Source organism: Grampus griseus, assembly GCF_964374135.1.
Source record: "Grampus griseus genome assembly, chromosome: 9".
Taxonomy (NCBI): Eukaryota; Metazoa; Chordata; class Mammalia; order Artiodactyla; family Delphinidae; genus Grampus; species Grampus griseus.
This window is the reverse complement of record NC_139003.1, coordinates 39,703,644-40,726,821: the sequence shown is the minus strand read 5'-3', so window position 1 is coordinate 40,726,821 and position 1,023,178 is coordinate 39,703,644. Positions and strand designations below refer to the sequence as shown.

Sequence of the window (1,023,178 nt, the reverse complement as noted above, 5' to 3'; positions counted from 1 at the left end):
AAACCGTCCAGAAAGTAAGCATAGAGGGAATTTACGAAGGATTAATATCCCAAATACATAAACAGCTCATGCAGCTCAATATTTAAAAAACAAACAACCCAATCCAAGAATGGACAGAAGACCTAAATAGACATTTCTCCAAAGAAGATATACAGATTGCCAACAAACACATGACAGGTTGCTCAACATCACTAAGCATTAGAGAAATGCAAATCAAAACTACAATGAGGTATCACCACACACCAGTCAGAATGGCCATCATCAGAAAGTCTACAAACAATAAATGCTGGAGAGGGTGTGGAGAAAAGGGAGCCCTCTTGCACTGTTGGTGGGAATGTAAATTGATATAGCCACTATGTAGAACAGCATGGAGATTCCTCATAAAACTAAAAATAGAACTAGCATACCACCCAGCAATCCCACTACTGGACATATACCCTGAGAAAACCATAATTCAAAAAGAGTCATGTAGCCCAATGTTCACTGTAGCTCTATTTACAATAGCCAGGACATGGATGCAACCTAAGTGTCCATCGACGGATGAATGAATAAAGAAGATGTAGCACATGTATACAATGGAATATTACTCAGCCATAAAAAGAAACAAAATTGAGTTATTTGTAGTGAGGTGGATGGACCTAGAGACTGTCATACAGAGTGAAGTAAGTCAGAAAGAGAAAAATAAATACTGTATTCTAGCATAGATATATGGAATGTAAAACAAAACAAAACAAAAAAGTGTTTCTGAAGAACCTAGGTGCAAGACAGGAATAAAGATCCAGACATAGAGAATGGACTTGAGGACACAGGGAATGGGAAGGGTAAGCTCAGACGAATTGAGAGAGTGGCATAGACATATATACACTACCAAATGTAAAATAGATAGCTAGTGGGAAGCAGCCGCATAGCACAGGGAGATCAGCTCGGTGCTTTGTGACCACCAGAGGGTTGGGATATGGAGAGTGGGAGGAAGACGCAAGAGGGAAGAGATATGGGGATACATGTATATGTATAGCTGATTCACTTCATTATAAAGCAGAAATTAACACATCATTGTAAAGCAATTATACTCCAATGAAGATGTTAAAAAAAAAAAAAATCAGGGCTTCCCTGGTGGCGCAGTGGTTGGGAGTCCGCCTGCCGATGCATGGGACACGGGTTCGTGCCCCGGTCCGGGAAGATCCCACATGCCGCGGAGCAGCGGGACCCGTGAGCCATGGCCGCTGAGCCTGCGCGTCCGGAGCCTGTGCTCCGCAACGGGAGAGGCCACAACAGTGAGAGGCTCACAATATTCATAGAGTTCTAGAAAACTCTTTATTGATTCTTTAGTTCAATGCATATTTCTTGATCACCTATTATTGACCTTCTTATGGCCGGGCAAGGTTGTAGCCATCAAGTTAAGAAAACTCACAAAGATTCCCACCCTCTCTGAGTTTACATTCTGGGGACTCGAAGAGCCACCTGGTATATCAGTTTATTTAATTATAGTTAAATCACTTTTGCTTTTTGTCATTATTCAGTCACATGATAGAACAGGCAGCTGTATGGAAAGCCCCTCCTTGGGAAATTCACAAACCTACCAGTTCCCCGGGGCAGGAAGCTGGCATTCTTTGTATTACTCTGCCCTTGAGCGGGTGCTGAGGCAGAGCTCTAGAGTTTGCATAGGTCGGTTCCTATGTTGACTTTTAAGTACATTTCATAGATAAAATGAAACTACTTCTTGTATGAGTAATTAATGACATGCAGCCTTTTCTCTATTCCTTATTGATCACCTGATATGAAATATCTTCGATTTTATACACTCACAGACCCGTTTGGGAATCTGATGAAAGCTATGGATCCGCTGCCTGGGAAAAAAGCACATATACAAGCACACTAATTTGTACATGTGAATTTTAAAACATCATGGATTCTTGAAACCCATTTATTTATTTTCTGGGGGTTCATGGGTCCTAGGTGAAGAGCTCACGGTTTGTAAGATCTTACTTTTCTCAACTTCTTATTCCGTATTCCACAGATGTGAAATACCCATGAACTGACATTTTCCTCTTTAAACTTATCCCCTTGGATTGAGAAATTGTGTAAAGTTTGGGGCACCCCTATTTCCTTATTAGCATCATGATATAAGCTCTTACTGTTGAGCAAGAGCACCGGAGCCAACGTCAGCCCTGCGTCTGGCTGCTGCCATGAGGCAACGTGTGGGAAACCCCAGCCCAAGGGCTGATCATTCCCCACTCCAGATGCCTTATACTGGCTTTCATTTCTTCTTTCCGGTTTGTAACAGTAAAGCCAAAGTTCTTTTGTATATTTACTTTACATATTTGGGCGAGCTCTTTTATTTCAGTTTGTATTCCTCTTTTTGCCTTTCGTAAAATCTGTTGAACACCTTATCTTGGCCATTTGGAGAACAGGTACTGGGCTGCCTCCCTTTTCCCTGCCATGAGGAAATACATTCAGAGGATGAAATGGTGACATTAATTTAGAATTGGTTATGAAATTCATTTTTCAGTGTGGCCCTCCAAAGATGTTCATGTCCTAATCTGGGAATATGTTACCTTACATGGCAAAAGAGATTTTGCAGATGTGATTAAGTTAGAGATCTTGAACTAGGGAGATTACTCTGGACTACCTGAATAGGGCCAACATATTACGAGAGTCCTTATAAGAGAGAGGCCGAAGGGCAAAGTAAGAGTGGGAGATGTGACAATGGAAGCAAAGGTTGGAGTGATGTGAAGAAGGGGCCACAAGCCAAGAAATACAAGCAGCCTCTAAAAGCTGGAAAGGCAAGGAAACAGATTCTCCCCAAGAACCTTCACAAGAAATGCAGCTCTGCCAACTCTTTCAGTTTAAACTGCAAAACTCAGTTTGGATTTCTGAGCTTCAGAACTGTAAGACAATAAATTTGTGTTATTTTAAGCTACCGTTGGTTGTAATCTGTTACAGCAGCAATAGGGAACTAATACAATCATTGACTATGTCATTCAAAAAGAACAAAGAGGTAAAGTAGAAGCAAGATCAGCCTTCCTGAGGAACCCACTTGGGCTCTGTCCCCTAAAACGTCTGGACTACAAGGTGCCTGGAGTTCGCCCAGGTGAATGTGGTTGTTTCTCCTCACTGGCTGACTCTAGATGGCTATGCCTTCATAGTTCTTGTGTGCGCTTCTCATAGTCTTTTTGTCTCCTCCCTCACTTCTTACAGACAGTGTACATGCTTCCTTGCTCTCATTTGATACCTTCATTCTTTTGTGGGCTAAAAACCAAACAAATTATGGTTCTCTTTAAAAAAAGAGAAAATAGGCTTTGAATGAGAGCTCAAGGAAATCTATCAAAGGACCACATGATCTTTTTTTTTCTAATTTTATTTTATTTTTATTTTTTGCCTGGGTTGAGTCTTTGTTGCTGTGCACGGGCTTTCTCTAGTTGTGGCGAGTGGGGACTACTCTTTGCTGCAATGCATGGGCTTCTCATTGCGGTGGCTTCTCTTGTTGCAGAGCACAGCCTCTAGGCACGTGGGCTTCAGGAGCTGTGTCACGCGGGCTCAGTAGTTATGGCTCGTGGGATCTAGAGTGCAGGCTTAGTAGTTGTGGTGCACAGGCTTAGCTGCTCCGCGACATGTGGGATCTTCCCGGACCAGGGCTCGAACCTGTGTCCCCTGCATTGACAGGCGGATTCTTAACCACTGCGCCACCAGGGAAGTCCCAGGGACCATATGATCTTTAAAGGTTTTACTGTGGCCTCAATTTTGACCCTAAAGGCTCTGTAGTTTGTCATCTATGTTCAGAATAGTTTGATATTCTGGATAAGCATTCCCCAAATAAACAAGAGTTAGCTCTGTATTATTAGATATACATCTCAGAAGTAATTTTACATCAATCAATAATTACTATGGTGCCATGTCATACGCAGGTGAAGAGAAAGTTAACTGGAAGTCTGCTTACCTTGTGTTGCTTGTGCATCTTGATGCAATCTTGAACCTCAGTTTCTCCCTCTGTAAAATGAGCTTCACAGCACTTTCTCTCTCTTCTTCTTTACTTGATTCTTACAACTACCAGATGAGATATTATACGAAAGTGCTATTATTTTTAGCTACAAAGTGTGACAGAATAATGCTTGATATCAAAAGTCACAGTGAAAGTTTTGTTTATCTCTACTAGTGTACTAGTGTTTGGATATATCAAGATTTTCTTTAGGTTGTTTGGTAGAAATTCATTCATCCATTCTTTCATCATTCATTTATTCAGTTAGTACTAGCTGGGCATGTTTTTATTTTTATTTTTGATAATCTCTAACTCTTAATTGTCCTGCAGCTTTCATATTGATTGAAACCTAGAGAATTTAGCATGTAACTCCTTCCAGGGACCCTTTGTCTAGGGCAGCCAGGTCTCGAGATTTACTGGCCTAGGTAAGAAAATGACATAAGAGGGTTTCAGATCAGACAAAAAGGAGAAGGGGAAGCCTGTCCCTTCTGGGCCAGCAAAGTAGAGGAGAAGGACAGCAGAGACAGGTGAACAAGCAGTCAGACATATATAATACAACTTCTCTCCCTCCAGCCAAACTGAGGGTCCTAGGTGTTAGAAAGATTGCGGGGGCAGCCGGGAGCAGAGAGGTTTTCACTCTGCTTGCTGTTTGGGACTGTGAGAAGACCCCATCACAGGAATGTCTCAGCTGCATGAGGTGACTGTGGCAGACTAAAACGTGGGATGCAGCAGGTCTGCAAGGGAGGAGGTCTGAATTAGAATTCCCCAGTTTCTTTCCCACCACCCTGAAATCTCCTCATTTCCTCACACCCAGATGCCATCTTGAAAAGGAGAAGGTAGGGGGATCTGGAAGGTTGAGTGTTTATCCAACAGACCTGATCACCCCAGAAAGATAACTGAAACTCACAGAGACTGAGATTTACTCATTGGCACGTTTAAAGTGTGACCTCAATGCACATTATCCACAGGATGAAAGGAAGATTCCATCATTTGTAGAAAATAAGGAAGCTGTATCTTATTCACAAAAGCTGGCAGTGTGTGCAACTTTTTTTTTTTTTTTTGGGCGGTAACGCGGGCCTCTCACTGTTGTGGCCTCTCCCGTTGCAGAGCACAGGCTCCGGACGCGCAGGCTCAGCGGCCATGGCTCACGGGCCCAGCCGCCCCGCGGCATGTGGGATCTTCCTGGACCGGGGCACGAACCCATGTCCCCTGCATCGGCAGGCGGACTCTTAACCACTGCGCCACCAGGGAAGCCCAGTGTGTGCAATTTTTGACCTCAGTTAACACGGCAATGATAACAAGAATGAAGGGGTTTGTAATGGGGCGACCCAGTTCTTGCCCTGGAATAAGATCAATTAGTTCAGGCTTGTGAGTGACCACAGGCTGAAGGACTAAAGGCCATGGAGGAATTATGCCAGGAGAGCCGGGGGGCACAGAGCCAAAAGGTGGCTAACTCAGCTCAGGCAGCAGGGGGGCTTTTCTGAGGGGGGCGGTGCAGTTACTGGGGGCAGGGAATGTGCTCACCTCTTACAGGGAGTGAGGCTCTCCGAGGCCACGAAACTGAGCTGCAGAAGCCTGGCACCTTCCTTAGGCTCTTCTGGTTATAAGTTACCGGAATTCGTGGGAACCAGCTTGAGCAAAACTTAAATTTCAGTGGAAGAGTATTACAGTAGCTCATGGATGCCAAGGGCAGAGAAGCCACAGGGCCTTAGGAAGACATAGGACCGGGAACTGTAAGAAATCCAGAACGGCATCCTCGCTGTTTTTCTCTGAGCCTCCCCTTCAATTCTTCCCTTTGACTTTGGACTATCTTCCCTTCCCAGGTTCAGCCCTGAGAGCCACCAAGAGCATCTGAGTTTACATGTTGCAGAGCCAAGTTTCTCTCCAACTCAGTTACAATTCTCCACAAAAGGACTCATCTGCCTTCTCTAGACCCATCAACTCTGGCTGGGAGAGAGGGCCATCAAGTGCAAAACCACTCCCAAAGCAATGTTGTGGATGAGAGGGGAGGGGAGGGGAGGGGAGGGGCCGGGTATGAATAAGGGGGCTAGGCTCCTTTTCCCTTCCTGGTACTCTCGCCACTGAATTCAGCAGATTCTAGAGCGCAGACTGAATGTCCGGGAGGAGGGGAGTGGCAGTGGGCAGAAGAGAGCCCGGTACCCACGGACTTGGGAAAGCAAGAGTCAGCACTCTCATGGTAAGTCAGGAAACAGAGCAGTAGGGGGTGGCTAAAGGACCACGGGCACATTTTTTCTCACTTGTTTATTATATCACCTTGAAGAAATTAAGTGAAACTGTCAGTGAGGAAAACGAAATTAATGGTGGGGAAATAATCCAAAGACAGAAAATTGGTTAAACATTATACTGGGATTTCACAACAGGTTGGGGTACTGGTTTTCTCATGGATCCTTAATGAATCTTATGGAAAAACTCGTAGTATAATTTTAATGTGATTTTGATTGCTTTGTTCTCAGGTCAGCCTGAGAAGTTTCTCATGATGCAAAATGATTCATTTTTCTAAGAAGCTTGCATAAATAAAAGTATAAGTGCTGAGGTGTCTGAGAATTGAGGGGAAGGGGGTGGAGAAGATAAGTGTGGGGAGAAAGTGAGAGGTGGCCAGGAAGAGGGGCTTTCTCTCTACTCCATCAGAGCCAGAAGTGGAAGTACTCCTGTGTTTGGTTTTTAATTGATTCAATATCAGAGATCCATTCAAAATTCAAGATGAAAAATGTAAAATATTTTGTGTCACTTTATGGATGTTTTCATTTTTCTGCCTTCACATTTCGAGGTATGATTGCACACAGCAAAATGTGCAGATCTTAAACGTGCAGTTCAGTGAGTTTTGACACACGTATATTTGTGTAACTGTATCATTTCATTTTTAAATGTTTTTTCTTTATATGACCTAACTTAATGAATGCTAAAATAGCTTTGGCACAGTAGTCAAGATTCGTAAATCAAATGAATTTTCCTGATTTGGAATTTCATGAGGTTTACTGAAGCAACTATGTGAATTACCATTTTAATGTCATGTTCCCTACACCAAGCACAAAACCATGCCTGGCTCATAGAACATGAATAAATGTCTTCTAGATTGAAGTAAATTGTTGGCTTTATTTTTAAAATTAAGTTGCCCGAGTCTTTGCCTTCAGTAATAAATAACATTAAGTTTGGCAATTTTGTTTGAGTTATTTTTTAACCACTTTTTATTATAAAAGTAAATCATTTTTATTGTTCAAAGATGAAAAAAATGTAGAAAGGCTTCCCCACCAATTTTCTCACCAGTTCTATTCTAGATATAACCAATATTTATAGTTTGGTACATACTCTCCCTGGTATTTTATGCCTATAAATTTTTTAAATAAAAATACTGTCATACATTTTTATAAACTGTTTTCTCTTTACATTTACCAATAAACATTTGTCTTATATCCACAGTTATGTGTCCACACTTCCATTTTAAATAATGCATACAGCGTATTGCATGGAATTTACTTAAAAAATACCGTATTGTTGAAACTTTGGATTATTTCCATATATTTTTTATTAAAACCCACACTATGTTATACATCCCCAAAGTGAAAACATTTTCCAATCTACTAATTATGTCCTTAGGATAAAATCATACCAGAGTAATTGCTTAGTCAGTGTTATATACATTGTTTTAAAGACTTTTTCAGGTAGCAAGCTTTCCCATGAGAAATTCTTTGACAGTTGGGCTTCATCAGATGCATAGTATAGGTCTTTATTCTCTCCTCATTAAAGGCAGAAAATATGTCATTGTTTTAATTTGTATTTTTTTTGTTTCTGTTGAGGTTGGGACTTTTCCCTTTATGTTTATTCTCTCTACATATAGTTTTCTTTTGAAAAATGCTTGTTTATGTATTCTTTATCTTTTTGGACTGCTCATGTATTTTCTTACTGATCTGTAATAGCAGTTTATATATTTTATATATACATATACATATATATATATACATATATATATTATATATATGGAAACCATTGCACTTTTATGTATGTTACAGACACTGTTCCCTGTTTGTCTTTTGCCTTCGGATTGTGTTTGCTGTTGCAGTTCTCATGAAGCACCACAGGTCAGCACTGCAGAGCCCCAAGCATGGGGTGGAAAGCAGGAAGGAGGGTCTGAGAGAGCTGAGGCTGGAGAGTCAGGCACAGGCCAGCTCGCTTAAGGGCTGGCTGCTCACGCAAAGGACCTCAGAGGTTCTACTGAAGAGGGAAGGATTTAAAAATATCTCGGGAGTGAAGTCTTCAGGTTTTGCTGACTAGATGAGGGATGTGAGAGTGAGGGACGTCTGGCCCAGGCAGTGAGGTGGAGAGCGATGCCTTGAACTAGGTGAAGGCCACCAGGTGGAAGCATGCCTGGGAGGAAGATGATGAGCACTACGTAGTGTATCATCTTTGCATTGTCTGCAACACCCAAGTATAATGGGCCTTCAGAGCCCTCAGCTGAATTCAGTCCCTGGCACGTGGTGAATTTCCCAGGGGGTTGGGTTTACTTGAACTCATCGTCAGCCTGCATCTAGTAGGGTGTTCTCCTCTTTGGTGACTTTTGACCTCTGTGCTTGGTGCCAGCCCCTCACAACTAATTTTAATAATCTCAGTTCTGCTTCTTTGGAACCCACAGATCCCAAAGAGAATAAAGGTCACAAGTGACATTCCCTTTACATCTGGCTGAGGGCCAGGACCTTCCTAGGGCCTTTGTTTCCTTTCTTTTTCTACGCTGGGGTTTGTGTGGCTTTCCTGACTAAGGTCAGTGTTTCTATGGCTCTGCGTGGATTTCCTGGTAGAATCCAAAAAGTGGCTTTCGCCCCTTTTTAATCTTCAACAACTTCTTTGGCTCAGGTGGAGCAACCCATTGTGAACTCTCTTTCAGCCTCAGGGAAATTAGACGGTCCGTAGAGAAGGTATTGCTCTGATCAGCAGTGACATGAAACGCCACTGCCACACAGCAACTGCGGGGAGCTGCAGGTCATCCTGTGGCTGCTGGTGGGTGAGAGAACAGTGTTCTAACTCTGGGGGAAAACAAAGGCGAGGGGGTTGTTGGGTGAGTGGGTGGAGCAGCGGGTGTTAGAGGGATGGCTCTGAACAGAAAAGCTTGCAGGAAATTCAGAACAAAAGCTACTTAATTCTGCAGTTTCCAATATTCACAGCTATTATAAAGCTCACATTTGGGCTAATTCTACAAGTTACTAATCACCCCCTACTAGCTGTATTGGCTCTGTGATCACATAGAACTTCACGAGCAATTAAAACTTCCCCCTTGCATGTAGAATGGCCTGACTATAAAGCTCAGGAGGATTGGTCCATGTAGAAGAGGCAGCTGCGATAGTTCACCTGAGATCCCTGGAAAGACTGCACCCATCGGCTCTCCATTCCTCCATCCACAAACAGCTCTAAAGGTTATGCAACCTGTGGGCAAGCAAGCTTTTTCTCAGGTGCTAGAGAGGGCTTGGTCGTGAGAGGAAGCAATATGGTCTACCCCATAAGTAAACTTTGCATCCCTTTGATATTTCATACTATCTCTTCTTTTTCATTCGCACTGAAAATATTATTGGGTACCTACTTTGTGCTATGCCATGCCAGTCATGGACAACTGAGAGATGAATTAAAATACACCCTGTGTCCTGGAGAAGCCAATGGGCAGGAGGAGGCCATAGGCACATCAGAACTTAGAATCCAGTGCCATTGTTGCTGTACAGATGCATGAACAAGTCCTGTGGGATCACAAAAAAGGATGCAAGTAACTCCATGTGTTGGGGCTTCACAGAGGTCTATGCAGTGCAGACTTGTACAGGTAAGAAGGATTTCAGTAAGAGGAAAGCGTGGAGGGAGAAGCTTTGCATGCAGATGCATGGAGGATTCCTGAAGACAGTGGCTGGAACGTAGGGTGCCCAGGAAGAGAGGGCAGAGCTGAGAGTGGAATGTAGGAAGACGGCAGCATGGGAAGAATCTAGAGCCGTGTGTGTGCATTTTCTGCAGAAGAAAGGAGAAACATTGCCCCTTCGGTCACCTTAGGTTGTGTGTAGTGAGCTCTGGAAGACCATGCAGAAGTGGACAAGGCATAGAGGGTTACTTTCCATCCTTTACACAGACAGTGGCTGTAGAAACCGAAGAGTTTTCCCTATTAGTTTTTACTTCCATTTCATTATCAACAACAAATATTTATGCAGCCTCTGGAGGGAAGTGAGTCCCACAGACAGTGACGGGTAGGAGATACAGAGGTTATTCGAAAGATGCAGTCCTTGGGGCCTTATGTTTACAATTTAAAATGGAAACACATAAGAAGGATTAATAGTAGGACAGATGTACAACATTTCTGTTAATCAAATGTTAGCTATAAGGCTTTGCTGTGTTCTTTTATTTTGTTTGCACCTTAGCATAGTGGCTTTCAAACATTTTTAACGATGACCCAAAGGAAGAAATACATTTTATGCTGTGACCCAGAACAGGTACGAAAATGTCATCAAGTACTGTTGAGATGCACTCTGATATTTTATATCCTCTTTTATTTTATTATTTTTTAAAAATGCTGGTCACTGACCCTCTAAATCGATTTTATGACCCACTGCTCGGTTATAACTTGCAGCTTGAAAATTCCTGTCTTCCCATGTCTTTGAGGGGGTGATGTGTGTGTAGGGGAGGGGAATGAGATTACAGATCGGGGAGAGAAAGAGTGAGCACGTCCGTGGTGAGGAAAGGGGCAGCATGAGCAATCACCACAGTGACTTTCTGTGCCTGAAGAGGGGAGTGAATGACCAAGGGGATTCGCTAAGAAGGGGGATTTATTTGCTCCAACTTAGAAGATAATTTTTTGATATTTGGTAAAGGTATAGAGTAGCATGGATAAAATTATGTTATGTGGAACATAACATAGTTTTAAAGAATAATGGATATTCTTTAAAAAATTGTTGAGTGATGAAATAAACTTGAGTAATGTTAAGCTTGAGCAAACATCCCCAAATTGGATGGCCACAAAACATATTTAAAGAGCTGAAAACATTTCCAGTAACAAAATAATTTTATCCTTTTTAAAAAGCCCAGGATTATAAACAGAAATATAGATCAATGGAATAGGATAGAAAGCCCAGAGATAAACCCACGCACATATTGTCACCTTATCTTTGATAAAGGAGGCAGGAATATCCAATGGGGAAAAGATAGCCTCTTCAATAAATGGTGCTGGGAAAACTGGACAGCTACATGTAAAAGAATGAAATTAGAATGTTCCCTAACAACATACACAAAAATAAACTCAAAATGGATTAAAGACCTAATTGTAAGGCCAGACACTATAAAACTCTTAGAGGAAAACATAAGCAGAACACTCTATGACATAAATCACAGCAAGATCCTTTTTGACCCACCTCCTAGAGTACTGGAAATAAAAATAAACAAATGGGACCTAATGGAACTTAAAAGCTTTTGCACAGCAAAGGAAACCATAAACAAGACGAAAAGACAACCCTCAGAATGGGAGAAAGTATTTGCAAACGAAGCAACTGACAAAGGATTAATCTCCAAAATATACAAGCAGCTCATGCAGCTCAATATCAAAAAAACAAACAACCCAATCCAAAAATGGGCAGAAGACCTAAGTAGACATTTCTCCAAAGAAGATATACAGATTGCCAACAAACACATGATAGGATGCTCAACATCACTAATCATTAGAGAAATGCAAATGAAAACTACAATGAGGTATCACCTCACACCGGTCAGAATGGCCATCATCAGAAAATCTACAAACAATAAATGCTGGAGAGGGTGTGGAGAAAAGGGAACCCTCTTGCACTGTTGGTGGGAATGTAAATTGATACAGCCATTATGGAGAACAGTATGGAGGTTCCTTAAAAAACTAAAAATAGAATTACCATATGACCCAGCAATCCCACTACTGGGCATATACCCTGAGAAAACCATAATTCAAAAAGAGTCATGTACCAAAATGTTCATTGCAGCACTATTTACAATAGCCAGGACATGGAAGCAACCTAAGTGTCCATTGACAGATGAATGGATAAAGAAGATGTGGCACATATATACAATGGAATATTACTCAGCCATAAAAAGAAACGAAATTGAGCTATTTGTAATGAGGTGGATAGACCTAGAGTCTGTCATATAGAGTGAAGTAAGTCAGAAAGAGAAAAAAAATACCATATGCTAACACATATATATGGAATCTAAAAAAAAAAAAAAGGTTCTGAAGACCCTAGGGGTAGGACAGGAATAAAGACACAGATGTAGAGAATGGACATGAAGACACAGGAAGGGGGAAGGGTAAGCTGGGAAGAGGTTAGAGAGTAGCATGGACATATATACGCTACCAAATGTAAAATAGATAGCTAGTGGGAAGCAGCCGCATAGCACAGGGAGATCAGCTTGGTGCTTTGTGACCACCTAGAGGGGTGGGATAGGGAGGGTGGGAGGGAGACGCAAGTGGGAGGAAATATGGGGATATATGTATGGCTGATTCACTTTGTCATACAGCAGAAACTAGCACAACAATGTAAAGCAATTATACTCCAATAAAGATGTTAAAAAATTAAATAAAAAAAGAGCCCAGGATTTTATTCATTAGATTAAAGAACCATTTGTGTTCTGTCCTATTACCATCTTGCAGAAAAGTTTGGGAAACGCAGGTATAGACAGGTATCATTGCAGAAGACAAAGCAGAGGGTGCAGAGTCATATGAGAGAGGGTTTGTGTCCATGGGGACCTTCCTACTTGTGATGGGTCTAAGCCAGGCAAATGTCTTCTGTAAAGAGCCAGGTAGTCAAGATTGCAGGCTTTGGGAATTCTCTGGAGGTCCAGTGGTTAAGACTTGGAAATTTCACTGCCATGGGCCCGAGTTGGATCCCTGGTTGGAGAACTAAGATCCTGCAAATAAATAAATAAATAAAAGCTCGTAGACTTTGTTCTCCATTGCAGCTACTCAACTCTGCCACTATACTGTGAAAGCAGCCGTAGGCAATACACAAGCGGGTGAGTAGGCTGTGTTTCTGTTCAATTTTATTTATAGACATTGAAATTTGAATGTCACATGATTTTCCTGTGTCAAGAAATTTTATTCTTCTTTGTATGTTTTCCCAACCATTAAAACATGTAAACACCATTCTTAGCTTGTGTGTTATACAAAAACAGGCAGCAGGCTGGATCTTGTCTATGGGTCATAGTTTGCCAGCCACTGGTCTAAATCTTTAGGTTTTGCCTGTTTGCAACTCGAGGGAGAGTCCAAGAGTCCAAGTGAGGACCCAGGAAGGCCAGGAGGCTGGGATTTCAGGGAGCCCATGCTAAGAAAAGCTGGCTGGAGGACATCTGAGCAGTTAATATCTGGGTTACAATTGTGTTATAACCCTCAGGAGGTGGGAGACTATTATTAGAAGTCAGTTGTATTAGTTATGGTAACACTGGCTGCTGAAACAACCCCTGAACATAATAAAAGTCTATTTCTCACTTTCCAAAATAGGTGTTTCTGATGATCAGCGGGTGTTTCTCCTCCAAGTGGAGATTAAAGGACCTAGGTTGCTTCCTTCCTGTGTCCCCATCACCTTTATCATTCAGTTCTCCAGGTACTGTGGTCCCTGGCAATAGTCTGCAGAAGGGAAAGAGCTTGGAGGATCTTGTCTGGGAGGTTCTTATAGATCAGGAAGTGGCACACCTCACTTCTGCTCACAGTCTATTGGCCAGAACCCAGTCGCATGGCTACAGCTGACCTCAAGGGAGGCTGGGAATTATAGTCTTACCTGTGTGGCCAGGAAGAAGAGGAAATGGATTTGATGAACACCAGTCAATGAAGAAGTAGAGAAGGCGTTCCAGTAGAGGGGACAGCATAAATGAAGGCATGGAGGGGGAAAACAGGTGAAACAGGGAACTACAAGCCATTTGTGGTTGTCAGAAATGTTCGCGGAAAGCAGAGGTTAGAGATGGGAAACTTGTGGTACAGTGCTCAGCCCTAACCGCCCTCTCCCCCGAACTCCGCCTTGCATAGGATAGAGATGGTTGGGGCATTTAATGGGAAGAGTGAAATGAGTATTTGTACAGGGTGGGTGGGAGGTGTTCTCTGCTCTTCTCTTCCCTGCCTTCAAAGCAGTAAGATCAGTGATGTCAGAGTAAGTGCGGGGAAGAAGAGGCAAGAAGCAGGGTGATCAGGCTCCCGTTCACTTAGGTTCCAAACTGCTAGGCTCTGCATCTTCACGCACTTCCTGACAATCCAGTGTCTCAATGGAATGGCCAGAGACGGGGAGCCCACGCTCCAGGTGTAAAGAATCAGCATTTGGTTGGCATATTCTTTGCCTTCTTTCCCTGCAAAAGCTTCAGATGCACCAGTGGATGACTGGACGCACTAAACGGAGACAGGCACACTCACCTTGTGCTAAAAGCTTTCTCGACTCCTGCTGTGTTGTTTTACCTCCTCTTTCTTTCAAATGCCTAGAGAAAAAGTGCAGACCCTTCCAGGGAGACTGTGACATCCTCCTGGGAACACGTCCAAGCCCAGGATGAGGTGTATTAAAGGGTGAAGGAAACTACCATCTGCATTAACTAAGTCTAGTCAAGGAAACTGTTTCTGTCTGCCCGGGCTTGACAAATCAATCGATCTATCTCACTGTTCCCTGGGTTTCCTGAAAGCAAGCTCTCAGCTTTTCTGTACAAATATATCCCAGTATTGGGCTCGAGTGATAGGAGGTTATCAGCGATCATATGAGAAAAGAACCTTTCTCCAACAACACTTCTTAGCCCTGAATTGCTCTTATCCACACAGCTTAAAAGGAGGAACGTACCTTTTAACATTAAGCACCCCTCCTTTAGTGATACTGTCCCTGTTGTTCCTCGCAGGCTGTGTGATTACACCACTAAAGGACACTGGTTGATGCCGTCATCTCCCTTCCAGACGCTTTTCTCTCTCCCTGCATCCCTTTCAATGACGTTCATGCACCTTCTTCTCAGCCTCCACTCCTGCCTCCATCAGGTCACAACCAAAACATCCCAAAGCCACTTGAGATGGCCCAGGCAATCATGGACAGGATAGCTGCAAATTACAGCTATGTAATTTGCAGGCCCCTGTGCAAAAAGAAAATGTGGACCCCTTGTTCAAAAAGCAGGAAAAAAGAACCATATGTTGATTTTGTCATGCCATGGGTGATGGGAGAGTTTAGTCCTCCCGTTTTAGTTTGCTAGGGCTGCTATAACAAGATGCCACAAACTGGGTGGCTTAAACATCAGAAATGTATTTTCTCACAGTTCTGGAGGCTGGAAGTCTAATATCAAGGTGCTGAAAGGTTTGGTTTCTCCTGAGGCCTCTTTGCTTAACTTATAGATGGCTACCTTCTTGCTGTGCTCTCACATGGCCTCTTCTCTGAGTATGGGCCTCTCTGGTGTCTGTTCCTCTTCTTATAAGCACACCAGTCCTGTTGGATTAGAGCTCCACCCTATGATCCCATTTAACCTTAATTACACTTCTTTAAAGGCCCTATCTCCAAATACAATCACATTCTGATGCACCGGAGGGTTAGGGCTTCACCATATGAATTTTGGGAGGACACCATTCAGTCCATAACACTCCAAAGTAAGATGTGCTTCTGTCACCAAATGAAGGGGAAAAAGCTGCCAGGTAGGCAAGAGCAACAGATGGCTCCAAACTTGCTCCTCTGGACGCTCATCATAACACAAACGTGTTTGCCCAACCCCTGCTGTTTTAAAAACTTTTTTTTTGATACAATTCTGTTTTTTAATGGTATAAATGTATTAGGGTTGAGGGAAGAGATTTGAGAGCCTAAAGGAGTTATAGTTCTTCTCAGTTAATCTCAGACCCATTCACCCCCTCCTCTGCTGTAATACTATAGGCTGAGAGTAGAAAAATAGATTCTGAGCAAGGTGGGGGAGACCCAGGTTTATCACCTGGACCATGTGAGCCCATTTCAAGTGTTGGTCACATTTCCTCATTAATCCTTAGGGTAAATACTACATTGATACTTCTGTGAGATTTACTAGAATAACAACCAAATTCTTCACTGTCTCTCTCTCTTTTCTTGACATAAATTAAATCTTCCTCCCTCTTTCTCTCCTCTTTCTATACCTCAGATTTGTCCCAAATCCTCTCTTTAAGACCTATGGAGGATTAGAGATTTATCACTATATATCAGCTCTTAGGTTTGCCTTCTTCTCTGTCTAGCTCTTCCCCATTATCCACAGCTCATTATTTGTATTCAGCAACATATATTTATTGAACACTACTTTGTACCAGGCATTGTTCTGGGTAATTTGGAGGCATCAGGGAACAAACCAGATGAAGATATCTATGTTAGGAGAACTTACTTTCTACCAGAGAGATAGTGAGAGAATTTACCACAAATATCATAAATAAGTAAATCACATATGGTAGATGCTGATGATGCCATGGGAAAAGAAAAGTAGAAGAGCAAGATACAGAGGAGGGGGAATTCCAGGGCTTGGGGACATATTGATATATTAGAGTTCTCAGGGTGGGTCTCTTGCTGAAGATGATGTGCTGGATAGTCTCCGTTAGCCCTTCCAGATCTATTATTTGCCTTTCATCCTGTTCTGTGCCCTGGGAGGATGACTTATATGGGCTGCACCAATGGGCCCTCTCACTCTCTGACTTCCCATTGAGTTGGGCCAAAGGATGACACTGGCAGGGCATTGGAAGGCGGTAGTGCATTGAAGTCAAGGTATTTATTCCTCTGGCTACCTCCTCGCTAGGTTACAGGTTGGCAGTGGCTACAGTCCTTACTGAAGTTTACAGCTCTTTCCAGGTTCCCTCCCTTGAGTTCCAAGGGGTGCTCCCACTGTTGCTAACCCTGTTGTTCTTCTCTATCCCTTGTTGGTTTCTATTAAATCTGCCCACATCTTTGTAAAATGTCCCTTTATTACACTCTCTAATTACCCCAATTTGAATGTACTACTTGTTTCCTGCCAGAATCTTGAATTACATAGTAATTAGTACTGACAGAAGTGCCGCTGGGACACAGCCTCTTAAAATGAGGTTCTGTGATTGGGTTGCCTGTATTTGAGGAGGGTATAGATAATTTCCACGATGGGAGGAGAGGGAAAGGGATAAGACACAGATAATCCTTGGCATGCAAAAGTGTCTCCTCTTACCCAGTTCTCACCCCCTAGTTATTTTCCCACTCCTAAAAGTATAGTGAGAACTGATGTACTCAACTGGCAGAATACTCACATTAGTTCCCTATGGTGTGGAATGAAGATTATATTGATAGGAAGAGCCAAGTAGAAGCCCCAAAATAATCAGCTTAAAGTAATGTGGCATCCCTGGAGGAACTGCAAAGTTTAATGCCATCATCAGAGACTTAGGAGGTGCAGGGGTGATTATACCTACTGCATTTCCATTTAACTAGTCTGTTTGGCAGGTGCAAAAACCAGATGGTCTTAGATAATAATTGTAGATTGTCCCAGACTTAAGGAGGTGGTTATGGAAATCACAGTTGAGATTTTGGATGTGGTATCGTTACTGAAGCAAATTAATAATTACTCCTGGTGCCTGGTTTTTAGCTACTGACATGCAAATGCTCTCGATAGACAGTGGGAAAGGTGGCTGTTGGTCACTGTCCTTCCTTGGCAACATTGGTGCTTGTTCAATGAGCTAATGTAGAGAGTGGCAATAGAGGCAAAGATGGAGGCTTAACATGGACTTTCATTCCCAAGGTTGATTTGGAGAGAGCTGCTACCGATTGCCCAACTTTCCAACATCAGAGGCCAACTTTGAGTCCTAATAAAACACCATTCCCCAAAGTAGACAATGATTTGTCCTCAGAGGAATAGATATATATCCCAGATACACATTTGCCTTCATTTCTCTAAGTGCTTCTGCTGGCATTCCCACTCATGGGCCTACAAATGCCCTATCCATTGACATGGTATCTCACAAAATGTTGCAGCCATCTAAGGCACTTATTTGGTGGTGAAGGAGGGGTGGCAAAGGGCTCTTGACTTTGGCATTCACTACTCTCTCCTGTCACCCAGAAACAGATGGCTTGATAGACTACTGGAATGGTCTGATGAAGGTAATTCCTTACAAGTAGTTACCTTAAACCAGTGGACAATATCTGGTGCCATGTTCCCTGGAGCCTGAGTGCATGGGCCTAAGAACCAAGAGAAATGAGAGTGGCTGGAGTAGTGTTTGGTATTATCCTTATCTGGAGATCTGTATTCTAGGAAGGAATGTTCTGCCTGAAATCAGAGTCATAGTTCAATTAAATTTGGAGCTAAGCCTACTCCCAGGCCATTTTAGGGCTCCTCTTAACCACTGAACTAACAAACAAAGAAGGTGTGGAGTGGTCACTGTTCTGGCTGGGGGAATTGATACAGGGATCTTGTAAAACTTGTTTCTGAAAAGACTAGAATAAAGTCACAATCAGCTGAAATAAATGTTTAAGCAAACCGAAGCCATCAAAGTATCACAAAAGGAAGTGGTTAATGTAAAATATACCATTAAGGACTTCTCCTTCTTTAGAGAATTAGAAGATAAAGTCCCTAGAGTCAGTAGGTAATTATACTATTCTCTCTCTTCCAAGAGAAGGATCGGCCAGGATGTTTTCCCATCCAGGCACGTATTCCTTTGGAATCTGCAAGGCTTCCACAGCCACCTTTGTAATTTGTTCTTCATATTCAACATAATCTTTATTCGTAGCCACATTAGGGTTTGATGACTGGACCATAAAGTAAACATCACGCCAAAAACATAAAGGCTTTAGTCAAGAGAAGAAATTGCCAAAAATTCTTGTTTGGGGAAGAAGGCTTTTTTTTTTTTTTTCTATTGGCATCAATGTTCCACTGCTCTTTGCTGCAGGAGGCTTTAAGCACCATGATTCTATAAAAACACTGCACTGACTTGACATCAGCAGGAATGATCACTAAATCCCTTGGCCTGCTGGGTATTGGTCTGCCGGACATGGTGTGACTGAGACTCAACGGTGTCAAGGTCATGGCTCAGGAGGGGTAAAGCAGTATCAGTGAGACAATAGCATTGTCTGGAAGCTGGGTTATTGTCTGTCATTGGAGACAGACAGCTTGGCAAGGGAATGATTTGGCTGTCCTTTGGCTCAGTGTATACAATCACATCCAGGGAATCTGCAAAGCTGCATGAGGAACCAAGGGCAAAGGAAAGCTGTGATTATACCAGCTAGAACAGACCCATGCCTCTCTTGGTTTCAATAGTCACTTGAGTGCTACTGCCAGCTTTTGAGATGGAGCTACCTGCCCAGCACAGCTATGCTTGGCCAGATCCTACAAATTTAAATGGTCTTTGATGATTATGCCCTCACTGTCCATATCTTCTGATCAAGGCAATATTGCCAGTTGCTTGGGGCTTGAGTTAAGGGTAAAAATCCTAACTCTGACATCTACCAGTTGTGGGTCCCAAGGTGAGTTACATGATATTTCCCCAATTCTCAGATTCTCACAAGAAAAAAAATGGGAATCATAGTATCTACTTCATAAGGATGTTCGTAAGAATTAAATGGGATCATGTTTGTAAAGCACCTTCAGTAGCATCCGGTACATAACAAGGCTCAATAAATGGTAGTGGTGGAGATCAGCATTGTCATCACCATGAAGGCAGTTTATCCAGAGTCCAGAGGGGCAGAAGATTCAAATAGACTTGGGACTGGACTTCTTTTTAATGCATTTTTCACAAACGAGGCTGGGCAATACAGATTCCAAGATGGTGAAAATGAGAGATAACATATTTGAGTCATTGGCATTGAGTATAGTCAAGACTATGAGGACTGAAGACCACCTGCATGAGAAAAGGAAGAGATATAATAAGTGGCATGAATACTCTTAGGAAAATGACCAAAGTTAGAGGAACCAGAAGAAGAGAGAGAGAGACTGGGAAAAGAGCCTGAATGGTATTTCCAAAACTAAAGGAGAAGTGATTTAAAGAGGTGATGGTTATATACGCTACCAAATGTAAAATAGATAGCTAGTGGGAAGCAGCCACATAGCACAGGGAGATCAGCTCCGTGCTTTGTGTCCAACTAGAGGAGTGGGATATGGAGGGTGGGAGGGAGACGCAAGAGGGAGGGGCTATTGGGATATATGTATACATATAGCTGATTCACTTTGTTATACAGCAGCAACTAACACAACAATGTAAAGCAATTATACTCCAATAAAGATGTTAAAAAAAAATTTTTTTTAAATGAAAAAGAGGTGATGGTTAGTGGAAGGATCATGCAAAACAAGCACTGAGAAAGTTGTTGAATTTGGCGGGAAGGAGGTCTCAGTCTCATCAGATGAGCAGTTGCCAAGAAGTGACACATGTATCAGTCAGGGTTCAGTTAGAGAGGCAAACCCAGTAGGACACATACGTTGGTTATAAGTATTATAAACTATGCATTATAAATTATATAATAATTATTAATTTTAATATGAATGTGTTGTTTATTGATTATATCAATAATATATTATCAAGGATAAATATTAATGTTTATATTATGATTATACTATAGTATTATAGTATTATGTTAATTCTTATTAATATATTGAAGTATTTATTATAAGGAATTGGGTTACACAATTGTGAGGACTGGCTCAGCTAGCCCAAGGTCCATAGGGCAGGCAGTCGGGAAGGAAAGATCTCCAGCAAGCTGGAATCCCATGGGGTCAAGCTGAAACTTGTTCACAAGCAGGCAGAAAATAGATCCAATGGGAAAAGAGAGCAATTGCAGAGCCAGCTGCTGTTTGCAGACTCCAGCTCAGGAAAGGCCTAAACCCTCTTTTAGAGGGCTTCCAATGGATTGTCAGGCCCATCCACGATAATCTCCCTTTTAATGAACTAAAAGTCAACTGATGAGGCAGTTTACATCTGTAGAATCCCTTCACACAGATTATCACACTAGATAATCTGGTAGTATCTAGATTCGTGTTCGTTTGTGGAAGTAACTGGGAGAACATGGGAAAACAGCTGCTTCCTCCCTCAGTCCTCCAGTTTACACGAAGGAATATCCCTTGCAGCCTGCCCTGATTGGAAATACTAGAGGAAGTATTCTCTGGTGGTTCAGCTTAGCCTAGTTGACACATCAACGAGCGTTTCTAAGAACTTTGGGGAGAAAGTGGGAGATGTCTGCAACAAGAAAGAGAAAGAACCTGAAGAAATATGTGCAACAGATGATTCTAATGAAGAGCAAAAGTATGAAATTGCGGTTGGAGAGGATAAGTAAAAACAAGACCTCAGTGTTGTCAAGGGAAGGACTTGGTGCTGGGAAGGGCAGTCCACCATGGACCCTGAGCCTCCCTAAATACTCCTGCTGGGTATGCCTAAAATGGAAGGCCCTGACCACTCTTTACCTAGGCCAGTTCTCAGAGTTGTGTTTGTAGTAGGCAGTCTTGAGGGATGAGGTAACAGTTCCCCCAGACAAAGAATAGTCTTGTTTCCACTTTCTACGAAAGCAGCAAATCCCCCAATTTTAGTGTCCCTCTCCCATAATGCAACTCATGGCATGTGTGGGTACCCACCATGGCCTCTCTTCGTCACACTTGTGGGACTTGGTGAGAGCATTGGGGTTGAGAACCAACTAACACAAACCAGTGTAAACCTCTGGCTACTGCTTCTGTCATGAGTAATAAAGTCCTTGGACTCTGACCGGGAGTCTTGTGTCTTCTGCCAGCATCCATAGAATAGTAACAGTCTAGATTATTCACTTTTAAGTAGGATAAAGTCCCAGACCCTTCACAATTCTCGACATGCAGATGAGGAGACACAAATTCCTATTAACTACTGAAAGCACTAGACTTTAAATCTGGCAGAAAACCACTCGCAACTAACTTTTTAACATGTAAATAAATTCTGAGATTCATTAAAATATTGATTGATTTGTTCTTATAATCTGGAATGAAAACTAAGCATATCTTCATCACACCCCCAAAGTCTACCTTCAAATGTATTATCAGTGTGTAGTCTAGCGATTCAGTTGTAGAATCATAAGACCTGGGCTTGAATGTAAGTTTTGAGCCTTATTTTCCTCAAATGTGGAACTCGGACAATAATACCTGACCATTGCAGTATTGCTTCATGGATCAAATGAGAGCTTGTGTGGGGCACAGGTGAGATATTGTGGACACCTCACAAACATTGGTTCTCTCTTCTGTCTCTTCCTGCTCTTAACTCACACACAGACTTAGAATTGTTTTCTAGTTTTCATAGAGTTTGCATATGTTTCTACTTAAACCAGTGACATTCAGTATTGTCAGCTCTTTAGATACTTCATAGAAGAGTCAACTATTAACTGAGTTCAATATTCCTCTCTCAAGAGTTCAGCTACTTATGGCTTAACGTTACCCTTCTAGTCTCTATTTCAATCCACAGTCTTTTAAATGTGCTGCTTTCTGTGTAATAAATGCCATTTGCAAGCACTTAACATTTACAAGGAGTGCTCACATTTATCATCTCAGGTGAGCGTCCCGCAGCGCGTCTTGTTATATATTGCAGCGGGATCAGCCGTCCACTCCGCAGATCATTAAACAGAAATGTTAACGCTGTCACGCAAGATCACACCTTACCAGGGTCATTGGTAAATGGTAGAGCTGGAACATAAACCCTGGTGCTCTCTGAGTCTGGTTCTCTTCTCACTTTGTCTTGCTGCTTGCTGTATCCACCCTTCTCTCTTCCTTTTCCTGTTTTGCCCACCTCTGGGATGGATTTTCTGAGGTCTCTTTCTGCCAACAGTGTTTTTGCAATGACCCTGTGTATTAGCCAGGGCTCTTCCAATTTCAAGTGACAGAAAACCCACTCGAAAAAGATTTATTGGTTCATGCACAGAGAAGGATGGGGAGTAAGTGGTGTCAGGCAGTGCAGGGTCTGAGGGCTCACAGATAACATTAGAGGTTTTCTCCTCTCCATTTCTCAGCCCTGCCTCTTTCTGGTTTTTGGCCTCATCCACTTTCTGCAGATGTTTCCTTTTTGTGGTAGCAAGTATGGCAGGCCATAGCTTCTACGTATGTCTCCACTGCGTGTTATTCAAGAGGAAAGAGAGAGTTGTGTTCTTCATCTGTCTGTATGAAATTAGCTCCATTTGAGTCATGTGCCTATTCATGGGACCAATCATTGGTCAGGGAGTGGGATACTATGATTGGCCAGGTCAGTGTCACATGTCTATTCGATCAACCAGAAGTTGGGGTTCTATGTTTGGCTGCTCACCAGAGTCACCTGATTAGAACGGGAGAAGCATGGCTCAGAGGAAAAGGGTAGGGGGATGCCTGAGAGCAGAGCAAAGCAAAACAAAACAAAAACCCACAGATGTCAACAAACCTTACATTCTAGATTGTCATAGATAATGCAAATTTCAAATATTATAAAAACTGATATATATTTTCTTTGAATTTTCACTTGAGGTTTTATTCTTTGCAATAAAGATTATCCACTGAATTTCATGTGATTTAATTTAATACCCATGAAAACCTTTTCATAAAAATAAATTAAAACTCAGGAGAAAACACATTTGTCAGACCACACATCCCAATTTGGAGCTCAGTAAACGTGGTCTTGGTAAGTAAGGACAGCAGGGTCTATGGCAGGGGGTGTCTGTCATCCTTCCACCTGCCCACCTACAGGACTCCATTTCTTGGCAGGGAAGCTAGCTGCTTGAGCACTCATTGAATATATATTTAATGGTGTGACATTTACACGATGCCAAGGAGACTCTGAAATGACTAAATTTAAAATAGATCTTAATACCTAAAGTAAGAGAGAGAAAGCAGAAGGAAATGAAGTACATTTTGTGAGTTTAAAAGACACGTGACAACAGAGCTAAAATCAAATATGCCTGCAGATTTCCAAAAGAGACATTCATTGTTTTACTTTGTCTTTTTTCCTTTCCAGTCCAGACATACTAGGCAAATTAGTGAACAATAATAACAATGATGATATTATTAATAGCAATTAACTACTCTTTATGGAGTGCTCACTATATGTCAGGCACTCTACCAAGATCTTTAGATATAATATCTAATTCAATCCTCAGAATCACAGAATGAGTATTATCCCTTTTTTTACAAGAGGAAACTGAAGTTTAGGGAAATTAAATATTTTGCCCAAGTTTATTCACTTGATAATACTACTTCTATTCGTTTCTGATTTCTTCTGCAGCAAATTACCACAAATTTAGTGGCTTAAAAAAACACACATACTGTTCTGGAATGCAGAAGTTTGAAGTGGGTCTCACTGGGTTAAAATCAAGGTGTGGGCAGGGCCACACTCACTTCTCGAGGCTTTGGGAGAGAATCCATTTTCCTGCCTTTTCCAACTACAAAATGTTGCCCACATTCCTTGGCCTCTTCCCATCATCCAAGCCAGCAACCTTGGATTCAGTGTTTCTCACATGGCCATCTCACTGTTTCTCTATTTTCTGCCTCAATCTTCCACTTATAAGGAACCTTATGATTACACTGGCCCAACTGGGATAATCCAGGATAATATCCTTATTTTAAGGTCAGCTAATTAGTAGCAACCTTAATTCCATCTACACTATTAATTTCCCTTTGCCATGTAGCTGAACATAGTCACAGTTTTAGGGGTTTAGGACATGGACATCTGTTGGGGCTATTACCTGCCTTCCACAGTACTGTCCTGGTTACCCTACTCCTGACCATTCTAGTTCCTCCCTTACTCCTGATCCGTGAACTTGGCATTTGAACGCCTACCTCCAGCTCCCTCCCTCAACACACTCTGAAGATGCTGGCTACACTTCCAGCGTTTTGTTAAGATGGTTCAATCTCAGACTCACGTACGAATATTCGCAGATACATACAATCTTTCTCTAGGGCCACTTGGAACATCATGAGATTCCCTGACTCCTCACTTAGTACACATTTGTCGAAGCCCAACTATATGCCAGAGATAAAAGATAGACACTGCCATCAAAATGCTCAGAGTCAGGGGGAAGACACATAGGACAGCCAGTGATCGCAGGACCTTGTGGTAAAATGCACAGGGTACTGTGCGGACAGAGAGGAGTGGGGTGCGGAGAAGCATGTTAAAGAAGGATTTGAATAGAAGCCAACACCTGACTGGAATCCTAAGGCACAGATAGGAATTATTCAGGCAGAGGGAAAAGAGGGACCATTTTAATCGACCTAAAAATATTCCTCATGCCTTTTTTAGTTGATCCCTTCTCTCAACCTCCAGCAGCCAGTAACCACTGTTCTGCCACTATAGTTTTGTCTTTTTAGAATTTCACATAAATGGCATCATACCGCATGTAGTCTTTTGTATCTGACTTTTCATTTAGCACAATGCTTTTGAGACTTATTCACTTTGTTGTTTTAATTGATATTCTGTTCCTTTTTATTTCTGAGTTACATATCGTAGTAAGGATATACCATGATTAGTTATCTGTTCACCAGTTGATGGTCATTTAGATTGTCTCCAGTTCCTGACTCTTATGCATAATGCTGCTGAGAACATTAGCATACAAGTCTTCCTATAGATGTATGTTTTCATTTCTTTTGGGTAAATATCTAGGAGTGAGACTGCTGGGTCATTGTGGCAAGGGTAAGTTTAACTTATGAGATGCTATCATAATGCTTCCCGAAGTTGCCGCACCATTTTGCATTCCCAACAGCAGCAAATGAGAGTTCTAGTTGTTCTACATTCTTTCCAACACTTGAAGTTGACAGTCTCTTAAATTTTAGCCATTCTAGTGGGTGTGTTGTGCTATCTCATTGTGGTTTAGTTTGCATCTTTTCATATGCTTTTGGCCATTTGTGTATTTTCTTTTGTTAAGTATCCATGTAAATCTTTCGCCCATTTATATCAGATTATTTGTTATTTTATTAAATTGTAAGAGCTTTCAAAAATGTATACTGGATATAGTCACTTAATCACAGATACGGTTTACAAATATTTTCTCCCAGTCTAAGGTTTTCTTTTTAATCTTCCTAACTGTATCTTTTAAAGAGCACAAGTTTTTAATTTGGATGAGGTCATTATCAATTTTTAAATGGTTCACGCTTTTTGTGTCTTGTTCAAGAAATCTTTGCTAAACCAATATCACAAAGATTTTCTTCTATATTTTCATATAGAAGTTTTATAGCTTTAGTGCTTACATTTAGGTATTTGATACATTTTCAGTTAATTGTTGTATATCATGTGAGGTAAAGTTTGAGATTCCTTTTTTTCCGGTTGTTCCAGCACCACTTATTAAAAAATCTATCTTTTCCCTCTTGGTAGCTTTGTCAAAAATCAATTAACTATCTATGTATATATATGGATCTCTTTCTGGATTCACTACTTTGATTTATGTGTCTAAGCTTATGCTAATATCACAATATCTTAATTACAGCACATTTATAGTAAGTCATCTTAAATCTGATGACGTAAGTTCTTTAAAGTCACTTTTTTTTTTTCAAAATTATTTTGTTCATTCTAGCTCCTTTGCATTTACCTGTAACTTTTATAATCCACTGGTCGATTTTTTCAAAAATAAATCCTGCTGGGATATTTATTGGGATTCCTTTCATTCTACAGTTTGAGTAGAATTATTTTCTTAACACTATTGATTCTTTCAATTTATTAACATAATATATCTCTCCATTTATTTAGGTTTTTAAAATTTTTCCTTGGTTATCTTTTGTATTTTACAGTGTACAGGTCTTGAAAATCATCTTTCGTCAGACTTACTCCTAAATACTTTTCTATGCTATTGTTAATGGATTTTTTTAAAATCTCATTTTCCAGTTGTTTGTTGCTAGTGTATCAAAATACAATTTATTTGTGTGTCTCAATCACGTATCCTGTGATCTTGCTGAATTCTTGTATCAGTCCTGTTACCTTTTTCTGTCAATTCCTTAGGATTATCCATGCACATGATCTTATGATCTGCAAATAAATACAGTTTTATTCCTCCATCTACAATCTGTCTGCTTTTATTTATCTTTCTTAATTTATTGCACTGAGTAGGATCCCCAGTATGATGTGGAATAGAAATGATAAGAGTAGAATTGCCTTCATCCTGATCTTAGATAGAAAATGAGTCTTTCACTATTGAGTACTGTGATGGTTAATTTTATGTGTCAACTGAGTTATGCTAAGTGACCTAGACATTTGATTAAAATTAAGTCCTGATAGCACTGTGAAGGTATTTTTTTAGATGTGATTAACATTTAACTCAGTAGACCTTGAATAAAGAAGATTACCCTCTGTACTGTGGGTGGGCCTAACCCAATCAGTTGAAGGCTTTGGCTAACAAAGACAGGTCCTCTGAGAAAGAAACAATTTGGCCTCCAGACTACTTGCAGACTCCAGCTGCAACAAAAACTCTTCCCTGGGTCTTCAGCCTGCTGGCCTGCCCTGTAGATTTTGGACTTGTCAGATCCCATAGTCATGTGAACCAATTACTTTAAATAAATAAATGTATGTGTATATGTACACATACACACATACATCCTATTCTGTTTCCCTGGAAAACCTTAGTACAAGTATGTTATTAGCTGTGATCTTTTCACAGATGTCCTTAAGTAGAGGAAGTTTGCTTCTATTCTTAGTTTGCTGAGATTTTTTTTTTAATCATGAATGGATTTGCATTCTGCCAAATGCTTTTTCCGAATCTATTAAAATGAAGTATTTATTCTTTAACTTAATATGATAAATTACCTTAATTGATTTTCAAATGCCAAATCAGGCTTGCATTCTCAGTAAAAACTCATTTGATCATGACTTATTATCTTTTAAATATACTGTTGGAATCATTTATCACAATTTTGTTCAGGGATTTTTATCTTTATGATCATGAGGAATATTTTTCTGTAATATCTTTAGGGTATCTTTGTCTGTCGATATTGAGGTGATATCACATAATTAATTGGAAAGTATTCCTCCTTTATTTTTTTTAACATCTAAAAGAGTTTGTGTATAATTAGCATTATTTCTTACTTATATTTTTGATAGAATTCATCAGAGTAGACATTGGGGATTGAAGTTTTCTTTGTGGAAGGGTTTTTTTAAATTACAAATTGAATTTCTGTAATTGATAGAAAGTATTCAAATTTTGTATTTGTCCTTGGGCCAGTTTTGGTAATTTGAGCCTTTCTAATACTTTTCCATTTCATCTAAATTGTCATATTTATTGACATAAGTTGTTTGTAATATTCCTTCACTATCCTTTTACATCTGTAGGTTTTGTCCCCATTTTCACTCTCAATGCTAGTAGTTTTTGTCTTTTCTTTTTTCTCTTGAAAAGAGAAAAGTCTAGTTAGAGATTTATCAATTGTATTTGTCTTTTCCAAGAACCACCTTCTGGTTTCAATGAATTTTTTTCCTCTATTTTTTGTCTATTTTCTATTTCATTGATTCCTACACTTATCTTCTTTATTTACTTCCTCATATTTAGGTTTAATTTGCCTTTTTTGTTTAATTTCTTAAGGTAGGAACTTAGATCATTGATTCTATACCTTTTTTCTTTTCCAGGGCTCTGTGAATGTTTTCCATAAAGGTTCACATAGTAAATATGGGAGGTTTTGCAGCTCACATATGATCTCTGCTACATTTTTTTCCTATTCTCCTCCTCCTTCATTTTTTACAACCATTGAAAAATGCAGAAACATTCTTAGCTCACAGGCCATAAAAGACAGGCTACACACCAAATTTGTCCCAAGGGAAATGGTTTACCAAATCTTCTTCTAATATAAACATTAAAAGCCATACCTTTTTCTCTAAACACTTCTTTAACTGCATCCAACAAATTTTGATATGTTGTATTTTTATTATCATTCAAAATATTTTTAATTTCCCTTGTGACTTCTTTGATTCGTAGAATATTTAGAAGTAGGTTTTTATTATTTTTGAAACTTAGAGGGGTTACCTAGATACTGTTTGTGGTTTCTAATTTAATTATGTTGTGGTCAGAGAATATACTTATAAATCTTTTCAAACTTACTGAGGCTTGTTTTATGCCCAGCTTTTGTTCTATCTTGACAAATAAATCATGGCAGTTGAAAAAAATGTGTATTCTATAGTTGTTGGGTATATGTTTTTTTTTCTTTAATTAATTAATTAATTTATTTTTTATATTTATTTTTGGCTGTGTTGAGTCTTCATTTCTGTGAGAGGGCTTTCTCTAGTTGTGGCAAGTGGGAGCCACTCTTCATCGTGGTGTGCGGGCCTCTCACTATCGCGCCCTCTCTTGTTGCGGAGCACAGGCTCCAGACGCGCAGACTCAGTAGTTGTGGCTCACGGGCTTAGTTGCTCCACGGCACGTGGGATCTTCCCAGACCAGGGCTCGAACTTGTGTCCCCTGCATTAGCAGGCAGATTCTCAACCACTGCGCCACCAGGGAAGCCCTGGGTATATGTTTTATAAACATTGATTTCTGCACAATGGTAATAGTATTGTTCAGTTCTATGATTTTACAATTTTTTTACTTAGTTTTTCTATCAAAGACAGAAAAGTAGTGTGTTAAAATCTACAATTTTGATTGTGGAATTGTCTGTTTTTCCCTTTGAATCTATAACTTATTGTTTCATGTATCTTGAAGCTCTGTTATTAGACATATCCATAATTATGATTGCTATGTCTTCCTAATGGATTGCACTTTTGACACTTTGAAGTGTTCCTTTTTAGTTCCAGTAATCATTTTTGTTTTGCAATTTCTTTTCCCTGATATTAATATTGTTACTTTGGCTTTCTTATGTTTATTGCTGCTTGTTATATCTACCTTTATGGCTCAACTTCTATCACTTTTTACTTCTCCGTCTACTTTTCTGCTGTTTCCATCTACTTCTCTGCAGATCTGTCTGCCTCATAGTATCTTCAGCTTTATAGCTTTTGCTCACTGCCAACTCTCTGGGTTTCCTGCCTTCCTTCACTCATTTATTCCACAAATAATATTACTATTGCTGTTGCTACTACTACTACTACTACTTGCCAGCACTCTTAATACCACTTATAAAGCACCTACTATGTGCCAAACACTGTCCTAAGTGCTTGCCATGAGTTAACTCATTTAATTTGTTGAGTTTCTACTACAGCAGACAGTGTGCCTTTGGGTGTGAGTCTGTGAGGACAGGGACTTTTGACTCTTGTTTACTACTTTAACCTGAGCATTCACCACAGTATTAGGCATACAAAGGGTGTTAATAAATATTTTTTTTGAAATGCATGAACCTCTAAGTATTTTGCATTGAAATCTCCAAAAGAAAAGTTCTAGCTAATTTGATAATCACTCTGCAAAAGACAGGCTCCCTGCCAGCAGAGGTGTTAATCAAGCAGCTCTCTGAGCCTTCAGCCAGCTGTAGATGGGGACTTTGTACCAACTATAGTGAATCTATGACTCGCTAGGTTGTAACCAGGATAGTGGGGTAAGTAGTACAAAACACATGGTGACCTATGAATTCTTTGGATAGGAACAGTAAAGACAGCATAAGCCACCCAACAGAGACATTCAGCCATATACGTATGCACTCTCGTGCATATTTGTGAAATGTATTACACATAGTACATAGACGAAGGTATGGGATGCATGTCTCCTTTCATTTTACCACTTTGTATTCATTCGAAAAAAGAAATACTGAATAAAATAATAACTAGTGTCTCAAGATTACCCTGTCAATATTGCAATGTGTGGGGACAAGGCGTTGGGTAGCAGGCAGGACCTAGGTGACAGCAAAAACAAAACAAAACAAAACAGCTATCTAGGAAGTGGACTCTCACCACAGAGTCTGCTGATGCTCTGATCTTCAACTTCTTAGCCTCCAGAACTGTGAGAAATAAATTTCTGTGATTTAAGTCACCCAGTTTATGGTGTGTTGTTATAGCAGCCCAAATTGACTAACACAAATGGTTTACTAAGATGTGGGCAGAGTTGAAGAAACCAAAAACGATGTGGAGACAGCCGGGAACCAACAATGTGAGAAACTGTTATTAGCCTTACACCTAAAGGGGCAAGAGGAGGCAATAATGTTTCTGGAAGCCAGTGAGACCTGGTGCCATGGAAGAGGGGCCGCTCTGTAGGAGCTGTGGTTGTGGACAGTACCGCCACCCTAGAAGCAAAGTGCAGAAGGAAAGGGGAGTGGAAAGAGGTACGCAATGTCTCTTTCCATCTTCCGACCTCCCATTGCCAGTAGCCAGCGGGCAGCCATGCAGCACAAATGCCTGGGTGAAGCAGTCTGCAGGGGTCAGGACAGAGAATGGCAGAAGAGGAGGAAAAGCAGAGAATGAACGGCAAGGGGGGAAATGAAAATAGTGTATTCACTCAACAAATATTTTTTTAACTGATTGTTATATTCCAGACATTAGGCTAAGTGTACTTGACACGCTAAGTTTTGTTTGGGATTTGTAAGTAGATCTATTGGGCGCAGATCCAGAGGCAATTTCTTTTTGCTTGAATATTATTTCTATTTATAGCATTTCAATAGGGGGGGCTCTCTGTGGATTAGACTTCCAATTGCTCCCTTTTGCTTCTTCTTGCTGCTCTACGTAATAGCACACTTTGAAAAGCCGTAGGTATAGAATAGGCACAACTTCTTATAATTAAGCCGAGGAATAAAATACACAATTGAATTTTGGAATTTTTACATAAGGGAGTTTTCCAGGCTCTTTGTTGGCTTTAAAGAGAAAGCACAAATAAGGATGCAGAACACAGGAGACAGGAGGCAGGAACAAAAGCAAATAAATTAATGAGCTATTCAAAGGGAAATTCACAAACTCTGCTTCCTGAAGCCTTAATGAGAAAGATGGAGGCATTTGGGTGAGGAGTTTATATTATTACTGGGAATGTGTTGTATGGAGAAAGGCAGTTGATTCTCAAAGGAGAAGCGTTCTGATAAAAATTCTAAATCAGAAATTAAAGAACGTGCTTCTTCATCCAGAGCTACACAATCCAGTCTGTGGAATATTGCATGGACTTGCATTTCTCTCTTCTACCCTCTGGCAATTTTAGAGGCCATTCCTTTGCCTTTTAAGCACTACCCTCTCCCTTTCCTTCATAGACGCCAAGCAAAAGAATTTAGACAGTACTAGTCTATCTTATATGATACAGTCGATTAGGTCCTTTGTTCCTTTATATAAATTGGTATTTCTTAATGAATGTATGAAGCTTGGGAATTAGAATGTCCATCTTCTGATTCAGGTTCTGCCACTGTGTCAACGTGGGCGGGTCACTTAATTTCTCAGAATCTCAGAGTCCTCATCTGTGAAATGGGCATTTTGGGTGGGGACCTAGTGGAAAACAGAGGGTTTCCCTGGGCTTTGGGAAGTCATTGATTGCACGAATTGTATAGAAAATTGTATCTGTACATATCTGTGTGTTCATGTTCCCACTTGTGAAGAGATAATCAGTGTGTTTCACTACATTCTCCAAGAACTTTGTGGTCCCTAAAAACTATTATGCAAATTTAAACCAAAAAACATTAGATAAGTTTGATTTTAAGCTAAAAAATTCTACAGCTTCATAAACATCTTTGGTTTCAATTGTAATTTCAGAGCTGCCTCGAGTTCTTCCCTTGAGCTTCAATTGGTAGTGGCTTTGCCAATTCTAGGTTTAAGCTTCCACCTTCTTCCCCATTTTAATGATCTATAAACACATAAATCAGATTCTTAACAAGGACATAAGCCATCAAATATATTAGAAACATTCACATTTAAAAGATTATTTTATGAAGTGAATATATATGCCCTATTTTATCTAAGAAGCACCATTTTAATATTTGGTTTCCCATAATGTGCAAGGAACTACAGCTTGAGATATTGAATAGGATTTCAGAGTAAAAGAAGATCTTGCAACAGTATTGTCCAAAAGAACTTTCTGAGATGATGGAAATGTTCTATAAATTTGTACTGTCTAATATGGTGACCACTAGTCATAACTTTGAGCACTTGAAAGGTGGCTAGTGCAACTGAGGAATCAAAATTTTAATTTAATTTAATTTAAGTTTAGTTTAGTTTAGTCACACGTGGCAAGTGACTACCATATTAGACAACACAGTAGTAGAGAATGTCCCATGTAACCCGTATCAGGAGTGGAAAATCTCATAACCCCTCCTAAAGCAGGGGTTCCCAACAGCAACACTGTTGAGCGGGGCCAGATAATTCTTTGTGGAGCATGGGGAGGAGTGATGTCCTGTGCACTGCAGGGTGTTTAGCATCATCCCTGGCCTCTACCCACTAGATACCATTAGTCCCCAATCTCTAGTTGTGACAATGACTTCAGACATTGGCAAATGTCCCCTGGAGGGTATAGTCGCACCAGGTTGAGAACCACTGCCTTTGAGTCAGTTGTCCTTGAGGTTTTTCTTGAAAACATCCAGTGACCAGGCATCTCACCAGATAGACTAATTTCATCTTGAGTTCTTGAAATTATTAGGTGGTTATTCCATATGTATGGCTGCCCACAAATTATTTTCTCTCACTTGTTGGCAACTTTGTTGAGGAGGAAAGTGGAAATGAACAGTTGAAATGCTTATTAACAGGAAACACAACACATAGTTGTTAAAGAGTGTGAGCTCTAGAACTAGAAAGACTGGGTTCAATTTCTGGCTCCGTCAGGAATTAACTGGGTGATCATTTGCAAGTTAATTCAGTTGTCTGTTTTTTAGTTTTCCCACTTGTTAAATAAGAATAATACTAGTAACCAGAGTAGTTTTAGGATTAAATAAAATCATGTTTATAATATGCTTGGTTATTATTACTACCAGTAATAAAAATGATACCATTTTACTTTCCTGTTGTGCTAATAGTTGTTAAATATTTTATCACATGCGATCCTCCCAGTGATTTTGTTATTCCCACTTGATAAATAAAAAATATTGATGCTCACATAGTTTAACTAATGTGCCCAAGGTCATGCCTGGTAAGAAAGCTGGGATTTAAATCCAGTTCATCCACTCATATGTGGAATATAAAAAATGTTAAAACAAACAAACGAACAAAAACAAAATAAATGAACAAACCAAACCAAACAAAAACAAACACACAGTTACAGAGAACAGAGTAGTGGTTACCAAAGGGGAAGGGGTCAGCAGGGGAGTGTGAAATGGGTAAAGTGGATCAACTGTATGGTGACGGATGGAAAATAAATTTTGGGTGGTGAGCAGGTTATAGGATATATAAAAGTAGAAATAGAATGTTATACACATGAAAAATATATAATGTTATAAATTAATGTTACCTCAATAAAAAGAAAAAATAAATCCAGTTCATCCAGTACCAATTTTAGTGTTCTTTCTTCCACACAGAAAGAACTCTGCCAGATTTCATATTTTTTGTCTGTGAGAGATGAGTCTATGTGCTCCAGGTATGGAGAGTTTTACATTGTAATCAGGGATTTATGTAACGCTTGGAAGAGCCAGGGTGCAAAGGTGAGAGAAGCCACCAGCCAAAGATCTCAGCCTGAAACACTAAAGCCAGAAGTTTTCAGGAGCTGCTGTGAAGCTCCATCTGCCTAGGTGTCTAGATACAACCACCTCTGCAGGATAAAAGCCTCTGCCTCTCTCCTTCCTTCCAAATGTCTCTCACTGATGCTCTAACCTGGCCCCTGCAGGGAATGGCATCCTGGGAACGGTAGTTCCTGCTTTGCTTTTGCAATGCAGAGGAGACCTAGATGGGGATGGTAGCGATGCTTAATTGACACCCCCAAATCCAGCACGCAGCCAAGGGGTTCATTCAGTCACCAGTAGATTATAGGAGTCAGGATGCTCTGTGGGAAAATTCCTGAGTCCAAATAACCCCTTTGGCATCACACTTATGAGTGGGCAAGTTACTTCACTTCAGGCCCTTTGCCTATCAGGATTATGGAAAATAACACTAACTAAATGATTCTCACAGAGTCTGGAACAGAGTGAATGCTCAGTATTGGTTCTTGGTCCTGCCAGCTATAAACAGACTAGTGTATTCTGGGGGCTATTTGCCCTTAGTACTCTTAAATAGTTCAAGGCAAATAACTCTTTGGGCAGAGGTGACTGGTTGCCCCGATATCCACCTTTCCTTCTTCCATAGTGATAGAGGCCCTGTGACGGTCCAGAGGAAGCTCACATTTCCGGCCTCTTTTGAAGTCAAGGCTGGCCGCACTTTCACGTATGGCGGTGGAGGTGGGGTGGGGGAGTGCTACATGCAAATTCCAGGTCTGGTCTGGAAAGGAACTGGACCTGCACTTCCCGCCTCTCTCTCTTTTTGCTACTTGGGATGAGGCCACATCGATGAGAGACAGGACAGTGTTTTAGACTGTGCGTGGGCTGGCAGCCATGGACTGAAGGTAGCAGAGCACCAAGCAGAAGGAACGGGGCTCCTTGTCGCTCTGGGACTGCTGTGTCCAGCAAAACAGCTTGAGCTCAGCCTACTAGGTGAGTGAGAAATAAACTTCTGTCTTGTTGCCACCACTGAGGTGTTTTTGCTGTAGCCTGTCTTCTAGCTGAACGCCATTGGATTCAGACGCTCCTACATAATTCCTCAATTATGATATTAAGGCAGCTTTCTATAGGGGTGTGAGTGCTCACTTGAGACAGATTCCAAGCCTGCATGGCCAATATCTCACTTAGCCAGCTAATTGTATTTGGAAAGATAGATCCTGAAAATTGTGGGTGAGCAGAAGAAGTGGAAACCCACTTCCTTTGAGCGTCAGGAACCCAGCTCCGAGGGAGCTTAGATGCCCTGCAAGGGAAACTGCGGCCCCTTAAAGCAGCAATGTGCGCCGCCCGGGATGACAGGAGGCCTGATAAGAAATGCTTTAAATGCACAAGTCAGTGATATTTCCTGGCTCTCATGAATACTGCTGCTGTTAAAAAAAACCCAACAAACTGATGTCTGGGTGATCATCTGTGCTTAGCAGAGCAGCACGCAAGCTTCCACCAATAATCATAATTTAAAGATTGCAAATGATAAAAGCATCACACTGAAATATCTGTTGCCTTTACAGATATGAAGAACTGGAAGGTACCACCACAGTCGCTGGGATCTTGGCTGGCACGTTTATCGTGGCATTAACTACATCGTAACCTCATTAGTTGTATAGATGTCCTTTCTCTAGCCTGTGAGCCCTCTGTGAATTATTTGCCTTTGTACCTTCTGCTCCTAGGATGGTCGATAAATATTTTAATGGTTAAATCTGTTCAACCTCTTCACTTTGTAGTGACTTGTTCAAAGTCAAAATTAATCATAGAAAAAAACCTGCTTGCTTTTTTCTTCTAAGTAGAGAGTTCTATTTCTATTTTCCCCATGGCCTGGATGGTTGTATAGCAACCTTATCACTTGTATAGCACTCTTATCACTTGTATAGCACTCTTATTAGGAGTGCTATAACTCAGATCCACATGTACACACAAGCACAAAAACCACATACCCACATACACACCAACACACAGGTACAAACCCCAAACAGCTATAAACGCAGAGGCCCACATAAAACATACACAAACGCACACTTGGGCTTCACACTTGAATTTCAGGTAAACAATGAGTACTTATGTTAGTATAAATAAGTCCTAAATATTGTATGCACAAATACATGTGGAACATACTTACACTAAAAGTATTCTTTGCTGTTTATCTGAAATTCAAATTTAGCTGTGGGACCTGGATTTTTATCTGCTAAATCTGGCAACTCTAGCACAAACACACACATAGATACAACTTAAAAATACATACAGACACACATAAGCAAGTACACACACAAACATGACACCTCAGAAATACATACAGACACACACAGGCAAGTACACACACAAACATGACACCGCCAAAATACATACAGACACACATAAGCAAGCACACACACACGTACACACCCAAGATTTAGTTGCTCCTAACACAGCCTGTCACTACCGAACTGGTCATTAGAACACCAATTCTAGCTTTCCCTCGGAGAGCTGGGGAGGTGTCAAGGAGGCTTGGGAAGGAAGCGGGAGGCTTCCTGCAGGGAGGAGGTAAAGCGGGTCCTGTTCTCCAGTGATAGAAGCAGCTGCCTTAGAAAGGGCACACCTCCCCCAAAGATACACACACACACATCTCAGCGTCTGTAACAACTATCAACAATTCCTTCTACGTGATTTTGTGAAGAGATTCAAGCTCCGGAGAGGAGCTTTTTTTTCGCTAGAAATCTATGATGCCGAGTTTAGAAATATGCTTGACAATGAATGATTGGGTGGGTCTGCATGAAATTCGACCTCTGCTTAGGGTGTTACCATGTGCCCCCAACTTAGCCTATGGGTAATTTCTGGCTCTACTTTATTGCCCCCCACCCATAACCGTTTTCCATTATACACCCACTAATGTATATCGAGTTCACCTCAGAAATGTCTTGGGTAGGCTTTTGGCCCTCCATTCCCATGGCACTGGCCATCCTTAGCCCCTTACCATCTCTCACCTGAGGACAACCTCAGTCCCTACCGCCTAACCCCCCAACCTACCAACAGATTCATCATGGGAGAAATTACCAGAATGAGGCAACAATGTGCAAATGATAATGCCCCTCCCTTCCTGAACTCCTTTGATGGGCACTCCATTTTCTCCATCATAAACCCAGATACCTTAGCATGGCCTCCAAGGCACTTTGTTATAAAGCAGAAACTAACACACCATTGTAAAGCAATTATACTCCAATAAAAGATGTAAAAAAAAAAAAAAGAAAGAAAAAAAATAATAAAAAAAGAGTTTTCCTATAGCACATCCCAATTGTGGTCTTTTGTTTTTCCTGTCTTTTTGTCTTTCTGTTTGTCTATTTCTGGGTTATGTTATTTGACATGGACAGGTGCACACCTCCTGTATTTCCATTGTGAATTGTAGGCTTATCCATTAAAAATAGGTTCTTTGTTTTATTTAATCCTTTTGCCTTAGATTCTGCAATGTCAGATAATATCACCACTCCTACTTTTTGTGTGTTTGTGTTCACTTGGTAGATCTCTGCCTCCCTCTTTCATTTAAAACATTCTGGTTATTTGCTATTAGATGTATCTCTTAAAAAAAAATCTGGTAATAATGTGAGGACTCTTGTCTTGTAATAGGGAAAGTAATCTTTATTGTTTATCTCATTCTTGTCATCTCTAAGAATTTAATTTTTGTCTCTTTCTACAGTAATATATGCTTTTTCACTTTTAATGTTGTATATTTCTGTTCTTTGTTTCCTTAGTCTGCTCAGAACTAAATCTCTTTATTTATCAATTGTTCTGTTTCAAATGTATACATTTCTTAGGTTGATATTGATAAAAGCATAGGTCATGTATTCTTAATCTTCTTGAAATGTCTTTGATCTAGCTTTGGCTACACCCGATTAAAATTGGAGATTCATTCTAGTTATAATCACTTTCTAAGTCATCCTTAACTGCACTTTTCATTTCTTGTTTCACTTCAGTGTTATTTAGCTGTGTTTTTTCAGTTTCCAAGTAGAATTTTAAAAAGCCATTTGCTGTTAATTTGCAGTTTTATTGCACCGTCATGAAAAACTTGCTAGTATGTAGTCTCTTTTGGAATTATTGAGATTTGCTTTGTGGCCCTAGATATGAATTTTCATAAATATACTATGGATAGTAATAAGTGCAGTTAATGATAGATGGAATGATAGATGGTTAGATAGATAGATAGTAGAGATCCAAGCTTATAAATTATATTAATTTTTCATATCCTTAGTAATTGTCTCTACTACTCTAGATTCTAGGACAGGCATGCTAAAATTTCCTATTAGATATATTTTTTGCCAATTTCTCCTCCTAATATAGTTTTATTATTTTAATGCTATGTGAGTCAATGAATAGGTTCAATCATTATTCATGAGTATTATATCTTTATTGTAAATATATCTCAAAAATATGAAACAAACCCCTTTTGTCCCTTTTAGCAATTGTTTCTCTTTATTTCAACTTAATTTGTTATTATTATTGCCATCCTTACATTCTTTTTTGGCCCAGTGTGTCTTTACCTAAGTCATTATTTTTAACCTTTCTTAATTAATTTTAGTTAATTTTAGTTGAGTCTCTGGAAAATCCCATATAATTGAATATTTTATTTAGCTAAATCTGAATTTTTTTGTTTTTAAGATTTCTAGTTAATATGTTTATATTCATTTTAATAATTTGTATCACCTTGATTTTGTCATCTTATTTTGTACTTTTAGGCATTTTTCCTCATCTTTCACTTTTTTCTTTTCCTACTTTTTTTCACATTGGCCAAATTTCCCTAATTTTTTTTTTTTTCTATTTCTTTAGAAACCAAAATTTGTAATTTTGGTCTACCAGTGATAGCCTTTAAACTGAAAAAGATATATTTCCCAACTAATATCAAGGATAAGATAATATGTCTTTTGGAGACCTATATAAACTGTGGGAGATTAGCACCCTCATACTTTCTCCTGCCTTCCCCACTTCTTGACTTCCATCTTTCTTTGGTTTTGCCAATAGACAGTGGACTTTCCACCCAGATTAATGATAATAATAATTTTTTAAATGTTATGAACATTAAATGTAAAGAACTATTCTTTTTAAAAATAGAAGTATAGTTGATTTACAATACTGTGTGAGTTTTAGATATGCAACAAAGTGATTCAGTTATATATATTTTTTCAAATTATTTTCCATTATAGGTTGTTACAAGATATTGAATGTTTTTTCCTGTGTTATACAGTAAATCCTTGTTGCTTATTTATTTTATGTCTAGTAGTTTGTATCTGTTAATCCCCTAATCCTAATTTATCCCTCCCCCCTTTCCCCTTTGGTAAGTATGTTTGTTTTCTATGCCTGTGTGTCTGTTTCTGTTTTGTATATTGTTTCATTTGTATTCTTTTTTAGATTCCATATAAGTGATATCATATAATATTTGTCTTTTTCTGTCTGACTTCCTTCACTAAGTATAATATTCTCCAGGTCCATCCATGTTTTAAAGAATTACTCTTGGTGCTTGCATTAAGTTTCACTCCAAGCTAATATTAATTATTTAGACTAATTCAAAATTTTACTTATTTTAGTGCTCATCACCATTAATTTCTTATCCAACCTCCAGACTCAAATTCTTGGCTTGGAGAATTTGTGAATCACTACTTCTTCACATAATTTTTCTTAAGGAAAATATGTGGATTCTAAGCTTCTTAGTTCTTGCATGTATGAGACTCTCTTCTGATTCTCTCGCACATGTTAAATATCATTTCATTGGATGCAAAACCCTTAGGTCACAATATTTCCCTCTCAAATGCTCTGGCTATTCTTTGTTAACTTCTGGTATTTGAGATTTTTTAAAGAAGTCTGGTGCCCACTGAACTATTTTTATATTTGAACAGCCACCTGTTTTTAATCTCTGCATGCCTGTAAGACATTTTTTGTGGTCATTTAAGTTTAAAAATTCTACCATATAAATGTGCATTTCTTTTGCCTGGTATTAAAAACCCTTTTGCTCTGAGCTTCTAGTCTTTTCTCACCAAGGAATTTTTCTTCATTTATTTGTTGTTGACTTACTTTTAATAACACAAATAGCAGATTAATTCATCTCATTGATAAAAGTTAAAGCGAGTCAAATAAAATGAAAACTGCCCTTAACATTTCCCCAACTTACTTCCCTTCCCCAAATTAAAAAGACGTATATAAGTTTCTCTATCTTTTTCTGTGAATTTACACCCATATAGAAATGTATGCTTTTTTTCCCACTATTATGTGTATGGAAAATTTCTATTCATACTGTTTCGCATTTTGCTTTTTTCATTCAACAACAGGTAGTGGAGGTCTCTCCACGCTGGCTTAGGTTAGGTTTCCTGGGAAACAGAAGCTGAGATGGAGATCTGTGTGTAGGAGGATAATTAGCTACTGCTCTTAAGAATAACACCTGTGGGATAGTAAAGGGAGCAGGAATGATGAGAAGAAGGTCAACTGCAACGCAGCCACAACAAAGCTCACAGCCATCTCGTAAGGGGCCGTGGAGTCCCAAACTGAGGTTGGGGGCCTTTATCCACACATGGACCAGAAATTGGATGTGAACTGCTCCCAAAGGGGCCATCAACTGGTACAAGTCAGCTCCCCTTTGGCCAAGGACAGCTCCTGGGGAGGGATTCAGCTTTGAGACATTAGCAGGGAACTCTCTGGGCAGATGAGGAAATAGTCCCTCCGTCCTGAAGGAGGACACAGACAAAGCATTACAGCACCCAGCACACACGCCAGTACTTACAGATCTAACATCAGTAAACTCGTGTGGGAAACTTTGGGAGTAAGTAGATCATCCAAAAAAGAATACTCTGTTCCGGTGGCTGCTCGTTGTGATAGGAAATCAGATGGTGAACACTCTGTCCATTTTGAGTGAGATGTTACTGATGCAATAAAAATGTTTAACATAAACATTTTCAAACACCAAAAGATAGAAAAGAACAATAACCCTTATTTACCAGCACTTGGATTCAACAATTTTCAAGATGTTGCAGCATTTTCTTTATCTATTCAATTTTTGTTATTGTTGAAGACAAAAATAATCCCATCTAATATCCAGCACGGTGACTGTAATTAACCATACTGTGTTATATACTTGAAAGTTGTTAAGAAGAGTAGATCTTCAAAGCTATCATCACAAAAAATTGGTAACTATGTAAGGGGATGGAGATGTTAACTAACCTTATTGTGGCAATCATCTCATAATTTGTGGTATCAAATCATCACATTGTACACCTCAGGCTTACATATACTATATTCCAATAAAATCTCAATAAAGCTGGAAAAAATAAACAAAAATGATCCCAGACAGCGTCATTTTACCCCTGAATATTAAGCATGCAAGTCTAAAATAAGATGGACCTATCTTTACATATAACCACCATGCCACAATTACATCTAATAAAATTGACAAAAATTCCTTAGTATCACGCAATATCCAATTTCCTAATCAAGATTCTCTGAATGTTTCTAAAAATGTCTTTTTGCCATTTGTTTGAATAAGGATGCCAATAGGGTCCATGTACACCATTTGTTTGTCTTTTCTCCTAAGTCTCACCTAGCCTAGGCAGCCCTTTCTCTCCTGGCTTGTTTTATGCCGGGAAGTTGTCTTCTAAAATGTCCTGCAGCCTTATGGTGTCAACTGACTTGTCCTTTCTCCTCACACCCATGTTTTCTATAAGTGGCTAACTTTTAAAAGATTCTATTAGATTCTCTTTCACTTCTCTTTGGCCAGACTCCATTAGAGGTGGGGCTGTGTACTTCCCATGGCATCACATCTGGAGGTGCAGAATGCCCGGATGAACTGCCTTAAGTGATGCTAAGGTGATCACTAGCACCGTTAGTCCTCACTTCAGCCCCTTCTTTACAAAGTTCCAGGCAACCTTTGCTCTCATGAAGCCATATTGTCTGAGTCAGGTCATGCGTTTAAAACCCACTCACCAAGTTTCTCATATCCAAGTAATATTTTCTCTCATCATCTTGATCCTCTTTCAATGGAACAACATTCTCTTGGATCCTGTCAAGATGCTGAAAATACATTTTTCAAAACTGTATTTGTATGTGGCTATTTTCAGTTTGTCATGTATTTTCCTTAATTTCTTATATAAAGCTCCTTTCATTTGAACCACTGAAACTTGTCAAACATCTGGTGATTTTTCTTTACAGAGAGATACCGTTCTTGCTGAAGTATAGATAGTTGTGATTTCAGTCCCTGCAAAAAGAGACAGGCGTTTCAAAGGTGGTGGAAAGGAGGGCTACAGTCAGGAGGTGAATGAACCGCACTCTTGGTACTTCCACGTGATTATGGGCTGAAATCTTGTGCTGCCTGTGTGCCCCAGGGAGTCCCCTTGCACGGGGTGGGGGGGGGCTCCTCTCTGCTGAGATTACGGGTGCAGGGGGCTCTGGGCTCCTTGCCCCCTTCCAGACTGTTTCTTATTTTTTATATCTTTGTCATTGAAATTAGGGAGGAAAGGGAGTTAAATATGGGGTCTTCCATAGACCTCATCAAATTTACCAGTTTAAACAAGATACCATTATTTATTTATATAAAGGCAAGTGGATCAGTGAACCATAACTTTTGCTTAAAAGCTATACAATGCTCCAGGTAGAATATGTGTCAAAAGAGTATAAATAACTCCTGTGTATTGTAAGTTTCATTGCTAACTTAGCTGTTGAAGCTTTTCTTTTAACAATTTGCTTCATCTTTCTCCCATGTATGGGCTTCCCAGGGCTATCTCACAGCTCTTTGTCTTTTACAGCAAGATGAACTTTTACTGTGCAATAGAGGTATTCATTATCTCTTTTACACATTTTATTTTATTTTTTTCCCTTTTTTAAACATCTTTATTGGAGTATAATTGCTTTACAATGGTGTGTTAGTTTCTGCTTTATAACAAAGTGAATCAGTTATACAATACATATGTTCCCATATCTCTTCCCTCTTGCATCTCCCTCCATCCCACCCCTCTAGGTGGTCACAAAGTACCAAGCTGATCTCCCTGTGCTATGCGGCTGCTTCCCACTAGCTATCTATTTTACATTTGGTAGTGTATATATGTCAATGCCAATCTCTCACCTTGTCCCAGCTTACCTTTCCCCCTCCCCACATCCTCAAGTCCCTTCTCTAGTAGGTCTGTGTCTTTATTCCCATCTTGCCCCTAGGTTCTTCATGACCTTTTTTTTTTTTCCCTTAGATTCCATATATATGTGTTAGCATACAGTATTTGTTTTTCTCTTTCTGACTTACTTCACTCTGTTTGACAGACTCTAGGTCCATCCACCTCACTACAAATAACTCAATTTCGTTTCTTTTTATGGCTGAGTAATATTCCATTGTATATATGTGCCACATCTTCTTTATCCGTTCATCTATTGATGGACACTTAGGTTGCTTCCATGTCCTGGCTATTGTAAACCATTACACATTTTAATTCCTCACTGAGCTCCAAAGTCATGTAACGGTTTTTCCTTTTTTTCTCTGTAAGAGTGGAGCACTACCTGAAGCTCATCTCTCTGGAGACTTTCTTGTCTTTTCCTCTGTTTCCTTTAAATAGCCTTTAATATGGTAATATACAATGTCTATCACCCACTGCTCCTAATTTGCGTTCTCACTTCATCTAAGTAATTGATATAATCTGTCAATAAGAAAGCCAGACCTATCTCTCTATCAATCTATTTATCTATCTATCAATTTATTTATCTAAGGTCCTGGTGCCATCAATCTATTTTATTATTTTGAAAATAGAACATAGATGTCACCAGTTAAGTAGGTTTCCTAACTCACAACCATCCATTACTGTGCCATGAGCTGAGAAATACTTTGCTCTGGGTCTTGCTTTCTAGGAGATTAACCCTAAACCATTTAATTTCAACCCAGTGACATCTTTAACTACTTTTTCAGAAAAGTCCCGCCATAATATCTCTGCATGATATAAATATGGTTGGTGGACTCAAATCAGGGAATCATGTGACCTACCCACTCTGTTCTCATACAAAGGTCAGGATTACACAAACCCCTAAGAGGTAGACATCTCCAAGGGAAACCTTTTAAAAAAATCTTCATAGAAAATGAGCATGAGAAGTAGAAATAAGTTGGATTTTGGAGTCCAATTTCTTCCTCAAATTTCAGCCTTGCTGAGTCTCAGTTTTCTATTCTATAGAGCAGGGAAAATGATATTGCTTGGGACAGGTCAGAGAAGAGCCTCAGATAAATATCTGCCCAAATCCCCATCCTTCTGTAGTTCTTAAATTTTTTTCCTATGCAAATAATTTACTTAAATCTGCCTTACCACTTTTCATTGTGAAATTAATTTAAAAAAACCCCTATCTTTGTGAGCACTTAACGTGTGTTAGGTTCTGCTTTAAGCACTTTACCTGCATTGCTTACATTTATCCTCCTGACAATCCTATGAACTTGGTGCCATTATTATCCCTGTGGAAATAAATGAAGACCAACCAAATGAAAACAAACAGTCTGTTCAGGGCTTGCTACAGGAAGGGAGTCGGCCACCATCCCTCGCATTTGGCAGGGACTCCAGCGCAGTCAGGGGAGTGGGAAAGCTATCAAAAGGGGCAGCCTTCATGTCTCCTCAGATTAGAGGCTGTTGGCACAGAGATGCAGGAGGTGGGCTAACTAGAAGTGGGGCATCTTATGTGATTTGTTTGGGGAGCATATTTAGCTTTCCCTGGTTGGTTGTGAGTTGAAAGGAAGGGCAAAAATCTAGGGAAGCTGGCAGTCTCGGCTACATCCTGACAGTTCTGGATCAGTTACTGCACAGGTGATGGTTTGGCTTCCTGGGCTGGTTGCTATAGAGGTAGAAGGCCAGAGTTCTGCTGTCATACATGGTTTGACCATCATTGGTTTATTGTCCCTTATTCCTACGTTACGGTTGAGGAAACTGAGGCACAGAGAACTTAAATGACTTGGCCAAGGCATTGTAGCCAGTGAGGGTAGAGCTGGGATTTGGACCAGGTGAGTCTGCTGCAGAGCCAGAGCTCAGGTCACCAGGCTCCACCCCAGCTCTGCCTGTCACCTGGGGCCTCTCCGGCTCCTCCCCTTGCCAGCATGTGATCCAGAGCAAGTTGTTTTCCCTCTCTTTGCCTTCCTTTCCTCATCCAACTAGAAAAAAAAAAGCCATCTCCCTTGCAGGGTTTTTATGAGAATTCAAGGAGATAACAGCTGTAAAGTACCTGGCACGTGATAGACACTGTGAATATGTGTCTTACTTCTGAGAGAACAAGAACGAACTTTGTAAAAATAGGTTGGTTTGCAAGGAAGATAGATAATTATTTACATCCCCCAATCTTTTTGTTTGTTTGTTTGTTTTTGAAAAGGACATTTGGAAAGTTTATTTGAAACATATTTCGGGCAGCTTTTCTCAGAAAAGAATAAGGTTTTTGGCTATACACACCCACTACTACTTTTAATAAAATGTCTAAAAACTTACCCATCATTTCTTCAAATCCTTTTCATTGACACTGTCACAGCTTGAAGCCATTTCTGCTATTTTCCTTACTCATGCAGCTCCCATGGAAATCTGCTTTCTATTTACAAAGCCAAACCCGCCGACCATGAGCTGGTGTGATTAGTTAGAAATTACCGTAGCAGGATGCCTTCCCTAAACACAGCAGAGAATCTCTTTTATCCTCTCAATAACTAGCTCGTAGCCCTCAAGTTAAAGCATTTGGCCTTCATAGTTGGCTTATTTCAGGTCCAGTCAGAGACCAGTAATTTGCCTGGCCACATTCCTGGTTACTGGAGGGGCTGCCTGTGCTACTTTGGGCAATGAATGGCCCAAGCTGAACCTCTGAGAACCTTGGAGAATCAAAATGCAGGAACCTTGATATTTACAAGGAAATAAAGCTGAGCTCATAGGGACAGAAAGTGCAGGGGAATAAAGATTGGATGAGACTTAATGAGTTATTTAGAGCAGACAACTACTTGTGGCTCTGCACACTCTCTGTGTAACCTGAGTGGATCACAACTTTCTAGAAAACAGCACTCATCTTCCCAGGTTGCTATGAGGTTTAAATGGAATAACAGATACAAAGTGCTGTAATAAACTCCACCCACACTGAGAGTGGCATGCTATTTCTCCAACAACCATCTTACTGAATGGTACAAAGATTCCACAGGGTAATTCACCAGTGTAGACAACAGCCAGAGGCATAGATTTGGCTAAAGTTATTGTCAGAAGACCCTTTGATCTTCTAGAAAAGTGAGAATCCGGTAAAAAAAGAACTAAATCCCTACTTCCATAGTAGGAAGTCAATTTATGCTGGCTAATACTGAAAAATCACACGTAGTGCTAAGAAAGTGTGTAGTTTATTGAAATACAGGTAAAAAACAAGAGCAACAGTTTATAAAGTTGCAAAAGATGGTCTCCTGGAAATAAAAACTTGAGATTGTGGGTGATGAATAGGGGTTTGTTTGGGTTTGGTTTGATTTTGGTAATAATTCTGGTAGCACTATTTGACTCCATATGTATACATGTCTAACTTTGATAAAAATAAAAACTGAATTATAAAAATTATGGTATTTGGGGCTTCTCTGGTGGCGCAGTGGTTGAGAGTCCGCCTGCCGATGCAGGGGACATGGGTTTGTGCCCCGGTCCGGGAGGATCCCACATGCCGCGGAGCGGCTGGGCCTGTGAGCCATGGCCGCTGAGCCTGCGCATCCGGAGCCTGTGCTCCGCAACGGGAGAGGCCACAACAGTGAGAGGCCCGCATACCGCAAAAAAAAAAAAAAAAAAAAAATTAACAAGACTCTTATAAAGATTTGTGCAGTAGCATGGGATTGAAGACTTCTGCATAATCCCAGAAAGAAACAACCTTTGTCAAGATAGAATTCTGGAAGGGAAAGTGTGCACATGATTTGAACCCTGGAATTTTAACTCTGTCTGCTGGGAACCATGCAGCCCTAGAACTTTCTAGCTCAGGCGGGATGGAGAACACCAAAGATGAACCCAACCCATTAATGAAAACCACATGGCTGACATACATGTACACGCATATACATAAAAAACAACCAAAACATGGACAATGAACTGTGATGTTAATCCCTGGCTACTTCTCCCTGAGAAAGTAACACAGCCATTCTTTGATGAATCCTTCCTGGGTGTTACACATTGCGCTTGAGTCATAAAAGAGATGACCAATTGCTCTCCTTTGTTTTAGGACTTTATTAAGAAGTCTTAGTATTTGGTTATGTTTCCTACAAATACCATGTTTACATTCTGAATCTTCATCACTGATTTCTAGCATGGGCATTCTTGCCTCCAATTCACTTGGCTGACGCTAGCCGTGGGTGTAGATTCTTTTTTTTTAACATCTTTATTGGAGTATAATTGCTTTACAATGGTGTGTTAGTTTCTCCTTTATAACAAAGTGAATCAGCTATTTATACATATATCCTCATATCTCCTCCCTCTTGTGTCTCCCTCCCAACCTCCCTATCCCACCCCTCTAGGTGGTGACAAACCACCGAGCTGATCTCCCTGTGCTATGCAGCTGCTTCCCACTAGCTATCTATTTTACATTTGGTAGTGTATATCTGTATATGCCACTCTCTCACTTCTTCCCAGCTTACCCTTCCCACTCCCTGTGTCCTCAAGTCCATTCTCTATGTCTGCGTCTTTATTCCTGTCCTGCCGCTAGGTTCTTCAGAACCTTTTTTTTTTTTTAGATTCCATATATTTATGTGCTAGCAAACGGTACTTGTTTTTCTCTTTCTGACATGCTTCACTCTGTATGACAGTCTCTAGGTTCATCCACCTCACTACAAATAATTCAATTTCATTTCTTTTTATGGCTGAGTAATATTCCATTGTATATATGTGCCACATCTTCTTTCTCCATTCATCTCTCGATGGACACTTAGGTTGCTTCCATGTCCTGGCTATTGTAAATAGAGCTACAATGAATATTGTGGTACATGACTCTTTTTGAATTGTGGTTTCCTCATGCTATATGCCCAGTAGTAGGATTGCTAGGTTGTATGGTAGTTCTATTTTTAGTTTTTTAAGGAACCTCCATACTGTTCTCCATAGTGGCTATATCAATTTACACTCCCACCAATAGTGCAAGAGGGTTCCCTTTTCTCCACACCCTCTCCAGCATTTATTGTTTGTAGATTTTTTATTATGGCCATTCTGACTGGTGTGAGGTGATACCACATTGTAGTTTTGATTTGCATTTCTCTAATGATTAGTGATGTTGAGCCTTCTTTCATGTGTTTGTTGGCAATCTGTTTATCTTCTTTGGAGAAATGTCTATTTAGGTCTTCTGCCCATTTTTGGATTGGATTGTTTGTTTTTCTTGATATTGAGCTGCATGAGCTGCTTGTAAATTTTGGAGATTAATCCTTTGTCAGTTGCTTCATTGGAAAATATTTTCTCCCATTCTGAGGATAGTCTTTTCATCTTGTTTATGTTTTCCTTTGCTGTGCAAAAGCTTTTAAGTTTCATTAGGTCCCATTTGTTTATTTTTGTTTTTATTTCCATTTCTCTAGGAGGTGGGTCAAAAAGGATCTTGCTGTGATTTATGTCATAGAGTGTTCTGCGTATGTTTTCCTCTAAGAGTTTTATGGTATCTGGCCTTACATTTAGGTCTTTAATCCACTTTAAGTTCATTTTTGTGTATGGTGTTAGGGAGTGTTTAATTTCATTCTTTTACATGTAGCTGTGCAGTTTTCCCAGCACCACTTATCGAAGAGGCTGTCTTTTCTCCATTGTGTATTCTTGCCTCCTTTATCAAAAATAAGGCGACCATATGTGCATGGGTTTATCTCTGGGCTTTCTATCCTGTTCCATTGATCTATATTTCTGTTTTTGTGCCAGTACCATACTGTCTTGATTACTGTAGCTTTATAGTAAAGTCTGAAGTCAGTGAGCCTGATTCTTCCAGTTCCGTTTTTCTTTCTCAAGATTACTTTGGCTGTTCAGGGTCTTTTGTGTTACCATACAAATTGTGAAATTTTTTGTTCTAGTTCTGTGAAAAATGTTATTGGCAGTTTGATAGGGATTGCACTGAATCTGTAGATTGCTTTGGGTATTATAGTCATTTTCACAGTGTTGATTCTTCCAATCCAAGAACATGTTATATCTCTCCATCTGTTTGTATCAACTTTAATTTCTTTCATTACTGTCTTATAGTTTTCTGCATACAGGTCTTTTATCTCCTTAGGAAGGTTTATTCCTAGGTATGTTATTCTTTTTGTTGCAGTGGTAAATGGGAGTGTTTCCTTAATTTCTCTTTCAGAGTTTTCATCATTGGTGTATAGGAATGCAAGAGATTTCTGTGCATTAATTCTGTATCCTGCTACTTTACCAAATTCATTGATTAGCTCTAGTAGTTCTCTGGTAGCATCTTTAGGATTCTCTATGTATAGTATCATGTCATCTGCAAACAGTGACAACTTTACTTCTTCTTTTCTGCTTTGGATTCCTTTTATTTCTTTTTCTTCTCTGATTGCTGTGGCTAGAACTTCCAAAATGATGTTGAATAATAGTGGTGAGAGTGGGCAACCTTGTCCTGTTCCTGATCTTAGAGGAAATGGTTTCAGTTTTTCACCATTGAGAGCGATGTTGGCTGTAGATTTGTCATATATGGCCTTTATTATGCTAAGGTAAGTTCCCTCTATGCTTACTTTCTGGAGGGTTTTTATCATAGATGGATGTTGAACTTTGTCAAAAGCTCGTTTTGCATCTATTGAGATGATCACATGGTTTTTCTCCTTCAATTTGTTAATATGGTATATCATGTTGATTGATTTGCTTATATTGAAGAATCCTTGCATTCCTGGGATAAACCCGACTTGATCATGGTGTATGATCCTTTTAATGTGTTGTTGGATTCTGTTTGCTAATATTTTGTTGAGGATTTTTGCATCTGTGTTCATCAGTGATATTGGCCTGTAGTTTTCTTTCTTTGTGGCATCTTTGTCTCTTTTTGGTATCAGGGTGTTGATGGCCTTGTAGAATGAGTTGGGGAGTATTCCTGCCTCTGCTATATTTTGGAAGAGTCTGAGAAGGATAGGTGTTAGCTCTTTTCTAAATGTTTGAGAGAATTCTCCTGTGAAATCATCGGGCCCTGGACTTTTGTTTGTTAGAAGATTTTTTTTTTTTTTTGCTGTATGCGGGCCTCTCACTGTTGTGGCCTCTCCCGTTGCGGAGCACAGGCTCCGGACGCGCAGGCTCAGCAGCCATGGCTCACAGGCCTAGCCGTTCCATGGCATGTGGGATCTTCTCGGACCGGGCACGAACCCTTGTTCCCTGCATCAGCAGGCGGACTCTCAACCACTGCGCCACCAGAGAAGCCCATGTTGGAAGATTTTTAATCACAGTCTCAATTTCAGGGCTTGTGATTGGTCTGTTTATATTTTCTATTTCTTCCTGGTTCAGTCTCGGAAGGTTATGCTTTTCTAAGAATTTGTCCATTTCTCCCAGGTTGCCCATTTTATTGGCATATAGTGGCTTGTAGTAGTCTCTCATGATACTTTGTATTTCTGCAGTGTCAGTTGTTACTTCTTTTTCATTTCTAATTCTATTGATTTGAGTCTTCTCACTTTCTTTCTTGATGAGTCTGGCTAATGGTTTATCCATTTTGTGTACCTTCTCGAAGCACCAGCTGTTAGTTTTATTGAACTTTGCTATTATTTTCTTCATTTCTTTTTCATTTATTTCTGATTTGATCTTTATGATTTCTTTCCTTCTGCTAACTTTGTGGGGTTTTTTGTTCTTTCTCTACTTGCTTTAGGTGTAAGATTAGTTTGTTTATTTGAGATCTTTCTTGTTTCTTGAGGTAGGATTGTATTGTTATACACTTCCCTCTTAGAACTGCTTTTGCAGCATCCCATAGGTTTTCGGTCGTCGTGTTTTCCTTGTCATTTGTGTCTAGGTATTTTTTAATTTCCTTTTTGATTTCTTCAGTGATCTCTTGGTTATTTAGTAGTGTATTGTTTAACCTCCGTGTATCTGTAATTTTTACAAATTTTTTCCTGTAATTTGTGTCTAGTCTCACAGTGTTGTTGTCAGAAAACATACTTGATATGATTTCAATTTTCTTAAATTTACCAAGGCTTGATTTGTGACCCAAGATACGATCTATCCTGGAGAATGTTCCATGAGCACTTGAGAAGAAAGTGTATTCTGTTGTTTTGGGATGCATTGCCCTATAAATATCAATTAAGTCCATCTTGTTTAATGTATCATTTAAAGCTTGTGTTTCCTTATTTATTTTCATTTTGGATGTTCTGTCCATTGGTGAGAGTGGGGTGTTAAAGTCCCCTACTATGATTGTGTTACTGTTGATTTCCCCTTTTATGGCTGTTAGCACTTGACTCATGTATTGAGGTGTTCCTATGTTGTGTACATATATATTGACAATTGCTATATCTTCTTCTTGGATTGATCCCTTGATCATTATGCAGTGTCCTTCTTTGTCTCTTCTAATAGTCTTTATTTTAAAGTCTATTTTGTCTGATATGAGAATTGCTACTCCAGCTTTCTTTTGATTTCCATTTGCATGGAGTATGTTTTTCCATCCCCTCACTTTCAGTCTGTATGTGTCCCTAAGTCTGAAGTTGGTATCTTGTAGACAGCATATGTACAGGTCTTATTTTTGTATCCATTCAGCCAGTCTATGTCTTTTGGTTGGAGCATTTAATCCCTTTACATTTAAGGTAGTTATCAATATATATGTTCCTATTACCATTTTCTAAATTGTTTTGGGTTTGTTATTGTCAGTCTTTTCCTTCTCTTGTGCTTCCTGCCTAGAGAAGTTCATTTAGCATTTGTTGTAAAGCTGATTTGATGGTGCTGAATCCTCTGAGCTTTTGCTTGTGTGTAAAGGTTTTGATTTCTGTGTCGAATCTGAATAAGATCCTTGCTGGTTAGAGTAATCTTGATTGTAGGTTTTTCCTTTTCATCACTTTAAATATGTCCTGCCACTCTCTTCTGGCTTACAGAGTTTCTGCTGAAAGATCAGCTGATCTTTATGGGGACTCCCTTGTATGTTATTTGTTGCTTTTCCCTTGCTGCTTTTAATATTTTTTCTTTGTATTTAATTTTTGATAGTTTGATTAATATGTGTCTTGGTGTGTTTCTCCTTGGATTTATCCTGTATGGGACTCTCTGTGCTTCCTGGACTTGATTAACTATTTCCTTTCCCATATTAGGGAAGCTTTCAACTATAATCTCTTCAAATATTTTCTCAATCCCTTTGTTTTTCTCTTCTTCTTCTGGGACCCATATAATTCGAACGTTGGTGCATTTCATGTTGTTCCAGAGGTCTCTGAGACTGTCCTCGATTCTTCTCATTCTTTTTTCTTTATTCTGCTCTGTGATAGTTATTTCCACTCTTTTGTCTTCCAGGTCACTTATCCATTCTTCTCTCTCAGCTATTCTGCCATTGATTCCTTCTAGAGAACTTTTAATTTCATTTATTTTTTTGTTCATCATTTTTTGTTTGCTCCTTAGTTCTTCTAGGTTCTTGTTAAACATTTCTTTTATTGTCTCCATTCTGTTTCCAAGATTTTGGATCATCTCTACTATCATTATTCTGAATTCTTTTTCAGGTAGACTGTGTATTTCCATGGGTGTAGATTCTGTGATTATCTGTTCTGGCTGTTACACCCATGCTCTCAGCTCTGATGACCATGTGCTTGGCATACTGTAACAAGTTGAAGGATGCCTTAAATTCCTTTAGGTGGGAAAAACCATTTCTGGCTTGGAACTGGAGAGGAAATCCTCCTTTGTTGTAAAGAAACACAGGCAACAAGATATTTTCTATGCAACACACTTACATTCTCCCAGGAGCAGAGATTTCTCATGACACTGCTCAAACATTCCAAACTTGGTATCATCCAACTTACAGTAGACTATTTAAGCTTTTCTCTTTTCCTCTTTCCATCCTGGACAGATGATTGTATAATGTTAGCAGTTGGCAATTTCTCCGAGGTGCACAATGGTTTATCCATTCTCCTTCCCCCATATTCTGGTAACAAAACTCCCTTTACAGTTGAGAACCCATTCCATGAGATTTAGAAGTCTGTTTTCCCCAACTCCCTGCCCCCACAGGGAAAGCAAAAAGATGCACTTTAGGCATTTAGTGAGTAGAAAGAGGGGGAAAGCCAGTGTGGTAGGAAATTCCATCCTCAGGACTTTAACAAGTAAGAAGTTACAGGAACAGGCAGCATCTCATTTGCTTCCAGGACCTCAGCCTTAGCACACATAAATTCTGATATGACTGTTTCAATGGCTCTTCGTTACTTCCTACTTTTATTTTAGCCTACTGCAACTGTTTCCAAACTTTTTTGATGATCAGGCTTACCTGAAGAACTTCAAAATCAAGAAGATTAACAAAATGAATCCAAATATTCTGGAATGAGATATAGGAAATGGGTATTTTTCAGAAGCTGCCCAGATGGTTCTTAACAGGAGCCAACTTTGGAATTCACTGGCCTACATAAACAATGGCATCCATTAATTAAAGCATGAATTAAGTGATCAAATTTCTGATCACTGCAGAAAGGTGGACCTCAGACAGAGTCACGTGATGTTTTATGGCATCCATGTGCATGCCCACTGTAGGGCCTGCCTTCAGCTCATGTCAAAGAGAGCAGAATAAACTCCACTTCCCACTCTACAGATAAGGCTGAACCTAGGACAAACACTGACATTACAGAATAGAGATGCTCCAAGCACAGAGCAGAGAGGCTATATGTTGCAATAGAACCTAGTTTAGGCTAAAAGGAATTAATGGCTAATGTTTTTCAGGCTGTATTGGAGAGATAGTATTACTCATTTCACTAGACAATGGAACTCCCTGACTCTTCATACATGGTAGCTTTTAATAAGCATTTTTAATATTCTTAGCTCGTTATCTATCTGTTTCTCCCAAACTTTGAGAGAATTGAGAGTTTTGGAGACAAGATCAAGCCATTCTCTTACCCAGTCTCTGGGGAAGCAATCCTATGGCCCTCAGTCTCAGCCCTCCACACCTGCTGTGTGAATTAAGGAGTGCCACTGGGGCAAACACATGTCATTCTGACCTGTGCCTCTCATTCCCTTGCTGTTGCTAATTCTCCCCTTGGTCCCACTTTGTGAGTCTTTCCATGCTTCATAATGAAGTGTGCTCAGAGAGCTTCTCATCCTCAGGAGATGCAGCTGCTGTGCTTTGTGAGGGTGTGAGACTCTCTGATGTGCTGGCTAGCTATTCCAAGCACCCAGTGAATCATTCCTTTCTTGACAATCTGGTTGTGCAACTCTGCCTGATCATATTATTTAGCAGCAGATAATTTGGAGGGAGAGTACGTTTTCCATTTGCAGTGTGACACAGTATCAGAATCAATCATCACTATTAGCTTGATGCAAATACTGTGTATATCAGGATGAGCCAGGAAGGCACCATGACCCTTGGAGAGGAGCTGGCTTTTGTACAATCTTTCTGTTTCATGTGACAGTGCAATGCCATTGAAAATCTAGCTAATTTGTCTTTCTTGCTCCCTAGGCTCCCTCTGACATAAATTATAGTGATGCTTAAAGTGTCACCAGATTGGTAATTGGAAGGACACTTGGCATGTTTGAGAAGGGTTCAGATGGAGAGATAAATCTATTGGAACGTTGTTGAGCTGCTCTTCCCAGAAATTTCCTTACTCCTGCTTGGATGGTTACAAATTGACTAATAGAGTCATAAAATATGGTTTATATTTAGACAAAAAGACAGAGATTAAGAAGTCAAAACAAATTGTTTCTACAACTGAGGATAATGTATAAGCTGGAAAAGAATTAGAGATACAGCCAGAAACAATAAGTTGAGAGACAACCATGGACCAGGTTCTTTTAAAGGCTAACAGAGAGAAGTATGTGATCTCTGCTAGGTGTCGGCAGACTGTATGCTATGATTTGTTCCTTTGTTCTTATTTCCATTCAGATATCTCTAATATATTGTGTGCCTTTCCTGATGGGGCCGTAACAGAGATATATTCACCATTTTGTATAAAGTTGATAATTAATAAACATTTCAATATCAAACACATCAATATTAAGCATATTAAAACACAATCTCATGACCTTGGGGTAGGAAAAGCTTTCTCAAACATGACGTATAAAAAAATTACTAACCATAAAGGAAAACATTTGTAATCTGGACTACATTAAAATTAAACATTGAACAGTCACTTCAGAAAAGAAGGCTTTAAATGGCCAATAACTATATGAAAATTTGCTGAACTTAATTAGTGAAATAATTTAAAAATACAATGTGATACCAGTATGCCTCCACCAGAATGGCTGAAATGAAAAAGATAATACTCTCTGTTGACAAGGATGTGAAGCCACCATAACACTCATACACGGAGGGTGATATTGTAACTTGATATAATCATTTTGGAAAACTATTCCATAGTATGTATTAAAAGTGAGCATATATGCACCTATGAGCCAGCAATTCCACTCCTAGATGTATAACCAACAAAAATGTGCACATATATTCACCTCGAGACTGTGAGCAGCAGCAAAAGATTGAAACCCAAATATCCATCAACAGTAGTATTTACACAATGGAAAACCATACAGCATTGAGAAAGAATCAACTGTAGCTATATGCCACAACATGGATGAATCTCACAAATATAGAGTTGAGTGAAAGAAACCAGACATAAGAGACAGCATAGAGTGTAGGATTTCACTTGTATAAATTTCAAAAACAGGCAAAACTAATCTGTAGAGTTAGGAATTAAGATAATGGTTATATTTGGAGGGTAATTAGGGACTGGAAAAGGGCCCAGGGGGGCTTTTGGGGTTCTGGTAATGTTCTGTTTCACAATCTGAGTGCTGGTTACTCACTTGGTAAGAATTCATCAAAGTGTATAATTATCATTAGTATAATCTTTTCTGGGTGTATTCCATAATAAATTAAAAGTTAACATTAAAAACCCTCCACAGATGAATGGATGACCAAAATGTGGTATATCCACGAGATGCGATATGATTCAGCCATAGAAAGAAACGAAGTACTGACACATGCTACAACATGGATGAACCTTGAAAATGTTCAGCTAAGGGAAAGAAGCCAGTCACAAAAGACCTCATGCTGTATACTTCCATTTACATGAAATGCCCAGAATAGGCAAATCGATACGGACAGGAAGCAGATTAGTGGTTGCTATGGGCTGGAGGGAGGACAAACATAGAGGGACTGCTGATGGGTATGGAGTCTCTTTGTGGAGTGCTAAAAATATTCTGGGCTTAGACAGTGGCATTGCACAACCCTGTGAACATACTAAATATCACTGAATTGCATACCTAAAAAAAGACTCTTACCGTGTGTGAATTATTTCTCAATTTTGATAGATCCTCTGGAGTGTTGGCATATCATATGCATGAGCCTGCATTTCCACAGCCATCAAGACACATGGATCCTTTAGGTTACTGATTAGCTGACACAGCCTGTCTGGATCATTCAAACTATAGATTCCACATTAGTTTGACTAACCTGAGTCAGAAATCTTAAACTTTTCTTTTATATAGAGCATGGCATTATCACTGAAGGCTTTGTGGACCACCAATCAGTAGATTGGGGTTAGTCAAGTGTTATGTGCATTGAAGAGCATTAAAGCTCTGCTATTTCTAATAATTTGTTATTCATATGCCCACAAACACATATCTGTTATAGAATGTTTGTCTATAATTGGTCACCCAGTGGGAAAAACCTAACACTTGCCTAATGAATAGACATAAATTAAGGTTCTCAAAGCAGGATTACTCTTTGACCTAGTAATCTGACTTCTTGGAATCTATCCTAAAGAGATAATTAGAGATGCTTGCTCAAATTAAATGCCCAAGCTATAAGGAAAGAGCAAAGAGGGGTGGAGGCAGGGCCTTTCAACACACAGGAGTGATTCTGGGCACAGGGTCTGAGGGAGTCAACCTGCTCACCCCATCTCCAACCCCACACACATACCCTGGAGTTTAGAGAAATGCTGATAACGGGATTTCATAAATATTGAGCCAGACATGCCACAGGCACTAATCCAGGTAGTCCACCAAGTACGTGATAGCAGATTTCCTGCCTCCTCCCTCTTTTCCTGTCCTCTCCAGTCTTCTTGCCATCCTTATCCCAGTTGCTCAGGGCCTGACCCTGGCTAAAATCCCTAAAGACTACACTGACAAGCTCTTGGCCTTGACCAATTAAAGTTAGCTGGGGAGACTTGATCCGGAAATCTGTCTAGAAGTGGCATGGGGCTGTGTAAATAAATGTTTGGAAATAGGACAATGAAAGTAGCTGGAGTGTTAAAACAAGGACAGCCTCACTCATTCGCACCAGTGAATTCTCTGCCAAATGTTTGCTCTCCATCCTGTAGACACGTGGAAGCTAAGTGAAAGGAGTGGAAGGAGGAGAAACTGGGCGACCTCATCCCTCCTTGTTTAGTTTCCAGCTCTTTGAAGAGGAGCATGGCAGGGCCAGAGCAGGTGAATTTCCTATGCTGGCACTCCACGGAATTCCAACTCCTGTCTTAATGTAGTGAGAGGCAGTGTCAGTATTTTAGAGGCTATGTACTTGTAACTTGTTCTACTTTCTATCTTAAAGTCAAAAGAGATTCCAACAGCATAAGAAAATATCCAAAGGAGTGTGTAATAACTTTAAAAATTATTTAATTAAAACTAGTTCTATAAATGTAGCAAATGTTTATTATTTAAAAAGTTATATTTTGCCCCACCATTCTGTCTCACTCCCCAGAAGTAACAATTATTCATAATAGCTTCAATGGTTTTGTATATACCTATATGTGGATACAGATAGATTTCAGTACAATAAAGCAGTTGTTCTCAAACTTTAATGTAAGCGATCATCTGGGAAGCTTGTTAAAAATGGAAATGGGACCCAGGTTGTTTTACAAACAACCTGGAAGATTTTGATGCAAGTGGTCTGCAGAGCAGACCATTGAAATCCCTCTCTTCTATTGTTCTTTGAATTCTTTGGAGTCAAAGATTATAAATCTCATGGCTTCTTATAATGTGGTGAAGTGATACATCATTCCAAATCTTCAGATGTACATCTGCAGAGGCAGCTTTCTTGACTGGGAAGGGATTTCATTTTATAAGGTAAGAGGTGTGTGTGTGTGTGTGTGTGTGTGTGTGTGTGTGTTTGCATGTCTAATTTATTTTAGAATTGTTTTAGAATTCACTTCTAAAAACCTATGTGGAAAAATTTATCAGGGCCAGACAGAAAGGAAGGAGGTATACTGTTAGAAGGGAAAAGACGTCTAATCTCTGTTTTGCATGGGAAATAGGGGAATTATTTCCAGAACCTTAATGCAACAACAATAAACAGTGGGCGCAATGACAGACTTAATGTTAAGAATAAATAAAAAAGGAAATTAAAAAGAGAAAACCTAGTAAGAAAATGATTGTGAGAGATGGACTAAAAATTTAAGAGTAGAAATTTTGAAAATGAATAAAAGAAAAAAATATTTTAAAAATGAATCAATAAAAGGATTAAAGTAAAAATTCAAACAGATGCAAAGGGAAGGATTTTTAGAGACAAAAATTTAAACACCTTCAGCTCAAATGCTAAAATGAAAATCAAAATGAATCCAAATTTCTGTAATGTAATGTAAGGTAGAATGGTAAAAATAAAAACAAGGAAAAATAATAAAAAGGGAAACTCTGGCTCTGAGCTCAGAAGGTCAAATATCGAATGGGAAAGCAGCTAGATAAGACTAGACACTTCAAAAGGAGGAAAAACACACCAAAATGACATAACAAAAAGCCATTTTAAAGTTGAGATATTAAAAACAACAATAATATCAACAATGAAAAGCATAAGCAAACAAGTAAATTGCTGCTGGGGGAGACTGTGGACTCTTCCTGGCCCCAGGCAGGTGTCTTTTAGCTGCGAGACTGAGGTCTTCACCACTGAGCTTGGAGATCAGAGCTGCAGCCCAGACGCTATTGCAGAATGTAAAGGCTGAGTTCCTTTCGTCAATGTCAATTTTTGGTGGGTCTGCAAATGCAAGGAAGCAACCAGTAGCCTCCTTCTTCTCCTATTTCCCCCACTGCCAAAAATCTTACTTTAACACCCTGGCTTGCCATTTCCTTTTAGGTCACCTTCCGTAATCCGTGTAGATGATTGAGCAGGGATCCAGCTTGTTGGAGCAATTGGGGTTGTGGCAGAGAGAGCTCGTCTTCTCTCCCGGCACAGGTCCTGGGGTGGCCCTGAGTACTCAGACCTCCATGACCTAAACTGAGTCACCCATCTTCCCCCCAGATGTGTTCCTCCCACCCCAAGTTCGTTCTGCTGCTTAATGTGTAACCATTGCCCTAATCAATGAAGCAAGTCACCTCACAGTCACTCTGGACTGCTCCCTCGTGTTCACTTCCACACTCAGTTGGCCACCAGATGCTGCCTCTTCTACCTCCCAAATCTCTCTTCTATCTTCATCAACCCCGCACTTTTCAAGCCCTCACTGTAAGTGAGATGGGTCTGAAGAGATAAGCAAGGATTTTATGTTCCTTGTTTGGGTGCTGGGAATTAATGAAAACAATAGTTTGCAGAGATGGGTACCATCTCAAAGGGCGGGGAAAATTGAGAGTCAGAAAAAAGATTGGTTAGCACTGGACCCAGGCAGATGTGCAGATGCCAGATGCCAGCTCTGCCCGGTGCTGCCCCCTTTGGCACACTTCTCTGAGTGTGGTGTCATCTTAAGCAGCAGAGGTGGACGGTCAGCTTCTCCACTGATTGAAGAGAGTCTGAAGAGACAGTCTTCAGAGTTCCTGTCTTGCTTAACATATGTTTTATTCAAAGGAGGACCAGAAGGACCAGAGACAATGGAAAGCTTGGGGCCAAGAGGCTTTTTAATAATCCGTGTCAATCCCCCTCGCCTTTATCCTTCCACAACGGAGCAGACGTGGCACAAATCACATATTACTACTATTAATACAGAAGCTTCAAGTCAAGGGACGGCACGACATGACCCAGAGCCTTTTCTCATACTAATCTGATTAGATACTCAATCTTCCTCTGTTCTCTGATTCAGGCCAATGCTTAGACACCGCGGCATTTCTGGGCTCCTGAGAGAAGCGCTGCAGCTTACCTCGCATCAAGGCACTTTGAGTTTAAGATGCTGCGAACTGACGGTGTCTGGAGGGGGTTACAGGGGTGGGAGAGGAACATGTGGCTGCAGAGATTTCTGGCCACAAATTCCGACACTGACATCCCCGGGAAAACACTGCTGCTTGTTTGAAAAGCAGCTCCAAGTGGATGTCATGCTGACGGTAATCAGATTTAAAATTAGCCTTAAGAGGCTTTCATCAAGGGAGGCTTAATTGTAGGGCCCAATCAGTAGACAAAATATTGCGACGACAATTTTGCTGACAACGTAATTCTAAACAAACCATTTCAAAGTGGGTAAAATCTTCTCTTTGGAGTCACTCAGGTTTTGAAGTCACTCAAGCCTTCCTCCCTTCAGACCCATCTCCTCATTCTCCAGGTTTTCTGATTTTAAATGTATACATTTAGAATTTGTAAGACTTCCTTTCTCCGAACTCTAGGAACTCTTATTTTTTGGCCGCATACAGCACTGTGGAGTGGGGAGTACCCTGCTTACCTGCTCTGTGGTCCTGGGCCAGTTACTTATCCTCTCTGAGTCTTGGTTTTCTCACCTGTAAAGTGAGCGAATAAAGCTTACCTTGAAAGATTGTTCAGAGGTTTAAAATAAATGAGGTATGTGAATCCATTTTTATTTCCTTTCTCTTTCCCAAACCCAAATGGCTCTGGGTGCTCTCTGCCCTGATGTCCCTAAGGTCATTGCTGCTGGAATTTTTTTCCAATGATTTGCAAATAGGATTATTTTGCTTGAGGTCAGCAAGCAGAAGGATATCCCCCCGTCCCCATCCCCCATATCTAGTTCAGTGATTCTCAGTTGGGGAGGATCTCAGTTTTTCCCCCCAAGGGATATTTGGCAATATCTGGAGACATTTTGGGTTGTCACAACTTGCTGGTCGGGGTGGGGTGAAGTGGAGAGAGATACTACTAGAATCTAGTGGGTAGAATCCAGGGGTGCTGCTAAATATCCTATAAAGCCCGGGAGAGCCCCGCATAACACAGGATTAACTGGCCCTAAATGTCAGTAGTGCCATGGCTGAGAAACCTGGCCCTAGAGGATGGTATATATTCTTATTCATGAGTTCCTTGAAGGTAAGGAATGTGCCAGATATATCTTCCTTTCTCATAAAGAAGGTTTGAAAGAGAGTTGGGAAAAATACCCAAACAGGATTGCTCTTACTACTGAGTGTAGGGGAAGAGTTCTATTCAGCCTGACGTGGCCTGCATTTCTTTCCTCTTTGGTCTTCAAGTTGGGCTCTGTATTTCTCTAACATCCTGCATTATCTCATTTCCTTTTGACTTGAAGTATTTCCTTCAACTTTTCCCCATTTGATATATGGGATTTACTTAAGTGTGTTATCCTTCTCATCTGTTCATACTGGATACTGAGAAACACAGAAGCACGTATACAGGAAACAGACAGAGATATCCTGGTATATGAAGTTGAGGGTGCCCAGACTGACCATGGGACATTTCCAGAAGTCCTGGGAGTGGCCATGTGAAAGAAGATGCCAAACATTAGAAAAAGCTAAGGAGGCTCACTGGATGAGACCCCAAGGAATCCTGGCTACAATGAGGGCAGAGTCGTATGGATAGACTCATTTTCCCTGGTTGATTCCATTCAGTTGATGATACAAATGCATATAAATATGTGATATATTCTCAATTACACAGTGTCTATCTATCGTCTATCTATCTATCTATCTAACAGATGGAGAAATGCCTGGAAGGGGCGTGTATTAAAATATTGATGTGGTTATCTTGATTAGAAGTGATTTTTTTCCCTGTATACTTGCTTCTGAATATTCCAAATTTTCTATGAGTATTTTATAAGTTGAATAAAAGTAGACAAAATTTCAAAAGAATTTGAAGAGCCATTTTCAACACATCTGCCTGATCCTTATACTCTGAGGATTTCTCCTCCTCTATAAATCACAAGTTAGATGTTGGCAAGCTGCTGCTAAGAGATAAATTGCTCTCCCACTGCCCCAGCTGAGAGTCATGTCTGGGTAACAGCTGCTTCGATAATTACTTTATTTGGTGATGGATGAATTCTTGGTTGCTTTACAGATGTTGAAATGACTTTGGCCAAACGAAATTGCATGTATGCCTGTTCATTTCTCCTCACCCCTCTCACAGTGGGTGTGGGAAATAGATAGCCCACTGCAGGACAGAGGGATGGCGTGACCTGACCTTCCTGTCCAGAGGCAGCATCAGCCTTGGGTGCTTGCTCTTTGGAGACCCGCACAAAGCTGTCAAATGCGCCAATGCAGCAATACCGCCCCACAGCAGGCTCTGCTGGGGTACGAAGATCCACTCCCGAAGTGGCTCTTACTCCCTCTTCTGCTCTGCACTCTGCAGTGATAGCAGATCGCTCTTTTCCAAATGTAAACAGGAAAATGCAAAACCCAGTCTTGTGAAGGAATGGTCTCACTTCTCAAAGGGCCACCAGTCTGTAATGGGGAAAGTGCTGGAAAGCTATTTTATAGGAAAAACCACAGATGCTCCTTGTCATAGGGAGTGATCCGATGGCATTCACTGAAAAAGCAAACAGGCAGCTCTCTTTTGTATTTGGAGGGATTCCTCATAAATTCTGGGCATGTACTTTGGAATCTAACCTTAAAGAGCTACCCTGGCAGCTTTCAAGGACCACAATGATCCCAAAGAAAATGAGGAGGTAGCTGATAAAAAAAAACTTAACTGAGAGCAACTATAAGAGAGAGAGATGGGCCAGGAAGAGAAGAGTTGGAGAATCCAAGATAAATCAGTCAAGGCGTGTAGGGAAGTTTAAGAACAGTGTGAAAGTTCTCTTACAGCTTATGACCAGAATAAGGTATTACACACCCCTGGTGAAAAGTCTAGGAGAACTGATGCAGCTGGAGAGAACCTGCTCAGGTGTGAGGTTGAGCAGGTGATGCACGGGCTGAGGGACAATGACAGCAACGGCAGGACCTTCAGCAAGCTGGTGTATGGCGTGCAGCTCCTAAGAGAAGCTTCTAGAGAAGCTTCATGTTTCAGAGGTAAGGGATTCCACCAGCAAAATGCAATGACCTGCTTCTCCTCATCCAGGAGAGAAACGTGAAGTCCCAAATTTAGGTTCAAAAAACTGTATAGCATAAGCATCAGAAGGTGAAGGGGTCCACCACACATTGTCCTTTTGAGTCAGTAGAGGGCACTGTGTCAGAGAAAGCCCCAGATTCAACTCTCTCCTTACTATGTGACCTTGGGGAGTGATCTAAACTCTCTGAGCTTTGAATTTCTCATCTGTGAAATAGGTAACAACACCAGCCCCCTGGAGAGGAAAATGATGTACTGCAAGGAAAACGTGTCGCCCAATGCCTGCCAACCAGATGGTCAGTACATGGCAGCCAGAAGCACACAGGCACCACGCTTCTCATGTCCAATAAAGGTAGATACAGAGAGCTCCCCTTTATTCCTGGTGCCACATGGAACACCCCTTGGCTTCCGACCTTGCCGTTGCTAGTTCTGCCTGGCTCCTTCATGTTGACTTAGTTTCCACTTTAGCTCTATTCCTGCAGATTGGGCCACCGATTCTGGTTGTGCAGGTAACACCCAGGGTCTGGACCACTTGTTCAACATCCACTACTACCATACAGGAGAGTGGGGGTAAGATCTGAATGGTGGAAATAAGACAGTAGCAATTCATGAGGGCGAAGTGTGAAGGGTACAACGAGATCCACATGGTCAGCAACTAGCCTGGGAAAAGTGTTGGAGTGTGGCCCAATTCTCAGACTCAAAGGGATTCAAGTGGACGTGTTTGACTTTTTGGCATCAGAAAAGTCTAGCTGTGAGTATTTACTATTTACTATTTTTTGAGTATTTACTATACTCAAGACACTGTCCCATGAAACTTATAAACATGATTTAATATAATCTTTCAATAGTTGTTATAAAAGAATTGTATAGACAAAATTTTATAAACCAGGAAATAACTAGGTCACACAGCTAGCAAGCACTGGAACTGGAATTTGGCACAGGACTTCACAGCTTATATTTTCTTAACAACTGTGCAACCATGATATTGCTCCAAAGTTAGGCTTTTCCTCAACATACATGTACATTCTCATTTTCTCTCTCTCTCTCTTGTATGTGTTTTTTTGCTATCATATTTTGTGCTTTTGTTTTTAAAAATTATATTTAGTAGCATCAGACCTTGCTAACTCTCTTAGAATTTTTGGTCGATAGTACTACCTGGTTCCAAAAATGAAATGAAGTGAAATGAAATGAAGTAAAATAAAATAAAAATCGATTGTGTTCTTAAGTTTTAATTATGCAAAAATTCTCTACAAATTCAGTAAGGTCTTGTTTGCTGGACTGTCACAGTTTTAGAAAACTGTGATTCGTTTCAAGTGACATTTTAAGTGGAACACCATCAAACCAGAGTTTATTTATTGAAGGTGAGCTAAAAACCATGTGTCTTAGTCTGTTCAGGTTTCTATAACAAAATACCACTGACTGGGTGGCTTATAAGAACAGAAATTTCTCATAGTTCTAGAGCCTGGAAGTCCAGGATCAGGGTGTCAGCTAGGTCAGGTACCTGTGAAAGCCCTTTACCGGTTAGCAGTGACATTAGATATTCTCATCAGTCATATCAACATGGTAAATTATATCAATGTTAAAGAGTATTACAAAGTTACTTTCTTTTTCCATAGATTTTTATCTTCATTTTACTTTCCTGATATTTATTTTCTCCCCTCCCACCATCTCTTCTCCTCATGTGAAACTGTGACTTTGTATTTGCCAGTATATCATGCTCACCTTTGTATTTTCAATTATTCTGTGTCATTTTATTTTAGGCAGATATCTTATAACCAGCATTTGTCCAGATTTTGTTTGTTCAGGCAATCTGGGAAAGATCTGGTCTCGTTTCTATTTTTGTATTTATACATTAGGCTTCAATTATACATCCTTTTGCCTTTAATTTTTCTGTCTTTGCAGTGATGATCATTTCACCTCTTTTACAGCACACACATATATTCTTTTCTGAACTCAGTTTGATCCTAGTAATTTGATTGATTGATAAGCTCAATCATCTTAAAAGCGAGGCACTTTTACTTGCTGCTGTAAAATAAATAAGTCACGGGATGTAATATACAGCATAGGGAACAGAGTCAATAATATTGTAGGGCTTCCCTGGTGGCGCAGTGGTTGACAGTCCGCCTGCCGATGCAGGGGACACGGGTTCGTGCCCTGGTCCGGGAAGACCCCACACGCTGCAGCGGCTGGGCCCGTGAGCCATGGCCGCTGAGCCTGCGCGTCCGGAGCCTGTGCTCCGCAACGGGAGAGGCCACAACAGTGAGAGGCCCAATTACCGCAAAAAAAAAAAAAAATAATAATAATAATATTGTAATAACTCTGTATGTGACAGTTGGCAACTAGACTTATTGTGGTGATCATTTCTTAATGTAGAAAAAATATCAAATCACTATGTTGTACACTGAAAACATATAATATTGTATGCCAATGGCAATTCAATAATAAACAAACAAACAAATAAATAAAATGGCTTGCAAAAGGAATTAAGAAGGAGAAGCTGGAACCAGAGAACCTGGATTCAAATCCTAGTTTTACCACTTATGTTTTGGCCAAGTCACTTCTTCTAGTAAGGTGTTAACTGCTGCATTTGCCGAACGTGATAGTGATATTGCACTTACATAAATAGAAGAAAAGAAATTAAAAAAAAAAAGAGTGAGGCACCTTGGAAACATGTTTAGCCTGGCCTCCCTGCCTCTGGACACACTCTTCCTGAACTTGCCTTTTGTGCTGCTGTCAGTATGAAAGTGGTGATCTTAAAACGCAAATCAGGTTACTCCATTCACCTAAGTATCTATGGCAGTGGCCCCGGCCACATAAAAGATATAGTTCCAACTTCTTGGTCTGCCATTCAAGGTCCTCACTCTCTTTTCCAAGATTATCTCCTACTTTTCTCTCTCCCACACTCATGTCTGTTCCAGCCATAACCCATTTCCTCTTTCTATTGCCTCATGCTGTTACCCCTTCCAGAAAAGCCCTTGATCAATTCTCTTAGAAAGAGTTGATGGAGTGCAGTTAGGTGCCTGGCACTGGGCTCAGGGTAGGGCATGAAAGTGGTGAGAACAGCTGGCCAGGTGCCCTCTCTCATAGGGTTCCCGGCAAGTGAGGAAGACAGTGAAAGCTCAATGACCATAAGTAAAAGTGGCTCTGGGAACACAGAGCCGGAGCCCCCAACCTTGACTTTGATGTCCAGGGAAAAAAATGATCATACTGGGACCTGAAGGGTGAGTAGAGAGTGAGCCTGGCCTTCTTTCCCTTGTCACCTGGTGGCTTCCTGCTCATCCTTCCAACCCTCTCTCAGGCCTCACTTCCCTCCAGGCAGAAGAAGTCACTTCCTGCTCCGTGTGCTAGCTCAGTGTTCTCTACACTAAGATCCTTTTAGCTCTGGATTGCGTTTATTTGTCTGCCTTTCCTGTCCTAGGCTATGAGACTCTAGAAGGCCGAGTCACTTGTTTACTTTTGCATCCCTGTGCCCTGTGCACGGTGCATAGCGAGTGCCTGAGGAAAGTGCAAGGGGATTCAGTTCCTGCACCCTGCTTGTCTGTGCCCAGCACCTCTCCTAGCCCTGGACCCACCCGGTGCATTCCTGAACCTCTTTCTCTGGCCAAGCTTTCCTTGGTTGCTCGACTTCCAGACTCCTCTTCTGATTCTTCTATACTTTGTCCCTAAACTGACTCTAGCATTCAGAATGCCCCTTCTCTGGTACCTGTTTGCTTCCATCCCTCAAGGGGCTTCGGGGGGGGGGGGTAACTCTTTTCATTAGCAAAACAGAGTGGCAGACAAATAGCACCTACTAAGAAGTGTTTATTGAAGGTGTTGTGTGCTTTTAATAGCATGTCCTCTCCGAGATTTGGTGCCTGGGAAAGGATATTTTCTTATGAGGTGATAGAAATTTAATTTAAAAAATGAGAGCTACATATCCCAATTTGCTTCCTTATCTACATTGGCTTCCGGGAAGCCCAGATTTAGATTTAATGTTCAAGCAGATCAACTACACGTCATGTTTCTGGTAGAATTACTTCCTTCCTTCGTTTGGGTGTGTTCTGATTAAAAACATTTAACATTCATTTTACTGTCAGAAAAAAATGTAATTCCATTAAAAGAAAAATATAGGGTATAACTATATTTTCATATAGAATTATACCATATATCCTCCACCCACCCACCCATCCCCCAAGTTTATTTTAAATTGTGGTTTTATTGCAAGTTACCTCAAATATTTATTTCAAGAGTATGTTCAAATTTAAATTTTTCTCCTTTCTTCCTTTCCTTTGCTTATTATTTTCCTTTTTCATAAAACAGGCTGAATTGGTTGAAACATGCCGTATAGTTGAACTATACTACAGATCATTCAACCACTGTGTTACCATCAAGGAAAGGAGAGGACGTGAGGGAAGGAGAGGGCATGGATGGGGGAGCAAAGGGATGGGAGGGGATTTACTTACTGAGCGATGACAATTTCCAGGCCCCTCATCCACAGGTTTCTCAAGTCATGAGATTTCCATTTTAGAATGAGGTTTGGCTTCCATTTCTTTGATTGGAGAAGTCCAACAAGCTGTCTCATGATGTCCCCTCACTTTTATTTCTAAAATCTCCCATTTCTCCTCTCTTCCTGATTTTAGGTAACAGCCTTGTTATCTGCTTACTCACCCATTCCAGAAATTCAGGCGTCATTGGCATTCTTCTCTCTCCTTCACTAAAAAGGCAGCTAACTCTGCTGTTTAATGGCTTTACTCTCCTCCCCTTTCCCATCGTTTATACCAAAGTCTGGCTCAAATGGTTCTTGCTTGGGACTATGTCGATCACCTTCTTGCTAATATCTCTTCTTTCCATTTCTCCCACACTGATCTTTCCCCCACATGGGTATTTTGTCTTTGTGATATTTCTGAATGGCAAATCTGACAACATCACTCCTCTGACTACACTCTTTTGCCCTCAAGTAAAATCCCTGGCCAACCATCTCAGGATTTTCATGATTTGTGCCTCTTACATCCTCTGCAGTCTTCTCTCCCTTCCCATCTCATATCCATCCTACATACTGGCCACACTAAATGTTTTACAGATTCTGGAATAGTCACCAGTTTTCCTGCCTCCAGGCTCTGTTTGTATGTTTTGCTCTACTTGGAATGTTTATCTCTTGCGTGGCGAACAGCTTCTCTCTTTCAAGACCTAATTCAAGTTTCTACTCCTCTCTTGGTTTCCCTTACCCCACTTTCAAGCGTGTTGAGCACGACCTCCTTTCTACTACTCTATGTTGTACACAGTTATATAGTATCATTTCCACACTGTGCTGCAATTATTTGGTTTTATATTCGACTAAATTACTTGATTATAACCTTCCCGATTTTACAAATTTTATTCTTGTTGCATTCCAGTGTCTAGCTCTAAGCATGTTTTTGATTATCATAGGAATATTTTATTTCCTTTAAGCTAAAGGTTTATAGTAAGTTAACGGTTTAAGTTAAAGATTTCATAACTAAGACAAAATTGATAAAAGGCATGTATGGCAACGGTACAACTGCTCAGTTCATTATAAAAGCAGGTAGGTAGGATATGCTTGAGTTGCTAGTTGGAAGGCGGTTTACAATGGATTTGCAAATAGACTCAAGAAGCATTCAGCCTTGCACTTTTTCTTCTGCAATAATCGTCAGATTTTCCTGCCCTTGGTCACTTTTGTGTTTGAGAGTGCCAGTTAATTACCCATTCCCCTATAGGTTCTGAATAAGAATAAGAGAGGGATTAAAATATCAGCGGATTAAAATTCAATGATCAGTTTTATTTCAGGTAAAGCTGAATTGGAGGATGCAGCTTAGGTTTCACGACAAAACTGGGCTCCTCCTTCAGTGCTCCCTTGGCTTTGGCTGATTTGTCCAAGCTTAGAAACCTGTGGCGACGGGAGCTGAGCTGGCTGTGGGAAGCCTACTGGCTGGGAAAGTTGCCTTTGGCAGCCTAGGCTGAGAAGATGAGGTGGGCAAATGTGGACAGCAACCCTGCACCATATTGCCACAAAATGAAGGAATGATGTCACACTCTCTGGACCTCACCAGTCCTCAAGAGGAGGGTCTACAGGGATGAAGCAGAATGCTTTAATAGCCCTGAAAGGGTTAGTTTCTATTTAACACACCAAAGCAGGAGCAACAGAACAGAGAAGGGTTTGCTCTTCCTAGCAAGGGTCATAGGACGATCAGTCACTTAAACTCAGTGTCCCAGGACCTCAGATATCTTGGTCCAAAGAGTTCCCCTGTTTATGGATGGAGTCAGATAATTCCTAAGTAGAAAACGGTATGACTCTGTCTGCTTTCTTTTACCTAACATTTATCATTTTATCAGGATGATGGGTAGATGAATAAGCGCTCCTGACACGAGGGACATACATGTTAATATCACCAAAGCTTAATGTAAAGGAGGTATCAACTTGACACTCAGGTGTGAGTGCGCTGATGTAAAGCGTAATCGCTTGGGAATTACCGGGGTTATAAAGGAGGTCTTGTTTTTTCTTTTTTTCCTGTAATGTCATCTCAACCAGGACAATTTGTAATTGCACATCTGGGTAACAATAAACAGCAGTGACCTGGAGGCATCTAACACTTCTATTGAGAGTCGAGAGTGGCTTGTGCTGTAGATTCTGCAACACTGGGACCTTTCTGATACCCCTTCCAGCCCTTGGAGTTCATGATCCAGAGATGCCTCCAATGGAACTAACCTCAGAAAAATCCTTTGCTGGGCTCTTACCCATATTTCATTAATTCATAGTTAGATTCATCTAGTTCTGGCTTGACTGATTTCTGGTCTCTGGGTCTGCATTCTTTTCCTTTGCTCACTGTACTCCTTCAAAGTGTGATGTGTTTCATTTGGTCAGTTCCATAAATTATATAATGGTAAGGAAGAAAAAATAAAAGAGAAAGTCACCATCAGGAGGCAACAGTGTAAAATGAATAGATCGTATTATTACATAGTGGGTCTGATTTTTGTAGGTGACTTGAGGTGGTCTTCTTAGAAGGATCATTCTTTACTGATATGCAGAGCCTATGGTGACACAGCAATGGTCAGGAGTCCCCTAGGCCAGTGCTTTTCAAACTTTAATATGCACGTGCATCACCTGATTCTGCAGGGCTGGGGTGAGGTTTAAGATTCTGCATTTCTGACAAGCTCACAGGTGATGCTGACGCCTGAGCAGCAAGAACCTAAATTACCAAATCAAAACACCAGCCCCACAACTCATCACAATTAATTTTATTCCACAGCATGTTTAGGGGAATGTTATTCTCAGGAAGAGGTTTAGGATTCAAATAATTAAAAAAAAAAAAAACCTTGGAAAGTACACACCTTTATGTATCTTTTCTTTTCATTAAATATATATCTGTTTGGCAAAAAATGTTAGACTCTTTTGTACAAAAACAAAGCAAAGAAAAAAAATAACCAAAAAAACATAACCCACTCCCCCCCCCCCCAAACCAATAACCCTGAACCCTTGCAAACTGTCAATACCTGTAATAAGTACAATGATGTAAACTTGGATACTTGACCATCCTGTGGAAACCTGTGCTCAGCAGAACCACCAGGAGAAGGACCACCAAACCCTTCGATAAGCAACTGCCTCTCATCGGGGCTTTTAGATTTAGTACATTAGAGATGGAGCACGGGGACTGGTTTCACCATTTGTGCTTTCAGCTAAGGCGCTGGAAGGGTGTGTGGCAACGAAGAGGGCAGGTCTGGGCTGGGGCGGGGAGAGGAAAGCCAAGACTAGCTGGGAGGCAGGAAGGGTGGTCACAGTCACAGGGCAGACGTGAAGTGGCCATGGGACCCACGGACTGTGTCTGGAGACCCAGCCCTGGGAAGAACTAGGAAGAAGCTTCTGCTGTTGCTCTTGGGACCAGAGAGGGACAGGGCAGGCAAAGGCCGGGACACGGGAGGGAGGGGGCTTGGAAGCAGATTTCAGTGCACATGGAGCTGGCGGTGTGAGCGGACTCTAGAGAGCAGGGGGACGAGGAGTTTGGTCTTCTCAAGTAGCTAGACTGCTTCTTCCAGACACAGGCCTCGGGCACAGCCCTGGGTCTGGCTGTAGGTTTGGGGGCGGTCTGGTGCTGCTGGCTTTCAGCCTCCAGGAGGGGAGGGCTTGCCTGCTGGGATGAAGATGGAAGGGCCCTCTGGCTCCCTTACTGGCGGTGGGTTTTGCTTTTCTCCCACCTTAGGCTGCAGCAACGGGAGGTGACCTAAAGATTCGGAGTCTAGAAACGGAATCAGGGCGGTGAGCAGGATGCCAGGGAGGGGCAGGAAGACGCCGGGGCTAGAGGCGTTGGGGCCAAAGGAAATGTGGACCACAGCTTTCCTCTACCACAGCGGATTCCAAGGCATGGGAGCGTTTTCATTCTTCTCTCCTGTTAGCTAGCTCTTCCAGTTTTGGAGGGGGAGCTTCTGGGGCCCGGGCGCTTCAGTTACAGTCATAGACAAAGTCATAGTTGCTGGGCTCCTTGGGGATGGGTGGAGGTGCGTCGGGGATCTGAATGTTTTCCAGGTCCAGGAGGCGGAGCTTGATTTCCATGCTGAGCAGCGTGTCCAAGTCATTCCTCGTCAGGTCACTCATCATATCTTTCCCCAGCAGCGCATTCAGCCCATCTGTCCAGATACAGTACTGGTGGGAAGGGAGGTGACAATGAGAACTACTGATGACCATAACAAGAGGAGAAACAATAGCTAGCACTTACTGATCACTCAGGATGGTCTAGGCTCTGTGCTAAGTGCTTTGCCTACATTATCATTTAACATGCACAGCATCTCTATAAAGCTGACATGTCTGGTAGCATCTCTGTTTTACAGATGAGGGAACTGAGGTGGTGAGAAATTAAGTCATTTGGTAGTACGTGGAGTGGGTGGGATTTGAACTTACACAATCTGCTTCCAGTGCCTGCACTCTTCTGTGCCCATGATGCCTCCCTGTGGCGCAGCAGGAGGGTTTGGGTTTTCGTGCCTGTGCAACATAATATCTCTAACATCCCACCAGTGAGTCAATGAGTTTAAGGTATTGGTAGAATATATCCCAACACTCCTGGACTCAACATCAGGTAAAGCTTGCTTCTTTCCTCACTCCAAGTATGGTTCCCAGTCTAATAGCTAATCTCTGCCTATCCTGTCTGATTCCCAGCACTCACGATGACAGCCCAATGGTAGTCACACCTTTGCATTTCTTAGCAAAAGGTCTAGGAAATATCTGAGTGCTGCCCAATGTCTGGTGGGCAAAGTGGCTAAAATTGTTAGGTGATCTTAACGGAAGGTGGCTTGGCTGCCGGTCTAGGGACCCCTTCTGCCTGGGTCTCCAGGTTCCAAGGTTTTTCTCCTCCAGGTCTCTGGAGCCTGGTCCCTGGGCACATCCCCTGTTTTGGAAAGCACTCCATAGTACCCAACCAAGAGTTTGGTTCTTCCCCTCTCATTAAAATTAATCGTGTCCTTTGCCTCTCCAGTAGACTAGGAACTGTGCTCCGTTTATCTGAGGACCTGCCTTGCTTTTGTCAGTTTCCCTCCAGAGGCTGAAACCCTGCCCTGTCCTGGTATTAGAGCCATGATACCTGGTGGAAGAACTAGCCCCTGCTGCCCGCATCTCAGAAACATGCCTGCATTCTGGATGCTCTGTTTGCTCACCTTTTAGGCTGTCCTAGTCCTATGTAGGACCTCTTTGAGAGCAATTTCTCTGCTTTTCCTGTGGGACTGGTCTTCCTTCTCGAACATGCTCTAGATTCCCCCCTCTCTTGCCCTCACTGGGTCAAGCTGCAATTCCAGACCCTGCTTAGCTTGTCCTTTGCACTGTGGTTACCTGGGCTATGTTCCAAAATACGATAGCAGATCTCAACGTAGAAGTACTACGAGACGGCAAGCACTACACAAACCTTAAGTCATAGTGAGGTGATAGACATCTACCACGACGCACATTCGAGGCACCGCTTTTTAAGCCAAGGAGGTGTACCACGGGTGTATTACGAGGCCCGTGTCTGAGTAGCGTGGCCCTGAACTGTAGGGCTTTGGTTCTGCCTTGGCTACGGGATCTCAGCCAAAGCATTTAACCTATCTAAACATCAGTTGAGTGCTAAAGGATTTCTGGAAGTATTAGTGTCCTCATGAATACCTTAGATAGATTCCAAACACATCGAAACATTCGTTTCCTCATAAATAACGTTAATAAAAATAGATACCCAGGTCTTACCCTGCAGATCCTGATCTTATGGATCTTGGGTCAGGAAATTTTATTTGGAAAAGCTTCTAGCTAATTCTGATGTACCTCCAGATATGGGCACCACTGAACCCCATGCTCTTTAAGGCCCCCTTCAGCTCCGGCACTGTTTCACTGTAAATCCCTACGTGGGGGGATTACCGCTTTCTGTACACAGCTTTCCCAGTCCTGGCTAGCTTCCTAGTACAGATTAATTTAACCCACAGGAACACTTCTGTGGTGCTTTTCTTTCGAGAAGCAGCAAGTACAGAAAATTTTATTAAAAAATATATCAACCAATAAATAAGAACTCTGTAGTACTGAATCTGAGTTGGAAGTATCAATACGAACTTACAGTGTATTTTATCTTTAAAAAAACACAACTCCAAGCTCTGTCTACAAAAAAACCTGAAAATAATGACCAACGCCGTAGTGACAGGCACACCTAATGTCCAGATTCTGGTTGCTAAATACCAAAAGGAGCCAAAGCTCCACAGGGAAAAGGCAGGACATGTACGAGATGAACTGGAATATCTTGTCATGCCAGAACGCCTGAAAGCTGCCAAAGACATCTGTCCATAGAACTGAGAAGCTAACCAGAAGGTGCTCCTTCTTTCTCTAGATAATTTGGACACTGATAATGACAATAACTGCAACCTATTGATATACAAATACGTTAAATCCATAACTTCATAATGATACCCAAACACCAAAAATCCTTCACTGGCCTCCTTTGAAGATGCTCATGATTTTGAAAACTGGTCAAGAGAATCAAGCATTATCCTGCCTATCATATGTACACTGTTTAACCTCAGGGTAACCAAAGAGTTGATGAGGCCAGTTTGTCTTTATGTAACTACAATAGAATTGGAATATCAACCTTTTCCAAAGTCTAATAGATCCAAGGATCTAGGCGATAATCATCAACGGCTGCAAACATTTCCAAAAGAGAGACAACCAGACATCATGGAAGAATACAACACTACTGCTGCTTAAAGTAGAGCCTGAGTTTGATGAATCGTCTAACTATCGCTTAATAGGAAATACAGGATGCAGATAAACACGTGAAATGATAGAGCAGGTTATGGTAGGCAGAATAGTACCCTCCTTTGAAATAAGACCATGTCCTAATCCCTGGAACCCGTGAGTATGTTAGGTTACATGGTGAAGGGAATTAAGACTGCTAACCATCTGATCTTAAAACAGGGATTTTTATCTGGGATTATCTAGGTGGGCCCAATGTAATCACAAAGGTCCTTACAAGTGGAAGAGGGAAACAGAACAGGAGTGAGAGAGAGGGAGATTTGAGTATGGAAGAAGCGGTCAGAATGATGCGGTGTGAGTACTTAACCCGCCGTTACTGAGACGGATGGAGGTGAGGAAGGGGTAAGGAAATGGATTATCCCCTAGTCCAGAAAGGAGTTCAGCTCTGTCGATACCTTGAGTTTAGCCCAGAAAGACCTGCATCCGACTTCTGATCTCCAGAATTGTAAGATAATACATTTATGTTGCTTTAAGCCACTAAATTTGTGGTAATTTGTTACAGCAGCCAAGGAAACTAATACACAGAATTAAAATCAGCAAAATCTAGACTATTGACTATGCTACCAAACAGATGAGCTGGTTTTTTCAATGAATAAATTGCAAGGAAAAAAAACACATGCACATGTTCATGAGAGAAGGAGAGAGGAACCTATAGATTCAAGGAAACTGAAGAAACACGTGAACCAATTGTTATGTATGGATCTTATTTGGATTCTGATCTGAACAAAGTATAAAAGAAAAAAAGAAAACCAGAAATGAGACAGTTGGAGAAATCTGAAAACTGACTGCAAATCGTGGTATTAAAACGTTACAAAATTGGGTGTGATCATGGTATGATAGTTACGTTTCCAAGTGGACTCTTTATTACTTAGAGATGCACATGGGAATATTTACAAATAAAATGATATGATATCTGGATGAGCTTCGAAAATAATCTGGGGTGTTGTGGCAGCTGGGTGTGAGTGAGGGTATAGGTGAAACCTAATTGGCCATGAGCTGATTGCTGAAGCTGGGGATGGGCACTGACAGGAAGTCATGGGTCCAGGTCCTGCTTTCCTCCTTCCAAGCTACACAGTGCAGGGGCCAAAGAGAAAGTGTTTCTGGAACAAGACCCCCATGGTTTAAATCCAAGCTCTATCACTTACTGCTTGTTTCGCCTTGGACAAGTTTCTTAACCTCTCTGTGCCTCATTTCCCTTTTTTATAAAATGGGAATAACGTTAGAGGATTAAGAGAGGTGAAGCACATAAAGCATTGAATGGTCCCTGGTGCAGAGTATTCCGGTTATAATGACTATTATCAGTACTATTGTCGAGTTATTCAATTTTGGGAGGCCTCTCTCTCCCCCTCTGATAAACAAGGATATCTGTGACAGAGCTTTCCATTTTATGGAGCGATTATGCAAATAAAATGAGGTAATAGATACGGAAGTGGTCTGAAAAATACTTTTAATTTACACAAGTGTATGGCATTTTTCTCCTCACTACATCGGTAAAAAATGGCAGATATGAATAAAAATGTGGCAGTCCCAGAACATTTATCCTTATCTGGAATTAATGTATACTGGGAAAAACAGCGTTGTATAGATTTAAATAGCATCTGCAGCTCTACCATTTGAAGTAGTTTCCTATACATCCGTATATATCTTGAATACGGTGGCCTGTGTACAACCACAATTTTATTTAAAAAGAGAAATGGTAGGACACAGTGTGTATTTTCAGGAAGATGAAGACAAAGTCATCCCCTTCTGTGAACGAAATGTCAAGTAACACAGAATTATATTTAAGTGCCGCTCTAAATGCAGGATTTGCATATAATCTTTCTTCTCTCTTTGGGATGTACAATTTTATTCAAAAGCTTCAAACCAGTGAAAACCAAATACAGAATAACTTCTAAATGAGCTAAGTCTCCCAGGGGAAATGGGGAACAAAATTCAAATTCTATTAAAATGTTCCTTCCTTTCTAAAAGCTTTCTATGTAACCACATGCACAACAAAAATTTGAATGGTATCATCTAAAAATAAGAGTTTCAAGCATGATGTTGGGTTCTAGTTTACAAGAGAAAAAGTTAAATCAACCAGAGCTGCTACTTCATCTTACAAATGCATTTTCCTGGATTTATGCTAAATATGTTAAATATAGCTGACAGCATGATTCAAGAAGAGAAACAAATTATACATATAACAAGATGTCAAAAGGAATAAAAGCATCTCAAAAATAAAATTCCAACAGCAGAGACAGCCCTAAACCTCTTAAAATAACTTACAGAAACATGGTAAAAAACCTACTTCATCAAATGTTTTAAAGAATAGAAATAAGTTTATCATGGGAAAATTCTGGCCCAAAGCTAAATATTCAAGGAAAACCAAAGCTATAAGCCAGGGCTGATACTTCCTCTGGGTTAACGATTATGCCCTTACTGAGTATGAAGCATGTGTACATTCTTCTTCTTTACCATAAACTCTTTATTTTTATTTTTTAAGTTTTTGTTTATTTATTTATTTTTTGGCCACGCCACGTGGCATGTGGGATCTTAGTTCCCCCAATCAGGGATCGAACCCATGCCCACTGCAGTGGAAGCGCGGAGTCTTCACCACTGGACTGCCAGGGAAGTCCTTACCATAAACTCCTGATCAAGCTAAGAAGAAGTTGAATCTGTTACAACCTGCAGTTTTTCGAGAGGTTTCCGTTCTATTCCAAATCAACAAGATGTACCTTCGTTCGTGATTTTTCTCAGGTAGACATTTTTTAAAAATGAAATTTCTTTCTTCCCAATATTTTTTACCTGCTTGTTTTTCTTGAGAAAATATGACGTTCTCTCATAAATTAACCCCACTGAGACCCTTACCTCATGCTTGTCAGGAGCTATGAAGTTCAGCTGGCAGTTTGAGTCATACAGGATCGAGAAAGCAAGTTCAAGCACCTCCTAAGAGAGATTAGAGAAAACACCACATTGAGGAAAGTTGACACATTTGTTCTGTAGTCACAAATGGCTGCAGATTGAACATGGAATAGTGACTACAGTGTGTCCAGGCAAGAGGAGCAGCTGTGAGGCTGACGGGAGGAAGGAGCATGTTTTTCAAGGTTCACAGCACATTTCCTTCTCTCTGTTCAGGGGGAGTCTGCGTGAACCATCTCATTTAATTCTCAAGACAGCGCATGGAGCAAATGTTATCATTCCCCTTTTATGCAAAGGAGCTCAGAGAGGTTAAGTGAGTTGTCCAAGGCCACATATCCCCAAAGCTGTGCTACTCTCCTATCTTCAGCATCTCCCTCCCAGGGAGACCATGAAAAACAGTAAACTCCTTCCCAATCAGCAGCATTATGGGCTGCTCTATCTTCTATCATTTCCAAACAGACAGGTGTCCATAGGCGTATAAACTTGCTAAAACATGAAAGCTACGTAGGAGGTAATGAGGCTTCTGGATGAACCCATCATCTGTAGGTAACACGTCTGCACTTTGACCTCTGAACTACTGTAGAGCAAAGGCTACACAAAATCTAGTTTTATCCTATAGTGGCTGCAGGGTATAAAGGAGAACATGGGCCCAAGTGGCAGAATAGCTGGGGTTCATTCATTGGTGAGTGTTCGTTCGAATGTCTGGGTTCATTCATAATACAGACTATGAGACAGACCCCCAGGACCAAGGACTAAGTGACATTGTCATTTCATTGTAGCTGAATGACCTTGGCTGAGACACTCAGTGTCATGCCTAATATGTAGGTTAATATATGCTTCTCAAATTGTATGTACTGTGCAATATTGGATACTATGATTTTTCTATTGGACTGACAGCAGGGTACAACCTATGGAAGATGAGAGTCATTGCACATCTCAACACACTAACAACTCCTAATTTGGAGGGAAGGGCCAAATGAGTCCACATCGGTGCTCTGCATCACTGTAACACACGTGCTAACCTTCCTTCTCTGTGTCTATTAGGCACCACTGATGACTGCCCCTTTCCCTTGTGCTATGACCTGGGAACTGCACTCTCAGTAACTACCCACAGGTGTTCTTTCTTGGGGAGGTAGATCTCTCCACATCATTCTCTACCTCAACATCTGTCAGAGGATTTGCCTTTGGCCAGTAAGTCACAGCAAGAATGCCCCCAGAAAGAAGGCAGCAGGCAGAAAGATGAGGTCAATGCCTTCAGATTTCAGATGAGAAAGAATTCTTCCAAGTGAACTCCAGAGGCCCAGCATTAGCTGGATGCCTCTCCTGACACAGCAAACCATCAGGCTATTTGTGGCTCTCATGGATTTTATCTGTGTCTGGCTCACCTCTAGCTGTCCCATCATTAAGGGAAAACAGCTCTTGTTCTGAGCCCAGACCTACCAGTATCTCATACTCTTAGGGCATCCTCGCCCTATCAGAAATAGAAACAAGTGAAGGAAAGAATGCTGAGTCATAGAATGGGATCTGTTCTGCTAAACTACCCCCTCTGCATTTTTCATTTTTTAAAAAATTTATTTTTGGTTGTGTTGGGTCTTCGTTGCTGTGCGTGGGCTTTCTCTAGTTGCGGCGAGCCGGGGCTACTCTTCGTTGCGGTGTGCAGCTTCTCATTGCAGTGGCTTCTCTTGTTGCGGATCACAGGCTCTAGGCACATGGGCTTCAGTAGTTGTGGCACACAGGCTCAGTAGTTGCGGCTTGTGGGCTCTAGAGCCTAGGCTCAGGAGTGTGGTACAGGGGCTTAGTTGCTCCGCGGCATGTGGGATCTTCCCAGACCAGGGATCGAACCCGTGTCCCCTGCTTTGGCAGGTGGATTCTTAACCCCTGCACTACCAGGGAAGTTCCTGTATTTTTCATTTGTTTCTTCCTTAGGATTCCATTCAAGCCTACCCAGTTAAGATCAATAATATTAAAAAAGAGTTCGCCAAAACAAACAAACAAAAACAATTTTCACATAAGTTTGGCATCTCTTTTGGGTCTTTTAGTTTATAATGAAAATGGTCATGGGCCCTAGTAGTGGTACCATAATTGGTGTCATCCTTTTAAAAAAGTCAGTAAGGCAATCCATATCGAGAACGAGGGGTCCCACTCCCGGGGTTATTCCTAAAGAAAATTCAAAAGGAAGCAAAAGCTGTATATATCATTACCTGTAAGAACATAATATGAGAAACTAAATAAATGTCCTCCCTTCCTTGGGTAAACCATCAAAAAAATCACAAATTAGCAACCCAGAGAAATACATGCAGTCAGGCGTTCAGTATAATTATGAAAATCTGATCTTAAGTGAAAAAAAGCAAGAGAAATGAACACTATATACATACAAATCACAATTATGAACAATGTCTTCCTGTGGTTGGAAACTGGAAGCAAATTGTGAAATGAAAATAATTATGTTAAGGTGCTAGGATCACAGGTGATTATTTTCTTTTAAAAAACTGAAAACATTTTTTCAACAAAATGTTAAGCTCTCATCTCATAAATTCATAAAGATTGTTCTTAGATGAGAAACACTGATATAGATGATGATTTCTTTACTAATCTTAGTGTCATTCATTAGGAAAAGTCTTTGACTCATACTTGAGAGACTGGAGAGAAAGGAGAGGACAGGCTTTGCTTTTGGACACCCAGTCAGTACATTACAGCAGCACCACGTGACCTTCGGAGGTCAACAGGAAAACATGAATCTGACAATGGATTTCCGGCTGATGTTGGACCATGACTGCCACTTTGCCTAGGGCAGGCGCATGGCTAATCCATCCCCTTGCTTACGACAGCAGGTGTGAGCATCACCAGAGCCCAGACGTGGCCTCTTGACTAGGTGCTGAAGTCACGTGAGACCAGAGTGTCAGCGTGGTTGTCCTTTGTGATACTTTCTCTTCTGCAGGGCAGGGAGGGAGCAGGAAGAAAAAGGAGGGGGCCTCAAACTTTGGGTTTTGCCCTTCTAAGGCATTTACCAGTGAAGATGTGAATAAGCGGAGCTGTCATGACCTAGATTTCTGATAAACACAGGGAGGAAATAGGAAATTCGTGAGAATATCATTCCCCACTTTAATTTCACCAAAGCTGCCTGGGAGGGGTTGGAGGAATTACTTCTATGACCCGCATGCCTGCGTTAAAGGCTGCTATCACTTATAATGAGTTTTACTGACGTCCTTGGCCGGCTGTCATTGAGGCATCAGCGGAGGTCAGCTCTCCAGCACTTTGAGCAAGCAGACTGAGGAGCTGGGAGCGGTGGCCTCTCAGGCGAACACTCCAGAAGCTGCCACCTGTCCAAACTGTCTGTGAGGGAGAGAGGTGCCAGGAGATGGTGGAGTAAGCAGTCATGGATCTGGGGCAGTGTCCCCCTCAGGGGCTCCTTGTCACACACCACAACACTTTCTTAGACATCTGATGCTCTGGGGCTTTGCTACTCACTACTTAAGGTCTTTTATTCCCTCTGGATTTAAGTCAGTGGAAAATCATGTCCAGGAGCGGCTTATTTCCATCCTCTGTTCCACTAATGCACATCTCCCACCTCACCATGTGGAGGAAGGCCTGGGATAAGTGAGTTCTGGGGTTAGAGGATACGGGAGGAACTGATCCTATGGTCTCTGACCCCATATTCAACCCTCTAGCCCTGGGACTAGAGACAAGGCATGTGGGGTCAGGGGATGCTCAGAGAAATTCAGGGCATGATGGTGCCTTGGTTTGGGGATTGCCATCTTCCAGGGGTCAGATGATGGGTTGACTGAATACGAGAGTAGAGTTTTAGACAACATATCTTCGGTGTATAGCGTTGGCCGCCATTCCTTACGTTGCTTTGGGTGACTTGCCTCATTTGGCCATCTCGCGTGGCATTCACTTTAATTATGTTGGCTCTCCACCATCTATCTACGTTATCTTGAGGTCAAAGAATTTTGATTAAAGGTGTAGGATATAACTTGGCATGTGTGTGTGCTAAATATAGCCAGAGAACCAGATATCATAGCTATGAAGCATTGTTGCTCACCTGTATATCTATGAGTTTGAGTTTACATTTTAGAAGGCAAACTCAGTCATTCATATCGTGAATAATAAGATAGGATCTTGCCTTCTATAAGCAGCTATAATGTTCTGGTCCCCAGCTATCTTAGCATGATCAGCCAATAGTTCTCTAACCCATTTTCTTCTCTCTGTCCCCACCAATCCTGTACTCTGAATTGAATGTTTCTCAATCAGAGGATGCACTTTTACATGTCAAAAGGCCCCACGTGCCTTTTCACATATTGTTTCCTCCTCCTAGAAAGTCTTCCCCTCACTTCTCCTTTTCAAAAGCCAGCTCAGACATCATTTCCTCCACAAGCTTTCTCAAGTCTCCCAGGCTCTCCTGGTATTTAAATTTACTGGGGCAGAGGCAACATTGGATTGTCATTTCACGTTGATACTTAAGTCTTATATCTGTTAGACACCCAAGGACAGGCGCCAGGTCGCATACCGAATCTTTGGATTCCCAGCACCCAGCACAGGCCTGGTATAAAGAAGATACTCTATACATTATGAGTATGAATGGTGAACGAAGTAAATCTGAATAAAAGGCTTTTTGGTTACGACCAGGCTTTTCAAGCTGAGGCTAGAACCTCAGCTTCTAGTATAATCTGCTTCTTATTTCAGGTACATGAAATCATACTGGAAAAATAAAAGCTGGGCTCTGGACATGGTGAGATTCAAGCTTCTTTCATGTCAAATATATTCCTATCCCTTTCACTGATATCTGGTCACATCTTCCCTCTGGGGATTACATGTTAACTGTTTAACTCTTAAGGCCCAAATCAGTGGGATAAGTACCAGGAATGCCCACTTTCAAAGATACGGCGACAAATCAACTTTATTTTATGAACCACAGAGTTTAAATTTAGAATCCTTAATCCTCGAAAGTCAAATTCTTCCAATTGAATTTGCATTCACCCATGATAATTCTTTTCAAGTGTTAGACATTTCCTAAGTGTTAGACATTTCCTAATCTCTCTGTGAAGAAGCCAACACTTCTTGTGTCCACAGAAATTTGTCTGTTGCACCAACCTCTTTTAAATACATTGGACTCTAAGCTCCAGGAGGACAGGGCCATGTCTGCCTGTTCGTCACTCTGTGCCCAGGGTCTATCCTATCTCAGGTGCTCTAATGCGCACTGAGTGAATGATTCTATGAGCAAGCCTTAGACCATGACTGGCATGCCAGATGTTGAATGAGTGAGAAGTACTATCAGTTACCAACATCTTGCTATTAACAAGTGTCTGCCTTAAAGATGCTAATGTCCCAGTTTGCCCTGTTCAGTAATTAAGCTAATGGAAAGTCCTGTGGCACAAAATGTCAGAACCTACTCTCTAGCTGGAAAAGCTGAAGAGCCAGCAACACGCCTTGGGTGCTGCCCACTGCCGAGCACTGACAGACCTCCTGTGGACAGATTTTGGCCAACTCTCCTTTTAAGCTGCAGTTCTCCCCTCTCCTGTCCAGAAGTCCCAGACGTAGGGAGGAGCAGGCCTCTGGAGCACTGGGGAAGGGGTGTGGGTGTGGATGAATTGAGGAAATAAATTATTAGAACTGTGGGTTTCCTTTCTGCCTTTTGACGTTTTACCTGATGAACCAGATGTATGAATGCTATTAACATTACAAGACAAACAATTTTCATATGCATACAAATGAAAGAGCCAGGCTGGTAGAGATACCACTGTTTCTCTCAGCCCTCAAGGCAGCCTAGAAAAGCTGGGAGTGGCTGGAATATCTCTGTCAGTGAATCCCAGGAAGTAGCCTCCATTTGAAGTCTTATTTATGTGTTTATAGCAGTGTGCCCCATTATCCATCCATCCATCCATCTGTCCATCCACCTGTCCAATTTTCTATGTGTCATTTACAAGTTTTTTTTTAAAGTCTGGAAATGTCATTTACTCAGTTTGTTTTGTTGATCTCCTCTAAGGGGAGAGGAATCTCCTACAAGAAGGCCAAAACTACCCACAGATATCCTAGGCTCAAATGAGAACATCATCTCTACACCTGTTTTGATATTGGTAACTTGTATCTTCTTTCATTTTCTCTTGGTTAGTCAGGCTAGAAATTTATCAATTTTATTTATGTTTTCCAAGGACCAAGTTTTTTTTTTTTTTTTTTTTTTTTGTGGTATGCAGGCCTCTCACTGTTGTGGCCTCTCCCGCTGTGGAGCACAGGCTCCGGACGCGCAGGCTCAGCGGCCATGGCTCACGGGACCAGCCGCTCCGCGGCATGTGGGATCTTCCCGGACCGGGGCACGAACCCGTGTCCCCTGCATCGGCAGGTGGACTCTCACCCACTGCGCCACCAGGGAAGCCCAAGGACCAAGTTTTGATTTTGTTGATTTTCTCTACTGTTTTCTTATTTTCAATTTCATTCATCTCTAATATTTACTATTTCTTTTCTTCTGCTTGCTTCAGGCTTAAATTGCTCTTTTTTCTCTAGTTTCCTAAGGTGGAAACTTTATTGATTTTAGATCCTTCCTCTTTTCTAATACATGCATTTAATGGTATAAATTTCCCTCTATGCACGGCTTTCACTAAAACCCATACATTTTGATAAGTTATATTTTCATTCTACTTAGTTTAAAACATTTTGTAATTTCTCTTTAGACTTCTTTAAACTATGGGTTATTTGATAGTGTGTTTTCAATTTCCAAACATTTGGGGGATTTTCTATCTATCTTTCTGTTCTTTATTACTAGTCTAATTCCATTGTGAAGTAAAACATACTTTGTGTGACTGCTCTTCTTTTAAATTTGTTAAGATGTATTTTATGGCCCAGAATGTGGTCTATCCTGGTGAATGCTTCTTGTAAGGTTGAGAAAAATGTGTATTCTGTTGTTGGGTGGATTTGTTAATTGGACGTAGTTGACTGATGGTGCTGTTCAAGTAATCAATATCCTTATTGATTTTCTTTCCACTTGATGTATCAATTACTGACAGAAGGGTACCAAAATCTCCAGGATAATAATGGGTTTGTGAATGTCTCCTTTCAGTTCTCTCAGTTTGTCTCATGTATTTTGATATCTTTGTCCATCCCCTTACTTTCACCTATCTTAGTCTTTATATTTAAGTGGGTTTCTTGTAGAAAACCATATAGTTGGTCTTGCTTTTTATCCACTTGGACAATGTCTGTCTTTTAATCAGTGTATTTAGACCACCGACATTTAAAATGACTATTGATATAGTTAGATTATATCTGCCATGTTTGTAACTCTTTTCATGTGTTGTATTTGTTCTTTATTTTTAATTTTCTCCCTTTTTTTGTCTTCTGTTTTGAGTATCCCAACTCCTCCCTCCTATCCCTTATGACTTTGCTGTCATTCATTTCACTGATCCATATGCTATAATCATCTAACACATTTTACTATTATTATTTTAAGCAAAGAATTATCTTTTTGATGAATTAATAAGAAAAAAATATATTTTTATTTTACCTTCATTTATTCCTTCTCTGACACTCTTCCATTCTTTATGTAGATTCAAGTTTCTAACCTATATAATTTTCCTTCTGGCTGAAGAATTTCTTGCAGAGTAGGTCTGCTGGCAATGAATCTCCTTGGTTTTGGTTATCTTAGAAAGCGTTTCCCCTGCACTTTGGAAAGATAATTTCACTGGATATGGAATTTTAAGTTGTTTTTTTTTAACACTAAATATTTCACTCTACTTTCTTCTTGCTTGCATGGTTTCTGATGAGAAATCAACTTTAATTTTAATATTTGTTCTTCTACCAGTAAGATGTTTTTCCTCCTCTGGTTTAAGATTTTCTCTTTGTCTTTGGTTTTCTTCAGTCGGAATATGATATGCCTAGGGGTGTGTGTGTGTGTGTGTGTGTGTGTGTGTGTGTGTGTGTGTGTGTGTGTGTTGGTATTTATCCTGCTTGGTATCTTATAAGCTTCCTGGATCTGTGGTTGGATATCTATCTTTAATTTTGGAAAGTTCTTGGCCATTATTGATTCAATATTTCTTCAGTTCTATTCTCTTTCTTTTGGTATTTTAATTATACATATATTATACTTTTTGCAATTGTCTGTCAGTTCTCTGATGTTCTAATTTTTTTCCTTTTGGCATTTCAGTTTAGGAAGTTTCTACTGACTCATTTTCAAGCTCACTAATCCTTTCCTCAGCCATGTCAAGTCTACTGAAGAGCCCATTAAAAGCATATTTTATTTCACTTCTGTTACAGTACTTTTTACTTATACCCTTTCCTTTTGATTCAGTTCTAGAGTTTCCGCATCTCTGCTTGTATTATCCATCTATTCTTTCATGTTGTTTACTTTTTCCATTAGAGCCTCTAATCCTTTTAATCACAGTTATTTTAAATTCTCTGTCTGATAATCCCAGCATTTGTGCCGTACTGCAGTCTGGTTCTGATGATTGCTTTGTTTTTCCAGGCTGTTTTTTAATTGCTTTTTGGCATGCTTGTAACTTTTTGTTGAAATCCAGACATGCTGTATCAGGTAATAGGAAGGGAGATACACAGACCTTTAGAGTGATGATTTATGTTAATCTAGCAAGGAATTGGGATATGTTAAATGTTTGCTATACTGTAAGTGCCAGAGGCTTCAAATTCCTCTAGTGTCCCTGTTTTTGTCTACCCTACTGACTTTGAGCTTCCCTAAATACTCCTCCTCAGAGAGAGGTTGTATCTTGCAGAACTTTCAGGTATAATCCAGTGTTACTATTTTGGAGTCTAGTGGTATAGTGGTAGGATATGGGTGAGGGATAGCACTCCATAACTTTCCAATTAAATCTCCATCTTTTGGGGGTCCTATGTCTTGTGGCTGTCACCTTCTCAAGTGTATCTCCAGTAGTATAGCTTTCCCAGTAGCATAGCTACAGAGTTTCCTACTGATTTCCTTGAGGTTCTGACTGCTGTTCATTATATCTCCCCCAACCCCAACCCTGTGGTTGAGATAAGAAGTTTAAAAAGGAATGCAATGGGAGAAATTCCTTTCCCCTAGCTGGGATAAAGGTTTGGAGAACAGGGCTTCGTTATGGAGAAGGCTCTGTCATATTCCAGGATTACTCACCTCTTTCCCCTCCCAGAGCCATGATGGAGGTGGGCAGTGGGGGATGGGGAACTCTCCATAAGATCTTCACTGAGAGAATCTGCTAGGTTTACTGGAAATAAAGCCCATCAAAGTATGCCCCCACAAGACTGCAACCCCCAGGAGTTTCTCACTCTCATACTAGCAGTCATCAGAATTGCCAGCTAAATGATCTTACAGCTTACGGCTCCAGTAGATTCTGCTTCAGGTGAGCAGATCTGGCTGTGACTCTCTGGATGCACCTGACTCTCCAGATTCCATGGCTGTGGTCTCCCCTGCAACATCAGTTCTCTTGGTAGTTCCAAGAAAATTGTTGATTTTCACTTTATTCAGTTTCTTCTTACTGTAAGGATAGGAGTGACAACTCCTAGGCTCTTTACAGGTTGGGGTGAAACCAGAAGTTCCTTCACACCTGTTTTACATAATTCGCTGTCCCAATCAGAATGCTTGAGTCCTTGCAAGTTGCTTGGCTGCCAACTATACCCCTCCTAGCCTTCTTTAGGTTACAGACTCTTGTTGCTGCCAATTTCCTCACACCTTGTCCTGCTCGGCTCCAAGTGTTATATAACCAGGGGGACCTCAGCTGGAGCTGAGCAGAGCCGGTGCTCCGTCTGTTATCAGGTGGTCTTGAAGGAAGGCGGCCCCACAGGAGGCAAACCATGAAGGCTGGGGACTTGCGTCTCTAGTTAAGGATGCTCTTCTGGTATATGATGAGCTGTTGAATCCCTACTTCCCCATATCTTGGAGAAGAAAGAAATTCTGTGTAACAGATGACCTACAGACCCCAAGGCATGCCCTTATGTCACTCAGTGTTTTATATGATAGCACTGTGACAGGCTCGACACAGAAGGATTCATATGGACTTGAGGTGAGTTATACTTATGTAACTTAAGAAACAAAGATCTTGTTATCTGTCTCCTTGGCTGTATCCTCTCCCTGTTTTCTTCCTAAACAGCACTTTTTTAGTGCTTTTGATTTTCCTTAACCATAGATAGGGTCATCTTATGCAGACCTGGATTCACCTTCATCTTATAATGACTGAAATTACAGGGCAGGCATTATTCCCTTCAACACTGATTGATAACTAGGATGTGTATAACGTTTACATGTCTCTTAGATAATGACACGGGACAATAAAGAAGCAACCTATTGATCTATGTGACATTTTTGGCTCCGAGGTGCCTGAAGCTTCCAGATGAAGCTGATTAATTTTGTTCATGGACAGATACTATGTAACACAAGATGCCAAGAAGTAAAAAATTGGCTCCCTGATGGCCCCTCCAAGGGCAAATACCTCCAAACGGGGGGCAAGGGAAATTCCTCCATCTTTTCAGAAAATGCCACCTCCCATACCCTCTGTTATGGAATGTAGGCTGTCATGGGGAACAACATGATGGGGAGGGTGAAGAATATTGCAATGTGAAGAGTATTGAAGCAATATTCACCTCTGGGAAGATTTTCTCCCTTAAGCTGGGTTTGAACTGTTTCACAATATTTCCGATGATGCTGAAGAATATCAGGCCTTTAAAAGTTTTCTAAGATTTGTTTTGAGCCATCTAGTCTCTCCTCCCTTTCCCAGACTTCACTGAGACACCAGGCGGGTAACAAGAAGGAGGAAACGAAAGGGATTGGGGTGGAAGTGCAGAAGGGAGAACATGAACATAAATAGAAGGTTAGGAGAGGCCCAGAGGATGGATGGAGATGAGTGGAAGAGGCTTGAGAGAAGACTGGTGACAACAGAGAGAGGGCAATTCCTAGGGCTGTACGTAGAAAGGAAGTGAGAGAATGCAAGGCATGGAGATTCGACAAGTGATCAGTGAGAGAAAGAATAAGACTAGGTAAGAGGTGTAAAAGGAATGAGGAAAGGAAAAGGAGCTGAGTTTAAGAGATGTGTAACTGTGTGTGCGTGTGTGCACTCTCACACACACACACACACCAACCACACAAGCATAGCTACCAAAGAAGGGCTCGGCCCACTGCAGTCAGTAACTGTATTGAGCAGATAGAACAATTTGCAACTTGGAAAACATACCTTGTTTTGTTTAAGGGCACCTTTCTCTTTCATATGAGGGCAGTCCTTTCCCGTCACCACAGCTTTGATATCTGCCACCGGCACTGCAATTCATAAGAGAAAATGAAAGTAACTACATCATGTGACAGCTTAAGTGTCCAGAAAGTAGCAAGACTAAGCATCGAGTCTGCTGCTATGGCTGCCATTCCCAGACACTACCGCTAGAAGAGAAAAGAGGTGAAAAGAAAAGAGAAGTCAAGCGGTGTCCAGGGCTAGGAACTAAAATATATCCTTATACCCTGGTAAAAAGCATCCCTGGGGAGAAAAATCTATGTTCATAGTAGAATTTGGTTCAATAAAGCAAATACCTAAAAAAAAAAGACCAGAAACAACAACAAACCCATCATAGTTGCATTAAAAGTGATGGTACTAGAAGCAGCGGTAATAATCATACTAATAGTGGTACTGATACTGATTTTATGGAAGACATCTATGTGCCAGGAGCAATGCCAAATGCTTCCTACAGATGGATATCTCCTGCTACAGTTGCTACATCTCTTTAGTTTCTGAGTTTTGGATAATGAGGGGAAATAACCTTATCACAAAAATATCTGAATCTAAACCATCCTGAACCCTCATTCTCCAAATTCTCCCTCTTACCATCTCATTACTTCTCACAAGCATTCTGTGAGGCAGGTTTTATTATTCCTATTTTATGGACAATGAAATTAAACTCAATTAAATAAAGGGAACATTCCTTTCTGATAGGGAAGTGGTAGCTGGTGTTTATCTTGGAAATCCTGAGCGCAATGCAGTTTGATAAAATGATGTTATCTCTCATCCTACTCAAAACCTGGGGGAAGATAAAACATGTGGAAAGGTTTGGGCCTTTAAAGCTTTTGTTAAGATCATCTGATGGAGAGAAGGCAGTAGGATGGTTTGGAAGCTTAATTTAAAAAACTGCAAAGTCATCTGTCCCTTTCCAATTCCTAATCTTTCACTCCTGTAAGGGACTGTGAATTTAGGAGCTCACTTAGGATCTGCAGAAGCTTTGCATCATCAATTCCTTAGACTCCTCTAATGATGAAGATAATGAGAGATTTCATGATGAAAGTTCACCTATTTTTACTGGGGCATTGGGTTTGGGGGTGACATTTAGATGAAGAGAGAATTATAAAATATATAGAATGTCAAAACGACGTTAACAGGAAGGCTCTTTAAAAGCTAACATTGTCCGGGTACCCTAAAGTTGCTAAGAACTTTGTCCAAATCTGTGACACCTCTAGAGCTCTCTCAAACCCTAGAGAAGAGTGAGGCTGTGAGGAACTCTTCCAGGATTCTCTGCAGGCACCCGCGGCTAGCTCAGTCCTGATTCTAGATCTCTTTGGTGGACCTGACTTGTACTCACTAATGACTGCCTCTCCTCTCCTTCCGGCCATATGGAAGACTACTCTTCCCAACAACTTCTGCAGTTAGGTGGGGCCATACGATTAGCTCTGGTCAGTGACATGTGAGAGGAAATGGCCTGTCTCTCTCTTAGCTGAGGCAGTGAAAAGTCCACGCCTACCCGCCTCTCTTCTCCAGCCACAGGGACTGATCCGGTTCCATGGTCCATCCAGATGGCACAGCTCTGGGATGGCGGAGCAGCCATTGGCCTGAGTCCCTGTGATCGTGTGGACCAGTCCTTTGAAAGTCCATGTCAGTTACGTAATGTGAGGAGTGAGAAATAAACTCTTGCTGTCCTGAGCCACTGAGATTGTGGAGGTTATTTATTCTTGCAGCAAAATGTAGCGATGCAGCCTCTCCTGAATGGCATGACCCTTGACCTTGGACTGTTTTCCTTCTCTGCCTGGCTGCTCGAGATTGGCATCTTCTTTTAGACGGTCCTTGTGATTCCTGAACTACCTTTGACCACAGCCTCTGACTTCAGTTCTCCTCAAAACCATTTTCAGAACCAACAATCAGCCCTGTTCTCAGTGGCTGACCTGGCTCCCTAATCACTACCCCAAGAGGAGATATTTGGGCACTTTGGGAAGCTGGGTTTACTTAAGATTTACTTTTCAATGAAAATCCACCACTGAAGTGAATTTGTGATATAATTAACATACCAACTCCAAAACCCTCCTCAAGCTTCAGATGGAGTTTGAGTCACAGGGTAGTCTTCTGTTGTATAATATGTAACATGGTCAATGAAGATCTATAAATAGTAAGTTACCCCTTGTCTTTGAAGATCTATAAATAGTAATTTACCCCTTGGCTTTGAAAACTGGGCAAGATTAACTCGGAACAGGACAAGAGTAACACTAAAGTCTGTCGTGGGAGCAGTCTTTAGAATCTCTAATGAGAAGGAATCAGCGGAGAAAAAGCACTCTTCCACCGTGCTTGTGGCATTACATATTTTATGTATTTTACATGCATTGTCCCCTGTCAAGGAGACGAGCTGCTATATTACTCACAGGATTACGGCTAAAAGGAAAACACAAAATTCTAAAAATACAGCATGGCTTTTAAAGGTTGCTCTTTACATAGTTGGTCTCTAGATGCACTGGAAAATTAGGCATCAGAAGGGCTAAAATGCTGTCCTCTCTAAACCCATGAGCAGAATCAGACTCATATCCTTTGAATCTACACTCTTAAGAGGCAACAGAGGGCCCTTGGTTACTTCAAAGCAGGGCTGGTGTTTCTATCAGGCCCTTTTTTGTAGGAGCAACATAACTAAGTGGGGTTCAGAGATATGACAACCAGAAGGGTCACCACTGGTTCCCTAACGCCAACTCTAACTCCTTGCAGCCTGGCCTCATTTCTTTCAATGCTTTTTTCAGTTTGAGCTGGATTGAGACAATCTAATTCAACGCTCCCATTTTATAGATGGGAAGACTGAGGACTAAAGAGAAGAAATAAATCATGCAACATCACACAGCTAGTGAGGGACAGAGCTGGGACTGCTGCTCTTTCTTCTATTCTATGGTCCCTTGCTAGGCCATGATTTTTCCCTATGTTTGGAAGATGTCAGCCCCCCAAATCATGCTGAACACAGCCCTGGAAGTGGTTATCACTTCAGATATGTTCAGGAAACTCTTTGATTGCTACTATCTGGGGAAGGAACTTTAATTGTGATTAAAAAAAAATGCCTTTGAAAAAGTAAATGTGGCCACCATGATAAAAATTGTTCTAGCTTTCACCCTTGGGAGCCAAGTTGAGACAGAAATCACCCCAGGAAGTAACCAGTAAGCCACGAGCACTTGCTGTATACACAGCTCCATCGTGGAAGCTCCTATGGGCAGAAATACAGAGGAGGGGCAGGCTGATCCCAGTACAGTTTAGTAAAGAATCTGGACTCTAACTTGGAAGCCTGGAGTGGTTGGAAGGGCTGTGCCTTTACAATCACAGAGCCTGGATTTGAATTCTAGGTGCACCTACCGGCTATACCACTTTGGGCTTAAGTTCTTAGAGCATAAGCTTTCTTGCCTACAATGTAGAACTATAATATCATCCATCGCATAGGGCTGTTCTGAGAATTAACTCAGTGCTGGAGCCAAGATCATTGCTGGCTTTGAATCTAGGTGGTCTGGAGAAGTGGGTAAAAATCTAGGCCGTGGAGTTGGATGGCTGCATTCAGATCTTTGCTCTATTATTTATTGGACGTGTGACCTTCAACAGGTTACTTAACTTTTCTGTGCCTCATTTTCCTAATCCTAATTTTCCAATGATACCTACCTCTTCAGGTTGTGGGGAGGATAATTTATTATGTAACGTAGAGCTCTTAGCACAGTGCCTGGAGTTGAGTAAACACTCGAAAGATGTTATTTGCGGTTGTTCTCATTATCAACAGTCAAAGTTAATTCTCTCTGTAGATTGAGGGACCTGAATTATTCCCCATGCTTCAATGACCCAAATTGCCCACTTTGCTTTGCTCTGGCCATTGCTCCTCTCCTCTGCTGTAACAGGCTTCATGGCCTTGTGTGAGGGAGCAAAACCCTTTGACGTGGGAGTGAAGAGCGCTGGCCTAGACTCTTTCAAAGGGAGTCTCTGAGGGGCCCAGGCACTGCTGGAAAGCAGAGGAGTCTGGTGTTTAGTGGGGGTGATGAGAGTCTATAAACCTGGTGGGAGGAATGTGGGGCGAAGGGAGGTTAGGAGATGTGGATTTTCAAGGGCCATGTTTCTTGCCTAACAAAAGGAATACGAGAAGAGAGATTTGCTAAATCTTTAGACATGAAAGCTAAGGAGAGGCCCTCAATCTCCACTTGCACTCTCTGGATTAAGAGGATTCAATTATGCTATTTGATTCACCAATATCTCAGTATTCAGCACTGATTAACTCAAGGGGTGGAAGACAATTTTCCCCTTGGTCGCAAGAGAGGGCAATTGTACACAGCAAGAGCAAGGGTACTTGAAATGAATTAAAGGAATGTCTCATTTTTCTAGTGGAATGAGGTTTTTGACTAAGGGCTCCAAGAGGATGGACTATTTTGCTCCAGGCAGGATGCGATCTGTAATTAAATGCAAACCAGATGGCAGGCCTGAAGCAGCAAACTTTAGTTTCCTAGGCTGGGACCTTCTCATCTCAGGCACACAATAGTTTCATTTGACTTCATTACATGAAATATACCCCCTCCCTGGCACACATGTGCATACAGATATAATCTCCTCAACACACACATACACACACACACCACATCCTCTCATATGCACACACCTGCACAGGTACTCATTCTTGGTTTGCCTTGCAATGGATAACTGTTTACGGAGCAGCTCTTCTGGAACTCTGAATTACTAGACTTCAAAGGCCGCAGAGGAAAGGAGTGGATGAGTTTCACAGCCACTGTCAGAGGGACTGATGCAACCCTTCCCGAGAAGCAGCCTCACTCTGTGGCCACGACCAAAAACTGTTTGGAGATCTGCAGCTCTGTCCTGGCTCTTCTGCAACCACCCTGGCGAGCTGGCTCTCCCTGGCATCGGCCCTCGGGTTTCTAGCCCAGAGACCGTCCCTACTCAAGGCTCAGGTACTGTCCACGACTTGACCTTCTCTAGGGGCAGGGCTACCGACTTCCTAAGCAGCACAACCAGCGAGAATGAGAGCGCTGCATTTAAACCTACAATCCACGCCCATCTAGTGCCTATCTGTGGGTGGAGAAGAGGACTAGATCCCTATAACTATGGAGATAAATAACACAGCCAGTGAGTAGGAGCGCCGATTCTCTGGGCCATGTGGGTTAGGAATGAATCCAGCTGTGGTTTTTCTGTTTTCCTGCCCAGACCACTTTCCCTATTTCCTGGTCAGGTTAAGAACGAGGCGGTGAAAGACTTCATATAGAGCTTGTGGTTGCTTTGACCTCTAACTCTTCATTTTACTGCATTAGAGCAGAGATTCCAAATAGCTGGCCTCTGGACAGTTCTGAGTTCATGAGGGAGGTTTCATCAGTGAGTTTTTCACCAGTTAATAGCAAACAGAGGAAAATGAAGACACTGCTGTGAGTTTTTCACACAGCTAATTTAAGTTAGTACAAGGGACTGTCCTTTACTCCAAGATTAGGCCTTTCTGGTCTTTCGTTTTGTTTGATCAAGAGCCCTTTTTAAAATGAAAGCAATGTGATATTAAATTTTAGTTAGATTTTCTTTTATAATAGCCTTTATTTCTGCCAAAACTGAAAGTTGGCAACCCACTGTCGATTCACTTTTCTTGTTCTTTTAAAATATTTACGTATTGGTGAAAGCCCAATTTAGGGACTCACTATGAAGTGTGTCAGGCAACATCTGGCTCCACACTTCTCAATTTGAGCGCTCATCAGAAACGCCTGGAGGGTCTGTTAAGACAGAGGTTGTTGGCCCCATCCCCAGAGTTTGTGATTCATCACGTCTGGGAGTGAGGATCTGAGAAGCTGCATGTCTAGTAATTTCCCAGGTGATGCTGCTGCTGGTGGTCCAAAGACCACACTCTTAGAACCACTGGTCCAGCTCTGTCCATGGTGGGATGCGGAAGGCTTTCTGAGACCTGAAGGGAGGGTCCTTATTACAGGCAGAGGCCTGGGGAGACCCCATAGCAAGAATGCATAGACACTGCCCCAGACTCTGCGGTACTGGGTTTCAAATAACGGGGGCTGAAGAGGCAGTGCTCCCATGAAAGGAAATAAGATTGCCTTCTGAACTAAATGACATTATGAAGACCAGACTGTCCCATTTTTAACCTGGAGGAAGCGAGAATGTTCCAGGCTGTCTGTCTGATATGTCAGCCCAGAGTCTGAGTGTGTCAGGAATTTGCCACTTGTGGTTTATTTTCCCCTGTGATGGCCATGAGCTGCAAGGAAGACAGTACAGATTTGACTTCCATAGGCCCTGGGGTGACAAGGGGGAAGGTGCTAGGACCTGGAGGTAAGGATTCTGTTTGCGACTTGTTCATATGACTCATGGCAGGGTCAAGGTGATTTGTAAAAGTTATTTTAAAGTGTCTTTACTTTTTTCTCACTCTTTGATTTCTCTACCTGAGATATCCTCTGAGGCTATGCCTAACTTTATCTCATTTCTCTTCCAAATTAATCCATTACCTTTGTGTATTTTACTATTTCTGTAATACTTTGTTTAATTAGTACACTTAATGCTGACTAAAAAAACCTGGAACCTGCTTTGGTGTTGGGCTAAAATAATCTAGCATATGACTGGCTCTTTAAGAGACATGGTACAGAAATAGCAAATCGGTATAAATAATATGTATTTTGGGGAATATTTAGGAAACAACAGAATGCTATTGAGTGTCTGAGTTACTTCTTGGAAGTAAACTAGCCATACGTGGATCTGGCATTAGCTCTGCATTATAAGTGTGGGATACAGTGAACTATAACGCATAAACGTGGTGGGATCAAGTACGTGATTCATGTGAAATTATTCTGGGTCATCAGAAAAAGACAACTGACAATCAGGTTTATATTGTTTTTGCTCCTTAGAATAACACTTGGACAAGTAACGTAGAAGTGGGTGTTTGAACCCCAGGTTTACGTCTTTCAGGAAAGATAGGTGAGCATTCCTTTTACCTCCTCCCCTCTTCAGTCCCAAACCACAAATCCATCAAGGTCTTATGCTTGATGAGACGGCTCGGCCAGGACTCACAGCTAGATGAGACATGCCTAATGGGTTTACTGAGGTTGACAGTCTTTCTGCATGATATTCTGTGACCAGGAAACGAACAAGCAACCAAAACTCAGGCCTCCAACACAGGAGAGGCACTTACGTTTGTCCTGCAAGGAATCGTGGGGCACTTCTCCCTGAGGACTTTCTTCCAAGTCTCCATAATGCAGGACCTTGTGGTTTGGTGACAGCCGACAATACCAAAACTTGTCTGGGGGAAAAAAACACAAATTTACCAGGTAAGCGATTCTGGTTTCCAAAAAATATTGACATCCTTATTTCGTCATAGTCTTGCCTAGGAGAACACACAGTTCCTTGATTTTAATTCTTCAAGAAGGAATGATTCTAGAGCCCTGGAAGTTAGTCCCTTCTAGATTTTGATATTTAGTTAGCTCCTGTCCTTCTTGGTAGACATTTGGTGCCACTGGGAAAGTTATCAAATCCTTTGAGGACAACGGCAACAGAGTTTCTGAGGTGGTGGCTTCCAGAGGGTTACTAGAATGACTAGGGGATTATTCTTTATTCAGTTGGGCCTGACAAAAGTGGGGAGGGAGATGAAGAGAAAACAGCTCTCTCGGAATTTTTCTGCTTCCACTTTCCTCTGTGAGATTGTAAGACTGATGAGATGGTTGTGCCATATCCCAGTTGGCATATCAAACCCCTCACCCCTGAGGCCTATGCCCACAAACTAATCAATGAATAAACTGTTAGGAAGCTAGTGATACACACAAGGGATGGAATTCATGAGGAAATACACTAATAACTCAGAAATTTATCCAAGAATGAGGATATTGCAATTATCTCCTCTCTCTTTCCTAGAGTTTAGTTCTCTTAAATAAGTGTGACCAGTACCTTAGGATCATTCTCATAAATAACTCCTTTAAGTTGACTTCCCCAAATGTAATAAAAATTTTTGAATAAGCTGGTGAGGCAGCAAGAAGGAGGCAGAGAGTGCTTTTTCTAGATAAGAAACTTAGATTGTGACAGCAAACTTTGTGCAGCTCTCAGGGCTGTGCTAGATGCTGCCTCCTCCAGGAAGCCCTCTCTGATTACTGCAGCCAAACGGACCCTTCCCATCCTCTTAGCTGCTCCAGCATCTCCTTGGATCCTTGGTGCTCCCATGTTAAGCCCCTTAGTATTCCCCATTATCTGCCATAGACCCTAGGTAAGCAACTTGCCCCAGTGGGTTCCGTGTGAAAGGTTACTGACAGAAGAGGACTCCAGGACACACATCAGCCCTGACAGTGTGGAGAAGCCAGGGCGCTCTGATGACAACCACTGTCTTCACAATTGTACTGCACTGGTCCCTGGGCACAGTGCCTGGCACGTGGAAGTTACACAGTTGCTGTTGGCTAAATTGATAAATGAAGACCCACTGGTCAAGATGCTTAAGGCACAGAGCATCCCTGACCTGTAAACCCCTTTGTGACATTATGCAATTGGCAAACACAGTGGCTTTGGTCAAGCCACCCCGTTACTGTGTCTACAAACACAAATTATTTTGAAGCCACTCTGACCAAAACGGTCTCTATAACGTTTAAGCAAAATGTTCTTCTACCTAAAATTGCTTTCACTGCAACACCACATTTTAACTACAATTCTTTTTGTAGAAAAGAAAGTTTTAAAACTGGAAGTAAAAGCCACACAATGAACAAAGAAAACACCCACACTGGATCCACAAAAGCAAAATGCCTCTGTGATTCCTTTCTCATCTATAAACAGGGTTTGAGAATTCCTGAACGTAGCCAGAATATGGCAATCCATATACTTAAAAAAATCTAAACGCTGGTGGGAAAATTTGAGAGTAAAGAAACAGTGATTTGAGAGCTAGGAAAACATCTGGAATTGCTAAATTTTCAGAATTCTGTTATATATATATACCTATACACACACACACACTCAACAGCACAGGTCATTCTTCTGGGAGAGCATTTCAAAGGGAGAAAATAAAGTTATTCCCTGAATAATTCATAACCATTTCAATTAGGCAGTTTTCCATGAGGAGAACACATTTGGGAATTTGACTTGTAATTCACAATAGGAATTGCAATTCCAAAGGAGAGGGCCAAGTTTTGGCCACGAGCACCAACAGTGCTCTTGGGAACCTGGCATGAGTAATTGTAGAGATTTCTTCCCCCCGAAGGACCTTTCACCTTGTCTAAATGAACTGTGATGGCCACAAATCTAGCTTGAAAAATTTCCTAGAGAGCTCTCCTTCCCCTGCTACCTCTGAGATGGGACTTTGGCTAAGTGAGCAACTGAAAAACAGTGACAGAAAGCTGGGAAGGAAGTTGGTGAGCTGTGCTTGGACACGCTGGTCTTATTTTGAGTGAGGTCTTAGCCTGTTCTTCCTAGAAATCCCTCACTTTTCAAACCGGGGTAAACTCTAGGGATTGGCAGTGGTAACCTGAAGCCCAAGGGTCAATATGGCACAAATGGGTCAATCATCTTCCATATAATTGGGGGAGCATTGAGAACTTTAAGTGGTACAAACATATACTGTGGAGTAAAATGCACAACTTACATTCATTTGCAACACTTCAAAAATTTGCTGCACACATACTTTCGTAAGTTGTCTATTTAATACGTTACGTCTATTTCTCCAGTGAATATTTGCAGAGTGCCTACAGTACTCTACTGGGTGCAGCAAAAATTATTAGGATGAAAGGCAGACATGAGGGACAAAGCCAAGCAGCTCAAGGAGAAGGAGCTCCCTAGCTCTTAGTGGCAACTTAAAGAAATATGGTGGAAACACTTGTTTCCCAGGTCTGGGAAGTAGGGACTGTGACTCAGCAACTCTGCCTATACTACAGGGAAAAACAGGAACAGGGAAAATCTCTCCTGCAACACACTCCTACATTCAGAAACTATTGAAAACAGTGGCTATTTATCAGGGTTCCGGGAGGTAAAACAACCGTCTTCCTTGAAAAGCTGTAGTCACTGTTTGTTTAAAGAAACACAAAAGGCTACTTGGAACCTTGCCATAACAATACAGGGTATAGCTGACAGATTTTCCTCCTTCCAGAGGCTTAAATTCTCTTGACTTTTATGACACCACCAGCTTCTGGTTTTCCTCCTACCTCTGGCTACCTCTTCTCTTATCCTATAGAAGTTCCTCTTTCTCTGTCTACTACTAAGATGGTGGAGAACAAAAGATCGGTGCATCATCGATGTGAGTGATGTGTTCTGCTCCTCCCATCAAATAGGAAGACTTGGATGGATGACAAAATATTGGAAAAGGGGCTGAACGGCTTGGGAAGGTTGTTTTGACTCAAACAAATGGGTGGATACTCAGCCAGTATCTCTCTCAGGATAAAGGCTGGAGTCGTTAGCTCTGGGAAGGTTTAGAGGCATCATAACTTGTGTGTGGCTGTCTTGGAGGCAGAGCCCCTATATAGGAGAGCACAGATGCCACCTCCGACCAGCAGAGTGCACCGACTTGTTGGGTGAGACAGTTTCAGTGTCAGCCATCAGTGGCAGCTTGATTCGCAGTTTCTTTTATGGTAAGAAAAATGTGTATTTTCTATTCAAAACCCAGCATGATGTTACTAGTTCCCCAATCCCTCTGGGCAATGAATGAGTGGATTGTGTCACTAAAAGCAATTAGCAGGAAGCAGTGAGAACATTAGCAAAGATTGTTTAGTAGCATTTAAAGAGAAAACAGGAGTTAGTATAGAGGTCTTTCAGTCAATTAGAAATGTTAGTACGTTAATAGCCATCTTTTCATTCCCCCAACTCAAAAACTGAAAATATGGAGATCATTTTGTGCTTCACTCTTTTTTTCTGTGTGTGTGTGTGTGTGTGTGTGTGTGAAGGTCAGAGGGAAAAGCTGGTTTCAAAGCTCACAGCCTGGTAAGAAGGTCTCCAGGGCTGATTAAAGTTATATGTCACATAGATCATTATGCAGCTAATCACCCTTGACAACTGTAATTCTTGCAGCAATGTTCGAAAGAACTTTCTGCAATGATGCAAATACTCTGTACCTGCTTATTCAATAGGAATAGAAGAAATTTTGAATTTTATTTAATTTTAATTAACTTAAATAGCCATAGGTAGCTATATGGAACAGTGCAGCTCATTGTCTCTCTTCATACCCAGGCTGGAGACCAGTGTTGGGTCGGCCAGCAGGTGTTTATGGGAGACGGGCAAGCTGAATAGCTACCATTGTCGAGTGTGAAATGTGGACTGTAAAGTGAGGCACAGGGCACAGCAAGAACCGAGTCCTGATCGACTCTGCCATGGACTCAGGGGGACATCTTTGTCTTGTGCGCAAAGCCCACAGTTGGCAGCTGGCTGCTGGCCCAGGGGGCCCTGAAAGTCCTGTGTTTGGAAGATAGGCGGCCTTTCCTAAAGTGAAATCTTAGGGCACTTCCACTAGGACTTTGGGTCTTTCTTAGGTTAACCTAAAATGTGCAAAATCTTCAGCGTGCTCAGGGGAAGGTCTGCTTCCTGCCTAGGGTCAAACGTTTCCAAGTCACAAAACATGAGGAACCCCAGCAATGCTTTTAAAGGGAAATGTCATCTTCCAGGTGATGAGATAGAAGATATCTCTGTTGGTTCAGTAAAGGAAGACAACAACTACGGATACAGAATGAAGGTCATTCCGCCTTTCAAATCTTCCTCACTTCACTGAACATTCTTCAGAACGAGATACTCTTGTTTTGATTCAGAATTCTGTCTCCCTGGAGACTCTCCTTTCATAGCAAAAGATTAACTCCAGAGCCCCCGAGTCATTTTAAAGATGGTTTGGCCTAACTGATACTTTGGAGTCACACAGACCTGAGTTACACACCTGGTCTTGACACATCAGCTATGGAGTCTTGGCCAAATTATAAAAACCTTAGGGACCCCTATGGTTCCTTTGTTAAGTAACACTAATAATTATATGAGTAAAACATATATAGAGTATTCATCATGCACCTTCCACAGAGCTGGCTCTCAAATATTAGTGCCTTCCTAATCTTCTAGTCAATGGTAACCCCTCTCATTCACATTACTGGTCCCTCCACCATTTTTTTTAATGTTTTTTTTTTTGTGGTACGCAGGCCTCTCACTATTGTGGCCTCTCCCGTGGCAGAGCACAGGCTCCGGACGCGCAGGCTCAGCGGCCATGGCTCACGGGCCTAGCTGCTCCGCGGCATGTGGGATCTTCCCGGACCGGGGCACGAACCCGTGTCCCCTGCATCGGCAGGCGGACTCTCAACCACTGCGCCACCAGGGAAGCTCTGGTCCCTCCGCCTTTTGAGAACAATGATTATCTGTTATTTTCATCTATTGCAAAGTGATTTTTTTCTGAAAATAATCTGGCTTCTCTTCTTTTGAAAAAACGCATTTACTTATACCTGCCTTTTTGTAAAAATGAGTTATGATAAGGTTTAATTAAATATTAAAAGAAAATTTTCAATCAAAGAGGAAGAAACAACCTGCTCCCCAAAAGGGTTCACATGGTTACTGAAATGGCCTGAACGTACCATTCAGCTCTAGGTCTTCTGAGTGAGCTGAAAGAACAAGGCAGGTTCACCGCCCTTGGCCTCGGCGCAGAAACATGCCAACTCCTCTGGGTACACGTTTCACTCACCAGTGGGTTTCAGATTAAGTTTGTCATGTTAATGCTTAGAGAAGGGATACTGGTCAACAAAACGGACACTGTCTTCAACAAGAAGCAAAAGTTTCATACTATCATTTCTTGAAAATGATACTCCAGTGTGTAGCCTTGGGCTCTTATCAAGACTATTCAATGCAAGTGATTCTGAAAGACCTTAATCTCTGAAAAGAAAGGAAAATAGGAGGCAGTTCCTGAGCCTGTAGATTCTCATGAAGCATATAACAGCTCGAACATAGACAACTTCTGGGATTTCATCTTAACTCTCTTGAGAAGTTCAGGAAACACGGAAGCAAGGCAATCTCGTTATGAAGGATTGTGAACAAGAGCCTTTCACCTTCCATAGAGAATGCGGGACAGAGGGAAGCAAGTATGTGACAGCCGTTGCCACTCTATGGCCTGTGTTTAAAAACCTATATTCTAAGTAACTGTAAGCTAACATTAATACTAATACCATTAATGAATGTGTGACCATGTGCTGAGCACCAAGTGCTATAGATGCATGATTTTATTTAACCCTTGCAATGATTCGATGTAGGAACTGACATCATCCCCACTTGACAGATCAGGAAACAGAAGCACAGAGAGATTTATTAGGTTGTCCAAGGCTACCCAGCTAGGGGGTGGGGAGGCAGGGACTTGAATGCAGTTTGGTGTGTCTCCCATGATTTACTGCCTCTCAGTTCTACTGTGGTCAGAATTCCCAGAAATCCAGATTTGTATATATCTATATTGGACTAACCAAGTAGCAGAGTTGCAAATGAGGCAGGTGGAACGATGGGCAAGTAGCAACTCAGGGGCCTTCTGGCCAAACGTGGCACACTAAAGGGCTCTACATCTGCTCCTCTTCTTTCCAGTTCTGTGAGACAGGAAGCTCTTTCCTATTTTCCCCTGTAAAGTTAATACTTAAATCCACTCATCTGTGTTTGACTCACTGTTGGACAAGTTTAGAGGGAGTGTGGTCACGCACGGGCCCTTGGCGTATGTGTTTGCTCTTTAACCAGGGATGGCTCGTGGCTGTTCCTGTCTGAGATCTCACCTTTCTCCAAGGGATTAAAATGATTTTCCATCATGTCCTCACTAATGTGGGTAAATCTAAATGGAATGTTTTGATGGGGTGATAGGAAACCAATTTCAGCACAGTCTGCTTTGAATCCCTATTTTTAAGCACACAGAGCTAGTCACCAGGTTTTAGATCAATTTACCAAACACCAAAAAGCCTTCCTTCACTTGGAAGGATGATTTTATACTAAACACAGATGGTCGTGCTCCCTAGGGAGTTTAACTAATAAATTTATAATCTAGATGCTAATATTTTTTGTTCAGTAGGTAATTCATTTTTAGAAAACTGGGAAAAGTGGTATATTTGGGACTAACACTTCTTTAGCCAAAAAACTGTAATTATGACATCTAGAATCAGGATTATTCAAGTAGAATCTACCCATTTCAGCCTAGAAAGGGAAGTCTCGTGGTGGAGTAGACTGGAAGGTCAAATTGGGTTCCCTGAATTAGGTTCCGAAGGATTCTAGCTAGGCATGAGCGGAGGCATTTGGTGGCATGTGTCTATTTGCCACCTCTCTCCTCCCCCCACTTCTGTGCCTTTTGCCCAATATCAGGTAAATAAAGACTTTATAAATCACCTTACGTGGGCAATATATCCTGAATATTGATTTTGCCAAAGGCAATGAGGAGATCAGAGCATACAGCAGGCAATCTGGCTGACTGAACTAATAGATCATCTAGTCCTAGTCTCTCACTTAACAGATGAGAAACTGTGGCCCTGAGAGGTCACGTGTTCTGCATATAAACACCCAGGTGGTTAACTCTGTAAGTACAGAGTTGAGAAGCTTAGAACCAAGTCTACTCACCCCCAGCTCATTGTTCTTTTCTACAGGATCATCCAGAATAAAACAGTAGCTACCACCCCCTTTGTTTAAAGCTGCTTTCTAAGAGCTGCATTCATGAGCACTTTTCTTCCTCACAATAACTTTAGGAGACAGGCATTGTTAACCCCATTTCTGATGGGGAAACTGCTCAAGGTCACAGAGCTGGACAGGGACAGAGGTAGGAAGGTACCCACTTCATCTGGCTCCAGGGCTCTTGTCTTCCTCACTGTGCCACACTGTCTTCTTAGAACAGCATTCACTCTGATGAAGGTGCCCAAATGCAGGGAATGCAGTGAGGAAAGAGGGGGTGAACCAGTCCTCCAACGGCTGAATGGGGGAGGTGAGTTCCTTCTTCCTAATGTGAGCCTTTGTCAGTCCCAGCTGTAACTCAGCCCTTTCTTACTCTGCCCATTTGTCCTCCCCCGAGGCCCAGCCTGAAGCTCCTCGTCATGGTTTCTTTTCTTTTTTTTTTTTTAACATCTTTATTGGGGTATGATTGCTTTACAATGGTATGTTAGTTTCTGCTTTATAACAAAGTGAATCAGTTATACATATACATATGTTCCCATATGTCTTCCCTCTTGCATCTCCCTCCCACCCACCCTCCCTATCCTACCCCTCCAGGCCGTCACAAAGCACGGAGCTGATCTCCCTGTGCTATGCGGCTGCTTCCCACTAGCTATCTACCTTACGTTTGGTAGTGTATATATGTTCATGCCTCTCTCTCGCTTTGTCACAGCTCACCCTTCCCCCTCCCCATATCCTCAAGTCCGATCTCTAGTAGGTCTGTGTCTTTATTCCTACTTACCCCTAGGTTCTTCATGACATTTTTTTTTCTTAAATTCCATATATATGTGTTAGCATACGGTATTTGTCTTTCTCTTTCTGACTTACGTCACTCTGTATGACAGACTCTAGGTCCATCCACCTCACTACAAATAACTCAATTTCGTTTCTTTTTATGGCTGAGTAATATTCCATTGTATATATGTGCCACATCTTCTTTATCCATTCATCCGATGATGGGCACTTAGGTTGTTTCCATCTCCGGGCTATTGCAAATAGAGCTGCAATGAACATTTTGGTACATGACTCTTTTTGAATTATGGTTTTCTTGCACTGCTGGTGGGAATGTGAATTGGTACAGCCACTATGGAGAACAGTATGGAGGTTCCTTAAAAAACTACAAATAGAACTACCATATGACCCAGCAATCCCACTACTGGGCATATACCCATTGTCATGGTTTCTTATCCTCTGGGAATAACCTGCATTTTCATTTGTCAAGGAAGTTCTGCCTTTGGACATTCCTTAACATGATTTTTAATGCTTACATTCATAATACGTTGAATTTACTCAATATTCAGCGCAAAGCCATTACAAGTAAATGGCCGGGAGGATGGGCTCAGCATAAACACGAAGTGATGTTTGTCATTAGTGGGCGAGGTCTGTGTCTGAGCAGGGCATCCATCGGGTTTCAAAAATATCTGCCAGGGTTTCTCTGGGGCCATAACTGATGCTTGTTCTTGGTACAGTTGCTAATCCTTATGCTTGTTCCTGACTGTTCCCCAATCTCGTCACCTCCCCCCAAATCTTATCTTTCAATTTTATTTTCTATTTGTTTCCAGGACAGTATGATATGAGGACTTCGCAATGAGCAGTATGTCAAGAAAGCAATCAAGGGACTTTACTTCCCTGGCTAAGAAACAGCTGGAAATTCTTTCCACCTACTGGAGCTAGTCTAATGGCATCCATTTGAACTGGATATTTTGGGATTAAAGTTTATAGAGACAGTTCAGAAATTTGTCTTACAAGATTATGAAAATTGATTCTATCCCACCTTGGTTCACTGTTACTTATATCTACAAATAAAATAATTCTGACTTGGAAGAGAATCAGTATGGGGATTTGAAAATAAGGGCCATCCATGCTGAAAATTTCAAGATCAAATCCAACAGCGGGTACCAGCTCTCCTGATAGCATAGTGAATCATTAAAAGTTAGCGCCATAGAGCTGCTGGAGTATAAATCCCTGCTCTTCTGTGACTTTGAGCAAGTTACTTCGCACCTCACTGCCTTACTTTCCCTATCTGTAAAGTGGGCGTAATCACAGTAGCTACTTCATAGGGTTACTGGGAAGATGAGCCTCATTAACCTAGGTAAAGTGAGAGCCTGGCAGATGGTAAGCTCTCAATAACGTCAGCTGTTGTTGAACCACTACTGGCAGACTTGAGGCACGAAATGGCCCAGGTGGCTCTTCCGTTCTACAAGTCTCCTGGTGATTCTAGATTTTGATTCTCCCTGGGTATACATGGGAAATCAGAACTTACCTGGACTGCTAGTCCTGTCCTGAGTACAAGGCTGCATAGCCTACCCTTAAACCAACATCCATGCCCATGTGATTCCGCAGGGGGCGGGCCACTGTTCTTCCTTGCTGGGTCTGGAGTGGCCCCAAACAATACCTTGCCTCCGCCGGCTGTTGAGTTTCCTAAAGCAGGTCCCTTCCACGAGGCGGTTCAGGCGTTGTTGCTTGATCAACTCCAAGATTTCTGGCTGAATCTTCTCCTTTAGTTCCCTGTGAAAGGATAAACACATATTCCACAGCACGCCTTGAGAACAGCACTTGGCCGAAAGGGCACCGTGGGCAGACGGGGCAGGCGAGTGCAAGCTGCAACTTTTCATAAACAACCCGATACTCCCAAGTGGGTGCTTTAGAGAATCATTTATTAAGCATCAGTGGAAAGAGGTTCTCTGACATTTACAGATACCCACAAGAGCACCAATCACTTCAGTGACGTTTTTCTAGACCAAGGTCTCCTGAGAAATTTCTTCTCTTGTTTTACAAAGCCACAGATATAAATTTATGTGAAAATTCACTCAGCTCTGCTGAGACAATGAACCTCTGGTCATGTTCTGCCCCCTTACAGCAGATAAACCCCTAGACTGCATCTGTGATCTGCCACCACAGCAAACACAGTATTGGGTAAAGTACAGGACCACATTTTGCTTTGGATTCTGTCACTTACAACTGGGAACAACACATTGACCCAGATTGTAGCCCACAGAGATTGGGATAATGAGAGGATAAATGAAGGCTTATTTGCATCTTGTCTCAGGGTAATACAATGTAATTTAGGTTTAGATGCACTATGCTGTAAAGATATGATAACAGAGTGCAATGGGTTTTAAATCTTTTATTTCAAGAGCAGAGATTTTTTATCGTGTGAAATTTTATGTAGTGCCCTAGCATTTGAGTCTAGTAAAGCTAGAGTTGTTCTACTTGAGGATGTATAGAGAGACCCAGAGTCCAGCCCTCAGAGCAGTGTTGAAAGCACTGACCCAAACTCAGAAGGATAGGACTTCAGTCTAGGCTCTGCCCATGATTGGCATTTCAGGTAGCTCCTGTAAGTCTCAGTTTCCTCATCTGTAAAATGGGAATAAGAATCTTTCCTGTCCCAAAGGAGACAGTGTGAGTGTAAGTTAGCTGTAAGCATTGGGCAGGAATGCAAGGTGTTACTGCATTTGCTTTGATAATATTCTCTTCTCTCCTCAAGCCAAATATTCCTGGTGCCCATATTACACCGTAGTCAAGGCTCACGTTTTTGTCAGCTTCAGCCTTAACTCTGGGCTTGCTCTGGATTGCAGGCAATCTGTCCTAACACGGTGTTCTGTTTCCAGGTGCGGAAGGCACAGACACTCGGTATGTGTGTGCTATGAGCCAGATAGTATGTACCATGTAATTTTAGCTCATTTAACACCCCTTCCCTCCTCCCCACTACAAAAACGCCAACTTTTGGGAACAGGTATTAATATCATCATTCCCATCTCACAGACGGGAAAGAGTTTACAGAGGTGAAGCCCTGAATAGGGGTACAAACTCAAGTGTTTCTTGTGCAAACTGCATCTATTTACCCATGAGAAAAAAAAAAAGAATAAAAAATGATATAAAAGGATCTGGCCATCTAACAAGGTATTCTAGAAAGCTGTTAATACATATTTTGGACTTAAATGGCCTCAAATTCCCTGTCATTTGATACTGTTCCAACTGACTATTTATAAAGCCTAATGTGAAGATTCAGCCCCAGAGGTACAGCCTGGTGCATTTGCTTTACTTGCATTTGCTCTTCCAGTGTGGGTCTCACAGGGTCTCATCTCAGGCTTTCAGATCACTAAAACTATCTATTATCAGCGTTCAGCTTTTGTAGAATGGACCCAGCAAATTGCAGCTTTGATGAACCCTGCTCCGAACGGAGAAAAAGGTGGGGAATTGCCAGGGCAGTTGCACACAACGATAAATCACTCCTGGCTTCCGAGTTGGGGCGACGGGGAAATCATGGGAGAGAGAATCTGAATTTCATCAAGTCTGAGGTTAGAGATGTATCTTTAAATAATAGTTTTACTAGGCTAGAGTTTAGTTATTAAAATGGAGATGAAGATGCAGAGACAAGGGCCAAAAGGAGGAAATAACTGAAAGAACTTGATGATTTATGATTTTTAGTGTAAGACCCTGATGTGCTCATCAGGACACACTCCATTATGAACCATCTTCGGAGACAGACTATCAGAATAAGTGGATCTGCTGCTACAAGAGTTACCTTTTCTTGTTATGAACCCCAAAGGACTCCAAAACATGATTAGGCAATGTGGGAAATGGAACAGGTTTTTTTTTTTTTCCCCTAAGTTATATCCTCTTCTTTCCCTGCAAATGGATTCAGTAGTTACCAAATTCACTCATATTAGGAAAACATATGTATTCCCTATATGGTGTCTCTGTGAATGAGATATAACCTCTAGGGTAATCCAGGTAGTAACCACGGGCTGGAATTGGGTGTTGAAATCCTCAGCTTGGGGCTAATGAGGTCAAGGTCATGGGTTCACTGGCTTTGCTTTGATAAATATTCCCCTAATTCTATCTAAAAGCCCTGTAAAGAAATAAAAGGAGGAAGATTAAAGGAGGGAGAATAAATGAGTGTGTGAAGAGCAATTCAAATTCTAACACTTTTTCCTGAAGAGAATCCCAAGTCCAGGCCCAATGAGGCCAGTGCCATGTGCAGAGGACGGACAGCACCACTAGACTAGTGAGACTCCTTCCTGGACCTGGGCTCTGCCCTGCCGAGCTGCCATCTGGTGTTCATCTAGAACAGAGGTTGACAAACTTTTTCTGTAAAAGGCCAGATGGTAGATGTTCCAGACTTTGTGGGTCATACACTCCGTTGCAGCTACTGAGCTCTGCCATGGTAGAGTGAAAGCAGATGACAGCATGCAGACAAAGGAGCGTGGCTGCGTTCCAATAAAGCTCTATTTACTAAAACGGATAGTGGGTCAGTTTTGGCCTAAGAGCTATAGTTTGCCAATCCCTGATCTACAAGGGCTCTGGGGAGACTCTGGGCTGAGTCACAGTGTCTATGTCATAGAAATTGATCTGTTTCTGTCTTACTACAGGGTCCCCAAGGTCATTCCTTGCACCTCTTCTGGTCTTTATATTTCAGACTCATGACTTTAAACACCAACTTTCTGCTGACTACATCCAAATTTATTATTCTGACCTAGACCTCTCGGCCAAACTCCAAACTCATCAATCCAGCTGTCTATTTGGATATCTCGCATATGCCTCAAACTTGACAGGTCCAAAACTAAACTCTTGATCCCCTTGTCCAAGCCTGCTCCACTCACTCTGTCCTTCAGTTGTTCAGGCCCCAAATCTGAGTTCATCCTTCTCTTATACCCTTCATCTAATTGATCAGTAAATACCTTTGCTTCTTATCTTCAAAATCTATATAATCTACGGTAGAGACTCTAATCACTTCTCGTCACCTCTTGCTTGAATTATTGAAATAACTTCCTCCCTGACCTCTCTGCTTCCAAACTTGCCTCCTTGGAGTCTATTCCCCATACAACAGCAAGAGAGATCATTAAAAACCCAAGTCAGAGCACACCAGTCCCCTGCGCCAATGGTTCCCCAACAAGGTCCCACAAATTCAGGCACCTGGCTACCTTTCTGGCCTCGCCTCCTATTGCTTGCTCTGCTCCAACCACACTTGCCTCCTTGTTACTAACTGAGTGCCCAGACCTACTCTGACCTCAGGGCCTTTGCACTGGTGATCCTCTCTGCTGGAAATCGTTTCTCCCACATACACACATAGCCTGCTCCCTTAGTCCTTTACACATCTTTACTCAAATGTCACCGTGCCAACTAGAGAGATCTACTCTTGCCACTTTATTTAAAATCACAAACTCTCCATTTCCCTTATTCTGCTTTTTATTTCCTGTATCCTCTTTTGAAAAAAAAATTATTTTATTGATGTACAGTTGATTTACAATGTTGTGTTAATTTCTGCTGTTCATTAAAGTGATTCCATTGTATATATTCTTTTTCATATTCTTTTCCATTATGGTTTATTATGGGATATTGAATATAGTTCCCTGTGCTATACAATAGGACCTTGTTGTTCAGCCATTCTATATGCCATGGTTTGCACCTACTGAAAATATGGAACACTTCACGCATCCTTGCACAGGGGCCATTCTAATCTTCTCTGTATTATTCCAATTTTAGTATATGTGCTGCTGAAGCGAGCACTCCTGTATCCTCTTTTAACATGCTACAATCTTATTTACCATGTTTATCATCTATTTCTCCCCATTTAAATATAATCACTACAAGGGTGATAATTGTATCTGTTCTCTTCACTGCTGAATTATCAACACACAGAACAGTACCTGGCAAGTGGCAGGTACTTGATAAGTGTTTGTCAAGTGCACTGAACACTGGCTTTAGCTACGAGAGCCGTGAGCAAAGCTTGTGGCCAATCTTTAGCAAGGATGCAGGTTTGCAGGATAGGCACTAGCCTTATTTCTGGCTCTATTTGCTTTTACTGTTTCTTTCTCATCTACTTCTACTGTACATTCTGAGATAAGATGAGGTATAAACAAATATATTCACAGTGTCAGTTTTACCATTCACATATTGATACTGTGACACTTGTTAAATTCTGGTTATCAGCTCGTAATAAGGGTGACCATTTCTCTGAGTGGATGTTATGTGCGGGGCATGTGCTAAGGGCTTTTCATGCACTATTTCATTGAGTCCTCCTAAAAATCCAACGATGTGGACACTTTTATCATCTTCACTTTTAGACGTAAGAAAAACATGTTTAGAATGGGTGACAGAACTTGACTAAAGGGCCACATTTGCAAATAATGGCCTTGGAATCTGGTCCTAGGTCTGTTAGCTCCTGGGTCTGGATTTTCCACATTTTGCTTCTCTGCTTCCCTGGTGTTTGTCCCTGCAGCTCCCCTTCCTCCAACATCATCGTAAATGACCTATTTTGGGACTATTCAAACTTTTTATATCCATGAACTCGGATTAATTGTGTGGATGGACTTATCCTTCCCATAAAGTCACACTAAGTAGAAAATAACAAATACCTCCTTCTGAAATAATTAGTCAAGAGCTAAGAAATAAGAGTTTCTTCAACCCACGGAATACACAGTCTCCCAAAATATTTGGTCACTTGCAGTTTGCATTTTCCTTCTCAGGAAATATAAACATTTTATAAAAACAAGACACACGCCCAAGGGATCTTCATGGCGCTGAGATTTGCCTCCGTGCTGCGTGCAGCAGCCAGGTGACGGGGAAAGGGCAGCCAGCGGGGCTCCGCGCCAGCAGGCAAGCCCCAGCCAAGCCACTGCCCCGTCTGCAAAATGAAAAGCTTGAACGGGATGACCTTAAAGATGCTCTTCAGTTCTAAAATTTGAATATCCTCACCCCCAAGCTTGTGTTAGATGTGTTTCCTGTGTGCTCTGGTGACAACCCCCCCACCTGTGCTTCCTCCCACCTGGCCCTGAGCACAGTCCCTGATAATCCCTCCAGACCCCAGCTTTGAAGTCTGGCACAGGGACAGCCAAGTGTCTGGTTCTCTGCCTGTCCCAGCACCTCAGGCTGGGCCTGGCAGGTAGGAGTCACTCAATACACATTTGTTAAATGAATGAGTGAAGACTATCGTACATGGTCTATGCCTTTTCTTTCTTGACTCGGGCTTATCCTATAAGCCACTGTGACAGCATTTGGACTTCATCTAACCCCACGGTGAGCTCCTGCCTAGCAGGTCATTCTAACAGACAGAGCATCGCTGGAGAAGAAGCTGGAGGCTGGTACCCTCCTGCCTGTTTTAAGGTCTCTGGGATAATGACCAGGCTGGTTCATGGCCTCCCCCGTGAAATGCTGTAGCTCTGACAAGTCTTTGTGACTTTGCTGCAACTATATCCAGAGCTCCGGTGGACCGTGGTGCTTTTCAGTTCCGTGGCCGAGTGATGATGCCAAAGTTAGGTAAAACAGGAGATTTCCTTAATATTTCCATTGCTTCTCTCTAAATAATAAGCGTAAAGTAAGAGTTTCTTATAATAAAGGGAAAAGAGACTTCAGAATGTCACAGGCAGAGCCTTGGGAAGTAAAGTTATGAAGCCAAAGCAGGAGCAAAGTTTTCATACTTGACAAGCAGTTAACAGTCTTACTTGGAACAAAGTCACGGTCAAACATTAATTTAGAATCACTTGGCCTTAACTGAAGTGGTCCCTCAAGTCTCCCTTTAGGTTTTAAGAACTGTTGTCAAAAGCACAATAAAATCTCCTTGTGTTCACACATCTGCTGAAACAGACATTATTATATCCAACATGTTAGTACTGTAGGCCCTGGGATGGGGCATGGCGCCACTGTCCCTCCTTGCAAGACAGAAACTGCATCAGGTATCACCTCACATTGGTCAGAATGGCCATCATCAAAAAATCTACAAATAATAAGTGCTGGAAAGGGTGTGGAGAAAAGGGAACCCTCCTACACCGTTAGTGGGAATGTAAATTGGTGCAGCCACTACGGAGAACAGCATGGAGGTTCCCTAAAAAGTTAAAAAATAGAGCTACCATATAATCCTGCAATCCCACTCCTGGGCATATATCCGGAGAAAACCATAATTTGAAAAGATGCATGTACCCCAGTGTTCACTGCAGCACTGTTTACAACAGCCAGGACACGGCTAAATGCCATCAACGGAGGAGTGGATAAAGAAGATGTGGTATATACATACCATGGAATACTACTCAGCCGTAAACAAAATGAAATAATACCATTTGCAGCAACATGGATGGACCTAGAGGTTATCATGCTAAGTGAAGCTAGCCAAACAGAGAAAGACAAATATCTTATGAAATCACTTATACGTGGAATCTAAAAAAAAAGAATGATATAAATGAACTTATGTACAAAATAGAAATAAACCCACAGACATAGAAAACAAACTTGTGGTTACCAAGGGGGAAGGGGAGGGATAAATTAGGAGTTTGGGATTAACATATAAACACTGCTATGTATGAAACAGATAACCAGCAAGGACCTACTGTATAGCACAGGGCACTATTCTCAATATTCTGTAGTAACCTATAAGGGAAAAGAATCTGAAAAATTATCTATCTACCTATCTGAAACTGAATCACTTTGCTGTACACGTGAAACTAACACAACATTGTAAATCAACTATACTTCAGTAAAAAGATTTAAAAAAAGAAAGAAACACTATCTCGGAGGAGTCATTTATTCGAAGTTCTTTCTGCTTGGTATATGGGGCTGTTAACTTCTAGTTGAAGACCAAAGCAAAACCCCAGCTCTGCCTCTCATGAGAGCTGCCTGCTGCCCAGTGTGGGTATAGTTTAATGCAGATGCGAGCCGAAGACCCTGAGGAAGCATTTCCCCTCCCCTGCTGCCTAACTTCATCCCCACTAAAGCCTGCAGTTCTGCTCTGCAGCTTCTAATGGCGCTTCGTAAGGCTTGAAAATAAACACAAAGTAGACTCTATAGCTTGGCTATGGTTTTTTCTGTGTACTTTTTAAAACTTCATCTTAGTCTTGCACTTGGCAAAGGAGCTCTGGTAGGGCAGATGAAGAATTAGCTAAGGGATCAGTGGGCTGGAGTTCCAGTCCTGGTTCGTCCACTTGTCAACAAGGTCCTCCCTTCCCTAGACTATATCCTGGTCCTCGAATGGGAATAAGGGTGGCCTACCTCACACAGGTGTGAGGAAATGAAATAGCATGAGGAGGTGCTTTGCAAATTGCCAACCATTAAACACATCAAATATATGAAAGCAGGAAACAGAAAGGGGGAAGAAAGAAAAAGAGTCACAGAGAAAGGTTTAAGATGAACTTCATGACACCTATGATGTAAGACGGCTTCATCGAAAGCTCAGAAGAAGCTGTGTCCAGCCTTCCGAGGGAACAATAAGAAGAAATGTCAAACACTTTCCTTACCCCCAAGCCTGTTTCCTATTCCCTTCTTTATAAATGATAAAGGTAACTGCGCTGACCTAGCTCTTAGAAAAGAACAAGGGAAGATAAAGAGGCCAATACTAAGAAAGATAAAGCAAACAAAATAGTCTAAAACAGTGTTCATGTTCAAGGTTCAGAACATCTTAAAGATGGAGATTCATGAAATTACACAACCGTTGCAAGTGCATCTGATACAAAGTCCTATAAAAAGGGGTCCCCCCCCCAGGGGGCTTCCCTGGTGGCACAGTGGTTGAGAGTCCGCCTGCCGATGCAGGGGACACGGGTTCGTGCCCCGGTCCGGGAAGATCCCACATGCCACGGAGCAGCCGGGCCCGTGAGCCATGGCCACTAAGCCTGCGTGTCCGGAGCCTGTGCTCTGCAACGGGAGAGGCCACAGCAGTGAGAGGCCCGTGTACCACACACACACAAAAAAAAGGGGTCCCCTGATTCTCTACCTTAGGCCTGTGGGTTGATAGTCACAATAGCCATATGAGACGTTCTGACTCAAAGCAGAGCCAACGGGGCAGGGAGAAAGTGGGTCTCTCTCTTCCTCTCAAGCTGGCTCTCCCTCCCTCCTACTCATGATACTTCAATGTTCATATTACTTTAATTATTGGAAGGTCTCAGTCTGGCTGGGGCAGAACATCTTGCCACTCAAGAGTACCTACATAGAATATAGCTTCATGGGCAAAACAAAGTTGTCCCAAGTATTACAGAAGGTTTCAAACTTTTCAGCTGCAAATTCTTGGTGGACTCGTCAGTAACTGGGTCACTTCTTGGTTTAGATCCTTCTGCCAGCACCTGTCCCCATCTCCTCCTAGCCCACCCCTGCCCAGCTTTTCTCAAGGAGTTGCTGAGACTTCAGGAACTGAGTAGAGCTCTTTTGTTGGCCTTCCATAAAGAGCTCACAATACAGCCCAGCGGCGTGATAAGCTTTCACTCTAGAAATGGTGCATCAGAGCCTTTGAGAGGTAGGGGTCAGGGGTAACTTACAAAATCGGGCGAGACTGGAAGTCTTCCTGGTTCATCCTCTCAGACTGGCGGATTTTCAGGATCTCGGTGTAGCTCAGGTTCTGCAGTTTGCTCTTGAACTGGTCCAGGGAGCTAGGCTTGGTTGTAAGAGCTCTCATAACCTGCTCCTTCACCACCTGCATTACCTGTGAGATTAAAGGAAGACCATAATTTTCCTGGGGATTGAACTTACCCATTCAGAAAAGTCTTCCACAGATAACGGTTCCCTACCCACTGATCCCTTTAGTTTGCACTCTCAGCCCTAACTTCAAGAGTGCTTTTCCAAAGAGTCAGCTACCATGATGTGCAGCTTCTATCTTCTCCTGTACCACTGGAACCGCAAGGAAGGAGGTGGATTGACTAACTATGAAATGGGGGGCGGGGGGGACTGCGGGAGACTTGGGGTGGGAGGATATATGCATATTCATTTGCTTGATATATTATGTGACTGTAAACAATGCAAATTCAAGAGCGAAAGAAGTCCAAGCAACAGCTAGAAGTCTGCATAATCATTATTTTTTTCCAGGAGAAAATCGCTGAGACACAATTAACTGTGGAAGTTTAGTTGGCACCGGTTCAAGTGAATGTGAAATAATACCCACACCCACCCCCTCCTGGATTGCTTTCCCCATGTAGTTAAGGCCTGAGTGTTCATACAAACGATGTATTTGGAAATGTGCATGTGGTATTGCCTCTTTGAGCCAGGCACTAAAAAAAGAGGTTTACTGAATTAGAATAGATATAACCCATTGGAAACCTCAAGAAAGAAGAATATGGTAATTTTCTGCTTTAGAACAGGTCCAGCCCACAAGGAGGCAATTAACCATTGCCTCTATTAATGTGGATTTATCTTCATCAGAATATCTAGAGCAGGAAAAGACCAGAAAACACACAGAGGCATCCAAGAGACTGTAATCTTGCTGCTGCTTTTTTTAATCTTACATTACAGATGAGAACAACAATTGTTACCCTTGATAACGTACCTACTGTGTGCCAGATACTAAGGCAAGTGCTTTATATATATTCCTCCTCTTAATCTACTCAAATCCACGAGGTAGATATTATCACCTTTTACATTTCCATATGAAGAAACTGAAGCTTTGAAACCTTAAGTTAACTAGTTCAAAATCATACAGCTGATTGGTAGGTGAGTGAGCTGAGATTGGAACTTAGGACTGTAAACACTGTATTATACTGCACCCCATACCACCATTTTTGGGTTGTTTGCAACTTACAAATAAGAAAAAATCACAAATGCACCTCAATTATGTGCTAGGTTCTGTGCCAGGCACTTTGCTGTTCATCACCTCATTTAATCCTCTTTCCGATACAGTAGCGTAGGTGTTTTTAAACACTATTTTAAAGATAAGAAAAATGGACTCAGTACTCTGTGGGAAAAGGATCTGAAAAAGAATAGGTATATGACTATGCATAACTATATCACTTTGCTGTATGCCTGAAACCAACACAACACTGTAAATCAACTATACTCCAATATAAGATACAATTTTTTTAAAAAAGGTTAAGAAAATGGAGACTGAGAAGGACTGAGAACTTGTCCAAGGTCACAGATACCTAGTTGAATTCTAAGATACCCGTATGGTGTTCAGAGCATACACTGGGTGTTGAACAGCCCTGGGGTACCTCTCCTGTCACTATAAATGTGATCTCAGTATGCTCCTACGGCTTCTAATCAGTTGTTCATTCAACAATTCACGCATGGTGGATACTTCAGTAATTGTTCACTGACTAGTCCCACCAAAATGCCACTTTCATGAAATGTTATTGTAATAGAAGTAACAGTTTTACAGCACGGAAAAGACTGAGGCAATCCAGAACTTTCAAACCTGCCTGATGGCCAGGTGATGGGAAAAATCTCACTACCTTGGGACATATTAGACAGCTGAAATATCCTCCAAACATGGGACAGCTCCTTGCACTTGCTGAGCTCTGTTTAATGGTGCTGCCCCCTCTCTGACGGTGCAGGTTGCTTTCTCCAAGTGTATGTCTCTCCTATAGCTGTCCTATCGTGTGAGGACCTGTCCAGTGATCTGCTGGGGTCTAGAGACATCGGGAGGCTGAACAAGAAAGTTAGTCCTCCTTGGTAGCAAAACCCAATATGCCTTCAGAAAAACCTGAGCATCAGGGGAACCCACAAGCCCATGAGTCCCCTCAGCTCAGGGATGCCCGATATCCTCACTCTTTAGTCATCTGCGTACACATTGCTTGCAGTGTCCTCGTGTAACCAGGAATCCCATGTCAACCGCATTTTCCTTTAGTCAACTGAACATGGCTGAACCAAGGGTAAGATAAGCCATTGGTGGCTGCGAGACAAACAGGTCTATCTATTTTCAAGTGATATCAACCCTCATTTTTCCTTATATGCTTCTGACCTTTAGGAATCCATGTCCACAGTAAGAAAACCCTCTACTAGGTAACCTATTTGCATTTTCATAGGGGCTATCTGGGAAGCAATACTTTATCACAAGAAATAAATCTAATGGCAGGAATCTCGGGAAACTGAAGACGGAACAGTGAAGGATAACAGATCTGTATCATCCACTTACGGATCTGTTTTATCCAGTAGGCACCACTATTCTCAGAGGACCTGCGTGCCATGCTTGCCCTGTGAAGAAGAGGTTGCTGGTGATAACAGTGATATAAAAGGCATGAAGGCAACTGTCTTCCAGACCACTGACTCATGGGAGTTTCTAGGGCCATGGCTGGGCTGCTCTCTTCAGTATAACTCAACTGGTTATTAGCTTACTATAAATCAGACTGTATTGATAGAAGCTATTAACAAAAATCTGCTCGAGAAGCATTATTTGTGACGTCAGTACAGCAAATGTTGCTGAGTGCTTACCATGTGTCTATGCTGGGTGGACAGTATAAGGGACATTAAGGCCCTTGCCTTAATGTGAACGAAGGGTCTAATAAGAGAGCCAGGATGGACAAAGATATGACAGCAGGAGTGTGGACGAGACAGAGCAGGTGGACTGATGAACACTGCTGGCAGGGGGGGAAGGTATTTCAGAGAAGAAGACATCACATGGATTTTGCAGAAAGAATGGCTGTTCAGTGGTATGCAAATAGGTAAATAATATGGAAATGACCACATCTTAGCCCCTTGGAACCTGGGCTGTATCTGAATTGGAACCAGTTACATAAACATTGTTTCATGCCCCCAGCATAACGGCAGAGAGGAAAATTTCCAGTTGACCTTCCACCTGATCTGCTTCTTTAGTTACTCAGGCAAAATGCTAAATTTGGAATGCTTCACAGATTTTGAGATTGTTACCATCTCATATCATGCAGTATAAATGGGGATAAATTTGGTCCAGGCTGAATTATAACACTTCGCAGTTTCATGTGAGGGGCACCACGGGAGCTGCCCCTTTCCTCATTTAGAGAAACTCTGAGTTGAGCCGAGGAGGTAACTGTCATCTCCTAATGTTATTTGACCTTCTGGTGGGAGGTAAGACACGTAAGAGAGACAAAGATATAGCCATTTGAATGCCAAAAATGAAGCAGCGATTTTAAAATAGAATCAGGTTAATGCTGAGAGAGTTTTAGAGCTATCTCCACTTCCCTTGTTTTATAGATAAGAAGACAGAAGCCCAGAGGGCCCGGTGATTCCCCTTCTTCATGTGTTTCTTAAGGGGTGTCAGAGATGACAGTCACCAGACTACATGTGACTAGACACAATGATCATGCTAGTAAGTGGGCATGTGACATGAACTGACCAATCAGCATCCTTCCCCAGACTTTCCTGACTTGACTTGAGGCATAGCTGAAGCATGTTCTTTTCCCCTCAAACTGAGACCTGTAAGACTGTCCCTTAATATTCGGGAAAGTGGAAGATAATGAGACCAATGCCAGTAGAATCAGATGGAAGAAAGTGTGTGTGTGTGTGTGTGTGTGTGTGTGTGTGTGAAAGAATGTGTTAATGGTGACGCCACATTCAACCACAAAGTCAGTTCGACCCTGACATTTGCTGGTTTGGTTACATAAGCCTTTTTCTTTTCTTAAAATGGTTTGAATGGGATTCTTGTCACTTTCAACCAAAGATCTCAACAAATACATGCAATGAAGTATGCAGGAGTACCAGCTTATGGGGCTGAGGTTGTCCAGATTGGAGAAAAAATAGGAGAAGGAAGCTGGATAGAAACAACAAAGCTGCTTTGATAAGAAATAACTTAAAAAATCATATTCATTTATATGCTCATGGTTGTACCTTTGCATGGAAATGATGATAATCCCCTATGTAAGTATGGGAAACTTTGTAGCTCCTACTTATATCTTATGCTTAAAATCCAGTTGGAGTTCCATTTCTCTAGCTTAAGACTTCGATCCCTGCTAGATGTAGGCATCCACAGGTGGAACAATCCTTTAAATCCCCAGCAATCATTTACACTTCAATTTGAAGAAAATACAGCCCATTTCCTAAGAGTAGGTTGATAGGGGAGACGAGGTCTAGAGGGCCCTGGCCCTAGGGAAAGGGATGCAAGTGGTAGGTATACAGCATAATACAGAAGCCAAAGACTGGTTTTACCTACTTCACAGTTTTGCTTGGCACTGGCCATTGACCATTGTTCTATGGTCACTCCGTGTGCCAAGCACAGTGACCCCCACGGTAGATGTCATAGGGACATGTCAGATGTCGTAGGGACAAAATAGTCAGACAGGTCAATTAGTCTTCTATTCCTTTGCAAAGTAGCTTCTACCAGGATTAGAACTGATGGCGTAAACTCTCTGTTAATGCTCTATGCGTGCGATTTAAATCAAGACTCTCACAACCACCATCCTTAAACTCTGTCCTCTTTGGAAATTATCTGACCTTTAATCACTGTTTGAAAAACCCACAGATGGCGCTGCAGAGGTATCAGCAAATCAATGAACTTAAAACTTCTTCATTACAACCTGTGCTTTGCTTAATTACAACATGTGCTTTGCTACAGTGTGTTTTCAAAGAAAATATACTCTTAGAATCTGAATTTGGTATTGACATTACTTAATCAAGGCCCGAACCTTGCCTGCGGTCTGAGCCATGTGTTTCTGGAGTTTTCCCAGCACGTGTTGGCTGTAATAATGTCACACGTTAAATACAAAAGAAGTGTGTGGGGGGGGAGCGGTCTCACAAGACACTTGTACTTCAAATGGAGAAAACCTTTTGGCTCCTCAGAGCAGATTAAAGGGTGTAAGTGCTGGGGATCCCTGAATAGAAGCGAGCATGCTGTTGGTCTAACTGTACGCCCTGGTTTCATCGTTTTTAACTGAAATGTGCTCCGGATCCTCTGAGCCCCCACATGCTTGTGGTCTCGTCACCTTTGACCCTGCCTTTAGAGCCACACCTTTATCCAGCATCGTTCATCCATTTATTCAACAACTGTTTTTGAGCACCTACAATGTACAAGGCCCTGTGAGCGAGCGCTTGTGCTGAATGAACTCCCGGTCTGGGAGAGTGAAAGACATGCACATACTTGCCTCCCCCAAGAGAGTAAGTGACGTCACAGTGGAGCAGGGGCAAGGTGTTTATCCCCCAAATACTTACGGAGCCCCTCTCGAGGGCCAGAGGGCTGAGGGTATGGCACGGGGACTTTGGCTGGGGCTTAAGGAGAAGCAAGATGTGGACACAAAGAGGTGCAGGGAAGGAGCCAGTCTTGGTGGGGGAAACAGCATGAACCTTGGCTCAGAAGGAGGAGACTACAGCTCTGGGTGGGGAAGAGTGGCTGGTGGTTTCGTTTAGTTGGATGAATGAGGTGGGGCTGCAAGGTAAGGCTGGGCAGATGGTGGATGGCTTTGCTGGTTAAGATGAAAACCGTGGATTGTTTCTTCTGTTACTAATGATAAATCATCAGAGGATTTGGGGAGGTATGATGGGATTCAATAATAGAAAGTAGGTTGGGACACATGCGAAGGAATCTTTATTCCTGGTCCAGCTGGGGAAAGGAGGGATGTCAGCAAAGTCTACATGGTTGAGACAAAATTGTTGCTGGGACTTGAAGGATGAACGGGAGTTATGAGGTGAAGGAAGAGGAAAGGGGAATCCAGGCAGAGGGACCGGCAAGAACAAAGGCAGAAGGTAGGCAGTGCATGACTCAGGTATTAAAGAAAATATGCTTTTGGAGCCCACGTTGGTAGTTTTCAGCAAACAGTTGGGTACTGGGTTCAGGATAGTTTCACAGCCTTTAGAGCTCAGCGCACACAATTTTGAAGCCAGGCTGCAGACTTCCTCAAGACACTCAATCCCTCCCAGACTCATTTGCATCATCTCTAAACTGGGAGAACAAATCATTTGGGATTCATCAGGTTATTGTTACTGAGATGAAGCCTAACACCCTTTAAGGTACATTGTAGATATTTAGCAAACGTGAGTTCCCCTTCTCAAGCCTTAGTTTGCTCATGTAAAGTGGAAGCACTGACACAGTAGCACGCATACTACTGTGCATGCTACTATGTAAGCACAGTACAGAGTTCACAGGGCTGTTGCAAAATCTATTCAAGGTATTACATGCAAAGTACCCGATACATTAAATGGAACATACTAGAATCACAACAAATGTGAGTTCTCTTACCTTCTGAAAATGAAATTATGTCAGAGGTTTCTCCTATAAAAATATTCCCAGACCACATCTGTACCACCTGGGAAATTGCTAGAAATTCAACTTCTCGGCCCACCCCAGACCCACTGAATGAGAAACTCTAGGAGTGGGCCTAGGAGTCAGTGTTTCAACAGCTGCTCCGGGTGATTCGGATACACCCTCAAGTGTGAGAACCTCTGATCTCAGCAGACCTCCAGCACCACTTCTGAGCCTTCAGTACGGCCTCTGTAGCAATTCTTGTCATATCACTGTAAAGCAGTTAAGTTAGTGATTGGTGTACCTTTCACCCCATCTAGATTGTAAACCCCTGGAGAGGAGGCACCGTTTCTTATTTGTATTGTGGCCCACGGGACTTAGCCAGTATCTTCCAGACTGTAATGATGCATATGTTCAATATCAAAGATTCTCAGGCTCCTACCCTTCATCTGCAGATTTAAACAAATGCATCCTTAACAGAACTGTAAGACTGTTAACAGGGTTTTCAAAGAATACTTCTATACAGCCTAAACAATAACATCTGTGGCTCTGAGATGGTGTTGTAGGGTTCCAGAGGGCATTCTGGGCTTCCTTCCAGAGCTGAGCTGGAAGGGGCTGATCTGAAGCTGAGCAGAGGGTTTCTGAAGAAGCCACAGCAGTACACCACTAAAGGAGGGTCAGAGCTTACAAAAAAGTGCAATTTCCCCAATCCATGGTGCCCATTAAATGGATTTATCTTCATAATGGAGAGAAAAGGCTGTCTTGGAGAAGACAGATGCCAACACAGTCCAGCTTTAAAATGACTCATGGGGGACAGTTCTTATCGCTGGGCTTTAGGACTGGATCAGTTTTATTCCCAAGAATGTTCAGCACAGGCTCCGGATGCGCAGGCTCAGCGGCCATGGCTCACGGGCCCAGCCGTTCCGCGGCATGTGGGATCTTCCCGGACCGGGGCACGAACCCGTGTCCCCTGCATCGGCAGGCGGACTCTCAACCACTGCGCCACCAGGGAAGCCCAAGAGTTGGTTTTTTAAACAGTGTTCTCAACTCTCCCCCTGAATGGTTTCAGGGACTGGAAGATGCTTTGGCCCACCTTTGCACCCTCCTGCCATACCTCCCACTGGGGTTTGACCAGTGCAGTCCCCTGCTGACGGGTCTGGCTCTCCGGGGCCCCTTGGGGTCGGCTTAATGTAACTGAACAGAAAGTGTTCTGAAATCACAGAGGGTCAGCTCAGCTGGTGTGCAACCTCCAGCCCATCCTCGATCTCATCATATGTCCTCAATTATACCAGATGAATTTGAAATAGTTTGTTCATTAATAAAGGCAAAAAAGTGCCTCTGCACTTCACAGAGGATGTGATCTAATCCTGGCATGCAGTAATCATAAGAATCAGCAAGCTATTTAACTTCTCCTTGTCTCTGTTGCTCCAGTGGGTCTTAACAGCCCTCTGAGGTCTGAGCTCCTGTGGGCACCCCTCTGAGGGGTTGATGATGACCTAATTCTGGGCCAAAGGCCAGCGCCGTGTGTGACGCGGACAGTGAGGTCACCGTGACTGTTCCTCCCTAAAATGGTATTTCCGAACCCAGCAAATACTAGGCTTGTTATGCATCACGTTAAAAGCCAAGATTTGTACCCAAGAGCTGAGAATAAGAACAGTTCGCTGTAGACTGGGACTGTCCATTGGTTTCACTTCTCCCAAGTTAGAGTCTGGAATGCAAACTGCTTATAGCCAAGGCCTGTTCTCGGGACGCTTCGTATCTGTACTGTGCCCGTAATGCAACTCTGGGTTACATTATGTCTTTGGTGCGTGATGAAAAACTAGGTAGCAATGATCAAACTAATGGAACTACCTGGGCTTAGGAACCTGAATGTTCATGAAAGTTGGGAACTTTGCTCTGAGGATTATAGTTTTCAGGAGTGGTGTGATGTTCACTCACCTCTTGAATATCTGTCCCTTCCTCTACTTCACGTCATTCTCACTAACTCGTCCCTGGACCCCTGCCCCATTACCTGTCCAGGTTTACCCAACAACCTCTGACTTCAACTTTACCCCTTCCAGCCCCTCCTCACAGAGGCCAGATTATTTCCCAAATGCAAATCTGATCACATCGTTTGCTTGGTTCAGCACTGCCTGCAGGTGAAGACCAGCTCCTCTAGTGTGACCACACGGGCCCTCGTGGTTACCTTCCACTCCCACCCCCCCAACCGATGCCTCCTACTTGGAACCACCCTTCAGACCCCATGACCTATAGCCGGACTGAGGTCCTCTCAGTGCCTCGAGCGTCACCCCGTGCCTTCATTTGTGCTCTCCGTTCCACCTGTGACTAATGCCCTCCTTTCTAACACTTGCTCATTCTTCAGTTCTAGAAATCCATTTCTGACCTGCAGCCCTCCCCCTAAAGGCAATGTAGGACCACATATTCTCCCATCATAGGACTGTTCCATAATGTCATGGGCTGTGTCCTTGGTTACTCTTGCATATCCAGAGTCTGCATGATCCGATCACATAGTAATTGACAAAATGTCTGTTTAATTCATGACTGATGGACTCGACAAATGATTAAAAGAAAGAAATAGCCTCAAAACCAGTAATTCCCAACCCTCAGTCTACAACAAAATGTAAAACGTACCTCTGCCTGGCCTCACCCCCAGAGATTCTGATTCATCTGGTCTGGAATGGGTTCCAGACACTGGTCATGCTCTACAAAGCCACCCAGCGGGTACTAATGTGCAGCTGGGGTTGAGGGCTACTGGTCTAAATGAGGAGGCATAAGAAGGTAGGAGGGAGCTATGATGGTTGCCATTCCTAGGAAAAGAGAAAGGGACATGCGACCTTCCCTCAGAAATGTCAATGTAACTTACAGATGAGAAGCCCAGGCCTCAGCTTGTTACTGCCCTCAGTTCCCCCAAGGGGTGGCCTTCGGGTACCAGCTACAGCGGGGACAAGATGAGTGCTCTCACCTGGGAAGTCACAGAGATGGTCAGGAGAGAGTGTCTGCTCTGAGCATGCTTGGGTAGGGCTCTTAGAAGCCACCTCCACTCGGTGGGCTGCTTCTCACCGAGGCAGCCACAGCCACTGTGGTGAGAGCATCTGCCTACCTGGCTCAGGTGCCTCTTAAGGGCTTTTTTTAGCAAGGGCAGCCACCGTCTCCCCAGTAAACCCACAATCTGCTGGGCAGCAATCAGCATCAGTGTTTCCGGATACAGGGCAGTAGCCCGAGTGCCGACCCTGAGCGGGCAAGCCTGTGGTTAGCAGCGTCCAGACGGGCCTGGGGAACCTGACGGAGGATTGTTATTAGAGAGAGTATAGAAGATGACTTTTCAGACTCACCCGGAGAGCAAAACACATGGCACCGGAGCAGTTAGAAAGGGAGCTAGCTGCTTGGTACTGCTGTTTGCTTGCTGAGAACGTCCCCTGGTTTCAGCTACAAATAAAGTAGGAATCAGATGGCGGGGGTAGTGATGCTTAGGCAGCTCCAAGCATCCTGAGAATCTGATCATTATCCAAACTGAGAGCTCCGAGGGCTTTGCCATTAGCCCCCAAATAACTCATCATACAACACCTGACCTGCGATTCCCCACAGATGCTATCTGGGTGATTTCACATTCCAAAGTCTAAGACACTAAGAGCTGCCCTCCTCCTCACAAGAAGGCATTTTAATTTAAGGTTTCAGGCATGTTTATAGCCAGTAAAAGAACCAAACCTTTCAACCAGCAATTAGTCTTAAAATCAATTAGTGCTGGGTTTGTTGAAGAACAAAGGATATGGAAGAAACATCCTTCTCACTTTCTTCAGCAACCACAGGAAGCCAGCTCAAAAGAGGAAACAGAAAAGGTGAGGTTTGGGATCACTGCCTTCCCTCTGTATCCTGCCCTTGAGGGGAGAGAGATCAAGAGGCAAACAGTCCTGTGACCAAGCTTCCTTTCCCCACTGAAATGGGGAGTCAAATTCATACAGCAATCAGGCTAGATTTGCAGGTTAGCTAACTAAGGCTCTGTTGGACAGCAGGAAGCTATTTTCACCAGTGTCTGAGGATGCTGGCCTCAGGCAAGCAAAGTCCACAGCAATCATATTAGTGGGTGGCATTTAATCCACAGCTTTGAATAAACAACATGTCAAGTTAGTCAGTCAAAATATGGGACCATGAATGGTGAGAAGGGCAGAAACCAATGGGGCTGGTTTTCTGGCAGAGAAGGTTGAACTACTCTCTTCCAATAGGTTTGGGGGGAAATGGCTACAAATTTTTAATAATTCTGCTACTGTTGGTTTTCTAACGCTCGTTTACCAAACTTAGTCATACTTTGTCAAGCTCAAGTGTTGAAAGCAAAGACTTAGGCAAATCTTCTGAAAGTTACAAAGAATGACCTTCCCAACGGGCCAGTCTCCCAAACTAGAGTTGCTACCGAGGTGCTGTGCTCTACGGTACCCTGGCTGACCATGGTGGGGGGTAGGGGCTGGACTGCCTCTCCTAGGAGCTCCCCAAAAGCAGGGGAGGAATTTTATTGAAGAAGTAACTGAGCCTGCAAGGAGTTTTCTTTTTTAAGTTCCACAATGATGATGCCCAAATACACGGTACTACATGATAAGCAATTTCCTAGGTCTGTTCATGGGTAAATGGCATCCACAGATACCCCTTTAAACATTATGGGCTGTTTACCAACAAATCTGAGATCCATTCACTGCCCTTCTTCACTCATTCATGGGTAAGGTGTGAAGAAAAGCAGTGAACGGTGACCGTCTGCTCAGGTGTTGAGCTTCCCCCATGTGTCTCAACCTCTGTGGACAGTGGGATTTTACCCAATTCACCTCTGTGTGTCCAGCACCCAGTATGAGTTTCAAAAATATTCGCAGAGTGAATGAATGAGCTAAACGGAAAATGGACAGAAAAAATACCAGATAAATCAGCCCCAAACTATTCTAAAATTAATCACCCTTAGGAAATAAATGCACTGTCTACTGTCTCACATGGAGGTAAATCCTAAAGGAAAGTGTTGGTGGACGCTCCTCAGCACACACACCGGGCAGGGGGGATGGCCACGCAGTGGGACTTAAATGAAGCAGAGCCCACTGGTCTAAACTCTGACATACAGGGAAGGAATGTTCTTGCCACACTTGTCCAAATACTTTTCCCTTTCGGTATGCGTCAAATTAAGAGTGCGATATTTTGTTCCCACCCAGTAGTCTTACTTCATAAAAAAAGTAATTATAAACTTTAAAATTATGAAATATTTCAAACAGAAAATAATATAGCAGATAATCATCCACCATGGCAATTTTATTTACGTCAACATTTTGCCGTATTTGTTTTAGATGTCTTTTTTAAAGATACAAAATGCCACAGGTGTCATCCTTTCCTCATTCTACTCTTGCCTGAGATATATTCTTTCTGTAGATATTTTTATAATTCTACATATGCCTTATCCATAAATAACGTGTAGTATTTTCTTGTGTTTTTACAGTTTTAAAATGGTATATCGAATGTTTGTTTCTGTAGTTTACAGTGTGATATTATAAGTGGACCGTTCTTTGTTGAGAAATTTAGAACACTATGGTATGCTTTTTAATTTCCAACTAGATTCAGCTGAATCATCAACAAACACCTTAAGAGTAAATATGTTTTATTTTCTAAATTTTCTCTAATAAGTTGTCAATTCTGGGTATTGCATTAGAAGCTTTGGAAGTACAGCTGACCGTCGAACAACATGGATTTGAACCCTGCGGATCCACTTATTCGTGGATTCTTTTCAATAGTAAATACTGCAGCACTACATGATTCGGAGTTGGTTGAATCCTTAGATGTGGAACCACGGATACGAAGGAACTGCCCAAACTATATGTCATATGTGGATTTTTGACTGTGCAGAGGCTTGGCGTCCTAACCCCCATGTAGTTCAAGGGTCAGCTGTATACGTTCAGTCCTGTATTAGCTCAGCTAACGTTTGTCAGGCATCTAATACATGCTAATCACTGGCTGAAGTGCTGGCAACACAAAAACCAGATCCAATGCTCACTCTTGCAGAAATCAAAGGCAGTTAGTGGGAAGTAGGTGTGTCAACAAATAATAACAGTGGCCCTCAATAAGTGCTATGATGGGTATGAGTTACCAATATAATTTGGGGGCAGGGAAAGCAAAGTGATGATTTAGCACACTACTGGTTTTTGCGCATACAAACATATTTCTATTCTTGCCCGATCGCTTCGAGGACTGCACTTCTCAGAGTGTACTGAAATTATGTATTCACTACCGGTTTCCCGTAGGACCCTGAGTCCCTTGAAGGAAGAGACTATACCTCATTTTTCTTTTTATCACTAGTGGATTTTAAAATTTCTCATACCTGGGAAATTTCCCCCTCAGTCTAGTAAGCCGAAGGTCAATTTGACTGTATTTCTGAGTTACATGTTTAAAAAAGATGATTTCTGGCCCGTCTTTGTGAAGACTAGGGTCAAATCTGTGCGATGGTTTTAAGCAGAGGGAAAGAGGGCGTTTATAACAGTAGCAATGATAGATTAACTCTGGTTAACACACTACTGTACCAACATCCTGCTGTATTTCTCCCAGATGGTTGTAAACTGTGACATCTCATAAATCCCCAGGCCTTTTCTTTTCCATGGCTGGTTATTACACAGTCCCAGGGCAGAAGAGCACTTCCGAAACTAAAGTAATTGTGAGCCGTCTTTAAAGGAGAACCTGTCAACCACCATGGCCACAAAGCTCAGACAATTAAAACAGCCCCAAATGCCCTGATTCTGCAAAATCCTTAGTCATTTGGTGGTTTGGAGCTAATGCACCCAAGGCAGATCTGAAATGGTTCTTGTGTTTTTTCCACTCAATACCTCTTCCTTTCTGCTCATTCACTATATCTCTCTCAGCTGGATGAAGGCAGCTATTGCCACAGTTTCCAGAAATCCACTGGGTCTGCCATGCTTTCACCTGAATGTGATTCCCCCCCCCCTTACTGATGGGTCCTTTGGAGGAAACAGCATAGATGGCAATTATATAGCATATATACCATCATTCTTCTCTCCCATGACAATGGCAGACATGACTAATCTATCATGGCACTTTTATTTCCTGCTGAACGAGGACTCTGTCTGCAGGCAGTCCCTACCAATCAATTGAATTTGGTATTCACAAGAGCACCCACCCATCATCTCTGAAGCAACTGATGTTGGTCAGCAATAGTTAAACTTAATCTAACACATCTGACTGTTCAGTAACTTTGGATTAGACTTTCTTAAAAGTCCCAATGACCCAGACCAAATTTTTTCAGGGCCTGAAATTATGTTCAGTTTTATGTCCTTGTGAAAGTTGTTCAACTCAATAGCTAAACAGTATCTCTATCTCACTTACCATCTTGGCAATTGAAGCCAATACTAACACCTTTGGAAATGGTGTACTGTCCAGGGAAAGGACTTAGTCATGGGCCTAAGAACAGTGCCAAACACTCAGGAGGGCCTGACACATTTGTTGAATGGATAAAATAGTGGGAAGACATGGGTCTCCTTGTTCAAACTGTAGGCCTTCTGATGTTGAACACAATCGCCTTTTCCCTTCTTTTCAAATTTCAATTAGCATGAACATCTGACAGGTGAAAGCTAGAGTCCAAGAATTTTCTGGGGATTAGGAGGGAGGAAGATGAGATCTGTTTTGCCCAGTGGTGTCTGCTGATGGGATAAGCAGAATCACTGTCTCCTAAAGGAATGCTTGAGGACCTGCAGGAGCTAAAGATTTTAGGACCAAAAGGGGACAAGTGTCACTGAAGATGGTAGAGAAGATGATAGTCCTTTGGAACCAAACTTGAAACCTGGTGACTTCAATTAATTGGTAGCCATCCATTTTTCTGTGCAGGTTGGAAACCATGGGCTGGTATGCACAGGTGCGCAAGGATTGATGAGATGCTGAAAGAGCCATGACACAGAAAATGTTAAAAAGTATTTATCGGTCCAAACTTCTTTTTCTGAGATCTCATAATGTCAAAGTGACTTCTCCTTCTGTTTATCTGCTTTGAGTATAAAAAATGAAAAGTCCTTGCCTTCAAGGCATTAAGTATTGCCCAATAACTTTTCCCAAACCAATAACTATATTGTCTAAAAGTGGAGGTGAGGCTTCTAGGACATCTCAGGAAGGATCATGGAAGTTACAGAAAAATTCAGCCCTAGCAATAAATAAATGAATGGATGACTAAGTGAATAAAAGAGACGAACAAATAAATGGGAGTGAGTTGGAATTGAAGAGTAGATGCGTCTCTCCACAATACTATCTGCTGTGCCCCTCCTTCTGCATAAGGTACTGTACTAGCCAGTGGGAAATGGGGATGAGGTAGGCAGAGAGATACAGGACTCAGCACATACAAGAAATTATATATAACTTCAGAATTCTACAACTTTTGATTGGGTAGAACTATGGAGGTCAGGTTGCAGCATATGCCAAGGTAGAATTAAGTGACTTACTCAAAATCACACACTAGACAGTGGTACAGTAGCGATTTGAGCCCAAAGCTCCCGACTCCTACCTGGCAGGGGAGACCACTTCCAGCTGGGGTGGTTTGGAAGCATTGTATGAACGAGGCAGGTTCTGGGTGGGGTCCTGCAGGATGGGTATGATTTAGATCTAAAAAGAGAAGTGAGGGGGATGGGCTTTCGAAGCCAATAGACAGGCAGTTGCTCAAGATCACTTTGGCTTTAGTGAAAGGAAAACAGCAAGCCCTGGAGTCAGGCAGAACTGGGTTTGATTCTTGGCTCTCTCACTTTTACCATCTATGTGTCCTGGAGCAAATTTCTGAACCTCCCTAAGCCTCAGATCCCCAGTAAACTGGAGATTACAGTGTAGACCTTGCAGTGTGGTGTAAGGATTAAAGGAATGTTTGTTGAGCGGCTTCTATGAGACTAGACATACATGATGATTATTGTTGATTCTTATTCCCTTAGGGAGAGGGGTAGGAAGTAAGCTGTGAGGGACAGGTCAGGATCGAACTATGGATGCCTGTAGCTGCCGAGTAGAAGAATCTGAACTGTATCTTGCAGGAAGTGATGAAAAATTAAGATCTTGGAGCAGAGGAACAAAGTCATAAAGTCAAACACTAATGACTAAACCAGGATACCTAGTGCCTACCTGGCTTTGCATTTTTCTTCTTATCCTGCCTCCTGTGTAACTTTGGGCCCATCCTCTCATCTCTGTATTTTCTCCCACAAAGTGGATTTGGGCATCCTTGTAACTTTTGAGTTGAGCATTTTGGATGGGCCAGTGAAAAAATGCCCTCTAAGAAGGGGTTTATTTATCTTTTGGAAATAAATATGCCTAAAGTCTCGGGCCAGGAGTTGCCGATGGAACTTCAGAGATGCTTTCTGTCAGTAATAGGGAGAGAAGGTCGTTCTGGAAAGGATAAAATAAGGTGTTGTGCCCATTTCAGGGATACCACTAAAAGGCCAGCACTCTAATTAGCACTGAGACATTTTCTCTATAACTTCAAGATCAATGTAACTCTTCCTTATTGTCCCACCTAAAGGACAGAAAGAGGCAAAGAGGAGAAATCTTGAGTAAAGAAATGGATGTCAAACCAACATGGTACAACAGGTGAATAAAATGAGAAGGAAAAATAAGGTACAAAGGCAAGAAAAACACTACCCTTAAAACTTTGTGTGTGTGTGTGTGTGTGTGTGTGTGTAAAGTTCATTTGGTAAAGAAAATGTAAAGCTATAGATGCTTGTTCTTTGGCATAAGATCTTCAAAAGGAACATCTCAAGATACTCACTGATACAAGTGCCTTTTGTCTGAAGGTGTGGCTGGGAAGCAGGTAGGCTCCATAAGCAAGTTTATAAATGGTGAGACCCAAAGCACAGAAAAATAATGCAGTTGTACAAGTATTATACATCAGTAATATGCCTTACACTGAATCCGGGGTGCCTACCAAGAAACCACACCCCAAGCCTTTTTTTTTTTTTTTTTTTACCGCAGAACCTGCCTCTTCCTTAGTTAAGACAACCAAAAGTCATATGGATGTTTCTAAATGACTCCCCCTCTCTCAAGAGCACAACTCCTGTGCTCCCATCGGCCAAGTTCCAGCTATTTGTCTTTGGCTAACTGGGTTTCTAAGATGACTCTGAGAATGGCTCACTCTGGGCACATCATTAATCAGTGCCAAACTAAACAGGCTCTAGCCCCAGCTGACAGTACAGCGGTTGGCTCATCACCCCAACACATAATGAACAAACATGAGTGATGACTACTGGGTAAACACCACGCGAGTCACCTCAATGAGTCTTGCTTTAGACGTTACACCTAGGAAGGCTGTCTGACAGATATTGATATCCCAATTGTTTCAGACATATAGTAATTTTCCAATGAGGTGAAGCTTGTTGGCTTTTATTTAAAGTGTTAAATTGTAAGAAGGTTAAAATTTGGGTCGTTTATCAAATATATCCAGCTACTTGTGTGACACTGGATAAATGGATCTGAGCTGTAATAATTCCCATCCAGTAAAGGAAACTTAAGAGTGGCTTTGTCAGTAGTTTTGTTTAAAAGGACGTTAAAAGGCCTTGAATTATAAGAAAAGGTGCCTGCCACATCTACGTCTTATTAAGAAATGTTCACACTTTAGAAAAGAGATGGCATGCCCATGGAAAGTCATCCCGTAAAGGTAGCAAATTTAATTATCTCTAATGTTAATGCTACCTGGGACTGAGGAAATCACAGGAGAAAGATAGGAGCCAGTCGCTGAGCCACATCCAAAGGGATTTATTTTTGAAATTGCCATAATATTAATGATAGTTAAAGCTGGTAAGGGACAAGCCCTAAGTATGTTCTAGGGTCTGTACTGACCCATAAGGGGCAGGGCAAAATACATAAATGAAGTTGAGAGAAAACTGGAACACTGAGCAGTAACTAAATGAGTATATTCTGTCTCACTTTATTATTTTGATATATTTCCTAAGGTCCTTTTAGCAATATAGAGTGGAAATATCGTGAGTTTTACAAACAAGGAGACCTTCGATAATTTGCTTGTCATCTCTGAGTCTTAATTTGTAAATTAAGGTAGAAAAGCCTAATTAAGCCTAAACACAGGTAGGAGCATTCAGTTAGAAAGTGTAAATGGAAGTATCTAAAATAATCCCTGACACATAGTATGTACTCAATAAATGCTAGTTTCCCCTTTGTTCTTCTTCATACTTAAGGCACGTATCACTTCTACCTTCCATTAAAGCTTATTTTGTACATCTTTGTTAAGCCGTCAAAGTTTCTCAAATTCAAGATTTGTCCAAGTATATATCCCCACAGCACCGTGAAGCCCAGTCAGGAGGGGTGCGACAAATGCTCACAGAAAAATGACTGAAAAGACTCAACCCATCAGGTAAGGGGTAACGTAGCATGCATATTATGAGCTCCTGGGTTCGATACCTCTATTAATGCAATGATCACACTGTATGTAATTTATACATCTACATTTGCCTCTTTCGTTAGACTGGAAAACCTTAAGGGAGACCTAGTCCATAAGAAGCACTCAATAAATATTAGGTGACAGAATCCTTTAATGCACCGTTGTATCTGTTTGGGGGACTCTGTTGATCCGAAGGACTATTTAGTGCATTAGAGGAGAGGAATGCCAACATTCCTCAGAATGAGAACAAAATGTGTGAAAAAGTTTATTGCACATGAACATGCATGGAGCTTGTAGAAAAAGAGCTAAAATATGGAGATGAAAGCTGTGGGATGTTTACGTTCTTGTGAAACCAAAAGTGAGTTGAGCGGAAGATGAAGCGAGGTTGTCCTCACAACGGGATCCTCACCTTATGATGATAATGAATTGGGACAAGAAAGACCACATTTGCGTCAATAAGTAGTAAGAGTCTGAACAACTCGTGTCCTATTAGCTCCGCCTTGGGGGAAAGTCTGGGGAGGAGTTTATGACACAGGCAAAGAATGGGGTCATGAGAAAAGATCTAAGTAGTACACAGAAGAGTTAAAATGAGCCTGTGTGCTCCAGTTTCTAGGTATTGTAATTGCTTTCTGATCTCCCACTGACTTGTGTTGATAATAAACCATGTGGTTGCAACTGGACTCCTCCGGTCATAGAGCAATAGTAGAAGATCCTTCACAGTCAATCAATATGTGACTTGGCTGCTCTGAGATTTAGATGGAGTCTTAAAGCTCCAAGTCCCATTGAAAGCAAGTAGCATTAACTTGGAGCTCTTCAAACTACCTGACATTTTATGTCATGTTTTATGAACGTGTGCATGTGTGTTTTTCCACCCCCAGGGAATCCGTTGCTGTCATCGGATTTATAAAGTTGGTCATGATGAAGCCCAAAAGAATCACTGATTTAAAAAGAGTAGCATGAGAAAAAAAAAATGCAAACCAGAGCAAAAGCTGTATGTCTAGCTTTGAGATACAAACTGATTTCTTTGTCTGTAAAACACTGTCTTAGAAGTGTCCCATAAACACCTCTCACACATTTCTAAAACTCAACTTATTATCTTCCTCTTAAAACTGTCCTGCCTGGAGCCTGCCCTATACGGATTTATGGAGTCCTCCTTCAGACCAAAAATAATGAAGTCATCTTAGACACCTTTCTCTTCCTTAACCTCCGGGTCCAGTCCTCAAGTTGTGACTCCACCTTCTCCATGTTTCTCAGCTCTGCCCTTTTCCTTTCACTCCTACTTTCTATGCCTGTTGAGGCTCCACATCCCTCATCTGGACTACTTCAGAAGCTTCCTAACTTATCTCCCTCACTCCATGCTCAACTCCTCCTATCCCATCTCTACAGTGTTATGAACTGGGTCAGAAAAGATGTCCTCCATCACAGGGCCTCTGCCTATATCTGCCTATAACTTGCCTATTTCTCAAGTTCAGACACTGCCTTTTAGAAACACTGAGTTACTGGGTGATTTCCTTGTTCTTCTATGCTGATGTCTCTTTTTGAAATCCTCCCTCTTTAACAGGCTAACTGCTCATCCTTCACACAAGCAGGCTTGTCACCCGTCACATCCCGGATCTCACTGTACCCCTCTACTCCCCACCGTATTGTTATATTCTCGGGGCAAGGACACTTCCTATTAACTGTGTTAGGCTCAACACCTAGAATATTGCCTAGCCCCCTGAGAATCCACGGTGTGCTCGTTTTCTTCTGGCTGGGGGATCCTGAAAGCATGACGGCTGCTCTGAAGGCTTGGCCAACAGAACCAGCTGTAGGAAACCATCACGAAGGGAAAACAGTTCACAAATAAAGGCTCTACTTCTGACGTGGAGAATATCAAACCCTGCTTAATTCCATGAGTCCTGCCCCTCTGATACGGTCCTGAGTGTCAGCCAGCTGAAGGACAATTCAGTCTTACCTCAATTTTTTATATGCACCAGCTTCTCCCAAAGTATAATATTATATTATTTCTTCATCAACACAGCATTGTTTGTGGCAAAAGAAGCTAATGACTTGCACGTGCTAGGTCTAGGTGACTGCTCAATCTCCTTATGCGTACATTTGTTTTTCAAAACGAAGGCTCTTTCATAAAGTTTAAGGCTCCTTGCATCTGAATTTACTTACATGAAATAGGGATGATAAAACCTACCCCATAGAGTAATTAAGGTAAAACAGACGATACATCTGAAAGCACTTCATAAAGTGTAAGGTGTTATGCAAACATACATTCTTGCTCTCCATCATTTTAGAATGATCAGAAACATATGAGTAAACTGCCTCCTGGTATAAAATGCAAGAACCCAGAAGCACAAGCTGTGAATACCAGACAGCTTCCATTTAACAGAGCACAGTTTCATTGAAAGATTGGCCCTAGTGATAAAAGATTAAATAAACCTAGTTTTGGTAATTGTACTGTCTTGCTCAGAACACTAGTCATAATATATGCATATTTGAAATAAAACTACTCAACATCGTTATTCAATATATTTATTCTTTTATTTAAGAAATAGGTGGGGAAAAGGGTGATTGTGTGCTTTGAGGAATTCTGGTCAGAAGAGTGAAAACAAAGATAACCAAAGCTGATACCACATTTGGCCCCTGTTTGTGTCGCAGATGTACACCCTCTGAGAAGAGAGAAGAACATTTCAATCATGCAAACCTCCTCAGCTTGCAGCCCAGAAAGAATTCATGAATGAAGAGAGAAAGCCAAGTCGAATCAACAACTTGGAGAACCAGAAGGCTGGACTGCTGTTTTCCAATCTTCCTATCTGAGGCAAGACCAAAAATAGCATGGGCTTGTGTTGGAAACCCAGGAAATCAAAGCAGAAAAGATGCTAACAGCTGAGTCATGGCAAGTGACCTCATCAACCAGGAGGCTGAAAGTAGCTATAAATGACAGATGATGCGGCTTGATCCAAAAGCAGGAGGTAAAGACCAGAGGGAGGCAGAGGACCACGGCATTGATGTGATGCCCAGCATGAGACAGAATGACTCATGAAAAACTTCCTTCCAAATATAACTGCTTAAATGAAGTTCAAGGAGGCTGATTTTTAAAAGATGCAATGTTTATGTGGAGGTATCCTTATGCAGTGGGAAGAGCCCTGGTTTTGGAGCTGGAAAGCTCTGGGCTTCAGGCTTTTTTTTCCACTTAACCTGACATGGTTCACTTTCAACACCTTTAAAATGGATATAATAATACCTCCCTCCCAGAGTGGCTGTAAGATTAAATGAAATGAGGCACCTAGCACGGTGACTAGACCAGAGCGGGTGTGCAAGAAATGTGTGGAGTCTTTCTTTCCCCAGCAGACAAGAAGCTTAGTGTAGCCAATTCTTGTGATGTTACTTTCTTCTCTAAGCATTCCCAGTTATAACATCTTTGCACAGAGAGATTAGATATCATCTAGCTCTACCTTCGACCCAAGCCGTTGATAATCTCTACTATCTCTTGGCATATGGCCCTTCAGCCCGCCTGCTAGAACAGGTGCTGCAAGACGGAGCTTTTAATTGTGAGAAAATTGTGCTGCAGCTGTTGAAATATGCCTACCTCACACAGAAATGTCAGTGTTTTTCAGAATGTAAAGCACTATATAAATGTAACATGAGCAGAGAGATGAAAATATATCAGTTTATATTAAGTAGTCTAGTTCTCTAAGGCAGTGCTTCTCCCCCACCCTCCCTTTATCAGTAGAATCCCTTTTCAAATAGATCTGACATATCATCCAATACACACAACAAATAAAGGTAAAGCTTGACTGGGTTAAATTGGAGGAAAGGGCCTGTGTTCAGGGTCCTTCCAGACTGCAACTCCCTCCCCCATTTCTCTTACATTATGAGACACTTGAGCTGTACCCCAGGGGTCCTTGGAAAAAGGCGGCTTGAAATCCCCAGCTTTAAGGAGAGACAGAGCTCTGATATCAGCCTTGTACTTTCCTAGAAAAGGCAGAGACATCACAGAGAAAGGACTGGTTTACAGTGTTATTTGAGCGAAATGGTTCAATTTGAGTCCAAGTAGTAATTAGCTTAATGAAGGCCAAAGCTGTAATTATGACCAGCCTGGCTGTAATGCAATTTGAGACACTTTGGAAGAATTTGGGGGCAGGAAGGAAAATTTAGTGAAATCTGAGGGATGCAAGCTGCAGACTGGTATTTTTGAGAGATCTCTGAGTGAAACTCACAGGATGTTTTTAGTGCAAATAATACTTGATTGGTTTAAAAGTATTGTGAACACCATGATCTCATTTATTAACAGCTAATTATTAATAGTTTCAAATCACACTAACTGATAGTGTGAGCTTGGGTATCAAGACTGTGATCCCATTTCCTTACCTACAAAAATAGGAATCAAATCCTTATTCTGGGTGGGAAAGTACTTCATAAGATCCTAAAATCATTAACCATAAGATGAAAAATTGTTGGATTTACCTACATTAAATAGTAAGGATTTTTGAAAAAACATTGGTAAGTTATCAGACAAATAACTAACTGGGAGTTAATTATTGCAGCAGCCAGAGCTGACAAAGGATTAATACCTAGAATATAAAAAGAAATAGAAAAGTAGATAAAGGACATAAAAATGCAATTCTTAGAAGGAAAAATCCAAACAGGTAAGAAGCACATGAAAAGAAGCTCAAATTCACCAGTGACCCAAGGTATGAAAATTAACACAACAATGACATGTGCTCTCAGCCATCGGAATGACCAAATGTCCACACCAAATGTTGGAAGGGATGTAGGGAGGTGAGAACACTCATGTGCTCTTTCCATTTAGGAAACCAGTCTGAAACTAATATGCATAGATCGTATGACTGCAGGACCCAACTCGTGGGTACGCATCCCAGAAATAATTCTCACACAGGTCCCCAAGGGTTACAAATGAGGATGTTCGTTGCAGAATTTTCTGTGACAGTGGGGATCGGGAGGTAGCATGGGTGTATATCAACTGGAAGGATAGAAATAAAATGGAGTGAAATGCAGACAATGAAATACTATGAAAATGTTGGTAGTCTACACGGTAACAGGGATCTACCTGAAAATGTAATGTTAAGTAAAAGCTAAGAAACATTCTTACTTTTTATAGTCTATTTGTATTACAGATTTATCATTTATCAAAATAACAATATACACATACACAAATAATAAGATCTATTTTAAAAGGACACATGTATATTTGAGTTCCATCATATTTAGGTAGTTCTCTGTTGGGGAGGGGAATGGGTTTGGGAGCAAGGGTGAAGAGGAACAATAACAAAATAAAAGGAAAGTCTTGCATGGACTTATGGTGATAAGGTATGGACTGAGGAGTATGTATAACTCAAATCTGAGGGCCGATTCTTAAAATGTTGGTGAGTTCTTGTGAAGATTAAGTGAAATCTATAAAACAAATTTCCTGGCAATATCGGAGGTGCTCAACACCTCTTTGCTTTCCCCATGACTCTTAGGAAGTATAAAGGGAATGGAGTTTTCTTTCCTTCATTTGTCTAATAATTTAATCAATGAAAATAAATGAGTCTCAAGAAAACAAGGTACCAAGAGTAGGACTCAGACATGGGTATAGAAGATTGGTTCTCAAACCTGGGTGCATATCAGAATCACCCAGAGGATTTACAAAAAATACAGATAACCAGGCTCCGCCGCCACATCCCCCAGAACAAAATGGACCATCATCTCTACACAGGGGAGGCAATGGGGACCAGGGCTGGGGTCTGAAGAGTAGAATTTGAAAAGCATTGCCGTCGTGCCTGTCTGTCCACTATGATCTCAGCCACTCATGTTCTTTGGATCATTGCTTTTAAAACCTTCAACAGCTTCTGCTAAATAAAGCAGCACTGAATTGCTCAAAAAGAAATATATTTCAAAATATATGACTAGTGTGTACAGTATGGTACTCCATCTGCTCTTCCAAAATACTTGAGTTTTAGAAAATAATGTGTAGATAGGTCTATAAATTGCTTCCTCCCACAAAACAAAGTAGACTCGCTTCAGGGGGTATGGGAAAATATTTTTTCTTTTGGTTTATCCATAGATAAAACCTTATCTGTAAGAGCAATCAAACATGCCTTCATTCATTCATTCATTCATTCATTCAGTCAACACCTGAGGATGGTTCAACTAAAAGTAATTAGGCATCTATAATAAAAATAACTTGCACAAATTTAGCGACTTTCCTTCTCTTAGCTCAATATTCAAGCAAGTAAATGTGCATCTTGGGCTGGAAGATCCTAGAAGGCAGAGAATGCAGCTCTCTCTGTTGGGTGTCACTGTGTGTTCATGGACTCCAGCATTTGGTTAATACTGACTAGGATAGTCATTCTTTTGTGTGATTCTTTTCTCTCCCACAGCATTTAGTACCATGCAGTCTCTGCCTTTTCCAGTGCTGTTCAGATGCTGGCTGGAGACCTTACGACTATACCTGATAAATTCCTGAACCAATCTCTCTTGCCAGTGAGGCAGGCTTGGACTGGCTCAACAGAAGCAGCATTGAGTAAAATAGGAAAAATATGGGCTTTGGAGTCAGGTAACTCTGGGTTTGTTAAACTAGGCTCTGTCATCTACTGACTGAGTCTCAGTCTCTTCATCTGTGAAATGGGATAATGACATCAACTTTGCTGGGTTGCTGTGAGCATCACATAGTGAATGAACAGTGCCTGAAACAGAGTGGACCTGGAAAATATGGAAGTGAGACTGCTGCAAGCGTATTGCTACAAGCCCAGGATCCAGTCCTCTTGTGTGAGCTATGGCCCCCAGTGCTCACAGAGCTCTAGTTCACATCTCTGTGCTCTGTGATTCGTGCTGGGCTCGTGTGGAAGAGTTTCTTCAATCCAAAGAAACTCATGAAATGGAGCCCTTCCTGAACCCCAATACCATCTTAGCTGCAACTGGAACAACCCATCTGGCCATTTCCAGCCCTCTTTCCCTAGAGGCCTAGCCCCTGTCATCCCCAAATCGCTAGCCAATGGAACTGAGATCTTAGATTCCGTGGACCATTCAGAGCTATACTGTGTCACTACCGGGAACTCTCCATGGGGTGCCAAAAGCCCCCCACCCTCTTTGGACACCAGCAGTAATCTGATCAGGAGGCTTGGTTCTTCCCTCTGGGCATTCTAGCCTGGGCTAATAAATGTCTAATAGCTTTCTCCTCCACAGGCCAGCCTTAGACTTCATCCTGTTGCCTGGCCTCTAAGACCCACATCTCGCCCCTTCTACTCTGTGTAATATGCCCATTGGCCGAGCCATTCAAGAGCCAACACAGGGCTCCAGACCTACTCAGAAAAATATCTGTTGAACATAAGAGTCAGTGATTTCATGAAAATGAATGATGGAGCAAATGAAGTGCGTCATTCCTCATTGCCAGATGAGATTTGGATTGACTGGGTGGCTGGTCTGTTGCCCAGTGCAGGCAACCGTCACGTGGCACTGAGATGCTGACCTCATGCAGCTCCTAAGGGCTCATGTTTTCCCAGTCTGCTGATTTGTGGATATTTAAAACAACTGCCACAACGTCCAAAACTAACAACAATGTTCCTTAAAACTGAATCATAATATAGTGTTCACTTTAAATCCTAAAACATAATCTCTCACCCAATATATTAATTTATATATCTACATAATGAAATTTATGCATATATACGTGCACATATTTTAATGACTATCAATAGATCATTATGATTTTATGCATAAAAGTTTTTTTAAAATTTGGCGTAAAACATATGCATATTAGGGCTTCCCTGGTGGCCCAGTGGTTAAGAATCCGCCTGCCAATGCAGGGGACACGGGTTTGATCCCTGGTCCAGGAAGATCCCACATGCCATGAGGCAACTAAGCCCCTGTGCCACAACTACTGAGCCTGTGCTCTACAGCCCATGACCCACAACTACTGAGCCCACATGCCACAACTACTGAAGCCCACGCGCCTAGTCCCTGTGCTCCACAACAAGAGAAGCCACCGCAATGAGAAGCCCACGCACTGCAATGAAGAGCAGCCCCCGCTCGCTGCAACTAGAGAAAGCTTGTGCGCAGCAACGAAGACCAAACTCAACCAAAAAACAACTAACTAAACAAATAAATAAAGTTAAAAAAATATGCATATTAAATCACTCTCCACAACGGTAATTTATGAACAGAATTTCAGGCTGTTTTCTGCCACTTAACTTTTTTGTTGTTAGATTGACTATCTTGTCTCTCTTGAACTGTCACCTCTTTTGAGAAGTCCTTTCTGACTCCACTACAAGTCACTCTATTCTCTGTTCACCTAAAGCTCTTTTTATAGGCCTCTATGAGCACATTTAGGTGATCAATTTCCATGTCCCTGAGAAACAGTGCTGCCTTGTGGTTAAGGGCTGGACTACTGGACCAGACCTGCCTTTAGAACTTGGCTCTGCCACTTAGTAGCTAGGTGGCTTTATCAAGTTACTTAACCTCTCTTGGTCTCAGTTACTTCAACGGTAAAGTGGGGATAATAACGGTACTCTACCTTCAAATAATAATAATAGTTGTTGTTGTTGCTGTTATTGCTATTATTACTACTACTCCCTTCCCACCTAGTCTGTGACCTCCCTGACAGCTAATGAGGGTCTGTTTCTCGCACTTGGCTCAAGTCAAGTATAATAATTGGTATACCATAAGCATTCAATAACTATCAAACGAGTTCTCTAAGATCCCTTATTTTCAACACAGAAAAGTTCCCAAAATGTTCTTCAGTGGAGCAAGGGTCCAGATAAGATTCTATTTTAGTCTGTTTGAGCTATTATAACAAAATACCATGAAGGGTAGCATATAGCCAACAATAGAAATTTATTTCTCACAGTTCTGGAGGCTAAGAGTTTAAGATCAGGGTGTCAGCATGCTGGGTGGGGACGCTTTTCCTGATCCATAGCTGGCATCTTTTCATTGTGTCCTCATATGGTAGAAGGGGCTAGAGACCTCTGTGGGGCCTCTTTTATAAGAACGCTAATCCCATTCATGAGGGCTCTGCCCCCATGACCTGAGCACCACCTTCCAAAGGCCCCTTTCCTAATACTATCATCTATGGGAGTTTGGGTTTCAACATACTAATTTTGGGGAGATACAAGTATTTGGACCATAGCGGATTCACTGTAAAAATCCCCATATTTACGGTAGTCATTTATCTTTCAAGGTTGTACGTCTCTTGAAAAAGTCCTCTGAAGAAGGATCACATTGACTCTAGGGCATTTGCTGGGCTTTAGCTATGAGAAAGTGCACAGGTAAGGTCTCTTTAAAGAGTGGTAGGACTTCTCTGCATGGGCCAGATCCCTTTCTTATGGAACTTTCCTCACTCTCCATCAAACATTTGGAATTCTCTATATTTGCTCCTTGCTAATTGCTTTTTTCCTGTTTTCTTATGAGAATGAGGGAAATTCCAGGGAAACAAAGTAGGGTATCTATTTAGAGTAAAGCGCTTAAAAGTTCCAATAATAATAAGTAGGTGGTAGATGTCCAATTGTCCAGGTGAAGCAGTTTAACATAAGAGAGGAGGCTAAGTTGAATGATCTATTCTTGAAAGCAAAGCTACTGACTCATTAGTTATTTTACTATGAATACATTTTCTCTCAACTTCCAAACTCACAGACGCTCATGAACTTCTATTTATTATTTTACTTCATATCCTTAAAATTTTTTTTTTTTTTTTTTTTTTTTTTTTACCATTTTTCCCTTTTAAAGTCAGATATCACAGACTGAAGAAGAAACAACAGATAATTGAGTTTCTTTTATCAGCCTCCTCCACCAGGCACTTTAAGAGACATTTTATTTATTCCTGGCTTTTGGGAAAATTTCAGCCTACAGATTATTTGTCATTTTTCTCATTTTGGTCATTTTGTCATTATACTTAGTTTTATTCTTGGATTCTGGGATCTTTTCCTTCTGAAAATTAAGAAACCTTCCCAAACATGACAGAGAAGGAAAAGAAAAGGAAAACAAGGAAGACAAAGAAAAACATGAAAACCTCCATCTTACAAATGACTCGGCTTAACGATTAACTTGCTTCTGCTGGGAAGGTATCAAGGGGCGATGGGTGTCTGAGTTCCGGGCGACAGCGCACGCTTCTGTTGTGGATGCTGCCCCTGGCTCTCAGCAGGAATCAAGGTCTAAAAGCCTCCACTGCACATTTGTCTTTCATGATAGCTTTTTTAAATGGCCGGGGGTTAGCTTAAAACTTCATCTTAACGACGTGTTGCCTATGGAAAGTGTTCACGGAGCTTCTCAATTTACCTTCCATCTTTCTTAAAGGTGATAATAAGTAAGAAGAACCCCAGTTAAAGCGGTCAGGGAAGATGAATGAGAAGAGGATGTAATCAAGAAGGGCACCCCACAGGCATCCAAGGATTTCACTTTCACAACCCCCTGTGCAGTCTGTCTGGGCTTCCCTCCACGCTCTCCCTCCTTCCGTCAGGCTTTCCCTATTCCCAGCACGTGATTATGAGAGCATGTTTTGTGGGCAGTGGAAACATTAGATAATGATCTCACTAGACTGTGAATCCCTTGGTGGTGGAACTATACCTTTTTCTTTTCTACATCCCCTAGATGTCAATTAATTAATTAATGAAAATAGAGAGAGATTATTCAAACTCCCAGAATAGAATGCAACTTCGAGAACTCATGGGTTCGTTAACCTAACAATGGGTGAAATATCTTTTGAATTTGGACTCCTATCTTGCAGGAAAGTCTTCTATGTCAGTATTACATCTTCAGGTAGAATAGCAAAGGTAAAGAGGAAACTTAGTTTCAGTTTAGAGAAGAGAATCCCAATGATGCCACGGCAACTGAAAATCACAGAAGAAGGGAAACCATGACAAAAACCCGGTGATGGTTGGATTTGCAGCAGCAGGGGACCTGGTCTGTGGGCTTAGATTTGGCTAGGCTTTCCAAAGAGGAAGAGGTTGGGTGGGGACCTTGGAATTTTCAAGGCACCTTCTGGAATTTAGAACTTTAGTGAATGCATTTTTCTTTTTTTAAACTCTTCTCAAGAACAGCAAATTCTAAATAACTTTTTTTGGGACTGGGATCATGCATTAGTTCATTCGATTACGTTCAGGCGGTGTCTACTTTGTTGTCAGTATTGGAAACTGAGAAAGGAACATAAATAATTGTAATATATCAGGAGAAGAACCATAATATACCATAGGTTATTAGGCAGAGAGGTAGCACCAAAGATAAGATCTTTTGAGTTAGGTCAAGCATGATGCGTAGGAATTTCCCAGGTAGAAGAGAAAAGAGGAGGGACATTCCTGGAAGAGGTGTGAAAAAGCCTGGCATGTTTGGAAAACTGAAAATAGTTCTGTAGAGCTGGAACGCAGACAATGAGGGAACTGGCCAGAGGAAAGATTGGCGATGAAGTTTCTGTAGGCAAATCACAGAAGCCTTCTGTTGCAGGCCAAGGAGGATGGATTCCTTCTGCAGGAGCCAAAGCCTCTAAACAAAGAGTGAGATGGCCTTCTGAGCTGTGTATGAGAACAATTGCTAATCTAACTTCTACCTGTTCCAGTTAGGCTTTACTTCCAACACTAAATTTAGATCTTACTAAACATGTAGATCTCAGACAGTGGTCCAACAGTCCTGGTCTTGACTTCATGGTTTAGCTCATCTTTCCTAGAAGAAATGTTCTTCTTTCTTCTTTGGAGGTTTGTTGGATCTGGGAACGAGAAGCTTGCAAGTCCATGGGCTAGAACCTGTGGCCACTCAGTACGAATCACCACCTTATATGTAGGTGCTCTGGGGTGAGAGTAAAAGGAATCTAAGCTGTACACAACAAACAAACAAACAAACAAAACCCCAAAACCAAAACCCAGAACCACAGAGATCTCAGGACAAATATGTCCTCTTGGCGCTGCCTTAAAAAAAACACACGTAAACAAAACCAAATGGAAACACTGAGTGGAAATGTGTTTTCTCCTGCTGAGGCAGCACATTTGGCAAACTTTTCCTTAAAGAACATATATTTGGTAAATACAATGCAAATATTTCATGACAAGAACAGTGTGCATTAAACTTACTGCATATTATGGGGGATAAGAGGAGGGTGGAAAGCATTTCATCTTGGAGGCGATCAGACAATGGAGGGGGAATGGTGCCCCCGCAGGGTGGAGAAGTGGATACGAAGTGGGCACAGGGGAGACCAGTGGTCTGGGGGATAGTTGATCAGTGAAGAAAAACTGAATGCAGGGGCCATGGGAAAGGTTGTGTTTTCCTGGCAGTGGTCTCAACTTGGGGTAATTTCGCCCCCCACGGAACATCTGGTAATGTCTGGCCACCCCAGCTGGAGGTGGGGAGGTGCTACTGGCATCTATGGTGTCGAGCCCAGGGATGCTGCTACACATCTTACAATACCCAGGACAGCCCCCCAACAAAGACTTGTCTGGCCCCAAATGTCAATAGCACTGAGGCTGAGGGACCCTTGACACCCTACAAAGTTTCCTGCCTGCACCCATCCTTGGCTGCACCTTCCATGGCTTCATTTGAAGACAACTGCCAGTAGATTTCTTTAAAAAACACTGTAATGTCTAAAAATAAAATCATTTTTATACTTCAAGGAACAAACAGAGCGATCATTTTTTTCATGACGGCTCTCTCAGTAAGAGCAACCCTGCCTTCTATACATAGCTCCCAGCCCAGCCTCTAGGATCTTCCCTGTGCAGGGGGTTGCCGGGCCTCTCTGGGCTAGCTGCTGCGGCAGCAAAAGATAAGATCTTAAATTATAAAAGGATGCTATTCCTGGCAGGTAATGGCCAGAAATGTCCAGGAAAAGCATCCTCCCTTATGCCCAGCATCCCTCCCACCCCATCATTCAATCCCTAGCATTTGGTCCCTGTATTGCCCCCTACTCATTTCAATTTTCTTGGCCCCAATTCCAGGCCTGAAAGCCCAGCAAGCTTTTTTGCCTTTTTTTTTTTTCACATTTCCCCAACCCCTCTGACTCTGATTGCAAAGACAGGCCAGAAAATGAATTTTCTAACAAGCAGTATTTTAAAAGGCAAAAGGTCCACTTGCCATTAAGAATTTGGAGCCCCGCCTAGCTATTACCTCCGACAAATCACCTCCTTGTAATTTTCTTCCAACAAACGTCTGCGAGGGCTGCCAGGCTGCAGCAGAAATTGATTTAATGACAGTCTCTGGAAAATTAAACACTCTGAGCCATGGTGATGGATGCATCTCCCTCCCAGCGCTCCCCCCTCCCACCGTGGCATCTTTTCCAGCCCAGACCCAGCAGCCACATGGAGGACCAAATACGGATGAACGCCCCGGGCCAGAGGACTCAATCTCGATTTTACGTGCGTTCCGTTCCTTCCCATTTCCCTCTGAGTCGCCTTCATCTTCGTTCCTCCATCGCCAGAACCCAGCTCAGTACTGGGTTGGCTACAACTGTGGGGTAATATTTTTACCTTCCTGCCCTCTTTTTCCCGACCAAGTTACATAAGGAAGATCGCGGCCGCCCAAGGCAAGGAGGCGGAGGGAGGGGAAAACTCTGAATTCGTGACCGACAGAGACTCTGTCCTCATTTCTACCTTGCTGTGTATGCCTCAGCACAATTCACTGCTGTCAGGACAATGGAAGACTGTCCCACGGGAGGGCAGGGCTAAGACTCACGCGGGTCCCCTTGTTTTACAAAAGAACTAGGCTTGGGCCTGGAATGACTGGCTCAAGGTCATGCATTCTGTTAGCGGCGAGATTAGGGCCCAGGTCCCACTGGACTCCTGCCTCTGAAGAGTATGGTGGGCATTTTTCCTTTTATCTCACATGTGGCAGGGTTAGGGTGAGTTTTCTCATGAGTGCCCAGAGTCCCATGGGGGAAACAACCCACTCAAACCAGCATTGTTAACTTCAGGTCTTTGCCCTTTTAGCTTTGGGCTTCACTCAGAACTGTACTTAAATCTCACATGATTAAACCTTCCCCTCTCCTCCTTCTCGCCTTACTGCGAAGAAGGGGAGGATGGAGAGAAACCTAGTAGTCAGTGCCTTGCTCTTACTCTACCGAAGGCTGCATTCATGTGTGCTTTCAATATGGAGGGGCAAGTGGGAACCACATGATCTGCCATTGGTAATTGGTACTTTTATTTCACACACTAAGTTCTGAAGCCAGAGGCTGTCCTTCAATGTTTCTAAACTATTATGTTCAAATTCCTATTTGACTCTCAGGATTTGTAGTTTTTTATATATCTAATGCAATGGAATCCCATAATTCATTGTGTTTCCTGCTTTTTAAATTAATTTTGTCCTAATTCCACACATGCTGGAGAAGAAGAAATCCCTGTAACTTATTTTGAAGCAAACAACAAACAATTAGCCCTGCAGAGATTGGTCCCTATGAAGTTGTCTGTAGGTGCTTAGATGCCCAGTCTTTTAGTTTCAAAAATTATAATAACAATAATACTGCCACTTAGAGAGCACTTACCATGTACTAGGCATAGTTCTAAATGTCTTATATGGTTTAATTCATTTAATTGTGTCAACAACCCTAGGAGGTAGACACTATTATGATCCCCATTTTACAGATGAGGAAACTGAGGCAACCTGCTGAGGGCCACACAGATAATAAGTGGCAGAGTAGGGATTTGAACCCAGACTATCTGGCTCCAGACTCCTTAATCACGAGGCTATCCCGCCTCAAGAGATGCTCCTTGGCAACAAGTTTAATGGCCAAGGAGAAACACAAAGGATATATTGGAAATCTACAAACAACTAGCAAATTCAAGATTCTTTGCTTAACTTAGTGTTTCCTCAAACTTGTTGGATCGCAGAACACTGCTACCTATTATACCTGCTTACAAAATCTCGAACATGTATTCCGTGGGATGTAATTTAGAATCTGCTGCTCAGCAACAATCCCATGTACAGGAAACCTTGTTTAAATTAGTGCTAGTAAAGTTCCAGAGTCTTCCTAGGCTGATTCTTACACTAACACCAAGGGGGGAGCTTAATAACCTTCCCTTGAGAGAAGTCATTATTAACTGTCCACAGTATGGCTTCATGATGCTTCTTGCTGTTGAAGAGCCATGCAGATATCCTAATTAACCTACTGATTTCCCTGGATTCACTCCACCATTTTTGGCAAAGTATCTAGAAAAGTGTAACAGGTACACTCTGTTTTCTATCAAACCAAAAAATGGGGGGACCAGGACTTGGGAAAGACCAAGGAGTGATTGAAACATTTCATGTGTCTATGTTCCCCATTTCTTCCTCAACTCCCCTTGACACAATGGAAAGTGCTGTTCTCATTTTCCCTTGAGTGGATTTTCGCTTCCAGTTTAAAGAAGCTGAGTGATTCCTGCCAGATGAGGCTGGTGAATAGCACGTTCAGGCCCTCACCACCTTTGGCAACCAAAACCCACGTCCCAGACAATGGGAGAGAAGAGAACTATGGGCCATGCTGATGGACATGGCATCCTTGGAATATGGCTCCAAGTTCACGTCTGGGGCAGCTGCTTCTGTTGCTTTTCTGAAAAATCAATTTCCAGTTTTCACCTGTGAGAGGGACCCACAGCTAATAAGATTCACTCAAACAGTTCAAATCACCAGTTGTAAACCTCAGCAGACAGCTGTAACTTGGGAGTTTCCAGGTGGTTTCTGAGCTCTAAGAGGGATGCAGCGTGATGTATGGGCACGTGCATGGTCACATGTCAGGCAGAGCTCGAGGCAAATTCTAAATCCACCACTCTTTAGTTGTGCAACTTTGTGTAAGCTGAGCACAGACTTTCTCATGTGTATCTTCGAAATGTAATTTTGCAAATTCCTTTTTGGTATGGTTTGAGTAAAGGCTAGAGCTGCCCTTCCTTGCTCCCAGGACCAAAACCCCCTAGCACAGTACCAGACACAGAGCAGTAAATATTCAGTGAATGAATGAAGTCTCCATTTATGAGCACCCAGTCATCCCCTCAGTGTAGCTGGGTGTTCTGCTTCTCTCTTTCATCTGCAGTCTACTACATCTCATTGTTGACCGGGATTACATAAAGCTCGAAGCTGGAGTAGCAGATCTGGAAGCTTACAGTACACAGGTAGCCTAGAACTACCCACTGTGGTAACACATTCAGTCCTACTTTTGGGAGACAGTACCAGACTGCTTTATTTTTTTTTGCAAAACACATGCCCCTTCCTCCCATCCAATGAGTATAACTCTAGAAATCAAACTTGAAGGAACTAGTTCATACCAGAGTATGAATGATTGATAGAGGCCCAGAGGCTATGTACATATTTAAAGGAATTGGTTACTTCTTAGGACTGTCATTTCAATTACTGTAATAGGTTCAAGGGGGAGAGATTTTGGGATTCAAATGCAGAAAATAGGTGACTGGCTCTCAACTCTTCTGGGAAGCCAGACTTAAATTCAATATGAGTAAATCATAACAATCAACTTCTGATTATTCAGAAATCCAAACTTAACCTCTTAGTGCTTTATCATTTTCCTTGGGTGCTGGTAAATCTCTAAAATCTCAAAAGGCAAATGAGGGAGAAGACGGTTCAGAAGTTTTATTTCTTGCCACTTGTTAAGCTCCTTTGGTTCGAGTGAGGCTTCAAGATTAACTCCAGGATTCATAAATGTGTCTTTCCTTTGCCCCAGAAAACAAAAGGCTGGCTGTCTCTTGCCACCTGCACTTCTTTCCAAGAACAGGGTTATTTTAAGACATTCTGACTCTCCCCCTACCTTCTATCCTGCAGACTCCAGGGCTTTGACAGTAATGCTTACCCTTCTCCTTCCAATCAATAGGACTTTAAGCAAATCATTCAGTGTAACCAGTCAAAAAGAACCATCTGTATACATCAGGTGCTGAAGGCAATTCCAACAGCATCAGTGACACATAAACAGCATTCTATATTTGAAAAGTTGAGTCTCTGATAAGAACGGTGAATTTTGCCTTTTTTTAAAACCCCGATCCAGGAAGCACTGACAACAAAAGCAGCAGGGCAGTGACACCCTGCAACCAAAAGATAATGTCGACATCTATTTCAGGCCCTGCTTGGTTCCGCTGCCTGGTTAATAACACTTGCCTCTAGAGTCGGCCAACCATCCCCCACCCCTAGTCAGCCAACCATCCCCCACCCCTATTCCCAGTCCTGGCTGTAAATACTAACTGTGGTCTAAAAATGCTGCAGCCAATCATCCCACCCATCGGGCTGCTTGGAGAGGCCCCAGGGAATCAGGCAACCCCTGCTGAGGAGCCTCTTCCTACTAGAGTGAATGTGAAAGAGAGATTTTCTGAAAGGCAAGAATGTACATTCTATACATCTGACACATACAGAGCTGTCCGGTGTGTGTGTGCACTTGTGCACGTGTGCAAATGTAGACCAGGTACTAGGAGAACAGGAGTGACAGACAGCAGTGGCAGCATAGCCACTCCAGCCACTGGCGACCAGCACTCATGGGACGTTTTTTCTGGCCAGCCATTGAGCTAAGTGCTGCACCTCCTCTAGTGGTGGAGATGTTATCATCCTCACATTACCAAGAAAGGGCAATTGAGAGAGTTAAGAGCTTTACTCAAGGTTGCACCGCTAGTAAGTAGCAGACTGGGAACCAAACAGAAGATGCACAAGACACTAAAGCCCATACTCTTTACAGCTATCTTGGAGGACTGACCTCAGTGTGGGTAGCTGCAGACTGGGGTGTGGACTCACTTCCCAGTCCAAGGCTAGCCATATTGCTGAGCTTTGCCCTCCCCTCCTGTGTGGGTGGAAGAGTAGATGCTGCCATCTCCATTTTTTTTTTTTTTAATAGAAGACGAAGACAAGAAAATTTTAATTATTGATTTAAATTCAGGATATTAGACATTACATCATATGTTGAGGAACTAAATGTTCCAATTACAGCACAAAGGTGGTCAGGCTAAGTTTTTTTTAAGTATATGGTGTTAATAAGAGATACGTAAAACACTCAATATAATTAACCAGATAAACATAATAAAGGAGAAGATCATAAGGTTAGTTGATAAATGCAGAAAACTGCCTTCTCCTTTTAATTTGCTAGGATCACTTCTCCTGTGCAGGCTCCTGCCTCCCATATCTGAGTTTTCTGAAAGAAGGTGAACACTTTTTAAGACACTGGTGAAAATTTCTCACTCCAGGTTGTAGTTAAAATTGTCAGGACTTTCCTGGTGGCACAGCAGTTAAGAATCCGCCTGCCAATGCAGGGTATATGGGTTCGAGCTCCGGTCCAGGAAGATCCCACATGCTGCAGAGCAACTAAGCCCGTGCGCCACAACTACTGAGCCCGTGAGCCACAACTATTGATCCTGTGTGCCTCAACTACTGAAGCCCGTGTGCCTAGAGCCCGTGCTCCGCAACAAGAGAAGCCACCACAATGAGAAGCCCACACACCCCAACGAAGAGTAGGCCCTGCTCGCCGCAACTAGAGATAGCCTGCACGTAGCAGTGAAGACCCAACACAGTCCAAAATAAATAAATAAATAAATAAAATTGTTGTATAACTATTTCTTAACGGGCAAATATACCACGACCTCAGTAGCACCTTCTAAACCTTTATTAAGCACCTTAAAGTCCTCAAGCTCCAGGTTCAGTGTGGTCCAGCTCTGAATGGTGGGGACCCAGTCAATACTTGCTGAATGAATGAACAATGAATGGTTCAATCAGCTGATGAATTTATAAGAGGATATGTCTTAAAGTCACTGTAGCAGAACAATATAAAAGTAGCTGGCAAAGGCATACTGTCATATTAAGTATTAAAGTTATGGTAGCCAAATCCATCATATTGGTTTCCAAATGCACTTGAAAAACACCACTGCCCCATCAGTCCTCTAAATACGGGCCAATGCTTATCTGGTCAATGATTGACTCCCAAAGTGTAAGGAGGTTCATCAGCTTTGCACACCCCTTTGGGAAGAATTGAGAAAATGAAGAGTCTTCTGCTCCATGAGATCCAAGCGGCCTAATAAATAATGCATTTCCACAAGGGCCTAAATTATGTTTCGGAATTATGTTGCTCATTAGGTAGCATCCCTGCTGTGAGGAGAACTGGTCAACCCAAAGGAAAAAGAGGTGGGAAACACATTTAGTCACTGAGCAGCCATGAGCTCGTTCCCTTTCTCTCTGTTTCTCTTGCAACTGAGCTGAATACCGTGGTGTGCTGGATTCCCCCACCTACAGGCCAGCTGCCATTGACCAGGGAGTATCCATGGCCCCGGATGTGTCTAGAAATTCTAGGTGGGCTATTTGGGGCCCAAGGCAGTTTTGTTAATAATATCAATAGCAGGTCAACGTTAGGAAATTCAAAAGCTATATTTTGCTTCCGAATTACAGATTCAGTGAATTTTATTCCACATGCGTATGTTGTAATATTTTAGGATGTGCCTTTTTAAGATGAAAAGAGTTGAAAGCCTACCTCCCTGCAATTCCCTCAAGTTAAAGCTATTTTAAATTTCCTAACCTTTGAAGGTTCGTTTCTCTGTGCGGTCATTAAAATTACTTATGCTTTTAATTTGATGAGTTGCATTTAGTGGGAAGCCTCCCAAGCCACATGCCGTGCTTCGTTACTCACTCCGTGTTCCAGGGCACCGTTCCCCGTAAGAGTAAGCCATAATTGAAATACCCACTAAAACAGGATAAAATCATCTTCTACAGAGCTTGCCCAGGTAGATTACTTTTTAATGTTCTGCTTTTAAAAACATCTCACTGATTTTTAAAAATAAACTTAACTGTGTTTTCCCCTCTCACTGAGAAAGTCCAACATTCCAATCATGTCATATTTAGAATTTCAGCTGTTTTCCAACCAGGCAAGTGGAAGAAAAAACAGTCAGAGCATGTTCTCCAGGGTGGGAAGGGCATGCTCCCTCCCTTCTGCACAAGGAGGGCATGCAGACAAATTCAGTGGGCATTTTCAGACAGGCTCACGTGTGAGATGAGAATGTGGGCACTTTTAGTTTCTTTCTCTCTCCCTGCATCTCCATCATATTATTAGTCATTGGAAGGGGTCAGAATGAAAATGAGTTTCTGGCTTTCCTAATGCACTTGATCCATTAATGTCAATTTAATAGTTGATGCATTTATTCTTTATGCAGAATTTGAATAACGTGGAAACTTGGGCCACTATCACACTATTGAGCACCACCTTACAGTGAGAAAGATAGATGCAAACTTGGAAAGAAAAATGCTTCCTTTAGAACATGTAAGGCAGCTTTTGGGGATTCATCCCAAGGGTCCACCTCCTAGGACTAGTACTAGTTGCTTGAGCTGTAGGAAGCACTACTGGAAAGGGGGCCTGTCAGTATGGACTCATGGCCTTAAATAAAACTCATTTATCTTCTTAAGGCCTCAGTTAATCACACCGTTAATACAGACTCTGAAGAGTTGTTGTAGGATTAAATTACAAACACACAGACAACACCTAATGGCACATCCAACACATAGCAGGTCCTCAACACATGTAACCTGAACACAAATCCAAAACGTGAGCTGTGACCTTGGGCACACATACAATAACCTCCATGAAAAGGAGAATGGTATTACCCATTTTACAGAATTCATTTAATGACCATCTGTATGTATCAATTAGTAACTGAACAAATTTTATGTGCCAGGAACTTTTGTGTATATGTGTCTCTCTTTAAGGATGTGAATAAAAATCAGAAAAGTCCTGTATGATATAAGGTATTGTTTCAGGTAACCAGATACTATACACAAGAAGTTATACGGGTCCGGGTGGTACACATGTGCTGAGATGTAAAATGGCCTGCTCTTTAGAGGGAAACCTTATTCATTCATAAATCATTTATTGTGGGTATTAAGAGGCAGGCAAGGCACTAGTAGACCCAGTTTAATAAAACACAGCCCCTGTCAACACAGGGTTCCCACACAGTTCCTGGCTCAGTATCCTTCATAATCAGTGTTAGTTTCCTTCTTTTCCTTCCTCAAGGAGATCTCTGATTAACTGGGAGACAAATGAAAATCAGTTCAAGGATTGGGTGATAAGTGCTAAAAGAAAGGAATGTGCTAATACCCTTCTGTCACTTTCAGATTCATGGATGGAGGGGAAAAAATATATTAAGATTGAGGAGTCTATCTACTTCTAACTGGGTACCTTGAGATGCATGGATAAAAAATGTCATTAGTTCAGAACCTGCTAATTGAAAGTCTTTGTAATTTAGAAAAAGATTAACTGTGCTTACTCTTGTAGAGGTAAGGCGGGGGGAGAAAGAGAATGCTAAGGAAATACTAAGTGAAACAAAACTGGAAGGTTTTGCAGGGTATATGTTTCTGTTGATTGAAGAAAGTGTGCTGAGAGGATGCAGAGAGCAGAGGCGGGGAGCAAAGACAAGAGCTGATTTCATTCTTTCCTTTATGTCTTGCGCTCGCTATGTCTTAACATCCAATAGTCTCTTGGATGTTCCTAAGATGAAATGTTCCCATAATTCTTCAGTCTGCTGAGTCAACTTGACAACACTGTCCCATGAAATCCATTCATCCTTCAGTACCCAGCCCCAAGCTCAGTGGCTGCCACAAAAAAGACTGTAAATGTATGTTGACTGGACAGATGAATGGGAAATGCTTGTTTCCCACCTCAGGGTTCCTCCAGGGGCTGCAGAGACGTGGATGGAGAAAAGCCTTCTCAAGGCTGGTGCTCCAGACAAGGCTCAAGGATTTTGCTTGGATTTGCCCCCAAAAGGCAAGAACAATGAGTTCTGCCTTTTTTTTTCCTTTTAACATCTTTATTGGAGTATAATTGCTTTACAATGTTGAGTTAGTTTCTGCTGTGTAACAAAGTGAATCAGCTATACATATACATATATCCCCATATCCACTCCCTCTTGTGTCTCCCTCCCACCCTCCCCATCCCACCCCTCTAGGTGGTCACAAAGCACCAAGCTGATCTCCCTGTGCTATGCGGCTGCTTCCCACTAGCTATCTATTTTACATTTGGTAGTGTATATATGTCAATGCTACTCTCTCACTTCATCCCAGCTTACCCTTCCTCTCTCTGTGTTCTCAAGTCCATTCTCTATGTCAGCGTCTTTATTCCTGTCCGGGCTCCTAGGTTCATCAGAACCATTTATTTGTTTTAGATTCCATGTACATGTCTTCACATATGGTATTTGTTTTTCTCTTTCTGACTTACTTCACTCTGTATGACAGACTCTAGGTCCATCCATCTCACTACAAATAACTCAATTTTGTTTCTTTCTATGGATGAGTAATATTCCATTGTATACATGTGCCACATCTTCTTTCTCCATTCATCTGTGGATGGACACTTAGGTTGCTTCCATGTCTGGCTATTGTAAATAGAGCTGCAATGAACATTGTGGTACATGACTCTTTTTGAATTACAGTTTTCTCAAGGTATATGCCCAGTAGTGGGATTGCTGGGTCATATGGTAGTTCTACTTTTAGATTTTTAAGGAACCTCCATACTGTTCTTCATAGCGGCTGTATCAATTTACATTCCCACCAACAGTGCAGGAGGGTTCCCTTTTCTCCACACCCTCTCCAGCATTTAGTGTTTGTAGATTTTTTGATAATGGCCATTCTGACTGGTGTGAGGTGATACCTCATTGTAGTTTTGACTTGCATTTCTCTAATGATTAGTGATGTTGAGCCTTCTTTCATGTGTTTGTTGGCAATCTGTTTATCTTCTTTGGATAAATGTCTATTTAGGTCTTCTGCCCATTTTTGGATTGGATTGTTTGTTTATTTGATATTGAGCTGCATGAGCTGCTTGTACATTTTGGCAATTAATCCTTTGTCAGTTGCTTCATTTGGAAATATTTTCTCCCATTGTGAGGGTTGTCTTTTCATCTTGTTTATGGTTTCCATTGCTGTGCAAAAGTTTTAAGTTTCATTAGGTACCACTTGTTTATTTTTATTTCCATTCCTCTGGGAGGTGGGTCAAAAAGGATGTTACTATGATTTATGTCATAGAGTTTCCTGCCTATGTCTTCCTCTAAGAGTTTTATGGTGTCTGGCCTTACATTTAGGTCTTTAATCCATTTTGAGTTTATTTTTGTGTATGGTGTTAGGGAGCGTCTTAATTTCATTTTTTTACTTGTAGCTGCCCAGTTTTCCCAGCAGCACTTATTGAAGAGGCTGTCTTTTCTCCATTGTATATGCTTGCCTCCTTTATCAAAGCTAAGGTGACCATATGTGCATGGGTTTATCTCTGAGCTTTCTATCCTGTTCCATTGATCTATATTTCTGTTTTTGTGCCAGTACCATACTGTCTTGATTACTGTAGCTTCACAGTAGAGTCTGAAGTCAGGGAGCCTGATTCCTCCAGCTCCATTTTTCTTTCTCAAGATTGCTTTGGCTATTCGGGGTCTCTTGTGTTTCCATACAAATTGTGAAATTTTTTGTTCTAGTTCTGTGAAAAATGCCATTGGTAGTTTGATAGGGATTGCATTGAATCTGTAGATTGCTTTGGGTAGTAGAGTCATTTTTATAATGTTGATTCTTCCAATCCAAGTACATGGTATATCTCTCCATCTGTTTGTATCATCTTTAATTTCATCAGTGTCTTATAGTTTTCTGTATACAGGTCTTTTGTCTCCTTAGGTAGGTTTATTCCTATTCTTTTTTGTTGCAATGGCAAATGGGAGTGTTTCCTTAATTTCTCTTTCAGAGTTTTCATCATTAGTGTATAGGAATGCCAGAGATTTCTGTGCATTAATTTTATATCCTGCTACTTTACCGAATTCATTGATTAGCTCTAGTAGTTTTCGGGTAGCATCTTTAGGATTCTCCATGTATAGTATCATGTCATCTGCAAACAGTGACAGCTTTACTCTTTTCTGACTTGGATTCCTTTTCTTTTCTTTTCTTCTCTGATTGCTGTGGCTAGAACTTCCAAAACTATGTTGAATAACAGCGGTGAGAGTGGTCAGCCTGGTCTTGTTCCTGATCTTAGAAGAAATGGTTTAAGTTTTTCACCATTGAGAACAATGTTGGCTGTGGGTTTGTCATATATGGCCTTTATTATGTTGAGGAAAGTTCCCTCTGTGCCTACTTTCTGGACAGTTTTTATCATAAATGGGTGTTGAATTTTGTTGACAGCTTTTTCTGCATCTATTGAAATGACCATATGGTTTTTCTCCTTCAGTTTGTTAATATGGTGTATCACATTGATTAATTTGCATATATTGAAGAATCCTTGCATTCCTGGGATAAACCCCACTTGATCATGGTGTATGATCCTTTTAATGTGCTGTTGGATTCTGTTTGCTAGTATTTTGTTGAGGATTTTTACATTTATGTTCATCAGTGATATTGGTCTGTAGTTTTCTTTCTTTGTGACATCTTTGTCTGGTTTTGGTATCAGGGTGATGGTGGCCTTGTAGAATGAGTTGGGGAGTGTTCTTCCCTCTGCTATATTTTGGAAGAGTTTGAGAAGGATTGGTGTTAGCTCTTGTCTAAATGTTTGATAGAACTTGCCTGTGAAGCCATCTGGTTCAGGGCTTTTGTTTGTTGGAAGATTTTTAATCACAGTTTCAATTTCAGTGATTGTGATTGGTCTGTTTATATTTTCTATTTCTTCCTGGTTCAGTCTTGGAAAGTTGTGCTTTCCTAAGAATTTGTCCATTCCTTCCAGGTTGTCATTTTATTGGCATATAGTTGCTTGTAGTAGTCTCTCATGATGCTTTGTATTTCTGCAGTGTCAGTTGTTACTTCTCCTTTTTATTTTCTAATTCTGTTGACTTGAGTCTTCTCCCTTTTTTCCTTGATGAGTCTGGCTAATGGTTTATGAATTTTATTTATCTTCTCAAAGAACCAGCTTTTAGTTTTACTGATATTTGCTATTGTTTCCTTCATTTCTTTTTATTTCTGATCTGATCTTTATGATTTCTTTCCTTCCGCTACCTTTGGGTTTTTTTTTTTTTGTCATTCTTTCTCTAATTGTGTTAGGTGTAAGGTTAGGTTGTCTATATGAGATTTTTCTTGTTTCTTGAGGTAGGATTGCATTGCTGTAAACTTTGTTCTTAGAAGTGCTTTTGCTGCCTCCCATAGGTTTTGGGTTGTCGTGTTTTCATTGTCATTTGTTTCTAGGTATTTTTAAATTTCCTCTTTGATTTCTTCAGTGATCTCTTGGTTATTTAGCAGAGTATTGTTAGCCTCCATGTACTGTATTTTTTACAGTTTTTTTTTCCTATAATTGATATCTACTGTCATAGCGTTGTGGTTGGAAAACATACTTGATGTGATTTCAATTTTCTTAAATTTACCAAGGCTTGATTTGTGACCCAAAATATGATTTCTCCTGGAGAATGTTCCATAAGGACTTGAGCAGAAAGTGTATTCTGTTGTTTTTGGATGCAATGTCCTATTAATATCTATTAAGTCCATCTTGTTTAATGTGTCATTTAAAGCTTTTGTTTCCTCATTTATTTTCATTTTGGATGATCTGTCCATTGGTGACAGGGGAGTGTTAATGTCCCCTACTATGATTGTGTTACTGTTGATTTCCCCTTTTATGGCTGTTAGCATTTGCCTTATGTATTGAGGTGCTCCTATGTTGGGTGCATAAATATTTACAATTGTTATATCTTCTTCTTGGATTGATCCCTTGATCATTATGTAGTGTCCTTCTTTGTTTCTTATAATAGTCTTTAGTTTAAAGTCTATTTTGTCTGATATGAGAATTGATACTCCAGATTTCTTTTGATTTCCATTTGCATGGAATATCTTTTTCCATCCCCTCACTTTCAGTGTGTATGTGTTGCTAGGTCTGAAGTGGGTCTCTTGTAGATAGCATATATACAGGTCTTGTTCTTGGATCCATTCAGCCAGTCTATGTCTTTTGGTTGCAGCATTTAATCCATTTACATTTAAGGTAATTATAGATATGTATGTTCCTATTACCATTTTCTTAGTTGTTTTGGGTTTGTTATTGTAGGTCTTTTCCTTTTCTGTGTTTCCTGCCTAGAGACATTACTTTAGCATTTTGTTGTAAGGCTGGTTTGGTGGTGCTGAATTCTCTTAGCTTTTGCTTGTCTGTAAAGGTTTTAATTTCTCCGTCAAAACTGAATGAGATCCTTGCTGGATAGAGTAATCTTGGTTGTAGGTTTTTCCCTTTCATCACTTTAAATATGTCCTGTCACTCCTTTCTGGCTTGCAGAGTCTCTGCTGACAGATCAGCTGTTAACCTTATGGGGATTCCCTTGTATGTTATTTGTTGCTTTTCCCTTGCTGCTTTTAATATTTTTTCTTTGTATTTAATTTTTGATAGTTTGATTAATATGTGTCTTGGCGTGTTTCTCCTTGGATTTATCCTGTATGGGACTCTCTGTGCTTCCTGGACTTGATTGACTATTTGTTTTCCCATGTTAGGGAAGTTTCCAACTATAATCTCTTCAAATGTTTTCTCAGTCCCTTTGTTCTTCTCTTCTTCTTCTGGGACCCCTATAATTTGAATGCTGGTGCATCTCATGTTGTCTCAGAGGTCTCTGGGACTGTCCTCAATTCTTTTCATTCTTTTTTCTTTATTCTGTTCTGTGGTAATTATTTCCACTCTTTTATCTTCCAGGTCACTTATCAGTTCTTCTCCCTCAGTTATTCTGCTATTGATTCCTTCTAGAGAATTTTTAATTTCATTTGTTATGTTGTTCATCATTGTTTGCTTACTCTTTAGTTCTTCCAGGTCCTTGTTAAACGTTTCTTGTATTTTCTCCATTCTATTTCCGAGATTTTGGATCATCTTTACTATCTTTACTCTGAATTCTTTTTCAGGTAGACTGCCTATTTCCTCTTCAGTTGTTTGGTCTGTTGGGTTTTTACCTTGCTCCTTCATCAGCTGCGTATTTCTCTGTCTTCTCATTGTGTTTAACTTACTGTGTTTGGGGTCTCCTTTTCGCAGCCTCCAGGTTCATAGTTCCTGTTGTTTTTGGTGTCTGCCCTCAGTGGGTGAGGTTGGTTCAGTTCTTGTGTGGGTTTCCTGGTGGAGGGGACTGGGGCCTGTATTTGATAGGTGGGGCTGGATCTTGTCTTTCTGGTGGGCAGGGCTGTATCTGGTGGTGTCTGTAAAGTTAGTATGATTTTAGGCAGCCTCTCTGGTAATGGGTGGAGTTGTGTTCCTGTCTTGCTATTTGTTTGGTGTGGGGCATCCAGCACAGGATTTTGCTGGCCGTTGGGTGGAGCTGGGTCTTAGCGTTGAGATAGAGGTCTCTGGGAGAGCTCTCGCTGATTGATATTATGGGGGGCCGGGAGATCTCTGGTGGTCCAATGTCCTGAACGTGGCTCTCCCACCTCAGAGGCTCAGGTCTGACAGCAGGCTGGAGCACCAATACCCTGTCAGCCACATGGCTGATTATGGAGACTGAGAAGTCCAACAATCTGTGGTCTGGGAGCTGGAGATTCAGAAAGCCAGTGGTGTAGTTTCAGTGTGAGTCCAAAGGCCTCAGGAGTGCCAATGGTATAAGTCCCAGTCTCTAATGTTTTCTACTGATTCAAGTGGGAATGCCAAGGTATTCTTGCTTCCAGTTTGATTCAACCTGCAGATACGGATCAAGTTTGGGGCAAGCTACTTAACAAGGCTATGATGAATCATTCTTGATACATGCCATGTTGGATGTTGTGCATAAGTAATTTGAAGCCAAGTCATATAGAGAGTGGTTGAGGGCTCTAGGGAGTCTGGTTTGGAGAGGCATAAACGCAGAAAGGGCAAGCACCTCTGTGCCCTTTGGGGAGCTCGTCTTTGGGAAATGGCCATGCTCAATGCCTTCTATGAGCAGGTCTTAAATTCTTAAGATATATTTATTGGATTACTTTTCCTCAACTTGGTATGAGGAATGCTTGCCAGTGAATTAAGGTGTGAAAAAGACACCAGGCATAAATACTATGTTCAAAGCACTTTGCTCTGCTTTGATTTCCTTGTCCTCGAGGAGCACACTGTCCACGCTGAAATACTGTAGAAATGGTAGGCATCAGAGGCAGAGGAATGTTGGCACCTGAAGTAAGCATCCAAGAGACCCAGAAGTGGAGGTTATTCATGGACTCAAGACCTCTAGGATCTCCATTATGATGGCAGACGTCCTGTGCAAAGGTGTTGCGTGCAGTGCCAACTCTCTGGTTCCACATAGCTGCCTTGTTTTTTACAGCAACCCAGAGAAACACTACCGTGATAGAGGCACATCAAGGTGTCCATTTGGCTTAGTTAACCCTGGCCTCAAAGAGCGTATGGGACTGGAAATTACCTTTTATGCCACTCACCGTACTTGGAGAAGACTTTACAAGTCCAGGCTGCAGGCTGGGAATGACTGTATTCCAAGCTCACTTAGATATGACTATTCACAATGTCACAGGCTTTGTATAGCTAGAATTTTGTAGGAACAGAGTGCAACTATGACATTTTCAAGGACACTAATCCATTTGGTTCAAGACACCCCAGATAGGAATGACTAGTCACTTTCTTCCAGGAAGATCAGGTCATTTTCTCCTTGAAGAACAGGAAGGACCCTAAGTCTATGTGCTTCTTTTGGAACTTGGGTGTGGGAAGATGCACTGTAGCTCCCACCAACCCTCCAAGGTGAGAAGTTATTGGTGAAACCACAATTGTATGAACAACAGTGATCCAAACTTGTCTATACACACACCTTAAAAGCTTTCTGGGAAATACTTTCTGTGCTCTGGTGAGCTACAGTGACAGGTGTATGACCAACACAAGCCCTTGGGAGGAGAGAGCTCCAGAATCAGGGCAATAGAATGAGGGTAACACTCTCATGCATGCAAGGGCTCCATCTCTGTGAGAAGAAGGGTAATTCCATGGGAATCTTCCAGACACATGAAAAACTCAGGGAGTCCTGGGGTCTCCAACTACTAGGCAGAGAAGCAAGGGGCAGCAGAGCAGAATGCAGGGTGAAGTGACAGTCCCAGCCACACCAGAGATCTCTTGGTTTCAGGTCTGTGATTTTTACACTGTGTTCAAAAGAGATGGAGGGATTCACCTCAGAGGACCAAGGGGCAGGACATCAAGTTGTCCCCTCCTATTTAAGTGAGAATAGCTCTGCTTTTAAGTTTCCCCTTAGCCTTTTCCCCCTTTCTTCCTTCCTTCCTTCCTTCCTCCCTCCCTTCCTTCCTTTCTTCCTTCGAAAAGTTTTGACTGTGGAAATGTTTGGAATATGTGAATCTAGCTTTCCTGGTAGGATCCCAGGAGATGTGGGTGGGTACAGGGGCTAGAGAGAGCCCTGTTAGAGTGAGGCCAAGGGTTGAGGGCAGGTCTCACTCTTGGAAGAAATGTGTCTCAACAGGGAGAGAGAGTGAGGTCTTGTAGAGATTGGGATACCATGACAAGGAGCAGGAATGTGGAGAACTGGGGACAACTCAGATGGCAAGTCACATTCCTGGCATCCTGCAAATCAGGCTTATTATGTGCACGTTTAATTCAGCCCTTCCCCTAATGGAGACAGCGGGATCGAGGCTGCTGAAATCCTCTCCCAGTTGGCTCAGGAGCCAGAATGGTCTGAGGAGTGGACAACATCTGCCTTTTCCTTAGAGGCTCTGCAGGTAGGGAAGGGCATCAGCTTTACAGCATTCACAGTATTTTCCTCTCCCTGAACACGCATGTGAAACCAAACCTGGTGGGAGTGCCTTCCAAGGGAAAAGAGAACCTTCAGGCATGGGTAGGTAAGGTCAAGAGCTGTTTACTTTAGGGCATTATAAAAGTTAATAACATTGGGATTATTTCTGCTTTGGATGCAAGTAATTGAAATGATTGAAATGGAAATGAAAACATGTGCTTCGATGATTAGGAGATGAAAAAAGAAACAATTAGCATGAAGGTTAATAATGGGCAAAACAATTTTTTTTCCTTGACAATACAGATGCTCACAGAGGAAACGTCCTTGGAAAACTTTTGGATTTTGCAATGCTCCACTGGTGTTGCTAGAAAAAACTTGAAATAGCCAAGGGCCAGAGAAATGCTAAAGGAAACTCGGTAGAAGTAGTTCAACTAAGGGTTAGAGACAAAGACCCAAGGTCTGAGTGTGAGGAAACTCATTCCTCATTTCTCATCACTTGAGTGAGATGCTGGGCAGGCAGGAAAGTTTCAGTTCTTCCATCTTGGACGTTAATTGTTCCTGCTCAACCATAATAGACACCACCACGGTTTCTATCACTGCAAGTTCCTCCTGAGAGGCTATAAAGGTATTATCTTGTCTCTCCCAAAAAAGAACCCAATACCCAACTGGTCTAACTGCAAAGTTGGAGGGAGTACCTTTCTCTTCTCTCTCTCTCTCTCTCTCTCAGATATTCTTACTTGGTGAGCCAGCCTCCCTGTTATCTTGCCCAGAGTGCATTAAATCACAAAAGGGAAGCTAACAATCCAGTACTTCTATTGAAGCTGTCTATTCAGGTGCGGGATCCATCCTCCCAGCACAAGCCCTCCTAGAATTCTCTCTTGCCACTCAACGCCTCAGCAGCCTTATTCATTCACAGAAGCACATCACATGGGGCTCTTGGCACTCTTATAAGAAGGTGCACAATCAAGGATGTGGAGACCAGGTTTCTAAGAAGCTGAGACTAAATAACTACTCCAGAAAGCACACAAAGAGCTCAGCCACTCCAGTAATGGAACTGGTGGTAGCCTGCTACATGAGAAAGTCAGAGACCTTCGGTGTTGAATGTTAGTCTAACACTCATAAGCTATGCGATTTTGGAAAGGAGTGATTAACTTCCCTAAATCTTAGTTATTCATCTGTGCACTGGTCCTGCTGAGGTGGGCATTACTGGTGACTTACACGGAGGTTGCCCTCCTCCTCCTTCGTAAGAGAACCCTAATTTTATTTAGATATCTACCTATCCTCCAGGCAGTCGTTGAACCCGGGTTAATGCTTCCCCTGCCACCTGACTGCAGATGCAGATCTGACTGGTCTGAGCCCACATCCCCCGCTCCCCCCGACCTTTTTTTTTTTTTTTTTTTTTACAGTATTTTGCTCAGAACAGGGTGTGTGTTCAAATTCAAGCCAAGGGGACAAGCAGAGGGTTGCCTGGGTGCTTCTATAAACGTTCTTGCTCTTTCTGGGATCATATCCTAAAGTGACTCCCTCTCTCTTTCATGGGATGTTGTGGTGTGCAACGTTCAGCACTAAAGCTGCCACACAGATGAGGGCAGAGTCCAGAGAATCACAAAGCTGTGGAGGCCAGGGACTCCAGAGGTACAGCCCTGGTTTAAATTAGCCCTGAGGTCTACAATTCTAGCTTCTAGTTATATGAGCCAATACATTTTATTCTTGTTAAAGATAATTAACAATTGCAAATTTTCTGTTACTTGAAAATTAAAGTATATAAATTAAAAATTAAAGTATATAAAATAATAGACATCTATAAGAATTTTGGGGAAGATAAATAAAGTATAAAAAACTGGATGTGCTGTGCTTAACATAAGACTAAATACAGGGTATGCATTCAAAACCTGATAGTTCCTTTCACCGTAGTGTCTTTTCTGGCTATACTGCCTCACCTTGATTAAGGGATTATCCCAGAGACCTATTTTGGTTTTATTCAAGCACAGGGACATCACGGGCATTATAAAGGGTGAGAGGCTTTGTTTTGTTCATTGGCAATGTCTAGGAATTGTGCGGAGGGCAGGGAGAAGAACTATATCCAGAAAATCCTTAGTGTCTCTTATGGGTTGAATTGTGTGACTAGATCAAAGTCCTGATGCCAGTACCTCAGAATGTGACCCTACTTGGAAATAGGGTCATTACAGATGTAATTAGATAAGATGAGGTTACACTGCAGTAGGGTGGGCCCCTGGCCCAAGGTAATTGGTTTTCTTATGAGTAGATGGCAATGTGAAGACACAGGCACACAAGGAGAATGTCATGTGATAACAAAGGCAGAGATTGGAAACATGCAGCTGCAGGCCAAGGAACTCCAAGGATTGCCAGCAAAACACCAGAGGCTAGAAAGAGGAAAGGAAGGCTTCCCTTACAGGTTGCAGAAGGAGCATGGGCCTGTTGACACCTTGATTTTGGACTTCCAGGCTCCAGCACTGTGAGATTACAAATTTCCACTGTTTTAAGCCACCTGGTTTGTGGTGCTTTGTTATGGCACTTCTAGGAAATGAATACACTGCCTATTCAGAACACTTAATGGAAAGAAATCAGGTGGAAACCAGGCATTTAAAATCATCTCTCTTTTTAAAAACTTTAAAATGTTATCAGGTGTCCTCTATCTATGGTGGTTTATGCCAGGCTGCTAAAAGTCTAAAATTTCCTCTCCAAAAGTTTCCCAATAGCCGTTACTTAAAGATACAATCATTCTCTAGCTCTCTTCTTTAAAAATGAAATCAAATGCAGCAGTCAGATGTATAAAACAGATGAAAGTGCAGCTCCTACAGTTGAAGGAAGTTAGGGAGATTCAGACATGCTGCCAACTCTTTCTAATGACCCCTGAGCCCCCAGTAAAATCATCAGGGTTCCAAATGAGAAATACTGTTCTAGGGGATGCTAATAATGGGTGCTTATGGCCACATTCAGGAGTACAGCAGGAGTTCTCTTAACTGATTACTGCATAACTGACTTGCCATCCTTCCTGTTAATATACTGACTGACACCCAAGCTGATACAAGCTAATCGTCTAATTGCTGGTATGCCCCTGTGCTTCTGCTTCTACCAGTTGTGATGTGAGATTTTGGGATGTGCCAGTTATACTTGTTAGTGTAATTATGCAATCTGGTCGCATATTATATACACTGATGAAATGTGGGTGTGAAAAAGAAAATGCTCTAAGTTGCATGCTTTAGAAGACTGAGGGAAAAAGTTGCTAAAATAAAATCAAACCTGCTGTCGAGCCAGGTGTGAGTGGGTCAACCACAAAAGACTGGAATATTCTGTACTTGGATTGCTTCCTGAGGGCCTTCAAGATCTCATTCCACTTTAAGAAAGCTGAAACTGGGAATTGCAGATGATGCCTTTTAGGCAGGGTTTGTCTAAGAATGGTCATTAAAAACTCCAATCAGCAAATCTAAAAAATGCTTTAGTCTCACGTTAAAACAATGGTGAATTAATACGCATTTATATGTTTTAAGTTAAAGTAAAATATTTCAGGTACACTTATATCATGTTATGATTAGCCATAAGCATGTTCATGGTCTTTTTTGTTAACTAATTAGCTACCAGCTCCAGCGGCATGGGGTAAGAGGGTCTTTATTGCAGTTGCTTCATTTTGGATGCTATGTTCTTGGATGGGCAAATGCTGGTTTTTTACCTTAGTTGTCATCAGTGGCCACCTAGATGGAAGCTCCATGAGGGAGGGAATGCTTGCCTGCTTTGTTCAGTGATGCTCATTTAAAAAAAATTCTATTGATTCAGAACATCATAGGCATTGTTAATTTAAAAAAAGGAACATGTGTTTGCTTGCATAATTTTTAAAGCTATTAAAAATGGAAGATGACCCATAAATCACCTCCTTTTGGATATAATTATACTTTAGGCATGAGTCTCAGGAAGGACTTTGTTGATTTCCTGACCACATCATATCTGGGTCAAAGACTTTGTCACTTACCAGAGACAGAAGTCTGAGACCTCTCCCTCCCCTAACCCCGTCAGGTGAGGGCCAGCACCCTTAGAACAGCTCTATATATAGGCTCTGCCTGTTTCACCTCCTGCAAGTAAAAGTCTACAGAGTGTAAATCCCACTCCAACTTGCATTTCTGTTTTTATTCCATTCACTTACCACGAACTGTGTTTTCTGAACGTTCTCAGAGATGATGGGGTAAGTAAAACATACCAGCAGTATTGCAATGGTTCTGGATTGTTCCATATGCTACAAAAGTCCCCATCCCCGTTCAGACTGCAGGTAAACTCTTTCCCTGGGGAGCTGCACCCACTATGAGAAAGTCAGATCAAGCAGGAGAGAGCAGCACGTGCCACAGCCCACCCTCCTGCTTCCAGCTGAGGAGACTGGGGGTCAGAGGGGCCAAGTGGCTGGCCTACGGCACGCATGGAGTGGTATGTGATCGAAAGTGAGAACTCAAGTCTCCTGTTCTAATCTTCACCATACTCTATGCCCCTGGCAAAAGAAAACCAGGAAAAAGAAGAATCAAAATGAGTGTGAATGAGTTCTTAGGGCCACCCTGTCCTTACATGTGGCTTGTGCCCAATAGATACTGGCTGGTTTGACTTCCTGACTCCACAGGTGGCAAAAGGCTGAAAATCATCCGGTGTGTAAATCATCAAGACTTTGTAAATGAGAAAAATCTGGAGTGGCCTATGTTGTTGGCATCCTCCTAACCCCATTAGCAGCTGGGTAAGTGGAGAGCAAAGAGACAACCATTTCCCAGTTCTGAGCTGTTCTTTCTGGAGGGACTTTCTAAAGGAGAACACTGCCTAAACTGGCAATTAACCCAAACTTAACAAGGGCTTACAGTCACAGCAGGGCGTAGCTGGTGAAAGCAACCTCAGACAGAACAGGCCAAAGAGGGTCTTCCACACTCAAACTGTAGGAGAAAAAGCAATTGGCTGGTGGCCTATAAGTCTTTCATTTATGAGGGTGATTTTCTCTACAGTGGGACTCAGAATGGAGAACTACAAAGGTACCACTGAGGCTACTCTTCTGGTTTGCGAGTATTTGTCTATTCATTAGCCCCTGAGAGGATGACACTTAGTGATCTGAAGCACAGGCTTGGGCAAGAGACACCCATAGTTTGGAATACTGGTTCTCATGCTGGGCAAGTTATTTAGCATTTCTTAAAGCCTCGGTTCCTTTATTTGTAAACTGAGGGGAAAAGGTATCTACCTCAGAGTTTTGTTGTGAATATTAAATGAAATAATCAATGCCAAGTGCTTAACACATAGTAGATGTTTAACAAATATTGGCTAATGAATAAAAGCTAAGTAATAATAACAATAATAACAGTAAATGAATAACCTCAAGGAGATATGAGAAACTCTACCAAGGCAATCATCTTAGTGTCTAGCACATGCATGCTCTCTGCCAGGCATTGTGGGGCTCTACGAAGCAGTCCGCAAAAGGAGCTTCTTGGTCAGCAGGGGAGATAAGCCATGTACACAATTAGCTCTTGAGTGAGGCGGAAAATTATAAATGCACAAGAGAGGCACAGTTAAAGTGTGAAAAGAGGTTGGGAGAAGGAAAAGACAACTTCTAGCTGGGGAAGTCAGAGCACCTTTATGAACAAGGTGGCACTGGCCCTCAGCTATGCGGTTTATGAAATATCCCTAAGCAATGTAAACTAAATTCGAAATTAGTTTCCAATTATATAGTATATATTCTTGGAATAAGTTCCATTACTCTTAACTGTATTGGTTCTAGAAAAAATAAACTGATTTCTCAATTTATTTTAAATAAATAAATTGATTTCTCAAATATTAGCTAAACAGATTTCTCAAATATCAGCTAAACAGAGACCATATAGGAAAAAAACCCTACTGCTTCCATCACCTTCATTTACTACTTTATGGTATATTCAGAAGTCATGTATCAACACTTTACACAGTATTTGGTATTTGACATTATCTATGACACCGTGCCTTTCTACTAGCAAAGGTATAAAAAGCTAAGGGTAGTTTCCTTAGAATTCTTTGCATCAGCATTTTTTAGAATATGCTTTGGGTTACACTAGTTCCATGATATGCCGGGTGGGGTAGGGGAAAGGAAGTTGGCTGTATAGTTGGATCACGTTCTGTGATGTATAGTTTTGAGAAATTTCAGTTTTTATATCTCCCTTCTGGAGCCTTGCTATATATATTAGCGTATACGAGTTAAATCTATTCAATTTACTAAACCTAGGATATCACAAACATATTTGGTCATTAAGACTTTTTATCTCCTAGCATAATACCTACTAATTTTCTAGTTCATCTTGGAAATTGTTGCCTTGAGCAATTGGCATGCAATGCCAATGGGTCATTAGAATAGCATGTCAAGCCTAAACCCATTCAGGCAATCTGGAAAGAAAGTCTGTGGCTTCTGGCCTTGTGACCTTGTGGCCACGCCCAGGGAAGATGATCAAACATGCACTTCCAAAGGATTTAACTCATCTTCTGCATCTTCTCTACAAAACACCCTTACACGGCCTTTCACAATGCCTTGTGAGGTGGGCCTTAGTTCTCTCCTTTTCACAGGTGAGCAAACTAAAGCTCAGAGAAGGTAAACCAACATGCCTAAGACTGCACAGCTGGGAGGTAGCAGGACTTGAATTCTGTTTCCTAAGCCTTCCTGGTCACTCTACCCCAGCTGTCTTGGATTCACAATAGTGCTGGAAAGCTAGTATCACCTTAGTTTAGTGCTGGGTGATTCTAGGGAATAAGGGTTTTAGGGACAGAGGTAAATAGCCATCTGTAATTTACATAAATCCAACGGACAATACAGTCACCATCTCATCAATGGATATTCAGAGACAGATTTTTTTAAGGTACAACGGTCCAAAGCACTCCCCTGTTAGGCCAGATCTCCACACACTGGTTCACAACCTGGTGGACACTGACCAAAGAAGTCACCGAGCCACACCCATCCCTGACTCACTAAGTAGTCACCTCCTCTGCCACATCTAGGGAATCTTTCCTGTTCCACCAGGAAGCGCAGCTGCACGTTACTTCTAAGACCCCTTAGCTATAGCTGGAAGAAACAAAATGATTTTTCCAAAGCATCAGCCAACAGCCCTTGAAATAGAAACATGAAGCAATTACAAGTGACAGTCCTCAAATTGTGCTAAGGCTCAAAAGCGGAGCTTTCTTGGTCTCAGGAGACAGACAATGTGGGATGGGAATTTCAGGAGAGTTATGGAGAGGACATTTTCTTTGCTGTAGACAACGAATTGTCTTAGTTACATGAAAACCATAGATTTATACCATGAACGAGAAAATCTGGATAAATGGCATGACCTCTTAAAGGAAGCGCTTCCTTCAATGGCGGGTTCACTGTGCTTTAGCTTGAAGGAGTCATAACATGAGATCATAGATGGCCTTGCATGTTAATTAGTAGATTTACTGCCCCAGCCAGGATATCTTTAGGCTCTGTGAAAAAACCTACAGGTATGATGAACACACAGTACAGGAAGCCCAAGAGTTGTTATACTAACTGGTAAGATGTTCCCAGAAGGATGGAGGAAGATGCCCGAAGAGCTGGAATAAAAAAGGCGGTTGTTACAACATGCCACTGAGAGCTTCTAGAGTTTGCTTGCAGGGATAAATCACCCTGACAAACCACCTTCAGATCACAGCAGCAGCAGGCTGGCCTAGCAGGACAGTGCACTGTGACAGGGATCTCAGCCACCTGGGGAACCTGGATTCCCATCTCACAGGTGCTCCCTATCTATGAGTGGCTAATCCCTTATTCTCTTTGAGCTCCAGGTTCTTCATTTGTACATCAGGGACACCCTTGATCACATGGTTAGAGGACGATGAACATGCAAGTGAGAATGAAACAAATTCACCAAAGTCCTTCCAATGTACACATTCATGATCACTTACTTAGACTGGTTATATAGTTCTGGGATTGTCAACAATATTTTTTCTTTAACTATTAAGAAAAATTCAAAGTAGCACTGGTGTTTATATAAATTCAATCTTCCTTGCCCCACGTCTGCTGTTAAGCTCTGCCTTAGCTAAGGTACTACACCAGTCCTAACACGAGGTTAATCACCTTCCCCTAGTCTAGAGTTCCCTCTTGGTATTCTGGATCATCATTCATGAACAGACCTTCATTCAATTGCTTGTGTCATCAAATTTCATTAACTGGCATTGCCAATTTGATTGGAGTTTTGGGGGCTAAGACAGTCTTGCTCTTACTTCTATCCCCAGCACCTGGCATACGACCCAGTGTACAATCACTGCATAAGAGAGTCTGAATGAATGAATGAATGATTGGAGTATATATCAACATCTTGAATAAGTGAAATACATTATATGCCTCTAAAAAATACACTCACCTCTTACTAGGTAAACAAGCATATTATTTTGGATTTTTGGGAATACTTTGCAATTTTTTTTTCAATTAAAGAATGTATGTTCATAACAGAAGAGAAACAGAACCTTAACTCCAGCTCTGCATAACAACACTCACCCCCTCTCCCTCCTGGGGCCTCAAAGGCTTCCTTTTTGGCTTTGTGTGGAAATGACACAGGTGCCGTCTTGGTGAGGCCATATGTATTAGACAAGAGCTGTGCAATCCTTTATGAAGATGCCAATAGTGTGGCTGGTTCCACAATTAATAAAATGATCAGGAAATTGTTCAGAAAGGCACAGGGAGAGTAAGAGAGTGGGGTGGAGGGAGCAAGCACCCCAGGCAGGGCATCTTTTCTAGTAAACGGCAGAGCAGGGAGGTGAACCTGGTAATGTGGCTCCAGAGTTCCCGCTTGCAACGGTGACATTAGACTGCCTTTTGGATGTCACAATCTTGAGGATTTGGTGATGACTTTCATCTATATTTTGAAAATGAAGAAGCTGAGATTCAACGAGGACCAAAAACTTGCCCAGAGTCAGCCAATTCACATAAGGAATGCACAATTTAAAGTAAAGCCTGTCTGATTGCAAAGCTCCACTTTGTAATTGCACTTTCCACTGTCCTACTGGGGCCTCCTGTAAAATATATGTTCTCTCCTTCTCACAGCTTGAGTGGAAGATAACTCATTATTTTCTATGCTGAACACCTTGCTCAGCTATACTATTGAATATCAAGTTATAATTTTACCCGGGAAGAATTTTTCTGGTCTCTTCCCCAATATGGAAATGAGATTCCCTGATAACCAGAGCTCATTGAGTTGGCTTCACTCCCCAAACATTGTCACCTGTTGCCTGCTGGCCGCCGGGCACTGTATAGACTGCTCGGGAAGCAGAAAGCACTGGACAAGCCCAGCCTAGGAGGCGTTCAAAGCCTTTCTTGGAAACATAGGCCTTTATGCATGGAGACCAGACTTGGGAGAAAAGGCCCAAAGCCCTAAATCCTAATAAACGAGTAGTCCTTCTGAATGTGTAAGTTTAACTAGAAGGTAACCCCAGAAAAAGAAAAAGCCAAGGAAAACTCTGCTAACGGTCATAAGTTGCCTAAGAGAGGAATGAAAAGTCCTGAATTCACTCTGTGAACGCAGAGCACGGCAAATATACGTGCTATACTTTATACCGATGGCTGATTCCCGTCAGCGTTGCTCTCCTCCCTTGGGATAAGGCCAAAGGGAAAAACCACAGACAACTCTGCTTTGGATGGGACGCCAACGTTGCTTCATTATTCACGTGTTATTTCCTATTGCAGTTCTCCACAAAGTTTTCCTCCTCATTTTCTGTTTCGAATTGTTTCATTGCATGATATCTATTACTACCATTTGCTTTCTCCAAACTTTTGTGGAAGGGGAAAAATAATGATTTTTTGATCACTATTGCTATCTTAGGCACCTTCTAGAAACATTTGACTCACTTTATATGATTTATACCTTGTCTACTTCCAAAAGAGACTGAAGAGGCTTACAATAGAATGCACTAGATCAATGAGCCCAGAGAAATAAGAAGCAGCAGGAAAAAAACAGTAGGGAGGGAGGGAAGTACAGGCATACCCCAAACTGGAGCCCAGCCACAGTGACGGAGCGTTTAATTTAGCACAAAGCTTTCTGGGCATCCTTAGAATGGTCTTTTAGAATGCCTTCACTTCAACCAGCATTATTTCAGCTACAGGCTCTTAGCCCACTGTTTAAGAAATAAGAATGCCCCCGTATTTTTCCAACAGTGGCTCATTACATTCCCGTTGGTTCTTGGATGCGGTGAGATGGCCACTGGGCAAATTTTCCCAGGAAGATGACTTGCTGATGTGAGTGATTCTCCACCCCGCCCATTCTCTTTCAGGTCAGCATCCATGGCGTGCCCACACGCAACAGCCCAACGTCTGCCCAGAACCCTTGAAAGTATTATTTTTAGCAATGCAGCCACACAGCACACAATCCAGGGTGACTATGTGTCTCACTTCACTGGAATTTCTTTTCTTTTTTTTTTTTTTTTGCGGTACGCGGGCCTCTCACTGTTGTGGCCTCTCCCGATGCGGAGCACAGGCTCCGGACGCGCAGGCTCAGCGGCCATGGCTCACGGGCCCAGCCGCTCCGTGGCATATGGGATCCTCCCGGACCGGGGCACGAACCCATGTCTCCTGCATCGGCAGGCGGACTCTCAACCACTGCGCCACCAGGGGAGCCCCAGGATTTTCTTTTCAATAGGACCAACTGAAATTAGAACGGGCCAACAAATCCCTATATCAGACAAATTCTCACTCTGACTGCTAAACCTGAAAAGGTGGCATTTTAAAGAAACCCCTTTGGAATCCTGGAAGGAAAGGCACTGAAGGCAGGTTATTAAAATGATTGATTTCCACCTGTCCCCGCCTCTGCCTGCCGAAGGAGGATGGGACGGGGACAGGCTGCCGGCACAGCAGAGGCGTCCTGAGCTCACAAGGAGCACAGCAAAGCTGACAGCTGTGCTTTTCTGCACCGAACACCCTGGGAAAATCAGCGCTTGGGCAGCCGTGCTGCCATCTGTGGAGTTTCTACAGCAGACAGGTTATTTATAGAAACCTGTTTGTGCAAAGCCAATATTTACCTGTCGGGCTGTCAAAATTTACAATTCATCTGTGCCATTAGTCTGCCGTTTTCCCGCCAATGATGGAAATTTCCATCACCAGGAAGAGAGGCTTGGGGTAGCTACAAGGGCTACACTCCCTCCCAGTAGGTACGGGAATGAGTAGTGTCACTCGTTACAGGGAAAGTGCACCTGCTGTCCAAGTGGCCACTGGGCACTCCTGCTATGCTGCGAAGATAAAAGGCTGTCTGGACAGAAAAGTGGAATTGTCCCAGTCACTTCTTTGTGGTTGAAGCTTCAAAGACACCCCTGGCTAAAACCAAAACGGCATTTGCTGCCAGCAACCTCTATGTGTGTGTGTGTTGCCTATGTGTGTATGTCGTGTGTATGCCTGTATGGGTGTGCACAGGAGTGCGCATGTCTGTGCCTTCCAAAGGAAGACTGATACCTATAGTCAGAATGGGGGTGGGGTGGTTTTCCAGAGGAACCTACAATTTCCTTCTGGACCCCCTATTTTTCACTGAAAGCAGCCTTCTCTTCTACTTCTCTAATCATCCTCTTCAGTGTCTTTTGTGAGTTTGCCTTCATCTGCACATCCCTTAGATGCAGTTACAGAGGTAGAAAACAAACTTATGGTTACCAGGGGATGAGGGGGGGAGGGATAAATTGGGAGATTGGGATTGACACATACACACTACTATATCTAAAATAGATAACTAATAAGGACCTACTGTATAGCACAGGGAACTCTACTCAATACTCTGTAAAGGCCTATATGGGAAAAGAATCTAAAAAAGAGTAGATACATATATATATATATAACTGATTCAACTTTGCTGTACACCCGAAACTAACACAACATTGTCAATCAACTATTCGCCAATAAAAATTAAAACAATTAAAAAATAAATGCAGGTGTGTAGTCCTGGGCCCTCTTTCTTTTCTCACTCTCCACCTTCTCCCTCGGTGGTCTCCTTTATTCAAATGACTTACAGCTCTATCTCGTGCTTGTGACACCAATTTTCTATCTCCAGCGCATCCCACTCACCTTTGCTCATTAGACTGTCTAGATTTGCATAGGACATTATTCCCATGTGGATGTACCCAAAGCACTTCCCACCTAGCTCAGAAACTGAACTCATCTCTCCCCCAAATCCTGGTTTGTTCTTACTCCCATATTCTCTGTCTTGGTTGGAGGCTCCAATATCCACCAGGAAATCATGCTCAATGTCTCATTCTCCAACTCACTCTCAATTACATCCAAAGCATCACCCGAATCTGTTGATTCTACAGCCTACACATCTATGGACTCCGTTCCCATGTTCACCACTACCTGGATTCAGGCCCGTTTCATGTCCTTGTTAGATTAGGCAACCACCTCCTACACTGGTCTCTCCTCTGGTCATCTGGGATTTTTCAATCCAGAGAGTTCTCTTTCTAAAGCACAAATCTGACCATGTCTCTCCTTGGCTTAAAATATTTCTGCAGTCTTTAATAACCCTGGGACAAAGCCCAAGCTCCCCACAGCAGGTTGTACAAAGCAGGTTGTAGAGCAGGTTGTACAAAGCCCTTCTCAAGCTGACCTGGCTCACCCCTGCGGCTGTACTTCTTGCCTTTCACCTGCTCACACGCTGACCAGTGACCTGGAAGCATCCACAGGGGAGCATCCACATTCCTCTGCCTGGAATATCCCACAAGCCCCCAGGATTCCTATCCTCCTTCAGGATGTAGCCTGAGTATATCGATTAAATAATATGACAAGATTCATGAAGGTAGGGCTCAAGTGACAGAAGATGAGCGAACACTTGTCTGTGACAGTCAAGTGGAGGATTATGTGTTCTTTGACTTAATTTTCCTAGCTTCTATGATAGTTCCCAGCATGAAGTAGATGCTCAAGAAATGCAGACTGAATAGATAAGTGGTAAAAAGTGGTGAAAAACATAACTAGAATGAATAGGATCTTGATTTTATATGAAACTTATCTTAGAGCAGCTTAAAAGCACTTTAGAGGACACTTTGTCCTTAAAATTGTTTGGTGAGATAGATGGGGGAGAGGGAGAGGTGCTTCCGTGCACTGATGGGGAAGGTAAGGGAAACTAAGGCAACATGTGGGATCCAAATGCACATAACTGTGTGCAGAAGAAGCTGAACTCCTTCAGTTAAACTCTGGAGCAAGGAGAAGATCTGGCATCTGGTTAGTAAGTCAGCCAGGTATAGGCACTTTGCATACATTATCATTTTACCCTTACAAAGGTTCTACAATGTAGATGAGAAATACAGAATTTTCATTATAACCAACTGGATGCTCCATAAATGGGCTGGGCTTACTTACCTCTGACCTCTCTGACTGCCACAGCCCCCAGCTCTCCCACACCACCTCACCTGGTGCCTTACACATAGATGGTGGGCAGGGAATATTTGCTGATTTCCCAAGAGACTCAGACAAAAGCTGGAATTACAGGTGTGATTTCTCGGAATTTTCTCATCTTGTTCCTTTGACAAGAGACCAGCAGATAAGCACCGTTTCCCAGTGTGGATGTCATACCCTCTTCTGGCGGCAGGCATCGGACCACGCTTTCTTATTCTGTCCTCCTCACGTGGTACAGCCCAGGGTTTTTCAACCTCAGCACTACTGACATTTTGGTGCAGATATTTCTATGTCATGGAGGCTGTCCTGTGAATTGCAGGATGTTTAGTAGCATGCTTTGCCTCTACCTGCTGGATGCCAATAGCAAATTCCACCCTCTCCCACCCCTACCCAAATGTGACAAAAGTGTCTCCAGACATTGCCAGATGCTCCCTGGGGTAAATCCCTCCCCCTATTTGAGAACCAATGGTCTCAAATGTTTATCATGTAGAATGTAAACATCTTTCCAAAGCAAGTTCCCAGAGCTCTCCTGGCTAAGCTGATGCTACTGGATCAACTTCTCACCTTCTCAGGTCATGGCTCCTTTGGTCGGAGTTCCCAAGCTCTATTTTCCCCCTATGCTTCTTTACATTCTTTTATATCCCCCCTGTCTAACTCACCAATTTTTTCAGAGTTTAATTCTAGAAGATGAAACCACCTGCATATCCCAAACAGACACAGTAAATGAGGAACAAAATACTATGCACAGCGTACAAACACTAAGGCATGTGGACAATTGGAGGTGACTGACTCCTGATTGGCTGACATGCCCATTACTCACAGATGTGACAGAGGAGGTGACATTTCCTTTAGCCTCATGAGCAAGACACAGGAATTGAGCAGCCCACAAGCAGCTTTTTATGTAACCAGCCCACCATCTCTGCAGGAGATGCGAAGAGTTTAAACATCTGTCTTCCTTGCTATTCCCTCCTGCAGTTCACTCTTCCTGGTGGGTAACTGGGCAAAGGGTCACTCACCACAGAGCCCCAGATTTCCCCAATTTCCTTCTTGGCCTCCGGCCATTCCTGTCTTCTGCTTCTTTTGGTTCAAGCCGCACTGGATTCCAGGGCCAGCTGTGCTTCCTGACCCCAGGCAATTTACCTCTCTTTTCTCTACTTCTTTTCTCCTTCCTAAGGTGAAGATAGCAAGTATGCACCTCTTAGCAAGGCTGGGGACTGACTCCATCCTTTTCCAACTGGAACACTGCTCTACATGCCGACATAGCCATTTAGGTATCCCTCAAATCTTCACGCACACAAGACACTGTGCCTTAGGGACAGAGCCCTTATGGGGACCAGTCCAGGGGCTCCTCTGTCAGGCATCTGGGTCGGACTGAGGATGTAGCCCGCGAGTCAAGCTGAGCATAGGTTCTAGGAAGCTGTTACAGTGGGATGCCTGACCAAACAGGTTAGGGGGCGGGCGTCTGAGATAAAGGCCAGAAAGGCATACTTACCCTATTACCCCTCCAGAGCAGTAGATGACACCTCCATCCACCCAGTTACTCAAGGCAGAAACGGAGGAGTCGATTGTGACCCTTCCCCACTCCATAACAACTCCCCACCCATAGCCGGACCGTCAACTTCTCTCTAAAATACAGCTTGGAATTACTTTCTTACCTCTATCTCCTACTGCCTTAATCCAGGCCACCATCACCTACTGCTTAGACCAGTGAATCAGCCTCCTAACTGGTCTTCCTACCTCCACTCTTAAGCTGCTTCAATCTAGTTTGGGCTCAGTAATGGAGATCACCTCAAAAATAATTCAGATCAGTGCATGGTACTGCTTAAAATGCTTCAATCGTTTCTCACATTAGCTGAAGTCCAACCCCCTTACCTGGTCTACAAGAACCTGCATGATTTGATCCCTGCCCACATTGCACACATCATCTCCTGCCACTTTCCCCCTCACTTTGCTCTGGCCAAAGCAGTCTTGATTTCACTCTTCTGAGCAAGTCAAGCTCTCTCCCTTCTTGGGTCTTCTGCACCCCCTGCCTGGAATGTACTTTCCTCTACACACTTTCACATAGCGCTACCTTGTTAAACACAGACTGCTGGGCCCACCCCAGAGTCTCTGAATCAGAGGTCTGGGCTACAGTCCAAGAATCTGCATTTCTAACAGGTTGTGGGTGATGCTGGTGCTACTGGTCCAGGGACCGCAGCTTTCTCTGACCACACTGTTTGAAAGAAGGTTTCCCCACCCCTGGTAGATTCCGTCTCTGCCCCTTTTTTGTTTACGTCTTAGCACTTCTTACATTTGAGACCATTTTGCTTTGTTTACTCTTGTTTTGCTTTTGCTTGTCTTCCCTGCTAGACTGTAAACTCCATGAGGGCAGAACCATGTCTCTTTGGCTCAGCATTGAGTCCCCAGTGACTGGTGCAGGGCCTGGCACATGGCAGATGCTCCATAAATACTTCTTCAAAGAATGACAACACAAAGGGGGATTCAAAGGCCAGAGCAAGAGACTCTGAACTCAAAGACGTCTACATGAAATTAGCAAGTAGATTGGAGCAGGAGCTGGCTGGGAACCAAGGAGGAGGGTCTGGGCACCAGCAGGATGTCCCCTGTGAGGCACAGTGACTGCTGAATAGGTGTGTTACTCTGGCAAAGCCCACACCATATAAATGCTCAGTGTCGGGCAAAGGCCCATCTCCACCCCGGGGGCTGCCATCTGGCTCAGTGTAGAACATGGATCCCAAGAAGAAGCTCCCAGAGGATCCAGGCAGATTTGAAAGGAAATCAGTCAAAGAAGCCATCAGAGGCTCTTTAATTAAATATTCTGCTTGGTAACCTCTTAGTGATCGTTCCCTGCCCCTGGGGGGTCACACACTGCACCTGGCCACGGGAGGTGAGAGAGAGAGATGGAGCCAGCTACGGAAGCATCGGTGGCATTTTAACGAATGCTGCAGAGAGTGAGCGGGGTAGTCAGACAAGACCAGTGAAAGATGACACTAATGAATCTTATCCAGCTGGGTGGGTTTGTATGATGAATGCCCAGTGCAGAGCAAACATCTGATTAATAAGACAGCCCCTCCATGTCATCGCTCTCACCTTCAAGGCTCCAGGTAAAGGGACGTTTGTAAAGGGACTGGGATGCTTTTAAGCAAGGTTCAAAGAAAAAGCAATCACTCTAGACTCAGTTAGGAAACTGAATGGAGGGAAAGTGAGAATTGTAATGGTGCTTTAAAAAAAAGGAGAGAAAAAGACTTAACACATTCTTTCCCATCACAGAGAGTCTCAAGAGAGGTCCCCTTACATAAAAGAAATTCTACTGGCACGTGAACAGATGGGGAGGAAAACAATACAGACATCGTAGAAGACTGGAGTTCTTTCCACTCTTGGAGGAGACAAATCTCTTTGTTACCTCCAAAGCATTGCTTAGGGGACCCACAGGAAGATGACAGGACTCTCACGCCATTTCAGTATCACGAGGTCAGGTGTCAAATGATGGAAGATAGGTACTGTCCTCTTCACATAAATATGAACATCACATAAAAGCCCCAAATTAGCTGCACAAATATTTTTTAGGTCTGCAGTTAATGTCTGAAAGCCCTGACTGTTCCAATCTGTTAGGTATATTTGTTTATTACACAAGTATGTTAAATTCAATGTAATTAAGTTAGAAAGAATAGATAGCAATATTTAAAGAAATGACCCTTAATCCTACCATCTACAAAAAAAAAAAACACTTAAAATTTTTGGTGCATATCTTTCTAAAAGTTTTCATGAGAATAGTTTTAGTAAAATATTGTACATACTGTTTTTAAAAGCTTTTGTTATATAATAACATAAACACCTTTTCTATATAAATATCTATGCTAATGCATCATTATCATTAAGGAAAACACAGTTTTCTATTTATTTAACTTTTTTCCTACCGCTGAACATGTAGGTGATTTTCAATTTTAGCCTGTATGAAATGGACCCATGGAGAGTCTGGCCTCTCATGGGTGTTGAGTGCTACCATGTTGCTGAGTGAATGACTAGATTTAACCCTTCCTTGCTCCAGACCTTGGACAGTAGGTAGTGTGTGTGTGTGTGTGTGTGTGTGTGTGTGTGACCTGTAGGGAAATTTTGGAAAAAGGGGAATTAATGTTTCAATCAAAATTACCATCTTTCTTCAGAAGCTAACAGACTTGTACTGAAAATTTTCATGCTCTTGACTCCATGCCTAAAACTTGGACCCTTGCTCTGACTCCTAGGCAGTCTTCCCAAAGATACTGCTGTTGCTCCTAAGAGCGTAAACACATGAGTTTCTGGGAGGCAGGAGCTCATTACCATCTGGATGGAGAAGCCCACACAGCAGGCTTACACAGAGCATTTAGCCATCTCGCCTCATCTTCATAGCAGTGTTGCAAGCTAGGTGTGTCATCCTCATTTACAGTTGCAAAATGGAAACTAGGAAAGTAAAGGAATTGCTGGAGGTCACAGAGTCACTAAGTATCAGGATCAGAGTTCAGACTAAATGCTTAGGGTACCTCCTACTGAAGGCAGATGCCATGGGGCAGGGCTGGTGGAGAAGTAGGGGAAGGATGGACATCTCTGGAAGGCAGTTAGGCTGACTCTCACCAGGGGACACTGCTGCCGAATAAAGGCTCCACACGATAGGAGGGGGAGGCCTGTGCTCGGTAGCAGGTAGGGTAATTGGGTCTCCTATCCTCCGCCCCAACACAATCACGGGACTTCAAAAAGGTGGTGTCTTCTTGATTTGGCTCAAGGTAGTGAGGCAGACTTCCGCTGTGGCACCCAGTCAAAGAGAACCTCAGAGCTCAACGACGGGTATGTGCACTTTCTCTTGGAAGGTAAGAATCCAGGGTTTTATTAACAGGCTGGAAACTTTCTGGCCTGATTTTGCTAGGTGCATATATCTTTCCAGATCTTTTGGAACTGTTTCTCTAAAAATGGTCTCCTTGGATCACCTTCTTTGGAATCACATAGGGTATTTGTTTAAAAAGCAGATTCCTAAACCTTCTCTCTATTAAATCCTACTGAATCAGAAGTTCTGAAGGTGATTCCACATATTTGGCATTTTTACAAGTATACCAGGTGAGAAATGTTTCTGGACCCGAAAATCTGAGACTCATTCTCTAAGTTCATTGTACAATTTACGACCTTGGGGTCTTAACAAAGCTAAGTTCACAACTGAGAGATTAGTGTCACTATCAACTCTCGTATCTATACTTGCTGTCTGATATCTCAAAACAACTCATCGCTTCCCCCTTACACAGAGGAAGGAACAGATGCCAGGAGGGCACGTGACTTTAGTCTCCATCACATAGCTCCTAACTGCTCACACTAGGAAGTAAACCCTCCTCTCTTGTCTCAAATCCTCTGCTTCTTTCTCTACACCATCTCATCTCTCTTAATTCTCACCTCACCACTACACCCCTTGGTCTCATTCCCAAAAGATGGAGAATCCAGTTTTAAGAACAAATTCCTGAGTAAATGTACTTGGAAAAACAAGACGCTGAGCAGGTAAAGCCTTCCTGTATGAAAACATCCACCAAATGAATTATTTGGACTCATTATAGAAAAATGGTCTAATTCCATATTATTTCAGTAAAATAATTTGATTTCTGAATGTCTCCGAATAACAAATAAAAATGAGCATTCTTCATAATGTCTTGGAAACATGTATACATCTTTTTATTCTCCCTATATTGTCAAAGGTACAAAGAATCTCAGTCAGAGTTGTGACATCTTTCTGCCCTTGCTGCCTCCCCAGGGTCCCACAGGCTACTCTACTCGTGCCTCCAGTCCTCTACTTGGGCTGTGGCTTCCTCTTTGAATTCTCTCTCAGATGACCTCTACCCCACTCCTATGGATGTGGCAAATTCTCTATCATCTTCCGAAGTCCCAGCTCCCCCCTGCCCCATCCACTACCCACTTTCTTTCTTCCTCCATGAGGATAAACTGATCTCACGGCCTCTACTTAAGTCTAATGGAATTCAACAGGGTAATTGGTTTATGTCTGTCCCCTTTGCTAGACCATCTGATGCTTAAGACAAGATCCTTTTTTCATTTTTATGTCTCTCTCTCTCTTAGTCAGTGCCTGATGCATAAATAGATGCCTGATTCAAATTTATCTCTCAATATCTGTTCGCTTTTTCAAAACCTTCTTTTGTCTAGGGTGTCCTTAAGCCTATAAACATTTTGATTCAGGAACAGGCCAGGACAAAAATCAATAATTCTCTCCAAATTCTGAATCTGCCTTCATCTCTTTTTTCGAAAGAAAACAATTAAGCCAGAAACTTTCCAAACAAGGCCTTGGTTTCTTCTATATCCAAGAAGTAATTTTAGGCCCAAATGCCATCAGATCAATCAATGTATTAAATGCTTGTAAAGGACAATTCTGAAATCAGCTAGATTGCATATAAGAAAAAAGGTCACTTTATCCAAGAAGTTTTATTTTACAGCTTAAAAATGCACCAAGATGTACAAGAAAACTAATTAGACGTTAAGACTAAGAAGTGAGGCCATCTTGCGACAGCCTGTAGAGACAAAGCTTTTTAGCAATTGTTGGAAAGACGATCATAAAAATATGTGGTGCCTACACACAGGTCATCAGTCTGCATAAAAGTCATCAGCTGGGCCATTTTTCAATGACGACTTTGAAATGGGAAAAGCAGGAAAGCTAAACTTACAGTAGGTAAATAACGAGTGGTCTGTAGGTTTGATTATAATGCAGGGAAAAAAAATTACAAGGAATGACTCGCTGAAGCGAGTCTCTACTGCCCTTACGTATTAGCTACTTCTCTGGTAGTCTGAGTTTCCCAAGTCCAAAATGTCTAGTGGTGAGCAAAGAAAAATATCATTTCCAAGTTATGTTCCAAGTAATGTTGTCAATTTCCCACCAACTGCGATCTCCCCAAGAGACAGCCAAAGCTATTTCAATGCTGTCAGCCTTGTTTTTGTGGAGAGGATGGTACCAGCTCTTTTCCAATGTAAATTTGAAGTTCTCTCCATAAAAACAGTACTTATTGAAGGATTCAACCAACCTAGTAATTCTGAAATACATTCAGGCAAAGAGCCTGAAAATCACTGGATGGTGATTTTCTAATCTAGAGAAGATAATGGACAACTAAGGAGTATGGTTTCCGGAAACCTTGAGGTTGCTCTTGACAGGATGGAGGCAAGATCCCTAGAGCTCTGCAGCCCCTGTCAGACCACTCTCCTTGGCATCCGAGGAGTCCTCCAAGCGCTTCTGGCTTCTGGTGCAATTTCTGCTCTGCCTCCTCCAGTCCTTCCCACCTCCTCATAAGAACCACCAAAGAGACCAGTCCCAACAAGTAACTGCTTTCAGTGTCGAGTATCCCACTCCCTCTGAGACCACCAGGATCAGCCTGTCACATCTCTCATTCCTTTGTACCTCAGTCATGACTCCAGCTCATTCCTCATCTCCCAGACTCTCCCAGATCTGCATTCCCAAAGGTTCTGCTTATTCCCTAATCTGCTTGAAGCTCTGGCCACCCCTCCTGTCATCTTCAAACCTTTCCAGTGTGCCCTCTGAAACCCAAGGTCTGTCACTGGTAAATCCTCCTGTATCTTCTCTAAGCATTTGTTTCTCTTTCTTGCCCTGATGGAAATCTGGCTGACTTTCTAGGCGATTGTTTCTCTTGTAGATTTCTCAAGTTCTTCCTCCTACCTCTTGGTACTACTGAACTTGTAGGTTGGACAGGTTGTCCTTCTTGCTCCTCCCTGCTCCTTCCAGACCACTGTCCTTTCTACTCCCTAACCCCTGCCCAGTCCCTTTGACATGCCTGCCATCAGACTATGATACTCACTATCCCTCATGTTATTTACTCTCCTCCTGGTGATGCCCACAATTTATTGAAGATTTTCTTACCTTTTTTCCCTTTGCCATCATTCTGTTACTCTTCTCAGTAATTTCAATACGCTCACAAACGATCCATCCAACATCTAGCTTCTTAGTTCCATGGCCTCCTCAACCAATGACTTGTCCATTATATACTCCAAAGCCACTCTGCTTTGGATACTCTTTGACTGTACCCTAAATGTTGCCATTGCTGATACAGAACATTCGCCAAAGTCTCAAGATTACAGCTATTATCTCATCTTTCCAACTCACTCTTTCTAATGTCTCCATTCCAAACATTCTTTGAACCTACTGTGACTTTTGACATCGCCATCATTTCCTTCGCCATTCACGTCTTCGCTTTTTTACCTAATCTCTAATCCATTATAATTTTAATCACTCCCTGACATTTACTCCCAAATACCCAGCACCTTTTCCCTCCGTCATATTTGCCCAGTAAAACACCGATCTTCCTTAAATCCTATCCTCTGCCTCTGCCTATCTACATAGTTGGGTGGCTGGAGGAGAGCATACAGTGGTGCTGTCTGGTGTCATTTTAAATCTATAACCTCAACTAACAAGTGAGTTCTTAGCTCTGTTGGCAATCCTACTGTACTTACCCGGTTGATTCACTCTTCATAGCTTCTCCTCTATTCGAAAACCTCCAAGGCCCCTTCCTTCCTTCTTAGTTTTCATCATATAACTGATTCTCATTTCACTAAGAAACTAAAACCAATCACAAGAGAACTCCTCTAATTAGGCAGTGAATTAGAACTGAAACTGCTTTAATCATGAGCACCAATGACCTCCATAAGGCCTGTTCTGATAGATAATTTACAATCTTCACTCCACAAAGTGCTTGAAACAGATGATTACTGCCTCTTCCTAAAAAAATTCTTTCTTCTCCTGACACTCATAATGCCACATTTTGTTGTGGTCTGTGTGCTTCCTATCTCCTTCTTAGTATCCTTTGTTGAGTTTTTCTCATCTCTCTGATCTCTAACTGTTGGGAGTGCCTTGAGTTTGGTCCTTAGACTTCTGTTTTCACTCACTCCCTAGATGAGCTAGCAACTCCCAAATTATATTTCTGGTCCCAACCTCTTCCTAGGAGTCAGATGCATCTATTGCACTGCTCTCTCCACATCTGCTCTTGGATGTCTTTCAGCCATCTCACATCCAACAGGTCCAAGCTCAACTCTTTCTTCCTCTTCCCTCACCCCAAATCTGTCCTTTTCCAGTGTTCCTCATGTCCATAAACAACGCCATCAAAACCCAGAGTTATCCTTGGTTTCACTCATTCTCTCCTACCCCACGCCCAACCTGTCATACCCAGCCAGCATATCCTATTGGTTGCGCCTTTAACACAAATTCAGGATGTGAGTTTGTCATCGCCAGTCCTTCCACTTTAGTCTAAGCCACCACCCGTCATTGCCTGATCTGCAGCCACAGCCTCCTCGCCAGCCTCACTTCACCTTTACTCCTTTGCAGTCATAGCGATCCTTTAAAACCTATCAGATCATGGCACTCACGTGCTCACAACTCTCCAAGGGTTCCATGTCTCACTCAAAACAAAAGCCAAGGTACTTTCCATGGCCTACAAGGCCCTGCAAAATCTGGTCCCTGGCTCTCTGCCCCAGTTCCCTACCACCCTCCTCCTTATTCACTGCCTTCCAGGCACACTGACTGCCTTGCTATTTTTTATACACCAAGCTTGCTCTCATCTCAAACCTCTTGAGCCTAATCTTCTCTCTTCCCAGAATGCTCTTTCCCAGCTATAATTACATAGCTTTCTCTCTACAGCTCCAGTGTCACCTCCTCACAGAAACCACCCAAGAGAACTCTGACCAAAAAAGCAGACCCTACCTTTCTCTAACCCTTTAGCCTTATTTTTTTTCTATGACGTTGCTTCTACTTGACATGACATTATATATCCATCTATCTATATAAATATAATTAATTATATTATTTGTATTAATTATTATCACATAAGTAATTAGTGGAGAAATAACCATATAACAAACTGAAAATGATACTTTTAAAAGGAAGTTTGGAGATTCCTTGAAGTAGATAAGACTTTGATGAAGATCAGTGCTGTTCAAGGTGTGGTTGTAGAGCCGTGCTAGTCTATGAACTGCTTGAGATCCAATCACAGCAAGATAGAGAGCTTGCATGAGAATGCAAGTCAATGTGCTGCTTCCCGCATGAAGAAAGTCTTACCAGGGGAAAGGTATAATCTGAACTAAACTGTGTGCTTAACGACATAGTTGCTTTACATTCTGTTGCAGATCAGTTACAAAGAGCTCACTGACCAGCATTTTGAGTAACACTGATGTAGATCATCTAGCCCAGTATCTCCTGCAACTTCTTATCTATGGTTTTGAAAACTACTTTTTAACCTCTGAACATACCTGGAGATAATTGTGTTATGAGGAAGATGCCCCTTCCACATACATATGACATATACATTAGTGACAATTTTAGAATATATGTATTGATTATATGTATCAAAAGGAGGAGAGAGGATAGATATGAAAGAAGACAAAATAGATTTTCTATTAAGAATCATGTTGCAATGTACATAGCATGATCATAATTGGATAAATCAGGTGGGCTAGAAAAAGAGGTAACTGCTACTATTATAAGCTTCCTTCAGGTAAAGGATCAAATTTCCCTCTCCTTTTATATCTCCACAGAGGAGTATATTACACAAAATCTTCACTCTTTGGCAGGCAAACATTAACTTAGCAGATATTTACGGTGCCTACCATGAACCAGGGGCTGGGGATGCAGTGTGAACAAAACAGAGACTCTGTCTTCATGAAAATTACATTTTAGTGGAGACAGAAAGAAATGGTGGTGCAGTGGTTGAGAGTCCACCTGCTGATGCAGGGGACGCGGGTTCATGCCCCAGTCCGGGAAGATCCCACATGCCGCAGAGCAGCTGGGCCCGTGAGCCATGGCCGCTGAGCCTGCGCGTCCGGAGCCTGTGCTCCGCAACAGGAGAGGCCACAACAGTGAGAGGCCTGCATACCGAAAAAAAAAAAAAAAATCCCAACTCTGTATCTTCCACGTGTAATATTAATGATATTAATGACTATGTAGGGTGTTCACGTTACCTGGCATGACAATTAGGGAGTTTTAGTCCACCAAACTCCTTGAGGATTAGCAAGAGATGAGATGAAATAAACCTCTATTATAGCAATATCTTTTTCAGTCTCACAAGTGTACTGTTTCTTTAAAAATTTCACCATTAATCCCAAGAAAACATACAACTGTTCCAAAATCTTTTTCTCTTCTTTTTTTTAAGTTTGAGGATGTTTATGAATATCATTTTCTATAAGGAACGCAAATAATTCAGTGGCTTTTCAGTATTTCTCTAAGAAAGCTAGATTTTAAATGTCTTAATTAAATAAAAACGTTTCACATGGTGCTTTAACAAGAGTTAAACAAAATGCCCTCTCGCCCCTCTACCCCATAAAACAATACTTTATACTCTGGACGTTGATGCAGCCAAGCATGTAGCAGTCTCTGGAGCCAGTCTCTAATTTCTACTACCTATTTTCTATTAGCCAAGAAGCAAAAAATCCTGACTCAGCAGGGAAAAGCTTTTACAGCTTAAAAATTGTGTCACTTAATTAAATTAGGCTTCCTAAATGGAAATGATTTTCTAATCTATGCTCTTTGGCGGAATGCTTTTGAAATTTTTCCTAAAATAATCACATCGTGCTGAATAATTTTAAGCCGTGGCTGAGGGAAGTTTCCAGCTGTAGCTGGCCTCCTGCTCTAGAGTGGGTTCCAAGCAGACCAGTGCTTACTATGTGCCCATCCTGTGACTCATGAAGGGCCAAACTCCTTGCACTGCAATCACAGAGAAGGTGTGACACATACAGATTCTCAGGACTCAGCTTGGGTGACTTGGCCCAGAAACAGAGGCCTGTATACCAAGCTGCAGGCTCAGAATTTTATCTAGAAAGTAATATGGCTTCATAAAAAACCTTGAGGCAGAGTGTGGCATCATCAGATTTACATTAAAATGAAATATGAGAGATGGATTAGAGGGTGAGCCAAACCCAAGAAGCGGAGAGCATTTAGGAAACTCTGCAGGAATCAGGGTCAGTGATCAGGGCCAGATAAATTAAGTGGGAGGAAGGCAGCGTACAGATTCAGGGCATTTTTTAGGAGGCAGAACTTAAATAACTTGGTGACTAATTGGATGTGGTAGGCATTGAGAGAATAGAAGGAGTTGACAGTGCTATCCATCCTCTGGCCTGGATTATTGATTTAAGGTAATTAATGGGATTGGGGTGGGAAGAAAGGAAAAGCAAATGAGAATCTAAAATTCAGGGACTCACCTGGTGCTTTGCAGCCCCCTTCCCTCTGTCTAAAAGATAGCTTAGCATTGCCTGCAGTTACAGTCAATCAGCAAAGGTCTGAAGGAAAGGCTTTGGGTATGTATGTGACTCAGTTAGAACTAGGATACTTACTCCAAATCACCGCTCTCTCTGCTTCTAGAAAAGTATTACAGAAAACTGAAAAAGCGGAAAAAGATATTCTAAAGATTGTTCATCCCAGCATTAATTCTAACATTGGAGCAACCTATGTGTCAACTCTAGAATATTGGTTAAATAAATAATGATACATTTGTACACTAGAGTGCCAGGTAGCAGTTACTAATGACATCATTGAACTGTATGTCTCCATGTTTAAAGAGATGAGGAAAGGGGACCACAGAACAGTATAGATGGTATGATCCTCTCCCCATACACACACGTAGAAAAATGAGAGAACACAGATTAAAATCAACAGTGTTTTTATTTTTTGTGGTATACAGGCCTCTCACTGCTGTGGCCTCTCCCGTTGCAGAGCACAGGCTCCAGACGCGCAGGCTCAGCGGCCATGGCTCACGGGCCCAGTCGCTCCGCGGCATGTGGAATCTTCCTGGACCGGGGCACGAACCCGTGTCCCCTACATCAGCAGGCAGACTCTCAACCACTGCGCCACCAGGGAAGCCCTAACAGTGTTTTTATTTAGATAGATGAAATATAGGTGTTTTTCCTTTAGTGATGCCTACATTTTCTATTTTTACCTATAAACATGAATTAATTCTATATAAAAATATATTATTAAAATATATTCTTTTTCCTATTAAAGAAAGAAAAAGCACTATTCAATTTTCATAAGAATGTCAGTTTTCCACCTGCACATCTGATATCCAAAGTTCATGTGTCTCTTCAGTTAGCAATACAGAATACCTGCATCCCATGCTCTGACAAAGAGTCACCTTTGAACTGAATGAGGACCAGCTCCTCCTTGTGAGATGAATGAGGGCACAGAAAGCCAGCCTACAGAGCCTGCCCTGCTGGCCTGACCCTGGGTACTGTGATAAGTCCTTGGATTATGGAAAATCTATAAACCTGGCTGGTTATTTTAAGTCTTACCTCTAACCATGAAATTTTGCAGAGTCATGCTTTAATGCCATACCTGGGATTGACACAAAGTTCCATGAAAGTGCATTTCAAGAGACTCTGAAAACAAACTTAAATTTATTGTTACATACCTTACTTTGTAGTATAGTTATTTGTGTATGTTTGTTATGCACCTTATTAAACTGCAAGCTCATGGAAGACAGAATTTATGTCTGATTACAGTTTGTATTCCCTAGAGGGTCAATAGTTTGCATGTAGTAGGTATTCAATATTCATAAAGAGAATTATTGATGTTTCTTGTATAAGACACAATGAAATATGTTATGTTTTGAATTTATTTTAGAAGTTTCTTCCAGAACAGATAGTCTTCCCTTTTAATTAATCAGAATTACATAAACCATCATTCTCTTCCTTTTTCTTTTCCCCTGGGCCTGATGAAAAACAGAACTACATTTTATTTACAAAATAGTTATTATTATAATTATTATTTTTTTGTGGTACATGGGCCTCTCCCGTTGTGGAGCACAGGCTCCAGACGCGCATGCTCAGCAGCCATGGCTCACGGGCCTAGCCGCTCTGCGGCATGTGGGATCTTCCCGGACCAGGGCACGAACCCAGATCCCTTGTATCAACAGGCGGACTCTCAACCCCTGCGCCACCAGGGAAGCCCCCCAAAAATTATTTTAAACATCTTTATTGGAGTATAATTGCTTAACAATGTTGTGTTAGTTGGTGCTGTATAACAAAGTGAATCAGTTATATGTATACATATATTCCCATATACCTCCCTCTTGCGTCTTCCTCCCAACCTCCCCATACCCCCCTCCAGGTGGTCACAAAGCACCGAGCTGATCTCCCTGTGCTATGTGGCTGCTTCCCACTAGCTATCTGTTTTACATTTGGTAGTGTATATATGTCCAAGCCACTCTCTCACTTCATCCCAGCTTACCCTTCCCCCTCCCCGTGTCCTCAAGTCCATTCTCTACATCTCTAAGAGTTTTATAGTGTCTGGCCTTACAATTAGGTCTTTAAGCCATTTTGAGTTTATTTTTGTGTATGGTGTTAGGGGGTGTTCAAATTTCATTTTTTTACATGTAGCTTTCCAGTTTTCCCAGCACCACTTATTGAAGAGGCTGCCTTTTCTCCATTGTATATTCTTGCCTCCTTTATCAAAGATAAGGTGACCATAGGTGCGTGGGTTTATCTCTGGGCTTTCTATCCTGTTCCATTGATCTATATTTCTGTTTTTTCTGCCAGTACCACACTGTCTGGATTACTGTAGCTTTGTAGTATAGTCTGAAGTCAGGGAGCCTGATTCTTCCATCTCCATTTGTCTTTCTCAAGATTGCTTTGGCTATTAGGGGTCTTCTGTGTTTCCATACAAATTGTGAAATTTTTTGTTCTAGTTCTGTGAGAAATGCCATTGGTAGTTTGATAGGGATTGCATTGAATCTGTAGATTGCTTTGGGTAGCAGAGTCATTTTCACAGTGTTGTTTCTTCCAATCCAAGTACACGGTATATCTCTCCATCTGTTTGTATCATCTTTAATTTCTTTCATCAGTGTCTTATGGTTTTCTGCATACAGGTCTTTTGTCTCCTTAGGTAGGTTTATTCCTAGGTATTTTATTCTTTTTGCTGCAATGGTAAATGGGTGTGTTTCCTTAATTTCTCTTTCAGATTTTTCATCATTAGTGTATAGGAATGCAAGAGATTTCTGTGCATTAATTTTGTATCCTGCTACTTTACCAAATTCCTTGATTAGCTCTAGTAGTTTTCTGGTAGCATCTTTAGGAAGTATAGTATCAAGTCATCTGCAAACAGTGACAGCTTTACTTCTTCTTTTCCAATTTGGATTCCTTTTATTTCTTTTTCTTCTCTGATTGCTGTGGCTAAAAATTCCAAAACTATGGTGAATAATAGTAGTGAGAGTGGGCAACCTTGTCTTGTTCCTGATCTTAGAGGAAATGCTTTCAGTTTTTCACCATTGATGCTTGTTGTGGGTTTGTCATATATGGCCTTTATTATGTTGAGGTAATTCCCTCTATGCCTACTTTTTGGAGAGCTTTGATCATAAATGGGTGTTGAATTTTGTCAAAAGTTTTCCTGCATCTATTGAGATGATCATATGGTTTTTATCCTTCAATTTGCTAATATGGGTTATCACATTCATTGATTTGCAAATATTGAAGAATCCTTGCATTCCTGGGATAAACCCCACTTGATCATGGTGTATGATCATTTTAATGTGCTGTTGGATTCTGTTTGCTAGTATTTTGTTGAGGATTTTTGCATCTATGTTCATCAGTGATATTGGCCTGTTGCTTTGTGTGTGTGTGTGTGTGTGTGTGTGAGACATCTTGCCTGGTTTTGGTATCAGGGTGATGGTGGCTTTGTAGAATGAATTTGGGAGTGTTTCTCCCTCTGCAATTTTTTGGAAGAGTTTGAGAAGGATCACTGTTAGCTCTTCTCTGAATGTTTGATACAATTCACCTGTGAAGCTATCTGGTCCTGGACTTTTGTTTCTTGGAAGATTTTTAATTACAGTTTCAATTTCAGTGCTTGTGATTGGTCTGTTTATATTTTCTATTTCTTCCTGGTTCAGTCTTGGAAGGTTGTGCTTTTCTAAGAATTTGTCCATTCCTTCCAGGTTGTCATTTTATTGGCATATAGTTGCTTGTAGTAATCTCTCATGATCCTTTGTATTTCCCCTGTGTCAGTTGTTACTTCTCCTTTTTCATTTCTAATTTTACTGATTTGAGTCTTTTCCCTTTTTTTCTTGATGAGTCTGGCTAATGGTTTATCAATTTTGTTTATCTTCTCAAAGAACCAGCTTTTAGTTTTATTGATCTTTGCTATTTTTCCCTTCATTTCTTTTTCATTTATTTCTGATCTGATCTTTATGATTTCTTTCCTTCTGCTAAATTTGGGGATATTTTGTTCTTCTTTCTCTAATTGCTTAAGGTATAAGGTTAGGTTGTTTATTTGAGATGTTTCTTGTTTCTTGAGGTAGATTGTATTGCTGTAAATTTCCTTCTTAGAACTGCTTTTGCTGCATCCCATAGGTTTTGGGTCGTCATGTTTTCCTTGTCATTTGTTTCTAGGTATTTTTTGATATCCTCTTTGATTTTTTCAGTGATCTCTTGGTTATTAAGTAGTGTGTTGTTTAGCTTCCATGTGTTTGTACTTCTTACAGATTTTTTCCTGTAATTGATATCTAGTCTCATAGTGTTGTGGTCGGAAAAGGTACTTGATACGATTTCAATTTTCTTAAATTTACCAAGGCTTGATCTGTGACCCAACATCTGATCTATCCTGGAGAATGTTCCATGAGCACTTGAGAAGAAAGTGCATTCTGTTTTCGGATGGAATGTCCTATAACTATCTATTAAGTCCATTTTGTTTAATGTGTCACTTAAAGCTTGTGTTTCCTTATTTATTTTCATTTTGGATATCCTGTCCATTGGTGAAAGTGGGGTGTTAAAGTCCCCTACTATGATTGTGTTACTGTCCATTTCCCCTTTCATGGCTGTTAGCATTTGCCTTATGTATTGAGGTGCTCCTATGTTGGGTGCATAAATATTTACAATTGTTATATCTTCTTCTTGGATTGATCCCTTGATCATTATGTAGTGTTCCTTTTTGTCTCTAGTAACAGTCTTTATTTTAAAGTCTATTTTGTCTGATATGAGAATTGCTACTCCAGCTTTCTTTTGATTTCCATTTGCATGGAGTATCTTTTTCCATCCCCTCACTTTCAGTGTGTATGTGTTGCTAGGTCTGAAGTGGGTCTCTTGTAGATAGCATATATACAGGTCTTGTTCTTGGATCCATTCAGCCATCTATGTGTTTTGGTTGTAGCATTTAATCCATTAACATTCAAGGTAATTTTCTATATGTATGTTCCTATTATCATTTTCTAAATTGTTTTGGGTTTGTTATTTTAGGTCTTTTCCTTCTCTTGTGTTTCCTGCCTAGAGATGTTCCTTTAGCATTTGTTGTAGAGCTGGTTTGGTGGTGCTGAATTCTCTTAGCTTTTGCTTGCCTGTAAAGGTTTTAATTTCTGCGTCGAATCTGAATGAAACTCTTGCGGGGTAGATCTTGGTAATCTTGGTTGTAGGTTTTTTTCTTTCATCACTTTAAATATGTCCTGCCACACCCTTCTGGCTTTCAGAGTTTCTGCTGAAAGATCAGCTGTTAACCTTATGGGGATTCCCTTTTATGTTATTTGTTGCTTTTCCCTTGCTGCTTTTAATATTTTTTCTTTGTATGTAATTTTTGATAGTTTGATTAATATGTGTCTTGGCGTGTTTCTCCTTGGATTTATCCTGTATGGGACTCTCTGCGCTTCCTGGACTTGATGGACTATATCCTTTCCATGTTAGGGAAGTTTTGAAGTATAATCTCTTCAAATACTTTCTCAGTCCCTTTCTTTTTCTCTTCTTCTTCCAGGACCCCTATAATTTGAATGCTGGTGCGTTTTGTGTTGTCTCAGATTTCTCTGAGACTGTCCTCAATTCTTTTCATTCTTTTTTCTTTATTCTGCTCTGCAGTAGTTATTTCCACTATTTTATCTTCCAGGTCACTTATCTGTTCTTCTGCCTCAGTTATTCTGCTATTAATTCCTTCTAGAGAATTTTTAATTTCATTTATTGTGATGTTCATCATTGTTTGTTTGCTCTTTAGTTCTTCTAGGTCCTTGTTAAATGTTTCTTGTATTTTCTCCCTTCTATTTCTGAGACTTTGGATATCTTTACTATCATTACTCTGAATTCTTTTTCACGTAGACTGACTATTTCCTCTTCATTTGTTTGGCCTGGTGGTTTTTACCTTGCTCCTTCATCTGCTGTGTATTTCTCTGTCTTCTCATTTTGCTTAACTTACTGTGTTTGGGGTCTCCTTTTCACAAGCTGCAGGTTCATAGTTCCCATTGTTTTTGGTGTCTGCCCCAGTGGTTCAGTGGGTTGTGTAGGCTTTCTGGTGGAGGGGACTCGTGCCTGTGTTCTGGGGGATGAGGCTGGATCTTGTCTTTCTGGTGGGCAGGACCATGTCTGGTGGTGTGTTTTGGTTTGTCTGTGAGCTTACTATGATTTTAGGCAGCTTCTCTGCTAATGGGTAGGGTTGTGTTCCTGTCTTGCTAGTTGTTTGGCATGGGGTGTCCAGTTATTTGAGGACATAAGAGAAGAAATCATTTTAAATGGGAGGGTGTTAAGAAGGGAGGAGATAGCTAGTTTAATTAGTCACATTTTTCCTATTGCTTTGAAGGGTTATAAACACCTCACTTTCAAATCTAGCTGGGAAAGACATCATCGAGATTCTAGTGACTCAGAAAAGCAATAACATCGAGAGATCTAAGTAAGCTTGGCATGACTGACCCACCGAATTTACTTTAAAATGTGTTTGGTCAGCTGTGCTTGGCTTTTGTGACTAGCTGTGTTTGTCCAAAGGCTAATTAGCTGGAAGGGTAAAAAGATCAGTGAGCTAATCCATAATCTTGAGTGACTGATGAAATCTACCTGCCAACTGGTACCAGAGCAGATACTTTTTCTTTAAAGGATTAATAAGGCATGCTGGCTATTCTCAAATATTAGCCTTTCCAAGAATAAGACAGGATAAAACAAGAAAAGATGATCAGAGATTTTTTTCAAAAACCCCCTTCAAACACGTATATGGTAATTTTACAAATGAAACTTCTAGAATTCCAGAGGAACATGCGGGTAGTTCTTGCTAGGTGATTCATGGGTCTGGGGTGGTCTTAGGCAAAAGCTGTTCTTCTGGTTCCCAGTAATGAACACTTCACTGTTGAGTACTTACTATGTGCCAAGCACTAAGAGTTTTACCTGTTATTAACTCAGTTGATTCTTACAATAACCTATCAAGGCAGGTACTATTATTCTTCTATTTAACAAGTGAGGCTATTTGGGCCCCAGGTCACATGGCTGGTAGGATTTAAAACCCAAAATCGCTGGCTCCAGAGTTTTTGATCTTAAATGCTCTGCTGAACTGTTCTAAGGGAAAGGAAGGAGACTAGGGGCCAGGGATAAAGTCTTCCTGGTTCCAGTCCTCCATCCTTAGATGTATTCTGATAACAGCCTGTATCTTCTCCCTGTGTCTTTTCACATTGCATGTCTTACCTCAGTGCATGTCTTACCTCTGTGCATGTCTTACCTCAATGCATGTCTTACCTCTGTACCCACATTTCCCCTTTTTTTAGGGACACCAGTCTTCTTGGATTAGGGACCATTCTAATGACCTCATTTTAACTTGATTAGCTCTGTAAAGACCCTGTCTCCACATAAGGTCACATTCTGAGGTGCTGATGGTTAAGACCAGCATATCTTTCTTGGAGGAGGACATAATTCAACCCCTAACATGTATCAAGGTTGCTAGGCAGGTTTAAACATCCACTTGTCTGGTACACCCCACAGTCAGTGCAGCTGGAGCACAGCACAGGCTCCCATCAAGTCTACAGGTACATCCTGAAAAGCCCAGCCATCTACATTCTCAAAGGGCACTGCCGGCTGATAGAAGGGCCAATAGGGACGCTTGAAGGATTTTCTGATCTGTAGGACTGAGCCCAGATGTTTAAGAAATCACTCTTTGGCACTGTCCTATTAGAGTCCCACATTTCCATCAGCTAGCCCTCGAGGATGTGGGAGAACAGCTTGATGGAGGGGTGAGGTACACACTTGGGGCTCAATTTGCCCCATGAGAAGGAAACAAGCTCCCATTCATCACAGGATGGCCTTGAACTATGGAAAGTCACATCCCTGATCTATACTCTAGGGCAGTGGTCTCCTAACTCTCTATTTTTAAAAATCTACATACCCTCTTACACATTTTTAAATTGACTTTGAAATTTTTTTTATCAAACTTAAAATAGTTGCAAAGAATATAATTTTCAGTGTATTACAATATTGATATTTAAAAAATAAAATGATTGCATCACTTTTTTTGTGTGTGTGTGGTACGCAGGCCCTCTCACTGTTGTGGCCTCTCCCGTTGCGGAGCACAGGCTCTGGACGCGCAGGCTCAGCGGCCATGGCTCACGGGCCCAGCCGCTCCGCGGCATGTGGGATCTTCCCAGATCAGGGCACGAACCCGCATCCCCTTCATCGGCAGGCTGACTCTCAACCACTGCGCCACCAGGGAAGCCCTTGCATCACTTTTAAAAATGCATCCTTGGATATACATACAAGAGTGATTTGATACCCATAATTGCTCATTTAAACATACATGAACAAACTCTTCTTAATAGTTGGAAATTTTACATCCTTATTTTTCTCCTCTAATACAGGTCAGCAAACTTTTAATATAAAAGGCCAAATATTATTTTAGGCCTTCCAAGCAGTATCTGTCATCCCTAATCAACATTGCTGTTGTAGCATGAGAGCAGTCACAGACAGTATATAGACAAACAGGCATTGCTGTATTCCAATCAAATTCCATTCCACAGACAGTATATAGACAAACAGGCATTGCTGTATTCCAATCAAATTCCATTTACAAGAATAGGCCATTGGAGTCACTTTTGCCAACCTCTGTCCTAGAACTCAAATTCCCATTCTGCTTCCCATTTCCCCCATTCTATCTTGATTCTACTCATATGGAATTTTATCATAATAGAATTTTATGCTAAAATGTCAGCTCTTAATCATGCTACCATACTTCTATGAAACATAAACATAAACATATATATATATATATATATATATCTTGGAAGTCATATGCACACGCGCACACACACACACACACACACACACACAGACACACGCCTGGGAGTCAGACAGACCTGGATTTGAACTGCACTCTGCCACTTACTCGATGGGTCATAAGCTAACTCTTCTACATCTCTATTTCCTTATGTGTAAAAGGAGATATAAGGTCTTTTAACATTGCTCTTACCACTGTACTGAAACTATGTTAGGAAAAAGGATAGATACTGAGAATCAGCACTAAAAGTTCCCTGATTCCCTACTTCCATTCATCCTTTGAGTATATGGGGATGCACTTTTTGGTAAAAACTTGTATCCTGATAGACCATGGCATGTGGCAATTTAGAAATAATAGTTACACTAGAAATATTTTTTAAAGGTTTGGGAAATTCCATCAAAAGGACCTATGCATATGCAAAGTGCCAGAGAGGGCACAATTCATATACCCACCAGACAGTGTTTCTGACATTGCTCTGGCCTTGATGCAAGTGACTGGGAGTGAGCTTATGAAGGACAATCAACCAGGGATGGGAGAGAGAGACAGATCACCACACACAGTTAGTGTGATTATTGTATAGTTACCTACAGTGCTCAGAGTTTTGGCTAAGAGATTTTCCTGTCCACTGCTATTTATACCTCTACCCAGGTGACATGGAATTGCCACAGTTCTCAATCACCATAGTTGCATTCTTTGTCCTTTGATAATTCTAACAGTTCAGAAACCTTTGGTAAAGTGAAAAACAGTTGGTTCATCCAAATTTCACCTTGTAAGTTGCTTTGCAAAACTAAGATAGTGTACAGTTCTTGAGTTTGCTCTTATAGTTCAGATTTTCTTCTGTGTTCATTTCCAACTCTGTGCCAGCAAGGCCGAAAAGGAGGCTGGGAGGAGGCATGGCAGAAGATAAGGGCAGTAATTGGTCAATTTGTTTTCATCAATTTCTTTCAAATTGTTTTCAAACAGCTCTTACAAAGCCCCAATTTTTGAAAGTGGATATTTATTCTTTATGGAACTGGGCATGGAAATAAATGCATAAGTGAATGCATGAATGAATTAATGAATATATAAATAACTAGTCTGTTGGAAATGTTTCTTATCATAGCCTCTGTATTCTGGGCAGTTCCAACACCAAAGACTGCCTGAAAAATAAAGCTCTGTGCAGGTTAATTCATAGATCTTCAGAGATTATCTATGTTCATTGATAATACCAAGGCCTAGAACTTACACGCAGTAGGCATTCAGCAAGTATTGGTTGTTGAATAAACTGAGAGAGCAAGGAAATGTGGTTGTTGGCCCTTGTTAACAGAAATGTATTAGCAAGTCAATGAATTTCCCTGAACCTCCCTTTCTTTACCTGTAATAAGGTAACTGCATGCTGCTGCCCTCCTCTCCTTGCCCACAGGACCACTGAGCCCAGATGTGGAGCCCTGGGCAGCCACCACCAGTGCACCCAAGCTGTCACTAGATGAAATTTATTTGCTGCCCCAGGACTCAGGTTTCCTCAAGATCTAGGATGTTATGGGATTTCAGTAAAAAGAGCACCACCGTTACAAAGGAAGAATCACTTCTTCTCCTCTCTTGACAGAATATGTAATTCAGGGGGTGTGAAGCGCCTGGCTGGCGACAGTGGCGGTGGGGAGGGGAGGGGAAGAAAGCAATCAAGAAGTGGCTGAGAACGTGCATATAGAAGAACCCCAAATATGAATGCTTTTCAAAGCTTTTATTGTGTTTTCAAGAAGGACAGAGCTGGTGCTATATGGCTAAGGTTTGGCTATCCAGAAAGATTTACAGGCCATCTGCAGAGCCCAAGAACATCTTGACTTACAAATGTAAAAGCCACTAATTATTTATGACAGTTCACAGCCTCCCTGAATGCCACAGGCATCTGCCTAGAAGCATAATATCATTTGATCTTGACTGGCTTCCAAAGTCAGGAAAGTATACATCACCATCCTGGAGCTTCTGGTACTCTGCCTCCAGAAACATCTCCCCAATTATCCCTCCTCAAAAAACAAGTCTGAGTTGTTAGGAGATACTAGATTGAAATAATAATAGTAATACCTTACGTTACAATCCACAAAGCACATGGAATATGTTAATTCATTTGTCCTCTAGACATTTCTATATGTCAATTTAGTGTAGATAATATCTATATTTTATCCATGAAGAAAAGAAATACTAAAGACTGGAGAGGTAACATGGAAAGACCTAAACCTTGCTAGTGGCTAAGCTGGGACTTTTATCTCAGGCTTCTGGTTCTAAGTGAAGTGCTCTCTTCTCTCTGGGTGCAGGAGTTGGGTAGTCTCTGAGGATTTAGGAGCATGATTTGAGAGCAGCCAGCATGCACCCTGGTTGTCCAATTAGAGAATCTTCCATAGCCAAAGAGCTGAGCTAGACATTCTATGAGATATGAAAAATAAATGGCTTCTACCCAAGGAATGTAATCATACTATTTTCTCATTACATAGTGCATTATGGCATACTAATCATTCATATAGACATCCCTCTAATTTTCATTCAACAGCCCTGTGAGATATGTACCTTTACCTCCATTCTTACAGATAAGGAAAACTAGGGTTCAGAGAGGTTCAGCAGTCATCTACACAGTGCTTGGGAAATTTAGGGTGGACAGGGATTGCCCATAAGGTGATCTTTGCAAATCCTGTTGGGTCTAATTTGCAAAGGCATTTGAACCTGGCTCACGGAATCTAGAATGGGGGCTTTGCCCCTTGACCTCCACCCCTCTCCAAAGCTGGAAGGGGATGGCCCAGATATCACTATTGTGGGTACCAGAACGAGTGTCAATGGACAATAGTAACATAACACCTCCAGAACCCGAGTCTCAGATTAAAGCCTTAAATGTTGAGGAGTCTAGGTCTAGGTGCAGTACCAGTGTTGGTGGCTTTTAGACATTTCCTGCCTTGATATCACTCTTTGTAAATAATAAAGCTTCTGAAATGCAGATTTCACATTGCTGGCCCCTTAGACATGAGTGGGTTCTACCTTACCTGCTGGGACCTATGGACTGGCTGGCTCTAGTTAGAACGATTTGCCCCAAGAGGCCCTGACTGCATGAAAGCCATTAGCTGATGGGTGCTTCATTCCAACTAGGCAACTGGATGTTAGAATTGCCCCAGATGCTATCTCGAACGTTCAGCTAGAAGAATTCCAACCAAGTCAGAATGAAATTTTATTTCATTATGTTCCAGGTCTGGGAATGATGCCAGTGAACTGCTCTCCTTGACAGGTCTCTCATCACTTATAGCTCAAAGGAAGAGAAAAGTGAGCTCCCCAAGTGCAGGCTGCAGCTCTCCTTGTCAGATGGCAACACCTCCATGGAACAGCTGAGCAAGGGGATGAGTAAAGAACTGTCATTCCCTTATCGCTGGAACCCTGCATACTGATGATAATTCCCTGTACGTTCCTTTCCAAAGTCTTGCACAAGGCACAGAGCTGAGGAAAGGACCTAAGAGAGGGACGAAAAAAATCATTTCCAGCTGTAAGCCAATTCTGATCACTTATCAGTGGCTGGCTTAGAGCAGTGTTAAGAAGGATCCCAAGGCTCTATCTGGGTATAGTGGGAAAGACTGCTATGATCAATGGAGCATGGGCCATGGAGGATAGATTGTTTCGAAGCTTGACATATACAAGACTTTGGAAGTCACCAAGTCTAAACTACTCTTTACCCATGTGAAGATGCTGAGGAGCATAAAGGGTTAAGTGACTTGTAAATTTCATTCTTAAACTAGAGACAACAATCCAAGACTACTGTTCTGTCATCTATGCCAATAATTTTCTAGTTCTGTATTTCTAGAAATATCACAGCTTGCTTGAAATAAGCCAGAAAATTAGGGAACTTCAAAATCCTGTGATAATGCAAAGACAATTATTGTAATGATAATTTTACTTATGTAACATACAGCTAGTTCCCAGTGTCTCTGCAATCACTGAAATCCCACAGCACTTCTTTCTGCTCCTGATTGATTGAGTGTATTAGCCGTTGGCTTGGCCAAATATCAGCAGATTCACAAAGCAAGTCATCTGGCTCTTAAGACTCAACCCTGCCTATGGTTTAATCTACTTGGTTTGCCACTGTTGCCTCAGAAACAAAGATGAAGTCATGCCATGAAAAGAAAGAAGTTGCAAAGGAGCCACACAATTTAACCCAACAGACGTTTGTTGAGTGCTAAAGTGCACGAGGCATTCTCCTTGGCAATTCTGTCCAACATGCTAGAAATGGATAGAGTTGGACTGGAAGGCGTCCCTGATACTAGGGATGGTATTGAACGCTATGGATATTTTTCCTTTCTCAGTGTTGTGTGCTACTTCTAAAACAGCTCTTTAGGAATGGAAAGTTCAAGAGCACCAAACTTGGAGTGAGCTTTATCCTTCCACTTGCAGATTGGGCTGAAATTGCAGGTCATCTTTAGGAGGCTGGGACTGGATGCCTCTAAGGAGGCTTTGCAGCATGTTACTGCTGAGGTTGATTCTGTGTTCATGGTTGCTTTTATACTAAAAAAAGAAAACTTTAGATAAGGATGTTATCTGATGTTGAAGGTAAAGACTTTAAGACCAAATTAATTGGAAGAACTATTCAGTCAATAATTTCTAGTTAAACAAAATTTGTAGAATTGAATAAGATGACATCAATTAAATCGTCCCTTAGCCTCAATTTATACTTGTCTTCATAGAGAATTAACGGTTTGAAGCAGATTTACCTTCTTATTCTGGTTTGCTTAGCTTATTATTAAAATGAAACCCACGTTCCCTAAACATACTGAGTTGAAGGAGGTAGTTCCAAAGCACAGAGAGTGGCAAGGCCAAGATATCTGAGGACTGAGAAATGCCACAGATGGTGTGTTGACTTTCTGTAATGGGAAATGGCACACCTTTTAATTCCCCCATGTGAAACAGTGCAATGGAGAAACCAAGATTTAGCCACATGCTGGGTTTGACACATGCAATGGTTAAAGGCAAAGGTAAACACATCTGTGAATACTACTGTTCTATTTTTCTCTTTGTTACCAGGGCAAGTCTGCCAGGTATCTACTGGAGATAAAAGAGAGGAAGGTGCCACGGAGTGATGAGGAAGTGAGGAAAGTAACTGGCCTAGTTTAAGAGGAGAGTTAGGGTCCAGACCTGCACTGTCTGGTAGAGTAGCCACTAACCATACATGGCCATGGGAACCTTGAAACATGTGGTTAGCGTGACTGTGCAATTAAGCTTTTTTGTTTGTTCTGCTTTACTGTTTGTTTTTGAAGTTTTAAATTTTATTTAATTTTAGCTAATTTAAGTTTTAAAATGGATACTTCAGTTACTGGAAAACTTTTAAAGAACAATTTCCATTCCTGAATCTACTTTTGTAACTAAATCTTGTGAAATCTAAATATAGATTTCCTGTGAAAATTCAGTATCCAAATCGTGTTGTGCTGTAAGTGTAAAATATATATCAGATTTCAAAGACTTAACATGAAAAACTGAATATAAATATTTTGTTAATAATTTCATAGTTGCATACTGAAAGGATAATATTTTGGACATACTGGGTTAAATAATATGTATTATTAGAATGAATAGACCTGGGGTTTTTGTTTTTGTTTTACTTTTTTAATGTGACTACTAAAAAAATTGAAATTACATACATAATTTGCATTGTATTCCCACTGGACAGTGCTGGTCTAGAAAGAGATCTGCCATATTGTCCCTGTAGGACATTATTTATTGAACAGTTATTTAAATTGTCTTCTACACATATGCATAATTGGTGTAATAATAGAAACTACATAACATTAGGCATGCATAACAAATAACCCATGTTTTTAAAAGCTGTTACTAAGACCCCTACTGATTCCTTTTCCATATAGCAGTGTGGGCTGGCTTATATGCTCTGGTCTTTCATTTCTTTATATGTCAATTCGGGAATTTTGAGATCAATAGTTTTTATTTTTCCTTCTAGTAGCCTAACCTTCCCTTTCATTTTTCATTAGTAAGTCTTCAGTGGGGATTGCCAGTTTATAAAACAGACAGAAATGGAGATGCTCTGGTTAAAGTGGGAGTTGAAGACCTACCACCCCCAACCACATAACCCCTGTCCCCTCAATGATCCCAACTCTGGGGTGCATATTTTGAAATCTATGTCACTCGATTTCCAGGCCTAACCTGAGTCTTCAGTTGCTCCATCTTTTTATGTCCACTATTACTATTTGGAATCTCTTTCTGAGCTGGGATCATCACTCCTGTTTACAAGGTCTTCAGAAAGCACAGTAGCCCTGGTAATCCCCACAGCCATTGCGAGACATGAAACCCCCTAACTGGCTACCCTGTTGTTCTGGTCTGTCATGACCCTCACCATTGCTATGGCAACTGCAAACCATTCCCGGCAAATGCAAGCAAAGGGCAGCCATGAAACTGGCGACCTTCCACCTCTCACAGATGGCCCAGGAGGAGCTGGTCTCATATAGAAACTGACCCAGTTCACACCAGTCAAATAAACACTCTGCAGAATGAGGTGGCACGTCACACAGGAACACAAGGGGGCGAACAAATGCAACACTTTGGTGACAGGTTTTTACTTAGTTCAAAATTTTTTTCTTAAATGACATTATTAATAATTCAACCAACCACCCCAAAGTGCCTTTTTAATTTGACTTTAATTATTGCAATGACTGTTTCGCTCAACGCCCTGTGCCTTGACTCCACTAGTCAGACTGATAGCCTAGGAGACCTCCTTCCCTACCCACTCAGACTCCACCCATCCATGAATGCAGCAAACAAGTAGATCAACTGTGTGAGCACACCAAGCACCTGCCAGCTTCTAGCTGGATAAACGTAAACAAGTTCTTTAAATTTTTGGTGACTCCATTTCCTCATCTAGGAAATAAGGAGTACAAGTAGTGCTGTTGGGCTGTTATAAAGATTCAATGAGTTATTACACCTACATAAAATGTATTGAACAGTGCCTGGCACACAGCTAATGCTCGAGGCAGGTTAGCTATTCCTGTTGAGATTGATTTTATTTTAACTGCTGGGAGAACTGAGGAATCCTATAATTCCAGCTCTCAGTGCTGAATTTCAGGGATTAGATTCAATGTATTTAGATTCACTTTGACTTATACTGGGAAACTCTGATGGTCACTTGAAAATCTAAGGGAATTCGCTTTTCTTTGTCTTTACATTTATCTTTCTAATATGTCCCACATCTTGCAAATGCCAGGAAGAGGCAGTGGGAAGAAGCCTTCTCTCCCAGGAACAAATAGAACAGTTACAAGCATATGCAGTTAATTCTGGTCCCTGAAAGAGCATTTTCATTTCAAGTCCCATAACTCCAGCTTCACCAACCCTCCAAGTTCAGGAGTGAGAAAACCACCGTGATCTAGAATCATTTCCAAAACTTCTTAACTCAGACTTTAAGTGACAATGTCCAGGACCTCATTCAGGTACTGAAGCCACTGCTTAAGGCAGCAGCTAAATGAGATAGGGCTGTGGCCGTATTCGGTGGACCGATTTGCAAAAAGGAGATAATGAACTTGAGAGTACAATAAATTCTTGGCTAGTCACGCAGGGCAGAGATCTTACTTGACCCTGAAATGGGCTGTCACTGAAGTATTATGTGATTAGGCATAAATGTATTTTCTTAAGGCCAGGGGAGAGTTTCATAGCTTTCAAATTCTTAGACTTCCATGATCCCAAAATAGGCTAATTAACTACTCTTAATTTTTTTTTTTTTTTTTACATTTTGACTGCTTCCATAAAAGGCTGTTTCTTCTCTCATTCTTGCCAACAGGTGCCAGCACTTCACTCATGTCAAGTGACACTAGTGGGGGAGAGAAGAGACCAAGAGGATGGAAGGTCATTCTAATGAGATGACTGTCACTTAACGCACAGCCACTAGAAAACAGACTTCCTCCAAATTGTGCCTGTGTTGAGGTGTACTGAGGAGTGAGATGCAGCAGGGAGAGATGCTCACGCTTGCCTCCCATCAAGTGGAATTCTCAATCCAGCACACCATCTTGAGCTTCTTGGGATCACAGGACAGCCTACATTTCTAGAGACGTTTCAGCTAACAAACAGGATACTGACTTAGTCTGGCCAGGTTTCCCCCGTGTTGTGTGCAGTCACCCAGAGTTGGGAAACACTTCTTCTCCTCCGGAGAGTCAACCCCATCTCTTTACTGGTCACAGAAGTAGAAGGTCTCTCCTAAACACCCAATCACCCTCACCCTGCTTTCGAGTCTTCCACAGGCAAAACATTCCTAGCTCTTTTGTTTCTTTACCCGTTCATCACAGAGCTCGTTTAGGACACAGCAATTTCCATTGTAGAGCCATGTGAAGACCCGCAACACTATTCTGTCAATAGGACGTTGTTTCACAGGATGAGCCAGTAAGATTTTCCATATATGACTCTTTCACGTGCATATATTTATGAACCAGACGATAATGTTTTTTTTTCTCTATTCTCTCTGTTATTTGAACCCAAGTGGACTGTAAATAGAAGACATCAAGTGTGCTGTCAGCCTCCCAGGCACATAACATAGGAAATCACAAAATCAGCAGACAGAGACGCTGGGGAGAGAGAGGTTCTTAGGCAGAGCTGGAAGCCCCAAGTTCAGCCGCCACTCTCTGCACCCAAACCAAAAGCAATGCCTCTCCTCTTCTCGTTTGGAAGGGTTATAGTTCCTCTAAAATCCTACATTTGAGTGTAGTCCTTGAGTTCTGTCTTGCCACATATATTTTTAAGTTTTCAGCTAGGAGGGTCCCTGAAGGAAAAGAGTTTCTCCTTTCACACGCTGCCCCCCCCATTGCCTGTTTATAGCACTGCTTTCTTATTCTTCCTTCTTCTACCCAACAAAATTGAAAATTTCATCACCAGTGTCAGAAAGTTAAACCCCAGGGAGCAGAGCAATAGCCCAGAGCATCCCTTCCCTGGCAAAGAGCCAATCCTTGAATACAACTTTGCAAACCCTCTCTGGTTTAAAAGGATGCAAAACAGAGTCATTTAGAAGCATGGTTTTTGACAGCTAGAATCTCTCTGACTGTACTCTAACTCTTTCTGCAAATAATTTTTTAAAAAGAGAGAGGACATATTTCAATTTGGAGACTGGTTTCACAAAAGAAGAAAGGGACACGACCTAGCTCAGTTGCACCGTTCCCGAGCAGAGCACGGCAGCACACCCAGAAGAGATGCTTCTTTCTGTGGCTGAGGGTCTGAAGAAGTGTTTGACAGACCATTGTAATAACATCTCCCTTCACAATGCAAACATCAGCAACACAGTCAAGCAGCTCACAGCTCAGCTCCGTTCCTGCACCTTTCTCCCTCTTCCCAGCAATGCACAGGGTTGACTCTTATAAATTTAGTTTTAAAAGCATCTTCTTTTGAAATGGATCAGTGCCCAGGGAGATAATGCAAAACTCCACTCTTCACACCGATCCTAACTAGACAAACCGATGTCCCAGTATAATACACAGTCAACTACAAATCCGGTCATAACCAAGCAGTGCATGCAGCCTTTGGAAGACAGACGCTCACACATCACGGGAACCCCAGAATGCTTGTTCTTCCATGTGCTTGCTCCAATTCACAGTTTTCTCGGCAGACAATAGGACAAAGCTACATTTTAGCTCAGGCTGCTAATACCAGCAGACAGATGTGTACGACTGAGGTTTACTCACCGAGCTCCCGTAAGTCCATCTTTCCCAACTACAAATACTGCTTCTAAGCTGCTGTTGCCACCAAATGACTTAAAGTCGACCCCCAGAAGAACAATGTGCTGGAATATCAGATGGTTCCTGAGTAAGCTTATTCACGAAACAGGTTTCCAGTTGAGCCATGTGAATGGAGACCCGCCGCACACCTTTGAATGGTATACACTTCAAGTCCAGAAGAATAAGCATGTAGCTTTGCTTATGTTTATGGAGCTGGAGCCCAGGGGTGCTCTGATTGGCAGGAATCGCAGAAAGATCAGCCAATCAAAGGGAGCCTCCATTTCAGGGAAACTCCTGCTCATTTATTTAGCATCTTCGGAGATCATTGGCTTTTCTAGGAAGAGCTTTTCTCTTATAGTATCACAAGAGAAAACAATAACTTCATTTAATTTTAGTGCCCTATGCTCTTTCATCAATAAAGAGACAGCTCCTTTTCTTGGTACTACTCAATACTCTCCCCTTATAAGGAACTAAAAACAAAAGAAAAAGAGGAGGAAGAAGAAGAAGAAAGAGCTGGTGGTGGGCTGGAGATGGTTCATATTCATCAGCCTCCACCTTGTTGGGAGAAAGGAGGGGGGAGCTCCGGGCTCAATAATTACTGATTCTGTTGCCATGGAAACAGACTGGCTGCAGCGAGTTGGATTCATGTAGAACATCTGCTGCCAGACCCATAATCAACTGCAATCTCATCTCTCCTCCCTACTTTTATTTGATTGTGAGTTTGCTTTCTCCCTCCTCTTCTTCACATACAGTTTTTGTCCAGAAATGTCATGTAACAGCCTCACTCTGTACACATAGCACACGCATGCCAGGGGTGCTCACATACCCATAAATGCCTTCATGCAAGAGTGAATCCCAGCAGGGTTCCCACGGGAGGATCCATTCTCTGATTCCTACTCAGGACGTAAACAAACACACACAGCTCCTCCCGTGCCTCCACCTCTAATTAAAATTTACTGTAAGTCACCTAAAGAATTAGTGCAGTAGCTTTTAAAATATTTGTCATCTAACAGCCCTAAAAGCCCTCAAATAGAAGTTTGCAATGGCATTTCTCGGAGGGCACTGCGGCGATCCCTAGCAGACCTTTGGAACAAAGCGACGAAACCGGGTGCTTGCGGAAGAAAGCTTGCACAAAGCCTTTAGGCTCAGCTTCTTCTCTGTATTAGCACCTCACCAAAGCACCCTGAACGCTGGAGAATCCCCCTGGGGATTTCCTCAGTCCGTTTACATCCCCTCTGACTCCTCCCCTGCTTGCTCCAAATTCTTCTGGTTGCATGACCAGAGTTATGTCACACTTTGGATATGCTGCTACATTTCTCTTTAACAACAGGGGCCGCCACTGAGCAACGAATGGCTGCTTGGCCTGGTCAAACCCAGGACGGGGATCAGATGGTGGTAATCTGCCACGTGGGTCTGTGGGAAGTCCTCAATTCTACAGAAACTGACTGAAAATGGCAAGTGTCAAAGAAGGCTATGATTCTGGCTTAAGTTTGAGAGAAAGGAATTATTCTCTGTCCCATCATAATGAATCTCAAGGAGAACCTTTTCTTTCTTAATGGTCTCTGCAAGTCTGGTGCCCTCAAACTATCAATGACACAGACCAGGGCTTCCCTGGTGGTGCAGCGGTTAAGAATCCGCCTGCCAATGCAGGGGACACGGGTTCGAGCCCTGGTCCGGGGGGATCCCACATGCCGCGGAGCAACTAAACCCGTGTGCCACAACTACTGAGCCTGCACTCTAGAGCCAGTGAGCCACAACTACTGAGCTCGTGTGCCACAACTACTGAAGCCCATGCGCCTAGAGCCCGTGCTCCACAACAAGAGAAGCCACCGCAATGAGAAGCCCACGCACCGCACCGAAAAGTGGCCCCCACTCGCCGCAACCAGAGAAAGCCCGCGTGTAGCAACGAAGACCCAACACAGCCAAAAAAACCCCAAAAAACCAGACACAGACCAGGCTTACGAGTGAGCTGAGACCAGCTCTTTGCATGTCTCTGGCCCTTGGAGGCAAGGTGAGCTCTTCATTACCACACGCCCAGTGTCTAATAACCCAGTGTCTAATAAGCCCTGGACCTCCTTTATTCCTAACTGACTCTTGCTCCAAACCATGTCTCCAAGTGCTCAGTTCTGGCCCAGTGGTCTTGATGTTGTATTTGCCCTCTCCAAAATCTGAGTCCTAGCTTTCCATTTTGTCTCTTTGTGCCACTGTGAGCTTGGGAAGGAATTCTCACCCCAGCTCTGCCTTCCAGGGACCCAGCAGTCTTTCTCAGCTCTGTCCAGACTACCTCCATGCTCCAGGGGCGTGATCTCAGGTCTCCTCTACCACCTTTCTGGAAACTTTCTAACCTCGCCTGCCTACCTTCCTCTGCCGTGGGGACACCTACCCTTTGCCCTCTCACCCTCCTGAGACTGTCCAAATTGCCACTGCTTTTATGCAGAAACATCATTCCAACCAGGTCTTCCCTGGTTGGAAATTTAATCATTTGTTTAACAAATATTTAGTGAGTGTTTATGTGCCCAAAAAAAACCAAAAATCAAAAACTGTGCTAGTGACAAAACAAACTGGCATGCTTTTTGCCTTACAGCACAATGACCCTAGCAGAGGACACAAAAAGTATTAAAATGTAACTTTCGTATGGGGGATGAAGGAGAGCTATGTGCTATGAGCACAAATAATAAAAGAGACTGAACTTAGTGAGGTAAAGAAGAATATCTTGGAGGAAGTGATATTTGAGCTAAGATCCAAAGAAGAGTAAAAGTTAATGAATTGAAAGTGAGGGGAACAGTGTCTCAGACATAAGGAATAATACACGCAAAGGGCCTGCCTAGACGTGCACTGCCTACAAGGGAGGGTGACATCTTTGAAAACCTGAAAGAAGCCAAGAGTGGCTCATCAGAGTGAGAATGAGTCAAAGGATGGTGTGAGATAAGCTTTGACAGCAAGCAGAGGCCAGACCTGCAGGGCCCCAGAAATCATGTTCAGGAGTTTGGTTTTTATCCTGTAAGCAATGACAAGCCACTGAAGTACTTCACTAAATGACTCCCTGCCCTCACGCCCCAAACACACTTACATAACTCAATATATTCCCCAGATACTCTCAGCAACAAGTTAACAGCATATCAACCTGATTAAACGGTCAGTTTCAAGGCACCCATAACATGTTGGACTGATGTAGCTAAACATCTATGAAGCAGTTAATAGTCCAGGTAGCACGTGATCTGGCTTAACAAATTTAAGCCGCACAACAGCCCTATGAGGTATTATTATTATCCCTATAATAACCATGAGGAAGTGGAAGCATAAGGAAGTTAAGTAACTTGACCACGGTCACGAAGATAAAAAGCGGCAGAGCTGGGATGTGAACAAAAAGATTCTAGCTCCAGTTTCTTTAAGTGTGATGTACAGGGACCACCCGGATCAGAATCACTTGGACTTCTCAACAAAATGCAGGTTGCCGGGATCCCATTGCATCCCTCCTAACCCACAATGTCAGGAGTGGAGCTGAGGAACATTTTCCCAAACTCTCCAGGGGATTCTTATATACACCACAGCTTGAGAATCACTGCTAAGACAGGTTTAAATAAAGGAAGAAAAGACTAACCCTAAATTAATTTTTAATGTATAAAATGGAGAAGGGCATTTTTTTTTTTTGAGAATGGGGGCATCTCACTACTCCAGGCCACCCCAAAGGACCCATTTACATCAGAACAAGGTAACGTTCCTTTGACTGACTACCAATTTTAGAGTTGAGGGTGGGTACGGTAGCACAGTTTGGGCTCAGTAGCTATGCTGGTGAGCAGGTATGTGAAGAAAGAACACGTGAGCTCCTGAAGACCAGATTCACCAGGTAGTGAGAGATGCTATCAGACCTGCCAGCAAGAAGACAGGTAGATCACATATTAGCGTGAACAATCACATATTATCTTTGGGTAATTTTTTTCTAGAAAGTTCATTTTTAAGACAAAATTGCAAGGAAGACAGAGAATACTTTTTGGCCTTCAGTCTGATCCACTCCCCTCCTCTATTCAAAAGCTAGCTAGCAGGAACTTTGGTTCACCTAGCTAGTCATGGTTTTAGTTCTGGAAAATAAGCAGCTGCATCCACATTTCCAAAGGAGTCACTTTATACAGAATAGCTACAGAGTCTTTGGAAAATCTTCCCAAAATTTTTCCCATGGAAACTTGTCTCGTAGTTTTGTTACTGAGATCACAGACTGAGTGAGTTAACTTGGCCATTATTGGGTATTCTTCCCTTTCTAGGCTATGTAATGAAATGAGCATATACAAGCTTAGAGGCTGTTGATGGATGCAAACTGTTATATAGAGAATGGATAAACAACAAGGTCCTACTGTATAGCACAGGGAACTATATTCAATATCCTGTTCTAAACCATAATGGAAAAGAATATGAAAAAGAATACATATGTATAACTGAATCACTTTGCTGCACAGCAGAAGTTAACACAACATTGTAAATCAACTCTACTTCAATTAAAAAAAAGAGAGCTGCTGCTGGAGCTCAAAAAACAGGGAAACCTGGATTTTATTAGCTTGATATTTGAATTTCTGCTTGTCAAGTCCTCAAGAACTGGTATGAAGCATACATTTAATGGACTTGCACACTGGAGGCTCAAAATGTATTGTTGGTAGTGTGTCATCAAGCTTCCGAACACATTCAGATTTATTATGTGGTGTCTACAGACAGGAGAAGGGAATCACAGCATCAAATACCTGGAAAATTCAGGGAGAAGTAATCATGCTGGGGCATCTGAAAAAAATCAGAAGAAATCTCTTTCCATTTCACCTACACATTACAGCCTGTGCTCTCTGCTCCGTTCCAGGTAGGCACTGCCGGTACCATTTATCCAGGCTTTTCTTAGGGAAAGATTCAAGCTAATTAAATTCTATTCTTTTCCATAAACATGGTTTATTAAATGTAATTATTACCAAATTTGATGTAAGTCATATAACTTTGTAATGCTTTAAAAATAAATATACAACTCAAGAAAGAATTACATTAGGGGACAATACATTTTGGGATCAGAAAATAGTGACTATTGTGGGGTGATTTCTGCATTTTCCTTAGTCTACCTACAGGTTTTAACTAAAATGAGCACCATTTATATTGGGCATTTGAAAGAGAGCTGAAGAAGATTCTACTCACTGAGTTATAAAGAGGTGGCACTAATAGCCAGTCCTCCTATTTGCCAACTCTTGGTCCCAAAGAGATTACTTCCACAAGCTGGGCATCCATTTCATCAGGATTCGTGTTCATTGCTGGCAATGAATGTGATGGTAATGACCTCCTTAATTCATGACATGGCCACACTGAGTCCCATTTTTGCTTGGTTGATTCGTTCTTAGGAGGGAGGGAGGTCATTAGGGTCAAACTGAGCTACAAGTAAACTTCGAACAAGTAGGGTGCCTAATGCACAAGGCCCACCTCCAACGACATCTTAGCCTTCTTCAGGCACCCCCTCTCCCTACTGTGAGAACACCCACACGCTGACTTCAATTCTACCCTGTCTAACAGAAACAGTCCCAGGACAGACTGGACCAGACCATATTCCCCAAGCGTGTGAGGTCAGAAGTAAGGACTCTGTCCTAATAGGTCAGAAGTGTAATTACTGTTGGTCCATTCTGTAGCTTTATTTCATTCAAGAGATATCGAGAGATGTTTCTCTAGTTGGTTGGGCTGGCCAGTATATAGTTAGCTCTGATTTTTTTACAGGGTGTATTTTAAAATGAAAACATATGTAAAACCTCAACTAAACATGGTCTGGATAACTTTTACATATCTTTTTATCCCCAAGGGGAGAGAATCACGACAACATCCCATAGACAAATCCCCACACACAGACAGCTGCTTCTCTTTTCCTCATCTTCATGATGAGGTGATCATAAGCAGAACTGACAAAGTCTGTTATAATGTCTGTATCTTTAGGTCCCAGGACGCTAAGCTCTATGTGACGTAGCCTCAACATCCATGGAAAGATGAGAGAAATAATAGCAAATGCATATGCAGAACCTACAATTGGCCAATATCATAATAATGCCTGTTTTCCAAAAAGGGTATTAAGATCCGTGATATTTAAGTAGAATGTCTACAGTCGCCATCCAGTAAATGGTAGACTCAGGATTCAAAGTCAGGTGTCTGTCTGTGAAGCACCATTAGCAGTATACTGCACCATGCCTCAGGACTCCCATAAGTAAGGAGTCTAGAGCAGGCGAGATAGTCGCACTAGCATCCTAAGACTGCGTTATATTTTGTAACTCACATTATGAGACGTTAGTATGAAGAAGTTTATGTCCCTGAACTTTGCTATTTTTGTATTTCCCTTAAAAATGCCTAAAATATCAGCAAAACCTACAAACACTGAAATAAAACCAGATCCACGAAGTGCAAACCCATCTATAAACAAGCCTCCAACCCATGCATTTCTTCTTTCCTCTTCCAGAGTACAGGCCTCTGATAGGTGGTGGCCATGATTTGCACTCATAAGGTTGGAGAGTCAAGGTCTAGAAGTCCTTGGGGTGTGAAGGACTTGACCAAATGGAATGAGCTGACCTGAGAAGACCGTGGGGGCCAGAAGTGCTAGCAAGGCCTAATATGATGCATCTCTTATAATTCTGGCTGCCTTTAAAGGAATAGTTGGTGAATTCTGAAAGCTTATGGTCTTGCCAGCTCAAATTTTTCAAGTACACTATGGAAGCGCATTCCAGAACTGCAGGGTGATGAAAACTCATGCCAAAAGGAAAAATGAAAATGCCAAAATCCTCAGCTCAGCCTTGCCAAACATGTCCACTGGCAATATGGTGGCAAAAAGCTACTGGGCCAATGGTAGATTATTCTTTAGACGATGCAAAATGGGAAACAGCGTCTTCACCACTAGGAAAAGGGATGATTCTGGGCTGTCATCACATTCTTGATTTTCAGATCTAATGCATAAGTAAACCTTTCTCAATTCTGAAAAACACAGAATTTCACATGCAAATAATTCTACCTTTTGAGAAAAAATTTAGTTTCTGATATTCTCAATAAAAGGACCAATTGCATTGCAGTTGGTAGAGATTAAATCTATTGTTTCATCAAATGGTTGACATTTGATGCCCTCACTTTCTCTGCTCTTTCTGCTTACAGATTCACAGACAAACTATGTGTCCTGGTCTCCTGTTATAACAGGGCTTACACTGCAACGGAACAGGGTAAGCCAGGGATGAAGGGGAAGGACAGAGGGTTTGCTGGGCAAGAGGGAAGCCGAGAAGATCAAGAAGATAAATAGATGTGGTTTATTCAGGCAAGGAGGGAGGAAGAGGAAGGCACTAGAGATTTAGTCTGTCAGATTTCAGGAGGTCATGATCTGATGTGGAAGGGGATGGGCAAAGCAAAAGAGTCTGAGGGCTTGGAATAAGGTCCAAGAGGTCTGTACAGAGCCAGGTATGAAACCACAAGGTGAGGACACCCACAGGACCAAGGGGGTCACCGTATGAAATTCTAGGCTGAGTTCTGTTTGAACTCAGTTATTTTACTTTGTCCCTTGATAAAGGAGCTGGCTTTGTCAGAAGCCAGTCACGTTACAACCATGTGTCCAGTGCTTCAATATCAGCAATAACCCAGCGCTTCTCTAGAAAAACCAACTCAGAGTGTGAACACTCACGGCAAACCGGCATTGCCACCACAAGGACAGGCTTATTTTTAATCTCAGTCCTTCAATATCATCAGCTTGTCAGAGCCAGATTGCTTGCAAACTGTTCTCTATCCTACTTCCAATTAAAGAAAGCTTTTTAATGTGAACCATGACCCCTAGGCAAATGATATTAACAGGTTATTCCCAACTCTCACAAAGAATGAGCTCTGCAACCTCATTTGTGCAGTAATTAAATTCAGACCAAAGTATAATTTTATTTTATTGATCAGTACTGGCTTGCATTTTTAAAGCCAGTAATTGCAGGAAAGAGTTAATTTGATAATATAAATAAAAATTGGACCCAGAGGGCAATAATCAATCCATTTTAAATGCAAAAATGCTCTCCCTCCAAGTCATCCCACAGCAAATATGAAACATGATTTCCAAGATGCATTGCCCATAATTCTCTTAATGCAGTGACAAGCATGAGAATTGTGAAGCAAATATTTCAAAAAATGACATATGTTCAACCATGAATAAGTGCTCTTGTTTATATTTGGGGGCAATCTATTGTGTGTCAGACATCTCAGTTGTTCTGTACATACACTGAAAAAATATCTTTCACCAAAAAGTCCAGTTTTTAAGTAAGGAATTTGGGCCTCCAACTCATTCAACTAATGTTTAGGAAGTACTGACAATATGCTTTCACATGTTTCTTCATGTTTTTTCTTTCAAGTCTTGGGAACCCAAGAATACAACCTTAAAATCTTGAAAGCAAGAGAGCTCCATTTATTAAGTTTTCTCTTGATGTATTCATTCTATTTCATGTCTTTTCCCAGTCAGTTCTCTTCTGCTCATCTGGTAAGCTTCTATTCATACATTAAAACCCTCCTAAGTAGAGTCCTTCTCCTATATAATCCCTCCTTTGAATTACTTTCATACAACGTATGGGCTTTTGCTGTTGCACGCCACATTCTTTTGTAATTATCTCTTTCCAGGGCTATGCCCAATGCTGTGAACTCCTTAGAGTCAGATTTATTCACACAACACTAGGAACACCATCTCTACATGTCTCTGATACCTTAGCCAAAAATACAGACTCTTTTTGCAAACCTTTACACTTAGGGAAGTGATAAAATCCTTCTGAGTACTTCTCTGTCACTCTACCCAACATCATGGATAAAGTTATGAGATGAGTATATCTTTGAAGACATCTCAGTGACTCATCTCATGTTTTCTCCCATTCCTCCCTCCTCCCACTTCTGCATCCCCAACGTCAGAAGGAAGAGGGTGCACTGGAAAGCAGCTGGAAACCTCCCTTTCGCAAACCCATTTTATAAGCAGCCCAGGTGCTGGGACCCGCTCTGTCTGTGATCTGGCTCACTTTTTCAAGGATGTAACATCTGCTCAGCACTTTTTTCCAGTTAATGAGTCTTCCTCAAATGGAGCCTCAGAGGGTTTTGATCTTAGTACCAATCAACTTCAGGTTGAAGATGCAGGGCACTGGCTCAGCTGGCACAGCTGGCTCAACCCCATGCTTTATTTTAAGGAAGACTAAACAAACTTAGCCTGAGTGTATAATGTGGGGTGTAGAGGTCAAAGAATTCCCTCTAGACCTGTACCACTTAACAGACTACAACTGGAGCTTAGTGACAGTTCTGTACTCCCATACTTTAAACTTGTCTTTTAAAATATGACTGTAAGAACATACATGCTCAGTAGAGAACATGCTTAACATTAAAACTTAATAAAAGAGAAAAAAATTACAATTAATCACACCGTGAAGAAGAAACCATTGTTAAAATCATTCAAATTTAATGTTAAGAGCTTTTTTGTTCATAGTTTTACTTGGTTGAGATATAATGTTGCATCCTGCTCCCTCACTACATTTGATATAATATTAAAAAATGTTTTCTTATATTTAAATACTACTCACAAATATCATTTTAAATGACTGAAAAATCTGACATATAAATAAATGTGGCCATAAATTAATTTATCATCTTCTCATTGTTAAATTGTTGGTTTAATTTTCATTTTCTTCCTTCTGTAAATAACAATGACATGAACATCTATACACAGACCTTTCGTTTTCTCACTGGAATGTCGATGATTCTAAATAGCTGGATTGTATTGCATGGCTTTATAAGTGAGGGTCATCAATTGTTGGTGAATTTCCCAACAGGAAATTTGTCCCAATTTGTTTCTTAAAATTCTCTGAAATGTCAAGGTTTCTGCCAACAAATGGTAGCAAGGGACCCTTTAATGTCACTGGGGATGCCAATTCCTCCTTTCTTTTTTGCAGAGGGAGCTCCAGGTCTTCCACCCGATATAAAAAAGCGAGGGAAGGATGGGAGGTAATCAACCTCACAAACAACTGGAGGCTAGGTCTCCCAGGCTCAGCCACAGCCTGGTTTGGGTTGTGAATGTGTTTGTAGCATCTCAGGCCCTGGTCTCTGTGCAGGAGTGCACGCCAGCACAAAAAATCAATTGGCTTTTGGCAGGCACTAAATACCACCAAAACAAAATCTAAAGGTGTTTTTAAGGTACACACACACAGTATTTCTTTTCTTTCTCTCCTGGAAGTGCCTTAATTTTTTTCCCGGTCCAGAAAGAAATTGTCACTCTGAAGCATCTATCACTCCTTCTCCTGTCTCATTGTAGCCACACAATAATACTTTTCACTTAAGAATGAATTTGTTCTACAGTTTGCAAAGTCTGTTCTGGGATGTGCTTTTTTTCATTTTAAAACATGATTATCTTATTAAAAAAATAAACATGATCAGCTTTTTTCTTTTTTTCCATTAGTGGAAGGATAAAGATTCAATCCATGGAATGTCTGTTGAGCAACTGTATAATTTTTGGTAGGCACCTTGGGATAGAACGACGAGGCAGAATCTGTCCTTATTCTCAGGAGTAGAGCCAAGAAGGAGAGAGTGCAGGTAACTAACTATAATCCAAGACTATCTTTAAAAATTTTTTGTCTAAAAATATCTCTAGTAACTGGAACAACGATAATTATTTTATTTCTTCCTTTAATATGTATAGCGTATCATGTATGTATCTTGTGTATGTGTTCATTTCCAAAGCCACAGTAAGATAGTTTTTAAGAAGAGAGTGGCTAACAGGGTAAAGTGCTCCAAAGAAGGCAAATAAGACAGAGATTTTAAAATGTCCATCAGAGGTCATTCTTGACTTTGTCACAACTGGTGGCTTTTGTGGCTAAAGAGGTCTTCAAGTATTGACAGTATAATTTAGCGCTTTTTAGAGTCCTATTTCTCTCCTTCTACTGAGTTATAGTTTTAGTGAGGGCAGAAGACAGGTTGCAGTGGATTAATAAGTTAATGGCAAGGGAAAAAAAGACATGGTACATAGAGGCAACTATTTGAGGAAACCTGGCTCGAGGTGGAGAGAGGATTGAGAAGGAGTTATTTATTTGTTTTTTTAAAATGCAAGAGATTTGAGTACATTTTTATGCTGGTGAGAAGACAGCACCCAAGAGGACGAGATTGATGATGTGAGGATTAGAAAGGAGACTAGTGCGTAGAGTCCTGGAGCAGATATGACAAGCGAGAGAATTCAAAGCACAGAGGGAGGAATCATCTCAGGTGCCACCTCTGTCTACAAAGGAAAGAGGTGTTGAGTGCAGGTGTAGGAGAACCGCCCAGGGTCATGTACTAAACTAAAGCCAGAACTAACTAAAGCCAGAACTAACTAACTAAACTAAAGCCAGAACTAACTAAAGCCAGAACTAACTAACTAAACTAAAGCCAGACCTAACGCCTCCTATGCCTCATCTGGAGCACTGTATAATCCTCATGGGAATGGCCCAAGTGCTTTATTAGGATAAACCATAAAGAATTTCCAATTTTGCAATTCAGAAATGGTCAAATATTGCCCATTTCATATGATCAGGTTCCTAGTGGCTCAGTTAATCCTTAAGGACAACTATATTAAGTTCCAACTATATTATTTCACAGATGAAGAGACTGAGAAACAGAGCAAGGTAATTAATCTGCCAAAGATCACTCAGCACGAGGGTTTGAATCCCACTCTGGGTTCAGGATCAATGCTCTTGACTTATTGAACTTATTGACGGAACTTCTTGCTTCTTTGTGAATTTCCAACCCCTCCTCTTGATTCCTCGGCCATGGGAGGGGATTGGGAGTGAGGTGGTGAGGGCAGTGAGGAGGGTGAAGTGGGAAGCCAAGGCCGAGGCTAGGCCTGTGGCAGCTTCTGGGCTCTTTCCTCAGCCAAGTCTGTCCTAAAGAGCTCTATAACTTGCAAGTGTAATGAATACAAAATTTTGGTAAACTGCATCAAAAAACCATCAATATCTTTTATTCACAGTCGTATGTTTTCTGGTGCGTGCACCACTGAATTTTCTCGGTCTGAAAAAATTCATAACCAACTCTACAGTCCTGACTGATATCTGCCTAGTTGAGGCTTGGAACAGATATCCAGGGTTGCCCAGTGCCCAATAAAACAAGCCAAGCAGCTTTTTCTAACACACTTGAGGGCAACAGCATCTCCATTTTACATGTACTTCTTATTGCAATAGACACATTTTAATAGGAAGAGCATCTCTGAGATGTGGTTCTTATCCTTTTCTGCTTCTGCTTTAAGAACACACAGCGGCCTGGGAGCTTTCAGACAGAATCCCATGCTCTGTGATTCAAAAAATGGAAATCTGGCATTATATGCCAGTGACATTTACTTCTGTGGCAGCTCAAGCGGCAAAAAGCCATATGCCATACACCTCGAATCAAGCCAAGCCACGCAAACGGATATGTGAAAGAGAAATAAGGAAATCGGGACCAGAAGAGTTCCAGGCACTTGACTTCCTCCAGCACTTAAAACACACAATCACTGCGGCACGAATCAAATCTTCCTGCTCTTAAGAGACTCTTGAGGAATGCAACTTTGTTTTTTCTAATTTAAGAGAAATTTGGGAGGTAAAGGTAAAATACAAAAGATAATTTTTGTGAACTGCATGGTGCGCTCACGTTTACTATCTGACATGCTATACAGGCACAAGTTTCTTGGGTGTGCTCAGGGAGACAGGAGTCACCTAAATGGGATGGACTGCTGGCAGGCACGTCTGTCCTCTGCACTGGAAAGTCTCTCGGTGGCCATCTTGTGAAAGGATACATGCCATTATCGGCACTATTTTCCCCAGTGGCCCGGAAACAGGACTAGGGAGAAACAGAGTACTCCCCAAATGGCCAGGGCATGTGAATTAAGCAGATCTAAGAGGGATATAAGAAATGAGTGAAGGTGAAAAAATAAAATAGAGGGATTTCTTTTTAACTAGGGGGTCCAACCACTCTCCTTGGAAAAAAGAAGTTCAGTTTATTTTGCAACTGTTCAATGTGTTTGAGGCTTTCCATCCATCTTATATAAAGCTACAGATGTGGGAAAATAATTTTCATTTTTCTTAAGAAATGAATGGCCAAATCCATTTGTAACTCCCTCAAAGTTTTGACATCTGAAGAAGAGATTCAGAAAAAACGGTCTAGAAGTGTTTCTCAATAAGGTCTGTTGGAATTTGGGGCAAGAAAATCCTTTATTCCGCAGAACTGCAGAATACTTAGTACCTATAGTCTCTAGGAATAGAACAACAGTGACCATATTAAGATTTAAAGCTATAGTTCTTGCTTCCGATGACATGTTTACTTAATTTAGAAAGATAGCTTTGTAAATAAACTACTAGTCTATAGTTCAAAGATATTTTCCAATAGAAATTTTGAATTCCATGCTGTGAAGGCAGAGGGGCAGAATTTCATTCTGAATGAAAGGGAGATGGTAACCATCTTACTGGGGTGGCACTTGTGCAAAATCCTAAAGTAGAATTTCAACAGGCAGATGGAGGAAGACATTTCTGGCAGAGGGAAGGAGGATGAGCAAACACCTCAGCTAGGAAAGCATGATGGCATATGCAAGGAATGATGGGAAGTTCAGGATATGCAGAGCTTAGGACAGGTGCAGGGTGAAGATATGGGGATGAAGCAGGAAAAGTATGTTAGGCCAATTGAAGAGAAATCTGAACATCTTGCTAAGGTTATGAAACTTTATAAGGCAGGCAATGGACAGCCACCGATGTGGATTAAATCAAGTATGATATGGTCAGATCTGTGTTGAGGACATTTAGAAAGTGGGAAGGTTTTGAAGCTGGGAGATAAGTTACTGCAATAGTTGGTTTCTTAGTCAGCTATTACCAGTGCTGTGTAACAAATAATCCCAACAGCTAAGAAGCTCTTCTTACACTCACAGGTCTATAGGTCAGCTAAGGTAGCTGTTTTAAGCTGTAATTCTATGGGCTAGGTAAGGAAACTATAATCCATATGCCTCATTCTGGGACCTACAATGAAGGGGTAGTGGCTGCTCAGGTTATATACTTCATCTCATGATGAAGGTAGAATGCAAGAACCCAACCCAACCACACAGGCCATAGTCAGGCCTCTGCTCACTTCACATCTATGAATATCTCACTGGCCCAAACAAATCACTTGACCAAGTCAAAAGTTGAAGGGCAGGAGAAATACACTTCACTCACCATGATGTCATGGCAAGGATGTGGAGATATACCACTCCCATGGAGCAGTGAAGAACTGCAACCAGCCATTCAGTCTACCAGATTTGGAGAGAAGAGGAATATCTGAATCAAGGCAATGATGAGAAGGCAGAGGACCTAACAGTGATTGTAGTGACTTTGGTCACTGACTAGTTTCACAAAGAGGGTCTAGTCCATAAACTTCCAAATAGAAACTCACCAGACTGCCAGCCCCATAAGTGCAGGAACCATCTGTCTAGTTTACCTCTGTATTCCTGGTGCTTGGGGCAGTGCCCACTGTGTTGTGAAAACACAATAATGTTTGTTGAAAGGATGGACGGCATTTAAAGTTTAGGTTGGATAGTAACACTATTAACCAAAAGTGGACCACTGATGTGGCCATGCTGTGTATATGATGGCTGTGGGACAGTAACACTGAATACCTTCTACATCCCAGATACTAAGTAGATTCCGAGAATACAGAAAAAGCAAGGCTCTGCTCACTAGAAACCTGACAGACAATTGAAGTTCACTGTGGTAAATTCTAGGTACGGGTATTCACAAGGACAGAGCAAAGGGAGCACCTGAAGGGGATCTGAATGAGTTGTCGCCAAAAGAGATAGCTGTGGGCTTCAGAACTTTCCTAGGGAAGGTGTTGGTCAGGTGTGGGAATAATATCTGAACTGACTACCTGCCTAAATGACTTCCTCCCACATAGCTACACTGAGCACTCACTATTTTTTTTTTTTTGTGGTACGGGGGCCTCTCACTGTTGTGGTCTCTCCCGTTGCGGAGCACAGGCTCCGGACACGCAGGCTCGGCGGCCATGGCTCATGGGCCCAGCCGCTCCGTGGCATGTGGGATCCTCCCGGACCCTCCCGGACCGGGGCATGAACCCGTGTCCCCTGCATTGGCAGGCGGACTCTCAACCACTGCGCCACCAGGGAAGCCCCTCACTATTATTTTTAATTTTATAGAACTGCATGGAAAATACACAGCAACAATGCAAGAATGGAGAGAGGAAGGACAGGAAAAGAAGAAACTAGCAGTTTGGCATTCTCATCTCTCAAATTCAAGTTTCCATGTTGATTTTTCTCTCTATAACAATCAGCTGTGGAAACTGCTGTAAAATCGAGTGTTACTTTGGTACCCTCTTTTTGTCTCTCAACCTTCGCTCCTGCTTTTGACCTGTTAGACTCAGTGGCTTATATCTATGCCTGGAGATGGCGTGGGCAGACCAGCATCTGGTGTTGAACCATGCAGGTGAGTGCTTTAGCTCCTGTTTGGGAAAATGAAGGTGGATACTCTTGACCCATCATTTACCACTGTTCAGATTAAAAGCATGATTTTGAAAAACCTGCACAGGCATACAATTAGTGTAAATGAGAAGTTTAATTTCTACGTTTAAATAATTAAGTATATATTTTAACTCCCGACCCCCAAGATCTGGTATTTTTGCAAGGGATATTTGGAAATTTCACTTGGGATCCTCTTACTTATCCCACCTCTTCTATTGGAGTCCTAGCAAATGGCTTCTGACGCTACCATCTCATTCTGAGTCCTCAGTTTATCTAGGGCCCCTCTTTGCCCTCCATCCCCCACCTCACCTCAACATTTGGTACCCTCAGTTGGCAAGAGGGGGACCTGAAAATTTGGAGGAGTTGAGCTGGGTCTTACACTACCTTATGTACTTCTTTTCTACCTTTGGAAACACATCCCCCTGTAGGAGTGTGTTCTCGACTCCCTTTTAACATAATTTACACTTTGCAATTACAAGATAAATATTTTCTTTTAAATCAAAAAGGACTTGGAAGTTTTTGAGAGATTCCCATCTAATGGTACTCTTCTTAGCTTTCCAACTCTGTTTCCCATCTGCCCTTTAATTTAAAATGCCTAAATCTCATTATGCCTTACTTAAAATGTAGGTAATTTCCTTCTAATTGGACATATGCTAATAAAATGATTTCTGTGTCACTATCAAATCCCTCACATAATCCACCATGGAATATGGAATTCAGGTCATAGGAACCAGTTAGCAGTGCATACAGTGCCCCAAAGTATAGTTAATGAAAGGGAAAAAAATTTCAAAAGTCATTGAATAGAGTTATAGAGAGCAGTTAACTTAAAGAGTTGTCATTATTTTCATGTTCAGGGATGGCCTGCAGTTGAACCAAGGGACTGAAGTACATGGGGGTGTCATGTACAGCATAGAAAATATTGTCAATAACATTGTTATAACTGTGTATGGTGACAGATGGTAACTAGACTTGTCGCGGTGGTCATTTCAGAACGTATAAAAATATCGAATCACTATGTTGTATACCTGAAACTAACATGACATTGTATGTCAATTATAATTCAATAAAATATATGTATATTAAAAGAAAGGAACTGATGTGTCTTACCGCTGTCCAGCAGAAGAACCTATCGATTCTTTGCTTCTCATAATTGAGAAGTTTTGCACATGTTACACATTCAGAGAAAGATGCATTGACTCTAGGAAGACTTTGGTAATAAGAAGAGCCCTAAGCCAGACCCTGCACACGAAGGAACCCCCAAGATGTATATTTACTATTGTTAAGCTTGTCCCAAAATTATTCATAAGACTCAATCTCGGTAAATATCATGTTTTATAAATGCTCCAGTTATAGAGAATGTCGAGAAAGCAAAACATGTTAGCAGTGTTCTCAACCAACTAAATATACCAGTCAACTTTTAAACAGATTTTAAACAGTTTAACTATTTCTTACGGAAATTACAAGAACAGAGTCAACAAAATCTAATTCTTTCTGGATGACTCAGGATCCCCGTATAAAACCACTTCATAAGGAGGCACACCCAGGCTCTTAGTGGCAGTCCCTGGAAATGAACCCCTTAACGGCCATCCCTGTTTTCTCATAAAAGTTGCACAGATGTTATGCAGCTGGGACCACTAAGATGGCACTCTGAGATGGACGTTCTGTTAAGTTAATCACTAAATCCGAGGGAAAAGCCTGAAAATGTTTTGCCGTCAGCTTTGTCATGAGTATCCTTTTCTTTTTCAGAGGGATTTAGAGTCCTGTGTCACCTGGTGCTTGCTCCAGGCCAGACGGTCCAGGGCTCACAGCCCGCCTAGCCACGGTAATGTTCCTGCCCCACCTCACAGATGAGGAATCTGAAGCTGACAGGGCTGAGTCCCTTGCACAAGGTTATCCAGCCGGCACTGGGGGACCTGGGCTCTTGAACGATCAGCGTGCCCCGCCTCTGAGATTCAGCTAAGTTCCCGTATCACCTGCAGTACATCTTTGGACAGGCTGGGGAGAGCGTCCCTCACCACTACGAACCTGCACAAGAGGACTTCCTCCTCACGTAGGAATTTGTCCCCACTGTGGTCAAAATCCCCTTTTGCAGCTAAAGTTCAATGGCTCCCCTTACAGAGGTATGGGGAAATCTATATTTATAGATATTTGGACTAACTACCTTGGGAAATCAAAGCAGCTCAATTATACTGCACAACCAAGTGCAAATTACTATTTGTCTGTTGAGATCAGCACCTCCCATTTGTATGTGGCAATTTAAAAGCCCACCTTTGAGGGCCTAATTCTCACTGTGATTCAGGGAAATACCATTGCTATTATTATCATTATTGTTATTATTGCTATTCAGCTTACAGATGGGAAGGGACTTGACAGCTAAAGGACATGCTCAAGGTCACACTGCTGGCGAGGGACCATGCTGGGACTGCCAGCAGACTCTCCTGCTTCTCTCAGCCTGGGTTCTTTCCTCTCCACCTTGCATTCTCAATGGGGCATGGGACAGTGCCCCCAGGGGTGAAAACTGGTTCTTGGAGGAGCAAAATTCTTAGTCTTTTAACGTATAAAGCGCAGATGTACATACATTATATAAACAGATAACGACATATCTGCATAATTAAAATTTCAGGAGGAGGGTGATTAGTGGAAAGATGTCTACAAAACCTCCTTAACGCAAAAGAGTTGGAGAAATACTGCTTCACACCACAGCAGCCTCCCTGTCTTGGCTGGGACTGTTAGTTATAATTAATACATTTCTTCTTAGAAAGTGTAGACACTGGGGTCTGTTTAAAAAGATAACTCTTGAAAACAATAGATTAGTGAAGTCTGTCTCTTTCTTGGTCTTTCCACTGTCTCTAGACTGCATAATCGATATTGATGACGACGTGCCGTGATTTATGCCCAACAGAAACTGGCAAGTTACATGAAGAAGGGTAACGCTACCTTCAGTGGATACCTTAAACACACTCAAACGTACACACACACACACACATACACACACACACACACACACACACACACACACACACACAAACCATTCGCTACCTCTCCCACGGGAAACATCGAAGGAAAAAAATAAATCAATTCATGTTAACACATTTGCTTCTAGAGGAGATTCCATTTCCTGCATTCCAAACCTAAAGGTCTTTGTGAAACATGAGAAGCTTTTTGAATAAATACTTGTAAATGGCCTAGACAGCTGAAAAATGGATAACCTCATACGACATGAGGGCCCTTTAAAAGACTTCTCCTCTACTTAAATATTCGTGTTTCAATTAAAACATACACCTACTTTATTAACCACACCAGGCCCGGGTTCAGATCAATAACAGCAGCACTAGATGGAATTCTAATGAAGATAAACAACGCCGAGTCCTCCCCAGCTTCCCCTGGGCACAGAGGCACAAAGCCTCCTTTCACAACTTGCTCCAAGATATTTTACAGTCACCTGCCTCATGCAAATGAAGAGCTTCATGTTTATTCATGGTGAGAGTTACAGACCACCTTTCATTCCCTAGGCCAGCTCAGCTAACAGAGCGCCCTCTGCACCACTACGCAGTTGAGCTGGCCTAGGAAGGGGACTTCTGAATATCTAATTGTCCCCTGAAAAGCATGCATAGAAAGTCAGTAAGCTGGAAGCAGTTTGGGGAGCAAACATATTTCCCTTTTTCATTCATGCGATCCCTGCCTTTGAGCTTTCAAACAATCCCTTTTCTATACCACACCATAATCCATTAGATGTGACGAGTTAGAGGTTATTTTCCATGGATAACCTTCCAGGGGACTTCTCAGGATGTTTCCTCCGTCCTGTGTCCTGCTCTCCGATTCTTCCTACTGAATTGATATTTTCACACCCATTGACTCGGAAGAAGCTGGTAAGCTTAGCCAGAGGCAGCTGCAGCTTTGTTTGATGGGCCTGGGTTCTCCCCGTGCACAGCCTCTCCTCTTTGAAGGGATGGGTTCTCATCTGCGAGCCTGAGTATAAACTCTATCACGTGTGCTTTGCTTCTTATGCTGCCGGGTAACGTTTCAAAATAGTGCTTTCACTCTAGAGTGACTACATTTTTCAAATCATTAGTTTCTTCCGTTTTGGTAATTTGAAAGCATGGCAAAGTCATTTGATCTTGGTTTTTAATGCCCATTCTGATAGTATCTGAGGTAACACTAATGCTATGAGCAAATATTTTGATGGTATCTCGAAGGCTCAGCCATCCCTGGAGAGGTCTGGGCAACTAGGTAATTGCTGGAGAGGCCTTAACTCTTGCCAGCCATTAAGTACATGAAAACTGTGGGACCTGCTGATTTTTAGGCTGCTACTCATGGCTTGTCACGTGGAAAACCAAGGTACTTAATAAAGCTGTTTGGAGAAAGACACCACCAAATTTTCAGCTGAAACCTTATTTCCGCCAAAGATAAATGAATTGTTTAATTCACTTCAGAACTTAATTGGGGGTACATAGACAGCTTCACTTTTCTTCCCTTTTTTTTTTAACATAATGGCCAAAAAATGTCTTCTTGTGAAAAGGGCAATTTACTCATATTGTATAGACAGGATCTATCTTATTACATACAAAAAGAACACTGTACAACTGCATACAATATTTTACTTCCTCAGAGTCTTTTTACATTTATTACTTCAATTTAAGATCACACCACCATAAGAGACAGCGGTGGAATACTGATATCCACTTTTTTTTTTTAAACTTTCAGGCATACAGCTCCTGAGTAGAAGAATCAGGATTAGAGCCTGGGCCTTGCAGACCAACAGACACACTACTTTACCAATGCACGCCACGAGTTGGTGACGTGTTACATGTGTCAACTGATGGTAATTCTACGGACACAATTCACTTTTACTGATCAAATGTACCTTAGTGAAAATCTTCATCGACAGCATTGGCTCCACCTCAAGGATTTAATTGGCATGTGGTGCAGTTGGGCGCTGGGATAACAGGGCTTTCAAAAGCCCCCAAGGTGATTCTAATGTATAGGCAGGTTGAGAAACGCTGCTACACACAGGTACAGATTTTGACGTGTATACCTTATTTGAATTTTTAAAGTGGAGCAGTCAGCCACAAAATCATTAAATGAGATTCCCATACCTGAAATAGCCAAATCACTTGCGTCCTCTTTCCTAAACCCTGTCCGCGCTCAAAAATAAAGGCTTCAAGAGACCTTCAAGATGGTGGAGGAGTAAGATGTGTAGATCACCTTCCTCCAGACAAATACATCAGAAATACATGTACATGTGGAACAACTCCTACAGAACACCTACTGAACGCTGGCAGAAGACCTCAGACCTCCCAAAAGGCAAGAAACTCCCCCCGTACCCGGCTGTGTGGCTGACAGGGTCTTGGTGCTCCGGCTGGGTGTCAGGCCTGTGCCTCTGAGGTGGGAGAGCTGAGTTCAGGACATAGGTCCACCAGAGACCTCCCGGCTCCATGTAATATCAAACGGCGAGAGTTCTCCCAGAGATTTCCATCTCAACGCTAAGACCCAGCTCCACTCAACGACCAGCAAGCTACAGTGCTGGACACCATGTGCCAAACAACTAGCAAGCCAGGAACACAACCCCACCCATTAGCAGAGAGGCTGCCTAAAAACATAATAAGGTCACAGATATCCCAAAACACACCACTAGATGCGGTCCTGCCCACCAGAAAGACAAGATCCAGCCTCAACCATCAGAACACAGGCACCACTCCCCTCCACCAGGAAGCCTACACAACCCACTGAACCAAGCTTAGCCACTGAGGACAGACACCAAAAACAACAGGAACTACGAACCTGCAGCCTGAGAAAAGGAGACCAGAAACACAGTAAGTTAAGCAAAATGAGAAGATAGAGAAACACACAGCAGATGAAAGAGCAAGGTAAAAACCCACCAGGCCAAACAAATGAAGAGGAAATAGGCAGTCTACCTGAAAAAGAATTCAGAATAATGATAGTACAGATGATCCAAAATCTTGGAAATAGAATGGAGAAAGTACAAGAAATGTATAACAGGGACCTAGAAGAACTAAAGCGCAAAAAAACAATGATGAACAACACAAGAAATGAAATTAAAAATTCTCTACAAGGAATGAACAGCAGAATAACAGAGGCAGAAGAACGGATAAGTGACCTGGAAGATAAAATAGTGTAAATAACTACCACAGAACAGAATAAAGAAAAAAGAATGAAAAGAATTGAGGACCGTCTCAGAGACCTCTGGGACAACATTAAAAACACCAACATTCGAATTTTAGAGGATCCAGAAGAAGAGAAAAAGAAAGGGACTGAGAAAAGTTTTGAAGAGATTATAGTTGAAAACTTCCCTAATATGGGAAAGGAAATAGTCCATCAAGTCCAGGAAGCATAGAGAGTACCATACAGGATAAATCCAAGGAGAAACATGCCAAGACACATATTAATCAAAGTAACAAAAATTAAATACAAACAAAAATATTAAAAGCAGCAAGGGAAAAACAACAAATAACATACAAGGGAATCCCCATAAGGTTAACAGCTGACACTTCAGCAGAAACTCTGCAAGCCAGAGGGTGTGGCAGGACATATTTCAAGTGATGAAAGGGAAAAATCTACAACCAAGATCACTCCACCCAGCAAGGATCTCATTCAGATTTGATGAAGAAATTAAAACCATTACAGAAAAGCAAAAGCTAACAGAATTCAGCACCACAAAACCAGCTCTACAACAAATGCTAAAGGAACTTCTCTAGGCAGGAAACACAAAAGAAGGAAAAGACCTACAATAACAAATCCAAAACAATTAAGAAAAGGGTAATAGGAACACACATATCGATAACTACCTTAAATGTAAATGGATTAAGTGCACCAACCAAAAGACATAGACTGGCTGAATGGATACAGAAACAAGACCCATACATATGCTGTCTACAAGGGACACAATTCAGACCTAGGGACACATACAGACTGAAAGTGAGGGGACTGAAAAAGATACTCCATGCAAGTGGAAATCAAAAGAAAGCTGGAGTAGCAATTCTCACATCAGACCAAATAGACTTTAAAATAAAGACTGTTACAAGAGACAAAGGAAACTACATAATGATCAAGGGATCAATCCAAGAAGAAGATATAACAATTGTAAATATTTATGCACCCAACATAGGAACACCTCAATACATAAGGCAACTGCTAACAGCTATAAAAGAGGAAATCGACAGTAACACAATAATAGTGGGGGACTTTAACACCTCACTTACACCAATGGACAGATTATCCAAAATGAAAATAAATAAGGAAACACAAGCTTTAAATGACACAATAGACCAGATAGATTTAATTGATATTTATAGGACATTCCATCCAAAAACAGCAGATTACACTTTCTTCTCAAGAGCTCATGGAACTTTCTCCAGGATAGATCATATCTTGGGTCACAAATCAAGTCTTGGTAAATTTAAGAAAACTGAAAGCATATCAAGTATGTTTTCTGACCACAACACTATGAGACTAGATATCAATTACAGGAAAAAATCTGTAAAGAATAAAAACACATGGAGGCTAAACAATACACTACTTGATAACCAAGAGATCACTGAAGAAAAGAAAGAGGAAATTAAAAACTACCTAGAAACAAATGACAATGAAAACATGACAACCCAAAACCTATGAGATGTAGCAAAAGCAGTTCTAAGATGGAAGTTTATAGCAATACAATCCTACCTCAAGAAACAAGAAACATCTCAATAAACAACCTAACTTTACACCTAAAGCAAGAAGAACAAAAAAACCCCAAAGTTATCAGAAGGAAAGAAATCATAAAGATCAGATCAGAAACAAATGAAAAAGAAATGAAGGAAACAAGAGCAAAGATCAGTAAAAGTAAAAGCTGGTTCCCTGAGAAGATAAACAAAATTGGTAAACCACTAGCTAGAAAAAAAAGGAGAAGATTCAAATCAATAGAATTAGAAATGAAAAAGGAGAAGTAACAACTGACACTGCAGAAATACAAAGGATCATGAGAAATTACTAGAAAAAACCATATGCCAATAAAACAGACAACCTGGAAGAAATGGACAAATTGTTAGAAAAGCACAACCTTCCGAGTTGTGAACCAGGAAGAAATAGAAAATATAAACATACCAATCACAAGCACTGACATTAAGACTGTGATTAAAAATCTTCCAACAAACAAAAGCCCAGGACCAGATGGCTTCACAGGCAAATTCTCTCAAATATTTAGAGAAGAGCTAACACCTATCCTTCTCAAACTATTCCAAAATATAGCACAGGGAGGAACACTCCCCCACTCATTCTACAAGGCCACCATCACCCTGACACCAAAACCAGACAAAGATGTCACAAAGAAAGAAAACTACAGGCCAATATCACTGATGAACATAGATGCAAAAATCCTCAACAAATACTAGCAAACAGAATCCAACAGCACATTAAAAGGATCATACACCCTCCACAAAGTAGGCATAGAGGGAACTTACCTCAACAATATAAAGGCCATATACGACAAACCCACAGCCAACATTGTTCTCAATGGTGAAAAACTGAAACCATTTCCTTTAAGATCAGGAATGAGACAAGGCTGTCCACTCTCACCACTATTATTCAACATAGTTTTGGAAGTTTTAGCCACAGCAATCAGAGAAGAAAAAGAAATAAAAGGACTACAAATCAGAAAAGAAGTAAAGCTGTCACTGTTTGCAGGTGATGTGATATTATACATAGAGAATCCTAAAGAGGCTACCAGAAAACTACTAGAGCTAATCAATGAATTTGGTAAAGTAGTAGGATACAAAATTAATGCACAGAAATCTCTTGCATTCCTATACACTACTGATGAAAAATCTGAAAGAGAAATTAAGGAAACACTCCCATTTACCACTGCAACAAAAAGAATAAAATACCTAGGAATAAACCCACCTAAGGAGACAAAAGACCTGTATTCAGAAAACTATAGGACACTGATGAAAGATATTAAAGATGATACCAACAGATGGAGAAATATACCATGTTCTTGGATTGGAAGAATCAACATTGTGAAAATGACTCTACTACCCAAAGCAATCTACAGATTCAATGCAACCCCTATCAAACTACCACTGGCATTTTTCACAGAACTAGAACAAAAAGTTTCACAATTTGCATGGAAACACAAAAGACCCCGAATAGCTAAAGCAATCTAGAGAAAGAAAAATGTATCTGGAGGAATCAGGCTCCCTGACTTCAGACTATTCTACAAAGCTACAGTAATCAAGACAGTATGGTACTGGCACAAAAACAGAAATATAGATCAGTGGAACAGGATAGAAAGTCCAGAGATAAACCCACGCACATATGGTCACCTTATCTTTGATAAAGGAGGCAAGAATATATAACGGAGAAAAGACAGCCTCTTTAATAAGTGGTGCTGGGAAAACTGGACAGCTACTTGTAAAAAAAATGAAATTAGAACACTCCCTAACACCATACACAAAAATAGGCTCAAAATGGATTAAAGACCTAAATGTAAGGCCAGAAACTATCAAACTCTTGGAGGAAAACATAGGCAGAACACTCTGTGACATAAATCACAGCAAGATCCCTTTTGACCCACCTCCTAGAGAAAAGGAAATAAAAACAAAAATAAACAAATGGGACCTAATGAAACTTAAAAGCTTTTGCACAGCAAAGGAAACCACAAATAAGGCGAAAAGACAACCCTCAGAATGGGAGAAAATATTTGCAAATGAAGCAACTGACAAAGGATTAATCTCAAAAATTTATAAGCAGCTCATGCAGCTCAATATCAAATAAACAAACCCAATCCAAAAATGGGCAGAAGACCTAAATAGACATTTCTCCAGAGAAGATATACAGATTGCCAACAAACACATGAAAGGATGCTCAACATCATTAATCATTAGAGAAATGCAAATCAAAACTACAATGAGGTATCACCTCACACTAGTCAGAATGGCGATCATCAAAAAACCTACAAACATCAAATGCTGGAGAGGGTGTGGAGAAAAGGGAACCCTCTTGCACTGCAGGTGGGAATGTAAATTGATACAGCCACTGTGGAGAACAGTATGGAGGTTCCTTAAAAATCTAAATATAGAACTACCATACGACCCAGCAAACCCACTACTGAGCATACACCCTGAGAAAACCATAATTCAAAGAGTCATGTACCACAGTGTTCATTGAAGCTCTATTTACAATAGCTAGGACATGGAAGCAACCTAAGTGTCCATCAACAGATGAATGGATAAAGAAGATGGGACACATATATACAATGGAACATTATTCAGCCATAAAAAGAAACGAAACTGAGTTATTTGTAGTGGTTGCATGCACCTAGAGTCTGTTATGCAGAGTGAAGTAAGTCAGAAAGAGTAAAACAAATACCGTATGCTAACACATATATATGGAATCTAAAAAAAAAAAAGCGGTTCTCATGAACCTAGGGGCAGGACAGGAATAAAGACACAGACGTAGAAAATGGAGTTGAGGACATGGGGAGGGGGAAGGGTAAGCTGGGACGAAGTGAGAGAGTGGCATGGACATATATACGCTACCAAATGTAAAACAGATAGCTAGTGGGAAGCAGCCGCATAGCACAGGGAGATCAGCTCTGTGCTTTGTGACCACCTAGAGAGGTGGGATAGGGAGGGTGGGAGGGAGACGCAAGAGGGAGGAGATATGGGGATATATGTATATGTATAGCTGATTCTTTGTTACAAAGCCGAAACTAACACACCACTGTAAAGCAATTGTACTCCAATAAAGATGTTAAAAATAAATAAATAAAGGCTTCAATGAAATAATTATGGGGCCACTTGCGTGCCAAGGTATCCAGCTCTGGTTTAGCTCTTCCCATGTCAATGAATAAGGCGTGCTCTGAAATATTGGTAATAAAAGGCAAAAACACACAATACAAACTCAATGGTCTGAACCAATGGATTACTCTGCGGAGACTACTATATCGAGAAACTGTAAGAAAGTACGTTTCAAAGAATAAATATTTTAACCACTCTCTAATTCTACTTCTCTTATATAAATAAAAAACATCGCATCTGCTGCTTCCCCAGGCCTGGAGGAGCAGGAAGACAGCTGCTTTTCCAAACACTCACTTCCAGCAGCAGCATTAACTACCAAGCACTAGGTATCTACCAACTAATGTCCCCATCAAGGCGGGTTGTAGAAGAGATTCCTGTGTCTGCTGGAATCTGATATTGTTTGTTGGAAAAAAATCACAATTTTAGAGTGAGGGATGCTGCTTCTCCGGTAATGAGCTAAAGAAGGCAGATAGCTAAGCCGTTCTTACAGAACCCTGGGTCTCAGGTCAACAATTAAATCCACCATCTATGCTTCCATTCAAAGTGGTAAAAGCCTGGAAAGATGTCCAAGAAAGTTCAAAGAAACTGTGTCTCATGTTGGGCTCTTTTAAGATACTTCTGAATTCCCATTTGGACAATCTTAGCAAACAAGAAAAACATTAAATCTACCAGTAACACCAAACCCACATTTGTTCCTAAATTCAATCTCTTCTGCTACCAAGTTAATAACAAGAAGAAAAGTGAACTGATTAAAATTTCAGCTTCTCTCTTTTCCAATTTATTATCTGGTAAAGCAAAAGGTGGCTGATAGGCAGCAGGAAAAAATCAGAAAAGACATTCTTCACATTGAACTAGAGGCCCTCACACAGGGTCCTTTTTTTTGTTAAGGCCGAAGAGACAAAAAAGAGAAGTAAAAGAAAAAGGACATAATTATATCTGAATTTGAGCAACCACTAGCAGAACTCTGCAACAGGTATTATGCTAGTCTACCAGCCAAAAGAACAACAAAAAACCTCATCTGTCCATGTTTCATTAATTTAAACTGATACCCACAGCTACAAATCTAATGTACTTACAACTTAAATACACATTATGGTAAGCAGAATAATGGCTCCCCGTTGATGTCCATATTTTAATCCCCATAATCTGTGAATATATTTCCTTTTATGGCAAAAGGGAATTTAGGTTGCAGGTGAAATTGAGGTTGCTAATCAACTGACCTTAAAATAGGAACGATTACCCTGGATTATCCAGGTGGTCCAATGTAATCACAGGGGTCCTTACAAGTGAAAGATGGAAGCAGAAGAGGGATCAGAGTGATAAGTAATGTGGAAACGACTGAACCTGCAGTTGCTGGTTTTGAAGATGGACAAAGGGGGCCATTGAGACAAGGAATGCAGGCAGTTTCCAGAACCTGGAACAGGCAATGAAATGAATTCTCCCCAAGAGCCTCCAGAAAGGAATATAGCTCTGCTGACACCTTGATTTTAGCCCTGGGAGACCCATTTTTGGCTTCTGAATTATGGAACTGTAAGATAATAAATTTGTATTGTTCATGCCACTAAGTTTGTGGCAATATGTTCCAGCAGTACTAGGAAAGTAATAATACACGAGATAAAAAGTACATCACTGATAAACTCTTCTGGTTACAAAAGGAAGGCATGCATAGTATTAGAAAGAGGAAAGCAGACATAGTTAATGTAGAAAATTGAAATGCCTTGTCATACCCATCCCTGATCCTCCTCTGATATCCATTCTTAACCAATGAATGGACATGTGGAGTGGGACCCTCTGCCTCTCAGGCCTCCAGATGCCTGCCCACGGCCATAAGCTACCACCCCTACTCGGCAGCAGATGTGTAACATCACAGCTAGTTTACAATCGTCCATGGCAAAAAGATGGCACTAGGGCCACAGTGAGAAACTGTACTGGAACCTGGCTCTGAGATCTTGCTGCAGGAAGTTTTTGCAGCCATACAAGTTAATTACAAAAAGGTTTCAGCATGACCCTTTGGGGGGCTTGCCATCACCTAGCAGGACCTCACCCTGAGCAATGAGAATATCACCTCCACCAACCCGAGCACACAGCCATCATGAATAACACGGACCTGAGAGCCATGCTCGTCTCCTCCCTGAAGCCCCTCTCAGCAACTCCAGACGGAGGCCTCTGGTTTCCTTTGCTAACAGTGTATGTATTCTTGGGGCTTCATGTCCTAAACTTGTAAGTTCTACAGAAATTAAGTGTCTAAGTACTCATTCCCTTGAGCCATTCCTTTGCAGGAATTTGGTAATGTTTTCTATATACCTTATCTGTGCATAGATCAACAGCAATAATATTTGATTTTATTATTTACAGAAATGCAGATTTCTGTAATTCTGGAGAAGCGGGATGAATGAAATGCCCTCAGCAGATGGATAGCTCAGTGCCAGAACACATGAGAGTCAGTGAAGTCTCCTTCTCTTGGAGGAGTAAGTGTCCCAGGACACAAGAGCTGAGGACTGGATGGCTTTCAGAAACAGTGCAGTACAGGAAGAGTTGAACTGATCCAGAAGCAACGTGGCCATAGCAATTTCAGAGACTACTGACTTAACTTTCCCCTTTTTTTTGTGGCCTGATTGAACAAAGGTCTCTGTGCTCCTTCTTCCCTCTCTCCCAAGGATAATTACACCTGAACTGCAAAGTCCCTCATAATCAAGTGAAGTACACTCAGGAGGCTACAGTTAACAATCATAAGGGAATTAATGGGCTTCTTTCCTCCACCTCCCCTCCTGAATCACGTCTGACCTTGGCTCTAGTTGCTCAGACACTTGCAGCTCTAGCATGCAATTAACAGATCAGTGTTTTCCACAGAGGGGAGTCCCTGGGGCCTATTTCAATGAGTTAAATAGATGGCCCAGACAAATATATAAAAGGACTGAAGATCACTTAGGCCCGTATACAGAATAAAAAAACAATAAAAAAATTTTGTAAAAGTGATTATAACCACAATGAACAGCAACAGGATAAACACGAAGATGTAAAATAGGGCATCAAAATCACAAATTGTAGGGGAGGGGAGTAAAAAATGTAGATCTTTTAGAATGTGTTTGAACTTACACGACTGAACATATCAGCCTAAAGCAAGTCAATACAGTTACAATACTTGAAAACCATGGTAACCACAAATCAAAAACATGCAACAGATTCCCAAAAACGGAAAAGAAAGGAACTGAATAGGTGGCTCAGAATGACTGGGATGGAATGGCGTTCTCTGCTACAACTACAGGTAAGATCATTATATTGATGGAGACTGTCAGGTTCTAACCTTGGGGAAGGCTTGGGGAAGAGTGTCCTCTTCCCAATTTTCTTTCTTTATAACCAATATTGGTTCAAGATGCCATGGACCAGAAATATGGTGGGAAAGAAGGACCAGATATAAGTTCAGAAAAAAGAGGACTGGGGGGCAAAGACCAACAAGGACATCAAGTGACGCTGGAATTCAGGTATTACGTTATGCCCCAAGCACAAACCCATGAAGGCCCCACGGGATGACTGTGAGACCAGACACTTAGACTCCTAGAAACAGTTATGCCCCCCGTTACCAGGTCAGCAGGCATGGGTGATGGGGCCAACCAAACCCAGAGTCACATACAGTAGCAAACCAGAAGGATTAAAGACCTAAGCATACCTGTCCCAACCATCAGTTATTACTAGCCACGTCATGATTGCTAACAAGGCTTTGATCCAAGGATAAAGACTTCGTTTATCTTGAAAAGTGTCCACGATGCTTCTGCTTCCTTTAAGTTGGTCAGCACTCTTCTCTCCACCCAACATTCACTCACAAACAGAACTGTGAAATTCACACTCTTCAAAAAAACCAAATGCTTTCTGTAAACCAAGACATGTTCCATATAAACTTACTCAGCTCCCTGAAAGAGGTCTTGCATTTTAATACTCGTTGTGACAGAGCAAAGGGCAGTTATCTCAACGCAGCCATAACCCACAAAGAAACCAAGTGACCACAGCAGCCTTCCTCATCTCATTCTCTCCCTGGCAGCCACCTGCACAGGTGGAGTGGAGGCATTTTCCCCACTAGATCTGTAATAACAAGGCATCCCAGACCAAGGCTTTTAAAGGAAAAAGTTCATCTTATCAATATTGCTCAAGAAAGGGTCTCTGCTGGTGGCCCCTGCTTAGTAAGCCAAGAAGAACAAAGGGGCTCCAAGCTTATCCCGAGAGAGATAAGAGCATCGCTGGCACCCAGCTTCCCGTCTGTATAGGTACGCCTTTCCTTCTCCAACCTTAACGTCACCTAAAATCACAGTCGTCCTCATTCTCCTTCCACACCCAGCGAAGGGACCATGCAAAGGTGGGTGGGCCTCCACCGGGCACACAGGAAGCTTCTGTCTCTGCTTCAGATTCTCCTTACCTTGTTGAAGTCTTCAGAGGTTGCCCTCATTTCCTTCCATGTCTTGTTCAGGAGCTGGATACAGATGCAGAAAAACTCCTCGAAGGATCTGTCGTGGGTGAAGAACATCGGGTGGAAATCGTTGCAGGTCTCACTAGCTGGAGGAAAGAGGAGGGAAAGAAGGGAGGAAGTGTGAGAAGGGAAATGAAAGGATACAGACACATGCTCCAAAGGGAGATGACGAGAGGCATATTTGGCTCAAGCCACAGTGGAAAAAAAGGCATTTTGAAAAGGCAACCAAAGGGTAGTCACCGTGAAACTTCACAGTTTAAGGTCAGATGGTCAGACCTACCCTTAGGCGCATATTTTGACCGAAGGAAGTGAGCTCCTAACTCACTCCATGATATGATCCTTATGGCTTTGGTCCAGGATCCGTGGTGTTGAATATGGGCTCTGCATCTGCCTTCTTGACCTTATAAAGGTTATTCAAACTGCCGTGTCAGTCACAGCTCTTCCATCACCCTTAATTTCCTATTTCTCAACAGAATAACTGGCAGAAGATGAGTTTTCCCGAATACACAATTAATTGCAACTTTGAAAATAGCATCCTTTATTTCTCCAGGGGGCTCTTTTTCCTCTTATGGCATTGAGTAGGGGATATTTGAGATCATTAACCTCAGACACCATTAACCATTTGTTTTACATTCTCAGACACAGATGGCTGGAGGTCAAAGCAACCCAAGTGGCTTTGAAGGCTGCAACTGGTTCGGTCCTGGACCAAACCCTGAAGTCAGTCAGACTGCCTTCAATCCACCCCATTACAAAGCTTCCTTAGTAATGGTCAGACCCAGTGCTTTGAGTTCTAGGTATGGCCACCTCTCTCCTCCTTCCCAGACCAGTACACCAGCCCCTTCATTCTCAGCTCTCTGTCAAGCTGACCTTTTTATAGCCCTTTTACGTACATTCATTTGATCTTTAGAACGCATCTTACTGTTTATGTCTTAAGGGATGAGGACTGGAGCCCAAGTAAGTGGGCTTTGTGACCCCCCCAAAACAAGATTCTAAATTTTATTTCTTTAAATATAAGCTGTTACTTACAGTGAAAGAATTCTGATTTTAATTGGAATCTATTTAAAGACCAATTCGTCTTCAAGACCCCAAATGATAGAATTTTAAGCTCTGGAAGCCCAGGAGAGGAGGATGGAGTGGGGCGGGAGTAGGGTTTACAGCAGAGAACTTCTGTACTTGGGGAAGACCCTGGTGCCCACCGTGTAGTTGAACATGAATTCTACTTAGAGAGGATCCTCGGGTGAAGGCCCCTGGTGAGTGAACTCTGATCAAACCTAAGAGGACACGCTCTGCTTTGGGGGACACACTTATACACAAACCTCTTCTATCTTCACACTTTATCATAGTAAATTCTGTTTTCTTCCAGAGAAGGTAAGGGCATAGGCTAGCAACAGCTTGCAGTCATGCAGAAAAGGTTTGGGTCTGAGGGCAGAAGTTTTGAGTTCAAGTCCAGCCCATGACAATGAGAAGCTAGTCACTTCACCTTTCTAAGCCTTGATTTTCTAAACTAAAAAATGGAAATGAAACCTCCTTGCCTTCTCCATAGGCTATGGAGAGGCTCAAATAACACAATTCACAGGAAAGTGCTTTGAAAGGATAAAAGTTGGAGCAAGGCGGTGGTGATAACAATGAATGTCGTGCCAGCATATTGTTTCCAGGAACATAGGCTGTTTTTTGATTCCTCCAATTCTTAAGTCAAGCCTGTTACATCTCAGAAATTAGAGGCAAGAACATATAAGTTATCCCACTCCAGCTCATTACCAGTAGAGATGGCAAAAGTGACATTCTGACCTGATACACAAAGCTATTTAAGGAACTTGAAAAGTAAACACAGGATTATGTGTTTGCTGCCCTGGGCAATGAGCTGTCACTTTCATAAGCACTGAAGCCAATAAAATTTAGCAGTCTACAGGAGCACTTTAAACCACTATCACCATACAAAACCTCATTATTAATCACATTATGAGGGTATCTTTTTGGGGGCTAGTGTGATTATATGTGTATTTTATGCCCTAGTTAAAGTTTTATGGGACTACTGGAGCTGAGCTAGCCAAACAAAACTGCGACCAACAAGCCCGTCTCTTGTTTGGGTGAAGAGGGAGGGAAACAACATCGTTAATAATAGGGATGGGGCGGGGGGGCGGGGGGACAGAAGATTGTGTATAACTCCCCAAGGGCTCTACAGGCGTTATCTTCACAGCAACCCAGGAGGTAGGCACGATGCTTATCCTCACTGTATATATAAGACAGGTGAAACTTGGAGAAATTAAGCCTTCCATCACGAGCCTCTTTTAGGTGGCTCCAAACGAGCATTGGAAACCCACAGTTTAGTTGACACAGCAGCTGCTTCCTGACTTAGTTGATATCAAGAGCTCAGGGCATTTCCTTGTGATTGCTACTTTGAAAATTAATTTCTCCACCCACACTCCTAGATCTCCTTGGATTCCTCCTTCAACAGAAACCAGCATCCTGACCTGCAGTCCAGTAGGGCTCACAGTAAGTGCCCAGCCAGCACCTGTTGATGGACAACACCTGGCCATGTGATAGTACCAACAATGGCCATGCCACTGTCACCAGCCACGTGCCAGGCACCATTACTGTTACTTATTACATCAAGCCCCTAGGAAGATAACATCAATTTCTTTTTATAAAATTAGAAATAGGAGAGATAGAAAATTGTCCAAGGTCACATGGCTTTCAAGTGGCAGAGCTGGGTTTCAAACTCAGGTCGACTTGGCTCCAAAGCCCATCACTGTTGCAGTGACAGGACCAGGAATCACACCCAACATTCTACACCAGAGCCAGTGTTTTCAACCTCCACATGAGGATGGCTTTGCCGTCATCCTAAGATTCTTTGAGACTCATCCCTTGGGATGAGGAATGGGCAAACAGCAAATCAAAACAATTTGTTCCTTGACATGTTACAAAAGAAACAATGAAAAGACTGATATAGTTTGGGATTTTACATCCTTAAAAGGATGTTCCTGTATTAGAGGCAAGGAAAAAGTAATAAGTATTAATACTTTTTTCCTCAAAAACATTCAAATTGCAGATATTCAGGATTGAGGATGATCGAGCAGGAAGGACTGGACCAGATTATCTGATTTGTTTCCCTCTTTTATTTTGCAGGTAAGAGTAGTGAGAAAGGCAAAATGGCTTGCCCAAGAGTTCATGATGGTGGAAAAGGGGCAAAGATGCTGGGAGCCAGGCTGCTGGGGTTCAAATACGAGTTCTTTTGCCTACTGCTGAGTCACCTGGGCAAGTCATTTCATCTGTCAGTGTCTCAGTGTTCTCATCTGTAAACTGGGGGCAACAGTAGTATAAACTTCATCAGGTGGCTGTGGGGATTAAAAGGGAACAGTGACTACATGGAGAAGCTCAGTGCAAGTGTGAGCCAACAGGATTATGATGCTCGTCATCATATAGCAAGTGGACCCCGGCCCAGGCCATCCCAGTGATAAAGGTGAGCTTGTATCAGCTCACAGGGATGCCCTGACTCTCATGAACAGGGTCCTTAACTCAGAGGTTTAAACAAACAGATAAAAACAGAGAGGGAGAGGTTTACTACTGCTTTTTAAGGAAAATAAGAACACTTTTTGAGGAAAAAAAGTGAATTTGTAGGCAATGATTTTATACATGAAATTTAAAGAGAAGTTTTCAATGGGACAAAAATAGCAAGACTTTTCAAAAACCAATTTTTTTTTTTTCTTTTTTGCGGTACATGGGCCTCTCACTGTTGTGGTCTCTCCCGTTGCGGAGCACAGGCTCCGGACGCGCAGGCTCAGCGGCCATGGCTCACGGGCCCAGCCGCTCCGCGGCACGTGGGATCTTCCCGGACCGGGGCACGAACCCGTGTCCCCTGCATCGGCAGGCGGACTCTCAACCACTGCGCCACCAGGGAAGCCCCCAAAACCAAATTTTTTTAAGCACACTATTTTTAACACAATGAGATTCTCTTTTATAAAAAAAAGAATCAACTTACTCGTCTTGTAAGTCTGGAATATTAAGGTAGTTTCAGGGCTGAGGGTGAAGTGGGTTCTTATTAATTTACTGACATCTAATTCATTTATAAATAGGCCAACTTTGAAAGCTTCTATAATCCACACACCTTTGTTTTAAAAATAAAAAATAAGAATGCTATACACTTATGTAGCATTTTGCCTTTCAAAGTAGATTTGTTCCCATTTTTCATTGGATAATGTCAAGTGAGGCAGGTATCATCACTGGAGGCTCAAAGAACAAGGGCTACTGCAGTGCAGCAAGTAAACAATGAAAGGTGCATACAAAGAAAGGGTTCTAGTGCTGCCTTGTGACCTTAGAAGGTCACCTCAGCTCCAGGGCTCCAAGTTTCTTACCTGTAAATGGGCTGGTAAGGTTCCTGCCAAGTCTCAGATTCTAAGACATTACACACACGCACATACAAACACACACACCACGTAATGTATTTTTAAGTCCCTAATATGCATCAATAATTATAGAACTTGGAGATTACACCTGCATTTAACCTAAGTCCTAAACTATTATTTCCTTGAATGACAGGATGGTTACACATTTCAGTTAGGGTGTTAGGGCATCAAAGTGGCATTTGATAGGCTTAGAAAATGTTTGATGAGATAGTATTTATTTTTCTTGTCATAAGAAACTTGTTATTTGTTTTCAGCCCCTTTCAATCTATTAATATCACCTAATGCAGACCATTACATAAGAAAATTACATGACTAAAGATAGAATGACAAAATGACACAGGCAAATGCATGTAATTTCTGCACTTTCACGGGAATTTTCTTAGACAAACATAATTTTTGACATGCTGAAAAGCTCTGTCCCATGCTTTCCATGATCCTTGTTATACTGAGACTGTGAACCCATTTGCAAGTGAATACAGGGACACATGTTTTGGAGGCACTAGGCAAACTTTGAGTATTTTTACCATGAAATAATGAGCTATTTCAACTGCAACAGTGTTTGGAAATGGTGCACTTTGAAAGAGAGATAAGCACTGGCCTAACACAAAGGGCATTGTGTCTTAAAATTCTGAGCTGCAGGAAGAAGGGGATAAATCATAAACACAGAAGCATTTCATACATGAAAACTGCCAGAGCGGTTGTAAAATCTTACTAGGTATCCAAAGCGTGGAAACTCAAACTAGAACTCTTTGTGGCTCTAGGGTCGGTCTGGGTAATACACCCATGAATTCTCAGATGCAATGTCTCTTTATACCTTTGCAGAAGATCTTACCCTTGTGACCTTTGAGTTTCTATTTTTAGAACGGCTATTCTTTAATAGCTTGGTTTTGGAGTTTTGGTGCTGTGTAGGAAGATGCTAAAAGTTCAAAACCTTTTGTAGGTGGGAGAGGTGAAAAGGCGAAGAGAGTGAGGACAAAGAATGTGAAGTTCCCCCACTGCTGAGCTCTGCTAGTGTAGAAGCTTCCACCCCTGCTATTTCAGGACAGGGGATCAGAGGCTTGAAAGCTGCTCAGCTCTACGCAGCCCCTGAAACCTGGTTTAATAGAACTCTGGATATTCTGTTCTATCCTCTCTCATGCCTAAAAATAGTATGAAATCGACACTAAAAAGACACACCGTCTAATCCAATGCTTCATTGTTCACTTTCCTTCTGGGCCTTTTTTTATGGACATGGAGAGAGAAAAAAATACCTACTAGTGTTAGGACTGAAAATCAGACACTAGCATCAAAAGATAGCCGACTCACAAAGATTGACCTGAGGCCACATCCCAGGCACACAGTTATGTGTTAATAAAAGAGCAGGTTCTAGAGCAAGGTCGGCCTGGGTGCAAATCTTGGTGTCACTACTCAATAGCAATGTGACCTTTATCAACTTACCCTTCCTCTGGGCCTCAATTTTTTCATTATAAAAAAAGGAAATGCATCTTATCAGATTACTGCTAAGATTAAATCTAAAGTGATACATGATTCACATATTAACAGATAAAACAAGCAACAGTAAGTGCTAGTTGTTACCAGTTTTAATAGCAAAATTATTATTGTACTTAGGTAAAATGACAAATTTGGAGGAATTATATATGCGGATAGAAAGACATTATAAAATTATAGTAATTAAAATAGCTTGATATTGGTCCATGAATGGAAAAACAGAATAGAATAGGATAGGGGGTTCAGATATAGTCTTTTTTTTTTTTTTCAACATCTTTATTGGAGTATAATTGCTTTGCAATGGTGTGTTAGTTTCTACTTTACAACATAGTGAATCAGCTATATATATACCTATATCCCCATATCTCCTCCCTCTTGTGTCTCCCTCCCACCCTCCCTATCCCACCTCTCTAGGTGGACACAAAGCACCGAGCTGATCTCCCTGTGCTATGCGGCTGCTTCCCACTAGCTATCTATTTCACATTTGGTAGTGTATATAAGTCCACGCCACTCTCTCACTTCGTCCCAGCTTACCCTTCCCCCTCCCCGTGCCCTCAAGTCCATTCTCTACATCTGTGTCTTTATTCCTGTCCTGCCCCTAGGTTCATCAGAACCATTTTTTTTTTTTAGATTCCATATATATGTGTTAGCATATGGTATTTGTTTTACTCGTTCTGACTTACTTCACTCTGTATGACAGACTCTAGGTCCATACACCTCACTACAAATAACTCAATTTCGTTTCTTTTTATGGCTGAGTAATATTCCATTGTATATATGTGCCACATCTTCTTTATCCATTCATCTGTTGATGGACACTTAGGTTGCTTCCATGTCCTGGCTACTGTAAATAGAGCTGCAATGAACATTGAGGTACATGATTCTTTTTGAATTATGGTTTTCTCAGGGTATATGCCCAGTAGTGGGATTGCTGGGTCGTATGGTAATTCTATTTTTAGTTTTTTAAGGAACCTCCATACTGTTCTCCATAGTGGCTGTATCAATTTACATTCCTACCAACAGTGCAAGAGGGTTCCCTTTTCTCCACACCCTCTCCAGCACTTATTGTTTGTAGATTTTTTGATGATGGCCATTCTGACTAGTGTGAGGTGATACCTCATTGTAGTTTTGATTTGCTTTTCTCTAATGATTAGTGATGTTGAGCATCCTTTCATGTGTTTGTTGGCAGTCTGTATATCTTCTTTGGAGAAATGTCTATTTAGGTCTTCCGCCCATTTTTGGATTGGGTTGTTTGTTTTTTTGATATTGAGCTGTATGAGCTGCTTGTAAATTTTGGAGATTAATCCTCTGTCAGTTGCTTCATTTGCAAACATTTTTTCCCATTCTGAGGGTTGTCTTTTCGCCTTGTTTATGGTTTCCTTTGCTGTGCAAAAGCTTTTAAGTTTCTCAGATATAGTCTTGTATATACAATCACTAGATTTATGAAAAAGGTGACACCACAGTGAAAAGAATTTTCAATAACTTGTGCTGAGCCAATTATATATGCATCTAAAAAATGAATTATGACTCCCTACCTCACACCATCTACAAAACTCAACTCTAAGTAGATTATAGGTCTCAATGTAAAAGAAAAAACAATGAAGCTTCTATAAAATAAAGCAGAATACATTCATAACCTAGAGGTGAGCAAAGATTTCTTAAACAGGACCAAAAAGATTATTAACCCTAAGGAAAATGTTCATTGGCTTATATTAAGATCAAGAACCTCTGTTCATCAAAAGATACAAAAAAGATGGCAACTTCAGGGTAGGAGAAAAACGTGCAACATTACCTGGCAAAAAAAACTGGTATCCATAATATATAAATAACCCTATAAATCAATAATAAAAAGTGAGACAATCTAGTAGAAAAATAGGCAAAGTGTAAATAGGTACTTCACAAAATAAGATATCTAAGTGTCCAATAAACATGAAAAGATGCTTGGCTTTTTTAATCACCAGGGAAATGCAAATTTAAACTACAATGAGATATTTTCAAACATCACCAGAATGGCTACAATGAAGAGATTAAAAAAAAAAAAAAAAACTAAGTGTGGATAAGAATGTGGAAAAAATGGAATTCTCATAAACTGTTGTTAGGAGTTTAAATTGGTTCAACTACTTTGAAAAGCAGTTTGACAATATTTAGTCAAGCTAAAGTATTCATAGCCAATGACAGAGCAATTCTACCCAAAGATATAAACCCAAAAGAAATGCATACACAGGTGCTACATAAGAAAGGTACCTGAATGTTAATAATCGCCACTACTTGTTACAGCCAAAATCTTGAAGTAACCAAAATGTCCATCCAATACATTGGATAAATTATAGCTTACTCATATAGCAACATAATCACTACAAAGAAATAATTTTTAAAAACTATGCTGCACACAGTAACATGAATGAATAGAAAACACAATGTTGAACAAACAGAGCCCTCTACAAAGGACAACATACTATGTGGTCCTATTTATGTAAAGCTCAAAATGGAAAATTTATTGATGGTGGTGGAAACAGGGTATTGTTCTCTTGGAGACAAGAAGAAATTGGGGAGAGGGCAGCCCACAATTGTCTCTGGTGGTTGCATAATACTCTCTATCTTGAGCTAAGGAGTAGCAAAATGGATAGCTGGTGACTGGAAAATTCACTGAGCTGTGTTGTGCTTTCAGGATTTGAACACTTGTATTTATTTAAGTTACACTGGCATAAAAAAGTTAAGTTACAAAGGTAGAATATGAGCTTTCTAAGCAAATAAAAAGGAACAACAACATTTCAGACAGTGTAAAACTACAAACTACTGCAGATGATTTTGATGGGCTTTCAGAAGTAGTGCTATATTTGCCCTGCCTATCATCTCTGGAGCCAGGGATTGGCATTTCATGCAGCCAGGTTTACTGGCTGGATCGAAAACATACAGCCTGTCTATGCAGGCATCCTAGTCCAATCACCTAAGTGGTATCAGCCTCTAATGTTGTTCAGGGGTACCTCTCCACACCTGGACTTTAGTTCAATTTCATCTGTTAGATGGATAAAAGAGTATATGTGTGCATTTACTTTTGTGAATGGGGATCCTGATCTCACTGAAGAGTATTGCAGATGCTGATGGAAAAGCTATAATACATTTGACTAGTTGTATATAAACTCTGAGTCACAAGTCTGTTTGAAATTAGTTTCCTCCCTGCCTCATTTACTTCCTTCCTTCATTTATAGATCCTTCCTTCCTTCCTTCCATCCACGCATGTACATGTCCACCTAACTGTCCATCCATCAGTCCATCGATGCATTGATCCACTCATCCATCCATCCACCCACCCATTCCTTCATCTACCCATTCATCCATCCATACATCGAACTAGCAAGGTAGTTAAGAGCATGGCCCTGGAGCCATTCTGCCTGAGTTTGGATCCTAGCTCTGCCACTCATTATCTATATGACCTTGAGTTCAAGGACAAAGAGAGATGAGTAAAAGATGAGGTGGAAGAAGTAGGCAGGCGTCAGATCATCTAATTCTTTGTAGAACATATTAGGGAGTGTGGGCTTTATTCTACCTACAATGGGAAGCCATTAACAGGGTTTAAATAGGAGTGGAATAAAGTAACAACTTCCTATCGCCTTTTTTCCCCTACCCTTTCTCTCTTTTTAATAGAATTAAAATTCAGGTAATTTGAGGATTCCTGTTATTCTGGACTCCACTTACTTGATACTTCAGTGTATTAAGGACGAGTGATGAATCACATAAAAACTTGAGTACTAAGTGGTTAGGAGTCAGGACTGCGGCTAGAATTCTTCCTCTATACCTTCTCAACTAAGTCCTTTAATGTCACCAAGTCTCTGTTATTATGATGATAATAACAGTAATTTATATCTGTAGAAGTGAGTAAAGATATAGTGAGAGGATTCCCATAAAACACTTAGCATAGTGCCTGGCATATAATAAGCACTCAATAAATGGTAGCTATAAAATATTGTGCAGAATACAAATATGATGTGTAATTTTCCCCCAAATCTTGAATTTAGTACAAGGTTTAGCTTGTGTGAAATCTTATTCACTTTAACCTCTTTCATGAAGGTATCAGTTCACCTGGAAGATTACAGAGCAGCATCTCATCATCTTACGTTTAACCAAATGACAAAATGTGCAGAAATTCCAGGAAATTAAGATTTATGATAAGAGTGAGCTAGGTAGGGCTTCCCTGGTGGCGCAGTGGTTGAGAGTCCGCCTGCCGATGCAGGGGACACGAGTTCGTGCCCCGGTCCGGGAGGATCCCACATGCCGCGGAGCGGCTGGGCCCGTGAGCCATGGCTGCTGAGCCTGCGCGTCCGGAGCCTGTGCTCCGCAACGGGAGAGGCCACAACAGTGAGAGGCCCGCGTATCGCAAAAAAAAAAAAAAAGAAGAGTGAGCTAAGTGACTCCTAGAAGTTAGCTTATAATTGAAAAATGGTCTTACTGACATGCTCTGTATTTGTGCTTTTTCTTGGTCCTCTGGCCGAAACAACTAAGAGTTGCAGGAAAACAGAACCTGGATCCTTGACACCTTACCTCTTGGCAAAATAATTGTTTCTGCATCCACTTACAGGTCTATGAAAGGTCTCTTTCTTAGCCCAAAGAGAAGAAAAGAATAGGAAAAAAAATGAATTCTTTGGAAAGAAGTATCCAGTTTGTGGTATATATTAGTAATGTAAAACCAAATGTGAAATATTTTTAGCTACCTTTTGGGGGTGGTGTGGCTGCAGCATTGGGAGGTACAGTGGAAGATAAAGAAAGAGGAAAATTCTAGTTGGGTGGTAAATAGTCCAAGGCAGGGCAAAGGACAGCACATCCAAGAAGCAATTTCTGCATGCCCTTATTGAAATTTCCTTTATAAGGAAAATTATTCTAAGAAGCGACACATTAAGAGACTGTCATACAGCAAATTTAGCATGGATATAAATAATTGCCCATGTGAGATGGGCACTGGAGGGTTATGCTGGGATAGAGGCTGATTAATGAGCAGCTGGGATGTGCCTCACTGAAGACCCAGCAAGTACTGCGTGCCATCACATGACCCTGGATGACATCTTGACCTGAAGCTCAGAGCCTTAACCAGAGCTGGGGAGCTGGCAAAAGGGGCTAAAAATAAGTAACCCTAAGTCCGATAAATACGAAATTAAGGAAAGAGGACAGGCCAAGACGTTCTTTCTTGTCTTTCGTACTCAGTATATGACCCCCCTTAAAAACTCAGTGATTACCTGTCGGTGTTAGGATAAAATGCAAATACTTTAGCAAAACATTCAACACGTCCCAGTCTGCCCCTACTCCATTCTCCTAACTTTCCTCTGACCTATGACTGAATGCTAAAGGCAGCCATAGTTTCTACCTCTTCATCAAATAAAACATCCCTGCTTGTATCTGCACATGTTAAGCTCTTGGGTTTCCCTCTTCGCGGAGTCCATTGAGTCACCCTCCAAAGCCCATCCCTTTGTTAAACGCACTTCCCTCTAGCCCTGCCCAACTTCCACTTCCCTTGTGTTTCCATAGACCTTTTATTTCCTCTACCTGCTCGGAATCCCCACATCTGATTATGAACCTACAAAAAATAAGAATCCTGATTTAGTAATTTCTGCATTCTTCATGGTTCTCACATGGCCCGCCTTCCACGGACACATGCCCACATTCCCTTCCTTGGTTTCCTTCCCCCTCGTGCCTCCCTTAACATGCTTTTCTTCTACATGGTTTCTATTATGCCCCACTTCATGCACTTTTAATAAAACGGGATGAGGGATGTCCGCCAGCTTTTGCACAGCACATGTCTCAGCACTCTTGCTGTGACAGGGGCACTTTGGAAGGCTCCACACATGCTTCACCCACTGCTTTAAAATAAATATTGCAACCTGAAAAATAACCCAGTTCTCTGCCTTCTCTCTCCCAGTTTTCTGAAATCCAAATATAGGTGTTCTCTTAATAAAAAAATGAGGAACTTTATAAAGGAAGCAGATTAATTACACAAATGCACAGAAAAGAAAACCCAAATCTGATATGTACCCAAAATACAGTAGGTAATCCTCCTCTGTAGATCAACTGCCAACCAACAACTAGTCCTGCCGGGGAGGGGGGGGGGTCACTTACCCACCCCCCACACGCCTCGTTTACCACACATGGCCTTCAGCAGGAGCACTAGGACTTAGTGCCCATCTCAGGTCCGTGTCACACTCTGTCACACGGCACATACGGCCTCAAGGATTGCAGAACAGTGTTAACAATGTGTACCCCCCCGGATGGTGGAATTAAGGGAGATACAGGGGGATATCGAAGGAATAATCTATTGACAATCATGCTTTTGCCAACATGGGCTTTGAGAGGATGAAGATTTACATTAGTGAACAAAATAGAGTTAAATCCCGAATATTTTTGTCTATATATAGCTCCATTCAATCCTCTTACAGAGGAGTGCATGATAAGGAGCATGGCTCTCTCCTACCCAGGATCACGTGGGCAGGTTTGTGCAGAGGGACCTCTCAGCGCACAAACAGAACACCAGGCCCCAAGAAGCATATCCTCAAGCATCGTGTAAATAATTTAGGAAAAGGTCAAGCTTCACACAGGTACTGGACTGAGATTTACCAAACAGACAGGAAACTAAAGGATAAGGCATTACATATCAGACGAGTAACAGCTGGCTGGAAAACTTGAAAAGGACATAATCTGAATTATAAGACACTTGGGGAATTTATTTCAGCAAAGTAGAAGGTGAGCAGCCTAGAAAGGTAAGCTATTTACTTCAGAATATTGCAGTGACCATGTACAAGAACTGTTCTAAGCTCCTTACAAGTACCTTCTCATTTAATCTTCATAACAATTCCACAAGGTAGAGTTATTATCATCCCCACTGTACAGATGAGAAAACTGAGGCACAGAGGAGTGAGGTAGCTTGGTTCACAGAGCTAAGAAGAGGCAGAGCCAGGGTTTAACAACAGTTTGGGTCCAGAGTCCCTGTTATCAAGCCACTCAACAGACATCAATTTCCCTCTATGGAAGATTTTTAAAGCAGAAAGTTAATACTTTCTAGAACGCCTGTTTACTGTGATTTAAAAATAAATTTAATTCCATTTCTTTCTTCTCTGATCCATTATTTTAATGAAGACTTGATCTTGGTAACTAAGGTAATTTTTGGATATGCAGTTCTTAGAGTTGGTAAGAACACTGCATTTTCCAATTTATCTATGGTAGACATGTATTCACATGAAAATGTTACTGTTTTCATGCCAGAGGAAAAAAATCAACAATTCATAGACTCTTAGGGACATGTTATTTGTTCACTGGCTTAATAGATCCTTGTCTTAATAAAGAAGATACAAAATTTGTCTCTTTTAATGCAAGACTAATATCCTGGAAGATTAAGAAAATCAAGCTAATCAGACCAATCTATTTTTTGTCAAGCAATTATATAATGCTTAATATATACCAGCCAATGTTCTCCGTGCTTTACAATTATTAAATCATTTAATTCTCATATGAGACAGGTTCGATTCTCATCTCTATTTCACAGGCGAGGAAAGTCAAGGCACAGAGAGGCTAAGTGATTTGTCTGCAGTCACACAGCCAGAGAGAGGCAGAGGCAGAATGTAAGCGTAGGAGGCATTCAGCCTGCAGAGGCTATTCTCTGAAGAAAATATGTGTGTAATCAGTGTACTTGGGGGTCTCCTTGCCCCAGTGGCTTTTTAACTGCACAGTTGCTGCTGCTGCTGTCCTAACCATTATGCAGCTAGAACTTTCCCAGTGTTCACATAATAAAGCCATTGAGCCCCTCTGACCCTGACGGATCACACACATACCCATGACTATCCCAGATGTCTCAGATTTAGAATAAGTAGCCAAATTATACTACTTCTGTTCATTAAAAATAGCCCTTGTGCACTCTGATTTCTTTAAAATATTATGTTAGGACTGGATTTCTATTTCACAGAAATAGCCTCAAAAACAAACAAACAAACAACCAGGGATTTGGTGGTATTCTGGGAAATATATTTGAGTAAAATGTGGCACATTGACCAGGGTGTGTTCCCAGAGTACATCTCACTGTCTTGAACACACAGACATCCTAGAAGTGAATCTGGTTTTGCAGTTGATAAAATTATTTTCACTATTAAAGAGCACTAATAAAATTAGGTTTAAGCTCTTGTTACTGCTTTAATGAGACTAGTTTTTCGTCTTATAGATTGCGGGCTAATTAGTATTCCAAGGAATGAAACTTTGGTTTCTTGTTCCTGGGCCTCTGGGATGGCCACACATATAGATTCTGCCTCAGAAATGTGTGTCTGTGAAGAAGTCAGACAAATTGATGGGTAAAGATATATTTTAACCCTTCGTTATCCACACTCTTCTTATACTGAATGTCTACTACTTTCCGCCCCTGGTCTTGCTGACATACAATGATAATTAACTCCTGAAGTTTCTATAATATCCTTGTATTTTCAGGTGGTTGTTGTCCAATCACAGACTGCCTCCAGTTGAATTTGTCCTAAACCAAATGCAACAAAGGTTATTTTGGCCTTCAGCTTCTTGGCCATCATCGTTTTCTTTTTTTTTTTTTTTTGCGGTACGTGGGCCTCTCACTGTTACAGCCTCTCCCATTGCGGAGCACAGGCTCCGGATGCGCAGGCTCAGCGGCCATGGCACACAGGCCCAGCCACTCTGCGGCATGTGGGATCTTCCCGGACCAGGGCACGAACCCGTGTCCCCTGCATCGGCAGGCGGACCCTCAACCACTGCGCCACCAGGGAAACCCTCTCTTTCTTTTTAAACCCTCACCAAGAAGAGGTCATTTTAGATAAGAACACATCTTAATGAAGAAATGAACTAAGGATGAGACTAAAAATAAGATGTCCATAACTTCAGGAGAAAGATTCTGATGAAAATTCTCAACCCTTCCTTCCATATGAAATAAAAGTTAATGCTCTCAGACACTTTCATTCCCCTTCTTCGCAGACAGTTATTTTATTTTACTTTTTGGTCTTTTGATCTTGTTCTTGATATTTTGAAACAGTTTTCTCCCTCTCCCATGACAAATGCATTCAGGAACTTTCATTTTATAAAAATTCCCCAATTCTTTAAAAACAGAGAGTGTTTCTGATATCACTACCATTCATTTACACATACACGTGATCAGGACATCTCATACGGTCACTGGAATGTACATAAGATACCCAACATGGCACTGTGTTTCCTGGTAAAAAAGACATTATATCTAGCATGTATATATGCATACGGATTCCTTGTGAATGCTTTCAAGATTATTTGACAGCCATTAAGGCCTCAGAGGGGAAAAAAATAATGACAACAGCCCACTAGCACTGGATAATTGCTTTTCTTCTCAATCTCACTGCTCTTTCTTGTCTCCTTCATAGACTTGTTTCTTTTTGTTTTTGTTTGTTGGGGCGGGGAGGGGGGGCTTTTTTCTGCCCAAGGCTCTGTTCCCATCTTTCTTTTCTTCTCTCTCTTCGCTCTTACCCTAAAAGAACTCATCTAGTCCTAAGGCTTCCATGCTCACAGTTACCAAAACTCTCTTTTGGCTTTACCAAAAGCCCAGAACTTTTCCCTGAGCTTCAGACAACCAGCTCCTTACTGGACATGTCCGCCTGGATGTCCCTTAGTCACCTCACACTCAAAATAACCCAAACTGAATTCACTCTCTCTGTCTGGGCTGGGTTCCCCGTCTCAGCTGTCTCCTTCGCTCAGTCGTCCAGGGTAGCCTGGACTCCTCTCTCAGTCACCTTAATATCCTGAATATATTCCCGCCTTTCCCTTCCCACTGGCCACTGGGCTGGGTTCAAGTGTTCATCACTGCTGTGCCAGATGGTGATAAAAGGCCTGAAAATGGTCCCCCACCCTTAAGACAGATTCATTTTCCTCACTGCCACGCATGAGGAGTTCATGAATATCTAACTATAGCCATGGCAAGATACAGATAGAGCAGTAACGAGCATTTAAACCTAGTTTTATTAGTGCTTTATCATGGTGAAAATAACTGAGCCACTCTGCTTAAAATCCCTCAAAGTCCCAACTCCTCCCAAAGTCTTTACCATGTGTACCCTGCCTAGCCCTGAAGACACCAATTCCACATTTTTAGAAATAAAATTTCCAGAATGTATTTATCAAGTGAGAGGGAGAAAACAGTTTCAAATTTTGAGAACAAAATAGAATGACCAAAACAAATCAAATCAAATAAACTGTTTGCAAGACTTCTAGACTTGAACATACACTTTTCCTCTACTTGAAACACCCAGCCTCATCTCATTCCCCTACTTGGTGGTAACTCCAAAGGTCTTTCAAGACCCAGCGCAGTTGTTACCACCTCTATGGGATGTCTTGCCCCCATTATCTTTAGGCCGACACGTCTAAGTGTCTCCATCTCACCCTCTGTCAATTCCCCAATCCTATGTCTGCTTTTGTGTCTCTCCATAGAAATTCAAAGACCCTGGAGACCCAGAACTACTTCTCTGTCTTTGTACTTAGAGTTTCCAAACATGTTTGTTGAATGCATGGTTAGATGTGAAGTGGTACCTGTCCCATGGGGCAACATTACTGAAGTTGCAATATTCAAAAAGTCTTCATCTCCTTACACTGAAATATTGCCCTGAAATCTTGTATTCTCACCAGTGCCAGTTAATCACTAAACATTTCTCCCCACTGACAAAACAAAACATGATCACAGGAGAAGGCTCCACAAAGACCACGCCCACATATTTCAATGCCTGGGCTAAAATAAGCATGTAAGTGTGTAGGACTCATCATCATACTGTCCCAGGAAACATGCCCTCCCGTATTTAAAAATACTCTTGTTTGGCTTGATTCAGGCTGCTCCTCATTCCAGGCCTACATGAGTCACTGGAGAAACATCCTATTAGAGTGCCCCCCACGGACTGGCTTCCTTTGCATGTTTGCAATGAGTCAGGAGGTATGAGTCACAGTTCACTCTTACGACAAAAAGAACCTGCTCTCCCTTCCTATCCATTACCAATATTTGTTGGGCTTCATTGGCACGTTTTAGAAACATCTAAGGGAGCCAGGGGCAGCTTGAGAATGAGTATTATTTATTTTTTACAAGCTACGCTACTTAAAGCACCTTTCATCAGAGCAGCAGGACACTTTGGAGGTCTGACACATCCAAAGCTCACCTGGGAGGCCGGTATCTGGCCGTGTTGCCCTGCCCTGTCATCAATGGGGTGGAGGAAGGCACGAAGGAGGTAGAGGCACTGCACGAGGTCCCTCTGCACGGCTGACACTTCAAACTGGTCTCCCAGAGCCACTGTTGATAAACGGCTGGCTGGCTACTCTTTCTTGGTTATGATATGCAAATGCTTGGCTAAGGAGAGAGACATTCTCCAGAATAATCAATGGCCAAGTAGTGAACATGAAGCAAAGTGGAAGGACAGCCAAAGGACTGCAATCTTCTAGATGTCATCCAGGGCACTCAGACCCTGCCAACGGAAGAAGTTTTAAGCTCCGTGATAGTTATAAACAATAGAGGTTAATTCCTTTCATTCCATTCCAGGAAACATTTTAAGTGGCTAGCCACAGAGGGCAGTCAAGCATGGAATCAGCTGCAGAATAAGGTGCAGTGAGTTACATACCACAAAGGAAGAATATGTAAAGGGCAGGAGAGTCCCGGGAAGTGCAGGTTTATTTTCTTAGAGGAACTGGCATTTGAATTGGACCAAAGGATGGGTAGAATCTAATTCATAGTTCTGACTGTGTTTTTCATTCAGAACAATTTCCCAGCCAGGCGCATTTCAAATTCACTTACATTCAGACTCCAAATTCCATAATCAACGTCTCTTGGAAGCCATTTAAATGCATGAATGTAAGTCTGCCTGCAAGGGAGATGCTTCTATGCAGTTCTATCACGAATAGTTTTACCGTGGCCCAAGAATTAAAGAGAGCAGAGACTCACTAAGTCCAGATTGCTCTGCTTTCCAGGGGATCATGGTGCAGTGAATTCTGCCTCTGCTTTAATAGAAGGTGATAAAAATACTTGCCACCCACTTACCTCAGAGGAACACTGCCAGGATGGATAATGTTCAAAGCACTTTGAATTTTTAGGCAAAAAGTGCTCTGTGAAAACAAAGCTGTGTTATCATGAATGTTGGGTAAAAAGGAAGCAAAAACAATGTCTAGATCATGTGTTTAGGGGGGAAAAACCAGACACTAGATTATAACTTTCAAGAAAGTCAGCATTACACAGTCAAGGCCTGAAAGTCCTTTCCCAGGAGGTAGGACCATAACTATTCAGGGTACACTGAATATATGAAGAAATGAGGCAAATTTGGTATCTTTGATAATAGAGGTTTCTAAGAATAAAGAATCAGGAAAAGGAATTGTAAGGCAGTTTGTCCCACAATGAGGTATTGGGGACATAAATTTTGGAGGCCAAGAGAATCAGAATTGATTCCTAAAAAGTCAAGAAAAGAACACACAGAGGACACCCGAGAGAAAAACCTTTCAATGCCCAAGGCCAAAAGGGGTGAGTGGTATTCAGTGACGCAGAATAAAGACAACAGAGGATAAAGGAAAGGTGTAAACAGTTAGTGAGTAACGCTCTGAATTAGATTACAGCGCTATGTAGAAGGAAGAAATTAGACTCTTAGAAGCCTTAGGTAATAGTCCACTCTCTGGTACCAAATAGACATATGTTTTCTGGGGGAATTACTTAATTTCTCACAACTTCACACAGCTGAGAGAGTCAAAGGAGAAAATATATAAAAAGTATCCTCAAAGATGTTCTGGTATCATACAAATGTCAGGGATGGTGATAACTGAGCTGAGTTGGTGGGAATGAGGAAAAATCAGGAGAAAGTCCACAAAGGAGAGTCATACTTTCTGGTGGTGGAATTTTTTCTTCTTTTTAAAATACATGCATGATACTGAAGTTGGAGGGAAGCTTCTGGAAAAGATCTAGTAACCCAGAAGTGATATAACCAGGGTTTGGACTTCCATAATAGGGAACTATTCATGACAGGTTTTCAACAAATTGAATATAGAAGATAAAAGAAACAAAGATCACGTTGAGAGCCTGAGTTGGCAGAAATCTCAGGAGAATAAAGTGACCAGTGAAAATGGAAAGGTGGGGAAAGAAGGTGGTAAAATGGTGAGGAGTAAGTACTTTGCTGGTGAGAAATACCAGTGGGGTTATTATGGAATAAAAGGTAAGTGTCTAATAAAATTATAAAATGAAGGGTTAAAATTTATTTGTGGAATTCTCTGCATCCACTAGTCTCACAGCAAAGAAAATGGAAACTCTCCTATGGAGAAAGAGTAGCATATGCCCTTTAATGTTTTAACAAAAGAAAATCTGCAACAAAGAAGTGTCTCCTGGGATTAGGTTTGACACCAGCAGTTCCTGTGCCTGATGTGGGAGAGTCACACATGTTTTTCTGTTATTTTCAGTAATTTCAAAAGCTTTTTGTTTTTACTCCAGGGTGATATATATGTTTGCATTTCCTTCTCCAATTTAGCTAAAATCATCCTCAGAGCGCAAAACTAAAGTCAAGTAGAAATAATTTGAGATCATTTTACTCATCAGAGGCCCCTGTGGCACAGGTTGAACAGGTGACATTGTTAAAAGTAGCTGTGGTACTGTACAAAGAGTTCTTGCGTAAGTCTTCCAATCCACGACCAACAGAAGTGAATCCACGCGGAAAGGAGTTAGCATCATTATGACAAAAACATTAACTGCGGGCTTCCCTGGTGGCACAGTGGTTGAGGGTCCGCCTGCCGATGCAGGGGACACGTATTTGTGCCCCGGTCCGGGAAGATCCCACATGCCGCGGAGCGGCTGGGCCCATGAGCTATGGCCGCTGAGCCTGCGCGTCCGGAGCCTGTGCTCTGCAATGGGAGAGGACACGGCGGTGAGAGGCCCGCGTACCGCAAAACAAACAAACAAACAAACAAACAAAAAAAAAACAAAAACATTTAACTGCTACAGAAATAACAAAAATATAAACACTAGAGCACCTGGCTGTGGTGAGTATTTGCCTGATGTGACAGGCAACACTGTAAGAGTGGCAAATCCACCCCCCACTAAGATATGACTTCATTGATAGTGGGCCCTAGAACAAAAACAACCAGTCCCAACCTTGAAGGAGTGTATGTTTCTCACACCATGTTGCCACCACTTGGTGTATTTCTCTGCCAGAGAAGGAGGAATAGGACATTCTGCTGCCCACCTCATCAGTCAGAAATGGTGGGTATAAGAAATAAATGCTGTGCCTTCCTTCTACTTGTACATTATGATTCTATATAAGTCTAAAAGCTATTTGGGAAGAGGAAGTTGGGGAGATCAGAGAAGAGAGTAGCATATATAATAGGTAATGTCAACATTCTGTAGAGGAGAGGAAATAAGGAGAAACAATACTAAGGTTACATGGTTGCATGACCTTGGCTGTCCCTCTAATGTCCTTAGGGGAAAGGAACAATGTGAAGATTAATGTTGCCATTTGTCATTTTACAGCCATAAGCCTGAATACATGAAGGCCTTATTCATCATGCACAGACAGCAGGCCCCTGAAATATATAAGGTATATTTCAAACAGCAAGGTCTTTGCCTACTTTGCTGAACTACTGTGGGCTCTTGAGTTATCTTCGGAACAGTACAGGTCTGTGTTTGGCAAAGGAAAGCAGAGGGGGGCCAAAAGAAGGCTGCTCTTTCAGGCCTAGAGAGGACACACACATTTATAATGTTTGAGTGTGTGTGTGTATAAATATATATACATATATTTCCCCCTCTGTCCAATTTCTCCTAGAAATGATCAGCTATAGTAAGGGAGTGGGGAGTAGAATATAGGCATTGTTTGAAAAGCACTACCAAAGAGACACAAAAGATTGAGTTTTTGACAGAAGTTTTAAAAATGCAGCTAACAAGATGAAGTCACAACCGCTGAAATACTGGCCAAGGAAAGGAGAGTAAAAATATGAGTATCGAGCCATGTGCAGTGGTGACCTTGCCCACAAGAACACAGTAAGGCAGAGCAGCCACCCACCCGGTTGCACGTCCTGAGAACTGCTGTCTGTCGAGTTACGCCAAAGTGGTCTTAGATGTCCCTGATTTTGTTTTCTATCCTGATGAAACACTTGTAGCTAATTACACTTTCCAAAATAAAGAGGTTTGTGATTTACGCTTCGCAACATACATAACAGCTTTCACGTATTCTTGACAGTTCTATTTTGTTCAAGAGTTACATGCTCTCTGGGACTTTTTAGTTTTCTATTTTATCTTACATTTCATTGTAAAGGCATACTCCGAGGCAGCTGTTTTTGTAAAACCGAGTTTATTTGGGGCAGTTTTGTAGTAATTAATCAGAAGTTTCCATATTAACCCTATTCCTGCTGCTAGGCACTGATTTCTCTTAGTTGCAGCCTGATTTCTTTCTTCCCTGGGTTAATCTGCAGCCCAAGCAGAGCTGCTCAGTTGCCATGTTGGGGATATCGGGGTTATGGCTTAATGTTCTGGGGCCCAGAAACTTGTAATTCCAGGCAGTGATTGGTGATATGAACAAAAAAAGATGCAGGTTATATGGGGAGAGGCAAGGAGAAATCTATCACAAGTGATCAGAAATTCAATTCCAAAATCTGAGACCGCCTTGCTCTTTCTCTCAAATCCCACACTAAATCCACTGCCAGTGCAGAGGAGCCCCCTCTCAAAGGCCTGTCTTTAAAAGTCGATCTGAATCGGTCCACTGCTCTCCAGCCCCAGTGTTAGGAGCCACTGTCCTCTCACCTCACCAGCTTCTTAGCCAGTCCTCCTCACTCCATCTGTACCCACTCCACCTGCTACAGCCCATTCTCCACACAGCACCCCAAGTGGTATTTTAAAATACATCAGAGCATGCTCTTTCCTGCATCAAACCACATCTAAATCTATTTGGATGTCATTCTGCAAAGCCCCAGGAGCTCTGACCCCTGACCACCTCCCCAACTTCATCTCTACCACTCTCCCCTTGCCCCTCCCACCAGATGCACTGGTCTTCCTTCTGTCCCAACACCCACAAATCTCAGTTCCAACTGTAAGGCCTTTGCACTGGCTGTTTCCTCGGCCTGCGATTTTCTCTAATTTTGCTTGGCTACTTTTCTCCAGACATTCAGGTCTCAGCTTAAATGTGACCTCTTCAGAGAGGCCCTCCTGGACCACCCAATCTAAAGTAGCCTCCATGCTGCTCTACCCTATCACCCTGATTCTGTTCTGTGCATGGTGTTTTCTACTACGTGATATTTTCTTCTTTGTATAGGTTTTAATTTGTTCATTGCTATCTCCACCCACTTGAAGTAAGCCCCAGTTGAGCAGGGGCATTGTGTATTTAGTTTACCATTGTGTTCATGACGCTAAGAACAGTGTGGACACCTAGAAAAGACTGCATACATATTCAGTGACCTCACACTGCCCACCATGGGAGGCACGGGAGGTCTGCTCTCCCAAGGCAATGCCTCTGAGCCTCTCAAACACTCCATTCCCTTCTTCTGCTATTAAAACAAAGAAACAACCACAGCAAATAGTAAGCAATAGACTGGTCTTCTCTCAGCTAGTAAAGAGAGCATAAGTATGAGATAAACTGATGGATTTCCCGCATATATTAACAGAACGCCTCAGATTTCCTCTCCTGTGTCCCTGAATTTTATTAAAGACTGGTAGACAGCTCTACTGACCATGGCTCTCAACCCTGGCTGCACACTAGAATCATCTACCTTTAAAGAATGTCAGTGCCACAGAAAACAAATGAGTAGCCTCCAGGGTCAGGGGGTTTGGGGGAGAGGTTTTCTGAAAGTGGCACAGTGAGGTTTGGGGGTGATACAAATATTCAGTGTTTTGACTGTGGTGTTGGCTGCATGACTGTATGTGTGTATGTCAAAACTCAGAGGACTGTACACAGAAAAGTAAACTCTACCATATGTAAATTACATCTCAATAAACCTAGTTGCAAAAAACTACTGATGTCTGGGCCTAACCTAGATGAATTAAATCAGACTATCAGAGTGCGAGCCAGGACATTACTGAAAAGCTCCCTAGTGATTCTAACATGCAGCCAGGACTGAGACCGATGCGAGTCTAGAACTTGTGGCCATAGGACAGTCACACGAAGAAGAGGAGGCTGGCTAGAAGCGGCAGGGCCGAAGGCCAGCTGTGCTGCCAGCTCTAGAGAAAGAATTCAGGGGTCTCAGTTCTGAGGTTTGTGAACCATGTTCTTCTGTCTCTTCGTTACAGGGCTGCCGTCCCCATCACGCAGTGAGGGACTAGAAACAACGAGTCTTTTTTATACGAATTAGACAGGCTCAGTGGGTGTGTTGTGAAGCATGGGATGTTTGTAAGAGAAGAGTGCTACAACCCACTCAGTTTGGTTTCTTTTTTTTTCAAAGACTTAAAATAAACAGGTGCTTATTTGTTTGGTTGGTTTTGTCTTTTTGTTTTTTTTTGGTAATACAGCAAATAGGCTATTTTGAGGCTAATGTGAAAATCCTCCGTGAGGTGCAGATTGTGAAGAGCTCTGTCCCAGAAACGTTACTACTGATACTTCCCTCTAATCTCTCTGAGGGCAAGTGTCCTTACTATTAAACAAGGACAAAGGTTGTAATGGCCATTCCTCTCCCTCAGATCACTCGGGAGGCTCAGAACAGCCAACCTACATGAAAGTGATCTGTCAACTGTATCCTATTAAACTAGCTAACGTGAATTGCACATTTACTGTGCTAAGCACGTTCACATCATATATTAATCCTGACAACATTATAGGTAAGACTATTACTGTCTTCAGTTAAGAACAAGGACATTATGGCTTTGTCGCCATCTCCACGCTACCAAATCCAATGGTATACGCCAAGTTATCCTTCCTGAACATCACTCGAGTTTGATGTGGTGCTCACTTTTCCCCTTGCGGGCGAGACCTCACTTCCTCTTGGCTCTTCGGACAATTGATCTCCTGCTTCACTGGTCCTTCCTCCTATTCTTAACCTCCAAACCTGGGGCTCAGTCCTGCACGTCTTGGCTTCTCTACCTGTACTCACTCCCTGGGTGATGACGTCTCATCTAGTCTCCCGGCTCTGAGTCCTCTCCCTGCAGCCAATGCGTATTTTCCACTGTCATCACCATTCAGATGTCTCACAGACACCTCAAACAGCCAAGACTGGATTCTTGATTTCCCTCCTCAAGCCCTCCCCTCCCCGAGCCTTCCCTTCTGTAGTAAATGGCCAAAGGCCTTGAGGCAGCTTTGACCCCTCTTTCTCTCAAATCCATATCCAATACAACAGCAAATCTGGCTGGCTCTCGAAAATAAATTCAGAACCTGACACCTGGTCACCAACTCCACCACTACCTGGTTTAGTCACATCACCTCCTGCTTCAAGTGGTCTCCTAACTAGACATCCTGTTCCACTCTTGCTATAGCCTCTTTTCCACGAAGAATCCAGAAGGATCCTTTTATAATGTAAATAAGATTATCGGTACAGGAGAGAACAGAATGTAAGCTCCCCAAGATGGGCCTCTGTCTCATCTGTTGATTTTGTACCCTAAGTGTCATCACAGGCTGGCTGGCGCTTAGCTGAATATTAGTCGAGCGGATGGATGAGTTCATGACGGCCACACGTCCTGCACCAGGTCACAGTCCTGACCCAGGATCTGCCAGACTCTGTGCCTTTCTTCCCCAGGTGGTACGGCCTCTCAGGTGGAAGAGTAAGTCACAACTATTGAGTTGTTTGAGTACTTCTAGCTTTAAAAAGATGATTTACCACTCATCTACATACTCCAAAGAAATGTTCTAGAAAAGTTCCTGTGAGATAAGCAGAGCCTAGAGTTAGACACTGAGCTTTACTACTATGCCCTTGAACACATGTACATTGTTATTATCCTCATCATAGGCCTCTTTACTCATATCATTATACTGAATTCAAAAGCTACTAAAACCATTAAAAGAAGAATACTTTTATCCTCACTATCTTCTGGGTCTTCGGTCTGAGATTTATTCTAGAGTTTCAAGTAGCCCTCAGCTATTTATAGGTATAGACTCATTCTGAGTCTGAGTTTGAAGCTGAGCGTTCAAAATATTCGATGGTGCCACAGTGGTTAAAAATGTGGGTAAAAAAAAAAAAGTGGGTAAAATCAAAATAAATAAGTATGAATTAGAGAAGTAATGCTAGAAGTGATGTGCATGAATATGGTTGGCACTCTGTCATTTACTGCAACTGTTCCAGGCTATTTTTTAAATTTCCATGCTAAGTTTTTGCCTGTGCTTTGCTCAGATAAAGTGGCTACACAGTTGAGCTCTGGGATGGAGGTAACATTAGTCTCCCAGTATGAGGCTATGAATGCTATACTAGGATGATCAACAGAGACCCTTAGAAAGAGTAACTAGTTTAACACAGAGACACACATATAGACACACTACAAGCTAGGAACTGGACTCTGGGCCACCTAGAGTATAAATCAATGACTAAATATAAAGTGTGTTCTGGGTAGGCTCGTGGAACAGAAAAAGAACATTTGGTAACAACCAAGGAAATCTGAATATAGTATGGACTTTAGTTAATATTACTATTAATAATGGAAACAAATGTAACATCCTAATGTAAGATGCTAATGATGGTAAAAACTGGGTACTGGGCATATGGGAACTTTTTGTACTCTCTTTGTATTTTTCTGTAAATCTAAACTATACTAAAAAATCAAGTTCATTAAAAAAATTTAGTGGCACAAGAAGCTAAGATTTTGCATTGTCTACTTACTGCCCAAAACTTATAACATATCATTATTATAAAAAACTTATTTATTTTGATAAGACAGTACAGATATGTTTTTCAAATGACAATAGTTCAAAAGCTTTTTTAAAAAGGTTTCCCCCAGTTGCTGACTGCTTTTGCTCTGCAGCAAGTTCCTTGTCCTTTATTCTCTATTAAATCTTAAAAATACCACTTATTTGGGAGGAGAAAGAGTTATTTATATATTTATGAAGTGCCTCATTCTACAAAGGAATTAAGAGAAAGGGAAAACGGTTAAATAAAGTCTTCCTTTTCCTAGTTTCCCTAAAATAGCCTAGGAAGACAAAACAGCCTATATTTCCATGATAAAAAGTATATTTTATGCGATATTTCAGAGTTAACAAAGCATTTCCCAACACATTGCCATACATTACGTAACTACTGGGAGGTTTAGAATTATATCTATTTTAGGGACAAGCAAACTGAGGCTCTCAGCGGCAAAGTAAAACCTTCCAAGCCATCCAGGACTGTCTGCTTCCTGCAGACCTTATGGCTTCTCTTGCACACTGCTGGTCCTGGAGCCACTGCTGCCACACCAGACGCAGCCTTCAATGGATTAAACCCACAGAAGCACCTTGCCAAATTCTAAAGCAATCCTCAGTATATAATCACGATGTCCACCTTTGCATATACACCACTTCCCTGCTTCCTGAATATAAATAAGCCAAGAGCCAGCTGATCTCTCCTTATCACCTAAAACATACATTTTACCTGTCTGCTTTTAAAATTATACAGTATGTATAACTGTCCAGCAGTTATACACAATTTCAACAGACTACCTCAAGGTCAGCTTTGGAAAGAGAGAAAAATGTTTTCTATCCATGTATAGTCATATTTGTTAGAAATCAGAACCATCTCAGATGACTCTGCCAGAAACTTCAAGCATTCGTCACATTTTTCCCACAAGAAATCCCAAGACATTAGTACTTACTAAGGTGAGAAAAACGGGGCCCAGGCCTCTGCCCAGCCACCTTCTTGCTGGCGAATGCAGCGCTGTGAGCATCCCACTTGGAGCTGCCTTCTGGGCTTCAGTCAGCTGAGAAAAGAACCCTGGCGTGTCTGCTCTCATTAGAGCAGCAGTTTAGGTTTGATGTTTTTGATATTTTATAATCATCGAGGAATCAGATGGGGGAATGAGAATGATGAAAACAAGACAAAACAAAAAAATCAAAGCCTGAGACAAATCAAAGACTGAGGCAAACGTCTGCAGTTAACCCTGACGCTCTGAAACTCATGAAGAGATCAAGGGGAAGGCAACAATACATACCTTGCATGAGATTTTGACAGACCGGGAAGGGAGATCTTTGAGAGATCAAGGGAGTTTCTGGAGCAAAATAACAGCTAATGTAAATTCACTTTCTGATTTTTTAAAGGGAATCCGGGAACTCTCTAAGCAATTCCAGCACAAAGGGGTTTTCAAGATCCTTTAAGCTTGTAGAAGGGGCTGTGAAATGCTGGGAACAACTCACCATGTGCTCACTAATGAAACAAATTCTCCTTCCATGTTTACAAGTCACAGATTGCCATATTAAAAAATTATCACTTAGGATCAATCAAATGTTACACTTAAAAAAAACAGTCTGCACAGTTTGTCATTGGTAGTTGCTGTTGCTGCTTCTTTAACTTGCAAAGGAGAAAGAGGAAGCACTGAGCCATAGAAACGAATGTCTAGAGGAGCAGGGCTCCGCTGGCTCACCTTCCTGTCCCCAGCCTCTAACACTTCGTCTGCAGAACATGTTTGTTGAATACAAATGACCTGGCCTTCCATTTTAGAGGCCAATTGAACAAAATAGCTTGTTAAATACAGAAATAGCTTATTAATCAATGCACCTGCCTGTCAGAATTTCCTCTCTACATTTTTCTGATTTTTGTTGTCTTGTATAAGCTTTGAAACACACAGCTGAGAGAGCTGGACTGACCACAAAAGCAGGTTCGGGTTCAATAATGAACAAGAATGCCAGCTTGGCCCCAGTTTTAGCTTATGAGAACTTGAGGTATTTAAGGTGTATAGAGGAGAACAAATACCCAGTGAGTGGATGCAGCTACCCACTCTCACTTGCTCCCCATGGGATTAATACATCATCATTCAAGGATCTTCCCCAATAAGAAAATTCTGGCTGCACCACAGCGGCAAACTCTTCCTAGCTGGGTCATGTGGCCTATTCCAGTTAAGTACCATAAGCATAACCGTGCCTGCCACCACAAACCAGTTCTGAATTGTACCTAAATTAAAAATAAACACACCCTGTGCATGAGTCTGAGAGACTTTTCTAAATAAAGTATATGAACTTTAATGCTTAAACTTGATGTTATCTATTTATCACCAAGAGATTTTTTTTTTTTTTTGGTACGCGGGCCTCTCACTGTTGTGGCCTCTCCCGTTGCGGAGCACAGGCTCCGGACGCACAGCCTCAGCGGCCATGGCTCACGGGCCCAGCCGCTCCGCAGCACGTGGGATCTTCCCGGACCGGGGCACGAACCCGTGTCCCCTGCATCGGCAGGTGGACTCTCAACCACTGCGCCACCAGGGAAGCCCTCACCAAGAGATCTTTATGCACTCAGTTGAGGCTATCAGATAAGTGTTCCCTGGTATGGAATTCCTATCACAGTTTTCTCTTTCCCTATCCTCTTACTAAGAGAAAGAGCGATTTCTTTTTTTAAAGGTATCCTAAAAAAAAGAGAACCTTGCTCTCTTTGATCAGAATATATCACTACCTTAAATATCTACTCTGGCAGTTTAGCTGAAAAATCATCCTACTTTATCATAAATCATAGGTTTTGGCTTTATTGTGCTAAAATTTCACATCTTGACAAAAAATTGTACTGATTTAGGCTGGGGTTTTTCAACCTCAGTACTACTGACATTTGGGGCTGCACAATTCTTGTTGAGAAGGGGCTATCCTGTGTATTGAAGGATGTTTAGCAGCGTCCCTAGCCTCTACTCACTGGATACCAAGTAGCAGCCCTCTCACCAGTTGTGACAACCAAAAATGTCTCCAGACATTACCCTGGGTGTAAAACCGACCCTGGTTGAGAGCCATTGATTTGGCTATGAAAACCTAGTGGAAAACCTACTTTATTAAATGTATTATACACTTACAAAAATAGCTTTTCTTAAATTATAAAAGTGAAATGATTTCTCTGCACTGTAGCAACTGATTTTAATTCTTTTATCAGAAAGCAAAAGAAAAAACTTCTCCTGTGCATTTGCACAATAATTAGATTATTCTGTTATATGAAATATTGAAAAGACCTTTGGTATGAAAGAGTGGAAGCTTTTGTCTTGGGATCAGCTACCCACCCAGCTCACAAAATAAATAAGTACCTGTATTTCAAAGCTGCTATGCAAAGACTTAGTCTGAACACATGTTTAAAAATATTTCATCAGGGCATCATCACAGTGATTCCTATATAGGTCCTTTAACATTTTCCAGGTGCTTCCCATGCACTGTCTCTCTTTAGACTCATGTAGCCACTGTCTTCTGTAAGATTTTTTTAAACAGAACCTAGGTAGTAACCTATTTGCATAACTAACAGTTCAGTTGACCTGGAACATCCTGCATTCACTGAAAGTGCTTGGATTATGTGGGCAGCTTTCTTTTTCTTTCACAGATGTGAAGATGGGGTGGAGAGGGTTATTCTCAATGAGCCTAATGGAGACAGGCCCACCGGGAAAGCAATCACTTGCTTGTTACTCTAATGTTTTAGTCCTCTGATCTATTTGTAACTTTGCTTTATTCATAGCAATTTGCAATTATTTAATTTCTCTTTAACTCGTTTTCTCTGTCTTCCAGTTGGCATGCCAGCCTTGACCACATTTACCTTGTTAATGGATAAATACAAAAGCACATACTGTACCACCTCAGACACAGCTGGCGCTTAACACATATTACTGAATGAACTGGTTAAATAAATGCAGGATCTGAGCTGGGGGAGAGGCACTTCCTGCAGCCTGACCACTGCCAATGTCGCTCTGGGACTCCCAGGATCCTCTCCCCAAAAGGTCCTCAGTTCAGCTTTCTGGCAAGGATTCTCCTCTGACTGTATCTCCTCTCCATAGAAAGAGCATTCTGCCACAGAAAGGATTCAGCTGGTGGCCTTTTTATACTAATTAAGATATGGGGCATGTTCAACATCCTTCTTCTTTGTGCAATTCAGCTTTGCTATTCTAAAGGAAACCAGGTGGTGAAGGCGGGGGGGTGGGGGAGGTGGGGGTGGGGGTGGGTGGGGGTGGGTGGGGGTCGGGGGGTGGGGGGGGAGAGTTAAAGGTGTAGAACTCTCCCACTTTCCTTGAAGAGCTTACAGGCTTTGTCTGATTTCCAACCACACACTTGCGTAAATGAATTAGCTGATTTTGGTCTCCAGATCAGCCCAGGGAAAGAGTGAAGAAAGGCAGGCTTATTGAGAGAAAACAATGAAATCAACTTCCTTTAATACAGTTTTGGGGGAAGAGATATATCCTGAAATGGAATGGTCAGGTTTTCTCTCACAAGGGTTTCTTACAGGCTCTGAACTTTCATACTGAAGACTTAACTTCTATTAATACTGTCAGCACCATCAAATCCCCCATTTCCAATGACTAGCATTGCTGAGGGCTTTCTCTAAGTTAAGCATTCTGGTAGATATTTTACATACATTATCCCAATTATCCTCACAAAACTAGGAGAAGGTATTTTTTATCTCCGTTTTAGAGATGAGAAAACTGATGTGTAGAGGTATTAGTTGGATAGCTTGCCCAGGGCCACCCAACTATTAACTGTAGAGTTATGGGGATCTGACAAGTCTTTTCATCCTCAATACCTATGCTGTTGGAAAATACCACCTTTTCATCTGTTAAAACATTAATAGCTTTATTGAGATACAGTTTACATAACATAAAATTCACCCACCTAAGTGTGAAATTCAATGTTTTTTAGTGTACTTAGAGAACTGTGCAACTATCATCATTATATAATGTTAGAAGATTTTCAGCACAACCAAATGAAACTTCACACCTATTAGCAGTCACTCTCCATACTCTTTTTGTTTTTAAATCTTATTTTTCCATCTTCTATCATTCTGGCCACTGAAAAGCATTTTGTTTCCTTTAATAAATTTTAAATTTAGAACCATAGCAATCAATAGACACTTGCCTCTCCAAGTGTGGCTTTCTCTTGGGAATATTTTGTCTTATCATTTTCTTTAGAACAACTGGAGAAACCAAGAGCTTAGGTCAGCAGCCCTATTTGCCACATCCAATCACGGGATTCAAAGAAAGCTGCCCTCTGGACTTCCCCTCAGGAGGAGATGGATCCATCATAGACTTTACTTAGATATGAGGCCTTCAGGGACAGATGATACCTCGGTGTTTGGCAAGAATAATACTTACTTCCCAATTCTCTTTTTTAGTAGTGTTTAACATAGCCTTGAAAGAGAAGGTGGAAAGAGAACCAACAGTTATTGTGTCCCTACAATGACCCAAATGCCTTAGAGCTACTCTGCAAGGTAGTTAACACAACCTATATTTGATAGATGTAGAAGCCAAGTTCAGAGGCTGACTAGCTTGAAGCGTTTTTATGAGTCTCATCTGTGCTTCAGTGGAAGAAAGTCAAACAGTGGTTGCTGATATTTAGCCTGTTCTAACTGAGGTTAACTATCATCCAGGGAGACAATTTAACCACAGAAGATAGCACAAATGGAGGGCCTGGTTTACTGTAAGGGCTTTGGACAGGATGCCCTGCCATAAATGTGGAATTTCACATAAGAATTCTTCCTTTTGACATGATCAGCTTCTTTCCTCCTCTGGCTATTACAGACTGCTTGATCAAACATTGTTTTCTTTCAGAAGAACTGCAATGCTAAAAAAAGGGGGGGAGATGAGAAACAGGTCTTGTGTACTTGGCCTCTTAATCACATTGGGTAAGATATGATATTAAGAGCTTTGCAAATGGACACTGGGACACCTTTGCTCTGGAGAATATTTTACTCAGAAAAAAAAAAACTTTCAAAGAGAATTATTAAATAAATAGACCAGCTCTTTAGTAATCTGTATAATTTTTCTAAGTCTAATAAATCTGACCTTGAATTTGACCAGATGTTAAAAAACTGGTCTAAATTTTAAATGAGCATAATTTCTTTCACCTCAAAGTTCTTTATGTGAATTGTTATTTAATCACAAAACCTTACAGGATGAATCTTGAGAATAAACTATATCATTTGTTATATTTCCGGAAACCATGTTTCTATTTTTTCCCTTAATTTTAAGGGGATTTTTCTCTTTCTACCAAACCTACATGTATCATAGAAAGCATTTACTAAGTCCATAACTGGGTACAGCAATGTTCTGTAAGTTGTAACTAGTGAACTTTCAATGAATCCTTTTCTTAATGAATTCTACGTTTAAAATCTAGCTATATAATTTATGAATCTTAAATGGTTTGGCTTCTATGCAGGTTTTTATATAAGTTATTTATCATTAAATATCTGAGATTTTCAGACTTTTCTCTCCATTATGCTTTATAGTCCTTCTCTCCATTAGTAGTTCCTTTACTTCCTTTTAATTTTAGGTTTCCAAAATTTTCTCATTTGAGCTCAATCCTAGATCTCTGGGTCTGCAGAGAACAATACTCACATCAGTCAATTTCTCTGTGTCTGGTGAGACCCCACAGGAGGACAGAAGTACCTTTCCCTGGTTGGTCCAGTTGTATCATCCTCTCATCTGCAGAACGTGACTGTCTACTCTGCACAGACTGAGTTTATCAGATCTCTGTTTCTTTTGTCAAGATGTTCTGTCAGTGCGGTTCCTCAAGTTGTCATGTAATGACCTTTACTCAAGGCATTTCATTCGATGCAAGACCACGTTAGTGTAAAGAATTGATATTTCCAGCAACCAAGAACAGGGATTTGTATATATGAGAGAAACAAAAAGTGTAAAGAAAAAATTCTAGTTTTAAAATCTAGTTTATCAGGAATATAATCAAACCCTTAAGACCCTCTTTCTCAGCCAGATACCCATCTTATCCAATATTTGCCTTCATGTCTAAGTCTACCAAGATCAATGAATATATACCATGAGATGATTTTGCATGTTATTAGAAATGTAATTGTTTAATAGGTCGAGAGAGATATATGAATGTCATGTTTCACCTACTGCAGCTCTCTCAAAATCTCAAATCTCTTCCATAACTCACCTCTCTTGAGAGGTCAGTGGATTGAGATCAAGGCAGGCTGGGTGCCAGTCAGATTTAAGAAAGGCAGGCAAAATTATCAGAAAGCTTGATGTAAGGGTGTGATCTATATGGTACGGAGCCATAATACTGAGGGATAACAACAGGCAATAGATGCAGCCTGAAAGGCCCTGCCTTGATTCAGCACCACGGAGAGCACCAACCACATGCCGGGCTTGTGGAGGTTCCCTAATGATGACAATCTAGTCTCCTCCACAGAGAAAGCCTGGAACCAGCATCTGTGGTTTATGGGATGTTCAACAAATGTCTTGGGGTGGGTTGGGTATCAGGTAAAAATAATCCAGCTATCAGTTTTTCTATCCTTGGAAGTAGTTTTGTTAGAATATCCCTCTAAGAATCTACATTTCCAGACATGGAGAAAACCCATTTTTAAAAATTTCATAATTAGCAACATCCATGAAAGACCATCATGTAATTTTTGGTTAAAAGCAGTGCCTCACAACTTCGAAATACACTTTCATTTGTTTAAACAAAATCAAACAAAAAGGGCTTCCCTGGTGGCGCAGTGGTTGAGAGTCCGCCTGCTGATGCAGGGGACACGGGTTCGTGCCCCGGTCCAGGAAGATCCCACGTGCCGCGGAGCAGCTGTGCCCGTGAGCCATGGCCGCTGAGCCTGCGCGTCCGGAGCCTGTTGCTCCGCAACAGGAGAGGCCACAACAGTGAGAGGCCCGCATACCGCAAAAAACAAACAAACAAACAAAAATCAAACAAAAACAAAATTCATTGCCTAATTTCCTAAAACTCCACACACATTGGTCCTAGTTTACCTCTAGAGTTATATGCAGTAGATCAGATAATTTTTCACTTGACAGTCCTTGAAATATTTGAAGAAAGTTCTTATTTCTCCTCTTAGCCTTCTCTACAAAAGGTTAATCATACCTCATTTCTTCAACTGTTACTTACAGATATTATTTTCTTCTATATATGCTCTTATTTGCCAAGGACCTTCTTAAAATAGGTGCCCCAGAATAATCCCTAGTATTGCAGGAACTGTCTAAGGCAAGTATATTTACCATGAGACTATTAACTCTCCTTGTATTTGGGAACTCTATTTTGGTGAGTGCAGCCTGAGATGGCACTGGTTTTACTTAACAACCATTTACCTTGGGCTTAACTGACAATGTCATCAACTAAAATGCTCATGTTCTTTACCCAGAAAGATTGATCGAAGTCATCTCCTTGGTTTTAAACTTGTGCAATGGATTTTTAAAAACTGAAGTGCAGAATTTTGTCAAAGTTAAATTAATCTTGATATTTGTCCCACTGTTTCAGTCTACTAGGACATTTAAAAATCTTTAATTATGAAATGTTCCTCTTGATTTGGGTATTCTGAAAAGTCTGATAAGTATAGTTTGCATGCCTTTATTCAGATTATGGATTCAAATCCTTAAAAAGATACAGCGCCCTCCAAGAAAATGATTCTAAGAAATTCCTAAAATGTGCCCTCTCTTAGAAACTAGATACACTATATTTAGGGCACCTATCTAATTTATCGTGTTAATATTTATGACAGAAAAGAAAGTAATTTTGGGTAAAAATTAAATTTAGGAACCCAAATGACTCCAAGTATCTGTTACTTTCTCTTGTAAAAACCAAAAACTAGTCTTTTTCAACAATCTATTTAAAATGTTTTCAGTGATAATAGTTTTCAGAATCCACTTTTAAAGATAATGAAAATAATAACATTCACCCCCAGTCCCTTAGCATACACTGATTAACTGCCTGCATAATATGCATAAAGATGCATAATAAATGGATTCTATTTTCAAAGATGTGGAAAGAATGGGGAATTGGTTACGGGCACAATTACATTGGGGTTAGTAACAAAAGGCAAAATATGTTAATATTTTATTAAATACTTTAGGAAATCACAAAGGATGTGACAAGAAAATTTTTAGCATTTTGCATAATCTCAATTCAAGTTAAATTTAAGAATCTGTGTTTATTCAAATTATGCTTAACATATCTGGGGGATTTGTATAAGATATATTACGTAATATTTTACAGAATCATAGGATTTCAAGATTGGCAATAATGTTACTCTCCCCTTGCAAATAGTACGCAAGCCTATAGTAATTTGGAAGAAGGCATCACTACGTAGCAATCCCCAGTTTCTGGCACCTCTCCCATCTTCATTAAAAATCTGCTAAAAAACTTCAATTTTCATTGCCTCTAAATGTGAAACAGACAAGCTTCTTTGGTTCAACCATCTTTCCAATTATTCATGCACATATTACTATATGTATTGCATTTCTTGTCCTAGCAATAATGCTACTGCTTATAAACAATAGAGCGAGGCATATTCCATCACCCAGGGAACAGATTTCTAAGGAGCTTACCATTTAGCTTCCCCAAGATACCCATGTCTCCCTGTCAAATATGTCAAAAGCAGTTGTGACTCATCCTGAAATGTAAACACTGAACATTAAAATGAATAGGAGAAAATGGCTTCTGCAGCCAGTGGACAAATACATAGAGACAATAACAAGAAACCAAGAGCTGGAATGTCTATAGAAAAAACTTACCCAAACTAGAAGCAGCAGAGTAACTGCAAAAAACACAAGCTTTAAAGATTTGGGGGAACTCTATCTCAACCACTTACTAGATACGGGAATTTGGGCAAGCTGAGTCTCTCTCTGAGCCTCACTTTCTTCATGTTTTGACAATTGATACTATAGCAGAAGCTAAAGACCCCTGGGTCCATTCAGGTATGTGTGTAAGCCTAGAATCAAAGCATTAGCAGTCAAGATACCAACCCACCCCCTATAGACTCATAGCCCAGCTCTTCTCCCCAGAACCAACAAAGCATGGTCTCCACCACCCATTCACAGGATCTGCTCCAAACAGCCTGTGAGTCAATGTTCAACAGGGTGTTAGCTCCAGCCCTCCAGCAGGTGGAATCTCTCATTAGTTCTGTCTCCTGAGATTTTGAGGGCGAGAAACTGTCTGGGGAATGCATCTGCTCACCACATCTGTATTAAGTCCTATTAGTCACAGGTCCTGCTGTGCCCATAGCTGCATTACTGTGTATGGTTGAGCTAAGCCCAATCCTAGAGGGCCCCATAATCATCATAGGCCATGTGAATGGTGCACCCTTGCAGCTGGGCAGTACCCAAGCATGCACAGTGGGCTGCCACCATCTTTCTAAGGGGGATGCTTGCTCATAGTCTGGGCTGAAAGAGCAACCCTAGATTTTCATGGTTTGTCTGTACAATCCATTAAGTCTTAGCGTTGATCTTAACATTAATCAGCAACCAATTAATCACAAAATATTCAGTAAACATTAGTGCTTTGGGGGGGGGGAACAAAAGAAAGGTAAAAGCCCAATCCTACCCTGAAAGAATTTACAATTTACGATAGTCTTGTCTCTCTCAATAATATTTCAAGAAGATTTTAGTTTGAGTAAAATTTGTGGAGTAGTTTTTATACTTTGGAGGAAAGGTGATTTATAAACACAAGCTATTTTTATTGACTATAGATCCCGAGCCAGTTCTTTATGAGGTCAGTGTACCCACGAGGAAAGAAATGCAGTGATTAAAAAGCAACAACAGTTGCAGTTTCTTCTAAGTGACTTTCTTGACAGGAGCACCAGGCAGGGTCCGCTTTTCACTCATCAGTTCACAACGAGATAACTAATTCTGGGAGCACCATCCTTCAGAATTCCTACTGTGCCCACTGTAATCAGACCAGGCACAGCTCCCATGGAAAAGCTGAAATCGAACTGTGGTCCATTAGATGGAGGGTCATTGCCTGTTAGAAAACAAAATAGGATATCCCTACCACGACTTAGGTCTACTTAATCTGTCAATTTTTTTTAAATACAAAAAGGATGATATGGTAAAAGAAAAAAATATGCCCTCACCTCTGGTTCCTTCTAAGCAAGCAGATTTGACTATGTGGTTTACTCTGAGTTGTAAGGTACCAGAATGGGACCCCTTTGGACACAGAGGAAAGTTGTTCTTGGACTAGTGGATGGAATTGCTCACCAACAAAACAGCTTCTTTTGACCTTGTGTGGGTGTGTATGTGGTGGTGGGAAGGTAGGAGGAGAAATGCAATGATACACTCGGGACCAGAACAGTGGAGCCCAGTGTGAAGGATGGAGGCTTGGAGACAGAGACCTGAGTTCCACTTGTTATCTGGACCCCTTTTTGTGCTGTGCAATCTTGTGCCAGTCACTGGACCTCTGAATAACTTCTCTCATCTGTAAAATGGAGTTTAAGATTGTACCTGTTTTTTAGGACAGTTTAAGTATTAAATGAGATAATAGATGAAAAAATTCTTAGCAAAGTGTCTAGTACATACCAAGTAATAAAAAATATTAGTATTGTATCTTTAGTATGTGAGGTATAATAAGAAAAGAGGAGGAAAAGGGTGAATAAATGATTGTTAAATGGATTGAAACAAATGTAACAAGACAGATGTGAATTATGATCATTTTGAGGGAAATTATATTACCAATGGCACATTATACATTTTTTTATTCCTTTTATACATTCTTTGGTGGGGTCTGCATCCTGGCTCTGATTTAAGGTTAAAAATCGATGATAGTATGGGGCAAATTTGTCAAGTTTTTGAGGAAAAAATAAGTTTAACAATGATTTATGCAAATACCTAACTTGACAGGAGTAAAGAAAATGAAGTGTTAGAGACTGACTCTTTTAGTGACCTCTGTCAGGCACAGCTTGCTTTTCACAGGCTAGGTGTCCTGCTGCGTTACTCCAGGTAGAAAATGGTAAAACCATTTGGGAGTAGAAATCAAATTCTCCCAAAGTTGTGAGGCTCTCATGATATAGTCTACAAGAGATTCTTTCCTGACCTTTATTCTTACAAGACTTTCATCATTCCTCCTTTCAGATGTCTCTAATATACAGAGGCGCTTATCCAGCTTTGTAACACACCCCGAGCCTATCAAATTTAGAGCATCAGAGGAGGAGGAGAGGCTAGTCTAAGCTTCTGATGTACAGGTGTGTACACACATGCACATGTGCACCATGAGTTGACCTCTGTGTCTATTAGTGAGGACACTTCTCACATTTCTGAGCTTCTTCTGAAAACCTGGGTTTGGTGGGGAGTGGTTGCTGGCAGTTCTGCTAGATAATGGTCTCTATTCTGAGCTTTCTCAGACTAGCAAACATTTTCTTTTAAATTTGGGAACTGACATAATGTTGTCAACTCCCCTTTGTGTCAAGCAGAACCATTTACAGGTTCCTCTACCATTACCACCAACATTTAATAAATAACAAGTCATTTTTAACCCTAAAAATGTTGGCAGGACACAGATGGGGAAAAAAGTTAGTCCCTCTGTGCTGCAAAAGACAGATGGCAACTTTATACTAACATACACAAACACATATAATACATTACATTACATACCACTGGTTGCTGAACAGTGAAAATTCTATCCCAGGCTAGTAAGGTCCTCAGTCCAGAGTCCCTTAGACTCCCTTATGCTAAAATTCCTACTGATTCTCTTTCTTTGATTCTGTGGGGCTGGTTTCACATACATGTTAAATTCTCCAAGGTATATCACTCAACTCAAATGAGCAGAGTTGCAAAATTTTTAAATAATCTCCTGCTGCTCTTGTGGGGGACTTTTTAGCTGGTTCATCACATTTTCTTTGCAGATTTACAAATCCACTTTAAAACCTGAGAGGCAAGCAGCCATGTGGCATCTGTTCTCTCTCCTACCCTTGAGGGTACCTCTATACTGCTCCTTCACTTTCCTGCCAATTGGGGAGGGTGGGCAGGCCAACCAGAGGGGAGCAGGAAAGAAAGTGAGGAAAAGGAATCCTGCCAACCTTTCATCAGACTATCTAGAGGCACTGATGGGAAATGACTTCATATAGCCATGAGGGTAAATAAATAACTTCTGCAGATTCAGCAAGGGTCAAACACCTTTTACCAGAGCACGACGTGACCTCGCCTTCAGAGAATCTCAATACAGGAAACCCTGGGGTGGTTCCCCAGGACCAGGACCGCCTCTGGGTATTGAGTGCGGTATAGAGATAACCCCTAGAAACCAAGAGGCCCTGATTCCACATGGGCAATATCCCTATCCAAGAATACTTGGTGGAGGGATTCCTCAAAGATTGTGAACCATTGCAAAGTCTAGAGCTGGTGGTCTAATTTCATCCTTACCCTAAAAGGATTTTTCAGAGACTTCTGAAACCCATGGTAGGTTCCTTCCTTTCTAGGGGGACTTCCAAGAAAGGACAAAGGGGAACTGTGGGGAGGGACCTATGTCATCAGGCATTGTGCTGATATCCACCAGGCATCCTATCAGCTTGAGATTTCCTACCAGGGCCCCTAGGGCACCTCGGGTCTCCCTGTGATGAGAGTCTCTAATAAGAGCTGCTGGAATCTTGTCCAGTGCTCAGTGAGCTGGCTGCTGGAATCTTGTCCAGTGCTCAGTGAGCCACACTGAGACAGCTCCCTTACCTTTGCTCTTTTGTATTTTCTGTATTGATGAATTATCTTAATGAACCCAAGTTGTGTGTTGGGGGGCAGGTGGAATTCTGATCTGCTCAGGGAAACCACCACATCAGTTAGAGGGCTTTTACAGGCAGATGTTCTGTAAGACAGGGAGCCTGACGGGCTACAATCTTCTGTAGTGCCTGTTGTCGTGAGTACCTTAAAATGATTTCAGGGCAGGAATGTGAGCCTAGAGCCAATGTATCAGCTCTTTGCTTATGGAACAACATGAAAATTGGATAACTTACCTTTATTCAAAACTAACAGTGTGCGTGTCAAACTTTTAGTACACTGTAGTAGAAAATATTTTATGGCCTGTTAATTAGCTGCTATATTTTTCTGTTTCATTGTATGGTAGAAGCCATTTCTGTGTTTCATTGCTTTTCAGTACTGCCATCAATAGTATCTCACAGAGCCAAAAAATGATTCATTATTATGTTAAGAATTATTCTAACTGGCAAGGAGATTAAACCTTTAACTCCCACTTAAGGAAATGTGGCTTTGAAGTCACGTGAAGGAGACCCTAGATAATACAGCTTAATTCTAGGCAGGTTTCTTTTTTTCCTTTTCCTCCCTCAAATTTTCCCACATGAAACCTCATGACACCAGAGCAATAATGATAGCAATGCCTTCCATTTTCCATTAGTTTCCAATGGCTCCAAATTACCAATCTGAGCTGGAAATGGAAAAAAGGCAAATTAATGATGAATAAATGACTTGCCAAGGGCAGGCGTAGACTTCTACCTTGGCTACCTGTTGGCATGTAGGTTTTGACAACTGTCACTTTTAGAGGTTTCTGTGATACCACTGCAGGAAGAGAATGGCAATGAGGAGAGTTACAAACAAGAAAAGACATGTACTGAGCACCTTCTACGGATTAAGCCCTCTGTTAGGGGCTTTCATATGTTTCATAGTTTCACATATGAAACTGTGAGATAAGAATCGCAGAAGGGCTTATGAAAGTACTCATCTGAGGTCACAGAATCGGCAAGAGGCAAAGCAGGGATTTAATCATCTAACTCGAACCCTGGTGCTAAGAAAGCAATAGGAATGTCTTTAATGAGGCATAGCTCCTTTCTCTTTGTCTGGTTAGAAATGGGCCTGCAAAATTCTACAACAATCAACCAAAACAAAAAACTTCAGTCAACAATTCTTTTGTGCTTTATAGCCCATATAATGTTAGGTCACTGGCTTTATTTTATTTACAGTATAAGTAAACCAAGTAAATTTATTTGTCAAAAATGTGGGTTAGGGGCTTCCCTGGTGGCGCAATGGTTGGGAGTCCGCCTGCCATGCAGGGGACGCGGGTTCGTGCCCCAGTCCGGGAAGATCCCACATGCCGTGGAGTGGCTGGGCCCGTGAGCCATGGCCGCTGAGCCTGCGCGTCCGGAGCCTGTGCTCCGCAACGGGAGAGGCCACAACAGTGAGAGGCCCGCATACCGCAAAAAAAAAAAAAAAAAAATGTGGGTTAACATCCCAAGTCACCAGTTCCAGCCCAATCTGGTGATGGGCTGGGGTCGGAGGCACAGAAGAGGAGGAGCAGAGAAATCAGACACAGAAGGTTTCTGGCCTCAGAGGCTCCTCGGGCTGAGATTCAGATTTCCCAGTACACATCTGAATGATCATTCTGAAGAATGACTGGCTTTGACCTCCAAAATTTGCTTATTGTTTATATGTTGGTTTTGGAAAGTGGATACCTGCCATAATATCAGGTTTGTTTTAGGATAAAATGTTTCACCCTTAATTTTCACTGGCTAACATAATAGAGAACTCAGAGAACCAGAAATCGTTAGAATAATGGTGGTAGGGGGATCATTTTGCATGGAAATCCAGTAGGACAGGGGTTTTGAGGAAGAAGGGGTTAGAAAGGAATAGATTTAAATGGTGATAAAGACCTTGGTCTGCCACCTAGTTTTTATTACCAGGAGATATTTACAGAGATAGTCTCCCTTCAAAGCACTAGATACAGTCAATATTTATAGATGGAAAAATACATGTTCTAAAGAGAAGCCTTATTTCTTTCCTCACGCAGCAAGCCTAACAAATGGTCAAAGAAAGTGACTAGGGCTGCCCAGAATTCAGCCTCATGGTGGTAGCACTTACTGACCTATCCCCTTCCTCCCTGCGTCCCTCCCTCTCGCCTTTCCTCCCTGCCTCCCTCTCAACTCCTGTCCTCCCTCCCTATCTGCCTTCCTTCCTTCCTTCCACATTGCTTTCTTGCCACCATATATAGGACAGACACCGAGTTGGACTCGTGGAGAATAGAGTGATAAAGCAGAGAGTGGTCTTCAAGGATGCACGTCAGTAAATGAATGAAGTCTTTTGGCAGTGGAGTGACTGAAGAAGGCTGCACTGTCTGCTGCATTTTAGTAAGAGCATGGATTATTATTATTATTATTATTTTTTCGGTACACGGGCCTCTCACTGCTGTGGCCTCTCCCGTTGCGGAGCACAGGCTCCGGACATGCAGGCTCAGCGGCCACGGCTCACGGGCCCAGCCGCTCCATGGCATGTGGGATCCTCCCGGACTGGGGCATGAACCCGCGTCCCCTGCATCAGCAGGCGGACTCTCAACCACTGCGCCACCAGGGAAGCCCCAAGCATGGATTATTTTAAAATTAAAAAAAAGAAAAAGAAAGTATGTTTGAATAAGTACAATGAGAGAGAGAAATACTCATGGGACTTTGTGACTCAAACATTTAGATTAATTACCAACATTAAGAGTTTCCTCATTCTAATATTTTTTAAATCAGGGTTTTATTCTTTTAATCCCTAATATTCTGCAACTAATATCATCCCAAGTGTTAGATTCTTCATCTAATAAAATGAAAATCACACTGAAAGACGACACGTGACTTTGGACGGAAATAAACCCTGGCTGTGTTATATTTCATTCTATGGAAAGTGTTCAGCATTCAACCCGCAGCGTCCTAGTTGACATAGCAGCATCCTGTAATTACCCCTAAAGGCCATTTGATTTGATAACGTATTCACCACCATGTATAATTTACATAATGTTTTACAATTATCCATTAATATGCAAATGTTAGGCTAAAGATTATGTGGCCTAGAAATGCAATGCAAGTACTTCTCTGATAGTCACACTCTGTGTGCGTATAGATATCTAACCCAAGAGGCCTTTCAATTTTAGCAAAGACATGATTCATGGTGGTGAAGACGAAAGGTGAGTGAGCACAACTTATCATCGTACAAAAAGCCATGTGATGTTCAATCATCAATTATTCAGTTTGGGGCACCAAGTTGGACACCCAGAGTATGATGGTGAACAATATTTTTCTCTCTTTCTGCAAGGGCCTCCATGACGCTAGAAAGCCTGTCAAAAGTAGCACCAACCCAAGGCGGGAGGTAAAGTTTAGACACAGGCATCCTTTGGATGTGTAACTACCATGAAAATAACCTGCCGGGTGAACATTGTGACACACTAATCAGATAAACCAGTTTGTGAAATTCAATCCTCCTCTCCTTTCTCCAACAGTAATCCATCTAAAAAGGGAAAAGGAAATGAAAGTGGGAAAAGGAAGACATACCTATGTCACTATAGCATCACTGTTGATGTGTTAAATGTACTAATGCCAGGAAATTCAGTTACTGTTCCTATAGCAACTGCAGCTCGCCTCCTGGACCTGGTAAATTAAGTTATGAAAATTAATCCTACTTAGAGCATGAGGAAACACTGTCCCTAAGCAAGTGAAACCACAGTTAGGTTGATCTTCACATTAAGGGAGTAGCCAACTCACCTCAAGAGGAGGACCAGGGGGAAAAACACTCACATTAGTAAACTCACTATGGGCTGCTGCTCAGGGGAAACAGCACTTGTATTAGTAACTCACTAGAGGCTATTGTTCAGGAAGAGAAATGTTTCCTTCTACCGACACCACTTGACCAGGTGAGGGTACAGTGCACATGGGCCCAGGAATTCCAGAGAGATGAAAGAGAATAAACAGACACCTTTGCCCTGCACACTAAGGCATGGGATGCGATTTTATGTCATCCACCCAGTGAGAAAAGGATCCACAAAATCTGCACTGTAACATACCGTTACTTGCGAATGCCAATTCCCTCTAGGTTTGATGAGCCTCCAAGAGAGAAAAGGAGGCACGGATCTGAAACTTAGGTGAAGGGCAAAGTTTTAGTCTTATGTGATTGTCAATGCAATTGATGATGCTCACAGCTGAACAGAGTCTGATTGTATCACCTGAGAGGAGCTGAAGATTGCATTTTAAATCAATAAGTAGCTTCTAGGGAATAACTAAACCTTGACTAATATTAATCCAATTAGGATTTCTTTATTATGCCAGCACTCATTTTCAGGTTCAATAAGGAATCTAAATCTTTAAAAATGATACTAATAAAAGGTCCCAAACTTAGCACTGAACAAAGTTTAAAAATTTATGACATGCTTATGCTTTCCCTCTCTGATGAATACAACAAACCTGTACAGTTAGTGAACTGTAAAATTGTCAACTAATGGCAGCCATATCCAAAGGTCATTCATACAAAGATGTTAAATGATACGTTATTTAATAATAAATACTCTGGTAATAATACCAGGACCACAGTCTTTCTCTTCACCACCACTTCCGCCTTCATCCTTCATCCTTAGATCCACATGTATGACCCATGACCTCTGTGTCTTCTGGTTCTGCCCCTCCCCCTCCTGCCTCTCCTTTGTGTATCCTCCTCTTCCTCTATGTGGTCCACACAGAGGAAGGTTTCCCATGGGTCTGCCCCCGGACCTCCATGCGTCTCACTCCAAATTCCCTGCAGACAACATTACCAATGCCATGATTTTACCGCCAATTCACATGGCAATGACTCCCAGTGGATTATCTCGAGCACAGCCTTTCCTCCTGTGTTCTCTGATCTGAATGTGTACCTATTTTGACAGTAAAAACACGACAATCCTAGCAGACCTGGAGGAACAAACAAGAATAGGAACGCTGCCTGCCTCGAACAGCAGTCAGGCTATCTGGGAAGAAGGGAGAGTCAACTACGCAAGTCCCTGAAGGAAGATCTGGAGCCAAAGCTGCAGGGCACTGAGTTTTGCAGTTACCATTCAGAGGGGCATGTCCGTTAATGGAAATATATAGGCATTTATGCCTGATGCTTTTGAATCTAGTATTTAGCACTTTGAGGGCAATGGCAAGAACTAGGCAAAATGCAATCTCTCTTGGCACAAAGTGACTCTCGAGGAACAGGGACCCTGGATGCAGACACAGGGGTGTCTGTCAGCACCCAGCACCCAGGCCTTCCGGAGTCGTCCTCTGAGAAGGCATTGTGACTGCAGGTCAGTGGGCCTTAGTGCCTCAAAGAGCTACTGACACTGAGAAAACTGGACTCAAGGGCTCATATCAATTTTAGGATAGAGCAAAACTAATTATAAAAATAAGAAACTGGAGGGCAATGTATTCGTGATTTGCTCCTGATACTTGAAAATCCACTTGCATTACCCAGTTAGGAAAATCTAGTAGGGTACAATCACCTGCAAGAAGATTTACAACTGATTGGACAGAGATGCCGATAAAAAGGACTTGGGAATAAATTTTCCATTTGAGCAATGCTAGGGGCAGAAAAATTCAGCACAAGCTGTATTTATGAGGCAAACTTTGTCAGAATTTAAAGAGGATCCCATAAAAATTGCGATCCATGTATTCTACAGAAACTCATCCATTCACTTTTAGATGAAGCTCTTAAATTTGCAGATGTCACCCATTAGTTGCCAGTATATCTGCAATGCCTTCTCCACTAAGGCATACAAATTTTAACATTTGTTTGAGTAAAACATAAATAAGAAAATTAACTTTACAAAAGAACAAAACAGTTACAACACAGCTAGCTCAGAAATCAACATGATACACGATATTTAAACTTGCAGAACTGACGGAGTAGGGCACTGACAGAATGAAACTCAGGAACGTTCAGGCTGGTTTACAAAGGAGGAGATGGAGCTGCTGACAAAAGAATGGATATCTTGAGGGGTCCTAGAGAAATCCCCTTTACAAGGTCTGGGCCCCTCAAGCAAATATTGCTCAGTAATGATTCTGCCCCCTAGGTCATCATCTGGTCCCCCAAATTATTTGAAGGCTGAAGATCTTAAATATAAAGGTGGCTGATAGAAATTAATTATAAAATACCGGTTTGAATTTAAGTAACAATTCCGCCTCTGAAATATGAAAATGTTAAGGACCTCACTTTAAAATGATTGATGGGTCACTTGTTTCCAAACGCCTGATCCCTCCAATTGAAAGTCAGAACTGTACCGTGACAGTCTGGCAGTGACCTCTTTCCCAGGACACGCCACCCATCACATGTCTACTGTTGCAGCTGCTGCTGCCTGGGGAGCCTCCAAGTGTGGAAATGACTCCACTCCAGTTATGCACTGCCTGAAGTGATGAGAATTACTACGTTTACTTTTTACTCCACCATTTGGACAGCATCTCTACCCTTCTTCCCCACTGGGTCTAGCTAGGGAAGACGGGGATTCATATGAAAGCTTGCTTTATCCATACCTTGCAATTTTGTTCCTAAGACTGATCTATTTAGAAGGAAAAGTATCTGTTTCTAGATCCAAACCACTGGAATTAGAAAGTTAATGTTCAATCAGACTGACAAAGAAAAACCAAATTCTACTCCATCACTTCCCAACCCCTTCACCTATGAGACAGGATAAAAATCCAGAACCAGAGTAACTAAAAGCAGAAAGGTTTGTGGGCTGCAAGTATGAAATGAAGAAATCCCAATTCTCAAATTGTGCCTTAGTGCAGCAAAGAAATGTGAACTACTAATAGGTGCTGAAATTGCTAATGTCTCACATCTCAACATTTCCCAAATTTTTAATTTACTTCATAACAAGCATTTTTAGGTCAATCTTCGGGAAAATTATTCCAAATGGAGTTTATCTCCAATTTCATACCAAAAGTTAATGAGAAAATTGATCTCAGACTTCGTAATCAACTTTGCTAGAATGTTCCTACTCACTCTGTCAAAAAGTATGAATTGGAAGAATTTTGGAATCTGATTATGGGTTATATTCTATTTTGCTCCATCTCACCAGCATTGTCGAAATTTTTCTTATGTGAAATTGGTCTGATTTCACCCTTTTTAACTTTTAGAACATGAGTTAATTTGCGTGCTCACTCTGCATATTTATATCTAAATCCTAGATTTGCTTGGAAATGTGAATTTTATCAGTTGTCAGAGGCAACTCAACATGGGATGGTGAGATGGGGAAAAAAATCAAATTATATTCACACGAAACTTAAGCTGGCTCCCATCTGGCTAAACTTTAAGCTTAAAATAAATGCAATTTTCTCTTCTTCACCTCGTCCGATTAGACATGGAAGACATTCCTCTGTGGTGAGGTGAGAAGATAGTAATCAAGGGGGGTAAAAGAGAGGAAGCCTAAACTGCATCATTTTAAATCCTCATTACCCTAACTTCGTGGCACCATTTGACGGCAGAAGAGGCTGTACTGCTTAACTCCCTTCACTCTGTAGTGCTTCCAGAGCCTTCCACATCTTGTGGGAGTGTGATAAACAGACTTAAAGAGGATATGGTATGCTGAGAAAAACTCATAGGAAGATACAATCTTCTTTTATTCTTTATTTCTTTATCATCGGTAGGAGAGGGCTTAGACCTACAAAAGGGCTTATTTATCAACTTGGTCAGTTCACTAAAAATCACACCCTTTCTTGACTTCCATGGACATCTGTGAACTTTGTGGGCCTGTGTGTGTTTGTGTGTTTTATACATAACCTGTGTTTAAGCATCAAATTTGGATAATATCTGTAAACTAGGAACAGTGGTTAGCGAATGAGGTGGGTTTACCCCCACATTGTCATCTATAAACCCTTGTTTTCTTGAGCAAGGCTTTCCTATTTGGTTCTGGACATTATTGACTTCTAGTTAAAGATGATGTGATGAATCTCAGAATGATGGGCATGAGTTTTGCTTTGTTCTGGGAAAGGTTCTGGTCCATCCCAAGGAACTACCATACTAAGATTAAGTAAAGTGTGGTAACCCAGTGGAGAGGAACACATGCCATCTCTCGACTTTACTGTGACGTTCCTTTCTATATGATTCACAAAGGGTGGGGGGGGACACTCTCATCAAGGAGTAGTCATGTGATTCTGAAGGTTGAGTAGGTAAGATTACTGAAGGCTTATGGCAATCAGGTTAGATATAACTTCACCAGCTCCCCTGGTGACCCCTCCACTCTCTATTGGTTAAGGACTATTGGTCAAAGGCAAAATAAATTGTCAAGAGAACACTTTGGGGGGAGATGAAAACAGTCTCTATCCTGATTGTGGTGGGACATGATTGTACACATTTATCAAAACTAAAGAACTGAAAACCTAAAAAGGGTGAATTTTACTGTGCTAATTATACCTCAATACGCCTGACTTAAAAGGAGAAGGGAAACAAAACAAAACAAAGCTCACACTTAGCATTAAAACAGTAAGTGACAACCTGGATGACCCTCAAGAACATTATATTGAGTGAAAGAGGCCAGACACAAAAGGCTACGTACTGTATGATTCCATTTGTATGGATCGTAGGTAGAAGAGGGTGAATCATTCATCCCTTCCACCCACATACACACACGTACGCACCTCATACTCCTCACCACACTCTCAGTCCTAGAAAAAAAATTCTATTTTTCCCAAAGCTGGCTTCATGCTTCCAAGAAGAAAGTAACAAGGATTTCATAACTGTATTTCAGAGTCTTGAGTGGGACTATTGTTCAAGAATAGAATCAATTTTGGACATTCTGATTAACTCTCCTAGACAGAATTCTAGAGAGAGCTCCTTGATGATGTACTTTCTGTTTATTACTCTCCTCCCCAAATTTAACTGGGCTCCAAAAAAAGAGGAAAATTTAAGTTTGGTATCATGTTCCTTTACTTGGCATAACTTTAATAAAATACTCATGTTATACCTTCTCTACTAACATTAGTCAAAAAAGGTCATCTCCTGGGCCCCTCAATTTCTCCAACCGATTAAAATAAACAAAATTCCCTGCAGGTAAACCTAACACTGTTTGTGTTCACATTTCAAGCATTATATTATGTCAGACGTTACTCTGGAATATTACCCAGCCATTTAAAATAATCAGTTCTAGGGGCTTCCCTGGTGGCGCAGTGGTTGAGAGTCTGCCTGCTAATGCAGGGGACACGGGTTCGAGCCCTGGTCTGGGAGGATCCTACATGCTGCGGAGCAACTAGGCCTGTGAGCCACAGCTACTGAGCCTGCGCGTCTGGTGCCTGTGCTCTGCAACAAGAGAGGCCGCCACAGTGAGAGGCCCACGCACCGCAATGAAGAGTGGCCCCCGCTCGCCACAACTAGAGAAAGCCCTCGCACAGAAACGAAGACCCAACACAGCCAAAAATAAATAAATTAATAAACTCCTACCCCCAACATCTTCTTAAAAAAATAAATAAATAAAATAGAATAATGAGTTCTATAATATCACACACACACACACACACACACACACACACACCCCCCACACACGATACATTAGTATATGCAATCAGAAAGGACTAGAAGAGCCCATCAAACCAAGGTTACTGCTGGGAGCTGGGACCCAAGGAGAAACAAGATGAGGATGGAGAGGGACATTATTTCTCTCTATTTTAAATCTCCTATATAATTTAACGTACTTTATAATATCATGTGCTACTCTTTTAACAAAAGTATTAAATGAAAAAGAATCGAAAACCTTAACAAATTAAATACTACCCTATAGGCTTTTGGCAACTCAATAAAGAGAAGACTGTCCCCCAAAGTGGTTGAAGCACCTACAAAAGGGACTTTTTTTAAAGGTCCCTCTGACAATAAGAGTTTGGGTCTCCACAACTTAACTTATCATTTCAGAAGGCAAGTTGATGCATAGCTCCTCTAAATATTTTAAAAACAGTCTGAAATATCTAAAGTAAGATGATCAACCTATATATGTTCCAAATTAGAATCGCCCATTCTCATTTATTTCAAAGAATCGATCTTCCTAGTCCCTAAACTCAAAAACGTGTCATCTGATAATGTCATTGGTTTCTCTGATTCATATAACACAAGGCATTCACGGTTCTCATGCAATTAAGATTAAGATAGAACCAATTTAGATAGAACCACTCATTTTGATACACAAAATGTATACGGCCAATGCATACATCAAAAAATGTTTAACATTCCTCATAAAATAGCCAAGACTGAGACAACATTTTGAACTCTCAAGTGAATGATGAGATTGCTTGGTTTTGTTGTTCTTTTTACGACAGTAATCAGTGTGGTGAGCAGACACTCTCTCACATTCTGTTGAGGGGGATGCAAACATTGAGATAACCTTTTCAGAGGGGAGTCTGGCAACAAGTAACCAGAACTTAAGGGTGTACATGACTAGCAATTTCACTTCTAGGAATTTATTCTGAGTAAAAGACTAAAGATGAATGTAAGATTTATCTGCAAGCATGATCATCTCAGCAGTGTTTATGATAGTAAAAATTAGGAAAAACCTCAACATATAAAAATAGAGATCTGTTATATAAATTATGATGTAGCTACACAGTGGAATGGTATCTAGTCATTAAAGAATATATCCCTGAAGGATATTTCAAGATAAAGAAAGTTGTTATAGATATTATAATTCTGAGTGAAGAGAAAAACAGGATTCTGAGGCAGTATGATCTCACATTTTTAATATATGCATATATATGCAAACATATGTATATCTACAGATAATATACAAATATTATACAGTGAGGATACAGACACAGTACAGGGTAGGCACACACCACTTTGCTTGTAGCTGTTATCAGGGGGGGCAGAATAGTGAGTGTCTTTAATTTTCTTCTTTAAAAATCTTTCCCATTTTCTGGCCATAGTACCTAAAGCAATCTATAGATTTAATGCGATCCCTATCAAATTACCCATGACATTTTTCACAGAACTAGAACAAATAATCCTAAAATTTATATGGAACCATAGAAGTCCCAGAATTGCCAAAGCAACCCCGAGGAAAAAGAACAAAGCAGGAGACATAACCCTCCCAGACTTCAGACAATACTACAAAGCTACAGTAATCAAAACAGTGTGGTACTGGCACAGAAGCAGACATATAGATCAGTGGAATAGAATAGAGAGCCCAGAAATAAACCCACACACCTACGTTCAATTAATCTTTGACAAAGGAGGTAAGAATATACAATGGAGAAAAGACAGTCTCTTCAGCAAGTGGTGCTGGGAAAGTTGGAGAGTCACATGTAAATCAATGAAGTTAGAAAACACCCTCACAACATATACAAAAATAAACTCAAAATGGCTTAATGACTTACATATAAGACATGACCCCATAAAACTCTTAGAAGAGAACGCAGGCAAAACATTCTCTGACATAAATCATACCAATGTTTTCTTGGGTCAGTCTCCCAAGGCAATAGAAATAAATACAAAAAGAAACAAATGGGACCTAATCAAACTACATGCATCTGTACAGCAAAGAAAACAATAAACAAAACAAAAAGACAACCTATGGACCAGGAGAAAATATCTGCAAATGATGCAACCGACAAGGGCTTAATTTCCAAAATATACAAACAGCTCGTACAGCTCAATAACAGAAAAACAAACAACCCATTCGAAAAATGGGTAGAAGACCTAAATAGATATTTCTCCAGAGAAGACAGGCAGATGGCCAACAGGCACATGAAAAGATGCTCAACATCACTAATTATTAGAGAAATGTAAATCAAAACTACAGTGAGGTTCCACCTCACACCAGTCAGAATGGCCATCATTAAAACGTCTACAAATAACAAACGCTGGAGAGGGTGTGGAGAAAAGGGAACTCTCCTACACTGTTGGTGGGAATGTAAATTGGTGCAGCCAATATGGAAAACAGTATGGAGCTTCCTCAAAAAACTAAAAATAGAGTTGCCATATGATCCTGCAATCCCACTCCTGGGCATATATCCAGACAAAATTATAATTAAAAAAAATACAGGGCTTCCTTGGGGGCGCAGTGGTTGAGAGTCCACCTGCCGATGCAGGGGACGCGGGTTCATGCCCCGGTCCAGGAAGATCCCACATGCCACAGAGCGGCTGGGTCCGTGAGCCATGGCCGCTGAGCCTGCGCGTCCGGAGCCTGTGCTCCACAACGGGAGAGGCCACAACAGTGAGAGGCCCGCGTACTGAAAAAAAAAAAAAAAAAAATGCACCCCAACGTTCATTGCAACACTACTTACAATAGCCAAGACAAGGAAACAACCTAAATGTCCACAGATGAATGGATAAAGATGTAGTATGTATACACAATGGAATATTACCCAGCCTTAAAAAAGAATGAAATAATGCCATGTGCAGCAACGTAGATGGACCTAGAGATTATCATACTAAGTGAAGTAAGTCAGAAACAGAAAGACAAATACCATATGATATCACTTACATGTGGAATCTAAAATGTGACACAAATGGACTTATCTCCAAAACAGAAACAGACTCATAGATGTAAAGAACAGACTTGTGGTTGCCAAGGGGTGTGGGGTGGGGGAGGGATGGATTGAGAATTTGGGATTAGCAGATGCAAAGCATTATATAGAGAATGGATAAACAACAAGGTCCTACTATATAGCACAGGGAATTATATTCAATATCCTGTGATAAACCATAATGGAAAGAATATGAAAAAGAATCTATATGTATGTATCACTGAATCACTTTGCTGTACAGTAGAAATTAACAGAACATTGTAAATCAACTATACTTCAATAAAATAAATTTTAAAAAACTTTCCCATTTTCTAAAATTTCAACAGTGGACACACACTGTTTTTAAAAATTTATTTTTAATGTGTTGATTTTACAATCTCTATATATATACATATAAATGTGATATGATGCTGGTTTATTTAATTTTCTGATAGAGAAATGGCAGAGAAAAATCAAGGGCAATTACTATGTAACCATTTATTTAAAAAAATAAAAATCTGATCCTCTATAAAATGTATAATATCATAAAGGATATTTAGAAATAAAGTACATGCTATAAAATACATGCTACAAAATATCGCTTGACTAAACAATGATAGAAACTAAAGGATACCTTTGGGGGAAATAGCCTTACTAGTCTTTTATTTTGTTTCTATAGAACACTTTGTTGAACATCTTAAAACGATGCATGGAGATTTTGTTATAGCTCTAATAAATAGTTTTATTCACATGGCTGCACTGATGTTAGGATATAAGTTAATGAAGAGCACAAAGATAATTCCACAACTGACTTTTAGATTATCTTCAACAGATCAGCAAAGTTCCAATGCCTAGAATGAGGTGTGGGGCATGGTAGATGCTCAAGACATATTTGTCTAATGATTCTGAACGTTGGCTTCTCTGGAGGGAGAGATGATGAAGCAGCATGTATTTTTTGAGCACAGTTCTTGAATTGTGGTAAGTGCTCTACAGAAGCACACTGAATTCAAATTAATCAGGAGGATCCCTAAAGGTTTTGTGCCAATAACCTGGACCACACAGGCTGTGTTGATACTAGACCAAAAGCAGCTGTGACAGAAAATGCCAAAGAGCCAAGGCACAAATGAGGTAGTTTGACTTGTTTAAGGAACTGCCAATGGGCTCTATCAAAATAAAATGCAAGCTGGTTGTGGCAGTTTACGGTTTAGGGTTTTTTTTTTCTTTACTTTTAAATTTAAATTTTATTTTTTGAATTGTACAGTCAGGTTAGAAAAGCAGACAGAGGCCAGATTATGAAGTCTCTAAAGGCCCAAAGCAATAGTGGATTGTCCACAGTCCTAGGCTTGAGTGGGAGTGAATGACTGTTCAATGATTTTATTAGTCAGAACCTCCAAATTGCTTTCTCATGCCCCACTTATTCTTTTTTGATGTGGACCATTCTTAAAGTCTTTATTGAACTTGTTACAGTATTGCTTCTGTTTTATTTGTTGGTTTTTTGGCCGCAAGGCATGTGGGATCTTAGCTCCCCGACCAGGGATCGAACCTGCACTCCCTTCATTGGAAGGCGAAGTCTTAGCCACTGGACTGCCAGGGAAGTCCCTCCCACTTATTCTTATTCATGTTCCTTCGATGGCATGAAGGGAGCTCGGGAGGAAAGAAGGGCATTTATCATTTAGCAAGACATTTCTGCTCGAGTTTTAGATACAGGTTTTTACATAAATGGTGGTTGAGGGCTTTCCATTTAGAATTGTTTAAAACAGATACAACAAGAATTGTCTTTCAGATACAACACTGGCAAAACACTGAAATAAATCAGAAACACAAAAGCTGTTTGAAGGCTCTAGTCATTTTTGGCACAGAAGACCGGACGCTGCCCTTTCATTTAAAGACGTGTCTTGTGGCACCCTCTCATGTACACGTAGGAAATATCACGTATACAATTCTCATCTTCTAATCTGTAGAGAAGCCCTTCTAAGAGGCAAGAACCTAGAAATCTGGGGACATCACTGAGAGCCAGAAGGGGTACCAAGAGAAAAGACGTGAGCAGGAATCATGCAGGAGATGCTTATGTGAGATGATCAGCCTCACTTGTATCATTGTGAGGTAGGCACCTCATCCATTAAGATAAACTCTGATAGAATAACACATTGGAATAAAAAAACTCTGTAATGCATATACTAGTGTGAAAGCAGACAATGCTCTAGAGTAATTTCAAGGTGAACTGCCTTATGACAAGGCAGGGGAGGGGGGCTTTTAAACTTTTTCAACCATGACCTACAGCCCAAAACACATCTTGCATTGCATCCCAGTATACGTGCAGGTCAAACTGATATAACGGAACACTTGTCTTTGCTACTTGTGAAGCGCTCTAAAAATTCTTTTATCCCGTTTTTTAAAAACACTATTCAAAACACACTAAAATGATTTCGTTACCAGGATGAGTCACTCTTCGCAATTACTTCAAAATTGTAATCCATTTGACTGCCTCCTTCCAGATATTTTCTTCCTATTTCTTCAGATAAAATGCTTATAACCACATCTCATGAACAATTAAAGTTAGAAATCAAATGACTCATGACCCAGAGGAATTTTCAAAACAATAGAAATTATGGTATTATCTTAAGCATAAATGCAGGCAGCCACTTGGTATAAGAAGTGGTAAAAAAAAGGTCCAAGGGTCCCCTTCTTACCATCTTACCAGCTGCAATGACCGATGTTCTGAGAGAGAAGCAAAATGGGTCAACAGCTAGAGGGATAGATTTATTTCGGTTTTGTTTGGTTTTTGTTTTAGTTTATTTCCTCATCACCTGAAAACCCAACCCTCTAGGCAGACAAAATAGCCATAAGTGTCACTGCCTATACTTCTGACTTCTTCTCAAGGCCAAGAGCAGCAAAGAAACTTGGGCTCCACTCTCACATAAAGAGAACACAGATCTTGCTTCTACTGGTGATGATCTAGACACAACAGGACTCACCTGCTGGTTTCTGACCTCCATCTGACTGACAGTGTCATATCAATCTGGGGCTGCTCCACCATCCAGCAGGCAGGACCCAGCAGAGCAGAGGGCAAACCCTGGGGGGCAGATTCCCAACTGGGATGAAGGTGACAGGCAGTATCTGCTGAGCTCTTCCTGCCTGTCATACACTATGGCTAAGACCCAACCCACTGTCTTCTTCATCCCACATGACATTGCTTGTCCTGGTTGGGGGGCTTTATTGACTATTATCTGTCCAAATTATGGTCCCAGAGCCAAAGGATTCAGCTTTATAACAAAATTTGTCTTCCTTCCAGTTCTCTATGACACTCACTAGCTGCCCCCCATGTAGCCTCTCCGCACTTCTCATCTGTGCTGGATTAATGGACAACCTTATACAAGAATCTGGATGGAACTGTACTAATTATGAAGCAGATGAAGCTGAAGGGAGAAAATGTGCAAAGACAGACAAGTAAATGTCATTTCCATGTAGTGTGAGATGTGCCTCATTGGGGGAAGATCAGGGGTCAAACCCAGCCCTGTGGAAGGTTGCTGTCAGGGAGTGGGGGCTGAAGAGTGAGTCTGAGGTAGGGATGCAGGGGAACAAAGGATGGATGTTCTAGGAAGGAGCCAGCGTGTGCCAAGGTCCAGAGTGAAGAGGAAGAACGTCATGCTGGGATTTCTGGAGGGTGAGGGTGGTAAACGGAAGTTTGGATTTTACTCTGAGAGGAAACAGGAGCCAACAGGAGCTTCTCATTTTAATAAAATGGATTAAACAGATCTGATTTATGCCCTAGATAAAGCCCAGGTTGCAGGATGGGGCAGGGGGCAAGTGTCGAGGGATTAGAGGGGGCAAGTGTCGAGGCAGTACCATGGTGATCTGAATCAGGATGATGGCAGTGGAAACACAGAGAAATAGGGAGACGGAAGAAATGTTTAGTGGTCAAAAGGTACAAACGTCCGGTTATAAGACAACCAAGTTTAGGGAATATAACATACAGCATGGTAACTATAGTTAACAATATTAGAGTTAACAGTATTGTATATTTGAAGAATGCTAAGAGAATAGCCCTTAGAAGTTCTCATCACAGACACAAATTTGTAATTATGTGAGGTGCTGGATGTTAACTAATTCTGATCATCATTTTGCAACATATACGTACATCCGCTTCCCTTCCCAAATCATTATGTTGTACACCTAAAATTAATACGTGTTACAGTCACTTATATCTCAATTTCTTTAAAAAGAAAGAAACCTTTAAGTGCTGACTTGCCAAGACTTGGTCATTGATTGGCCGTGGACATGAGGCTGTGACTAAGGATGACCTCAAGTTTTAGGGCGGACAACCAGGTGAATGCTGGCACCAGAGATCAGGAGTAGTGGCAGGTTTGGGAGGAAAGCTAGTGAGTTTTTACTTTTACTTTTCTTTACAGCAGGAACCAAGTCTTCCGTTACAGCCCACTGATAAGGAGGAAATGGGATGGAACATAAGAGAGGAGAGGAATGTATCTCCTCCTTTTGTGGGTAAAGTGAAGCAAAACTACTTAGGGACCATGAATATTTATAAATTTAGTCTGACATTTTTCTCTTGTATGTTTTGGTCATATCTATTCATTATTAAAAATATTAAAAGGACAGAGACGCATCATCAGGGCCAATCTATCCATGGGGCTTGGCAGGCACAGTTCTGAGGGCGCACGGTACTTTCGAGCCCATGAAACTGTTTTCATCTTAATAGCTTTTAAAGTCAGAAGAAAAACATAAATAGGATAATAATGAACATATAATAATGAATCCAGCCTGGATTACAGTCATCTTTATAACAATGCAGGCTTAAAATATAAAATTTAATGTGTTTTACAGCGGAAGCTGCCCACAAAGGTTAAAGCACCTGGGGCTCATGAAAGTCATAACGTGGCTGTGGTAGAGATAACTATATGTCGTGTCTTGACCTACAAGCCTCTATCATCTACAATACATTTATGAGATATAGGTCCATCTATCTGAACATCTCCCTACATATCGTCACCCCAGATCCCACCACCTCAGTTAGGTTTCTTCCACCACCCCCAATTCTTTCAGTAGTTTAAAAAACTGTGCTAAACCTTGTATCTAAACCTACATGACTGCTCAGTGGAGCGCAAACGCTTCGTCCTTTCTATGGGTACATTGTAAAGGAATAAAAAGTTATAAATTTTCAGATCATCTGACATGGAACTCCTACTAAGAATGAATTCTCAGGAAATAATCAGATGGAATTACAAGGATGCTCATCACAGTGCTATTTCCACTAAAAAAAATGGAAACATCCCTAAATATTCTGTAATAAGAGTCTGGTCAAATTAATTATAGTTGATCCACACAATGAAATATTAAGCAGCCATAAATAATGATACATGTAATTATATATTTGTTGTTGTAGGAAGATAGTCACAATATAGGAAATGGAAAGGATAGGATATGTTAAATATTATGGTTTAAGCTCATTGTAATGGAAAAGATATATACCAGTCTATCTTGGTGGTAGGATAATGGATAATTATCAATTTTGCTTCTCTACATTAAAAATTTTTTCAACAATGAGCATATATTACATTGAATCAAAAAATATTAAAAGTATGTACCCTTTGATTCAGGATCTTTTGGTAGACATTTAACTAAGAAAATTACTAAAGAAGTGTACAAAGATGAAGCAACCAAGATACAGTTTCCTATCAAGTCCCGCACGCTGAGTGGGACTTGTCTGTATTCACTGTCCCAATCCCTCTGCCCTCTCTTGCTGTTAACCCGTCCAATCAGGCTCTCTTCCCCACCCCTGCACTGAAACCACCCTTGCTCAGGTCACCTCGGACTTCCACGTTGCTAGAATCAATGTTCAATTCTCAATCCTTGTTTAACTCCACGGTCTGCAGCATTTCATACAGGCAATCTCTCCTTTACCTTTAATTGAACTTTCTCTTGGTTCTCTTCCTACATCCCCAAGATTCTGCTTAGTTCTTCCTCTTCTCCTCAACCTTCAACTTTGGGGTGCTCAGGGCTCAGTCCCAGAGCCTCTTCATTGTTCTCATCCAATCTCATAACTTTAAATAGTGTCTATATGCTGATGATGCCCAAAGTTAAATCTCCAGCTCAGAACCGTTCCCTGAACCCTAGACACACATTCAACTACGAAGTCAACATCCAAAGTCAACATTTGGATGTCTAAAAGGCATCTCAACCTTAACATGACCAAAACAGAACTGCTGATCTTCTATGCCCTACATCAATATCAATGACAATTTCCGGCTTCTAGTTGTCCATCCTTGACTCCTCTTTCTATTTCCTGGAACCCAACTGCTTTTCAGTATCTCCACGGCTAACTCTCTGGTTCAAGACACCATTATCTCTCAGCTTGCTCATTGTAGTAGGGTGCATTAACTTGCCCTCCCCTATAGTCTAATCTCAATAAATAAACCAAACCATTCTTTCAAATTATAAGTCCTATAATGTCACATGCATACTCAGTCCATCCCATGGCTTCTCTCTTCACTCAGAGTAAAAGCCAAATTTGTTACAGTGGCCCACAAGGGCCTGCAGAATCTCTCCTTCCTCCAACCCCTTTTATCTCCTGCTACTTTCCCCCAGATTCTCTCTGCTCCTGCTACACTGGTCTCCTTACACTTCTTTTTCAATGCTGTATACTCCTGCCTCAGGGCCTTTGCACTGCTGTTCCCTCTTTCAAGAAAGCTCTTGACCAGATACTATGTTGGCCCACTCCCTCACTTCCTTCATATTTTTGATCAGTGTCATCATCTCATTGAGGCAATGTCATGCATCCTCCCTTTTCTGTTTGATCTGTCTCTGTTGCATTTTTATCATGTGACATACTTCTCCATTTGCTTATTGTTTGTTTTTCTCCAAGTAAAATATATGCTACTTAAGAGAAGGGATAGTATTCTGTTTTATTTTACTGCCACAGCCCCAGTGCTAAGACTCTAAGTGTATTTACTGAGCAAATGTTCATCCTGATGCCCTTTATAAAAACAAAAGTTTGTAAACAATGTAAATATCTGCCAATAAGAGACCCACACTTTCAGAAAATAGGATACTATTTATATCTATATCTACAAGATGCCCATACATATGAAATGGAATACTATTCAACTGTTAAAAGTTTGCATAAACTGCAAATGAATACATTTACTAAAAGGAAAGAGGTCTGTCGCCACCTTAAGAGAAAAGTATCAGATTACAAAGTAATATGCATAACATTAGCTCATTTTTATAAGGAAAATTTGTTAAAGTATATGCATTAAGGTAAACTCCTAATCCAAAACAAAAATTTTTTAAATGATCAAAACAGTCAACTCCACGAGGCCTTAACTTCGAGGTTTCCTCTGATGACATTAATGACACAGAAGAACAGCAGAATTAGCAGGCCATCCTAACCAGGCCACGTTGGGATGGTGTGTGCACTTTGGTAGGATTCTATGGGCTCCAGTGCTAAGCAATTCCTCAAACCACTAAACAGCTAATAAAAGCCATAGAACCATTAGAGCTGTGCTTCTCGGAGTGGGGATAGATATGACTTGCAGAAATGTTAGGTAGCATTTGGATTTAGGCTTGTGTCTTCTTCCAAGTTTCAAGATTATTTAAACACTCCTGTTTCCAAATAAAGACGGGTGAGGCAGCTGCTCCAGCCCCATGACAGCCCCACCGCATCATGGCGTGAGGCAAAAGCCATCAAACCCAGCTGAGAGGATGACAAGGTGGGAAGAGACACGGTGAAATCAGCTAGGCAGGGAAGAATGAAGTGAGAGGAATGTTTTCTTGCCATTTCCTTTATCTTTTCTGGCAAAATTAAGGCTTCGTTCTTCTCAAAGGACACTGCTGGCAATAAAGTTGATACTTCAAAGGAGGAAAACATTCAGAGAGGGAAAATCATATTTAAACAGAAGTTTCTGTTCAAAAGGAGAGAGCAGTCGTATCTGCAAGTCTTCTGGTCCATGCTGGGAGGTTGCCTTATCACTAGCAGCCCCTCCTCACAAGGTCTTTGGGCATCTCTTTAATTCTCTGGCACAGAATCCACTAACCAATCTAGGTTATATACATGGCACTCGAGAACTGATGATGGCAAAGTTCTAATTAACTAATGCAGTGGTTAGGGTCACCTTATTGGGTTGATAAAAAGGGCTCTGCTTATTAACACAGCAGTTTTGGACCTGGAAGCCACCTGGGCAATAGCAGTGTTTTCACCAGAGGAAACTGAGGACATAGGAGGCGAGATTTATCTAGAGCTGGTCAGTAGTGGATCTAGAACTAGATTCCAGGTCTTTTAGTGCCCAATCTAGAGCTCTTACCACCCCATAAAGATAACCGTTTAACCATGACCCAAATTAGCATGGGGGAGGGAGAGGGGGTTCAAAAGAGATTCCCAAACCTAGGAGAGGCCAGTCTGGCTGCCTCGGAATGCACTGGAGAGTTTATAAAACATGCTGATTTCAGGATTCCATTGCAGGAATTTACATTTCACAGAAGTTCCCCCAAGTGAATCTGATGCATGGCCAGGTTCAGGAATCACCGGCCTGGATTATGCAAGACAGAAGAGCAAAGAAACCAGCAGATTTCTATTAAAAAATGCAAGTCACTCTCCTTACTCACTCTGTGAAAAAACAACATGGAAATATGCAATTATAAAGCTCAAAATAGCTTCTTTAGGAGAAAAAAAAAATGATTCACATTTCTAAAGACGCTCAGGCCACAGCTGCAATCTGTTCTTGTGGCCAAAACCCTTGGAAAGCCCAATTAAGGGAAGCCACATTGGGCTTGATTGCTGGGACCCAAAGCTCTGTCCCGCTCTCAGGAGACTGGGAACGGCCACACTCCAGACAGACACACAGGCAGCTGGCACTGACCTTCAAGGAGCTAGCAGCTTGGCTCCCTAACCTACAGCTGCCATTCCATGCAGCCTGGCTCCCTTAGGGTCCTAGTGGCTGGACGCACCTGCTTGGGCAGGAGGCGTCTTGGGAGGAGCCGTTTACTGGCCTCTCACTAGAGTCCAAGCTCTGGACTGGTTAAAGTCTGCCCCGTTTCCCATAGCAAGGGGGTGGGTAGAAAAGAAGAAGCAAGCTGAGAACTGGAGGCAGATGGGGAATATAATAAATTAGGAAGTCACACAGCTGTGTGTTCTGAAACATAGGATTGAAAATAGATAATTTTTTCCTCTCTGGGGAACATACTGTAGTGTTGATATTCTCTAATTCAAATTTGGACCCAGGAGGCCCTCTCATCAAATTAGCCCAGAAGGAGGAGGGGGAGGAGGGATGAAGAGGACCCCGTTTGCATAACTCGTTCTCACTTACTTTAGAAGAAAAAGGGATGATGGTTTGAGAGGTTTTGGGGTAAAACACATAGTGTTTGTTCATAAAAAAATTTAGTGATGTCTGCAAAATATTTTTGGAACGGACCCTGAAGCAAATAGAAAGCTACTCTTTTCATGTAGTAAATACTTATTAAATGCAGATTTGCGTAAAGCACCAGATCAGAGGCTAGGATGGAACATGAATTCACTCTGAGTCTAGTCCTCGAAGTGCTTACAGCCTGTAAGGAAGAGAGGATATTCTTTTAAAAATGAAAGCAGTGGTTGATAGTTTTGCACGGTAGTTATAAGTAAACAGCACAGCAGTATCCCATAATAGTTAACTGCATCTAATGTTTTGTGACCTCAGTCTACTTAACCTCTCCCGGAGTCCCAGGTCCTTCACTTGTAAATGGAGATGCTTAAGGGTTAACAGAGTATTGACCTTATAGAATTGCCCGCCAAATAGAAAGCATCTAATACATGGTAGTGGTCTTGTTTTTTTAAATAAATTCTTTCCACTCATCTTTAAATCAACAGCGGTTTTTGATTGAAGTTCAGGTGCCCAGGGTTGGGAGATTCCACTGGCATCTATCTCCTAATCTACTGCAGCAACCAGGAAAATCTCTCCATTCAAAGGCCTCAGGTTAAGGATGAGATGTTTTAAAAGGCATCCTAGAGCCTTCTGTCCTTTGCTGCTCTCCCAACCAATGCGGACTCCCTGGGGGTCAATCCAACACTGTAGGAATTATGTTAAAGACTGAAGATGTGTGTATGCTCCTGGGTTTTTGTTTGTTTGCTTTCGTTTTGCTCATGTACATTTTGGTTTTAAAAACCTTATTAGTTAGCATTTCATCACCATTTCAGTGCAGTATGGCATCCTGATTCCGTTGTTTTAATTCCTTTCTTCTGATCTATTTTGTTCCGCTTACCATCTATTTGAATCTTCCAGAATTCTGCTTATACTTTCCCTCTAATTTCATGCCTCTAATTTCACCCCTCCCAAATTAATATTCTACTTTTACAACATCCTAGGGCCTTTTAGCTCAAAACCTGCTGCGACACAATCCTACAATAAGTGCTAGGAAGTGTGATTAATGCTCAGAAGAAAAATAGCCTGTGGGTCCAAGCCCGGGGTTTGGAAGAGAAAGACATCTGCAGAACTAGGGGAAGATGGTTTCCCTTCACATTTTTGGAATGAGACTAGTAACTTTAATACTAGACTGACTTCTCAGATGAGGAGTGAAGACAGCCTGCTTCATCTACTGGGATCACTTTACTTTTATGGGCTTTTATTTTTTAAATGATGTTTCTGCTTATATAAGAAGCTGGATGTCCTGAAATCCATGGTTTTTCATATCTATAACCACTGGATTTTAGGTAAGCCACATCCCCAGTGTTGTAGAAGAACAGAGGGGAGGTGATGAAACTTTCACCATATATACCCCTGACCTGCACCGAGGAGGTGACGAGTAGCAGTGAGCCTCTCTCAGACCTCCAGCGGCAAGGTGAGCAAATGTTCTGAGCTAGGCTCCCACCACTGCTTCCACGATGATGGCTTGTCCAGTGACACCCTAAGCTTCCTCCCACAGCCATCCTAGGAACCCTCTTGCTAGGCAGGGCTCCTAGCACATTTTGCTCTCTCCAAGAGTCAACATGCCAGAGCTGGATCCAACTTAAAATCATTTTTTATTTAGTTATTTTGATTTTTTTCTTCAAATTATATTAAAATCTTTTTCTGCTATAAAACATATTTTTTTCACATACCCCCTATTGTGAATGTGTGTATGTGTGTATGTGTAGAGAGAGAGAATGGTAAAGCAATTATGGCAAAATGTTAACACAACAGTAGGTGAACCAGAGTGAAAGATATATGAATGAATTCTTTAGACTTTTTCACAAAAAAAGTCTTTAAAAAAGGAATATATTTTTATTTCCAGTCATTTTTCATGGCTCTTCTTTATCAGTTCTCCTTCCCAATTTTCACGTCCTTATTCTTCCAAATGAACTCTACCATCATTCTCTGAAGTTTCCATCCTAGATCCCATTGGTATTTTGGAACGAGATATGAGCCTGCACATTGATTGGGGAATTTAGATCTTGATCAAAATATTAATGTTTTCCTCCCAGGAATAAAACATTTGCTTGTTTATTTATTTGAAACTTGTGCTGCATGTCTTAGTAAAGTCTTACAGTTTTCTTCACATTAGTCCAGGATGTTTTCCATTAGGATTATTCCAAAAGCAGTTTACATTTTTATTGCCACTGCTAGAAGAACTCTTTTTATCCATTTTATAATTAATTACTGCTGACATATGGAAATGCTACTAAGTTTTGTTTACCCACTATATAGCTACTCTTCTAAATTACATTCATCCTAACAGCTTTTCCTTTGTTTCTTCAGGGATTTCTAGAAAGTTTTATTGTCTCTAATTTAAAATACTTTGTTTCTATCAATGTGCTGCCTAGTGAATATCAGCGTCCTTTGCATCCTACTCTAGTTCCAGTTTTTAATGGCAAAGCTGTTTTGTTTTTACCATTTTAAGTATCATGTTGGCTTGTTGCTTTATAGTAGTTTAAAAAATGATGTTAAGAATATATCCTATTCCATCTTTAAAAAATGGTAATAAATGTATTCAAATACTATTTTGGATTAATTGAAATTAGCATTTCAGTTTTCATATAGAGATTATTCAAGTGAGATGGGCAAGTGATCTGTTTCCTGTTACTGAACTTCTTTTGCTTCCTTGGCACAAACAAACCTTTGAGCCAAATTCAAGGTCCATTGCTAGTTAATACAAAGGTCTTTACAACATACTTGCAAACCTTCATAATCCATTTTTTCAGTTTTATTTTTTAATTGCCTTTGTTTTCACCATTTATTTATTTTTAAATTATCTTTATGCTTTGCTATAAACCACCTCAACTTGTAGGGGAAACAGGGCCACAAATTAAAGGAAAAAAAAAAAAAACCTCTTTATGCAGTAGAAAGTACAACAGAAGAGACACAGATAAAGTGCTACAGGGGTTTAGAGGAGGATGCTATCGGGGTCAGGGGAGGAATCAGACCTGTCACCCAAATGGGATGTTTAAGATGAAACTGGAGGAAAAGTATTTCTACAAAAGGTAGAAGAAGACAACAGGCAACTGTGTTCTTTCAACATGGCTGCATCTCTCTTCATCATGACACTGGGCAAATGTACCAGTCTCCCCGCTCAATCTATAACCTAAAAAATAACAGGAATGGGTACTGATTGTTTCCAGCTATATATCTTTCCAGAAATAATGTAAAAAGGAGCAAGTCCTAAAAAAGGCTATGGTAAATATACATTATTTGCATCCATTAATAACTGAGATATGCTTGATACATCCTTTCAAACTGCCAAGCTTGTGTAATTTCTCTCAGCAGTCATTTCCTATGGACACAAGCGTCACACTGATTCAGAAGCTCTACAAGGACTGCTTCGGAATCACCAACAAACCACCATAGAACTTGAGATTCTTACAACGGCCCCTAAATGCACAGAAAGCGTTGGCTCTGCTATATTGGTTGGGATACATGTCAGGGTCCCTGAATCTGTGCATATTTGAGATAATACTGCTTCCTTCAAGTAGAGAGCGTTTGACAGTTAACAAAACAACTTAACAACAAAACAATTCTCAGTTGAGGAGGAGGAGGATAATGATAATTTTCCCATGTTATAAAGGGGAGACTAAGGAGCCAGACAGCTAGCCATCTGGACAAAAGACAAAACAGTTATGCCTATTACCCAGGGCTTCTGATTCTGAATCCAAGAATCAGTCCCTCTGTTTTATGGTACTACTATTATAAATCCTGATAACAGTTTTATAACTCTTCTAAACAACCACTCTGGAGTGACTTTTAAACTCTCTCCTATGACATTTTAAACTGGGGCCAAAAGTGCCCAGATTAACTGGCACTTTCTAAATCCGGGCTCAGGCCTTGAATATTTTTTGCTTGCTTGTTGCTCTTACATTAAACTTAAGGTTGAAGTAGAGTAAGAAAGCAGAAGTAGAATATAAACATTTATGAAATAGAAGTGAAGAAAATGACAGCAAAGATCAATAAAACTAAAAGCTGGTTCTCTGAGAAGATAAACAAAATTATAAACCCTTAGCCAGACTCATCAAGAAAAAAAGGGAGAGGATGCAAATCAATAAAATTAGAAATGAAAAAGGAGAAATCACAACTGACACCGCAGAAATACAAAGGATTATAAGAGACTACTACAAACAACTATATGCCAATAAAGTGGACAACCACGAAGAAATGGACAAATTCTTGGAAAGGTACAATTTTCCAAGACTGAAGGAGGAAGAATTAGGAAATACAAACAGACCTATCACAAGTAATGAAATTGAAACTGTAATTAAAAATCTTCCAACAAACAAAGTCCAGGACCAGATGGCTTCACAGGTGAATTCTATCAAACATTTAGAGAAGAGCTAACACCAATCCTTCTCGAACTCTTCCAAAAAATTGCAGAGGGAGGAACATTCCCAAATTCATTCCATGAAGCCACCATCACCCTGATACCAAAACCAGACAAAGATATCACACACACACAAAAAAATTATAGACCAATATCACTGATGAACATACATGCAAATATCCTGAACAGAATACTAGCAAGCAGAATCCAACAACATACTAAAAGGATCATACACCATGATCAAGTGGAATTTATCCCAGTGATGCAAGAATTCTTCAGTATACTCAAACCAATCAATGTGATACACCATATTAACAAATTAAGGAATAAAAACCATATGATCATCTCAATAGATGCAGAAAAAGCTTTTGACAAAATTCAACACCCATTTAGGATAAAAACTCTCCAGAAAATGGGCATAGAAGGAAATGACTGCAACAGAATAAAGGCTATATATGACAAACCCACAGCAAACAACATACTCAATGGTGAAAAACTGAAAGGATTTCCACTAAGGTCAGGAACAAGACAAGGATGTCCACTCTCACTACTCTTATCCAACATAGTTTTGGAAGTCCTAGACATAGCAATCAGAGAATAAAAAGAAATAAAAGGAATACAAATTGGAAAAGAAGAAGTAAAACTGTCACTGTCTGCAGATGACATGATACTGTACATAGAAAATCCTAAAGATGCCACCAGAAAACTACTAGAACTAATCAGTGAATTTGGTAAGGTTGCAAGATACAAAATTAATGCAGAAAAATCTCTTGCATTCCTATACACTAACAATGAAAAATCAGAAAGAGAAATTAAGGAAACAATCCCATTTACCATCGTAAGAAAAATAGTAAAATACCTAGGAATAAACCTACCTAAGGAGGCAAAATAATTGTACTCAGAAAACTATAAAACACTGATGAAAGAAATCAAAGATGACACAAACAGATGGAGAGATATACCATGTTCTTGGATTGGAAGAATCAATATAGTGAAAATGACTATACTACCCAAAGCAATCTACAGATTCAATGCAACCCCTATCAAACTACCAATGGCGTTCTTCACTTAATTAGAACAAAAAATTTTACTATTTGTATGGAAACACAAAAGACCCCAAATAGCCAAAGCAATCTTGAGAAAGAAAAATGGAGCTGGAGGAATCAGGCTCCCTGACTTCAAACTATACTACAAAGCTACAGTAATCAAGACAGTATGGTACTGGCACGAAAACAGAAATATAGATCAATGGTACAGGATAGAAAGGCCAGAGATAAACCCACACACATATGGTCACCTAATTTATGACAAAGGAGGCAAGAACATACAATGGAGAAAAGACAGTCTCTTCAATAAGTGGTGCTGGGAAAACAGGACAGCTACATGTAAAAGAATGAAATTAGAACACTCCCTAACACAATACACAAAATTAAACTCAAAATGGATTAAAGACCTAAATGTAAATAAGGCCAGACACTATAAAACTGTTAGAGGAAAACATAGGCAGAACACTCTATGACATAAATCACAGCAAAATCCTTTTTGGCCCACCTCCTAGAGAAATGGTAATAAAAACAAAAATAAAGAAATGGGACCTAATGAAACTTAAAGCTTTTGCACAGCAAAGGAAACCATAAACAAGACGAAATGACAACCCTCAGAATGGGTGAAAATATTTGCAAATGAATCAATGGACAAAGGATTAACCTCCAAAATATACAAACAGCTCATGGAGCTCAATATCAAAAAAACAAACAATTCAGTTAAAAAATGGGTGGAAGACCTAAATAGACATTTCACCAGAGAAGACATACAGATGGCCAAGAGGCACATGAAAAGATGCTCAACATCACTAATTATTAGAGAAATGCAAATCAAAACTACAATGAGGTATCACTTCACACCGGTCAGAATGGCCATTATCAAAAAATCTGGGGGGCTTCCCTGGTGGCGCAGTGGTTGAGGGTCCGCCTGCCGATGCAGGGGACATGGGTTCGTGCCCCGGTCTGGGAGGATCCCACATGCCACGGAGTGGCTGGGCCCGTGAGCCATGGCCGCTGGGCCTGCGCATCTGGAGCCTGTGCTCCACAGTGGGAGAGGCCACAGCAGTGAGAGGCCCGAGTACCACAAAAAAAAAAAAAAATCTGGAAACAATAAATGTTGGAAAGGGTGTGGTGAAAAAGGAACCCTCCTGCACTGTTGGTGGGAATGTAAACTGATGCAACCACTATAGAGAACAGTATGGAGGTTCCTTAAAAAACTAAAAATAGAACTACCATATGACCCAGCAATCCCACTACTGGACATATACTGTGAGAAAGCCATAATTCAAAAAGAGACATGTACCACAGTGTTCACTGCAGCACTATCTACAATAGCCAGGACATGGATACCTAAATGTGTGTGTGTGTGTGGGGGGGGTATGTGGCCTAAATGTCCATCGACAGATAAATGGATAAAGCAGATGTGGCACATATATAAAATGGAATATTACTCAGAAAGAAACAAAATTGAGTTATTTGTAGTGAGGTGGATGGACCTAGAGTCTGTCAAACAGAGTGACGTAAGTCAGAAAAGAAAAACAAATACTGTATGGTAGCACATATATATGGATTCTAAAAAAAAAAAGGTACTGATGAACCTAGTGGCAGGGCAGGAATAAAGATGTAGACATAGAGAATGGACTTGAGGACACGGGGGGTTGGGGGGGAGGAGTGGGAAGCCGGGGCGAAGTGAGAGTAGCATGGACATATATACACTACTGAATGTAAAATAGTTAGCTAGTGGGAAGCAGCAGCATAGCACAGGGATATTTGCTTTGCTATGACCTAGAGAGGCGGGATAGGGAGGGTGGGAGGGAGACGCAAGAGGGAGGGGATATGGGGATATATGTATGCATATGGCTGATTCACTTTGTTGTACAACAGAAGCTAACACAGTATTGTGAAGCAATTATACTCCAATAAAGATCTATTAAAAAAAAAAAGTCAAGATCTGAGAGGCTTCAACTTTCCATGGAGCATAAGTACAAGCTAGTATTATGAGGAAAAAATGTCCTTAAGAGGTTTAATTGTTAAAAGCTAATTTTCTTGAGTTTTCTTTAGCCAGGATGTTCTAAGAATGAAAGTGATGGATGGTACTTCTCAAAGTATGAAAACATCAATGTCCCAGAGTTAAGTGTCTGTTCTAATTGCTGTGCACTCCAAAGAGTTCTTCAGATTGCTCATCTGTGTTATTTTTACTTGCTAAAGCAGAGGTGTCTGGGTGATGAATTATACAAGGTGCTTTCACTCAGCACCACTGGTGTGTTATAATAAATATTTCCACTGAAAGACAAAGTAAGGAAATGCCGAACATTTTCATAGTGTGTGATATAGATTTCATTCTTGTTTTTTTAAAGACAAGTAGTTATTAAATTTTAATCTAATTATGTATGGTCATACAGGTGAAGTTGGCAAAATTGTTTCAGAGAAATAAGAAGGCTTCAATCACAAATGTATGTCCATTCTGCCCTTCAGAACACACCTGAGAATAACCCACACACAAAAGCATAATTGAGGACGTGGAAATATCCATTTGCTAAAAGGAAAGTAAGGTAGTGGAGCCCTAGTAGCGTAGTGATGAAAAATGAAATACGTTAAAATCAAACTTCAATTTCCATTTTTCTGCAACCTTTGATACTGCTGCTTAAAATAATACAGTGCATTTCCCCAACTCCCAATAAAAGCAAAATGACAGAGGGCTATAATCTGGCTTCAATTTCTTATGGTTTTTTGCAGCAGTAAGGAAACTGCAGAAAATACTCTTCTGGGTAAAGGGACAGAATTAAGGGTTTCAAGTAGTTTTTCCTTATCTTAACAGAACCCCAATTTTCTTCAGCTACCTACCATCCTATGGACACTCAAGGAAGGCTGGTTTCAATCTTGGGAGAAGCTAATGAGTGGTCTGACCCTCAGAAGGTTCCAGTCCCCTCTCAATGACTGAGTTAGGCACAGGCACAGACCATAGTGTTAGTCAGTGATAACGAGAGAAAGTTTGCTGAAGGGCTTTTGGGTCTACGGCCATACCACCCTAATGCGCCCTACTTCGTCTGAGGGCTTTTGGAAACATTTTCACACACCTAAAAGAGACTCACTGGAAGAGAAAGCCTCTTGTTCACTTGGACCTTGTGATGGTAGCCGCCATTTTGTTACCAGCAATGAGGACAAATTTGGTACACTAAGAATGGCAGAACCAAAAGATGGAAAGAACTTGGGTCCTTGGTGACACCACTGAACAGATAACCCCAGAACCTACTCAACTGTGAAATTGTGACACTCAATAAATGTTCTTCTTACATTGACCATTTTGAGTTGGGATTTTGATTACTTGAAGCTGAAAGCCTTCTAACGGACTCCCAGCTGATTATTATTAGGTCAGGGCTAGAGTAAGGTAAGCTCGTCCCTGGTCCTGGTACTGCACATTATCATACTTGCAAGTTCTTGTCACGCCCAGAAAATGTAATCCAATTTTAGAATTTTATGCCCAGGACTGGAACATTCCTTTTTGTCATTAAAATTCTTCTATTGGTTCCCACTGCCTGGTGAAATCCAAACTCCTCTGCACCGCAAATCCTTCTATCTTGACTCTTGCCTCTTCTTCCAGCATCTCCTCCATTTTCCTGTTCCCTTGAGCCTTCTGCTTTAGCCACACTAAAGTACCATCCCTCAGTATATGCAGGGGATTGGTTCCAGGACTGGCTGAATCCGAAGACGCAGAACACGGAGATACGAAGGGTGGACTGTAGAATTCTCTGAACCTCTGGGTTACTTTCACCTACAGTTCTCCCTGCCCAGAATTGTCAACAGCTGCTGCCCACCATACACACACAAGGGCCTGCCTGGTTATTCTTCTCTTCATCTTTGTGACTCCACACACTCAAATATCTCTTCTTGGAACATGTCACATCGCTTCCTAAGCCCACCTGGCTCCCCATGAACAAAAAAACCTGAACACTGCCTCTTAGTGACATTAACATAATTTAAATGTAACTTACAAATAGTAAGATGTTTTATAATTATTTGTTTATGTGAAAGACTCTCCAGTCAGCATGTGAACTGCCTGAGGATGGAGTGTGTGTTCTAAGTCCTTGTCATCAGGGATTAGATCCTGACTCATAGAGGAGAAGTCCTAGTTTTTTTGTTTTTTTGTTTTTTTTGCGGTACGCGGGCCTCTCACTGTTGTGGCCTCTCCCGTTGCGGAGCACCGGCTCTGGACGCGCAGGCTCAGCGGCCATGGCTCATGGGCCCAGCCGCTCCGCGGCATGTGGGATCCTCCCGGACCGGGGCACGAACCTGTGTCCCCTGCATGGGCAGGCGGACTCTCAACCACTGCGCCACCAGGGAAGCCCGAGTCCTAGTTATTAAATGAATGAGTGAGAGACAAAAAGAAATATCCTAGTTCTGACTATAACTGGAATGTAACTGAATGAGGTGTTACATACTCAAAAGATAAGTAATTAACTTATTTATATCAGAAATCAAGTTTTCATTACCTCCCTCAATGATTTATTATTGCTTTGGAGACAGTACTACAATAACAAAAACAACAGTAACATTTTTAGCTCCTATTAGGAGCAGGGTTTCTTCATGAGGACTTCATAGCTGTAACGAGTCTATCGATTTATCTGTATTACGCCTCCCTTCTTCGGTAAGGAAACCGCTTCCTGCTTTCCCCGACCCTCACCCACCCCACACTCACAAGCATACCTCTTCTTTTATTTTTGGTTTTTTTTTTTTTTTTTTTTTTTTTTCGGTATGCGGGCCTCTCACTGTTGCGGCCTCTCCCGTTGCGGATCACAGGCTCCAGATGCGCAGGCTCAGCAGCCATGGCTCACGGGCCCAGCCGCTATGTGGCATGTGGGATCTTCCCGGACCGGGGCACGAACCCGTGTCCCATGCATCGGCAGGCGGACTCTCAACCACTGCGCCACCAGGGAAGCCCCATACCTCTTCTTTTGAAAACTTGTTCCTCTACTTAATCTTGTTCTTCTAAGTGGGGCTGACAATTCTACAACACAGGACATGGGGATATGCGACTACATCCAGGTCAACAGAATTCTTCTTTGTGATTTTTAAAATTGAAACTAAGAACACAAGTGCCTTGCTCTCAAACGAGCCTCATGAAGAAAGCAGGTTAAAAGAAAAAATTTAGTCATAATATAGAGAGTGAAGAAACAAGGGACGCTGTTCCAGGTCCTGGTTCCAGCTGTCACTTAAACCAGGGCACTCTCCCTCCCTCGCTTAACCTGCAGTTTCTTTCTAGAAAGTAAGATCCTACCACTTGCCAAAAAACTATCCCTCTTCCAACTAAAGCAACATCCATTATCTCATTTAACCCTCTCAGTAAATATGTGCGGCAGATATTATCTTTATTTTATGGATAAGGAACCAGAAGCTCAGAACAGAGAAGAAGCATGCCCAAGGCATCTGATTAACAGCTGAGCTGTGATTCAAATGGGTCATTCAGATGCCAAAATGCAAGCACTCGACTTTCGTGCCTCTTTCTGCACCCTTCTTTGGGCAACCTGAACGCCAGTTTGAGCTCAATGACCCTAGACAATATGCAGTAAGTACAAGTCTTCTCTTCATTAATAAACATAGATGCTATTGATCTTGATTAACTCCTGGGGTTGTTATAGACTTCAATTAAATAACCTTGATAAAGTGCTCTGAGTACATAAGTAGGCATTGTTTTTCAGACCACACTATTAAACATCTGCATCTTACAATGCCAATAATTGCGAAGCAGAAACAGCACTTTTTAAAAAGTAATCTAAAAAGAAAAAATCTGTGCATAAACATTTGGTGTTAGTAATTTAACTGAACATTATATGTTTGCTTTAGACACCAAAATATAATAGGTATTTCAGAAGTGGGTTTCCTCAAAAGACCTTAAGTTAAATCAAAAGACAAAACATTTCTAGAAAATTGAATCTTTCCACTTTTGTAGAAAAATCAGTTAGAATTTTAGTTGGGTACTTCTTTGGTCTCAGTACTTCCTTACAGATGTAATGTGACCATGATGTTCTAGGTCAATTATTAACATGAACCTGAGAAAAACCATGAATTTAGGAATTGAGAAAAGCAAACACACACAAACCAAAGGAAGATGGATCTGTGTGTGAACCTAATTTTCCTCAGAAGAAAAACAGATATCTCCTCCAACATAAGGGTTCGCTCAGATTCACTTTTCCTATTAGTAACTTATTTAATATGGCAATGAACAAAAGGCAATCCATTAAAAAGCAACTTTCCTCTTACTACAGGGTGTTTTATAATTTGATGTCTAGCACTCAATCAGAATGTAGCAATCCTGGGCTTCCCTGGTGGCGCAATGGTTCAGAGGCTGCCTGCTGATGCAGGGGACACGGGTTCGCGCCCCAGTCCGGGAAGATCCCGCATGCCGCGGAGCAGTTGGGCCCGTGAGCCATGGCCGCTGTGCCTGCGCGTCCGGAGCCTGTGCTCCGCAACGGGAGAGGCCACAACAGTGAGAGGCCCGTGTACCGAATAAAAAAAAAAGAATGTAGCAATCCTTTAACATTTTATGAGCAGAAAGCAACTAATTTGGGCATTTCTGAATCTGTAGATTTCAGAAATGTGGGAGTCTTTGGTAGGCCTTGCAAAATGTCAAGAATGGCCTTTGCAGTCAGTAGAGGGCGAACACAGGTCAACCTGAAATCTCAAACTATCAAAATATTGGAAAAAATATGCTTTACAACAGATAATGGGTAGATAGATAGATAGATAATATATAAATATATATATAATATTTATACACACATTTATAACCAATAGGAAAAAATATCAGTCCCACCACATTCTTACACTTTCCCAAATGCAAGACTGACTCTTGGGGCCAGAGACTGTATCTGGTTCATCTTTGCACCTGCAGTGTCCAGTAGAGTCCCTGGTACATTGTAAGTAATCTGTAAATTTTTATTAAACAAATGAATAAATGCATTTGTCATCTTAGATGAAGGAAGCCTGCCATGAGTATGTCAGGTCCCAGCTGTCCAAGCCCAACCTCACTGCAGAGACCAGACCTGACCAGATGCTAAGCAAACTGTGGCAGAATGTTGAAATCCTTCTCTGCAACAGAAGGTTCTCACCTTCTGGAATAATATATAGTGCAAGAACAGCATCTGGGGCACCTCCAGAGATCCCAAAGGTATTTGCTTTCATCCCCACTCTGTTACCTCAGCCCATGCGAATGGGATTCTATCCTGGCTCCTGGCTTGACTACCAGGTCTTGAAAAGTCTGGGAAGGCTGCTCTACACCAGCTAGAGGTCAGCCCCTACTCTGTACCAGTTCCCTCCCCCAAAGCACAGAGTGACGTCCACCTGAGCAGCACTGTCTGCTCAGACTCCTGCCACCAAGGTTCCCATCTGCCCACCAGATGGGGCCCCACTGACAAGGAGGAGAGTCCAGATCAGATCCACGTTTACCTTGCCCACACACAGCCTGAAATTTGGCTATCTTGTCCAAGTTAGTTTCCCTAGGTTGAATACTATCTGTTCCCAGGATACTCCTCTCACGCCTACCACTGCAATTTCAGCCACCAACGTTACTTGTGATACAGACAAAATGAATGCAACTACTCAAATCATCACCTCAAATCCTACCGATCTATTTCTGGGGAAATGTAGGAATATAAGTGCACAGTGAGATTTATGCGTACATTACCCAAGGACACAAAAGTCATAAGTGGCAGAGATGGAACCAAGCTGCCCCTTGTCCCCAGTATTCTCCTTCTAGTTCACCATATCTCTGTTCTGTGCTAACTTTTAACATGTCCGTTAGGCAAAGGAGAAGAGGAGAAAGCTGGGTATGGCAGTCAAAGCACAGAAGAGTATACCTTCTACTGCCATCAGGATGAGAGCTAATAGCCAAAGGAGGCCATTGGGGAAGATGAAAATGAAAGCAGGGTAAGAAAAGGACATTGCAGGGCAATAACCTGGACACAAGAAGTACCAGCCAAGCAGAGCATGATTCTGCTTCTTCTCCAGTTTCTCAAAATCTTGGATGGTCTTGCAGTGCTTTCAAGCAAGCGACTTTCTACAGTTTCCTCCATCAAATTGAAATGAATGCAAAATACGCATGGTTATCAGACTGAGGAATTCAGGAGAATTTGTTTGAGTCAGGACTTGAATCCTTCAGCAGAATACACAGTAAGCTACAGAGTGGACATAAATCTCCACAAGTTAGTCGAATGAGGAGTAGGAAGAATAACTCACTTCAAGCACCCAGATAAACTGAAATGTTAACATTGGTGATGAGTGAACCCGAGAACAGAAATCTCTCAGGTCAGGCTGCTACTCTTAATGCAAAAATGCCCTAATTTGGGCTCACTAGTAACAAACTTCCATGGCAGTTCAACGTCCACCTCAACTTCTTTCCCCTACACCCCTACATGGGAGGATGATAACATCTTGGTCAAACACCTCAAACTCCTAGCTTCGTCCTTATTAAGTTTTAAATTTTTAAATTTACCTCAGCAGTGTGTGTAGTCAGTTCTATACTGTAAATAAAACATAACCCCCTTCTCAATTTAATCTTTAGATTCTTTCCCATTAATCATTTCAGACCATTATTTTAAGCTCTCAAGCAGGTGACTAAATATTTACGCTTTCACAATAATAGCAAACACTTGACATTTCTCTGGTATAAACAGCCTTCTCTGGTGCCCATGTTATTAAGCCTACAAGGAAAGATTTATCTGTGTGTCAGCTCTATAGCTGGTGGAGGCAATGGAATTTACCCACTATAGGAAGACTCAATGCTGACAATGATTGCAGGCCAGGTTAAATCATATTTGCCTTAACAAGTTAAAGCCAAATTATGCCAGTGAGCAAAAGGCAAGAAAATTATCATGCTCTCTATTTCTAGGTGTCCTCTCCTAAATTTTGTAATCTAAGGAAGAAAAAGAGCAATAAGCATATTTCTGACCACATTTTTCATGATCATCTACCCATTTCCTTCAATAATTCCTTCTTTCATAGAGAAAGCATTCTAAACAAGTAAAATACCGGAAGCAAGAGGATTTCATTAAGGTATGCAATTGTTCCTTACATAAAAAAGATGTTTCAAAAAAAAGAAAAAAGATTCAGCTTTATTGGAACCAAGATGGTGGAGTAGAAAGATGTGCTCTCACTCCCTCTTGCGAGAACACCAGAATCACAACTAGCCGCTGGACAATCATCGAAAGGAAGACACTGGAACTCACCAAAAAAGATACCCACATCCAAAGACAAAGGAGAAGCCACAGTGAGATGGTAGGAGGGGCGCAATCACAATAAAATCAAATCCCATAACCACTGGGTGGGTGACTCACAGACTGGAGAACACTTATACCACAGAAGTCCACCCACTGGAGTGAAGGTTCTGAGCCCCATGTCAGGCATCCCAACCTGGGGGTCTGGCAACGGGAGGAGGAATTCCTAGAGAATCAGACTTTGAAGACTAGTGGGATTTGATTGCAGGACTTCGACAGGACTGGGGGAAACAGTGACTCCACTCTTGGAGGGCACACACAAAGTAGTGTGTGCACTGGGACCCAGGGGAAGGAGCAGTGACCCCAGGGGAGACTGATCCAGACCTACCTGCTAGTGTTTGAAGGCCTCCGGCAGAGGTGGGGGGTGGCTGTGGCTCACTGTGAGGACAAGGATACGGGCAGCAGAAGTTCTGGGAAGTACTCCTTGGCGTGAGGCTTCCCAGATCGGCCATTAGCCCCACCAAAGAGCCCAGGTAGGCTCCAATGTTGGGTGCCTCAGGCCAAACAACCAACAGGGAGGGAACTCAGCCCCAACTATCAGCAGACAAGCGGATGAAAGTTTTACTGAGCTCTGCCCACAAGAGCAACAGTCAGCTTTACCCACCACCAGTCCCTCCCATCAGGAAACTTGCACAAGCCTCTTAGATAGCCTCATCCACCAGAGGGCAGAGAGCAAAAGCAAGAAGAACTACAGTCCTGCAGCCTGTGGAACAAAAACCACATTCACAGAAAGATAGAGAAGATGAAAAGGCAGAGGGCTATGTACCAGATGAAGGAACAAGATAAAACCCAAGAAAAACAACTAAATGAAGTGGAGATAGGCAACCTTCCAGAAAATGAATTCAGAATAATGATAGTGAAGATGATCCAGGACCTCGGAAAAAGAATGGAGGCAGAGATCGAGAAGATGCAAGAAATGTTTAACAAAGACTTAGAAGATTTAAAGAACAAACAAACAGAGATGAACAATACAAACGACAATGAAAGCATGACGATCCAAAACCTATGGAATGCAGCAAAAGCAGTTCTAAGAGGGAAGTTTATAGCTATACAAGCCTACATCAAGAAACAAGAAAAATCTCAATAAACAATCTAACTTTACACTTAAAGGAACTAGAGAAAGAAGAACAAACAAAACCCAAAGTTAGCAGAAAGAAAGAAATCATAAAGATCAGAGCAGAAATAAATGAAATAGAAACAAAGAAAACAATAGCAAAGATCAATAAAACTAAAATCTGGTTCTTTGAGAAGATAAACAAAATTGATAAACCATTAGCCAGACTCATCAAGAAAAAGAGGGAGAGGACTGAAATCAATAAAATTAGAAATGAAAAAGGAGAAGTTACAACAGACACCGCAGAAATACAAGCATCCTAAGACACTACTACAAGCAACTCTATGCCAATAAAATGGACAACCTGGAAGAAATGAACAAATTCTTAGAAAGGTATAACTTTCCAAGACTGAACCAGGAAAAAGCAGAAAATATGAACAGACCAATCACAAGTAATGAAATTGAAACTGTGATTAAAAATCTTCCAACAAACAAAAGTCCAGGACCAGATGGCTTCACAGGTGAATTCTATGAAACATTTAGAGAGGAGTTAACACCCATCCTTCTCAAACTCTTCCAAAAAACTGTGGAGGAAGGAACACTCCCAAACTCATTCTATGAGGCAACCATCACTCTGATACCAAAACGAGACAAAGATACTACAAGAAAAGAAAATTACAGACCAATATCACTGATGAATATAGATGTGAAAATCCTCAACAAAATACTAGTAAACAGAATCCAACAACACATTAAAAGGATCATACACCATGATCAAGTGGGATTTATCCCAGGGATGAAAGGATTCTTCAATATACGCAAGTGAATCAATGTGATACACCATATTAACAAATTGAAGAATAAAAACCATATGATCATCTCAATAGATGCAAAAAAGCTTCTGACAAAATTCAACACCCATTTATGACTTAAACTCTCCAGAAAGTGGGCATACAGGGAACCTACCTCAACATAATAAAGGCCATATATGACCAACCCACAGCCAACATCATTCTCAATGGTGAAAAACTGAAAGCATTTCCTCTAAGATCAGGAAAGGGACAAGGATATCCACTCTCACCACTATTATTCAACATAGTTTTGGAAGTCCTAGCCACGGCAATCAGAAAAGAAAAAGAAATAAAAGGAATACAAATTGAAAAAGAACAGTAAAATTGTCACTGTTTGCAGATGACATGATACTATATATAGAGAATCCTAAAGATGCCACCAGAAAACTACTAGAGCTAATCAATGAATTTGGTAAACTTGCAGGATACAAAATTAAGGCACAGAAATCTCCTGTATTACTATACACTAATGATGAAAAATCTGAAAGAGAAATTAAGGAAACACTCTCATTTACCATTGCAACAAAATGAATAAAATACCTAGGAATCAACCTACCTAGGGAGACAAAAGACCTGTTTCCGAAAACTATAAGACACTGATGAAAGAAATTAAAGATGATACCAACAGATGGAGAGATATACCATGTTCTTGGATTGGAAGAATCAATATTGTGAAAATGTCTATACTACCCAAAGCAATCTACAGATTCAGTGCAATCCCTATCAAATTACCAATGACATTTTTTACGGAACTAGAACAAAAAATCTTAAAATTTGTATGGAGACACAAAAGACCCTGAATAGCCAAAGAAATCTTGAGGGAATAAACGGAGCTGGAGGAATCAGGCTCCCTGACTTCAGACTACACTACAAAGCTACAGTAATCAAGACAATACGGTACTGGCACAAAAACAGAAACACAGATAAATGGAACAAGATAGAAAGCCCAGAGATAAACCCATGCACCTACGGTCAACTAATCTATGACAAAGGAGGCAAGGATATACAATGGAGAAAAAACAGTCTCTTCAATAAGTGGTGCTGGGAAAACTGGATAGCTACATGTAAAAGAATGAAATTAGAACACTCCCTAAAAGCAAACACAAAAATAAACTCAAAATGGATTCGAGACCTAAATGGAAGACCGGACACTAAAAAACTCTTAGAGGAAAATATAGGAAGAACACTCTTTGACATAAATCACAGCAAGATCTTTTTTGATCCACCTCCTAGAGTAATGGAAATAAAAACAAAAATAAACAAATGGGACCTAATGAACCTGCAAAGCTTTTGCACAGCAAAGGAATCCATAAACAAGATGAAAAGACAAGCTTCAGAAAGGGAGAAAATATTTGCAAATGAATCAACGGACAAAGGATTAATCTCCAAAATATATAAACAGCTCATGCAGCTCCATATAAAAAAAACAAACCCAATCCAAAAATGGGCAGATCTAAATAGACATTTCTCCAAAGAAGACACACAGATGGCCAAGAAGCACATGAAAAGCTGCTCAACATCACTAATTATTAGAGAAATGCAAATCAAAACTACAACAAGGTATCACCTCACACCAGTTAGAATGGGCATCATCAGAAAATCTACAAACAAAAAATGCTGGAGAGAGTGTGGAGAAAAGGGAACCCTCCTGCACTGTTGGTGGGAATGTAAATTGATTCAGCCACTATTGAGAACAGTTTGGAGGTTCCTTAAACAACTAAAAATAGAATTACCATATGATCCGCCACTGGGCATATACCCAGAGAAAACCATAATTCAAGAAGACACATGCACCCCAATGTTCATTGCAGCACTATTTACAATTGCCAGGTCATGGAAGCAACCTAAATGCCCATCAACAGACAAATGGATAAAGAAGATGTGGTACATATATATAATGGAATATTACTCAGCCATAAAAAGGAAAGATATTGGGTCATTTGTTGAGATGTGGATGGATCCAGAGACTGTCATACAGAGTGAAGTAAGTCAGAAAGAGAAAAAATATATCGTATATTAACGCATATATGTGGAACCTAGAAAAATGGTACAGATTAACCGGTTTGCAGCACAGAAATTGAGACACAGATGTAGAAAACAAATGTACGGACACCAAGGGGGGAAAGTGGTGGGGCAGTGGGGGTGGTGGTGTGAAGAATTGTGAGATTGGGATTGACACGTATACACTGATGTGTATAAAACTGATGACTGCGGCTTCCCTGGTGGCACAGTGGTTGAGAGTCCACTTGCCGATGCAGGGGACATGGGTTCACGCCCTGGACTGGGAAGATCCCACATGCCATGGAGCGGCTAGGCCTGTGAGCCATGGCTGCTGAGCCTGCGTGTCCGGAGCCTGTGCGCCGCAACGGGAGAGGCCACAACAGTGAGAGGCCCACATATCGCAAAAAAAAAAAAAAAAAAAAAAAAAAATTGATGACTAATAAGAATCTGCTGTATAAAAATAAAATAAAATAAAATTCAATAAAAAAAGAAAGAAAAGAAAGTGATCTACTGGTAGCATAAAAACTGGAATTTTTAAAAAGAAATCCATAGATCTATTTCCTAAACAGAGAAATATACACTCATTTCTTAATATACATTCTTTTTTATAATATTTGAAATTCAGTCTCAATACCTGCACATTTTTCCATCCCTGTAGATTTTAATAAGATTTATTCCCAGGGCAGACATGAAGAAATACATACACTGGAAACCTGAGCCAAAGAATGTTCGGTCCACAGGGATGCTCCTGCTTAGCTGTCAGCACCTTGGGAACCCTGCATGTAGGTCAGGGCACTACCCTGGAAGCTGGGTCTCTGCCAAGCCTCACACCCTGTGGGAAATATGTGTACTTACGCAGCTCGCCCACTTTCAAGATCTCACACAGCATCTTGGTCAGCTCTATACTACTGCGGCCAAAGGGACATTCATGCTTATCTTCTCGGCTACTGTTCTCAAGCACAATCTGCAAGCAGGAAAGGGAACAGGTCAGAAAGGAAAGTCAGTTTGTAGAAAACATCAGAAATGTTGGCTCTACTATAAAGAGAAACAGATTCACTCCAGACCACCAAACTAGGGCTCTTGGGGGCAGAACAAAGCTGTACTTTAAGTATATTCTCTGTAAAAGGACTGAAAACTCTCATGTTTTCCAAATCTCCTAAAACCATTTTCAACTCTGTAAGAGGATATTTTGCTCATTGGTTTCCACTTACACAGAGGTGCCCATGGAGAGTTTTTAAAAATAGCACAGTAAAGACTTTTTACTTAAGTGACAAAACCACTCTCTTTTTCTCCCGGTCGTATCTTCCCTTTCCTGGGAATAGCAAGTCTCTTTCTATGACTTCAGCTCCTACATTTTTTTCCTTTTCTTAAATATTTTTTTCTATTTATGATAGGATATTGAATATAGTTCTCTGTGCTGTACAGTAGGACCTTGTTGTTTATCCATTCTATATATAGAAGCTTACATCTGCTAACCCCAACCTCCCACTCCATCCCTCCCCCAAACCCCTCCCCCTTGGCAAACACCAGTCTGTTCTCTATGTCTGTGATTCTGTTTCTGTTCCATAGATAAGTTCATTTGTGTCATATTTTAGATTCCACATGTAAGTGATATCATATGGTATTTGCCTTTGTCTTTCTGGCTTACTTCACTTAGTTTGATAATCTCTAGTTGCATCCATGTTGCTGCAAATGGCATTATTTTGTCCTTTTTTAATGGTTCATCTCCTGCGTTTAATCACATACTTCCCACAGGAGTTTCCATGTTCTTACAAGATCTCACCCTTGGCACTAGTTGACCGGACCACACCTAAGGGACACGTGACACAAACTGGACCAACCAGAGTCCTTCCCTGAGACTTATCACACAAAAAGGGAAAAACTGGCCCAACTACGCTGACAGTACCCATGAGGTATGAGTGTAGGAACTACCTGAAAGTGAATCTGCAAGAAAAAAAACAAAAAAAGAAAAAAGGAAAGCAAGCCAAAATGCAAGGGAAAAGAGAGGAGAGGCACTGGTAGCCCTGACAGCGTTTGAGCGGCTGGTCCCACGTGTTCCTGGAGCAAAGCTACTTCCCTAACCTTACGGTTTATTTGCTAAACCCTTCCGCTGAAAATCCTTTGGGCCATCCAATAAATTCTCCTCTTTCCTTAAGCTAGTTTGAGATATTCCTACCATAACTAAGGGAGTCATTCTGCACATGTATTAAACAAAAGTAAAACAAAACAGGAAAACTCTATTTTAAAGTTACTAAACTTCAAAAATAAAGGGGAATTAGCCAATTGTTCTAAAATGCACAAAATTTAAAAACAAAAGTTGCCAATCTTCAAATTCATACGTTGACAAAAGGAATAATCAGCATATCCATCTCTGACACCACCTCCAACTTCCTCAATGGAGTTGTCTGGAATGTCCTCAAAAGCTACACCACCCTGAGTAGGTGCATCCCAGTAGCGTTTACAACAATGTTGTACATCAACTTATGTTGTTTTTCCCCCAGACTATGACCTCTTTGGTGGCAGAAATGATGTTTTATTCATTCAATCTACAGTAGTAAATGAGTACCTATTGTCTACCAGGAAGATGTCTAGGCCTGTAAAGTGGAGAACAAGACCAGGGCTCTGACTTATCAGAGCATCCACTCTAATTGAGGGAGACAGATAAAACAAAAGAGGTAATTACAGTTTATAACAAGTGTCATGAAAAAAAGTAGTTGAGGTGGCAAAGAATAACAGGGAAGACTTGGGGAGGAGAGTGTAGACAACTAGGTGACTATTGGGAATCAAAGGGTGAGAAAGAGCTTGCCATGTCAAGGTCTGGGAGAAAGACTATTTCAGGCAGAGATCAAGGACAGAGCCCCTGAGTTGAGTAAGATGTGTTTTGGACACAACCTCTGTACACTGCCTGGTCTACCATGTGGAGAGGTTTGGAATTGTACAGGGCAGTGTTCAGGTTCCAGGAGCTCAATAACAAAAAAACAACCAACCCAATCCAAAAATGGGCAGAAGACCTAAATAGACATTTCTCCACAGAAGACATACAGATGGCCAAGAAGCACATGAAAAGCTGCTCAACATCACTAATTATTAGAGAAATACAAATCAAAACTACAGTGAGGTATCACCTCACACCAGTTAGAATGGGCATCATCAGAAAATCTACAAACAACAAATGCTGGGAAGGTTTGGTGAAAAGGGAACCCTTTGCACTGTTGGTGGGAATGTAAATTGATACAAGCACTATGGAGAACAGTAAGGAGTTTCCTTAAAAAACTAAAAATAATTACCATATGACCCAGCAATCGCACTAATGGGCATGTACCCAGAGAAAACCATAATTCAAAAAGACACATGCACCCCAATGTTCACTGCAGCACTGTTTACAATAGCCAGGTCATGGAAGCAACCTAAATGCCCATCAACAGACGAATGGATAAAGATGTGGTACATATATACAATGGAATATTACTCAGCCATAAAAAGGAACGAAATTGGGTCATTTGTAGAGACGTGGATGGACCTAGAGACTGTCATACAGAGTGAAGTAAGTCAGATAGAGAAAAACAAATATCGTATATTAACGCATATATGTGGAATCTAGAAAAATGGTACAGATGAACTGGTTTGCAAGGCAGAAATAGAGATACTACTGTAAAGAACAAACGTATGGACAGCAAGGGGGGAAGTGGGGGTGGGGTGGTGGTGGTGGGATGAATTAGGAGATTGGGATTGACATACATACACTAATACTTTGACATACATACACTAATATGTATAAAAAAGATAAGAACCTGCTGTATTAAATTAATTAATTAATTAATTAATTAATAATAATAACTAACCTCCCCATACCCTGGGGCCTCTTGCCTTCTGAGATGGCCCACAGTCTGTCTGTGGAGTGTGTTTCTAAATAAATCCACTCCTTACCTATCAATCAATCAATCAATAAATCAATAAAATAAAATAAAGCCAAAGGAGTAGGTTTTCAATACAAATGTGCTCCCATTGTTATCTGCACAAACACTGTAACAATAACACACACATACACACACACATAATTATTGTATGCACTGACAGTACCACACTAACAAATCAACCATTTCCATTTGGGGATGTTCCTCCAGCATTGCACGTATACCTAACCCTAATCACAACCTAAACAGTTCCACTTGCTGAATCACGGCAGCTTTCGAAGTTCATCATTGTTGCTTTATCACCCTTATGATTGTCCAAGAAGTCGATGAACCATCCCATTTTGCGGGACCTGTCAACTGTCAAGTGTTTGCAGCACATGCTCACATAAATAATTATGCATTGCATATCAGCGTGAACCTAGCCTTTGCTGTCCTTGGGATTTATGATAAAATTCTTCCTTACAGTCTCTTTAGCCAACATGTGTTCTGAGTTGGTTGCTTTTCCTCTGAGAAAGCTGGTCATAAAATCCAACTAAATCCTTTCTCCTGCCAAGCAGGAAGGACCAGCGCTGGAGTCCTTGAAAGCCTCTGCCCCTCCTCATGGTCTCTTTTGGAAATTTGCCTGAACGTGAACAGTCTCATTCGACTGAGCCTGAATCACCCTCTTCTTTTTAGGAGAACCCTTTCTGGCTCTAATCAGGAATTCCAGTTCAGGAAAGCAGGAGGGAAGAACAATTAAGTTCCCATCAATCAGTGAATCTTTCTCTTTGAAAATGTCTGTATCTGAGATTGCCCCATCAAGGAGCAAATCTGAATCTCTTGATGATGGGAAATGAGTGGGGAAAACAGAGCAAGAAGAACATAAAGAAAAGACAGGAGACAGGTAGTCTTCAGCCAGCCCCCAGCTCCCAGCGAGGACATTCCCTGGCATTTCACATTAACAATTCACATTTCATGAGAGCATCAATATTTAATAAGGATGTGATCTGAATACACTGTAAGTGGAATTACTGCAGCCAATAAATGTTCCGAAAACATTTCCAAGGCACTGTTTATTAGCAGGTACTAAATTAAGGAGTAATTTAAGTAACCAATACGTAAATCAGCTTTGAAAAGCCCTTCTCTTTACTCTTTAATGTACCATCCATCTCTAGGGACTACCCTGGTGGCACAGTGGTTAAGAATCCGCCTGCCAATGCAGGGAACACGGGTTCAAGCTCTGGTCCAGGAAGATCCACATGCTGCGGAGCAACTAAGCCCGTGTGCCTCAACTACTGAGCCTGCGCTCTAGAGCCCTCAAGCCACAACTACTGAGCTCGTGTGCCGCAACTACTGAAGCCCGTGTGCCTAGAGCCCGTGCTCTGCAACAAGAGAAGCCACCGCAATGGGAATCCCTCGCACCACGATGAACAGTAGCCCCCACTCACCGTCGCAACTAGAGAAAGTCTGCGCGCAGCAACAAAGACCCCAGGCAGCCAAAAATAAGTAAATAAATAAATAAATAATTTAAAAAAGAGTCCTATGAACAAAGATCTGTTTTAAAAAAAAATGTGCCATCCATCTTATTATATTTACCCACCTAAAGAAAAACAGACTCTCCTTCTTGATTGGTTTCTTTAGACAAAGCCGACACAAACCTTTCAAGCTGCCTGTGTGGGCTTTAAGGTCAACACTGTCACAGAAATATTCAGAGAAGACTATGGTTATGAATGTTACTAATAAGATATTACTACAGTGAGAGATCATTCTTAGACTAGACAGTAGTTTTTTTTTTACTTAATACATACACTAATATATCTATTTTCAATTTCAACATTCTGGTATTAATCATGTTTACGTGAGATATTTTGAGCTCTATCTGGAAATATCAAAGCATATTTTTCATCTGTATTTTCTTCCCTCACTCTTTGGTTTTAAAAGCAAACATGCTGGAACAGAAACCTCGATGGATGGAGTACATATTAAAAACTGCTATTATCACTCATTTTAGAATACTTCATATACCGAAAGTAGTTGAAACTGTCTGCATATTTTATAGAACACTTGATATTTATGCAATATTAACTATAAAAAACATTTTATTAAATACTTCAACTTTACGGAGTATATTTACATATTTTCTATCCACTGATTCCCCAACAAGTCCATAAAATGGATAAGGCAGGTATTATTATTATTCTCTTAAGAAAGTTAAAACAAGAGGAAGAGATGATCTGCTTAGATCATAGCCTAAGTCACTCCTGGAATTCAGTTTTTAAGGTCTTCAATTTCCAAATCTCCTCCTTCCCCATTATATTTCACACACTGCCTTCACATATACATTGCCGTGAAACTCAATGGATTTCATGTCTCAAGAGGCTAAGGGAACTTTGATCAATTTCCTCTATCTCACTGAAGAGGGTTTATAAATCCCAGACCCTTCTAGACAAAGGTATAAGGTTCTCTCTTATCTCATTTATCCCTTAAGGGTCAGTAACTATTGCTCAGGGTTAATGACTTTGTGTGGACGGTTCCCACAGGCTTTACTTCCATGCATTTTGAGTTCTTCTTCTCCATTGGTGACAAACTTATCTGGCTTGGGAGTTACCTTTAAGTGCCAAGTACATGGCCAACCACACTCTAGTAGTTGCCTCTTAGCTTCAGCGTCATGTTGCTGACTTATGTTCAGCTGATTGTCCCTGTCACACTTTCCTCCTCTTTCTCTTAAGCTCTCCTCATCTGGGGTGAGTGCAGTCCGTTCTGCTTTCCCTGTAGCCAGCCCTGGACCAAGCCTCAAGGGCTTCTTCCATCTCCTCTCATCTGTGGAGGTTTTTGTTCAGGCTGCTTTGACTCTGATGGTCACATGAAGCTTAATGGTCTCCTCACAGGCCAGCAAGGACAGTATGTGGACCTGGACCGTGTTCTCTCCAAGAGAAGGGATTGTCCGTCTCGCCCCAATTCTGACCCAAAGCTGCTGCGGGAAGCATGTATAACATAGAAAGCCTGGGCCAAACTAGTGTAAGCTTGCATGAGGCACTGCGTCTTTTTGTGAATTGTACACAAATTCCAGAAAGCCCACTTCATAGGACTGTTGTGCATCCTAAATCACAAAACAAAGGCAAAATGCCTAAAGCAGACTTGACAGAGTTGGTGTTTATAATCGCTTTATTGCCCTCCCTCTTCGCATTTCCTTGAGGCCCTTGGCCAACATTTACCAGCAACTAAACAAAAATTATGACTGCAGTGAGACTGGCTCTTTGATGACTGGCCTCTGGGGACAGATAAAAGCAATGCAGAGGCTCTCCCATCATTCTAGCAGGAGAAGCATAAAAACGGTGTCACCACCTACTTACACCAGAAATGCAAGATAGGAAGTCCCATGTGCTCATATTCAAGCAGGAATCTTCCACAGGAATACGGGGTTGTGCAAGTGCAGAGAATGAGCAAGGACACCAAAGAATAAGTCACAGCGTGATAGTTTTGGCAATAAAGTCCCAATACTAAACAGTTACAGCCACCATAGAACACCCGTCCTCGGAGTCTTGTCAACCCCACAAGCTCTATTAAAACTTGTCTGTTGGGCTTCCCTGGTGGCGCAGTGGTTGAGAGTCCGCCTGCCGATGCAGGGGACACGGGTTCATGCCGCGGTCCGGGAAGATCCCACGTGCCGCGGAGCGGCTGGGCGCGTGAGCCATGGCCGCTGAGCCTGCGCGTCCGGAGCCTGTGCTCCGCCACGGGAGAGGCCACAACAGTGAGAGGCCCGCGTACCGCAAAAAAAAAAAAAAAAAAAAAAGAAATAAAAACCTTTATTTTATCCATGAGCCCCCTCCCTACCCCCAACACAGGGGTACTTTTACATTAGTAACAGAATCAGGGAACACCCCAGAGTGAAGTGTTAGCCCTTAGATCTCATCATCAAGACACAGACATCTTCTAAAGTCAACGGGTAAGGCCACAGTGGGGTCCTCTCACAGAGACTTGCGGGCCAAGAGGGAGCCACCTTCCATGTTCCCTTCGGTATTAATGCTAATGGTGATTGGTCTCAAAAAGCCAGAGGGAAGCTTTAGAAAGAGCACTGAACTGCCTCAAGGGGGTTGCACAAGAGCTTAACCATGATCATGAATTTTGAGCAAGTCCCTAAAATCAAATAAACATGCCAAAGCCTTAATATGATTTTAAGTGGGCAGAGAACAAAGAACATTAAAATTATAGAAACTATGCCAAACAGGAAGATAAACCAGAAAAAAATCAGAATTCCAGGCCGTTAGTCCACCTGATCCACCACTCCTTCTTCACAGACAAGGACAGTGAGTCCCAAAGTAGAGCTTTAACGGCACAGACAAGAGGGCAGAGAAAGAGAAATCACAGCTAATATTCATCAAGAGCATTTATTTCCCAGGTCTCATTCGAAGTGTTTTCACTCATTATCTCATGTAAGGTACATGCACTACCACATGACAGAAATACTGCACTATCCCACTTTACAGATGGAGAACGTGAAGCAAAAAGATGTTGTATAATTTGCCCAAGGTTCACAAAAATAAACAGACCCAGCTCAGGAACTTAGGTGGCCTAACCCTAGAGCACACATTCCTGGTTACTGATTCCTACTGAAACACAGGATACCTACACTTACTGAAAAAGGAGAGGATGAAATAATAATAATAAAGTTTTGATCAGGAAAGTCCTTAACATGGTAGCAGATGACGGGATAATGTGGCTCTGGACAGAGACGATTTTCCTAGATCTACATCTAACAGACTTGGGGACTTAACACATATTCCTTAACGTGAGTTTCCGCCGATAAAAATGGGAACAGGAATACCAACCTACAAAGGGCTGTAAAGATTAAATGAAAATAAAAAATGGAGGTAAAGATCTCTTAGTGCCTGAGACATCTCAAATACTCAATGGGGGAGACGATTGATCTCCTATTGCTATAATAATTACATGAGCTCTTGATTTACAGAAATATTCTTATAACTCTAGGGCAAAGATGTTGATAAAAACCACACACAACAAAAACCCAAACACAACTGCTATCGAAATTATTAATCTTGCTCTTTGGCAAAGTAAGGACTCAGGTGGAATAAATACTGTTTCTGACTTAGGTGGGTTTCCTGAACTTCTTTCAGCATCTTTTGAGAACAGTGGCTCTCAAACTTGAGTGGGCATCAGAATCATCTGGGGGCTTATAAAACCCAGACTGCTGGCTTGCTCCCCGGAGTTTGATTCAGCAGGTCTGGGATGGAACGTAAGAAAATATCAAAGCAAGCAAACCAAACTCTAAATTCTTCTGAGGCACTGGGGGGACTGAGACAGGGAGTGTTAGTAAGGCATTTTAGAGGTCTTTTAAAAATTATTTTTAGCAGCATAGTCTTTAAAAAATAAAAAAGCTTCTTCCCTGATCCTTAATTGGCCCTTTAGAGAGAAACCACTGTCCATGGTATGTCCAGGGCTGAAGAGCTGGGCCTCCAGGCCTTTGGAAGGGCCAACGACACCAAGCGATCCAGACGGAAAAACCAGTTAAGAGTGAGTGTAACAGATCACCAGGGAAAAGACCACCCAGAGAAGAGTGTGCAAAAACTTGAAGAGCTGTTTCCAAGGGCAAAAGAACAATGCATCCCAGGAAAAGGAGAAGAAGTATGTACAAAGGGTCAGATTGGTGAAAAAATAAGGTGGAAAGCACACACAAGGAACCGAGATAAATAACAATATGGACAAATGAGAAGAATGGTACAAAACCCAGCTAATGAGGTGAAATTCTTCCAGAATAAAATTAGGCAATTGCACATGCAGAGGCATAATAAAGGCCATAAATATAAAATGGCAAGGAATTGACTGGGTAATGGTGTAGTAATTAAAGCCTGGAGGTTCATAACAGACCTCGAATTGAACATTAATCAACCAAAAAGAAATGCTGCCTGCACTTTGATATCGTGCAACAAAAGCAGGATGTGTGAAATACAGCAAGCAATCACACCCACACGCTGCTGAAAAGTCCTCCCTTTGAGTATGAAGTAGCACCAAGAGGGGAAACGATTAAATAACAGTGTATTTGTGCCTGTGCCTGCACAGTAACCCTGATGTCACTGGAGGAAGCCTAGGCAACAGCTCTGTTGCCTGTTCCAAAGGCCAGAGGATAGCAGGAAAGATTCCCTAGCTGATGCCTGCATCAAAGAAATAGGGCTGGAAGACCTCTCCTGTGCCAGTACACGTCTTCCTGGGCCCAAGGATGGCACAGGTGTGCGTGAAGGCACCTGTAGGCATCCCTAGAGGCTTGGAGAGGTGATATCTGGTTTATTTAAAGCAATGGTTCCCTAACGGAAGCATGCGTTAGAATCATCTGGAAGCTTATTAAAACACAGATTGCTGGGCCCCACCCCCAGAGTTATGATTCAGCTGTTCTGGGGCAAACCCAAGAATCTGCATTTCTAACAAGTTCCCCTGTAATGTGGATGCTGCTAATTTGGGGCCACACTTTATGGACCACTGCTTTAAAGTTATATCACATCTCTACTTCCAGTTTCCATCATTAGCAAACCTCCTGTTTTTCAGGACGTGGAAAGCAATGAAAGTAGAAAGAAGAAATAAATCTGAGTTTTTTGGGTTTGTTTGTTGTTTTTTCTGTGACTAATAAAAATATCATTAGTAAGAGTTAAAATCCATAGAAAGAGAATGCAGATTGGTAGTGGCCAGGGGTTGGGGGGATGGAGAATGGGAAACAACTGCTTAATGGGTACATGGTTTCCTTTCAGGGTGATGATAATTTATGTCTGGAACTAGGTAGAGGTGACGTTTGCACAACATATCATGAATGTACCGAATGTCGCTGAACAGTTCACTTTGAAATGGTTAATTTTATGTTGTGTGAATTTTGCCTCAATTAAGAAAAGAGTGAATACCTATGGACTGATTACCCTGTGCAAACTCTCAAGTGTGTAACTCCTTTAGTCCTCATAAGTCATCAAAGCAGGACATGTTGCAGTTGAGGAAACCATACCTTGGACTTTGAATAACATGCCTGCTGTCCAGCAGTTTAAATGTGATGTACCAGCATCCTGAGTCAACAAGCAAGGCTTCTATGTGATTTCTCTACTGTGGTTTGAACTGTTTCTTGGGTGAAGTGAAATGTGTCTATTTCAAACTGGGGTTTAGGACTGACCAGATGTGGGCCCTAGAGGTGATGGTCTGGAAATGGCCCAGGATGACAGACCTACAGGACACCCAGGGACAGCCACACCCAAGGACAGCTTCACACCCAGGGAGTGAAGCATGAAGGCCTTACAAATTCCTTCGGTATACACTGATGGATAAGGCCTCCACTGCATACTGCTTAAATGCAAATCACATGCCTTTCCTTGCATTTATTTGTGAAAGCTCACTTTTTTTTTTTAACATCTTTATTGGGGTATAATTGCTTTACAATGGTGTGTTAGTTTCTGCTTTATAACAAAGTGAATCCGTTGTACATATACATATGTTCCCATATCTCTTCCCTCTTGCGTCTCCCTCCCTCCCACCCTCCCTATCCCACCCCTCCAGGCGGTCACAAAGCACTGAGCTGATCTCCCTGTGCTATGCGGCTGCTTCCCACTAGCTATCTACCTTACGTTTGGTAGTGTATATATGTCCATGCCTCTCTCTCGCTTTGTCCCAGCTTACCCTTCCCCCTCCCCATATCCTCAAGTCCGTTCTCTAGTAGGTCTGTGTCTTTATTCCTGTCTTACCCCTAGGTTATTATATTGCGGATATACAAAGGACAACCGTAAGTTGGCTCAAGCTTTAAAGCACTCACTGATCACCTGAAGATCTTGTTAAAATGCAGATTCTGATCCAGTAGCCTGGGGTAAGCCTGAGGCCCTGCATTTCTAACCAGATCCCAGAAGATGCTGATGCTGCTGGTCCAAGCACCACATTCTGAAAATCAAAATACTATCCTCCCCCAAATCTACCACGGAAGTTCTAGCCCCACTCTCCTCCACACCCTTTGATTGACTCATTTATCCAACAAAGCTTTTCTTTAAGCCTTGATTATTGCTAAGTAACTTGCTGGATGCTAAAAATACACATATGAGTAAAATACCATCTTCAGGGGCTTGCAATCTACTTGGAAGACATATGGGGATGGGATTTGTAGGGCGGACAGACTTTCATCTGCTATGTAACTCTTCTGTGTCCTTCTAAATTGTTTGCGTTTTTTACAAGGAAGTACGACTCTCTGGGATGAAGGTTCATGTGAAATGCAGTGGGCAGGCAGGCTAAGCTTCATCAAGAGGATAAAACTTGAAGGAGCAGAAACTAATTCCAGACTCTCTTCCGAGGCATCTTTTTAACATTCGAAACCAGAGGTGAGCTATGGACTGTAATAAAGATTAATTGCAACTGGGAAATGGATACCGAATGAAGGCAGAGAAGCCCCTCTGTATCTTGGGCAATATTAGCAATAAATCACACGATCACAAGTCAGAATTTTGACTCACTCAACGTTGCATTATTGAATACAAATGCCTCCTGTCTCCTTCAGTGGAATACAAAGACACCAAGATGTTTGGCATTGTCTGACAGTCACCGTTGGATGAAAAATTAGCCTTGACATTTCTCAAGCCTGATTTCTTACTGAGAAATTGTCACCACTTGTCTTAACAGTTATTGCAGTCTTAAAGCTATGTTACACTCACATATATTTGTCTGAAACATATTTGGATGCAACTCACTTTACTAAACAAACACATTCTCGGAGAGCTAGTGATAAAATGGATTCCTGTAAGTCAGATCACACCTGACTTTTTTTTTCGTTTTCTCACTTGGCTCACAGATTTATAAATTCACTCTGGTTTGGGAGAATGGACATGAAGGGATGAAAAGGTGAGGAAGAGAGAAATATTTTCCATCACCCTCTTCTGGACAATAATAATCTGCCTTTGCAGAAATATTTTCAAACAAAAAAATGTCAATTTTCCAATTATACACATATTAAATTAGCTACAATGGAAAAATTATTTATTGGAACCTAATTAAGAAATTAAGCCATACATTGTTTTACTTCAAGTTAAAGGCATGTGAAAAGGAAATCTTTCTTTTATTAAATCTCGCTTTTTAAAAGGAATTTATCTCATTATATCTAATTCTATATAAGCATCCCAAATTTTGGCTAATTCTGCCAAACGAGAGATCTCTGCTGTGAGACAGCCCTCCTACAGGGGTAGGTCCATACGTGATTCTTTCTGTGGGAATTGCTTCCCCTGACACCCGTCCACCCCTACCTCCCCTCCCGTGCCTGTCTAAATTGTCCTTCTCCTTTGGCCCCAAGCCAGTGTCACTTTCTTCATAAAACCTAATGCAATTCCTTTGTCTAAAAACCCACAGTCCTTCTTCTACATCTTTCTCACAGCAATTCTCACTTTCTTCTCCAAATTGTGGTGAAATACATGTCTTACTTCCCCTGGTGGGGTTGAGCCCTTGAGGTCAGGAACCATATCTCAGTCATCTGTGAATTCCCCACACCACAGCATACACTAGGCACTTATTAATGAACAATGAACACTAGCTTGCCTGGTTTTTTTTTTGGCTGCATTGGGTCTTCGCTGCTGCGCATGGGGTCTCTCTAGTTGCGGCGAGCAGGGGCTACTCTTCGTTGCGGTGTGAGGGATTCTCATTGCTGTGGCTTCTCTTGTTATGGAGCACGGGCTCTAGGCACATGGGTTCAGTAGTCGTGGCACATGGGCTTAGTTGCTCTGTGGTATATGGGATCTTCCCAGACCAGGGCTCGAACCCGTGCCCCCTGCATTGGCAGGTGGATTCTTAACCACTGTGCCACCAGGGAAGTCCCTTGCCTGGTTTTAATATGAGAATTTTCATAATCTATTATTTAACATTCACGTGCATCCTGAGTTCCAATTACCTCCTTATCCCCCGTCATCCACATTCCCCATTGTATTTCCCTGTGGATTTTATCAGAAGCAATGACTTCTGTGATGCTCCCAGCAACCTCTGACCTCACCCTGTCCTTTGCTGAGGGGGTGCTCAGGACCCAGAAGTTACCTGGAGTCTAGCCGTGTGGCTAGGAATCCAAGCTGTGGAGGAAAACTCATTTAGAAAGTCTCTGAGTCTACTCCTTGTGCAGGGACAACATGGCCAGATGAAGGACATACTCAGAAGGGAATTCTCTCTGGGCCAAAGCCCACATACCAAAGGCCTGCTTAAGGAAACTGCATACTCACCTTCTTTGGGCATGGGGAAAACAAACATTTACAGAGAGTTGGAATGTGGGAAAAATGTCCTTAGTTGTATGTTTATGGAAAACACTTGGCAATTATTTGCTATAAACACTTCCTGTGATGCTGAGAATGAAAACCAGCAGGAAAAATTGTCTGAGATGATAGGAGGCCAACTTCCATAGCAAAGGAACGTGCCCCCCACATACCCCTCACGCTCCACTCCTCAGTCTCCTGTTGCCATGAAGGGGGACCCAGAATCTGGGTTTGCGTGAATGGGGGCAGGTTCTCTTAGTCATTTTCTTATACAGAACCCATGTCTACTCATGTAACATACACTTATTCTCACGGCTTTCATAACTAAGATTTTAGGTGAGGCTTGATACCATGTAGCTCATCAGTTCTAACAAACTGTGGCCATTTCAATGACCCCACCCATTGAAAGGCAGATTTCTTCCAAGTCTGATTTCAGTTTTGATTCTCTGACAAATAACACATATGGCCATGAAGAACTTCCGTGGGGAAAAGAGAGATGTAACACTGGTCAGGGATTCGACATATCAACTCTTTAATCTTTTGTTTAGTGAATAATTTAAATGTCCCGGTGCTAGACAGTGAGGACAAAAGACCAAAAAAAAAAAAAAAAAAAAAAGGAGGAAAAAGGTCTCTGCTCAAAAATGTCATGCTTGAGAGAAATAATGATCAAATAATAAAACACGTAATTATATAATTCCAAGTTAAGTCAGTGCTATAAAGGAAATAACAAGGAAAGAAAAGCAATAAAAGAGGAGCCTTCAGGATGAAGTCCTAAAGAATGAATGAGAGTTACGTGGGCAAGTAAGTATGGGCAGAGAAAAGGGGGGCTGAGATAACAGGAACAGCATGTGCAAGAACCCTGTGGCACAAAAGCATCACCATTCAAGAAATGAAACTGACTTCCCTGATCTTGGTAATCACAAGTTTGTAGACAGGTATGAATGACATATATCAGGGTCTTCTAAAAGCCACCAAGTTCAAGGACGCTTGTACTTACGTACAGAATAGCATTTGATAAACCAGCCAGAGAGAAATTAGTTGTTAGGGCTGTTATATCTGTTACTAACAGTGTTTCAGTTGTTCTATGAAATGTAAGAAAAATATTGTCTATGATTTATGATTTATACTAAATTTTGGAATCTTGGGTTTTACCAAGGCAGAGGAAAAGTCGATAAAATTAAGGTCAATGTAAAAATAAAGTTACCTGAGAGTGTCAAACACTCCTGGGTGTACCAGGTGTATTGCCTAGTTCTGAAGGGGAAAGCTATTTTTACAGAATACAATGAAACATTCAGGAACACTACCACCTAAATTCTATTATACCAATACAAATTGCCTTCTGATTTGGTAGGCAGATTGCTAATACTGGCTGGACTCTGGTCACATGAATACAATTTAAAAATGAAAGTCAGCAGTGATTCACCCAAGTAAAAGCATCAGCGTATCTGGGGCAAGCCCATTTTGGGCCACACCAATATAACTGCTAATTTGGTTTCCATTCCAGAATGCACAAAGGCCAGAAGGACAGCTGCAGTCAGGGAGATGATAGCATAGTCCAGATAAAAACCTGTTCTGTGGTATCTTACCTCGGGGTGACTGGCGATCCGGCCAGACGGCAGAACACCAGAACGCACTCAATTCAGGTACCGATTTAACAGATATGTGCTGAGTGCCTTCTGTGTGTCTGCCACTGCGCTGGCACTGGGGCACAGGAGAGACGCAGTACACAGTCCCTGCCCTCATGGAGCTTACACACTTGTACAGGTAAACAGGAAATAGACACAAAGGTAAATTTAGAGTATGTAAACAAGCCTTACATTTGGAGCAAAACAAAAGAGGTAAGATGGACAGGGAGGTAAGGGATGAAATTACGGCTTTATATTTGCTGGTGAAGAAAGGCCACCCTGAGCCTAGAGCAAGCGAGGGAAGAAGGTCCCTGGCTAACTGGGGAGCAGATTCCCTGGAAACGAAGAGGCAAGTATAGACATACCTTGGAGGTATTATAGGTTTGGTTCCAAACCACTGCAATAAAGTGAATATCAAAATAAAGTGACTCACAAATTTTTTGGTTTCTCAGTGCATATAAAAGTTATGTTTACACTATACTGCAGTCTATTAAGTGTGCAAAACAATGTCATCTTTAATTAAAAAACACTCTACTGCTAAAAAATCCTGACCAGCATCTGAGGCTTCACCAGCATCTAGGCCTAATCTTTTTGTTGGTGGAGGGTCTTGCCTCGATGTTAACGGCTGCTGACTGATCAGGGTGGTGCTGCTGAAGGTTGGGGTGACTGTGATAATTTCTTAAAATGAGACAACAATGAAATTGGCCCCATTGATTGATTCTTCCTTTCATGAATGATTTCTCTGTACCATGCAATGCTGTCTGATAGCATTTCACTCACAGCAGAACTTCTTTCAAAATTGGAGTCAGTTCTATCAAACCCTGCCACTGCTTTATCAATTAAGTTTATGTAATATTCTAAATCCTATATTGCCTTTTCAATAATCTTCACAGCATCTTCATCAGGAGTAGATTCCACCTCAAGAAACTACTTTCTTTGCTCATCCATAAGAAGTAACTCCTCATCTGCTAAAGTTTTATCATGAGACTGTAGCAATTCAGTCACATCTTCAGGCTCCATGTCTAATTCTAGTTCTCCTGTTGATTCCACCACATCTGCAGTTACTTCCTCCACTGAAGTCTTGAACCCCTCAAAGTCATGCATGAAGGCTGGAATCAGCTTCTTCCAAACTCCTGTTAATGTTGACATTTTGACCTCTTCCCATGAATCACAATGTTCTTAATGGTATCTAGCATGGCAAATCCTTTCCAGAAACTTTTCAGTTTACTTTGCCCAGATCCATCAGAGGAATCACTATCTATGGCAGCTATAGCCTCACAAAAATGTATTTCTTGAAGAACAGGACTTGAAAATGGAAATTACTCCTTAATCCATGGGCTGCAGAATGGATGTTGTGTTAGCACGCATGAAAAAAACATTAATCTCCATCAGAATTCTTGGGTGACCAGGTGCAGTGTCGATATGCAGAAATATTTCGAAATGAACGTTTTTTTCTGAGCAGTAGGTGTCAACAGTGAGCTTAAAATATTCAGGAGACCATGTTGTAAACAGATATGCTGCCATCCAGGTTTTTTTGTTCCATTTATAGAACACAGGCAGAGTCAACTTAGCATAATTCTGAAGGGCCCTAGGATTTTCATAATGGTAAATAAGCATTGGCTTCAACTTAAAATCACCAGCTGCATTAGCCCCTAACAAGAGAGTCAGCCTGTCCTTTGAAGTTTGAAGCCAGGCATTGACTTCTCCTCTCTAACTATGAAAGTCCTAGATGACATCTTCCAATAGAAGGCTATTTTGTCTACGCTGAAAATGTGTTGTTTGGTAGAGTCACCTTCATTCATTATCTGAGCTAAATCTTCTGGATAACCTGCTGCAGCTTCTGCATCAGCACTTGCTGCTTCACCTTGCACGCTGATGTTACGGAGACGGCTTCTTGCCTTAAACCTCATGAAGCAAACGCTGCTAGCTTCAAACTTTTCTTCTGCAGCTTCCTCACCCTCGCAGCCTTCACAGAACTGAAGAAAGTTAGGGCCTTACTATGGATTAGGCTTTGGCTTAATAGAATGTTGTCGCTGGTTTAATCTTCTATCCAGACCACTAAAACTGTATTCATATCAGCAGTAAGTCTGTTTCACTTTCTTATCATATGTGTGTCCACTGGAGTTGTAGTTTTATTTCCTTCAAGAAGTTTTCCTTTGCATTTACAACTTGCTGTTTGGTGCAAGAGGCGTAGCTTTCAGCCTATCTTGACTTTCCACATGGCTTTCTCACCAAGCTTAGTCAACTCTAGCTTTTGATTTAACGTGAGAGACATGAGACTCTTCCTTTCACTTAAACACTTAGAGGGCATTGTAGGGTTATTAACTGGCCTAATTTCAATATTGTTGTGTCTCAGGGAATAGGGAGGCCCAAGGAGAGGAAAAGAGATGGGGGAATGGTCAGTCGGTGGAGCAGTCAGAACACACGTGTTTATCAAGTTCACCATCTTATACCGGTGCAGTTCGTGGTGCCCCCGAACAATTATAATAGTAACATCAAAGATCACTGGTCAGGGCTTCCCTGGCGGCACAGTGGTTGAGAATCTGCCTGCCAATGCAGGGGACGCGGGTTCAAGCCCTGGTCTGGGAGGATCCCACATGCCACGGAGCAACTGGGCCCGTGAGCCACAATTACTGAGCCTGTGCATCTGGAGCCTGTGCTCTGCAACAAGAGAGGCTGCAATAGTGAGAAGCCCGCGCACCGCGATGAAGAGTGGCCCCCGCTCACCACAACTGGAGAAAGCCCTCGCACAGAAACGAAGACCCAACACAGCCAAAAATAAATAAATAAATTTTAAAAAGATCACTGATCACAGATGATCATGACAAATGTAATAATAATTAAAAAGCTTGAAATATTGCAAGAATTACCAAAATGTGACAAAGAAACACAGAGCGAACGGATGCTGTTCAATAGACTTGCTCAAATACAGGTTGCCACAAACCTTCAACTGGTAATAAAACACAATATCTGTGAAGAGCAATAAAATGAGGTATGCCTGTACCAGGACCAGAGGGTGGAATCACCTGGGATGTTCAAGGTAGATAGAATGTTATGAACTGATCCGTGTCCCCCAAAAATCTGTATGTTGAAGGTCTAACCCTCAGTCTCCCACGATGTGACTGTATTGGGAGACAGAGCTTTTAAAGAGGCAAGTAATTTAAAATGAGGCCATCAGCATGAAGCCCTAATTCAATATGACTGATGCCCCTATAAGAAGAGAAAGAGACACCAGGGATGTGAGTGCACAGCAAGATGACCACGTGAGGACACAGCAAGTAGGCAGCTGTCTGCAAACCAAGGAGAGAGGCCTCAGGAGGAGCCAACCCTGCAGGCACCTTATCTCAAACTTCTAGTCTCCAGAACTGTTAAAGGATATATTTCTATTCTCTGAGCCACCCAGTCTATAGTGCTTTGTTATGGCAGTCCTAGCAAACTAATACTGAGGTTCATCAGCTTGATAAAGAACACCTATAAAAACTCTACAGCTAACATCATACTTAATGGTGAAAAACTTGACTCTTTCCCCCAATATCTGGATATTCCTTCTTACTATTACTATTCAACTGCTTATTGGAAGTCCTAGCTAATGCAATAAGATAAGAAAAGGATATAAAAAGTATAGAGATTGGGAAGGAAGAAATAAAATTATTGGTGCACAGATGACATGATTGTTTATCTAGAAAATTTCAAAGGAACAACAACAAAAAAACCTCCTGTAACTAACAGGCAATTATAGCAAGACTGTAGGTTATTGGTTTCATTAAATCAAACAAAGTACTACATTAGTGCAAGATGTTAATAATGTGGGAAACTGTGTGTGGGAGAGGGACAAAAGGGGATATGTGGGAACCCTCTGTACTTTCTGCTGAATTTTTCTGTAAACCTAAAACTGCTCTAAAAAATGATGTTCATTATTTAGAAATAATTTAAAAACCAGTGAGGTCTATAACACCTTCCAGTTTGAGACACACAGAAGAGAGGGGATTCCCAGAAATCTTTCCCGTCTTAAAGGGACAGGCAGATGTGAAGGACAGCTCTCTCGGAACTTCTGCTCTACAACATGGCACAGCAGTTACAGCAGAAAGGGGAGAAGCCACAGCAAACCTGCAGCACAGCAGCTACTGAGCCCTCCACAATGAAGGTAGAAAATGCACAATTAAAGGGGGAAGCTTGGTCAATGACAGCAGAAAGGAGGCAGCTTGTCACAGAGAAGGTACTCAATAAATATTTGTTTAACTAATTTAGTGAGACCAAAAAAATGGACAATGTGGACTGAGAAAGAATCAGTTTGGAGAAACAATGGGAAGATATTACTGGGTCTAAGATAGAGACTCCAGGATAGCCGCTGTTGACTAAGGGTTTTGCTGGTGCCCTAACGAGAGACAGTGTCATCCACACATAGGCTGTCTGTAGTTTCTAACCTTGTAATTCACACTGGGCCTAGGTTTGCACTGTGTCAACTGCATACAGTTCATTCTATTGGTTGGCTACATTTTTTCTCAAGCAATCCATCAATGTGTTTTAAAGTCCCACTGTGCTTTAAAGCCCCACTGTGTTTTAAAGTTTAAAAAAACAGAAACAAAAAACCCTTCAGATAGCTAAGTAAAAAATTCTAAACCTAATACCCAGCTTGGGCTGGTAGCAAAGGAGAATGCAATAAGTAACTACCATGTTTTAGACCTGCTTCAGACTCCAGGTACTGAAGCCAGTACCAAACGAACTCAGATGGCGAGAACTCAGAGTACAAGCACTGTTATATCCAGCAATCATTAATGGATGTGGAACCTGCCTTCCCTCTCTCCAATGATGGATCTTCTGAGATAAAACCAAGCCCATGCTGAAAAATGATCTCATCCTGAGGACTGAAGCGTTCCATTCAAATCACTGGTTTTCGAAGTCAGAAATTCTGCTTGCCAGCGCAATTAGTAAAAATCTAATCACATACATTCAGACTCTCAGGGGGTCCTGATTGTTTGGCAATAACACTTGGTTATTCACAATCAACAAAATTAATGCCACTATTTTTAAAACATGAAAGAAAACTACATAAAAACAAGCCTCCAGGGGCCTCCCTGGTGGCGCAGTGGTTGAGAGTCCGCCTGCCGATGCAGGCGACATGGGTTCGGGCCCCAGTCCGGGAAGATCCCACATGCCGCGGAGCGGCTGGGCCCGTGAGCCGTGGCTGCTGAGCCTGCGCGTCCGGAGCCTGTGCTCCGCAACGGGAGAGGCCACAACAGTGAGAGGCCCGCGTATCACAAAAAAACAAAACAACAACAAAAACAACAAGCCTCCAAGCCGTGGACCTTGGTCAAAGAAAGAAAAAAAAATAGAAGTAAAGAATAAAGCATTTAAATGAATTATTAGACAAAGATTCATTTTAAAGTCCCAGCAAGGCTTTGCCTTGAGGTCCTTGTTATTCTATGGATTCTGTGCTCCAGATCACCTAGAAGGAAAATGTCACTCAAACAAACAAAACAAGGTTCCTTTACATGAAACTGTGTGTTTCACTGGCAACATATAATTTCATTTAAAAAAAATTAGGAGCAATTGCTGCTGAAGCCATTTCAGGGACAAGGGGAGGGAAGGATCTGTCAGCACTATGGGAACAAAAAAAATGATGTGCCACTAAGCTTTATTCCAATCATTTGCTTCATAGTTAAGTTTAATTACACATTACACACTGTCTTGTAATTATGTTGCTTGGGAAACTGCCAATTTCCCCCTTGAAATGTTAAAAGTTCCTTAATTTATTTTAAAGGCTCAGCATTGCCTCCATCAGCACCCCCCTTGGTACATGAGGGATACTTGGTTTCTGTCCCCCTTAAAGGGCAGCAAGAACTCCATTGTGTGGTCTGACACACAGCGCAGAGGGCTGACTGTGCTGAGAGCGCCAAGCACACTAGGCCTCTGTATTTATAATAATATCTGATGACTTTTTTTCTTTAATATTTACAACCAGAGAATTTGAGAAGCATGCCTAATCTTTTCCTCTACACTTGGGAGGTTGAAATTAAAGTCCTTTTAGTCTCAGCAAGGGAACAAATACACAACACAAGATGAAGAACCTGCTCTCCGGGAGTTGACCACAAGGATGGAAGGACAGCAAACATTAAGTGCAGAAATATGAAACCCCCAGGAGAAGGGACAGTAATCAAGTACAACTTTATGTGGAAAAGGAAAAGGCAAGTAAAAGAAGTTAAGCACCTACTGTGTGTTGACAATGCATTCAGAACTTCACAAAGGTCATCAATATCATGGCCACCAAGTCAAGCCCCTCAAGTACCAGGCAGATAACTAGAATTCATAAAGCAGCCAGACAGAATATAATAGGGGGTCCTGGGGTTCATGGTTATTTGGAAAGGGAGTTCAGGTAATTCAAATTCTCTTCCCTTTAAAAATACTGTGCCAGTTGAGCAAATTACATCCTTAGAACTTACTTGAACTGCGGCTGCAACCCCTATATGAATCTATGAACTCCTAAAATGCAGAGTGTGGACACTGGAAGCAGACTTTTGTCTTAAATTCAGCTCTAGCACTTCCTTCGCTGTGGGTAATCCCTCCTGTGTGTCAGTTTCCTCATCCACAAAATGGAAATAATAACAGTGTCAACCTCACAGTGGTGCTGTGAGATATTAATGCAAGTGTTTAGCATACTTGTTATCTCACAGCAAGCTCTACGTTTGCTATTATAACTATGTTTATGCCCTCTGACACAGGAAAAGTTGAAGAGTTTCCCTAGAATAACTTTGAACTTGAGGTGGGTCTCAATGGACAGAGAGATCTACATACCGGAAGAAGGGGGGTACCAAAGTTACCTTATCTTCCCACCTCTGGGAGCACTGAAGAGAAGATTACAAATAATGTATGTGAAATATTCAAAATACAGTAAAGACTTAAAATATGGAAGCTTTTCTTATGCTAAATCATCTCATAGCATTTTCTTGTCAGTACTGCCTCAAGAACAAGGCCTCTCATGTCCCAGCAGTGAGTTAGGGTCTAAACCATTATTACTCCCAACTATTCGTAAAAAGTATTGTTTATTATGTATGCATCACGAGGAGGAAGAAAGGTTTTAAAATAGTGTAAACATACTTAAATTTTTTCATCTGTTTAAAAATGGCTACCATAAAAGAACCTTGAGAAAACAACTCAGGTACAAATAGCCGTCTTTCCCCATAATCTTATTTACTTGACATATTATAAATATTTCTGTTCTGATTTAGTATGATACTAAAAACACATGTGCCCTGGCTCACAACTGCATAAAACTATTGAAATAAATCTTGCTTTTGAAGGCGTTTCTATTTTCCCTTCTCAGGAAATTCATTCTCTTCTATCACAGTCACCCAGTCTGCAAATATATTCCAACTGGATGAGATGTTCACTGTAAATTTTGAGGGATGTTGAGGCAAAGAACTTCAGGGCACATAAAGAACAAGCCGTTTCCAGAATTTACTTTTAATTTTGTTACTAGAAGACTTGAGATCTTATAAATTGTGTAATTAGTTCGGAGACAACCTCATTAAGGAAACACTGGGAGTTCCCTGGTCCCTAGTGGTTAGGATGCCAGGCTTTCACTGCCGTGGTCTGGGTTCAATCCCTGGTTGGGGAACTGATATAGCCAAAAAAAAAAAAAAAAAAAAAAAAAGTTTTACTTATAACATAGCACCACACCAAATAAAATATACAAAAAGGGTCAAGTTTGTTCTTTTCCATATTGACTCAACATCAGAATATTTCTCTAAGAAGTAGTGCCACTGTTTAAAATTAGGTCCCTGGGGAAGGAAGCAAGTCCTAAGTGATTGTGATATGGTTAAACAGTATGATAATTTATAAAACAGTGAAATGTTTATCTGCTCAATATACTGTAGAAAACTGCAAATAAATATCAAGTAAAACGGTTTTATGACTTGATAGATGTGCCAAGGACAGGTCACATTTAAAAATTCAGAAGAAAATTTTAAAAAACTCAAGGGGGAAAAAAGAAAACAAGATAAAACAAAACAAAACAACAACAAAAATTATACTCTCTTCCTTTGCTTGCTGTTCTATATTCTGTTACCTAAGAACTAGACCCTGCCGTTCTTATTGACCACCACTGCCCATATCTCACTGCCTACTAGAAACACCCACCTGGACATATGTCCCATATGTCCCATATAGTATCTGGATGTCTCCAAATGACCAACCCCTCAGACCCACAGATCTAGTTCATCAATGACACCACCATCCATCCACACAAGCCAGTATCTCCCTTTTCCTTGGAGAGAGTCTAGTTTACCTTAGCTCCAAAATAATTCATTCAAACTGCTTCTCCCCAATGTCACAGCCACTAGCCTTATCAAGTTACCATCATTTCTCTATAATTTCCCCAATTTTATTTTTGCTGCTAGTCTTGATTTCTCACATTTGTTTTCTGGCAGGAGAGTGATTTTTCTAAAATTAACTCTCATCATCTTTACTTAAAATAGTTCAGAAATTCTTCACTGCCTTTGGGCTAAGGCAAAAGCGAGCACCTTAGTACGGTGTGGAGGGTCCCTAATGAACTAGCCCACATTTGCCTCCCAAGCCATGATCATATTTGCCACTCCTTGTCTTAACCATGCTGTACTATTTGTGGTTCCTTGAACAAAGCACACACCTTTATGCCTCTGTTCACATGTTTCCCTCTGCTTGGAGTACTCTCTCACATCCCCCTTCCCCTCACCTGATAACTAGTACTATCCAACAGGCCTTAGTGTAGATGCCACTTTTTTTTTTTTTTTTTTTTTTTTTAAGGTATGCGGGCCTCTCACTGTTGTGGTCTCTCCCGTTGCGGAGCACAGGCTCCAGACACGCAGGCTCAGCGGCCATGGCTCACGGGCCCAGCTGCTCCGCGGCATGTGGGATCTTCCCGGACTGGGACACGAACCCGTGTCCCCTGCATCGGCAGGCGGACTCTCAACCACTGCGCCAACAGGGAAGCCCTAGATGCCACTTCTTGAAGGAAGTTTTACTGACCTGACTCCCACATCTGTGTTTATGACTCTCCTCTGTGCCCCCAGTATCACTCCTGCCCAATCAAAATCCATTCTAAGTGGCTTGGAAAGTGCTGGCATTTAACTCTTCCTCCAACTACCCCTCCTTCCATCGCTAGACAGTAAAATCCTCAATGACAGGACAATGAGTGACTTGTTCCTTGGGGAATCTCTATCCCCTCCCTCACTGCAGGCCATTTGATATTACTCAGTCAGTGAACATGTGCAGCTTGAGTGCCTGAAAAAGAAAAAAGATCCACAGACAGAGTCGTGAGGATTATGTGCGTTTGATGGGCAGGCAGAGGGAGAGAAACCCATCAGAGAGACTAAGAGAAGCAGCCAAGGAGAGAACCAAGACAGACAGCAAGGGCTGCAGGCAAAAAGGGAGAACCAGCCAATGGGAAGTGTCCAGCGTCAATGGGAGGACAAAGAAGACGAAGGAAGAGGAGAGGGCTCCCCATGTAGCAGAACAGCTTCTAGAAAGTGATGGGTGCAGTGTTGAAAAGTGAGCAGCAGGGGAGTTAGAACACGGGGTAAGAAGACAACTTGGAAAAATATACATTGTCTGAGGCAACAGGATAGCTGGAGGGCATGGGCGTGTCAAGGGCAAAGAGGGAATGTGTGTGTGTGTGTGTGTGTGTGTTACAATTCCTTTTGAAAATCTCAACCATAAATCTGACTGGCAAAGTGAAAAGTGAGACTATAGATTTAGGTACAGAATACGTGTTTATTGAATGAAAGATATAAATAATAAATGAATAACTGCATTCAGACAGGAAATTTACCTCATCAAAAAAAGGAAATTTTATCAAAATGTAAGCTTATTTAAAAACCAAGAGCCCATCTTTATGTTTCAGAAAAGACAACTCAGCTCATAGATCAAAATTTAATTAGCTGTCTGGGATGACCACTTTCATTGTCTCCATCACTATGTCACTACCACTGGGACATCTGTTTTCATAGTCACCACAAAGCTTCCTTGCAGAATGCCTCAGCTTTATATATGATCCCCTAACCCCATTCGTTCATGTAAATAGCTTTAGCTTTCCATGCAGCGTTTAATGGTCCCAAAGTCAGATGGGACACAGAACACATTAGGAAAGGAACACTTTCGAGAAAACATTCCTTTCTCAGTCTAACCAGAAAGAAAGTGCATGTGGACAAAAAAGTCCACACCTTTCTTTTCAAATAGGATTTTCTTTTTAAGTTCCCATCAGATATAAAGTTCTGTCAGGTTGCCATGGTATTAATTTCACTTACGACAGTTTAGAGAACACATTGAAGAAAATGGGATTAAAATATTAAATTACTCTTCTTGAGACGTATGCTTCTTATGCAATTTACAATACATTCAGAATCAATACTCTCTAACTTTAGAAACATTCATCCACAAACATTAATCAGGTAATGCTAAATTCAATTTTTGCTAGGCTTCTTCTTTTCACACTCAACTCTCCGAGGCTATACCACAAGGTACCTCAAAAATATTAAATTACTTACTGTGAGAGCAGATTACATTCCTAGAAAAAAAATCTTTGCAATAAATATATACACATATAAACCAAATTAAACTTTTATGAAAAAACAATTTTCTTATGAAAAATTGCATTTCTAATCAAATACCTGAGAAGCACATAACACCATTCAGAGAAATGCATAAAATCCTTCATATAATTAAAGTACAAATAATGTTTCAATATAAGTCAAAGTTTGTCAAATTGCATATATAGAAAAACAGATAAAGTTAAAATATAGTGCTTACAGGGAATTCAGACCTGGCATGACTTTTTTTCAAAGGGGTCATTACTGGGTAGGACAATTTTTCATGGTGCAGACTGTCCCATGTTTTAGAGGGCTGTGGCCAGTAGCAGCCCAATGGGCATGATGACTACCGAAAAAACATGCCCACACATTTCCAAATGCTCCTTCAGGTACTAATGCTCCCTAGTTTGGAGAAGAAACTATAGCCCAGTCAAAAGGAATGGCCCCATTTGCATTACCAGGTAACAACAGTGCCAGGTTTTGAACCCTGGTCTCCAGAAAGCCAGTGTCAAGAGGGAGCCAACAGAGAATATCAGAGGCACAGGCTCATACCTTACTCTGATTTCAGCTTTACTCTTCCGGCATTAGGATATTCATTCATCGAATATTTCCTAAGCTTATATCTAGTCATCATTTTAACCACTTGCCAATGCCCTTGTCCCATTTATTCATATCCTCCTTCATCTCAATCGTGGATCTGTATCCCTCGCCCAACTGAACCTGGGCTCCTCTCCCTGGGGACAGGGGACAGGGGTCAGCACAAATCCAGGGCCTCCAGTGGAGCAGCCTTGACTCGCAGGCCTTCTCTGTCACTGTCCCTATGCTCCAATTCATTCGCACTTTGTCCTTCCCGCCCCTGCTCTGCATAGGCAGGTGGCTGCTTCTGTTTTCCTCAGCCCCACCCACAAAGGCATTGCCTAGTAGCTGGAGTTTCACTAATCTGTTATGAAATTAGAGAAGGCATTTCTCGTCCCTCCCGTCCCTCCCACACTTCTCTTTCTGTTTATCTGATTGTATCTCCAGCATTAGATTGAACAGAGCAGTGCTAGACAGAATCCTGGGCCTCTTTTCAAGAAGCCAAATAAGCCTAAGTGGTTTTCAGTAACGTTGGGATCATGCAGGTTTTTGGTAGATAGTTTGTCTCTCTTCTTTGTTATTTAAGGCTAAGAGTTTTTGTCATAATCATATAAACTATATAAAATATTTTTCCAATATCTAATATTTTTAAATGTCACGTGAAAAAATTAAGTTAAAAATCCCTGTTTTGGTGCTCTTTAATTTCATTTAATTTTCATTTTTACTTTACTAAGTGACAAAAGCCAATCTCTGGGGCCACTCATCTAAAAGTAATCCCTCCATATCCGTAAGTGTGAAATTCGAATTCAGTAGGAACCCTACAATAGCTGAAAGGGGCTGTGCGCTTACCCGAATGTAGGCATCCTGGTGGTGCTTGGCAAAGTAGAGCATATTGTCCAGAGCTAACATCCCAGGAGGTGTCTGGGTAAAGTCCATGGCAGGGTTGACATGATTCTGTGATTAAAACAAAATGTTTGATCAGGTTAATTCTTCAGCAGATTTCACCAGCCGCCGGAGGTCTGATTTCCCTCCAGAAGACCAAAGTACCACAAGGCAAGCTCCGAATAATCAAGCAGGATGACATTTGCTATCTCCATGTGAACCGATCAGGGTGGCAAAGAGGGCTTCCTTCTACAAGTGGAGCAAAACCAGCTTCTAGACCCAGGGTTGGGAAACTCAGCTGAAGATCGAAATATGGGATTATTCTTAGACAGGTGACACTGCAGGAAAAGAAAATAATGTAAAAACTGTATTTTTACATTATTGGCTGTGCTTTAGCAGAACCAACAGCATTTGGGGAGAAAAACCTGGGATGAAGCCACATCTCTGCCATTTACCTTTTTTCACCTTAACTTCCTCATCCTCGTGTGTGAGGGTTAGGTATGGACACACCTGTCCATGGTGTTTGTGAACTTCCCAGACTTACACAGTCTGTAGGTCTCTGAGCACAGGCACTCTATAAAATTCAGAGGTCCACAGGGTGCTAACATCTGCCTACTTGCAGGGAGTGTTCTGGCCTTGTGGTCACCCACACTGTTCCAAGAACCACAAAGACAAATAATAGTTATAAATATGCCCAACAAATTCTCCATATGCTGGAGATCACTAAGTAAACACCACAAGACGCCTATTCAGGGCAGTAAACCACTCTCCACTGCTAATTGTCTAAAATGATGACCAAGATCTGTCCTGAAAATTCAGATCTAAATGGCTAATGATTTAAGGGAAGTCATTCTTATGTTCAAGAAATGGAAAAGTTAAAGAGATAGTAAAGAAAACTGCTCTTATCTCATAATCTAGGTAATTTTTATGAAAGGACATATTTTTGTTTTCTTCCTGAATATTTCTTTTTTTTTTTTTTTTTTACCAGTACGCGGGCCTCTCACTGTTGTGGCCTCTCCCGTTGTGGCGCACAGGCTCCGGACGCACAGGCTCAGCGGCCATGGCTCATGGGCCCAGCCGCTCCACGGCACGTGGGATCTTCCCAGACCGGGGCACGAACCCATGTCCCCTGCATCGGCAGGCGGACTCTCAACCACTGCGCCACCAGGGAAGCCCCTGAATATTTCTTAATAAACAGCTTGGCTCTCTGATTTGGAAGGGAAATTTTGGTCAGCTGTAATTTTTTCTAATTTAAGTACAGGAAGGACATTTTGTTCACTTGTTCAAGGTTCAAACAACCCACACTTTTCTACATTATTCAAGAGTGCACAGAACCTGTCTTTTGCATGCTGATTTGAAATTTTTTTATGAGCTAATAAACAACACCTAAAATTATAGGACAGTGGTGCTGCCTACTGACCACAGTTCCACAATTTCCAGAGCCCTCCTGTCCATATCTGTAGAGCAAGTTGGGTCAGTGTAGTGACTCCGATACTTTATTTTAGCATTTTACCCTGATTTGCTTGTTAAGACGTTGGAACATTTTTAAAATACAAAAGTATACTACTTATGATAAGAAAGATATAGTTCATAAAATAAATATAATTGTAACAAAAATGAAAATCACTGGGCACATTAAATGCAGTGGGTTTCAGCTTTAATCTGATACTCATTGGTGTAAGAGGCTCAGGCCCGTATTCAATAGTGAGGGGAAAATCAAAATGCTGGAAATAAACGATCAGAGATGTAGTCTCAGAAGTAACTTGCAGTGAAAGATTTTATGATATTTTCAGTTCTTAAGAAAAGAATAGTGGAACTTCCCTCATTATGCATACATTTATTATTTTGACTTCGATACGTTCAATTTCCATGAACACAAGAAACATAAAAATGTTAGAATTTGCTGAGTACTTCTTGGGGTTAGCACTAGTTTGGGTTTCACATGTGTTACTTCATCTAATAGGTGGTGGTCACTATTGTTACCCCCATTTTATTTTATTATTTATTATTTGTTTTTTAATAATATGGCCCCATTTTATTTTATTTTTTTAATTCTGGAGTACAGTATTCCAACATGTTAAATGGTTATCTCTAGGTAGTGGAACTATGGGAGATTTTTATCTCATATTTTTTTCTTACCTGTAATTTTTATTGAAGTATATAGTTGATTTACAATATTATATTAATTTCAGGTATACAACATAGTGATTCAATATTTTTATAGCTTATATTCCATTTAAAGTTTTTATAAAATATTGGCTATATTGCCTGTGCTGTACAATATATCCTTGTAGCTCATTTATTTTATACATAGTAGTTTGCACCCCTATGCTGCCCCTCCCTGCTTCCCTCTCCCCACTGGTAACTACCAGTGTATTCTCTATATATCTGTGAGTCTGCATCTGTTTTGTTATACTCATTCGTTTTATTTTTCAGATTACACACATAAGTGATAGCATACAGTATTTGTCTTTCTCCATCTGACTTATTTCACTGAGCATAATACCTTCCAGGTCCATCCATGTTGTTGAAAATGGCAACATTTTATTCTTTTTAATGGCTGCGTAGTATTCCACTGTGTGTGTGTGTGTGTGTGTGTGTGTGTGTGTGTGTACACACACACACACACACCCCACATCTTCATCCATTTATCTGTTGACGGCACTTTGATCGTTTCCATATCTTGGCTATGCTGCTATGAACACTGGGGTGCATGTATCTTTTTGATTAGTGCTTTTGTTTTCTTCGGATATATACCCAGGAATGGAACTACTGGATCATACAGTAGTTCTATTTTTAGTTTTTGAAGGAAGCACCATACTGTTTTCCTCAGTGGCTGGATCAATTTTATTGGTGAGGAAACTGCAGTGCAGATGCGATAAGAAGCTTGCCCAGGACCTGGCAACTTGAATTTCACAGAGCAGGCAATGTCTTGCTTGGACGATATGTTTCAGCGTGCTTTTGTCCATACCTTTTTCCTTACCACCAGTTTATAAGTTGAATGCATCTGTTTTAGTACTACCAGCATTTAGACTTTATATAGCCTGAGAAAAATTGATTTGAGAAAAACGTAGGCTAATCAGTATTAGCTGCTACACAGCATGGTCCAGCCAACAAAGGAGAGTGTGCCAAATATAAGAGAGAAAAATATGACATTTATTTCAGAGCTATTTCTAGTGTTGGTCTATGAATCTATTCCAAAAATAAATACACAAAAAGGAAATCAAATGAGAAAAATTAGTTTCTCTGAATCTTGTTTGAACAACCCCCCAAAGCTATGTGTTAGTGAAGTTGACCAGGGAGAAGCCCCCCATGGGTTAAGCATCATCAGGCTTGTTTGAATTGTGCTCCCAGGATGCCCTGGAAGCCTCTTTGCATCAATCACACACCTCCTTAGGCACACAATGGGGGTATCAAATAGGGCACTGCTGCTTTCTAAGGTCTTACAGTTATGAAACGGTATAACACATTTTTAGAGTTCTTTTAAAGATCCATATGGCTATTTAGCAAATAGTCCTAATAAAGTAATGCCTGCTATGTGGCAGGTGTTATATAAAGCACCTTGCATATACTAACTTTTAATCCTCATAAAATTCCCACAAGACAGGTCCTATTATTTTCCTCTTTTGACAGAAGGAAACTGAGGCACTGAGCATCTGGGTAGCTTGCCCAGAGTTTCAGAGCCAGTATGTGGCAGAGCCAGAATTTGAACTCAGAGGACAGGCTTTTAACCAGGGTTTTAGGGTCAAGTTTTTGCTCAACCAGACGCCACTGGGAATTTCACAAAGATGTCCAGTGCAGGTTCCCCATCATTGTGGTTCTCCTCAATCAACATGCTTTGCTCAGGCAAAGTGGGTCTGCGATCCATCCTTTTCAATAAAAGCTATAATCTCTCCATCCCTCCCAGACATAACAAAGTCTCTCTCAAGTCCAACAAACCAGGTCCTATTGTCTCCAACAAATAGGCTTTTAATTAAACAAAAGCCAATTAGAAAATTGCCTTCGATTTTCTATGACTCGCTCTAAATTATGAAGTGTCACTGCGTTTTAGATGAAACATAATTTTTGCAGTTGTGGGTGAACTATATTCTTTTTTTCTGTCTCTCTCTTTTTTAACTCTGAGTATCATCTTCCCAGCCTCTCTCTCCTTGAAATGATTGTTTCCTTTTTCTCTTTTGGTTTTAACAGCCAGCGAAATAATTTTACAAGCATAGATTTTGATAACGGCAACAGTATAAGAATTACTTGCCAAAACATTTGAGAGCTTTCTGTACTGTTACAAAAATACTCTGAGAACCCAGCAAGGCCAACAGACCCCCGCTCCTTCCTTATTTATGAGATGCTCTGGATACAGATTTATTTTCTTTCCTTGTTCCATGTGATTTTTTCCCACCTGTCTTGAAATGGAAGCTGCAAGAGCTTTCATAAATGACTTGAAAATATCCCTTGTTTTACTGCAAAGCCTGTGTACCCCTGTACATCCTTCTGAAATGCCATTTGTTAGAGCCTGTAGAAGTGCTGCTCTGTGAATCACATCAGACAGTTCTCAGCCCCTGGAGAAAGGAGGAGCGGCCACCTCCCTTTCCAAAGCACCAAGGTTTTTTCACTTTCAGAAAATGGTACCAACCAACTGAAGATAGCACTATTTATTTAAAGTGAGCATCCCATGGTGCTTTGTGACCACCTAGAGGGGTGGGATAGGGAGGGTGGGAGTGAGGGAGACGCAAGAGGGAAGAGATATGGGAATACGTGTATATGTATAATGGATTCACTTGGTTATAAAGCAGAAACTAACACACCATTGTAAAGCAATTGTACTCCAATAAAGGTGTAAATAAATAAATAAATAAAATAAAGTGAGCATCCTATATGGGGTTTGTGTATAGAGTTCCTAGAGATCTGTTTCTCTTCTGTTACACACATGCCGGTTTTTTACTTGGATTATTTCAATCGCACATTCAAGGTCTACGACAGAGATTCTTTCAACCTTCCAGAACCATACACTAAGGCCACTGGAGAGCTGAAGTGGACCTCAAATATAAACTAGGCTTGTCACCTTATTGTGAAGTTGAGAAAACTGAGTGCCTGGAGAACAGCGGTGCTCAAACTTGAGCAGGCATCCGAACTGAATCTCTGGGAGGGTTTGTTGAAGCACCAATTGCCAGCCCCACCCTCAGAGTCTCTAATTCAGGTGGGCTGGGGAGAGGCCTGAGAACCTGCATCTCTAACAAGTTCCCAAGTGATGCAGATGCTGCTGTCTGAGGACCACACTTTGAGACCCGCTGATGGCTGGAATGGCACATCTCACATAGCGCGGGTAATATCAAAGTAAGATCTAGAATCCAGATCCACTGATCGCTTGAATCCCGTGAGCTGCTACTATAACATGCTTTGAACTGACTGGTTCCAAAGTTCAGTGCATTTTAAATATACTTGCTGTTCATCTGCTTTGTGCTTTGGCCTCTTATTGAGAAAACGGAAACGTCCTTATTCAGAAAAAGGGATTATAATTTAGAAGCCTCTCACCTCTCCTACTGCTCAAATTCCTGACTAAAATAATATTACTAGTACCTCCACAGAGAAGGTAGGAAACTGTCATCAGTCAATATTTCCTAGTCTTGAATGATTCCTGGTTGGGGAAGCAGTGCTGGCACTAGCCTGAATCATTTGTAAATGATGGGTGTTTCTCAATTACCAATGCCATGCTAGTCCTTCATTAGTGTGGATAATAAAGAGATGATTACAATAATGCCTGCCAGATGGCATATCACAGGGAAAGCCTTGGAGGATTTAGGAGTTAATATTTGTGCTATACAAGTGCCTACATTTGCTGAACAAATACAGCATTAAAAGCAACCTTTAAAACAAATCACATTAAGTGAATATTCATTCAGTCTAGGAAAGGCCCTATCAAAGCTCTTTCTTTTTTTTTGCGATATGCGGGCCTCTCACTGTTGTGGCCTCTCCCGTTGCAGAGCACAGGCTCTGGCCGCGCAGGCTCAGCGGCCATGGCTCACGGGCCCAGCCGCTCCGCGGCACGTGGGATCTTCCCGGACCGGGGCACGAACCCGTGTCCCCTGAATCGGCAGGCGGACTCTCAACCACTGCGCCACCAGGGAAGCCCTCAAAGCTCTTTCTTGAGGCTGGTAGTTTAAGGTCATGTTCTCCAAGGGGAAGCAGGGTTTGATGGTTGCAGCAGATCCCTTGGGAGCTGTGCCACAGTACACGTGCCTCCCACTCTTCCCCTCCCCACTCAGGAGAAAGGGTATGTGGGTGTTTCAACAGGCTCCTAGAAGAGCACTTATCCACCTTGGATGCCCCTGAAAATCCCCTTGGGAGCTCTGAAAAATTCTGATGTCCAGGCTGATACCCCAAATCAGCTTTACTTTTAAAACTCCCCAGGTGATTCCAAAGTCCAGCCAGGGTTGAGAACACTTTCCTCAATCAGTGGGTCTCAAATTTGAACGTGATCAGAATCTCTTAGAGGGCCTGTTCAAACAGATTGCTGGCGCTGCACCCCCCCCATCCAGTTTCTGGTTGAGTAGGTCTGGGTAAGCCCTGAGAATCTGCATTCATACACATTCCCAGGTGCTACTGATGGTCTCTGGATCACACTTTGAGAACCTCTAAAGCCACAGTAACCCAATGCAAGAGCATTCTAGGGATCTATACCCAACAACTGACGGAGTTAGAACCTTGATTCCCTGTATCGAAGTGTTTGGTTTGCAGCGGCTTTTATTGGGATGCCTGCTTTAGGGAGGACATGCACTCTCCGAGCTGACACAGGCCCAGCACTCTCTCACCTGGCTGATTCACACATTTATATAAGGAGGTTCTTGACAGCATCCGACTTTGTGACCCCCAACATGGATCAATGTTCCAAAGAGTCCTAGACGTAGCCTTTAGACATCTTCAGGTTCTGTTCTTGGTCCCTCTCCAGTAAATTCAATAAAAATGAATAGTTTGCATGAATACAGAGAAGGCAGCCTACTAAATCTGACCTAAGAGTGGGCAAGGTGGTATGCTGAGGGGCAGAAAAATAACTGTGACCAGGGACAGGCAGGCGTCATGCCAGGCACTCCAGAGGCGTGATTTCATTTAATATTCCCAGTGAGGCGAGTTATGAATGAGGTAAATGTTATTATTCTCTTCCTACAGATGGGGGTGAGAACTTGTGACTTGTGCAAGAGCATGGTTAGAAGTGGCAGAGTCACCACTTCAGCTCTGCAGCTTTTGTTTTTCCTATTTAGGTTCAAACGGCCTTTGGAGAATAGGAAGATGGGCCCCATTATCAAGAAGAAGTTTAATCAGAGAAATGTAACGTCCCATAAAAAATTTTTTAAAAAAATTCAAAAACACATCTACTACAGAACAAGGGAAATCTGGCTTACAAATAATTCATGAGATCCCAGCTCCACATCATTAAAATTTGATTCTTTTAGGTAAAGTACAAAGGATCTGCATGAAAGAAACACCCAGGAAGATGTTACGGGTTCAGGCCAACAGATTCTAAACTACCTGGCTTCCGTGCCGTATCTCCCTCTCAGCTGTACATTCTCTTCTCCTTGCCTGGCCTCTGGAACACCTCTGCTAATCTCTCTAATGTCATTCATCCACCTGCTACCCTTTCGTTCTCCTGACCTTCAACCTGGCTCCATCTTCCCTCCTTTGGCAGGTCCACAACTAATCTTTTGGGGAATACCTCTGGTTCTAGAGCTCTGGGACCATCCACAACTACCCACTATCACCAGGACCCCCTCCCTGGGCTTGCTCTGCAACCTAGGAGCGTCCATGACCAATCCTATTATTAAGAACTAAGAGTTAGAGTTGGCAGTGTAAGTCCAAGATGAGTCAATTCTGAGTGGCAGTCAGGAGGCTCTGACAGGCTGGGATTTATTAACAGGAGAACAGCAAGAAGAACAGAGGAGAGTTCCACCGACGGGGCCCAGCTGAGGCCACATTTGGACACAACACACAGTTCTGGGGGCTACCCTGGGAGCCAGCTCCGGACACACAGGAAATCATGTACAAAAGCGTGGCCAGGAAGAAGCAGAAATATCTAAACAGTAGGGTATATCAGAAAAGTTCAAAAAAAACCTTTAGATATTTAGCCCAGGGGAAAAAAGTATATGTGGAGGTAGGATGGGGGTTGTGAGTTGGACCACTACTGTCCTTAGGCATCTGAAGGACTGATATTATTGTGTGGGCAGCTACAGGAAACAGGATTAGCAGAGAAGTGAGTTTTTAGAAATATTGAAGCAGGATGTCCAGCAGGAATAATGTCCAGAGAACTAAAGGGTAGAGAATTGGAGTAAATGACCTTGAGATACTTTGCAGCCCCTGATTCATTCCTTCTCTCATCAAATCATTTTGGATTTCTACTACTGTGCAAGGCACCATGGGAGACAGACATGATAAATTTCATCCAGAGATTAATTCAAAACAAAATAGTACTTGTCTTCACAGAACTTCTGTCTCAGAAGTGAATTATTAAAAGCCTTAACAAGGACTTCCCTGGTGGCGCAGTGGTTAAGAATCCGCCTGCCAATGCAGGGGACACGGGTTCGAGCCCTGGTCCGGGAAGATCCCACATGCCACAGAGTAACTATGCCCATGCGCCACAACTACTGAGCCTGTGCTCTACAGCCCGCGAGCCACAACTACTGAAGCCCGCAGGCCTAGAGCCTGTGCTCCTCAACAAGAGAAGCCACCACAATAAGAAGCCCATGCACCGCAACGAAGAGCAGCCCCCACTCGCCGCAACTAGAGAAAGCCCGCACGCAGCAACAAGACCCAACGCAGCCACAAATAAATAAATTCATAAAATTAAAAAAAAATCCTTAATAATATAGCTTTGAAATATGCATGTTTGCACACACACACACACACACACACCACACAGGCATAAGTAACTTCACACATGCACACTGTGGAAGCTCTCACATAGAAAATTCTGGATTTAAGGCAAATTTCCTTAGTTAAAAAACAATGTCCTTTTAAAAATTACTCTCAAAAGGTCAGGAAAGGCCATGCAGTGCCGTGTATTCAATTCATGAAAATCTGGACTCACTCTCACTTCATTATCTTGAAGAAGCAGAGTTGAGACTTACCGAAGAAAAGAGTAAACTCCAATATTGTTTATTTGGTATGTTGATTTAACAGTCAATCCAAAGAATTACCATGAAGACGCAATTAAAATGTCTTGGGAATAAATCTTTAAAATGAAGCTGGTTATGGTTAAAAAAACAAAAGTCTTCATGAATAATGAAATAATGCTGTCAAGGTTTATAAAGATGTCTGCAATTTTTCTACTGAGCTGAGTGCATGCCAGATTATGAACGACCCAAGCACTGTGGCTTGCGCTAGCAACACCCTACTCTTTCTTCCCTTAACTCCCAGCTCCTTTTTCACCGATCTTTTTAGAACTCCCTTTTCGCCCACCTTTTGTAGTTTTAAAACAGGAAGTGGACTAGCACCAGTTATGCACAGTGGGTTTCTCTGTCTCCCTTTTCCACTCATCCCCAGGAAGAGCACAGGCTAAAAGTTCCATCAAAGGACACAGAATGGGGCTTCCCTGGTGGCGCAGTGGTTGAGAGTCCACCTGCCGATGCAGGGGACGCGGGTACGTGCCCCGGTCCGGGAAGATCCCACATGCTGCGGAGCAGCTGGGCCCGTGAGCCATGGCCGCTGAGCCTGCGCGTCCGGAGCCTGTGCGCCGCAACGGGAGAGGCCACAACAGTGAGAGGCCCGCGTACCGCAAAAAAAAAAAAAGGACACAGAATGTGTGCTCCCATCACTCCAGGGCTGGTCTAGCTAGTCAAGCTGGAAACCTGTTCCCTCCAGCCCAGCAAAGCTCTCCAGGCAGCCTCTGGTAAGGGAACCACCACGTACATGGGAGATGAAACCTCTCTGCCACAATGGAGCCAGGAGCTGATCAAGCTACTGCTGCTACTAATGGACTCTCAGGAGGTCAAAGGGATGCGCGGGCTTGTGTACTGCAGCCCTGCCCTCCTCCAGGGCCTAGCACTGCATAGCGCTAGGGTAGAGACAGTGATGATAGTGATAACTTTAATCATGGAAGTAGCAGCTAACACACACACAGCACTTAATGAGTGCCAAGGACTGTTCTAAGGCATGGGTTACTTTGGCCCACGGGCTAAATTGGGTTTACCACTCAACTTTGTAGAGTTGTGAGTTTAAAAGTTTCCTGTCTTTTTTTTACCTTTTTAAAATCTTTTTTTTAATCAAAAGGAAAATACTTATCTCTGACACGTGAAAATTACATGAAATTAAAATGAAATTAAAATTTCAATGTCCATAAAGAAAGCTTTGTTGGAACACAGCCATGCTCATTTATTTACATATTGTCTATGCCTGGTTTGGCATTTGGCCTACAAAGCCTAAAATATTTACTTCCTGACCCTTTACAAGAAAAGTTTGCCAAACCTTTTTCTAAGTGTTTGTTCTCAAGGCAATTCAATGAGTTAAGAAAATCAGTCCCTCTTTAACCAAAGTTAAAAATCTCAATTAACAAAGAAATGCTAATGTTTTGCTTCCTGGACAACATAAGCCCTTTGTAAATGTTCATTGTTTTGCTCCCCTGGATAATATCGTAATGATTTTAAGGATGCCCAAGTTTTAGCCGGACAAAATTCTGTGTCTTGCAAATGTTATGTTGAGATGAACCTTTTCAGTAGCCTTAACTTGTGACTCAAGGCCTCATCTTGGTGTCTTTGGGCCCCTTCCCCTTGCTGACCAAAGGCAAACCTCGGAGGGGTTCTGTTATACACTTTTATATAAGACCTTTATACTTTTATATACATTTTTATTATTTTATATACCTTTATATAAGACTACCTGTAAGTTTGATGAGTTAGGGACCTGGATTGTGTCTGGTAAGCACTCTCCTGCTTCCCCCCTTCAGTGCAGCTCTTGTAAATGGCAAAGTCTTGGCTTTTAAATTTGGACACTGTGGTCCCTTTTTCCATACCAGAATAAGCAGAATTCTTATGCTTATTTTAAAAATGAAGAAACTGAGGTGTAGAGAGGTTAAGGATATCGCCCACATTCACACAACCCATTATGCTTAAATTTGAACCCAGATGTACTAGAGTCCATTTCTTAACTACTATTCTGAAAGGAGAATTGGCTACCTATGCAGTGGGGGGGAAAAATCACTTGATGGAATACTACACAGCCTTTAAAAATTCTCTTCATAGAGTACTTAGTTATCATAAATGAAAAAAATAGGAATAGAAAATATATGTTGTAGTTTATATAGAATTTCAATAGTAGTATATATTCCTTGGCATTGTGTATTTTATAGAGTACTCTCTATATAATACATTCTTATTATATTATATATATATATTACATATACATGTATGCAATATCAAGATATATATTTAGCATGTAATTGTGAGTTTTCTAAAAAATGCTTTTAAAAACTGGAAGGAAATTTACCAAAGTGTTAATAGTAATTATTTGTGGTGGTGGGAAGATGGAAAACTTTTTTCCCTACCTGTCCATATTTTTCTAATTTTCTCTAATGAGGATGCATTGATTTTTACTTATATTTGATCAGAGCTGTGCCCACTGTTCTCTAAAAGGAAACAGAGACCATCCTGCAGGAGAACATGAGATACAGTTTGGATTCTTACCCTGGAGCCTCCCAAGCCTTTGCTGAAGCCCTCCCTGCAGCTCACGTCCAGCTGTGCCCAAGGGATGTGCTCGAGCAGAAAGGCTCATCTCCACCTGCCCAAGTAAGTCCTATGCAGGCAGATGGACAGCTTGGATTAACAGCATTTCAGAAAGTATGTAAATTCAGACATTTCCTTCAGACGAAGGAGGCCAGGAAGAGGTACTTGTCTGATCTGATCTGAGCTGCAGGGTATTTGCTCAATTTGCCTGCCCTACCAGGGTACAGCCCTCTAGGCTTAAAGCCCCCCCCACCCCCCGCTCCTTTAACATAACCCCTTTAAGCCAGCATCTCCTGAAGCCTGACAGTTCACAGCACACTTCACTTCATTTGTCAGGAAACTGTATGATCACAGCTTCGGCCTGGATGAGTCACTTGACCACTGAATGGGCAATCCTGGGCCAGCCCAAGGGCGATCACCTGTAAATGCTGAGAGCTGGACAATCTTGATGGGACCTTCCAGCTCCAAAGCTGAATTGTAAATGTTCAGAGTTCCCCAAATATGTAGGGTAGAACCACTGAAACTGCCAATATCTGACCATTTATGACCTACTAAAATGGAATTTCACGTGGTTCAACCAAAAAATGGTCAAGCTAAACAGATGCAATCACCTCCGGTCGTCTCAAAAATTCTTGAAAGGAGACGGCCTTCTGGAGGATGCAATGGAAGCAGTTCCAAAGGGACTCAGCGGGGGGCTGAGGATAAAAAGACCTGAGGGAGTGCCATAGTTTTAGTCTGAAAATAAATATTAAAATTGATTTTTTAAATGAACTTTTTAAAGTGCATCTTGTAACACACCTCCCGCCTCTGTGAAATCAGCAAAAACCAACGGGAAATATCTCCCCTCCTGGCTGTGACTCCTAGGAGGCCAACAAAAAGCGGGCAACCTCTCTTTGGTTTGGTTTTGCTCATGTAAATCTACCCATCTGCAGACACAGTGACTGTGACTTTCTCAGTCCTAAGAATAAGGATCTGAAAAATAAGAATCTGAGACCATTACTCATCAGAGAGCAATAAACCCTGAAAGAGGATGAGAATTCTTGGAAATGTTAGATAAATAGCATGTGAATGCCAAGTTGCCCATAACCTTAGCAAACAGATTAAACAGAATTAAAAACTTTCATGTCAAAAAAAAAAAAAAACTTCTCAGTTGTCTTGCAAACCTCAGGTGCTCTGGGAACTTTGTCCCAAAGGCCCCACACACGTGGAAGGATCCGTCAGGTTACTCAGGGGCTGAGGGCAGTAAGATGGGCAGGAGAAACCAGAACTAACCTCTTAAAATCTAATTTATTTTTTGGTAGTTACTTTACTAACTTCAACCTCCTCTAACAAGTGGGTCTTTGATAATTATACACCACAGAAAAAAATAACTTTAAAAATATACATTATGGCTTTAAAGTGATGCTATCACAAAATATATTTGTGAAGAAAATTTGACTCGAAATTTCCACAACCATTTTTTCAAAGTATAAAAACATGCAAGGAAATAATATGTATCTGCATCACGATAAGACAGAGGAGGGATGAAAAGGGGACAGGCAGGGAGAGACATAGACTGAATATGTAATGTCCTGGTTCATGCCCCCTCCCCAAATAAAGATGTTTGAAGAAAATATAGCAAAATGTTACCATCTATTAAACCTGAGTGGTGGGGTACATACATGAATGCCTTTTATATGCTGTTATGTTTCTCCGATTGAAATAGTTCAAAATTACGATTTAAATTTAGAGAGTCTACATTTTATTAATTTTATTTGACCACAGCAAACTAATGTAGGTTTAACAGCTTTAGGACTTTGCACCTTAAAAAGTACAGAATAATAAAACGTAAGATGAAAAGAGGTTGCTGCCAGGATCACAAATGGGCACTAACATTTATTACTTTCATACTGATTATGCTTTTGCCTCTGCTGTACGCTGGCATGTAAAGGAGAACTGAAATGTACTTTCAACAACAAAAGAGGAAGCCAAATATTAAAGAAGATCCTTGGAGATCAGTTTTCATATTACCTTTCGTGAAATTCAGTAGATGCCTCTGTTTCTCTTAGATAAGGAATATTAATAGGAATATTTCAATCCTCCGCAAATGAATCTTTCTTGAACAGACTCAGTGCATACATGGGCAGTCTGTAAAACCATTCGGAGCATATTTATATAAATTCCTCCCTCGTCTACAGAAGAGCATGATTTCCTCTCCCAGTCCCCATTTTCCAGTCAAGGATCGATTTTTTAATTCAGCGCCCTGATGGGAAGGAGCTTTGTCGAGTTCTCACGCATCAGACAACAGGCAGAGGCGGCAGGATGAGTCTACTCGTTCACAAAGTACTCTCTTCACCAGTAAAGTTGGCGTAGGTGGTACCTCCCTCAGTGGTCCCAGGTGCAGGGAGTGGGATGGGAAAAATCAAGGAACAGCTCAAAGGGAGCACAGCTGGCCCCCCAAAAGACCCTAGAGAGGCCCCCTCCTGGGAGTACAGTGTCCTGCAGGAAGAAAGCCTTCCTGGGTCTTGTGCCCACCATGTTCATGGGGCTTATCCTCCAAATGTTCTACCTCAAGTGTCTTTGTACAGACAGGAACGTCTCTGGTCCTTCAAGCCTGACAAGGACTTCATCAGTAAAGAGCCTGGCTAACCTCAAAGGGCCAAACAAGCACAGGCAGGGGGCAGCACGGCGTGGTGGTAAGCGGCCCAGATCTGGAGAGACACCAACGCAGGTTCCAATGCAATCTTCAAAATTAGTTGATGCTCTTAGAAAAGAAACTTCACTTTCTAAAACCCACTTCTCACCCATAACACAGTGTAGACATTGCCTCTCTCATTGGCCTGGTTAAGATCAAACAGGATGATGTAAAGAAAACACCCTGAACAGAGAGCCAGGTAAGCCCCAGGTAAATGGTAGCAGTGGGTTACTCACTTTCCATCTAGAGCTGCATCAGTGTCCTCCCCTACCTTCTGCCAAAGATCCTTAGTTCGGAAACCCTGGTCATTTTTCTAGGTCTGGTTCCCCTCAAGATATCAAGGGACCTTGAACTCATAGGCTTCCGATGCCATTAATTCGAAGTTCGGCTTTCTCACTGGCCCCACGGATCCGATTCCCTAGACTACGCTCAGCCCACACTTACTCAAGGATCTCACCAATACCATGCTAAGGGGGCCTCCTTCCCGACACTGTTGAACAGATCCCTACCCCAGGAATCTGCCAACAGGATCAGACAACAACTAATTAAAGAATCAAAAGCTCCCCAAAGATCCTGGGGGATATTGTACCTTCCCCAACTCCCTGCAGTCAAGAGTGGAAAATTTCAGTCTCCCGCAGGCATAGTAACTTGTTCTATTTATAGGGACTTCTGGCAAAGAAGATTCAATAGCATTTCTCCTCTTCCACTCATTTATACATTCAGCAACATTTTACCTGACTTCCAGGTGCCGAGTTACATAAGATCATGCAGCATTGTACTTTGAGTATTTTGTCACTTCAAAACTAGTGTCCCTAAACCACTTCAAATATGAGACAGTTTAATTATCATCTTAGGAAAATGGCTTAGGCACACCGGAGAAGGTGATCAATGCAGTGTTCAAATACATAGGAAATTTCACTCTACTGATTTGTGTGTTTCATTGATTGGTAGTTACTGTGAAAGCTGCTTCTAAGACATTATAGAAAGCCTTGAAGTAAGCAAACAAATGTATATCTCAGTTAAACATAATGCCATCTGCCATACCGTTCCAAGTCAGGGAGCATACCTTAATGGATAGAGAGGCAGAGAGAAGAAAGGAAGAAGGAGAAAAATAGGACTGATTGCAGGAGAGGTATAATGAGAGAATAATCAGGGTGTGAGAGGGTGACCTGAACTGAATAAATTTAATGTATGATAGTCCCTGAAGGACAAGGGTGATAACTCCAGGGAACCACTACGTACATGGCTGAGGGCTTAGAAAACTCCACTCCTGGCGCTAAAGGAGTAAACACAAAACAGGGCACCCCTGCAATCTAGGGCTGTTTCCTGAGATGGCTCTCAGACTTCTGTATACAATTCCAGCTCTGGCTAGAATCCCTTAAACAAGCCCAGCTCCATCTCCTGAAACTTTCCCATCCGCACAAGTAGAATCATCTTCTAATCACATTGGAATCACTGGATAAATGTCTAACTCATGCAGCCTCAGCAATCTACTTTTGGTAGATTGCTGGTAAACAATCTGGTAAACATGCATTACCATGCTTTCAGGTTACTATGAACTACTACCACACACACTTGTCAATCTACAAATATATATCATAGCGCCTGGTAATAACTCTGTTTCACGAGACAGATTAAAATCTTGACAAAGGAAAATGGTCAAAAATTTAATAACAGGACTCTTATAAAAATACAGAATAAACACGTATCAAGATTTACTCAGCTCAATAATGAAGAAACCAGCAGGATGATAAAGCTGGTTCAAACAGCATGTGAGGGGGAAGGTGTTTGTAGCATTTGCAAAAAGAATTTGAGTAAAAGACTAGTAGGTTACTTACAAAGCTGGTTAACGTCCTACAGAGCATTACAACACTTGGGGTAAGCTTTCCTACTGGGCGGCTCTACCAGCTAAAAACTACACATTAACATATCATTTCCCAGTATCTAGGCCCTAGTAACAGTAAACAACCAAGTCAAACACAAGGATGCTCTCCTGGAGAATTAAATTATCCTTGGACAGACTTTTTTTTAATGCTCCAGCACAACATTGAAAGGATATGCCACTCTACTTTTTACCTACTTTCCAAGTTTTGAATTTTTTTCGTAGTAACTTATTGACAATAATACTACACATTTCAAAGAAGGAAAAAAAATAGCTACGACTTGAGCCAAGTTGGGGTGCAAATGTAGACTGTTTTCTCATTGTTTTTCCCTTTTTCAATTAGAAGATCATCCTTATATCTGATCTCTGAATTTCTTAGAGTAAAACAAATAGCTGACTCAGTAGAGGAGAAAAGAAAAGAGTTTTTAACCTGCCACGTAAGTATTCAAACTGACACACTTCAGATGTTCTGAAAAAGAAATGTATCGTCAATATTTGTGAACATACAAAGGAAGGGAAGGTTCACACTTACGAAACTAAGATATTTCAAAATCTCAAAGCTTAATCTTTTCCGACCATGACACTATGAGATTGGATATCAATTACAAGAAAAAAACTGTAAAAAATACAAACACATGGAGGCTAAAATATACACTACTAAATAACCAAGAGATCACTAAAGAAATCAAAGAGGAAATAAAACAATACCTAGAAACAAATGACAAGGAAAACACAACAACCCAAAACCTATGGGATGCAGCAAAAGCAGTTCTAAGAGGGAGGTTTATAGCAATACAATCCTATCTCAAGAAACACCTCAAATAAACAACCTAACCTTACACCTAAAGCAATTAGAGAAAGAAGAACAAAAAATCCACAAAGTTAGCAGAAGGAAAGAAATCATAATGTTCAGATCAGAAATAAATGAAAAAGAAATGAAGGAAATGATAGCAAAGATCAATAAAACTAAAGCTGGTTCTTTGAGAAGGTAAACAAAATTGATAAACCATTAGCCACACTCATCAAGAAAACAAGGGAGAAGACTCAAATCAATAGAATTAGAAATGAAAAAGGAGAAGTAACAACAGACACTGCAGAAATACAAAGGATCATGAGAGATTACTACAAGCAACTCTATGCCAATAAAATGGACAACCTGGAAGAAATGGACAAATTCTTAGAAATGCACAACCTGCCAAGATGAGTCACTAAGAAATAGAAAATATGAACAGGCCAATCACAAGCACTGAAATTGAAACTGTGATTAAAAATCTTCCAACAAACAAAAGCCCAGGACCTGATGGCTTCACAGGCGAATTCTATCAAACATTTAGAGAAGAGCTAACACCCATCCTTCTCAAACTCTTCCAAAATATAGCAGAGGGAGGAACACTCCCAAACTCATTCTACGAGGTCACCATCACCCTGATCCAAAACCAGACAAAGATGTTACAAAGAAAGAAAACTACAGGCCAATATCACTGATGAACATAGATGCAAAAATCCTCAACAAAATACTAGCAAACAGAATCCAACAGCACATTAAAAGGATCATACAAGAAGATCAAGTGGGGTTTATTCCAGGAATGCAAGAATTCTTCAATATATGCAAATCAATCAACGTGATACGCCATATTAACAAATTGAAGGGGAAAAACCATATGATCATCTCAATAGATGCAGAGAAAGCTTTCGACAAAATTCAACACCCATTTATGATAAAAACCCTGCAGAAAGTAGGCATACAGGCACTTTCCTCAACATAATAAAGGCCATAGAGGACAAACCCACAGCCAGCATCGTCCTCAATGGTGAAAAACTGAAACCATTTCCACTAAGATCAGGAACAAGACAAGGTTGCCCACTCTCACCACTATTATTCAACATAGTTTTGGAAGTTTTAGCCACAGCAATCAGAGAAGAAAAAAAAATCCTAATCAGAAAAGAAGAAGTAAAGCTGTCACTGTTTGCAGATGACATGATACTACACATAGAGAATCCTAAAGATGCTACCAGAAAACTACTAGAGCTAATCAATGAATTTGGTAAAGTAGCAGGATACAAAATTAATGCACAGAAATCTCTGGCATTCCTATACACTAACAATGAAAAATCTGAAAGAGAAATTAAGGAAACACTCCCCTTTACCATTGCAACAAAAAGAATAAAATACCTAGGAATAAACCTACCTAAGGAGATGAAAGACCTGTACTCAGAAAACTATAAGACACTGATGAAAGAAATTAAAGATGATACCAACAGATGGAGAGATATACAATGTTCTTGGATTGGAAGAATCAACATTGTGAAAATTACTATACTACCCAAAGGAATCTACAGATTCAATGCAATCCCTATCAAACTACCACTGGCATTTTTCACAGAACTAGAACAAAAAATTTCACAATTTGTATGGAAACACAAAAGACCCTGAATAGCCAAAGCAATCTTGAGAAAGAAAAACGGAGCTTCAGGAATCAGTCTCCCTGACTTCAGACGATACTACAAAGCTACAGTAATCAAGACAGTATGGTACTGGCACAAAAACAGAAAGATACTTCAATGGAACAGGATAGAAAGCCCAGAGATAAACCCACGCACATATGGTCACCTTATCTTTGATAAAGGAGGCAGGAATGTACAGTGAAGAAAGGACAGCCTCCTCAATAAGTGGTGCTAGGAAAACTGGACAGGTACATGTAAAAGTATGAGATTAGATCACTCCCTAACACCATACACAAAAATAGGCTCAAAATGGATTAAAGACCTAAATATAATGCCAGAAACTATCAAACTCTTGGAGGAAAACAGAGGCAGAACACTCTGTGACATAAATCACAGCAAGATCCTTTTTGACCCACCTCCTAGAGAAATGGAAATAAAAACAAAAATAAACAAATGGGACCTAATGAAACTTCAGAGCTTTTGCACAGAAAAGGAAACCATAAACAAGATGAAAAGACAACCCTCAGAATGGGAGAAAATATTTGCAAATGAAGTAACTGACAAGGGATTAATCTCCAAAATTTATAAGCAGCTCATGCAGCTCAATAACAAAAAAAACAAACAACCCAATCCAAAATGGGAAGAAGACCTAAATAGACATTTCTCCAAAGAAGATATACAGACTGCCAACAAACACATGAAAGAATGCTCAACATCATTAATCATTAGAGAAATGCAAATCAAAACTACAATGAGATATCATCTCACACCAGTCAGAATGGCCATCATCAAAAAATCTAGAAACAATAAATACTGGAGAGGGTGTGGAGAAAAGGGAACACTCTTGCACTGTTGGTGGGAATGTGAATTGGTACAGTCACTATGGAGAACAGTATGGAGGTTCCTTAAAAAACTACAAATAGAACTACCATATGACCCAGCAATCCCACTACTGGGCATATACCCTGAGAAAACCATAATTCAAAAAGAGTCATGTACCAAAATGTTCATTGCAGCTCTATTTACAATAGCCAGGACATGGAAGCAACCTAAGTGTCCATCAACAGATGAATGGATAAAGAAGATGTGGCACATATATACAATGGAATATTACTCAGCCATAAAAAGAAATGAAATTGAGCTATTTTTAATGAGGTGGATAGACCTAGAGTCTGTCATACAGAGTGAAGTAAGTCAGAAAGAGAAAGACAAATACCGTATGCTAACACATATATATGGAGTTTAAGAAAAAAAAAATGTCATGAAGAACATAGGGGTAAGACAGGAATAAAGACAGACCTACTGGAGAACGGACTTGAGGATATGTGGAGGGGGAAGGGTAAGCTGTGACAAAGCGAGAGAGTGGCATGGACATATATACAGTACCAAACGTAAAATAGATAGCTAGTGGGAAGCAGCCGCATGGCACAGGGAGATCAGCTCGGTGCTTTGTGACCACCTGGGGTGGTGGGATGGGGAGGGTGGGAGGGAGGGAGGCACAAGAGGGAGGAGATATGGGAACATATGTATATGTATAACTGATTCACTTTGTTATAAAGCAGAACTAACACACCATTGTAAAGCAATTATACTCCAATAAAGATGTAAAAAAAAAAAACACAATATGGTGCTGGCACAAAAACAGACATATAGATCAATGGAACAGGATAGAAAGCCCAGAAATAAACCCATGCACATCAGGTCACCTTATCTTTGATAAAGGAGGCAAGAATATACAATGGAGAAAAGACAGCCTCTTCAATAAGTGGTGCTGGAAAAACTGGACAGCTACATGTAAAAGAATGAAATTAGAACACTCCCTAACACCATACACACAAAAAAACTCAAAATTGATTAAAGACCTAAATGTAAGACCAGACACTATAAAACTGTTACAGGACAACATAGGCAGAACACTCTATGACATAAATCACAGCAAGATCCTTTTTGACCCATCTCCTACAGAAAGGGAAATAAAAACAAAATAAACAAATGGGACCTAATGAAACTTCAAAGCTTTTGCACAGCAAAGGAAACCATAAACAAGATGAAAAGACAACCCTCAGAAAGGGAGAAAATATTTGCAAGTGAAGCAACTGACAAAGGATTAATCTCCAAAATATACAAGCAGCTCACGCAGCTCAGTATCAAAAAAACAAACAATCCAATCTGAAAATGGGCAGAAAACCTAAATAGACATTTCTCCAAAGAAATATACAGAGTGCCAACAAACACACGAAAGAATGCTCAACATCACCAGTCAGCAGAGAAATGCAAATCAAAACTACAGTGAGGTATCACCTCACACCGGTCAGAATGGCCATCATCAAAAAATCTAGAAACAATAAATGCTGGGGAGGGTATGGAGAAAAGGCAACCCTCTTGCACTGTTGGTGGGAATGTAAACTGATACAGTCACTATGGAGAACAGTACGGAGGTTCCTTAAGAAACTAAAAATAGAACTACCACAGAACCCAGCAATCCCACTACTGGGCATATACCCTGAGAAAACCATAATTCAAAAAGAGTCATGTAGTACAATGTTCATTGCAGCTCTATTTACAATAGCCAGGACATGGAAGCAACCTAAGTGTCCATCGACAGATGAATGGATAAAGAAGATGTGGCACATATAAACAATGGAATATTACTCAGCCATAAAAAGAAATGAAACTGAGTTATTTGTAGTGAGGTGGATGGACCTAGAGTCTGTCATACAAGTGAAGTATGTCAGAAAGAGAAAAACAAATTACCATACGCTAACACATATATATGGAATCTAAAAAAAAATGGTTCTGAAGAACCTAGGGACAGGACACAATAAAGATGCAGACATAGAGAATGGACTTGAGGACATGGGGAGGGGGAAGGTTAAGCTGGGACGAAGTGAGAGAGTGGCATTGACCTATATACACTACCAAATGTAAAACAGAAAGCTAGCTGGAAGCAGCCACATAGCACAGGGAGATCAGCTCCGTGCTTTGTGACCACTTAGAGGGGTGGGATAGAGAGGGTGGGAGGGAGATGCAAGAGGGAGGGGATATGGGGATATATGTATATGTATAGCTGATTCACTTTGTTATACAGCAGAAACTAACACACCATTGTAAAGCAATTATACTCCAATAAAGATGTTAAAAAAAAAAACCTCAAAGCCTAGTGTTTTTGACTTATGGCTTTGAGTTATAAGCACTGCCAAAGTCTACAATCTAGAGATAATTCTCATCTGAAAGATTAAATATTTTAGAAATTCTATTTTTTATTAATACGATTCAGAATTAAGGTTATCAATTCTAAGATGCACTTGCTTTTCATATTTTAACAGTTCTAAATTTGGGGAGAATTTCATAATCAATGGCATGTTTCAAGTGCTCTCTACCAGACATCAGTTACAAAGTAATTTTCTTTGCATGAGCATGTGTGAATATTAAAAACATCAGCATCATGATAACAGAATGGGTATCAGGGTCTGCAGTAAAAACGCTGAGAAAATACTGGAGCTTTTTTAACCCTAAGCACCCAATGGTTGTGGGAAGAGGCAGGAGTTGAGGGAAACCAAGCATGCTTCGATACATTTCCAGCCCAGTGATAGCCAAAAATGTGTTAATTCTGCAAAACTGCAGAAGTAAGATAGCTTAAGAGCTCAGCACCAATGACTTTTAATTCGTTTTCAGATACTTTGTAAAACTGTATCACCAGTGCTCTTGACGGCACACAGGGCAAATTGTGTGAAAAATACAGTTAATAAAAGTTGAGGTGAATGATTCATAAGAGCTGGGTCCATGGGTAGTACTTTCAGGAATGAAACTTATCTAATTTATTTTCCTGCTATTTCTTTCCATGTGTTTACAAGAGTGTTGAATGATAAGCATCTAGGTATCAGCAAGTCTAAAAGAGCTCTTTAAATAAATATTATATTTTAAAAAATATTAAGTAGTATTATAAATATTTACAATTAATATTATAACTTAACTAAATAATTAAATAACAGGAAGTACTGGTTAATAGTTCACTGGCTAGGTTTTATTTTCATTCGTAGTTGTACATAAAATGTATAGCAACCACTCAATGGCATCTTGGACAATGAAATATGGGCATATAAGTGTAGAAGCAGTAGCAAGAAGATTTACCCAGGAGATTTCTAGGTAAACTTATGTGATTAGCTAAATATTACTCCATTAGTTTATTACTATAGCCAGGCCTTGCTTTCTCATCTAATACATTTTAAACTGATGGGAACCAATAAAGCACATCTAGCATAAAGAGCTACTTACACTCCATCAGCTCCTAAACACAATCAGATTCAAACTAAAAGATAAAAATAAACTAAGAAATGGGCAGCAGTGTTTGCCTCTGAAGAAAGGAAGAGGGAGGCTGGAGAAAACAGGTGGAAGGAACAATTTTCACCATTTTTTACCTTCTGTACCTTTTGAATTTTGTACTATTATCTACTCAATATATAAGAAAGTTAGTAAGGATTTCTTTCAATAAAAACATCATTTGGAAGAACACATTTTCACCATTTAGAAGATATAAATCATTGAACAACGATAGAAGTTAGGAGTTAAAAGAGCCTCCAATGACCATTCTGTAAGAAAATTCTCAAAGATGGAGCTGAGTTTCTAGGACTTAAAGTACAATATCTAGAGCAAAAGAAAAAGGAATTCCATATGGAGAGTTTTAATTTTAGATGGCTTCTCTTGTCAGCTTCATTTCTATTTCTCCTCTCCTTTGAAAATCTGTAAAGGGTTGAGGGTAGAAAGAGAATTGTCTGTGCTTTCATTTTTTAAAAAGTCATTTCATACTGAAATCCTCTTCTGAGCCACTTAAGATATTTCAGAAAAGAAATTTACTCTCAATATCTAGAACATAAGAAAGGCTAAGTGAGACATTCCAATGCATCCCTCATTTTGTTTCCTCCTCACACCCCTATCCAAAATATCACTCACCAAAACCAGCTTATTATGCTCCCTATCTTCCAACAGATTCCATCAGCCAAGCTAAGAAAAGGTAAGATTTGATGTGACATTTATGTAAATTTAGGATCTAGTCTGCTATCAAGAGGTACTAATGGATTTAACAATATTACGATTATAATATTAGAGTCTACAGCAATTAGCCACACCTTATCTTATGGGGAGGGCACATGACCAACAATACCAGAAACGGAGCTCAAGTTAACTACTCAATTACTGTCAAGTTAGTGCACACATATGCTATGCCTAGAAGGAAGATGACCGTCTTAGTTACAACACTGGAGCTAAATAAATAGGTCCCATGTATGCATGTAAGTACCACATACTTGATACAGCAAACAGGGGTTTCCATGGACTACTTTCATTGAGCCCAAATTTCCCACAACTGGAATAAGGCCCTTAGTCATCTCAACAAGCTCCTAGCAGACTAGATTTTCTACTGTGCAAGGAGTAGAGGGCAGCAGAGAACACAGATCCTGAAACGATGAGAAAATTAAGTCAAAACAGACACACAACAACCTTCTGTTAGAGTACACAACTTTCACAAGACTTGACTTTCCTCTCTGATGAAATGTGAAATAGCGTTTCTTGTATCTTAATTTAATCTGCCTAATAAAATGTCTCGAAGGATTACATCATCTGCAGCTGTTCAGAATTTAAGGCAAACTCATTTAACTCTAGAGATACACTCTTTGAAATTAGATCTACTGGCCTCAGTAATATCCCCCTATTCTCAGACCTGGCCAGCATGGGTGCATAGGAAGGCATACATGTCTTCTTATACCCCACCTGGAAGCCCCATGTCACCATCCGAGGGTCCAAGGAAAGAGACCACTGAGGTAGTAGGAGCCAAGTCACAACGTTCCCCATTGATGGAAAAAAGCAACGAAAAGGATGACTGAAAATCCTTCTGATTTACCTCTGAATGTGTTATTTCAAATCTGTTGATTTTTACATGGAGCCAATTATCAGAGAATCCATTTCAAAGTAAATAGTGAAACTAAACTGCAAAAGCTTGAAGAGCTCCTAGCCCATGCTGACCTCCTCTTTCATCCCCGCGGTGGCATCTTTCCACAGGCAGCCTCAACGCATAAACGCAAGGTGAACTCCTTCTGTGATGCCATCTCATGTTAAGCTCAAAACTCATTCAGAGAAGAGATAAGAAATGTTTTCCTTTTAAAGGACCTCTCTCTCTCCTTCGGGCTCCTCTCAGGACCACCCCCACCCCCAAACTCAAATGCACAGCACAGCACCTGCTCTGTTGGCTTTCGTGAGGCTGGACAAAGAAAAACCACAATAGTGGTGCCCCACCCCAGACTCCTGGAATTCCAAGAGTTACTAATTGACTACGCGGACATCTCTGCCCATCTTGTTGTGAAACCAAAGTCATCTGGTTTGTGTCCTGAATAACATCTTAGTGATTATTGGAAGACTGCTTACACTCAGCCTCTGAATCTGTCTGAACAACCTTGCTGAACCCCTTAATTAGTAAATGAAACCATGATTGGGGGTTGTAAATCTTCTGTCTTGTACCCCTCCCCATTCTACCTCAACTTATTTTATGCATCTCAAGCAAATGAGCGTTATCCATTCCATGCTTAATACCCTCCCCACGTCTCATTTTCTGTGCACGTGCCGGGCAGTCAACTCATTCTCTGTTAATCAATACACAACACAAAAGCCATGAAAAGGGCTGAATTCAATGCAATACTTGTCAAGGGAGGCAAAGCTACTTCACTATATGAATCTCTATGCAAGGTGTTTGGGGTTTGGGGAAATCTATTCAGAAGTCTAGTTTAATCACCAAAAATTAAGCCTCCCAAGCTTCATCTGGAAAATAAATTAAAATGTATTCTGATTATCTCTAACAGCCAACACAGACGCTGAGCCTGAAGAGAAAAGGGTCAGTTTGCCTCTGGGCTCCTGGACACGTCAGCCTGAAGCTTCAGAGCTCATCTGCCATCTGTACTGAGCAGCTGTCTGGGGATGCATGTCAGAGCTCTCATAACCCAGCATCAGGCAATTGAGTTTAAATGTCACTCTTGGCTAGACATCCAGGCATACCCCATGCCCACTAGGTCCTATGGATAAGACAAACTTCAGGCAGTATGTAATACTATTCCTTGAACCGCATTCACTTTATGATCTGTGGCTGGCACACTGTTAATTACATGGCAAAGAGAGGTCAAAACAGAATCCAGAGACGAAAATGGAACCCAGCTGTCCCACACATAATCAGGTCCATCTGAGACACGGAGCCATCACCCTTCAATCACTGCCATAAGCACGAGCTCCTGCAGCCTCTCTTTATCAATAAGCCACAAAATGCAGTCCCTGAATCCTGCAGTTTTTCACTGTGAAATGACATTCCCTTAGCACACTCAAAATATAAAGCCCATTTTCCCAAGGGAAAAAGGAAATGACATTCCCTTAGCACACTCAAAATGTAAAGCCCATTTTCCCAAGGGAAAAAGAAAGGAAATGACATTCCCTTAGCACACTCAAAATGTAAAGCCCATTTTCCCACGGGAAAAAGAAAGGAAATGACATTCCCTTAGCACACTCAAAATGTAAAGCCCATTTTCCCAAGGGAAAAAGAAAGGAAATGACATTCCCTTAGCACACTCAAAATACAAAGCCCATTTTCCCAAGGGAAAAAGAAAGGAAATGACATTCCCTTAGCACACTCAAAATGTAAAGCCCATTTTCCCAAGGGAAAAAGAAAGGAAATGACATTCCCTTAGCACACTCAAAATATAAAGCCCATTTTCCCAAGGGAAAAAGAAAGGAAATGACATTCCCTTAGCACACTCAAAATGTAAAGCCCATTTTCCCAAGGGAAAAAGAAAGGAAATGACATTCCCTTAGCACACTCAAAATGTAAAGCCTATTTTCCCAAGGGAAAAAGAAAGGAATTAAGAATGGCAGAGACTAAGACGGAAGGGGGTTCTCAAAACGAAGTGAGGGAAGGGGGGAGAGAGGAATGATATAGAAAACGAAGAGCAGGGAGGAGGAGTGGGGAGGAGAAGGGAGGAAGGAGGAAAAAAACAGCACTGGAAACATCAGAAAAGAGACAACAATAGAGGGCGGAATAGGGATAAAAGGACAGAGAGAGTAAAAGAAAACGAAATTTGGGGTAGTTTTTGAGAAGAGCATATAAATAAAATGTTTATCACTTCCAAATGTTGAATATGGGCTTCAAATCAAGTTGTCATGTACTATCATCACCTCACCCATTACAAATTATTAAGTACCCACAGCTTTTTTTTTTTTTTTTTTTCTGCCGTATGTGGGCCTCTCACTGTTGTGGCCTCTCCCATTGTGGAGCACAGGCTCCGGACGCGCAGGCTCAGCAGCCATGGCTCACGGGCCCAGCCGCTCCGCGGCATGTGGGATCTTCCCGGACCGGGGCACGAACCCGCGTCCCCTGCCATCGGCAGGCGGACTCTCAACCACTGCGCCACCAGGGAAGCCCCCCACAGCTCTTTAAATTCGTTCAGCAAATTTTCAGTGTCTGATTGGAAGGAGATCACAATGGTAACCCATCACAGAAGGCACTATTGGGCTAGAGTGAATCGTCCCCTTAGGACAGCTGAAACCAAATAGATTTTAAGAAAGAGGACCCTATCCTGGAGTTATATCAAGGCTCATCTTCAATCACCTCTCAACCCTACAGGGACACTGCTTTCCCTCTGCTCCATGCCCATCTCAAAACCCCAAAAATGCCCATGGTCATAGTAGAAGACAGTGTCTCTACCCTCTATGAAGAAGAATGTAGCTATGCTTAATTGCAAGTTGGACTGTAATACCTGAAAATGATTTTCCACAGCAGATTGAGATTCCGGTTAGACATAAAACTTTCAAATGATATTTGGAATGATATATAGGACACCAAACCAGCTTTTAAAATAGTCTTTGATATTGTTGAGAATATATTGTTACTAGAAATAATTTCAGTATAGATTACAGTGGGCTGGCAAATGAATTTCCAATTGGCCTTTTAAATCACAAAGATTTGATAAGCTCCCCGAAGACTCAATGGCTGCTTTGCTTTCACTATCGTTTCCTAAAAGAACATCTTCAGAACCCCAACAATAATCTCACATAAAAAGACTGCTTCCGAAATGGACTTCCTTATCATCATCGGATCCCAAGACACTGGCAAAGTGCCTTCGTTTTTAATTATTTTATTGTTTTTTGGCAGCGCTGCGAGGCATGTAGGACCTTAGTTCCCCCACCAGGGATAGAACCCATGCCCTGTGCATTGGTAGCACAGAGTCTTAACCACTGGACCACCAGGGAAGTCCCAAAAGTGCCTTCTTATAAATGACATTGTGCTAAAAACAAGCACAAAAGAAACACAGTGTAGAGCCTGAGAACAATGAAAATCTTCAAGCACTTTGGTTAGTGACCTATCCCAGTGAAATAATTCAAAAGAAAAGAGAAAGTCATGAGAACAAAGGTGCACAATAGAATATTATTTATAAATAGAAAAATACTGCAACATTAAATATCCAGCAATTAAAAATATCTAAATACATGACAGTGTATCAAACTCAACGACATAAAGTCATTAGGATGATGGTGATACAGCAATATGAAAAAAATCCTTATGATATAATGCTTCAAGTAAAATATGAAATAATCTGTCCTTTAGTATTACAGTTATGTAAATATTTACATGTATGATCAAAAACCAGAAACAGAACAAAAATTGCTGGTCCATTGTAATGTGAACATAGAACTGATGTTTCTTCTGTTTCCTTATTACTGTTATGCTGATGTTTGTGCAATAAACAAAAATTGAAAAAAAAATTAAAGAAGGAAGAAGGGGAAAACAGATCACAGCTTTTAGAAGCATATCCTATCGATATCAGACAATACAGACATAAACCAAGATGGTATACAGCTCAGTGAGAAAGCATGGAGATGGCATAGCAATTAAAAATGCTAAAGGAAAAAAATGCAGATGTACATTCCAGTGGAGAAAGAGACCAACTCAGAAAGAGATATCTCATGTTAAAAAACATGTGATAGAAAGGGAAGGAAGAGTTCTCAGTGGAATTGAAAATTAAGAGGTTCAAGGAATTAGAAAAGATCCTTTCCAATTAGAAAGCTCACTCATCAGTACTCCAGACATAGCGTGTTCAAGTAGAAGGTTGTGAGTGCAGCAGACCTGAGATTTTCTTCTCTCTGCCCTGTCAGAAAACCTTCTCAGCATATGTGGCTTAGGAAAGCTCATGATACTCAACTCGATGGCGATGGCTGCCAAACACATTCACACATCAAGCAAGAAATACTAGCAATTAAATACATCATCTGCACGAGAAAGCACAGAGAAGTGGCATGGAAATAGTGCTTGTTTCAATAGTTCTCGAACTTCAGAGCTAATTAAATTTCTTTTTTTTTTCCCTCCCAATTGGAAGCGTAGGTAATTAGCAATATTCAAGCTACAACACAATAATTTAGAATGTGTTCTGGGAGCCATAATTAGAATTAAATCATAAGAAGTAAACAAGGGTGATCTTCCTTCTGACGATCAGCTTTATAAAAAGAAAATTACATATTTGTTTTGTTACGTGTTTTATTTTTTTTGTCACTCTATGTTCAGGAGGCCATTACTATAAAGATTTTATGCATTATATACAAAACATTATGTTGTACGCCTGAAACTAATATAATGTTTTATGTCACTTATACCTCAATAAAAAAGGGGGCTTTCTAATTAGAGGAGGCTCAAGAGCAACAATTTCAGCTACTGGTGGTCACACATTAATTATGGTTTGTGGATCACTTAGGCCCTTCCTCATTTTGACTCTGGTTTTTTTTTTTGGAATTTTATTTTATTTCATTTTTTTATACAGCAGGTTCTTATTAGCTATTTTATACGTATTAGTGTATATATGTCAATCCCAATCTCCCAATTCATCCCACCACCACCACCACCCCGCTTCCCCCCTTGGTGTCCATACATTTGTTCTCTACATCTGTGTCTCTATTTCAGATGTGGATGGACCTAGAGACTGTCATACAGAGTGAAGTCAGTCAGAAAGAAAAAAACAAATATCGTGTATTAACGCATATATGTGGATTCTAGAAAAATGGTACAGATGAACTGATTTGCAATGCATGACTCAGTGTTTAAATTGAATATTTCTAGGACCCAGAAAGTTCATGAATGAAGGGGAAATGAGAGAAAATCCACACCCATGTTATTCCCTGTATTGGAAGGGGAAGTTTTATATTAAGATTAAAATCAGCTTTCTGAAATATCCACAGATGCTTTGAGCCAAACAAAGCCCCCCTCTCTGAAACTCAGAGAGTCAAATTTTGGCTTCGGTAGGGAGTCAGGCACGGCGGAACGCACTCAAGCCCTTCGACGTCTCTGGCACGATTTGTTCCAGTGCACAAGTCTGGTTCACTAAGAATAACCTTAAAAGAAATCTCAAGACGTGCCATATTTTGTCCAAGATTCTCTAAACACTTTATAAAGGGGCAATACCCATGCTTTTCAGGTGGAGTTGAAAAGGCTGAAAGTATCTGAGAAAGAGGAAGCAATGCTCTCATTTGATTTTTTTTTCATGGAGATATCCTATGTTTACAGAAAACTTAAGGAGTTCTGAGGATTTTTTGTGAACAACCAAGTAACTGACCACAGTATTCAAGTTTTTAAAAACAGCTGTAGTAGCATAAAGAGGTATTATAAACTACAAAAGAGAGGAAGAATATAAGAAAATTATAGACATCAACACAGATATCACATATCCCAGATATGAGGTGATGAGATTCTGTGATGAGAATGGGACTTCATCTCCATCATATTCTTTCCTAAAAACCATAACCCCAGTCTAATCATGGGAAAATATCAGACAAACCCAAACTGAGGAACTTTCTACAAAACACCTGACTAGATCTCCTTTAAAAGTGTCAAGGTTGTTATAAACAAGGAAAGACTGAGAAGCTATCACAGGTTGGAGGAGACTAAGAAGACATGACAACTAAATGCAACCCAGGATCCTGGAAAAGAAAGAGGATATTAGTGGAAAAACTGGGAAATCCTAATAAACTCTGTAGTTTAGTCAATAGTATCATACCAATGTTAATTTTTAGTTTTAAAAATATATACTATGATTGTGTAAATGTTAACATTACCGGCAGCTACATGAAGGGTTACAGTAACTCCCTGTGCTATACTTGCAACACTTCTGTTAATCTAAAATTATTTCAAAATAAAAAATTTAAAAAAGAAAGAGAAAAACAGAGGAATGTTTCTTAGTGAGAACAGACTGGTAAGGGGAATTTTGTCCATGTGGTTTAAAAATAATCCAAATTTAATCTGCATATATTTGCATATAGCGTTTTCATTTCAACTTTTACAACAAAAGCGAAAATTCTTTTAGGAAAAGCTGAGTTATCAAATACAGCAGGATGGGGAAAGGAAAAGCAAAGATTTGGGGGAGGCTGGATAAAGGGAGGAGAAAAGAGTAGAAAGGCAGAGTCACTTCCCTGGGTCTGCTTCTAATAGTTGCTATACCACTGCTAATAAAATAGTCTTAAGAAATTAGCCATATATCAAAACTGACATTGTTGATTTTCTTTTTACTCTCAGGGTAGTAACGTGTTTTTTCTTGGAGAGGGAAACGCCACTGCCAAGGAAATGAAGCGCTCCATCCTCTCTGGGAAGGGGTACAAGAGTCAAACAGGCAGCCTTCGCCATGCCCTAGAAGACTCGCTTAATGACTCCAACAATTTACATTGCAAATTGTCATTTTCTCACTCAACATCTGACATCTGACGTTGAGTGTCATTTTCTCACTCAACATCTAACTGTTCAACATACAGTTAAACTCTGTTTGGCTCCATGATAACAAAGAACAATGATTTTAACACAGAGGGATACACAACATGATTCTCAGTCACTGCCTTCCAGTCTTGAAGCCATAAACCTCCTGTTAAGCAATTCCTGAATCCCCACGCTGCAGATGTCTGGTAGTCTTAGGGAAATTAAATCCCATATCACTGGAGCCTGCAGGGTTAGAGTATCTTTACAATGCAGAGCTAAAAAATGCCATCTACACATAATTTCTGGCTTTTGAAGAGATAGTATGAGATAAACAATGTTCCTACATCTAGCATTTGGAAATCAGGACTCATTTTTCCATAGTATGGTATGAAATATAATGAGAACTTCAATCTAATCATGAAAAATATTAGCCAAACTCAAATAGAGAGACAATGTACAAAATAACTGGCCCGAAATGGTATTGGGAAAGCTGGATATCCACATGCAGAAAAATGAAGGTGAACACTTACCTTACACCACACACAAAAGTTAACTAAAAAAAAAATAAAAATAAAAAAATAACTGGCCCATATTCTTCAAAAACCATCAAGGAACGGAGAGAAAAGCAAAAGAGCTGCTCCAGATTAAGAGAAAGCAAAGAGGACAAGTAAGTGCAACACATAACTGTGGATCTGGACAGAATAAAATGGTTTAAAGGACATTTCATGAAATTCAAGTAAGGACTGGATTACAAAATAGTATTTATCAATGTTAAATTCTGAGATTTTGGTAATTGTGCTAGGTACCCTTTTAGGAAATATATACACACTAAAGTTTTAGGGGGAAATAAAGTTTAACTTGCAGTTGAGACATTTGTTCAGCACTGCAGTCCTGGCAAAGGGAATGGGTGCTCTCAGCAGAGGAAAGAACTCTATAATACACAGAACACATCCGTTCATATAAAGAACCAAACATTTTAATGTGTATGCTAACATACAAGGGGTATTTCCTCCCTTTCACTGACCTCCCCTGAAAATTGATTTGCACTCACTTTGCCCACTGAAAATTGATTTGCACTCACTTTGCCCTATTAAGATTGGATCATCTGGCTTGGAAAATAAAGGGTGAAGAGTGACCAGGTTTGGGGTGAACTTGATCACAGCATGCCATGGCCCACTCCCCCAAACGCCCACTAAATTGGAAACTATGTGAAGATGCTGCCGCCTGGTGGCAGCACGAGGCAATTAGCGGAGCACAGTAAAGACAGGAGTTTCTCATCTTCTAGGCAGTTTTATAACGTTGGCCGTGCATCTTACATACCACTGAGTTTTACACACTTGCAAATACTGGAGGGTAGATTCATATAACAATCCCATAGCTATTCACTTGCACTTCAATGTGCTCTTGAGAGTGAGGCAGCATAACAGCTCTCAGGAGAAGGAAGAGAAGTGTGTGCGTGTGCGTGTGTGTGTGCGTGTGCGTGCGTGTGTGTGTGTGTGTGTGAATTCCATCATGGGCTTTCCTAGCGGGAAAAGCTTAAAAATTATTACACAAAACCAACACAAAACTCATGCTCTACAACCACCTTCCATTTGCATTCCTGAGTTCTCTTAACCTTTTATTTCAGAGAGATGCAGTACGGTTCAGTGCCAAACAACAGTGGCCTGGGGATGAGATAAATTTATCACTGAATTTCTGGTGTCATTTCTTACTACCTGTGAGACCCTGGGCAGGTTATTTAACCTCAGTATTTTCAAATATAAAATAAGAGCAAAACCTCTGTTTCACAAACTGGTTGTGAAGATTAAATGAGGAACGCGTGTCAAACACCCAGGAGAGGCCCTGGCACAGGATAATAAGTAGACAAAAGATGTCTAGTTCTTCTTTCCCCACTGGGGTTGGTGATCCATAAAGAGAATTCATATCTCTGCTACTTGCTCTTGTTTTTTTCTTCAAAGCCCTACCAAAAAAGTGTCAAAAAACAGCTCACACACTGAAGCTAGACTCAAAATGCAATGACTAAGACACATTTGGTAAAAGTGATTGATTGGTGTGTAGACATACTGTCACGGCACCATTTTAAAGGGGACTATTTTAGAGATGGACATCATAACACCTGCCCGGAAGGACTAATAAAGGAATAGAAGATGGAACACAGGTGTGGAGGGGTAGGAGGAGGAAGGACAGGTCTATTTATAGTGAGTGACACTTTCATTTTTACCGTGATTAAATACACTGTGCAAAAATAAAACCTGATGATAAAGAAAAATGGCAAACATTCTGCCAGTGTACTCAGTAAGTAATATTGCTTCAGTAATTATGTAATTTCTTGTAAATCACCCAAAAGCATTTGCAATAAAGACACGACAATTCCAAGAAAAAGGCAAGGAGATGACAGCAGAAACTGAGGGACCCAAAAGCTTTATTCATTCACTCAGTGCCCATTCATTCCACTCCTATCAGGGAAAGAGAGAAGAAAGACCTAGAAGCTGAATCAGGGGAGAGAGATAAATCAGGAGATGAAGTGGAATTTGCTCTATGAAAATCGACAAATCTGTGCCCAAAGTATAGAAAGTAGTGCAGAAGAGATAGGAGTCAAGGGTCTACACGATATACTCCCCAACTCCCTCAACTTTCTCACTTCACTACTCACATTCCAGAACTTTCTCTTTTCCTCAAGGTTAAGGAGAATAAGGTTTAGAAGAGGAAAAGATGGCTAGAATTGCTCTATCTGCTTCTATTTCATTAGTAAAAATGTAATAAAATAAAAGCAAAATGCTTTACCTTTGTTCTTACAAATAATAATAGCTTACATTTGCAGAAGATTTATTATGTACTGGGAATTTCAGAGATTGTGTTTTTTATTCTAGAATGTCCATTTCATTCTTTCCTATTGGTTTTATTTCTCTACTGAGACTTCTAATCTTTCTGCTAAGATTTTTATTCACTGAAAACATGGTTTGCTTTTTTTCACTGTGGACTAAGTTTTCATGATCTTTTAAAACTCATTGTCTGTTAGTGTCAACATTTGGTTCATCTTAGAGTTGGATTTGATAGATTTTTGTCTTCGTTCTTCATACATCAGGGAATTTGGGATTGTATTCCAGGCATTATGAACGTTATGTTGTGCAGACTCTGGATTCTGTCATTTTTCTCTAATGAGTGTTGTTTCCTTTGTTTTAGCAGATGATTTTCTTGTCTGTGCTTGAACTGCAGATTGTCTGGGGGGCTGCCGCTCTGGCCTCAGTTCAGACTCTTTGTCTGTAGCTAGGCTGCTTTGAGTCTGCTCCATGCACATGTCGTTCTGAGGTCAAAGATGAGGGCAGACAGAGCTTAGGATACATTCTCTGGCTGCCGAGGTGGTCTGACTTCAAGCACTAGAGCTACAACTGCAGACACCTGTTGATATGGGTCCCTCTAAATTGTTTTATATAGTGAGGGCAAAAAACCTAAAATGTAGCCTGGGAAACCATACTCCCTACAGGATAAAAATATAGCAAACCTAGACCAAAACATTCACCCAAATCAACCTGCATTTGTTGGAACTTCTACGTACGCTTAAGTCCATCACAAATCACTAAATCACCTTTTTTCTCCTGATCTACATATTTGACCAATCTTCATGTCTATTACATTAAAATCCTCTCACCTTTAGAAGTCACAACATATGAAGATCGAAACTTATAATCTCTCCATTATAAGTAGGTGGATAACAGAGAATGGGCTACTGTGAGGCATTCCCGATTTCCTCTCCCATCATATCATTAAAGACTTTCTAAGGAACTGAGTTATTCTGAATGGACTCTAATAGCCTAAAGGCAAACAAACTGCATCTTATGTTGAGTTTGTCGTCCATCTCTATTTTTAGCACAGCAGCAGTCAAATAGAGTTTTAAAATAGAAACCATTTCTATACTCTTTAAAGAGATTACAATGGAATTTGATACACGACCAGCATATTTAATAGGGAGGTCTAACTAGTATCATTTATACAACAGAAGTCTTTGATAATACTTAATTGTTTCCATTTACTGCTTGTTAAAGTAACACTGTGTTTTAATAATTACAAAGTAAATGAATATTCCTGAAAAAATATTAAGTATCTGTTTTTCTCTTTCTGACTTACTTCACTCTGTACGATAGACTCTAGGCCCATCCACCTCACTACAAATAGCTGATTCACTTTGTTACACAGCAGAAACTAACACAACATTGTAAAGCAATTATACTCCAATAAACATGACAAAAATAATAATAATAAGTATTTATGTGACCTCCAAGTTCCAAACAAAGGTCCACTTGCTGGGCAGGGAGCTACAGTGGACACTCTATTCATCCACACCCTATATACATCCTCTCGTTGGAGAAACAGTTCTGGACATAATCTGGAGGGACCCACTACCTTGGGCAGGTCTGATTGGGCGAAGGTGGTCATTTGACTCAAATTGGACAAGACTTCCATCCAGAAAATCAGAAGTACTTCTCTTAGAAGCCATGAATCATCAATGGGCACAGGATTGGGTACGTTATATAAAGCTAGAGATGGGACAGCCATTGTCTTCCCTATTCATGCTGAAAAAAGAAAAAGCGGTCTACGGAGACTTCCCTGGTGGTCCAGTGGTTAAGACTCCGCGCTTCCAGTGCAGGGGGCGTGGGTTTGATCCTGGTCAGGGAACTAGGATTCCACATGCCGTACAGCGTGGCCAAAAAGTAAAATAAAATGAGCCTTTAAAAAAAAAAAAGAAAGAAAGAAAAAGCAGTCTGCAGAAGTGACCAAAGAAGCAGATAAGCAGAGAGATGCAAAACTGCTGGCCGGCAGTCAGAGGAAGATGGAGCAAGGTGGTACCCTGAGGGCTAATTGGGTGGCAAGAACTGGATTACTGCACTATCCTACGTTAAATGAGTTATAATCCTTTATTCAAAGGGGGAAAAGTGCTTAGTTCTGGACTGTGCTTCTTGTTAGAAAGACAAAATCACAGGCCAGTGGAAGAAGATTAAAAAAAAAATAATGATAAATAAGAGCAAAAGAAGACTCTAATAGGCAGATAGGAAATGTGGCTGTGGGGATATAGAGAAAAGGCATCTTAGGAGAGTTTTTAAAGCTTGTGAAATTAGTAAAGACAAAAGTCTTCAGAGTTATTGAGGATTCAGTCAAATGGGCACTTTCTAAGGCTCATGGTGGAAATGTAAATTGTTACAGTGTTTCTTCTAACAAATTTTGAAAAATGCTTCAAAATCCCTAAAAACACTGCATGGCTAAACCTTGTTGGGGACAAAGGCACGGAATTCTTGGCTGTGGCCACAGGAGCCACCCATGACTGGTCCTTCTGCAAGAAGCTTCTGTGAGTATGTACAGAAAAGGCAGGCTTCGTCAATAGTGTAGCTTAGCTCCTGTATTTTTAAGATTTTCACTAAGTTTCTGTCAGATAAAGCTAAGCATATACTAAAATGACATAACAAATTCTACTACCTTTTCACTAGAAATCTTAAAATAAAAATTCACTTTGAAAATTTAAAAAGCCATAGGATCCCATTTTAGAGAAAGCATACTTATTTACATAAGCATAGAAAATATCTGGAAAAGATGTGCACCAAAATTGTAACTATTTTATTTATATATGAAGGAATGTGGCTTCTTTTTTTCTAAATCATTTTGATTATCTATATTTCTGAATTCTCTGCAGTTTGTCTTGCTTTCAGAATTAGAATAGTTAAAAAGAGTATTCAAATAATGTAGTTAGAAACAATGTGAATAAAAACCATTTCAAGGAAAGCAAGAAGAATTTAAAAATAGAAAGTACAAATAAACAAAATTATAAATGAGAGCTTTTATTCTTAAAGTTTGACCCAAGTGTCTAAAAATGTCTCCTAAGGAAATAATTCTAAATGTGGACAAATAGTTATGCACCATATGTTTGTTGAATCATTTTTGTGATTTATTTTAAAATATCCTTAATTATATGGGAGAACACCTAAGTAAATTACGGTTCAATCACTTATTGCAGTGCTATCCAGCCACTACACGTGATTTTTATCAAGGTTTACTTGTGACAAATGGAAATGATAGGAAATTGAACATAAAATTTAATCTCAACTATGTAAAGATCAGAATCCATAGAAAAAGCAATAAAGGAAATATACTAAACAGTAGCGTGTTTGCGAGTGGAGGGTGGGGTCACAGGTATTTTTTTTGTGGTTTCCTGTATGTTTTCTTTGCTTCTTCACAATTTCCTCTCCTCTCCAAAGTTTCCACAATAGGGAAGTATTAAGTTGACTAGCAGAAAGAAAGACTGTTAAAAAGTGTAAATAGAAAGTCCACGAGGTAAAAGTACAAAAACCAAAACCAAACATTGCAGATACGTGTTTAGATCTGGAGACAGAATTGTTTTTTTTTTTTTTTTTTTTTTGTGGTACACAGGCCTCTCACTGCTGTGGCCTCTCCCGTTGCGGAGCACAGGCTCCGGACGCGCAGGCTCAGCGGCTCAGCGGCCCAGCCACTCCGTGGCATGTGGGATCCTCCCGGACCAGGGCACGAACCTGCGTCCCCTGCATCTGCAGGCGGACTCTCAACCACTGCGCCACCAGGGAAGCCCAGGAAAATTTTTTTGAGGGCTTTGAAGGATTCAACCTGACAAGTAATTATCCGTTTACCATGTTTGTTCTTGTAATAACTGCCAAGGACTCCATGAGTTCTTTGACCACCTCCCCCTTGGTTTCTCCAGGAGGAAGGAGAAGAACACACGTGAGAACTAAGGCTGGGGGCAGTGAAGCAAACGCGAAGCCCCCATACCCGACAGGGATTACAGTGCAAAACCCACAAAAAGATGCTCATCCAACCAGGGCCCCTGGCTCCCCGTACTTCTGCCAGGCTGATGTTTTCACAGAAATCTCTTTTAAGACGGAGGTAATTTTTTCTGACATGTAAACTGAATGAACATGACAAGCTGTTACATAAGGAGCAGTGGAGGACATAAAGGACGGACCCTTTGCCCACTGGGGTAGGGACATGCTCTGCCGGGCTCAGGGTGTAACATAGAAGGACACAGAGACACGAGCCACTACTCTGGGAGGGTCCCTGCCGGACCGGGGAGCTTGGAGGTGGGGCACCCTTGCTAACCAGCAGCCTTAGGCAGTAGACTCACACCCAGCACTAAAAACAGGGCAGTACTATATATACAGTGTTGAGTCACTAGGAAACACTAAAAATAGGACAATGCAAAAGGCTTTTTATAGGAAGAGTATCAATTTTGTTTCCTAGCTATAATGGCCTATAACACAGAGAGTTCCTGTGTTACAGGCCATCCAATTTCCAATTTTCTCTTCTCATCACTTTCTCTCCTGCTGGCAGATGGGCACGCACATCTGTGCACACACAGATATACGCATACACATGCACACACATCAACTTGTAAATCTATCACGCATCCTCTGCTCAGAAAAAACCACCCTGGGTATTCGAATCGTGCTGTAGCAGTACTCCTGCCACTGGAAAGCCTACAACATCCCCGTGTGTATGCAGAGAAAAGAGGCTGAAAGAATCTACTCCAAAACGGCATCTTCTTTATACTGCCACCAAAGTGAAATCTTCATGTTTAACCACATAATCTCCTAATTTAAAATGATCAAATATCATCCAAATACCCAGGCACAAATCTTTCACGGCCTGTCGTCAAAGGAGCATTTTCTTCACAATCTCCAGTTGTCCACCCCCCTCTCCTCCTCCAGGGCTAATCCGTGCCTGTCCCTTTGTTTGCCCTCCAATTCCCGCACATCCAAACACTTCCCGTTCTATAAGGCCCATCTCAAATGTCCCCACCACATGACTTCATCTCTCAAATAGGAAAAATAATGGCTGTGCCTTGTGCCTTGTAGAGATGAAATGAGACCCTGCATGGGAACCATTTGGCCCAGGTCCCAAGAAGGACTCAAAATGCTGCTGCTGGTGGGGTGCCACTGTGGCTGTTTTGTTACTGATATAAAACCAACGGAAACCCCAGTGGGCCAACCTGAAAATGATAATAGACTCAGCAGGCCAATCAGTTTGATGAACTTTTCAAGAGAAAGGGCAGGAATACTAAGAAAGCAAAGGGTTCACAAATACCCATTACCCTTTTTTAACTACGTTGTCTCCTATCTCAGGAGCTTGTGTCGTTTCTCACTGGGAGGTCTGTGGGTTTGCAAGAGTTCACGGAGAGTTCCTCCCGTTTCCCTTTCTCTCCTCTTCGGAATGAACAAGTACAGAAAGTGTGCCGAGATGCCTGTGCCGGGACGGTTCTTATATAACCACGTTATTCTCAAATTGGTTCTGGTCCCTTCCATTGGAAAGGTTTTGACAGCCTTCCTACACCTACAAAATGCCATGCCCAGATTTAGAATCCCACGCCATGGAGCCAGCTCCTGGCGTATAAATTACTTCCTCCCAGACATAAAACAGGTCTGCATGGCGTGTTCACACCTCCTCTCCCGAGGTCACACCACACCGAATTCAGAGCTATGAGACACATCAACAAATGGTGACCATTTGCAAAAAAGGAAAAAAAAAAAAGTCTCAGGAAAAAGTATGAGAATAGAAGGCTCGCTAACTTGATGTGGAGCTGTTCAGTGACTGTCCAAGGCAGGGTGGACAGCAAGCAGGCGACGGCATCAGGGGTCTCTGAACTGGCATTTCTTCACCCTCTGGCCTGCACCCCAGTAGAGCCAGCACTGCTCTCAGAGGTGCTTTGATACGATCCTACCAGGGGCAGAAACCATGAGGCCAGGCCAGGACAGCAGAGCACAACAGGAGGAGGTGCTGGATGTTTACAACAATCCATCATAGGTACCAGAATCCCATAACTGTTTGTCCTATTTTAGACTCTGATCTGGTTCTGGCTCCAGCACTGTCTAGCCTAAGTCCAAGGTACTCTAAAGGGTTATCCTGGATAGAGTCAGCCAACTGAAAGGTGCTTCCTGCTGTGAACAGCAAAATTAATTTGATTTATATAGTGATTTTGAGCCCTCCTCTCTTTTGAAAATTCACACAGGAGCAGGTGCCTATGAGAACCAGATCCCTAAGGACATGCTTAGGGATGGGCCTGCATGCTAGCTCCTGAGCTGCTACTCAAGGCAGAGGAAAAGGAACCACCTCTTCATTAAAGAGGCTTTTTGAGGATTATAAAATTCCTGCCCTGCCAAGCACTTTTATAAAAATTCTCTGGAATTCATGGACTTTGGGAGGTATCACCCTTCAGAGTAATCTAGCTCCACTTTGAAGCTACATATTTCTAATCTGTGATCCAGCTGGCTATGGTCAAATGAAGAACTATCCCAGTCAAAATGCAGACCCCATACTCACTGCGGCCACCAGACCCAAATGGTAACATCAATAATTAGAATTTATTAAAATTCTCTCAGTGCCAGGCAGGTTTCTAAGAACTCGACTTCTATTAACTTATTAATCCCCACAACAAAGCTTAGGTAGGAACTATTACTAAACCATTCTTACTAATGCAGATACTGGGATATAGAAAGGTTAGGTAAATTGTCCAAGGTCACACAGCTGAGGAGCAATGGAGCTGGGATGGAAAATCAGGCAGTCTGGTCCCAGAGGCTGTGTTCATAAAAGCTGTGCTATATTAGTCTCAGATGAACTGACCTGTTTATATGTCATAAGCCCACATTCCCTCTGTAACACCCTTGCACCTGCTGGATGGTGCTCCTTTGCTCCAAAGTTCTATGTACAAAGAAAGGATGCCAGGAAAGGGGTACTCTAAGGGGTTAATGACTAACACTGTTTAATAAGTTACCACCCTCTGCCACAGTCTTGTTTTAACGGGGACAACATTCTTGTGGGTTTTAAGCTAAAAGTGTAAGGCAGAAGGTTTCGGCTGGGGAATGGTTCTTCTGAACCTTTTAAAAATTACCCCTTTAGGGCTTCCCTGGTGGGGCAGTGGTTAAGAGTCCGCCTGCCGATGCAGGGGACGCGGGTTCGTGACCCAGTTTGGGCAGATCCCACATGCCATGCCTCGGAGCGGCTGGGCCCGTGAGCCATGGCCGCTGAGCCTGCGCGTCCGGAGCCTGTGCTCCGCAACGGGAGAGGCCACAGCAGTGAGAGGCCCGCGTACCGCAAAAAAATAAAAAATAAAAATTACCCCTTTAAGTACTCCACCTTCTCAGAGCTGCTCTTTACGAAAACATCTTCAGCCTGGAGAGTAATGGATACACATGCCTTTGTTAGGAACGCCCCCTAGTGACTAAAGAACAGATTCAGCACTAACAGGAGATAAACGGACATCAGGCTGGACAACGGGTGCTGAACAGGAAAGGAGGTGGAAAACACAGAGCAGGAGAAACCCATCTCCTCACTAAGTTTTCAATAGTCACCTCAGAAATTCTGCCTAGAATTAAAATTAATTACATTAAAATACAAGAAGAGAATGAAGTTCAAATATTGTCATAGCAATGAATCACAGTTCATTTGTTTTTCAAAGTTTTCCTTTAGAATATTTCCTTTAAAAATATCAAAGCATTTCAAGAGCACAATTATTCATGTGTCCCTTGTAGGACTGATGTACTTTTCACCGTCTTCACATGGCATCTACAGCAGGTAACTGCTGGCTCTTTGGAGGCTGATTCTGAGATGAGATTATCCCCAGTTCTCACTGCTCCTCCAAGCTCCCTCCCCTGCCGGGGAAGGGAGAAGGGAAGTAACCTGTCACATATGTAAAGCCACCAACTTGATGGAAATGGCAGCGACAGCACAAGCCCTGATGTAATAGGCAGGCAGTGGAAACGGGCCTACTTGTCACTTCTGTCAGCGACGGAGCACACGTGAGGGCTGCCCCCTGCAAGCAAGCCGGACACACTGTGCCTGTTTGGACGGTCCTTTCCCACTCCAGCCGAACAGCAAAGGAGGGACAGGGAAGAAAAGTCCTGCAAGTGATCTACATGGGACTTCTTGGTATCTCTCTGCATCACTAGCAAGTGAGATGACACTACCCTGAGATGGAGGCGGCCCTACGAGGCTGCGGATACCAACATGAAGAGCCCACCGTGCAGGAGCTCTGTCTGGTGACCTGCTCCACTCGGTTCAATGATGGGGAGATAAAGCCCGATATCCAATCTTCCTGGGTTCTGCCAGAGACTTTCCAAAGCTATCTTTTCCTTTTCTTTATGTGCAGCTACAACTTCAACAAAGCTACGGTCCCTGCGCTTAAAACCAAATGTGAAGACAGCACGTGCTATGCTACGTTATCATTTACCGAAAACATCCAAGAAAGACACCGCAGAGCCCTCCCTGGCCATGGTGGTCTTCTCTTCACCTGTAATGAGGAGTCACTGGAAAGACAGGACTCTCAGCTGCCAATCAAGGAAGTGACCAACGGAACTGCCTGCAAGTTTTGGCTTAAACTATGGGAATCCTCAAAGAATGCTCTCCTTGGGTTGCTTTTCCTCTCAGCACCCCCCTTGCTCTTTGTTGAAGTGAGGAAGGGAAAGGCAGAGATAAAAGGAAAAAAATGTCTAAGAGGCTCAAGTACCCCCTACCATCAAGACGGAAGTTTCAGTGATATCTCTGAACATTGAACTCCGGAAGTGGCTACTTAAAAGAAAAAGTTGAAAAGTGAATCTCTAAGTTTCTACTCACCTGAGAAATACATATGAAGAATCAGCTCAAACTTCCCGACAGCTTTGTACCACATCCCAGTGATGCTCGTTCATTTTGACTCAATTTACCACTCCTACCCCCTCCAAGTTACTGCTGTCACACATTTTAATTACGTATATTTTTAAGTCCCCAAATAACTTATTGTTTCTACAGTGAATATTTATTTGGATATTCTATTTCCGGTGCATTCTTTCCTGCATTTCCATGTTAAGAGAGAAGAAAATATTAGACTGTATAGATTGTTATGCCCCATATAAAAGACTTTCACTACAGCATAAGGAAAAATAATTGGGAATGAGAGTCAGGAGATGTGGGTACTACATAAATGCTCACGTGCCATGAACCGCAGGCCAATCTCGCTTAACAAGGAGGCCAGCTGGGCATCTTAGAATGGTCCTAGCTTCTGCAGGGCCTTGAGGCTAAACAGACCTCCCGAGGAGATCCTAAGGCCCCCTGTCTTGGTCCCACAACTTCACACTCTGCAGGCTGATAAGCAGAGCTGTAATGCAGTTGGGTGTCCCAGTGGCTGGTCCTCCGAGTCTGGGGGGAGGGGGCGGTCTGGCTGGGAGTCGTCAATGGCTATGGTTTTGCACCGTCTAGTGGCTGATTCTGCTCAGGCCTCACTAATAACTGGAATCTCCTGGCTAGTTTACAGCCAGATGGAGCAAGACTAGAAATGATTAGGACTGGGGTTTTGCTGCATTTTAAGTAGGGAAAGGGGGTTTCTGATCAGAATGGGCCAGAGCACACTGTCAATGAGGCAGAAAACAGATCTAGTTCTGCGGAATAGGTGCATGCAGTATGTGCCTGCAAGTCCACCCAGACCGAACCTAAACATTCAGGGGTCTCAGAAATCCCTCCACCAACGTCCGCAGAAGGTCCCTAGTGGAAGGGATAGCCTGGACCTGGGCGGACTGGCTACTACTTGCCAGAGCTTCCTCACAGAGGGCTCCAGCCCCCCCGGGGACCTCCTGAATCCCGTGTGGCTGAAACTTACAGAATTTCAATAAATGACTGAAAAAAATATTAGTTTTTGTCCTTTTGCTTGTATGCCTATTGTTTATGGGTCATATCTTAAACTATTTGAAAGCAGGGTGCTTGGTTAGGAATACTATCCCAATTATTAAATCATTCCTATGGGAAAATGTGATTTTCTTTATTAAAATCTGCTTTAACTTGTGGTTTCCAGGTATGCCTTGTTGCAAAAGGGGGTTGAGGAGCACAAAAACTAGGTAAATGTTCAAATTTACTTTCCGTATGTTCTAGATTCTTCCTAATGCTGTCCTTGTACTCCAAGGAACTGAATCACATTCTCAGTGACAAAACCTTTAAGAAAGTCCTGTTAGGAGTGATGCTGAGATATAAGCCAGGTCCACCATAGGCTGAGTTCTCATCTATGTAGAATGAGTTTAGAATGAAAACTGATGGGAGAACGAAAATTCACCTGATTTCAGGGACGTGGTAGTTTGGTACAGCAGCAGTTTCAAGGCAGCTTCTTGAAATAAATGACTCAAGTCACAGTAGGTTATAGTACTCTGCCCCTCCCAGCCCCACTGTCCTGAGCACTGCCCTGCTCTGCAAATGTCTGTTAACCTCTCACACGCCTGTGAGCTAGTGAAGGACAGGCTTTCTCTTCCCCACTTAACACGTACGGGACACGTGGCTAGGAGAGAACTGAGCCTAGGACCGCCTGGGATTCTCTTCTCCATGGCTCACCCCTGCCTGAAAGCTCCTCAGGGACTTAAAGTACATTGATTCTCCTTATTTCCTGTAGTTATGTTCTATGAAGTCACCACAAACCCTGAATTAATGAACACTGAGTCATCGGTCTTGGGGCAATACAGGGTTAGATTCCTTCGAGGCCCTGGTCACAAGATTTTTGTCAACCGATCAATATATAACTTTGTTTTACATGCGTTTCTGTTTAAGGACACGCTACTTAACACATACTGTTGACTCATTAACACTGAACTCACAGCAACAGCACTATCACTCATGCATGAACGAAATTTATCTAATGCATATATTTTCTCTTTAAGGCCCACTGCAGCCTCCTACATGTACTTAGGAACCCTGGACAGCACTTGAGCACAACGCTTGGGGGCCATTTTAAATAGCAAAATCACCAACAGAAAGCACAAGGTTTCAGAAAACGCGGCCCCAGCTAGACTGCAAAAAGGACGCTCGTTTACACTATGAGCTGAAACAAGAAGGCAGAGAGCCACCTTGTCTGACCTCATGGGCCTGCCCAGCAACTCAAATTTTTTGCCACTCTGTGCTTGTCTGCAAACGCCTATGAAAGCACCACAATGGCTGATGTGGGGGTTGCAAATAAATTTTAGTGAATAGGTGAGTTTGCAGATATGGAATCCGTGAAGACTGACTGCATATTTCAACCCCTCTGAATTTAAAATTCTCTGTGATCTGTCTCTCCTTGCAATTAAACTCTACTTCTCTGTCCCCAGGCAACATAAACACTGGCCACAACAAATTACTTGCAGTTTCCCAAGCACACATTATTCCTTCATCTTTCACTGCTACTTTGAACCATGCAGTTTCTCCCTATCTTCCTGGGACAACTTACAACTCTCACATTCTCCCATCACTGTGTGTCACAGTGTCATGGGACACTGGGCAACATTCCAATAATAATATTAATAGTGGTTGTAACATCATCATAACAGCCTCCACATTCGTAGTCTGCTTGCTATGATCAGGCACCGTTCTGTATGATTTATAAATATCTACTCACTTAATCCACACAACAAACCTATTGATAGAATCAACTAACATGCCCCATTTTAAAGACAAGAAAACTGATTCATGACCATGTCAAGTACCTTGTCGGAATCACTCAGCCTGTGAGTGACAGAGTCAGGAGCAGCCCTGGACAAGCTTAATCCCAATGTCACACTCTCCCAGTAGCTGTTGAATTCTAGTAGCATTTAGACTAAGATGCTTTCCTCTGTGATATGGGAACAGGGATGGAGATGGAGATGGAGGAAGAGATATATAAATATGCATCTCATTTCACTCCCTGCCATCTGTATTTAAAAAATATATTAAAATGACACCAAGCACTGCATATGTAATTATGTAGAATTATACTTGTGCAACTATGCATAATTGTCTTCTATCACCTAAGAAGGTAAAAAATCCTTTAAAAATTTGAACATAAATCTGTACTAATCATGTTTTTTTTTCATTTTTTGTACTTTCTGATGCTTTGGTATCTTGGGTCCTTGCTGACATTAGAGGGACTGCCCCTTCGCAGGGTGACCTACTTCCTAGAGATAAGAAGCCTGCCTTTCATATGCAAACCAACCAACCCAGGTCCTATTCCCCAACAACCTCCTTTAGCTGGCTTTTGTACTCTGGGCCACCATCCCCCTGCCCTAATGACCACAGGGCCAGGTACCAGACAACTAGGGGTAGCAGGGAGGTTCCAGAACCCAAGGAGATTATTCAAAGTAGCCAATTCTGAGCCTACTCACCTTCTGTGCCTCGGTTTTCCCGTGGAAATCACAACAAAGGCTGTTGCCTGTGTCTTCCCCTGGCTCCCTCTGCCTCCTGACCAACCCTGGTGCTTCCTTTGTGTCCCTGTGTGATGTGACATGCTCCCTCCTCTTGGGAACTATGAATAACAAACTGTCTTTTCAACAGCAACCATCTCCAGGGACACTGCTGGCCTTACCACACCTGAATACAATAAAACCTACATTTTAAAAGAGTCTTAATTCTGAAATAAAATTTTTCCCGTTACTTTTTTCCACCTTTACATGTTAGCCATCTTTTTCTTTTAAGACAATCTGAAAATGTTAAGGGAAATGTTTATCAAAACGTTTCATATTAAAGTACATTATATTGTTCAGAAGCAGTTTCTTTTTTAAACTGAGCTTATTTTAGCCCCAGTCAAGCTAAAGAAAAAGAAAAGAAAGGAACTCGGAAAAAACCCAGCTTTGTCCAATTTTAACGTCAGCCTTGGTCCAAGAGGGCTCAGAAAAATGAACTACAGACATCTCTTTTTTAATGTTTGTCCAACAGACTGGACAAAGGTAAAATCCACAAATAGAGAAGCTGTCAATTCGACATCAAGACAGCTACATTCTGAAGGGTCTCTGGCCAGGAATTCAACTCCTCAGAGTATGAAAACCGTGTTGCACAGCTTCTGGTCATTATAATCAACAGGGCATATAGTTTGTATACAGGCATTTCCCCCATTTTCAAAATAAAATCATTCTAAAAATAAGAATCTGCCTTCTGTCACCTTGAGAAGTACACATGCCCCTCCTTAGATGTTCCCATGAGATTAGTATTAACTCAGACAATGCTGACCCCATCTTCCTACCGGGAAACCTACAAAGGCATGTCCATTTTGCCAACTAAGAAACCATTAACTAAGAGATCTCAGAAGAATAAGCAGCTTTGCTTTAAAAGCAAATACTTTTCTGTGTTAGGACTAAACATAGAAGCCATATAGCCACTTCAGACTGAGATTCTAGAATGATTTCACCAGAAAAATCTGCTCCGTTGGGATGCTGTGCTGGGAAGAAATGTGAGGCCCATGTGCCTTCTCAAAGGTGTTGTGCTTTATTATCCTATAACAAACTGTTCTTCTTGCCTTGTTGGAGCAATGGCCCCTCTACTTCGGAAAACTTGAAAAGCTGACTATGATTTCCTTGCTCTCCAAAAAGCAAGGAAGGGAAATGCCGTCTGCTGGGTGCATCCGCCGTGCCCGGCACAGTGCCAGCTGCTCACAGATGGTCTCACAGGGCCCTGAAACAGCCGCAAAGTAGAAGAGCGCCTGCCCAGTTTCACACTGAGGAAGTTGACACCCAAATAAGTTAAATAACTGCCCCACTGGCCAGTTATTAATAAATGGCTTATTTTTAGTAAATGGCTTGGAAGTAGGCTGGAGGGCATTAAAATCTAGGCCCACTCAACTCCAAAGAGTTGTCACTTAACACTTCCTGGGCACTGCCTACTCTGGAGACATGAAATGAGAAACAGCAATCTCATATGAATTGAACTTTCCTTCAAGGAGATCCAAAAGGTTATCCAAATCTCAAACTGCTTCTGAAGGAGGTAACAGGAAGGAGGTCAGTAAGGAGTTAACGGGCAAGATTATTCCTCCTTTGGAAGCACAGAGAGAATCTTGCACCAGGGCAGCTTCCAGCATCCAGAGCTTTCGTGGCCAGACACTTGAGTTCCTCAAGCAGCTTTCAGCGCTTTGCACAATGGCCTCTAGGTGGCACAATGAACATGTGTTTCCATCACGGCAGCTTGTCTCTTTCTGGTGACTGAGGGTTAGTCAAAAGTGAAAATCACTGCTTGCGAAAGCAGCTGCATCATTTCTAGCATTAGAAATCATTACTGACTAGTCTTTCCAATTTCTCCATTCTCTGATACAAGATCGTGGCCTGGAAGAAGTTTCAGAGAAAGGACTAAATTGAAAACTCAAAAAAGAACAGGGGAAAAATTAAGGACATCGACACTCTCCTTTGGTTATTTTCTGTTCAAGGCCTTTGCTTTTTCTAAAACGACTTTTCAAGTCCTTGGAGTGGAGGCCACATAAGTACTAAAGGCCTTAAAACCACATCAAATTAACTTTCAGCTTAAAAATGCATTGTTTTTAATAAAGTACTCATGAAGCAGAACACTCATCTGACACTGAAAACTAAGACAGTAGGATATACCCGAATAGCAAACTGTGTAAGGAATTAACAATCATGTTAAGACAGATGGAGCTCCATTGAGAGAAATCACTCAATTTGGCTCATGGGATATCCCAGCGATTTCACACAGGAGCAGAGCATGAAAATAAAAGGAGGTAATTCATACCTCCCACTCCCATTGTGTATATCCTTCCTAGGGACCTGTAATAACCCGAGAACCTGGGATAATCCGAGTCCCACCAAGTGGTCTTTCCCCAACTTCCCTCTCTCCTCCATCCCTCATACACATGCCCAGGAAAAGAAGTAATACTGTCCATTCTGAGATCCAACTGCCCCCAACAAAAACCACTAGGACCTGGGGTAAAGACACTTCAAGTCCAGGGATCAGTACTCATAAAGAGATCATTTTGCATTTTCTACATAGTTCAAATGCACTAGAACTCCAAGTAAAATGGATCCAAGTAAAATCCAAGTAAAAATGAAGTGGCAGTAACTCAGGTGTACCCTACAACCAGGCTCTCCACCAGGACAGAATATCAGGATCAAGGGGAAGCATTTTGAAATGTACACACCTTGGTCTCTTCCCTGGCCATTTTGATATGACTTGAGGGTAAGAGAGATTTTTGCTAAAAACTTTTTGCTAAAATTTAGAAAATAGGTTCAGCTAAAAGGTCAAATGGAATGTCCAAGTCAAAATTTGGGATATGACAGTATAAAAATGATGTCACAATACCTTTGTAAAGCAAGTTGCAAAGCTAAATACAATGCTTCACAAGTATTCTTATTAGAAAAGACATGTTAAGACTACCAGTATAAAAGGAATAACATCAAATTACTAGGTTGGTTTTTTTTAGTTTAAGAAACATAGGAGAGGTTTATAAAACAGTTACTCTGATCCACCGCTGGTTAAAGTGGAAATTACTCAATGTTTGTAGAAAGCAAATTGATGATGTTAAAAGCTTTAAAAATATATACCATAGAAATGCCAGTTCCACAGATTTACCCTAATAACATGATCATGGATGTACATAAATACTGGGTGGCAAAGATGTTAATTATGGACTTCTTGGTAATTTCAAAACACTTAAACACTCAGTAAAAGAGCTTGGTTAAATAAACTGTAGTACATCCAAATAATAAAAACTCTTCAGTAATGAAAAACAACCCACGTACCTGATGTGGAAACATTTTCAAAGACAATTCCCATGAAAGACAAGGTTTCCCAAATAACAATAAGGCATGGATACCAATGTGTATAAATAAATATTAATATGTGTGTATGTGTATGTGTGTATGAATTCAAGAAAAGAGTATTTGCAGTTATAAAATAATGCCTGGGTTGGAGGAACCAAGATGGCAGAGTAGAAGGAACTGCTCTCACTCCCTCTTACAAGAACACCAGACTCACAACTAGCTGCTGGACAATCATTGACAGGAAGACACTGGAGCTCACCAAAAAAGATACCCCACATCCAAAGACAAAAAAAAAGCCACAATGAGATGGTAGGAGGGGTGCAATCACAGTAAAATCAAATCCCATAACTGCTGGGTGGGTGACTCACAGACTGGAGAATACTTATACCACAGAAGTCCACCCACTGGAGTGAAGGTTCTGAGCCCCATGTCAGGCTTCCCAACCAGGGGGTCTGGCAACGGGAGGAGGAATTCCTAGAGAATCAGACTTTGAAGGCTAGTGGGAATTGATTGCAGGACTTCGACAGGACTGGGGGAAACAGAGACTCTACTCTTGGAGGCACACACAAAGTAGTGTGCGCATCGGGACCCAGGGGAAGGAGCAGTGACCCCAGGGGAGACTGAACCAGACCTACCTGCTAGTGTTGAAGGGTCTCCTGCAGAGGCGGGGGGTAGCTGTGGCTCACCCTGGGGACAAGGACATGGGCAGCAATAGTTCTGGGAAGTATTCCTTGGAATGAGCCCTCCCAGAGTTTGTCATTAGCACCACCAAAGAGCCCAGGTAGGCTCCAGTGTTGTGTTGCCTCAGGCCAAACAACCAACAGGGAGGGAACCCAGCCCCAACCATCAACAGTCAAGTGGATTAAAGTTTTACTGAGCTCTGCCCACCAGAGCAACAGCCAGCTCCACCAGTCCCTCCCATCAAGCCTCTTAGATAGCATCATCCACCAGAGGGCAAACAGCAGAAGCAAGAAGAACTACAATCCTGCAGCCTGTGGAAGTAAAACCACATTCACAGAAAGATGGACAAGATGAAAAGGCAGAGGGCTATGTACCAGATGAAGGAACAAGATAAAACCCCAGAAAAACAACTAAATGAAGTGGAGATAGGGAACCTTCCAGAAAAAGAATTCAGAATAATGATAGTGAAGATGATCCTCGGAAAAAAAAAGGAGGCAAAGATCAAGAAGATGCAAGAAATGTTTAACAAAGACCTAGAAGAATTAAAGAACAAACAGAGATGAACAATACAATAACTGAAATGAAAACTACACTAGAAGGAATCAATAGCAAAATAACTGAGGCAGAAGAACGGATAAGTGACCTGGAAGACAGAATGGTGGAATTCACTGCTGTGGAACAGACTAAAGAAAAAAGAATGAAAAGAAATGAAGACAGCCTAAGAGACCTCTGAGACAACATTAAACACAACAATATTCGCATTATAGGGGTACCAGAAGGAGAAGAGAGAAAGGACCCGAGAAAATATTTGAAGAGATTATAGTCAAAAACTTCCGTAACATGGGAAAGGAAATAGCCACCCAAGTCCAGGAAGCGCAGAGAGTCCCGTACAGGATAAACCCAAGGAGAAACATGCCGAGACACATAGTAATCAAATTGGCAAAAATTAAAGACAAAGAAAAATTATTGAAAGTAGCAAGGGAACCGTATGCTAACACATATATATGGAATTTAAGAAAAAAAAATGTAAGAACCTAGGGGTAAGACAGGAATAAAAGCACAGACCTACTAGAGAATGGACTTGAGGATATGGGGAGGGGGAAGGGTAAGGTGTGACAAAGCAAGAGAGAGGCATGGACATATATACATATATACACTATACACTATATATGTATATATATGTATACACTATATATGTATATATATGTATATATACTATATACATATATACACTATCTACTACTAAGGTAGATAGCTAGTGGGAAGCAGCCACATAGCACAGGGAGATCAGCTCAGTGCTTTGCCTGGAGGGGTGGGATAGGGAGGGTGGGAGGGAGGGAGATGCAAGAGGAAAGAGATATGGGAACATATGTATATGTATAACTGATTCATTTTGCTGTAAAGCAGAAACAAACACACCATTGTAAAGCAATTATACTCCAATAAAGAAGTTAAAAAAAAAAAAAGTAGCCAGGGAAAAATGACAAGTAACATACAAGGGAACTCCCATAAGGTTAACAGCTGATTTCTCAGCAGAAACTCTACAAGCCAGAAGGGAGTGGCATGATATACTTAAAGTGATGAAAGGGAAGAACGTACAACCAAGATTACTCTACCTGGCAAGGATCTCTTTCAGATTCAATGGAGAAATCAAAAGCCTTACAGACAAGCAAAAGCTAAGAGAATTCAGCACCACCAAATCAGCTCTACAACAAATGCTAAAGGAACTTCTCTAAGTGGGAAACACAAGAGAAGAAAAGGACCTACAGAAACAAACCCACAACAATTAAGAAAATGGTCATAGGAACATACATATCGATAATTACCTTAAACATAAATGGATTAAATGCTCCAACCAAAAGACACAGGCTTGCTGAATGGATACAAAAACAAGACCCATATATATGCTGTCTACAAGAGACCCACTTCAGACCTAGGGACACATACAGACTGAAAGTGAGGGGATGGAAAAAGATTCTATGCAAATGGAAATCAAAAGAAAGCTGGTGTAGCTATACTCATATCAGATAAAATAGACTTTAAAATAAAGAATGTTACTAGAGACAAGGAAGGACACTACATAATGATCAAGGAATCAATCCAAGAAGATATAACGATTATAAATATATATGCACCCAACATAGGAGCACCTCAATACATAGGCAACTGATAACAGCTATAAAAGAGGAAATCGACAGTAACACAGTAATAGTGGGGGACTTTAACACCTAACTTACACCAACGGACAGATCATCCAAAATGAAAATAAATAAGGAAACACAAGCTTTAAATGACACAAGAGACCAGATAGATTTAATTGATATTTATGGAGCATTCCATCCAAAAGCAGCAGATTACACTTTCTTCTCAAGTGCACATGGAACATTCTCCAGGATAGATCATATCTTGGATCACAAATCAAGCCTCAGTAAATTTAAGAAAATTGAAATCAAATCGAGTGTCTCTTATGCTCTGAGATTAGAAATGAATTACAGGGGAAAAAACATAAAAAACACAAACATATGGAGGCTAAACAATATGTTACTAAATAACCAAGAGATCACTGAAGAAATCAAAGAGGAAATCAAAAAATACCTAGAGAGAAATGACAATGAAAACACGACGATCCAAAACATATGGGACGCAGCAAAAGCAGTTCTAGGAGGGAAGTTTATAGCTATACAAGCCTACCTCAGGAAACAAAAAAAATCTCAAGTAAACAATCTAACCTTACACCTAAAGGAACTAGAGAACGAAGAACAAACAAAACCCAAAGTTAGCAGAAGGAAAGAAATCATAAAGATCAGAGCAGAAATAAATGAAATAGAAACAAAGAAAACAACAGCAAAGATCAATAAAACTAAAAGCAGGTTCTTTGAGAAGATAAACAAAATTGATAAACCTTTAGCCAGACTCATCAAGAAAAAGAGGGAGAGGACTCAAATCAATAAAATGAAAAATGAAAAAGGAGAAGTTACAACAGACACCACAGAGATACAAAACATTCTAAGAGACTACTACAAGCAACTCTATGCCAAGAAAATGGACAACCTGGAAGAAATGGACAAATTCTTAGAAAGATATAACCTTCCAAGACTGAACCAGGAAGAAACAGAAAAAATGAACAGACCAATCACAAGTAATGAAATTGAAACTGCGATTTAAAATCTTCCAACAAACAAAAGTCCAGGACCAGATGGCTTCACAGGCGAATTCTATCAAACATTTAGAGAAGAGCTAACACCCATCTTTCTCAAACTCTTCCAAAAAATTGAAGAGAAAGGAACACTCCCAAACTCATTCTATGAGGCCACCATCACCCTGATACCAAAACCACACAAAGATACTATGAAAAAAGAAAATTACAGACCAATATCACTGATGAATATAGATGTAAAAATCCTCAACAAAATACTAGCAAACAGAATCCAACAACACATTAAAAGGATCATACATCATGACCAAGTGAGATTTATCTCAGGGATGCAAGGATTCTTCAATACACGCAAATCAATCCATGTGATACACCATATTAACAAATGGAAGAATAAAAACCATATGATCATCTCAGCAGATGCAGAAAAAGCTTTTGATGAAATTCAACACCCGTTTATGATAAAAACTCTCCAGAAAGTGGGCATACAGGGAACCTACCTCAACATAATAAAGGCCATATATGACAAACCCACAGCAAACAGCATTCTCAATGGTGAAAAACTGAAAGCATTTCCTCTAAGATCAGGAAAGGGACAAGGATATCCACTCTCACCACTATTATTCAACATAGTTTTGGAAGTCCTAGCCACAGGAATCAGAGAAGAGAAAGAAAAAAAGGAATACAACTTGGAAAAGAAAAAGTAAAACTGTCACTGTTTGCAGATGACATGATACTATACATAGAGAATCCTAAAGATGCCACCAGAAAACTACTAGAGCTAATCAATGAATTTGGTAAAGTTGCAGGATACAAAATTAATGCACAGAAGTCTCTTGCATTCCTATACATTAATGATGAAAAACCTGAAAGAGAAATTAAGGAAACACTCCCATTTACCATTACAGCAAAAAGAATAAAATACCTAGGAATAAACGTACCTAGGGAGACAGAAGACCTGTATGCAGAAAACTATTAAGACACTGATGAAAGATATTAAAGATGATACCAACAGATGGAGAGATATACCATGTTCTTGGACTGGAAGAATCAATATTGTGAAAATGACTATACTACCCAAAGCAATCTACAGATTCAATGCAATTCCTATCAAATTACCAATGGCATTTTTTATGGAACTAGATCAAATCATCCTAAAATTTGTATGGAGACACAAAAGACCCCGAATAGCCAAAGCAGTCTTGAGGGAAAAAAACGGAGCTGGACAAATCATACTCCCTGACTTCAGACTATACTACAAAGCTACAGTAATCAAGACAATATGGTACTGGCACAAAAACAGAAACATAGATCAATGGAACATGATAGAAAGCCCAGAGATAAACCCACGCACCTATGGTCAACTAATCTATGACAAAGGAGGCAAGGATATACAATGGAGAAAAGACAGTCTCTTCAATGAGTGGTGCTGGGAAAACTGGACAGCTACATGTAAAAGAATGAAATTAGAACACTCCCTAACATTATACACAAAAATAAACTCAAAATGGATTTGAGACCTAAATGTAAGACCAGACACTATAAAACCCTTAGAGGAAAACATAGGAAGAACATTCTTTGACATAAATCACAGGAAGATCTTTTTTGATCCATCTCTTAGAGTAATGGAAATAAAAACAAAAATAAACAAATGGGACCTAATGAAACTTCAAAGCTTTTGCACAGCAAAGGAAACCATAAACAAGATGAAAAAACAACCCTCAGAATGGGAGAAAATATTTGCAAACGAATCAACGGACAAAGGATTAATCTCAAAAATATATAAACAGCTCATGCAGCTCAATATTAAAGAAAGAAACAACCCAATCCAAAAATGGGCAGAAGACCTAAATAGACATTTCTCTAAAGAAGACATACAGATGGCCAAAAAGCACATGAAAAGCTGCTCAACGTCACTAATTATTAGAGAAACTGAAATCAAAACTACAATGATGTATCACCTCACACCAGTTACAATGGGCATCATCAGAAAATCTACAAACAACAAATGCTGGAGAGGGTGTTCAGAAACCGGAACTCTCTTGCACTGTTGGTGGGAATGTAAATTGGTACAGTCACTATGGAGAACAGTATGGAGGTTCTTTAAAAAATTAAAAATGGAATTACCATATGACCCAGCAATCCCACTACTGGGCATATACCCAGAGAAAACCATAATTCAAAAAGACACATGCACCTCAATGTTCACTGCAGCACTATTTACAATAGCCAGGTCATGGAAGCAACCTAAATGCCCATCGACAGACGAATGGATAAAGAAGATGTGGCACATATATACAATGGAATATTACTCAGCCATAAAAAGGAATGAAATTGGGTTATTTGTAGAGACGTGGATGGATCTAGAGATTGTCATACAGAGTGAAGTAAGTCAGAAAAAGAAAAACAAATATCATATATTAACGCATGCATGTGGAAGCTAGAAAAATGGTACAGATGAACCGGTTTGCAGGGTAGAAGTTGAGACACAGATGTAGAGAACAGATGTATGGACACCGAGGGGGGAAAACCGCAGTGGGATGGGGATGGTGGTGTGCTGAATTGGGTGATTGGGATTGACATGTGTACACTGATATGTATAAAATTGATGACTAGTAAGAACCTGCAGTATAAAAAGACAAACAAAGAAACAAACAAAAACAACTAATACTAAACTTTCTTTGGGTTATTTGTATGGAAATATGTTAATATACATGTTTCAGACATTACATGAAATTTCTAAAAATCTTATATGTTCTGGTATAATGTTATAAGTCATAATTCTAGTCATTACTTTAAAATGTATATCTCAGAAATAACTAAATTTCCTTGTCAATTGCATTATTATGAGCTTTCATGAAATCTTTAACCGTGGTCATTTTTAAGTCTTTTGTCATTTACAGACAGTTCTGGGTGTGCTCTGATCCTTTTGCAAAAATGTTGCTATAAAAGGTTTTCATCTTCAAGGAATTCATGGAAAAGACACTGACAAGTACAGGTTTCTGGTAACGGACTGTGCTGTTGAGCTGAATGAACAAGCATTTTCAGAACTCTGATGGAAAACTGATGAATTAATAAAAGTGCTAACAAAAGATCAAGATAAAAAAAATTAATCACATGGGACTGAGTGAACTGATGAGAATGATTATAATTTTTGTGACTTTCTGTTTGAATAAAAAAAAAAAATCCCACAAGGACTCAGAGGCAAAAAATATACAAATCAATTTTCACTGCAAAGGAGCTGTTACAGTGGAGGATTAGTGGACTTAATGTCAATATTATGACAACAGTATGAGTGTGTTTCGTGTTTGGTAATTGCAATCATTCTTGCTTTTGTTGTGGTCATCCACTTACAATGCTTGGTGTCAGTTTATTTATCTCTTGTAAAAATAAAATACAGTGTGTGTGTGAAAAACTAAAAAAATAATGCCTGGTGATTTCTAATCACTGAAGCCAGAAATCTCATTTATGATGCTTATGAAGGAGGTAAACAAGAAACCCAAATTTACACCTTCAGAATTTGAGATTAATTAGCCAAAGGTCATATAGAAATATGATGGTGATAAAAGCAAGAATAGACCAGAAGTAGAAACAAAAACAACAGTTTATATTCAGGACAAGCTGTGTTCTGATTTGCAAACTGAAAGAAAGAAAATCTAGGAGATATCATCCGTAGCAAGACAAAACTTTTAGGAAAATATAAATTGCATAAATCAGATCGTGATTAAATTTCAGGAGACTCAATTTGATTTTGATACGAAATCAATGTATGTGAATAATCCAATCACTAGCCCAGTAATAAGATCCATCCCACAGCTGCCATCACCCATTTAATTCAAATAGAACCTTAAGCCTCTTGTGAAGTAGATTTAATGAAGTCTAGATGCTTTCTGAGCTAACTACTCTTGGTTACACTTAATCAGAACTGAATAAACAAACTCAGTATTAGTCACACTTGTGCAAGTTATTCCATTTCACTGCAGCCAGAAGAGATTTTCATGTGATCTTGTTTAAACCAGCTAAACATCTGGAAAATGTGGAAACTATTCTGTAAGGCACAAGAGGACCACACGCTTGGAGGAGACATCAGTTATGTGGCTGAGGTCAGGCCCCGGGATGCTGGAAGGAGAGCTTACTGGAGATGTCTTACTTACAATGAAGCCAAGTTTTTTATAATCCCGGGTGTACATGGACTTGCGCTTCTCCATGCTGCCGCTGCTGTTGTTTGGTTCAGACTCTGCATCAAAAGCAATTCTTCGAAGTTCAAATATGATGTCCCGCTGAGCCTGAAGGGGTTAGGGAGAAAAAAATGGGAAGGGGAGAGAGAGCTGCCTTCACTGTGTGACGTTACATCTACTCCCTCGTTCCCCAGGGTCTAAATGAATCACTGCACACAGGCAAAAGAAAAACAGATAAAAGGCAACCAATGTCCTAAGTTACAGCTCTGTATACTTCTTTTCCTCCTGCCACTCTCCCTGCTGGTCAGCCCTGGCTTTACTCCACAATTACCCTCACAGCCAAACCACTTGGAGCACTGATATCAATTGCCTCGTGAAGTTCTAAATGAGAGCCCCAAATATGATGGAACGCTTGTGATTGGGAAAAAAAAAAAAAAAATTAGAGGACCTGGGAGTCCTGTACTGTCAGAAATAAAGCAAGAGGCCCGTAAGGTTTATGAACAATATGTAAGTGACAAGGGATCCCTAACTCCACTGAGAAGTGACTTCATAGAAACAAACCTTAAAAATGGTTAAAATGGTAAATTTTCTGTGAGGCATATTTAACCACAATAAGGAAAAACGTTATCTTTTAGATAAAAGGAGGCAATTTCCAAGCAGGGAGGGCTGTTTCACCCTAAGACACATTGCCTTTCGTACTAGAAGTAGTAAGACAGTCGCATCTCTCTGGGGTGATCGCACTTGGTCTTGCCAAAAGCGTGGGGCATGTTAGACAGCTGCTCGAAGCCTCTCCATCATTCCTAATCTCATGGCCTCACGCCATGAATGAAGTGCTGCGGTGGTTACACAGTTTGCATGTGCATCCACATCTGCTAGAGATCAGACCCTCACGTGCCAGTAATGAGTGTTTTCCTTTCCAAAGCTGCAGCGCTATTTAAGTTGAAAATGTGCTACAGCAGGGCTCCCAGCTGTTTCCTCTCACTCCGTCCTCACACAGTAAAGTTCCCCCAAAGCGTTTTGGATCGAGACTTAACTTTTCATGCACAACAACCAGAGACCTAGAGAGAATTATAGCAAAGAGACAACTGACAAAGATGTAAGCCCAGAAATCAGATGTAACCTGGGACCTCCACCCGTGGCACTGATCACTGGAGAATGGAAATTACTCCTTCAGCCTGCAGAATCAATCTCACACAGAGCTACCAAGTGGCTAGGTGTTCTGGGAACCTGACTCCAAAGCTATCACCGTTGAAGGTATTGGGGCCAAGGGCCAATGTTTGCAGCCATGTGACGTCAAGCTTTCTTATCCAATAAAGAAAGAATATGCATGTGTTTGATGCATAATGAAATAATTCATTTATTTTATTCTCTGATCCTAGATTCACCTAAATTTTAAATCCATTCCCCTAAGTCCTGAGATGATAATAAAATAATATTATCATCACCTAAAACCTCCTGGTTTCCAAGTAGCCCAAGGAAAGACTTTTAATGACACTCTTTCCCTCATGTGCTTTTACCATTGTCTAACGAGCACTCACCTGGTCCTGGGGATCCATCTTAGTCATCATCCTGTCTTCCAAAAGGTTAAAGGTTAGCACCTGCAGCACGTACAGCTGGTGTGCCATTTCATTGTTGATGGCCCGCTGAGCTCGGATGACATGCTAGGGAGATGGTTTACAAGTGAAATTTTTTTAAATAAAGGAAGAAAGAAAAAGCAAATAACCTAAGTTACCCCCCTGATCATGATGTCAAGCAGAACCTCAGAAGTCCTTATCTGGAAGCATGAGGGATGTAAGTGGGTGGAACCACCCTTCAGGAGAAAGATGAGTACACAGGTGACCCTGGAGCATTCCTTTACATCTCAGGACCCAGTAAGGTTCCTGCTCTTTAGGCCAGAAGTGGAGAAAAGACCTACTGTGTGCAGTGAAGAGTGGAGGTGGGGAAGGCAGTGGAAATTCGGTGGTGATTACCTCCATATAAACCAAGAGAAGGTGTGCCTGAAATGAAAGCACCTTGAGAAGAACTGTGGATTTCTACAACAGAAGCATCCCTTGCCTGCAGTAGAGAAATGAACGGTGCACATGTATTGTAAGCAATTTTGCCATCATCTTAACCCTGCCACTGTCTCTGACAAGTGATCCCACTTCTCAAAGGGGAAAAGTTTTAGAAGCATCACACAAAAGCCAAGTAACTATCAGGTTTGTAGTTAATTCACCGTGGAAACTGTACAGTAACTACTGTCACCACAATGCAGTGAGTCAATTCATATATATTACTTTTTATTCACCTGTTGACAATGAAGTCTTTTTTTTTTTTTTTGCGGTATGCGGGCCCCTCACTATTGTGGCCTCTCCCGTTGCGGAGCACAGGCTCCGGACGCGCAGGCTCAGCGGCCATGGCTCACGGGCCCAGATGCTCCGCAGCATGTGGGATCTTCCCGGACCGGGGCACGAACCCGTGTCCCCTGCATCGGCAGGCGGACTCCCAACCACTGTGCCACCAGGGAAGCCCAACAATGAATTCTTTTTAAAAAAATGACCCTTCCCCTTTGAAACAGAACCAAAATGGAACAAATATAAAAGGAGTGGCAGGAGACAGATATGGGGACCTTCGTCCACACCAGGGTTGGGTTTGAAACGGGAGGCAGCATTTGGGTCTAATATACATCCAATTTGTCAGAGACCACTGTTGTGCCTTAAAACTGCCAACCAACCAAAGTGGTGAAACACCCGTTCAAATGAGTTATTTTGAACGTGCCAGACCCAACCACATCTTGCTGTCTCAAAGAACTTTCTCTGGGTGCCCCCAACCTGACGTGCACCTGGACTCCTCAGCCAGCTCTGAGCACCATATCGAAATAAGCAATTGAAGAAGGAGGGGTGGGGTGAAGAATGAGGAATAGAAGGAAGTGGCTGAACCAAAATTATAGAGGTTGGGGGGTGGGACGCCAGGCAATGGGATGGGGGGAGAATCAAACCTCATATCTTCCAATCTTCCCAATAGAATGTTAATTCATAGTATATGTTGAGTATCTAAGTGTATGGGTACTAGAGCATAAGGGTATCTATTTTATTAGCAACTCAAAAGTATCTGCACTCCAAGTTACTGCCAGAGAATACCAACCTTGAACTTCTAGCCATCAAAATCTCATATAAAAAGTCCCATTGAAACAAACTGATCTTTGAGACATGATGGCCACAGTCATTCCACCCACCCCATGTCTGGGTAATCTAACTCCAACTGCCTTACCAAGGTGATACCAACAACAGGCTAAGACCTTAATTCCAAGTTTCTACTCCTTTATCTCCCCATTCTCCTCCCCTGCACAAACACCTTCACTGAACTATGCTTTAAAATCACTGCTTCAGGGGGCTTCCCTGGTGGCATAGTGGTTAAGAATCTGCCTACCGATGCAGGGGACATGGGTTCGAGCCCTCGTCTGGGAAGATCCCACATGCCGCAGAACAACTAAGCCCATGCACCACAACTACTGAGCCTGCGCTCTAGAGCCCGCGAGCCACAACTACTGAGCCCGCGTGCTGCAACTACTGAAGCCCACATGCCTAGAGCCTGTGCTCCACAACAAGAGAAGCCACGGCAATGAGAAGCCCACGCACCGCAACAAAGACCCAATGCAGCCAAAAATAAATAAATAAAATCACTGCTTCCACCTTTATTGAGAGCCAGTATAAAAAATAACCGTATTATGAATCTCTCTGTGATTTCTAAAAAGCCACTCTTGGACCAAGAATCTATTAGAATGTTCTAACAATACCCATTTCAGATTCCAGTTCCAGGGGGCAAAATATGTCATCCCCCGAAGAACTGGGGTACCTCTTTTATCAAACAGTGAAAATTACACTCATATGGTTTCTCTTTATCCTTAACAGCCAGGAAGTTTAACATGAAACTTGATGACAAATTGTGGTCATTATTATTGGCTTTGGGTTCTAGAATATTTATTTTCTTTGCCCTCATAAGGTTTTTAATTTTTAAAGGCCTCATTGTATTGGAATGTGTGTATGTGTGTGTGTGTAACTATAAGCTTGCAGAACTTTTCAGAATTACACGAGCACTTTTTTTTTTTTGGTAAGCAGAAGAATCAATCACACATGCTTCTTTCAGCCTTTGGTTAGAAGTCAAGTAGCAGATAAGGCCTCAGGAAATCTTGCTATTTGATTTATTTCTAAACATTCACAACATAACATGTAGAGCTTCTTTTCCACTGAGGTTTCAGGTCTTTTTCGCATCACAGTTAATGAGTGGGTTTCATGTCTGTCTTTCTTGCCTTTCTCTAGGAAAGGGGCCCAGGAAAATGATGGTCGAAATTTCAGGACTTCTCTCAGAGTCTGATATGTTTCCAGCTAGTTTCCTCACTAAAAACAGTATAAGCTCATACTGGTGGAATTTTTAAAGTCAGGGAGCCCCTGATTTCCTTAAACGCAAAGCTAAAGCTTCAGTGAGTATAATAAACCTGCCCCACCGAGAGAGATTTCCAACCCGTCCTGCCGGAATGCGTTTCTCTCTAGAGCAGTTCCAGAGACGCTCTCCCTCCAATCATGAGGCCATTCCTGTGGGAGAGCTTTGTTTATTCCATTTCCAGAAGCACACTTTTTCCTCCTTTCTAGTTACTACTGCTTCACCACAGAAGCAAGTCACAAAACCAAGCCAAAAGAGGAGGTGAATAAATACACCAGACCATTCCTTCCCAACAAGGTGGTCACAGCACATAGGTACTCACTGTTAAGATGATGGAACGCAGTTGCTTCTGAGCCAAAATATTCGCCATCTCCTGTGGAAGAAAAACACACGGCCAGAAAAGCTTTGGTTAGAAAGATACATTTCCACATAGCCCCAGATGACTCTATCCTGGGGCGTGCTTCAAAACTGGATATCAGCAGTATTTCTTAACAAAGAAAGGACTCAAGTGGATAGTAGTATTCGAATTACTTTTTGAATGTTGTTTAGATAACAAAGCAGTAGCCAACAGCAAAGGAAGGAAATCTGGCACCTGCAAATTTCTTTTCTTTGTTTTCTTGGGAATTTCCTCCTTCCAGGAAAAGGCAAGTGCTGAATAAAAATCAAACACTCCAAATGAAAGCAATGGCTCCCCACTGGAATGGCTCATTAGATTTCATTAGATTGTATATGTGCAGAGTTTTTAACTACAAGGCAACAAAACACCTGCACAGAGGAGATTTCAATACTAGAGAGCCATCACTTTAAAGGTCTAAGACTTCTAAAAGCCATTTCATCTTAATCTGTGAGTAGTACGTACCCCAGGCCTTAATAGTCTATGCAAATGAACTGAGTGAAGCTTTAGCAAAGGACAAACATCTGGGCAGATGCAAGGCCCTGGGGCCGCACTCAGCATTCCTGGGCCTCAACTCTGCAGGCTGTGCTTTGTGCTTTGGCCTGCCTGACTGGCATAGAGGATTTGCAGGTGATTTTATTAAATGAAATGATTCACAGATGCCCTTTCTGAATATTTTAAACAGGTACTAAGGGGAAATGAAATAGTGGAACACAATCCTGGTACAAACATCCCAAAGGAAAAATACTGCTCATATTCAGGAAGTCACTTGAATGTTGTTTTCTGGTGGTGGTGGTGGGGGGGTATTTTTAGTGTCACTACTCTTAATGAGTAGAGAAGAAACTAAGCTATGATTTAAAAACACAACCATGAATTCGATCAAGGTCAAAATAAACTTGGAGATAGCAAGGAGAACTCAGAACCCAGGGAGGAAGTACGAGGGGGCGCACAGGCAGGGCTGGACGGGGGCAGAATGGGAGTGCAAGGCCCACTTTGTGCTGACAAAGGGAACGTGGGAACTTACAGTCAGAGGACAATCAAGGATGTCAACACTGCTCTCTACACCAACCTAACGGCCATCGCCACCACAGAAAGGAAAGCCAGCAGGAGAGAAGAAGGAATGGAAATTCAGAGCACTCTGTTAGACGTTACAGCTTAATTTTAACGCCCCTGCTGACCCGCTGCGTTGAAGAGAAAAGCACACAAATACGCTAAGGTGATCTAAAAGGGCTAGATGGCATCAAAGTCAATCCAATACTACACCACTAGATATAAAATAGATAACTGATAAGGACCTACTGTATAGCACAGGAAACTCTACGCAATACTCTGGAATGACCTATATGGGAACGGAATCTAAAAAAAGAGTGGATACAGGTATACGTATAACTGATTCACTTTGCTGTGTAGCAGAAAGTAACACAACATTGTAAATTAACTATACTCCAATAAAAATTTTTAAAAAACAACAACAACAAAACCCAATACTAAGTCCTCTTCCAGCCTCTTGAAAACAAGAAGGCAAGGATGAGGACACCATCGGAAACAAGTTAAATGGCAATCCAGAAGGAACTGCCCTTCCATGGGTCGCAGAAAGCCATGCTTTCTTCCTGATCAAAACAGGAAGGTCCATCTTTTTTCCTCTTGGATCAGATGAAAACAAAAGGCCCAACGTTCTTTTATAATTCCTTTTCTTTAATAAAAATGAAATTATTGCTTTATTGACACACAAACAAAAAAAAAGAAAAAAATTCTCTGTGCCTATGTCAGCCTATCGACTTAACAATTTTTAAAATAAGTTAGAAGGGACAGTATATTTCCAACATCTACTACAGCAATTATTATAATGATCTGCTTAAAATATTTATCTTCTGCATAAGAGTGTGGTCTTCTCAAGGGCACAAAGACTGTCCTTTTCATCTTTGCATTCTCAGCCACAGCACAATGGTTGGCACAGAGTAGGCAATGAATGTTTCATAAAACATCCCGCTACCCTCCTAAAGGAACAGGAACTTGATCAGAGAGAAAACAGAAAAATCCTTGTCCACACAATGGACTTTTTTTTTTTTGCCCAATATTAAGGAATGGTTTGAGTGAACGTGAGAATCTATGGAGAATATTTTATACCATTAGGATGATATAAAAGTATATAGATAGATATGAATATGGATACAGGCATACCTCAGAGATAGTGCAAGTTTGGTTACAGACCACCACAATACAGCAAATACCACAATCTAGTGAGTCACACTAATATTTTGGTTTCCCAGCGCACATAAAAGTTATGTTTACACTATGCTATAGTCTATTATGTATGCAATATATTTTGTCTAAGAAAACAATGTACATACCTTAATTTTAAAATACTTTATTGCTAAAAAATGATAACATCATCTAAACCTTCACAGACTCATAATCTTTTTGCTGATGGAGGGCTTGAAATTTTGCAAGAATTACCAGAGACACCATGTGAGCAAATGCTGTCGGAAAATGGTGCCAGTAGACTTGGTCGATGCAGGGTTGCCACAAACTTTCAACACGTAAAATAACACAGTATTTGCAAAGCACAATAAAGCGAAATGCAGTAAAACGAGGTCTGCCTGTATAGATAAACTGACATGGAAAGATGTCCACAAAATCTTCTTTAGTTTTAAAAGCAGTTAAAAAAAAACAAAAAAACAGTGCATGCCGTATGATCACATCTAGTGAAAAAACAATCTCTGCAGGAGAGTCTTTGCACAAAAAGCAAGTAGGACCATGACAGTCCCACAGATGTGTGTAGTTGCAGTGGTTCCCTCTCTGGGGATGCAATTATAGGTTTCTTTAAAATTTCTTCCTTTGGAATCTTCATTTTTGGATTTTTCTATCAAATCTTTTAACTATAAAGGGGTTTTTTAAAATAATGCTTATAAAAACCATAAATATTTGTAGAGAAATTTGGAAGGGATCCGGCCAACTTCTTTGCCATGAAAATAATAAAATAAATAATGGCAACTAGTTGTAAGAAAAAGGATCCACTTGCCCACCTAATAGCTATCCCCTCTCCTACAAAACAAGCACCCCTTCCCTTTATTTGGGCAGGAAAAGGGAGAGTCTCCAATACCTGGGAGGCAGGGGAAAGCATGACCCAACCCCCCCTGCCTCCCAGGGAGGCTGACAGGGGACCATCCACAGAGGATGCAGTTATACCCCAGGCCCAAGTTCACTGCTCTCTCAGGCAGGCCAACTCAATGAATGCAAAACAAAAATATCGCCCAGGTCTGCCTGCCAAGTAAAAAGATCTGACTTTAGTCATATTTTTCTTCAGTAAAAGCAGAAATAAGGTATAGGTATTTAAAATCCTTCTAAATTCATTAACATTTTGAAAAATAAAGAAAATCCAGATAATAGAGTCCTACCAATGTGTTTGAGCCCAAGTTGGAAAGAAATGTTGAAATAAATAAAATGTTTTGACTGAAGTGGAATTTTATCCAATGTCCAAAAGCTTTAAAAAGACAAACAAACAAACAAACAAGAAAAGGGACATTCCTGTAAATCCAGTAAATAAGTGTTTAGAATTATGTTTTGATCTGATTGGAGTAAGAAAATGGGCTTGATGTGTTTCAGGTGTCAGTAAGTTCTTTACCAGGCAAATACAAGGCCATTCTGCAGGTGATGTCTCCTTGACCAGCGTTCAGTGGGATGCTTTGCAGATAAGAGCAAGAATGAAGTTGGGATTCTAGCTTTGACTCTTATCAGCTCAGCAATCGGTCAAGTTCTCTACTTCCTTTGACTCTCAATTTCCTCATTTATAAAATGGAAATAATAAGACTTTCTATAGACATGAGAATTAAATGAAATGACATAAGACACTGAACATGGCATGGTGCATGGCAAACCCTCAAATATTATCACTGGTGACAGGCTTTGGGAAATTTTCCTGTTTGCCAAAAAAATTCAGACCTTTCAATCTTTCAAAACACAAGCCAATAACAATATATAATATACAGCAAGATGTCACCAACTAGCTTGATCTTCTGCTTTAAAGGCCTCCACTGATGTTCAGAAAATAACAACAAATAAACTTTTCTTCATTATGAACTCAAAATAATTTTGAGCCAACGCTCTCTTAACTCGCTAAAATGTACTTTAAAAATTAAAAATCGAAATATTCATTTTCTTGACCAACAATAATCACTGATTCATCTTAAATTCAACATAGTTTATAAAGTCCAAGTTAATTTTCTATCGACAAGTATCGTCATTTTTATTTCAAAGACTAAATTAGTCATATAATACTTTGGATTTTCTGCTGGTTGATATACACCCTATCTTTCTTAGTTGAATTGTCTTCTTAAATGGTTTAATGTTATTAGACTACCCTTTGTGATTTATTATTAATATAGCAATATACAGCCAAACTGTACCATGTTGGTCTTATGGAGCCTAATTTTTCAAAAATAAAAAATGATTTGATTAGCGGAATCCAAACCTAATGTTAATGGTGTTCCTAACATAATGGTATCCCCCATTATGTTTTCATTGTTATCATTGTCCTGGAGTCAGCATAGATTGGCATCTAATTCCCTATTTTTCCATGGTCGTTCAATTCCAATTCAACAGATTAACAGTAGTTTCAGTGTAACAGAAAGATGCAAGGTGTATGCATCTTACTCGTGTCTAGATGCAGAGATCCAAGTGAAATCGCAGCACTTGGGGTGAGCACGAGCTTTCATTTCCTCTAATCCAGCCACAGGAAAAAAGACAGTCTCAAGAGGTCCGATCAGCATTCTGACCTGGCTCTTGACCCCACTCTACAAGCAGCCATCAGTGGCCTGGCCAGTAGAAGGATCAAGCTTCTCAATGCCCATGTCAGGTTTATGTATGTGCTGCCCATGTCAGACTTGTGAACATGCCCAGGCAATTGGCTGGGATGACGGGAATTATCATGAGCCCAGTATTTAGATATAAATATAAAAGAAGCGGCCCTACCCATGATCCCACTTAAGATCTGCAAAGCCACCCTTAAAAATCCAGCCTGGAGCATAGGCTTGGGGAGGACAGGCACCTCCTGGCTCCAGCCAACACCAAACTAAAAGCACAGGAAACTAGAAAGCCACTCTACTTACTGTGCAAACATAGCCCCTAGGAATGAGCAAACAATCCTAAATGGAAAACAAACCAGAAACCTTCACATTTAGCCACTGCGATTTAAAATCCTTGGCAACGAAAAAATAAAGTAAAAAAATAAAATTCTTGACACAGTGTTCAGTAGCATACTAGCTTTCTAAATTCTCCTAAAACAATTTATTGATAACTGTCATCAAGCTCTAAAGGTTGAAAAATCTCGTATTTCCATCCAGTTTGTAAATGAAGTAAATTGTGACCAAGGTAACAAGTATGTTATGTTGATGGAAAAAAAAACAGGAATGGATTCTGAGGTGTGAACCAAATTCTAAGACATGCAAAAACCCACTTCTTCTATAACCACTTGATAATGGTCCTTTCCCTAGTTGAAGAAGAACCTGTCTTCTCACCTTCCCATCTCACACCTCCCTGGGGAAAGCATGACAACTCTCAGGGTCTACGTTTTTTCATCAGGCAAATGGGGACAATCCCTCTCTGGACCCAGTGAGTATCCAATGAAATGACAGAAGATCACAGGGGCTTCTAACTCTGCATCCATCACAGAGGCAGAGTTTCATCTTTATTTCATCTCTTTGTTCTGGGCTTCTATGTCGGGTTTCATGTGATGAAAGGGCTCTACCACTGGAACACTCCTAACTTTCCTCATCAGACAGGGGCTTGCCCATCTCTACCTAGTTCCCACTGGATCTGTGAATGATCCCAGGCTGTCCAGGCAAACCACTGGGCAGCAAGGAGCCCCACAGGAGTTCCTGGGATGGGAAGGGGAAGGCTCTCTCTGTACCAAAAGTTGCCAGCACAGCTGGGCACAGTCTTTAAGACAAAAGAAGTGCAACTTACCTGCCTCTTCTCATCAGGAGCCTTCAGGAAAAGTGCATTAATCACCGCAATGGTATAGGTTTGGATTTCTTGATCTGTCCTGTAAAGACACACAGTAATACAGAAAGTCAGAAGAGGCCACCCCTGAGTTAGACCATGATAAAGCTCATGATTATGTCCCCCCAAAATAATGAGAGAGAAAGCCAGGACCTAGAAAACGCAGTCAGCACTGAAAAAATATTTCGACCATCACGAGGCTTGAAACACAGTGAGGGGACAATTACTATTGCTGGCCAGGCAAAACACGCTCAGTGGAGATCACCCAGACATACAGGTGGCCAGCTGGCTCTCTCCACTTCTCCTCTATTAGAGTCAAAAACATGGACCAGGGGATGTATGTGTGTATGTGTGTATGTGATTTTCTGTCTGATGCATGAAGTATACCTGGGAATAGTCCTGGGTATTCCCTACATTCCTGGGTTTATGATAAAGGAAACTGTTTTGTCACCATGGCAATAATATTACATATTCTAAAAATCTATTTCTCAAATAGAAACTTTTTTTTTAATTTAAAATCTTTATTGGAGGGCTTCCCTGGTGGCACAGTGGTTGAGAGTCCGCCTGCCGATGCAGGGGACACGGGTTCGTGCCCCGGTCCGGGAAGATCCCACATGCCACGGAGCGGCTGGGCCTGTGAGCCATGGCCGCTGAGCCTGCGCGTCCGGAGCCTGTGCTCCGCAACGGGAGAGGCCACAGCAGTGAGAGGTCCGCATACCGCAAAAAAAAAAAAAAAAAAAAAAAATCTTTATTGGAGTATAATTGCTTTACAATGTTGTGCTAGTTTCTGCTGTACAACAAAATGAATCAGCTCTATGTACAATATATCCCCATATCCCCTCCCTCTTGTGTCTCCCTCCCACCCTCCCTATCCCACCCCTTTAGGTGGACACAAAGCACCGAGCTGATCTCCCTGTGCTATGCAGCTGCTTCCCACTAGCTATCTACCAAACAGAAACTTTTAAATAACGAAAGAATAGGTTTTTATGTTTACAAATTTGCTTTTCACAGGAATGAAATCGGAAATTTCAAATAAAGCCAAGATCTAATGTTAGCTGCATGGTAAATAGTAAATAAGAAGGACCCAAGGCTAAGGACCAGAGGCCTATAGGCTATATTTAGAGATAATTTAGGAAGAGGCAGAGCTTAGAACACAGCCTTTGGCAGGATGAAATTCTAAGCCCAGTGCCCCACAGCCCGGCTGTGTGGCCTTGGACAAGTTCACAGGGTGTCCCTACACAGTTTCCTCATCTGTAACACTGGGTAAAAACACTCCTATTTCAAGGAGCTGCCTTTAGGATAAAATGAGGTAATGCATATAAAATCTTTAGTACAGCACTTGGCAAATGAGAAACTCTCCACTTGGCAAAGCACTCTATAAATGCACAGTGATGCCCTCGAGATTCAGAGAAAAGATACAGACTTTTAAGTTGATACAGTTCACATTCAGGGACATGTGAAACTGGTATTATTTCCAGAGAGATTTCACACAAAATCATCATTTTAGAGCATATGTTAATTTCCCCTGAGGCCACAATCCATAAACTGTGTTACTTAACATTTTACATTCTAGTCACCATACCCCCTCCATATGAAGGAAACGTCTAATGCACTTTGGTAGTTTATATTATAAACACAGTCAACATTTTCGGTAGATTGAGAACTACTGAATACTCCCTCGCATCCCCATCCTACACCCCCAACCCAAACAGGCCAATCAGGTTTCTTCTTGAAAATCTGCCAGTGTGACCTGAGAGACCAGGGGCAGCAGTTACTGGGAGCCAAGTCACGTGACTGCCAGCCAGTACGCTAGAGAAAAGGCCTGTTGTGAAGACTCCAAGGAGGCCATAGTTTCTGTCCTTCCCAAGGCTTAGCTACTTAAGTCATTCCTCGGTTCTATAAAGTGCGCCAGTATCCTTTCAATAAACTCCCTGTCCTAGCTCAGGATGCTTCTTGCCACCTGCAATCCAAATACTTTAATTGATAAAGTGGCATTGTACAAGGGATTCCTTCTCAGGCTTGTATCATCGGAGGCAACCTTACTAGTTACCTAAGCATAGAGAGAAGGAGAGATCCCCAAAGACCGAAGTCTGCTAGGGCAGCTGTCTCATAGCTCAAGCCTCTTAAAAAATTCGTATATTATTGAATACAGCAATCAAAGGCCATTGTAATCACCTGGAGCCTAAGAAAGAAGTCTGGCTTTAAAAATTCCTAATTAAGTATGAAAATTCTCATTATATCACAGAAAGCACTATTTTATATGATTAAGGATAAAGACTGTTGAGAACTTAAGAGAACAAATTGTCCTATTGTGTCTTATTAAAAGTAAAACTCTACCGATATCTACCAACATTGATCAGAAGTGAGTGCCTACCAAGGCACTGGGGGCAGAACAGTGACAAAAGCAAATAAGGGGAGCACCCAGGGGCAAGTAACTGTGCCATGTCAGTGTGATGGGGGACAAGCATGGGACATGGTTTGATTATATACCAAATCAAGATTCTTTTTCTGTGTATTAGTCAAACCAATATGAAACCTTTCCCAGGGGGTTATGGTGGCTGTCCACCTGAAGCATTTTCCCTTCCCACTGTGGTGGAGTCAATCTTGCTTACCCTTGAAGATGGGGAATAAGTTGGCCGATAGTGATCTCTTGCGCCACCTTCTGGTAGAGGTCATGGCTGTTGAGCACCATGGACTCCAGAATGGCCAAGGACCGCTGCAGGATGGAGACGTCTATGGCTGACTTGTTGACAAAACTTGCTATCTGAAAACCCAAGCGGGACACAACTCATGGTAAGCAGAGCAAAGAAGTAGAGAAGGGAGCAAATCAAGTAAATCGGGAGCTCATTTAAGAAACACCAGACACCGAGGACGAAAAGTACGTGGAACAGTACTATTACAGAAGAATAGTCAGAAACGCATGCAGTCAACAATGATTGTTCACCAGCTTATTACAGACCACTATTTATATCCTATTTCTCTAGCTCAGTAATAAGCAATCTTAAAAAGGAAACAGCTTCAAATAATTACTTTGTCTGGTGTTTCTGGAATGATTCTTCTGAGTTTCAGCTTTCAGGGGCAGACAATTTCAACACATATATTGTAAGAACTCTTGTGTTTCTTTGAGACAGTAATTTCAACATATACTAATAGCCATTCCCTTCCATTTCCAGGCTACTCCTTCACCCACACGATCTGTGGCTTTTATGTTCTTATTATGCTCCTGTTACATTATTGAGGGACTCACACAAATCACACTTGTCAACACAATGCAACTGGCAACTTTTCACTCACTGGCTATTCTCCTTTTTATTCAACGGAACACTCAGTGAAACACTCTTTCCCCCATTCTTCCAATTCCTTATGGTTAAAATAAATTCTCATCTCTCTCAAATTTAGCAAACAGGAAAACATTTAAATTAGAAGTGTTAAAAGATAAAATAGTCGTTTAAGCTCTAAAATACATTCCCTAAGGAATTAATCACTAAAGCCTCAAGCATAATAAATCACAATGTAAGAGGGAAGTAAAATAAGCATTAGAATAATGGATCACAGTAACCCAAACACATGGGTACCATGAAGGTTTTATTTTAGAGGCCTCATTAAAAGTTCTTACTGTCTGTTGACAACTCGCACTAAAACGCTGTTATTATATCATCATAATGACTGCTTTCTTAAAAGCTAAATAATTTGGTTCCACGACAAATTGACACTTACTGCTCCCCCCCCATCAAAACTAATTTCTCTCTTTCTGCTGTCTCACTGTCCCCTTCTCATCCTCTCTCCATCATTGTACAAGATAAAATGCAAAAAGGACCATGACAACTGACAGTTACCAGCTCAACTGTTTTTAGCCCAATGACTCCCCAGTGAAAGTAGGGGTGAGGGGTACAGATATCAACACCCTCTGTGCCTCCAGATACACCTGGATCTCAGGGGGTGAAAAATAAATGACATGAAGAAATAAAGTAACATTATGATTTATATTCCAAAAAGCTATTATTTTATAATACGGACTACAGGAAGAGTATGAGAACCTTAAGATTCTCAAAAGACTGCTTTAGCTCCTTTCACAGCTAGTAAACTTCTCTAATCTGTTTACTGTCCCTGCCAAGCCCTCGCCTTAATCCTCATAGATGGGTCAGCTCCCCTATGATATCTATCATGCCACCTTTCCTTCTCTAAGGCCAACTTTCTCTCCCCCAAATCCAATGACCCTCATACCGTGCTCATGGTTTAACACCTAACTTAGATCTCTTCTAAATAGAATATAAATTCTTTGACTTCCCCACCAGCACCACCCCAACCATTTTTCATTGTCCCAGTATAATTCTTGGCACTTAGTAGAAAACTGAAGAACTCACAAAGAAGTGCATTGACAATAACTCTTATTTCTCTGCACTAATTCTATTCTCCTTCCATGCTCCTTTTCTTGTCTCCATTTAGTAAATTTGGATGTACCTTTAAGACTCCATGGAGAATCCTCCAGCTGAAAGCTGATGGTCAACCTCCCTCCCCCACCCTCTAGCCTTCATCCCTTCTTTGCATTCATTCAAGTAATATGTATTGACCATATGCTATGAAACAGGCTTGCACTGACCTAGGATCTGGAAATCAAGAGACGAGCAAACACACATGATTTTTAAATTCAAGGACTTTATAATCTAGCACAGACAGATTAAAAAGTCATTTACGGGCTTCCCTGGTGGCCCAGTGATTGAGAGTCCGCCTGCCGAAGCAGGGGACGTGGGATCGTGCCCCGGTCCGGGAGGATCCTGCATGCCGCGGAGCGGCTGGGCCTGTGGGCCATGGCCGCTGGGCCTGCGTGTCCGGAGCCTGTGCTCCGCAGCGGGAGAGGCCACAGCGGTGGGAGGCCCGCATACCACAAAAAAAAAAAAAAAAAAAAAAAGTCATTTACTATGAAGTATGTTACGTGCTTATTCTTGGCATCCAAAAGTATACCTCCACTTAGACATTCCAACAAAGCCTAAAATTAAATGGGCTAAAAATCAATCTCATTGACTTCTTATTCCTGCCTTCTCAAGTATCACCTTTCTCGAAGTTTGCCATAATCATTAGTGATTAATAGTCTTAGTTCCCTACTTTCTATTTCCGTGGACACATTTGCAATGTCTCCTCTATGATACATGTTCAGTTGTATATACATGACACTGGCCCACGGTCCAACTCGTTCCTGGGTTACTAAGACAGCATCTTCTTCAGTTTCCTCTATATTCAAGATTTCCCTCTAATACAAATTTACCCTTTACTTCCATAAATATCCTGTGACAGTATTTCCTTTCTTGAAATACTCAATCAAAACTCTCAATGTTTTCCTGGTATGAAGCACACACTTTCTTATAATGGGTTTTAAAGTTCTCTGCAAATTATTAACTCTCACCTGCTCCCAACAGGCTTATACAATGATGGTAAAACAGGCTATGGTCTTTGCTTTCATTCAGACATTGTACCCCACATATATATTCCATTTCCATTTGCCATTTTTATATATTTCTCTCTCACGAAACTAATCCATTACCTTCCTCAAGGTATTGTTTAAAGTTAATCTTTTCCATCACTTCAGCTCTTCCTTGACACATAGATCCCATCTCTTCAGCAAGCCTGAAGCAGGATACAAAATTTTGTGTAACACACTAAGCTGGCAGAGAGCAGGCACACAACTCACTAGAGTCCTATGCACAATTCCGTAGGAGATCCTAGTCGTTTTTTGAAACTAACTTCTATCTTTTGCCTTATTTTGTCAATAGTTTTAACTAGACATCTAAATGACCCAATATTGTCAACTAATGAGTACTAATAACCAAGGCATCAGGGCTGATTGAGCAAACATGATGACTGTAGACAGGCTCCTTATTGGTGCCTGGACGAATTTGTGACTGTATAAATGTTATTTTCTATGTCTAGTTTAAAAACTATAGATCGTAGTATAGCTTATAGAAGGTTAAAGATAGTCTGGTTAAATTTTAATTTCCCTTGTCTTCCCCAAAGTCAATAATGACTCCCTTCGCCTTTAAATTTTTCCCAGCTCCATTTCTGTACTTTTGGTCAATACAGGTGAGCCGGCCTAAATCAATCAAAGGACAGCTTCTTGAAAGTAGGTCTGTATCAAAGGGAAAAAGAGGTAGGAGGAACTACAAGTAATTATATATATTACCTCCACGTGCTTCCACTCATTTAAAAGTGCTACCGAAATAAAACATAGGAATATTTGGGTGACATTTTAGAAGCTATGGGTCATCACATGAATCAATGATACAAATTATTAAAATTACATAAACACTTCTTTGAATCACTTAGATTGAGATCTTAAAATTATCCTAAGTTATCAAAACTGAAAAGATCCATGGAGAACATGGAGCTCCGCTCCCATATTTTAAATTATCTGGGCAGAGGCCCATAAATCTCTCAAGTTTTTAAGAGGAAAAAATTATTGGGTCTCTAAGCTGAAACTGGCTGGGTGTTTATCCAGGCACTGAAAATACTGCAGGGTGAACCAGGCCCTCCTGCAGAGCTAAGGTTTCAAGAGCATTTGTATAAAACTTTCCTTCCAAGAAAAATCACTGATATTATACTTGGCTAGGGGAAAACCAACTGGTAGCACAGAAAGTTCTAGGTTTTTTTTTTTTTTTTTTCATTTCTTTCCCCTCCATGCCTTCTGACCCTCTCCCTAAGAAGCCAAGTCTTTAAAAAGCAACAATGTTATATATTGGCATCAAGAGATTCCAAGTTTCAAAGTGTTTATGAAATGATGTTATTTATTACAGAAAAAGTTTGTAAACTAGAATCTAGATTCACACATAACAAAATAGATAGTGGAGAAGGAGACCAAGGCTGGCAGGGGAAAAATATTGCTCCAAAGTCGTATGAATTTGGCATTAATAGGAAGCCAAGTCTGGACCACAGAGATAAGCATCTTTTGTCGGCGCATTTCCTAGTTGATTTTTGTCTAGATAAAGCTCCATTTAAAAGACAGTTGCCTGTATACAATTCCTGGGTTGTCAAAGTGCTGAATTTGATCCAGCTAATGAATAAAAAAGTTAACCTTACAAAAACTATCAATTATAAAGTCATTTTCTGATGACCACTTTTTTTTTAATTCACATAAGGAGTTGAGATTTAAGTAGCAATGCAAAGGAAGCAGAATGACTAGGAATGAGGATAGCATATATTAAACGTGCTGCCTTTTGAAAAATATTTAATTTTTAACTTAAACTGCCAAGACTGCTAGTCTGCTTCCTTAGATCTAATATGATTTTTATTTAATTTCAGTGAATGAAAACTGTTTTCATAAGCAGTTAGGAAATTAGATTATTGTCATTCTCTCTAACCACATCTCACATCATTTAAAGAAAGACAGCTTTGTAATTCCTTTATATTCATAACTGAATTTTTAATTGAAATATATTTAAATACAGTGGCACGGTATTTTTTTTTTCTTCAAGTTTCAGGGTTTAAAAAAATGCTTCCAAAGCAAATTTCACTCATTCATTTCACAGAAACGTATTAAGGTCTTACTGTATGCCGGGTTCTAAGGATAGAGACAGGAAGAAAGTCACGGTTCCACCCTCCAAGGACTCATGGTCTCTTGGGAGAGCCAGTCAAAAGAACAAGAAGTCCTCAGAAATGTGGTAAGTGCTGGGATAGTGGCATATACAAGATCCAAGGAGAATGGGGAGCAGAAGAAATCAGTTAACTCTGCACCAGTGAGGTCAGGGAGGGCTGAACAACAGGTAACGCTGCTTCAACAGGACTATTCTTCAGGAGCTGTTCTTTCCATCGCTTAAAACACAGGTGCATGATGATGGGGGAGGGAGCCCTGACCCGGGGGACCAATGACACCCCGCTCTCTATAACCTCACTCAATCTCCCCAAGCCATTGTGTCCTCATCTCCTGACCAGGAATAGAAAGACTAACTGCTCTGTTCCGCAAAGGATTTGCTGTGGGGATCAAAAGAGATAATGTGGGTGAAAGCATAACATAACTTCAAGGAATTCACGTTCAGAACGGCACTGTTTTTATAGCAAAAGAGGCTCTAATATCAGAAAAGCTAAGCAATTTGGATGTAGGAAAGAAAGGCCTGCCATAAATTCAGAATGAACTGAAAAATTCTGTTAAGTATAAAAAATGTGCAAAACACAGTATTTTTAGATTTGAACTTACTTCCCCTAGAACTTTTATTTTAAATTGAAGTCCAGTTGATTTACAATATTCTGTTAGTGTCAGCACAGCAAAGTGATTCAGTTTTATATATGTATGTGTACATATATACGTGTGTGTGTGTATATATATATATATATATACACACACATATATATATTCTTTTTCAGCTTCTTTTCCATTATAGGTTATTACAAGATATTGAATATAGATAGTTCCCTGTGCTCTACAGCAGGTCCTTGTTGTTTATCTATTTTATATATAGTAGTGTGTATCTGTTAATTCCATACTCCTAATTTATCCCTCTCCCCTTTGCCCTTTGGTAACCATAAGTTTGTTTTCCATGTCTGTAAGTCTGTTTTGTAAATAAGTGCATTTGTACTATTTTTAGATCCCACATATAAGTGATATCATATAATATTTGTCTTTGTCTGATTTACTTCACTTAGTATGATAATCTCTAGGTCCATCCATGTTGCTACAAATGGCAATATTTCATTCTTTTTACGGCTGAATAATATTCCATTTCTCTAGAACTTTTATCTTGGAAAGAAAAATTACAGCAATTTTTTCTCTGCATTCATAATCTAATGCTTGCATTTCCTGTCACCACCAAAGGAAAGTACTTCCTAACACATCAGGATTTCCTTGGCTTTCTCTTCTACAGTCATTTCTCCTTTTTTTAGCAATTCATACCACTGACAAATATAGGCAAAAAGAGGCTTCATCCTTCTTTGTATGTTTTCTAGGTGGTTCCCATTACTTGTTTCCCTCGTAGGAAAAAGGGATTCAGAGGTGCGTCAAGAAGGCCCTGGGTTCCCAATCGGCCCTCCTCTGAAAAAAATAGGCAACATCATGAAGGCGTTCAATCTGTGGGGCTTCTGCTCCCAACACCCTCAATGAACAGACTAGGGGCTCTTCTATGCTCTTCAATTCAAGGCAGTGTCTCCCTCCAGGTACTGACTAACTTCAAAAAGAAAAGAGATAACTTCACAGTGGGGAGACCCAGAAGATACCACCTTATCCACATAATCAAGGTCAACATCACCATTAATAAGCATATTAACATCTCATACCCCAATGTGATGCTCTGAAAAGGGCACAACATTACTTCTCTAATATTCTTGCCGAAAATGCATAACCTTAATTTAATCATGAGGGAAATATCAAAAAACCCAGACTGAGGGACGTTCTACAAAATAACTGACCAGTATTCTTCAAAATTGTCCAGGTCATGAAAGACAGGGAAAAACTGAGGAAATGTCACATTGGGAGACACGCCAACTAAATGCAGTCTTGGATCCTGGATCTGGTCCTTAACCAGAGAAAGGAAATTGGTAGAAAAACTGCTGAAATCAAATAATGGTAACAGTATTACACCACTGTTAATTTCCTAGTTTTGATAATGATATATTATTATGCAAAATGTTTAGGGAAACTGGTTGAAGCTTATATGGAACATTCTGTACTGTTTTTTTTGCAAATTTTCTATAACTTTACCATGATTTCAAAATAAAAGTCTTTAAAGACTCAAGTGACTCATACTGGATTTTGCTTTGATTTTCCAGCTTTTGCACAGACTCTGAAATTCCTTATTTTAGACAACCCTTCCCAGGAATCTAGATACACAAATACAAATACAAAGAGAGGAAAAATAAGTTAACAAATTAATAAATAATAATGATTCTTGATTTAATACTACATTTAATAGTTATAAAGTCAGGGCTATTCACTTTTGGTTAGAACACTGGAAACAGAATTGTAAATTTGCAGACACGTCTTTATTACTATTCAACGCTGGGAATGGTAGGGTCTCTTCTGCCCTCTCTCCCCAAACCAGGTCCACCTTTGCCTGTACCTTCATTAGTTTCCTCCTAAGGAAAGTAGGAACCAATCGAATTAGTTGATCTCAGAGACATTTATTGCACCAAGATTACCAGTAAGCAGGCTTACTCGGCCTAAGAGGCATGCATCCAAGCACACCTTCTTCTCTTACATTCCTGCTTCAGACCCAGTCATATAATAATCAGTATATTTTGCCTCTTTCCCTTTTCCTGAACACCTGGTTAAGGGGAGAAGGATTGGGAAGGACAGCAGGAACTCTACTTAGACCTTGAGAACAGCAGAGTCCAGAACAGGGGCTCAGCAGATGCTTCTCTGATTTTAACATGTCACCTTGATTTTCCTTGACTACGGGTTCTCATGTATTATACAATCTCTTATGATCCCAGTGGGAAGAAAACATCATTTTTCATACAGAATTTAGGTGCCCTGACCCCCACATACATAATACTATCAAAAACCACACTCACACTTTAACACAAAGAACTAAAAGAAACCATTCTAAAATATGCTCAAACCAGAGAAAAACATCTGTAAAAGAAGGAAGTGATTTGACCTTGGGAAGCACAATCTGAATTACCTTCTTAATGAATGCCACCGAAAACGTATCCCAGGACACTATTCCGTGGTCCATCAGCTCCACAAAGGCCGTCAGGGTGAAGGACAGCATGTCTCCAAAGCTGGAAAACACAAGATGGTATAAGGGTGATGGGCCCAAGAGCTAAATACAAGGGAAGACAGAAGTGAGAAAGCTTTAGAAAGCTGAATACAAGCAGAACTGTAAGAGATCACTGGGATAAGCAGCTGGGCCACAGGCAATGTCCTTGCAAACATGAGTCAATAGGCAGGAGGCAGGTGGCTTCACAGAGGGGAGCCAGGGCCTCCGTGGGACACAGCTGGGCTCACACTCTCACTCAGGTGAGCTGTGTTGTACTGGGCAGGTCCCTAATCTCCCTGAGCCTCTGTCTTCTCTGCTGAAAAACTGGATAGTGAAATCTATTTCATCACAGGGCTGCTTGTAGAGCACTTAATAAAGTGTGTAACATACAAGAATTCAGTAAATGATAGCTTAAAAAAGCTTCCCAGCAAACAAAAATTAGGAAGAGGGCAATATGCTTCTTTTATTATCTCTGGGTATCCAACAGGGAAGATTATAAATAATTCTATTAACAGTATTAGCATTTTGCAAAGGATTCTTGTGGTCTATATTTGTGTGTGTGTGTGTGTGTGTGTGTGTGTGTGTGTGTGTGTGTTTGGGTGAGTGCATTTACACACACACACATAGATACAAATATATATGTAAGTAAACATTCATTTCTATATTACACTGGCCAGCATTTTATCTTTAGTTAATAGGCTTTATATAATATCTTTCTAGAATATTATACACAATAACTGTTTGCTGGCCATAGACTTGCTGTGATTCAAAAGGCTGTAGGAAGGGTCTCATGAGTGGGTTAGAAGTCTAAGCAGAGATCAGGCAAGCTCAAGTAAAAGAACGGCCTTCTAAACAAGCTCCACCCGTGACCCTTATCAGACAATACCCTGATTTCTAGGGCTTTCAAAACAACACTGAGAATCTTTTACAGAAACTCACTTCTACTGTAAGTTATCACCATAATAAATAGTAACTCAAAACTCTCAAGAGAAGTACTTTCTCTTCAAGTACATTGAATTACGCCCACCAGGATCTCCACACTATATACAACCACACTGATTCATATGCTTGATTTTTTAAAAATAAAATTAGTTGTTCAGATTCTTAATCTGTAGACTCTTATATATCACAATTGCTACACTACAAAGTCTCATAAAGTGTCTAGATTGAATCTTCCCATCCATTTTCAATTAATAGAATAGGAAACAAGCTCATATTTCTTTTTTTTTTTTTTTTTTTTTTTTTTTTGCTGTACGCGGGCCTCTCACTGCTGTGGCCTCTCCCGTTGCGGAGCACAGGCTCCGGACGCGCAGGCTCAGCGGCCATGGCTCACGGGCCCAGCCGCTCCGCGGCATGTGGGATCTTCCCAGACCGGGGCACGAACCCGTGTCCCCTGCATCGGCAAGCGGACTCTCAACCACTGCGCCACCAGGGAAGCCCTCATATTTCTTTTAAAACAGCTTCACAATTTCCCTTCTTCCTAGTGTTCTCAGCCCAGCCTCAATAACAGACCTGGAAAATTCTGCATCATCTCCGAAGCTGTGATGCTGAAAAGAGACCTACCAAAGAGGAAGTGGCTCTCAGGAAAGGACCGTGATCCCAAGCTGCCGGAGATCAGAGGGGATGAGGTGCGCCTGATAGAAATGGCTAAGCGGTTGGTTTCTGGAGTCAGACAGCAGAGGCTACCCTCCAGCTCTCAGTGGACAAGGACACATTGTATGCCTCGGTTTCCTCATTTTATAAAAATGAGGACGACAGTGATGCTGGTGGTGGTGGTGATACCTAACTCAGAGGATTGCTGGGGAAATGAAAGGAGCTACCATACTTAGAGCCCTCTAAGCACTGTATAGCACATGGAAGGCAGTATGTGAATGTCAGTTATTATCATTATGCAAAGTGGTATTTTAGAAAGGTACATAAAGCCCATGATTTTCAAATGTCTGTCTTCATTGTGTCAAGAATTCTCTGTCCTTGGAGAGAGGAAAAAAAAAAAATTGCAAGAAAAGCCAAACGTTTCAAGCCAGAGAGAAAAGCAGCAAATATTTTTTTAAGGCTTTTCTGAGTCACAGGCGGGCAATCCCAATCATACAGGGTGGCATCAGAGAATCATGCCCCAAAAAGGAAATTCCAAACCAGAAAACTCAAGCTTATTTTAAGAAAACAAAAAAAAAAAAGCAGAAAGATAGGCGGAAAATGGATTAAAAATACTAGCAAGAAAGGTTATATAAAAATTCCAGAATGGCTCTTTCTACAGACAATGAGTCCTAAGAAAATCCAAACATTAGCTTGCAAAAAAAAAAAAAAGGCAGGAAATTGCCTCAGGAAAATAAGAGAGCCAGGAAATAAAAGCAATTAGTAAGATTTATTAACAGATTATGTAGGCATTAGAATTACTATGAAAATATTATTACATAATAATGTATAGAATTATTAGTAAACAATATTAGCTAATTTATTATTTTATTATATTATTAGTGATAAACCATATTAGCAATTTTTTTACTTATAAAAAGGAAAAAACAACCACCAAGTGATAACGAATGGCTGACATCTGTTTACACCTGGCACGCTAAAAGACCTCAACTGCTATAAGATGCCCATCTATAAGACATTGGAGGATGGCATTTGTGACCTCCACACAGTGCAAAAATACTGCCTCAGTATTGTCACTAAAAGAACAAGCAATGGAACGGGCAGTGAAAAAGGAGTAACATGCTGCTGAAATCAAACTCTTCTTTATATTCCCTGTAGCTGGGACTAGAGATGATATTAGTCTTCATTAACTGCTTTAAAAGCAAAAGATAAATTGTATTTATGCTGTCTAATTATCTGAATGCAAAATGACTCTGCTCCTTGCTCAATGGACTCATAATCCAAATGGCCTTAGTAACATCTGGGGATTGTCCCTCAAGTGTTCCAGAGCTCTGCCTACAGGCTCCTCAGACAGGCTGCAAGGACCTGGGAAAAAGATGGAGAAAAAGGGAAAGAGTATTGTTTGGTTTCCAAACCTCCAAGCTGCTCTTGGGACCAGGATTTAACTCCCCAAGGTTGTTAAGGAGTTGGAGCACCATTTCTGAGAGTGCAGCTAGGGCTTTCTGTGCTTTGTGATAACCCATTAACGTGAACGACTGACAAATGAGAGAAGCTTCTTCACATCACACCAAGGTGCCCTGGAGAAGGAGAGCTCTCTTGGTCCATCTAATGTTTTATATAAATGTTATATAATTTATATTTATATAAATATTATCTAATTACATTTAATATATTTAAATATATAACTATATACTCTATGGATATAATGTTATTAGACATCTATTATATATAATCATATATATGTATCTTATAAATACACAGATATAAATGTTATTAGATATACTGTTTATATGTTATGTTATATATTATAAAATATATAATATGCATATATACTATATTATACATATAGTATATATATGACATATATAATTCATTATAACTGGTTGCTGGATGGCATACTAGGTTTACATGAGGGAAAATTTTTTCAAAATTCAACTTCAAATCCTTAGTTGCAAGAAAAGGAGAGCCATGCTAAAACTGTATCACCTTCCAAATCAACGGACTCAATCATCTCATTTCAAATGAGGCAGGTATAAAAGCTCTTCTTGAACCCTGACACAGATGCTTATTTCACTGCTAGAGGAGTGACTCAGGCTCCAAGAGGGAAGGCAGGAGCCAGGGTCCTGTCTCTGAAATCAGTGCTGGGTGCAGAAGATCAAGGCTAAAAGGACGACAAATATAAAGCAACCACATGGCACCTGCGGGGAGCATTTTTATTTGTTTGGTTTATTTTTTTTAGAAGGTGCCAAGCTAAAGATTTTGCAGCACTGACTGACACAAATTAAGCCGACTGCAAACTTTACATGCTGGTTGACAGCCATGTCACAGCCAACACACCATGTGTGCTGGAATGATTCAAATAAATATTTCTCATCAATTCAGTAGAGACCCTCTTCTTTCCAACAAAATTCAGCCAATCTCAAAGCATTTAAATTTTATGCTGCTAATTTTATAAAAGAATAGTGCTTCCAAATGTCTCCACTGGGTGTCATGCTCAAAAGAGAAGCAGAGAAAAGATGAAAATAAAGACCAGTTTCAAAGATATTAATAAATCATACTGAATATATCCCTAATTGCCAGAATTAATGAATATAGTTCTACCCTGCCCTTTGAGTTTTCCCTAGTATTTTATTTTGTTTCTGGTAAAACTTATATACACTGAAATGTATGGATTTCTGTTGCCCTTCAGACATTCCCTTACCCTTTAGAATCACAGCATTTCTTACGTCAGCATATATTCTCTTGGCTCCTTTGTTGAAAATTTAACTGTGGATCAATTTTGGACTCTATTCTATTCCATGGATCTGTCTATCCTCTTACACCAATATCATATTGTGTTAATAACTAACTTTACAGGAAGCCTTGAAGTCAGTTAATGAAATCTTCCAACTTTACTGATTTTTATGAGTTTTTCAAGACCATTTTAGCTCTTCTAGGTCCAGTACATTTCCTTTAAGTTTTTAGGATTGGCTCGTAATTACTTTTTAAAAGATTGTATTTCACTGAACCTAATTTGGAGAGAATTGCTATCTTAAGTATATTGTGTCTTCCAATCCATGAAATGGTATATTCTCCACTTATTTAGGTCTTCTTTAATTTCTTTCAGCAATATATTTTTTTTTTCAGTGAACAGATACTGATGTCTCTTGTTAAATTTATTCCTAAGAATTTTATGATTTTTGACACTTTGTAAATGGAAATTATAAAATTTCATTTTCCAGTTGTTTGCTATTAAGGTATAAAAATATGTCACTTTTATATACTCATGTTATATCCTGAAACTTTGCTAAATTCAGCTATGAGATCTAGCAGTTTCTTATAGATTCCTTAGGATTTTCTACATAGTCAATCATGTCCTCTACGAATAGAGTTGGTTTTACTTCTTCCTCTCTGATCATTATGTCTTTTAACTCTCTCTTGACTTATTGCTATGGCTAAAAACTACAATACAAGGTTGAATAGAAGTGCTACATATTTGCCTTATTCTCAATCTTTATTGGGAGGGGTGGGGATTCAGTCTTCCAACATTAAGTATAACGCTTTTTTTTTTTTGCAGATAGTCTTTATCACGTTGAGGAAGTTCCCTCTATTCCTCGATTGCTGAGAATTTTTATGAATGACTGTTGGACGCTATGAAATGCTTTTTCTGTATCTATTATCTACTTTCTGTATCTGTAAAGATGCTTTTTCTCTTTAAGTTTTCTCCTTTATTTTGCTAAATACTAAATCACAGTGACTGATTTTTCAGATGTTAAACTATTTTTGAGATAAATCTTTACATCTTTACAGGCCACAAATCTTTTTTTTTTTTTTTGCGGTACGCGGGCCTCTCACTGTTGTGGCCTCTCTCGTTGCGGAGCACAGGCTCCGGACGCGCAGGCTCAGCGGCCATGGCTCACGGGCCCAGCTGCTCCGCGGCATGTGGGATCTTCCTGGACCGGGGCACGAACCCGTGTCCCCTGCATCGGCAGGCGGACTCGCAACCACTGCGCCACCAGGGAAGCCCCACAAATATTTTTTATACATTGCTTGATTATATTTGTTCATACGTTTTGCACCTCTGTTGATTAATTTTTATTTCCTGCATTGGCTTTGTCAGGTTTTGGTATCAGAGTGATACTGGCCTCATAGGCCTCATAACATGACTGAGGACTTTTCCCCTCTACCTCTATTTTCTGAAACCATATGTGCAGATTTGGTATTTCTTCTGCATATGTATAATTAAATTCACCATTGTAACCTATTATCATTGTGTAAAGGCTTTTGAAAATGAATTCAACTTCTTTAACAGATGTGGGTATTCAGATGTTCTATTTCCTCATAGGTCAGTTTTGTGTCAGTTTAGTCCTCAGTTAACGCTGAGATGGAGTAAGGAGAGCAAGAGGTTTATTGGAAGATAGGTGGTGCTTGTGAAAGATAAAGAGGCACAAAGCAAGACTGGGTAAGAATACCCTTCAGACCGCGAGGTAGACATGATGCCTGTGAAAGGAAAGAGGACGCAGATGTAGCTCTGACAGTCCCAGCCAACCCAAGAGGAAGCTCAGTATAAATACGGATTGTTAGAGGGGTCCCACAATGGGCAGAAATGGCCAGGCCCTGGTATGTGCACCGTGCTCATCAGGCTCACTGACTAGGGGCTGCCTAGAAAGAGCGTGTATGGTCTTGGTTTGAAAGCTGTTATGGATCTTGAACGTGCTATAGCAGGAAGCTATCAGCTAACTGTACTCCTCAGGGTTGATGAGCAAATTCTTTCTTGAAGGGAGATTAGAAATTAAAAAAGAAATTAGAAAAGAGTGTTAAAATCTCCAACCATGATTACAGATTTGTCTATACTTCTCTTTAGTTGTCAGATTTTGCTTCATGTACTTTGAAGCCTTATATATTAGGTACAGACACATTTAACACTTTATGTCTTCCTAATGAGCCAACCATTTTTTATTGTGAATTATCTCTCTTAATCTTTGATAATATGTTGCCTTGAAGTCTTATTGTGACTGATATTAATAAAACAAATGTTTTATTATTATCTCCAGTTACATGGTGTATGTTTTTCCACTTTCAAACTACATGTTCTTTTGTATTTATAGTATATCTCTTGTAAACAGCATATAGCTGGGTCCTGCTTTTTCAAATCTGATCTGAAGCCTCTTAATTGAAGAACTTCCTTCATATTTCCTGTAGTGTGTATCTGCTAACAATGAACCATCTTAGTTTTCCTTTATTTGAAAGTACTTTTATTTCACCTTCATTTCCAAGATAGTTATTAGAAAAGAATTCTGGGTTGACAAGTTTTTTTTTTTTTTCTTTCAGCACTTTTAAGAGGTTGCCTTCTGGCCTCCATATTTCTAATGAGAAGTCAGCTCTCATTCTTATTTTCATTTTCTTAATGTAATAAGTTGATTTTCTCTGGCTGCCTTCAAGGTATCCTTTTTATCCTTCAATTTCAGAAGTTTGACTATGATGTTTCTAGGCATAGTTTTCTATCTATCCCACTTGGGTTCAACAAGCTTCTTAGATCTAAAAATTTATGTTTTTCAACAAATTTCAGAAATTTTCTATCATTATTTCCTCAAACATTTTTCTGCCCCGTTATCTTTTTCCTCTCTCTCTGGGACCCCCATTAAATGTATTTAAAATCAACTGTTACTATCTCACAGGTCAATTATTCACTATTCACCTTATCTAGTCCTCAGATTGGGTAACCTATACTGATATATCTTCAAGGTTACTGTCTCTTCTGCCATCTTCAACTCCTACACTGAATTTTTCATTTTAAATATTATACTTTTCAGTTTCATAATTTCCAATTGGTTATTTCTTATTTCCATTTCTCTGCTGAGGCTCCCCATCTGCAAATTTAATATGCTAATGCTTTTCTTTAGTCTTTTAATATATTTATAAACATTGCTTTAAAATTTTCATCTGCTATTTCCAACATCTGGGTCATCTCAAGGCAGGCTTCTACTGCTTGCTTTATTTCTTTTCTTAAGTATAGGTCATCTTTTCCTATTCCTTATATACCTAGTAATTTTTTACTGTATTCTGAACATTGGGAATGAAACATTGCCAAGGCCATAGTTCAGCTTTGTTCTTCTGAAGAATTGGTTTTTGTTCTAGTAGGAAGTTAACTTGGCTAGAATCAGACTCCAAACTCCTCAGTGAGTGACAGTTTAAATCTCTTCCCAATTCTTCCCATTTCCAGTTGCTAATTTTACCAGGTCCCTTTGGGGTTCCCATACACACGTATATTCACACTTTAGTGATCAGTGATAGATTTGGCAGAGTTTATATATAGATATGGGGTCGTCTCATACCCTCTGAGCCTCCTTCCTTTCATGGATTCCCCTTAATAATCTAGCCGCTCTGCCAGCCCCAAACTATATCCTCTTAGTAACTTACTAACACTGAGGGTTCTTGTCACCCCATGATACCTGGATAAGCAGGACTCCTCAGGCAAAAAGCTGTAAACACACAAATCTCATCTAGGGCTTATTTGTTCTCTCAAAGATTGACTTACTTCTTTCTGTCTGTTTTCAGTTGCTAGACAGTTTCTTCAGACACTTGTTTTTAGATGTTTCTGTTTGCAATATTTTGTCTAGAGTTTATAATTATTATCTATGGTACTTAGTCTGATTAAGCTACTTTGCAATTACCAGGGCCCCGAGCATTGATTTTGTCTGCGATTGATAAATGGAAATCATGATTCACGCTTAGTCACACTTCCGACACCTCTATATACCAAAAGATTAAAACTACTGGCAGATAAATTTTAAGAAATTATTTTGGCTTCAGAGCCCAAAATTCTTCTGCATTAGCAAATTGTATGAGGTTGTTAGAGAAAAAATCAGTTTGAATCCCAACACCACCTCATTTTAACTTCATCATAAAGGAAACAATTCTAATTTTACTCATCTTGTATGGTGGATAAAAGTGTGAATTAGAAGTAACGAGTGTAAACATTGAGACAATGCCCAGGACAGAGTAAATTCCCATAAAAGATGGCTTCTACCGCTATTACCATTAAGTGCTTCTACTATATTAAAAATATATATCAAAGTTAGGTTTAAGAAGCTTTACCCTAAAAACTCAATATTTCTACTTTATTAGAATTTAATAACTGAAGAGTTCCTGCAATTAATACTTCTTCTAGTGGGAGGGGTAGGGGAAGATGAATGATTTGAGACCACTATCATACACTGATCAGAATTTTCTCTGAAGGCTTAAAAAATAAGGTGCACATTTTCAGATACTGTTCAGTCTTCCTTCTCAAACCGAAACTGTACACTTAACAACTTAGCAAAATGGGACTTTGTTCAGCCTATTATAGAGAGTTTGTTAGATCCTCTTTGGACTCACCTTGTTTAGTGGATAATAAAGGCACTGAGGAGGGAATACTCTAAGAAAGAAGTTTTGAGATTTCCAGACGTAATTATCAGGCAATTCACAAATATATAGGTGGTTGAACACATTCTCAGACTGAAAGTAAATAATTTTCATTCCATACTTCAGCCCTAAATATTTTTTTTAATGCGGATCTTTTTCTTACCAAACCACTGAAGAAAATCAAAGACTTTTGACTTTGAACATCACATAGGCCACAAAAAAGAAAGTTTTTTTTTAAGTAATACATAAAATTATGCCTAGCCTTGCTCCAGGAGAAGGGTAGCAATCCTGATGTGATCATTTTATGGTTACAAACATAAAATACTCTTTCTACCACAAAGCAAAGAGAAAAGGTTAATAAATTTTTAAAGAACCTGTTCATAAGAACATCAAAAAGGGGCTTCCCTGGTGGCACAGTGGTTGAGAATCTGCCTGCCAATGCAGGGGACACAGGTTCGAGCCCTGGTCTGGGAAGATCCCACATGCCGCGGAGCAACTAGGCCTGTGAGCCACAACTACTGAGCCTGCGCGTCTGGATGGAGGCTGTGCTCCGCAACAAGTGAGTCCGCGACAGTGAGAGGCCCACGCACCGCGATGAACAGTGGCCCCCGCTTGCCACAACTAGAGAAAGCTCTCGCACAGAAACGAAGACCCAACACAGCCAAAAAAAAAATTAATTAAAAAAAAATTAATTAAAAAAAAAAGCAAAAATAAATCACTTACTCAAAACATCTAGACACATAGTTACACAATCAGTCAGAAGACAGGGTTTCATTAGGCAGAGAAGAAGGAAGTGTTATATCATCTGAATCAACGCATCAGAAATTCTTACCAAGGCTTCATGATCTTCTGCAATTTCTGGTATCGTCTGCAAAATTCAAAAACAGTCACGTAAGGAGCATGTGTGAAAGCAATGAGTTTTACACAAATTACATATCACGAAGAAAGCCCAGGATGAGATATAGGGCAGATTTAACAGTCATTAAGAGAACTTAATTCATTTCAAAACATTTCTCCAAGCAATAAATTGGTGTTTTTTTTAATGATACAAAACAATCAAAAGATGGGAATTAAACCACTGTAACCAACCTATTGCATTTACTTAAGAGTAAAGGCAACAAGAACACTCCATTTGGCTCAGAATGGGTATATATTCAACAGGGGGAAATCCCTAGAAATAAGAGGGGCATATTTTCAATGAAAAAGCAGAGCCAAAAAACACTAGTCCAGTTGTTCTTAAGTACATGCTCAACAATGGAGAAATACTTGATTATCTTTCTTTGGTAAAATGCCCACTAATTCTACTTTCTCTTTTCTTAAGAGAAAAAAAAAAAAAAAAAAAAAGCTTCTTCTGAAGGAAGACACCGTGAGACATTGCAATAATTCCAGGACCACAGATGGAACCCTGGGACAGTAGTCTGCAAAAAAAGTGCACAATCAACAAAACATGTCTGTAAAAAAGGACAATTATGCTTCTTTAAAAACTAAAGATTAGGTCAAAAAGATTCGGAAACAAGTGTTTCTAACCTTATCAAACCACTTCCCATTCCTCAAGTCTGCCACATTTCTCTGGCATTAAGTGTGTTCTTCCCTCTGCTGGGGGAATACCCTTCCCCTCCCTGTCGGACTAGCTAAGTCCTACCCCAAATTCATCTGATTCAAGGCTCCTCTGTGCAGCCTCCCTGACTTCTGATTTCCCTTCCTTGACCAGACTGAGGGTGGCGCCCATGTCCACAGTGCTGAGAACACATCAGCTGCATGACTTAGGACATCTCACTGTCCTTCTAGCTACCTGAAGGCAAAGGCTCGCTCTGTAACTCAACTACTATAATGTCAGGCACATGCAGAGTAGGTACTCAATTCGGAAGAAGTTAAGTTTCACATTTTCGACCACATAAAATGTAACCACTTCAGAAACCTAACTGACCACGAGAAGATCAGATCTAGTATTTGATAAAACTGGCGAGTTAGGGCTTCCCTTGGCGAGTTAGGGCTTCCCTGGTGGCGCAGTGGTTGAGAGTCCGCCTGCCGATGCAGCGGACGCCGGTTCGTGCCCCGGTCCGGGAAAATCCCACATGCCGTGGAGCGGCTGGGCCCGTGAGCCATGTCCGCTGAGCCTGCGCGTCCGGAGCTTGTGCTCCGCAACGGAAGAGGCCACGGCGGTGAGAGGCCCGCGTACCACAAAAAAAAAAAAAAAAAAAAAAAAAAAAAAAAAAAAAAACCTGGGGAGTTAAAAATGTATATAAGGTGATCTTCCTCTTCCTGCGCCCTTCCCCCTCCTTAACCTGCCTTTATTTAAAAATATATATATATATATTTGATATATATAGAAAAAATGCACTACCTAAAAGTTGAGAATTATATTTTATTCGCTGGACTTTCTGAGGACTCAGTCCCAGAGGCAGCCTCTCAGATAGTGCTGAGGGATGGCTCCAAAGAGGAAAGGGAGGAGCCGGGACACATAGGAGTTTTGCAATAAACCAGGGAGTCAGAACATCAAAAGATTATGGTTAACTAAAGAAAAACCAGACATCTTAAGTTAATGGATTTAGTGCTTTTCCATATATGAGAAGATGCAACAGTCTGGGCTCATTGAAATCATTCCTTTGACATGCACCTTAGCGATTTAGGGCCAGTATCCTGCTTTTCTCCATCCTGAACCCCCTCAGGGTGGTGGGAGGCAGCTGCAGTGGCTGATGACGTGATGGCCACAATGTCCTTTGTTTACTGATATGGCAGGCAGACATTTTTCATCCACATATATGTTAGATTCCTTTCCTTCTCCTTCAAATAGCCATTGGGCAGAGTGGAAGAAGTAGGTGGCCATGGGGAAGGAGGCCTGAGCAGAGTTTGGGCCCTTTTGCAAGAGCCAAACACTACCCTCCACTAAAAGGAACTGGGGTTCCTTGGAGAAATGACTCGGTCCAGGGCTGGAAAGATGTAGATAAGCCTGGAAAATTTCGCTGAGCCAAAAAGTACAGAAATGCTCAAAGAATAATGGGAGACAAGGCAGGACACAGAATACAGCTTGATGAAGTTTGCAAAGCCATATCTGGGACAAACTGGACATCAAAATAAATAATAATAGTGATAAATTATAGCCCAATGAATAAAACAGGGAACAAATTGGCCTACATTGCTTTAAAGAGTGGTGTGTTAGTATCGTTGAAGAACCAAATCTCTGGAAGAAAATATACAAACCTGATTTGTACCACTTTCCATTTCCCATGGTGTAACTACTCCAAAATTATTTCTTAATTATTTACAAAGGGGTGAAATTGCATTACAGGGAGATACCAGGAAGGCGCTATCTTAACAAGTGGTCAAAGTGAACATCAGTAATAAGACAAAGAGACATCATGTGCCATTAAGAGGATGCAATGAAATAAACACAAGCATCTGTGATGTTCTAGCCAAAGACATATGTTTTCTAAAAGAAGAAAACACTGGAGAAACCTGTAGAAAAAGGACTTCGTGTTTCAGTAGGAAACTATGCAGTGTCTCTGGCTTACTCTTCTGGGTTATCCAGCCCTGATTCCAGCCCTGCTGTCTTTAAGCTGTAGGTAACTGATGCATATGTATATTTTGTCCTGCCTAGTGGTGATTTAATTAACTTCCTCCCTGCAAGTGAAAAACCAGTTTTGTCTCCATTTGCAATTCACTTCGACATTGCTCTGTTTCATATAAATTTGTGCCCTTTTGACTCTCCCTTTGAACCAGTGAAAACATCTCCCTGGTTCCCTCATATCAGATGAGTAAAATACATCTTTTAACACATATTCAATTTTATAATCTCTATGAAAGCCATGCTTTTATCTTTCCCTGATAATTACCTTTTAATTAATTACCTTTTAATAAACCCCAACTGGGGAATATTCTAAAAATGGCTCACCTCTAATCTCAAAAAATGTCAAAGCCATGAGAGAAAAGGAAAGACTAAGGAATAGCTCCAGATTGCAAGAGACTGAAACCACCCGCCTTGGCCAGGCACTTGGATGAGTTGTCTGGCAACAAGAGGTCCTGATAAGGTGCTGCCACCAAAAACTAACCGGGAGAATTCGGGAGGGGCCGAAAGGAGGGAGGAGAGGCCAGTCCATATGTCCTATCAACCTCCCAGAATCCTTCTCACTGGAATCCATCTTGGCTGAGAGATGCACGTGCCACCAGGAAGGACCCCGAGTCAGTCCAAATATGAGCACAAGCAAGATGACTGGCCAGAGACCACTTGGAAACTAACCCCATTGCCATAAAACCTGAGATTGTGAGCCACGTGGAGGAACAGCTCTCCCAGCTTCCCTGACCCTGCTGCTCTCTGCCCGGACTCCCCTTTCCAATAGTCTTTTGCTTTGTCAGTACATGTGTCTCCTAGGACAATTCATTTCTGAGTGTTAGACAAGAGCCCACTCTCGGGCCCTGGAAGGAGTCCCCCCCTTCCTGCAACAATTAGGAGAAGACAGGACAACTGGGTGCCAGGGGCTCTCTGGAGTTAGGTCTTTGTAAAGGACACAAACAGGACAACTGGTGAAACTTGATCTTGCAACTTCTCCATTAAGTCTGGAACTGTTAAATTAATTGAACAAGGAGGCCTTTAGACCGAAGGGGCTCTAATGCTCTGGAGGCCTGTAAAAGCAATCTAAAACCCTAAACCTGCAAATGCCTCCAGGTTAGGAAATGGAAACCTAAGGACAAGCAATCACAAACAGCCAACTAGACTTTAAACTACAGCTAATCCAACAACTCCCTTGCTTTGCTTCCATTTCTTCTCTACAAGAGTCTTCCCTCTCCCCCACCAGCCCCGGTGGGTAGAGTGTTCCTAACCACTTCCAGTTTGGCACTGACCGATTCTAACTGATTTTTGCTCAAATACACTCTAAAAATTTTTAATATGCCTCAGTTAATCTTTTAACAGAACTGCTACAAAATTAATGCTGTGGGATGTGTGTGTGTAACATATAAAGCAGTCACTGCAATTTTCCAAAATAACTTTCTCGCTTAGGGCCTGAGCATCCTTAGGTTTATCTATGTGTTCTACCCCCTGTAGCAGACCCTGGCCTTAGAAAGTTCTCCCTGACCAGAGTGCAGAAAGAAATTCATTGCCTAAACAGTGTTTCTTACTTCTCCACTTCCTCACTTTGGCTTCAGAGTAAACGTAAGCAGAAGACGAACTTTTTGTTGTGATGTCTGTTTTCCTAACTGAGTTTCTCTCTCTCTCTCTCTCTCTCTCTCAATATATACTCACTTTAAAAGAAACATATCTGGAGAACAAATGATTCTCGAAAGACTGATGTTTCACAGTGATCAGAAGCCCCTCACCTCAGCCCAAGCTATGGCATCTCTTCCCTAGCAGAAGATAATCTCTTCTTTAAACAGGCTGTGTGACCCCTTCTCATTTCCATTACCAGAGTGATAGACAAAGACACAGAAACAAAGCAAAAAGGGATGGCCAGGCGGAGTTCCAGCATAAGGGATTTTCTGCCACACAACCCCCGACAAAGCCCTAGACGGTTGGCCCCTTTAGCGTTTGTGATGCAAATTTCTGGCAGGGCCCCAGAAGGGCTGCTGCAGTTGGAACTCCCTGAGCTCTGCTAACTGCAGCTCCAGGAGAGCAGACAGAGGGAGCTGGGAAGACGCAGCAGGCTTCTCAGCTGGGGCCCACAGACCACACAGAGCAGGTTCTTTCCGACTCTGTCTGGGGAGGTACTTGCTCCTCCCCATGGCCTCTGTCCGAGGTGAAGTGCAAGACACACATGGTGTGACCTGTGCTTGGCGGCTGGCAAAGAGTCGCTGATGAATTTGGCCTGGCCTGGACCTTCCAGAACAACCAAGGATTATAAGAGACACTGAATTCTCAGAAGCGACAGCATGAGTTAGAGCCAACAATCCATGTCCGTGGAGGTTAACAAAGTTACTTTCAAAAAAGAAATTCATCTTTTGTGTGAAGACAAAATTTCAAAAAATGTCACACGTAGTCGCAAACTGTCATGCATGTTTGTATTTTCTACGCACACACATACACCCATGTGCCTAACCCAGTGTCAGGAATATTCAGCACTTAAATAATATATACTTTGCTAAATGAATAAAACCTACAAATCCATCCTCAAGTGTGGGTGCCAGGCAACATCAAAGCCAAGACATCATTTCAGGGTGCTTAATTCAGGTCATAACTCAATTTTCACATCTCCTGAGAAACAGTCACAGCTCTGATTCCAGCCAGGAGGAAACAATCTGAATAATCGAAGTTTAATATGAAACTGTTCGTGTGCTAACAATGACAACTGTTATAAACACAAACACACATAGCTATACATACACCCAAACATCCTCATCTGTGTCATCTATATGACAGAATGCGGAGGGGATTGATAGTTTATACAGCAAATGTGGTTTGTTTTTAAGACAATTACTTAAGGGCTTTACATATCTCTAAAACAACTACGGGACTCTTTGACCTGTTCCTAATACAGCCAATTTCGGAGAAATGACCAACCAAGCAAATGAAAAGTACTTATAAATTCCCCAGATCAGTGAAAGCTCCTCAAATACCTCACTGCTATTTTTCTTAGGAAAGCTAGAATCCCTAAGGAAACGCCAGCCCAGTATTGCCCAGGGTGTTAGGAATGGACATACCCCCGATATGAATGGTAAAGTACAAATTAGGACACGTCAACAAGCTATGGGGCTGTTCTTAATTTAACACAGCTTCAACATGTGTATATCCTCTGAATCGGGAATTTTATTCCAACAGAATAAATATTCACAGAGATTCTGCTGAAAGAAAAACTGATGAGAGAATGTTCATAATCCTGAAAAAACCTGAAAGCAGTGTAAATATCCAACAACAGGGGAATGGTTAACTCTACTCTGCATATCCTTGAAATTCTCCTATTACATTGCATATCAATTGTACCTCAACAGAGCTTTAAAAATGAATTAATAGGCAGATAACAAAAATGATGAGGGGAATAATATTTAACCACGTGGGAATATTGTTAGGTACAAAAAGCAGGCTACAGAGAGCATGAATAATATAATTCTAGTTTTGTAAAGCCAGTGTATGTGTGTGCGTGTGTATCTAAAAGCATATACAAAAACAATATACACCAAGATGTTAAAAATATTTGTCTCTGGAAAGGGAGATTACAAATGACTCTTATTCTCCTCCTTCTGCTTATTTATACTTATTTTTTAAACAATAAATGTATTTTTTTTTATTAAGGAGAAAAAGCTAATTCAAAAAAAATGAGTTTTTCGTAAACATGTGAATTTAATTTCTTTCACTCTTAACTTTTCTGCCAGAGTGTTGCTACTGCTTACTCATATTCCAAGGGCATAATTTTCCTGTCATGTTGCCAAGTGGGAAACTATAAGGATCCTTTCATTCTTGGAAATGTTCCCCCTGTTCTTCTGATGGGTGAACAGTAGAAGGGCACAGGGTAAACTGTCCAATTGTCTATGTGCATAGCAGCATAGAAAAAGAACACAGTGTTTTGTTAAAACCCAAAGAAAAGCAGTGTTATTCACTACAATGGATTTAGAGTTGCAGGTACAATATTTTTTCTTTCAAATAAAATAAAATATATAATTTCTGAGAAATCTTTACAAAAAACCACTGCCCATTCCTCAATGGGCACCATTTCCTGGCTCAGGTTGGGGAAACAAGTTTCCCCACAAATTTATTTGCTTCTACATCGATGTTTCAAGCTGAAACTAGACATGGAATTTCAAAATTCCACAAGAATGGAAAGATTAAAATTCAAGTTTTAGACACTGTGTTCTGCCAAAGTGACACTTCCCCTTGCTCCTTTGTGGCTAATTTTCCCCCCATCGTCGCTCCTGGTACCAGCTGGAGAGAGACCTTTAAAAGCTCAGCCTTGGGCAATGGCAAACAGGCAAGTGTATCTTTGAATCTCATTACAGCTCAAAGTAAGCAGAAAAATTCCAGCTACATTTCTTCAGTGTTTCCTAAAAATTTCCACAGGTCCTGCTCAGGAAACCTCTGCCCTTCCCAGCTGGAAGTCTGCCCAGGAGTCATAAGTAAATGCCTTCCAAATTGTAGGGTCTATTTAATTTGTGCCGTTTATATTCCAGAGGTTTCCTGTTAATTAATTAAAGTCTTGTTTAAGTTTAATTGAGAAGCCGGGTTTCCTTTTAAGAAAAGTGTCTTTCTCTTTTCTTTTTCATCTGAGCAAAAGATCTGAAAATAGCTGTGCATTAAATGAGCAGCTTCTTAGCATGAGTTGCAGGACCTTGCAGAAGGAAGGGAGGAGGTTGTACAGCACCAGTGCCCTCTTTCCTCCATCCCTAAGTGTAGCATGACCTATAACTTATATAAAATGGTGATGAGGGCACACACTAAGGTGATTCAGAGAGACATCATCCCTTCCCAGTAACATAGTGTGTTGGGAAAGTGTAAGAGACAATGTAAACCGGAACTCACCCAAGATCTGGTCTTGAGTTTTGCTCATCTGTCTGAAATCTGGCTGCATGTAACAAATTGGGATGGCTTACAGATTATAAATAATTAAAATATTAATGAGGATGATACAGTATAGAAAAAAAGAATTCAGTTACTGTGGTCCACATAAAGTAAATTCAGTATTAACATGTGAAACATAGAGATATAATTCAGACCTCCTGTCCCCAGTGATCAGTCTTTGGGTCACTCAGTAAGTCAAGATGAATTATAGAGTAAGGCAACAGCACAGATGAAAAGTCCTAATGTTGACAAGACAATACATAGTATCAGTTTTTACTCTTTCTCTTCTGGAGCACAAGGTGGGAGTGTCCCTTTGATGAGTCTTATCAGCTGAATTGTGTCCCCCCCCAAATTCATATGTCGAATCCCTGCCCCCAGTGCCTCAGAATGGGACAGTATTTGGAGGTAGAGCCTTTAAAGAGGTGATTAAGTTACAATGAGGTCATTAGGGTGTGTCCTAATCCAATCTGACTGGTGTCCTTATAAGAGGAGGAAATTTAGACACACAAAGAGACACCAGGGATGCTTGTGCTCAGAGGAAAGATGATGTGAGGACTTAGGAAGAAGGTGGCCATTAGCAAATCAAGGAGAGAGCTGCAGAAGAAACCAAACCTGCCAACACCTTGATCTTGGGCTTCCAGCCACCAGCACTGTGCGAATGTAAATTTCTGTTCTTTAAGCCACCTGGTCTGTGCTATTTTGTTATGGAAGCACTAGCAAACAAATATAATGAGAAACTAAAAAAGTAAAGCCCCTAACATGCATTTTCCCTCATTGTCAAATATATAACTGCCAACCTCCAGAGGTACTGGAGCTCAGCTCCAGTCCTCTATTCAGGGCGCATATCACATGGACTCTGGCTATCAGTGTATGTACCACTGTAATTGTAATTAATTGCAATTCTGATAAATTTGGAAGTATTAACACAATGTCATTCTGAATATTCCAGAGCTTAAGCCCCTGGATACTTAGGTATTTGTGGCAGAACCACCTAATATTAGCAGGTTCCATTATGACTGGCTCCGATGCCGTGTTTTTGATACATCAATGGCTGGGACTTAGATAAATCAATAAACATGAGGACAGGTTTACATTTTTATCTAACACCTTGTAAATGTGATGGAGGCAGAAGCTCCCAGGGCTCACTGTCCCACCAGAAGCAGTGGTGGGCGTGAAGAGGGGTCTACCACACGTGGCAGTCCCATGGAGCTGTCCACAGTTACCAGGGAAGGTGGTTGCAATCACAACTCGCAATCCACTGCTCACTAGTAACAAGGAACGAGGGGTCTGACACGCGCTACCCTGGATTTCAGCTGGAGCGTCCACCAAAGACAGAACCCTCTTTCTCCTTTTCCTTGGGCCAGTCTCCTGGATCCTTAAACTAATTTAACTCTCCTCAAGCTGTTTCAAGCTCCAACCCCCATTTTTCAGTAACCACTTTGGATTCTGGTAACACCCAGGATTTGAGATTCTCTGCCCTACTCTAAGCTGATGTTTGCCAAAAATGTAATGAGCAGAGTTTTAGTCATCATCAAAAAAATAAATGATACCTGTCTACAATTGAGCCTTTCCAGATCACCCAGTCCTGCCTGCCAGTCCTCTTGGATTTGACTCCCCTGCCCCCATTCACTCCTAGATATTTTCTCTACTTCTTTATGAAGGCCTCCAACTCCAAACTCTAGAGAACATTCTTATACAGGAGATATTCTTGCTGTTATAAAACATGCTCTCTTTGAATGAGGGGAAAAAAAGAATCTTCATTAGTGCCAACTACAGAGGCTAAATAATGCCAAGTGTAGGAGGAGACAGGAAGGAAGAAAGGAAGGAAGGAAGGGAGTGGGTCAAGATAGGTCTCTACCATGTACAGTCAGCAGGTCATTCTTTAAATCACCACGTACTGAAGAGAGATTTAACTGGCCCAGGTTTACACCCCAATTCTAAATGCTATTTATTCTTTCCTAACAAATGCCTATCTCAACTCTGCACATTATTTATTTAGCAAATTACTATGCAGTTAGCTGGCTCAGCATTCTCACATGCTCTAACTGGCATGCTCTAACAGTCTTCACCAGTTGCACCTGACTATACGGAAATGAGCAGTGTCCTGTGGCCCCTACCCTGGTATTCTGTGGTCAAGGGAGTTATCTGTCCACACATGTAAAAGCTAGACCCATCTGGCTCTGTAGCCAGAGAATCATACCAGAGATCAAACCCTACCCTGAGAAGGTGAGCTCCCCAATGCCCATTCCTTCCTTGCTCATGGTAGAACTCAAACTCCTTCAAGGCCCATTCACTGATACCTCCCCCCGCACCCCCCTATAAGGTTCCATGAGATGTAACTGGTCCAACCTCTAGACTCCCAGCCCTCAGGAGGAATTGTACCTCAACTGAATTCTGCCTCCATAAATATTTAGATGGCAAGGTTCACATCATTTAAAATTTTCCCAACTTCCACTTTTTTGCACACAATGGGTACCTAATAAATGTTTATTGTACTTAATGATAAATAATTAAGGACATGTATTTCATCAGTCAAGTGTTAATTTTTTTAAAAATTACTTCAGGGATGTTATTTTGACCTGGTTTAAGACTTTGAAACATAAGGAGGTATTCTAACTTTTTAAAAAAATGGAGTCAGGGAAGGAAATCTTTTTTTAGGGATAAGCAAAGGATGTGAGGGATTTATATTTTGAAGAATTATAATTTGTGTTGGAAAGGCCCTTAGAGATAATGACTAATATTTTTCCTTATAAATCTAAAATTTCAGAGATTGTCTTAGATAATGGCTAGTTGGTGGGTGGAGAACATAGTGATACATTACGAAACCACAGACCACACATTATCTTAAACGCCATTTTTTTTTCCCTGAGCCTAGACAATTCCTGGCATTTAAAACTAGAAATTGCAAGTACAAGAAAAGTAACAAATACCCAAAACATTACAAAGTACAGGACAGATTGGAAGTCTAGGTAAAAGATGCTTACTCAGTGCCGCTTTCAACCATCTGCGTGAGGAGAGAGATGCCATCCAGATTGATAAACTCCTGGGCAAACGTGACATCCCGGGAGAGGCTGGCCAAGTCCTTCAGGGCCTCCAGCTTGGCGTCCATACTCGACGACTGGATTCGTTCATGGAGCTGGTGGGCGTTTTGAGCCTCACCGGGGACAAAAACAAAGCACAGTATTCACGGAGGAAACCACAACAGACAAAATATTAACATCTCATTGAGAAATGAAGACTCAAAGGCCAAAAGCACAAGACCGGATGAGTATTACAAACCAAGGGCAGGTTTCCAATCATAATGACTCCACCTTCAGGCAATGCCTGTCAATTTCACAGCGGGAATCAGTTGCCCTCTTTTGACAGGACCCATATTCCCATCTCAAGGAGAAGCAAGAACCCGAGAACAGTAAAACCCCAGAAATGGAGCGGGTATGGCAGTGCGGAGGGGAGAATGTTTACTTTTTAAGTAAAATTATTATCTATAAATGACAGAAAGCTATTTGCTTAATTAAGCAATTACACAAATTTATACAGCATGTTCACCCATTCCGTCAATACTCTGAGTAATAACTGCCTACACACAATGTTTAAAAGCTTCATTAGACACCCAAATCATCTTTCTGAGTTTCGGAAAGTCTTCCAGCACAGCACAATGCGGCTTGTAAATTCCACTTTTCAACAACTCGTGTTTCACTGTGCATTAGCTATTGCCTAAATAATTAGGCAACCAAATTAGCAGCTTTGTCTCCAATTAAAGTTCCCCTTTTTAAGGCATTTGCATGTTGCTTCTACATGCAGGACAGAAGTATACTGGAGGAGCTGAACTTCTAGATAATAATGTGTCTTCTGTATTTCTCATTCACCCAGTCAAGGTTTCCATATCTACCTTTCAGTTGGGACAGAAGGTAGGAAAAATAAGATAATAAATTTTTCTGCCTGTGTTTTTGCTTAATAGAAATAACTGAATATCTTTGTAGTTATTAACTCAAAACTGCAATGGTTGAAGCACTCTGCCATTCTCATATTCTCCTTTGAAACTTGTCATATTTCTGAGAAAGGGGAAGAAGGTATATTTGACCCCAACAATGAGGCATCTTCTCCCAAACAGAAACTGATTAGAAATATCAGAGGAGCCCCATGTGAACTATAACAGGGCTAAGATTGCAGAGCAGAAAAAACAGAACCCACACAGGAACTGTGAGCAAAGGGACTCCACCCCAAGTGCCCCCTTCCTCCCTGTCCAGCTTCCCTTCACTGTCACCTGGAAGCAGCCCCGCAGAAAGAAGGGGATTCAGCAGGGAAACCAATGCAATCCTTCAGTGACCAAGACAGATGAAACCCATACTGCTATCACTTGGTCAGAGACATATACTATGGTCTCCCATGTAATTATAACCAAAACTTGACATTTTGCATCAGAAACTAGAATAGAAGAAGGAAGCAAAGGAAGGTGCAGGAGAGTAAGAACCTTTCCTACTCGTTCACTGATACCCATATAGCTGACAAACGGCTCAAACCCTAAATTCCATTGTTTAGAAAGGGAGAATCACTTTATTTATCTTTCTACATTGTTCAAAGATGTACCATTCTCCAAAATTTTCAAATGCAGATACAGCATTAACAGTAACATACAATATTTAAACCAAGTGAGTCACTTTGAATTCCTTGAAAAATACATTTTTCTCCCAGCAGGAAGTCTGCATTTACTATAGAGATTATGATAATAATGAGGACTCAAAAATGATTTCATTGTCATAATTAATAGTGTTTGGTGCTGTTAATACCACTAATAAAAACAGCTGACAGTTACTTAGAGATTTTCAGTTTTTGGCCGCGCTGCGTGGCTTGCAGGATCTTAGTTCCCCGACCAGGGATCGAATCCAGGCCCTCGGCAGTGAAAGTGCGGAGTCCTAACCACTGGACTGCCAGGGAATTCCCACCTAGTGTTTTTTATGAGCCACTATTCAAAATATCTTCCTGAAGGACTTCATTCAATCTATCAGGCAGGAGCTTTCATTATCTTCATTTTACAAAGGAAATGGAAGTGTAGAGAAGTTAAGTAACTTGCCCAGGGTCACACAGCTTGTCCATGCTGGAGCTAAGATAGAGCCTGGGCAGCTATGCCCCTTCAAAATCAAAGACAGAATCCTCACTCACTGATTCAACAAATACTCCTGGAAGCTTACTCTGAGCCAGGCGCTGCTCTATATATTTAGGATTCTGCAACAAACAGGAGGCAAGCTTCTTGCCCTCCTGGAGCTTACGTCCTCGAGGTGGGGGGCAGACAATAAAACAAATTAACAGTAAGAAATTAAATATCGCTGAGTTCATAGCAAAACCTAAAAGAGGAATGAGATAGTGACGGGTGGCTTTTTAAGATGGAGTGGTTTTCAGGGACAAGCAGCCTAAAAAGCAACATTGATGCAGAGATCTGATTGCCAAGGAGTCAGGCACATCAGGCAAGGGCCGAGGAAGATATTCTGGGCAGCAGGAATGGTTAGTACAAAGGAGGTACAGGAGGAACAAGTCCGTCATGTCTGGAGGGACAGAAGGAGGACCAATGTATCTGGGGTTGGAGAGAAAAGGAGAAAGTGGCAGGAGGTGAGGACAGGCAAGCCGACTGGGCCAGGCGGCCTAAGGAGTTCATGAGCAGCGGAGCTGGAGGAATCCTGGGTGGTGATGAGCATCCCTGACTGAAAGGATGCATTTAGATATCTAGACAGATGTGTGGTACCTTTGGAGCTCTCAAAATAGCATTAGATTCAAACCCTGGAAGCCACCAAAATGTTCAACAATAGGACAATGGTTAAAAAACTCATGATATAGTCATAGGATGAAATATCATATGGGATTAAAAATGAAACTTTCAGAGAATATAGGATAGCATGGGCACATCTTCATGATGGAATATTAGGAGAAAGGGGAGGATGCAAATATATTTTCTTGTTTGAGGGGCAGAGGTATATGTGTATGGGTGTGGGCGTGTATCCACTGGAATGTAAAGGAGAAGAAGTATGTCAGATTTGCTCACCACTTTATCTCCGGTACCTAGAACAGAGCCTGGCATTTACCAGGAGTTCAAAAAAATTCCACTAAGTGCTTGAAGAAATAAATGAATATTATGCACACATATTTGCATAAATACAACCCAAGGAAACAAATCAAGATATGACCCACTGTTATTTATGAATTGTAATATTCTACATAATGTTTTGTAGCAGGCTTCACTTTTCAAATATTCCATGAGTCTGCAATATTTTTATGTTTGGGGGGAAATCTACATTATTAAAAAATAAAATAACCTTAGTTCTGATTTTTCAAGCAGTTAGCACAACTGAAAAGAGTCTAGCAGCTATATGGGTGATTGTAGCAGATAGTAAGTTTTATTTTCTGGAATTGTGCTAAGGATAGAAAACAAGTTTCGCCTTGAGCCCCTCAAACAGCTCAGTGTGACTGCCTAATGTCCTGGACTGAGAAAGTTCTGGGCCCGGGCTCAGAGGGAAACAGCCTCCGAGTGATCACAGGTGAACACAGAACAGGTATGTACGGTACAGGTGTGCCAGGTATTTACCATCTCTGTTCTTTAAGGTCCTACTTAAAATTATTCCCAAGAAACTTCCAGAATGGTTCCGGGTCCGTGATACCAATTAAGAAGTAATCTAAAATGTCCTTAGGATCACAGGTTTCACAGATATTTTCAAATGTACACTCAATATTGCCCAGCAATCAGACTACGCTTTCCTAGAATGGCTGCTATGTCCCTCCAAAATGACTCCTTCACACCTTTTCTTCTCTCCTTAAACTCCCCCATCCCCTGCTTCCCTCACACCAGTGATCTTGCCTCACATTTTACTGAGGAAATCAAAGCGGTCAGCCAGGAGTTCCTGCACCTTCCTACTTCAAAAAGCACAGCCAGAGTTCCTTCATCTTCTTATTTCCAAGGACACGGCCCAGGGTCTCTACTCTCACGCTTTGCTTCTTCCTGATTCTATGCACCTGGCCCCTATTTCCTATCCAAGGTCAATCTTTCCCTGCAGCTCTAGAGCCCTTACCCTCTCACCTTCTCAGGTATTCTGCTTCTGTTTTGTCCCCCTTTCACCCGTACATCAGTTTCTCTCCCTGCAGTGGATCATTTCCAGCTGCAAACATATCTAATAGGTTGGTCCTGTCTTAAAAAAACAAACAGAAATGTACAAACCTTTGTACATTGAGCCAATCAATTCACTTCCAGCCAGGCCCTCATTTCACTGCTTCCACTCTCTGCAAAAGTTCTGGAACAAAGAGTGGGTCTAAAGCTGCAACTCACCTCACCTCATACTCTCTCTTCTCCTCACCTCCACGAGGCTTCCACCCTCACCCCTGCCTCCGCAGACAGCAGCTCCATAATGCTACCAACACCTCTGTGCAGCACACCCTCCTCACTCATCTGATCTTCCTACTGTCTCAGCAGCCTTCAGCACACCTAAGTGTTCCTTTCTTTCTCCTTGAGGCACTTTCTTCTGTTGGCTTCTTGGTCAGCTCCTCCTCCAAACCTGAGAGTGTGCCCAGGGCCCTGCCTTCCCTGTGGCAGACAACCTCACCCAGCGCATGGCCTTCCATGCCACGTACCTGTGATGGCTGGCACACCTGTATTCTCCAGGCTGCCCGACACACATTCCTAACTGCCTGGTTGACATGTTGTGCTCATGGGCACATAACAGGCATCTCGAACTCTTCATTTTCCCCTTCCCAAACTTTCTATTCCAGTAAACAGCACTACTGTTTATTGTGCCCAAATACCGGGCCATCCTCGCAGCCTCTCTCAAGGGGCACCACATCCAAAGTATCAGGAAGTGCTAGCGCTTGCCCTCTAACGCTCCTTCAGACACTCCGCATCCTTACAACGCAGGCAGCCCGCACCATCTTCATCTGCCAGGACTGCTGCACTGAGCTCCTAACCTGTCCCCCTGCCACCTACAGTCTGTTCTTGGGCAGCAGCCAGAGTGATCTTGTCACTCCTCTGCCTAAAAGCCTCCACTGGCTTCTCTCTGAGTTAGGCTCATAGGGCAATGGAGAGAAATAGAACTTAAGACAGCTTACAATTCTTTTCAAGTTTCTCAGCTCCGTGGAGAGAAATTGGTTCCAAAAATTTTAATGGCCTCCCTGTTAAGAATCTCTGCTAACCTGAATCCACAGAGAGAGTGAGATAACACTGCTTTTCTTTTAGCTAGGGTAACTGGCCCCCAAAATCAGTGTGACAAGCCCTCTGACCCAGATGCCTCTAATATCATTTCTCCAAACGAGAGAGAACAGAAAGGCAGGGTTATGCTTAGAGCTGACAAAGCAACAGTAGATACTGGATCAGCAGTTTTATTTAATATGTCCACACGGGCCAAATGAGGGATAAAAGGCAAGAAGAGCTCGGGTCATATATAAAACGGCTCTTAAAAAATCTAATAGTTTGGAATACTGGAATGGTTTTAGCATGGAATGTTATGATTCACCTCTTGTATACGGTAGTGACATTATGATATGTATTTGTGTGTGTATTTATTTAATTAAAAATAACACCAGCACATGGTATAGAAATATGTAAGTACTACCAGAAGTTATAAAATGATAAATAAAGTTAGCCTAATGTTAACAGTTTCTTGTGTCCCTTGAGAATCATTTTTATCCTTTTATCAACATACATATATACCTCCTTTCCCTGTGCATAACGCTGTCACTCCATACACAATGTTCTGCAACCTGCTTTTGCACTTAATAAAATTTTTAGATGCCTCTGAGGCAGCATAACACATTCTTTTTTACAGCTACACAGTATTCTATCACATGGTTATTACCTAATGCATTTAACTAGTCCCAACTGATAGACAGTTAACAGGTTTCAGTTTTTGATTACTGAAAGCAATGACGCATACAGCCCTGTATGGGTGTGTATGGTGTGTGTGTGTGTGTGTGTGTGTGTGCGCGCGTACTGCAGTGCTTTTGTGAGTCTATCTATTGGATAAATTCCCAGCAGTAAAATTGTTAGGACAAAGACATATGTATTTTAAGCTTGGGTGGATACAGCTAAATTGCCCTCCAAAGAGGCTGTACCAATTTGTACTCTTGACACCACAGCGTCTTTGCCTCACACCTTGGTTATCTAGGAGTGTAGATTTTCATCTCTTTTGAGAGAAAGATTGAGTTTTTTCTTTCATATGTATCTATATCTATATAGATCTATACAGCTATAGCTAAATAGCCATATATAGATCTATATAGATCCATCTATCTATATATATCTATAGATAGGCTATATAGAGAGATTTATAGATCAAGAGAGAGAAAGAAATCATCTTTGTTTATAGCTTTTGGCCATCTGCTTTGGGGGCAGCTAATTTATTCATACGAGATCCTGCAGATTGAGGAATTAGGCCTCTATTTATCATGCATGTTGCCAATTGTTTTCCTTAATTTGCTGTTTTTGACTTTGTTTCTGGAATTCTTTCCAAACAGGAAGGTTTTGTAGGGTGGTTTTTATTTTTTGGTAGTCAAATTTATCAATCTTTTTCTTTATGACTTCTGGGTTTTGTGCCCTACTTAGAGTGGCTTTCCACACTCCAAGACTACAAATATATTTACTGTGAAAACTTTTAAAAACAAAAATTTCAGGAAAGTGAAAACAATGGTCTGGGAACGCACGCTTCTTCTAATAGGAACACTAGCCAAAATTTATGTAAAATATGCTTTATGCAACACGTGACCTCAGGTTAGATTTCCATAGGTATTATTATCATGGCAGGTACAAGGGCACACTACTTAGCTGCACAGTCTGAAGGTCTCCAAACCCTGAAATGCTCAGAAATTCACACACATTTGTACACATTCCCTGAGTATGTTCATGGCTAGATTTTCATGATACTGGAGAGATGGATAAGGATAGGACACCTACAAAAGACACGTGTTTAACATGGTCACTAGAGAGACTGTCTAAAGATGTGCAATGCAGAGGAAGACCATCACCCAAGTGTCGGACTTTTAAAAGAATAAAAATGCAGGTTGTTTTCTTCGATCTTCTCTTATTAATGCCCTATTTTGTTAGGAACAATCCAGAAAGGATAGTTCTATATAGAGAAGGACTGAAAATAAATCCATCAACAAAAATACCATCACTGATAGAGTGGAGGTGAGACTCAGCCCAGCTGCACATGGCCTAAAACAAGAGTGTGTGTATGCATGTGTGTATCGAGTGTGGGCATGTGCGCGTCTTTTCTGGCTACAGGGAGAGTTCAGCTGAGGTAGGTGAAAGGACTTGTAAAAGCTAGCGCAACACTGCTTGCCAGTTTCTTTATGGTACTCTAATACCTCCTAGCAAATTTAATAGAGACAGCTGTTTTTTTAAATATATTTTTATTGTGTATGTAAAAAGTGAAAGAGTTAGCATATGCTGACCCATATTTTTCAGGCAAACACAAAGTAATTTTTTAAAAAATCTACCAGCAACAAGTGAAGTTTACAGATCCAAACTACCTTGATTATAGTATAATTCCCAATTCTATACCCTGTGGCTACAGTCAAATCATAAATGCTTACTTAAACTGCAGGTGCCTGGACCCTATTCCTAGATACCATTATTCAGCTTCTCTTTAAAGGCTCAGACATCAGCATTTTAAAAATTCTACCAACGATTCAGGTTTGGGGACCACTGTGCTCTGGAAAATGTAAACCAATCTCTTGTAGTGAATTCCATCGTATCGTATTGCCTTGTGCACTGGCTTTCACATCTCTCCATTCACCGTGCTGGGTATATGAAGGGCACAAGCTCCATTGTCCCCAGTGATGCCAAGTCATGCCATGGTGTTAGTACTTGACTTTTCAGATGCTGACAAACTCCACCCTGCCCAACACCTAACATTCTTTCAAGGGGTAGCTTAGCGCTGCAGAAATTTTGTTCATGAACCCACGGCAAATAAAAAAGAGAATTGACTTCATTTAGTGAAGACCTAGATTTTTAACAAAAAGCAGTGCCTTTCTAATTCTGAGATGAAACAAAAGGCAAGGTGTACTCTTTCTGCCCATCAAGCAGGTGAATAATTTCAGCAGGATAAATAGGAACTACAAAACCCAAATGAAACCATGGTCTCTAAAGGTCAAATTAACATGAATTCATGCTGACTAAAGTAAGAAGATCAATGCTAAGGCAGACAAAAATGTCTCAGCTCATCATGTAGCCACTGAAAAGTGAGTATGAATCATAATTCCCATTAAGTGGAAAAGAAGGTACCAAAAGACAGTTCAGCCAACGCCAGCGGCATATTCTTATGGAGTCCATCACTGTGTTTAGGCTCGAAATGTTACTGGGTAAAATGTTCAGGAGTTTGTAAGCCTCTCTTAATGTAATTTTCGACAAGAAGAATTTGTGGTGGTTACAGTACCCACAATTTAATTTTAGCCAGATGCTTTTCCCAATTTTTAAATTTATTTTTAGCCTACCACATGGCTTCAGTGGAAACTGAAAATGAGAGCTAGACACAGTTTTCATCACATATGCAAGTGAAAATAGTAACACTTGGTGTATTTTGTGCAGATTATTTTTTAGGAGAGCAGTAAAATGCACTGTGAAAAATACGTAGTTTAAATATGCTAATGTTACTACCCAAAGTATCTATAAGCCAGCAAGAAAGATCAAGATAAGCAACACAGTCAGCTATAGTAATCTAAATATACTGCAGCATTTTGTTTAGCAGCTTTTATCTGGAAGACTTTAAAGTGTTTTGTTTTTTTTTTCCCTAGAATCAGCTGTCAGTGAAACAGCGTTAAGTGGCAAACATTTCTTAAACTATATTTTTATGAATTGTCATAATAACTGACCAAAACTAGAAAATGCTTAAACACTCTCTCTCTTTCACACACAGACACACCCTCTGACTTCAAAGGGAAGTAACGGGCTGTCTCTAGTTTTATTTCCTTTGTTTGTTGTCTGAATTTGTTCAGATGGCCTTAGGTGGATCTGTGGACAGGTAGGTAAAAACCGATCGGTACAGCTGAGTTATCCCATCGGTAATATGAGAATTGCTGAGATGACCCCCAAACTCAAACTTTAAGATCAATTTACTTGCACATAACCTGGAACAAAAAATTGCCCTTTCTGTAATGGGAAATAGAAGGAGGGGCATTCCTGCCAGTCCAGAATATGAGGACCGTCCAAAGATCTTTTGTTTCACACAAAAGTCACCGTGAAAAATTAACATCCCATAATCCCTTTAACAAACTGCAGATCAAAGACTTTACTAGAAAGCTACAAACAAAGATCAACTTACTGGAGATGTGGTTAATCGAAGGATAGTGCCATTTTTTATTTCATTGCGATTCTGGAAAAGAAAAAAAAAATCTTTGTAACTCTTCAAGTGGACGCTTGGGAAGGAAGAGAACAAAGGTAAATATAATCTAGCAGAGACTCTATATAATAAGCATTCATATGATTCAGTTTATTCTCACTTGAGTAATTTTTAGTTATTTCACAAAGAACTTTAAACTAGGTCCCAGATGTACTAACTTTATATTTTTCCCTTCAATTCTTTTTGTTTAATTTAATTTTTATTTTATTTTGGAGTATAGCTGGTTTACAATGTTGTGTTAGTTTCGGGTGCACAGCAAAGTGATTCAGTTATACATATACATATAACCATTCTTTTTCAGATTCTTTTCCCATATAGGTTATTACAGAATAGTGAGTAGAGTTCCCTGTGCTATACAGTAGGTCCTTGTTGATTATCTATTTTATATATAGTAGCGTGTATATGTTAATCCCATACTGTTAACTCATCCCTCCCCCCCTCCCCGACCTTTCCCCTTTGGGAACCATAAGTTTGTTTTCAAAGTCCGTGAGTCTATTTCTGTTCTGTTTCTTTATACCAAGTCACAGACAGCATTCAGTACAGAGGAAGTGAATATCAACCCAGAAAACAGGAATACGGGGCCCAAGGACAGCAATCAAAAAAAGCAATTTAAAAAGGTTATTAAGGGACTATGACCCAGCAATACCATTCCTACATATATACCCAAGAGAACCGAAACTGTATGTCCACACAAAAACGTGTACATGAATGTTCATAGAAATGTTATTCATAATAGCCAAAAGGGTAAACAACCTGAATGTCCATCAGCAGATGACCAGATAAACAAAATGTGGTAAATCCATACAATGGAATCTTATTAGGCCATAAAAAGAAATGAAGTATTGATACACACTACCGCATGGATGAATCCTGAAAACATCAAGTGAAAGAATCTAGAGGCAGAGGCCACATATTCTATGATTCCATTTATCAGAAGAGGCAACTCCATAGAAACAGGAAGCAGATTAATGGTTTCCAAGGGCTGGCGGAGGAGGATCTGGGAGTGAGTGCTAATGGGTTCAGGGGTTTTGGGGGGTGATTAAATGTTCTAAAATTGATTATGGTGATGATTTCAAAAATCTGTGAATAGAGTAAAATCCAATGAATTGAACACTTTATAAGGTGAGTTTTTTGGTACGTGAATTATATCTCAATAAAGCTGTTCTTTTTTAAAGGAAAGGTTAGAAAGGAACCTGGTTTCTTAACATTTGCTGGTCCCTACTGCATTTTGCGTTGAAGTTAAGAACAAACAGCATCAATGAGCGAGCAGATCCCAAATCGGTCCACCTCCACGTGGCAAGTGTATTTGAGGGGAGCATCTTGAAACTTTCACTTAGCATCTTTGGCATTGAAGGGAGAATTTCACTGGTAGTTTTCTTTTCGGCCACCAGAGTACGCACCATGCTCAGCTTTCAGAAGTGGGCCTTCTGGGAGTCACAACACCGCATCCCTCAACCTGGAGCACTGAGGCCAGGAGGTTAATAAAGTGCCTTGTGGGCCCTTCTCCTGTACCGTTTCAGACAAGTCCCAAGCTAGAATTTGCTCAGGATGCAGCAGGCACGCTGAATTGTTGGGAAATTTCTCAGGATGGGCTGCCAAAAACACATAGAACACTCACTCTCTCCCTCAGCCAATTCTGACTACTTATTGGAAAATGAATTTTGTAAAAGAATTATCTGAAAGCGAACAGGCTTCAGGCCAATACTCTCTCCCAAAGAAAACCTAATCTGAACGTTTTATACTGAGTTCAGGCCTGAAAACTCCATACTGACGGATCCAAACCTTCCTCGGGCAATTTCAGCGCAATCTAGAGCATCCCCAGCCAGACACCCTGGGCCACCTCTTGAGAGAGCAAGGTCTTCATTACCCGAAGTGTGCAGGCAAGGGCTGAATAGCCACCTGGCAGCCAGGCTCAGGTATGAGATGGTGAAATGAATTTCAGTCTTTTAAAAAAAAACCCCTTTCAACTCTAAAATTCTATGCCTCTGTGAGAATTGGAGAGGAAGACCACAAATAGTAATTATAGAATTAAGGAAGCCGGACACATAGCATACCTCTTTCCTGTCAGGTTCTAAATGAAAGAGAGTCAGAAGATGAAAGGCTAAAATACCTCCTTTATTAGTGATTGTGGAACACAAGGCTGAGAGTGAGAACCAGCAGACAGATAACTAAACCCTCAGGTTAACATACCCGTTGAGGTAAGACCAAAGGCAAGTTCCTTCCCAAGAGGAAAAGGGGGCCCAGTTTATTCTTCCCAAATAATGAATCAAGTAGGGAAAGAGGGTATGAAGAAACCAGGAGGGTTTAGCAATAATCTCTCCTCATGAAAATTAGGAGTGACGATGAAGCATTCCTAATAAAAGCAATAAACTAACATTTATTGAAAGGCACTGGGGTGAGGGTTTTTGGGTTTTGTTGGAATGCTTATTTAACCATCATAGTAACTTGATGCTCATTTTAAAGATAAGAAACCAAAGCTACCAAGAGGATAAATTATTTGCCCAACATCATGGAGGGGGAAGGGCGGACTCACACTCATCAGGGTGGGGAGCATATCTGACACCAGATGCTGTGCTCTCTCTGGAAAAGGTAAGAAGATCTAGATCTTGCCTTTATCTTCAAGGGGGGAGCTCATCACCTGGTCAACATATATGAGAGCAAAGAAGTAAGAACGGTATTAACAAATGCTCTGCAGATTTCCAGGTGTTCCCTGGGATGCCCTGGGCACGGGGCACCGGGTGGGAGTATGGCTGGGGTGACCTCAAGCAGTTGACTTCCAGGCCCCCATGTTGGCTCCTGCAACGTTGACTCCTGACTTTCTGGGACCCAAGTAGGAGTTCTTTGAAGAAAGGGTCTTGAGGATTGTTTAAAACAAAAGCAGTGTTAAAACCACTGACAGGCAGGGCTGGGTTCAAACGACCTCCGTCTCGCACCAGCTTGTGTGCTCAGTGCGAGCTACTTAACCGCTCTGATCTAAGTTTTCTCTTCCCTAATATGGGAAGAACAAGTCATCGCTTAGAGGATGTAGTAAGAACCAGACATGACAGATGATCTGTGCCTGGCCTAGAACTGGTTCAAAAATGAGAGCGATCTGGACTATTACACCGAGAGCAGCACGCCTCCCTTCCCAGTTGGCAGTCCATTTGCCCTCTGTCTCTTCCTTTTCCCTAAAAAGATGTTTCTTAATCAGCATTTTGTATTTTGGAATAAAAAAGATAAGTAGAAGAGCCACTATTATATGCATTAAAAACGTTAAGGTCCCGACAGAAAGGTAGATAAACTGAAAGAAATAGGCAATGGTAGACATCTGCTTCAGAGACTATTCTATCAGGAAGATCACCTGGATTGCACCTCATCTGCCACAGACTGATGACACCCTTTGCTCTCCAAGGCTGTCTAACTTGTGATGTAGACAAAGGAAAAGGCTTGGACTTACTCTTAATTTCATAAGTTCCATCCAGACGCTGCAGCATCATTTAAGAGTTGCATTTCCAGATAGGACAGTCTCAGTTGGACCCACATTTCACTTCTCACCTGGGGAATCTGCTACAAGTGACACAGCTGCCCTTTGTGTCAGTTTGTTCAGGTGTAAAATAAGGAGAACACCTGTCTCCTAAGGCTGTTCTGAGGATTAACTGAAACGATCCATTTAAAGTGCTTAGAGCAGAGAATGGCAAACACCTTGCAAACACTCACGAAAAAAAGTTAGCTGTTTATCATTAGTGCAAAAATAACATCTAAAAAGCACAGTGCTGCATATGCTTATTTGTTTTTAGCTAGTCTCTCTCTATATGTAATCCAATCAGTAAAAAGAATAGTGCCATCTATGTTATCCTGAGTCTAAGACTTTAGGAAGTCAGCAGCACATATCCAGCAGAATAACAGTTAGCAACTGTACGCCTCTTCTATCAGCAGACCAGCATGGCTGAGGAGGGAGGTCTGGCACACAGCGGGCTCCGCATCAAAGGCTGGGGAGCTGCCACTCACTCTTTTATCACAGTCTCAGGCCTCTAGGTCTGTTTCAGAGGGGCCTTCTTTGATGCAGTCCTCCAAGCATTCAATAAGGGCTGTGTGTGTGTGTATGGGTGTGTGTGTGATTGTACTTCCTTATCCTGTCCATTGGCTGCCGCCCTCTACCCGCTGACCATCACCTCTCGTTGAACCCTGACCGATACACCTCTACCTGCCGAGGCGCTGCCACAGCTTGGTCTGGTACTGTTCTCCCTTAGTGAGGTGACTAATACACTGGCCAGCTTTGCCTCATCAACAGGTTATGCCACTGACCTTTGGGAAGCAGCTTTCAACAAGACCTATCCATCAGCATTCAACAGAGTCAAGGTCACCTCTCTCGGGCCAGACAAGGAACACCACTAAATGACATATAAAAGCACATGGGGAAGGAACAAAAAATAAAAGTGAACTCCCTCCCTTCAAATGGAGAGGGGGATTCTGCAATAATGAAGAATGTATCCATCAACTCACTGAGCCAAGAAACTGTCCCATGCCCCTCTCTAGGAAATCAGCCTTTAATCTCCGATTCTCATGGGATCTTCACACCACTGGCTCTAGAATCACCATGAGTATTAAAATGCAGATTTCCGGGACTCCCCAGCTCGCCAAGCCCACACTCAGGGACCTGGGACTCTCTATTTTCACTCTGCTCCCAAGTAATTCTGATGAACAATAAAGTTTAGAATCATCCCAGTCTAATTCATAAGACTATGCATCACATTTAGAGTAAGTATTCTGAAATTCGAGGTAATAAAGTGAGGCAAACGAGACTAATGCCAGCTCCTCAAAACTGAGGAGGAGAAAGCAGCAGAGAGAACATTTCTGCGGGGTAACGTCCTAACGGCACACAATGCACGGGAAGAATGACAAGGGGCCCAGTGAAAGCCCGCTAAAGCCCCACTGTCCCAGTTACTCCTAAGCCAGCAGTGGCAGACTGTGCTAGCCCCTGACATTCACAGGCGTCTCGAGAGGATGGCTTTGTGTTTCTTCACAGAATCAGCTCAGTGACTCGGCCTCTGTGTGGACTGGATAATAAGATCCTGCAGAAAAACGTCACTGTTGTCATATTTTTCCCTCTGAAATTTATCTCAGTATGCCAACTTTCTATGTAGCCAGACAAATTAGGAATCATTCCCTGGTCAAAAATTCCAAATTCTACCCCTCTTCCTGCTATTGAGCAAGGAAAGCAGGAGGTCGGAGGGGGAGGCGGCGGGGGAGGGGGCACTTACAACCCCACAAGCCCGGGAAGCTCCAGGATCTTTTCTTGGGCTCCTTCTTCCCCTCCTTGCTCTGTCTTTGTCTATCACTGTCTCTCTCTCCTGATGTGATGAGGCCCTTACTTTGGATGTATTACTAGGAAATAAGGCTGTTCTTCGCATCCATTGCTCAATCATCACAAAGACTGATTTTGCATGTAGACCTGATCCTTTCCATCCTTTATGTGTCTATTTGCATGATCTTCAGATCTCTGGGCTGAAGGAAATAAGTGAGGACCGCATATGACATGCCGGTTGCTAGGTTACAGAGCAATGCCTCTAGACGGAGGACTACAGGTCTAACATTTGAGGAGGAGGACAGAAATACCCTAAAATAAATCTGAACCCGCAAAAGCCAGGAAAAAAAGGCTGAGAGGTGAGGTGGGGGAAAAGGATAAGGAAGAAAGGGTGGCAAACTATTCTAAATGTACATTTTCCGTAACTAATATTTCAGCCTTCCCCCAGGGGTCCTTCCCATCAGGGACCACGTTCTTCCCGCCCCCCCCCCAACTCCTCAGTCCCATATGGCTTTAGTAGCTCATCATCACCCGTGGATTTGAAGGATCTTGCTTTGACTTCTGTTCCACTCTTTCTTCAAGCCTCTAGCTAGGTTCTATTCTCAGTTATTGTGTTTCTTTAATCACTTTACTTTTCACAGCACCCATGTACCATTTACACAATTCCCCAAACCAAGAGCAGACAGACAAGACAGGTGTTAAGTAAGATTCTGTTAACTACTTATTTGTGCTGTGTAAACACAGACCGGACCACTTTGCTCTCTTTCTACCTGTAATAAGACCTGGGTGGAAGAAGTGGAGCGAAGCGGTCAGACAGCCTGCAGGAGCCCAGGGAGTCTACAGGGTGTGGTGAGCCCAAGGGGAGGAACAGCAGGAGAATGCCTGCCTCCCTTGGCATTTTAATCAACTACTTGTAGGAGACAGAGAAAAAGAACAGTGTTTTTCTGGAGAAGAACATGCTTATCTTAAAGCAACAGGCACTATTAGATGTTCACTGCTGCTTAAAAAGAGGCACCCTTTTAGAAAGTCAGGGAAGATGCTTGTTTCCTCAGCCACTTTCACATGGCAGGAGTGAGCACACACCTGCCTCTACCTGGTGTCCAGGCCCCAGGACCAAAAGCTCAGGGTAGAACCCAATCCACGTCTGTGTCCCTCTAACACCCTAGGATAAGAATTGACTGAGTCCAATCTGTTAAAAAGTAATAGGACTTCCCTGGCAGTCCAGTGGTTAAGACTCCATGCTTCCACTGCCGGGGGTGTGGGTTCAATCCCTGGTTGGGGAACTAAGATCCCACATGCCATGTGGTGTGGCACAAAAAAAAAAAAAAAAAGTAATGGCAGGTCACTATTTAGATGGAATCCACCTTGCAGTCAGAGTAGCCAGTCCCTTGAGCACAGAAGGTGATGGGGATCTTTCTGGCAATACCGACGGTGGGATAAGCACGAGCAGAGACATAGTATGAGTGTCAAAGGATGCGGACGTGTATTCATAGACTCTCTTTCACTACAGGTGCTGTGCTGGGAGAACAACAAGGTGGTGAGGACAATTGACCAGCAGGGGTCTGGAAGCCTGGAAAGCGCAGTGAACTGGAAGGAAGGAAGCTCCAGGTTGAGCCTGGACCAACTGACTTCCAATGTGACCTTGGGCAAGCCCATTGGCTTTAGTTTCCTCATCAAAAGAATGGAAGCAAGGGGCCCAGTACCCAAGGTCAATTCTCTTCACTTCTCTTTTATTCTCAACACAATGAACAAAGAGGAAACATTTAAGGCTTTTGAGCATTATGACCAAGGGGATGTTTCAGAGAAATAAATCTGTCAGCAGCGAATTAGAATGGAAAGGGAGTAAGTTAAGGAGATTGGGCAAGGTGGTGGAGGGTTCCAACAACACACAGCTGCCTCCATCACTGCAGGGCTTGGCACTTACTAAGTTAGACCCCAGGCTCCAACCATAGGACTCCTGGCTCGGAGCACCTCCAGTCTCCAAGTTCACAATCCAATAGATAAACCCAAGAACCGAAAAGCTAGTGAGTAATAAGTTCTATGACAAAAATATGTGCCTTTCCTCCCACACATAACTTGAAGGACAGTAAATAGAGACACATTTTTCATGGGTTATTTTGTAATGTTTAATAAAAGCCTTAAAAATCAAATTTTATGAATTTTTCCTTTGGAAACATCAGAGAGGCGGACATTTTACAAAAGATGTCCACTGAAACATTGTTTATAACAGAGAAATACAACTAAAAGCAAGCCCAAGTGTTTCAGTTATTCATTTATTGTCTCTCAACCCTAAATCCAACATTCTTGGCCTCACTTTGTATATTGGAGATGGACCCTGCAAGCATTTCCCGTTTGCCATCGTAGGAGAATGTTAAGCTTCACCAAAAGAGAGCATTGGAATAATCCTGCCTGGTCATAGAAAGGCAGTTCTCTTTTGAGCCACCATTTCAGTAGTAGTAGTAGTAGTAAGTGTAGAAGTCCACAGGTCTGATCCACCCTCAGGCCCTACTCCTACCAGAAGCCACTTGCAAGCAGCTCTGCTTACTCAACCTTCCAGCAAGACACACTCCCATAGTTCAGCACGGGCCTGCATCCTTCATCACTGTGGTGATGCCTCTGTGGTAGCCATGCTCTCTTTGAAGAGCCCTGGGGAAGGGGGCCGTGCCCCCTGGGGGGTCTTTAGTTCTTAAATTGTCCTCTCCTCCTCAGACTAGAGGCCACAGCTACTTTGCTACAACTGCTCCTTCTGGGGACCCACCAGAGTCCTTTGCTACCCCTTTGCTCGCAGTTAACAGATTCCACTAGTTACTGATTTTTAAATTAAATTTCCCCGGTTCAAATAATGATATTTGAACTGTATCCTGACTGAACCCTGACTGACATACCAGATCTTCCAAATGTCACTTAATATGAAGGAAAATTTAAATAAAAATGGTAAAGCAGGCCAATGATACATGATATAGCCATTAAAGTGTTGGTATGAAAGAGTGTTTAATAATATGAGAACATGTCACACTGTATTGTGAAGTATGTGAAAGGAAAATAAAAATGGAGTCCGTATTGTGAAGAGACCTCTCTAAAATGAAGCTGGGGACCTTTAAGGAAGTGTGACCTATGCACATGTCACACTGGATGGAATCTGACCTTTTGACCTGATGAAGGGATCCAGAACACCTGCCAGAAATTCAAGATACTTATCGGACCCTTATCCTAAAATAACTTGTGATGGTCTATCGACTTATTGGACCCCTTTCCTAAAACAGCTTGTGGTTCCTTAAGGACAAATATTTTCTGATTCACGTCAGAGTCAACCACAGTTCTCACCCCAGGCAACCTTTAACAACCCTGTGCCTTTTTGTCTTTATACGCCCCTGACTCTTTCTCTTCCAGAACACTCTTCCAGAGTTACCCCAACCTGTGTCTTCCGAATTGCAATTCTTAAGACCCCCAATAAACTCTTTTCTTATTTGCAGCCTCCTGCATTATTTTTTTAGTTAGCAAGTGAAAAATGTAGGCTGCAAAACAGTATTGCAGTATGAGTTCAAATTGATGGAGTATGTGTGTAGATACTGATAAAATCCTGGTGCCCAGGTAGATAATCAGGTGAACAATGCTCTCCACTTGCAACATGTGAAAAAACAAAAGAAATTAAGAAAAATGCCTGATACTGTATTTGCCCAACCCAGCTAACGAACATTGGCTATGTTTCTAGGGAAGAAAGCAACCTCCCTGGTTTTGGACAGAAGGACTTGCACAAGCTGGGGTGAACCACGTCGACCAGGCCTTGCCCTACAGTCCCATTTTTCTATTCATTTGAGATAGAGACTTGATTGCCAGGCCCTCCTGCTATCAATTTTAACCTACCCCTCAATCAAATGACATGTGCAAATGTTTAAACCTGGGTTGTGATGGGCAAATTAGAGCCTGTGGTCTTAGAAATCCACAAAGTTCTGGAGAAGAGAGATGCACTTACAGGAAAGAAGCTCATGCTTGCAAAAAAGAAAGATTTTAAAGGGCCATTCCAGTGGCATTGGCAGGGATCACTAAGGTTGCTGCTACAGCTGGGAAAATACCAACTCCATGGTCTATTCTAGGCAAAGCCGATGCAAACAACAGACTAAGGAGTGAGAACGAGACATAAACCTTTAGAGTGGAGGAGAGCTATGGAGCAAAGTGGGATGGAAACACAAGAGAAGGAAGAGCGACCGAGTTTGCTGGCTGCTTGCTGGCTGGCTTCAAAGAGACAGTGTGGTGTCACCTGTCATCCTGAACATCACCTGCTGTGATGTGAGCCTCCCCCACACTGGCATCAGATGGGCCTGAGTCAAACCTTGGCATCATCACAGACAGCTTTGTCACCTGGGCATTTGGCACAGAGCCTGGCATATAGCAGGTGCTCAGTGAACATTCGGTAAATTAATACATGGGCTTGACAACACCTCCGAGCCTCCCTCACTGCTGCAAGAAGACCGTCACACCTAGGCCATATGGTGTTGTCATGGGCATTAAATTAGACAGTCCTAATAAAGACCCTGCCTGGCACACCGGAAGGACTCAAAACGTCATCCATAAAGAAGAGGCAGCTGGGCTCCCCTGGTGGTGCAGTGGTTGAGAGTCCGCCTGCCGATGCAAGGGACACGGGTTCGTGCCCCGGTCTGGGAAGATCCCACTTGCCGCGGAGCGGCTAGACCCGTGAGCCATGGCCACTGAGCCTGCTCGTCCGGAGCCTGTGCTCCGCAATGGGAGAGGCCACAGCAGTGAGAGGCCCACGTACCACGAAAAAAAAAAAAAAAGAAGAGGCAGCTTAGGTACTGGGTAATGAAAACATGAAAAATCTGCCAGATCAAGAAGGGGGAAGGCAGAGGAAATATAGGTCAAGCCATTCTGCTCCCTGCCCGGAACACTGCAGGGCAGGGATTCTTTTTCCTTTCTTTTTGCCCCCTGGTCATGGATGTTTTGGCCGTCTGGTGAAGCCTATGGGTCACTTCTATAAATAACGTTTTCAAATGCATAAAATAAAACACATGAGCTTGCAAAGAAACCAACAGTTACCCAATTTTTAAAATTGTACCATAGTAATATATATGCTTCTTTATCAGTACAGGTATCAGCAAACTTTTTCCAGAAAGAGTCAGGTACTAAGTAGTTTAGGCATTGCAGGGAAAGAAATTTTCTGTTGCAACTATGACACATAAATGAATGGGCATGGCTGTATTCCAATAAACTTTATTTACAAAACCAGGTGGCAGCCTGGATTTGGTCCACAGGCTATAGTTCACTGGCGCCTTTATTAATGCATAAAATAACAAGATACATTATAAGCGCTAATAACTACCGTAATTTCTAATTAATGTAATGATCATAAATGACATTTTGAGATCACTGCAATAACAGTAATAAGTGGAAATATCTATGATTTCTACCGGTAACATCAATACAGATACTGTTTACACTATCATGGCTGGTTGTCTACATTCATCATTGAAATAATGCAAAATTTTTATTTTCACACAGTTATAACTTTCTTCCTATACAAGTTCATGGAGCCTGGGTTAAAACAGTGGCTTTCCACTGTACTTAGAAGAAAATCCCTATTCCTACAATGGTTTAAAAAACTCCCGATGTGGCCCTGGCCAAACTCTAACCATCATATCTGATACTCCCCCACTCCCCAGCTCACCATCCTGCTCCCCTTTGCTCCTTATCACACCAAGCCCTTCGTGCTTCAAGGCTTCTGTACTGGCTGTGCCTTTTCCTGCAATGCTATGATCTGCCTCCTTGTGACTCTCAAGTCTTGGCACAAATGTCACCTCTTTAGAAGGACACTCCCTGATGCTTTACAGCAATCTTGGCTTTAAACCAAGTCAAGTCGTATTTCTAATCCATTCTTGAACCTAAATTACATGGCTAGCCTGGCAGACTGAGCTCAACAGCAATGCCTGCCTACCACACTCTGCCCCCAAATCTTTATCATGTTACCCCATTTATTTCCTTCAGAGCACTTACTCCAATCTGAAAATACCTTGTTCATTTTTTTAAAATCTCCTGTCTGTCTCTACCCACACCCATGAGAACACATACACAAGAGGAGTGGGCACCTTCAGCTTTTGATCATCACCAGTGTCAAAAACAGTGCCTTGTATGTAAAACATGCTCAATACATACTTTTTGAATGAACGGAATGGATATTTTCATCGTAATAGGACCTAAAGCAATAGCCAGAATATATCTGTAAACTAAAACTAACTGGCCACTTATGTCTTCAAAGATAGAAACACTGTCCCTTTCTTCCTCCCACAATTCAGATAAATCTCAGACCATCTTTCCTTTCCTTCCCTATTCTACAATCTTCAGTCAACCAGCGGCTATTTATTTCATGCCTACTAGGAGGCACGTGTATCATTAAGCATTTTTAAAAAAGGGATAACTGAGATATAATTGCTCATGTCCCACTATCAATCCTTGTGTCCTCAATAATGTCCTGAATGGAAGTGAACCATATTCCACCATATTGTTCACCTAAGCCACAGCATCAGGCTGCTCTAGCACAGAAGCAGAGTTACAAACAGCCCCAGACATCTACAACTGAGCTCTGACGCCCACAAAACCGTCCAGAACCACTCCCAGAAACTCACCTGTTTCAGCCCTAAGAGGAAGGGCCCAGTGATGAGAAGAGGCCAGACAGGGGCCTTAGAAAAGCAGGATTGGCCTCAGTGTTGGAAGTGAAAGTACCCAACAGGACACACTAGAGAACAAATGGGCTTTAGCTTGAATCCCACTAGAAGTTCCTCCCTTCTATCCTATCTCTTCTTCCTTCTTGCACTAGGAGAAAAATTAGAGTTTAAGTAGACTTCTCCAGAGAAGTCAGGATGGATGATAAATGAAAGAGGAGGTAATTAAGCAGTCAAAACTTTGAAAGTATTACCATAAAAATTCTAGAAGAAAACACAGGCGGTAAGCTTCTTAACATGGGCCTTGGACTTTTTAGATTTGACACTAAAAGCAAAGGCAACAAAAGTAAAAAAATAAACAAGTGGGACTACATCAAATTAAAAAGCTTCTTCACATTAAAGGAAACCATCAACAAAATGAAAAAGCAACATACTGAATGGCAAAAAATAATTTACAAATGATTTACAGATCATGTATCTGAGAAGGGGTTAATATCCAAAATATATGAAGAACTCTTAAAAGTCAATAGCAAAAAAACAATCTGATGAAAAAAAATGGGCAGAGGAACTGAGTAGACATTTTCTTCCAAAGGAAAATGGCCAAGAGGTACATGAAAAGATGCTCAACAACCCTAATCATGAGGGAAATGCAAATTAAAACCACAATGAGATACTGCCTCACACCCGTTTTCATTGGCTATCATCAAAAAGATAAAATAATAACAAGTGTGTGCAAAGATGTGGAGAAAAGGGAACCCTTGTGCACCGCTGGTGGGAATGTAAATTGGTGCAGCCACTATGGAAAATAGTATGAAGCGTCCTCAAAAAGTTAAAAATAGAACTACAATATGATCCCACAATCCCACTTCTGGGTATTTATCCAAAGAAAATGAAACCACTGACTTGAAAAGATATATGCACCTCCATGTTTACTGCATCATTATTCATAATAGCCCAGATATGGAAACAACCTAAGTGCTCACTGATGAATGAATGCATCAAGAAAATGTGGTATACATATATACAATGAAATATCATTCAGCCATGAGAAACAGGAAATCCTGTCATTAGCTACAATATGGATGGACCCTAAGGATATTATGCTAATAAGGATATTATGAAATAAGTCGGACAAAGATAAATACTGTATATCTCACTCATACGTGGAATCTTCACAAAAAAAAAAAAAAAGCAAACAAACCTCTAGTTCATAGATACAGAGAACAGATTACATTGGTGGTTGCCAGGGGCGGGGAGTATGGGGTGGGCAAAATGGGTGAACGGAGTCAAAGGTACAAATTTCCAGTTATAAAGTAAATAAGTGATGGGCATGTCATGTACAGCACGGTGACTACAGTTAATAATACTGTATTGCATCTTTGTAAGTTGCTAAGAAAAAAATTGTTAACTACATATGGTAAGGGGTGTTAACCAGACTTACTGTGATGATCGTTTCACAATATACATAATGTTGAATCATTATGCTGTACACCTGAAATTAACATAATGTTGTGTCAATTATACCTCAATTTTAAAAAACTTTAAATGTATTAAAAAGCTCATCTACATCTTAGCTTTTCTTCTTTTTTTTCACTGGAGCATCCCCTGCACTTGGACATCCAGGCCTTGCCTCTAGAAGCTGTCTGTCTTGTCGGGAGGACTCACCCTAAATTCCTCTAAGCACAAGTGAAGTAGTGAGCAAGAAAAATAACACATTAAGTCAATTAGGACAGGTGTTTTCCTTAAGAGTTGATCCAAAAATAACAGCCAGAGAAACATTTCTTTTATAGACTTATTCTCTGCCATAAACGTGCTATCCAGATGAATTAACTAACTGGTATGAAGGGACTTCTACTTGGTAAAATAAATGCCTTTTTCACATAGAGACTCTGTAATTAAATTCTGGGTTTTTACTATAAAAAGATACTGTGAGGGCTTCCCTGGTGGCGCAGTGGTTGGGAGTCCGCCTGCCGATGCAGGGGACGCGGGTTCGTGCCCCGGTCCGGGAAGATCCCACATGCCGGGGAGTGGCTGGGCCCGTGAGCCACGGCCGCTGAGCCTGCGCGTCCGGAGCCTGTGCTCCGCAACGGGAGGGGCCACAGCAGTGAGAGGCCCGCGTACCGCAAAAAAAAAAAAAAAAAGATACTGTGAAACAAGATGACATACATCAGAGAAACATTAGCTGATTTAAAAGAAAAGGCTTTTAGCAAAAGGTAAAGATTTAGATAAAACTGAGTTAAAATCTAGGCTGTACAGTTAATCATATATAATCATCAGGTTACTTAATCTCTCTGATACTTAATTTTGTTAATAATAAAAAACAGGAAATACACTGATAAATACATCTCGGTGTATTTGCAGAAATTAAGCTCAACAGAAAGCCTTGTACACAGCAAACACTCAATAAATCGTACATAAATAGTCATAAAGAGTGGAAGTGCTTAAAAACAGATACGATTTATGATAGATACAAAATTATGAGGTACCTAGGCACATATATTACTAAATATATACAAGAACTTTGAGGTAAAAATTATGACTTTGTTGAAAAAGTTTAAGGAACATTCTAATAAATGGAAAAATATATTTTCGTGGATGAGATAAACAATATGCTAATGAAAGCAATTTCCCTCCAAAATTAATCCATAAATTAATTCCATTTTAATCAAAATTTTTACAGGATTTGACAAACTGATGCTAAAATTCATTTGGCAAAGTAAAAGACTTACACTACGCAGGGTGATTTTGATAAAGGAAAAGAAGACAGATTCATCCCAGTAAACATCAAGCCTTGTTACTGAGTTGTAAGTGCTCAAAGCTGTACGGTAAGGAACAAAACAGAAAGCCACTGAGATGCCGATAATCACGGAAACTTGACTCACTACAGAGGTGAGATGTAAATCATGGGGGTGGGAAGGTGAGTAATGAATTACTCAATAAAAGGTGCTAGGAGGAAAAAGATAAAATTAGATCCCTACCTAATAGAAACATGCGCACACGCGCGCGCGCGCACACTCACACACACACACACACACTCTCTCTCTCTCTCTCTCTCTCTCTTTCAAAATGGATTAATGATCTATATGAAAATCAAGACTCTTTAACTTCTGAAAGAAAATAAAAGAGAATATCTTTATAATACATGACTAGTGGAAGTGCTTTTAAACAAAACATAAGTAGCCCAAGCAATAAACGGAAAAGTGATCAATCTGATCATATTAAAATGGTCTTATTAACTTCTGTTTGACGAGAGACACCATAGAAAATTAAACAGTTATGGACTAGGGGTAGCTAGATAAAAAAGAATTGTCCATATCCTATAAAGAACTCCTATAAATCAATGGGAATAAAACACTCCCCTCCCGCTATTCGACAAAGACTGTACAGGCAGTTTGCAGAAGGGAAATCTGAAGCATAACAAACATAGGAAATAGGCTCAGCCTCAGCAATTAGGGAAATACACATTAAAGCCACAAGAAGTCGCATGCCCCCCATGCCCCATCCAGTTGGCTAGCATTAGCAGGACTATGACAACAAACACAGGGTGCAAAGAAGGGAAGAGGAACTCTACTTTGTGGGTGGGACCAGGCTAGCAGAACCGCTTTGGAAAGCAGTTTGGCAACTCCTAGCAAAGTTAAAGATTCAACCCAACAGCTTCCTACTTTCTATTCTAGAGAAATGTTCAAATGGAATCACATGAACAAGAATATTCATGACAGCACTATTTGTGATACCAAAATTGGGGAAACAGCTGCTTATCTGCAGAAAAAAGGAGAAATCAACTGTGCTTTATTCATGCCATGGGACATTATTCATTATTTATCTCAAAAATATAACTTTGGGTGAAAAAATGAAATTGCACAATGTTACCTTCCGTATGATACCAATCATTTAAATTTTAAAGTATAAAACAATTCTCTATATTATTCATGAATACATACCTATGTAGAAAATCTATAAAACATTCATGAGAATAATAGACATCCATTTCAGGCTAGTATTTACCTCTGGGGAGGGAGGAATAGGAGGAGAGGCAGGAGAAATGATAGAAGAGCGTTGCAGCTGGATTTGTACTTTTCTAAAAAAGAAAACCTGAAGCAACAGGCAAAATGTTAGCCTCTGTTAACATCTAGATGATTGGGTGTATGGGTATCAGTTATATCATTTTCTGTACTTTTTTTTTTTTTTTTTTTTAGCGGTACGCGTGCCTCTCACTGTTGTGGCTTCCCCCGTTGCGGAGCACAGGCTCCAGACCCGCAGGCGCTCAGCGGCCATGGCTCACGGGTCCAGCCGCTCTGCGGCATGTGGGATCTTCCCGGACCGGGGCACGAACCCGTGTCCCCTGCATCGGCAGGTGGACTCTCAACCACTGCGCCATCAGGGAAGCCCCCATTTTCTGTACTTTTTGAGAGGTTTGAAATATTGCATGCTTTAGAAGTTTTAAATTACTATTTAAATGACTTCTGATTTCAAAACAATCACTAGTGCAAAACTCATCTGTCTAAATCAAAAGTAGTGGCTGGATTTCTTACATCTATGCATTACTTTGTAATGAAGGAACAATTAAAGATAAACATATATTTAAAACCAATGTGCTGACTATAAATTAGCCTTGTACAATCCTGCTCTTTTCCTTGCCAACAGCTACATTCTTAAAACAACCAAAATGCAGTCTTTTTAAAAAGTGCCTATTAGTCAAGCCAGTGGTTTTCAAATAATGGAATCTTTTTGTTCTAGAAAGGGAAAAAAATCCCTCAGAACCTAAAATAGACAAAGAGGTATTGTATTAATATTAACATGTTTTATGAGCTTAGGTTTGTAAATGTATACTTTTTAAGGTAATCAGCAAGAATAATGAGGTTTTTTTATTAACGTAAAAATTTAATATCTGGCATTATGGATGATCATTACAACAATATAACAAGCTTCCACATTCAATTTGCTTTTGTGTTCTGTTATCTTATTCAATGTAGAGAAAATCTGGATACATTCACACAATGTGCTCATTTTCTGTTGTTACAAAACAAATTACCAAAACCTTAGAAGCCGAAACAAATGTATGATGTCACAGTTTCTATGGGGTCAGGAGGGTAGCACATTTTAACTGGGTCCTCTGCTCGGGGTCACACAGGGCTGAAATCAAGGTGTCAGATGGCTGCATCCTTATTTGGAACTCAGAGGCCACTTCCAAGTTCATTCCAGTTGCTACTTAATTTGTTTCCTGTGGTTGTTTGACTAAGATCCCACTTCCTCCCACTTCCTCCCATTTCCTCACCAGCTGTTGACCAGGGATCATGCTCAACTCCCAGAGGCTGCTCTCAGGTCCTTACCCTGTAGCCTTCTCCACAACCTGGCAATCTGCACCTTCTCAGGCCAACAGGAGAGCATCGCTTTAATGCTTCACCTTCTTTAAAGGGCCCATCTGATTAAGTCAGGTGCACAAGGCTAATCTCCCTTTTGATGAACCCAAAGCCAACCCAAAGTCAAGTGATCATGGACCTTAACTGTATCTGCAAATCCCTTTGACAAACTGTGATGTAATCACCTGAGTGACATCCCTTCAGATTCACAGGTCCGGACCACACTCAAGAGGAAGGATTTGAATGGGGCATGCAACAGTAGGGGATGGGAATCTTGGGCGCCACCTTAGAATTCTGCCTACCATACCCAGATATGTAGTTGTCAATGGTGACCTTTAAATCTCAGGAGTTTCTCCGGATGCTTGGAAAGGGAACAATAGGGCATTTTTTTCTTTCAGATCTGTGTAACTAACATCTAACCTCAACTCTCATTCCTCATAATAAATACTGGAAGTCAGGCAAAAAAGCACCCCAAACTTACATAAAGGAATAAAATTGGGTCTTCCCCTGTTACTAGACACCTGACATGCAGCCCAGCCAAGCAGCCTGAACTAGCCCTGACTGTACATGAAGCAGGCACTCAGGTGCGGCACAGGTAAACTTACTTAGGTGATTTTACTCGAGTGGGTAGATTCATGCCTGATTTAAAATAAAACACTCCAATCTTCCCAGTCAATGACACGTTTATAAGAAGTGTAAATGTATGCACAAGGATGAAGGAAATAAAATGCTTCATGTTGAGGTCCACCTAAAGTCAACTTAACCCAACAGCTTAAGTTAATAATAATAAGGTTATTACTACAGTTTATGTTGATTTTTTATTCATGTTGAAACAGTTCAAAATAATCATTTAAAAGGCCAGATAAATCAAATACTTCTGCAATTCATGAACCATCCCTAAAATCCCCTGAAATGGAACGTTCTTCACAATAATATAGAAGATCTCAGTGTCAGTTCCAAAGATGACACTCATAGTTGTGTGACCTAAACTCCAAAACCTCCCAAGACCTCTGTGAGCCCTAAATGCTTAAATGAAATCTCTCATGAAAGTGCCCGGCACCCAAGGGGTCATCAGTAAACAGTGGCTGAGTTAAGTCAGGACGACCCAGTTTGACTCTTCGTTCAACTTCTATTGATATTTTGTAAGGAAATGGTTAAGGAATTACACAAAGACTCAGTTTAAGGAATGGACACTTTAGTGTTGTTTACAGAAAAGGGAGAGAGAGAAAGAGGAAGAAAGAAAAAAAGCAAACAATCTAAAAATCAAAACAAAAAGAACTGACTTAAAAACTGAGTTCAATACTTCTCAGCCATTAAGTTTGACGAATAAATAGGAAATATGACTCACTGAGGGATGACCGTGGGCTAAGTGCCTGGCAAAGCGTTTTGCCAGCATTATCCAATTTAATCTTCATTACATAGTGAAGTAGGCAGAGTACACTAACATGTTAAGATGCCCGCTATATATTAAGTTAAAATGCAAGTTATGAAAGAATGTGTATGCTATGATCACATTCTACAAAACAAATGCACACTCAAACTCCAATTTTGAAGTGTATATACTAAAATGTCAGTGGTTTTCTCTGAGCACTAGGATTCTGATAATTAAAACAATTTGTACTCTTTTTTTTACTTCTAATATGTCTCCAATGTGCTTATCCGCTTATGTAAATTTTTTAATGAAACTTGAGATTTCATATCTGTTTGCTTAGGAGTAGCAGATACTGAAAAAAGGAAAGTTTTATGTAAGTTGCATTATATTAGTCAAGTGGCACCTCACTATTTTTTTATACCTAAAAATCTAAACCTAACTACAGTGCTTGCAAGTCTAAAGTTTCAAGAGAGAGGGCATCTGAACATAGAGGAGAGAAAGAAAAGGAGATGAACAGAGACTAGGAAGAGAAATTTTTAAAAAGATGGCTAATAACCTAAAAAAGGAGATGGTAGTGAGGAAAGATGGAGTGAAAGAAAAATAAAGTTACAGACTAACAGAAAGGAAAGAAGGAAGGAAGGAAGGGGTCAGCAGGAAGAAAAAGGGTCAGAGGAGAACTAAAAATAATAGGGAGCAGACTAACAATACAATAGTGAGCAGACTAGCAATGAGAAAAGAGAAGAAATACATTTAAAAAATAAGAATAGGGGAGGAACCATCCCTTCCTATTCATCTCTAAATGAAATGGAAAAGCTTAGATAAGATCACAATGAATCACTTTTAAAGTAATTTTTTATTTTTTTGTATTTTTCCCCTGTAAGAGTGAGAAGTGATTGAAGAAGGTACTTGATAACCAAGGTTAACCTGCCCTGCACCAGCCCTAGAGACTTGATAGGACTGCAATTAACAAACCAGGTATCTTTTAGCTTTCTCTTTAGTCACAGTACCAAGCACAAGACTGTCTTTGATAAATGAAGAGCAGTTACTGGTTTACAAGTGGAGTTGATGGTAACAAAGCACTTATTTTTTAACTTTAATCTTCAGACACGGCAAAGGAAGTAAACCCATTTCCCCAAGAATTATACTCAAAAGAAGGTGTAAATATCAAGGTGCCTAATTCCCTCTAAATTCCTCTGAACACTTGTTCAATTTACCCAGCTTCCCCTCTCCACCCTTAAAAAGAAGCAATAAATTGTTCCTCCTCCTGTATCTTTTATCAATGTGGAAAATCACCTCATTGCTGCTCTATGTTTTAATGCTGTAAACTTCCTTCTATATTTCTTATTTTAACTACCTTTTCTTCTTCCTCTTAGCTTAAAAAGTTGAAATCTAGCAAAAGTAAAAGATAAATTTAATCTTTGGATAACTTCTGGAAAATAGTAACTCTATCTAACAGCTTTTTCCTGAAAAAGAAAGGTAATGGGATATGGCATATGGTGGTTTAATTAAAAAGCCCCAAAGTTGTTTGCCATCCTTTCCATAGAGAGGAGGAGCCCATGTCTTCTCCCCTTGAATCTGGGGAGGGTTATGACTAATTTCAGCAATAGAGTACAGCAGAAGATTCTACAGAACTTCCAAGGCTAGGTCATAAAGAGCCATACAGCTTCTTCTTGGTTCTCCTGGAATATTGGCTCTCAGGAAATGCCCTCTCAGGGAGCTTCTAGGAACATTGCCACCATGCTGTGAGGAAGCCCAAGCCACATGGAAAGACCACAGGTAGGCAGTCCAGTGTACAGTCCCAACTGAGCTCTGCCTTTGCGTCATCCCAGCCCAGGAGCCAGACATGTAAGTGAAGAAGCTCCCAAATGATTCCAGCCCCCAGGTATTTGTGCCTTCCCAGATGAGACTCCAGACATCATCAGAGACAAGCCATCATCCTTGCTTTGCCATGTCCAAATGCCTCACCCAGAGAATCAGTAAGTATCATCTCCACTAACAATGGGTTTTGCTTCAGGTTACCAAATATGGGGTATTTTTAATGCAAAAATGAACAGAACTATGGAGATAAAAAGAAATGATCATGCAATAGTTATTACTGTAACGTAACTCTGATCACAGTGGAAAGTGTGTGGGCATCCTAGAGCCCCAAATGTCACAGAGTGCCATATCCAGAAACCAGCTGCAGGCTTACTACCTTTCTTGGGTTGAGGCAAGATCTCCTTCCTCTGCCCTCTCCCCAGTCTTTCTACCAAATTTTGTATCTTTCTTTTATTTCTCTTCTTCCTTTTGTTCATGCCTATCCCTCAAGTGTGCCCTTGAGTCACTGATTTACTGATGTAGTGGGTATTCATTTTTTCATTAAATAAATATTTTTTTGTGCATTGTTCTAGATACTGGGAGAGTAAAGTGAGGATATATAACTTTGCGACACTGTACGGCAAAGAACGTAATGAAATGTTTTTCACACTATGGATCACAATCAGTGAAAGTCATGAAGTCATCCTGATGGATCCTAGCAAACATTTAAAAAACATAAAACAAAACAGAAAATAATAGACTAAAAATAACAACAACAATGAAAACGCATTTCGGTGACTATTGTTTCATGACTATTTTGTTACCTTTGGCACAATGTATATATACTGTCTTCAACTTAAAACTTGGAGAAATATAGTCCAATAGCTATTCAAAAATAAACCTCACTCCTAGAGTATAAAAAACATGAATGGGATTGTACTTAGGAAATTTGCAATTAGGTTTCTGGCTTTGGGACACAATGTAAGAGTCGCAGGGCCATTCTCAGAACTAATCTCCTCTACTGATAATGGGTTTTTGCTTTTTACTGTTGTTTGTTTTCTTTACAAGGGGTGTTCTGGTGTTTCTAGGATCATTTCTGGTAAACAAGTGCCTGCCTTTGCAGGAAACCCATGTGTCATTCATCCTGTAACTGAGCATTACACAGTTAAATGTTTCAGTACTTGAGTCAATCTATTCATTTGTTTAATAGCTGAACTGGAGAACATGGAATTATCATGACCTCTGGCATTTATCTTTGCCTGCAATTCTAGAAGCAGTAGTATCTTACCAAACACAAGCTAGGGAGCCTAAGCAAAAAAAGTTAGCCGCCTGTGCAATCATCTTGTTATAGCCTCTATCCAACAGTCGGTGGTAAACATTAAATAACAAGACATAAAACCCACTGACATCTGAGTAATGCTGGTGGCAGTCAGTACCCTCCTCTCCCCTGCTCCCTCTCATTTATATTACTCAACTTGGACTGTCTTTTTTTTTTACTTCATCCTGAAATAAGTATATACTCTTCCAAGTCCTCTCTAGAGGAAAAGCACTAAATGATTTTAAATGATAGCTCCCATCCAATTCCCAAACTCTTAATTAGAAAACTCTAAAAACACCCAAAAAATGTTTTTAGAGACTTCAGTAAGTTTAATGCCAATTTAGTTTGAGTCACTAAGAGCAAAAGTACCAGGAGAGAGGTGGGGCGACATTCCCAGAAAAGAAAACAGCTGGCTGAAGCCTAATGGCAGGGCTGGATAGCTCCTGGGGAAAGTTAGGACACTCTGATGCATGTATGCATGTGTACCAGTGTGTGAGTATACTTCAATTTTCACAGGTTGGGCTTCATGAATTGAGAAAGGGCTGAGGGAACCCAAGAGTAGTACGTATCATTCTATCCCAAACAACGACCCAGGAACCAAAAACCCAAGTATGTCATGTGGCTATCATCCTGCCCTTAGCTCAACTGCAGCCTTTTGTCTTTGGTGACTGAACTGGGAAAAATCCAATATGTTCTTAAAGTAAATATGAATAATATTAATAATCTTTTGGTTCCTGGCTTGGAGAAACTCAAAATGTAAGGTCTGGGGGATGATAATAAAACTTTCTTGGTTCACATGTGGCATGTTGCTATAGACTAAATGTTTGTGTCCACCCAAAAGCCATTTGTTAAATCCTAATGCCCAGTGTGATGGTATTATGAGGTGTGGCCTTTGGGAGGTGATTAGATGATGAGAGGGGAGCCCTCATGAATGGGATTAGTGCCCTTATGGAAGCTGCCTCTCCCTTTCTGCCTTATGAGGTTACAGCGACAGAGGGCCATCTATGAACCAGGAAGCAGCCCCTCACCAAGCACTGAATCTGCCAGCGCCTTCATCTTGAACTACCGGCCTCCAAAACTGTTGTTTGTAAGACACTCAGTCTATGGTATTTTTGATAGCCAAGCTGAAAGGACTAAGACACAGCAAACACGATATGACAAATTCCAAAGTGCTTTTCCTGTTGCTCAAGATTCTTGCTACAACCTCTGTTCTTAGTGACTGGCTTTCACCGTATGTACATATAATTCCAACTGCAAACACTTGCATTCAATTGTTCCTTGGTTATTGGAAAATGTGTCACCACAGTGGAGTGTGACTATCCTAAGTTTCTCCTTCATTTAATGAAAAAGAGTATGTGGAGTGGGGAGAAAATGCTGACAAGGTTTCAAAGTCACTGCCCATGTTTTCCTTCATGGAAACTCTAAAGCATGTATTTAAGCCTAGGAATCTCTCTACTCATCCGTGATCACTGCTTCCACAGAGCCAACTGCCGGAAATAAAGAACCGAAGATGGGTGAACTACAAGAATATAAACGGATCCCCCTGGGTGAAGTAAAGTAAAACTCACTTTCTCAGAATTGAACAACAAAAATCATAAAATTGGGGGTAAATTATCTGTCAAAACTACAGTTTGGTTCTTAGAAGTTGTTGTTTGCTATAATGAAAATAAAAATGATAATACTGACTTTGAAATATTACTCTTTGACCATCTGCCTAATGAATAATTATTTGTATGAGGTACCAGAGGGTCTCTTTATTTTTCCCTCCCCATAGCTATTGCTGTGGACTAGATAAATTCATACAGCTGACCAAATTCTCAGAAACAGGTCATTTATTCTAAAGAAGGAGTACTTAAATCCATGGGACTGGGTTTAAGTATCATCATGAAATCTGATGAACCTTTAAAAATTTTAGTCGACACCCAGCACAGTATAAATATTATGTGTGTGTGTATGTGTGTAAGTACTTATTTTGGAAAAGATAATTAATCAGTCCTGCGATACTAAAAGCCAACTTTTTAACACTGATTTAAGACTCTAAGAGGAGCATTAAGATTCATTTACTCACTCTATGATCCCTCCACTGTGAATAATCTGAAAGTTTTTGTGCATATTCTGGTAATTGAATTAGCCAACATCATACATAATTTATTAAGCAACTAATTGTATCTTTTCTCTTACAGAGAAAACTGCATCACATAAAATCCACAAACAATCTTCGAACACCTGAAGAATATGTTCAAGGAACTACGAGACACTGCAGGGGCCCCAGAGGGAGAACACGAAGTTTTTGCTTGTAAGTCACTTGCAACTCCAGGGAGGGGAAAATACAAATTAGCACACAAATGGTTAAGTACCACTTCAAGGCAGCAATAAAGACATGCAGATCCTGCTTAGCTATCAAATGGACCTAAGAGACAATAAAAAGACAATAATTCCTGTAGCAGCAGAGAAGAAGGGAAGAGATTTAGAGCTGAAGGACTGAATGAAGGCACTAATCTCCAACATCAGTATTAAGATTATTTCAGGCAAGCAGCTATGGTTTCTTCCAGCTCAGACAATTTAGGATTGGGAGGGAGAGGAGGGTCGGCTGTCCCGAAATGGCAGTCGTTTTAATGGCATTACTTCCTGGTTGTGTTTGTTGGTAAGACTCATCTCCCCCAGAAGCAAGGAGTCTGTCATTTCATCTCTTTATTCCCAGCATCTAATCTAGTGCCTGAAACAGAATGGGATGGAGGGAGGGAGGGTAGTCAGGACTGAATTCCAGGTGAGTAAAGCTACATGGGGGAGACAGAGCAAGGTTTATTTGGAGAACATTAAGGCAATTTGGCTAAAGCGGAGAGAACAAGAAAAAGATGGCAAAAAGAACATGTCGACTGGGGCTAGATTGTGACACACACCCTGACGGCCAGGTTAGGAAGAAAGTTGGACCTCGTTCTCTCTCAGCAACAGTGAAAACCAAGCAGAATGATGTTACCACTTCAGGCAGCGCACAGGACTTCTAGCCGATAAGAATTCACAACATGGGTTTTCTTCTGCAGACAAAAAATATTGCCTGCCATTTCAGTAAACAAAGAATGTTGCCTGCCATTCTGGTAAACAACAAATGTTGCTGCCATCAAGCCATCAGCCACAGCAGCGGCCCCCAACCTGTGTCCTGAGGGGAATTCAGGATGTAGAAAAACAGGATACCAACCCTAGATGGTTAAGATGCGTATCTAAGGAATAATTTCAGTGAGCCCAGACTCTTGAATCCTCCCAAATGTAGAAAGCACTAAAATCATGAACTTGAGATGCCTGGTTTTTTGTGATTAGCAGTAATCTTTTGATGTTTGACTAAATGTTTTGGTGTTTGTTTTTTATTTTTTGTTTTTTGTTTTGCAAAAATTCCTCTGTATCCTGGCTCCTCTCTTCCCTCTTTGGAACAGTTCCTCACAGCTACCTGAGAGTCTGTCTCCTGGGCTATAGTCCTCAGTAAAGTCCCTGAATAAAACATAACTGGCCACTTTTAGTTCGCGCATTTTTCTTCAGCCGACACATCGCATGCAGGAATAAAGAGAAAGATCCAGAGGCTGCCCACATTTCTAATGGGTAATGTTCAAATGGGGTACTAGTACCACCTGGACTTGTGAAAAATGTTTGAAGTGCAGCCTTGATCTAGTGGATCTGCATGTCTAGATTTGAGGCTGTGATCTCCATTTGCATCTGAGAGCTTCTGGTTTGGAACTTGAAAATACCCTGAATAGAAATGACACAGCTTTACTATCTAAAAAATAAAGTACTGGGGCTTCCCTGGGGGCGCAGTGGTTGAGAGTCCGCCTGCCGATGCAGGGGACACGGGTTCGTGCCCCGGTCCGGGAAGATCCCACATGCTGCGGAGTGGCTAGGCCCGTGAGCCATGGCCGCTGAGCCTGCGTGTCCGGAGCCTGTGCTCCACAATGGGAGAGGCCACAACAGTGAGAGGCCGGCATACCGGAAAAAAAATAATAATAATAATAAATTAAAAAAATTAAGTACTGTACAACTTTGTAAATATGCTAGAAGCCATTGCATTGTACACTTGAAATGGTAGTTTTTATGGTGTATGAATTATATCTCAATTAAGACGTTAAAAGCTTAGCACAGCGCTTGGCACATATGGGAAGTCAGTACAAGTTTCTTTCCTTGAATACATGCATGCATGGCTCTTTTCCTCCTGGCATGTTTTGACAGCCCTGGATTATGAGCTGGCAGATCCAAGACAAGCAGCCTGTCTAGAAGAGTTCAGTGCTTTCTAAAGGCTGGTGACAGGCACACAAGCAGCCAGCAGGGCAAGGAGCATCCACACCAGAAGTCAGGTTCAGTTATAAATCAAAAGAGAAAGAATTCAGCGGCGAGGCACATGTTAATGTGGAGTCTTCAACAAAGGGAGAGCAGGCAGCAGGGTACGAGAAAGGCAAGAGATGGGGCAACAGGGCAGCAAGAGAGAAATGCTGGGAGCCAGGAGCCCCAGAAGAGCTGAAGAGTCAGTGCAAGGTGAAAAGCGGGACCGTCTTTCTTTGCCCATTTCTGCCTGCTGAGAGCCAGTCCTGGAGGCACTGGCCCAGATCAGCAGGTGGCAACCCATGCTCATCACACCTGGCTGAGGGATAACTTGCTGAGGCAGCCACAGTGGCTTCTGTTGAACAAATCCGGAATCTTTTACCACAAGCAGCAGCAGAAAAAGGAATGTCGCATAGGATGTGTGGCTAGGTTAGGAAATTTACAATGTTCCTGGGCTCTGGTTTGCTCAAATTAAAATGCCTGTCCCAGTGAAAGTTCTTTGATCAAGAGTAATGGAGGGCTTCCTGGTGGCGCAGTGGTTGAGAATCTGCCTGCCAATGCAGGGGACACGGGTTCGAGCCCTGGTCTGGGAAGATCCCACATGCCCGCAGAGCAACTAGGCCCGTGAGCCACAACTACTGAGCCTCTGCGTCTGGAGCTTGTGCTCTGCAACAAGAGAGGGCGCGACAGTGAGAGGCCCACGCACCGCGATGAAGAGTGGCCCCCGCTCGCCGCAACTAGAAGAAAGCCCTCGCACAGAAACGAAGACCCAACACAGCCAAAGATAAATAAATAATTAATTTTTTTTTAAAAAAAAAGAGTAACAGAGACCCAAGTACAGTGGTTTCAGGGGAAGGACTGTAAAGCCACAGGATATCCTCTCACAGGGATGCAAAGACAGGAAACAGAAAGCAGAGAGGAAATCAGGATTGGAAGCCGCTCCCTCTGCCCATCCTCTGACTCCCTCACAGGTCTTCATCCCCACTTATCTCAATCCTTTCTGCAGACTGGTGTTACTCTGTGTACTTATGGCCGGGGCTGCAAAGCCCCACATTCAGCTTGTAGGAAGATGCATCTGCCCTGACACCACAGCAGCTTTGACTCCATCTCACCTTCCCGTTCTAGCAAACATCATCACCCAACTCACCTCTCAATTTCAGATTCCCAGAAGAGAAGCACGGTGCAGGGGGCCAGGGGGGCTCAGCTAGGGTAAGGTGTCAACTTCTGGTCCCCTTAGCTATTGGGGGCAATAGAGAAGGGACACATGGCACCAGGCCATAGGCTGCCCCTCCTAGGAGCCAGTGGACCGGCAGCTCCCCAGGAAAAGACATGCCTCAGTTTGCTTTGTATTTTGTTTGGTGCTGGTGCTGGTGGTGCTGGTGTGTGTATTACCTTCTTCAGGGAAGAACACATTCCAAACACGAGGTTTCCTTAAACTACTTAACATACAGCACTTGCATTTATTCTCCCTAGTTAATCCCCCACCTCGTAAATATTTTCAGTGACTTTCAAACATTTTTGACCCCAGGGTAAAAAATAAGACTAAACGTGTATTACATATGAATGCACATGAAACAAATATTTCACAAAGCAACACATGTAACACACTCTGTTTTCTATCCTGTTATAGTCCATTTTTTAATGCTCCTTCAACCTATTAAACTGATTTACCACCCTCTAACAAGTGATGACCAACGGTTTGCAAAGCCCTACTATTACCTCTATTGTCCTGTAATTTTATCATTCAAAGACAATTTTACACTTTTCGCATTATACTCATATAGAAGAAAATTCCCCCATCCTTTCCCAATAATACCCCAAACCCCACAATATTTTAGCCACTTTTTAAAAGATGAAGCAAGTGCACCAGAGATGTCTAGTGCACTGAACTGTTGTCATTACAGTGTCCTTGAGGCAGTCACATGACATCCCTGTGCCCAATTTGTTTAGTGACCAATAAGGACTCACGCCCTTGGGTTAACCAACCCAGCTGAGAAGCACCAACCATTGTCTCTGTGCAAAGCCGACCTTCCCACACACGGATGGAACCAGCTCCCTTGGGCTCACCAGCCTCGTTCCAAATGGAAAAGAAACTCTGCTGGTAATGTGTGTATCTCTGGGGAACTTTTAAGGCAAATTACTTTGCTCAGCAATGCTGATGCAATTGGGTTATTGGGTCACGGGTATAAATAGGATGAAATGCTTTTTGGAGAACCAAGAGGTAGTAGAATGAGGACTGTCAGTAGAGGAAACCAGGGAGGTAAAAGAGAGGATGGAAAGATGGATTTCCACCTCCCGCACCAAGAACTGGTGTGCCTTCCATCTGTGGCACAGCACGATGAGAACTGCCGAGATTCCTGCCTGTCCCACGGCACAGCTCAAGAGCACAGGACACTGGCTCTGGAGCCAGACTTCCTGTGTCCATCCCTGCTCTGTTGCTTACACCCCTGAGCCCCCGTTGTGCCCTCCAGAGAATGGAGCAGGTAACAATAAAACCTGGTTCACAGGCTTCCTGTGAAACTCAAGTACAACAAAGAGCCCATGTGAAGCGAAGCGTTTAGCTCAGCGCCTGCCACAGAGCAAGCATCCAACAAATGTTCAGGACAGTTGTTACCATCCCCCCGACTAATGCCCCAGCTAACCTGTGAAGGTGCCTAAAACTCAGAAACAGAGTTCTGTCTTTGAATGAATACTTTTCCCGTTAGTTTCTCAAAGTTCAGTTCAGACATGGTTAGCCCACTCCAGGACCCTTCTGGATCCCTCTTCTCTTCTATAATCGTTTGGTTTCTGCCTCTTCTTCCTCAAAACCTGTGCCCACTTCAAGGTATTCTTCCCCCACTAGACCCTGAGATCCATGGATGCAGAGAATGAAAGGGATTCATCTCACTGAGCTCTTTGTAGAGCCCAGTGCTTGAAGTGTGACAGGTGAACTGAATTCCACACTATGATTGAGTAGTCTCCTGACCCGGGTCGGACATACAAGTCCCAGGGATACACAAGCCCTGTCTGCCCAGGGATTCGGGGAAGCTCAAGGCCTGTCTGAGAACACAGAGCACCTAGGAAGTGGGAATGGCATTAAAAAGGGGTGCCCTTCAAATGACCCCACTTCTTTCCCCGAAAGTTCCTGGGGCCAGCTTTGCAGAGAGGGCCTGGATGAGAAATGGATATCTCTATTCTTACAAAATAAAAACTTATAGAAATAAGATACTGCCATGGTATATCACTGTACTTCACACATTCTGAAGTAGGTCTTAGCACAGGGGACCAAAATACCGTCCTGAAATCACGCGAAAACTTCAATTGTCCACAAGTACACGATCTCCTAAAGGTGCCCTCTACCATGCCCCATGCTTTCTGGGGACCTACCTGTCTGCATGCTTAGGGTTAAGGATGACAAGGCAATTTTCCTGTTTGCCTAAAAAATATGGTATTAATGCAATAATACTACCTTAGACAATTATACAGTCCAGACCAAAGGCAAATGAAAATGTGTTTTGCTAATCCCCAGTGAGTGGAAGATTATCTGTTACAACTTCCTCCAAGCCATCCTCTTAAGGAATTAAAAAGGTCACAGACTAAAGCTGGTAAGCAATGCTCACAGGCTGTAACTTCCTATATTTATTGTCCTGAGACAATTAGCATCAGGATCACTGGCTTGGTGTCAGCAAAAAAAAAAAAGGAGCATCATAAACAAACCAGGGCCCAGGTAGTGGGAGCAGAGGGTTTCCAGGAGGTGGCACAGACAGCTTTGGAGGCAGACCCACCTGGGTCCAAGCCTCAGCTCAACCACTGCCCATCTGTATGACCTAAACGGGTTGTTGCATAATCTCTCTCTGTCTCACTTTCCTCATTGTAAAATGGAGATAATAATAACCTGCCTCATCAGACTGGAATGAAGATAATGGACTAAAATGCTTAGCCCTCTCTCTATATAAAATTCTTTTTTGGAAGACAAATTCCACTGGAATACTTAAAGTAAACAAATGGACTACATCAAATTAAAAAGCTTCTGCAGGGAGGGAGATGCAAGAGGGAAGAGATATGGGAACATATGTATATGTATAACTGATTCACTTTGTTATAAAGCAAAAACTAACACACCATTGTAAAGCAATTATACCCCAATAAAGATGTTAAAAAAATAAATAAATAAAAAGCTTCTGCACAGCAAAGGAAACCATTGACAAAATGAAAAGGCAATATGTGGAAAAGAGAGAACTATCTGCAAATCATATATCTGATAAGGGGTCAATATCCAAAATACGTAACAAACTCACACAACTCAATAGAAAGAAAAGAAAAAAAAGCCCAATTTAAAAAATGGGCAGAGAAAGTGCATAGACATTTTTCCAAAGAAGACATACAAACAGCCAACACGTATATGCTTAATCAACATCACTAATCATCAGGGACATGCAAATTAAAACCATAATGAGAAATCGCCTCACACCTGTTAGAATGGTTATTATCAAAAACAAAAAAAGAGAGAGATAAGTGCTGGTAAGGACATGAAGAAAAGAGAGCCCTCATACACTGTCAGTGGGAATATAAATTGGTATAGGCACTATGGAGAACAGCATGAAGGTTCCTCAAAAAATCAAAAATGGAACTACAATAAGGATCCAACCGTCCCACTTCTGGGTATATATCCAAAGGAAATGAAAACAGGATATCGAAGAGGTATCTGTATTCCCATATTCGCTGCAGCATTCTTCACAACTGCCAAGATATGGAAACAACCGAAGTGATGTCAACGTATGAAGTGATAAAGAAGATGTGGTAGATATATACAATAGAATATTATTCAGCCATGAGAAGGAAGGAAATCCTGCCATTTGCAACAACATGGATGAACCGTGAGGGCACCATGATAAGGGAAACAAGTCAGACAGAGAAAGACAAATACTGCATGGAATCACTTATCCGTGGAATCTTAAAAGAAAGTCAAACTCATTGAAACAGAGAGTAGAAAAAATGGTTGCCAGGGGCTGAAGGGTTGGGGGAAATAGAAAGAAGTAAGTAAAAGGGTACAACATTTCAGGTTATAAAATGACCAGGTCTCAGGAGCTAATGTAAAATATGGTGACTTAGGTGATAGCACTGTATTGTATAATTGAAATTTGCTATGAAAGTAGAATTTAAATGTTTTCACCAAATAAATAAATAGCGATGATGGATATGTTAATTAACAGGATGGGAATCCTTTCACAATGTATATGTATATCAAATGACCATGACATATGCTTAAATATCTTACAATTTTGTTTGTCAATTACACCTCCGTAAAGCTGAAAAATACACAATTCACTTTTTATTTTGTATTTTCTCTCTCTGTGTCTGAGACATCACCCTGAAATATGAAAGTTTCTGGGGCAGAATTTGAACTTGTAAATAGCTGAATCTTCACTTTCTCTAAGGCATTTGCATGCTATGCTTCTGCTGAACACTGCTCAACAATGTGACATTTTTACCCCCTGCGACGAAAAACAGAAGTTAATGGCCCAATAAGCAAATGAAGACAATTTCAGAAAATGGGCTTGGATAACATGAGAAAAGCAGGGGAGGTGCCTTCCTGAGGATCTTAGTAGAGAATCACAAGCATCTATCAGTTACAGAATATGTTAGCTTGTCCAGCCAGGGCTGGAGAATTTTTCTTCTTTAAAATTACAGGTGATATTTTACCTGTGTGAGAAGAAGGGAGACCACCTCACATACAAGGGAAAGTCATTAAGAACATGCACAAGTTTCGAAAATTAGTCACCGGTTACCACGGTAACACAAATATCACCTAACAACTCACTGGGCTGTAAGTAACCAAGATGATGCTAAATACATTACTTTAAAAAAAGGGGGGGAAATGGGCTCTATTTTTAAGAATACTTGCAAAGAACTAGATGGACCTAACCGCAGACTGAAGGCTTGCCCCTGTGGACCCAGAACTCAAGATCCATCTCCTGCCCTTTGTGTGTCACGTTCTGTGTCACATGCATACACTGTGCTCTGTGACAGCTGTAGGAGGAAGAGCGATGACATTTTACTTACAAACAAAGAGCTGCAATTGGGAAAATGAGCCTCCTCATTCCCTAAACTTTTAGTAAAGGAAGAATCCTCACTACTGGCCAATGAAGAGAGAAAGACAGATTGATGACAGATTTAGGTGGCAGTCCCTTTAAATTCAACATTCAGGATTTCCTCAGGCCAAACAAGATCTCTCAGAAAATAACTAGGATGCCCAATAAAATAATAATTTTCCCATTGTTCTGAGTAGTTTGAATTTTCTGATATTAATGTTAATATCAGAAAATTAGATATTAATGTTAGATATTAATGTTAACTAGAGTAAAAGCATAAATAGTATATGAATTTTTAAATTATTCTACGAATTGGCCGCACACAAACACCCTCCTAAATGAAACTTAGCACTTGACCTCTGTTCATAGTGCACAGTGCCTGGGACACTCGGGTCCCATCTCTTCAGAAAAGTGGCCCCAGAGCAGTGTTCCTCCAAGTGGTCCCTGGGTACATGCATCAGAATTCCACAGAGGGCTCTTCAACTGCAAAATCCTAGGCCATATCCAAGGCTTGCTCATTGTGAGTCTCTGGGGTTGCGATCTGAAAAACCTACATTTTTAAATGATTCTCCCTGTGATGCTTATGTTCTCTAGTCTGAGAATTCCATCCTTAGTAAAATCACCAATACATTGAGGTCTCCTGAGAATGATGACAGAAGACAGGACAGCCACCAGGGGACACAAGCCAATACAGTTAATCAAAGGCAGAGTTAACTGTGACTCGATGGCTTTTGGGGCACAGCCTAGGGTAAAACACTAGCACAATATACTAGTATTATATACAGGTGTGTGTGTGACATAAGTTTCTCAGAAACAACCCAGGTGATGTACTGTGACCTATTTTACTCTATTATATTCCAATTTTTAATGCTATGAACACCCACTAAATTGATTTCACTACCCATTAAATGGTGATATTTGAAAAACACTATTATAAACTCTGTTGTCCTATAATTTTATCACTTAATAATTTTTAAACTTTTTCATATTATATCCTAAATAGTAGACAGCCATCCAATCTTTTCCAATAATACCCCCAAAGTCACAATATTTTAGTTACCTTTAAAAGGTGAACCAAGGTAAATGAGACAGTCTTCTGTTTAAGGGTATCAACAACAATACATTCAACTGCTAACATTTAACTTTTATTTATTTATATCCTCTTTATCTCACCGAGAATAGCATGCAGATTATATAAATATAAAAGGAATAAAAAATCTGAAGAAAACGAAGCAAGGGGGAAGTAAAGACAGGAAACTGTTTGCGGAATGAATCAAAGCAACAAGTAAAAGGAATAAATACAACACAGCCCAGGAAATCTAGTCCACTTGTTAACTCTCAGCTTTCTGGCAATCAGTGTGCAGAAGAAAACATGATCAGTTATGAAAATTCCAGGGACCATCTGGGAAGAATAAAGCACTTTTTTCTGTGGTTTATTACCCCTGAGATATTGGCCAAGCCATCTGACTTCTATGATTCGGTTTCTTATCTGTTAACCAAAGCCACTGTGGTTTCCATCACAGATTAGTCTTGAGGACAAAATCAACAAACAGAGGTGATGTGCTTGGTCCAGGTCCTGGCACATAGTAGGTGCTGAATAAATGTTGGTTTTCCTTTCTCTCATTAGGGATCTCTAAGACATTCATTGTACTTGCTGCCAGAGCCACTGTAGTCTTCACAATTCCCTCCTTCTCCTCTAAGCCTCCTAAAGAGATAAAATCACCCAGGAAGAAAGCAGGGTTCCCAAGAACCACAGAACACTCAGTGCCTACACAATGCCACCTTCGAAATGGTTTCTTGTCATTCTTTCAATAACTTTAAGCAGGGCTTAGAGGTTATTCTGAAAAAAAAATTCTGAGAAAGAAAAGCTAGACTAAGTCATTAAGTATCAAATAAATGCTTTAACCAAGCAATAAGAAAGAGAGATAATTAGTAAATTCACAGTTAGAAGGCAAATGCTGTTGCTAAAACAGGACGCAGAAACATATTTGGTCTTCACTCTTGAGTGGGCTAAATATCCCCTTGTTAACACTAAAGTAGCAGTTGTTTGCTTTGCAGACTCTATTTTTGTGGATGGTAGAGATGCAAAATTTAGACCAGCATGTTTAGTCCTGAGTAGAGGAAACATCATTTATGTTTTAATCTCCTTCAAATATAAGTGTCCCAGATTAAATAACGCGGTTGACCTACCTTTTCTGTGATATAGAAGTTTGAACTATCAGCGTGCTGCAGTGCAAAGTATTCATGGTTGGCAAGGGACCACCTGAAAAATACAAGCATAAACTGATCAGAAAAAAACAAAAAAGGGTCATTTTCTTGTTTATAGTTTGAAAGAGTTAGATGAAATAAACACCCTATGATTGGAATTGAGCCAGTACCCAAGTTACCCACAGTGCAGTTCCTAAAACAAAATGGCATTAGCCCCCCTTTCATGACCCTGAGACCAACCATTTCAGATGTGGGTCATCTAGGTGTTATTCCAAGCCTATTGCTCACCTTTAGGCATTTTATCTTTTTTTTTTTTTTTTTTTTTGTAGTACGCGGGCCTCTCACTGCTGTGGCCTCTCCCGTCGCGGAGCACAGGCTCCGGACGCCCAGGCCCAGCGGCCATGGCTCATGGGCCCAGCCGCTCCGCGGCACGTGGGATCCTCCCAGACCGGGGCACGAACCCGTGTCCCCTGCATCGGCAGGCGGACTCTCAACCACTGCGCCACCAGGGAAGCCCTAGGCATTTTATCTTCATGGCTTTGAGGGAAGGGTATTTAAATGTAAAGTTCCATTCCTCCCTATTATGAAGGAGTGAGTGGAGCAGAGAGAGGGAAATAAGTGCAATTTAAATTTTTGATAATGGTTACATTTCAATTGTCTCTGTAGTCTACAGTCCCCAATCGGTATGTCTGCTGTAGCTTGGAACGTTCCAATTCAGGATCTCAGGTCTTAAATAAATTCCAGGTAATACTCTATTCACACTTCTGCTTTAAAAATAAAAAACCTCACGCAACTTCCATATCAATGTGCTTTTCCTTTGGATTGTAAGAGCAACCCCAGAGAAGCAGGAAAGTTCACTATCATTGTGGAGTTCCACATGGCAGCACAACCGCCCATTGACCTGTCTTTTAAATTATTTTATCTTCTATGGGGACCTGAGTGGCCCTCTCATTTTATACCAGATGAAGTGTGTACTTAACCTCAGGAACTTACACTGCTCCCGGGTGAGCAGGATGAATGAACCACAACTTTTCAAAATAAATAATATCAATTCCAGTGTCCACATATCAGCCATTCTACACTTTCTATTCCTTGAGAAACAGTGATAATTTTTTTGGCTGAAAAGGCATGGAAATCTTACATAGCAATTCTTGGTGTCTTTTGGCAGGTCAAATAGTGACTTAGTGAATAATATTTAATGATTGCTCAAGAATATTTTATTTGCCTTTCAATTTGTGGACTGGAGCTCCCTGGATAAATCCTGAGTAACACTTACCCATCACAGACTTCCTTTATTATTGCAGACAGTGGTTTTTTCTGAAAAATAGAAAAAAAGGAAATACTTTGTGTCAGTTTCATTTCATCATTTTACATTAAAAAAGAAGAAGAAGAAGAAGAGGCCTAATAAAGAGATATCTAAGTAAGAAGAATTTACATATGCTATTCTTGGTTGTGTCAGTGAGTGTGTTGTTTTTCTCAAGGGAATAATCGACCAGCCATCACCACCAACTGTATTAATGGTTTATCACCCTTGTGGTCATTTTTTCTATACTTTAACATTGCTAATTGAAAAAAACATAGATCATATTTAACTTAGCCACATTAAAATCAGGATGAAACAGAGCTTTGGTCAAAGATCTCACAGGCAATGACAATTCGCAAGGTCAAATGATAACCAGAATTCCTCAAGAGGAGTACATGAATCGGGCAACCAGCAGTTTCATTTTATGCAAACAAGCTTGGATGGGGGATATTTTTATGAGAACATGAGGCAAATGGAATATGAAGCATGGTGACATTGTTCCTACAAAGTGCAGAGAATTCTTCCCCCAACTGTGGCCCATGCAAATGCCAATCACGCAGCGGCTTGAGCAGGGCACACTCAAGTAATGGGACCATGACACCATGTGCCATGGTGTCAACTGGCGGCTGACTACAGCTGTGCTCTTGGCCTAACAGCCACAGCTGTGCTCCGCCTGCCTCCAGATTGAAAGAATGTAGTGAAGAGACACACACAGCTCGCCCAGAGATGTCGAAACTCTTTCTGCTTTGGATGCAAACAGACCCTGGCTATCTCCTGGGATGGGCAGTAGTGTGTCAACCAAAGGAACACATTACAGACAAGAAACAAATGGGGAAGAGAAATCAAAGAAATACAACACATGGCCCTGGGTTTTCAGATACAACCGCAGAAAAGCATCTAAACATGTTTTCCTCCTGTCCCTCTGAGGGGCACTGTCCTATGGGGGAAGGAATTCTGAATCAAGCAGACTCAGTTCAAATCCTAGCTGTGTCAACCTCTCTGCAGTGAGACCTACAATTTCCTTAATTTGCTGAACCTCAACTAACTTACCTGTAAAATGGGCAGAGGACCTATCTAGTCCTCAGGGCGGTTGTAAGAATTTTAAATTAAATTAAATTAAATTAAATTAAATGAGAATTAAAACAAAGGGCAAAATATTAAAAAAAAAAAAAAAAAGGGTTAGGGCTCCACTTCCTTACCCTCTCACATCACTAGAAGACCTTGATTTCCTCTTTGCATCCTTGCCCTTGGACCCGATGCTGCTATGTCTGCCCTCTTCGTTAGTTCTGAGCACTCTTCACAGTCCTTTCGAAGGGCCTCTAGGCCCTGATAAAAGCTCCAACACAGTCCTCAGTGTTCCTTCAATGCTCTCCCTCCCTCTGGAGCTCTAGAGTCTATGACTAAACCTACAACTATAAATGCAGTGGGTAGAAAAGGGACCTAGAATTGTTGAGGGGTGGAAAGATGGTAAGTATTCCTGACATTCTGAGTTGGTCTCCTTTAGAATAAGATTGGAAATGGAGATTGGGTTCTACAGTGAGGTTACAGGTTACACAACTCCTAGACCTTTGCAAGAACTTGTCCATTGTTTATGGCTCTGGCTGTGAGTCAAGGGGCAAATGTGCTCTCACAATCAAAGGACAAAGGAGCTTTAGAAACAAAACTTTTCCCATAACATGAGGATTTTGCACTTCCAGTTGCCAGTGGCTTCTCCAGGCTGTCGGTATTTCATGAGGACCTAGTGGTCTCCTACCCTCCTAATCTTACTTCTTGTACCCTCAAAACTGAAATATAAATAACAGGGCTGGATTTCAGACTTAAATTACATTGAAAGGACAGATCAGCCCAGGAAAGTACTGCTATTGATGTAGGAGAAAGCATTTAAATTACAGCTTTCAGAATTAGAATTCTTAGCCTAGGTAACTTAGAGGAATTTCTTGGATTTTAATTCAGGTCTGATTCATAGATTCAGAATCAAATTTGAAAAGACAGAAGTCTATGGGCTTCTAGAACTGTCATGTCTAGAACATTCTGAAGTTGGATATATGAAAGGAGTAAAGACTCTGGAAGAACAAAACTTAGAGATTTAATAGAGAAAGATTAAAGAAAAACTTTAAACCACAGAGGAAAAGGAACCATAGTTAACTGAACATAATGCACTCATAATGCAGCCTCACCAGTTAAAACGAATGTTATGTAAGGACAGGGCTGGTCCCACGGCCCACTTCCTACACCTGTCTCCTCCATTCTTTATCTGTTCCAATGAAACACTGGCTCCACTGCCCAAACCTAATACCAATGACTTTTCGCAATTCTCATCTCCCTTAATCCATCCACCTTATTTGACAATATCATTACTACCTTCTTTTTGAAACACTCTTTCCAGAGCTGCTATATTTCCTTCAGTCTCCTACAGTTATAATCAATAATCCTTCGATAAAATTCAAGAGATCTTTCATTATTTCTCTTTTATCTCTAGCTTCCTAACTCCAAATTTCTGTTCCTATCTCTTCTGTTTTTACTTAATTGGTCAGTTCCTCATTCATTTCAACTGCCCCAAGTCTATAGCCTGATCCCAAACACCCTTGCAAATCTCTGACAGTTTGTTAGAAATAGCATGTTAACTCTCCTTCAAGCATTTTATTAAATATACAAACAAAAAATCATCACTCTCACCATTCCCTACCCATCAATCTACCCCAATAATAGCATGCCCCTGCCCCCACACTCCCTCCATCCCAGCCATGATTTCTGTGTCTTATTATGACACCACTACAGCCCGGAGCATCATTAACCTTTATTTCTTCACTCTCCAGTTCTGATTTGTTACAGGTGATGTAGCATTTTCCTCTGTGACATTCACATCATTATTTCTCACCTCCTCCTAACCACTCTTCTAAAATCCTGACACTCCTCCTTCCAACTCCTACCAGATAAGTCATACCCCAAATCCATCACCCTTAATTCTGTTTCCTCAGCCCCAGTGTCTTTCCTGAGTACCAGCCCATCATTACTAGCACTAACTACTTGCCATAAGTTTCCAATCAAATGCTCCACTGGTCTATCAAACTCAGATTCCTACCTTCCATTAGTTCCTGCACTTGCCTTGCCTATTCCTGGCAGTTCTTCCATGTACACTTCTAGGGAACTTATCTTTGCCTTCTCTATTCTGTGACGTACGGATATTTACAAGACACTGCGTCCCATCATTCCTTCCTCCACAACCTCTCTCCCCTTAATCCTTTCCAGATCTTACTACCACCTTTGGTTAAGAGTTCTCAGGATCTTGGTGCCAGATCCTTGCAAAACAGTCTTTGCATCTCCAGTTTCTTTGTCTCCAATCCCCACGTTAACTATAATTAGGCAAAATCACGCTTTCCCCACAAACTTAACTCATGTCATTCTTTGGCTCCAGTAGCCTTCATAGGTCCTCCATGACCATCACCTATACAGTATAAATCCCTTAGCTTGTCATCCAAGGCCTTCCACAATCTGGTCTCAAGCAGTCAAGCTTTACTAATGTTGTACACGTTCCCCATGCTTCTGGATTAGCGGATGATTCATCCAAAAAAATCCCACCCCCGTACTTTCACTTAATGCCATTTGTTAAAATGTCCATCTCCTCCTTTCTGTTCCAACTCTAACAATGACACCTCCTCTGAGGAGATGTCCCTGATTTCCCCAGATAGAGATCAGTCCCTCTGTGCTTAGCACATTAAATATATCACTCCTAAGGACTTAGTATATCTGCCTTATCTTCTTGTCCCTTGAGAACAAGGCACCTTAATTCATCTTCGTAACCTTCTCCACCCCTCACTACTAGTTGCACAGTACACAGAGGAGACTCAGTACACTTCTGTTAAATGGAAAATCCACACGTTCACTAACTTTCCTTTCCAAAACAAACAAACAAAAAAGGCTTGACTGTAAAAGTAAACCATTTCGAAGGACAGCCTGGATTAATCAGCACACATCCCACCTCCTACCAGGTAAACCACTGCGGGGTGGCTCTAAGCAGCTGCTCAGACATGTGAAGGTTGTCACTACTCCCCTCACAGACCACTCTGTGATTCACAGTTTGGAAGAGCATTGAGTCAGCCAGGTGATGAAGAGTATAATTCAACAGGTATAATTGTCTCCATCCATTAGCAAGGCCACACAGGTAAGCACGAACTGCTCCTGTAAACAGGGACTGAATGAGATACCCCAAATACACTCTTCTGGTAGCAGTGCTTTTCTCACTTCCTATACAAAGCCCTCAATTTGACGTGAGCCCCTTGCCTGACTTAAATTCTAAGCCAAAGGTCGGCTCTATGTTTTAGTTAACATTTGTTCAGGTTACATAAGATGTTTCCATCTATCTGCCCAGTTCTCTATGACTTGGAAGTAGGGTGACAAGTGCGATGCCTTGGTAGCTTTTTGTAGACCCACGGAATAATTTGCCTTTTACCTCATTGAGACGAAAGCCCAGGAGAAAAGAAAATTTGATCTAAAAGGATGAAAACTGGTTCCTCTCCCTTTGATTCCATAAACTCTAAAGGAATGAAAACTAACTTCTACACTCGATATGAATATATCTGGATGTAGAGTATTGAGGCACAATTATTTTAATTGCCTGAGCATGTTTTCATAACTTAAAAAAATCGTAACTAAATCCCTTAAGCTTTTTGTTCTGAAGGTCAAAACTGCCTTCTCAGACTCAGCAGTGAGAAGGGAAGAGCAGGAATGTTTTTCAGGATAACCCAGAGGGTTAGACAGTTACCAGATTTCCTTGTGCAGGGGACTGGGGATTATGTGCACTCTCTACCCCGTTCCCTTTAGCAACGGTGAGGTCATCTTACAGCATGAGAAAGTAATTCTTCTCTTTGTATTAATCTGGGAAAATCTTAATGATGGCACAAAAATTTTTATTTGTCAAAGTATGCATTTCCATCCGAATTTGATTGGAAAGGTACCATGTGCCAACAGTTCTATTCAAGGGGTAAGCTTTTTTTGTTTTTCTGGGGGGGAAATTTATTCCTCCCTTTTTATTTTTACTCTTATTCTCCAAAAGAATTCCTTTATTCAACTTAATTTATCAAAGAGTAAGTCCAGAAAGCAAATCTCCTGTACAGAAAGATTGATCTACTTTACATGAAATCACCTAGATTCCTGAGAATGGCCAAATTCCCCAGCAATTCATTTGTGATCCACATCTCTGCCTCTGTCCTCATATGGTCTTCTCTCCTGTTCTTATAAGGAGGATTTAGGGCCCACCCTAAATCCAGGGTGATCTCATCTCAAGATCCACAATTAAATATGCAAAAACCCTTTTTCCAAATAAGATCACCTTTGCATATTCTGGGGGTTACGACTTGGACATACTTTTTGGGTCCACTATTAAACCTACTGCAATTGAGTAAGAAAAAAAAAAAAAAGATTTTTTTAAGGATTAGAGAGAGAAAAGAATATTTACTCTTTCTACCTAATCCTTAAAGTAGATGTTGATCCTTCGCTTTCCTTTCTAAACTCTCTCCTGCCTTTAATGAAATGCCAGTGTCATAAATTCCTGAACCCATGTTACCCACTGTGACCCTTCTTCTAAGGTCTGGTCCTCCATTCCCAACAACCCCTGGTGGATGTCCTGCCACCCCTTCAAGATTAACACTTCATCTTCTTCCTCAGTAAACCAGATCCTCCCCCTGCCTCCCTTTCATCTCTTAAAAAAAAAAAAGATCACTCTCGCACCCAAAGCTCATGGCTGCTTTCAGGCATGAGAGAACCCCAAGAAGAAACATCCTTGGGAGTCCCCAGTTGTTTATTTCGGAGGTTGTGGAGTCCCACCTGCCTTGAGACACGTTCTCCGGACACGACCCAGCTGCTGTCCCTCATCAGTGTCCCCTCCCTGATGAGCTGAGCAGTTCCTGTTCAACTATCTGTTTCTGCCTATTGGCAGGGCACCGGCCTGCGGATATTACCCAGGCCAAATGCTCACCTCGGAGCTCTCAAGTCTGCTGCTGCCCACACTGATGCCTTGACACCAGCCCATGGAGGCTGGTAGCTTCCCCATCCGATGTGATACACGCCTGTCAGCAACTATGGATTGTGGGCTGCAGTTCCCACCTCTGACATCTACTTCTCAGGCCCAGGTCTGTCCTAAAATGAGCATCATCCCCAAAACAAAGCTTGGCTTCATTGAAATCTTCTGTATTTCAAATGTTTTTAAAGACATGAGGGGAAAAATGCTTATGAGATGACAGTAAGTGAAGGGACACCAGAAAAGCATTTTGAAGGCTGAATTTTTACCAACTAGCTTTTCTATACCTTCCCCCAACTATGAGCACTTGAATGACTTTAGAAAATGACTTCCTGGGGTTGAACCCCAACTTCTGCAGTCCCTAATTTTGTAGCTTTAGGCTTTTTACTTCTCCTCTCAATGTTTCCATTTTCTTTTCTGAAAATAAAAGCAGTATCTTGCACATTGTAGGGCAGTGAAGATTAACTGAGAGGATGTATGTAAAAGTCTTGAAATTGCACCTGGTACATAGCAAGGCATTGGATAAATGTTACCTATGAATAGGTTCTTTCAGCTCCTAAATCCTGCTTGGATGCTTTGCAGGTGCGTTTTTTTACAAGTTGGTTAAAGAAATTAAATACATGAATGAATGAGTACCCAATTCTTCCTTCTTCCTCAAGTGACTCCAACTCCCAGTGCTGCCTTTGGCACTCATCTCATCCTGTTCTTTATTCTTCAACTCATTTTCCTTTCTTCTGCTAACTAGCTTATACTCGTTAGGAGGCAGAGACTGCCTCTGAGACACCTCTGTCACCTCCCAAGCGAGTGGCTGCTAGGCCACAAGGGTGCAATTAATGAACATTTTTTGATTAAGAACAATTCTTTTTTCAAACTTTTAGCTTCTTTCCCTTTCTTCTGGTCTCTTCCGACTGCCTCTGAAGCTCAGGCAGGAGCTAAAGATGGAAGACCGACAGCAAGAGGAAGACAGGAGCAATCCCCCATCACCACCACGCAGCTGCCCTCGCGTCGTGCCATTGTCATACAGCCCTGTAATTGCAAAACCATTTTCCACAAAGACTTAAAGTTTTTGGTCCCAGACTATTAAAAAGCCTTTCTCTAGTGCTTTAAAAGAATGTGACAGCTGCTTTATTTTGACAGTTAGACAGCACTTGGGATTTTACTTTGCTTTTATAGATGGAAATTCATTGAACATATTCTGCACAGCAGTTATGAGTAATGTTGGCCCAGAAAGAAAAGAAACCCAGCTTCCAAATGTCAGGACACCTCTGAGAAGGGATATGCATGTTTACTACGACTTAGCCTAGAATGTGACTTGGAGAAAATTTCATGTGCAATAACCCTTCTAGTTCCCAGAGGTGCCTCCTGACACTGTGTCAATGACACCAGTCATTTTACAACAGCGTTATTTCTCCTCCATTCAGCCCGATGACTACTCTCCATGCTTCTGAGCCATATATCTTTAATATGGAGGAATCCAATGCGTCCCGAGAGGTGTGTATGCGTATTCTGTTTTCCTAACAGCTGCCTAAATAATCTGAAAGTTAACGACAAAAGCCACACTTTCCTGAGACAAATTTAGCTGGTTCTTGGAAAGCAAGTATTTTGACGACAGTTCCAACGTGAATCACTGACACAAGACTTCAGTGACTGTCAGAAATGAAAAAGGGGGGAGCTCACAACTACATCTCCAAAGTAGTAAAACTATGTATCACATTAATTTTAAAAATGGAAAGATGACAGGCTATGCCACCTTTTTCTTGACAAATGATTTGTGTCTAAATGGTTTACTAAAAATGATTTGTTTCAAGCTTCATGAAACTAATTAAATATTAGATTCAGCAAGACAAAGTACAATCTTGGCATCATAAACATCACTGGACTATGTAAGTGAGCAAAGACAAAAAATAATTAGTGCTCTCACGTATTAGTGGGTTAAAGAGGAATAGAAACACCTCTTTCTCTTTTAGGAATTGTGATATACTTCTACTCAGTAGAAACTGTGTTCCCCTTCAGTTGGAAGGGAAACTGCAATTTTAGAAAAGGACAGAAATGTAGAGATGAACAATGCAAAAATAAAGCCCTACTCACATCAGTTATCTCTTCTGAGTCTCCTTCCTTGTCCTTGACTATTTTACATTGTCCTAATATCAATGTTGCTATGGATATAAAATCTTTTTCCAAATTTCAATATCTCAGGCAGCAAAAACAACAAATTTCCCAATTCCTATATCCCTCTCTACCTTCCTTAATATCCGTCTTTTCCAAGAAGTACTCCCAGATGACTCGGGCCTGGCTGGCAGGCCATTTCATTCCACCACACCTTGAGTCAAGTGTCCTGTTTTATGTGGAAATGAGTGATTCACACTGTGACTCAGTTCAGGTCTTAAGGTTTGCCTGTCTTCACTCCTGTGAAATAGTCTCCTTATTTGTGTCAAGTTCATATGTGGAAGGTCAATCGTATTTATGTGCATGGTATGAAAGTAAAAAAGTCAGACAGGTTCGGTAGGATAAACAGAAATGACTGCTGACTCTGATGGACAGGGTGATATCAGACCAGGTGGGTAGATATGAAAAAGCCAGATAAGCTCTGAAGGCAAAGCAGAGTTCAAGTTCAATTTAAACACAGGATTATGATGGTTTATCAACTGCGAAGAAACTGAGATTGGGTACAAGGCAACTGTCGAAGAATACTAAGAGGAACTAGTGGCAAAGGGAGTATTAAGAAGTGAGTTTACTTTTTTAATGTAGGGCTTTTTGCCCCCTTTTACTACTTGTCTCACTTTGCCATGTAGTTGCTTTACTTTGTTCGTGAGTGGATGCACTAACGCCTATTCATCCTTCTTTCTAGAGTGCTTATGGATGTGCTGAGATATCTGCCAGCAAGTAGTGGAGGAAGTGAGCTTCCAAGTCTCAAATATATGTCCCATGAATGTGACCACAGCAACCTGAGGCTAAACCACAGCCTTAAAGAACAATAAAACAGGCTCTTCTGGAAGGGTCTGGAATATCCAAAGAATGGCCACAACCTCATGCACTTTCTAAAACTCCCCTACCTTTGACATATCATCAACCCAGACTTTCATTATCTATCATCACTTGGCTAGCCCTTCTGATAATAATGATAATAGTAGTAGCTACTATTTATTGAGTGACTACCATATATCCCCTACAAGATGATGTTACTAAGTCTACATTACAAATGAGAAAACTGTATGAGCATCTGGAGATGTTAAGTAGCTTGCTCAAAGCCTCACAGCATAAGGGGCAAAGCCAGAATTTGAACCCAGACCTATATAATTCCAGAACCCTTGCTCTTTAACTCTGTCCCAAATCTGGAGTACTAGCAACCATCAACAACAAGCCCAAGGGCCCAGAGCTAACACCTGAGGGGAAGGCAATGAAATTCTGGGCCTCTTAATTCCTGGCACAGAGTGAGCTTTTGAAAAATGTTATTTAAGGCTCAATGAGAATAGTAGATGATCCTGCTTCATGGACTACCCACACAAATTATGATGAACTCCCAAGTCAACACTGAATCTTTTGATATCCAGGGGAAGAACTCTCTGCTCCAACTTTCTTCTCACTTTTGATGCTCAAATCAACACCTCCAGCCCTGACTTCTCCATAGTCCCCTTCTGTCTCAGGCCATTTTAACTGGAGCATGTATCCTTCCATAACCCCAAATTCAAATCTTACTCCAAAATTCTTTTTCACTTTTCAACTTTTAGTCATCTTTTTCTGGTCTGCCAGAAAATAATCTTGCAATCAACGTTACGTCTTCCCTCTCCTTCATGTTGTTTGTTCTTCTTCAGTCCTGCCAAGTCAACCTCAGAGGTTACTCTCTAAACCTCTTTATTCTGCCCATGGGTACAGAGAAGCAATTAAAAATAGTTGCTATTTGGATTACTTAGGGCACCCATAAAGTCACGGTAAGTGGATGTTCATGTTGCATATGGAGGAGTTGACAATGTCATATGCGTGAATGAGAGAAAGTGGCTAGAAAGGCAAGCTGGAGGCCAAAGATGTCTAACTCTTGACAGTTTGGACTCATCATAGGTTTTTAAGCAGGAAAGTGACACAATCAAATGTGCATTTTCTAATGATAGGCGATTACACTGGAGGCCAAGAGACAAGTTGGCCAGTGTATCAAAACACAAAGGAAATCTGAAAGGAAGTCCAACCATGTGGACAAGCTTTCGTATTTTCCTGTACCCATTTGTAAGTGTTCCATGAAGAATGCGACTCCACCTGAATATTCCTCCACTAGTGTTTCCTATCTTGGTAGCTGTCACCAACATTTGCCCAGTTGTTCACAAGAAATCTCGTTATCATCCTTAACATTTTGCTCTCTCTTACCTCCCACGTATAATCAATCACCAATTTCCTGTCAATTTAATCTTCTCATATGTCTTGATGAGACATATGTCTGACTTCTTTTTGTCTCCTCTGTCACTATCCTAGGCCATGACATAATAATCATTTCTCACCTGGGCTACTGCAAGAGCTGTCTAACTAGGCTCTCTTATTTCATTTTACCTTCACAAAACAATTCTCAAATTTTGACCTTCCAAAAGTACAAATCATACCATGTCACTCCCCTGCTTAGAAACCTTCCCTTTTTTCATGACTCTTAGACAGAGTATTAAGTCAGTACAACTCCTAATGGCAGAGCCTCTATCCATCCAACCAGCCAAATCCAGAGCCCCTATGGAACTTCTTTCAATTCCAGAGAGGTAAGATATTAGCCAGGATCTCCTCAAATATCACCTCTCCATCATTCCTTCCGTTCTTGTTCTTCATTAATAGGATTGTCAATTAAACATAGGATGGAACTTCTTCACGTGTCCTTTCAACACAACTTCAAATTCATATATATTTTTCATTCCTTATCTTTTGGAATATATTCTGGATGTATTTCTTATTTTCATCTTCCAAGTTACTGGTTCTCTCTATAGCCAAATCCACTGTAGAGTAACTCTATGTGTTTTATTGTTTTTTTCCTGTTGTAGGTTTTTTTTTTTTACATTTTACTTACTATATGTATATTTTTTATTTCTGAGATTTTTAATTGTTTCTTTCTCAATTCCTCTATTCTCAATTTATGTCTACCTACTTTGTGTGCATAATTTCCTGTTTGTGTAGATACTAGTCTCTCTCTTCTAAAGTTCTTCCTTTGAGGATCTATGACACACTTATTTTTAAGTCCTCCCTTGATCTCTATGTTCCTCCACACTGACCAGAGGGAATAGGGCCACCAACAGCAGCAGCAGCAGCAGGTGTGACAAAGAGGGACCAGATGCAGGTAAGTTTTCTGAGGTAACTGATTGGACAGAAAAGCTGAGGGAATGAGAAGAGTCTAGGAAGACATGTAATTTCAGCTTCAGTAAACTGGGTGTATGTTCATATGTCACTGAGAAAAGGAAAATATGAAGAAAAGCAAAACTGCACAGGCTTGGGGTTGGAAGGAACAATGAGGACTGTTTTGAATATGCTGAGTTTGAGGTGCAAGGGACATCTAGATGGGCATGACAAGTAAGCAGATAGGTAGTTGTTTACATGGGTCAGGAGGTCAAGAATGAAGCGACAGCGGAAATTATGAGCATCTTATGGTGACGAGGCTGACGAATGCAAATAGATCACCACAAACTTGTCCCAGGGTAATGATCCATCTATAATCATTTTGAAAATTGATACAGCTTATCTCAAAGTCATTTGGTTGTCTTTTGATTATGGATGACTTTGATGGAAGGACAAAAATAGATCTTCATAAAGTCAATTCATAAGATATAATAATATATTTAGAATGCATGGTGGGAACAAGGGAAGGGATGTTCTTCTCACCAGGGCCACTCCTTTCATAATTATATTTAATTGCATCATAGGACAGAAAAAGTACGAACATCACCTATTTCCTTTGCTCACAGTATTATGATTTTACCACATATCAGGCCCTGTCCTAGGCACTGGGAACACACTTGGCCCATGCAGAACATCACACAATGAGTAAGTGGGGCCATATAGGATGTTACAAGTGCATATAACAAGGGCCTTCGTCTGATCTGAGAAATCTGAAGACTTTTAAGCAGCTTACTCTTCATCCGGGATGAAGAGTGAACAGGAGTTAGATAAGCAGAGAAATGAAGGGGCGGTAATTTCCAGTTAAGAGAAAAATCACATTTGTAAAGGCTCTGAGAACTATGCATTCATGAAAGGAAAAAAGTCAATTGTAATGAGAACCAAGACAGAGGAATTTGGGGGAAGCCACATTGACTCTAAGCAAAGCTGGTGATGTAGGCAAGAGCTGAGGATAGCAGGGTCCTAATAACCACAGCAAGGACGTCTGGAATCTAATCTAAGTGCGGCGGGAAAGTCACTGCAGAATGCCTGGGAGAATGCATCGGAGGGGAAGTAAGAGAGGTGACCGGGAGGCCAGCTGAGGAGGTAAGTGGAGACAAGCGAGAGCAGTGGCAGCGAGGATGGAGAAAAGGTGGACAGAATCAAGAACCATTTGGGAGGTAACCTTCACAGGACTTGCTAGTTGAGAGACTTTGGGAGCTGCAGGGGAGGCTGTCCAGTGCCACGCTGGTACCGCTGACTTAGTTAGAGGACCCGCAAGTACATCTGATGGAAATTCTAGAAAAAACAACCTAGAAGAGCACATATTTTCTTTCCCTGAGGCTGCTCTCATTCCCTCGCAGTTCTGGGCACACTGCACAGGTCTATATACCCCTAGAGACAAAGTACAAGCTGCCTTTCTGCAGAACGAAACAGCTTTTTCTGGGAACCCAGAGTCCTGCTTAATGCTGAAATCTACATATTTATATACCTCTCCGCAAACTGCCAGTTGACCTAACAGGAAAATGAAGTACAAAGTGTGACACACGCAAAACGTTCTAGAAATGTGAGATGTCTCAGTCACCAAACTCTCAAGAAAGCACGGTTGATAAAAGGCTCTGTCCTGAGTTACCCAATGTGCTCTTAGTGACAGAGTTGAGGAAGGGAAATAGAATGGAGGAGACTATCACCCCTTCCTACCCAGAAAGCAAACTGAAGTCTGTAGTTCATTTTCAGAAGAAAAAGCAGAACACTCGAGTTCATTCTTGTGCAATTAAACTGGGTTCTCAGGTGAGGGGAGACATATGTTTTCTGTCTTTCTCTTCCAAAGCATGGCAAACTCTAAGATTTTATGAAGTTACATACACTCTCACATACAAAGGGACAGAGCTAAAACCAGAAAGGGAAGTATTAGGTCACTTTATAGTAAAGGAAGTTTAAGAAATAGTTGTTACAGGGGCTTCCCTGGTGGCGCAGTGGTTAAGAATCCTCCTGCCAATGCAGGGGGCACAGGTTTGAGCCCTGGTCCGGGAAGATCCCACATGCCGTGGAGCAACTAATCCCGTGTGCCACAACTACTGAGCCCGCGAGCCACAGCTACTGAAGCCCGTGAGCCTAGAGCCCGTGCTCCATAACAAGAGAAGCCACCTCAATGAGAAGCCCACACACCGCAACGAAGAGTAGCCCCCATTCGCCACAACTAGAGAAAGCCTGCGTGCAGCAGGAAAGACCCAAAGCAGCCAAAACTAAAATAAATAAATTTTTAAAAAAAGAAATAGTTGTTACAATACCAAATCCAAGAGTTGCAAAAATCAGATGAGCAATGACTATTCCTGTCCCAATATCATTCTACCTGATTATGACAGCACAGAAAGTAGTGGTGCAACATCACCCAGGCTTTCTTAAGTGGAACAGAAGAAGCTCTTGAGGGTGTTATGTTCATACTCTCTGTAGAGTAATTAAAGGTGAGGAACCATTAGGACCATCTTACTGATGGAAGCTCTGAAGCACTCCATAAACGTTACTGAGGGAGCCAGAGATATCACAAGCAGATAGAGCTAGAAATGTAGTGGGGTGTAGAGACAGTCATTTCTAAATCTGGGTCCAAGAGCATCAGTATCGCCATGGAGCTTGAAAAAACCAGGAATTCCCAGGCCTCGAACCACACCTACAAATAATCCTCTCTGTGTGTTCAATACGTTTCATAAGCAATTCAGATGCAGAACCAAGCTTGGGAGCCACTGATTTAGTCCATCCTTAACAAGGGGAAATTTGTCTCCCACCCTGGGGACACTGGCAATGTTTGGAGACATTTTTGGTTGTCACAACTGGGGGAGGGAATGCTACTGGCAACTAGTGGGTAAAGGCCAGGATACTGCTCAAATCCTACAATGCACAGGACAGCCCTCAAAACTCAGAATTATGCAGTCAAAAATGTCAATAGTGCTGAAGTTGAGAAATCCTGATGTAATCCAACCACTCAGGAAAGAACAGTCCAGAAAAATTACATGACTTTTCATTTCTGCAGGGCAAGGTTGGAGCTTCACTTTCCAGAAATTCAGTCTCATTTTCTTGATTCTATGGGATTTTTTATTACTATTATTGTGGTAAAATACACATAACATTAAAATTACAATCTTAACTATTTTTAAACATAGTGTTCAGTGGTATTAAATACACTCAAATTGTATATTCTGTGTGATTGCATCTGAATTCAAGACTCTTTATTTAGAGCTCAACTGTCATTTTAGTTCACCAGGCTCTCAATACTTAAATGTCTTGGGAATTATGGGTTTTCAGGCTGAAAAGCTAACTTTAATGCATTTAAGGAAAAGTTTGTATTATTGGTTCCAGCCTTGCTTGAAACATAAGAAACTTGTTCTATTCTATGTATGACTGAAAAAAATCATAATTGGCTCCTAATGGTTTCTATTATTAAGCAGGGCGCTGAGTGATTACCTCACCGAATCCCCACAATGCCAGGAAGGATGTATAAATATTGACAATTCTTCCTTACAACGCAGGAGGCTTGTCCCCAGTCACACAGCACTTAGTGGCAGCCCAGATTTTGAGTCCAAATAAGTCCACCCAAAGTCCATGCCCGTAAGCACCAGGACAGCCTGCCTCTCCCAGTGTCCAGCCCCAAAGAAACCTGGCTTTCAAGGCTCTGTCTCACTTCAGGTGGGCTCCTTCTGTAATAACCCAGACCACTCGCCGTATTTTCCCTAACTTATAAGGTAATACAATCTTGGCTTCCATACTACAGCATGTCCCTGGAAGTCACATTGTCAGTGGATGCAGCAGGCAAGCTGGCACTGGCATAGGCATCTCTTCAAACCACCATTAAACTGAGCCCTGAGAGATGGAGAGACTCAAAGAGAACTACCAAACACATGAAATAAGCCAGACAGAGAAAGACAAATACCATCTAGTATCACTTATATGTAGAATCTACAAAAAAAAAAAAAAATCAAACTCATAGAAACAGAAAGTAGAAAAGTAGTTGCCAGAGGCTGGAAGGTAGGGGAAATATGGAAAGGTTGGTCAAAGGATACAAACTTTCAGCTATAAGATGAACAAGGCCTGAGGATCTAATGTAAAACATGGTGACTGTAGTTGATAATACTATACTGTATGATTTTAAATTTGCTAAGAGAGTAAAACTCAATTGTTCTCACCATATGTCAATTATACCTCAATAAAGCTGAAATGAAATAAAAAAAGAACTACTGAACAGGTTTATGATTTAGTAGAAACTGTCTGGGTTTTAGTGTCACCCAGTGCTAGACTCACATCAGTAGCTTCCTAACTGTGTGATCTCAGGCAACTCACTGAGCCTCTGAACAATTATGAACTGGGAAGTATAAAGCCTGCCTTGCTGGACTGTAGGAAGGAGGTGAAATACTCTGTGCAGGGCACTTAACACAGTGCCTAGCACACAATATGTGCTGATTAGATGGTACATGCTATTATTACTACTACTACCACTGCTAGTGTTATGTACAGAATGAGTTAAACTCCTAGGTCAAGCACAAAAACTTCAATGTACTTTATGTATTGAGCTTTAAAAATGAGTGAGCTTTATGGGTAAATTAAATTTATATGTATTGAATTATATCTTAAATATATTACAGAAATAGGACAGCTGAGGGAAAACCGTGGGCAATCATTTTGTACATGCTTGCCTAAAAACACATGCATCTATGTTTCTTTGAGAAAAATAAAATCTGCAACCATGTACGAGAAGGAGTGCTATTGTAATTTTTTCTGTTTGGAGAATGGAGAATAACCAGTGTTTTATTCTTATCTTTACTACTCACAATTCAAGCCAAAAGTAGACCCACATAAATAGAGATCATTGTGATGGACCACAGGATACAAATGTAGTGTAAATCAGGCTAACCACCAAGAGCTTATAACAACATCTTATAATCTATTTATAATCCACATCTTATAATATACTTCAAAAGACATGGGCACATGTAAATAATATCAGGCACAGGTTATATTAACTGTAAATAAAATCTACAGGCAAAGAAAATGGTATAAGAAGGATGGAGAAACAACTACATTACATGATCAAAAAGGACTTGAGCAGAAAGAAGGCTCTCCGCAGTGCCAGCAAAGCCAGGATTTAGAGGAGCGGAGAGCGGAAGAGAGTGCAGGAGGAATCCAAGCAGGCTGGCTGTTAGAAAGAAACTACAAGACATGAAAAAAAAAAGGGCAAAAATGTGCAGGGACACACTCCTAAAGGGGCAGCTTCTACAAAGCAAGAGGGTACTTGAGAACTGCACGCAGCACCCGCAAATACCCTGAACCTGGGATACTGTAAAGGGAAATCGTGGCAGGACATGAAGGCAAGCTAAGGAATCTGACTCAAGTCTCAGGGATACTAGAAAGCTCGAGGATCATCCGCGACTTTTTCTTTTAATTGTGGTATACTTTCTTCGAACAAACTCTTTCCCCAAAGCATCTAAAAATGAAAAGAGGTCAATTGCAGCTGCTGTGGCAGGAGTGAGCGTGGAGAGCCTGGAAGCAAATGGCACACACCCCTCGCCCCTGAACCATTTGAGAAGGATCTGCAGAACTAAGACTGAAAAACGCGCATCTCCTCCCATCATCCTCTCTGGGCCTGAACTTGCAGCATAGCAGTCTGCCCAAGTGTTTGATGCACAAGTAAGAGAGATGATCAGGCCTCCTTGCCTGCCAAGATGGTCCATGCTGGCTTTTCTTGATTAGAGATGAGATCTATCTTGTTGTATGGAGAGGATGGAGTGTGTACACTTGGGGCCATAAATAACACATCTAATGAACCCCATTCTACATGAAATAACTTCCAAAAGTTGGTAACACCTATCAGACTTCAGGTTCACATATGAGCAGTTTTACCAACCATTTGCTTGTATTCTGTAGGCAACTGAAGGTTTATAGAGGGAAATAATGCATCCATTAAACAGAGAGATGAACTGATGACCAGTTAGTAGGACAAGCTGGTGACCAGAGCTGGTATTATTCAGAGAGAAGTTACACTTAAATCCATGAAAGAACATGGAATCTGAGCCAACGAGTGTCACTGGTGAACACGCAGACCAGAGGGCTAAGCACTGAGGTTGTGACTGATTTAGAAAGAAGGAGAAAGACACGGAACCATGCAGGAAATTCACAAAGACTAATCAGACAAGGAGGGAGAATCTCAGAACTGAAGCATAATGAAGGGAGGGGGGTAGTTTCAAGAAGATACGAACGAGCAGCTTTGCCGAGTGACACCAAGACAGAGTGAGGACCACTCGATTTAGCAAACGGGAGGGCATAGGTACCATCAAAGACAGCAACACCAGAGGGAGGGAAATTGTTATTCAACTAAGATCAAGTAGATGCCAAAGCAACATGGATGACATATACTGACAGCACTTAGGTCGGCTTGGAATGGAAAGACAGAAAATAAACTATACTCCAGCAAGAGAGTTACTAGGTCAAGAGGAAGATTTTCCAAGGTAGGTATAGAAGAGCTTCCTGTTGAAAGCAGAGGAGAAAAGAACAAATGAAGGGGATTTTGATGGGCAAAGCCTCAGGTAAGGGGAGAGGACAAGTCAAAACACAGGTGGAGCAAAACAGATGGGGGTTGGGACAGGCTGAATGCCTTAGGAAGAGAGTAGGGACACATCTTCCCTCCTCTGCTGGCAGTGGAAAAGCAAGACAGCATGACAGGAGACAAAAGCATCGAGTGGTCTTTGGAGGTGTGCAAACACATAGCAGAGAACTTCTGAGGCATGGATGGGAGCAGTGGCTTTCTGGCTTCAGTGTACTCGTAAAGAAAGGCATGTGGGGGAAGGACAGAGGCAGGAGAGACTGGAGGACCAAAGAGCATGTGCAAGGAACAGAGGGGCTGCTTCCCAGAATATTGGTGGGTGGCCAAGAGATGGGAGAAAATATTGTGGAGGAGTACTAGGGAGCCAGTGAATATTCCATAGCATGAATTGGCTGCATATCCAGTTAGCATGTTCCTTTATTACTAGCTGATGCCTCCCTCCCACTTGCCCTTTAATTTTTTCTCCTTCTAGACATTTACAAAGCTAGGCAGATAAAGAAGGAGAAAGGTGGGAAACTGTGCATGATGGAAGGGCAAGTAAAAACAAAAATCAGAGCATCTAATTTTCTAATTTCATGAGGACTTGCTTAAACTAGCAGCAATAATGCCTTTACTGAGTAATTACTCTGAGCTGGCAGTGTCCTGTATTCTTTTCATATATTTTCTTTAATCTTCACAATCATTAAAGAAGTGGGAAATTATTATCTCGACTTGACCAGGCCAAGATACCAAGGCTCATAGAGGCTAACTGGGTTCTTACAGAATGGGGGGCTCCAGGGCCCACACCCAGATTTAAATGTCCCAGAGCCCGTACTGTGTCTGTTAGGACACACTGCCTCTCAGCATTATGCCTCGTGTCAAAAGCGCTAGGGGGGGGCTTCCCTGGTGGCGCAGTGGTTGAGAGTCCGCCTGCCGATGCAGGGGACACGGGTTCGTGCCCCGGTCTGGGAAGACCCCACATGCCACGGAGCGGCTGGGCCCGTGAGCCATGGCCACTGAGCCTGCACGTCCAGAGCCTGTGCTCCGCAACGGGAGAGGCCACAACAGTGAGAAGCCCGTGTACCGCCAAAAAAAAAAAAAAGCGCTAGGGTTTTGACACTCTTGACTAAGAAATATGCTGTTCAAAAAATATTAGGTTAACAGGAAGAGTGGATGGGGAGCCTTTCTGGCTCTGTGTATCCAGACAATCATCACCTACAGCCTCAAGTGGCTCCTGAGGTTCAAAGCCAACAACAGACAGTGAAGGCAGGTGCAGAGGCTGCCGCCGTGAGCAAAAGAGCTAGCTGACAGCTCTTCCGAGAGCCTCATATGACAGCAAACTCCAGTTGTGAGAAGCTCCTCGGGGCTTTTCCTGTGGAGTGGAAACACAGAATTGTCTCCTCAAAATTCAGAAGGAAGGTAAACCAATCCACTCCAAGCTGACATCCCCTTGAACCTCATGGGCCCTGGCTGAGCAGAACTGATCCCCACTCAGGAAGCTCCCTCTCCTGGTCATTCATTAATTAAATATTTACTTCTTAAGGAAGGTTGTTCCCCAGGCACTAGAGAAACAGTATTCAAAAATGGAGTAACTCGGGCTCATGGCTGTTTCTCACGAGCCCCTGCATGATGCAGTGTGGGAGGCCCTGCTTCGGACTCACCTAATGCTCGTCACAAACCAGATTAAGGACCCATCCCTGGTCGGCAGAATCCCAGTCTCTGCAGCTGGGCTGGGGATGTGCATTTCTCACCAGCTCCCCGGGTGACTCTTGGGCACACACAAGGTTGAGGACCACTGGTTTAAGCTGATTGACAAGGACAACACAGTGTGACAAGTGGAGGGGTACTGGAGGTTTGGGGAGAAGATGGGGCAGCAATGCCTGAAATTCCTTTTAGTGAAATGGTAGCTAAGACCAAAGGAGCAAAGGTAATGTGCAATGGGAGAGAAACAGGTGGTGTGACCTTTATTGAACAAGGTAGAAGATTAGGAGAAAACCCCAGTAATAATCACTGCTCAAGTCTTCCTTGTTTGTGCAAATACATTTCCAATTCTTGTGCCAACTTCCAACTGGATCAAGAAACAGCACTTGGGGACCTCCCTGGTGGCCCAGTGGTAAAGAATCTGCCTTCCAATGCAAGGGACGCGGGTTTGATCCCTGGTCAGGGAACTAAGATCCCACGTGCTGCAAGGCAACTAAACCTGTGCGCCAGAACTACTGAGCTCACGTGCCTCAACTAGAGAGCGTGTGCGCCACAAACTACAGAGCCCATGTGCCCTGGAGCCTGTGCGCCACAACTACAGAGCCCACGCACTCTGGAACCCGTGTGCCACAACTAGAGGGAGAAAACCCACACGCCACAACTGAAGAGAAGCCCGCGCGCCACAATGAAAGATCCCACATGCCTCAACGAAGATCCTGCGTGCTGCAGCTAAGACCCAAAGCAGCCAAAAATAAATTAATTAAATAAATAAATAAATAATAAATAAATCTTAAAAAGAAAAAAGAAACAGCACCTGATACCAAAACTGCCACTCTCCAACTTCAGCGGCTGCAGGGCAAAAAGGGACTGGGTCTCTAACTCTTTGGGGAGGTCTCCCTATGGCATTAGCAGGAGCCCTACAATTTAGCCAACGGTTTAAAAGTTCAGTCTTCAAAGTACAGGAGGCCTGGGTTTCTGTCCTGGTCTCACTAACGAGGAAATCATCTAACTTCTATGAACCTCAATATTATCACGTATAAATGCAGAACCATCACCAAGAAGGAGACAAGGAAACTTCATGTGCCTCTTGATATGATGCCCTGAAGAGGACACAACTTCATCTCTCTTGCCTGTCTGCCAAAAATGCAAAACCTGAATCTAATTGGAAGGAAACATCGGAGAAACCCAAACGGAAGGACATTCCACAAAACAGCTGTCCTGTACTCTATAATACTATCAAGGTCACAAAAGATGAAGAAAGACTAAGGAACCATTCTAGATCCATGAAGACCAGAGAGACATGGCAATAAATGTAATACATGATCCTGGAGGGATGTCAGACTGTGAGGAAAATACCTATCAAGGACCTTATTGGGATACTTGATGAAATTTGAATATGGGCTTTGGGCTTTGAATTAGATGATAATGTTGAACTAATGTTCGATTTTCTGGTTTCTTTAAAGAGACTGTGGTTATGTAAGAGAATGATTTTGTTCTTAAGAAGGACACATTGAGTATTTAGGGGTAAACAGAGGTGATGCTCCTAAGTCACCCTCAAATGGTTCAAAAGGGGATAGGTATACTAGAGAGAGAAAAAACAATAAAGCAAATGAAGCAGAATATTAATAATTAGTGACTCTAGATAAAAGGTAGACAGGAATTCCTCTGTACTATTCTTGTCGTTTCTGCGTGTGAAATTGTACTGAAGTAAAGTTACTCTTCAAAACTATCAGGCCATGAAAAACAAGGGAAAGACTTAGAAATTGTCAAAGACTGAAGAAGACAAAGGGAACATGAAACATCACGATGCAGTTGGTATTCCTGCACTGGATCCTGTAACAGAAGGACAGTAGTGGAAAAATTGATGAAATCCTAATAAATTTTGTAGTTCGGTTACTAGTAATCTACCATAGTTTTGGCAAATGTACTGCAGTTATATTAAGATGTTAACATCAGGAGAAACTCAGTGAAAGGTATAAAAAACTCTCTATACAATCTTCGTAATTCGTCTATAAATTTAAACTTGTTCCAAAATAAAAAGAATATTTAAAAAAAAATTATTAAGACACACATACAGCAAAGGCCATCCCCAAAGGCAGGAACAAGATACTGACTCCACAGGCCCCTAAGAGTATGTATCAAGAGCTACTGTCTTAAAGAAGAGGTTTCCAAACACCCTGGGCCATGGCAGAAGCAAAAAGAAATAGTCTACCTAAACCACTGACTTAGAATCTCTGGGGCTGGGGCCCCAGAGAACATTTGAACAAGTGCCCCAGGTGGTTCTGATGTGGCCTTGGGCTTGGGTACCTGGTATCCAGCTCAGCATTTCTCAGACTTAACTACACAAGGAATCCCCTGGGGATCTTGTTAAAACGCACATCTGGGTCAGGAGGTCTGGGTAGGGTCTGAGACTCTGCATATCTACTGAGCTCTCAGGTGATGCTCAAGCAACGGGTCCTCAGCCCCACCTATGGAGAAGGCAAAGCAACAAGACAGAAGGGGCCTGGGTCCATGACACTGGAGCATCATGCCAGCCCGGGACTGCCATGTGGACTTGAGAGGCCAACTTCTATCTCTTTGAACCATTGTTCTCTTGGGTTGTAGACAAACCTAATTTTAACAACATTCAGACTTCACCAAGTAGTCCAGCCATATTTTAAAGTAACATTCAACACATATCCTCTCTCAAACAGCATGTGAAAAAAAGGTAAACAACTGTTGTCTGATACAAATGTATATAAAATTACTGGGCGGGCTTCTCTACTTTCATGGGTTGCTTCTGAAGTCAACAAAATCTGCCTCAGAGAACAGTTAAAATGACTATGACATGCTGGTCTGACGACACCTTTTTTGAAAACAAACCTAAAAATGTACCTTTCTTACATTCATGCTCAAACTCAACTAATTCTTATTTGACCTTTATAATTTATTCTAATGAATCCTTTGGGTCCACACAATGCCATGTAAATTTTGCAGTGGTCTTCAATCAGATAATAAAATCTGACCAGAAAAAATGTATAGATCATAAAATAGTATCAGAAAAGTATAGATCATAAAATAATATCAAGAACATAAAAAGTGGAGTTGCCATGGTACCCTAATTTCAAAAATGTAGAAAGCCATCTAGAATCCTATACTATATGCTTCATGAAACCCTTAAGCATACACTAGGCCTCAATTTTTTTTTTTACTTTAAATCGTTTACAATGACAAAAACCACCTTCCTGAGATAGCCTGTAATCAATAGTAAATGAGAGTTACATCATAAGACTGTCAGTACACAAACTAAACGATGCCTCCACAGGTAAAACCATTTTAAGAATCTTCTTGACATTTTTTCATTCACTAAAAATGTACTGAGTATTTATTACATACCAGACAATATACTAGACCCAGACTGCACTTTACTCTAATAATAAAATTACAGCCGGCTAGGATCCAAGACTCATTCCTCTACACTAATTTCATGATCAAACTATTTTTTTTTATACAGCAGGTTCTTACTAGTCATCCATTTCATACACATCAGTGTATACATGTCAATCCCAATCGCCCAATTCATCACACCACCACCACCACCACCACCCCCCGCCACTTCCCCCCCTTGGTGTCCATATGTTTGTTCTCTCCATCTGTGTCTCAATTTCTGCCCTGAAAACCAGTTCATCTGTACCATTTTTCTAGGTTCCACATATACGCGTTAATATACGATATTTGTTTTCCTCTTTCTGACTTACTTCACTCTGTATGACAGTCTCTAGATCCATCCACGCATGACCAAACTATTAATGTGACAAAGTAGCAACATACTTGTTGGCTGCTTATGCAAAAACCAAAGAGAAGAGTGATTCCAAAAATTAAGATTTGTGTTGTCTACGATAAAACAATCAGCACATAGTCATGAGTCTCTGCAAGGCAGGGCTGGGACGGCCTCCACTGTGTCAACTGCCCAGAGTCTAGTCCTCTTGTCCCTCCTGCCTCCCTCACAGCTTCAGACACAAACCCTGTATTGACACACTCCAAGTAGATGTTGGATGAGTATAAAAACCCCATCCATCGCCACTGCATGTGGTACAGAAATCAAACTACACTGCAACTATTATCGCACCAATTTTTCAACACAGCCAGAGAGAGAACAGGAGAAAAAAGAGCTATCTGAAGTCTGTGTAAATTCAGAATAGAAGGGAAACTAAAATAACCCCTAAACGACTGCCAGTATTACTAACCTGGTCGATTTCCATGAGCTTGGGGTAGGCACCCGGCCATTCTATGGCCACCTTGACGATGTCCGCAGGTGGTGGCATTGCAAATCCCCGCAATGTCCAAAGCCGGTGGAAGCGGGATCCTACAGTGTAGATGGCCGCACGTGTCTATACCTAATGAGGAATGACAAAAAGAGAAAGAGAAGTCGCTCAGTGCAGATGCAGGGCGAATTTTGTTTTATCACTTCCTGTTTTCACTGGTGGTTTTGGTACAAGAAACGGCTCTGGGTGCAGAAGACACAGGGTGCCAACTGCACCATTCACGGGTGGCTCCAGAGGACAGAAGGCAAAGGAGGGGACGGTGCCAATGCCCTGGAGTTGGAGATGAGGCCCCGGAGAGGCAACAGCCTCCCAAGGCCTCAGTGGGAAGCAAGGCGTCCCTTACTGCCTGCTTCTACTCTGAATGGTGCCCAGGGTCTGAATGAGCCTGGCTCACTCTGCCCAGAAGTACATGCAAACTCCGCGTGCTCAGCAGCCTTCGGAAGGACAGATTGTCCAGGAAGTCATGGCCAGGAAGCAGCATATCTTTAAAATGTTTTCTGTGTGTCACAAATAGAGCTCCTCTGCACTATAGCAACCAAGATATCATAAGGAAGGCGCAATGCCCCAAGGTTCACACACATGCACACACACTCGCTCCCCAAGGCCAGTTCACAAGATGAGAAGAAAAGTAATTGTAGCGCCTAGTACAGCATTCAGAACAGACCTTGAATTCTCACTGGAATGAATAGTGTTGCTTACACAAAGGAAGTAAGATTATCCTCTGCTGCCTCTCTCTCCCAGACTCACTCGTTTCTTTTAGGATAACTTTTTTAACTTAATATTTTGGGGGGCTTCCCTGGTGGCTCAGTGGTTAAGAATCCGCCTGCCAATGCAGGGGACACGGGTTCGAGCCCTAGTCCGGGAAGATCCCACATGCCGCGGAGCAACTAAGCCCGTGCTCCACAACTACTGAGACTGCGCTCTAGAGCCCGAGCTCACTGCAACTAGAGAAAGCCTGCGTGCAGCAACAAAGACCCAACGCAGTCAAAAGTAAATAAATAAAATAAATAAATTAAAACAAAATAATAAATAAATAAATAAAAACAATATTTTTGAACAGGTAAAACACTCAGGTGATTCAAAACTTGAACGTGTGTGCATGTGTGTGTGTGCATGTAAAGACAGTGTAGAAACTCCCTCCTGAAATGATACATCCACCCAATATTCACTTCCATCCCCACCCCTCCAGCTAGCCACTGTTACCAGTTTTTTATGTATTGCTCCAGAACTTCTTCAGGTATATAAGTCAAATGCAAAAGCATATTATATTTCCCACTTTCTTTACATAAAAGGCAGCATTCTATACCCTGGTTTTTTTTCATTTCATGTATCTTCTAAATCCTTCTATATTAATACAAATTTTGTGTCCTGGTTCCTTCTACAGCTGCATAGTTGTTCTTTGTATCTTTTTTTTTAATATTTTATTTGATTTCTTTTTTTATGTTTATCAGCCTTTTATTTTTTTTTTTACATCTTTACTGGAGTATAATTGCTTTACAATGTTATGTTAGTTTCTGTTTACAACAAAGTGAATCAGTTATATGTATATCCCCATATCCCCTCCCTCTTAAGCCTCCCTCCCACCCTCCCTATCCCACTCCTCTAGGTCATCACAAAGCATCAAGCTGATCTCCCTGTGCTATGAAGCAACTTCCCAGTATCTTATCTGAAGAACCAGTCCCCTGCCGTGGGCCACTGGGTGATCTCTCACCTTTGGCTGTTATAAACAAGCCTCTGGTGAAAAATCTTATGCATACATCATTTTGCTCATGTGCAAGTATATTTTTACAGTAGATTCACAGAAGCAAAATTGTGGGTCAAAGAGCATAGGCAGTTTTAGATTTTGATAGCCATCTCCAAGTATATCTCCATAGTGAGAGTTGCACCAATCTATATTCCCTTTAGCAATGGATGAGGCTTGCCTCTTTACACACAGACTCACCAACAGATTGAACTTTTGCACACCTGATGCATTGGAAAAAAATGTATCTCAACATACTTTCCTTTTATTTTTATTTATTTATTTATTTTTGCCTGCGTTGGGTCTACATTGCTGCGTGCGGGCTTTCTCTAGTTGCAGCGAGCCGGGGCTACTCTTCGTTACGGTGCGCGGGTTTCTCATTGTGGTGGCTTCTCTTGCTGCGGAGCATGGGCTCTAGGCGCGCGGGCTTCAGTAGCCGCGGCACGCAGGCTCAGTAGTTGTGGCGCGCGGGCTTAGTTGCTCCACAGCATGTGGGATCTTCCCAGACCAGGGCTCAAACCTGTGTCCCCCGCATTGGCAGGCAGATTCTTAACCACTGCACCACCAGGGAAGTCCTCAATGTACTTTCAATGTCTATTTCTCTTATTGTGAGAGAGGTTGAATATAAAGATGCAAAGTTCCATGTCTACTTTTCTGTGAACTGTCCAAATACTTGGCCTTTTTTCTACTGGGTTCTTAGCCTTTTTCCAGAAATTGATCTCTGTATGAAGATGCTAATCAAACATGTGCCTTTGGTTCTTTATCAAACCAGAGTGGACCTTGTCAGTTACTATCCCCCGAGCTCAGTGGCCATTGGGCGTGACTAAGATGACAGAGATAGCAGAGTTAATAATGGCAGCCTAATGGCAGTTAGTCATAACAACACCAGCAGTTATATGAATAACTAACTTCACCAGAGCTGACAAGTAAAGGAAATGACGCAAAACAGAACCGCTGTCCCTTTGGCCAAGGATGATGAAGACAGCCTGGTGTGACGATAATGAGTGCTAACCAGCAGAGGCAAATCTTCAAAGCAGTGGTTCAACAGCTCGTTCAACAAATAATTACTGAGCCCTACTCTGTACCAGCCCTGTTCTCAGTGCTGGGGATACAGCAGCAAACCTACACGTTAGGTGGCGTCAAGGGACATGGACAGAAATGAATCAGGGAAGGAGAATCTGAAGCATGTGAGTATATCTCTGTGGGAGGGGCAGGACTGCAGTCTTAAATAGGGAAACCAGGGAAAGCATCAGTGAGACACAGCATCTGAGTAAAGACCTATGAGAAGTGAGGCAGTGAGCCATGTGGACATCTGGAGGAATCATGTCACAGGCCAAGGGAACACGTCGACTGAAAAAAAAATGCACAACCTAAAAGTTGAGAGTTATGTTTTATTGATTGGACATTCTTAGGACTTCAAGCCCTGAGGCAGCATCTTAAATAACCCTGAGCAAACTGCTCTGAAGAGGAAGGGGGGAGCCAGGATATATAGGAGTTTTTGCAACAACACCAGGAAGTCAGAACAAAGATTACTGTTAATAAAAGAAAACTAGATACCTCAAGTTAAAGAATTTAATGCTTTTCTATGCATGGGAAGATGCAAGAGTCTGGGCTCACTGAAATCATTCCTTTGATATGCACCTCAGCTATCTGGGGCCAGTAGTGTTTCCTCATCCAGAGTTTCCTCAAGCTGCACCATAGGGGTTGGCTGCAGTCTGATGACTGCTAGATGGCAAGCGTTCTTTGTTTCCTTCCTGAGTGCCCTCAGGGCTCACAATCAGGGTGGCTGTCATGTGGTAGCTAGATTCTTTGTTTACCAATATGGTAGGCAATATTCTATTTCTCAAACAGCAAGAGCAAAGGCCCTGAGGCAGAAGCATGCCTTGTATGTTCCAGAAACAGGTGAGTGGCCAAAGCCAAGCAAGTAAGAGCTAGAGTAATAAGAGAATGAGTTCCAGCAGCTGTTGGATCATAACTTGGTAGGTTCATTGACCGTACTCTTGTCCCCCCTAGACACTCCTACCCTAACTCTTGGTCGTGACTTCTAAAGAAGGAAGTCCATGTCCATGCACACCTATTCAGAATATAAATTGGTACAACTTTCCAGAGGTACTTTTGGCAGACTGTACCAAAAGCCTTAAAATTCTGTGTTCCCTTTGAGTGATTTTACTTTTCTAGGATGCTTCCTCAAGAAATAATTATTAACTTAACCATAACAATGCCAATTGCTGTTTTGGTTGTAATTCCCCAAACTTGACAACAATTTAATATTCAACAACAGGGACTTGCTCCATAAATTATGGATCTCCTAGGTACAAATACAAGCAGACAATCTGCACTGGGACAGACTTCTTCATAGTCTCTACACTCTTTTAATTCACTTGAGAATTCCAAGGACAGTGTATTTTATCTGTACCAAGTCACTGCAATTCAAGATCTAGATTCAATTACACTTCCTAGAGTAAGAGTTAAGAAAACAGGTTCTAATGTGAAAACAGACTCAGTATAAATATCAGGTAACACTATTCAAAACAAAGAACACATAATCTTGGTGGTTAAGAGAGTAGATAATAGAAATAAAAATGCATTTTGAGCGCCTTCCTCCCAACTCTACACAAAATAGTCTAGAATTACACTGAAAGAGGTCATCTGGCCTTCCAGGAATCAAAGGCCGAGCGTGCTTTTTTTCCTTTTTAACTGATATTTATTTCTCAAAGACTCTTCAGACAAAACCTGTTGAACAGGTGAGAATAGAATAATGCAGTTCTCCCTGTGTCTCTGTGGAGAACAACATTAGAGCAGTGTATAAAGCAGCCATTGAGAGCAAAGAGGCGAGGGTTCATCCCTTGGGAACTCACTTAACCAGCCAAATTAGACCTCATCAGTTTTCCCCACGTTAACAAATGGCACAGACAGGGTGCAGCCAGGCTCCCATGGGTAGAGTCAGGTGCACAAGTGCAGAATGAATAATCTGAACCACATCGTTATCCTCAGAAGTCCACATTTTATCCTCTTGAATTTATATTTCCAGGAGGGAACAGTTAGCTCTGAGGCTTCTATATATCGTCACTGTTGCTACTGATGTAATTCAGAAGAGAAAGTTTGTAGCTCAGGTTTTCTTGCCCTTGGCACTGTTAGCGTTTGGGGCCATAGTCCTTTGCTGTGGGGCTGTCCTGTACATTGTAAGATGGTTCGCAGCATCCCTGGCCTCTACCTACTAGAGGTCAATACTCCTCTTTAGCTGTGACAGTCAGAAATGTCTCCAGACATTGCCAAAAGTCCTCTGCGAGCCAAAATCACCCTCCAGTTAAGTTGTGAGCTACCAAGTTCTCTGGGCAGATTACTAATGATCAGGGAAACCCATGCCTGAACTTCACATAAGACAAACAGTCTCATCAGATTCTCCAAGAAACATCAACACGCAGGCCCAGGGCTTGGTCAGGCGTAACTGACATGGAAATGCATTTCTAAATTTCAGTCAACAAACGCAATCTCCTAGAGTCTTTGCTTCCCCAGGCACAGCACTCAGGGCACTTGAGTCTTCTGTTCAACCTCCCCCTACCACACCTGGAGCACTCTCATGGCAGGGTGCACATCCTGAACACAGTTACATCACCAGGGCACACAAGCATCTCATTCATGGTGTCGGCTGCATGCATACTTTCCATGACGGACATCTCATCAGAGCTACTGGCGATAAAACCAAGTCTAGTCCAATTTGCCCAGTAAATATAAGCTGCATGAATTTGTGTAATAAACTCCTTGATATAATAATTCTTGTGCAAGCTAAAATTTAAGAATCACTAAAGGGAAGTGTAGGCTAGACCTTCCAACCACTCTGCCTTGTGGTTCTCCCTACCTAGGGAATGAGTGGAGAATTCTACAATGTTCCTGCTTCACTGCTGATCGGTTTACTTTATTCCAGTACCAAGATTCTACAACCTTAATATGCATGTCAAAGAGATTGTTTATAGTTGAGTGAATTAAATGAAAAAAAGGAGTCACTTCTCACTTGGTAGTTAGTTACCAAAATCTGCATGTCAGATGTGACTCTATAACCCCTGAGCAAGTTGAAATTGTCTTTATCATTCTGCTGAATGTCTCCTTCTTATCTTTGGGTCATGTCTCCAAGACAATGGAAAAAAACCACTCTTGATTCCCATCTAGAAATCTGTCTGTTGCTACACATTGTTCTAAGCCCAAAGTGCTACGTGTCTGTGTTGGAAACTCATCTCACTAAAGTCTCTTAAAGATCTGTTACATCTCTCCCTGTTTTTCCAGGCAGCTTGATTAGGTCTTGGAGTTCATAAAATTCCCAAATACCTCACACATTTTTTTCTGCTGAATTTTCCATATAGTTTTAGCTTTGGGTCCCTGAATGGCTTTAAACCCTTTTATCTTATTTCTAGACTTTCTGTTACACCAGCAAACCCTATTAAGAGAATAAAAAGTTAAGCCTATGAGGATGTTCTATAGGATCTGTGTAGTGGGAAAACTAGCACGATTGCCCTGGTGAACTGTGTGCCGCCACAAACTGAAAGAGCCTGACAGATGGATCAGTAGAGGCCAAAAGGCAGATCAATGGGAAAGAAACACCAAACAGCTGGAGAAACGATTTGCTTCAACTCCTCTGTCCCTTTTCTCCATAGGCAAGCTGTCCTCTGCCCCACTGGCCATCATTATCCACTTATGACAGATAATAGGTTTATAATGATTATGGGAATGAATAGTGGGGAGGGAGAACTAGTCCCATATTTTAAATGTTAAGTGGTCCTTGATAGAAAAAGAAATAGACAATGTTTTCCCTTGGCATTCGAGTTACATACAAAGGAAAAGGACCTCTGAAAGTGGAACTGAAAGCAGCCTTTCTCTCTGTACTATGTAGAGGAGGGGGGGAAAAAGAAATCAAACAAACAAAAAAAAACCTTTCCTCAATCCTCTTAGGTTCAGTAGCTGAGGTATGGAAATTAAACTAACAAAACAAAGATTAACAGGAGAAAAAAAGTTTATTTATTCATGCAATGCCTATACATGCAGAAGAACTCAGAGATGAGTAACTCAAAGAGATGGTTAAAAGTTGGAGCTCACAAACCATCTTAACAAGGGGTGATAAAGTGTGGAGAAAAGGCTAGACAAAGGACGAGGGGGTTAGGGCTTCTTGGGTGGGGGTGGGGTGGAAATGTATGTTATGGAAAGGTAACTTGGAAATATATGGTAAGAAAGGGTTGTTTAGTAAGGTTTGTTATGCCATCTCAAGTCCTCTCAGGTGACAAGAGTTGTCTCTGGAATAGTCCTCTTTCTAGTTTGGGAGAGAAGGACATTTTTACAAATGGAAATTCATGCCCTGCTTTTAAGTAGAAAGAAGAAGGGCAGAGAGCTCCTTCTGAATATACTGTTTCTTAATTGCTTTCAGCTCAAAAATAATCCTTAATGCAAAGTGGAATATTTTGAGGTGGCATCTTCCAATCTCCTTTGACGACCCTGTCTGCCTTGAGCTCTCTAGTTTTCTCTTTTGAGGACACTGCCCTGCACCATACACTGTGCCTCAGGAAGGCACACTGGAAACACATCTGCATAAAAGTTTTGTTCCCCTCTTCTGTGTACAACATTCTTTTTATTCCAAATAGACTTATAGTATCTCAACACCCTAACTGTCTACGTAGAAGATACAGGAAATAGGAGCTGTCAGCTGGACATTACTTGGGATGTTGTGATCATTCAGGCTTGCTGAACTCTGCCTTTGTTTCCCTTCCCAAACATATATCAGGGAGGGACAGACACTCCTCTTTACCAGTCACATAGGTAAGCAATGACTGCCATAGGTAGTGGGCGTGTGCCCCCTGCACTGGAGGGTCCGCATGGAGCGATAAATGGTGGGGCTGCCATCTCAGATTCTCCATCTGAGTTAGGGAAATGATGGCCGACGAAAGTAAAGAGAATTGAACCAAATGCAGAAACCCAATATTTCATTTTATGGATATGCTGTGCACAAAAGCCTCATGTGGTAATCTCACTATTAACGCGGCCCATTTACTTGCCAGGTGGGGAAATGTGAAATTAGATACTCTTGGCTTACTATATGCTGCAAACTTGCAGAGAACAGTGCTTTCACAGCATCTTGAATTCTCATCATGGAGGCTATGGGACAGTTGGCAGAAAGGGGCAGGCACGAGCTGGGGGCAGGCACGAGCTGAGAGCAGGCACTGAATTGGGCACTTGAAATACACACTTTCTCACTTATTCTTCACCTCAGCCCCCAGCGACAGCTGGCACTATCTGAAGTAAATGAATGAAGATGCTCAATCTCAGCAGTTTGAATAACTTCCTCCAAATATTTACATATTCTCAAGACGAGGGAGGCCTCTCTATCGTGATACCTATTGTGGGTTATTGTATGTCCCCCTCCAAATTCACATGTTGAAGTCTCAACTCCTAGTACCGAAGAATGTGACTGTATTTGGAGATTGGGCCTTGAAAGAGGTAATTAAATTAAGATGAGGTCATTAGGGCAGCCCTAATTTCATCTGACTAGTGTCCTTATATGGAGAAGAAATTTGGTCCCAGGTACAAAGGGATGACCATTTGAGGACACAGGGAGAAGAGAGCCAGCTACAGGCCAAGAAGGGAGACCTCACTTTGCCAACCCTGCCAACACCGTGATCTCAGACTTTCCGCCCCCAGAACTGTGAGGCAATAAATCTGTGTTGCTTAAGCCACTCGGTCTGCAGTACTTTGTCATGGCAGCCCTAGCAAACTCACGACACCAAAAACACAAAACATAAGAGGCTGATTGTTTAACACAAAGATGCTTAGAATCTTCTGCATTCCAAAAAGCACCATAAAAATGTAAAGACAAATAACAATCTGAGAAAATACTTGCAACAACTATGACCCAACCTGGCATAAATATCATTAATAATATAAATTTACAAGAAAAAAATACTTGTACAACCTAAAGGAAAAAAAAACAGACAAAGCAATTCACACAAGAGGAAATATATGATCAATAAATACCTAAAAACTTCATACTTAATAGTAATAAGAGAAACTCAAATTAAAATACAAAAATACCTTTGTTGAATATCATATCGGTAAAAAAGAAACAAACACTTATTGATTGGTGACACAGCAGGCAAAATAATATTCTCATATATCGTTACCATCAAGGAAAAAAAGATAAAAGCAAAAGCCCTTTGAAAATAAGAAATTTATTTTTAATCCATAAAATTGAGTAATAAATTTGGCTGTTATAATTTCAGTTCTGATGAAACCACTAAAGCAGCATTTCTTAAGCACTGCACTAATGAAACTTTGGACCAGATCCATCCTGGAGACTGCAGGGCGTTTAGCAGCATCCCTGGACTCTATCCATCAGAGGCCAGTAGTACCTCCCAGTCGTGACAATCAGAATGTCTCCAGACATTGCCCAATGTCCCCTGGGGGACAAAATCACCCATGGTTGAGAACCAGGTCACTCAGGTGACTGATTCTAATCTTGCTTTTTAAAAAAAATTTTTATAGAGACCAACTTTACAAAGTGGATATTAATAGTCATACATATAACATTTTAACTACAGAAAAGGGAGCTGAGATATAGAGCAAGGATCAATTGAAGAAAACCAACAGGAAAGGGAATTTGACATAAAACATGAATACCTTGATACCACTTGAGGATAATTTGGAACATTTTACTCCAGCGTTATTTCCTTCACACACAGCTCTAGCAAGCTCTTGTAGCTTCAGTTTCTGTCTGTCTAGTGGTCTAGTGAGCTTTTCCATCTCTTTTCTTCAGGTAGCAGGCCCTGTCCCACCGGCTACTAACCAAGAACAGGCATGTGGCAGTCCTGGCCAATGACAGCACCCATCTCCCTGGCAACAGTGATTGGTCCATGGGACAGACATGGTCCAAGCAAATCGATTTCTGGGGATTGATTTATGAGGCCTTGGAAGGAGAGAGTTCTCTCTTTCTGCAGGGTTTGTTAAGCTGAAGCTGTCCGCAGCCATATTCCCTCCAGATAGGGAAGGGCCATCTGCTATAGGAAGGACTGAGGCAAAGAGAAGCAAAGACAAGTAGAGAGGAGAGACAGGAGGGAAGAAAAGCGGCCTCGTTGAGTTTCTGTCTCCTACACGTTTCCTTCCGATCTCTGATCTATCCTAATCTCCTTCCTAGATTTATGAACTCTTAAATTCCCTGTTATGTTAAGTGAGTTTGAGTTAGGTTTCCACCACCTGTAATTGAAAACCTCCTAACTAACAAATCAACGCTACCATAACATTTTACTACCCTGAGTTAGAATCCTGCCATTCCCTTAGAGATGACTGGCACACAAAACACACTGAAGTGACACAATCTAACCTCGCAGCCTAGAGGGAATGATACTGTGCTCCCCAATTCTAGAGCTCTGATACCTGTACATGCATATTCCTGATGGAGCCCTCGGTGCCTAGGAGCTGCCTTTGCTCTGTTGGACTGCTAACAGCAGTCATGCCTGCAATTCAGGAATTAGTCTTAGTCTAGCATTTCCCACACAGCACTATTTCTTTGAGATATTAATTAATTTAATGCAAAAAAAAAGTCAAAGCTCGTGTAAAACACTGAATGGATAATAGCTAATAATAACAACTATTTCACGGACTACATACTTTTCATAACAACCTTATGAAATAGGTACCATTTACTAAACCATTTTACAGACGAGGAAACTGAGATGCAGAGACATTTAAGTAAGTTGCCCAAAGTCTCACAGCCACCTATGGAGCCCAGCCAGAACTCAATCCACATTGGTCTGATTCCATAGCCCATGGTTTTAATCACTATACCATATTTTGAAAACGGTTTATTTACTAAAGGACTGATCGGGCCTTTAATGTAATGTAGGTGTACTCTGAAATCTTCATATGCAATATACAATGTTTCCCAAATGTATCTGTCCAGAAAACTCTTTTATCTTTTTCCTAGAGCATCCAGTGACACCGGTTTCTCATGGGACACACTTTGAGAAGTGATGCTTTCAGTCCATTTGCCTCCTTTGTCTCTCAGGAAAAATGAATTGTTGAATAGTCTTGGCCAGAAATATAGTGGAAAGTGGCAGAGAAAACTCTCTCCTTTAGTCCCGTATTGAATTATCATCACCTGCGTCTACGGGATTGTCTCCAGGAAAGCAGCCCAGTTCTTTGAGTAACTCTTTCCAATTCACACAGGAATTCAACTAACCACAGCTTCTACTGTGCAAACCGTCAGAAGATAAATAACAAAAAAAGAGAAGATTTGTAATTGTGATAGCTAGAATCTGAACATCTCGCTTCTTGCTTTAAATCTCTGGAAGGTGATTCAGGGCACATAAACCCTTCTGGCTCCAGCCTGCCTCTGAGTGCCACAACTCCAGTACACCCTTCCCCACCAAACTGTATCCCTGCGTCCTACCCCCACAGACACAGGCAAAGACTGTAAGTCAGACATGATGACAAATAGGTTTTCCCTTAAGATCATCGATACAGTGCTTTTGCAGTGGCTGATAGGAGCACTACTTAAAGAAGGCAAGCCCCAGACTGGCCAGGTCAGGATCGCTCTCCGAGTGCACCATGATCTACTGAACGCAGAGGGACAGCACCGAGTAAAATATTGGCTATCTCTCTCCTCATCAAACTGCTGGCCATTTCCTGGGCTTGCCAAATTCTTGTGGCTCCTGCCTCTGTTCATAATGTTCCCTCTGCGTTCCAGAACGTCTCTTCCTCTCCCTTTGTGTTGGCTTCAAAAATTCCCAACTAGACTTCAAAGCCAATTTCATGTGCCCGCTCCTCTGAGAGATCTCCCTGACCCCAGAGCCTCCAAGGCTAGAAGTAACTGCCGCAACATCTGTCTTCTTAGGTGCTTACAATGCACCAACCAGAGCACCTTTCTACACCTTATGCTATTAGTTTATGAGTTCCCCAAGGGCAGGGGTCATATATCTTACTCATCTCTGTACCTCTGTTCCTGACCAGATGGCATGGCAAACAGCTGCTCAATAAATATTTTTCAGACAAGTGAATAAATAAACAAATGAATCACTCTTTCCTTAAAAGCAAATTCAGAGATTTTTTTTTTTGATATGAGAGATTACTCAAGCCAATGATGCATTTTTAAAATCCAGAATTCCTTGCACAGAAAACCTTTAGGAGCTTCTTCAAGCAGCACCTAGTCATTTGTCCACTGGACAGAAAAAGAAATGGAGATGCTCACAGGTGAGAGCAGGGCTGATTCCAGATTCATCTTCCTCCCAGAGAAATTCTGTCAAAAACAAGATGAGATCAGAGCCGCTGATTCTCATCCCTTCAACTCTGAGCTCTCTCTCTCACACTTAGGGAATCAGCATCTCAAATGGAAAGTTCATTATTTTCAAACTAATGTACACACTTCCTCCCTTGTTCTGGTTTTTGGATATTTGCTTTTCAAATTCCTTTTCGGCTGTTGTAATGCCAGTGACTGCTCCCCTCCCCCCGCCCCCAGCATCTCTCCCAGCTACCCTCCTCCGGCAATCCCTGTCACTCGGTGATGTGTGCTGACATTCCCCAGTGGGGCAGGCAAAGCTCAGCCTTAGTTCCCTATCTCAGAACCCAGACTCGAGGCCACAGGAAACGCTGGAGCACTTCCACCATCCTGTGAGCCAAACACTCAAAGTTTCCAAACCTGCTGATCAAAAAACAATACGCAAAACCTCTCTCCTTCCCTCTCCAGCCACAGCAGAGCCCTAAAGGCCACCCTAGGAAATTCGATTGCATCAGATTAGCAGTGAGGGCCTTCTGCAGAAGGCGGGTGCTGGGCTGTGCTTCCACAGGCTTCCACCTGACAACTCAGCACAGAATTAGTCATACTGAACGGCAGTGCCTGACGCAGTGCCGCATGCCCCACGCACACAGGATGGCAATAGCCTCTGCCTTTTTCTCCCTCCTCTGGCGTTTTAGGTTTTATTCTTCAGATGAGCACAGGCATGTGAGTGAGTGTTGTCAGACGTCTGCCTGGGTTAATCCTGGCTCTCCATGTCCACAGCTCTGTGGCTCTGGACGAGTTACATAACATGGCTCACCCTCAACGTCCTCATCTGTAAAACTGGGGCAACAGTAGAACCTTTCTCATAGGATTGCAGTGAAGACTAAACACGTAAAGCAACGAGAACAGGGTCTGCTGTGGCATTATGATGACTATTAATTTACCAGGCATGCGGTACCTGGATGAATAAACTGGGTGATGCTGTCTGTTGTCTCCTATAGTGAAACACACGCAGGTCCCAATGCACGGCAATTTTTTTTCCCTTAAGCACCAGAATAGAGGTGGACAAACTGTTCTGAGGGTCGAGAGGGAATGATAACTCAGCCTGAACCTCCATGGAGGTTTTAGAGATTTGAACTTTTTTTTTTTTATGGGTTTTAAAGGATGAGCAAAAGTTTCTAGGTAAGTGACCAGGTTGGGAGGAGTTGGAAGAGGAAGGTTAGGGTTAAGATTCTGGAAGGATTAACCTGCACTGCAAAGGCAGGAAGTCACAGAGAACCGCCTGAGAAGATAACCTGCTGAAACAGAAGAGACCCATTTTCTCTCCTGACCAAAGGCCTAGGTCTCCCAGGAAGGTTCTCTGAGTATAGGGAGGTGACCGGGACTCGGCTTCTTCTAGACCTTTTCTCCACAAGGAGAAGTGGTTGAGGTCTTCAGTCATGAGGCAGTTAATAGTCCCCAAACAAGGACCAAAGGGGTGCTCTCTGCACAGCAGGGGGGTTTGCCCCAGTTACTGCACAGCCTCCCCAGCTGTGTGTCCTAGCAGCTATGCAGAAGCTGAGGTTTCAGTGGGGATAAAGGCACAGTGGCCAATGATTACACAGCTCCTCTTGTGGCTCTAAACAGAAGAACCTCAAAACGTTTCTTAGGAAAGATTTTGTTAGAAAACATGAATTTCCACCATTTTCAGGGTTTTAGGTAGTTTATTCCTCTGGTTACCAGGCACAAACCCACACACCCCAGCAACACGAACAGAAACAAAAGCCTGTAGGTTTTTTGCTATCTCTTTCACCTTAGGAGGTGCTATCAAAACTCCCTGGATTGTAGGAGAGAAGTCTCTTCCTTCTGGTTTTTATCTGGGTTCCCTCACAAGTTTGCTGCAATTTATCTTAAGATAAAATACTATCAGAGGACGTGCTAGCAGCAAGGACAGGTGGCCACACTTTGAAGAGTGCTTCACACAAACACCAAGATAACAGTGGATCCAGGGGGTCAGTGTCCCTTGTGGATGGGGGAACAAAAGGATTGCTCTTCCACACATATATATATACGAATCCAGAAACTCCTCACCATGTTTATTTAAAAATCAAACCCATGGGGGCTTCCCTGGTGGCGCAGTGGTTAAGAATCCACCTGTCAATGCAGGGGACCCGGGTTCGAGCCCTGGTCCAGGAAGATCCCACATGCCGAGAAGCAACTAAACCCGTGCACCGCAACTACTGAGGGTGTGCTCTAGAGCCCACGAGCCACAACTGCTGAAACCCACGCGCCTGGAACCCGTGCTCCGCAACAAGAGAAGCCACCACAATGGGAAGCCCGCGCACCACAACAAAGAATGGCCTCTGCTCGCAGCAACTGGAGAAAAGCCTGCACGCAGCAACGAAGACCCAACGCAGACAAAAATAAAAATAAATGAATTTAAAAAAATAAAATAAAACCAGGGTACACACTGGGGGAAAGGTGGCCTGCAGTTCTATTCTGAAAGCCAGTATTACTGATTATACCTTGAGGTTGTTGATATCCAGAAGATCACATTCTGGATGGATTTTTTTAAAAATGCTTTTCCCCTTCACTTTTCACTGGGCAGAGCTTCCCTACAATCTGTCTGCACGCCCTGGGAAGCGGTGAGATTAAAAACTGATAAGAGGAAGATAGAAGGATTCCAACTCAGTGCGGCAGTTTGCGAACTGAGTACCTTTTAACATTTATGTTGGTTAATTAACAGCATGCTGATGATTTAAGATTCTTTTTAGTTAGCAGATGCAAACTATTATATATAGAATGGGTAAACAACAAGGTTCTACTGTATAGCACAGAGAACTATACCTAATGTCTTGTGATAAACCATAATGGAAAAGAATATAAAAAAGGAATGTATACATATGTATAACTGAATCACTTTGCTGTACAACAGAACTAACACAACATTGTAAATCAACTATATGTCAATTAAAAGAATTTTAAAGATTCTTTTTATCTGTACTCAGTTCTAGCAAACTTCAGACTCAACCTGCTAATATCTGTTTTGATAAGGACTCAGTCATACAAAAAGCAAACCAACAAACCGATAATAATAAAAACAACCCTGCACACACACACAAAACCTAGCTAGATTAGTGAAGGAGATTGTGAAGAAAATTAGAAAGAACTGCCCTGCATCTTATGTTCCTACTGTAATATACTTTGCCTTGCCTAGAAAAAAGGTCAGATATTATAAATCTTTGTGGAACACTTGAGTTCTGCTGACAGGTCTGGTAGTGGGGTCAGATTCTAGGGCCTAATTACCTGAAGCATGAATTTAATAAATGAGGTCAAGGAAAATCAGATTCCACTTGACACCTAAGAATCTTACTTTCTTCAGCTTTGCAAATCACAGCCAACGGCTCCAAACTTTATAGAGGCAAGATGGCATAAGAAAGAGGACGGGTTCTAGAGTCAGACATATCTGGATTTGAATGCAAAAGTGGGTGATGTTTTAAGTCAGGGCACAAGATAAGTAGCTTTGCATTCTGCCTCAGCCTATCGGAGAGCAGACTGGAATGGGGCAAGGATGGACTGGTAAGGCTTGGTAAGACTGATGGCAATGGCTTGGGCTGGGGTGGTGGCCTTGTAGATGGAGAAGGTGAAGGATTTATGAGCTGTTTTTAGAAATAAAAATCAACAGAAATTGATGATAAACTGAATCTAGGGGAAGAGGGAGAAGCTGGAGTCCAGGGTGAGCCAGGATTCTGACTTACACAACAGAATAGATGGTGATGCCATTACTGAGATAGGAATACTCCAAAAGGAAGACGCATCCCAGCCAATTTCTGACCACTACCGAGTAGACTCACCTGGATGACCCAGTAGTAAAGTCCAAGCCTCTAGTACAAGAGACACCCCTCCTCCTCTTCTCTGTAAACCTAATCTGCTTTACGGCAGATTACCTCTAAAACTCATGGCCACTTCCTTCTTACTAAGTTGAGAGGCAGCAGAGTATAGCAGTTATGGCCACAGATTGGACTCAGATTGCTTGTATTCTAATCCTAGTTTCACTGCCTCCTAGCCTGAGGCCTTGGGAAAATTGCTCTCTGTGCCTCAGTTTACTCAACTCTAAAATGGAGAAAAACACAGTAACTATCTCACAGCTTTCTTGAGATGAGTAATAAGATGATGATGGTAATAGCTAATGTTTACATAACTTATTATGTGCCAGGTACCCTACTGAACAGTTCACGTATTTTAACTCATTCAGTCTACCCATCAGCCCTGTGACATAGGTGCCATTATTATCCCCATTCTAAAAATGAAGAAATGCAGTTACTGAGGAAACCAGCCACTTACTTGGCTCGTTAGCAATCTATTCAGTCCAAAGTCTGTGCTCAGACCATTATATTCAACTTCCTCTGACTTTTAACACACACAAAGTGCTTAGAACAGGGCCTGGCACAAACTGAGAACCGGCCGCCATTAGCCCTATGAATCAGCAAATCTAGGCTTTTACAACCAATATGGTTCACAAGAAAGAAAGCATTAAACGCTTTTTCCATCGTGGATCCCTACGGCACCTTCCCGTCTCATACTTACATAATATTGACGGTGACTTCCTGAACTTGCTCCGACTTTGACCCCGTGGACAGGAATCATACAGCCTGAGTTTTTCAGGCTTATCACAGACATACCTCTTGATGCTGTGACAGAACCTGCAACTTGAAAGGCACTTTGAGACACAGCTCTGCAGGAAAAGTACCCCCTGACTGCGATCATAACTTCCGGTGAGTTTAGACAGGGATCTTTTCACGACCTCTATCTTTCTACCTTTTCTCCTAATGGATAAACTTTGTGTGAGTTTATCCCTCTCTCCTCCAGAGAAAGAACAGAGGGATTCTTTTATAAACAGGTAAAATGATTTTATTTCCACTAACAAGGAATAATCTTAATTGACACCTAGCTCTGTCAGAGTACAGCCTCAGAACAAGTACTCAGAACTGAAATAATGACTTTTTGGTAGCAGGCCTCAGCATTTAATGAGCTTATTATGGCAAAGAACCTAAATAGCAAATCAATTTACTCAGGCACAAGAGAGTTCACTGGGGAGTTACACAGCTTAAAATGAAAGTTTATGAAATTCCGCTGAGATTTTTTTTAAAAAATAAGGTAGACATTTCAAACATCTACTTTAAAAACTTCCAGGCAAAAGTTAATTCAGGGACTTCCCTGGTGGCTCTGTGGTTAAAACCCTGCACTCCCAATGCAGGGGGCCTGGCTTCAATCCCTGGTCAGGGAACTAGATCCCACACGCATGCCTCAACTAAGAGTTCACATGCCACAACTAAGGAACCGGCGAGCCACAACTAAGGAGCCCTCCTGCTGCAACTAAGACCCAGCACAACCAAATAAATAAATATTTTTTAAAAAATTAATTCAGCCATGCATTAAAGCATAAAACAAGCTTAGGGGCCAAGAGACACAAATTACTTATTTTGAGAAAAATCCAGGGTTTGCTTGAGGGTACTCCTTGGCATACCCACCAGGAGGTAGGTGACTGTCTATTCAAAAGTGGGATCAGGGCTTCCCTGGTGGCGCAGTGGTTGAGAGTCCGCCGGCCGATGCAGGGGACACGGGTTCGTGCCCCGGTCTGGGAGAATCCCGCATGCCGCGGAGCGGCTGGGCCCGTGAGCCATGGCCGCTGAGCCTGCGCGTCCGGAGCCTGTGCTCCACAACGAGAGAGGCCACAACAGTGAGAGGCCCACGTACCGCAAAAAAAAAAAAAAAAAAAAAAAGAGGGGGGGATCAAATTAAGCTCCTCAAATTTCAAAAGGATTTCAACCCAATCCCCAGATCAACTGACTCGTTAAGGCATATGTGGTTGCAAGCAACTGCCAGGAATAAAGAGTAATTGCACTCTGCACCCTAATCAGTAGGAATAATATTGAACTCACTGCCATCTACACAGTTGGTGACTGCATTGTTTTCAATGGGAGAATGTTATAAACAGACATAAGGTTTACTAATAGGAAATTTATTTAATCACTTAAGGTATTCATAAAACTTTAAGATGGAATAAGCAGTGGTGAAGGATAATATCCTCCCAGCATGCCAAACTGGAACCCTCAATACATTTTTCCCTTAGAATCAAATTCTCCAATCAGTTTTTATCTCTTTCTTTATTTTTTATTTTTTATTTTTTCCGGTACGCGGGCCTCTCACTGTTGTGGCCTCTCCCGCTGCAGAGCACAGGCTCCGGACACGCAGGCTCAGTGGCCATGGCTCATGGGCCCAGCCACTCCGCGGCATGTGGGATCCTCCCGGACCGGGGCACGAACCCACGTCCCCTGCATCGGCAGGCGGACTCTCAACCACTGCGCCACCAGGGAGGCCCTATCTCTTTCTTTATTAATACAAAATGAGACTTCAGAGATACTCAGGGGGCCCTCATATGGCTGTGTGTCTAACATCAATTCTGCCAAATATAGTATTGACTCTATGACTAAAAGTGTTCCAAGTTTCAGACAAAGATCTAGAGTGTTAAAACAGACTTATGCTTAAATTAAGGATCTTCTGGAGAGTTTTACTCAAACCTGACCATTTTTGCTTTCACCTAAATGTTAATCCAATTGGGAAAAGAGATTTCTTTCCATATTTATTTGTTCATTTCAAAAACCTTTAATGTATAGGAAAAATAATGGATGAGTTCTATAAGACATGCTTTAGTACTTTAATTCTGGTCTTTATTTCTGCTCTCAAATTTTTTTTCCAGAACCCTTACTTTTAATAATTAAAATAAAAGTTCAAGTCAAACCAAATTTCTTCTTCCTTTCATTTCACCATCTTAAAATTTGGCAAGTTTTGCTTGAGAAAATGGAGCACACTAGAGTGCTTTTGTGGACACATCCTGTTTTTCAGGTGCAAGACAGCTCAGGATATTTCCTGTTCCACCACCACTGATGGAAAAATAACTCAAAAAGTGAATCCTATTGAACGTGGGTCAGAAGCATCTTCTTAACAAAGCTCAGAATGTTTTTATAAACTCTTATACGTCTCACACTTGGAACTTGCTAAAGATAAGCTCTGAATGGTGTCCAAAACATCTTTATATTTGGCAGTTGTGAATGACTATCATAACTTGAAAGGTGAGAAATGCAGGTAAGTTTTTAGCTTTTATCAAATAAAAAGTTCTTCACTCCCACAGGTTTACATCTGAGCCTGCATGAAATGGGAAAGCAATCGTAGTTTTCCTGTCTATTCCCATCGATTGGGAAACACATCCACTTTTACTGAAATGTCTTATAATATCAGGGCACATTTCCACTTTGTGTTTTAAATTCTAAGTTGTGGTCCTAAATTCCTAGAGTAATCAAAGGCTGTGAAACTTCACAGAATGAAGAGTCTTTTAAAAGGGCACCTGAAAATAAAAGAAGTTGTTTTGGTGAACACTGATCAACTCCCAAGCTTGCCGCTGCAGGGGATCGTGTTTGAAGTGTGAGGAGACAGGAATGAAGCCAGAAGTTCAGCTCTCAACAGGGAAGAGACACATCCAAGCTCCCTCTGGTTAGTGTTGGCCAGCACCAAAGCAGCCGCAGGATACAAAGGCAGCAGGCGATCTGCTCAACACCGGTACCTGGAGAAGCACTCCTCATTAGAAAAAGCAGAAGAGAAGACCGTCTTCTACTGCAGAACTGACTATTCTCAAATACCAACTACTCATCTCAGTCATTAATTCTTCAGACCAAAACTTTGATCTCAGTGATGGTAAAAGTTCAAACCCAGTGTGAAGATACAGAAAAAAATGTGGCTTCTGAGGTAAAGCGAAGAGCTGAAGAACTAACCAACCAGTTAATCAATGCGGCGCATCTGAACATTCTTCTTTTCCTCAATAGTGGACTCTTTTCTCTCCATTACTTGTAATTATTCCAACTCATCACTTAGCTTTTGCTAGGCAGATAGAGACATAGTAAAGTATCGCCATGAGCACCGTTATCCTTCCTGTGTTGTCGTAATATCAACTACGTGCAATGATTTTAAGCTTCACAAGTATAAAAATGTAAAATAGTTAATATTCACTGTATAACCTACTAAAGATTACAACAACTACATTGATAAGAAAACATCAGATGGATGAGTCACCAAACTAGATTTCACTTCCGTCCACCACTTACAGGGACCTCTCCACCAATGAGGTTCCTACTGTTATTAAAATGACCTAGAAGTTGTTGCTAAATTCTAAGCAGAAAACCCCATCAAACTCAAAGAGGCTAAAGGATGAGAAGGAAAATTCAGAAAAAGTATCCTTACTTTTGCCCCTCAATTTTCATAATTGTGCCATTCTTCTAAAAGATGAAGGAAGAAACCACAGTCATATTTAGGTGGTCTCAATGGAATGTCCAGTATATTTTTTCTTCAAAGTTAGATTATGTTGTATACAACAAAAATAAACATTATTAGCAATAACTATTTTATATCAGACTTCAGTATTAGCTATTTCTCACATATTAAAACAGACAAACCAAACCTTCCAACATCCATCTCATTTCATCACACATAGAATCTCTGTGAGACAGGGAGGCAAATACTGTTACACAGGTAGCAGACTGAGGCATAGAAGTTAAGACCCAGCTCAAAATAAGATTAGTTCCAATCTCCTAACACCTCGTGCTCAGAACAGTAGCTGAAGTAAGACAAAGTTAGGAATCATGAAAGAATCATTTACACTTGACTAAGTTATATGTTACCACTTGAAGAGAGGAAGTCAGACTCTGGGAAGTTCTAACCCTCACACTAACGAGCCTCATCCATGGAGCATTTCAAGGCTGGGAAGACAACTAGCTTACACCTGCCCTTTTCCAAGTTTCATTCCTCTAGAGTCCTTGCAGAACAGCAGCATCTCCCAGCATGATGCCAGGAACCTGACCCAGTTCAGTGACAGTGTTCCCCATACACCTCTAAGGGAGAAAGAGAGATTCTCTATTTGTTTCATAAATATTAACACAGGTTTTTCCTTCCATCATTCATGGAGCCTGGAGACTCTGACACAAGAGTGAAAGAAACTTAGGCTGCTGCTCTCAAGGAGTTTACATTCTTATTCTCAACAACTGGATAATGGACTGAAACAGTAAAAGAACAAAAAGATACCAGATGCTACTGAATTACTTTATACCTACCTAATTCCATTATGGCAATCAGAATAGGAAAGCAAAGGGCTTCCCTGGTGGCGCAGTGGTTGAGAGTCCGCCTGCCAATGCAGGGGATACGGGTTCGTGCCCCGGTCCGGAAAGATCCCACATGCCACGGAGCGGCTGGGCCCGTGAGCCATGGCTGCTGAGCCTGTGTGTCCGGAGCCTGTGCTCCGCAACGGGAGAGGCCATAAGAGTGAGAGGCCCGTGTACCACAAACAAAATAAATAAATTAAAATTAAAATTAAAAAAAAAAAAGAATAGGAAAGCAAAATCTATCTGATGAGTTTTTACAAGCCCAACATTTTCTGGCCTCTGCCTCTTTCTCTGTCCCCACCTCCTACTCTGCTCCTTTTTGTTCAATCTCTTCTGACCACCCAGGAAGTCTTGAAGTTCTTCAGATTTATCACACTTTCTACCCACTGTTCCCACAACTTCCCATAGCTGGCATGTTCACCGAATTCAGGACTCAGCCCAAATGTCATCTCCTCAGAGAAGCCTTCTTTCTCTACGTGACCTAATGCCAGTAAAATTGGCACACACACCCCAGCACACACATTCCCAGTCATCCTCTCCCTCTCTCTCTCACTCACCCCCCTTCACTCATCACTTATCACTACCTTGCAACATATTATATATTCATCTGTTTGTTTATTGTGATTCCACGCCAGAGTATAAGCTCTATGAGGGCAGGGATGCTGTATTCTTCACTATTATGTCTATAGTCACATAGTTTATTCTCAATGAATATTTGGTGAATGAGGAAGTGAATAAATGAATAAATTGATCAGATTCTGAGGAAGTCATTTATTTCTTAGATGCTTTAAGGCAACTCCTCAGAAATACAGTGAAAAATAACAGGTTGCAGATTAAATTCAATAAGTGTGTGAACTGGAGAGACTGGGGAAGGCAATAGAAGAAAGAATTGGTTACTTAAGAATGGTGCAAATTAAGTATTACCAGAGTGTAGTTGGAAAAATTGGTGGGCATCAGACTTGGGTTCCAGTCACAGTCATGGAATCAGAATGCTCTAAACAAGAAAAAAAAGCTGGGAATAATAACCGAAATGATGTGATGTATGTGAAATTGTTTTATAGCAATATAAACAAGTAGAAATAAGCATACAGCAATCACATGTTACTTCCCCCTAACTTCCCCTCTCCACTAACAACCACTGCAGGCATCTTCATCAATCACGAATAATAAACTTAACTCCTCTCTGCCATAACTAAACAGGGCATCAGAATCGCCAACACATTAGTAAATCATAATTTTTTAAAGCCTTTTAGCAAAGTAGACAAATTAGGAGTAGAGCAGAATTTTCTTCCGAAAGGATGTCTACAAAAAACAATAATCATTCTTAATTATGAACCATCAAGCTTTCCCTTTAAAATCAAAACCAAGGCAAGGAAGTCAAATAGCACAACCTCTATTAAATATTGTATGGGAGGTCTCAGTCTACACAATAAGACAAGAAAAACAAACAAGCATTATAAGGATTGGAAGGGAGAGAAAGCAGATTTGTCATTATTTGGATGATATGATTGTCTACTAGAAACCTTATTAGTATTAATAAGACATTTGTCAAGGTTTCTGCATATAAGATCAAAATACAGAAGTGATTTGCATTTCTATACACCAGCAAGAAAGCATTAGAAATAGCAGTCTTTTAAATATACAATAATAACAAAAGAGATTTTTACAAGATCTTTCTGTATAAGATAATAAAATTTACTGAAAAATATTAAACACCAAAATAAATGGAGAAATATCTAAAGTTTATGAATAAGAGGAATCAACATTGTAAAGACATCAACAAGGACATGTAACACACATAAAGGCTGGAGAAAGGTCTACAGACAGACAGAAGCTTGATATATGCTAAGGCTGACACTGCAGACCAGTGTGGGGAAAAATGAACTATTTAATAAATGGCTCTGGAACAATGAAGGAAAAAATTAAATTCAACCCCTGCCTCACAATTTACATTAAATGGAACCATCCCTGAGATTAAGTATTAAAATGAACAGAAAGAAAATCTTTAAAAATGTATACAAGAACATCTTAATTATCATAGGATAAGAAGGATACCTTACACAAGATATAAATAGTCCAAAACATAAAGAAAATGATCAATTCACCTACAATAAAATTAAAAACTATTTATCAAAAGGTACCATAAGAAAAATATAATATAAAAATATGTCACATATTGAGAAGATATATGTAACAATGAACAAAGACTTAATACATATAATATATAAAGAATTCCAATGAATCAATATGAAAAGAATATGCAAGCCAAAAGGTATACCCAGGCATTTCATCCAAGAGAAAATATGAAGGTCAATAAACCTATGAAAAGATGGTCAACTTCATAAGTAACTGAAGAAATGCAAAGAAACCTCAATATAACACCATTTTATACCTATGAGACTAGAAAATTTATACAACCTGACAATCTCGAGTACTGACAAATAGGTGAAGAAGCAGGAAGCTTCATATAGCCATGGGAAGAATTTAAATTAGCACAACTACTTCAGGAATACACTATCATTGCCTAGTAAAGCCATAGGGTGTACACACTAAAACATGGCTCCTCCTCCTGGGTATACATCCTGGAGAAACTCTTGATCATCTAGGAGAAGTGTACAAAAATATTCACAGCATCACCCTAACAGCAAGAAACTGGAAACAACTCAAATAAATGTCTAACCCAAGAAAAATAAACTGCAGCATATCCATAAAGAAGAATATACTATAAAGAGTGAAAATGAACTACAGTTACCAATACATACATCAACATGAGTGAATTGCAAAAACATAATTTTAATGTTGAGCAAGTCACAGAAAAGATCATAAAGAATAATTCAATTTTTTATAAAGTTGCAAAATATAGTTTATATTTGTGTAACTCTAAAAATTAAACAAAAAATCATTAATAAAATATTCAAGACAAAGGTTACAAGGTTGAAGGAATGAAATGGGATCAGGGCTTCAAAGGCACTGGTGATGTTCTATTTCTTAGGCTGGGTGGTAGGTACCTGGGTATTAATTTTATTATTCTTCATTAAACAATATATATCTTTTATATATCATCATTTGCCTATATAGTGCACTTAATAAAATTATAGAATTCCATCATAATTTATTAAAATAAAAATGTTAGATCTAGAGGAACCAAGATGGCAGAGTAGAAGGACGTGCTCTCACTCCCTCTTGCGAGAACACCAGAATCACAACTAGCTGCTTGACAATCATTGACAGGAAGACACTGGAACTCACGAAAAAAGATACTCCACATCCAAAGACAAAGGAGAAGCCACAATGAGACGGTAGGAGGGGTGCAATCACAGCAAAATCAAATCCCATAACTGCTGGATGGGTGACTCACAGACTGGAGAACGCTTATACCACAGAAATCCACCCACTGGAGTGAAGGTTCTGAGCCCCATGCCAGGCTTCCCAACCTGGGGGTCCGGCAACAGGAGGAGGAATTCCGAGAGAATCAGACTTTGAAGGCTAGTGGGAATTGACTGCAGGACTTCGATAGGACTGGGGGAAACTCCACTCTTGGAGGCACACACAAAGTAGTGTGAACATCGGGACCCAGGGGAAGGAGCAGTGACCCCAGGGGAGACTGAACCAGACCTACCTGCTAGTGCTGGAGGGTCTACTGTAGAGGCGGGGGGGTGGCTGTGGCTTACAGTGGGGACAAGAACACTGGTAGCAGGAGTTCTGGGAAGTACTCCTTGGCATGAGCCCTCCCAGAGTCTGTCATTAGACCCACCAAAAAGCCCAGGTAGGGTCCAGTATTGAGTTGCCTCAGGCCAAACAACCAACAGGGAGGGAACCCAGCCGCACCCATCAACAGTCAAGTGGATTAAAGTTTTACTGAGCTCTGCTCACCAGAGCAACAGTCAGCTCTACCCACCACCAGTCCCTCCCATCATGAAACTTACACAAGCCTCTTAGATAGCTTCATCCACCAGAGGGCAGACAGCAGAAGCAAGAAGAACTACAATCCTGCAGCCTGTGGAACAAAAACCACATTCACAGAAAGATGGACAAGATGAAAAGGCAGAGGGCTATGTACAAGATGAAGAAGATAAAACTACAGAAAAACAACTAAATGGACTGGAGATAGGCAACCTTCCAGAAAAAGAATTCAGAATACTGATAGTGAAGATGATCCAGGACCTCGGAAAAACAATGGAGGCAAAGATCAAGAAGATGCAAGAAATGTTTAACAAAGACCTAGAAGAATTAAAGAACAAACAAACAGAGATGAACAATACAATAACTGAAATGAAAACTACACTAGAAGGAATCAATAACAGAATATCTGAGGCAGAAGAACGGATAAGTGACCTGGAAGACTGAATGGTGGAATTCACTGCTGTGGAACAAACTAAGAAAAAAGAATGAAAAGAAATTAAGACAGCCTAAGAGACCTCTGGGACAACATTAAACACAACAATGTTTGCATTATAGGGGTTCCAGAAGAAGAGAGAGAGAGAGTACCAGAGGAAATACTTGAAGAGATTATAGTCAAAAACTTCCTTAACATGGGAAAGGAAATAACCACCCAAGTCCAGGAAGCATAGCGAGTCCCATACAGGATAAACCCAAGGAGAAACACGCTGAGACACATAGTAACCAAATTGGCAAAAATGAAAGACAAAGAAAAATTATTGAAAGCAGCAAGAGAAAAATGACAAATAACATACAAGGGAACTCCCATAGGTTAAGAGCTGATTTCTCAGCAGAAACTCTACAAGCCAGAAGGGAGTGGCATGATATTCTTAAAATGATGAAATGGAAGAACCTACAAACAGCATTACTCTACCCGGCAAGGATCTCATTCAGATTCGACAGAGAAATCAAAAGCTTTACAGACAAGCAAAAGCTAAGAGAATTCAGCACCACCAAACCAGCTCTACAACAAATGCTAAAGGAACTTCTCTAAGTGGGAAACACAAGAGAAGAAAAGGACCTACAAAAACAAACCCACAACAATTAAGAAAATGGTCATAGGAACACACACATAGATAATTACCTTAAACGTGAATGGATTCAATGCTCCAAATAAAAGACACAGACTTGCTGAATGGATACAAAAACAAGACCCATGTATATGCTGTCTACAAGAGACCCATTTCAGACCTAGAGACACATACAGACTGAAAGTGAGGGGATGGAAAACGATATTCCATGCAAATGGAAATCAAAAGAAACCTGGAGTAGCTATACTCATATCAGATAAAATAGACTTTAAAATAAAGAATGTTACAAGAGACAAGGAAGGACACCACATAATGATCAAGGGATCAACCCAAGAAGAAGATATAACAATATAACTATATATGCACCCAACATAGGAGCACCTCAATACATAAGGCAACTGCTAACAGCTATAAAAGAGGAAATCGACAGTAACACAATAATAGTGGGGGACTCTTAACACCTCACTTACACCAATGGACAGAGCATCCAAAATGAAAATAAATAAGGAAACAGAAGCTTTAAATGACAAAATAGACCAGATAGATTTAATTGATATTTATAGGACATTCCATTCAAAAGCAGCAGATTACACATTCTTCTCAAGTGCGCACGGAACATTCTCCAGGGTAGATCACATCTTGGGTCACAAATCAAGCCTCAGTAAATTTAAGAAAATTGAAATCATATCAAGCATCTTTTCTGATCACAATGCTCTGAGATTAGAAATGAATTACAGGGAAAAAAACGTAAAAAACACAAACACATGGAGGCTAAACAATACGTTACTAAATAACCAAGAGATCACTGAAGAAATCAAAGATGAAATCAAAAAATACCTAGAGAAAAATGACAATGAAAACGCGACGATCCAAAACCTAATGGACGCAGCAAAAGCAGTTCTAAGAGGGTTGTTTACAGCTATACAAGCATAACTCAAGAAAGAAGAAAAATCTCAAATAAACAATTTAAACTTACACCTAAAGGAACTAGAGAAAGAAGAACAAACAAAACCCAAAGTTAGCAGAAGGAAAGAAATCATAAAGATCAGAGCAAAAATAAATGAAATAGAAACAAAGAAAACAATAGCAAAGATCAATAAAAGTAAAAGCTGGTTCTTTGAGAAGATAGACAAAATTGATAAACCATTAGCCACACTCATCAAGAAAAAGAGGGAGAGGACTCAAATCAGTAAAATTAGAAATGAAAAAGGAGAAGTTACAACAGACACCGCAGAAATACAAAGCATCCTAAGAGACTACTACAAGCAACTCTATGCCAAGAAAATGGACAACCTGGAAGAAATGGACAAATTCTTAGAAAGGTTTAAACTTCCAACACTGAACCAGGAAGAAACAGAAAATATGAACAGACCAATCACAAGCAATGAAATTGAAACTGTGATTAAAAATCTTCCAACAAACAAAAGTCCAGGACCAGATGGCTTCACAGGTGAATTCTATCAAACATTTAGAGAAGAGCTAACACCCATCCTTCTCAAACTCTTCCAAAAAATTTCAGAGGAAGGAACACTCCCAAACTCATTCTATGAGGCCACCATCACCCTGATACCAAAACCAGACAAAGATACTACAAAAAGAGAAAATTACAGACCAATATCACTGATGAATATAAATGTAAAAATCCTCAACAAAATACTAGCAAACAGAATCCAACAACACATTAAAAGGATCAAACACCATGATCAAGTGGGATTTATCCCAGGGATGCAAGGATTCTTCAATACACGCAAATCAATCCATGTGATACACCATATTAACAAACGGAAGAATAAAAACCATATGATCATCTCAATAGATGCAGAAAAAGCTTTTGACAAAATTCAACACCCGTTTATGATAAAAACTCTCCAGAAAGTGGGCATACAGGGAACCTACCTCAACATAATAAAGGCCATATATGACAAACCCACAGCAAACATCATTCTCAATGGTGAAAAACTGAAAGCATTTCCTCTAAGATCAGGAACGAGACAAGGATGTCCACTCTCACCACTATTATTCAACATAGTTTTGGAAGTCCTAGCCACGGCAATTAAAGAAGAAAAAGAAATCAAAGGAATACAAATTGGAAAAGAAAAAGTAAAATTGTCACTGTTTGCAGATGACAGGATACTATACATAGAGAATCCTAAAAATGCAACCAGAAAACTACTAGAGCTAATCAATGAATTTGGTAAAGTTGCAGGATACAAAATTAATGCACAGATATCTCTTGTATTGCTATACACTAATAATGAAATATATGATAGAGAAATTAAGAAAACACTCCCATTTACCACTGCAACAAAAAGAATAAAATACCTAGGAATAAACCTACCTAGGGAGACAAAAGACCTGTATGCAGAAAACTCTAAGACACTGATGAAAGAAATTAAAGATAATACCAACAGATGGAGAGATATACCATATTCTAGGACTGGAAGAATCAACATTGTGAAAATGACTCTACTACCCAAAGCAATCTACAGATTCAATGCAATCCCTATAAATTTACCAATGGCATTTTTTACGGAACTAGAACAAAAAGTCTTAAAATTTCTATGGAGACAAAAACGACCCTGAATAGCCAAAGGAGTCTTGAGGGAAAAAAACGGAGCTGGAGGAATCAGACTCCCTGACTTCAGACTATACTACAAAGCTACAGTAATCAAGACAATATGGTACTGGCACAAAAACAGAAATATAGATCAATGGAACAGGATAGAAAGCTCAGAGATAAACCCACGCACCTATGGTCAACTAATCTATGACAAAGGAGGCAAGGATATACAATGGAGAAAAGTCTCTTCAATAAGTGGTGCTGGGAAAATTGGACAGCTACATGTAAAAGAATGAAATTAGAACACTCCTTAACACCATACACAAAAATAAACTCAAAATGAATTCGAGACCTAAATGTAAGACTGGACACTATAAAACTCCTAGAGGAAAACATAGGAAGAACACTCTTTGACATAAATCACAGCAAGATCTTTTTTGATCCATCTCCTAGAGTAATGGAAATAAAAACAAAAATAAACAAATGGGACCTAATGAAACTTCAAAGCTTTTGCACAGAAAAGGAAACCATAAACAAGACGAAAAGACAACCCTCAGAATGGGAGAAAATATTTGCAAACAAATCAATGGACAAAGGATTAATCTCCAAAATATATAAACAGCTCATGCAGCTCAATATTAAAAAAAAAGAAACAACCCAATCCAAAAATGGGCAGATGACCTAAATAGACATTTGTCCCAAGAAGCGATACAGATGGCCAAGAAGCACATGGAAAGCTGCTCAACATCACTAATTATTAGAGAAATTGAAATCAAAACTACAATGATGTATCACCTCACACCAGTTGGAATGGGCATCATCAGAAAATCTACAAACAACAAATGCTGGAGAGGGTGTTGAGAAAAGGGAACCCTCTTGCACTGTTGGCGGGAATGTAAATTGATACAGCCACTATGGAGAAAAGTATGGAGGGTCCTTAAAAAACTAAAAATAGAGTTACCATATGTTCCAGCAATCCAACTACTCAGCATATACCCAGACAAAATCATAATTCAAAAAGACACATGCACCCCAATGTTCATTGCAGCACTATTTACAATAGCCAGGTCATGGAAGCAACCTAAATGCCCATCGATAGACGAATGGATAAAGAAGATGTGGTATATATATACAATGGAGTATTACTCAGCCATGAAAAGGAACGAAATTGAGTCATTTTATGAGACGTGGATGGATCCAGAGACTGTCATACAGAGTCAAGTAAGTCAGAAAGAGAAAAACAAATATCGTATATTAACACGTATATGTGGAACCTAGAAAAATGGTACAGATGAACCGGTTTGCAGGGCAGAAGTTGAGACATAGATGTAAAGAACAAACGTATGGACACCAAGGGGGGAAAACCGCAGGGGGGTGGGGATGGTGGTGTGCTGAATTGGGTGATTGGGATTGACATGTATACACTGATGTGTATAAAATTGATGACTAATAAGAACCTGCTGTATAAAAAAATAAATTAAATTAAATTAAAAAATTTAAAAAAAACTAATACTAAACTTTCTTTGGGTTATTTGTATGGAAATATGTTAATATAAATGTTTCAGACATTACATGAGATTCCTAAAAATCTTATATGTTCTGGTATAATGTTATAAGTCATAATTCTAGTAATTACTTTAAAATGTATATTTCAGAAATAACTAAATTTTCTTGTCAATTGTATTATTATGAACTTTCATCAAGACTTTAACCGTGGTCATTTTTAAGTCTTTTGTCATTTACAGACAGTTCTGGGTGTACTCTGATGCTTTTGCAAAAATGTTCCTATAAAAGGGTTTCATCTTCAAGGAATTCATGGAAAAGACTCTGACAAGTACAGGTTTCTTGTAACTGACTATACTGCTGAACTGAATGAATAAGCATTTTCAGAACTCTAATGGAAAAGTGCTAACAAAAGATCAAGATGAAAAAAAATTAATTACATGGGACTGTGTGAACCGATGAGGATGATTATATTTTTTGTGACTTTCTGTATGAATAAAAAAAAAAATGTTAAATTTTGGTATTTATTTACCTAGCAACTTCACTTATGTGAAAGGCCAAAGTTTAGCATAATAACAAAAGAATGATGCATTCCTTTACTAATTAATAAACACTGGAAGTACCTTTAAACTTTCCTGTATATATTTAACTTAGCTATGTGTTAAGAAACTATGCATAACACAGAAGAATCTATAATCTGGTAAAGAATAAATAGTTTCTTTCCTAAAGAAGTAAGGAGCATATTTTCTACTGCTGTAGACTTTAAAACTTTCAGATTTGAACAGGACAGAATGACTGCTGTTTCTTCCTGATTCTCTTAATCAGTGGCATGTTCCTTATTCCTTGCCTGAAATTTCCTCCTCTCATGCACCTCCTGCATCATTCCCTTGATGAGTTGATGGCTTGTCGTGTGATTATTTAGCTAGTCCGGGGGATGATGGGCTGGGGGTGGGGTTCATACAGAGAGAAATGAGAAAGCAGTTGAGATGTAGGCTCAGAAATACCTTTTTTCCATGTCCCTGTTACTAAAACTAATAAAAAGTAACTGTCAAAAGTAAAATCCTGAAATGACTTAAGTCGCTACAAATACTTGCTAGTAATTGCCCTTTAGTCATTCTCTTGACCTTTTGTATTGAGTATAGGATGAACATTGGCTCTTCTCAGTTTCAGTTAAAAAAAAAAAAAAAAACAACAAAGCAATGAGCTTCTAGTTTCAAAAATCTCTGATTAATCACAAATAAACTAGTCCTGATCCCTAATTTTAAAAATAAGAAAACTACCCAGAGAAGTTAAATGACAGAGGCAAGAAACATATCTTCATATGTTTAAGAACATAACTTCTGAGGTCAGAGGGCCTAGGTTGGAATCCTGACTGTGTCACTAACTAGCCAGGTGACTCTGGCCAAATACCTTCCCTTAAGCTCTCCAGGCCTCAGTTACTCGTCTGTAAAACGGGAATAATACTGCTACCTCATAAGGTTACTATGATGATTAAATGATGCCAAGTGCTCCCATGAGAACCTGGCACACAATAAATGTTCCATAAATGTTTATTATCTTTATTTCCTAAGGTCATAAAGCCTGGTAGTTCCAAAACAGAATTTTCTATAGATTTCTCTTTCTATCCATCCAACCCTAACCGACACATCTCATTTTTAAAGTTATAGCAGCTTAATAATTAACATTTTTTATAACTTTGAATTGTACTAATATACTTTTCTCTCCTCCCCAGGGCTAACTGGAACATATGCAAGTGCATTTCAAACTAATAAAAATGCAGTAATTCAATAAATAATTGTCCGTCTACTTTCTGTCAATCCCTTCAGTCTAGTTTACACATTTAATGGGTGTTTTCAGCTGTGTTTCTAGATAAATCCTTCACTCATTAAGCGATCTGGCAGTTGGCGCTTCTCTCCATCACTCGTTTTGTCATAATTATCTTTCTTTTCAACCTGGCATAGAGCAGAAGGAAGCTTGAGATTATCATGAGACATCTCCCCAGTCAGACAGGCTTTTATGATGGCAAATGAAGCTAGAAGCCCATCCTGAGGTTTGTAAAGATCTGCTAGTCTTCCACCCAGACTCTCAGTGCTGAGAAATAGTCACAGTACGCTGTAACATCTCTAGGAAAAGATCACCCCAAATATCATCACCTCAAATCCCGCCTCATCATCCGCTTTGCAAGTCAGCATTTCATATGACAGCAGGAGAGTCAGGTGTAAAACAGAAGATGGCGCTAGGGGAGGTCTGTTCTGGCAAAAGCACGCTTATTTACCCTAAAGCCAAAAGCAAATCATGTAACTAAGCCAATATGCAAAGTGGTCGTTTAATAAATACACATTTTGTGGCAAATGCCTCTGCTGAGTATTTTGCTTCATTTATTTTATTACAAGAAGTCTAAGGCTTATTTGCTCATGGTGCTATTTTAATTTAAGCAATGCTTTTTTTAAAAAAACAATTTTACACAGTATCATAAATGCTTAATGCCTATGCAAACAATTTTTACTCACTTTAAGCCGAGGCAACTACCAATAGAAGCTCAAAATGTAAGTAGAATCAATGCATAATCCCCAGTTCTCTCCTTTCCCTGCTGCCTTAGGAGGCCCACTCCGAGCTCAGCAAAGGTTCATGTTTAAGGCGCTAACAAAGCAGGAGCATCCAATCAATGAGAAAATAAAACATAATTTGTTACCTAATAGTTCTAAACAGAAAGCTGAAGTCTACATCATGGGAAAATATGCACTGTGTTGGATTTCCTGACACTATGATTTATTTTTCGTTTCAATTATAGCTGGGGTATGGGTACCACGTATGAAGTTCCCAAAGAGCTCATATGGCCCTGGCCCAGCTTCAGCCTGCTTTTCCCAAGAGCTGTAGTTTATACCCTAAGATCACATTTAAAATATTTAACACAGACACAGGGTGCACAGTGACCAATCAGAATGGACTCTGGCCATGAGGGACCAGTATACCAGTGAGTCCTGGCTGAAGGCCAGTGCCTTGAACACCCAAGCAGTCCAGGAAGGAAGAAGGAGGAGGTGGCTGCTGAAGCTTTGCTGTTGTTGTACAACCATTTGTATCTAACTGTATAGGCATCTAGCTCCCATTTCTCCACGTTGCCCAAAAACTTAATAATAAATTTTTGAAAGTCTTGCAAAAGCCCAATATACTATATATCCAGGGCATCATTATCACTTGCCAGATAAAAAGAACATTACTTAATTGTTTAAAAAAAAATCTAGAAGCTTTACATAGTAATTTTTGGTTCTTTGTTCCTATCTCCCTGATGCCTCTAACAGTTTCTCTCCTTGGAAGCAAAGCAGTACTCAAAAGCACATATAATCACACCTTAACAGGTTACCATTTCCCTGCTAAAAACTTGGTAACTGAAAAAGAAGGAAAATCTTTCTGTTTTTATGAACCAGTAACCAGATATCAAATTTTTCCTAATCAGAAAGGACCAGTTCATGCAGCCCAAGAGGGAAAGGCTGAATCAGCTCAGCAAAGTTTAGGATTACACCTTTGAACAGAGACCTGGCCTTATAACCACTGTTTTTTAAACATTTTTGTTTATCCAAGATAAAAAAGTTGCAAAAAATCCGTGAGCCTTTAATTCACAGCATCCCTTAATTATCCATTAGCTAAAACTCTCCATATCCATAGGATGTGGCAGGTCTTAAAGTTTCAAGAAAGGGAAGCTGCCAGGCCATGTGTCTGTCTTTGGGTCAGCAAACTTAGGTCACTAGAAACAGATCTTAGTTCAGGGATGAGTCACCTCTGTGGCCTCACACAGTTATGCAAATGAGGGATGAAACACTAGTACCTCCCCAGGAAAGGGAGGGCCATGACCTTCTGTGACCTGAAAGGGTTACCCCTCCAACAATCCTCGGTAGGCAGAGCAATTCAAAGGGGAGAAGATGGGTAAATTTGCATAAGGATAGAGGAGTTGCCAGTAGAAAAGGGACCCAGAACCCTTCCTTTTGACATTCAACTTATTAGACTCTCAGATGGGTAGGGACTGTCCTGAGCAAAAGGAAACCTAGAGTTTGAAGGGATTAATTAATAGCTCACCAAAGTGGTATTAAAATTACTTTAAACTGAAAACATCAAAACAATCAACAGCTACAGAAAAAAAATTATCTAAACTCAGAGCAGAGCCTCCTCATAATACAGTTGACCCTGACCTCCCCTTCAGAGGGAAGAGTGACCGTTACCACCAAAAAGTATGAATTCTGCTTCCATTAACATCAAGGAGTCCAACAGAACTTTCCATACTTTCCCACTGAAGCTCTAAGCCCCCTACTCTTTTTTCTTAAATTGGTGTATAGATCTTTACCTCTGAATATTTGACAAATTACTCCTTACTGAGTACTACTACCAAGCACAGGTAAATAAGGTTTCTCTTTTCTCCTTTTAATCTGGCTATTGTCAGTTAATGGGCAAGCCCCAGACCAACCTAAGTGGGTAGAGGAAAAGTTTTCCGCCCAGCAGGTCCCAAAGACAGAAGGAAAAGTCAGAAGTAAAACCCAAGTTCAAAAACAGGATCTGGAGAGTTTGTCCACAATCCAGTCATGCTGGCTGAGGGAGCCTGTACCCGGGCAGCAGCTGAGCTCAGATGTGTACATATAAGAACTGCGACATTAGAAGTCTACACTGGGGGGCTTCCCTGGTGGCGCGGGGTTGAGAGTCCACCTGCCGATGCAGGGGACACGGGTTCGTGCCCCGGTCCGGGAAGATCCCACATGCCGCGGAGCGGCTGGGCCCCTGAGCCATGGCTGCTGAGGCTGTGCGTCCGGAGCGTGTGCTCCGCAACGGGAGAGGCCACAACAGTGAGAGGCCCGCGTACCGCAAAAAAAAAAAAAAAAAAAAAAAAGAATGTTGCAGCCATCAAGTCATCAGCCACTACAGCGGACCCCAACAGTGCACCCTGAGAGGGCTCAGGACAGGAAAGAACAGGATGCTGGCTCCAGATATCTAAGGTGCATATCAAAGGAATGATTTCAGTGAGCCCAGACTCTTCCATCTTCCCATACACAGAAGAGTGCTGAATTCATTAACTTGAGATGTCTGGTTTTCTTTAATTAACAGTAATCTTTTGATGTTCTGACTCCCTGGTTTTTGTTGCAAAAACTCTTATATATCCTGGCTCCTCTCTTTCCTCTTCAGACCAGCCCCTCAGCGCTATCTGAGAGGCTGCCTCTTGGGCTTGAGTCCTCAGAAAGTCCACCGAGTAAAACATAATTCTCAATTTTAGGTTGTGCATTTTTTTTCAGTCAACACACCCAACTTCAAAATTAGATATTCTCTACAATTAAAACCTATAGAACTGGTTGTAATTTTCTTTCATAGAATCAGTCAAAACATGTGACAATATACTTATTTGTGTGCTTATTCATTCATGTCCCTTCTTCCAACAGACAGTAAACTCTATGCAGGCAGGGGACATGGTGGTTTTGTTTACCACTGATAGCTATCCCCCAATATAACACCCAGCCCCATAGGAGAGGATCAAGAAATATTTGCTGAATGCTACTGCAGTTAGGTATTTTAATCTCCACATTACCTGTGATAGGATGACTATATGACCCAGTCTACTCAACACAGTCTTTGTTTGCACCTGTTGAACTAGGATAACGATTGATAAATTCTCACCTTCGTTCAGGGCTTTATGATGAGTAATATAGTCACTCTACCTATAAGGAAGCTGAGATTTGGAGAGATCAAATAAGGAGTCAATTCTCCTTATTCATGGTAGTAATGCTCTATAGAGTCTTCATGAACACTAAATTAGCAAATGCTGAACCACTGTTCCAAGGGGAAATGCAGAATTACGTTCCCTCGAGCTAGTGACTGGCCACAATACTTCCTTCAGCCAATCAATAAATAACTTGGTTTCATGTGTGTTTCTGTTTAAAGACACCTCATTTAATATATATTGTTGATTCATTAACACTGAACTCATGGCAACAACACAGTCACTCATGCAGGTACAAAGATAATTAGCATACATATTTTCTCTTTAAGGCATAGCATAGGCTTCCTGCACTTGGGAACACAGAGAACTCTCTATCACTGTGCTTTGGGCTAATTTTAAACAGTGAAATTACAAACAAAAAGCATAAAAATGTGGAAAACATGGCATTAAATAGACTATGAAAAAAGGACATCTGTTTACAGTACAAGAGCTGAAAAAAGAAGGCAGAGTGCCTTATTTGACTTCAACTGGGGACTTGTTCACTGGGTAACTCCAAATGTTCACTGCTCTGTTCATGTCTGTGAATGACTACAAAAGCACTGATTTGAGGTTACTACTCTCAAGTAGGCAAATTCACAACTATGGAAGCCCCCAATAATGAGGATGGACTGTAGCTTGTATAAGGTTATACAGATACGTTAGAGTGAGGACAGACCCCAGAAAAAATGTCCAACTTCACAGCTTACATCCATTCATTAGATCAGTATCACCAAGAAAAGAACTGCTCTTTCTAAAGCAGGGTACCATTACTCTAGCTAGATTAGTTATAATTATTAAGACTCCTAGATTGTCAGTTTATCAAAGTTCCACTGGAAAGTACAGAGAGAGGCAAAACTCTTCTTCACAGAATGGATACAAATCTGTAAAACAATAGTTAGCAGTCTATGACTCTACACTACTGCAGAGTTAAACTGCAGGAACTAGCTACTAATAAGTGACAATTCACAAGGGAGTCCCAAGTTACTTGTAATAACAATGGGTGATTTCACAATGGGATGTAGGTCCTAAGATTAATAAAAACTGTAAATTTGTGGGGCTATAAATATTTTTAAGAGTCAAAAACTTGAATCATCCACAGACTAATGTCCAGGTATATTGACATGTAGACCATGAGAAATCAAGTATCTGTGCCTCTTCCTAGTCCACAGGGGAGGAAAGACTCTTCAACAAGCTTCCAGTACATGATCAGTCTCACTTTTCAGGAAATCCCCTCTACGGTTTCTCACTTCTTAGTACATTTTTATTTACTCTTTTAAAACACATTCAGTGACAAGGGTTGAGATCAGCCTGTAAGTTTATGAACAGTATGAGTAAAAATATCTTCAATTACAGACTAGTTTTCTATTTAAGAATTTAAAAGACTATTTAAGACTATTTACAAATTCAGCATTAGAAAAATACTTCCTACTGGTCCACTTTATGCTAAGTGGCTCTGTTAGCATGTCAAGACTCACACTACTCTATGGATAGAAGGTATAATGTCTGAAATATTTTTAGCTAATTGATATGAATTTAAGGCAATCTCAAAATCACTTGCCTTATACTTAAAAAAGAAGAGCCGGGCTTCCCTGGTGGCGCAGTGGTTGAGAGTCCGCCTGCCAATGCAGGGGACACGGGTTCGTGCCCCGGTCCGGGAAGATCCCACATGCCACGGAGCGGCTGGGCCCGTGAGCCATGGCCGCTGAGCCTGCGCGTCCGGAGCCTGTGCTCCACAACGGGAGAACGGGAGAGGCCACAACAGTGAGAGGCCCGCGTACCGCAAAAAAAAAAAAAAAAAAGAAGAGCCTTCTTCCTACTATTTAGAGACTACTAGCTTAGAAATGGTTTTGAAGTTTGGGAGAAAATTAAATGTTCTCTCCTAAACTCAATTTAGAGTTCACAATTTGAAATAATTTCAGACTTACATAAAAGTTCCAAAATGATCAAAAAAATAAACAACCCAATTAAACATGGGCAGAAGACTTGATTAGACACTTTTCCAGAGACGGCAGGCAGATGGCCAACAGGCACATGAAAAGATGCTCAACATTGCTAATCATCAGGGAAATGTAACTCAAAACCACAATGAGATATCACTTCACACCTGTCAGATTGCCTATTAGCAAAAAAAAAAAAAGAAAGAAAAAACCACAAATAACAAGTGTTGGTGAGGGTGTGGAGAAAAGGGAACCCTCACACACTGTTGGTGGGAATGTAAACTGCTGCAGCCACTGTGGAGAACAGTATGGAGGTTTCTCAAAAACTAAAACTGCAACTACCATATGACCCAGCAATTCCCCTCCTTGGTATATATTCAAAAAATAAATAAAAACACTAATTTGAAAAGATGCATGTACCCCAACTTTCAAAGCAGCAGCATTATTTACAGTAACCAAGATATGGAAGCAACCTAAGTGTCCATCAACAGATGAATGGATCAAGAAAATGTATTATATATATATGTGTGTGTGTATATATATATATATATATATGTATATATATACATATATAAAACATATATATACATATATTACTCAGCTATAAAAAAATGAAATTTTGCCATTTGCAACAACCTGGATGGACTTGGAGGGCATTACACTAAGTGAAATAAGTCAGACAAAGACAAACACTACATGATATCACTTATATATGGAATCTAAAATATACAACAAACTAGTGAATATAACAAAAAAGAAGTAGACTCACAGATATAGAGAACAAACTAGTGGTTACCAGTGGGGGTGGGGGGGAGCCATATAAGGGTTGGGGAGTAGAAGGTACAAACTACTGGGTATAAGTTTGGCTACAAGGATGTATTGTGCAACCTGGGGAATATAGCCAATATTTTGTAGTAACTATAAATGGAGTATAATCTTAAAAAATTGTGAATCACTGTATTGTACACCTGTAACATATAAAATTGTACATCAAGTATATTTCAATTAAAAAAAGTTCCAAGATGAATATGAAGTATATCCTTCACCCAGATTCCCCAAATACTAACGTTTTATCTCTTTTTTGTATTATTACTTTTTTCTGAATTGTGAGGTAGCTCAGAGTACACCACCCCAAAGTGCGCCACTCTGTCACAAGGATTGTTTTGACTGAAGGCAATTTCTTAAAAAGCAGACACAGGATGAGCTTTCTGCCCTCTGCTAATCTGCTCAAAAACAGAATAATAACCTTAACACCCGAGTTGAGGTGGCACCAGGTAGACCTGCACAAACGAACCTTATTAAATTGACCCTTACCTTCCATTAGTTTCCACGTACATGTACCTTCCCACAGTTTGCCACCCTTGGAAACCTAAAGCCCCTTTCCTTTGTCCTATCACTTTTCTAAAATGTATTGTTCTTTATTAAGATGCTATACAAACCCAAGTCCTAGCCATCCCTTTGAGTCACTCATCACTGAGTTGCTGCTTATGTCAATAAACTTACTTGTTTTTCTCTCATTATTCTGTCTTTTTCAGTCTAATCTGCAGGGCCCCAAGTGGAGAAACTAGGAACATAATGGAAAAAGAACAGTTTTTCCTCCCCTATAACTGTATATGAATAAGTTGTAGACATGATGCCCTTTTCCCCTAAATACTTCAACATGTATTTCTGAAGATCAAGAACATTCACTTACAGGGAATTCCCTGGTGGTCCAGTGGTTAGGACTCCGAGCTTTTACTGCCAAGATTACGTGTTCAATCCTTGGTCAGGAAACTAAGATCCTGCAAGTTGTGCAGCGCAGCAAAAAAAAAAAAAAAAAAAAAAAAAAAAAGTTCACTTACATAAACAAAGCACAATTATCAAAGTCAGGAAATTAAAACTGATACAACAGTAGTATATGATTTCCTATTCAAATTTCACTAATTGGCCCAATTATTTCCTTTATTGTACAAAAACAAAGAATTTGCTTCCCTGGTCTGGGAGCCAACCCAGTATTGCGTACAGAATTGAGTTATCTGGGACCTCCCTGGTGGCGCAGTGGTTAAGAATCCGCCTGCCAGCCAACACAGGGGACATGGGTTCGATCCCTGGTCTGGGAAGATCTCACATGAAGTGGAGCAATTAAGTCCTTGCGCCACAACTACTGATCCTGCACTCTAGAGCCCGTGAGCCACAATTACTGAGCCCACGTGCCACAACTACTGAAAGCCCACGTGTCTAGAGCCCAGGCTCCGGAACAAGAAAAGCCACCACAATGAGAAGCCCACACAGTGCAACGAAGAGCAGCCCCTGCTCACCGCAACTAGAGAAAGCCTGCATGCAGCAATGAAGACCCAACGCAGCCAAAAAAATAGATTAATTTAAAAAAGAAAAACAATTTAAAAAACAAAGAATGCAGGTTTCCTTTTCTTTGGAAGCCTATTGAATGTTGGGCTTGTTATGAGCAGACTGTTGGGGAGGAAGAGAGGAATAAGGAAAGAGGAATCAAGGTTTGGATAACAGGCATAAGGTAGCAGGGCAGATTATTCCTCTCTAGGGAGCCTCACTGAGGAGGAAGGGGTTGCAGAAGAGAATGGCAGGTTTCCTGATATGTCTCCCAATAGTCTAACGCTGGTCTCCCAGGCCCTGAACTCAATGCCTTCACACACAGCCTCTCACTGAACCATCATGTTACAGACTGAAAGTCTGCATCTCCAAATTCCCTCTGTTGAAACCTAATCTCAGTGTGATGGTATTGAAGGTAGGGTTTGGGGAGGTGATTAGCTCCTGAAGGTGAATCCCTCATGAATGAGATTGGTGCCCTTTCAAAAGAGACCACAGGTGAGGACACAGCAAGAAGATGAACTTACTGTCCTGACAATTCACATGCACGTTTGTCTGTTAAAGGCCCTGGAACAGTCCTTCAGTAAAGCAGTCTTTTAACTTTGTTTTTCCCAGTGTCTCTCAAATTTGACTGTGGAACCCTTTAAACAAAACATCTGTTAATGATCTGTGGAACACACTTTAGGAAACATCTTAGATGTTTGTGTGGAATGAGTCATGACGAATTAAAGCCTCAAAGGAGGGTGAAAGTGTCAGCACCCAGGAATGGACGGTCTGATGTGGAGTCATGGGTCTCTCCTTGAGCAAATACCCATAAGAAACTGAAAACAAAAGACAAATGATCATAAATTGCAATTTTTTTAAAGTGTTGTGATAAACAATCCTGACTTTTGTTCTGCAATCTGTGCAGCTGATTTTCTGTAATATAATAAAATAGTTCATGTGCCACCACATTTTGCAAAATGACATTTCAGCCTTCTGGGAAGTTGACTTTGGGGAAAAGAATATCATAATTTGGGGCAAGACATGTTGTGACTGGGGAAACCAAATGTCATCCTGGCTCCCCACCAACATCGGGTTATTGCGTAGAACTAAACAGAAGTTGGAGAAGGGAGCCTTGGACTTCTCCCCCCCACTCCGGCCCCACCCTCCAGCCATCAGAAATCTATTCTGTACATGACGTGGTACTGTATTTACACAAGAGACCACACAAAATACAGCTGCCACCTGCTCAACGCAAAATACATTCTGAATTACAACAAAAACTTTGGAAAAGGATAACTTTAAGTAGCACACAAAACAATCCAACACATAGTATGGCTTCTAAAAATAAAACCATGTAATTTACATATTTTTGAAGCAGGATTTGCTCAAATAGTTCCCTGCACACAGGGAACCATAGGCCATTTAAATACTGAAAGACTTGAGTTTTTCAGGTTTCCTCTTTTGAGCAAAGTAGACTTTCTTTTTTTAAAACTTTTAATTCAAGAAAGAAATTACAATGCAACACCAAAGCAGTACTTTCCACAGCAGCAAATTAGAGAGGGCTAATTTGTGGACACAGCCGTGCCCTGTTATCTATACCTTGTCACTTTAATTTAGCACAACCAAAACCTCACCATTTCTTTCATTTTTACTTCTCTACATAGCAGAATTTTAGCCTTCATGCTGGGTTTCAAAGAGTCCAAAATAAAACCAGCCCACATTAAGCAAAACAGCCATGTAAGACCTTTCCTTCATGTTTGGAGAGAAAGACTTTCAAAGTTCAGGAGGAGGATTTTTTTTAAAGGCACTGAGTAGTCTTGGTAATGCTTTTTAAAGTCTATTTTAAAACACTGAGATTTATTTTCCACCACTGCGTTGACATGAATGTGGACAGTCAAGTGTATTGCCTCAAACAGAAGCAGAGAAGTTGTTACTTGAAATCTGTATACTTTAATCCATTGTTAAAACATCTCGGCTATGCAAGAATCTCTGAGTCACAAATTATCAAAGTTAAAAGATAACACCGTCCATCCTGCATTAACAGGCAAGAATGACAGCTTGGGCGAAGGGCTAGTCTCCAGAACCTGCTCTTACAGTAGCGAATCCAGCCATCCCTCAACCATAGGAAATAGACTGTCAAGTTGTACTAGATCCAAATGCTTCCACCTCCACCTACGGGCATGCATAAAGCATGAAGCACGGGTGTCCCCAGGATCCTTTATTAACTCTCTGGCACATGCAACCCTCAGTAGGGAGAGCTGCTCTCTGAAACAGAAATTAATCATTGCAAACAGAAATACATGTTTTCCACAGCCTCACAGGCGTCACCCAGCTTCCAAAATCTCATCGCCTTCCTTCCCCATACCACCCACCTTTCTCATCTCTTGAAATTCAGAGCACATTCCGCACCACTTTCATCCCCCAAGGAGCAAAGCCTTAAGTATCTATCACCTGTGCTCTCATTCCGCCAATCATTTGGCTAGAATTCTTAGTAAAAGCGGATGGCCGTGCATCGGCTATCACAGTGCCAAGTTGCAAAAGAGCACCACAGACATGGAAACGTAGACGCTTTTGAAACTCAAATGGTATTTGGAATTCAGAGCTAGCGCCCCACCAGAAATCTGTACTTTGCAGCTGTCACTGGGAGTAAAAAGTCTGCCTTTTGACTGAGCAGGGACCCAAAGCCCATGACAGGGAGCGTTTCCTTACACAGCTGTCAGCCTCCAGCCACTTGGCCACTTGGAGGAATGGGATCAGTTTCACATCAGTTTCACATCCAGTTCCCACCCCTCTCTCCAAGGGGGATGCCTGGCAGAGCTGGAGAGGGCAGAACTATTTCCATCAAATAGGAAATCTGACTGACAGAGGCACAGCTTAGTAGGAGACCCCAAGGGACACATTTCTTGTTATTGCCTGCCTTTCCCCACCACCCCAGCCCCTACTCCCAGATGCAAGGAGGACTAGAGACAGAACGCAAGTGAAAGTTATACGTCCCTAAGCAGACCACAGGCCCTACCTGCTCTGAATGCCATCTTTCAGGTGATTCTACTTCTAATCCTTTTCACTGGTCCGCAGAGGTTGGTACTCATCACAGCGCCTGACCCAGTAAAGAAATCAAACAGATGGCAAAGACTAGTGCCAAAATTCACATGGGGCTTTTGGTTTTGTTTTGTTTACAAATGGATACCAAGTCTCTGTTCCTTGAGCCTTGCAGGTGCTCACCACTCCACCCTCTAAGCTAGTGTTTCTGTCCGCCAGGTGCTAAGGGCCACGAGCTCTTCATGAGGCAGCACTTTTAGATGAGAGGATGGTCCGACATCTGCCACAGAGCACAGATGGCCAAGCCAGGACTCAACAGCTGACCCAGTGAGCGTGTAGCAACTACATGGGGTTGCTAGACACCCCAACTGAACACGTGGTTCAACGTCCACAGTGTAGAAATGCAAATCAGGCATGTTCTGGAAAAGGAGTAGTTATTTATAAAGGCATCTGTATGAAAGGCTTTATCATGGTATGGGCAAAGGGGTAAACAAAATATAAAATTACACTAAATTGAGGACTCTGAAGTTAGACCAGTGTGGGCCAGTCCATATATGTATGTGTGTTTCCTTTGTAAAAATCAAAACAACCTTCTAACCTTCCTTTGAAGAATACAGGGTTCATGTCTGAGGGCTCCCATGGTCTTCATCACTTACAGAAGGACCCAGACCCTCTCGGCTGGTCTCTAACCAATGAGCCATACAGAACCATTGCTTCTGGGCCGCAGGCAGACTTAACCTGCATGCCAGGTTTCGGGTTTCCAGCACCTCTTCAAAAACAGATTCTAGCACTCAGCAGCCGCAAGGTTGAGGCAACTGGCGTTAACACTCACCAGGAAACAAACGGCTTTTACATAAGGAGCCATTTGGGACCACAGGTTCCAGGGCTAAGTAGCCCGGGGCCTTCAAGTACCTGGAGGAGATATGGCTACCTATGGGAAAAAGAACAGCAAACCCTCCAGCGGAGGGGGGATTGAAGGGGCAGGGTTGGGAGGGGTGGGGTCTCACCCCTGAGACAGCACTACTCAGTTGTAGAAAGTGAACTGTCATCTCCACCCACATCCAACAGCCCTGCATGGACTTTGCACCAAGGAACCGAATTCCTTTGGTTCATAGCAGGGGAGGGCACGCTGGCCTCAACAGGGAATAAATATCCATTTGGGCTAAATCTTTAAAAGAAAGCCTGCAACCCAGGGAAGTCAGAGGATAATATGATATTCCAAGCAGGTAAGCCTCTTTACAAAAAAAAAAAAAAAAAAAGTCTTTCCTTCCTTTTACATGGCTGCAGACTTAAAAAAATAAATAAAAACAGGAAGAGGGAAGTTGCTACTCTAGAGTGCAGTCTCTCTCTAACACAGTTCTCATGTGGCCAGTAGCAGCAAGAAGGATCTCTAAGGAACCTGAATGAAGAGAGTATATGTCCCTGAGAGTGAACGTAGGAAATCAACCCAGAAGGAGGCAACACAGAATCACACACAAGCAAAGACATTCAGGGGTCCGCAGCCTGGCTGAGGCTATCACCGTATCTAGAGAAAGAACACACGCGGAGAGGTGGCCAACCATGAAAGCAGACAAAAACTGAAGCTTGGGAGGCCACCGCAGCTCTGCCCAAGGGAGGGCGAGCCCCACCCCAGACTCACGCCTCCACGTAGCATGCCAAGTGTGAGGCTCACGTGCAGAATGCAGAAATCAGGCTGCCCTGGCCGGTTGCCTCTGGATGCTCTGATCACACTGGTCAGCTCCTCTCACTGTGATTCCTTATTTACCAAGCAGTCTCCTGATTGCCACCTGGCTTCCCCCTTGAAGGCTGCAACAGGGAGGAAATCCGCTAGTCAAAGAGTGCCAATGGCCTTGAGTATGTTTTCTCACACTAAATCATCAAATTGGCATCTTGCTCCCCAGTCCCCAGAAACCTGCTAATTGCACTTGCCCCTGGGAGGTCGCTCTGCTCTCCCAGAGCTGACAGTCTTTGTCTTCAGAGTCTGTTTTCACTTGCTGAGAGCTGCTGAGATGCAGGCTTGCTCTTGGCTATGACCCTGGGCTTCACCATGTCTCCACCCCTAAATCTTCTCAAGGAACACCAAGGCCCCTCTTCTGCACATTTCCCTCAGCATACAATGCAGATCGAATCTCATCAAGACAACTTGTCCATGAGAAAAAGTCCAAGTTGGTTTCTTAACCTTTTTCTTTAAAAAAAATTTTTTTTAATTTTCAAGCAATCTCAAATTCACCAAAAAATATTGTAAGTCATGTAGAAAAACCTTTCTCTCTTTCTGAAACACTTGAAAGTAACTTGTCAAACAGAAGCCCCATCACTCAGTGATACTTTAGTGAGCATTTCCTACAACAATGACATTCTCCCCCATAGCCACAACACAAGCATCAAAATCAGGAAATTAACATTGAATACATGTTGCATTTGCTCCTGGACCCCATTCAAATTATACCAAATGTCCCACGGATGTACTTTATAGCAAAAGGATCAGAATCACACAGTGCTTTTAGTTGTTAGGTCTCCTTAGCCTCCTTTATTCTAAAACACTTTCCTCAGTCTTTCCCTGATTTTTCTGACCTTGACAGTTTTTAAGGCTGTTTATTTTGGATAAAGTCTCTCAATTTGGCTTTGTCTGATGCTTCCTCTGATTAAATTCAGGTTATGAATTTTTGGCAGAACATCATGGAAAAGTGATGGTACATCCTTTCCCGTGAATGTCATTGAGTGGTACATGATTTTGGTTTCTCCCTTTGCTGGTAATGTTCAATTCCCCCCCCCTCCGCTTGTCTGTGTGTGTGTGTGTGTGTGTGTGTGTGTGTGTGTGTGTGTGTGTGTGTGTGTGTGTGTGTGTGTGTGTGTGGTGTTCAAATCCCCACAAGTCCATGAAGATTGGCCTGCTTAACCCAAGGACTGGCTGAGCTAGGGAGGATCTGGGCATATCTTGGTTTGTACCTTCTCTGCCCTCTATCACAAACAGTGCCCCCCTGCTCTGCCTCCCCCTTGTGGGGGGGGGGAACTGTAATGATGGCAATGACAGTAGATTCACAGAGATGAGATATAGAGAAAGGAAAAGAAGACAGATGAAATGCTTTTGCGGATAAATAATACAATTCCTTAGGTCCTACTCACACAATTTTTCCATAGAGGTAAATTGCATTCATTTCTTCATGCAAAAAAGGTCCCACTTCACTCATTCATTCATTCAACCTACAAACATTTATGCAGAGCCTCTCCCTGTTAGGCACAGGGACACCAACATACAGTGGACACTGCCCTGCCCTGAAGGACAGCACGGTCCTTCACAGAAATGTTATTCAATATAAATAAAGAGCTACAGTGCAGTATTGAGAAGGAGAATCTAGTCCAGGTTGAGAGGGAAGCAATCCAGCACAGGGATTGGCCGGCTCAACACAGTCTGGCACGTTCTGCTGAAAGCAGATGTAAATAGATCCCAGATCAGCCTGAGAGCAAAGGTGAGCTGCAGGAGAGGGGAGATTGGAGAATGAGGTGTACAAGGACTGGGTCAGAAAGGCTTTCATAGGTTTAGCAAGACTCTGCATACCTTAAGCCATGAGGAACCACTAAAGGGTTTGAAGCCCAGTGGCAAGATCATGCAGATATTTTTACAACAATTCGAGGAACCATCTACAGAGAGGAAGAAGGGGGAACAGAAGGGAAGCTAAGTACACAGAATATAGTGAGGAGAAAATTGCAGTTATCGGTCAGACCAGAAGCTGATGAAGGTTAGTCCAGGACAGGAACAATGAGGAGGAAACAGGGGCCAGATTCCATAGAAACACAGGATGCAGCATCCAAGGAGTGTGAGAAGTAGAGGATCAAGACATACAGAAAAGCCCGGGGGCTTCTGGATTAAGTGGATGTAAGTGGGATGCCTTGAATCAGGATCCAGAATATAACAACAGTAGGTGTTGCTAATGACACTTCCAGACATAAAACCAATTTCCCAACCTCTTAAATCTGGAATTCTAGTGAATTTATACAAATCCGGGTTAGTAGAGGATTTCAAGGACTGTTTGCTGTTATAGATAGATACCACAGCATACTGAGTTTCAGCCCTAGTATTTTAAATACATTTGAGTTCTTAACATTACCTACTGCGGTGATTATTGTGGGCATAGCTGGGGTAATTTTACAGTAAGAGAAAGAGAGAGAGAGATGTTTAAGACTTGTTCATCCTTGCCTCTCTCACTGCCACCTACCACTTATGTTTCCCTAATCATTTCCAGAAATTTTGGACTTGAGGCAGCATACTGTTGACTTAATGTCATAGCACACCTCTCATATATTTATTTTTAAGTAATGTGACTTATAACCAATTTTGTTTTGAGAACTTTATGAGATCCTTGAGAAAAACTGAAAACACCCTACAGTGTTCAAAAGCTAAGCTTAGGAACTATACCTTTACACAGTAAAAGATGAAAACTCGATGTCTGGCCAAAGTCTGGAAGCAGTTATGGCGCTTCTCCCCTCCCAATGTTTTGTTTGTTCTGCTAATGTAAAGCAAGCACCTCTGCTACTTCTTATTTTTTACCTACTTCTCTCCATACACCCAATTAGCAAATATTCAGGTCTGAAGTAAGAGATGCGGATTTTCCAAGTAAAATCCATCCAATGACTCAAAATAATTGCACACACATTTTACACACTTTCTTTTTGATTTACGGGGAGAAGAAAACCCAACAGTATCATAGTTCTTTTGTAGACCATCTCAGCCTTTTTTCCTTCACTTATTTCTGTCTTTTATTTATCTATGTTCTTTCGTGCACAGTATTGGGTCACCCTCAGCCACACTTTGTCATCACTCTCCTTGGTGGGAAGCATGTGAGTTTTCCGGGCAACATGGTGAAGTATAATCAGCAGTGGACCTTGATTCACATAAACCTGGGCTAATTTGGTGCCTCCACATTATACCCTGTCCATCCTGAACTAAGTCACCTGAACACTCCTTTTTTTTTTTTTTTTTTTTTTTTTTTGCTGTACACAGGCCTCTCAATGTTGTGGCCTCTCCCGTTGCAGAGCACAGGCTCCGGACGCACAGGCTCAGCAGCCATGGCTCACGGGCCCAGCCGCTCCGCGGCATGTGGGATCTTCCCAGACCGGGGCACGAACCCTTGTCCCCTGCATCGGCAGGCGGACTCTCAACCACTGTGCCACCAGGGAAGCCCCACCTGAACACTCTTGAGCCTCTGTTTCTTCCTAAGCGTAGTGGAGACAATGATAAGCTCACCTAAGAAGATGTATGTGAATATTAAATTGCATAATACACATAACAAAGATCCTCTCCTTGCCAAACTTTAGTCAGGCTCCTCTGAGCCCTCTGCTTCCGTCTCTGTCCTTGTAGAGTCCAATTTTAACAAGAATCCTGTTAAATTGTCTTAGAAAGAATCCTCACCCTCAATATCTGATCAAATTCCTCATCCTCCAGGTGAACTGTGATCACGCTGGCCTGCCTTCAGCAAGAATCCTGTCGAGCCTGTTTAGCAAGACTCCCCCTATTTTTAATGTCTCCCCTTAGTGAGTTTCTTTCCACTGACCACTCCCCAACCCTGTTCCTTGGCTATAAATCCCCACTTTCCCTTGTTGCATTTGGAATTGAGCTGTACTAAGGCCTTTTTTCCCCCTATTGCAATGGTTCCTGAGTAAAATTGGTTTTATGACTTTACTGTCCAGCTCTGGTTTTTCTTTTGACACAGGTGAAAGATTCTAACATTGTTCCTAGTGTAAAGCAACTTCCAAAATGTTAAAAAATGACCCTCATAAAATAATTAAAGATGTATTTAATTCAATGAGAAAACCAACAGAACAGAAATATTGTTTCAAAGGATTATGGAAGAGAAATATTTATATATAGTCGCTGAAAGAAAGAATGCTGAAATCAGATTGCTAAAGTAGATACAAACTTTGTTTAATGCCTTGCAGAGCATCAAAATTATACTTTGGGGATTATCTTTTCTAATGGAAAAGAATCATTTGCATTGCACAAGTTTCTATAGGTATTCATCCACCCTTATAGATTTGTAAACTATTTTACAACAGTAAATAGTAAATCAAAGAAAAGCAAAGAAAGGCACACAAGCCTATAGAATTAGATAATCCTTGGGTGGGGACTATAATCCAGTATGACTTTGAAGGGACACACAGTTATCCTTTTGCCTATTCGCCTGTTTCCGAGTTTCAGGTATTTTCCCTCTTCACTAGAACGTCACAGGTGTTCAATGTGTTATCCAGAAACTAATTATTTTGAGAAAGCTATATACGAAATCCTACAAGACGACTCAGGCAAAGAAGTAATAAGAGGAAAATTCACAGCATCAAACGATTTCACTGAACAAGAAAAAAGGGAAAATAAAAAATGCCTGCATCATGTTATGAAGGATTATTTGTCTAAATCTGATAGCATAACCCTAAGAAAGACAGAATGGTACAGACTGAAGATAGGAATTTTCATCAGAAAGAAACAAACTGGCTGGAAATATAAAATCAGTCATACTCTTAAACTCTAATGAACAGTAGAATGTCTGCAACATGTATAGCCAATTGAATTTTATTTAACTTATATATTAAAACAAGAAATAATATAAGACCCAAGAGAAGCTCAAAATACTTTGTAAATTTTACAGCCTCTCATAGTATAAAATTTCTTAATTTCATTTCTTCTTTATCTTTCTATCCCTTTGAATAGCAATGCTTAAAACACTTCATGCTCAAAATAGGAAGATTCAGTTATCAAAGATTAAGAAAGTTGAAGGTAGGTTCAAGCTCATCTTTGAATCAATATATGAGGAATATATAGGGTAAAAGTAATGACTATAAAGGATTATCTGTAAGACAGTCCCATTGGGTGGCACAGGTGCACCAGTAGGGTTAAGAACAGCATGTTTGTGAAGACAGAATTGGAATCCTACAGGTCCATTTACCAGTGATTTTCCTGTAGACAGCCCACATAATGTCTCTGAACCTCAATTTTCTCATCAACATGGCCAATAATACACATTTCATTAGGACTGTTGTGAGCATTAAATGAGCTCACGTCCATGCAAACTCCAGCACAGTCCCTGACATATACTAGACACTAGTAAATAAGTACTACCTTTTTCTGCTCCCAGGGTCATTTTTGGGGGGTGATGTATAAATACATGAAAAACAGCAAAGGGCTTTTGAACTGTATTCTCAGTCACCTAGAAAGTAAGGAGGTTACTATTTTTTTGTTTATTTTTATTTTCACTTCTTACCTCCAGGACTTTCAAGTTTCTTTCACATGAAAATTCAATCTATATATTTATTTAAAAGTAAGGGTTCAATTAATCATGATATGCTCTTTCTTCTGAAGCTCTCTTCACTGCTTAATTCAAGTAACAGGATAAGGAAATTCAGATGGGAGCCAAAAAGGGGCTGATTTCACCAACCTTGTTTATGTTCCTGCTTTGTTTCCATTATTTTATTTACCTCTTGACATGATTCCTGGACACTTGAAACAAAAGAAAACTTTTCTAAGTAAGGAAACCAAAGGGCAGAAGGTTCCTCCCCCAGGGAAATGACAAAGAAGGGCAAGAGATCAGAAGATAGCACAGGCTCTTGTGTACTGCTGCTATTGTCACATCACGGTTTTCCAGCCTCACCTTCACCCATAAATCCCTTTTGGAAAATGGAAAAAAGGATGATCCTAACTGAGGCACATTAATACTTCTTGGACTCAGCCCCATGATAGACCTGTTAAGCAGGTCTGTGTCCCGTGTGGGAGGCCCTCCCTCATCACCCTCAACCCCAACCCAGAGGCACAGTAGGGCTTCCTTCAAGGGGCCCTATTCTATTGCTGGCTCCTCTCTGGGAAACACCATGCTCAGCTTAAGACTCTGACCTCCTAAGAGAATCAGCCCCACCTTCCTAGCATATTCTAACCCAGTACCAACTTTTGAGATACACTGGAACACTAGAGGGAGCTGGTCCAAACACAGCTTCATTAATGCTAATACTTGGTGTGACAAGGAGCAGCCACCTCACATACACCCTCACCAACCCAACAACTGCTGGCCAGACATCTGCCCCTGAGACCCTCCACTCTGGACACCACATTCTGCCATTTGGCTGGACCAAGGTCCTCAGTCCCCAGCTGGTTTACGCCCTCCCATCTGCAACCCACCTCCATCCAAGAGGCACATCCATTCCAGGTTCTGGCTTCTCCTTGATGTCATTACCCACCCAGGCTCTGCCAGGACAGGACAGTGAGGGCTGGGATCATGCCCTTGATTCAACTCACTCAACAAATTCTTAGGGAAGAGGAGAGCGGGAGGCAAATGAGTCTCTTCCTAGACTTGGGGAAATGGAGTCTCAGGCAATTTTGATCTAAATTCTATGTAGAGATTTTCAGTCAGTGAGTCCTTGCTGGAGGGACCACCGATTCTGTATTTCACCAGGGCCCTAACCCACTCTCAGGAAGCCCTGTGGACAGTTACAATGTGCCAACATATCCTACCCTCTACTTTAGCCCCAATGTCAGCCCCATGCAGGCAGAGAGGGGGAACCCAAGTACTCTGACTATGAGCCACTGTGAAAGTGTGTGGGAGAGGAGGAAAGGCTGGACTTTTTATCTTTTTCTTCCAGTAGACAAACACTCACCATCCTTTTGGACAAGGCATGGCATTGTGCTTTCTGTAAAAGGAATAAACTGAGTGACTCTGTTTGGGGGGGACCTTTATAAATCCACAGAGGCCAGAAACCGTATTATCTGGAGTTTCCTGTAGTACCATTATTCCAACATCTTGAGCAGATTTTCACATGTCCTTTAAAGGACCCATTTCCTCTAAAATTCTCAATTTGCTGTGACATAAAATGAGGATAATACTGTAACAACCACTCCAAGTACTAGCATAAACTCTCTTCCCCCTAGGGTTGATGTGAAGATTAAATATCTTAAAATATGCAAATTATCTGACCCAAAAACGTATTCCAAAAATTGATAATTCTCTTTCCCCGCATTTGTGTGAGAAATGCCAATTAACTGTAGAAGGGCAGAGCAACTGATTTAGTGGCAAATGTTCAGGCTTCTGGGGAGACTACAGCTCCAGCTCTGCCATTTCCCCTGTAAAATGTAATAACTTCTACTTTGGAGGGAGTTATGCATCGTAATGAGATGACACATGACTATGTAGAACATCAGAGGGCATATGCTCCGGTAGAACTGAAGCCCTTTGTCTTGCACACAGCAGGGTTCCTCTATCTAAACACTGTACCAATAAGACCTGAAAAGCAGCATGCAGCCCAGGATCTGGGGGGCATTCCTGGATGGAATCTGCATCAGCATGTTGTCCATATATCACAAAGTGCTGTGCCAACTATGAAGCCACTGGAATTATTTCCAAAAAAAACCCCAGAAAAGTCAGCTTCACGCAGCAGTAGATTCACCAACTCGTCCTTAGGGAGCACAGACCTAGTTTGTTTGTTCACTTTTCTTTTTTTTTCTTCCAGTCTCATTGAGAAATACTTGACATGCAGCTGTATGAATTTAAGGTGTACAGCATAATGATCTGACTTACATACATCATGAAATGACGACCACGATAAGTTTAGTGAACATCCATCATCTCATGTAAGATACAAAATTAAAGAAATAGAAAAACATTTTTTTCCTTGCGATGAGAACTCTTAGGCTTTGCTCTCTTAACTTTACTCTCTTAATTTTCACATGTAATATACAGCAGTGTTCATTATATTTACCATGTTGCACAATGCATCGCTAGTACTTATTTATCGTATAACTGGAAGTTTGTACCTCTGATTGCCTTTATCCAGTTCCCACTTCTCCCATATCTCACCTTTGGTAACCACAAGGTTGATCTCTTTTTTCGTGAGTTTGTTTGTTTGTTTTTGAAGTATAATTGATCTACAACACTATGTTAGTTCCTGTCACACAACATAGTGATTTGATATTTCTATACATTTCAAAATTATCACCACAATAAATCTACTTATGATCTGCCACCGTACAAAGATATTACATAATTATTGACTCTATTCCCCCACACTATATATTTCATACCCCTGACTCCTTTATTTTGCAACTGGGAGTTTGTACCTCTTAATCTCCCTCACCTATTTCTCTCTTCGGCCACCCCTCTTCCCTCTCTGCTTTGGCAACCACCTGTTGGTTCTCTGTATCTCTGACTCTGTTCCTATTTTGTTATAATTGTTCATTTGTTTTGTTTTTTAGATTCCACATATAAGTGAAATTATACAGTATTTGTCTTTCTCTGACTTATTTCAGTTAGCATAATACCCTCTAGGTCCATCCATGTTGGAGCAAATGGCAAGATTTTATACTTTTTTTAATGGCTGAGTAATATTCCATATATATATATATTCCACATCTTCTTTATACATTCATCTGTTGATGGGCACTTAGGTTGCTTCCATATCTTGATTATTTTAAATAATGCTGCAATGAACATAAAGGTGCATATCTTTTTGAATTAGTGTTTTAATTTTCTTTGGATAAATACCCAGAGTAGACTTGCTGGGTTGTATGGTAGTTCTGTTTTTAATTTTCTGAGGAATCTCCATACTGTTTTCCATAGTGGCTGCACCAATTTACATTCCAACCAACAGTACATGAGGGGTTCGTTTTCTCCACATCCTTGCCAACACTCTCCATTGGTTGTCTTTTTGATGATAGCCATTCCAACAGGTGTGAGGTGACATCTCAGTGTGGTTTCGATTTGCAACTCCCTAATAATTAATAATGTTGAGCATCTTTTCATGTGCCTGCATGTCCTCTTTGGAAAAATGTCTATTAAGACCCTCTGCCCATCTTTTAAACACATACCTATTTGTGTTTTTTTTTAATTATGCTTTATTATTTGACCTACATGCTATTTATGATTGTATTGATTAATTATAAATTCTTTTCCTTTTTTTTTTAAACCCCACATTTGTTTATTTTTTGGCTGTGTTGGGTCTTCGTTTCTGTGCGAGGGCTTTCTCTAGTTGTGGCAAGCGGGGGCCACTCTTCATCGCGGTGCACGGGCCTCTCACTACCGCGGCCTCTCTTGTTTTGGAGCACAGGCTCCAGACTCACAGGCTCAGGAGTTGTGGCTCACGGGCCTAGTTGCTCCGCGGCATGTGGGATCTTCCCAGACCAGGGCTCAAACCCGTGTCCCCTGCATTAGCAGGCAGACTCTCAACCACTGCGCCACCAGGGAAGCCCTATTTGTGGTTTTTTTTAATGTACTTTCTCTTCCTAAAATTTCACAAAATCACTTCCGGGGACAAATATAAATTACAAAGCATTTTAACTGAAATAATTTTAAAAGCCCATAACATTTTTCACTATAGATGAAATAGTTACATCAAAGATAAAATGTCCACCTGAGAAGTCAACATATTTCACATAAACATGGAAAAGAGTTCAAAGAGCATAGAAGAGAACACAAATCATCCTCTTCAATTACTCAGGGACATTTGATTAACTGTGTTTGAAAAGATGAAGGAAGATCAAATTTTTCACTTTTTGGGGATAACACTCAGGCTGTTGACCATCTTTTTATCTTCCACCTCCAGACCATCTCGTCATCAAAGAAGAGGTAAGATTTAAACCACTTTACAAATGGCAAAGTCCTCCTCCTTTAGGACAGAGGACAACATCTCTGTACAGCATGTGCATCTGGTAAAATTTTCAAGGCAAAAATGCTAAGAATTTTGTGAAGCACTTAGGAAGAGACTAATAACCTTGTCTCACTTTCGTCCAAAAGTCTGACTCTTAGAATTGAAACATTCACCATCATCTAACCCAGGGTGCTTTCACCCTTAATTTTAGCTGTAGAGGACTTATCCAAAGGAAACCCTCCAGGAGCCCTAACATGTGAGGAAGCTGGAAGTGTGCTTATCCAGGAGGAAGTGGGAGGCCAGAGCCTGGCTCACTGTCCCCCGCTCCCACTCACTCCCCCTGCAGTGACCTCTAAGCTCATCTTCAGAAAGTTTGGTCTCATGGAAGCACAATTTGAAAGTGACTGATCTCACATATCATACCACAGATGAGTGAGGAGGCTGAGGCCAAAGAAAGTGACAAGTAGCTCGTGCAATAGTCCCCGAGATAGATGAATGAGGCCTGGTCAAACATTCAAGGGGCTCAGATAAGCCACTTCCTGGCCTCTGTGCAGCTAGAGTGATCAAATGAACCATCTGAAGCCAAAAAGACATCAGAGGATGTCTGCTAAAGGTCACTTTTCTAATATAAGAAACAAAGGAACAGGAGAGCTGCTGGTGTTTCCCCTTCCTCTTTCTTCCTGTTAAGGGTGTGAGGACATAGTGCCTGGCGCTACAGCAGCCATCTTGAGACTATAAGTGTGAACAAAAGACAAAAGGCCAACATACGTAGTATGGGAGAGCAGAAGAAAAGATCTTGGGTCCTTGATGATTTCCTTGAGCTACTTAATGAATCTGAAGCCACCTGGCCCTGACTTCTGGTTAAGTAAACAATAAATGTCTTTACAGTAAGAGACTGTTGGTCAGGTCTCCACCTACCACATCTACCTAATACAAAACACTTCTCTAGGTATTTCAGAATCCGTGTACTACAATTTAAGTAGCACCTGCATTTTCCCACAAATTATTTCTAAGTTCTGCTCCCAAACGAAAGTCATGTGGAAGGTTCAAAAGCAAGGAGGAAAGACACAGCCAACTTAGAAGACAGTTGCCTCTTACAAAGCCAAACATTTAGTCCATAACATACAACCCAGCAGCCGTGCTGGAGCTATCAAGTCATAAAATAATATGGTGAATCTTAAATGTATATTTCTAAGTGAAGGAAGCCAGTGTGAAAAGGCTACAGGCAGTTTGATGCCAACTACATGACATTCTGGAAAAGGCAAAACTACAGACACAGTAAAAAGATCAGAAGATGTGTGTGTGCCAGGGGATTGAAGGCTGCGAGTGCAGGTGGAAGGGATGGAGAAGGGAAAGAGTGATGAACAGGTAGAGCACAGGGGATTCTTAAGGCATTGAAACTACTTTGTATGATACTGTAATGGTGGCTACGTGACACACGCACTTGTCAAAACCCACAGAATGTACAACACAAGGAGTGAACCTTAATGTAAACTGTGGATGTTAATGGATATTAATGTATCAATATTGGTTCATTAATTTTAAAAAATGTACCACACTCATGCAAGATGTTTCTAGTAGGGAAAACTGTGCAGAAAGGGGATTGTATATTGGAACTCTCTGTACTATCTGCTCAATTTTTCTGTAAAATCTAAAACCGTTCCAAAAAAGTAAAATCTATTCATAAAAAAAAAAGAAAAAGGAAAGAGGGGACTAGGGGAGGGGAAGAATCCCTAAAATTATCATAGTTTTCTTCTCAAATCAGTTCAGAAACTTACCCAATTTAAGGAGTGCATGGGAAGGTTTGAATGAGCATCTTCCATCCTCACCTTTCAACAAACGACCTCTCCCCCTCCCACCAAGACCCAACCCTGAATTTGACCTTGGGCGGTTCCTCCCCTTCACCTTCACTTCACTCCAAGGAATGCACTTTACTGCAGCTCCCTCAGCTTTCCAGGGCATCCCTAGGCTTCCCACTTATTTTTACTCTGATAATGACATCTCCAGAAAAAAAGGCATCCTTCAGACGCTTCCCTGCATTAATGGAAGTAACAACCTAGTAAGTAATAAGTAAATTCCCCGGGTCCTTCAGGTTGTTTCCATAAGGGCTCTCTTATACCCTAACATTGTCCAACGACTCCTCATCTGCAGGACCCAGAATTCCAATCAGTGTTGAGATCTAGCTTCTCTGCAGAAATGTAGCAAAGACTCTGAATTCAGCATGAAAAGAAGGAGGTCTCACACTCCAGTCCCAAAAGTTTCCTGGATCTTTTTTTCATAGTTTTCTATGGACTCTGAAAGGCTAACTTAAAAGTTTAGTACTAAATAGACTGAGGTTGTAGCTAGATAACTGTTACTATCAATTACTATTTTCATCAGAAAAAACAAAATATCTAGTAAAAAAAAAAAAAAAAAGTCAGCCATTACTTGGTTCAGATTTCTTCCCCTCTTTTTTCCCCCTTTTCATCTTTACTGAATAAAATGCAAATGGGTGCACGATCAGGAGTCCTCACTAAAAGTGTGGACGCTATGAAATTGGCCCCGGAGAAGGCATTTGCTGAGCAAATACTCCCTGGGGAGAAGTCACTGTGGCCAGATCACTGAAGCCTTGGTAATGGGGGCCACCAGCTGGGGAGCTGAAATGCTTGTGTTACACAGCATAACTTGGGGTGGTAATAGGATTTTATTCAAATGAATCATTCCCATAAGCAGGGCATGGGTGTTTTTAATACATCCAGACCAAACAACAAGAATGAATAGTCACTAACAATTCTTCCCAAAAGGTCAGGCTTTCTCACAATTCCCAGCCTTTGCACATACTGTTCCCTCTGCCTGAATGCCCTCCCCTCCCAGTCCAACCCAAGTCTCAGCCCCGCCCACACCCCAATCCTTGTCACCGTCACACATTATTCAGGATACAGCAGGAATGCTCCTCCTTTGAGGAAACTTGCAAGTTCCCCAAAGTGGTTATTCAGTTCTTCCTCTCTGTCCCCTATTGCCTGTACCTGGCTCCTTTCTCAGTGACTATCTGTTTGCACGTCTTTGTCTCCACTTGACAGAGGGCTCCAAAGACAGGGTCTTCCTCTTAGTCCTCTTTCTAGCTCCAGCAACGTGACTGTATGCTGCCCATAATAGGTCATCAACAGATGCCTACTCAAAACACAAATCACAGAAGAACTGAACACACAAATGGGCTTTAGCGCATCCTGCATGCAGTGGCTTGAAAAAGCCTCTAAACAGAGTCTCTTTCAGCAAGAAATATTTTTCAGCTTGACAAAATATTAACATGCATTACGTGCACCATTTAGCATAAAAATAAGCTCACAGAGTTTAACTCTGGGGAAAGCTGGCTTATCTGCAGTTATTCTCCCAAATCACAAAATAAAACAAATATATTTCCATGTTGTTTTGACTGACACAAATACCTGTGATGAAATGGATTACATAGAACCGCAATGCTAGCCTTGTAGGTCACATGTGCCTTCATTTCCCATCTGAGGCAAGCACATAGCAATTAAACTTGCCCGTGTGTGGGGCACTGAAATCATGTTGGACATGCTTACTGGTCCTCGGGATGCTGCGTTCATTACTGGGAATGAGGTTTTCAGGAAGATAGGCTTATTAGAGTCGGACCAGTTATAACACAGACAGGCAGGACCTCTTCCAGTCTGGAGGCCTTACAGAGGAGACCACGTGTCCCTCAGGGGACAGTGCCCAGGCTGCTCTGCCACGGAGGGTCAACTCTGCTGGTCTCAACAGCTGGCATCTAGGAGGCTGGGCTCAAGAGGGCTGACCCCAGAAGCGTGGATCAAAATTCACTGGGGAATCCGTCCAAATAAGGAAAATAGCGACACTTCCTTCCATTCTTAGTAATTCCCAGGTCCGCTGAGGCTGCAGGCACAATCAGGAAATTAAACTCAAGATGCAGAGGAGATGAGAAAAAAAAGCCTTAGATGCTTCTAGGATCTTATCTTTTGCTCATTACATCTTAGGGTTCATTCCATCATTCATGTATACACCTGTGTGTCCTCCTTGGTTTAGGTCCTGTGCCTAACATAATAAGTTCAGTAAAGAGCCATCCTCTTGGGGTGGCTAGTGAAAAACAACATTGCAAGGAGGAAATCTGTACTATCAAAATCTTTCATTTTTTTCTCTATACATTTCCTGCCTTCCTTGCAAATGTGAAAGGTTTCATTTGATTTGCTACTGAATTCAATATGACAAAACAATGAAGGACATAAAACAATGAGGCAGAAAAATATTCCTAGTGAAGAAAAGTAAAGGTAAGAAAGAATTAAGAAAATATTCTTAGTCTCGTTTTTTTCATCTTTAAAATATAAGTGTTGACTAGAAGACTCCAAAGTTCCTTCCAGGTTTAAAACTTGATGACTCACTAGTAATCAGGAAAGTGTGAATTAAAACAGCAATAAGATACCATGTTCACCTTTCAGATGAACAAAGATTAAACAATTCTACAACATCAAGTGTCAGAATGCGGTGTAAATGGGGTCGCATATACTGCCAACTGGGGGTATAAATTAATATAACTTGTTTGGAGAACAATTTGGTCATTTACAGTAAAGTTGAATAAATTCTAGTGGGCTTTTATTCAATATCTAGGATGATCACATACATGCTCAGGGTGACATGGATAAAAATAATCACTGAGGAATAATTTTTTTATGGCAAAATTGGAAACAACTTACATACCCATCAATAGATAAATAAAATGTGATACGGTCTAAAGGTGACCCAATTTACAGCAATTAAATAAAAATAAACTGTATTTATATACATGGCTGAATCTCAAAAACATTAACAAATGGACAAAAGCCAAGATGCAGAACCATATACACACACTACACCATTATGTCAACTGGGAAATAATACTATATATTTTTCAAGAATATATGTGTTTGTTTATACACATATATATATAATATAAAACCAGTGGTTCTCAAACAGGAGTAGCTCCTCCTCCGCTGGGGACATTTGGCAATGTCTGGAAACATTTTTCTTTGACATAACTTGGGCAGGGAGTGCTACTGTGGTGGGTATTGGCCAAATATTCTGGTAACTTCCTACAATGCAACGAACAGCCCCCCAACAGAAAAACTTATCTGGCCTAAAATGTCAGTAGCACTGAGGTTGGGAAACTCTGCTCTAGAACGATGGAATGCAGTTGTTTTTACAAATTAATTTTTTAACTAATAATCCCCCAGCACAAATTTAACTTTCCCACTATATGTAGACCTCTTAAGTGGCCACTGGCTGGAGTCTGAGGGCTGTGCTTCCTTTTCCTTAAAAGAAAAAAAAAAAATTTTTAATAAAAATCACCAGTGATTTCTGAAGTACACTTCTCTCTCCTTTGAAATAAGAGATTAAAATGTTCCCAGCACCCTCAACAAATATCTTTCATGGGCTCCAGCACTATTGTTGAACACCATTCACCAGGCCTGAAACAGGCTCACATTCACAAGGACTCCTTCCTTCCTTCTCCGACCTTGTGTTGTCTCTCTCATGACTTTTCCATTTCCTCACAGTGCTATCATTTGCTGGTTAGGAAATACCCATTGGTATTTCATCTGAAAAATTATTTGTAAATTATGTTTCAGGAAATTGAATCATGTTTTCAGTGAACTAAAGTAGGTCATTACTTAAAGGAACTTGCTAATAAAACTTTTGCAACATTATAATAATATACATATATATATATAACATATAATAAAAATAATAATGCAAGCCTACTTTTATCTGCTGCATAAGGACTCGTGACTATAGTTCAGGATCTGCAGCAACAAGCCTGTCCCAAGTTCCTGAAGTGTTCCCATTTTATTCAAATTCACTAAACCGCAACTGTTTGTGTTACCCATTCAAAACCTTGCAGTGCACTCTGCAAAATTTCTTTGTACCCAACTTCTAAGAAGTAAAGATTCCTGTTCCAAACAATACATGAAGATACACGTGCTCATTCTAACTAACCTGGGACTAGAGCCATAAGTATCAAAGTCAAAAGGAAGATCAATCAATCAATAACCTTCAAACTATACTGATGCAGAGACAAAACTGCATCAATAACTCCAGGGCTAATTTTTAAAAACATATGTCTGACCAGTGGTCAATAGAGATTGGGGCATGGCAGGGTTTGGGGGAGCATGCAACCACAAAGGCAGAGCTGTAGGGAGTGTCTGTGGTGATGGAGCAGTTCTCTATCTTGATTGTGGCCATGGTTACATGAATCTACAAATGCAATAAAATTCATAAAACTGGATACACACACAAAAATAGAATGAGTGCATGCAGAAACTGGTGAAATTCTAGTAACGTCTATAGTCTAGTCATTGTATTGTGAAGTCTCAATTTCCTGGTTTTGATAATGTTCTAGTTAAGTAAGATGTTACCATTGGGGGAAGCTGAATTAAGGAACCCCACCATACTATTTTTCTGCAATTTCTTGTGAGTCTATACTTAGTGCAAAATAAAACTTTTAAAAATAAAAACATGTCGCATATGAAAAAATTATCAACATTGTGTTTCTTTAGGAAATTACAAATTCAAACAACAAGATAGCACAACATACCTATAAGAATGGCTAAAATCCAAAACACTGACAACTCTACATGCTGGTGAGGATGTGCACCCCCAGGAAGTCTCTCACTCATTGCTGGTCAGAATGCAAAATGGGAGAGCCACTGTGGAAGACGGTTGGGCAGTTTCTTACAAAACTAAACATACTCCCACCATAGGATCTAACAATCACACTCCATGGTATTTACCCAAATAAGTTGAAAACATGTCCACACAAAAACTTGCACACAAATGTTTATAGCAGCTTTATTAATTGCCAAAACCCCAAAACAACTATGACATCCCTTCAATATGAGAGTGGATAAACTGCTGTCCCTTCACACAATGGAATAGTATTCAGCCTTAAAGAGAAATGAGCTAGCAAGCCACAAACAAACAAACAAAAAACGTGGATTAATTTTATAGGCATATTTCTAAGTAAAGAAAGCCAGTCTGAAAAGGCTATATACTGTTATCCCAACTGTATGATGGCCTGGAAAAGGCAAAACTATAGAAACAATAAAAAGATCAATAGTTGTCAGTCGGGGGCGGGGAGGAAAGAAGGGAGGAATGAATAGGTGAATCACAGGGGATTTTCAGGACAATAAAACCTATCCTGTGTGATACTGGAATAATGGATACCTACATTATACATTTGTCAAAATGCATACAGCTATACAAAACAGAGTGACTCCTAACGTAAACTCTGCACTCTGGTTAGTAATAATATATTGTTATTGGTCCATCAGTTGTGACAAATGTACCATAATAATGCAAGATGTTAATAATACTGGACACGGTACAGGGAGAGAGGGGATGAGAACTTTCTCTACTTTATACCCAATTTTTCTCTAAAACAAAACTGCTCTAAAATATAACATCTATTAATTTAAAAGATAGGTAAAAAACTATCTCAAGTCTATTCATAAGAAAAGCCCACTTTGGTGAAGAATAGTGAATACTACGTTGAATACCTATAGCTTCATAGAGTTTATATCTGTACCATAATTGTATCCTCATATTTTTCATATGAAAGAAACAGCCACCATGTAGCAAGGGTTAAATAAAATAATGCTTTTAAAACTGCTCTGAAAGCAATAGAGCCTACAAATAGAGGTATAACTCTAATACTATTCAGGTTACACAACAGATATGCCTACTGAGGTTGAAACCCCCTGTTAGAATCCAGGCAGCCTCACTACCTGATTACTTGTAACTCTCTTAAGATATGTTGGAAAAAAAAGATGGCAATGAACACAGATAAGCCCCTACCTCTCTCAAATGCACTTCAAAGAGATTCTGCTATTGGTGGGAGGGGAAAATAATAACAGCAGAGCCATATTTGTGCACCCATGTTCACTGCACCATTACTCACAACAGTCGAGAGGTGGAAGCAAACTAAATGTCCACTGATGGATAAGGGGGTAAACAAAATGTGGTATATATGTACAATGGAATATTACTCAGCCTCTAAAAAAGAAGGAAATCCTGTCACATACTATAACATGAATGAATCTTGTGGACATGACATTAAGTGAAATAAACCAGTCACAAAAGGACAAATACTGCATGATTCTACTTACAGGAAGGAGTCAAACTCTTAGAAATAGAAAGTAGAAAGTAGAATGGTGGTTGCCTAGGGCTGGGGGGGATGGAGAACAGACGATGGGGAGTTGTTGTTCAATAGGTACGAAGTTTTAGCTTTGAAATATGAAAAATTACTAGAGATCTGTTGCACAACAATATTATAGAGTGAACAGCACTGAACTGTACACTTTAAAATGATTAAAATGATAAATTTTATGTTACTTTTTTTACTACAATAAAAAAAAGAACATTATGAAAGTTTAAACATTGATTACAAGTCTGGTTATGACACTGAAAGCCTGAGTGAAACTCTGACTCAGCAGAGGACACAGTCCAGCACAAAGTCAGCATCATAAACCCAGGAGACAAGGACTCTAGGAAGCTGACACAAAACAGATTTTGCAAATGACAAAAAAGTGAATAAAACAAGTTCCCTAAAACCTACTAGACACCAGAAGTTCTTGGGGGGAACTTTAGGTTGTGACCTCACTTTGAATTAATGCTGATTTTCATTAAATATCTTCTCAACTACCAACAATAATGAAGAGAGCAATCATTAGTGAAGCATTAGTTTTGTGCTGGTTTACACACATCATTTCATTGACTCTTCTGACAGCCTTATATGGCATATGTCCTGGTTATTTATTACTGTGTAACAAACCATCCTAAGACTTAGGGCCTTCAAACAACAACAGTCATCTACTTTGCTCGTGAAACTACAATTTGGCAGGACTGGGCAGGCATGGCCGGTCTAGGCTCCACATAGAGGCAGCCAGGGCAACTCACGGGCAGCACGCTGCAGGATCCACTTTCATGAGGGCTCACTCATACGCTGGAGAGTTGAGCTGGCAGTCGGCTTGGAGCTCAGCCAGGCCTGTGGGCCAGGGGCCTCAATTCCTCCTACTTGGGCCTCTCCATGGGCAGCCTGGGCTTCCTCACAGCATGGTGGCTGGCTTCCAATAATGAACACCACACAGCAAGATGGAGATGCATAGCACTTTTATCATCCAGCCTTGCGAGTCATATAGCAACACTTTTGCTATACTTCGTTGGTCAAGGTGGTCACAACATTCCACTCAAGATCAAAGAGAAGGAACATAAACTCTATCACTAGATGCAAGGACTGTCAAAGTGATATTGTAAAAAGAACATGAGGGATGAGAGATACTGGTTTGAACATCTTCAGAAAATACCATCTACCACAGTAAATATTACCAATATCATCCCCATTTTGTAGATGGGGAAACTGAGTCTTAAAGAGGAAATTAATTCCACCCCCACACACACCGAAAATCACACAGCTATTAAGTAATGGAGCCAAGATCCAACCCAGATATATATAACTCCCAGAGTCTGAGCCCTTAATTACTCTTAACTATTCTGCTTCCCACTTCCTCCACAATTCCCACTCTAATTACTTCCCTTCCGAAGGTCTTTACTTTCTTTGCATATGAAGGGCTTATTTCATGTAATTAACATGAAAATAAACTTGAACTTCCCAACTAGAGCAGTTTACTGACAGACACAGCTCTCTAAATGTTTGCTAAGTTAGATATGTCTTCTTTCCTGTATTAAACTATGAACTCCTTGAAAGAAAGGAAGTTTAGTAAAACCTGACATCTACATGATATTTGGTTCACTTCACTGCATACCACAGGAGGTCCATAAGTGCTTATTTGAAATGTACCTACTTGTTTAAATGTCTATCTCTCCAACCCTCCACCAGACTGTGAGATACCAAAAGGCAGAGACAAAGGCCTGGATACCTAGATCACAGTAACCTCCATGCCCCACACCTCACCCCAACACACACATAGCCCTACACAGTGGACCCACAATAAATGTTATCCTGAACAAATGAATGAATGAATGAATGGCATATAAAGATGAAAACAGAATGAACAATAATCCAGGTTTATAATCACTTTCCTCATTCAAACAAGAGAAAACTAACAGAGAAATGAGATCCCATCATTGGTCCTGCTGGCCTAGGCCTAAATGATGGCAACCTGACTTATATTTTGGTGGAGAAAGAAACAGTGGGTTGCGTATTGAGAGAGAAACAGATAAACCTGCAAAGCGAAGAAGACGTAAGTGGAAAAATTTTCAGCTGCATGAAGAAAAGATGCAATTTATAGGCATCTTCTCTGACACCCTCCCAACTTGGATGCTGAGGTCAGTGCAAATACGCATGAGGAGAAGAGGAGGAAGGGAATTCATGGTTACAGATGCTACTCCATGCCAGGCCCTCTGCTAAGAGCTCAGGCTTACACTCCCACAAATACATTTTCACATAAAACCTAGAACAGCAGGAACAGGAAGTAGGGACAAAAAGTAGCATGGCATTTTACTGGCTCATAGAAAATCATTTTAAGAAATAATTGTGGAGATACAGCAACTAATTCTACCTTAGCAATATTCTAAATGGGAAATCCCACTGGTATTAATACTGATGGTCAATGGATGAATTCACTGAGCAATCATCACTTTCCACACACACAACTTTGTAAAAAAATAAATAGTCTCCCTTCTGTCATTTAGCACCCAGCTTCTGGTCTCTTCTAGGCTTTCTACATCTGCTACAATCATTCTTTATTTTAAAAAGAAATCACTGCAGCAAGCTTTACGTTCTTTCTTTTCCAGGAATGAATGGGTAAAGTAGATCGTAGCAGCAATGAAAGTGGAAAGTGGTAGTGGAGAAAAATTAATATCTTCATGCTTTTCATCCTCAAAATTCTTTAAATAAAATTTAATTTTGCTGGCTATTGCCCTTTAAATGTGCTAAATTAGAGAGAGGTAACGCACTCTGCTTTTCCAATTTCTCTATTGTATTAAAGAGTCTCTTTTCCTGCAGTCTACAGAAAGGGCTTTTTTTTGGGGGGGGTGGACTTTAGCAGTATATTATTGTGTTGAGAAAACTACTATTCATATGACTAATAAGCATATTTTTCCTTACCTGGTTCATGAAAATTTCCCCTGTTACTTCTGGTAATTATCAAAACACTCACGCCAAAGCACAAACATTCTCCATTTCTCGGAAGTTTGCCTCCCACTCCAGCAGCAACATCGTGATGGTTTGAGGTCACATGGTCATGGATAGCTTTTAGTTTTGATATCACACGAGAATGGTGGGCCCTGTCTTTCGTTGCTGTAACCATCGCTTTATGTTTGAGTCCCAAGTGTGTATTTAACTAATATGTGCTCCACAGAGGGGAAAAGTCTGTTCCAACTAAAGTCCCCTCCTCTCTCTCAACCACCTCCCACCATCACCCACAAAACACACATTTTGAATAAAACAATACTAACCATCATTCAGTGCCATGGCTCAGGCACGTTATTTAAATTACAGAAAATAATTCTTACGATTAGAATACACTTTACAAAGCAATTCTGAATCCCTGAATGGGGAAGAGTTCTTCAAAAGAACAAACTGAATTCTCAAAGAAAATCGAAAACGAATTGGATGGATCCATGGCATGGCTTCCAAACCGAGTGCCATTCTCAGCGTCCAAGGTGTCTGTGGGGCCTTCCTGGGTGCTGATGGGAGGCTGCACCCCTCCCCCACAACCTCAGCCTGAGTCACTTCTGCTTTATCTCTCTTATGTAGTAAGTTTCTGCTACAGGAGAAACTTTTGAATAAATTACCAATTTTTATTTTAAATAACTAGCTTAGAGGAAGAAAATATGCTTTCGACATTATTTACACCATAGTTTACCAATCAAAACAGTCTAGCATGCCAAATATAAGATGAGTAACCCTGTAGCAGAAACAACTAAAGGAAAACCACTGCAATGCAACTATTGCTTCTGCTTCTGTCATTTATTTTTTCAAGAACAGTAGTGGTTTTAAAATTATGTGTGCACATTCTTAGACACTCCTCCCTTTAAAAAATGACTCCTACTCACTCCCCTTGGACTGGCCTTTTCTAAAACATAGAATGCTTAGGAAATGATGCTTTGTGATTTCCAAGACTAGATCATAAAAAGGATACAGCTGCCACCTGACTATCTCTGTCTCAAAAGTTCACTCTGGGAGAGGCCAGCTGTCATGTCAAGAGCACAAGCACCAGCTTACCAGCTATGTGAACAAGCCACCCTGGAGCAAATCTTCTAGCCTTAGTTGAGCCTTCAGATGACTTGCAGCCCCAGCCGACATGTGTCTATGACCTCAGGCCAGACTCTCAACCAGAACCCCTCAGCCAAGATGCTCCTGGATTCCTGACCCACGGAAACCATAGAAGATAATAAAGACTGTTGGTTTCGCCACTAAGTTTTGGGCTAATTTGTTATACAACAATAAATCACTAGTATGAGAATTCTTTTTTTTTTTTTTAACTGCTTCACAACATTTAGACTCTAACCAAACTAGATTATTTATCCTTTTCCTAACTCTTCCTCTGTCTGAAGTCCCCATTCTTCCCCCTTCCTCCACAAACACAGGACTCCTCATCTTCCCAGGGATCTTTCCCTCCTCTCAGCCCCTTAGACTTTTCTCTGTGCCTCCCTCCACATTTGATCCTTTGTATTAGTTATTTGTATGCTTGTCTCATCTCCCTGACCAGGCTGAAAGACCAGGAAGCCTGTACTTCTAAGGAAAGTCTCCCAATCAACTTAGACTCCACACAAAATACCTTGCACAGAGCAGACACTTGGTCCATTTACTGAACATAAGGAAATACCAGTTGTTACAACGTGGCAAAAAGGTCAACCACCAAATGAACCAAGTCATCTGAAGGCATTTCTCACTTCTCAGAAGAAATTCCCAGGGCCAAAACTGACTGTCCCTGTGACATGCAAACTTACAGCCCTTAGTTCTCTTTTTCTTGCTGTCTAAAACCCCAGCCTGTCATTGAATGAAACATCCTTCAGCACTTTTCTGAGAACTGAGGGAAAACCTGCAAGCAGTAATGTGAAAGGGTAAATTAAGAGAACTCAATTTACATCCACCAGAATATTTTAATATCAAAATAATATTAAGTGTAAATAAGAATCATACAGCAGGGAATGGGTAACATGTCATAATGGCATTCAATTTGCTAAGAAAAAATTTTTTTTTAATTTCCTTGGAAAAAAATTTTCTTAGATGTTAACAGCCAATACTAATATCTTATCAGGTCTACAGGATTGCTATATGGGAAACTGAAATATGCAGAATGCTACCTCTAAGAATGCTGCTGGAAATTTTTTCTGTGTTTAGAGGTAACTATAGAAATATTCACTGAAAATACTTGAGGCAGGGAAAAAGCCTACACAATACGTGTAGAATATCAATACATACAAGGTGAAGAAGAGAGGAGATTAATATCTTCATTAATCTAAGTTAGGGGTACCAGGTCACTGGCCACAGTGGACATTTGTTGGCTGCCTCTCAAACATCCATGCTCCCATTCACTCTTCCTAAAAAGTATCAGATTTTTGTCCTGCCATTCTTTGGTGATCACCCTGCTCATTAGCTAGGGGAATTTGCCCCTTGCCCAGCTCCAAAGTTCAACTCTGGCAGACAGAGAAAAACAAAAAGAAACCAAACCCTAAATGACCTAGGGAGTGGCTGAATCGAGCTGTTAATTAATTCTATCTTTCCCTATACCTCTAACCTTTTCACTTACATAAAGTTTTATTGTTTAAACCACTAGGCGCGGGGTCTCCTGTTACTTACAATCAAAGTCATCCTAACTGCTAGACTGGAAAAATCTAAAACAATGCATCATGGATGCATTACGACAAATCTTATCTGCCAGAACAAATGAACAATCAAATAATTGTCAGGTACATTCCAAAAACACTTAATACTCCTTTTTTTTTCCTCTTGGAAATGGCAGTGCACATAGCATACATATATTAAAGGCCTGGAAAATTTTCTGAAATAAAAAAAAGAAACTTATTTAACTTTTTAGACCAGTTATCTAAGTTGATTTAATAACTTAAGCTAGTTATTTAAGTTGACTTTGCTATTATTTATTACGGAAAACCAAGTAACATCCTATGTTCTGAAACACATACTTTGGGCCATAGTTTTCATCTTGATAACAAGTGAGTCAGTCTCAAGGTTATATATGAAGACTGTGAACTTCTTAATTCCATGTTAACATATCTTGCAACCCAGAGCCCTATTGGGGTATCTCCCACCACTTTCAGCTACAGCCTGTGCAAATTAGCAGGATGCCAACTTGAAAAAAACAAATTAAGCAAAGTGAATCAATCCACTGTCCCGAAATTCATATTACATGGAAACGCAGAGCCCTTCTGAATCACTGGAAAGTGCTAGATTGCATCTGTAGTTCTCTCCTCAAATGCAAAGATCTGCCTGTATCTGCAATATCAAGAGTGTAGGGTTAAGGAGCAGGGGATCCCAAGCCAGAATACCTGTGTTCAAACCCTGGCTCCGCCACTCACAGACATGAAACCTCGGCAGGTCTGCTTCCCCAGGCCTCAGATCCTCATTATAAAATGCGAATTCTAATAGACATTACTCAAAAGTCTAGTATGCATAGCAAAATTAAATAATAAAAATCTATCTAAAGCAGTTAGCACAGTGCCGGGCACATAATAAGTGTGCAATAATGTACACTGTTGTGTTGTAATAATTAATACTGAAAAGTAATTAATACACAAAAGGTTTATCTTCCCAAAGATACATCAGCGCTTCAAGGGAAAAGAAACATGAATTAGAGTAATAATAACTCTCAGTATGAAGTAAATGGATCCCACTTAAACATTAATCCTTGATTATTCGCTTTGGGAAGAAAAAAGAAGGGAGTATCTTAAAAATAAATAGCACCTCAACAACTCATCAACAACTCATACACCTCACAGCTACAGCATACCTTCAACACATCTTAGAGCAAAATTCCCAGAACACCAATAGACCCACATACAAATTAAGTTCAAAGTATACTCCATAATGAAACTATAACCTTTCTAATGACCAGCATTTCAGATGATCAGCACAACTAAATGAACATGCAGATTTAAGCCTGGATTTTCAGATTTGCAACTGACTGGTACTAGAAATAAGTGAACTAACTATAGATAATTCCTTTATTGGACTTCAATCTTTAGATTTATTTAGCTTTATTTAGGCCTTCAACTTGTAGCATCTATTTCCTAAATCAGATGTGCTGCCAACTATAAAACTGATGACACCAACCTCACAAAGATGAATCAGGGAGAAAAATAACAATTTGACTTGCATTCAACTCTCAGGTTTTGTCCTGATGGATGATGTAATAGACATATGTATTCTCCAAAGGGATGGACTACTGTTTAGAATCTTGGGAACCCTGTTTCTATTGAATAATTAAGCCAGCGGAATGTGGTTCAAGTTTCACACCATGACTATGCCACTTGAAAACCCCACACAACCCCAGGAAGGACCTGGGGCCACCACACACAGGGTCCAGGCATGAGGCAGCATTCACACAGACCACGATATGAACTGCACCCTGGAGCTAAGTGGTGCACAAGCCAGGTGTCTTACAGGACCACCCTGAAAGGAGAGACACATTTGCTCAGTCCAGCTAGGGGCCAAGATTTTCTAGAACTTGCCCAACAGGGTTACTTCACATTCACTTTAAAGAGCAGCATAGGAGATTTCCATCAAGCAAATACTTGAGCAAAATCAGTGGTGACAACAACCTTGGAAGCAAAATTTGTATGCAGATGAGCCCTGTGCACCACAGCATCGAAAGAGTTAACCTATGCTTTACCATAATGTTACTCTGTGTGTGGCTCATTCACTTCCTCAATTTCTCCATGAACTAGCTTGCGAAATCCTAGGACTGGAAGTGACTGGCCTTAAAAGCTCACCCCTACTGAGCACTTTCTATAAGCCAGATAATATCCCAAGCCTTTTCCCATTTAATTCTCACAGCAATCCTATAAGAAAGGCACTATTATTATCTCCACTTTACAGCCAAGAAAACTGAGACCCAAAGCAGCCTTGCTGGTGGCCACACCAACGAAGTGGGCACCCAGAACTGGATCATAGGCAGCAGTTATGGGTTGAATTGTGTCTCCCAAAAGCTATATTGAAGTCCTAACCCTCAGTATCCATGAATGTGACCTGCCTTGGAAACAGGGTCTTTGCAGGTATAATCAAGTTAAGATGAGGTCATTAGGGTGAACTCTAATCCAATATGACTGGCATCCTTTCAAGACGAGGAAAACATCATGAAAGACAGACACACATGAAAAGAAGATGGCCATGGGGAGATAGAGGTAGAGATGGGAGCTATGCTGCACAAGCCAAGGAATGCCTGGAGCTACTAGAAGCTGGAAAAGCCAAGGAAGGATCCTCCCCTAGAGACTTCCCAGGGAGCAAGACCCCACTGACACCTTGATTTTGCGCTCTTAGCATCCAGAACTGTGAGAGAACAAATTTCTGCTGTTTTAAGTCACCCAATTTGTTCGGGCAGCCCTAGGAATCGAACCCAGCAGTCCAGGCTCTCACCGACTACTCTTTTCCCTGCCCACACTTCCACTTAACCTGACCTGTCTGTTAAAGAAGAGAAATGAACACTGCCATTCCACGATACTTTCCCAGACTTGAGACTGTTACAAGTAGAAAGTGCAACATATTTTGAACTGTCTTGAAGAGTATTTTTAAGCAAAATTGAAATGAGTATCCTACCCTGCTCCCTAACTTCCAGCCCCTCCAGCAGTCTGCAGTTCTGCTGTCCTCAAAGCGGTTAGCAACTTAAAAACAGATTGTCTTTTCAAAGCACAGTATCTGGTGACCTGGCCCAGATCACCGCAATGAGGTAAGACCCATGGGAGATTCCAGAACCTGGAACTGGATCTGCCCAGGCCCCAGGAGTGAGCAAGGCCGACAGCAAGGAGAAAGGCAGCTGAGGTAGCTGGAAGGGAGTGAACTGCCCCAGTGGAACTCTGTACCTGCTGAATATCAAGGCAAGGATGCCTTAGAGTCAGCTCAAGTAACTGGGTCAGCATCTGCAGGTCAGATTGGAAATAAGAAGCATCAGGCAAGGCCAATCAGAGAACACAGTATTCCCAGGTACAGGCAGGTAGCCAGAATCAGAATTATAAGGTGGTGTCAGTCACCTGGCTAGGGCAGGAGGCAAACTCCAGCTTCTGCAGAGGAGTACCAGGCAGGAAGGAAGGAGGGACTGGTATGAGCCCAGGGCCCAGCTCTCAGTGGGTTCTTCTAGCACGGATGCTGGCACTTGGAACAAAGCAGAAGCCAGGTACAGAACACAAGTCAGCCAGGGGAGAAGAGCAGCCAGGGTGACCTGATCAGGAGGTGTTGGCTCCCTGGTCCTAGAGACTCCTTCAGCAATCCCACCCCCGCATCTTCAAGGGCTGGGCCTGCAGGGGAGGGGAGGGTGGGGAGCACAGAGCAGAAAGCAGGCAGGCTCTGACCTAAAGTGGACTTTTCACCTCCATGAAATGCAGAAAGCGCTTTTCTGGTAGAACAAGGCTAAGGTTCCAAGCTCCATTCTAAAACTTCTCTGAAGAAATAATCCAAACCAATACTGTTAAATACTTGTAATTACAAATCTGAATAGAAAACTATATTAATCTAGAAGGGAGTAGTCTTTTCTCCTTTGTTACAGTGCTTGGCGAACAGCAGAATTAATTAGGGGAACATGAGGCAGGAGATGGAGACTTCTGTGACGATGATGTCTGGAAATTTCAACCAATTCAAAGTTTTTAGTGGTTGGGTGGGTTTGTTTTGTTTGATCTGTTTTCCATTAAAAGCATGTTTTTCCTTTGTTGTTCTGTCAGAATTGTTGTGAAGATTAAATGTGATGTGATTGCACTTTGGAAACAATAAAATATAATATTAGGCAAATTTAAGGCTGCAACATTGGATTTATAAGGCAGGATCAGCAGTATCATTATTTAAATAAATAAATACTATTTGCCAGATGCAGAAACTATAAAGATGAGAATAAAGTTTGGTCATTTGTCTATCACCCAGAGATGAGCAATGCTAAGGTTTTCCTAATTTCTGTGCTTTTTTAATTTACTCATGATTTACATAATTCAGATCATACTGTTTCATATCATTCTGCTTTCACTTATTATATGATATGCATTTTTCCTTGAACAAAACATTGTATCATCATTTCTAGTTACTGTAATAGTCCTTTGCATGGAGACATAATTCAAGCATTTACCTGTCATTGGCCAGTTAGAAAGCTTTCATTTTCTTACATATGGCTAATGCAGATTGAGCATCTTCAAACATAAATCTTTGCCTAGTGTGATGATAGTAAAAAACAGACAACATGGATGAAGTTCTTGCTAACTTCTAGGCACTAAGTTAAGCACTTTCAATGCATTATCCCAGCTAATCTTGATACCAGCACCGAGTTACGTGCTTTGCTATGCCAACTGTATAAATCTGGCAGGGGGTTGGGGGGGAGGGCAGAATTTTTAGTTTGGAAAAGCTAAAGAACGTGGAGTAAATGGTGGCTGGGTTCTGAACAGCCTGAATCTGTATCTACACCCATGCCCTCAGCCTCTCACAGGCATGCAAAGGCAAGACCACTGACTTAGAGCTGAAGACGTCTCACAGGCTCTCAGCACGGATAGCCAGACTACTGGCTTCCCAGAAAGGCTGGAGCAGTTTTCACTCTGAAGGGCAATGTGAGGTAGCTGGCCTGGGACACCCTCACTAGCACTAAGTGCTCCATGGGGGCACCGAGCAAGTTGGGGAAAAACACATTTTATATGCAGACATCTAAGAACAGAGAGACATTTACCATGGCGCTAAGCAACCTTAATCTCCAGGGCCTCTCACTTGATTGAATCCTTCCCCTCCTCCTTCTAAATAAATATTTACTTGTGTATCTAATTCTGTGTAATTTTCTAACGTAAGTCCCAGACTTGCATAAGCTTCAGACCCCACAAAACCCAAATCCACAACTGTCTAGGAAGAACAGACAGAGATGGCAGAGATGATACTAAAAGTTCCGTACACCAATTGCATTTTCCACAAGCACATGGCATAAGTACATTTCCCGGTTTCCTCTGCATCTGGCCACGCCTGTGATTGAGTTCTGGCTAAAGGAAGACAGACTATGGGTAGTGTATTGGGTAGATATTGATGCCTAGGGAGACCCCGTTGGACTTTAAAGTGATCAAAAATTACATTCTTATTGTGCTGCCATTGATATTTGGGGGTCATTGTAACGGCATTCAGCATTAGCTTCGAGGACTAAAGCAAAGGCTTCACACCTTTGATGGCTCTCCTTGCATACCTGTGTCACAATGAGCTTGCTAACTTGGCATCTTTCCTTCTTATTTCTAACAAAGCAAGTAAAACTGATTTGCTTCAAGTATGCACACTTACATCCGACAGCCTTAGATTTCATCTCTGGGAACTCCTCTGCCACGTGGTATGCAAAAGTAAAGCCGAAAGCCATAAGCCACGTCTTCCTTTTAAAAACACACTCTGAGCAGCAGAGACTCAGCTCCTAAGGAGGAGACAGAGTAAGTGGCAGTTACTTAGTTTCCCCCAAACACTTTAGAATCCTGAGTTTTCTGTGAAGGAGCACAGATGTTCATATCTCTGACAACAGCTAGAAGCTTCTTGCCAACACATGAGCCCATTTCAAGAGAAAAACAGACACAAATACCAAATATATGCCAAATTCTCTCTAAATAGCTTTCTCTCCCTATTTCTTTATTTTAGCCAACTTGACTCTTCCTACCATACCCACCACATATTTTCTGATTTCTTAGGGCACGTACATTTTGCAGTTATCAGTCAAGAGGGCTCAAGATTGCTTGTACTCTTCAGAGACCTACTCTCTTCTACATCCAGCAACCTCCTCAAGCACCTTATCAAGATAAATATCACAGTTCATTTGGGCCACAGTGCTGTTTCCCCAGAAGCCAGGAATCTTTCCCTGTGAGGATAGTCCTCCAGATTTCAAAGCTAAGCAAACTCAAGGCTGGAAACCCTCTACTATAATCTCATCCTCTAAACTGCAGGCCGTTCTGAATCTATCATCTCATTTCAACCCCAGCTTCTTTGGGGTTGAATATTCAGCAAGTGGATGAAGTTGCAAAAGGAAAGAATGGAAAATTAAAGGCTTTTTCAAAATTGGGAGCTGCAACTGATTTTTCTGAATGCTCTTCCAACAGGCAAAGATGAAAGAGCCACGCCTCATAAACAGCAGCAGGAGAGGGCCTGCCAGAAAGGTTAACCACTTTCATCGGCCAAAATTGGCCCCTGCACTTGGGGCTTACAAATGCACTGGGATTTAACCGCAAGGAGCTGGAGCCAGTAAGGATGGGCAGAGGTGTTGCTGACCTGAGTGAGACCAGGGAGCCAATCCACGCTCCCAAAATGCAGACAAGAGGTGCCTCTGTCCCCATACAAATGATGATGCTTAAAGACTGCAGCTCGCAGGGGCTTCCCTGGTGGCGCAGGGGTTAAGAATCCGCCTGCCAAGCCCGTGTACCACAAAAAGAATCCGCCTGCCAATGCAGGGGACATGGGTTCGAGCCCTGGTCCGGGAAGATTCCACATGCCACGGAGCAACTAAGCCCATGCGCCACAACTACTGCGCCTGCGCTCTAGAGCCTGAGAGCCACAACTACTGAGCCCACGTGCCACAACTACTGAAGCCCGCACTCCTAGAGCCCGTGCTCCACAACCAAGAGTAGCCCCCGCTCGCCACAGCTGGAGAAAGCCTGCGCGCACCAACGAAGACACAACACAGCCACAAATAAAAATAAATTAAATAAATTTAAAAAATAAAGAATAAAATAAAAATGTCCAAAAAAAAAAAGATTGCAGCTCACAAATCCAATTGCATTGTGCAACTGAGATATTTGTGGCCTAGTCTGGCTGGTTAGCTCTAATGGTTAGACCATCTGGCTAATAAGATTACAGCCAGTCCCAGCATAAGAAAATTAGCTTTCCTCTATTTCAACACAACAGATTCATCCTTATCCCAACTTGAAACAATTTCACAAGGCAAGCAAATAATATTTATTGATTACCAATTACATATATAGCATCCAGAGAAATAAATTCAATAACAAGAGGAGTTTGCATTACTTATCGAAGTCTTTTCCAACCCTGAAAGTCTTATTTCTGTGAGTTTAGACAAAGAATTTACATCTCTCTGGCCAAGAGGTTGGATGTTATTGGCTTAACTCATCAGACTTTTCCCCCCCAAATCTGTGCTTCCTTTTGGCCTAAGGGACCTGGTACAAGTCCCAACACATCAACAGCATTAGTAGAGAGAAGCTCATGTGGTTTTCCTGCCTCTTTTAGAGGATTCAACTGTTGGCAGGAATATACACTTTTAGGGAATTTTGTTTAGTCATGAAGCAATTAGCTTTCATGACTTTAAATGTTTTGGTGGATTTTTAAATGCTTAAACAGGTGTACGAACAGACAGATGAAGCAGACAACACCTGCCTTCCTATTTAGGTAAAGGGTTTTAGAATTAGTTAACTGATTGTAAAAACTCTAAAATGTGTTCCAGTAATGATGCACTATATGATTTCTTTAGAAACAAACAAAATTGGACACGCATGATGCCACACTAAGTTAGGTCACAGGGTCTACGGCACCTCCAGAGAGCATTTCAGAGCTCCTTTCCAGGTGTGGTGGGCAACACTTAGATACTTTCCTATTTATAGCTCCTAATAAAAGCTACCATTTATTGGGCACTCCTCATGTGTCAGGCCTGTTAAGCACTGCATAGCATCCTCTAGAGGTCTGTATTATTATCTACATTTTACAGCTGAAGAAATTGAGATTCAAAAATATCACATAACTTGCTTAAATTCCCATATCTAGTAAATGGAGAATGTGGGATTCAGGCCTGGCTCTTTCAAGCTCCAAGTATCATGCTCTTTGACCTGTACCAATGTCTTCCACATTACAGCTTATTTCCTAAAAATATGGAAGGGAAAAAAGTCCACCATTTCCCTTCAAGTCATTTTTCTATGTAGTCAGGCATTCCTCTCATAGCCTACAGTAAACTCCTACAGATACGATTAAGCTTGTGTCTCTTTACCTAACCTCTTACAGCTTTGCTTTCACTTCTGAGGCTAAATAAAACTTGCAGCTTCCCATTTTATATTACTTCTAAAACATCTATCTCAATTCTTAACCTTTTTATATAAGTATTTTTTGGCCTTTTTTGCCCAGAAATAAATGTCTGATTATGCTGTGATCCATAAAGCCACGTAGAATGAAATAAACAATTCCTTCTCAGGGAAATACCCGCTTGGGGAAACCTAGATTTCCCATGAGAAACCTAGAAATGAGTTTGATAGACAGTGTCAGGTTCATTTCCGTTTCTCTTCTTTTAAATCATAAGTGTCCTCTACCAGAGAGGTTGCATTTCTAACCATTAAAATACCCCTATCTGAAATTCAGGATACCCTTCTCCTAAATTAAATGCTCTGCTTGAGATGGAGTATTGCTTCCTGAGGGCTATGTGGGTGGAGCTGATGGGTGAGGGCCCCTCAGAAGCAGGGAGCCCCCTGTGGGATGCAGAGCAAGGCCCAGCATGGCACCTCCCCCTTTCCCAGGACAACAAAGCAAACTGTAAAGAGCCATGAGCACCAGATCATCATTTCCTCCATAGCAAAATGATCTTCCTCAGTCTCAAATCCCTTAGAGAAGGAGATATGCAAGTGGAAAAGCCATTTGTTTGTTGACCTTATTTATCTTCCACCTGGGCAGCTCAGAACCTCTAGCCCAGTGGACTCCCCAGTGCGCAGCCATTTTTTGTATGCTTGAAATGTACGACGCAACAGAAGCTATGCATCCCTCCATGAGTCCTCTTCAGTATTCATGAGCAGAGATTTACAAGGCCACAGTGTGCTATATAGTTCAGAAAATCACCAGATGGACACATTGCCCAGTACCCACAGGTAGTTCCTCCAAACAGAAGCTATGAAAGGCTAGCCATCTGATAAGATTCTGTGTCCCATCTCTATTGTAACTAAACAAACTATATCCTACTCAGGAATCTGTCCATATTAGCAATTTGGGTAGAGCCTTAGAGATGCTGGCACTGTAGCAACATGGCCAAAAGCCCAGGTATCAACAAACAGATGTGATATGATAATTCTAGCCAATGAAACAATTTAGCAATGCTGAGAAACCTATAGAGATGATTTTCCAACATGACTGCTTTCATAAATAATCTGTCTTCTAAGGACTGTCTAAGGTCAATGGTTTCAGAATTGGCTTTTTAGCAAGGATGACCAGTAGACTCACTTCAATCTAGGGACCTCTGCAACATTTTGTTTTTAACGTACCAAAGAGTAATACACACCAAAATTGATAGCAATTATAGTTACATACAGTAGATGTATATTCATTGAATGAATAAACTAATGACACAAACTCTGCCAACAACTAGTTTTGACTTTGGCCAAGTCATGGGCCTCCGATTTCTCACATGTACAATGAGTTAAAAGGATTAGGTGAGATCACAAATGGGTGCTCCACAGAAGAATGGTTCTACAAAATGTGATAGGTTTTATTTGGAGAAAGAGGGAAACTGTGGTTAACTGAGTTTGAAAACCAACATGTTACAGAAGAAAACAGATCTCTGACTGGAGGCTTCTCAGCATTTAACATGCTAATTCATAGAGAATCTCCCCAAGAAAGTCTTACGAAAGTCACCCACTCCAACAAGGCTACAAAACCCTTAATTCACAAGGGTTTCCGCAAGTCTCAGTTGGTGCCTGGTGCCCAGCAGTTGAGCACACTTTTAAGCTCTCAACAAATATTTGCTCCGCAGGTCTTCAAATCTCCTAACAAAAGGATCCCTTCTTCAAGGTCTTCTTTGATGTTAACTATTCTCATTGACCTAAGATCAGAGCTGACATGCAGTCCATCTTTCTCTTCGGTTCTGCCTCTTTCTGGCTCTATGACCTTGGGCAAGCTATTCACCCTCTCTAAACTTTTAGTTTTCTTATCTATAAAATAAGAATATCAATAGTAGTTAACTCAAAGGACTGTAGTGAGAATTAAGTGAGATAATGTGTATAAATCACTTTGCATCATACACAGTAAACACTCAATAAAGGTTAGCTGTCCTTGTTATTATTCACTAGTGTAACACACTGTTTGGATTTCTGTCCCAAAGTCACCACTAAGCAGACTTTGGCATGTTGGTCCCTATCTAGCCTTATCACTGGCAAAAGGCAGACTTTGGATTATATCAGCATTTCCCAAACTCTAGCTCTTCAAAGACTATTTTCCAGCCCTATTTTACTTAATATTCTCTTAAAATTATTTCACCTTAGTCTCACCCTATGCATGAAAATCTGTGAAATCATATATTTGATGCGCTTGTTACCTTTTTCCAATATGCATTAAAATGGATGAACAATTATTTAAATACCTTTCAAAAGCCAGCATTAATACCTAAATCAACTTCAACACCACACACTGGGAAGTAGTAACTCAGGATCTCCAAGATCCTTTCAGTAAAAGATGAGATATCATCTCTCCTGAAAAATCACAAACAAAGCTTGGCAAATGCCAACCACCACCCAGCCAGCAAGGAAGCATCATGGTTCAGACCATCGAAGGGAGCCTTTTTAGAAACTCGATTCGAATCATTTAACAGCAGGAAATCAGAGATGACAAAGGGCATGGAGTTGCCTGGGACTTTCCAAAGCAAGAATGACCTTCAGAATTCTCTCCCAAGTTCAGATACATGTACTCTTTTCCTCTGTCAAGCAAATTAACGTGTGTACTTATTTGGAACAAAATGGCTTGTCAAAACGGACAACGATCCTCTAGTTCAATTCACAAGAAAAAAATGGCATCTCTAGGATGTGCTGCACTAGCTGAGAGGTGGGGAGACATTTTTAAGATATGTTTCGGGCTAAGACTTTTTCGAATTCCAAACCTGAAACTCACAAAAAGCATATAACAGGCATAAGAACACCCAGCCAAGAACAAGAGCACCTGCTCTACCCCCAGAAAAAGCACATGTTGAAGAACTCTAACACTCAGATGAAATAACCCCCAGTCACCTCACCCCAGGCTGGCAGCAACCAATGCTGAAAATGTGTCACAGCTCCCTCCAATGTAATGTCACCCTCCTTCAGACATCAGCAAAACCAAAGCCACTATGAAATGGAAAAAGACATAAAGAGTATTGTAGACTGGTCATAAATAGAAAAGACCAAGGATACTATTTTGTAAACATTTTATGGGCCCCAATATCCAGCCCTTCCATGAGTAGAAACAAGTATAAGTGGTAGTCTATAATATCTTTACTTTTAACTGCAATCATTCTAAAGCCCTTTTAATAGCTGTCGCTTATTCATTTCCAGGCTGTAGCAAATTATAGCTAGAGGAAATGGCTGCTGACAGCTTCCCCACTTCTGTGAATGGCACGCTCACTCATTCTTGCAAGGCCTGTGGTCCTCCTTCCTGGCACATCATCCAGGAGCACAGAAGTCCTGCTTAAAAGGAACAGTAAAGACAACAGTGCCCAGGTTTGCCAATTCAGAGACCTTGGTTACTCCAGCTCTGTCTCACAAGGCCTCTGTATATTCTTTCTCATTCTGAAAAGAGGAGAAAAATCAGTTTTCCCCATACATGCTCCAAAGGCAGTTTAGCAACATGAAAGATGCAGGTTTGGGAAGGGAGGGTGTGTGTGTGTGTGTTTGTGTGTGCGTTGGAGGAGGGTGGGGCAGTGATTTCACTTGAAAGGGATTAATATTTCATGTATTACTAATATCATAAACCTCATCCTCTCAGGACACACATCCCAGGGAAAAGAGAACCGGGTCAAAGGCACAAAGCAGTCCACAAAAAAAATAATAATAATTTTGAATCTAAAATAGTATTTAATAAGAAAACTGAACGATCACTTTTGGCACCTGGAAAGTGGTTCAGCCTGTCCCCAAATATTAAAATTGGATGAATACAAAAATAACTCTTCAGAGGAGCTTTCAGAACTCAGCCTAATGAATCCAGTTATGTTGCTTCTTAACAGCCTTGATTAAATGGGAGCATTCGACTCCGGACGGGGGTGGGGCAGAACCAGTGAACAGCAGAGTATACGCTTAGAGCCCTGTCACATCTGTGTCACACGGACGGCAAATCAGGAACCAGAACTTTACGATGACATTTCTTTCTTTAACACTGGTTCTTTCCCACGTCAACATGTAGCCTAAAGATCAAAACAATTAAGTGAGAAGGCACACTGGAGAGACCCCTAGGAAATAATTTTCAGTCTTTATGTTTTCAAAAATTCAAAGGCTCAACAGATGAAAGTACAGCAATACACACATTAATTGCTGCTCAGAAGATGAGCTTTTTCCTTTTTAATTAATGTTCTGTCCTTAACCCAAAAGCAGAAGTAAAACATACAATGTACAGTGCTTACGCACCTCTATGGTGAAGTGCTACCTTTTTCCTTCAGGCTTTCTTTATCCTCCTGAGAATGTGTTTAAATTTAAGACACAGTCTTGGCAGTGTGTGTAGCTCAGTGATGCAAACAGTGTGGGATGGCGCCACCCAGAACTCTGTGAGTGGGAGGGCAACCAGGAAAGCAACTTTCCTTTTCTCAGTGTGACTCTGTTCCGTCCAGAGGATGATTTGGGCACACATACTGTCGGTTGTCTTTTTCAATTGGGGAAGGGAGCAGGCATACAGAGGGAATGCCAAGTCATATATTGGAAGCACTTGCATTTGCAAAACCCCTGAGTTTAAACTGTTAATTTCCAACTTGTCTTCCTCCTCCCACTTCTCTCAGTGATTCCACATCCATCCTGGGGGTCTCAAGGCTACAGGATGGAATACAGCTACCTCTGTAACAGTCAGATATTTGAAAGGAAGGGGCCAGCATAGATTAACCAACTCAATGGGCAATGGCAAACCTGTTGGAGCGATTTGTTCGAAACGTCTCTTAAACCTTTCCCAGAAGTGCTAACAGGCAGAGAGAAGGGCTGATCTTCAGTTTCATACTCTCCCATCTTGCTGTCTTTAAAATGTCCCTTTGGGCACATTCCACATGCCAGGCAATGGGCAGGGCACAGAGGATGTAAAGACAAATATGGTACCCTCATTATACTCAGGAGCCCCCAGGCCAACAGAAGAGACAGAAAAGTAAACAAGCACAGATTGATGAGGTCTGTCTTCCTTTTTTTTGCACAGATGTATGAATTAATTCTCTATGGAGACCAATCAGTCAGAGGTCAGAAGGCTTTCTGCAGGAGACATTTAAGAGGGCAACAGGTTGTAAAGGGTGAAGAGCAGAACTACAGGGAAGAGGCACCTAGAAGTCATCCAGGGATTCCCCAAAGGGACTTCATAGCACAACTGGCTAGGGCAGGAAGTCTTTGTATAAATACGGATTCCAGAACTCACCCAGAATCAGAATTTCTGGTGTTGAAGGCCCAGATTCTAATTCTTTGTAACTACTGAGATGATTCTGAAGCAGCTGACTGATCCAGAGATTTCTGATTGGGACCCATTGATTACATCTAGCCCCCTTCCTCCATATTATAGAGCTAAGAAAACTGAGGCCATCAAGGTAGGCACAGATTATGGTCAGTTCAGCCCCGGGACCAAGACTCTGGCCACTTGACCCTGAATTCCATGCCTGGACCACCAGAGCCTGCAGAGCTCATGAGGTACAACATCTTCCATGAAGCAGGACGTTGACCAATAGCGACAGTGGTTGGTGCCTGCAGGAGAGTACCAGCCACACTGCGTTACTGGTGTGTCCATGACTGCCTCCTGCCCCCCAAAGGGAAGAAAGTCAGTCCCTGTGTATCACCACTTCCCTGTCATCGAGTGTCTAAAGAATGAGTCAATGAATGAAGTCCACAAATGGGGTCCACAAACAGGACTCTGCACAGCATCAGGGAAGTACTGAGAAGGTCACCTGTCCTAGGGACCTTATTTTCTCTAAAGAGAGAAAAATAAGACGCAGGAATCAACTCTGGTAGTGGAAAACACGGTGAACTTTAAAAAGTCATAATGCAAAGAACAGAAAACATCATGAAATTTTCTTGTAGACATAACCTGTTCTAATGAAATGGCATTTTTTTTTCTACAAAAGTTAAAATCGAGCACGTGTTTCAGAGTCAGCGAACCTGAAGGGTGTGGAAAGATACAGGAATGGTGTATCTTGTGAGTTCATTTGTGATTCCTAATTCCATCCCTTCTAACCAACTGTTGGTCTTGAACACACAATCTTGGAGGAGAGGTTCAAAACGTATACATCCTTTCACATCTATTGCACACCCGCTGGAGCCAAGGAACTCTGTTCCTTGGCAACGTGTTTCATTTTATCGTGGCATTACATGGACACCATTCCCATTTATACAAGAGGAAATGGAAGCTATGAGAGCTTAATGAATTTGCCCACAGCAAGTAGAGAATGAGTCATTTCAAACTCCATCTGTTTAGCTGTGGAGATCCTGCCTCTGTCACTCCCCCAAGGCAGCTCAGCAAAGTGTCTAAGGGAGCGAGGGCGTCAGGCCTCCAGCCAGTCAAGGGTTCTATTTAAGTACCTTCTAGTGTGGCGTGGTTCCCATACAGACAGCAGAGTCAAAGCGGCAATCAGAACAGCCGGGTTCGCACAGGCCTATGGTGTTAGCTAGTCAATCATGGTGTTTCTACAAGTGACATATACAGGAAGCCTACTACATTCTTACTGGATCTGTAGAAGCAGAAAAGCTCTAGGTCAAGTGAATGAAAGTCTGACATGAACCATAAAAACAGAGTCGTGGACCCTCCATCAATTCCCCAACTTGAACCGCTTTATAGACCCCAAAATCCCTTAACTGAAGGGGAGGCCGGGCCCCCTTGAGGAAGGACCCTGGCACATTGCCGAAAATATATACTGTTAATCTTTCTCCCAGTCTTCCCCCAAAGGGGCTGGCAGCCTCTTACTAAGGAGACTGTGCAGTGGGGAATAGGAAATAATCAAACCTTTGGGGGATTACTGGTCACAGCCTCTGAACTGGCACTAGTTCCAGGAGACCCAAAATGTCCCTGGTGGCCCACCAGTCAGAGAAAGTGCTTATGGCATTCAAGTGATCAATGGGGTTTCAGCTCAGATCCATCTTGCAGTGGGTCCCCAAACCCACCCTGTGGTTATTTCCCCAGCTCCAGAATACGTACTTGAAATAGACATACTCAGCAACTGGCATGATTCCCACACTGGGGAAGCAAGGAGTCGTTTGGTTATTTAATTGAAGGAGGAAAGGGCTGCGGAAGGTCTGAGAATGTGGCTCCAAAGGCCCAAATATGCTCCACTTCCAGCGTGAACTCAGAACGCTAAGTTTGGGGTTTACAGTGTGTGTGCTGTTTGGCTTAAAAGTAATGGGCTCAGCTCAGCACTTGAACATCAGGATAAATGGTTCCAGCAATGAAGAGCCACGACACCTATCAAGTTTCAATTGCTAGCTGAAACCTTTGATAGCTGCTAGAAAAATAATGTGCAATTTTAGCCTAGAAACATAAATTATAAAGGTCACAGTGCTCTCAGAATATAATAAATAAAATGTAGGTAACCACGTATGTGGTAAGGATCCCAGCCCCAGTTTGTGTCATGAATGCCTGGTCGCCCACAGGCCCTGGGAGGAAGGGAGAAACATATTCTCCAGATTCAACATTGGCTGAACTGTGGATAAAGGCACAGAGGGGGTAGAAGTTTCAGGGTTTAAGCCAAGAAATGTTTTCTACATTCTTCCAGCTTATGCTCTTCTAATATCTCTGCCCCATAGGATTTTTTGGTGACTAGGAGAGAATTACAAGCAGACACGTGAGGTATAAATACTTCTGCAGACAGTAATGTGATGACAACGTTGGTGTCCTCCTCTGGAGTGTTCATTACACGCAGGGTCCAGGGGAATGACAGTAAAGCAGTAACCACTGCCACCACAGGATTAGGGCACTGCAAGGCCAGCGGCCGTTTGTCCTCCACATCTGACATATGGTCTGGGCTCCGCCTCCATCACAGTGACCTCAGGCAGGACTGGTCTTCAGCAAAACTGAGTGCAATGAGAGTTACATGCCAGCCATCCCCGAGCCACATGGCCCTGCAGCCCGGACTCGGGGCAAAGAAGCCATTTTAAAGGGCTCTTCCAAAAGGACGCAGTGCGCACATACACGTACCCTAGTGCTTCTCCCTGCAAGCACTGACTGAGCACCTGCTGTGGCCTCAGCACTGGGAATATCTGCCCTCAGGACCTCCAGTCTACTCAGGAACAAAGACAGGAAGCAGAGCGTAAAGAGGCACAAGAGGCACGATAAATGCCAGCACAGGGAAGCACTCCGCGTGTCCCAGGAGGGGATACCAGGAAATCAAGGGAGGCTCCCTGAGGAGGTGACTACTGAGATGGGTCACGTTGACCAGGGGGAGATGTGGGTTCAGGGCACTTCATTCTCTCTTCTCGCCACCAATTGCCTGATGCCTTTTCTGTGACTTTTCTGTCCTAAGTTTACTCTTAATGTTCATTTCAACCTGATTTCACTTGAGAAGGAATTCTGGGCTCTTACACTCCCTGGGGAACAGCCATGAGCCCACTCTCTTCCTCATGATCGGTTTCTGAGCAGAATTTTAAGAGGGCACTAGAGAATAGCTTTAAAGGAGACGCCTTCCCCACCAAAGTAATCCTCCTGTATCCCTGGCCCTTTACGTCCCTGGAAACAATTCCACATTGTGGCAACCATGGTCTGGTCTCTCCCTCGTACAATGTGCTCAGTCTCCTGCTTCGGAGGGCGAAGTAAGCGAAATCCACGGAGGGGCTTCTCACCACCCTCCTCGTCGGGTCAGGCTTCCCCACTACCTCCCTGCCTCGTGGCTTCCTTCGGCACTTACATAAGAAGATTCTTATGAAATGGCTACAAAATGAAAACTAAAATATCAGAGACGTAGAAGTAGTAAGCCACGGGTCTGACAAAACAGCTGCATATGAAAGGATTAGGAAATAAATTAGAAGAAACTCAAAGGATTTAGAATCCATTTCAGGTGCACTGCCAGGATATCCTGCCAGTGTGGGGAGAACAGGTCCAACAGATCCAAGAGGATCCATCCGTTACTGGCTGCCTGATAATGTCCTACCTTGAGGTTTATAATTCTTCTTTCACTCCTTAGCACTTTGTAGGGCCAGGCTCCTCCAAGTGGGATCAGGACCACTTGCATTAGAATTACCTGACGGACTTGTTAAAATGCAATTTCTGGGTCCCCGGCGATTCTTAGGCATTTTGAAGTCTGTGAACCACAGATCTCGGTACCATATCATCCTTAAGTGGTTGCAACACCCATGCTAAATCACTCAGTTAAATTGCTCTTTAAAATCTGAAGGAGACACCAGTGGCTAAATTGATTCTTTTAGAAATTGTTAAGATTCTAAAAGTAGTAATGGTGCAGTCACATTGTAACCAGTTTTAAATGATGTAAAAGTTACACACTGAAGTCAGAAAGATCTCTGCAAAACGTAAATGTGGTCACATCACTCCCCTGGATAAACACTTCAGTGATTTCTCATTGATCTTTTGGTAAAGGCCCAGAGCCGTGGTCCCAACAAGCCCACCTCCTCAGCCTAACCCAGGCCTGGAGTGTCCCCTGCCCAACGTTCTGGTCTTCAGTTCCTTCAACATCCAAGTCCGCCCTTCACATGACCTTCACACACACTAGCCACCCACAGGGACTCTTCTTTCCCCAGTAAAATCCGTTCTTCCTCTTCCCAGATCTCCCTGACTATATAAATCCCCCTGCTGTAGGCTCTCCCAGCATCAGCCCTTTCCCCCACAGCCCCTGGCACAGTTTAAATGTCACATTTATTTGTGCAATCCTTTGAGTAATGTACATTTCCTCCACCGGTGTCTAAGTAGCCCATGACATCAGCTAAAGGACTATTTTGTTTTCTTCCCTATGAAGGAAACCCACCATTGTTTATGTATCACCTAGCACATCCATGGAACATAGCTGGTGCTCATTAAATATTTGTGAATGAACAAAGGAATTAAAGAGTATCTAAAAAGCAAACACTGGAGGCAAACGCAGACCCACAATAGCCACCAGGAATTTAAAATACGCTCGGATCCCTCTCCTAAAAGTTAAAAGCTCCAGGGTCTCGCCAGCACCCTGAAGACTAAGTCCTATGGCAGCTTCCCTTCCCCTGCATATGATACTAGATACCTTCTTTTGCACTTACCACTTCAAAAGGATGAGCCCAACTCTTCCTAATGCAATTCCTGGATTTTGAAAGGAGAGTGAAATTCAACATTAAAACTGCTATTATGCCATTTCTCTGGGCCTTGCATTGATCTAGTTATGAAAAATTACCCTAAAGCCTATTCATTGTCTGAAAGACGTATGTTGAAATGAAAAGAGACCCGGGGGTTTCCATGATGACTTACTTCTTATATTTGTGTACACCTTCGTGCGTCTTATCATTCTCAGCTCCAGGTGCCAATTCTCAGACTGTTTCACTGCATTTTCAAATGCTAGAATTGTTAGCAGCCTATCAGAATGATTTAGAATGGCCCTCAATAAGTTGGTCATAATTACAACACAATCTCTACTACAGTGGAATGATGTTTCACGGGGATATAAACGAATCAACCATTACTGCCCTCTTTTCTCTGCCATCTTGCTGGCAGTAGGCCCTGGCTCAGGTAATGAATGGTTTGCTGCCCTGACTGTGCTCTTTTACATGTTCCTGAAGCAAAGCTCTCACAGCAAATTGTTCCCAGCTGAACACAATATTCCAATGTAATGGGTTCAACTGAGGCAAAAATGAATTGGACAAATGGACGGAGACTTGGAAGCAAAAGAGAGTAGCATTCGGTACGCTGCAGAAAATTCCTCGATTTTGAAAGAAGAGTGAAATTCAACATAACAACTGCTATTATACCATTTCCCTGGGCCTTGCATTGATCTGGGCAGCCAGCCTCCCTGACAAGTAAATTTCCTCATCTGTAAAATGGGTCCAAGGTGAATTAATATGTTTGACTCACTCTTAATCTGATATACATTTTGGTATGGATAGAATTCCCCAGTGATTTACTGTAAATCTATATTTCACCATAATAATCTTTTTATGGGTTTTTAAACATTTATTTAACACTGGATCCTATTTAAAGCTCCGCACTAATCCTGATATATAGTAAAGAGGCATTGTCACACAACTGACAATCTAGCAGCTGAAAAATCCATACTTATCACCCTGTCTGGGAGAAGAGAAAGTGACGGAGATTTTTATTGTACACTGAAGAGAGTATATAATTTGTCAGGTGCCAAACAAGATTTGATTATAGTGATTGATAAGTGACTTTTCATGACTATAGTAATAGGAGGTGCGGGGACTATACTTTTCAAAGCACAAGCTTGGAGAAGTAGTTTTCATTCGGCACGTTTCTCTCCTACACCCATACTTCATGGCAGTTTAGTGTCTACACTGAGGTTTATTTTTTTTTTCGACCCACTCCATAAAAGCCATTACCAAGTGGCGGGTACATGAGCCTCTGCTTAATGAGCTGGTGAGGCTGTCAGCTAGTTGTTGCCTTCCTGAAGGAACAGAAAGTAGAAAAGGCATTCAAACAAACTGGCAACAGCCAGACAGAATGAGTAGAAATGGAAACAGGTGGCTTCTACTTAGGTGGCCATAAAACGAATGGTCCAACCTGGGGCACTTTTGAAAGAGAAAGTTGGTACAGTTAATCATGCTGAGATGACAGAGCTATCGTGGGTCTGTGCACTCAGGATTATAGACGTCCTACTTTTATTTTTCTATTTTTCATCTCCAGAATATTTTCTAATCTGATTTCTAGGCTCAGGTTAAAGAAGAAAAATTAATACTTTCCTACCACCCACCGGCCAATGAACATTTGAACTGTCCCCTACTCACAGGAAGTTCCAAATGATTCAGAAAGGGACATTTACAAAGCGTTATTGGAACCATTGAGCTAACTCCTTAACAAACAACATAATCATATGAAACCCAGTTCAACCGAATTAAAGTCCTGCCACATGCTCCTCCACTACTGTTTCACAAACTGGGAGTTTCTCACTGGGCTCCAATCCACGCTGGACAAGTACAAACAGCCCCCAGAAGGCTGGATTCAAGGAAAGGGAAAGACCCCCAATTAGCAACCTCCATTCTCTCTACCCAAAGTAAAATAATAATAAAACAGTAAAATCCCAGGTTAGTTGTCAATGAATGGGGTATAGAGATCCGTTTACAAGAGGTTTTATTTGAGGATCTCACATTGCTAACATGATCTGTTATGTCAGTTCTCTTAATTCACCATCGATGGTAATTTTACCTGACCTGTTTTTCAGCAGTTTACTTCTGCTGTATTCTTGAAGAAAAGATATGTAAATCAACCTAATAGTCTAGTCAAGATTTTAGGAGGAATTCCCCAAGCCACTTAAAGAAGATAAAGTAATAAATGTACGTCTTTAAATGATTTTAGCAACATATTTGAATTGAAAACTTGAATAAAAACTACTGAATTAGTACTAATAACATCAACAATAATAGCAAGTCCAAACCAATGCTTTCGGAGTATCCTACTTTACAATTATTATTATATTTAATTACCTCAGCAACTCCAAGAGGTAGGGACTTATCGTACGCCCATTTGAAAGGTGTAAAAACTGAGGCTGAGGGCTTCCCTGGTGGTGCAGTGGTTGAGAATCTGCCTGCTAATGCAGGGGACATGGGTTCGAGCCCTGGTCTGGGAGGATCCCACATGCCACGGAGCAACTAGGCCCATGAGCCACAACTACTGAGCCTGCGCGTCTGGAGCCTGTGCTCCGCAACAAGAGAGGCCGCGATAGTGAGAGGCCCGCGCACCGCGATGAAGAGTGGCCCCCGCTTGCCACAACTAGAGAAAGCCCTCGCACAGAAACGAAGACCCAACACAGCAAAAATAAATATAAATAAATTAATAAACTCCTACCCCCAGCATCTTCTTAAAAAAAAAACAACTGAGGCTGAGAAAGGTAATTAACATACACCAAGTCAACCAGCCAAGAGAGTCCAAAAGATAATTTGAATCCTCAACCAACAAGTATGTATTTACTTAGCTTTACACCTCAAAGACTTTTCCCTTTCCACCCAAATCCATTCAGTCAGCAAATCTTTTTTTCATCAACATCAATATCCTTTCCTTTTGGCTTGAATCCAACCTGGGGAGCGGGGGTGGGGCATTGGACCTCTGGAAGTTGTCTCTTTAAAGGAAGAGTTTTGGCCCACTACTCAGACTTGAAGATGGAGTTGCATTTACACAGCAAACACACTGCTTTATTTATTCATTTGACCAAGATTGTGTGTTTATTCGGGTAGGCCTAGAAGGAAAGGGCTTACAGCTTCCATCTTTCCTTGGCACCTCCCTCCTGCTGTACCATCTAATCTGTCTTCCATGTGGCCTTGGGACTTAGATTTCTTATTGAATTCCAACTGTGTCTTTTCCTTGCCTAAAATCCTTTAGCACTCCTTTCCACTCAATCCAAATGCCAGCTCCCAGAAGAGTTGACACAAGGCCTCTCTCAAACATTCTCCCACTACCCTGATGGTTGTATTCCCTGGATTACCAGGTTCTTTCTTTTAACACTCAGCTTTCCAGATCCTTCTCAAAGTCACTTCACTGTGAGCTCCTTCCTCTGTGATCTGCACACATTGTAAACACATATTTATCACACTCTATAATGGCTATCTATTAATGGATCTGTTTCCCCTCCAGCCCCTCTCACCACACTGCTCATATGAAGCAGGTCTTATAATGACCAGCAAGAGACTTGACTACAGGACATAAAATGCGATCAAAATGGCTGCAGAATGAATGAATGAATGAATGAATGAATGAGTGAAGTATTATGATGGGTACTGTAAGCCCAACAGTATTTCAATTTAATAATATTTATATGCATATTTAAGTATATGGCACACATTTTAAAAATATACTACAATTAATAAATAAATCTTTATTGTGCTTCTCTCATATTAATCCAGGCAAATGTTTCTCAAAACTCTCAAAGAATGGACAGTAATTGAGAAAGTAGTTCTAACGAGTTGAACTCACTTCTTGACAGTAAAGTAAGTCTAAGGATGATGGAAATATATTCATTCCTTGAGAAAAGTTTTGATTTAATGTGATTTATACTGACTTGCTATAAAAGTGATAAGCACTGGAGAACATAGGATTTAGCAGGTGATATAATAGTTTCTTTGCTCCTAAAGACCTTTCAATATTGGGAGAGCTACATGGATATATGTGTGTGTGGGGGGGGTGTCTTTCTCACACGTACACATACATACACAGTACACACTTACTATTTAGTGTATGAAAGGATCAGTCCTATTCCCCCAAATCGAAATTTTTGAATACTTGGTCACTTCCTATGAATGGCCCACAGTTGGAATAACTAGGTCACATGGTCCACTATAAAAATGCTGTGAAAATGATGGGGTGGGGCAGTGGTGAGGGTGGGCAGGAGTCAAGTAAAAATCAGCCTTACTGAGTGTTATTGGAATTCACTCTTCACTCAGCCAAAAATACGCAATCTAACCAAAGTCCCTCCACTGGTTCTACCTCCCAAGCCACATGCCTTCTGGTGGGCAAGGGCAAAGCCAGCTGTGGCTCTGCATCTGGATTAAAGAGCCTGAAAACAGAAAAAAAAATTATTTTGAAATGCACTATGCTTCGAAATTAAGGGTAATTGTGTGTAGCAGCCTGGAAAATATAGCTCATCCAGGACTGCTCAGCCGCAGAACCCCACAGCACAAAACGCTGGCTTTCTAAACGCAATCTCAAGCTAAAAAAAAAAAAAAAAAAAAAAAAAAAAAGGCACAAAGGGCGGAAGGAAGGGTGGAGGTTTACTGTAGGGCTGTGACTTATAAGAAGGCGACTGCCTTGGGGAGACAAGCTAGTACACAGGCTGGACAATCTCTCTCCATCCCTTAAGCCCCTAGATGCTACTCTGCTACAGCAGCCCGACAGCGAAGGTAAATAACAGGTTGACAGATAATTACATAAGAAAACAAATGTGGCAAGATTAGGACAGAAATCTAATGGACAGAGTGGAAAAGGACTCCACATATAGCAATACCTTAAAGCGATGTCCTGGTCATGCTAATGGAACATCAATATTTATTACTACTCAACTAGCCAAGGCGTATTTTACCAGCGGAGGAGGCATTTCACCCTGTTAACTCATTCCCAAGCAGACATTTCCTTAATCTGGTGACAGAGACCTCTGAACGAGCCCAGCTGAGCTTTGCGACCACCTCCCTCATTTCATTTATCTTATTCGCATTACGTGGACGTTATAGCTAACACAGTAACCAGGGGCCAGAATTCAAGACCCTGTGAGGAAACTGAGGCATAAAGTCACCAGCTACGGTTTTTTTCAACCAGAGGGTGCCAGGAAGAAATACACATGAAATTCAGAATTGAAAGCAATTTGGGTTAGGGAGACAATTGCAATTTTAGGAGGAGAGGAAGCTAGAGAGGAAATTTGGAGAAGTAGAGGAAATAAATGAACATAAAGGACGAGACCACCCATCTGTGAATAAACCACCTTAGGGCAAAGGGATAACCAGTAAATAGAAAACTGGGGCACTTATAACTGCTGTCAAAAGCCTAGCATGTCTGATAGCCCACAGTTGAACTAATTTACGCAAGAAAACAAAACTGTGGGGCTTCCCTGGTGGCGCAGTGGTTGAGAGTTCGCCTGCCGATGCAGGGGACACGGGTTCGTGCCCCAGTCCGGGAGGATCCCACATGCCGCAGAGCGGCTGGGCCCGTGAGCCATGGCCGCTGGCCCTGCGCGTCTGGAGCCTGTGCTCCGCAACGGGAGAGGCCACAACAGTGGGAGGCCCGCGTACCACAAAAAAAAACACAAAAAACTGTGGTTCTTACTAGGAGAAGGAGGTTAGCAATTGGCAACGTCTGGAGACATATTTGGTTATCGCGACTGGGTGCTGTTACTGGCATCTGGTGGGTAGAGGCCAGAGAAGCTAGTAAACTTCCTACAATGCACAGGGCACCCCCCCGCCTCGACAAAGGATTATCCAGCCTCTGGATAATCAATGTCAACAGTGCCAAGGTTGAGACTGCCTGATATAAATGGTCAACGTAGAATGGGCAACAGCCTGCAGGAAGCAAAAGAAGAGAATCAGTAGCCTCAGCATCACCCAAGGGAGAAACCATCCTGGTTAAGAACTCCAGTCTCTGGTTCACTTAGTTGGTATTAATACATGGGGCAGGAGAAACAGCAAAAAATATGACTAGCTGGAAATTACTCTGTTAAACGTATTCCCTCCCCCAAATTGGTCCCCCCCACCCCCCCAAGTGGTTCCATGCTTTTGCTTTCACCATGACTCATCCACAGAGGAAAAAAATATGCTGGCTAAAGAATATGTGTCTATTCCCCTCGGCAAACATCATTCTCATTTTTGATTAATCAATTGTATTCTGGCTTATACGCGTCAATATCATGAGCACGCTGATGGGCATGCTGTCCCTGAGAGAAGGATCTCTGACTCCCAGGACTAAAGAGGTCAGCTTTAGAATGGGATATCCAAAGGGAGGCACTGAAAAACTTGGCCTCGGTGGTGGCAGACACATCCCTAGGTGCCACGGTAACCCAGGGCACAACCATCAGATCCCAGGGAATTTCTACCAGCATACAGGAGTGAAGGGCCCCCTGGGAGGGCCGCAGCATAGCTCAATGTGGGGATCCTGGCCTCAGACCAGGCTAGTCCAGGAGAACCAACAAGAAGAATAAGTATTCAACACAGGCGTCATGGGGCACGGGCAAGAAACAACAGGGTAAAAAGAGTCAGAAGAGGTGGGTGTAGGCTCAGATCTACTCTCCAAATACACTAGTGACATTTCACTTCTCCAAGCCACTTCTATAAGATGGGATATGAATACTATACCAGTTCATCCCCACCATTTCGCAAACAGCATTCCAGGAGGAAGCATGTCAGCTGTCGGCACAAGGAGGAAAATGTTGCATGGATCCTGTGACTTCAAGCCCCCTGGGGCAACGCTCAGTCAGGGCTTACTCAGTCCTGACGCCCTCAAACCACTGCTCCTTATCCGGCAAGTACGACCCACCCAACCCATAGCAGTCCTGGAGCCCAGCAATTAGTACGGACGTTTTCCGGTGTTTTCTACTGAGGGAAGTTTTGCTCCCCGTATTAACTGTTAGAACGAAAATAGTCAAAACTGTAGCCTCAGTTCCTAAAATGGAGGTTCCAATAATAATCCTGCTCAGATTCTGGAAATCAGTGTTTGCGGGGGCCTAGAACACTGACTGAGACTCATCATCTCATTCTATTTATACATGTGACTAATTTCTCCACTCAGCACTAGGCCAGGTTGTTGCTGTGGTTAATTCTGTTTGATGAGCTAGCATCCCTCCTCCTGCATGGATTCCTACACAATACTTGGCTGTTCACCCCACCTTAGGCCAGTGACCAAAATCTGCTCAGACAGACCTGTACTTATCCTGTGAAAGCTTAGAAAGCATAGTACTAAGTCACAAGTTAAATTAATCATGGATCAAAAGCGTGATTTGAGAGCTTCAGTTCTGGCTACGATCTATAAGTTCCAATTGTTGACACTCAGACAACCTAAATTATCCAGGGAACCGAAAACTGCAACCAGTGTTGCATTGTGCTTGCAGGCTGGCTTTGTTGTACCTAAAAATGCTGTGCTTGGCGTATTCAAAGGCTTTCACGGGCCACACGCATTTCATGGGAGCCACACTCTGTACCCTGGATGGCTGGTCTTCAAAATCCTGATATTTTGGACAGTGCTGAAGTTCTCAGCCTTTTTCTTCTTTGGTTAGCCAGTCCCAAGCCCTGGTCAACTAAGAAGCTTAATCTGATTGTGTATCACAGCAGTGTGGCTGTCACCAGAAGAGATTACTTCTGTCTTCGCAAACCTCTGAAAGTAATTAAAAGCATGCATATGGGGACCGTGAGGCATAAAATATGAAAGGAAAAGTTCAGTGAAGTAAGGTTCCAAAGACCTCAAAAACTTAAAGATCTCAAAAGCTTAAACTAAAACTTGTCCAGAAAAGAGTATTTTCACTCGTTTTATTCTAACTTAAAGAGTTATTACAGATAATCTACTGTCTCTCCATATCACTAAAGTGAAATACATACACTTGGCTCTCCAGCTTTGCCAGGACGTCAGCCTCGGGGCCTAGCAGACCATCAAGTTCTATAAACAGTAGTATTTTAAAAGTTAAGTCAATGACTGATGCTTTTACTGCATCTGATTCAACATTTGGAAACAGCATCTCTTGCAGGAGATTAAACCAATAGCATTTTGGGGGGCGGGGAGCTAAGTGTTTTTTAAAGTATGGCCCTATGAACCACTTTCATCAGAATCCCTGGTAAATGGTTTAAAATGTACATTCCTAGGGCCTCCAGAATTATTAAAGCAGACTTTTTTCATCATGACCCACATTAAGTGATACATTTGACATTAAGATTTGGTGTCCGTTTTGTAAAACACTCAATTTTCTATTGTACTCTCTTCTATTTCATGTTTTCAACTGCTAGTCCAGACCTAATAAATTGATATTATGATCCATTCCTAGTTGTAACGCTAAGCTTCAAAAACACGAGACTAGTTAATTAGAAGAAGCAGAACTGGAGTTGCACAATTAGCAGCAAACACTTGAGGCTTTGTGATGGAGAGAGGGTTTAGTAATTCCCCACCTTTTCTAAGTTCAACAAAATGAATGTCTTATAAATCAAACTACCCACTTGGATAGTTTCAGGCATTGAAAAGTGGTTGCAGGCTTCAGTTACAAACCTTAAGGGTACCCACTGTCTTAGCTCCGGACAGGAAACATCCTCCGTAGGAATGATTACCTCTAAACCTTCAGTGTTAAGAAAGATAATAATGTCAGCAAAGTGTGTGCTCAGAGCCCCTTGGCACACCCCTAGCCACATCCTCTCTGCAAGGCTTCAAAGCACTCCCTTCCTCCACCTTTCCCTACCCGTTCACACCCAACATCCAAAGGGGTATATTACTTTAAAACACTCAAATATTGCCCTATCTCAATTTAATAAAGGCTTACGATTTAGCAGCACTGTAGAAACCCCTCATCCATTTTCTCTCTTTCATTTTGCTTCTCCTGGGCATTTCTCATCTCTCTTCTCCCCAGCACCTGCCACCCAGCCCCTTTCTGTCTCCCTCTCCTTCTTCCCTTACTCCTCTCCTCTCCTTGTCTCCCATCTGCTGGGGGAGTGGAGTGGGATACAGTGGATGTCTCTGACTTCACTCCACTCACAGTAATTCCCTTCTTCCCAGGGGAGTCTTTCTTTGGCTAAAGTACCACACACTTTTAAAAGACATTCTCCAAGGAGAGTGATGACACAGACAGCAGATCTGAAGAAGTTATGTGTTATTAATAAACTGTTCTCTTGGGGGGTTTTCCACTCCCCCAAGGAAATCACCTCTCTGTTCCTTTCTTCAGGCTGAAATTCTAAGGGGAGGAGTTTACTCAAGGTAGAAAGGGATCTGCAAGAAGTGTGGCTGGGCATGGGGAGAGGACAGAGGAGAAAAAGCAAAAGCCCGTTACCTGGGCTTCTTACTTGCCGCTGATGCTGCAGTATTTTGTTTTTGTGGTGTATTTCCCTGGTGAGCCTCTACCATAAAGGCGTATCTTAGTCAACAAGTATTTCTTGAGCACCTACTACGTGGGAACCAGTCTAAGTTCTGGACCTGTAAACAAGACAAGGCTCCTGCCCTCGTGGATCTTCCATTCTAAGGGGAGAGACAAACAATAATCAAACAAACAAGTGAATATATAATGCCAGAGGGTAAAAAGTGCTAAGAGGGAAAATTAAGTGACTTAAAAGGACCAGGGAGTGGCTGGTTGCTATTTTATATGAGGCAGTCAGGGAAGTCCTCCTGCAAACTGACAACTGGGCAGAGACCTGAAGGAAGCAACAGAGTGAGCCAACTGGGCACTGTGGGGAGAGGCTCCTTGCGCAAAAGGAATAACACGTGCCAAGGCCCTCATGAGAGAACTTGGTGAAAAAGAAGAATGTAAGGCAGTCAGAGTAGCTGTCTGTAGTCAAGAAAGGCAGAGAGATGAGACACGGGAAAGGGGGGGAAAAGGGGGATAAGGCCATCAATAGGACCACCTATCCTGTAACCCAGTAACTGCTCCAGGTCCTGAATTCCACCCAGGTCTGGGCCAGCCTCCCAGCAACCCCCTCCCTGACACCTACCAAGCTTCTTCCCTAGTTCCCTTCCCTCCTCACACCATCCACCCTGGAGAGTCCCAACACTCTAGGTCATTCCCTCACAATTTCCCCAGAGGAGGTACAATCCATCTAATTAAAAACAAACAAAAGTGAGTAATAAGTGTGGTAAGAAATTAACATGAACCTTTAACCACAGCCCTTAAGAGATAGGAAATGTACCATAGTAAAGAGCGGGTTCAGAAGGTCAGCTGTAAGGAAGAAAAGTCTGCTACTTGACAGCAGGGGATCTGACCTTCTAACTCACAGTGCCCAGTTCTGTAAAGTTGATATATAAATACGGGTCATTAATTACTTTTATTTACTAGTTCGGTTAGGGTTAGGGTTAGACAGTAACTTTTATGTACTTTTATTTTTTTTTATAGACAAAAAACCCCAAGACCAACAACTCAGAAATTCTTCCACTGCCCCACACACCACCCCCAAGTCACTGGCAGCCGTAAACGAGGAGCCTGTGGCCTCTGCCTCCAGAGGCAGAAACCCTTGCCATAGGTTCTCTGAAATCTTAAATATAACGAACCAGATCCGCATCATTTATGGCCAGTGGTGTTAGCAGGCCCTACGTCTGAGGCACTGGACATCACGAAATATGCCCCGCGAGTCCCCGGAGCTGTCCAGAGGCCCGCAGAGCAGGGTCACTACCGGGGGCCAAGCGCTAGGCTTTAGGTCAACGCAGGTCCCGCCGCCAGCAACCCCTGCCCTGAGCAGCCAATTTCAAACAGCCCCTAGGTGGCAGAGGGTCACTCGGCTCCGGAGCCCCTCGCGGTGACACACACACACACACACACACACACACACACACACACACACACACACACACACACACACACACACACACACACACACACACACACACACACACACACACACACACACACACACACACACACACACACACACACACACACACACGCTCGCCGCCCTCGCGCGCGCCCGCGGCACCACACGAACTTCCCAATCCCAAACGCACGCGCGCACCCCCGGGCCGGCTGAGTTCTGTATTTCCTCTTCCTCAAAGCTACTCTTGCGATCTCGGCCGCCCTCTCTGCTCGGATTCCAGGGCCCCCGAAGCTCGGCTGCCTTCCTTCTCTTCAGGCGCACCCGGTGCGCCCCCTCTCTGAGGCAGGGATCACCCATCGAAGCCCCCCACCTCCTTTCCCGGTCCCAGGGGGGACTTCGGCGTGTCCCCGGGAGGCGGGTATTTACTAACAGTCGCCCGGGGCTCCCAGCTGCCCCAACCGCCCCCTCGCGTCCCTCCCGGCCCTCCACGCCTCTAGACCATCACCGCCCCCTCCCAGGAGCGCGTTCGCCGGGGGATTCCCTTCCATCTGCGAGTGCCTGAGAAAAGCCGGGAGTCCTAGCTGCCAGTCCCTTCTCCCGCGCAGCCTCTCGGGTCTCCAAGCCCACAATTCCACACGCTCCCTGTCCCCAGCCCCCCGGCGCCAGCAGCCCAACCCTCAGTCAGCCCCCTCCAGCCCGCCCTGACCGAAACATCTCTGCGGGTTCCCTGGCCACTGGCCCTGCGCTCCCTCCTCTGCGCCCCTTCCTCCGCTCCCACTCGCCCTCCCGCCGCCCCCTCCGCCCTGACTTTCCCAACTGGGGCAGAGTGCCCCACGCGCCCGCAGCCTTCACCCGGCGGCCACCCCCCGCCTGCGCCGCGACGCCCCCAGGGAGAAAACAAAAGTATCTCCGCGGCGCCCAGAGTCCCCCCGCGCAAGACGCCTCCTCCTTGCCCCAGCTCCCTCCCCGGCTGCGCTGAGGTCAGCGAGTCAGGGCGCCGCGCCAGCCCAGGAAACTTTACGAACCTGCCCGGGGTCGCAGGACGGCGGCGGCGGCGGCGGCGGCGAGGTTTCCCAGCAATCAGAGCTCTGGCGACCCCGCGACCACTGAAGGGGGACCGGAGGGTCTGTCGCCCAACTCGGGGCCCCGGCGGTGTGAGTGGCTCTGCCTCTATCCCTTGCCCATCCTCGCCGGTTCGCGCTCGCCAGAGCACACGCACTTACACTCCGGGTCGGCCGGCTGCTGCGCCGCCGGCGGCCGCTGCTCTCACTTCCTCTTCCTTCCTCCTGCTGGCCAGAGACACATTTTGCATCTGCAAGGCATCCCGAGATTAGCCGCGAAATCTCCTCCCGAGCGGACGCTGCGGAGTGGCCGCCGTCGCCCCCCGCACCTGCGCCCGGACACGCGTGGTTGGCGCGTCCGCCTCCAGCCGGCGCCCTGACGCCGGCCCACTGCACTTTGCCTGGGGGATGGGGGTGCCCACGACTTTTTGAAGTCCCCCTACTTAAAAAGAAGAAAATGTCAAACACCGTGTACGCCTCAGTTCTGCTATAAATAATATGTGTGCACAGCATGACTTCTCGAATGAGCTCACACGCGGCGTTTTGCAGGCACTAACTCCGTCACCCTCATAGCGCCACCTCCGGGAGGCCGAGAGTACGCGGTATCTTTTTATAAGCCTTCAATTTGGGCAACTGGTTTGGAATTTTGAGGACAAACTTCGGTGGGCTGTTTTAAAGCTACCTGAAGAGGCTGATGTGTTTGTTTTGACGTTCTGCCTCGACCTTTGGACGGCGCGACAAAAGTAACAAGAGAACGTTTCCTCCTCCTCAGTCACCTGTGCATTTACCGACCAAAGGATTTATTTCTCATCAATTAAGCCAGGGACTCCCTAATTTTGCATAACTTTGCATAAAGCAAAACGTTCTACCCCCAATTTGGTATTTAGGGTACATTATTTGATTCATACAACCTACTTCAGTCCTTTTCAAAGCAGAAATCAAACACGTTAACTCCGAGTAGCTGCCAGGAGGGAAATGACAGTTGTTGGAAGGTTGCAGGAGAAACACCTGTCCTCTCCGAATTCAGAAATATCTACGCTGGCTCTACCAGAAAAGGCAAAGGCAGTTGCTATACATTCCCTGCAAAATGACAAAGGAGGTAAGTCGGGGACAGGGATGCATTAGAATGTAAGGTGGAAGCAAACCTGTTCTTTAAGTTTCAATCCCACCCCCTAGCCCCCCAAGGAGACTTAAATTTTAACCATGTGCCGACTGTCCATTAGCAGCCAAGAGTTCCAAGTAGCTATTGAACGCTTGAAATGTGGCTAATGCTGAGATGTTCTGTTAAGTGTAAAATAGACACTAGACTTCGTGTGAAAAACAGAATGTAAAATAGCTCGTTAATAATTTTAATGTTGATTACATCATTCCAACAAATGATGATAGTTTAGATGTGATGACTCAGTTGGGTTAAGATATAAAATGTATATTATATACACTAAAAATAATTTCACTGGTTTGTTTTTACATTTTTAACACGACAACTAGGAAAAGTAGGACTATATACATGGTTCTCATTAGCGGCTTATATTATATTTCTAATGAACTGCCCTGATCTGACCCCTTATTACATGCATAACCCCAGGAGGCAGTATTAGTAGCTGGAATATTCGGGTCCAGATCATTATAAACTAATAACTTAAAACAGTATGATTCCAGGAAAGTAATTTCACTTTTTTATTTCTTCATCTGTAAAACAGTAATGATACAATAATAACAGTCAACAGGGCAGCTATCAAATGAGGTAATTTAATAAGCAGTCAGTAAATGGATCCTTTACTAATGATGATGAGACACTTTTATAGTGATAAGTATGAATCTTATCCACAACTTTCTAGCTAAGGCACATAAAGACCTTTATTTTAGTGCAGACTCCATGAATACTCGGTAAATGTTAGGTGTCATAATTGTTCCAAGGGTAGACGGGGAACTTTGCACAGCAATTAGACAAATCCACCTCCCTGTAACCTTTGCTCCCAGCTCTGCCCTCTGCAGTTAACACAGAGTAAGTCACATCCTTCCTGCAAGAGATAATCTTTCAGATCTTTGAAGATAGCCCTAGAATTCTACCTAAACTTTCTCTTCCGAGGATTAAACATTGTCAGCTACTCTAACTCCTTTTCATGTGATATGGCTTCAAATCTCTTTCACCATTTTTTAAAGGACACCTGTCTCTGCCTTTTAAAAAAGTTAGTTGTCATATAAATTAACTAGCTAACTAACTAACCATTAAAAACTATTTATAAGCTCTTGTCAATTATTTTTCAGATACATCTCACTGTTAATCCCAGTGCAAGGAGAAGACTGGAAATTCTTTGCTGTGTTACGATTAGGCCATGTCCATGCTTATGAGGTTAGTCTTGGAAACCAGTTTCTGGTCCACCTTTTCTAAGTCTCTTTGGACTTGATTCAGGCATCCAGTGTCTCCCCATGTCTGCAGGTTAGGTTAGAACACTAGGGTCCTGGATGACACCCTACTAAGAAGCTCCCTCCACCATGGTGGGGATCAGCATTCTTTGAGTTCACTGGTTCATTCAGTTACTAATGACCTTCTTAACTGTGCCATTACCAAGTCTTATTTTTCTATTGTATTCATAAAGACATATTAGATGTGTCAAATGCCTTAGAGAAATCCACCTTCACCCTGGGCTAGCTGGTGGTCTGCAGTGGGCACTTTTGTAGAGCGGGCAGTGTGGTGGTAACATGTAGAAGGGCTCCATCTCTGGACTTGGTTGTTGGATATAAATTCCAGCATTGCCATTTACTGGCTGCATTACCCTATGCAAGTGACTTAACTTATGGACTAAAACTATACCTACCTGGGAGGGTTGAGTGAGGATTAAATGAGTTGATACAGTAAAGCTCTTAGAACAGGGCTTGGCACATAGAAGCACTCACTAAATGTTAGCTTAGCTATTATCTATAACAGTCCTCTAATCAGTAAACAAGAGCAACATCTCCTCCATTTTCCCACGCATCAGTTTCTACCCATAGGGCAGGGAAAGAGCTAGTATCACGACTCTGATTTTATTTCAGCTCCTGGTCAGAGACTGGGCCGTTCAATCCCACAGGTCATGCTGTGGTAGAGAGGGTGGCCATTATAATAAGGATCAGAACCCAAGGGCAGCTCATCACTTGCAGTAAGTCCACCAGGGCAGGGCTAGGCTCTCTGCAGTTGGGCCAGCCTCATCTACATCTCAAATGGTTGGGGAAGTGGACTCAGGATCTCCCCTATAGGACCACCCATCTCAGTCTCAAGATGGCTATAGGAGAAAAGGAAGCACGGCAGAGAGAGCTGGCTAAAGAACAAAATTCCCTGAAGCCTGAGGTCTAAACTGCTTCCCGCAACCATGCTTACAAGACAGCTTTGCACTGTTGATGGATAGAGAGGTATTTGGGCGAATTTCCCAGATTTAATAACTCGATCCTGTGTTTCCAACATCTTTATTCTTCCTTGTGTTTACAGAACTCCAAGAGAGGAGGGATGAGTACCCAAATGTCACCATGAAACCCCAAATTGCAAAAATGTCCTGTTATATTTTTAATCAATGATGACTCATGTTGATCAACTCTTTCCTTCCTAAGCATTCACAAATATTCATTTCTAATTCATTTTAAAAAAACACTTACTGAACTGCAAATAAGCCCTGTGCATTTAATAATACATTTCATAATTTGCTTCAGAATTTTGCCTCAAATCAGCCTCAACTTCCTTGATCTGTAGCTTGAAAAATCTATTCTCTTTTCCTGTCTTAGAATCAGGCTCACGATGGCTTGACTCCAGTGAAACAGCTCTGGGGGTAGAGAGAGTGACCTCAGCTCCAGGAAGCTGCTATACCAGAGATAACAATGTCTGGGTAGCAGGCAGACACCTGCAGTCCAGAGCCACTGGGGTCAGCCCTGGGACAAGCAGAGTGACAAGGGGGTCTGTATGCCAGGGCCTTCCTTCTCTCCATCATTCCTTAATTCAATGTGCACTGAAGGCCTTAAATGTGAGCTACCGTGGGAGGAAGGGAGGCTACAATGGTGAGCATGAGAAGCGTGGGGGGCCCCTCCTGGCACTTCCAACCTAGTTAAGAAGACAGAATGTAGTAGAAGAACATAGTAATAACCAAATATTGAAGTACCATGTGGAGGCAGGGATGCTACCATCACCTGTAAGTCTCCTGGGAAGCTCTGCTAGAGTTGGAACCTGAAGGATAAGTGAGTATACGTTAGCCAGGACAGTGGGGGAAGGCGGTGGGCTGGGTAATGGGGAGGGGTTCTAGATCAAAAAAAGCAGTTTGCACAAAGGTCTATAGGAATCATAGTGCAGGCAGAACCTTAAAAAAGTCAATTTGGTTAAAGTGTGAGAATATCAAAATTGAATCCAAGAGCACAGGGCAAAAGCCAAAATTTGGAAGCCCTTGGCAGTCATACTGAATATATTAAGGATAATGGGAAGGCACTGAAAAGTTTTTTGTTTGGGATTCTTTTGTTTTGTTTTGTTTTCCAAGTGGAATATTTTAAGCAAGAGACTATCGTGGTTGGCTTTTTATTTTAAAGGTTCATCCTACCGAATAGAGAATGGATTAGAGGGGAGACAAAAAGGCACGTGGGAAGAACCGATAGGGAGTTATTGCAGGAAGCTAAGGCTAGAGAAGATGGAGCCTAAGTCACCAAAACCAAGGACCTGGGGAGAACTGGAGAAACGGAAATGTTACAAAGGAAGCAGAGGGCCCGTAGAACAGATGGTCGGTCATCCTAGTTGTAGAGGCCCACAAACAAACGATTTGCTTTTGCCTTGCTGCCTCGGCCCAACTAAACACTGAATTTGGTTGGCCTTCTTGTAACCCTGTGTCCAACATGGTACTACCTGCAACACTTGCCCCCAGGTCAAGGACGGGCTTGAGAAATGATGAAAGGGATGACTCTACTCTTGTTTGGCTACTGACCATTTCTGTGACACCATTACTCTGGGTTCATGCCCAGCAGATCCTCATTTCATAGTAATTATAAATTGTCCAGTGGTGGAGGACACCCATCAAAACATGTAAACTTTACTCCCTGCACCAGCTCCCTCTGCTTTAGCCATCCCACCCTATTTTTAAACAAAAAATATCTCCATGGACTGCCAAGTCATCCATTAACCAAATGCATTCTCCTGTTTGGATTTGTGTTTAGCAGGGCATTTATCAAGACTTTCAGATCTATATCCACTCTCTACCTCCCCTTGCCCAAAGAATAATGGCCAAAGAAATTGCATTGATCAATAACTCAAGGAATCCCTACAGTGTTACAGTAAACACTGACAAGAGGATTGACCCACCAGTCTCATCAGAGCAAAATCTGCAAAGTATTCAAATGTCCAGGCTTGTGGAGTTTATAGATATGGACAGGAATCCCAGCTCTACTTCTTAATAGCCATGTGACCTTGAACAAATTATTGTATTTTTCTCTGAGCCTATAATATGGAGTTGATTATATGATGATACTTCTCTCAAGCAATGCCTAGCGTATAGTAAATACTCAGTAAATTTAGCCAAGATGAATGTTAACCACTCTGCACTAGTAATGGCTATTAACCTCTTCTATAATGGTCAGGTGGAAGTACAATAATCTTTATTTTTTCTTTAAAAAATGTTTAAAGAAATATATGTCAAATGTTTTTTTAAAATATAAAATAGTAAATGAAAAGTAAAACTCTCTCCCCCCTACCCCCGCCATCTCCAGTCCTGGTCCCTAGAGGTCAACACACTTAATCATTTCTGTTTTTAATTATTTAGGTGATTAGTGCCATGGTTCTAATTGTCTATACTATTATCTCTTGGTTTATCAATTTCATACAGTATCTTATTTATTCCTTTCTATGAAAGATTTCTAAAACTTTGGCTTACCCCCTCTTTCTCAGTTCTTCTTCTTTCTGATTATAACATCACATTTTGGTGTTTTATTGATGATAATGTTTTATTTATTGACACAGACCTTCTGATATTATCATTCATGTCACTTCACTTTCTCTCATTCTTTTTATCCTATGAGTCTTTATACTGTCCTCTAGGAGAGTACACTGGCTCTGTCTTCCAGCTCATTAATTCACTCTTTAGCCTTGTCCATTCTTACCTTTAATTTATTTTAGTTTTTTGTTTGTTTTTGATGATCAAAATTTTAATTTCCAGATTCTCTAATCGACACTTTTTATAATTACCTCTAGTGGATGCTGTGTGCACCACACGAACCCCTTCCCATTTCCTTTTATCCTCCACCCCCACCTCAGGACCAAGGTGCTCAGTTGTAGAATCACCACCCTGTCCCTGATCCCCCCAGGCTGCTGAGAATATCGGTGTTGATACCTCATGCCTGAGTACCTTTCCCTGAATTGCCCTCCCTTGCCCAGTTCAGAGCATCTCTTCAAGGCCATCCCAGCTCTAGAGCCAAAAAGAGATCAGCTGAGGTTTCCTCCCATGTTAATTTTCGCTATATCTGATCCAGTCTACTCTCCAAAACTCTGGTGGCCTTTCTTTCTCCTTCCTTCCCTCCCTCCCTCCCTCTTTTCCTTCCTTCCTTCCTCTTCCGGTGTGGCTACAAACTCTTCTTTTTAGCCCCAGGGGGTTGGGACTAGAGGAGGACTAGATGTGTGTAATTATGACATTATATTTCCAAACTTAATACTAGTTTTACATTTTCAGTGTTTATTACATTTATATTCTGCTACCTTCTTTCCTGACACTATAATGAAAGTTTCTTTATATATTGTCTATTAGTTGATTCTAAAAATTTTAAAGCAGAGTTTACAGTATTATATGTTATTACACATGGCAGAGGCAAATAGCATGACTGCACTGAAAGAGAAGGAATATAATCCTATGTCATTAAACCAGTCACCCCTGAAGAAGAATGTGTCAGGAGTCAAGACTGAACAGATTCTCTCTTCTAAAGTCTGTCAGTTGTCCACAATTTGGGTATATTTTAACTTACTTCATGGAGGCATTGTGACTTTATGGTTTTTTCCCTCCTTGGAGTCTGAAATTGCCAAAACATATTAAAGTCTTCCATGTCCTTACACATGGAATCCACTTTACTCTTGAAGACATTCTCCACAGAGCCTTCAGATTTTCTGTCCCATTGTCACCTACTCCCTCACTGTTTTCCTAGAATTTCTTTCCATTACCCTCTAGTTATGTCCCCCATTTCTCGAATACCTTGTCTTCTGCTTTTTAAGACTCTTTTTTTTTTTCACTGAAATACATAACCAAAATTTTTTTTTTAGAAAGTGTGAATGGAAGGCCAACATTTCTGAGAACCTTCATGTCTGAGACTATCCTTACTTTGCAGTTACATTTGATTGGCAGATTAGTAGCCATCAGAACTCTTAAAAACATGGCTTCCTATCTTCCAGCTGATAAGAAGTCAGAGGTCAAAACCATCTTCTTCTTTTGTGGTTTGCCTCATGTACCAGTGTGTGTGCCTATGTGTATGTGTTTTCATTTCTAGAAGCACTTAGAATCTTCTCTTTATCCTTGACATTCTGAACTGTTGTCAGGATGGAAATGGGTGAGGGTATTTTATCACTGTTCCCTCTTGGCACTACATAAGCCTTTCAAACGAAGACTTGTCCCTTTCAACCTCGGGAAATTTCTTTCTGTATTTTCTTCATTTTCATCTCATTTTTTATATTCTCTTTTCTGGAAGTTCTATCTAAATCATTGTTGGACCTTCTGTATCACATCTCCTTATCTCCTACATTTCTTCCCTTTTTTTGCTCTGTGCTTTTCTAGAAGATTCCTGACTTTATCCTCTGACCCCTTTAGTGAATTCTTTTAGTATCAGCCATCTTTTTTTTTTTTTTTTTTTTTTTTTTTTTTTTTTTTAGTATTTCTGATTGTTCTGTTTTTCATAGCAGCCAATTCCTTTTTTAAGGACATGTCTTCTTGAACCTCTTCGAAGATTCTAATTAAAAACTGTTTTGTTTTGTTTATAAATTCTCTGTTTCCAGAATTATCTGTTAATTTGAGGTTCATTTTTACTGTTTGTTCACCTTGGTTCTTGTCTCTGGGACTGATGGTTTTCTTTGATAGTCCAGTGATCACAGATTATCAGTTTATATTTCCTAATATTTATATCTGTGAACACGGATAGTATATGTGTAGGTATTTTCAGGCATATCTTTTAGTTTCTTCAGACAGTAGCTCTCCATTTTTAACTAAGTGGTAAACAGTATTGATGCTGGTCACCCTCTAAATATAGGTGGGTCCCACTGACCCAGCTGTTCTGTACTCAGTCCTTGATTATTGCTTAATTAAATTCCTTGATTACTGCTCCGTAGTCCATTCTTGCTCCCAGTGCCTGCAGCCTCTGAGCCAGCATAAGGTTTGCTGGACAGATCTGCCCCTATGTCTTTGTATCATCCTTCCCCTGTGTCTCTTCTAAGTAACAGCTCCCTCCACTCTGATAGATGATCACGAAGATCTAGTCCACCTTCCATGCTACATAATTTCATCAAAACTCTGGCCTCTGTTCCCCCATTTTGTTCTCTCTGTGGTTACCTATTGATCCCCTTTTGTATACCTTTACTGTTATTTCAATGGGATTTTTGGACAAAGGTGAGAAAACCCAAGTGTTCAGGCTACCATCTTCAACACAAACCTCCCTTAATTTTCCAAATCACTTCACTCTAATTTAGCACCCACTTACTGAGTTGGCTGGAGATCCAATCTCAGTTGATTGTATAGGTCCATCACCCCCTCCACGATCATATGAGTGGATGAGAATGTTTATGGGTGACCCCCAAAGAGGTCTTTTGGTCTGTGGCTTCTTCATGTTGGAGCCTCCATGATGAGGGCTGACAAGTCTGCTGGCGTTGCAGGTCACTCTTTGCCACGCATGGAGATCTTGCTTGCCGTGGTTTCCAAAGCCCTGGCACTCAGTTCCCCGTGCTCTGGCCCCCATGCAGCCAAGCTTTCCCACTCCTCATGAACAGGAGGGCTTACCTGGATTCTTCAAAATGTCAATGTCATGAAGATTTAAAAAAGAAAGAAAAAAAAAACAGTGAGGAAAAAATAAAGAGATTATTCCAGACTATAAGAGATAAAAAATGTTAATCACACGTAAATAATACAATGAGTAAGTTTTGATTAGATCCTGATTCACTGGGGAAAGCTACAAAATGTACTATTGGGACAACTGGGGAATTCAGTCACTGTATAGTAGATGATATGGTATTTTTCACTTTCTTGTGTATAAAAATAGTATTGGGCTTATGGAGGAGAATGTCTTAACATATATATATATATATATAAATGAAATTGGGCAAAATGTTAACAATTCTTGAACATACAAGGAGGGTACAAAGGCATTTATTTAAATAGCCTTTCAAATTTTCTGTATGCTTGAAATTTTTCAAAATAAAATGTAAGGGACAAAATTATGTTTTTTGGAGGGAGCAGTCCTGAGTTATTTTGTCGAAAGCTGGCAGGGACTTAGATTTACTTGTATTGGCCAGCTGATGCAGAATACTTGGGCCGATTCCACTGAATTAATAGATTTCTCCTGTAAGGTGCTCTCCTTGAGCCTTAGAATCTTGTCTACTGGAATGAAGTGGGGTCTACCAAGTTCTTGTAAAAAGCTACAAGAGACATCTTTTATCTCTGAAGAGACATCTTTTATGTGAGACTCTATAAGGACAACAACAAAAGGACAAGTTGAAAATGACTGAACTCATGTTGAATGAAAACTATACATATTTAATAGTTTAGTTAACATGTGTACTTATATTTTACAAATGCTATAGCATGAAACCCTGGCCTTAACCTCCAATTTTTTTCTTATTAAGCACTGGTCTAAAGATCTATCTGGAGTTTCTTCTTTAGTCATCTGAGTTATAACTTGTCAATTAACTTTATCTAAGGCCTACAGTATTAGGAGGTGAAATCCTCCCTTCTATCTAGAACTATTACTAATTACTATTACTAATAATGTATAGGGTACAGGCAAATCCTCTTATAGAAGAGCAAACACTCTGGATTTGCCTGTTACCTATGGTTTCATTTTATTTATCCCTCTATCCTTTGTGCTTCTGTAGGAGTTAGGTGTGATGAGCTTCAGGTTAAACATTTTTGGCGTGAACACTTCATGGGTGATATGGGTCCTTGATGCTGCATCACATCATATATGCATTGTCAGTCTGTGCCACTCTTGGGAAGGTTGTCACCACCAGCTAGATTAGGCCAGTGAAAAAGTGCATTTTCCTTTGACAACTAATAAGAAATCTGTGGGAGGATATTTTACACTGTACAAGTAGCCTATTCCAGAACAATCTTTTACCCAGTGATTTTAGCATCTACTGATAATTCTCCCCAATTACAATTTAATTCCAGCTGGCTTCCTATTTACTTTAGTTTATTTCCCCAGTTCTGAATTCCAGTAACCATATCTCACTTCTCTTTCACCTACATGTCCCCTGGAATGGACGTTTATCCCTACTCTCACCTAGATTTGAACCTCCCTTCTTTTGTTCTCTTTCAGACTCAGCTCATGTCGCTAGTCTTCCATTGTCTTTGCTCCAGTTTCTCTCCCTACAACCCAGGTAAGTACTGTCTCCTTCAAAGGCGGAAAGAATTTGGCATATATATTGTGCCATAAGGGCTTATTTCTATCTAGGCATGCCATTTACTACATTAGCACTACATGCTTTTCAGAGGGATAGAGAGGGCTTCCAGAAGGATCTTGATGGAAAATATGACAATGTATTTTGTCATGAAAGGGTCCCAAGAAAAGCGAAGAAACTGTTCCTTGTTTGCTTTCTGCTATTAGAGATAATTTCATGTCTTTACTAATTAGTGGAATCAGAGAATCTTCCTGTCAAAGACCACACCTGCAATCTCAACACCCTTTCCTTCTGCATTTACTGGGCTAACTTCTCCTGCAGGACCCAAAGAAAGGCAGACACACAGCTGTGTAAAGGTCACAAGCCAAGGAGGGGGAATTTGCATACTATAAACTTGATGTCACATAGATGAAGCTCACATCCTCGTGTTACAATGTTCCCATCAGCCTTCTGCAGTTTGAAGCTTTGATAAGTTTTTTCCCAAGTTTCCTCTATTTTCACCTTTGGGGTTCATTATTCTTCTATACCTTGGTTTTTTGGGCCTCTATTCCTACTTTACTCTTTTTCCTATCCTCCATAAACAAATTTAATTTGCACCAGTTTCTTGATTTCTGTGAAAGTAAGGCCCTTCTGTTCTGAGCAGTAGTTTCTCTCCAGGTTGCAGGTTTAAAATGTTCTCTTAAACCGTGAAAAGTTTTCTTGTGCCCCTTTGCAGTCAATCTCTCGCCTCCCTTCACCCAGCTCTAGGTAATCACTGATCTGCTCTCTGACACTATGGGCTAGCTTTACCTGTTCTAGAAATCCATATAAACAGAATCACAGAGCATATACTCTTTTATGTCTTGCCTTTTTTCACTATGTGTGACGTTTATATCAGTAGTTCACTTCTTCTTACTGCTGAGTAGTATTGCATTGTACAGGTATATCATTATTTATTCATTTATTTACTCGTCTGTGGTTGGCCATTTGGTTTAGTTCTAGTTTTTAGCTATTATGAATTAAACTGCTACAGAGGTTCATGTAGCTTATGTGTGAACATATATTTTCTTTTCTCTTGGGTAAATGTCCTATTTATTGATTATGACAATGATTCCAGGGCATATCAATTTGTCAAAACTCATCAAAACCTTAAACTTAAAATCAGTCATTTTGTCTTTCAGTAGGGGACTGGCTAAGCAAACTGTGGTCATCCATACCATGGAATAATACTCAGCAATATAAAGGAATGAAATATTGATGACAACTTGGATGAATTTCCAGGAAATCATGCTAAGTAAAAAAAAAAAAATCCTACCCTAAAAGGTCACACATCACACACTGTGTGATTTCATTTAAATATCATTCCTGAAATGACAAACCTATAAAAATGGAGAACAGATTAGTGGTTGCCAGGGGTCAGCGATGGTGGATGGGAAAGTGAGGGAGAAAGGAGGTGTATGGTTACATAAGGGTTGCATGCGGGATCCTTGTGATGGAGCTGCTCCTCTTTTCCACCGTATCAATGTCAATATCCTTGTTGTGATAGTGTACTCTCTATATATTTTTAATATATCTTCTTATATAGTACTATATTTTATAAAGCAATATTGTGGTACTTTACTATAGTTTCACTTATCTACTAGCTTGGGTAAACAGTTCATGGAATCTTTCTGTATTATTTCTTACAACTGCATGTAAATATATAATTATCTCAAAATGAAAATCTAAAAATTTTAAAGGAGTGAATTTTTTAAAAGGTGAGTAGATTGTGCCTCATTCAAGTTGATTTTTTTTTAAGTTCTCCTTTCAGTCTGTAGAACTCAGTTGCCCCCTCCAGAGGCCAGTCAGAATTTTCCTGAAACGCTGTTCGCACTTTGTCGAAGCACATGACACATGAATCAGGCCCTCTAAGCCATTTCGCTCTTCCACTTCTCTCCTTGCTCACATGGTCTCCAAGAATCACAATCACATCTTCCAGCTTCCCCTCCTGGGTCACCACAAACAACTCGGGGCCGGCACACCTGAGCTCATCCTCTAGCTTGGTCTCTCCAAAGACATATATACCGGGAGAAATTTAGCTCATCTATGATTCTATATACATTGATTTTTTTGGATTGAGGTCCCAGATTTTGACTGAAGGTTACTTTCATAAAGATCCTCCATGACATCTATTTTATTTTAAGATCAAAGTCCCAATTTTTGCAATTCTTTGTCAATACTCTATATTGTTTGCCCCCAAACATGACCTTAACTCTTCTTTCATTTCAAAGGAAAAGGGGGGGATTAAATGTGAAAAGATAATTTAAAGACAGTGTAGTAATTTTACTATTAATTGCCAATTTTAAGGCTTTGGAGTTGATGTGATTCTTGTATTTAAATTTTTTTTTAAGTTTTGCTAAATTCTTGGATAAAATTTTGAGGAACAACATTAGGTTTTATGTTAATACAATAACATTTATCACGAAGTACAGTAATTATTCGCTTCTAAGCATGTGAATTTGTTCCCCTAATGAGTCTAGTATTTGGGACACGAACAGGGAAAGTAACGGGCAAGTGAGATTCCCTATATATTTGCCTGAAGGCAAAAATCTTAAATAGCATTTTGTTTCCACGAGCAAAAACATTTTAGATGAACCTAAAGAAGGTAGGCCCTCTTTTCTGGAAAATACACTATGGATTTGAAGATAAGTTCAAGGTAGGTTACATGAATAACATAATTATGTTATCTTGAGTACTCATAACTGAGGTGAGATCTTCAATTTGCATATAAACTTACGAAAATAGGAAAGTTCTGTAATATTTGGGGGAAATGATCTGTGGTTTATTCCAAAGAGCTTAATTATAAAGAGAAAACAGTTTAGCATTCTGGATAGTGGGTTGTGGGTATGTTACTTTTAAGTAAGATAAAAATAACTTTTTCTAGATATTGATATTCCTTGTCTGAAATTTCTAATGTGGAGTAGCAAGGATTAAGTAATGGAAGGGCTTTTGTTTGTGTTCAGTTACACAACAACTAAAGGAAAGATATTTTATTATCCCCATTTTAAAGATGAAGCAGAGACTCAAAGAGGTTAAGTGACTTGCCAAATTTATACACCTGTAAAGTGACAGATGCAAATTGAAAGCAAATTTCTCAATCCAGAGCCAGGATCATTCTGCTATAGTAGAAGTCCATACCGCATCTCTCTAGCGGACCTTATGGGGACTGTTGAAGACCTAAGTTTGAAGCCATCAGATGACTAACTGTATTTGGAGAAAAGTGCCTTGGCAGTCATTGATATGAAAAAGAATTGGTATATTACTATGTATTACGAACCTACAGAACACAGAACCTGCACTAATTTAACATTAGGCACAGACTTACGGAGTGCTGTTTTGCATCAGGGACTGTGTATAAACAAGCCCTGGCCCTTGTCCTGTTTTACTTCATTCCTTATAGGAAGGAAAGAGGAGAATTGAACCATTCTATTTTGTGAAGTTTACTTTAAATAAGATTTGCTTTAGAAATCACCACTGTGATAACAATCTTACAAGCATCACCAGGATAGGATGATATATGGATTAAAGTGAAGGAGGCACTCTAAATGTAGGGTATTTAAGTATATTTAAGTATATTATGAAGCCATTTCAAAGTTCATAAATACAGAGTTACTTCATGATACTTAATCACTTCACAGTATTTCATCTTATGAATTGTTGGAAGTTTAGTTTTTACATTTTCTTTATTATATATGGCAGTTCAATGAACACCTTTGAACATACAACTCTAAACACTTTCCCTATTATTTCTTTAATAAATTCCTAGGAGTGAAATTGTAGGGCCAGAAGATGGATGTATTATATATGTTGCTGCATTATCACAAAATTGCCCTCTGGAAATATTGTGCCAAAACAATAAACTCATAACTGAGCTTTCTGCTTCTAGTTGGTCTCTCTTTCCAATCCAAACTGCACATTCCCAGGCTAATGTTCCCAGTAAGCTACTCTATTCATGTCTAAAACCTTTAGATTACCCATTATCTACAAATAATTCTAACACTAATGCCTTCTGCTGTCAGGCTAGCCCATCTCTTACAGTTTCATCTCTGCTACTTTTCTATATGATTACCAGGATTTAGTCAAATATTTCACCAAACAGGCACATACTGCAAAAGAAAGGCCTGTGTTCCTTTAACATCAGTCCCATAAACACTTTCAATTTATTGATCTCTTCACTCATCCTCACCTATTTTATTTCTTTCTCTCAGAAAGAAATATTGACCCTACTTCATTCCATATTTTAGTTTAAGTTTAAATATTTAAATTTAAACATAAAGAAACTTAAAGTTGTATCAGTTAAACCCAGGAGACCACTGAGGAGGGTCTTCCAGGAGTCCAGGAGCTGACTGAAAATGTCTTTCCCTCTAATCCATCCTCCTCCCTACCACTAGATCTTGATTTCTAAGATGCAGATCTGATTATGTCACTTTTTTTAAGCCTCCAATAGTTCATCGCTACGTACTAACAAGAATGTGAAGTATGAACCATACACAGCCCTTACCAGCACACTTTTCACCCTCATCTGCCAGAAGAGAGGCATACATGTATCTGGAAACTCCACACCCACCTGAACCCTCTTCCTCCCAAAGAGATGCTTTAATGCATCTCTGCCTCTGCTTCCTGTCCATCCTGTGGACAGGAAGCAGAGACACAATTGAAAGGCAAACTGTTAGTGAGGGAGATATTTTGAAATATTTGTTAATAGGTATGATATTGATATACAGTTAACTCAAACACATCATTAAAACACTAAAACTCCAAAAAGCAAATGAGCAAGGATATTAACAGATAATTTATAAAAGGAGAAATGCAGGTGGCTTATGGAACATTAATGGAATTTAAATAAAATCTCAAAGAATTCAAATAACTATGACTAATTGTTTTCCTCATCAAACTAACAAATGTATATTTTTTAAAGTTAGGATTATAGTGGTCCAAAGTTTAATGAGACAGACACACCTATACATTCCTTGAAGAGGTAGAAATTGCTGCAGTCTTTCTGGAAAGTGATCTGACAAGAGCCTTAAAAACGTTCATATCTTTTGACCCTGAAGTTTCACTCACTCCTGGTGATGTATACTTAAGGAAATAATAAGGAATAGAGACAAACATGAGGGCTTCCCTGGTGGTGCAGTGGTTAAGCATCCGCCTGCCAACGCAGGGGACACGGGTTTGAGCCCTGGTCTGGGAAGATCCCACATGCCGTGGAGCAACTAAGCCGGTGCACCACAACCCCTGAGCCTGTGCTCTAGAGCCCACGAGCCACAACTACTGAGCCCATGTGCCACAACTACTGAAGCCCATGTGCCTAGAGCCCATGCTCTGCAACAAGAGAAGTCACCGCAATGAGAAGCCCACGCACTGCAACAAAGACCCAATGCAGCCAAAAATAAAAATAAAATAAATTTATAAAAAAAGACAAACATGATTGGCACAAATGTGTTTATTCCAGCTTAGCTTATAGCTACAACAATCAAAAGTTGCATGAAACTCAAATGGTCAACAACAGGGCAATGCTTTAATAAGTTACAGTTCATCCATCCATATAATGGAGTATAAATGATCATTAAAATGGCCTGTATATATGAAGAATTTTTAATGATGTTAGAAATTATATCATGTGGTATGAAACACTACATATCATTGAATGAAAAAAAGAGATAGATGTTTGTATGTACATTATATTTAAACTGTATAAATGCATATCCAAAAATATCAATGCTCTCTGAGGATGAATTGTGTGTGTTTGTTTTACTTCTTTTGTTTGTAATTTAAACACCAGGCACATATTTCCTTAAAAATTGCAAAAAAAAGTTTTTAAACTATGCCTTGTATTCATTCATCCTAATGTCACTCTTATGTCTACCACTCCTATGGCGCTCAACAGATAAGCCAAAGAACTCATCTCTCCATGAAGATCATAAATTCCCCAAGAGCTTGAGCGTCTTCTTTTGCAATGCTGAGTGCTCAGAAAAACGCAAAACCATTTGTGAGATGACTAACTGCATGTATGATTGAATGACTGTCTGCCTTAAACATCTCTTAGAGTTGAGTTGTGTCACTTTGCTCTCTTAATGCATAGAGCCATATTTGAAGAGCCATATGGGTTCTGTTTTAAGGGGGCATCCATCCTGTGTATGCTCACACTTCCTGTGTATCATTTCTTGATGTTTATGCATTTGGTGATCTCTTTAGGTAATGCATGTGACTCAACTTTTCTACCTGGATGTTGCCTTAACTACTGATGGAAGTTTGTCAAATGTTTGGGGAACCTACTTTCTTTTTAAACATGCCTAGAAGCTACTGCTATAGGCACATTTTCATAAATCCAGTAAATAAAGCATGTACTACTACTTTTACTCAGACACTTCTCTTATGAATATCTGGGGCATATTGTAAGAGACTTTATTTAGAATATTGTCTTCAGTATTCCAAATTTAGTAGGAAGTTCACAGCGTTTCCTAAATCCCTTTCCTTCTAGCACTAAAAAAAGGGAAGGAATCATACCTAAGGCCTCCATTCATTTATTCTTAGCTACCAGCAGAATTATTTAAATTACTACTAAGGATTATTCAACAAAGCCATTCATCTTGTTACCAAAATTATTAGTGAATTGAGAAAGACCATTTTTCTTTAAATGAGGATGGCTAAGATTCCAGTGTTTATCCTAAGCCATTAATAACTTCTTTCTTATCTCCACCTCTTGTTTTGCAAAGGTTGGGAATGCAGACGTTGGAGTTAGAACTTGGGTCTTCATTCTGCCTCTACCACTCACTAGCTCTGTGGTCTGGTGTAATCTCTTAACTCTCTTGAATTCCTCATCTATGAAATGGGATAGTCAGAGTATCTGTCTCATAGGGTTGTTAGGAGTATTGAATAAATTAATATTTTAGTTGGAAAATTATAATTCCCTTTAAGATGTCAGCTATTGTTAATTTAGCTGTGTAGGATAGTACAGAAATGAACGAAAAAACACTGTAACCAAGCAAGGGCTCATGTGCCCACGGCACAGAAAGCTAAACTCTGACGGCAGGTGTTTGCAGCAAAATCAGGATTTATTGCAGGGCGCCAAGCAAGAGAGTGGGAGACAAGCCTCAGATCCACTCCAACTTGGTCTTTGAGTTAGGGATTTTTTAAAGGGGAAGAACAAAGAGGCTGGGGTACTCATCGTCTTGTGACATTTCTTAGGTGTAGTTTTGGGAGTCAAGATGCCTGCAGTTTAGGGGTCTCTGGTCTGGTGGTTCATGACCAGGGGCACGGCGGGGTGGGTCTGTTAGCTCGTCTTACCCAGGAGAAGCAACCTGAGTCTCAGTACATTAACAGTGTTATCAACACCAGCAGTGTTATTCATCTTACACTGGATGTTTAGCATTCAGTTAGCACAGGATTGAGGTCAGAGTGGATAAGAAAAGGAATAAAATTTTGGATAAAGAAGTTAATCATAAACTTGGCAGGGGAACTCAGTCTCAGGGGAACTTGGTTTCAATACGTGATTAAAAGAAGACTTCTCCCAACCACACCATTTCTTGTAAATATTGCTGTTTGGTCAGTTGATTCTTGCTACTTTTTTTTTTTTTTTTGCGGTTACGCGGGCCTTTCACTGTTGTGGCCTCTCCCGTTGCGGAGCACAGGCTCCGGACGCACAGGCTCAGTGGCCATGGCTCACGGGCCCAGCCGCTCTGCGGCATGTGGGACCCTCCCAGACCGGGGCACGAACCCGGGTCCCCTGAATCGGCAGGCAGACTCTCAACCACTGCGCCACCAGGGAAGCCCTCTTGCTATATTTTGAGCAGTAGTGAAGAAGTATTATAGTGTGTTCAAAACCTTATGTCCTGTATGTATTATGGAGATAGGTAGAAAGTGACTTCTCTGCTCCCCTTCACAGCATAATTTGTCTTGAAGGCCAACTCCCTCACTGTCTCTACTTTCTCACTTCCACCGTCTCTACAATCCATGCCAACCTGACTTCTGTTCCCACCACCCCATCAAAACTGCTTTTGACAAAGCGGCCAACCACCTGGGATTTATCAACACAGAAGGACATCTTCTATCCTCCTTCACTCACTCTGCCAGCATCATTCCACACAGCAGGCTGTTTCCTCCTTCTAAAATACTCTCCTTTTGTTTCCCTTCAAGTCACACTCCCCCAACATTACTGGCTTCTCTTTCTTGGACTCCTGTGCTAGTTTTCCCTCTTCCATCTGACCTCTGAATGATTGGTTACCTCAGGACTTGACCTGGGTCCTATTCCATTTCTTCCAAAATAATCTTTTACTATGCCATAGCCTGAAATACCATTAGATGCGACTATCTCCTAAATTAAATCTCTGAGCCAGACATTTCTCATGAAGTGTGAATTCATAAATCTGCCTACCTACTTGATTGTTCCACTTTCAAACACACTGTGTCTAAAACCTACCCCCAGCCCCGGAAACACACTCCACACCCCACCTTCTTCCCAACCCTGGTAAAGAGCACCACTATCCACCCAAAATATGTCTTGCAACAATCCACTTTCACGGTGACCTTTTAAAAATAGAAATGAGGTAATGTCACTTCCCAATTTAAAACTCTTTGAGTGGGAACTCATGGCCAATGGAATTAAAACAAAATTCCCTGCTGGCTGCAGGGCCAGCGTTATCGGGGTCCCCCTGCCTGACTTCAACTCATACCACTCTTCTCCACTGGGGGTGATTCTCACCCTCTGCTCCAGGCACACTGGCCTTTTCCTTGAACAGAGCAAGCTTGTGCCTTCCTCAGGGCCTTTGTACGTGCTATTCTGTCTGCCTGGAAGGCGCTTACCTGGTTCTCCGCGTGGTGAGCTCCTTCTTATATTTCAGACCTTGGCCTTAGATTCCCCTCAAGTAGGCCTGCCTTGATCACCTATCAGAACAGACCCTTCCTATCTAAACAGACACTGCACGTATTCATTCTATTTTGGTCACAGCTCTATCAAAACTAATCTTTATCTTATTAGACAAGCTTGGGAGTTACTTGAGGACAGTACCTTGTCACTGTTACTTGCCTGTTCAATGCTGTACCCTGGGGGTCTGGTAGAGGACTTTGCACATGGTCAACTCTCAGTAAATTGGGTTTATTGAATATTTGTACGTCATAGTGTTCTAAGAAGGGGGCTGGGTGTGAAGGAGACAGGCGCTGCCCTGCTGGAGAAGCATTAGCATAATGACCATACAGTGTGCAATGAAAACTCATAGGGAAAGAAGCTTCATCAAAGAGGTGACATTTGAATTCAGATGAGTATAAATATGATGGGGGGAAAGGAAGGGAAAGGAGGCTTGGGCCAAGTGAACAGCATGAGTGAAGGCCTGGAGCTGTGAAAAAGCATGTCATGTTTAAATTATTAGCTCAGGTTTTCTGAAGAAAGTAAAATTAATGCAGCTATATAGAAATTGGGGGAAGAAAAGTCAGGACCTAAATAAAGTCAGATGATGGAAAAAGTTTTAAATGTAAGCAAAAAAAATACAATTTTACAACTATGGTACATTTAAGCTACTGGTAATTAAAAGCATATATAGTAACAAACACCACCTGGGTTTTGCAGGTGTGAGTAAACTTTTAAAAAAATTGGAGGGAGGAATAGTTTGAAATTGCCCAAAATGCAACTAAAGAAAGCTGAAGCTGTGAGTTCAATGCCTTTTGTCCAATAATGGGAATGAACATGGTGATGGCAACAACCATGTGGCAGAATAATTTCATTTACATCATTTCATTTCACTTCAATGGAACAATCATATATTCAGGTTCTGGGGTAGGTAGTGGGAATCGGAAAAAAAAAAAAATCTTGGGCCTCCAAGAGACCATAGTCTAATCAAAGACAAAGGCACACAAAGAATTGCCAATCTAGAATTTAAAGAAAAGAAGAACCTTCTATATAACCTCAGTAAACGTTCAAAATAGTTATCTAAAGCAATTCAGATTATTTTTTTCCAAAAATCCAATTGAAGTTTGCACTAAGACCATTTTCTCATAGGCTTTTTAATTGAGTCTGCCCATGAGGGCCGTTCCGATGGTGAATTGCACAGAATAAACAAATGCTGGTCATGGAAACTAGTTGGAAAATGCCAATGAATTTCTTTTCATTTATGTATGAGAGACATCTCTTTTTTAAGAATAAAACATTTTATATTAAAAGTTAATATAAAATTAACTATATTTATTATATAAATATAATATATATATTTATATTATATAAATATATATAATTTGTATTATTATTTTAAACCACTATGGAGGTTCCTTAAAAAACTACAAATAGAACTACCATATGACCCAGCAATCCCACTACTGGGCATATACCCTGAGAAAACCATAATTCAAAAAGAGTCATGTACCAAAATGTTCATTGCAGCTCTATTTACAATAGCCAGGAGATGGAAAAAACCTAAGTGTCCATCATCAGATGAATGGATAAAGAAGATGTGGCACATATATACAATGGAATATTACTCAGCCATAAAAAGGAACAAAATATTTGTCTTTCTCTTTCTGACTTACTTCACTCTGTATGACAGACTCTAGGTCCATCCACCTACTGAGGTACAAATAATTCAATTTCATTTCTTTTTATGGCTGAGTTGCTTCCATGTCCTGACTATTGTAAAAAGTGCGGCAATGAACATTGTGGTACATGACTCTTTTTGAATTATGGTCTTCTCAGGGTATATGCCCAGGAGTGGGATTGCTGGGTCATTTGGTCGTTCTATTTTTAGTTTTTTAAAGGAACCTCCATACTGTTCTCCATAGTGGCTGTATCAATTTACGTTCCCACCAACAGTGCAAGAGGGTTCCCTTTTCTCCACACCCTCTCCAGCATTTATTGTTTGTAGATTTTTTGATGATGCCCATTCTGACTGGTGTGAGGTGATACCTCATTGTAGTTTTGATTTGCATTTCTCTAATGATTAGTGATGTTGAACATCCTTTCATGTGTTTGTTGGCAGTCTGTATATCTTCTTTGGAGAAATGTCTATTTAGGTTTTCTGCCCATTTTTGGATTGGGTTGTTTGTTTTTTTGATATTGAGCTGCATGAGCTGCTTGTATATTTTGGAGATTAATCCTTTGTCAGTTGCTTCATTCGCAAATATTTTCTCCCATTCTGAGGGTTGTTTTTTCATCTTGTTTATGGTTCCCTTTTCTGTGCAAAAGCTTTTAAGTTTCATTAGATCCCATTTGTTCATTTTTTTTAATTTCCATTTCTCTAGGAGGTGGGTCAAAAAGGATCTTCCTGAGATTTATGTTATAGAGTGTTCTGCCTATATTTTCCTCTAAGAGTTTTATAGTGTCTGGCCTTACATTTAGGTCTTTAATCCATTTTGAGTTTTTTAATAGGCATTTTAAAAACTAAAACCAGGATCATATTGTGATACGTTTGCATTTATCTTCCCTGATTTGCAGGTCATGTATTGTGCATTTCATGTTGCTGTTGGTTGTCTTTAACCTTTTTTTTTTTAAATAACAGTAAAAACTGTAATCTTCTTACATCAAATCAAGAATGGATAGCAATCTTCTGAGTCCTCATATGATATGTGGGATTTAAAACCTTTTTCCTACTTTAATTGCCCTAATTCTTGGGGGGTTTTTTGTTGTTTTTTTTTTTTAATTCTTGGGTTTTATAACACAATTTTAAGTTTTTGACTTAAATTTTAAGAATTAAATTATTCTTTTGTCATATATACTTTCTTTTTCAAAAAGTATTTTTGGACTTGTCTTTGATATTGTAACTAAATTCTCAACAGTTATTTGCACTAAGTGGTTCCTGTCGTTATCAGCTGACTTTTCACACCATAAAATCTAGTCACAGATTAGTGTCACAGAGGCTAACCTGATTTTTATCCTTTGCACATAACCCACTTTTTGGCTTATAGGCTTATATATTTTTTTTCCTTTCTTGTAGTTCTTGTATATCAAGTATTTTGTGAAGATGTACTAAATTTTCTAGGAATGTGATGAAGGCTACTGAGTCAAATTCCCCAGTTTTTTTGGTCTGGGGAAGTGGTACACATTTCTGTCTGATTCTTGCTCTTGTTCTGTCATTGTGTTTCCTTCCTCAGGTCCACCACACAATTTCTCGGCTGACTCTCTGTTCTCTGTCCTAGATATTTATCATCCTCTTTCTTATCATTTTTTATTTCTTTATTTTCTTTCTGTTTTCCTGAAGAGTTTCTAAATCTTGCCTCCTCTACACTGATTTGATTTTCTGACAGTTTCAGTTTTTTCCCAGTAATTGTTGTGGTTCAGGTTTCTGCTATCATTACATTTTTAGTTTTCTTGAACACCTTCTTTATCTCACCCAGTCCCCTTTTCATCTCAGACTCTTCTATTCCTATTTTTTTCCTGCTTCATTTCCACAAAAGTTGTATCTTTCATCCTGTTAAGGTTGACAGTTTTTAACAATTTCCTTTCGTTTCTGAAATAAAGCCATTTCAGAGGCTTATTTTTCAGCATCGGGTCTGACATCCTTTATTCATTGTTAATACATTTTCTCCATGGGCATATTTTGCTTCTGTTTTTGCTTTGCTTGTCTATCCATCCCAGAGAACGATAAATCTATATACCCTCTCTTGGGTTCCAGCAACCAGGGCGTAAACAGTTCAAGAAGAAAGCAAGCTCTTCTTACCGTTCGGCAAACTGGTATTCATTGAATGAGCCACTGATAATATTTTTCAATTCAACTCCATCAGCCTTAGTGCTAGAGAGAATTCTTTCCAAACTCCAGTAATATGCTGTAGGAAATCTTAATTTTTAGTGTGGTTGCACATTCCCCCTTCTTTTGACATCTTCATCTGTATTTTATTTTTGGAAGTTAAGAGCCACTTGGGGCCAATAACCTGATGTCATTTTTTTTTTCACTCCAGCAAAGTAATTTCCTGCAGACTCGTTTCTCCAAGGCTCTGAACTTCTATTGACTGATAAGAGCTTCTACTATTGATGTACTAGGCTGGATTTTCACCTTGCGATGGAGAGAAAATCTCCCTGTTCTCATCAACAGTTCCTAAACCATCCTTTTCCTTCATATTGTGATAAGTTAACCGTCAATAATGCAATATAAAGCACCCTTCTCCTGAAGCATTTTTCTTAGTATTCAGAGAGGGCAAATCCCCAGGGTAAGGATGAGGATGGTTCCCAAGAAACAGAAGCAGTTTATTCGTGTTCACTGTGGGACCCTTTTTGGTTTTGAATTTATAGGGAGCCTGACCTTCCAAAAACTGGAGTTCTGTGCTATGATGGAAGTCACCAAGTGAAATGCTTTACTAGTCTCGTAAACTCAATCTATGCAAGTGCCTCTTGTATGAACCTTGTCTTTTATTTTCTGTGTTCTGATGCTTTCATTTCTAGGGCCTTGCTGACCTTGGAGGGACTACCCCTCCCGGGGCTAGCCGATTCCTAGAGATAGTGAACAACTGGACAGTTAGCACGCCTTTCAAATGCAAAGCAACCAATCCGGAGCCCTTATCCCCAGTCACTGCCTTTATCCAGCTTTCACATTCTGGGCCAGTGTCCACTTGCCCTAATCTCCACAGGGTCAGGTACTAGAAAACTGACAGACTAGGAACAGACTCTGTGCCCCAGAGCCCATTGAAATGGTCCAAATTAGCCAATCCTAAGTCCGTGTACCATGCCAGACCCATTCCTTCCTTCAGAAATCATAATAAAGGCTCTTGCTCACAATTTTCCCCTCTCCCTCTGCCTCCTGACCAACCCTGGTGCTTCCCTATGTAGCCCTCCATGATGTAGTATGCCCCTCTTCTTGGCATCTGTGAGTATAACAAACTATCTTTACAGTGGCAGTTGTCTTCTGATCTGGAGGCCTTACCATACTTAAAGCATAATAAAACCTATATTTGAAAGCACCTTTAAATGACAGAATTAAAACTATTTTAGGGGCTTCCCTGGTGGCGCAGTGGTTGAGAGTCCGCCTGCCGATGCAGGGGACACGGGTTGGTGCCCCAGTCCGGGAGGATCCCACATGCCGCGGAGTGGCTGGGCCCGTGAGCCATGGCCGCTGAGCCTGCGCGTCCGGAGCCTGTGCTCCGCAACGGGAGAGGCCACAACAATGAGAGGCCCGCGTACCGCAAAAAGGAAAAAAACACAAAACTATTTTAGCCTCCTACTTTATGTTTATTCCTCAAAGCTGAGGAAGTCAAGGAATAATTTAGAGATAAGAGTCATAGGAGTTGGGACAGGGAGAAAAGAGAAAGAAAGAAGGCCCCAGAGCTACCTTTAACGTCATGTGGACTTCAATCTCCAATCAGTACTCATGACATTGGTGCCCTTTCCTAAAATAAGTAGGTTCTAGAATCAACACCAGGAGGTTAGTGAGTCTTCCCCACCTTGTCTGGATAGCGGGAGGCAGGTAGTGTAAGTGTGCAGATGGCAGTGCCCACACTGGCAGGTGGAGAGGTGTGTGCAAAGCACACTACCGTGCGGGTTGGTCTCCCTAGTGCTTTCCGCTCACCATGTTTCCCCCACACTTCGTTCAGTTCACCTCTCTTTAGTCTCTAACCTTTCTATTCTGACTTTAAACACAGTATTTCTTTTGTTCCCACTGAATTCTTTATTTTTTTACAAATTGAATTCTCCCAAGGGCTTCAATTAATACATGGCTTTAAGAAGTAATTATTTTGTTTTTGCTGTCAGCAGCACTGACAGGGAGCCCAGCTCTGCTCTGGCAAATGAGCAGACTTGCTAGCACTGGCTTCCGGTGGGCAGGGAGAGGATGCGGGGCTGATTCCTTGAAGGTCATGAATAAACAAAATTCCTTTTTATTTTAATTCCTTTGCTGTTAAATGGACTATTCTTTCTTTCATCAAGCTCCTGCTTTTATTCCTCTAAGTTCTTGGTGAATTTCATGATTAAATTCTTTATGAAATTATTTATCCATCAATTATTAAAGAATCCCATGCCTAAATTCTCTTCAAAAACTAAAGTGCAAGTGTGATTAGAAGCCAATTGAGGTCCTACTGATTTTTTTAAAACTAATTACATACAAACATTTAAACAGTGAATATTAATTGAGTGTTTACTCTATGGCCAGGCACTGTTCTACGTACTGGGTGCACATCAGTGAACAAAATAGAATTCTTTCTATCATCATTTAAATTTAAGATAATTTCACCATAGTGTTGGCACATAGAAGCAATATTGCCAAAAATATAGAGATAAAAATCTAAATATCCAATTTTTTTCTAGGTTGCTCTGAAAAGATTGACTTATTCTAATGCTTTGACCTCCCAGATGGAGTACGGCAAAAGAGCACTTGTCCAAGTTATGGCTGGGAGAGACTCAGATCCCTGAGTCAGGGTGGAAGGCATAAGGTTTTTCCATTGGTTCTGCCAAAGCTGGTTTCTTCCCTACAAATATTGAACACCACTAATGAGTTAGTGCAGTTGCCATACATACTCTGGTAATGGGTGGGTTGTCTGTCTGAGGGTTCATTGTTCTGAGTCCCCATGGGTATTTTAGTGGGAAGCTGGGTGAGGCCAAGTCAGAAACTGCTAGTTAGATTCCACATGAAACCAGCAATGGCTGGTTTTGGTAGTTAGATTTTCAAAAGCCTGTTTATTCTGCAAACAGCAGGTAGTCCATTAATATTAGAAACCCCATAGTCTAAAGCTACATGATGAAAATCTAGCTTTATCTCTGACCTAAGACGATCGTTTTTTAAGAGCCAGAAAATCTTCTTGGTATGTATTTGTGTTGGAAGGATTAGGGAGAATCATGTTTCCTGAAGGAAACATCAAGGTGTTAGGGCATTTTGTTTTTATTAGTAGCTGGTCAAAAGTGACTAGAAAGATAGGCTGTCTCTCATGGTTGGAAGTGTTAGTATTGTCTAGCCAAAAAAACTAAGTCAAGGATGAGGGAAGGGCAGAAACTCCTGACCTGAAGCATGGCAGATACTTGCATTGTGCCAGGCACAGAGGTGATGCTTTGTGAGTGAATAAATGTTGACTTGTTCTTGAGACTATGCAAAATGCCTCCAGGACCCTCCCAGAAATATTTTGGGTGAGGCTTCTTCGTAGGAAGCAGGTCTTCTGTGAGCTGGTGAGGTTTCCTCTGTGAGTGATATCAGGACCTGAATGCGATCTATTTTTTGCCAAAAACCTTGTGAGGATGCTTCTGTGAATTAATAGGGTCTAGATCCCTAGGTTTCAATACTTTTTTTAGCCAAAAATCTGCTAAATCTCTTCTTTAAGCAGAAACGCTGTATTTAGAACACGTAGAAGCAGAGATTCTCTGGGGGAGGCCCTGAAGCATATCCTCCTGGGCTCTCTCCCCACAGTAACCTCCACAGGGCACAGTTTGAAAATACTGGCCTAGAGATCCATTCTGGGCTAATTAGATTCCCTGAACAGGTTGAAGTATATTTAATCTTTGCCCTTACTATCCCTGATTCAGGAGTTAAGATTTGGTCATTTGATCTCATTCTCGAGATTCACTGATTTCCTAATCAAATTCTGGGAAATTACTCAACAAAAATACGATCAGGTTTAGGCTCCAGAGGTTGAACACTGTGACGAATGCCACCTGGTAGTCGGCCATGTGACACCAACTTCGCTTTGAGGCTTCCAATTTTCAAGACAAATGTATGGAGGATCAAAGTTCTGCTGGAGGAAGAAAATCTCACATATGTAAGAGCCCAACATTGAAATTCACATCATGGTGCATGAGCCTTAGGGGATGGATTAGAGGTTGGGATGGGGTTTCATGTGAGCATTTTCTTTTCATTTTGTTCTATCATCTAATTCACTAACAATTTCATTGATACGGTTTTATTTGATAGTTTGAGCTTCTAACAGAGTCCAAGATCATGCTGATTGCTTCATTTTTCCTTTTTCTTCTCTCTCTCTTCTTTTTTTTTTCTTTTGCAAAGTGTTATTGAAATAATAATTCACATACATTACCCATTTAAAGTACGCAATTCAGTGGGTTTTGGTATAGTCACAGAGTTGTGCAACCACCATAATAGTCAATTCTGGAACATTTTTCATCACTTCAAAAGGGAACCCCACATCTTTTTAGCTGTCACGATTATATTCTCCACAGACCTAAGCAAACACTACTCAACTCTCTATCTCTAGGAATTTGCCTATGTAGACATTTTATATAAATGGAATCATATGACATGTGGTCTTTTGTGACTGGCTGCTTTTACTTAGCACAATGTTTTCAAGGTTTATCCACGATATAGCATGAAATCAGTACTTCATTCCTTTTTATGGCTGATTAATATCCCATTGTATGGATAACCACATTTTGTTTGTCCATTCATCAGTTGATGAATATTTGGGTTGTTTCTACATTTTGGCTATTATCAGTAATGCTACTATTAGTATTTGTGTACAAATTATTGTGTGGACATGTGTTTTCATTTATCTCAAGTATATATCTGGAGTGGAATTACTGAGTCAAATGTCAATTCTATGTTTAACTGTCTGGGGAACTGCTAAACTGTTTTCCAAAGTAGCTGCACCATTTTACATTCCCACTAGCAGTGCATGAGGGTTGCATTTTCTCCGTATCCTCACCCACACTTATTATTACCTGACTTTTGAGTTACAGGCATATCTCATTTTATTGTGCTTTACAGAGAGTGCATTTTTAAACATTGAAAGTTTGTGGCAACCCTGAGTTGTCAGATGATTAGCAATGAAGTATTTTTGTTTGTTTGTTTGTTTTTGCGGTACGCGGGCCTCTCACTGTTGTGGCCTCTCCCGTTGCGGAGCACAGGCTCCGGACACGCAGGCTCAGCGGCCATGGCTCACGGGCCCAGCCGCTCCGCGGCATGTGGGATCTTCCCAGACCGGGGCACGAACCCGTGTCCCCTGCATCGGCAGGCGGACTCTCAACCACTGCACCACCAGGGAAGCCCCACAATGAAGTATTTTTAAATTAAGGTGTGTACATCGTTTTTTAGACATAATGCTATTGCACACTTAATAGACTACAGTGTAGTGTCAACATAACTTTTACATGTACTGGGAAATCAAAAAAATTGTTTGACTCCCTTTATTGAGCTAATCACTTTATCTCAGTGGTCTGGAGTCAAACCTGCAATATCTCCAAGGTATGCCTTTATTGCCATTCTAGTGAATGTGAAGTGGTATCTCACTGTGGTTTTGATTTGCATTTCCCTAATGACTAGTGATGTTGGGCATCTTTTCATGTGCATACTGGCCATTTGTTTATCTTCTCTGGAGAAATGTCTATTCAGATGCTTTGCCAATTTTTATTATTGTTAAGTTTTTTTAGAAGATGGGGTAGGAGTTTATTAATTAATTTATTTTTGCTGTGTTGGGTCTTCGTTTCTGTGTGAGGGCTTTCTCTAGTTGTGGCAAGCGGGGGCCACTCTTCATCGTAGTGCACGGGCCTCTCACTATCGCGGCCCCTCTTGTTGCGGAGCACAGGCTTCAGACGCACAGGCTCAGTAGTTGTGGCTCATGGGCCTAGTTGCTCCGTGGCATGTGGGATCCTCCCAGACCAGGTCTCGAACCCGTGTCCCCTGCATTAGCAGGCAGATCCTCAACCACTGCACCACCAGGGAAACTCCAGATGCTTTGCCAATTTTTAATTGGGTTACTTGTTATTACTGAGTTATAAGGGTTCTTTGTATATTCTAGATGCAAGGCCCTTATCAGATACATGATTTGCAAATATTTCCTCCCATTCTGTGAGTTGTCTTTTCTCTTTCTTGATAGTGTCTTTTGAAAGTACCTAATTAATTTCAAAGAAGCCCAACATATCTATTTTTTCTTGTTACCTTGCTTATGTTTTGGGGTCATATCTAAGAATCCATTGTCCAACCCAAGGTCACAGAGATTTACCCTTATGTTTCCTTGTGTGAGTTTTATAGTTTTGGCTCTTACATTTAATCCTTTGATCCATTTGGAATTAATTTTTGTATATGGTTCTTGTTTTGTTATTTCTTTCTTCTTTCACTTTTAGGTCTTCAGAGATGCAAAATTCTAATTTGTTTAAGGCAAATTGGCTGAGTAATATGTGGAAGTATTAATAAACTGGTTATTAGTGTGCTGAAGGGGGAAATTTAGGCAATGGGGTTAGTTGGTTTTGAATTTGTATGATATATTGTGTGATCTACACATCTAAAGCTTCCTGGATAAAATTGTGGTCAAATGATATTCAGAATTTCATCTTCACTTCCTCCTTGCAAATGAACACTTCTTCCATTTTACTTATTAATATTCATACCCTGTTTCCATTCTTGCTATACAAGCCATTCTGAACCATGCTGCTTACATAACCCAGCTTTTGTTTCTCATTAAAAAAAAAAAATCTCTTTTCTCCATAGGCATACTGTTTCACACACACACACACACACACACACACACACAGATACACACACTGCTACCTCTTCCCAATATGCTCATGTGTTTGCTGGCACAGATGTCCCTGCAATTCCCCTCTTCTTGTCACTCACCTTTCAAGTTATATACGCATCTGAGGTTTCTCTGTAATTTTTACAGTCACGGTTCAGCATGGGGGCAATCTGGATGATAAGAAAAAAAATCACAATGGAAAGGAAGGGCAAGATAACACACTAGAGTATTTAGTCATTCCTTTGTGTTTTAGTGTAGAAATGTAGGATTTAACCACGGAGTAAGCATAATGCGTAATTATCACATTGGGATGCTAAACACAGGCGCTGCATTCACTCTGTGCATAGAGTAAAATCTGGTTCATGGAAAAATGCAAAACCTGCATTTTTCCAACAAAATAAATGAGTGGGGGTGGAAGGAGACTGGCATTCTGATGATTTTTTCAGAATACTAATGCCTACCAGAGGCGGTGGCAGGGTTGGCGGGTCTCGACTGCATTATGCTGACAGAAAAGTGAGGGTATCGCCTCCCTCTTTAGATGTCTCTCTTTTTTTTTTAGAAGATGTTGGGGGTAGGAGTTTATTAATTAATTAATTTATTTTTGCTGTGTTGGGTCTTCGTTTCTGTGTGACAGCTTTCTCTAGTTGTGGCAAGCGGGGGCCACTTTTCATCGCGGTACGTGGGCCTCTCACTATCGTGGCCTCTCTTGTTGCGGAGCACAGGCTTCAGACGCGCAGGCTCAGTAGTTGTGGCTCACGGGCCTAGTTGCTCCGTGGCATGTGGGATCCTCCCAGACCAGGGCTCGAACCCATGTCCCCTGCATTAGTAGGCAGATTCTCAACCACTGCGCTACCAGGGAAGCCCTAGATGTTTCTTATGGCAGCAGCCCAACAGGTACTTTTGACCAACCAACAAGTAATTCTTTTGTATCTCTATGGAGGAAAGCATTGTCCAAGTGCTCAACAAGAACCCAGCCAGGAAAACTAAAGCAATACTCATGAAGTAATTGGAGACAATTCAGCATCAGATTTTGTGATCCTGAATATGAGGGCTGAGGGAGTACAGAAGAGGGAGGTCAGTGAGCCTTAGAGGTGGGAGTAGTGGGGTGTCGAGTAGCTTTCATGGAGAATGTGGGCTGGGATTGGGTTATGAAAAATGAAAACAATTTTTAAAAGTAAAAGGGAAAAAAGACAGGGTACGCCACATGCAAGAAAAGGATAGAAACTCAGCCTTACGGTGGACCAGGCACTGGGCAGAGCCTTGTTACGATCTCACTTGGAATGCTGAACAATTCTGAAAGTGGGTGTAATTTCCTCTTCGAGTTTAATGACTTGATCCTGGTCACACAGCTTCTAAGCAGTAACATGGTGTTTGAATCAAGAGTCCTGAGTCTTCCCCAGCAACACACCTTGTAGCTGCTGTTCTACAACCACAGAGACTGGAGTTATGATCAATGGTCTCTGGATCAGCTCTAATTCCTCCCTACCGCTCTCTCTCTGACCTACCAGACAACAGAGATTGATAATCACTGTTTCAGGTCATGAGTTCCCAATTTGCTGATCCTTAGAATTATTTTAGTAGTTAAAAAGAAAAAAAAAAAGCAGTGACCTGTTTCTAAACCCCCCTTCAGACCTAATGAAACCAACTATCCAGAGATAAGATGCTTGAGTCTTTTCCAGTTGTACTCCATCACCTCATAAGTACCTTGGATAAAGTGGGCATCAATAAATGGCTATCAAATGAATGAATAATTAATGCCTTAGCTAAATCAGTGTTTTATCTACTAATTTGATGATTTTGAGTTCCTTGTTGCCTTGGTTTATTTCTTCTGTGTTACACTATGGTCATTCTTTTGTGGAAACATCTGTTTCTGAGTGATGAAAATGAGGACTTACAGGGTTTTTCCAGTCTGGAGTCCATTGTGAACGCAAAATACATTTTTAAAAATTGAAATACGGGGCTTCCCTGGTGGAGCAGTGGTTGAGAGTCCGCCTGCCGATGCAGGGGACGCGGGTTCGTGCCCCGGTCTGGGAAGATCCCACATGCCGCAGAGCGGCTGGGCCCGTGAGTCATGGCCGCTGAGTCTGCGCGTCCGGAGCCTGTGCTCTGCAACAGGAGAGGCCACAGCAGTGAGAGCCCCGCGTACCGCAAAAAAAAAAAAAAAAAAAAAAAATTGAAATACAATTGACATACGGTATCATATTAGTTTCAGGTGTACATCATAGTGATTCGATATTTATATACGTTTCGACATGGTCATCACAATAAGTCTAGCTACCATCTGTCCCAAAGTACATTTGACCAGGACTTAGAGAAAGGCAGATGCATATCTCTAGAACTGAGTGAAAACACACCCCAACTTTCCTCTCCTTGTTAACCCTGGCTGTCTTTTCATCCTAATCTAAAAAACCACTGTGTTAAGACCAGCCTTGACTGTTTCTCTTTTCCCAGAGTTAAACATCAGGGTTTTTTTGTTTTTTGTGTGTGTGTGTGTGTTTTTTTTAACCCTCTTTACAATTGTTGTGCTATGGAATAGAAGAGTGATTGATAGACTCTTGCTGATTTTCCTAAACTGGCCCAAATCACCTCTGGTAGTTGAGTTTCATCGAGGGGAGGAAGATGGAGACAGGCAAGTAAACTTACTTGGTCTTTATTAATTCCATTTGTAATCTGATTTCTGTCAAGTTCTAGATGTTTGGGGTTGGATTGTGTTCATCAGGATGATTAAAACATTGCTTGATTTGGTTCCAAATTGAAGTGCTTGATAAAGTGGTCCTGTGATTTGCCCATCGCTTTCTTCCATCCACTTCAGCATGCTGCCAAGGCTTTTGCACTGTATCATCACCTTCTCCTATAGACAAGTGATTGGAGACATGTGACACTATGATTAGAAATACTGGAGTTCTCCAAGTTTGAGTGCTTCAGTCTTAGCCATAATAATTAGCGCAATAAAAACAGGAAAAGTCTAATTGAGATTCACCCCTCTTTAGCATCCAATGGATCTGAGATGATATTTCAGCCTTGCTTCCTTTTCCCTTCTGCATTTATTATTCCATTATTATAAAATGTCACTTTGCCTATAAAATATTTTGCCTTGCTGTCAAGTTTTATTTGGTGCAGCTTTTAAGTCAGGAGCATTTGTAGCTGATCGCTCCAGTCTGTGCCAAAGGAATTTTCCAAGCTATAGTGTTTGTTAGTTTTGTAAATACACACACCGTTTTTAAGGTAGTTTGGAAACAAACATTCGCTTAAAAAAAGTCATACTTAAGCAAAAGACACACATTCACAATTTTTCTTGGGTCTGAAGGGAACATCCTCTATCATATAAATTGAACTTTAAAAATTGCTTTTAGAATTGATTTGGGTGGAAGAAAAGGGCCAACGATCTATGCCATTCGTGGGACAGTTAGTCACCAGGGAGAATAGCAAACTGTTGGGAACAAAAAGGAAAGAGTTCCTTAAAAGCTTTAACACGCATGAGATGATTCAGTTTTGCCACGTTATCCTGGTCTGCTCCATTTTCCCACCCACCATTTCAATTTCAGTGACCTTTTCCTTATCATCCATCTTTGAAAACTGTCATCCAAATTTCCAGCTGCTTCTCCAGCATGTAAAACCCGAGCCAGCCTGGTGGAAGCTCCAACTGTTGCCCTTTCCTCCTACTGCTTCTTCCTACATAGAAACTCTTCATTAAATTAATTCTCTCCTTATAGTTTGATGAGCAGCAGCTTGTTAGCAGGAGCACATCCTTAGTCTTTGAAAAGGAAACAAATTAAAATACTGACTGTTTTGAGATGAGAAACCATTTTTGTAGGAAAAAAAATCCAGTAAGAGCTCTGGTTAATTGATGCACTCAGTATGTTTTAGTTCATGCTTATGAGATTTGCATGACCACACAAATTTAGTGTTCTGTCTTCAGTCTACCAGATTGCTTTTCCCATAAAACAAGGCTTCTTTATTGCTGGTGCTTGCAGTGCATCCCTTCCAGGCATAGTAATAGACATGAATTATTTTTGAAGAAAGCCAATGATTCCCATCTAAATCCAGTTTTCAAGTGTTTTGTCAATAGACAAGATAGCTTACTATTACCTCTAAGGACATCAGCACTTTTGATAAAAGTGTAACAAGTTAATAGATTTTCCTTTTTTTCAGGGAAAGAGCTTTGCTTTGATGAGGTTTTGTCTTTGCTAAATTCATCGTGGATGGAATACTACCTTTATCACAGCTCTGGACATGCTGCTTAGACCACCCTTTAGAATGTGTCACAATGACCACAGTCAGCTTTCAGTAAAGACAACAGATGAGGACCAATGACTTATGACCAGTACCACTCTGATCTGTGTGTAGTTACAGACTGTCTCCATTTCAGACTCCCTTGCTGTCAACCAGCTTGCATTAGAGATCATTCACTATGATTGAATAGCTATATGTAAAGTTGCAACATTACTAACGCAAAGGAAAGAACCAATGGAGAAGAAAAACCCCAAATCAGATTTTACATTTTTGATTGATTTACAATGTAATCGGAGGCCTTATGATGGAGCCCCAGTCAACTTCTCACTGAAAAGTGAGGATTTGGGCGCAGAAAGCATCTCACTTGATCATTACCAGTGCCCAGGTGTGAGAACTGATAGATGTCAGAAGGGAAAAGGGAAGAAATGTGGTGCCAGCTGAAGGAAGGAAGAAAAGCTATGGGAGGAATTTAATGTCACAAAAAATAAGCCACGTGGAGGATGGTGGGCCGTCACACGTTCTCTATGACCTGTTCTCTTTTTTTTTTAGCTTACTGAAATTTTATTTATTTATTTTGGTTATATGTTTCTTATTTTTATTAATTTTTATTGGAGTATAGTTACTTTACAATGTCGTATTAGCCTCCACTGCATAACAAAATGAATCAGCCATACGCATACAGATATCCCCTCCCTTTTGAACTTCCCTCCTATTTAGGTTACCACAGTACATTAGGTAGAGTTCCCTGTGCTATACAGTATGTTCCCATCAGTTGTCTATTTTATACATGGTATCAATAATGTATATGTATCAATCCCAGGCTCCCAGTTCCTCCCACCCCACCCCTTTCCCCCTTTGTTCTCTATGTCTATGTCCCGTTCTTGCACTTACATCATTCTTTAATACTTTAGACCTTCAGGGCAAGAAAGGAAGGTGAAGGTGAGGATCACCAACTTTTTCAGGTGATCAACTTTATGGTTGAGTTCAAGTGCCAAGAGGCAGTGGACATCCCTGACTCAGTCACACAAATGCCCCTTTAAGGGCAATTTGCAAAGGTGGGTTTCTGTACTTGGTCCAGTTGTCTTGGTAGATAGTGGAGCTGATGAAAACTTCCCGGCAAGGAGCTTGTGGTAATTGAATAGATCCTCAGGCTGGCTGCCATCTGGGAATATGGTCCCAGATACCCACATGGCAGGGCCACTGGGTAACTCACCGTGGTCAGGGGTGCCCCTGCTCCCAGAGCTGGAGGCTGCATTCTCACTATAAAGGAGTCTCATATACCCATTTTACAAGAGCGATTGCATTCAGCCTTCAGTGTGCCTGGGAATCCACTGAGCTTGGCTTGATCTAACTCCCCCCGTGCACAGAATGGACTGTGGTTTAATGTGGATTTTCTTTTCTGCCTCAACAGAATGGGTTTCCTGCATGAATCACCTTTATTGTGGTTTTACTCTGGGGCACTTAGCCATGTTATAAATGATATTTAGAGGCATGAAATAAATCTGCTGCCCCTTTGATTCCCCAATCCTACAAACCAAAAAAGCTTAGGTTTATTTAGCAATCTATTTCCAGAGAGGCCAACAGGGCTTTTAGTTGGTTGACGGCAGAAGACGAACGGGCAGTTTCGAGGCAGCCTGTGAAATGGCTCATGCGAGAACTCCTTGTATTCCTTGCCCTGTCATTTGTCTTCCAAGATTCTGTTAGCAGATCTTCTTCCATCTCTGAATTCATGCTGTGTGCAGCATGAAACTATCTTTTCAAAGTTGCAGCCTTTTTTCCGAATACTACCTTCGACAGGTTCCTCTACTACCGACTGGAGACAAACCTTTATTGGCACAGCATTTCTGGGCAGGATGAGCCAAAGTGAGTCCAGGAACTTCCAGGATCAGCCTCATTAACTGGATGAAGCTACTGAGTCCTTTATTTCCCTCCTCTCCCTCTTAAAAAAAAAGGGCAATGATCATATTTCAGACAGGTGCCTCCAGAACAAATCTTTCAATGTTTTCCTTTAGCATCCTTCAGTTCTTCACATCACTGTCTTATTTCAGCAACTGTTCCTAGTTGCTCAAGGAGTTGCTCAAGGCGTTTTACAGAGAGTAAACTTCCTGGGTGACGGGGCATACCATCCCCCAGTGACAAGGGACCTGCACCCTCTGCTCAAGGCTGGCCTTGATCTCCCGTGCAAGATTGCTTTGCTTTTCTCTCTATTGCACACTCTGTTCCTGGAACCCAGCAGTCCTGTGATCTGTCCTTGTCAGGATTTGAAACGGATACATTTCAGTAAACATGCAGAGGCAGCAGTCAGGCGAGGAGTTCGGCAAATTCCTCCCCTGCAGGAAGGAATCTCCGGCTCATCCTGTCACCTGGTGAGTTCTTCTTGTTCAGGGGTGTTAGTGGCACCAGAGGTAGCTGGGATTCTTCCACAACAGGCTGACTTTCATTTCTAATGAGGCTTTTCAGAGGCAGCCTGGCCCTCAGCTGGATTCCTGGAGAAGGGCATGTGGTTGACCCTCTGATGCAGGTTTATGGACACGCTCTGTTGTTCCTTGTATGCTAACAAATCGTGCCCGTCTCACACATCAGTGATTCTTCAAACCCACGGCCAATTCCCCAAGAGGAACCTTGAAAGGTACCAGCTGCAAAAATCAGAAGTTCATTTCCCAGGCAAAATGGAGATTTGGCAATAGTTTAAAACTTTTTTACTTTGAAATAATTATAGACTGATAAGAAGTTGCAAAACCAGTACAGAGAGGTCCCATGTTCTCATCACTCAGCTTTCCCCAATGATACCATCTTATGTAATACAGTACATTAACTCAATCAAGAAATTGGCAATATTTTTATGGCAGGAGAGAATGGGCATCAAAAAGCCTGAGAGGTACACTTAGTATTTGGAGTTCTGGTCCACTATTTGCTTAAAGAATGGCTATAAATTAGTCACACACGGACATTCCATGTGTCATGAAAAAAAAAGATCCCATTAAAAGCTATTCCGGGCCACCTTGAACTCTATTCCCACACAGAAAAAATTCTATGTAAAAGGTAGTGCATTACTCTGAGGGAGGCGGGGTCCTTTATTCCAAAAATAAGAGACCTTCAAACAGTCTTAGTTATCTTTAAAGGTAAGTGATCTTGGCTAATTGGGTCACTCCTGGCATCTTTTGTGGGATCCCAATTTCCCAGATATCTTGAACACTATGTTGGCTGAATGAAGCTTAGGGAAGGGTGGAAGAGTCAGCCTTATTAATAGTCATGTACCTAGGATGGGTTGGCAAAATGTGGTTGACACTTATTTATTACATAGGAGTTAGGAGCTTGAATCCTGAACTCAGACAGGTCAAGGTTAAGTCCCAGGCTTGCCCCTTACCAGAAGGTTAACTTTAAACAAGTTACTTGACTCTCTAAGCCTCATTTTTCTTATACATGAAATGAGGACAACACAGCACCTGATAAATCAATGTCAGTTGATTGGAAACTCTCAGGCATCTAGTAGGTGCTCAATAAATTTTAGCTGTTGCTATGAATAATTATCTCTGATTAGGGTATTCTGGGAGGTGATTTTTATTCCCTTCAGTTTCTTGGATTTATTTTCAAAGCTGGTCCAGATAATTTGTGAAATATCTTCTAGTCTTGTGGTATGAAAAGTAGCTGGATGAGAGTGACTGTTCATTATATTTGGAAAACCATTTTGATTCCCATTACAGTTATTATTTTAGAAGAGTAATTGCTCACTATCCTATAATGCATTATAAATCACTATGTAGCTTCCACATTATTGACTGTTTGTTGGTAAGTTACTTACATTATAGAATAGTCTAAAATTGGATCAAAAAACAGTTGCAGGGTTTTAAAATCTAAAGTCAGTAAAACCCAGGTCCATATAGCTAGTCTAAAGTTAATGGGTCTAGTTCTATAGTTATCTAGACATTAACTTCTTAAAAAATGTAACAGAGGCCATTGGAATTGCTTGTGACAACTAGTCAAACATGAAGGAACATTAGTTGTTTTTGAATTTTTTTTTTTTGTTCTGAAAAGTAGATCTCTCTGTTACCATGGTTGCCTGTGTCTTGTTTATAATTATAGGTTTTCTTTTCCTGGCACATCAGTAACCAATAGCAAATCTACCCTTTTCAACATCAGCCCTACTTTAGTTGATAATTTATTAATAAATCACTGAAAATTGCATGTAAATAATTTTAGGGTTAGATTTTAGAGTGGATGAAGAAGCTTTGCACTGTCTCCCCCAAATATGTTCTTTTTAAACAGAATATTATACTCCCAAATAGGTTGATACAAGTTAGTAGAATGAAGAAAAAGTGGTTTATGTCAAAGCTTTTACGGGAAGAATTATCAGCAAATAGTGTTGGCAAAATGAAAGGAGCCCTAATTGTGGCATGAGGAGGCTTTGTTGCCATTTAATGAGAGGCTTTGTAAACAAAGACTACTCTACAGTGGTCTAGCTCAGAAGGCAGATATTTCTGATTAGAACTACATCCTGTTAGGGCTTAAATTTTAAAAGTAACACCTCATGAGTAACTGTAGTCTTTTGGCGTCTTATACCGAGAACCAGTCCAAGTGTATTACAGTGCCAGGAAGGGGGAACCTACGTTGGTGATAACAAAACAGAATGCCCGGAACCAAAACCCAATCCTTTGTATCAGATTGTTATCGGCAATGTGTACCTATGCTTTCTTTGTTTTCCCCTTCTTGGCGGGGAGGGGTGGGAGGGACAGACAAAATTGCTGCCTTGAGACTTCTATGAATTGTGTTTTCAGTGTACCAAAAATATTAGAAAATATTTGTTTCCGCTTTGATTCTAACAATGCAGTCTCAGACGAATAGAAGAAACCCGAGGCTATCCGTAAGACTTTCCTTTTCCAGGAAAGCACATAGTTTTGAAAGAAAATTTAAGTTAACATCGATCTGGTATCTGGCTATGGAACTACTTTCTGGGCATAAAAGAGATGGAAGGAATCACAAAGAGAACTATCAATATATTCAACTGCTTAAAAATGAAGAAGTTTCATATATCCAAAATATCGTAAATACAATTAAATGCCAAACGGGAACCGTATTTAGCCACAACAGTCACAGGCACAGACAAATTAGAATATTTTTAATACTTAGTAAGTTTATATTAAAAAAAAAAGTCCCTAAGTAGCAAATGATGGAAACACACAATTCACACTGGAAGAAAAACAACTGGCTGAATAACTATATCAGCAAAGCACATAAAGTTGCTAATATTAAAATAATGAAACTTAGAAACAACAATGAGATACTGTTTTTTCTTCTATGAAATTAGCAAAGAGTTAAAATACTGGATATAAGGTGTACCTTTCAATGCTGCCATAGATTCCTTCAGTATAGTGAGGGCCAGGGCTCTGGTGTCAGATCATTGGGTCCAAAAATCTGGTTGTATGACTTTGGGAAAGTTATGTAACCTCTTTGTGCCTCAGTTTGTCATCTGTAAATGGGTATAAAATAATACCTACTTTATATTGTTATGGATAAAGTTAAATGAGATAATACACGTAAAGCATTTAGCATGGTATCTGGCAGATAATAAGACTTCAACAAAAAAGGTAGCTGCTATCAGCTACTATTAGAGTCTCATTCACTGTTGATAGAAGTTTAATCTATTAATTGTAATAAAACCAGAAAGCAATATGGCAATACTTAATCAAACAAAGCCTTAAAAATAATCAAGTATATTTTTAGGAAAGTGTTCCAAGAAAGTACTCTGATGTTCACAAACATTATGTGCAAAGATGGTCATAAAGATAAAATATTCCATATGACCTAAATACTCAACAATAGAAAAATGAATTTTACTTGATTATGGGGCATCTCTCTATGATAGAATACAACATGGCTATCAAAATTATGCTTTTTTAAAGAGGTTTTAATGATATTGCCTATGCTTAAGAAATAACATTAACTTTAAAAGCAGAATATGAAATTATATTTACAATATCCAATTATGTGAATGTAGATATAAATTAAAGATGTAAATACAGAAAAATATAAGGAAACAACAAACATTTTAGTGGTTGTTATTTCTGGGCAGTGAGATTATGGGTATTTTCAAAAATATACTTTTCTGTATTTACTTTTTCTACAGTGAGCCTGTATCACTTTTTCTACACCTAAGGTGAAAGAGAAGGAGATTTTAGATGGCATAGTGGAACATGTCATTTGCTCCTCATGAAATTTAAAATATGTTTTCAAAGCTATGTAAGGGGAACAAGAGGAAATAAATCAGTAAGAGACACACAAAAAATCACATTTATGTTGTCATCCAACTGATCCCTGTAATGGCTAACCTTAATCTCCACCCACAGATGAGCTTCTGTTTGTAACTATCATCAGTCAGTTGATGAACAATGTTTAGCGTGGGCCTACTGTGTGCCAGGCACTGGGCCATGGTAGACAGACCATGTTGAGCAAAGCAAATCCTGTCTTCACCCTCCTGGAGCACCTGGTCACGTGGGTATTTAGTAATTCCAGAGAAAAGTCCCAACAAACAAACTCCATGTATTTAGAGATTTATAAATTTACCAAAGTTGTTCTTTAGTTAAAAGAAAAATAATAAGAAAATGCTAATTTTTTTCCATTAGAAGAAATGTTTTTTTAAAATCAAAAAGAAACAGTAAGATGCTCAACGTGTCTGAGTTGCTGGCACTGTAGACGTGGCTGGAGGAAAAGTCAGCACGGGAGGGAGTTCTGTCTGGGCATCCAGGGCTGCCAGCTGTGCTCCAGGTCACAGAGAATGCCATTGTTTGTTCTGGGAAATGGCTACTTTTGTTCAGCAACTCCCCTATCCTGCCCCAGAGAGAGCAGACAAACAGTTCCAGTCCTGGTGTACTGATCCTTTGTAAAGTACCCTTATTCCTGCTTCTGTTGGCATTTCTACCTTTTCATGACCTTGATAAACATAATTAAGCAGTAAAAGTAACTCAAAGAAAGCAGATGCATGTGAAGTCATTTCCCAACGTGGAAGAATGAGCTCCTTTTTCACTCTGCCCCATATTAAATACACACTCACATATGTGCATGTATATGTGTGTATGTACATATACATATATGCCTAGAAAATAATACAGATATGCTTTCTTATCAATGAAAACTCTGAAGCACATTTAGATTTATTTAAGAAAGAAAATACGTTCTACTATTATTAAGAAGACATATAATTGGAGGGGGCCACAAATCTTTTCTAGAAATATTATGATTATAATCACAAGTAAAGTAGATTAGGAAGATTTGCTTGAACTAATAGTTCAACTGCCCACAATTCAACTACCTGCAGTTTCACCTTTTGGAAAAACAATCAAGAATGAGAAAATAATTAGAAAGCATTGGCAGAGTAGATATTGCAGAGTATGTGCCACTTCACTAATGCAGCATTCCTTAACTCCACGGGACCCCTACTCTCCTTGTTCTATACACATTTCTAACAAACTAAATGTGGTTATCAACTTCCAAGACTTCCGCAGATTAGAAATAGAAAGAGTCCTCCCTACTGCTTTGGTGTATTGATAGTGACCTGAAATAACAATTGAAAGTAAGGAAAAAGTAAGAAAACCATACAATGTAGGTACAAATATTCAAAGAGCAAAGATGCCTGGGTTCATGTACTGTAGCGGCCAATAGTCCTCAGTGGGTCCTGAAGAAGCCACTACTTCAAACTCTGTACAGAATATATTTTCACACGGATTGTGCTAAGTCTTAAAGCAATGGTTATATTTTATTCTGTATACTCAGTTGAAGTTGGAGTGGTTATCTTAGTATATTATCCATTTTAAAATATTTTAAAACAGGTGAGTTTAAAAGAGCAAACTTTTGACTATACCAAAAAATTCTCATTTAAAATAAAACCAGCTAACACATATATATGGAATTTAAGGGAAAAAAAGTCATGAAGAACCTAGGGGTAAGACAGGAATAAAGACACAGACTTACTAGAGAATGGACTTGAGGACATAGGGAGGGGGAAGGGTAAGCTGGAACAAAGTGAGAGAGAGGCATGGACATATAAACACTACCAAACGTAAAATAGATAGCTAGTGGGAAGCAGCCGCATAGCACAGGGAGATCAGCTCGGTGCTTTGTGACCACCTACAGTGGTGGGATACGGAGGGTGGGAGGGAGGGAGACGCAAGAGGGAAGAGATATGGGAACATATGTATATGTATAACTGATTCACTTTGTTATAGAGCAGAAACTAACACACCATTGTAAAGCAATTATACTCTAATAAAGATGTAAAATAAATAAATAAATTAAACCCAGAAAATTCACTTCAGGAGGTTCTAGAGAGCACACACGCACGCGCGTGTGCATACACACACATTACTCACGATAATTAGCTGCAATTCAGGAAGATGTTTTCCTTTGTGACTCAGACTAGAGGAAGAAAACTGCTTCGGTTTTTTAAAAGAGGTTTTGAAAATATCCACGGGGAATAAGCAATACATTTCTGTACACTCCAGGGATCAATGTAATTACTTCGAAAGGCAGATCAATGTGGTTCGACTTCTGAATACCTAATATAAATACCACCCATTCCTCCCAGAAGAGATTCATTTTCACTGCATTTCATAAAACACATTTTTCCCATTCTACAAAGCTCAAAGTGCTTTCCAAATATTTTATTACATACAGGGTTGAACCTGCCAGTCTGAATTTTCTTGGAGTGATAGTAACTTACCAAAAGTTCATCTGGAGATTTTAGAGTGAAACCTACAACGGCTGATCTTCAAGATACAAGCTATAGCAGGGGTCTCCCAACCTCCCACACACCCCACGGGCCGCACAGCAGGAGGTGAGTGGCGGGCGAGCGAAATGCCGCTACCCATCGCTCGCATGAACCATTTCCCCCCATCCCAGCCGTGGAAAAATTGTCTTCTACGAAACTGGCCCCTGGTGCCGAAAAGGTTGGGGACCTCTGAACTATAGGAAGCTGAAAACAAAGTTTCTGAACATCAAGAACTTGTCAACCAACTGGGGTTTCTTACTACTAGACAGATTCAGGTCTCTAATTCATCCTCATCAGTGTGATGCAGTAATTTGGGGGTGTGCCAGTGTGCCCTAGGAATGTGTGTTTTAACCAGCTCTCCTGGTGGTAGGTGGCTTACTCTTGGAGAATCCCTGTTGAGAGGTATCCCCAAGACTATTTGAACCACTTTTCCATACCTCTCTGACTGTCTCTGTTTTCTTTATCAAACACATTGGAATTCTTTATAAGATGGTTACCTCTTTCCAAGGTTAAAATTATTCTGTTTCTTTTGACCTTACTAAATCTGTATTCAGCCATTTGATAGCTTTTTCTGTTCTTGAGTACACCACCTAGCGTGAAAGGTGGTCATTACAGGTTCTCCTGAAAACGCAAAATGATTTGAATGCTACTTTAGGCAGGGATTTGAAAACCGGACTTTTCTGTCCAACATTTCAAAAAGATATGGACTCCCTATAATTTCCTTACAGCATCTTTAAATCCTAAGCATTTAGCAAATGTATATTTCATCAAATATTGTAAATTATTTATTATTGCTGGAACATTCAGTTTAGAGTAAAATTTCTTTAATATTTAGACTGGCATTTCATCATTTTGTATATGACACATGTATATTTTATGGCGCACTGGGCTCCTCTGTATAGTTGGTATGTTCAACACATGTACGATTTTGTGTATAATGTAGTTATGCCTACTTTGTGGGACATAGGGCAGAGTGTTAACCTTCTGAACTATTACCAAAGTTAACAGTTGAGTCTGCATTTGTGATAGGATGATGGTCAGAGAGACTGTCTGCTCTGCAGTTGGTCAGCGTTATAACTCTCAGCATGTTCCTTCTCCTTAGTGACAGTTTGTTGCGTGACGTAGGCATGCAGTGGTTTTAAAGATGGGCTGCCTTTGTAAGGGATGCAGGGAAATTGCTGCTTTAAAAGACTGTTTGACAAATGACACCAGGCAGAAAACTTAATTTTGCGCTGAAGATGAAGCCACAAACAAATGATAGTGTAGCATTTCCTGTGCTGATTTCATGAATAAAGTAGGAGAAGCTAAATTGTCCTTATTCCACCCAAAATTGTCAATTAGGAGTGCATTTTGGTACCTACTCCCCAAACTATGCTTTAATTTAAAAAAACACCTAAATGGAAAATATATTACAAATATGATACTATACACAAATACAAAATAAATATGAAAATATGATATTAAAAATAAATATGATATTATAAAGAAAGGGGGCGCCTCTCTGCCCTTTCTTCCCTCCTGTTTGTGAGTCATCATCATCTCCCAAATTGTCTCAATTAACTGCCACCCATAAGCATGACTGTTATCACAGATGGGTACTTTTCAAAATAGGTAACAATCCATTTATACATGCCCCAAAAGGAGAAAACATTATTCATTGAATTAGAAGGACTGCCTGTGAAAGCAGAGCAGAATTTTTAGTATTGGAAAAGATAAAATGGATAGTCCTCCAACAGAGTACCACTTGGAATGTGTCTGTTCCTTCTGGTTGTGCTATGGTAAGAGCTTAGTCCACTCCAACAAAAATCTTCCATCTGTGCTGGGACATCTAGGTCTGACCTGTCTGCCACATTAGCAACTGGCTGGTTAGAATAAGTCATGCAGCATTTCTCAAAATGGATGTCCACCTGACTCTACTTCCTCTGAATGTTCAGAAGTGTACTTGACAAAACTGGTGTCATGGTCAGATAACTATTGGAACCATTGTGTTCAACGATGTTCTTAGTGTAGGGTATCTCAGAATATTTAATTTCACTTTTCCTTTTTTCATTGAGTAGCTCATGAAACAAATGTTTCTAGAAATTTGCTTTAGAAAATGTTGGTTTCATGGGTTATTTTAACTCAGAGGTATTTTGTGTACATACACACATACGATGTGCATGCATATGTTAAACATGAATTTGGAACAACTGAACCATTGTTCTCTGTGCTCTGTAATTAACTACATAGTTTACTGTTAATTTGAGAATAATGACATTTTAACTACCCATTATAAAATGGAAATAATCATTTCATGGTGAAACCTTGAGTTAGGAATTGCTAAACAGCACATCAGCTATGTCCTGAAGACCTCGGCGGAGTGGGAGCTGTGAAAATTAAAAGGGAAATTTAACGAAAATGGAGTTGGGAGGCCAGAAGGGGGAGCTCTCATGCACCTACCACTTGTATCAGTACAGATCCCAATAAGGAGAGATACACCTTCTTAGATCTCTGGCAGAAAGTGACATTACTATCGGCAGCAGGAAGAAGAAAGGTTTTCTCCTTGCCTGGCAACAGCTCAGCCAATAAAAAACCACTATACTTTGAACTCCCAGTTCCCTCCAATGAACTTTTTGTTTATAACAGCCTCTCCCACTTCCCCTTCTCCTCTCCCTTGCTAAACCTGACATGCATGTGGTTCGCCATAAATGCGTGTCTAGGATTGCAATTCTTTGCTGCTCCCAAGTAAACCCTATTTTGCTGGTAAAAAAAACTGGCTCTTTTATAATGTTTTAGGTTAACAGAGCAGAAATAGACAGGGGAAGAGATAGCTTCAATGTAATGTGAAGAGGTTTTTGAACTACTGCTACAGAATGCTCTGGAACTCCATAAGACTGCGTGGGTTTTTAAGTCATTCAATGGACAATGGGTCTTGGAGGAGACAGTGTTTGAGCTGAGTATTGAAGAATAAACAGTAATTCAAAGAACTGAAGTCAGGTGGGGCACGTGAGCCTGAGGCATAGAAGATCACCTGGTATAATAGGTGGGAAGTTTGTTCCATTAAGAAGGAAAAGGTTAAGATGAAAGTGCAAGTAGGGAAAGGCCAGACCATGAAAGGAGTTTGAACACAGTGGTTCTTTTTTTTTTTTTTTTTATGACTGACGTTTAAAAACAAACAAACAAAAAGCAACTTTGTAGGTATTTTAGTGGAAAATAGGAGAGTCTCTCAGGGACTGCTAGCCAGATGTGAGTTTTAATCAATTCTTTTGAAAATTTGGAGCACATAATGAAACCCTGGAGCTATTTATCCCTTTAGAAATGAGCACAGCTATTTATTTGACAATTTCCACATGAAAAGCTTAATTTTTAGAAGCATATTATTTTTAAAAAATCACTGCACATAGAATACTTTATACTGATGTTTATATCCACTTGGACCTTGCAATTCTGAAGTTAGTGTTAATAGCTACGCTGACGATTGCTTCACTTTTTTCCAGATAAACCTGTGAGGTTGGGGAGGACTCTTTATGAAAGGTAGTGTGCGTGTGTGTTTGGGGTGGGGAGGGTAGGTGGCTAGCTTATAAAATCTTCCTTAAAATAGCAGATAAATTTCAGTTCTAACTGAAGATCACCTAACCAAAAATGAACCTATGGTCAGCCATGTTCCATCCATAAACATGCCAGAGATTCTAGGATGGATGGAGAGGTTGGCATTTCTGGCTTGAGCCAGGAAAATAAAAAGGCTAAAGTATTGAGGACACAACGTTCTGTAAGAACAATTGCATTCTACAAGGTCACCGTGCTCAAGGATGTCCTGAAGTAGCTATTGCTTTATTTCAGTAAGGTCTCTGGCTTTACTTGACTCCAGTTTTTTAAAAACAGTTTTGTCTCCAAAACAACAGCATTGACTGTCATTATGCTAAACTATAGCCACCAGAGCGCCTAAGGGTGAATGTCAGCTTGGCATTCCCTGGAGGTGAATATTTATATATATATATATGTATGTATGTATGTATTTTTTTTAAGTTAAGTTTTCAAGTTTAATCACTGTCCCATCTCTGTTGATTTAAATGAATACAATGACATCTTATTTATAGGATCATACTGTTTTAAAATGTTTTAATCTAACATAAATGAGCCTTTATAAGCCAAATGATTTTTCAGCCTACATAGATCTTATTCAAAGAAACCTGTAACTTAGACATTATTATCATCCTCATTTTATAGGTGAAAACACTGAGGACCAGCAGGTCCCAGACCCTTGGGCGGTGGAACACAGGAGGTAAACACTGTTCCTGTGACACAGGTCTTGGCTTACTAATCCAGGGCTCTTTTCACCATTGCAATGGTCTCTGAATCTACACTCTGCTGGGACTTTTTTCTCCTGGATTGGAAAGGCTTCCTTTGTCTTAGTTTACACAGTAACAGCTTAGAAGATATCACTTTATTTTAAAACTTTATAAAATCTGCCTAACAACATTATAGCACGTTTATTTAATATATAGGGGTGGGGAAGGGTTTTAATGCCAATGTGGAGACCCACTCAGATGCCCACAATTGATATGATGATTATTTTAGTAAAGACATTTTAGATCTAACAGATGCAGAAAGAAGCCTTCCTTTACCACGAAAAGCAGAAACTTCTGGGAGTGAGGCTGCCAAGAATCCCCTACCCCGGGAGCTTTATGGCCATGAAGAAAAAAATCTGAAAAGACCACTCCCATTTGCTTAAGCAGACATTATCACAAACTTTCTTATCTCCCATTTGTTCCCCTAGAAAACCATTCGTTCATTTCATAGAATATTCTTCTCTCCTTCCCCTCTTCCCCTGCCATTAAGTTAGGTATATAAACTCCCATTTTTAGCTGCTTAGAGAGCCACTTTTTGGTGCATTCCTTGTTAAGCTATAAGTTTGTTTAATTTGCAGACCCCCAGTACAAAACCTAAGAGGGTAGAGGAAAATATTTCCACCCCTACACCATTAGCTCAAATCAGATTGTTCTTTTTTTTTTTTTTACTGTAGTAAAAAGCACACAACATAAATCGGATTCTTATCTTTTTATATATTTAAATCCAGTCTTGACATTTTTCTAGGATTTGCAGTAAATCTGTACCCTTTTAGATATATGTAATCATTCCTTTAGATACAATTCATTGAGCACTACCCGGTGCCAGTAAGTGGGACAAGTTGTTTCATATTTTAGCCCATTCCGTTTTCCCAAATCTTTAATGTAGATGTTAGCTCCCTAATGGCATGGAACCAATGAAATATGGGATGCACAGTTAGCCCTCAGGGAGGCAACCATGCACCAGCGGTGTATTTAATATTAGATAGGAGGTCCACATGCATATAATAAGATAGTGTAATTCTCCCATTTTACCCCTCCCCAGTTGGGTTTGTGTTTGGGCTTTACAAACCCAAGAAGCAAAACTTTGAAAATAGTTCCATTAAGGAATCGTAAAGTAAAGCTCATGTATCAAGATCTGGAGAGGTGAAATAATTCAGCTGGGAAGGATCCATGTGGTCCTCAGGTGCCGTGAGGAATAGGACCAGCTCTTCTGGATGTAGGCTGCAGTAAAAAGGGCACAGGTTTCGAATAAGATCAAACTGACTTTGAACCTCAACTCTTTTACCAACTTGCTGTGTGGCCCTAGGCAAATACTGATCTCCTTGAGTCTCAGTTTCCTCATCTGTAACATGGGGATAATACCCTTTTCAGAGAGTTGCTAGAAGGAATAAATGAGGTAACGTGGTTAACATATCCACAGGAGGATGATGCTCACCAAATTCAGGGCGGCACCTTTTCAGGGAAGGAGGGAGGGAGAGGAAAAGGACTCAGGAGGGGAGCAAAGGGAGCTTCTGTTTTAGCTGGAATATTTGGCATCTTTTATACAAACGCACAAGGAGAATACAATATTGGCATTTGTTAATCTGGAGACAGTGCTTGTTAAATTGTTTTCTGTACTTTTATTTTAAATTTTTATTTAAATTTTATAGCGTCTGGCATATAGGGCACACTAAATATGGATTCAGATCCTTTTCCACAGCCCTTGTCAGAAGGACAAAGTCTCTATTGTGATGAATTTAGTTGTGACCCAAGGAAACAAACCCTTCTGTGAGCCTGAGCTGTAGTGGAGTGTGCCCTGGGGAGCTGGGCACCCACCTTCCACAATGGAGTTCAACAGACAAGTTCACCCTCCTGGTGCAGCCTGGATGAACACAAGCATGAACACTGTCTTCTTTAGCTTTACCACTCAGTGCAGAGACATGGTGTTTTAATGTGGTCTGCATTCTACAGCCAGATTACATTTTCCATATGGGATTCTTTATCAAGGAAAGCTGTTTACATTTTACTTTACTGTAGCATGCGTCTCCTGCCAACGCATGTGTCACCATGATTTCCATATTGGAGCCTTTCCTTCACCACAATGATGTTTATTTAGTCTGTACAATTTGTTTAGATTCTCCTCATGGAAATTCGGGATTTAAGGTTATGAAAATAACTCTTACAGAGATTTCATGTGGTCAACTCCACATGAAAGTGGGTTTTCCTGAAGCTTATTGTAAACCAAGCGATTACCATGTACTGAAGGGCAAATGAGCTTAGAGATGACATCGACCCATCTTTACGTTGCCACAAATATTCACATAGCACACAACACAAGGTAGCTCAACGCAGAGGGTTTTCAGCCTCTGAAAGAACTCAAGGCTGTTCAGTTGTCTAGTTCTTTTTTGATCTCCTAGCTTCCCATCTCTGTGCCCTCCCACTCTCCCTTCAGCTTGACTCCGAGAAAGCAGAAGGGAATGTTCTGAAGACAGAAATTAAATTACTTAAGCCCATCCTAGCACGCGTAGGGATGGACTCCCCCATCATTTCTATTCTATAGAAAAAGGCTCATTGTTCACACAAGCGGGATTTTGTGAGCAGTATTCTTCCACTGCCAGAGAAAGAGAAAAATAGTTTTCTTTTCTCTCTAATTTTTTTTTTTGGCATAATTGATGCAGGGGACACGTGGCTGTCAGCTCACTCGGGGTATGCACAGAGGAATTTCAGAATGTTTTAGACGTTATAAAATTGCAAGTTAACAGCTGGCAGAGGTATTTACGGAAATTAGACAGTCTTTCAAATCATTTATCAGAGCGCTTACAATTCCCGTTGTAAGGCAGGTGAAATAATAACGGATATTTGGGACTTGAATCATATTCAATACAGGAAAGAGAGAGCTATGTGCATCCAAATTACCTGAAGAAAAGGAAGAACCATTATTGCCTGGGCAGTTACTGCTGCTGCCACGTTTTAACACGATGCCTAGCAGCTGCCACGGGAGAAGGCGAGAGCTAATGCTCATCGTCATTAAACAGGCCAGCCCTGCGACTCCCAGGCTGTTTGAAACCAGACGCCAAAAAACAATCCTCAACCTTAAATGCGGCTTCCTTTAAGAGACAAATGAGAAAATCCCTGTCGTAAAAACACTGCTCTCTTCCTTGAAAATTATCCCCTTGGTGTTTTAACATAATAAAATGGCAATATCCTTTTAAGCCAGAAAGAAATCTCCCCAAAGTAATTACTGCCCATCAAGGATAACTGTAACTATGTTGTAGCAAATCAGGGTAGGGAGAAAATCGAGGGAAGGAGAAAGCTATTATCTCAGTTAAAGTGAATGTGAATGGCAGCACCTTTACGGTATTTGGTTGGCAGTGTAGCTCAGCTGGGAGGAAAGAAAACACCTAAATCCCTGAATCCCATTAATTTTACAATAGTGTTTCCACTGAGACTTAGTGCAGTTCTTACTGTCCTTTCTGGAAACACAGTTATTCATAGAGTACTTTGTAAAATAATCCAGGTACAGGATATACACACAAAACAAAAATGACTAGTTAAGTTGGAACTTGGTACTACCAGAAAACCCAGCACAGAGCAGTTATTTCCATGTGATAGTTTAAATGATGTGATCATTTAACTCAGTGGAAGAGTTGTTTATCCTCTGTCCTCTAATGTGGTTGTCTTTGAAAGACTTTCACTTTTAAAGGCAATAACATTTAATTAAGACAGCAAATTAGAAAAGAAAGAATGATCACAAAACCAAAATTCCAGGCGAAATGCCTCCTTGACTCTCTTCTGGCCTCTGCTGGGTACTGTGTATATCCTCTTTGTCGGGGTGGGGGTGGGTGGGGGAGGAGCGGGGAGCGTGTGTATTTTCCCACCTCAGTTCTTCCCAAAAGACAGTGTTGAGGTGGGTCTGGATGTGACAAATATTTCTATTCTGGTGGATCTTGTAGGTAAGTGTCACGAAAGTGAGTCAGGTGTTTATTTTCTGTTTCTATTTTTTAATTTATGATAAAATATACATAACACAAAATTTACCATTTTTAACCAGTATACAGTTCAGTGGCACTAAGTACGTTCCCATCATTTTGAAACCATCACCACCATCCATCACCAGAACTTTTTTCATCTTGCAAAACTGAAATCCTATACCCATTAAACACTAACTCCCCATTTCCCTACCACCCCCTGCCCCGGAACCCCTGGCAACCACTATTTTATTTTACTTTTTTTTTTAATACATTTATTTATTTTATGTATTTAATTTTGGCTGCGCTTGGGCCCTCTCCAGTTGCTGTGAGCGGGGGGTTGCAGAGCACGAGCTCTAGAGCACAAGCCCAGCAGCTGTGGCACACGGCCCCAGCGGCTTCGCGGCATGTGGGATCTTCCCGGACCAGGGCTCGAACCTGCATCCCCTGCATTGGCAGGTGGACTCTCAACCACTACGCCACGAGGGAAGCCCAGCAACCACTATTTTAAATACATTCTGGCTCTATGAATTTGATTACTCTAAGTACCTCATATAATGTTTATCCATTTGTAATCAGGTGTTAATTTTTATTACTTATAAAGAAATAGTAAAAGCATATATAAGTAACAATGAGGGGAGATGAAACAGAGTATATAATTAGTACATATTTGATGAGCAAGGGAAGGAGACAGGCAGTCAACATAAACAAAGTGGCAAATAGATAGAAGAGCAGTGTAGCAACTCCTGGCAGGTGCTTCACTGTTATGACCCTGTGGCTCAAAATAAAGCCCAGATAACAAAACTGCACAAAGGACCACAGCTAATAGGTGGCAGAGCTTGGTTTGAGTCTAGGATTTCCAGATTCCAAAGTTTCACTGCATTGATATTTTTAATCAACCCATGTCCTCCAGTGCAGTTCCTCACCTTTCACGACACTAAGAAATTCCCCAGGGGTAAAGAACATGCTCTTTCCTCACTGTTCTCTCAAGGGTGCAGTCACCTAACAGTTCATTTAATATGTTTGACCTCGAGACCTTGAATCCCAAGTATCTCTCATCATCTCACTTCTTGTCTGAAACATTATAATGGAAGGGTGGCTGCTGACTTAGAGTGTGGGCTCACTCGCGTCCCCAGGATCTTGACAGTCATTGTCATGTGGGTCGACCCCATTTTGGAAAGATTCTTTAAAGATGCCGGAGCGGTTTCTAAACTGGAGATCTGTAGAATTGACGAAAGAATTAGTTGAGACAAACTGAATCTACAGGAGGTTCCTTTTATGTTTTAATTTATTATTATTATTAGTTTTGCCTACTGTTGTGGAGCATAGGCTCCAGATGCGCAGGCTCAGCGGCCATGGCTCATCGGCAGGTGGACTCTCAACCACTGTGCCACCAGGGAAGCCCCAGGAGGTTCCTTTTGTTCAACACAGGTATAGCCAACGACCAAACAACAAAAAGAAAACTAATTTCACTGTGCTTCCAAGGTTGAAGAGCAGCACACCTTGTCGCCAGCACGTTGGAGCACTGGAAATGTTGCATAGATTCTGCTGCTGCCACTTCCTCGCTCAGCTCAGAGGCCCTCAGAATGGGACTCTAGACATCTAGATCCTGTGCATTGGGTTTCCTCCCTGCAAGGGCTTGAGTTCCCACTTAATGTCACAGAGTCTTTATTATCTACTGCATTTCTAACACTCTAGTTGTTGGTGTTCCTGTTTGCTCTTGACAAGTCTGTGCAATTGCTGGAGAGGTGATGTTCTCATCCTATAAATCTACTAGCTGTTTAAAAACAAGCAGATAGACTATCCTTCTCACTGTTGGTGCTGGCAGTGTCGGGGGAAATTTCTAGTTCTACCAGATTTTGGTGGAAAGATAAAAGTTCTGATCTGGAAGAGTATTTCCCAGACACTGCTCCCTGGTGGGCCCTTACTCTGTGGTGGCTTCCCAGGCAGGACTGTCAGTGCCACTAGATTCAGGACTAGAGAATAGCACAGCAACTAGATTCAGGACTGTCCTTTGCTGCTCCTACCAGAGTTTATTTTGGTGTTTAACAATTTTATGCTTACTGATGACATTTACAACTGGATTGTAGTTTCTTAATAAATGGTTAGCGGTTGAATAAACCATTAGAGAGGACTTTAGTTAAAATATTTAAAGCAATATTTCTCAGAATATGATCAACTCTCACCCATTTATATGACAATAAACTGGCTCATAAGAATCAAAGATGAGTTACAGAGAACATTTTTATTTTAAATTAGATTTGTAGGCATAACATTTATCTTCCCACTCTGATTTACTAAGACCAGAGAGTACATTATAATTAATATGTAATAGGGAACTACCTCTAATATAAGCTGAGAAGTGTCTTTATTTGGTCTTGGTAGGACCTCCTGGAGTGGTCTTTCTTGGATGGACATCAGTTTTCATTGGTCCTTACCGAGCTGGTCAAGTGAACGCCCCACTTATTTCTACCCTGTTGATGAAGCTGCCCACCTCGGGAACAGTGCCTGTATCTTTAGCTCCATCAGCACGACACTTGGCTTCATCAGCACAGCACCTAGCCAGCTGCAACTGACTTTCTATCTCAACCTTCTGAAAAGCATAGCAAGTGGTTCAGAGCTCCAGCTCTGGCCTCCCACAGAAAGGCATTCAGACCCCAACTCGCCCTCTCACTGGCTCAAAGACCTTTGGCAAACGACTTCCCTCTCGGGGGGCTGGGAACACCCAACGAGGTGATGCTCTAAAGCCCTGGCTCAGTTTCCATACCAGATGCTCACTCTGTGCATAGTAGCTCTCACTGGACTTCTGAAAGGTATCTGGGTTTCCAGGTTGGGGCTCTTGCTTTGGGCTCCATCCCTCATTCTTATTTTCATCTGTCTTTTTAAAACCACTCTTGTTATGAGTGAGGCCCTGCCACTCTTTTCCTTTGTAATCTAGTTCTAGGCTGAACAATGGCTTTCCGGAGACATATTCACCGATTACCACATTTTCAGTTATCATCTTCCTGGATACTTGGGACTTTCCAGAATAAAATGATCTTTTAAAATGACTGAAACAGTCTCTAAAGCAGCAACATTGGACTGCTTGGGTCCCCACTCCAGCTCTGCCTTTTAAAGTCAGGATGAGTTTAAGAAAGTCTCTTCTCTTCTGTGTGCCTTAGTTCACTCATCTGTAAAATGGGGACTAAGAGTGCTTCACAGGTGCCCGTGAGGATCTGACAACGAGGTACATGTAAATCGCTTAGAACAGTACCTGGCCCCGTGACTAAACAGGACCATCATTATTACTGCCTTTTCTAAACACAAAGTTCCAATATTGGGTTGATTGGTAATGAGATTTGTGGAGGACACAGAAGGAAGTAGGGGTAGAAAGCAGGGAAAGAGTAGAGGCAAATGAGGCCCCAGGGAGGGACCAAGTAGAATCTGACACAACAGGGGTGACATGTCATCCCCAGCCTGGGTCTGATGCATTCATAAGTCACAGCTTGTCTCCTTCTCTCAAAGGCTGACTTGGCTGCAAATGACCTTCCCAGAGCAGCTTGTCTTGGAATTGTCTATGCTCATGGTGATGAGGGGACATGAGATGCTTGTAGGATATTTCTGTGACTTACGGGTTTGTGGACTGAGTTAAGGGGTCCCTGTTAAACACTTGTTTTCCCTAAGAGCACCTGTCCTTACTGTTTTTCTTCTAACTCCTTGAAGTATATAGTTTAACCAAGAAAGTTACTTCATGCAATGTTCAAATACATGGTTCCAGAAAGCAATATACCTAATTCACCCAAAGCATCTTATTTAGGGACGAAATTCCTAACATCCTCTTCTGTAAAATGGAGGTGATAATACCTCCCTTGCAGAGTGTTTTGAAAGGTTAGATAGAATTACATTTGTGCTCAGCGTAGAGGTTGGCATAACAGAAGAGGTCGATGAATATTTCTTGCTGCTGGTGCTGGTGAGGATAATGGCTGTAACTGAGGTGCAACACCCTGTGAGGACACTGAAACAAGCACGTGGATGGCCTCCACCAGGCTTAATACCACACCGAGAACGGTGCTTTTCTAGTAATTTAGTAGAGTTTACAAAGTACTGGCATACACCTTATCGTATTGGATCCTCCTGACAGCAAAACGAGGAAGATATGGGACAGAATAATATTCAACCAGCCACAGGGTAAGCCATGAAGATGGGAAAGAGAGGAGTAAGGAGGTATACAGGGAGAGACATGCATCTTTCCTGCTCCTGGATTCTTCTGACAGCTTGGTAAAGTCACCAAGTAGGCATGTTTAAAATTTCGTTAGAAATTTGGGAAGGAGGGACTCAATCCCTTGTTTTTTGGACACCTCCATGCTCCCGTTTGCCCTGCACCCTCTGCTCTTTCTGTTCTGAGCCTCCCATGGCAAATGTTCAGTACCCGTTGGTGACCTGAACCACCTTGGCTTTGCCAAGGAATAAGCTCAATCGAGGGCTTGTCCCAGGATTGATCCTGCAAAAGCCACTCTCAGAGAACAGAGAGATTGGTTCCTCTCAGAATCAAGAAAAAGCCAAAGACTTTTTTTTTTGGAGGCTACGGGAAATCAGTTCAGAAGGACTTAGGCACTTCTCTGTTTTAGTCATGTGGCCTGGAGCAACCCCCCGTGAGCCTTGGTTTCTGCATCTGTAAAACAGTAGTATTAACTATCTTGTTTTAGAAGAATTAAAGATAATGCCTGCACATATATTAGGAGTGCAATAAATGGCAGCAACTGTAATTATATCTGCTCCCCCAAGGTGGAAGGGTGAAGGGGTGGAGAGGGAGGGAAAAAGAGTTGTGTCACAAAGATATCATAGGCTGGGGACTATTTATGTTTATGCGCGGCCTATCTATTTTCTGAAATCCATCTTTCATCTTACTACCTAATCTAGATTATCACGAAAGAAAAATAAAACACCCCACTAAATACACACCTTCCCCAGGCTTAACATTAAAGCAGTGTGTGTATTTATCAGAAAGCAAGCTGAGCTTTCTGTTAAATGCCCGACTTGAGCCCCGTATTCCAAGCACACCTCCACAGCTCCGTACCGTAGATCATCCCCTAGGAAACCCAGCAGAGATCTGCAGGCTTCACGGTGCTCATGTCCTCTCCATTTATAGCTGACCTAATTTTTCTCTAGACGAAAAATGCACAGGCCACGCGGCTCTGCGTGCAAGCCGACTCTGTCGGTTGCACACCGATGCCACTTCCGTCCTGCTGCCCAGCCCCTGGGTTCCAGCGCTGTTACCACACACCTGCCCGGGTGGGGGGCGGGGTTTTAACGAGATCGAGAACATTTTATTCTCTCAGTGGCTGTTGGAGGATTCCTCTTAGGGAAGATCTACCTTGGTGAAGAAATGCTTTTAAGATTTCCACTTGGAGCAGAAATAGGGGGAGAGAGAGGACCGATGGACTGGGCTGGGTTAAGCGAGCCTTCCCTCGCATACCCTGGATCTTAATACATGGAACAGCCAGAAACTGCTTGTTGTGGTTAGTTTCTTATAAAACAACTGTGATAGGGTTTCCCTTGTGGCTCAGTGGTTGAGGGTCCGCCTGCCGATGCAGGGGACACGGGTTCGTGCCCCGGTCCGGGAAGATCCCACATGCCGCGGAGCGGCTAGGCCCGTGAGCCATGGCCGCTGAGCCTGCGCGTCCGGAGCCTGTGCTCCGCAACGGGAGACGCCACAACAGTGAGAGGCCCACATACCGCAAAAAAAAAAAAAAAAAAAAAAGCTGTGATAGGTTAACTCTTGGTTGTCACCAGGTGAACCCAACACAGTAAAGGAGGATGAAGGGGCTGGAGCAGCAGGACGTGGGGAGTGTTAGGCCCACAGGAACTTGGGGGAGAGCGTTAAACTTTCCCAGGCCTGGATGTTATTGGCCACAAGAAAATGTCTCCGTTCGGTTTGCCTCCTCTCTCACTGACGTCTCCCTTGCTTCCTCTGCACCCCAACGCTGGCCTGCTGGCTGCTCCCCAGCCCTGCACAGGGCCTTGGTACCTGCTGCTCCCTCCCCTGGACGCTTTGCCTCCTGTTCGTCTATCTCCCTCAATGTGACCTTCCCCAGAGGCCTCTCTGCTGCCTCATCTAAGATTGCACCTGCCATTATCAACTGTGAACACAGCCCGACTTTAATTTGTTCATAGCTCTTATTACTCTCGGACATCTATAATATATCAATTTATTTATTTCTCGTCAGTTTCCCCTGACTAGTAGATTCGCTTTCTGGGGGTTTTCTGCTTATTTCCACGTCTCCAGTTCAAGAGCGCTCAATAAATATTGGTTGAAAAGTGACATCTGGGGGCACACTATCGAAACCAGAGGCCCTCCTCAGGACAGATCATATTCAGCCTGCTCGGACTGTCACCAAGCTCATTTCTCAAGGGTTCCCTGCTGACCTGGAAGATGATGTGGTTATTTTATCTCTTTTCTCATTCTCTACCCTCCTCAGTATATTTTTGCTTTTAGAGCTTTCGGGACCCTGTTAGCACTTTTCCTACATGCTCTTGTAGGTATTCCTGAAATACACAAAGACCATTTCATTTCTCCTCTTCAAATCACTGACCCCAAGCTGCCCAGCATTCGCCTGCCTGGGCACATGCATATTTCAGTGACCTCTTACACCCCGATTAGGAATTAGCAGTTTGAAGTGATCTGCTCTGGATTTGAATCCTGGCTCTTAGCTGATTAATGGTGAGACCATAGAAATCATTCACCATTCTCATACCTGAGTCAATGATTTTATCGATCTCGAAGGATGAGTGAGATCCTGCCCAATGCTCCTCCCTGAATCGGCACAGGGCTTGGTAAGCGACAGTCGTTGTTGTCATCCAGTCTCTGGAGCACCTGGGGAGTTCCCACACAGGAAGATGGGGGAAGGGTAACATCTAAGCCTACCTTCTCTTAATAAATTTTATCATAAAATACGTCGACACTAGCCAGGCATTGTGGAGGATCTAGCCTGTGTCCTTAGCATCTTCCACGGTTGTCCTGACACTCACACTCATCGTGACTCATGGCCCCCTTCCTGCAAGTGCCCCCTTGGTTCTGCCCCCAGGAAGATGAGTTTCCAGCTTAGAAAGGGAAAGAAATAAGCACATCTCACCCAGAGGTGGACTCTGAGGCAGGAACCTGGGTGCTAGTGGCTTATTGGCAGGTGATCCCGGGAAGAGAAGCAGGGAGTGAAGCAGTGAGACAAAGAAGGAGAAAGCCAACAATGTGTCCACAGGTGAGGTGGCTGGGGGCACAGTGGAGACTCAGATCCCAGGGACTCTGGAGAAACTGTGGAATATGCCTCAGAACTGTGCCACCCAAATATGGGAAGGTGGGCGTCTATCCTGGGTCCTTCCAGGGGTGTTAACTTCCACACTCCCCAGTTGTACCACTTTGCTAAGAAAGCCCCAGGCAGAGATGCCAAGAAATGCAGGTGCTCGAGGTTGGACGCTGTCAGTCACCCGATTCTCAGCCTGAGCTTAAGTCAAAACGGAGGTGGGCCAAGGGACATGGGGATAGCCACAGGTTGGATTCCAGGAAGTAGACTCTGGGATAAGAGATTAGTATGCAAGAAATATTATAGGAAGTTTTCTTGGGATCAACACCTGCAGGGGATGGAAGAAAGCAGGCATGGGCAGAGGGAGAAGTTTGTTTGGCTGTGATGCAGTTCTAAGGAAGGTGCAGCTGACCCCTCAGGGAGCTTTGAAGGAAGGATGGCTCTTCAGAGTTGTCCTGAGTTGGGGCAAAGGGGAAGGGTCTTTATATCCCCCTGTGGACCAGTCATTGGATAAGGGCTGCCCTGGGCAAGGTGGGTCCCTTCAGCCAAGGCAACTCCCCGAGAGGGCTCAGAGCTAAGCGCTGTTGGCCAGCTGCCCACTGAACAGCCAGGAAAATGAGCCCTTCATTCCTGAAGGGAGATCTGGGCTGTACATCACAGCATCTTCCATGGACATCAGCAGAGTCTGCATCATGTAGTTTGGAAGGGAGGAGTGGAGGTGGAGAAAGCTTAAGGCCACAAAGCCTAGGTTTTTGACCATGAATCTGGGCTGGAGGCCAGCAACTGAGAGCTTGCTTTTCCTTAGAATAAGAAAATAAGCAAAACCCCACTCCTATCCTGATTCTAAACTATGACATACTCACCCATCTAGGACTCTCAGAATTATTTGGATCCACCACTTGGTGTGATAGTAATAGATCTGGTTTCTCTTCATTAATCATCTGGGGTGGCAGTGGTGGCAACGCTGATAAAAAGTCATGAAAGTCACGGCAACAATGGGCTGAAGCCAGGCTCCCCAAATCCATGACGAGCCATCTGGTTTTGATGTGGCTTCCAATAAATGTCTTTTCTGGTGGCCATTGAGGGAGGCATAAGAGTGAAGATCCAGAGGGGACGAGTGAGCATGGATGCTTAGGTTTTCCTGGCAGAGAGGATGGCACCTGTGGGCTTGTGGAAAAGAGTCTTAAAGTGATGAGCGTGTTCATTCAGTTGCCTAGAGGTGATAAAAACCCACGTTTCCGTAGAATTCTTCCCTGGCTCCACTAAAATTCAGACTGGATTAATAGATGTTGGAGATTATCTCTGAGCATTTTTGTTGTTGTTTCATGGCCAATGAAAAATGTATTTTGTTGATACAAACGGCTGCAAAGATGATACAACTATTTCTGGGTCCTGGGCATCCTTAGAGGACCCGGAAGTGCCTGTGAATCATCTTATTAGCATTACACATCTGCCTTCGCCTCCGTTGGCCCAGGGCACATGTGCATTTTTATATCACATTAATGGTTTCTCGGCTAATTTTTCTTGAGCTCTGTGCAGTGCTGCAAAGGTTTCCATGATTCCCGAGCTTGAAAAAGCAGTTGACAAATCTACTAAGGTAAGGTACCACCCACACTGAAAACTATTTGTGAAGTGGAAACTCTCTCTCACCATTTGTGATTCATTCATTGACGCTTTGACCAAAATACTGTGTCACAGGTTAACAGAGGATATGAGGGGAAAAGATGGGCAAAAAACATGCTCTTTTGCACAATCCTATGTTTGGGGAGGTGGGAGTGGGGGCATCCCAGGGGCCGTATAACTGTGTGCTTGTCTCAACAGCTCAAGGTGGGCTTTGTAAAATGAGGAGAACTCGATGGCTTTGAGTGAGGCTTCGGGATGCCATGATTAAAATTCTTAGTCCTAGAGGGAGGGCACAGGTCATCAAAGGTCACTCCAACCCGCCAGAAGCAAGGAGGGAAGAGAGAGAGGGAACAGTTTTGTTTTTTTGGTGGTTTTAGTTTAGGGCCAAGCAGAGCAGAACATCTAATCACAGTTTGGGTCTTGGTTATTGTGTGCTCAGTGATATTAAAGTCACTTTTATGCTAATTTTTATTTTAGCAGGAGTTTGGGTCCATTCTGGAAGTGAAGGTTTGGGGTAGGCAAGAACAAAGTGTTTGGAGTGTGATAAGGTGCTGATACAGATACTCCCTGGCTGCTCCTCTAGGTACTTGGCCATAGTCCCTGAGAGGCGGTGTTTCAAAGGAACCAAACACTGGAATCCTTACAAGAATCCTACGCTGTGCCCATCAGAACAGCATAAGCAGTTTTGGAAATAGAGGGGTAGGAATTAAGGTGGCAGCCACATGAGGGGTTTTCTCGCCACCTTTATGATCTCTTACACTGTTGATTGTCATTCTAGAGCACTGTCACCTACTCAAATATTTCAACACCACAGGCAGGACAGGGGGCAGTGGTATCCCCTACCACAGACAAGGAAACGGACCTGAGAATGGTTGCAGTTACTTGCTTTGGGCAAAAAAGTTGTAAGTGCCGGAGCAGAGCACAGAACCAGGACTCAGATTCCAGTGTGTTGTGCTTTCTATCAAGTGGTAATGACTTTTTGTCTCCTGTGTGGTTCAGTCTTGCCTTCCATTTCTGTATACCCGGGTGGCTCTCTCTCCCTTTCTCTTTTTCTCTCTCTCCCTGTCTGTCTGTCTGTCTACCCATCTATCTCCTGTTCTATCTATCCATCCATCCATCCACGTAAAAAAGGGCCCAACATGCAAGTTAGTCTTTTAAACAAGGAATGAAACTGACTGCTGGGCAATAGTCAAATAGCTGTTGCTGGTGAAATACTTCTTTCATTTAAGCTACACAAATTCATCAATTTGCTGATAATTCAAAAGCATAACATGAGCTATCTGTCAAGATGAAAGTAATTAGAGAATTCAATAAAAGGGGACAGTTTTAATTTAGAAAAAAAATTACAAACATTAACGAATTCATGCAATTTTTTGTTGCTGTATGCAAACAATTATTGTGCTAAATACCCTGCCCATTAAAGCCACTTTAGCAAGGTGTAAGTGTGAAAACACTCGGTTGATTATTCGTTTGAGTGACTCTATGTACTAGAGTATGATGTTATTAAGTGAAAATGAACTTGAGAAGATAGGCTATTATTAGAAACTGTTATTCTGTCATAGAATTAATCAGACCCCAGCCTTTATTAGTAAAAAGCAGAGAACAATAGCCCTAGGAGGCCAGGAGATAATGCCATTTGGCCTCCAGGGAAGGCATAAAGCTCCTTTGCATTAACCCCACTGCATCCCAGGTCAGAGGAATCTAATATGAATGGATCTGATTACAGATATTTAATAACTCTGAGCACTTGGAGGTGGAGAATTTTGAGGGACAAGGAAAGAGGTTTGGATTTCAGGTCAGAATGGAAAGTTTTCCCTTTTCTGCAAATTTGCTCTTTTCTTCCGGGATTGCTTCTGTGAAGAGGGTGAGCGGCTGTGTCCTCTTACAAGCTGTTTCCTCGTCCCCTCCTCCCACCTCCATGGGCCTGTTGATCAGATTCAGATTCCACCTCCCTCTTCCTTGCTTTTACTTGGCATGGTTTTCCTTGGAATGGCCTTACCTGGCCATTTGACTGGCAATAATTAGAGGGCTAGACTATGAGTTTGGGCCTCAAGGAAATGCATAGAGGAAGTGTCTCTCTCAGCATCGTCCCTAAGTCTCATAGCTGCCAAGTGTAAGCAAGAGAGTCACGGAGTCTCCATTAAAGGTTCCATATTGGGTCTGGTCCCAAAGTCTCACTTAGTGAAAAAGAGGTAACTTTGCTTCGTCTTATGCTATGTGTGTGGACCCATGCTGCACTGATTATCTATTGCTACATAATAAATTACCCAAAACGTAATGACTTAAAACAGTAAACATTGTTTGTCTCACAGTTTTTTGGGGCCAGAATCCAAGCAGCTTTACTGGGTGTTTCTGGTGGGGCCCTCTCATGAGGTTGCAGTCATGTTGTGGGCTGGGGCTGCCATCATCTGAAGGCTGGACTGGGGCTAGAAGATGAATTCCAAGATGGCCCTCTCTGTGGTTGTTAGGAGGAAGTCTGACTCGATTTATTGCTGGCTATGGGCAGGAGTCTTAAATTCTGTATCATCCTAACCTCTCTATAGGACCATTTGCGCATCCTCCTGACATGGCAGCTGGCATTTGCTCAGAGTAAGTGATTCAAGAGAGAAGACAGAATAAGCAAGGAGGAAGCTACAATGCCTTTTTTTTTTTTTTTTTGCGGTACGTGGACGTCTCACTGTTATGGCCTCTCCCGTTGCAGAGCACAGGCTCTGGACGCGCAGGCTCAGCGGCCATGGCTCACGGGACTAGCCACTCCGCGGCATGTGGGATCTTCCCGTACCGGGGCACGAACCCGCGTCCCCTGCATTGGCAGGCGGACTCTCAACCACTGCGCCACCAGGGAAGCCCTACAATGCCTTTTATGACCCAGTCTTAGAAGTCACACATCATCATATGCATTTGTTAGAACTTGAGCCCACACTCAGGGGTAGGAAATTAGGCTCTACCTTTTGAAGGGAGGAGCGTCAGACAACTTGTGGGCTTCTTTTAAAACCACTACACAACCCAAAGACTGCTAATGCTCCCCAACCTCTGTGTGTCTCCTGTTATGTTGGGCACAAAGCTAAATCTTAGATCCTCATCCCTTTCAGTCGATGGAGTCAATGGAATGTGAGCAGAAGTGATGCACACCTTTTGCAGGCCTGTCCCCACAGAAGCTCACTTTGCCCTCTTCCCCTTCCATAGTGACCTTGGAGACATATCACAGATGTTGCCTCCGAGATCCTGGCATCACAAGCTGGAAGGAGCCCTGGAGTGAAAAGCAGAATCTCTCTGTTGTCAGCAATGGTCTGTGATCTGAGAAAGCAATACACTTTTATCATTTTAACATGCAGATTTCTGGGTTTATCTTTCAATAGCACCTAGATTTATTTGGTCTAACAGAATATCTTCAACAGGAACTTACAGAATTGATGTAGGGAATGTGTATGAGAGTATGAAAACTGTAATTTTTGGAAAAGTATAGATTACAATGTTAGTGATAATCTGAGGATAGTTTTTACTTCTTTTGAATATTTGTTTTTGGGTATTTTCTGATGTTTGTCATAAAAATATAACTTACCTTTATTTTAAAAAGATGTATTGAGGCATAATTGACATATAGCATTATATTAGTTTCATGTGTATGACGTAATGATATGATATGTTTATAGATTACGAAATGATCGCAACAACAAGTATAGTTAACTTCCATCCTCATACATAGTTACAAAAATTTTTTTTCCTGTGATGGGAACTTTTAAGATCTACTCTCTTAGCAACTTTCAAATATGCAATACAGTATTATTATCTGTACTCACTGTGCTATACATTACATTCTCCAGGACTTCTTTATTTTATAACTGGAAGTTTACACTTTTTGACCTTCTTCACCCATTTCACTCACCCTCTACCTCTGGTAACCACCAATCTGTTCTCTTTATCTGTGAGCTTGTTTGTTTTTTTAAAAGTATTTCACATATAAGTGAGATCATACAATATTTGTCTTTCTCCGTGTTCCATATTTCACTTAGCATTTTACCCTCAATGTCCATCCATGTTTTCTCAAGAGGCAAGATTTCCTAAGATTTCATTCCTTTTTATGGCTGAGTAGTATCTATCTATATCTATCTATCTATCTATCTATCTATATCTATCTATCTATGCGCCATATCTTCTTTATCCATATATCCATTGATGGACACTTAGATTGTTTCCATATCTTGGCTATTATAAATAATGCTGCAAAGAACATGGGAGTCCAGATACCTTTTTGAATTAGTGTTTTGATTTTCTTTCGATAAATAGCCAGAAGTGGAATTGTGAGATCATACGGTAGTTCCATTTTTAATTTTTGGAGGAACCTCCATACTGTTTTCCATAGTTGCTGCATCAATTTACATTCCCAACAACAGTGCACAAGTGTTCCCTTTGCCCCGCATCCTTGCCTACCCTTGTTATTTCTTGTCCTTTTGATGATAGCCATTCTAACAGGTGTCAGGTGATATCTCACTATGGTTTTGATTTGCATTTCCCTGATGGTTAGTGGTACTGAGCATCTTCTCAGTACTTGTTGGCCATTTGTATGTCTCCTTTGGAAAAATGTCTATTTAGATCCTCTGCCTATTTCTTAATTGATTTTGTTTTGCTATTGAATTATGAGAGTTCTTTATATATTTCCGATATTAACTCCTTATCACATCTATGATTTGCAAATATTTTCTCCCACTCAGTAGGTTGCCCCTTCATTTTGTTGATGATTTCCTTTACTGTACAGAAGATTTTTGGTTTGATATGGTGCAGTTTGTTTACTTTTGCTTTTGTGGCCTATACTTTTGGAGTCAGACTCATAACTTATCTTTAAAACACAAAATACATATTTTGTAAAGATAACAATCTTTGCCTCTGTTCTTATTTTTACTACTCTTTTAATTTTTGATTTTCTTTTCTCTCTCTTTGATAACTTATTTTCTTCAATTTTTCAGCATCCAGTGACCAAGATGCAGCTGATTACCTACCTAAGAAGGCTAATTAAATGCTCTTCTTATCACCCTCTACCTCAGCTGCGATTCTTCCAGATAATAGAGATTCCTAGCAGGGGTGGGGCTAAGTCAGGAGCTCTGCTGGGACTCCTGTAGCTTAGACTGGGCAGGAGGAAGAAGCCAGGGCCTGATGTGCCAGCTGGGGAAACACAGCTGAACAATAAGAAAGGTTTTTATGGCTCTAATTTAGTCTTGGTTTTGCTTTTGTAATTCCTTGCTTTTTGCTTTTTTTTTCCCCCAGTTCCACAGGTTCCTGTCACGTCTCTTCTTTCATCACAACCTCTTCTGTTCTTGTGGTTCCCTGATCTTGTTTCCTGGAGGTCATGCCCTCCATGTCTTTTTGAAGACATCAAGCTAATGTCCTCTATAATCTTCTTTGCTCTTCTTTTCTTCCTTCTTCCCTTCCTTCCTCCCTCCCTTCCTCTTTTGTTGTTTTGTTGTATACTTTTCTACATTTTTAGGGAACATTACCTTTTCCATATGCTTCAAGATATTTTATGAATCACCTTGTGTTTTTCATTTGTTTGTCTGTTTCCACATATTTTAATAGCAAAAGATTTTGCTAGGCAAACAGCTAAATATGCTTGGCCCTAGAGATACTAAAGAGACTCAAAGAAAAATAAGAATGGTACCTACCATCTGGGCCCATCATCTCAATATGTATCAAGACATCCTAACAAAATGGAATATTAAACCTCACGTCAAAGGGACTCCTCGAGTATTCTGGGGATGTAAAGAAAGGAGCAAGTAATACAGCCTAGAAGCATCAGGGAAGCTTTGAAAAGAAGGGTAAATTTGACCCATATGTTGAAGAATGGGTCATAATTCACTCAGCAGAGTAGAGGATGAAAGAGTATATGCAAAGTTATGGAGATGAAGACAGCTTGAGAGTGAGTAGTTTGGGATCTTTATTGTGTGGAGTGATGTCTGAGGGCAGGAGATGATGGCAGAGGGGTAGGCAAAGGCCATCATGAAGGGACTCATGCATGGGCCATGCTTATGACTGTAGCTATAACTTTAAGGGCAAAAAAGAGCAACCCTCGGGAGGATGGGAAGAGTTGTGCATTTTATAAAGCTCTCTGGGGGGGCACGGTGGCAGTGTAGAGGATGTATCCAAGAGGCTGCCACCGGAGAAGGGGTGATTTCCCACATTCCTGAGGGACTCCTATAGCTGCAAGTGTCCCTGGGCAAGAAGCTACCAATTATTGTGAAAATACACTTTAACGGTCCTTCATTCAGAAGAATCCAATTAACCATTTTTCTTCCTTCTGTGTAAATGTAAATATTTCTGTCATATGAAGCATTTAGACAGCCGTGGATTGCTTTTCCAGTTAAAAACATATTTTCTGTGCCTGTACCTTGTTTATAGGCTGCCTTTGCCTTTGAATAATCTGAAAATCTCCTCAGTGGTTAAAGCGGTGAGAAGCATTTCGTTTCACCTTAAAGCACTTTCATACCACTTTCACCCCTGCGTCTCCCATGTCCTGTTCTCTGCACTTTGGGGACGTTAACATGCAGGTCAGTGTGTGTCTGTCGCCTGTGCTCTGCCTGCTGGGACCTGGGGAAGTGTGTAAACCTGCCAGTTCCCATCCCAGGAACTCATATTCTCAGCCCCATCGTGGCATCTGCCAGACTGTGTTTGTTCACTGGGGCTTTTGGCAGTTCCAGCTGCTTGTGAAAATAAGATCATTTGTGTTAGACAAAGAAGTGCTGCCAAAATGTGGAGCTTTGTGCTGTGTCAGGTGGCGGCAGGTGCTCTGCATGGAGCGGCAGCCATGTCATTAGCAGTTAACTTATGGCAATTTTGTCATGTGGGTAAATCCTTTCTGCATAAGCCCCTCTTTGCATAGGAGCAGAGATGCCCAGAGAGTGAAATTCTCTGGCTGTGTTCCTTGATCCCTCAGGGAGTCTCTGTGGTTGAGATTAGATGATGCCTTTCCTGTAGATGATCTTTATTCCACAGGATGCTTAAAGTCAGCAGGAAGGGAAGCTTCTCCTTGAAACACAGAAATCAGTGGGTGAGGAATAATCATTGGGGCAAAAGGTGTCCCAGAAATGTCTTTCCCTGAAAAAGCGTGTGGGGAGTTTTACTGCATTGCGATTCCTATTAGTTGTTGAGTGGACCTGTTTGGACATTTATGGTCTATATTAGTCTGCTAGGGCTGTCATCACAAAATACCACAGACTGGGTGGCTTAAACAACAGAAATCTATTTTCTTGAAGTTCTGGAGGCTGGGTGTACAAGATCAAGGTGCTGTTGGTTGGTTTATGGTGAAACCTCTCTTCCCACCTTCTCACTGTGTCCTCACTTAGCCTTCCCCCTGTGCACGTGCAGAGAGAGAGGGAGCTCTCTGGCATCTGTCTCTTCCTCTTCTTTTAAGAACACCAGTACTATGGGATTAGGGCCCCACCCTTATGACCTCATTTAACCTTAATTATCTCTGTAAAGGCCAGTCACACTGGGGGCTAGGGCATCGATGTATGAATTGGGGTGGGTGGGTAGGGTCACCAATTCAGTTTATACCATGGCCTGACTAGAAAAATGAACACAGAGCCTGGAGGCTGTGAAGGCCAGGCACTGGCAGCTTGAGCATGGACCTTAGGGCCAGTTGGATTCCTGGGCATTCTGCTGTAGCAAACCCAAGGGCAGTCTGTGCCTTGACCACTGTGCTGCGCTGCCTCTGTAAATTACTACATATTCTGAACTTTTACAATTCCACACTAATAATTATTCATCATTAGTGCCTCTACTGTATTGATAAATGACATAGAAGTTTAAATATACAGATTAGAAAACATGAGATAGATGATTCCTAAATGAGGCCCTTTAAAAAATCACTGTATTTTTAAACATTCATAAAAACCAAGAAATCTACAGAGGCCTTCAATTCTCAGAGTCTCCCGATGACTGTAAACATCCTGTCACTCAAGCTGGCAGGTCACAGAGTCCACAACTACACCTCCCTTCGGCCAAGTTCACCTTGAGAGTTAGCACTGCAGCTCTTGGTTATTTTCAAAACCAGAAAAAAAAAAACTTCTCTGTTTTAAAAAAGGAAAACAAGTTAGAAGAGACCTGGCTCCTCTGAGCACTGACTGGGCCTGGGAGGCTGGGGGCAGAGGGGGTGGGGTGGACCAGATGCCAGAGGGGACGCAGGACTTTGGTTCAAAGGTGCCCACTGGGCTGAGATCAGGTCTCTGCTGCTGGAAGGGTTGGTTGGAGGCCTGTTGAAGGCAGAGCATGAGGAACATCTGTTTCTTTCTCTTTTCTGAAAGCTGGCAGGCGAGTAAACTGATCTGCAACCGGAGGGTTTTTGTGTGTGATAATTGGGTTCTTCTGCAAACAAGTTGGCATGCAACATCGGCTGTCGGCAAGTCTAATGACCTTTTGGACGACTACAGAAAAAATTGCCAAATGGCTTTAAAATAACTGGGTATCCTGACGTCTTCATCAACCTATTTCGGAGCACTGTTCCCAGAAGAAAATGAGTAGAATGATATTCATGCCTGGGAAGCCTGTTTACCTTCCCTAAGAAGTTATTCTGCCCCACTGCAGCCTGAAGAGGCAAGGCGCCATCTACCTGTCTCCAACTTGCACGTCAGCTCCAAGGGAGACCTGGTTCACAGATGTTGGAATCACAGTTCATTTTCCACTATCTTTATTGACACCAGTTGCTGCCAGTGCTGATGGGCAGGCAAGAGTTGAGTATTTAATGCCTTTCTCTCGCCACTCCCACCTTCCCAAGATGAGAAACAGTCACACATAAACAAACCCATCCAGATGTCAAGCATGAAACCAAAAGTTAAAATTCCAGACCTTTCTGGGAATCACCATTCCTGAAGATGGGGTGAAAATAACAAGCCTTTGTTCTACAAATGGAACGCATTTTTACATTGAAATTCCTAAAGACTGGGACAAGATGCATTCTTCCTTTTGTTTATCTTTCCATGAGGCTGAAAATTAATGTCTTCCTTTACATAGAGAGGAAAGGATTTTGGAAAGAAGAAATGGGGCTGGGGCTTCCCTGGTGGCGCAGTGGTTGAGAGTCCGCCTGCCGATGCAGGGGACAGGGGTTCGTGCCCTGGTCCGGGAAGATCCCACATGCCGCGAAGCGGCTGGGCCCGTGAGCCATGGCCGCTGAGCCTGCGCGTCCGGAGCCTGTGCTCCGCAACAGGAGAGGCCACAACAGTGAGAGGCCCACGTACCGGGAAAAAAAAAAAAAAATGGGGCTGGACTGTGGAATCACAAATAGAGATTGGTTGGGGCGGGGGAGAGGATTCTTGTTTCTCACTAATAAGGGAGAAGTGAGTGGTCATGGGTTCCACTCTGATTTCCTTGGGTAGATGAATTTAATGTAATTGTGTTCTTTTTTGGTCAAGGCAATTAATTAGAGGCTTAACTAAATATGATTTGATTGTCATATTTTTCAGATTATTTGAAAATTCACAAATCTCTTGTGAAACAAATCATGTGCTTTGAGTCAGAAAAATGTATACTGTGTCTACCTGAGGCCCTTGTATCCAAGAGCCCAAGGATGGGCTGGTCCAAGACCTGTGGGGCAGTTAAAGTCAGGATGAGCACAACACTGCCGAGATAGCCTCTTCTTTCCCATAAGGGCTGGGTGAAGGTGCAGACGAAAGCTTGGGAGTCGGTGGTGTGTAGCCATTCGTAATGAGAACGTTAGCAAAAGCGGTGGGAAGGGCCCAAAGGGCTCTCCGTGGCCCATGAAACCTCAGCACCACCTGGGGACTCGGGAGAACCATGATTGTAGTGGGGAGAAGAGAGGGCTCAGGATTTGAGATCCCCTTCTCACGAGCCATAGTTCTCCTTAAAAGAGCATAGTCATGCATCTCCTGTGTTGCCTTTGTCATTCCATCACTTTAAAGAAAAATGCACAAAACCAATTACTATGAAGACATGGAAACCCAGACAAATTGTCCCAAGAAGTATCACTTGTTAATGGCAGAGCCAAGTCTTAATTAAAAGCTGAGTCTCAGGACTCCCGATATGAGGACACCCACAGCAGGACGCTGCTGAGTGCTAACTGCCTCCTGTCACCTTTAGGTCATTTTGCTGTAGGAGCTTAGCATTTATACCAAGAAACGAAAGCTTATTTCGGCAGCTGGAGACGGGGAGGACAAAAGAACATATAATAAAGGTAATATTTCTTTTGTTAGTAGACTTCAGAGCTAGGCAGAAGGGACTGGGGAATAAATAATTTAAAACCATGAGACATGTCTAAACCCACTGATCTACACGAAGCTGGCGTCTGTGACTAGACATGAGGCTTCCATCTGTCTGGTTTCCTCTGGGTAGTTTTAGTCTACGGTTCTTCCTGCTAAAGGAAAGATGCTTATTACACAGTTCAGTGGCACTTAATGCAAATTTGAGCTATGTGAATTTGAAACAGCGTGACCTGGAAGTAATAACAAGGTCTCAACTGGTTACTCAAATTTGAAATTTAAAAAAAGTGATAAATTCCTCAAATTAAAAACAAATTCACACAACTGATTACCTTTGGAATGGATAAACAACAAGGCCCTACTGTACAGCACAGGGAACTATATCCAATCTCTTAGGATAAACCATAATGGAAAAGAATATTTTAAAAAGAATGTCTATATGTATAAAACTGAGTCACTTTTTTGTACAGCAGAGACTGGCACAGCATTGTAAACCAACTATACTTCAATAAAATAAAAATTCTCACAATTTCAAAGCAGGGGGCCTGTATGAATTGCATCCTGTGTTCACACTATTGCCAGGCGACAGTGTCACTTCAGCTGCTTAATGGAAATACCCTGCTTTCCCTGTCAGAGGGCTGTGGATCACCCTCAGGTCTGCATGCACCAGAATTTCTGCAAGGGGTTTTGATCCCTTTTGTGCTTTTATTTTAATATTCATTGCTACTTAAACATTTAAAAATTTCTGTATCACATAACTGTATCATCCAAGATGTCACTGTCATATTGCTTGTGCCAGTGCTGAAAATCAGGTCTGAAAATCAGTAACTTTGCAGTGAAATTTACATAAAATGCCATTACACGAGCCAAGTGACCACTGGGATAGGCCAGGCAATAAATTCAGTGAGTCCCCAAAGGAAAATATTAGAGAAGAGACTAAGAAAAAAAGAGATATTAAAGAACAACATGATAAATACATCTTGAGATAATTGTCCCTCCACCTTGCCCTCAACTATTGTTTTTCCTTTAGAAAAATTAATTATGAAAGCTTTATATCATATGAGGTTTTGGGGAATGAATTCTTGATATAAATAAGGATACAGTGTACCTAAGTTATGGGTTAAGTTGTGTCCCCTCCAAAATGTGTTGGAGTCCTAGCCCCCAGGGCCTGTGAATGTGACCTTATTTGGAAATAGGGTCTTTGCAGATGATCAAATTAAGATGAGGTCATTAGGGCGGTCCATAATCCAATATGACTGGTGTCCTTATAAAATGTGGAAATTTGGATGCACAGACAGATATGTACAGAAGGAAGATGATGTGAAGACACAGGTAGAAAGCCGTCTACAAGGCGAAGAGCTCCTGAGGGTAGCACAAGCTGGAGGAGAGGCGTGGGGCAGACTGTCCCTCACAGCCCTCAGAAGGCAGCAACCCTGCTCACATCTTGATTTCAGACTTCTCGCCTCCAGAACACTGAGATAATAAATTTCTGTTGTTTAAGCTACTCAGTTTGTGATACTTCGTTATGGCAGCCCTAGCAAACTAACGCACTGACTGACTTTTGTTTAAATAACTCATTTTTGAAAAGGGTACAAAGGTTCCCAATGTTTTGGCCAACAGAGGACCCTGAGGAATGCCTACCTGTTAGGTTACCAGTCCCGAAGGGAGAGCCTTTGCTTTCTCACAGTCGTTTACATAAGTTCATCAGGTAAACTTCGAGGCTGATTGATTGTACAGCAAAAGGGAGAACTTTGATTCGGGTGAGGACACTGCAGGGCGATTTGGAGCATCGCCCGGATGACCAGGCGCACTTCCCAGCTCCCACTTACAACAGAGCTGGAGTACATTGGTGGGAACAATCAGGAAGGTTGAACTTCACCTAAGGAGGTCCGAGGCAATGTCAATAACCTGCATTTTGGTCAAGAGCCGGATGTGTACAGGTACAGAAGAGCATGGCTAAATGGAGAGGTGAGGGCAGCGGTGGGCAGGTTGAGGGGAAGAGTCAGAGCTGAGGGGCAGAAGGGGGTGCAGTGGGATGCACCACAGTTTAAAGTGCTGCATAGAGCCAGCATCCCAAGGGGGATGAGGCTGGAGTTTTTGGTGGACAAAGACCAGGTTGGTGGGGACAGAAACAGAAGCCCTTCCCCCTGTGCGTGGCCAAAGGTGACTAGGGCCATCCCAGGTGGAAGGGAGGGGCCAAAGCAGCCTGGGCTGTCTGCACTGGGCAATTTTGGAGTAACGTGTCTAATCATTGACAAAGCAAAATTTGTGATGGGTTTCTCGAGGTGATGCATATTTCACACACAGGTTGGTGATTTGGGAGATAAGACCAAGTGTCAGTTAGGCTGCTGTGATTTCTGAAGCAAAAGTGTCTAATGAGGACTCTGTGTACAGAATATGAAAGAGAGTTCATCAAAGAGGTTGGTACACAGATGCATCTCCTAGTCTTGGAATGGCTCGGGCCCCTTCTGATCCAGCAGGCTCCAAGTCTGTGCTTCCATTTCTTCCATGCATCCCTCCCTCAGTCATCATATGAGCAAACATGGAGGCAAGCAGACCTGGTGGGGGGGAGGTAGGGGATTATGTATCTTTGGGGGAGGGTAGTCAAGACAACAATCACAAAAATAGCAATGGGAATCACAGTAACGAATATTTCCTGAGGACTTCAGATGTGCCAGGCCCAGAATTAAGTACGTTGATTCTCACTGTAATCATGCAAGAAAACTATTATTATTCCTTCCCCATAGATGAGAAGCCAGTGTTTCCCAGACGTCAAATAAATGCTCTATGTCACACAGATGGTAAATAGTAAGCTATAATAATATATGGTATTATAGCAATATATAGTAAATAGAATCCGTGGCCTGGGTTTTCCTCACCACAACTCTCATAATAAAACGAGAGGTTTGAGCCACATTAGTCCCTTGCCACAAGCTGTGACAGGGGTGGGGAGGGAGAGCTCACAGGACAGCTGGCTCTGTTTTTCCTAGAGAGGTCTAGTAAGGGGCTGTGGAATGAAATGACAAGTGGGCCTAGTGTGTGTAAGTTTCAGGGGAGGGAGAGGGGCTTGCTATATAGTGAAATTCAGATTTCCTCAGTATGCCCAGCAATACCCATCGTTAGAAAAAGGTAAGGCAGGGGCAATAACAGCAAAAGAAATTCATGGTTTGGTCTACTTGTTATTACTGTGAATTGCTGTTCCTTCTTATAGATTGAAATTCTGAGGTTATCAAGATGAAATTTCAGACATGGTCCCTTTGCCCATTATGTATTGCAAATTGGAGAGTAACGTTTCCTTATCAAACACTGTTTCAGGGAGGTTGATCACATTTGAGTTCCTCTTCTGCTCCATTTTCAGCTGGCAGATGCTGGCCGAGCTTCGGTGGTATTTGTGCACGCAGTCATAAGCTGTCATTTGGGTAATAAAGGGGAGGGAGTCTATCTTGAGAGTATGTTCTCCAACAGAGCCAGGAGCGTTCTGTGCAACTAGAATTACCTGAATTATTAAGCTTATAGCTGAGTTAGACTATAGAACTTGGCTGAGGTCAAGGTGGGCTTGAGGGTGGCCTGCATGAGGCCATCTGAAGGCTAAGATGGTGCAGTTGAGTGGAGGCCCAGTGGAATCCGGGCATGGGCCCCTTGCTTGGGCTGCGGAAATGATCCTGTGTCAGGCAGAGAGTCTGAAGGGCAGGGGAGGCTGGAAGGAATGGTGGGGACCTGGGCCAGTGTCCTCTGCAGAACCCACGAGGCTGACTCTTCCTCTGGCCAGCCTGAGCCATTCTGTGCCCACCGTTAGTCCAACAGGCTGCTATATTAGTTTCCTGAGGCTGTTGTAAAAATGACCTGAAACTTGGTGGCTTATAACAACAGATGTTTATTTTCTCATGTTTATTTTCTGGGGGCCAGGGGAGGATCCTCCCCTGCCTCTTCCAGCTGCGGGTGGCTGTCAGCCCTCCTTGGCCTCCTTGGCCTGCATCACTCCAACCTCTGCCTCGATGGCCACAATCCCTCCTCCTCTTCCTGTGTCACCTCTCCTGTCTCTTATAAGGACACTCATCACTGGATTTAGGACCCACCTGAGTAATCCCGGATGATTTCATCTCAAGATCTTTAACTTAATTACTTCTGCAAACACCCTTTTATGAAATAAGGGAAGATTCACAGGTTCTAGACATGAAGAAATGGAAAAATCTTTTTGGGAACCACCATTCAACCCATCCTATGTGCCAAACGAAGGAACTGTGAGGACCTATATTTTTGTTGTTCTTTTATATTTTATTTTTTAATTTTTTTGTGGTACGCGGGCCTCTCACTGTTGTGGCCTCTCCCGTTGCGGAGCACAGGCTCCGGACACGCAGGCTCAGCGGCCATGGCTCACGGGCCCAGCCGCTCCGTGGCATGTGGGATCTTCCCGGACTGGGGCACGAACCTGCGTCCCCTGCATCGGCAGGCGGACTCTCAACCACTGCGCCACCAGGGAAGCCCTTTGTTGTTTTTTTAAAAAAATGTTTCTTGGTCTCTGTGTCACACATATTGCCTGGGCTTGAATTTTTGTGGGTGGCATTTAGTTGCAAAGGGAGCCAAACTTCAGGGTGTCTTTTAACTAAAGCTATGCTCCTAGGTGACCTGTAGGTGACTCTCCTCTCTCTGGAGCCTCCCAATCTAATACTCTGCAGCTCCTCCTCTTCCTGTGCCCTTCATCCCATGGTGGGCACATTAGGCTCAATAACTATTAAGAATGCAAGGGATGGGACTTCCCTGGTGGTCCAGTGGTAAAGAATCCACCTTTCAATGCAGGGGACGCAAGTTCGATCCCTGGTCGGGGAACTAAGATCCCACACGCCACAACTAAGCCCTTGCACCACAACTACTGAGCTTATAAGCCTCAATGAGAGAGCCCACGTGTCGCAAACTACAGAGCCCATGTGCCCTGGAGCCTGTGTGCCACAACTAGAGAGAGGCCTGAGCACCACAACAGAGGCCACCTGCATAACAAGAAGATCCCGCATGCCTCAACGAAGATCCCATGTGTCACAACTAAGACCCGACACAGCCAAAAAAAGAGGAAAAGAAATAAATATTTTAAAAAAAGAATGCAAGGGACTTCAGAAACCATCTAATTCACATGGGTTCAAGTGTTTAGCACAACTGTAACCGGCTCTACCCTAGACTCATGACAGATAATTACTTATCGTGACACCAGTCCAGCTGGAGCCTCAGACTTCTCAGGGCAGTCCTCAGAGCAGCCACTGCCACAGGTCAGAGTTAGCACATGAAGGGAAATCTCTTTGTGATCTCTGACCCAAAACTAGCCTCCTTTTCTGGATAAGGAAACTGAGACCCAAAGAGGAGGTGAGAATTGATAAAAGTGGTACTCTACCCAAGGGGTATTTCAACACTTCATTTCCCATCTTAAAAAAAAATCCGATTAACAACCCCTAGATTCTTAAATTATGATTTTTTTCCATCTTCACAACACCTAAGTGTTGACTTGATTTCCTTTTTATTTTTTTAACAGCTCCCTACCCCATGCAGACCCATGGAACCTGTCACTCTACCAACTTGACTTATGACATACCACACAGCCATTCTGCTCTGCACCTTTCAGGCCCCACCTGCTAACCCATATGAAAAACAAAATTTATATTAAATGGTATTTTAGAAAAATTATCATGGCCTAAACCGAACATCATTTGTCGGGAAACGAAGCATATGTTGACAATTTTGTTTTGGATTCTTGGCTTGGGGCCATTTGAGTCCTAGGGAGGAGAAAGAGAGCCCCTCTTGGGGGATCCCCATTGTCCCCTGCAGTATTGTCCCTGACACCTCCTTTTCGCATGAGCAGTTCCCACTGTGAGGCTGAGTGGCTGAGATGCTGACCTCCTTAGAAATTCAAACTGGCCCTGTTTAGACCTATTGTTAGAAAAGAACAGCCCTAAAACATCACATTCAACTCAGCTTCTCCAAATAGTTCTTTGGGCTGCTACGGTTTGGGGAGAAATGGGCAGCAATGGGCAGCATCAGCTTGGGAAGGGATAAGAGAACAGGAGTGAACATATCGTGTTTGGAAAAAAAATGAAGCAATAAGGTTAGAAGCAACGTTTAGGTTGGTTTATTTGCTTCTAAGGGACTAGTCCATTTGACACATGGGATGAAGGGACACTGAAGGGGGCTTGGGGTAGAAGGGACTGCAGTTTTCAATGACTGAAGGGCCATGTACAATAATATTCCATATTAGCTGCACAGCAACCCTCTGGGATAGCTGCTCTTGCTTCCACTTGGTTTCCTGGAGCAGGAAACCAAGGGTGGGAAAGTTTGTTATTTGCCCAACATCAGGTAGTAAATGGCAAGTGAAGTAATGGATTTTCAGTGTTTTCTTCTAATTAAGTAAGGTATACCAAGAAGAATCTGTAATAATTCCTCCGGCTGTTTTCTTTCTTGAATATGCATTTCCCAAGAAAAAGAATCTAGGAGTAAATGAGATAGGCACAATCATTAAAAGGAGGAGTCGAGGAAGGCGTCATCGCAGGCGGAGAGCTGAGATGGAGTACAAGATACAAGAGGACAAATTACATGATGATGTGTAATTCCTTTGTACATCCCAAACTGGAGCTTATTGAATTCCTGAAGTCCTTCTCGAGCTCTTCTGCTAATCTGAATTTTGCAGACCTCAACAGCATTGTTTGTTACATTTTGATTATATTTTGAGTGACTATTAGGGCCACCATACTAGGTGCTTGGCAATAGCTAAGATTAGGTATCTCATTTAACCCTCACAATAACTTGGGATGGATGGAGTAGGTACTGTCATTTCCATTCTACAGATTAGGAAACCAATGCAGAAGGTTACATAGTTTGCCCTAAATCCCAAGCCTAGGGCAGAGTGGGATTTACCTCCAAGGTTATGACTTTCCAGTGTGTTCTAGGTAACATTCTCTGGTTTGAAACTCTACTGAAGGCAAGGAGAGTGGCTTGGTTTTCATTTGTTAGTTTCCCTTTAATTGGGGAAGAATGTATCATCAATGAGTCCCTTTCTTTGTTCCCTGCTGCTTTTGTCCCTTTAATATCTACAGTCCTGACTCATTCCAGTTTGGTTTGTATTTCAACCAACTGAAACCTAATCCCTGATACTCTTAGCTGAGACACAGCATCAAATATTAATCCTCCAGGGAAAGTGTTTTAAAAAGGAGACTCTGGAAGGGCAAAAGGCCTTTAAGACTCAGATGTTCTACTAACAGAAACTGAAGCAGGCTGACGGGGAAGATGCTTTTGAGAGGAGAGATCTCAGAGCTTCAGAACAGGTAGAGAAAAAGGTGTGGCTCATGGACATGCAGCATCGACACCACTTGGGAGCTTGTCGGAAATGCAGCATGTGGGGTCTGCGCTTTCACAAGATCTCCAGGTGATGTGGGAGTACATGCATTACAGTTTGAGAAGTACTGGTCTAATCCACACTCTGACCTCTTTGTCTGAACTCAGGCAATGGACTGAGTTCAGAGCTGGAACCGAAAGATGAACTTGAACCACCTTTTTCAGGTGATCAGGCTGAGAGGGAACTTCAGGCATGAGCAGCAGAAAATCAGATGGGGGCCTACAAGAGCTGCCAGTTTGTTGGGAAACACAGTCGACCGCTTCAAAACCAAATAAATGGGCCAACCTCATCGTGTTGTGGCTGAGTTAGCAAAAATCTACCCGTCAAATCCAGTCCAAAGTGTTTTAGCTTTAGATAAGCAATATCTAGCTAGCTCATCTAGCATTCAGGGCAAATGTAAAATAGCCTAAAATTTGTATTAGCAGTTGGCGAGATGGCCAGATCCCTTTTCCTCTGGGAACCAATGCATTCATTTCTCTCACAGCTCAGTTCATGAATTAACTATTTCCCCTGGAACTGAAACCAGAAGAGTTTCTCTGAGCAAAAAGCAATTTCGTTCCCCTCTGATATCTTTCTAAATGCGGGTTAGCTTGAAGCTCGGTGCTACCCTGCTCTTCAGAAATGCTCTGAGCTGACCTGTTCCCCTCTCTCCACAATGTCATCTCACAGATAAATCAGAGCCTAAGAATCAGCAGAAAAAGCAGCCCCAGAACTTGGCATTTTCTCAGTTTACCACACTCAGTTTTTGGCAAGTCTTTTAGATTTTAAGTGTTTAAAATTTTCCCTAATATGATATCATTTACCTCACCATCTTCTCCAGTGGTGAAGGTTAATGAGATGATGCAGTAACTTTGATCTCGTGGGGAGAAAAAGAAGCCTATAAATTTATCACACACAATGACTAGGTATAGACAAGATTTTTAAAAGGGAGGATAAATCATTAACACAATTACAAAGCCACATTAACACGCCACCAAGCTGGTCCTATTTACAGGTGTGGCCATCAGAGTTATTCCGATGAATGAGGGTTCTGGCTCTAACACAGCTGATGCTTTCATTCTCCTGGGGCACACCTTGTCACATGTCCCCATTGCCTTCCGAGTTACACTTCCATTTTTGTGTTTTGACCTTTGCTCACCTTTTCAAGCTCAATTTTTATCACTGCTTATCCCTCCTTTTGCTGTAAAGCCATTTTCTATTCTCATCTAACACACCAGGATTGCTCTCTCTCTTCAGGGCACTTTCTTATGACATTTACTGTTCTTTTTGCTCAGAATACTCTTCTCCCATCTTCCCAACATCATCACCTGGCCAGTCCTCATGGCCCCTTAGGTCTCTGTTGCCTCCTCTGGGAAGCCTCTCAGGGTCTTCCAAGCCTGGGCAGAGAGGGTCTCACGTGGCCCCATTGCATCATGTGCTTAAATCTTGCTAGTAATTCCCTTTCTCTTTCCCTACACCAGTGGTTCTCAGCCTTGGTGACACACTTAGAATCACCTGGGGACATGTGAAAACTCCAGATATCCAGATCACACCCCAGACTAATGAAATTTCAGTCTCTGGGGATGGGATTCAGGTATCAGCTCTCCTGGTGATTCCAAGGTACAAGTCAGTTTGAGAACCACTGTACTAGGCTGTAAACTACGGAGAGTGGGGAGAGTAACAACAATTACCGTAATGCTTGATACATAATTGGCACTCAATAGAACTTGTTGAATGAAAGAGTGAATGAGGTGTCGGGGCCTCAGCTTTGCAGATCCTGAACTTTGCTTCCTAGGTCACCACTGGAGGATCAGGTTGTTAGGTACCTGAGGCCCTGAGATTCATCTTCGACAGAAACCAATTAATTTTATTTTCAGGAAATGCAACCAAGTTAACCAGATGCTTTTATCACCCTTCCTCCCCTGCTCTTGGTCATTAGCTCCTTCTTTTCACAGTAAGAAGGCCTCCTTAGAAAGCCAGATTAAGATTAGATAAGAAAAGGGAAGGAAGCTGAAGGTCTTACAGGATGTTCTTATTTGGCTGTGATGCTGATAAACATCAACTTTCTACTATAAAGATCCCATGGATATTCTAGGTATTTGATATAATTTATCTGAAAGGGCTTTGAAAACTATAAAACATTCGTTGTGATTATTATTGCATTTCACTTATTCCCATAACAAATACTCAGAGGGTCTTTATGATTGCACTAGATAATAGGAATATAAAATGGAAAAAGGGCCATTGCTGCTCCTGTGGAGAGAGGTGCTAAAGTATCCTCAGAAAGGGTCGCTGACACCCAGATAAATCCAGGAGCTCAGAGAAAGAAGTGCTACCCAGCTGCGGCTCCCCCGAGGGTGAGTACTGTAGGAGGAGAAGCCATTCTACTTATGCGCGTTTCCTCAAGGCCTCACACAATTCCCGGAACGTAGTAATTATATCAATTATCAAGATAAATAATGGGCCATTTGGTAATTAGGATTCTTTGAGTTCCAGGTATTAGAAAACCAAATAGATTCATCTAAGCATAAAAAGATACATTGGAGGTGGGCTTCCCTGGTGGCGCAGTGGTTGAGAATCTGCCTGCTAATGCAGGGGACACGGGTTCGAGCCCTGGTCTGGGAGGATCCCACATGCCATGGAGCAACTAGGCCCGTGAGCCACAACTACTGAGCCTGCGAGTCTGAAGCCTGTGCTCCACCACAAGAGAGGCCATGATAGTGAGAGGCCTGCGCACCGCGATCAAGAGTGGCCCCCGCTTGCCACAACTAGAGAAAGCCCTCGCACAGAAATGAAGACCCAACACAGCAAAAATAAATAAATTAATAAACTCCTACCCCCAACATCTTCTTAGGAAAAAAAAAAAAAAAAAGATACATTGGAGGGATCAGGGTAGTTCAGAAAGTCAAAACCAATATCAGAAAAAAAACCCACAACCTAAAAACAGAGCCTCAGGAAGGCTGTACCCACGACTTTTCTAAGGACTTTTGTCACTGGAACCTCGGGCCCCCTCGGTGTCCCTCACCTCTGCTTCTCTTGTGTGTGTCAGGTTCCTTTTCTCCTCCTGCAGGTGGGCTTGGGACAGGCAGTAGGCCCAGGAGCAGCTGATGGCTCTGGACTCACATATTCCCAATCTTACCTCCAGAGTGGAAAGGGCTGTCTCTGGCGAGCTCAAGTTACACAGTTCCATGGGAAGGACTCTGATTGCCCAGGATGAAGATGTTGCCAACCCCAGACTAGTTCTTGAGGCAGAGTATGTGTGTCCACCTGTAAGAGGACCAGGGTGTGTGGTCCTCAAGGAAGGCAGATGTTCTTCTCAGAACAGTACCACTCGCTGGCATGTGGTTGTTACAGGAGAGCCCTGAGTCCATCAGACAGTGTTTCCCAATTATGAGAAACAGGATTAACAGGCTGAGGCTATTAGGTGCAGATTTTTAGGAAAGGAACAAGGAGTTCTACTTGCCACTCTATAGGCAATTACAATGACAATGAAGGCGAATATAACTTTTGCAAACCCTAGACTAAAATTCCATCTGTTTAGAAATCATGCTTACTTGCTTTTATATTTCTACCAAAATTAGGATGACATTTACCCCATATTGTCCCAAATCTGGTAAGATAAGTTGTGATCATACTTTTGGGCCTGGATGCAATAGCAAGAGGGTAGAGATGGCTGCCCTGCCCTGGAAAGGGTCATGCTGGTTGCTCACAGCGTTTTGGTTGCTTCGAGGGCCATCACCCACTGCTTGGGGCTCCCTGCAGGTCTGCAGCTGAAGAAGCCCTCCTTTATCCAGGAGTGCAGGTGCTATTTAAATATCCCCTGGTACTTCATTTAATAGGGGATTGGAGAGTGAGACCTTGAGCAAGTTTCTATTTCTTATTGTCCTGAAATTTCCATTTTAATGCAAGCAAACGACTCCAACATCCTCTTGTTCAGAACAAAGAGGCATTTGGCTGGTCTTAGACCAGTAATATTTCCATGGTTCTTTCTGATGGTTCAAAGTTCCAGAAGCAAGGCAGAGAGTGCACTCCACTCAAAGGTGGAGGATTGGAATAAGCCTCTGGGAAGAAACGTCAACTCCCAGTGGGAGCTGGGATATTGGAGGAAGAAATGACAGGGAAAGGATGATGTTCCTCAAGGTTTTCATGTGACCTTTGGAAATTGGGACTGGCAGAAATGATATGAAGGCAGAGGTCACTGAATCCTGCTCATATGGAGCCAAACAGATTAGCTGGAGTGGGGACAATGCACAGAAAGCAGATTTTCCAGGATCAGGGTGGATTCAGAACAGGTCCAGGGCCCTGGCATAGGAAGTACAAAGTAAGGCCCCCAAAAGGATTTGAGATACAGGTCAAAAAGTCTGAACAGAATTGAAGAGACTGAATAGAGCTGTTGTGGGAGGGCTGAGTCAAGAATACCAATGATGGTTGGGCAGATCACTGGGCTGGGAAAAGGGGGTAGGGGTAGTCTTCTTTACATTGTCTCAATTGTCCTGTCACCTGCTAGTGACCCAGGAAGATACGATGACAGTAGCATTTCTAGAGCTCATTTTAAAGAGGACTGCCTTTCTGCAGCAGGCCAAATAGACAAAGTTCCCATACAAATTGCTACTGAGTGTTTGCTACATTTTAAATAGGGTTCTTAAAAAAAAAAATAGGGTTCTTTGGTGAAGCCACGGTTCAGGGTAGCAACAATTTTTCTAATTGCTATTTAAACAAACACTGCATCTATGCTTTTGCCCTCTGCTAACGTGATTGCTCTCGGGGGCAAATGATATTTTGCTTAACCAAATGAATTAATAGATCTGTGGCTCTATTGAGTGTAGCTCTCCCTCCTACCACTCAGATAGACACAGGGTTTGAAGGCAGGGGACAGAATATAGAGAGAATGAGTGGCTTTGCATGAGAAATTTAGTTGAATTCAGAGAGGGAGGGGGTGGAGGAGGAAAGGGAATCAGCTGAGTGCGTGATGGGAGGCTGGGCCTTGAGGAGAAAAGAAAAGCAGCAAAAAACCTTAGGCTGGTCCTCCTGGTAGTAGGACTGGCCAGGGGACTTCTAGAAATAGCAATGGCCACCTTTCAGTTGTCTTACTTTATTGAAAATATGACTTCAAGAATAGGATGTTAAAGTGCATTACTCATTTTAAAACCATAAAGGAAAATGGTGTTTATAAGTTTGATTGAAAAATATTCCATTTTTTAGGTGGAAGACCTAAATAGACATTTCTTCAAAGAAGACATACAGTTGGCCAACAAACACATGAAAAGATGTTCAACATCACTAATTATTAGAGAAATGCAAATCAAAACTACAATGAGGTATCACCTCACACTGGTCAGAATGGCCATCATCAAAAAATCTACAAACAATAAATGCTGGAGAGGGTGTGGAGAAAAGGGAACCCTCTTGCACTGTTGGTGGGAATGTAAATTGGTACAGCCACTATGGAGAACAGTATGGAGGTTCCTTACAAAACTTAAAATAGAGCTACCATATCACCCGGCAATCCCACTCCTTGGCATATATCCAGAGAAAACCTTAATTTGAAAGGATGCATGCACCCTGATGTTCACTGCAGCACTATTTACAATAGCCAAGACACAGAAGCGACCTAAATGTCCATCGACAGAGGAATGGATAAAGAAGATGTGGTACATATATAAATGGAATATTACTCAGGCATTAAAAAAGGAACGAAATAGTGCCATTTGCAGAGACATGGATGGACCTAGAGATTGTCATACAGAGGGAAGTAAGTCAGAAAGAGAAAAACAAATATTGTATAATATCGCTTATATGTGGAATCTAGAAAAATGACAGAGATTAACTTATTTGCAAGGCAGAAACAGAGTCACAGATGTAGAGAACAAACTTATGGTTACCAAGGGGGGAAGGAGGTGGAATGAATTGGGAGATTGGGACTGACATATATACACTACTGTGTATAAAATAGATAACCAATGAGAACTTGCTGTATAGCACAGGGAACTCTACTCAATGCTCTGTGTGACCTAAATGGGAAGGAAATCCAAAAAATAGTGGATATATGTATATATATGACTGATTCACTTTGCTGTACAGCAAGAAACTAACAAAACATTGTAAAGCAACTACACTCCAATAAAAATTATTTTTAAAAAGAAAACTATTCCATTTTCATGTATTCTTTTGATGCTCTGTAACGTAAGCCCTGCCCCCAACCGCTGCCCCAGGATCTTTGGTCAAAGTGATCGCACACACTTGCCTTGTGTAGGGAGTTTTGTGGGAATCAAGGAAGAAGGGCTCATATTCCATGTTTGGTCTGTGTCAGCTGTAGAGAAGGGAGCATCAGCAAACCTGAGGAGAAAATGATGAGAGGATTTGGCAGGTGCAGAAAGTCACAGCAAGCAACGCCTGGGAGAAATGTGGAAGTGCGGCCATTACCCACTCACTGGGCAAGGGCCTTCATGAACTTTTTCCTTGCTTTTTATTATTTTTAAAAGATATTTCAACCTTTTATATTAATTGAAAAGTTTCAACATCCTGAAATGTTGAAAGAAGAGCACTCTGACTTCCTTAAGCCCACTACATGGAGTCAAAGATTATTAACATTTAGCCACAATTGCTGTATTTCTCTTTTTCTATGTATGTTTTAAAATTTTATTATTCACCTTATTTTTGGAGGAGCCATTGGCATGTAAGTTGCAGGGCATCATGACAGTTGAACTCTATAGACTGAAGTATATATTTCCTAAATATAAGCCACTGTCACTTAAATATTAAAAGGCAGGGTGAGCCCTAAAAGCTGAGGAACTTGGAAAGCACGGGTGGTTGGCATCTTAGTTACAAAGTAAGGGACAGAGAAAAGGCCCCCACTGCACCTCTCAGGGAGTCTGGCCCCAGCGTAGGTGAAGCAACGTGGGGAGATAACCCTCCCACACCTTCCCCATGCCCGCTCCCAGCAGGTTTACTTTGTAATGTGAAAATGGCTTCCCAGAGAGATTCATCCTTGTCTCAGCATCACCCTGTCTCTCTCTCTCTTCCTTTTCTTCTCCCCATGGCTATTTTCTCATGTTCTCTTTTCTTGAGTCTGTTTCTTACTCTGTTACTCTGTGGAACGTCTCCTTGTCACTGCCATCCCAGGCTGGGTCCAACTTGGGCATCCCAAATCTTAGAGGGCCGATGTGTTTTGGGGGAGGGAAGAGTGAGGGACGTGTAGCAGGGGAGCAGAGGGAGTGGTGCTTGGGAGGAAAAAAAAGGTCTTGGATGCCACTGAGCCCAGCACAGCCCCTGGCACTCACTTGGGTGAAGGCTGTCTTGGACACACCCTTTCTCTCCCCGTGTCTCTCTCTTCTCTGTCTTTCTTTCTGGCTGTCTCTGTCAGGTCCTTATATCTGCCTGTCTGTCCAGTCTACCTCCTCTCTTTACCATTTTTTTTCCTTCCTCATGTTCAAATGATGCTGAACTTGGAGAAGGCTGTTGAAGCAGGGACAGGATATGACCCTCAGCAGCCTCTGCTCTTTTGTTCAGGATGTTTGTGTCCAGACAACATCTGAGAAGTGTTTTGGTGCCTTTTAAAGGAAGGCAGCATGTGGCTGTGAAGAATAATGTTGGAAATAATGAATAAGGAGAAAGGCATAAACTACTTTGTAATTTTATGTTTGTTTCCTTTTGGGTGTAAGTGCTCATGGAATAAATGGGTATCATTTCGGTGGGCGGGATGCTTTTTTTTACCACGCTGCTCTTTGTCTCTCTGTGGCCTTCCCAGGAGGATGGAATCTCCTCCGTGCCAATTAAGGAATTAAGGAAGACAAAGGAGCTGCATTTCTAGAGTCCTGCAGAGCAGGTCTGCTAGCCATCAACCTGAGGGCTGTGCAGACAGCCCCCCGGGGTCTGCTGGAGCTGTACAAGGACAATTTATCAAGAAACTGGTAGTTCAAATGGCATCTAAGCAGGTGCATCTCCCAGAGCAAACACTGAGGACCCTGTAACGTGCCTTTCAAGCCCATAGCTCACCTCAGAACACCCAGGCCTCTGGTTATTGTTACACTGGACATGGCTGGCACCCAGGCATAGCTGCTGAGCTGAGGCACATGAAAGAAAATCAATGGGACTTTTTCTATCCAGCATCATTTCATCCTTCAAATTGGGTCTAACATAAACACATAGTCTGGTTGGGCAGGCAGGTTCTTAATCAGGTACCGGAAGTAACAGGAGCCACTTACAAGACAGCCATGCTGGGTTTGCTCCCTCTGAATTTTGTGTTAATCATTGAAATGTGATTTTCCCATTTTCCAGGAGAAACCTCCAGAGAATATTAAGATTAGCTGCAAATAAAGTTACAGACCCATCATGTTTAAATTCAATGTAACTGATATTTATTCGAAGCCAGTTCTGTGCCCTGCATTGTGCTGAGTCTGTAGAGAGATGCTCAGATGGCTGAAGATAACCTCAGACATGAGACAGGTGACAGAAGCCCAGGGAGAGTGACAAGAATTGGGAAGGGAATTGGGAAGCCCTCCTACAGCAGGTGGGATGGTAGAAGCAGGGACACAAGGAACACAAAGGACTTTGGTGGGTGGGAAAGGGACGTCCAGAGGGAGACAGCCAACAACATGAGATGCTGCAGACTAGAGCTTTTCCTGGAAGTGGAAAGTAAGAGCAGATCAATAGTCGAGCTGTTGGGTGGGAGGCTGTGAAAGCCTTTCTGGGAGTTTTGGTGTTTTCATTGTGTCACGGGAAACCATTAAAACTTCCTCTGCTTTTTGAAATCAGCATGAACTGAGTTTATGTGGAGGGCTGACTTTTGGAAATGGGGATTTTGTTGTATGCTTACACTTTAGCAGAAAATGCAGAGCTTTGAGGTCAGAGAGACTTGGGTTCAAATCTGAAACTGAACATTCAAAGAGAAATGAAATAACCCTGAGGACTGGGCTGTCCTTCCCTCCCTCCTCCCCTCCCTTCTCTGCTAACAGACTTAACTTTCTGAGTTGTGTTTTTCTGCAGCTTGGTCAGATAATACTTACCCCATGTGAAGTCATCAAGTGTCTAACATGAACTCACTTAACCGGGAGCCCAGTCAATCATTCCCAGATACAGTGTTTACCTTGACCGTGTGTATTTGTCAAAAGGCCAAATTTTTACTCTTCTCATTCAGTTCCTTCCCTGGGTTTCAGTTATCCTAGATGGACTCAAGCACCTCTTGCTTTATCAATCTTTTCCTAATGATTCTAATTAATAGTACGCATTTGATGTAAGGGTTATGTGTGTGTGTGTGTGTGTGTGTGTGTGTGTGTGTGTGTGTGTGTGTGTGTGTGTGTGTGTGTGTGTGTGTGTACATGGGATGCAAAGGGAGTTTGTGAGCAATGGTGAAGCGAGACAGAGTTGTCCAGGCAACACTGTGCATGCTACCGAGCACTACCACATTGCCTGGCCTTTGCCACAGTGGATTTAACTCTGGTGCTTGTTCCAGGCCCTTCTTTGCTGCAGATACTCTTTAAACCAAACATTCTAAATAAAGCCTTGGTAGGTGGGCAGCCACCTGGATGAAATTTCTCATTTCAAATCTGAAAATAAGGGACTTCCCTGGTGGTGCAGTGGTTAAGAATCTGCCTGCCAATGCAGGGGACACAGGTTCGAGCCCTGCTCCGGGAAGATGCCACATGCTGCAGAGCAACTAAGCCCGTGCACCACAACTACTAAGCCTGTGCACCTAGAGCCCATGCTCCCCAACAAGAGAAGCCACCGCATTGAGAAGCCTGTGCACTGCAACAAAGAGTAGCCCCCGCTCGCTGCAGCTAGAAAAAGCCCACACACAGCAACAAAAGACCCAACACAGTCAAAAATAAATTAATTTTTTAAAAAATTAAAAAACTTAAAAAATCTGAAAATAAGATGCATTGCAGTATCAACCGCAGAAGCAAGGACTTTCTAACTGAATTTTAAAATTCTGGCCAGGTCAGATCTATCAAACTTTTTGCCTCAAGCATTTGGCAGGGAAAATGTTTCAGTGTGAGCACAGGCAGGGCAGGCATTTCACAGATTTCCCAGGGACCACAGTGTAGAGGTTTGGAAGGTGTGGACTGTCTCACCCCAGAGAAGCTCCTGTGACCCTGCTCCTTGTCTTCAGGGCACTCACCTTGGCTTGTAATTATACACTCATCAGTGTGATTTCATCTTCCTCCGAGACCGTGAGCTCCGAGAGAACAGAGACGCTGTCTAGCAGAGTGCCTGGCACACAAAAGACTTTCCATCATGGGAAGGAAGAAAATGGATATTCGCTCACTATGTATATATTTATGAGTTCGTGCCAACTGAATGCTAAGTAGACAACAAATACATCATTATCAAATGTAGCTGGGGAAGAACATTAATGTTTGTATAATTTGGATTTTTAAATGTTATATCAAGCCCTAATTAGCTTTTCTCCTCCAAATTGATATTCTAAATAAAAATCCCTTTATTTGGATTTTGAGTTTGTTTGCCCTGGTGCTCCAGTAACAGTCTTGCATGCAATTAAGATACACACATACAGTAAAAGAACAGGGCTGTGGATTTTAATATTTTTCAAGACATTAAGCAGAGGCAGCTACCGTTTTAAAAAACAGAATATTTAATTATTGGCAAACATCTGTTTTCTCAACTGTAGTGCAGTTAAAGGTTTTTTGTAGAAGGAAATGAAATATGAAGGTAAGCGTGAATTGACCAAGAATCACTCAGAAACCAAAGAAAACTAAATGTAGGGAACAAAGGGTATGATTCAGGCAAGAAAAATTTCTCGAATCCATTGCATCCATGCTGAACTAGAAATGGAATAATGACATGAATAAAGCTTCACTGATGAAACAGGAGAGTTATTGAAACAGATGGAAAAGGCAGGGTATGAGATCAAATGCAATTCACTTGTGCTGAAAAACAACTTTAGTGGCAATGTTTCATACCACGGTTAATATAAAATAAGTCATTATTGGAAAAGAAGAAAGATAGCTCACTTTATTACATCACATCAATAATGCATTTTCTAGAAGTTCATCATGGTCCTTTCCATAAAGGCCAAATAACACAGAGAAATAATCTTTTATGTCTGCTTCTGCCTTCCTGCCTAGAAGGGTGCATTTCATTATTCTGTTTTGGTTCAACCTATCAAAATTCTCAAGGGGTTTCAATGCAGATGAATCCAGGCACTCTATGTAGACATCTAAAATAATTCAAGACGAAAAGAAAAAAGTAAAATAACCTGTTTCTATTTCCACTCTCAACCTCATCATAGCAAAGTGCTTTTTGTTTTAATTATCTCATTTCTTCACTTAGTTTTGACTTTATAGAAATGGCCACAGACTGTGAGTGCGCTTTTATTCTGTAATTTTTATCACTTAGTACGCGCCAGGGGCTGCTGAGTGTGATCCAAATTCCTAAATTTTTGGTCTCCTTAGCTGGAAAGGGGCGTATAACACCTGCCTCATAAATTTTGGTTAGTATTCAATGAGATAAAGTAAATGAGATGTCCACAGCAGGATCTGATACACAGAGGCTGATTCCATTTGTTCTCTTACTCATTCATTACCTCCTTTGACAACAATAATTGTTGATCACTCATTAAATGCTTCCCTATAGGAATATAGAATCCAGTGTGTGAGAAAGACAAGCAAACAGAAAATGGTGTGCGATTAATGCAATGATGTAGGCATGCACAGGGCACCTGACCCGCCAAGCTGGGTGGTGAAGGTGAGGGGGTGGGAGGGTTCCAGTAGAAAGAGCTATGAGAAGTCAGGAAGGGGCATGTGGGCAGGAGCAAAGGCCCAGAGCAGGAGGGGGAGCTTTGCTATTTTTAGAGAACTGAAAGTAGTTCTGGCCAGCCTTGGACTGTGGTAGAACAGATAGTAAGAGAGATGTCTCATGGCAAGTAAAGGCCGGATCATGAAGAAACTTACATAGCTTCTAATGAACTTTGGACTCTATTATGAGAGCAACAGAGAGCATCTCAGTGTTATTTTTTAAAAAATAGTATTTGTTTCTTCAGATTTCAGTTTACTTGTTCATTAAAGGGAAACACAGAAAAGTTTATAAATGAAAACATAAATAGAAAGCCTCCACGGTCCTCTGATCCTGGGATAACCATCATCGATATTTTGCTGTAACATTATTCACGATAAATTTTATTGCTTTTTGATGTTGTTATGAATGTTGCATATTAATTATAAAAGGAAATCACAGATAATTGAAACATAAATTCAAAGATTCATTTGAATCTTCTCTGCGTGTTGATCTTGTTCTTAGTCTCTGTTTGTCAATCTCTTTAATGTTTCTTACCCTGTATGTTATTTTTAATATATCAGGAGAGTATTTCCATATCACAAAATTTCATGTATAGTATAATTAATAATGAGAGAATAAACTATTTTTGTATAACAAAATTATTTAACCAATTTCCCGTTGTGAACATTTATGCTTCTGCAAATTTTTACTCTGAATAACAATATCATGACAAAAATTTCATAGCTAAGCCTTTCACAGATCTCTAAAAATTTTTATAGAATAAACATTAGCTATGGCATTTAAGGTATTTAATATATTATATACTATTTATAATATATTGTGTATTATATACTGTTATATTGCCCACTGAAAAACAGTTCGAGTTTTTCTCCTAGTAGGCATATATGTCTGTACCCCAGTCACTGATGTCATCAGGTTTTTTAATAGACAGTTTTATAGGTAAAACATGGTAACTCATTATTGTCAATTTGCATTCCTTTGCTTAATAATGAAGTTAAGCATCTTTTCATGTATCAGGTGGTTAATTTTCTCTTCTCTTCCAAACTGTGTTAATGAACCTTTGCCATTTATTGTATTAATTATTCTCTAATTAAATCTTACATTAAGGAGATTTACCCTTTGTAGTATATATTGAAAAGATTTTTGTTAGTAAATAGTTTTTTGTTGAATTATGTTCATGGATATTTTGTTGCTTGGAAGCTATAGCAAAATAGTTTTCAACATTTCAATAACTGAATTCATCAATCTTTTTCTTTATGCTCCTTTACGCTTGTGGCATTGGGCTTAGAAAAGCATCCCCCCCACCGCATGACTGCATGAGTATTACCCATGATTTATCCTGGCAATTACATTTTTATCCACGTGGAATTTATATTTATGTAGTAAGTGAGGGAGAATTCTAATTTAGTTTTCTTCCCCCCCACCCCTGCCGTGCCATGCTTAGCCAGCATCACTCTATGTGTTGATCAATCCAACCTTTCATCCTTCATTTAAAATGCCACTCATGGCTGACTCATTACTAATCATAACCGTTTCTCATTGTTTTTTAGACTAATAGAACCCAATTGTCGGGAGCAACGGGCACATATTTCCTTGCAGCTGACTGTGTGTGCCAGAGAGCAGAACAGCTCACATCTTATGAAGTGGTGGTCTCACTGTTAAGTGTCATTTCACCTTTTTCCTTCCTTGTTCCTGAAATTTGAGGTGGATGCTGTTAGTCAGTGAGGTAACCATCTTCCCACCCTGAGGCAAATCCACCTGCTGAGGATGGTGGGACAGGAGGTCAGAGAACTCTGACCCCAGGTGATTTTCTGGAATAATCATGCTAGCTCTAGACGTCTTGCTTGTGAGAAACCGAAACTCCTCTTTAGTGAATTCTGCATAACTGGATTTCTGTTTCATGCAGCCAAATTTATCTTAACTGATAAATCACTTTCACAATGAATGTATTTTTATACATACTAGAGGGTGTTTCAAGGCCTTCTAATATGTGTCATTGATTTGTATACCCTACATTATTCTGATAGCACAGTGTGTTAAATAATGTGGCTTTACATCTAGGATTCCAAGTCTTCCCTACTCTATCCCTGATTGTTTTTCTTCAAAAAGTAACTTTTTTCTTTTCCTTTGTTTTGTTTTCTTAATGGTGAACATTGCTCTTCACAAAGATGGCTGCAGAGGCTCTAAACTATAATCCAGGCATACACAAGCATACAACCCAGACCAATTAGCTAGATCGAAAGTAACCTGGCTTCTTACCACAACTGTCCTGTAAACATTACAACTTTCTTTCCTCCAAAATGACCGTAATCTCACACGAAAACAGTTACTGTGGGGGAACCAGGAATCTGGCTTTGTAGCCAAAACTAAAATGAAAGCAGGAAATTCTGTGCCTCCCAGTGGATTGCTCTGCTCTTCTTACTCTTGCTTTCTGTCCCTCTTTTTCAGCCTATCCACGTTTGGTCTCAGTAGGTTTGAATACGCCATCTGAAACTTCTTTGGAGCTCACCACGGTGCTGATCTGCTTTCTCCCAACAGGAGTCTTAACAGATACCTGTCCCAGGGCCCAAAGCCCTCCACAGAACCTTTCCTTGGGGTGGATTTTGTTCGACCATCACATCATACTCTTTCAGGGTGATGAACTAGCTGCCCAATAACCAGCAATTCTGGTCGGGTCATGTCAGCTCTGTAAGGAACCATCCTGGCCGTGCTGGCTCCCCCTCATCAGCCTACTTGCTTTTCTTGTACTGCATTTCTTTAGATAACTTGATATTTGCTTTGTCAGAGTCATGTTGTCTCTCTAGCTATCCAAGCCTTCATTTATGTCCCTCATTGGAGTTGAAGCATCTTGTTCAAGTCCAGGATACTTCTTTTACTTTTTTCCTATTTACTTCCTATATTTTGTGGTTATGGAAAATAGGAAAATTTTTCCATTTCCTAATAGTTTATTTTTTATTAATATACTTTTGAGCTTTTCTTTGCTGACTGATTACCTTGTTGAACATTCTTATGATTTCAACTTTTACTGGGTGGCTCTTTTGAGTTCTTTTCCTGATAACCAGTCATTGTAAACTAACACTATATTTTCCCCTCCCTGTATTTGTGTCTGTTATTTCTTTTCTTTCATCAGTACCCCAGTGGGAATATATAAGCATTCTTACATAAGTGTGCTGAGTCTTTTTTTCTTTTTCTGACTTTAGCAAAACTGCCTCTAATCCATCATTGTGAAATTTTATGTTGGCTCTTAGTTTTGAAGTACACTCCCGTTCTGGTTTTCCAAAGTGTGTTAGCAAAATGAATTTTGTCATTCCCTGTTCTACCATCTATCAAAATGATCACCTGCTTTCCCTTGCTTTCATCTATTGACATTGCTGAATATTTCTCAAACAGTTATCAAGCACAGCATGTCAGGCATTAAAAAAGATTTTATAATCAACTAAATTTGGAAAGACTGAAGACAATTGCTCCTTCTTGTATATGAACAAATTAAAGGCACTGAGAAGACTTGAAGCCAGGAAATTTCTTTGAAATTTCTTTGATTCTTTGATTCAAAGAATCAAAATTCTTTGAATTTTGAATTCAAAATTCTCTGAATTTCTCAATTCAGCTTTTTCATGAAAAAGTTAGATTTTCTATCTTATTTAGGGTTTGTGCATTAACATTTATACATGAAGATGCAATATGTTTTGTTTTTACCCTCTGTGTGTTACTTCTATTAGGGTTAGGAATCAGGATTATGTTACCTTTTTTTTTTTTTTTTTTTTGCGGTACGCGGGCCTCTCACTGTTGTGGCCTCTCCCGTTGTGGAGCACAGGCTCAGCGGCCATGGCTCACGGGCCCAGCCGCTCCGCGGCATGTGGGATCCTCCCGGACCGGGGCACGAACCCATGTCCCCTGCATCGGCAGGCAGACTCTCAACCACTGTGCCACCAGGGAAGCCGAAATGTTAGCTTTTTAATATTAATAAGGAAATTTTATAAGCTCAAAAAGAATCTAAACAGCAAGGACATACATTTTAGGATCTGAACAAACTTGTCTGAGAAATGGCTCCCCAGGGGCAGCAGCTTTTGCACTTCGACAGCTTCATCTTTTTCTTTCATGAATATTGCTCAGTTCAGGTTTATTTCCTTTTCTTGTTTTAATTTGGTTTCTTATTTTCCCTAAAAGGTCATCAGTATCAATGAAATTTTCAGAGTTTCAGCATGTAATTATACACAACATTCCCTAGAACTTAAAACAAAATATACCCCTTTGTATTTTTAGTTATATTCTCTTTCTAATTCCAGATGTTTCATATTCATATTTTCTTTATTTTTATACTGATTTGATTTTCAGAGATTTGTTTTGATGACTGGTATATTCAAAGAATCAATATGTGTTCATTTCTTGCAAAATTTTTATTTTCCAATTAGTTAATTTCTGCTTTTATCTTCATTAATTCTTCTCACCTGCTTTTTTAATGGTTATTTATCATTGCTTTTCTAACTTCTTCTTTTGAATATTAGGCTATATATTTTCATTCTTATTTAATGGCAAGTACATTCAAGGCTATACATCTTTCTCTTAATACAGGTGTAGCTATCCCTTGCTGGATGGCAGGGCATAAGCCTTTCCTCGAGTCTAGTCATGCTTGGAGGACCTTTAAGCTCAGGTGGGAAAACAATAGCACTAGTGATCTTAGGAATGCTCACTGCATTTTGGAAACAGCAGAGATTCTCTTCCATGCCCCCTCTCTCCATGCACAGCTGGGTAATTAAATGTTCAGTTTCTGAATTTAGACTGCCCAGGCTGGCATTTCAGCTCTGACACCTAATAGCAGAATAAGCTACTGAAGGTGCAGGAGGACAATGTCGCTCACGGGCTTACACATGGTTCGTCCCCTTTCCAAATTTGCTGTACTGCCCTTTACTCTGATGAAGCCACCACTGTTTGGAGGCAGAGCAACCTGCAAGGTGGTCTCCTCCCAGAGTCCAGGCAGGAAGTGGGAGGAAAGCCCCTCTGCCCTTGGCTTTCCCCTAGCCTACTCTGGGACTTTAGACCAGAAGAGGAGATCGGGATCCAAGTGCCTCACTACTTTTCTATCCTTCAGTCACTTTCTTCCATCTATTTTAGGGACCAGAGTGCATTTTTTTTTCACACTCTCATCTTCCACTGAGGCTTCTTTACATCAGGCCTCCCCCTTCTCAAACCAAGCCTTTCGTATTGGCCAAGATACAATGATTCACAGTTAGAAAAAACAAATCAGAAAATGTTTTTAAAACACTGTACCCATTACACAGACACCGAGTACCATTTCTCTGAAAAATACTTATGTATGTTATTTCTTGAATTCAGAGATATCAATGACAAATTCATCACCAATAAAAAAAATCCTATTAAATAAACTAAAAAACTGATTTACCAATTAACAATGGCATACCTTTAAATGCAAACCACTCTCTTTAGTTTCTCAATCAAAGTTTAGGTCTATGATTTTTTTCTCATTAAAAGTCAAAGGTTTTTCTGAAAAATTTTGGCTATGAGCAATCGATTATGTACTATACCATGAAAATAATATATTTTTTTACAACCCAGGTGACTGAACTTGAATAATTTAGAAGATTTAGGTTTAACAATAAAATATAAGTCTTATCAAATAACACTAGGGTTTTTATCTGCATTTCTTATTCTATTAAAGGGGTTGTTTTGCTTTTTTCCTTAACTGAATTATGTCTAACGGTTAGTTAAATAGCTTCTATTGAAAGTCAGTCAGTAACTTCTGACAAATAGAAGTTCATTTCCTGACTGGCCTCTGTGCATAAACAGGTCACTTCCACATATCTGAGCATTGAAATGTGTCATATATTTAGAGATACCCAGCAATGACCAAAATAAAGGCAGAAATTAATTAATAAAGAATATCATGACTCCAAAAGTTTCATTGTTGAAAGACTACTAATATTGATAACTTTGGCAAGACTGATAAAGACAAAGAAAAAAGAAGACAGAAATTACTAACATTAGGAAGGATAAAGGAACATCAGTACAAGATCTATAGGTATTGAAAGGTGATAAGAAAAAACAATGAACAAGTTTACACCAAAAAATTTAACAACTTAGATGAAATGGAAAACTTCCTTGAAAAAAACCCCCACAATTTACATAAAATAGCATAAAATTAAATAGAAAAAGTGAATAGTCTCATCTCTATTAGAGAAATTGAATTCATAATTAAATGCTTTCTTTCAGAGAAATGTCTAGGCTATTGTGGCTTCAGTGATGAATTCTAACAAACATTTAAAGAAGAAATAAAACTAATATTACCCAAGTGCTTTCAATAAACATAAGATGAGGAAATATATCAAAACTTGTTTTATGAGGCCAACATAACATATTGCCTTTGATGATAAGACAAACATATTAAAAGATATTATAAGAAAGGAAAATTACAAACTTATAGTGTCATTAACTTAGAAAATTCTTAACAAAATATTGGGATATAAAATCCAGAAATATATAAAAAAGATAATACATTATAACCAACTGAGTTTTATTCCAGCAATGCAAGGTTAGTTTAACTTTTGAAAATCAGTCAATGTAATTCATTATCTTAACAGAATAAAGGAATAAAACCATATGATCATTTCTATATATACAGAAAAATATTAAATATCTATTTATGACAACACCTCTCAGCAAATTAGAAATAAAGGGAAGCTTTTTTTAACCTGATCAAGGACACCTGCAAAAAAAACTACAGCTAATATACTTAATGGTAAAAGACTTCTTTTCTCCCTAAGTTTAGAAATATGGCAAAATTTCCCACTCTCATCACTTCTATTTAATATTGTACTGGAAGTCCTAGCTAGTGCAATAAGGCATGAAGATGAAATAAAAAGTATACAGAGGAAAGAAATAATAAAAAACTATTTTTGTTCATAGATGACATGATTACATATGTAGAAAATTCTAAATGAATCCACAAGAACAACTGAAATTAAAAAGGGAATATAACAAGCTCACAGGATAGAAGTCAAGATGCAAAGTTAATTTTATTTACATACACTAGCAACAGCCAATTAAAAAATCAAATTTAAAAGCCAACACCATTTAAAATAGAGTCAAAAATTCAATATACTTACAAATGACATGTACAACTTCTATGCTGAAAACAATAAAATATTGCAGAGAGAAATTAAACAAGACCTATACCATGGATATAAATGTAAAGGATTATATAAATACTAAAAGAAACCATGGACAAATTCCTCTATGGATTAGGAGTGTGGAATACTTTCCTCTTACGACTCAAATTCCAGAAAAAACTTTTACATGATAAGGCAAGTAAAAAGACAAATGGCTGACTTGGAAAAATACTTCAACTTATATCACCTCATGCATAAAGGACTTCTAGAAATAGAGAAGAAAAATTTCAACAAATCTTTAGAAAAAAATAAAAGTAATGCAAATGGTCCTGAAGTGTGAGAAAAGATGATCAACCTCACTCAGAATATGAGATATGTAAATTAAAATTTCACTGAGATACCATTTCTCACATACCAGATTGGCAAAAATCCAAAAGTATGACAGCATGCATCGTCAGCAAGGCTGAGAGAAAGGAAAAACTCTCATTCACTATTGGTGATATTTAGCAAAATTACATATGCATTTACCCTTTAACTCAGCCATCTCATTTTTAATAATCTATCCAGAAAATACAATAGTAAAAATATGAAAAGATATATGTTCTAGACTATTTATTGCAGCACTGCTTCTGATAAGTAAAAGCCTAGAGACCAGACAAATGTAGACTAGTAGAGGAATAAGCCCTAGTAGGTCAGGACACTGGAGGACCATGCTGCATAAAGAAGATGCAAAAGCTCTCCGTATATCACTATAAAGGGATCTCTAAGATTTTTTATTTAATGAAAAAAGCACTCTGGAGACAAGCTTGCAAACTATACTGACTTCTACCTAAGAAAGGAGAGGATACAAATATATACCTACATTTACTTATATTTAAAAACCAGTGGAAGGATAAACCTAAGAATAGTTATCTCTAGGGGGAGGGAGAAAATAGATTGGAAGGGGTAAAGACGGAAGCTAGACTTCTTTGCATGTATCTTATTTAGTAGATTTGATTTGGAATCATGTATATTCTTCACATTATTATGAACAAAATTAAGTCTAAGTAATAAAAGGCAAAATGACACAAATGAAACTAACTCTGTATTGAGTTGGTGGTTTTATCAGTGAGAGAAAAATTATTTCATTGATTGTAAAACACAGTAATTTAACAGTATATCCTTTGTGGACTAGATCCTATGGACAAAAAGAACAACAAAATTTAGCTGTTTTTAGTAATCATAGTGTTAATGTTATGGAAATTTTTTTTCCTAAACCAATGTGTGTATAATAAGGGTGTGTACACATGCACACATATGTGTGTGTGTATATATATATATGGATAAAGCAAATAAGTAATTATGTTAATGCTGTTGAGTCAATATTTTCAGTATAAGAGGAAAGAGATGCAAATATAAAATCAAAGAAATTGTGTAAAAACCCATAGGCCTAAATTTGAATTGTAAATACGAACTTTATAAAAACCTGATGAGTTTTCTCTTCAAAAGTTACATATTTTCTAAGTTTGTCCACTGAAAAGGACTAGAAAAAATGACTAACCCAGAGCAAAGATCATCTCAAGCATCCAGACTGTAGTCCCTGAACACTCATTTCCATAAAAAGAACAAGAGCTCTTTGAAGAGATAGCTGATTCCAGGTCTGTGGCAGCAAATGTACAAAATTAGCCTGAAATCTCAATATTGAAAGTAAGGAGATTATTGAAAATCACTGGAGCCATATCAAAAGGACTCAAGAGGCAACTTGAATTGGCTTCTACTTGTCTCAAAAATGGGTAATTGAACCATCAATAGGGATAATAACTACAGTGAATTGAAGTGTATTGAACGTGTTTAATCCATGAGTTCATAATGCTTTGAAGAAAAACAAACAAACTTGTGATCACTATTAGATGCTAGGGAACCAATTCATTCTGAAAACTGGTAAACAAAGGGAAAGCATTTATCCTGTAATTTGTATACAAACTATAATGAAGACTAAATATACATACATATTCATATTCCATTGATAAGAAAATGTTCTTTATAAAAGAATTCTAAATGATAAATGCAGAAAAAAATGAGAGAATTAGAATACCAACATTTCACAACCCCTAATGAAAACTGCATCTAGGCAAAGAGTATCAAAGGCTATTAAAATTATTTGGTTAAAACTAATAAAAAACTTTATAGTGGACTGCTCAGGTTGGCAACACTTGAATCTACTGATCAATTTTAACACAACAAAAAACAGAGATACAATCAGATACCGTGTGACGCCTAAAGTGATGCAAAAGGAAGTACAAAATACCAGCTATGAAGTATTCTTGCCAAACATCGAAAATGAATCTATCAAGCCTCTAAGTACAACTGTACAGGAAACACAAGGGACAGAAGAGCATGTTAAACAACACTCTGGTGACATATCAGTGAAATCCAGTACGTGGAAGACTCTACAAATGACGAACTTTCTTCAAAAGATAAACAAAATACAAATAAAATGACAAAGGAGGGGGGAACTATTGATTAAAAGAGACATAAGGGATATATCAACCAATACAAGATATGGATTGTTCGGCTTCTGATTCTAACAAGCCAGCTGTAAAAACAACCAAGTAACAACAACACAAAAACAACCAACCGACCAATAAAAAATAAAAACATTTATGTGATATATTGTGATACTAAGATACTAAGGAATTATAATTTTTAAGTATAACAATGGTATTGTTGTTATGTTAAAAAGAAGAGTCATTATATTTTAGGATTGGCACATTCATTGAGGAAATATTATAATACCAGTGATTTGCTTCAAAATAATCTAGTGTTATGGGAGAAATGGTGGGGGTATAAATGAAAGATTTTTCATGTGTTTAAAATGATTGAGGGGCTTCCTTGGCAGTCCAGTGGTTAAGAATTTGCCTTCCAGTGCAGGGGGTGCGTGTTTGATCCCTGGTTGGGGAGCTAAGATCCCACATGCCTCACGGCCAAAATAACAAAACATAAAACAGAAGCAATATTGTAACAAATTCAGTAAAGACTTTAAAAATGGTCCATATCAAAAAAATCTTAAAAAAAATAATTGAAGTTTGAACCATGGGTGCATGGATTTATTGTATTATTCTTTCTACTTTTGCACTTATTTGGAATTTTCCATCGTGAACACACAAACAAAATCTAGAGGGTTTACCTATGCTGAAGCCAAGCAGATTTCTTAGGCAATGTCTTTGGAGGTAGGTACCACATAACAAGCATCTCCTTATTCTTACCTATTCAAATTTGGTTATCTTTTCACAGTTAGCTAAGAACTTATCTCAGTGATTAACACACTCTTAATTGCCTTTTACTTCAACACTTTCTACTATAGCACTAACCAAATGTTTTTTTTTTTTAATTTTCAGAATTTTATTCCAGCTACAGTTCTCTCTTCTAAATCACATGTATATAAAACATGTCCATAAGTAACCATTGTTTTTGCTTATCTATGGTTGCCTGCATGTCATAGGATCCCCCTTTTCATTCATACAATTTTTTAAACAAGCATTAATAGTTAATACAATGCTTGCTATATGTTCTAGACTGACATAGGTGCCTTAGGCAACACGGAATAAACAGAATTACATCCTTCTCTTCAAGGAAATGGCATAGGTAAAATAACTGGCACATCACAGGAGAGCTACAGAGGTTGATGCCCTTCCCTTCCTGTGTGCCTGGTGTTGTTCAGAAGGGCAGGGTACACAGTCGTGGAACAGAAAGCACAATTCGTATTATCCTGGGTGTTGTATTCATGCTGCCACCATACATAGTATGTGAATTAGGTTTAACCTAAGGATTGACTATAAGGTATCTGAAAAAGCATCCTTGATTTTTCCCAAGACCCTGGCTTTACAGTGGTGTGTTAGTTTCGGCTTTATAACATAAAGAATCAGCTATACATATACATGTATCCCCATATCCCTCCCTCTTGCATCTCCCTCCCACCCTCCCTATCCCACCCCTCTAGGTGGTCACAAAGCACCCAGCTGATCTCCCTGTGCTATGCAGCTGCTTCCCACTAGCTATCTATTTTACATTTGGTAGTGTATATATGTCCATGCCACTCTCTCACTTTGTCCCAGCTTACCCTTCCCCCTCCCTATGTCCTCAAGTCCATTCTCTACATCTGTGTCTTTATTCCTGTCCTGCCCCTAGGTTCTTCAGAACCATTAAACCATCAAAATGTATTTTAAATGTATTTTAAATCCAAATAAAAATAGAAAAATGGATTTCAGAGGCATCTCAAGCATTGTGCCAAAACTCAGGTTGAGATAAGACAAGAGAGCAGAACAAAAAGAACCTAGGTATCCAGCATTTATTGTGTGTTTGAATGAATGAATGAATGCATAAATACTGTTAAATGCTTTATATGTATATAGTATTTGTAAAATATTTATGTATATAAAATACATACCACATGCACATATTGTTTCTTTAAATTTTCCCAACAGCCCAGTAAGGTCATCATTGTAGTTGCTATTATTTTTACCAAAATTTTACTGATCAAGAATGGTGACTAATTCAGGTTACCTGCTTAAATATGTGCTATTTTTACTAAACCTCCTAGGAACAAGGATTGTGTAAGTTTCCTTAGCTGTCCATTCTTTCTTGTCCATACTGGCCATTTGGCTCAGTACAGAGCTTGGCCCTTACCTTGCCCCCTGTAAGAGCTAACAGCCCACATTAACCAGTGTCATGGTAATAAGAATGCATGTCCTCCTCTGCCAAGGCCAGTCAGGAAGCAGGTCTTTGTGTTCTTACAGTATAGGCGCTTCTGTTTGCAGAAGAGGCTGAATTTTTGGTAGATCTTGCTTTGCAAAGCTTTGGTTTTCCCCTTGGGGCCTCACATGTATATACAGGACAGGTGCTGCTTATGAGTCCTTTATCATCAATCTTTTATTAGGTTTTTCATATCTTTGGTGAGTCCTTTAGATTACAAGCTGAAAAAACTTATTTTTAAAACTGAAGTCCAGCCAGCATATTATCCCTCCAAAGTGTCTTTTATTAAAAACAAAAGACACACACATGCCCCACACATAGAAAAAACTCGCACTGCCAAAAGACCCATCAAGGTCTTATTGTATATTAGAAGAGAGGCACTATTTCTCCGGGCAGCATCCTCCTGGTCTCCCTGGAGACCATCAAGAGGACAAAAGCAACGTGAAAGTCATAGGAGCTTCATGGGCAGTGGAATAACAAAGGCTGATTGTAGCCTTTTCAGGTGAGGAGCAGTCCAGAGAAACAGCGTGATTCAGATATAGGAGCTATTATTTTGACTTTACCACTGACTGGCCAAGGAGACTTTGCAAGTCACTGAATTTTTTGTGATTCAGTTGCCTCATCTAAAAGTTAAAAACAAAAGATATTGCTTCTTCCTTCCTAAGCATTGATTATAGAAACACTTAAGAGGAAAGACATATTTTCCAAGTGATTGAATTTGGACACTAAACAAAGGACTCCAAGAGTTTAGCAGTCATTAGACGATTTAATATTTGGCTTTTCTGAGCCTCATGTGTAAAATAATCCTCAGCTGAGATGAGCTCATGTATTTGAAACACATACCATTGTAATCAAAGGGTAAACACACTGGCACCCAGTAAACATTTCCTACACAATTGTTAATTATAAGACAGAGCATGATGTAATGATTTTTATAAACCACATGGTTTAGAAACAGACAAGCCTGGGTTGGATTCCTAGTCTGCCCTCATTTAACCTTAGTACAATAATAAACCTTGCTGTTTGAACACTTTTTAAATGGGGAAATAGTTTTTGTTTTTTTTTTAACATCTTTATTGGAGTATAATTGCTTTACAATGGTGTGTTAGTTTCTGCTTTATAGCAAAGTAAATGGGGAAATAGTTCTATTGTGAGGAGTAATTATGTAAAGTACCTAGTGCAGTGTCTGATGCATAGGAAGTACTCAAGAAATGGTGGCTTCTGTCTAAATATTCATGCACCCATCCATTATGTGTCTATGTCTACAGTGCAGCTTATCATATTCTGCAATACCTGCTTCTCTGAGACCAAATCACATTGGAAATGTTGACTCACTGAATTCACAAAGCTGCATCCAAAGCTTAACCATTTTGCACAGGGGAATATTAAGATGAGAACATGCAACAAAAATACCTCCTTGAAATACTACCAGGTTGGAAGATTAAGGGCTCTGTGCACACACTGTGCTATGGAGTGCACAAACAGTAGTAGTTGCAGTATTTGTGGGTAATTATTAACATTTATCATCTCTGTTTCTTTGTACCACTATCTCAGTTTTCTGCTATAAATCTGGATGTTTTATTTTTTATTTGTGGTAATAATTTGGCCTGGCATCTTTGGAGTTCTCTGTTTTGCTATTACTTAATTACAGATGGTATCATTGAGGAAAAACACTGGAGTTTTTGGTGCTCTAATGTCTGAAATCAATTTATGAACCTGGGACCAAGCCCCATGGTCAGCACATAGTAACTGTTAATGTTCTCTTTCCCCTCTAACCTAATTTCATTGTCAAGGAAAGATATGTAGTGTGATTTAAGCAAAAGGATGATTATCTGAATAGGTGGAGTCTCATTACAGCCAGCATAATGGCCTGTCATACTTGCTTGGTTATATCTGGAGTCTGCGTAAACGGGTATATATTGCCATTATATATAATGTACTTGATTTTAAAACATTTCCACAGATGGTTTCCTGTAAGTACTTGATCTTTTCTTTCCTTAACTTTATTAATCAGCCCTTTCCCTGATTTTTACTTACCTAGAATTAAATTAAACTCTTATTAGAACAAAAAATTTATCTGTCCTAAAGATATGATTTTCAGATCCTGAAATTTCTACAAATACTTTGCAGAGCTTATCACATTAAAAACTCTTACATTTTAATACTGTTACAGCATAAATGCTAAATATAAAAATACATTAGTTTTGATATTAGTATTGAGTTCAGCACCGAGTTAGAAGAACTATGTGTACAAAACAAAACATAACAATGCACTACCTCCTAATAACAAGGTAACTAAAACATGGGCTTTGACTTCAATGAATATAAAGTCCTAGGGTAACCATAGTCAATAAAAATTCTAAAAAGCCATGTCAACTGCATCTGCTAGTATAGAATTTTTTTAAATAGTATTTTTATTGTTGGCTCAGCAAAGCATTTTCCCTCTAGGCTATCTAATTCTGAAAGCACACACAAAATGAGATGTTAAAATATTTGATAAAATGAGTTTCAAATGAGATAATCCCAGGTACAAAAATGCAGTTAAACACATTGTGTAAAGAAATTAGTAATTAGAATGAAAGTCATAAATTAAAAGGATGAATTTGGCTGATGGAGCTAAAGCTGATACCTGAAGTACGGACTATAAGGCTAAAAGTAAAATATCCCGTTACTTAGTTTAATGATTAAATAGACATCAGTAGGTTTAATCCTTTTGATTTAGCAACCTGAGAATGAACTCATATTTACAAGAAAACCACAACTTTTGTATTTGTCTCTTGCTTGCTATCTGTTGTAGTATCTTGAAGATGAGAGATAGAAAAAAATTGCTTAAAAGTTCAGACTATAGTGGATAAAACTGTATTGTATAATTGAAATTTGCTAAGAGAGTAGAACTTAAATGTTCAACCCCCAAAAAAGAAAAGATAAATATGTGAGGTGATGGATACGGATGTGTTAATTAACCAGATGAGGAGAATCCTTTCACAGTGTATATATATATCAAATCACTATGATGTACAATTTATCTTACAACTTTATACGTCAATTATGCCTCAATAAAATGGAAATTAGAAAAAAAGTTCAGACCTTCATTTATGTTAATAATGTAATAGCTTTAAACATCTATTCTGAAATTAATGGCTTTCTATTTTTATTAGGAATCCTGAGAACCTGTGCTGTTTCCCACCCCCTAATTCTCTGCCAGAGGCTTTGAGTTGGGGAAGGAGGTTTTAAAAGATACAGCAAGATTTCAGGTTTTAAAAGATACAGCAAGATTTCCTGCTCCACAATAAAACAATTAAATGAGAATTTCTGAGAAGTTGCCAAGAACAATCAAGAAAGATGTTGCTTTTTCTGCAGAACACTCACTGAAGAATAACATTGCATCTTAGTCAATGAGCAGATTCTCATTATTTATTTAGATTTATCTGGCAGTTATTCTCTGAAGGGCTCATTAGAGGAAATTATTCCAAGATCATATACATTTACAGACATGTTATTTATCCCTATGTTTACTTTCATATTTTTTCATATTTAACCCACAAATATGTCTTGAATCTAGTCACATTTCTCTATCTCCACCACCGTAAGCTTTCTTTTTTTTTTTTTTGGCTGTGCCCTGCGGCATGTGGGACCTTGGTTCCCTGACTAGCGATCGAAACTGCGCCCCCTGCAGACTCCATTTTAAGCGTGGAGTCTTAACCACTGGACCACCAGGGAAGTCCCTCACCACCCTAAGCTTAATACAGACTATCACCGTCTTTCACTTAGATGAGTGGCATTACGTGTAAACTGGGTTTCCCACCTCCACTCTTGCCTTCTCCATCTGTTCTCTACTCCACAGTCCCGTGATGACTTTTCTGCAAAGAAGCCAGCTGGGATTTTGATAAAGATGACATTGACTTCATAGATCAATTTGGGGAGTATTATCATCTTAACAATACTAGGTCTCTGATCCATGAACATATTTACATTTTATTAGTTTTCTTCTAATTTCTTTCAATGATGTTTTGTAGTTTTGGCAGTACAAGTTTTGCAATTCTTTTGTTAATTTTACATCTAAGTATTTTATTCTTTTTGATGCTATTAAGTAAAAATTTTTTTTTAAATTTCATTCTCAGATTATTCATTGCTGCTATTGAAATACACCTGATTTTTATAGGTTGATCTTATATTCTGTAACCTTGCTTAACTCATTAATTAGTGATTCCTTAGGATTTTCTACATAAAATATAATGCCACTTGAAACTAGAGATGGTTTTACTTCTTTCTTTGTAATCTGTATGTCTTTTAGTTCTCTTTCTTGTCTAATTGCTCAGTCTAGAACCTCTAGTACAATGTTGAATACAGGTGATGAGAGTGGTCATCCATGTTTTGTTCCTGACCTTAAAGGGAAAGTCTTCAGCTTCACCATTAAGTATATTAGCTGTGAGACTTTTGTAGATGCCTTTTATCAGAGAGAGGAAATATCTTCTATTCTAGTTAAATTTTTTTTCATGAAAGCATGTTGAATATTGTTAAATGCTTTTTCTGTATGTATTGAGATTATCATGGTAGCTGCAGGGGGTTGGTTCCAGAACCCCTGCAGATACCAAAATCCAGTAATGTTCAAATCTCTTATATAGAATGGTGGAATAGAGTCAGCCCTCCGTATCTGGGGGTTCTGCATATGCAGATTCAACCAGCTTTGAAATTTGATATGTGGTTGTTAAATCTGAGGATGTGGAACCGGAAGATACAAAGGGCTGACTATAGTTTTTGTCTTCTTTCCTTCCATTCTTCAGATTACACAGCCTCTATCAATTTATCTTTGTGTTTGCTAATTCTTTCTTCTGCCAGCTCAAATCTGTTGAACCAATTCAGTGAATTTTAATTTCAGTTATTGTACTTTTCAACTCCAGAATTTCCATTGACATTTTCTATTTGGTGAGACATCATTTTTTTTTTTTTTACTTCTATAACATGCTTCTTTTAGCTCTGATGTTTATAATGGCTGCTTTGATGCCCTCAAAGGCAATTTCTGTTGTCTACTCTTTTTTTCTGTTTCCGGGCAACACTTTCCTGTTTATTTTTGTCTTATCCTTTTTTTTGTTGAAAACCAGACATTTTCAATAATATATTGTTGCAAACAGGAATACAAATCTGTCTCCTCCCTATTTTCTTTGGTATTCTTATTGTTTGCTTGCTTATTAATTTAGTGACATGGCTGGGCTAGTTCAGTGAAGTCTATTTCCCATGTAGGTGCAGCCCTGGGCATGTGCATAGTTTCACTGACCTCCTTCCCCAGGGATGAATATGGCTTTAGCTGGTTCTCTTTGACTGTTTCTTTCCCTGAACACCCTGTTAAGCTTTAGGCAGATTATCACACCAAGCTGTTAGCCTCCACTATTTGCCGGCTGATTTCTCTATTGTTTTTGACAACACCTTGGGTCATAAATTGCTCCACAGTCTGATTCAATTAGAGTTGGGCCCCTTTGCAGAGGTAGTCTTTGAGGCTTGATTTACCCCAGTAGAGCTCTTCTTAGCTATCTTGTTCTCTGGTTCTCTCTGTTATACTTCCAGCTGCTTTACCATTTTCCTTGTTGCTATCAAGGAGACTCCTCTTAACTGCTTACCTCCAAGAACTCTATTGCTTTCATCAGTGTCCTTAAGCTTGAACATCCTCATGCTCTGTTACAAATAAAGAGGTACCTTTCCTGATTTCTCTATTTTAACTTACATTACCTGTCACTCTCTCTTCATTTGCCCTACTTTATTTTTCTTCATAGCCCTTGTCTTGACCTGACATTACATTACATATTTATTTATCTTATTGTCTATCTCCTCCATGATAATATAAGCTCCCTGAGGGCAGTTTAATGCTGTATGCATGATTCCCGTGCCATATGCCTAGTTCCTAGAATTCTGCTTAACATAAAGTAGGCATACTAAACGGTGGTTGACTAAGTGATTTAGTGAATAATGAAGGAATAAATAAATCAACAAACACCACTATCCGCTGAAAGGAAAAGGGAAAATTCGCAGCGAGAGTTAAGTCGTTGCATGCAGGTGACTATTCAGAAAGCCAAGAAGTCTATGATGAAAAAAAAACATGTTGAGAAAATGAAAATTACAGTGAGATGAGTAGGTCTAATGCCCCAAATGAAGATGAACTCAATAATAACGATGATGATGATGATACTAATGACAATAGCTACACAGCTAACATGAACTAATGCTTACAGGAGGCTGAGCCCTATGCTATGTTTGAATCCATTATTTCATTTAATACTCACAATGATGCTTTGAAGGAGGTACTGTTTTGCAGATGTGTATAGTGAGCACACAAAGGCTCAGGAGTAAATGTAGGGCAGTAACACAACTAGCAAATGACAAAACTGGGTATCCAGACTGGGCAGTGAGATTTCAGAGACTATTTTATTAAATAAGCTATGATAGTATGCCTAAACATACATGATATTAGGAATTAAGGAAATGGTTAAAAATAAAGGAAATAAAATCAGAATCTTCATAGATCCCAAGAGCTGTGGGTGAAAGTGAGGTCATGTTCATATTAATTCTCAAATTATTTTGGCTTATTAACTTATTTCTTGGTCCCCTGTGAAGTCGATTTCTGCAGCCCCCACCTCCCACAAAAGTTCTGAGGGATTCCTACAAGGTATGTCATTTGTCTCACAAATATTACAAATGTGGTCTAGGTACTGCTGTTTTTCTTCACAAGTTTCCAGTGGGCTTACAGCACCTCCTGCTTGACCTCCTGGTCTCCATGGGTGTCCTGTCACTACTCTGTGGCCCCCATCATCAATGCACTAATTCACAGGACTAGAATCATGATAGTTAATGGGTTCTGAGCAGAAACGAGGACCATGCTCATCGTACCCACTCTGTGTTGCACTTCATCTATGGTCTGGAAATCCAAGTTACCCTACTCATGCCTGAAAGTCTGAAAGTGTTCCTCGTGAAAGGAGATCTTTTAGCCTCTGTAAGACTTAGAACTGAGCCCATGGACTCAGTCTTGGGAAGATACTTGAAGTTGCTTCCATTAGCCCTTTTTGAACCTTTATGTATTCATGTAAACCTGCATGTACAGCCTCCTTTCTCTTCTTAAACCAAAGCAAAAGCACTAGCCTGAATGGATCTATGTGAACTGATAGCCTTTAAGTGCTGTTTGCTAATCATGATCAGACACTGTTGAATTCCAGCACTGGTGCAGCCTCAGCTTTAATTGATTGCTTCTGTTTGTCTCCAAAGCTGTTACTCCTGACATTATATTTTATTTTCACATCTGGTTAATTTTCCAACTTGTATGTTATCCTAAGTTTGTGGACCACCAGGGAAGCAACTCGAAAAAGCAAAACGGAGACATGTTGCTTGTCTTCTCTAGGGTTCTAGTCTCTAAAACTCATTGCTAGAGACTTCTGTGGAGAATAGTTACTGAATACGCAAATGATCACTTGGGGAAATGTGTCAAGCTAGAGGAAGGGGATTGCAAGAGTATGCAGTTTCCTTACATTGCATTGGGAGGGAGTGATGTCTTAACTCTAAAGAATTAGAGCAGTTGTCAGCTCTGATGGAGAATGTGGTGAAAACAACGTATACTCTGAAGTCAGACAAACTTGGATTAGAGTCCTGGTTCTTTCACTTCAACTGATTTTAGCAAACATGCATTGAGTGCCTACTGTATATGTCAGCCACTACTAGGCACTAGTGACAGAGATGAATAAACGATTATCCTGAAATGATACAGTTCAAAGTCTAGATGGGGCAAATCACTTAAAAGTATAAAAAATTAGATAAAATGATGTACTAGATCAGGTGTAGTTCGAAGATACCTATTGTTTGAAATTATATCAAGTTAATTGTTCTTATGCCTCAACTGAATTTTTCATCCATAAAATTGATCATAATACTTTAAAAGATCATTTAAGGCTTGGAAAAATATAAATATATGTATACACATACATACACATACAAACACACACACACACACACACACACACACAGAAAGAGACAGACAGAGAGTAAATGATAAAGCAAACCCATACATCTTTACCAAGATTTGCCTCTTGTTAACAAGGTTAAATAACCTCTTCAAACTACTGCTGTAAGTTGAAGGATTCAGCACTTGCACATCTTTCCTCTTCTGTCCCAAAGTTCATTGACAGATCTGAAACATGTATTTTAAAAGATATAATTTCCAACAGTGATGGGAAAAAAAAATGAAAGTCTGCTATCAGTAGAGCAGAAGTCTTGAGGCATTGCAATTATGAATCAGAGCTAAAAGAATACAACCCAAAATACAGGCTGGAGAAAAGTATCTCAGATGGGATTCTTTCCTCTCCAAAGAGATCCAGAGAAATTTTAAAGTCAGAGTCAACAAATGCAAACAAGGCAACCATTGGGGTAATTTATTAAAGGTCTTCCTTCAAAATAGCTGAGCTAGTTGGGGGCTGCTGCTTCTCCACTTGTACTGCCCGCCAGTGAAATCTCTGGGGAGACTGGGCTGGACCAAGAGGCAGAGCAGAGGTGGAGATTAGGCTCTACCTTTGGGTGACAGCTGGGAATTAAAAATGGAAAAGGAGCAGTAGACACCAGGCTTTACCCCTAGATTAAAGCCAAGGCAGGAACTGCTGTAGAGAAAGTTCTGACATCGAGATTCCCAGAGAAGCATTTGGTTGACGGGAAGAATGGAGAGCACCACTCTACTCACTTGACCTCCTGCCCACTCTGCCCAACCTCATCCCCAGGCCCTCCTGTCAACAAACACCACTAGTCCATGATCAGAACTTCTAGCCACAGCAGGAGAATGAGAACCCTCTTTGGGGAATGAAAATAGACTCGTGACCAACAGTGTTTTACGTCTAAACCCTCAACTCAAAATACCAGCATAGAGTTCTAAATCTTCAAATTTTCAAGAAGGCTAATAGTATGAAACAGAGGCACTGATAAGATGAAGACAAAGGAAATATTCAAGGAAGCAGAGTTAATGGGGGAAACAAACAAAACATTAACAAAAGAGAATTCATAGATGTTATAAATTGAGACAGAGTCCTTGGAAATTAAAAAGAAAACAGTAGATGAATTGAATTGCAAAGCTGATATAAGAACAGATTAGTGGTCTAAGAGACTGAAAGAAGAGTCTCCCAGAATTCACTGCAGAGGGAAAAGTAGGTTGACATGGTTTGCAGAGGTTGGCTCTGACGCTATGCAAAAAAAATTATTCTCTGGGGCACTGTCACTATCAACAAAGCTGGTGTTTGCTCTGTATTTCAGAAGCTAAAGACCAAGAAGGGGTTTGAAACTCCAGTCCAGCTGGGTTTTAGTATTAATTGGATGGACTTTGTATTACATAGAATTCATTTTATTTCATGTTATTTCCTTCTCCATGTTAAGGCTTTATGGCTGACCAAGAAAATGAGAGCCTGGATGTGTTTGCCAATGAGAATGGACCATCAGCCTCCACCATCTGTTGCTCACAATTCTTTCCTAAGATCAGCCAGGCAATTGATGTGAAAGGTCTCCTAGGGAGGGTTATTTCTAAATGTCTTCTGGTGGATAGCTTTATAATCGATATAATCTGGAACTCAGAATAGCTTTCCTGTACCTGGTACCTAGTGAGGAGGAAAAGGCAAACTCAAACTCTCTGATCTGCTGGGGCTCATAACCCACGGTAGATATAAAATGCAGATGTTGTGTTTTATTAGGGAAACTCTTAATTTTATAACAGAAACTCTGAACTGTTTATATTAAAAAAAACTCATACAGGAGTTTGCCACCACAGTTTTACGCTGCAGTAGGATGCTTCTGCAAATGATACGGGAGTGTGCTGCAAGGTCGTTAAAGCAGGGCTGGGTCAGCGAGTGTGTTCCCAATGAGCCGCCTGCCAAAAGTTAGATACTTGTCCGAACCTATGCCTCAAGATAGGTCTTATCGGAAAGAACTTTCTCTGATGTGATAAATACATGCTTTCTGCCTAGACTGCTTATGTGAATAAAGGTGATTTTTTTTTTTTTTTTAATGACAAAGTTCTCTAAAATTACCGTGGCACAGACAATTTTAAAAAGAGATTTACTATTTTGGGGAGGCGGGGAATGAGCAGCCAAAATGGGGGTCAGTTTTATTTTGGAACATTTTAAGGAAAGGGATGGGAAATTGATCAGGGAATAAATTTCAAAATCTCTTAATGTGTGAGTTTCTAAAATCCTATATATAACAAGACAATTTTGTTTGTGATGACTCAGTTACAGTAGGAATTGTTGACTGATTTAACAAGACCCTAAAATTTAAAATGGGTGAGTTTACAGCTTAGAACTCATTTCAGAGCAAAATGTCCTTCAAGATTATAACTGGTTACAGGCACTCATACTGCAATTCGCCATCACTCAGGCTAATTCCTGAGAAGCCTGGGAGATTTTTTGCACCATGGCTGGCAAGAGAATAGTCATGAAGCCCACTATGTACCAACTGAACAGATGAGAGCCCTTGAGTTGAAAGAGAAATTTGGAAAGTGTTAGCAGCAGTATCCAGATCAGATGTTTATTCTGGCAAATTTTTAAACTAGAGGTTCTGCCAATTTTCTATGCTCAAAGATAATGCAGAGGAAAGAAAAAAGGTACCAGATAAATTTCAGAAGGTCTACACCTATTCTCACACAATTTTCCTGGGCAAGAAGTAAGAATGGCAGTGCTTTAGTGAAATGTCTGAGGTGGCTCAGAATGTTTAACAATTGGATCAAGATTCCAACGATTTGAAACCTTTAGCAGTCTGAAGATGGATCAAACTGGATTTTATATAATATAATATATATATTTGATATAATATTATTTTATATAATACTCTTCAGAACTGCTTCAAGTTTGCTCTAGAACCCTGCATCTAACTACAATTGTTTCTGTTAATAGCAGAAGGCCACAAAATATGGCCCACATGCCAAATCTGACCTGCTGTCTCCTTTTATAAATTCAGTTTTATTGGACCACAGTCATTGGTTTATTGTCTATGACTGCTTTTGACTTATAAGGGCACATTTGAGTAGTTGCGGCAGAGCTCATATGTACTATCTGGCCATCCACAGAAAAAGTTTGCTGACCCCTGCCTAAAGCATCCCATAAAATGATATATGTGGGCTTCCCTGATGGTGCAGTGGTTAAGAATCCTCCTGCCAACGCAGGGAACACGGGTTTGAGCCCTGGTCCAGGAAGATCCCGCATGCTGCGGAGCAACTAAGCCCGTGCGCCACAACTACTGAGCCTGCACTCTAGAACCCACGAGCCACAAGTGCTGAAGCTGGTGCACCTAGAGCCTGTGCTCCGCAACAAGAGAAGCCACTGCAATGAGAAGACCGTGCACCACAACGAAGAGTAGTCCCTACTCACTGCAACTAGAGAAAGCCCACACGCAGCAATGAAGACCCAATGCAGCCAAAAATTAAAAAAAATAAAAAAAGATATATGCTTCCTGAAGATGCTTATTCAAACTAGGACACAGAGTGGTGAATAACAATGTGTTACAAAAGATAATGAGTGCATCAGTATAGATAAAACTCAACTCAGATTAAACTTTGTTGTGAGCCTGTCCAGTGGAGAACCTAAAACCTGCTGGGGTCACTATTGTGACATTGGCCCTGTTACAGGATGTACCCACAGATATTCCAGTCTATTGTCACCATAGCTACAGGAGGTTTAATTCTCTGTATATCTACATGGTTGTGATGCAGCATCAGCTGGTTGGAGACAAGCCTCTGCCACTGATGAGCTGTGTCCTGGGCTGCAGTCAGAGACATGACATGATGAGCATCATTTTTCACAAGTCTCACTAGAGGTGGCAAACAGCCATCCTTGCAGCATTATCACATCAGGATAAAGGCTGACCAGGACCAAGATATATCATTTAGATTTATATTTTCAAAAAGGTGAAATATTTAATAAATAGAAAAGAAATATACTTTTCTATAGTTATCCTAGGGCCACTCTTTTTTTTTTTTTTTTTTTTGCGGTACGTGGGCTACTTATGGCCTCTCCCATTGCAGAGCACAGGCTCCGGACGCGCAGGCTCAGCAGCCATGGCTCACAGGCCTAGCCGCTCCGCGGCATGTGGGATCTTCCCGGATCGGGGCACGAACCCATGTCCGCTTCATCGGCAGGTGGACTCTCAACCACTGCACCACCAGGGAAGCCCCGGGCCACTCTTATTTAAAGCAAAGTTTTTGAGGAGAGTGATGTGGACATAGTGGTGGCAAGAGTCATTCCCTTTTTCTCTTCTTTTTGATTCACAACTAACCAGACATCCATAACCCATCAAAAGTGCCTCTGCACAGTACACCAAGACACCCGGGAAAGCCACCTTTCCACCTGTGAGAAGTAGATAGGAAGTGGATAGGACCTCAGAGGAAGATGTGGATCCACACCCACTAGCCTGCCCACCCCCACTTGCTACCAAAAGGAAGAAGGTAATCTGGAGAGTGCAAAACTGGGCACTCATGGGAGACAGAGAAATTGTAGAGGTGCAGCCCACCTGACGGGAGAACTCAGCAAGCCATCAGAACAGGATGGAGATGAGTTTGGAGGCAGAGGAAAAGGAGGAACAGGCCAGGGGAGCCTCACAACCCAGACCGACACTGCCACTTGCTGGGATTGTGGTGGTGGCAGGGGCGACCTCTCTGGCAGAGGAGGTGGAAAGTGAAAGTGTGTAGCATGGAGAGTCTGTTCAGTAAAACAGACCAAAACCCTGTGTTATAGCACCATCTTCTGGAAAGCAAAAGAAAGGTTTCCAATTGCTAGATTGTTGAACTGTCAGAATCAAAGTAAACAAAGCCTTCCTTCTGTAAATAAGAAAGGTATCTGATACTTCACATGCAACAGAAGAGGCACATTTCATCAACCACTATGAAAAATCATGTTAATACGGTATCACGAAAAGAAAATGGCAATTCTCCAGCGGTAAAATTCAAATGCATGAAGTATTGCTACTTAAACTGATAACAGTTCAAAATAGTTGTTGTGAAGAAATTCAGCAAGCTACAGGAAAACTCGGAAAGACAAGTTAATGAACTCAGGAATAAAATTAATAAACAGAGGGAGTACTTTACCAAAGAGATTGGAATTATTAAAAAGAACCAAACAGAAATTCTGGAGCTGAAGAACTCAATGAATGAGATGAAGAATGCATTAGAAAGCATCAGTTGATCTGACGCAAGAGAGAATAAGTGACCCAGAGAAATTTAAAAATGATTCAGGTGGAACAGAAGAGAGAATTAAGATTTTTAAAAAGTGAAGAAATCCTGTGAGAGCTATCAGTTTCTATTGGGAAAGCCGATATAAGAGTAATGTATCACTATGGCTAATAATACTATGTATTATTATAATACTATATATACTATATTATAAAATACTATATTATAAAATACTATATTATAAAAATGATTATATATTTAAAAATGATTCAGGTGGAAGAGAAGAGAGAATTAAGATTTTTAAAAAGTGAAGAAATCCTGTGAGAGCTATCAGTCTCTATTGGGAAAGCCGATATAAGAGTAATGTATCACTATGGCTAATAATACTATGTATTATTATAATACTATACATACTATATATAATACTATATTATAATACTATAATACTATAATACTATGTATATATTATAATACTATGTATTACTAGTACTAGAATACTAGTATCACTATGGTTAATAATACTGTATTGCATATTTGGAAGTGTCTAAGAGTAAATCTTTAAAGTCCTCATCACAAGGGAAAAATGTATCTATTTAAGGAGACAGATGTTCACTAGACTTATTGTGGTAACCATTTTTCAGTATATATAAATAACAAATCATTATGTTGTATATCTGCCACTAATATAACAATTAGTTATATGTCATCTATACCACAGTAAAAATTTTTAATAAAAATAAATAAAATTAGGAATGATGACATTAGATGAACTTGATTCATAGTTGTGTCCTCATCACAAAAACACCACATTTAACTAGCTATTTAATTGTCTGAGATGGCGTGTAAGAGAAATATATGTATTTTTTAATACTATCATAGCTTGTCAAAACCTTGTGGTCCTATCCCGACTGCTATCCCTACTGGGAGATAAATTCAAACTAATTTAGTGGTCCAGATGACTATCTTTCTAGTATTGAAGAACTGAAGGAGCAACTGTAGATATCTACTGATTTTATTTGCTTTGGGCAACATTCTTCCTAGAAAAGCAGAAGCAGGGGTTCTTTGTATGCTCTACCTCCTGTGTTGGCCATGGAGAAAGAACTGTGAATAAGTGAAAAGGTAACTTTCACATCTTTCATTCAGAGTGTCATGCACCTATAGGACACTTTTGGATGTGGCATTAAAAAATACATATAATAGACATAATAATAGCCCTATTCTACAGTTACCTGAGGACTATATAAGATAATGTGAAGAAAATACTTATTGAAGGCATAAATATCCAATGGATGCTAGCTAACAGGGTTACTAATCATTATTAATCATTAATGCAACTCTGACTAACATGATACCAAGTAATAACAATATTGCTGTCCTGGGTATATACCCAAAGAAAATGAAAACACCAACTCAAAAAGATATATTCATCCCAGTGTTCATACAAGCATTATTTACAATAGCCAAAATATGGAAGCAACCTAAGTGTCCATCAGCAGATGAATGGATAAAGAAGACGTGGTTTATATATACAATGGAATATTACTCAGTCATAAAAAAGAATGAAAATTTGCCATTTGCAACAACGCAGATGGACCTGGAGGATATTATACTTAGTGAAATAAGTCAGACAGACAAAGACAAATACTGTATAATATCACCTATATGTGGACTACAAAAAATAAAAGAAATGAGTGAATATAACAAAAAAGATTAACAGATATAGAGAACAAGCCAGTGGGCAGAGGGAAGGGGAAGGGGAAAGGTAGAGGGTTAAGAGATGCAAACTACTATGTATAAAATAAATAATCTACTAGGGTATATTGTACAGCCAATATTTTATAATAACTACAAATGGAGTATAATTTATAAAAATTTTGAATCACTATATTGTACAACTAAAACTAATATAATAGTGAAAATCAACTATAACTTAATAAACAAAATAACAGTATTACTGTTAACAATAATCTTGGGAAAGTTATCAAAATATTTCTGAGTTTTTCTGCATCTGTAAAATGAGACTAATGATTCCTACTCCCTACAATTGCTGAGGGGATAATATAATTATTGATTAGTTTTAATTGAGATATAATTGACATATATTAGTTTCAGGTATACCACATAATGATTTGATATTTGTGTATATTGTGAAATGATCACCATAATAAGTCTAGTTAACATCCAACCCTGCACATAGTTACAAGTTTTTTTTTTCTTGAGAAGAGAACTTTTAAGATTTACTCTCAGCAACTTTCAAATATACAATACAGTATTAACTAGTTCCACCATGATGAACATTACATCCCCAGGGTTTATTTATTTTATATAAAATTCTTAGTATCTGCTTGGCACATACTAAGCAACCATCCATCCATCCATCAACCCATCCACTCACTAAGCAATCATTTATTGAATGTATACAATGTGTTTTGTGCTGTTTGCTAAGTTTTGGTCAATTGGATGTAGATAAATCACAGTCCCTAATTTCATGGATCTCATCTTCTGTTGAACTGTACATGACATATGGACACTGGATTAAACAAATGAGTTTATTATGGTAGAGAAATTAAGCTTTTGGTGAACAAGTTGGGGATGATAGCAAATGAGAGAGAGAGTGTGAATGGGAAGACTTGTACTCCCAGGTGAAGGAATTCAAAGACAAAGAGACACTCTCTAGCAGAGTGCTGGCCCATGTGACAAGGCCCATGAGTGATGTTGCACAAGCAGATGACAGGGTCCCCAGCAAAGGCAGGAATCAAACTAACATGAAGCTTCTGGAGCTATGCCGTTAAGTACAATGCCTGGTACAATAAGTATTCATTGAATAAATTAATAAATTTATCGTTCAAGAAAAAAATGTACTCTGGAGACACAGTGACCAAAATAGAGAACTGAGACAAAAATGTTAAGTAAACAGAAAACCTGGGGAGATTTTTTTTCAACGAGAATGAAACTTTGGGGGCTGCTAAAGGAAAGGTCTATTGCAATTGTCTCTTAAACTTCTCTGGCAAGAGCTGCCCATTCTCAAGTAAACGCTCTCAACCTCTCACTTGAGGAGTGAGTGTTAGGTAACCAAGGAAACCATCATTGATGAGTTCCAGGGTAGGGCTCAATCAGGTAGGGAGGCTTCCTGGAACTGAAAAAGCCAAATCTACCTTAAGCTACAAAGGGCAAGCACAGATCCACTAAGGGGAAGACAAAGCCAAACAGTTGGGAGCTGGGTGTACATAGAAATGGATGATGAGGCAAAAAGTTAAGGTTAAGATCAAGAGGAAAAGCCCAAGACTATTTCTGAAAATGGGGTGGGGATGTGTGAAGCTCAGATTAGGTGCTGGCCTGGCTTAGCCTAGAATAAAGGTTTCTGGTGATCCAGTTACTAGATCTATTTGGGGTATGTGTGTGTGTGAAATTTATTGGTGAATAAATACATTGAAAACTGAAAGTCTTCCCCAATGTTCTAAGATTTCCTGCCTAAGTCAAAATACCATTAGATTTCTTATCTATTTATAGGAGGGCAGTCTCCTACAGTGCAAGGGTTGATGCTCTGCTTCTAGAAAACCAAGTTCTGTTTTAAAAATGGCACCATGAAGCTTGTTTCCTAGGAATTACATAGACCTCAAATCTAGTCCCTTGCTGAGAGGAAGTATAGATTTGAGGTACATTTATGTTTCCTCATATAATTAATTCATTTGTCACCCTAGCAACTGCCCTGAAATGCCTTACAATATCCTGACATGCATATAAATAGAACTCCTCATACTATGAGAAGCCAGGTGAGTGTTATTAGTTATTCCAACAACAGAAGTTTTATGGTGTAGACTTCAGGGTGGGAGCCACAGTTTGAATATAAAGGCATCATCATCATCATCACTGTCATCCTCACTATGGTTGTTCTCATCATCATTACCTTCCTGTATAACAGTACTTCTTTACAGGTGGCAACTTTTCTTTAATAACTAAATATAGTGTCTGAATGCATTAAATAGTAAAAACTTTGGGCCTTTGCACTCATGGGGATGTTTGATAGTCTGTTTCAGAACATTCTGTATGTGGAGTTGGCAATTCATGGAATAATTTACAGGGAAAATGCTGCTTTAGACAAAGTTCATGCACATCATAAAACAAATCAAAGCAAAATTCTCCAGCAGAGGCCTAGGCAATTAGCCTATTGTCTTAATTAGCAAAATGAGGCTCAGAGAGTCTATGTGGTTTTTCTGAGGATACTCAGTTAACCAGGTGAAAGGGAGGAACTTGAACGCAGATGATTTCCAAATCCTTGTGTTCTACTGTGAGTACAGAGTCCACATGCTAATTCACGTGGCTGGAAAGTTAAATTGTGACAGGGATATCTTGGACATGTTACCAGAATGAAGATGAACAATATTCATTAGACATAGGTTATGTGGTTTTCATCCAGGTATTCAGCAAGGTAGCTGCTGGCCATATTGACATTCTGGAATCCTAGGCTGTATGATATGTGGAGAATGGCTCTAGCTGAAGGACACACATGAATGGACTGTTGCCCAACTGGAAGCTTTCAGGTGGCTGGGAGAGGCCTTGAGCTTCAGTTATGGTCTATTGGACACCTTGAATGGCGACGTGGTGATCAGATTTAGGATCCAAAATGTTATGGAAAAGCCTGGAGCAAAGTAAAGTTTAGCAAAGATCAATGCAAAGGTCTTCTCTTGGGTCTAAACCACAGGATGGTGGAAAATGTGCTTGTGGGAAGCTCTTAAAGAAAGCACCATATAACAAAGAGACATCATTTCACAGGTCAGAGTACACTGAAGGCATTAGGTGCCATTCTGGATAAACTGTGAAGAAGGAGGAAGTTAACTAAACTGAAGGGTATTGAAAGCAGAGTGGCCAGGAGGATGGAGGAGCTCAAAGCCACACCACACATGTATTGTTTTAACAGAACAAAGCTCCAGGCATGGAGAAGAGAAGACTGGACAAGTCAAGTATTATCAGCACTTACAGTGCTGTCGTATAGAAAAGGGATTAAGTTTTTCTCTGTGGTAGAGGGGGAATTGAACATGTGGGTAGATGGTATAGTGAGACATTTCAGCTTGTAAGTAATGAATAGCTTTAAACATCAGAGCTGTCAATGAACAGGTAGAGACTGGATGATTACGTGGAAGGTGTTTCTAGTATCAGTGCCTATCTTCAAACACTGAGATTCTGTCTTCATAGATCCCTCTCCTGCTCTTTAAATATTTGACATTTTATCATCACCAGCCTCATTTTTATATGGGGTGCCAATATTGGAAATCATTCTTTTTATGTGATTAAGATGATTCTGAAGATCTGCAGCAGAGTTCAACCAAAGTGTACTTTGCACATTGATTTAATAGGTAAGAGCTGGAAGTTCACAAATGCCACATGCAAATTTTCTCTTAATGAGCTCTAAATATGGATTTGGAGCGAATTGTTCTGGCACTATTTCAGTGGGGATGAAGCACTGACCAAACATATTTCAAAGTGAGGAAGAGGATGTATTAGCATCATATCCCGGAAAATGAGCAAGAGCATGCAAGGAATTTGGAAGGGGAGGACACTCCATCTCAAGCCTCAAAGAAGAAAGAGACTGTTGGCTGAACCCTTATGTGGAAATAATAGAACTGTGAAAATAATTAGTGTTAAATCAAGTATAGCACCGAATTTCCAGTGAGGGTCATTTTTTCAAATAAACTTTTACTGTTTCAGTATAATGTACAGACAGAAAAGTGCACCAATTATAGTAGTACAACCACAGAATTACCGGGAGCAACCACCCAGACCAGGAGATAGCACAGAAGTCCCCCTTCTTTCAGTTACTCCTCTCATTTATCCCAGAGGTAACAACTACCTGATTTATAATATCATATCCGTTTTGCCAGTATTTAAATTTTGTATGAACATAATCACACAGCGACTTCTCTTGTGTCTGGCTTCTTTTTACTAATACATTGTTTGCAAAACTCATCTATGGTTTTTCATGTAGCAGTACTTTATTCATGTTCATGGTAAGAGCAATTCTATACATCCCACTTTTTTCTGATAATACGTTTTATTTTTGATTGACATCTGGAAGATTTTAGACTTGGGCTGTTATACCTACTGCTGTCTCAAACATTCTTGTAACTTTTTTGGAACACATACATACGCATTATTTGTTGGGTGTGTATCTAGAAATGCAATCGCCAGTTCATGAGATATGTGTATACTCAGCTTTAGAAGTAAAGCTTTAGTTGTGCCATGTTTCCACTCCGTCTAGTAGTATATGAATATTCTATTCACTCCACACCCTCTGCAACACTTGGTGGTGTGTTTATTGACATATATATACTAATATGTATAAAATAGATAACTAGCAAGAACCTGCTGTATAAAAAAAATTTTTAAAAATTTCAGCTATCTGGTGTGTAGTGATATTCCATTGCAGTTTTTATTTGCATTTCCCAAATCACTAATAAGAGTGACCAACATTTTGTGGGTTTATTGGGAAATTTTTTGCAAATTGTCTGTTAATGTATTTTGTGTATACTAACTTTATTGTATTATCTGTCTTTTTCTTATTGATATATATTTGATATGAGTCCTTTGTCAGTTATATGAACTACAAAAATCTGGAATTTTTATGTATAAAATCAGGGCTCTTGCAAATAAAGATAGTTTCATTTCTACTTTTCCAATACTTATACCTTCTATTGATTGTCTTGCCTCAACACACTGGGTTAAGATAGATCCTAGATTAGAATGCAATGTTGAATAGTATTCTAATAGTCAGAAGTCATCCTTTACGTATACCTGATATCAAAAGAAAAGCTTTCAATATTTTCCATTGAAGCATGATGTTTGCTATAAAATGTTGTAAACATCCTTCTATTCTTAGTTTGTAGGTTTTCTTTTCTAAAATCACAGATAGATGCTGAATTTTATTGAGTGATCTTTCTGCCTCTGTTTGAGATGATTATGATTCTTCTCCTCTATTCTGTTGATGTGGTGAATTGCATTCATCGATTTTCACATGTTACACCAGCTTGCCCTCCTGGAATAATTGTATTATCGTTTTTATATATCACTGGATTTGCTTTGCTATCATTTTGTAAGAGTTTTGTATCTATATAAATAAGAGAGTGGGCTCCCTTAGGTCCTTTAATGTAATGTTCTTACCAGTATTTGCTACCAAAGTTACAATGACCTCAAAATATGACTTGGGAAATTTTTCCTCTTTCTCTGTCTCTGGAATAGTATATGTAAGATTGATTTTTATTTCTAAATGTTTGGAGGAATTCACTAGTAAAACTGCCAGGCTTGGAAATTTGTTTTCTAAGGATGTTAGTTACAGATCCAATTTCTTTACTACATATTAAACTATTTGTATTTTATATTTCTTCTTGTGGTATTTTGGCAGTTTTGGAAAATTATGGCTTTTAAAACCATCTAATTGTTTCATTGAAATTATTACTCTAAAGCTGTTATGATATCCTCTTGTTTTCATTTTCTTAACTGTGGGATCTGTACTGAAATCCCTCCTTTGAATAAAATCATTCTTAATATTCGTGTTTTGTGCCCTCTTTCTTTTTTTCTTGACCTGTCTTTCAGAGATTTATCAAATTTTAAAACCAACTTTTTTTAAAAAAACAACTTTTATATTGATTTTCTCCAGTGCATGTTTGTTTAATATTTTATTGACTTTTGCTTTTATTTTTATTATTTGTTTCTATTTGTTCTCCCTAGGTTTATTTTTCTTTTAACTTATGGACATGGATGCTTGGAGAATTTATTTTCAGCTTCACTCCTAATATAAGCATTTAAGTATGGTGTTAATTGTGTTCTGAAAGATTTGACAAGTTGAAGTTTCATTATCATTCAAAGAAAAAGTTTCCTAATTTTCATTTGTATTCATTTTTTTTAGCCTTTGAATTATTTAAAAGTACTTATATCAAGAACTTTTCTAACATAAGAAAGTTTTAATATTATCTTTTTTGTTATTGATTTCTAGCCTAACTACTATTGTCAGAAAATATACTGTGTATAATTTTAGTTTTTAGATCTCTGTTGAGATTTCCTTTATACCCATCACTTAGTTAACTGGCTTTGACATTTGATGTGAATTTTGCTCTTGCTGGATATAGGGGATGTATATTAGGTCAAATTTATTGATGGCATTGTTAAAAATCTACTATATCCATATGGAATTTTTATCTGCTTGGTCTATCAGTTACTAAGAGACATCTGTTAAAAATCTTCCTATGATAATGGATTTGTCCATTTTCCTTTTAATTGTGTCATCATTTTGCTTTATATATTTTGAAACTACATTATTAAGTGCAAGAAATTTAGAATTGTAATATTTTAGAAAGATTGTGGCATTTATCATAATGAAATTCCCATTGTTTATTGCCAATAATGCTACCCTTTTCTGCTTGATTTCTCTGCTTCTCAGTGGCCAGTTATAAACAGGAGCACCTTGAGTAAAAAAGAGTCAAAAATCAGGTTCACTTTTTGTACTTCTCTTCTCCCGGGGATTTGGTTTCTTCAGGTTCTCACTGCCTGGCCAGCTTTCTAAAGCCAATAGAATTTATATGCTATCCAATTTTTTTAGTTCTTCTCAGAGGGTGGGTTTGTCTATAACAGTCTTCTCTACCATTACTAAGAATTGAAATTCCTCCAGCATGAGTTATTTTGAAGCATATAACATTTTTATTCCTATAACACAAATGGTGCACACCTGCCGAAATTGAAGACTTTCCAGATGTAGAATACTTCCCTTGCAACTGAAAAAACAAAATCATGTGCATTTATAACATTATGTTTGAAATGAGAAATGTGAACAATGAGTAACAAGAGCTGCAAAATGTTTGCCTAGAATATTAGTATTCCAGCATTGCAAAGGAGACCACAAATCATCTGAAGTTACCAAAATCATAATTCTAATTTGGGCCTTTAAAGTAGAGAGAACTCAGGGACGGTACAAGTTTGATGCTCCCGTAATTTTTTTTAAATAAAGAAATGTCAAATTAGAGTTTAAAAATTCGAGTGGTGTTTAAAATGTTGATATTTAATAAATTAGCAATCTAAAGTCACAGATTTCTATATGTTATTAGGTGATTTACAAGATAATTACAATATTGATAAAATGTTAATTTATAGTGTTGCATAAAATGGCAGGCAAGTTAGAGCAGTTTGAGGAACTTAGTTTTCTTTCAACATTTGCAGTATATCTTTATCACTGTGTGCAGAACTTCTTTTGAAGATAATGTTCATGGTCTAAAAAACGAGGCTGTGGACTAACATACTCCCCTCCTCTGGCACTATAATAGACTCCGGTTCAAATATCCTCTTTCTTAACTCTAATTAAATGAGCTGATGTTAGTGTCATGTTTTAGTCAATATTATATATCAATGACAGAGCTAATCACCAAAATACATTATAAGAGTAGGAGTCCTAGGTCCCCAATGGGGTATAGAACAACTCCGTAAATTTTCTGAAAGGAAATTATATATATATATATATATATTCTTCCACCCTAAACACAGCACACAGTTCAGCACACATTTTTATAATATCACTGCCTTTTCCCCCCATTCTCTACAAAATTCAGTTTGAATATTTTTTTTTAAAATGGGTTCTCATAGTAGTCCTAAAACCTTAAAAAAGAATTTCTTGACAGTTGGCCTTCCTATAATTTTGCAACTTGGACTGTTCATCTTTAAGAGCTTGGTTTTTCAGTGTTAGTGTGTTTGAAATGGTCTTGAGGTTTTGTGGTTGCTGTTGATTCTTTGCAGAACTTAACTTAAAACACTAGCTTCCTTTTGTTTGGTGAACCGGCCAGGCCCTGTGAGTGCATGCAGACCGTGGAAGTGCCCAAGCAGCCTTGTCATTAAAAAAGAATCAGATTTGGAATTCAGACAGATGGCCTAACTCTGCACATTTCCCTGAGAAATCTGGCTTTTTCAGGTAAGTGCAAAAGACTTGGGCTGGGGGGCATGTGAATAGAGGTTATGCATAAAGAGAGCATGCCAGACTTACCAACGTAGTCCTAGTTCAGAATCTGCAGACAGTCTTACTGTGAAAAACAAGCTTATGGGACGAAGTGAGAGAGTGGCATGGACATATATACACTACCAAACGTAAAATAGATAGCTGGGGGAAGCAGCCACATAGCACAGGGAGATCGGCTCTGTGCTTTGTGTCCAACTAGAGGGGTGGGATAGGGAGGGTGGGAGGGAGACGCAAGAGGGAGGAGATATGGGGATATATGTATACATATAGCCGACTCACTTTGTTATACAGCAGAAACTAACACACCATTGTAAAGCAATTATACTCCCATAAAGATGTTAAAAAATATATTGAAAAAAACCCCAAGCTTATCTACTCTGACCACAACTCCTCCTTTATAGAAACAATTGTTTTGTTCTTCCTGTGTAGTACACACTACTCTGAGTTTGACACCTAATTTTTATTAGTGGTTAAATATGGACAAAAATGTTTTCAAAATCGATCAGAAAATAAAAAAAAGGACTGTGGCTAAAAACCTCATAGAAGTCTTTAGGGGATCTGGTATTGCTTTCACATATTATTCATATGTTTATCTTTTTTTTTTTTTGCGGTACGTGGGCCTCTCACTGTTGTGGCCTCTCTCGTTGCGGAGCACAGGCTCCGGACGCGCAGGCTCAGCGGCCATGGCTCACGGGCCCAGCTGCTCCGTGGCATGTGGGATCCTCCCGGACCGGGACACTAACCCGTGTCCCCTGCATCGGCAGGCAGACTCTCAACCACTGCGCCACCAGGGAAGCCCCATATGTTTATCTTTTAAGTAGTTTTATTATTTTTTATTATGAAACTCTTTAAACTCTATTATTGCTAATATTGTCATATATAGTTTGAAACCACTTTGGCAGCCCTAATTGATAGAAGAAAACAATCAATAGCAATCAGGTATTTTGAAATTTCTAAAAGAATATATTCAAGATAGCATGTGTGATTTTGTGATAATGGTTATCATAATTCTTTGCATTCCATTTTTACAGTATGACATGACAGGAGGAATCTGAAAATAGCTTTAAAAATCACTTAATTAGAAGTTAACAACAGCATCTGTTCAAATATTTTCCTTAAGTAAGTTCCTTCCATACCATTATTTCCTTTCACAAGAAGTATTGCATTTCAAACATGTGGAATGGAAAATAATGCAAAGTTTAAAAAAGTAGTCAGTAATGCGCAGCCTGAGTTTCACAGCTTAGTCTTGCTTCCTTAACAAATTTGTAATATGATTTTGGATAGGTCATTTAGTTCTCTGGATTTCAACTTCCTGCAAAAATGTCCAATTATTTATCTAAGAAATTGTTTATCAAGTACTCCAGATTTACAACTCCTTTTGTTTTCTTTTTTATTGGGTTTAAATCAATCAGTCAACAGTTTAATTGATCAATAGGAGTAATGAGAGACCAATGGATGAGAAATCAGGAGGTATGAATTCTAGTCCTCTGTTTTCTAGTAATTGACCGAGTGATTTAGAAGATTTTCTGACCATTCTAGGGCAAGGATTGGCAAACTTTTTCTATAAGGCCTAGATAGTGAATAGTTTAGGTTCTGCAAGCCAAAAGGCAAAGTTGAAGATAATATACAGGCTCTTACATAACTGTTTAAAATGTAACTATTTGAAAATGTAAACGCCATTCTTAGCTCAGGCTGTACAAGAAGAAGAAATGAAGAAGGCTGGATTTGGCCTCAGGGCCATAATTTTCCAATCCCGGTTCTTGGCAATGATTTTTAACAGTTATAAAATGGAAGATATAGACTAGATTATGTGACCCCAAAGGAGTTTATGGATGATACTTAAGGTAATCCACCAACTCCCTAACATTGTATACAAAAATCTAAGTGTTTGTAAATATGTGCTTTTTTAATGGGAAAAAAGTTCCAAAGATTTCATTAGATTTTCAAAGTGCTCTAAAACCCAGTTAAGATTAAGGACCACGGGACTAGCTGATTCCTAAAAATTCCAAATCTAAAATTCAAGGGAATGCTTATTGGGTGTCTACCATGTCTAAGCCTCTGTGCTGGCACCATAAGAGATGTTAGCATATTATGACTAAAATAACACATCAAAAATATTTTAAAGAATATTTTAATATGCACACATCAGTGATATCCTTCCAAGTAATAACCCTGAGAAAAATTCTGTAATTGGCCAAACATTTCTGAAAATATTGCTTTGCAAAATGTCTTCAAATCTATTGAGTTATGTAAAAATATTCATCAAATATTTTCATTGTCCTATCTTGTTTTTGATGACAATGGCATTATTCATGACAATCATAATCAAACTTAATCTAAACAGAGTCTCTTTCCTAAAAATATGATTTCCTTAAAGGCAGGAACTATGCTTTTTTTTAATCTTTGTATTCTAGAATGGTGTTTGTCACTGAGTACTCAACATCTCTGGAATGAATATATGAATGAATGAAAAGATAAAGACACTGTCATTAAGATTATGTACAATAAATACTAAAGGCTTTGAACCCCAAATGCTCTAAAAACAGTAGTTACTAGGTCCAAAGATTGCTTTTCTTTTCAACTTTGGACGTAACTGGGATTTCAAAATACTTGGTCAACTAAAGATTATACTTCCTGGAGATTAAGCCATTTTTTAAAAAGAGCGAAGTCTGTTGAATTTAATTCACATGTTACAGATTTTCCAATAACTTAGCCTCTGGGATCGAGGGACTGGAGAGTGAAGTTTTGTTAATGAATAGCAGCATTCTCAGCATCAGGTAGAAGTTGTACCAGCTGAGCATTACACATAAATGGAAGGTTTTCCTGGGCAATCCAAAAGTCAGATCTAATAGGGTTTAGGATATCACTCTGCTCCCTGATAAAGAAGTTCAGCCTGACCTCCAGTGCATGCTTAATTGACGATGCCAAAATCTGAGCACTGTTGGCTGGGGAGTCCCCACAGCTACAGGGGGTGGGAAATGACGTGAGATCCAAACATACCTCTCTTCTCTCTCTAGGAATAATTTCATTTTCTGAAAGAGAAATTCAATCTACAATAGCTGGTTGTAAACTTCCCTAAAATTCTTTAGGGAAGTTTAAATCCTAAGATTGAAAAAAATTTAAGAAATGTTTAAAGAAAAGACTACAGAGCTTTGTATAATCTGGTGCTATGCCTGAACATCCTTATTCTAAAGGGTGCGTCCTACTTCCTCCCCTCCCTTCACTCTCCCTCTGCCTCAGAAACTGTGAGGGAAATAGCAACTTGCTGTTCACTTTGGGGTATAATTATAGAGTGTGCCTGTGCAGTATCTGTGCATTAAGTGATATCATTTGTTCAATTATCAATATTTGGAGGTTTTGCATATCACTGGATCTCCTTAGAGATTAAGACTAGTCAGACAGAGTCCCAAAACCAGAAGCTTCATACATGGAATCTCAAATATATAGCTCATTTCTGTTCTTGGTCCAAGGTCTCGCTTAAGTGATGATGAGGAGCTCAGTCCCCTCCCGAAGATTTCTGGAGACCTGGCTCACACGTTCTACAAATCCACGACAGGGAGTGCCCCTCAGTCTAACTGCTGCCCTCAGGTCTATCTGAATATCATCTCTCCACCTCTCTGGTCCACTTTATTCCAACAGGTGGACAAGGTCCCTTCGGTTTCCTCTCAAACACAACTAACTTGAACCTGTGACATGCCTTTTTGGGGCAAACTCTTTCTTAGAGGACCAGATAATCAATATTTTAGGTTTTGAGGGCCATACAATATCTGTTGCAACTACTTAGTTCTCCAGTTGTAGTATGAAAACAGCCAGAGATGACACATAAATAAATAGGCATTGCTGTGATCAGACAAAAACTTTACAAAAACATGTGGCTGGCCCATGGGCTATAGTTTTCTGGCCCACGAATTATATGAAGGCTTGATAACAAGCTTAAGAAATTACAATGTTTTAGACAGAAATGAAAAACTCAAAGTTAGAGATCACCTGCTAGAGGCATCAGCACTTCTTCCCAGCAGCCATTCTCATTAGCCCTGGTGTGAGGCCATGCTGCTGGGGCCTACTTATCATCCTGGGCAGAGGTCTTCTCCCCTCCTTATCTTTACATCCACAAATTCAAGTCTCTTCCTTCCTACATTAATCCCCAGTTAGAGGGTGTCAAAAATAAGTTCATATCATAATTATCTCTGAAGAGCAAGACCCATTGTACAGAACTGTGGCCCACCTAGGTCTGAAGCATCTTCAGTACTCAGAGTGTCACTTACCTTCCATTTGTACAGCTAAAGGCTCACCAGAATTATGCTTTCTTGCCTAAATGGAGAGTCCACCCTAAAAAACTCTTTTCCTGTTTCTTCTTAAAATTTTGGTAAAGTATACATAACAGAAAATTTACCATTTTAACCATTTTTACGTGTACAGTTCATTGGCATTAAGTACATTCACATTATTGTGCAACAATCGCCACTATCCATCTCCAGAACTTTTTCATCATCCTGAACTGAAACTCTGTACCTCTTAAACAATAACTCCCCATTCCCCCTACCCCAGCCTCTGGTAACAACCATTTTACTTTATGTCTCTTTGAGTTTGACTATTTTAAGTTATTCACATAAATGGAACCGTAATATCTGTTCTCTTGTGTAAAAAGCAAATTCTTGCTTCTATACTTAGAATCACATGAAAAAATAAACTGCCTATCTATTCTGGCTTCCAGCTATCTCTGGTCTAGAAATATTGGGGACTAGTCTGAGAACACCTGACTGTATACTTTTCATAAATTATATCCCACTACTCTCCAGTCTGTTTCCTCTGCATCAACTATTAGCACATCTCCTCTTTCCTCAAAAGCACATCACACATTATTTTCTTTGGAATATTGTGATCCACACTTTTAATGCCACCAAATTACAATGGTTTTAGGAGCTCTGTGAACCAGGGGCAGAGCAATATGTTTATTTCTTATTATTTCACAGCAGATACAGTGCCACTCATGTAATTAATTCAGCATAGACTGTATAAGATTATTTTAGTGCAGGTCTTATCTTTTCCTAAACTGTAATCTCTTTGCAAAGCCATGACCCTATCAAGCACAGACTGTATTCTATGCAAGGGCTTAATTTAGAGAAACTTTAGTTGGTATCTGAACATGAGATTCAGGAATTAAGTAAAAAATCGTCACATTCATCAATTCCCTCCCCCGCTTTCTCCCTCTCTCTTTCTGTCCATACTCCATTAAACATAATCTAACCTACAAACATCTCTACCAAGAGCAAAATTGTTAAACTGGTCTGTTTCAGATCTCTTCCCATGAAGAAAGTTTGACATAAAACACTTCAGTTTCTCTTAATTTCTCTTAATTTTCAGAAAAAAATTTTGATAGGAATATAGGAATTATTATATCTACTTCACTCTTTATAATATTATAGAGAGAAAGACATACAGAAATATTCAAAGATGTTTATGATCCCTGCTTTCCAGGAGACAATAATATAGTTGGAGAGACACAATTTATCCATGTAAAACAAATGCAAAGGTCATAAGTCATTATGAGACTCTATATTTGTCAAATGCTTTGTAGCTTATAAGGAGGAGGTAGGTATATTAATCTTTATTTTACTATTAATTTTTTCAGAAAATTTAATTAAGAGAACGTGAAAGTTTAATGTCGAATTTCCTTTAAGGGAAAAGATCTGGAACAGACCTATTCTAAGACTTTTCTCTTGGCAGAGGCAACTACAGAAAAAAAAAAAGTGGTTAGATAATCTTATTAGATCACATAAAAGGAAAAAGAATAAGTGCAAATCATTAGTCAAATGATTGGGTGGGTAACTAGTTTTCTAAAACAGGTCTTCAATAGTATTAAGTCTTATTAGAAAAAATTTAAAGTGTTTTATCAGGAAAGCTAATTGCTTTCCAGAAGAACATGTGAACTGGATTACACAGAAAACTCTGTCCTAGGCCAGGTTTGAGACTATTTTTCCTTTACACTGCAAATGATGAAATCGAGGCTTAAGGTCACCTGGATACCCTGGCAGATCAGGAGAGTGAATTTTGTCTTCAAGTCCTGAATTTTGCCCATCAGCCTCCATACTCAGGCATGAGCTGTGTGATGCAGACTCTGAGTGCTGGGGTAATTCAGTGAGGAGGAACGTCCCTGAAGACAGAGAGGTCTGAAGGTTGAGACTCCTAAATGAGACTTGATGTGTGGATGAAATTTGGAGAAACAACAAGGAATATGACACTCACTTACATTAAAGTAGTGATTCTCAAGGTGAGTCTGTACTGGAATCACCTGAACAGCTTGTTAAGGGCACCAATATCAAGGTCTCCCCATAGATTCTGATCCAGGGGTCTGAGGTGGGGCTCTGGACATCAGTGGTTTGACTGATCTCCCAGGGTGATTCTGAAGGCTTGTGGTTGGGTGGTTGGTTCTTTCTCATCCCATATTCCTAACCTTGTATTGTAAGTGCTAACAGCAGGGGCATAACTAACAGCTGCTCTGAGGGCTTAAGTCTAAGAGAAGGAGGAATGGAGAAGTTTCTAAGATGTTCAGAAAGACAATCTATGCATCCTGGCCCCAGTGCCCAGCACTGTGTGATATATACAAGAGAGGCTGTCACAGGGGGAGACAAAGGCTTTATTCCTTACTAGATTGGCTTTCTTTATCAAAAGTTGTGATTCTCTCAGCCGTTACACACTTCTAAGTGACACACACATCTTCCATGCCCCAGACCTTGGTCAGCTTCAACAATCCTTAGCTTCTTCTGTCAGTAAAAGGTAGATCACAATATCTAACTCAAATGAGAATTATAAGAATCGAAAGAAATAACGTTTGAAAAATGCCTAGGACATAGTATTATTCAATAATTATTACTCTTCTTCCCTGCTACCACCATTGTACAGTTTATAGTTTTTATAATACAAATAAAACAAACTGAAACTATTCATATCTCACTGTCAACGACTTTCAGCCAAAGACCACAGGGACACCTGTAGTTGGACAACTTGGGTTTATGATTCATTGCAAGAAGGGAAAGCACACACCATGGGGAACCATGGGCACCTCAGTGAGGCAGTGTTAGAAACAATCTATTACAGGGTTTGAGCTTTCATGGGGTGATTCAGGGGAGTGTCTAAGCATGTGGGGCTTCATTCTGTACTGGATGCTGTCATAAGGCAGAAACAATTTTATGCTCAATGAAGAAAAAGAAGTCATTAATTTTAATCAGGAAAGGGAGTATTTGGTATTTTATGGATGGCCCTGTGACCTTGTTTTTGTCTATGCTTAGATGAAATTACACAGGGACCTTGCTTTGTTTTTTTTTTTTGATACAGCAGGTTCTTATTAGTCATCCATTTTATACATATTAGTATATACATGTCAATCCCAACCTCCCAATTCATCCCACCACCACCACCACCACCACCACCACACCGCTTTCCCCCCTTGGTGTCTGTATGTTTGTTCTCTACATCTGTATCTCTATTTCTGCCTTGCAAACCAGTTCATCTGTACCATTTTTCTAGATTCTCTATATATGTGTTAATATACGATATTTGTTTTTCTCTTTCTGACTTACTTCACTCTGTATGACAGTCTCTAGATCCATCCATGTCTCTACAAATGACCAAATTTTGTTCCTTTTTATGGCTGAGTAATATTCCATTGTATATATGTACCACATCTTCTTTATCCATTTGTCTGTCGATGGGCATTTAGGTTGCTTCCATGACCTGGCTATTGTAAATAGTGCTGCAAGGGGACCTTGTTTTGTTTCATTTTATCAGAGTGACTATACCTGAGAGATCCCCCTTTCTCTTTCTTTCTTCTGAGATGAAACAGAATAGAAATTTAAATTTCTATTTAAACTTATTTAAATAGAAAGATTGAACATTTTGGGGGCACTTACTAAATCATGCTTAGCTTTAATCCTCCCAACAATTTCACATGTATATTATCTACATAAGGGAGGATTTGAAGCCAGATCTGACTTCTAACTATAGAAGCTGTCAGTCTGGTATGCTACCACCTTGTTGCGCTGTGCTTTGGTCACCACTGGAGACCATGAATAAATTCCTGCCCATCACTCTAAATGGATCACACTCAAGTTTACTTACAACAGAAAAAAATCCTTTGATCTATAATCAAAGTCTGGCAACATTTTTTGTTGTTGTTATAAAATAACAGATAGTAAATATTTTGAGCTTTGTAGGCTATACCATCCCTATCATGACTACTCAACTGCCACTGTAGCAGGAAAGCAGCCACAGATCATACTTGAACAGATGAGCATGGCTGTGTTCTAATGAAACTTTACTTATAAAACTGGTTGGCAGGTGGGATTTGGCCCTTGGGCTGTAGTTTGCAAACCTATGCTCTAGATTACAAGTAGCCAGAAATCCCAAATCAATTTGACTTTTTAAAATTGTATTTTACGTTTTGAATAATTAAATATGTGTAAATTGTTAATTTTAAAAATTGTAACTATGTGTAATAGTTAAATATTTATAGATATAAATGGGTTTATTTAATCCGGGGTTTGTTTATTTATTTAAATAAACTGCCAATTTCTAGGCATGATAAAGAATCAGGATGGTGCCTCATACCATTTGCTTCTCTGATCCTGCATAGTGAGAACTGGAGCTTGAGAGGCCAAAGGGCCTAACAGGTAGTCCGTGCCTCCTTTCATTATTTCTTAAAGGATAACTCTTGTTAGCTAAAATGAAGCTCAGGGAGTTGAACACTTGTCCTCAGTTATCCATATTATGGTAGAGCTGGTGTTAAGCCCCACAGTCTTTTCATTACACCCTATGCCTCAATTTAAATAAATTATGGAATTGATGGCTTGGAAGCATACTAAGATGCTTGGGTTGCTTTCTGAATCATCAAAGAAAAATTATATGATCAGAATAAACTTAGTGCAACATGTATTTTGTTACAGTTTAACTCTTTGAAAAATTTGGGTTAGGGGGTGAATGTGGAAACTGAAATTCAGTAGCATAGCATCGGAAGGGCATTGCATGTCTAGCCTCAACAGCCAGTTCCCTTTTTATAGATTTCTCTTTCAGCAAGGCATAACATAGTGTCTGAGCTAAAAAAAAAAAAAAGATCACCTACCATCAGCATGTCAGATTGTCTTCATTTGTGACTTGAGGGTAGAAAGATGAGGTGAGGCATATCACAGGAGATGTTCTACTCTGAATCTTCCCAAGCACATGTGATGTCACTGCTCTGATGAAAAGGGATTTTTAATTAGAATCTCCCATTCTTCAAATGTGCAGAAAAAATGCAAGTGTGTATGGGCAATTGACATATGTATTTATATGATTTCATACTTAAAACTGAATATCACACTGATATTTTTCATGTAAATTAAAAGTCCTATAATTTAGCCATTTATTTATACCATTTACCCAGCTCCTACATATTTCTATGATACAGCCTACTAGGCAATATTCTTTTTTATAGAAGAGTCTAACCTATGTTCTTTTCCTCCCATAAAGCTTAATTTAAAACCCATCTGCCCCAGGAAATCTATGAATAACTCAGCCTGGGTGCTTCATTCTTCCAGTCCAACCAGGATTTGTACCCTCAGCTTAGACTATGAAGCAAATGTGGACCCCAATGATGCATGAAACTATGTAGCTGTGATGAAACATCTTTATAGTAAATATACCCCTAAGAATTCCATTTGAAAACTTAGGGACAATAAATCTCACAATTCACTTGTGATTTAGCAAGCTACAAATAGGTCCTCCAAGGGCTCAAAATGGAATATGGCAAAAAAGAGAATGTATTAATATTTTTCCTGAGTTTCTTCCTCCAACCTCTTATATTGCTTTGTGACATAATAATAATAATGTAATTATTATATAGTATTATATAGTAATAATAAATATAAATAAATAAAAATTAAAAAATGATAGTCTATATATTTCTTTGTATGTTTGAATGGGCTGTCGCCAGAGGAATGGAGGGGAGTCTTGCTTCGTGACCCAAGGGGAGACTTCTGATAAGCACTGTCACTCAATGCAACTCCCTCCCTTTTATTTCCTCCCTACCTAGAGTTGCCAAAGTTAGAAAACAAAAATACAGGGCTCCCAATTAAATCTGAATTTCAGATAAATTGTAAATAATTTTCTTTTAGTATAAATATGTCCCAAATATTACATGAGATACTTATACAAAAATAATCATTTGTTTATCTGGATTTCAAATCTGAGTATTCTGTGTTTTATCTGTCAACTCTACACACAAAACCTTGAGCATCAGTTTTCACATAGTGAGTTTTCTGGTTTGAAAGAATTTGACAGACCAATCACAAGCCCTGAAATTGAAACTGTGATTAAAAATCTTCCAACAAACAAAAGCCCAGGAACACATGGCTTCACAGGCGAATTCTATCAAACATTTAGAGAAGAGCTAACACCTATCTTTCTCAACTCTTCCAAAATATAGCAGAGGGAGGAACACTGCCAAACTCATTCTACGAGGCCACCATCACCCTGATACCAAAACCAGACAAAGATGTCACAAAGAAAGAAAACTATAGGCCAATATCACTGATGAACATAGATGCAAAAATCCTCAACAAAATACTAGCAAACAGAATCCAACAGCACATTAAAAGGATCATACACCATGATCAAGTGGGGTTTATCCCAGGAGTGCAAGGATTCTTCAATATACGCAAATCAATCAATGTGATACACCATATTAACAAATTGAAGGAGAAAAACCATATGATCATCTCAATCGATGCAGAGAAGGCTTTCGACAAAATTCAACACCCATTTATGATAAAAACCCTGCAGAAAGTAGGCACAGAGGGAACTTTCCTAAACATAATAAAGGCCATATATGACAAACCCACAGCCAACATCATCCTCAATGGTGAAACACTGAAAGCATTTCCACTAAGGTCAGGAACAAGACAAGGTTGCCCACTCTCACCACTATTATTCAACATAGTTTTAGAAGTTTTAGCCACAGCAATCAGAGAAGAAAAAGAAATAAAAGGAATCCAAATCGGAAGAGAAGAACTAAAGCTGTCACTGTTTGCAGATGACATGATACTATACATAGAGTATCCTAAAGATGCTACCAGAAAACTACTAGAGCTAATCAATGAATTTGGTAAAGTAGCAGGATACAAAATTAATGCACAGAAATCTCTGGCATTTCTATACAATAATGATGGAAAATCTGAAAGAGAAATTAAGAAAACACTCCCATTTACCACTGCAACAAAAAGAATAAAATATCTAGGAATAAACCTACCTAAGGAGACAAAAGACCTGCATGCAGAAAATTATAAGACACTGATGAAAGAAATTAAAGATGATACAAATAGATGGAGAGATATACCATGCTCTTGGATTGGAAGAATCAACATTGTGAAAATGACTCTACTACCCAAAGCAATCTACAGATTCAATGCAATCCCTATCAAACTACCAACAGCATTTTTCACAGAACTAGAACAAAAAATTTCACAATTTGTATGGAAACACAAAAGACCCTGAATAGCCAAAGCAGTCTTGAGGGAGAAAAACTGAACAGGAGGAATCAGACTCCCTGATTTCAGACTATACTACAAAGCTACAGTAATCAAGACAGTATGGTACTGGCACAAAAACAGAAATATAGATCAATGGAACAGGATAGAAAGCCCAGAGATAAACCCACACACATATGGTCACCGTATCTTTGATAAAGGAGGCAAGAATATACAGTGGAGAAAAGACAGCCTCTTCAATAAGTGGTGCTGGGAAAACTGGACAGGTACATGTAAAAGTATGAAATTAGAACACTCCCTAACACCATACACAAAAATAAACTCAAAATGGATTAAAGACCTAGATGTAAGGCCCGACACTATAAAACTCTTAGAGGAAAACAGAGGCAGAACACTGTATGACATAAATCACAGCAAGATCCTTTTTGACCCACCTCCTAGAGAAATGGAAATAAAAACAAAAATAAACAAATGGGACCTAATGAAACTTCAAAGCCTTTACACAGCAAAGGAAACCATAAACAAGACCAAAAGACAACCCTCAGAATGGGAGAAAGTATTTGCAAATGAAGCAACTGACAAAGGATTAATCTCCAAAATTTACAAGCAGCTCATACAGCTCAATATCAAAAAAACAAACAACCCAATCCAAAAATGGGCAGAAGACCTAAATAGACATTTCTCCAAAGCAGATATACAGATTGCCAACAAACACATGAAAGAATGCTCAACATCATTAATCATTAGAGAAATGCAAATCAAAACTACAATGAGATATCATCTCACACCAGTCAGAATGGCCATCATCAAAAAATCTACAAACAATAAATGCTGGAGAGGGTGTGGAGAAAAGGGAACCCTCTTGCACTGCTGGTGGGAATGTAAATTGATACAGCCACCATGGAGAACAGTATGGAGGTTCCTTAAAAAACTAATAATAGAACTACCATATGACCCAGCAATCCCACTACTGGGCATATACCCTGAGAAAACCATAATTCAAAAAGAGTCATGTACCACAGTGTTCATTGCAGCTCTATTTACAATAGCCAGGACATGGAAGCAACCTAAGTGTCCATCGACAAATGAATGGGTAAAGAAGATGTGGCACATATATACAATGGAATACTACTCAGCTATAAAAAGAAATGAAATTGAGTTATTTGTAGTGAGGTGGATGGACCTACAGTCTGTCATACAGAGTGGAGTAAGTCAGAAAGAGAAAAACAAATACCGTATGCTAACACATATGTATGGAATCTAAGAAAAAAAAAAAAGGTCATGAAGAACCTAGGGGCAAGACAGGAATAAAGACACAGACCTATTAGAGAATGGACTTGAGGATATGGGGAGGGGGAAGGGTAAGCTGTGACAAAGTGAAAGAGTGGCATGGACATATATACACTGCCAAATGTAAAATAGATAGCTAGTGGGAAGCAGCCGCATAGCACAGGGAGATCAGCTCTGTGCTTTGTGACCACCTAGAGGGGTGGGATAGGGAGGGTGGGAAGGAGGGAGACGCAAGAGGGAAGAGATATGGGAACATATGTATATATATATAACTGATTCACTTTGTTATAAAGTAGAAACTAACACACCATTGTAAAGAAATTATACTCCAATAAAGATGTAAAAAAAAAAAACACAGAATATGATACAATTTCCTGTTCAGCCACATATGAGCCCTTAGGCAACCTATTTAACCTGGAGGTAATAATTCATATTGTAGAGACTTGTCATAAGAATTGCAAGGAGAGAATGCAAATAAATCGCCTGGGTTAGGGCCAGGAATAGGCAGCTGCTCAGCAAACATTGCCCAAATGTTTAATTCCTTTTCTTCCTTCAAATTCTTTCAATTCTTCCCCTAACCTTTTTGGGAAGAATTAGATGCTACTCCCTTTTCCCTCACAATAGGCTGTACCTATTTCATATGGCATTTATTATACACAACTTAAGGCCTGTTTTGTAATGATAATAGATACATTAATTTCTTCTTTCCTCCCTCCCTTTTTTTGAAATTAGAGTTTACCTTGCATAGCATTTAAATTTTTTTTCTTTCAAACTTTCCAGTTTCTTTTATTTAAGATGTATCTAAATAATGGACTTCTAATGGAATTTTTTGTTTACATCTTTATTGGAGTATAATTGCTTTACAATGGTGTGCTAGTTTCTGCTTTATAACAAAGTGAATCAGTTATACATATATCCCCATATCTCTTCCCTCTTGCGTCTCCCTCTCTCCCACCCTCCCTATCCCACCCCTCTAGGTGGTCACAAAGCACCGAGCTGATCTGCCTGTGCTATGCGGCATAAATCTGATAATCTTTTTAAACTGTGGAGTATGGTCCACTTAAATGAATTATTAATGAAAGGTGCATCTAATTTCTACCTTTTAATTTTTTGCTTTCTATTTGTATACATTTTTGTAGGTTTCATTTTTTTCCCCTCCCTTCCTTCCTTCCTCCTTTCCTTCCTTCCATCTTTGTGTTCTTTTATTTTGGACTAATTGAACTTGTTTTTTCTTCCCTTCATCTTTCTCCCTTTACTAGTTTGGAAGATATACATTCAAGTTTTATTCTTTTAGTGCTATTAAAGAATTATGAACTTCCATATAATTTTAAAACCCTGAAGTTAAACAATGTCTTACTTTTTTCCTAAGCAATATACAGATCTTAGAATACATTGACAGAGAACCCCCTTCCAACATTTATATATGATATTATTGCCCAATATTTTAGTATTATCTTGTATTTTAACCCAATAAATTAGGGACCCTTATTATTGTTGTTTTATACAAAATCTGGTTAGATTTACCATATATTTAGTTTCCTTGATTAACATTTTTTTCCTTTGTAACTTAGACTTTCCTTCTTGTATAACTTTCCTTCTTCCTTAAATATATCCTGTACATGTTCCTTTAGAAAGAATAAGTTGGTGTTACTCTCTTTCAATTTTTGTTGTACGAAAGGTCTTTTTCTTGCCTACGTTCTTGAAAGACAATTTTGCTGTGTATCCTTTGTAGGTTGATGGTTATTTTCACTCATTGTTTAAGGTAATATCTTACTATATTCTGGCCTCCACTGCTGCTTTTAAAAACCCACCTGTATCTGTAAAGGCTTTTCTTTTTAGGTGATCCATCTTTTCTAATAGGCTGGCTTTAGCGTCAGCATCTCTTTTTCCTTAGTATTCTGCAGTTTCACTATGCTATGTCTAGGTTTGGATTTCTTCTTATTCACCCTGCTTAATATTTTTTGACCTTACTGAATCTGACAATCGATGTTTTTCATCAAATCTGGAAAATTCTCAGCAATTATCTCTCAGAAAATTGCCTTTACTTTGCTCTATCGTCTATTCTAGAACAAATTTAACCTCTATGTCACTTCTTTTTTGTGATAAGAAATGTATATAGTGTGCTTGCTCTTATTATTTTCCTTTCTGAGCCACACTCTGAGTAATTTTTTTCATATCTATTATATAGTTCACCAATTTTTATTTTCTTTGTCGAATATGTCTTTAGAGATTCTGGTTCTATGGGTATATTTTTCATTTTCAAAATACAATTTCATTTATTTTTCAAACTGCCTGATCAATTTTTAAAAATCACTTATGCTAAATATTTTATTTCTTTATATTTTTACATTTGCACTGGCATTTGTGTCTGCCATGTACTTTCAGCCAGATATCCAGAAACCCTGAGCCATTTTGAAAATTGCTTATACTGGCCTCTCTTCAGTTTGTTGGGAAAACACTGAGGGAAGGGATAGAGTGAGTCCTCTGACTTGATAAACCTGATTTGAAATGATAAAAAGATGAGGGTAGTGGCATGGACTTATATATACTACCAAGTGTAAAATAGATAGCTGGTGGGAAGCAGCCACATAGCACAGGGTGATCAGCTCTGTGCTTTGTGACCACCTGGAGGGGTGGGATAGGGAGGGTGGGAGGGAGACGCAAGAGGGAGGAAATATGGGGATATGTGCATATGTGTAGCTGGTTCACTTTGTTATAAAGCAGAAGCTAGCACACCATTGTAAAGCAATTATGCTCCAATAAAGACATTAAAAAAAAAAAGATGAGGGTCTGACAGAAAAGAAATCAAACCCTGAGGTTGGGAATTCAATTTGAGATTGAGACAGTGGTTTTCATCTTTGGATGCCCACTGGAAATATTTGAAGAGCATTTGAAAAATTTGGATACCTTGGCTCCTTCCCAGAAGTGGGAGCCATGCATCAGTCCTTTTCAAAAGCTTCCCAGGCAATTCTACTGTGCAGCCAGCATTGATGCAACAGCCAGAGCATCATGGAAAAAAAAAAAACAAAACAAAAAGAAAAACACAACACTCTAGGTGTTCCAAACAGGGAGGAATTTAATGTAGAGGATCAGAGGCTGCAATTATAATCAGCAATTATCTCTCAGAAAATTGCCTTTACTTCGCTCTCTCCATCGTCTATTCTAGAACAAATTTAACCTCCATGTCACTTGGAGGGCTATAGGAATAGAGATTCTATTGGAAGGGCTATTAGAATAAAGATTCGGGGCATCTGCTACATTTTTTTGTAAATCAGGAGGTACAGGGATCTCAGAAAACCACCACTGAAGACGACAGCCATGTATGCTCCAAGGAGGGTGATTCAGAGGAAGACTGAGACCCTCCACTAGAAGGGGTTGTCTGCTGTCTCCTAAGCCCTCGGGCCTGGATGCTGTTGACACAGGAAGAGTCACGGCTTCTCTTCAGTTTCACCTTCAGATTGTGATGGGGATATTTATTATTGGTGGCATCTAACACTAAACCCTCTGGGCAGGGATTCTAGGGGTTGCAGAGAAGGGGGGAAAAGGTGCAAATCTGTCAAAAGATTGAGAATCACTGGTTTGGGATGGGTAAACTTCCAAAATTCAGAGCACAGAGGGACTCAGGCCTATCAGTAATTCGGAACATCAACATGCTTGTAAAAGATCCAAGAAAGAGGCTTGAGGTTAAACTCTCCCAGTGGACAGAACTTTTCTCAATACTCCAGATTTCTGTAAGTACCAAGAGGAAGTGGAAATATCTTTTATCATCCTACAGGGCCTTTAACTTTTCCAGCAGTGATAAGAATTCACAAATGAATTGCAAAAAGAATCTACAAGAAGAATCTTAGTCATATGAATCAAAAGCTATACTTTGCAGAGACAGCTGAATCTGGTATTCAAATGGAGAGGTTTATTGATGGGTGCCATGAAAATGCAACTACAAAAAAAGGAAAATGCATCTGATACCAAAGCTCATGTTCTTTGCTCTTCATGCCATTGCCTCTTTATAAGCAAGTGACAGTTTGAATATTGTAAGGCTCTTTTCTTTCTTTCTTTTTCTTTTTTTTACAGAAATCTTATGGACTGTAGACTCTTGCAAAGAGAAGGGCATGGATGAAGGAAAATAAGAGAAAGCCCTTCTCTTGTTGGTAGCTCTTCTCCTCTTTCCTCCTTCTGAGAGTGACCACCCACCTGGTGTGTTCCTTAGTTCTCTGTCACTGCTATGGCCTCTTCCTCTTTCTCTCCTGTGTTTCCCCAACCTTCTTCTCTTCTTCCCCTTACCTCCTTCCTGTTAAAGTGTCTGGTAGTGGAGCTGGGCAGAGATGTGGTCAGATCTGTGTGGGGTTTCTCAGGGGTGAGGTAACCTCAGACCCTGAGCCTAGGGAAAAAATATCACCCTAGATTCAGACAGCTGTACCCTAAACCTCCTAGACCTTCTCCTGTCATAATAATACTGAATGTATACTGTTTGTCAAGATGGTCCTAAATGTAGTGCTTAGAACCATGACTTGTACATATTTAGTACCTTAGTAGAGCACCGTTACTAAGATGTTCACAACAGCCTTACAAAGTGAATAATCTTATTATTCCCATTTTATACATGAGGAATCTGTAGACTTTCAAGAGACTGAATAACTTGCTCAATTTCAAATAGCTAACTTACTCAATTTCAAATAGCTAACACCCAGATCAAGTGGTGAGCACTCCACTGTGTTCTGAGTTTTCCTGATTATAACATGTTTATGCCTCCAGTTCTGTCATTATAATATTTATTTATTTATTTGCTGCATTGGGTCTTCGTTGCTGCATGAGGGCTTTCTCTAGTTGCAGCAAGTGGGGGCTACTCTTCGTTGTGGTGCACGGGCTTCTCGTTGTGGTGGCTTCTCTTGCTGTGGAGCAGGGGCTCTAGGCCCACGGGCTTCAGTAGTTGCAGCATGTGGGCTCAGTAGTTGTGGTGCACGGGCTTCAGTAGTTGCAGCATGCGGGCTCAGTAGTTGTGGTGCACAGGCTTAGTTGCTCCACGGCACGTGGGATATTCCTGGACCAGGGATCGAACCCATGTCCCCTGAATTGGCAGGCAGATTCTTAACTACTGTGCCACAAGGGAAGTCCCCCTGCCATTATAATTTAAGAAGGACACTGGCAAACTAGAATGTTCAAATAATCTAGTCATATAAGGAAGGTGCTGGAAACTACACCATCTTTATCACCATCATCAATGATGAACATTTATGAAGTGCAACCTCTGTACCAAGTTCTATGTGATGTGTTTTATGTAGACTATCTGCATGCAAGTAAAACATTTAGTACAACAACTTTATGAAATATGTACCATTATAGTCATACAGCTGACAGACAAGGAAAATGAAATATGGGGATAGTAATTAACTTGCCCAAGATGGCCCAGCTAGTAAATAATAAAGGCAAGACTCCAGTGCCAAAGCTTATAATCCTACACTATGCTGAAAACCTTAGTTACTTGCCTGAATAAGAAAAGATGGCAGGGTACTGAGAGAAAAGAGAGAAGGTAGGAATATTCAGTTGATGAAGGAATATCATTTAAAAAGGAAAAACAGTTACATTGTAAAGACCCCAAGAACAGAACTCTAACTGTGGGGGGGTTGTTAGAGGAGGGTAGCCTTCTGTACGTACAATAAAGCACCTTCCGGCTATTATTTTTGTCTAACAATACCACAGACTGTCTCGAAAAATAAAAATGTGAATTCTGTGAAGCTGAAAGTGTCTGCCTGGGTATGAAAGAAATTTCCTAAATTGAAAAGAACCTTGGAATGTGGATGACCTCTCAGATAATATGTGACCTCTAAGATGCTTTGAATCTAGAAGTTAGCTCATTTAGACCATCACAGCAGCCCAGCGGATTTAAGGTTATAATTTTATAAGTGGCCCTACTGAAGCATGATGAGGAAAAATGGCTAAACCTGGGTAAAGAACTAATTAGTCAATGAACTGAGCTCTGAATCTGGTCTTTCATTCCGTCAGCATTTTTTTCAAATTGTCTCCTAAATAATTACTTGGCAAAAAAGCCAGCCAAAAGCAGTCTGTCCAATTACGCAGGGAGTTGTTATTCTTCCTGAATTTATTTTTGTGCTAAGAGGCACATTTCTTCTTCCACAGTTTAATGGGAGCTCTAACAGGGTGGTGACAAAAGAAGGTGTCATTTGCAGGGAGTAGTGAAAGCTAAAACTGCCCTTGTAAGACCTGGAAGTAATAATGTCATGTCTCAGAGGAGCGCTGTGCTTGCAGGAAAGGCACGTGTCCCTCGCGGGAAAGGGCAGATGACTTCAGGAAACTGATGAGGGGGAAGAGGGAGTCATGTGCAGGGACTGACCCCAGATAGCCAGGGTTTATTATGTATAACCCTTGGCTGTATTAGGTAAGAGGGTTTGAGCAGCAACAAAATATCAAGGTCCAAATGCCTTGCTTAAAGTACTCATTCAAATAAGCAATAATAACGGCAATTTTACATAGTTTACAATGCATGTTCAGGTACGGTATATTACCCATGTCTTCTCAACATTTTACATACAAAGGAAACTGTGAACTTAAAGGCTTATAAAAACTTTTCATACATTGTGTCTCTTTTATCTTCAAAATGACCTTGAGATGAAGGTGTTATTAAGTTATATTTTTAACTGAGCCAAGGAAAACTATATATAGATGCACAAGCCATAGCCCCTAATCTGAGTATATCTAAGGCTGTTGTTTGTGTCTGTCATCAAAGTCATTATTATCAGGCAGTTAAGAAATACAGGGCAAACAATAAGTTCCTACTGTATAGGACAGGGAACTATACACAATATCCTGTGGTAAACCATAATAGAAAAGAACATGAAAAAGAATGTGTACATATACATATATATGTACATATATATACATATATATGTACATATATATATATATCTGAATCACTTTGCTGTACAGCAAAAATTAACACAACTTTGTAAATCAACTATACCTCAACAAAAATTTTTTTTTTACTTTAAAAAAGAACACTGAAATGAGAAAGGAAAAAAAAAGAAATATAGGGCAATTTTGCATGATGGAGGAAATATTAGAAGAACTAATAGTTTTAATTGTTTTAAAATATTTTTATAATAATGAAAATTTATTCTTATTATTGAAGAAAATTTGGAAAACACTGAAAAAGTCTTCAGAAAGAAATCAAAATTATTCATGATCCACCTGCCCAAAGCAACTACTCAAATATTTGATAAAGTCACTTTCAATAAATACAGTGTATAAACAGTCTTGTCTTCTTTATCACAGGAATTTTCTATTTTATTTAATATTTCTTTATAAGCATTATTTTAGTGGCATAGTAGGTCATATGGGTGTAGCAGAATTAACTTACCGTTAACAAATCTCTTTGCGTCTAGTGTGTACATTTTGTACACATTGCTAATATTGCTCTTAGTAATTAGTAGAAGAGGGATTACTGACTCAAAGAGCATGATTGCTTTTCATGAACTTGCCATACACTGCCAAATTGATTTCTAGAAATGTGGTCTCAATTTCAACTCTAATGAGCAGTGTTACCTTATCTTTGCCAGCACTGAAGATTGTCACAATATTTTACTTCACTAGATGAAAAAGATCTTAGTGTTGTTTTGATTTTCACTGATGGCAATGGTTTTTAAATACCTTGCCAACACAACTCATTTAAGGCACAGATAAAAGAAGTATCTGTAAAGGGATGTCTTGAACTAGATGTTTCCTGCCAAGGGTGAAGTTCAGACAACCACAAGTAACCCCCAGTGGGTGTGGTAAGTACTTAAGGGAGAGGGAGGCTTGAGAGTTGAGTGTAAAAGCTGGGAGCACAGTAGCAGGGACTACAGTGTGTCTGTTGTGTGTGAGCTGGCCTCTCTTCCCTCCACCAAGAGTTTTTTTTGAGTGAACAGTCATAGAATGTCTGTGTGTGCCCAGCACACCTGCACTAAGTTTCCCCTCTGCATTTGTCCCACAGCGTGGATTCTCTGTTCACAAAGCCCTCTCTGCAGAGGGTAAAATGAGGATGGGTTCCTAGTAGAGAAGCTGAGAGTACTTGGTGATCTGGAGGGAGCCCCACTGGCAATATCTCCTTTCGAGGTATTGAATTTTATCATATTTACTCCTCATAACAGAAAATGGAAGTATATCTATCTTTCACCATTATTTGTCTTTTTTAAAGAAAATGTTTTCTGCCCTTACTCTTTTTTTTTTCAGGTTACTAATTAGAACTGTTATTATGGAAAATTTGAGATATACAGCACAGTAGGGAGTAGTGAACCCCATGTACTCATTACCCAGCTACGGCCAGCTACAATGATGCAACTCCCAGCTGCTCTGGTTTGATTTATTACACCTACCCTGAAACTGGATCATTTTGAAGAAAACCCCAGAAAACCCCAGATGTAATATCATCTTATCCATAAATATTTTGATATGTATCTATAAAAGACAAGGATTCTGTTTAAAAAATAACTCTAATACTATTATCTTGCCCAAAATATTTTTTTAATATCGTCAAATAGCCAGTTACTGTTAAAATTTTTTTTCACACAACCTTTCTCCGTGTCTCTGGATAACATATCAGGTTACGAATCAAAGGCCATTTTTTTTAAAAAAACCCATAAACCTGATGCCTGAAAGATGGCAAAGAGTGGTTACATTTCTGGTGGCAATGCATGAGCTAGATGGGGACATTATTTTAAAAAACAAAACACCTGTTAAGGACATTGTATTCAGTTAGTTACTGCCAGCAAAATGCTATGTGATATGTCATCCCAAGACTCAATAGCAAAATGAGCGTCAGCCAATTGGTCTAGCCCCAGATGGTCAGCTCTGCAAATCTCAGCTGGTCTTGCTCCAACATCCTGTGTCTGCTGACTGAGGCTGGACTCTCCTGGATGATTTAGCTCCACTCCGTGTGTCTTTCATCCTCCTTATGGGACCAGGGGCTAGCCCAGGATTCTGTTCTCAGGGTAATGGCAGAGGCATGGGGAACGGGCAGAAATACCGCCTCTTAAGGTCTAAGTGTGAAACTCTCGTACTGTCATTTCTACCTTAATCTTTTGGCTACAGCAAGTCACTTGGCCAAACACAGTCAAGGGAGCTGGAAATAAATTAGGGACTTCAAAGTCACAGGTTGGAGGGTGTGCATAAAGGGAAGGGTGAAGAATTGGGCAAACAATGCCCTGCTACAAATATACACAGTGTGATACCAATCAAGTCAAACAATTTACATATAAGAAAATTCAGATAAAATATCATTAGATTCTGATGCTAATTTATAATGCTTTCTTATGGATAAACTGTTAAAAACAAAACAAAACAGAAACCTTAGCCAATGTCTCCCAGGCATATCTCTTAGGTCTTGTTTAGATTTCTCTTCCTTTTTGCTGCCTAGATTCTAAGTGCTTTTCTGGGTTCCACATGGTTCCAGGGTTACACTTGTCTGCGTTGAGCCTTATTACTTAATGAAAGTTCCCAGACTCTATATCTGCAATTGTTCCATCACTTTAAATATATGTCGTTTTCAATATATGCTGCCTTGTTGCTAAAGAACCTCCAGTTCACTGCACAAAATACCCATTAGTTACATATTTACATGATTGAAACCTTATTTCTCTACTTGAATATTCTGTGTAATTGCAGCAACCATTTATTAAGAAGTTCTTAATGCAAGCCTCTAAACTGGACCTTTTGCATCTCTTTGTTCTCTCATTTAACAATTCTGCAGTGTTGTTAGTGTAATCTCCATTTATAAATAAGGGAACTGAACCCAGTTCAGTTCCCTGAATTGCTTAAGTTCAAATTGATAATAGTATCAAAATTCAAATATGGTCATTTTTGTCTGCAAAGTCAATGGCTTTTCTATTATTTTCTGCATGTCTTTTGTTTCATTCTCTTCTTCCCTCCTGGACCTGGGTTTCTAGATTTCCCTCTGAGATACAGTGAAGGATAGGTTTTATGCCAGATATTTTGGTGGCAAATGTTGGTGGGATCCTTTTTTAATCTCTTGAGAGTCTATGGGTTTTGCAGGGCATGTATTATTATCTTCTATAAAGCTGAGGTGGTAATATTTTAAAGTGAAGAGATGTACACAGCCAATAAGTGGCAGAGCTAGGACCCAGGCTCAGGCTATTTTTCTCCTATATATATCCTTTAAATTACTACATTTAATCATGGTAATCAAGAAAGTGATAGTCTACAGTTTTGCTAATGGAACTAATAGGTTAACTTGACTCCAAAGGACTGTATTTTCCTATAAGGCTCTAAAATATTTCAGGAATAGTAATAGAGTGGGTTTTCCTCACATTACAACAAAATAAAAGGTAAGTTGGTAGAAGATAATTACTATGCAGGCTTACAGTCTACTAGATTCTAGAGCATTATGTTTGTAATAGGATTTTTTTAATAACTTAGAACTCTTGGTAACTAACTGCTGGTTACCCAACTTCTTAGGCAATTCAAGGTAAAGGACAATCAAAAAAGAAGCAAACTCGAATTTATCCAAATAACCTTGAATAAATCAAACTGAAGTTTATACCTTTACATTATCCTTATTTTCCAATGAATACTTTTTACTGTAAAGGTCTAATTTGAGAAATCGAGAGTTTATTTTTCTTTGTGTTTTAACCTGCCATTTGTGTAGCAAGTACTATTACACCATGGTTTGTTACTATGTTGTGTAGAAACAGGATGTAAGTTCTTTGCAATGGCTTCCCATTAATCAGTGTCTCAAGCACTAGGAGTCTCAAAAATATGAGTCCTGGTGTGAGTTAGTTGTATCCTCATGAAAGTTGGAAGATGAAGTTTCGTTCCTGAGTATTATTTATCTTTTTTTGGAATTCTTCAGAACATGCTACTATAAGAATTTCAGGTTATTGATATATTTCAGGGTTTTACTGTTTTTTTTGTTGTTGTTTTTTGACAAAGACCTCTAGATGGGGAAGAAAAGAAAGGGAAACTATTGAGATTTATGGAGTGGCTGCTCAGTGTCCAGGCCCATGCTGAGTGCTTTACATAATTTACCTCATTATTGGTTCCATATTACAGATGAGGAAATACTGTAATAGCATTTTATGAATGCAAACTGGATAAAACTTTAACTTCTTTAATTATCAGATTTTAGTGGTTCAAAACTTGATAGGGGATTTTGTCTCCTATTTTTTTGTTGTTTTTTTTCTATTAGAACGTATTTCATATACCAGATACCTAAATGTCTACTGACAAGCTATCACTAACGAGCATCATGAGCCTAATGTATGCTGATTTCTGTTATGGTAGTGAAATGACTGCAACACTTCTAAGTCTAAATATACTCTACTTAGTAAAAACAAGAGAATTTGGGGAATTCCCTGATAGTCCAGTGGTTAGGACTCGGAGATTCCACTGCAGGGGCACAGGTTCAATCCCTGGTCGGGGAACTAAGATCCTGCAAGTCACGTGGCACAGCCAAAAACAACAAAACAAGAGGATTTGCCTTTGCCCAGCATTCCCAGAAAGAGTCCTGAAATTCTTTCTGACTGGACCATCTGAGGTCGTATGTCCATCTTGAACCAATAATTGCAATTATGTATAAGATGGGGGATGAAATGTACTACTCAGTTTACCTTAACCCAAGTATAGAATCCCATCTTTGAAGCTGAGGCATGGAGTCAACTTCTTGAGAATGACATAGATCCTGAAATGGAAATGATGGGCTTTGAGGAAGGCAGAAACGGAGCCTGAGGAGGCAGGCAAACACATCTGTCTACAAATCATTCATTCTTTCAATTAACCATGTAGACAACAGTCTTGCTAAGAACTATGGGGGAAACTGAAAAGAATTAGACACAGTTCCTGCCATGGGTGTCTATATTTCATTATAGAGAGGGAGAAGCTAAATTAATGACTATAATGACACCTTGAAATGATGTGAAACAAAACTGGTACAACTAAGTATTAGGGTGGGAAAGATTCCTTGGAGAGGAATAATGGAAAATTCTTAAAGGAAATGAAAGATGACTTAGAGCATAAAGGACTACTTTTTTTGGGCCATGTATAATATGTTGCTGAGAGAAATTAGGACCCAGGAAAAAAATAAGATTTGTTAGGGAATAGGATGGACAGAGACTGGAGGAAGTAATATCCAGGCCTTTAGTATAAAATGTAGCACCCTAAAGAACAAAAATTATCCTATTTCACTGTTTTACTTGGATCTGTTTTTTCAATAAGAATGGTAAAAAAATAAATTAGCGTGTGATCAAAAGTATCATTTCTTGTTGGCTGAAAGTGGTAACTTCTGTATTCTCAGGTGAGTTAGTTCTGTTGCTCAGGAATCCGTGTACTGCAAAGCATGTTTTTCTTTCAGTTTACATGATTCCCTTAAGAATTTCTATTTCTGAATGAAGTTTCAACTTTATCTACTTGTATCTCATTTGTTATAAAAGAGGACATAATGTTGCTGAACTTTCAGCTAGGTTTTCAACTCAAACTCTTTGTATCTGAGCATTATTTTCCCTTACAGACTGCATAAAGTGTCTCCCACAGGGCCAAGGGTGCTGTGAGCATTTATTAGGACCCAGCTCTATATAAGGTGCCCAGGAAGATATGTGGAAGGTTCCCTAGCCAAAGACCCTCAATTTTCCATGATGGATATTATCACAGTGGAGCAAGGCCATGTGTAAACCATGGCTATTTCTGATTACAGACAGGTCTTCCTAATTGTGTGTGTCTCTGACTAAGATTAAAATTTACATCATTTTTATAACACATAATAACTGTCAGCAGGGAATGTGGCTGCAGAAAATGTGGACTGAGGCTTTGTGAGAAGAATGAGAAGCTGCTTCCAAATCTACGAAAGGGAAAAGCTACACTTCTTTCCTCTAGTCTAAAGCATATGGTCTAAAACAAAACAAGAAAAGAGAAATACAGACATATCTCTTACTGTCACCACCCTTCTCTCCAAAAGTTAAATGCATTGAGGACATCTCTGAACAACCAGGACTAGATCATCAAGATCTATGGAGGTTGTGTGTTTGCTGGTTGACACATTCAGCCCATAATGGAGAGGACCATGCTGCTCCTTAACAAACCCTTCAAAGTTTGTTGTCTGTTCTTTGTGGTTCATGCTGTTCCATCCCTTGAGATTTCCAGTCTCCTCCTCCTTTCATCTACTCTCTTTCTGCCTGCAAAATCCTTTCCATCCTTCAGTTTCATTTCAAAAGCAGCCTCTCCTGTGAGGCCCTCCTGGATTCTCCCTTCTCCCAGTGCAGCTTGTTCTCCCCCCACCACTGTGCCCTCAAAGCAATATCTCATTCCACCTGCATGTATTTCTACTACATGCATCTGCCCCCTACACTAGATTATAAGCTGCTTGAGGGCAGGCCTGTGTCTCCTTTTACTTTGTGTCCCTCATTCATTACTATATAATCTTTACATATCTCTTGGGAAAACATATGCATCTTAAATATAATTATTCAAAGACAATAAATACACCAGGAAATGGATCCCCTGGTCTCATAGTTTTGCAATGTATTCCTTTTTTCTCTCAGGGATAAAATACATCAATTATATTGAAAGTTTCCACCATTAAAAAGTTTATACCTAGTAAGGGAGATTAGAAGTCTTAAATTCAACAAATAATCAACAAAATATTTAGTGTTTACTATGGACCTTGCATCATAGTAGTGATGGACTAAATAGTCATGGTCACTGTCTTTATGGAGATTCTTGCCTAGTGAGGAAAATGGTCAATCAATATACAAATTAACAGATACATTAACAGACATTGTATTAAATGATATGAAGAAAGTGAATGATAATTCTGGATAAAATAGAAACTTTAGGGAAAATGTGGGTTAGAAAGGCTTTTCCGCTGGTGAGTCTGATTTGAGGCAATAAGAGTGACACCCATTCAGGGAACTTCTTGAAAGAGCCACCAGTAGGCAAAGGAAACAGGACATTTGCCAACTGGCACCTCATCCACGTAAATCTTGGCTCTTCTGAGGTCTCAAGGCTGGTAGAGAATATGAAGATATCTCTGACTCATAGGACCTTAGGGAATTTTTTAAAGTTTTGGATGTCCACCCACAGCATGGAATTTGAAGATACATAACTCAAGCAGAGCTCAGATTCATACTCTTTTATTTTAGACTTCCCTGATACGTGGTGTGTGTGTGTGTGTGTGTGTGTGTGTTTTGAGGGGGTGCAATATAGAGGCATGAAGAGTCTGTTTTACTATTTGTAAATGAGGAGTTTCATCAGATGTTCTTAACTTCCTTCTGCAATCTGCGAAGCCAGTGGTATGGAACACAGCCAATTTGTACTTGAAAATGTTCACACAAATCTAGGGGGTTCTGACATTACAGACTCAGAGGTTCTGCCACAATTCAGACTTTCTTCTGCTGGTATTAATGTAAACACCAAACTAATATGCACCTGTATTAGTTTCCTGGGGGTAACATAGCAAATCATCACAATCTTAGTGGCTTAAAACAATAGAAATTTATTCTAACACAGGTTGGAAGCTAGAAGTCTAAAATCAAAGACTCATAGGGCCGCACTCCCCTTGAAGGGTCTATGGGAAAATCATTCCTTGCCTCTTCCAGCTTCTTAGAGGCTCCAGGCATTCCTTAGCCTGTGGCTGCATAAAGTCCAATCTTTGCCTGTCTTCACACAACCTTCTCTTCTCTCTGTGTATCTCTCTTCTGTGTGTCTTTTTTAAAAAAATAATTAATTAATTAATTTACTTTTGGCTGCTTTGGGTCTTCATTGCTGTGCGCGGGCTTTCTCTAGTTGCGGCAAGCAGGGGCTACTCTTCGTTGTGGTGCACGGGCTTCTCATTGCGGTGGCTTCTCTTTGTTGCGGAGCATGGGCTCTAGGAAACGCGGGCTTCAGAAGTTGTGGTACACAGGCTCAGTAGTTGTGGCTTGTAGGCTCTAGAGCACAGGCTCAGTAGTTGTGGTGCGCGGACTTAGTTGCTCCACGGCATGTGGGATCTTCCCCGACCAGGGCTCAAACCTGTGTCCCCTGCATTGGCAGGCAGATTCTTAATCACTGCGCCACCAGGGAAGTCCCTGTGTGTCTCTTTAAAGGACACTTGTCATTGGATTTAGGGTCCACATGGATAATCCAGGATGATCTCATCTTGAGATCCCTAATTTAATTACATCCACGAGGATTCTTTTTCCAAATAAGGTCACATTTATAGGTTTCTGGGATTAATAATTGAACATATCTTTCTGGGTGCTGGCCACCATTCAACCCCACTACACCATCTTACTCAGAAAACATGGGAAAGGCAAGGCATTTCTACTTTCATTGTACATAGCTGTAGCTTAAATAAATGAATATAGAAATATTAGCCACAATACTAGCATGTCACCTGAGATGAAAAAACATCATCCAGGGGAAAAATACTGAGGACAAGTCAATGACACAGGTTTTTGATCTCCAGTGAATGCTTTTCACTGTTGGCCATTCTTGGAACTTGAAAGTCCAAGTCCTTTTTGAGTATTCTATCTTAAGAATAATTCTGTGGCCAGAATCCAGAGAAGCTACTGATACTGGTATTTGGTAGCTTTAAGAAGCTGAGGGTGAATCAGAGCCAAGAAAGAAATGCCTTTGGCTGTCTGGTAATCAGACCATCACAAGGCAGTTCTGTTGTCTGAGCCTAAAGCGGAAGTCTGGGTGAGCTAAGAGATGGAGTTAAGATAGGACTGCAAAAGCCCTGTCTTTGTTAAATTATGGAATCTCAGGATTGGTCATCTTATCTTACCATCAGATTCAGTGATGAGTTTTCTGTACAACAATCTGCCAAGAAGTTTTCCAATCCATGTTTGAATATCTGGCACCTCTTCTTTCATCGGGCATTAATGGTTCGTTGCTTCTTCTACCCATTTTAACTTCTGACATGGATCTCACCCTGTGTTTAATAATGGACAAAATGGTCCTCTTTTCCTGTACAGAGGACCAAAATGCTCCTAGCAACTTAGTTTCCTCTCTTAGAAAATATTGAAACGTACCCTTTGCCACACGTATCTGAGAGTCATGAGTCATTTTTGTAAGAAGGGACTAAATTATCTTATCTTAGAATTCACCTTGACTGTGGTTAGAATATGCAGTTCAGAGGCAGCTGGGTAGCAAATCAAAAACAAAGGAGTGGGGAGAGCTGAGAATTAGATGGGAAACTGAGGAGATAAGTGGCACCTCCTCCTATGCTGGGATTTCTGCAAGAACTTACTTTAGCCCCTGTGGGATGGGATAGGGGATAAACTTTGAAGGAAAGAGGTGAGGGAATAAGAGCATAAGGCAAAGCTTGAATTCTTCCAGAGATTCCATTAGAAATAATGCAATGATGAAGGGAAGCAGGAGCAGCCCTTGGAAATAGGGGCCAAAATGAATAACAGAGGAAGGAGTCCCTAAAGAACTTTAGAGCCAGGCTGGAGTCAATATTTGAGGGGCTGGCTGGTCCTGGGAGGGACACATCTAAATTAATGCGAGGGCATGGAGTGAAAGACAGAAGCAGCAGAATGTGAAGATGTTTTTTGGGTTCAGAGAAACTCAAGACCAAGAGGGGGCTGGAAAGCAAAACCAGGAACTAGGCAAAAAGCAGTCAGAGGAGAGGTGTGGTATGACTCCAGCCTGACATTCTTAGGAGAAGACTGTGTCCCAGATGCTCATCAGGGATCCCTGGGCACCGGGCAGCAGGCACTTACATAGAGCAGCCCCTCGTGTCCATCGATAGCTAGACATGGCTCTCCCTGGGCTAGATTCATCTGGGGTTGAGCAGCTAGTCAGGCTCACTTTAACCATCTCTGAGTGTGATTTCCAATCACAAAAAGGGGGAATTATGGACTTACAGTTCAAGAAGTGAAAAGGAATTAAGAAAGGGGCTCAGGACTCTATCTTCAGGACAAATCAAATTTTGGTAATTAAACTTTAATGTGGTTTTGTTTTTCTATTATCGTGCAACCTGATGAACCACTTCTCAAACATTTATTGGCTTTAGAGAATATCAAGTGGGCCTATTTAATTACTTCTCCAAGTCTTCTGCTAGTATTCAAATTAACTGCCTTTAAATACCCTGGTAACTGGTCATAGATGTGTAAACAAGTGCAGTGGAGAAACAAGGACCAACTATCTAGGAGAATCCCCACCTCAGAGGAAAGCAGGGCTGCAGCAGGATGGAATGTCCACTTTTTTTCACAGGAGGAAGACTTCTGTACTGCTGCAACTCTGTGAACTGGCACTCAGCATTTGGGATTCAGTGCTGCCACTAGTTAGCTGAGTGAACCTGGGAAAGTTTCTGAGCTTTTCAGAGCCTCAGTTTCTTCATTAAGGATAAAAATACCCAGATCCTAGACTTCTTGGGAGGATTATAAGTAACGTATGTGACATTTCCAAAATGAGGAAGAACTGAGAACATGGCAGCTCTGTTATCAACAAATTGTGCTAGAATCAACATGTCCATTGTTGATGAGAAAGCACAGACCCAGAGGCACCTGGGACTGAAGATGAGAGAAGGGGGAGCCTCAGCAGATTTGCCTTGCTAATTTCTCAGTAGCTTTGACTTGTGGAAAGCCTTACTGCTCTAAGATATTTCACATTCGCCTTGGAGGTATGGTGCCTTCCAACCATAGATGTTGGTGAGTTCTCAAATGAAAAGTCATCTTTCCCTTAATAAAGAGACTCAACATTCTCTAAAGTAATTTCCCATTCCCAGTCCTCCCTAGATGTTCTGTTGGCAGTGGCATCTTGACTTGTTGGCAGATTAAATTGAGCTCCAAGACAGAGGTCAGTGATTTTTCCAGAGCTCTATTTAGATGTGAAGCAAAGACAGGATTTGAACAGGAGAATACCTGTAGAACTTCTGGAATACTTTTCTTTCGTTGTTGGCTTAGCTTGCTGAGGGCTGAGGGTATGGTTTCAAGGGGCAATGAGTTACTTGAGGACAGCATTTTACCCATAGTTCCTCGTTTTGCTCATTTCAGTATTCTGCCCATAAGAACAACTAATAACGATTGCTGGCTGATTGGAGTCATTTAGATAAAGTATTTTTAAAAACCTGCTTGAGAGTAACAGCTTAAATTAGAAAGCAGGAAGAAACTTTTTACTTTAAATGAATATTTTGTATCCGTCAATGTAAAACAATTTGGCACTGTAAATCTAGATCCATAAATATTTTCATGTCATACAACCACTCTCTTCTTGGATGCCAGCTTCTGGAAATAATCCAAAATATGTAAAACACTTAATTCACAAAAATGTTTATCATAGAGTTATTTATAACAACAGTAAGTTGGAAATGTCCCATTGCTGAATATTTGGTTAAATAGCATTTGAAGATGACCACTTGATGGGATGTTATTTAAAAGTACAGAAGCTTGGGGCTTCCCTGGTGGAGCAGTGGTTGAGAATCTGCCTGCTAATGCAGGGGACATGGGTTCGAGCCCTGGTCTGGGAGGATCCCACATGTCGCGGAGCAACTAGGCCCGTGAGCCACACCTACTGAGCCTGTGCGTCTGGCCTCCGTAACAAGAGAGGCCACGAGAGTGAGAGGCCCGTGCACCACGATGAAGAGTGACCCCCACTCACCACAACTAGAGAAAGCCCTCGCACAGAAACGAAGACCCAACACAGCCAAAAATAAATAAATTAATTAATAAACTCCTACCCCCAACATCTTCTTTAAAAAAAAAAGAAGTGGAGAGCCGGCCACCCTCTGAGAGTCACTGTCACCAAGGAAGGGTGAGCAGGGGCCCCTGACCTTCCCCACAGACACTGCCTGTAGCCCCTTTCTGAGCTCCCCACTCCAACTTCCCCCGTTCAAAAAAAATAAATAAATAAGTACAGAAGCTTCAAGGCTAAGTCCTTCAATATATCACTAGTGAAAAATATGGGTTGAAAATTGAGGTACAATGTAATTATATCTATCTCACTAACATAGATGAATAGAAAGATACTAGCAGAAAATATACTAAAATATTCAAGAGAGTGGAAAAATTCTGTTCATCTAATTTTTCTTTAGTTTTGTTGCCTCTTTCTGTAATAAAATAAAACATAGAAACACCGAGAAAAGTAAAGGAAACAAAACCATTGTAGTTATTATGAAGGAAAAAAAATGGAGAAGATGAACAAGTAGATAGTTAAGCACCAAAAATGGTCAGAGTGGTGCTGAAAAGAAGAAAGCCTACTTGTGATACTCTTGATGAAACATACTCAGCGTGAATCATGTGAAATGAAAATGTGAAAAGCAGCCTCTTTAGTGATATTCTATCCTGACTTTGTTAAGTTTCAATTCTTCATTGGGCTATATGCAAGCTTAGAGGCGAGGAAGTTACTAGCATGGCCGACTACCGAGTTTTGTCTCTCGGAAGCCCTCCTCCCTTACTGGTTACCTGACAGGTTGTTTCTGTCTTTGGGGCTGGGGTGGATTAAGGAGGCCAGGTCCTGTGATTAAGGAGGCCAGGTCCCGTGATGAAGGTGGCAAGAAGACCATTACAGCCTTGGGCATAGGGGATTTCCAGGAACACACTCCCACAGGTTTAACATTTTCTGAGAACACACAATCCTTGGGCAACTAGGTATTTCTTTGGAGCAAGATTTCCAGTAAGGAGGTGAGGGACATATGCGAGCGTCAGAATTCACATTTACTACCAACAGACCTCGATATCTGAGAAAAGCTGCCCCTGGGAATGGAAAGAACTCACAGATTGCTCCTTATTTTGGAGAAAGTAGGTGGTGAAATAGTGTGCTGAGTGGCTTGCAGGGCAGTGTGGCTCTTACTCTGTACAAACACAAAGGCTCTGAGTTTCACCCTCGTGGGGATCTGACCCCAGCTTTCACTTCCTTATGGGTCACCAGAAATTATCAAGTCGGGAACAAGGTTTAACTCCTCAAGTGATTGCAAAAATAATAGCTCAAATCCAGAATGCTATTGTTTGTTGAAACTGAATTTTTTCATTCGTGAGGCTGCAGATCTATAACTGTACTTAAAATTGCCCAAGCAAGGTTTTTTTTTTTTTTTGCTATTTTAGTTGAAGAAGCAGGAGATTCCTTTCAAACTTCAGAAATAGTATAAGCAAAGGAAAATGACCATGAAAGAGTACAAACACAAGGAAAAAACAGGAGAGCGGTGACTGTTTAATGTTACTTAGGCATATAATTCTTTCAAATGGATTTCTTTTTTTTTAATTATTCATTTATTTATTTATGGCTGTGTTGGGTGTTTATTGCTGCGCGTGGACTTTCTCTAGTTGTGGAGAGGGGGGCTACTCTTCATTATGGTGCATGGGCTTCTCATTGAGGTTACTTCTCTTGTTGCGGAGCTCGGGCTCTAGACACACAGGCTTCAGTAGTTGTGGCACGTGGGCTCAGTAGTTGTAGCTCACGGGCTCTAGAGCACAGGCTCAGTAGTTGTGGTGCACAGGCCTAGTTGCTCTGTGGCATGTGGGATCTTCCTGGACCAGGGCATGAACCTGTGTCCCCTGCATTGGCAGGCAGATTCTTAACCACTGCACCACCAGGGAAGTCCCTCACATGGATTTCTTTAGAGCCGATATTTCTGTTTTGTGTTTTCCACCCTGCTTCTGATATTTTCAGACAGATTTTTTTTTTAGCTACCCTGAGGTGGTTCTTAACATGGAGCTGTCATTCCAGAGTCTTTTCTCAAAATATTTTGGATAAAACGCTGTTTGATTTTCCCAGAATGATTAAAGTGAATGCCCCTATTTGTTTCCAACAGAAATAACAAAATGTAATTTGTTCTAAAGGTATCTCAAAGTCAAGGAAGCCATTTGTCCACAACCTTTCTCATGTTTTTGCCTCTTCTAGCTGGGGCTGGATATTCATTGTGGCTCCTATCTGGTGTTCGTGAAGAGGTATATATGAGGGTGGGCTTAGAGCATGGCTCTGCCATGTAGAAGCTGCCTTTTACCTCTCTAGGCCTCTGATGCCCTCCTATAATGGTGCTGTGTCATGGGAACAGTTCTGGACGGGAACAGGATTGCTGAGATTAAGCTAGTGATTGCTGTGTTAGGTAAGGAAGGTCCCTGTGTGGGCCGCAGTGTCTTCCTCAGTTTAAATGGACACAAGAAGCTCTAGGTTTCACCCTAATGCTAAGATTTTGTGATTTTTGTCTTCTGATCCCTGGCATAGGTGTTCCTCTGGCCCTGCAGACACAGTGGTAAAGTATACAGCTTTCATGGATCCTTTCTTTCCAGAAGGGTCCAAATGTGGGTGTGGAGGATGACAAGGAGAAAGTCAGATGACAGTGATAAGCACTATGAAGAAATAACTGGGGTAGGACTTGTTTTCTGATATTGAATGATCAGGAAGCTGTCACCCACAGTCCCTTTTGTTCACTGTGCAGCAGGAGAAGTGATCCAGGGATGGAATGGGAAGCAAAGAGGAATGAAGAATAAGGTCCGAGGGACCAGGCCTTTTATCACGAGCCTGATCAGGTCACCCAAAGCTCCCAGTTACTGGCACAGCAGCCACTGTGAGTCATACTTCATTACTCTGCTCCCGACCTTAAGGCAGCCACTTAGCCATTGATCCTCTGTATTAATTCTTTGCCTTTGTCAATAAATATCTTCTCCCATTTGGTGGGTTGTCTTCATTTTTCATCCTTTGCTGTGCAGAAGTTTTTCAGTTTGATGTAGTCCCATTTGTTTATTTTTGCTTTTGTTTTCTTTGCCTGAGGAGATATATCTGGAAAGATATTGATAAGACCAATGTCAAAGAGTGTACTGCCTATATTTTCTTCTAGGAGTTTTATGATTTCAGGTCTTACCTTCAAGTCTTATATCGATATTGAGTTGATTTTTGTGTATGGTGTGAGATAGTGGTCTAGTTCCATTCTTTTGCATGTAGCTGCCCAGTTTTCCCAGCACCATGTATTGAAGAAACTGTCCTTTCTCCATATGTATATTCTATTCGTAATTAATTGTCCATGTATGTGTGGGTATATTTCTGGGCTCTCAATTCTGTTCCATTGATCTATGTATCTGTTTTTTCCCCTAGTAGCTGTTCTGATCAATATAGCTTTATAATATGGCATGAAATCAGGGAGTGTGTTACCTCCAGTTTTGTTCTTTCATCTTAAGGTTTCTCTGGCTTTCTGGGTCTTTTGTGGTTCCATATAAATTTTTGAATTTTTGGTTCTATTTCTGTGAAAAATGTCCTTGGGATTTTAATAAGGATTGCACTAAATATATAGATTGTTTTAGGGAATATAGACATTTTAACAATGGTAATTCTTCCAATCCATGAACACAGAAATCTTTCCATTTATTTGTGTCTTATTAAATTTCTTTCAACAATGTCATAATTTTCCGTGTACAGGTGTTTCACCTTATTGGATAGATTTATCTCTAGGCATTTTATTCTTTTTGTTGCAATTGTAAAAGGGATTGTTTTCTTAATTTCTCTTTCTGCTAGTTCATTGTTAGTGTATAGAAATGCAACAGATTTTTGTATGTTGATTTTGTACCCTGTAACTTTACTGTGTTCATTTATTATTTCTAATAGTTTTTTTGGTTGAGTTTTTAGGGTTTTCTATATGTAAAATCATGTCATCTGCAAATAGTGACAGTTTTACTTCTTCTTTTCCAATCTGGATGAGTTTTATATGTTCTCCTTGCCTAATTGCTCTGGCTAGGACTTCCAATACTATGTTGAATAAGAGTGCAAGAGTGGGTATCCTTGTCTTGTTCCTGATTTTAGAGGAATAGCTTTCAGGTTTTTACCATTAGTGAGATGATCCTATGGTTTTTATCCTTTATTTTGTTAATGTGGTGTATCACACTGATGGATTTGTAGATGCTGAAACATTCTTACATCCCTGGAATAAATCCCACTTGATCATGGTATATGATCCTTTTCATGTATTGCTGTATTCAGTTTGCTGATGTTTTGTTGAGGATTTTTGCATTTATGTTCACCAGAGATATGGGCTTGTAACTTTCTTTTATGGGGTTGCTTTGTCTGGTTTTGGTATCAGGGTAATGTTGACCTCGTAAAATAAGTTAGGAAGCATTCCCTCCTCTTCAATTTTTTGGAAGGGTTTGAGAAGGGTAGGTATTAAATCTTCTTTAAATGTTTGGTAGAATTTACCTGTGAAGGCATCTGGTCCTGGATTTTGTTTTTTGGGAGGTTTTTGATTATTATTTCAATCACTTTATTTGTGATCAGTTTATTCAGGTTTTCTATTTCTTCATGATTCAGTCTTGCAAGGTTGTATAATTCTAAGAATTTGTCCATTTCTTCTAGGTTGTCCAATTTGTTGGCATACAGCAGTTTATAATTTTCTCTTATAATTCTTTGTATTTCTGTGGTATTTGTTGTTATTTCTCCTCTTTCATTTCTGATTTTATTTATCAGAGACTTCTCTCTTTTTTTCGTAGCTAAAGATTTGTCTAGCTAAAGGTTTGTTAATTTTGTCTATGTTTTCAAAGAACCAGCTCTTAGTTTGATTGATCATTTCTACTGTCTTTCTAGTCTCTATTTTACTTATTTCCACTCTGATCTTTAATATTTCCTTCCTTCTAACTGCCTTTGGGCCTGGTTTGTTCTTCTTTTTCTGGTTCCTTTAGGTGTAAGTTTAGGTTACATTGTTTATTTGAGATTTTTCTTGTTTCTGGAGGTAGGCCTGTAGTGCTATACAAACTTCCCTGTTGGTACCACTTTTGCTGTATCCCACAGATTTTGATATGTCATATTTTCACTTACACTTGTCTTCAGATATTATTTGATTTCTCTTTTGATTTCCTCTTTGACCCAATAATTGTTCAGTAGCATGTTTTTCAGTCTCTTCATTTTATCTTTCATTTTCTGGTTGCTCTATATCTCCATTGTTTCTTTTTCCTTGTGCTTCCATCTGCCATTTTGGTTTGGTGTTTTTTATAATGTTTTTCTTGGTTTCCTCTTTTTTCTGTTTTGTGTCTCTGCTCTAGACTTATGTTTTATAGTCGCCGTAAGTTTATATAAAACGTCTCATGGATAAAATAGTCCATTTCTGCTGATAGTATCTTATCTTCATTTACCTACATGAGATCCATCCTTTTCCTCTTCCCCTTTTGTGTTTTTGTTGTCTCAAATTATCCCTTTTTATGAGTTTTTGCTTTTTTTTTTTACCAAATTGAAGTAGCTATAGTTATTATTTTCTGCTTCTCTTCCTTTTAACCTTTATGCTTTAATAAAGTGTTCAAGAACATATGCTGATATAGAGTTGCAATTTTTTTATCCTGTCTGTCTATTTATCACCTTACTCAAAGTTCTGTGTATTTTTACCTTTTGTTTCTGGTAGAGAAGCTCCTTTCAACGTTTTTTACAAACTGTGTCTTTACTGATGAACTCCCTTAGCTTTTGTTCGTCTGGGAAAGTCTTTATTTCTCCTTTGTACCTGAATGACAACTTCGCTGAATAGAGTATTCTTGGATGACAGTTTTATCTTTCAGCATTTTGAGAATGTCATCCCATTCCCTCCCAGCCTGTAGAGTTTCTGCTGAAAAATCTGCTGATTGCCTAAAAGGGGTTTCTTTGTAGGATACAATCCTTTTTCTCCTGGTTGCCTTTAAAATTCTTTGTCATTGATTTTTTTTTTTTTTTTTTTTTTTTTTTTTTTTTTGTGGTACGCGGGCCTCTCACTGTTGTGGCCTCTCCCGTTGCGGAGCACAGGCTCCGGACGCACAGGCTCGGCGGCCATGGCTCACGGGCCCCGCCGCTCCACGGCACGTGGGATCTTCCCGGACCGGGGCACAAACCCATGTCCCCTGCATCAGCAGGCGGACTCTCAACCACTGCGCCACCAGGGAAGCCCTGTCATTGACTTTTGATAGTTTTAATATATTGTGTCTTGGAGAAGGTCTTTTTGCATTGAGGTAATTAGATGTTCTCTTAGCTTCACAGTTGTGTATATCCAGTTCCTTCCCCAGGTTTGGAAAGTTCTCAGCTATTGTTTCTTTAAATAAACTCTCTGTTCCCTTCTCCCTCTTCTGAGATACCCATCACCTTAATGTTTCCCTTCCTAAAAGAGTCGGATACTTCTTATAGAGTTTCTTCATTTTGGGGGATCTTGATTTTCTTTCCTCTTCTATCTGCATCATTTCTAGATTTCTATCTTTGAGCTCACTGATTCCCTCTTCTGTATGGTCTGCTCTGTTTAGAATGCTTTCTAATGCATTCTTTATCTCATTTATTGAGGTCTTTAGCCCCAGAATTTGTTTGGTTATTTTTTTAGCGTTTCAATCTCCTTGGTAAAGTATTGCTTCTGTTTACTAGTTTTATTCCTGAGCTCACTAAACTGCCTTTCTGATTTTCCTTGTAGCACGCTGAGTTTCCTCATGATAGCTTTTTGGAATTCTCCTATCAGTTAGATCACAATATTTTGTGACTTTAAGTTTGGCTTCTGGAGAACTGTCATTTTCTTTTTGTAGTACCATGTTACTGTGGTGCTTGATGACTTCTCCCTTTGCTGGCGCATCTGAAGTATTGCACACCTTTCTTCTTTAGGTAAAGTTGTTTTTTGTTTTGTTTTTTCACTTGTCTCTAAGAATTCAACAGGTTAGAAATTAAAGGCCTTTCTTTTGCTTTCCAGTAGTTGGCACTATAGCATGAGTTTCTGGTTTCTCTTACTTGAGCTGCCTCTGGTTATATTTGAGAATTGGCACTTTCTGCCCTTCACTGCCTGTCAGAGATGTGGCCCACAGCCCTCATTATCACTGCTTGTGCCTCCAGCATCACTGGTACCTTGCTGCTGCCCATGTCACTGGCATCACTGCCTGGGGCACCGGAATGGTAGGCTCTTCCACTAAGCTCAGGATCTCCTGATTTGCACACTCCCTCACCACGGGAGAGGGGAAGGTGATGGGGAGCTGGGGTGGTGCAGGCACCTCTGCCATGTCTGGTGCTGTCAGGTTCACAGGCTCTGCTGCTGCACACAGAGGGCAGAGGGGCTGGAGTTGTGGGTTCCTCTGCAGTTGGCAGGATAGGGTCACAGGCCACCCACCACACTGCTGCCCATTTATCCATGGCTGTGGCTGGGAGGTGGCTGGGAGGCCAGAGTTGTTTGTACCTCCTCCTCTGCTGCTACTGAGTTCTCTGGGACTCTGGGCTCAGCTGCTGTGACTGGTGACCTGGGATTGCAGGTGTCACCTCTACTGTTTTTCTGGTTCTACCTCCTCTATTTGTTCCAATGCATCCACTGTTAGATGTACAGATATGTGGAATTCCCCAGCACCCTGGTGTGTTGGGCAGGGGCACCTTTGTTGAGTTGTGGATGTTTTACTGGTTGCAGATTGAAGGGGAAGAACAAAGAGAGCTTCTCACATCAGTGTGATGCTGATGTCATTCCCCGACTACTTTATTTTGGTATCCCATGTAACTTTTTCATGTTACTAGAACAAACATTAATAGTTCAAGGAAGATCTGAGAGAGGTAAACTTTCTGAGCGTTCATGTATATCTTTCCTTTTGTCTCCATCTCAAGTGGTGGTTTGGTTGAAAGCAGACTTCTAAATTCAAAATCATCTTTCAGAACCATTTAGATTTTTTTCTTCAGCATTCACTATGTCAGAAGTCTGATGCTGATTTTTCTTAAGTTCTTTTATAGAGTATCTGGATTCCCCCCCTCCACCACCCCATGAGAACTTTTAGTACGTTTGGTTTCATCCATTCAACAGTTATTTATTAAGAAGGTATTATGTGCGAAGCTGTGTCCCCAGTGCTGGAGGTATAAAAGTGAACAAAACAGAATTTCTTGTCCTCAAGGAGTTTGAATCATAGTGGAGGGAGCAAGAAGACAAACAATGAAAACATGGTATGTTGGTGATAAATGCTGTGGAGAATAATAAAGTAGAAAAAGAGGAAAAGGTGTGCTGGGTGGAAGTGGTCAAGTGTTGACATTTTAAATATGGAGGAAAGGAATCAGTGAAGTACCTTTGGTCAGAGATGTGAAGGGGGTGAAGGTGCAAGTTGTGCAGATATGTGGGGAAAGAACATCCTGAAGAGGAAACTTCATGTGCAAAGGCCCTGAGGTGGGAACATGCCAGGGATGTTTGAGGGAAAGCAAGGAGTTATTATGTTTAGTTGGAATATACCAGTGGAAGGGAGAGTTATAGGAGATAAGATCAAAGAAAGAGAGTGTGAGGGAAGAGGGCTTAAATTCTGTAGGGCCTAATAGACTATTTTCCAAATTTTGACTAGATTCTGAGTAAAATGAGAGGCCATTAGAGGGTTGTGAAGAGAGGAATGACTTACATTCTGACTTACATTTTGAAAGATCACTCTGGTTGCTGAACTGGGAATAGACTATAGGGGAGGCAAGAGTAAAAAAAGGGAGAATTCATGAATTTGTTATAATCCCAGTGAAACATGTTGTGGCTTGAATTACAGTTGTAGCAATGTAAGTGGTGAAGAGAAGACACACCTTAGATTTATTTTATTTTTTTGTAACTTTTAACTTAGAAAAATTTTATACTTACAAAAACATTACATGAATGGTACAAAGGACTCCAATATGTCCTTAACCCAATTCCCCAATTGTAACGTTTACCACATTTACCTTTCACTTTTTATATATACATATTATAATATTTTGATTCATTTGGGAATAAGTTGAAGACATGATGCTTTTATCTCTATGACATGCAGTATATATTTCCTAAGAACAGTACATTCTCTTATTCTCTATGACATGCAGTATACGTTTCCTAAGAACAGTACATTCTCTTAAATAACCACATACAATAATCACAGTCAGGAAAGAAACACTGATGCAATTCTGTTACATCATCTGTAGACTCTGTGTCAATTGTCTCAGGAATGTACTTTATAGAAAAAAAATCTGGTCCAGGTATCCTATGTTGATTATTTTGAAGAAAAGAGGATAGAAGTTGCTTACGGAGTGGAGCTTAATTTGGGGAGAAAAAGAGGAATCAAGGATGACTCTAAGGTTTTTCACTCAAGCAACTAGAAAGTGGAGTTACTATCACCTGAGACTAGAAAAACTTTGAGAGTAACAAGTTTATGTGTATGTCTGGGACGTGGGGGGAGAAAGGTACAGGAGTTCAGTTTTGGATGTACTAAATTTGAGATGTTTATTAGACATCCAAGTGGATATGTGAGTGTGTTCTTTGTGATTTGAAATTCCATCCTGATTCTAAACATGAATCTCTTCTATTGTTTCAGCTCAGCACTGGGTGAGATCTACTAACATAAAGATGTCATCTTTTTTGTGTGTAGGAGATGGTCTTCGATTATGAGTACTCCATGCCATTTTGCTCACTCCAGATGATGTTGGAACTTCTAGATTTGCCCTAAGTGTCTTGTAGCATTCATTTTCAATATTCTCTCTTGGCCATTTCTTTGTTCCATCTGTGAGAATCTTTCTGAACATTCTTACAAGCTCACCAATTGGGTTTTTGGTACATCTATTATTCAGTAACAACTATAACTGAATTTCTTTCACATCATTCTCTTCTCTTTGACGGTATTAATTACATTTAAATTTACTTTTTATCCTTTGTCCTCTTAGCAAACTAGCTAGTCTGTTAGTTCATTTGCCTGCGGAGTTTGATTTTTTTTTAATGTGGCATTTGTTTTCTTTAAATGTCCAGTGATTATTCCTGTCTTTTTATTGTTGATTTAATATATAAATGTCATCACTTGCTAACGGATGTACGTGAAGCACGCAATGTCCTCTCCAACCTGAGTCTTCAATTTTTGTTCGTTGGGGGTGAATTCTCCTATGTGGTGTCAACTTGCACCAATCCTTATAATATTTAAACATGATCAGCATAATAGCCTGCTAACAGTATTAATCTTTTTGTCCTGCCTTCCTCCAATCCTTTCTCCATTCTGTTGCCCAAAGTAAGCTTTTGGAATTGAAATATTAAAACGTCATTTGATATTTTACAATTTGCATCTTTATAATTTTCAGTAGACAAGCTTCATCTACAGATATTCACCTATTTTTCTACTCATTTACCTAATATTCCTGGCACATCAGACTATCGGTAATTCCCTGAACATGCATCCATGCCTTTTCTCAGACTCTTGTCTTTACCTGGAGTGCTCTACCTCTTTCTGTCTGCATCTAGAACTTGAATGCATCCTTCAAGATCCAGCACCTGTTACAAATCTGTGCCCAAGCATTACTCCATTGCTGCTACATTTTGATGCCTTCACTCTCCACTGCATTAAATAAATTACTCCCCTTTCTGAATTCTTGTGGCATTTTCCTGTAGGTGTAGGTGTTGTTGTAAATAACTTATGTACCTCTTTCTCCCCTACTAGACAGAAGGAGATTTAAATGCAGGGAGGGATATGTTTTATTAATCTCAGAATATTAACTACCTACTAGATGAAAGATACGTAAAATAATATGATTTCTTTATTGAACGAAGTGAGAAATCCCAAAGTAGATTATAGATGCACTTCTAGAAAGGAGAGGTGGTCCTGGGACCTGAAGTCTAGGCACTCATGAGGATATGGATTGCCTAATGCTATTTTGTAGGACTGTACAATTTTTTTTTAGGATTCTCAACTCGTAGACTGGCCTCTAATGTTGGTTCCATCATGGATTCCTTATAAAACAGCCACAGAAGCCACTTTATGTCTTACTTATGATATGGAGGTAGGCCTCAGGCCATGGGTAATGACCACTGGGGCCCAAGCCGGGTTGTGAGCAAAGCATGGGGAAGGGAACTGGTGAGACTCAAGGAAATAGCCCCTGCCAAGCCTCAGGCAAAGCTGAAGAGTTCTCCTGTGTGGGTTGAGGTCAGAGCAGAACAATGAAGAAATTCTTCAGGGAAGATGGGGGAATCCTGGTGCTCCAGTGGCGGAGAGGCTGGATATAGAATTATAAAGGCTGGCGGGAGAGATTTAGTATGTCATGCTAAGACATTTATACATCTCTGAGAGGCAATGGGAAAACAAGCGGGAGTTTTTAAGAACAGAAATAAAATCATTTAGGATATAATTTAGACCTCAGTCTCCTGTGTCAAACTGTACATTTGGGGTCTATAGAGAGAAGAAACAACTTGTAGGTATGAAAAAAAAAAACATTCCAGGAATAGCAAGAAGGCCTGTAGGTCTGGAGCATCAGCTGAGGGTGGGGTGAGGAAAGAGCGGTCATGACAAAAAGTATGCTTTGAAATATAAGTTGGGGTCAGATTACAAATGGCTTATATGGTGTGTACGGTGTGTGGTGTGGTAAGCGTCAGACTTCATTCTTTTCACTAAAAGGAACCAAGGAAGCGTGGTTGTTTGTTTGTTCTTTGCCACTTGGCTTGTGGGAGCTTGAGGGATCTTAGTTCCCCGACCAGGGATTGAACCCGGGACCTGGGCCCTCAGCAATGAAATCTGAGAGTCCTAACCCCTGGACTACCAGGGAATTCCCCACAAGTAGGAGAATGAGAGAAGGCAGAGGGAAACTAGAGTTTGAGGCCAGGCTTCTTGCTGTGCTTCAGGGGTCAATGACAGAGATAAAGAAGAGCTCGCTGCCCAAGGCAAGGTGGCTCACAGAGAGCCGGGGAGGCAGCCCTGCTCCTTAGGAGAGGGTGCCCTGGGCCCACAGTTTATTCTAAAATCGCGACATCACTTACTGAATTAGATCCAAACACAGCCCTTTCAGGGATATGTTTAATAAGGTCAAGGTGGTTTTTAACCATTATTTCACACATTCAGTTAAAAATTCATGCCTACTATAAAAAAAACACTCATGTTAGTTCTGAAAGAAATTCAACATTAAAAACAGATACACAAATGACTAAAATAAAGAATTAAAATGGGAATTAATGAAGCAATGAAAGAAGGAATGAGACACTTAGGTGAAGCATTTTGAGAAAGCAGCTGAGAATGTATAAGGGGGCCAGAGAGGGCTCCTGAAAGAAAAGGAATTTGAGTTTCAACCTCAGGAGTGTGCAGAAGGGAATGAATAGGGTATAATATTTTGGGGAGGGGAAACACAATAAGATATTTGGGTGACATATCTAAGTAACATCAGCAATAAATACTATAGATGCTGTTTACAAAAAATTCCCTGCACACAAGACTCTTAGATAGCCTCATCCACCAGAGAGCAGACAGCAGAAGCAAGTTCCTGTTCCTGTGCAAAAAAAACCACATTCACAGAAAGACAGACAAGATGAAAAGGCAGAGGGCTATGTACCAGATGAAGGAACAAGATAAAACCCCAGAAAAACAACTAAATGAAGTGGAGATAGGCAACCTTCCAGAAAAAGAATTCAGAATAATGATAGTGAAGATGATGCAGGACCTCAGAAAAAGAATGGAGACAAAGATTGAGAAGATGCAAGAAATGTTTAACAAAGATCTAGAAGAATTAAAAACAAAGAAACAGAGATGAACAATACAATAACTGAAATGAAAACTACACTAGAAGGAATCAATAGCAGAATAACTGAGGGAGAAGAAAGGATAAGTGACCTGGAAGACAGAATGGTGGAATTCACTGCTGTGGAACAGAATAAAGAAAAAAGAATGAAAAGAAATGAAGACAGCCTAAGAGACCTCTGGGACAACATTAAACGCACAACATTTGCATTATAGGGGTCCCAGAAGGAGAAGAAAGAAAGGACTTGACAAAATATTTGAAGAGACTATAGTCGAAAACTTCCCTAATATGGGAAAGGAAATAGCCACCCAAGTACAGGAAGCGCAGAGAGTCACATACAGGATAAACCCAAGGAGAAACACGCTGAGACACACAGTAATCAAACTGGCAAAATTTAAAGACAAAGAAAAGTTATTGAAAGCAGTAAGGGAAAAACAACAAATTACATACAAGGGAACTCCCATAAGGTTAAGAGCTGCTTTCTCAGCAGAAACACTACAAGCCAGAAGGGAGTGGCATGATATACTTAAAGTGATGAAAGCGAAGAACCTATGACGAACATTACTCTACCCGGCAAGGATCTCATTCAGATTCGACAGAGAAATCAAAAGCTTTACAGACAAGCAAAAGCTAAGAGAATTCAGCACCACCAAAGCAGCTCTACAACAAATGCTAAAGGAACTTCTCTAAGTGGGAAACACAAGAGAAGAAAAGGACTTACAAAAACAAGCCCAAAACAATTAAGAAAATGTCATAGGAACACACATAACAATAATTACCTTAAACGAGAATGGATTAAGTGCTCCAACCAAAAGACACAGACTTCCTGAATGGATACAAAAACAAGACCCATATATATGCTGTCTACAAGAGACCCACTTCAGACCTAGGGACACATTCAGACTGAAAGTGAGGGGATGGAAAAAGATATTCCGTGCAAATGGAAATTAAAAGAAAGCTGGAGTAGCAATACTCATATCAGATAAAATAGACATTAAAATAAAGAATGTTACAAGAGACAAGGAAGGACACTACATAATGATCAAGGGATCAATCCAAGAAGAAGATATAACAATTATAACTATATATGCACCCAACATAGGAGCACCTCAATACATAAGGCAACTGCTAACAGCTATAAAAGAAGAAATTGACAGTAACACAAAAACAGTGGGGGACTTTAACACCTCACTTACACCAATGGACAGATCATCTAAAATGAAAATAAATAAGGAAACAGAAGCTTTAAATGACACAATAGACCAGATAGATTTAATTGATATTTATAGGACATTCCATTCAAAAACAGCAGATTACACATTCTTCTCAAGGGCGCACAGAACATTCTTCAGGATAGATCACATCTTGGGTCACAAATCAAGCCTTAGTAAATTCAAGAAAATTGAATTCATTATCAAGCATCTTTTCTAACCACAACGCTATGAGATTAGAAATGAATTACAGGGGAAAAAACGTAAAAAACACAAACACTTGGAGGCTAAACAATACATTACTAAATAACCAAGAGATCATTGAAGAAATCACAGAGGATATCAAAAAATACCTAGAAACAAATGACAATGAAAACACGATGATCCAAAACCTTTGGGATTCAGCAAAAGCAGTTCTAAGAGGCAAGTTTATAACTATACAAGCCTACCTCAAAAAACAAGAAAAATCTCAAGTGAACAATCTAACCTTACACCTAAAGGAACTAGAGAAAGAAGAACAAATAAAACCCAAAATTAGCAGAAGGAAAGAAGTCACAAAGATCAGAGCAGAAATAAATGAAATAGAAGCAAAGAAAGCAATAGCAAAGATCAATAAAACTGAAAGCTGGTTCTTTGAGAAGATAAACAAAATTGATAAACCATTAGCCAGACTCACCAAGGAAAAGAGGGAGAGGACTCAAATCAATAAAATTAGAAATGAAAAAGAAGAAGTTACAACAGACACCGCAGAAATACAAAGCATCCTAAGAGACTACTATAAGCAACTCTATGCCAATAAAATGGACAACTTGGAAGAAATTGATAAATTCTTAGAAAGGTATAACGTTCCAAGGCTGAACCAGGAAGAAATAGAAAATATGAAAAGACCAATCACAAGTAATGAAATTGAAACTGTGATTAAAATTCTTCCAAGAAACAAAAGTCCAGGACTGGATGCCTTCACAGGTGAATTCTATCACATATTTAGAGAAGAGCTAACACCTACCCGTCTCAAACTCTTCAAAAAAACTGCAGAGGAAGGAACACTCCCAAACTCATTCTATGAGGCCACCATCATCCTGATACCAAAACCAGACAAAGATACTACAAATAAGGAAAATTATAGACCAATATCTCTCATGAATATAGATGCAAAAATCCTCAATAAAATACTAGCAAACAGAATCCAACAACACATTAAAAGGATCATACACCATGATCAAGTGGGATTTATCCCAGGGATGCAAGGGTTCTTCAATATACACAAATCAATCAATGTGATACATCATATTAACAAATTGAAGAATAAAAACCATATGATCATCTCAAAAGATGCAGAAAAAGTTTTTGATGAAATTCAACACCCATTTATGATAAAAACTCTCCAGAAAGTGGACATTGAGGGAACCTACCTCAACATAATAAAGGCCATATATGACAAACCCACAGCAAACATCATTCTCAATGGTGAAAAACTGAAAGCATTTCCTCTAAGAACAGGAACAAGACAAGGATGTCCACTCTCACCACTATTATTCAACTTAGTTTTGGAAGTCCTAGCCATGGCAATCAGGGAAGAAAAGGAAATAAAAGGAATACAAATTGGAAAAGAAGAAGTAAAACTGTCACTGTTTGCAGATGACATGTTACTATACATAGAGAATCCTAAAGATGCCACCAGAAAACTACTAGAGCTAATCAATGAATTTGGTAAAGTAGCAGGATAAAAAATTAATGCACAGAAATCTCTTGCATTCCTATACACTAATGATGAAAAATCTGAAAGAGAAATTAAGGAAACACTCCCATTTACCGTTGCAACAAAAAGAATAAAATACCTAGGAATAAACCTACCTAGGGAGACAAAAGACCTGTATGCAGGAAAGTATAAGACACTGAAGAAAGAAATTAAAGATGATACCAACAGATGGAGAGATATACCATGTTCTTGGATTGGAAGAATCAATATTGTGAAAATGACTATACTACCCAAAGCAATCTACAGATTCAGTGCAATCCCTGTCAAATTACCAATGGCATGTTTTACAGAATTAGAACAAAAAATGTTAAAATTTGTATGGAGACACAGAAGACCCTGAAGAGCCAAAGCAGTCTTGAGGGAAAAAAATGGAGGTGGAGGAATCAGACTCTCAGACTTCAAACTATACTCTAAAGCTACAGTAACCAAGACAATATGGTACTGGCACAAAAACAGAAACATAGATCAATGGAACAAGATAGAAAGCCCAGAGATAAACCCACACACCTGTGGTCAACTAATCTATGACAAAGGAGGCAAGGATATACAATGGAGAAAAGACAGTCTCTTCAATAAGTGGTGCTTGGAAAACTCGACAGCTACATGTAAAAGAATGAAATTAGAACACTCCTTAACAGCAAACACAAAAATAAACTCAAAATGGATTCGAGACCTAAATGTAAGACTGGACACTATAAAACTGTTAGAGGAAAACATAGGAAGAACACTCTTTGACATTAATCACAGGAAGCTATTTTTTGATCCACCTCCTAGGGTAATGGAAATAAAAACAAAAATAAACAAATGGGACCTAATGAAACTTAAAAGCTTTTTCACAGCAAAGGAAACCATAAACAAGACGAAAAGACAACCCTCAGAATGGGAGAAAATATTTGCAAATGAATCATCAGACAAAGGATTAATCTGCAAAATATATAAACAGCTCATGCAGCTCAATATTAAAGAAACAAACAACCCAATCCAAAAATGGGCAGAAGACCTAAATAGGCATTTCTCCAAAGAAGACATACAGATAGCCAACAAATACATGAAAGAATGCTCAACATGATTAATCATTACAGAAATGCAAATCAAAACTACAATGAGGTATCACCTCACACCAGTTAGAATGGACATCATCAGAAAATCTACAAACAACAAACGCTGAAGAGGGTGTGGAGAAAAGGGAACCCTCTTGCACTGCTGGTGGGAATGTAAATTGATACAGCCAGTATGGAGAACAGTATGGAGGTTCCTTAAAAAACTAAAAATAGAATTAACATATGACCCAGCAATCCCACTACTGGGCATATACCCAGAAAAAACCATAATTCAAAAAGACACATGCAGCCCAATGTTCATTGCAGCACTATTTACAATAGCCAGGTCATGGAAGCAACCTAAATGCCCATTGACAGACGAATGGATAAAGAAGATGTGGTACATGTATACAATGGAATATTACTCAGCCATAAAAACAAACGAAATTGGGTCATTTGCAGAGACGTGGATGGATCTAGAGACTGTCATACAGAGTGAAGTAAGTCAGAAAGAGAAAAAGAAATATCGTACATTAACGCATTTATGTGGAACCTAGAAAAATGGTACAGATGAACTGGTTTGCAGGGCAGAAAGTGAGACACAGATGTAGAGAACAAACGTATGGACACCAAGTGGGGAAAGCGGCGGGGGGTGGTGGGGTGGTGGGATGAATTGGACTATTGGGATTGACATGTATACACTGATGTGTATAAAATTGATGACTAATAAGAACCTGTATAAAAAAAATAAAATAAAATTTTAAAAAAATAAATAAATAAAATAAAAAATTCCCTGGCTCCTTGTATTCATAATGGATCATCTCCCTGAAAGCAGAAACTATAGCCCTTACTTTCAGGTCTTACAGAGGTCAGCTGCACTCTTTTGCAAAAAGTTCATATTATAGTAGACAATCAAGTGAGTAAATAAATATATTTGTATTATTTCCAGGTAGAAAGACTTCGATGCCAGGAAGATATTAGTCAGCTCAAGGCCTGCAAGTGATGACAGCATGGCTGGCTGGGAACCTTAGAGCCTGTCTTCCTTGTCTTCCTTCTTCTTTTCCCCCTCTTCCTCCTTCTTATTCTTTTCTTTTTTCCTCTCCCTTCTCTATCTTTCCATCCCCCTTTTTCTTGATTTCTCTCTTTTTCTTTCACTAACTCATTCAATCACTACAGATATACTGGCCACTTACCATGCAGTAAATATTGGGCTAGTGCTCACATTATTTTTTTCTACAAAAATTGGGTGTGAGGTGGAGTCTTTAAATAATAATAACTAGTGTGTCTCAAACATTCGAGCCAGGTGTCTTCTAAGTTTCAGGCTTTTTCCTCTTCAAAATGTCTGTCCCAAAGCACAGGGCAAATTTTCAAACCTAAGCCTGAATATTAAAAAATCCAAACACATAGCATCTAAACTTGACATCCAGGTGAAGAAAGAGAACTTCTCGTTTAATAAGAGAGTATATATTATCTGCAAGTGTTTACTGAACCTCACTTGTCAAGTTCTATATATAACACATGTCAAAGCCCTCAACTGAGCTTGCCCTTGAGCGCTATGACTGTGGGTGGTGGCTCAATTGTTTCAGGTCCCCAGGTCCTGCCTGTGGTGTTTGTCTCCCAGGCCCGTCTGTCACACAGCTTACTGCTTCTCTCAGACATCCTCTCGGTTCTTCCAGTGTAGGACTGTTCTCATTAGCAAGCTATTATTCTACAGTGATGCACTGGAAGCATTTCTGAATGGAATTTACTATTTTTGTGTGATTCAAAGTTTTTGAAATGAAGGCATTTCTTTCCAAGATTTTTAAGCTTTGAAATTCCAATTTTGTGCAAAAACTTGAGCTATCCCCTATTCTTTGTGGGTGTCCAACTCTAACACATAAAGTAATAGGTTAGGAAACATTTAACCATCTAGGTTCAAACAAATCCGTTTACTTTGGTTGAACTGATGTTGCTATTGTCACTGAAGTAAACCACTGTATAAAGAAATTTGACAGTAAGAAAAATATGACATTGCTCACAATGTCCCTACACAGGTGGGAAAGTGACTGATAGTGTGGACATACACAGTCACGGCTACAAGCAAGTCATTTATGTAGGAGAATTAAGTGCTTCTCTGAGAAAGAATGAAGGAGAGGAGAAATAAAATTTTTATGCCAACTAATTAAAATTTTCTATTAATCACTGGAGTCATATCCCACATGCAGAGGAATACTTCTTGGACACACGTTTCCAAACCCCCCCCCCCCCAAGAAATTGGGCACAAATCCCTATCTGATCTCCTTTACTACCTATGACTCTCAAAAGCCTTTACTGCTTCATTGTCTTCTTCCTCTAGGCTCCATTCTAGTTCTGTTTGGCTTTCAAAAGCTGATGAGCCATCCTGGTGGAGGAGGACAATTGTGTGAAATGGAGCAGTCTTCAAGAGAACAAAAAAGAGAAAGTGCCATGTAGAAGGAGGCAAAGAGGAAGAGAGTTTTTAAAAAAGGAACACCCTCTAGGAAGAAAGAGCCTTTTAACCTCTCTTTTCTCATTGTGTTACCTAGGCCACAGTGGAGATGGTTTCCTTGGGAGTGATGTGAGTGAGAGTGTGCCCCCTGCAGGCAGGCTGAGAGAGTGCACAGCACAGCTTAGCCAAAAGATACGGCAGAATGCAGCAGCTGGGATTTAAGGCAGACCATCTGGGAGTCTGCACAATAACCCTGATGAACATGTATGCAAAAATCCTTGACAAAATATTAATAAATCAAATTCAATGGCACATTAAAGAAAATCCAACATCATGACCAAGTGAAATTTATCCCTGTATGCAAGAATGGTTCAATATGCATAAACCAATCAATGTGATACACCTCATTAACAGAATGAATGATAGAAGTCACACAATCATGTAAATAGACGCAGAAAAGGCATTTGATAAAATTCAACACCATTTCATGATAAAAGCTCTCAAAAAATTATGTGTAGAGGGAACTTACCTCAACACAATAAATGTCATATGTGAAAAATCCATAGTTAACATCAGAATCAATGGTGAAATACTGAAATCTTTTCCTCTAAGATCTGGAACAAGGCAAGGATGCCCATTCTTGCTGTTTCTATTCACCACGGTACTGAAATGAAAAAGAAATTAAAACAGCAATTAAAAAGAAGCAAAAAGAGCAAGAAAAAGAAATAAAAATCATCCAAATTGGAAAGAAAGAAGTAAAATTATGTCTATTTGCAGATAATGTTATCTAATATGTAGAAAACCTTAAAAAAAAAAACCTGTTAGAACTAATCAATGAATTCATTAAAGTTGCACTATACAAAATCAACATACAAAAATCAGTTGCATTTCTATAAGCTAACAATAAGCTAACAATAAACTATCTGAAACAGAAGTTAAGGAAACAAACCCATTAACAATAGGAGAATAAAATAGAATAAAACACTCAGGAATAAACTTAACCAAGGAGGTAAAAGACTGGTACACTGAAAACTATAAAACACTGATGAAAGAAATTAAGACACAGAAATAAGTGGAAATACTCTGCATTCATAGACTGAAAGAATTAATATTGCTATAATTACTACTCATAGTAATCCATATTGGCATAAGTGATCTGCAGATTTAATATAATCCCTGTCAAAATCTCAATGACATTTTTTACAGAAAGAGAAAAAAATCCTAAAACTCATGTGGAACAACAAAAGACTCTGAGTACCCAAGCAATTTTGAGCAAGAAGAACAAAGCTGGAGCCATCACATTTTCTGATTTCAAAACATATTACAAAGCTACCATAAAAAGCTGTAATACAAAATACATTACAAAGTAATGCAAATTGTATGGCATTGGCATATAAACAGACACATAGACCAACGGAACAGAATAGAGAACCTAGAAATAAACCCATGCATATATGTCAACTGATCTTTGACAAGGATACACAATGAGGAAAGGGTAGTCTCTTTAATAAATGGTCTTGGGAAAACTGGAGGGAAAAGAATGAAATTGGAGTCTCATCTTATACTACACACAAAAGTTAACTCAAAATGGATTAAAGACTTAATTGTAAAGCTTAAACCACAAAACTCCTAGAAGAAAACATAGGGGAAAAACCTCTTGACATTGGCCTTGGAAATGAATTCTTGGATGTGACATCAAAAGCATAGGCAACAAAAGCAAAAACAGACAAGTGTGATTATATTACACTAAAAAGCTTCTGCAGAGGAAAGGAGACCATCAGAAATATAGATCAATGGAACAGGATAGAAAGCCCAGAGATAAACCCACACACCTATGGTCAACTAATCTATGACAAAGGAGGCAAGGATATACAATGGAGAAAAGACAGTCTCTTCAATAAGTGGTGCTGGGAAAACTGGACAGCTACATGTAAAAAAATGAAATTACAACATTCCCTAACACCATACACAAAAATAAACTCAAAATGGATTCGAGACCTAAATGTAAGACTGGATACCATAAAACTCTTAGTGGAAAACATAGGAAGAACACTTTGTGACATAAATCACAGCAAGACCTTTTTTGATCCACCTTCTAGAGTAATGGAAATAAAAACAAAAATAAACAAATGGGACCTAATGAAACTTAAAAGCTTTTGCACAGCAAAGGAAACCATATAAACAAGACAAAAGGACAACCCTCAGAATGGGAGAAAATATTTGCAAACAAATCAACGGACAAAGGATTAGTCTCCAAAATATATAAACAGCTCATGCAGCTCAATAGTAAAAAAAACAAACAACCCAATCCAAAACGGGCAGATGACCTAAATAGACATTTCTCCAAAGAAGACATACAGATGGCCAAGAAGCACATGAAAAGCTGCTCAACATTCCTAATTATTAGAGAAATGCAAATCAAAACTACAATGAGTTATCACCTCATACCAGTTAGAATGGGCATCATCAGAAAATCTACAAACAACAAATGCTAGAGAGGGTGTGGAGAAAAGAGAACCCTCTTGCACTGTTGGTGGGAATGTAAACTGATACAGCCACTATTTACAATAGCCAGGTCATGGAAGCAACCTAAATGCCCATTGACAGACGAATGGATAAAGAAGATGTGGTACATATATACAATGGAATATTACTCAGCCATAAAAAGGAACGAAATTGGGTCATTTGCAGAGACATGGATGGATCTAGAGACTGTCATACAGAGTGAAGGAAGTCAGAAAGAGAAAAACAAATATCGTGTATTAATGCATATATGTGGAACCTAGAAAAATGGTACAGATGAACCGGTTTGCAGGGCAGAAACTGAGACACAGATGTAGAGAACAAGTGTATGGACACCAAGGGGGGAAAATGGCAGTGGGGTGGTGGTGGGATGAACTGGGAGATTGGGGTTGACATATATACACTAATATGTATAAAATGGATAACTAATAAGAACCTGCTGAATGAAAAAATAAATAAAATTCAAAAAAATATAATTAAAAAATTAGAAAAAAAAGAACATGAGGGATATATTACGTTCAGTGATTAGAAGACATATTGAAAAGCTATTACTATCTGTCTGAAGTTATCGGTATCTACAATTTTAATGAAAATCCATTAAAAACACTAGACTTTTTTAAAGCAGATTCCAGAACTTACATGGAAATGCAGGTCAAGTATAGCTCAGGTGATCTTAAGGAAAAGAAAGCTAAAAAAATTGCACTACCTGCTATGAAAACTTACTATACTGCAACAGTGATTTAGACAGTGTGGTATTCGCACATGTATAGATCAATAAACCAGTGGAACATACTGGAGACCTAAAAATGGGCTAAATTGACTCATATGTGGTCACCTGATTTATGACACAGTTTAGTGTGGGTGAGGATGGTATTTCTAATTCCATGTCAATTGGTTATCTATATGGGAAAAAATAATCATGGTCTCCTACCTTACTTTATATTAAAAAAAATCAATTCTAGATGAATTGTATATCTAAAAATTAAAAAAAGGAAGTTAAATAGAAGAAAACACAGTATACTATCTTTAATACTTTTGAGTAGGCAGATTCCTTAAAAGAACATGGAAGTGCTGACTGAAGGAAAATTTGACAAATTGGTAATACCAAAAATTAGATTCTCTGTTCATCAAAAGATAACAATTAAGGAATGAAAGGAAAGTGGAAGAAGATATTTACAATACATATCTCCAACAAAGGAGTAATATCTAGGCTACATAAAGAACTACTACTGATCAATAAGAAAAAGGCAGACAACCAAATAGAAATGTGAAAGACTTTCAAAAGGCACTTCACAAAACAGGATATGCAAGTGACCAACAGATACCTATGAATGTGCTCATATTTACTATTCATTAGGTAAATGCAGATTAAAAGCACAATGCAATACAACTATATCAACTACAATGGTAAAAACAAAAAGGACAGAAAATTCTGAATGTTCTCGAGGTTGTGGAACAACTGAAACTCTCATCTATTGTTAGTGGGAATTTATTTCAGAAACTGCGGTTTTCACTGAAACTGAACATATACATACCAAACAATCCATCAATTTCACATTTATGTAAATTCCCAACAGAAATGCTTATTTTCACAAAAGATATTTATAAGAATGTTCAGGGCTTCTCTGGTGGCACAGTGGTTAAGAATCCGCCTGCCAGTGCAGGGGACATGGGTTCAAACCCTGGGCCGGGAAGATCCCACATGCCGAGGAGCAACTAAGCCCGTGTGCCACAACTACTGAGGCTGTGCTCTAAAGCCTGAGAGCTACAACTACTGAGCCCACGTGCTGCAACTACTGAAGCCCAGGCACCTAGAGCCCAGGCTCTGCAACAAGAGAAGCCACCACAGTGAGAAGCCTGCACACCACATCAAAGAGTAGCCTCCACTTGCCACAACTAGAGAAAGCCCGAGCACAGCAACAAAGACCCAATGCAGCCAAAGATAAATAAATAAATTAATTAATTAAAAAAAAAAGAATGTTCAGAGTAGCATTTTTTTTTCATTTTTATTTTATATTGGAGTATAGTTGATTTACAATGGTGTGTTAGTTTTGGGTGCACAGCAAAGTGATTTAGTTATACATATACTTATAGTTACTCTTTTTTCAGATTCTTTTCCCATATAGGTTATTAGAGAGTATTGAGTAGAAATCCCTGTGCTACAGAGTAGGTCTTTGTTGATTATCTATTTTTTATATAGTAGTGTGTATATGTTAATCCCAAACTTCTAATTTATCCTTTCCCCTTTGGTAACCATAAGTTTGTTTTCTAAGTCTGTGAGTCTGTTTCTGTTTTATAAATAAGTTCGTTTTTTAGATTTCGCATATAAGTGAAATCATATGACATTTGTCTTTCTCTGTCTGACTTACTTCACTTAGTATGATAATCTCTAGGTCCATCCATGTTGCTGCAAATGGCATTAATTCACTCTTTTTTATGGCTGAGTAATATTCCATTGTATATATGTACCACATCTTCTTTATCCATTCATCTGTCGATGAACATTTAGGTTACTTCCATGTCTTGGCTATTGTAAATAGTGCTGCAAAGAACATTGGGGTGCATGTGTCTTTTTGAAGTATGGTTTTTTCTGGATCTATGCCCAGGAGTGGGATTGCTGGGTCGTATGGTAGTTCTATTTTTAGGGTTTTTTAAAATAAATAAATTTATTTATTTATTTATTTTTGGCTGTATTGGGTCTTCGTTTCTGTTCGAGGGCTTTCTCTAGTTGCGGCGAGTGGGGGCCACTCTTCATCGCGGTGCACGGGTCTCTCACTGTCGTGGCCTTCTCTTGTTGCAGAGCACAGGCTCCAGACGCACAGGCTCAGTAGCTGTGGCGCACGGGCTTAGTTGCTCCGTGGCATGTGGGATCTTCCCAGACCAGGGCTCGAACCCGTGTCCACTGCATTGGCAGGCAGATTCTCAACCACTGACGACCAGGGAAGCCCCTATTTTTAGTTTTTTAAAGAACCTCCATATTATTCTCCATAGTGGCTGTACCAATTTACATTCCCACCAACAGTGTAGGAGGGTTCCCTCTTCTCCACACCCTCTCCAGTATTTAGTATGATTGTAGACTTTTTCATGATGGACATTCTGACTGGTGTGAGGTGATAGCTCATTGTAGCTTTGATTTGCATTTCTCTAATAATAGCGATGCTGAGCATCTTTTCATGTGCTTTTTGGCCAACTGTATGTCTCCTTTGGAGAAATGTCTATTTAGATCTTCTGCCCATTTTTTGATTGGGTTGTTTGTCTTTTTGATATTGAGTTGCATGAGCTGTTTGTATATTTTGGAGATTAATCCCTTGTGGGTCACATTGTTTACAAATATTTTCTCCCATTCTGTGGGTTGTCTTTTTGTTTTGCTTATGGTTTATAGCGTTATTTATAATAGCCCTATAAGTGGAAATAATACTACTGTCCATCAACAATAGATTGGATAAATGGTGAAATAGTCATACAATGACACAATATACTAAATAAGATAAAACCATACACATGAATGAATCTTAAAGCATATTGTTGAGTGAATTAAACTAGATACACACAAAAAAACGACACTGAGTTTATATAAAATTCAAAGTAGACAAACCTACTATGTGGTTTTAGTTGTCAGGATAGTGATTACCTTCAGTGAGGGTATGTTTATTATGTTAAAATTCATTGAACTGTATACTCATATTAGGGCACTCTACTATAAGTATGTTAGTTTTCAATGATAATATTTACATTAATTTAAATAACTTCATTAGATTCTTTGAATACAAAGGAAAACTGGATTCTTCCTTGCTCAGTCTCGTTTGGAAGGCAGAACTGAATTATGGTCTGTGTGATAAGTGCTATAATAGAGGTAAGCATGGTTGGTGCATTCCATGGGACAAAAGAGGAATGACATCCAATCTGAATTGAGAATGCATATTAGGAAAGGCTTCCTGGGAGAAATGATGCCTCAGTTGATTCTTAAAAGATCATAGGAATTAACCGGGTATATCAGGGTTGTTAGTTGCAGACAACAGAACCCACTTTAGCTGGTTTAAGCAGAAGGTGTTTATTAGAAGGTAACAGTTTACAGAATATCATGGAATGTCTGGGAACCAGGCTTGGCTGCTACAAAGACATGCTCCATGTAGAGAAAAATATTCAATACTACCATGGGATTAATAGCAGAAACATCACTAACTACTGCTTCCTGAAATTCATGATGTATAGCTCTGGAGACCTGTGCCATTGCTGTCCCAGAGCAACCAGACATTTCCATTACTGTCTTGCCAAATGATCTAAACTCTCTCCACATTGATATCCTTCACTTTGCTTCCAAGTTTTGCAGTAGTGCAACAAACTGGCAGAAACTAGTTCACATACAACCACTATAACTGCAAAAAATCTGTACAGAAATTTTCTGGCAGACCAGAAAAGGTTAGAATGGATGTTGAATGAGCTAACTTATGGGATCTGCTGTAAACTAAGTAAAGGGAATAAGAAAATAAGAAATCCAAAAGGAAAGAAGAACAGGGACTTCCCTGGTGGTCCAGTGATTCCAGTGCAGGGGGCGCAGGTTTGATCCCTGGTTGGGGAAACTGGGATCCCACATGCCACATGGCACGGCCAAAAAAAAAAGGAAAAGCAGCTTTTAAGATATACTGGCATACAGCTATGTGAGTAGAACCAAATTTCTTCATGGCCTCCCCCCTTCTTATGTTAAGATTTAGAAGCTTGGGCTTAGGAGATGCACACGTGCACACGTGCTTCTCCATGACTTACAATAATGAGTGTGTGTGCGTGCATGCGTGTGTGTGTGTGTGTGTGTGTGTGTGTGTGTGTGAGAGAGAGAGAGAGAGAGAGAGACTTTGGAAAACTTGGCAAATGATATCCAGACTGGGGCTCAGTTTCTTCATTTGAAAATCAGTATAGTGATACATATACAATACACAGGACTGCTTGGAGGGTCAAATGAGACTATGTTCAGGCAAGCATCTCATGTAGTACCTGGTACATAGAAGAGATTTAACATGAGCTTCTTCTATCTGAAAGAGAGAGACCATGGCAGTTGGTGATAAGGAAGGAGGACTTGAGATAGATGATATGCAACTGATCATATTTTCTTCTTTTAGAAGCTGGTCCTTCTAGGTAAATAGCTGAAAAAATGATGAGCAGAAATTATTCATCCTTGAATCAGATATGAACACAGTATAATTTCACATTTACCTGATGGAACTACTTTTCTACAGAGAAAAATAAAAGGCAAGTACAGAGAGTACACATCACACAGAACCAGTATAACATGAGGCAAGTTTTAAGGTCGGCTGCAAGGAAATTCTATTCCATACCCAGGAAAGTAGAGGCTCTCTGGGGCCAGGTTATTATTATTTTTTAATTAGTCTTATTGAGGTATAAGTTTTATGCAAGAAAATTCACCAATTTTAAGTGTACAATTCAATGAGCTTTGACAAATAACTACAATTGTAACCAACACAATATAAAACATCCCATCATCCCATAAATTACCCCAGGCCCCTTTGAAGTTAATCCCTTCCCCTGCAACCTGGGCCCTGAGCTACACTGATCTGTCACATTAGTTGTGATTGTTTAGAAAAAGAAATCATTCAGCATGTAGTCTTTTGTGGCTGGCATCTTTTATTTAGTATAGTGTTCTCAACTTTATTATTGCCCTTCTAAAGAGCCTTTTAGACCTATTTCTCTAATTATCTTTCTCCCTCTTATGAAATTTTAATGCCACAGATATACTGTTTGTCTGTTTATGTACTATATGTATATCTGTATTTTATACAGTAAAAGTAAGATTTTTCACACCTCCAGAACAAACGTTTGCCCCCTTGGGGGCAATATTACCCTATTGAGAATATATGATCTAGTATAATGCTTTTTCGATTCATCAGTATTTTATCAGTAGTTGGTTCATTTTTATTGCTAGGTAAGTTTGATTGTATGAAGAGATATTAAAAAATGAATAATTGCAAACATGTTACAAAGTGCATAATTATGAAGTGCATAATTCAACTACTGCTCTTCCTTAAATTTGAGCCTCAGTTTCCCTGGTATCAGTAAACAGACCTCTTATCACCCCGTTGTTCAAGTAAGAAATCTGAGAGTGACTGAGACACTTCCTCTCCCTTCATTTCCCAATATACAACTCATGTCAAATCCTGTCAATTTCATCTCTAGATTATTTCTTGAATCTGGTCTCAAGGGATCAGATTTTGCCACAACTCAGAACATTCTAAACATGCAAGAATTTTGAGTTCTACCTTAGAAGAAATGAGAGGCCATTGAAGGAATTTAAATAAGAAAGTGAGGTGTCCTGATTAGAGTAAGTAAAGATTAATAAGTATTTAGATTAATACGTCTTTATTATTTACTATATTTATTAATTAGTAAATAATAAATTAGAATGTGGATAATAATTAGAAGGGCCCAAGACTGTATAGGGAAAGAATCTTTCAGGAGTCCAGAGGAAAAATGATAGTGGTTCTTTTATGAATTTAAAGGTGGGGGAATGGGAGAATTAGGAGACATGCTATATTCTTAGTGGGGCCCATGATAAAAACTTAGCCAAGGTCTCACTTTTAGATGATAATATAACTGTGATGAGAAACTCAGATATACCCTCCTATTGCTTGCTGCTGCCTTGATTTAGCCAGTTTTTTAGCCAAACTCATCAGCATCCTAAAGGAATTAAGCATAAATATTCTTGGATCATTTGCTGATGAGCTGGAAGGAATTAGAGAATTATAATGATACATAAAAGAAAAAAATATTCCACGTATTTAATGCACCCACTCATCTTTCTGTCCATCTTAAGATTTGTTTTCCCCCAGTGGTTGCTACAGTAATAGTGTCCATGTATCAGCTTCAAATGGTCTGCAATCAGTTTTATGCAAATAGTTTTTACTGTGTAGATATACAGACCTCTTGATGAGGTCTTTAACCATTAAAGGTCAAGAATCAATGACTTAACTGTGCTTTCAGTGTAGAGTACACAGAAATGCATATGACAATAATCTTCATTCTTAAGGCACATAAAGCTTACGTCATGTAAACAGATAAATGACAAAGTCACATTGCCAGTGCAATGTGAACAAAATATGAACAAAATTCTGGAAGTTGGTTAGTTATACTGGTGCTTTATCTCTTCCAGGTGACTCCTGAAGTATGGCTGACCACAATAGTTCCTCCTGCAATAACCCTATAAGGTCACCCCATTTAACCAGGCTCTACTTCATAGTGCTCTTTGGAGGGCTGGTGGGCATCATCTCCATTTTGTTCCAGCTGGTGAAAATGAACACCCGGTCTGTGACCACCACAGCAGTCATTAACCTGGTGGTGGTCCACAGTGTTTTTCTCCTGACAGTGCCTTTTCGCCTGACCTACCTCATCGAGCACACTTGGACATTTGGGTTGCCCTTCTGCAAATTTGTGAGCGCCATGCTGCACATCCACATGTACCTCACATTCCTGTTCTACGTTGTGATCCTAGCCATCAGGTACCTCATCTTCTTCAAGCACAAGGACAAAGTGGAATTCTACAGAAAACTGCATGCTGTGGCTGCCAGTACTGCCCTGTGGCTACTTGTGATTATCATTGTGGTGCCCCTGGTTGTTTCTCAGTATGGAATTCATGAGGGTTATGACAAATACCACTGTTTTAAATTCCAGAAAGAACTTGTTTATGCATATGTGCAAGTCATCAACTATTTGATAACCATTATCGTCATAGTTATTGCAGTGATTCTCTTGGTCCTCCAGAGCATCATCATTGTGTTGATGGTGCGGAAGCTACACCACTCCTTACTATCCCATCAGGAGTTCTGGGCCCAGTTGAAAAACCTGCTTTTTATAGGCGTCATTCTTATTTGCTTCCTTCCCTACCAGTTCTTTAGGATCTATTACTTGTACACTGTGGCACATTCAAGTGACTGTAATGACAATGTTGCATTTTATAATGAAATCTTCTTGAGTGTAACAGCGATTAGCTGCTTTGATTTGCTGCTCTTTGTTCTTGGGGGAAGCCGTTGGTTTAAGCAAAAGATAATTGACCTATGGAATTGCCTTTTGTGCCGTTAACCACAAAGTATAGTATTCAGAATTACTTCCTTAATATTGAGAGTGGAAACAGGAATAGTTATTTCATTACTTGATTAAAACCATGCCTTAATACAGCCAAATAAAAGGACTATAAAATGTCAGAGCCTTCATTTCAGCCCTTATTTAATTCCTACCATCTCTGAATGATACATATACAAAGACTAGTAATGTTCAATTTACCTGGTGTTGCAATACTGCATTATTTTCCAATATAAAATATCTACTTGGCCCATCCAGGTACCATGGTCTAATGGTTTCTGAGTTTTACTAGCTTATTTTAGTTTCCTCAGTTTGAAACATGGTCTTTTCTTAGGCTTTGGATTGGACTCAGCCCTCTAGTTCTTTTCATTCCACTTAACCTTAGGTAAATTAATCCTGATCATGGTCATTTCAAAGACACAAACTCTATTTGGCTAACCAGATGAGATGACTATTCAACTCACACCCTCACAAAAAACAGATAAGGGGAGAGAGTAGTAAAAAACTTTTTTAGATTACCATAACTTTGGTGGGAAGTCACTTATCTAGACATCAAGAGAAACAGATCTCTTTGTGGCCTTCTGCTATAATAATTTTCTAGATTTGTCCTTTGAAAGGTCTGGTTTAAGGACATGGGATCAACTCCCTCACTATCTCCAAAAATCATTTAAAAGCTTACTGAGTATATCTAAAAAATGGTGAAACTGTAACTTAGACAATATTCCTGACCAATATGCTGCTAGGCATTAAAATGAGTTCCCAAGGGAAGTGATTTAATTTTCCCCCTTTCTGTTTTTTGGAGGATTTCTAGATATCCTGGGCCACAATTTAGATTTCCCTTGCAGACAAAGTTATACTGAAATCTTAGAGTTCCCTCTCACCCTTAAAGTTGTGTCTTCAATTAATTAAAAACAATATTGTAAAAAAAAAAAGAACTCTTGAGAAATATATGGGAAAACCATTAATTTAGGCTATGAGATGGGGCTGCTAAATTGAAACACAGGCTTATGGATTTTTTTGCCTTGTGCCCATATTTCTACTATTTCCCTCAAAGTTTCACAATCTTGAAACTTTCCGAAGAACTGATCCAGTTTCATATTTGAGCCTTCTGAACCTGAAGCAATTCATGGTAGGAAGAGAAGAACGGAATGAATTAAGGTAACTTTTTTCTTTCCCCAGCAAGATAAATGTTCAGGATTTAAAGATTTTTCTTTATTTGTTATACTCTATGCATCCACAAATTTATCAGATGAATAAGAAATACCCCTGGAGGTTTTATGATCACTAAAATTGCTGAGTCATATAAATTAATTTTGAGGAAGAAAAAGCAACAACATACATACATGACTTATCCAAATTTTTTCCTGCTTTAAACCTTCACTTATTCATCTTTCTTTCTTTTTAAGTTATAGTTATAGTTTTTAAATTTCTTATTTGTCTTCTTTTCCCACCTTTTCTTAGTTTTTTCCTTCTCATTTGACCCATAATATTTGTAAGAAAATTTCTAAGACCCAAAAAAGTTGTGAGAAAATTTGTTACACCCATAAAATGTGTAAGAAAATAATTATAGTAAAATATTTTAAAAATTTAAAAATTATTTATGAAAATTACATCATTTCTCTTCTTATATATCCATATCTTACTGTCATAATATCTGTTAGCTTGTAGATTGTATTGCTCTTCCAGACTTTAAATTATGTTGAGGTCTGGCAATTATGCTTTTCTCTGTATTATCAGATATTATAATAAAGGGCCTATTTTTGTGGACCTATAAGAAATACTATCCCAAATATAGAAATGCAATATATAAAATATCTTATTCATTAATATTTACAGAATAAACAAAAAATTTCAATTTGCTAGTTTTTTGTCTCTATTTGCTTTACAAGTGAATCTCATGCAGGAGTGGGGGTGACACTGGCCTTTCAGGCCACTTTGGATAACACTATTATAAGAGAGCACCAATGGCATTTGATGGCTGGGGTCAGAGGCTAGACACCCCGCCTTGCACACAATTCAAAATTATCAGGTCTTGCTGTGTTTTTGAATGTTCTTCCAGACATTTGTGAATTGAAACATATGCTCATAATAATCAGAGCAGTTAGTTAGGTTTTATTCAGTTTTCATAAACACATAGTATTTTCTTGGTATGGTTTTAATTTTCTGAAATTTCCAGAAATGTAGCTACCATAGATATTGAGGAAAGATTTTACTCTGTTTTCCTCAGAACTTTAACAAGAATTGTTCATTCCTTTGGAGAATCACATTGTCAATGGCAATATCATCTGTGACATTAACAAACAACATAACACACCTGTAAACAATATTTGTAGTTGTAGTATTCAGGTTGATATTAGATATAGGTGCCAACATCAGACTTCCTCATTTTGTCTCCTTTTGTGATCATGTCTGAGCATTTACACAGAAATACATATATTTTATTATAAATAACTTTCTCTTTCACTACTCATTTATATTACAGTTAGAACATTACATGTATGGAAGGGTTGTATTATCTATGAATTTTATTTTAGAATGGTAAAAATGTTGCCAAATATTTGCAATAAAAAATAAGGCATTGGGTCTGCAAGGATTGAGAACCACTGAGCTACCACAAACAGGGTCAGTTTAAAGGGGAGAATTGCCAGTTATGACATTATGGACTGGAAAAATATTCCTATATTTTGGGAATACTTAACCTCAGTGTGATTCAATTATAAATTATTTCTTTCATTACTGTAATGATTAGAAGAATAAATGCAACTTTTAGGAAAATACAAAAAGAATATGTATGTATTTTTCCTTTTTGATAAGACAAAGGTATTTCCCTGAGCCTCACAACTCCCAGGTTGGCTCTTGGTCAATATCTACCAGATTTTGAACCCACAGATAATGGCAATATTTTTTTTAAGGAAATGAACTTTGCATGAAATGATTCAAGAAGTGTTGAAAATCCCCAAATCCTTCTTAATGGGACTGCCATTAAAACTGCATTCCTAGGTTAATATGGCACTTCTTCTGAAGGACAGCAGCAGTCCAATCCCCTCCAGTCATTAGCTCTTGAGCATGAAGACAATGAGGTGAACCTTTGTAAAACTGCCATTTCTTAGATTTGGTAGATTTTGCCCACTTAACCTCTAAGATAAGGCATAGACCAAGGACTCTCATACCTATTGGGGCTGATAAGAACAAGGAAACTCTCCTTGTAATAGGGGCTGACTAAAACATTTTGAAAATAGTTGGTAACAAAAACCCTATGGTAAAGGGGCATGGTAATGGTGGATTTACTTGAAAAATGCTGAGAAATCTCAGGAGGCCAAAGGGCATCTATAGGTATCAGAAACCAGGCATCAGCCAGGGAACCTGATTTTGGTCTTGGGCATGGCTGAGCCCTGTTTCTGTGACAGAACGGGAATGCTAGGCATTTACCAAGACAAAACTCAGAAAAATGAGCAAGTTCTATTTCCTGAAGGGATACACACGTGGACTGGAACTTCCAGAGACAGGAGCTGGGCCCCAATGTCAAAATGTACCTGATGGAGGCTTCAATATGAGACATATTGTAAAAGCTATAGTAATCAAAACAGCATAATGTCAGCATAAAAACAGACACATAGGGCTTCCCTGGTGGCGCAGTGGTTGAGAGTCCGCCTGCCAATGCAGGGGACGCGGGTTCGTGCCCCAGTCCAGGAGGATCCCACATGCCGCAGAGCGGCTAGGCCATGAGCCGTGGCCACTGAGCCTGCGCGTCCGGAGCCTGTGCTCCGCAGCGGGAGAGGCCACAACAGTGAGAGGTCCACGTACCGCAAAAAAACAAAAACAAACAAACAAAAAAAACAGACACATAGATCAATGGAAGAGAATAAAGAGCCCCCAAATAAACAAATGCATATAAATTAGTTTATGACTAGGTGCCAAGAATATACAATGGGGAAAGAATAGTCTCCTCAATAAATGGTGCTGGGAAAACTGGACAATCACATGCAAAAGAATGAGATGGGACCCCTATCTTGTACCATATGTACAAACCAACACAAAATGAATTAAAAACAGATTCAAGATCTGAAACTTTAAAACTCCTGGAGGAAAATATAGGGAGCAAGATCCTTGACAGTTGTCTTGGCAAAGCTTTTTGGATTTGACACCAAAGGCAAAGGCAACAAAAGCAAAAATAAACAAGTGAGACTTCATCAAAACATAAAAGCTTCTGTACCGAGAAGGAAACCAGCAAGAAAATGAAAACTTACAGAATGGAGAAAATATTTGCAAATCATATATCTAATATGGGGTTAAAATATACAAAGTACTCACACAGGTAAATAGCAGAACCCACCATGATTCAATTAAAAAATGAGCAGAGGAACTGAATAGACAGTTTTCCAAAGGAGACATAAAAATGGCTATCAGGTCCATGAAAAAATTCTCAGCATCATTAATTATCAGGGAGATGCAACCAAAACCACAATGAAATATTAACTCACACTGTTAGAATGGCTATCATCAAAAAAATAATAACAAATGTTGTTAAGGATGTGGAGAAAATAGAACCTTGTGCACTGTCAATGGGAATGTAAAGTGGTACATCCACTATGGAAAAAAGTATGAAGTTTCCTTCAAAATTAAAAATAGAACTATCATATTATGCAGCAATCCAATTTCTGGATGTCAATAGCTAAAGAGGGGTTTCCCTGGCGGTGCAGTTGTTGAGAGTCCACCTGCCGATGCAGGGGACACGGGTTCGTGCCTCGGTCCGGGAAGATCCCACGTGCCACAGAGCGGCTGGGCCTGTGAGCCATGGCCACTGAGCCTGCGCGTCCGGAGGCCCGTGTACCGCAAAAAAAAAAAAAAGCTAAAGAAATTGAAAACAAGATATCAAAGAGATATCTATACTCCCATGTTTATTTCAGCATTGTTCAACAATAGCCAAGATATGAAACAACCTAAGTGTCCACCAACATATGAATAGATAAAGATGTATCATATATATATATAAAATTCCATATATGGTATGTGGAATCTAAAAAAAAAAAAAATCAAAGTTATAGTTGTAGAGAGTAGAAGGATAGTTACCAGGGGCTGGGATGGTGGGGGAATTGGAGAGATGTTGGTCAAAGGGTACACATTTATAGTTATGTGAGTATGAATAAGTTTAAAGACCCAATGTACAGGCATGATGACTATACTTATACTATACTGGGGACTTCCCTGGTAGTGCAGTGGGTAAGAATCCGACTGTCAATGCAGGGTACACGGGTTCAAGCCCTGGTCCAGGAAGATTCTACATACCGCAGAGCAACTAAGCCCGTGCACCACAACTACTGAGCCTGTGTTCTAGAGCCCACGGAGCCACAACTACTGAGTCCATGTGCCACAACTACTGAAGCCTGCGCGCCTAGAGCCTGTGCTCCGCAACAAGAAGACACCACAATAAGCCCGTGCACTGCAACAAAGAGTAGCCCCCGCTCGCTGCAACTAGAGAAAGCCTGTGCACAGCAATGAAGACCCAACACAGCCAAAAATAAATTAAACTAAAAAAAATATACTGTATTGAACCAAGGAAATATGCCTACTATAAATTTCAGGTGCACTTGTCACAAACAAAACATGGTAACTATGTAAAGAAAGAATATATTAACTGACTTGACCGTAGTAATCATTTCACTATGTATATGTATTGGGTTGGCCATAAGGTTCATTTGATTTTTTCCATAAGATGGTTCTAGTAGCTCTTAGTTGTCTTTAACTTCATTTGAAACATTTTTGCTAGATTATATGTGACAGCTGTCATATCTGTGTGCATTTAAAAAAAGACTTACTAAAATTGGTGAATTTTTGTGTAGGCATTTTAATACTGAGGATGGAAGGAAAAAAGCAACATTTTCAGCATATTATGCTTTATTATTTCAAGAAAGGTAAAAACACAACTGAAACGTAAAAAAAAGATTTGTGCAGTGTATGGAAAAAGTGCTGGGACTGATCAAATGTGTCAAAAGTGGTTTGTGAAATTCCCATGCTGGATGGAGATTTCTCACTGGACAATGCTCCATGGTCGGGTAGACCAGTTAAAGTTGATAGCGATTAAATGAAAACAATAATTGAGAACAATCAACAATATACCACACAGGAGATAGCTGACATACTCAAAATATCCAAATCAAGCGTTGAAAATCATTTGCACCAGCTTGGTTATATGAATTGATTCGATGTTTGGGTTCCACATAAGTTAAGCGGACAAAACCTTCCTGACCATATTTCCACATGCAATTCTCTACTGAAATGTAATGAAAACGTTCCATTTTTAAAACAAATTGTGACGGGTGATGAAAAGTAGATACTCTACAACAATGTGGAACGGAAGAGATTGTGGGGCAAGCGAAATGAACCACCACCAACCACACCAAAGGTCCGTCTTCATGCAAAGGTGATGTTGTGTATATGGTGGGATTGGAAGGGAGTCCTCTATTATGAGCTCCTTCTGGAAAACCAAACGATTAATTCCAACAAGTACTGCTCCCAATTAGACCAACTGAAAGCTGCACTTGATGAAAAGCATCCAGAATTAGTCAACAAAAAATGCATAATCATCCATCAGGATAACTCAAGACTGCATATTTCTTTGACGACTAGGCAAGATCTGTTACAGCTTGGCTGGGAAGTTCTGATTCATCCACCATATTCACCAGACATTGCACCTTCGGATTTCCATTTATTTCGGTCTTTACAAAATTCTCTTAATGGAAAAAAATTTCAATTCCCCGGAAGACTGTAAAAGGAACCTGGAACAGTTCTTTGCTCAAAAAGATAAAAAATTTTGGGAAGATGGAATTATGAAGTTGCCTGAAAAATGGCAGAAGGTAGTGAAACAAAAGGGTGAATACGTTGTTCAATAAAGTTCTCGGTGAAAATGAAAAACGTGTCTTTATTTTTACTTAAAAAACGAAGGCACTTTTTGGCCAACCCAATATATCAAATTGCATGTTATATACCTTAAATATATTTAACTTTTATTTTAAAAATATTTTAACTATAGTATTAGCTTCTAACTTCTGTCATATTGAAAATACTATCAATACAAGTTTTCAAAAGGAAATGGCAAATGTGTTCTTTATTTTAACACTAGATGGCAGCCCAAAGTAACAATTGTATCTGTTTTCAAAGCTTGTTACTTGAGTTTTCAGCTTAATTTATTTAAAAAAGGGGGTGGGATAGAGAAAAAAAGAAAATGAAACAATAATAACAATCATATTGTTTTCGAAACTCTGCAACAGATTCTCAGGGGTTTTTTTTCCCTTAAAAGGGATATTTCATAGTAACTCTTCCTGTGTGAAGTAGATTGAGAAGATATTGTTAAAATATAACTCTTTAGTTATAAGGGCAAAAATCATTCCAAAAGCAAATATTTTGGCTTAAGTCATATTTAGAGATTTTCATGCTTTATTTCAATAACAGTATCTGCAACCAATTTTTGAACCCAAATTATGTTGATTCTTGCAAATAATTTGTAGAGAACACAGTTGTTTTTGTAGAGAATTGAGATTTAGGTGACCTATTATTATTTTTTAATGTCTGAAATTTGCATAACATTTGAATTACTTTAACACAGGATTTCAGGAGACTTCTCTACATCTTAAATCCTGAAAAGGCTGGAGTATATGAGGAACAAGCCAGTACCTTACTGAGGTTTCCCCTTCAATGACAGACAGCCTTTGATTAGCTCAGGGAAACTTTTATTCTTCTGACTTGTAGATAGTGTGATGAAATATTTCTCCAACTATTATGCTATATGATTTATGACTGCTGAAACCTATATCAGCCAAAAAAAAAGAAAACTAAGAAAGAGAAAGCAAGTTAAGATTTATCCTGTCACAAGGTTGAATATGTGGTGTCCATTGCGTGCCAAGCAGAGTGAAGTGTTCAGAAGATTACCAATGTGAAAAATTTGGTTGTTGTTGCTTTAATAATCTCAAGCTTTCATAACAATTACACATAGAACACAAATAACTTCTTTTTCTGAACCATTTCAGGGTAAGTTGCTGACCTGATGCCCCATCACTTCCTAATATTTTAGCGTGAATTTCCCATAAACAAGACCCGTGTCTCCTACAAGTCATTATACAACCTTCAAAATTGGAAAATTAATGTTGATTCAAGACTACCATCTAATCCACAGACGCCATTTAATTGTCATATTTCTTCAGTCTCTTTCACTCTGAAACAGTTCTTAAGTCTTTCCTTGCCTTCCATGAATTTAACACAAACTAGATTTTTTTGTAGTTTGTCCCTCAGTTTGGGTTTGCTTCATGATTAGAGTCAGATTATCTATCTTTGGTAGTAATATCACAGAGGTGATGCTGTTTTCTCATTATATCTCATTGCCATGAGGTGGTCCACAATTTTAACTTGTCTCATTACTGATGACATTCACTTTGGTCACTTAATTAAGGTGGTATCAGATTTCCCCACTGTGAGGGTTTTTTTTCTCTTTGTAATTAAGTATTTTGTGGAAAGCTATTTTGAAGCTGTGTTTAATCCTATTCCTCAACAAACATTGGCCAGCTATCATGAAAATATGCTTACTATCACTAGCATTCAAGTAAAAGCAAAGAAGGTAACAAACATTTTTATCATAATATTTTTTAAAAGTTTGAGAAAAATCTCCTAATGGTAAGGGTGAAAGGCAATATTGTTAGAAGTGATATTAGTACTGCTTTTTGGAGTGCAATTTGGAAATAATAAAATAAGTTTTAAAGGTATATATTTCTTGGTATAGTAATTCTATTTCTATATGTCGGTCTTTAAGAAATCCACAGAAATGGACTGTTGGGAATTCCCTGGCAGTCCAGTGGTTAAGACTTGGTGTTTTCACTGCCATGGGCCCAGGTTCGATCCCTGGTAGGGGAACTAAGATCCTACAAGCCAAGTGGCGAGGCCAAAAAAAAAAAAAAAAAAGGAGAAAAGAAAAAAGAAATCCACACATGCACAAAGATGTATGTTCAAGAGTGTACACTGCAGGGCTTCCCTGGTGGCGCAGTGGTTGAGAGTCCGCCTGCCAATGCAGGGGACGCGGATTCGTGCCCCGGTCTCGGAAGATCCCACATGCCCCGGAGCGGCTGGGTCCGTGAGCCATGGCCGCTGAGCCTGCGCGTCTGGAGCCTGTGCTCCGCAACGGGAGAGGCCACAACAGTGAGAGGCCTGCGTACCACAAAAAAAAAAAAAAAGTGTACACTGCAGCATTATTTGGATTAGCAAAAAGTCAGAAATGACCTAAATCATTTCAAGTGGGGTGATTAATTAATAAGCTATGGTATATCCATGTTCTGGAATTCTTTTGAGTTAGTTGAAAATAAATACAGGTACATGTTTTAACTTAGAAGACTTCCATATTATTAAGGGGGAAAAAAAGTGAGTTGTATCCCTTCTCCATATCTTATGCTATATGCAAACATCCAGTCTTTCACCAGATCTCGTCAAAATATATCCTGAATCCAACTACTTCTTATCATCTTCACTATTATCATCCTTTGCCATTCAAGGCCCAGCAAGAAACAGGTGGCTCATTAAAACCAGCTAATTTGAGGAGGATATATTGAAGGGATTGTTTAAAGGTATGAGTAGAGTTTAGGAAACTCAACAAGGGATAGTATAAAATCTTGGGGTTACCAAAGCACAAAGCCTTATCATTATAGGTTTAAAGGGGCAATTGATGGGAGATGTTATAGAACCAGGAGAGAACAGATGTTTGGACAGGGGCCGCTCAGGAGAAGCTATGGTAGAGGAATGGACCAACTCCTGTGACCCTGCAGGGAGTGAGCCTGGAGAATAAGTACCCTCCTAACTCTCCTCCTGTTGTCCAGTTTCTGCCAGTATCTCCTATTGGCTGAATCAAACCAGCCTTCTGGGTACAAAACACCCGTGAAGGATAGAAAGGGATCTGGAGAGGCAAACAGAAAATATCCAGCACACACCCTAGTCCAAGGCGCTATCTTCTCTTGCCAGAGCCTCCTAACTGCTTCAAATTGTTCTCAGAGCTTTCTCTCTTGCCTCTATTGTCACTTAAGAAGGAGTTAAAGGGTTCCCTCATTTCTCTGCTCAAAATTCTTTAAAGGCTTCTCATCACACAATAAAATCCAAAGCTACTGGCCATCTCTCCATCGTCACTACCAACCATTCTTCTCAAGGTCACTTGCTGTTCCTGCCTGGAACGTTCTCTCCCCAGATATTCCCATGGCTTTTCCCTCTGTTTCATTTGCATTTCATTGCAGAGATGAAAATGTCACCTCCTCAGAGAGAACTTCCCTGATCATCCCCTCAAAAATATACTTATTATACTCTATTCCATACTTTGTTTTATTTTTCTTCACATTAATTTTTAACCTCTGACATTATATTATATGCTTATTTGAAATTTAAAAATCAACTTTCTCTTCAAATTGCTTTTTAAAAATTTTTTTAATTAAAAAGATTTTTTTACTTAAAAATGTTTCTAAATTTTTATACAGTTTTAAAGGTTACTTTCCATTTACAGTTATTACAAAATATTGGCTATATTACCCATGTTGTACATCCTTGAGCCTATCCTACACCCAGTAGTTTGTACCTCCCCCTCCTCTCCCCTTCCCCGGTCCCCCACTGGTAACCACTAGTTTATTCTTCTCTCTTCAAATTGAACGTAAGCCTCAAGAGGGAAGGAATTTTTTTTCCTGGTTTGTTTACCATTGCAAACTCAGGATACAGAATAGTTCTTAGCAATAGATGCTCATTAAGTACCTGTTAATAAAGGAATGAATGAATTAATGAACCCTCCAGAATATAGGAGGAAGCAAGAGCTTTTGCAATGCATACGAATAATCCACAATACACCTTTTGATATATACATAAATAACCAAAAATAACAGCTTTTAAATTATGGTTTTTATTGAATTACAATGTAATCACATCACAAAACAATTTGGTCCGCTCAATGAGTAAAATATTTTTTATATTTTAGTAACCTCAGGAGATAAGATAGATTTTCTACTCATTTCCCAACAATGGTTGCCAAATACAAGCCACTCTACTACTGACATAGGACTTTGTATATCCAGCGAAATCAACACTTTCTAAAATGGTCATTATTATTAACTGATTTATGAATTTATCTAGCTATCGAGCTTTGGGATAGGTATAATTTAGTGTTTATAAGCCATTTTCTTTAAAAAGTCTGCTCAGTAGTTAATGGCTTTTGTTAAGACCACGGAAAAAGACTTGAAAAATTGCCCTTCTGAGCTAAAAACGAGGCTGGAAGTTTAAGTCATTCAACTCAGTTTGCTTTCAGTGGGCATATGAGCCAGTTCACCTTCTGTTTATTTTCTTTGGTAATCTGAACAATTTTGATAGTACTGCTTTAAAGCTAAATAAAAAGAGCTCACTTTATAGAAGCATGGTATCCATATGAGTCTTACAATAATTTTTAATATGCCCCAAGGAGATGATTCTTTAATGGCAACTATTTCTCTACATTATTATTATTATTATTATTATTTTGTGGTAAGCGGGCCTGTCACTGTTGTGGCCTCTCCCGTTGTGGAGCACAGGCTCCAGATGCGCAGGCTCAGCGGCCATGGCTCACAGGCCTAGCCGCTCCACGGCATGTGGGATCTTCCAGGACCGGGGCACGAACCCGTGTCCCCTGCATCGGCAGGCGGACTCTCAACCACCGCACCAACAGAGAAGCCCTCTACATTATTTTTGTTTAAGGAGAATGATCCTTGCTTGAGCAGGAAAGGAATCAAGGACTTTAGATATTGACTGTGTTTTCTGTTGCTATACAATTATTCTTCATTAAAGAATAAAAAGGAATATTAAAGACTCACAATAAACATATTCAATTATTTTACATACACTTTCCAATTAAGTTCTCACCAAGCCAAATTAGGTACTAGGCTTTTACTAAAAGTAATTTCTGATCCAGGATGTTATTTTTAAAGCCCTAGAGATTTGATTAAATTTAGCATTTTTTTTTTTCTTTTTTCGGACGCTCAGGCTGAGCGGCCATGGCTCACGGGCCTAGCCGCTCCGCGGCAAGTGGGATCTTTCCGGACCGGGGCACGAACCCGTGTCCCCTGCATTGGCAGGCGGACTCTCAACCACTGCGCGACCAGGGAAGCCCTAACAGTCATTTTCAGTTATATGTTCACCTTTGTTGTATTGCTTATGATCCTCTTGGCTAAAGTAGCTTGCAAAGCTCAGAGTAACTTTTAAGTTACAGAGGGCTCCACATGTACCCATCACAAAGCCTTTCAACACGCCAGTGAGAGAATTCTCTCAGGAAGCAAATCCCCTATCACAGATTAATTCAATCACAAAGATTTGTTTCAAAGCAGTCTGAAATCTGAACTAGCCCAGTAAGTCTACCAGCCAAAACCTCACAGCCCTACCCTTGCATCACTACTCAAACATTTCCTTATACATGAAGACGTTTTTATTTTCTCTTTAAGATAATACTGAATAATCTAAAAGTCCTGTTCATTATAGCACCTTGAACATAAAAATAAGTCAGAATTGGCTGAAGACCAGAAAGAGTCAATCATCTTAAACTGAAATAACTGTGTTGGCAAGACCTTTTATAATTTTTAGGAATTATAATCCCATTCTCGCACTGTGGAGAGGCACGAAGTTGCCTAGGATGTACTATTTAGCATGACAGATTTGGTGGTGGCATTTTTCCAGATCCTCTCTCAACTAATCTGAAATATTACAGCTGTATTTAAAAGGCCAGATAATAGGGATGTTTGCCTCCATTTACATAATAGTCATTGTTCTGGTTTTCTTCTTCTGTGTCACAATCCAGAACTTAGTGGTTTAAAACAACAAGCACTTTATTATATTTCACAATTTCATTGGTCAGATATTTGGGCATGGCTTAACTTCTTCTGTTCCATATGGCATTGACTTAAGTCACTTAGTGGCATTCAGCTGGTAGATGGGCTGATCTGGAGGGTTCAAGATGACTTGACCTCATGTCTGGTGCCTTGATGGGTATGGCTAGAACACAGGCTCAGACTATTGACTGGAGCACCTTCACATGACTTCTAGAGCATGATGAGCTCAGAGAAATCTGCCTTCCTACATGGCAACTTGTTTCCCCAAGAATGAGTGTTTCAAAAGGCCCAGGCAGAAGCAGGGCTTTTTATGATCTAGTTTTGGAAGTTCCAGAACATCACTTCTGTCGCATTTTATTCATCATGCAAGTCACTAAAGCTAGCCCAGATTCAAAGAAGAAAAGGAACAGGCTCTTTCTTCTGTCTCCTGATGGGAGTATGGCATGCTTGTAAAGGGAAGGAAGAAATTGATAGTAGCCCTCCACCATCACGATGGTACTGGAATCATGATGACTGTGGAGCAACACCAAGCAGTCCATCTCCAAATGATTACTTTACAAAAAAGAAGTATCTTTAAACTACTGCAATCTGTAGCAGCTATGATCTATAATTTTCAATTCTAGGCCTGAAATATCTCCTAGTATTTTTGATACTTAGTAATTTTGATACTGAATTATTCCAACCCAAAATATCTAAGACCTGTATGACCTGGATTTTCATTAGTAGTATTTTTTATCCCAGTGATAGTTTTGATCCTTTGCCAAATAAAATTTTGTAAGCTATTCCAGGTAAATGTACACATGGGAAAACATAGTACATTGCAAATCAGAAGTTAACAGTAAATCATGCCATCTTGAGCCAGCAAGATATACACTTTATCACTGGGGCCTTATTTTCCCACATGAAAAGGGGATTAAAGATGGTATTTAACTCAGGGGTCACTTAATAACAGGAACAAAAGAGGGGATAGATAAGATTACAGATCCTACAGACTTTAAAAAGATAATAATTGTAATGAACACCTAAATGCCAATAAATTTGACAACTTAGATGAAATTAACAAGTCTTTGAAAAACACAATTTACCAAGACTAGTACAAGATCACAAAGAAAATCTGAATAGTCCTGTTTCTATTTAAAAATTTGAATTTGTTTTCAAAAACTTTTCCACAAAGAAAACTCCAGGCTCAGGTTATTTTGCTGGTAAAGTTTACTAAACATTTAAGGAAGAAAATGAGATAATCCATGTTCAAAATGATCAACAATCTTCTAAATAAAGGACACTGACATAGAATGGGTTAAAACAAAATAAAAAAGAGGGTTTAGAAATGAGTGTGAAACAAACTTTCCATAGGTTCTCTTTAAATCCCACATTTTAAATGCAGTAAAACAAGTTGAGGAGGAAGAGATAATCAAAAAAAAATTGCTAGAAACATGTCTCAGAAACAACAGTTCCAAAGTATATTTTGTTTCATTTTGTCTTACTTTAAAAAATATAAATTGCCATAGTTTATGTGGAATTGGATGCTATGTTAAAAAACAGGCATATTGCTAAGAAAGACAAAATTGAATTCAATTACTCTATAAAATGAATTGATATAAGATTTAGGAAGATCAGTAAATGAAGCATAGCATTATTCATGTTATGATGTGGCATTAAGAAAATCCATATTGTGTTAAAGTGTAGTGAAAATGACTTTTCATGTCTAAATACATGAGTATGGTAACCAGAACAATCATAAACAGTAAATATGTGTTACTTCAAAGGAGTTAGCAGCAAACATCTTATGGCAATAAGATTGAAGGACAGTTTCTAAGTCTCAGAGTATACTTATTTTGCTCCCAGTTCAATCATGAAAACTGTGACTAACTGAAATATTTACAAACACTTCTAGTAATAATATATCTGTGAAGATATAGAATAAAATGTAGGTGGAGTATAAACTTCATAAAATAAAATCCAAATCAAGAGATAAATCACTCAAGATGAAGATAATTGTCTAGAAAAATATCAAAGTCTTCCCTTAAAAATTTCACTTTAGGGAGTTCCCTGGCAGTCCAGTGATCAGGACACGGTGCTTTCACTGCCGTGGCCCAGGTTCAATCCCTAGTCAGGGAACTAGGATTCCGCAAGCCGCATGATAAGGCCAAAAAAAAATATTTCAATTTAGAATTTAGATAAGTCCAACATAAGGAAGATTTAGGAGTAGCCAATAAGTCACCTATAGTATTATTGGGTTTTAGGTTTTTAAAATTTTATTTATTTTGTAAATATTATATATATTGCAATTGAAAACAAGTCTTGGAGTAAATATTTTGTGACTTTCTTAGGGATGCCTCAAATTGAAAACAGTGATATGTATATTTTTAACTATCTTAAACTTCTTTGCCCCCATTTAAATCTTTGCTAAGGTTTTCATCTCTTTTAATGTTATAACTTCTATGGCTTCTTCTCTATTTGCTGTTAACGGGTAAATTGGAGATATACATTACAGCAAAAAATAAAGCCAGCACAGTTACCTAACAGGCTTTTAGACTGAACAACATAAAATTTCTATTAAGTTCTACAACATTTAAAACTAACTAGATCTAAGCATAATGCAATATACTTTATCAATCATCTATCATTCACCAGAGGACAGAGAGCAGAAGTAAGAAGAACTACAATCCTGCAGCCTGTGGAACAAAAAGCACATTCACAGAAAGATAGACATGATGAAAAGGCAGAGGGCTATGTACCAGATGAAGGAACAAGATAAAACCCCAGAAAAACAACTAAATGAAGTGGAGCTAGGCAACCTTCCAGAAAAAGAATTCAGATTAATGATAGTGAAGATGATCAAGAACCTTGGAAAAAGAATGGAGGCAAAGATCGAGAAGATGCAAGAAATGTTTAACAAAGACCTAGAAGAATTAAAGAACAAAGAAACAGAGATGAACATTAAAATAACTGAAATGAAAACTACACTAGAAGGAATCAATAGCAGAATAACTGAGGCAGAAGAACGGATAAGTGACCTGGAAGACAGAATGGTGGAATTCACTGCTGCCATAAAGTACAGACTATAGAAAAAAGAATGAAAAGAAATGAAGACAGCCTAAGAGACCTCTGGGACAACATTAAACGCAAAAACATTCGCATTATAGGGGTCCCAGAAGGAGAAGAGAGAGAGAAAGGACAAGAGAAAATATTTGAAGAGATTATAATCGAAAACTTCCCTAAGATGGGAAAGGAAATAGCCACCCAAGTCGAGGAAGCTCAGACAGTCCAATACAGGATAAACCCAAGGAGAAACACACCGAGACACACAGTAATCAAAATGGCAAATTTTAAAGGCAAAGAAAAATTATTGAAAGCAGCACGGGAAAAACGAAACATAACATACAAGGGAACTCCCATAAGGTTAAGAGCTGCTTTCTCTTATATCAGTGGCATGATATACTTAAAGTGATGAAAGGGAAGAACGTACAACCAAGATTACTGTACCTGGAAAGGATCTCATTCAGATTCCATAGAGAAATCAAAAGCTTTACAGACGAGCAAAAGCTAAGAGAATTCAGCACCACCAAACCAGCTCTACAACAAATGCTAAAGGAACTTCTCTAAGTGGGAAACACAAGAGAAGAAAAGGACTTACAAAAACAAGCCCAAAACAATTAAGAAAATGTCATAGGAACACACATATCAATAATTACCTTAAACGAGAATGGATTAAATGCTCCAACCAAAAGACACAGGCTTGCTGAATGGATACAAAAACAAGACCCATATATATGCTGTCTACAAGAGACCCACTTCAGAGCTAGGGACACATTCAGACTGAAAGTGAGGGGATGGAAAAAGATATTCCATGCAAATGGAAATCAAAAGAAAGCTGGAGTAGCAATACTCAAAGCAGATAAAATAGACTTTAAAGAATGTTACAAGAGACAAGGAAGGACACTACATGATGATCAAGGGATCAATCCAAGAAGAGGATATAACAATTATAAATATATATGCACCCAACAAAGGAGCACCTCAATACATAAGGCAACTGCTAACAGCTATAAAAGAGGAAATCGACAGTAACACAGTAACAGTGGGGGACTTTAACACCTCACTTACACCAATGAACAGATCATCCAAAATGAAAATAAATAAGGAAACAGAAGCTTTAAATGACACAACAACCAGATAGATTTGATATTTATAGGACATTCCATCCAAAAACAGCAGATTACACTTTCTTCGCCAGTGTGCACGGAACATTCTCCAGGACAGATCATATCTTGGGTCACAAATCAAGCCTCAGTACATTTAAGAAAATTGAAATCATATCAAGCATCTTTTCTGACCACAACGCTATGAGATTAGATATGAAATACACGGGAAAAAAAATGTAAAAAATACAAACACATGGAGGCTAAACAATACATTACTAAATAACCAAGAGATCACTGAAGAAATCAAAGAGGAAATAAAAAAATACCTAGAAAAAATGAGAATGAACACACGACAATCCAAAACCTATGGGATGCAGCAAAAGCAGTTCTAAGAGTGAAGTTTATAGCTATACAAGCCTACCTCAAGAAACAAGAATAATCTCAAGTAAACAATCTAACCTTACACCTAAAGGAACAAGAGAAAGAAGAGCAAACAAAACCCAAAGTTAGCAGAAGGAAAGAAATAATAAAGACCAGAGAAGAAATAAATGAAATAGAAACAAAAAAAAAATAGCAAAGATGAATAAAACTAAAAGCTGATTCTTTGAGAAGATAAACAAAATTGATAAACCATTAGCCAGACTCATCAAGAAAAAGAGGGAGAGGACTCAAAGCAATAAAATTAGAAATGAAAAAGGAGAAGTTACAACAGACACCGCAGAAATACAAAGCATCCTAAGAGACTACTACAAGCAACTCTATGCCAAGAAAATGGACAACCTGGAAGAAATGGACAAATTCTTAGAAAGGTATAACCTTCCAAGACTGAACCAGGAAGAAATAGAAAATATGAACAGAACAATCACAAGCAATGAAATTGAAACTGTGATTAAAACTCTTCCAACAAACAAAAGTCCAGGACCAGATGGCTTCACAGGTGAATTCTATCAAACATTTATAGAAGAGCTAAAACCCATCCTTCTCAAACTGTTCCAAAAAATTGCGGAGCAAGGAACACTGCCAAACTCATTCTATGAGGCCACCATCACCCTGATACCAAAACCAGAAAAAGATACTACAAAAAAAGAAAATTACAGACCAATATCACTGATGAATATAGATGCAAAAATCCTCAACAAAACACTAGCAAACAGAATCCAACAACACATTAAAAGGATCATACACCATGACCAAGTGGGATTTATCCCAGGGATGCAAGGATTCTTCAATATACGCAAATCAATCAATGTGATACATCATATTAACAAACTGAAGAATAAAAACCATATGATCATCTCAACAGATGCAGAAAAAGCTTTTGACAAAATTCAACACCCATTTATGATAAAAACTCTCCAGAAAGTGGGCATAGAGGGAACCTACCTCAATATAATAAAGGCCATATACGACAAGCCACAGCAAACATCATTCTCAATGGTGAAAAACTAAAAACATTTCCTCTAAGATCAGGAACAAGACAAGGATGTCCACTCTCACCACTATTATTCAACATAGTTTTGGAAGTCCTAACCACGGCAATCAGAGAAGTAAAAGAAAAAAAAGAATACAAACTGGAAAAGAAGTAAAACTGGCACTGTTTGCAGATGACATGATACTATACATAGAGAATCCTAAAGATGCCACCAGAAAACTACTAGAGCTAATCAATGAATCTGGTAAAGTAGCAGGATAAAAAATTAATGCACAGAAATCTCTTGCATTCCTATACACTAATGATGAAAAATCTGAAAGAGAAATTAAGGAAACACTCCCATTTACCATTGCAACAAAAAGAATAAAATACCTAGGAATAAACCTACCTAGGGAGACAAAAGACCTGTATGCAGAAAAGTATAAGACACTGAAGAAAGAAATTAAAGATGATACCAACAGATGGAGAGATATACCATGTTCTTGGATTGGAAGAATCAATATTGTGAAAATGACTATACTACCCAAAGCAATCTACAGATTCAGTGCAATCCCTATCAAATTACCACTGGCATTTTTGACAGAATTAGAACATAAAATGTTAAAATTTGTATGGAGACACAAAAGACCCCGAATACCCAAAGCAGTCTTGAGGGAAAAAAATGGAGCTGGAGGAATCAGACTCCCTGACTTCAAACTATACTATAAAGTTACAGTAATCAAGACAATATGGTACTGGCACAGAAACAGAAATATAGATCAATGGAACAAGATAGAAAGCTCAGAGATAAACCCACACACCTATGGCCAACTAATCTATGACAAAGGAGGCAAGGATATACAATGGAGCAAAGACAGATTCTTCATTAAGTGGTGTGGCAAAAAGTCTACAGCTACGTGTAAAAAAATGAAATTAGAACACTCCCTAACACCATACACAAAAATAAACTCTAAATGTATCAGAGACCTAAATGTAAGACCGGGCACTGTAAAACTCTTAGAGGAAAACATAGGAAGAACTCTCTGTGACATAAATCACAGCAAGATCTTTTTTGATCCACCTTCTAGAGTAATGGAAATGAAAACAAAAATAAACAAATGGGATCTAATGAAATTTCAAAGCTTTTGCACAGCAAAGGGAACTACAAACAAAACGAAAAGACAATCCTCAAATGGGAGAAAATATTTGCAAATGAATGATCAGACAAAGGATTAATCTGCAAAATATATAAACAGGTCATGCAGCTCGATATTAAAAAAACAAACAACCCAATCCAAAAATGGGCAGAAGACCTAAATAGACATTTCTCCAAAGAGGACATACAGATGGCCAAGAAACACATGAAAAGCTGCTCAATTATTAAAAATTAATAATCCCTAATTATTAGAGAAATGCAAATCAAAACTACAGTGAGGTATCACCTCACACCAGTTAGAATGGGCATCATCAGAAAATCTACAAACAACAAATGCTGGAGAGGGTGTGGAGAAAATGGAACCCTCTAGCACTGTTGCTGTGAATATATACTGATACAGCTACTATGGAGAACAGTATGGAGGTTACTTAAAAAACTAAAAATAGAATTAACATATGACCCAGCAATCCCCCTACTGGGCATATACCCAGAGAAAACCATAATTCAAAAAGACACATGCACCCCAATGTTCATCGCAGCACTATTTAGAATAGCCAGGTCATGGAAGCAACCTAAATGCCCATCGACAGACGAATGGATAAAGAAGATGTGGTATATATATACAATGAAATATTACTCAGCCATAAAAAGGAACGAAATTGGGTCATTTGTAGAGACATGGATGGATCTAGAGACTGTCATACAGAGTGAAGTAAGTCAGAAAGAGAAAAACAAATATCGTATATTAACGCATTTATGTGGAACCTAGATAAATGGTACAGATGATCCGGTTTTCAGGGTAGAAATCGAGACACAGATGTAGAGAACAAACGTATGGACACCAAGGGGTGAAAGCAGGGGTGGGGTGGTGGTGGGATGAATTGGGAGATTGGGATTGACATATATACACTGATGTGTATAAAATGCATGACTAATAAGATCCTGTTGTAAAAAAGAAAAGAAGAATCATCTATCATTCAAATACCGCCACTAGAGATAGCATATTATTAGGTGTTTCCACAACTTAATTGAGGGCTTACTAGGTGCTTAAGGCATTCAAAGCATGATACCCCAAAATATACCACTTTGACTAAGGACTGTTTTGAGCTGCAGGCAATTGAGAGGATGAAGATACAGAAAAAACTGTCTGTCCTCTTTCTGCTAGGAAGGACAGGAGGATTCTTAATCACCAGAGACAACACCAGACTCTTATCAGCACCAGAGGAATCTACATAACAAAACTTACTTAAAGAGCCTTTATCTGCCATTCGTCCCCTCCCCCAGCCCCATATATTCACCTACCCACAGTTTGCTGCCTCTAAAGACCTAAACCCCTTTTCCTTTGTCTTGGCCGTTTTCCTTTTTAAGAAACCATATAAGCCCCAAGTTCTGCCCATACCTTTGAGTTACCCATCACAGTGAGTTCTCCCATGTGTATGTCGGATGGTAGAGGGTATAGGGATTTCTTCTCCCCTACACTGACAAAGGTAAGTTTTTTTGGTCCCCACCTCTTAGGAACTTGCAGTCTAAACAGAGACTGATACATAAGGAGGTAACTGTGACAAAGAATGATTTAGTTATAGTAATGATATGAAGAGTCTGCAAAGACAGAGTGAACAACTGACTAGTACGAATATCTGTGTGTGTGTGCATCAGTGTGTGTGTGTGTGTGTGTGTCTGTGTGTGTTGTTACCTCTTAGAAGAGGTGACATTTAAACCTGTTCCTCAGTGATACACAGGACCAACCAACCCCCCAGGAAGTTCTGGTTCAGTTCTTTCCAGATTAACAAAATGAAGACGAAAGACAGATGAGATGTGTGGGACCATTTTGTCTAAGTTGGAAGCAATTTCTCCCATGACAAACACTATGTGTTAAAATCAGGGTCCTCCATTCGCTAGTATTAGCAGCGGCATCTCTTCACCTTCAGTATTTTGCTGTTGCTAACAAAGGAGTGGTCTACCTCATTGTGCCTTGGACTAGCTTTTTGTCTTTTTTCCCCTCATTAAAAGGCTTTGTTTACAGTACTTTTTTTTTCAGAAATGCATCTCCGTGGTTTTTTCCACTAATGTGCTTCTGCCTACTGACAAAGAAGACTAGAATTTTATTACTCAGGAAACTGGATTTTTCAGGTCTTCTGAGTCCTACCTCTATGCCTCTCCTATATCCCACTACATTATTTCCCGTTGCATTTTATCATTTCCCAAATTAATGAAACTAAACAGGTGAACTGAAATTTGATATGCTGAAGGATGTTTCAAACCTCCAAATCACCAAATTTTAACAAGGCAAAATAAATATCTCTTTAACATATTACTTGATGTTCCAAAGAGAAATAGATGCATGCTTTCTTATTTAATGACTTGCTGGGGATTATTTGAATAATCGGAATGGTGTCTTTTTGCCCTTCCCTCCTCACTCTCTCAAAAGTTTCTTCTCATAGTTTAATACCACATCATTGAACTGACTTCTTTTTCATCTGTGGTTTAGATATGTTCTAGTCTCATAACAGTGAATTCATTTTTACCTAGACTAAGCAAGGTTGAAAGCTCAATAAAATTAACCTCATTTCACATTTATGATGTTCTAGTCCACTGTGCATATTTAAACACCATGCCTTTTTATTAATGGAAATTCTAAACCATGCACTGAAAAAAAAAAAAAAAGATTAGGCCTGATCTGAATTTGGCTCCTGCTCCATTGCTTCTCATTTTGAATTATATTCCAGCAACTAAGAAACAAACGAATTGAACTTACACAGTATTTTCTAATAATTAAAAATAATACTTATTTAATATCTGAAATAAATTTTCTGACATTCTATATAGTAATTTGAACATTAAAACTTATTTTCCATAAAATGTGAAACAACACTGGTCTAAAACTCGTAAGAATTCTTGTGTAGAACTTACCCAGCCTGCTTTTGGATATGGGTCAATTTTTTTTTCAGTCCTAGTTTTACTCCTGATGAATAAAACTCACAAAACTGAATTGGTGGTTTTTGTGTACTCAAATCTAGGATAGTAGCTTTCCCATCTCTATGTTTCAAGGTTTTTAGAGAATAAAATAGGTAAAGAGCTCTATGCCTCTCTAAAAAATGGCACAATGTGGAATGTAAGGCAATACTGCCCTGACCAGTGCTGTTTAAATTTTTTGGAATCATTTGTCTCTTTCCTAACTTAACAGAAATTATGGGTTCTCTTTCCAGAAAAATTCCTGCACACAAAATTTTGCATTAAATTTTAGGGCATCCAGTGACCTTCCTAGAGGCTTCCCAAAGACCTCCAAGTTATAAAACACTAGTCTAGAAGGAATGCTACATCACCTTTACTAGGTATTGTTTATGGCATGCCATAAAAGATTTAAAGTAGCATTATTTACAATTCACGTCAATAATTTAACAGAGCCTACCTGAATAATGGGGCAATAATATATTCATGGAGCTGCAAATTGGTTAATTTATTTGGTGGCTGTCTCAATGTGGAGCCAGAATTAGACCCAGCAAATAGTTGCTGAAATATGGTTTAGTAGGTGCTGTTATTCACTTGACAAATATTTATGGGGCTCCTATTATGTACTAGGAATTGTGCTAGGCAATGAAGGTAAAAAGCCTGTAAAATCAACACACTTTAAGGGTATGAAAACTTACATTGGGGGTATGAAAACAAGTAAAGAGCAATAATGATACTAGATGATAGGTATTATGACAGGGTAAGTAAAGGTGGCAAATAGAGTAAGTAAGAAGGGCATCTGGAAGGGCAAATGAAGGCTCTCTAAATAAAATAATGAACAGGTCAGTCCTGAAGGATGAATAGGAGCTAGCCCATATCTCTTACACATGTGCTTAAAATGTCAGCATTCTTTGCGTCTTGTTACAAAAACTGCTGTCCTTCATTACCTGCTCCCTGGAGTCAACCCCTTCCAATGATACATGCAGATTCTTTGTATATTACCTCAAAATAACACACTTAATTTGCATTTTAAAGTTTTTGCATTTAGGCATTATCTTTTGATATCCTACTATGGTCGATGAGGATTTTGCTCTCTTTAATTACCTCATCTTCCAACCCCTTGTTCCTGGCCTTAGCATAAACTTATGCACACATACACACATCCCTCCCATGCCATACCTCATCTTCCCATTCTGTCAGTGTTTACATTGTATTTACAATATTTTGACCATGTAAATGCAGTTATGTACTAAGATATGATGGCTTGAACTTTCCTGTACATTTTGCATCAATATTTGTCTGTCTGGATAGTTTTCTCTGTACTTATTATTAACTCAACTCTAAATTCTACCCTAGATATGTAAGTTTCCTTTGAAGATGTTCAACACATTAGTTATTCTATCAATGTTCATTTTCTTGAAGAACTCTATCCCTGAGCCATCTGATCTACTACAATTTGGACTGCTGGCTCTCTAGATCTGTGGTCCAGCTGTCACGTTGGGACTGCCTTTCACCACCAACTCCAGATTTCCTTTGCTTCTTTCTTGATTTGAATTTCCTTTTTCCTACTTTTAATCTCTTGATCAGTTTAATGATAAATTAAATCATTCTAGACTAATCATTCTGTTGATTTTCTTTTATGGCCTTATTTCCCTAGGACATATTTTCCAATAGCGTCCTTGGAAAGGGTACAGAGGAGGCAATATTTTGAGAATCTGGATATAGAATTTGATCTTAGAACTCTTTTTTCCCTCATAATTTTCAAATCATTGATCTCTTGTCTTCTTGCTTCCAGGATAGCCATTCAGGGGTTTGAAGCTGTTCTATTCTTGAACTTTTGTGTTGCATGTGCTTTCTTGCTGAAAGTCCTCTTTTTGTGTCTAAAGTTCTGATCTTTACAAATAATCTGCCTTGGTGTATCTATTTTCATCCACTGTTTTCAGCACATGATGGGTCTTTCTATCTGGAAATACATGTTCAATTCTAGAAGATTTTCTTGTACTATTTCTTTTACTATTTCCTTTGTTATGAATTTTTAAAACGACTACTATTTGGATAACCAACTTCCTATATGTATTAGTTTTTTAGGACTGCCATGATAAAATACCAGAGACTGTGTGGCTTAAACAACAGAAATTTATTTTCTCACAGTTTTGGAGGCATGACCAAGGTATCAGCAGGTTTGGTTTCTCCTGATTCTCCTCTTTGTTTGCAGCAGACTGCCTTTTCACTGTGTAACTCACATAGTCTTTCTGTGCTCTCAAATTCCTGGTGTTTCTGTGTGTTGAAATTTCCTCTTCTTATAAAGACTCCAGTCAGATTGGATTAGGGCCCACTCTAATGGCCTCATTTTATTTAACTAAATCACCTCTTTAAAGGCCCTATATCCAAATACAGTCCCAGTCTAAGGTACGTTTTTTTAATGCTTCAACATCTGAATTCAGGGGTAGGGGACACAATTTAGCCCATAACACTGGACTTGTTTATTTGAAGTTTACTGTCACTTTTTCATATGTGATTCACAGAAATCAACTTCTTTTTCTCTTTATTTCCATACAACCTCCTCATTCTTGACCATCCTTGTCTGTTCCTAGTATATATCCTCCCTTTCAGAACTTTCCTTTTACTCTTTAGATATATTTATCAAGACAAAGTGGAAAGAAAGATTCAAAAAGAATAAATTGCTTTGAACTTAATACTTAATACATGATGAAATTCCATTTCATTTTTACTCCATAACTTCTCCAGGCTTTATTTTTACCTTTAATCCACATATACATTCATTCATCATTTAGAAATTTTCACTATAGATTTTATTGGATTGTTGGTACATATAATACCGGCATTGTTAAAGCATGACTACCTGAGTTATAGTACCAAGACGCTAATCAGTGACCATTAAAAACAGTCAAATTTATTGATTATTTAGGAACAACAGATTCTTTAACATCTTCTTTCAAAGGAAAAAGGGGCATACATTTTAATGCCTAAGATGAAAATAATCACATTTAAGTCATTTTTAAGGGCAGAATGTTGTTTTGGGGGCAAAATCCACATCACTCTTAACCCAGTGCATTGTGAAAAATCCACTTTATAATCAATATATAATAATCAATATAATTATTTATCATATATTTTCTCTTAAATATCAAATAAAGCATACATTTCAAATATACAGAAAAATCTGAATATGTGTTTATTAATATAGCATCCCTGTGTGATTATCAGAGAATTAAAAAGTAGTTTTAATATTTTTAATCCCCTTAGGTAATATGTTTTACTACAAATAACTGAAGTAAGAGAAGAATATGTTAATAGTTCACCCAACATAAGATATTTTGCTAATTTGTTAGACTATTTAAGCTAAAATTTCTTAATTTAAAAAACATCTATAAGAACATTTAAAATACATTTCTGGGAATTCCCTGGCGGTCCAGCGGTTAGGACTCCACGCTTCCACTGCAGGAGGCATGGGTTCGATCCCTGGTTGGGGAACTAAGATCCCGCATGCCACATGGCGTGGCCCCAAAATAAATAAAATAAAAAAATAAATCTCATATATTTTAGAATCTGTAGGTTCCAGTTCCGATAGTGAATATTTGTCACATTTCCATTACCTGAATGTATGTAATCAAGCCCTTCTAAAACATAGGGTCATTCAATGACCTTACACCTGACAAAAATACAACACTATATTACAATGCCTGAAAAGAAGACAAAACACAGATAGTCGTGAATGGAAAAGCTAACACTAATAAAACAGCACAGATACATGAGATAGTCAATACCGTGGCCCAAGACTCTGGGATCCAGGGCAATCTGGAGCCCTTGGCATAAGTGTGGGGGACATAGAGGTGGAGTCTGAAAAGGAATGTCCATTTGAGGGAATGAATTCTCTCTACTATGAAAATATAAGAAAATATTTCTCTTACATTATCTAGAAGGTGTAGAATTTACAGAGAGGGAACAGGTGATTAAGTTTACTAGTGATGCAGAACAATAGGTCACCATATTTAATTAGACACTGCATACTATTTATATACATGCCATAGAGAAGACTATTAAAAACCTGAACCTTGGAACAAAACCACTGAGGTGTTTGTGACAGATTAATGATGATTAATGATGGGCTGTCTTTAGGGTTTCTCTGAGATTGTGAGATTATTATGTTAAAGCTTCTTTTATTAAAGTATTAAATATATATCATATTAATTAAACCTAGCTTATTTATTTCAAAATTGGGGATGGAAATAGCTCTAAATTTATATTAAAACAATTTAGCTGATTAGTTCATATTAGAGTTAAACCTACTCTCACCCCTGTAAAGGTTTTATGTTATCCTCTCCAGTAGTGCCTGCTTCTTATTTTCTCTGGGAATAGAGAAGTGGGCCGGTGCGTCATTACAAGCTCAGAGGAGAGACATGAAACTAGAATTTGCTAGCAAGTGGGAAAATGATATGCAAAAATGTCATCCTCATTTGGCTCACATTTTACTGCTGCAGAGAACTAAAGAAGTCAGTTAGCTGCTCCGCCTGCACCCACCCCACTCCACGCCACTTCAACCACTTATTAAAAGGGCAATTGCCCCTTTTCAGAGTTTTAGTGAGTTAGAGGAGCATTCTTCTGCCTACCATAGTGCCTAACTTCAATCTCAAGTTTACTGAATCCAAATCATCAAGTCTTTCACTGTAAATCCCCACTCCCCCTCAAATGTTCTTAAAACAAAGAGCAATCATAACAAAACTATAAGAATGACGTCTAATCAGAGTTGACCTTTAGAGTTACTTTAATAAGCCTAACATACTCTTTTGTCATTTCAACTAAAATATGTAATTTTAAATTCTGAAACATTTTAAAAAGAGTAATAAAGCAAACCTGTACCTATTATTTCAATAGATAATATTTTTGTCATCTTTATTTAGCTCACTTATTTTTTTAAAGAAGTGACACATAAAATCTCTCCACCATCACCCCTTCTTGCCTCCTCAGAGGTAATCATTATCCTGAAGTTGGTGTGCTTTTTCATCCTTTACATAGGAATGTAAATATAAGCAACATGTATTACTGTTTTGTGTATTTTAAAATTTTAATTAAGTAGTAGACTGTTACCAAACCTTTTGCAACTTAACTTTTTTCACATAGTTTGGGTATTTATTCATGTAGATGCATGTAAATCTAGTTCATTCATGTTAACTACTGTATAATACTCTATTGTTTTGGTTTATAGAGGTGTTTATAATTTTTTTTTTTCAGTGAATTATGTGATGAGATCCTCAGCTTGGGGGAGGAGGAAGGGGTAGTATAGTAGGAGGGGAAGGGAGCAGTGTGAGGGAGAATTGAACTGGAGGTAGAACTAGAACTACACAATCAGCTCTCCTGGTTCTTAGGCCTTCAGACTTGGACTAGAACTACACGAAAGGCTCTCCTGGGTCCCTAGCTTGCCAACTGCAGACCTTGGAATATCTCAGCCTGAAGAACAGCGTGTTTCTCCGGAAAACACAGCCTAAAACACTGCCTAACAATCCACCCCAAAAGAAACATTTTGCTTACAATTTTGTGGTTAAGGAATTCAGGAAGAGCTTAGCTAGGTGGCTGCATTTGCTGCGTTTTGAGTCTCGAGTCGCTGGGGCTGGAGAATCATTTTCCAAGGTGGCTTCTTCACACGTCTGATATCTCATGTGTTTCTCCATGTGACTTTGCTTTTCCAGCATGATCTCAGGGTAATCACACATTACATGGCACCTGGCATTCCAAGAGGAAGCAAAAGCTCCAAAGAGGATGTGAAAGCTGCCCGGCCCATTAAGGGCTGAGTCTGGAACTGGCAGTGTCACTTTCACTGTATTTTACTGATCAAAGCAGTCACACACTCTTCCAGATTAAAAAAAAAGGTAGAGAGAGCTTCCCTGGTGGCGCAGTGGTTAAGAATCTGCCTGCCAGTGCAGGGGACATGGGTTCGAGCCCTGGCCCAGGGAGATCCCACATGCCACGGAGCAACTAAGCCTGTGCACCACAACTACTGAGACTGTGCTCTAGAGCCCGAGAGCCACAACTACTGAGCCTGCATGCCGCAACTACTGAAGCTTGTGTGCCTAGAGCTCATGCTCTGCAACAAGAGAATCCACCGCAGTGAGAAGCCCGCACATCACAACGAAGAGTAGCCCCGCTTGCCGCAACTAGAGAAAGCCCACGTGCAGCAACAGAGACTCAACACAGCCAAAAATAAATAAAACAGATTTATTAAAAAAAAAAAAACAAGGTAGAGAAATAAACTCCACCCCTTGATAAGGGAGTGGCAAGGTCATATACTGCAGAAGAGAATACAGGATGAGATATATTTTGTGGCCATTATTTGCAAAATAGAACCTACGACAGGGATGATAGACTGTGGAAGAGTGGTTGGTTGCAGTGTGAGTTGTTTTAATAACTGTGCTAAACAATAGAAGGTGGTGGTCAGAATGAGGAGTTTGAAGGTGACATTTTTCAATGGGATGCAAGTACTGGTGATGACAAAGGTCTACCATTGACCACAGAAATGAGGTGGCTGAAGAGGAATGGAGGAAAAGTTCACTGGAGATGAGGTGGTCAAGTAACCAAAAAGCCAGAGGGTGGAGAATAGGTTAAAATGATAAATGAAACAAAGACCCTTCCTTGAAGGAACTTCTCTCTTATACAGATACATCTTGTCTCCCACCCCCACCCCCCAATCTTCTCTGTAGCTTTTTCCCTCTGACAATTGTGAATGAGTGTTTCTACCCACCCACCTCACCCACAAAAATACAAAACAGCATAATCTAAAAAAGAAAGATGTACTTGAACACCAAATTAGTTGGCAGAACTGTTCAATTTAGCTAGGAACAGAAATATTTATCTGCACATTAATATTCCAACTCTTAATATATGGCTGATTTTTTTTCAAGATCTAAAATATGCAGAAAAGTTCCCTGCTTGATGTTTTTATTTTAAAAAGTTTTATTCTGCATATTTATAAAGTTGAGGTTTTTTTTTTTAATAACTGCAAAAGAAATTCAGTCACACCTAATGATTGATTAACAGAATGTAGTGGTGTACTATCTAAACAAATCATGCTGATGTGCCATAATAAATTGTCTATTAGTAAAGAAAATACACTTTAGGGCACAGCATCATATCACAAATTACAGTAAGGATACTTTGCAAGAATTTATTCAAACTAGAGAATTCTGAGTAACTGCATCTTTTGAATGCAGCACTTAAAAATGTAACAACTCTGGGGCTTCCCCAGTGGCGCAGTGGTTGAGAGTCCGCCTGCCAATGCAGGGGACATGGGTTTGTGCCCCGGTCCGGGAAGATCCCACATGCCGCGGAGCGGCTGGGCCCGTGAGCCATGGCCGCTGAGCCTGTGCGTCCTGAGCCTGTGCTCCGCAACGGGAGAGGCCACACAACAGTGAGAGGCCCGCGTACCGGGGGGGAAAAAAAAAAGTAAGAACTCTGTGCATCCTTTTTCTTAAAAAAATGACCTTGTGTGTGTCACAGAAGTGCTGCTTTATTGCTGCAGAGGTCAAAGTTCAAGGCTCAAGAGGTACAGGAGAGAATACAAAGGTAGCTTTAAGAAAACTGGTTTTATGTATAAAAAAGAAAGTTTATAAAACTTAATTTACAAACCAAGAACAAAGTAGTATGCATGCCTTATGTATAAGCATCCTTAAAACGTCAAAATTTTTGAAATGCATAGCCAGAAAACAAAAAACCACTACTGCCCCTTGCCAAAACCTGCATGATGTTTAGATCAACGTCACATATTATTTATATGATGAAGTCTTTCTAAATTTGACTTACCAATCTCCCTGACATGTAGGCATAAACAGCTTCCTTAGACTTATTTCCTTTTTAACTATCAGATAGAAAGTAGGAAATAGTCTGTGGTGGGGATAGCCTTCTACAACAAAAATCAGTTAATAGGTGGCGTAGCAGATAACTGGTAAATGGTACTGTCCATTGGAAACATGGAATGTTTTAAAGATTATATGAAGATCTATATCCTTCCCTAATCATTCTCAAGGTATCAAGGATATATTTGTTAAGAAGGTTCTTGATTTTAGGTGACCAGAACCAAGAAATTCTAAGTAGGCAAATTCAAAATATTCATCCAAACATTTATTGAGTTAATATTACATTGTCAAAGAAACGAAAGTGAATAAAAATTCTGCTTTCAAAAAGCATACAGTCCAGTTGAAGAGAAAGCTATGGATAACATCATGATATAAAACAGTGTAAACACTGTTACGGTGTTATAAAACAAGGCTCAGTGTTATAAGACAAAGCCCTGTAGGAAAAGAGAAAAAACAATTTTGACTGGTAAGAAGGGATGACATTCCAACAAAATCGAAATACAATTTTAACAGACTGGTTGAATTTAGAGAATAAAATAAGAAGACACAAAAACGAGTACCTGTCTAGCATGTTTGAGAAATGCTAAGAAGTCCAGTGTGGCTAGAACACAGGATGAACAGAATCACAGAGGATCATATACATGATAGTAACAAGTTTTGCTTAATTCTGTAGGTATTAAAGAGTGATTACAGATTTCTCAGCTAGGAAAGTTAGGTGGTGTGCAGGTGATACAGCTAGATCTATAGCTTAGGTAAAAAGCTGATAGCAGAGTCCAGGAAAATATGGAAGCAGGAGATTGAAAATATAGGTACTACTAGTTAAGAGGCTGCTATAAGAATGTAAGTAAGAAATAAAGTTGGTCAGAACCCCCAAATAAAATTTATTGGTTAACTGAGTTAGAGGGAACATTCTGAACTGAATATAGAAAAGCCAAGAAAGTATCTTAAATACTTATGATTTAGTAGTTTAAAGAAACACAACTAGTTTAAATTATTCCTGAGTAAACTATAACTTTAAATAGAAAATAACTGCAATGTACAACATATTTTATAATGACTTAAAAAGGCTATTTACATCTATATTATTTATTTTAAATACCAGCAAAATGCAACTTAAAAATAACATCACATCAACTTTACCAATTATATACACATAATTTATGCAAAAATTTTAAGGAATTTTGCCCCACCCATAGCCACACAATAAGGACACCACTAATCAACTTTTTATAATTAGCTGACACACATTCATATACTAATTAATTTTATTAGCCTAAAAAAACTAAGTGACATATGGCCCCAAATAATCATCCATTTACAAAACAATTAGTATACTATTTGCTGTGTAGTCAACTAATATTTATTGAGCACCTCCTATTTTCTGGCACCAAAAACACATTTACTACCTTACAGAATTCAAAAAACCATCCTTCAAAATAGGTAACAGTATTTTTTATATAACAGACGAGAAAACTAAGAATCAGGCTGACAGGAATTTGCTTAATACCATAAAGAGCAACATATTTAATTATATTAACTGCCAATTCTAAGGGATCATCTATTTTTCACATTTGTGTTGCTACGACTATGTCTCTGCTTTTACGTTTCATTTTATTTCTATCACCATTATTTCTCTTTCCCACTTGTCTCTCCAAGGTTATCACCACCTATCTATAATTTCTTTTACTAAAATACATGTAAGTGGGAAGGTGTAACATTAAGTATTACTCTATCATTCTGGAATTTTAAAACAACATATGCACACATTTTTAAAAGTTACACATATTAAATAGATAAAAACCATAATTTAAAAAAAGTATTAAAAAATTTAACCTCATTGAAATTTTTGGTTTATAAATATAACCTTAAATACAAGGTGTCAAGAAGCTTAAATGACTGTGTATTATGATGGTCTGCCACATATAAGGTACATATTCTTTCAAGTTTAAAGTACCTCTCCTAAGAACTGGGCTAATGGTTGATTCCTTATTTTAGTTCAATTGGAATAAAATTGTAACTGGAGTATTTTCCTTTATAACACAGAAAACTATAGCGCAAAGGCCAAGCAACACATAATTTAATAAATATTGAGAAGAATCCAACAGTTAGTAATATCAAATGCTAGCCAGCATCTAGTTTTATGTGAGTATAAGATTATCATATAGAAAACTTGTTCTATTAAAAGTATCTAATTAGAAAGGCAAGAAACTATAAAGAAACAGACTATGTTAGAGGTCTAGTTAAGTGCCCTCTTTTTACAGATTAGAGATTGAATATCTTGATAAGTAACTTGTCCAAGTCACATGTCAATGGTAGAACCAAGACTGACTCCTGAGGCTGATTTCTATTCTGGGCTCTTGTTTACCATATTCGTGTTCTCTCATTTTACGACTTAACCATATTATTTATTCACTACATTTTAACTTCAAATTTGGAAAATTAACAAGTAATGACACTTCTTCTACCCAACAACTCTCTAGTTTTTCTCAAAAATGAGCATTACAAGAACAGGACGCAGTTCATAACATTAGAGCACTTGCTTAGCTTCATTAAGATAAGAACTTTACACAGGGAAAAGTTCACTTTACATATAATTTGGTTTGGCAAACAAAAAGCTTACATAAAAGTCACAGCTTTAAAATCTCTTTAACCTACATCATAGTAACTTCATACGTTGTGAAATGGTTTTCTATAATCTTGACATTTTCTTCAGATAGCCGGTTTTCCTGTTTTAGCTGCCTTATAAGAGCTTCCAAAGACTTCAATCTTCCTAGAGTTTGTTGTTCTTGTAACTCAAGGAGAGTTATCTTTGAATGTAGTTTAGAGACTTTCTGCCAAAGATGTTCCTTACTTACATCTTGTCTGCAGTAAGAATGCTCAATCTGTAAAACTTCCATCTCATTGTCTACATCCTTATATGAGTCTTCAACATCTATGTCTTCTACCATTTCCACCTTTTCTTTGGGGGCAGGTATAAAAGAATTAATTGTAGGTTTGGAATTTTCTGTAGGTACAAAAATGGCAATAACAGATTCTTTATTTGTGTTTAATTCTTCAACTCTTTGAGTAATTGTGCTGAACAAGAATGGATTTTCCTGTGCTGACTTAATTTCCACAGAATTATTTGTAAAGTGTGGGTTAGCAAGATGATTGGTAGTTATTTCAAGCACTTCTTGGGCTTCCAAAGACTGCTGAATACCTTCTGAATTTGAAGTTGTCAAAGTAATAGTTGTAGAATTTAGATTCTCAAAAGATGTGTGAAAACCACCTATACCTATGTCTTGACTAACTGATGTTTCCAAGGTAGGTTCTGATTTTCTGGTATCTTGTTTAAGCAGATTAAGAGTTAATACATTATTTTGTAAACTTTCTGTTTTTGTATCTGGTGGCTTTACCAAGGCAGATGAATCAAGTAATTCTGCATGCTCAGGGGGGACATCTGTGTCAACTGTATTCTTCTTTGGCTCATTTGATGAAAATGACTCTTCTGACTTGGCTTTTAGGCATACTTCTTTCTCATCTTTCAATTTTTTCTTCTGAGATTTTTTTTTGGAAGGGTCTTTCTCCTATAAAATAATATTTTCAAATTCTAATAAAGATGTCCTTACTAGGCTTATTCCCTTATTAGTTAGTGCTATTTCAGTACAACTACGAGCAGTATACTGGCCAAGCAAATTTATTCAGTTAAAAAAATGTTTTCAGTATATAACAGCTCAAAATATACTTGAAAACATTTTTTTAAAAAAATTATGCATAATCAATATATCAATATAATGGAAAAAAATCTCAGATCACTCACAAGACCAGTAAAATATCTAGATCATTAATTTACGTTAATAACTTAACCTGATAATTTATGTATGTTATCCTTGGCTCCTCTGAAGCTATGCTTCAAAACGGTTTAAATCTTTAAAAAATTATTACACTTTCAGTAAAAGCACAAATTAGTTTTTCTTTTTCTCAAATATGTGTTTTCCCAGCAGTTACCTTTCCCTCTCATCCCCTCTACCTGATTACCTGCCACCCTGCAATCTGCCACCATGCTCAGCATTATCCCCTTCTCCCCTACTCCCTGCCTCCAATACCTGATTCTCTTCAGGCAAAGAAAATATTGTTGGAATTGCAGTTTGTTTCAAATAGCGAATACCCCATCTGATGTCAAGAGAGTCAGGAGTAAAATGGTCACTACACAGGAACTGGTATTTACTGGGAACCCATGAATCTCGCTTCATGTTCTTTAACCATTTTTCAAGTCTTTCTTTGTCATGTAGAGGAAACCTGAAAGTAAAAAAAGGAAAACTTTGCTATATTTTAACAATTTTGCCAGATTCCAGGCCTGCACATATAGGTAACCTATCAATCAAGTGCCATAAAAGCAAGACAACCACTCCTACCATACAACAGCATCTTCATGACAACTACTACCATATCATCTCTGCAGCAAAGAGGACTAAGATATGAGATGTGTAGCCAAAGCTTTTGTCTGAGAAGAGTGGCTTGTAATACATAACTCAGAGTCCCTTCAAGTAAAACCTGTTACTACAAAAGATAAAATCTATTCATATTTGCTATGGATTACATTTCTTTTTCATTCTGTTGTGTAGTTTGCCTAGAACTAGTGAAGAGCTTTGTAACTACAAAGTCCTATTCAAATATATTTCATAGTAACATAACAAGTCAAACGGTTTCTGGTCTATAATTCAAGAAGTATTAAACTTCAGGCTCTTACATTAATATTTTTAAAATACAGAGATGTTAATTCAAACAAATGGTTTAGCTGACATAAATGAATACTCAATCTTATAAAACTTCTAATCCTCCATTCTCTTTACTAGAATCAGCCTCTATTCTACCCATTTGTAATTTAGTCCAATATTTCTAGTCTTCTACAGCTGGTAGATTGGGAACTCTAAAATTCAAGTGTTCAAGTTCTGAAAGAGAAATTGACACAAGAACTAAACGTGTTAAAGGACAGACTCAGATATTTTATAATATGAAACAAACAGAAAAGATAGAGAAAAGTAAAACAGCTCTTTATACGTGTTCTTCCTGTACTGAGTAACCTGGATTTTTAGAGTTGGCTTTAACGTACTACAATGTGTTTTATGGGTAAAACTGGACTAATGGCAGAATTTGACAGAAAACTTTATTCTACCAGTCTAATCAGGTTTGAGTTAAACTGAATTAAACAACAGTGATTTATACTTCTTTTGAAGATTTTACAAGAATACAGTCCAAGACACATACTACATAATAATTTCCTACTTATAAAAAAGTTACATAGGGTTTCCCTGGTGGCGCAGTGGTTGAGAGTCCGCCTGCCGATGCAGGGGACACGGGTTTGTGCCCTGGTCCGGTAAGATCCCACGTGCCGCGGAGCGGCTGGGCCCGTGAGCCATGGCCGCTGAGCCTGCGCGTCCGGAGCCTGTGCTCCGCAGCGGGAGAGGCCACAACAGTGAGAGGCCCGCGTACCGCAAAAAAAAAAAAAAAACACACAAAAAAAACACAAAAAACCCAAAAAACAGTAACATAGAAGGTTCTCATACAAAAAGCAGCTGTTATACATTCCTCCCAATCACAACCATTTATGCTTCGTAGTAGCACGATTTTCTAAAATAAATATTGATAACTTTGTAAGATGCTAGACGAAAAGAGTCTGGGTATTTTGTAGGAAATAATTTTTAACCCTGATATCCTTCCGTGGAAAACTCAGATTATCTACCTTTGGAAGTTTTTACCATAGGTATAATATTCATACATGGCTTGAAAATTTTTTAACCTTACATATATCAATGACTTAGGTTATAAGTATGATAGGCCTAACGAGAAAAGGCACTTAATGGCAAAAAGCATTTTCTTTTCAGAGGACTTGGAACTCTGTTATCCAGAGATAAGTTTATACCTTTTCTGTTATAGCTAAAATGAGAATATGCCTTTTACAAAAAAATTTTTTAAATGTAATTTCATGTATATGGATGCCATTTGTAAATTATTTCTATTGTACCTATATGTTATCAAACAATTAAAAAAATACACTTTGTGAATGTCTTTATTGGTAATTGTATTGCAATGCTTTCTTAACAGGTAAATCTCTAAGAACTCTCCTAGAACATGTTTCTGGAACAACTTAGTATCTCTACATTGGTTCAGTTTGTTTGACTGGTAATTTTGTTTCTCTGTCTTATTAATTCTCCCCAAAACATAAAATAATCACTGGTATAAACTGGTCACCATATGCATATATTCACTGAATTCTCAAATTAGTATAAATTTATTTTGTAGCTTGCTATAGTGTTAGCATGAGAAAATTCAATTCTTCAGGTTTGGTGCTATTAGGGGAATAAAACTAATTCAATGTTTAGTTTGCTGATTACACATGAAATTTCAAAAACTCACTTAAAAACTCCACTTTCAGTAAATTCATTTTGAGGAAAAAATTCTTTATAATTGTCTTCCTCCGGCATTATTATTTTTCACTCCTTAAAAATAGTAACCACGCAGTCCACAAAGATTAAAAGAATTTTTAGTCTGAGGTTATGACGCTCCCAAATCCAAGGCCAAGGAAATATGGGGTTAAATCAAGCTCAACATGATCCTTTGCTACAAACCTCCTCAGAGCCAGAGCCATTAATATACTAGCATATATTTCTCGCCCTAAAATATCTCTTTGCAACTTGTGGAAGGGCTTCGAGGAAGATAATCCTGGAAATATTGCCACATGGTGTGAATTATTTGGAGTTATCAGTTTTTTTATTAGTTAAGATAATGAAAAGCAGCTGAGTCATTAGTGAACAGAAAGCTTTAGGTCTAATGTCAAATAAGCTTCACAAAATAGCTAGTGAAAATTCAAAGAAAGTTAAAGACAACCAGGTTAGGGCTAAATTAATTATTTTTAAATACAAGAAATAAAGCAAATAGAATAACATAAATACGTTGACTTTCATAAACACTAAGCACGTTATGAGTGCCAAACGCCATTTTATGTCTTTACACACTACGTGTGAATTAGGTATTACTAGTGTCTCCACTTTACAGATGGGAGGTCTTAGCTAGAAGGGTTAAATAATTTACGGCCAGTTATTCAGCTACAAAGTAGTGGAGCCAGTATTTGAACCTAAGTCTGGCTTTGGAGTCTGGCCTCTTACTTATTACACAATACTGCTTCACTATTCTTCCAAATAAAAATGGGTACTTCTCGGGTTCCACGAAAATATTTCGTGGCCGCAGTAATTTGGAATACAGGTATTCTCCACTTCTCCAAAGTTCGCTTTCTGCCACTTCACTTTTAGGAAAGTTAGGTCTAACAGGTACCGATGCCCGAACAAGATTTTCGCTTTCACCAAAAAAAAAAAAAAAGCAGTTGCTTCCTCGCTTAGGAAAGGTTTCAGAGTAACGCTCTACGTTGGGAGGGCGGGAAAAACCTGTTAGCCCTGACTTACCCTGCTCTCTGAACGAATGGAGAGTATCTAGAGCCCTGAGCAGGAGGCAGGTTATAATTCTGGGTCTGCCACAAAACTTTCAAGGTCACTTACCTAACCTTTCTCAAAGCCCTCAGTTTCGTCAGGAGAAAGTGGAATTAAATAACAACTATGCGACCTAACTCACTGGAAGTGTAAGTTAACTTTAAGTGCACCTTGCCACTTGGCACGTCTGATGCACCTGAAGTGGTGGTTAAGGTCGTCAATGAGATGAGTTCCGGGGAGGTGGGGAAACGCTCTGAAAACCACGGAGCATCGCGCAAACGTGACTGCTTTAGGCGCCCTATGAACACTCCAACAGGCCCGAACGCCTCGCCACACGCCCAGCGACCTCCCTAGAAACGTCAGAACATTTCCAGGTAAACTGAACTCGAGCCTTCGCGCCCTCCTCCCGCGGAGGGGCCGAACACGACCGCAGAACCAAGGCCGAATTTATAGAGCTGACAGGAGATACGCCAAACCCCAACCCCAAACGCCAGAGAACTGCGACCCAGAGGCAAGCTGACGCTTCTGCGTTAGGGACAACTTACGGGTAAAAACTCAGCTTCCGGTCTTTACTGTTTCGTCCCCGGCGGTTCTTACAGCAAATCGCTGCGCAATAGCGGGGCATCGCTGCGGCGAGGCACAGGAGACCTGAGCCGCCGACAGGCACAGGCGGGCCTTCCTCGCTGAGGCGGAGCCGCAGATGCAGGCCACCGGAGCCACTGCGCCTGCGCCAGGCTCGGCGGAACGGAAAGACGGTGCAACCCTCGACTCACTTCCGCTTCTGCCGGCTTCAGTACGGCCCTTTCGGGGGTTGGGGCAGGAAGTGACGCACAGGCCGAGCGGCAACAACAGTTTTCCACGTGCGCGTAGGGCGCCAGGGTCAGGTGGGGAGGCGGGAGCCAATAGGAAAGCGTTTCGTGTAGGTCTCCTCCTGAGGTGGTGGCGCGGGCAGCGGCCGGCGCGCCTGTGGGGAGTTGGCTGTGAGGGGACGCGGCGGCGACGGCAGGAGTGTGAGGTCGGTGGACAGGCAGCAGTGGGTGCGCACCAGCTCCCGGAGGCCACGGAGGCCGGGGTTGGGGAGGCCAAGCCGCGCAGCCCTGTGGAGTAGCTGGTCAGCACCGCCGGCGCCTCCGGTCTCTGAAGGAGCAGCTGCAGCTGGAGGGTGCGAATGAGGGATGAGGCCGGGGTCTCCGGGAGGGGGTTTAGGCCTCGGTGTCCGCCACGATCGCCGGTAGGGCTTCGGGCTGCCTGGTGTTCTTGAGGAAGAGAATAGGAGAAAGGAGATGGCCTAAGCACAGTGTAGTGCGGTTTTTTTGGGGGGTTGTGCCGCTGGCCTTCTCGGGTGTCGGGCAGCTGGACCCCGAGCCGCGGACAACCGGACGGCGGCGCAAGGTCTGACAGGGCGAGTCCAGCCCAACCAGCCACTGGCTCTGGGGAGTAAGGGCCAGGCTTGCCGTCCGCCGGCTCTCGGGAATGAGGAGTCAGTATAACGCAACGGTCCGTCTTTTAGGAGAGTATGGTATGTTCAACTTGAAACTGTGGAGTAAGGTTTGTGAAACTGGGAAGATGCCTCCCTGTCAGTTTTAGACCCGCCCTTTGACTAGGGATCAGTCACGGTACGCGCTTGGTTTGTGTTCTTTAAACCAGGAGTTCGTACTTGATCCTTGGTTCGTGTGACTGTGAGTGACTCTCTGGGAAGAAGTAATCCATCTGCTAATTACGCTCTGAACAGGCCAACAGGAGAGGAACGCAGGCAGTTTGCACAAACCAGAGCGTCTTTCGTCCGCTGTTATGTCATCCTAGGTTCTTAAGGACTCCTGTGGTACGGTGTTCAACAAACAGGGTCGTTTGAATCCCAAGTCATTTAATCTGTACTCTCAAGAATTCTCAGTTGAATTCTAGGTTCAAACTTCTTTAAGGTTAGAGAAACATTTTAACGACTCCTGAGAAGTTAGAAAGAATTTACCTTATCTAAAGTACAAACTATGAAAGTTCATTTTTCTGGCAGCCTTCGCAGAAATCTTAAATTCTATTAATTATGAGTTTTTAAAACTCATTTATCCATGCTTTTTTGTTAAATATTTGTTAAATATTTGGGATAAAATATTTTGTTAAATATTTGGGATAAAAAAGAGAGATTACATTCTATTGTGTTGCGTTGTCAATATTATGTAATATTGAGATTCTCTGTGTGCAATCCTTGGCTCACCTTGCTGAAATGAAAACTGAAAGTTTCTTAGGGAGGGAAGATTACTGCTAATTTAGATATACTGGGCTGATTACCTTGGTAATATACTTTTTTACCATTAAGTTAAAGTTTTTAAAAAATCCCTTTAGAATATGAATTCTAGAAGGGAAGATTGAGATATTGAGATCATTTTAAGCTATATTTTTGTAACTACTGTGTTTATGGCCAGAGTGTTAGTGGAAAGGCAAAGCCAAGAAAGATTTTTCTTAATTTGGTTGAATTATATTTGCTCTCAAGATTACAACCAATTTAGGGATAGTGCAGCCTGTATAAGTGAAATAACATGGAAATAGATACAAGATACACTATATATGCTTAACATTTTGATACTGCATTAGTATACTTTGAATCCTAAAAGCTCATTGTTTCTTTTAAAAGAAAAATCTTAAGATTAGTTCCATGGATAATATTTTTTTTCTTTTCTTTTTTAGGATATTAGAAATGGCTACTCCCCAGTCAGTTTTCATCTTTGCAATCTGCATTTTAATGATAACTGAATTAATTTTGGCCTCAAAAAGTTACTATGATATCTTAGGTGTGCCAAAGTCAGCATCAGAGCGCCAAATCAAGAAGGCCTTTCACAAGTTGGCCATGAAGTACCATCCTGATAAAAATAAGAGTCCTGATGCTGAAGCAAAATTCAGAGAGATTGCAGAAGGTACGTAAATGACTATCTTCAAGGTCTCGCAGATATTAACTAGTAAAGGTGAATGATACCTAAGAAGTTTGTATGTATTTGAAGGTTTTGTGGAGGCGGGAGGGAGAGTGGGATCTACACATGAATATAGTGAGAGTGAGATTCTCAAGGCTATTATAACATATTTTGATCCTGGATGTGTGGAAGTATATATTTTTTTGGCATTCAGATCTGAAAATGTTGAAAATGTATTATTTCATTCTTTTGTTATTTATAAAGTTGCTTATTGTTTCTATGTCAAAAGGAATTTTAGATACCCAAAACTTATGAATTAATTTAAGAAAGTTTTTATGAATTATGGAGATTAAATATAAAAATATTAATCATAAAAAGATTAAATAGACTCTAAAATGCCTTGGTCTTTTTTCTTCCTCACTTGGTCTACATCTCAAAGCCACATTTGTCTTTAAAGGAAAAGTATGAAACAAGTTTTGCCTTAAGACTAATTCTAAAACAAATTGCATCTCTTGAGCATTTAGTAATTAATGGTGGGTGGAGGTAACTGAGTAGGGAGTTGGAGTTAAACATTTACTTCAACTAGTAAGTGAAAAATGAATTCCTCTGAATTTGCTCATTAAATTCTTTCATACAAGTGATGATTTTGCACAAATAATAACTCTGAAATTGTTGCTCCCATATTTATTTGTATTAATAGTAGCATTTATCAAATATTTATTGGTTATTTACTAGAGGCAGGCATTGTGCTAACTGCTGATAGTGTGCAGTGAATAAGACAAAGTACTTTGCCTTTTGTGACTTCTAACTTTTATGTTAGTAGCATTTGGTTTTATTTGTGATGTGAAATACTTTCATAAAATAAATTTAAGAGGTTTGGGTATATGTAATTTTGATTACTTTCAATTACTAAAGTATTTTTATTTCTTTCAGCATATGAAACACTCTCAGATGCTAATAGGCGAAAAGAATATGATACACTTGGACATAGTGCTTTTACTAATGGTAAAGGACAAAGAGCTAGTGGAAGTCCTTTTGAGCAGTCATTTAACTTCAATTTTGATGACTTATTTAAAGACTTTGGTTTTTTTGGTCAAAACCAAAACACTCGGTCCAAGAAGCATTTTGAAAATCACTTCCAGGCACGCCAGGATGGTTCCAGTAGACAAAGGCACCATTTCCAGGAGTTTTCTTTTGGAGGTGGGTTGTTTGATGACATGTTTGAAGATATGGAGAAAATGTTTTCTTTTAGTGGTTTTGACACCACCACCAATCGACATACAGTACAGACTGAAAATAGCTTCCATGGATCTAGCAAGCACTGTAGGACTGTCACTCAACGAAAAGGAAATATGGTTACTACATACACTGACTGTTCAGGGCAGTAGTTTGTCCTTTTTCTGTTCTCTTTAAACCCAACTAGTTGACTCTTCTTCAATATCTTTGATGCAGAACCAATTTTTTGTGAACTATTTTGACAAGTGCATGATTTCACTTAACTTGATATAGCTATCAAATATATTTAAATTGTTTTTGAGAAATTCAGCGACATTCAGTTAGTAGAGAAATAGCTAATTATTAATTTCCCTGATTAGGCAAGTTTCTTTAAAAAAAAGATATTATAATTCTGCCTGGTCTTTTTTCTCTACCTGCCCTTGGGCTTATTAACATGACCAGTTTTATTACCAAGGAAAAAATGAGTTTGCCTGATAAATATTTAAAGGTTAAATTTTAAAAGTTATTGTAGATTTAAATTGTGTGAACTTGAATGATTTTTTTTGCAGTGAAACCTTTGCTAATTTAAAATTGCATGCTCTGTAGCATCTCTGACTTGGGTCACAAAATATGTGAAACTGTATAATTGAGTCGTTCCGCAAAGGATAGCAAGCAGTATCTTGGTTAATTTCCACTGAAAGCTTCAGAAAGGTATGGTTTAATATTTACCAGAGAACCATGCAGAAGAATTTGAGTGAAGGAAATGATTGTATTGCTCATAGTCATTTAGACTCAAAGAAAGTTGAAAACTTAATATTGTCCAGAGTTTGTTACATGTTTGGTCCCTGGCTAATGATTTTGTAGTGTTGAAATCATAGCTATTTTACACATATTTTCACATTTCTTCCTTAATTGTTGACGCTCTAGATTTTAGTATGGATTTATGTTTTTTTTTGTGTGTGTGGTTTTTCTTCTTTGCCCTCATCTTTAGAGATTGACTAATACCTCATTCTGTTTATAAAAACAGCCAGTAATTTCTGTGCAACCTTATTATGTGCAATATTTTTAAATCCTAAGAAATGTGTGCTTTTGTTTTCAGATAGACATTTCTTTAGTTCCGCACTTTTCCGTGTTATACTCCACATGAGTATTAATCCTATGGATACATATTAAAACTAGTAAATATCTCATACACCCTTGTGAGTGAGAGAAATATAATATTTACAATATGATGTTCTCTGTTGTCATTTTATTGTTAAAAGTTTAGTCAGCAATTCTGGAGATAGGAAGGGTATATAAGCAATTGGGCTGCTTATACTGATCATAGACCATATTCTAGAAGTTACTTTTCACTAACCTGAAACCCTGAGGTGACCTTGTTAGATTACCATTTAGTAATTTCTCTTGCTTTCTTATCATCCTCCATCCTCCTTCCCTCACAGATTTTGGTAGCTTGAAGAATTTGTTAATTATAATTTTGGTGTATTTGTTTGCTAGGAACAAGTATTCTTGCCCCTGCTGCTTTCCTCTTTAGGCCTGGTTGGGAAAAAGCAGACTTTGCATGAAGCTTTATTTGTTTTTGATCATCTTTAATTTGACATCTGTGAAGAAAATGAATTTATTCTATTATGTTTATGCACCTTAATTATTTCCTGAAAGTTATACCTACTACTTTTGTTTGATAATAAGAAAATAGCCATACGTTGTATTTTGGTCTGAGGATTATCTGTGGCCTATTAAACAGAACAAATGAGGCAAAAAAAAAATTTTTTTTTTCAAATGACGATGAACTTTAAGGATTATTTTAATGTTGTTAGCATCTGTACCCTTGATTATCTTTCTTGTTTTTCCCATTTTAAACATTTATTTGAACCCCTTCTTTTTTTTTAACCTCCCATTTGGCTCTTTGGCATACTTTTTACAGGGAAAAATGTACCATGAATCGTAACTCTTATGATACAAACTAAATATAAAGACGCTTAGGTAATCTACAGGTGTGTGTGTGTGAGTAGTTAGTTATATAAGCAACTAAAAATTAGACCAGTAATCAACATGAAAGTTTCCTCAGTAATTTAAAATTTTTCTTCTTTATAGTTTATACGGGTTGAATGCACAAGGAGAATGGTAAACTCCTGTAGTTATGAAATGACCAAGACAGTAGCTTAATCTACACTCCCTACACAAGTCAACATGTGAAATCTATCACTTTTTTTTCTTTGGCGTAAAATAGTAATATTCATAACATGACTTAATCTTTTTCTTGAACTAATTTCTCTAATTCTTCATGTTTTCTGGATTGAGTATGTCTTGCATTGTATGCTATAGTGCATGTGGTAGGCGTGAAATTCTTTTGGTGCTCCAGATTGGTAGGTAGTTTTGTGCTCTAAATTTCAGGTCCAATTCTGAGATCAGTCCATGAAAATTTAGGTTGCCCAAGGTCAATTAAGAATTTGTACAGAGCTTCCCTGGTGGCACAGTGGTTGAGAGTCCGCCTGCCGATGCAGGGGACATGGGTTCATGCCGCGGAGTGGCTGGGCCCGTGAGCCATGGCTGCTGAGCCTGCGCGTCCGGAGCCTGTGCTCCGCAACGGGAGAGGCCACAACAGTGAGAGGCCCGTGTACCACAAAAAAAAAAAAAAAAGAAAAAGAAAAAGAATTCGTACAATCCTGGGGTAGTTATTCCAATTTTTTTGAAGTAAAAGCAAATAAAAACACACTAGAGGAAAATGAGACTATTGCCAAACAGAATAAAGACGAGATTGGTATCAGCAGTAGGTCTCTAAGGTTTTATATTTTTCATGTTAATGCTGGCATCTTTAGTCCCAGGTGACAGGTTGAATAAAATCAGTCATGATTGTTTCCCCTCTTGGTCCCAATGACAGAAAATATAATAATGAAGTTGTAAACATGCTGTAAAACACCATACAGAAGTTTTGAGGCATGATATACAGGAAAAGGTATAAAGCAGAAGAAATTGAATTGAGAGGGAAATCAGAGAACCACAGTCAAGGTGTCCTGGAGAAGCTTTTAAGTCTCAGATTTTTAAGGGGGGTGGGGAAGGGGAAGCAAAGTGAAAGAATGGGCCAGAGTAGAACTTCATGGGGAACCCTTGCCCTTTTCTCTCCCCTTCAGGTAAACTGTTGACAGCTTTTTCTGCAGGTCAGGGACTTAGGATAACTTCGAAGAAAGAGATTATCCCTGGGCAGGCTCCCCATTTGAGGGTATTGAGATGCCAAAAAAAGAGCAGAGGTGAAGTGAATTTTTCACTTGATGATGGAGTGGGTGCTGGTGAGTAATAGCAGCCCTCCACTCCCAGAGTGAATAAAGCCGTCTTACTTTGGCATGTGTAGGGAACAGTAACTTCTGCGTGCTGACGACATACTCACCTGCAGTTGCCTGCAGGTTGAAATACCGTGACAACTTACAAGAAACCATAGCTCCTATTCAAAAAGGAGCTTTAACATAGGCATACGTAACTGCTGAAGAAACTGCTTTTCTCATCTCTCTGTGCAAGTTGATGTAAGTCCTTCATAAACACATAACAGATGCCCAAGGAATTCAGACATTTAAGGAAAACCAACAGTAAGGAAGAGAAACCCTAACATCCAACCCTGTATTTACTGACATGCATCAATGAATCAGGCATAGGTCCTTATCTTACCTAACCTGCTTACACCAAGGTTTCCTTCCATGTGGTGATAGTGTCAGACAGTATTAGATGAAACAGTATGAATCCACATTTAGTTTACATTTACATCAACCACAGCCAAAGTTAGTGGAAGATACAGCAGATATGCAATGTGTATGTTCCCTATTGTTAAAAAACAAAATTCACATGAGGGAATTTTAAAAATCTTACTGGCTTTATTCAAGGATTCATGTGTTAGGCAGCTTTCCACCTAGCTGATAGAAAGGAGCTCTGAGGAACTAAACAACATGAAAGACTTACAGGCAGGAAGAAGCAGGACAAGGAAGTTATACCAGCAAAAAGTTGTCGCAAGGTCATTTTCCTTTAGGGGATGGCAGGGGTCTGTCAGGCAGATTACGTCACTAGTGCCCATCAGGTAGTTCCTGATTGGGTTAAGATTCCATTTCTGGGAGAGTTGAAACAGTACTTAAGCTTTGGTTAGGTGTTGTGGGGCTTAGCATAAACAACTTCGTTTTGGGCCTCTTGTCTTATTTTTCACGCTACCATGCAGGCCTTATTTTGACTGTCTTCTGTAAAATTCAGATTCTTCCTCTTAGCTAAACTTTGCTACTTAAACCACTCTCCAGCTTCTCTTCATTCCTTGCCCTGCGGTTGAACTACCCAGTGAAGGGGAGCAGAATTTGCCACCCCAAAAATATGCCTCTTTGGCATAAGGATTATCTTATACTGATTATTGTAAACAAACAAAATCATAGGAGAAGCTCAGAAAACCAAGTAAATGGTACCCTTCTATAAGAGACGTTTACATTTATAAGCAAATCTTCATTTTTAAGTGTGTCTCCCTCTCTGGACAAGGAAGAGGAGGGTGACAAAATCTCTAGGAACTCTTAGCAGTGAGGAAGGCATGGGCTTAAATCGACACAACAACCATATCCTTGCTTACTGTGCTTTGCCTGAAAATCTCCCATAACTGCCCCCCACTCCAGACATCTTTTTCATCTTTTTGTGTCTTTCCGTAGGTGATGGCTTGGGCCATTCCTGAGTGTTACTCAGTTTTCCTGTCTATCTCCCATATATACAGGAGGTACATGGTATTAAACTTCTTTTTGTTTTTCTCTTGCTAATCTGTCTTTTATTACCTGGGTGGGGACGTTCCTCAGCAAAGAGGAGGACTCTCTAGGAGGGTAGAGGAAAAATAATTTTTACTTCTCTACACTAGATAATTTGCTGTACAATTTTATTTATTGTCATTGATAATGTATTGTAAGGAGTATGGGGTGCAGGTGCTTACATTCTCTTGAAAGGAGATCGGTAATAACCATAATAAAATAATTACTGTTGACTTAAATAGACTGCCAGTAATTTCTCCAGCAAAAATGGGTTTATTTGGGATCAACAAAGAGTTGCCATTCAGGGTCTGTAACCATGGCAAACCACATCCAATTCCCCAGCAAAAATGGAGAAGAGAATTATTTCATAGAGGGGAAAAGGAAGCCGAGAGGGTTGTAGTAAAGAGTCCATGGCTTTTCATTGGCTGAGTTGTGACAGTCTCAGCCGACCTCTTGTCAGGAAAGAAAGGAAGTCTTTCTTCTTCCTGTTGGGCTCTGCTATGGTGTTAAGGTGTGAGAGCTCCCATTCTGGTCTACCCATTCTATTTAAATAATTGAGATTTCTGTTTATTAATTTTTTACTTTACTATGTAAGGTGATACACTGTACAAAAGAAAGGAAGTGTAATACAGGGGAAGGATATTGGCAGGGCAGGCAGGTCAAAAACGTGTTACAATTTTCAACTGTATGGTCTGTGTAGGCTTCATTGAGAAGGTGAATTTGCAGGCTTGAGTTATTTGTATGGAAGATGGAAATGTGTGACAAGTTCTAGGAAAAGCAAAGAAGCCAGTGTAGCTGGAAGTCAGTGACACGGGGGAGTAGTTGGAGATGAGTTTATAAAGATAGTGGGGTAGGGGGCAGGACAGATCATGTAGGGCTTTGTCAGCTTTTGTAAAGGGTTTGGCATTGGTATGTGATTTCATAGCTGAGCAAATAAATGATTTTATCTTCTATACGTTTTAAAAGGATCATACTGGCTGCTGTGTTGTTAATAGACTATAGAGGGGCAACAGTGGAACAGAGAGGCCGGTTAGTCTATTTCTGTATTCCAGGATGAGAAATTGATGCAGCTCACACACTACACCAGGAGCGTAGCGGTGGCAGTGGTGGGAAGTGGTTGCCAGTAGGAATTGCTTACCGATTGGATATAGACATCAAAGAGGAGAAAAGGATGATTCCAAGTTTAGTGTTTATAGAGAACCAGAAGGATAGTTGCCATAAACTAAGATGGGGAAAGTTGCAAGAAGACATTTAAGAGGGAAGATGGGAAATTCAGTTTGGACATACCAACTTAGAGACAATGTGTAGAGGGTTGGAGATAGGCCTGAATTTAGAGAGAATGTGGAGCTGAAGATGTGTATTTTGGAATTGTCAAAATATAGGGAATATTTTAAACCATGAGTGTAAATGAAATCACCAAGGGAATATATATAGATATAAAAAGAAACAATCCAAGAACTGAACCCTCAGGTGCTCTAAAATTAAAATTACAAGGAGAAAATGAGGAACCCACAAAGGTATCTGAGAAGAAGCAGCCAATGAGTTAGGAGTTTTGTGTCTTGAGAGAAAGTGAAACAAAGTTTATCAAGAAGTAGAAAGTGGTCAACTTTGTAAAATGCTGCCACTGAGTCCAGTAAGAAGATGCCTGAGAAGTAGCCATTGTTCTTTCTAGCAATTATAGAGCTCAGAAATGAACTTGACAAGACTACTTTTTATCAAGTGGTGGGGGTGTGCCCCATTGGAGCAGGTATAGAGAGAATGGCAGCAAAACCAAGTGCTTTTAAAGAAATGTGGAAAAGAATTTATACTGAGTACATTTTTGGACAGAATTAACATGGATATTTTACTGGAGTTTCAATTATGACTCCATACGTGAGTAGCAAATAGCTTGCTCTTCAGAATGAGGTTCTACAGGATGATCATAAATATGCTGTGAAAAAAAAAATCATGTTCAAATAGATTTGTGAAATATAGATTAAGATTTGAATCTTGTTAAGTGTTTCTTTATAAGGGCGTTCAGTATTGTGATTTATAAGAAATACATGCTTGGTCATTTAGATGATCAGAATACATTTTTCATGTATACAGTTGACCCTCAAACAATACAAGTTTGAACTACACAGGTCCACTTATACACAGATTTTTTTCAATAAATACTTAAAATTTATTTTAAGTACTACGCAGTCTGTTGTTGGTTGACTCTGTGGTTTTGGAACTGTGGATAAAACAAGCTGACTCTAAAGTTATACTCAGATTTTCCACTGCATGAGGTCAGTGCCCCTAACACCCATGTTGTTGAAGGGTTAGCAACTTGGCTTTCATTCAGTTTCCAGTTCCTAAAACCTTTGGAATTTCCTGTGATGACAGCAAAGCAGTGTCTCTTGTTATGCTAAGCATGTGACTTTTGGACCATACCTAAGGATGGGGGCTGGTTGCTAGAAGTGGTTAGAGGGTTAGAACTTTCAGTCCCACCACTAGGCTTTTGGGAAGGGAGAGGAGCTGAAGATTGAATTGGTAACCAATGATTTAATCAATCCTGCCTCTGTAATGAAGCCTCTATAAAAACCAAAAAAAAAGAGGGTTTGGAGAGCTTCCAAATGGGTGAACACATGGAGATCAGGGAGAGGTGCACCTGGAGAGGGTGTGGAAACTTGGTGTCCTTTCCACATATCATGCTCTATGCACCCCTTCCATTTGGCTGTTCTTAGTCATATCCTTTTATAATAAATCTGTAAGTAAAGTGTTTCTCTGAGTTCTGTGAGCCTCTCTAGCAAATTAATAGAACCTGAGGAAGGAGTCCAGGGAACCTCCAGTCTGTGGCCAGTTGGTCAGAAGCACAGGTGACAGTCTGGGCTTGCGGTTGGCATCTGAAGTGAAAAATAGTCTTGTAGGACTAAGCCCTTAACCTGTGGGATCTGACCCTGTCTCCAGATAGTGTCAAAATTGAGTTGAATTGTAGCACACCCAGCTGGTGTTAGGAGCATTACTTGGTGGTGTGGGGGGGGAACCTCCCCAAAACATGTTGGAAATTTGGGTCCTTGATTACCCATTTATTGGGCTTCTCAGAGTTTTTAATAAGCTAACCTATATTGTGCATCTCCAGTAGAGATACTAAGTATTGTTTGGACTGTAGAATCATTTTTATTGAGTACCAAATCCAGGTGTGCCACAGCAAAAGTTTGGTGAATACTGGCCTAAATAAAACTGAATAACAAATCATAATGAATTTTTAGAACATGTGCATGAACACGTATTAAATGGTACTTCAGGTAGAGCAAGGATGATAGCATATATTATGCTTGTGCTCCCATTCTCCCCCTCCCTTTCTCTTTCTCTCTCATCTGTTTGAATTAAGTATGACCTGAAAAAGATTATCCGTCAAACACATTATGATTTTATTTAGTGTAGCTTACATTTAATCAACATGCTTTTCTTCTTTTGATCACCACTCTGAATAACATTGTTTTTTCAGAACTATTTTATACCTATAAAAGCCATCATGAAGCAAATTATGACAGTACAACTTATGTAAATGAAAAGCTCCTTTATTATTCTTCCAAGAAAATAAAAACTAGTCATTATTGTTTCTATGTTGTATTTTAAAAATAAGACGGTATTTGAGGACAGAAGAGTCAAAGTGGATAAAGAGCGACAATGATTCTTATAGTCTCATCTGTTTACTTTTGGACTAGTATTAGGAACTGGTGCTATCAAACAGGTTCTGACAGTGAGGAATGAAATAATTACAGGCACACACACACCCCCATACATATTCTGCTTCTTGAAATATTCTTTGGCTATGTCTGCAAAATAATGGGGTACATGGAAACATCAAAATACTAATATAAGTGAGTAGTTTGTTACAGTCTTTCAAGAATCATCTGCTCTTTTTTACTCTGCAAATATGCCTAAATTTAAAAAATTACTGGTCTTATTCCTAATGTAAACTTTTACGGTAGACTTCTGGTGAGATAGTCTCATCTTGTGGGGGGACATAAAGCATCCTTTTCTCACCCAACCCCGACCACACCAAAAAATAAATTATTACAAAAGGGTGACAGGGAGGGAGAGAGAGAAGGAGAATGGAAGGGGAGGAGCCGAAGATACCAAGTCTAGAAAAGCAGTGTGTAGAGTTTTTTGGGGAAGAGTTGCAGAGAAATGGGCAGTATTTGGTGGGGAAAGTGGAGTGAAAAGAAGTTTCCTACAAAGTAGCAAGAATTCGCTTCACAGACATGGGGAAAATAATAGCAGATGCTGAAGTGGAATGGAGTAGTGTCTCCAAATATCTGAGGGAAAAATGCTTTTGAACTTTGTAACCAAATAAATATTAATAGAAGGTGAACCCAAAATAAAGACATTTTAGAAATGCAAGAACTCAAAGATTACCATCCACATACCCTTTATGAAAAAAACTACTGGTTTTTTACTCTGAATTACAATGTACAAGAAGGGTTACAACATGGGAAACTAGACAGTGTGGCTGAGTATATACCCTCATGAAGAAATAAAGAAAGCTAGAAAGAAATTGAGAGCATACATTAGAATTTGACACTTGGGAATTTCTCATTTGGAAAACTGATATTGTTTTATTACTGAATTTACAACGCATTTGTTTATATAATATTATAAATGTTTTTCAATTAATCTATAAACAGTACACCAAAGATTTAATTACATTTATTGGTTAATGATGTAAAATGTACCTCACATTGGGAAATAGAAGAAAAAAGGAGAGGAAAAGGCTTAGTGTACCAATTCTATAATCTTTCACGGTAGGTGGTTGATTCTGTCTAAAGTTGATAAAGACCATGATTAGGTATATTATTTTCAATTTTAAATGACAACCACCAAAAGATCTGCTAATAGACACTGGTTACATGATAATTTCTGAGGAGTAGTACTGGGAGGTCAGGGAAGACTTAACTTTGCATTTTATATCAACCTGTTGTGTTCGAATTGTTTGTGAATGCATTTTTTTCTACATTAGTATATTTTTAAAGGAAAAAAAAAAGCCTGGTGTATCAGTTAGGATGCCTGCAACTAACAGAAAACCCCTAAATTAAATTTACTCAAGCAATACAAAGCTTATTCTCTTCTTTAACAAGGAGTCCAGAGGTCAGGCAGCTGCAGGAGTGGTATTTGCCAGGAATCTGGTTTTGCTTTTTCATAGCTGTCTGGGCTTTGATCTCTGTGTTGGCTTCATCCTGATGGCTTTTAGGAGCCATGAAACCTTCTCTTGAATGCCCTAAAAAAAATTTTCCCTCTCAACTTACTGGCCAGAAATGTTCCATACTGTTACATGTTCACACCTAAACCAGTCGTTAACAAGGAGAATATGACCACCATGCTTGGTTTGGGCTAGTCAAGACCACCTGCTGGGGCTGCGGATATTCTCCCCTACAACTCATGGTCTCATGGAAAAGTATTGATACCTGGAGAAAAAGGTGCTTTATTAGAGAGGACTTAAGAGGATGGATGGGAAGGATGTATATATTACAAGCAATTGAATATTTAAACTTAAAAAAAAGACTTCAGTGGTCTTGAATGTTTTTACTTCCTTTATAATTTATTCTTCACCATTAGATGTTTTTAAAGAGGATTGGGCTTTTCTCTTTGTACCCCCAAATGATAGCTGAGTTTTTGTTTCAGTTAGGAACCAACCCCACCTTAAATATTGTAGAATCTTGGCATTGGTAGGTTTAATGTTTATGGTTTCAGCTATTTGGGACAGACCCCAAAGTTCCATAATATAAGAATTTGTGATTTTTCTGGGGTATAAAATTGAATTCCATACCTTGCTAGTCTATCATTCAGGATATAGTCATTTAGGTAGTAAGTAGGCCTAGTCACCTATTCAGCATCTACATATCAAAATATCTTTGAATAGTTTGTATTTATCATTATGTAGGCATTTTAAGAGGGAAATTATTTGCTAAATGGTGTTCACTAAATTTGAGATATAAGTCTCTTTCATCAAAGTCAAGGCTACTACATTCTTTTTCGTGTGAAGATTGGTTGCTACCCTCACCCATTTACCTGATCAAATCTTTTGCACCCACCCCTTTCTGTTCTGCCCCATTCTGCCTCTGTCAAACCTCAGTTTTCCTCATTTATTTGAATACTGGCTTTGAATTTTAACTACTGGCCTGTAGGGAGTCAAATCTACACCTGGATCATTTCCCTTAGCCTTGGCCCTGCCAACTCATTGTTTTCATCTTTCCGCCACCAAGCTATGCTGCTGACATCCCAGAGATGCCTCATGGTAGTCTTTTTTTGGGTTACAACACATTATGTAATTATCACTCACTAAATTAGCAACTTAAGGACTTTCCACTATTTAATTTTTTTAAACTTGATTTCCTATTATTCAAATTAATTTCACATAATAATAATCACTTGAATTACATGATTCATTACACATATTAGGGAAAAGTCACTAAAATTCTCTGCTGACATTTTACAGTTTACTTTTAGTTACAACTAAATGTATTAATATGTATGTATTATTTAAAAGAGCAATAACGTTTTCTTGTTTTTAAATGAGTTTTCTTAGCATTTTCTACATTATATTACATGTTTCATAATTAGAAATGGAATGAACTGGTGTTTGCTAATGCATATATTTGGTTATTTATTTGTATTCATTCTTAACATTTAGATAATACCGATTCTCATTCCCTGATGCAGAGATCAGGAATATAGGCCCACATAGATCTGAGATATAAGATATGGGAAAAAACATTTTACTTTGCTTTTCAGGGAGGGTTTTGATCCTTTCATCTCGGTTCCTTTCCCTGTGTAGGCAGAGATGTTAATGTTAGTTGGCATAGGCTGGTCTATGCTGCAGTAATAGTCACATTCATTTTCTTAAATATTGGAATAGTATCAAAATAAATATGCCTAGTGACTATATTATGTAATGCTATATTTTTGAAAAAGGAATAGCTGTAAACCAGCTTTTCCCAAAGTGTGTTATGTGTGTGTTCAATGAAAATAAGAATTCTGTAGCCACGCATGGGAAAGAGTAGGTTTCCTCATTCTCCTAAGACTTCTCAAAGTCTTTAATATGCTAATTTTTACATTGGATAGCTCTAAGAAGCAAATATAGTTTGAGGCATTTCTAAAATCTGTGATCAAAAACTGTTTTTTCTAGGAGCATCTCTTTGGACCAATTAAGTAAGAGAAGAATTCCGTGTAACACTCTTTGGAAACTCTGGACTAGAAATACCTTTAAATCTAATTAAAGAACAAACTTTTGTGGAAAAGGCAAGCTTTTAAAAACTCTACTGTAAAAGCTTTCCATGAATAGGTGTTAGGACTAATGTCCCTTATAGCGCTACTATGGGCAGTAGAGAAAATTTATTACAAGAGTGATTTGAAGAGAGTCATGACATTAAAAGTGTAAAGCACATGTATATAGTATTACCTTTCCTTTCTTTGTTATAAATGTTACAAAGCTCTGGATTACAGTTAGATGTTGGTCATAAAGACAGAATACCTATGATTAAGAGATACATTATGCATGGTAATGCATCTTAAGCGGTAAGAGCCTAAAAGTCCTCCTTTTTGTATTCTCAGAATGCTCACTGAAATCTCAGTGTTTGTTTGCCACCTGGAAAATGACATAAAAATTATAAATATCGTAAACTAGTATTGGGGAAATCAGAAAATTCACCTAAATGGAAAAAAGTGCAAAGATAAATGCATCCATACTCATTCATAGCTGGCAATCTTCTTTCTTCATTGAGAAAATGGAAGTAGTCTGAAAAGAACTTCCCAAGTTTCCCATCATCTTCCTATAGCAGCAGCTCCACTTTCTCTGCCTTTCCATGAGCCCAGCCACCATCAATAAGCTCCTCAAGTTCCCTCCTAAAGCCAACCCCTCCACCATACACTGGATCACATCACTCAGAGCATTCAAAAATACTTTCCCAAAAATTCTTCCTTCCTGCTCCTATTACCAATTTTGCTTTTCATTCAATAATTCCTACCAGAGAACAAGCCTGTTGCTCTTTCTCCACATTAAAAACAAATTCTTGTCTTGACTCCACTTTTCCAACCAATTGCTGTCTCATTTCTTTGCTCATCTTTGTAGCAAGACTTCTCCAAAGAGTTTCCATTCCCACCACTCTACCAGAACTTCTGTTGTCAGCGTTATTGATGAGCTCCACACTGCAAAAGCAGTGTCAAATAACAGATAAATTGGCCACTTCTCAGGCCTCATTTTACACACAATATTCTCCTCCTTAATATTCTTTCTTTGCTTAGTTCCCAGAACACCAAACTCTTGGTTTTTCTTGTCCCTCATTGGTTGTTGCTTCTCAGTTTCCTTTGCTGATTTTTCCTTCTCTTCTTTGCATCTTCTCAGTCCTGGTTCCTCTCTCTTTTCTTTCTTCTCCCCTCTTCTCTCTTCCCTTCCTTTCTCTTCTCTTCCCTCTTCTTCCCTTCCCCTTTCATCTATTATCTCTCTTCTATTCCTATTACACTTATTCCTTTCATGTCCTCTTTTCATGGTTTTAAAGTCATCAGTGTACCTGCCGCTTCCAAATTTCTGTCTCTGGGCTGGATCTCTCTCCTAAACTCAGATTCATATATTCAGCTATCTAAAGTACAGTTCTGCTCAACATATCTAAAATAGAATTCTTGATATTCCAACTCAGATCTGCTCCATCTCAGCTGATTGTCAGTCCATCCTGCCAGGTGCTCGGGTTGAAACCTTGGACTGATTCTTTTTTTTTTTCTTAACATTTTTATTGGAGTATAATTGTTTTACAATGGTGTCTTAGTTTCTGCTTTATAACAAAGCGAATCAGTTATACATATATCCCCATATCTCTTCCCTCTTGCATCTCCCTCCCTCCCACCCTCCCTATCCCACCCTTCTAGCTGGTCACAAAGCACCAAGCTGATCTCCCTGTGCTATGCGACTGCTTCCCACTAGCTATCTACCTTACGTTTGGTAGTGTATATATGTCAATATATACACTACCACTCTCTCACTTTGCCTTGGACTGATTCTTGATTTCTTTCTTGCTCTTGTACTCCCACCCCATAGCCAATTCTACTGGCTATACCTTCAGAATATTTTCAGAATCTCACAACTTCTTATCACCCCAATACCAATACCACCATCATCCCTCATATGGATTAGTGGGTAAAGGTAAATTTCCATCCTTTATTCCTTATATTGTGTTATCAAACCAGCAACTAAGATTATCCTTTTAAAAGGTAAGTCAGAACTTGTCATTTCTCTGCCCAAAGCTTTCCATTTACTCTATTCTCATTCACAGTAGAAGCTAAATCCTCCATAATATTCCACAAAGTATTATATAATCAGCCCACCCTCCCCCTTAGCTCACTAATTTTATCTTCTACTCCTTTTCCCCTTGTTCATTTTGTTCCTGCCAGACTGGGCTCCTTAATCTTTCAGTAACATACCAGGCATGCTTCCTCCTTAGGGCTTTTGCACTACCTATTTCCTCTCTTTGGACCATTCTACCATACGACCAACCCTTTCACCTTCTTCTAGTCTTAGCTCAAATGTCACCTTTTTGGTGGAACCTCCTGGCCCACCCTATTTAATACTACATGGTGTCCCTCCTCCTCCACCCTCCCCATCCCTTTCATCTCCATTTTTTTTTACACACAGTCATATTTGCTTACTTATTATGTTGTTATGTGTTTCTTCTTGATAGACTGCAAGTTCCATGAGGCTAGGAATCTTTATTTTGTTCACTGATGTGTCTTAAGTGCCTAAGTCTGTGACTGGCATAGAGTGGATACTCAGTATTTACTGAATGAATGAATTAGACATCTCAACGAGATGTGCATATCTCAGCAATTTGATTTTTGGAAACATTACAGTATTTTCATTTATCTCATAGAAAGGGGTTAATCCGAATAGGGACATTTTAATTATACCAGATAAACGACATCTGTTCATAAAGATATTGAGAATCTAACATAGTCATCTAGCAGATTTTTTTTCCTCCCAAATGATAACATCTCTTTTGCTATAAGTTTTTTCTCATTGTTTTTCTTTCAGACATTATAGTGTTAGAAAATAATATTCTGTTCAAATACCATAGTCCAAACTCTCAGAGATAGTATCTCATAAGAAATTATTTTTGAAAGGAGACAAAAACGCAGTTTATATATTGATACTGGTGGATCTTCAGATACTCAGAATACTAGGATATGGCTCCTCACTTATAAGAAGATCAAAGGGGAACTTTAAAAGAACTTTTATTGAGTTAAGAAGTTAAAATCAGCTGTTAACTCTCTTTATAGAGACACTCTTTACTGCATGGGAATGTGTGAGCTTATTTTTACCAACTTTGAAAATAATAAATCTTCCTTCTCCCAACCCCTTTGAGCTGTGTGCACAAGGACCTAAACATGCAATTTAAATTTTACTTTAAAACTATAATAATGGTGTACTGAAAATGTCCCCTATTTGGTAATTACAAATAAACAAAAGAATTCTGTTTTTTCCAACATTTCCGGAATATTTTTAAATTGATCATAAAGTAGGTAAAAGAAAATCTCAATGAATTCATGTTTGGACAATTTATAGAATGTCCTTTCAGCCGAGACTGCTAACAGAAAGAATGATGTGAACTTGATGCTGCCAAGGGTTACATTATGGCAACAGAGAAAGGGCTTCCATGGAGGACTTCAGAGCCATTTAGCCCAGGATCCAGCTATGCCTGAAGCCAATACTTGCCTTGGACTCCTCGGTTATGTGAGACCAAAAAAAAAAGTCGTCTTTTTACATTAGTTAGACTGATGTAGTTGAATTCTAGCAACTGCCACTCAATTAAATCCTTCATCAAGTGTCAGGAGCAGTAAGGAATCACATTGGGTTGTCCCAGAGAAGGAAGGGGGAGGACAGGAGGGCAAAGGAAGATTATGCTTAGATAAGAAGATAGATATGTGCTGGCCTTGTGAAGAGAGGGATCCTCTGAGACTGGGAGGAAGCAGTGATGGCAGATTAAAGATGGCAGAGCTTCCCTTCCCACTCAGCTGCTCTGGAAGACTCCATGGAGACAGTAAGTACTTGCAGGTCTATGGTTTGATCCCTGAGTATCTCAGTCTTAATATCATTTTTGTTAAGTCCCTGTGACCAGTCCTGTGGTCATTATACAAATGACCCAAAGTTGTGCTGAGGCCTGACAGGATTATCCAGTTGCCCCAGTATGCTATAATTTTCACTGAATTCCCTGATGTAAAAAAGAGGTTGGGAAGCACTAGAGAGGATTGCATTGTGGAGCTTCTATCGCAGTGTCTGTAGTAGGTAAAATAGTGGCCTTCCCAAGATGTCCATATTAATTCCCGGAACCCATGAATATTAGGTACGTGACAAGGGAGAATTAGGTTGCAGATTGAACTGTGTGTGTTAACCATCTTTTACATAAGGAGGTTATCCTGGATTATTTAGGAGGGGCTAATATAATCACAAGGGTCTTTAAATGGGTCAGAGAGAAGCGGAAGAGTCAGAATATGAGAGATGGTGTCCTGAGAAGGACTTGATTTGTCATTGCTGGCTTTGAAGGTGGAGGAAAGGGCTACTAATCAAGGAATGAAGGCAGCTTCCATAACGTTTGAAAAAGGCAAGAAAATGGGTTCTCCCTAGAGCCTCCAGAAAGGCAAGAAAATGGGTTCTCCCTTAGAGTCTCCAGAAAGGCAAGAAAATGGATTCTCCCTTAGAGCCTCCAGAAAGGCAAGAAAATGGGTTCTCCCTTAGAGCCTTCAGAAAGCCTCCACAGGCCTGGCAATGCCTTGATTTTAGCCCAGTAGAGTCCATTTCAGACTTCTAACCTCTAGAACTATGAGATAATAAATTTGTGTTGTTTTTTATCTGCTAAGTTTGTGATAATTTGTTGCAGCTACAATAGGAAAATAATACAGGGTCCTGTAGAGGACAGAGGTTCAGTGCTTGATGGAAAAATCAGGCAGCAGAAGGTGGATGATGATGACAGGTGTGGACTAAGGGCCAGGCCTGCCCCATTTTGCTGTCACCATCTTAGTCTCAGGATTCTCATACATTTCTCAGAGGGTGGCAGGGTGTACCAGTAATGGTATTTACCATCCCATCAGCAGGTAGGTGGGAGATCCAAACCAGATTTAATTTTATTTGGAAAATGAGGTGCTTGTATCAGAATACCATGGAACAATGAAAGTGGTGTTTATCAATTGTGTAACTTCAATTTTGAATTTTGTTCATTTATACTCTTTTGAAGTCGCTTTTTGAACCAATTACCAGTGTCAAGTCTTTACAACTGTCTATAAAATCCCCAAACTGACCTTTTCCTGGAGGATTTCTACTGTATGAAGTTGATACATTTCTCCCTTTTGATGTTATTCTCACCAGCAGTAGCACTACTCCATCGTTGTTTATAACCGTCACTAAACTTTCGTGAGCTCTTTTTCAACTTGCTCCCGCTTCGAGCAGTAGCCAGCTCACTATGAATCTCGTCTCTTCTGTTCTTGACCATCCCTCCCACCTCAGTGAACGCTGTAGGGCCCAAACCCTTCTCTTCTCCCTTCCATCCTCATCTGAAGACATCCTGTTGTCTTGTTATCTTAAAGGTGCTGATCATCATGAAAGATCATGAATTTATCCTCTGTTAGGATTCTAACTAGTCTTCATACTCTTTAAACACCACCCATTAGTTTGTTAAAAGCTTTCTCTTATTCCATTCTTTGACCTTTACATATATTTTCTTGTTACCTCTCCACTGAATTCTGTGCACCACATTATTAAAAATAATTATCATTTGTCTATCAACTTCCCAAATTTGAAGCTGATGTGAAACAGTTTCTGCTATATAATAAAGATGCAAAAACAACTCAGTGTCATTTCAAATGGAATCATACTACGAATTAGGCTGATAAGCTCTTATATTGGTGGTACCTGCTCACATCTTTTTTCTTTTCCCACCTATTCTCAGTAATGATAGGAACTCTCAGACATTTAATTTTACTTGTTGACTGTGTCTTGGGTAGTCAGGTGCTATTTTTCGTATATCTTAAAGTATTTTCCACATTAAACTGTAACATAAAGAGTGACTTTACAGTCTTTAGTGCTGCTGTTATTTCTCATAAAAATCACTTGGTATATATTGGTTGAATTGTAGTTTAAGACGTAGTCTTTGTTTTAATTAGATGGATTAAAAATCGTATTGCACAGAGGTAAAAAGACTTTCTTCAAAATGATATTTTTCATTTTTTCCCAGTATTATTAGGAAAGAAGAAGAAACTACCTTTATGCTGTTTAGCTTACTGCCTGAAGGACAGATTTTTTTCATTTAGTTTCACTGATGCATTAGTATTTGTGATACAGCAGAAGCTGGAACACTACAAATGTCCGCAATTGTTTGCATTGCTGTAGGGAATTAAATGTTGTGAATATCTGTTACTGGACTAAATGAATTAATTAAGTAGCCAGAAACAAATATGATTGTCAAGCGTGATTTAGTTGGCGTATAGCTTTAGAACAGCTGCCAAATTTAATATGGGGGGGTGGAGGAGGGTTTCATATCATTTGCAAATAGCATTTTGCAATGTCGGACACCTCTGTTTTTCCACTAGATGGAGGCCTTGCTTTGCCTTAAAGCCGTGGACCGCTTGGGTGCTGCAGTGTGGTATAAAATGAATAAAATTCTACAGAGTTTTTCTTTTTCCTTCTTTGTTCCATTGCTTTTATTGTTAGCTAACATCTGTGCCTTGCGCATGCTTTTGTCCTTTGGAGGGGCCTGTAAAAGAAAGAGAGGATCAAGTTAGAAGCGGGGAGAGCAGGGAAATCAGAGGTTAAAACTGGTGCTAACACAAGCTGCACTGTGAGAAGGCTGAGGTTTTCCTTTATTTCCTCCCATTTTAGTCATCAGTATTGCTGACCCTGCTCTTGGACACACAGGATACACGGGGCCTCACTTTCTTGGGCATTCCTGATATATTTATTATCAAGATACACCTTTTCAGTGTCCTGTTTCTTCGTAAGGATTTAGATTTGTGTTTTGGTTCTTCTAATACTGTACTCATTGAGGCACAGTACTAGGAGCTTTCACATCAACCATCTCATCTCATTCTCAACAAAAAAAATAGCCGTTAGCTATTCTGGCAAGGTAATTTGCTAAAAGGTTTTCCAAACTGATGTGTTGTGGGTATTTCCACAATATTTCAGTATCGTGGTTCAGTAAATTTGGAGTACATTGTAATAGACACTATTAAAAAACATGTACTTATTGCAGGATTTCCCTAAGTCTTTAACAGTGACTTCTGGCTGTGAGAAGTCCTCACTCCATCACCCATCAATGATATTTCTGCTACCCGAGGGTGCTACGCTTTCTTATGTGTTTGGTGTATAAGGATCTCCTGGTATAGAACAAGCATTCTTCTTGAAGATCAGCTGTTCTCATTAAAAACACTACTTAGGACAACTGTAGCTCTAGCTATCACCTCCACAGAATTATAGGGAAGAAAGGGATTATGAGGGAGCTAAATCTCCAGGACAGCAGATGAACCTTTGCCTTCCTGGCAATGAGTAGGATGGAAGCATCCAGCTATAGCATCTCTTTTGTGTCACCTTTCATTGCATGTGTATTAAAAGGTGAGTACCTCCTAAACCTGCCACTGGTTTACAGGCATTACCTGTAAAGTTCTCCTCCTCTATCACTAATTACTGGATTATAGATTATGGCTTTCAGTTGGTCCAAGTTGTCCCAATCTAATGGTTCATATTTACTGGAGATCATGGATATTAACACATACTTTTTTTTATCTAAAGGCTAACTTGTATAAGATACTAATGGATAAAAATGTTTCAGTAAATTAAATATTCCATGTCACAGTGGGGCTCATAGACCTGGGGAAAATTAAGCTGCAAGTTTCACAATTCTCCAAGGACAGGGATCTTTAGAGCTCTGCCAGATAAGGGTCTGCCAGCAGAAATGCTGGAGCCAGCCTCAGATGAGACCTGATATCACTACCCCACTAATTACCTGAATTGGTGCTGGCCCAGCTCCCTGGCTCTTTTTCTCTCTCTCGGTGATTTTTTTTAATCACAGGGGCCTCTTGGCCTTCTCTGGCCCTGACCTTTGGTCAGTGCCAGTGTAGTCCACAGATCTCAATGGCTAAATCTTGAGACAGAAGGTTGGGATCTTGATTCCTTCTTTCCTTAGAAGGCCTCTATGCTACTTACACAAATTTATTCATACCCTCCAGCATCCTTCAGGAGTTTCTCTTGCTGTGTTTGCCACAACCCCCATAATATACATGTATATTACTTATTACAGTTCTGCATCATTGGACATCTTATCATCAAAAGCCCCAAACAAGCAAACAAACACCTCTTATAACAGATCACTAAATGCAACTCTTGCTTTTGCTTCAGAGGAGGGCAGAGGCTTCAAAGGCTGGGAGCAATGCAGTAGATATTAAGTACTACCAGCAAAGGGCAGATGTGCTAAGATGTTGTGAAGTCTGGTTCTGCCCCCATTTTCCAATGCCCACCTCTGGACCAGGAACTGGGAACCAAGGGGCTGAGCAGGAAGTTGAATAGCACCCGTTGGAGGAGGCCCCCAACATCAAGGGAACTACAGAGAAGAGGTCCTGTGTGTGAGTGCGTGTGTACATGTATGTGTGTGTTTCTCATGAGGAGTAGTCTCAGAAGAGCCTACCAAAGTCCTCCACAAAACAGTTCTCTTTGACCATCTGCTCAACTCAGTGAGCACCAAAGCAATAAGACAACTGTACCCAGGCTTACCTGCCCTTCCTCCTTGTCCTTCTCCTCTCACTCTGGTCCCTGCTGAGGGGCCCCAGAGGGTCGTAGCAACTAGAGAAAGGAAGATGAAGGGGCTCACCATGTCCTGGGCTTCTCACTGCAAGTTTTCTGGCCTCAGGACCATCTATCTTGCAGATGGAGGAAGTGGGGGGTGGGGTGGGTTTGGAGGGAGTAAAACTGCATAGAGAATAAAGTTTTAGTATTAAATTTGGCAAGATATTCTATTGCCCAGAATGCTTAGGGGGCTTAAAATTTTTTTATGATGAAATATACATAATATAAAATTTACCATTTTAACCATTATAAAGTATACAGTTCAGTGGCATAAAGTACATTCACATTGTTGTGCAACTGTCACCACTGTCCATCTCCAGAACTTTTTCCTCATCTAAACTGAAATTCTATACCCATAAAACAATAACTCCCCACTCCCCCTTCCTCCAACCCCTATTAACCACTGTGCTACTATTCTGTCTCTGTGAATTTGACTGTTTGGGTATGCTCTGTATAACTGGATTCATACAGTATTTGTCCTTTTGTGAATGACTTATTTCACTGAGTATAATGTCCTTAATTTTTATGCATGTTGTAGCTTGTGTCAGAATTTCCTTCCTTTTTAAGGCTGAATAATATTCCTTGTATGTATGTACCACATGTTGTTTATCCATTCGTCTGTTGATGAACACTTGGGTTGCTTCCACCTTTTGGCTGTTGTGAATAATGCTGCTATGAACATTGGCCTACTAGTGTCTGTTGAGTTCCTGTTTTCAATTCTTTTTGGGCATACACCTAAGAGTGGTATTGCTGAGTCATATGATAATTCTGTTTAACTTCTTGTGTAATTGCCAAACCTTTTTTCTCAGCAGCTGCACCACTTTGCATTGCCACCAGCAAAAACACACTAGGGTTTCCGATTTCTCCACATCCTCACCAACATTTTAGAAGACTTTTTATTACATATACTGAGCTGAATATCTGCTGGACCAGCCCATGATTTCCTTCAAGGGCTCAGAAGAGCAAGCTGTGAGAGCCAGTGTAAAGGGTTGAGTGGAGTGAGTATAACTGAGCAGGACCCTATGGGACCTTCCGAGGACAGACCCCTCCCTGCATGTCCTCTGCTATATCTCTTCTCCAAGTACCTAGATGGCAGTATCGGATACACATTTCCCGAGTTGATTTACAGAGGCTAAAACCCCCACCAAATGGAAGACATTAACTGCTCGATGACTGTGAGCACATAGCCCCCAGACCTAAGGAGCCTAAGGATTGATAATGTTAACCCCTGTGACACTGCCCTGTTACCTCACCATCAGCCAGTCAGGGAATTGTGCACAAGCTGATCACATACCCTGGAAATCCCCTCCCTCACCTGGCCTTTAAAAATGCTTCCCTGAAACCCATGGGGAATTTGGGTTTTTGAGCATGAGTTGTCCTGGACTCCTTGTCTGGCACCTTATAATAAATGCTGCACTTTCCTTCACCGCAACTCAGTGTCAGTAGATTGGCTTTACTGAGCGCACCTAGTGGACCCAAGTTTTGGTTTGGTAACATGACAATAGCTACCTTTTGCTTGCTCTCTACATCCTGTGGGGTCCAGTTTGGAAGCAGTCAGATGGTAGTGACTGTTAGGAAGTGGCTGAGGCTGGTGCAGTTTCCTCTGTCAACAAAATCCTGAGGCAGTAGCCTTTGCTTTTTAAGATCTGAGAACGAGGAAGGCCCAGAGCTCTGGATCATAGTCTACCTCTTTGTATCTTCTGTGCCTACAAGTGGGCAAAGTGAGTAAAACCAAGGCATGCAAATTGGTTCTTTATTTTGTACAGATTCGTCCTTTCCATTCTTTTCAAAAAGATAGGAAGAGTTACAGAGCTAGACGCTCATGACTCAGAGATTATCAACCCACTTTTGCAGACTGTTTATTTTTGTCTTCCTCTTTTATCATATGGCTAGTTTTGAGGTCAGAATGAAGACTACTAAAACCTGCAACATTAATGGTCATGGTTTCTTTTCCTCTCATTGTCCAACTTTGTCTTCCTTGGAGCTTCCTATCGAATACACAGTGGTACATGGGTGCCATCTCCTATTTCCTCAGCTTTATCAATGGTGGAAATTATTCCTCATTTAGCCCTTTTTATGAACTTACTAATTTCTTCATAAAATGTGTTCGTAAACTTCTACAGCCATGGTCCACAGTTACGCAATTAAAGTTGGATAAAATGAGCATTTTCTGGCTGATAAAAGCTGAATGAAGTAGCTAAGGGCCTCAGGTGAAACCAAGGGTCCCCTACCCAGCATTAATCAGCAACATTAATTGATAATCCTAGCAGTTATCCTTAGCACTTTACAAGCATTAACTAAACCTCACAACATCTTGTGAAGCAGATATTGTTTTCTCTGTTTTTACAGATGAGGAAATGATCTTAAAATGACTAAGAAGCAAATTGCTTAGAGAGTATCTGCCTAAGCCTTTGACTTTTCACAGTCATGTGGTGGGGAAAAAACAGGACGGATAGATGGTTTCTCCTTCTCCACCTTCCCTCCCCCAACTAAAAGGCTGCTTGGAATTTCAAAAACATTTTTGAAACAACATTATTATTATTTTTTCCTTTTTGCCGAGGTCTTTGAAGACTTTAGAAATCATGAAAAATCTATTTCTGTAATTAAAATGTGAAAACAAAAGCTATTTGTAGCCAAAAAACATCCCATTAATGTAATTTCCTTATGGTGGATTGACAAGTTCAAAGCAGGAATGTATGTTGCCATGGCCACCAGATTGTATTTGCTCTGCTGGTTCATTTGACTTAGCTGCTGGAGGAGGGTAGCTTTCAGCCAGGAATCACTGAGCATTGTTAGAATAGATTTGTAATTTTTATGTAACACCTTCTCTTTATAGATCTACACAGATAACAGCTGCAAATTGTTTACAGTCACTTTAGGGACAGAGTTTTCAGAATCTCTCAGGAATATAAACGACAGAAGGGGCATAGGAGAATGCCTTTTCTCCCTTCTCAAACATCTCATCAGTAACAGGCCGTAAATAAATATTTGTCAAAAAGATGGGGGATGGATGAATGGATGACTCATTTTCATGCACCCGCTGCCTGAGTTAAACTTTGGGTTTATGGGGAGGGAGGTTGGGAAAAGAACTTGCGATACAGAAGAAAGGGAAGGGGAAAGGGGGATGTCAGGAGAGAGAAGGAAGCAGACATTCTGGAGTGGTTTGTAATCTTTCAGATAAAGGGGTGCAGAATGAAAGCTGTCCTTCTGCAGTGACAGAGGGAGAGAGATTAAGAGTGAGTGGGAGAGATTATGTGTGCTACTTTCCTAAGACCACTGAAGTCAAATACACAGAAAGCAGTTAAATCTTATTAGCCCGATGATGCTCCCAACCTCCTCTAACTCTCTTCTTTTACTATGGTTATAGGGTCTAATAGTAACTGAGAAAAGGTTGGGGAGCTCCCTGTCTGGAGGGGCAGGGGTGGTTTCCTGGTGCGGAGCCAAAGAATGAAGTTTGCTTTATTTATCAGGACCAGGTGACTTTCATTTTGAATTACGCATTTTCCTTCCCTGATAAATGAAGCCTCCTGCCTAGGCCTTTGGGTCAGAAAGGGCTTCTGCTCCTCACATAACAGCAGCAAGCGTTCACATTGTAAAATGATGGTTCCGCAATAGCAGTGGAAGTGGCAGTATTTCAAAGTGAGTGGTTTTCTCCCTTCCTTCTCACTGCTACCCCATGTTCAGTGTTGTCTAAGCAAATTCTGGTAGTGTCTTTTGTGTCTGTATATGCCTAAGTAAGCAACAGGCAGGACAAAGTAAATGTCTTCCAAATCTCCATTTATCATGAACACAGATTATAGTTTCGGCTCTTTTGCTTGATGCAAATAAGCTGACAGATGTATATCCATTGGCAGCAAATCTTATGGCTGACATAGCTGTTAAATTTATGTCTGTATTTTTCCTGGGGAGGGATAAATTGTGATGTAAAATTTTTTGGTGCTAATGCTCCCTGACCTTTCTGCTTCACTCCTCTGATTCAGCCCTGAAAGTACACCTTTTCAGAGCTCTAGTCCCATTTCACCCATTTCCTCCTCAACTTCCTCAGCCGCCACCTGCCACCAGTTACATCCTTTGCTCAGTTATTCCATGGCCCTTGCGGGTAACTGTTTGATCATGATAACCTGATATATTAATTCACACCAAGTACTAAGGGATGATAATAACGAAGTGTATAATTTCTCAAATGTTTCCACTAAGATCCTAGATTCACTAAAGTGAATAAGTATCTCTAATGGGGCTGAGGGACAGGTGGGAGGCAGGGGTGTAAGGTTGGGGGAAGAAAGGCTGGAGGGGAAGTGCTTAAAAGGTCTATTTTAAATTAGTTATCGTTTAGGTTACTTAATGCTCTAGCCCATCTGAAATTCCCAGCAGAATACACTTTCTACATGCCTTGTTCATCCTGTGCTTTTGCAAACTTCCAGCACACTGCTGTGCACTTTTGAAGGTAAACAGAGGTAAATATTTAATTCAGATGAATAAATCTCTGTTATCCTTTATCCCATCCTTTAAAAAATGTTATTAGTATTAATATATTATAAAAGTAATATTTGCTTTTGTAAACTTCAAGTAATACCGAGGAGTATCAAGAAAAATGCCCCCTATTCTTTTTTTTTTTTTTTTTTTTTGCGGTACGCGGGCCTCTCGCTGTTGTGGCCTCTCACGTTGCGGAGCACAGGCTCCGGACGCGCAGGCTCAGCGGCCATGGCTCACGGGCCCAGCCGCTCCGCGGCATGTGGGATCTTCCCGGACCGGGGCACGAACCCGTGTCCCCTGCATCGGCAGGCGGACTCTCAACCACTGTGCCACCAGGGAAGCCCCTCCCCTATTCTTAATTCCATTCTTTTTGGAGAAAATCACTAATAATAATTTGCTGGTTATTGTTTTCAAACTTTTTTTTTCTTTTTTGGTAAATGCATATCATTATATGATCTGTAATTTATTATAAATTAGTTAAGTGTGCCTGTGTTTTAGCTTTAATCAATAGCTTAGGGCTGATTAGTTAATCTTTGACGTACCCTAATCAAGGTAAACTTTCAAGGAATGGTCAGTTACAACTGAAAGACTAATCAGAAGGCCCCACTCTGGAGGAACTAGCTCTCCAGTTATTTATTTTTAGTACAATGGATATTAGAAATAATATTTCCTTAGTAAGACTATTAGTGTTCAAGACATGTGAATTGATTAGAAATATTATATAGGCCCTCCTGCCCTTGATGAATAGGGAATAAGAATTTAAGTGCAGTCCTATACCATTTGCCTGGCACTCTAGGTTGAGGATTTTATTCTGTCTTGTGGGCACTTCTTTGAGCTAAGAGAATTGAGTGTAACTGTGTTTGTGCCTGCCAACTAATAAATTTTTGTCTCCTGAGCAAAAGTCGATGTGAGACCTGCTTTCATTGTACCAAATGCCCACTGGCGGGGTAGTTGTGGGAGAAGAGTCCATTACTATCACCTACTTCTAACCTTTAGAGCCTACAGCTCTATGAAAAAGAACCTGATGATTGTGAACAAGTTGAGTTGGGTCAAGTTCCCAACGTGTGTATAGCTAATATAAATAAATAATAAGTAAACAGATATTAAAATATATACTCATTTAAAACAAAAAAAGAAATAGGATTATAAATATATACTGTCTGCTCAAGATACGTTGTTGAATAAATTTCTAATTATGGGAATTTTGTGTACCTGCAGAATATTGGTGGAAGAGATTTTTGGGTAAGATGAAAATCTTCTTAAATTTCTATCACATAAGTGAATATTTGTCCTGCTGATTAGTTATCTCTTGAGGCAGGCTAGGCATTTTAACATATTTACTTATTTCCTGATTTTAGTAGTAAAATACATTAGTCATGGAAGGACTGAAAAAAATCCAGAAGAAAGTAAAAATCATCCCTAATCCTCTCATTTGGATATAACTGTGTTATTGACAGTTTGGTGTGTTTCCTTCCAGTGTGAGTGTGTGTGTGTGTGTGTGTGTACATCTGTACATACTTATAAATAAAATCATACTGTAAAATCATAGTTTTGTGTTATGCTTCTTTCACTTAGCCTTATATAGTGAGCATTTCTGCAGATCATTAAGATGACTTGAAAGCATAATTCTGTAATTGTCTAATAATTCCACCTTATAGATGGACCATAGCTAAACCATTTCCCTGTCATCGGATATTTACATATCTAGGTTTTTTGTTTTAACATTATCATATTGTGACATATTTTAGACCTAAAGTTTTGCACTCATCTCTGATGCTAGACTTCCGCGTATACTTTGGAAAGCATAGTTTATACATGACCTATTTCATCCTTCTCATTCATCTGTCATCCTCCAAAAATAAACAACAAAAACCTCTGTGACCTCATGCTCTGTCGTTTAGAAATATTTGGAAGGCTTTTAGGGAAAAAAATTAGAATGTTCTAAGGAAGAGTACTGTTGGTGTTACAAGCTATGCTTTGTTTTGAAAAAATAAAAAGCCACTTTGTGTTCTTTCTAACGGCTAGTTTAGGAAGCATGGGCTTAGGATTCTAGTCTGACTTCACCATCAGAGTAGCTCCTTGCTCAGCGCCATTCTTTGCCAATGGATCTGGCTTGTTCTGCCATCATAATGCCATCCACTGAATGCCATCCCTGCCATCCCTTCAATCTGAGCTCAAATGATCCTTCCTCCTTCATTCCTGTTCTTTTTATTGTTGTTGTTGGAGGGGAAATAAACATTTAAAGCTTTTGACACCAGCAAGTGTCAATGGCATCCATGGATCCCAGCCCCAAGCTGTACAAAGTAAGAGTGAGGTGGTGCTGGCCATCTTGGTTAGCGGTGAAGCAGAGAGAATTCACAGCTGTTCCCTGCTAGCCTTCTTATCTCATGAGTCTGTGAAGTGACAGTTTCCATGGGCTCGAAGTAGATGTTAGGAAAATTTTTAGCGTCCTCTGACCCTGGAAGCTGCTAATTAAAGTGTCACCAAGATGCTTCCATCGGCTCTGAGCTGGTTACACATACATTTGAAAGAGCTGCCCTTTCCCCTTTCTGTCTCTTGTACCCCATTGTGAGTGCTGTGGGTGGTCGGCAGATAATAACTGATAATAACCCTCTCCTATCCTTTCAAACCTCTACAGAAATGCAAATTGCTGCCTTCAGAAGAAAGCACACAGGCATATGAATTTTATATCAGCAGGGATTACCAATGAGTCATGCTTGATGTTGTTGTATAAACCATTCAGGTGGGAAGCCTAGCACTGCAATAAGAGAATACGGTGGGGAGTGTCTCTCTTCCCTGAATGTTCAATTATCAGAGAGCACACAATACACACGCGTCCCAACCCACAAAAACAGACAATTACATAAAGTGTATGCCAAAATCTCCACAGGGAGGAAAGCTAAACTCTTCAAAATCAAATGTTTATCACAATGCAGAAGAGAAAAAATCTGGAAGGTGGTAAGCAGAATTAATACCTGAGCAAGTGCCAAAACTCATGCAGATGTGTGTTATTTATGCCCTTAATTGTTATTTCCAGTAGGTGTCTGGCTGCCAGTGCACCTGAGTTAAATACTGTAAAATAACAGATGTCACACATCACAAGAACAATAGGGAGTCAACGTAAGCAGCAGCATAAATCTGATTACCTTAGGTACTAGGGAAGAAAAAAGAGGAAGTCCACAAAAACGGGTGAGCCCGTGGCTGTAATTTATAAAACAAATGATCCCATTCAAATATGTTCTACACTAATTATATATCTGCACTGAATATACTGAGAGACAAGCCATCCTGAAATAACAGCCTATTTGGGTAACAAAGTTTCCCTTCATTTTTAAAAGGACAAAGGAAAGGGGAGAATGAGAATGAATGAGAGGCAACAAAAGAAGAGAACCAAGTCAACCAGTGCCATTTTGTAGAGAAAGACATTTTGCAAGAAAAAGACTGAGAAGAAACTTCGATGTAAATTTTAAAAGCATCATTAATGATCCGGCAGAGAGAAGATGTTCCAGTGAGGCTTACAATCTAGCACCAAATGATGGTGCTGAGAACACCACAGACTGAGATCGTTTACAAAGACTTAAGGGAGCTCAGAGATTTGAGAAAAAAAAAAAAAAAAGGAAGTACAGGATACAACTGAGAAAAGTGAATGCAAACACATCACCCGGGAAAAAAAAATCTTAAATAAGGATACCTAGTTGGAGAAGAACTGTGTAAAGCCTGGATGTGGAGTGAAAGCTGATTGCAAATCCTATCAGAATTGCAAGGTAGTATTTCAACAGCTCCAAACGGTGAGAGTTCTCTCGGGGTTTTTAATGAAGAGGTGTCTTTTTTTTTTTTTTTTAATAAATTTACTTATTTTTGGCTGTGTTGGGTCTTCGTTGTTGGGTCTTCGTTGCTGCGCTTGGGCTTTCTCTAGTTGTGGCAAGCAGGGGCTTCTCTTTGTTGTGGTGCGTGAGATTCTCATTGTGGTGGCTTCTCTTGTTTCGGAGCTCAGGCTCTAGGCGCACGGGCTTCAGTAGTTGCGGCACATGGTCTCAGTTGTGGCGCACAGGCTTAGTTGCTCCGCGGCATGTGGGATCTTCCTGGACCAGGACTCGAACCCGTGTCCCCTGCATTGGCAGGCAGATTGTTAACCACTACGCCACCAGGGAAGTTTCGCAGAGGTGTGTCTTTATGAAGCATTGACAAAGGAACTCATGTCCCTTTTTACTAACATAATGAGATCTTCATTACATAGCTGACTAAATGAACCTTGATCACGGTGTTGAGTACATTTGGGGTCGTGTAAATATGCACGTGTGGCTGAAACTGTTCTATCATTTCTAGTTAAACAATTTAACAGAAATTTGATTATACCAACCTATAATTTTCAGAGCCTAAGAAACTATTTAAGGATAATAGCATTTACTAAATACCAGGCATTGTTGTAAGCACTTTACATATTTAACTAAATCCTTATAACCCCCCCCAAGTAGGTGCAGTTGTTTTCCTCCTCATCAGATGGGGAAACCAGGATGCAGAGCTTAATGAAACATCCCTAAATCATACATTTAATAAACGGTGATTCTGGGATTCAGACCCAGGCAGGCTGTTCATGACCTTTCAGCACTACACAGAACTTCTGTGTGTGGGTAGAAAAAGAGGCTTACTCTATAATTCCCTTCAATTTGTCAGATAAACTTTATCTCTGAATAGGACTGGAAAGGCTGATGATCTATGGCCAGGCTATACCATTCATCCTCCTGTATGCCTACATGTCTCCTCACTCCCAAATATCCAGTTCCCTCCCAAAGGTGATCCAAGTGGTCTGCCAAGACACGGAGTCAAACATTAAAGTCTGTGGCTCCAGCACCGGGACCTTTTTCATCTTTGGCCCATTGAGCTGCGATGGTCTTTGAGAGACATGGACATGCCAGAGACTATGAAAAGCTTTTATAGATCTAAGTATCCCTCATGAATTTTGTCATTCAGTTGAGAAATTAAAACTAGTTAATTCTGGGAGGTTACTAAAAACAACTGAAGTAATATAATTTTTGAAACATACTCCATTGAAAACATACATTAGTATATGTTATTTATGAAACGTTGGTTTCTTTGCAAACACTCTTTGTCCCCACAGAACCATGAAGTACAGATAGCTGCCCCCATGACAGTGTTTTGAAGGAATCAATAAAATTGTGACTATCAAAGAATACATTTCTCACTGGGCTGCCATGATGCTATTCTGTTTTCCTCCCTGTCTTGAGTCTCCCAGCATTAGAGTCATGACTTTTTACTGGGCAACAAAAGCACACTGCCTCTGAAATAGCATCACTCAAATCCATGTGCAAAGCATGGTGAGTGTCTTGTAACTGACCAAGTTCCCTTCCCTGCCTTGGCACCTGTGAACCTCAGAGTCAGAGTTGTGACACAGCCTTGATAAGTGTTGCTCTTTAATCTCTCACCATCTTTCCTATTCTTAACATTTACCAAGTCTCTTGACTTATTATTTTACTGTTATGGGCTGAATTGTGCCCCATGAAAATTGGTACGTTGACATCCTAACCCCCAGTACCTCAGACTGTGACTATGTTTGGAGACAGAATCTTTAAAGAGGTGATTAAGTTAAATTGAGGTAATTAGGGTGGGCCCTAGTCCAATATGATTGGTTTCCTCATAAGAGGAAATTTAGACACAAACATGTACAGAAGAAAGACCATGTGAAGTCACAGAGAGAAGATGGCCATTTATACGTCAAGTAAGAAGAAACCAATCTGAATTGTGAGAAAATAAATTTCTGTGGTTTAAGCCTTCCAATCTGTGGTACTTTGTTAGGTCCACCTGTTATGGACTGAATTGTGCCCCCCAAAGCCAGGAAGACAGGCCCAACCAGAAACCAATCCTGATGGCACCTTGATCTTGAAGTTCTAGCCTCAAGAACTGTGAGAAAATTAATTTTTGCTCATAATTACTAAGCTCTCATTTCTCTGCGTGGGGCTTAGGAGTAAACAAGTCAATGGAAATGAACCCTGCTTTTGAGAAGGATGGAGCAGATGGACCAGAAAACAGAGTCTGAGCTCCAACTGGGAACTGCTGTGTTTGGGTCGTTGCAGTGGACTGAATGTTTGTGTTCCCCCAAGTTCGTATGTTGAAATCCTAAGCCTCAGTGTAGTAGCATAATGAGGTGGAGTCTTTGGGAGGTAATTAGGTCATGAGCCCTCATAAATGGGGTGAGTGTCCTTATAAGAGAGGCTCTTGTTCTCTTTTAGCCACGTGAGGATACAATGAGTAGTTGGCAGTCTGCAGCCTGGACAAGAGCTCTCACTAGAACCCATCCATACTGGCACCCTGATCTGGGGCTTCCAACCTACAGAACTGTGAGAAATAAGTTTTTGTTGTTTATAAGTCAAGCCACGCAGTCTGTGGTACTTTGTTACGGCAATCCACACTGACTAAGGTGTGTAGGAACTGACTGGACTTGCCTCTTTAACTCTAGCATGGGAGCCTTAGTGGTGACCCAGCCCAGTGATGGTCCAAAAAGACTTGTTTTAGTGTGAATCTGCTGCCAGCCACATCCACCCTGAGCCAGAGTGTCGCAATCCCAAGGATAATTTTCCATGGGACTGGGAGAGTTGGAGATTAGATAGACTACAGGTTTGGTACCACTTATTGATTCTTTTACTTCATCTGAGAAATACCTTTCACCTTTTAAGAGACTGAGATTGAATTCTCAGTTCAGTAGGTTCAAGTGATGAGATCAAAAGGATTATGCTCAACATTTTCTACTTGTTTCATGTCTCCTGGCTCACTCAGAGATCATCCAGAATGAGAGGCTGGAAATAAGCTGATAGAATTAAAATGTAGCGTGTGGCATATCCAGAGAAAAATAAGCTCTAAGACAGAATTGTGTGCCTGAGTCTGCCTACTACAGGTGTCTTTAATCAGTCAAATGAGATACCTGGCATAGGTTTTCTAGTATAAGAATACCTAGATTAGCAGCAGCACAGCACGGAGATCAGCTCGGTGCTTTGCGACGACCTAGAGGGGTGGGATAGGGAGGGTGGGAGGGAGACGCAAGAGGGAGGGGATGTGGGGATATATGTATGCATATGGCTGATTCACTTTGTTGTACAACAGAAACTAATACAGCATTGTGAAGCAATTTTGCTCCAATAAAGATGTATTTAAAAAAAAGAATACCTAGATTCATTATTTAGTTATATACGTATATATTCTGCAGCATATATAAAGGTTTATTATATATATGCATATATATATATATGTATACAGAGAGAGAGAGGGGGAGAGAGAGAAAGAGAATGAGAGAATTTATTGGAGGGATTCATCACGGAATGTATAGGCTTAGACATGTGATGGCTTCTACACAATCCCAGAGTGAAAACGGAAACCAGGGCAGTCTAGTAGGTCTCTAGACAGTGGAAACTATCTGACCATCTTTTACAGGCCCTGCTTCTGGAATGAATGTGACCCAAACTTTATTTTTTTAAACTAAAAAAAAAATCACTCTTCTCAAAGTGCAAAGTCCAGAGAGAGAGGGTCACACTCCATGACTTTGTGCCAAATCTCTGCTTAGGGTAAGGTACAGTTCCACTAAGACTTCACAGAGAGGTGAAGAAGTCATTCCTCTAAAGGGAGTTAGGATAACAGTAGAAAGAGGGAATGAATCTCGTTTAGCCAAACAATGATAATAACAATGACAATAATAATGACAACAAATGTCCACTAGATTCTAAAACCTTCTTGTTTTGGATCTGGTGATCTGCCCAGGGTGACTCCTTTTCAGTGTGTTTCAGGCTGTTCTTGGCACCCTGTCTGAAAGAGGATGTCTACCTCTTGCTTTAAAAATCTATGTAACTGGTCATAAAGAGTTGTTAGCATTATTTAAGCTCTGGCCCAGAGCATAGTTTTAAGGACTGAATTACCATCTGCTGATGTTCAGGGCATGGTGTCTTATCACTGTCTTCCCGGCTGTGCTGGATGCCTGCTTTGCTAGTTCATGGAGGAAGCAGGGTGGTGTGAAGCTGTCCCTCTGCACCTTACTCTGTGTCTGTGTGCTTTTAGCTGGCTGCTCTCTTGTCAGGCTGCTCTGCCCCAAGGCTAGGTGATGAGGGCTTTCACCTCATCTTGCTGGGAATTTAGTTTTGGTTTAGGACAGCCTGTCCATATCATGTAGGCTGGCATATGTTACTTGGGAAGGAAGAAGATTCTGAGGGTTCATAGTACTCCCAGGAATGATTTTTCTCAAATTAATTAGCTGTCACTTTGAAGGGGAAGCATAGTAGTCATAAACTGTGGGTGGATAGGTAATAGTAACAAGTATACAAGAAGGCCACCTTCATGGGTCCCTGAGCAGCCCCAGGAATGCAGGGGTCTGGAATGGTAGGGCTTCCTCACTTCACTGTCAGAGCATTTATGTTCATTCTCACCCCTCAGCACTTCACTTCCCTTATTAAGTACCCATAATCCTGCTTCTCTTTCTCAGGTCTTGTCAGAGCAGACAAAAGGTAGTTTAATAAACACCAACACACACCAAGGTGCTAAGAACTGGGTGGACTGCTCTTCCAAGGGGAAAGTGCATTTTTAAATGGTAGAGCAATTTGTAGCACAATGGAATCAACTCTTTTGGTGGGATTTAGTTAACATAGTAGGGGGGAAAATATTACTGGACAATGGGGGTCTTCTTCATATCTTTGAAAGTGTACTTTATTGACCATTTTCTGATTCTGAACATGTGCAACCTTAGTGTGGGGCCATACAGCTATTGTGGAGAGAGGGAAATAACACTGATCAAGAAAAGGGGCCCAGTTTCCTTTGGCTGCAAACAAGTTCTGTGCTTTAAGGGAAGGGCTAGTGGAAGAAAAGCTGAAAAAGCTGGTTTGAATGGCATTTAGCTAACAAAATTCTCTCCTCTCTTAGCTCTCCTTAACCCCAGGAGAGATCACACTTTTTACCATCATACAAAGACCAAACCGGTCAATATACACTTAGAGAGCCTACGCAGATAAACCATAAACTAATCGAGGGCAATGATTATACTTTCAACTCCTTTGTATAATACCATCCACCCTTATTTATTCAATTCATTTAGCAAACATTTATTGAGTGTCTACTATTTGCCAGACACTATGCTAGATGTTAGTGATTCTACATGATTAAGTTGTGGTTTCTCTCCTTAGAGAGTGCACAGTCTAGCGAGGAAGACAGATGGGCACACGATAGTTTTAAAACAATGTGTGAAGTGCATTCTTAGCTATAGGAATAAATTGCTGTTGTATCATTGAAGAGGAAGAACTAATTCTGTCTAGTTTTAGAGACACTCTGGCATTTGAGCTGGTCCTTGAAGGACAAGAAGATTTCTCAGTATCTCATTAGCTCAGCATCCTGAATATAGCAAAGATGGAGGCAACTAGAATTCCTTGAAAGTGGAGTCCATTGTTGTTTCTCTCAGGTTTTGTCTGGACTGAGGTTGAATCAGTTCATCTCATTAATGAAACCCCTGCATGGTTCTAGCATGGCATCATTTGGCCACATAATCAATGTTCCTGAGATTATCACACAGACACCGTATAGGAGTTGAGAACTTGACCTATTATGGATGCAAACGTAGTTAGGTGTTGAAATTGTCATTTCTCCTTTTTTTTTTTTTACTTTCGAGGGGTTTTGTATTTTTTTTTTTTTTTTTTGCTGTACGCGGGCCTCTCACTGTTGTGGCCTCTCCCGTCGCGGAGCACAGGCTCCGGACGCGCAGGCTCAGCAGCCATGGCTCACGGGCCCAGCCGCTCCACGGCATGTGGGATCTTCCCGGACCGGGGCACGAACCCATGTCCCCTGCATCGGCAGGCGGACTCTCAACCACTGCGCCACCAGGGAAGCCCAGGGGTTTTGTATTTTTAAGTTGTCAGTCTTGATACCACACTTATAACCCCAGTAATTCAACCCAAGTACATCCTCATGGGTGACTGAAATGTGTTGCTGTGGTGACACAATCTGGCACCACTGAGCAGTCAACTCTAGAGCTGCAAATTTTAGATTTTACAATGAAATTTTGATCAAACTGGGCTTTTTTTTTTTCCTTCTAGTGATAGTTATCCATTAAGTAGCACAGTATTTACAAAACAAATGGTGAGAAGCCCACCACAAATTCTCTGTGTAGTTTTAGCGACTTTATTTTTAGCAGTAACAATCACATTATTCTGATGTATTGAATTTCTTTTTTGGGGCACTCTAAAAAAACTAACAGTTGAATGTTGTTTGAAAAAATTTATTGACTGACTACTCCCATCAGTTGTTTTCGTCTGCATCTAGATAAGAAAAAGAACAAATCCTACCAACTATTAGGTTTTTCAAAAAGATAGGCATTTGGATGATATTCAGAAACAATGAGATGATTGAATCTGTCAATTTCTGTTTAAACTTGATACTGGGTATAAATAAGCCTTTGCTGTTGTTCACTGTCAACCTTTAAATTTCAAAAATAGTAAAATTCTAATTTTCACCACAAGGAGGAAGTAGAGCACTAAGATTGTTATGCAATGGAGCCTAATGAAAAATATAGCGTATTTGTATTAAGAAAAACTGTAATCTGTAGCAAAAAAAATAAGAACTTTAAAAAAAATCTTGACTAGAATTTAGTAATCGTTGTGGATTCGTATTCACATTAATTTCAGCCTCTTTATAGTTTGTAAATTTTCTACAGATTTCATCTTTGAGCTAAACATACGGTTTATGAAATGGACAAAGAAAAGAAATAACAATTATCAGTGAAGGGAAATACTTCACATTTCATCTTAAATGATAGCATGTATGTTCTCAAGTATTTTGGGGTGATTATCAATTTTTTTTTAAGATAGCTGGGTGGGAAGTGTATATTTTTGAGGCTGCAACATCAGTGGAAAATATTCAATAGATCCGCCAAAGTAGTTGCATGATAAGGTTTAGCATTTAAACAGAGCCTAAACTTCTTTGAAAAGGTAAATATTTAATCTGTTTTTCTGGTCTTGCTTGTAGTTCAGGCAAACCTTCTAATTCTTGTCAAGTCTGATTAAATGTTCTTTTCCTTCAAGAAACATTCCTGATCTCATTGGACCTGAAGCGGATGACTTTTCTTTCGTGTGCATCAGAATCCCCTGGAAAAGTTCTGCCAACAGATTGTAGGCTTCTTCCCCCAGAGTTCCTGGTTTGGTAAGTCTGGGAAGGGGCCTGAGAATATGTACTTCTAACAAGTGCCAGGTAGTGCTGATGCTGTGGGTCTGGGACCACACTTTGAGAACCATTGTTTTAGCATGTATTCACTCAGTTTATGCTATCATATACTATTGCAGCAAAGTAAAGAATGTTACCTATTTGTTTGTTATGCTGGAATTTGGTTTGGCTCAGTATTGTTTGAAACCAGGTGGCTGTTGACTATGGCTCAGTAAGTTTTCTCAGCCCTGCAGTTGGATATATTTATTAGGGTTTGACATGAATATTGCCCCACATCTTTGGGTATATTGGTTTCTCACGACATTTTGTGTTTGTATGTTGTGTCTTTCTGGGCACACTTTAAGTGGGCTGGGCCTTTTGTCCTGTGCTTGCCCTTAGAGCCCCCTAGAGCTACAGGGTTTGTTCTATACCATGTGTGTACCCAAACCTTCATGACTGAAGACAAGTTAAAATATCAGTACATATGCTATTTAATGAGTAATTCTTGCCAGAAATGCTAGTACTGATATAAAATGAGAATTAGGGAAGTGTTTGGTCTGAATCATTCAGCCTATATATCTATAGTCATCAGTTAAATGGAAATTGTTAATTGTCTATATTTCTTTACCTTTTGCCTCAGTGAAAGAAAAAATGAGCCTAACATTGTGTTGGGTATCAGCAGACTTCTATTGTTTTGGTCTCCGGTTTAGTGGGTAAATTGTAGCAACGTGATCTTTAGCCTTCCAGAGTAAGATGAAAATAGCCACACTTACCTAAATAGATCCATTGAAAATGCAACCAGCAGCAGCAACAACAAAATCCTTTGTAAATATAAAGTGCCATAAATATATTTAGTAAAGAGAATCAATTCCATATTGTGGGTTTTACTGGTCAGATCTATTTCTTTACAGACCACACTTCTAGAAATAGAAGAATTATAAGCAGAAATGCATGGATCCACTGAGGACAATATAATACAATGGCAACAATTTAAATATACTGAAGATTAAAGCTGGCTATTTACCAGCATGGCGTAATGGGTATAGGACTTTATAAGGCACACGTTCTAGTTGCTTAACAAATCAATGCAGGCAATGCGATTAATCTGGTAGGCCCCATACACTCTGCCACTGATTCCTTGATTCACAGTAAGCAACACATCCTTCGGAGGTTCTAGAAGTATGTGTAATCCCTGCAAAACAAGCTGTGGGATTCCAATTTCGAAATCATCACTGTCTTCTCTCTAGCCTAGGTGAAAGTACAAGATACCCTGAAGGGTCGTAGGAAGATACTGGATTCTTCTCTAATATTCCAACCCTAGCTTCAGGGCACTGAATAAAAAGGATTCTTCTGTGAGGGCCACTGTAAGAGTGTTTATGAAATGTTTTGAGACCTCAGATGAAGGCATGATATTCCACATGTTGGTACGCTCTTGTCAAAGCAAGATTTTCGATAATTTTTTTTTTTTTAATGAGGAGAAATGAAAGAGTTCTATTTGACCTGCAGAATGTGTTCTTGAATGATCCACACTTACCAAGATGCCTATTTCTAGTCATCCCTGTCTGATGGTGGTTTGTAATTACAAGTGATTAAAGAGGGACAGGTCACAGCTGCTGGATGAGGCTGAGCACAGGCTTCCAAAGCAGCATCACACACCTACCTGCTGGTCCTGGCTGTGGGGCTCAACCTCTTAAACATTTGTCCACTGACTCCTTTTGCCCCCCTCTTGATGTTTGGCTGATTCATTTCGGTTTCCCTGCTCATGTTTGCCATTTCCTCACTTCAGCCAGTGCTCCTGAGGGCTTCTGGCGAAAGCATGGGCCATGAAGTTATATTGCCTGGATTTGTTTCCGATTCCACCGCTGGCTTTCTGAGTCTTAGTTTCCCTCTCCCTAACAGGGAGATAGAAACTATCAAAACCTGCTGTCAAGATTTGCTGAGATAAACACAATTCCTGGCCAATATTTGTGCTCAACATATGGCAGTTGTAGTTATGACTAATTAGGTGTTAGCGCTTTTAGCTCGACCCTGTGTTACTTTGGCCACATGACCTGTGCTGCTTTCTCCTGCCCAATTCTGTGGCACTGATGTCCTGTCCCAGCTTTTCTTGAGCTGGGTGTATCCTCTGCTTCTCTTATAGTCCCCTTGCTTCCTCTCTTGGGGTTAGGGCTCCTGGGGTTAGGAGAGCTTCTGCTTTTCTGTTAGCACCAATATCATTATGCTTCAATCTCAGACAACAGCAAGCACTCTTCAGATTTTACCACATAAGGGGCCAGATAGGCGGTGGAACTGACCCATTGGTTTTGTCATCTGAGTAAACAGATGATCAACTCCTGAAAGATTTGATTTTAGAAATCAATATTCATTATCAGTGTGGTTAAAGTGACTGAATGAGTTGGCTATTGTCCCACTGATTACTCATTGATTAATTGGTTGTATGACCTCAGCATTCCTATTTTGTGAACAATTATTCCAACCTCAGCAAAGAAGACATTAAACTTCTTTTGTCTCCAGCCAAGTTTTAGGTGTAACCATTATGTGTTTTAATTTTATGCCTTCTTTTAGAGAAACCTCATTCAGTTGATTAGCTTGAAATATTTTCTGTACCCTAAAGCCAACTCATTTTGCTATTCTGTAGGTTAGAGAGGTCAGGCTTCTGGCGTCTGGAAGGGGCAGGCAACAAAGCTCAGAGAATTTATTTTCTGCTCATACAGAACTAGTGGATGGAGGATTTCCTCCTTGTGAAGCTTTGTAGGACACATTTTGGCACTCTAGAGAATTGGCAGGGAAAAAAGTAGGGTTAAATAATGAAGAACATTGCACACTGTGAAAAAAAGAGCTTAAAGAAAGATTTTTACCTAAGGAATAAGGTATAGCAATGTGGCTCTGTTTTCAGATGAATCGATTTTAGCTTGTCCTTTAACAATAAGTAAATGAGGAACTTCAATCTCCATTAATTTGAATACCTGTACTACATCACTGTAACCAATGGTTTGTTCTTTTGTCCCACGAATGAGCTGAACACAGGGCCTTACTTTAATATAAAGTGTACTGATTTTGTTGGATTCTATTGCATTCTCATGCTGCTAAAAAGTCTCTTTCATGCTCAAATTCCACCGTGTTTTCAATGTCAGATTTTCTTCTTTCAAAAGGAAAAGGGTCCCCTGTGGAAGTTTATGAAAGCTGACACATTTTCTTGTAAAATATCCTTCTGAGACCATATGGTTTATTGGTAAGCACATATTTTTGGACCTTTTAAAGTGAGTATTATGAAATTAATGTGAGATGTTTTTAGAAAAGTGAATGCTGTTGACTCAATGGGGCAGAATGCCTGTCTCCTTTGTGGTTTTTATTCTTTATAATTCCCTGCAAAAGGCATTTTCAGGTAATTAAAAAAGGTATTTGGAGCAAAAATACTTATCAAAAGAGGTTATATAACACATGCACAGCAGCCACTTGTCAAAGTTAAATATACCCGTTTCTTTCCCCCCAAAGCCATTAGCTCTATTACCACCTAATTGCTTGGAAAATTCATTTTCTTTTTCTCAAATCACAGCCTTAATTGAGGTCTGAAAGCTCACCAAGTGCCTCTTAAATCAGTAAACCTAACTTTTTAAAAAAATTTTTTTTTAGTTCTTCTATAATTTATCTTTGTGGCTAAGGGCATATTGTTTTCTTTGAGACAGTTATGGCAGTCAGTACTGGGAATAAAACCTCTTACTTTGAGAAATAAGAAAACTGAGGAGCATGTCTCATGTTTCTGATAATGTACACTGAGGCCAAGAATTCACAACAAAGTGAATAAATGTTGATGCAAGCATATTATTTAGTCACACTGAAACCAAAAGATTTTTAACCAGTTTATGTATTTTATCCTTAATGTCAAGATGTGAAACTCAAATCTGTTCTTCATTCTGACTATGGAAATCTGCCCTTTATGTAACCATCATCAGGAGTATCATATGTGTAATATATACAACCTTATTCCTTGTTATATAAACCCTGAAGAATGTACATAACAAGAAATGACTTTCTTTTTTTGTAGATTTTTTTAAAATTTATTTTTTATTGAAGTATAATTGAATTACAATGTTGTGTTAATTACTGCTGTACAGCAGAGTGACTCAGTTATGCATGTATATACACACTTTGTCATTTTCTTTTCCATTATGGTTTATCACAGGATATTGAACATAGTTCCCTGTGCTATAAGTAGCACCTTGTTGTTTATCCATTCTATGTATACCAGTTTGCATCTGCTAAATAAACCAAAGCTGAAAATTATTTCTTGGGATTAGCAGATACAAGCAATAATTTTCAGCTTTGGTTTATGACATATCAAGCATCAATGGTGATTCGAATATCTAAATTGGTGTCCGAAACTAGAATTAATTTTAATTATATAAAACAGATGAGAATAAATGTGATTTTTTTTTAATGAATATAGAAGCAATCATTCAGTTTAGGGTTGCTATTTTAAGGAATTACCTTGGGAAGCTATAAACAAATTTGAAAAAAATATTTTTCAAAATGTTTTTAAAACCCCTCTATCAGAATTGCTTCAAGGTTAGTTTATGACCTTATGACCTGTTTTGCCTTATTACTTTATTTATTTTTCAAAATTTTAAGAGTTTATTTGAGCAAAAAAGTCAATTGGAATTGGGCAGTGCCAAACCGAAAGTGGTTAGGAGCTCAGGGAGATACTTTTCTAGGGAAGAGGGAGAAATGGCCTCCGTGTTGAATTAATTTAACAATTCCTCCATTTTGATCATCCTCTGATACATGAGATATTGACCAAAAATTTAGTATTAGCGCTACTCTCAGTCACCATCAGAGTTAAGTTGTTCTTGTCTCATTGTGAAACTCATAGGTTACGATGTCAGATCTGTGGAAGAGATTGTTTCTGCTGTTCATGTTGTTTCTGTTTCTCCAAGCATTGTGAGACCATCTAGTGTACTACTGGTGGCTGTGGACATGCATTTAAGACTTTTGAGAGAGCATAGTGCACCAGGGAGACTACAATGATAGCTACTAGGAAGATAATACCAAGAGAATGATGTATACTCCTTAGCCAGGGCCCCTGTGAACCAAACCAGTTGGTATCAAATAAATCAAAGAATATACCTGAAGGGGCAACAGTCTGTTTTAGCCAAGTGGTTTATTTGTTTATTTCCTCTCTTTGCTACAATACCACAGGTGTTGATCCAGGTAGAGCAGAAAGTATTTGCTATGGCACAGACTGCTCTTTGTTCAGCCAAGAAGTAATCTAAAGCAATCCTACTATCTAAAACCACCTTAGCAAGAAAATATAGGCACTTTTGTTGTTCAGCTACGGGCTTAGCAGTAAATTAAGCAACATTTGCCAAAGCTAAGGAGCTCTGTCTTCCCGTGCACTAACAGAGAGAAAAACCAAGTAGTGAAAAGGCAAAGGAATAAAGTTTTATATTGGAGATGAAGATCTTGATCTCTGAGTTTGGGAGAGCTGTCTACCTGAGAATGCCATCTGCTTCTGGGGAGGAACCTCCCTAGACGATTTTAATTTTAGATCTCCAGCTAGTGTGCAGTTCCAAGAGTCTAGAGGAGCCCATTTTAATTGGGGGATGTGGACCCAAGGTTCAAGTCCCTGAAGTTTGGCTGCCTTCTGGACAGTGAGGGGTACCTGGTATGGTCCCTGCCAGGGAGATTAAAGGGCAGTCTTTGTTCTTAGTGATTCCAATTCAAAAAGGGTGGGAGAAAATTGGAAATGTTAGTCTGGAGAGTTGTAGCCAGATAATTGAGGATACTAGAAGAATTCAGGATCTAGTTTGGTTTATAGATATATAACAAAACCTCAAAGACAATAAATGGAACTAGAATCTGATATCCACAAGGCTGTGTTATAATTTTCTACCGAAACATATTTTTTTTTTTTTACGAACACCCTCATTTCTATCAAAGATAATCACAGCAGGACTAATTTGTTTGCAAAATAAGTCTAGTCTCATTAAATTTGGCCTGCTTATTTATGTAAATGTAGCAAGGATAGTGATTGACCATATATACTCATTTTAAATCTGCTTTGCTGGAATTTTTCGTAAGTTTTATTGGCTCCTTAAAGTCAACCTTAGTTCCTTAAAACTGTTTGGTCATATCTGATTTTATGGAATTCTCAAATATGATATTCCAGTCAAAGCCTTGGTAATATAACCAATGTTTCCAATCATGTCTTGTTACAAGGAGACCAGATCCTTATTGAAGTTATGCAAACAACTATATTGCTATGAAAAGAAAAATATTCAATAAATTTCTGTATTCTGGAGGGATTAGGTAGGGAGAAAAATTAAATATTTCAGTTCTGTTTACAGAGGTGTACTTTATAAAATTACTGTAAGTCATAGATATCTTAAGAGAAAAAAGAAAAAGTTTTCCTTAAATCTGGAAAAACAAAACATTAAGGAACCAGTAATGTTTCAAAGCAAAAGTTGTAAAAAATTCATAATCATCCTCATCAGTTTATTCAGTCCCATATTATTAATATTATTCTTCTTGAAGCCAGTTTTTCCTAATAGAAATTCTTACCCAGTTCAGTTTTACCCAGTTTTACCCAATTCTTACCCAGTTCTAGAATATTTGTCAAAGTCCGTTCTATGAATCTCTCTGAAGATTAGGTACCTCAAAATACATCAGAGTAAAACAGTAACTATATGTAAATGAAAAAAGGCTAAAAAATGGCCATGGTTGAAGATCTGATGAGAGTTCATTTGACAAGGAAATTTAGTTATTTTTGTGGCATATAATAATTTTAGATAATAATTGGACAATGACAGTATGACAAATTTCTAAAGACTTTAGACAATTTTTGAAATAGCTATGTCAACAATATATATCCCTATACAGATAACATAAGGAGGATTATCATCACTTCTTACCTGACAGTGCTCCCATGTAATTTAACATACAAAATCAATCTCATTAGCTTAACATCTCTCTTTTACAAGGTGAGAGACAAATTCTTTGAGGTTTTTCAGAGGTCTTCTGGAAAATCTCAAAGTTGCTCTGAGGTAAAAAAGACTCCATTTAGAATTTGATTTTGGGAAGTTGTCAAATGTCTAAAGGTTTGGACATTTGACTATGTTGGATGTAAGATTATAAAATAATACTAAATTATTTATTTAACCAAAGTGGTAATAAAAGACTTTGAAGGCAAATACAGAAGGTTACATATTTGTGAACAAAACTTAATTCTTTTAATATTCAGAAGACTGGGCTGATAAAGACAACATGAAGCACAATAAATTATTTTGGTAAGACACAAAACCTTTGCTTTCCAAGTAGATTACATGGAAAAAAAAACAACTTTCACAATCTCTTATCAAGATCAGACCAATAGTCCAATAAAACTTTGTCCTTTTGACAGAGAAAACCAAATTCAAATTTTACACCAGTGTACTTTTGCTATTAAAACTTATTCTTTAAAAACTTAAATAAATCCATTCCAATTTTAGTTCATTTGATCATTCATAAAATTCCTTTTCCAATACTCCTTTTCCATACTCCTACAAAAAATTGTTTTAAATAAATATATTTATTTTATTTATTTATTTTTGGCTGCATTGAGTCTTCGTTGCTGCGTGTGGGCTCTTTCTAGTTTGTGGCGAGTTGGGGCTACTCTTTGTTGTGGTGTGCGGCCTTCTCACTGTGATATCCATTCAGGTTTTGTCCTATGGTTCTTCTCTTTGTCATTTTGGAACAACCAGTCATGTTACTTTCCTTACCTACTTTTCATACATAGTTGTTTCCTTTCACCATTATTATTTCTAAGTAGTTTTAATTAAACACATTGATTAGATTTCTTAAATCTTAGAATCCTTTATTTCTAGTGGAAACTAAGAAGTAAGTAATTGTGAACTGTTTGTTACACTAGCATTCTGTAGATTGGCAAGTTTAGAAATATATTTTACAACTTCTAGAAGTATATTCTTCCTCATAGTAAATTTTTCAATGTGGCGCAAAACATGTTTACTAATAGACCAATATATCTTTACTTCATCTGTAAAAGGAAGCCAAAAGTAGATAAACCTCTGTTCAGCAATTAACATTTCAGTATTTTATCTTACTTGGAAAGAATCTAGATAGTCAATGAATATATATCATTCAGCTTATCTCAGTATAACTTTAAGGTTTCAAATTACCAAAAAGATTTTGGAAATTATTTTTAAGTAGACATAAAGCATAATTATTGTTGAAAAGTTTATTTATAAACTTACTTACATCTATTTAATTTACTTGTTCTTAATAATAATGTTTAGACCATTCATGAAAATTTCATGAGACATTAGACAGCTAACCATCATCTAAGTCATCTTTCTTGGGTGCAAATTCTGTAACAGAAAAAACGTGAGCTTATCTGACTTTTAGTAAACCTAGGTAGAATAAAAGAATTATATTTAATGCTTATAACTCTAAAGACAAGCCCGTTGTAATTAAACCAATAAACTTTAGCTTTTATCCTAGATCATGTGAACTTGAAAAACATTTGGGTTAGTTTCTATATTTCTGAGAGTATACTTGATTTATGTAAGTTTTTGTTTGTCTTTAAGTAAATTAAATAGAGCTCTTGACAAATTAATTTTGGCAATATCATCCAGAGGTAGAAAAATTTCACACAACTATAACATACATACAAAGATATACAGATGCATTGATTTTATAGTTTTTGTTTTAAAATCTTACCCAGGAGACAGGTGCAACAATGCAAAACTCTCTAGTTTATAAAAGAATGGTTGGTTGTATTTCTGGCAGATAGAATAAGTTAAGGTTACCTGCTCAGATGGCTAAAGTTTTTACTACCAATATTTGTGAAAAAAACTTGAGACTTTTTATTCACTTCATTTCCAAATAGCTTAATTTTTTTTCTCTGATAAGAATTCTCTCTCATATTGCATTTCAAGAGCTGGCTCTGGGTTCCTAAAGACCAGGAAGAACATTTACATCTCAAAGGCACAGGGAAAGGCTGTAAGTTTCTCCAAAAAAGGGCTTTTGTTTCCTAAATTCAGATCTTTTCCAACATCTGCAAGCCTTTTGAGATAAATAGGGAAGTTTGGGTGTTTGGTAAAAAGATAGGTAGGTTTTGAATTGTTGCTACAACTGCATTTCTGTTCTTGTAAAGACTCAGTTGTAAGACAAGTACAATTTTTTAAAATTCCTGAAAGAATTGGGTTGCAACCTAAATAATTTCAAGATGCTGACCCCGCCGTCCAGCCACATTACCCTCAATTTCCTCTTTTATATTGGGGAGAAGATTTTCCAACTAAGATGGAAATCAAAAGATTCCTGTGTTCTAGATTTAGAGCTGTGATTCTTTGGAATGTTTTAGTAATCCTTCCACAGTGGCTTCAGAATGTTTTTCTTTCCCTCTGGGTACATAGTTTCATTTTAGATTAGGCGAGAAGGTCTGCAAAACAGTTCCTATCAGGCTCTGAATGTCAGCTTCCAATTAGATCAACTTCTGACCATAGAGCTACTTAAAAAAAAAACAAAAAACGAAAAACACCTCTTGAATAGCAGTAAATATTCCGAAGTATTGAACAACCCCATGGACACAAGAGGGGTCCCCAGCGAGGGTGCAAAAGATACTACCCTTCCAAGATCTAGAGCCACTCCCAAAGATAACCAAAAGAATGAAAGACAATTCCCCTGAGAGCTGGGAACGTCGGTAGGACCCTAGCTGCAAATGGAGTGCAACTCACATTTCTGTCTGTCCATATTTTGGGGTCCTGCAACCTGATGGTTGCCAAGCCAACCTCTCAGGACACAAAATGAGACAGGAAGACAATAGCTGCCCCTGGGAGAGAAAGGATCAATAATCAATGATTTCCCCTGCCAATCTAAATTTGGAAAAGAAGGAACTTCGTAAAATTTTAGCTTCCTCTTTTGACCAGGCACCACAGAGAGATCTGGGGGAGCTGACTTTGGTGAGGATTCTCACCCTTTGCCAGCTTTGCAATTTCCCCAGGATCCCATCTGTAGGTCGCATCCTGGTCACCAGAAACTGTAAAGGAGGAAAAATAATTTCCCCTCTATTCTTTTCAGCAAGTGCCTGAGTGAAACTCCTTTGTCTCTAGGGCACCTGTGTAAATGGATAAGCCTGCCTAAGATGGTTAAAAGTTCTCTACTGTAGACACTGTAATTCAAGATTATCTTTGGTAAAGTTAACCTACTTGTTTAGCCTCAAAATAATTTTATTCACCTGAGGCCGCACACTGCACCCAGTCCAGGTTTAAGCTGGATCCAGTCCAGATCATGTCCAGTTTCTAAGTTGAACTTAGTCCAACCCCAGACCCAGTCTAACTCTGACCAGGTTCTGGACCCAGTCCAGAAAAAGAAATGCTCAAAGTCTGAGCATAATGCAAAAGTTGTGGAGCTCAGATCCAGGATCTTGGAGGGACTTACCTATCATCTCCAGAGACAGTGAGATCAAGGGGCTCATGAGGTCCTACACCTGGCTGCTCATTGCTCTTGCGGGCCATTGGGGGTCTCCTTTGGTTCCCTCTTTGGACACCAGGGTGTTAAAAGATAAACCGAGGCGTATTAAAAAATGTAAGAGATTGTGCAAAAATTGATTCCAGTTGAGTAGCACCAAACCGGAAGTGGTTAGGGGTACTCCATATTACTGTAGTTACATTTTTACTACTTAAAGAGCAGGACCCTGTAGGGGCTCCTGGGCATGGGGAGCCTTTCTGTTCAGCCTCCATGACCTTTCCTGAGTTCCAAAGGGCAGATTCAAACAGTTGCTAATTCCGGAAGGGAAGGGATACAGAATCAAGGGAAGAACAGCCAAGAAACAATAGTACAGCCTTGGGGCAGCATCCTGGTTCCACCTCAAGGGACACACAGAACAATATCTTTAAGCCGTTTTATAGAACTAAAAGCCAACAAATGGAAGATTCAGCATTCTCCATGCCAGAGAAGACCACCTGAGGCCACGTAAAGGAACCAGAGAAGTTCATCAAGAATATTGCCTGAGAGACTTCCCTGATGGTGCAGTGGTTAAGAGTCTGCCTGCCAATGCAGGGGACACGGGTTCGATCCCTGGTCCGGGAAGATCCCACATGCCACAGAGCAACTAAGCCCATGAGCCATAACTACTGAGCCCACGTGCCACAACTACTGAAGCCCGCACTCCTAGAGCTCGTTCTCCGCAACAAGAGAAGCCACCGCAATGAGAAGCCCATGCACCGCAACGAAGACTAGCCCCTGATCGTCGCAACTAGAGAAAGCCCGCGTGCAGTCAACGACCCAATGCGACCAAAAATATATATATAAATTTAAAAAAAGAAAAGATTACCTGAGGCCAGATTAAAGGAGAACAGGCCCTACACACACCCTAATCTCATCAGCAACCCCACTCTTGGATTATTGCTATAAAACTTTTCATCACATCATCCTGGGTTGGGATGTAGTTTTCTAGGGCAGGAGCCCTCTGTGTCCCCCTTTGCCTGGCAAAGCAATAAAGCTATTCTTTTCTACTTCACCCAAAACTCTGTCTCCTGTCTCTGAGATTCAATTCAGCACCAGTGTACAGAGAGGCTGAGCTTTTGGCATCACTACTGATGGTGTTGCCCTGCTTGGCTCACTCACTTTATTCATCAAACTTGACTCGGAGTGAATTTTTGTTAGTTGAGAAATTTACAGAGATGTGGCGTAAGCAATTCCAAAGTATTCTGTATAGCAGCATCCTCTGTGGAATGGCTGTGTGCCTCCTCTTCCACCACAGGATAACTTAGATTTAGAAACGGGAAGAAGCAAGCTCAGTTTTTAACATAAATCACTTTTATTTAATCTTCACCAAAGTCCTATGAAGCAGGTAATATCCCTGTCATCCAGATGAGGAAGCAGAATCAAAATGTTTAAGTGATTTAAATCCCGGGCTTCCCTGGTGGCGCAGTAGTTGGGAGTCCGTCTGCCGATGCAGGGGACGCGGGTTCATGCCCCGGTCTGGAAGGGTCCGGGAGGATCTAACATGCCGCGGAGCGGCTGGGCGCGTGAGCCATGGTCGCTGAGACTGCGCGTCCGGAGCCTGTGCTCCGCAACGGGAGAAGCCAGAACAGTGAGAGGCCCGCGTACCGCAAAAAAAAAAAAAAAAAAAAAAAAAAAATCCCTTTGAACTAGTGTAGAATTGGGATTTATCTGGCACTACAGTTCTACTCTTTCTTATACTCCCTATTATCTCCTTCAATGGTGACAACCTCACTGTGGAATGATAAGTTCTGTTGTATTTGTGAAAGTTCACATTACTTTTTAATTGTGTCACACGTGCGTTATCTATATAAGCTTGGGCCAGTGCATAAGAGATATTTTTAATATTGTTTGTGATTACGTAGCTTTGAGCGATGAGGAAAGGGGAAGAAATGCTTTATGTTTATGCATAGCAAGCACTGTGATGGGAAGCCAAATAATGTTGGGCACTCTTGACAGCAGTGATGTTTTACCTCCTAGTGTTACAAAAATTTGCCTCATTAAACAAGATGAAACAATGCTCCAATAAGAAGGGAGCCCCATTTGGAACAAGCAGGCTTTAAGAGAAAGTAAACCGTTGAGAAGTGAGTTTGTGATGGTAATGTGAAAACCCTGGGGAAGATGATACAGACATGATTCAGACCTCTGTTTCAAATGATTAGTTTGAAGACAAAAGAATCCATAGTAAGTCCTGGTTCCAGGCTGAGCAGTTTCGGTGGTATGCATCCTGCTTGCTTAAATGACTTGACTTTTGAAAAGACAGAAATGGGAGATATGTAACAATCCAGTTATAAGTCCAAATGAACTAGTGTCACCAACTATATCAACTGAAAAAATCTAACATGTTTACACTACTTACTGTGTGCCAGGTAGGGTAACCAAATCATCCTGGTTTGCCTGGGACTTTGTCAGTTTTAGCATTGAAAATTCTGCATCCTAGGACCCGCTCAATCTCAGAAAAACCAGGATGACTGGTCATTGATGCCGGGTTCTGTTCTAAACATTTTATATTTAGTAACACATTTAATCTTCACAACAGCTCTCTGAGGGAGGTACTATTATTATCCCTAATTAATTAATTAAAAATTATTTATTTGGCTGCTCCAGGTCTTTAGTTGTGGCATGCAGGATCTAGTTCCCTGACCAGGGACCAAACCCGGGCTCCCTGCTTTGGGAGTTTGGAGTCTTAACTGCTGGACCAACAGGGAAGTCCCTATTCCTATTTTACAGGTGAGGAAATGCTTGCATAGAGAGGCTAAGAAATTTGCCTAGGGTTCTACAGCCAATAGACAGAACCAGGATTTGAAATCAGGCAGTCTGGTTCAGTGTCAGTCTGCCTCTAAGTGGACTACCTCTAAGAGTGTCCTGCTTTGTAATAGATGGAGAAAGAGAGATGTTTGGGGAGAGAATAATGGAGAAAAGCCTAGTCCCACTCTCCTGCTGCATATGTGGGATATATAGGCAAGCAAACAGGCTGTCACAGGTCTGGAAAAGAAGAGAAACCCTTTTCAGAAAGTAGGTAGAGTGAGCCCTTTGAGTATGTTGGAAAATTAATTAACCCAAACTGCTTGGTCAGGGAAGGCATGAGATACTATGTGAAGGGTCTAGCTTTCTGCTTGACGTATGCTGGTTGGTTAATGAGCAGAAGTTTGTCATTAGCCTTCAATAATGGCAACTGTAGGAGAATTGACAACAATGACAATGGCAGAAAAGTGGAAACTGTGGCTAAGAAGGGATATGAACCACTCAGGGCTTCCAGGACAGCAGAGGTCAGGATAGGGAGATTAGGGTAGAATCAATCACTTTGTGATTGTCCCTAAGGTTGTGGTAGCATTTGTCTGTAGGTCTAGGTGGTCCATGGAAGCCTGGGTTAAATGAGTACATACAATTGAAGGTTTCTTGGCATGGAGATTCATAGGTTTATCCATGATGGGATGCCAATATGTTAATACAACCACAACCCAAAAAACAAAAATTAAAAACAAATTTGGAATCATTTTTCTAAAAGGTAGGAACTGTTCTGTGTTGTGCTATGTTACCCAGGGATTAGCAGGTTTCAGAGTTTTTCCCTGATTTGGAAAATAGTAAGCTTTGTCATTTATTATAAGCCTGATGAATAAGAGGGTAATGTAACTGTTACTAGTAGGTTTGTCCCCGACTCTCTTTAATTTAGCATTGAAAGTCCCACATCCCAGAAAACCACTTAGTCCTGAGCAAACTGGACAGTTGGCTACTCTACAAGTAGGCTGGCTCTGGAGCCACTCAATTCTAACTCAACAGCTCATTCTAAGCTCTGTGACCTTGGGAAAATTACTTCACTGCTTTTAGCCTCAGTTTACTTACTTGTAAGATGGTAATGGTAAGAGTACCTATCTGTATGGTTACTATGAATATTCATATACAATGTACCTGTCTTATCCTTATTGCAGCCTCTTGCACATAATAAGTGCTCAATAACTTTTAGCTATTATAAAGAAATAGAAAAATTCCACAAAGGACAGAGGTTTGTCTAAACCTCCCTAGTGCATTAAGCCAGCTCTAGCAATGTGCTGTAGTTAGTTTTGTTGCTCACCAAATATTTCTAGTTTTTTGTTTAGGCATGTGGTAGGATTGATGTCAGGTGTGGGTGGCCATATGACTTGCTTTGGTCAAAGAAATAGGAGAAGTGATCTGTGTAACATCCCAGTGGAAGCTTTAAAACTGTCACATGGAACACGATGCTCTCTCTCCCAGGAAGGTTCCAAACAGTGGCTACTCTGTCACTCAGGGTCCTGAACTAAGGACCAAGAAGAGCAAAGCTCCCATTGACCTGTGACAGACATGAAGCAGGAGTAAGAAATAAACTTCATTGCTTTAAGCTGCTGAGGAGTTTTGGGTGTGTTAGCACAGCGCTAACTAGCCTGTACACTAATGAAGGGACTGATAATTCCTGAACTCTGTCAATCGTGGAGAACTGCAGTCAGGCCCAAACTGACTGACTTAATACAGTTACAGTTATATTGTAAACTTAAGTTCATTTTTGGCTTCAGTTAGGTTTTCAGTTTTGTTAAACAAAGAATGAGTTGACTTAGCATGCTTTTTCATGGTTTGACTTGCATTGGCAATGTTATATGTAGCACGCTGTGCTTTTACTCTATTTTGCCTGTGTTTCTTTGCTGTTTGTGTGTAATGCTTCAGTTGGACAAGCATTCATAACCCTGGCTGCACGTTAGATTCTTCTGGGAGCTCTAAAAAATATCCATATCCAGACCCTAGCTAGAGTCTGGTTGTTTTTCAAAAATTCCCCAGGTGATTCAAATGTGAAGCCAGCGCTTTGGCCCTGAACCAGATCTTTAACTTCTTAATGAGGGACTATGACCTGAAATTGCTGAATATCCCCTTTGTTGTAAGTAGGAGCCCAGAACACAGAGGGCCATGCAGCACCATGACCAAGAATGGCTGACATGGCTTAGAGGAGACTATTGTGCCATACTTCTTTTTTTAAAAATTTTATTTTATTTATTTATTTTTATACAGCAGGTTCTTATTAGTTATCTATTTTATACATATTAGTGTGTATATGTCAATCCCAATCTCCCAGTTCATCCCACCACCACCACCCCACCCCGTGCCATACTTCTAAGTGGTATTAACCAACCTAGAACAAGCACTCAGTGGGGTCTGACATCATCTTTCTGGAAGGGAATTCAGGGCTGTAGGTGCCAGTTGAATGTCTGCAGAATTAAGCTTGTTACAAGTGTCCACGTCGTCAAGAGGATGTAGTCTCTTTAAGAAAGGAAGGGATCATCTCTTAGTAGGTGTACTAAAGGAAGTTCACCACTTTTGCAAAAGGGTGATACCAGTCTACAAGCACTTCGGGAAGTGACATCTTGTCTCCTACTGTTACTTTGGCTTCACTTGTAGCAGATCTCAGCTCTCTTACTATTGGATCAATTATTCATTATCTGTTTGATACTGCCTACCTCCAGCTGAAATGTATACACTTGTACAGGCTCTAGGATTTTATTTTTGCTTCTGTCCTCATTCGTGCTAATGAATGCCCTCTATGGTATCATTAGCACCATATCCCGGTGGTCGCGTGGAACCAGCACTTGCTGAGCCGTGGAGGTCTGGCCAGGCTCTTCTCTTTGTTGCTTTGCCCACCTGGAATGTTTCTATTTTTCAGCTCAATTTACCAGCTTGTGCCCACCTAGGCTCAACATAGGTGGAGTGAAGGCAAAATCCCCTGCTTTCTGCAGCTTTTGTTGGCCTCCTTGTCCTTTGATACCTGTAAGTTGATTGAGAGCTGCCTTATTCCAAGAGGAGCCCTTTGCCTTCCTCTGACTTCCTACCTCTCTCACCTTATCTGAAGATTTAAATAGATCATAGGCAGAAGTTAATTGGAGATAAAAGTTTACAGTTAAGCAGGCAGGTCGTAACACAGTATCTGTATAATCTAAAGTAACTGGGGCTCCCTCAGGGTCATTGAAATGAACAAAGGTATTCTTCCAATGCATTTTTAAAACCTAGACAAATTGTGTTATAAAACCTAGACAAAATGCATTATAAAAGGTTCCAATTGAGTCATTGGATTAAATGAACATTTCAACACCTTTCAGAGGAAAAGAGATTGTATTTGGTGTGATAAAATAGTCAATGCTTGGCTTCACACTTAGGGAATGCAATGGTCATCAGGGAACACTTTACTTAAAACAAAAAAATAAAAAGAAATAAATCAATCAACCTCTGACTTTGTATCAGATATAAAATATTATTATTTTTAAATCATAGCTTCCAGGATATTCTCAGAAAGAAAAATGATATTTAAAGCTTCTTCTGTCTTCTGACCCACTATTAAAAAGATATCTAATCCTCCCCCCACACCCAATATCAACTACAACCTATTAAGTAATTGATCACTCATATGCTAAAAGCTGTCTGATTTCTCTCATTCCTTCAGTAGCAAGTGTTACATAAATTCTGCTAAGGTCACAATTAACAGGAAGCCAGAAGCCAGTCTCTGACAGTGAACTAATACAGAAGAATGAGAACAGATATGATTAGTATGTTAGAAAGGGTTTCCTCATTCTTTAGTTTTCTTTATTTTGAACCTATTTTTTAGAAAACTATTTAAGAGATTCAGTTTGGAATCCATTTAGATAGTCTCATATTTGGAGAAGAGTTTAAGGTCACTCTAAGAGATGCTTCATTTCATTTGAAAAACATTGTACTATCACCTTTATGGAGAATATCTAATGAGAGACAGTTGGAAGGTAGAGATGTTGAATAATATCCTCCGAACTGAGAAGGAACTTTAAGGCTGAAAAACAATGAAGCAGGCAACTCCATAAAGTGCAATTATGAAGTTTATTGTGGGTGACTTACATACAGGCAGGATTGGGCCAAGGGTGATCCAGAGACATACACTAAAAGGGGTACAGAGGGATTTAAAGGGGCCAAAGCTAAAAATAGAATCTGACAACTGAGGGAGAAGCACATCTGCACAAAAGGAACCAGGGGTTTTTCCTCCCACTGTGGGTCTCATGACCATTAACCTTCCAGTTTTCATATCAGATGAAGGCAAGGGTAAAAGTTGACAGGGAACTTAATTGGATTGGGTGCATTCCTTATGAGTACGCTAAAGCTCAGCCACGCAGAAAGGGGAGGGGCAGCAGGACTAAGATGGAGCCAACAAAATGGAGTCAGTGTGGTTCAGCCACACAGAGACATTCCCGAATCCTACATTGCCTAAATTCCAAAGTCCACTTCTCTCATGCCTTGGCTTCCCTCCTCTCACTTTCAGACTCTTTCTGTGTCTTGACCTTCCCACTGATTAGTCTGTGGCATCCTCAGTTTTCTTTTCAATTTAAAGGTAATATTTTGTTCAGTGTTTCTTGTTCCTTATTTGTATATCTATACCATGATTATTTTTCTTAAAATTTAAAGTATCTATGGGTAGGGGCCTTGCTCCTGCTAAAATGATGCTCTCAGATGGTGATGATGATAAACTAAAATAAGAAATCAAATTTCTATATGCTAAAATGGTTATAAGAAACATTGAAATCTTTGGATAAAACTTACATTATGATGTAGAGCAGAGTGTCTTGAAAACATTTAAAGACGCTGATAAAGTCAACATTTATAAACATTGTTTTTTCTTCTTGGAACCTTCTATTCAAATTTTTATTGAGCAACTACTTTATACTTCATACTGACCTAGCAACCCCAAGCAGTCTTTTTATTCCAATCCTACTTGGATGGAATCCCAGATTTTCTTGCAGGACCCAGAGGGGACTGGGGAGAAGAGTAAATTAGCTGAGATTCTGGCATGCCAAGGGTGCTGTGGCAGAGTGGAGGTGACCTTGCAGCTGAGTGTCATAAGATAAACCACTGGGCCAGGACCAGACGTTCAAGGAGAGATAAGAGGGGCTTAAAGAGGATGAGGCTTTAAGGAAAGCAAAAGAGGTCAGGCCATAAATCCCACTGGCTGCCAAATTTAACAGCAGATGCCAGCAGAACATCCCAGGACAGGCTCAGTGGTACTTCTATGATTGCTAGTCCAGAGAAAAAGCATAAGGACAGAGAATATAAATGCCAGACCTCTTCCCCCTACTGTCAGGAGGACACAGGAAACACACCTCATATAACCAGATGTTTCCCTGGAGAAGAGAAGGGAGAGAGAGCGCATCTGAAAGACTAGACATTTATCCCCAAAATACTGAGTTATCTAGAAAGAATTAGATTAATTTATAAGAGAGGAATAAACTCAGTTTTATCACCACTCAGCAGGTGGGTGCTAATGAGGAAGATTAGATTGGTTACAGATGAAATAAAGAAGTTAAATTTTCTCTACACATTTGTGTGAATTGAGGGGAATTTTGGAACCCTCTGCTGTGTGTGTGTGTGTGTGTGTGTGTGTGTGTGTGTGTGTGTGTGTGTGTATTAGTCAGGGAAGGTCCCATCTCAAAACCCAGAGAGGAAGTAGTGATATAGCAGGAAAAATTTAGAACTGGTTCTTGGGTGGTTCTGGCAAGGAGTGACCGGCATGCCCCACCGTTATACATGACCATTCCCAAAAGAGAATAGAATAAGGGCTAACAGAAATAAAAGCAAAGAGAGCATTACTAATATTATTAGTCTTTAGTAGTATTAGTAATTTAGTATTTAGTATTATTAGTAATACTAATACTCAGCCAAAGAGAGTATTATCGACACAACTTGGGGAATCATGAATGACTTTATTGAAGAGGTGTATCCTGAAAGATGAGTAGAATTTCAGAAGGAACCTAAAGACTGTCATACAGAGTGAAGTAAGTCAGAAAGAGAAAAAGAAATATCGTATATTAACGCATATATGTGGAATCTAGAAAAATGGTACAGATGAACCAGTTTGCAAGGCAGAAATAGAGACACAGATGTAAAGAACAAACGTATGGACACCAAGGGGGGAAAACGGGGGGCAGGGTGATGATGGTGGTGGGATGAATTGGGAGATTGGGATTGACATACATACACTAATATGTATAAAATAGATAACTAATAAGAACCTCTTGTATAATAAAAATAAATAAAATGAAATTGAAAAAAAAAAAAGACTTTCAGAAGGAGACTGTTCAAGAGCTCCAAAGCAAGGGGGTGTGAAGCACGCTTAGTGAAAAATGAAATGTCCAGTTTGTCCAGGGTGTAGAGAACATGGGCAGAAGGAGTTGACAAGGTGGCTGAAAAGGTAGGGGTGGGGCCAGGCTGTGAGGGTGGGGCGTTGGGATCTGCAGATGGATTTTGTTCACCTCACTCTCCTGCTGAAACTCCTTCTTAGACAACAACTTCATATCCTAGAATGGGTTTAATAACATGTCCTGCCAGGTGTTCTATGGAAAAAGAGTTTCCAGGTCAAATAAGTTTGGAAAATGTCTTACATCAAATTCTCCTCTTGGAGAGTCATAATACACATTTGCATATTAAAAGCTCTGAGAAATCCTACGGTAAAGAAATCTGTTGGTTATTGTTTACTCTTTTAACCCAGCATTTCCTGGACCTGTTTGATTCTGGAATGCTTTTTTTTTTTAAACATCACTCCTCCCCCTTTTTTTTTAACATCCTCTAAGAGTAGTGTTTTTTCTCTTTGACTTATTCTCTAATTCCTCATATGAAAACTGCAAACTTTTCATGATCTGGTCCTCTTTGTGCAATGAACTTCTTTTCCTTCAGCACTTTTTGAGATACTATATTTCTCAAGACTCACCTATTTCCTCTTTAGAAACTTCTTTGTTTGCTGACAGGGAAGGATTGATTGTTCTTTTTGAGGGGGCTCCACTGCTCCTTTTATGGTATATATTTACCATTATTTGTTTTCTCTACTGTTCTTTGAGTCCCTTGAGAATAGAATACATACCTTATTAATTTCTATCATCTAGGATAGTGTCTGGCACATAGCAAAGACTCAGTTTATGTTAAATAAATGAATAATTCCACCTGGTCTCTACAAATTGTTCTGGCAGAGGTGTGGGAGATGAATCTGAAGAGAAAAGAACATGGAGACAAAGAGCCTTGTGGGAACCCACTGCAGTTGTGAGAGAGAACTTAGGCCTGAACTAGAGTCATAGCAGGGGGATGAAAGAGTGGGGCTAAGATTTACTGAGCGTGTGTTATATTCCAGTCACTAGACAAGCTGTTTGCACATCTTATCTGAGCCTCACCAACACCTGTTCTGTGCAGGTCATTCAAACGAGCGCTCAATTACACTACTCTCTCCTGAGAAACCTCCGAGGGCAAGCCTGTCAACAGTTCTCTCTGCATACGTACCCATGCTTTGTCCATGTGACACATGTTAGCCACACTCGAGTGTATCAAGATGAGCATCAGTCTCCCAGGCAGCCACCCACAGGCTGAACAGGAGTCTATAAGGGATAGGCATCAAATTCTGTGCCAAAGCAGAGTTTTATTCTGATTAGGAAGTTGATCAGACCTTGTCTCTTAGGCAGCTTAAAAATGAAACACACAAAAAAGGATGCAGTGAGTCGTGGAAGCAGCAGAAGAGAAATACACAAAGAAATGGCCTTAAAAAGAAGGCAATAGTAGAAGTAGGAAGTTAATGGGAGTGGTAACATGGGGAGTAGAGAGAAATTCGTTAGTAGTAGAATAGAAGGAAGCAGGTGGGGAAAAAAGGGAGAGAGAAAGAGAGAGAGATAGTTACCATTTTGGCAGAGGTTGCTAGTGTTAGGAGAAATGAACTCTCATCTTCAGGTGAATTTGAGTCTTGATGGGCCGTCAGAGCAGCACCTGCCCTGTTCTGAGTAATGATGAACAACGTGCTGATTATCAGGATGGTGACTGAGACAGTTTCCTTTTTGTCTTTATAATATCTTGAGGTAACTGGAACATATCTCTTTTCCTTAAACCTGAGAAAGCCCAGCACAGCATTATTATTCTGATTTTTACAGTAAGGAAACTGAGGCAAAAAGAGACTAGGTATTTTGCTCAAGTTCATAAAACTGGGAAGCACTGGTGTCAGAAGCAGAAGCCAGATTTGTCTGACTCAGAGCAGATATTATATCTAATTCAATACAAAGCTTCTGCCAGCTGGGAAGCAGAGAATGGATTCAAAAAACACTGCAGAATTAGCATCCGTGGTGCTTGGCGACCTAGTAACTGTTTCATTTGCATATCATTAAACAAAAGGTCTTAGAATGTTTCCTTTCCTCTTCGCCCACATTTTTTCTTAACCTCCATTTGTGCTGTGGGAAGGTGACGCAGAATCACAGAATCAAAGGGCTGTGATGCTGTGGAGTCCGGTTCTTTTTATAAAGTTTCTGAAACACTTGTGAATTTGCTTCAGCTTAACAGCAGAGACTTCTTAAATATAATAACTCTTGATTTTTGGTAGTGATGAAAAGAGAAAACTTTCCTGCTGCTCACCAGTCTAAATGGAAGATGGAAGCACAGCACTCACCCACACAGAATTCACAAAAACATTCCTTGCCCTCCACCACTGCAATAAGCATTTTTGTTGACAAATCCTGGTCTAACCCTTGTTCTGCTTTCAGGAAGGACCCCACTAAACTTATCTGAGGGGACTTCCAAGCAAATTTTATTAATTCTGTCTCCACAAATTTAAAGACAAGTGAATAAGACACAAAGCAGTCTGAAGTTTATCCTGTATACATACATAAAAATAATTTTCTTGGGAAATGGTATGAAGAAGATTGGGGTAAACAGTACGCCTTCTGTAAGTAGTGTTTTGGGGGGGAAATGTGGACCTATTCAGTGTCTGTTCTTAACTTTTGAGCTTAATACATCATAAGTTCCACAAAGTCAGGGACCAAGTCTTTTTTGTCCATCACTGTATTTCCATCTCTGGTATAATGTCTGCTACCTTTTATGGAATGAATTATGTCCTCCTGAAATTCATATGTTGGAACCTAACCCTCAATGTGACAATATTTGGAGATAGGGCCTTTACAGAAGTAATTAAGATAAAATGAGATCATAAGGGTAGAGCCATAATCTTACAGGACTGTGGCCTTATGGAAGAGGAAGAGAGACCAGAGGTCTGTCTCTCTCTAGCACAGAGGAAAGACCATGTGAAGACACAATGAGAAAGCAGTCATCTGCAGGCCAGGAAAACAGGTCTCACTAGAAACCCACCCTTGAAGGCACCTTAATCTTGGACTTATTCGAACCTCCGGAACTGTGAGAAAATGCAGTTCTGTGGTTTCAGCCATCCTGTCTGTGGTTTTTGTTATGGCAGCCTGAGTGGACAAATTCACTGCCCAAAAAGTATTTTTGGAAAGGAGAGGAAGGAAAAAAGGCAGGTAGCAGAAGAAATCTGACTTTTCTATTGACTAGATTGTATGGTCTTTGGTGAAGCATTGCAAATGTCTCTATTTGAGCTTCTATTTCCTAATAGATAAACTATAGATGAAAACAAGGTCCATATTTTAGGGTTGTGTGGAGGAGTAAGTAAGAGAGTATATGTAAACTACATGATATTATTCAAGTACTAGTTGCTCTTGTTTAAGAAAATATTTTACCCCAAATATTAGTCACTTCGGCAAAAGGACTAACTCAATGAATTTTTTTTTTTTAAATATTTACTTATTTGGTTGTGCCAGGTCTTAGTTGCAACAGGCGGACTCCTTAGTTGCGGCTCGCCACCTCCTTAGTCGTGCCATGCGAACTATTAGTTGCAGCATGCATGTGGGGTCTCTTTCCCTGACCAGGGATCGAACCTGGGTCCCCCGCATTGGGAGCACAGAGTCTTATCCATTGCGCCACTAGAGAAGTCCCTCAATGACTTTTTTTTTTTTTTACAAAAGGTTTTTATTTTGATGATGTCCAATTTAGTGTCCGGGCTTACATTTAGGTCTCGAATCAATTTTGAGTTTATTTTTGTGTATGGTGTTAGGGAGTGTTCTAATTTCATTCTTTTACATGTAGCTGTCCAGTTTTCCCAGCACCACTTATTGAAGAGATTGTCTTTTCTCCATTTTATATCCTTGCCTCCTTTGTCATATAATAGTTGATCATAGGTGCGTGGGTTTATCTCTGGGCTTTCTATCTTGTTCCATTGATCTATGTTTCTGTTTTTGTGCCAGTACCATATTGTCTTGATTACTGTAGCTTTATAGTATAGTCTGAAGTCAGGGAGTCTGATTCCTCCAACTCCGTTTTTTCCCCTCAAGACTGCTTCGGCTTTTCAGGGGTCTTTTTTGTCTCCGTACAAACTTTAAGATTTTTTGTTCTAGCTCCGTAAAAAATGCCATTGGTAATTTGATAGGAATTGCTTGAATCCGTAGATTGCTTTGGGTAGTATAGTCATTTTCACAATATTGATTCTTCCAATCCAAGAACATGGTATATCTCTCCATCTGGTGGTATCATCTTTAATTTCTTTCATCAGTGTCTTAGAGTTTTCTGCATGCAGGTCTTTTGTCTCCGTAGGTAGGTTTATTCCTAGGTATTTTGTTCTTTTTGTTGCAACGGTAAATGGGAGTGTTTCCTTAATTTCTCTTTCAGATTTTTCATCAATAGTGTATAGGAATGCAAGAGATTTCTGTGCACTAATTTTATATCCTGCAACTTTACCAAATTCATTGATTAGCTCTAGTAGTTTTCTGGTGGCATCTTTAGGATTCTCTGTGTATAGTATCATATCATCTGCAAACAGTGACAGTTTTACTTCTTCTTTTCCAATTTGTATTCCTTTTATTTCTTTTTATTCTCTGATTGCCGTGGCTAGGACTTCCAAAACTATGTTGAATAATAGTGGCAAGAGTGGACATCCTTGTCTTGCTCCTGATCTTAGAGGAAATGCTTTCAGTTTTTCACCATTGAGAATGATGTTTGCTGTGGGTTTGTCATATATGGCCTTTATTATGTTGAGGTAGGTTCCCTCTGTGCCCACTTTCTGGAGAGTTTTTATCATAAATGGATGTTGAAATTTGTCAAAAGCTTTTTCTACATCTCTTGAGGTGATCATATGCTTTTTATTCTTCAATTTGTTAATATGCTGTATCACATTGATTGATTTGCATATATTGAAGAATCCTTGCATCCCTGGGATAAATCCCACTTGGTCATGGTGTATGATTCTTTTAATGTGTTGTTGGATTCTGTTTGCCAGTATTTTGTTGAGGATTTTTGTATCTATATTCATGAGTGATGTTGGTCTGTAATTTTCTTTTTTTTGGAGTACTTTGTCTGATTTTCGTAGCAGGGTGATGGTGGCCTCATAGAATGAGTTGGGGAGTGTTCCTTCCTCTGCAATGTTTTGGAAGAGTTTGAGAAGGATGGGTTTTAGCTCTTCTATAAATGTTGGATAGAATTCACCTGTGAAACCATCTGGTCCTGGACTTTTGTTTGTTGGAAGATTTTAAATCACAGTTTCAATTTCATTGCTTGTGATTGGTCTGTTCATATTTTCTATTTCTTCCTGGTTCAGTCTTGGAAGTTTATAGCTTTCTAAGAATTTGTCCATTTCTTCCAGGTTGTCCATTTTATTGGCATAGAGTTGCTTGTAGTAGCCTCTTAGGATGCTTTGTATTTCTGCGGTGTCTGTTGTAACTTCTCCTTTTTCATTTCTAATCCTATTGATTTGAGTCCTCTCCCTCTTTTTCTTGATGAGTCTGGCTAATGGTTTATCAATTTTGTTTATCTTCTCAAAGAACCACCTTTCAAAGAACCACCTTTCAGTTTTATTGATCTTTGCTATTTTTTTGTTTCTATTTCATTTATTTTTGCTCTGATCTTTATGATTTCTTTCCTTCTGCTAATTTTGGGTTTTGTTTGCTCTTCTTTCTCTAGTTCCTTTAGGTGTAAGTTTAGATTGTTTGGTTGAGATTTTTCTTGTTTCTTGAGGTAGGCTTGTATAGCTATAAACTTCCCTCTTAAAACTGCTTTTGCTGCATCCCAGAGGTTTTTGATTGTCGTGTTTTCATTCTCATTTTCTCTAGGTATTTTTGGATTTCCTCTTTGGTTTCTTCAGTGATCTCTTGGTTATTTAGTAATGTATTGTTTAGCCTCCATGTGTTTGTGTTTTTTACGTTTTTTTCCCTGTAATTCATTTCTAATCTCATAGCAGTGTGGTCAGAAAAGATACTTGATATGAATTCAATTTTCTTAACTTTACTGAGGCTTGATTTGTGACCCAAGATGTGATCTATCTTGGAGAATGTTCTGTGTGCACTTGAGAAGAAAGTGTAATCTGCTCTTTTTGGATGGAATGTCCTATAAATATCAATTAAATCTATCTGGTTTATTATGTCATTTAAAGCTTCTGTTTCCTTATTTATTTTCATTTTGGATGATCTGTTCATTGGTGTAAGTGAGGTGTTAAAGTCCCCCACTGTTATTGTGTTACTGTCAATTTCCTCTTTTAGAGCTGTTAGCAGTTGCCTTATGTATTGAGGTGCTCCTATGTTGGGTGCATATATAGTTATAATTGTTATATCTTCTTCTTGGATTGATCCCTTGATCATTATGTAGTGTCCTTCCTTGTCTGTTGTAACATTCTTTATTTTAAAGTCTATTTTTTCTGATATGAGTATTGCTACTCCAGCTTTCTTTTGATTTCCATTTGCATGGAATATCTTTTTCCATCCCCTCATTTTCAGTCTAAATGTGTCCCTAGGTCTGAAGTGGGTCTCTTGTAGACAGCATATATTTGGCTCTTGTTTTTGTATCCATTCAGTAAGTCTGTGTCTTTTGGTTGGAGCATTCAATCCATTCACATTTAGGGTAATTATTGATATGTATGTCCCTATGACCCTTTTCTTAATTGTTTTGGGTTTGTTTTTGTAAGTCCTTTTTTCTCTTGTGTTTCCCACTTAGAGAAGTTTCTTTAGCATTTGTTGTAGAGCTGATTTGGTGGTGCTGAATTCTCTTAGCTTTTGGTTGTCTGTAAAGCTTTTGATTTCTCCATCGAATCTGAATGAGATCCTTGCTGGGTAGAGTAATGTTCGTCATAGGTTCTTTGCTTTCATCACTTTAAGTATATCATGCCACTTCCTTCTGGCTTGTAGAGTTTCTGATGAGAAATCAGCTCTTAACCTTATGGGAGTTCCTTTGTATTTTATTTGTCGTTTTTCCCTTGCTGCTTTCAATAATTTTTCTTTGTCTTTAATTTTTCCAATTTGATTACTATGTGCCTCAGTGTGTTTCTCCTTGTGTTTATCCTGTATGGGACTCTCTGTGCTTCCTGGGCTTGGGTGGCTATTTCCTTTCCCATGTTAGGGAAGTTTTCGACTATAACCTCTTCAAATATTTTCTCTTGTCCTTTCTCTCTCTCTTCTCCTTCTGGGACCCCTATAATGCAAATGTTTTTGTGTTTAATGTTGTCCCAGAGGTCTCTTAGGCTGTCTTCATTTCTTTTCATTCTTTTTTCTTTATTCTATTCCACAGCAGTGAATTCCACCATTCTGTCTTGCAGGTCACTTATTCATTCTTCTGCCTCAGTTATTCTGCTATTGATTCCTTCTAGTGTAGTTTTCATTTCAGTTATTGTATCGTTCAGCTCTGTTTGTTTGTTCTTTAAATATTCTAGGTCTTTGTTAAACCTTTCTTGCATCTTTTTGATCTTTGCCTCCATTCTTTTTCTGAGGTCCTGGATCATCTTCACTATCATTATTCTGAATTCTTTTTCTGGAAGGTTGCCTATCTCCACTTCATTTAGTTGTTTCTCTGGGGTTTTATCTCCTTCCTTCATCTGGTACATAGCCCTCTGCCTTTTCATCTTGTCTGTCTTTCTGTGACTGTGGTTTTTGTTCCACAGGCTGCAGGATTGTAGTTCGTCTTGCTTCTGCTGTCTGCCCTCTCCCATTCTTATATTTTCAACATTTCTTTCCAACTCTGAATTCAGAGATGTCACATTGGTAGCTTGAAATCGGCTATGTAGGCGTACTTATACTATGGACATTGGCAAGTGCTAGGAACCTCAGCTTTCCCATCCCCTCCCCTGAAGACCCGGTGGTTAAATGGCAGACAATTGGGGACAACAAGCAGAAGTGACTGCAAGTGACCCTCAGGCTCACTCAGGGTGGCCTGGAAAATGAACCAGCTGGGATCTGGAGAAGCGCTTCTCTCAAGGGGAATGGGGAGTGAGGAGTTTACCAGACTCAACTTCCATGGGACCTTGGGCTTCCTCTCTCCAGCAGGTGGAAGACAACAACTCATATGCACCAAAGTCTCTAGAGCTGGGCAGCTTGGTGTTTGCAGATATATACTATACAGGTCTGATATCCCAAAATAGACAGCGTGGGGCCAGCAGCCTGTGTGCTCCCCCACTGCTTTCTCTTATTGGTCCTATGGAAATGGCAGAATAACACAGTCCAAGGCCCTGCACTGAAACACAACCACACAACTCCCCACCCAGCAGAGCCCTGGCCTCAGTATGTATTCCTGTGAAATAATGGGAGCCATGCCATGTAACACTGTGCAATTTGTCCTGAATTCTGGTGCTTGTAAGATGGGACACAAGGTCAGCAACAAAAAGAAAGGAAAATAAGACATTAAACCAACAATTTTGAAAGTTATGGTAATGGGACCTAGCCATACACATAGCACCCACTTCATTTTTGGATCAGGTTCTAAAAGTTGCTTGCTGACTAAATTTTTAAAATTTGTTTTTACTACGTATTGTTACAAGAAGATGGTTTACAAAGATCTATATCTATATAGATATATACAAATATATATATCATGTTAGAATAAATTAAAAATATATGAAGGTATTTAGACAAAGGGAATATGAGTAATATTGGGGGAGGAATAATAACAATAAAAGGGGAGGAAACTGTGAGTATACCAATGCTAGTCATAGTATCCTATATCCTTTCTAGAGGCAGGTAGTCCACGTTTTTTCTAGCAGCCAACATGAAGACAAAAATGGAGACATTATATTTGAAGGATTCTTAAAGCACACACAAACAGGTTGTTCAGGAAAAGTATTAACTATTCCTGGTACTGTGACAATAGGACACTATTTGATGTAGTGAGTGATGTCCTCAACAACACCCGGCAGTTAATAAAGCATTCAGTTTCACTGTGCTCTTTCATATCATGGCTCAATGTAAGCTGATATTAATTTCCATTGTTTCATCATTAATCAATTGTCAAACCCTTTAGTTAGACTTGGTTATAGGTGTTACCTCTGTCAGGTTTTTCTTTCATCATCTTGATTCTGCTTAATCCTCTTCTTTGTATTCAGTTATTTGTGTCCTACTTTGGTATTTGTTGTAACAATCATTTTCTTATATTAAGACCTTTATTATTAATTGCAAAAAATTCTGTCTCTGGATCTGCAATTTTGTTAAAGTTTAGCCTCAGTATAATAAAGTTTATATAAATTGTTTTAATAAAAAGTTTGATGTGGCCAATATGCTTTGCAAAATTTTTAACCCTAACAAATTATTACCTGGGAATGCTTTTTCCTCCAGGGGACTGATCCTGCAACCTGCCATCTCTTGCTCTTATTTCTGTGTGTCTTAGGCTCCCTGAGTAGTTAGAGAGAAATTTATACTTTTTGGCGTAAAGAATAGTTTCTAGGGCTTCCCTGGTGGCACAGTGGTTGAGAGTCTGCCTGCCGATGCAGGGGACACGGGTTCGTGCCCCGGTCCGGGAAGATCCCACATGCCGCGGAGCGGCTGGGCCCGTGAGCCATGGCCGCTGTGCCTGCGCGTCCGGAGCCTGTGCTCCGCAATGGGAGAGGCCACAGCAGTGAGAGGTACACGTGCCTCAAAAAAAAAAAAGAATAGCTTCTAGATCAGGTCCAACCTTATAGGATTACTTTGGGTGGAGTATGGAAATTATGAAATCACACTATGTGCCAGGCACTGTCCTACATGCTTTTCATGTATTATTTCATTTAACTCTCATAACACCAAAGCTGCATATTTATTATCTTCATTTTACAGAAAAAGAAGCTGAAGCTCAGAGAGGTTAAATGTCACCCAGTCAGGGGCAGTGTCAGGATTTTAACTCAGGTCTTTTTGATTCCATGGGTTATTTTTAACTCCTTCTGGTTCCATGCATTACATTTCCCCCCTCCCTCCTTTCTTTCTTTCTTTCTTTCTTTTTTTCTCCCTTTCTTTCTCTTTCTTTCTTCTTTCTTTCTTTTCTTCCTTCCTTCCTTCCTTTTTTTTTCCTTTCTTTCTTTCTTCCTTCCTTCTTTCCTTCCTTCTTTCCTTTCTTCCTTTCTCTCTCTCTCTTTCTTTCTTTCTTTCTTGACTATTTTTTTGAGCAGTTTTATGTTCACAGCAAAACTGAATGGAAAGTGTAGACACTTGCCATATATCCCCTGCCCCCACAAGCGCATCTTCCCTCCCATTGACATCCTGCATTAGAGTGGTACATTTGTTGCAATCAATGAATCTATATTGACCCTTCATTACCACCCAAAGTACAAAGTTTGCATTAGGGTTCACTCTTGGTGTTGTTCACTTTATGGGTTTTGACACCTATATAATGACATGCTTCATTACTTTTTGGTTTTGCTTTTGAACCATTTCACACATTTGCTCAGGCAGGGTTCTTTCCCAAACTGATGAAGTCCCTGTGGGTCTAGCATTCAGCTTCAAGAAATCATATTATCAGTTCACTGAGGAATGATGAGCTTCTGTGGGGACTGACTTCAGGCTATCAGGTCTCATGGATTTATTTGTAAACAAGTGCTAACTTATTAACATTCAGTGGGGATTTACCTTCCTTGTCACTAGAAAACCCTTATCTAAAATAGCCCTTTTTATTATCAAACTTCCCTGGAATGCAAGTTGCTAATCAAGAAATTGTGAGGCAAAGATATACGTATGAGATAATGGTAAAATAAATTGAGTAATCTTGAAGGATATGTCTTTCGGATTGTGGCAAAAACTAGAGAAATCACTCCTGCTTTACTGCTGACTACATATTTCTAATGACTTGTATTCCACGTCTCTCTGAATAAACCCCAACAGATTATTATTTGTCAACTCTCTGTTTTCTCAACATCATGCAGAGTGCCACATCATTTTGTTTGCATTTATTACGTGCATGTGGTTATCCAGGTTATCTAAAGTCAAAGCTCAGGCTACAGTAAGTAATATTTGGACTGGGGACCTTAAGGGGATTTAGAGGCACAACTCATTGCAAAGTGCCTCTCAAAGGTCACTCCTGCAGAAGACTAATCATATCCATTCCATATTAGTTAATATAAACTTCAATTGCAGAGGATGACTTTTCTGATTTTATTCCTATTTTTTGTGAGTGACTTTCACTTAGGCCTTGGAGTTTATTATGCGCTGATTATTAAAAAATGCAAGGGGACCAAAAATACCATCTTGTCTTCCGTTTAGCAGGGTTCATCTGAGACTGGGAATATAGTGATAATCTGGCATGTATGTGTGATGATTAGTATGTCTTTAAGGTTTTTAAATTTTTACCTAGAATCTGAAATGAAGGTGTCAGTGTATTAAAGTAATACAAAAAGTCATTTGGTGAAATGAAAGCCTAAGAAAAATTAAAATTGCAAAAAATAAAAACATCCATCCCATAATTTCCCTCAAAATTCTCCTTGCAACAACTCTACCCTGGCTCCCAGCTTAGGCTGCTAACACTTTTAGGAAATGAATTCTACCCCAATTCAACCACAGTTGTGTATCTTATGGTACCAGGAAATTTTACTCTCTTGGATTCCTAAAACCAGGATCTGTCAAATTAATTGTCACTTTCTATTGAGTATGGTATGTGAACCGCTACCTTCAAAGGAACACTGTTAGAAGAACTCATTTTCCCAGGCTTCTAGGTGATAAGCCTTTTGTTTGTCAGTTTTAAATTTGCACATGCATGGTCTGAAAATAAAGAAAAGAATGTAAGTCTGTCACCAATGACTGTGGATTTGAGACCAAACATTAATGTTTTTTTTTCTTTGTCTATTCTTTGATTATGATAAGTAGCAATTGAAACTTTTTTGAAAGAGACATCAAAACTCACCTTCACCTCCTGATTAAACTCCTTCAGTTTGATATTATAAAATTTGTGCTTGATTCATGTTAAGACTAAATCATCTTGAGAGCACTAAATTTTTTAAAAATACATTGCTATTTTAATGGGGCAAAAAATTCCAAGTTGGAAGTCTATTTCCTAATGAAAATGATTTTGATTTTGAGCAGTGAAACAGTCATGTCAGTTGGAAGATCAATCTACCATATATTCCAAACAGAAAAGTACAGTTTTTCTTAAATATATCCCTTTTGGAATCAGTGGCAAAATTGATGTCTCCCTTTCTTGATCGCTAAGCCAGACTGGTATAGACAAAAGGGCTCCTGCACTGTATGCCTCTTCTCTTTTCCTTTAAATGCTGGTTCAAATTAAAACTTAAAAATTATAGTCAAGAAAATAATTACACGCTGCTTATTGTTCTTGCCAGAGGGGGGATTGTAAGCAAACAAAGGAGAGCCCAGTGCTTTGAAGCTATAATAGGATTTCCCTTGTGTGTTTTTTCCTCTTTGTATAGTCATTAGTTGAGGTAAATCCCATTTCACTTAATAACTGCCTGGATTAAGGAAGTTTTTGAAGAGACTAATTTACATAAAGTAAGCTGATTTGAATAACTGGTGCTAGTTTTGATACTGAAAACAAAACACAGACCTGCAATTTTATAAAAGATTTTGGCTTGATTGGCATTGCCTCAGGTGTTTCTTCTGATAACAATGAGGTTAACGTTTCCTTACTATGTTTATGCATCATTGGAGAAGGCTGAAGAAAAATTTCCATACAAATAAATTCTTTGGCAACTAATTGCTAGGCACTTTGCCTAAAAGTCGGTACTGCCTAAAATTACAGAAATATGAAACCAAAGGACAAATTAATTCTTCTGAAACTGAGGATTTAATGTTTACCTTTTTTAAATCCTAAAGAAGTGCTAACAATATTTAATGATAAAAATGGATACAAATTAAGAATTTCTTTCTGTTCAAAAGTTACTTTTTGTGATAATCAAATAAAATTCTACAAAAAGTGTTTCACTCAATTTTGTGAAAAAACCAAGATGTAATAATAATGTATATTTTATGTCTAGAGTTTCATATCATTTAAGCAGAGGTTTCTGAACTTCTCCTGTAAACAGCGCTTTTAGTGTCTGGTAACTTTTTCACTGCATCTTTAGGCCAGAAGACTAACTTAATAGACTATTTTTGAGTATTTAGGCTCAAATAACTTAAGTATTTATATTGTAGCATTATAGAAGACAGTTGGAAAAATAATACACATAGAATGGAAAGAAAAATAATATTTTCATTCTTAAACATCCATAGTTATATACTATTAGTATGTGTATGATTATGCCACTGCACAAATTCTCAAACCATGGAGTAAAATGGACCTACTGCTCTCATTTCTTGTTCTGCATTGATTTTTGTTTAGTTCTCGATTTTTATCACAACAACTGATGAAAATGTTTCACAAAGATATGACATTATTGCAATATATACATATACCAAATCATTATGTTGTACACCTAAAAATAATACAGTTATATGTTAATTATATCTCAATAAAACTGGGGAAAAAATGACATCAAAAGGAATGTACATGTTGAAACTGAACTATCTCAGAGCTGTTTTTTGAGTGGTGTCTGACAGATGTTGCTGTGCTTCCTTTGAAAATTAAAATATCCCGTGGCACCCTTGTGAATTTGCTGCAGCTCCCTGGGTGGCTCTGTGAGTTTGAGAAGTACAGCATTTAGGACAGTATAGTTTAGAAAATTTTATAATACATCTTAATAGTTTAACTACCTAAAGCTAAATTTCTTGTTAGTGTTCTCAGTTCTTGACCTGACCATTAGTCATTAACTGCTAAAGAAGGTATTGGCTGTATTCATATACTCAATAAGTATCGATCTGTAATAATGACTTCTATTTCAGGAATGACACAACGTTTTGCATGATAAGTATCTGTTGGAAATATTGACTTATTTTAACTTTCCAGAAAAGCAGTATATAAGCAGCCTTCCAGTGGATCAGAGACCAGGATGGACCCAGTTGTGGAATGGAATAAATGACCAGATGAAAGAGGGGTACCAGCACTCCCCATTTCCTAGACTATTTACCTGACTCAGTTACCATAGCATTTCTGTCTTCTGCTTTGTTTGGAATTCCCATCCTTGTAATTGCTCCTTCACGAACACAAGAAACACAGGGCATGGGTTCAAGAGATTAGTGCTAAAATAAACATATCATCTTGGGGAATAGTGGAGAAGCATACAGTGGTTTTGGTGTTCTACCTGTATCGTTACCTGCACTTGAGTATCAGATTAACTGTCTATTACCTAGAGAAGAAGAGAGTTGTGAGGACTGAATGGAGGACAGGTAAAATTTAGAGTGCAGATTTAGAGTCGGAGTGGATCAAACATGAAACAGACAGAAGGCAACATGAGGGCAAGAACAGGATCTAGGTTAGGGGAGGATGGAAGAGACTAGGATCTGCAGATCAAGTATGCCCATTCGAATGGGGGAAACTGGACTAGTAGGGGATAAGCTATTTCCAATTGGTTACAAAACAATTCCATTGGATAGTCCTTAGATTCTTGACTCTTAGAACTAATAGTGTGCTAGATAGTCTCATACATAAATCTTTGTGCACATTTGTGATAGTTTCCTTAGGGCAAATTTATAGAAATGCTAGATCATAGAATATAAGTATGTTAAGACTTTTGGTATACTCTGTCAGAGTATTCCTCAGAAAGGTAATAACAATGAAAAGTCCACCATCAGTGTATGAGAATAGATACCAGAAATGGAAAGTTCCATTTCTTTTGGCAATCTCCACCTAGGACAGTTATACCTGTTATACTTCTACATAGTCATGAAGGGATTCTGCTTAAAAGGCCAGAAGTTGATTCACTGAGAAATACTAGATTTACAGTAAAAATTTAAAAATAAGCAAGGTAGACTAAGAACGTTGATTAATGAATATTGCCAAGCATCTGTGAACACTCCACAGTGAGATTCTGGCTATAAATTCTCATTCCTCCTCAAGAATGGGAATACCAAGCCAGAGTGGTACTAAAGGAGTGGTGTCTCTTTGTTTTGGTTTGGATACTTTTACTTTGCTTAACATAACCTTTAAAAATGACCTCATTATTTTTACTCAAAAATCTCCCCTTCTTTCTGAATTTTCCTGTCTTTCCTAGAACTACCATCCCCACATTTCACCAAGCCAGACCTGGGAATAATATAAAAAATACCATTTTAAACCCCACCCAGATCCAGCAGGCAATTGGTTACCAATTGCTGTCATTCTATTCTCTGAATATCTTCCAAACATACCCCTCTTCTAGTGCCCTCATTTACACCTTTGTTATTTCTTGTTTCCTAATGTTCTTGCTACCTTCAGCCTTATATTTCTCCAGTCTATCACACTGACACTAGAGTGGAACTTTTAAACTACATGTCAGATCATGTCAGGTTCCTGCTCAGGATTTTAGATAGATTCCTATTGCCTACAGAATAGAAACTAAAACTTCTGTTCAGTCTTACAGGGTCCTATTCACCATAAAGCCCATTGTTATGTCACATAGCTGGTGTCACCCATGTACTGGTCATGGTTTTCATCCTGAACCTCTTGCCTTCATCCATTTGAGGTGCCATATCCTGACTTGGGCCTTATCCTTCACGCTTTTGGTGTATGACTTATCTTCCTAGGCACAGCTTCTCATTCACCTCCCCACCTCGTGCTCAGCACTGTGTCTCTGGTTTTGACCTCTTGTATCCTGCCCTGCCTGTTATTGAGAATCTCCCTTTCTCCTGGTTGCTACTGTGGAAAAAATATATCCAGAGTTCTACTAGGATCAGTGCATCAGTTCAGAGCAAAACTCTGTCCAGAGGTGGCCCACAGCCTGGGGAGGGGCAAAACTTGCCAGAAGGGGTTCATCTGCTTGAGTTTCAGGATTGAGGATCTCTAGCACCAAAACTAAGGCTTGCCTTGGTTCTTAGAGGCAAAATTCCATCTCAAAGTTCTGTCTTATTTGTGGTTTTTCCAAGAAAGCTATCACAGGAGTGCTGTAGACAGAATGAAGCTTTTAACAGAATTCCTTCTACAGGTATAGAAAGAATGGTTTCTATTTGCTAAACTATTTGCAAATGAGAAATGGTTTACAATTTGAAAAAGCAGAAAAGCACTTTATCCTGGCTGAATCTTTGTATACCAATAAATAATAAGGTGACAGCTGAATTGAGCTGGTTATCCTAATTTTAATGTTTTCCCTGCTGAAATGTAATCAGTTAATGAAAGGAAACAAAACCTTGCTCATATAAATAACATAGACACATATTTATCTTATTAAAATACTTCTTATTGTTTCTGGTTAAAGAAAATACACAGAATAAATTTATTTTAAGAAAATAAAAATTGAGGGCTTCCCTGGTGGCGCAGTGGTTGAGAGTCCGCCCGCCGATGCAGGGGACACGGGTTCATGCCCTGGTCCGGGAAGATCCCACATGCCGTGGAGCGGCTAGGCCCGTGAGCCATGGCCGCTGAGCCTGCACGTCTGGAGCCTGTGCTCCGCAACGGGAGAGGCCGCAACAGTGAGAGGCCCGCGTACTGCAAAAAAAAAAAAAAAAAAGAAAAGAAAAATTGACATTACTGTTATTTACCTAAATAATATGACTAAAATATTTATAATTTACCTATTGAGTCTAAAGTGCTTTGCTGACAATTACTTTATTTTTGATTACCTTTTGCATGGAAATAATGACTATTAAATTTTATGTGCATGGAAGATGAATATATATATTAAAATAAAGCAGTGCTGTAAAATCTATAAATAGGCCTTACAAGAATCAAACTTGTATTTATATCTTTGTTACAGTTTTTTAGAATTATGGTATGTAACGTTTTTAGGTTGGAAAGGCTTTTATTGGCCTTCAGTCATGCAGTGTATGAATAGATGAGGATGAATTAATTGGGAAAGTGTCTGAACCCCAGACAGAATCATAGTGCCCATTTTGTCAGGGAGACATGGAGATCAGAAGTGGGTCTCAGAATGGAAAGAGAAGGCAATAGTCATGCAGATCCAAATCTTAGACAGGCCATAAAGTGATGTTCTCAAATATTTGTTTTAAATGTATGATTTACATTTTCATTGAGTATTGAATAAATATTCACCAGATTAACAGTTAATAAAACATCAAAGAGTAAGAGATTCCATTTTTTCATGGAAAAAGAGAGAAAATGTTTTAGGCAAATTGCCAAATGTTTAGGCAAATGTTGATTATGAAATACATTGTGAACTTTTTCCATATCGAAATAATTGCCTCTCACTAAGAAAAGCTTTCACTGACACCTCATCTTGAGACGTAACAAACATATTGTAAAACCCATCCAACTGATTAATAGTTTTTGGCTTTTAGGAGCGTTTTCAATAAGATAAAGGTTGGAGTGAAGTGGAAGGGAGGCCGTCTGTTTCAGTGTTGAATTTTAATTTTCCGTTATTAATATGACAATTAGCAATTGATAATTAATCCAGATAAAAGCTGTGTTCGTAAATATTTAAAACAAGAAGGTGGTTGGGTTGGTTGGATAACTTGGAGGGGATTTGGATCAATGAAACCAGAATTTAGTGGTTATATGGTTTGTGTTTCTTGTTAAATTCTGGAATGGTACTGGCATATGGAGCGGCATTAGATTAATTTCTTTTTTCACTCTCGTTTTCATGCAATTTCCCACATTATACCCTTTGCTTTAAAACGTGCCATGTTCAATTAAGGTATGCTAGTATGTTGAAGTATTTTTCAACAACTCTGTTGAAATCTCATGAATGAGGTCAGTTCACAGGGTCAAACTAATACATGCTAAATGCTTGTATGTAATTTTTTAGCTTGAGACAGGCTCAGAGGCATTTATTTGAAGAACTCCTGAGAATAATTGGTTCTCCAACAACCTAGACAGAATAGGCTTTTTGAGAATAAAATAGGTCCTCATTCATTCCTTTCCTGTAGCTCATTTAAAGTAGCATCTTATAACAATCCTAATTTTAAAGTTACTTCTATTCACCCAATGAAAGTAACTTGTTTCTTTTGATCCTTTTGGTTCCTGGGTCTTTAAATTGCTTAGAGCTATTCTCTCAAACTGTCACTGTTAATCACGCACATTTGTTTTGCCTTATGCTATTAGTAGGATCGAATTTACTAACTTCTTTGCATGATCCTGTTATACTGATACACTTAACATCTGCCATAAATGATTTATTAAGATTTAGTGAAAATTATATTTCAACATATTTAAGGAGCAAACTTCACTGAAAACACAAATGGTATACTCACATGTCAGTACTCTTCAAGTCTTTCTAATTATAATTAAGATATAATTTTATTTCCTTATTTTTGGAGACCCAAGCTCTCACAATTTATCTTTTCTTTTATGCAGCATTTCCCCCCTAAACACATTCAGAAAACTTTCATTTTGTCCAGATAAGCACAGGCTTTCTGTTGCAATTTCTTTTTCAGATCAAATACATGTTTCAGAGTATGGAAGATTTTATGATTTTCAAACTAATACAAAGGCCAAGGTTAGGAATTTAACCCAATAGATGGAGCACACACACACACACACACACACACACACACACACACACACACACACACACACACACACACACACACGGCATTTGATGCTCGTTTGTTTTTTTGTTTGTTTGTTTTTATATTGCTCACACCAAAATTTATTTTATTCAAATGCGTAAAATCACTTGGGTCACTGAAGCTGATGTGTAAGTCCAGGCTTTTATGTTAAAGCATTAGCCTAATAGATTAATATGTCTCCTCTGAATAAACAGCCCTCTTGAGACTGTTTCAGCCTGTGAGTTCAATAAATTTACCAACCCCACAAAAGCATTAGGCTTAAATAGAGTTCTCCTCTCTTGGGACATCAGCCTCACCAACACAAAATTAAACTTTGTAAGGGTCACCCATCACATTTCCTTTCCCATGCTTCCCTTCCTTCCTTGTCCACGCTCTTACTTGTTTTGGGAGACTTTGTGACTAAGGAGACAAATGTAACCTCATTCTGAGTGACCTCATTCTTACAATAAGGGTAGACTTTATATATTTTTGTGGGTAAAATGGTTAAAAGGAACATCTTCAGAACCACTATGGGGAGGTGGGTAATGGGGAAATGCCTTTTCAGCTGAAATTGGGTCAGTTGACCTGAATCCATTAAGTACTCAGTAAATATTAACTAATAATATTATTATTATTAAAATAAATTTGCAACAATTTTCCATTGCTAGGATATGGAGAGCACAAAACTGCCATAGCAAGGCAGAACACAGACAACACAAGACAGAGGCAGATAAATAGAAAGCAACCCTATTTCAGTGTTAATAAATGAAATATCACAGGTTTAGTCTGAATATTTCTTTTTAAAGAGCACACTAAATCAATCATTCATTAAAAAATCCTTCAAGGAACTTCCCTGGTGGCGCAGTGGTAGAGAGTCCGCCTGCCGATGCAGAGGACACGGGTTCGTGCCCCGGTCCGGGAAGATCCCACATGCCGCGCAGCAGCTGGACCCGTGAGCCATGGCCGCTGAGCCTGTGCGTCCGGAGCCTGTGCTCCGCAACGGGAGAGGCTACAACAGTGAGAGGCCCGCGTACCGCAAAAAAAAAAAAAAAAAAAAAAAAATCCTTCAATAAATGTTTGCTGCCCCAAAGCATACTTTGAAAAATCATTAAAGAGAGACTGAGAATAATCTAGAATAGTTTTCTTTTTCTTTTTTCTTTTTTAAGCAGTGTTTCAATCTGGAGGTCCATGAGTGAAATTTTCCCCTCAATTTAGTTTGCTTGACTGTCAGGATGGTTTTAAAAATGAGTTTGAAATGAAAATGAACTTATCAAAACATGTGGGATGCTGTGAAAGCAATGCTTAGAGCAAAATTTATAGCAGTGAATACTTATATTAGAAAAGAAGAAAAATTTAAAATCATTAATCTAAGTTTTCACCTCAGGAAACTGGAAAAAGAAGACCAAATTAAACCCGAAATAAGCAGAAAAAAAAAAAAAGAGTTAAAGCATAAATAAATTTGAAAATGAGAAATCAATAGAGAAAATCAAACCAAAAGCTGGTTCTTAGAAAAGATGAATAAAATTGATAAGCCTCTAGCCAGTCTGTAAAAAAAAAGGACATGCATTACTAATACCAGAAATGAAAGAGGGGACATGACTACAGATCCCATGGAAATTAAAATGATAATAAAAAAGATAATAAAAATTACTATGAACAACTCTTCGCTCACAAATTTGATAATCTAGATTAAATGGACCAATTCCTTCCATAAAAGACACAATCTGCTAAAACTTACACAAGAAGAAATAGATGATCTAAATAGGCCTACATCTATTAAAGAAATAAATCAATAATTAATAACCTTCCAAAACAGAAAGCACCAGGCCCAGATGAGTTAACTGGCAAATTCTACCAGACATTTAAGGAAGAAATTATACCAATTCTCTATAATCTCTTTCAGAAGACAGAAGCAGAGGGACTACTTCCTAGCTCATTATATGAAAGCAGAATAAGCAAACAAACAAACTGCAGAGCAGTATCTCTCGTGAACATAGATGCAATAATCCTTAACAAAATATTAGCAACTGAATCTAACAATGTACGCAAATAATTATACATGATGACAAATTGGGATTTATCCCATGTATGCAAGCCTGGTTCAATATTCAAAAATCAATGTAATCCATCACCTCAACAGACTAAAAACAAAAAATCACATGATCATATTAATAGATGCAAGAAAAGCATTTGACAAAATCCAACACCCATTCATGACAAAAAACACTCAGTAACTATGAGTAAGGAGGAACTTTCTCCACTTGGTAAAGACTATCTACAAAAACCTTCAGCCAACATCATATTTAGTGGTGAGAAACTCATAGTTTTCCCACTAAGGTCAGGTACAAGGTAAGGATGTCCCCTCTCACCACTCCTTTTCAACACCATACTGGAAGTCCTGGCTACAACAATAAAGCAAGAAAGGTATACAGACTAGGAAGGAAGACGTTGTTCACAAATGGTATGACTGTCTAAGTAAAAAATCCAGAAGAATTTGATATAAACCTAAAACTGACCTAAAAGAAAAAGTTTTCAAAAAGTAAGTACCTCCGTAATAGAAATATAATCTATCTTCCATGATAAAAAAATGAATTTGAACTACTTTACTGCAGTTTCTTATACACTCCACTACTCCCCAGTGTTTAGAAATTGGCAAGGTTTCTATCTTTATATACCTGTATGGGATTTGTAGCTGATTGAGTTATGCTCTCTGAGAATCAAGCATTTATAGTAAGGGTACTTGTATCCTGTCACAGAGATGTATGAGAAAATAATGATGCTAAGTACTAACAGAATGCTCTGCTAAATCAGGAAGAACTTTCCAGACCAAACCAAAGAGAGACCACTCCTTTAGCTATGGCTCAGTATTTCTATTTTTGAGGAGGAACTAGAACTTGCTGCTCATTTTTCTCTGTGAAGCATCCACAGATGCTTAGAAGTATTCATAAATTAACATTATTAGTAAACTTACTTAATTCTTACTTTTTCGTGTGAATCTAGTAGTTCTCAGTGAATCAATTTCTGGCCTTAAATAGGTGGCAGAATCCCACTTGTCATTACTATGAACGCATGTAACTGTCCTGAGTGGATCTTGCCTGAGGATTTCAGTGCCATTTCTGGTGTCCATTCTCACACTGATGGTAAACTTTCAATTGTTATTACCTTTCTGAGGAATCCTTTGGAAAGTGTATCAAAAATCTTAACACACTTATATTCTAGAATCTAGCAATTGTCCTTCTAGGAATTTGTCATGTGGAAATTATATATCTTGTACATTAAAACATTTTTTTCAGAGTGTCTAGTACCCTATTAGTGAAGACTGAAAAATCAGAAACAATCTAAGTGTCCCCAAATGAGTATTTGTTAAGTAAATTCTAGTTTGGTAATTTGGAATTCACTGCAGCCATTCAAAATCACTATTAGACTAGTTAGTAATATGGAGACAATATTTACAACTAAGTATTCTGTGAAAAAAGTACATCATAAAATAATGTGTATGTTATGGTCCCATTAGAGTCTTTATAAAAGGAAAAATAAAGCCACAGAATAAGTTTAGAAAAATGTCCCAAAATGTTAGCAGTCGTTCTCTGGAGGGTAGGAGTATGGTTGATTTTTGTTTCTTCTATGTGCTTTTCTATGTTTTCTAAATTTTATTGTTTTGTAATGAGAGCAATGCTAAAAATATCTATTTTAAGAGGTATTCTAGTGCTCTGATGGTTAATTCTAGGCAAGTAGCACCCTTTGAAGACTACTCAACTAGTCTAGTTTCTGGCTATGCTCCCTGCCTGAGCCAGAGGTCTTGGGCATCAGATCTCTGGAGGGCCCTTTCAGTAACATGGCCTAATTCTCTGATTTTAAGATAATCATGATTTGTAGATCTCTTGTCATCTCAAGCAACTTTTCAATTGGAGAGGAATTGGGAGCTTTTCACTGTCAGAGCTAATGGTCCATACCAGTACTGCCACCCTGTAGAATAATTACGCTTTTAAGAGGAACATTCTCTGTTACCCTGTGATGGTTAAGCACGGGATTGTTCTCTTCATTTCAAGAGGAGTGGCTCTAATTTAATTCTTCTGAATGCAATTGCAGGGAATGGATATTTGTTCTCAGAAGGATCTTTTTAATAGGATCATTGCCTTGAAGCAGTGTTCCCTTGGAAACTGCTTGATGTCTGTCTGTGTAGCAGGAGTATTAGATTTTTAGAAGTTGGGTACATGTGTGTGTATGTGAATTCATATTGAAATGGCTAAAGATAAAATGAATAAAAGAAATGCATTAATATCCTAAAAATTCAAATTAAATTAAAACATATAACCATATTTTTCAGAATAGACAGATAATGAAAAGAGGGAACATCCAATTATTGGATGTATTGTTTCAAATGTTTACATGATGGGAAAAATTCATATCTAAAATATGCAACTCCCAAACTCACACTAGTTTTTAAATTCTTTCTTAGCCTCTATGCTCCGGGTTATATGAAGAAATTAATATATGTCACTGCAAAGTTGCTTTCTTGGCCCATAAATCCTTGCATATATGGTGTTTTGGGGGTGTGGGAAGGTAAATTAATATAAAAACTATTAACATCTAGCCCTTTTATGGGTATTGTGAAAGAAGAAAAAGAAAGCTTACATTCATTAGATGGCATAGACAGATTGCATCAGAGACACAAAACATCATTTCAGTTAATGTGTTCAGACCACAATCTATAGGCGATAAATATACCTATTACATATTTGAGGGGATGTTGGGGAGCATCTGCCTCATGGTCTTGAATGATCAGTGTGCACGCATGTCAAGGGATGGGCAACGTGGCTTGAGAAGATAAGAAATCAATTCTAGAGTATTTTCAGGCTACCCAAATCCTACTCTGCTCTAAAGGGTTGTATCAAAATTGAATGGAAGAGTAGGGGGTCCATTGGTTATGTGAATTTTGAAAAATTGCCAGATTCCTGCTTAAAAACCATGCTGCTTAGCTTTCTAAATTTATGAGTGAAAATATCACAGAAGTTAAGTGGCATTACAAAAAATTGCCAAACTAGTTTTTGAGAAAACTGAGATTGATTACTCATCCAGTGGATGAAGTATCTTGACTTTTTAAATAAAAATTAAAAGGGAGGGGTTTTATTTTTAAAAAATAAAGTCTCAATAGATTGAACAAATAGCTTTTCAAATTGCTTTACATTCTCTGCCCCATATCAACCCAATTCTTTACTTGTCACTTACCGATGGATTCAGTCCTCATGACTGCTGCTGACCCAACTCTGCATCGTATCTGCCCCTTTGGTAAAGAAATGAGTGACACTTGAGAAAATGGTCTCTATAATGTCAAGATGTAAACCTAATTTCAGGGGTTACAGCATGTGGGAATGAACAAAAGGAGACAAATACAGATAGACTGTTGCTTCAAGAAGTTACAACTAAAGACAAAAGAGTGATAGTGTTAGTTGGATACTAAAGAAAGGATAAAACCCTTTATGAGATATGGCAAAATAAATCATGGATAAAGAGTTGTAGAAATCTTTCTACATGATATTGGTGGTGTATATGAAATTACCTTCAGGTTTTTGCCACAATAATTCTGCATAACAAAACCCCAAAATCTAGTGGCTTTCAACAACAAGCATATATTTATTTCTAATGGGCTTGTAGGTCAGATTTGACTTGTGGGCTCTGCTGGGCTTGGCTGAGCTTGGGTACTGTAGTGGAGCTGGCTCTAGATGAAGGCATGGAAAATTCACCTATGGTAACAGAAAGGAAGGTGGAATAAGTGTAGCTGCATGGGTGAAGGTGGTGGCAGTAGTTTCTAGAGCTGTTCTTCTCTCAGAGATATAGGAAGCAAAACTGAGAGTGAAGGTGAGGAGGTGCTAGAGTTTTGAGGTGAAAGTAGAGGTAACTGAGTGGAGTAGAGATATGTAGTCCATTCACTGGAGTCCATTCACTGGACGGCACTAACGGTCTCTTTGAGATCAGTGATCATGACTTAAGGATACAGCAGATTGTTTTTCTCCAGCCACATTCAGCTTCATGGGTGCCAGGACAGAGCAGGTGGTGAGTTGGCTTTAAGTATGATTAGAGTTTTGCCATGTGAGACCTATGAGGTAAGAAGACGACAAGAGAGTTGAGGTTTTATGCAAGAGAGAAATAATGGACTGTGGATTCTAAACTATCAGTACATAAGGAGAATATTAAATATATGAATAGTATGTGGGGAAAAAGTGATAGGTCCTTGTTGGGAATGGGATATTAGAGGAAAGATCTGGAAGGACAAGAGATGGTTGTGGGAGAGTGGGATGCTTGATGTTGAACTTATGGGGGAATTGCTGTTACTGGTAATGAGAAGGTGACTGGGTTAGGTGGGAGACAAGATCATTGAAGATGAGCTCAAATGGATTAGAAGGATCATCAGGGGAATATTGAAATCACCAAGAATAATGACAAGTAGAGTGCTGGAATTGACAGTGAGTTAGAAGCTTAATTCTTCAAGGAGTGGGGAAGGACCCAGGTCTGTGTATAATTGCAACAAGGAGGGGTAGTGGGTTGATATTCTGAGGAGTTGAAGAGTAGCCATAGCTTGGGGGAAGAGCCAGGTCAAGTTCAGGTTATTAGTGATACAAGGGATTTTGCTGGCGATTGATTTTTGGATACAAGGGATTTTGCTGGTGATTGATTTTGGGTTCCAGGGGGATTTGGGGATGGGTTGGAGATAAGTTCATAAAAGGGTAAGTACACAGCTATCTAATGAGAAGAGCCCAGGGATGAAGGCATTTCTAGGTAAGGAGAGGGGCTAGGCTTTATGAGGTGATCAACAAATCAGGAATAAAGGGATGTCTGAGTCACAAGGCAGATAGATGATGAGAGTTGGTGTAATGAAGGATGAGAGTTGATTTTTACTCATAGCACATTAATTTGGAGATCTTCCTCTTCATGTCAAGAATAGTACAGAAGTGGAGGAAGAGTGGTTTTATCTGATGCTTGTAGGGCTCCAGGGCATGGAATTAGGGTGAAGTGGTGTGTGTGGCTGAGGTAGTATCTAATGTTAGAATCACCTGGCATAATCAGTTGACTAGGGCTTGGTTTTCAGGGTCTTTAGGTTTAGAACATGGGACTCTTTTTCTCTCATCATAATGAATTTTTTCCTGATTATGTCATAAAACCCATGGCTCAGTAGCCAGGCGTTTGATAGCTGAGTTTTTTAAAAAAAACAACAAAAAGCAGGTATTGAGAACATGCATACAAGACAGAGTTATAGGACTAGTTTATCTAATTTAACTATCAATCTATCCATTTCTTTATTTACTGTGTGGGAAGATGGTTGGGTGTGACACTGTTTGAACTCAAATTTCATAGAGGATAGAAAATGTGCCCAAACTATTTAATATGAAAAGAACAAATTCAGGCCATCTATCCCCTTCCTTCTGTTTCTGTAATCTGGTGAGTTGTCCAACTTTATTTTTAAGATTCTCTTCATGGGGTTTTTCATAAGATCCTGCAGAATAATAGGCTTGAAGAAGATTAATTTTACATACCTCATGGTGCAAAATCCTCTTTCCCCCAGTGGAAAGCTAGAAAAGATTGATGAGGTCATTTTGGCTGTTTCACAATAAAAATTCCCTTTATTTTTTTTAGCAATCGGGGCATAAATATACCTTATTTTTATAAGGTATGCTTTTACAGCTACTTTACTTTCACTGGGTAATTTTATGATAGAATTTAAACTTTTCACCAACTTTTATTTATGGTGTTAAAGTTTTACATTTTAGTACTTTGCTTAATTGGCTTCCAGAGAATGACGGACGGGCATGGCTTATATTAATCAGCTCTGAATCTCTGTGGCATATTTTCTTTTACCTTCTTTATTAATTTTATGCTTAGGGGCTGTCGGGAAATAGTATAAATCTTTTCAGGAATCCCACATTTTAGACAAACAAAGTGTGGAAAGATAATAAACCATAGCTCCTTGGCACTTGTGCCCCTCTACGTTGAGATTCTCGAATAATTATACCTCCACACGTTGAGAGCACCACTCTACTGTATTTAAAAATGAAATACATTTCAGTTCATCAACAGCATCCTTTAGTTTGGAGTCTTGGGGTAGAGGTTGTAAATACCTCATTCATTTGTTCCTTTGCTTTTCCTGAGGGAAACCACATCACATTTTGATTTCTTCTGGATATCAAATGGAGACAAAATGACCACTAGCAAGAGAATAGAACATAATTGTCTTAGTCCCTTTACGCTGCTATAACAAAATCCTGCAGACTGGGTAGATTATAAACAACAAAAATTTATTGCTTACAGTTCTGGAAACTGGAAGTTCAGTGTTAAGGTGCCAGTATCATCAGGCAAGGGCCCTCTTTTGAGTTGCAGACGTCTCATTGTACCTTCATGTGGTGAAAGGGGAGAGGTACCTCTCTGGGGTCACTCATAAGAGCATTAATTCCATTCACGAAGGCTCCTCCACTCTCATGACCTAAGCACCTCCTAAAGTTCCCACCTCCCAACACCACTACCATGGGCATTGGGATTTCAACATGGGAGGACACAAACATTTAGATCACAGCAATAACAAACTGTGTTGTAATGGGCATAGGTTGTTTTGTGTAATTTTATTTTTCAGGTGAAAACATTAGCTCATTATAGTATATAATATAGTTTCTATTAAGTAGTAAAATTTTGTCATAGCTTTATTTGATATAAATTAGGTTCACACATATTTTTAGAACTAGCAAATTTTTCAAATTACCACTGAGAGCTCACACATATTTTTAGAACTAGCAAATTAAAATGTATCTTGTGTGGTAATTCACATAGTTTGTCTTTATATGCTTGATTAAGTGAATGAAGTTACCATCATAAAACCTATAGAATTTTCTAATTTAGCAGTGTACATTGTGTTTTCAGTCAAAAGACAACATCTAGTTGAATAAGATAGAAGGGTCAAAGTGCATAGGAAGGTTATCACTGAGATTATCTAGTTTTGCCTAAAGTTTGTATATATGTGGGGTGTGTGTGTGTGTGTGTGTGTGTGTGTGTGTGTGTGTGTGAGGGAGAGAGAGAGAGAGAGAGATTGATTATGAGGAATTTGCTTGCTTATGCAATTATGTAGGCTATGTTCCATTATCTGCTATCTGTAAGCTGGACACCCGGGAAAGCAATAATGTGATTCCAGTTGTCTGATTTTTGTCCTATTCAGGCTGTCAACCACTGCACCATGTGTACCCACACTGGGGAGGGCAACCCACTTTATTGAGTCCACCACCAATACAAATGCTCATGTAATCCAGAAACACCCTCACAAACACACCCAGGAATAATTTTAATCTGGGTACCCTGTGACCCAGTCAAACTGACACATAAAATTAGCCATTATACTATGTAAATACTTTTGGGGTGATTTAAAATAAAATAATATCAAAATTTTTTATTACTTTATTTGTCATTTGTTTTCTAACTCTAAGTTGCTTAAATTGCTTCTCATCCACCATTGGAAATGACCACTGGATTATTTCAAATTGCCAAGAAGACCATCCACATTAAAAAGTCACATTAAATAATGAAAAGTGATGTATTAGTTTCTTACTGTTGTAACAAATTACCACAAAACTTTGTGGCTTAGAATAACAGAGTTATTATAGTTTGCCCTTGACTCCACTCTCTCCTTTTTCATTCAAGATCTAATTTTGGTTTCTTTTTCCTTCTTAATATGCTTCCTGAATTTTACTTCTCCCATGGACCTACTGAATATACAGTGACATAAGGAGCAATTCCCTTTGAGAGAAATCCAGAAACTAGGGGAGTGACTTCTTCATATTGAGTGACTGAGAAAATGCCCACATAGAAATGGGTAGGAAAAGCTGATACACACTCTTGCCATAAATCCCACCATTGGGACAGTGCCACACAATCAGGAGTGAATCCCTAACTCCCAGCTTCTCCCCAAGGAGTGGAGGGTTTGGACCACACATCTAGCACCCCAGCTTTTAAGGCTGCCACCCAAAGAATAGACTGCCAAATCACCTAGCTCTGAAAGTCAATGGGTCAAAGAAGAAATCAAAAAAGAAACCAAAAAATATCTTGAGACAAATGAAAATGAAAACATAACATATCAAAACTTATGGGATGCAGGAAAAACATTTCTAAGAGGAAGTTTATAGGGATAAATGCCTACATAAAGAAAAAGAAAAATCTCAAATAAACAACTGAACTTTAATCCTCAAGAAACTTGAAAAAGAAGAGCAAACTAAGCCCAAAGTTAGTAGTAGGAAGGAAATAACAAATATCAGAGTTGAAATAAATGAAATAGAGACTAGAAAAGATCAATAAAGCTAAAAGCTGGTTCCTTTAAAAGATAAAATGAACAAACCTTTAGGTAGACTTACCAAGAAAAAAAGAGAGAAGCCTCAAATAAATAAAATTAGAAAGAAAAGAGGAGACATCACATCTGATACCACACAAATACAAAGGATCATGAGAGACTACTATGAACAATTAATTATATGCTAACAAATTGGACAACCTAGAAGAAATGGATAAATTCTTAGAAATATACAACCTACTAATAACCAGGAAGAAAAAGAAAATCTGAACAGACTAATTGCTAGTGAGGAAATTGAATAGTCTAGGACTAGATGTCTTTACCTGTGAATTCTACGAAACACTTAAAGAAGAATTAATATGCCTTTCTCAGACTCTTCCAAAAACTAGGAAGGGACACTTCTAAACTCATTTTACAAGGCTAGCATTACCCTGGTACAAAAACCAGACAATGACATTACAAGAAAAGAAAATTACAGACCAATATCCCTGACGAACATAAATACTTGAAAAAAATTTGCAAACAGAATTCAATAGTACATTAAAAGGATCATACACTCTGACCAAATGAGCTGTATTCCTGGTTTCAAGGATGGTTCAACATCCACAAATCAATTAATGCAATACACCACATTAACAAAATGAAGTATAAAAATTATATGATCATCTCAGTAGATGCAGAAAAAGATTTTGACAAAATTCAGTATTCATTTATGATAAAACTCTCAACAAAATGGGTATAGTGCTAGCATAGCTTAACATATTAAAGGACGTACATAAGAAACCCATAGCAAACATCATACTCAACGATGGAAAGCTGAAAGCATTTCCTCTAAGATCAGGTACAAGACAAGAATGCCCACTCTTGCCACTTTTATTCAACATAGCACTGGAAGTCCTAGCCAGAGCAATTAGGCAAGAAAATGAAATAATAGGCATCCAACTCAGAACAAAAGAAGGAAAATTTTCTGTGTTTGCAGATGACATAATATTATATATAGAAAACCCTAAAGATGCCACCAAAAACTATTAGAACTAATAAACAAATTCAGTAAATTTGCAAGATACAAAATCAGCATATAAAAATCAGTTGCTTTTCTATACACTAACAATGAACTATAGGAAAGAGAAATTAAAAAAAAAACAATCCCATTTACAACAGAATTAAAAAGAATAAAATACTTAGGAATAAATTTAAGCAAGGGGATGGAAGATCTATTCACTAAAAATTATAAAATACTGATAAAAGACATTGAAGAAGACACAAATAAATGAACAAACATTCCATGCTCATGGAATGGGAGAATTAATGTTGTTAAAATGCCATACTACCCAAAGCAATCTACAGACACAATACAATGCCTGTTAAAATTCCAATGGAGAATCACTCTGAATGATTCTATATATATAGTATTCTTGAAATAACAAAGTTATAGAGATGGAGAACAAAAGAAAAATACCAATGGCATTTTTCACAGAAATAGAAAAAATAACCCTAAAATTTATATGAAACCACAAAACAGCCTGAATAGTCAAGAAATCTTGAGAAAGAAGGCAAAGCTGGAGGCATCACACTTCCCACTCTCAAACTTTATTACAAAGCTATTGTAATCAAGACAGTATGGTAGTGACATAAAAACAGACACACAGGGCTTCCCTGGTGGCGCAGTGGTTGAGAGTCCACCTGCTGATGCAGGGGACACGGGATTGTGCCCCGCGGAGCAGCTGGGCCCGTGAGCCATGGCCGCTGAGCCTGCACGTCCGGAGCCTGTGCTCCGCAACGGGAGAGGCCACAGCAGTGAGAGGCCTGCGCACTGCGTACCAAAAAAAAAAAACCAGACAGATCAATGAAACAGAATAGAGAACCCAGAATAACCCACTCATATATAGTCAATTAATTTATGACAAAGGAGCCAAGAATATACCGTTGGTAAAGAATATTCTGTTCATTAAATGGTGTTGGGAAAACTGGATATCCACACACAAATGAATGAAACTGGACCCCTATCTTACACCATACACAAAAATCAACTCAAAATGGATTAAAGGCTTGAATGTAAGACCTGTAGCCATAAAACTCCTAGAAATAACGTAAGGTGTAATCTCCTGGATCTGGGTCTTGCAGTGAGTTTTTGGATTTGACACCAAAAGCAAAGGCAGCAAAAGGAAAAATAAACAAGTAGGACTACATGCAATTAAAAACTTCTGTACAGCAAAGGAAACCATCAACAGAATGAAAAGGTAAACAATGAAATGGGAAAAAACATTTGCAAACCACATATACAATAAGTGGTTAGGGGGAAAGTGGGGGGGGTCATGGTAGGATGAACTGGGAGATTGGGATTGACATATATACACTAATATGTATAAAATGGATGACTAATAAGAACCTGCTATATAAAAAATAAATTAAAAAAAAAAAATAAGGGGTTAATGTCCAAAATATACAAGGTACTCATACAACTCAATAGCAAAAAATCAAATAACCCAATTTAAAAAAAGGGCAAAGGACCTGAACAGATATTTTCCTAGAGAAGATATACAAATGGCAACAGGTAGATGAAAAGGTAGTCAACATCACTAATCATCAAGGAAATGCAAATCAAAACCATGAGATATCATCTCACACCTGTTAGGATGTCTACTATCAAAAAGATACAAATAACAAATGCTGATGAGGATGTGAAGAAAAGGAAATTCTGGATGGGGAACTGGTGTTGGTGGGAATGTAAACTGGTACAACCACTATGAAAAACAGTATGGAGGTTCTTCAAAAAATTTAAGATAGAATTATCATATGATCCAGCAATCCCACTTCTGGGTATACAGTTGACCCTTGAACAACATAGAGGTTGGTGGCACTGACCCTCTGCCCAGTTGAAACTCCAAGTATAACTTATAGTTGGTCCTTCTGTATCCATGATTCTTCATCCATGGATTCAATCAACTTTGGATCGTGTAGTACTGTGGTATTTACTATTGAGAAAAAATCCTTGTATAAGTGCACCCTAGCAGTTCAAACCTGTGATGTTCAAGGGTCAATTGTATATCCAAAGGAAACAAAATCATTTTCTTGAAGAGATATCTATACTCCCATGTTCACTGTAGCATTATTCACAATGGCCAAGGTGCAGAAACAACGTGTCTGTCGATGAAAGAATGAATAAAGGATATGTAGTATAAATATAGAATGGAGTATTATTCAGCCTTAAAAGAAGGAAATCTTGCCAGTTGCAACAACATGGATGAATCTGGAGGGAATTATGGTAAATGAAATAGCCAGATAGAGGAAGACATTATTTATATGTGGAATTTTTTAAAAAAAGAAAGTTGAACTCAGAGAAACAAAGAGTAGAATGGCAGCTGTCAGGAGACAGAGGTGAGGGAAAGAGAAAGAGATTAGTAAAAGGGTATAAACTTTCAGTTAGAAGAGAAATAAGATCTGAGGATCTAATATATAATGGCGACTATAGTTGACAATACTGTATTGTATGATTGAAATTTGATAAGAGTGGAACTTAAGTGTTCTCACGAGAAAAAAAAGATAAATATGTGAGGTGATAGATTTAACTCATTGGTGGGGATCATTTTACAAGGTATATGTATCAAAGCATCATCTTTAAATGTATTACAGTTTTGTCAATTATACCTCAATAAAGCAGAAAAAAAAGTGAGAAATGTATTGATAGTGGTGATGATTGTACCACTATCATTCAACTCTGAATATACTAAAAGCCTCATTGTGCACTTTAAAAGGGTGAATTTTATGGCATGCAAAGTATATTTCAAGTAAAAAATTTACATACAAAAATGAAAAAAATTTTGATGTTTCCTTTATACGAGGCGTTGTTGGTGCTGGTGATTCATTAGTGAATGGAGAAATAGAGGGTGGTACTTAATTCTAATGTGAACAATTCTGGTGGACTTCATAGTTCAAAGAAGGATCACCAGGGGGTGGGGGTGGGGCTGGGGGAGATGAAAGAGACCTGAGCATGGAGCTGAGAAGAATGGTAAAAGGGTTTCTCTTGGGAGGAAATGATACTTTCTCTTCTGAAACAGGAAAGAAAGGAAAGAAAAAGAGAAAGAGAGAGAGAGAGAGAGAGAGAGAGAGAGAGAGAGAGAGAGAGAGAGAGAGGGAGAAAGGAAGGAAGGAAGGAAGGAAGAAAGAAAGAGGAAGGAAGGAAGGAAGAAAGGAAGGAAGGAAGAAAGAAAGAAGAAAGAAAGAAAGAGAAAGAAGGAAAGAAAGGGAAAGGAAGGAAGGAAGAAAGAAAGAAAGGAAGAAAAGAAAGAAAGGGAAAAGAGAGAGGGAGGGAGGGAGGAAGGAAAGAAGGGAAAGTAAGGAAGGAAGAAAGAGAGAAAGGAAGGAAGAAAGGTTAGAAAAAGTAGGCTTAGATACTGCAAAATTTTGAGAAAGAACTCTGCGGTGTTTCTGTGTGGTGGTGTTATATCTGTAAAGAGAGATGAAATTTAATTCTTATATTGACTTTTTGTGCATATAGGAGAAAATATCAGTTTTATAGTCACAGTACTTCAGCACACTTCACCCAGGACAATAGTCTTCTAGAATCTAGGCATTTGGCAGTCCTGGTCGCAGGTGGGAATTTCTACCTCAGTAGCTGTCCTAGGACAAGTCTATCAGAGCAACTGACACACAGTTTCCAGCCAGCTGTTTGGTCTTATTTTTAGGTTGTAAATTTTTCCAGAAACAAGCTCTGCATTTTCAAGTGCCCTGTGTCCATGCTTTTGATAATAGCTTAATAAATATTTGATTCATGATGTTTGTTAACAGCTACTTCATTTCCAGAAGAAGAATGAATGTGAGTTGCCAGGGTATGTATTCTACTTAGTACTTCAGTTAGTAGAGGGATATGGCAGAGTATCCTATCTTTTATTTATGCTTATAGTTATACAATGCAACTTAGTGATTAAGTGAGGGTTGCAAGTTGGAAGGGACTCTGCTGGGTGGAAATATCTTAAAAATCCACAAGAGGGAGATATATTGCTATTGAAGTAGAATGGTGCTAATGAAATACCAATTCCTAACTTTTCAGAGCAGAATATTTTACTGCATTTCCCCAGCTGAAAATAAGAAAAGGATAGGCTTTCTCAAGTTTGACTTTTCAGTTTTCTTTTGGGATGGGAGATTAGATTTAGGAATGCTCAGTTATTTGCAGAGTCTTGGAATATGCATGATATGTCAAGGTTTATGATGCATCAACAGCTTCAATGAGCACATCTAAAGGCTTTAAGGATTTTTGTTTTTGATCTGATTGTGACTCTTTCAAGGACGGATTGCAAAGCTGTCTTTTCTCTGCTTCCTCTTTTCATTTCTTTGGCAGTGGGGAGTCCGTGCTGGCCAGATTGGGTCTTGTATTCTTACTGGGAAGTGCCCTCGCTAATCTCACTGTCTCCTTTGGGCAAGATGTCTCAGCAGGACGAATCATCTTGGTTTTCAGTGGCCTTTACCTACGAAGAGGCAGAGCTGAACTCTAAGCAACTATAGAAAAGGAACCTTTATTTTTTATTTTATTTTTGCGGTACGCGGGCCTCTCACTGTTGTGGCCTCTCCCGTTGCGGAGCACAGGCTCCGGACGCGCAGGCTCAGCGGCCATGGCTCACGGGCCCAGCTGCTTGGCGGCATGTGGGATCCTCCCGGACCGGGGCACAAAGCCGTGTCCCCTGCATCAGCAGGCGGACTCTCAACCACTGCGCCACCAGGGAAGCCCCAGGAACCTTTATTTTAAATAGCATATATTTGTACTTTGAAATTCATACTCCTTGCCTGACCTCCTCATGTTTATGTGGTCAGCAGGGCAGAAACCCTTTATAATTTCAGAAGAAATGTTTGCAACATTATTACTAGATTACTTACAAGCTTTATTTGCTTTCTTTTCAGAAAAAAATATTTTTTTCTCTTCCGATACGAAGAAATGATATGTACTAATGATACCTTTAGTGTTTGCCTTTCCTGAAGGCTTCCTAATTCGTTTTTTTAGCAGCCATGGCTCACGGGCCCAGCCGCTCCGCAGCATGTGGGATCCTCCCAGACCGGGGCATGAACCTGTGTCCCCTGCATCGGCAGGTGGACTCTCAACCACTGGGCCACCAGGGAGGCCCAAGACTTCCTAATTCTTAAAACTATTTCTTCCTTGGTCTTCCCATTCCCTTTTATAGTGTCCTATTCTCAGTATTCTTTGAGTGATCATTTCCTTCTTCCCACATCATTGCAGTCCAGGGTGACCTCTGTGGTCAGCCTCTCTTAGGAAGGCTGTGTTGTGTAAAGGCTAAGAGCACAGGCTGGAGACAGTCTGTTCTGGGTTCATATCCCAGCTCCAGCACTGACTAGCTGTGTGTGACTTTGTGCAAGTTGCTTCAGTTATCTAAGCCTTAGTCTTACAAACCACAAAATGGGGATAATGATTGGATTTATGTGAGGATGAGATCAGTTAATATATGTAAAGGGCTTAGAACAGGGTCCGGCAAATAGGAAGCACACTTTAAAGGTTGGCCATTACTATTGTTTTCATTATTAATCTCTTCCACCAGAGACTCTCCTTGCAGGAGCTCAGCTACACCATAAGTCTCATGTATTCCCTTTATATCTTTTCTGAGCTCTAGACACATTTCCTAGAGCTTTCTAGACATTTTCACATGGGCTGCCAACAGGGTACCTCAGACTCAACATATTTAGAACTGAACACATTATCTGTCAGTCTCCACTCCTGGTAACCTGCTTCTTTTTCTATTCCCTCTTTTAGCCAATGGCATCATTTCTTGTCTAGGAGCTGAAGCCAGGAAACAAAGAGTTATCCTTGCCTTCAATCCTTTACCTCAAACTCATTTGATTACCAAATTATGTCAATGCACCTATTCAAACTTCATTCACACTCAAGCCCTTTATTACTACAGGGACCTTGAACCCTCTTCTTGCCCTTACTTGTACCTCGTTCTTTCCACTTTGTCCAGAACAATATTTTACAAATGAAAATCTGATCCCATACCTCCTCAGATTAAAAAGTTCTGTATTTTTCATAGCTTTCAATTTTATATATAGTATGACACACAAGATCCTTCATGACCTGGCCCTTGCTTGCCTCACTGTGCTGACCTATTGCTTCTCTTTGCCACATAGAAAATGTTGTTCTCTTTCCCATTTATTTGCTGCTATAATCTTTCAGTGATACGAGCAGTTATACACATGGGATAAAATGATGTTGGGCCACTGTGAATTGAGCTGAAGTAACTATTTCATCTCTTCTCCATGGTCTAGACATTGCTTCCGTGTCTAAATGTCCTGTGTAAGCAGGATTTAATCGAGGCACTTAGAGTGAATTTCTACGTGGACTTATTAAAGCATTGATTTAAGAATTTCAGTATTTTTTAAGTAGCACTAAGGCTCATACCTCTGCCTCAGTCATCTTACGTGGGGCGAATGATTTCATGTGTGACCAGATGGCGTACTCTTTACATGATGCTGTTCGTGTGGTGAAGAGTTTTGGAGTCAAAATCTGTGATTCCGGGTGGAGGCACTGTAGAAGCAGCCCTTTCCATATACCTTGAAAACTACGCAACCAGCGTGGGCTCCCGGGAACAGCTTGCTATTGTGGAATTTACAAGATCTCTTCCTGTTATTCCTAATACTCTGGCAGTTAATGCTGCCCAAGACTCCACAGATCTGGTTGCAAAATTAAGAACTTTTCATCATGAGGCTCAGGTTAACCCAGAACACAAAAATCTAAAAAGGATTGGTCTTGACCTGGTCAATGGTAAACCCCGAGACAACAAACAGGCAGGGATGTTTGAACCAACCATAGTTAAAGTTAAGAGTTTGAAATTTGCAACTGAAGCTGCAGTTACCGTTCTTCGAATTGATGATCTTATTAAATTACACTCAGAATGCAAAGACGATAAGCATGGAGGTTATGAAGATGCTGTTCACTCTGGAGCCCTTGATGACCTGATTTCTTTTATTTACAACAATCTTAGATGCAATTTTCTTGTACCTCGAGTATTACACATTAAAGTGCAAATTAAGCGGTCAAAAAACAAAAAGAAAAGAAAATGTTCTTATTTTGAGTTGGGGACACAAAGGAGGAAACCTCATTATACGTGCAGCAGAGAGGGATTAGTATCTAAATACCTGTTTTAGTAGAGATCCTAGCATATAGTAGGTACTAAATACATGTTAATATTTGTATGAATAAAATCTGGGCTCTATATGAATGGAAGTGCTTTGTTGCTCACGGACTGTAAAACTGTCCTCAATGTGTTGATTGGAATCAGTATGTTCCACAGGATAATTAAAATGTGAGAAATGTTTCTTGCACATCAGTAATATAAACACTTTCAAATAATGTCTGAGGAAATGCAAGCTCAAATTTACAAATAGCCTTTTACATAAACAACACTCAGAGGTGCACTTTCCCCTTAATTCATGTATATAACTTCCATTAATGTTCCTTGCCTCGGTATTTAGCTTTTATTTTTATGTCTGTAGTATAAGTCTGAGTCTTGACACTTTAATGGAAAGATCTTGGTTTGTGATGACATCATATCAAATGTAAAATAGAGATGGTTGCATTGTTTGGAAAACTTTCATCTGAGAATGTTTGTCTGTAATCCTGAAGAAAAATTATTTTAAGCCAGTGACACTCTGATTCTCAAGAGAGCCTCTTCCAGTTCATAGGTTTTACATGCTACCTTCACCCCTCCAAACTATATTTCCGCATGATTTATTGTGGGCAGCTATAGAGAAAATGGCTTGATATGGCCCAGTCCCAGTTAAAAGGCAAAGGGCTCAGGCTGGAGAGAAATGCAATAACTCATTATGGCTTCTATAGGAAGGGGCTGATATGTTGCTGGGATGGGGATGAGAAGGAACGGGTCGTGGGAAGGGACCAGATGTAGCTCATTCTGTTGTTGTTATTATTATTACTATTATTATTATTAGTGTAGTGTTTGGCATATAGTCGGTATTTGAGAAACCACTCTGGTGAGACTTTGTTCCACATCCTATAATGTAAACTTTTTTTTTTTTTTTTTCGGTACGCGGGCCTCTCACTGTTGTGTCCTCTCCCGTTGCGGAGCACAGGCTCTGGACGCGCAGGCTCAGCGGCCATGGCTCACGGGCCCACCGGCTCCTAGGCATGTGGGATCTTCCCGGACTGGGGCACGAACCCGTGTCCCCTGCATCGGCAGGCGGACTCTCAACCACTGCGCCACCAGGGAAGCCCTAATGTAAACTTTTTCATACCAACGTCGGGGCAAGTTAGAGGTTTGAATGTACCAGAGTTTCCTGGGTTTTCTTATGTTGTTCTGAGATCCTGAAAAATTGGAGGTAGGCATAAATCTTTGATTCTCCTCACAATTCTCTTTTAGGCATTCCTGACAGAGGGCGTGGCCATTGGGTCCTGCTTGTTATAAATGGAAGTCTGAAACCCAGCGGTCTCCCTGAGTTATCTTCACTCACTTCCCACCCCACCTACCCATAGTAGAGCAACTGCCCCGATGAATGATGTGAGGCTTTGACCTTCATGCTGAATTGTGACCATGACTTTTTTTTTTTTTTTTTTTTTGCTGTACGCGGGCCTCTCACTGTTGTGGCCTCTCCCGTTGCGGAGCACAGGCTCTGGACGCGCAGGCTAGCGGCCATGGCTCACGGGCCTAGCCGCTCCGCGGCATGTGGGATCTTCCCAGACCGGGGTACGAACCCGTGTACCCTGCATCGGCAGGCGGACTCTCAACCACTGCGCCACCAGGGAAGCCCGATGACCATGACTTTTTAATCTAGTACTTTGTTCACTGCATCAGACATAGGCTGAGAGTTTTTATCCCAGGGCAATACCACTTCTCCAAACGTGAATCTCAATGGCTACTTCAAGGATCATAGAATACTGAGCTGGAATCTAGGTCATTGTCCTTTTATTAGGGAGGAAGAAACAGGCTCACAGACATGAAGTTCCTTGCTCAAGATGGGTTTAGTGACAGAGCAAGGCTGAGAGCTCAGTTACCTGATTTCCAGCACAGACATTTCCTCCCTCACTCCATTCCCTGTTTTTCTCATTCTCTCTCTTTCTTGCATTCCTTCTTCCCTTCTCCCTTCTATTTTATTTCTGTCATATGAGAACACTTTCACAGCAGAGAAGACATAATTTGATATGTTACACAATTATTTGGTATAATTTTATATCATAAAAGTCCTAACAAACAATTCTTAAATGACCACAAGGTATTATTCAAAGGCATAAAAAGATGGAGTTTACTTTTTGGGGGTTTTATTCACTGTTAACTTTCTCTAAATCAGAGAATTGAGTCCTGTTTTGCTATCAGACTGCTCAGCCACTGATGTTGTTTTGTCCTCCTTTGTGGCTCATTTTTTATAGCTGATGCTCTTGTAAGGGCAACTCATTGTCTTGTTCTTAGTTCAGCCCGCTCTCTCGTGTCATTTAATATCACCGTGACACTTCTCTCGGTTGAAAATTATACATTAGCTGCATAATTATTTTTTCTTTTTATTTTAAAAATATTTCAAGCATACAAGAGTTAATAACAGAAACCCGTATTTTCCACTATCCAGATTTAGTACATATTAACATTTTGCCATAACTTGTTCAGATAGTTTTAATGAAATATGACATTGCAGATCCATTGGAAACCCCCTTAACCCCCAAATCTCCCCAGGGATAAGCATTGTTAATGTGTGCCCCCTTCTTTATATTATGTCTCCAAAAACAATGTGTTTTAAATAATTTACATAAATGGAATCATTGTGTATGTTCTTTTTTGCAACTTTCCTTATTTACTCAAAACTACTTTCTTTAGATATATTCATACTGATACAGTAATTCATTTTCATTGATCCTAGTATGTATGATATTATTTTATGAAAAACATCATAATTTATCTATCTCTTCCACTATTGATAGACATTACAGTTGCATTTAATTTTTTCTGTTATAAACAGTGCTGCAGTGAACATCTTTGTCTATATTTTTTAGTGGATTTATGTGAGAGATGCTGTAGGGTCCCCACCTAAGAGTGAAATTTGAGGTTTGTAACTTATATTTAATTTTGCTAAATGTGCTAATTATTCCCCAAAGTGGCTTTCCAGCTGACCCTCTTCCCAGCAGTGCATGAGAGTTCACATTTCCCTATGTCCTCTGTTGCAGCAACTTGAGTACTGTTCACCAGTGACTTCCAGCTCTCTGCCTTCTAGGCATGTGGAGGCCTTGCACTCTCCCATTCCCTTTGAAGTTAGGCATAGCCATGAGATCATTTTAGACAATGAATGTGAGCAGAGTCTTAAGGGCAAGTGAGGCATTCATCACATTGTCTGGACTTTGCCTCAGTGAACTTTCATGATCCCTATGGTGAATTCTTCATTGTATTGGGTTACAGTGAGGATAACATGGAGTATAAAGCCTCCAGCTGACTGGACAGTAAACATTAACTATGAGTTATAAATAAATCATTGATGTTTTATATTAGAGCTTGGAAAACTATCCTGTTGGCCAAATCTGACCCACTGCCTGTTTCCATAAAGCTTTATTGGAACACAGCCATGCCAGTTTTTGTATGTCTTGTCTAGGCAGAGTTGAGTAGTTGAGACAGAAACCAGGTGGTGTACAAAGTTGAAGATATTTATTATTTGGCCATTTGTAGAAAGAGTTTGCTGACCCCCGTTTTAAGCCACTGATCTTTTGGGATTGTTTGTTACTGTCGTAGATCATAGCACATTTTGACTGATATGCTCACCACCATGTGGTATTATCTGACTGTAAGCTTCTTACCAATCTAATGGGTGTCTTGAAATATTTTTTATCAGGTAAGTAAATAATTCCTTTTTTAAAAAAAATAAATTTATTTTATTTATTTATTTTTGGCTGCATTGGGTCTTCTTGCTGCACACGGGCTTTCTCTAGTTGTGGCGAGCGGGGGTTACTCTTTGTTGCGGTGTGCGGGCTTCTCCTTGCAGTGGCTTCTCTTGTTGCAGAGCACGGGCTCTAGGCCCGCGGGCTTCAGTAGTTGTGGCATGAGGGCTCAGTAGTTGTGGCTTGTGGGCTCTAGAACGCAGGCTCAGTAGTTGTGGTGAGCTTAGTTGTTCCGCAGCATGTGGGATCTTCCCGGACCAGGGCTCGAACCCGTGTCCCCTGTGTTGGCAGGAGGACTCCCAACCACTGAACCACCAGGGAAGTCCCAATAATTCCTTTTTGAAAGCCACAGACATATCTTGATGACCCTAATGGCTCTTTATTTTTAAAGTTTTTAAAAATCAACTTTATTGAGGTATAATTACATACAATGAAATTCACCCATAAAATTCCATAATTTTTATTAAATATACAGAGTGTGCAATCATCACTATAACCCAGTTTTAGAGCAATTTCATTATCCCAAAAAGTTCCCTTGGGCCCTTTCGCAGTCAATCCTCACTCCCATCCCTAGCCCCAGACAACCACTAATCTGCCTCCTGTCTGTATGAATTTTTCATTTCTGGACATTTCATACTTTTGGAATCATGTAAGTCTAAATGGAATCATGTAATCTTTTGCATTTGTCTTCCTTCCCTTAGCATAATATTTTTGAGATTCATCCTTGTTTTATCACAAATCAATAGTTTGTTCCTCTTTATTGCTGAATAGTATTCCACAGTACACGGAAATCCCACATTTTATTTATCCATCCACAAACTGATGGAAATTTGTTTTGTTTCTACTTTGGCTATTATCAATGCTGCTATAAACACTTGCATACAAGTCTTTATATAGACATATGTTTTAAATGGGTAAATTTCTGGGAGTGGTCCTGTTGCATAAGATGGTTAGGTTTATGTTTCACTCTTAAAAGAAACTGCCAAACTGTTTTCCATTTTACCATTTTACCTTTCCACCAGCAATGTAGGAGAGAGTTCCAGTTTTTCCACACCCTCACCAACATTTGATGTTGTGTCTTTTTGATTATTGCCATCTCGCGGGTACACAGTAGTATTTCATTGTGATTTTAATTTTCATTTCACTAGATACTAATGATGTTGAGCAGTTTTTCATGTGATTATTAAACATTCACGTATCTTGTTTTTTGTTTTTTGTTTTTTGTTTTTGCGGTACGCGGGCCTCTCACTGTCGCGGCCTCTCCCGCCGCGGAGCACAGGCTCCGGACGCGCTGGCTCAGCGGCCATGGCCCACGGGCCCAGCCGCTCCGCGGCACGTGGGATCCTCCCGGACTGGGGCACGAACCCGCGTCCCCCGCATCGGCAGGCAGACTCTCAACCACTGCGCCACCAGGGAAGCCCTCACGTATCTTGTTTATGAATTTATTCAAATATTTTGGCCATTTTAAAATTGGGTTGTGTTTTCTTATTATTATTTAATTGAAAGAGTTCTTTATATGTATTCTGGATATAAGTCATTTGTTAGATATATGATTTCAAATAATTTCTCCCAGCCTGTGGTATGTCTCTTCATTTTCTTAACAATGTCTTTTGAAATGCGAAAGACTAATTTTGATTAAGTCCAGTTTATCATTTTTCTCTTTTATAGATTATGTTTTTGGCGTTGCTTCTCAGAACTCTTGGTCAACTGAAGATCATGACAAATATCGTCTATGTTTTCTTTTAGAAATTGTAAAGTTTTAGCTTTTCCATTTAGATCTATGATCCATTTTGAGTTGATTTCTGTGTTTGGTAACCCTAGTGGCTCTTACTTCATACCTTTTGGGGTGACTGGTGGAGGGGAAGGGAGTATCAGGGCTGAAAAACTGGTGCCTTAGAGTTTGGTTAAAAAAAAAAAAAAGGGAGACACAGTCAGAAGCCAGAGAACCTATTTTCCAACTTTCCAAATATGAAAATATGAAACTTTTAAAGTATAAAAATATGTTACTTCTGTGAAAAATACATTTGAAAATGTTATCAATGTTTATATTGCAAGCAAGTAATGAGAGCTTACTCCGCTTATGTGCATAAAGTTGTGGATGTTTGAAAAGAAACTAACTGAAGCTTATGCAAGCTTATCTATATTTTCCTTCCGGTTTTATAGACTTCAAGAGAGTTGGGCAAGTCCAGAGAGACTTAAGTTTTCTTCAAAAGTTTCAGGACATAACTCAACTCAGCAAGGAACACTTTCATAATTCTTTCATAAAATGAGGGGAACACAGACGTCTTTGAGTAGGACCAACACGGCTCTCTGTAGAGATTTAGTTGTACACGTGGAGGGAGATAAGCTTGTTTTTCTTTCTAGCTGCTGCAACTTGGGAGCAGAGTGGGAAGTTACACTGTGTTTACTTAGCTGCAGAATTATGCAGCTATGAATCAGTATTTCCCCCGAGGTCCCCAAACCTAAAGGGGCAGTCATCAGAGTAACAGTAACAGTAGCAACATCAAAAAAGATCCTCCTAATCTCCACCCACCAGGAAAATGCTCTATCCCCCGCTCCCCCCATGTTGCTTCCCTTTTGGGCAGAGTCCCAGGTGCTGGCCCCATCCTCCATGTTATGGCTCTTGACTGTGTTCGATGTTCCTCTGCTAGCCAGGGCTGGTGGATTTCATGGTCAAGTACTGTCTTGCAGGCTCTTACACCCTCTCTCCACAGACCTCTCTCCCAATCACCATATACCCACAGGCCTTGGAGTCAAACAGACTTGGTTTGAATCCTGGCTTTGCTAATGGCTCCATGACCATGGACAAATCATTTGCCCTCTTTGAGTTTCAGTTTCCTTTTCTGTAAATATGAGACAGTAACACCCAACTTTCAGGATTTCTATGTGGATTAGAGACAATAGGAAGCACCTAGCACGGTGCCTAGCTTGGTATAACACTTCTCAGCATCACTCATCTTATTGAGTGTATACCATAAATGGTAGCTCCCAAAAATCCAAAAGAAAACAAAAAGACTAGTGGCAGTAGTACAAGTAGGTTTTCTCTTTCTTCCCCTTTTCCCTCTCCTCTTCTTTCTTCCTCCCCCTCCCCCTTACCTGTGACAGATGAGATCAATGTTGCAGACGTTTTGATGAGCTATGTGCTCTGAGCCTGAGCCAGAGCCACAGTCATTGTCACAAAAAACCTCTCCTTGCTGGCTAGTCATTATTGTCACCATTTCTACCATCTCCCTGTGACCCTAGACAGGGGCTTTACCCATTGGAACTAGCAATGCCTTTCATTTTAGGGTAGCATGGGCTGAAATGTTGCTAGCGTTGTAAGGGATAAGCCTTTCAGAGCATAATTTGGGAGCATCTGATGCATCAGCCTCTCAGCGCCTCATTCAAAATATACTCTGACTCCCTTAACATAGCCTCTTTGCTACTGCTGCAAACCCCAATTCAAGCCACCATCATGTCTCTCCTGGACAGGAGTCTCCTTATTGCTGTTTCTGCTACCGCTTTTGAACTCTATAATGTATACTACATTTTGCAGCCAGAGAGATCTTTTTTTAAAATTTATTTTATTTTTTATTTTTGGCTGCATTGGGTCTTCATTGCTGCACACCGGATTTCTCTAGTTGTGGCAGACGGGGGCTACTCTTCGTTGTGGTGTGTGGTCTTCTCATTGCGGTGGCTTGTCTTGTTGCAGAGTACAGGCTCTAGGCATGCAGGCTTCAGTAGTTGTGGCATGTGGGCTCAGTAGTTGTGGCTCGTGGGCTCTAGAGAGCAGGCTCAGTAGTTGTGGTGCATGGGCTTAGTTGCTCCGCGGCACATGGGATCTTCCCGGGCCGGGGCTCGAACCTGTGTCCCCTGCATTGGCAGGCGGATTCCCAACCACTGTGCCACCAGGGAAGCCCAGCCAGAGAGATCTTAAAACATAAATCACTCCATGCATTATACTACATAAAACCCTCTAATTGCTTCCCATTGCTCTTAGCATAAAATCCAAATACTGCATCATGCTTTTACAAAGTCCTATATATATGGGCCCCACTAATGTTTCTGCCATCATCCACTACTTACATTTGCTGTGCTGTAGCCACACTGAATGTCTTTTTGTTCTTTAACCTAACCAAGTTAATACATTCCTCAGGATCTTTACACGTGCCATTTCCTTTGCCTAGAATCCTCTTACCCCATATTCTCTCATGACGATCTTTTCTTCCTTCATTTAGATTAAGCTCAAATGCCATGTCTACAGGGAGGCCTTTCCTGAATACCTGACCTAAAGTGGTGTCTCCACTCCCCTAGTCTTTTGCTATTGCACTATCAGTGTTTTAGTTATGCATTTATGTGTGTATTTATTTTTTATTTGTTTGGTGTCTGTCTCCCCCAACTAGTATGCTAGTTCCAAGAGAAAGAGACATTCCCTGTCTTGTTCACCCCTTTATCCTCAGTATATAGAGCACTGCCTAGCACACAGAAGACTCAATAAATATCTGTTTGTTAAGCCGAATAAACAGATATCCATCCAGAAACTACTTCTCCCCTTCAGAAAGCACTTCTGGCCACTTCCACCTGCTCAGATGTTTTGCTCCATAATTTCTCACACTTGCCTCTGAGGAACATCCCATCACCATCCCCTGGAGAGGAGTTCCTGGTGGCAAGTGTGTCTGGCCTCTTGTTCTTTCAGGATTTGAGGTAGGATTTGAGCCTGGGTGCCTCCTATCCATAGTCTGAGTTCTTGTAAATGGTGACAGTCTGGTGTTTGAAGAGTGTTGGTGTCAAAGACAGGTTTGAAGAGCTGTGGAAATCAGTTGGGTTAGTCAAGAACACATATCTAAAACATGGAGCAAAACTGGGCATTGGGATTTTGGCTGGTGGGAAGCAAAGCTCAAGAAACCAATAGAGTGGGGTGGCCCAGGGAGAGTGGTCTAGATGAATTCTAGATTTGGAGTATGGATTCCTGAGACCATTTCCTATGGAGGCAGAGCCTGTATTTAATGTGGCTGATCTAGGTTTGTTTAAGGAATTGTAATGCTGTTTATAGAGTTCAAGACTCCCTTGGGACCTGCCCCAGCCATGTTTTTCATGCTCCCTCTGCATCTTCCTCTCTGAGGAAGACTGCTATACTCCTTTCCATAGTTATACCTTTACATTTCTTTAAAGTATTCTCCAAATTTTCTGTCCCTACATTTCTCTAAAGTACTCTCCAAATTTTCTGTCCCTGGAACAATGGAGAAATGTGATATTTTGTAATCAGATTTTCAAGAGTGAGCCTTGGACTCAGTTTTCAGGCACACAGTCTTTTGGACTAAACATTGCTTGCTTGTGAGATATCTTTGCCTGCCATCTATAGGACATAATTGTGGCAATACACAGAGATGTCCCTTAAGGAAATCCAGTACATATAAAGCTGAACTCTAATATATACACTAGAGGTGATTATGTTACCGAACAATAAATAGTGGATACCATTAATGATTCAAAATAATATTTAACTTAAAGCAATAGGTCATCATACAAATTTATGGCATAAAATAAAGAACATGTATACAAAAAAGCCATCACCCCTCCTGAAGTAGGGTATTCATAGGCTTTTTTCAACCTCGCCATATATAGAGAGTGTAAATTTTGGTTGGAGTCATTGTTTGGCAAAGCCGTTGTTTGCTCAAGGCAGCAGTAGAGACGTAAGTTTCCCTCAATTCTCACATAGAAAAGTATCACCCAGAAGTCACAACTCTCAAAAACTACCTTCTGTGCACCAGGCATTATCATTTGTGCTTGCAATAACCACAGTAGGTGCTATTCTTGCCTGTGTTTTACTGATGGGGAAATGGACAGAACAGCTGACTTCTTACAAATGTGGCTGAAGCTTCATAAATCAAGTCTTGCTTTTTGAATAATGGTCATACCTCTTATTTCAAATCAACAGCCCAGCAGGTTTTTAACTTCACCAACTTTCTCGATGAGAAGGAAGCTGAACAATAAATTGTCTGTAAAAGTATGAGCAAGAAATGTTACCCTAGAGTTGTGCAGAAATGGAAAGATGCAAGAACATTGATTTTTTTGTTGTTTTGTTTTTGACATGTTGGGAAAGGCTATAGACAATTTTGGGTGTGAAAGAAGTTGACTAAGATGTATAAATTTGCTCTGATGTTCTGGCCTCAGAAACATGTTGTACTTCATTTTAACATCTCTCTCTCTCTCTCCTATTTTATAATGACTTTGTTTTCTTGACTATAACATGGCTGGAATTCTCCAGGCATGACTATATTAGAATTGGATTAGTAAAAAAAAAAAAAAAAAAAAAAAAAAAAACCACGAAGAAAAAAGACTAAAACAGAATATCATTAGTTATTGTTAATATTCTAATAGTTATTTATATCCATTCAGATGAAAATTCATATAGGATTTGAAAATAACTATGGATGAGAAAGATTGCTTTATAATGAAGGAAATATCCACTTAAACCTCCCAAACTTCCTAAATAATTGATAGAAATTTAACCATCTACTTTCCCTGAAGTAATGGCTTGAGAAAGTGTTTCAATAGATACATCTGATTTTATCTTACACAATTCTTTAAAAAATGTTGAAGAATTCTGGAAACCTTCTGGAACCACTAGTGTTTATTATACTGATATGCAGTTTAAAATTTAGAGAAAAAATTGATCTCTTCTTTGGGGAATCCACATAATCTGAGGAGATAGAAATAGCAGGTGTTGGAAAAAGAGGGGGTAGTTTTAAGATTACTTATTTTTTATCTACTTCCCATTAGAATTACCTGGGAAGTTAAAAAATCTCCATGTCAAGCCCACACCTCAGACCAGTTAAATCAGAACCTAAATTGATGGAAACCAAGGTCATTCCAATGTGCAGCCAAAGCTGAGAACCACTGCTTAAAGAGTCTCTGTTAAACAGCCCACTGGAATTCTCCCTTCCTTGAATTCCTTCTGCATTTAACCTATTTTCACATGCCTTTGTATATTTTGTTTTTCTAATTTGAAAAATATACTGCCTGTAGTCATTAGGTGTGTCTTAAATGAATTTTATGTATAATTAGTTAAACCACCTCTGATATACATAAATACTTTGGATAATTATTGGGCTTGTAGTCTATCATACTTAATAATGAACCACACTTCTCCTTCTAGATTGCTTAAACATATTTCAAAGTTGTTAGAATACAATCCACATTCCTTATAATTTGGTAACCCTAATCTGTCATCTTTGGCACAGAGTGTATGGGAGAATGTGAATCTGTATGTGTGTGTGTGTAAACAAATATACACATAAATAGAATTCTGCTGAAATTCCAAAGCAGCATATTAAATAGTAGAGGGAAAGTTGGTTTAATTATCTTGTATTACTGACAGCCACTTTTCACGATCTTATTTTTTCCCACTCAGTACAATCAGAAGCTTATGTTTTTATTAAAATTTATTAATATGCATCATCAGTATATCATTTAGTTCCTAGGATAATCTTTGACAAGCTAAGCTGGTGATTTAACTATATGAAAATATGCTATTATATCCCACATTTGAAAACGAAGATTATGACATTCATAGTTCATATGTGGACCAAACAAAACTGTAGACTTTTTTTTTTTTTTTTGCGGTACGCGGGCCTCTCACTGTTGTGGCCCCTCCCGCTTCGGAGCACAGGCTCCGGACGCGCAAGCTCAGCGGCCATGGCTCACGGGCCCAGCCGCTCCGCGGCATGTGGGATCCTCCCGGATTGGGGCACGAACGCGCGTCTCCTCCATCAGCAGGCGGACTCTCAACCACTACGCCACCAGGGAAGCCCAAAACTGTAGACTTTTAATGAAAATATCTGTCTCTAGATTTCAGCTGAGCTAAAATGAGTTTAAATGGTGATGTGACCTACCTGTGTCTTGATTAGTGTAAAAGGAAAAGTTTGACAAACCTTTTTGGAAGAATTTCCCACTTTCACGTTTTGCTCTGAATACAAAATCAAGCTTTTAAGGGTATGACTACAAGGACATTTAAAAATCTTAACAATTAACCAGGGCATTGAGTGACTACATGCAGCTCAACCTAGTGGGGTTTTTCCCCCTTTGTTTTCTTTTTTTTAAAATAAATTTATTTATTTATTTTTGGCTGCGTTGGGTCTTCGTTGCTGCACGCGCGTTTTCTCTAGTTGCAGCGAGCAGGGGTTACTCTTTGTTGCGGTGGCTTCTCTTGTTGAGGAGCATGGGCTGTAGGCGCACGGGCTTCAGTAGTTGTGGCTCGCGGGCTCTAGAGCACAGGCTCAGTAGTTGTGGCGCACAGGCTTAGTTGCTCCGTGGCATGTGGGATCTTCCCGGACTAGGGCTCGAACCCGTGTCTCCTGCATTGGCAGGCAGATTCTTAACCACTGCGCCACCAGGGAAGCCCTCCCCCTTTGTTTTCTTTTCTTTTCTTTTTTTTTCTTCTTTACCATGATTCATGGTGAATCATAGTTGTTTAAAAAACTATAGGATTAACTATTTATGATTTGTATTAATTATACAATATTAATTGTTATTAATTGAGATATTAATCATTTTTCTGAGATGGGAACCCTAACAAAATATCCAATTAAGACTTTTCAAAATTAATTAACTGGAAGATTCTACTGTTTTTTTCCTTGTAAAGTTTTGTCTGGGAAGCTGGCACTGATTCTCATTCTTCTATCTACTGTGAGCTACTTAGTAGCTGTAAAATAATGTCAGAGCCTGCTTTTAAGGAAAACATCCTTTCAGAATGAAGGGGTTAAAGAACTTTGAATTGCTCACATGTGACTGTGACAAATCGCTTTAACCTTTAGCTGCTCTGTGTTACTTCTGACTCACTAAAGAATAGCCAAACCCAGGTTGCTTTCAGAAAGGACTCCATTTTATTCCTGAAGGAAGTGATTATGTGTGAAATGCTTTTAAACTTAACAATTATGAATATTATCATCTGATGTCAGGCAGTACCTACTGCATCTGGATTCCCTTTGTGATAAAGTTTGACATTTCGTGCTAGAACTGAATATATACCTTTTCTTAAAATCAAGTCTTCTCAGGAATCACTTCCCTGGCTCATTCCAAGAGGAGGCACCTTGAGGAATAGTGTGTTCTTTCCCATTTGTATACCTCATGCAACAGCACTCTTGTTGATCAGAGGTAATTTGACAAATGGAATTTAAAAGAGGATTATTAAAACAGCTAGCAAAAATGCAGCACCAGAAGTTCTGGAAACCTACAGATATGACTTCTTAAATGCATTATTTAGTAATTTATATTTGATATTTTAGATTCTGAGCAGCTCCTGAGTGAGAAGAGAATTGGAATAGAGATAGTACGTTGCCTAAGGTTCCGCTTAGCTAGATGCATCTAGATAGCCACGTTAGAGTCAATTCTAGGTGTTTCATGGCAATGAGGAACTCTGAGCAGTAGAGACACTGTATGCTAATAGTGATTGCATCATCATCCTTTCCATGTGTTGAGGTCAGTTTGATTTAAAGATATAAGTGGGTTTTTTTTGTTTATTTTTGTTGTTGTTGTTATTTGTCTGGATTATTCTGGTTGCAGTAAAGAAAGACCCTTCTCAAGTGTGCTGAAGAAAGGAGACCCTCCTCTAAGAAGAGGAGTAACAAGCGGTCTGAGTTTCACTGGTGTGTTCTGGATTCAAGGCTGCCCATGAACCTTAGTGGCAGGAGCTCATGCATTTTTCCTTTGTGCTAAACCATTTCTGGGACTCAGCTGCACTCTGAATGACTGCATCTTTCTGTCCCCTTGTCCAATCAGCTGTGGAGAAGGGGGAATCAATGGCCTACTGTCCACTCAGCAGGGTCAACGGGTAAGAAATGGTTCCTTTATAATACAGATGAGATATTATCCCAAAATACATTGTTACCAAAAATGTTATTGGGAGCAAAGGAGGAAAGAATCCAGAGAAGAAGTGTTGTCAGAAGAAGATGTCAAATTCAGGTTTGCCTGTGTTGAACAAGAGGTGACTGTAGATACCCAAGTGCATATATGTAGAAGTGATTTGGTTGGTTGAATCTGAAGCTCAGGGCAGAGGGCAGAGCTCTAGAACTAGCCTTGGTTGTCATTAGCACATAGGTGAGAGTTTAAATCATTAGCTCAAATGAGGTTACCTGAAAAGAGCATATGGAGAGAAAGGCAGTGTGCAGAAAAAATGAGGAGAGGAAAAAACCCTGTGGAACACTGACATTTAAGGAACAAGCAGAGGAGAAGCAAATATACTCATATGGGAGATAGTAACAGAATAGGGTTAAACCTAGGAGAGAATAATATCATGGAAACCGAGGATATACAATTTTAGAAAGGACTGAGTCTCTACTATTCTCAAATAGGACAGAAAGTACCAAAAAATAAGAATAGAGAATTGACAGATTTGACATGATGGAGATCATTGGTTGCCATTTCCAGAGCAGTTTTTGCAGAGTTGAGGCAAGTGTGTGGTACACAGGAGGTGAAAATCAGCTTTTCATGGTTGAGAGAAAACAGGAATAGGAAGCGAAGATGTAGAGGTCGTTGGAATAGAGTATTCTTCAGAAGCAGCCGAACAGGGAAGAATAAAGCGAGCACATAGTTAGAGGTAAAGCCTGGGCCAAGAAGACATACTTTTTCAGGATAGAAAAAATTTGAACATGTTTATTAGCTAGGGGTAAGAGACTGGAGGTTGCAATAGGAGTAAAAGGTTGAAAAAAAATTATGGTGCTAATGAAGCTAGGGGAAAGTAATATGGAAGAAGATTTCACCATGATAAGTAGTTGCCAGTAATAGACTGGCAGTTCTGTGAGTTAGATACCAGTAAGTAACTATGAAAATATTTGTATATAAGGTATAGTGTCCAGTTAACTCTTAAATTGGTTTATTAAACCGCTGATATCTGTGCCAAGACTTTCTGTCTCAGCTCTCTCATTATAGGTGAGAGATCATTTCTTTTTCTTTGCTTTTTTCTTGTTTGTAATGGAGTTTGAACAACATCCTTGCTCTTGGTACAATGATGGCAGGAACAGTTAAAGTCCCCCGATAATTCATTATGAACTATTTTAGAGCTACTTTCAACCATTTGACTCTGCCTAATATTTTAGTAAAATTCAAAATATAGTGTCATTGACTGACATGTTTTTTCTCCATTTCCTTTTCAACTTACCCCCAGGAAAAAACATTAATTAAAAAAAAAATTCTAACATTTCCCTCAGCAAAAATATTTAATAAAATACTGTCCAACTCTTCCCAACTCCAACCAGATGGTTGAAGTGGCCTATGCAACTGAAAAATTCAAGAAAAAGTTTTTGTGATCAAGAGCTTTCTGCCATTTAAAGCGTTGTAACCATTTCCTCATGGTATTGGTGATTCCAGACTTGCCTTTTTGCTGCCAATGGAGCTCAGTCACTCATGTCAGCAGGGAAAGAAAACAGAGACAGGGACTCAGACAGACATAGCATGGGACATTTATACAGAATGAATTAAGGAAGTGTAACTATGTGCCATCTGCCACAAAGTAATTTACAGTCTCAACACAAATTCCTGATATTGCACCTTGAATTCCTTGATATGTGAAGTCAGATATAACAGTTAATTATTTTTTGAAGTGTTTGTCATTAACAGCCCCACTCAGCTATTCATGTTGTGATCAAAGCTCTAAGGATTTCTGTAGACTTGTAGCAGCCAACATCCCTTTCTGTTCAAGCAGAGAAAAAGAACTCTGTAGCTCAACCTGACACCCTGGTAAGACCCGGAGTGTTTCTCATCTACTTCATTTGGTGCCAGTGACTTGAAAAATTGATGACAAATAACATATGCATTGCTACCACCGGGAAACTTTATAGAGTTCCTCTTTTTTAATACATGGACTACTGAGAATTAAAATTTTAAACTGGGGAAAGATAAAAACCTAAAGTAATATTTGAGAGGGAGCAAAAACTGCTGAGAGTAGGAGAGGCAAATGATAAAGCCATGAAATTATTCTGCAATGTTCTGAAGAGGGAGAGGGATTAAAAATAGGTTCCTGAATCAAACAAACAGATTGGAATCAGGCAGTGAGGTTTGAATCTCGGTTTGGGCACTTACTAGCCCTGTGATGCTGGACAAATTATACGAGTGTATAAGCCCCAGTTTACCCAGCTGTAAATGGGTTGCTGTGAGTTTTAAATGAAATGTGAAGTGATAAGCATGATGCCTGGCACATGGGAGATGCTTAATAAATGTCAGCATCATAATTTTAAAGGGATACCTAAGGGATGTATGAAATGGAAAATGGGTCTGATGAATATACCCAGAGTGGTTTGTTAGAAACAGGTGGAGAACTGTGGATAGACTGAAGGAGCAGCAGGTGCACTCTGAGTGGGGGAAGCTAATCTCTGGCAACATTAGTGAGGAGTGGGCGTTCTCACTTCTCTTTAACCTGTTTAGTTCAAGGACTAAGGACAGTGACTACATGGAAAATTTAAAAATATACATATTCCTAGGTGCCTAACATCCTTCTCCCTCCCCAACTTAAATGTAATTGAATAGGGCTGGGGTAGGATCCTGAAATCTGTACATTCAAAGTGATCCTCCGTGGGTCTGATTACTTAGTCCAGGAAACACTGGGTTAGGAAATGAGGCTTAGAAGGATAAGACAGTTTAGAAAATCTCTATATGGCAATGATTTTTTAAAATATTTGGGAGGCTTTGAAGCCCTCTGAAAATCTGACATAAAGATGCTTTAAAAATGCAGCCCATACTGACTCATAAAATTCTGCATACATTTCAAAGTGTTAACTTACCTCTGAAGCTCAGCCACACCAGGCTAAAGAAAACCCACTGTAAGTAATTAGTTATAGAAACAGAACTCTGTGGCACAGATAACAACTAGTCAAATAAAAGAATCCCTTCCACTGGTTCCTAGCGGGCTGTGATAGAGAGAGCTGGCTTTTCATCAAAAACTTGTGTCCTTCCTATTATAGTGTAAAACTGTTGCTGGGAAACGACTACATCTCTCCCAGCCTCCCTCACATCTAGGTGTGGCCATGCCGGTGGTCTTGCCAATGAAATATGAGCAGAGGTGACGTGTGTCACTTGCAGGAAAAGAGGGTCAAGAATGAGGCACACCCTTTCCATCTCTTCTTTTTCTCACCTGCTGGCTGGAAGAACACCCCTGGGGTAACCTTGGAAACCACATGTTGACAATAGAAGAGCAGTAAATTGGATGGAGCCTGGGTCTTGAAACACTGCTCAGAGGAGAGCTGGCAGCTGATCAGGAACATCCATTTTTCTCCTACATGCAGGAGAGATACATTTATGTGTTCAACCACTGAGATTTCAGGCTTTCTTGTTTTTAGAGGTGCTAGTGTTATTTTAACTAACCACTGTCAGTTTTTGGAACTATGTATAGGGTTGAGCCCCAGAGCACTACTTGGGAAATAAGCAGCAAGTGTATAGTCTTCTGGCACTGGTCAAGAGGTTCGATTTCCCCTGTTGTGGGCAGTGAATTTCACAGATGATGTACTTAGGAAGCAAAGCAATGAATGAAGCTGATTTTGCTCTCGAAAGCAATGGTAGAACTAGTCAGTTACTTTTTTCCCCGACTCCTCTCTCCTCTAGTACAAGCCATGTTTTCAGCTCAGTGTGTTTCATCCTGGCAGGATGATTAATACCAACCTCAGGCCTAATGTGTGTGTGTGGGGGGCAGCATACTCTCTGCACTTTAGCTTTCCCATTTAGAAAATGATGATTCTCTTTCTTCCTATTTCCTAGGTATATGTTTTGAGGGTTGAAAGAAAGGTTCAGTGCCACTGTAGCAGAGACTGCGAGATGTTCCCCAAGTCCCTCTTCTCCTTTTCTTTATGAACAAACAGCTGGACTCAATTCCTAGCCTCTTTCGCATTCGGCGTAGCTATGTGACTGTGTTCTAGCTCGAAGTGATATATGCCACATTTTTCTGGCTTTGAAAAATCATCTAATTGTGATCTTCCTTCCTATTTTCCCTTTTTGGCTGGCTGGGAGGGAGCTGACCATGATGGCCTTGGAAGCTACAATTGAAGATGGCAAAGCTTCTGTCACTTTGTTGCCCTAAATGACTGTGAGGGCAACCCCATTGATCTGATCAGCTGCCCAGCACGAAATAAAGTCCTATTGAATTTGAAGCAAAGTACGTTTTGGCAACTAGTATTACTCTAACCAATATAGCTATTAACTAAACTTTGGACCATACGCTCCTCCTAAACTAAACATCCTTATGAAGTTTATAAATAAGTAAACATAAATATTTATGTATATATATTTGCAGTATATATCATACACATAAGATCTTTACACACATATAATACACACACACATACACATCTATATGTAAAAGGAAATTACTGATGATGTTTTAATTGGAATGATGAATATAATGGTAAGAACAATGGATAAATACTCCAGAGATCTGATTTGAGGTGCAAGATATTTGACACTGGGGAGAGCCCTTACTTAACTTGGATAGGACTCCATTAATTAATGGAAAGTAAAGGGATGGCTTTGAATCAGAAGTGGCTTTCATATTTTCCTTTTCTTTTTTTAGCGGTGACTTGTTTGCTCAAATTAAAATTTGACGGAAATTAACTTCAGAATTGCTTTTTTTGTAATGAGGGTGGTGGGTGAAGGGCTGAATCCCATCAGATTAAGGAATTCTCTGCAGAAGCTTCCTAGTGGCCCTGGGAGCACTCAGAGCAGAATCTGAACATCTTCAATTAGATGAACTTTTAAAGTTTCTTTTGGATATAACGTCCTCTTGGGAAAACACAAGTTTTTCCATTTTTTGTTTCTGTGTTTAGTTGACAAATAACACTAAATTCTGCTTCCACTTTCTGTTTTGGTTAATAGTAAACTAACTAGACTAAACTGATGGGAATCCAATGATATTTTATCTTCTTTTCCAAGAGATCTGCATTTGAAAACATCAAGTTCCCAGGAGTCTGACCAAATTGCAGTCTAGGATCTGTGTCAAACACACTTGTAATTACTTTTGTGGAAGAATCTTTGCTATCTATCTGCTTTTAATGATAGAACTATTTCTACTGTCCCTTAGAGGTTTGAGTTGAATTTTATTCTTAACTCTGCATGTGTGCATTTGTGCTCTGTAAGTACATGTGTATGTGTGTGTGTAAAATGACTAATATCTATAGAAATGGTCAATAACACATTTGATGAGGGTCTTCTTTCAGCTCTATGGTGAAATCTATTTATTTGTTAGCTTATGGTTTTAAGCCTATCTTAAAGTATTATTAAACAAAAATGTTGACTGTTTTTTATCAGTGAGCATCCCAGCAGGAAATAGATGGGTTATTTAAAGGGAGTAATAAATAAAGGCAGGTATGTGGAGCAAGGCATAGCCCAATAACTACCTGAGAGCCAGTAACAGTGGGGTGTCATCACTATCTGTAGGCCTGAGGAACCAAAAGGAGGAAGTAGTTACCAGAGCCTAGAGATAGAAAGGCATCTGGAGAAGGCTGTCTGAAAGGAGCTGTGACCTGTGATTGAGGGATATTGCTAACCCACAGCTACCCCGCAGGAAGGAAATAGGGAGAGAAGTAACCCAATTTCTCTCTGCTCCCTCTGTTCCATCTTCAGGGAATTCTGAGTAACCAACCTCAAATGAAAGCCAGAGGGCAAAGGAGTCTATTTACATAATCCATGCCTGTCAGGCTATGGGGTCTAGAATAATGAAGAGAAAGGTAGAGACTTGATTTGGAAGGGTAAATACAGTATCCAGCCCACTGACCATGGGTCTTTGTTGTGAAATTCAAGAGTATTTGTAAATATTAGAGTAATTAGTGCTCATGGTTAAAGAACTAATCATTTATTTAGGGTGTTCTATCTTATAGAAGAGTATTCTTATAAAAAATAAAAATATAAAGGCTATAAAAATATAAAGACTCTGGTTCTCTGCCCAATATGATAGCAAGCAGCCCACGTGGCTATTTAAATTAAGTTTAGTTGAAATTAAATAAAGTTATAAATTCGGTTCCTCAGTTACACTAGCTTCATTTCATGTGGCTGGCGGCTACTGTACTGGACAGTACAGACAGAGGGCATTTCCACCATTGCTGAAAGTTTGGTTGGATAGCACTGCTGTAGTTAATTCATTCCTCATTGCCCAATTTCTTTCCTTTGTTCCAACTAAAAATGAAAGTGAAATGACTTTTGGAATTATTCATTTTTCCTAAACTCCTAGACCCCCATAGTAGTATTACTGTCAGATATTAAAATATCTTATTCTGAGTGAGTTAGAGTTATTTGGGTGCATGCAAAAAAAAAAAAAATTCAGCTCTGGCCAGCTCAAGGGAAAAAAGAATATATTGAAAGGATCTAGTGGAGTTCTAGAAGGGGAATAGAAGGTGAAGGGAGACTGAAGAACCAAGAACGCAGAAAATCCAGGAGTTAAGGAAACATGAACTTCTAGACTCTCATTAGATGCTGAATGAAAGCTGAGCCTCTTCTTTTCTTGTTGCTCACAGAGAGGGTCCAATGTATTACCAGATGCCTGTACCTTGACTAGGGGAAAGTATGGTACCTTGATATATGGGTCCATTAAGGCTACACACAGTGAAAAGGGTCATTCTCCAAAGGAAATCTGGTTTTCTAGTACCAAGAAAAGGTGGCATGGATGGAAATACTCTCAACCCCCAAAGTTGTTCAATACAGTCCAACCTTTGGCTACTTAATATCTACATATGTCTTTCCTATACATAATGCATACATTCTCAACAGGGATGATATTCCTCCCAAAGGGGTAAAATTTGTTTTTTGGCGGAAGAAATGTTAGATATTTATGGTAGGCTGAATAACAGTTCCGTAAAGATGTGCACGTCCTGGTCCCCAGAACATGTGACTGTTACCTTACATGGTAAAAGAGACTTTGAGAATATGACTGAGTTAAGGATTTTGAGGTGGGGAGATTATCTTGCGTTATCTGAGTGGGCCCGGTGTAATCACAGAGTCCTTATAAGAGGGAAGCAAGAGGATCAGAGTCAGCAGTAGGAGATGTGATGACAGAAGCAAGAGATTTGAAGATGTGATGCTGCTGGTTTTGAAGATGGAGGAAGGAGGCCATGAGCCAAGGAATGCAGGCAGCCTTTAGAATCTGGAAAAGACAAGGAAATGGCTTCTCCCCTTAGAGTCTTCAGAACAAACGCAGGCCCGCTAACATCTTGACTTTAGTCCAGTGAAACTGATTTCAGTTGACGTCCAGAACTGTAAGAGAAAAAAGTTGTAAAAGCTGTTAAGAAAGAAAAAAGCTGTTAAGTTGTGGTAGTTTATGCATGAGTAGGAAACAAATACAGTACTTCAATAGTTTGTGGTTCTCCATAGCTCAACCCCACGTAACAAAGTCTTATTCCTTACTATTTAATTTTTCTCATTAAGGAGAATTTAAATTTAATTTTTCTCTTTGGGAGAGGTAATAATAAAAGGTTGAGAAACTCTGATAATAGAGTTTCAAGAATCCTCCTTTTACATTATTTGCAGCCTAAACTCTATTCATCCCTTTCCCAAAGGAACATAGCCTATAGTTGTGGTCAGCTCCTGTGTCTCACTCCATGTATGAGACATCTGGATGATGTTTTATTCCTCATGGTTTTCCTGTGATCAATCCATGCTGATATTACACACTATGGACAAAATGGCAAGGCTAATCATCATCACTAAACTCCATTTACAATATTGTAAGTGTAGGAAGCCACTAGGAAAGCGAAAGGAAATGATTAAAAGAAAAATGACTCAGCAATTAAAGGGATATGAGTGAGGGTTAAAATTTCTATTTCTTACATTTATTATTTCTTCTGTACTACCCATTCTAGTTCCTTTTGCCATTGGTTGTTTGCCCAGCGATATGCTCCAAACATTCATTCTTTAAATATCTGAAACCCTGGTGATCCTTCATTAATTTTTTTTTGTTTTTTTGGGTTTTTTTTGCGGTACGTGGGCCTCTCACTATTGTGGCCTCTCCCGTTGCGGAGCACAGGCTCCGGATGCGCAGGCTCAGCAGCCATGGCTCACAGGCCCAGCCGCTCCGCAGCATGTGGGATCTTCCCGGACCGGGGCACGAACCCGTGTCCCCTGCATCGGCAGGTGGACTCTCAACCACTGCGCCACCAGGGAAGCCCCTTCATTAATTTTTTAAAACAGCTTTATCAAGGTATAATTGAAATATAAAAAATAACTACACATGTTTAATGCATATGAGTTTGGACATATGCACACACCCTTGAAACTATCACCACAATCAAGGTAATAAACATATCCAGCATGACTCCAAAAGTTTCATTCTGTCTCTATTTTATGTGGGTGGTAAGAGCGTGTAACGTGAGATCTACTCTGAATAAATTTTTAAGTGCACAATACCCTGTTGTCAACCATAGTCATTAGGTTGTACAGTAGATCTCTAGAAACTTATTCATCTCACATAACTGAAACTTTATGCCCATTGAACAACTTCCCATTTCTTCTTTGCCTCATCCCCTGGCAACCACCATTCTATTCTCTGCTGCCACAAGTCTGACTACTTTAAATACCTCTTATAAGTGGAATCATACAGTATTTGGCTTATTTCACTTAACATAATGTTCTCTAAATTCATCTATACTGTTGCAAATGATAGGATTTCCTTCTTTTTAAAGGTTGAATAATATTCCACTGTATGTATATATTATCTTTTTTTTATCCATTCATTTGTCTATGGACATTTGATTTGTTTCTGTATTTTGGTTATTGTGAATAATGCTGCATTGAACATGGGGGTGAAGATACCTCTTCAAAATACTAATTTTAATTTACCCAGAAGTGGGATTGCTGGATCATATAGTAGTTCAATCTTTAATTTTTTGAGGAACATCCACATTGTTTTCCATAGTGGCTATACCATGTTACTTTCCCCGCAACAGAGTACAGGTGTCCCGATTTCTCCACATCCCCTGTAACATTTATCTTTTTTTTTTTTTTTTGATAATTGCCATCCTAACAGGTATGAGGTTTTATTGTGATTTTTGACTTGCATTTCCCTGATCATTAGTGATGTTGAGCACCTTTTCTATACTTTGTGACCATTTAAGTGTCTTCTTTGGAAAAATGTCTGTTCAGGTCCTTTGCCCATCCATTAAATCAAGTTCCTAGTTTTTATCACTAACCATGGTTATAAAAGAACGTGTCCCAGGGAATTACCTGGGTTCCAGGTGTTATCCTTGAATGCATTTAATAGTAGTAGACACTTCAGGATCTTGGTTAACACTGTAACACCTGCTTTTGCCTATTTTCCCAGTGGCATGAGGATCCCTGCATGGTCAAGTAGCAGTCTTAATTTCCGTTGCAGTGAATTGTTGTTGGATGCCTGTTGTAGAAATTCCTTTCTTGTATAGCAATTTGCTCTTTTATGTGGTGAAAGCCTCTAAACTACTCAGATACGTGGGGCTAGGAACAAAACACATTGTGGGTGGGTCATTATGTGTGATTGGGAGAAAACTTTTCGAAGAGTTTGACTTTTAAAAGGCAATGACATTTTTAGGAACTGGGGTGAGATGATCAGCTTTGCATTTAGAACGTAGGACTGTATTTAATTTGCTATATGAATTATTCTCTGTTTAGTTAGTTGATGATCAGTATACCTCAAAATAAGATTTGCATTTACTCTGCCAGTCCCCTGGAGCTGATACCAATCTGGAACCACCATAAGTTCAATTTTTCTCCTGAGGACTTTTTTCAGATCACTGAGATAGAGTGAACTCAGATTGCAAACGTGGTTTAGGAATGGCTTATGTTTGTGAATTACTAGGGTAAATACATATTTTTTCCCTTCCGAGAGAGCTTAGTTGGCACAGATGAATTTCTTTTCTGCTCCATTCTGTGCAGTGGGGTTTATGTCTCACTCACCCTTACATGGTGGGTGCAGCAGGGACCACTTATCAAATAACCCACCTTGAGGGGCCCTGGGCTTTATGTTACATCCCCTATTTCCTGATCTGGTGCCAAGTAGAAGCTCAAGGTTTCACAACTTCAATAAAAATCTTCAGGTCAAAAGTCAGCCTTGGCTCTCTTTTATTTCCTAGAGCTCCTGGTTACTGTTGAGGCTTGACATCTTTATACTTTTTTGTTCTCTCAGTGATGCATTTAAAAAATAATTAAAACATTTTATATGATATTTTATCTTATTCAAACAGTTTGTTCAGGGTATCTAGTCTGCCATACTGTCAAATGTAGAAGTCCTTCTACCTTTATTTCAAAGGTAAAGAAACATAGATTCAGAGTTGCCATGACTTTCCTAAGATCATACAGCTCTTTTGAACAACCACATATGCACTGTTAGATACTAATTTTAAAACAAGACCGGGGCTTCCCTGGTGGCGCAGTGGTTGAGAGTCCGCCTGCTGGTGTAGGGGATGCGGGTTCGTGCTCCGGTCCGCGAAGATCCCACATGCCGCGGAGCGGCTGGGCCCGTGAGCCATGGCCGTTGAGCCTGCGCGTTCGGAGCCTGTGCTCCACAACAGTAGAGGCCACAACAGTGAGAGGCCCGCGTACGGGGCGGGGGGGGGGGGGGGGAGATAAGACCAAAATCTGACTTTCTGACAATTCCTGGAACCTTGTTTTTACCTCTGTACTTAAAAGATCAATGTCTTAATCAAAGCTGATTTTTTTTTTTTTTTTTTTTTTTTTTGCGGTATGCGGGCCTCTCACTGTTGTGGCCTCTCCCATTGCGGAGCACAGGCTCTGGACGCGCAGGCTCAGCGGCCATGGCCCACGGGCCCAGCTGCTCCGCGGCACGTGGGAATCTTCCCGGACTGGGGCACGAATGCGTGTCCCCTGCATCAGCAGGCGGACTCTCAACCACTGCGCCACCAGGGAAGCCCCTCAAAGCCGATTTGACTGTACAACGTAGAACCTATTAAAAATATGCTAAACCAGGGACTTCCCTGGTGGTGCAGTGGTTAAGACTCTGTGCTCCCAATGTAGGGGGCCCGGGTTTGATCCCTGGTCCGGGAACTTGAGCCCACATGCATGCTGCAAGTAAGAGTTTGCATGCCACAACTAAGGAGCTGGTGAGCTGCAACTAAGGAGCCCGTGAGCTGCAACTAAGGAGCTCACCTGCCGCAACTAAGGAGCACATGTGCCACAACTAAGAAGCCGACAAGCCACAACTAAGGAGTACTCCTGCCACAACTAAGACCCGACACAAGCAAATAAATAGATAAATTAATTTTAAAAAATATGCTAAACCAAAAGGAACATTTGGGTGGTCTTAGAGAGCCCAAAGTTAGGATGTACAGTGTGACCTCAGGAGAGGTTGTCATTGGATGTGAAAAATGATCCAAATTCAAGGCAGTCATTCTCTCTGTCTCTCCCACCTACAGGGTCTCCTGTCTCTACAATTCTCTTGCACCCACTTCATTCTCTCATTTTTTCTGTTGACTGACTTTTTGTACTTCATTTAGCATAAGGTGAAAAATAACCATTCTCATCCCTTTTAGGTTATCTCACAACTAAAATATTCATCAGAGACTGACTGGGTTCTCCCAGTTCTAACTTCAAAATGATGATCAGAATGAGATGATGTAACTCATTCAGCTTGGATGTTTTCTTCCAATTAGCTTTGGCCAGAGTGTCATCTTGGGGTATGACAGCAGACTTTATGAGACTGGGGTATGGACATATTATTTAAAGAGAGAGAATAAGGAGGAAATGATTAGAAAGAATATATATCCATCTCTAGTACCACTAGGAAAACAAAGAAACAAATATTTTACTGTGGAATTTTGGGGCATGCCAATAACTTGGGCGCCTAAAATAATGGGACGGATTGTTTCCCCTTTTGTCAAATAAAAATAAGACAAAAAATCTTTGTCTTCATACTTACGCTTTGTTCATGTAATATGCTTGTTAGAGTGACATTTATTTCCTTTCCAAGGTCAGTCCGAAAGTCATTAAACATGGTTTAATGCATTATTCCAGCCAGTGCGTGCCAAATATAGGATGCAAAAGAATGACCTTTTTGAGCTTGACTCCTTGTAGAGATGGTTGCCAAGAAGTAGTCAGCTTACAGGTAGATTTAATGAATGGAACAATCCATCATGAATAGGACAAGACCTACTTGAAATTGCTACTGATTGTGAGCCTATTTCAGATGCTTTATTTACCTAAGAATTCATAGAATCAGTTCTTTTCTTGGTTTATTTAATTTCTTGCAGTCATTCCCAGATGTGAAATACAGACTCTTTTGAATACTGGGTAGAGAAAAGAAGATAATTGCAAATTGTTCGTGTGTGTGTGTATGTGTTTGTGTAGGACGGAGAATTATTTTAAACAATTAAGGGAAATATCTTCTAAGCATTAGAAAACTAGATCGTCAGGAGATGTTTTGAGAATATACATTAAAAAACTTTTTTAAATTTAATTGTATTAATTTTTTTATACAGCAGGTTCTTATTAGTCATCAGTTTTATACACATCAGTGTATACATGTCAATCCCAATCGCCCAGTTCATCACACCACCCCCCGCCACTTACCCGTCTTGGTGTCCATACGTTTGTTCTCTACATTTGTGTCTCAATTTCTGCCTTGCAAACCAGTTCATCTGTACCATTTTTCTAGGTTCCACATATATTCATAAATATACGATATTTGTTTTTCTCTTTCGGACTTACTTCACTCTGTATGACAGTCTCTAGATCCATCCACCTCACTACAAATAACTCAGTTTCATTCCTTTTTATGGCTGAGTAATATTCCATTGTATATATGTACCACATCTTCTTTATCCATTCATCTATCGATGGGCATTTAGGTTGCTTCCATGACCTGGCTATTGTAAATAGTGCTGCAATGAACATTGGGGTGCATGTGTCTTTTTGAATTATGGTTTTCTCTTGGTATATGCCCAGTAGTGGGATTGCTGGATGATATGGTAATTCTATTTTTAGTTATTTAAGGAACCTCCATACTGTTCTCCATAGTGGCTGTATCCATTTACATTCCCACCAACAGTGCAAGAGGGCTCCCTTTTCTCCACACCCTCTCCAGCATTTCTTGTTTGTAGATTTTCTGATGATGCCCATTCTAACTGGTGTGAGGTGATGCCTCATTGTAGTTTTGATTTGCATTTCTCTAATAATTAGTGATGTTGAGCAGGTTTTCATGTGCTTCTTGGTCATCTGTATGTCTTCTTTGGTGAAATGTCTGTTTAGGTCTTCTGCCCGTTTTTGTATTGGGTTGTTTTTTTTTTTTTTAATATTGACATGCATGACCTGTTTATATATTTTGGAGATTAATCCTTTGTCCGTTGATTCATTTGAAAATATTTTCTCACATTCTGAGGGTTGCCTTTTCGTCTTGTTTATGGTTTCCTTTGCTGTGCAAAAGCTTTTAAGTTTCATTAGGTCCCAATTGTTTTATTTTAGTTTTTATTTCCATTACTGTAGGAGGAGGTACAAAAAAGATCTTGCTGTGATTTATGTCAAAGAGTGTTCTTCCTATGTTTTCCTCTAAGAGTTTTATAGTGTCCAGTCTTACATTTAGGTCTCGAATCCATTTTGACTTTATTTTTGTGTATGGTGCTAGGGGGTGTTCTAATTTCATTCTTTTACATGTAGCTGTCCAGTTTCCCCAGCACCACTTATTGAAGAGACTGTCTTTTCTCCATTGTATATCCTTGCCTCCTTTGTCATAGAATAGTTGACCATAGGTGCGTGGGTTTATCTCTGGGCTTTCTATCTTATTCCATTGATCTATGTTTCTGTTTTTGTGCCAGTACCATATTGTCTTGATTACTGTAGCTTTATAGTATAGTCTGAAGTCAGGGAGTCTGATTCCTCCAGCTCCGTTTTTTTCCCTCAAGACCGCTTTGGCTATTTGGAGTCTTTTGTGTCTCCATACAAATTTTAAGATTTTTTGTTCTAGTTCTGTAAAAAATGCCATTGGTAATTTGATAGGGATTGCTTGAATCTGTAGATTGCTTTGGGTAGTATTGTCATTTTCACAGTATTGATTCTTCCAATCCAAGAACATGGTATATCTCTCCATCTGTTGGTATCATCTTTAATTTCTTTCATCAGTGTCTTAGAGTTTTCTGCATACAGGTCCTTTGTCTCCCTAGGTAGGTTTATTCCAAGGTATTTTATTCTTTTGGTTTCAATGGTAAATGAGAGTGTTTCTTTAATTTTTCTTTCAGATTTTTTATCATTAGTGTATAGGAATGCAAGAGATTTCTGTGCATTAATTAATTTCCTCCAGCTTTACCAAATTCATTGATTAGCTCTAGTAGTTTTCTGGTGGCATCTTTAGGATTCTCTGTGTATAGTATCATATCATCTGCAAACAATGACACTTTTATTTCTTCTTTTCCAATTTGTATTCCTTTTATGTCTTTTTCTTCTCTGATTGCCGTGGCTAGGACTTCCAAAACAATGTTAAATAATAGTTGTGAGAGTGGACATCCTTGTCTTGCTCCTGATCTTAGAGGAAATGCTTTCAGTTTTTCACCATTGAGAATGATGTTTGCTGTGGGTTTGTCATATATGGCCTTTATTATGTTGAGGTAGTTTCCCTCTATGCCCACTTTCTGGAGAGTTTTTATCATAAATCAGTGTTGAATTTTGTCAAAATCTTTTTCTACATCTATTGAGATGATCATATGGTTTTTATTCTTCAATTTGTTAATATGGTGTATCACATTGATTGATTTGTGTATATTGAAGAATCCTTGCATCCCTGGGATAAATCCCACTTGATCATGGTGTATGATCCTTTTAATGTGTTGTTGGATTCTGTTTGCTAGTATTTTGTTGAGGATTTTTGCATCTATATTCATCAGTGATATTGGTCTGTAATTTTCTTTTTTTTGTAGTATCTTTGGCAGGTCTTTGTATCAGGGTGATGGTGGCCTCATAGAATGAGTTTGGGAGTGTTCCTTCCTCTGCAATTTTTTGGAAGAGTTTGAGATGGATGGGTGTTAGCTCTTCTCTAAATGTTTGATAGAATTCACCTGTGAAGTCATCTGGTCCTGGACTATTGTTTGTTGGAAGATTTTTCTCACAGTTTCATTTCATTACTTATTATTGGTCTGTTCATATTTTCTATTTCTTCCTGGTTCAGTCTTGGAAGGTTATACCTTTCTAAGAATTTGTCCATTTCTTCCAGGTTGTCCATTTTATTGGCATAGCGTTGCTTGTAGTAGTCTCTTAGGATGCTTTGTATTTCTGCGGTGTTTGTTGTAACTTCTCCCTTTTCATTTCTAATTTTATTGATTTGAGTCCTAACCCTCTTTTTTTGATGATTCTGGCTAATGGCTTTTCAATTTTGTTTATCTTCTCAAAGAAACAGCTTTTAGTTTTATTCATCTTTGCTATTGTTTTTTGGTTTCTATTTCATTTATTTCTTCTCTAATCTTTATGATTTCTTTCCTTCTGCTAACTTTGGGTTTTCTTTATTCTCCTTTCTCTAGTTCCTTTAGGTGTAAGGTTAGATTGTTTGGTTGAGATTTTTCTTGTTTCTTGAGGTAGGCTTGTATAGCTATAAACTTCCCTTTTAGAACTGCTTTTGCTGCATCCCATAGGTTTTGGATCGTCATGTTTTCATTGTCATTTGTCTCTAGGTATTTTTTGATTTACTCTTTGATTTCTTCAGTGATCTCTTGGTTATTTAGTAATGTATTGTTTAGCCTCCATGTGTTTGAGTTTTTTATGTTTTTTTCCCTTGTAATTCATTTCTAATCTCCTATCGTTGTGGTCAGAAGAGATGCTTGATATGATTTCAAATTTCTTAACTTTACTGAGGCTTGATTTGTGACCCAAGATCTGCTCTATCCTCAAGAATGTTCCGTACGCACTTGAGAAGAAAGTGTAATCTGCTCTTTTTGGATGGAATGTCCTATAAATATCAATTAAATCTATCTGGTCTATTATGTCATTTAAAGCTTCTGTTTCCTTATTTATTTTCATTTTAGATGATCTGTCCATTGGTGTAACTGAGGTGTTAAAATCCCCCACTATTATTGTGTTACTGTCGATTTCCTCTTTTTATTTATTTATTTATTTATTGCGGTACGGGGGCCTCTTACTGTTGTGGCCTCTCCCGTTGTGGAGCACAGGCTCCGGACGTGCAGGCTCAGCGGCCATGGATCACGGGCCCAGCTGCTCCGTGGCATGTGGGATCTTCCCGGACCAGGCACGAACCCGTGTCCCCTGCATCAGCAGGCGGACTCTCAACCCCTGTGCTACCAGGTTATCCCCGATTTCCTCTTTTATAGCTGTTAGCAGTTGCCTTACATATTGAGGTGCTCCTATGTTGGGTGCATATACATTTATAATTGTTATATCTTCTTCTTGGATTGATCCCTTGATCATTATGTAGTGTCCTTCCTTGTCATTGTAACATTCTTTATTTTGCAGTCTATTTTATCTGATATGAGTATTGGTACTCCAGCTTTCTTTTGATTTCCATTTGCATGGAATTTCCTTTTCCATCCCCTCACTTTCAGTCTGAATGTGTCTGTAGGTCTGAAGTAGGTCTCTTGTAGACAGCATATATATGGGTCTTGTTTTTGTATCCATTCAGCAAGCCTGTGTCTTTTGGTTGGAGCACTTAATCTATTCATGTTTAAGGTAATTATCAATATGTATGTTCTTATGACCATTTTCTTAATTGTTGTGGGGTTTTTTTTTGTAGGTCCTTTTCTTCTCTTGTGTTTCCCACTTAGAGAAGTTCCTTTAGCATTTGGTTTGGTGGTGCTGAATTCTCTTAGCTTTTGCTTGTCTATAAATCTGTTGATTTCTCCAACGAATCTGAATGAGATCCTTGCTGGGTAGAGTAATGTTGGTTGTAGGTTCTTCCCTTTCATCACTTTAAGTATATGATGCCACTCTCTTCTGGCTGGTAGAGTTTCTGATGAGAAATCAGCTCTTAACCTTATGGGAGTTCGCTTGTATGTTATTTGTCATTTTTCTCTTGCTGCTTTCAATAATTTTTCTTTGTCTTTAATTTTTGCCAATTTGATTACTATGTGTCTCAGCGTGTTTCTCCTTGGGTTTATCCTGTATGGGACTCTGTGCGATTCCTGGACTTGGGTAGCTATTTCATTTCCCACATTAGGGAAATTTTCGAGTATAATCTCTTCAAATATTTTGTCGCGTCCTTTCTCTCTCTCTTCTCCTTCTGGGACCCCTATAATGCAAATGTTGTTGTGTTTAATGTTGTCCTAGACGTCTCTCAGGCTGTCTTCATTTCTTTTCATTCTTTTTTCTTTATTCTGTTCCACAGCAGTGAATTCCACCATTCTGTCTTCCAGGTCACTTATCTGTTCTTCTGCCTCAGTTATTCTGCTATTGATTACTTCTAGTTTATTTTTCATTTCAGTTATTGTATTGTTCATCTGTTTGTTTGTTCTTTAATTCTTCTAGGTCTTTGTTAAACATTTCTTGCATCTTCTCGATCTTTGCCTCCATTCTTTTTCTGAGGTCCTGCATCATCGTCACTATCATTATTCTGAATTCTGTTTCTGGAAGGTTGCCTAACTCCACTTCATTTAGTTGTTTTTCTGGGGTTTTATCTTGTTCCTTCATCTGGCACATAGCCCTCTGCCTTTTCATCTTGTCTATCTTTCTGTGAATGTGCTTTTTGTTCCAAAGGCTACAGGATTGTAGTTCTTGCTTCTGCTGTCTGCCTTCTGGAGAGAATATACATTTTTAATGTAAATGCAATGTAATGTAAAGAACACAAAAATAAGTTGTAAATTTAGAAGCTATTTTGAAAGTCTAAGGTCAATAATACATCTAAACAAGGTTGGAGAAGGGAGAAGAAAACCTGGGATGGATCTCTCTCTTTTTGTTTCTGATGGGAATGGTAAGAGCATTGTAGAGAATTGGAAAAGAAATAAATGAAACAGTTTAAATTTGATGCAGTTTTTGTTGCAGAGATACTCTATCTACCCACTAATAGTGTCCAAGCTCCCAGTAGTTTCTGATTTTGTATTTGTCAATCAAATCAATTCATTGATCAATTCTCTAGTCCTTGAACCACATTGTGATGACCATCAAAATATACAATAAACCCATTTTGAATTGCTACAGATGGGGTTTTTCTGTATAACTTTTTTCGGTTGTTTATGTGATGTTATATAATATAACTCTGGTAAAATAAGCTTAGGATAGTTTACATCCTGGGAAATGGTTGTGATTTTCAGGATTTTCCCCCCAGATATCATTTCTGGAGATAATCAACAAGTGTCTTTTTGAGAGCTTACGCATTCTCATAAAGAAAAGTGATAGAAATGTACTACGTTTCTAAGAAGTCAGGGACTGTATTATTCACCAATGTAGGTACCACTCTTAACTAATGTAGTTCCTGGCACAATATATGTGCTTAATTACTATTTGTTGGATGAGTGGACAAGGTACATGTTCTATTGGTTCCAAAGAGAATAAATGACATGATATACTGTCTTAGACTTTTCATTTTATTTTGCAGGGTCTAATCAGGTGAATAAAATAAAAATAAATGTGATATCAAATTGATTTGTAATTCAGGCTTGGAAATCTAGGAGTTTCTGGGTCATAAAATGATGGTTAAGGTTGAATCTACATAATCTACATTAACTGCTAGTTCGTCCCTGAAAACTTATCCCGCTCATTGACATTAAAGGGAGAAAGAATTATGAACTGCAGCCTTCCTGGACACATAATTTATCTCTTTTCATATGGCATTTGCCTTGAATAGTGATGAGTATATTAAAAATATCATAAATAATGTCACAGAAGCCTGTTTTATTTTGGAATTTTAAAATCGAAAACTTAGGGAAGAAAGGATGCAATAGTGTAATGAATTCGGCTATGTAACAACATTTTTTAGTAAAATGAAAATAAAGTTTTATTTATGAGGGAGACCTCTACATATTTTCTCATATAACTAGAACTGGAGAAAATGTCAGTTGATAATTTGGGATATCTTGCTCTTGATAGTCTGCTAGGTTGAATTGCTAAAGTGTAGGAATAATGTCCTATTCTTCTTTGAATTCCTAAGGCCTAACATAAAGTCTGGCCTCTCTCCCTCAAAAAGGGAAGTGGAGCTGATAATAGTAAATGCTATGCTAATCAGATAATCATGTGAACTTGGCTGAGAACCCACCCATTAAGGCCTTTGTGGACAGCTTATGAGTGAAAGCATCAGACTTCTTCAGAAATCACCTCAGACTTCCTCCTTTTCACTAATGAGATGTTACAGTGCATTGTTGCTTTAATAACTATTTGGACCATTTGAACAGCAAGAATGTCACCAAAATTATCATATAAAAATTCTATTTTCTACAGGGGCAAAAGGACAAAGCATTAAAGACTGAGGCTTAAATTTCAGTTTTGAATTGAATGTATCTTGAAACATGAGGCAATCTCTCTTTGTCTGACTAAGGTAATATGTAAGCTGAAATACCTTTCATAGAATCTGGCTTGAAAAGTATAAGCCAATGACAGGCAATCAGTTCTTTTTCAACAAGAGATAAGAACATAGTTAAAAGTCTTAATGTTGATGAGAAATGGGCTTGCTGGTGCTTTAGGGGACAAAATGGGCTGTTTGTAGGAAAAGAGCTTTCAGTTTTCAGGGAAATTTTAAGTACAATAAGATGTCACCGAAACAAAGTATTATGGAACGTTAAATCTCTGGTTAGATCAATAGGCTCAAATATTGTTTCTCCCTGGCTCCTCTTTACTGTCCCTACAGATTAAGTGATACTCAGTTTTATAATTACTCACTTCTCTCTTGTACATGTGCCATTGACCTCTGTATCCAGCATTGACATTTCCAACCACCTTGTGATTCATAGATACACATTCCTGGTGGACATCTTCACTTGGATGTCACACGTAGCCTGAAATTAATATCACAGTCTTCTTCCTTTTCCCCAGTGCTACCCAGCAATGGCACCTCTTCAAGTGTTAATGATATCACCATTCATCCCGTTGCTGAAGACAGAAAACTGGGAGTTACCCTGGACAGGGCTGCTGTTTGAGGTGCTTTTGTGAAAATCAGAAAGTGTTGACATTCCTCTGTGCATATATAGACTCTACTTGATAAGCAAAGCTCAGGTGGGATTCCATTTCCCATTTCCCCCCTCAGTTCAGAACATGGCATGCATAAATATATGAGACAACCTTCATTCTAGATTCTTCTACTTTTTAAATTTAAAATTTTTTTATTATTTTATTTTTGGCTGCATTGGGTCTTTGTTGCTGCACATGGGCCCTCTCTAGTTTGCCGCGAGCAGGGGCCACTCCTCCTCGTGGTGCGCACGCTTCTCACTGTGGTGGCTTCTCTTGTTGCGGAGCACGAGCTCTAGGCGCGTGGGCCTCAACAGCTGTGGCACGCGGGCTCAGTAGTTGTGGCTCTTGGGCTGTAGAGCACAGGCTCAGTAGTTGTGGCACACAGGCCTATTTGCTCTGCAGCATGTGGGATCTTCCAGGACAAGGGATTGAACCCATGTCCCCTGCACTGGCAGGCGGACCCCCAACCACTGCACCACCAGGGAAGTCCCTCTTTTACCTCTTAATCTACATATCTGATTAATTTTCAACACCTAAATATCCTGTGATCTACAACTCCTTTTTCTTTTCTGCTTCATTGTCTATTAAACTTAATATTTAATACAGAAAACTGTATGTTATGCATGTATGTGTACTATAATAATATAGATAACACCAGTGAACCTACCACCTTCCCAAGAACCAGAACATTATTGGTATTTTGCCCTGTGCTTTTTGTTTCTTACTTATCACTTAAACTTCTTTTTTTTTTTTTTATTGGAGTATAGTTGCTTACAATGTTGTGTTAGTTTCTGCTTTACAGCAAAGTAAATTAGTTATACATATACATATATCCACTCTTTTTTAGATTTCCTTCCCATTTAGGTCACCACAGATCACTGAGTAGAGTTCCCTGTGCTATATAGTAGGTTCTCATTAGTTATCTATTTTTCAATACATAGTAGTGTATATGTGTCAACCCCAATCTCCCAGTCCATCCCACACCCCCTCTTCCCACCTTGGTAACCATAAGTTTGTTCTCTACATCTGTGGCTCTATTTCTGCTTTGCAAATAAGGTCACCTCTACCAATTTTCTACATTCCACATATAAGCGTTATTATATATTTGTTTTTCTCTTTCTGACTTACTTTACTCTGTATGACAATCTCTAGGTCCATCTATGTCTCTGCAAATGGCATTATTTCGTTCCCTTTTATGGCTGAGTAATATTCCATTGTATATATGCACCACACCTTTTTTATCCATTCCTCTGTTGATGGACATTTAGGTTGTTTCCATGTACTGGCTATTGTAAATAGGGCTGCAAGGAACATCAGGGTGCATGCATCCTTTCAAATTATAGTTTTCTCTGGATATGTGCCTAGAAGTGGGATTGCTGGGTCATATGGTAGCTGTATTTTCAGTTTTGTAAGGAACCTCCATACTGTTCTCCATAGTGGCTGTACCAATTTACATTCCCACCAACAGTGTAGGAGGGTCCCCTTTACTCCACACCCTCTCCAGCATTTATTATTTGTAGATTTTTTGATGGTGGTCATTCTGACTGGTATGAGGTGATACCTTATTGTGGTTTTGATTTGCATTTCTCTAATGATTAGTGATGTTGAGCATCTTTTCATGTGTTTGCAAGATCTTTTTCAATCCACCACCCAGATTAATGAAAATAAAAACAAAAATAATCAAATGGGACCTAATTAAACTTAAAACCTTTTGCATAGCAAAGGAAACCATAAACAAAACGAAAAGACAACCCTCAGAATGGAAGAAAATATTTGCAAATGAAGCAACTGACAAGGGATTAATCTGCAAAATATACAAACAGCTCATGTAGCTCAATATCAAAAAAACAAACAACCCAATCAAAAAATGGGCAGAAGACCTAAATAGACATTTCACCAAAGAAGATATACGGATGGCCAACAAACACTTAAACTATTGCTAAAGCCGCCTAGTTAGATTTCAACTCCCCAGTATGCCCAGATCCATCCATGTACCACACCACCACACATTTAACTTTTTCACTCTCCTGCTTAAAACTCTTCTATAGATTTCCATTCCTTAGAGAAGAGCCTCTAAGTTGCTCAGCATGGCAGAGAAAGATGTTCAAGTTCTATTCCCTATGGGGCAAAAGCCCCATCTTTTGCCATTTCATAGTTTAGGCAGAACTAAGGTGGTTCCTCAAATAGCTCATTCCACTGTTTGCTCTGCATGAAGCACTGCTTCCTTCTGCTTTGTCCAGTCAATCCTTTCCAATTTTATTGAAGTTATCTCTCTGAGTCTGTCTCCATTCCTAGACACTTATTTGAAGACAACATATATATCTCATTTATTTTTTATTTCTAATCCAGTTTTTGGGTCATTGCAGGTTTTCAAATATTTGAATCAAAATGATTAAGAAGGAAGTTTATCTTAATATTTTTTTGGGTGACACCAAACCTTTATTCTAAATTTTTGTTTTCAGTTCAACTGGTCATCTAGACATTTGTTATGGATGCCTTTCAATGTACATTTTATAATTCTTTGCCATCGTATAAACATGGCCTCTGAATTACCTTAAGGAAATTTCTTAATGTGAAACAGGGACTCTGACAGTTAAGAGTCAGACAGTAGTGTTGATTTTTCCCTCCACTCCAACATAGTTAAATGAGTGAACCCAGAGGATTTGCTTGGTATCATGTAAACATAGCTTACATGACTGTTGTCCCAGGGCAATCTTGGGTGAGGTTTTAGAAGTTTCCTTAGCACCCATGTATCTTCCCTTTTGTTTCCTTCTTTGATCTCTGGCACGCCCCTCTTCCCCTTCCTGATTCCTACCCTGCTGTTCAGGGTCAGCTGAGGCTCCCATCAGCTCTGTGCTCCCAGAGCAATTTCATTTGTTGCAATTTTCTCTCCATATTCTCTGTCTTCAAACCTGCTCTTCTTCCAGGGCCACCATTTATTTATTTATTTATTTTAAATTTTTTCAAATATTTATTTATTTAGGCTGCACCAGATCTTAGTTGTGGCACATGGGATCTTCATTGCGGCGTGTGGGCTATTTAGCTGCAGCATGCAGGCTTCTTAGTTGCAGCATGTGGGCTTCTTAGTTGCAGCATGCATGCAGGATCTAATTCCACGATCAGGGATCAAACCCGGACCGCCTGCATTGGGAGGGCAGAGTCTTACCCACTGGACCACCAGGGAAGTCCCAAAACATTAGAGATATTTTTGATAACTGAGTTTTGCCTGCATGATATTTTCCAGTGTTTCATTGGGAAGGGGCTGCTTTCCTCATCATTTTCTCCCCTGTTGGGATAGACCAATCCACAAATACATACCTATGCATTCGTTGGGCCATGGATATGCCTTTCTAGGGATAATTGCTGTTCATCATCACTGCGTGCTGGGGAAGGTGAGTGAGGGGGAAGGAAGATCTTCCATGTAGGCAGCAGCAAACCACCATCACAAGTAAGGTAAAGACTGCAAGGAATCCTATAGGCAGGATTCACTCTGAGGTTTCCCAGTTCACACAGCTAGTCCTAGGGTTATCTATCCTGCATATCCACACAGTTCTCCAAGAATACTTCACGGTGGGTATCTCTTAGTGAGTTATGGATGTCTCTTCTCTTTCCAGGTGAAAGCCACTACAGAGCAGTGAAAACTTAGGAGTTCCCTTTTGGGCTATCGTAGTCCTAAATGGTACCTGTGATTTGGAGAGGAGTCAGTAGTACTTAGTTTTTAGAGCTTTTTGGTGTGGCTGTGGCTTCTTAGCTTTTAGTACTTTTGATGTGGCTGTGACTTGTCTCCAGTCTCCAGGAAGGCTTGCAATGAAATATGCGTATCCACATGGGTGGTCTGGTACAAAGTACAGCAGTGGGAGCAGGGCCACCATGTTTAACTGGCTGTCAGGAGGGAGGCAATCTCATTAAATTAATTCATTTAGTATATGAATAACTGTTACTTAACTTCATCTGTGGACTTCCTCAAGTATCTTTACCTTAAGGTAAAGAAGCTTGAATGATGCATTGTATTTAGTGGGTAGTGAGTGCATCTTTATACTTTTCTAATCATACCAAATAATGCACATGCCTATTCCTTTTCCCACAAATCAGCCTTGCTTGGATGTAAAAATCCTCAAATTGATCCTTTCATAAAAGAAAGCTTTATACATATTATTTAGCGGCAAAGTCAAACAGATGTACAGAGCATTTCAAAATCAACTTGGGTGATTATTATCTGTGGATGTCAGCCCTAAGAGCAAAATTTTAGCCTCTTTAGGCATTGTTAAACTTACAAGAAACAGGCTTAGTTTTTGACCTCCCTTTCCATTTCTACAACAATCTCATACTATGAGAAAGCTTGGTTAGTAATGTAGTTTCTCTTTTCTTCAGTCCTAATGCATACCATGGTGGTAAGGGATGTTTGAAAACTTTAGTACATTTTCCAAAGTGACAAAAATTTGTCAAGAATATACTATTTTCAGGGCAGTGTGCAATGAATAAGACGTGATTCCTGTTCTCACAGAGCTTATTAGAGGTCCTCATGCCCGGATAGAAGGCAGGATGTGATAAAAGTTGTACAGGAGGTACAAATAGCCTTCCTAAGTTTACAGGAGAAGATTAATTCTGTTTGGCAAAGATGGAAAATATTTTGCAAGCGGATGGCATCTGGAGAATAGCTGTAATCTCAAAATGTAGAGATACTGGACAAGGGTGTTCCAGATAAAGGGAGGAGTATGAGCCAAAATACAAAGGCAGGAAGTCGGGAGGAGGTGGAAGGGTTTGAGTGGCAGAGAGTTAGAGACCTTGTGTACTACTTTAGGTTTTTTTTTTTTTTTTTTTTCTGGTGGTACGCGGGCCTCTCGCTGTTGTGGCCTCTCACGTTGCGGAGCACAGGCTCCGGACGCGCAGGCTCAGCGGCCATGGCTCACGGACCCAGCCGCTCCGTGGCACGCGGGACCCTCTCGGACCGGAGCACGAACCCACGCCCCCGCATCGGCAGGCGGACTCTCAACCACTGCACCACCAGGGAAGCCCTACTTTAGGTTTTGACTGAGAAGCACTCGGCACATGGCAACTCCTTTGTTATCCTTGGAAAAATAATTCAAGGTTGCTCTTTTTGCTACAGAACATATTTACAATTCAGTTGTTCATCTTCAACTGGTTTGATTTTAGGGGAAATAAAAACTCCTTTCATATCGACTAATAGGAAAATTTAGGAAATTGTTTCACATTTTGATATTTAAATACTATGTTTTAAAACCTCATGTTGTCCAATGAGTTTTAAATTTTCTATAGTCCTGGATTGTATCAGACCCTGCTAATGAATTTTAACAAGTAATTATTGAGTATCAACTATATTCCAGATGGCATTTTTGGTGCTGTAAATGAGACAAAGTCTTTGCTTTAATGGAGCTTACATTCTACTCAGGGAGACAGACATTAAACAAGTAAAAAAATAGGACTTCCCTGGTGGTCCAGTTGTTAAGACTCCACAGCTTCCACTGCAGGGGGTGTGGGTTCAGTCCCTGGTCCGGGAAAGTTCCCACATGCTGTGAGGCGGAAAAACAAAACAAAACAAAACAAACTCCCCACCCCCAAAATAAGTAAAAAAAAAAACAAACAAGAAACCTCATAGAGTGATCCATTCTCAGAGCTTTTGCTGTGACAACAAAGCAAAGAGCAGTAAATTCTCAGTGGCTTAAAAAAAAACATTTATTTCTCAGATCAGGGGTCAACTACAGTGACTCTGTTTCCTGCTGTGAGTGGGTTCTGGTCTGTCCATGTGTCTTTCATCCTAGGACCAAAGTTGAAGGGGCAGTGGCTGCCTCAAACAAGCTCTGCTCATCATGGGAAAAGGGTCTTAGGAGCATAAGCAGGCTGGTGAGACTTACCGTACCTCCTAATGCTCACTGTCACTCCCAACCACATTTCAGTGGCCAAAGCAAGTCTCAGGTCAATGGACTGGGGAAGTACACATCTCTCATGGAGGGTACTGTGGGAAAGAGTGACTATTTGATGAAAATAATCCAATCTACCTCAACAGATAAAGTGAACATGAGTAAGATCTTAGAAAGTAATGTGTATCATAAAGAAAATAAAATCAGGTAATGGGCTATGTTATCTGTGGAACAGCAAGATACTCTTAGATAAAGTGGCCAGAGAAGAGATGACTTTAGATGAAATCTAAATGATGAGCAAGAGCACGTCATGGAAAGAGTTGGAGAAAAGGGAATCCAGGCATAGGCAATAATAGGTGCAAAGGCTCTGGGGTGTAAATGAGCTTGGCTTGCTCAACGGTGAAAAGATGGGCAATATAGCTGAGGCGTGGTGACTAATGGTGAGTAGACAGGAGTTCGGCATGGTAGACAGGAGTCAGATCAGACAGGAACTTGTAACTCAGTTGAGAGTTTGGGGTTCATGCTTAGTGCAATGGGAGAACATTAGACTTTCAAGGCGGAATAGTGACAATCTAATCTATATTTAAAACAATCTTTCTTGCTGCTGTGTGGATTAAGGATTATGGGAGTGAGGGTGGGCAAGGGTGGAAGCAGGCAAATGAATTAGGGAACTTTTGGAGAAGCCCAGGAGAGAGACAGCGGTAATTGGCAATAGGGCAATGGAAAAGAAACGGGGAGAAATCTAAAACGGAACATATTTTGGAAGTATAATTGAAGTAGGGTTCATTAACCTTTCTGTTAAAAGAGACCGTGTGCTTTGAATAGTCCAAGCAAACACACATTGTGGTGGAGGGGAAAGAGCTTGGGACTTGGGGTCAGGAGATCGTTCTTTATCCAGGCTTTGCTTCTTAAGTTGCCCTTGACTGAGGGCAACTTCTTAACTATTCTGAACCTTAATGTCCATAATTCCAATAAACAAATAAACAGATTAATGGCTGAATGATTGAATAACTAAATAGATAGGGAATGACACCAAAGTTGTAATTTTTCAGAAGATTAAATGTGAAAGAAATTCATGTAAAATATAAATAGTTTGCATGGGTAAGGCTTAAATTTCTTAAGTATGGTCATTTGTTGGCATTCTCAAAAAAATGTTCAAAATATAGGCAGCCTCATAAGTTGTGTATTCTGGAAGATGATATAGTGGTGGTGGTACTAATTCACCTGCACTCTTACATAAAATGTTAATGTTGTTTCTCCCAATCTCCAAGTGAGTGTGATCACCGGGAAATGCAGGAACTGCTGATGCTAGAAGTTTTTCTAAGCATGGACTTATGATATACATTCCTGGGAGTCACTCTCTCATGGGCTGACCTATATGCTGCTGCCAGGGGTAAGGGATAGTGCACCATAAGCCTTATCAGTTAATATAGCAGTTTTGCTTGTAATGGAGTGATTAAGCCATTTTTTGGCAAAAACACCTTAACATCAAATTGAGCTGTCAGGGATTTGCTGGTAATGTAGCAATTTTTCAGACAAGGTCCTTGTATTTTCTGACAACATCACTGTGTTATATCTAATTAATACTACTGTTATTTGAGTGGTATTTCTGAGATGTGAACTTCGACTACTTCAGAAGTCCAGGATTGGAGAGAGAGGTGATATTTTCTCAAGTATCTGCGTTTGTTTTTCTCTGTTTTTTCCTCCTTTCCTAAACTGGTCTTCATAGCCCTACTACTGCTGCTCTTTATGATAAAAAGCACAAGCAATACCACCATGTAAACTTAAAATTATTTCCAGTTGGTGCTTTTAATAAAGAATCAGCTAATTATAGTTATCTATACACCTTTGCAGCTTAGAGGGTGTACAGTTAACTGAGTAACCTTAACATAAATATATGTATGTGTTAGTCAAGCTCCAGAACAACAAAAAAAATGTAGGGCAGTTGGTTCACAGGCCCACTCACAGAGGATGAGCAGTTTTAAGGCAATAAATGAGGGATGTTGAAGCACCCAGAAAATAGCGACGAGGGATGCCATTCGAGGCCCTAGGCTTCAAGAGAAATAGTATTATTTGAGCCTAGTGAGAGTTGGAGTTTTGGAGAAGGGATCAATTAATATTAATTGTAGTCCTGGAGGAATGTAACTTGAAGAAATATAGTCCAAAGCATAGAGTATAAGGGGAAAAAAATTGTGACATCTCTCTCCTCCCAACCTCTGGTTTCCTTCTGATGATGCCCACTGGCCAAGCCCTACCTAAGCTCGGCCACAAAGAAGTTCAGGTGCCCTGGACCATTGGACCAGTGACAGAGCAGGGAGAAGAAGAGCTAAGAACAAATTTGTGGGACTAAATGAACAATAACCACATCATTTCTAATTCTCAGCTATCCTACTGTATCCTGAAATGTGCTCCAGTTATCGGAGGGGGTTTAAAGATTTTTCTAAACAATGATTAAGGTCATCTTGTAGGTTCACGTCAAAAAGGCTAACAATAGCATTGCAACTCTAAGTCTGGAAATCGCTGGGTCATGAAGAATAGTCCATGCATGCACTTTTGGCTGTGCTGCTGAGCATGATGAAGAGGGGGCTGGGACTTGGGGGTTCTGGCTACACCACCAAATAAGCAACTCTCCGTGACTCTTCCTCATGTAATATTAGGAAGATTCTTTATTGTTCTAACCTGTGAAGATCATTGTAATCACTACTGAATCAAAGATAACTTCTGTAATATATACTTAGGAAAGGCAAATGCACAGCCAAAAATTTATGTAATAATGAAAGGTATGTATATGTGATTTTAGTTTTATCCCTGCTTGCGATTATCCATACTATCACAGCAAGGTTAGTTGGAAGTTGACATAAACACAGATGTCTTTTGTACAAACAGTCTACTATAGCTTTGTAATATGAAATTAAATGCAAATATTTGGAACAAATGAAAATCTGAAGCATGAGAGAGTGCTGGAATTCCAATACTGCAGAGACGGCTGTGTTTTTATGCTTCGCTTATAACACATCCTTGCAAATAAGCTCCACGGAAGGTCAAAGATACCAACGGTAAAGCCATTGACTGTTTTCCATGTGGTCTATACTCTCAAACCAGATTTGAGCCTTGTCTCTTGCTTTTCACGGGGAAAGGATTTATTTTCCTCCTAGATAGCACTTCTCTTTGTTTGTTTCTTTCCATATTCAGCTTTCTTCTTCCTCTTTCAAATTCTATATTTTTGTCTTATTCTCATGCTTTTTTCCTAAAAGCAGCCATAGTTTGGCATATAGTAGAGGTTGAGAGGTTCTTAGGAGCTGTCAAAGTACAGTGGAAGAAAGCAAGGGGAATCAAAGTGTTTGCTGATACCGAAAGTTATGGGAGTTGCCTATTAAGAGAGAAGTTGGCTTTAAGGTATAAAGAGGCATGTCTGGTGTGTCTCTTTGTTCTCAGAATTATAGGGAATAAAGTATATATTTATTAATCACTAAGAGTCAGGCTTAGATGACCTTCCTTCTACTCCCTCCAAACCACTTCTCCTCCTGTAGCATCTCAATAGGTGGCACCCAAATGCATAATATAGAATTGTAGGAGCCATTCTCCCTAAATCATCACACCCAATCGACCATGACATCTGGCAGAATTCTGTTGATTGCATTTCCCAAATATCTCCTGATGTATTGTTCATTCATAGTGTTGTTCATTCACTCAACAAGTATTTAAGCGTCAAGCACTGTGCTAGATTCTGGATCCGAAGATGAATAAGTCGTCATGCTCTTGACCTCACAGTGTTGATAATGTAGTACGAAAGAAAGATAAATACATACACAAATGCACATTTATAATTTGCTATATCATAAGGTGTTATGTTAGAGAATAAGGGAGGAAGGATCTAATTTAAAAAGGGTAGTTAGTTGAGACCTCCCTGAGAAGGTGATATTCAAGAGGAGGCATGGAAAGTGAGAAAGGTCCAGTCATTCAAGAATTGGTGTATAGGAGGGTGGCTAAGGTGGTGGTAGAGAGCTGTGTGAAGGTTATGAAGAGAGAAAAAACATAATTTGAAGAGTTGACTGGAAATCAGTGGTTAAAGATGAAGTGCTATAGGTTGAATGTTTGTGTTCCACAGAATTCATATGTTGAAATCCTAACCCCCAATGTGCTGGTATTTGGAAGTGAGGTTTGGGGAAGATGATTAGTTCTCATGAATGGAATTAGTGCCCTTATAGAAGAAACCTCAGAGAGCTCCCTTGCTGCTTCTGCCCTGTGAGGACACAGTGAAAAGATGACAATCTGTGAACCAGGAAGTGGGCTCTCACTAGACTGAAGTCTGCCAGCACCTTGATTTTTAAACTTCCCATCCTCCAGAACTGTGAGAAATAAATTTCTGTTGTTTATAAGCCATCCAGTCTAGGAGTTCTGTTATAGCAGCCTGAATGGATTACAACAGAAAGGCTTAGGGAGTAGTAGACCCAGGCAGGATTAGGAGTTAGCATTTTATTTTCATTGCAGTGGGAAGTCATTGAAAATTGGGGAGTGACATGATCAGCTTCACATTTCAAAAAGATACTTCTGGTTATTTGGTAGAGAGTGGATTTGAAGGCATCAAGAGTGAGGGCAGAGAAATCCAGTTCAGAGCTAACACACTGTCAAGGTGATAGTTGACAGTAACATAATAATTTTGGAAGCAGTAAAGAAGGAACTAAGTAGCTTTGATATGGTAGACTCTGTGCTGTGCCACCTAGATGCCCCCTTCAGGACTGAGACACTCATTCTCCCAGTGCTAGGAGTGTTGGCCACTAACAGCTTAGAGCTTAGTCCATCTCCAGGACTTGTCCTTTGCCTAACAGAAGTGCCTTATTCAAGATCATGCCTCTGGGTTAGCCCACACATCCTGTAACTGGTCAGTGAAGGGGGCGGGGGGAGGCAGAATAAGGTCCTTGCTTTAAATTGGGACAACTCTGAAAGGCCATTCTAGCTTCAGAGTTTTCTGTGGAATTATCTGAGGCCTCTGATGTGGCTGCATTTCAGTTCAACCTCTCCTTTTGCCCATTCTGCTTTCCTATTCTACAAATTTGTCCTGAGTCATCCCCAGTTGACTTCTTGCATACAAATCCTCTCTAAGTCTATTTCCAACCTGAACCAAGAAAATCAGAGATAAATTTTGAAGGCAGAATTAGTGAGATTTATGAACAGAGCAGAGAGGAGTGAATATGGGGGGCAAAATAAGAAAAAAATAGAAGAATCTGTTATATCTCCAAGGTGTCTGACCTCCATGTCTAGGAGAATGTGCCTCTTATTGAGCTTGGAAAGACCAAAGATCATTAGCAGGGTTTTGAATATGTTTTGCTTTAGAAGATTCCACGACTTGCCTGCTCAGGCAGGAAATGTCAAGTATGTCGTTAATACAGGAGTTGTTTCCTTCCTTAGATCACCACTGCAACCTCCCTTATCCTGGCCATCCTCTCTCATCTGGAGTTCTGTAATAGCTCCTAACTTGGCTTCCCAGTTGTAATCATGTTCCTCTTAAATCCTTTTTACATTCCTTGTTTCAAGAAATATTATAAAACTTAATAATTTAAGTTTCATACTTAAAATGCTTTCATGATTTCCCATTGTCCTGATATAAAGTCAAGATCTCTTAATCCAGTTTGTAAGATCTGCCACCTGGACCTGTTCCAGATTGTCGGCCTCATCTCTTTTCCCTACCTTCTTTCATATGTATCACTATGAATTTTTTTTTGCCTTAATACACCATGTTTTGTCTTATCTCAGGCACTTTGCACATGTGCCCAAACAGTGCACACTGGTAGAATGTCCTCTGACTGAGACATTTGTATCACTCCACACTCTCCTTTCAAAGGGCTAACTCCTAATCATTTTTTGGCTTAAATGTTAGCTCCTCAAGGAGGACTCCGTCCTAGAAGACCCCCTGTGACATATTTCAGGGATCACTGTACTGTGCTAATCATAATCCTCATTCTACATTTGTAGAAAGTAATTTATTTCTACATTCAGGGAAAGAAAAGTCTGGCTAAACACATACAATTCTATTTAAATTTTTCCATAGAGCCCTGTCCCTTCTCTTGCTCTCCTTTTATCATGAAATAAAAAAGGACTCAAAACTACTGACAACCCTCTAACCTTGGGGTGTAGGTTTCTATTAAAATTGGCTTCCAGGTCAGATAAAACTTAATGAACTTGTCTCTTTACAACTCACTGATCTCTCCTCCAGTATCCCGCCCTGGCCACAGACATGGTAGAACCAGGAATCCGAATAACAGATTCCCCTTCTTGCCCAACTAAGGCAGCCTAGGAGGAAGGGGAGTTTCCAGCATGTGCTTTCTTTGATCTTCTTTGCTCAACTTTGCATGAATACCTCATCCTGCCTACAAGTTTCTCAAAGCTGTCCCTACTTATGTTTTTAAGGCACACCACCTCTTCTGTATAAGACTCTCTAAGTTATAATGCACTACATCAATTTATTCTTTACCATTAATTAGAAGCTTCTTCATCAGAGGCAACCCTGATCTGACATTTAATCTCTGAAATGCTGAGAGGGTGAGGATGAGGGCAGAGGATCAGTGATTCTGGCTATTGTGGTTTGCACTTGAGCCTAGATTTCAACCTCAGTTCCTTTATGGATTTATTAAAGGTCTCCAGGGCTCTCTCTAGAGGAAACAGATGAGTGACTAAGGGCTTAACATTCACAGTGTTGACTTCAAGCATTGAAAATGCCATGGCTGCATATTGCAGTATTGAAACTTGCTCTTGATATCCACCTCCTGGATGGCTGCATTCATTAGAGACGTAGTGGACAGAGATCATATCTAGACCCTGTTTCCCAAACACTAGGGTCCAATCAGAATGGGTTTTGTAGATGCTAGACAGCAAGATAGCCTTTTATATATTCATTTAATGGTGATTTCTGGCTGGCAGTCACCAAATACTCCACTTCACCGGTGATTTTCTGAAGGCTCTCCTTTTGAGATCTGGAGGACAATATCATCTTGGACTTCTTTGGCTAAGAGGTCGACAGATTAGCCATCCATTCTTGAGTTAAACACACTGATTGCCTGGTCATGAGCAAAGTGGCCAGCCTGGTTAGCCAGATCCACACACAAAGACTTTTTTCATGACCTCAGATCTCATCCACAGTGATGGATTCTTATAGACTGTGGCCTAGTTAGTGCCTCTTCCTCAACGGTGACATTGTCAGGAAGCTTGTAGCAAAAGTCTATAAAACTATCAGAAGTTCTTGTCATTAGTGTGCAAAGCATGGAAGGAAAATGGACAGAGACATTATATGGCCAATCTGTAGAATTCACTGGGTTCTCAGGGAACACTCAGGTCAACGGCAACCTGCCCAGATTGTCTTCCCCTGTCCAGCCAATTTCCTGTGGGCAGGGACAACGTCTCAGTTATCACTGCTGTATTAGCAGGGTGTCTGCCTAAAGAAGTCAATAAAAGTTCATGCCACCAATGGATGTCTAATCTGAAGACTTCAACTGGAGGCATTGTCATTAGTGCTTCATTTGGGTCTGCTTTTGAGACTGGGCAATTTGTCTTATCTGTTCTTTCTTGCTCCCTTGAAGTCTTGCCCTTTCTACTCAGCTCTCTGCACCATCAGGGAGACCCTTGGTCTGGATTCCTGTGGCCATGGTGCTTGCTCCCTTTGGGGTCTAGACTGAAGCCTTTGGGAGTGCTGTCCACTCTCTCTCACTACACATTGTTATAGCTGTTGTGTTTGTCAGGTTGGGCTGCCACAACAAAATTCCATAGACTAGGTAGCTTAAACAACAGCATTTTTTCCCCCCTCAGAGTTCTGAAGGCTGGGAAGTCCAAGATCAAGGTTCTGGAAGGATTCAATTTCTGGCAAACCCTCTCTTTCAGGCTTGCAGACTTCTTGCTGTATTCTCACACAGCAGAAAGAGAGAGAGAGTGAGAAAGCAAGAGAGAGAGAGAGGTATCCGTCTTCTTTTCCTGAGGTCCCACCCTTATGACCTCATTTAACCTTAATTGCCCCCTGAAGATGTTATGTCCAGATACATTACATTGGGAGTTAGGGCCTCAACATATGAAATTTGAAGGGACACAATTCAGTCCATAGTAGCTATTTTAAATATTCTACCTTCTGCAAAGATTATCAGCCACATGAAGGCAAGGATACTACCTTTGTATTTGGCAGTATCTTGCAGGGTCCTGACAGACAGTGAGAGCAAAGGAAACCTTGAATCCTTGAAAAGACGGGACATTTCTAGTTGACTAGCTGAATTTTCCTTGGGGGAAAACCCTTTACCACTTTAGGCCTAAATTTTTCCATCAGAAAAATGAGAGGTTGAATTCTGATCACTAAGATTTGACCTGAACCTTAGAATCTATAATTTTCCTTGCCTGAGGGAAATCATTTTAGCTTGCTTGGTAGAGCTTTTAATGCCCTTCTAAGGACTTTATCATTAGTCAGCAAGGATCTACTAAATGATGTTTAAGGGGCTGTTTGGGATGCCAAAGAAGAGTTTAGTAAAAGGCATTTAATATCTCACTTCCTACATCTTCCTCGTTTTTGTCTAAGAAGTTCATAGAGAATGCCAGCTCTCTTTGTTTTAGATACTGCTACTAAAGTAATATAATACTATTTCATAATACTATTTTCATCTATTACTGAGTAATGTGAAATTTCTAACCCAGCTATGCTGATAACCCTATTTGAAAAGTCACTTTTATTCTTCACATATGTAGAATGTCAGATATGTTTCTCTCCAATAGTTTTTTTTTTTTTTTTTTTTTTTTTTTTTGCGGTACGCGGGCCTCTCACTGTTGTGGCCTCTCCCCCCTACGGAGCACAGGCTCCGGACGCGCAGGCTCAGCGGCCATGGCTCATGGGCCCAGCCTCTCCGCGGCATGTGGGATCTTCCCGGACCGGGGCACGAACCCGTGTCCCCTGCATCGGCAGGCGGACTCTCAACCACTGCGCCACCGGGGAAGCCCGCAATAGTTTTTTTTTTTTTTTTTTTTTTTTAATGGATATTTTCAATATAAATTTCCACTGTGTGTCTTATCATGAGTTTCGTGCTTTTAGGCATTCCTGACTGTTGTAGTTACTTTATTTGGGTGATGGTTTTACATGTTGGTATAACTTCTACTCTGAATGGCCTCTGAGTAGGTGAGTCCAAGACACACAGATTCACTATGACCTTCTCTCTCCACCTTTGGATTTAGCATGATCCTATCTATACCTGACAATCTGAAAGTGAAATCCTCTTCCAAATTTGATTAGCTGGCTATTGTTTTTGGAGAAGTAGAACTTGTTCTGTTTATTTCCCCCCCACCCATTAATGACATGATTTTGATAATGAGGACATAACTTCCAACTTCCCAAAGCTTGTGCAGTAGACTGGAAACATATAGTAAACCCTAGTACTAGTAATAGAATCTCATTCCCCTCATCTGCTATCTTATATAGAGAGACACTGGGATGAATAGGATGACTTCTAAAATGACCTGTGAAATCTCTGCTAGTCTATGGCTCAAGATAAAGTAAAAAAGGTATAATACAGATTTATTACACTTTTTCTCTTCAAGGTACTACCCTATATTTATGCATTTATTATGGATCCCTTCATGCATCTCTGTTTTTTTTTTTTTCAGTGACTGCGCAATACTTGCTTTTGAAATTATTCTCCTTTCCTTTCCCTACTTCAAAAAATCTCCATTTTGTACATGGAAGTTTTTTTCAAAAGGCTATTTCTTTGGTTATCTTAATGATTATATCTATATATAAACTGTCTCAAGATGAACATTCTGAATCATGTCCTAATAGGAACAGGTTCTTTTCTTCTTGCGCATAGGAACTATACAAGTTTATGTACTTTTGGATTTATAAAGCAAATTTTCTGACACACTATTACAGTTCAACAGCAGTTATATAGGTATGGAATATGAGGACTATGCTGGGAAGAAGCCAGATGCTATTTAAGAACAGATAGGAAGGATGTAAATAAAACAATTAGCAGTGGGATGAGTTTTCCATGTACACCACGAGTGAGCAACAGTGGAACCCAAGAATATTCCTATCACTCAGGTGGTGGTGCTTCTTTGGGTTGAAAAATGCATTCTGTTGTACGGGCTTCATTAGCATCACAGTCTTGAGCTCCTGTCATAACACCTACATGAGGCTGAGTACTGCTGTGGGCCTCAGCATCTGCCGTGCATGCATCACTGATCAGAGCCAAGCTTTCATTGCCTTTGAATTCCTACTCATCAGTTCAGCTTGGGAAGGGAGGCATTGTGCACAGAGGCAAAGAGTGAAAACAGTGTTTGGAAGAAATGCTGGATCAAAAGTCCTGTCATCTTTTGTCTTCACGGAGCATGAATGACAAGGGTAGGCTCACCGTGGGGTTACCTGATTTTCCCCATCCATGAGTAAGCTGGCATGCTCTCCTAGAGATAAATTGTGCTTCTTCTGCAGAGCCTGACCTATCAGTCTGTGCCGTCGGCGATGACACCAATTAGTGTCAATTTTAATGATGGCTCTTGAGACCCAAAGGGGACCTGTATTTTGGCTACTGAAATATGAGTTTGGTTTTCTATTCAAATGATGAGAAATGAACATTCTTCTTGAGTCTGCAGATGTGGGTGGAGAATGAGTGAGTTAGCCATTTGACTACCATAAACAATATTTTTGTCCAAGCATGGTTAATACTTATTCCTTGGGGTAGTGTTACGGGCTTGTAGACTTCTGTGGTCTGTATGTGCATATGAGATAAGAATGACCCCCAAGTGCATTCCCTAGCTTTTTTGGTGCAAACAATGGCATACACCTTGAATACGTTTCCAGGAGTGGTACTGGATTGTGCTGAGCAGTTAACTCCTTTTAGACAGATCACTTGCATTTCCAAATTATCTAGACAGAGTCTACATGCAGTCTGTAGCTATTTGAAAGAGGCTTTGCACTTGTGTGCCTCCTTTAAAACGTGATTCTAAATTACATTTAGCTGATGTGTTCTTAATATGGTCTAATCTCTTTGGTGAGGAGGTCCTTGCCCTGGACACGTTTCTTTCATGTCTTCCTTCCTTTAATTATCCTTCTGCTTAGGGAAGGAACCGAACTGCCCATGTGGAAAAAAAATGCAGAGCATTATCTCTATCGAGCACAAATTTCATGTCAAGGCTGATAATCCAGGAGCACAGAAATGGTTACAATTATAGCCTAACACAGAAAAACACTTTTTAGAGCAGAGATTCAATACTGGGGATGAGAACTAGTTCAAGCAATGAAGTAAGTTTACCCTTGCAAGTCAAGTTGACATAGAAAACTGACTAGGCATTAAACCCCCCCGCCAAAAAAAAAACAACCCATGAGTTTTTCTTCTAGCATAAAAAAGAATTTAAGGTTGTTATTTTCTGGGGGAAGGGGAGCTACCACTTTTTTATCTGCCAAATTCAGGGTGATCATTACCACACATTTCTCTCTCTTTATGGTAATATCATATAGTACTGACAGCATGGTCCGCTCTTTCATTGTAGAAACAGAATAGATGGTTGTTTAAAGATTGAGTCCGTTCAGACTTAAAAAGGAGTCGGGTAACATTTTCGTTTTATCATATGATGTATTAGTCTCCCTTTCTGAACATTATGGCAGATTCTAGAAGGGCTTGTTGGGCTGTCTTGGCATGACAGGCTTCCTCTGTTTTACTGCTGTCATTGGTGAGTGTGACATGCTTCTCAGGAATTCTGAAGTCTGCTGAGGAGTGTAATTTGGGTCTTAGGATGGAATTTTAAGTCTCAAACTAAGAAACTTTAAGAAATCTACCCTACCAAAGTTTTCTTTCAATATAAAAATGAAGTTACGTATTTATCAGCAATTTGAAGCAAATACCAAAAGCTATGTTGAGGAACCACATACCATTACAGGGAAAAACGGAAAGAACATAATGAATGCTCATTTTCAAGTTAACTTAAAAATAATCTGAGATGATCTCATATATTTGTTTTATATGTATACTTTTATGTTTATATATATAAAACATATAGATGTATTATTCACCGTTGTGTTTTAAATAATATCTATATTAACTCTGGTAATAGTACCATTTAGTTCTCATAGGAGTTAGGAGTTAACTCACATAAGAAGATGGAAGAAGATGGAAGAAGTGAACTCGTGCAAGAAGATGGCCGTGGCAGGCAGACTGCTGTTGGGGGCAGCTGAGACCTCCTCTTTGGGTTCTCCCAGGAATGAGCAGAGCAGTCAAACCACTGTGTGGGGTGAAAATCATACCATCCAAACTTTGCACACACAAAGGAAATGTGACCTTGTTTTGCGGTCAGAAGCTGATGATAAGCAAGTCCTTATTTTGTGGTTAGAGGCTGCATTCGGACTAAATGAAATAATGTATGTGAAATGCTTGTTTTGGCTTCACATTCAAGATGGCTAATTGAGCACATGTATTCATCTCCTTTTCCTTTCAAGACTCAAATAAAATGTTAAAGACTAAGAAATGGAGTTAACTTAGTGGTGAAGAGGGGAGAACAGCTGAGAGGATATTTCACTCCTTCTTCTGGAGGATGAAGTAGATAGGAGCATGCTGGTGCATCCAGCAGAGTTGGGGTAGAGGCCAGAATAAGTCAGGCGGAACCCCTCAAAAGACCCCAGACCTTAGTGGGCTAGTATAGAGGGTGGGAATGGGAAAGTATGCAAATAATAAGCATAAGGGAATGAAAGGTGTGCCCACTGGAACAAAAATACTTTGGTTTCCCACTTCCCTTTCTTTTGCCCTTTCCTGTTCTCTGGCAGGCAGACTGTGGACGACTCAATATTTAACCCTTGACAAGAAAATCCAGAAGATTCTTTTCCACAGAAATTAAACAAACTGCCTGGGAAGAATTTGGGCTGCTATTCTGGCATTTGGGTTCTCTTCCTATTACAGCCTGGTTCCTTGCCCTTTACCCTAAAGTGAAGTCTATCGGATGACAAGCCCTCTCTACTACAGGGCTCCTGGTCAAATTTCCTATTCAGTAGAGACCTAGTAAGGGAAAAAAGACATATATATATATATATATATATATATATATATATATATATATATATATATATATATATATATATAACAGCAGGAAAACATCAGAGAAGAAAAAGATCTAATTCAGAGGATAAAATATAGCTTAAAACAAATACAAACAATAAATTCCAAACTTCCAATTTGTATATTCAGAAAGAATAATATATAAGGACTGATAAAACCAGGTCAACATCTCATGAAAACAAAACCAAGAACAAGAAAGAACTCTTGAAATTAATGCAAAACTAACAAGAACATAGTAAATAAGTCAGAAATTAAAGTCAGCGTCAAGTAGAAAATTTCCCAGAGTAGAAAGAGACAGATGTAGAATGTATGAGAGAGACAGAGAGAGACTGTAGAAAGGTCAGCATAACATCCACTTAATAAGAATTTCAGATAGAGAAAAGATAAAATGAGGAATCTGTCAAACCATTAATAGGAAAAATAAATGCCCAGTCTTTAAAAAAAAATACTTACCTTATTTTATTTTTTAAGTGTTTTTCTCAAAGTTTTTTCTTAATTGAAGTATAGTTGATTTACGTTTCAGATATACAGCAAAGTGATTCCGTTTTATGTATATATATTTCTATACATATACTTTTATTATTACAAGATATTGAATATAGTTCCCTGTGCTATACAGTAGGTCCTTGTTATTTACCTATTTATTGTACAGTAGTGTGTATCTGTTAATCCCAAACTCCTAATTTAGCCCTCCCCTGCCTTTCCCCTCTGGTAACCATATATTTGTTTTCTATGTCTGTGAGTCTATTTCTGTTTGTAAACAAGTTCATTTGTATAAAATTTTTTTAGACTCCACATATAATAATACCATATATTTGTCTTTCTCTGTCTGACTTACTTCACTTAGTATGATAATCTCTAGGTCCATCCATGTTGCTGCAAATGGCATTATTTCATTCTTTTTTACGGCTGAGTAATATTCCTTTATATATATATACTACATCTTCTTTATCCATTCATCTGTTGAGGGACATTTAGGTTGCTTCCATGTCTTAGCAATTGTAGACAGTGCTGCTATGAACACTGGAGTGCATGTATCTTTTCAAATTAGAGTCTTCTCCAGATATATGCCCAGGTGTGAAATTGCTGGAACATATGGTAACTCTATTTTTAGTTTTTGAAGGATTCTCCATACTGTTCTCCATAGTGAAATACCCAGTCTTTAGATTGAAAGGACCCACCATGTATAAATATAATGAATGAAAACACACACACACACACACACACACACACACACACACACACACCCTTATAGTCATTATCATATCATTTTATCAATAGAACACCAAAGATAAAAATATGTATCCTACAAACAGAAAAGAAAAAAAATCACCCTGAAAGGAATGAGAATCAGGCTGACATTAAACTTCTCTTTGATAATCCTTAATACTAGAAAACCATGGAATGATGCCTTTAAAGCTCTGATGGAAATTATTCAACATTTTGAATCTAGACTTCCATACCCACTCAGTTATCATGGTAAATACCTTTCAACATGCAAAGATGAAGAAAATCAACCCCCCATACATATTTTTTAAAGGAAGTTACTTGAGAATTTTCTCAAGTGCTACAAATTTGAAAACCAATAGAAGGAAAGATGAGATACTCAAAAAGTGTAGAATTAATTCCAAAGTCCACTGGAAACAAATTCAGGAAATCAGCTATACAGCATGCCTAGAAATGAAGTACCATAAGGAATCTGCTGAGAAGAATGGAGTAGAATCCAAGCAGTAGATAAGAATTTCAAGAGTAGAATAAGTAGTAGAGAAAATTACATGAGAAAATAAAGGCAAATTTGAACTCAAGGAAAAACAACAGCAACCACACACATGCACACACGAACCTCTGTAAGAAAGCCATAGTTCAAATATGAAGCAAATGAACAAATTGGCAGGTTCTGAGAAATCAGTGGGGTATAAAAAACCATTTGACTTGGGTACTAGGACAACAAATACTGAATTCTGGCACATTTCTTGGCTTTCAGTAAATGATGCGTAGTCATAATAACGTTAAGTTCTGCTGTGGATTTTCAATTTCAATAATCAATTTATAGACAAAGCAAACAGAATAAAATGTAAATGTTATCGACCTTAACAATATAAAGGTAAAGATATAGCTAACAGATGAGAAAAGGTGCCAATATCTTTATCCCATAGAGTCCAGAAATATTACCAACAACTTTGTGAAAAAAAGACACGCACCGACCCTCCGCTGCAGAAACCAGCAGACTGCTGCTTCCTCCCAGGCTGCTAAGCCTGGCAGCCCCTAAGCACCCCTCTCCAGCCGCCAGGCCCACCGAGGAGTCCTTGCGCCCCCCCCCACCCCCGCCTAGTCACCTCCTCCTTTGACCCTCGCGTGCTGGCATCCGCGACCTGGGCCAGGGCAGCGGGAGCAGGAGAAAGAGCGTACTGAGCCGCATCAGCCTCTAGGACCCCAGAACTCCCAACGTGGGTGGCAAAGCCACGGAGCCGACTGCCGATGCCAACGCCAACCCAAGGGCCTCGAGGGCGACAGCAAGAGCTCAGCCGCCAAGGCCTAGGAGCCCCCATGTGCCTGCAAGGCGGGCCTGGAACAGCCTGAACTCCGGAGGTCCAGTGCGAAAGGGGGCGGGGCCAAGTTCACAGACAGAGGGACCAATTACAATCGGAACTACCCGAGGCCGCTGCGGTCCCCGCCACCGCCACGGGCGACCCGCCACCAGAGGGCGCCCCGTCCCAGCCCGGGGTGCACAACCTCCTCATGCCAACTCTCTTTTCCTGAAACAGGCGCCTAAGACCCGCGCCGGAAGCACATTTGCTGGAAATACACCGGCCCGCGACGGTGAGCAGGACGCTGGGTCCCTGAACGATGCTTTTAAAGGCTTTGACTCCACTGTCTACCCCTTTTGCCAGTAGCGTTAAGCCGGAGTCGAGAGCTCCCTGCACCCCACCCTTCCCAGGGCAATATTTAAGGGAAGCACCCAGAGTTGGAAACTTGGGGGGAGGGGCATTGGGTAGTTTTTCTTTTCTGTTTTCTTATTCTCTTTTCTTTTCTCTCTCTCTTTTTTTTTTTTTTCAAGTAGTACTTTTTTCGAAACATATAAATTGTATATAACCATCTTCACTTCTGTTCTGCTGCGGGGCTCCTAGGCTCCTGCCTGAGAAAACCTACTTGCGCATGTGAACAGCTGTGAGTTCCCTGGGCCTCAGCCCCAGCTGGCACTCCGCCTGAACGGGCCTGATTTTCAGAGACTCCCTAAAGCCTGGGGTTGCAGTCTGTGGCTGGGGGTCTGGTGGGTTTTCTGGGCAAAGCATATGCCCTCCTTCTCCTCCTCGTCTGCGGCATCCTCCCCCAGGAAAAAGGGAACAGCAAGCTTCTAGAAGGCACCGAACGCTGCTCACCCCGTGTTGCATGAGCAAGATGAAATGGAGCCAAGATGGCAGGCAAGACCCGCATGGAAGCAGGTCCAGGCATTTCTGGAACCCTGTCTCCTCTGCAGTGCGTGGGCCATGAGGACCCCGCTTCGGGGGCCAGTGGAAGTGAAAAAATATCAAAGAAAGAAAGAAAAGGAAAAGAGCCTGGGATGGGAGAAATGGAGTCCTTTGCCACTGCTTGTCTCGTCTGCATTCACACATGGGCCTTCCTGCCATCCTCCTTCCAGAGTTCATCCTTAAACCCGCACCCTCCAGCCTGCATCAGAAGACTCCAGGGTGAGAGATGGACCTGGAAGAGATGGACCAGGGCTGGTGTGGGACAGCGTCCCCCCAAGAGCTGCCTCCAGGAAACAGTATTAACCCCTGTCCTGGCCTGGCCTGGCCAGCCGTGCCTTTCTCCCCTCATGCCGGTGTCTATCCTGGTCCTCAGAAGCCAGAGCGCCCTGTGTGCCAGCCCCGGCCCCTCTGGGGGCAACTAAGGATGGGTGGTGTGGCCGCTTCGCCAGGCTCCCAACGGTGGGAACCCTGGGTGTGGTTCTAGGCAGAGTGTTTCTGCTTTATCTGCACCTCTTTGCACCATATCTTTAGGGCCTGTGGTTTTGGTGTGTTTGGTGTTCTGTCAGGCTGACAGGTGCATGGGTTCAAAGGTGTGTACGGTGTTGAATTTGTGGATATTTCTGGAAAAGAAGCCTGAGGAAAGGGTGGGAGACTAGTGGGGGCTGCTGGGCCCTCTCCAGGAGAGGCACTGGTGTTCCTGGTGTGAGTGGGGAGCTTGGAACTGGGAAGGGAGCAGAGATGCCTGCAGTGGACTCCCCCAGGACCTGGCCGAGGTCCAGTGCTGTCCACAGAGCCCCAGAGGAAGCCCACCCCGTGGCTGTGGCCTGGGGAGACAGGCCCAAGGGGAGTGGGCGAGGCCTGTGTGGCCGGGGGTCCCTCCCGCCTGTGTGTCGGTACTTGCCGGTGGTCTCCTGCCTTTTCCTCCTCATCCCACCTCCTCAGCCACCTTACTAAGGCCCCTGACTCTTCCTTGCTAATTATCAGGAAACCTGGTGTGCCAGCCACAGGGTTCCCCCTGCCAACTCCTTGGGGTGGCAGGTGAACGAGGCTCCTATACCAAACCCCCTTCCGCCAGAAAAGAAATAGTCATCGAGTTTGCAGCCAGAAGCAAGGGCGGGAGGGGCAGCCCCCCAAGGTCAGTGTGCCATGATCAGGTTGGTTTGGTTTGTCTTTTTTTTTTTAAACAATGATTAGTGAGATTTTTCTTCAGCCATGAGTGTTGACCTTGAAGCAGAGGGTTGTAGCCCTTGGTGTTTGTAAGATACATGCTGTGGCTATGGTTGGTTTTTTTTCCCCTCCTTTGGGAATTTTGTTTTGTAAAAGCAAAACTCAATACCTTTTAAAAACAGAAATCTGTGGATGAAACTGGAACCAGCCTCTTGGAATCTTCAGCCTAAGCACCTCACAGGACTATGAATTCACCTGAGATTTTCATTTGCTGTCAGGCTGAGGTTTTAAAGAAACATTGTTCTCTAACCAGGATTGTAACAAAAGTGTAAATACTATTTCACAGTTGAAAGTTGATGGTGCAGGTATCTATAGAATGTACTGTATTTTTTACAGTGACTGTCACATGACCCTATTCCCCCCTTTTCTGTATTCCATATCTGTCTTCCAGAAATGTCACTTGTCCTTTCTGCTGTGGTCTCTTCATCCAATAATTGTATTACTGCCATCAATGGATGCAGTGTTTTTTTAAGAAAAAAAGAAATATTATACATACTAATTATTTAAAATTATATAGGTGTCCAGTAGAAATGTATAGTAAAGTTATAGTAAAAATTGATAATAACTATCACAAATTAGGAGAGGCTAGAGAGAAGAAATAGAATTAATAAGCTGTCTTTATATTTCATACCAGAGAGTCAGATTTGACAGATCAAGAGATTTTAATGTAAGCATATTTTTAAATATTAAAGAACTAAACTACTAGAAGAGCTACAACAAAAAAGTCAAAAGTGATCACTTCTTGGGCTTCCCTCGTGGCGCAGTGGTTGAGAGTCCGCCTGCCGATGCAGGGGACATGGGTTCGTGCCCAGGTCCGGGAAGATCCTACATGCCGCGGAGCGGCTAGGCCCGTGGGCCATGGCCGCTGAGCCTGCGCGTCCGGAGCCTGTGCTCCGCAACGGGAGAGGCCACAGCAGTGAGAGGCCTGTGTACCTCAAAAAAAAAAAAAAAAAAAGTGTTCACTTCTTGAAAGCTAGAGTTCAAATTGGAAAAGGTGGGTCGGGGGACATTACTTTTCATTTAAAACACCTATTATAGAATTTTATTTTTTTAACAAGTGCATATATTACTTTATTATATTTTTAGGAAATAAAATATCCAGAATCTAGGATATGCTTAATAAATATTTCTTTCCACATACATATTCTTCATAGAAGTCTCTGAGAAAGCATTTTTTCTAAGTTACTCCTTAGAGTGACTCACCTGACTTCTGAGTTTTAGTTCTGTGACTATTAATGTGAATTTAATCTCCTAAGGGATCCTATTAAAATGCAGATTCTGATTCTGTAGAGCTGAGGTGGTGACTAAGATTTTCGGCATTTCTAACAAGCTCCCAGGTGACACAGACGCTGCTGGTCTGTGACCCACAGTTTGAATAGGAAGAATATCCCTGGATTTCTCCCCATCCCCCATTTATGAGTTATATTTTCCTGCTTCTTTGCATGTATGGTGACTTTTTTTGGGGGGGGGTCAGATTTCCTTTAATTTCCAATTAAGTAAATACTGATTGATATCGAGGCTCATAGGTCTGGATGTTTAACTCAGATTCCTTAGGAAATCCCAGTGGATGCTGATTTAGGTCAGGAAATTCCTTAGCCAAGGCTCTAAGTTCTGCTCAGGTCCAGGGTGTGTAAAGTAAGCACCGAGGACGGTTCACCTCTCCCTGTAATAGGTTCTTCTTAAAGGGAGCTATAATACTTCTGATTTCTTTTTATCTGCCTTTACTGTGGAAGAGGGAGCAGCAGGAGGCAGAAGAGTTGGAAGAGAAAAAGAACGTCTGGGCGTATGGTGACTTCTGATTGGATGCCAGACATGGTGAATGCTACCTTGTTGCATGCTGGATATTTTCATGTTCTTATAAATATTCTTGAACTTTGTTCTGGGATGCAGCTAAGTTACTTGGAAATAGTTTGATCCTTTTGAGGTGTTGGTGGATCCAGAGAAGTCTTTAGTCTGGGGATAATTTTACCCCACTACTGAGGCAGTACTCTTCTGAGTTCTCCGTCACTTTTTCACTCTGGCTATTGGGAACACAAATGATTCCTTGCCCTGTGTGAGCTCCGGGGGGTTCTTTTCTCTGCCTTTGGTAGTTTCTTCATACACGTGCACTTATCAGTACTCAGTTGATGACAGGAAGAGAATCTCTGGAGTTCTTTCTCTGTCCAACTCCCTCCTATCTTGTCCTCTGCCTTGCAAATTCTAATTGCCTAGGTTTCTCAACTCTGTCTCTTTAACTTAGAGAGACCGATGGGCTCTTCTTGTGTTCTTCTCTTGCAGACTGGAAATTCATGCAGGCACTTTGTTTCCCCTCTCTCAGAGATCACTGTTGCACACTGACTGATGTCCAAATGTCTTAACAGCATTGTTTTCGGATATTTTTCTTAGCTTATAGTTATTTTGGTCTGATGATAAATTTGGCTCTCTACTCTATCTTGGCCACATGCAGAAGTCCCTGGATATTAGTTTCTATCCCAATTGGCTTTGCTTATTTAGCTTAGTGTCAAGAACTATGAAGAGTCTGAGATTATACCCTGCTTGCAAAATAACAAGTTAGTCGCCCACAGTTTTAAAATGCTAGCAGAAGACAGGAGACTCCGGGATCAGAGACAAAGGATTTATTATTCAAGGCACAGCAAGAAGCTTGAGCTTCCTGTTCTTATTGGTTCCCCTTGTCCCCTAAATCCTGTGGAGTGATGTGGAAGGATCTAGATAAACAGTGTGCACAGAGTGGGTCTGTGTCATAGCTGAGGAATGCTGAGTCTCAGTATTATAAAGAAGATGCTAGCCAATTTGCCAAAATTTGTTCCAGAGGGAGAGATTTTAAAACTTATTCTCATCACTAAAGACATGTTCTCTGCCGAGTGGGAGACACTATCTTTTTCTTCCAAGATTGTTTGCTATACAGTCATTCTTAGAAATATAGTCAGATAAAAGTTGTCACAACACATGTTGAAACTGTGGAGAGTAGCTCCTCAACATTGAACTTTGCTAAGTGACCTGGCTGAGTGCTTTTGGTACTGTGTGCTTTTGGTATCTCAGTTATTTTTTATTAGGTATTGAACGATGCAGAATACCTATGAAGGATGACTTAAATAAGGGCCAGACTCGTTTGGCAATGAATAGCTCTTAGGACACACGCATTGATTATTTAGCATGTACTTAATTTCAACAAATTGGATTCTTTCTAAGCATTAGCACAAAAGTTACTCACTTTTTCAAGGAAAATTACCAAGCAAGGTAGGTTTCGGCATTTTTAGAGTTGATATCTGATCTCAACTTTAAGGTGGGCACATATTCACAATGTACATTCAATGCCAACTTGTTGAACTTCTTCAACAAGGTATAATAATATTGTTGAGCATGTAAAAGGATCATTTCCAATTTAAATTTTATATGTCTCATCATCAAGCTGGTTATTTGCCAAACTGGAAAGGTAAAGCTGTGAGAGATAAGGCTTCTAGGTGCAGTGAGGATCTTTTTCTTTCTTTGGAGAATTTCTTGGTCTTTGATAATACTTTTCATGTGATACTGTCTGAAAGATTCTAATTATGAGAAACAGAGAGTAGATATGGCACAATTAGACTTGATTAAAGAAACAGAGCTGATAATACTGACTTTTTTTAAAAAAAATATCTATTTAATTTATTTATATTTGGCTGCATTGGCTCTTCGTTGCTGTGCGGGCTTTCTCTAGTTGTGGTGAGAGGGGGCTACTCTTCACTGTGGTGTACAGACTTCTCATTGTGGTGGCTTCTCTTGTTGTGGAGCATGGGCTCTAGGTGCGCGGGCTTCAGTAGTTGTGGCACGTGGGCTCAGTAGTTATGGCTCACGGGCTCTAGAGTGCAGGCTCAGTAGTTGGGGCACATGGGCTTAGTTGCTCCGCGGCATGTGAGATCTTCCTGGACCAGGGATAGAACCAGTGTCACCTGCATTGGCAGGCAGATTCTTAACCACTGCGCCACCAGGGACGTCCCTACATGGACTTTATTATTTGGTAAAATCCCATAGGAAGCTAGAACTATTAGGCAAAACTATCTTGACAATGTCATAAGCAAGTCAATAGAAGCCACTCAAAAGCTTAGTTGGCTTATTTAACAATTTAAACACATTGCATTCTCTAAGGAGGCAGGTCTTATCACATATTCAGGACAAGTGCATGACAGAGGAGACATTGTGCTCATTGTACGGCTTCATGTTAGAGCAGAATGAGAAAGGCTAATATTTATAAATGATTTCAAGGTTAAGTTTGTGTCTGTCTGACTTGTAAATGGATCTAAAGCTTTTTGTAGGTAGCATGAGAGAAGTCTATAACTCCAAATCAGCAGGAGCTCTTACCTTAGTTTATGTGGACACAAGGAGATGCTTCAGGAAGTCTATGAATCTGTGTAAAATTTTATGTGAATGGATGTGTTGCATTTTAGGGGGCGGGGATTCAATAACTTTCATCAGATTCTTGAAGGATCAGTGAAGATTAGGAACAGTCTTTCAATGCCCAGATTAACCAAGGAATAACTCAGAGACATTTAGCTCGGTATTTTTATATTCTCAAAGTTATATGGAATGAAAATTGTACACTCAGATGTTAGGAAGAGTTGGTAGAATGAGTCAAGAGACGAAGGAAAAATGAGGATTAAACGAGAGAGAGAAAAAAAGAGAGAGGGGTGAGGTAATTTAAAACAACAACAACAACTATGGTTAATCTGAGAACAAAAAATCTTGATTATACATTTTTTCGGTAAAATAATTATCTGACAAGTAGTACAGAAGTCAGGCTGGAGGGTTTTTGTTGTTGCTGTTTTGGTTTTGTTTTTGAGATGGCCAACTAGGGTATCGAAGAAAACAATTTTAGTTGCTGATAAATTCTCTCAATTGAGAGTTCTTGTAAGGTATACACATGACATGTTTCTTTCTTCACATGCCATCCATCAGTGCCTTCACCATAGTTAAGCTAGTTCAGCCTCATTTCCCTCAGGATTTCTCACAGCTCCAGTTGAAAATAACCCCAAGAGAAGATCACATGGCAGAAAAACCACACAAAATATTTCCTGAGTGATGAGCCCTGATCTCTAATAGTCAAACTCTTAAATTAGTTCTATTTTTATGCTTCTTTCAGGACGCAGTCACTTTATTACTTCAAAATTACGGACAAAGTTTTTGACACACATTTCAAACTCTGTTAGCTTAGAAACAACTGAATTATCATTTCCTCAAACTGTATTTTTTATGAGAAGCATAATTCAAGAGCACATGTTTTATTATTAGTCACTATGCAAAGCAATTTCATATTACTAGGAAAATTGCCAAGGATGATTAAAGTCTATTTAATAATTAATTGACCTATCAGAATTCTTTTTTCTCAGCATTCAGGGGCTATATATTGGCCTAATTATGGCCAGGAAATTGATCTCAGACTATCATTATTTCTTTATTCAGTTTTAAAACATTGCTGTCAAAACCCAATTAGAGAGGGGAGAGATGTAAAACTATATGGGATTCTATTTTTAATTAGTGTTATCCTGGCTTATACCTTAGGACTCCTTTCTGATATCCTGCTTCAGGATCTTAGGACATATTGTTCTGCCCGCTAGAATGTTCTTTCCCTAGATATTCACATTCAGGGGTTTGCTCCAAAATTTTCTCCTTAAAGATGCTTTCTCTAATTACACTGAAAAGTATTAATCTATATTACCTAAAATTTAGTTATCTAAAATGTTACCAACATTTTTCTCTTCTTCATGCTGCTTTATTTTTCTTCAGAGCACTTGCCCATTGTATTCCAGATATATTTTTATTTATATCCTTTACTAGAATGGAAGGAAGCTTAGCGAAGGCAGCTTCACTATTGAATCTCTTGCTTCTAGAATGGTGCCCAGAACACCGAAGTTCCTGTTTGTTGAAAGCATGAACATGTGGACTTTTATCTAAGTATTTTGAAATAGTTTCTTTAGATGGATTGTATAGTTGTCCTTCAACTATACCAAAAATAATGGTAGCTTCTTTGACTATGTTAAATACAGAGTATATTGCCTTGTTCTAGGAGAAGTTTCTAAGAAGTTCGATTTTATGCTTAGCAATTATTAGAAAGAACAGCTGAACATCAATAGCATAATCTTAGTTGTCATATTTACCACAAATGTATAAAATATAATCGGTCACTTTTTAACTTATTCAGTAGTTTAAAATTTCATCTTTTGGTGTTTAAATGGTCTTTTTTTTTTTTTTTTCTATTATTTTGTATGGACATGTGGTATCCTGACCTATCACTAGTATGGAAGATTAAAGATCAAAGATCTAACTTATCCATTTATCATTTTACCCCACATAATTCCAAAATCAAGGTAAGATCCATACAAAGAATAGCTGAAATAATAAAGAAGAAATTAGGATTCGTACAAAATGTGAGGGAAAGGATGGTGTGAGTGGCTAAAAGTCAAAGTTGCTGCAATTGTCCATTATTCATATTCTTTGATTCCAGAAACTCAACACCTAAATTTAGGATTCAAGAATTTTAATCAACTCAATTCAGGTGCTAAGAAGTAATATTCCACTTGCATCTTTCAGGTAGTCTGTTTCACTTTTATTCTTAAATATTACATTTTACATTCCATGATAATCTTTAAATTACTTCAGAACTTATTTGAAATGCATAGGGCACAGAGTCAATTTAAAAAAAAGCCGTGATCTTCATTTTCAGAAGAGCTGTATATGTAACTCTATCGCATCTTTTAGTATTCATGGTGATAAAGTGTAGACTAATTTATGATCATCTCAATGTAGAAAATGAACCAATATCCATACAATATAGAGTCAAAATCATTTTACAGCTATTTTTAATCTAAAAATCTCAATTTTGAACAGAGATTTTTTTTATCATCAACCTTTATCCTTCTTTTTGATGAAATGGGGTAAAAGCTGAAAAAAGATAATTGAAAAAACAGTTAAAAATGACTTAGTTATACTGATCCAAATAGTCTTAGCCTGCTATCAAGGTTTGCTGCTGAATTTTTTTCCATTACCTGTCATCAAGAAGTGGAGAAGTATGGTCCCTATAAATTATGTTGCAGAGCTATTGCAGTAGAAAAATGGCAGCCATTATTTTATCAAATTACTTTTTATCTACAAGACTGCTCTCCTTGCTGCCATGATATTGTAAATTAAGTGGCAGTGTTTGAAAAAGAGAGTTGTTACTTAGTTTCTAATCTCTACTGCTATCGGTTTCTAATCTCTACTGCTATCGGTGACAGAATAACTTTGTCTTTTAAGTAAATCCTGTAAGACCCCCCTGAGTACTTTGTGGTCTGGGCTACTGTACTTGTTTGGTGCTAATACATTCTCATGATAAAAATAAATTTAAAGGAATGTTTTATTTCATTAGTATTACGGGGCTATGAGTTATCCAAGAGGTATTATGAACTTGAAGAATGGTTAATTTAACATATAGTACTTAAATCTCTTGATATTCCAAGTTCCAACTGCAATTTCTTCATTGAGCTAAAATTGTAACCTCTGACATAGGCTTTTATATGTTGCAGTGTTTTTCATAAATGTTATTCAGATATGGATGGGGTTGTGGTTTGGCAGAAAAAAAAAAGCAAACCCTAATACATGTTTAGGGTCTATGACATATTAGGTGTTTTATCTTGACCAGTGCTTATGATTCTGTACCTTATGGATATCTGGTAACTATAGGTATTATTACATTTATTTTATTTTTATTTATTTATTTTTAATTAATTAATTAATTTATTTTTGGCTGCGTTGGGTCTTCGTTGCTATGCCCAGGCTTTCTCCAGTTGCGGTGCGTGGGGGCTACTCTTCGTTGCGGTGCATGGGCTTCTCATTGCGGTGGCTTCTCTTGTTGCAGAGCACAGGCTCTAGGCATGCGGGCTTCAGTAGTTGTGGCATGTGGACTCAGTAGTTGTGGCTCTTGGGCTCTATAGCACAGGCTCAGTGGTTGTGGTGATGGACTTAGTTGCTCTGCGGCATCTTCCTGGACCAGGGCTTGAACCCGTGTCCCCTGCATGGACAGGTGGATTCTTAACTGCTGTGCCACCAGGGAAGCCCTACATTTATTTTATAGATAAACGTTCACCAAATCATATAACTTCAAGAAAGAAGAGTCAAGCCTGGTCAGAATCTAAAGCTATGTTTTTGTACTACGTCATATTATTCGCACACATTTTTTATATTGGGAACTATGAGAAAGGCAAGGATAATTTTATCTATTTAGTATGAGGAGAAGAGGATTGAACATGTCTTTAAGAAGATGTAATGTTTAGGAGGCAAGATGATGTGTGGAAATAGTCCTGAAACTGAAGTTTTGGAACTCATCCTTGATTTAGGCACTAAATAACTATATGGGTGAACGAATAATTTAACTAAAAAAAGATCCCATTTCCTTCTATGTAAAATGAAGGAGTTGGTTTCAATATTTTAAGTTCTCTTCTATGCCTTACTTACTTTGATTCTGTGATGTTGAAAGATTACTGCCTCGATTTTAGGTGAAGAGAGAAGATGCCTTAGAATGAATTTATGAAAGGTACAAAGGGAATTCTTGTTTACTTAAAGGAAAGGTTATAATCAGAGGCCATGGAAACGCCATCTTTAGGATTTTTAAGAATTTGAAGGACCACTTTATTGGAGTGCCTTGAGAATGAAAAAAAATCACTCATCAACAAATACACTTTTGAGTCCTTTCTGTGTGCGAAACACTATGGAAATGTATAAGATATAACTACTACCTTCAAGGAGACTTTGATCTAGTGGGGGAGATAGCTGTGTAAACACTAGCAGAATATAGTATTTGTACACTACTGTACAATAGGATCTAATCTTACTGAAGTAGTCAAAGAAATGATTTAGAAACCCAACAGTAATTCAGAAGAGCTCTCTTTACTTAATATTTGCTTCAACCACATGAAAAGCATTACATAACCTAAAGCAATACTTTAAATACTTCTTTTGTCACTCATCCATTTTCCTCACACAATCCCAACTCTGTGCCTCTTTCTTCTCAAAGTTTTGCCACATTACACCCCCGCACATCTTGTGTTTTTCTCTCTTCTTTCTCCTCGTTCTCTCTTAATGTACTGCTTTTGAAAGACAAAATCCAGAGGAACCAATCTGGCAGGAGAAAATCCATCTCTGAAAGCAGAGAAGGAAAAGACCAAGCCAGCAAATGGAGAACATGCCTACAAGGGTCTCTGAGAGTCACAGCCTGGCTTTTCTAGCTTGCTTTCCTCCCCTTCCCTTCCCTTTCTCTTTGGTACAGAATTTCTTCCTGTGGAAAACGTGTATTGGGTAGTTTGTGGGGCTAACACCATCACAAACTAGCCACAGAGATAGACGGGCTCCAGGATTGGCCATCAGACTCCCTCATTCCCCTGACCAAAATGTATGGTTCAAGGACATACACATGTCCAAAACTGTGTCAGTCAGATGCCCTCCAGGGGATTGGTTGTAGACTCTTTTCTTCCTTTGTGTATCACAAGCTGTAAAGATCATAGTGTGGAATTGCCAGCATTTGTTTCCCCTTCTTCCCTTGGTTGGATTCAATAGGCTGCCCGAAGAATGAAGCTGACTAAGGAGGAGGGCAGAACTGGAAAATGGGAAGAAAAATAAACCACTGGCAGCCTGAGCCTCTAGGTCTAACAGTGTCTGAGGCTGATGCACCCCTGAATTTTCCACTTACATGAACTAATAAGTCCCATCTTTTTTTCTTTTCACTTAATTTAAGTTGATTTTTTCCCTCTTGAAATGAAAAGAGCTCTGTCTAATGTACATCTATAGCAGTATTTGTGGGAATAGTCACATATTAGTAATCGTTGTCCAGTCATACTTCCTGTGGGTTAGTCCATATAGGGGGTAACAAAATATTAATCCAGAGCACCTAAATATTTTCATATCTCAAGTTCCCATCCTACTTGCTTAGTTAGTAGGGCTCTGTTTACAGTTCAGTGTCTCCTCTCCCTTTTCCTATGTTGAGATTGTATATAATACCTCTCAGGTTCCTCTGTAGGTGCTCTGAAGTAAACCCCACCTTAGTTCATTGCAGTACCTTCTTCAAGACCTTGGGACTAGGGGATGGTTAACTTCTCAAAGAGCAAACTGGCATTCTTGGTATTTAATCCCCTCTCCTCATGACCAGTATTTTAACTCTGGAGATGAAAAAGGAACATGGGAAAGCCCTCTTTGACACAATAAAGCAAGAAACAAAGGCTTCCTTTGGAATATATTCCAATCACACTGGCTCTGCAATCCTCTGGGAGAGGATGATGGGGGTAACTATATCCTTCCCACTTACGACCTGCTCTAATTTACTAGAACCAAATTCAGAAGCTGCATCTTAACCAAGGTCCCCAGGCTTACTTTAGAGGGCTCCCTGACCATGATTAGAGGAACCAGCTTATCTCTACCTGCTGAGATCTCATCTGTTAGGATTCGTCTTCAAGGGAAGGAGATACACCTTCTTTACTTCCAGCTTCCAAGACCACTCAAAGGGTGACTTGGCTGAGCTTCATCGGTCTGGCTATCCAAAAATGAGCTAGCTGTCTCCTCCGTTCTCATTAGATTCAGTATTCAGAGCTAATGAATGTTTTTAGCTTGAGTTTCCGGAAGATTTGTGATGTCATTTGTGTGAAATAGAAAATATAAGAGATAGTGTAACTTGTTTTGGGGGCTGAGACAGGGATAATTTTATCTTGGGGCAAGTGGAGTGTGAGTTATCAGATAGGTGTGCATGTGGGAATGCCTTGCCAGGGCCTGGGAATGCTGGTCTGAAATTCAGTAGAGAGGCTATAAGTTGCAGTGAAGAGAGTGAGGGAGACACTGCTGAGGGAGGAAATGATTATAAGGAGAGCATCAGATGAGCATCATTGTGACGCCAGCCAGTGATCCTCAGACCAGGGTACAAAGAGACTTTCCACGGGGTATACTGGTGGTTCATTTTACAGGAACCATCTTCCAGAGAATTGCCTTCATGTGTGCTGTTTTCTAAAGCTGATTTACCTGAGCAGTTATCTGAGGTAGATACTCCCTTTGCCACCTGCCCTTCCACAAAACCTTTTTGCCCATGTTGCAAAAGAAAAGCCTACCTTCACCCATTAGGAATCTTATTTTGAGACTTGACCTTGGCACTTCAAAGCCTGCAGAGCAGCAGGCAGAGGGACTGTTCAATGATTCCTCTAATCGAGACATGATAAATTTCTTCTTCTCATTAAGATGTATAGACCCAATAAAGTTTTCCTTTTTGTATTTATTTTACTTTCTCTCTATATACTTTCTATATTTGTATTCACCTTTTAAATTTATATATGTTATTATATAGAGTATTTTTGTTAATTTTATATCAGTACTAATTTAGTGAATTATTAATTCAAAGAAAATGTATAGTCTTGTGTTAATAGAATATTAAAAATAAATTCCTATATTTTGTTGCAGAGGGCTATAATAAGGAGATAATGAACAACTTTCAAGTATAAAAATATATATAAAGATCACATGCTGTGGAGACACAGGAAGAGAAATACAGATTTGAGGAGAAAAAGAAACACAGAATTCTCAGGACCTACAAAGAAAAATATTTGTACTACTTGAACGTTATTGATGCAAGCTATTGGTATGTCTTTTTTTTTTTTTTTTTTTTTTTTTTTTTGCGTTACGTAGGCCTCTCACTGCTGTGGCCTCTCCCGTTGCGGAGCACAGGCTCCAGATGCGCAGGCCCAGCGGCCATGGCGCATGGGCCCAGCCGCTCCGCGGCATGTGGGATCCTCCCGGACCGGGGCACGAACCCGTGTCCCCTGCATCGGCAGGTGGACTCCCAACCACTGCGCCACCAGGGAAGCCCTATTTGTATGTCTTTGACATTAATGTGAGCAGTGTCCCAGTAACAAATGTCTTACAGGAAGCTAAGTGTTTAGATTCTTAGACCCCAACTGGCTTCTTAGAATCTAATATAGAGCCTTAATTTATAAATTTATTCTTTTGTAGCTCCTTTAGGGCTCCCCTTGGGAAAAACTCAGGGGCCTCAATGGTCATCTTGTTCAATCACTTTAGATCGTGAATAATCTTTTCAGTCATCTGAAAAAGTTATTTCATCTTTCCTTCTGTTTCTTCATCTGTCCTTTCCTTCACCCCCTTCCTTCTTTGCATGAACACAGTTATAAAATGAAAATTTTTATACTAAGGATTTATGATAAGTGCTGGGGATATATGACTGGTGAAGAAAATGACAAGTTCCTGACCTCTCTGAGCCAGTGGGAAATACAGCCAATGGAATAAGCATTTTTGTAAAGTTCAAGGGCTGTAACCAAGGAAGCACAGGATATTATGGTAAGAACAGATAAGAAACATGTTACTTTATCAGTGAATGTTTCTAAGAATGTGTCATTTAAGTTCACTCACTATTTTGTCATTTTGTTCTTTCTTGCCCAGTCCTGTTCTATTGAGGATCAAGACAGATAAACTTGCAGGGCTCATAGAACCTACATTCTATTGAAAAGGTAGAGACGGAGAAAACAGACAACAGAGGAAATGAATAGGATATGTTTCAGATAATGATGAATGCTATGTAGAAAAGCAGGGTGATTCATTCATTCGTTATATTAAAATTTAATGAGTGCCTAGTATTTTCTTGGCACTGCTCTAAGTGCTGAGCATACAGTCTCTTCTCCTGCAGTTTACATTTATTTTTATTAGGGGAGAGAAATAATACGCAGGCAAAAATGTGTAGTAGGAGGTCAGATAGTGATAAGGATTATAAACTGAAATGATAAAAGAGAAAGAGAAAGAGAAAGTGTGTGGAGAGGTCTGGTTTTTTTTTAACATCTTTATTGGAGTATAATTGCTTTACAATGGTGTGTTAGTTTCTGCTGTATAACAAAGTGATTCAGCTATACATATACATATCTCCCCATATCTCCTCCCTCTTGTGTCTCCCTCCCACCCTCCCTATCCCACCCCTCTAGGTGGTCACAAAGCACCGAGCTGATCTCCCTGTGCTATGGTGGCTGCTTCCCACTAGCTATCTATTTTACATTTGGTAGTATATATAAGTCCATGCCACTCTCTCACTTCATCCCAGCTTACCCTTCCCCCTCCCCACGTCCTCAAGTCCATTCTCTACATCTGCGTCTTTATTCCTGTCCTGCCCCTAGGTTCTTCAGAACCATTTTTTTTTCAGATTCCGTATATATGTGTTAGCATACAGTATTTATTTTTCTGTTTCTGATTTACTTCACTCTGTATGACAGTCTCTAGGTCCATCTACCTCACTACAAATAACTCAGTTTCGTTTTTTTTTTTATGGCTGAGTGAGAGGTCTATTTTTCATAGATGCTGGTGAGGGAAATATCCCAAGGCAGTGAGAATTGAGCAGAATTTTGAATGAAGTGAGGCACCAACTCATGTAAATATCTGGGAAAATTTTGTTCCAGGTAGAGGAAGCTGCAAGTGAAAAGATTGTGAGGCCAAGAACATGCAAAATATGTTCAAGGAACAGCAAGAAATCTGGCATGGCTGGAGCAGAGAGAAGCACTGATAGAGAGCAGCTGAGGATGGAGGGAGCCAGAGGTCAGACCACGAAGCTTTGTAGATCATGGTGAGGAGGATTTTGTTCTAAATGTGATCAGAAGCCACTGGAGGATTTGAGCAGGGAGTGAGGTGGTCTGGTTTATGTTTTAAAAAGATCACTGTGATTTTGTTCCTTTTGTTAGTTTATATGAGCTTGAGGGTGACTTTAGCTTGGTTCATCTGAGAAGGATATTTGAGCTGGATACCAAAGCTGTGATCTGAAGGACAAGAAGAACTTACCCAGACATTGAGAAGAAGTCATCGTGCTGTATGTAAAGACACTAATGAGAGCTGAAGTCTGAAGGTGAGTGAAGCATGTCCTGTTCAAGGATCTGGGAAATGTTCATTTGGGCTGAAGTCCAGAGTACAAAGGCAGGACTGTGAAAGAGGAGATTGAAAATGTATAGTGGTGAGGGAGGAGTTTTGATTTTATCCTAAAGATAATGGACTGTTTTGAAGACTTTTAGGTAGGGGAATATCAGAGCAGTTCTGTATTTTGAATGGTTTTCTTTGGCTGTTGGAGAGGAACTGGAGATGGGAGATCAGGTAGGAGGAAGGTGCAGAAGTAGCTCAGGTGAAGGGATGGATTATGGTCAGACTTTGTGTGAACATTTCTTGGAGCCGCTATTAATTTTGGAAAACTGTGATTGTTGAATAGGTCTTGCCTATACAGAGTCAATCCACCATCTTGGAACATCCACCAATTTATCTTAGATTTTTCTCTTGTCACACAGGACAAATTTAATTCTGTTTCTACATGGCAGTCCTTCATATTTTTGAAGGCAGCCATTAGTGTCTCCTTTTTCCATATTTCTTTCCATCATGTGGGAGTTTTTTCTTGTGTGTGAATGTCCCAAATTTCTTCAACTCGTGAGAGTTGAGTGTGTCCCACGTGACACAGCTTTTTGTTCCTTTTCAATATTCTGTTCAGTTTTATCTTGATCGATTCTTGTCTGTTAGTGACCCTCTCAGGGTGTGCTACCCTACTTTTACCAGCATAGTAAAGGGGGCAATTATTTCTTCCCTTTTTATGATCATTATATTTTACAAATAATAACTATTCTCAAAAATAATAAAATAATAAGTTCTCAGAAACTTTTCTAGTGCTTGTACAATATTACTGAGCTTCTCAGTCAACTAAAATCCTCATTTTCTTTTCAATTATGTTACCATTAAACTTGAGTCTGGCTGTGTGATAGATAGATGCAGGGCACCGGGGTGGACATGGTGCCCAAAAGGTGGCTTTTATACAATATAATCAGATGAGAGAAGGTAGAAGATTTATCTAGGGTATTAACAATAGAAATGGAGAAAAAGTGGTTGAATTCTATGTACATTTTGAAGGAAAATCCAGTCCATATTTTGTGTCCCCTGGAAAATGTAAGGAATCAATGGTATGAAGTGTCTGTCTTTGCTGTATTGTCTCAGGTGACTGGCTCATATTCAGTCCCTATCACATGGTTCAAGTCGAAACCTTTAATTTTGTGCATATTTTACATGTACTATTATACATGACTACAGTTTTCAGAATAATTGACTCCTGTGATAGGCTGCAAGTATGTAACTTTAAAATACCAGGTATACGGTTAGATTTTATTTCGTTTCACCTTTGTTTTATTGATCTAAAGTATGTCATATTATGAGACTATTACTGTCAACTTCAAATTTCATTAAATCACTCATATTATAATAGAAGACACTGAGGGGCTGGCTGTGCTTTGTGTCTTTTATAGGATTCATAGGAAATGTCATTACGATTATGTCTTTTTGCTAAATGGGATTTGTAAGAACTGCTTCACATTTATAGAGAAGATGACAGCCCCCTCCCATCTGAGACTTAACCTCTCAGCTCCATTCAAAGTACCTATGAATCCTGGCACTTTTGCTCCACAGATACTCATTTCTTTAATGCACTGTGATCTCAGAATTTGGTGTTCTATCTGCAAGTCCTGGTGAGACAATGTCAGCTTGTCTTGTGCCAATTCATCTACACATTGAATGACAGCTTTGCTGTCTCTGAATGGTAGCAGGATGAGAGGTCGTTCTACCTGGCTGTGCTGCCAACTGAAATGCTTAGTGTGTTTTCAAATTTGGGGTTATTAGAGCCAAAGAAACTTTATAAATTACCTTGTCTGTTCTCTTACCTCATAAATGTGGAAAATGAGAGTAGAATAGCTAAGAAGAAAATGCTCTTTCTTTTTCTCTCTTTTCAACCATTATTACAGACAAGGAGATGTACCTTAAAAAAGCCATTATCTGGAGTTGAAGAGTGAATACTTTAACAAGAAATCTTGTCAAAATATGATAGCAGTCATTCTGGGGTCAAAGTCATGGTGTCCGAAATATGGCATGTGAAATTATCTTCAGAGCAACAGCCTGAGGAACAGCTAAGGGATGTGTCCCTTGTAGGTGGATATGTCTCCATCTTAACCTGAACAACACTCATATTAAAGAGAGAAGAAAGTAGTTCCTTGTTTCTTCTTGGAGGGCAAATCATTTTAGCTACTCAGAATTATTTTTAAAGGGCTATCCTATTAATAACAGTCAATAAAAGTCTGGGGGATAAAAGCAAGATTAGTAACCAGTTAATGCAAGGGGAAGATAGTGTGTAATAACATCTTTCTCCAGTGGGATACTGACACTTAAACTCACATCATGCCTTAAAGCAGTTCATACATGCCTTCTTTTTAGTCACCAGCTGAGCACTGGTTTTATTTTCTCAGATATTTCTAAGCTGTGAGAAGTTGCTGCCTAAAAGGAAATCTAGGGGCTGTTCTTAGGATGAGGTGAAAATTGATTCTGAGAGGGAAAACAGTGGATATTCTCTATAATAGGGTGAGTGGTTTGGGCAAAGAGATTCTCTGAGGGCTCCTTTATGATTGAACCAAAGCTTATCTACAGACCAAGTTTGCTTTCGAAACCAAGATATTATAGAAAGAGAGGTGGAGCGAAACAACAAACCTTTTTCAGTATCTGGGACTTCAGTTCCTGGTTTTTTATATCTTAAAACCCACATTTCTTGGTCAAGGTTTAAATCTCTTTCTAGGGACTTCCCTGGTGGTCCAGTGGTAAAGAAGCTGCCTTCCAATGCAGGGGACGTGGGTTCAATCCCTGTTCGGGGAACTAAGATCCCACATGCCGTTGGGCAACTAAGCCCACGTGCCACATCTACCGAGCTCGCGCTCCTCAAGTAGAGAGCCCGCATGCCGCAAACTACAGAGCCCACGCGCCACAATTACAGAGCCCACCCACCCTGGAGGCTGCGCACCACAACTAGAGAGAGAAAACCCGCATGCCACAACTAGAGAGAAGCCTGCGCACCACAATGAAGAGCCCGCACTACAACGAAAGATCCCGCGTGCCGCAACTAAGACCCAACGCAGCCAAAAAAAAAAAAGAAAGAAAGAAAGAAAATAAATAAATCTCTTTCTGGAATAGTCCTTTTCACATTTCTACCTGCATGCTGTCCCTGCAGTGTGGCCCTCTTGCTGCATGCTTCGTGGTGCATGTACAGACTTGCTTCACTTCTAGACAAAGAGAGGCTCAGAGAGAGACACTGAAGCAGACGTCTGAGACAGTTTTCACCATTTGTCCTTGAACCTCGTGGACAGTGTTGTATATTCCCACGGGAGTGTGTGTTTATGGGGAATATTGCCTACAAGATGGTGTATCACTATACCGTGTACATGGGAGAACATCTTAGAAGAAAATAAAATTCTCTGCTCTTCATGATGATCAGGCTTAAGGGAGAGTGTGAGGGTGTGAGTAGGAGAGAGATGGAATGAAGAGGGATAATAAGAAACAGGGAGACCAAATAATTAATTGCTTCCCAAAGTGTGATTAAATGGGTCACCAGTATTTGAAGCATCTGCAAAGGATGAAGTAATTTGTTAATAATGAAGATTCTAGGGCTTCCCTGGTGGTGCAGTGGTTAAGAATCTGCTCGCCAACGCAGGGGACACAGGTTCGAGCCCTGGTCCGGGAAGATCCTACATGCCACAGAGCAACTAAGCCCGTTGGCCACAGCTACTAAGCCCGTTGGCCACAGCTGCTGAGCCCGCATGCCACAACTACTGAGCACATGCACCTAGAGCCTGTGCTTCGCAACAAGAGAAGCTACCGCAATGAGAAGCCTGCACAGCACAACTAAGAGTAGCCCCCGTGCAGCAACAAAGACCCAGCACAGCCAAAAATAAATAAATAAAATAAATAAATTTATATAAAAAAAAAGATTCCAGGCAACCAAACAGTATTTCTGAGTAAGGGGCATAAAAATCTGCATTTTTTTAACATGCACATCAAGTGGTCCTTATATAAAAAAGTTTTAGAATCATTGAGTTTTGAAGTTAATATAATTATGAAGATGAGAGTTGAGGCCATAGATCAAGAGAGGATAAAAGAAATATTTGGTTGGTAAAATATACAGAACTTGATAATTGTGTGACAGCGTGAAGAGAATTGAATCTAGGATGATTCTCACAGGTGTTTGGTTACCTGGTAGATGATTGTATCATTACTCTGATTAACTGGAACCTAGAAAAAAGGACTAGGTTTGAGAAGGTGGATGAGAAACTTTGGGCTTTGATTATGAGTTTAAAGTGTTTATGAGGCAACTTAAATTTTTTTTTGCAGTAGAGATAACCATATAGACTTGTAGTTTGGTGGAGCAATCTGGGTTAGAAAGATAGATTTAGTGGTTACCAGAATACAAGAGGAAGTTGAATCTATTGGCATGACTGAGATTTCCCAAAGAGAAAATGTATCAGGAGAGAAAGCCTGGGGTGGAGTCAAGACCCAGGGACCATTGCTAACAGGATCATGTGATCAGGAAGCTGGCTGTTGAATTCCTTTCTTCAGAGATAGAAGACTTCTGACAGGTTGATAAGGCTCATTACATGATCTTAAAAGAGGAATATCAAAGAGGAGTGAAGGTAAAGGCAACAACAGTTGCCCAGGTCAAGAGATTAAGAGGCTGTCCATTTATATTAGTGTCCCTCTGGATAAAAGCTTGATGTAATTTAAATGATCTAGATGGTAACATCTGCAACGTATGTGCAGTGAATTGAAGTGGCACCACTAGATAGGGGAGAAGTTAGAATTGTTTGATGGTATGAAAATAAAAGGAGGAATGTTTTCTTTTCACACTTGAGTGGAGTGAATTAATATGGAAGTGCCAGTGGGATGCCAAAAAAATGTGTATGCCATCTCCTTCTCCTGGTGTATGTGGGTCATCAGCATGTGGGCATCTTCCATCCAGAAGAGTTGGAAGAAAAGCCCTATCCTAAGAGAAGACTTCTGTTTTTATTTAAGCACAAGAATGGGAAGAACATCCAGTAAAGCCACTGAGGATGCAGAAGAGTGTGATGGAATTGGGAGCTCCAGTATTGGAAAGAATTGAGAGGGAGGTTAGCTGTGAGGTAATGAGAGAGAGAGAAATGGTGAAGGGAAGGAGGTGGGGGCGGTTCTGGGGTATGGACACAGGTGATGAGCATGCAGGAGAGGAAAGATTACCAGAGGGGTGCTAGATAATATCTCTACCTGTGGAGTTAGAGACAACACCTTTGTACACCAAGATATTTACATGTTTTTCAAGACCGTATATGGAATTGTGCCAAAATATTTTGTGTATAAAATAAGTAGAGTTCAAAGGAGGACCAGAATGTGCTGAGAAGTGGCAGTGGAAAGATCATTGAATGGAGTGGGGCATGAATCAATTAGGTTAATTTATATGAAGCACCCTGAAAACTGCAAAGTGTAATATAAAACTGAGGTGGGGAGACGCAAGAGGGAAGAGATATGGGAACATATGTATATGTATAACTGATTCACTTTGTTATAAAGCAGAAACTAACACACCATTGTAAAGCAGTTATACCCCAACAAAGATGTTAAAAAAAAAAACCCAAAAAACTATGAGGTGGTATAGCCAGGGCAATGATCTAGAAGTTTCCAAAGTCTTTTAATAAACTTGCTGCATCAGGATCTTCTGAGGTGCTTTTGAAATTTTGGATGCCTGGGCCCTACACTCAGTTTACTAGATCAGGCTCCCTGATACTGAGCCCAGGGGATCTCTTTTGTCTTTTTTTACAGCTCTCATTTCTGATATATACTTTAGTATTATACACCTACTTGAGTATTGATATTATAGTTCAACTTAGATGACAATAAACGTGTATGTGAATGGTAAAAAAATTAAAAGATCACAATGAATGAATAAATCTCATGAATGAAATTAACAAATAGTGAACAGTTGGTTGGAAAATCATAAAAGTTGTTTAATTTCAGAATTTTAATTTGAAGGCAATGAAATACCACTAAATTATTTTGAGCAAGTAGTGATACTGTGAATTTTAAGAGAATTATTGTGGTTTCTGTAAATAACATTTACTAATAAACTTACAGTGGCTCAGAATTATTCTATTCATGTATTTGAAAATATATTTAGAATAACAAGGGAATTCCCTGGTGGTCCAGTGGTTAGGACTTTGTGCTTCCACTGCAGGGGGCACAGGTTCAATTCCTGGTTGGGGAACTAAGGTCCAGCATGCCTTGTGGCACAGCCAAAAAAAAATAAAAATAAACAGAATAACAAGATTTTAAATGAAGTTTAGCCCAAGTTTTGTTAAAAATGAAACATCTAATCTATAATCCTCTGAGCATTATGTTTGTCTGATATTGAGAAATCAGACATTCTTATTTTAATGTACATGGCTATATTTATATGAATAAGAAATTTAAGTGGAAAATCATTAGGCTTTGCTGTATTATTGATTTCTAGTTTCTCTAGTGAATTAAAAGTTACTGATTTTTTTTAAACTCAGAAATAAAACCTCATATATCAGTGTTTTTTCTACTAAAAAATGATTATCTTTAGTTTTGCCTTTCAGACTAATGAATTCCTTGTAGTTTGGTAAAAGAATTAAAAATCATAATTTGGTGAATTAAAAATAGTGTATTTTTTCATTTCCCTTGGGCATATAGAGTGACTTATTTTATGATTTGCTAAAGTTGTAGACGTTTTCTGATCTTTTCTAAAGCAAAAATTGTGTGCCACCTTTGCAAACTTTTCCTTATATTTGGATCTGTCTAAAGCTACTTTTAAGAAATATATAATTCTGATCAAGAATTCTGTTTCTCCCTGAAAAACTTCCTTCTATATCTGATTTGGATGACATGATGGTGATTATCTTTGTTCCTACTTAGATATGTTGAAATTGCCTCAAGGCTTTGAAGTTCTGAGATTTAAAGAAAAGATGAAATACAAATATGTATGTGCTATTTTCATATGGAAATAATATTCTGAATGAGAAGTAACTTCTTTGTTGGCATACACTGGGTCTTACAGAATAAATTAAAAAGCACTTGGAAGACAGGCTCCATGCTTTTTCTTATAACTTCACTAAGATACATTATTAAATTGGTAGACACCAAAACTTCTAGGATTTTAAAGAGTAATTGATATTTTCATTAAATTTTAGCACTTAAAAATTTGAGGATTTTGTTTATTTCTGTGTTTGAAGTGTGTCTATTTCATTCTTGAGTTCCAGTGTTCTTTTTTATAAGTAGCTTTATATTTTATTATTTTTGATTATTATTTCTGATTATTAAAGTTATAAATTTTCATAGTAAAAAAAATCAAGTAATATAGAAAGGTAGAGTGAAAATTACTTATAACCTCCCCACTCAGACTGAACCACTATTTAACCTTTTAGTATATATCCTTTCATACTTTTTCCTGTCTGTATGAATCTCTTTGGGTGTAACTCAATCTGTATATCTCAGACCATTCTGTGGGTGTCTGCTTTTCTCCACTCTGTCTGTAAGGGGTTCCCTACCTGTCTTATTTTAGCTTCTGGCCCCTCATCTTTTCTCTGTCACACACATTCTCATTGTCTTTCACATTCTCTGTATGTGGATTCATACATATGAAGTGTGTGAGTGAGTCTCTATATATGGGTAAATGTATGTGTATATGTATGTCAAAATAGCACCGTTAGATACATGCTGCCTTGTAATTAAAAAAAAAACTTTTCTATAACAATAAATATAGATACAAAGCTCCATTTTTGATGACTGAATGGTATCCTAGAGTGTAGTGTGGGCTAGATTTAATTTATTTATCCAATCCTTTCGAACAATTTCTTTTGGACATTTAGGTTGTTTCCAAATTTTTTTGTTACCATATTTAGTCCTTTTAAGTGCACATTTTTACATATTTGTACAATCATTTCTTAGTAACTGAAATGTTACTATTAACTGTTACTAATAACCCAATTGTAAATATCTTTAATTAGATGTTCTAAATTATGTAAACTTAGAAATTCACTATTAGGCTAAGCTCAATACAGTTTTTATTTCTTGGGAAAGATCAGTTTTCTTTAAATAATAAAATATTACAAGATATTGCTAGCAACTATTGGTGGGATGTGGCTTTATATTGTTAGACATTTCTAACTGTATTTTCTGATGGGTATGTCCTGAGCTCTCTTCTCCATGACTGACAGAAGGAGTGTTTTGAGAAAAGCAGTTAAGGTTATAGCTGTTGTTTGTGATCCAAAGAGCAGAATCAAGCTACACATTCACAGACTAGGAATGAAAATCACCACCCTGCCCTAACCACTTGGATCAATTGTATTCTTTTCTCAACAACAGCAGGCCTCCTTTTGAGTTTTGCCTCCCTTTTCTTTTTTTTTTTTTTTTTTTGCGGTACGCGGGCCTCTCACTGTTGTGGCCTCTCCCATAGCAGAGCACAGGCTCCAGACGCGCAGGCTCAGCGGCCATGGCTCACGGGCCCAGTTGCTCCGCGGCATGTGGGATCTTCCCGGACCGGGGCACGAACCCGCATCCCCTGCGTTGGCAGGCGGACTCTCAACCACTGCGCCACCAGGGAAGCCCTTGCCTCCCTTTTCTTTAGTTCTTTGTCTAAATAAGCTCTAAGCTGCTTGAGACATGAGCTTTGTTTTCATTGTGTTGTTTTGTAAAATGCCATATGCACATATGACATTTTGTAGATAATAAAACAGCAGCGATTATAGGCTGTTGGTAGTCCTCTGCTGATATCCCAGCTGGTAACAATACACTAAGATATCACTTGACATTCTATTGAGTTAACGGAAACTGTTGTGTTGATTTTTACTGCTGTTAAGAGCAGGGTGAATATTGATTTTAATCAGAAAGAGCAGGGAGAAATTGCTTTGACATGTGTCTTTTACTTGATCTTTGAGAATGTCATGAAAAAATGAAAAGAGTAAATAGTAATCTATGTGAGGTTCTTTCAAAAGAGCTGAAAGGTTGTTTGAAAATAGTGACCCAAGGATAGAGATTTAGTTTCAGAAATGAAATGTTTAATCAGCCATCTCAGAGTAATCTCTTACATGACAAAATGAAGCCTTTCTTTGGAATATTAAATAATTGCATTTTTAGTCACACTGCGATTGAAATATAAAGAAACATGGCTTAATTTGTTAACCATTTTAATATTTATGGAGCTACTCATTCAACAAATATACAGTGATCACCTACATTAAGGCTGTTGTTGTCCTAGGTCCTGGGGTCACACTAGAGAGCAAAGCAAAGTCCTTGCTTTAATGGAGTTTGTTTTCTAGAGGAGGAATAGATAACAATTAAAAATGATGTAGTATGTCAAGTGGCAATAAGTACTGTGCAGAAAAAAACAGAGCAGGTTGGGGAGTGTGGATGGTAGTAGCCATTTTCGTATTGCAGTTGGGGAAGCCAACCTGGAGACCTAAAGAAGGGGTGAATGAGCCATATCCGCATTTGTTGAAAGAATATTTCAGGCAGAAGGAAGAGCAAGGGCAAGTGTCCTGTGGCAGGAGCATGCTCCAGAGACAGCAGGGAGGCCTCTGTGTCCAGGAGATTAGCAGATATGAGCAAGGAAGTGGGAAGATGTAGGTCTTACAGGGCCTTGGGGGCCATTATATGCCTTTGGCTTTTACTCTTGAGTGGGATGGAAGTCAATAGAAAGTCATAAAAACAAAAGTGACCTGATCTTATTTTCTTGTGAAGGGATTAGTCTGGATGCTATAAGAATAACTGTCAAGGTGCCGAAATGGAGAAGCACTGTAGTAATAAGCTAGGTCATATCCAGGCAATGGGCGATGATGGTTTGGATCAGGGTAATAGCAACAGAGGATGTGGAAAGTGATTCGATTTTTGCCATGTTTTAGAGACAGGGGTGACAGAATATCCTGATGTATTGGATGTTGGGTATGAAATAAAGCAAGTAAAGATGTTTTCAAGGTTTTTGGCCTGAGCAACTCAGAAGGGTAAGGCTGCAGAAAAGAGAGTTTGGTAGGGAACTTGGCAGTTTGTTTTGGGATAAATCCAGTTTGGACATTAGAGATTAGTATTTAGTTCCAAGAAAAAAGGTCATAGCTGGACATGTAGATTTGGGAGTTGTCAACATGAAATTGGTATTTAATACCATTACAGACAGGAAGCTGGAAGAGATCATTTAGGGAGTAATTTAGATAGAGAAGTTCTGAGAGCTGAGGCCTTGGGTGTTTCCAGAGTTAGAGGTTGGAGGAATCTGCGGTGAATGCTGAGGAGGAGTGAGATAGTGAGGTACAAGGGAACCTAAAGAGTGGTCTTTCAGGGGCCAAGTGAAGTAACTGCTTCAGGGAGGAGGGAGGGGTGAGTGGAATCAAAAGCCATTGATAGGTCTATTAAATAAGGACAGAAGTTGGCAACTGGGCGTCATTGTTGACCATCTTGTGAGTTGTTCAGAAGAATAGAAAAGGCTTTCTGGAGAGGGTCCAAAAGAGAACAAGAAGATAAAAAACAGAAGCAACAGTATGGGTAACTATTGAGGAATTTGCTCTAAACAGGAGAATGGTAGTGTTGTCCCAGCCATGTTGAACAGATGGCCAGACAGCATACGTGCCAGGCTTGCTGGAGCAGTGTTTATTGGGGGAGAACTCCTAGGGGCAGGACCAGTATCAGGACATGAACCCACACTGCCCATTGCATTTAGGGGAGTACACACATATCTAGCAGGGCTGAGTGTCAGACTCCAGGAGAGGAACTTTGACATTAGGCTGTAGGGCTTTAAAGCTGTACCAGCTCCTCTCTTGATGTGAGTAGGGCTGCCGTGATATTTTCATTTCAGCCCAGTTCCTTCAACCCCTGCCTCAACTGCTCACAGGGCTGAGGTTCAAGTTTCTGGTTGATCAGGATTGAATATAATAAGTATTAGCTCCCCAGTTTCCATAGGAGGGCTATAGGACACCGAATTCTTTTCTGGGAGCCCAGCCTAAAGGAGATTTAGTCCTGATAAGGTAAGCCTGATCTCTCAGTAACAAGAGAAGTATGAGAGGGGAATGTGAGGGTTTTTCTTTACTGCTCTCTTGTTCCCTTCCCTCGCTTCCCCTCTCCTCCTTCCTTCCCTCATTCCCTTTCTTCCTTCTTTACTTCCTTTTCTTTGATGTGCAATATTATAGATTTTTATTATCTAGTAGAGAGGAAAAACCATTGAGAATGTAAGGGAAATAGTCATTGGAGTGATTGCTGTTGAGAAGATAAGAGGATGATAAGAGTGGAGGGCTTGGCCCTGTGAGAGGAATGGATACACATCCATATTAGAGAGAAGCCAGGATTGATAAGCACAGATGTGCTTGTGCTGTGGTCAGAGCTTGTGGGCATTCTTTTAGGATTGTTTCTAATTGCTCAGTGAAAGGTGAATTTGCACTGAGAGCAAGGAGAGAGATGCAAGTGTTGGAGTGATTATAACAGTGTGTGATTAACAACCTTATTTTCCCAATGAAAACAAATTTTATTAGCTATGTGCTCTAAAAAAAGAAACTACTTTCCCTCTCTTACTGAGGATTGAATTTTGTGTATTTTTGGTGGACAGTCTTGGTTAAATCTGTTTAGCTTTTGGTCAAATGTTTACTTCTACGGGCCACCTTTCATACAAAAAAAATCTCATTTTTTATGGTGTTCTGTGATTTGAGTCATGTTAGATGATTTTGTAAACATAACACAGAAATAAGCAAAATGTACTTGGGCTTCTATGGGATGTGTGCAGAAGAATCTGTATTTATTAAGCATACAAATATGTTTAAAATTCACTAACCTTTGTGTGGCTCATTGCAAGCAAAAGCATGACATTTGAAATTGTGTCTTCGTCACCTTCTCAGGGCATGGGATGATTGACACATCCTAACCTGCTTAATAACTGTGAGACAGAGCCAGTTATTCACGTGAGTTTCCCCCCCCCACACACACACACATTTAAAGCTTTAGATAATTGGATTAAATTACAGCAAAATAAGTCAGGCCAGCTATACTTACACTCTCTCAACTGGCAGGAGACTGACTATTCTGGCAAGATGAATACATTTTATATATGTCTTCTCTGGTTGTTTCCTCTAATACAGCATTTCCTTAGTTCCTTTTGAGATGATCCTGCCATTTTACTTCAAGTTGTTGAGGTAGCTCCAAGTGAATTGGGGGACTTATTTCAAACCTCATATGTTTCTAAATGGCAGGAGTCTGGAGGCAAAATTATCCTTAAACTTGTTAAAAATGCAGATTTCCAGGACTTTGAAACTGGGCTTGGAAATCTGCACTTTAGTAAGCACTCAAGTAGTTCTGAGGTGGGTAGCTAATGAAACACGCTTTGGAACACAGCCCTGGTTAATATGTAGAATTGAAAATATGGTCCTTGAATCTGTAACAAAATGTAACATATATAGTTCTATACATCCATCCTTGAAATCTGTCTTGAATCCAGAAAACTGTCATGTTGGAAATTAAGAACCCCATTGAATTATACTGTTAAATTTCCTTTCTTTCTCCCTCCCTCCTTCCCTTTATTCCTTCCCTCCTTTTTTTTTTTCTCTCTCTCTCTCTCTCTTTCCTTTTTTTTTTTTTTTTCCTGGCAGTTTTTTAAAATATCTGAATCTTATGTATGTATTGTATAGTCAGGGGAAAGCCTTGTCCATTATTTTGTCTTTAAAAAATAAATATTTTATCATTTTTAAAAAATTATAAGCTCCACAAAGGTAAAGAATTATGACAAATGCTTATTTTAGAAACCCTTAATATTTTCTACTGTAATTGGTAATATTAGAATTGCAACCAGTATTTTATTTATTTATTTATTTATTTTTGGCTCCGTTGGGTCTTTTGTTGCTGTGCGCGGGCTTCCTCTAGCTGCAGGGGCCACTCTTTGCTGCGGTGTGAGGGCCTCTCACTGCGGTGGCCTCTCCTGTCACAGAGCACAGGCTCCAGGCGTGCGGGCTTCAGCAGCCATGGCACACGGGCTCAGTAGTTGTGGCTCGAAGGCTCTAGAGCGCAGGCTCAGTAGTTGTGGAGCACGGGCCTAGTTGCTCCGCGGCATGTGGGATCTTCCCGGACCAGGGATCGAACCCGTGTCCCCTGCATTGGCAGGCGGGCTCTTAACCACTGCGCCACCAGGGAAGTCCCTGCAACCAGTATTTTAATGAGCTTTCTGCTGTTCCTTTGCTTGAAGTGTATTTCTCATTTTCTTCCTGGGGTGAAATCCTAGTAGTTCTTTGAGATTTAATTAAAACCTTACTTTCTTTGGAAGTGTCCCCTGATCACCATCGTTTAGCCTCCCCATCCCCCAAATTAATTGCTTTTTCATTTGAGTTTTCATAACAGTTTGATCATGCTACTTACCAATTTATGATCTCCTTAAGCAGGGTGAGTATGTGTCTTAAATTTCTTGGGTCAATTTTCCTGACATAATTATTAAAAGAGCCCCCTTTCACTCTCTGAAGTGTCCCTGTTTGGGTAATAGATGAGATGTCCATCCTATAGTGAAGAACTTTTCATCTCTAGTACTTCGCCTGTTATCTGGTACATGGAGGTTATTCAATCAGAGTTTGTCAATGAGTTTGAATTGAATTAATCATTTAATGGCTGGAAGGACTGTTAGAGGCTTGGCAGAAGCCTTTGTGTATTTTATAGGTATTATTATTTGTATCTATTATTTATAGGTATTAATGTTCAAAGACAGCCGAAGTAGGATCCCCTGAAGCCATTAGTTACTCGGAAGAAGGTGGAGGTAACCTGGACCAAGCTTTTGAGGAATCGGCTGAACCCTAGTCCAGTGGTTTCTAAATGCTGATCCAGAGGAATGTCCACAGGACAGTAAATACCCTTGAAGATACTTTTATTGTTTCATGGCAAAAAAGAGACAAAATGAGGTCCAGGTAGTGAGTTAAAACTAAATGTATTTATTGGATTGATCTTTCTTTTTAAATTGTTATTTGTGTATAGTTGATTTACAATGTTGTGTTAGTTTCATGTGTACAGCAAAGTGAATCAGTTATACATATACATAAACCACTTTTTAAAGATTCTTTTCCCATAGAGGCCATTACAGTGTATTGAGTAGAGCTCCTTGTGCTATACAGTAGGTCTTTATTAGTTATCTATTTTATATATAGTAGTGTGTATGTGTCAATCCCAATCTCCCAATTTATCTCTCTCCCCCACCCCCCTTACCCCCTGGTAACCATATGTTTGTTTTCTACATCTGTGACTCTGCTTCTGTTTTGTAAGTTCATTTGTACCCTTTTTTTAGATTCCACATGTAAGCAGTATCATATGATATTTGTCTTTCTGTGTCTGACTTACTTCACTCAGTATGACAATCTCCAGGTCCATCCATATTGTTGCAAATGGCATTATTTTGTTCTTTTTTGTGGCTGAGTAATATTCCATTGTATATATGTACCACCTCTTCTTTATCCATTCCTCTGTTGATGAACATTTAGGTTGCTTCCATGTCCTGGTTATTGTAAATAGAGCTGCAGTGAACATTGGGGTGCGTGTATCTTTTCGAATTATGGTTTTCTCCAGGTATATGCCTAGGAGTGGGATTGCTGCGTCATATGATAGTTCCATTATCAGTTTTTTAAGGAACCTCCATACTGTTCTCCATAGTGGCTGTATCAATTTACATTCCCACCAACAGTGTAGGAGGGTTCCCTTTCTTCCACACCCTCTCCAGCATTTATTGATTGATCTTTATTTTAAGATTATATCTAGTGTTAGGCTATTGTTTGTATCTTAGAATTTTCTTTCTTTTCTGAATTGACAGTAATTGAAAAGAACTTTCCTTATCAAAATAAGAAGTTGGCATGCCCCAAGTCTGGCAAACATTGACTAAGAAAACAGGCTGTGGATGGAAGGTGCTATCTGGACTCACAAGGTAAGAATGATCAAAGGGCTCAAACCTGTGAGTTGTAGAAAGACCCATCACCTTTCCCTATCCATTCTGGAAAATGAGACGAACAGTGTCTTTTTTGTTCACTACTTTGTCCCTAGGATGTATACAGCCTAGTACACAGTTAGTATTCAATAATTTGTTATTTAAATAAATTCAGAAGTTCCATGAATAAATCATGTGCTGAAAACATCTGAAGTGACCCAACCTGGTGAATGGTTGAGTTAGTTGTGCTCTGCTGATTATCCAGCCCTTTCCATGACTAAGAATCAGTAACTCCATCAGTTATTGCTTCTTGCCCTTTACTTGGCTAAAGTTTTAGCTAAGGATTCAGTGTTTTTTGTGTGTGGATTATTATAATGGTTTCTTTTTTTTCATTGTTAAAATACACATAAGATTTACCATCTTAACCATTTTTAAGTGTACAGTTCAATGGCATCCAATATATTCACACTGTTGTGCTACCATCACTACCATCCATCCACAGAACACTTTTCATCTTGCAAGACTGAAACTCTGTACCCACTAGACAATAACTTTTCCATTTCCTCCTTTCCCAGCCCTGGTGATCATCATTCTACTTTCTGTCTCTGTGAATTTGACTACTCTATGTACTTGATAAAAGTGGAATCATACAGTATTTGTTCTTTGTGTCTGATGTATTTCACTTAGTATAATATTCTCAAGGTTCATCCATATTGTAGCATGTTTCAGAAGTTCCTTTCTTTTTAAGGCTGAATAATATATATATATATATATATATAAAAATATATATATCACATTTTGTTTATCCATTCATCTGTTGATAGATACTTTAATTGCTTCCACCTTTTGGTTATCACAAGTAATGCTGTTATGAACATGACTTTACAAATATCTCATTGAGTACCTACTTTCTCTTCTTTTGGGTCTATATCCCAAAGTAGAATTACTGGATTATATGGTAATTTTATTTGTAAAATTTTGAGGAATCACCACACAGTTTTCCATAGGAGCTGCACCATTTTACATTCCTACCAATAGTGCCAAAGGGTTACAATTTCTCCACATACTTGCTAATAATTATTATTTCCTGGATTTTTGGTAGTAGCCATCATATGGGTATGCTATCATGGCCTCTGTCTCCAGGATTTTTCTCTAGTGTTTTTTATTTACCTGTAAATCTGACCATGTCAAATCTATTGATGACTCTCAATTTCTTTTTTTTAAATTCTAAGGTTCTTAACATGCTAACCTCTCAGGTCTAATTTCTATCCACCCTATAATCTAGTCATAATGACATATTTGCTCTTCTCTATACTTACTGTTTGCTTTCAAGTCCCTATGACTTTGTGTTAGTGATTTCTTCAGCATGGAGTGCTTTAATTCCATGGTTTCCAAATTTCATTTCTTCTGTTTGTGCCTTTTCCTTCATTAACTTCCCATCTTTACTATTAGTTTCCTATGATTTTTTTCTTTGCATACATATTAAACAGTTCACTGTTTAAAATATAGCCTCATTCTAAACAACAACAAAAAAATCCATGAAATAATGGGTTTAATAAGTTGATCTTATTAATTCTCCACACATCTTAATAAATACATTACCATTAAATTTTTAAAGGCCTATCTACATATCACCAAAAATTCATCTTGAACACCACCAATGATGTATATGCCACACTTTGTGGAAGACTTTGGTAACCCACCTTCCCAAGTCTATCTGCTCAGCTCCAGCTCATCCTTAGGATAAGTTTATGCATTAGTGTAAGTCATGTAGGGAGTCGTGGTGCTGGCTCTGGAGTTAGATGAGTGGGTCCAAATCCTGACCTGCCACTCACTAATTGCGTGACCTTGGCCATGTTATTTAACCTCTTTTGTAAAAAGGGGATAATAATAGTTCCTACCTGAAAACTTGTGAGGTGTTTTTAGGATAATGCATGCAGGATTCAATGTTTTCTAACTAGTCTAGCTCTCCTTTTGTGCTCCATATCATGAAAAGATGATCAACATTTGCTTCATTCAAAGTTATCCCATTATGAAATTGATGAAAACAAAGGTATAGTGGAATCCATGCAGGGTATGCTTTCATGATTATTCTAATACAAGTTAAGTAATTACAATCATTTGACCTTAACTTTTCTGGGTCCCTAAATTACAATATTTTAGAGCCAAATGGGATGTCAAATTGACCCTGAGGGTGTTTTTTCTGCCGGTTTCAGTCAACATCTGCGGGATTAGTTAATGCAACTCAAAGTGGAATAGAGGCAGAGGGGTGTGAAGCCAGTTTTTAACAGCTGCCTCTTCCTCTGCAGTCCCAGTGGTGTCAAAGAAAACCACATAAGACCCACCATTTATTTCAGTTTCCAGTAACGGTTGTAGAAATTGGTTCCTTCTCTCAGCTGTGTTCCTTTCTAAGTCTCTTATGTCGTGGTGAGATTTTTCTCTTATATTCTCCAGTTCCTGAAGCAGCCCTATGCACTTGAAACTGTCCATTTCTTTACTCCTTTGTCCTCAAAATGCACGTTTTTCATTTACCCTTTCCATGAAAATACCTAGCGAACAGAAACCCAAGGAAGAGGAGAAAAAAAGAGGAAGATATAGGAGGAAAAAAGGGGAAAAAAACCTAAAAGATTCTTGAAAGCCTGTACCTCTGAAACTGACATTTAACCAAAGACCTGGCTTTCTTGTTATATGCAAATGGCTCTGTCTGTATTTCTTAAGATAGTAAGTCCCTGGTATTGTACCAAGTACAGTGTGAGCATTCTATAAGGAGTGATACCATATTTTCATCTTCAAATCTAAGGATTCTCTTTGCAATGTAAGAGATACTCAATAAGAATAATGCCAATTTTTTTTCTACCGGATCTATTTCAGTCACAATCATGGAATAAAAAAAGAGATTTACTAAGTAATTATTATTTCCATATTAATAAAAGAAAGGTGGGCATAGTTTTCTTTTGAAATCATTCTTTTTTGTCTTAAGTTATTAAAAATATAAAGATTTTCTTTACTAGTTGCTTAACATATTTATGTATCCAAGACCTTTATCTTACAACTTTATGGACTTCTAGCATTTAACCCATGTGAACCTGACATTTAAGATGGAGCAGGTGGTATGGCAGTGATACTTGAAACTTCAGGGATGGTTACTATTTTTCAGATATTTACTTTCAAGTTCTTATGATTCCTTCAGAGATATTAGACCTTTTAACCTTAATAAAATATTTTATATTTAAAAAAATAATTAAGCTGTTTGTCAATAATGCTCATTAAGTGGAAGGTCATATCATTTGGCAGAAAACATGAATAATGGATTATACAAGCATGTTTACTGAAGAATTTAAATTATATTTCTAAAGAAGTTTACAAGTTTAGTTTGGTAAATGAATTCTTAGTGCTCTTAGCTAAAATTAATTAAATCTAGCAGAAAGAAAAAGATTTCTTAAATACAAAAAGAGTCAGATCACAGTCCTTTTTGTACTGACTGATTTCTCCACAATTTCTACCAAAAGTTGTGGTGTGTCAAAAGAAACTTTGTTTTTAAATTGTCATTGCAAAATGTAGTAACAATTTTTATTTAAACAATGAACCTCTCTTGAGCAGCAGCAGAGATTTAATTACATGTTTCCATGAGAACCATAATCCAATTTTATAAAATAAAATTAAATAAAACCAATAAGTTGGGACTTCCCTGGTGGTCCAGTGGTTAGGACTTGGCATTTTTCACTGCCATTGCCCCGGGTTCAATCCCTGGTTAGGGAAGTAACTAAGATCCCGTGAGCCATGCAGTGATGTGGCCAAGAAAAAAAAAAAAGCTAATAAGTTGACTTTTAGAGTAGCTGCAAAAGAACACATCTTCAGCAAAGAATATGTGAATGATGTGATGGGATGTGGGGTACCTTGGGGAATGCAGACTGCCAAAGATTTCTGATTATTGACTTGAATTAAAAAGATTAAAATATAATATATATAGGGCTTCCCTGGTGGCTCAGTGGTTGAGAGTCCGCCTGCCGATGCAGGGAACACGGGTTTGTGCCCTGGTTCGGGAAGATGCCACGTGCGGCG

At 40.3% G+C, this 1,023,178-nt stretch overlaps 4 protein-coding genes across 6 annotated transcripts; 2 read left to right on the top strand and 2 right to left on the bottom strand.

The window, feature by feature from the left end:
* Positions 1–70,736: 70,736 nt before the first annotated feature.
* On the bottom strand, positions 70,737–612,708 carry ELMO1 (engulfment and cell motility 1). Its single transcript, XM_082662078.1, has 22 exons — positions 612,511–612,708; positions 513,397–513,546; positions 489,525–489,565; positions 488,231–488,303; positions 453,788–453,838; positions 444,482–444,651; positions 433,851–433,886; positions 423,965–424,064; positions 415,976–416,127; positions 413,328–413,406; positions 407,292–407,342; positions 404,089–404,211; positions 402,527–402,658; positions 344,533–344,637; positions 317,630–317,738; positions 236,894–237,030; positions 114,691–114,854; positions 105,846–105,958; positions 96,000–96,107; positions 88,799–88,881; positions 77,610–77,687; positions 70,737–72,149 (listed from the first exon to the last, which is right to left on the bottom strand). The coding sequence occupies exons 2-22, from the start codon at positions 513,472–513,474 to the stop codon at positions 71,949–71,951; spliced, it is 2,184 nt and encodes a 727-aa protein (XP_082518204.1). The 5' UTR covers positions 513,475–513,546; positions 612,511–612,708; the 3' UTR covers positions 70,737–71,948.
* A 184,595-nt stretch (positions 612,709–797,303) lies between these two features.
* Positions 797,304–798,215, top strand: LOC309826978 (putative G-protein coupled receptor 141; the record flags this gene model as incomplete). The annotated part of the gene is made up of 1 exon (XM_082661440.1): positions 797,304–798,215. The coding sequence occupies one exon, from the start codon at positions 797,304–797,306 to the stop codon at positions 798,213–798,215; it is 912 nt and encodes a 303-aa protein (XP_082517566.1).
* A 30,632-nt stretch (positions 798,216–828,847) lies between these two features.
* On the bottom strand, positions 828,848–836,768 carry THAP5 (THAP domain containing 5). The gene is made up of 3 exons (XM_082662370.1): positions 836,613–836,768; positions 832,690–832,882; positions 828,848–832,170 (listed from the first exon to the last, which is right to left on the bottom strand). Exons 1-3 carry the CDS (start codon positions 836,690–836,692, stop codon positions 831,256–831,258), a joined length of 1,188 nt encoding a protein of 395 aa, XP_082518496.1. The 5' UTR covers positions 836,693–836,768; the 3' UTR covers positions 828,848–831,255.
* Positions 836,769–836,961: 193 nt separating this feature from the next.
* DNAJB9 (DnaJ heat shock protein family (Hsp40) member B9) lies at positions 836,962–858,562 on the top strand. Of its 3 annotated transcripts, XM_082662369.1 has the most exons (4): positions 836,962–837,082; positions 838,747–838,973; positions 839,901–840,167; positions 858,533–858,562. In XM_082662369.1, the coding sequence occupies exons 2-4, from the start codon at positions 838,757–838,759 to the stop codon at positions 858,553–858,555; spliced, it is 507 nt and encodes a 168-aa protein (XP_082518495.1). In that variant the 5' UTR covers positions 836,962–837,082; positions 838,747–838,756; the 3' UTR covers positions 858,556–858,562. The 3 variants fall into 3 exon arrangements, with proteins under 3 accessions (XP_082518495.1, XP_082518493.1, XP_082518494.1); XM_082662367.1 differs by lacking the exon at positions 858,533–858,562 and having other exon boundaries at positions 839,901–841,411; XM_082662368.1 differs by lacking the exon at positions 858,533–858,562 and having other exon boundaries at positions 836,980–837,229; positions 839,901–841,411.
* Positions 858,563–1,023,178: the final 164,616 nt, after the last annotated feature.

Excerpts from the sequence above, each read along its gene's own strand:
- DNAJB9 (XM_082662367.1), top strand. The coding sequence starts at position 838,757 with ATGGCTACTCCCCAGTCAGTTTTCATCTTTGCAATCTGCATTTTAATG. Across the intron at positions 838,974-839,900 it reads ATTCAGAGAGATTGCAGAAG|CATATGAAACACTCTCAGAT; the intron begins GTACGTAAATGA and ends TATTTCTTTCAG.
- ELMO1 (XM_082662078.1), bottom strand. The coding sequence starts at position 513,474 with ATGCCACCACCTGCGGACATCGTCAAGGTGGCCATAGAATGGCCGGGT. Across the intron at positions 453,839-488,230 it reads ACTTCTATATCACAGAAAAG|AATCGCAATGAAATAAAAAA; the intron begins GTAGGTCAACCG and ends TTTCTTTTCCAG. Across the intron at positions 317,739-344,532 it reads ACCAGGATGCCTACATTCGG|ATTGTGCTTGAGAACAGTAG; the intron begins GTAAGCGCACAG and ends TCCTGCTTGCAG.
- THAP5 (XM_082662370.1), bottom strand. The coding sequence starts at position 836,692 with ATGCCCCGCTATTGCGCAGCGATTTGCTGTAAGAACCGCCGGGGACGA. Across the intron at positions 832,883-836,612 it reads CGGAAGCTGAGTTTTTACCC|GTTTCCTCTACATGACAAAG; the intron begins GTAAGTTGTCCC and ends TTTTACTTTCAG. Across the intron at positions 832,171-832,689 it reads CTTTGCCTGAAGAGAATCAG|GAGAAAGACCCTTCCAAAAA; the intron begins GTATTGGAGGCA and ends ATTATTTTATAG.